The following is a 1153433-nucleotide window of genomic DNA, read 5'->3' as shown; positions in this document are numbered from 1 at the left end:
GTAACACCACCCCGTGAATATGTCATGCCACACTTGCCTTCGCACGGGTTATATTGCCCCATCTAACGTGCCTTCCTCGATGCCTATGTTATAACGCACAGCGCTATGCCATACATATTACAATCTGGGATCCATATCTTTGTCACAGTGCATATGCAACGTTACACTCCCCAGCACATAATTTATATTACAACTTTAGAGACTAGTTAGGTTACACAACACTGCCCTGTGCATATTACACTCCAAGGCGCATATCGCATAGCACACGCTAGTGCCTGTGCTATCTCGCGCTCTCCAATGAATCTGTCATTGCGCACAATGTATTGCATATTATATTTCATGCCCGGTTCATCTTATATCACACTTTTTGGTGCATAGTTTATACCATATACTATATCTAGTTTTCATTTTCAATCGTGCTCTCGGGACTATGTTCTATATAACACTGCGTCCACCTACCCTTTTCACGGGCATTACATTTTGCATTGGGGGTGGAGGGTCGGGGGTGTTTCTGCCAAGTGAGCCCAGAGTCACAGTCACAAACGTCCTCTTCTTCCTGAATAAAAGTGAGATTATGCTGCATACTTGTTCATATTTTAAGTAGTTCGCACAGACACACATTTTAAAAACAATAAAGTTCCTAATACCCACCTTCTCTGAACAGTTAGCTTGCTGCCCCATCCACCTCCTCCCTATCCTCTGTTGTCTGAATCCATGGACTAGCCTCCTCCCTCCTGCCATGCATGGTCTGATGTGCTGCCACTGCCCTCCATTTAGCATGATGTACCAGTCCACTCCTCCTGCCCTCCATTGCCCAATTCTATGGCCCATCATTGAGCTCCTGCGTAGCCTCTGTGCTTAGCTTGCTGCCCCTATTGTCCTTCCCCCCTGCCCTCCGATGTCTTTGTGCATGCCCCTGCTCCATCCTTTTTGCCCACCATGTTCCATGGACCTGCCACTCCTATCTACTCTGAGTGTTCTGTTGAGCTGCCACTCCCCTCCCACCTGCCTAGCATTGTCAGATGACTGTAACCTGTCCTGCCACCTCCACCCTGCCTGTCCACATGCCATGCCCCTATCCCCTTCCTCCTATCCTCCATGGTCCATTTTACTGCCACACCATTCTGCCCTCCCTGGTCTGTAGTGCTGCAACTGCTCCTCCTGCCTGCCCCGCGCGGTCTGTTGTGAGGCCCCTTCCCCTGAACTCTCTTGTCTGTGCCCAGGTCCTGACCCTCCCTTCTATCCTCCATGGTCCTTTGTGCATGCCCCTGCACCCTCCTTCTTGCCCATCATAGCCATTGTGCTGCCACTAACCCTCCCGCTTGCCATGCATGGTCTTCTGTGCTGCCATGGCCCCTCCCACCTTCCCTGTGTGGTCAGCTAGCTGCCCCTGACCCCCTCCCACCTTCCCTCCATGGTCTGTGTGTATGCCATCATAGTCTCATTGTTGCTCTCCATGGTGTGTCTTGTTTCTAGTGCCCATCCTGCCTGACCTCCATGGTCATCTTGCTGGTCCTGCCCTGCCCCCTTGCCCCCAGCCCTCTGTTTTCATGTGCAGACCCCTATTCCCTCCCTCCTGGCTTGTCTGTTCCATTGTAATGCCCCTGATCCGTCCCTCCTGCCCTTTATGGTCTGTTATGCTGCAGCTTTCTCTCCTGTCTGACCATTATGGTCAGCTAGCTACCATTGCCTCTTTCCCCTCTATTCTCTGTTGTCCATGTGCATGGTCCTGTCCCCTCCCTATTGATTTCTATGGATTGTTGTGCTGCACTCCCGTCCCGCATGCGCTGTGTGGTGTATTGTGCTGCTGCAAACCCTGATGCCTGTCCTGTACATCAGTTTGGTGCTCCTCTCCATGTCCCTCCTGTCCTCTGTTATCCGAGTCCATGTCCCTACCCCAATTCCTCCTGCCTACCATGATCCAATGTACCATACTTGCGAACATTTTGAACTTGGTAAGAGGGAGATTTTGAAAAAAAAACTGGGGTATTGATTTTCCCCTTTGAGTTACATTGAAAAAGAGGAGATTGTAGATAGGAGACAGATCAAATAAAGCCCATTTGAGCTTAAAAACATTGGACGTTTCCTGGCTGAAACGGGTCTGTTGGCATGTATGGTTGTTCTACCACTGCCTCTTCCTTCTGCCCACAATGGTCTATTATATTGCCACAGCCTCTCTTGCCAGTCCTGTATTGTTGGTTTGTTGCCCCTGCCCCCTTTCCACTGCCCTCCATAGTCTGTTGTGCTGCCACTGCCCTTCCTGCTTGCCCAGTGTGGTCAAATTGTTGCATCTGCACTCTCCTACCTGCCTTCAATTTTCAGAGTCCGTGCCCCTGGCCTCTGCCTCTCAACAGTATCCCAATGAACAACTAGATTGCTAACATTCTATATTTATTACAAAAGTGTGGAACGCCTGACGTCATCTTGATGTAATCAAAACTAATACCTAGAGTATTTCCTTTAGAAATTACATATATGAGAGGGTCTTATTTGCATCAAAATTATGGTTAGTGCTCTAAAAAACTAAAATGAGGACATATTTTCTGAGTTTTCAAATAGCGACAAAGAACTTTTAAATTATTTGTAATCTTTATGTTTTTTTATCCAGTTGACCACTTGATTAAATGTTGCACCTAGGGGAGAGGATGTGGTGTTGCTTCCAGAGCTGCAGACTTTGCAACTGGGGAACCAGGTTGGAGTTTCTGCTTCAGCTCAACATTCTGTGATTCTGGTCAAATCACTTAATCTCCCCATGTCTACAACCAAAATGAATTTGATCTTGTGTGATGTAACCAATGCTCATGTAAAGGAATCCAATACCTGACAAGTCTGCACTATATAAAACTGCAAATACACAAAAAAATAAGTGTTTTGCACACTTCTGTCATTGGGCTACATGTGGGTTACATCTGGGTGATATTTGGGCTACATTTGGGCTCTTTTGTCTCTGGTGGCCATCTTGGGAGATTTATTTGTTATGAAGTTTCCTAATTTCCTCATTTACTGCAGTCTCCTCAGTAGGAAATACTTTCAGTTTTTTACTTTGGTTCCATCAAGAAGGCATTCAGATGTGTCACACATTTGCCATAAATTCTGAATGTTCGCACTCTAGTTGCTTATTAGATCACTGTAGTAAAGCTACTGCTCACCAGGGAAGTCTGCTGCTGGTATTGAAAGTGCATGTTTCAGTCTGCATGTCAGAATTTTTTAATGAAATAGAAGAGGATTTGAGAAGTCACTCAAAATGTGCCCTAATTTTTCTTTCTGCAGCACTAATCATACTTTCTATGGCAAAATGAACCCCCTCATTTTGTTCCTTTTTAAATTAAATGTTTTAAGAGTTACCACTTTATTCCAACCAAGATGGCTTCAGGTGTGCCATACGTTTGTCATAAGTAGGACTGTTAGCGCTCTAGTTGTTCTATAGAACACTCTGGGAAGCTGCAGTAGAACACAAAGGAATCAACTGACCGTCTCTGCCCTTGTTGGATGTACATGTTTTACTGAGAATGTCAGACTTCATTCTCACATGACTGAGAAAGATAATGTGAATTTACAGAAAATATGCTCTCAGTTTAGCTTATAGATCACCTTCCAAACCTCTGTGGGAAAAGCATGAGAAAATAGTTTTCTCTCAAACATGATTCATGATATCACAGCAGAAGGCTTTTTCACATGGTAAAATCACCTTAGAATACACCACCATTCCTAAAATGAGTATGGTACCATCAACAAATGATTTATAATGTAACTAAAGTCTTAAAACCTGATATTAACTGCAATGCTTTTTAATAAGGTGCTATCATGTATATTGGTCCCAAGATGGCTGCCAACACTTCTTGGATGAAGTGCTGACAGCCAATCAGATCTCACGATGAGATGTGTGGTTAGGCTCCGCCCAGATATATATGTGATTTTACTTTTGATTTTCTCAGGAACTACTGAACGGATTTACACCATTTAAGCAAAAGGCACGAGTCTGAACTGAGGACTACCTCTTTGCCAAATTTGGTGTAATTCCGTTCAGCACTTTGGGCTGTAGCTGCGTTAACAGGTCCTATGGGAAAATGCATAGGGAAAACGCGTTTTGGGACTCCCCTTTTTTCTCGGCCCCCGCTTGACGAATCACCGTGAAATTTTCAGGATAGGAGCGGACCGGAGCTGGCCAAAAGTTTGGAAAATTTCACGAAGATTCATCAATCGACGCCAACGTTATTCCAAATAGAATGTTGCAGATTAACTATTGAAAATAGGTCCTAACTATAACTACCTTCTGGCGACTGCCAGTAGGTAATATGTTTATATATATATATATATATATATATATATATATATTCCACCAATCCCGCTTCACACTAAAAACGGGCTGACACATGCTCAGGTACGATCCAGAGAGGCTTTACTTTCACCATCTTGGCACATCTCGCTGTATTTAAAATTTCGCCACTGCTGTGACACTTGGCAGACGCGTTTCGGCGTGGTTGCCTTCCTCAATGCCGCTGTGTATGACAGAGACGCGCAAACAGGGATTTTGAAAAGTTCGCCCATCAACTCCCATTGGAGGATAATCGTGGTCATAGAGAGAGGACTGCGGGTGCAGGGTAGTACTCACTCCGCCTGTTGTGATTTGTCCCTTGATTGACTCACGACACATCAAAGTCCCTGTATGCAACAAGATGTTATCCAAATTGTGCTGCTAGCGTGGAAAATGCAGTCTGAATCCGGGGACATAGTTATTAACTGCGTACCCTGCACACGATGATGCTCTGACTCTGTCAGCTGTCAGGCTGCATTCTCTGGCTGCTGCAAACAGATGGTGATTTGGCTTCTCCAATCGTCCTTTCAGCAGACAATCTGCTGCTCTTTCCCCAGTGTACCAACACAAGTGTCGCTGCTGGGGGGGCGCCGCGATGCGTACCATCAAACGCTCGAACCAAAGTTTTTGTCGGCAGTTCACGGTGCACCAGACCAAGAGGCGTGCCAGTACTCAAGCGCCGACCGCTTGACTCATACTCCACCAATCCCGCTTCACACAAAAAACGGGCTGACACATGCTCAGGTACGATCCAGAGAGGCTTTATTTTCACCATCTTGGCACATCTCGCTGTATTTAAAATTTCGCCACTGCTGTGACACTTGGCAGACGCGTTTCGGCGTGGTTGCCTTCCTCAATGCCGCTGTGTATGACAGAGACGCGCAAACAGGGATTTTGAAAAGTTCGCCCATCAACTCCCATTGGAGGATAATCGTGGTCATAGAGAGAGGACTGCGGGTGCAGGGTAGTACTCACTCCGCCTGTTGTGATTTGTCCCTTGATTGACTCACGACACATCAAAGTCCCTGTATGCAACAAGATGTTATCCAAATTGTGCTGCTAGCGTGGAAAATGCAGTCTGAATCCGGGGACATAGTTATTAACTGCGTACCCTGCACACGATGATGCTCTGACTCCGTCAGCTGTCAGGCTGCATTCTCTGGCTGCTGCAAACAGATGGTGATTTGGCTTCTCCAATCGTCCTTTCAGCAGACAATCTGCTGCTCTTTCCCCAGTGTACCAACACAAGTGTCGCTGCTGGGGGGGCGCCGCGATGCGTACCATCATACGCTCGAACCAAAGTTTTTGTCGGCAGTTCACGGTGCACCAGACCAAGAGGCGTGCCAGTACTCAAGCGCCGACCGCTTGACTCATACTCCACCAATCCCGCTTCACACAAAAAACGGGCTGACACATGCTCAGGTACGATCCAGAGAGGCTTTATTTTCACCATCTTGGCACATCTCGCTGTATTTAAAATTTCGCCACTGCTGTGACACTTGGCAGACGCGTTTCGGCGTGGTTGCCTTCCTCAATGCCGCTGTGTATGACAGAGACGCGCAAACAGGGATTTTGAAAAGTTCGCCCATCAACTCCCATTGGAGGATAATCGTGGTCATAGAGAGAGGACTGCGGGTGCAGGGTAGTACTCACTCCGCCTGTTGTGATTTGTCCCTTGATTGACTCACGACACATCAAAGTCCCTGTATGCAACAAGATGTTATCCAAATTGTGCTGCTAGCGTGGAAAATGCAGTCTGAATCCGGGGACATAGTTATTAACTGCGTACCCTGCACACGATGATGCTCTGACTCCGTCAGCTGTCAGGCTGCATTCTCTGGCTGCTGCAAACAGATGGTGATTTGGCTTCTCCAATCGTCCTTTCAGCAGACAATCTGCTGCTCTTTCCCCAGTGTACCAACACAAGTGTCGCTGCTGGGGGGGCGCCGCGATGCGTACCATCATACGCTCGAACCAAAGTTTTTGTCGGCAGTTCACGGTGCACCAGACCAAGAGGCGTGCCAGTACTCAAGCGCCGACCGCTTGACTCATACTCCACCAATCCCGCTTCACACAAAAAACGGGCTGACACATGCTCAGGTACGATCCAGAGAGGCTTTATTTTCACCATCTTGGCACATCTCGCTGTATTTATATATATATATATATATATATATATATATATATATATATATATATATATATATATATATACATCAGTATTGTAGAGTGAGTAGTGGGGAGTGAGTAGTAGGAAGTATTAGAGTGTGAGTAGTAGAGAGTGAGTAGTAGAAAGTAGTAGAGTGAGTACTTGAGAGAAGAAAGTAGTAGAGAGTGAGTAGTAGAGTGAGTAATAGTGAGCAGTAGAAGTATTAGAGGGTGAGTAGTAGAGTGTGTAGTAGAGAGTAGTAGAGTGAGTAGTAGAGAGTGAGTAGTAGAGTGAGTAGAGAGTAGTAGTTAGTAGGCAGTGAGTAGTAGAGAGTGAGTAACAGAGAGTAGTAGAGTGTGAGTAGAGAGTGAGTAGTAGAGAGTAGTAGAGAGTGAGTAGTGTAGAGTAGAGTAGTAGAGAGTTAGTAGAGAGTGAGTGAAAAATAAGGCTGCCACACTTTGCCATGCAATGGCGAGCATACCGCAAGGGTTATCTGGTCACCTTCCATTTGATGATTGTTGTATTTAGTTATTACACTGATACTAGTGAGGTGAAAACTACCCATCTTTGTCTTCATAGCACTTAGATGCAGAGGACAAGCACCCATTCGCATCCAGTGTTTCTGATGCCTCCTGTACACCTGCACTATACATGTACAAAATCTACACAATACTCAGTTTTGCCACCCAGCTGCATCACTCATCTATCACCAGCTTCCAGGCCCTGATCACCAAGCGCTTGGAAACTCCGTCTTAAAGTGCTACGCAAATACCTCAAACACGAACGCAGAGCTGCTTGTATACAAGCAGAACTGGATAGTCGGGGGGGGGGGGTAAGTTTTCTTAAGCCAATGCCCTTAAACTTTAATAAAAAAATAAGTACACGCGCTGAGAAATAAACTCAACGTTTAAAAACTAATAAATGAACTCAGCGCTGTTCTCCTAGTAAAACGGCAGATTGGTCAAGATGAGGCACCTGGATTCAGCTCAACCGGTACCCACACGGATCAGGGCACGTTCTTTGTGTGTTTTATGGTTACATTGGAAACTAATAGGGACAAAACGACAATCAAAGGGCGTCTTTCTGTGGAGTCAGATCTGGCTCGGTCACTACGAATCCCAGGGCTCCTTGGGTACTCCGTTCACACTGTTGGCCCGCCGCCACCACCCTCTATGGACGTCTTATAAAAAGAGGATGCGGGACCCACCTGTGTACTCTGGCAGCGCCTAGTCCGCTCCTGGGGCGCAGCAGGAAGGAGGCGCTAGGGTCCTGGCTGCCCGCGTCCTCAGCGCCGAGCCGCAGCCGGCTCCAGACGTGGAATGAAGGCACTGGGATCACACACTCACCTGCGCCACTTGGCTCCTAGCAGCGTTCGGCCACACCCTGAGCAGGCACACAGCAGTCAGTGCGAGCCAGGCGCAGTGAGAAGGTGCAGCCGCCCAGGAGGCGTCACAACGGGGAGTGGAAAGCCAGCCAGTAGAGCAGCTCGATGCGTTAATGCACCGACCGCGGGGATCTGCATCAGACCTGAAGGTCACCTGTCCCAGCCAGCAGGATGGGGTTACCTCTGGGACCGGGCAAATTCGCCAGTATAAGAGCCCACAGCCTTAAGTGGGGGTGAGACAGATAACGGTAAGTCTACATTCTTTGAAACTCAAGAAGCCCGCTCCTGGCTCTGAGCCAAGAAAAAAAGGAAAACAAACAGATTTAAAGAAAACAAGTGATCTGTCCCTCCGATGACCTGCCCTCCCGCCTGCCGAGGCCGTGATGCGCCCAGCGCTCGGCCGGGTTAAGGGGCTCCGGGAACTTTAGCTGCCCTCACTGCCCCGTTATGTCCCGGCCCGATCCGACCCTGCACAGCCCAAGAGAGATGTGCGCATAAATGAAATATCTGTAAAGACACCAGAGTCAAGCGTTCATTCCTGTTCTTCTGCATTGCTTGTTTTGCATTCGTCGTTCAACCCCCACTGCTCCCCAGTCCGCTTTCACTTTCGTCCTTTACGAAAGCTTTCTTGTCTTTATGGGGCCACATGTTTGAAACACATGGCCCCATAAAGATAAGAAAAGCTTTTACCACAAATGTAAAGGAACTGAGCCAGTCCAACTGGGACGGCTCTAAAAGAGAAAAGTGTACGTCACTAGGCGCTCTTTTTCAATGGCTCGCCACCGTTTTGCATAAACGGTGACGCCAGCCAATGGAAAAGAGGGGCAGGGCTTAAAGCCCACTAGAGAAATCTACCCTAACTCATTAAATCTCGCCAGCGAGACTGCGCATGTCTGCGCAGTCTATGCCAGGTGAGACCTAAAAAGCAAAACCTTTCTCCTCCTCGCACCCTAATGCCAGACTGAGGCACAACGAAATTCCATCCTTCCTCTAGTGCAGCGACAACACAACTTTCAAGCCATTATGTATTTTGTGTGACTAATTCAGCCAGCCCTGACATTTTGCCGAGGGTACATTCCAACGTGTCCTATTTTAGAGCCTTTAGTGACTATTGCATTGTACAAAAGAGATTCATTTGGAACATTCATTTAACTGTATGGATATATCTGTCACAGGTGAGGTACTGAAATGTAACACACAGCACTCTGAAAAGGTGGAACTGTCACACATACGCAACCTTAATACTTGATAAGCTTTGCCAGACACGGTAGTATCAAACAGTTTTTTTTTTATATATATAAAGATTTTTTGTACAGTCTGTTTCTGCCCATGAGGGTGTCATATAACAATTTTACCTGAGACTGAGCCTCGGGCATTCATAAAAGTGTGTGACAGCAAACTTAAATCAGAAACAGTTGTATAATGTATAGAAAAGCCATTTTGAGGAAGTGAGAGAATAAAGAGAAAGGAAAAAATTAATGAGGATGGAAGCAAAGGATATATGAGAAATATAGAATAAATAATTTATGGAATAGATAACTTATTCAGAAATGAAGGGAAGAGGACCAGTTTAGATGTTTAAATGTTGGTTGAAGGGAAGCGTTTTGAATGTTTTCCAGAAAGTGCCAGTGTGATCCTGTCGTCTGATTTCATAATGGGAAGGAGTTTCAGAGAAATGGGCCCACTAAATAAAAGATTTGTGTGCAGCTAGGTGGCGTTTGAATGTCTTGATTTCGAGATGTTAAATTGCTTTGCTTATCAAGTTTCTTATACCACCTGAGATGTGAAGGCAGGAGTTCAGGTAAGTGGATGGTTGAAGTTTTTGGGGCTTTAAAGTCAAGCAGGCAAGTTTGAATTTGATTCTTGCCTTTAAAGGAAGCCAGGTAAGGTCTCTCAGTAAAGTTGTTTTGTGATCACTTCTCTTAGTACTTGTGGTTAAATGTGCTGTAGAGTACATGAGGGCTTTCAGAGGCCCCAGGGAGTTTTTTGTGGCTCCAGTGATTAGTAATTACAGTAGTCAAATTTAAAAATCAATGTTTCTTGGCCGATGGGGTAGAAGTTCACTTGTGTGAGGAGTGGTTTGAGGTGTTTCAAGGAGAAAAGTTTTCCTGAGGCGGAAGCCGGGAAAAGCGCGCTAGAAACTGGTATTCGTTTTATTCTTTGCTGATGCCAACATATTTTAACACTTTTAATCATTGCAATTGTTATTTGCACTTGCGTCATTGCCTTTGTTATTTGCACTCGCGTATCACTGTCTGTGGTGCGCTGCTGCTGCTAGTTCGCTCTAAGTTTTAAAAAGTCTGCCATTTGCACTTACGTTTGTCTCGGGCTGTGCTGCCCTCCGGGAGCCACGCTCTTGGTTACCGGAGGCAGAGACCTGATCTCCTGCTTGGGACGGCCGCCATATTGGGGGTTACAAGCGGGAGGCGGTCTAGTAGTTACGACTCCAGAGGAATAAAAGATGATGTCTGTGCGCACGCACAGCGGACGCACGCAGCGGGCGCGCCGAAGGCGCGCACAAGGCAAGCCCGTCCGCGCCCTTACAAGCCCCAAGCCTGGAGATTCTGCCCAAATCTGTCTTCCCTCTCTTCCATCGAAACGGTTAACTTACCCGCCCAAGGCTTTACTAGACTGCAGAATGGGAAACACCTCTCAGTTTACTACCATGGGAAATTGCCCGGACGTGTTTCCTCGGTTTCTGGAAGGACCGGTGACATGCAAGACATGTTCCTTCCGCTGCAATTTAAATACCCCGGACGGACCAATGGGGGACAGCTTGCCGGATATAGGTCAATTCACCCCATTGTTCCTTCTCTGTAATGTCAGATCCCTTGCTAAGCACTCCATTGAAATCTGGGACATGTTTAGCTCTTACTCCCCAGATGTATGTTTCCTTACAGAAAAATGGCTAAAACCCTCTAATCTCACCCAGATCAATCTAGCTATTCCTGATGGCTATAAGTTCATCGACTTAGATAGACAGGGGAAACAGGGGGGCGGGATCGCGTTAGCCTACAAAGACCACCTAAACGTCCAATGGACCACCACTCACTGCACGTCGAGTCTTGAGCTTGGTTTTTTCAAACTCACCAGATCTCCATCGGATAGCTGGAATGGGGCTCTGATCTATCGACCCCCGGGGCCTAGGACCCTCTTTTCGAACGAACTACTCGAACTGATCGCTCTACAAGCCCTAGCTTCCAGCAACTTAATTTTGCTGGGGGACTTCAATTTTCATGGTGAAGTTGTGGATAACCCAGAAATGAGCAACCTCTTAAATAGCCTAAATCAAATCGGGTTCTCCCTACTTTCAACGGCCCCCACAAACCAGGCTGGCCACGCTCTTGACCTAATCTTTACCAATATTAGGCTTTTATTTGGGCTCTTACCCCTCCCCTTAAGTTGGTCGGACCATTCCTTGGTCCCTTTCTCCTTACGACAACTGTCTACCGATCTATTACCGGGACCAAAAACTCACCCTTACCAACTTCACAGACCTTGGAACAACCTATCCTTAGAAGCCTTCGAGGCCACCTACAACGCTCTTCCACAGGCAGCCACACCGGCAGACCTTGACGTCTTGGGACGGTTGAAGACTTTCAACACCAGACTAACTTCTGTTTTTGATGTCCTAATTCCCGCTAAAAAATTCCGTCCCTCCAAACAGCGACAATCAGCCCCCTGGTATACGGGGGAGCTTAGCGTGGAGAAATCCAGATGTAAGGCTCTGGAGAGATGCTGGAGAACCAGTAAAACCTCTCTGGACCGACACACCTATAAACAATCCTTATCTGAATACCATCATAACATAAAAACTGCAAGGAAATCCTTCATCCTAAAACAAATTGACCAAGCCACCAACTCGTCGAAAACATTATTCAATATAGTCAAAGACTTCGTCTCCCCTAAAGCCTGTCGACTGCCTCAAACAGAGTCACAGGAACTCTGCAACTCCCATGCAGCCCACTTCGAGGAAAAAATCAACTTAATTTACGCCAATTTTCCCTCTACACCAGCTCAGTCCACAACCCCCCTCACGAATACTGAAGCAATCAACCAAAAGAGGCCTGGCAATCTCAACCACTTTGAGCCCCTTTCTATAACGGAAGTCAACACTTTGCTTTCATCGGCAAAATCGGGCTCCCCTAGTGATTTGTGCCCCCCGAGAACTATGGCCCATATAGCTTCTTGCTGTGCCCTGGAAATTCAAGGGATCTTCAACAGCTCCATCAGGTCGGGCGTTATTCCTTCCATCTGGAAGGAAGCATTTGTTCGCCCTATCCTGAAAAAACCTACGGCAGATCCCCACGTCCTCGGTAATTATCGTCCCATATCACTACTACCGATGTTGGGTAAATTACTTGAATCCGCCATAAACAGGCAGCTGAGTAATTACTTGGAATCTAACAATTTGCTAGATCCCTCGCAATCAGGCTTTCGTCCAGGATTCAGTACAGAAACTGCAATCCTGGCTGTAAGTGACTCGTTGAGGCTAGAAATGGACGCTGGAGGATCAGCTATTCTGGTCCTCCTGGATCTCTCCGCAGCATTCAACACCATTTCCCACTCTAAGCTGTCGGAGAGACTGCGGTCCTGCGGCATCCAAGACCAAGCTTTGAATTGGTTACAAAATTTCCTATCGGATAGAAACCAAACAATTATGCTGGGACCTTATCGCTCAGACAAATGCCGTTTGGCCAAAGGCGTCCCACAGGGCTCATGTCTCAGCCCCACCTTGTTTAACTTGTACATGTCTCCTTTAGCAAAGATTGCAGAATCATACGGGTTTGAGACAATCTCATATGTGGATGACACCCAGCTTATTTTCAAAATTAATCCTAACGCAACCACAGAACCCTTACGTTTCGCTTCCGGAATGATTACTGTTGGACCTGTCAGCCCTAGGGTGGTCTCCCCTTCTATTTTTGTATCGTGCCTCATTTTTTCCACCCTCATTTTTATGTTGGACTAGGTCACCGGGCGCCTTTTCATTGCCAATCAGTGTTAAGGTGCAGGTGCTCCCTTCTCCCAAGATGGCTGCCACCGACCCCTGCTACTGCAGGGTGGTCGTTTTTCATAGTAGCACCCTAGCTGCCAGGAGCTGGCTGGGACCCACAACAATGTTGCGACACCAGCCCGCCTTTTTGTCCCATAGGTAGAGTGGGGAAGCTCCTGGAAGATGCTGGAACCTTCTAGAAGGGAGGTGGGGTTTTACTTTTGCCGCCTTGGTAGAGGTCACCTGACCTAGGGCTACTTAAGAGTGGGAGGGAAACTTTTGTGGTGAGTTGGCCATTGGGGTGAAGCAGAGCTGGAAGAATCCACCAGGAGTGTAGGCGGTAGGGCCTAGCCAGGGACTTATGCCTCTGAGAGTGACAGGATTTAGGTACTGCCTCTTAAGTGAGTGAGGTGCCCTGTGAATCCCACTGATCTTGCCCAGTAGTAGGAGGACCCAGAGACTCTCTGCCAGCCTGACTAGGAAGGATCTAGTCGCCCTCTCCATTCCTACCCCCTGTAACAGAACCCCTTAAGGGCGCCAGATACATCTGCGCCACTAGACTTCATCTGTCCACTAGGAACTGAAACCTAACTGTAAGAACTGAGACTGCATGACAAGAGCGAGCTGTAAACCTTGAATGCCAGAGCTGAGACTGCGTGTCCAAGCTGACCCATCAAACTAAATGCTAAGCCGATTGCCAAGCCACCGGGGATCGACCAGGAACTAGCGCTGTGACCCCCGCGATCCCTGCCCTGGTCTGGGACCCCCGGCAGCGTGCTCCGCTGAGCACCATATCCCCATCCTTAACTTGAGCCCCCCCCCTGCGACGACGAAGCCAGCGCACTCACCGCCGCGGCCTGGAGGCCTGGAGAAGTGCCCTGCTGTGTCGCGAGGCCCTGGAGAAGTGCCCTGCTGTGTCGCGAGGCCCAGGAGAAGCCCGGGGCCCCGTCGCTGCCGTCGCAGCCGTGTGAGGAGGTGCGCAAGGTCGGGGCCGAGTTCCCCCATCGTCGTGAGGACGGACGCCTGCTGACGCCGAGACGGAGGTAAGCCCGGAGGCCGAGATCCCCCCTGGTGCGCCCCCTGCTGGTCTGGGAACCACACCGCACTTGGCCCGGGTTGTCCCCTCCGTGGGAGTCCCCTACCCTGCCTGCGCGACGGAGAGACCCCGCCGAGGGATCCTGTCCGTGCCCCCCTTCCACGATACTAAGCGCGGTGCTCTGTGAACTGCACCGGAGCATAAGGACCCGCTCCTCAAGTCCGGTAACCCTCCCCGCTGGAAGCCGTCCCAAGTACGGACTGACATTACCCTCGTGTGGCGCTTCACACCACCGACTCCGCTTCCCCAGCCGGAGAGACCGGGACTGCGAGTAGCGTGTTATGTTATATGCTCTGCTGGAAAGTACTTACATGCTAAGGATCACGAGTAGCGTGGTATGTTAGATGCTCTGCTCGAAAGTATTTATATGCTAATGATCGCGAGTAGCGCGTGGTGGTATATGCCCTGCTCAAATGTATTCACGGGTAAATGATTGCGCGTAGCGCTTGGTTATATGCTTTGCTTCACAGGATTAGGGGCCATCGATTACGAGGAGCGCTCAGTTCTACAGGCTCCATGTTAATGTGCCCGATGTCACCCATTACGAGTATCGTGCTGTGTTAGACGGCCTGTTCAGGGAAAGGCCTCACTTAGCGCGCACAGCGCTATAATTACCCGCACTTAGCCAACTGCCGTGGGTATCTGAATGAGGTTAGGCACTGCATAAATATCGCCAAGATTGCCGTATTTAGCTCGCAACACGTTACCGCCCTTAGGGCCTGGTGACCCCAGGTTCCTACATTGGTGGCCAGCGGTGGGATCCTTGGGACCTGTGACCATACAGCACCCTTCCGTGAGGCGAAGGGCGCCACAATTAAACGCCTATCCTACATTTTTTTTTGTTCCAGAGCTCAGAAACCATTGTTTGCTGAATTATTGGTTCCACTGTCCAGGTAGAGAGTGCAAGAAGCCTGGTTAGCCGTTAACTGTTGCCTATACCCTAGGAATTTTCTCCTTAGTGTCTAGGTCCCCACCTGCCAGAATGGAATTCCGGTTAGCTGACCTCGAGGGGTACACTGTGAAGCAACTAAGGGAGTTCGGGCAGGGGATGGGGGTGCCTGGGATGCGGAAGGCCAAAGGACCGGAACTCCGCACCGCCATTAGGGCATGGGTAGAAGCCCACCCAGAAGGGAGAGGGGATGAGGGGCAGGAGGCGCCAGATGCACCTCAAGAGGAGAGCGCCCAGGAGGTGGTTGACCTCTTGAACGTGGATATGTCTGAAAATGTGCCCCCAGGGAGACGTTCTGGGGCCAGTAGTAGGACAGGGTCTAGTAGGAGCGCGTCTCCAAAGGAGTATGAGGACAGAAGGGAAGAGAGGCAATTAAGATGGGAACTAGCCAAGTTGGAGCAGGAAAGAGAAAGGGAAAGGGAGAATAAGAAATGGGCAATGGAGGAGAAGAAGCTGGCGCACGAGCTTCAGTTAAAAGAGCTGGAGCTACGCGCCCTCCAATTGAACGCGTCTAACAAAGACAATGGTGGCAGCATACCCAGGGAACCTCAAGAACCAAAATTCTACCTACCCAAAGAAGTCATAGCCAATTATACATTAGGGGATGACATCATGAAGTGGTTGGAGGCATACGAGGTAGCCTTAACGGCCCATGGGGTACCCGAGAGTAACTGGGGAGGTGGTCTCTACCGGTATATACCTCCCACTGTTAGGGACACCCTGTTATATTTGGCCAAGGCGGATCAGGTTAAGTACGCCCCCATGAAAGAGGCCTTGTTAAAGAAGTTTGGCCTGCACCCCGAGAAGTATAGGCAGAAGTTTCGTGGCAGCCATAAGCTGTCCACCCAGACATGGGTAGATTTTTTTGATTACGCGAGGAAGGCACTAGATGGTTGGGTGCGTGGCAGCGAGGTGCAGGACTACCAAGGGTTGTACGATCTTTTTTTAAGGGAGCACCTCTTGGATAAGAGCTTTCCGGAGCTGCGCCAACATCTGGTGGACCGCAAGCTGAAGGATCCTCGAGAGCTTGCGGCGGAGGCAGATATTTGGGTGAGCACCCGGGTGTCTCACAAGGGCCCCGGGGAAGATGGCTCGAAAGGCGGACAGGGTTTCCCCCAGAAGAAAGAGGGGGAGATAAAAAGGTGGAGTTCTCGAAAGGTCCCCAAAATAAGTTTGGGAAGGGAGTAGGAACCCCACCCCCGTCCAATTCCACAAGACCCACTTACCCTGACCGGAGTCAGCAGCCAAGGATTGTGCGGTGCTACGAGTGTGGGGAGATTGGACACTACAGAGGAGATCCCAAGTGTCGCAAGCGACCACCAGCCCCATTGGGCGGGAAAAGTCCCGGGGTGAGTAGTATAGCGCTTGGGGTGGAGCTGCCCTTAGATAGGGAAGGGGAGTAGACAGGCCTGACGCTGGTTTCACTCGGGGATAGAGAAGTGGTCCCCGTAGTGTCCCTGCCCCCGAACACTGCTAAATATCAGCAGAGGGTGAGAATTAATGGGGAGGAGGTGGAAGCTCTGAGGGACACAGGGGCCAGCATGACCACTGTCGTGCGGCGGCTGGTGTCCCCAGACCAAGTAGTCCCCGAGGAGTTCCATCCGGCCGTATTGGCTGACGGCAGTTTGAGTCACTATCCAGTGGCTCGTGTTCCATTCGAGTGGGGAGGAGTGAAAGGCCTACGACGAGTTGCTGTGAGCCCTGCCTTGCCTGTGGGGTGTTTGCTAGGGAACGACCTGGAGCACACCAAATGGAAGGACGTCGAGTTTCACGCTCACACTGAGATGCTGGGATTACCAGGGTGGACTTGCGTGAGCACGCGGTCCATGGCTGCCCGGCATGGAACTCACCCGGGGTTGGAGCCTGGAATTAGGGCCCAACCCACAGCCAAACGTGGAAAGAAGAAGGTGGTGGAAGACAAGCCCCGTGAGTCGGATGGGGAGGCCGCAGAGGTGCCCCCGGAGTCCGCGGAGGTAGATGTCGTTCCTGTGGAGGACTTGCCGACCCTTGCTGACTGGCAAGAGGAAGGAGGGCCTACCCGGGAGGAGTTTTGTCAAGCACAAAGGACGTGCCCCACTCTTGAGGGTATGCGGCGGCAGGCCGAAGCTCAAGTGGCCAGTCAGGAACTGGGAGGTTATCATGTGTATTGGGAGGATGGTCTCCTATACAGTGAGCCCAGGGTGCCGGTACATGGATCTTCGAGGGCCATAGTGGTCCCCCAATGTTACCGGGCCTTCCTGCTGGAGTTAGCGCACGAGATACCCTTAGCTGGACACCTGGGCCAGGACAAAACCTTTGCACGGTTAGTCCCCCATTTTTATTGGCCCAGAATGAGGATTGCCTCAGACACCTTTTGCAAGACCTGCAAGTCTTGTCAGGCTAGTGGCAATACTGGGACAAAGTTGAAGGTCCCGTTGGAACCGCTCCCCGTGGTCGGGACCCCTTTTGAGAGGGTGGGTATCGATATTGTTGGGCCATTGGACCCTCCGACCGCCGCGGGACACCGGTTCATCTTGGTTTTGGTGGACCACGCCACAAGGTACCCAGAGGCTATTCCTCTGAGGACCATCACTGCACCGGTGGTGGCGCGGGCACTGTTGGGAATTTTTACCCGAGTGGGATTCCCGAAGGTCGTGGTGTCGGACAGGGGCACAAATTTCATGTCGGCCTACATGCAGGCCATGTGGAAGGAGTGTGGAGTGACCTACCGGTTCTCCACTCCTTACCACCCCCAGACTAACGGACTTGTAGAGCGCTTCAATAAGACATTGAAGGGGATGATCCGAAGCCTTCCAGAAGGCTTGAGGCGTAAGTGGGACGTCCTCCTCCCCTGCTTGTTATTCTCCTACCGGGAGGTACCGCAGAAGGGAGTCGGGTTCAGCCCGTTTGAATTGCTCTATGGCCATCCCGTTAGGGGTCCCCTCAGTTTAGTGAAAGAGGGGTGGGAGAAGACTTCACAGAAGCTTCCCCGTGACATTGTCAGCTACATGCTGGCGTTCCGCAGCCAGATGGCCAAGCTGTGGAAGGCAGCCACAGAGAACCTGGAGGCTAGCCAGACCGTGATGAAGGAGTGGTATGACCGCAACGCTCGGACGGTCGAGTTGGACGTTGGACAGAAGGGGTGGGTTATGGAACCTGGGGAGCTTTGTGCCCTCCAGGACCGGTGGACTGGCCCGTTCGATATTGTGGAGAGGCGAGGCCAGACCACATACATTGTGGATGTAAAAACCCCCCGTCAGCCCCTCAGGGTGCTCCACGTCAACCGCCTGAAGCCGCACCATGAGCGATCGGAGCTTGCTCTCCTTATGGTGACGGATGGGAGCGAAGAGGAAGAGAGTGAAGCTCTTCCTGACCTTCTTGCGGCACAAGAGAAGGATGGTTCGGTGGAAGGTGTAGTCCTCTCCCCATCCTTGACCCCAGAGCAGCAGAGGGACTGTCGCCATGTCCTGGGACAGTTCGTCTCGTTGTTCTCCCTCACGCCTGGAATCACTCATTGGTGTACCCATGATGTGGACACAGGGGATAGCCCCCCGGTAAAGAACAAGTCTTACTGGCTCTCTGACCGAGTGAAGGATAGCATCCAGCGTGAGGTGGCAAAGATGCTGGAGCTGGGGGTGATAGAACCTTCCAGCAGCCCGTGGGCTAGTTCAGTGGTGTTGGTGCCGAAAGCGGCCCCACCGGGTACGACGCCAGAACTTCGGTTCTGTGTGGACTACCGGGGGTTGAACTCTGTCACGAAGACAGATGCTCACCCCATCCCACGTGCAGATGAGCTGGTGGACCGGCTGGGAGCAGCCCGGTACCTCAGCACCATTGACCTGACATCCGGATATTGGCAGATTGCCATGGCCGACGGAGCACGGGAGAAGACAGCATTCTCCACCCCAGAGGGCCACTACCAATTTCGAGTGATGCCCTTTGGGCTCAAAAATGCTCCGGCCACATTCCAGCGGTTAGTGAATCAGGTACTATCTGGCCTGGAGTCCTTCTCAGCAGCCTACTTGGATGACATAGCTGTCTTCAGTAGCAGCTGGGAGGACCATCTGCAACACCTCCAGGAGGTATTGCAGGCGCTGCAACGCGCTGGCTTAACCATTAAAGCCAGCAAGTGCCAGATTGGACAGGGATCTGTCGTGTACCTGGGACACCTGGTGGGCGGAGGTAAGGTGCAACCCCTCCAGGCCAAAATTGAAACCATCTTGGCTTGGGAGCCCCCCAAGACCCAAACAGAGGTCCGAGCTTTCCTCGGCCTCACTGGGTATTACCGCCGGTTCGTCAAGGGATATGGTACCATCGTGACCCCCTTGACGGAGTTGACCTCAAAGAAACAACCTCGCAAGGTCATATGGACAGCTGCATGCCAAGAAGCCTTTGATACGCTGAAAAATGCGATGTGTACAGCTCTAGTACTAGCAACACCCGATTTCAGCAAGGAATTTATTGTACAGACCGACGCCTCAGAGCACGGCATAGGTGCGGTGCTCTCGCAACTCAACACCGAGGGCCAGGACCAACCTGTGGCCTTCATATCTCGAAGACTCCTCCCTCGGGAACGGCGATGGAGCACCATTGAGAGAGAAGCCTTCGCGGTGGTATGGGCTCTGAAGAAGTTGAGGCCATACCTCTTTGGCACTCACTTCCTTATCCAGACCGACCACCGCCCCCTTCGCTGGCTCATGCAGATGAGAGGCGAAAACCCCAAGTTGTTGAGGTGGTCCATTTCCCTACAGGGGATGGACTTTCGGGTGGAACATCGGCCCGGAGTTGACCACGCCAATGCTGACGGTCTCTCCAGGTTTTTCCGCCTTAGTGAAGAGAACTCCCTAGAGGTTGGGTAGCTCTTCCCTCTTTCGGCTGGGGGGGACGCATGTTGGACCTGTCAGCCCTAGGGTGGTCTCCCCTTCTATTTTTGTATCGTGCCTCATTTTTTCCACCCTCGTTTTTATGTTGGACTAGGTCTCCGGGCGCCTTTTCATTGCCAATCAGTGTTAAGGTGCAGGTGCTCCCTTCTCCCAAGATGGCTGCCACCGACCCCTGCTACTGCAGGGTGGTCGTTTTTCATAGTAGCACCCTAGCTGCCAGGAGCTGGCTGGGACCCACAACAATGTTGCGACACCAGCCCGCCTTTTTGTCCCATAGGTAGAGTGGGGAAGCTCCTGGAAGATGCTGGAACCTTCTAGAAGGGAGGTGGGGTTTTACTTTTGCCGCCTTGGTAGAGGTCACCTGACCTAGGGCTACTTAAGAGTGGGAGGGAAACTTTTGTGGTGAGTTGGCCATTGGGGTGAAGCAGCGCTGGAAGAATCCACCAGGAGTGTAGGCGGTAGGGCCTAGCCAGGGACTTATGCCTCTGAGAGTGACAGGATTTAGGTACTGCCTCTTAAGTGAGTGAGGTGCCCTGTGAATCCCACTGATCTTGCCCAGTAGTAGGAGGACCCAGAGACTCTCTGCCAGCCTGACTAGGAAGGATCTAGTCGCCCTCTCCATTCCTACCCCCTGTAACAGAACCCCTTAAGGGCGCCAGATACATCTGCGCCACAAGACTTCATCTGTCCACTGGGAACTGAAACCTAACTGTAAGAACTGAGACTGCATGACAAGAGCGAGCTGTAAACCTTGAATGCCAGAGCTGAGACTGCGTGTCCAAGCTGACCCATCAAACTAAATGCTAAGCCGATTGCCAAGCCACCGGGGATCGACCAGGTACTAGCGCTGTGACCCCCGCGCTCCCTGCCCTGGTCTGGGACCCCCAGCAGCGTGCTCCGCTGAGCACCATATCCCCATCCTTAACTTGAGCCCCCCCCCTGCGACGACGAAGCCAGCGCACTCACCGCCGCGGCCTGGAGGCCTGGAGAAGTGCCCTGCTGTGTCGCGAGGCCCTGGAGAAGTGCCCTGCTGTGTCGCGAGGCCCAGGAGAAGCCCGGGGCCCCGTCGCTGCCGTCGCAGCCGTGTGAGGAGGTGAGCAAGGTCGGGGCCGAGTTCCCCCATCGTCGTGAGGACGGACGCCTGCTGACGCCGAGACGGAGGTAAGCCCGGAGGCCGAGATCCCCCCTGGTGCGCCCCCTGCTGGTCTGGGAACCACACCGCACTTGGCCCGGGTTGTCCCCTCCGTGGGAGTCCCCTACCCTGCCTGCGCGACGGAGAGACCCCGCCGAGGGATCCTGTCCGTGTCCCCCTTCCACGATACTGAGCGCGGTGCTCTGTGAACTGCACCGGAGCATAAGGACCCGCTCCTCAAGTCCGGTAACCCTCCCCGCTGGAAGCCGTCCCAAGTACAGACTGACAGTACCCTCGTGTGGCGCTTCACACCACCGACTCCGCTTCCCCAGCCGGAGAGACCGGGACTGCGAGTAGCGTGTTATGTTATATGCTCTGCTGGAAAGTACTTGCATGCTAAGGATCACGAGTAGCGTGGTATGTTAGATGCTCTGCTCGAAAGTATTTATATGCTAATGATCGCGAGTAGCGCGTGGTGGTATATGCCCTGCTCAAATGTATTCACAGGTAAATGATTGCACCTAGCGCTTGGTTATATGCTTTGCTTCACAGGATTAGGGGCCATCGATTACGAGGAGCGCTCAGTTCTACAGGCTCCATGTTAATGTACCCGATGTCACCCATTACGAGTATCGTGCTGTGTTAGACGGCCTGTTCAGGGAAAGGCCTCACTTAGCGCGCACAGCGCTATAATTACCCGCACTTAGCCAACTGCCGTGGGTATCTGAATGAGGTTAGGCACTGCATAAATATCGCCAAGATTGCCGTATTTACTGATGGATGGTATTATGATGCATGTATCGCCTTGTTACTTCCTGAACTGCAACTGACCAGCTATACTTGGATAAACTTGAAGTATTTGCATAATTTAAACGGTGTGGCGTCACTTATTGTGTGTGTCCCTAGTCCATGAGGAGTGTGTGGTGTATGGTTGCTTAACACATAGCCCTCTGGTTGCCCGACCGGCTCGCGCCACGTTACCGCCCTTAGGGCCTGGTGACCCCAGGTTCCTACAATTACCATTTCCAACTGGATGACAGATAACTTTCTCCAATTGAACCCCAGCAAATCGGAAATCCTGTTAATTGGGAAGGCTCTGCTTTTCTGGTCCGAGAAGTGGTGGACGCCTGAGCTGGGCACTGCACCAGTACCCAAACAAGTGGTGAAAAACCTGGGGTTTAAACTCGACCAGACCCTCTCCATGAAGGATCACGTTGCAGCAATCTCTAGCTCCTGTTTCTTTAGCCTTCGACTACTACGGAGGATCCTCCCTTTTCTCCCCATCAAGCACCGTAGAACACTAGTCCAGGCCATGGTGATCTGCCGCCTCGATTATGGTAACGCTCTGCTGGCGGAACTTGGCCCGACACTGCTAAAAAAACTTCAGGTTATTCAAAATACCGCTGCCCGAATGATCCTAAATCACCCCGCAGGTATGCCATCAGCCCCGCTGCTTTTTGACCTGCACTGGCACCCTATTTCGAAACGAGCACACTTCAAGACCTGTTGCCTTACGTATAAGGCCTTAAACGGTAAAGGTCCCAAATACCTGGCAAATAAACTAATAAAAACTACCTCTACTCGTAACTTAAGATCAAATGCTCTGGAGCTCCTGAAGACCCCCCCTCATCCGGCTTACCCGCTCTGGGGGCAGGGCCTTCTCATATCTTGCACCGCGTTACTGGAACGCACTTCCCATCTGCATACGCACCTGCCCTTCCTTTGCTATTTTTTGGAAACAACTGAAAACCTTCCTATTCTGATCTCTTAGAGTTTCTACCTATTCTGACGTGTCTTCCCCCTTTCCCTTCTCAGTAGACCACTAGATATAGCGCCGAGATGCCCCAGGGTGAGTCGCGCGCTCAATAAGTGCCCATAACATAACATAACATAACAAAAGAGGTGCTTAATTTGTCTATGTGAGTTTTCCTGATTAGGGTGAAATCTTAAAGGAAGCCTAAATATTTGATGACTTGGGTAGGTTTGGAACCAAAAGCATCCGTTTTTAGTTCAGCTATCCAGTCTGTGTATATGTTTAGGAGGAGTTGTCCGAGAAGTAGAATGAATCCAGTCTTCTCAGGACTATGTTTCAAAAAGTTCACAGGCATCCATTTTTGAAGTTTGATTAAAGCATTTTTAAAAGTGATAACATTGTTGAAGTCATTTTCATGAAGAGTTATGTGACATCCATATGTTAATGAATAAATACATCAAATCCTTCCATCAAGACTTGCAGACGCTTCATATATAGTTTAAGAATATATAGAATTAGGCACTGCATTGATCTATAGAAGTAGGTACAGCTGAAACTGTAATGCTAACTAGACACCTGGTGTTCTCCTCACTGCCGGATGGTGGCAATTTTACACCCCCCTTCAGGGGCTCATGGGGCAGACAGGGACTACTAGGCCTCAACTGGTGTCGTTGAGGTCATTTGACACTGGTGGCCCATGGGTCATCATACTCTGAGTCTGCAAATTGAACCAAGGGCAACCCTTTCCGCACTTGATTTTCATGGTAGCGGAGGTGAGCAGTCACAGGCTTCTCAGGAATGTAGTGTTGGGTTCCACAGCTCTGTTTTGGCAAGCAAGGAATCCTTAGCTAAAGAATGATACAGATCTGAGGGTACACGCTGAGCCTGTTTCCAAATGCGGTCACATTACATATGTTAAAGTAGGCCCTAAATTACAATTATTATGCCCTCCGTGTGGAAGGACACATTTCGTTCACACATGCAAGGGAATGTAAAATATGTGCATCAGGAAGATTCTGAAGTGAAGTTTGGGAATGTATTGTTGCACATAAGGGGCAGTGCTTAATTTGAGCTGGTGGTTTCTGGTACCGGCACTTAGTTGTCAGCACTGGCACTCATGAAAGTCTATATCTCACTATCAAAGGAGAGAGAGAGGACTAGGTAGCTAGTCCGTATCCCCGGGGTTTATATGTGAGATCAAAAAGGACTAGCCTATTTGTGAATTTACATAGACTCAAGACTGTAAGGCAGGGTACAAACCATTTTGTTTGTTCATGAAGCCCTCACCTACCAACCTAGTTGGTGGCATGCTTCATCATCGGGCCCACCCAGTGACACCGAGTCCGAGGACAGCCCAACGGAGGCCGCAGAGACGACTGGAAGCTCAACGCAGACACTGACCGAAAGTATCGGTCCATTCCTCTGCCGGACTACTCCATGGGGCATGTTTGGCAACAAGCCAACTAATGCTCTAAGAGGGAATCCCCCCTCCCACATGTAAAGCACCTTAGCAAGTGCTACACATTTCTCAAAATTACACAATCACTTAAATCTAAGTAATTTGCACCTACACACTTTGGTCCTGAGGAAAGCCAGTTTTAATCATAAAGGCCTGGCTGAAACATGTAGACCACACCTGGATGTAGGAAACCCCAATTAACATTCCTATAACATCCAATAGCCTTTTTTAATGCTAGCAGTGACCCAGTTATTAAAATATAATTTACCCTCGGGTACTGGGATACCTGCATAGCTTTTAAATCGTCACCTTCACGTCACTACACTGCACACTCAGATACATACCTGCTCCGCTGTATCCAGGCAACGAAGCACACCCGGGACACACTCTGTGTCACTGGGTGGGCCCGATGATGAAGCATGCCATCAACTAGGTTGGTGGGCGAGGGCTTCATGAACAAACAAAATGGTTTGTACCCTGCCTTACAGTCTTGAGTCTATGTAAATTCACAAATGGGCTAGTCCTTTTTGATCTCACGCATGAAAGTCTGCCACATGGTGGGACTGTTTGTATAAGTTAGGGAAGAGCAAAATCACAGTTGTTATTGATTCAATATACATTAAAAATGACCAATGCCTGACGTCCAAGCCATTCTTATAGCTTTGAGGGTCTGTAATCATAATAGTCTTAATTGTCACTCTTGTGGTAGGTTGATGGTTAGGAGTTGTGTTGGTACTGTCATTGGCAGCGCTGGCAGTGGCCTGGCCTCCTGACGAGGGCCTTGGCACTTATTGTTTTTACAAATTGAGCACTGATAAGGGGAAAGGAGAAGGTGTTTATTACACCATCCTACTGCTATGTGAGTGGAAGTGAAAGAGTTGAGAGAGGGCATTAAGCCTCCTGATATAAATCTAGATAGTGGCATTTTTCAGGAAATGTGGAGTGGCGTTTAACATTCGATATGTAGGTAATGAGTGATACATTTGTACTCATCCCATTACTAGGTCATCCCCATTCTTTTATGTCACTGTAAAGGTGTATAAAATGAAGCACATATTATTTGTCTTGCCATCAGCCTTGTCAGTGTTTCAAAGTGTAGTAAATAAGATCTCTAATAGGATGATGAGTGTGAGCTGTTTTCAGGCTGATATCTTGGTATGTGGGGGACAGATGAAGAACATGACATATTACAAAGTGTGCTTGCGTGCTTGAGGTATTGGACCAGTGTGTATAGATATTAAGAAGGACAACTACTAAATTAAGTTCAGGAGCATAACGTATATTAGGGATACCATTTCCCCGGGAAAAATAATTGGTGAAATCTTTAATCACTATGATGCCTCTAACGGACAAATATAATTTAAGTTCCTGACTATATCTTATAGTGTGATATGCATAATGCGTTTCCATTTTGACCATAAATGCAGTGTAATGTGGCATTTACATAAAAAAAGAGTTAAAAAATGTTTGAAGCGAGTCGAGAAGAACTTTTAATTAAAAATGAGATAAACAGTGCTCCTTCTTAGCACTCGTTTGTCATGAAATGCTGCTCATTCTCATACTAATGTTGCTGCCCAGTGATGTGAGGGGCACTATTGAGACAAGCTTATTAGAGTGAGCAAGTAATCATCTTACATGAGTGAGTAGCACACTGGACATTTTGCCCCAGTCATTATGGTAGTTTCCCACATTTCAAAGGTTTTGTCTACAAAGTATATATTCAGCCAGTGCTGAAAACCTTCTTACACATGGTTCATGGTTAGTGCCATTCTTCGAGGTAACTATCATTGGTTGCCACTTATTTCACTGCAGTCACTTAAGCAATGTATTAACCCAGCATTAAAGGAGTAATATCATTAGCGACTACTGCCAATAACACTTTGGTGGAGTGGGGGAATAATAAAAAAATTTAAAAAAACATAAAAGAACTTAACTGCTGCTGCTGGACGCCGCCTCAGTGCTTCTCTGCTCCCGTCCCAACCCAATCGCGATGCTGTTCTCACATGAGGGCAGCGTTGTGACTGGCCTGAGCGGGCTGAAATGCAGCCCAGTTAAGGCCTGTGAGCCTGCGCTGGTTCACCACCCGGTTGTGCAACTCAGCCAGATGGAGAAATGCTAAGTGCACTTGTTTGTTTTGGCTGGGCACAACAGACATGCACACTTAAAGTATGCCAACCACTCCTTCTCCCTAGTGGACTACGCTGGAATAGAGAGGATCTCCCCACCCTCGACTAGCCGGACTGGAATAAAGTTAAAAATAAAATGATAATATAGTTTAATTATCATTTCATTTTTAATCTTCTGCCTTTCGCTTTCGGTAGTAGGGTGATGCTCCTCGGCCATAGCAGAGGAGCCGCCCCTGAGTAGTATCCTCCGAAGTGACTATCTTGTTTGCCTCATTGGCTTTGGAGGAAACAGGAAAACTATTCAGTAATGGACCATAAGGCGTTACCTGTGTTTTAGGATGTTAGGACATTTCTGGACACTGTTAAGGGAGTGGTATAATGTTAGGACAAAGCACATGTAGTGTATTTGTGATCCATCAATTTGTTGGACTTAACCTTCCGAAAGATTGCCTGATCGTGGGTGTAACAACTAGAGGATCTTCCGAGGGGAGATAATTGAAAGGGAGACTGGCTATTGTGGGTGGAGGTTTAGTAAATGAGCATTGAAAGAAGAGTTTACCTGGTTCAGGAGGATGATTGGAGAGAACTGTCTATGTCTACCTGTGAGCCTGTTAATAAAGAAGATGCTTTGTCTAGGGGGAGAATTTTAGAGCGTAACACATTTGCATGCCTTAAATTTAAGGACTGTGTACTGAATATTTCTCCTTGAGCTTCCTTTTCCTTGAATTAACGCACAAGAGTAGGAATGCATGTTTTTTGTATTGTATTGGAGTGCTTCTAAGCACATCTTTGTTTCTAACTGATTATTTATGAGTATGCTGATAAGAACGTTATTCAACATAATGTATCAATTACATTTCTCTTAAAAAACACAAAGGTCAGACCTATGCCAGTCAGGATTTAAAAACGTCGTCTTGGATGCAAAACTTCACTTTAATTATTGCTTCCCGAGTAATTACTGTGTATTTACTTTCTACAAAGATACGAGTGACCATCTTGAGCATTGATGTGCAATAGCACCTGTCAAATGTTATAGCAGAAGTCATCATCAGAATCAGTCACTAATGTATCATTATTGCAAGTTTGAAAGATGCTGCAGGGCATGTCTAAAATGGCATGGACAGTCTTTTTGAAAAAGAAAGATTGTGTTTTTGAAGCCATTTGAAATATTTTGGTCAAAAAACAAAACCATGTAATCCCCCCCCTAAGGATCAGCATGATCAAGATGACAAATTGTATAGACCATGCTTTCAAGCTACTAACCCATGCCTGCAAATCCCTCCACAACACCGGACCCAAATACCTCAACGAAAGAGTCTCCTTCCACGTACCCAAGAGAAACCTCCACTCCGCCAACCTCGCCCTGGCAGAATCCCCACGCATCCGCAGAACCACAGCGGGTGAAAGGGCCTTCTACGTCACGGCTAAGGCCTGGAACGAGCTCCCGGTCAACATCAGACGCTCCCCCACCCTGCACACCTTAAGGAAGAGCCTCAAGACCTGGCTCTTGAGCTGACTCGGAGCTGCATCCCCCCCACCCTCCCACCTAGGCACCTTGAGACCCTCACTGGTGAGTTGCCCGCTTCACAATTCCTTGATTGATTGACTGACCATGCATTCTGGCATTCTGACAAATTCAGATTACCCAACAATATCTTCAGTCTAGTGAATGCCATGTCCCAATAACTGGCATACCTACTCCGGTCCAAACCATATGTCTTAAATCTACATACTCTAAAGTGCATCTTGGACAATTGTCTGGGTGGAATGGGTAAATTCTGCATATCATAGTTGGAGTGAAATAGGTTCTAGTAAATATTTACTGTATTAGCTTGAAATGAGCATTGCTTGAGCTTCCAGTCATATAAGGGCGTTTTTTGTCCCACTATGAATGAGGGAGGGTCCATTAGATCAGCAATCCATCTGTCCTTGAGCCAAAATTGCACCGTATTTTTTTTTTCTACAGTGACATGCTTTGTACAGGGAAGAGATCGTCCAGCCTCCCTCGTGTTGGTTCAGAAGTCCGGATAGCAACCCTGATTTGGGGGCCTGTCCTGGAAAACCAGGCCATAATAACCTAATTTTTCTGGATACTCGAGCGTAAAATAAAAACGATATATATCACATCAAGAGTGTAGGAAGTACACCTACTGCATATCCTCAGGGATACCAGAATGAACACAAAAGTATGCGGTGGTGATGGAGGTAGTGTTTCACTAGGACACTTGCCTAAACCCTAGGACCTGCTGATATGCTAATCTTATTGGATGAGGAAGTCCCGCCCAGTTTTTGTGGCATGCTTCATCATTGGCTTCCTCACCCTACCTTGGTAAGATGGTACTACCAGGGCGGACTCAACTTCTATGAGATGGAGTTCTTAATAAGAAAAGCAACTTGAGAAAGACAGGATCCAGTTAATTATAAAAATGCCTTGAGGAAAACCCTAAGCAATTTCCTTTTTATTAGAAGATACCTTGGGTGTAGTTACAATGAGTGCTGGATGATTAAGGATACAATGTGTGTATCCAGAACAAGCCAACATGTTTCTGCTCATAGATTACATCAAACATTGATCAGGGGATTTTTTCAGGGCTCAAGGATCCCTGCTTCTGAAATATTAGGGCACATGTATGTGCGAAAATGAATTTCTTCCCTCCATACTGTTCCCGATAACAACCCTAACTCTTGTTTGTTAGGACTTCATGTTCTGGTCGGACGGGGCATCCTCTGAAGTCACACTTTCGTCAAGAGGTGCGCCCATGCGTTGTACCTACTCTACCTCCGAAACACCAGCCATAATGTTCACAAAGGATCAACACACCTCTTGACGTGCCATTAATTTTCTAGCTTCCTCGCATGTTAACAAACTTTCTTCATTATATAAATCAATTGTTACTAGAAACCTGCCTCAGAGCTACCCCATTGTTTCTACCTCACTTCTCAGAGCATTAATTCCTGAATAACTTCAAATTTCCGGAATACTATGAAATTTGTGTCTGAATCCAGACTCTATATTTTCGGCATATAGACTATCATACAAAATCAGATTTAATGCCAAAAATAAACAAACATTGGCAAAGCCAGTATGTACAGCATTGACTGTGAGCGTTTTGGCTTTATCACTGGTAGTTTTTTTTTTTTGCACAATTGTATTGTTGGGAAACTGCCGGGCCCTCCCAAATATAAAAAAAGAATTGGACTAAAGCAAAAATAAAAAACTTTTTGGGGGTCTGCAATAGGAGTCCCTGCCACTGAAGGGAACTGCTTTGTATGCGGAGGTGCCTCGTATGAAGTCGCAAAATGCCGTAACTCAAACTGAAGAAAGCTAATGACTGAAGTGGCTGCCCATTTCCGCATGTGGTGTGGTGTGCATTAGTGGGTAGAACTAAAATATGAAATTACACAACTATAGACCAGTAGAGGAAGAGAGCTGGCTGAAAGCCCCAATAAGTATATAATACTTATACATTTGGTAAAATCAAAAGGTCTTGTCTAACGCCAGACCTAAAAAGGATGTTCTGTTCAAAGCAGGAGAATGGAGAGACTTATCAGGATTACAACATTTGGTGTCCTGCAGTACAGAAAAATGTTGTGGAATGCAACTACTAATAGAGAACCTGTGCTTTGTTTTTGAGTTTAAAAATTGCTTCTTGCTTATATGAACGTTTATTTGATTTCATTGTAGTCCAACAGCTCCTCTTTTCTACTGCCTTTCTTCAGAATTTGATGAGCTCTCAGGTGACCATATGAAATGCAAATTTTTATATATTTTATTTTGAAACCCGTTTACATGTTCATGAATATAAAATGCCCCTCATAGCCATGTTTAGTACAGATAGGTCCCATGCTATCTACAGGGATCATATTCCACACTACATTTGGGAGGTTTACCGGTCCCGTCTCTGGTTTTAAATTGCTGTCTGTAGTTAACGTGTCTACTTGACATCAATTCCTGGCCACTACATCTAAGCTCACACATCTGCTTGTCTTGTAAATTCCTAATTGTCCCTCACAACCCAAAATAATAATCTTGTCTCTCTAGAGATGCTAGTTCATCTCATCGCACAGGAGTTTTTCCTTTTTGCTCAATTCTCTCGGTACCTCACAGAAGAACCTTTCTTCGTCAGTAGAAACTGTCTCAAGTGGTCAATCCTTTATCATTCATTCATTTAATTTATTTAATCATTTATTTGAAGCAGCGACAACAGTTAGATCAGAAAGGTCTGTTTAGCTTTTTTGGCATGTAGGTAATATAAGTTGGGTTGAGTGCACATTAGATGTTAGTTGCAGTTGGTCTGTGGTAGATAGCCCCACTACCCAATTGATTCATTTTGGAACAGATGTTTTCTCTGAGAGGTTTTGAACTTCTCACGTGAATTGGTGGTGTCAATATCTGTCTGTAAGGATTTCCAGTAAAAAGGAAGTAGCAGAAAGGAAGCCCAGATCTTGAACGCAGCAAAGCTTATTTATGTTTATTCAGAAGATTACATTGTAATACTCAATCTCACACTCTTCTAGAATTAAAGCATAGTAAACTCCTTGCAATAACGCTTCCCCACATATTATGCAATTTCTCTACCGCAACACCACACACTTGCACTAATGTAGATAGGCTGATGTTTGCAGTACCTGCTGTAGTTATACGTTTGAAAGTTTAGGGATGTGCAATAAGAAGACATCTTCTCAGCATTCTTTCTGGTGTAAGCAAATGTGTACATGTCTTATAACCACTCTTTTTGAGAAATAAATTCCCAGCACAAAGTGGCAGGATTAATACCTCACAAACAAGGCAGTGCTTCTCTCTTTCACAGAATATTGTTCTTCCTTCAGAGATAATGATCTTTGGATGGTGGTAGTTCTGTTTTTCTCAATCCATGTCTTTTGAGAACGCACTTCCTGAACTTTTTACAGCTTGCATTAGTAGTTGGTATACTTTTCGGTTAAGGATCAAAGAGCCTTTTTAGCAATAACAACCTTACAAATTGTATTCTAATCAGACAAACCCTCTCTGGACACAAACGATTTTTCATTATTTCCAGTCTTGTTTAATAGGTCTTTCTGGTCAGGTCGGGAACATTTTTATGAAAAATGATCTACCAAAAGAAAAAATATAGTAATTCTATTTGCTTCCAATATGCTCACCTTTAATCTAATACCCTTTCATCCAGTCTTGTACCTTAATTATGTTACAGGATGAGCAGCAAAAGTTAATCTTGAATATTCGGCAGTCCAACCTTTATCACAAGAGAGTTTGAACACTTACAACAACAATTTAATATGTTCTACTTCATTCAATTCAAGCCCCTTACCAGAATGTCATCCTGGAAATGTAGCACACTTTACCTTCATATGTACAGAACATACGTGTTGGAACACAGCATCATCAGAAGGCAGCAGATGGGGTGTTTTCTTAAACTGGTTATCACTAAGGGTGTGATGAATGTAGTCAATGCAATTTAAACCTGGTGCAGCAGAAATGAGATGATTAGGTGCCAAAATGTAGATGCACGCTGCAGCATCATTAATGGTTGTAAGCACACATTTATTTATGTTGTTACTTTGACCACTGTCAAACATACTCTTATGGTAATACCTTCACTTCAAGAAAACATCACTTTGACTTGCTATCGGTATCATTAAGGTGACGATTTATTCAACCATATATCTTCAACCTGTACTTGAAGTCCAACCCAAAAATCAAAACCACCCAGTTGCTACCTTAAATTTAATGATATCCTAACCCTACAGATCCTCTTTTCCCTAAGCCTAGATCTATTTATATCAAAGTAAGTAGATAAGAGAACATGAACCGGGAAATGCCTACTGCCCCTCTTGCATATTGATAATATGTATATTGAAATATTAGTTTATTGTTAAATTCATATTTAACATTGGTTATTTTAGTTTACTTTTCAGGCCAGTTTTTATTTGTGACTACTTTTAAATTAGCTTTTAATCTACATATCCACATACAATAGAACTTGACATACAGATGCTATTGAGAAAGTATTAGCATGTCTCAGTGAGGTAGTGGAAGAATTCGTGAGCATTTCACTAAATATATCACAATGGTGATAGAATGAAGTAATGGAGTTGAAAGAATTGGGTTTCAGCCCACCAGTTCATACCGTATGCTCATTTAGAACTTCACCTTTCTGCCTAGACTGATAGCTAGAGTGCTGTCTTTTGTTCAGTACGTCTGTTCCATTCAGGGAATGGGCATAGATGACTAACTGATGTCGCATTTGTAGGCATCCTGGTATCACTGCCAAACTGGGCCGTATTTGAGCAATGAAGTCAATTAGTAATTGGAAGCCACTGTTAGCACTAATCGAGCAAGATTCAAACTGAAGAGTCAAACTATTATTTTACTGTCCCTTTTGACTGGAATGCCATGCAGATGTGATAACATCATTTCAGAAGTGTTACGGAGTTCTTGTTTCCAAGATCTGGTAGACTGTCAGCAAATATTTGCCTATTGCTGTGTAAATCAAAAATGTACTTTACTGCAATTCTGCAAATAATCCTTGTGAATTAATTTTTCAATACGCCCATATAATTTCATATAGATCACCAAAAAAGCAAAAAGAAATCCATTGTTTGCTTTTCTAAATCTTTGTTTTCTAGCAAGAAGGACATGAAACACAAAATATTGCCTAGCTGGCATCTTCAATATGAGAAACTCAGCAACTGTGTGATTTGTTAATATTAAAACTTGACGGCACTTGCACTGGGATTTATGAGATTCATTACCTAAAATTAGTTAATTGACATTTGGTCTTATGTCACTGGTCTTCATTATTCTATTTTCACAGAGCCATGCTATTATTTAACATGCATTACTTAATTTCTCTGTCAACTTGAAGCTCTTGTATTGCTTTAGTGACATATAACCCGTGTTGATGTGCGTGAGGATTGAACTTGCTAGCTATTTAAAGCTGCAACCTGTATATCGGAAGGTTGAAATAAACTTAATTGTCATGAGAAAATTCTTATCGGTTTTAGAAACAAGTTTAAAGTGATTTAAATGCTGAAGTAATTTGGAGTGCCTCTCATAATTGCTTTTTATAGGAAGAAGGAAAGTACATTACCTTTTTACTGATGGAAAAGAAATGGCAGAAGAATATGACATGAACACATGTGAGCTGTTGGGTAAGTGATATCCAGAGTGCCAGTGTGACTTTGTTCCTTAGCTGCTTTGCCCCAAATAGCGGATAGTACATAACAATTTTCAAAAAAGCATAATAGTTGCTTTCTGAATGTGTATGAATGGTGAACTACTGTTCATGAACAGATTTTGCATTCTGAATAGTCACCAATTAGTTTAGGAGTATTGGAAGTGGTAACCTAATGGGGATAGCTAGTAATAATCCTGTATCTCCCATGTCTAGAATCACAGATGTTTGCATGATATTCTGGGCAAAATATGCCACTTTGATTCTCACAAAATAACAGGCTAACAATTTTATAAAGATGGCTTCAGATTAACGTATTGTAAAATGTCACCAAGCTGGACAAAATGATGTAGTTTTATTGATTTGAGACTTTTCTATAGCACTGCTGCACCATAACAGTATTAGTGTACTTTACATAGAACATACATTGGTATGGCATAGAATAATTTGTGGAAACAGTATTGTAGATTACAATAAAGCATACACAAGTTGGGTAGTTCCAGTAAAAGTACCTCCATGGATACCGCTGAATAGGTTCACTACAATAGCTCAGACACAGCTTCAAGAGGTGCTCAGTTGAACTTTCCCCGAGGACATGGAGAGCATGTTGAGATCTTAAATCAGATGGGAGAGATTTCCAGATTTATTCAGTGGGCCCTATGAACGTTCAGATTTTGTGCTTGGGAGGATTTGAACTTCAGGACTTCTAAGTAATGTGATTCTCTGCTTTGGAGTCTTCTTTGTCCTCCATGTTCGTTGAGCAGGTTGTTTAAAAGGGAAGGATTCTTTAGGTGAATTGTTTTACAAGTTAGTCACTCAATCTTAAATTTGCTCTTGCACTCTGCAGAGAGCCCAGGGAGGAATAGGTGAGATTTGGTCATATTTTATAGTTGATGTTGGAAGGGTCACCAAGGAGTGGGGGACTGTCATCAGTATTTAGAGTAACCACAAATGATGTGTGTTAAATTGTACCCAAGACAATCTGCAAAATGACAAGGGCACGTGCTGCAGTTTTTTGGTTGGTGGAGGAAAGGAATGGTTTTGTCTTTTTTAATTGAGGAAATGTGATAGATGGTTGCTTTGACTTTCTTGTTGATGTGTTGGCCCTGTGAATAGGTGCAATCACAAGTACAGCCTGGAGATTGTACTGCAAAAGAGATGGATGGGGAAAAACATCTACCATAAGTTCATTAACGATTGAAGGATCACATTTTTGTGAGAAGTAAGAACTATGTTTGCAAAGATTTACTATTAAGAAGTATTTTGACAACCAGATTAGGAGCTTTGTTTAGCAGAAACGAATGACAAGTTTGCTACTAGTTCAAGAAGTTTTCAATTAAAGTTGTGCATCATCCTTAGATTCAGGAATGGAGAATCATTCCCCTTCATGTAATGTGCTCAGTGGCTCAAGGTAAAGGTCGAAAAGGATTCGCCCATGAGAGATGTCACAAGGCATCAGTGCTGGTTCCTAGGTGCACTGCTCAAAATTAACCGGACAATAGTGACTCAATAGACATGATGGAAAATACGTGCAGTTATTTTTGATCAGTTGTGTTGAATGCAGCTGAATGGTCAAGAAGTACAAAATAGCAGGAATCTCCTTCATCCAAGATTCAGTGTATGTTGTCTATCACTTTGGGAGTGGCTGATTCAATTCTGCGCGTTACACAAAAGCCTATTTAATAGTTCGCTAAAAGATGCTGTTTTTCGATTAAAGGAATTGTTTGAGTTAAGGTTCCATGCTAAATATGTATAGTGTACAAGCATCTACATTCTTTCTAAACTTGTTTTTTAATGCTTTTAGCACTGCTATTGCTAAAAGACTTGGTCTGGCATATGATTAGTGTAAGTTTGGGTTCTTACCTGGCAAACCAGTCACGTTTTCAATCCATTGCACTTATTTGACAGGTTAAACAAACCAGCGTTTGGAAATAAGGTTGCAAATAATATGTTGCAAAAATATACCTGGTTGCCATCAAAATGGAGGATGCACAGACTATGCAGATTAAGGAACCAACTCTTTAAATTTCCTTTCTATCTACAAGCAGCTCCATATCCTAAGATTTCTTTTGAAGATCCATGAATAAGCGGCTAAAACGCAAAGCTTGTTTAGTCTGTCGAAATGAATGAAGGCACATTTATCAATCCTGCCTCCAACCAAATAGAAGAACAGATGCACTATTTGGAGATATTCAGGAAACGTATCTAAACAAAATTATCACTTGTGGTGTGTCTCAAAAATCAACAGTGACTGTTCCTGTTTAATATTCATGTTGACACAATTTATAGCTATCTACTCAGTGTAGGGGTGACATTTTACATGCATGATTAGGGTACCCATTTGCTATTTACAGTAACCAGAGACAGTAATACTTGTGGCTTTTAACAGGATTGAAAAAGTGGTGGGGTCTTAAAATGGGGAGTGGCCTATATAATTAAGAGGCGTGGCTTACATATGCTAAGTACATTTTTCTGAAGGCCATAGTATGCCCCCGCCAGGGATTTTCGTGCTACACTAAGTAAAACATGTGAAATATAAATCGAAAGTTAATCACTGACATGGAATACCTTAATGCTTTTTTTACATTATTGTTCAAAAATCAACCCATGTTATTTGACAGTAAAGTTAAATACATGAATATAGGGCCCAATAGTGACCCGTTTTAATGTCTGTTTTTAATTACTAATGGGCCTGAGACCTGGAGGAACTTAGCCCACTTAAAGCCATTACTCGTCAGGGGTAGTACGCGCTATATAAATGCAATTACAATACCAGGGCTTTAAGTGGGCCAAGTTCCTCCAGGTCTCAGGCCCATTAGTAATTAAAAACAGACATTAAAACGGGTCATTATTGGGTCCTCTTTACAACATAACTGGTGCAGTCCGACACAAGTAACTTAATAAGCTTAGGTGGAGTCAGCTTTGAGATACTTGCATACAAGATAAGCACTGGGAAGCCCAAGTGCTGCATTCAATAATAACATTTCAAGGACCCCTTCCCCATTATGGATGTTCACCAAAGCACTTTTTAGGTCTCGCCTAGCGTTGCTGCGCACATGCGTAGTTCGCTCGGCGAGATTTATTGCTAATGAAGACTTTTAGAAAAAGGCTTGAAGCCCCGCCCCTCATTTCCATTGACTGGCGTCACCATTTATGCTAAACGGTGGCCTGCCATTGGAAATGAGCTTTCTGGGTTGCCTCGCTTTGGCTTTTTGGTCCGGCCCATTCAGACTGGATCGCCTGCTTCATGGCTGTCGGCTGTCGTGAAGCAGTTTCTTATCACTATGCCAACAAACCGTGCGATCCAGTCCGGATGGGCAGGACAAAAAAGGAGACATGGCGCCGCATGTTTATTTTTGCATCTCCCTTTCACTTTAAAGTGAAAGCGCGATGCAAAAATAAACAGCGGCTGCCTGGGTAGCGCTTGTTCTCATTTGGGGCGGGGGGTGAACTGTCGAACTCCCCTTGTAGTGGTCAGGCTCACTTGCCATGCACCGTATGGGTTTCACAATTTTCCAGGGCCGCTTTCCGTTCACAGCCCGGCCCTGGGGAGGAGAGTAAAACTGATACCCTCTATAGGGCGTGCGATCCGCCAGGCGTGCGAGCCAGGAAGTGAATTTGGTAAACTTGTGCGCATGCTCAGAAGGGAGATTGTCGCCTTTAGTCAGTCTCCATTTATGTGCGCTAGGTGCGGTCTGCCCCTCACCGTCTGCTCCGCGCAGATGGCTGTCATGGGAGCAAGAACCGTAGGGTGTGAGGCGTAACGCAGAGAAAGCCCCAGAACCCCCTAGACTTGGAGATGGTCACGTTTCGGGACCCGGACAGCCCCGGCGCATGCGTGGAGCAAGACAGCGGTAAGGACTGGACTGTGCACCTGACTCCACTCACCGCCCATGGCCAGCAGCAGAAGGTGGTGGGGGCAGAGTAGAGACCCCCTTCTAATTCACCTCCCGAATGCCCCCCAACGCCTGCTCCGCCCTCCACTCTTATTCCTGGGTGCAACGAGTCACATTGCCCTGGAGCTGGTCCTGGACTCCCCCATTCCCGGGGGTCGTTCTTTTATCATACCCTAAGGGCCGTCACCCCAGATAAGAGGCACGAAAACATAGCTCAATACTTGGGTGTGAATAGATGTTGACCTGTTCTCTACAAATGATGCGGATGGAGAGGCAACGGTGGAGCAGAGAGCAGCGCTGACAAAAGCCTCCTGTCCCATCTGTAACTCCCCCTCTCCATCCACTGTCTCCCTTTCTCTCTCACTTCTTCTCTTCTCCCCCTCTGACTTTTCTCCCAAGTTCGTCTCTCAGTGCGGGCTCAACATCGAGGGATTCTTTGCCACCTCCAGCCCCGCTGAGCCTTAACAAAATCATGTACTTTAACGTGACATCATGTAAGGTAACTGCTGCTCCTGTGACCCGCTCTTGTGCCTTCGGGTGGAGCTCGTGTTCAGAAAACTGCAAATAAGTCACAATATTTAGTTTTAGTATTAAAATAGTTTTCCCTCGTACCTCGCACGCCTTATTTATGGGTGCAGGAAGGTGGTGTGAGGGTGTATGCATCTTCTGTGCGCCATGAAGAAAGCTAGCGCTGTGGGAACGATGCACAGCCGCTTCAATGTGCCTCGTTCAGGGGCCAAATCTACATTTTATTAAATAAAACATGTCTGTTCCGTTTCACTGAAGACTTGGCTGTGGTCTACGCATGCAGGGGCCCCGTGCGCCCCTTCAGACCCTTTCTCAACTTCGAGACATTTTTCTGTACATTTAAATACATTCGGTTGGGCCAAATCGCGACCAGATCTGTACATAAATTACACGTCCAAATCATGCAAAACATTATCTAAAAAAACAAACTTTTCAACATATTGAAATAAGAAAAAAACGGTTGCCTCGAGTGATGCAAGAATTTTCGCTTTGACCTGTGCACTGTACATACGCCAATATTGTTCTTAGATTTGAAGTACCACGAACGAGTGGGGTTTTGTGCACTTACCCAAAGGGAAACCCAGTTTCTCCAAGCGTCGCAGGCATCAGTCGGCCAAGGGAAACAAGCTTTTGCAATGCAATAGTTCTCGCATTTATGCGAGTTTGAGCTATTGACATTGCAAATAACAATGCCTTTTATTTTTGTTTTCGTTTTTAAAACATAAATAAAAGGCATTGTCATTTACAATGCCAATAGCTTAAACTCGCATAAATGCGAGACCTATTGCATTGCAAATGCTTGTTTTTAGCAGGAAGTGGTCCACGAGACTGCTGCCTGCTCATAAAAAAAGTGTGTATTTTTGTTTTCTTTTCCTGAATGCATCTTGCTTTCCTTTATGAAGAACGCACTGAAATAAAAGGAAAGTTGCTTTATTTAAATATAATCACAGTCATGGTGGTCTGCTGACCTCAGCAGGCCATTATGCCTGTCATTGTAGCCAATCGTTCTGGGTCTAAATGTACGACCTACCTCTTGTGTATTAAAGAGGTAGGTTGACTTGCGATCCACTACGAGTTGGTATTTTGAGAATCAACCTATTAATCCATTCTCAAAATACCAATTGATTCATTAGAAGTCAGTGCAGAAATTGCGACCACTTCTGAGAAATTCCTTTATGTACGTTCCATTTAAGGAATCGCAAATTGCAAATTGTTATTTGTCTCAATTTATGGTTCCTTAAATGGAATCTTTGTAAACGAGGGCCATAGTATCTTTGAAATGGTGCTTTATTTCAATCAATGCATTTCGGAGTGTCTTCTTCAGGATGAGTCCCTTTGCTTCATTTATACAACAAATCTGCAGAATAACGGAAACTGTCTTTCATCATTTTTTTCCTCTATATTAAAGTGCGTTACACAAAAATAATAATTGTACCTCTCTAAATTTGTTTTCTCCAATAGAAAAAACACACGTTGAGGAAATAATAAACCTAACCCCAAATTCTCTTATGAATCCTACCAGCTCTTATCAGTCAGCATAAAGAAGAAATATCATTGTAATGCACAGTGACTAATAGTGCCCCATATCTCAATGAAGGATCAAACCATCTAAACCAACCCTATTCTCGGATCATCAGACACCAATGTTATGAAAGTTCCTCAATGGAAAATGTCAGCAATAGTTTTGTCACTTGAGGACAATTGCCAGATAACTTAAGCCATCGAGAACATTTGACTTTCTTGAACATACTAAAACACTTCTATGTTACTTGTTTTTACTTCACAAATCTGCTTCACTAATTACAATACCATGCCTCGCTTGTTCTAGTCGGGATTTTCGCTCTACATATAAAACCCTTATCTGCAGGCTCCTGGTATGCAGCTGTGCACGGTGCAAGGCACTAAACTCTCTGCAGCACACTGTGCCAGGTGCATGACCTGTTACAGATAGATCTCAAGGGGCTAGCGTGAGAGTAGTCACTCTCTTAAAGAAACCTGCATTAACCCCAATGACCTTGCAAGCTATCGGCCCATCACTTACCTACCCTGCAAAAGCAGTCTACGCTCAACTCGAAGATCACATCAGTACTAACAGCCTCCTGCATAACCACTAGTTCGGCGTCTGATCACGTAGCAGCATCGATACACCAATCATCACCAGTTTGTACACATAGGCATCTCCAGGTCCCAAAAGTATCCAATCATCTGTAAAATCTGCCATGCTTCAATACTGTATTCGGTCATCTGCAACCTCTGTGTGGCGTACCTTGGGGTTCTACTCGCACAACTGATTCAAGATTCACAAATATGTCAATGATGCACAACTGTACCTGAAAGTCTCCTCTGCTCAAAACATCCGGTGCCTCAAACACCACCTGCACCTCAGCCAGACATGGTTACCCAGCACCTATCCGAATCTTAACCCAACCAAGACAGAATTCATGTTATGTGCCCAAAACAGCAAGCAGGATATAGCACAAAACTGGCTTATTAACATATACCTTGATGGTTTGGAAACACAACTTTCACCAAATACCTAGACACTTGGGTTCACCTTGGACACAAACCTCCCCACAGGGAACACATTACCAAAAAAACAAAGATGGCCTGGTCCCAATTCGGTCTTCTTAAGAAGGTGAAACTGTTTCATACAGAGAGTGACTTCAAAACTGCTGTTCAGACCGTCATTCTCTTGCACCTGGATGGTGGTAACACCCTGCAGCATGGACTCCCAACCTCCACACTGGTACGTCTCTTGGGCATCCTACGTGCTACAGCACATCTCATACAGGGCCGAACAAAATATGATCACATCACCCAATCCTGATGGAACTCAATTGGCGTCCCTTGCTGGCCCACACCATCTTCCAAAACAGCTGCATCATTTACAAAGCCATCATAACCAGCACCACGATGCACCACACTTATCTTGTGGACTAGCTCACCGTGTCTTGTGGCTCTTGATACACCCGCCACCAGGTCAACATCAGAAGTGTAAAAAATTTAACACCAGACAGCAGACCTGAAACATCTATGCACCAAGGATCTGGATCAACATCCCCCTAAAGACTTTCTCATAGACACTCTAATTTAGGAAAGAGTTGAGACTGACCTATTTAAAGAACACAACATCACAATGTAGTAACAATCCAATAACCAGTTCTCCTATCAACTGTTGACTTTATGCTTGCCTTTGACCCTCTACAGCGCTTTGCTGCCTTTCTGGCTAGGTTTGCCCTGTTCAAATACCACATACATATAGAAGGTGACTATAGCTAGGGCATTAAACTAGTAGTGCTCAGACTTGTGTGAAAGGGTTGCTCTCAAATTGCTTTTATGCACCAAGATTCAGCAAAAGAGCAAGGCTTCAGCATTCCCTCTATTATTATTTTGTCTGTACTATTCACTCTGTTGGATATTTTCAAGAGGCATGGTTTGAGAAATAATGAAGGAAGTGTTACCTTTTTAGGTCTCGCGCCTAGCGTTGCAGTGCCTAGCACTGCTCTCGCAGTGCGAGAACTTTTGTAGGGGGGTTTGAAAACAGGTCTAGGAATCCCACACGCACGAGCGTGTGCTTTTCCTTTTGGGGCATGCTATTGGGCTTTGTGTGTGTGTTTTTTACAATGAGAGCACGCAATAGGCCAAAGGCGGGTGCATTGCTCCGCCCACGGCCTATTGGTGTCTATTACGCGCACCGGCCGTTATGTGGTTTCAATTATCGTGCCCAGACACAGGCACGATAATTGAATCCACGTCTTGCTTTGGCACGCGCACCAGTCACAGGCTTCTTTTTTTTTTTGGGATCCATTTCACAGGGAAGCAAGTAAATGAAAGAAGCCGTGTTTTGTTCGGCGCCACTTTCACACCTCCCAGGATAGCGTGTGGGGCCTGCCTCGCGGAGCTGACCGTCTCAGGGCATAGCGAGCTGGAGCTCACTTGCGCCCGGCTTGTTTCCGACTGCCTTTACACATGCATTAAGTGGCTATGAAATGCATAAATATGATATATTAAATGCAAGCAATGATGACTCAGAATTCTATTGCAGTGAGCTGCCAATCAAATTGATGTTGTAGTTACAATAAATAGTAATCCAGAATTACAAATCTAAATCCAAATGTCCATAAACCTTCAGGTTTACATCGCTGTCAGCACCGTCTGTCGCCGCACCCCCATCTCAAACAAGGCTAAGCTCCAATGGGAATCAGGGATTTTTCATTACTTGTGTGTGACAGTAACTCTCTGGGTACAAGTTGAAGATTAATACAACATACCTAGTGTCAACCCGACTCTTGAAAATTAAGAGGCTCTACCATTTGACTTTGCGTGTTTTGCTGCTGTAATGGCTTTGCAGCTGTTAGGATCCGATAGCCAGCGCGCCGACTGCCGCAAACTGCACACGCGGAAGTCCAGCACACGTCCGCTCCAAGACTACAAGTCAAGGCAGGCGTTGCGAGAGACGTATCACGTGACTCGCGCAACGCCCGTCGAGAACGTGCAAAGGTCGATTCCTTCGGAGCCGATAATTCTTCCGGAGTAGACGCGCCCGAGATAACACTGTGTTTGGAGAGAGGAGCACGGAGGCAAAAGGAATCAGTAAGCGCGAGGGCTGCACACACCCCCGGAGACTTCCAACCACCGAGGTAGGCGTGTTGTCGCTGGTTCTTACTGCGGCTCCTCATAGGACCAAGTTCAGAGACCAAAGGATCTCATCGGACCGGAGTGTTTGGGGTATTTCCCTGGGCAACTTATCTCTTGAACGATATCTCCCCTCTGTTGAAGAGACCGGCTGGTCGCATGCAGAGGAGCGGTTCTAAATTACGGCCACTCACCCATCAGAGAGCGTGAGTGAGTTTCAGCCTTGTCATTACTCTCGTGGCTTGAGAGCTCCATGACAAACAGCTTCCTGTTGCAAAGTTCTCTATCGTTTATTCACTGTCTTGTGAGGCAGTAAAGACAAACCATCACTTGGTGTGCATAGACGTATGTGGGATATCTGATACATGTTTCCTGCATATACTGGCAGAAGCAAGACGTGAAGAAAGGCACGTTCCAGCAGCCAGTCCTCATTATTGTTTCTTTTCTTGTGTTCCATTGTTAGACATAGGAGAGAGCCTTAACAAGAAGGGGTGGTGCCATACCCGCTGGGCTTGAGAATAGTGGTTCAGACGCATGTGGGTATCTGCAAACGTAAAGTACTAAGACATGTCGTGTTCCATGTGTTCTTATCACTGAAGTGCTGATCCCATATGTGTGGTCTTTGTTTCTTTTGTTTCATATTAGTTGCCTGAAACCTCTTGCCACTGCCTCTTGCTCTCCCCTATAAGTTAAGCCGTACCTTCTTTACTTTACAGGTGAGATGGCGCGCCAGAGTAGGTAATGCTGGTTTTCATGTCAACAGCTCATATCATATTATATAGACAAGGGTCTCATATGGTGTTTGTCTTTTCTTGTTTTCAGATCTCCCTCCCTGCAGTCCCCACCCTTTCCTTCCCCCGCTCGATTACCCCAACAGTCCGTGTTCACTTACAAGCCGGACTTGGGGTTGTCCAGAGGTGGGCCCCTTTAGAGCATCAACACAGCCCCGGGACATCGGAACGGAGGAACCTGACAGAATTATCGGCCCAAGAATTCTCTTTTCCTCCTGGTTGTGTTGAAGGCTAAGGATGGCTACCTTAGAGGACGTAATGGCTGCGTTAGCGCTGATGCAGGCAGAGCTAGCTGCTTCCCGACAGGAGACAGCGGCCTTACATTCCCGCGTAGATTACATGCAGAAAAACCCGTTTAGCGTGGGAGGCCCCTCACACCCGACATCGGTGGTGGTAGAAGTACCCTCCTCAGTACCCTTGGCCCCACCCGAGAGGTTCCATGGGGATAGAAAGAAGGTCCAAGTGTTCATGACCCAGGTATTGCTCCATTTCACCTGCAAGCCGAAAATGTTAATTACAAACCAAGCCAGTCGCCTTTCGGATCTCGTATTTGGGGGGGGGAAGCCGCCCAGTGGGCAGTCCCTATAGTTAGGAATGATGACCCCCTGCTATACGATTGGGATACATTCAGAGCAGCTTTCGAGAAGACGTTTGACCGGCGAGCAGAAACGTTCTCGGCGGACAAAGACCTCCTCGAGCTGCGGCAAGGATCCTTGGATTTGGTCAGCTACTTAAACAACTTCAGAAGATTGGTAGCAGAAACCGATTGGCCTGAAACCAAACCGTCAGTCATGTTTTACCACGGCCTCACTGAAGAGCTGAAGGACGTCCTGGCCCAAATCGATCCACAGCCCAGCACCTGTGCTGCCCTCATTGACCTGACGCTCCGGTTGGACCATCGGTTGAAAGAACGGAAAGGAGAGCACGCAAGAAAGGAGAGGTCCAGTCCATGGAGCGAGCGAACGGGGCTCCCAGAGAAAACACCAACCAAGCCTGAGCCTATGGAAATCGGAGCAGTGAGGGCATCGTTAACTCTGAGCGAGAGAGACCATAGACGCAAACAGGGATTGTGTTTGTATTGTGGCAAGAAAGGGCACTTCATCCGGGAGTGTCCGGTTAAACCCGCGTACGGTCGTTCTCGTCCCGGCCAGATGGCGATGGTGGCAACGGACAAGGGGGAGGAAAACTATCACGCCTGAGAACGGTTGAAGGGAGGCTCTCAGGCAGACGTACCATTCCTTCAGTGGATTTCGCTGTCTTTAGGGACACAGAACATTTCTTTATCACGATGCACATCGACATATATCAAGTAAGAAGACCTATCAGAGCCATGGTTGACTCCGGGGCTACCGGTTGTTTTATGGACAGAAAAGAGGCAGCCAGGTTAGGAGTTCAGCTCCTCCTCAAACCCACCCCGGAATTGGTCTACGCGGTGGATGGCAAGGAGTTGGAATCAGGACCGATACATCACCACACTCCTGAGTACAAACTCACGTATGAGGGATATCACCGAGAATGGGTGTCTTTTAACATCATCCAAGCCCCCCAGTACGGAGTGATCCTGGGGCTCCCGTGGCTTCAGAAACATGAACCCAGCATCCACTGGGAAACTAAGACCTTACAGTTGAGGTCAGTGCACTGCCAGAAGCATTGCAACCTGGAGCCGACCCGACCGTCGGAGGTGTTAGCCACCGTGCACAGAATAGCTCCCGCTGCCGAGAAAGAGGTGGTGTTACCTGACTGTTACCGCTCCTTCACAGAGGTATTCAGCGATACCAAGGCGGAAGAGCTCCCTCCTCATCGGGAGTTCGATTGTCGCATCGATTTGGTTCCCGGGGCGGTGGTGCCCTGCGGACGGATATATGCTCTGACCGTACCAGAAAACCAACACCTGCGAACCTACCTGGACAAATACCAAGGATTAGGGTTCATTCATCCTTCGTGGTCTCCTACAGCCTCCCCTCTTTTTTTCATTCCGAAAGCCAATGGAGAACTGAGGTGCTGCATAGACTTTCGGCCATTAAACGCCATCACGGTAAAAAAACGATACCCACTCCCGTTAATTCCGGTTCTCCTGGAGCAGGTGAGAGCTGCGAACATATACACCAAGCTGGATTTGAGAGGGGCGTATCACTTGGTGCGGATGCACGAAGGCGATGAATGGAAGACAGCCTTCAAAACGCGGTACGGGCTCTTTGAGTATTTGGTGATGCCCTTTGGGCTCTGTAACGCCCCTGCCGCATTTCAATTCTTCCTCAACGAGGTGTTACGAGAATTTATGGACGTCTTTGTAGTCGTGTATTTCGACGACATTCTCGTATACTTAACAACTGAAGAGGAGCACATCTCCCATGTGCGGCAAGTGTTACAGGCCTTACAAAGAAACCAGCTATTCTGTAAACTCACAAAATGTGAGTTCCACGTAACCACAGTGGAATTTCTCGGGGTTATGCCCTCTGGACAGGTCATGGCAGAGAGGAAGGTGAAGTCCGTTGTGGAGTGGCCCCGTCCTCACAACGTTAAAGACATCCAAAGTCTACTGGGGTTCGCGAATTTCTATAGGAGATTCATAAAAAAATTCTCCAACACAGTGGCACCCCTGACCAAGTTGACCAGATTGAAGGTACCGTTCATATGGTCCACCGTAACCCAAGAGGCGTTCGATCGCCTAAAGGAGGCTTTTACTTCCGCTCCTGTTCTTGTTCATGCTAAACCGGAGTTGCCCTTTTTTGTTGAAGCGGATGCGTCCGAAGTAGCGGTGGGAGCAGTGCTGTCTCAGAGACACGAAACCACGGGGTACCTCCACCCCATAGCCTTTATGTCCCGGAAATTGAACCCGGCGGAACAAAACTATACTATCGCCGAAAAGGAACTCTTGGCTATAAAAGACGCTTTCCTGGAATAGAGGCTCATGGGGGCAGCACATCAGATCACAGTATATACCGATCATCGCAACCTTCAGTTTTTACGAGCAGCTCGACACCTCACACCTAGGCAACTCCGTTGGACGCTTTTTTTTGCCGAGTTTGATTTTCATAGTGACCTTTCGCCCAGGTGTTAACAACAAGAAGGCCGACGCTCTCACTCAACAGGAAAGCCCTCAGCCCAAGGATACGGTTACAGAGAAAGCCATCATCGAGCCTAGCCGAGTAGTGGGGGTATTGACCACTGACAGCTTCTTAGAAAGTATCAGACAAGGGATACAGTCTGTAGAGTGGAGAACATGGCTCTGGTTCCATCCAGAATGGCGGTTACATCAAGGCCTCCCCATGAAAGGCCGACAAGTACTCATCCCCAACAAAAACCTGAGAAAAATGGCATTTACGTGGTGTCACGACCTCCCTTGTGCAGGACATGCCGGTCGTGAAAAGTCCCTAGAAAGGGTGTTACGACACTTTTGGTGGCCCTCCATCCGTCCGGATATCAAGACCTGGGTGCAGGAGTGTTCCATCTGCGCCCAAATGAAGGCAGATCACCAATCAGCCCAGGGATTGCTGGAGCCGATGCCCACTCCCGAGAGGCCCTGGGAAAGGATATTAGTGGATTTTATAGTGGGGCTCCCCCGAGACTAAGGAATGACGGCCATCATGGTGGTGATAGACTACCTAACTAAAATGGGCCACTTTATAGCCTGTAAACAGGCACCCACTGCAGGACAGTTGGCCCTGTTACTACTTACTCACATAGTCCGTCCTCATGGACTACCACAGGTTATAGTGTCAGACAGGGGGGCCCAGTTCACGGCAGGCTTTTGGAAGGCTTGGTGTTCCAAGCTCCACGTCACCTCCTCCCTTTCTACGAGCTTCCATCCCCAAACGGATGGCCGAACCGAAAGGCTGAACCAAACTTTGAAGCAATACCTTAGGTGTTATGTGAATACCACTACTGATGCGTGGGTGGAGTGGTTGTGGGCCGCTGAAATTGCTTACAACAGCGCCACACATTCGTCAACTAAACACACCCCGTTTTTCTGCACTTACGGGTTCCACCCCAGGTTTACCCCTTTGATCCTACCTAACACTGACACCCGACTCCCAGAATTGCGGAAAAGGCTAGTGCTTATGCGGAGAATCGTGGCGCAGGCTAGGGCCATTTTGCTGAAAGCTAAGGACCAGTATAAAACACAGGCTGACAAGCATCGCAGGCCAGGTCCCGTATTCAAGCGTGGGGATCGGGTGTGGTTGTCTACCAGGCATATCCGATTTAGGAAACACAGCGTGTTCAACCCTAAATATATTGGACCTTATCGGGTCATAAAGCATATAAATCCCGTAGCCGTGAAGCTGCAGTTACCGGCGCACTTCCGCATACATCCGGTTTTTCATGTCTCCCTTCTGAAACCATCGAGACAGCCAATGAAACAGCGTCCAGCACCTATCTGGGTGCAGCAAGAGCAGGAATATGAGGTGAAGTCCATCTTAGATGCCAAGACAGTGCGGGGTAGGTTATGGTACTTGATTTCCTGGAAAGGGTATGGGCCAGAGGATGATTCGTGGGAACCTGCTTCGGCGGTTCATGCGCCCCGGCTGGTTGCTAAGTTTCATCGGTTACACCCGCACAAGCCATCTGGCAGTCGATGAACCCCGGAAGGGGGATGTGCTGTCAGGATCCGATAGCCAGCGCGCCGACTGCCGCGAACTGCACACGCAGAAGTCCAGAACACGTCCGCTCCAAGACTACAAGTCCCGGCGGGCGTTGCGAGAGACGTATCACGTGACTCGCGCAACGCCCGTCGAGGACGTAAAAAGGGCAAAGGTCGACTCCTTCGGAGCCGATAATTCTTCCAGAGTAGACGCGCCCGAGATAACACTGTGTTTGGAGAGAGGAGCACGGAGGCAGGAATCAGGAAGCGCGAGGGCTGCACACACCCCTGGAGACTTCCAACCACTGAGGTAGGCGTGTTGTCGCTGGTTCTTACTGCGGCTCCTCATAGGACCAAGTTCAGAGACCAAAGGGTCTCATCGGACCGGAGTGTTTGGGGTGTTTCCCTGGGCAACTTATCTCTTGAACGATATCGCCCCTCTGTTGGAGAGACCGGCTGGTCGCATGCAGAGGAGCGGTTCTAAATTACGGCCACTCACCCATCAGAGAGCGTGAGTGAGTTTCAGCCTTGTCATTACTCTCGTGGCTTGAGAGCTCCATGACAAACAGCTTCCTGTTGCAAAGTTCTCTATCGTTTATTCACTGTCTTGTGAGGCAGTAAAGACAAACCATCACTTGGTGTGCATAGACGTATGTGGGATATCTGATACATGTTTCCTGCATATACTGGCAGAAGCAAGACGTGAAGAAAGGCACGTTCCCGCAGCCAGTCCTCATTATTGTTTCTTTTCTTGTGTTCCATTGTTAGACATAGGAGAGAGCCTCAACAAGAAGGGGTGGTGCCATACCCGCTGGGCTTGAGAATAGTGGTTCAGACGCAAGTGGGTATCTCCAAACGTAAAGTACTAAGACATGTCGTGTTCCATGTGTTCTTATCACTGAAGTGCTGATCCCATATGTGTGGTCTTTGTTTCTTTTGTTTCATATTAGTTGCCTGAAACCTCTTGCCACTGCCTCTTGCTCTCCCCTATAAGTTAAGCCGTACCTTCTTTACTTTACAGGTGAGATGGCGCGCCAGAGTAGGTAATGCTGGTTTTCATGTCAGCAGCTCATATCACATTATATAGACAATGGTCTCATATGGTGTTTGTCTTTTCTTGTTTTCAGATCTCCTTCCCTGCAGTCCCCACCCTTTCCTTCCCCCGCTCGATTACCCCAACAGTCCGTGTTCACTTACAAGCCGGACTTGGGGTTGTCCAGAGGTGGGCCCCTTTAGAGCATCAACACAGCCCCGGGGACATCGGAACGGAGGAACCTGATAGCAGCATAGACTTCCTGTGTTCTTCTGATATGACTTCCTCTTTCAGGGGTTGAATGTAGTTCACTAATGGGAAGGCCGTTTTTGATTGGGGATCTCGCAGTTGCACAAATATTAATAGTAAGGAAGGAAATGTATTTCGGGCAAAAAGCTTATGCTCTTTTGCAAAGGCCTCATACCTCAAAAGTGTTATTTTCACTGTTGAAAGATGAACTTTGAGTTTTTTTCAGCTCAAATATTCCCCTTGTGCACTCTGGGACATTGCAATCTCTGTGATAAGGGGACGAGTTGGATTAGCTGTTGCGGTTCCTGAAGGTAATCTGGGCTCGTGTCACCGGCTCAGCCCCAGACATGATGTGTGATTCTGGCAGACGCTAATGCGCCCTCCCGCTCCCCTTTGTGCACTTTGGATACAGTGCAATCCTGCTTGACACAAAATAAAAACAATAGATCTTGATATGGCAAGTCCTCGTCAACTGTTTACGGCTAGAACAGAGTATTTATTCTAAGGCGCTTGACAAACAAATAAAAAAATGCGGGAGAGAAATGGAAAACATCAGTTGCGCGCGGAGAGTGGAAGGATGTACTCCAACCCACTTTGTGAACCTGCGCCGACCCCGCGCCGGCTCCAGCTTCTGGGATCTTAATCCTTCCCGCTTTAAAAGATTTGTTCACGGAGCGTTCGGCCTCCATTATTCATGACACCGCGGCTTGCGTGTGCGCACAGCTGCGCACGCGCGCAAAGATACCCTCGTGCCCATGTATGCACGCACCGCTGGGAGAAAGGAATGCAGAGGCATGGGCAGTGTGCCCACACTGCAATATCCCTAGTGCCTTACATAGGCAGGTACAGCTCGTTACTGAGTACCTGTACTTTTTAATTTGAAAGGGAAATTACCTGCACTTCTCAGCACTGCTGCTATATATTTAATGGGAGAGTACCTGCACTTCTCAGCACTACTGCCATACATTTAATGGGAGAGTACCTGCACTTCTCAGCACTGCTGCTATGTAATTAATGGGACAGTACCAGCACTTCTCAGGAGCGAACAGGTACCTTTAATAGTGAGTACCGGCATTTCTGTATTGTCATTTAAACACTGAATATCCCTGATACTTGGAGGCATGTGAACCACAAATACACACAGCCATGCAGTATTCCACTCAGCATCAGGCGAAGCCCCACACTGCAAATATTCATCAAGCATTTGCAATGCAATAGGTCTCGCATTTACGCGAGTTTGAGCTATTGACATTGCAAATAATATTGCCTTTTATTTTTGATTTAAAAACATAAATAAAAGGCATTGTTATTTACAATGCCAATAGCTAAAACTCTCGTAACTGCGAGACCTATTGCATTGCAAATGCTTGTTTCTTTTATTTTAGCTATACAGGAGAGATGCGTCACAGCTGTTTCTGAAAAACAATACTTTCTCCTGTCCCCCTACACAAGACCACAACAAGAAATTCCTCTCACACTTGCCCCATGACACTTCCAGTCATCCTAAGTTGATGTTAGATTGAAGGAGCAGGAAAAACTAAAAGTACCTTGTTTAAAGTTGTGTTTCTATGTATGCTCGAGGTGGGGTGTGTGCTTGCATGTATGACGTTTCCAACACATTAAAACAATCTCTTTTTTGTTACTACCGTTGCCAGTTAGGAAATGGAGACAGAAAAATACCCTTGGAGCCTCGGGGTTGTGGCAGGTGGAGGTGGGAGAACCTGCTCCCTCTGCAGCTGGCATCGTGGACACCGAACACATAAAAGAAAGTAATTCAAATGTATGTATAACACACTGGTTAGTAAGTATAATTATTTATTACTACTTGCGTTGTTTCAAAAACCTATTGCAACACATTTTACCTTCTCTAGAATGTTTAATTCACGAAAGGAGCGGTCCCCCAAAATTGTAACTCGAGTGAAAAACAATACTTGTTGTCACTTTATATCGCACACCCATGAAAAAACATTTTACGTTCTTCAGAACTCTTTTAATAGACGCATTTATTCATTACAAATATTGGAGATTCACAAGACCCCGGAACACCTTTACATCACCCTAAAACATTAGGATTCACCGTGAAACGCCCGAAAAATATTATATCATGGAAACCTTCGTAAATACCTACGTTTTGTGAACGATGAATAGAGCACACGTTTTGTTCCGCAAAATGAACTCACAATTGAAATAAAATCACATTTTGAAAAGTTAAAATTACTTGTACTGCCCGTAGTAAAAAAATGAGTCATCAAGAATTGACCACATTAAATCTGTGTCTCGTCGCTGTTAACTCTATATGAATGATCAAATGCTCTAATGAAAGGGCTCCTGAATATGTTATTACAATTTTTTTTAATGCTGGCGAAGTATTTTATTTCATAACTATGTGAGACATGTTACTCTACACATCGTTGCTAAGCATTCAAAAACATTATATAGATTTCTTCTTTATATGAGCTCTAAATTCCTGACACATCTGAGATCCCCAAATCCCTAGTGACGAGTTTTGTTACAGCTGATTAGTCAAATTACTTTGGCTCATCTTTACAGTCTCATCAGTATGTTACCAGAACATGCATCAGCATCTTTAAATGGGAGCATTGGACCCACTGGACTGTCATGATGAGGTTGCCGTATGGCAGTGGAAAGCATTCTGGGCCAGGGCCGGACTGGCCGTAGCGGGCACCGGGCAATCCCCCGGTGCGCCGCACGGGCGGGGGCCGGTTTTGGGCCCCTGGAGGCCGTTTTTGTTACAGGGCCGTTTCTGCAGCATAGCTGCAAAATCGGCCCTGTAACAAAATCAGACGAAAATCGGCCCTGGCAAAGAACTCGGCGGCACCCCCAAGCCTCAGGGGGGCCGGCCGAGCACTTTGCCAGGGCTGGTTTTGGTTCCCAGTCCGGCCCTGTTCTGGGCTCATCATTTCAAAGGTCCATGTCTTGGCACCTCCCGCTCGATGTACAAATGAGAATATGGCACTCTAGCAGGGGTGTGTATCAGTCACGGCTGGCATGACTCATGGGGGGGGGGGGGGGTAATTAAAAATAAATAAATTTAAACTTACCTTCGCCTCCGGTCCCTTGTTGCGTCTCCACTCTCTGCACCACCGCCTTACAGGAACTAGGCAGCTGCCCTATCCTCCGCATAGCCAATCACAATGCTGCAATGGAAGCGTTGTGATTGGCTAGGACACCAAGAAGATGCAGAGTGCATATGACTGGTTTGGTCGGCCGACCAAACAGTCAGCGCACTCAGAGTGGGCAAGCCACTTATCCCCTGGACACCGGCAGAACCGCCTGCCCTCCCCCCCCCCCCCCCCCCCCCAACCAAGTATACCAATCTGCTTTCTGCACCAGTGTGTATTCTGGTAGATTCTGAATACAGTTAATAACATTGATATTTTGTGTCTTTGATTTCTGTTATTATTTTTAAAATAATTGGCATACATATTTTATACAGCAGATTTGCTGCACTCTAACTCCAAAGTACCTTAAGTGTGGTTTCCAGGAAAAGAAATTTGCTAGCGAAATAAACTCCCATATGTATTTATGTGTGTGTGTATATATATATATATATATGTATGCATGTGTGTGTATAGATAGAGAGATATATATAGATATATTATGCACATTGGTTGCATGGTGTCACTACTGATAAATAGATGTAGTAGTAGTTCTTTAAAAAGCCAAAACGTAGGTTAGGCTTTCTTCCATTGATAGGGAATACTTTCATTATTGCAGGGCCATATCCTATGTGACAAATGGGAAAATAGTGAAATCATTTGTAATTAGTACCTTCTGATGGATACATCTGCCAGTGGATTCCTCACCTACTGAATTACCCCTGCGCCAGCATTCCACGGAAAATCTTTTCTAAGCTCTCTCACGTCGACGAGGACGTCACAATAGCACGGCTCTGTTCGCGACTCCGTATGACGTCACTGGAGCCATAAGAAGACCTCGTTGGCGTGCTGACGTCCGTTCCCTTTTCTCCGCGCCGTCGACGCGTAACAGTTTTTTATGGGACTTTTCATTTTACCTGTGATAAGATTGTTTCCATCTTCTACTTTGTGTTGTAGTGCAAATGGCTACCTCAAAGAAGTCCGGTTATAAGCCCTGCAGAGAGTGTGGTGCCCTATGTCCATCACGGATCCCACTACGACTGTCTCTGGTGTCTTTCTTTGGACCTGAGACGTCGAAGGGTGTTTGTGCTGTCGGAAGAAGGGTCGCAAAAGATCGAAGTCGTCGACCTTGCATACTTCGAAGTCCAAGAAGCATAAGAAAAAGAGAAGACATGGGTCTCGGTGTCGATCTTCGAAGGGCAGGGCTTCGAGGTCAGCCTCCCCGTACAGCGGCGTCGTGACAAGGATGCCATCTCGCTGTCGCCTACTCCTTCTCCGCAGGTGACTCCTGCCCACTCTCCGATGCCAAGGGATTCACCGGCGCCCAGGGAATCTCCGGCTCCCAGGGAGTCTGCTCCTGCGGCTTCACCTGTACCGGCTCCGATGGCGCCGCAGCTTCAGCCCCCCCATTATGGCCTTGGATGGATCTAGACCAGGGGGTTTCGGATCCTTATCCTCCTTTTCCAGGACCACGAGTGGATCCGTCGCATTTCCTAAATGCGATGTTTGGCATATTTGCCAAGGCATCTTACCATACCGGTACTCCGTCTGGCCCCGTGGGTCTGCTTGCCTTGAATTTGGGCATCCCCCAACAGTATGCCCAGGCACCTTTTGTGCCTTTCATGCCCATGGCTCCATCATGGCAGTTTCCGGCACCAAGGGTTTTGACTCTGATACCCCAGTCTCCGGCCCAATCTGATGTTGGGCCGACGTCTTCCCGAATTCGGGCGGCGCCATTGCCCACATCGGAAGGTCCTCCTCTGATGCGGGTGCCGTTGTCACTGGCGCTGCGGCTGGACCGGCGCCGCCGATCCCGAAGCAGTTTTCCAGGAGAGATGTGCAAAGACTGCTGGAGGAAGAGGAGTACCAGCAAGAACATGAGGAAGGGGAGATCCTCGACTCCGTGGACAACTTCGAGGGCCTGCGGGAGGCTGGTGACCTAGATACTTCCTGGGAGTGGGAGCTTTCTTCTCCGAAGGCCTTGCCTTCACAGGACGTTGCCCCTTTTCACTCAGTCATCAGGAAGGCCGCTGACCTATTGGACCTTCCGTTGCCCTCGGCTGAGGAGAAGTCGAATATCTTGACTGAAGTGTTGCATTCTCCTTCCTCTTCTGTTGAACCTCTGCTGCCTTTCAATAGGAGTTAACGGAGCCGATTATGGAGGTGTGGCAGAAGCCCTTGTCTGCCCTTGCAGTATCTAGGTCAGTGGCAAGACGGTATAAGCCTGATCCTGGTGATCCAGCTTTCCTTTCTGCCCATCCTTCGCCAGAAAGCTTTGTGGTTCAGGCTTCTTGTTCCAAGCAGTCGACTGGATCCTTCCCCCACCCCCGGGGGTCAGAGACTCGGAAAAGCTTGAGCAGTCTTCCAAAAAGGTGTTCTCCTCTGCAAGTATGGCTCTGAAGTCAACAAATGCCACCTGTTTGCTAGGAAGGTACATTCATGCACTGATGGACTCTGTCGAGCAAGTAGCTCCTACAGTACCTGAAGATGACCGTGTTCATTTTTTGGAAGCGATATCGGACACACAAGCAGCAGCCCGTCAGGTCATTCAGTCGGGTTTGGACACTGCGGACTCGGTTGGAAGGATGATGGGCTCCTCAGTGGCTACCAGGAGGCATGCCTGGCTTAGGTCTCTAGGTTTCTCACCAGATTTACAGGCTACTTTGCTCGATCTACCCTTCGATGGATCTAGATTGTTGGGAACAAAGGCAGATTCTGCACTGCAGCGCTTCAAGGACAGTAGGGCTACTGCAAGATCCTTGGGCCTGCAGTCCCAGCCCAGGGGCTATGGATATAAAAGGTATCAAGGCTTTGGGAAGGCAGCTTCCTTTCGAGACCGTCATCAGCCACAGCAGCAGCAGAACACTCTGTACAGGTCGTACTGAGGAGAAGGTAGAGGCCGTCTGCAGGGAGCCTCTCAACAACAGTCTTCCTCCTCCTACTCCTCCTCCCCTGTCCCCACCACCGGTACCATGGGAAAGCAGCCCTAGATCCCCCGTTTGGTTTTGAAACTTGTAAAAAATGGGTACGCCGTACCTTTTCAAGAGTTTTCACCGCCTTACCCTCCTTGCCAGGGCTGGTGTTAAGCGGACCATTTGCTGCTCTTGCAGCAGGAGATTCTTGCCTTGCTGCAGAAAGGTGCCATAGAGGTGATTCCAGAGCAGGAAAGGTGTCTGGGATGCTACTCACGTTATTTCCTGATCCCCAAGAAGGATGTCCGGTTGACCCCGATCCTGGACCTCAGGGTTTTGAATTTTTACCTCAGGCAGGAAAAGTTCAAGTTGTTGACCCTAGCTCCGGTTCTTCAGGTGCTGCAGCAAGAAGACTAGATGGTGTTGATCGACTTGCAGGATGCGTATTTCCGCATCCCTATTCTGAAGTCACATCGGAAGTATATCCGGTTTACGGTAGGGTCTCAACACTATCAGTTTGTGGTCCACCCATTCTGTCTCACTTTGGCACCACAGGTCTTCACAATGGTGATGACGGTGGTGGAAGAACATCTCAGAAGGTCAGAGATTCCGGTTTTCCCCTATCTGGACAACTGGCTGCTCAAAGCAAGATCACCAGAGATGGTGCTGCGTCACTTGTAAGTAACAGGGCAACTGTTGTTCAACTTGTATTTCTCGATAAATGTACCCAAATATCACCATATGCCCTCTCAGCGCAGCCTGTTCATAGGGGCAGTACTGGAGACTACTGTGTGTTGAGCTTTCCCGCCTCCGCAGAGGGTTCCGGACATCCAGGAGATGATTCCTTTGTTTCACGATGGAGCGGTTGTTCCAGTCCTGAATGTTCTACGCCTGCTCGCTTTCTGCATACTGTTGGTCAACCATGCACGCTGACACGTGATGGCACTCCAGTGGTGCCTCTGCTGGCACTGGTATCAGCACAATGGAGATCTCGGAGAGAAGGTCAGAATCTCCAGAGACACTGCAGTGGAGCTGTCTTGGTGAATTGTGCCGGGCAACCTGTCTCAAGGAAAGCCTTTTCATCCTCCTTCACCGGTGGCCACAGTAATCACTGATGCCTCCACTCTAGGGTGGAGTGCTCATCTGGGGGATCTGGAGATCAAGGGTCTTTGGTCTCCGGAGGAAAGATTGCTTCACATCAACCTTCTGGAATTGCGCGTAATACGTTTGGCTCTCAAGGCCTTAACTCCTTCCCTTTACGGTAAGTTGATTCAAGTCCTAACGGACAACACTACCGCGATGTGGTACATAAACAAACAGGGAGGGGTAGGGTCGTATCGCCTCTGCAGAAAGGTTCTACGACTGGTGCTGGGCTCAGGGCCATCAGATTTGTGTGTTTGCAAATCATCTAGCCGGGGTGCTAAATGTGCGTGCGGACAATCTCAGTTGGCAATACTCGGCCTATCATGAGTGACGGTTTCATCCGGAGGTGGTCCATCACATCTTTTGGATGTGGGGGTTTCCTTGGTTGGACCTTTTTGCCACTCAGGAGAACACTCACTGCTCGTTGTTCTGCAGTCTTCAGTATCCGATGCAGGGAGAGTTGGGGGACGCGTTTCAATTGAATTGATGCTCGCAACTCCTTTACGCGTATCCTTCCATACCCTTGATTCCTCGAGTTCCGAGGAAGATTCGCCAAGACCGGGCCCAAGTCATTTTGGTCACTCCGGATTGGCCAAGAAGGGTGTGGTACACAGATCTAATTCCCCTCTCTTCGTACACTTGCTCCGTCTCCCTCTCAGGGCAGACCTCCTCTCGCAGGGGCAGGTTCTACACGCCCACCTCCAAAGCTTGCACCTTCATGCCTGAAGATTGAACGGGGCAACCTGAGTTCTTTCTCTCTGCCACCAGATGTGGTGGATGTTATTTTATCATCCAGGAGACACTCCACCAAATCTATTTATTCCTCTAGGTGGTCCAAGTTTGTGAAATGGTGTGGAGAGAGGTCCATTAATCCTTTGACGGCCCATTTATCTGATGTACTTGGCTTTTCATTTTCCTTGGCTCAGCAAGGTTGTGCTGTGGCTATGGTAAAGAGTTACTTGTCGGCCTTGCCGGCTTTTCTATGTTTGCCGGACCAGCCGTTTTTATTTAAGTCCCTCATTAGTATGAGGTTCATTAAGTGCCTCACCAATAGGTATCCTTCCACTACCTTCATTTTGCCTCAGTGGGATTTGAATTTAGAACTTACTTTCCTGATGGGGTCTCAATTTGAGCCGCTTCATAGTTGCCCTTTGAGGCTTCTTACTTTCAAGACGGTTTTTCCAATCGCTATTACCTCAGCCAGGAGGGTAAGTGAGCTTCAGGCTCTTAGTTCTAAACCTCAGTTTTTAACCATTCATGCAGAAAAGTTGGTTCTCAGTACCAGGGCTGGTTTCCTGCCTAAGGTGATCCCTCCTTTCCATCTAGGGTAGTCTATTACCTTACCTACTTTCTATCCTCCCCTCACCCTTCCAAGAAGGAGGAGAGACTTCACCGCCTGGATCCTGGGAGGGCTGTCAGCTTTTACCTGGACAAAACCAGGGACTGAAGACTGGATGAACAGCTGTTTGTGGGCTATATCGGAAGGATGAAGGGCAAAGCTGTCAACAAACGCACACTCTCTACGTGGACCATCTTGTGCATCAAGATCTGCTACGCCTTGGCCAAGAAGGAGCCGTATGAAGGTATTAGAGCTTATTCCACCAGAGCCAAGTCATCTTTTTCTGATTTGGCTAGAGATCTTCCTGTTGTGGATATCTGCAAGGCAGCAACCTGGGCCTCCCTCCATACCTTTACAAAGCATTACTGCTTGGATTCGGAGGTTAGGAGGGACGGCCTTTTTGTACACTCTGTGCTGTAAGATTTTTTGGTATTGGCAGGTGGACACCCTCCTCCGGGAGATGAACTGCTTGGGGATTCAAATCAAAAGGTGAGGAATCCACAGGCAGATGTATCCATTAGAAGAACAAGTTACCAGCTTATAACGAAAAACTTCTGACTGTTTGAAATTATTTTTCATATGTCATTTATATGCTATACAGTTTGTTGTTAGGAAATGCTTTGGTTTTTGTCTTTTTCTTTTTACCTATGCATGTATGTATATGTATATATATATATATATATATATATATTATATATATATATATTTGTGTATATATTTTGTATACTGTGTATATTTGTGTTAGGTTGTCGGTCCGCCCGTTCGCTTCGAGGACACGGAAAGAATGGGTGGAACTGACGTCAGCATGCCGACGAGGTCTTCTTATGGCTCTGGTGAAATCATACGGAGTCACAAATGGAGCCATGCTATTGTGACGTTCTCGTCGACGTGGGAGAGCTTAGAAAATAATTTCTGTGGAATGCTGGTGCAGGGTTAATTCAAAACTTGAGGAATCCAAAAGGTAAAGAATCCACAGGCAGGTACTGTATCCACCAGAAAAAGCATTACCGAAGGGAAGTAACTTGTTCTTTCATGCATGTCATCTTTTGAAATCTGCCCGTTAGCAGGTAAAGTATCAAATACCTTTCTGGTTTCCTGAGGTTTTGAATTTCCCAGAACATGATAGATATCAAACATTTTCTTTGCCAAAAGTTGTGTTTCCCAGTCATTTGATATATTCCTGCCTGTCGGTGGCAGAGTAGAGTCCCACTGCTCTAGTATCAGAAACGTTAAGTCCAAGATGTAAAGAACATCTAACTTTACCAGTAGCTCCGAAGGGGTCGATTACGATGTAGTAAGGAAAGGCTCCGCGCAACATTTGATTCGTCTGAATCCGATTCAGAAACCGCTTTTCCAACCTACTAGGACACGTTTCCCAACGAGCGATTACGATGGCTGAGAAGTGGTCGACTCTGTTCCGAAAGGCATTGGGAGTAACCGAGTCGGGTCGGAGCCGAATCGTAGCAGTCTACGGAGCGTGTTTCCAGCCAAGCGATTAGTATGACAGATTCGGACAGCCTTTCAGAATCGGTTGTTCCGAAACGAATTGGCTGTGGGAATCTGACTTTGGGGTCCCGTAGCAGACCCCCTTCACCCGGGGCTGAATCGGGCCCGTGGGTGTACCTATGAGTCCCCCTACCCATGCATGCACAGTGTGGCAGGCACCATGGGGTGCACGTCACAGGGTGCATGCTTTTCCCCAGCAACCCCTTTTTTAGGTCTCGCCAGCGAGATCTATTGTTGCTGACTTGCCTCGGAAGTGGGACAGGAGATGGGCACGCGCAGGCTTTGGCGGATTTGAGTTGGTGTACGCGCACGTACAGCCACGCGGTGTGCACATCTCCTGTCCTCTTCCGTCCTGAGCAGCCTCATGCAATTTCATTTTTTTTTTAAATGCGCACGCGCGCTCCAAGCACTTACCGGCTCTTGTTGGGACTCTGCGCTGCTCCTCTGCTGTTCCTGCCGGTCACTGCAGCAACACGCGGGGCTCCGTTTTGCTCACAGGAGCCCCGCCTGAAATCCTGCTTTGGCCGCACCATGCACCATTCACGAAGGCGGGGTGGCCCTTCGCCGGACATCCTGTACTGTGGTTTTTTTTTTTTTGCCTTGGGCACTTTGGCGATCACCTCCCTGCGACGCACGAGCCGCGCAGCACTCATTAAAGTCCGGCGGTTTTGAAGTCCGCACATGCCGCCACTGGGCACGAGCCGCAGAACACGCGAAAGTTACAGGTACCGAGCATGCGCGGGCAGCCCTCTCCCTCGCAGGTCTCCTCCCTGGCCCGGATATGGAGCTGCTTTCTCTTTTGCTTGTTCAGTTTTTCCTTGACCTAATTTGGTGCACATTTCTCTCTCGCATTCTACTGTACATGGGCCAAGCACAGAAGCCAGATTAAAGGTCATTTTCCGATTTCAACAATATTGAAGGGAAACAATCAGAATTTTTCTGCTGAATTATTTCTGTTTGACAGGAATAGCTGGATACGTGAATTGTCACTGGAAAACAAACACTCAGTCGACCCAGCACGCACAACCTTCCACTCCGACAACTCGTAGACTGAATCAACCACATTACCCAGTTAAAAAAGCCGTGCAAGGGCTCCTTCCAGTGGAAATAGTTTTGCAGAAGCAGCACTTACCTTAGTAATGAAAGGTGCGTTTGTTCTACGACTGCGGCGCCGAAATATTCAACACAAAAGCTTACTTTTATAAGCTATATTCAACCAAAATCTCTCTTTTAAGAGCTGAATATTAAATTAACTAACTGGAACAGAATTAGTAGAGGGAGAAACCTGGACCCCTTTGCAAGTTCTGCTGCTTTTGTTTTATTGGCAACTTTTATATTGAAGGTTGCTCTTCCATTGCACAGAGTGCGGGTTGTCTGGTGTAGTTTAGCGGTACTCCTGTAGGTGATGTAAAACACCTGGTGAGGTTTTTCCGTACACCTCCATGGCCCCAGGGCGGAGGGAATCAGAAGCTGCTCTTGTGAACGTTTACTTTTCTTCTTTTATTCAGAAGTGGTGTTAGGATTTCACTGTCTCCATCCCGAAGTGTTTTTCTCTGTCTAATGTTACTACTCTTGTGAGATGTTATGTTTGATCAGAGAGGCATCCACAGAGTGAGTTACTTGCGGCTGGTTTTCTGGAGCAGCAGAGCTAGGCCGCTCTTCTGCGTGAACTGCCAGCCTTGCTTTGGGATGGGGTGCGTGTACCTAAAAGCAGTTGTGAGGTTTCTGAAAGTGTAGGGAGAAGCATGAATCTCTGGTATGCTTTCATCCTCTGGAAATACCCTGGGGCGATGAACAGTGCCTTGACGCGAGATTGTGCACAGTTTTCAACTCCGGTGTTGGAGTTGTGAGAGAAATGTGCTATATTACCGAAGTATTATTCTGGGACCATATGACTCAGCAGACGCCCGAAAGGGAAGAATACACCAGACTCAGTGCACGCATTTGGAAAAAACCGACAGAAAAAAACATGCAGGGCAAACTCCGTGAAGAAATGATGCACCTACCAAACAAAAAAGATTCATTATCTGCACTTTTGTGCATCAAAGGGTGAACAAGACCGTATGTATACAAGCCCACCCCAGGGCCTGAAGTAGTCAGAAGCTTCCCCAGGAGTGCGCCCCTCTGACCAGTGTTTGGGCTCGTTGATGAAGACATAAAGTAGCCCTCGTATGAGGTGGATGGATTGGAGGTAGGTTCAGTCCACAGCGATGGAGGGTTCCATGTAAGGCTGCGAGGAGAGGAGCCCGGTGCCCAGCCAAGCAAACATGTTCATTGAGGGTCAGCTGAAGAAGGTAGAGATGTTGCAGATGGTGGGTGAGGCAAGCATTGAAGATTGGGACAAGGGGAGTGATTACATGAAAGTGAAGCGGTCCCTCTAACATGTGGCCGAGATTATACAAAGGCATAAACAGTCTGGGTGCAAGAACAAAGGGTGTGCGGGAGCGGTGACCCTCCAGAAGGGTCACTCCGTGCGGAGAGTCAGTCTTAGGAAAAAATGGTGAGGTCTCTGAGGCGGAGTTTGAATGTCTGGACTAGGGTGGGTGCTTTTAGGAACCCTCTGCCACAGCGCAAGTCATCCCTCCTTTTGTCTTCAGTAGCATCTACGTGTTTTTGCCTCCTCCCAGGCGCGCAACACCCTTTGGACTCAAAGGGCTTCAGCACCCCCCCCCCCCCCCGTCGTGTGTGGCAGCCCGGGAAGAGACAGCTTCCCGGGCACAAACACAGCCGCACCCGAGCACTTCACAGGTCTTTAAAAGACCATTTGTATGTTAGCGAGGCCTCGCTGGTGTTTCACCCCTTCTAAGAGACCCTGCAGCTCCACTCTGCTTAAAGATTCAGCCCCCTCCCCCCCGAAATCAGCTCCACTCTGCCTATTGCTTAAAGATTCAGCCCCCCCCCCCGAAATCTTTTCTTAGCCCCCCCCCCGAAATTTGGCTCTAGTTGCGCCTCTGCCTCCTCCTGTATACAGTTTATAACGCTGCTTAGAATGGAAGCTGTCAACGCCTGGTAAAAGTAGAGTAGGGTAGGAGTTTCCTTTTTCCTTACTTATCTTGCCTGACCATGAGATGCATGGGTTTTCATATTCCTCAGACTCCAGTTCGCACCCTCCAAGTTATACTGTGAGTCTTCTTGCCTTATCCTTTGACCTCCAACATGACAGTCCACCTACGACCTTGATTCTGAAGGGACATCGGGGTATCATCTAGATAGATATCTCAGTTTAATTAAGGTTTTGCTGCAGAGAAGTGTGTGATCTACTTGTCAGAAGCCCAGCCTTTCATCCTTCCATAGTCCTTAAAATGAGTACCAATTTTAAATGCATAACAATAATTGATTATAAAGTGCCTCTTTAAAACACTTTTTAAAAACTCATTTTGTGCTAATGTTATTATTTTCACCGCAAATTATCTAATGACATGCAAATGATAAAGCACCCCTCCTTTATGTGGCTGGTGGTCTTGATGATGGAAGAAAGTTTTTGTTGAAGCAATTGATAGCTGCACTAGCCCTTGTCTCGCATTATTAAAGTTTGAGCTATTGGTGTTGTATTATTTAGCAATGCCAATAGCTCAAACTTTAATAATGCGAGACCTATTGCATTGCAAATGCTTGTTCCAATTGTTGTTCGGAATACAGGCTCCCGTTGAAGTCAATGGGAGTCTGACCTGAATCGTATCCGGATGCATCAAAATCGCTCGGTCGGACTCCCCCGATCCGAGTCGTTTGGAAAGCATTTCGAAACCGAATCGGTCAGAATGCTTTCCTAACGACATGGTATTCGACCCCCAAATATACAAGAATTTGATGATGGCTGAACAAACTTGCTCTCTGCCCGTGATCTACCTTTATCTATTTTATTTCTCAGGTGCAAAACCCCAGGCCTGTGGTGGTCTTATTTATCAAATACCCAATCCCTAGTTCCAATTTACACCATGATATTCTCTTTTGTGCCTCTTTGGCCACTTTCTAAGAGTTCTTCTAAGCCTCCTTAATGACACCTTCTAGAACTGCAGTCTTCACAAGTGACTCCTCTCTTATCTCACATGGAACCAAGACAGTAGTAATCATTGTAGGATTTTAGCTTGCTTATGGCTGAGGATTACATTTGTGAACATTAATTCTATACCAGGCCTTACATTCTGTTTCAAAATGATTTCAGCTGGCAGCTTGTGCAGACAACCCAAAAAACAGAGCATGGACTTCCAGGTGAAATAAAATCCATCAAATGGAGTCCAAGCCCTACTCTATATAAACGCAACTGCAGTTAGAGCTAAATGATACAGTGGCTTTAAATAGGTAAGTGTACCACCCCTGCTTTAGACGTGCAGTAGGAAGAAAGTATTGTGCTAGTGCAAGCCAAGTAGGTAGTTAAACAATAGCTCCTGGTTTGTTTTTGGTTTGTATGTATTAAATTGGTATATGCATTTTTATGTATATGCAGTTTATGCATTCCATAAAACGGTAGATAAAAGGACTTGGTAGCATCATTGCAATAACTAGATTGTGTGGAGGACAGGTGAGGAAGATGCAGTGGTTAATTTGTAAAAAAAGAAAAAAAGAAGTGCTGGGGCTCTTGTCAGGAGGCAGCTTCACCAGCCCATTTCTCCTGTTGGCGCTGCCTAACACAAAACCAACAAACCATACAAGTGGGGAGGGGTTGTGGCCTAATGGCCAGAGATGCCCACCTCAGAGCTGGGGACCCAGGTTCAAGTCTCGGCGTTGGCTCAACATCCTGTGATTCTGGGCGAATCACTTAATCTCCCTGTGCCCACCAAAAATGAATGTGTCCTTAGCTGGTGCTCATGCGCCGATGTTGAGAATTAAGTGCTGGTGCTGAGCACCGGAAACCACTGGTCCAAGTTAAGCACTGGGGAAAGGCCAATCCGTACAATATGTTAAGTGCAAAAGTGAAGGAGTGGCTTTATGAGCACAGCGTACAGTTCCAAAGAAAGGGCAGGTGTTGACAAAAAGTTCCATTTGGAACATGTAGGTTCTAGAACAAGTTTAAAGATACTTATGGAGACAGATTAACTTTTTTTCAAGGACAGGTATTGTAATGAAATGGCAAAAAAGCTAATCTTTGAAACCTGGATGAGGCAAAATGTGGTGCTTGTGTTAGTGAGGTGGTGCAGGGGTTAGGAGTAGAGTCTTGGATAGAGGGAGGTAGTTAAGCAAGTTGATGGGGTGACATAGCCATAAATAGATGAGTAAGCCAGGGTTTAGAATTGTAGAGGTATGACTTTAGCATTGAAAGGTGTATATCCTGTTGCTTGAAAGCGTAAGTATCATCAGAAGTTGCAAACTGTTTAGGTTGAAGACTTCAATGATGGATTTGAATGGAGAATTGAGGAAGACATATGAGCAGGTACAGAAAAAGCTAAACTTGCTGATAACTACTGCATTGTTTGTAAGAACAACGTATGTACAGCAGTCAGACCAGACGTTTTGAGTTTCCATGCGAAGACTATTGACTCTTGCTTCTCAACTTTTAGCAAAGGTGTCAAGACAAGATAATTGGGTCTATTTTACATAGTACAGGTCTATGTTCCTACCTTAGTGTGCCAGTTGATCAGAGCCTTTAATAAAAGACTGGATCTTGTGTTTGGAACAAGTATTGCACACTATAATACATTTAGCATTTGGCCACGTATTAAACAGTTATTCCGTTATTCAAAAAGAGCTGAATAGTCCTATTTTTCATAAATAAAGTGTAACACCTATTGTGTATACTCCTTTAAATAAAAGGTGTTCCCGTGTGACTTTTATTCCTCCTTTTGTTATGTGCACACGAAAACCAGACCGAATTAAGCTCAAAAGTGTACTTTGTATTAAGTTAAATTTATGTTGAAATAATGTTTCTAATCTCAAAAATGCTTGCTTAAAAACATTAACCGTGGTTTGTGTTGCACGAAAGAAATAGGAAATGTTCATGTCAGAAAAGCTAATACAGCCATAAACGTGCAAACGTCTGGTTTTCACTGTTCTGCTTGGACATAGCTCCTCACCCATCATCATCACCACCATCCCCTTCCTCCTCCCACAAAAATTTACAATGGGATGGCTCTTTCAGGTTTTTCCAATTTCCCAGTAGTGTGCGGATATTTTAATTTGTTTTGATGTTGTGCAGAGGTGTGAGCATGTGTAACAGACAGCGCATACAATATCATAGATAAAATGCTAACCTGCTTCCACTGTGATTAAAACACGTATCCGTCCGGTTATGTACAGTTTTCTAGATTCAGCTATCATATACCGTGCATAAATTATGAATTTCGTACGTCATTGATTTGCTTTTATTATTTATCCTACAATAAACTACAATAGGCACTGTACAATTCCACTGTGAGTCGAACATCGACTGCTAAGTGCAGTCTTTGATTGCAAGCATATTCCCGCTGTGTGGCAACATGTTTTCTTTTTTCTACTTGTATTCTTTTAATTTATCTTGCATATGTTGTTGTATTTGTCTTTTTTTTTAATCCTGGTTGTGCTAGAAGGGGAATGCAAGAATGAGTTACTGGATTGATTAATGGATGCAAGAGTGTAAAGATGGATGGTAGAGTCCAGGTATGATAACTTATCGAGTGCCTGAACCTATCAGTGACACGAAAGGCACTTCCATTCATATGCCAGACCTACTGACATTTACAATGCTTGTGTTTTTTTGTATTTTTGAGTGTCATTGTATCAGAAATGACTCTTTCCATACTGGCTTTAAGCAATCGCTGTAGTTTAAGTCGGAAGAAATAGAAATTTGATAAGTTCCTCCCACTTCTTTTTCTTTTCATTGGAGATCCATTTGGCCAGCAAGCATATAAAGCTTCTAGTGCACACAGAGGAGTTTTACATTTTTCGCCATTACAAATCTGAGTGTGGTACCATCCCACAGGACATACATGCTTCTTCTGCTATAGATCACTCTCTATCTCTTTCTGGTGCACATTCCAGTAGGCAGGAATCTGCGGAACGGCACAGAAGTGGCTGTACACACTGACGCCCAATATTGTTCTTTGAATGGACTTCCATTGCCAATGTAGAATTTACCTAAAACATCAATTACAAGGGTACCTTTTGCAATAGAACCCTCTGCAATGTTAAAAGCTACAGTACAAGCCTTTGTTCTCTTCCATATCAATATAGGTGTAATGCCTACCTAACCGGCATCTCATGCCTCTCTTCCAGTGCTTAATTTGTAGAATAATTGGTGCGGGTTCCCTATGCGTTGCTAAGAAGCCCAGCCAGTGCTATTAAATGTCATCACGCCGAATTCAAAGCTGCGTAGTCCTGAATTTCCCTAGACATCTGTAATCTACTGCCAGACACTGCCTGCCCCTTTATTTCACTTTTGCCTGTCCTGTTTTTTTCTGTCTTTCTCTTCCTCCTTCTTTCTCGCTTGTGTGTTTTCCCTCTCTCAGGAAATGTCTGATGCAGAAAAAGAAGTGTTGGTCCCCAAAAATGAGTACCCGTGGCTCTCACCGTCGACCACCACCTCAAATTAAGTACTGCTCTTACCTCTCTCTCAAGACTGCCATCCAAGTACCTGCTCATTTTCTTTACCAGTGAGTGTAATTTTGATCACTCTTCCCCCCCACCCTCTAGAATCCTCACTGGATTCCTGTCGCATCTTGTTTGAAACTTAAATCCCTCGACTTTATTCACAAAGCTGTGCATACCTTCAAACAAGCCTACCTAGCTGAGAACCTGTATGTAGGCGTTTGTATACTTATGGCATGTAGCACTAGCCACATTACTGTAGAAATTTCAAAATCAGAAAAGAGAAAACAAAACCTTCTCTTTCACCCCATTCTCTGGAACAACCCTCCCCCATATCTTAGGATGCCAACTTGCCTCAGTGTATTCAAATCTAATCTGAAATGTCTCCTTTTCTCAGTTCACTCCCCTCCTTTTCCCAGTCCTGCCTCTTGCTGTACCACTCTCGCATCTGATTTATTCTTCTGACCTCCTCTAATTTTCTGTTTCTGCTAGTAAGCATAAACTTGTTGCACTTGCATAATTTAACTGTACATTTTCTGTAATAGCAGTATGTGCGGTATTCTTTGTAATCAAGTGATATTTATGAGAAAAAACATATCTCATTATCCTTCCTCCATTATAGGAGTTCTCTTCGTCCCCTCCCCTATTTCCATATGTACTTCATTGTTATACACAACCAGTGCCTCCTTCTTTGTCTTCACAGTTACGTTAACACTCCTTATGGGCTGGGGCTGCTTTTTTATTTATATATATTTTTAAAGTATTAGTTTTTTTATTTCTACATAAATGTCACAAGTATTGAAAAGGACCACTAATCTGCGCCTCATCCGAGCACCTTCGTGCTACTTTTGACCATGAAGGGCCTTTAATTTAATTTTGTAAAGATTTTTAAATAAATAAATGGCGTTGCTAAAATCCTGATTAATATCTTGTTTTGATATGAGTTGCTGCTCACTTAAGGAAAGTTGGGATTTTGGAGTATAGTCTAAAGAAATGTTGTCTGACATAAATATCTTTTTCAAATATTTCATTGCATTAGGTGTTTATTTTCTATTATTAGCTCCAATTGGGCAGTTTTTTTATAACAAATACTTAGGATATGGTATTTGTGTCAGCGATATTCTGTCAAAGATATTCTGGTACCACACTGTTAAGGGTACATCGAATATCCCCTCATACAGCCTAGCATTTTTCCATGCTAATGCAGACATGACAAGAAACATGGGAACAAATGTCTGTGTTTCCAAATATAATGCCAATAATCAGAACAATGCACATAAATGTGGGCATCTCTGGACTTCAACCAGTAGAAAGCATAGAATATCAATGGAAGAGATTATTTCACCGTACACAGCACGAATTGCAGAATTCTAGTGACCCAATACAAAAGTGATTTCATCAAGGCAGCAGCAGCTCCTCTGCTATGGCAGAGAAGCATTGCCCCACCTGCCAGCAGTCAAAAAAATGAAAAATAAAATGATAATAAACTTTTGTTTATTATCGTTTTATTTTTCTCACGAGCCGAGGCTTGGGGGCAGGGCAAGGATGGTCCAGGCTGGAGGGACTGTATGGCACTGCCTTAACTGCGCATGTGGGTTTGGCTGGCCGTATCAGACCGGCCACACCCAGATGCGCATGGAAGCTCTCTCCAACCCCAGCTGCATAGCTGGGTTATAGAGAGCAGGCACAGGCTCCCAGTCTGTGTGGGAGTGCAAATCATCAGCGCTCAGGCCAATCCTAACGCTGATTTCAACAGCATGAAAGCGCCATCCGGATTGGCCTCAGTGCACTCTGAGAGCTTGTGCCTGGACGAGTGCTATGCGGCGAGCAGGTAAGTGTTTTATTTTTTATTTCTCCCCCCCCCCCACTCCCCTGATCCCCACCTGCCTCCGTTCCCCACCTCCAAATCTCCCTCCCACCCCACAACTCTTTCTGGTCGCCGGCTGCTACTTCATCAAGGAACAGTTATGCAGAATATTCAGTAACATATTGCCACTTTACTTCATGGACATAGAGAGGGTTTGTGATAGGCAATATGCCGAGCAATGTTTGTTAACTGTATTTTCTAACAAAACAATGTCACCCACTTGTCTTAGAACGAAGCTTGAATCATCCAGTATTTACGTCAGGATAAAATGACAAAGCAGGCCTTTAACATAGACCCCAACAAGTCATGGAATCTCTTTTAGATAAAGTAAGTGATAGAACAATCAGCCTCAGACCACATTATATGGAATAAAATAGTTGGGTATGGTTGCTTTGAATGAACAACATAGAGTTTCTCTGCTCACTTTCTCCAAAACTGGCAATCTGTAAACTCTATTTTAAGTCAAATGGTGGAACAGTGCTTGGGGTTCTGTGACATGAACAGTTTCCTATATTGTCCTATAAGAACACAATTCTGTCTACAACTGTTACTCAGTAGCCGCAGAGATGTCTTTGTATTTACTTTTAACTCAATTAGTACACTGCTGAATTGAAAAACAATGATTAAGAGCAGTGCTTCCCAAACTCTTTAGAACCACTGCCCAATTTTTATAACAACAACATTTCGTTACCCACCTAACTTTAATGGACCTGAGGTGGGCTATTTTTTTTAATGTAACTAAAGCAGCATGTGGTCGTGCTCTGTCACATACGTTTGCCAATGAAATGGTCACTAAACATGCAAAGGCATACTGATAAAACTATTATAATTATAATGGGTGGAAATTGGGTTTCAGTGAATATTTACGATTTGGGCATCACCAAACGAAATGCCTTGATTTGTGTTGATCCTATTAAAATCTTTATTTCCATCACAGTTCAGAATTACAAATGTGTTAACTTTTTTGCTTTCCTAGCTGCTGAATGTGTACAGTTCATTTACAGGTATTCTCATTTTGTTGTGTGCTATCAAAGAAATGACTGTACCACAGGAAGAGTGTCACATAATTCACTTTATTTTACTTTCTCTGACTGCAAAGTTAGAGGAATTTGTAAACACCAATCCCCTTGTTAAAAATATTAGTAGCAATTTGTCAGAAGACTTAGCCTGACATTTGACCTCTGTCTCTGAAGCAGGTCTTTGTGACAAGATAATTATAGAATTACCTACCTAGACAGCAATGGTGCACTGTACAAATATAGGGGATGTAGATCAGTAAGATGGGGGAGTAGGGATGAGGAGATGGTGGGTCCGCTATATCAACTACAAGGGAGGAGAGGAGGCAGGTTAGACATTAATGAGATGTTAGAGTTTTTATAAAGTGCAGTATTAGGTCAGCCTTTGAATTTCTACCTTAAAAGACTTTCCGGATTGTTGTTGCAACATAGTAGAAAGACTGGTATAGCATATTTTGCTTTCTTGCATCTCCTGGGGTTAAGTCTACCAAGTTTGATGTCCCAGATTTTTTCTCACCCCTCTTGAGGTCTTCACCTTAGCATCCAGGCTGAGCGAAGTGCCTCATTATATAAGTTGTAAAACCTTTACATTGCTAGTAGTTTTACCCATTGCAACAATGCCGCCACATTTAAACTTTTTTCTGAAAAGGCTCGGGGTCCTCCCAAAGGGAATGCATCTTCCTATTTTCCCCAAGCGAATATGGCTGGCCCAAGACACCTACAAGCACCTTCATCTTTCAGGCTCTTCACTATAAGGAGACTGCTGTCCTATTTGAAATCTTCCTAATCATTCGTACATATATGCTAAACACTCCCAGAAGGTGATCATACAATCCACTCCCTGAGGGGCCAGTCACAATCTGTCCCAGCTTTATCTGATTACTTTATCATTTCTCCTGCACACAGATATAATGTTTTGGCTTCCTTTTGGGATGATAATAGTGGCTACCTACAGGCTTGCAAACACATTGCACCTGCTTCCAGTTCATCAAGAATAATTCTATCATGTGATTATTTGCAGGCAAATGCTGAAATGGGACCTGTTCAACCAATGACGCAATTAAATGGGGTGGGAGAGTGATTAAGAGAGGTTCTGTGTTTTAGACAGGAAGTGTGCTTCTGGATTGTACACACAGCTCAGAAGGGATTAAATATGTTTGTGTTTTGTTTTTTAATATAGATGTCTGAGGTCTTCAGTTCTAGACATCTACACAATTAATGTGCTAAGAAGGCCTCCCAGGTAGACAGATGCCCGAATGAGGGACCTCGAGTAGCCTTCCATAAATGAATGTTTCATTCTCACACTTGATGCTATTAAAGGCAAGAAATTCAACTACAGAGTAATTGTAAAATACATCTGTGTATGTATGTCTTTGTTATGGAAAACATGAAGAACAGCACAGAATATGACCAGCATTTTCTAGTTTATCCTGGAAAGGTGTAAAATGTTGTTTGATTTTTTTCTTCTTTCTGTGTCTTTAGCCCATCTTCATGAGGAAGGACACAAAGGCTAGTTTCCAGTGGAGAGTTCGTAACCTGCCATATGCCAAAGACGTGTATAGCATCACAGTAGACCAGACTGAACGCTGCTGCACTATACGAACTTCTAACAAAAAGTAAGTGCACATTTGTACTTTTACAACACAGCATAGTGGTGGGTAACAAGTTGAATGCATTTTAATGCGCTAAATGATGGGAAAGTTTGTTATTGTGTACTTTTAATGTTCTTATTTTTATTGTATTAATACTTGCATCTGAAAAGCTGGTCTCGAACTGAGTCAGTGTATTGAAAAGAGTTGCGGTGTAATAAATGCTACTGGACCATGCAGGGGAAAGTGTTCGCTTATAGGTATGAACAGATTTTTTATCAGCCCTACCATTAACTGAAATTGTATCCTTGAAAAGATCGAACTGTAACAGCCTGGTTGAATGACCATACCTATCTGTTGTTTGCACACACCATCATGGACACATTTACAATTCCAAATCAACTACAGGCAAAAAAAAAAAAAATGAAACGTTCTTCAGAAAATTGCTAATTTCCTCAATTGTTGGTTGAATGGGGGCAGATTTCCTTGAGCTCTCATATGACTGCACGTCCCAATTGGGATTCCACTTCTTGAGGCCAGACATTGAGGGTGTTGGATGTAGTCCGTTTCTGCTATCGATTTTTAGGTCGAAGCCTACCAGACAGCGCAGCTGTTTTGTTTGCGAAGACATCTTGGGGACATTTTGAAAGCTTCCCTGTGAATGCATTCCGCCCACTGCTTACCATTGGCTTTGTGGTTTGCAACTCACATTTGCTTGCTTTCTATTTTCTGTCTTTATTTGTTTTAAATTGTCCAGCATGTCTTTGTCCCTCCTGTGGAGTATAGCCTGTTCATCATTCCTCCTTGTATTCTTCCATGAGTGCTCACTTTCTGTAAACTGGCCTCTAAATTGTATTGTTATCTTGTGACATTTGCTTTGAATTTAAAGACAGAGGCTGAATGTCAGGCTCCCACTTCCAAGGAAGCTTGGTGTTTACTTTTCTTTGCCTGACTTCAAAGTGAGAGGATTTATCTGACAATCCTGCTGGGTACCCATGTGATAGGAAAGACTGCAGGGTGTTATTTTTTCTAGCACACAACAAAATCTAAATGTATGTAAACTGTGCAAATATTTCAGAATATATCCGAATTAGGAAAGCACAAATGAAGCACATTTTCTTTGCAATTCTGAAGTGTGATGGAAACACATTTTAATATTGTGCTGAATATTTTTATCAGTAAAACAGTTTTTCTATGCAAATGTAAAACTCATTTCAAATGAAAATGTGTTGTCTGTAATAGCAATGCGCTACCACACTGAATACTCCACTCCATTATATTGTACTCCACTCTACGCCTGTACACTGTCCTACACTCTAATTCACAACACTCTACGACTCTCCATGTCACTCTACTGTACGATACGCCACTACACTCTCCGACTTGGAACTCGACTCTACCCACTCCACACTAAACCACTCCACTTTACTTCACTTGGTACTACACCACTCCACTCTTCTCTACGGCTCTACATTCCATGACACTGTAGTCCACTCTGTGCTACATCACTCTACACCGCTCCACTTTGTTTCTCGACTCTGACACTACTCCATTCTACAAAAGTCCACTCTATGCCACTCTACTCCACCCTGTGCCACTTTCCTCCACTCTGCCATTCTGTGCCGCTCCACTCTGTGCCACTCCATGCTACGCCACTTAATGCTACTCCACGGCACTCTACGACACTTTAGTCCACTCTATGCTATGCCACTCTATGCCCCTCTACTCTAAGTCACTCTAGACTATACCACTCTCTGCAATCCACTCTACATACCTCCGCCATGACACTACAGCCCAACACTTTAGGACACTCTACTCTACTCTACAAAATTCTACTGCACCCTGTGCCTCTCTACTCTATGCCACTTTATCCCACTTCACTCTAGACCACTCTACGACACTCCACTGCATGATGCTTCACTCTACAACACATATTTGGACAATCGGGCATATACATGCCCACGGGTACATCAGCAGAACAAGCACAGCTAAACTGTCTAACGAATAGGGGTTAACTCTGCTGTCTGCAGTGAACAAGAAATAAGTCAGTTGAGCGAGGCGAGGACTGATGTGTTTGGCAAATAAATATTTGACTTATTGCTTCTATCTCTGGACTGGTAACCGTTTATTTTCTGTCCTGATTGTTCTGTATTCTCAGAATACTGCCCAAGAAGAAGTGTGGAGGAATATTTACTTGCAGACACAAGCAGGGTGTAATGTTCTGACTCACTAATCGATACATTTAGCTGTAGAGCCCGGTGCTACAGAGAGTGTTTATAGGAGGGAAAGTGAGGGGGTGCCAGTCACTCATTGCCTAGAAGATTAGAAGCTTCGGCTAGGATGATATTAATACAGTTTTAGACATAAACCATTGTTGGATTCTTTAGGGGCAGCAGGGCCTAAATTGACAGAGCTCTTGCCCTGACCCTCGGGTGCTAAATAGGTTACTCCATTTTTGGTGGTCTAGGCTTGGCCAGGGCGACGCCACACCATAGTAGTGTGTGTATGCATTGGGACACAATAAAGGGTGTAGAACTTGGCGAGTTTCAGTACATGGGTTTGTGAGAAGAAATGGATTCCATTTGCAGTATGCTGCCAGTCTCAAATACTAGGGCTGCACTGAGCGATTGAAGCAAAGAGTCATGAAAGCCTTATTGAGTTAATCACATCCTGAACGGGCTCTTCCTACTGCAAAGGGGGCGAAAGGCGCTGTATCCAATGCAATAACACCCCAAATGTAAACATAGCGCCTTGCACTCATGTTTGCGGCCTACCAGTAGTCTGCCCACTATTATTACCGTGCCGCTTATGTCAGTATTTACACTGCTTCAAATGCCTGTTTTTTTTTTCTCAAACCTTAAATCCCTTCGACCACTGCTTTGAAAGAATAGGCTGTTAGTGACTAAAACAGACCGTACAATAGAGCAAAACTGTCGTCACATTTGGTAGTGTCAATACATATATTTCACATATAAATAATAATGATGAATCACCTACATGTGTTCATAGAACATAAATAGACTGAGGTCATCTTCACCGAAAATAAATGTTCTAGTGCAGAGTGCCCTTTTCCAAATGTATGCATGGATTTCATTTTATTTGTAGATTCTACAATAGCTTCGTGGCACTGCCCCGATGTGTGCACAGCTAGTGTTTCTTCTAGTTTTCCAAGAGAGGGCACTGTTCAATGCTTCCATCTCTTGCTTGAAGGTGTATGGCAACCATGCTGCTCCAGGATGGCTTCGTGCAACAGAATGCATTACCTAAAGGTGGCACTGTTGGGAAATGCATACTCACTTCTCAGTTGCTGACATGTACACAGCGAATATCGTTTTGTAGAGATCCTTCTACCACACATTCTACAATATTTAGAAAACGACAGTAGCTTTTCCCTTGTGTTAATTGCGTTGCGAGTTATTTAGTGTAATTCAGTGGGTCTCCTTTTACGAGATAGATATTATTTAAAAGGCAAATTACAGGCGTCAAACAATTACTTCCTGAGCAGTTTTTCTTTAGGCTTTCTGAGGAACACGAATGTATGTGCACCTAAAATAACCAGAGCATGTTAAGTGGAAGTCTTGTCGTGTTGCCTCCCGACATGACGCGGATAAATCGGGTTGTGTTCCTTTAAAACCTCATTTTTGGAGCAGTTGGTTCTGCGCCCGTGAACTGCCAGTTTAACAACACTCCATGTACCTGCTGTGCTTTCCAGGTTTCCTCGGCCCTCGTGTGTTCACTGCGCTTTGGCAAAGTGGGAAAGCGCCCGCTGCAAACCTGGCCTCGTAAAGAAAACAAAGCTCTTTCAGGCTTTTGCGTGTGTTATTCTTTTGCCGTGTTGTTCTTCCTCCCGTTTAAGTTTAATCCGTTCCAATGAAGTGGAGTGGGCGTGCAGCGCAGCCTCAAGTGCACGAGCCTTTCACAATCGCCGATCCCCGTGACGCTTGGGTCAGGTCTCCGGGATTTCTTCAGGGCATCGGGTTCTGCTCCCCCTGCCAACAGCTCATACCACGAGCTCTCTGAAGCACTACGTAGCTGGGTTATGTTCCAAAGTATGCTGCCGCGCCAAAGTCAACAGGTGAAAAATTGGCGGATTCCTTCCCTGGTGGCCCCACTTGACACCAAGACCGGTTCCAAAGATGCGTCTAGCCAACGACCTGCAGAGAAGGTGCGCACCACACATTCAGATAAACGCGTGGGATCCAGTGCTTGAAATGGAAAAACAGAAGTGCAGGTACTCTGTACCAGAGTACCTGCTTGTTTCTGAGAAGTGCTGGTACTCTCCAATTAAAAGTATAGCACTTCTCTTGGGAAGTGCCGGTACTCTCCCTCTCAAAATAGAAAAGTGCTGGTACTCCGTACTGGACAGTTCCGGCCCATTTAAAGCACTGGGGGATCCCATGAAAACCAGTCTATACACGGGTCTGCCTTAGGTGTTAATATGATCACTGTAAAGCGTGAACCCAACTCTAAGTACACTCAGTGTAGGCGTGCAAGGCACTCGTTTTATACCTCTCTCCATACAGGATAGACCACGTAAATCATTCTACTGTAACACATCTCAGAATGATTTTTTGTGTTCCAGATAATACTTGTGAACATGACACTCGTTTATGCTGAAAGTACGTGTGTGGCCCATGGAATTCTACCGCGACAAAGGTGCCAGCTTTCAACATTCGAAAGTCGAATGTAACTCCCTATTGGAAGTGTATAGGCTGCTGTGTAAAGAAGGCATGTTCAGAACTATGTGATATTATAGAATTTGTGGTGAGAACTCTTGAAAGAGAATCTCAATATAGTATGGCTGACAGTGGCTTTATCTGGATGGAAAGACAATTAACTGGAGCAGGACAGAGAAGTACTTAGAGGGCATTGGGATCCTTCCGTTCAGGTTCAACCACACGACTCGTGTTAAGTGATTGATGAAGGATTGTTAGTTGAGGGTACTGTAAAGTAGTCTCACGAAATGACAAATGGCAGAGATCAGTTTGGGGTTAACATGCTGAACAAATTTAAGGTGGCGAGTCAATATTCTGAAGGCCTGTTAGGACAGTATTCCAGCTGGCCACAGTTAGATACTGTGCTGCCTTCTGCAGTCTTTAAAGTGTTATTAATACACATAGGGCCTGATTATGATGTCGGTCAGAGTTGCCTCCGACCGACATTGCCGAGCAATCTAAACCAACCGCATTAATACAATGCGACTGCGCGTGGTGCAGTCGCTCACTCCCATTTGTTTATGGGAGCTTGTGCTGCAGTCGGAAACCGGCTGCAGTTCAAGCTCCCATAGAGAAAAGGAACTTGTGTAAATCCCTGCACCCTAAGGCAGGCACCTTAACAGTGCATGGATTTACAGGGGGCACCACAACCGTAGGCACAGAGGCAAGAGGGCCCTGCTATGGGCCCCCAAAGTCGCTTTCCGACAGCCTTTCTATGTCGGAAAGGCCGGCATGGAAAGGCTGTGTGAAACAGATATCGTAATCCCTATGGCGGAAACGCTGTCCTAAAGATATTACTTTGCGGTTCTGACTTGCCGACGGGCTCCTTGAGCCTGTCAGAAGCCAACCGGAATGACCTTCTGGTTTGATTTCCGACCGCATACATTGTAATTAGACAGTCGGAAGTCAAACCAGGGATAGCGGTCGGAGGCTTTCCGACTGACATCATAATTGGGCCCATAGTTGTTATTGCAGTCCTTTCCCTTTGTTCTTAACATGGGGTTCAGCACGGAGTTTACTGTCCAGCACCACAACCAGTCACTTTCCCGTACACATTATCATCCAGAGAAACTCCTTTTGACACAGGGTTTGATACTTAACTCTGAATCGTTATAGAGGAAAGGGAGATTGGCAAAGTAATTTTGTTTTCTGACAGTTCAGTATTAAATAGCGATAGGAAACCCAGTCCCGTCCAGTTGCATGCATTTGCAGTAATGGTCAAAAACATTGTGAAAAGAGCTTTTGTGTGGAGTATTGTTTCATCTTGATGAATTGAGATGGCCACATTTTTAGCTTCGGCTTGGTGGAAAGATAAGAGTTAATTTGTGTAAGGTTGGTGCCTTGGGAACTAAAGTCAGCAGAACAGATATATAAGGATTTGGAACTGACAATCATGATTTGCTAAGATTGGTTGTGCCAGAAGGGGGATTTTGTTATAAAAGTTAATTCAGTTTAATAGGGTATTAATGAGTTGTTTACAGTGTAAACTGCAGGCTGGTGGATGAATGTTGTGAGGTGACAGGCTGCGTCCATGATGCAGACTGAGTTGTCCACAGTTTGCCGAGTGTTGAATTTTGGTGCTTCTTGAAGTCTGATTGGAATCGGTTTATCCTTGCAACTCATCAATCATCTTTGCCTAGAAGGAAACACCAGTGATGTGGTGGCCGTTGTTTGTCATTCGGAAATAACATGTTTATTTTAGTTTCATTTTGCAAAAGGGCGACCTTGGCAATATTAAAGTGGTTGTGAATTATCCTTTCTGCAGATAGGTGTTGATGGTCGTAAGCAGGTGATACCTATATCCTTTTAGCAATTAAGATCACAGTAACCTGATTATGGTCTGCTTGGAAGCTCAACAGTTGTAGTTGCTAAATTCAGGTTTGGACGTTTTTGGAGGTGAACTAAAGATAGTGTAACTGAGCACGCTTGTAGTGGTCTTTTTTCAGAGCTGGGCAGGTGATGGGAAGTTTCAAAGAGTTGAAGCAACTGCACACTCTTTAATTTCCTGTATTTTGCTTGCAAAGGAATCTGTAAACTCTTTATAAGTTTGTATGGGGAATTGGGTTAGACACTTGTCTGGTGATCTGTTTCTTAGGACAGTTGAGTGCTCCATCACCCTCTGACTTCTGTATATAGTTTGGCTTGTCTGTCTTTATGTAATTTGTTATTCGCAAGAACAGATTTAGTAATAGCTCATGATTGAGTATTTGTTGCCAGTGACTTTCTTGTGCTCGTAGTGCTTTCCTTCTGTAGTTTTCAAACAGGCCACTTGGAGAGAAAAAAAGGCATTATAAACTGGTGGGATTGGATTTCTGTGTTTTTTAACTGACGGTTAAATAATCCAACGTACATCGTAGATGAATGAATAAAAGATACAATGGAGCTACCTTTCACAAAATGTTGTCATATATGTATGCGTGCTGATTATGGTGGTCTGTAACCACCCCAAGCATTACTTACTTTACTGAACATAGATTTCATCCAGAGAGGTGACTATATCTAAGATCGAAATATAGATAAGGTCCTCACCAGGAAGACACTTTTATGTCCGATACAGATTAAAAAATCCGATTTTTAGCTATGTGGACAAAATATAGGACTGTTTGGCAATAAAGATGTCGAGATTCGGCAAGGTATGTTGAATATAAGCATAAACACACCTCCTTTTTAGGTCAAGCCTAGCGCAGCGCACATTCGTTGCTCTATGGGAGGGTTCTTGTGGGCACTCCAAACTTCTCTGTGTGGGTCGGACTCCTCCCACACATTGGATTGGCCTTTGCGTGAGTCTTTTAATAATGAAAACATGCTAATGGCCAAAGGCGGGTGCATGTCCCACCTCTCCTCCAAAGGTTCACTCCCACTGCGTTTTGTTCTCGGGAGCGAGCAGCGGCATGCAGGCTGGCAGCTGCATTCCTATTGTAGAACCAGAGTTTTTTGGCGGTCCGGCGGCGCAGGGCATGCCTGAAATCTTCGAGTTCACCTGCCTTAGTTTACAGAGACACGGGACACTCTGCTGCTTCGTGAAAAACAAGTTTATTCAGCTGCAGCCGTGAACAGTTATCCTAGAAGTACAATCATGTAAGTTCTCAGGAGACTGCCGCTTCACTCCGCTGGCTTCCTGGCCAGCCGTATCATCTGCCCTAATGACTCCCCTCCGGGGCCTGATAGGTGCATGATGATGATGAGTAGATGGAGCTGTGTAGGTGGGATGAAGGAGAAAGGCCATATAACAGAACCCTGAAAAATTGGCCTTGGGGTGTCACCAATGGGGGTGGAGATCGTGGATGGATATGAATATGTATGTGTACAGATACTGGTTTCCAGTTGAGCATCAGCATTGGAACCTGACCCTTTTATACATAAGTGGCCTGTATGGGGTACCACCCAAATCAGTGGTTGGTCCTTTTTGATGTGCCGGTATAATTCCTTCTGAAAAATCTGGAAAAAGTAAGAGCCATTGTATGTCTCAAATGGTTGACACTCTGCTGGTGGAATGTCCGTTTTCTCTTTGTAATGTGCCATCATACTAAGTATAGCTTTGACCAAGGGGTCCTTGCTAACATCAGTCCCACTGCTGGTCTTCACCCTGTTTCTCTCTCGCGCAAAAGCGAACACGCTGCCAAAGGCCCAGGCGGACCCTTTGAAAGTGAAAGGCAGGGTTAGATATGGTATTCCCTTGCTAATTGTATGTGGCAGGAGTCCACACACCCAACAATCAGTTGTGTTTATTACCAATTGGTGTTGGTGTAGAAGTTGGATGAAAGTATTATTGAAGTACTCTTTCCTCCTATGTTGCTCATGGTCGGGTAATGTGTGAAACAAATGTGGAGAAACCGTTGGGGAAACCGTATTACGTGTTGCAGACATAATGATCACCTAAGATATCCCTGTAAGTAGTACACATAATGTCAACAAAACACACAAGCTTATGGTACATCTATTCTATAACATTTTACGATATTTACTCTTTATATGTGCTTTTTTGTAGATATTTTGATGTGCACTCTCCATTGTCCTCTAGGTGTTGCTCGTGGCAGTCTTCCTTCTTCACTTAGCCGTGGTTGTCAGCCGTCTTATGACACTGCCGGTCCCGCAGGCCTATGGCCACTACTCTGGTCACGAACCAAGGCTCTTACCACGACCCTGCAACCTAATTGGATAGGAGATGTCAATAGCAACTGTATCATGAAATATACATATAGTTCATTTGTTAGTAATTGTTCTTGGTCTTAGACTATACCTGGTGGAGCCAGGCACCGTCTGGTCTTGAAACAAAGTCTGTGGATCAGAAGTGTCCAACCTTAGTGGAGGTGGCACGGCTTCCTGTAATACATCATCGTCCTCCTTCTCTGATGCCGTAAATTCTAAATTAGCATCACTAAAAGGCACAAAACGCGGTACTTTCTCACCTTCAAAGTCTCCTATTCCCTCACGCACCCACTGGTCGTAGGGCAGCGGCAAGGGAACTTTCTTACAGTGTACACCGTGAATCCAATTCTTGCCTCCAGCAACTTTAACAGCTGTCCTTGTGGCCAGTAACACTAGGCGTGGCTCCCTCCACCGAGGCTCCAAGTTCTTGGATCTCTGGAAGTTCTTGGTACACACGTAATCCCCTGGTTGGATGGAATGGCCAACGTCACTGGAGGCTTCAGGCAAGGAATCACGGATCTGTTGGTGAAGGGCACGCATTTTACTTGTCAGTTCATGTAAATAGTCAATCAACAGAGGATACTCGATGTCGGAATACTTCTTTGGCCTAGGGACACCCCATACATTTGCTGGTCTTCCAAACACAACCTCGAAGGGACTCAGTCCCATACGGGAGTGTGTGGTGACCCTGGTAGATAATAAAGCAAGGGGTAATGCATCTGGCCAGTTCAAGCCGGTCGAGGCTTGCACCTTGGCAAGTTTCAGCTTTAGTGCGCCATTATAGCGTTCTACCAAGCCTGCTGATTGTGGGTGATTAGCAGCATGGAATTTCTGCCTTATGCCTAAAACAGCGCAGACTTTCTGCATGATCTGTCTAACGAATTCACTTCCATTGTCTGACCAGATCATACGTGGCAAACCAAATCTAGGGAAAAACTCTTTCAGTAAGACTTTGGCTGTAGACAAGGCTGTATTGTCTTTGAGGGGATAGGCCTCGATCCATTTGGAAAAGGCACATACCACCACAAGTACATACTTCAGATTGTTGCATCTATCCATGTGTATGTAGTCAATCTGTAAAACCTCGAAGGGGTACGTTGGGGGTGCAAAGTGACCTGCTGGAGTAGGGGTGCCCTTTCCTGGATTATGCATCAAGCACACTATACAGTGTTTCACTAAATTGTCAGCACATTTGGGTATACCAGAATTCTGCCAAACAGGGGCTAGGAGTTTGCATATCCCTTTTGCACTGATGTGAGCAGGACCGTGGGCCATGGTAACTACTGGGAGTACGTATGCGTCTGGTAACAGCCAACGTTGCTGTTCAGATAACTCTGTCCAGCATCCAGTATCATCCAGTGTTCCGGTCATTTCTCTCCACTTAGCTAGTTCTTCCGGGGTAGCTTCAGCTTGTATCGTTTTCACACTCTCAATTGTGTCCTCACACATCCCTCCTTCTGCAATCCACCTGGCAGGGCCTGCAACACACATACGGCTTGTGATGTCTCGGGCTGTGTTTTTGGCTGTTTGATCTGCAAAGGCATTACCTCTGCCAATATCGTCTGTTATTTTCTTGTGTGCACTGCATTTAACTATCGCTATTTGAGTAGGCAGTGTGAGTGAGTCGAGAAGTTTATTTACTAACTGGCCATGTTGTATCCTAGTGCCATGTGAAGTAAGAAACCCTCTTTCTCTCCATAAGCGGCCAAAACTATGTGCCACCCCGAATGCATACTGGCTATCGGTATAGACATTCACTCTTTTATCCTTTGCCAATATGCAGGCTCTAGTCAAAGCTATAAGTTCGGCTGCTTGGGCTGAGTTGTGTGGTATATGTGCTGTGCCCACTACTGTGTGCAAAGTTGTGACTGCGTAAGCTGCTGTGGTCTCGCCATTTGGCAGCTTGAAACACGACCCGTCCACATACAAGGTGCCATCGGGATCAGAAAGCGGGGTGTCTTGTAAATCTATCCTACCCTTCGTTTCTTCCTCTGTGCGAAAGAGACAATCATGGGCATCTTGTGTATGCGTCTCAGTCGGAAGGGGCAACAATGTGGCAGGGTTCAAGGTGTTGCATCGCTTAATATGGATGGGCTTGCCAGTAGTGTTAGTTCGTAGCCTGTCAAACGCGCACTCGTAAGGTGCTGTGTTCTTGTTCTGTTCAGGAGTGTGTCCACTGCATGAGGAACCATCACCATAAGGGTGTTATCTAGCACCAGTCCAGCTGATTGCCGTATTGATAATGCAGTGGCTGCTGTTGCGCGGAGGCAACTTGGCAAAGCTCTAGCCACTGGGTCTAGTGTGCTGGAAAAATAGGCACAAGGGCATTGCTTGTTGGCGAAATCCTGAGTTAGGATTGATAATGCACAGCCTTCCCTCTCGTGGACGTAGAGAGTGAAAGGCTTCGTGTAGTCTGGAGTGCCTAGGACAGGTGCGGAACATAGGGATGTACGTAGATCGATGAAGCTCTGTTGGCACTCAGGTGTCGAAGGGAGAGGGTGTGGTATGTCTTTCAGTGTAAGGGCCAATAAGGGTTTTGCCAAAAGGGAAAAATTTGGGATCCATTGTCTGCAATAGGAGGTGATGCCTAGGAATGCTCGCACTTCTTTTTGCGTTGTTGGAGCAGCCATCTGAGATATTGCCTGTATGCGTTCAGGGGTCAGTCTGCGTCCCTCCTTCGACAAGAGATGACCTAAGTAGGTAACCTCTTGGCGACAATATTGCAATTTGGAGGGGGAGACCTTATGTTTGTGTGTTGCTAGGTGCTGTAAGAGGGCCAATGTCACTTGTTTGCACAGTTGCTTGGAGTCAGCTGCAACTAGCAAGTCATCCACATATTGTATTAGGGTGGCACCCTGAGGAATAGATAAAGTGTCCAGTTGGGTCTTGAGAGCTTGACTATAGATAGATGGACTTTCACAATAGCCTTGGGGAGCTCTCTTAAAGCGGAAACTGCGGCCCCCTAGGGAAAATCCCAAAAGATCCCTGCTATGCTCAGCAATGGGGATACTAAAGAAAGCATTTTTAAGGTCGATGACAGAAAACCAGCCAGCAGTAGGGGGGCAACACAGTCAATAGTGCTGTTATATCGGGGACCACGGGAAACTGGGGAATAACAATTTTGTTAACCTCTCGAAGATCAATAACAAAGCGATAAACAGGGGTCTGAGTGGGGTCTGTGCGTTTAAGAACTGGTAACACAGGGCTGTTGCAGACATTCTCTCGTGTTTCTTCAATTACACCCTTGTGAATAAGATCAGAAATGATGTGTAGGAGTGCCTTCTCACCTTCACTAGAAATCTTGTACTGCGGAATGCGGGGTAATCTGACATTTTGTTTAAGTGTGATGGTGTATGGGGGAATTTGTAAACCGCCAACATCATTAGGGCCCTGGCCCCATAAAGAGGTAGGTAAAGCTTGAAGTTCAAGGGGTAATTCATTTTTGGACAAATATACAGGGGAGATTATTTTCCTCCCAAGTGTCAAGTGTACACCACTTGGTGAACAATAAATTGTCGCATGTAGTCGTTTAAGTAAATCTAGGCCCAGCAAATTTTCCCTACATCCGGTGGTGAGAATAAGAGGGGCCTCTAGGTAGCAAGGGCCAACGGACAATGGCAAGGGGGTAGAAACAGGGTTGCACACCGGTGTTCCAGAGAACCCTACGGAAACATTTGTTAAGCCAGACAAAGGTGCGTCAGGGAGTTTAGCACGCATCGCAGAACTCTTACTAGCGCCGGTGTCCACCAGAAAAGGTTCAGTAACACCCAATGCCTTGTGCCACATAAGGACCCTTTTGGTCCACAGGTATCGATGTTACTCCCTCCCTTTGTCTAGGGCAATCCTATTGTGTAAGGAAATCCTGTCCCTCAGAGTGAACATCATAATCATCATTGTAATAGTGAGCAGATTGGCTACTTAGTTGATTGAAATAATTAGCGGAAGATTGGGGAAGCAGGGGCCGGGTGTCATGGGATTGTGCTCCGCGGCCTCTACCCCGAGGGGCAGGCTGGTATCCTCCTCGGCCCCGGGGCATCGGCGGAGCACCGGTACGCTGCAATAGCACAGGGCATCTGTTCTTAAAGTGTCCCTCCTCCTTACAATAGGCACATTGGTTTGGACCTAAAGGTGGTCAGGGAATAATGGGGCCAGGCCGTTGTATGAGTTTGTAGAACTGTGGGGTGTGTTGTTGCAGTGACTGAGGACGTGGTTGGGGAGGATATGCCTGCTGCAGGAGTACTTTCGTCTTGAGATCCTTCGTTTTCCTGTCTGTCCTTTCTTTCTCCTCCTGGTCCCTATTTTCATAATATTGGGCAGTGGCAAGTATTTGAGCGGAGGAAGAAACAGCCCAAGCACTTTCAGAGCCCTTTAATCTAGTGGATATTTCTGGAAGGAGATTGGAAACAAATTTATCAACGAATAGCCGTTGACCACCCTCAGTACTAAGGTCCTGGCCACTGTGGTCGGTAAATGTCTCCTTGAATCGGGTAAAGAAATCGGAGACGCTTTCGTCTTTCTTTTGTTTACATGCAGAGAGTTTGTCCCAATTAACCCTCAGAGGGGGCATGAATGTTTTCATCAGCGTTAATATTCTGCCAGGGAGTTCAGTGATCAACTGTTCTGGTTTGGCACCACCCACTTGGCGGGTGTCTGCTGCAGTAATGTTAGCCCAGGTGTCACCAAACTCAGCAGCATGGTCTTCTTTCCTTATCCATGGTCCCACCCCATATCTGGGGTGGGACCACATTTCCCATTAACATGTCTATATCTGCCAAGTCCATAACACAGGCATCGACAGTCTGTGTCAGTTCTTTATAATAACCTGCTGGGTTTTTGCGGGGATCGGGCAGCGTCTGTTTTAGGGCAAGTACTTCAGAACGTTTCCAGGGAACATGAACCCAGACACGTTGGAAATGAGCGGGCACAACGTTGCCATCGGCAGCATTGCCTGTCGCCTCTCGCCATACGGGTGGTACTTCCCGCATAGGGTGCATTTTTACTGTATGTGAGAGAGTTATGGGCATCCCCATTTTACAATTATAGGACCCCCGCAAAGTGAGGACAATATCCACCGCCTCCCTCACCTCGCCGATCTGAACAGTGTGACCTACGTTGAAGTCCCTCTGCATTTTAACTAATTCGGTGGGGCGATCACCCAGTCCGCCGTCCTCCCACATGTCTCCCAAAATGGTACACATTTGATCGAACACATATCTTTGAATGGGGGAATCCCATTGATTAAATAATAACATCATGTCCTCTGTTCCGTAGTCAGAACCACTAGTGATCCACCTTCGGGCCAATCCGTCTAATTCGTCTCGTTCGCGGCCAACTGGCTGCTGACTGCGAGCTTGTCTGCGAAGCGAAGACATGCGTTTCAGCATGGGAGTAAAAATAGTATCCAAGAGAGTGGGCGTGTGAGAAATGCGGGGACTGTCTATGGGGGCATGCGTCAATGAAGGGATACTAACAGGAGGGACAGAATGCGGAGCTGATGGGGTGGAGGCGTTTTGGGGTCCTGATGGTGCAAGGGCAGGATAATGTATTAAGGGATGGATCACCGGCGGTTGTGGAGGAGGCGGGGGAGGATGTACCACAGCGCCATGTTGTGGTGGCCCTACAACGGGGGCAAGAGCATTGTGCTGAGGTGCATATGGTGGAGGTGAATTGAGGACTTGGGTCAACAGTTCATCTTTTTCTGATTGTTGCTCATAAGGTAATGAAGGATAACATTCGTCAGTGGTCATACGATGTTGCCTATCAAGTTACTTCAACATTCCCCTCTATCTCGTTCTAAGTTTTTTCGCTGCTTCCATTATGCTCATTGCACTTTATTTCTTATCCTTTTTCGCTTGCTTAATTTCCTTCTGCTTGGCATCTTTCCGCCATAGGCGGAAAGAGTCAAACATCGCCGGCCGGGCTTTTCTTTTAAATAATTTTTCTTCTAAATTGTCCAAGATCTCGGGTTGAAAACTACCGTTTGCTGGCCATTGAAGGACACCATCGTTGCTGGTGTATTTGATCCAAAGATCGTTGAAAACAACAGAACCATAACCATGTTTAGAATATAATTCATAATTGGGCGTCCCTACCGGAGGGACCGGGCAGGATTCTTGCAGTCTGGAGTCCCTGTCACAACAACAGCAACACCATTTACGAAATTTACTAAGACCAGGCATCTTCACAAGAACCCCACTAGTCTCTTACCAAACATCAAAGGGTAAACTAGACTTCTTTGGTCTGTACAATACGTACTTACCCCTTGGTTTCGGCCTTTGCAAAGGTCGAACAAAGAAACCCAAAAACAAAAGAGAGTGGGAGCTACCCACTCTTACCTGACCAAATGTTTTCTCGCGTCAGCAGAGGCCCGTATTTTGTCTCGCGATACCAATCTTCGCCACAAGGGGAACCAAGGCAGGGCGGCAGTCAGGGCAGCCGTCGGGAAGGGGAAACCGCGCTGAAAAGACCTCCGGTCCACTTGCGACATGCCGGAGTCGATCACGTGGTGCGCATCCTCTGGAGTTTTCTCACCCGACTTCTCGTGACCCTCAGGCTTGACCGCGACCTCTGAAGCCGCCCCACATTGGGGGCGCCAATTGAAGAACCAGAGTTTTTTGGAGGTCCGGCGGCGCAGGGCACGCCTGAAATCTTCGAGTTCACCTGCCTTAGTTTACAGAGACACGGGACACTCTGCTGCTTCGTGAAAAACAAGTTTATTCGGCTGCAGCCGTGAACAGTTATCCTAGAAGTACAATCACGTAAGTTCTCAGGAGACTGCCCCTTCACTCCGCAGCTCACAATCTTTTATAACATGAGACACCCACTCAAGCAAGACACTCCCCAAGGTCTGCAAATGTTGATCTATAATAAAGCAGTTGTGTATGTAATGGGCGTGTATCAGTGATGGATGCAAGGTTTGCACAACACGAGCATGTACGTGCCTAGACAGAGGGAGGCGTGCAGGGACGGACGTTGTTTTCGGCGCGGACAGATAAGCACGGATAAGGTGCATTCCGGACAGGGTTAGGTCATAAGCAGCTGCAGGGAGTGTTTCAGCGCCTAAAGCGTGGCCATGAGACTGGCTTAACCGCAAGGTGCGGGGAGGGCTACTTGGCACAAAATACTACAGAGAGGAGAATTACAGAATCAATGTAGCCTGAGTGAGGGCAAGACAAAATGGTGGTGCAAAACAAAATGGCAGCGGTGTAGTCCGAGAGTATGGTTCCTCACTCCCTGTCATGGATCAGGTTACTAATTAAACACAGCGTGGTCGCTTTCACTTTAGCGGCGGCGCTTGTTTTTTGTGTGGGCTTGTTTCCTAATTTCATGTTGTTTTACTTTGCTCCTGCCCCCTTTCCCGCCGTGTTCACTATGCTCCCGCCCCCCTTCCTGCCGGTCCGATTTCACTTTGAGGACCGCGCTTGCTGACGCCTACATTATCTTTAGGGCACCCTTCGGGGACCGTTTCTTCAAAGGGGGGTCGCTTTTTTAAAGTGAAGTATTTGTTTGTTATTTGTAGCACGGTCCTCTTTCACTTTGGGGACCGCGTTTGCTGACGCCTTCTTTCTTTAATTTTTAAATTTATATGTGTAAACGAAGTGTCTGTTGCAAGCCGGGTGAGAATTTTCCTTTTGTCGACACCAGGACAATACGAGTGCATTGCGGTGTACCTTGAACTCCTGCGCCGCTTCCTTCACAGGCACAGCCGTGTGGGAGCTGTGCTCGCGGGACAGGCTGCACACTATGCAGATTGTCCTCAAGTCGTCCCTGTAGAAGAGCTTCAGCCTCTCGTCATGCTTGTGGCACCAGAAGTGGCTGCCTTCCGGGCCCCGCTGGAGGCTGAGGCGCTTCAGCCGGCTCGCCATGGTGCCAAGCTGCACGTTGGCTCTCAGCCTCGCCTGGTCGGAGGTCCGCTTGCACTGCGGGCACAAGAAGTTTGCAGACAGGTCCACCTCGTATTTTGAGATACAAGGATGGCAGAAGTTGTGGCCCCTGTCCAGGGTCACAGGCTCTGTGAAGAAATACAAGCAGATGAAGCAGGTGGCGCCTTCATGGACGATCTCCTCAAGGTGCGCGGCCGCCATGGTTCAGGCCAGAAGCAGCTGCCCTGTGCGCAGGTGAGTTCACCTCGCATTGTTGGCTGAGCCTGTCGAGGGTGGCGCGAGTGGCGCTGCTATAAAAATTATGTCTTTTCTCAGATTGTACTTTAACCTGCGCATTATTCAGACTGATTAAAATTCAGATAGATAGAGGTGCAGTTTCAAATAGTGGAGAATTGCATTGCATCAATTTTAATTCCCTGTTCGCTCAAAGGATCAGCTAAATTTGCTCAAGAACTTCGCTAAGAAGAATGCACAACCATTCAATTGTTCTAATTTCCCATGCTTATAGTTGTTAGACCTGGCATTCTTGGGGTGGTTTCCTCAGACTTTTTGCCTCCCACCGTCCTGTTTTTGCTGACTTCATTTTTGCTCGCCTTAGGATTCTGTACACTTTACCACCGCTGACCCGTGCTGAAGTACTTGTGCTCTTCCCTTAGTTGTTGTCAAGATTCTGTAAAGGCCTGGAGATTAATGTTACGAAATTGAACTGGAGACAAAATAGTATTTATTCTTTTGTAACAGGCAATTTCTGTATTTGTTTACGTTAAGTATTAGAAAATGGGTCAGCTCTAGCGCATATTTAAATGGGATTTTTATTTATATTTGTATTCAATACCTAGCAACACAATACATAGGATAATGTGCTGCATACCTAAACGCTTATAAGGTCCCAATGGTGAGACCTATTGGCTATGCCAATGCTTGTTTTTTGTTGTTGCATACTATCACTAGAATGTTTTTTTTTTTTTTTTGTTCCATTTTGGAACAAATCGATTGAACAGACACCAAAGAGAGGACTCTTAGGTGATCTGCTTTTTGGTAGTAATGTATTTTATGCAAGTGTACGCTTTTCTATTTTGTGAGAGGAGACATTCATTGCAGATAGGTGAAGTGAAGAAATTCTGCCTTATTGTCCTTTTTCTACTAATTTGGTTTGACGTGTAATGGCCTTTACACCATTTATGTCGCACATTGTTTCTACGCATATTCTAAGGGACTTATGTTTAATCTCCTTCAGCCATTGCCTTCTTTATAGTTGGAAATTTCAGCCAGTGTCATGAGACATTGGCAATTGCATCTTGGATTCTCCCACAATAGTCTCACCTTTTTATTGACCGTATCCTTCTGCCTCCATTGCAATGCACGAGGAATAATTTTACATTTGAAACGTGCACTGTCATCACACGTTTTTTTATGTCTTCCATGCAAGGTATACACAGCACGAACCCTTTTGTCCTTGTTGTGCACTTCAGCAGGATTTTGTTATGTTTCTACTCTCCATAGTCTAGTGAGGAGGTCAAGCATATTGCCATTGTCAACGCGTTTTCTGTTTTGTGCTCGCCTCCTGATCAGAGCACTGTGCTCGCTGCGGGGCTTTAGGACTGTACGTGCAGTGGAGGTGCCAGGGCTGCGTTCCAGCATGCACAGGATGCTCTGCCGCCTTATTTCACTGCTGACACGTACATGTTCTGGGCTCCCATTGTCTTGAAACACATCACGGAGGCTCTATTTTGATAAATCGCTGTCACCACTTTTTAACATTTCACTTTACTTTTTGTGATTGTTTTCTGTTTACAATCTTTATTGGGTTTTTTAACGCAATGCTATCCTCTTTCCTTCTTTGCTATATTTCTCACCATGTTTATAGATGTAGCTCTTGAGAATAACCACAGAACTTTGCTGTTTTTATGATTTCTTCTGTTCACACCCCTTTTCCTTTCCGATCACTATCATTATGTTGGTTGTTTGTATGAGTAACAAAGCAATGAAATAAAACAATTATAGAGCTTTCAAATGTGTGTTTGTTATTGGTCTTCTTTTAATTTGTCATTCGGGTGAGGCATTTTCAATTCCAGGTTAGCCTTATAGGTCTTATACCAAAGTATACAATAAGTGCATTGTTTATGGTCTGCAGAAACAATCTCCTGTGTGAATATATACGCCGTGGGGCTGTTCAAATCTGTAAATGAAGCAAGCAAGTGTATAATTTATTTCTGAGGTGAGAAAGTATTATATGGTATTTGAGATTGTTGGTTGTGCATGCACATCCATTTGTTTGTGCTCTCAAGACACACTTACTTTTTTGCCGAGTGTTTAGTATCTTGATGAGCAGTCGTGTATTCACCCTCGTAAATTTACTCCTAATTTATGCAACAACTGTTTTTTTCTGATTTATGAGTAGAAAGGTTAGAAGCATATCTTTAGTGGGACATTTCTCTGTATCTAATTTCCTTATCCTTGCCCATTTTAACTATCAAAGTCCTTTGAATGAATAGCTTCACAAGGGTGATTATGAGTTCCACATAATGGTAAAATAAGGTCAAGAGTGGGAAAATAAATGTGTCTTGCAAACACAACCAAATGCATTTATATGCTCTTCATTTGTAATGCCATAATACTCTATCACATCAGACTCGTCCACGGGACACCGTGCCAGGAACACATGACCAAACCCCTAGGGGGCCTCCACTGGCTCCCCGTTGAGAAGAGGGTCACCTTCAAACTCCTCACCCACGCCTACAAATCCCTCAACAATATCGGACCCAAATACCTCAACGAGAGGTTATCTTTCCATGTACCCAAGAGGGGCTTCTGCTCCGCAGACCTCGCCTTGGCCGAGGTCCCCCGCATCCGGAGAACCAAAACCGGCAGGAGAGCTTTCACCTACATCGCTGCCAAGACCTGGAACAAGCTTCCTGTGAACATCAGACGCTCCCCGACCCTGCACACGTTCAGGAAGGACCTCAAGACCTGGCTCTTCGACTGATCCGGAGCCGCTCCCCCCCCTCCCACCTTAAGGGCCCTCACGGGTAAGTAGCGCGCTTTACAAATGATTGATTGATTGATAATTTATTCAACCTGTAACTTCATATTCAGTCTTGGAGAAAGCCTACAAGTGTGTATAGCCACGGGGTGAGACAGGTTAGTAGACCATCAGCCATGCACATATTGGATTATGTGGGATAAAGCCCATATGGATACCTTGAAACAAACCGGTTTTGCATTGTGTCACAGAGATGATAATATAAGATGAAACCTAAACAAACCTTTGGAAACCCTTTGATTATTTTATGCCCCATCCTAACAAACATTACGATAATATGTTAAATAGAATTAGCAAAGTGGTCTGCTAACATTTGGGCTATGTCAATGCATGTATGTTTTTTTCGCAGTATATATCGTGGAATAGCTGCAAGGCCTCGACAATCTAAAAAAAGTGCATAAATGTAATATTTTTGGGCCTCAAAAAGCTCACATATCCATGGTAGTCTCTTGCACTAAAAGGAACAACTTTGTGTGTAGATGTGCTTCTTGTGAAAGGGCAACATACAATCATTCACAGTCAAGTCAGCCAATGCCTGAAGTAGGCTGACCCATTGCCGCATGCTGTATGGTGTAGAGGCTGGAATAAAAATGCGAATGATACAATAATAGAAGAGGGCTGACAGCCCTATAAGTAAATATATGATAAATATAATATTAGTAAAACCAGAAGGTAATGGCTTACCTAAAAAAAAAAAGTGTCAAAACCGCTCCATTAAAAAAAAACTGAGCACATTTGTGGGCTAAGGCGCTGAATCCAGTGGAAGAAGTAACCAATAATAAGTTAAATTCAGAAGAGAAAATATGTCATCATTGACCTTTTTCCCCGTACAACACAGTACTGTGCTATAACTGTCAATTACTCCAGTACTGGAACCTTCATCGATTCACATGCTTGAATCATTCCCCGTCGTCGAGATGGGAGTGCCATGGTACATTATATTAGCAATGCAATGTTAAACAAAGACTAGAAGAGGCCCTAGGCTCTTTAATTTTGTAACATACCATAGTCATTTTAACAAAAGAGACTAAATATAGGTTTCAACCAATCAGATTGCTTTGACCTCTAGAACACTTCTGTGAGAAGCTCCAGTCCCTCATATTTTTTACCGCATGTCGTGTTAGGGAGTCTCCACTGAGCTCTGCTCAGTCATCTTATTCTACAGTTTTTCCAAGGATTCTAAACCCTTTTGTTGCTTTAGGATATATACAGATTACTCTTTAACTTCATATTGGGTCTGTATTTTTGACATTTTGACGTCAGGTCAGATAAAGAGAAGAAGAGCCTGTTCATGGCCTGTGGTACCTGTTCTAAGATGAGGCTCCATTCAGATGACTCTCATAAGGACTGCATTTATTGCCTTTATCCCCATCATAAGACCACAGAGTGTAAGGTATGTCAAACCTTTCCTAATAAAATCTCGCAAGACAATGAGGGGCGGCTGCTGATATGGCTATAGAAGCTTAAGGCAAGGAAGCCAGTATCTATTGAAGACAGTGAGAAGGCATCATCATCCTCCAGAAGTTCACATAAGAGTAAAAGGTCAGCCCATTCTCACTCTTCTCTTGAGCGACCTAAGAAAGCCTTAAAAAGTCTACTCATTGGCCTTACAGGCCCAGCCTTTCTAAATCTCCTCAAAAAGAGCGAAAGGAGAACGATCTACTTCCTCAAAAAGACCACAGAAAATTAGGTCTGAGCTGCTTACACCACCTCTTCAAGTGTGGCATTCTTTAAAAAAAACGTCTTCAGTTCCACCAGCTGACAAACTGCAGATGAGAAACTCCCCATCGAGACCATCGTCGTCGATGAAGAAATCCATAGCATTGTTGGTGGCAACTACCACTGGCTATGTAGCCATGCTGTCTCTGCCTTCACCTGGTTCCACAATTACATCCCCGTCGATGACCCATCTACCTAAACCGTCGACGCTCAAATAACTGCTATGTCATCTGATTCAAGCATGTGAATCTATGAAAGTTCCAATACTTGATTATTTGCTTTCTGGAGAGAAACAAGGTTGTGATCTATGCTTTTTTCATATTTGAAGTGCCTTGCAATATTCGGGCAGCTATTTTATGCAGATAATCTATTTCTACCGGATCAAACAGCAGTAGAGCAGCAAATGATACTTAAAATTCTACTTGATTACATCGCTAATGAAGATAAACAATGATAAAAGAGCAGCTGCAAATGACTGTCTCATGGTCTCCTAATATCAATGCCAAATAAATATGGGATAGGGTCCCTCTGTGCTTTAAGACTTACTCATTATACATCAATGGCTGACCGGTATAGTTTGTGACCTCAGGTAAACTGATAGAGTTATGGGAAGGCTGTACTTGGTGACACCCATCTGGGCAAAATCAGGAAAACGCACTTAAGGACATCAGTCTTGAGGTTAAGGAGAAAGCTGCTTGGCAGGGAAAATTGCAATCTGGGTTTACTTCATATTTCAGAATCTTTTTCTCTTAGATGGGCAACCTCGTTGGATAGACATAGCACTTGTTGCTCATTGAACAATAGGTAGACACTTTGGGAGTAAAACAGGCTTCGATAATCAAGCCATTTCCAGACCCATATTTAAGTCTTTACACGCAAGAAAGGCAAGATCATGGTCCTTAGAAACAGATATAAATCACTTTTCTATTACACCTTCATATAAACTATAATGTTCATTGTACAGTGTAGGATACCAGATCGCCATATACTATCGGCCAGATCAGCCATTGCACTGAAACACTTTGCTTTCTTTTGAGCCTGAATCTTTTTGTGCCAGCTTGCAAGCTAGCATCTGAATTTATTGTTTATGGTCTGGCCAAACGCAAACTAATAAAAAAGGCAACAAATAAGCAAAATGCACAGTGTGAGCAGATAAGAAACACTGTTGCTGATTGAACACATCCCCCACTCTGGTTCTTCTAGACAGTCAACCTACCCTTGTTTAACAAGCCGCCAATCTTTACTCCTTACCTTTGCAAGGTAGGCCACGCTTCTGATGTGGCAAAGATGAGGCCTCTTTATCTTACCTTTTCAACAACACCTTCCAACCACATTTGAACAAGAGAGTTAGTGTCCTTTAGATTGAAAGACACGTCACCCACGTTGATCTGTCCCCAACAGGGATTTTGAGGAAGAGCGAAGAAGGGGCATGGGTAGATCATGCCTATATTGCGTCTTGTCCACTACAAATTATTCTGAACTTTATACTACTCCTGTTCGTGGGTGGTGTTCCTTTTTATGGATGCTTGCTGACTATCCTTACCTTACTTTGCTTGTTGTCTGGATTACATATCCCAAGAGTTGCAGCACCCTTGTGACCCACAAATTAAACAGAAAAGTTATACCTATTGTGGAGACTCAGAAATAGTTGTCCTTTCTCTTTGGGGTCCTCACTCTCACCCTGTCACACTAGATCGTCCAATGGCATTATGTCACTTTTACCTTGAGTGAAAAGCTGAACGTTATTAAGGCTTTTGCGTCATCCCAGATTAGATCTTCAGCGCAAAAAGGCGTTAACTGTTGAGAAGACTTTTCTTGCTTTATGATGTTCTCTTCACCAAGCCTGTTACTATTATAATTTTCTTCCCTTTCACATTAACGGCCTGCATTGGATTTGCTGTTTCCAGGATTGGTGTGGTGTGCTGGTGTCTAAACACCCTCGAAATAAAAGAGCAGTATTTTGAGAAAACATTCGGTTTATGACCTATCTTTGTTTTCTGGGCTTTTTTCTCCTCTAAGTGTTTGAGTGTTCAGAAGCTCAGTAATTGCCACTTCTGGAAAAAAGAAAGAGAACTAGATATGAATCCTTTTGTTACATTGCGCATATCTGTTTTCTTAGTCCTTTGTGGGATTTTTAAAAGACATCAGGTCTCCTCTGTAAATGAGGCAAGGCCAGCATATCTTTTATTCTGTATATTAGCTTCCATGGCCTTCTACTCTAGTTGCTAATGGGCTCCTGTTAATTGTTGTAGTGTGAGGTAACCTCTCTGGCAGAGCTAATTAGAAAGAAGGATTTATATCCAGTCTTCAATTGTAAATAGCTATTTTCCACTAGCGTCAGTGGGATGGTGCAAGAGGATGAACTATGTTTATGGAAGTTCCAGTAAAGGAAAGGTTATCGCTCGATCAGCGTGTGGCCCTAGAGTTTTGTCGGCCGAGAAAGAGCACTGATGCCTTAAGAGCTGGGAACAGGCATATTTTTACGCTACAGTCATTGATTCCTAATGTTTGAAAATGCACCTGCCTAGTGCAGCTAGAAGTCAAAAAGTTCTGGATCTGACTTTAAGGAGCAGTCCCCATGATTGATAAGATCATCTCGTGCAATCAGTTTATAGACATTGAGCCTGTACTTGCCTCATCAGGCACTTTGGCAAGTCAACTAAGGCAGCTAAATGAATTTTGACACTTCTATCCTTGAACTCACAGAACAAGGATCATTGTGAACAAACCAATGTCTTTATCCATGAAGAGTCTCCTCTTCTGGTGTAAAAAGCAGGAGATGCACATGCCTGCAGACAGATTGCGCCTCAGCGCTATCTTCAGAGGAGAAAGAAGGGTGTGCAGCTAGGGGGCAACTGTTGTGGAGAAGATGAGGCGAAAAGGGTGAAGCAGAAATGAACATCGAATGGGAGAGTGCGGGGTGCGGTACGATGCAGAAAACCATAGGGTGGCAAAAAAAAGTGGGTTTTTTATGACATGTGGCAGAAATAACTGTGCAGACGTGGAGGGCACGCACTAAGGCATAACGATATGAAAAAGTCATGCTATTGGCAGTTGGGAGAGAGAGGGTTGGCGGATGGAGCAGAATCCCAGTTAGGGGAGCACGCAACCATTATATACGTTTTCACGGTTTATTGCACTTTATGCTTTTGAACTAGACGTTAGAGCCCCTTTATAGTACAAACGGCAGCTCAAGGTAATTGATCTGGTTATTGACTCTGATTTGTGTAACTGAAGCCTGCTGCACTGGAGATATACTCACAGATATACGATTTGCCTCAATCGCATACGAGGGAGTAAGGGCGTGGCCATGATGCAGTCTGAGAGGATGTATACTTCAAGTTGTAAACGAAGCCACGGAAATCGAGATTGATTTTATGAAAAGTGTCCATGCCTAGGCTAGTCCTTCCTTTCTTTGCTTCTAGAAGCATTATACCGATTTTCGATGTATGTATGCCCCCTAAGAATCCTAAAATGTATCTCATCTGATCCCCACTGCATTTTCACCTGCGTCAACAAATAATAGAAGTGCAGATCGGTGCAGTTGCCTCCCGAGGCGCGCAGTCCTGTTGGAAAAAGATTCCTTTGTGCCACATATTTATCGGGGGTTTTGTCCTTTTCCATGGAATCTAAGCTACTGAACATATCTTTTTCTGTAGGACTGCTGCATGAGAAGCCGTATGACTATCTACAAATAAACCTGCAACCATTTATTTTCATTTAAAGTATAATTGTGTCTTTTATAGTGGAGACGAGCCTTTGCGATGCTAATTTGCGTCGTAGGTTATTCTTTCAGTGAATTACTTAAACACATTTCATTTCCTTGTCGACTATGCCTTTTTTGTCACTTTGGCAGGGTTTAACACTTCCTTTGCACGTCTTTGTGCTCCTCTAATCTCTGCTATTTAACCTTTGACATCCACCGTATTATCCTCGTCTGCCACCTTCTCCCAAAAACCTGACAGCAATTACATCACAGTGTACTTGTTGGCTTTGAGTATGCCTCTTTCCCATAATGAATATCTTGTTCTTTTTTGGTGTTTCCCCTCTAAATTGAGAGGTATCACACGTACAAGTCTGCTTTCTAATCGTGCAGAGGAGAAATGCATGCCAGTCTTCTTTGTAAGATACCACCCTTTTGAGAGTGAAATTGTCGCACAAATTGGATGTTTCAGCGAGATTTGTTTACTGGATCTTGCACAAGGCGAGGGGAAGGTGTGTGTTTAGGAGAGAACGCAGACTTCTGCATTTTGAATTTCTCATCTACTGATTAATATTATCTACTCAGGAAATGTTTAATTTGACACAAGGACTTTTTCTAGTGCTTCTCCAATATTATATTTGACCGAACTTCATCTTTAGATACCTTGTCGTAGCACAGAAATATCAAGTGATAAGTTTGTGATTTGTGTGCTGACTGTCTAAGACATATTTTGATTTCAACTGCTACTTTAGGTTCAAACAGATGTACTCCATGAAAATTAAACGTTGATCTTAACTCCGATTAATATCTTCACACCTTGAAATCCCAGGGGTAGCATCATACACGGAACTTTTGGCCCCATGTGTGTATTCTAAGGAACAACACTCTTAAATACAACAGTCTATTTTGTTTGCCATGCCTGCCTACGAGTGTTTGCAAAGCATGGTAGGGTCCATTTAAAATAGGGAATACGCATATTGCTTGTTTTAAAGTAGGAGCGCGTATAGAACAACACTACAATTTTGAAACATGCAGATGATAAATTAGGCTCTATCTAAATCCTTCACATTACTCTCATAAGTAAACAAACACAAAAGTGTAAGGTCTAAGTGTCCGGTGAATCCGTTCTCCCAGAAATTCTTCAGACACTTGTATTGTTTTATCGTAGGGAAATAAGAATCATAATTCACTAAATGTAAGAGCAGACAGTAATTTGGAAACTTATTATAAAAATTTTAAGGTGAAGAGACGTGCTGCATTAGGTACTAAACAAGACTTATGTAAGTGATTAATGAAGCCTGCATCCATTCCATCTTTTTCAGCTTGCAGTCCTTCCGAGAATTGATAGTATCAAACAATAGAGTAATATACTTACACGTTTCTTCACTTTAAAAAAAAAAAACGACAGATGCCACCATCCCGAGAAAAAGCATATTAAAGCGACAGAAATCATGCCAGAAATTCATAAAAGGGAATTGCACCAAACCCAGTGCTGTACTATCACGATAATAAAAACAGATCCACAATACAGTACTTAATTCATTCTGGGACTAAATTACACCAAATCCTATTATATTTTCCTATTTGATGTATCCTTTTTGCATAGATTAATTACAAAAAATGACACAATTCATTTTGAAGACCCAGAGAGAAAAGGGTTATCTTCGGTGTTTTCTATCATTGCAAAGTAAGGGCACAGGCAATCAACGTGGCAATAAAAACAAACTTATGTTCCTCTGCTGTAAAACTGTCTGTCCCAATTATGCCAAACAAACTTGTAAATCTCTCAAGAGGAAAACGCGTTTTTATTTGTGAGCCTAAATAAGAAAACCATTGTTCCCAACATTTTTACAAAGCTGGACAGGTGGCAATAACATGCCTCCAGCCTCCCTCTCACAGCGACATCTGAAACAGTATTTTATAAAAGATGGAAATAGTCTTCTGATTTTTTTAGGAGTATGATAGAGCAACTAGCAGCTAGAAGAATTCCATTCTTCTAAAGGTCGGGTCCTAAAATAGCTTATAGCCATATTGGCTTAATTTTTAATAAAAACTGAGATTCGACAACCTGCTTCTGCTATCATTATGCTTAAAAATTAAGAATAGGGGATACGTCACTTAACCTGGTTAAAATACCCAAAAGGACTGCCTGATAGTAAATGCTTTTTATTGCGTTTTAAAAAGGAAAAATTCAGATGGGCCGGGCATTGTTGTAAATGAGGCTGTGCCTCAAAGAATCAATTTGAGAAAAAAACTTTCTGGGCACTTTCACTGGAACATTTGAAAAGAAAAAAAAATAGCAGTAACATTGAGATTTTGCTCAGAGTAACTCTTCCTATAACTGTAAAGGGTATTGCCTTCCATTTAAGGGAGACCGTTTGCACTTTAGCTAATGTGGTCATATAATTTAACCTGAATAAGTTGCCAGAGTTTGATGTTACATATGTTCTCAAGTATCTATTGGGGCGAGAAGGATTAAACTTGAAACACAAACCCAGCGGAAGGTTAGTAGAAGAATTGAATAATAAAATATTAGAGTTCCCTTGATTCATTTGATAAACCTCAGTTGAAGTGAATTCCTGGATTTTCCGAGTGCTATTGAATATTACATTTCTTAGCCCTCACATAGATAACTAAATACTCTGCATACAGTTTCAGTTTAGGTGTACTGTGAGCAGGAGGGCAAATTATGTCATCCCTATGGATTGCTATTGCCAGTGGCTAAATGAAAGGAGCAAACAAAATTGGGAACAATGGACACCCCTGAGGAGTCCACCACATAATCTGTACCATACCTGCTTTTACAGAATTAACAAAATCTGTAGCCAAAGCACTGATATACAGCATTCTCAATAATGACATCAATTAAATTGGAAATAAAAAGGTCTTTAACATTGGAAAAAGGGCATCCAAATTGACCAAGTCAAATTCCATTTCTGCATCAAATATTAAAGCTGGAGCTTTCAGATATTCTTTTAGAAATAGTTGATGGACTGGAGCAGACAGTGAGTGTTAGCCATTATGGATTTACTAACCAGAAACAGTTTCTGGTTCAGGGTAAATCAGACTAGGTGCAACTAACCTGGGCCTGTCAGCAAGGGCTTTCATAAAAAACTGATAGTCCGAATTTAGCAAGCTAATGGGACTATACAAACTAGGGTTATCTGGCGGCTTCTCTTTCTTTTAAATAAGCAATAGCCTCTGCAAAAGAGGCCAGAGGTGGCTCTACCCTGCAAGACTTAATTGAACCAAATTCTCTAAAAGTTCTGGGGAAAAGGTTTTATACATTTCTATAGGCAGCCTATTGCTACCTGTGGCTTTCCCATTTTTACAGTGATCTGGGATGGACCCAATTTCCTCCGGGCCCAATACTTGATCCCTTGTAAATTTGGAAATGCTAATTAATAAAAACAATCTGTGATCAAATTTGGATTGCTAGTTTAGTTTGATTGACAAATAGCTTTATAATGATTTTAAAAATCCTCCGTATTGAGACCTGATCTAAAACTAGCAAATTTGTTACCAGATCCCTAACTTATTTCACAAAATTCATGTTAGCTGACCAAGCTAGTAGTCTACAGCATGCTCATTTTCTTCACAGCATATTTAATTAATATCTTTTTCTCTTAACCACTCCAAAGCTATGTAATCGCTCTGGTTTTGTTTTGCTAACTTTAACTCATGAAGCTTAGATTCTGTATTCATAATCGAAGATGCCCTCTCAATGTCCTCCTGGAGCTTCAAGACCATATCTTCCTGCTTTTAGCCAATCTTGTAGAGTGAGCAATTCTATGCTCTCTCAGTGCAGTCTTAAAAGCATCCCAAGTGTTAGACCTGGCATCCTTGGCGTGGTTTTCCCTGACTTTTTGCCTCTACCTCCTATGTTTTTGATGCTGTGCTGGATTTCATTTTTGCTGGTTGAGCTGCTTTGGGCACTTTGCCACTACTGATCAGTGTCAAAGTGCAAGTGCTCACTATGTAAATTGATATTGTGATTGGTTCTCCCCAATTGGCATATTTGTTTTACCAGTAGGTCCCTAGTAAAGTGCACTGAGTGTGCCAGCGCTGGTAAATCAAATGCTACTAGTGGGCTTGCAGCACTGATTGTGCCACCCACATGAGTAGCCCTAAAAGAGGTCTCGAGCCTGCCACCGCAGTGCCTGTGCGCAGTTTGTTAACTGCCATGTCGACCTGGCAAGTGCACCCACTTGCCAGGCCCTATCCTTCCCTTTCCTTGCAAATAGGACACCCGTATAGTAGGCCCAAGGTGCCCCCCTGGGCAGGGTGCAGTGTATGTAAAAGGTAGGACATGTACTGGTGTGTGTAAATACTGCCAAGTTCGTTTTTCACTATTGAAAGGCTATCTTGCCCATAGGACTGAATGGGGAATGCTTTGTAACATTTTACAAGCATATCTTCACATAGGGATAAGATGGAAAATGTGAGTCTGGTATCCCTGAACTCAGAATTTAATAACACATCTTTTAGTAAGGATGGTTTTTAAATTATGTGTTTGAAAGTAGCACTTTTAGAAAGTGGCTACTTTCTTGTTCAACCTTTCTGTGTGCCTCTGGCTGTTTGTGGATTGACTGTCTGGTTTCCGTGAGACAGAGGATGTGCATTCTCTGTAGACAGCCTCTGAGGGGGTTGATGTGTGCCTGGCCCTTCCTGGATGACCCAGCCCTAAGCTGAATAGGCCTGATCTGCATTTGGAGTGGTGGGAGGAGTAGCACCTGTACCTGAATAGGGCTGTACCTGCCTTCCACAATGCTGCAGCTCCGACGATGCTGGCAGTGATCGGCCGTGCCCGACGCTAGCGCTCGCATCAACTCCGTCTTCTCAGCGCCTGCATCTTGTTATTGCGGCACCGATAGCCGCCAAGAGTGACTCGAGAAACTTGCCGACGTCGCAGCATCACCGAAGCCGCCTTCAAAATCTCATCTATGACTGCATTGTCTACGACGGCCATGTCTAAGATAACCTCGTCGACGATAGTGGCATCTACGATAACCTCGTCTAACTCATCTACAACGGTTGTCTACGATAACCTTGCATACAATGAAAGCATCATCGACAACGATCTTGTAGATAGTACACACGACAACTAAGGCATTGGAGTCATCAACAAAGACCAAAAACACCACATAGTCTATCATAACTTAATGTCAAGGATGATGGGGACTAATATGACCATATCTACAAATGGCAGCGATATATGGAGGGGCAATATGTGAAGCAATTTCACTACTTTGCTCTGCCTCTAACTTCAGAGGGCATGGTTCAGGTCCCTGTAACTCTAGCACTAGACCTACATGGTATGTTACAGGACAAACACTTTCCTGAGCATGCAAGGTCACATCATCTACGATTAGTCAGCATCCTTCGATACTCCTGCCACGCCAAGAATGACCCTGTGTCAACTATTGCTGTGCCGTATCGGGTGATGATAGAGAGAAGGTAACATTCACAATACTCGATCTGTTCTGATAAATGGGACGATTATTTAGTAATGAAGCCTTCACCTCCGGCACCACAACCAATGGATTTCCCACCAGATGTTTTTTGATGGTTTCCATACACTCATGGAACGGGCGGCCAAACGATTCCAACTTCCAATAACAAACAGGCTGCAACAGCTATTCGATTGTTGACCATACCTGGGAGGAATTACAATCACACAGCCGTCCTACCAAGAATCAATAAGAAATACAAAGCACCTGAAGACTCACCACCATCTCCAGTGAACACCCAAACCCAACTCGGTCATCACACAAGCAGCTCGCTGCCTTCGAAGAACTGTTCCACACCAATCGCAACCCCTCCTAGCAAGCAAATCAGATGCCTTATTAACATTGGTGAGAGGTTCTCCACCATGTCAGTACTACTGTACGGACATCCAATTCACTGGCGATACTGGGCAGGTATGACCGCCAGATGTGGGCAGACATTGCAACATACATGGAATTTCTGCCAGAATACAAAAGGGCAGAAGCAAAAAACAATTCTGCAGGAGGGCGAAAACTCCTCATGGAAATCATAGATTGTGCTATGGATGTAGTTTCAATAGGATCCCGACAGCTGCCAGGTTAGCGGTCCTTGGAAGCCAAGGTTGGTTGAAAGCCACAACCTTGAGACCTGAGATGCAAAAAGTTAGTTATACCGTACACCGGTGACGCTCTGTTTGCGGACACTGATACCACAAGATCTTTTGGTGTATTACTATTTCAAAAACACCCTTTAGAGTGGCCAGCAACAAGGCACTTTTTCATATTGAGGAAGACACCAGAGGTATCAGACTTATCCGCCCTCTCATCAGCCCTTTACGCTAGCTTAGCAGGTGGCAGCCTACCTTATGCAACCATCAAGGAGAAAGCAGGCAGCGCGGGCAGGAAGCACTGGCAGAAAACAGTGACAATGTTGTAGGGCCGGTTACGCCCCCTTCAACACACCATCCGTTTGGAGAAATGTTATTTTGTTTCGCTTCTATGGCATAAGGTGACCTTGGAAAAATGGGTCCGGAAGCCTCATCACATAGGGTCATACGTTGGAGTTCACCCAGATTCCACCCACCACTCCACCAAATCGAGGGCACTCACCTCCTCTCCATCTTCTTCGGAAGTAAGTGCTAGCTATGCTAGGCAAAGGTGCCATTGAAAAAGTCCCACATTCTCAGCAAGGAATGGGGTTCTATTTTCATTCTGTGCTCATAGACGAGAAAACGGGGGAATGGTGACCCATCCTAGACCTCTAGATATTGAATAAGTATTTACGGCCACAGTCTTTTCGCATGGTCACTCTCTCCGACATCCTACATGGTTTACACATGGAGACCACATGACAACTCTGGATTTACCTGATGTATTTTTCCACATCTCCATCCATCCCAAACACTGCCAATAGCTACGCTTCACTGTAGCAAGCACCCATTACCAATTCAAAGTTCTCTCATTATGCCTCAAATCAGCTCCCTGCATTTACCAAATGCCTAGCCCCTTTGGCAGCTTCTCTTAGGAGGGACGGTCATCAGGTATTTCCCTTTCTCCATGACTGGTTAATAGAAGCGCCAACAGCATTTCAACCGTCCAGTGCAACAGAGGTGTGCATAAAGTTCTCTCACTGTAAATTATCAAAAATCATCATCCATTCAAGAAGTTAGTGTTGCTGGGCGCACCACTAAATACTGTTGAAGACAAAGACATTATATCCCAGGACAGGTAACAAAGGATCAAGCAACTGGCTCTCAAACTATCCTGAAAAAATACCTGTTCAGTGCATCTTTTCAAATAGCCTCTGCGCATGATGTTATCAGAGACCAATCTGATCCCTCTCGCATGCCTGAAAATGAGAACCTTAGCGGAACAGCTACAAAACCATAGATTCAAACGATTGTTCGGCAATCGGGTGAACATCACATGAGGTATGATGAAGCACTAACCTGGGGGTCCCCATTTCTCCCACCTATCAGAGGGCATCACGTTCTTACCTCAAATACCAGACTTCCTAATAACTACAGATGCCTTCCTAGAGGGCTAGGGCGGTCGTCTGCAGGACCTGCACATTCAAGGAAAGTGGTCTCCACTCCAGAGGAGCGGGCATATCAATTGCCTGGAGCTCAGAGCCATCTATCTCAGTTTCCAAGCTCTCCTGCCAAGCATAGCAGAGCCTTAGTCGTTAGGTCGCCCGGACAATACCACCAGTATGAACTATGTGAACAAACAAGGGGGCACAAGGTCACCTTCGCTGTCCAGGGACCCTCAGGAAATCTGGAGCTAGGTGACAACACACAGAAAAATTCTTCGGGCGAACGTGTTCCTGGGGCAAGCAATCTCTTAGCAGATATGCTAAGCAGAACTAGTAACAGATGCCAGGATTGGGAGCTTGATCAGTCGGTGCTAAACAGGATCTTCTCGGTCTGGGGCAAACCGGCACCAGATCTCTTTGCAACAAACGAGAATCGCAAATGCCGGTTTTATGCAAGTTGGCATCCACATTTAAGATCGTGGAGGAATCCCTTTTTGATCAGAACGTCGGGGATCTATGCCTGCACTTTTCCCACAATACCTCTAATACGAACAGTTCTCAGCAAGATAAAAGCGTAGCGGTGTTGCTTCATCCTAATAGCTCCCAAGGGGCCCAGCCAGCATTGGCAATGTATCAAGGCCAGGTCCTTCATCCAGTCCAGATTTTTCTCCGCTGCGCATGGCTCCTAAATTCCATGAAGTCCTAGATCTGAATATTCCTCAGGTCGGCAGGGATAATCTCCAAAGCAAGGATGGAAGCCACGATAAAAAAAACATATAAGCCCAAATGGAAACGTTTCAGCTTATAAAACCTGTATCCTCTACAGGCATCACCTGAGCAGATACTAACTGGTCTCCTTTCACTAACTCAGTATGGGTTGGTGCATGACTATCAAATTACATCTCGCTGCAACATCTAGTTGTCGGCATTTCTCGCATTTACTCTCTTTGTGCTCGAACAGAATCATCAGTCAGTTCATGAAAGTTGTTCAGAGTTTTTCCTCCGGTAATGGCTCCTCCCCCGGACTGGCACTTGAATGTAGTTCTTTCTCAACTCATGAAGAGTCCATTCGAACCCATACACAGAGCAAACCTCAAATGTATCACATGGAAGGTCGCATTGTTGCTAGCACTCACTTCGGCCAGAAGAGTGAGTGAGTTGCAGGCTCTCACAACTCAAGAACGCTTCTTGCGCTTCACGGTTGATTCTGTCATTCTCAGAACCAATCCAGAATACATTCCTAAAGACCCTTCTGACTTTCACCTCAATGAGCATTTAATATTAGGAATTTCCTTCCCGAATCCGACCTTGCCAGCAGAAAGAAATAACTCTCCATTCACTAGATATTAAAAGATATCTAAAGTTCTACCTACATAGCACTTAACAGCTGAGAAAAACTGACCAGCTGTTGGTCTCATATGCACACACTTGTAAGAGTGCTGCAATCACAAAAGCAACCATTGCTCTATGGATATCAGCCACAATCCAGTTTTTGCCACTGGAAGGTGGGGAAAACCACTCACAGCAAAAACCAGGGCACATACAACTAGGGCAGTGCCCGCCTCAACTGCTTTCTTTGCAAGAGTGCGTCTGGAGAAAATGTTGTGCTGCAACTTGAAGAGTTCATTTGTTCAGCATTATTGCCTGAAATCGGCACAGCACAGTGATGTAGGGTTGGTTCCAGTTGTATTATGCCACTTCTATAACAGGAACCCCTTTGGGTTAACATGCGTTTGGTTCTGTATTTATGCAAACTTAAATGGAATATACACGTATAGATGGATACATGTGTATATGCATATATGTTTATTTTAAGTTGCATAGCAATATGTTGTGTATATATTTCTACCCACATTTGGTGCTAATACTATAAAGTATACAAATGCATTTGCTGCTTGCTATTCTGATGATTCAAGCATGTATATCTATGAAAGATCCAATACTGTAGAAGAAAATAAGTTACTTACCTGTAACTGTAGCTCTCCGGTATTGGCATCTTTCATAGATTCACATGTATCCCGCCCGACTCCCCTGAGAGACTCCCCTTGGGATTTATTTCCCTCTTGTGCTTTAAAAACCTGAAGGACTCAGCCTCTCTGGGGAGTGTTCTACAGGGTGCTATTGCCTGATTTGTTGTAGTTCAAGTTTGGTCCTTTTGTGTTTTTTAAAGGGCATAAATAAGCTATTAAAGTGATTGTTGATTGCCATTATAGCCTATGATAGTGATGCATACTGCGTTATTATTGTACCATGGGACACTACACATGCTACCAGTAAAGTCGGCAGACATCTGTGCTGGCTGACTACTATGGAGGGCTAGAAACAAATATATTTAAAATGCCCCCAAATCTTCACTGTTGGTCTCGGTTAATGCAAGGACCCATAATGCCAGGGACAGTGTCAGTTCTGTCCAAAATGCCCCCAATATGCTAAGGATGGTCAACTTTTACCCAGGGTCATGTGCTTAAACTCATTCATGCACCTACAGACATATGTGCGTGCAGATACCCAAGCCAACTCTAAACTTAACTCTAACACAGCTTGCAGTCCTCCTCCATGTTCTCAGATCTGTTACTCCTTCACATCTTCATTTCCACTTCGAAATGGCACACCAAAAGGAACCAGTAGATAAGGTTATGATGGCCATCTTTTACTCTGCTCCATTCAGGGCCACAAGCCTCTACCTAATCAGTAGCTGGGATAGGGCTGGAGGCAATCCCTCCTTCCTTCTTTTACTCCACCTCTTCTCCTGTCTTCTGATAAGGCAGGGGAAGAGGACAGAAGCCCCACCAAAGCTCCATTAGCTGGCAGCAGTTAGATAAAACAAACACTTATTTTTGGGTAGAAGCTGTAACATCATGAGCAGGTAGCGTATGGGCCAGCTGCCAATGGAACTACTGTGGGAGCTCTTTGAAATTTGTTTTGAGGAATTCCGATCAATGTTGTATGTTTAATTTAGTAAGAGCTATAAACTTTACAATATTTACTGTATTTTTCTCTGAGTTGTTAACTGTCTTTTGCTTCATTTCTCCACAGATATTATAAGAAATTTAGTATTCCTGACATGGACAGAATGCAGCTTCCACTGGACAGCTCGGCTCTAAAGTTTTCCCATGCCAACAACACCTTGATCATTACGGTAAGCTTTTGACTTAACATCTATTAACCTCTTCTGTGCCCATGACGAGATAGTCTCGTCATGGAGCACGGTCGCGCTGTGCCCATGACGAGACTATCTCGTCATGAACCCCACCCACTAATTAAACGCCCGGCACAGGAGGGGGAAAGGGCGTGGCACAGAAGGGGTTAATAGAACATACAAACTGTGAGCTGTGGGAGTCATCTACGTAGTGCTTGCTTCACCAAGACTAGAAAAGAAGTACCATGCAAAAAATAAATAAGTAATTGGTATTTGGCTATAAGTGCACTTTGGAAAACTTTGGATATTATATTGAGTTTGAGGGGGTGAGATATCCAAAAATGGTCGTGGGTGTTTAGTCTGATGCATTTATCATTCCATTGACATTAGGCCACTATTAATACAGCAGAAGGGACATCAGCCACTTTTGGGTGAATGTCCTGCATCTACTCAATGCTAAATAAGACCCTGACCCTGTTTAAATGTTGCTTTGTTGTTCAGAGGAAAAGGAGTAGTGATTTCCAATACATATAAAAGGGTGCTGTAGACCGTTATGTAGTTCACCTTCCTACCTTTTCAGTATTTTTGAAATAGGAATACCTTGGAAAAAGTAAAATATACACAGGCAGATTAAAGGGTTACCTGCATATTTGTTTACGAGCAGCTCTATATACCAAGCATGTAATCTGTATTGCACAATTATATTCCGCAGTATCAAAAACCCAAAGAGGTCTTGGCAGTAGAAGAGGAACTGCAGAAAGAGTTGAAGAAGATGAAGGCTTCCAGTGATGGAGATGTGGATTGTAAAACCCAGTAATTTTTTACTTTTTTTTTCTCGGAGTCGGTGTACACAACTATTTCGAGATCTTTGTATTACTTTTCATTTTTATGGAAAACTGAATTAAAGAATACCATGTTGTATGTTAATATTTGTTTACGGTCTATCTTTGTGTTGCATTTTTAAGATTTCTGCACGGAATAAGATTCCTCTCTAGTTGTTTTGTGGTCATTCTGTTTTTTGCAATTTCTTTACTTACATGTTCTAATGTACAACTAACTGTTCGGATGTTAAATTAATGTATTGAGAAGTTCTGATTAGCAATAAGGTTGGGAAAAAGTTTACAATAAATGTTAAAAGATTATTCACTCCTTCCTTTTCGCTTTTAGAGAAAAGGGTGTGAATTTTTTTATTTACATAATGCCAATCAAATGAATGAACATGACCGTTCAGCATGCAGCATCTGCAACCTTGCATAGACGTACACAGGAAAGAATGCATTTGGTTACCTAATTGTTTTTTTTAATGGTGTACACTAATGATTAGGGAATGACTGCTCTACTTCATTCAGCACATCGAATGTGTTATATTAACTTGTTTTTAAATAGTGCTTAATACCACACTTCATCTCTTTCTACCAGTACCCAACTTAATGGTACACAGTTTGTGACACTGGAAGGCGGAGTCTACATTGCCCGGATTCAAACTTGTGATGTTCCCATATACATAAAGATGAATAAATATGAATGTAAACATCCTGATACTTGTAAAGAAAAATATCACATGGGTTGCAAAATTAAATGCAGTACAAACACCATCAAACGTATTCTTGTCAATTGCATTGCTCTAATTCGCAACAATTTGAAAAACTAACATATCTTAGCCCTTATATATGTTTACAGCTTTTTCCTTTAATTCATGCCAATGTCAGGTAAGTACCTACAGCTAGCTTGGTCCTTTGCTCTTGCAAGAGTAGCTTCAACTATATTTCTGTGTACTTAGGCCACATAAAGTGGTCAGTACAGAAAGAAAGAGTAATGTTATTCATCATATGCCAAAATCATTGATTTAAGCATATGGACTCTTTTCACAGATTTCATAAAAATTCCAGAGCATCCACATGGAAATCTTCAGTCATTTTAACTTTGCGTGCTTGGGCCTAATTCTAAACCTGCGAAAAGTGTGCTGGTTTAAGGTCAGTATTAAGGTGCTAATGCACCCTGTGTGAGAAGTTCATCTCTGCATTTTCTGGGTATTGAATGGTCCATCATACAAAATTTTAAAATAATAGTCCTTTTATTTTCCCTTTTTAACTTCTGTCCCTTTTTTCAATTTAGCAGCTGAACATTAACACTTTCCCCCTCCTTTTTGTTCTCAGACACAAGTCAAGAGAAAGAAAAGTGTGTCACATAGTTACTTTATGTAGATGCATTGGTAGGAGTGCTCCACATAAGGGAACAAACTAACGTGCCTCTCTTTCTATCAATCAATCAGGGAATTATAAGCGCGCTACTCACCCGTGAGGGTCTCAAGGCGCTGGTGTGGGGGGGGGGGGGGGTGCAGATCCATTCAGTCGAAGAGCCAGGTCTTAAGGGTCTTCCTGAAGGTGTTCAGGGAGGGGGCGCGTCTGATGTCTGCCGTTAGCTCGTTCCAGGTCTTGGCTGCAATGTGAGAGAACGATCTTCCGCCTGCTCTGGCTCTGTGGATGCTAGGGGTTTCAGCTAGAGCGAGGTTGGATGATCGTAGGTTTCTTTTAGGTACGTGGAAGTTTATTCTGTCGTTGAGGCATTTGTATGCGTGAGTGAGGATCTTGAAGGTGACTCACTTCTCCACGGGTAGCCAGTGGAGTCTCCGCAGGTGTTGGCTGACATGATCGTGCCGGGGGATGCCGAGGACAAGTCGGGCTGTGGTGTTCTGTATTGTTTGGAGTTTGCGGGAGTAGGGACTGGTTGATGCCAGCATAGAGTGCATTGCCATAGTCCAATCTGCTGGTGATGAGTGCGTGGGTGACTGTTTTCCTTGATTCGGTGGGGATCTATTTGAAGGTCTTGTGGAGGATACGGAGGGTGTTGAAGCAACTGGAGGTGATGGCGTTGACTTGTCGGTTCAAGGTGAGTGATGAATCGAGTACAATGCCGAGGTTCTTTGCATGGTCTGCAGGGGTGGGTGGGCTTCCGAGGGCAGTGGGCCACCAGGTGTTGTCCCATGCTGGAAGGGTAGTTACGAGAACTTCTGTCTTCTCGGCGTTGAGTTTTAGGCAGCTGTTGGTCATCCAGACTGTGACTTCTTGCATTCCTCTTTGGAAGTTGAGTTTTGCGGTGGTGGGGTCTCTGGTGAGGGAGAGTATGAGCTGGGTGTCATCGGCGTAGGATACGATGTTGATGCCGTGTTGTCGGACGATGGCTGCGAGGGGGGCCATGTAGATGTTGAAGAGGGTTGGGCTCAGAGAGGACCCTTGTGGGACTCCGCAGGTGATTTCCATGGGGGCGGAGAGGAAGGGCGGTAGCCTGATCCTCTGGCTTCTTCCGGTGAGGAATGAGCGGATCCAGTCCTGTGCAGTTCCTTGTATGCTGGCGTTGTGAATTCTGGTAACTAGTGTGCAGTGAGAGACGGTATCGAAGGCTGCAGAGAGGTCGAGAAGGATGAGGGCAGCGGCGTGGCCTTGGTCCAGGATGGTGAGCGTGTTGTCTGTGGCGGCGAGTAGGGCGGTCTCTGTGCTGTGGTTGCTTCGGAATCCGGACTGGGACGGGTCGAGGATGGCGTGTTCTTCGATGAATCGTGTCAGTTCCCTGTTGACTTTTTTCTCTGCCACTTTGGCTGCGAAGGGGAGACGCGAGATGGGCCGGTAGTTTTTGAGGTCTGTGGGGTCAGCCGTGGGTTTCTTGAGCAGGGACCTGACTTCTGTGCACTTCCAGTCATCTGGGAAGGTGCCTGTTCTGAAGATGGTGTTGATGGTGCGTTGCAGTTCAGGCGCGATGGTGTCCGCGGCTCTGTGGTTGATGTGGGGGGTCGGTGGGGCCCCCCGAGTGGATGCTTTTCATGGTCGTGGCGGTGTCCTTGGTCGTGATTGGTGTCCAGTTAGAGATGATGGGCTGGCTGGTGTTTGGGGGGGGGGCGGGGGGCCAGCTGTGGCGTTTTGTGGGTGGTCGACAAAGTTGTCGTAGAGTGTTTTGATCTTGAGGTGGAAGTAGGTTCCAAGTTTGTCACAGAGGTCTTGGGACGGGGTGATGTCTGTCGCTTCGCTGCGTGGGTTGGTGAATTCCTAAATGACACTGAAGAGTTCCCTGGAGTTGGTGAGTATTTGTTGTCGATGAAGTTCCTTTTGGTTGTTTTGATTTGGTTGTGGTAGTCGGTCATGGCGTTCTTTTAGGTGGAGTAGTTGTCGGAAGTCTTGGTGTTCCTCCAGTTCTTTTCCAGGCATCTGCAGGTGCGCCTGGCTTCTTGGAGACCGGTGGGAACCAAGTGGCTTTCTTGGGGCGTTGTTTGCCCAGGTGTGGTCGTATCGGGTAAGGGTGGAGTTCAGTTGTTCGTCGTGATCCTGCTCCAGTTCCTTTGCGGAGGACAGGGCGTTGGTTTTGGTGCCTTGGGTATGTTGACGGTGAAGTGCACGCAGTGGTGGTCTGTCCATGGTGGTTGAGTTGTGTGGCTGTAGAGGATGCTGTTTCCTGCGGCGAAGATGGGGTCGAGGGTGTGTCCTGCTTTGTGTGTGGGTGTGGTGAAGAGTTGGTTGAGTCCGATGTTGGCGAGGTTGTCGGGGAAGATGGTGGAGTTGGGGTCGCTGGGGTTGTCGAGGTGGAAGTTGAGGTCTCCGATGAGTATGTAGTTCATTGATGCGATGGCGTGTGGTGCGATGAAGTCTGTGATGGTGGTGGCGAAAGGTGTCCGGCGGCCGGGAGGGTCTGTAGATGAGAGTTCCTCTAAGTGTGGTCTTAGGGCTGGTCTGGATCTGGAAATGCAGGTGTTCGGCGGAGGGGAAGGTTTCGCTGGAGGTGGTGAGGCAGAGGGCGCTTTTGTGGGTGATGGCGAGGCCTCCTCCCTGGTGGTTGGGGCAGTCCTTCCTCTGGATCTTGTATCCATCCGGGATGGCGGTGTTGATGTCGGAGGTGGAGTTGGTCCAGGTCTCTGTGATGAAGGAGATGTCGGGTGAGAGGGAGTCGAGTAGGTTCCAGATTTCCATGGGGTGTTTGTGTATGGAGCGCACGTTGAGGAGGATGCATCTGAGGGTGTCGTCGGTGCTGGCGTTGGTGGTGTTGAGGGTCTGGGTCGCGGTGAAGGTCCTGCGGCAGTGGAGGCAGGAGAACTGGCTGTGGGTCGAGTGCGGTGAGGCCTGTTGGCAGTTTCTGGGTCTTCCGGGGTTGAGTGCGAGGAGGGCGGGGGAAGTCGTAGTGATCGACGGTCGGAGATCCAGGTTTCTTGGCACTGGTCGTGGTCGGGCTTACCTTAAGCGCGCTTTCGGCGCACCAGCTGCGCGCAGAGAATAAATAGCACATCCAGAAATTACGAATCTCTGAATCAGGAATTTTTATTTCATCCCTGCAGATCTTAGATGTGTAAAAATGTTTATTTGGCCCTGCTTAAAGTCCTGTTTCACATGCATCTAAACTACAAGTACAGAATTTATTATATATCACTGCTAGGTGTGGCCTAACTTGCGCTATTTAAAGAACAGCGTAATTACCCCTACCTCTGCATGCAGGGGACGAAGGTCAAATTATGAACTCGAAGGCAGCAACATTTTACATATGTGTGACGACAGGGAGTTGTCTACTCCCATCTTTCTATAGGCCATAATCTGTCCAAGGTGAGGGCCAAACTAGGTTTTAAGGACTAAAATAACAGCGACTGGATGATCCTTCCCTGGGGTCTGGAGTGGTGACCTCAACAGCGTCTGCTTTGAAGACCTGGAGGGAGACCTAGTGTGGCTTCCCTAACGGACCAGGAGAGCGCACACCCTGGGGAGGATGCTGCCACATAACTAAAAGCAGATCACACAGTGCACTTTGAATCCTACACCACTGCAGCATTGGATATTAATTGAATTTTTTCAGGGCAAGACTAGAAGAGAGTAAGGCATTAACTACGAATATGAATCCTGGAGCAGAACTACCCCAGACGCTGGGCCCAATTAAACGAACTAGGAATAGATATATGTTTACCAGGCAAGTGGTCAAAGAAAGGCAACTAGAGGGACATGTGAGGGCGAAACCTGTATCAGTGGCAATGGATATCACTTAACTGCACTGTGAGAGCCACCTAAGGATAGATGGGAGCCCCACTATCTAGAGACGTACTACTTAACTGGAAGTCCGATTATAAGAACATGCCCACCACTTACAAAATGGGGAAAACATATGCCAGACATGACAATCTCTCCTTTAAACAGAAGATATCAGTGGGATCCGTGTTTTAGATCCCCATCTCTGCCTGGGGATTGGGGCCCTGGGTAAACATGCGAAGACAGACATCAAAACAATCTTCCTTGATATGAAGCCCAGTTTATGCATGATTGACTCTCAAACTGACCATCTAACAGCACGTATGGACCTGATAAAAGACCAACCAGATAAACATATTGACCTCATTGCATAAGCTGAATCTCTGATCTGGAGGACGGCATCTCAGACTTTAAAAACACAATAGGACAAATGGAAAAGGTGATGTCAAGGAAGGAGGACCTTGAATCCTGGTCACCTAGAAACAATTTTCACATAGTTGAGCTATGAGTCGCTAGATCTTGGCAAACCAGAGACTTATCTTGAAGTGCTACAGACCTGCTGGGCAAGACTAACTTCACAGATCTTCTGACAGTCAGGAGAGCACACAGATCGCTAGGCCCCAACCCACCACCTGTGGCATCACCTGGGCAATAGTTCCTTGACTATTGAATTAACATGACCTCTCAGTCTGGCCAGAGAGGAGGGGCTATTGCAGTATCATTGCTAGAAATTTCTTTTTCCTGGAGTTTAGGGCAGTGGTAAAAGAGTCTAGAAGGACATACATGAAGGTGAAGTAAACCCTAAAGAGGCGACAAAGTTTGTCAAATCCACCATCCAGAACGTGGAAAGGAGAAAAGCCGACCAACCGAGACATGGACACTGAACTAGTATGAACATTCTGAACTACTCTTATATTTTAACCTGTTTTCTTGGAGATGGTTTTCTTTTCACTCCTGTGTGATTGTTGAATTGCTTTGGATACATTCTTGAAGCTCGGGGACGTGTGTTTATTTACTTGTTGCATAAGTAATGTTGCTTACGCTTGCTTTGGAGAACTAATGCTACTTTGGCTCCCTGCAATGTTCCGCTTTACTACTTGAACTAGTGGGTGGCAGAGGCAGCCTGCTTTGGAAGGCCAGCTATACAAGGAATCTTGGGGATGGACAGTGGAGGTTCCCCCTGTACAAGGCCGCATGGTTCCGTTTATTGGAAAACTGATTGAAGTTGGGGTGTTCATTGAGAATGGGGGCGGAATAAGGGTCATTCTACAGGCAAAAGTAGCATTGATATTTATCAGAGGCCAGAGGTGTTGCAATTAATCCACAATGTGTGCTGTCTCATGGATGGCACGACATTTTCAGATGCACAGCAGAGGCAGCAACAAAAAAAAAAAAAAAACAACAAATAACAGAGTATTTCTCTGTGTTTTGGTGGTATGTTACACTGTCTCCCACAAAGCATACAAGTTACACAATAGTTAAGTTGGGGTGTTTAGTGAGAGTGGGTGCTGAACACAAGGGTCATTATACAGGCCAAATTAGCTTTGATATTTAAAATGTGTGCTGCCTCATTGATGGCACAACATTTTCAGATATGCGGCAAAAAAAGAAAAAACAACAAATAACAGCGAGTATTCCTCTGTGTTTTGTCGGTATGCTACACTGTCTCCCACACAGCATAGCAGATACACATTAGTTTTAAGGGGGGTTGGTACTTGGGATCCTAGTTCTGAGGAAGGAGAATGACCCGTGAGAGCTTTGTCGTTGGCTGAAACATAACAATGTGTCTTTAGATGCAAGGATAACAGCCCTAAGCATCTAAAACATTGATTTCAGTGGCACACACAATAAACTTAAATTGTTGACTGACTAGATCATGGTATATCTCTATTATTCCTTCAGGATTCCCTGGTCCAAAGAGACTGTATAAGAGCTCCCAAAAGTGGTTGAGCCCATTTGAGCAGGACCTGATCTTGAATGTGAATGGCACCTAATAATAAAAACTGCCTCAAAATGGAGCCAAGGCTTCTGATATAAAAAAACAATCATCATTGTGGCAACAAACGGAAGGGTAATTACCCTGTTCTGTTATAGTGCCAGGTAGGTAAAACCTACTTGTAATGTGTATACCTTCAGGGAGGATGTTCTTGCCCGTTTCCTCTCACTGGCCAGTCTTTATCATATAAACATAAATACTTCTGAAGGGAAGAAGCAATATAGAACCTTGCATTTTTCTTATTCATATTGTATGTCAAACGCAGCTTTGGTTTGACCTACAAGCAAATTGTGTACCTGATATTCACACTGGGGCCCAGATTTACTAACCTTAGAACCTAGCATAAAGTCGAACTACTATATAGCTGGTGGGAACTATTTTACTGTATTAGAGTTTCATACATTTCTCATTTTTTATTTTTCTTTACTTAGAAATTTGATGTGTCAAGGTTACATGGTTGGGCCAGGTCGGCAGCCAACTTTTTCATCTTCTTTTATTGAAATACACATTTCCCAAACTCAGATGGCTGGTGGGAGATGACAATATTTATCAATCAATCAGGTTTTATAATGCACCTGGAGGCTTAATCAAACAGCCAGGTCTTTAGGGCCATTTGCAATTCTAGAAGTGATATGATGATCCAGAGTTGCCTCGGGTGGCTTTTCCAGGTCCTTGCTGTGATGTGGGGGAAGGAGTGTCATCCACTTCTACTTCGTAGATGTGAGGAGTATGGGCAAGTGAGAGGGAGGAATAGCATAGTCTCGACAGTTGGTGGAAGTTCAGGCAGTGGTTAATGTAGGTGGGACCTTGTTTGTGTAGAGCCTTGGGTGCGTGGGTCAGCAGCTTGAACTGGCATCTCTTCTGTATGGGGAGCCAGTGGATTTGCCTAAGGTGGGGTGTGATGTGGGTTTGTCGAGGAAGGCAGAGGATGAGTCTGGCTGTGGTGTTCTGTAGTAGGGGATCTCTGTGTATAGTCATAATCATGTGAATAGTCCAGCCCATGTGTGTGGACCCTTGAGCACTTCAATAGATATAGGGCCATATGTATCAAACTCCCGTTTTGCGAATCTCAATTTGCGATTTTTTCTGAATCGCAAAATGAGATTCGCAAAACGGTATGTAATTAATCGCAAATAAATAGCGATTCCATAAAAATCGCTATTTTCATTGCAATAACCGAAATTGTGATTCCTTATTACAAAAAAAAAATCGCAAAATTCGCAAAATACGGAATCGGAAACTCAGGTGCAACATGATGACATCACAACCAGGAAGTGTGACTACCCATGCTGCACCTGAGTTTCTGAAGCACAGTGAGAGAGCAGGAGTGGAGGTGAGGGATCACTGCAGTGCTAGAAAGAATGGCAGAGAATGGAGACCTGGCCAGCAAGGGCAACCAGCAGCAGGGGGAGAAACAAAGGAGAAAACAAAAGTTTTCTGAGAGTGAGCTGGAGGTCCTGATACAGTAAATGGTTGTCAGCCATAAGCTCCTCTTCGGAGAAAGTCCCTCCGAGTGCCTGAGACACGCAAGCGGAGGATCTGGGCGGATATCCAGCGCAAAGTAAATGCAATAGGCGTCACCCACAGAAGCGTTGAAGACCTCAGGAAGCGCTGGTACGACCTGCGCCAGCGCTCCAAGGAGAGGGTTGCAAAAAGGTTGGAGCAAGCCAAGAAGACTGATGGTGGGACCTCTACTGCCACCGCCTCAACACCACTGGAGGAAATGGTGGAGGGCACTCTTCATCCGGAGAGTGTAATAGGCGTCGCCGACCTGGACAGCTCCAACCCCCCAGAACCAAGACTAGGTAAGAAGCATGCCATCACACCCCTGATACCCCCCTACTACCCTCACACCCCCAGGAGAGACCCAGGGGCATGACAGAACTAAAAGTCCAGTGCAGGTTCACAAGCACACACAGCAATGCATTATGGGTGATGTAGTCACATGCACATAACAGTGGAGCATTGACACCCAGCCAGTCCCAAACAGTATGTGCGCAACATGAAAGGTAAAATACAGATAGACAGGACCCATGCAACTCCAAACAGTGAATTTTAATGCATTCATTTCATTTCATAAGGCTTTATTCGGAGCATAGAAAAAAAATGTCCATATAAGCACATACATAGCATAACAAAATAACATCAACAAATAGTTTAAAAACAAGAGAATATTACAAACAGGGGAGAATAAAATATTTAAAAGCACATACTTTTCCTGATATTAATCGCTTTGAGTAAGAAAGTTGCAGTAAAAAAGCAAATATCGGGATGATGCAGGTTAAAAAGCAATTTAAAAGAATCATGTACTGTTCTAACACCGAATTTTATAAAAATAGGTTTTAAAAAAGCTACACGGAGATTCCCATACAGTGGGCACAACAAGAGAAAGTGCATCGTGCTTTGTGCAGACAAATTGTCGCAAGGACAAAAACCAATGGGCTGCTTGTTTACAGTTGGAAAAGCGACCAATTTATGCACAATCCCCATTCTGAGTCTAGTTAAAACAAATTTGTGGGAGACTCTGTTCACCATGGTAAAATATGGCTGAAATCCTTTCAGTTCATTCAAGGAGTTATATTGCACACAGGTAGAGAGAGATTTACATTTATCATTCCGACCCTCGGATTTACACAGCAGAAAGATATACTTCATTTCAGCCTTAGAAATTGCAGCGGCCCCATATCTATCGGATTTAATGTTAATCCCGTAGAATTCTTGAAAACTGTTGGCAATATACTTAATCCATGGTATCTTAAAATGATTATCAGCGGAGAGACAGTCATCAATGATGGCTCTATTTAATGACGTCTCTTCTTTGAGCCAAATTGACCGCCATAACAATAGTGGCCTTAAGAGAAGCAAATCAATTAGAAAGGGGATACCAAGTTCGCTGTGGACTAAGTCATTAGAGGCAGAATTGGGTAAGTTCAACAGTTTTTTCAAAAAGGCATTCTCCTCCACCTGTAAACCCCCTGCCTGGGTAAAGCCCCAGATCCCAGCTCCATAAAGCGCAGTTGAAAGGCAACGTGACTGAAAAATCTTAAGCATGTCACTTATTCGCTTGTCCCCTAGTTTGGTGGCAAAGGTGAACACCCCATTAGAGCTTCTGACCATCTTGGCTCTAACACTTGTAAGTTCACTAGCCCATGTACAGTTCTTTGAGAAGTTAATTCCGAGATAACAGAAGTTGTCCACCACTTTGACCCTATGTTGATCAATGTAATAAGCGTGAGGCTTATTCTTTCCGGTGCCGCATTCCATGGTATAGGTTTTGGTTTTGTTGATCACAAGCTTTCTCGATGTAATAAATTGTGAAAACCTATCCATCAGACGTTGTAGGCCTATCGGGGTCCTAGATAATAATACGGCATCGTCCGCATAGAGTAGGACCGGGACAGTCATATTATTGACTCTAGGGGCATCGGCCACGACTGACTGTAGCACAGTGTCCACTTCGTTAATAAAAAGGGTGAAAAGCAGGGGGGCTAAAACACACCCCTGCCTTATTCCCCGCCCAATCCTGAATTTAGTGGTGCACTCCCCATTAGAACCATATCTTACACTAGTTCGGAGTTTTTCATACAATCTTGCTAAAAAGAAAATAATGCCCTCAGGAGCCCCCATATCGATCAGCTTGACCCAGAGAATAGCGTGATCCACCAGATCAAAGGCACTACTTAAGTCTGCAAAGCAGAGATAAATAGAACCCTTTCTGGCCTGGGTATATTTCCCTATCAAAAGTCCGAGATTCAGGCATTGCTCAATCGTTCCACGGCCTTTTCTGAACCCATACTGGCAATTAGCCAAAATGCCATTGGTCTCTGCCCATTCTTCCAACCTAACCAGGAGAATCCTACTCATGATTTTAACTGAGGAGTCCAACAGGGAAATGGGGCGATAGTTCTTCACATCCCCCTTGTCTCCTTTCTTATGAATAGGTACAATGATAGATTCCTCCCAGGTTGGGGGTATCCCGTAACTGACTGCTGCATTAAATACTTTAACCAGAACAGGACCCCAAATCTCCGGGGCTACCTTGTAGACATCAATGGGTACTCCATCAGGGCCCTGGGCCTTACCACCTTTACTTCTGGCAATGCTACCCAAGACCTCAGAGAGACTAATATTAAGGGGCACTATAGGCCAGCTGTCACTTAAATTTAGCAAAGAATTAGCTGAATCAAAAATAATAGAAAAATGGGAAATCCAAGTATCCATGCCAACCATAGAGGTGAGCTCCGGAGCCTTCTCATCTTTCAAGAAAGGGCAGTTAACCGTGGCCCAGAAAAGCGAACAATCTTTCAGTTCGGCGGCCTGCGTCAATCTGTCCCAAGCCTCGTGTTGTAATTCTGTCTTCCTGCGCTTAACTATATTCTTATAGTTAGATCTAAGCTGACACACCTGCTTCTTGTCTCTAGGTTTGGTAGCCAGAGCATCTTTAAGCTCTTTTAGTGCGCAGGTACAGGCACGATCAAACCATCCTCTTTGCCGTATTGGCTTGCCATCACTTAATTTGGTAAATTTTTGGTCAATAATGGTATTGATTCTTACAAAATGTTGGACAAGATCGGCATTGACGTCATCCTTTTCAAGGATCTCAGTAATTTCAGGAAGACAACTATTGATGATACTCTCAGACGTCATTACTGATTTGTCACCTTTCCATCTCAACCTAGTACCATTGGGTCTATGTGGTTCTATACTGTTAATGACCCCAGATGATACTACAGATATTTTGTTCCAGAAAACAACCTCTAAAACTATACAATTATGATCGCTAAGCACGATGTCCACAACCTTAGGAGCCAGACTCCATGGGACTAGGCTTGAAGACAAACATATAAAATCAATGACAGTGTTAGCCCCCCTCCCTGTAAATGTCGGGATACTTTCTGCAGAGTCATTATTTTTGGTATCCAAAATTTCCATGTCGAAAGCCGCTAAAAGGTGGTTTAAAGAGTCCCCATATTTATTATGAGGAAAATGGAGATCCACATCCCCAAATCGGTTAGTAATTCCGCACGGACAATGACTAGAGAGGGGGCAAACTGTAATATTAAAATCCCCTGCGAAAATAATTTCAAAAACAATTTTAGAACCATTAATAATATCTTCTAGAGCACTGAACAAAGAATCTACCACCGCATACCTGGTACTATCAAAAATATTATTATAGAAATTAATTAAAAGAATATTTCTACCATCCTTCTCGTGCAGCCACAAGATTTGTGCATGGGTCCCCACTAAGACATGCTTCTTAACAATAATGGGAATTTTGATAGAAATCAGGACCAAAAGCCCTCCCTTGGCTCTACCAGAAATGGATGCAGTTGCAGGTAGCTGGTAAGAGATATATCCATTGTACCCCAAAAAGTTTTTACACCAAGTTTCCTGGAAACAGCAGATATCAAAAAGATTAATAAACTCTGGCCAACCCAAGCTCGCTTCTTTTGAAGTTAAGCCAGCAATATTCCAACTAACAAAATGACTTCTAGTTGATAATTCTGTGCCTTCGTCCGGGGGGGAAACACTTGAACACTTGCTATGGTTATTGGTTATATAAGATACTCCTTTAGCCCCCTCAAAAGCAGTACCAGATTCAGTTAACGGGCAGTGATCATGGGGGGAACTAACGTTTCTTATCAGCCCCGGAATAACACTTACTGGTGCTGTGTCACAGTGAACAACCCGGTCTTCACAGTATACTACATCAGAGATCAGTCAGTCATTACAATCTAAACCGCTCAAGCACTGGAACCGATTGGAGTTAACTAACTCAAACCTATTAGGCACATTTGAGGCACTGCCTCCACCCCTGCTAGGAACATTAAGGGGTCTACTAATAACGTGTTGGTAAAAAAACCCAAGTGGTCTAAGAGAAATGCCCTGTTCATTTGTAGGTCGTGAGGTGGCTCTAAGCAAAGTTGTAGTAGCTAGTTGTGGGTCGCTAAAATTAATGATCACACAATCGCCACTAATGCTTTTAGGAGAGTTCCCAATCCAATTGGCTCTGGTAGTAGTTAAAATTTCGTGAGACAGGGCCACTGGGTAGCCACACTCACGATTTAACCAGGCCACTGTTTTATTCTTAAGGGACTCGTGGCTTTCAGGATTGCCCCGAGACCCCTTGTCCGGAAGTGAGGGAACGTTAGTTAAAACTGCCACGTAAGGGGCACATTCCGGGGGTAAATTGGGGCAGGGATAACGATAATTTTTGGGCTTATTGACGATCTTCCAAGGGTTATCCACTACCATAGATAAAGGTGGAATATTAGAACCAACCGCTAAATTCGGTTCAACTGTGGAGTTAGGACAAAGGCTCTCATTAGGGATGTTAAGAGTTTCCGGTTCTGATACCATAGCTGTTACTAGATCTGATGGATCTAGTAGATCTACTCTATTAACCTTAGTCCCTAAATGGTTGTCTAGATGCCCCCCCAGTCTCTTAATTTCTAATGATAGAGTATCAAGTTTGTCCATTAAAGGCAAGATAATTTTATCAAACTTAGTATCTATCAGACTAACTAGAAACTCTAATTGCTTGGGGTCTAATGTTACTTGAGTATTTTCAACAACAGTAGGTGGGTTACTCACTGCACACTTAGATGGTGGATCCGATCTTTTTTTATTATGGTTCCCTCCTCGTTTTGGAATTGTTGACCTAACAACACCCTTCCCCGATCTTAGTACTCTCTGCACTCTCGGAGCCGGAGAGCATAGAGCTAATGATGAGTCTGACGATTCTGGCATAATCAGGATAGGATCAGGATCAGGTACGGGGATCACTACGGGACGTTGCGAGCATTCAGTATTCACACCACCGTCTACTGTGGCTATTGGTGAAACAATAGCTGAATCTGGAATATTAGGTAGGGAGTCTGAAGGGCACCCCCGGCCCAAAGAAAGTCGTCGCTCTTTGTTGATTTTATCAACGACTTTCACAAGATAACTATCAAGGGTGGCACAATTAGAGCGGACAGTCTCCTTATTCAGTGTAGACATCTTAACTTATTAAATAATGAAACCACAAATATAAAACTAAACTAAACACTCTGAAACGCCTTAATCAGACAGAATTAATTTGTTATAACAGTAAATCACTTAAGATATTACCGTACAAACTAGATATATCAGCAACACAATTAATAACCATTAAAAATCAGGTGCAAAAGTGCATTATGACCCGGGTACATACAGATGCAACTCTTTAAATGATCGATTGCACAGCGTCCGGCCCAGCCCAGCCGCGGCCAGCCCCGGACGGCCACAGACGGTCCCGCCCTTGTCCCGGGCTTCTCCCGGCGCCGACCCGCGCGCGATCCCGCGACGCGGAGGGAGCCTCTGAAAATATAGCGCCTCCGGGCGCGTCGTCCAGCGTGAGTGGGCGGGGCTGAGGGGAATGCTGGGGCTTGCGGTCCTACCCTGCGGCAGCCTCAGGTGGCGCGAGGCAGCAGCGGCAGGGGAACCGAGCGTCCGTTCAGAGCCGAAGGAAGGTTCAGGACAGCCCCCAGAAGCCTGTCAGGTACTGTGTCTTTCCTCGTTAGAAGCGTTTTTCCCCCCGCTCCACCGAGGGAGCCTCTGAAAATATAGCGCCTCCGGGCGCGTCGTCCAGCGTGAGTGGGCGGGGCTGAGGGGAATGCTGGGGCTTGCGGTCCTACCCTGCGGCAGCCTCAGGTGGCGCGAGGCAGCAGCGGCAGGGGAACCGAGCGTCCGTTCAGAGCCGAAGGAAGGTTCAGGACAGCCCCCAGAAGCCTGTCAGGTACTGTGTCTTTCCTCGTTAGAAGCGTTTTTCCCCCCGCTCCACCGAGGGAGCCTCTGAAAATATAGCGCCTCCGGGCGCGTCGTCCAGCGTGAGTGGGCGGGGCTGAGGGGAATGCTGGGGCTTGCGGTCCTACCCTGCGGCAGCCTCAGGTGGCGCGAGGCAGCAGCGGCAGGGGAACCGAGCGTCCGTTCAGAGCCGAAGGAAGGTTCAGGACAGCCCCCAGAAGCCTGTCAGGTACTGTGTCTTTCCTCGTTAGAAGCGTTTTTCCCCCCGCTCCACCGAGGGAGCCTCTGAAAATATAGCGCCTCCGGGCGCGTCGTCCAGCGTGAGTGGGCGGGGCTGAGGGGAATGCTGGGGCTTGCGGTCCTACCCTGCGGCAGCCTCAGGTGGCGCGAGGCAGCAGCGGCAGGGGAACCGAGCGTCCGTTCAGAGCCGAAGGAAGGTTCAGGACAGCCCCCAGAAGCCTGTCAGGTACTGTGTCTTTCCTCGTTAGAAGCGTTTTTCCCCCCGCTCCACCGAGGGAGCCTCTGAAAATATAGCGCCTCCGGGCGCGTCGTCCAGCGTGAGTGGGCGGGGCTGAGGGGAATGCTGGGGCTTGCGGTCCTACCCTGCGGCAGCCTCAGGTGGCGCGAGGCAGCAGCGGCAGGGGAACCGAGCGTCCGTTCAGAGCCGAAGGAAGGTTCAGGACAGCCCCCAGAAGCCTGTCAGGTACTGTGTCTTTCCTCGTTAGAAGCGTTTTTCCCCCCGCTCCACCGAGGGAGCCTCTGAAAATATAGCGCCTCCGGGCGCGTCGTCCAGCGTGAGTGGGCGGGGCTGAGGGGAATGCTGGGGCTTGCGGTCCTACCCTGCGGCAGCCTCAGGTGGCGCGAGGCAGCAGCGGCAGGGGAACCGAGCGTCCGTTCAGAGCCGAAGGAAGGTTCAGGACAGCCCCCAGAAGCCTGTCAGGTACTGTGTCTTTCCTCGTTAGAAGCGTTTTTCCCCCCGCTCCACCGAGGGAGCCTCTGAAAATATAGCGCCTCCGGGCGCGTCGTCCAGCGTGAGTGGGCGGGGCTGAGGGGAATGCTGGGGCTTGCGGTCCTACCCTGCGGCAGCCTCAGGTGGCGCGAGGCAGCAGCGGCAGGGGAACCGAGCGTCCGTTCAGAGCCGAAGGAAGGTTCAGGACAGCCCCCAGAAGCCTGTCAGGTACTGTGTCTTTCCTCGTTAGAAGCGTTTTTCCCCCCGCTCCACCGAGGGAGCCTCTGAAAATATAGCGCCTCCGGGCGCGTCGTCCAGCGTGAGTGGGCGGGGCTGAGGGGAATGCTGGGGCTTGCGGTCCTACCCTGCGGCAGCCTCAGGTGGCGCGAGGCAGCAGCGGCAGGGGAACCGAGCGTCCGTTCAGAGCCGAAGGAAGGTTCAGGACAGCCCCCAGAAGCCTGTCAGGTACTGTGTCTTTCCTCGTTAGAAGCGTTTTTCCCCCCGCTCCACCGAGGGAGCCTCTGAAAATATAGCGCCTCCGGGCGCGTCGTCCAGCGTGAGTGGGCGGGGCTGAGGGGAATGCTGGGGCTTGCGGTCCTACCCTGCGGCAGCCTCAGGTGGCGCGAGGCAGCAGCGGCAGGGGAACCGAGCGTCCGTTCAGAGCCGAAGGAAGGTTCAGGACAGCCCCCAGAAGCCTGTCAGGTACTGTGTCTTTCCTCGTTAGAAGCGTTTTTCCCCCCGCTCCACCGAGGGAGCCTCTGAAAATATAGCGCCTCCGGGCGCGTCGTCCAGCGTGAGTGGGCGGGGCTGAGGGGAATGCTGGGGCTTGCGGTCCTACCCTGCGGCAGCCTCAGGTGGCGCGAGGCAGCAGCGGCAGGGGAACCGAGCGTCCGTTCAGAGCCGAAGGAAGGTTCAGGACAGCCCCCAGAAGCCTGTCAGGTACTGTGTCTTTCCTCGTTAGAAGCGTTTTTCCCCCCGCTCCACCGAGGGAGCCTCTGAAAATATAGCGCCTCCGGGCGCGTCGTCCAGCGTGAGTGGGCGGGGCTGAGGGGAATGCTGGGGCTTGCGGTCCTACCCTGCGGCAGCCTCAGGTGGCGCGAGGCAGCAGCGGCAGGGGAACCGAGCGTCCGTTCAGAGCCGAAGGAAGGTTCAGGACAGCCCCCAGAAGCCTGTCAGGTACTGTGTCTTTCCTCGTTAGAAGCGTTTTCCCCCCGCTCCACCGAGGGAGCCTCTGAAAATATAGCGCCTCCGGGCGCGTCGTCCAGCGTGAGTGGGCGGGGCTGAGGGGAATGCTGGGGCTTGCGGTCCTACCCTGCGGCAGCCTCAGGTGGCGCGAGGCAGCAGCGGCAGGGGAACCGAGCGTCCGTTCAGAGCCGAAGGAAGGTTCAGGACAGCCCCCAGAAGCCTGTCAGGTACTGTGTCTTTCCTCGTTAGAAGCGTTTTTAATGCATGTCAGATGCAAGTCAGAACAGAAAATTAATGTGTGCATTTACGTCTACAGCACCATCTGAAACACAGGGAAGAGTCAGTGGAGGCGAGGAAGAATCCCCTGACGCAGAGGCAACAGGGCTAGAGGAGAAGGAGGGCATGGAGGAGGGCAGCCCAGTGATCCATCAGAAATGCAGCAGGAGGCATGCAGTGCCACCATTGCCCCCGCTGGAGGATGAAGCCCAGGACACTGATGGTGATGTCAAACCTGTCCCTGGACCGTCAGAGCCAAGACACCGTGCTCTAGCACGTGCAGATGCAATCCCGCCAATTCCATCCAGGTGCATGGCACGTGCATCCACCAGTTCAGCAGACCCAGGAGAGGAAACAGTCTTCAGAGGGCTGGAGGGGTAAATGTTGGAGGTCCAGCACCTGCAGGCGAGAAATATCAGGGCAGTTCAGAGACAAATCCGGGCTGGCTTCATGGGCATGACAGGTGCCCTGGAGGCACTCTGCGCTGAACTAAGGGCAGATCATGCTGCTAGGCGCAGGGAGATGCAGCGCCTAGACCTCTACACCAGGGCAGTCAACCGCCTCACCTCCGCAACCAATGTGATGTCAAGGCGCAGCATCAGTATGCAGCGTGAGGTGGCACACAACAGCCAGGACGTGGCAAGGGTCCTCGTACAGGTGACATGTGCTGTGGATGAGCTGTAGGCAGCACGCACGACTGGCCCAGGAGTCCTTACTCCAACAGACGAGAACGCACAATCTACAAGGAGCAGCATTACACCCCCACCACCCCCGGATAGGCGCTGTAGTGTGCGTCACAGAGGTGCTTCTGGGACAGGTGAGGAGGGCACTGTGCACCCACAGCCAGGGTCCACGGGCTGACAGCGCCGCAGTTGAGGTGCACAAACTTGTACAAGGAGATGGGTGAATCAACCCAGTGCACACGGACACTTGAACCAGATTGTTCCTTCGCACTGTTGTACCTCCGCTCAGCAGCGTTGGCAGGATTCAGGTAGGGCGTCAGTATGAATTCCCGGACCGCATACGCACTGTCACTTGTGGGGTGGGAGAAATATGGTTAAACACTGTACTGGCAATGTTGTCCTTTACTAGTCTGTCCTTTGTACACATGCAATTACCTAGTAGGTATCCCTCACCAAACTCCCCATTTGTGAGTCGGCGGTGTATCCCACTGTGGTGGAAGATGAATGCATCATGCGTGCTGCCTGGGTATTTAGCAACGATGTCGGTGATAATGTGTTTGGCATTACACACCACCTGTATGTTCAGGGAATGGTATGATTTCCGATTCCTGAACACATACTCGTCCTGGGAGGGGGGGATATGGTGACATGTGTCCCATCTATGCATCCAAGGACGTGGGGAAACTGGGCAATTTGGTAGAAGTCCTGCTTCATCTGGTCTAGTGCCTGTGGTGTGCTGGGGAAGTGTATGTGGTGAGGCAGCCTCTGTACCATGGCATCAAGGAAGCGTGGAAAAAGCGCGACAATGCACTCTGGGAGACCCCTCCTGCTGAGGCTATCACCCCCTGGAAGCTACCTGATGCCAAGAGGTGCAGTGAGCACAGGACCTGGATGTGTGTGGGGATGGTGTGTGTCCTGCGTGTGGGGTGTTCAAGAAAAGGTTTGAGCTCATCAATTAAATCCAGGATGCTCTCCTCATCCAGCCTGTAGTTTGTATGGATCTCCTCCTCAGTCCGCTGGAACAGGGTTATGCGCGCTCTAAAGATCCTTTCCTGGCGTCTCCTTCTCTGTGCAGCAGCTCTGAGTCTCAGCCTCCTGGCTATCACGTACAGCCCAGCCATTGTGGAAGACATCTGTTGCATTGTGGGCTGCCTTAAATAGTTTGCACCTGGTTACCACCTGCTCATACTTGGTGGTAATTGCGATTCTCTAAATAACAAATGTCATCAAATCGCTAATAGGGATTTTTTTCTTACATTCCGTTTTGCGAAATTGCTAAATGCAAGGTCAACAATTGCGAAGTTCGCTATTGTTGAGTCACATTTTGCGAACTCGCATAAAAATCGCTAATGAGTGGGAATCGCAAAATTGCTAATCGCAGATTTAACGATTAGCAATTTTGCGCACAGAATGTGTCTCTTACATAGGGAAGCAGTGTTATTTTGCGATTCGCAGTGTTTGCGATCGCGAAACAGCTTCATACATATGGCCCCTAGTCTCTTAAGTTGTCTTCTTCTGCAGTCCTGCATAGACACTTAAGAGATAATAAAAGACAACAATGCAGCCTGAAACACTAGGCTACTCTGGCCATTACTTCATCCTGAATAGAAAAGGATAGCCAGGTAACAGTTAAATTTAACAATTTTACTAAGTTTCACACATCGAGAAACTCCCCTTCACAAAAATCCCTTTTTCATGATAGAGATGAAGGGTTGGACAGACAAGCCCCATGGGCTGCCATTATAGGTCTGTAAATGGATACCGTGCCTTTAAGAATCCTTCCAGAGACCCTCAGTATCCCATGATGCACAGCCAAAGGCCAGTTACTTTCAGTTCTATTTTCCGGCTCCTGCTAGCAGGACCCTGGAGCATCTAGCTCTTCCCTTTCTGGTTTTTCATTCACTTTTAGTGATTAATTCTGGATTTTTGTAGTTTCACTCGACGGCTTTGGCCCTTGTCTACATTCTGCTGTGGTTTTTGTGTCAGAATTTCTGCAGTTTTCTTGTCAAAATGCTATCTTTTGGCACCTGCCTTCTCTGTAACATCTTTTCCAGGCGCACCTTGCGGACAGGGAGAAGATTCGGCTCCCTGGGTTGGAGCTGGGAAGACGGTAGGCATCTTCTTCAGCATCTGGGAAAGGAGAGGGTAAGTCCTCTACCAAGTCCCATGCTGCGACCTCTGGGGTGCTCCCCAGCAGGAAAACGACTGAAAAACGTCGCCGGTCCCAGTCGACGTCGAGAGAGTTGACGTCATGGAGAGCCGACATCGACATCATGGAGCTTCGACATCATGGAGCATCGACGTCATGGAGCTTCGATGTCGACGTCATGGAGAGTCGACGTCATGGAGAGTCGACGTCATGGAGAGTCGACGTCCTGGAGGGTCGACGTCATGGAGAGTCGACATCGACATCATGGAGGGTCGACGTCGACATCATGGATGGTCGAGGTGCACATCGATGAGAAGGTAGACGTCGAGGGGTCAAACCCGACGCTCGACGTCTAGGTCCCTTTTCCGGGCCTCGCTCCATGGGGAGCCTATCATCGTCGGCGGGGACTTAGCATTGCAGGCAACGTTGACTCTTGACGTCGAGCAGTGGATCGACGTCAAGGAGAACTTCTGATGGGGAGTCTGGGGCTACTATACGTGGCCAGCTCGTAAGTGAGGGACGTTGGTTTCGGAGTATTCGCGTACCTACTCATCATCTAGGTTGCCTCCTGCTCCGCCTAATCTGGTGGTACCATCAGGGATACCTCAGAATTCTCTCCCGCTCCTCTCCTACCCACTGCCTCAGCCTTTGGGGCCCGTGGCTCCGCAACCTATGACCCCCGTGGAACCTCGATGACCAAGAACAAGGTCTCGTTTGAGACATCGGTCGCATGGGCTCTGCTGTCTTCCTTAAGATCCTGCTGTCACCGTTACGGAAGGCCTCGGTTCCGGCATGCCAGGGATACATCTTCCGCCAGTACGGGGAGGTTCTCTCCTACTCTCACAAATTTCCCCCATAGAGGGTTTTTCATTGGTTGGCAGTATTTCCACCTACCAGGAGGTTCTGGCTTCAAAGCTCCCTGTACAGTCGACATCGGTGATGTTTGAAACTCTACGGAAGAGACAAAAATTTCGTCCACTGCTTCCGTTGGTGCCGGGTTTGGACACCTTCTAGGTTATGGGAGTACTATTGCCCCCCGGAGTCGGATGCCTTCCTCCGGGTGGACCTCACTCCTGACTTTGTCATAGGAGTGGCGGAACGAAAACAGCTTGTTCCGACTACCCCGGTGCCACCGGATAAGGAGAGCCGTAAGAGGGATTCGGCGGGTAGGAACTTGCAAGTGGGAGTTCCTTCAACAATTTTGTGGATCTCCTGCCCCGAGACAGGAGGAAAGACTTACAGGAGATAGTCACTGAGGGCCTGATGGTCTTGAATCCAGTCGTCTGCGCAGCAGTGGATAATTCGCTCCTGGTGGCCCCCGGGTATTGCCATATTACTCTGCGGCGGCATGCTTGGATTCGTCTGACACCTCTGACGCCTGCGGCACAGCAGTGTATTTCCATTCTCCCGTTCTCTGGCGCAACTCTTTGGCTCCCATGCGAATGATGAGGTAGCCCGCATGAAGACCGAAGTGGAGACTTTGAAGGCTGTAGGTTTGGAGAAACCTAGAGCAGCTTAAGACCTTCCGCCCTTTCCAGCGGCGTTATTCCTACCGGATTTTTTCAGCAGTCTCGGGCCTCCATTGCGAACAGTGGAGGATCCAACCAGCAGCCTGGACAAGGGACCAAGGCCCCTGCTGGTTCCAAGCCCTGAAGGGTTTCCTTCCCCTCGTCCGTTATCCACTCCGGTGGGGGGGAGCTGTGTGCAAGAACATTTGGCAGAAAATAATTCAGAACATTGGGTGCTGAATATTGTGCACAGTGGATACTCGATACGTTTTACAGGTTCTCCTCCATCAATCCCTCCAACTCAATTACGTTACATACGCGAGTTGTAGAGGGAGACCAACACCCTCTTACAGGAAAGGGTGTTAGAACCGCTTCCTCGGGGGCAGGATGGAACAGGACTGTATTCACTGTTCCTTCTCGTGTGCAAGACAGACATGAACGAGTTTGGACCCATTCTTGGCTTGCGACAAGCTGACACAGTGATTCGAAAGTAAAAAATTCTGGTTGTTGTCCCTGCATCAGATTTACCCTCGACTTCATCAGGGAGACTGGCTATGATAGATCTGCAGGACGCAGATTTTCACGTACCCATAGTGGGGACAATGTCGCATGTTCCTGCGTTTCACAGTGGGCAACAACCATTATCAGTACTTCGTGCTGCCTTTCGGCAGTCAACACCTCGGACATTTTTCAAACACGAGACCGTAGTGGCTGCGCATCTGAGAAGGATTAGAGTGTTCGTCTACCCGTATCTGGACGACTGGTTGATCAAGGCAGCTACTTTCGGGAAGCGCACCTGCATTTCAATCGGACTTCCAATCCCTTACTTCGTATGGGACTCCACAGCAACCTCACGAAGTCTGTCTCGGCTCCTTAACCCTGTCTACAGCACCTTGGTGCCACTATTCGACGCACGCACGGCAAATGTGTGTCCTTCGGAGGAGAGATGCTCATCGATCCTTCAGAAGGCTCAAGCTCTCAGGATCATGCCCTCCCCCACGGTGGGGACGGTATCGTCTCTCCTGAGCTTTATGGCTTTATGCGTCTTCCTCTCTCCAGATGCACGCCTCCATAGGGGACCCCTGCAGGAATGTCTGGAGGATTAGTGGACCAGACGCTGGGGGTTTGAGAAGACAGGATTCAGCTGTCATGAAAAGCTCTACGGCTCATCCGTGGGTGGTGTTCTCCACAAAATCTCCTGGGGATTCCCTTCCAGCACATAGATGCCCACGCATACCATAGTGATGGTTGCTTCTCTACATGGCTGGGGTGCGCATTCTGGCCATCTTCAAAAGATGTCCCGAAAGAGTCCGGGTACTACATCGTCTTCCTGGATGTTCGAGCAGTCTATGTGGCGCTGAAAGCCTTCCAGCCATCGTTTCACACCTGCTTCATGCTTGTCCAGATGGTCCATACAACGACCGTGTTCTGCCCCAACAAGCTGGGGCATCCAGATCTCAAGTGTTATCTCTGGGATCCCAGACAATCTGGTTTTGGCTGTTAGCCAGGAACCTGACCAGCATGGCAACTCACCTTCTCAGGTTCAGAATGCTCAGGCAGACGCTCTCTGCAGACTCATTCACGTGCACCACACATGGGTCTTGCCCGACTGAATGGGGCAAGACATGTTCGAAAGATGGCGTACCACGGAAGTCGATCGGTTCTCTATCGCAGTAAACAGCAGAGGCCGTGACTTGCCTTCAGGTTCTGCCACCCAGGGACTCTGGAGAAGGCTCTATTGGTCGGTTGGTCAGGCGTTTTTTTTCTCTACGCTTTTCTGCCAATTTTCCTGATTCCGACGGTGCTGTTCAAGCTCTCTCTCTCTGGCGGGCATAGATGAGCATCGTTGCTCCGGAGTGGCCCCGTCAGTGGTGGTTCACAGACCCACTCCACTGGTCTCTTCTGCCACTTTCTCTGTCTTTCGTACTGGCCGGACCTTCTGAAGAAGTTAGGCAGACAGATGGTGCACTCCAGCCTCTTGTCGTTGCATTTAGCGGCATGGCTCCTGAATTAGTATAGTGCGAATGTTTGAATCTTCATCAGGACTTCTGGAGGTATATGTATAAAAAAAAGAAAAAAGGTCAAACTTCCATCTACACGCATGTCTTCTGCGCATAATAGTCGAAGTTTTCCTTCTAGTGTGTTTTTAAGGACTTGGTTCCTACTTCCTGTACGGAAGATGTCCTCCTTCCTTACTTCCTGCTCTTGGCTCACTCTGGTCTTCGATACCATTCCATCGATGTTCATCTGGCAGCTTTGACTGCTTATAGGGAATGTCCTTCACAAATTTGTTTTCTTTTAAAAATCCCAGTCATCTGAGATTTTCTTGAGGGATGGACGTAAGTGTTTCTTTCCATTCGGCGTTCTTCGCCTCCCTGGGAGTTGCGTGTAGTCCCGTCACGACTGATGTAGGAACCATTTGAACCCTTCCATAGGGTTTTTCTTCAGCATCTGCCCTAGAAGATGGCTTTCCTTGTGGCCATAACTTCTGCCCATAGGGTCAGCGTTCTTCAGGTTTATATTGTAAAGATCCTCATATGGCATTTCGTTCCTCTACGGTAGTTATGAGGACGCAACCTAAATTCCTTCCTAAAGTTGTGTCAGAGTTTTATGTACCCGTACTGTTAGCCTACATGCTTTTGTCAGAGTCCCTCTTCTCCTGCTGAGAGAGCTTCCTTTCCTGACGTTAGGGGGGGTCTTGTACTTCTATTTGGACGAGACTATGGATATCCGTAGATCAGACCAGCTATCTGTAAACTATGGCTCAGTCTGAACAGGTATAGCTATCTCCGAACAATCTATTTCTGGGTGGATTGCTTTCCTGCTTTCAGCTGTGTTATCAGAATGCTAACAAGCCTTTGATTAGTAAGCCTAAAGCTCACTTTACCCGAGGTAAAGCAGCTGCTGCGACTTTACTTTGTGACGTACCTATTTCGGAATTCTGCAATGCTGCCACTTGGAAGTCAGTCCATACATTTACTGAGCACTACAGCCTAGACACTGATGCTAGGGCGAATGCTCAGGTTGGGTAGGCTTCGCTGAGCAATTTATTTGCACAACAGTGGGTGTGTTGTTTCTTCCACCGCTGGGGTTGTTTTTTGGGGGTGGGCTTGCCTTTCTACTCACATTATTATGACTATACACAGATGGAGTAGTTGCTTACCTGCAACTCCAATTCTGTAGTAGGGGTATCTCTGTGATAGTCATAAGCAACCCGCCCTCCTCCCCGGTGGATGAAACAGTGATATCCTGAATGCAACAGGCCTTACTTTATACGCCTTCAAAAAGAACTGAAAGTAACTGGCCTTTGGCTGTACATCATGGGATACCGAGGGTCTCTGGAAGGATTCTTAAAGGCACGGTATCCATTTACAGACATATAATGGCAGCCTATGGGGCTTGTCTGTCCAACCCTTCATCTCTATCATGAAAAAGGGATTTTTGTGAAGGGGAGTTTCTCTATGTGTGAAACTTAGTAAAATAGTTAAATTTAACTGTTACCTGCCTATCCTTTTCTATTCAGGATGAAGTAATGGCCAGAGTAGCATAGTGTTTCAGGCTGCATTATTTTCTTTTATTATCTCTTAAGTGTCTATGCAGGACTGCAGAAGAAGACAACTTAAGAGACTATATCTATTGCAGTGCTCCGGGGTCCACGCACATGGGCGGGACTATTCACATGATTATGACTATCACAGAAATACCCTTACTACAGAACTGGAGTTACAGGTAAGAAACGACTTCTTCTGTATGGTCTGAAATCTCCTTAGGAGGGGTGTGGCGATTCCTATGTGGAGGGTGTTGCCGTAGTCTAGTCAGCTGGTGATAACTGACTGTGTCACGGTGCGTCTCGTGTTTAGGGGTAGCCACTTGAAGATCTTACGTAGCATGCGCAGGGTGAGGAAGAAGACGAGGAAATGACGATCTGTGATTTCATGGTGAGCTTGTTCTCAATTATGTTTCCAAGGTTTCTGACACAGTCGGAAGAAGTGAGTGCAGGTCCTAGGTCTGATAGCAACCAGGAGTTGCACCACGTTTTCCTGCTGTAGCCAGAAATCAGTACTTCAGTCTTGTCTGTGTTCAGCTGCAGGCAGCTGTTCTTCATCCAATCTGTGATGCTTGTCATGCATCTGTGGAAGTTGGCTCTGGTTGGGTTGTTAGTGAGTAAGAGGATGAATTGGGTGTTGTCTGTGTAGAAAATTATGCTGAGACCGTGGGCTCCGACGGTGTTGGCCAGTGCGGTCATATATGCACTGAACAGCATGGGGCTGAGATGAGCCCTGGGGGACACCGCAGGTTATCTCCTTGGGTTCGGAGGTTCAATGTGGCTCCTCTGGGTTCTACTGGTGAGGAAGGAGGTGATCCATCTGAGCACGTACCATTGGATGCCGATGTGGTGGAGCCTTTCGAACAGCTTCTGGTGGGATACGGAGTTGAAGGCTGCCGAGAAGACTAGGAGGATCAAATCTGCTGTTTCTCCTCTGTCGAGGAGGGTTTGTATGTCATTGGTGGCTACGATCAGGGCAGTTTCGGTGCTGTGATTGCTGAGGAAGCCGGATTGGGAGACATCTAGTAGCTGGTTTTTCTCTAGGTGTGTCCTGAGTTGCTTATTGGTGATCTTTTCCAGTACTTTTTCCTGGGAATGGGAGTAGGGAGATTAGCTGGTAGTTTATGAGTTCGCTGGGATTGGCGTAGGGTTTTTTGAGTAGTGGTCTGACTTTGGCATGTTTCTAGGCATCGGGAAATGTTATGGTGCGAGTAGAGGTGTTGAGCTGGGTGGCGAGTTCCTGGCTGATCCTTTGGTTTCCGAGGTTGAAGATGTGGTGCGGGCATGAGTCTGTGGGAGCTCCTGAGTGGATGGATTTAACGGTGGAGGTGGTGTTCTGGGTGGAGAGGAGGTTCCAGGTGATCAGTCTGTGGCTCGTGTCAGTTGCAGTGGTGGCGTATCTATCGAGGAACTCTGTAGGTGTGGGTTGAGGTTTGAAGTTTCTGTATATGGTTGTGATCTTGCTGTGGAAGAAGTCGGCGAGGTTGTCACATAACTCCTGTGAGGGTGTGATGTTTTGCTGGCAGCCAGGTTGGAGAATTCCTTAACAATGTTGAAAAGTTCTTTGGTATTGTTGCCGCAGGTTTCAATGCATATGACTAGGGCGGTCTCCTTTGTTGCCCTCAGTAGGCTGTGATAGAGGTTGAGGGAGGTCTTTAAGGCTGCCCTGTAGGACGTGTCCTTGCTGTCTCAATTCGCTATTCTGAGTTCTTGATAAGAATGCCAGTCTTTACCAATTCCTCTGACATAATCCAGTGGCAACCGTTCACGCATCCAAGAGCCCTGTCCACATAAACTACTAGCAGCTCGTAGATCCATAGTTTTGTAAAAGAGCAATGTGTAGAAAAAAAACCTGTTATAACCAGTATACTTATAAGCAATCTGAAGGAACCAAAACAGCTGCGTTTGCTTTGAAAACAAGAACAAACATCAAAGAGATGGAAGGAATGCTTAAATTAATCTCAGCTACTGGTAATCTCTTGGGGATGCCTTTCAGTCTATCATTTTTAGACCACTATGCCACTCTAGATGTGGACCAGCCATATGCAAATCAGTCTTGGTCCTACTCTAATATAACCAATCCAGCCCAAACTTTCAAGCCAACTAAGTTAAATTTATCCAAGGTAGCTGTTCTAATAGCATACGTGCATATCTCAGGCTAAGCAGGCGTACCATTTTGCAAGGAGTAGATGCAGCGAACAGTCAACTGGAAGAGACCGCTGAATAACTCATTGATTGTAGCAATGATATGAAAATACGGGTATGGAACAATGGCTAAACAATGCCATTGGTGAGGTATAGGAGCAAGTCTTTACACTGAGTTACCACAATAGATTAAGCAAAAACAGGTAGCTGGTGCCAATAACAAGCCAAGAATAGTCAGGCTGCAGACCGATTCATGAAAGAAAGCAGGGTGTACACAAACATTGAAAATAGATATGAGGTCATTCAAGGTTTTATGGACTCCTGAAGTGGATAGCGGCCATTTGCAGATATGGAACAAGGATTGCATTTAGGCCTAGATGTACTAAGGGTTGCTTACGCTGCACAATTGTTTGCTGTGTCCGCGTGCCTTTTTGATAGCAGGTATAATCCACTCTGTGCTTCTTGTTGCTGTGCACCATGCGAGTCCTCACACAAAATATCACTAAATAACCCCCTTAGTGATCTGTGAAAATCATAATTGGTAGTAATGGCAAACATTATAGACTTGTACTCTGCATTAGAGCCACATATTTTGCCCTTTTTGTTTTGCGGTCTCCTCTTCCTACAAGTGTTTTTTTAGGTCTCGCGCCTAGCGGTGCAGGGCGTAGCACTGCTCGCGCAGCGAGAGACTTTTTGTAGTGGGTTTGGAAATGGACCAAGGAATCTCACACGCTCGTGCGTGTGCTTTTCCTTTTGGCCCATGCTATTGGCCTTTGCGTGCGTCTTTTTATGAAAGACAGCACGCAATTGGTCAAAGGCGGGCGCATTGCTCCACCCATGGCCTATTACATGCATTACTGACATGTGTTTTCGATTATCGTGCCCAGACACTGGCGCGATAATTGAAAACACATGTCTCGCTGTGGCACGCGCACCACTCGCTGGCTTGTTTGTGTCTGCTTCTGCACCCTTGGTCTTGGCGGAGAACACGTGCTTCCTGACCATCGTTGGGGGGCCCGGCAACTGCGACCCCCAGAGGTGAGTGAGGCCTAAACCGCTCAGTCCCCGCGGCGATGAGAGTACCCCTCCCCAGAGGAGAATACTCCCCTCGCCGATGAGTACTCCCATTGCTCTTTGTTTCGGGGTGATAGCTTGGGTTAATGTGCCTGCTGCCGAGCGCGTGAGGAAGACGCAGATAGAGTTTGTGTGTGTGTGTGTTTGTCGCAAGTCATAGGTGCGACCCTTATATGGTCCCATACAACTTTTTGACAACAAGAAGTATGTTTCGTCATATGTTAGAACGTCCGGCGTGCTGTCTATGTTTTCTCTAACTGCTGCACGACAAACAGTCTACTACTGTCAGGCAGTAGTGGAGAACCCTATGAACATGGACTTTCCACAGCCCCGGTATCTGTGTGATCTTGGGCTCGCAAGTTTCACCCCGTGACCTTGAAGCGGGGCGGGGGTGTAGGGTCAGGCGGGGCACCCAAGCCCCTCTCCCCAGGCGTGTGACCTCTGTCGCACACAGTTATGGTGCACTTCACCCAGACGCCTACCCCCAGCCCCTGGACTGTTGTATCTGTCTGGGCCTAGCTCTGTGACCGATACCAGGGTCCTAGTCCTGTGCATCACACCTGCGGACCACCCTTACTGTGCCCTCTGACCCCAACCGTGTGTGACCGTGGACCACGGCATCTAGATAATGATGGGCCGTCCCCCCTGTAAGAGTTGTCTTACCCGAGTTCTCTTACCTCAGACCCCTAGTATACGATGCCAGCACTTCCTGCGTCCTCTGGCCCCAGCCCCCATGGAATGGGTGAAAGCTGCCACCCCCCCCCCCCCCCAGTCATATGAACAAAGCACTATTCTAATTAGACGCCCTCCGATTTCACCCCCTTGGACTGGAGGGCTAGTCCTCTGTGACATCTGACACTATGTCATTGAGATGTGGGTCCGGAATGCTACCTGCGCCCCCTGGCCTCAGCTCCCTTATAATTGTGGCCAGTCTGTCCTGCACCCTCTGACCCCCACCACCGCATGCTAGTGCCCAGGCCTTCCTGCCACCCCTGCACTCATCCCTCTGGGGTGGTGGGCTAGTCTTTCCTGTACCCTCTGACCTCCTGTTTCTTTGAATGTTGGGCTAGTCTTTTCGGTGCCCTCTGACCCCAGCCCCCTTTGGATGGCCTTCCAATCCTTTCATGCGCCCCATGTCACCATCCCACCTGGGTTATTTATTAATTGATTGTTGATTTCTTAGTCAACGCGTGCCGCTTGCGAGATGCTTCGGTTAGTGAGCCGCCCTATCCTTGCTCTGACACACCATACGTGCCCTTGGGATATTTATTTTGTGATTTCTTTCATGGGCTGTGCTTGAAAGCCCTTTCAGTTAGTGGACTAGGACTTCCTGTGCCCTTTGACCCGTCACCGGACCTCCCTTGTGAGAGTAGGCCTTTCCTGCAGTGTGCCATCCGAACTACCTGCCCCCACCCCCATTGTAAGCTATGACACGGTGTGCTCTACCCCAGCTCTCCAGGAGGGCGACGAACGGCCCTACAGTCTCCCCCTCACACATAGTGCGTCAGCCATTGTCCCTTCTGTTGCGAGTACCCCTGACACCCCCTTACCACCCCCTCGCCCACCGCTCCCCCCTCTCTCTCTTTCCCTGCCTTCTGGAACGGCGCTGTGGGATAGATGGAGAAATTAAGGAGCAGTCTGGAAGTACAAGACGGAAAGGGGGAACATAGACACACCAAAATCTACTTTCTCCCAAGCTATAGTCACAGATATACCTTTGAGGCTCTCTCAGATCTTGCAGACATGCCTGGTGTCTCCTTTTTAAAAGCCCATAGCAAAATTACATTTTGCCGGTTTAGTGCTCCCTCTTCCCTGGCAACTGGGGAATCTGCGTCCTGCATTTGCAACGCAGTAAACCACTGTTGGTTGCCCGATAGTGCTTGCCTAGTTTCAGTATTCAGTATAACACCAGCCGTGCCATATCCGGCTCTGTTATTTACATTCCAATATGTACTCTGTAAGGCATGCCAGTATTACTTTGCAGCTGTGCATTCGAATCAGTCTGGATGTTGTTTTAGTTCATAATATGTATTCAACACTTTCTCATTTGTTAAAGGTAGAGATGTTGAGGGTAAAAATACCAATGGCAATACCGCTTTGCAAATGACTCCACTGCAAACATAAAAAAACAAAAGTAAAAAACATTGTAATTTTAAAAGCCAACATCTCTAACTTTTACAAATGCGAGACCTATAGCATTGCAAATGCTTGTCTAATCTTTTTTGATGTTATGAAAGTAAGAACTTGCTGCCCTCTGCCACTTCAGGGCAGCTGGGGAAGTGAAAGAGACACTAGGGGCGCCCCCACCTTAATAATCAGCCTTTAGGGGCTCCAGTCCACTAGGAAAATGCCCAGTTGAATAAATTTTGCAAGAACCTACTTTGTTTCTCTTCCCCCATATGGTAGCGTAAAATCCACAAGAAAAGAGACTGGTTTTGTCATGGCTAAGAATCGTACATATAAAGTGTCCTCTATTATGGCAGGCATGCCTTTTCTTTGTAGAAATGGCTGATAAACAAATAAATGAGCCACCAGGCTTACTGGGTTAGTATTAGGGTCAATACGATGGACCTTTTCCTTACTCAGAAAATTAAAGGTTTATTCACTCAGTTTGAGAAGATACTGTTTTCATCCTACATCTCTTCTAAATTTAAATAAAAAGAAACACCTACATCGGCATTCCCAACAAGGAAGTGCATCCAAAATAATTAATGCTTGCAAGAAAATCCATTGCTCCAGTACAAGTATTAACCATTCAACCAAACTATACTGCAAATGTATTTGCACAAGGACTCTCAATAGTGGTAGGACATCTGTTTATGAGGGTTGGAGGAGGCATAGAGTTCAGTATCATCCTTACTCTAGACCAGTGATTCTTTTTTTTTTTTTTTTTGAAAAACCTTTATTGACATTTCGATCATTGACAAGTATGGGCCTACAACCCCCCAGGGCCGGCCGCTAAGCAATCAGAGCAATAAGGTCAAATATAAGCACATGCGGCACCTCGGTAGCAAAATCTTCATACTAAGATAGTTCGGCCCGGGAGCCGCGCAGGTAGGACACCAGGAGAAAAGGGGTTTTTCATTTTATAATGAAGCAAAACAGTAGGATCAGGTGCCAAACAATTTCCCAACAGCGATAAAGGGCAGGCCGCATGATAGACGTTAGCAATAAACAGCAATCTATCGAATCCATGGCGCAAACACAGGAAAGGATGGGGAAGAATATCAAAAACAGTTGCGCCTGCAGGCCCCCATACCTAACGCCCAGAGAACCCCAGGAAACTATGGCACACACGGAGAGACAACGGTTCACAGCAAAAGAGGCGTACCACGCTGATCCCAGAAAAGAAGAAACAAGAAGAAACAGAGAAGAAAAAAGAGGCCATGGAAAAAGAGAGGAAGACTGAGAAAGAAAAGAGTCCCCCCCCAACCCCCCACCCTGCACCTCTGCAAATTAGTATGGCCCCTCCCCCCAGCAGTGTGCCTGTCGCCCTGGAACTAGACCCGAAATATAGAAGAAACAGGGAAAAAGGAATAAGAAAGAACCCCACCAGGCGGGGGGGGGTGGAGAAAATATAATAAACTGGAGGAGGGCCTTCAGAACATACCCCCGGCTTCTCCCTCCCGCACAGTAAGGTATCCCAACAGCAAACAATAAGTAGCACCAAATCGACCATAACAAAAGGGGGAATGGGGAGCATTGCGCACCGAATATGCTAGTAAGTATGTCCTGGGAGTACACAACCGTGAGTCCGCCCGTCTACCAGATGACCACCCCGAGGGATCAGCCTCATCCCTGACCACTCCTGGCGATGCTGCCCATGCCTACCCCTCGACCCAGCGCCATGTCCGATGCTCCAAGGTGAAGGGATGTCCCAAAGCAACCGGGAAGCGACGCACACAGGTGGGGTGGAGGTCCCAGAACGCCAACACAGTCCGCCTCTCGGAGGGACATCTTTCCCAGTGCTGCCCCAGGATCTGCACTGCACACAAGGTCCGGGAAGGCTGAATCATCCAAAGTAGACAGACATTGCTGGTAAAGTCCCCGGGTCACCGGAGGTCGCGCACGGGACGAGGCCACCACCTTCCACTCGGAACCACTACCTCCGGAACAGATCAAACCCTCAGTCAGCCGATCATACGGTAGCATACTGTCCGGAGTGTCCGGCTGTGCACTAATCGCAGGGATGGCCGCGACATTATCCTCCTGTGTGCAGTGTAGGAAGTCCCTGTGTAACTGTGGACCAGCATGCCGCCATTGTCCCAACGCTGATGCCACACCGTCGATCTTACTCCCCAAGACCTCGATGCCACGAGCCAAGGAGAAATGAAGGGCACCAAGGGCCTCAAGGAAGTCGCCGTACCCCCGCACTGCTCCCCGCGGTCGCTCTGCCACACTCCCAAAAGTCACACACTCCCAATCCCGCTGCGACCCGGTAAACAGGATAGTAGGCTGCATCGCAACCAGATGGCCGCCGGGGGAGGCCCGACTCGTATGGGGGCCGGGACCCAGGGACAAGCACCTCGGGGTCCACGTCGCTGGAGACAGGGGTCCAGGGGCAGGCACAAATTCAGCCGTTGCTGGACTCGGGCAACAGTCGTCTCCACCAAGGACCAGCAGCCGCGAAAATCCGGGTGCAGTCTGCAAGGATCAGGGCGAGCTAGCGGCAGTGTCCGGGCAGCTCACCGTCAAAGGCAGGGGCAAACACCGAAGAGTCTGAGAACTGCACCCCCGGGCATGCCCTCGATCCACTACGCTTTAGCAACGGGAGCGGCCGCGGCGAGATGCAGGCCGGGGACAGCACCGCTCCGGTGGACCGACTCCACCCAGTCACCACAGGCCGTTGTTGTTAAACTGCCACCCGGCCAAGGCGTCCACTCGAGGTCCCGGCTCCGGGGCTGCACGGGCCGCAAAGTTCTTCCGCAGATTTCTCAGGCGGTACAGTAGCCAGAAACCCCGGAGTCACACGATCGGTTGCCACTCTCCTTCACAAACACGATCCCATGGCGCAAGCTGAGGATCTAGTACAGGATATCCGTGCGGGATGCGGAGGTTCACGGAGCCGGGAATCTACGCTGCCGTCTCGGTCGCCATCTTGGCTCCTCCTAGACCAGTGATTCTTAACCTTTTGACTTCTGAGGGCCCCCACCCAATCATTAGTGGAACTCAGGGACACTCCCTTCACCCCTCACTCAATCATTATTGAAATCTAGGGACCCCCCCATTGAGTCATTACCGGAACCTGGTCTAAGTATTTTAGAGGATTTCAACCACAAACAATTTGCACAAAAATACAGAAATAAGCATTCATCAAACAAATACATATATGATGAAATATTAAATTTAATTTACAAAACAAATAAACAAATTAAACTTTGAATTTTAATGGGAAGGCTGGAGCTTTTCTAAATTCAACTGAGGTCATTCATCGCCCATACTATATTCTGTTGATGCACTTGCACTGCTCCCATGAATCAATCTGAGGATACGCATAATTTTTAACCTCCAATTTCAAATTCCTTCTCATTTACACAGCATTTTAAAATATTCAAGTTTACATTTCTCTTCTTTATTTGTATAGTCTTTATTAATCGGGTAATATTTTTTAATTTTCTAAGCAGTTGCGGATCCCAAGTAGGCTTTGTGGACCCCAGGGGGTCTCCGGACCATAGGTTAAGAAGCACTGATCTAGACAGTTATCAAGCTTTTAAATGCTGTACAGAACACTGCACTTTCTGGGGTGTTTTCAGTTATTTGGCACAGTCACAACACAGAAAAACCATGCCACTCTCCGAATTCATAGGCAGGTCTTTGACATGGCTCTTTCACCTTTCTGAAAGAAATTTGACATTCACAGACTTTCACGATTTTCTACTCATGCAGTAACAGCTGTTTCAGGGTTTGTTTGGCCTACTGCATACACTTGGTTCCTATGACCAGATTCGTAATGCCAACCCTGCACTGGCATCTTGCTGTGCTTGAGATCACCAATCAAAACAAAATGAGTCTCAAGTCAGGTGCTGGAATCTTTCAGACAACAAATGTATTTGCGTAGTCTTTTAGGACATTCTCCTGTCCAAACATCTGTACTCCAGATAAGAATCACAAAAGACCACCACACAACTGGAGAACCCATTGTCTAGACAAGTGGTTCTTAACCTGTAGTCCGGGGAGCTCTAGGGGTCCCCAACACCTATTCAGGGGGTCGACAGACTGCTTGAAAAATTACATAATATTAGCAGATTAATAAAGTGTATATAAATAAAGAAGAAAAATGTAAAATTGAAAATTTTCAAATGCTCTTTAAATGTGTTGGGAGTTTGAAATGGGAGTCTAAAAATTCAGCAGGAAGCAGTGCAAGTGCATCAAACAGAACATAGTATGGACAATTGAATTTAGAAAAGCTCCAACCTCCCCATTAAGAAATAAATTGTTATATTTGTTTTTGAATTAAATAAAATATTTATCATATGCCTATTTGTTTCATGGAGGCTTGTTTCTGTATTTTTGTGTATTGTTTTGCAGATTCAGTGGGGATCTCCGGATTCCGGTAATGATTAAGTGGGGTTCCTCAGCAGTCAAAAGGTTAAGAATCACTGGCCTAGACCATTAGAAGGAGTGCCCCTGAACGGTTTAGGATAAGCTGCTACACGCCCCAATTGCAGGTGTTTACATGAGGCTACTTTGGACATTTCCTCTATCTGCATAGATGTTCTTGAGTGGCTCTTCTCTTATCAGAGTCCAGGTTGTTTTGCCTAGCCCACATCAAAATATGCCTGGATACACTTGCCATTCCCTAAACGAATAAGGCTTTTATTGTGCACTCTAACCTGATAAATACTAAGCCCGGGCAAAGCACTATGCTACGCTCGCGTAGTTTGCGAAGTTTGCGCTACTTCGCACTACACGAATTGCACGTAGCACAGTGCCAACACACATAGCGTAGTATAGTGCAGCGGTCATTTTTTGCTTGCTCGCGATCCTCAACATCAAGTTGGTGACCGCGAGCAAGCAAAATTACATCCCGGCGAGAATTTTTCCTCGTTCGCGATCAGCAACATCAAGTTGCTGATCGCAAGCGTGGAAAATAAACCTCCCGGCGAGATTCTCAACGCGGGGAGGTCAGGTTTCTCATTGCGAGTGGTAGCGTATGCTTGCGACTACTCGCGATGAGAAACTACCAGTCCGCGTTGAGAAAGCTGCCGCTCAAGTAAAAATCTACTCGAGTGGCAGAAAACTACATCTCGCACTGTGCAAGATGCCGTTTTCAATGATTGCACAGTGCCGGATACTTGTACGCACTGTGCAATCATTGAAAACGGCATCTTACACAGTGTGAACAGGGTACTACGCAGTTTGCGAAGTGCTACGTGTAGCTCGCGTAGTGCGAAGTGCACTTTGCGTAGCTACACGTAGCGCTACTTCGCGAACTACGCCCAGGGTTAATAAATACTGTGGTTTGTCATTTGCAATTCAGTACCATTTATGATGGTTTTCAGGTTCATTAGTGCAATTAACATACTGATCAAGGCCCAGACAAACAAGACATTAGAAATTGCATTAAAGCAGGCAGTTCTTCTGCAGTATTTGAAGGTGGGTCTGTATAAACAATGAGAATAGAATATACATGTACAGTAAATATGTGCTACCAATGTGCTGATTGTTAAGATATACAATGCACAATGACATTGAAAGTGGTGGATACACTGTTAATGACACAGCGGGGCTCGTTAGGATCTTGGTCGGAGTTGCCTCCAACCAACATCGGCACGTTCCCAGGACCGCAATTATGATGCGGTGTGGTCGCAAGCTCCCTTTTCTTTGCTAGGGGCCCCCAAACTCACTTTCCGACAGGCTTTTCATGTCAGAAAGTCTGACATTAAAAGCCTGTCGGAAACCAACATCATAATCCCAAAAGCGGAAACACCGTCCATAAGGGGTTATGTGCGTCCTCGGACTGGCCGGTGGGCTCCTTGAGCCTGTCGGAAGCCAGTCCGTCCGACCTGCCGGTTTAAACTCCAACCACCTACATTGTAATATGGCAGTCGGACTTTAAGCCTACGTTGTCGGTCGATGAGCCTCCGATGAGCGGTTGGAGGCTCACCGACCGACATCGTAATAGGGACCAAAATGTAGAAATAACGTTAAAAAAAAAAAAGCAGGTAACATTTTAAAACCCACATTTATGGCATTCCATTTCAATTGCACAGTGAAAAGTGAAATATTTGTATGCTCTAGATTGTTATGAAACATATCACATGACCAGACTACACACCGAGTGAATTGGGATCTGAAACCTACACAAGCTGTGTCATCCTCCCCTTGGTTCTCCTCCTTCGTTCCCACTTGGGCATTCCAGCTGTTCCCTGCTCCACCTCTTCCCTCTTGTCCTCGTTTTTGCCCCTCCCTTTACTTCTATCTTAGTTTCCGTCTACCGTTCTTCACTACCGCGAAGTCCTCTTGGTCTCTGCCCCACTCGTAATACCGTACACCGGTCTGCTGTGATTACACGTGTTCATACTGTTTATTAGTCGATGGAAGACCTTAGTGCCACTGTTCTTGTTAGGTTGTATACCACCCCTATTCTCCATTTTTCTTGAGCGCTTTCTAAAACTGTTAAATAAAGCTACTGAGTGATTTCTGTGCTAGTCATTGACATCTATTTAGTACTTTGTAAGAAGTGCGTTTATGAGAACGTGATGTTAAACAACCACCTATTACCATTGCTTCAATTTAATTCTCTTCTCCGGTTGATCTGTGCTTTTTGTTGCTGTCTTTTTATATACATTTCCTCATGTTAACCTTTTTTTCCTAGTGGTGCCACTGTTACTAATGTTTTCCTTCTGGGATCACCCTGTTTTTATCTCATTGCACGTGCTTATATGTATTTTAATACCGTATGGGGATAGTGTCCGAGATGCCTCTTGTTCTTTGCAAAAGGATTTTTTCAATTGTTTACATGTCAGATTCAGTCCCCTCTGTTTTCCAGCCATTCACCTATGTATCATAAGTTAGGCATTCTATTCCATGCTTCTTCAGATAAATGGTGTCTCACCCTGAAGGGGTGCTGGTTTTCAGGCACGCGAACCACAGTAGAACCCATTAGTCATGTGACATTAACTGTCTACAAAGTGAAGGTCATAGTGGACACCCAAACCCAGGTAGTAAGAGTGGATTCCTCCTCAATCGCATATTCTGAAACCCTCAGGAGCAAAGTCAGAAGGAAATCTGGGCAAGGAGAAAAAACGTATTTAGGTGATGTGTATAAAACCCACAGCGAGAAGCACTGGCAGGAAAAGATCACAGCTATTGAGCCACTGAGGGCTTAGTTTATGGTCAAAGGTAGATGAAAGCAATACTAAATGCAATTGGACAAACTGGTGCAGGCTGTGAAGAAGGGTATTTGTACAAAGCAACTGCCCAAAAGCACCATGATGCTACTGCTGAGAGGAAAGAAACATCTAACCCTAAGTAACTATCCAAACAAATTGAATTTTAGTGCCCTGTGAAGAGAAAGAAAAAAACATGGTAAAGGGGTAGAACAGGACATGTCGAGACAGTGTAACATGGACACATTTGGGACCTTAAATATGGAAGGCCTGCTGGAGAAACACAAGGCTTTAAAGATAACCTGCTTTACCGCTGGAAACCAGTGGCGAGAGCAACAGGGGCTAGAAACATGATCACAATAACAAAGATGGCAAACCAGTCTGACTGCCATTTTATGGACTAGTCCGTGCCTGTAGAATTTGGTAGCAAGAAGATCCTTTTAGCAAGCATTCCGAAAGTACAGGAGCATCAAAAACATTGGTCCTAAGGTGTAGTAAGGTAAAAGGAGGTATCCTCATCTGGTAAAAGCAGCACTTGTCAATACAGAATCTATAGTTATTGACCTTGGATAATGGGAAAGGAGGACAGCCCAAATTGCTGGGCCCAAAGGTGTGGCCTGACGAAGAATCAATGCATTGAGTAGTCCACTCAAGTATGGGCGACAGACAGGAACAGAAAGAAGCTGAACTCAAGAGGGGCAGATAAAAGAAAGAAAAGAGACGGGTGTCATCTGCAAGGAAACACTGTCTCCCTAAGATGACAGCCCTCAGCAGTTGCAAGTAAACATTAAACAAAACGCGGGGAGAGGAGCCCTGTGAAACCCTATGAGAGGGTTCGGACTGAAATTGTGGAAGCACCAGTATATGGCTCCATCCTGAGTGAAAGGAGTACCACCAGGACTAGGCCACTCCATAAAGGCCTGAAGTCCAATACGATAACCTGGATCTCATGTAATTAGAGCACTTAACAAAAGTGTGGTTAGCGGGTGTTGAATGCTTCATTGGTAAATTGGGAACAAGAGGTGGAAGACACTGATTTTTTAAGGAGGCATAAATTCCTTACTAGATGGCAATTTTTAAAATATCTGAATGGGTACACTGTGCAACTTGATTTTATTAATTTTGTAAAAACACTCATTCTCCAACACAGTATCTTGGCATTGGTACACAGAAAGCAGTAAAAACCACATGGCTAGGATTAAAGCAAGAAGAGAAGGGATATAGCAGAATAAAATGGTTGAAGGTCCTGTCTGAATGAGTGTAAGAGTGAATGCTGTTAAGAAGCATCTAGAAATGGCTCCACAGGTGAGGGCCCAGCAGATGAGGGGAGCAGCCGACTGTCGAGAAACGTTTGAAACTGGGAGCTAAGTACTGGAGCAACAAATTGATATACAGAGGTCTCGAAAGGATATGGCACTTCAAAACATTCAGAGAGGAGATTTTTCATCTTTATAGAATACCTTGCGCATGAGGGACGCCACCTTGAAGATGATTTTCTGCTCGACCAGGAGTTGGATTCCAGCTTGAGTGACATGGTCAAAATATCACAGGTTACTTGCTTTGTGCATGCACATTTAGAAAGCCTCTACAACTTTGCAATAAAGGACTCTGCAGGCCCAGACAGATAATATTACAATAGTCGATTCTCAACAAAACACATGCAGAGACTGTCTGAGGGTGGAGGTGACAGAGCAAGTGTGGAATCTACTTTTCACAGAATTGTCAGCAGGAAACATGTCAGTGAGACAGCATTTGCGCGCAACGTGAGGGTTAGATCATTATCCGTTAGTTAACAATTTGACAGGGTGCCAGTGAGGGGCTTCTTCCATGACTACAGGCCAAACAGTACTTTGTCAATGCTCAATATTATTACCGAGTAACAAGATTTCCGTTTTGTTGGCATTAAGTTTAAGACAATTTTGCAGCATCAAGTCTGGACTCCTCAAAGACAACTAGACTAGCTGTGGAGTTAGGCTCATGGTGGGAATAGGTTGAGTCTCATCTGAATATCAGAATGCTAGAAAGTCAAAGGACCTAATCAGCAGAACTTGTGTTAAATAACTTCAGCGAGACTGGCGAGCTCTGAGGCACTCCGCATTGTTGAATGACGTATGGAACAGTATGGCGAAAGGGCCAAAGACTGAGTCTGTGAATGCAAGGATGTCACTAGGGGAGGGAGACAGAAACCTTAGAGGAATAAAGGAAACATTATTTGATGCATTGATCAACCTGAAGTCAGTCTTTAAGACAATATTTGAACAGATTCGTTTTCAGGCCTTTCCTGGAGGATAGAAGATATGTATTCAGTCTTAGATCCTTCCTGAAGCCGGGTCCAAAATCTTAGTGCTTGAAATGAAAAGGCTTGGTTTACACATTTTTTTAACTATTGGGATTTCTAGATTCAATTGTGATTTATTACTAGTGTTTGTTTACCTTTCAGTGATGACAAGACACTCTTTCAAATAACAGGGTAGGCAACCTTACAGACAAGACCCGAAACATGACTCTACAGTAAGCAATTCTTCTATATGGTGGCACTTTTGTTACAATGATCCTTCAGTCACTAGTTCTTGCGTGGAAGCTGCTCACATTGGTGCCATTCCAAGGCGGGCGGTGGGACTCTTGCAATGAAGCAGGCAGCCAACCAACACACAGATGTCCTGTAGTAACTGGAGCTGACCGTGCTAACTTGGGATTACGTCAAAAACGCAATGTTTGATATGTAAGAGTAGCCCACCATTTGGAAGGTTAGTTTGAATATATTCTGCCTGTAACTTGACTTCATGCTGAGGAAAGGGTTCATTCTTACCTGAGTCAAGTTTTTTCACTGGTAGAGTGGGGACGGCTGTTTAGCTGAATTATGGGCTGGGTGCAAAACACTCACCACTTTTCTCTAACATCTAGATGACTAGAATTTTATGTCGGGACCGACATATGCATATAAACACATGCAACAGTAACAGAGCCCTCTGTCTTTGCTGCTCCGCAGCCAGTTAAGTGTTCTTCCATTATCTCTCTGATATTCATGATTGCGAAAGTTACATATGCTAATGTGCTTTCATTGTCTTCAACGCTGCCTTTGTGCAAGTTGGGCGCGCTTGCGTTTGGGGTCACAGCAGTGTTTTCCGTGCGACCGGAGCTGGGCTCTTCAGCCTGGTCGGGCGGACGCAGTTTTTTTCCCCCGCTCCATTTTAGTGTGCTATTTATGTTTAGTCATTTATCCTGTTGTATTCATTTGGCTTGTGCGCAGCGATCGCGCGATCTGGGAGCACTCTGCCTCCTGACAGGGCGCATCACGCCTGTGTCTATTTCATGGTGGGGAGGGAGAGAAGAGCAAGGACATACGTCTAGTCAGACACGCAGTCGTCTGTCTACCGGCCCAAGTGGGCCGCACAGCGCCCATTTTAGAGCCTGTCAGTGCTCTTCAAATTCAAATGAACGCAGGAGCAGCGTTTTGAGCTCCAGTGCACATCGACTCGTGTCTGCTCCCTGTGACGCCCTGTGTGCTTGATTTCGGGGCCGTATAATCATCTGCATAGGCTCTGCCTAGAGTGTTCTGTGGCAAGCCCTCCCTCCACCTCATAACCTGATACCAGCTATTTGGCTTGCCTGGGGTGGTCCCACTTCCCCTGAATAATTGCTCCGAGCTGGGGTTTACCCCCTTATTTTGAGTGTGTGACATTCCTGTTCTAAACTAACAGTCACACGGTGCACCATCAGCATGGCAGAATATTTTTATGATGAGTACTTTGATGAGGAACCCTCAGGGTCCCTGGAGCAGGAGTTGGTCAATGCGCTAGATGCAGGGGTGCAACACTAAATGAATAAGGCCTTGTGCTGGCTATAGAGCCTTTGAAATGCCACCTCTGTGGCTACGCCCAGCAGCAGGCCCCTGGCGTACAACCAAAGGCCAGTGGGCCCGGCCCCCAAAAAAACCCTCACACAGTGGATTTCGCCAAATTGGCCAAGACCATGTCTAAGGAACATGACTACACCACCCCTCTTCCTGAGGCAGGACCGGCTGAATCACTGTATGAGGACGAGGAGGATCTTTCCTCAGGTCATGCTTCGGACCAAGAAGAAGCCCGAGACCGAGCAAGCGGTCAAAAAAAGGAGGGGCATTTGGAGCAGCCATCGCAGTCCAAATTACTTACCTTTGAACCGGCGGAGACAGTGCATCTAAACTCTACTGCCTGGTTGCCTCCTCAAGAGGTAATGGACTACGTTCAGTCGCACCTCAGACAAGTTTTTGATAAAGACGTCAGAGCGCGGCTGCACTCAGAGTGTCCGAGACTGGTTTTACCGGGCAAGGTAGCCGAGACACCAGAGGTGGATTCCACTATGATGAAATACTTAAAGTACTCTAAGGACCCCAAAAAGGGCATAGATAGGGCAAGGAGAAAATGCCACCACAAGCTTCTAGACATGACGGGACCCCTCCCAAAAAACCTAGAGTTAGGCTTTAAAGCTAAAGAGTCAGCCATGGCTATCGACCCGGAGGAACTGATTGGCTCGGCTCAACGGGCTATATGCCAACTCGGCCAATGGGAATTACGCCATGTCGAGCGAAAGGCGACACTCCATTCTCATAAAAATTGTACCCAAAACTGGCAGAGCTTTCCTCGTCTGAGTCCGGCCCCTTGGCTCAGGTCCTTCTTTTTGGACACTTACAAAGTTCGTGGCTACTTTTAGCGAACTTGACAAGGCGCAAGGGTCCCTAAGGCGTGCCTTCCGTCCAATTTTTGGCAGGGCCAGATGATATCGGGGACGAATGTTCGGCCATGGCTACAATCAGGGTGCCCCTCGTGGCCAGTACCACCAACAACGCGTAGGCTACAAAGCCCCCAACAATGGCCCCTCCTTCTACCCGACTAGACATCCAGAAACCGCTTTAAGAAAGCCAAATATGGAGGAAATAGGGGTGGAAACCAAGACACCGGAATCACAGGTGAGACGGATTTTGTGTTTAGAGTTGAGGTTGGGGGCAGGATCCAGTTTTTTCTGCAGCAATGGCAGGCAATCTCTTAGGATGCTTGGATCCTGGAGACGGTGCAGGGATACAAGTTAGAACTCTACAGTTCCCCCTCCCAGACGTCCTACCCACCTCTCATGTATTTTTCCCAAGAAGATCAAGATGTCATTTGCGCAGAAGTTCAATCTCTTGTAGAGAAGAGAGCCATAGTCCACACAGATCCTCATCCCAGGGGGTTCATCAGCAGCATCTTCTAAGTCAAGAAGAAAGGGGGTGGATCAAGACTAGTTCTGAATCTCAATGAGTTCAATGGTTGGGTGGTCCATCGGCACTTCAAGATGGAGGGGATCCATTTTCTTCACGACCTTCTCCAAGAAGACTGGATGGTTTGTTTGGACCTGAAGGACGCATATCTGTCCGATCCTATTTCCGCGCCACATCGGCGTTTTCTGCAGTTCCGCTGGCAAGGAGTTTGTTACGAATACAAGGTTCTTCCCTTCGGTCTCTCGTCGGCACTTTGGTGCTTCACGAAACTCCTTTGTCCGGTGGTAGAATTCTTGAGAGCCCAAGGAGTACGGCTTATCATCTATTTGGACGACGTAATAATCATGACACGCTGTCCACAACTGGTGGTAACCCATCTAGGTTTAGCGATCAAGCTCCTACCAAGCTTAGGTTTCATTGTGAACTCTCAGAAGTCGATCCTGACACTGACTCAGTATATAGAATTCCTGGGGTTCCAGATCGATTACCATCTATGCCAGCTACTCCTCCCAGCACAGACGGTCAGGTTAATCAAGAAATAATTTAGACCGAACAATCAGATTGTATCGTTGAGGTCAGTAGCCCGGGTGGTAGGCCTGCTGGCCTCTTCTTTACAAGAAATCTTCCCGGGCCCCCTCCACTACCAAGCACTCCAGAGACTAAAAATTCAGCATCTCCAGAAAGGCATCGGATCCGTAGACCAGATTCCCCTCTCAGAGGAGGAGAGATTGGAGATGTTGTGGTGGCTGGACCACATGGAGGCTTGGTAAGGCAGAGCCATTTTTGGCTCGGCGCCAGAGGTAGTGATCGAGTCGGATGCTAGTCGTTGGGGTTGGGAAGCCTGTTGCGGACAGATCTCCCTGGGGTGTCGTTGGTCCCGAGACGAACTAGCCGTACACAAACTGCCTGGAGCTCTTAGTGGGATCATTTGCGATCGCAGTCTCTCCCCACGGAAAATGTACTGTTGTATATTGCTCCGCATGGACAATGTGTCAGCAGTACGGTATGTGAACAAACTGGGAGGGACGAGGTCCTTAGTGTTAGCGGAGATCGCCAAGGATTTTTGGCACTTCTGTCTACAACACCAGATTTCAGTGGGGGTGGAATATCTTCCGGGCTGCAGCAACATGGTAGCGGATTGGCAGTCCCGTTATCTACAGGACTTCAGTCACTGGAGACTCCATCCTTGGATTTTCCGGGCACTGAATCTCAATTGGGGACCCTGTTGTCTAAACCTGTTTGCATCTCAACAGACAAGTTCCAGCATTTTACAGTTGGCGTCCAGACCCAGAGGCACAGGCCACAGATGCTTTTCTCCAGATCTGGCCAATCACAGTGTGTTATGTGTTTCCCCTCTTCATGATGATCCCCAGAGTATTGGCACAGACCCACAGTCAAGGGCGGAATTGATTTTGGTCACTCCTCTATGGAGAGCACAAGCATGGTTCCTGGTCCTTCTGGAAATGTTGTGTGCTTCCCCGATCCTTCTTCCACATCGGTGGAATCTGTTGCTGGACCCCCAGGGATCTTCGCATCCAATGATCGAATCGGGTCAACTATCTCTGGTAGAGTGGCGAGTTTTAGGGACAGATGGCAAGTCCCTGGCCTTTCGAGAGCTGCTCACACGTTTATCAATGAGGCATGGTCAGCCAAAACCCAGAAGCGCTACTCCCTTAGCTAGGAATTGATGGTGCGGCTGGTGCAGTAAACGGGAGGTGGATCCCGTTAACGCACATTTTTCCCTAATCGTCAACTTTCTATCCTCCATCGCCTCTTCTGGAAAGGCGTATAGGACGGTGAATAATTTCAGGTCAGCTACTTCTGCAGGTCATGGCCCAGAAGATGGCCAACCAGTTGGTGAACATTCCTTAGTTTGCATGCTTCTTAGAGGTATCTGAAAGGTTAGACCTCCTTCTCCTAAATACTTGGTCTTATGGGATGTATCCATTGTTCTAAGATTTTTGGAATCTTAGACTTCCAATAAGTATCTGTCTAGGAAACAGTTATCATCCAAATTGACCATGTTGCTGTGTCTGGTCACTTGTAAACGAGTATCTGATGTTCGTGTGCTTGACTTAGCAGGACGCAGTTTTTCCATTACAAAACGGACCAAATGCAACACCTCGTCGGTATCATACCCGGCTTTTCCAGATAATCCTAAAATATGTGTTGTGCAATGTTTGAAAGCGTACGAGGTAAGTATGGCTGAGTTTTGTTCTGACATGAGAGGTCAATTGTTGATTGCAGTGCAAAACCCCTTTCGCCCAGTGACCCTAGCCACCCTATTGAGATGGGTGCGCTGGCTCATTAGCGAGGCGTGCATTGATGTGTCTAAATTTGGAGCCCACTCGGCTCGCAGGGCTATGGCCTCAAAATCTTTCAACTTGGGAATCAGCCTGGTAGATATAATGAGGGCGGCTGATTGGTCTACAGAGACCACTTTTAAAGCATTTTATTACAAACCTGTTGTTGATGTGGCTTGTGTAGTGGTGGCTAAGCTTTAAACAAGCATAATCTGAGCCTCTGGTCCGCACATAGATTAAAAAAAAATGCAAACATTTGTGACAAGTATTTTGCATTCTATTAAGGACACTGAGGTGAGGATTATCCCACCCAATTAAATGTCTTTGCATTGTATGATTTTCTGTATAGGATTCTATTCTCCCTCCCAAAATATTATCCTTATAGTCATTACTTTTTGACATGAGTCTTGAGACCAGAATTATGGTCTTTTCTCCTTTTCAATTTCAGGTGTAGATAGAAAATAAAGCAGGCCGAGACACAGCTCCAGGGTAAGCATTCGGCAAAGGTTGTGGTGGTCTTCGTCACATTTACAAAGCTGTTACCTGACTGCGTTTGGTTCAATAGACAGATCATGTGTTGAGCCCCCAGTTAATTGATTCTGGGAAAGGTCCTGTCGGATCAATGGTTCTTCACGATCAAGTTTTGAGGTTTGGACTTAACTGTTGGGTGGATATTCAAAGAAAGAGGACTCTTACTGTTACATGCGTTTATATATGAACATGCTCTACAGTTGATCAGGTGACTCATGGGTAATGTAGTGTTTATGTAAACTTGTATTTCATTGGTTGCTGTTTAGTAGTATAGAAACGAGAAAGCATAATCCTCGCCTCCGTGTCCTTAATAGAATTGAAAATTCTTGTCACAAATGTTTGCAAATTTGTAATTGTTGATAAGCTGGCGTTGAGCTCTGCTTTTATGAGTACCTTTACTTGGACAAGTTAGGGTAAGGGAGACATTGACATCGCATTTTAAAATTCCAATGGAGTTTGTACCTCAGGGATGCCTTGGACTCAGACATTCAGGTTGATCTTCACTTACGTGATAAAAAAGAGGTCACTACGTGTGTGAACTTGGTAGTGGCCTGCCTAACTTTTTTAACAGCTCCAACCAGTGTTATCTTACAAGTCTGCCACTGGAATCATTACCAGAGTTTACACCAGCCATCATTAGTACTTGCCTTCCGACAACTTTTGAGTGACACAAATGGCCTAAGGGCATTTAGTCTACTTTATATTTCATCTGCACGTGCAGAGTTAGCATTTCATTAACCGTTCAGAAGACAAGCAAACTTCACTATCGACCTGTCACTTCCTGATGTCATACTCCACATGTATCTGTGTCAGGATACTGTCACTATTGCCATCTACTCAGTAGAGAAATGTGAGTCATCGTTATACAAATATACAGGAAAAGGACAGCATATAGCAATCTGGACTGCTTATGCCTGTTTCCCAAGGTCACTTCCTCTAAGACTTTTGAGCTGGAACTTGAGCAGAGCATGAGTGAGAAAAGCTAGGCCATTGCACAAAAGCGGTGGGGTGGAAGGAGAAGGACCAAAGCAGATGGGGATTAGAGACGAGGAGAGGCAGAGAAGAAAGGTGTGGATCAGAGGTGAGATGAGGAGCTGGTAGAATCTGAACATCAAGTGCGAGGCAAGGACAGGAGAGGAATGAAATGGATGTGAGTCAATGAGCAAGGAGGAGACTAACATCGGAGATGAGTAATGAAGATGAGGGGCAGAGAGAAGCAAGTCAAGGGTGAGGTGAGGACAGGAGCAAAGTAGGGGGCAAGATGAGGAAAGTGGAGAAGACTAACAGAAGAGACAAGCAAGGATGAGAGGAGCAAAGGTCGAGACAAAAGGGGAGCAGGAGGAAAAGGTTAACGTTAATGGTCACATTCCCAGCCTTCACTTGGATACGGCTCCGAGTTCTCAGCTACCATGGTTCAGTAAGCAGACCGCGGACCAAGGAAAGCATTTGGTAGAGCAGGATTGAATGCTTTGAGGATACACCATACATTCCTAGAAGTGGCCAAAAGTGAAGTGAGGGAACTCTGTCTCCATTAGAAACAGTCAAGCATGTTACATACATAGCAAGCATTAGCAAAGCTAGCAGATCTTGCCTTTGGGAACTCTGGGCTATGTCAATTGTTTTAGCAAAGTGCGAGCTGGTGGCAAAATAAAATGGTATAAACATGCCATTTTATTCATACCATTTCTCTATGGTATGGTATGGTATTAACATGCCATTTTATTTTATTTATGCCATTTTGTTTATGTGTTTTGCCTGCTGCGCTTACAGCAGGCAGGGTAACGATCCTCCACCATTTAGGAGGAGCAACCCCTGGTATTAAGCCATTAGCACTCACAACCCAAGAAGAATCACTCTTGCAACTGTGATCTTAAGGTAGCAAGAACTACTCCAGAAGAACTGAACACTTAGTAAAATGGCACAAAGGAAATACAGAAACGAGATAAGGTAGGCAGGTGTGCGAGTGGTAAAGGCTCCATGTCAAAGAAAGCATCCAAATGGGCAACCAGTGGAGCAACTACCAGCAGCAAGGTGGACGAAGCAGAATAAGGTGCACAGGTGAGAAAGTATAGGACAGATTGGGCCGTCACACCTTATTCGGCTGGAAACAGCATTTCTGACTGAATTGGGAATTACAAGCAATGCGGGAATACCACATTCCCAGTAATTCCCTCCGCTCACAGAAAAGAAGATAAAGTTAACATATCGACATGTGACTGAGAAATTAGAAAAAATTACTTCTAAGACAGAGGGTGATTTTGTCGCACAAACCTATCGGGGAGCTTAGAAAATTTGGAATGAAGGTAACTTAGGAAAACAGTTGCAGTTGGAAAGACATGTGGAGGCAGTGATTCTCTAATTATCGAGAGACATGATAGGGTGGGGAAAGAAGTAGCTTTAGTTAATGAGATGCACGGAAGCTGGAATGGAAAATAAAATATTTGTCACCAGGAGGTGGACTACATCATAGGAAATTTAGATGATACAAACTCCAACTTCTGCCTGTCGAGGTTATGCCGTCATAGTCCACGATACCCAGGGCAACTCAGGAAGACGGCACACACGGAAGTGAGCTAGTCCAACTTTCGCTTTTTTCCATTTTGTTTTCTTTTTTCATAATCTTTTACGCAAAGTGCAGTGTGCTCACAGACAAAAACGACCTACATGTTTCGGCAATAGCCTTCAACTGGGTCAGGAGTATAATATACTATATTCCAGTGAATGATTTCACAATGGGACTCAAACCCAAGGAGGCGTCATCAAAGAAAAGAAATTCTTGGAATATTTATTGTTGACAATGATTAGTGATGCAGAACAACATTAAAAACTGTTGTTTTCTCTACACTCAATGGCCTTTTAAATCTGGCATTGCCCCGGGACTCCATGTGCCCACCAGTGTGGTGGAATATTGTACCTGTCCTGTGTCAACTATAATAGCTAGGATTGTGAACTCTAAAATTATGAAAGGATGTTACCAAACTGTTGAAAATAATTAATTAAACCAAGGCTGAAGCTGTATTACTCATTTAATCAAAGGGGGAAGGGAGAAGCAGAGATCCATTCAGCTTCCGTTAGGTATCGAAGAAATCAAAGGAGAATGAATCACAAATTCTGTTATTACCAGGGTCTAGGGTTCTGGTATATCGAAGACCCACATTCATAGACTACAAAAGGTGCGGTATATCTTGATTCTCCGCCCTGTCAGCTATGTGAATAGCCTCATCATTGGATCTTTTATCACTCGAACACTGGGTTCTCCAAATGATCACCTTTTTTTCACCTGGAGGTGGACCATCTGGTTTTATGACAGTTGTGATAAAAAGTGGAAAAGTTTTCAAGCAACGTGTAAGCTAAAAGTATCTCCTGTCCTCAATTTGGAACTTTAATTACTGAGGATGAGGCAAGGTTAAAAGGTGTGGGGTGGTGCTATGATGGAAGTGCTACTGTTCCACCGTACCTGGTGATAGATCGTGGAAGGTCGACATGTTTCAGCACTTGGTAGCCCTCACAGGTCTGTGGGCCTTCTTCAGGACCAGATCAAGGTTGGCTATTATCAAGAATAGCCTAAGGCAGGTAAGTACGTTACCAATCTTCATCGAGCTCAATTGCTCATCTTCGTTTTAGAGTAATAGTTGCTGATTTAGTCTATAACTCTGGAGAGATAAAAGACAGTACAGGCAGAGATACTCGTAGATACAGTTAATAAATTATGATGTAGGTATTATTATGTTCTATTTTAACACAATTAACTTAATAAACTTGGTTATGCTGGAACCGGTAAAGTATGATTTGTATTTTAAAATATCTAGAGAAAGTTATGAAAAAAGTGGTGTGGAACAGCTGTAGGATGAGGTTCATCCTCTATGGTAGTGAGGATGTCAGAGCACTGTAAATGGTGGTACATGCAATGCATTTCATTCTGCGGATCTAATGAGTGGTATATTGAAAATATAGTTTTATTACTCATGATTCGTATTGAGACATCTTCAAATTTAAGAAGACATATTCATCAATGTAATGTGGCAGCGCCCAAAATGTGAGAGGGTTGCCAGACTAAATAATGTAAAGAAAAACGATAGTAATTCCCTGAGCAAACTGAATATATCAGAAACTTCAATTCCAATTCATAGGAGTAATTTGAAAATCACAGATTAGTGTGTTTATGGATAAGGGCTTTGTCCAATCTGCATCTTCTTATTAAGGTCTCTGTAATCACAGCTTTGGCATTTATCCTCAGGAGACTTGTTTAAGCAATAGGCGCCTTAGTGTTCAGTAAGAAATCCAAGTCCATATTTGACTTTTATAGAACAAAGTATTTATTTCCAATTCATCGGGTCATAAAAGAACAGCCTTCATACGATAAAAAAGAAGCCAACATGTGTTTCGTCTAAGGATGATATTCCATAAGACTTCATCAGGGCTGTAATAAACAGATATACAGCACAACTATTAATTGCACTCCTCTTAACCGAACAAGTCAGAGGTCCCCATCTAGCAGGGGAGAGCAGCCCATGTTAGTGTAAGTATCAAAGAGAGTCAGATATCAAAGTGTGACAGAAAATGTGATCAATACACCCAAACCACCTTAGTCACACTAATTACATTCAAAATAGAAGGGAACAGAAAGAGAGAGAAAAACCACAGCTGGTGTCAGTCGTCGGAAATATAGTCAACTCACCAAAACAACCAAGACAATTAACACCACGTGTCAATTAAAATCAGCCCAAAATATCTAAATGCAAGTAATGAAGAGCACTCACCCTAGTTCCAAAATATCAATAGCGTCAACCGGAAATAACAATAAGGGTGGCCGCAGTTATACCAGCCAACCCAACTAGATAGTATTTATCAAAAACTTCCGTTGCCTATGAAAGAAAAGATGGAAAAACATATGTGTGTACACAACTCCTTTTATATTTAAACCGTCAGACCATAATCATCTAATTTATAGTAACAGCAGCATTCTGTACCGTAAAATTCACTAACAAGGATTCGTTTATAGCAAAAGATATATATCTAAACATGGTAACTAAAGTACTTTTTTTTAAATCTAAATCGAAGCAACGAGTACGGTCGTGTTCTGCCATACTCGACTGTCGAACTTGCGGGCAGATCTACAGAACCGTGACCGACCTTGTCATCCCATATTGTAACAAACCGTAAATATCTAAGCCTAATGATTAAAATGCCCTTTTTCACTCAACAATCAAAGCACGGTCGTATTCCACCATAATCGACTGACGACACATGCGGAAAACTCAAAAATACAGTGTCCGACTATGACATCTCATATTATAACAACCAGTAAGTGTCTAAGCTTGATGGTGAAACGAAAACGCCTTTCTTACCTCTGAATTCAAGGCACCGAGTACGGTCATATACTGCCATATTCCATTGGCGTCTTGCAATGCGCCCTGCTATTCAGTATGTTAAAAAGACGCGAGTGCTCTAAGCAATAAAGAAAGGACTAATAAACTATTGACGGTGATTTCACTGAGAACCTAAACCAGCGCCATCTTGGATAGGATTACAGGAACCACATCAATCGATTGCTAGTAACCAACTTAAACAAATTGCAGTCGTGTAAATAAAAAGATATTAAAAGAAAAATCAAAAGAATAAGTTTAAATATAAAAGGAGTTGTGTACACACATATGTTTTTCTATCTTTTCTTTCATAGGCAACGGAAGTTTTTGATAAATACTATCTAGTTGGGTTGGCTGGTATAACTGCGGCCACCCTTATTGTTATTCCCGGATGACGCTATTGATATTTTGGAACTAGGGTGAGTGCTCTTCATTACTTGCATTTAGATATTTTGGGCTGATTTTAATTGACACGTGGTGTTAATTGTCTTGGTTGTTTTGGTGAGTTGACTATATTTCCGACGACTGACACCAGCTGTGGTTTTTCTCTCTCTTTCTGTTCCCTTCTATTTTCAATGAAATTAGTGTGACTAAGGTGGTTTGGGTGTATTGATCACATTTTCTGTCACACTTTGATATCTGACTCTCTTTGATACTTACACTAACATGGGCTGCTCTCCCCTGCTAGATGGGGACCTCTGACTTGTTCGATTAAGAGGAGTGCAATTAATAATTGTGCTGTATATCTGTTTATTACAGCCCTGATGAAGTCTTATGGAATATCATCCTTAGACGAAACACGTGTTGGCTTCTTTTTTATCGTATGAAGGCTGTTCTTTTATGACCCGATGAATTGGAAATAAATACTTTGTTCTATAAAAGTCAAATATGGACTTGGATTTCTTACTGAACACTAAGGCGCCTATTGCTTAAACAAGTCTCCTGAGGATAAATGCCAAAGCCGTGATTACAGAGACCTTAATAAGAAGATGCAGATTGGACAAAGCCCTTATCCATAAACACACTAATCTGTGATTTTCAAATTACTCCTATGAATTGGAATTGAAGTTTCTGATATATTCAGTTTGCTCAGGGAACTACTATCGTTTTTCTGTATAGTTGCAATTGTTATCAATTGTAGGTAACAGCGTTGGGTGGTGGCTGTTTTGTTCCCTTTGATGCAATCCTTGTGATATTTTTGTTTCTCTTTTACTGTTTTAATCACTATTTGTTTGCGCAGGATATACCTCACTGCCCATCTTTTTCCTAAATAATGTAAAGGTCTGATTTGGATGTGGGACAATTTTTTCGGTATGATCGTGATGGTAAGCGTGTCCTTAGTTACTTAAGGAAGATTCAATGTAATGAGTATCTTCTTCTAGATGCCTGTTTCAGTATGATGAATGTGCAGCTGGCGAGAAGTTATAAAGAGAAGTAAAATCAGTAATTTGCGCCTGGTTAGTCGTGCGAAATTATGCAATGTTTTTCAACCGGTAATGCAATAATGCGTGTACAGCGATCGTAGTAAAGTCACGTTAAGTGTGACTCACTGCCAGTCTCATGTGTGTTGTCCGAGGCAGCAAAAATGATCTAAGCGGCCATATGCGAGGTCTAAAGATTGAGCGGAATGACAGATTCGCAGTGGGTAGACCACACTGTTCAAGGGTTGCTCATGTGCAAATGCACGTAATCATGCCACGTTTGCTGTGACGCTGGACTGTTCCTTGAGGATTCGCCGACAGCCGTGTCATTTCGTTACATGATAGAATGTGTCCGATTGTGAATATACGTAGGTTAAGTGATGGTGCACAGGGAAATAGAAGCATTGCCAATATGTTAGAAGTGTGAAATTGGGTTAATATTGTATTGAAATAAAAATAATGATAAGGAACAAATACCTTTTGAAGGAGGACAATGCGGCTCCTTCGGGGTCACAAAGGATTCTCGCTCTGGGAAAACAGATAGTTGTCTATGAGGACAGGCAAGGTGGGGTGCAGACGGTGGGTGACACAGGGAGATAAAAGTCATGTTACCTTGTTGAGCTCCTGGTCGTGCTTGTGCTGACTCTGTCCTAATAGCCCCGGAATTGGTTACTGTGGGCGGGAAGTCAGTACTATTTTGACCTCATGGATGAAATCGAAATTGAAAATAGACAATGGTTATGTGGTGATACATTATGAAAAAAGACTTGCTTTGTTAAAATGATAAAAAAAATTGTAAGAAGAGTCTATGTGAATCATTCCAGATATTACTTCACAAATTAATTAAGAAATTATTTTACTTAAGTGTGAGAGTTGGAAGTAGTCACCTATAGGAGGTTAACTCAGTGAAGATTGTGATGGCACCATATGTTGTGACGGTGTTTATTTGTTATGAGACCGCTGTCATTGCTCAGAGGTGAGGTGCCTTTTATTAGTACAGAGCAGGGTTTAACCCCTGGGGGCGACGTGGTTTTATGCATAGTTTGTAATTTTGATTTATACTCATTATTATGTTGTGACTGGGCCTTTCAGTGTATTGCAGAGAGCCAGGGTATATTGTCATTTAGGCCATGGTCATAGGTCTTCAGACGGTAGACCCTCCGCTGTTCCTTTTCAAAGAGGATGCGCTCTGCACTATTGTTCTTTATGGGAAGGGTTTCCAAAATGACCCATTGGATGTCTTCGGTAGTGTGTTTCATGTTGAGAAAGTGAGTGCTCATCCGGGTGGAGGAATTTCCCGTATTTGATGTTACTCCGGTGCCCACAAATCCTCTGTTTTACTTTTCAGCAGGTCATGCCAAAGAACTTAATGCTGCAGGGACAGGTAATCATGTAAATGACGCGAGTAGTATTACAATTGGTGTGGTATTTTATCGTCCATTTAAAATTTTCACTTAATTTTAGACTCTTGGTAGTTTTAGTGAGTTTGCAGACCGAACAGGATCCACATGGGTAATAATCAAGGATGGGTGGTAAGTTCCACACTGTAGTCACTGTTTCTCCTAGGGGTATTTTTTGTGATGGTCTTGTGTGGACTAGCAGATCTCTGATATTCCTAGTTCTTTTGTTGTCAAACCTTGGTTTCGGCCAGTTTAATGTTCCTGATGTAAAGATATGCCAGTGCTTGGAGACTGTACTGTAGGTTGTAACACACGTCAGGACATCTGGGTTGTTTTCTTTGTTGTTAGTTTCTAGGACGTTGTCCCTGTGTCGGTGTTGTGCTCTTTTCTGACATTTCCGTATGACTTTGGATATTCTTGTAGTCTTAGCTTTTGGTTCAGATATTTTGCTTGTGCCTTATAATCCTGTATGTTGTTGCAGTTTTGCCTGATGCGCAAAAATTGAAGTATCCTCTCTTAGAGGACGAGGATGAAAACGGTTGTAGGACAGCAGATTGAGTTTTGCTGTGGGTTTGTAGAAGGTTTTTGTGTTGATGTTACAGTCTTCTATGTAGATGGTAATGTCCAGGAAGTCCAGTTGTTGTTCGCTCACTGTGTAGGTGAACCCAAGGAATTAATATCATGTATTTAGCCATTGATGAAATTCTGGTAGAGTATTCGGTGTACCCTTCCAGATCAGTAGCACGTCTATGTAGCACTTCCAGAATAGAATCTTAGTTCTGAAGGGTTGGTGTCGCTTAGGATGTGTTTGTCCTCGAACGTACTAACATAGAGGCCTGCCAAACTTGGGGTGAACGTACTCCCCATGGAAGTACTGTGTGTTGGAGGTACAGGGTGCCTTCCTATTCAAAATAGTTTTCTGTCAGTGCCAGATGACAACGTTCCCTGATGAAATGTCTTGGGGTGTTGTGACTCCATTGTTCTTTAAAAAGGATATCTTCTATGGTTTGTATAGTGGCCTTCTGTGGCAGGCTCGTGTAGAGGCTCTCTATATCGAGCCCTACCAATCATGTCGTCCCTTCCTGAAATGTCTGGTCTTTGAGTTGATTCAGGAGATCCTGTGTGTCTTTTAGGTATGTGGAAGTATATTGTACCAATGGTTTTAGGTAGTGGTCAACAAATTGGTCTTGAGTGTGAATTCTATAGAATCTGTAATCTCCTAAAAGAGCCATGCATTGTTGGTTGCAGTCAGTAGGACTATGCCCCCCTCCTTGGTCCGCTGACTTGATTATAAGATGATCTTGTTGTCTTAGTTCTTGGAGGGTCAGACGTTCATTTTTTGTCATATTCATGTATGGTTTACCTGTTCTTTCTTTCTTTTAGGTTATCTACTGCTTTGAAAAGAGCCTGTTGAAAGGCTAATATTTCTACTAGTGTTGAGGTGTTTGGGGGACAGAAGGTCGATTTTTTTATGTAAGTCTGTGTCTCCATCTTTTGTGAGATTTTCTTTGTCTTTGAAGAAGGCTTTTAGTTTTATTTTGCCTTTCAACAGGCTCGTTTCAAAGAAGTAGATAACCTATTGTTTCAGGTATTGGTTCCATACTAGAACCATTATCCCAATTTGTCGACCACTACCTAAGACCATTAGTACAAAATACTCCCACATACCTAAAAGACACACGGGATCTCCTGAATCAACTCAAAGACCAGACATTTCAGGAAGGGATGACACGCATGGTAGGTCTCGATATAGACAGCCTCTACACGAGCCTACCACAGGAGGCTACAATACAAACCATAGACGATATCCTCTTTAAACAACAATGGAGTCACAACACCCCAAGACATTTCATCATGGAATGTTGTCGTCTGGCACTGACAGAAAACTATTTTGAATATGAAGGCACATGGTACTTCTAAGGGCAGGACATTCGCCCCAAGTTTGGCAGGCCTCTAGTACCTTCGGGGACAAACACATCCTAAACGACACCAACCCCTTCAGAACTAAGATTCTATTCTGGAAGCGCTACATAGACGACGTGATAATGATCTGGAAGGGAACACTGAATACTCTACCAGAATTTCATCAATGGCTAAATACACAAGATTAATTCCTCAGGTTCACCTAAGTAGTGAGAGAACAACTAGACTTCCTGGACATTACCATCTACATAGAAAGCGGTAACGTCAACACAAAAACTTTCTACAAACCCACAGCAAAAAACAGTCTGCTGTCCTACAACAGTTTTGATCCTCATCCTCTAAGAAAGAATCTTCCTTATAGACAATTTTTGCGCATCAGGCGAAACTGCAACAACAAGGAGTCTAAAACTAAGCGAAAATTTTGAATGGACCATCAAATACCACACCAACTGTAATACAACTCACGTCATTTACATGATTACCTGTCCCTGCAGCCTTAGGTACATTGGCATGACCAGCAGAAAAGCAAAACACAGGATTTGTGAGCATGGAGTAACATCAAATGCGGGAAATTCACCACCCGGATGAGCACTCACTTTCTCAACATGAAACACACTGCCGAAGACATCCAATGGGTCATTTTGGAAACCCTTCCCATGAAGAACAATAATGCAGAGCGCATCCTCTTTAAAAAGGAACAGCGGTGAGTCTACCGTCTGAAGACCTATGACCATGGCCTACATGACAGTATACCCTGGCTCTCTGTAATACACTGAAAGACCCAGTCTCAACATAATGAGTATAAATCAACATTACAAACTATGCATAAAACAGCATAAAACCACATCGCACCCAGGGGTTAAACCCAGCTCCGTACTAATAAAAGGCACGTCACCTCTGAGCAATGACAGCGGTCTCATAACAAATAAACACCGTTACAACATATGGTGCCATCATAATCTCCACTGAGTCAAACTTCTCTAGGTGACTACTTCCAACTCTCACACATAAGTAAAATAATTTCTTAATTAATTTGTGAAGTAATATCTGGAATGATTCATACAAGTCTTTTTTCATATTATATCATTACATAACCATTTAGTCTTTTTTCAATTTCTACTACATCCATGAGGTCAAAATAGTACTGACTTGCCGCCCACATTAACCAATTCCGGAGCGATTAGGACAGAGTCAGCACAAGCACGACCAGGAGACTAGGTAACATAACTTCTATCTCCCTGTGTCACCCAGCCTCGGCACCCCACCTTGCCAGTCCTCATAGACAACTATCGCGAGATTCCTTTGCGACCCCGAAGGAGCTGCATTGTCCTCCTTTAAAAGGTATTTGTTCCTTATCATTATTTGTATTTCAATACAATATTAACCCAATTTCACACTTATAACATTTTGGCAACGCTTCTGTTTTCCTGTGCGCCATGACGTAACCTACGTAATTTACAATCAGACAACTTCTATCATGTAACGACATGACCCGGCTGTCAGCTAATCCTCAAGGAACAACCCTGCGTCACAGCACACGTGGCATGATCACGCGCATTTGCACATGAGCAACCCTTGAACAGTGTGGGCGACCCACTGCGAATCTGTCGTTCCACTCAATCTTTAGACCTCGCATGTGGCCCCATAGATCATTTTTGCATGCCTCGGACAACACACACGAGACCGGCAGTGAGTCACCATTAACGTGATATTACCACAAACGCTGTTTGTATTACCGGTTGAAAAAAGTAATGCTGCATAATTTCTCATGACATACAAGGCGCAAATTCCTAATTTTACCCCTCTTTATAACTTTGCGCCAGCTGCACGTTTATCATACTGTAACAGGCATCTACAAGAAGATACTCATCTAAATCGAGTCTTCCTTAAGAAACTAAGAACACGCTTACCATCACGATCATACCGAATAAATTGTCGCACATCCAAATCCGACCTTTACATTATTTAGTCTGGCATCCCACTCGCATTTTGGGTGCTGCCACATTACATTGATAAATATGGCTTCGAATTTTGAGGATGTCTCAATATGAATCATGAGTATTAGAACTCTATCTTCGATATGATACCACTCACTAGATCCTAAGAATGAAATGCATTGCATGTACCACCATTTACAGCGCTCTGACATCCTCACTACTATAGAGGATGAACCTCACCCTACAGCTGTACCACACCATTTTATTCATAAGCTTCTATAGATATTTTAAAATATGAATCATTCTTTCCCGGTTCCAGCATAACCAAGTTTTTTTTTTTTTTTAACTTTGTTTATTGAATTTTGTACCAAAACATTACAGTCATACAATAACCATAAGCGATATTCAGTGGCATTTCAAGGTCTAAATCATCACAGCAGTACATCCATTGCGTTTCCGGGGGGCACGTGAACAGCAAAACATAAAGTAGCATGAGTCTTGGCGCAGGGACAGGGGGCATGAACAGCTGGCAGCAGAGCAATACACAAGTTAAGCGATCGATGTAGACGTGGGGGTCCCGCGGGTGGAGCTCCCCCATGCATTATGCCTCCCCCAAGGCGTGACCGCTGCCCATATAGCACGTGTAACAGGCATGCAAACCAATCAACATGGCATGGAAATCATGGAAGAGGGATCAGAGTGGCTGCTCAGGGAGAAGGGGAAGCCAGGGGACACATGAACACAACCCTCACCCCCACAGGTCTGCAACAGCTCATCCGTCACCTTGCACAGGATGTGCGTCAAGAGCACCAGAAGTAGTGTCGTCATGGGCCAGAGGGGGGAGCATCCTCCGTCAGGGCTCCCGGGTATTGCAGTAGGTAACATTGTAATGGTCCCCAAACATCAGCGGGACGGGATCGAGCAGGGAGCAGATCAGAGTATGTCAGTATCTGCTCTTGGCAGTAGACAAGGTCTTTAAGCCATTCCTTAAATTTCGGGGCCCTCCCCCTACCCCACCGGCATGCTATACGCCGTTTCGCCAACAGCAGCGTCGTTGTGACAAACTTGCGGCTCGCTCGCAGAATATGTTTGGTATAACCCAATAGCGCCTGCACCGGTTCGGGCTCAAGGGGCAGGTCCACCATCTGCGAAACGGAAGAATACACTTGGGTCCAGTAGGTCTGAATTGCGGGGCAATCCCAGGATAAGTGTAGGAAGTCTGCATGTGGGGCATGACACCTCTCGCAGTTATCCGAGTTCTGCAGCTTAAATTTGTACTTGGTAACCGGTGTGCAGTACAGGCGGTTCAGGAACTTAAAGTGAATGACACGGTGTCTACTGCTCGCAGAAATCTGCTCTGTCTGTATGCAACAGTACGACCACCTGTCATCCCCCAGCTCCAGCCCCAACTCCCGCTCCCACTCCCCACGGGCCCGTGAGGTGTCAAGTGCAGTGTCAGAGCGAACTGTGTGGTATAGTATGGAGACCAAGTGGGAGGGCGAGGACGCCTGTAGGACTCTATGCAATGGACCAGTGATTTCGGGCTCCGCCGGAAATGTCTGCAATATGGACCGCATTCCATGCCTCAACCTCATGTAGGTGAAAAGCTCCAGAGGGGTAGGCGCGTACCCGTCGAAGATGTGTTCCCGGTCGCGGAAGCGCCCAGCAGAGAACAGATCTCCCCACCTCTGAATCCCCAATTTGCGAATCAAGTCTTGGAACAATCTTTCTTGTAGAAGGGGCAGCTGCGGGTGGTAGGCAATGGGGAGAAGGGGCGAGTACAAGAACGAGCTCGCCACTCGCTTAGATATCTCCAGCCACGCCCGCACCGTTCCCTGCAAGGCGTTATAATCCGTGATATTATGAGGGAGAGTACTATGCAGCAGGCCGCGCAGGGGCAGAGGAGCCGCCAGCCAGTCCTCCGCAGCGAGTTGGGGCATAAATGCAACGGGGTGGAACCAGTAAAATGCATAGTGCGCTTGAGCGCAATAATAATATAACTCCAGGTCCGGTATATCCAAACCCCCCCGCGAGTAGGGAGAGGTCATCACAGCCCACTTCAGCCTAGGTCTCTTCCCACCCCAAACAAGCCGAATCAATTCCGAGCGTAGGCGAGTGAAAAAATGCCGGCCCGGGGGGAAGGGAATGTTCATAAACAAATATAAAAGTCGAGGGAGCACTACCATCTTAATCAAGGCGGCACGTCCTGCCATCGAGAGGGGGAGCGCAATCCAGCGGTCCACACAGGAGGAGACTTGTGTCAACGCCGTACCGTAATTAGATCGCATCAGTTCCTCCCTGTCACGAGAAATCTTAATGCCGAGATATTTTACGTCAGACTCACACCATTCTATGGGATAGTCAAGTGAGAACTTCCGACATCCGTCCGTCAGATGGAGGATCTGAGACTTTGACCAATTGATTCGTACGCCCGACATCTCACCGTACGTTATGAATTCCCGGAGTAGCGGGTTCAGGTTATTTTGGGGGTCCCGCACATACAAAGTAATGTCATCTGCGTAGAGCGACAGCAGAAGCTGCCTCTGCTCGCAGATCAGCGCCCGGTGTTGATGACGCTGTCGCAACCGCGAGGCGAGGGGCTCCAGCGCCAGCGCAAACAAGAGAGGGGATAAGGGGCACCCCTGCCTGGTCCCACGGGCGATTCCAAAGGGCTCCGATGTCCTACCGTTGATCAAGACCCTGGCACAGGGGCCACCGTAAAGGATAGCTATCCAGCCCAGGAAAACCAGGGGAAAACCCATACTAGTCAGCACCGCTACCAGGTAATCCCACTCCAGGGAGGCAACGCTTTCATCGCGTCTAAAAAGACGGCCACCATCTGGAGGCTGGGGGCCACATTCTGCAAAGTGGCAAACAGCGTGCGCAGGTTGTGCGACGTTGCCCTGCCTGGTATGAAGCCCGACTGATCCGGGAGTACTAGCCCCTCCATAAGGAGCGTCAACCGGTTAGCCAGAGTTTTAGAGAGGATCTTTGCGTCACAGTTAAGGAGGGACAGAGGCCGGTAGGAGTCAGGGGAGGTCGCCGGTTTGCCCGGCTTCAAGAGGGAGGTAATCAAGGCCTCTCTCATGGTAGGGGGGAGCTTTCCCAGCGTGTGGGCTTCCTCAAACACCACTTTCAAAATCGGGGCAAGGATATCTATGTACGATTTATAAAACTCGATCGGGAGCCCGTCGAGTCCCGGGGCCTTCCCCGAGGCCATTTGCATGATGGCCTCACGAATTTCATCAATCCCAAGCGGTGCCATGAGGAACTTCCTCTGTGCATCAGAGAGCCATCCCAATGTGATCTCCCCCAAATAGGGACCCAACTCCGGCGGTTTAGTGTGAGCGGAGGAGTATAGTTCAGTATAATGAGCAACGAATGCTTGCATGATAGACCGGGTGTCCCTATGGAGCTCCCCCGAGCTACCCTGGATCTCGAGGACTTGGTTGTTAAAACGGGGCGGCCGGATTGCCCAAGCCAGGTATTTACCCGGGCGCTCCCCCTCCCCGTACCTACGAGCCTGAAAGTATTTCCCCCTGAACCGAACCTCTCTGTCCGCAGTTTCTTTATAGTCGTCAGTAGTTCCCGGAATCGGGCCTGCGCCCCAGCATCAGTGTGAAACGTGGGGGCAGTCTCCAAGTCTTTCAGATCAGTCTCGAGTTTACGAAGGGTGCTACGCAGAACCTTGAGGACCCCCACCCCTTTCGAGATGCACAGTCCTCTAATTGTGACTTTAAAAGCCTCCCACACCACGGCAACACTATCCACCGTGCCACCGTTGCGCTGGAAGAAGCTCTCAATTTCCTGTGCAATTTCGGACCTGAAGACGTCGTCCAGCAGGGCAGTTGGCTGCAGTCTCCACGACATCGGAGAGCCAGCAAGGTCAGTCAATTCAACGCTCAGCAGGACCGGGGCATGATCGGAGTATGTACGAGCAAGGTGTTTTACACAGCCTATCGTGGGAGCAAGCCCCGGGGAAACTAGGATATAGTCCAGTCTCGCCCACGTGGAGTGCGCGGCAGTCCAGTGCGTGCCCTCCCTTGTCGCCGGGTGCCTAGAACGCCACGTGTCCAGTAAATGACGCTCAGTAAGGAGGTCATGCACATATGCCTGCGAGCGGGAGTAGTGGTGTGGGCCAGGATTCGCCCTATCCCTCTCGGGGTCAACAGCTATGTTAAAGTCACCTCCCCACACTAGGTAAGTGGAACCGATACGTAAAATCTCTCCCCATAGCGTTTGAAGGCAAGACGGATCATCTATGTTGGGACCATAATAGCACACCAAAGTGAGCGTATCCACGCCCATGCGCCCCCAGACAACACAATACCTGCCCTCCCGATCCATCCGCTCGCCCATGTGCACAAAAGGGGTATGTTTCCTAATGAGGATGGCCACCCCACGCGAATAGGTGGAGTAAGAGGAGAAGGTACGGTGCACAGCCCAACGCGACGCAAACAACACCGGCCTGGAGGGGTCCAGGTGCGTCTCCTGAAGAAAGGCTACCCCTATGTGATGCCTATCCAGGTATGCCAGGACGTGTCTACGCTTTCTGTGGTCTCCCAAGCCCCTCACATTCCAGGACAAAAAGTTAAGCTGCCCAGTAGAGTCCCTACGTGTCTGCGGATCACTCATGGAAAACAAGAAGACTCAAACACAGCAATACAATGCAACCACCGCCCCCCGAACCATGTGAAGCAGACAATGCCATCATCGCCACATCCCATTCAAAACTAGCATACATACCAAATCCCCAACTCCCCCCCCCCCACCCACAGCAGCATCCCAAACATGCTATCTGGACAGTCCCCCTCCCCCCCACCCCGAAGCAAACTCCTTCTATAGCAAATGCCATATTGGAGCAACATGTAAACTTAAAGTCAAGTGGGTAATACCCTTGGGAGGACAGTCTAGGTGAATACACAGTAACCCCTCGATCCAGAAGAATGCGCCCAGCCCGAGGGCCGGACCCTCTCCATGGACAAAAGGGCGCCCAGCAAGACGATGAAGTCCTGAGAGTCTAGAGCAAGCCAAAGAAGTGTTGAACTCCGCTAACATCCCCTCACAGTGAACACAGCTAGGTCCATGGGTCCCTATATCAAGTCCCACAATGGCAGACACGCGCAACACCTTACCAGCTGACAAGCAACAGTCTCAGAGTCGACAGGACAACGATCCAGCACCATCATCCTGATGCCGGCGAGGAGGGGCAGTCCTGGTCACGTTTCTTGAGTCGCTTCAAGAACTCCTCCGCCTGTTGGGGTTTAGTACAAAAAATTTGTTTCCCTTGATGAGTGATGCGCAGGCGGGCCGGGTAAAGAAGCGCATAGTCAATTTGTGCAGCACGCAGTTTGTGCTTGACCTGGACGAATTTCTTCCGCTCCTCCTGAACCACCGGGGTGAAGTCCGGGAAAATAGTGAAGGTTGTGCCGCCATAGGATAGGGTCTTCTTCTCCCTCGCCGTCCGAAGCGCGACATCTCGGTCACGGAAGTTCAGCAAGCGTGCGATAATAGGGCGGGGGGGAGCCCCCGGCGGCGGTCTCAGGGCCAGAGATCTGTGTGCCCTTTCGACGATGAACTGGGGAGATAGGGAGTCCATGCCCACCACCTCTTGCAGGAGACCCTCCACATAGTCCTCCATCTTGCCCGTGTGGGTCGATTCCGGAATGCCAATTAAACGGATATTGTTCCTCCGACTGCGCGCTTCCAATTCCTCATTTTTGGCTGCTATTACATGGAGGACTTTGTCCATGCGCGCCACAGTGGCAGACAGTTCCGTTGTTCGATCTTCGGTGTCTGAGATACGCCTCTCCGTCTCCGTGAGGCGTTCGCCATGGCTGTCAACCTTATGCACAATCGAGTCCATGCGGGATTGCATGGAATCCATTTTGTCCACTATGGTCGCTAGACTTTGCCGCATATCCAGCAGTATGGACTTGACATCCTCCCCCGGTGGGGCCTCCACCGACGTCGACCCCACCGCAGCGGCCTCCGGTTGCGACCTGGTCTGCTTCTTGGGCTCGAAAGTAAGGCGAGGCTGACGACTGTCCGGCTTCCCCATGGCGGCGCTGCCAAGCTGCCCACAGCAGGATCGAGGGCGCGCTCGGGTGAGCCTCGAGGGCAAGCAGCAAAGGGGGGGAGCGGCAGCTCAGGGGAGGGGGGAAGCCTCCAGATCGTACAGCGGGTCACAGGATCAACCACAAGCACCCAGTTCAACCCCCTCCACCTGCTACGTGGGACCCCGCTGGGGACCAGCTGCCGCTCCCGGGACCGATCGCGATCCCCCAAGCTTACCCCTCACCTCCACAGCGGGTAGCAACACTCCTTAAGCGACCAGGGTGACCCCTGCGCGGATCGCCAGCAGGGAAGAGCCAGGTAGGTGGGGGCAAAAAGGATCCAAGGCGAGCCCCACACGCAGGACCCGCAACCGTGACTCGCCAGTCAGGGGGAGACAGCATGCACCGCCGTCCAGCGCCCTCAGGCCAATGGCTCCCTTCTCAGTCCCGTCTCTCCCCAGCGCGGGCTCCACAACGCAGGCTCCGGCGCAGGAGGGCGCAGTCCCTCCGGGCCCCGCACCTCCTCCGATCCGCCGATCCGTCGGACAGTCAATCGCCCCCAGTGGGCAGGCAGCCAGGCACCAGCGGGGGGGGCGAGAGATCCGCCAAAGCTGGTGCGAACGAAGCAGCACCACGCCGCAGCAAGGATCCGGCGCGGGCAGGGAAGGCGGCCGCCGCGGCCGCGACCTCAGCCGGACGCGCCACTCACCAGCGCCCGCGCCCGCCGGGCATCACGCTGCCACCCAGGTCGTCCTCTCGCCCCCGGCCAGGGGTATCCAGTGTGGGCTACAGCGACCCCCGCAGGCACGCCGCAGGGCCGCCGCCCGCAGCCTCGGATCCGGAGGCGAGGCCTGTCGCCCACATGGGAAGCACCGGCCTCACGCCACGGCAGCCTCCCGGTCGCGGCTCCAATGGGACGTCCGCCACAGCCGGCGCAGCTCGCAGCGGCTCCCTAGTCCGATATCGCCGGGCCACCAAGGATGAAACAGCGCTCAGGTTGCGGTAGGGATGTCGGGCCGTCTACACAGGTCCGTGCAGGCAGCAAAAGACGACTGTCAGGAAGGATTATGAAGGATTTCGTCGCTGGGCTGCGGGAGCTTCACCCGAAGGCAGCCATTCCGCTGTGCGCCACCTAGCGCCCCTCCAGCATAACCAAGTTTATTAAGTTAATTGTGTTAAAATAGAACATAATAATACCTACATCGTAATTTATGAAATGTATCTACGAGTATCTCTACCTGTACTGTCTTTTATTTCTCCAGAGTTATAGACTAAATCAGCAACTATTACTCTAAAACGAAGACGAGCGAACGAGCTCGATGAAGATTGGTGAGTAACCTACTTACCTGCCATAGGCTATTCTTGATCATAGCCAACCTCGATCTGGTCCTCAAGAAGGCCCACAAACCCGTGAGGGCTACCAAGGGCCGAAGCATGTCGACCTTCAACGATCTATCACCAGCTACAGTGGAACAGTAGCACTTTCATCATAGAACCACCTCCACACCTTTTAATCTTGCCCCATCCTCAGTAATTAAAGTTCCAAATTGAGGACAGGAGTTATTTTACTTGCACTTAGTTTCCCAACTTTTGCACTTTTTATCACAACTGTCATAAAACCAGATGGTCCACCTCCGGGTGAAAAAAAGGTGATCACTTGGAGAACCCAGTGTTCGAGTGATAAAAGACCCAATGATGAGGCTATTCACATAGCTGACAGGGCGGAGAATCAAGATATACCGCACCACTTGTCTCATGTGAATGAGGGCTTTCGATCTACCAGAACCCTAGACCCTGGTAATAACAGAATTTGTGATTCATTCTCCTTTGATTTCTTTGAAGCGGTATTACCTCACAACTTCAAAACCACTTCGAAAAATAACAGTTCTCATTTATTACTGAGTTGCAAGTGCTTTTTCCCCAAAATATGTTGAAAAAAGGACAGCGCGAAAGGGCCTAAGGGTTAATGTTCTAGAGTATAAACGTTGGTTATGGGTTAGAGATTAAGGGGTAAAGATCAAGAGCTAAAGAGATAGGGTTAAGGGTACAGGTGTAAGTGTTAGGTGTTAAGGTTTAGTGTATGAAATTATGTGTAAACTGGTACGGTTTTGGGTATCCATTATGCAGATATGGGTTGAAAGGTTAAACATTAATGATTTTGGTATAGGGTTGTGGGTAAAGGGTTTGGGAAATAGGGTGAAGATGTTAAAGTATGGGGGTAAAGGGTATAGCAGCTAAGGATGTGGCATAATTGGTAACGGTTGAAAGCTGTAGGATTAGGAGTGTAGGTTATGGGGTTATGGTTTTATGGTTTAGGGTATAGGTGTTAGGGGATATATGTATAGAGGTTAAGGTATGAGGCTAAGAGGATCGGGTAATAGGGTTAAGGGTTTCAAGTATCAGTTCAAGGGTTTGACATATAGGGCTAAAGGTATATGTTATGGTTAAAGGGGTTTAGTTATAGGGTTATGATTATAGGGTTAAGGACTTGAGATAAAGGGTTAGGGTAAATGGTTAACCACTATTATTCAATGTATTTAGTTTCACCGTTGGAAATGTGTTATGGTGTGTTCATGATGGTTGCAGTTATTTTTAGCGTATCTGTTGAAAATAGAAAAAAATTGAAGTCTTGCTCTTTTTACCTAATTAATTTAATTGGAGCACACTACAGTTTTTAAGTGATGCAATTAGGAGACTTAATAACAACCTGATGTTATATTACAGTTAAATAAACTGAAGTAGAAGCCCCGAGCTGGAAAAATCCTGCTAGTTTTCAGCCAATTGATAATGCACCATTCTTGACAAAAATAACGAAGTAAAGCAGAGGACCAAGTTGCAACCACTGAGAACAAAAACAAAAAAAGTCATGAGTATAATGCTTGAATTAATCAGTCACTGGTAATTTCTCTGGGTCACATTCCATTCCTTTATTTTTTGATCACTGTGCGACTACAGACTTTGACCAACCATATGCAAATCAGACTTGGTTCTGATTCAATAAGAACAGTGAAACCCAAATTGCTAAGCTAGGTCCCTTACAACCTCTTCCTGATTACTCAGCTGGGAGGTGTGTAGTCAAGGCTCCATTTATTGGCGGCCGCAGCCATCTCCATAAAAGCACTCTCTCCCAGTTCTTGGCTGAATTTTTTAGTATAATTAGTAAGCAATAGCAAGCAACTCGTTTTTATTCTGCCCTTCTCTTTTTCTTGTACCCATCCTGGTGCGCGAAGGTTGCTTGGACGTTGCACTCTTTAATAGTCTCAGCTGTTTTAGTTGGTGGTCTGATTTCCTTGTATCCTGGGGTTGCCTGGCTTTTGTTTAGCGTTTTGGTTTGCAAAGTATCAAAAGAAGTAAGAAACCTTGGAATTACCATGGACTCCAAACCATCAATGAATGCCAAAGTGGACAAACCAGCAAGATCAACCTTCGTTACTATAAAAACTTTGTGACGCATCTTCCCCCATCTGGAATTTTCTCACAAAGTCCAGGCTACTACCTCTCTTGTTCTGTCTAACCTCGATTACGCCAATAGCCTCTACCACGGACCATCTTTAACAACTATGAAAAGACCACAACGGATTTAGAACTCTGCTGCCAGACTACTCTTACATATAAAGGCACTAGCCAACATCTCGCCTGCCTTTAAAGCTCTACATTGGTTACCGGTTGCCAGAAGATCCACATTCAAGCTGCTTTGTATCTCCCACAAAGCGATACATGGAACAGAAACGCTGTTCTTCAGGAATAAAATCAGCAAATACATTCAACAAAGGAACCTTAGCTCTAGATTGGCACCTCACCTCAAAATCCCACCATACAAGAAACAAGCATTGGCATAGCCAATAGGTCTCGCCTTTGGGACCTTATAAGTGTTTAGCCATGCAACACTTGATGTTGCTGCACCAAGGATATTGTGCTGTATAACTTCCACACAATATCCTTGGTGCAACCTTATCAACTGTTGCATGGCTAAATACAAGGTACAAGGTTTAGCCATGCAACAGGTGATATTGTTGCATCAGGGATATTGTGCTGCAAAACTAAATACTTATAAGGTCCCAAAAGCGAGACCTATTGGCTATGCCAATGCTTGTTTATGTTAGGCCCGGGGAGATAAAGTGATTTGCCCAGAATCACAGGATGTTCAGCGTTATTGCCGAGACTCAAACACGGTTTCCCAGATCCGAGGTCGACCGCCCTAGCCCTTAGGACAACTCCTCTCCTCAATGAGTCGCAAAGGGAATCCTGCCTATTAATGAATCAGGATTTTTTGCTACTGCTTGTGAACGGTGTTTTGGCACAGCGGCTTATTTGTACATCAGCTGCAGTGCAGAAATGGGTTGTACGAGAGAAGATCGACAACAACATCGACAGAATATTGTGTCTAAAATATCTTCTTAAAAAAATATTCTGTTCCTCTGTATTTGTGTGCGAACGATATTTTTGACACAATTTTTAATCAACATGATATTTTTGATTCGATATTTGTGTCATTCACCGCAGAACTAAGGGTGGGTTTCACATTTGTACATCAGGCCGATGTTTCTGTTCTTCCTGTTTCATTGTAAAGGAGTGGGGTGCCAACACTGTTACACTGCGAACCACCGATCTAATCAATGGCATAAGACTGCTCCCTTAACAAGCGTGCAACGTGATATGTGTGGTCTGATTTGAAGAGACAGATTCATGACCTAACTAAGAAAATGTTGAAAACCTTCGATCCATGATTGGACCATTCACCTGCACATTAAACCTTAATTTTTTTCCAGCTGGCCTTGGGGTTAATTCATAATCTGAGTTCGGCACGGATAATGAAAGATTTAGATACGGATGATCACCTGTAGGAACATATCTTCATTAGCAGAGTGCTTGGGAGATAGATGGCGGGGTCCTTACACTATAGGAACAGCAGAGGAAAAGGATGAACCAAGCAAAGCTAAACATGAAGCGTTGTTAGAGGATGCTAAGACATTATGTTAGCAGAATCAATGAATCTGTGTCTTATAAAGCGCGACGACTCACCCAGGAGGGTCTCAAAGCGCTGCAAAAAAGGTTGATTGGCAGTTAGAGTTGCTGCAATAGCATTGGTGCTTTTAATGATAATTGCAATTAGACAACTATGGCGCTGATTACTTGTGGAGCGATATCCAGGTGCTCTGTTTGCGCACCCAGCTATAATATTTCCAGATGCTAAAACCAATGGTGGGACCCCGCGAATATGAGGTTTTTCCAGGTTCCATGGTATTTGATTGTGTGAGATACCGAAACCAGTATTTCTGCATTCAAAATGATGGATCATGAATCGGAATAAGAAAATACTGGTCTGTAAATCTGTGCAGATGCAGGAAAATAGCACTGAAGTTGACTACCTTATAGGCGGATGTGCACATGTGCAAAAGCAATATGACATCATTAACAGTGAACACAGCAAATGGCTGAAGTGGGCTGGCCCACTGCTCAAGGCTTAAGCTAGTGGAAGGAAGCAAATGTGAATGAAACTTGACTCTTGAATAGACAAATGGATGCAGCAGATGTACCCCACACCCCTCTAAGAATATATTGTATTATGTTGTTTTAAACATTAGGCTGGCGAGGCACTAAAATTTACTCTAAGCCAGGCCTGATTCAATGCCAGACCTGAAAACAACCTCAAAACATACAAGTAAACAAAAACGGGAAACAGAAGGTAGAGAGAGAATTGTAATTGACCTAGAAAATGTCAGAGGATCACTCCCATAGGTAAAGCAACTCAGGCAATGTTTGATACAGGAGTTAGTTAAGGACCACCCTGAAGCTGCCACAATTTAAGGGAGAGTTGAAGATACACCACTACAAAGAAGATAGACGCATGAATGTCATGGACATACCATTTAAAACAGCATTTTGCATTATGCCAATAGGGCTGCATTGAGGTCCAACAAACGTGTGGGCCATAGCGAATATTGCCTAGACAAACTAAGCCAACTAACCCTGTTTACTTTTGGTATAATCGCGGCACGTAAAGCGCGGGTGCCGTGATTATAGCAAAAGTAAAGAAATAGAAAAAAACATCTATTTCTTTACTTTTGCTATAATCGCGGCACCCAATCGCGGCACCTGCGCTTCACTTAATATTAAAAGTGAAGCGCGGGTGCAGCCATTATAGCTAAAGAAATAGATGTTTTTTTCTATTTCTTTACTTTTGCTATAATCGCGGCACCCTCGCTTCACTTTTAATGTTAAAAGTAAAGCACGGGTGCCGCGATTATAGAAAAAGATCTAGTTCTTTACTTTTGCTATAATCGCGGCACCCGCGCTTTACTTTTAACATTAAAAGTGAAGCGCGGGTACCGCAAATATAATGACCCGTGAAAGACAGATGGCGGCTGCGCACGTGCACGCTCGCGTGAACGAAAGCGCTAGGCCAGCCAAAGCGTGGGGTAGCAGCACTTTTAAAACCCACCTACAAAATGTCTCGCAGAGCAGCGCATGCGCTGACTCAGCGAGACCTAAAAAAAACATAGGTGGCACATCCTTCTTTGTTCAAGCAGCCAAACTATGGCACTCTTTACCCCCAAGCATAAGATCCACGGATAAACACCTTATCTTCAAAAGACTAGTCAAGAGTTTGCTCTTCCCCACATAACCACCATACTCAAACATAAATATACAGCATATCCCTCTGTATATAAGCATTTATCTGGATTACAGATGTGTATCTACATGTGTATTGCTTTGTATAAAAATGTATAATGGTTTTTAAATATATCGATATTTGTTAGTTCTACTTAACAAATGTACATCTTACTTATAGTTATAATATTCTATGTTAAACATGTATATAAGTGACTGCATAAATAAGTAAACCTTTTATCATAACTATTTGATATACAATTGCTTCACTATTGATTAAAAAAGCAAATAATAAAAACAAATAAATTAACTTGAAGTACAGCAACACTTGAAAGTCTGAGTTTATTAAATACAACTTAAATCTAGACATATTACCTTCCTTAAACATGTATACCTTCCATGTACTAATGTATCTTTATATTTATTACTTTGCTTCTAATTCAGCATCTCCAATGCACAACCCTACATCTCACCCTATACCTCTCGCTATATATCCTCTACATCAACTCTCATCCCAAACCCCAATCCTACTGCAATAATACCCCAAATAAGCCTTTCTAGACTGTTCCCTCCTCTACCCCTCCTTACATCATCTCATACCTCTTTAGCTATTCAGGTCTCCCAAACAAGCCTTTCTAAACCGTTCCCTCGGACTCTTCCCCTTCCACTCCCCCGTTACTCATCCCAAACCTCCTCCTACTGCTATGAACTACAAAAAAACCCAACTACTTTCTAGACCTTTCCCTCTTCTATACCTCCACTATCCTTTTTCAATCCAAATAAACTCACCTATCCACCGCTCAAATTATTTTCATATTCTCCTATACTAATTCCCCACTAATCCTGTTTGAGCTCCGGAGTAGCATCCTTATGTGTAAACATGTGTAAAAGAGGTTGGTCATGGACTTTTATTAAGGGTTGGCGAAAAAATTATCTAACTTTTGCAATAACTTCTCCCTAAATACGACCCCATCTCTAACAGTCTCAGGGAGCTTCACTGGCTCCCGGTCCAGAAGTGCATCTAATTCAAAGTGTTTTGCTTTGTGCATAAGGCACTGTATGGAGGAGCGTCTCTGGACCTTCAGCAACTATTTCGCTGGCATATCCCGCGTCGTGAACTCAGATCGGCCAATAAAGGACTAGTTCAGGTCCCAAAAATCAGTAGAGCCAAATGGGGGGGTAGAACCCTCTCCTACGGGGCAGTCAAACTTTGTAACACAATGCCGATCTCATTCAGACTACAACCTAACAGAGTTCTGTTTAGGAGAATGATCAAAACCTGTCTGTTTCCAACTATATCCTCCTAATCCTGCCCACTACATACCAGTTACCACTCTCATTACAGCTCAGCGCCAAGACGCCTCGGCAATAGTAGCGCTTTATAAATATATTCATTCATACCTTCTCTGATATTCCATATAAAGGACCATTTTCAGTTTCATTATTGCTGGATTCACCCCTAAGTTTGCTCTTCAATCACTGCTTAAATGCATAAAATGGAAGATGTAATTTTGGCTTTCAAGAATGGATACTAGGGATGGGCAATAACATTCCGAATTACAATAAAGGTTTTCCATTAGTCGCTGCAGTACTGGAGAGTCTAAGAACCTGGATGGCATGATTCACTAATGGTGCACACAAAGTACTTAAAATGGTTGTTGCAGATTACTGTTCTGTATTTCCTTTGTAAGGTGCACAGCATCAAAGTAGAGCATAAACGTGGCAATACGTATAATCATCACCAGTCTAGTCTGTAAGCTAGATTTGTATTGTGGTTTGAGGGTTTGTAAAGAATGACTGGGCAGTGGGATAGAGGCTGGCAGGTTCGATTATACTGTACACGCCACAAAATGCGCCATTTTATGTGCACGTTGTGTAATAAAAATAAAAACCTTTCATTGAAAAGACATTTTCCATCACATTATTTTGTGCCATAATTTCTTTAATAGAGTCTGATTAGCACAAAGTAGCCAGTTTAGAAATAAAAGAATGGCTTGCGCTGCTCCCGCCATATAAAACTGATGAAGATTGCAACTGTGTGACACAAAATATTGACAAGATAAAAAAGTTACCCTCATCACAGCATTACTAAATTTTAAGAAAATAACTGAGGAATCGTCTACATAATACATTGCACAGAAGACCCTCTTCTTTTCACAAACCTGATTGGGTACGTACACATGCCAATGGAAAAATTATGATAAACCAAGCAAACTCCGGCAATGATTTTGAAGACCCAGAAATGGATGGGAATGTCACATGCAATAATAAAACTCTTGATTGGAACATAAGGGAACATTCCTTTGATGCAACTGAAAACTGGCAACACTTAATTTTGAGACGCATCTCTCCAGGAGAGGCACAAAGCCGATGTGAGGCCAGATCAGGGACTCTTAATCGGGCTTCACCAAATTCTAGAGTAGACACCTTTTCTGCCTGACAAAACCAACACAGTCAAATGATGCATTCAGAGTACTTGTGAATGGCAAAGGATAAAGCATGGTGCATTTCACATACCAAAGAGAAAATGCAGCTACTAAGACAGAACAACCTCATCTCCGTTACCATTCTATGTGTATGTAAAAGTTTGACGGACATACAAAGTTTGAGAGACTGAAACCTTTGAATTGTGCACTACTACATAGACCAACTTTTCTCTAGGCCATTAGATTTATTCTCAATGAAGGCCTCCATGCACCTTTAGCTTTATTGTCTAAATTTTACATACAAGATGTCCATAGAAATTTGTTTAAAGGTGACTTAAAAGTGATTATATACACAATACAATATAGGTGTTCGATTTCAAATAGTAAAAGGCAGATCATAAAATCCTACTTTGATCCTATTTATAAATTTGCTTTCCTTCTCTTGAAGCCAAGCATTTAGGCATTCCCTGAGATGTTCCCCCAGCCCATGATTGTAAGCTAGAACTGTAACACCCACGTGGATCATCCAAGTAAGCCACTTCATGAGCTGAAAGAGACATTTGCTGTGTGATGATCTTTCCAGTTTATCTTTTGTTTCGTAAGTCAGTGGAAGTGAAATCAAGAATGTGGAGAGCAGATGCCAGGGCAGCGTACAGGTGCGTAGTGCTGAAGCGGAGACAGTATACAGGGCTGCTTGTAGGAGATGACAGAGAGAAGGTCTGAAATGTAAAACAAACATGTTTGAGAATAAAACTATTACATATATATGTCTATAAACTGACAACTTCCAAATCTTACAAACCACCCCGAACGCCACCGCCAGATTCATCCTGAGCACCCCGAGAAATAACCACATGTCTCCACACCTCAACGATCTCCACTGGCTCCCAGTCCAAGAACGATGTTAAGTTCAAACTACTTACCCACACTTACAAAGCACTCCACAACCCCGATCCAGCTTTCCTCAACCACCACCTCAACTTCTATCAACCCACCAGACAACTGTGATCTGCATCCCAGGCATGAGCACACCTCCCTCGCATTAAGCTCACCGGAAGTGGAGACCGTTCCTTCTCATACCTCACATGCAAGACCTGGAATGACGTCCTGAAACCCCTCAGAACCTCCCTTTCCTCATGGGCATTTGAAGGAACCTCAAGACATGGCTCTTCCAGATGAAACAGGCATGATCTCCTACTCCCCCCTCAGGCTTGCCCTAATCAGCATCTGGATACCCTCACAGGTGATTAGTTGCGCTCTACAAATTCACATAACATAACACAATCTCTCCAAGTTAATTTATATTTCTGAAAGATTGTATCAATTGGCTGATAAAATGGAAAAACCTGGAATCTAATCACAAACGGACTGTAATCCATTCAGTCCGCTACTTTGAGCGCAGTGGCTCAAATAATGTTCATAAAGGATAGCATGGATCAAACTCCCTCTGGGCAGTGGCGGCTCCTCCGCTAAGGCAGACGAGCATCGCCCCACTGCTTTGGCTGCAAGCTGAATACAAAAAAACAAAATGATAATAACGTTCTGTTATTCTCATTTTGCTTTTTGTATTCAGCTTGCAGTTAAAAGGGTGGGGCTGGGCTAGTGGTGGCAGTATGACGCTTTGGCCGGCTGTCTCAGGCCAGCCAAAACGTCAAGCGCACTGTGCATGTTCTCCACCCAGGCTGCGCTACAGCCTGGGTGGAGAACATGCCCAGCTTGCCAGCCCCCGTCTGTGCACCGAATCAAGGCGCTCTGACCAATCACAATATTGCTAAGGCAGCATTGATATTGGCCAGGGGATTCTGGGAGACTGTATGCTTAGCTTCCTGGTTCCAGGCTGCTCCAGAGAGGACGGAGGAGAGGCAGCAATCGGTGGTATGAAGGTAAGTGGTTTTTAAAAAAAAATATTCACCCCCTCTTTCGGTCTCCCGCCTCACCTCCCTTTTTGGGTAGCAGCCTCTGGGTGCTAGGGAACACAATCCATTGAGCTACAACATCTAGGATAACGGAGAAGGTGAGTACATTGAAAACCTGTTCATTGTTAGACCACTACAAAGAGATTAAATGGTTTTGAAAGGTTCTGTTTTAGTTCTTGCAGAACGTTTTTTGAGCAGCCAAAGCAGAAAGGCAGCCTTCAGATGATCACAAATCGGAAATTAAGGCTGAGAAACTGTTTGGCACTTACAGGGATTGTATGTGTATAGTGATTTATTTTTAAGAGGACAAATAGACATGGGGGTAAGCTTACAGTGCAAGGAATAATGAATTACATGTGGAGGTTTGATATTTACATTTGATCCAAGATGCAAGGTGTCCTGCTTTCACTGCCAGAACAAATCTGGGCTGCTATATTTTTAATCACATCAAGTATTTTGTGGGAAACTAAGCTACTGTAGAATGACACAGCCCATACATGCACAGAGCATACAGTTTAGAATGACCAGGTTGTCTAGGTAGTGGAAAAAGCAGCAGTATCTTTCTTAGCTCAGTTACTAATAAACTACATGAATAAATAACTGGATCAAAACATATTTATATTGGGACTTAAGGCCAGCTAACATAGTACCCAAAAGTGATACACTTAGGCCAGGATTACACATTTGGCAGTCTTCCTGTAGGAAAGCCACCGTGGCAGTCCCAGGAAGACCGCCAAGCCTGTGGTGAACCTGCCCGTTGGATTCAGAGTTGAATCCAGGGCTGGCGTGCGCCGCAGCGCCTCCAGCATGTCAGTGCACTGTGTGGCATGCACCATTTCGTGCATGCCACATGGTGCATGCACAACCATGCACTTTGGGGGGGGGCACATCATGTGCCCCCCTCGCATGCACCCCAGTGAGCAGATCTGTCCTGGGGCCCTGTCGGGGGCCCCTTTCAATGCCTTTCCACCAAGCATTTCATGGCGGGGTCCCCGCCATGAAATGCTTGGTAGAAAGGCAGGTCGGAATCTGCTCGACTGTGCCAGCATCGGCGCTGCCATGCTTCCAGCCTACTTTCCCACCACCACGGGATCCTGGCAGTGGTGGTAGTCCCACTACCACCATCGTAATACAGCTGTCGGACCGCTGGGGTGGTGGCGGTCGGACTGCACCCGCGAGTCGGCTTTCCCCGGACCGCTGTACTCATAATAAGGCTCTTACTTTCTTCTGAACAGTGGTTTAAAACCTGTGGCGGAACGAAACTTGAAGGGGGCCTACTGCAAAGTACATGCAGAGGCCCTTCCATGCTCCGGATTCAGTCTGAAACTCTCACCCCTGTGGTCTATCAGTGCCAGAGGGCCCCAGGAGCTCCGGCCCACCCGCACTATGGGTGCTTTTGTTACACCACTGGTTTAAACTCACAAGTTTGGCAGAAAGGCCACATTTAATTCATTATAACCATGGTATTCATAGTACTTAAGAAAGCTTGCCCCTATTTTATTTCTGTATAGATAACACAGCTGCACCTCATTCATCTTCCAGCATCCTACAGAAAAGTTGAATACTTTTCAGAATGTCCCGTGACATTGAGTTACTTGTACTGCATGAGCCAACAACATTAAAATGACATAAAATGTTTTGAGACATGACGTATTTATTTATGTGTGTGTATATATTCACACAAAAAACAAAGGTTAAGGTGACAATATAGTTAGGTGTTGTCATAATATAAAAACAAATGTTTAAAAACCTAAACAACACTGAAATACACCAGTTACAGTCTACTAAGCTAACTAGAACTTGCGCCCAAGAATGAGTCACATAAGGACTGGGTAGTTTAGAATTAAAATTGCTTGGGTAACTTATAAATCAAATTATTTCAATGCCCAGTGGTATCCCACTTTTATAGGAGGAACAGAAGCAGAGCTATATATGACTTCTCTTTCTCCTCTACAGTTTGTTGGTATTCCTCCTCATACAGTTGGATTTTTTTTTAAGAATACTGTGTGCGCCATTTCTTCGCATAAGATAGCACCTTGCATGTCTCTCTGTACCCCTCAAATTCGATTACATCAATGTAAACATTCCTGCCATTTAATTAATTTGACAATTATCAGACAAGGTCCCTCTTCAAATTTGTTTAGAATGACAGCATGCCTCTCACGATAGGAAGATGCTTTAAAAGGCTGCCAGAGCTAACCCATGACCTGTGGCAGCTGGCATGTAAGGAAGGTGGTAGGGCGGGGGGGGGCAAGTACAAAAAAAAGAAAAACAAAATCATTCCACTTACCTTCTTCCTGGCGCAACATCGTCCTCCTCGCTCGGGTCGTCTCTCCTGTTGGGCTGGCAGGCTCCAGGAAGCTGCCCGAACCAATCCTGGCCCTGCCCTCGTGCTGCATGAGAGCAGCGCCAGGATTTGGAGAGAGTGACCTCTCTCACCACTCCTGAGGGCACTGAACCCTATGCTGTCTCTAACCCAGCCGTCTTAAGACAGCTGGGTTGGAGAGGTTTAAACTGGGAATATCTGGCTGGCCATCGCAAGACGGACGGGCAAAACGACATGCGCACTTTAATCCTAAGTGCTGTGCTTATCACTGCTTTCTGCTGCAGCCTGACTTGCAGCAGCAGAATTCAGAAAGCCTAGCCCCGCCCTGACGCTCGGCTCAGGAAGGGGGTTTGAAAAATAAAATGGTAATAAATTATCTTTATTACCATTTTCTTTTTCTTTGGAGGTAATTTTTTTAGTGGGGCAACGCTCCTCCTCCTTAACGGAGGAGCCACCTCTGCACATGACCCAAATTATAATAGCAGCAACTGCAACCTTAATGCACTGGCTGATACAAGAGTGCTCCTTCTAAACCACTTGAACACTTTTCTACCGGCCTGAAACGTAGGCAGGATAGGTTTTAAAACTGTCAGTTAGCAAAGTAACCCTACTACAAAAATCAGGAAGCTTCAACCTTGGTGCACAGGACCTTCAACCTGAAATTGCAGATGACAGCAGCCATGCATCAGTGTACATAAAGACTGTATGCTGAGAGTCAGAAAGTCTAGGACCGCTACTGGGTGCGCCCTCTTTTTGATAGCTCAATCCATCTACTAAGGTGGGCAGATGATGACTCCAAAAAGGCCTAGAGATTAATTCTCATTTATTTTTATTTATTTAAAAAGTTTTGCATAGCACGAACATGACCCAAGAGGGTATCAGAGGGCTTTACAGAAGAGGTGTGACATAAAAAGGGTGAGACAATTGTGGCAAAGCAATATACAGCAATGGGAACAGGAACGTAAAGACAAAATAATGGGGATATCGGAGCCATGACATTGCATAATAACATAAGTAGGCAGCGGTGCAAAACAAGTACGGCCGAGACTAAGCTTTTAGCGCAGAGAAGTACTCATAAATAAAGTTTTCACTTCCCTTTTGAAGGATTCTATTGATGGAATCAGTCTAATTTCCATAGGTAGGGAGTTCCAGATTCTCGGGGCAATACCTGAGAAGGCTTGATTATAGGTTTTCATTTTTTTTTTTTAATTCCTTTGGTTTAAGCAACAAGGTACTGGAGCTCCTTGAGGAGCAGGTACCTCCCGAAAGAACTAGCTTATTTGCAAGGTACGGAGGAGTGTTGAAATGAAGTGTTTTGTGGGTCATACTGGCAAGTTTTAGTTGTATCCTAGCCTCGAATGGTAGCCAATTTAGAGATTTCAAATCCGGGGAAATGTGGTTGGTTTTCTTGGAGCCAGTATTGATCCCAGCAGCAGCATTCAGTGACACCCTGAGAGAGGCCAGACTGTACCTTGGTAGACCACAGAGGGTTGCACTGCCATATTCCAGTCGAGAGATAACTAATCCTTGCACAGCAAAATTTGAAGTCATCAGGGGGAAGGAAGGGTTTTAGTTTCTCAAGGATGCTCAATTGAAAGTTCACTCCTTTGGTAGATGCGCTGATGTGCTCTTGCACATTCAAGTGCTTATCCAGCACTATTCCCAGAGATCCCGTAGAATTTATGATATGTGGTGTGCAGTTGAGAGCTGAGAGATTTTCCATATATTTCTCCAAAATGAGGGATTGCTTGGGAGGTGAGATAAGGAGGAATTCTGTTTTGAGAGCGTTCAGTTTGAGATGGTTGAAGGTTAACTAGTTTTGGGTTTTGTGCAGAGTTCCATTGAGTGTCTTGATATCGTCCGGTGAAGAGATTTTCATGTACAACTGATTGTCATCCGCATACATGTGATAATGTATTTTAGATACTTTGAGGATTTCAGTTAGAGGTTCAATGAATATGTTGAAAAGAGTGGGAGAGAAAGATGACCCTTGGGGAACCCCCAGAGTGCAAGGACTGGGATTGGAGAGGGTTTGATTGGTTTTAACACTTTGAGTTCTGGTATGGAGAGAAAAAAGGCAAATCATTTTAGTACTGAGCCAGAGAACCCCATCCCATGTTCCAAAGGTTTCAGAAGGTTTTCATGTTTGACAAAGTCAAAAGCTGATGAGAGGTCAAGCAAGATTAAAAGGCAGGATACCTTTCTGTCAAGCATTGTTAGAGCATCGTCAACTATATGCGTGATGGCTGTTTCAGTGCTGTGGCCCGGACGAAAGCCTGATTGGAATTAATCCAGCAGTTGGAATTCCTCAATGTGGTTACACAGTTGTACCTGAACACATTTCTCAAGGAGTTTTACCAGAGTAGGGATGTTTGTGATTGGTCGGAAGTTATTCAGATCCTCCGGGTCAGCTGTAGGTTTTTTTAAAATAGGCAGCTCCAGACCAGACTTTAAGCAGTCGGGGATCTCACCTTGAAGAAGGAATGCATTAATAATTTTGGTCCAGAGAGGGACTAGTGACCTTATCATTTCTTTGAAGAAATTAGAGGGAATGGGATCGTTGAAGTGATTAGAGGGTTTCAGGGTATAACAAATGTTGAGAATGGATGTGTCGTGGAAGGGAGACAATTGACTCCAAAAGGCATTGTTTTTAGGGGAGTGACTAGCAACAAGCTGGGGCTGCGAAGGTAGGGGGTAGTCTGGTAAGAGTGGTAGATCCAACAGGGCAGACCTTAGATCAGACTCGATCTTGTTAGATTTTTCAAGGAAGAAGGTGGCAAAGTCCTCGCAATTTGGTTGTGGACTGGACATGAGTGTCGATTGGATGATAGAGTTGTTGGATTGACGTTTAATCAGATCAAACAGCATTTTGGGGCGATTTTTGGCTTTGTCAAGTTGGCTTCTGAAGAAGGACGCTTATGCCGTTCTGATGTGTTTGTTGTCCATACTCCTTCTCAATCTGAGAAGCTTAAGGAGTTCGGTCAATGGAGAGGATCTCCATGCACGTTCTGCGAATATCAGGTTGCATCTGTCTGAGTTTAAGCTGTCATTGAACCATGGTTTGGAATCTTTTTTGGACTTTCTTTTCAGTCGTAGAGGTGCAATTGCATCCATGACTTTCAACATGGAGTTGTTGTAATGTTCAGTGAGTTTGTGGACGTCGGACATGACTGTAGGAGTAGGCAGGGACAGATTACAACGGGATATGAGCTTGTTCACATTTGTATTTTACAACAATCTTTTCCAGTGTCTCTGTTTCTTGGGTTGGCATCTTTTGATGTTCCAATGTTCTAAGATGAGGAAGGTGATATAGTGGTGGTCCGACTAGTCACAAGGGGTAATCAATTCCAACTGAATTGAGTTGGGATTGGAGATGATTAGTTCAAGAGTCGAGCCTAAGTTGTGCGTTGGGTTGTCACAGAATTGAGTCAAGTTGAGGTTCGCCAGGAGGTTTTTAAGACTATTCACAGCCTGATCATTCGGATCATTCCAATTAAGAATAAAGTCTCCCAGGGGGAAAAAAAAGAGAGAGAGAGAGAGAGAGAGAATATGTTTCCAGTGCTGTCATACATGATGTCATAGACCATGTCATGAGTGATACAACATATGAGGTCATACGCAGAGCATGGTGGGGCAGAAGTTAGAGTTGGCTCCGCTAACTATAACTGGTGAATTTCTGTGGGGGGTTTTAGTGCAAAATGTTAATGTTGGTACTGACAATTTATTTATTTTATTTATTCATTAAGGAGTTTTATATAGCGCTGGCCTGACCCAAGGGTATTGGAGCGCTTCACAACAGTTTTTGAGCAAGAGTCATACAATAAAGCAGTATTCTACATATAGATCCGGAAGTCCAAGTGTGCTGAGCAACAATGGGGAGAGGGAGGGTGGAAGGGGCAACAATGGGTTGAGGGCGGGTGTGAGGGGCAACAATGGGGAGAGGGTGGGCAACAATGGGGAGAGGGAAGGTGGGAGGGCAACATTGGGGAGAGGGAGGGTGGGAGGGCAACAATGGGGAGGGGATGGTGGGAGAGGCTTCAACTGAGAGCGGGAGGGACAGCAACCTGAAGTGGGGGGAACAGCAACGGGAGCAGGTGGCCTACCAATGGGGAGAATGAGGGGCAGCAACAGGGAGCATGAGCGCCAGCAACGGGAAGCAACAGGGAGGAAGAGGACAGAGTGGCAGCAACAGGGAAGAGTGTGGAAGGGTCAGCAAGGGAAGGGGGACAAACAGCATTCAAAGGAAAGGTACACAAGCACGAAAGCAAAGAAGGGGAAGCTCACAAGGGGGAGCTACATGGAGGGGGTGGGAAAGAAGCCTACGAGGGAGATCTATGGAAACACATGCATTATCATTGGAGTGTTTTACTGAAAAAGAAAAATACAGTTCATGAAAAGTATGCAGTGGAAGGACATAAGTAAAAGGCTATTCTCAAGGGGAGGGACGAACACAGAAGAGGAAGGCAAACCCACAAAAGGCAATGAATAAAAAGGAAGCAATGAGAGTGACAATAAAGCCAACCAATGGTACGCAATAAGCAGGCTCTAAGCTCAGTACAAGCTCACAACGGAGCGGGTGGGCGGGAGGGGTAGCAATGGGGAGCAGGTAGCAACGGGGAGCGGGTGGGTGGGCAGGAGGGGTAGCAATGGGGAACGAGGGGTAGCAATGGGGAGCGGGTGGGTGGGCAGGAGGGGTAGAAACGGGGAGCGGGTGGGCCGGAGGGGTAGCAACGGGGAGCGGGTGGGCGGGAGTGGTAGCAACGGGGAGCAGGAGGGGTAGCAACGGGGAGCGGGTGGGCGGGAGGGGTAGCAACGGGGAGCGGGTGGGCGGGAGGGGTAGCAACGGGGAGCGGGTGGGCGGGAGGGGTAGCAACGGGGAGCGGGTGGGCGGGAGAGGTAGCAAAAGGGGGTGGGTGGGCGGGAGAGGTAGCAATGGGGAGCGGGTGGGTGAGCAGGAGGGGTAGCAACGGGGAGCGAGGGGTAGCAATGGGGAGCGGGAGGGGTAGCAATGGGGAGCAGGAGGGGTAGCAACGGGGAGCGGGTGGGTGGGATGGGTAGCAACGGGGAGCGGGTGGGTGGGAGGGGTAGCAACGGGGAGCGGGTGGGTGGGAGGGGTAGCAACTGGGAGCGGGTGGGTGGGAGGGGTAGGAACCGGGAGCTGGTGGGTGTGCGGGAGGGGTAGGAACCGGGAGCGGGTGGGCGGGAGGGGTAGCAACCGGGAGCGGGTGGGCGGGAGGGGTAGCAACGGGGAGCGGGTGGGTGGGCGGGAGGGGTAGCAACCTGGGGTAGCAACGGGGAGCGGGTAGGGTAGCAACGGGGAGCAGGTGGGTGGGTAGCGTAGCAACAGGGAGTGGGTAGGTGGGTGGGGTAGCAACGGGGAGCGGGTGGGCGGGAGGGGTGGCAACGGGGAGCAGGTAGGGTAGCAACGGGGAGCTGGTGGGTAGGGTAGCAACGGGGAGCAGGTGGGTGGGCAGGAGGGATAGCAACGGGGAGCGAGGGGTAGCAACGGGGAGCGGGTGGGTGGGCAGGAGGGGTAGCAACGAGGAGCGAGGGGTAGCAACGGGGAGCGGGTGGGCGGGAGGGGTAACAACGGGTGGGCGGGAGGGGTAACAACGGGGAGTGGGTGGGTGTGTGGGAGGGGTAGCAACGGGGAGCGGGTGGGTGGGAGGGGTAGCAACGGGGAGCGGGTGGGTGGGAGGGGTAGCAACGGGGAGCGGGTGGGTGGGAGGGGTAGCAACGGGGAGCGGGTGGGTGGGTGGGAGGGGTAGCAACGGGGAGCGGGTGGGTGAGCGGGAGGGGTAGCAACGGGGAGCGGGTGGGTGGGCAGGAGGGGTAGCAACAGGGAGCGAGGGGTAGCAACGGGGAGCGGGTGGGTGGGCAGGAGGGGTAGCAACGGGGAGTGGGTGGGTGGGCAGGAGGGGTAGCAATGGTGAGCGGGTGGGCGGGAGGGGTAGCAACGGGGAGCGGGTGGGTGGGAGGGGTAGCAACGGGGAGCGGGTGGGTGGGAGGGGTAGCAACGGGGAGTAGGTGGGCGGGAGGGGTAGCAACGGCGGGTGGGTGGGAGGGGTAGCAACGGGGAGCGGGTGGGTGGGAGGGGTAGCAACGGGGAGCGGGTGGGTGGGAGGGGTAGCAACAGGGAGCGGGTGGGTGGGAGGGGTAGCATCGGGAAGCGGGTGGGTGGGAGGGGTAGCAACGGGAAGCGGGTGGGTGGGAGGGGTAGCAACCGGGAGCGGGTGGGTGTGCAGGAGAGGTAGCAACGGGGAGCGGGTGGGTGGGAGGGGGAGCAATGAGGAGCAGGTAGGTGGGGTGAGGGAACCAACGGGGTGATGGTGGGTGGGAGGGTGAGCAATGGTGGGTGGTTGGGTGGGAGGGGTAGCAATGGGGAGTGGGCGCAATGGGGAGTGGTTGGATAGTAGGGAGGGAGGGGTAGCAACGGGGAGCTGGAGTAGCAACAGGGAGCAGCAACAGGGAGCGGGTAGGCAGAAGAGGCAGCAAAGGGAGTGGGCGGGAGGGGCAAAGGGAAGCGGGTGGTCAGGAAGGACAGCAATGGGGAGTGTGAGGGTCAGCAACGGGAGTGGGTGGATGGAAGGACAGCAACGAGAAGTGGGAGGGTCAGGAACTGGGAGCGAGAGGGGCAGCAACAGGGAGTGGAGGGTCAGCACCAGGGAGCAGAGGGTCAGTAACAGGAAGCGGAGGGTCAGCAACAGGGAGCGGAGGGTCAGCAACAGGGAGCGGAGGGTCAGCAACGGGGAGCGGAGGGTCAGCAACGGGGAGCGGGAGGGTCAGGAATAAGGAGCGAGAGCCAGCAATGGGGAGGGGAGGGGGCAGCAACAGGGACGGTGAGAGGGGCAACAACGGGGAGGGCGAGAGGGGCAGCAACAGGGAGTAGGAGGGCTGAAGGGCCAGCAATAGGGAGCAGGACGGGCAACAATGGGAAGCGGGAAGGGCAAAAATAGGGAGAGGGAAGGTGGGAGGGGCAACAATGGGGAGAGGGAGGGTGGAAGGGGCAACAATGGGTTGAGGGAGGGTGTGAGGGGCAACAATGGGGAGAGGGAGGGCAACAATGGGGAGAGGGAGGGTGGGAGGGCAACATCGGGGAGAGGGAGGGTGGGAGGGCAACAATGGGGAGGGGATGGTGGGAGAGGCTTCAACTGAGAGCGGGAGGGACAGCAACCTGAAGTGGGGGGAACAGCAACGGGAGCAGGTGGCCTACCAATGGGGAGAATGAGGGGCAGCAACAGGGAGCATGAGCGCCAGCAACGGGAAGCAATAGGGAGGAAGAGGACAGAGTGGCAGCAACAGGGAAGAGTGTGGAAGGGTCAGCAAGGGAAGGGGGACAAACAGCATTCAAAGGAAAGGTACACAAGCACGAAAGCAAAGAAGGGGAAGCTCACAAGGGGGCGCTACATGGAGGGGGTGGGAAAGAAGCCTACGAGGGAGATCTATGGAAACACATGCATTATCATTGGAGTGTTTTACCGAAAAAGAAAAATGCAGTTCATGAAAAGTATGCAGTGGAAGGACATAAGTAAAAGGCTATTCTCAAGGGGAGGGACGAACACAGAAGAGGAAGGCAAACCCACAAAAGGCAATGAATAAAAAGGAAGCAATGAGAGTGACAATATAGCCAACCAATGGTACGCAATAAGCAGGCTCTAAGCTCAGTACAAGCTCACAACGGATCTTTTGCAACCAGACAGCTTGCGCTGTCTGGGGGTCTCCATCTAAAAACCTGTCTTCCAAGAGGGAGAGGCAGAAAGTGTCACTTCAGCCTGGTGGCATCCACCCTGCGTCAAATCCTGCTCAGAACTGTTATGCGCACGTCTGGTCAAGAAAAAGCAATGCCACAGAAACAGCTACTTGTACAGGCCTAATGGCACGGAGATACTCCAACTGTACAATAATTATTATGCAGAAACAGTTCAAATATGGTATTACTATTAAAAAATATGCCTAGTACAATTCTTTACTCTCTAAACACAGTTTAAAAATGTTATGCCAATTTCGACACCCCTGTGAAAAACGGTGTCCCTTTCAGGCATTAATTACACATTGATATGTATAGAATATGCAGGTGATTTATAAAAGGTAAAACATGTTCTTTTAACATATCTGTATAGTTAACTTACCTTGCTTTTGTGAAATAGGCCCCTTCAATTTTAACTGAGTGATATTGCAAGGATATGACATTTCTTATTGTGATGTGACTTCCTGTGAAGTAATTGTGAATTATGTATGGTAATTAGCACCCCATTGTATTATTAGGACGTGTGCCCTTATGAACATGCTGCACACATTTAAATGCTCATTAAGTTTGCTGTCACCTGTAAACATCGTGTTGCTCGCTTGTCCCAGAGCCGCACCACTCCGTAGTAGGAGGATCCGCTGGCTATCATTTGGTTTCCATCGCTCTGTAAACAGTACAGGGCACTGTCATGCGGCTCCTCCCACTCAATGACACATTTCCTGTTGGAACAAAGTACACAGGATTTCGCTTTAATCCACAGGTTGACTTCAAACGCATTGCTCGTTCAGCCAATGTTAACCCCACAAAGCCAATGGAGATTAAACTGACAGCAGCCTATTGAACGCGAAAAATGGGCAAATACCTGCCTCGCTGAGGAACGGCCACTTTTTTACCCAAACACAAGCATTCTCTAAAAAACAGAGATCCCTTATTCACGGCGCTCCTCGCAGGCCTTTCTCCTCCGAGCTTGAGCGCCAGAGTCAGGTGAACCTGAGACGCTGGCGGCCTTCCGCTCGCAGAGCCCAGGTAACGCGAGCCGGCTTCAAAGGGCGCAGCAATTTACTTTCAGCAACTTGTTTCCTTCGATTCAGGCGTCCCGTGACCCACAAGCGTGATTCACGGCGCTTCGGTACCTTTCAGGTGGGGTTAATCGAGTTTCACATTTTGTCAGGTGTGCCGCTACTAATTACACTACGAATAAAAACTGGACTTGGGAGTTATAAATATAATATCACAACAGCGCCCTGTTCGCAGATAACAGCGTCAACGTCTACGACAGCAGCTCAACTACCCCCAGTGTATTTGGAATAGAAAAGATATTTGTTACGAACCTTTTACTATCGTTGACGCTTTTTGGTTCATCAGTGAGCTCCGTATCTATTGGAAGTGCACATTTATGGAGAAAATAAATATGAATTTTACCATTTGATTGACTATTGTGTATTGAAATGCAGGTAAAGTACTACTAACACTTTTCCAAAATGGAAATAAAATTGTGTTTGACCCATGGAAACCTTTCACCACAAAGTCCCACCCCCCCACCAATCAAAGTGAAAGAAAAGCAGATGTACTAGCAGCACCCATGGGCATCGTTTATTGTGGGCAGAAGTGACATTGTCTGTGTGATGTCCGCATCTTCATCATTCCTGTATCCACCGCTCTGCGGTACTAATCTGCCAAGCGTCAGGGCACAGGCGTGCATCATTTTGTATTTTTGCGTTTATCGATCCTTTGTGAGGATCGGGGGCATTTTTACTGCTTCAGGGTCGATTTGCCTCAAGTTCCTGCATTAGGTTCCTGCTGCATCCCACTGTTTTCTGCAGACGCACTGCACATGCACATGTTCTTTTTGCATTTGTCACCCCGAGTGGGACGGTATGCCCAGACGTGGGTCTCGTGCTCTCCATGCCACTGGAGTCAAGCTATCCTGGCTGAAGAGGGGTGAAACCCCAACACCGGTCCTAGGATGCTTGTTTCCAGTCCAGGGAGGACCTGGCTTGACAGTTCGGGCTGGACTGTTCCCATGGGGCACAGGGTCAAGACTGATTTGCATATGGCTGGGTCCAAACTGGAACGGCATGGTGAGCAAAAAAACGATGGATTTAGGCCCAGATCTCTGTACTGGGGTGAATGTATGACATTGTTCTGCATTCTGTCCATCAATAGTTCTTTTTGCATTTGTCACCCCGAGTGGGAATCAAGCTATCCTGGCTGAAGAGGGGTGAAACCCCAACACCGGTCCTAGGATGCTTGTTTCCAGTTCAGGGAGGGCCTGGCAGTTCGAGCTGGTCTGTTCCCATGGGGCACAGGGTCAAGACTGATTTGCATATGGCTGGGTTCAAACTGGAAAGGCATGGTGAGCAAAAAAACGATGGATTTAGGCCCAGATCTCTGTACTGGGGTGAATGTATGACATTGTTCTGCATTCTGTTCATCAACAGTTCTTTTTGCACATGCACAGCACAGGAGCACACTTGGCAAATTATCATGGGACATGGATCAGTGAGCATCAAGCACATCTTCAGCTAAACATCAACATGGATATAATTAAACATCTTTGGAGACATGGATATAATGAGACATCTTTAGGAGAAGTGTTGCAGGATGTTCAGGTGTCTGGAAGACCAGCAATAATTTACTGTGTGCTCTGGGTCACACAGAAGTATGGTAGTATTAATAAAATGCCTGATATTATCATCATCGTTATTTCTTTTCATTGAGAACATTCAAGCCAATGCCGTGCAATCGTTGTGTTTTCTGTTGCCCTTCCTTTCACCAGGCCTCTGTGGTCAGGATAACCTTCCACTACGGGCTGAACATGGAAGCTCTCGGTACCTCACGATGCACAAATAAACATTATCGTACGGTCTTATAGCTCGCAAGGGTGCCAAGGCTCTTAAAACATCAAAGTCTAATCCTGACGTCTTCGACAATGGCTCTTAGAACTCTGGAGTTTGTAGATTTCATGTTCCCATTCTAAACAGGGCCTAAAAGCCTCAGCATGCACAGGAATGCAAGCTACAAACCGAGGGGCGGAAGAACGCTTCTGAAGGCACCAGGGCTAAGAAGCCGGACTCTGACGGGTTACGGTCCTTTCCGGGTCTCTCTTACGGTCCGTTTTCTCGTGTGTACATGTTGTGCTCTGTAAACTACTTTGAGCATCAGCAGGCAGTATTGAGGCGGCATGTGAACACAAATAATGTACAAACAAAACCTTAATCTATGGGCAGCAAAGGAATAAGATTTTCAGAGGATTTTACATGCCTGGTGCGCTAGAAAATCCACATCTTTACTTTAAATGGGGTTAAGCGAGCATACATAAAGGAAGCAGATTTGCCAATCAAACTAACATTAAACAAGCACTGGCAAAGCCAATAGGTCTCAGCAATGCCCGAATTATTGGCCTTGTCAATGTGAATGCCTTTTAGCCATGTTGTCTAGCAGCACATCTGCGGTTCAGCATGGCCAGGGCCGGACTGGCTGTAGCGGGCACCGGGCAATCCCCCAGTGCGCCACACGGGTGGGGGCCGTTTTTGTTACAGTGCCGTTTTTAAAGCATAGCTGCAAAATCGGCCCTGTAACAAAATCGGCCAAAAACCATCCCTAGCAAAGAGCTCGGCAGCACCCCCAAGCCCCCGGGGGGGGGCGCGAGCACTTTGCCAGGGCCGGTTTTGGTTCCCAGTCCGGCACTGAGCATGGCTGAACATCGCAGGATGTTGAGCCAAGGCAGAGTCTCTTTGCCCCCGTCCCCCCCATGTTGAGTTTATTGTCCTGCCCCTCCTAGCACAAAAAAGTGCGATGAAGTGGCCTGCGCTGGCCGCATCATAGCACTTTTTTCAGTGGCAGTGATAATGAGAAACGGTTGAGCTCTACAGTGAAGCGAGGATGTGGCGTAATGGTCAGAGTTGCCGACAAGGGAACTGGGGAACCAGGTTGGAATCTCTGGGTTGGCTGAACAATTTGTGATTCTGGGCCAATAACTTACGCTTCTCCCTGCCTACTACAATGAATATAACATTGTGTAATGTAACTGGTGAGAACTGAAAGCACTCCACTACTATCAGCTGGTGTTAGCACTATGGCAAGATGGAGAAAAGAACAAGTGCTCCGATACCATTGGATTGTGCAAAAAAAGCAGCAACGAGAGAGGTAGTGGGGGGACAGGTCAAGCAGGGAAGCAGGAGGGGATGGGCAAGCAACGGGGAAAAGAAAACCTTAATTGGAGCAGGATCAGAGACAAAAGTTAATGTGTCATTGTGTAATGTAACTGGTGAGCACTTAAAGTGCTCCAATACCATCCGCTTGTGTTCGCGATATGGCAAGATTGACGACGGAGTGAGCGTTCAATGCCATCAGAACTTACATAAATAAGTGATGTTTGTGTTTTAATAAATTTTCAAAAAATGCATTTGTTTATGTTCACGCGCATGCATTTTAGTAGTAGGACTGTATGCGTACAAGGGAGTCGGCCTGAAAACACAAGTATTCCTATGGAGGGCTTCAAAACAAAGACACAAATAACTCTGCAAACCAGGAGCAGTATAAGGAGACACGTACTTAGTACATGCGCTGTGGGAGAGTCAAACACAAGAAAAGGGCATGACGCCCAACACCCATGACGTATGGAATCAAACAGAATGAGAGTGACGCTGAAGTTTACCAATGGTAGCAGATGGGTGGCCTGTAAGCCCACAGATAGAACACAGCATGTCTCTTTGTGACAGTGAATGCACTGTCTAGCCGAGTCCTAAAAATGCATTGCACAGGAAAAATTGCACAACACAATGTGCCAAGTGAAGAATTGTGAATCCAACACAGTGAGACTTTCACACAGAGTCATTAGCTGCACCCCCTTTCCGTTCCATTCTAGTATATAGATGTCTTTGAATAAAACGCTCAGGCCAATGGACTTGCTTCGGCACAGAAAACCCCTGAATGCTCCTCCTATGTGGCTCATTGTGACATCAAAGTCTCCAATCGCCAATCACAGTCACTTATGGGTTCGTCATCTGCATTTTGGAAACCTGCCGTGGCTTTCAACCTGCCCCATTCTGAAATTAAAGGTAGTACAAAACCTAACCCAGAACTACTGGTGCTGCCATTGAGAATGTAAGTGGTTGTGTTTTTCACCTATCGTAACACTGAAAAAAATAACGTAGATCTCTTTGCCACTATAAACAGAAATCCTGACTGACTTACAAAAGCACGTTGTCATTTAATGCACGGCATAAAAGGGACCCTGCTCAAAATACATTCTTTTAAAGTTCTTGAACAAACTTATATTCAACCGTCACAGATGAGCTGGAGCTGAGACCAAGTGACAGCTTCTTATTGGTCACACTGAAAACAACTAGCAGAAAACACAACTAGAAAAGTGTGCAGAGCCACCGAGGAGTTCCATGACCATATAGAGGAATTAGACTGAAGGCAGAGTTCCTTTATAAGGTCATGGAACTCTGAGGTGACTTGCAATATATTTTTAATGTAAAGCAGAGGGCATTTTAAATCTTCTAATACATGGTCACACAAACACCCTTCAAACAAACTGCATAAATCCTTGGCGTCTTGCTCTTTTGTATTAATTCCAGGCATGAAGAATAAAAGCTGAACCTGTAGTGCCAAATTTAACATTCCCAGAAACTGAGCATTTTTTGTCAAAAGATATTAGAATAAGTTTGATGTAATTCAAATTGTAATACATTATGCGTTGAAACATGAAGAGACTCATTTTCCTGTAATGACCTATAGCGTGGCAAAAAATGTAACGTTGCCATAAATATCTCCTTCCTGCTGAATGCTTTTCATTTTAGAAAAACAGATCAATAGATGGAAAAGCCATTTCCCATTTAGCTTGTGTAAATTGTGGCTGCAGTTATGTTCTGTGAAATGCCTTTCATTCTTGAGGGCAGTGTGACGTCAGAATTCAATTGTAATAAATTATTACAATTGAGCGACTAAGTAATTGCTTTATTAATACCTGGGATTCCGCAACCCATATAAAAACCAGTCTCTAATTTCTTTATAGTAGGTGACTTGTGAAGTACACAGTCTCATATTATATAGAAATTACGTCAGAACATAACTGTAATAACTTATTACAGTTTAGTTCTGTAGTCACAATGCCTAGTGCCAGAACCAGCAGCTGAGGGGAAAAGGCAGGCCAGGCCACGGAGCACAATTAAAGCAGCTCGTTGCTTTTCTTTGTTCTGCCCTGTTTTTCTAGCTGTACAGTGGCATGCAGAAAGTAGATTTTTACAGCAACCTGTTTATTTTGTGCACTCCTTAGGTAATTTTATAAAAGTTAGAACCTTTCTGCATCTTTCTACAATGCCTTTTTGTTAAGAAACTGACTTGTATGAAATTGATGCCAATATCTTTTTGCAACATTTAACAGATGTTTTGATGTGGTTAATTTTGCAATGTACATTGTTTTTTTTCTTTGTGTTTGCAAACATGCTCTCTTTTTCATATGAAAGAGCTATGAACCAAGGATTTGTGATTTGTGGGTAAAGTGATGGTATAACCATGTATTATAAGGAATAAAGTACTCCCTGCGGTGCATGGTAAGGATATTGCAAGTAACAAAGAGGTTCCATAACCTTTTAAAGGAATTCTGCCTTTGGCCTCATTCATCTATATGCTCATGACCTCCTCAGTTGCGTGCACAAGTCCTGGAAGACTCCTGATGCATTGCCGATGGATTGGAGTGCTGCCCAGAGTATTAACAAAGGCTGAGACTAATTCAAGGACTACCCCTTTACATTTTGTAGCTTTTTTGTTTTTACCTCACTGTGTCATAGCCAGAACAAGATTTCAAGGCAAGGTTCTCTTTTGAGCAGCTGCTTACATGCAGGTGTGTTCCAGAGGTGCATGGAACATTGAATGGAAGTATAGGAATGACTAGATAAAACATCTCTAATAGCGAGAGGTAGCCATGAGGAAAAGGCTATGAATGGTTAAAAAAACAAACAGACGTAAATAGCATTTGCTGCTGACAGTGACATACTTTGAAGAACACTTGACGGTCATTTTGCCACTACAGAAAAATCTGCTTAAATCGTGCATAGAATCCTAGCAAGAGTAACTTATCCTTTCATCTTTCAGTTTGATAAAACGAGAACCAGTGATTTGAATAACATTAACATAAGAACCCCGATATGATTTAACTACTATAGAAAAACACAAGTCATTACTATTGGGGTGATCAAACCTGTGCTTTAAAGCACAAGTTCAGCATCAAAATAAAGCTTTACCTTTGACACCTGTCACGCCCCTTTGATCTCTGAGATGGCTTCTCAGGTATAAAAATATCAGTTTGGCGGGCTAGCAAAACATACAAATAAGCACCATGCCATATTATCTAATCCAAACCGATATACTAAAAACTGTGAAATATAGCCAGGTCTATCGCTATACCCCCATAGAACTGACTGGAAACGGTTGGAATCTTGGAAAAGTCCATAAAAACGAGCTGAGAAAAAAAATGCCAAGACACAGCTTGGTTCGAGTTCAGTTGAAAATTATAAGATGTGGTTAGTTATTCTGGAATATGAGGAAATAAGAGATCACGGACAAACCAGATGGGCAGCATAAAGGACTGGCAGAACTCTCACAATAGCATGCTTATGGTACCAAACTATTTAGTGTGAAGCTTACCTTCAATGGTGGCTCCTATCGCAATGGGGTCTCATGCTAAGAAGATACCCTATTGAGAGTTTCTCACAGTGGCACTGGATTCTTCCCATTTTGGATGACAATAGTGCATTCTGGGATATTTTTCCTTAGGTTAGGAGAGTGCTTCAAAAGTGGACAACAACCTAGAGTTGCAACCAGTCAGAGATCAGTTGAGTGCCCTCCAGCAACCACTACTGAGGAACTGCTATATCTTGTAGCTTCCACCACCTCCAAACACAACTAGAGTAAGAAAAGAACAGAAGAGTAGGAGACTGCTGTCTCTGTTCACCTGGGGAGAAGACGGAGGCCTGGCCTGTTTTCACTTAAAACCATACATTTTAAGAGCTTCTTATCCATCCAACCAGTCGCCCTCTGTGGTTCCAGGCTCATAATAGAAGAGGGACAAAAGAGTAATCGGACAGTGGGCCTGGATTCATCTGGCTCCTGGCATAAGAGAATTGTTGAGCCCGCCCTGTACTGCCTTTGCCTCGTACCTTAGAAGCTGTGTCTTGTAGTTTGAGAGCTTTACACGTGGCTAGGAGGAAAACCTGTGAAACAAAATTGAAGGATGGCATTTTTGCTGTAATCTCTATGGTACTTTTTTGTAGCCACATACTAGTGCATCATGCCACCTCAGTCGGGAACTACCCATATACAAGCCAGTCCTGGTCACACTCCGATAGAAGCAGTCAGTCCAACATGTCCCGGTTCGATAGGCCTGAGGAATTACTAGTGATCGTATTTGATTCCACCCATGAATCTTCTGCGAAGTCCCTGACAAAACAGTCAAATGCTGCTGGGATGGATTGCTAGATGTGATGGACCTTCTGTTCCACATACCGAGCATTCTTTAAAGAGAAACATCCTAAAATGGAAACCATTCAAGGCCACACTCGGCAGTTGCCATGTGATGAGTATGGTGGGAATGCTGATACAATTCTTTGGAGAACAATTCTAAAGAAAATGCATGTCAACACTTTCATATGCATGTATAGAGTACAACATTACATTAAAATGTTGTTTTACAAGTGTAAGGTTATGTAATTGCTGGGCAAAAATAGGACATTTAGACTGCTGTGAATGTGAGTCAATGCAATAGAAAAACAAGCACTTGCAAAGCTAAGAGGAGTTGACCTAACGGCTAGGGCGGTCGACCTCGAATCTGGGGAACCGGGTTCGAGTCTCAGCAACGACGCTGAACATCCTGTGATTCTGGGAAAATCACCTAATCTCCCCAGTGCCTAACAAAAAATGAATGTGTCCTCATGTAATGCAACTGGTGCTATGTAAAGCGCTCTGGCACCCAATAACGTCGGGTCAATTTTGCGCTATATAAAACTTGGTAAAAAAATAAATATTAATATGCCTTGTGCTGGCTGGCAGCCTTTTGAATTGTCTGTGGTCGTTTTCTTAATGATCTTTTCAAAACTTTATTGTTTGGGAAGCTTCCAGGCCCTCAATTAAAAAAAAATATGTATTTTGCCTAGAAACAAAAAGATTTGTTTTGGTCCCAATAAGCACTCGCTGCGATAATAGCTCGTGAAATTAAGTGATATGCTCCTTGTGAAAGGGCAGAATGCTGTCTCTTACACTGAAATTAACCACTCGCTTAAGTGGGCTGACCCACTGCCCCACGCTGTATGCTTCATAGGATGGAAGTAAATGTGAATGATAATAACAGACCAATGTCTGAAAGCCCCTAAAGGGAAGTATTTTAAGCGTATAGTTTTAGTAAAATCAAAAAGTATTTGCTAACACGAGAATTAATAAAGTGTACTACTGGAAGAAATGGAGTGAGAACAGCTGGACATACTGCAATATTATCCTTTAATTTATGTTCTGACAGCAATTTCGTTATTGCGGCCTAAAAGCTTGCTTCAGATCAAAGTCACTAAGACTGCAGCTATTCTTAGGCCACCCCCCAAAGGAGCTCCCCGTTATCTGAACTGTTTGCGGTAAAAAAAAATGAACCCGAAATCGCCAGTTACGAATCTTTGCGATCTGGTCAATGCACGTCTACAGAACAACTCCACTACAAATTAGAACCATTGAAAGTTTCTCCTTTCAGATATTTCTTCTAAAACCCATAGTCCCTTCTTTTTTCAGCTTATGAGTGTGCTAGCAATGATGGTGGATACCAGAGTCTAGTAGAATGTCTTGTATTGTAAGGCCTACTGATTTATTGGATATTCACTAAATTCAGGTGACCGACATTACAGCAGTTCATCTCATTAGGATCCCCATACATAGCAGATGTAGCAATAAATTGGCAGCGGATAAAATGCAATTTCATTCACAACTGCGTGGATGGTGTAAAAATATCTTCCTCAAGCTACCCCCAAGATATTAAGGGGAAAAATCACAAATATACCGCACTCAGAACTCTGAAGTCTTCATTTCATTTCATTATCCCTTTGTATAGTCAAATCCTATCTCTACTTTACATTATATGGTGGGCATTAAGAAGCAGAAGTGGTCACATATGGAGTTCAAATATGGGATACATTGCAACTCCTATCAATATTCCAGGAGAGAAACGACTGGAGAGCCAAAAATAGATTAATGAAGATACAATAACGAGCATAATAAATATTGATGCAGCTGACAGTTGCCCTGAAAAAACCAACAAAATCCAACTAAACCTCAAAACAACCCAGGTAGTACTCCCCAGAGCTCAGAGCCATCAAGCGCGACTGCTTCCAACTCAAGAAACGACAGCACCCCTCAAAGAACCCCGCCGACAGCCACTTTCAAGGCAGCCCTACGCAGTTACCCCCAGCGCATCTGAGAAGCCAAGAGAGAGGCCATCACAGTCCACATCAACACAGCAGCCAATCACACCAAAGAACTCTTCAAAACTCTCTCAGACTACTTCCACAGCAAGATCGCCACCATCTACAACAACTTCAACCCACAATCCTCTGCACTCAACAGTCTCAGCCAACCAACGCATACCAGCTGAATGATCACCACCTGGTCCTCGCTTTCCACCCAGGCTACTTCAGCCATGATTTCATTCATCCACTCTGTGGCACCCACTGACCCCTGTAACCACCGCCTCTTTAATCTCGGATCCAACCAAATCAGCCCAGAACTTCCCGGCATCATCAATACCTTCATCTCTACAGCAGTCTTTCTGCACTGTTGGAAGAAAGTAGAGGTCAGACTCCCTTCTAAAGAAACCTTCCGCCGACCCCAGCAAACTCAAAATATTACTGCCCAATCTCCCTGCTCCCTTACCCGACCAAAGTACTTGAGAAGGTCATCAACCAACAGCTCACCGAATACCTGGAACAGAACCACCTACTGGACACCTTCCAATCAGGATTCCATGCCAACCACAGCACCAAGACCGCCCTGATGGCCACTACAGACATCAGAATCCTCCTCCACTGCGTAGAGATTGCAACCTTGATCCTTCTCTGCCTTTCAGCAGCGCTCAACACCGTCTCCTACCACACCCTCATCAACAGACTCCAAAACATTGACATACGACAACGCCCTCAAGTGTATCGTCTCCTTCCTGACAGGATGCAGTCAGAGCATCCAGTTGCACCCCTTCACCTCTGAACCCAGGAACATCATATGCGGCGTACCCAAAGGATCATCCCTCAGCTCCACCCTCTTCAACACCTACATGACCCCCCTCGCAGAAATCATCAGATCCCACGGCCTCAACATAATTTCATATGAAGACAACACTCAACTTATCCTCTCACTTTCAAAAGACCCCTCCACCGCCAGAACCAACTTCTGCAACACCATGACCAACGTAGCTAACTGGATGAGGTACAACTGCCTTAAATTCAACGCTGACAAGACAGGAGTACTGATCTTCGAGAAGAACATTTCCATCTGGGACCACAGCTGATGGCCGACAGAACTCAGACTGTTGGACCTGGCCCATTTTGCAAGGCTATCTTCAAACGTTTTGCCGCCTTCTTCCTATTTTTTCTCACCTTTTTTTGTGGGCTTTAGGATGCTGGGCACTTTACCACTGCTGATCAGTGCTAAAGTGCCTATGGTCTCTGTCTTAATTGTAATGTTGATTGGTTTATCCATGATTGGCATATTTGATTTACTGGTAAGTCCCTAGTAAAGTGCAATGTGGGTGCCCCAGGCCTGTAAATCAAATTCTACTAGTGGGCCTGCAGCACAGATTGTGCCACCCACATGAGTAGACCTGCAACCATGCCTCAAACCCGCCACTGCAGTGACTGTGTGAGCAGTTGTAAGCTGCTATGTTGACCTGGCAAGTGCACCCACTTGCCAGGTCGAAAACCTTCCATTTTACTACATATAAAGCACTCCTAATGTAGGCCCAAGGTAGTCCCATGGGCAGGCTGCAGTGTATTTAAACGGTAGAGCATGTACTGGTGTGTTTTACATGTGCTGATAGTGAAATACTGCTAATTTCGCTTTTCACTATTGCAAGGACTATTTCTCCTATCGGTTATCATTGGAGCTGCCTTGTAACATCTTACAAGTGTACCTTTCTATTGGGAAGAGAGAGAGATTTGGAGTCTGGGCTCCCTGAACTCAGAATTTAAAAATACATTTTATAATGAAGTTGGTTTTTAAATTTCAAATTTGAAAAGGCCACTTTTAGAAGGTGGGTGTTTTCTTGCTTTACCATTCTGTGCCTCTGCCTGCCTGCCTGCCTGTGGAATCCACGTCTGGTTTAGACTAACAGTTGGGGTGTTTGTGCATTCACTCTAGACAGTCAAATAGAGAGAGCAGAGGTGTGCCCTGCATAGCTTCATTGACCACCACCAGGGTGATGGGCCTTCCTGAGCTAGACTGGTGGGAGGAGTTGTCACTGACACCTGAACAGGGCTGTGTCTGTCCTCTCACAATGCTGACTCCACCCCCCTGTAGTGTGTCTGGAGCCAGGACAGGGCAAGGCAGAACCTGTGTACTACCAAGACTATCCTTTAAAGTATGCCTACTTCAAAGGCAGAGAGAGGTAAAAGTATTGGACCTGTGACCCCACATTTGTAGAACACTTCTGGATCAAGAGGAGACTCTACCAAGAAGAAGAACTGGAGAGCCGTCAGGAGGAGTACTGCCCGTTTGCTGTGTTGCTTTCCTGGGTTGGCCTGCAGTTGCTGCTTCTGTCTTGGAGAGTACAAGGACTGGACTTTGCTTTCTTGTATCCTGCTTGCCAAGGTTCTCCAAAGGCTTGTTTGTGCTTGCCTCTTGTTAAGAATTCTCAGGTACCCAAAAGACTTCTTGCGACTCTGCCATCTGTGAGGTGCCCCCCTCCAGTCATAGGGCCTCAGAAGTGGGTTCTGCAGCTGATCTCTGTAAGAATTGGAGTGAAGCCATGTGAAGCCTCACAAAGCCTTGCCGTGCAACATCCTGGATCCGATGCCGGACAACGCAAAGCATTGCCAAGTCCCACAACACAGCTGACAGTTCCTCGTAACAGACGCCGGATGACGCGAAGCCTCACCAAGTCCCGCCGCACAGCTGACAGCTCTATTTAACCTGCGCCGGACGACACGAAGCATCGCAAAGCCTCATCACGCAGCTTCCCAGAACCGACGCCAGACGACGCAAAGCCTCACTAAGTGACGCATCACCTCCGGTGCGTGAAGCCTTGCACCTGTATGCCATTTTCATCATCAATGCTGGGCTTCAGTAAGAAACTGAGGCTGTGTGAATGGAAAAATTATTCATCACCTCCCCTGCCTAGCAGTAAGGAACCGACGCATCACCTCCCCTGGAAGCAAGGAACCGATGCATCACCTTTCATTCGAGTAATGAACCGATGCATCACCTTCCCTGAGAGTAAGTAACAGAAGCATCGCTCTGCTCTTCTGGAGCCTCACCTCCCCAGCGCCTGTTTTCGTCTAAAAAGTGACACATCCATAGTTTTATATGAAACTGCTTGGTAGGTGGTTCTATAGGGTATTGGCGCTCCTGGGCAATACGCAGGTAGGTATACTCTAGTACTGAGTGAGGATTGCAGTGCATATTGATCAGATTTGGTCACCGTAGCACGATAAACTTGCATTATTTTTCCTCCTTTTTCCTCCTTTTCACGCATTGAGTATAGGTATTTTTATTTTTATTACATACCTTCGGGTACCAGGCAACATTAAGGGGGTGTTGTTATGTTAAATTCACTTTAACAAAGTCATGGTTGACTGTTTAGGTTTATATGTCACATCTGGACTCACAAGGAACAAGCATGCCTCAACTCCGGACAAGTATATTTTATCTAAGAGTATTATCATTTTTATTAAAATAAACGTTTTTGTCACTAAACAACCCAGGTGACATATTTAAGACAGCATGAGTTTCCACAGGCTCAAGTAGGCAACACGAGCTGATCCTTCAAAGTTAGTCTGTCACAATGGGAAACTGACATTGTATGCTATTGTTGCATACCTTTCATTCCCAATTCTGTGCTACTGTTTGTTTCTTAGCCCTGAAGAAGTCACTGCGCACTACTGTAAGCACGACGAAACAAGTGTTGGCTAAGGCTGTTGTGAAGAAACTGACGCGCATGTTCCAGCAAATGCTCAAGCTTTTGTCACACTGTTATTGATATAATTGATACACTGTGAGCGTGTGCAGAGGACTGTTTCATATGGACTGAACTGTTTACATCTTTTAAAGTGATATCTCGATTTATGTATGTTGGATTTTCGTCATTTTGGTCTTGTTTTTTCACTAGATAAATATTGGCTATTTTTCTAAACTGGTGTGGAGTCCTTTTGTGGTGTTTTCACTGTGTTACTGTATGTGTGCACAAACGGTATACAAATTGCCTCTGTGATAATCCTCACTGCTCGTGAAAAGCTACCAAAGGGATGAACAGGGGTTATCTTGGCTGTGTAACTCCCTTACCCCGACTAGAAGGAAGGGTCTCTACTTGGACAGGGTACAAGCCACAGCCAACTAGAGACCCCCCTTTTCTAACACTGTTGGTTAGCGGTGAGGATAGGACTTGGGTTTGTACGTGACATACAGCGATTGGTGTACACTACTACCTGATCGCAGACCATTACGTACCAGCACACAGTTTTTTTCTCTTATGTTTTTGCAACTCGAGTTTCAACCACAATCATGTCTCAGTCTGGTGAGCCATGAGCAGTACCTACCGAGTTAATGTTTGAGCAGGAGAGGTTGGTGCCTCAGCTCAAAACGTTTTTCAGGGATTCAAAGTGTTCTTATAAAGACCTCACTGGAAAGGAAGAGCTGCAAAAGGTGCTGAGGGCCTGGTTGGCAGCCAGGAAGGATGAGGATGATGTTATGGAGAAGGAGAAACAAGCATCACCTGTGGGGCGGGGGCAAGCCAGAATGGTGGAAGAGCTCCCTCCAGAGCCAACATCATTGTTTCCTCTCCAGGCCTGTCTCCAGAGGGACTGCTGCATAGGCAGCGAGCCAGGAAGCTCAAGTTGGAGCTTGTAAAGCTCAAGTTAAAGCCGGTGAGGGAGAAAACGTTTTGGAGGAAATTAGACTGGCCCTGAAGGGGAAGAAAGTTCTTTTTGCTCAGGAGCTCAGTCTGAAGGAGCTGAAGTTGAAAGCCAAGAGGGCTGACTCCAGCTCAGATGGTGGCAGTGAAAACTGCAGAAAAGGTTCAAATACCCAGATACTTGGTGCCTGACTGCAAGGAGGCAGATGACATACACCAGGGTGGTAAGGTTTATGAGGTACCTCCAGAGGTGCGCAGGATCCCTGCGGTGGATTGGGGAACTGGCACAGGCAGTTATATTCCTAGCAGTGGGAGGGACACTCTACTGGCTCTATAAGGGAGTGACAGGGAGGGGTGTTCCCCCATGATAGAAGCCCTCGTAAGGAAGTATGGAGACACCCCAGAAAAGTGTGGGTTAAGTTTCAGGGACAATCCGATACTGTCTCACCAGTATCAGGAGGGTGATGTGGGGTACTTGTTCAAGGCACTGGATGGTGGGATGCAGGGCAGTTTGATTAACACATGTGAGGGGCTGTACAATTTGAGTGCTGGAGAGCATAGGTTCAGTCATGGTTTTCCAGAGCCATGCCTACACCCAGTGGAGTGTGAGCTTGCACTGGAGGCAGACCTTTTTGTGGATACCAGAGGGTCTGAAGAAGCTTTTGAGAGTGATCTTGAAGAGGGTGGCTTAGGTTTTCCCCAACCGAAGGAGGTTCGCAGTAGCCCAGATAGGTCCCAGTGTAATGGGACGGACAGAGGGTTCCATGTCCCTTCTCAGGGAGGGAGGAGAGGTGGGGTGGGCAGAGGCCCAGTTTGCCCAAACACCCAATGCCAGGTCCTAATAGTCCACCGTGGGAGATCCAGGAGGGGGGGCCTAGTCTGTACCTGGATGCCATCCCCTGAGCGGGACTCCATAGTGTCAGGAGAGGTGGGGGGGGGGGGGCTCCACAAGCGTCCCACCAGTTCTGGTGTCTGGCAGCACCACTCCAGAAGGGAGGGTGCAAAAGTCCAGATGGAGGATGAGAGGGGGAGACAGTCTGAAGTGGGAGGACAAGGGAGTCAGGGGTTGCCAGCTCTGAGGTCAGAGCACCCCAGGACTGACCCTGGTGAGGTCAACTCTGGCTTGGGGAAACTCCATGCTCTGTCAGATGGATAGGAGACCTGCACCAGGCAGACTCTCACACAACACATGAGGAATGTGTTTCCTTGGGGGGAGGGGTGGCAAGGCACCTGCTCAGCCTTGAGGGCTCAGACCCTGGGTTGGGGGACCAATTGGAGTTTAGCACCCCTAAACTAGTGTGAGAATTGTGCAGGACACTTGCCACAAGTGTCTTGAGAGTTCTGGAGTCTAGAGTCAGCTCTCCACAGTGAAAGGTACAGGACCCGAGAGGAGAGGACTGGTTGTGGGACAGCCCACCCCCATCTCCTGGTTAACCTCAGGGTACATACCCTGTGCTCAGTGACCAGTCTCAGAATTCCACCCCTGAACTGATGGGCGGGAGAGTGGATAAAGGGTGGCAGTCACCTGGGTCTATCACCCCCCCTCCCCCCCACCTCTGAGTGACCAGAGAGGTTAGCGAGCCCTTAAAGGCTTGGGGCCAGGCTCTTGTCACTGACAGCTGTCAGTGGCCACTGTGGATTGTAGTCTGGGTGGATAGAGCTGCCCTTGGGATGAGGACAGGATTCACACCTCGGGGTGGAATGGGCCACACCACTGTGTTGGCCATGGTGGTACTGTCTGCCTACTGGGAGATATCTGTGAGCAAAGTAAGGTTAGGTGCTGCACAGATGGTATCCCCGGTGAGGAGAAGGATTCCCCATGGGCTAGCTTAGTGGGCCCTGAGAGTATGGACAGAGGTATCCAATTGGGATCAGAGAGGTGTAGAATAGGAACGCGCCCCTGCTGTTGAGGGCCAGGGGTTCTATCGCCCTCAGCAGGGAAGACCATCAAGGTATTGATTACTGATGGCCAACAGAACTTGAACTCACACCGACAGACCAGGCACACAACCTAGGCATCATCCTCGCCAGCTAACTGACCATGAAACGGCAAGCAAACGCAGTCGCCTCCGCCTGCTTCTACACACTACCCGCAGAATTTACAAATGGATCCCAACGACACCAGAAAAACCATCACGGAGGCCCTCGCCACAAGCCACCTCGACGACAGCAACGCTCTCTACGCTGGCATCTCTGTCCAGCTCCTCAGACGACTGCAGACCATACAGAATGCGGCAGCCAGACTCCTTCTGGACCTTCCCAAAAAGGACCCAGATCAGCCCCCGCCTCAGACATCTCTACTGGCTCCCCATCTAGAAGAGATCCCAGTTCAAGATCCTCACGCACACCTACAAAGTCCTACACAATCTAGGGCCAGTGTACATCAACCATCAGCTGAATTTCCATCGACTCGTAAGACACCTATGCTCCACCGAGCTAGCAGGTGCAACCCCCCGCATCCGCCGCAGCTGGGGCTGATCTTTCTCCTACATCACTGCCATGACCTGGAATGACCTGCCTCTCCATCTCCGAACACCACACTCCTTAGAGGGTTTTCAGAAAAAAATCTCAAGACCTGGGTCTTTGACTGAGTCGTAGCACCCTCAGTGCCCAGGTTCCCCAGGGGTGACAGTGCTGTGCTATATAAATGCTATTTGATTAAGTTTAAATTGAACTATTGTTTTATCCTGATAATTGTGAGTCCTGCTAATGACCTTGCAGATTAATTAACTAATTTGCATGATCATGTCTAGTCTTCCTTGCACCGGCTACTTGTTCCTTCTGAGATAATTTTAAAGATGTGTGGCACAGCGAGCTATGTACTAGCCTATTGTTCTTACAGGAAATATTGAAACTTGATCACATACAAGACAGCGCTCTATCTTTTCAAAGCTTAATAAAAATGTCAAGCTACCGACCTAAAATAAAATGAAGGTGAGCTTTCACTGCCTTGATTCCCATGCCAAGGATCAGATTCAAAAGGAAACTAGAAACCCTTCTGTTTACATCTCTGTAATTTGCCGAAATGCACCTTACAAATAATATAATAACTTTACATTATTGATAAAACTGAAGTTGAAGGTTGGCTGGTAAATCACAATGTACACCCTTTAAAATTGGCATTTGATAGACATATCAAAGGACAAAGAAATACAAGTGATTCCTCTGGAGAAAGATTAATCAGGAAATGATTACGTAAACATGCTCAATCCTGATGCACAGTAAATGAATTTCATTTAATGTGACTTTCTAGAAATGTTCTGAAAATTTACATTTGCCAAAATATCATTTTATAGGCATCATTTTATATTTTTTTCTTGATTTGTATCAAATGATGTCTAGAAAATAGCTTTATGCAAAATCAAGAAATGAAAAATTAAAATTACAAGGTGCGAAATTACATTTTGGTTTATAGAAACAATAAAAAGTTCTCAATGATAGACGCTGCTCTTTAAACTAATAAATCCAGACATAGATAGCATGCTGCTGGACAAAAGAATGAAGATTGTGCTAATGTATTGTAAGTGCTCTTACACAGCAGTTACTACTCCTGGTGAGGCAGCGCAGTGCTTTGTGCCAGGCAGCATGTTGCTCTGGAACCCAAAGTTAGTGGTTATTGTTGGTTACTGGGAGTAGTCTTGTGTCCTCAAGGACACCAATCCATGCACTTACTGCATTGTGTTTGTGGTGGTTTATATTAGTAAGGGTTTGATGTGATTATTAGCGGGGGAGGGAGATTATGTGAGTTCAAGCTGATGGTGGATGTGATTTTTAGGTCTTGCCTAGCGAACGCAGCGCATGCGCTGCTTCGCCTTTGCGAGACTATTGTTGTCGGTTTGGTGCTCGAAGGGAGACAAACCATGTGCGCGCCTGGACAGGCGATGTGCACGCGCACCGCACGGCATCTCTTTTGCTCGCAGGCCTGTCCAGGTGTGCTACGCACGGCATCTCTTTTGCTCGCGGGCTTGTACTTTCTGTTTATCAAATGCTGCTGCTGATTTGTGGTGTTTCTTGAAGCGTGGAGTTATGCCCGCCATCATCAGGTCTGTTCACATTTTTTTTCTCCATGAATGCGTGGAGAGCGCGCGAGCTAAAGCGGGGTCAGTTGAATTCCGAAGCCAGTGTCCCTGGTGTGTAACACGTACAACCGTAGTGCCCTGCGTGAACGTGCCCTGCTAGCACGCAGAGTCCTGCGGACGTTACGTGTACACCTTGTCTCCAGACACATTTCCATGTCTTGTTTCTTCCCTTGACCTTCTTATGCCTCTGTTTCTGATTGACCTTGTCAGCGCTGAGCCCCAGGGCCTGTGTTGGCGCTGGCAGAGTCCAGATGGCATCGTTGCCACCCGGGGGAAAGCGGGAGGACGCTGAGCTAGAAGGAGTTACTGCACATTTAGCATATATATTTGATTGGCAGTTTTATATAGCGCCAACTCGGCCCAAGGACATTGGAGCGCTTTACATGAACGCTAAATTACATTTCGCAAGGTCGGGTTATTTTAGTTTTGTTTGATCTAAACCACCAGCTGGGAAGTATTGTACTGTAATCTCCTTTGTGCATAGGTTAGGGAAAGAACTTCACCTATTATGCGATACAAACAAACAAATCTGAATAACAAGCTTTAAAAACGTCTGATTCTAGTAGAAACAAAACTTTAAAAGGTCAACTTCCACTCAGGCTGGACATATTCAGAAAGTCTTACACCCTGAAACAGGCATGCTCTGGAAGGGCCCCAGCGATCATATCCGACAGGCCCCATTAATCTTCGATTTTAGAAGGAACTGTAAACAGCACTTCTGAAAGAAAGACCTCGCATAATCTGTGCTCGCCTGCTCTGCCTGGTCTCCCGAAACACGCACTACACAGATGAAAAAAGTGATCATGAAGCCTTAGTCTCCAATTTTTATGTCCGAATTTTTACTTGTCCTCTGTTATTTCTATGCCAAGCTATGGGAATCTCTCTGCCATCCCGGGCACAGAGTCTTGGCGTGTTGTGTGTAAATAAAAGAGAATACTTGTCACGGTGGGGGCTGGGGGGTCGTGTAACCCACCTATGTGTTGGGAGTTGATTTGAATTTAAGCAGAGAAGCATCTTTACACCTATGACATGACAATATGACATATGATTGCACCCAAAAACAATGGTCCAGAAGGAATAGCTAGGCTCTCTGCATTTTAGTATTTGTTATTTGTACCCCTCCTTCCCCCCCAATGGTTTTGGAGTGATATTCTATTTGACATCTGGATTGGCTAAGTGGCATGATATTTTAACAGAGATCTTTACAATGGATAAAACAAATATCTGAGAACGAGGGCACCATCCATAGGGAATAGTTACCATACCATTACTTATTAATTTCGTTATCCTTCAGCAGAATTTTAGTTTGTATTTGCAAAGATCCTTCTTAATCAAGCTAATGTGACCTTAGTATTCCTTTTAATGTATGTGCTTCCAGCAGCTGCAGCAACGTGTGCATCGGAGGCAGCTGCCTGCTTGCAAAGAGGCGGTACTGTGGAGTGTTTTGTTTTTCCCTCGAAAATCCTCATCAGGCTATGTTACGTGTCTCCTGGACACCCTATGCACCTTTCATTCTAGGCCTGATTCTACTTCTCTGGTCTTCTCTGCAGTCTTTTAAAACAACCTCATTCATTAATCTTTGATCTCGCGCTGCACACTATGCTAATGTCTGGTACTGCGGGCACAGGGTTGCTCCCTCTGTACTCTGTAGTCTCTATCCCACACATTGTCAATGTGAACCAAGTCCTCTTCGAAGCATGGACAATCCCTTTTCACAGAAAGGGTACAGAATAATAAGAAGGATTTCTACCATACAAGTGTGGCAAGGAAGGTTCTTTAACACATGACAAGAGTGATAACTTATTCTATTGCACCTTAAGACAAGCATAAACTTTCAATGTTTTGAGTATTAAAAAATAAATACTGGTTTTAAGCAGTCTTTCACAATAAATTATTCCCTGTGAAAAGGACTCGGTAGGAGATGTATCTATATAATGTGTCTAATATAAATATAATAAACAATGGCCCTATTTGCGTCCTATTTCTTTAAGTATTGTCCACTTCATATTAAACATTGTTAAATAATTCCCTCATTGCAGTCATTAATGTTCCTGTTTGTGCCGTCATACTCGTGATCTGAAGTCTACTACTTTCTAAAAATAGACTAGCTATAACTAGAGGAAGTAAGAGTGTGGTTGCAAACCTACAGTTATTGCAGACTTATTTACATACTCATGGGGAACTCCAACGAGAAAATCTCGGAAAATTGTAGATGTTAGGTTATGTTATTTTAAGGAGAAACGTACCTTTTTGTGCCAGATTATGCTTTCTCTCTTGACAGATTTAGACCTCGTATACCGCATAGTGCACCTCATAAAACAAAGGGTTTCAAAGGAGTGCCCAATTTGTCTGTAAAATGTGACTTGTAAATATTGTTGTAATCACTGTAGAGTCCCAGAGGATTTAAAATGAGTGAAATGCTTACTGGGGGACTGTCGGTGTTTAGAAGCATCTGATCAAACATTTCTTTCAGGTTATTGTTGTTGTGCCTGCCAACTGTGGAAAGAGAGGCAGGACTTGAGTCTATAGTGGTGAATTACGGGCGAGAAAAGATGGGCCTTATGTACACCACAGTCAATGCTACATACTGAACAGTGACTTGGCCCCTTGGCGTTTCATGTGGCGGATGTAGGTTTAGAAACGTGGGTCTTCTCTGAAGAGGGTTTCCCATTTTTGCTCTCTAGCGTGATCAGTCTTCAGCCTCCTAGTTGTTTTTTCCTGCCTCCACCCCACACCCCCTCGCTCTAAGTTCCCCATGACAAGGTACACCGCGTTATACCCAAAGTGGTTCATGAGGGAGATTAGGTTCGGATTGTTAAACCCCAATGGAGGTTTCAAAGTGGCATCTAAGTTTACGCCTCCTGTTCAGGTGAAAAGAGTGTCAGGAAGTGCTTTGTTATTACACAAAAGAGGTTGGTGCAATAAGTGTTCTGTGGTAGTTGTAAAACCAGGCCAGGAGAAACTGTTTAAAAGTGTAAAATATGACTCTTGAAATTTAATGATGTTGATATACCTGTGTTAGGATGATAGCAATCTAGTGCTATCTGGGGCATTGTCGGTAACAAACAATTCGTTACAAATACAAGATGCAGTAAGTGCGGTAACAAGAGTTTCATAAAAGAATGTGTTGACAGACAGGCAAAAAGAATTCTCCACTGTTGTCCCTGATCACACTTGTCAGGGAGAGGTGTCTTTATCTGAACCTCAGGTCTAAGATATGACAAACAAGCATGATGTTAATGAAAAAGCGGTGTCAAATGAGAATGGAAGTGTTTCCAAAAATGTTGTACTGGATTCTCCTTGTGGGAAACCAGCGGTACACCAAACTACGAGTAATTAAATTACCTGGTAGATTAGAGGATTAGGTTATGTAAGCTTTAGGATCTTTAATTAATTGTGTGTTCTATATATTTTGTTTTCTTCAAAATGTGTTTTTTTGCAAATGTGTCAGATAATAGATATAAACAAGCATTGGCATAGCCAATAGGTCTCGCATTTGGGACCTTATAAATTTAGCCATGCATTTTTGACATTGCAAATAACAATGCCTTTTATTTTTGTTTTCGTTTTTAAAACATAAATAAAAGGCATTGTCATTTACAATGCCAATAGCATAAACGTGCGTAAATGCGAGACCTATTGCATTGCAAATGCTTGTTAAATGAGCTAGAGGAGATAAGGTAGGTTGCAGGGTATGACTTTCAAAGGAAGATAGGTTATGATCTTTGAGATGAGATGTGGGCAATATGCAGAAATACAAAAACATATATTAAGGCAAACATACACACAACTTAGAATAGGCTGTGTGCAGATAGAAGAGGCATGCAGAGGATGGAAGGAAAGGAGACGGTCATTCAAAGAAAAAAGGAGCGGCAACAATCTGTAGTTTAAAGTTTTTATTCAAAACTTTGATGAAGGGTTTTAGAAACATATGAGTAGATTTTTGAGATGTCATGCACTCACAGGAAGCAAACTGTAGAAAGAAACATTATTATTTGCAAGTGGGATAGCGCTATATTAGGTATTTTAGCAAGATCCTCGAGTTAGGCAAACAATCTCTCTACTGCAGGCTATTAAAAAACCTCCACTTCTGCATGTGCAGCTGGTTAGCTCAGGTTTGGAAGGGTAAAGTAATGGCAAAACGTATGTATGGGGAAATATCATGGACTCTAGTCTGGGCTTGAATGAAGCAGTAACCTCATGATAAAAGCGTAAGAGAATATTCAGGGTAAATAAAGCAAACATCTAATGCAAGCATCGAAAAGGAAATTCTGTATATGCTGGAGCAGATATCTTCTGATGTTTGCCCTTAAAGTTTGTCTCACGGTATTAATTATCAAAGAAAAGTGCGATCCATTTGAATGCCCCTGGTTTAGCTTGGTACAGGATGGAGGTGACGATATCTTCACAGAGTGTGGAAGAGTATTGCCTGCATTCCTGTATATGGAGGGGTGAGACTTAGACACTGAAGTGAGGAGGAAGGGACCGGGCTACCTTTAGATATTCCATGAGACCTTTGTTTAACAAAAATATTTAGATTAGTCTTCCTGAGCACTGCCATTTCCTAGATGGCAAGCGTTAGAGGTAATATTGCATTTCGTCCTTGTTCGTCTCCAATTGCTGCGTCAGGAAGGATGACATCACCAGGTGCTAAGATTTCATACTTCATGGTACCCATGGTGTGGGTGCTCCAGCTGGGAGCCAGCCCACCTGGGACACCCCCATAATGTTGGATTATACCAAGCACAATTCTTACCATAAGTGGCCTCTTACCACTCAGGAGCTAAAAACCCAGGCAGAACATTGTGTCCTAATATGGAGTCACGCTCTTGTACCACAATAACTGTGTCTCCAAATGGTTGAAATAAGGCTTATAATACAGCTGACGTCATCCGAAGTAGAGAGTCTACAGGTTGACAGGTATGCATGATTACAGCATGGCTCAAATGTATCTATTAACAGTATGTTCTCTCAACCTCCTCAGAGAAATGGGCAGCAATTTAGCTTGTCATGTGACGTGTCCGACTGCATGTCAAACATATTGCATGTGCCATTTTACTCTGCCATTCAAAACATTTCTGTTTTTACAGCTGCAGACCTGTAACAGACAGTGTGTTACAGGTAGGAGTTTATGGTCAGTAGATCAGGCATCACTTGCTCAGTGGTCCAAATGGCAAGCGTTTCGACTAGCCATTTCTTCATTCAGTAAGTCGTTCATCAGAGCTCCACCCAGTTCAATGCATTAGGGAGACCATCCACGCCAGTTTCTTCTCATTGGAAGATGGGATTTGTAGTTCTGGTTAATCCATCAAAACCCACAAGACCCAGAATTCAAAGAAAATCCTGTAATGGATAAGGTACTCGCGCATGGAACCGAGAAACTTGAGCGCTCGTTGTCATTGTGTTGTGCCAAAATATACAAACGGATAACAGAATACACATTTCATTTTCCTTGTGTGATTAAACTAAAATAACAACTGAGCTCTCTGTTGGGTTTAAAATTTTAGTATACTTAACCGATTATGTATTTTAAGCTCCCTATCATAATAGGCCTAGAAGATATCATTGCAGCCTTAGTGTCAAACTTTAAATTTTTACTGGCTCATTCGAAAAATTTAAGTTTTGGGAATCTGGTGGGGAGGACAATATTAATGCAAAAACAACAATTGATGGACAGAATGCAGAACAATGTCATACATTCACCCCAGTACAGAGATCTGGGCCTAAATCCATCGTTTTTTTGCTCATCATGCCATTCCAGGTTGAACCCAGCCATATGCAAATCAGTCTTGACCCTGTGCCTCATGGGAACAGTCCAGCCCGAACTGCCAAGCCAGGTCCTCCCTGGACTGGAAACAAGCATCCTAGGACCGGTTTCGGGGTTTCACCCCTCTTCAGCCAGGATAGCTTTATTCCAGTGGCATGGAGAGCACGGGACTCACGTCTGAGCATACCCGTCCCACTCGGGGTGACAAATGCAAAAACAACAATTGATGGACAGAATGCAGAACAATGTCATACATTCACCCCAGTACCACTGGATTCAAGCAAGCCTGGCTGAAGACGGCTGAAATGCCAGAAACCGGTCCTAGGAAGCTTGTTTCCGGTCCAGGGAAGACATGGCTTGGCAGTTCGGGCTGGACTGTTCCCATGAGGCACAGGGTCAGACTGATTTGCATATGGCCATGTCTGAACTGGGGTGGCAGAGTGGGCTAAAGAACGGTGATGGATTAAGCCCAGATCAGTTGACTGGGGGTGAGTGCTTGCAATGTTCAACACTCCGTCCATCATTTCCTTTGGTTTTTGCTTTGTTCGCCATAAGTTGGCAGGTTATGCTCTGACGTGAGTCCCTTGCTCACTTTGCCACTGGATTCAAGCAAGCCTGGCTGAAGACGGCTGAAATGCCAGAAACCGGTCCTAGGAAGCTTGTTTCCGGTCCAGGGAAGACATGGCTTGGCAGTTCGGGCTGGACTGGTTAACCACATCTTGGTGTGACCAGTCGCAAAAAAGAAAACAGGAAAACTTGAAAGCAAATATGAAACTTAAGAGGAGGTAGAAACTTTTGAGTTCAAGAACAGCAATTCTTCTGTCCCTGCAGTAGGGGTATTTGGTACAGGAAACCACAACAGTAGCTTGCAGCTGATGGCAAACTGTCCAGAGCTGATAGCAGTTCAATTTACTGGCTAGTTAGTGAGGACCAAATCAGGTAAGATATTTAAATAGTGTCAGAAACAAACTACTTGACTGCACAGGAAGCAAATATATGGAATGATGAAGCTCAGCACCCAATTCCCATTTCTTCAGACCAAAATGAGTCCGACTAACCCGCATTTTGAGTTCTCTACAGGAAGGAGCCAGCCACTACTTGGCAAGAGATTTGAAGCAGAGTGGGAAGCACTCAGGGCCAGCTCCTTCACTCCAGCAAGATGGCAAGTCATTAAAGCATGATTGATCACTATGAATGCAATGGAGGGATCTACTAAAATGAGGAGGGCAAGCTCTCCCTTATACACCAGGGCTAACTGGCATCTTTCACAGGAACACGGACCATTGGGGTCCAACAAATCACTTTGATTGACAAACCTCTGTAGCTGACCAACTGAAACCTTGTCCAAAATCTTGGATTTCCAGAATCGGCCAGCAATTAGAAGACAGATGTATCCAACTTAGTCCATGGTTTACATCTCATGTTGTCTCACACTGCAAACATCCCTATGGAAATTCTAAAGAATCTGCTAACTACTCGAACTATACTTGCAATTTATCCACTTATACATTGCTCTCAATGTAAGAGTCGTCTGCTTTGGTGAAGGTGATGTTGGCACAGATAAAAGCAAAACTTAATTTGAAACTTAGTCGCCAGTTAGTCTTCAGTTTTGCTTTTCAAGAACAGAGAGTGGCAAAATCCATACTTTGACCAGGCCCAGTGCTTCAGGTGCGGTTAATGCACACCTGCAGGGATTTACCCAGCAGGCAACTTGAAAGATCCCTTCTACTCTTGAAAAGTAAATAAACACTTTGGCTAGTACTAATCTGTGAATGGGCGGACATTCTCATCTTTCCACAAGCCAGTGTCTTGTAGACCTGATGAGTCAAGCATCTCTGACAGACAAGACCATCAGATTTATATGGTGAGGTTGTATGAATAAATTGTTACACAAATTAAGTTCTCTCCAAGTCTAGCAAACAAAATATTTTTTACTTACTAATTCAAGTGCACAGAAAGTGTCAAAGGAAGGGTAAGATACTTATTATCCAGAGGGTGAAGTAAGTATGAACGTCCATGAGATATTCAAGCTGGCTGCTGTTGTGGACTGTGGACTAGCAGGAGGACAATATGTTTTCTATCGTATGTGTTACCCTTCTAGACGGCGTCTCTCCTCCTTTAGGAGCAACGTTTTCAGCAAAGTAAGAAATGTAGAGTTTTAATTGCTCCAGAAACTAGATGGATTTTTGAGTTCAGAGTTCTTCCTGCGAAGAAGCGGATGCAAATCTGTCCTTGGTGTGTTTTTTGTTGTGCGACCACTTGATTCAGGAATTGTGGGGAAGGCTTTGTTTTGTTTTCATTGTTCCTCATGCAGGAGGGTGAGCCAGTCCTCCTACTCAGCTGATATCACTGTTAGGATGTACAAGCATGCTGATGGACAGCAAGGTGTCTCGGATTAGTGGTCATCGTCACAAAATACACTGCAGTTTTGAGGAGCACTACGGCGATGTAGGACTCCTCTTTTCAGTTTCTTCATATTCAGTTGTGCTAGTGCAGGTATGCGACTCCTGCTGCCAGTCTGTGAATGACAAGCGCTGGTTCAGCACGCAGACTGATGTGGTAACTAGCAAGGCACTGGTATCCTGCATTTGAGATATAGGAGCCACTCTTAATCTGGCCCTTGCCACAAACCTCCTGGTTTCTAGGTGCTGTCTCTTTAATTTACCCATCTTCCCTTGGTGATCACATGCAGGGTAAGGTGGCTCCAGACAATAAAATGGCTGTAACCACGGAACCTGTAATGGCGATTGTCAGTTCTGCAAGCCAGTTCTGAAATTATAAGCTCCGTATTTTCCTTCATTTCACATCTCCTGTAAACAAGGTTTGCGGTTCTGAATTAAGTCCTTCTCCTCCACTGACCCAAACTCCCCATTTTGAGGTGAGAACAGATCTCTCATTCCCAGAAATGTCTGGTAATTTACTGGGGGTACATCAGAAGTCACGATTTGTGATCATGGAGAAGGTGGTAATCCACAGCTTACTCCTCCCAGACCATGGTAGCTCTCACCCTTTGTGACTTAAGACCACTGGCAGCACCGGTTGGTCGCAAGCTACCAGCATGATGCTTTCCTCTCAGTCTTTGTCTCACCAGAAGAAGTGGGAATGCCCCAGCCTATGGTGTACGGTTGCAAACTAGAGAAAAGGTGAAGTTTGCACAGCAACTGGTATTTATTACAACACGCTGGTGCACCAAACAGTGTGCACAAAGCTTGCTTTAGGACTAAAAACACTATTTCTATGCCAATGATTACAGAGCAACAAACTGGATCCCAGAGCGAGAAAATAATTCTTATTTTAATGGCTTTGTACTCAGTTGGGTTGCCTCTACCAGAAGAACTCATAAATAACTGGTTACCCACCTTTAGTTAGTTCTCAAAAAGAAATAAATTGTCTCCAGACTTCGGGGTGTCTGCCCTGGGAATCATAGTCTTTCATTTGCTTCTCTGGCCGAGCCGCGTGGCACAAGACACAATTGTATTGCTATTTACAACTACGCCATGTCCTGGAGGTGCATGCACCCAACCTCAAAGCTTTCCCCGTATGCAGCCTGTTAGAAAGAATCCAGACTCACGATCAAACAAATAGAAAGCAAGGGTATTTGCATTATTTACCGCACACTGGTCAAAACCACCCAAGATCCCCTTTCCAAACTGAAAGACAGATGGACACAGGATACTGGTCCTTTGGACGATGCTGAATGGGTCGAGGCAAAGATTACTCCCCAAACCCTTGCCATTTGATTGAAGCTAAATTCAATTTAGATATTTTGATTGAGTGCTCTACAGTTTAACTAGACAGGGCAGAAAAAAACTAGACACCAATCGCAACTGTCTATGATGTAAAGCGGCCTTAGGCACCTTCTATCACACGATTTGGACCTGCCCAGTCATACAAAGATAGTGTTCCCGGGTGCATAGTGCGTTGACCCAGACAGTACAGACCAGTCACACCTGATCCTAAAATGGCACTCTTGGGTCTCATGGATGAGTCTGTGGTAATCGTGTTACATGATTATTTCTTGTATGTGGTTTATAAATATCCAAGAGGGATATCACAAGTCACTGGTGACAGCTTAATGCCCCCATTTTCAAGGAATGGACAGACAGCTTGTATTACTGTGTATAGGCTGAGGAGCATGTGTATATCTTCAAGTGGTGCCCCTAGAAATCCTATAAGATTTGGAACCAGTGGTGGGAATTCTTGCACTGAAGAGCCTTGTAACCAATATCCATTGATTTTCATTGTGTTTTTAAAGCGGCTTTGGAATCAAATCGTTTTCGGCCAGATTCCCAACTTGTGGTTACTGCTATATGTTTTTTGGTGGTGAAAAATCAATAAAAAGATCTGGAAAAAATAGAAGAGGTTAAGCATTTCCTGCACTTTGGGCTGGCAGGAAAACATTACGCCCCAAAGTACATAGGAAGGCATCAAGTGAGATTACAGGCTAGCACTGCTGATACAATCCGAACATAAACAAATCGGGTCCTATAAAGGTTTTACTGAGTCTCAATAAGCTATAGAATAAAGAGCAAAACTAACCAATTATCAACAAAAGTATGGACTCTAGTTTAAATGAGGGTTCTACTCCTGCTTTCCAATTAACCATGTTGCTCAGTTCACTTGTAACACACATTGGCGCGAGGTCAGATATATTTGTTTTCAGAGTGGAGAACTGAGCAGTCCACAAAGGTTTGCCCTGACTGACAGCTGCCGTTTCAGAACCTGTGACCACCGACACCTACCTAGAATAATTGTAATGCACCAGCTCAACATCTTGCACCCGACAATTTAGGGCGCAGAAGATAAATGTTACTTTATTAACAGCAAGCAAAACAAAAAAAAACAAAAAACAGTTTCACGTTGAAAAATGCATCAGATTTTTCTTTAACAAAGCAATGCAGCCACCAACGCTGGCCAGCGTCCCGCAATGCTCACTTGGGTCAGTGCTATGCATTCTTAAAAACAATTCCGCCTCTTTGAACTATAATTTATGGGTCTCTTTTTTTGGCTCCTTCAGAGCTAGGTAATGGAAGCAGGGCTCCCCTTTTGATCAGTTGTGTCAACTAATTATAAAAACCTAACAGCCTAATCTGTCTGCCTTATTAGTTAGATCCCTCTTCAGCCCCACAAGAGACACGTTTAGGTCGCCTGATTAGGGTTAGTAAATAATTTATTGTAAGAATAGGCGGTCGGGTAACTGTACCAGTCTCGGTGGCGATTTTAATTTGCCACACTTAACATTCCTGAACTTCAGTGGGCACGTGTGGAAATTCTGGCCTACAATCCCCAATGAAGCACAGACGTCCCAAGTGTAGCGTCTTCCCCAGTCCTGAAGCATGCGATTTAAATACACCACACTGGGGCTACAGTCCAATACTTCATTATTCCTCGTGATACATTCACACATTGTGTGTTATCTCATATTCAACATGATCCACAACCCCAACACCTCCCTTCATATGATGTAGTTCCTGTTCAGAGTACGCCCCATAACCATGAGGGTCCTAGTGCGTATAACGTCAATATGCTACATCTCCCCCTTTGTTAAATAAAAAGTGGTGAACATCATGAAAATCAAGTTTCTTCACTCAATCAGCTAGGTGTTTGCATTTGTCGGCCGGACTGGGTGATCTGAGATGATTGAAGTCCACCCTGATCGGGCAGTGGTGACATAGCCTCAGGTGCTTGAGCCAGACCCACTACCAGAGCGGATTCATGCATGGTTTCAAGACTTGACAAGTGTCGTGGTGCGTGACTGAAATGTGACGAGTGACGGATTGTCCAGGACGTTGTGCTGTTATTAAATGTCCATTGCACGCCACTACCTGTAGAGAATCAGAGGCAAAAGGAGTGTCTGTTTTCTGTTTTTGTCTCTGCTTAACCAGTACCCAGTCTCCTTTATCAAAGACCGGTTCTCAGGCATGGCGGAGCCGATCTGCATACGTTTTCCTTTTTCTTCTACGAATCCCGTTGGTGTCTTGAACCTTGTCGTCGTTCACCGGTTGATTCGGGAGCCATTGGGGTAGTTTTGTTCTGATGGCTCTCCCAAATAGCAAGGTGGATGGACTCTCACCAGTTGTGGAGTGAGGGGTTAATCGATAGTCAAGGAGGGCCCAGCACAGGCCTTAGTTTAGATAGATTCCCTCCATGGCCGCTAGTTGGATGACCCTATTGAGCGTGTCCATGAAAAGTTCAACCACTGGGGTCTGGGGTCAGAAGGGTGTACTCTTTTGGTGTTTGATATTGAGTCAGACTAGAAATTCTTTGAACGCTTTTCTTTTAAAGGACGGGCTGTTAGCAAATTTGAGGATTTTGGGGATGCCCCACATTGCAAAGATGTCATCAAGCTGTTCTATGACTTTGTAATGGATTGCCGAAGATAGATCTTACACCAAAGGAAAACATGAATACTCATCTATGACTAGCATGAGATGATGTCCATTCGCTGACATCTTCCGTAACTTTGAGGGAATATCGGGCCTGAGAGTTAACTGGGCCAAGTCGGGGGCGTACCCCTTTAACCCAGACGTACAGGAATGTGACATCCGGCTGGGAGGAGACAGGCTGCAATGGCATCCCACCACTTTCCGATACCTCGGGATCCGAATATATAGAACACCGGCAGACGTCTTAGAAGGGAACCTCTGCCGAGCGATCGCTTCCGTCCAAGCGCAAATTGGCTTTTGGAATACTCTACCCCTTAACGTGCCCAGCCGCGTGGCGCTGACCAAAATGATTGTGCTACCTCGCCTCCTATACTACTTCGCGAATATGCCTCTGTATGTACCCGTCAGGCTCTTTCGTGACCTAGAGGCGCTGCTCCGCTCCCTCATCTGGAACAAGGGGAGGCCACGAGTGGCGCTGACTAAATTATATATGCCCACAGACTCGGGGGGCCTGGCGGTTCCTAACCTGGAACTGTACTATCTCGCGGCACAGATGCAATGGGTGGCGGGATGGCTGAGCGGCAAACAACTCGAAGATACTGCCACACATATGGCTGCATGGACACAAACGCAAATTAATGCGCTATTCCACCCGATAACCCGCGCACCCTGCCCCTCCCAGATCTACTTGGCAGTGGCGCGCAGATGCTTTCTGAGGAGCCTTCGTCTCACGCGTGCTACTAAACCTTATGCCCCGAGCGTGCCACTCTTGGGTATGCCTGGCCCGACAGGGCCGCTCACGGAGGCTCACTTAGCTGGCTGGGACCAGGCGGGGGTGGACACACTGAGCGATCTATATGCTGATGGCGAACTGCTCACGTTCGCCAACTTGGCTGAAGACACGACTCTCCCGGCGGGACAGTTCCTTCTGCACGCCTCCCTCTTGCACACACTCACGGCTTCCTGGGGTGACATGACAGAGGAGCCTCCGATGCATACCTTCATGCAATACCTGCACGTTATGGGCCATGGCGCGCACATCGTACACTGGCTGGCGCAGGCGCTACAGGCGCACTCGCAGCCATCCACAACAACACTGAGGGAGCGCTGGACGACAGACAGGGGAAGAGACTGGACGGACAAAGAATGGGCAATGATACTGTCCGGCCCGACAAACATCCCACGCAATCCCCGCTTTAAAATAATACAGTACTACATCCTACAACGCGCATACCTCACCCCTGATAAAATTAACAGATACTTTGCGAGGACAGATGCAACCTGCCCGCGATGCTTACTGCCGGGAGCGGACCTCTTACATTTGCTATGGCACTGCCCAGAGATACAGGCGTACTGGGAAACGGTGCTGACACTGCTCGCGCGTGGCGCAGATGGGCGGCTCCCGCATACATGGGAATCATGTATTCTAGGACTCTATCGGCGCACAAAAGAAAATAAGGTGCAGGCACGCTTTTGGGACATGGGTCTTATAACGGCCAAACGCATGCTTACCAAGCACTGGAAGGCAACCGTTCCCCCACACGTACGCCACTGGAGAGCCTCTTTTATTAATTGGGCGCAAGCGGAGAGCGCGGTGCTCCTTCGCGAGGAAACGGCAGGGCTCCGAAAGTTCCCCATCGCACACCTTTGGGATAATCTCCTTGGGACATTCCAGAGGGCTTGCCAAGATAGGGGGATAACTTGAATCCCTGGGGCCTGTCGCACCTCTGCTGGCGGGGCGGCGACGGCCCTGGGGCTGCTGGGATGCCGACTCTTATCCCCCCCCCTACTTGCCCCTGATTGCCCCCGGCGCCCTGGGGGTGCTGGGGTGCGGACACGGACACTGGGGAATTCCAGCCTACTTGAAAGCCCTCTTTCCCTTTTGTTCCCCTCCCCTAACTTGCGACTCCCCGCGCACACTGCGCGGTCCTGTTGTGCCCAGTCTGGCAGATGATGACCCTCCTGCTCTGCCGCAGAATGATCTCCCCCCCCCTTCTTTCCCCCCCTCCCCCTCCACCCTACTTGAGTTCACAACCTTAACCTTAGCGCATACTATTGCCATGCATACACGGGATAGATAAGGACTATGATGCTGCATACCAGGCTCGCCAGATCTATGCGCTGCCATATGGGTAGCTGTGAGCTATACTGCGTTATCCTTGCCGCGCGTCGGCCCACACTCTGAGCGCGCTGCTGGCGCTCGGCCACCCGGAGGCCTTTACATTCTGGGACAACAGAGACATCCGATGGGTCTCTGGCTCGGGACCTGGGCGGCAGCCGGCGTAGCCGCGGAGTGGGCTAGATCACAGCGCCATCCTCTACCATTGATAACATGCACCTGGGACACCACTAAAATTCAAAAGCACATACGCAGCATTACGCACCTACTCCCTTCACAACGCACGCACCTCCCTTCTGTGCGCATGTTACCCTGTACGATGCCGCCGGACCCCCGGGTTGTCGGCTAAATGGCTGTGTTCTAATATCTGGAAACGTACACTTTGCTTAACTACTTTACCACCTGGACGGTGACTGTGCGTTGTAAGATGACGTAAATGTGCACAATAAAGGTTTTAAAAAAAAAAAATGAGATGATGTCCATTTCCCAAAGGCCCTAAAATCTCAACTGCAACCTTCTCCCAGACATGGGCAGGAAGGTCAGACATTATCACTGGTTGCTGCGTCACCTTGGGAGACAAACAACTGTTTGTGGCATGCCTTCAGTTCCTTCTCAACTCGTTCATCTAGCCGAGGGAGCCTAAATCCATCTCTTAAGGCTCCTTTGGTGGCCACAATAACAGTCTCCTTCATGGGCCAGCACGATGACCCACTGTCTTAGGCTTCCAGGTATGACTATAGTTGAGCCTCACTGTATTGCATCTTCTTGGGTGATTGCTAACTCATCCTGTACATTTTTTAACTTTTGGAATTCAACATCTTCGGCAAGCGGCCGGTTACTTCCCCTCCATGAGTGCGTGGTAATGAGTTCTTTGATTATGGTCATGTCTTTTTTGGCATTGGTGGCAGCAATGATATGTTCCACAAACAGAGCTCCTGGTGTGCTGTTGCTAACAATTTAGTTGAGATAGGTTTCAGCTGTCGTGTATGTTGTACTGTGACAATGTTGCGGCACTCGTGAAAAGTAATCTGCTGGGTTTTGATCCTTTCCTGGCTTGTACACAATCTCATAGTCGTACTCTTGCAATCTATACCCCCACCTCTTGATGCGAGAGGGCATCTTAGCCTTCGCGTTTCCAAAACAAGAATTTTAAGCAATGCCTGGTGATCTGTGATGACAGTGAATTGTTTTCCTTAGAGGAATACATAAAGATGTTTGGAGGCCCATACCACAGCCGGACTCTCCTTCTCTGGCTGAGAGTTTGCACCTTCTGTTTCAGAAAGGTTCGACTGGCATTGGCCACAATGTGTCTTTGAGCATTCGGATGGCCACTGTGTTGAACAAGGATTGCTTCTAGCCCTACTGGGCTTGCATTAACTGTAATTTCAGTATGTAACTTGAGGTCAAAGTAGGCAATTTCAGTTGCAGTCTCGATCGCATGTTTAATATCTTTGAAACTCTGGTCTCATTCCGGATACCACTGAAACAGTACACTTCGCTTTGACAGGTCTACTAATAAGGCGCTCACTGTAGCAAAGTTGTGACTGTTTCTTGAGCAATTATTGCCCATGATTAAAAAGGATCACAGCATGGTAACATCTTAAGCGGGGGGGGGGGGTAAGTGAATGACAGTGCTTGCACCTTGTCTGGGTCTGGAGTAATTCCCCCCTCAGTGAATATATGCCCAAAAATGTTTGAGTTTGGTTTTGTGAAGCTTATACTTTGCAGCATTCAGAGTGAGACCTGCATCAGCAAGTAACTGGCACACCTGGTTAAGGGCTTTGTCGTGTTCTTCTTGTGCTCTCCCAAAAACCAGGATGCCATCACTGTACTTGTAAGCATGAGTAACAGGTTGGATTACTTGGTGAATAATGTCCAGAAATATCAACACAGCTGAAGATACTCCAAAACTCCGTTTTTTATATGTTATGTTATGTTAGCGAAGCTTATAAAGCGCACTTCTACCCATGGGTGTCCTGGCGCTACACACTGACTCACTGTAAGCGGGGTGCCTATACCGTAAATAACCAAGTCTTCAGCCCCTTTCTGAAGGAAAGGAGCTCTGAGGCCTTTCTAAGATGTAGTGGCAGGCTGTTCCAGGCTTTCGCCACCCCATAGGAGAAACTTTTGCCTCCCCAACTGGCCTTCTTTATTCGGGGAACGGCTACTAGTCCTCCTTCGGTGGAACGCAGCTCTCTGCCCAGAACATTCCATTCAAAGCACTTAGTGAGAAAATCTGGGCCAGTGCCACTCAGTGCCTTAAAAACCGTGCACAGTGCCTTGAATGGTGCTCGTTTTGTGACCGGTAACCAGTGCAATTGCCGAAGACCATCTCGAGCAGAGGCAAACCTCGTTATCCCAATTAGCAGTCTTGCCGCTGCATTTTGTACTGTCTGTAGTCTGACCAGATGTTTTTTTTTCAAGTTAGGGTACAGACTATTGCAGTAATCGAGGCGGGACAAAATGAGGGCTGAGACAGCTGTCCAGAAACCTTCTGCTGGAAGGAGAAATTTAATTTTTCTCAGAGTCCTAAGGAGGTAGAAGCAGGTAGAGACCACTCCGCTGACCTGGTCCCCAAAATCGAGTTTATGATCCAGGATCACCCCCGAGTTTCTGGCTTTGTCTACAGGCGCTGGAAGTTTACCCATACCCTCTGAACTAACCATCATGAGTTGAGTTGAAAATGTAGTAATGTACCTGCAGTTCTCCTCCAACTCGAGCTGATGGTATCCTTTGTTTAAATTAAGATTGAAAACACTTTAGCTCCGTTTAATTGCATGATCATGTATGCGATGTGTGAACAGGGTATCTCTCCCTCTCAATCACTTTATTTGCCCAACACATATCAACATAAATGGTTACTGCTCCTCTACTGTCTTTTTTGGTACTTGTACTATTGGAGAAACGGATGATGTTTGGCCTGTGGAACGTTCAATAATGTCATGCTTTAAAAGCACTTCCAACTCTTTCCCTACAGGTTCTTGTAAATGGAGAGCAACTCTACGGTGTCGCTGAGACACAGAGTGAATGTCTTCATTGATGTGAAGCTGTACTTTCCTTTTGAGTTTTCCCAGGCCATGAAATAGCAATGGGAACCGGCTCATGATCTCAGACTGAGCACACAGGTTGTAGTTGAGGGATAGCAACCCCATGTCAGCAGCTGGCGCAAAACTGTGCAAGGAGGCACTCGACAAGGGGCCAGATGTATGACCATTGATGTTTGCAACTCGCAAATTGCATTAAATTGTGAGTCACAATTTGCGAGTCGCAAACATCAATGTACAACAGTGTCAGAGACACAATTAGCGATTACTAATGGGGTTGCAAATTGCATGCCTCATGCATATTAATGAGGCACTCGCAATTTGTGACCCCATTAGGAATGGTTGGCCCTCTCAGGTATGGTGGCCTGCTGGGCTCAGCAGTCCTCCCTATCTGGGACTGCTTTTAAATCAAGCTGCTTTTTTTTTTTTTAATGGAGCCTGTTTTCCTTAAAGGACAAAGGGAGGCATTTAAAAAAAGAAAAATGAATTTTTTTTGTTTCATTTTTTGAGGGCAGGTATCTGTCCCTGTGACCACTGCCTGCCCCTAAAAAATATTTTCCCTGCATTCACAAAGGGAAAGGAGTCCCCTGGGGATCCCTTCCCATTTGCGAGTGCTTTGCCACCCTTCTGAGAAGGGTGGTAAACTGCGACTGTTTCGCGACTGCAATTGCAGTCGCAAAACAGTCTTACATAGGGCTCAGACTTGCTATTAGGAAGGGACACCCTTAGAACGCCCTTTCCTAATAGCGAGTCGCTAATCCTATTTAGCGAGTCGCAAATCATTTGCGACTCGCTAAATAGGGTTAGTACATGGCCCATTTGTTTTTTGCATGCGCAAACGGGTCACAAACCCGTTTGCACATGCAAAAACGGGTCCTACATCTGGCCCAAAGTCCCTTGTAGAACATGAATGGTGGCTCGTACCAATGTCTTTTTCTGTCTGATAATCACTGTGAACGATCCTTGCTGCTGTAGTGGCTCAAAAACGGACCAAGTATATACCTTCATGCCTGATGGAACGAGGCACAGGGGATAGGTTGTTACATTTTTTCACTGGCATGATATATATCGACACATTACTGTCTATGATGAAAGTTATGGGGTGATCTTTCACTTTCAATGTAATTTTCAGACCGGTTTCCGTGTTTGCTTTGTTCGCCCTGAGTGGGGCGGGTATGCCCAGACGTGGGTCCCGTGCTCTCCATGCCACTGGAGTCAAGCTATCCTGGCTGCTGAGGGCTGAAAGCCCGAAACCAGTCCTAGGATGCTTGTTTCCAGTCCAGGGAGGAACTGGCCTGGCAGTTCGGGTTGGACTGTTCCCATTGGGCGCAAGGTCAATACTTATTTTCATATGGCTGGGTCCAAACTGGAAGGGCAGGGTGAGCAAAATAACAATGGATTTAGGCCCAGATCTCTGTACTGGGGTGAATGTATGACATTGATCTGCATACTGTCCATCAATTGTTCTTTTTGCATTTGTCACCCCTAGTGGGATGGGTATGCACGGACGTAGGTCCCGTCCTCTTCATGCCACTGGAGTCAAGCGATCTGGCTGATGAGGGCTGAAGGCCCGAAACCGGTCCTAGGATGCTTGTTTCCAGTCCAGGGAGGACCTGGCCTGGCAGTTCGGGCTGGACTGTTCCCATTGGGCGCAGGGTCAAGACTGATTTGCATATAGCTGGGTCCAAATTGGAATGGCATGGTGAGCAAAAAATACATGGATTTAGGCCCAGATCTCTGTACTGGGGTGAATGTATGACATGGTTCTGCATTCTGACCATCAATTGTTCTTTTTGCAGTTACACTGTATGTAACATACTAAATATATAGTATGTGGTTGAAGATTGTTGTGGTGTATCTTGTAAGTTATAGTGTTTTGTATCGTGAGGTGTAGTGAGGTAAGTCATTATAGGGCTTTGCATGCTGATGATGTTGTTTAGAAGGGCCATACAAGGGGATGTGGTGTGATATAGTGCGATGTGTTTATGCATTTTACCTAGAGACAACGATCCAAATTTTTTATGTATGTACTGTATTCTAGATTTTGTAGGTTGTAGTATTTTTCATTGTTGTTAAATGGGTTCCAGTGATAAATTGTGATAGCATGTTCATGCTGAGATGTGTTGTTTAATGATGTAATGTAGTGTCATTGTGTATAGCATTATAGAGTGATGTGGTGTTATATCATGTAGCTCAGTGTGCTATTGTATGGAGTGGCGTGATGTGATCTGAGCAGAGTCCTCCTTGACAAAATGCAGGAATTTCTTTTTAACAAGTAATTGCCTAGTTCCCCATTTTAAGGGTCCCCTAATTGGCAAGGTCCCCAATTGCCAAGGGTTTAGTTGACTGTACCCATTTAAACATCTTATTTGTGTGTGCTTGTTGTGTATTTGTCTCTCAAGCTACAAGATGCCTTCTATAGGTCCCATTCAATAAAAAGAACAGATGAGGTGATGCTGGGTTGTTTGAGTGGTAAGGTGTGGATGTTTTGTATTGTGATGCCTGATGTGCCAAGGTGTTGTGTTCACTAAATATATGAATGTTGACGGGAAATGGTATATGGAGAGGCACAACAAGTTGGTGAATGGATGCACAGCTCCTTTTGTTTTTCAGGTGTGGGGTAACTTGCTTCTGCACTCTTACCACCCCCGTCCTGGTTAGAGACTCTTGGGCTGGGAGGAACTATAATTGAGGGGGATGGAAGAATGAATATTGTGGTGAGGTATAATGGGGTCAGGTCATATGTCCTCACATGGGTTATCAGGGACCACCGGGTGCAGTGAATAGCTGTTGATCTTTGTTTGGATAGCAGGATGACGATGTTTAAAGGCCCCAACCTATAAGGAAACATGTGTCACACAACTTTGCTGGCATGAGGGTGCCTCAGTAGTACCTCCGGGGACTGTAGGAGAGGCAGAGCAGGAAAGAAGTGCTTGTGGAGAAGCTATGCAAGGCAATGCTTTAGGCTTATGTACCTAAAATACCTAATCAAATGCAACCTCTTACAAGGGGTTGAATTTGATTTCATAGAAAAACAAATTCATTACTGAGAAATCATTTCATCTAAACTGTTTAAAGGAAATTTTCAGAACAAATAGCATTTACCTTTTCTTAGAAACCAATTCCCAGAATATCTTTTTTGTCAAAATTGACTTTCAAATGCTTATTTTTTAAATGTGTAAATGCAATCACTGCAGGTCTTACTTTCAGAAAGTTGTAGGAGATGTTTCAGTGCTTTACTTCAGGGGACATTATTTCATATTGATATCTTTTACACTGTCAAACAATTATTTCAGATGCTTTTAATTTGCTGACCCTTCACCGCCCATAAACACCAACTATCGCTGACCGCTCACAGCCCCTAAACACCATCAATCACTGCCCCTTAAAACTCCTCAACACGCCTAAACTACATTCATCTCAGAAGCCTAAAAGCCCTGTGTACACCAACAATCCACCATCCTGAACTATAGAATCACTCACTAGCCCTAACTCCATCCATTCCTGAACCCTAAAACCCCTTTCTATGCCTAACCCTTACCCAATTCATACCTCTTAAAACTCCTAAGTACATCCAAACTCCACCCATCCCAGAAACCTAAAAAACCTTTACTGCCCTTAAACACCAGCCATCCATGGCCCATAAGAACTCCTCAGTCTAAACTACTCATCTTGACCCCTAAAAAACCCTTTCTACATCTAAGCTCCACCCATCCCTGAATCATTAAAACCCCTCGCCACCCTAAACTCTACCCCATCCAGAACCCTAAAAACTCTTTGCCATCCCAGCCATCACCCATAATTGAACCTTAACCCTCACCAACCCTAAACTTCGCCCATCCATAAACCTATAAATTCCCTAAACACTCTTACACTACACACATCCCTGAAACCTAAGACCACCTAACACACAAACACCACTTATCCGTGAACACTAAAAACCCCTCAGTACACATACACTGCACCCATGTCTGTGCTCTAAAAACCTCTTTCTATGCCCAAACTCCAATTATTCCTGACTCCTAAAATCCTCATCACCCTATAAACATTACCCATCCCTGAACCCAAAAATCCCACAGTAGTCCTGGACTCCACCCACGTTTAATGTAATTTTGGATTTGTCCTTAACATTATCTTTCCTTTAAAATGTTTCCTTTATTTTTTACTTGTTTGCATTTCCTTAAAATTAGTTTTCCATTTGTTGGTTTCCTCCAATGTGGTTTCTCAGTTTTTGTTTACCGTTAATCACTTTCAAAGATCACAAAAGAGCAATTGGAGGAGTCTGCGTATGAATATATGGCATCTAACCGAGGTCCCTTTTATAATTTTTACTACTTGTTTCAACTGGCAAACATAAGCAGGCTCAATACCTTGAATTTCCAGATAAACGATGCAAACAACCATATACATGTCTATTTCTATAATGATTCAAGCTGACATTCACAATAAGGAAAGACCTCTGCATACTTACCATGTATTTATCACATATTCAACAAAAGAAACAAGGCTTCTGAAAGAACATTAACATAATAACATTACTAAAAGCCCACTTCATAGATCAAGACTTGCATCAGCATAGATTACAGAAAATGGCAGGTCGGAGATTTGCCAATCTGGTGAATTGTCATAGTTTTTCTACACATCGCATGATGATCACTCTGAATAATATATCCGACAGTAATTTCTATGGAAAGGGAGCTTTGTCGATGAAATGCATTTCCAATGGTGGTCTGAAGCTGAGGGTTAAAAGGTGCACTTCAGCAGCCTGTAAGACATGGAAGGAGAGCCTTCTGATTTTATGAAAGTTGAACCTCTGTATTTTACTCGAGCTGTTTCCCCCGCAATAGCTGCAGCAATTAGCTTAAGCGTTGGAACCTGAAATGACAATGCCAACTGGATATGTTGCACATTGCTAGTAGTCAGATAAATTCTTCAGGCATTGGATGACACTTGGAATGCTAAAATTCAGAGACATGGGGGAATCACACACGGGTGTTAAAACTGCCCTCAATGCGATCCTGGACATCTCCGAGGAACTGGACGGCACCAGGGCTTAGAAGCTCTTCCTCAACACTGCCCTGATGGTGGCCAAGAGGGACATAGCGGCCCATTGGCTGAATTCAGATCCACCTACGATGGCGCGCTGGCGTAGGGGAGTGGACTGGTGCGCGGCACAGGAACGGCCCCTATCCGCAGCCAGAGGGTGCCCGCAAAAATGTCATCGAATGTGGGGCAAATGGGTGGGGGTGGTGGAGGACTAAAGAGAGGGGGCTTCTGTCATGCGAATGTGGACTGGAGCTGGACCGTCATTATCTTCTTTATGCTTCTCAACTGTACGTGCGGATGTGATGTGTTTTCGTCTATATTCCATCTTAAATATTGTACCCTTGATTGGTGATGATGTTTTAGCAGCAATTTTACAAAATCAATAAAATTGGTTATAAAAAAAAACCTGCCCTCACACATAGAGATCTGTGTCATGCTTCATCATAGGGCTGCTAACACACCTCCGCGCAGACCAACGCTAGAGATGGAGCAATAGGGAAGGGGAAGACAATACAACACAAAAGTGGCAGATAATATGGGGATCACAAGTGAAAATAAGTGCAGGAACGGTGATTAAAAACTGGCTACAGGGAGTCCCGTCTAACAATTTTTGGAGTGGAGGGGTTGGAAACTCATAAAAGGTTTTCCAAACCACCATCCACCGGTCAAGGTGTGACCACTCTTTATTCTGGACAGGGTACCCAGTATTAAAATTGTTAGATGGGACTCCTTGTAGCCAGTTTTTAATCACTGTTACTGCACTTATTTTCACTTGTGATCCCCATATTATCTGCCACTTTTGTGTTGTATTGTCTTCCCCTTCCCTATTGCTCCACCTCCAGCGTTGGTCTGCACGGAGGTATGTTAGCAGCCCTATGATTAGGCATGACACAGATCTCTGTGTGTGAGGACAGTTTTAACACCCGTGTGTGATTCCCCCATGTCTCTGAATTTTAGCATTCTATATGCACATAGTCCCTCTTCTATGTAGTGGTTTCATAGTTGTTGAAGGAGGTCGAAGCAGGACTTGATCCTCCTACCCCTCTTTGTTGTGAGTTGATTGGATGACACCTATCAGGTGTACATAGAACATCCTGTAGTATGGATGGTGGTCTTAGATCTGCCTATCCTAGCGCTATTGCAGAGTAGGAAGGTAGTCCTGCACTCCTTACTCCTGATGCATTGCCTGCAGATTCCCCTTTACAAGCCGTAGGCCAACCAGACAAAAGCTCTCGACCCCAACCAAATGACTGGAAAAGGTTTATTGGCACTCTTTCTTTCTACTTTTTTTGTAATGCGACAGATATCTCAAGCTGAGATCTGTATGCAGCGGTAGATTGTGGATGAGTGATCAGATGCCATCTAAGTGCATTAAGTTGTTTCCTCCATCAGCAGTGAGTGTGAGGAAACAATAGCTTTTTATTCGAAACCTTTGTTCTACTCACTCACACCTTCCCTTCCCAGAGCTCAGTGCTTCTCTAACATGACTAATTAGTTTAAAGAAGACTACATACACTGCACTACCTATATACAACTCTGCCTGGTCTCGTGGAACATGAATCGCTTGTGTCGGACACTGTCCACTGATGGAGGCAGACCATCTTATTCAGGGCCAAGAAGAATAAGCTACAGCCAAAGACTTCCACTTGTCTTCCATGTGGCTAGAAACATTCAAAGGCTGCAGGCTATGTAATTAGGTTCTATAAAACATGTTTTTTTTAAAGAGTTTTATATAGCGAGAACTAGACCCGAAGATATCGGGTATCAGAGCGCTTTACATAGCACCAGTTTCGTTACACAAGGACATAACAGCCAAAGTGTGTGGACCATCTTCCATTGTGGCTGGGACACGAGCATATACTGCATCCGAACACCCTGCCTCATGTTGCCTGGGAACATGGAACACAGCCAAAGACTGAAGTCCATGGTAAAGATGCTTAAGAATATGAGCATAGACCACAGCCAAAGGATACTCTCTATGTAAGAAAGCATCACCTATAGGAACCTAAGTACCAAGGAATAAGGCCTAAGCCTACAGACCATGTTGCATGGGCTCAGGGAACATTACCTTGGATCACGCTTGTAAGCTCAGCTCATGCCACCCGGTGTCATGGGACAAGTTCATGGCTTGAGTGCAGTAGCATTATGTGTACTTTTCACATGGGAAGGGTTTGTAAAAGAATCAGTAAAAGGCGTGGTCACAAGTTATATTAGTTTGGTTTCTTTTAGAGTCCTTCAAGCTGCCCAAATGTCCTCTCAAAGCACACAATAATGCACCATGAAGAGTGATTCTGTTAACAGGGCAAGATCTACAACCAACTCGAGGGTGCCTTGCGGAGGATTAATGTGCACTTATGTGACACATACAATTTTAAAATGTATATCATCACCAGGCCCCTGAAATCCATTGAAAATAACTTTAGTCCATGTAGAGATATGGTTGGGATGGAAGACGTCAAACTAACATCTCTGCAAAAACCTTGGGAAATAAAATACTTCATTCGAAGTGATACAAAGGTTACTCCCAAAACCCTGCTAACTCTTGAAATGTGATAGTTGAGGTAGACTCCCAGCCTTAATTCCCACCCCTCTGCACTGCTCATAACCTCAAAAGGTATTACAAATGTCTTCACAAATAAAATCCTTGAGGACCTTACATCACCAATCAAAAGCTATTTAAAAAAGTAATATTTCTCTGCTGTATGGCTGACCCGAGAGCAAGAAAACCAACAATGGTGCTTATGGGCAGAAAGAAACCTCCCTGCGCGTAAAAAACAATGCCATGCTGGGCAAAAACACGGTGGCCTGCTAAGAATTTATTTCTGCAGAAAGTGCATCTGCAGGACTAGTAGAGTACTTTGATAAACGGAGTCTCTGCCAGACCAGCATGGATTTATAAATATGAATAGCAATGCACCACCGGGGGTGGGGGGGAATGGGAGGTGATAGCCCCAGCAAACGGAGCTGTGGGTAAATGACACAGCTTGAAATCTCACATACAGACCACTTTTAGCTGTCTGTTGCAAAAACGTCTTGCAGGCTAAGCCAAAACATTACAGTGGGCTTTGGCCTGCGGCAACGCTTACCAATGTTTTTTTATTTATTTTTTTAGTTTTATATAGTGCGAACCTGACCCGAATCGGGTATCAGAGCGCTTTACATGAGCACCAGTTTAGTTACAGATGGACACATTCATTTTTGTTAGGCACAGGGAGATTAAGTGATTTGCCCAGAATCACAGGATGTTGAGTGTCGTTGCCGAGACTCGGTTCCCCAGCTTCGAGGTCGACCGCTCTAGCCGTAAAACTATACTGTCTCCCCAGGTTTTGGTTTTTTTCACTCTTATTAGAGTACTTCTTATTCAATGGCTTTCCTTCTTCTGTCCCTCCCCTGTAACATGTCTTCTTTATCATGCTTTTGATAGGATGGCTTGGCTTGTGTGACTAAAATGCTCACATTTAGGCAACAACTTTTTTCTTTTGCTATTGACCTTCCTAGTGAGTGCATGTGTTTTGACCGTCTCTTCATCATGTTTTCTTCATGTAGCACAGTCCTCTCAAATACCTGGTGCACGCGCTACAAGTTGCTGCTTCTGCTTCCCACCTCAGTCATTACTACCCAACCATGGCTTTATTTTTTGATTTCACTCCCCATCAAGCTCCCCGCAACCACTCCCTTTGCTTACCCCAACTTGCTTCACCCACCCACTCCAGCATTACTCCACCACCCCTCTAGGTCATTAAAGTATTTTTTACAGTATTTTTGGAGGACCTTTCAGCTGCAGTTTGCTGCCGGGCCGCTCCGTTTTCATTAAAAAAAAAAAACATTGTTTTCAATTTACCACCCTTAGCAGCGTCCCCATCTTGGAACAGAACATAAAAAGAATAAACAAAATGGCAATCTCCTAATTCTGTAGGCTCGCGCATCTATGATGATGCATGCATGCATGCGCCTACATAATGACGCAGTACATAGCAGTGTCAAGACGCCTACATGTGCATTTGCGTTATCACATCTTTTTTTGGAGGGGGGGTGGGGGGTGGGGGGCTGATGCTGCACAGCATTGCCAAAAAGCACTGGCAAAGTCAAACAGTTAAAAAGGCAAGACATATTTGGTTTGCCAATGGTTGTTATTATATTTCCTGCTACGAATTAGGCTACAAATAGAATGAGTCACACAAAGAGGATTTTGTTCCTTAATAGTATCCACACCCTTATTAAACAAATCTTTGAAAAATAAGTTTCTCTGTGTATCACGTTTTACTTCTGCCTAGCTCACATCAGATTGTGCCATTGTTTTCGAAATTACATTTGCCAACTACTGATTTATTTCAACGAATACCATACATTTGGTTTCATTTTGACTTTTAAGAAAGAATGAATAAAGCTGGAAAATGTTACTTTTAGTTTATAAAACAAAGCTAAACACTTCCAGATAATGGACATCTTTGGTTCCAGTGTTTACCTCCCTAACTCGAAGAGACAAAGTTTAAGTATTGAAATGGCCTTCGGACCCCTAAGCACACTGTCAGAAAATAACCACAACTATACCAATATTAATATCAACTACAAAAATAACACTACTAAGAATGACAAAAACAACAACGATAATAATTGCGATATTGATCATTATAACAATGAATTTAGGGAAAATCTTGGTTATAAAATAATGTTTACAGTTAAATTTACAAGTATTTATTTGTAACAAGCATGCCACGGACTAAATCATCGCTAACACAGCAAATCCCTTTCAAAATAGTAACACTCATAAAATAATCATCGCAAAGGATTAACTCGGCGAATTAACGTTAATACATTTAATAAAACAAGAAATATTACATTTTTTAAAAGCTAATATAACATTTAAGTTGAAACAACCTTTCTTCCTCGTTTTTTTTTTAAAAATAACATTGGGTGATCATTTAAATTCATATGCAGATACATACCTCGTGCTTGAGCGCAGGTCCCAGTACCGGATAAAAGTGTCGTAACCACACGAGAGTACGGTGAACGGGGTTTCATAAGTGACGTCCAGGACCCCGGCCCCATGGCGGAAGTCTGTGCCGAGACAGCTCACCAGCTGCCCACTAGAAGACAAGATACGGGAGAACGGTCACTGACCATACAGAGGGCAGAGTGCACTCTACAGATGTTGATAGCACAGGCCCCACGCAAATAAAATGGCTTTAGTTGGAGAAAAAAAATCGAATAAACAGATCATACAGCAACGGGGTGACCTCAGTGGTTATCTAGACAGAGTAGGCAGGCAAAACACTGTGGCAATATGACGCCAATAGCAAGTTTTATACCATTCAATGAACACGACAAGTAACAACTTCCCCTCCACCCCACTAGTATACTGGTCAAAAGCAGGAACTTGTGACCTTGTCGTGCACACCTACGATGCGTTTCGTGGAAGGAATTTTTCCTATCCGGGATCTACACAACTGCCACACATTAAAATAGGTGCTGCTGCTAATAAACTTTAGAAGGGGTTGTGGATGTGGAGGGGGTTATCTGCCAGACATCACTATTCTAGTACTAAGACACGTGACGTCACACTTTATCTTGCGGTTTTTATGCATCCGAGCACAAACATTCACCCACTGTTTAAAGGAAAATACATTTGGTTTTCTCAATATTCACACAAGGAATTGTGATAACTTAGGCACAGATGACAATGGTGTGCTGCCACAATTTTCTCAAGAGGGGGCACTTTATGTGTACCTTGCGCTAGAGTCTAGACAGTGCCCAAATTCTGTTGCTACTGGACTCACCCAGCGTGGTATTAAGTAACTATAATTTAGTGTCACGTGCAAACATTTGCCGAACTGTAAACCAATTCTGCGACCAACAATGCACACCCTACAGGTTCAGACTCCACCAATCGATCGCACTGACGCGATATGGCTTACACACTTCATTTGATTCACTGATGAATTGACAGGATTGTGTTGATAAATGTGTCACTCGGGACACGCACACGTGATTGGGACTCTTCATGCCCTTGCTGGATGACGTGTTTTGAGAGGAAAGGTTTCCTAGCCAATCATATTAATCCTAGGGAAACTTCGTTGTTGTCAATGAGAGCCCTATTGACTCGACCAGATCCGAAAGATCACCCTTAAGGACCTTTCCAGTCATATGAGTGGGGCTTGGTACTAAAATGCTCTAGTTAGAATTGTACCACACATTTCTACAAACTAAAAAAACATTAATTTCAGTGGACTCCACCATTTGAATTGTCTTTTGGTTTTGCAAATATTTGATCTGTTTATTGTCGATATAGTCTCCTTCTTCTTCCAATGGATCCAACGCCTTTAAGACGCAGAATGTAATGTTAGGTACAGACGATGCAGGGAGGGTGGGGATCATGGCCGGCTGAAGATCCAGAGGAGCCCATGGCAGATCAATGCATGGGGAGCCCTGAATATTTCCAGACCAAAGTCCAACGCTAGGCATGTGCTAAGCAAATGACAATACAATGACATTAAAATAAATGAATACTGGAAAAGACCAGATAAATAATCCATTTATTGCTGGCATAGTGTGAGCACCTGAGGTGGGGAACAAAGCATAATACAAACATTCACAGCATGCCTTTAGCAGGATCTTCAGGATGCAAACTCTAGTCATGGAAAAGGGGCCCTCAAGGCGCTGGTGCCCCATTCGATTGAAAGGGATGGAATACCCTGGTGCTGCGACTGGTGGGAATTCATCATTGATGTCTGGTACCCTGACTGACACACAGCACACAGTTTGATTTCGGTTACTTCCTTCTCCAAGCAGACCATTGGCCCTCACTTTGGGAGACACCTACATGAACACAACTGCTAAGCATCTAAGTGTTAAATGTTTCGGACAATGCACATTCCTTTCAAAGTATTAGGAGAGTAAATACCTGAACGGAATTGTTTGGCGCACCTATTGAAGAGAGCGATGCTTCATATGTACAACTCAGTGCAGACACAACACACACTTTTTTTTCAACCACAGGCTGCTATGCCGGGTCAACCTTGGAATCTTCTTTGAAGTTAAGAAGAGAGGCTAGAATGCACCTTGCGAACAAGGTCACTCGCAGAGCCTGAAAATGTTGTTTCCATTGGCTACTTGATCCAGTGTCACGGATCTAAGACACCATCGTCAAATGCCTTAATTCCATCTGCAATCTGGGCTAAATCCTTGTTGGGGGATAAAGACCACACAAAAGGAGAAATGGAGTCCTAGAAGATGTTAAAATAAGTAAACACCTTTGTGTCAGAGAAATAGCTGATGAAGCAGATTAGCGCCTAACGCGCTGGTGTTCCCAGATCAGAAGGCGAAAGGCCTGCGCGATCTTTGTAGCCAGCACGCTTCTGTGATCACAGTTCTGGCGGCATGCTGAGACCAGTCCGTTTCCCCCAGTCGCTCTCCAAAGAGCAGATTACGTAGAATAACAAATTTCTTTGTCACTGTGTAATTCCCTCCGTGACCGTGACTGTGGGCGACTACATCGACCCTCGATGCCAAGCCCCTAGCAACCATTTAGAGAGGCTAGTCAGCCCTGGCGACAGCCCCCCATGCAAGCTAGGAGGACAAGCTTTAGCAACAAGTGCATGAATTAATCTCCCCCAACCTGAATCCAAGGGTGATGAGTTATTGGACTTTGTCTTGCTCAAGGCCAAGAATCTGTGGATTCCAGGCTTCTGTCTTGACCCCCCTCCCCCCACCAACCCCCGCTCGCTCTTTCTTCAGTACCTAGTAATACTCCTTAGAATAAAAGATTTACCAATGCAGGTCAAAAGGATAAATAATTTACAGACTAGCTCTTCTATACATGCGAAAGCTTGAATAAACCTCTTCTGTGTTCCAATGAGATGACAAAAATTGATCATGGAGAGGGAACGCAGAGCGCGGAGAACTGAAATAGAATGGATATGACCTGCACAACAACTTTTTAGCTAGCATATAACTTAGACACATTGGGAACACATCTTTATGTGGCTCCCTGCTTTATCTTCCCCCAGGTGTGGTCAGTGTGGCTTAGGCTACTGCAACAAGAAGTGTAAGATAAAGTGTGTAAACTTCTAGATGGTCGTGAAATTTTGTGGCAGTTAAGTGTTTAATGCAGCTGCAGTATGACCCTGCCAGTGGGAATGGTTTGATTACAAGCACTAGAAATCCGGAAAAGGCAGGATTTCCTGAAGAATAGCGGCAGAGAGCAGCCATCTGAAAGGGTCAGTGGTGTTTGCTTTAATTGTAGCTGAAAACTTGCCAGTCTGCGTAAACTGAAAAGGGAGTCAAAGCCAGCGACAATTCCCAAAAGGTACCCAGTGCACTGACGTCAGGCCCTAGTTCATTCTGTTTTCAGATCGCCGTTCACAAAGGTCTTCTACTTGTACAGGTAGAGCCAACGGAGGTGAGCAAATAACTGTCAATCGTGAATGCAAAATCACGTTAGTGACCCACAAAACATGATTTTTCACTTGTAAATGGATTTACTAGCACTTAAAAAGACACCAATATATTGCAATGTTAAGTGCAAGGAAAGCTCCCACAGTTTGGCGATAGCCTGTATCAAAACTCCTGAAAAACACCAAACCATTATTTTCAACCAGGCTGTTCCAAGTGAAAAGATGTATAGCATTGTTGCTACGTCAATTTGTTTTTTTTTTTGTAAACTGAAACTGAAGGAAGTAGAACTTTGCAAAACGCAAATCCCCTCCGTGAAATTAACAACGGTCTGGATAAAAGAGCACTACCAACGCCAATAGGTCTAGAATTGACTGCAAGCCTTTGACTTTGTCAATGCTTCTTTTGTTTAGTTATGGTATCTGCAAAACTGGATTGTCGGGTCAACTGCCAGAATCCCATCAATCCGAAAAACATAAAACCAAAACTTTTTCCTGGGTTCTCAAGAAGCACACATTGCCATAGTAGTCCCAGACGCTGACGGGAACTTTCTTGTATGCAAATGTGCTCCTTGAAAAAGAGAAAGTAGAATGCCGTCACTCACAGTGAAGTTAGCCAATAGCTGAAGTGGGCTGGCCCACTGCCCCAAGTGACTGCTGTAGTGGGTGGAAGCAAAATGTGAATGACATAATAAAAGACTCGTGGATGAAGAGGGCTGGCTGAAAGCCCTTGTACGCAAATATATTATATAGTTTTAATACAGTCGAAAGATCTTGGCTAACAGCAGACCTAAATAATGAGTCGTTACTTTCTGTGACAGTAGTAACAGGTTTGCACCCTATATGGTTATTTGAAGAAAGCAGTTCTCAGATTATTACAGAACTAGGTATGTTATTAGAAGAACTTTGTGCAATGAATAAGGCCAAGGGTAAGAGCCTTGCATAAGTCACACATCTCTGCCTGCTTCCAGCTTATAATGAAAACCACTGCGGCATCACTCCATCATACTTTCCATGAGTTTGGGGTGTTGGAGCATCACCGTGCTCATCCCGGTCCCTTACACGTCCCCCCTGCAATGTATATCGCTGTTTTTGTTTCCAATCAGTAGCTAGATATTGAAATACTGCACAATATTGAAACTGTTTTCTCCATTCTTGTAGAGTTTCCATTCCTTTAATTGTTTTACCTTTCTATAATATGGTTCTTAAGATGCCATGCTTACCCCTAAAACCAGACTGAAGCACTTGTGTGACCTGCCGTGCCTGTAGGGCCGACGAGGCCCTTTATCCAATCGGGCATTTGTGCTAGAGGGCAGGAGCTGTTAGAGGATGGCCACTAGCTCAGTCTTCAGCTGCCTGGGCTTCATGGCAGCAGGCAAAAAGAGAGAGACTGCAAATAAAGACAGGAAAGAAAGAGACAAGAAGGGTGTGTGGTCTCATTTGAAAACATTGAATGGGCGCTGTTGCTAACTGTTTTGCCAGGACTGTTTTGGTTTCCAGTCAGGCCCTGCTTGACTGGGGTATATCATGGTCATCACAGGTATTTATGGGCCGCTGATAAAAAGAGGTAAACTAAATTAAACGTTTCCAAAGAAATGTCATAGGGGTACCAACATAATACAAACTACCTTTCACACCCAACATCGCAGGTGCACAACGCCCATAAGGCAAAAAGGGCTTTAACCCCCCCCATGTGTCTCAGCCTGGGCTGCTGCAGCTTGAACTGTTGTGGGCTCGGCTCAGCAGTGCATGGCGTCTTATCTTCGCCACACCCGAGTTTTTCACAGGTATTTAAAAGACCATTTACCTGCCTTTTATAAACGGGTTAATAAAGCTTTGTTTTTTTTTTCACTCGGTCCAGTACCACGTGGGTCCCCACTCTGCCTATTTTTACAATTGTATTTTATTTTTACTGCCACAGTTAGAGAATGCATTTCATGAAAAGTTATCTCCCAAGTAGGGATGCCACCTTTCCAAAAGAACAATACCAGCCATTTGTTGTGTAAAGAACCTGCAAAGACTTGGCCTTGACACTAAATAGGGCTGTAAATAAAATGGTGTGTATTCATTTGTCTTTGTTTCCTTTAATTATTAGTCATGGATCATTAATGCAGCCCTAGAACACATTTATAAGTGTTTTCTGTTTATATTTGCTGTTTGAAGTATGAACAAAAAGTGCTAAAAACATGGCTTTAAGTGATTTTGCTTATTTTTTGTGCTGGCTGGGACTTCAAAATACCAGTGGTGCTGGTAGAAATCTAATCAGCTGACAACCCTAATCAGGAGACGGAAAGTGTGTTGCAGGATCAGCACATTATTTATTTCCTCCACCTTCCATCCCCGACTGATGCCATAATAGCAATAGTATAGCTTATATTTGAAACCCTACGACAACTCACACCTCATTCTCACTGCTCACCCTTCACTTTCACGCTCACCCTGCACTCACGTTGCTCACCATGCCATTCACCCTTCTCCTACCTTACACTCACACGAGCACCCTGCACGCACCTGACACTCCACTCACTTGTCACTTTCACCACTCACAGAGATCACACTGCATTCACGCTGTTACCCTGCACTCACACCGTTCCTCCTCCTCAATCCCTGCGCTCACACAAGTACACCGCTCACCCTGCACTCACAGCGACCACACTGCAATCATGCCCCTCGCCATGAACTCACGCCGTTCTCCCTCCACTCACCCTGTGGTCTCATGAGTACACCTCTCACCCTGTACTCACAGTGATCACACTGCACTTGCATTACTCACCAAGCACACACGCTTTTCACCCTGCACTTACACAAGCACACTACTCACTCTGCACTCATGACACTTCACTTACCTGACACTTCACAGCTCACTCTGTAATCTCACTCAAACAAGCACATCACTTTTCATTCATTCATTCGTCCCACTCTGGAATTTTACCTGAACCCAAACTCATGTCACATCATTCATCCAACTGTGACTCCTCTCACCCGAATCTCACAGTGTCAGATCGCTCATTGTGCATTCACATAAGCACTTCTGTCACTCACACAGCTCACCCTTCACTCACATAGGCACAGTACTCGACCTGAATTCACACCACACAAACAAGCACATCACTCACCTTGGAGTCACACCACTCACCTTGCATTTCCTTCTCCCACCCTGCACTCATATGGACAAAGCTCTCAGCCTGCATTCATATAGACACTGTTCATCCTGCCTGCACACACCAGTCACTCTCACAGATCACCCTTCACTCTTGCCGCTTACCCTGATCCGCACACAGGCACACCACCTAGCCTGCATTTACACCACTCACACACCCCTACACTCACTCTGCACGCACTAATCTTACTTGACACTCACATGGACCTTCCTATCACATTGCATTCATGCAGCTCACCCAACACTCAGATCAGCACATTTTTCACCCTACACTCGCACCACTCACGCTGCACTCACTCACACTATTCACCATCACCCAGCACTTACATGAGCACACGTTACTCTGCATATATAGAAATGACATCTCTCATGAATATACACACATTTCTACAAAGGCACCTACAGACTACCTGCTCTTTCCTTAGTACTAGATAGCTACTTAATTCCATCTGTAAAAATGGGGTGGTGCAAGAGGGGAGAGTGGACTGAGAATGTGGGATGGCACAAGGAGGGAGGCTAGGGCTCAGAATTTAGGGTATGGTCCTGGATTGACGATAGTGTGTCACCTTCAGCCATTCCTGGCTTTCCAGTCACCACAATGCTTTATTCCGAGACATTGTTTCTCCTTTTTTTTTTACCTTGAACGTTGGGTCTCAAAACCCCCCAAAATGCATAGTGTTACTGGATAAAATCCATGGTTGTCAAAAAAGTCAAGCATTTCATAAGATCAGTTATATGCTTTGATATTACATGTTAGAACGTGGATTAGTTAATTTCCAATACTGTAACTGCTTGATCCACACTTGAAACCAAATATAAGCCCTGTACAGCTATTTTAAGGAAGTGCACTTTTCCTTCACATCATACTTGCAACAAACATTGACAAGGCAATATATTATTATTTTTGAATAGCGTACAGAGAATATGTTTTTATTAAGCTTCACTAAAAGGCAAGGCAGATATAGCAGGAGCAGCAGTACAAGATTTTCTAACACAATAAAAGCTGATTGACTAATGGAAGTGTGAGTGGCAGCGTGTCTGTGTGCGAGTGTGACAGGGTACAAATGTACGAAAGAGTGCAAGAGATATAGTGAGAATTTGTGTTTGAGAGAATGTGTGAGTGCATGTGTGTTATGCGTACAAGTGTGCTGCTTGTCTGGCATACTGGAGGTTATTCGTGCCTCAGGGACAAGGGCACGAATAGCATATGGATGCAACAAATTACCTATGACAAACTGCAGGCCCTGACATGCTTCTATTAAGACACCGTGATTGGCTGGAGGGACTCGAACGACCTAACTGAGAAAGCCGCTAGCCCAGTTGTACCCAGTGGCAGGGATACGGAACACGAGCCACCACACCTGGCAATTCTGCAGCACACATAGAAAAAGGAAAACACCTCTCGTGATTGTTTTGTGCAGGAAAAGACACAAAAACAATCACCTCTACAATGAAGACACCCTTGCACCATGGCGCAAGGGTACCTTCATTGGCGCATAGCAGCTAATTGCGCACCAGCGCAGGGGAAAAGGACAGGAAAGGGCCATATCTTGTAGATATGGCACATTCCTGCCCTTTTCTTGTGACGCACGGCAATGCAGCTGGAAGGCTTGCTGCACTGCCCAGCGTTAAAATATTGTAAATGAGGTCCTTAATTTATAGCATATGGAGGGGATCTATAGCAAAATGTTCGAACTGATATTTGAGGTAACTATTATCATAAGATTTCCTGTACTAATTTTATAGGGGGTGTCTAAAGCAAAATGCTGACCCTTGTATACCAGTGGGAATTTGTTTTTTTTAAAAACATATTTTATTAATCGATTGCACAGGTGTTACAGGACCCTGAATATCAGGGTCGACGACAGAGTCACATTGTAGCATATCTCAATTACCGGTGGGAATTTTTAGAGGTACCCATGACTGTGGCTGAAGTATTCTTGGAAAATGTCTGGCACTGTCAAATTGACTGTACTCCTTGGCATAAGGGGCTCACCCATGAAAAAATGAAAATGATGACCTTGGTATAGTGGAAGTGATTTCTGACTTAAAACTTTTGAAAAAAATAACATCTGCTCCTAGGAAAGGCTGGTGCACCATGAAAGTGCTGGGATATTTCACGAATATCCTAAAAGGGTCTGCTGCATTTTAGCAAAGTTGATCCCAAAAGTTTCAAAATGTTTTCACGGAAAAAGTCTGCTCTCCCTTATATCATCTACAAGAAATCTGTTAACTTGTTTTGCTTGCTCGAATATGGGGGTAGTAGCACACCCCACCACTTACATAGATTTTTTCCCTCCTATAATGGCAATGAGATTAGCTCTGACCCTTTCTGGGAATGTGTGTTCTGCCCCATTGCTGGAAGCAGAACTGGCTTTAGGGCAGTGCAACCAGTGCAGCCAGACCTGGTGTTGACTTTGGTGGGGGGCGCTGTGTTTAAAAGTAATTTTTGGTTTAAAAACACATGAACTTCCTTGTGTATCAGGCAGTTTTCAGGCAACAATAACAAAATTATGCAGGATAACTCTGGTGATTAATGTTCCTATTGGTGAGAGTTCGGAATTTTGTCTAATGGCAGTTTTGACTCATCAAAAAGTAGATTGGAGGGTTAATGTGCCTGCTGTGAAGACTGTGTACCATGCAGATTACAGAACTGAGTGTGAATGAATTATCAGTAGCACTATAAAAAATGAAATGTACGTCAGAGAGAGGCTATGGAGAGATGAGGCGCACTGTTGGAGAGTGGCAGTGAGGAAATCCATGAAAGAGGGCATTAAAAATATATTGTCGCACGGGGTGCAATCAGCGCTTGAGCAGGCCCTGGTTGGGAGTCTTAACCTCCCCCCGAAGTTCAGTCAGGTCTAGTTGCGCCCCTGCAACATCGTGTAACTGCTTGCTAAAGGTAAGGGTTGTAGCCTTAATAAGCCAAGAAAGGCAGGTCCCTGCATTGGCTTTTCTTTCATTCATGCAACAAAATATACATCCTCCACTGTGGTTCAGCCCAGCAGTTGCGTTATAACATCTTTAATTGAGTCTTGAAATTAGATCTCTTTGGTTAATCCAGATGTTACGTGTCAATAACGCAAGCAGTCTTACAATCATTCCTATTTTCTATGTTCCTTGTAATTAAAAGCATAATTCTACTTAGGAAGGTGAGGGAATAGGTTTTAAAAAATCCGCCACCTTCTCCTTGTATCAAAGTAGAATTTGAATCCGCCAAATGCAACTGCCATACACAATAACCTAGAGATCTCTACCCACATATGCCTATAGCCCGTCCTGCCATAAAAATAGCACTCAAAGCTACAGTATTGCTGTATTTGTTCGGGGCACTGACCAGTTTATCTTGCTGTGAATACCATGATAGGCAAATAAAGTGTTTTTGTTGCGAACAATGGCACTATGCATGTACTCACAAATCTTTCCCCGGTTCTCTGCGGTAGGGACGTCCCAGGGACACAAGCATTGAGTCGGCCCCAGAGATGGTGTCGCCCAAAGCCTTTCGAGACTTGGGAAGGGGGGCCGCATGCCCCCTCCGCTTTTAAAATAGCACCCACTGGGGATGGGATCACCGTGGCCTTTCGAGGCTCTGGGAGGGGGATACGCATACCCTGCCAGCACTTTCTGGGCAGGGAACTCAACTTTGCTCTGGGTCAGCAGTTACAAAATGCTGCTCCCACCGGGGCAGGAGCAAAGAGAAAGTGCTGGCTCCCACCAGCACCTAGTAGAGTGCTGGCTGGGAGACAGTTGGGGTCTCAAGGGCTTTGGGGCTCCCCCCATGGCCCCTTATGACACCTGGAGAGTGGGTGGCATTTTTTTAAAAACAAAGATTTTCTTGTTGATGTTACCCCTACAAGTGGCAGGGGCATCACTAACCATTTTTGTAAAGTTGGGGGGGGGGGGGCCTGCAGGAAGCGTAGCAGCTCCCAGGAACATATAAAAAACACATTAAGTCTATTGGGTCATTAAATAAATACTTGACCCTCGGTGAGCTTACTATTTTTTTTTTAAAGCACTTCTTTTGCCCTTGCCATGCACTTCTAATCACCCCACATATTACCTCACTTGTGGCATGTTCTATAACACCATTGATAGCATCACTGCACCATTTGTAATGACATCATTGATCACAAGACTGCGCATCGCGGTGGTGCAAGTTAGAGTTACTTTACAGCACGAGTTATCGTTACTAGAGATAACTTTAACTGGTGAATTTCAGCGTTTTACTTTCTTCTTCAAATCTTTACGTTGTCACTGAAATTTTCACCTAACTGGAATGTTACTTTAATCTTTGTTTTTTTTCCAGTGAATTTCTACGTTTAAAAAAAAAGTAAAGTAATGTATACTGCCAATTCCTAACTATAACGCCACTCTAACCTTTGCCTATCCATCTATCTATCCATCTATCCATCTATCTATCCATCTATCTGTATATATTCACTCGTCACCACCAACCGGAAGTTTAGGGAGCTTCAATGCTCGGCGGTCCTGGATAGGCCCCGGCAGCCCTTGTAAATCCATCCGCAAATTCTCCGTAGTCAACGAATAATCCAGGACACCCAAGGCTGGTTCAACAATTTTATTTGGAAGATCTGCTCAAACACCGACGCGTTTCGCCTTTCAGCTTTATCACAGTATCATAGTTTGTGAATCTGGGAAACCAATCGAGCCATTGAGATTACCCTTAAGAGCTCTTTGTATTTCGCTTTACATGACCTGATATGAAACTCTACATGCTGTTTGTTACAAACACAGATAACCCTGTCAGAACAAAATGTCGTATCATTTATCAGAGAAACATGTAGCTTTGTCACTACTGTATGTACAACAATTACAAGGCCCATATTTATGGGAACGTGGTGGCAAGGGAGGCTCTCGAGTCTTGGTTTATTTACAATTCAAGCTTCCTGGACTTATTCATGATTTCAAAGTTTCAGATCACTTGTAAATGATCCACAATTTGTTTGTGATCATCTCGTTCAAATGATTTTCAGACTGAAGTGAATGCTAATTACTTCAAGGTTCTTATAACTATGTGCCATGCTCAGGACTGTGTCTGGGTGTAGGTCTCATCATCTTATCTTGGGAATCCTGAATTGTGTCTTTTATACCTAGCCCGTTTGCTTAAATTGGATATTTTGTTTGTCACTTCTATTCAGAAAATATTTGCTCAGGATATATTCATCATTCTACAATATGATCTTGCAATTGACTGCATATTCCTTTCAAATGGAGGACATAAATTAAGATGATCCTAGAAACCTTCCCAAGCTCTCCCAGTGCCCCTCTCATATCCGTCGCTGGATGCAGAATAGCTGGTTATGCCTGGATGGTGGAAAAAATGAAACATTGCTCATTGGACCTGTAAGCCCATCCCATTTCCCCTCTCTTGGTTCACTGATATGAATTCGCTCCCTACCCTGGTGAATCGCACACGAAGGTGTGACCACCAATAGTGATCCCTCATGTTCCCTCAGATAAATGTGGTATGCAAATAGCATTATACCACATATGACAACTGGAAAGGATCCTCCAGCTGTTAACATTACTCCCCAGAATACTGTCTTAAAATACTCCCTGAGGTCACGTTCTACATGGATTATTGTAATGGCCTCCACACCGGCATCACCCACACCTCTGGCTGGAACGGCTGTTGCCATTGTTATTAAGGCTCTTCTCTATGGAACTAGTTGCCCAATACACTCTGGTATTCAGATGATATTGCTACTCCCGTTGCAACATCTCAGCCAGGATGATACAGGCCCTACCCCCTCTACCTCAAGGTTTTGAGATCATTGTGACCTTTTTAGTGAAACTTCTAAACTACATCATAGTGTAAGGTCTGTTTTGGGTGCACTACTACCTCTGGCACATTCTTGCTCATCCATCCTACTCCCACCCACCCGCTGAGTGCTCCGAGACCACCAACTGGGTAGCCTCAGAGTGCTTTACAAAAACCCTAGAATAAAATAATTTACAGAAGCCTCTGCATAGCATAGCAAATGTAAGCAAAACTTGAGAAATTATAACAGGGATTAAAATCCAATCGCACTTAATTATTTTCTGTGAAAATCAAATGATTTATCTATATTAGAAGTAAGATGTGACAGTGGTGTCATGATAAATGTTGACATAAAACTTAGAAGTATAGTTGTGAAGGATTATAACAATCATTTAGGTTAGCAGCCCTGAAAATACAACGCGTTTAGTTCGCTAAACATTCGTTGGCTAATTAGCATGGGAACCAGCTATTTAGGTTTTTTAACTGGACATTAAGAATGGAATGGAACATAAGCACATATAATGATAGCAAAGGATTGAAAGGACAGATAAACGTCCAATAAACTAAAGAATTACAATTTGGATCATTTAATTAATTGGATACATTACTTACGAAGCAATACTTCCACTCATAAAATAATACTTCAATGTATTAATTGAATGTGGACAATGGTCTCTCACTGCCTCCTTCGAGTATGTGGCAGGATAAACTGTTTGTATGTCTGATACCCACAAAATGAAAACAATGGATCATTACCAGTGCCATGCCTCTCACAACAAAGGGCCAGACGTTAGTTTCCTTTGCGCCAATCACAATTTCTGTGTAGTACCGGTCAGGTGGTGAGAATCTACACTGAAACATGAATCAATGCAGTGCTTTAGACTGTTAGAGGTCCTAAAAGAAGCAGTGTAGTTGAGAAGGGCAACAATTGTACGTGCCTCTGGTCCAAACTTTCATACAGATGGTTTACATATCAATTAAAAAATGTGGCAACACCTCAGTTCTTCCTGATGAGTGTCCTCAAGGGCCTCTGCAAATTTACCCAAGGTCTGTACTGAATGAGGATTGAGTACTAGAATATAACTATACAATGATACTATCCAAGGGCTTCAATATCTATTTCTTGCATTATATACCATATTATCCGTACTTAACAACATCCAATGTGGTAGAGTTAAAGGCATTCTTCTACCATGCATAATGCTTCCTTAAATCCCACCTGACCGTCTGCCAGCACTTGGTTAACCCTGTCTTGTCCAAGACATGTATTAATGAAAATTTGCCACACATTTGATGGCAGAGTCAACTATGGAGTCAAGGAAAGATGCCAATTCAGGGTCTAATCCTAGCACTCCACAGCAAAAACCGTAAATGCCCTTTTCACTCTACATGCCTTCATAACCACTTAATTCTCCAAGGGAACTTGTTCGATTGCACCGAACACACTTAACAGGATCCTAAAATTGGCAGTCAAGGACTTTTGCTGTGTTCTTTTTACATTATGGATCAGCAAGTGTGACATTTCCCATGCTTCTCGTAACCACTATCTGCTAGAAAAAAACCATAACCTTGGTCTCAAATAATTCTAAAAGTGAATTCCGGGTAATCACTGCCAAAACTGGTTTCTGATCTGAATAAATTTTCATATTTATTTATATTTATATATTAAGGAGTTGTATATAGCGCTAGCCTGACCCGAGGGTATTGGAGCGCTTCACAACAGTTTTTGAGCAAAGTTCATACAATAAAGCAGTATTCTACATATAGGTTCGGAAGTCCAAGAGGAAGTATATGAGTTTTGAGATAATCTCATAGAGAGCCCGTTGTCTTGGGGTTGATACAAAAAAAGCGGTATTCTACAGATAGATTCGGAAGTGTGCTGAGCAGCATTGAGGTAGTCCGTGAGTCCTGAGATAACCTCATAGAGTGCACGTTGTCTTTGGGTTGAACCACTTAGGGGGGGGCGGAGGAGCAGTTAGAGGTCGAATAGCAGGGAGGAGGTAAGTCTTAGAGCTACAATGTCTGGGAGAGACGACCAGCAGGGATTTGTGTTTAGATGGCGGCTATCCATTTGTGAGGGAGCGGTTGAGGAAAAGGACTTTTAGGTGTTTTTTTAATTTTGTGAAGGACGAGATAGTCCAGATACCGAATGGGATGGCGTTCCAGATTTTGGGTGCGTTTCCGGCGAAGGACCGGATATGGATCTACAACAGATATTGAGCACAGTTCTAGCATCTAAATGCAGCTTAGAACTTTGCAGACTAGGAGGATGGAGTTGATATGAAAATGACAGGCTGATTGGAAGTGTGTGGTACAACTCAAAAGTTAAAGCTAATGGTTCAACATTACTTTCAAGGGCTTATGTACACAGCCTTGCTATTTTTAGGTCTCGCTTATGGAACAGTGCAAGCTGACTGATTGCAGAAGACATATTGTAAACTTACAGTGGACGTAGAGCAAACCCATTGCTTACCGTTGATTGGCTTTATCGCCACTCTTATTTGCTTACTTCTTACACAATGACTTGCTTTTCTCTTCTTATGTTTGTCCCTCCCCTGGATCATATCCTCTTTATGATTCTTTTGATTGCCTGCATTGTATCGCTCAACTGCTCACATTTAGAGGCCTACTTTTCAGTTTAATTCAGCACTCCAAGAGACTGCATATGTTTTCTAGCCATCTCATTCTTGTACTGTTTCCCCCTCTCACACATTATTGCTTCCCATCCCACCCAGCCTGTCTGTAAAACCACAGCTACAGGGATGGTTTTGCTGGAGTATGGCTGAAGAGTAGAATTTAAGGGTTGCTTTGCTTTATTGCCTGTAATCCACATACTGCATTAAAGCACAAGCTCTACCACATAAACACTTTTATGGTACTGGGGTGAGGGCCATCTGCAGTTCTCATTCAGCTGGCCTCTGAGCCACAGGGGGGTTTAGCATGATACTTCTCCTGAAGGCCCATAAATCTTCTCGCTGGGCTACTGCAGAAGACCAAATGGCTGAATCATGCGTAAAGTAAATTGGCCGTAGTCATTTTTCCCCATTACAAACTAACAGTACTGTACTCTTTTAAAATTCTGTTCAGTTTTCTGAGTGAAAGTTATTTGAAAAATAACCCATGCCATTTATGAAGTTTGAAAACACTGAATTCTATGTACAGCTCTGGGACACCATAAGATTTTGAAATTGTTTTTCTCCTACCTTTAAAGGTCTTGCCTGATCCAGCGCATGCGCTGTTCTGGCCGAGACATTTAGTGTACGGGTTTTCAAAGTGCTGCCACACGGCCTAGCGCTTGCGTTCACGCGAGCGTGCACGCGCGCAGCAGGCAGCTTTCAGCGCCCGAGGCACATTCTGGAGGTTTCACTTTTTCCGCCCGCGTCGCACAGCCAATGCTTGTTTTCCAAGCTTTGGCCACGCGCGCACACAACTCCCACTTCTCCCCCTCCCCCACCACATATGGCGTCTCGCGCGTGCGGCCAATGCTTGTTTTTTTTGGCACTGCTCGCATCTCCCTTCTCTGTTCTCCCCCTCTGTTGTCAGTTTTGCCTTTTAGCGCTTGCTTGTTCTCTTTGGTTGTATTTCACTTTCTCCATTTTACTCTTTCTTCGCTCTCTGTCTCACACTCTTTCCTTTTTCTTTGAGCTCTATATTTGTCTTACTTTCCTTGTTCTTTTTCTCCCATTCTTTTTGCATGGCTCACTCGATTTTTCTCCCTTTTCACCTACCCTTTCTACCTCTCTTTTTTTCTCTCTCTATTTAACCCATCTAGGCCCCTGTTGCCCTCCATCTAAGCCTCTCTCTTCCAACATTTGAAATTGTGCGTCATTGCAGTATCTGACTTCTCACACGGATACATCGGCAGGCAGGAGGCAGCACGCGCCTCCCGGAACCCGAGGACGTCTTGTGACCATCTCTTTGTCTCATGATATAGTTGAAATCGATATGCCTACAACAGGCTTCCTGGAAATAGCATATATTTCCAAATCTTCCTGAAATAAGATGGCATCCGCCTAGGCGCTGTATTGAACTGCATTAAAATTACATTTATGTAGCGCTTGGCACCCCTGACGAGAGGCGGCAGCGCTATATTTTGTGTTAAGTAAATGAAGCACGTGCCGTGCTGATCAGTGTTGATCAAGGTGGCATATGGCATTTTAATGGCAGCTGGTATGTGACAAGTGTATGACAGGTTACAAACACCGATCTCGTGGTCCAGGGATATCCACACAGTGGGCACAGCCCGGGGGAGGGGTGAGGAGGGGGTGTGCTCAGCACGGCTCTGCAGCCGAGTTCTCCGTCTCACATTATCAGGTACAAAATTAAACTACAGGAAACGGTACATTATGGCACCGCTACCAGCTGTCCTTAATCACGTCTGCCCCCTGCATGCAACAATTCACTGTTCGCCACACTGCCCTCTCGAAAAATATTTCGGAGTTAAAAACATAGCACAGTGGTCAGATTTCTATCCTTGTAATATAGATTTGCCCACGTTTAATGCACACACGAGTGAACGTTTCTTACTGACTTCTGTGGGTACGTGTAGTTTCTTCCTCAATATGTAATCACCTCACGTGCAATATTGTATATCTTTTGTTTCACATATGTTATTGGGGTGTCTGCCTATCAGGAAACAACGGATTCATAAAATGATAAAATGTTTTAGTGAAAAATAAATTAAGTGTATTAATGAGAAGAACTAATTAACAGATATAAAAACACTTTATGTAAGATCTAGGCAAACGCAGGCTTCAGACAAGTCCATACCTTTTTTTTAGAGAAAACCACTCCATCCCTAAAGGTTGCACTTTCTTCCTCTGTCCCATATCAGTTCTTTTCCCTTGTCTCTGTTCCTCTGTTTCATTTCCTGTCCCCCTTGAAGGCTTTGAGTTAATCTTACAGAGTGCATAAAGTGCTGGGCAAACACTCAGCATAATTTAACTAAACACACACTCACTCAATCACTCTCTCTTCCCCGCTCGCTCCCTCTCTCCCTCCATCTTCTCTCTCTCTCTCTCTCGCCCCAACTCTCTCTTCTTCTTCTTCTTCCCTCTTCCTCTCTGTTTCACCCTCCCTCTTCCCCCTCTCTCTCCCTCTTCCCCCTCTCTCTCTCCCACTCCCCCTCTCTCTCCTTACCTTCCTCTCTCTGCTCTCTTCCCCTCTTCCCACTCTTCACTCTCTCTCCTCCTCTTCACCCTCCCTCTTTCTCTCCCTCTTCCCGCACTCTCTCTTCATCTCTCTCTCTCTCTCTCCCACTTGCCTCTCTCTCTCCCTCTTCCCCTCTCTCTGGCACTCCCTTCTCTCCCTCTTCCCCCTCTCTCTTGCACTCCCCTCTCTCTCCCTCTCTCTTTCTTCCCTCTCTCTCTCACGCTCCCTCTTTCCTCCCTCCTTCCCTCCCTCTTCCCCCTCTGTCTCCCAATATACAAAGAAGCATATGGACTGCACCCAGGTAAGCAGAAACAATTGTAGTAGAGGCGACCTGAAGCCTACAATGAGTGATAAAAGTGCCGTGAGAGGCTCAGATAGCTGCCCAAAAGCGAGCCCTATTGGCTATGCCAATGCTTTTTTATTTTATAAGAAGGTAGAACAGCGAATTTATGAATCATAATCAGTTCAAGTCTAAATAAAAGTAACCGTGCTAAGACCTCAGTGTATTCCCAAAGAGGATAGGCGAAGATTTGGCAGCAGTGAGCTCTGCAGTTGTTTTTTCATTAATCCTTTTTGTCAAATCTGACCATCCGCCCTCAACATAGTCAACAAGCGCCCTCCAAGCATTGGCATAGCCAATAGGTATCGCCTTTGTGCCATTGTAAGTGTTTAGCCATGCAACAGTTGATGTTGTTGCACCAAGGATATTGTGCTGCATAACTAAATACTTATATGGTCCCAAAAGCGAGACCTATTGGCTATGCCAATGCTTGCTTAAACAATACTTTACAAACACTGGCAAAACCAACAACTTTGCACGTGTGTTAGATAGGATACACCTTTTGGTTTTGTAAATGCCTTTTCAGAGTTACATTCTAGGCATTGGAGTTTCCAGTATAGTTTCCTATATGTTTGGTTCCGTATAGCTGCTGTTGTCTGAAGAGGACAATTTTCAGTTCACATGTGAAATCCTGGAATGCAAGTCAAACTTAGAGTAGGCTCAGAATCAAAATTGTGAGCCTGATTACATAGATTCAGAAGGCTTCTTAATGTTTTTGGTAGTGTCTGCTGCTTTGAAACCGGGTGGTGGGGTGAGGGGGGAAAAAAATAAAAATAAAAAACTTGACCTTTGCTGCGTCTCCGCTGTCCTCACTCAACACTGGCAGCACCGGAAGCACCCAAGCTCCCAGTCTCTCCCAGCCAATCACGACGCTACATAAGCAGCATTGTGATTGGTCTTAGCGGCCTGTTCAGGCAGTGCCTGGGAGCCTGGGCATGTTCTCCACCTGGCTGTGCAACACAGCCAGATGGAGAACATGCTAAGTGCGCAAAACCGTCATGCCAAACCGTCATGCGACCTATGAGAGTGCAATCCACTCCTCCCCTGCTCTGACCAGCCCAGCCCGAGTACTGCACAGAACAATAAAATGATAACGTCTTGTTATTATCATTTACTTTTTCTGTTTTTGCACTGCTCATAGAGTAGTGGGGCGACGCTCCTCCGCCTTAGCGGATAACCGCCACTGGTTTTTGTTTTAGTTTAGAGTGGTGCCTTTACATGGAAACTCGTATAAGTGGAAAAGGGGTCTCTGTCACACACACACTTAAATGCCTAAGACCAAGTCTGATCCATGTGGACTCTAAATCTGACCATTTGAACAAACATTCTCTCGAAATTGACCTTAAGTTGTCTCTACATAGCATCATGAGACCCTTCGTAGGGCGTATGTTGCACCCTATCTGTTTAGAAATAGAAATCTGATTTCTTAGTCACTGTCTCTGGAGTCTCACCCAGAGGACATGGAAGCAACAGTGAAACATCTGACACCCATTTCTGTGAGTTGCTCTGTAGGTAGTTGTGGCGGTAATGGAGAGAAGTGCAGACTGGAAAACAAGGGTTTTTATTGCTTCAGGGAAGGAAACAGGTAAAGAAGGAGATTGTGGAGCGCCGAAAAAGGGGTATTCCTAGGCCTAGATTTAAGAGAGGGATGTGGAGGGGCACAGGCAAAGACTTTCGAGTTCAGGCAGAGCACAGTATAGAATGGGTGGGATTGGAAGGCTGCTAGTAAAGTGAGGGTTTTGAGGTGCACAGAGAGGAGGGTGGGGAAGCAACAGCACTGGCAGAGGAGTAGATGTGGTGGGACTCGGACTGGGATGCATATGATGTGCATAGGAAACGGCCCCGATGTCTTGATACAGAACGGCGAAGCCCAGAAAAGGAACGTGACTTTGATGGTTTTGTGGGACACATGGATCAGGACTCTGAAGTCGGGGTATGTGGGAGATTCACAATGGTACCCGATTTTGCTGTTCTATGAGGATATGATATAAGCAGAGGTACTGAGAGGGCACAGAAACAGTGTCTAAGGCTGGGTACAGAGAAATGAGTTTTATAAAGCACATTGAAGGGCTCTGAAGCATAGGCAGCTTTGAGAGGACACAGAAAGGACAGGACCCAAACCCCTTACAAATGCAGGAAAGGGAGGTTTCTAACACGGTAGACTGGTATGGGGCAGTAGGAAAAGGGAAGCAAATGAAGGCAGGTCTATCAGAAGGCAGGCCAAGCTGCAAGCTAGGAAAAATAATGTCCGCAGAGGTGTGAGGCAGATCAGGATAACTGAGGGGGTCAATCCAAAATACACTCACAATAATCCACTGAGCTTCTTTCGGTGACACTGGAATCCCTTCCATGCAGGTTAAACGAATATCCTTGCGCAGAACATAGTAAGCCATTTAACTTTTCAACTGGGAATGAAATACGTAATGCTCCGGTTACAACAGATCTCTGGATTAGGGTCATTGGTCCACTGAGGTATGCACTAGCATCAGAGGTAAGTGCCTGCACTTCTGCTGCTTTTAAGGTCTGTAAATAACAAGCTTTACAAGTAGAGGCCAGGAGAGACCCACCAACACAAACGAGAGGGGAAGGTGCAGATCAGTCTCCCGCTACACCTCATATTCTCTATTAAACATATCTTTCAGATCATCTCTCTCCCTGCTGACCAGACCCAAACACATGGGACACAACAGGAAGGAGGGAAGAGCATGGAGATGAAGGTCCGGTCCAGTGGCCCATATGAAGATTGCATGGAAGGTCAACATTCTCCTCCGAGATCAAAATAGTTGTGGCCAAGCATAAGGTGCTTGTGGTGCATAAGCAACAGACTGCAAAACCTAGTTATTAATAAAAAGTGGAAAAACAACAGCAGCTGTTAATTTTACAGAAACCAGAAGCCTAAGTAAAGTGCGGGGACGTTTTTCATATATTTATATATTTTATGTGCTTTTCATGATTTTGTTCATAAATATTTCCCCTCAACAGTCGGCATTTTTTTAACTTTAAATCACCGATTTGATTTTGGAAATCTTTATGTACATCAAGTCTATGTATTTTTGGCATGTGAAATGTATCTAGGCAACTCCTTCGGCAGGGAGTGACCTATCCATATCAAAAATAAAGATGAAAACGAGCTCTGGGTCTGCAGACAAATTCCTAGACTGCACATTCACCAAGGTGTTTTAAAGAACGATTGCCATAGATGTGCTGTGGGCTTGCCTTCCTATACATTAGGAAAGTGACTGAGGGATTTATATAGGTTGGAATTACTCCTACCTCAGGTAGACATAGCTAAAGACTTGACCAGATATGGGTGACTGCATCCAAAACTTTCTTCAAAGAAATTTTGAGCAGGTTTATCTAATCCATCCACCTGGTGCCTACACATGCACCATGGCTCATAGGTGTTAAGTGGTGTGTCAAGAGCCTGTGGGCAAGCAGTGGGATGATCTTGTGAACAATGTGACGGAGATGCAATCGGTAGAGTAGGTAAGGGCAGCAGTTGATTACAGCCATGCATTTCATTCATCCTCTGGCCAGCTGGGCCAACAATTCTTTCCTAAGGCTAAGCAGAACAAAGAGTAGGAGAGGTTTCATTTTAAGTCCGTCAATGATTCAGCGCATGATACCGTTACCGCACTTGTGAAATTAATCCAGCTCTTTTCAGAACCACCCACTTTGTAGCATCAATTTATATATCATTAGCAATGGTCCTTTATTCTCATTATCACAGAATCAAAAATGGAACTGAAGAGAGTTCTGGACGCGATTGACGCCAGGGTAGACGCGGCGAGGAGGACGGGGGACATAAGCGGAAAAAGAGTACAAGGAAATGTAGACCGTATGAAGAGCAACAAAAACAAATACCGTGCCATGAAAAATAAACGTGCACTTGCATATATTGTACAGATCTACACTGAATTCCCACGATGTTCAACATTCTATAAGATATTTCCTTTCCTGCTTCTTCACCTCTTCCTCCCACTCCTCGGCCCACTTTTCAGTCCGCGTTTCCAAATTTAAAAATAAAATATGTAGCTGGCATAAAGAAGGATCATAATCCAAAACAAAAAGTAAAATACATAAATAAATTAAGAAGGTGATGATTTCAGGCAAAGCAGATTCGAGCTAGAGGTCAGAGGAAACCACAGACTTCTTGACAGCTTCAAATTTCCGTCTTCCTAGGGCCTGGGGATGTGAGCTGAAAGGCTCAGCCGCGGTGGTGTACTGCTCCAGGAGCAAAGCAGATGCCACAGAAGGCCTAAACATCATACTTCTAGATTTCGTCTTCCAAGAGACCACTGGGCCATTGGGGGATCCTTATGCATACAATATTATTCTCTTTGCATTGTGTGAATGCAGGTTTTCCATGCAATGTCTTTTTCCTATTGAAAGCAAGGAAAATGTGTATAAATGCACTTTCCAACAGACACTTAATACCTATTTCTTTTTAATAGAAAGCAACTTACCATTCCCCACCCCCCAAAAAAGCTGAAGCTGCATCCCCAGAAGCAAGATATATTCTAAGCAGTGCACTAGCAAATTATTGTTGTACCAGTGTCCTGTACATATAGAATCCTTTTTGCCAATTTTTCGAATCAGTTATCGAAAGAAGAACAGAAACAACTTGCCCGATATTAACCCGTGACCTAAAGTTTGCACACAGACCTCTGAACATATAGGTAATCAAACTGAGCTCGGAGTACATAGAAATTAATTGGATGCAATGTGGATAAATTGTTTTCAAGTTCTAGATCTACTTATGTACCAGCACATCTACAGAGACGAACAAAGACTGATCATGGTGAAGGCAGAATTCTACAAAGTGGAGAGACCAGAACCGAGCAATGGTGCACACCCAGATCGTTATGTGCCCATATTAATGTTGAGCCTTAAGCTATGGTCCCAAACACATTTCCCCTATTAGACTGTGCAGAGAAAGGATACCCAACATTTAACTTCTCTTGGGTTTTACCAACAATGGACCATGCCTGAAAACCAGCCTCTGCCCACGAAAAAATAGTGTCTTCTTCTATTTATAGATCTGTATTATCTTAGTACCTGGGCAATCACATCAAGAACGGAAGTAGGGGTTGCCTTTGTAGGTTTGCCATTATTGCACTTTATGTGCATGCCAACACTTTTATAGTTATACATTCTAATTTCCTGCTGACAATTTAATCTCTAATGCACTTTCATTTATTTATTTATTTTTTTATTTTCTCTTTTTATTAAACAAAAGTGATGGTACAGTGGTGGGCCACAAGCCATGCAATATTCGTACACATTGATAATGGCTCATAAACATTTTCACAAATTAAATCCTGTCCCCATACAACATTAGACAGTAAGAAAAGCAACGTCCAAAACATTTTTCCGCAGTTCAACTGAAGGAGATTGACAGATATCACCCCGCGATGTGTTCCATTTCGCCCATTTGCGGTCTCATTTCGAAGGACAACCTCTGTGCTTGATGACATCTTTTTCTGCAACCATTGCATTGTCCACATCTTTGGCCCATTTAGAGAACGTAGGCAAATCTCCGACCCCCCCACCCCTGAGCAATATTCCGTTCCCCAAGGACACCCATGTGCGTTCTGTTTGAGTCAAGTCCGAAGCTTTCCACACATTCAAAAGACAGACGCGGAGAATGACCAATGGTTTTCCCACTGACCCTCGCTAGTGTAGAGAATTTTCACCCAGTAGGACTGGAGCTGCGGACACTCCCAGATAGTGTGGCAGAAGGCACCCTCGGCCGTGCACTCTCTGAGGCACCTAGGATCCGGGCGACTGCCCATCTTGACCAGTGTGCGTGCTGATAAATATGTTCTATGCTGGATTTTAAGCTGAATGAGACTCAGGCGCATTGGGATAGCAACTTCCCTGGGGGAGGAGAGGGCTTGCTGCCAGTCATCGTCCTCTAGGTATCCTAGGTCAGTTTCCAAGAGCTGCCAGAGTCGCACCAGAGGGTCAGGCTTATTGTTTATCACTTTGCGATAGGTGAGGGAGATCACTTTGTGTGTCAGGGGGTCAGTCAAGAGCCGATCCTCCAGCGGAGAGGCCTCGGGCAAAGTCTCGTTACTGGCGACGACCGAGGTGAGTGCATGTCGGATTTGGAGATATCGGAAAGTCTCAGACAGCGCCAACTGGTACTCTTTTTGGAGATCTGCAAATAAGACCATTGCGTTACGTTTCCAAAGCTCCCCCACTGAGGAGATACCAATTAGGTCCCATTTGTCAAAGCCCGGACACCGGCTCAGTGAGCCGCGTTGCTCAGATTCCCACAGGGGGGTGAGCAATGTTAGCTTCTTATGCCACCCCAATTTCTTTGTGGTGTGGTGCCACAATGTCACTGTGTGGGCTGTGGGGCCGGGTAGGTGTTGCCGTTTTGGGTTGGAATATAGTGTTCGTTGGTAGCCCCCTTTGGCCATTACCCATCTGTCCATTCGGTACGCCGGTTCTGACGGTGGGGCGAAGACACATTGGTTAACCACCACAAACTGGGAAGCCCAGTAGTATTGTTTCAGGTCTTGTAGCGCGATTCCTCCATCGTACCACCCTCTGACCAGCTTGTGTGTAGTGATGCATGGGCCTTTCCCGTTCCACAGGAGAACTCTGACCTCGCTCTCCACATCAATAAAATAGGCATCGGGGACCCTATGGGGGGTATTCTGCAATATATATAGAAATCGTGAAAGAGCTAGCATTTTAAACAAAGCTGCTCTTCCAAGCAGAGTGAGGGGCAGTGTCCGCCAGTGTAGCACGTCGTTACAAAACCTGGTCAATGGGGCTTTAAGGTTAGCATCGTAGAAACGGGCCAGTGTGGGGTGATGTATATGGCGAGATAGCGGAAGCCATCAGCGGCAACTGTGATACTGGTGTCTTTAGGCATCCACGGCGTAGGGCCCTGCAGCATAAACAAGACTGATTTCGTCCAGTTAATGGTATACCCTGAATGGGCAGTAAAGATTGCAAAAAATGTGTAGAATTCTGTGGATCGAAGCCGAAGGGGCCGCCCCATAGAGCAGAACGTCATCGGCGTAGAGGGAGATTCGGTCTTCATGTTGGTCGGTCCACTTCAGTCCCCTGATCATAGGGTCACCCCTGACCAATGTACTTTCATTTTAGAAGGAAGAGTCCACTTCCTGCTAAATATTTTTTTTTTAAATGAGTGACTCCTGAAATTACCAATTTTGAGATGGAGAGTGGACACCAAGCAGGAATCACGATTGATGGTTAACACAGAGAGGATGGCCACTGGTGGTTAGACGGGCACCCCAATGGACAGGGAATGAGAATCATGCTCAATACTCCCAATGCTGGACAGCACTATGACCAGAGGTGGGTACAAGACAATATAGTCAGTGGGTAACATTGCCTCAGGAATCCTTGTCTGAAGTGAATATGAGTCTTTATTACAGGTACGCCAGCAGTCAATGGAGGTCCAAAGCACCCCACTGAGCACAGAGTAATGGAGAATAAAAGCCCATAAAGCGGCTTGATGGAAGCAGCCATGTTGATTGGTTGATGAACATGAGATGCACCAAGAGAGCGTCTCTGCTCTCGTCAAGACACGCTCCCTTAGTCTGGAGTTTGGTGCCTGCCAGAGAAGGGGCAGCTTCTTTCCCTGCTCCAGACATTGCAGTCCATCTGAGGAGAATGCTTGGATCTTCTCTCTTCTAAAGAAAGTGTTGCAGGAGAAAAGCAAGTTACATCTGTACCTAAACTGATTGATTAGGTCTACTCCTTGACTGGAGAGCTTGAAGGAAAGTATATATTAACAAGAAGTGAAAAACAACTGGAGAGCCTTGACTGAGAGACTAAACGGAAAAATATAGCCATCTTTACCATAACAATTGAAAGTGAGGAAAGACCTTCCAGAAAGCAATTATTCACCTCAAAAAGAGCCATGAAAGGCTAACTACAGGGAAATATGTATTTTTATTGGGCTTTTCTTTGTTGCATTGTTTTGTAATTGCATTTATATAGCGCCTACTACCCCTGAAGAGGCTTCGAAGAGCTTTTTCTGTGAGTAGCACACTACTCCGGAACCCATCAAGGATTAGTGGTGAAATATGAAATATTATTTGGATTGAGAAGCATAGTGGAGGGATAGAGGAGGGAAAAGGTTTGCATTTATATAGTGCTTGCCAGCCCGAATGAGGCAAAGCGTTTCTAGGTGAGCAGCACGCTACTCCAGAACCAAAAAGTATTTGTGGTGCATTAGTCTAGGAGAATATGACATTTTGGTGGTGGACATGCTAGTCTGTTATATGGATTGAATGTTACCGTGAATTTTAAGCACAAATGCTCTTTATAGACCAACAGCACTTTGCAATGGTAGCCTCAAACAAGGCCTAATCTTGCATTCACATGGTACTGTCCTATGCATTGACATATCCTTCGATTGAAATGAAGTGTCTAGAACTGTGAAAAATCCCCTGTTTCCAGAAACTTTCTATCCCTCTTTCACAGCTGGTCAAAGCTAATGTATCGCTCTCCATCTAATAGAAATATACTTATCCAATTGTCTGACGATGACCTGGAACAATTCGTCCTTCAATTTTAATTCCTTCTCCATCGTCAGCAACCTCTTCCTTATTGAAGAAGCCTACAGACAGGCACATCTCACCACCAATCAGCTTTATCACCTGCAAAACTCTCTTCCCCTGTAAGACATTCTGCTACTGAATTTCGCCCCTATCCATTTCCAATCCCTTCCTCTCTCTCGCAATTCACCTCCATCCATTCACTTCATCTGGGAACACTTCCTACCCCACAAACTACTTATGCAAGTCATTCTACTTATGTGCAACCGGTCTTCATTATGGCACCAGGAAAGACATCAGTGCCCCTTTCCATTAGCCCAATCGCCCTCACTTACTTTCTCACATTCCATATCCGAGAACCCCCCCAGCCTCCATCCAACACCAAGGTCTGCAACTCCCCTCTATATTGGTCACTTGCATTCTCTGAAAAATCCAAATCTTGACACACACTAACAAAATTCCAACCTAATCATCCTACTTGCATAACGTACCACAAAACATTTATTATGCAAAGACAACTGGCCCTACAACCATTACAGGAAGGGTACACTGCTTGTCCCGACTTCAGAGTGATTCGTCTCAATCCACTAGTGAAGAACAGTTACATTGCAATATTAATGACAACGAAAGAAGCAGGAACCATCTCACAAGGGCTCTTGGCAACATCATGACGAAAATGGAAGACCTCCATCCAGAATGAGTTCCCTGCCAATGTGTCTTATGTGGCTCCATGGTGTCCTGCCTGAAATCCACATAGAAGCTCCCTCTACTCCCATCCATGCATTTAATGGTGCAGACAGCAAAACATTAGCAACTCAAGGCCTTGTCAACATCCAACCCCTCACTTTCTAAAGGGGTTTTGGAGACTTACTGAAAGATTATGAGGAAAAACCAGCAAGCAATAAACCTAAACATCTAGAACTCTCTGCTATTCAGGTAGTGAAATGCAAGAAAAAAAACAGTGGCAAAGACAGTAGGTCTCACCTCTTTGGCCAATCGGATTTGACAATGCTATTTCCTGATTCTGGCCTGATTTAGTTCTTGGCGAACAGGTTACTCTGTCACAACGGTGACGGATATCCCATCTGCTGAAATATAAATCCTCGTATATCCTATGTGATTTATATTTCGGGGAACGGGATATCTATCAGTGTTGTGACAGAGTGACCTGTCCGCCATGGTTTAAATTATGCCCTCTGTGTACTATTGTTAAAAAACAGAAAAGCGGAAAAAAGATGCGGTGATGCGGCTGCTGCTGGCAGATGCATGTGCGAGCCTAGGCAACAACGTGGGTGAGATTTTTCTGGATGTTTATCTTCCAATCCAAGATTGTAGATGCTATTAGACAGGTAAATTAAAACATTTGAGTTGCACGAAAGAGCCAATTTGCATCGCAGAGCAGCCAGGAGCAAATGTCACTTGCCAGGCATTCCAAAAACAAAATAAAATTGTTAAAAATGTGAAGGACTGCAAGGGGTTTGAGCACAATGGAGGTGAGGGCGACGAGATAGGGAGGGAGGGTGAACCAACGACTAGTCGGCAGGGAGCAAGGGAGCAACACAAGCAATTGACGATAGTATATGCCAACCAAATAATGAAAAATAAAAGCCAGTGTGGGGAAAACAATGGGCGAGCTTGGGAGGGGGGAATGAGAGAGCAACTCAGAGCACGAGTCAGCTATACAACACATGCACTCTAATGGAGTGCTGGATGAAAAAGAAAACAAGCATTGGCATAGCCAATAGGTCTCGCCTTTGGGACCTTATAAGTGTTTAGCCATGCAACAGTTGCATAACTAAACACTTATAAGGTCGCAAAAGCGAGAGCTATTGGCTATGCCAAGCGGCCGTGCGGCCGCGAAAGTGAAAGGGATCGCGATGCGATCAAACATCAAAGCGGCCGTGAAAGTGAAAGTAATCGGGGTAAAAACAGCGCGCGCGCCCGCGCACATGCACTGTAGCTCTAGGCTGGCCTGGTAGCACTTTTTGGAGCCCTCTCAAAAAGTCTCGCCAGACCAGCGCATGCGCTGGGTCAGGCGAGACCTAAAAAGGAGTTCACTGAATGTGGGCAGTGAAAGAATGCAAGTCATACAATGAAGAGGATGGTAAAGAAGTTATGCTGCGAGAGAGAAATAAACACAAGAAACAAGCATGCCATCAAATAAGAAGCAAGCAAATGAGATTGGCAATAAATCCAACCAATGGTAAAAGAAGCTGGCGGGCTATAAGATCACTAAGTTTTTGGTATGTTCACAAGAGGCTTTTGCCTAGATAGGTGTCTGGTAGGCAAGATCTGAAAAGGATCTCATCCAGGGCTAAAAAGGGTGCTAACCTTAAAAGCATAGTGTTAATTAATACTATATCCACCATGTCAAGCAAACAATCACATTTACCTGCCTTCTGCAGAGCTGTAGATCAGCCACAAATCGCCAAATGAATTACCACAAACAACCTTGACCTACTTATCCTCATGACAACCTGCATGAATGATTCTCCTCAACTGATGATAGACCTCCATGTAACAACTCATTATTCCGTCATCCTCCTTGATCACAAAGAAAAAGTCAAGAGCATGCGTAGCAAGTAGGCCCAAAACTCAATTGAGTGCAAAATTTAAAACCAGGCACAAACCTCTACTTTCCAGTGACTGTCAGTTTTAGTAAAAAAACGATTGATCCAGCTCCCACTAAAAACTCATGTTATTGATCATCCTTCAGGGACAACAAGCTATTTGTGAAGCTAACAGAACGAATGACTGGCCCGTTGATCTTAAAGGAGAACAGTGATTTTTTAGTCAACTTCAACTTGAATTGGGGAAATCGTAAGGCTGCAGCAGTTTGCAAATTCACTCTATTGTCCATAATAACATCACAATCTTGCTCCATTCTAACCAACATTAAAGGTTCCATCCTTGACTTGATAATTGCCTTGGAAGGGAAAACTAATAACCTCTATTCACTTTTTTCTACTTTCCACTAAAATCTTGACTTTTGTTGAACAGAAAAGGTACAGTGAGGTTTAATCCTTAATAATATCAGGCCTCTCGCCTTAGCTATTAAAATAACAACCATGGACTCTTCGCTGACAGACCTTAATATTAATAATTTTACTTTTTAATATATTATGACAATGACTACAATCAGATTCAACTAAAAAACCCAAAGTCAAAATAAAAAAAAATCTAACAAATCACCTTGCGATTCGCGACAAACTTCAATGAAATAACAACATTAAAGTGTTGAAACGTTAAAGTTGTAAAAGTCACTACTCAAAGACTAACTAAATTCAGACTTGCCAGAAAAATATTAACAGCAAATTTTTGTGTTAAAATCCTTCTCTATTGAAAAGGAAATTGACCAAATTATAAAAAAACACCAAAAACATGTACGGTTATAAAATATTCACTCAAACCTCATTCTAAGGAGATCAGAACACACGTGAAGAATTCACTGCTTTTTTGATGACCAGGTAACCAGCCCGAAGAGTTTTTATACTCCCAGTTTTTTTTTTAAAAGATCGATATTTAAATCAAGAGGGTCCAGCCATGATGTTTTTACAATTGTTCAATGATGATTGTATCTGTTATTCGATAGCCTGATTTTTATCTGCTGCTCTTAAATTTAGAAGGTTGCTAGATTAGTAATTTTATAGTACTGATGTTGTATATTTTATGATCTTTTATGGATTTGCATATATTCCGAAATAAAGATTACTGATTGACTGACTGAGAAGGTAACCAAGTTGGAACAGACCTTAAGCCAGCTAATACTCACTCAGATAGCTATGTCTTAACCCACAAGCCCTCATCCAAATTGTCCTGTTTTAGAGCTGTGACTCAAGCATAAATGCTATCAACCATTGTCAGGATGAAACAATCCTTCCCCTTTTTGAGCATATCCCTTTATCTCTTCTGAAAGCGATAAGGACTTAAGTGACATCCTAATTGTCAAATCTGATTAGCACTTATGTGTCCCAAGGCATAATCCTGGATCGTTTAAAAACCTGTCATCTCTCTCTCTCATACTGAAAAAAAATGGGTGCAGACACTGGTGATTTCAACAAGTCTCAAACATACTGTTGTGTGGTTGCATAGGCATTGGGCACAGACACTTCCATTTTACATATTCACATTTAAAGTGGAAATCTTTTTATACAGTGACCTTTGTAACACATTTTGCTGGCACATCAATGTACTCAGAAAATAATTGCTTGCATGTACATTTCATTGTTGGCACATTGTCATCTTGTGGAACACTCTGCACAAGGTCGCCGGTACTTTGCATAAACTATGTTATGGATTGTTATCTGTCAGGCGACTGCCCTAGGAGAGTAGAATAAACATGATGCGGCATGTCTGGAGCTCAGGCGCTGAATGCATGGGTTTAGTTTAATATATAAACTGCATGAGCCCTTGCTTAGAGAAAGGTGCATTTTGACAGTATTGTCGTGGTCACCCTGTGCCTGAATTCTGACCCAGCTAGATTCCATCCGTAGCCCGAGGGCAGCCGCCTGCTCTACAACAGACCTGGCTGTTGGATGATACACACACATAGGTAAATGGGGAGTTGGACCACTCTATGGGATACGGCAGATTAGCACAACAATGCACATTAGGATAGGATGAGCTAAATAGGAGTACCAATAGATGTGTTCTTCCTGTTTACCATTCTTGTCATGCTGGTGACATTGGTCTGCTTCATTCTATGAATCAGTGCAGCGCATATATTTTATCCAAGATTCCAGTTGCCTCAATAAATATTAGAAACATCACTTGTATATTTCTTGTGCACTTCTTTGGGCATGCCTGATTTACAAATGAAAGGGTAAGATTTGTTTCCACGATTTCCTTGGGGGAATTAGGATTGCTATGCTTGGGGGCTGCAGACACCATCCGGTGCCCTGACAGTATGGGGGCCCAGATGGTGCACTGGTAGCTAGCTAGGAACCAGGTCAACATATTCTGATGATATGTGTGGACTCAGTCCCACATATTTTGATGCTTATGTTGCCCAAATGCACAGTCTTACTGAGAAAGTAGGAACCGCACGATAATACCATTTCTTCTGAAGGTCCTGGAACAGTCTGTAGATTACTTTCAGGTTTCAGATCAGGATGGAGCAATGAGCAGCAATTGTAAAAATAACAGCTGATGTCCTTCAGATTTTAGATCTAAGTGATTCTTGCCTCTTCATACTCTTAGACAATTTGGCTAAACCCGACACATTCAATCACTCAACACTACAAAAAATTCTTAAATACTAAATGGGTTTGCATGGTACAGTTCCGAGCTCGTTTTCCTCTTGGAAAATGTATGGAAATGTGTTAAAATGGCAACTTTTTCTCCAGTCCTTCATTGCTAAAACAAGATGTTCTGCAAGGCATGTTCTTTCCTCTCTGTTCAACCTATACATCAAACTCCTTGCGCTTCCTTTCAAAATTATTATTTTTTGTCCCAATTGTGTTTGAAAGTAATCTTGCCTGAAGAAACTGCAATGGCTGTGAAAGTGTGGCTGGGCATACACACCTGAATAACATAAAACGTTCTCTTGCTCAACACCACTCAACCATGTACAGCAAAGTCCCATCCAAAATTGTCTTGACTCCTGCTCAGTGTTGAACAGCTAACCTTACATTATGGAGTGTGTCCAGTTTCTAGTCTTTTTCCTTGACAAGAACTCAAAGTTACCCTGATCTTATTAAAGCAATGGTGAAATGGGTGCATTTCCAACTTAAACTCTTAAAGGGTTTATAGCCTTCATCAATGAAAGTGATTTTGAACAAGTGATCCAAGCTTCTTTTTTTTCTAAGCTAGTCTGCGGACACATCTATTGTTGGCACTCCCAAAATTCATAATGCCCCCTCAAAGGGATACTTCATGCAGCTGCAGGACTGGACACAAGCTCTCATACATTTGATCATATTTTTCAAGTTTTGATCTCATAGAACTGGTGTCCCATAGATGCTGGAATTATATTTATTTATTCATGCAGTATTACATAGCGAGGACATTACCCAAAGGTGTTAGAGCACTTAACATAAGAAATGGCCTTGTATTACTCACACGACTCCGCACGTGATCAGAGCACACCTTCTTCAGAAACGTATTATCATAAGTAGAAAACACTATCTGCAGAGTTTTGTCTCCCTTCTCCTTGAAGTTCCATCTTTTAACAAAAAACACTGAAACAGTCCATCTCAGGTAGTTCCCCAAGGATCTGAAATGCTATTCCTCAAAACTACCAAAGAAACGCCTCTTATGATAGTTCTAAGACAGAACTAGAGCACTTGCTTTGAAAAGTAAGTACTTAGGGGCTCATTAGGATGGAGGAAGGACTGCCACCGCCAGCCTTGAGGTGGTGGCCCTGCCGTACGCGAGTTTCCCCTGCCAAATTAGAATGGCGGGGGGAATCTCACCGCGACCGTGGTGGTCGCAAAGAACGTCCACAACACGCAGTCCGCCAGATTGCCTGGCTGAGCGGTCTTTACCGGTAAAATGGCGGCGGTGCCTAGCAGGCACCGTACGCCAAATTACGATGAAGGCTGGAGGGGATTGGGTTTGGGGGCCCGTTGCGGGCACCCCTTGTGTTGGGGGAGGAGAGGGTGCACTTGGGGGGTACCCATTGTACCCCCTACATTTTCCAGCACTACGTTCGCAGGCACTGTGTGGTGCCTGCCACGTAGTGCTGTGAAATGTACAACATGGCATTTTCACATCGCGGCGGGTGCTGCTGTCAGCAGCAACCGCCACAATGTTAAGATGCAGGATCCGACCTCCACGGTGGCAGTCGCATCCTGATCCAGTGTGTGGGACCGCCGCATGCATGGCGGACTGTCCCAGTTTACACCAGTATGGTGGACGGACTGGAGTCCGTCCACCATCCTAATGAGCCCCTTAATTAGGAAAGAGACTGAATTGTTCAATAAAAGGATACAACTATGATTAAAATGCTTAAACACATTCATTCTTTTTCTCTTTATATATAATATGTTAAAACACTGATCAGGGTACTCCTCCAGAATAAATGTTGGCTGTTTAGACTATAAAGTTGGTAAATGTTCTTACCAAATCTAGATGTAACACCCATACATTCTTTATTTTTTCTTTTTCATTCTTTTTACATTGAATGAGATATCATATAGAATTTAACTTTTATGACAGGGCTACCTTTAACTCACTCTTTTGTGAAGTGCTCAGTAACTCTTGGGGTCTAGTCCATGCTATATAAAACTGATAATAAAAAATAAATACATTTCTCAGCGAGGCCCTATATGTTTTCTGTCACATACTCCTCTAATTTTAATCAGTATATTTCATTCAAAGCAATAGATTCTTACTATATTACTTCAACATTTTCTTTTTCAAAGGCTCTCCAAAAGAGCAGATTTTTTTGCAGTTTAGACAACAATTCACAAGACAAACATTTGGACAGCTATTTATTACAGACTTTTTCAAAATCACGGAGAACAAGGAACACCCAACTTCTAATGGAACCTATGTATGAAGCGTAGCTACTAATTGCATCCCAAAAATATGCCCCAAATCCAGTTGATATTGCAAGCTCTTTAAAATATATGCGATTGAAGCAGAATGTGTATCTCATGAGCTTATTTGGGTGCCAAGCCGCAATATTGTGCCTCTGGAATGAGCGAGAACCAACAGAAACGCCTCAGAAATCCATGAATGGTTTCTGTTTCGGCAAACTTGGACTCATTTCAAAATTGATGACTCAACTACTCCATTTTGCAGAATTTCAGTAGTAGGTTCAGGGTGGCTTTTAACAAGGTTAATTCACTGCCTGCCAAATCTAGTTCTAAAGTTATAAACCAAATCTACAATCCAATGGATGGCCGGTGACTCTTCAAGTCGTTGCCCTAATGCCGAAGCTCTACAACCTACTGCCTCAATAGCTCTAGGAGTAAGACAGGAATTCAAGAATGGCTGAGGGCAATTTCAGCGCAGTTCCTTGTTTGCAGACATCTTGAATTCCAAAGGACCCATAACTTATTCCAAATAATAACGCATGGGTGCTTATCTATGCTGAATGAGAGTTTGGCTGAGGAAAAGGACTTTAAATCAACAATGGAGCCAACATCAGCTTCAGTAGGGACGTCCATGGTCGTTCCACTGGAGGTGGCTCCGTTACTTTCTACATGTGCACCAACGGTGTCCTTTAGGCTGCCCTACCCTGCCCTGTCCAATTCTGCCTCATTTGTGCTCTGTTTGAATGCTAGCAATTCATTCTGGATTGAGACTCCAAAGTAGAAACATAATTTGTGACTGGAATCGAGCAACCTGTAGGCACATTTGAACAAGTGTATATTTTCTGGTATATTTATCTTAATAGAACGTCTGTTTTTTCATTAGTACCAGGTGTGTAATGGAGATAACAGCCACAGAAATCACCCAATCACCTGCTTCAACTTGATTACGAGAAGTGCCATCTAGCTTCTTTGGCGTGGTGCAATTCTACTCTTCACTCGTTTTCCTGGGAGAAGGGGTTACTGCTGCTCTCTGCCTGGAAATCACACTGAGAGTAACTTCCAGCACTAGACATGCAGTTGGCAGGCGAACCCTTGAGCCCAACTGAGTTTTTGTAGCAGTTAATGGATGAGGGTCCAGTAAAGTGCGAGTTAGACTTCCATAGTTCTTCTTCCTTGTTTAATTTGACATTTTTTTCAATTTTTTTTTTATTAAGAGCACAGGTTAAAATGTCGAATTATTCTCAATGTAACTTTATTATGGGTCTCATCTTAAGCAGGAGCAAAGGTTTGGATAGGGTTAACAGTGCGCGTAGGTCCTGACTTTGATCTGGGCCTTCAAGGACGCCATCTATAAATATTTCATAAACTTGGTGGTGGTAGCGTATAAACTGGACCGCATTCTCAGCCCCCGGCCCTTCAGCACGCTGGCCTGATGGCACAGCAGCAAAGCACCGGACAGCTGGGCTTGCCGCTGTTGCGTCACTCCGGACATGGACCAATGATGATGGACCATAGCACTTATAAGAGATCGATGAACATCAAGGCTTCTCCTCCCTTAAGTAGTCTTCACTCTCCCATGATGTACACCCACTTGGAGCGGACTTATTTGGAAGGAGCCTCAATAAGTGTGCAGCAGCTGTGCAAAAAGAATATATGACAGCACAACACATGCCATCACAACGCATGTCATTACAACGCGGTTGTAACAACGTAAGTGCTGTTACAAAGCAAACGTTTACCACGCATATGCCTTTACAACTAATGTTGTTGTAATAGCATGATTGGTAAACGCATATGCGTGATTAAAGTTATGTTTAAAAATATTACTATTTTATAGGTGACTGTAAACGCTATATATATATTTAACCCATACCCACCCTAGAATTACCCTTCCCACCCCAAAACCCATACCCACCCTGAACCCTAAAACTATCCTTGCCACCCCAAAACCCATACACACCTTGAACCCTAAAATTACCGTTGCCGCCCCAAAACCCAAACCCACCCTAAACCCTATGTAAGAAAAGGTCGGGGTGCGCTAGAGTTCCTGGCTCCAAGATGGCTGCACTATTCTGAGGCTCCTTGTGCAGGAGTATATAATCTGTCATCACCTGCCCTTACCAGACCTTCAGATACACACAACGCGGCAGTGATGCTGGGCACAGCTGGGAGGCAGTACCACTCGCAGCAGCTGGTGAAAAGCGGAGAGAGTTGCCAGCCTGGGGCCCTGCCTCGTGTGGACTGTGCCCTTTGGCCACCCACAGGGACTCTACTGGATTGCCAGCCGCTGCATTACCCTGGTGAGCCAGTCCCCACTTGAGACATTGGGGGGGGTTTGTGTACGTCCAAAGGCCTGTATGACCTAGATGGGCTCAGTGGGTGCCCGTGGAGGATTCTCCCCAGCCTTGGTGTGCAGCACATCCACTTCGAATGCTGGAGGGGGCGAGGTGGTCCTGCTTTGCTTACCTCGTTGGTCAGGTGTGCAGGCCTAGCTGGCTCTGGCTGCCATGATCTCCATTAAGCTGACCGAGGAGACGATGGCGAGGCCAGCTGTGTGACTGGACTCTAGGCCTTGCTTTGGCAGTTACGGCGCTAAAGGATTCTGCCAGTCGCCAGTGAGGAGGCTTCACAACCAATGAGTCAGGTTGGTTCCAGGGGAGCATTTGAGGCGCTTGTAAGTAGGGGCTGGTGGGCCTGCTCGTGCCCAGAGGTGTGAGTGCACTGAGGCAGGGCAGGGCATGGCAGGCTGCCGGTGCTGACCCATTTCCACATCTGCGACCAACCTGGAGGCCCGCCACTGCGGTGCAGGTGATGGAGACCCTTAGTGCATGGATCGCTATTGACTGGCTGGCCAGATGGTCAGTGGTCTTGTCTTTAGAATGAGGAATGTTTGATCTCCCACCCGCTGGCCCTGCACGCCCCTGCCACCCGTGGCGCTCGGGGTCCACCCCATGCACTGCAGGGGCTGCAGGTGCTATGGCTACGGCACTGGTGGTCAGTGTGGGTGCAGGGGGTGGTATTACAATGCCACACACCTCTCATTGATCCCACAGTGAATGGTATTTTGTGCATTCGCCCTGTGTGTACATATTATACACAGCCTCCACATCAACTGGGCAGTCAATCACAGATTAAGATAACCAAGATAAGTGATTATTGGTACTCATTTAGCTTAGAACTTTAACTGCCTTGCAATGCCTCATATGGAACGATAGGGGTTTAAATAACCACCATAATGCTCACCAGTTACTGTCTTATCTATATTGCCACCATATAGATGTAGCTTTTCTTCAGGAAACCCACCTTACTAACCCTCAGGCCTCTAACTTTGCGATGAAACAGAGTGGGTACTGTGCACTTGTCACTTACGCCTCCTACGCTATGGGAACAGGTATCCTAATCAAACCCGGGCACCCCCTTTCAGCTATTCCAGACCATGAACGACCCTAAGGGATGATTTTCCATTGTCCAGGGCAAAATATATGGTAAGCATATGACCTTTGTAAACGTTTACAACCCAAACACGGATGATCCTGAGTTTGTACGCCAAGTGTGGCATCATTGTCTGCAACTAACACCTCACTCCATCATATGGGGCTGTGACTTCAATCTGGTTCTTGGCTCCGCCCTTGACAGATCGCATCACTTGGCCCGCCCATTCCCCTCTGGCACTGCAGTTCTGCGTTCTCTGATGAGCGATCATAACTTAGTAGACATTTGCAGGAAACTGCATCGTACCCTTAGGGAGGGAACGCACATATCTCCAGTCACTGTCTCCTTATCTAGGTTGGATTTCTGGCTCAGCACCCTTAATGTATATGCCTGGAACAAAACTGTGGAAAAAAATGTGCGCACCATCTCTGACCCCCTCCCCAGTACATCTTGGACGTCAACGATCTGCTCTCCAACACCTGGCGTTTGTCTCTACTGACTTTGCAGGATGGGGTCTTCAGGGATGGGCTGAGAACCAAGATTGCTAATTATTTGCAATAGATGGGCGCAATATGGGAAGTCTTCAGCGCTGTAATGTGTGGTGTCTGTATTTCCAAACATCTCAGTGTTAGGAAAATTCTTCACCCTCTCATGACTATGATAGAGAGGGGATATGCACACTGGAGGCAACGATCAAAGTGTTTTGAGCGACATCAAATTGAAACTTACTGAGTTCATAGAGGTGGGGGAAAGGAAAACCAAGCACACGGGCGGCCACGGGTAAGACGGAACTTCTCGGTGACTTGAAATATCCTTATAATGTACAGCTGGGGGCACTTTATCCCATATATTGAACATAGAACATAGAACATAAGAGCATCATTTTGCACCCTATATGTTAGGCCATAAGAAAAGCACTTTATGAATAAATAATGTAAAGCCCAATTCCTTATTTGAATCCGTTACATAAATTTGACTTTAAAGTAAAGTAGCTGCTAAACTTGGGCCAGCTTCAGGCACTGATGAAAGGCCGAAGGAGGCGGCTTTGCCCTTCATCTCTTAAATCTGCAATCCTCGAAGGAATGTTTTATAATGAGAAGCTTTAGAATGCCCCACGCCAGAAGATGCCTCTTGAGGAGAAGTGGAGTGCGGTAGGGAGAAGCAGTTCGCCCCAATCTGGTAACATAGAAGAGCACCCCCCCCCCTCCTAATCTGATCAGCTAATAGCCCATTTACACTTCCCAAGCGCTCCCTGTCATCAATGCAACACATGCTCATTTTAGCAAGGTTTGCTGTTTGAGGCCCTCGGCTTTTGAGAACCCTCGAGACGCTTTCAAGGGGCATATTCATTACCCAAAGAGCGAGCGGGGTTACGCAGCAGTTTGTTATTGTACAACCGCAGACATTGTGCGAACATCTGCTCGGGTCGCCAATATTGCCCAATGTGTTGTCTGCCCCCTTTTTCTAACTCCTGGGCACTCGATAATGAGTCTTTAATGCGTGACGCCACAATATCCCAGAGATATCGGATTTAACCTGAAGTCTTAGCATTAGTTGGGCTTGTTTCTGTACTATATACTGGGCTTTAAGTGGGCCGGGTCTCACCGGTGCTGAGCACCGGCAGTTTTTTAAAGGGGGCCTCGAAACGGGTCTCTGTCGGGCTCTGTTTTGTGCCCTGGCACGAGCAGTCCGTGTTTTTCAGGACCGCAGTGACAGCAGGCACATGGATGTGCGCGTGCTCACACTGCTCACTTCTCACTAGTGGCGAAGTTACGGCATGACGTCATGCCAGGTGAGCGTTGTAGGGGGAAGGGAAATCCTCTAAAGAGAGTCATTTTCTCTCTGGATTTCCCTTTTCTTTTTGAAACTCAGGAGCAGCAACATTGTCGTGGCCAATACTTCTGACTTGTAGGTTTTATGTGACTAGTTGTATCATATCTGGATGCAAATGACAGAAACAGCAACATACAAGTCGGGAGGCACACTATGCTTAAGCACAGATTTTTAGTTTACGTGTTTTTAAGCCAACCCCTAATTCCATTGGTTACGCCCCTTTGAGAGACCCCACCCCCCCCAGTTTTTTTATCCCACTTAAAGCACTGACTATATATATTGGAAGGGGTGGGGGGGGGGGGGCAACTGCCTTGTGCTGCAGAAGCGAATAGCTGGCGCCCAGGTATCCGACAGTGGCTCAGAATATGTATTTTACGGCCACCTCCATGTATTTAAAGAGATACACACAACCAAATTATATGTAATTATTTGCTTAAGGTGGTACCGTACGACATGCACCGTGCGGTGGGTTTTAAAACGTGTGCGGTTTCATTCCGAAGGTTGTTCATCCGACCGGTAAACTGAGACATTCAATAACCCCAGTGTGAGAGTTTTGGGGAGCAGAGCAATTTGCTGAGTTGATAAGGACTGAATTGCAAAAGACTGCCATTTTTTGTGGACTCCTAGCAGTCTACTCCACTGGTAAACAGTAAATATATCTACCGAACGTTACAAATAAATAGAGTTGTATGCTAAGGAATATGTAACTGCAGCTCTTAAATAAAATCATGAAATATTTCACAGAAGGCAGCAAAATCATTCGTGAGTCTTCTTTGTGTGCAGGTAATCTTGCCTGTGTTGATTTGAAAGGTGTGCGCTGACAGAAACATCGGATCTTCAACAGACAAATGTTTCTGCTTCAAAGAAACGAATTACTGCACAACCCAAAATAAAACGGCACTCATAAATTGCAAAACAGGAGATATGACCCCAGTTTTAAATACTGCGGCTGAAGATATTATAGGTATTATTTTTCCTGTGGCAGTTAACCAAATTTGCGAGGCATTCATTAATATACCATCATAATTACTGCTATTACACCCCAGGGTGGTGCTGTCATTCTAGCTGGAGTATATTGGATGTCTGCATGATGCTGTCTGCACAATGTTTTCTGCCTCCGTATCACCACCTGAAAGAGCAGACAGGTGAGATGACCAGGAGTAAAGCAGGAGAGAAGAAAAGAGGGACTAGGGTAAGGGAATGAGTAAGGATATCTGGAAATGTTCCTCTAAGTGCTTATATCCGATTGGACAGATACATAACTGGTTGTGGTATAATAAGTGTAGATGGTTGGAAGGAAGCAGCCAAAAGAAAGCAGTGAGTAGCAGGTAGGAGGAGATCTGCATTGGTGTATTGCATAAAATACCTGGAAAAAAGGGATCGGCCATTCTGTGATGGTACTCATTCCTATCAAGCTATAGCCTCCAAATTCTAATCTGTGTCATCTCTTTGAAAATGAAGTGCGTCTCTTGTAGAGTTCTACAGCGCTACTCAATTGTCACTTCTCCTCTTCAACACTTACTTGAGACAGCTGACTCGGGTAATCTCTCAACACAGCCTACAAATCAAGATGCATGCAAAAACCCTCCGACTCCACATCAGGTTGGAGAGCTACAAAGACCATCATAAAAACGTCACCAGCTGCCGGAAACACACATAGTGTTAGATTAGGGAGAGTGACCTCAATTTAAAAATGACAAACACAAAACACCTCACAGTGGGAGAACCCTGGAAAAACAACCTGCGAATCAATTGGCTGAAAGAATTACGAGCAACCACAAACCCATCAGAAGAACTTAAAAGTGTTGTAGTGTGGCTTGACACAAATCAGTTATTTAGTTATCAAATCTGAACTGTGATTAAAAATAAAAAAATTCTTCTCCAACTCATGGGAAGAATTCTCTCACTGCTCTAGTCACTACATAGCATTGAATTAATCAGGAACTTGAAAATGTCGTGGCTGATTTACTGCAAAATTACCTATGCAGAAGATGCTAAGAAAGATATTGTGAAACTAAGAAACCAGGTCACTAAAACCTTGCTTCAACCTTAAGAAATCAGAGCACCTTACCTTGGTTCTCCAAACTTTTCACTGTCTCCAGATAGCTCTGAGATTAAAGTTGAAACTTCTCTGCACCATTTGTAAAGCATGTAAGGGCCATTGCCTAGAATAACTATAAGCCTTGTTTCCCAGAAGTGCATGCAAGGCGATAACCGAGATCCAGAAAAGCAAACCTGATCACTTAGTTAAAATGCAACAAGTCACATGTAGGAAGGTCGAAGGTGCAGCTCTGGAATGGACTGCACTTTTATCTGTGGTCCCACCCAAACCTGCACGTTTAAGTGATTCAGCATGTAAATGTGAGGAGTTATCTCGGGAGAATTTGATGCAGTTTTTTATTTTGTCTATTTTATGCGACTTTGCCATGTCATGGTAGATCTGTCTTCAGCTACTATTTGTGAGTACTGAGGTGCAGATCACAGTTTCCCTCACATCTCCCCTCACACACCCCTGAACAGCTTTTCAGTATCCTTACGTCAGAGTTTTTTTCATTACCTCACACACCTATCCTCAGCTACTCCTCACTGAATTTTGTTTCAATTTTTGCACGTAACAACACACGCTTGCTTACAGCAGTCGGAGGGGATGGGGTCACGGTGTAACTGAGTGGGGTTGGGGGATTCTCTACAAGGACACACTTAGCAAGTTCCCACTGCGGCAGGTGAATCAGCTGAGCTGCTTCAGCATGTGGCTTCAGAGTTGGTAGCCTTTATTATTAGCTGCCTCCGAGGCCCTGCCTCCTTGGTATTACTCATTAATCCTTCGATTGTGTTTCTATTCTCTTTCTATTTACCTGGAAGTTCACCCAGACAAAATCTGCAGGCAATTCAACATTTCAAAAATTTGTAAAATCTCGAAATTCTACAGAGAACTAAGGAACCTGCATTTTCTAAAAAATATATATGTTCTGCAGATTTAGACGGTCCTTAATGATAAGAATGCCATCAGTGGAGGTCCATCCCCTCCTTCCGTGTACAGCATGCCAAGGCAGCTAGGGAGCAGATGCGACCTAGCTATCTGCTCCCTAGCAACGACTAACCAGGAGCAGTCTTTCCTGGCCCCGCTTACACTCTGCCCAACAAAGGTGCAGGGACCAGGCCTATGGAAAGCTCTGCTTGCCCCACTGCAGCACCCACAGGATCATGTCTGCGTGTGACATGTTACCAAGTCCTGCAAGTTCAGTAAGGAGAGAATTACAATTTGCAAGCAAGAGACCCATTAACGAATATGAACGAGTTGAGGAATGGTTTAAGAATAAACGAAATATTTCGAAGTAGGAAGAACACAACATCTCCCGAAAGATAAACTGAAAAGGTTGAGGATGAGGGAGAGCGGGGCTGTGAGAAAATGTTTTAATTTTAAAAGAAAAACATGAAGCGTAAGTATAATAAAAAAGATTTCCTCCCAGTTGAGCTGCCCTTCTTGCTTTAAGAGGGCGTCATTTTATGAGTTAAAAAAAACTCGTTCTGCAACACATTCATAAAATGGTAGCTTTGAGAGGTGTATTTAGAACTTCGGATAATGAACAGACCAAACACAAGAACTGAGGGCTTTCGGAATGAGGGCAGGGCAGCACTGCCAAACCTCCCCAATTAACAAAGTTATGTCTGCACACCGCTGGAAAATTCAAAGTCCCAAATAAAGATAGAAAAACAAACATTTGTATTGGGGAGTCTGCAGCAATGGTGGGAGCTTGCCCCCTTTCTTTGGGTTCCACGGAATTGGCCCACACGCACTTTAAATGCGCCAATAAAAAGATACAATTTCTTTACCATCACTGGCATGGAACCCCCGCCAGGTTTTGTTGTATGGGTTCCCGTAAGGTTAAGTTCAGTGTATAAACTGACGTGCTGGGCTATGGGAAACAGCCAGTTTCTTCAAATAAAGCCAGGATGGTGCAAAAGAGACCCCGCTGGGGCTTTTACTTCGGAAAACAAACAGAAATGGCACTGAGCTCCATCTGCCCGTGGACCAATTTAGTGATAAACCAATTCTCCCCACTCTAAAGGCGACGCGACAATAGCTGCAAACGTTGGGGAAGAAGCGCAAAATAACAAGCTGTCCAGCTCTTTTGCTTTGCCCCCAGCCCCTTTTCTTAAAACACGTGTGTTCTTGTAAAAACGATTAGATTGCAATTTGTATAACACAATGACTCCCAAATTCAGACGTTTAACCCCTTTCTGTGCGAAGAATGTAAAGAATTTCTCTCCATTTCTAAAGAGGGAATGCTCTCAAACTGATTTCAGCGGGGAGGGGGGTTCCACGGGGTTTCTGAGGGAAGGAGCAAGGGCGCCGCACTACTTGTGTGGTAACTACCGACCGAGTACCGCCTGGGCATTAAAAACTCTCAAGGTGGATGAGGCAAATATTTCAAAGCGACGCATCGAGTGTTTATATACGCTTAAATATATTCGTTCTGGCTGTTTATGTGCTACATGCGGCCCAAATAACGACCCCAGTCTCGCGCATCCAATAGGGACCGACGGTAAGCGTACTAGCTCGCTTCCAAGGAACAGACTAGAAGATAGATATACGTTGATAAAGCCCCTCGTCGACAAGGCACCAAAATACGCTTTATGTGCATTTGAAATAAATAAGCGGTGGATTTGGAAACTTATTTTCTTGCTCCATTGTGGAGAAGCAATATTACCTGAAATGGTAAAAAAAAAAAAAAAGCCCACGCACCGTTTCTTAATCTCCCCTTCTTTCTGCTCTTGTAAAAGGTTTGAGTTACTAAATGTTTGCATTGTTGTAGAATACAAAGTAGGCACTTCTCCCGGGGGTCTGAGGCGGCCTCGGAACTTCATTAAGTATTTTACAAGCAGCAACATAATAAAAGATCAAAAAAATGCATTTACTTTTTTTGTGGATCGAAAAAATACCGTTTCCTCTCCTAAGGCTCTTGTATGGAGATATGTGCAAGCTTCAGGCCTATGCAGAAATAGTTGTTCTAAAGGCAGATAATGATAACATTTCCAAGAGATGGAAGATTGTGTTGAACAATTCTGTCATCATCATCTTACTCTTGATAAGTTTAGTTAAGATGTCGTGAAAATAGATTTCCCTCATTTTGAGCATGGAAGGGGATTCACCGAAGAGCTGGGGGTGGCGCAAGTGAAATCACACCCTTTGACGCTAATGTCACTGACAGTGACATCTTATAGGCCTTTAGATCTGAATCTTCCAGGGAGTGATGTCACAAGCTCTTCACACTGATGACATCACAATAATCATTGCTGGTCAAGAATAACGACATGATTATTATAACAGTACAATGCATACAAATGTCTATTTTAGATGCCATCTATATTAGGAAGCCAACATGATACGCCGGGGTACATTACTTACTTTGTATTACATGAAAAAGATATGTTTGTTCAAAGAAGATATAGTACCACATAACAGCACAGGGAAAGAAAATATTTATACCATAAACCGTCAGAATTTCCCGTAGTGAATAACTGAACAAGAAATGTATTGATAAATCATAGGGAAGAGGGAAACAAGATTTTAAAAACAATCACAGTTATGTTCACATTTAATAATTGGTATAGACCATCTACTGAATATGAAATATGTACCTGGCTTAAATTATTCCTTATTATTAACACAATATGAAATATGACCATGGGCTAAGCAAGGGTGGGGGGGGGAGGTTGTATTAAAACACACATTTTCAGGTATTCACAATAAACAAACTTGGCAACAACTTTTTAACAATCATTGCCAAAGCCAATGGGTCTGCTGTCAACAGCCAGCCTTTTGGCTTTGCAATGATAGTTTTGTTACGGTTTCTGCGAAACTGTATTGTTAGGAGAACTGCTGGCCCTTGCCAACATTCAATAAACAAATAAAAAAAATATTGCGCTAAAAAACACATTTTTGTCTCCTAAAAAGTACACAATGCCATAGTAGTCCCTGGCATTGAAAAAAAGTTATTTTTGTGTAGATGCACTCCCAGTGAAAGAGCAGAATGCTGTCACTCTCAATGAAGTGGGCTGACCCAGTTCCCCATCCTGTACGCTGATTTTTCAGACAAAATATGAGAATAACACAGCATAATGGGTTTGGGTCTTTGGAAAGTGCTCAGTTACTGAAGTGTACTGATTGTTAGGATATCTAATATCTCAGGGTGCTATCTTAATTAATAATCCGCAGCCCATGATTATAGCTTAAAAAGATATGTATAAAAAAGACGTCCTAAAATCTCATAACGATGATTGATTTTGTACAGGGAGAAGAAGGGAACTCCAAAGTTTTACAGAAAAGGCTTTAGAAGTAAGCACGGGTCCATATAAAAAAGAACATACACAAATATACATATATACACACATACATATATATACATATATATCTATCCTTCCCCTGTTTTCGACATGTTGCCCTCGAGCTGCCAGATCACCGGTGGTGCACGTATGCGGCGCTATGCCGCGTTCTGCTATTGAAATCCAAGAAAAGGCTTCTTTTCTCTCAAGAACGCCGCGGCACTCCAGTGCAGCTTTAGTTTGCAAGTTTTTAATTCATCACACAAAAGAATAGCATTTCTGTGTGTTGGTGCCCTAAGGAACATCTGTCACAACACTGATAGTTTCCACCAATTACCATTCTAAACTTTCCAGAAAACATGGCATTAACATTGACGACGGACATGCCCATTGTGATTATCAGCAGTGCTATTTTGTAACGGCTAACATTTCATAATTTATATAAAACAAATCATTGTATACCAAGATAAAACAGCCTAATCAGTACATTTCAAGAATTTTCAAACCATTATTTTTAAACTAATGTTATGTCTACATTTATTTCATTTTTTGCCACCAGTGTCTTAGACCTATTGGAATTTATTCGGCATATGGTTGCCATCTTTAAATGTATAATGTTTACTACATGTTGCCCATGTGGGCAATTCATCAATTCAACTCGACCATATGCAGATCTCTGTAAAGATCATTGAACTTGATACAAATATTAAGTATGCAGATATTGAAAGAAATGCGGAACTGGAACAAATAAAAGGGAGTAACGAGCAAATCAACAAAGAGGAATATATAGAGAATATTTCACAATTTCAACAGGTAATGAAAAATAAAATGAAAACGCATGAACAGGGGGTTAAACAATGAAAAGTACAGAAATTTCTTGGAGACAAACTGGATTACCAGCAAGGACAGGTTTTTACCTTTGCCCGGTGCTTTGAAAACATGAGCAGATGAAGACAAGGAGAAGTCAACCAGTTAAGAACGGAAGTATCCATCAGTGATTTCAGTTAAGATACTGGGTCGGAATGGTAAGGAGAAAGATCAGGCTATAGCGGAGGAGACGAGGCCTGTACATCATTGCAAGAAGAGTTTCATTTTTTATGGAACGACTGGCGCACAGACCATGGAAACAACAGCAGCAAAAAGGCGCAGGAAACGAAGGCGAGGGGGACAAGGAAAAAGACACAAAATGCTAGGGGTGAATACCATGGAGCTACAAGAAGCAACCTACCAGACAAACACAGTAAGTAACCTAACTAATATACCTTCATCCCATAAAGATGAGGACATTTGATCCCTTGGCCTCTCTTTTGGTCTTGTCTCATGTTTTGACTATGCCCAAACGATGGTGAATTTATACAAATTTGTGTAAAAGCTAAGATTAAACACATTCTTCAGCATGATGCCAAAACTGAGACAGTTGTTGACAAATGAAAGAGAGGAACATGATACTCTACAAGTCTCTGATGTAGACTACATGAGAGACTTACTCTCCCTAGAAGGAGTAGAGACAGATCAGGCTGTAGGGAACACTCACCTTTTGGACATGGCAGGGATGTATGCAGAAGAAAGGGGTGACACCAACTTCAGAGGAAAATCAAGATTCATTCCCCCCCACTATGCATGCTGGTATAGAAGTTTTCTCTGATCTAATGTCTACTGAACTGAGAAGAATGCAAACATAATCTGACCCGAAAATGAGAAACATATATGTACAAAATGAGCAATTCAGGCAGGTAGTAAGACAATGGAGCACAAATAAAGAATGTGTGGTATGAGAATCAGATAAAGGAGCGAAGATGTCTCTCTCTGGGATAAGAAAATGCATATGAAAGAGGCATATCTGCAGCTGAATGATACTCAGTGTTACATAAAGATTTCAAAAACAGAGTATGAGAAGGTGAAGTGTCTTCACTTGCAGTTGACAAAGTGGAAAGATGCTGAATTGGGATGAATGGAGTTTCCTGAAAAACACAGAACTGAAGGTGCCTGTCTTTTACCTAATTCCAAAACATTCATAAGAATAAAACCAAACAACCGGGGAGGCCCACTGCGGCCCAGATTGACAGCCTATTTGAGAACACCTCTATCTACATAGATCATTTTTTTACAACCCCTAGTACAGAACTTTCCCTCCTACATAAAGGATACAAGTGATTTCCTTAAAAGGATCTTTGATGTGAGACAGGAGGAGGGTATGCTCATGATGACTTTAGACAGGACATCGCTACACACACACGCATCAGACACAGAGATGGTCTAATGCCAACACAGCATTTCCTTAGAGCAAGGGGGATCAAGTATTACAAACACAACATGATGATCTTACAGAAGATGGAGTGGTGACTGAGCAGGGATATTTTACTATTCAATGGCAAACTCTTCCAACAATAGAGGGGGACTTCGATGGGTAACTGTTTTGCCCCATCTATGTGAATTTGCATATGGGCTGGAGGGAGGAGCAGGTACTCACTGGGCCAGAAATAAGTCAGTGAGCAGAGAGGACCATTGTAGAAGTTCGGCACATAAATGATGTGTTCACATTATGAAAAGGAGATGAAGGGACGGCCAGGTAGTTTGTAGAAGACAAACAAAAACAGTCTCAATCTGAACTTTGGAGTGAGATGAGCAGTACACAAATTGATTTCCTTGATGTATGAGTTATCGTCCTAGACTCGAGACTGATGACCACGGTGTTCAGGAAGCCCAAAGCGAGAAATGCGAATAGCTTCCAACCCCATACTCTGAAAAACAACATCCCTTTTGGGGAATTATTGAGGGCACCGCACATGTATAGCATGCTGTCATGATTAAAGCAGAGAGGGTACACAGAAGCCACACTGAGGGAAGCTCAGAAGAGGGTCTCTAAATGTAAAAGGGAAGACTTATTGTTTACTAAGTGAAAACATAAAAAAAAAAACACAAACCGAGATGTCAGATTCATCATCGCATTACATAATAAACATCACATGATGAGGAGAGCGTAGGTCAAACATTGGCATTTCATCAAAAATGATCTAAGTATTGGGAGCAGTGTCACAAATTACATTTAGGAAGGCAAGGTCAATAAGGGACATTCTGGTAAATTACGAGGTAACTACTACTACTCCTTGTACCTGGCTGAAACCCAGCACTGGCTTCTGAGGCCAGTACCAATGGTAAGAACATGATGGAACTCAATACGCCCTTTCACAAGAACATAAGAGTGAGAAAGTGTTTGAGCTGTAAAACTGATTACGCGGTGTATGTATTGTCCTGTCCGTGCCCTAAACGGTATGTAAGAAGTACAATCCTACAGGTCCACAAACGTATTCTCCAACACTTATGAGTAACAAAGAATGCAGACAACACTTATCCTGTGGCACGGCACTTCCAGAAAGCGCATGGAGGTGATCACAAGTTACTATCATACAGTGTGAGTGACTGCATGCCAAACAGGCTGAAGAGGGGGGGTGGGGGATAGAGAAAAAGAGTTAAGAAGGCTCGAATCAAGATACATTCTGGAAATGGTTTGCAAAGAAAAATTAGCGTTGAATGTTGATGAAGAGCTCCATTTGCCTCTGTAACCCAAGCTTTTATTCCTAGTGTTTATTCAAAGCTACTAGCGCTTGAGACCATTAGAACAACTTTTAAGATTTAATTTTTATATGTTTGTACAGGAATACAAGCTCAAATGCATTGCAGCATAGGAAGTTATGTAGCAGCAGACAAATAGTCTTCTCTGCTTCTCCGGATTCAGTCCAGATACTGGAGAATCGGAGCAACAGTGCTGGTTTGATATCTGGTTTAATTTAATTATGAATCCGGGCAGGGGAAGATTTAATGAACTCTTTTGTCTGATAATTGAGATGGTTTATTGGTAAATGTTATGCCATCCTTTGAGTAATGGAGACTGTATTACAAAGTACAGAAGCCCACGGAGGCGAAATATGAAGTATACAGAGATATGCATATGGTCAAGTTGAATTGATGAATTGCCCACTTGGGCTACATGTAGTAATCATTATACATTACAAGATGGTGACCATAAGCCGACTAAAGTCCAGTAGGTCTGAACACTGGTAGCACAAAATGAAATGAATGTGGACAAAACATTTATTAAAAATAATGGTTTGAAAATTCTTGAAATGCACTGATTATGCATGTTTGTATGGAAATACTAACTGGTGGCTCCTATCAACGCCAGTCCTCAGTTCAAAAGGGGTGTATAAAAAACAATGTGTTATGCTATACTCACTCATCGACTAAGTGATAGCTCTTGGGTAGTTTGTTAAGTCAAAACTCTCAGACAAATTGGAGAGCAGACAGAGCTCTTTGCCACGTAGTAGAATGGAGCTCTGTGATGTTGAAATTTCCCCCGCAGACCTAACTGACTTGGCTCAAACATGGCATGGGAATCTTGGACAAGCGGATGGAACAAAAGAATTCTAATCAGGATAGAGGCACGAGCAAGCATTTACATAGCGCATCCATGTTTGACTCTCCCACCTAGAACAATAGACCAATTCTTGACAGGGAAGGAGGGATTTGTGGGGGGGGGGGGTGATAGTGAGATGCAAATGCAATGACCCAGCAGAATGCTCACCTACATCCAGAGACCTCAGGCTCCTCCGATATCCCTCCTAATGGAAAAAGCTAGGGCAACAGGCACAGGGAAACGTAGGGGTGGGGCGGACAGGCTATGCCCTGCCCAGAAACACACACAACACCAACAGTTGAAAGGTATTTGCAAATAACCTACAAAGACAGGTTAAATTATAAACAAGGTTGACTGCTACCATACAACTGGCATTTATGAACCGTTGGGATAAAGAAAGGTGCCTGAGCTTAGAAATGCTGCAATGATTCTAGAAAGACACATGCAAAGGACTTTTCAGAAAGAAGAAAGACAGATGGAAATCTCCCCATAATTATTAATTTTTTCAGGAAAAGAGTCTTACACACCACACTCAACAAAAACAATACCTATCTGTTTCAAAGTGCAAAGATAATGCTAGAAAAAAAGGTGTATGCCAAAAGATTCACGGACACTCAGCAATTTACTTCTGCTTTCAGATGAAATAACTGTAGCTTTTTTGTGTGCTTATTAACATCGATAAATGTTACACTATGTTCTGCTATTTGCATGTCAAGACCACAGGGTCTTATTATTATTATTGTTTCAAGACCATAGGATCTTATTATTGTTTCCAGCAGATTTATGTATAGCATCCAGTGTAACAAGACAAAAATACTCCAGTAAAATAATAATGCTAATGATGTAGGACGATTTTAAAAATTACAAAACAAGACACATTTACTAACTGAAGACATGAAGAGCTGAAAGTACACTAGACATGGTGACAGATGAAAATGAGACAAGTGTAGTAGAAGCACCGTAAAAGCGTGCTTTAAAATAAGATGAAGGAAACATGACTACAAGGCAATACTAATACATATAAACGAGTTGCACTAATAAGAATTCTTGTGCAAATGTTGTTTATTAACTTTTACTGATGCAATTAAAATGGCTTAGGGATTTTAATGCTTTGTGGTGGGAATGCACCATTTAGAAACGTTGGTGCAAAAATGAGTAGAAACATGATATGATCTCAAAAGTACACATAGTAATAGAGCTTTTATAGTTTATAAAAAATGCAAAACAAATTTTGTGAATTTAGAAAAGTATGCACTTATATGAATGTTGAAAAAATTTGTGGTAGTAGGGTATTTCTAACGTTAGCTATTTTCATGTAATAATGATTTGGGAAAGTTCTATATATTCTCTATTTTGAATTGATTGAATTACATTATATTTGATGTTGGGTTAGAGCTCATTTCATTTAAACGTGGGATGCTAACTTAAAGGTCCGTTCGAAAAGGTTTTCTTTTGTGCTGACATTTCCCCTGACTTAATACAATGGTTCATTTTCCAGTAGTGAAATGTTGCTTTATTTGTCCTGTACATGTGTTCACCCCAACATTCCTGAATGTTTCTTTGACATTCACAGTTAAAGATTCCTGTGGGAACAGAATTTCAGCTATTGCTATAGAGGATTACCTTGTATCTTTTTTTTTTTTTTACTGATATTAGGCCTAGGTGGACTTTAAAACTTTAGTTTCTCATGACTAGCCTGGGAAACCATCTCACTGTTGCAACTGTTCTAGGTGACAATATGTGAACTTGAGCATACAACAGTCTACCGATGGTGGTGTGATGCCACATCACTGGAAACTGCTAGAGACTTTAAGAAGAAACCTCAAATGTGGGGCAACTCTATTCTGATATTCCCTACTCTGAGACCCGAATGCAATGTTGACCGATTTTTGAGACTTTCTCTTACTTTTGGACTGCATTGATGATGCTACAAATGATAGCTGATGGACTAAACCTTCTTTGTCAAACCATTTCCACTTTTCATTTATTTGTTGAGGTTATTGGACTCGTCCAAAATGGACTTCATATTTGAACTCTTTCATCATCATTCATAGGACTTAAACTCTTAGACAATTAACTATCCTTCTGCCTTAATGGTGGAGGGACTGTAACTTTGTAACAGATTAGGATAATAATCATCTAAAAAAGCTGTGATATTCTTAACTCAACTTCTTAAGAAATTGCTTGTAGCAATGAACTTTGAATCCTTAGTAACCAAAATATCAGAGTGTCTATTATTGAGTCCTATTGGTTCTTCCATTCAAAGTGTGCTGTTTACTAATGACTTAATGTGTTGTAGGGAGAATCAGCGAGTTCTGACAGAACATCAAGTACTTCTTTTCCTGCGCTGCTGTAGTAGAGTTTTGGGTCAGCGTAATTCTAACACTTAACTTCTTCAGGGTGTTGGGTCTTCCTGTTGATATTCTTTATTTGTACAGCATGGTTTTAAGAGTGGTGTATCTAAATCTGATCTCAAATTTATGAGTTGGCTATCAATTAATACTCCTCCTTGGACAGCTAACATGGAGTTTGGCTACCCTAATCTCCATCGCTCCATCGCTCCTATCGTCAGTGAAACATTCGTCAGAGGATCATTGCCTCTGTAGGAAATGGAAGGGCTGAAGATTGTCAAATCGTAAAGGGCCCAGTACAGTTAGAGCAGTAAAGGAGAGTAATTGCATAAAATATTTTTTACCACGTTTACACTGTAACACTACAATAACCAGAAATCCACTGCATGAAACTACCAATGCAAACTGCAAGTGTACAATCACTACATTATAAATAGACCCCCCCCCTTTCCATAGTCCAGTCTTTCCTCTTTTGTGATAGTCCCTTAAGTGACTATTTATTCTTTCTCCTAATCAATTTACAATATTTTCATTGGGTTTCATTTATAAGCATATTTAAATATTTGGTAGCACACACTGTCTCTTGCTGACTGGTTTCTTTCTTCGGGGCATTTATAGGATGTGTTATAGATGTACAATTTAATACACAAGGTACCTTGTTCAATTATGTTATTATATGAGCTGTTCACTAACATGAGCATGCTAAATAGACGTTTCAGCAACTAGCATTCAACAAGTACTAAAACATGGGTACATGTCATAAGCATCTATCACCTGCACTAATCAAAACACACTAACCACTAATTAGGGAATGAGCAGACTGCATGATATCCAGCCTGCTAACTGCATAGCCCTATTGTCATAACAAACTTGCCAGCACCACTCTCAAATACCAACTGCTCCGGAGTAAAAACAGACCAGACACTATTGATTTCACCCCTCTGGCACTAGTACACCATGTCATTTGACACCAACGGCTAAAACACTTTCGATAAAGACACTTAGGAAGCATGATGTGGGAGTTCACTTTTAATGCGATGACGGTTCCATCTGTATCTAGTCGAACTCTGGGATTCATGATATTCATCATATTTTTGCAGCCTTGAGAAAGCCCGAGGTAAATGGGCCAATAGGGGGCAAAACACGTGTGAGCTGTTCCAACAATCACCAACTTGTGAAATATATTATGAATGTTTGACATGATGGATACTTCTGATGGAGAATAAAATAAGAGATACCACAAACAAAGCGGAACTCACATTTATTATCATATATTTCACTTATTCGATGGAATGAGAAATTACCTCAAATCAAACAGGAGGACACACTCAACTTCTTTCACATTTATTCATAATAGAGGCATGGAAGGTCTAAACCTCAAGTAGTGCTCCACCTCCAAAAAGGAAAGGGCATTGTTCTACAGGGAAAGAGAATTGGACCTTATAACTCAAACACTGTAATATAGCAGTGTCCCAGGCTCAAAGTGTATTAGCACCAGGTGGTGATAGCCTTAACATACACACTTGAAAGAAGTGACTGCCATGCTATGCACTCGTGATTGGTAAATGACTGAGGTTTAAATAGTGTAGCCCACTCATGAAAGATCAGAAACAAACAATTTATATTTATTAAACACTCAGGCATATCCAAGGGCATAATAAGATGCACAGAAAGAACAGTGGCATCACAACCTTAGAAAGGAGGAGAGAATATGAGAGGCCCACACATGCTGGAGAAGAACAAGTGATGTATCTCCAGCAGCACTCTTTGTGTTGAATACTCTTATCTACCTGCAGATTCCTCACCTCCGATTCTCTCAAGGCACCAGATTGGATCTGGAAAAGTAGAAAGAGCTTTCCTGTGCATGTAGGTGGCACATAACTCTGCCTTGACGAGAAGAAATAACCCATATATGAAAGCACCAGAGCCACATAAGCCACCTCAGCACAGCAATATCAGTTCACCATCTGTTTTTCCATGCCCAAAGATGAAAAGATGATGCTAACCAGTCTGACAATCCAGGCAGTGCACCAAAGCTGAAGTGGTTCTTCTTCAACATAATACAATTTAACAGAGATAAACAGAAATAAATATTGGAAGAGTAAAGAATTGAGTTCTAGGCCAAAAATGGAGCCAAAAGTGCATTTTTGATGCAGTAAAAGTTAAATGCGGAATGGGGAAGTGGGCGGGTTCAGTGAGGAGTCTGCAGGGAGATAGATTAACCACCGGTAAGTGCATTGCAGAAGGTAAGTTACTGGTTCTTCAGATGGATACTTCAACTTCCCAGGTCCTCATCTCTTCAATCTATAAAAGAGCAGTACTTCCAAGGCAGCTCATCTGAGCAAATGGTCAAAACAAGCAGTATATCATTGGTAGTGGTTCTGAGGATATGGACAAATCAAGAAGTCAGGCAAAACATATGTGTCCCTGTGGATTTCAGAATTGGACCGAAGTCTACTAAACAGCCCAAGAGATGTCCTGAATAGGAACACCCTTGCATAATACAGAGAAGCAGCCTTCAACTTGGTGGAATAGGGCATGATGTCCTCAACAGGCACTTTCCTCACAAGAGCATAGCAAATTCATAAGATTCCTTTAACATCAGTCTTTCTAACTCTATGAATAATTCCCCCATGACCTTTCATCTTGAATTATTTTGGTCACAAAGTCCATCGGGGGTCTTTCAATAAGTGCTTCAGTCAATTCTGCCCTTTTCTTTAAATGCTTAGACATATTGTCAGCTAGAAGGAAAACAAATGCTCAGGATTATGAATTGCAATTACTCAAACAGGGAAATATCAAATATTTAGACCTACAACACACCATGCTTTTTTAAAGAAGTTTGTCCAACTTAGTATACTCAAATAAAAATCATCAAATTCGAAGGGCTAGAGATGGAAGTTCATTAAAAAGTTCTTTATTAAAAATCCAACATATTTTAAGTCTTTACATTTCCCATTAATTTGATTAATTCAAAATGTTTAGATTTTTCACAACAACAGGAAAACATGTGTGTTGCAAGATTTACATTGCTTTCTCAGGGTACCCAACACATAAGAAGTCGCTGCCTTCACCCTGATGGAATGGGTCATGATGCCTTCAGAAGGCACCTTCTTCACAAGATCATAGCAGATCTTAATGCACAAGGCAATGCACCTGGAAAAGATTCTCTTCTGAATGACCATGCCCTTTGTTGCACCCACAGAGCCAATGAACAGCTGACCGCCAATCTGTTTTTCCCAAGTCTAATGGCTCATGGAGCAGTGGGGATCCAAATGGTGGAGCCTCTTATACACCTTGATGCGATGAGAAGGCCGATAAAAAGCAGTCAAGGTGATAGACTGGCTCACATGAAACGAGACACCACGTTTAGAAGAACAAAACCTTTGTTCTATGATCGAATGTCTACAGAAAGAAAAACATGAAATGTGGGGTGGATACATAAAGCCTTTAGCTAGCTAAATTGCCAAGATAATGGCATTCAGAAATACTCTTCTGATCAAATTAGCCACAGTTTCCAGCTCTGTATGGGTTCAAAAGGTGAACCCAACAAAAAGGAAAGGTGAGGACCATCACATTAAGGTCCCACTGAAGCACAATGAAATCAGTGAAGACACATGCAAGTCAACCCTTTAAGAAACGTCATGACAAAATAGGGTGACCATATTTGCAGAACCAAAAACTGGGTAGGCCAAAGACATAGCTTTAGGGCTAGCTGTTAACACCAACTATGGGCACTAAGGGGCCTACAATACACTTACCGACACAGACAAAGGTCTACACTGCCACATCTGACAAATCAATAAAAGAAGGCTACCTTTAAAAAGTTAAACAAAATCGTAAAATTGTGTGGCGCACTTGTTTATACGATGGTACACAATAATGTTAATAAAGTTTCTTCAAAAATATATTCAGTTTGGGTGCATGTGGGTATCTCCCTCTGACCTGAGGGCGTAAAAGCAATAATTGTAGAAAGCGCTGTGTAAACCATACACAGCATCCCCACTCTGCACTCCTGGGGGTTGGCGCACCCTTAATTTAAAGTTCTAGATTTCATTCAATCCTTCCAATTACATTTTTGGAGAGTTTGTATTGAAAAAAAGTCTTCTTTTTATTTACCACAATGTTGCACCACACATGTGGACTGGTATAATCATGAACTTAGCTTCATACACAGCAATTTTCATTGTGAAACATTCTCAATTCATTTTATTTGAAATATTCCCATAATCCCGATGCATTTCGGGTCAAAGCCCTTCTATAGGGGAATCATTCTGTGAGAATTAACAAAAGAATCAATGATTCAAGAGGTAGAAAATCCTCCTTAGTATTGATGAATACATAGTGACCATTAGTAACAAGCACTGGCATAGCCAACAGGTCTTGCCTTTGGGACCTTATAAGTGTTTAGCTAAGCAGCATAATATTATGGGTGATGTGCCATCAGGGATTGAAGAGCTGTACGATTACTACACACTGGGTCATGCATTGTGATGCAGGAATACATGCTTGCCTCAGGAAAGATCTATAGACACATGTCAAGGCTTTTTAATACGCAGACAGAAAGACAAATGCCCCCATGCATGTGAACAGCACTATAAAATTCTGTGTGTGACTGCAAAGTATCATGAAGTAACATAATATAAAATCATGTACCTTCCCTCTTCTGTGTCACTTTGGATTGTTGAAGCAACAGAAAGGCAGTAAAAGTGCTGTCTAAGCTCCAACATGATGCACACAGAAGAGTTATTATATTGTTAGCTTATCATGGGCCAAGAAGCAGCTTTACGGGATCTGCCGTTCATGGTTAAATTGAAAAGACAAACAAAATCCAGCTTTGAAGATGGCGCTCTGTGTCTGACATGAGAATTGTAACAATGTATGTAATATATTGTTGAGTGAACGAAGCTAAAAACAATGCTCCCCTTGCAGAAAATATGCGAATAATGAAACCACAGTGGGCAGAAGGCAAAGTAAATTCGAAAAGCAGAATATATTTAACTCCTACCCAAAACAAAAATGTGAAAACAAGCAAAATTTTACCTATGCGAAGCTTCAACATATCAAAAAACAGTATGTATTTATTCACCCAAAAAAAGACATCGGAAAACATGACTATTTCCGCCTTGCCAAGCCAACGTTCTATGGCGTGTGTGGGAAGACTTGACACAGAGACGTATTTCAGCTGTGAAGAAGGTGCTTTATATTTAAGACGGAGCATAAATGAGTGTAAAAGGCAGTTAGGGGAACTAAGCGAAACAAGTTTGTGATCCTAAGCAAATCCTTTTTTCTGTCAAAAATGTAAGAACATAGAAAGCATTATGTAGTAAAGAAAACGTAGGCATACCGAATACATGCAAGGGGTACTCATAAATTACTGTAAGCGCAAGAGATTCTAAAACGATGCAAGATGCATGCCAAAAACGATAAAACCATGGACATGTTATGTACATGCGACAGTATTTCACCCATTTTGTAGCCATAGGGTGACTCCGTGGCTCCATCTTGAAGGCTGGCCAAAATCTCCCCTTTGCCCACATCACTGTCTCCGACCAGCAGAAACTTGAGCCAGAAATCGTAAGGTTTCACGGGGTTTCCGCAGTGGGTCATACTCTCCAAGCAAAAGGTAATTAAAAATGCAAATAGTCTGCCTTGTTAGCCCACTGTGGAAGGTGACGTAAGGGGCACCGCCATCCTGAATCCAGGGGATGTGTGAACATGCATGGGCATGTTTAACATATGATCCGATCAGGCTTTGAAAGTAAAATGTCGTGTACGATGCAAACCAGTCAGGATGTTTTGAATTATAAAATTGTTCATGTTCCTTTCGCCAACAACGAGGCATGCGTTTTTCAAGCATTGGCCGCGCGTGCTTGAGCGGCCACGAGACGCGATATGTGGTGGGGGAGGGGGAGTAGCGGGAGTTGTGTGCGCGCGCGGCCAATGCTTGGAAAACAAGCAAAACAAGACGTGCGGACGGGAACAGGAGTTGTGTGTGCACGCGCACAAAAGTGATCCGCAGCAGAAGTGATACTGATCGCGGTCCAGATGGCGCCTCAGACGGTGAAAGCTGGCGGCTGCGCACGTGCTCACGCGCGTAACCGCATGCTTGAGGCCAGCAAAAGCCTTTGGCAGCACTTTTAAAACTCCACTCCTAAATGTCTCGCCAGACCAGCGCATGCGTTGGCTCAGGTGAGACATAAAAAATGTGAAAAAGTGGCATGCTCAGAATGCAAGTAAAAGATGGTGTCGCGCGTCAAGAATGCGTCAATAATCTGTTAAAAAATGTGTATCAAACGTAAACCAAAGTGGTGAAACCGAATCGTAGTGAAAACGTCACGATAGTTACTCAAGAGTGAAACGATAACTCTATATAGACCCGATTTTCCAGCCCGACATAAGGTCACCCAACGTGTGTCATCGGGAAGATGATGATGTAAAGCATACTTAAAAATACCACGATGTTAATGAACACTCAGTCTGTCACCACAGACCGCGTCTCTGCCTGTTAAACAATCTGTGTGAAGAAACCCATAAGCTATCAGAAGCCCGGACCGGTAAAGCAATAAACCAGCAAAATCTGCTGCAAAACTGGTGCAGTCTTACCTTTTGTGTTAAGTGAAGTCAGTTAAACAGTCTTCACAGTGCCTCAATCCGAACGCTTGTGTAACTTCGGCGTGTATCCCAGTGTCCCCAGATGTAAACCCACATGCAAAAACTGGAAGTAGAAAAATTATTCAGGTAACGGTCGCCATCTTAAAAAAGTAAAAGTTCTGAGTTTCGATGGTGGCCATCTTATAGTGGGTGAATGCCGTGCTATGAAAGTGAGCTAATTACCATGGAAGCAAATACCCATAATAGTTTAAAAAAAATAAAAAAATTGCAAAAGCTACTCGGCCAGTTTGAATTACGACTAAAGGATGATAAGCAAAAATATAATACATTGGTCATTGATCATCAAGAGAAAATGCTATGAAAACAGTAAGAAAAATGAAAATTCAATTACGTATGAACACAACAAAATATAGGTAAAGTCACATATCTATGTAAACATTGTTAACGAACATGAATATCAAACAATTATTATGACTGGTATTGCGCATTAGATCTGAAGTCTATATAGTAACCTCCTGCTGATTAAAAGTCTTTCAGAGGAAACAACTATATTCAACTCGTTCATTGAGACCCTTGGGCTGACATGCATCCAGGTTTTTATCCAGAAAAGTTCTCTCTGTAATAACCCTTTTCTGTTGTCAACTCCTTCAAGCAAAGAACCACTTTAAGCACTAAGAATCTTAGTTGACCGACGTGTTTATTGTTAGTAAAATGCATCGCTACTGGTGACTTCTCAAGATGATTTCTAATATTATTTTTGTGTTCCGTCAGTCGAACTTTAATTTTTCGTTCAGTTTTGCCCACGTATATGAGAACACATGGACACTTCAAAAGGTATACCAAGTTCTTAGAATTGCAAGTTGCTGTAGTACGCAGTTGTATAGGTGTGCCTTTAGTGGGATGTGTCATATTGGTTCCCTTGATAATATTGTTACAATGCCCGCAGTTTAGGTACGGGATAGTTCCTTTATGAATACCAGGCGCGCAACGCCCATTGGGCTAAATGGGCTTCAGCCCCTCGCCCGTCGTCTTCTTCAGCCCGGGCTGCTGATTTACATGCACTACAATACCGAAAGTAAGCAAACTGTTCTTCCCCAGTTACATTTTTTTACGGCTGCATGTTGTAGCTTTTTTATTATCGGATGCTTTAGCATCGCACCTGAGAATTAGATTTTAATTACCACTTCCGTGAGGCCCAGGTTCAGCCTGAGCCTGCCATCCTCTACAAAGTTTTAGCAAACCGCCCTGCCCCCCACTTTGTTTGTTTGCAGATGGGCTGCCACGGAGGTGCTACCCTTCCCTGAAGGCAGGGATTTCACCAAAGCAATTTTGATGTGCGCGCAGCATGGGGTGGGAGTGGGAAGATGTGCACAGCAGGGGGATATGACGCCTGCAGGATTTCCTTTACAAAAGAAAAGTGGCACCTGCACTGGCCATCCCTTTCCCCTTGCTGTGCAGATCTTCCCACTCCCAGAACTAAGAGTCCTGTAGTGTGAGCTTGGGTTTCGTGACTGACCTTTCAAGTGAGGCCCTGCCTGCCATAGGCATTTTGGACACGGCTTCTAGAGGAACACCTCAACCAAATTTTTCCCAGGAGCTGTCCTTACTTGTACCCAGTCTTTACTTTGGAGCATCATTAGATTTGGTGCTCCTAATTTTGTTGTTGGTAGGACAAAAGGATGAGTGGCTGCGCATGGAATGAAGCTTATGATGCGGTGTGTGACCTGCCGCTATGCGCACAGTACATCTCCGGTTTACACCCATGATCAGTTCCTAACTGAACACAGTCAATGGGGGCGCCGCGAATGAGTGCTGCTCATTGCGTCCTATGGCCCCTTCATTGATTGGAAGTGGTTATTTGGGTGGAGAGGGGCTATGAATGTGCGTAAGCACGAATAAACAACCTAGTGGGTTTTGGCACTGGTGACAGTGCTCATGCTGGCTATGAAAGTGGCACATTGAGGTAGGGAGCATGGAAGCACCTACAGTTGGTGCCTGGAGTGGAGCTGTCATCAGAAGCATGCTAAAGTGGCCCAACTTCTAATAGGAAGGCACTAGCAGCCATGCGTAAAGCAATTCTTTAATTTAATGCCCGACTAGTCCATTCTATGATCAATCAGTTTTTATCATTTTTAACAAACTTGCCACTGAACGCCCTTACTTGGTTGGAAATAACCCGTTCGGCACTGGTACCCCACGATCCTTCAGCATCAATGGATGTACGTGTTTCGATTCAGTTTCTGCACTCCTGTGATTTAGTGTCATATGGTGAAGTGAGAGCAGAGATCCTGTGTTGAGGATGATGGCTGTGAAGTTGTGCGACACCTAGTGTGTCCTGACCTTACACCATGAGTGTGATGGAGTTGATGGTCAGGGATGCGTGCTAGGCCCCAGTCAGCTGAGTGGGCTTGGGGCAGTGATGCTACGGGTATCTTCCCCCAATGTCTGCTGAGTGGGCCGGACAGTGGTGCCATGGACAGGTGGTACTTGAAAGTGATCCTGTTACAAAGAAGAGCGTAGCCTCATTTCCAGCAAGTGGCCTTGAGGTAGTGGTGCCCCCGGCATGTCTTTGCAAGAGATGTGAAAGAGAACAAGCACCCCTTATCTGCTGAGTGTCCCCGCCCAGTGGTGCCACGGATGGGGATGGGGGGGTCCTTGCCTGTGATGTCGATTGAAGAATATGGGGCCCATTTCTAATACATCCAGTCAACGGGTAGGTTGATCTTTCTAAATCTGTCTGCAGGACTGTGACAACAGATGATGGCCGAATATGTCTACCACGTCCTATGTTTGGATCGGTGGTATGTGTATTACAGACAGGTTCCTAAGTTTATTTGTGGATTTTGTGTTTATTTACAAGTTTTTCTTCGATTCATTATCTATCTCAAAAAGACCGATAAAACCTGCTAATCTTAAACATTCACTGTGCTGTAATTCATTTGTTACACCATCATAATACACATTTTAAGATACCTCTTGCAAGTAACCGGCAGTTCTTTGTAAGAATTTACTCCATCTGAAGCCAGGCCCCAATGTGTTAAGTGATGTATAACATCAGGTCTGTTCCCAGGCCATGGGGCTAGCTTAAGATAACTATTTTTTCTTAGTTTCATTTCATTATTTGTTTACTATGCAAATTGGCTTGTGTGGTCTCATTTTGTTATTTTCTTCATTCTATAGTATTATTTGACTATTTGTTAAACATTGATGTTCACTCGCAAGGAGCCTCTTGGGGCTATAGATATGAAAGTGATAGCAGATTCAGCTTGGTGGAAGGAATTACGGAGTGAAAATACAGGTTTTTAGCTTTTCCCGTTATTTCAGGTGGGATAGTGGTCTGAGTTTATTAAATGCAACTTTATTCTACATATATTACCTTCCTTATGCATAAATATATATACCTTCCATATACTTAAGTATCTTTATATTTATTACTTTGCTTCTAATTCAGCATATCCAATGCACTACCCTAGAGCTCACTCTATATCTCTCGCAAGATATCCTTTACCTCCACTCTGACTCATCTCAAACCTCACTCTGCTACTCTCTCAAATGCATTACCCTATTTCTAACCCTATACCTCTATCAATATATCCTCTACCTCCACGCTTTCATTCATCCCAAGCCCCATACTCTTTGCTCCTCTAACCCTCGTTGCATAATCTCATACCTCTTTTACTATTTAGATCTCCCAAACAAGCCTTTCTAAACCCTTTCCTCTGGCTCTTCCCACTCCACTTCCTCTTTACTCATCCCAAATCCCTCCTACTGCTACGAACCCCTCCCCAAAAAAATAATTCTAGACCCTTCCTTCTTCTATCCCGCCACTATTCCTTTTCAATACAAATAACAGACTAAAATCTCCACCTCTCAAATTACTTTCATATTTTCCTATATTAATTCCCCACTAATCCTGTTTGGGTTCCAGAGTAGCGTGCTACCGCCAACAAGCGCTTCAACACCTCATCAGGGGTAACAAGCGCTATATAAATGCAAACCTTTTCCTTCTTCTATCCCTCCACTATCCTTCTCAATCCAAATAACAAACTAACATATCCACCCCTCAAATTAATTTCATATTTCACTATACTAATTCACCACTAATTCTCAATGGGTTCCAGAGTAGTGTGCTACTCACCAAAAAAGCGCTCCGACGCCTCGTATGGGGTAGTAAGCACTTTATAAATGCAATTACATTTGGAGCTGCACCTGCTGAAGAGGTGAGGATTGGAACTTTGTGACAGGGATATAATTACCAAGTTCTGTGTTTTTCGAAGTAGGCATTGCCTGGTATTTGACCTGTCTTTCAAAGAACAGCAAATGTAACACGATATTATCAAAATGTAAATGCTTTATTATTTCTCACGCACCCTCTAAATTCCAGCATGGTTATTTTGGGGGTGCTGCTGCTCAGCACCCCCACTCCTATTTCCACTGTCTATACATTAAAGAACCATGCTTTAATTACTTCACTGCCAATAAATTAATGTTAGTTAGTGCTATAGTTTGTAACAACTCTGCAAATAGGCATATTGCAAAATCTGAAATTCCTTCTGTGTCTTTGGGGGGTGGATAAGTACATGACATGTGTCCAGAGTCACCTTTTTGTGTGAATTATATCTTTGACCAGTCTTGGTTTTTCAGAGAATAGCATGGTGTTCTGAGCTCTTTTGAACCAGTTTCATGAGCATTTCATTGAAAAAAGGGTGTAATTTTAATCATTTACATAATATCGTTGTGTGACAATATAATGCATCTGAGTGACACCTTATTGCAAGATGAACAAATCCCTTATGTCTTTTTATATAAATGGTTGACATTACCCTTTGTTCTCCAATTTAATTCTTATAAAACTAATTGTTGTCTAGTTTCGAATGCAGAATTTGTCACTTCTTTTTCTCAGCTTGGCCTGAGCATTATCCGATCCCGATTGTCTGCGATTTTAGCCCCGCCCCCATTGATTAACATATTAGCCATGCCCCTTTGTTCGCCATGTTAGCCCCCCCCCCAAGTTAAGCCCTAGTTGCGCCCCTGATGAATACCAACCGTGGGTTGAGCTGGTTTATCGAAAAGTTGATACACAAACAATGTATGATGATCAAATATACCATTGAAATCATAGGCCAATATTTCAACATAACTTTTCTAATTTGGTAACTCCTAGATGAAAACTTCGATACAAAGACTGGTCTGTTGCTTGTGTCCGCTCTTTTTTGACTTCTCAGCAATTGATTCCTGTCAACTCACTCTGATCTTTCAATAGCATTTTCTATAACTTTAGAAGGATATTTTCTTTCTTTAAATTTTATAATCATCCTGCTCTTATTTGCTTCAAAAAGTTCCCTTTGTGATGAAATTCTTTTAACTCTCAGTATCTGGGAATACGGTAGGTGTTTTTAAGCGAAATCTGGTGTCAACTGTTGAAATGAAGAGTGTTGTTCCTATCAGTGCTTTTTGTATATACATCAGTTTCTAATTTATTCCCCTGTCTTGTGATCAGTACATCAAGGAATGTGATTTTGTAAGTACTCATAGTGTTTGTGAATTTAATATGGTCATCAATGTTGTTAAGATGATTTGAAAAGAGTAGTACCTCAGATGTTTGTCCTTTCCATATCAAAAAAATGTTATCTATGTACCGCCAGTATGCCAGAAAATTGTCGCACCAGTTAGAATTGGTTAACATTTTGTCTATTTCAAATCTGTGCATGTAGAGATTTGCATAGCATGGTACTGCACAATTGCCCATAGATGTTCCAGACAGATGATGATAATATTCATCATTCCATCGAAAGTAACTGTGAAACAGCATAAATTGAAGTAATTCCAGAAGAAATACTTTCAAATCTTCATCGATTGTGTGGTTTAAGAGAAAAGATTCCACCGCGTCAATGCCCTGATTATAGGGAATAGAAGTGTACAACGAGCATACATCAATCGTGCACAAAGTTAAAACACTTTCCTCATCGAACTGCATGGTATTGATTTTATTCAAGAAGTCGGTGGTGTCCCATAAATATGTTGACATGTTCTGCACTAAGGGTTGTAAATGTCTGTCAAGATATTTTCCTGTGGGTTCGTATGTTGATTTTTTTGTGGACAGAATAGTACGATATGGAGGTTTTTGTAGATTTTTATGCACCTTAGGTAACATGTATGAGTGTGGACTTTTAGGGTGATCCAATAACATATATTTTTTATCGTTCTCTGTGATTGTACCCATATTACAGGCTTTTTCAACAACGATCTGTAAAGTTTTTTTCAACAATGATCTGTAAAGTTTTTTTTAATTCTTCTTCAGGATTCCTTGGTAGCTTCATGTAGGTGGTTTCGTCATGCACATGTTCATCAACACTTTGGCAATAGAAAATGGTGTCCAAAATAACTAGTGCTCTTGCAGCAAGTTATATTAGGATTGATTGCTACTTGCGTGATGGCCTGTCTTTCTTAAATTGGAAGCTTTTGAATTAAGTTTTTTGTGTACTTCCTTCAATTCTTTAAGTATGATGGTTTCATAGGAATCGAGAATTTTATGACTAATAGGTGCCATGAACGTGCTTTTTTTCTTTAGACCCATCGAAGTATCATTTTTAGAAGACGGTTGTGTTGTAACTACGTAGTTGAAAAAGTGTTTTAAGCGCAAGTTCCTCATAAATTTACATACTGCAATTTCAGTTTCAAGTTCATTGGAGTGGTGTGTGGGTACAAAAGATGTGCCTTTTTGTAGTGTCTTCATTTGGAATTTAGTCAATGTAGTGCTGGAAATGCTAATGATCAAATTCTTTGACTCCGTGTTGACTTGGTATAGGCTTATCCATACATTTTGCCGCCTTGTCCCCTCCAGGTTCGACGTCTATATCTTTGCCCCTCTCTAAAAAATGTTGTCCTGTTGAAGAGCTGGTAGATGCTTCAGTAATAACAACACTCTGTGTACGTGTGTCCTCCTTTTGGCACTCACTTCTGGGTCCTGATTTGTCTATAGACTCATTGGATGTTGAGATTTCTCCATCTGTAGATCTAGTGGAGAATGGTCTCTGTTGTCTACGTTGAGCATAGATTTCAGCCAAATTCGCCGTAATCTATCGTATCTCTCTTGTATTTTCTTATTTTTCTTTCATTGATTTCTTTTGTGTAAGTGTCAAGCTGTTTATTGATTTCATTCAACACGGTGTCAAGCTCTTCATTAGATAGTTTGGTGTTTAAATCCCTTTTGATTTGATTTCTTTCTTTCTCCAATTCTTCAATCACTTTGGCTAATTCCTCGACAATCAACTAAATCAGGTCGAGCGAACATTTGTTGAGGATGGCATACCAGCGCTCAGTGAACTCTGGATTATTTTGACATAAGGTAGACTTCAATTAAATTCTTAGACCTCTTGGTATTCTTTGCGCTCTGTGGCATCTAATTAAGGTACTTGCATGTAAGCGTTGGTTAACTTCCCTTTTTGTGATATATAGCAATTGTTTGAGCATGCTCTGCGTAGAAGCGGAGCTGGTTGTGGAGGGATCAGTCTCTTGAATCAAAGAGTAGATGCTATATGTTTCCTCAAGAGAAAAAACAAACGTTTCTGCACGATTATCCGTGATATTTGCAAATTTCGCATACGACAATTATGTGTTAGGTGCTCACACAGGAGGTCAGTAAATCAAAATCAAAAAATTGTGCGGCACACTTTGTTTACACGAGCGTTCAGATTGAGACACCGTGAAGACTGTTTAACTGACTTCACTTAACACAAAAGGTAATACTGCACGAGTTTTGCAGCAGATTTTGCTGGTTTATTGCTTTACCGGTCAAGGTTTCTGATAGTTACGGGTTTCTTCACACAGATTGTTTAACAGACGGAGACGCGGTCTGCGGTGACAAACTGAGTGTTCATTGACATCGTGGTATTTTTAGGTATGCTTTACATCATCATCTTGCTGATGAAACACGTTGGGTGACCTTATGTCAGGCTGGAATATCGGGTCTATATAGAGTTATCGTTTCACTCTCAAGTAACTATCATGACATGTTTTCACTACGATTCGGTTTCACTTCCTTGGTTTACGTTTGGCACACGTTTGATACACATTTTTTAACAGATTAGTGACGCACTCTTGACGCGTGACACCATCTTTTACTTGCATTCGGAGCATGGCACTTTTTCACATTTTTTACTAATGGTCACTATGTATCATCAATACTAAGGAGAATATGAAGGAGGATTTTCTACCCCTTGAATCATTATTCTTTTGTTAATTCTTACAGAATGATTCCCCTGAAGAAGGGCTTTGACCCAAAATGCATCGGGATTATGGGAATATTTCAAATAAAATGAATTGAGAATGTTTCACAGCAAAAATTGCCATGTATGAAGCTAATTTCATGATTATACCAGTCCACATGTGTGGTGCAACATTGTGGTAAATAAAAAGAAGACTTTTTTCAATAAAAACTCTCCAATAAATGGCATTGGAAGGACTGAATGAAATCTAGAACTTTAAATTAAGGGTCGGCAACCCCCAGGGGTGCAAAATGGGGACGCTGTTTATGGTTTACACAGCGCTTTCTACAATTACCTATAGAAAGGACCAACATTTCAGATGCTGAGGGCTTCCATTTAATAAAGACTGGATAGTCCAAGAAAGAGCGAAGATTTCAAGCTGTCTAATATCACACGAGAAACACATAGTTCACTTTGCTTTGCATTGTGGAACTTGTGGTCTTGCATTTATAATGGTACAACAAGACTACAAGTACCAGAAGGCAAAAAATTGAAAAAGTAACGAATAAGCTTCGACAAGTGTTTTCGCTGGAAATAAAATATTTTAAACAACGTTCAAGGCCAACTTTCCGAGTTTTGTGCGAACCTCAGAAACCTGGATTAATATGCTTCCTCTCCTCTCCCTTTCTGTGATGAGACCCGGGGTATGCTTGACCTTGGCTGATGGTCTCATGTGAAAATCTATTTAGCCCTATTTAAAATGTGAAGTGCTACATGAATGAGCGAGGCAGCACAGTAGGCGATTCTTTCATAAATTCAACTTCTGTCTCTGGTGTGAGAAGAGGGTCCATGAAAAGGAGAGCATGCACAACACAGTAAATGATGTGCGCACTCATCCGACCTCTCTCAGAAACCGGGACATGTATTTATTTAAAACTAAACGTATTGGGACACCAGGCAGTCCTTGAAAAAAACAGGACTGTCCAGGCAAATGAGTGACGTCTGTTTACCCTATTACAAAACAAAGGTTAGGCAAGCAAATAAGGGAGGGCCAAAAGAGCTGTAAGACAGCTTCTACCCATGCCCACTGTAGAGTATTGCAAGGTTAAGGACAGCACAAAGTGCAAAAAAACAACAAAAAAACAAGCTTTTAGAGGGTCAACCTCCTCAGCACACCAAACAACAAAACAGAATGAATGTCCAGAGTAAACAGATTTGTTGGTGGGATTTTTATAATATGATGCCCACAAACTCCGCAGGAAAATAGAGAGGCTCAACTTGCTCTACTCAATCTTCAGACATGAAGGTGAGACTCTGAAGGTTGGAGTGCAAAATCTGTCCCTTCGCCAAACTACACCAGCAGATCTGCCGTGAAATAGAGTTAGGAGAGGAGTAAATGAGGACAATCGAATCAGATTCGAGTACCACACCCTTCACGGCCAATCCGGTGCGACTAAGATAACCTGCACGTAGTCCTACTGTCACTTCTTCCGCACTGAAGCACTCAGATGGCTTGCAGAGAATACATGATGTAGGGGAAATTCCCACCTCAGATACCAGAATCCTTTCAACAGAAACTGAAGGGCACAGAACTGCCAACAATTCTTGTTCTCACAATTAGCAAAAGGGTGCAGTATAAGAGTTCCCTAGAGGGCAAAGATGTCCTGAATCACCACCAAAAGATGTTGCCGTTTGTGATCGATCAGGTGGCACAGAGTGCGGTAGTCAGCCCTCACATTCAAGGAACCAGTCAGATGGTTGGCTGCCAGTGAGACCTCGTGAGCCCAGGCCCAGAGCTTAATTATCTCCTCACACAGATGAAAGGATCCCACGCTGTCCTGCATTTTGTCATACCACACTGCAGTTCTGTTGTGAGTGAGGATCTAAATCCAGGAATTGTGAATGCAAAGAAAGGAAGCCCTTGACACCAGGTGGATTTCCCAAAGTTCAAAAAGAAAGACAGGACACCTCTGCTCCACTGGAGAATTAAGGCGTCTGATCTCAACACCTCTAAATGTTCACCCCACCTTAGACTGGAAGTATTTGTCACCACTCTGACCACTGCAGGTTGAGGGCAGAAGGGATTTTTCATCACCAACAACTAGGAAGATCTGCTGCTGTCTCAGGAAGATCCAGATCGTGCCAGTAAGCCCAACCCAGTGTTGAGCCTAGTGGTAACAGGGCACAGCTGAAGGGCCCACCTGTGCCGGGGTCATGAATGAAGAGTAGACATAGGATGCCAGGAAAACTAGATGATGTAAAACACTAAAGGCCAGAATAACAGTGTCCTTCCAAAACACAGGAATAATTTCACGAATGTCCCAAATCCTCTGGGGATTCGGAAAGTCCATGAGTGATGCTGCACCTAGTTCTGCCATGACGAAGAGGATGCGCTGAGAGGAATCCAAATGAGACTTGGGCAGGTTAATGAAAAACCCCATGTTGAACAGCAGGACAGCGTGGAATTCAGACTGTCCACCAGGAGTCTGTCTTCAACAGCCAGTCATTGAGGTACAGGAATATGTGGACGCACGCCTTGCAAAGAAGTACTTTACCCACCCCATGCCCTTAGTATAGACCCAATGTGTCAATGCCAATCAAAATGGAAGGGCTGCAAATTGGCAAATCCCAACACCAAACACAGGTACCTCCTGTATAACTGCAGGAGCAGAATGTGAAAGTAAGTGTCCTGCAAGTAAAGGGACACCATCCAGTCTCTTATCTACAGAGTCAATAGAACCCATGCAAGGGATAGTAGGCTTTATTTTTTCTTGCGGAGGAAGGCATTCAAACCTGTTGAGGAACAACGGGAAGACCACAGCATCCTTCATAGAAACAGAAATTAACAGGAATAACATCCCTGCCCAGTCTTTTGCTCCGTGATCAGCTTCACAATACCTTCGCTAAATAGATAAAGACGGCTTGTTGTAGGATAGGAGTGTGCGCATCTGAGGTGACTGAGGGGGCATGGGCAAATGGACGGGAAATGCCTGAAATGGTGTAACCATGTTCTATGATCTGCAGAATCCATCCAGTGTTGGGACACCCTTCCCTCACTTCGGATGTTAGCTAAAGTGGTTTGGCGGGTGCAGCTAGGAAGGAGTAGAAGGAAGAGGAAGGCTGTTCCTTCTCAGACACCAGACAACTCTCTGCCTCCTGAATCGGCATAGGAATTGGGTCAGGTGTCATATAGGCTGCAATGGCTGGCACTGTTAAAATGGCAGTCCCCTGGAAAGCCACAAAACGTGTGGTACTCACAAGTAATTGGTGTGCAGGGGACATCAGTCCCAGGAAATGAGCTGTAATCCACCTCCAGCGTTGAATCAGCCTTCTCTCTGAAAAAGCAGCAGTTATTAAATGGCATGGCTATCAAATTAGCTGGACGTCTCAGGAATGTAGCCAGGCATGCCAGCAAATGGAGACATGTACATCGAGACAGTCACCAAGTTGAAGGCTTTCAGACCTGAACCGAATTTGTTTCGCTGCTTCTTGCCCATCTCTAATGACCTCTACAAAATGGTCAAGCAAATGATCTGGCAAATTCTGCACAAACATCTGCTCCATTTCATATGGTGCACGGGAGTAGCGCACTAGAAGTCCAGTAGCGCAGGGGAAGGCTCTCTGATTAATACAATTTTCCCCATGGACTCTGTCTCCCTTGGTTCACAGTCCAGGGGAGATGGAGAGAATGAGCCATGGTTCTGCCTAAAACAAGACGACAGATGCACCGCCAAACTCAAAGGTGAGTGGTGAGTCGCAAGGGACTTTGGGCACCCAGGACCTGGGTGATGTCAGTGAGCAAACAGACAGTTCACTACTAGGCCAGAAGATGGCTGGCCCCATGCAACTGGAATGGACCCCATCAAGGCTTCAGTGAATGAGAGCAAAGGCTTTGAGGTGGAGTATGGTGCCTCCAAAATTTCAGTGAGGATGTTCACTTAGTTTTCCTCCCTAGGTAAGGACAGCTCCAGAACCGCAGCTGTTTTCTGAAGGCGGCTGAAAATTATGCCCTCTCCTCTGAGGAAGGCCTTGAATGGCACTTCATGTCCCTTTCTGGGGTGGTATCTAGGCCACCTGTATTTTGTAGGGCGACAAAGTGAGCAGTATCAGTGGTTACAAAAGGGAGAAGATAAACTGCTTCACTGATGGGAAGAGGTGTGGCGCAGTGGCCAGGGCGACTGACTCCGGAATCTAAAGATCACGGTTCGATCCCCGGCGCCAGATTAACCCAGCACCATGTGACTCTGGCCAATAGCTTGCTTAATCTTCCCGACGGCCCCCAGCGCCTAGAGACCCTTACGGGTGATTGTTCGCGCTTTACAAATCTGGATTAATTATTATGTCATCATTGTGAAGTTCCACAATATCAGGCATCTGGATGTGGTCAGAGTCTGAGCTAAATACAGTGTGTAGCCTGCGATAGTAGTTATCCCTTGGTAGGAGCGAATACTCAGAATCTTGTCCCATCCATTACCATATCCAGTCTGGCACATTGGGAGATTGAAGAGGTGACGAATATGCAGGTAACATTATTAACCAGAAACGTAATGCCTACACGAGTAGCCAGGCTTTCATGTCACATCTGAACGCTAAATGTGTGTGCCAGGCCTGACAAGTTGTCTGTTGTCCACTTTTACCTTTGTCCTTTCTTGATGTTTCCACAATTTAGCGGTCTACTTCTTATAGCATTCTTCTACTTAGATACGCCATGCAAGCCCAAGTTTGTATCGTACACCGCTTGGAATCAAAGTCCTTTTCACTATCATCACCCCCGTTATCCCTCTCTCTAACAAACTTCGCAAAACAAGAAACAAAATACAGGTCCATTCATGCTTTTTCTCATAATTTCAAATGTTCTGGAGAGCTCACGTTACAGCCTTCTTTAAAATGCTTTATTTCCTTAAGTGTGACTAATATCACAGTTTTGAATGAAACATAATCTGGGGCGATGATTTACTTTGAAAGGCATCTAGGGTTTTTTTCCCAAAGATTTTGATGGAAAGGGTTTGTGAAGTATCACAGCACCGCATTGTTCCTCCCTTCCATGCTGGATGACAGATTTTTGTTATTTCTTGTCCGCTGCGGTTATATGTGCTGACACGATGTAACATTTGAGGTAGCATGTACTTAAAAGTCCAGAGCTCCAAGCCTGGGCACGCTTCAGAGGCGAGAGGAGCACCTGCAGTGATTAGTCTAGAAGCAGCTGCTTGTGAAAAAATATGATAAACCATACAAACATAATACAGCTCCCTGACACAAGCAGAATTTCATAGGGAAACCCTTTTTTCGTGAACCTCTTTTGACTTAATTCCTAAAGCGCAGGCGCTAGATTCAACAGGACACGTGGAAATGGTGTGAGCGTTGTGAAAATCAGGGGTGTGTACACATTGCCATAAAATTAACCCTCTCCCGCCCTTTCTAGTCAGCAACATGAACACAGTGGCGGCCGGCATGACTCGCGGGTGGCGAGGCGGATGAGGAGGGGGGGGGGGGGGGGGGGACGGGGAGCTGCGGGGGTTGCGCAATGGAAAAAAAGAATATCTATCTATCTACCTTACCTTGCCACCGGGTCCCGTGTCTCTGCTCCTGCTCTTCTCGTGGGACAGGAAGCCAGGAAGAACAGTCCGACTCCCCAGAGCAATCACAGCGCTGCAATGAAGCATTGTGATTGGTTTTGAGCATCCTGGTTCGACGTTCAACCAGGGAATGGGGGCCTGGGCATGTTCTCCATGAAGGCATCCACGGGGAGTGGTATTCACTGTTATCAATGCACATGACGCTTTAGCCAGCCGTCTCAGGCCGGCCAAACGGTCATGCACATTGAAGTTGCATTGCTGGGTTGCAGACAGCAAAGCAAAGGCTTCCAGTCTGCCTGGGGGCGCAAATCATCGGCGTTCAGACCAATCCTGAGGCTGCTTCGGGATTGGCCGCAGGGTTGTTTGGGAGTCTCTGCCTGCAGTGGAGCCACGAGAGGAGCAGAAGACAGCGAGGTGGCAATCTGCAGGTGAGCTCTTTTTTTATCCTTTTTTTAAATCCGTCATCTCCCCCCTCTTCCCGCCCCTCCCCTCTCCTCAGACACCCTGCTCCTCATGTGAACCGTCGGCCCGAACTTCCAGACCAGGTCCTCCCTGGACCTGAAATAAGCGGCCTGGGATTCAGGGTCAAGCATAATATGATATCATTTCCTGTGATGTCATTAAGGCCATATGGTGTATTATGTAATTTCCACTACACTGGAATTTTGGTGAATCGATGGCAATGCCCAACCTGCTCTAGGTTAAAGAACAGAATGATAAAAGCCATTCTGCACACTCTCCTTGCACTTCCAGATACATTCAGTGGTCCAAAATGTAATTCCATTATTTTCAAAACCTCTACTGCGCTGAAGCACATACCGAGTAGCACTGGTCTTTAACCAACACTTTCTCCACTCAAGATAAAGGGAAACTCATCTCAAATTATAATGCATAACGGAGAAGCCTCGGCCTTCTCATGGGGCCATCCACCTGTAACAATTGCCCAACTTGACTCTCAGAAAAAAATGTCCATTTGACAAAGGGATAATTATCAAACTGTAAAAATATGACGTGTTTCGCCCCATCTTCGGCAATGACACTGGTCGCTTGTAAATCAAAAACAATCTCTTTAAATCAACTTGCCAGATTTTTTTGATATTGTGGCACTAGACCAAGATTTCTTGTTCACAAAATTCAGTAAATATGCCCCTTTTGGCTTTTTGAGAACCACATCAAAGCTCTCATTTGAGGGCCCTCGAACTAAGATTAAGAGGTAGGGAGGTAGGCATTTTGAATTTAAACTATAACATTTTATTTGGAGACTTGAGACAAGCTAATTTTATTTCTGAATAAATTTAAAACAAATATTGAAGTTGTAAGCTTCCTGCCAAAATTCTGTCATTTTGTGCCACAAGTGTTTTGTCTAGGTTTCACCAGAGCCAAGAGACTCCCTGCAAGTGTACACGTGCGCTTGGTAAATAAAATATTAATTATAAAAATGCCCAGGTAAGGTTTGCATCGATACATCAATAATCGGGGACCAGTGTGAATCTATAAAGAGGACTGGTCTTCACAATATCACTCATTCCCATACCTGACTTTTATGCTCAACAAAGGATCCAGGTAGACTTGGGTCAGACAAAAATCATTAAGCCTGAGATGGATTACGATCCACTTTAAATATTGGAGCCAGAGCAATGAAAGATGTTATCACCGGTCATCAAATCTCGCCGGATCCATTGGAATACTGCTGTTAGCATGTTGGCCAATAATGTTGGCAAGATACCAATTCCTTATTTCCGAGAGTGCCAATGTGTTGCCTTACTTTCACTTATACGTGCCTTTGATTTAGAAAGCAACAGCAGAAGACAATGCACAGTGATAAGTAGAAAACAGTTATAGAATAAACTGTGCAGGTAAATGTGGCTGGGGTAACTTTATACATATTTATGTCAAAGAGGGAATATTCACACCTCTAGTTAACGAGGCTACCACACTGTATAGGAAACAGGGTTGCAGGTATCCTTAGTGCAGGAGGGGCAATGCAGAGGGGCAGAGGAAGGTAAGGGACTCTTTATATTCGATTGTAGAGGTCTTTTACAGCTCAACCAGAGTGATAGGGGGCATTTTCCAATGTTGCATCATTGCCTCTGACTCCCTTGCATCACCACTGATCAGAAAGGCTGTTCTTGCGTAGCTAATATCTTTGTCACCCTCCTCCCAATTGAATGATCTGACTCAAACTTTGCAACAAAACACTAAGAATTGAAAAGTCACTTAGGTCGATAATGCCACAGCTGGTGCAGAAGCATTTTACGAAGGCGAGGGTGGGCAAGGTTATAAAGTGGTGGAGCTCGACCACATTGGGAAGTCATGTATGACTATATCATTTGGTGCCTTTTCCACAAATTATTAATATTTCATATGTAATTTTATCTTGGTAAAGCTCTTTATTAAATGTTAGTGGGAAATGGCCCGTAAATGCAGAATTGTCAAGGAAATGCAAATCATGTGCCATGAAGATGAACTTCCTGAGCATGTGCTTTTTAAGTCTCACCTAATGGGCTGTGCATGTGCGGTCTGTTGCAAGACATATGGTTAGCTTACAGTGGGCTTAGAGACCGCCCATTGCTTACCACTGGTTGGTCTCATTGTAACTCTCATGTGCTTGTTAATTGCTCGTTAACATGTATGGGCTTACCTTCCTTTTCTTGTTTTTGTTCTTCCCCTGGAGCATGAACACATACTGTGTTCGGACACTCCGGGGTGTGGAATTCCTATAGACCGACGCCCAGGACATATTGTTTGAGGTCAATGACCACAAATGTTCATGTTTATTTTGTCCTTGTGACAAGAAGGCCCAAGCCGCTGCAGCACAAATGTTAGGCTGCAAGTTTTCAGTACTGCATTATGGATCAGGGAAGGGCCTTGTCTACAGTGAAGGAAATTTTGTGTTCATCACACTCATTTTTATGGTTCATTAATGCAAAGACTCTATTATTAAGATGAGTGCTCAAAGAAAATGTAAGCTAGGACTGCACTACTGACAGTGGTTCTAGTATAAAAATGTGTACACAAGTCTGCAAAGTTTAACAATATGAGGCTACATATAATGCTCTCTGATTAAATGCAAATATTCACAGAGGCTTTAAAGCAAGATTGAGGATTCTTTGCTATCCAAATAAAATGTTCACAAAAAAGCACTAGGAAAAAAAGTTTTGTTAAACTACTGTGAAGTTTTACATACCATTTCTTTGAAATATAACTTAGTAAAATGTGTTGATGCATGCTAGTATTTCCAAAAACGTTCATAATGGAAAATTAGTGTAACCAGTTTCAACAAGATGATGAGAAATATGGAAAGAAACATGCACTGACAAAGCCAAAAGGTCTAGCATTGATGTTCAGCCTTTTGGTTTTGTCAATTCGTTTCTTGTTTTGACATAATTTTTGTAAAACATTGTTGTTGTGGAAGCTGCTGTAGCCTCACCATAATAACACACTTTGGCAAACAGCAAAAATATATTTTGGTTTAAAAAAACATACATTGTTACCGTAGTCCCTGGCACTGAACAAAACTGATTTGTGTGCCGATATGCTACTTGTGAAAGAACAGAATGCTGTCACTCACAGTGAAGCCAGCCAATAGATAGAGTTAGAGAGAGAGGATTTTAATAAAAACAAAAGGTCTTATTTAACGCCAGACCTAACTAGGGGCCCAATTCTTAAAGAAAGTCCAAAAAGTGCACTCATGGTATATGTCCTTGCATCAGTTCAGATTTACGGCTATGATGAATTCACAAGATTTTACAGAAGTAGGTAAGGAAATCGTACTGTAGATTTGCTTATGCAAAAACCTGTTCACTTTCCGCCCAACCACTTATTTCCGCAACCCTGGAAAAAGTCTTACATCTGCCCTTGTCAGGAGTAAATTTCCAACCTTTCTCAGTATGGGGAAAGATTAGAGAAGAGCTGGCGAACTCCCCTAAAACATGCAATTTTAAGCATGTTAGTTAGTAGGTTTGCACAGACTCAAAAGGGCATGCCAACCTTGGAACTATTGCCTACCGCTACCTCCAGCCCCAGGATGTAGATCTGCTTAAAGGTGGAAAAATAAGGGAATTGGTAGCTTTCAAACACTACTATAATTTAAGCCCTTGAATAATCAGAGAGGCTATTATCTGAGCTCGTATATCATAATATGTCGCCACACACCATGGCAACAAAGAGAGAGGAAGAGGTGTTGCGCAGTGACTAGAATGGCGGACTCCGGAGCTGGGGATCACGGTTCGATTTCCAGCGGCAGCTCAGCTCTGCATCATGTGAGTCTGGGCAATAGCTCACTTAGTCTCCCTGACGGCCCCCAGCACCTGAATACCCTTAGGGGGTGATCAGTTACGCTTTACAAATCTGGAATTATTAAAACGACGAGTGGATTTTGCTACAGGACATTTAGATTTATGAAGCAACCTGTCCCGTGGACAAGTAGATATTTTGTTAAATTCCACACCCCTGGACATTTCTTGCTTTATCATGCGCTACTTTTTCCTTTAAGCATTCCACGAGAGAGAGTGCGTTTTCCAGCTGTCTCCCTAGTGTGCTTCTCTTCCCCTCTCTGCGCTGCTCTTTCTCGGCTATGTGGGTCTCCCCATCGCCCCTCTGTGATGTGCTCACCCCTCTGTGGTCCCCCACTGCGTTGCTGCTTCCCTCATGCCAATCTGCTCTTCTCCCTCCGTGCTCTAATGTGCTCCGCCTCTCACCAATTTACTTCCCCCCTGCCCTTCGTGTTACTTCCATGCCCCTGAGTTGCTTCAGGCCCCACTAACACCCTGTGTCCCCAGCCTATGCTGCTTCTCCCTTCCACTTTGTCCCCGTAATACTTCAGTGCCCGCACCCATTTTTCAAGAAAAAAACCAAAACCACTTTTGTGCATTTTTTGTGCTATTTGTCAATTTTAGTTGAATCAACAAACAAAAAGAAAAAAGCGGCTGTGTCATTAGATGAAATATCCTGGATTTATCAGAACAGCCCTGGTTTTTCAAGGACTGTCCCAGCGTCCCAACACATTTGGCTAAAAGAAAAAACGTCTTATTTTACCAGAGAGCTGTGTGCTTCACTCCTGTTAAATACTGCTGCGCTGCAGATGAGTGCATCAGCAGATTAGCTTATGACTATGGTAATTCAGCATGAAAGGGTCAGAGGAAATGTGATCATGCACAACATTTTAACTAATGTGAATCCTCAGATTTCCACCGACCCTATCTTCCACAATCACAGTGAAGACAGAAGTTAACCCTATTGATGCAAGGACCCTTCTCATTATGCAGCACAACAGTATTTAAGGGAAGTGAAGGAGAGATCCTTTTTATGTGACTCATCACTATAGGGGGCAAGAGGGAGAGATGTTATTTAGTCATAAAACAATGTATTTTTGAGTTTTTGCCTTAAAAATGCTTTCTACACTCCTAATAGCTATAATGATACTGTTCTTTCTGGCACGATCTACCAATGGACCCCTTTGATGAAATATCTGTCCGACTTCCACCCATGTTTCGCAACACTTTGACTGAACCTTACAGATATTAGGAATACGTTCCTGCAACATATCAGATTCAGCCCCCCCAGAAATATGTCTTTCTGATTCTCCCCCCTCATGATACCTTCTGTTGATGCGAAAGAGTCCTCAAACCACAGGCCAGTCTCTAATCTTCGCTTCCCAAACAAGACACAGGAAGGGAATGTCAACCAGTAACTACCAGAGTTCACAGATAGACAACCTTCAATCTGGATTCAAGTCAGCCAGAAACATGATTCTTATCAGATAGCACAATAGACCTACTCACCCAGTCAGGTGAGAATCAATTGATGATATTTATTCTGCTGGCTTTAACAGCAGCATATGATACAGTGAACCAAAATACAAATATTCCATCTTTATGAATGATTGGGAATAAGTCAAACAGTCAAGGAGTTGCTAAAAGACTTCTATAAAGACTAAGCAATGATTTAGAATTGGCAGAAGCAGTATCGATCATAAAAAAAGATGACTTGTGGGACCTCGCATGGATCATCGTACTCTCGGTGGTCCGGTTCTCTGCATAATTATGTCCATTGGTGCAGATCTTACACCTATATCAACTTAAATTCCAAATGTATGCAGACAATACACACCTACTCATGAGACTGGAGAAGGAAGCAGGAACGGAGGCTTATGGCACATCTTTCCTGGACCATATCAATAAGGGAGACGTTTCTATGCTTAAATGGCTACTGGAATTAAGCAATTGTGATTGGAACCTACCAGTGGTCGCCCTATCATTAACTGGGCTTTACACACCCGTTAAGCCCCATTTCATATATTAAAAACCTCAGCATTCTATTCTTTGCTTGCAAAGTCAACACACTGGGTAACATTAAAAATGATCAGCTAAGTTTGGTCAGAAAGATCCTTCTGCGCCTTCAGGTTACTCACTGCACAAACATCTTCATGGACCAACATGCTTGACTGGACTCCTATAACTCCATCCTTGCTTGCCTACCAAAGAAGCCGTCCTGACTCAACAAAAGGTAAACAAATATCAGCAATGCCATGCCTCCATATCAGGAAACAGGGCGATTCAAAGTTTCAAGATGGTGTTTTGATGCTTAACTACTTCTCAAACAGCTGTTTAAGAACCATACCCTGGTTGAAACCCTGATTGCCAGGTATCTAAAAGATCCTGGTTATCCAGATGTGTTGAAGCTGCCTGGTCGTTATTGTCTCCAAAACTTTACTAATTACAGATAGGCCTATTTGTTATTGAGTTTACCCGTTTTAACATGAAACAGCATAAGCAGTATTGAGTGGTATAAAAGGAGTATATTGGAGTTGGTTGTTACATTTAGTGAAAAAGGTGGGTCTGAGCGTATGGCAAGTATAGACAAGGACAGAGAGGATACAAAGTATGACATGACATATACTATACATTTTATGCCTATACTTAAGTTGAGAACGCGTAGGGGTAAGCCAACTGGGCTTCCTGGTATTCTGCTATTTCCCCTCTTCAAGGCAATATTCAAGAATGGAAATCCATAAATGGCATGCAAGTCATTAGGGAGCAAATTCCTATGCCGTATCCCAGGTGACTGAAGGTCTAGAATCTTGATGAAACAAAGGTGTTTTTTTGGTTAGCAAATAAGTTGCAGTTGACAGAGTTGAGGTTTCTTGTAGGGGTGTGGGGAAATGGACTCAATAATCTATGGTAAGTAGGAGAAATCCTTGAAGAATAATGTCAGTAATTTGTAATGTGCCCGTTTCCTACAGATAACAAGCTTGGTGTTTGTCCTTTTTAGCACAAGATGGAGACTCTCTGAGGATGCTGAAGATGGGTGCGTGTGGCAAAGTTAATAACCTTGTCCAGTGTCGCTAATATTTACTGGGTAAGCATAACAGGAGGCTTTTGCAAGAATAAAGTTTCTTCTCGACTACAGCTTTGAAGAAAGCCTTCGCTGGGTGAGATGGGTCAAGGAATACGATCCCATATTATTTCAGTACTTGGTACCTAGCAGCAGCTGTGTAGTAGACATGAAGACATTAATACCCATCACATCTAACCCAATAAAGGCAATAATGAAATCAGCAGCTATGCTACTAACGTCTTTGAGAACATTTTGCCACACCTCCTCAACAATACATGAATTACACTGGTTATCATTGAAATGAGGAACATTTTCAGCTCAGCAACGCAACAAATACGAACAATCACCCAGCGGTGATTTGTCAGGAGGTCATGTTCTTGTTTACTTTTCATTGTGTCCACTTCTAATATACCTAAGCCATAATACTATCCCTTGATATGTTTTGGAGTCAAATAGGACAGGACTGCTCAGTTCAGGGTTCACATTACTCCTGTGGAGGAAAGCTTCCAGGGAGTAACAAAAGCAATGAAACCTTCATTTACAATAGGTTAAAATAATATCAGCTATCTTCAAAATTATGAGAGCTGGAACAAGAATCGGTCTCTCATAGTGTGCCGTGAAGCTAGAACATAAACAAGCTGCTGATGTAAATGTTCTCATAGGATGACAGGAGAGACAGATTCCAAGAGGGGTAGCCAGGAGGCACCAGGATAATGTGAGGAACTATCATTGGAGGCTTAGACAATCACAAATAGGCTGAATACGTACTTAAATCTTATATTGCGTCTGCTGAAGGGTGATATGGTAAATTCGTATCAAAGCAGCAAAGACACAAAACACAAGTTAACACAACAATTGGAAACTACATCACTTGTGATTAAAAGCAACCTGATGTCTAAAACACATATAAAACACTTAAAATCTCTCAGATTTCGGAACCAGCTTCACCTCCACTAAGTTTATCAGCAAGTCTTAAAGACTCTCTGCATTGGCTACGTCATCTTTGGAAGAAGTGAGGCCTCTTTTACCCTTACTTAAATCTGGGTCTCCAATGACCACTGAGTGTGGTGAAAGTACTAGCACCTGAGACAGCCTTTGTACGGCATCTTCATGAGTTCATGAACACCTCTCTTACCATAGGAATCATTCCACAGATTTCTAAAATTAAAAAATAAAATAAAAAAAAGGACTAGTTAAGCCTCTTCTCAAGAAATCAAACCTGGGCCTTAACCAGTGGAAGAATTAAAGGCCTATAACCCTCTTACCTGCCTGTTCATAAATGGAGCACCACCCTTAGAAATAGCTGGGAATCTCTAGGACACATTCGGTGCCCTTTATTGGTCCCAGACTAAGTGGACCTGGGTCAGACAGTGAATGTTTTTCCTTGGCATCTAGGAAGACCTCAGAAGAAACGAGGAAAATGGCAAGCAGATCAGCTTTATTTTAAAAAAGACCTTTTAACGGCATTTGAGATGTTGAATCATGACATCAATGCGTAATTGCGTTAGGTCGTTCCAGACTGGTGTACTCAGTCAGTCATTCAAGCCCTCTTTCAATCTCTCAAGGAGGTTCTCAGGGCTTGGTACTTCACCAATACTCTTCAGTTCCTATGTTCGACTGCTAGGGGGATTTAACCAGATCCTAAGGATGTAAGATTCTTTGGTATGCTGATGACTCCCATCTGCTGCTGAAGGTTGACTGTCAGTCTCTGTGCAGTTTTGGGCATTTGCTGGAAGACTGAATAGCCATCAACTTCCTCAAAATGAATGGGGGAAATTTGAGGTACTGATTACTGGTAATGCTAATGTAGAACCGTGAAAGCCAAGGTAGTTTATCAGTCTACAGAGGGCAGAAGTAGAAAACGGGAACGCCTGAATAGCATTTGAGAAATACGTTAAGTGTGCAAGTAAGACTCGAGGGGACAGGTAATAACTTGCAAAACATATTCTAGCACTGCAGTTGGAACATCGTGGTGGTGTTGAGACAACCAGGATACTGTTTGGACTCGAGCAAACATTTACATCACTATACATTTATGAGAGAAGGAGATCATGCTGCCTACAATTTTGTTTTGTTTTTTTCTAAGTCCTTGTTGTGCCTTTTTAAATAAACGGTTGACATGTGAAAGGCCATGCATATGGTGAAATGAATAGGTTAATACATTTACAACAGCCAGAAAAGCAAGCTCATAAAGAAAAGAAAACAAACCAATGAATTAAGCAAGAATACAACGTCTATAGAGGTAGTGTTATTGCTAATTAAAAACAATGTTTAAACCTCACAACTTAAGAAATACAGATTTTGTCAAACAAAGAATTCCCGTGAAATACAGTAAGAAAATGTTATCAAGTTATTTATGCTTCTGGGGTTTCTACATATCAAAATCCTGAGAAGGACCAGTGAGGCTGACATGAAGCTAGTCAGAAACAGATGCTTGAATAGTAAAAGAAAAGACTCTTACGCTTCTGGTTCTACAGAAAAACATACACTTTAGGTTTGTTCTTAGAACATCTGACCCTAAGCTTCACCTATGCATGCCCTGTAGTATTTTCCTATGGTTACGGGATTAAGGGGGGGGGGTGGTAATGCACCATCAATTACAGGGTCCCTAAACTCTGAGCCAGCAAGGCTTCTTGCTCACTTGGAATGGTGGAGGCAGGATCCAAGTCCGGGCTACTCGGTCTTCAAAAGCAGTTGCCTTCAGCAAATAATAACAGTAAGCCTATAGGCACTCCATTCTTCAAGTTTGAGAGGATTGCTGCAAACTGGCTGACTGGAACCCAACAGCAATTTGAGGGAAACATATTCCACTCACCCAGCTCTGGAAATGGTTTTTGTGCTGGCTTGCATTCTTTTTTTATCTCACAGCAGGACTCCGGGCAAGGTCTCACTGAAAGGAGGCTCTATGATGTCTGAATGAATCCAAGACCTGGTGCATAGAAAGGCACAGTAAAATCCTAACGTTGAATTGCACCTTGGATCACAGAAATCAACATGCTTTACTTGATTTAAATCCTCTGGCACCAGAGCACACAAAAACAAAAGGAAAGAGCCTGTGGGGTGGGACCTGGAGCGATAAACAAGGATATGAAGTGCCTGCGTGGCAGACAGGCAACGATTTGAATAAATGCTGTTTTCTCCCCTACACTGTAACTTGAATCAGGATCTTTGTGAAACAGGCCTGCCTCTTGCACTTCTCAAAGTTCTGTCTTCAAACTTGCTAACCATGGAACAGGATCTTCAAACTTATTTCAGTAATGTTTGTTGGGCCGGGTCTCCTGCTTGCATAATATACTTTGCCCTCTGCAAACTGGTGTCTTAGTGTCGTTCTAGGAATGGAATTCCGTTTAGAAGCCTTCGATAGACTGCGCAAGCAAGAAGTCAATGTTTTAATGCAACCTGCAATTTCGAGCGTGCCAAAGAAATATATTTAATTCCAACTTTTGTGATGAAAGCGGAGAGTGCTTAAAGAAAAACATTACAAAATAATCTGAAAATTATGCTAGAACTCTAAACCTTTTATCTCCTCCGCGCTGATTAGTCAAATATAGGATGATACTTGGTTGCCTTACACTCCCGTAATTCCCATTCATGAATACACCATTTCATCAATATTGATTCCAACCGCAGCAGCCAGTTTGGACTATTCTAGTATATGGCATGTTTCGAGGGCGATAGACTTCGGTTCTGGAGCACCCCAGCTGACCTCATACACATCACCAAACAGCCAATTCAATGCCAAGGAGTACTGCACTTCTGCCTTAACTATGCAGACAGCACAATCTAGATCATCCGTTTCTGATTTCGAATCCTAAAGATAAGCTCATGTCCAAGCAGATTCATAAAGGTCCCTTTCAACAGCTCTGCAAAAGAGTTATACACCTGAGACTAGTGGAAGCAAATTTACTTTATTGATTTGGTCTGCTTTAACCTCACCAGAATATTTTATGAGACAGCTACTCTTCCTGAATTCTAACAAGTGAATCCCACTGAAAGATTTGGAAACATTGAAAAATGACTTACTATTACTGGAAAATATACTGCTGTTCCCAAGACGAGAAAAGCACATAATCATGTTCCCCTTTCTTCAGATCCCCTGCTCGACCGAGATTATGTTCTAACCCTACTGTTGTCACAAATCGGATAGCCAATTCTGTTCTGTAATGGTTTTACAAACTTTGTCCGGAATAAACACTTTAACTGACCTACAACAGTGTCGAAAGTAACAGAAAGAACGAAATAAAAATCGGATCTGTTTAGAATGAGAAATAAAAACTGCAACAGCAATAACAAAATTGCAGAAAATATTTCCACAGTGAATGTTACTTTGATTGAAAATGTCCAAAAAACCTAAATCGAGAATTTGTATAGCTCATTTTAAGAGAAAAGTCAGAGAAAAACATTTTGATGAGCATTGAACATAAACAAGGAGACATTACCATCTTAAATGGGTATGGCAAAGTAGCCAGCATTGTGAATGCACTGTTCAGTGATTCACTGTGGCATTTTTAGAAATGAGAAAATAGTAGGGGGTTCCATAGTGTGACCTGGGGGAACACAAAGTTGGCATGGCACGCCAGAACATTAGATACGAGTCTCAATGCTAACATCACAGGCAAACATCAAAAGGGCCCGGCTCTCCACACCTATCAAAGAAAATTCAAATCTGCCAGCCCATGGAAGGCCGACAAAGTCAAAAATCAAACGCATGGTCTCCTCCCCTTTCTTGGTTCTCTCTTTGTGCAGAAACGAGAGAGAAAGGGAGAACGTACAGCCCAGTCCACCCCTATGACTAAAAGGAAAGAGAGGAACAATACATGTAAAGAAAATACACACACATTCAGACACAATAGCTCGGAGGGAGGTTATACAGCCTGACTGTTGTGTCCAAAGAAACAACAAAACTCCAATTAGAAAGAGAGAGTAAAGACCCAGCAAAACGTTGAACAGTTGTTGCAAGCAAATAAATAATGCAAGGTTAGCCCCCATCGCACAATTTCACAAAGTTTGGATGGTGAACATATTAAAAACAACTCCTTAAATAATTCACCAAAAACATTCAAAATACGGACGCATATAAAGCAATTCTGCCTACCGCCCTTGACAAAGAAAATAGTTAGGTTTCTTTTTAAAGCAATACCATGTTTTTCAGATTACGAATTGTTCATGGTCGCATACATGTATTTTTAAAGAAGAATGAAGTTTTTCACTTCAAATAAAGAAATCAAAATAATTAATCAACAAATATGGAAATGATGCCACTTTCCTAACAGATTAAACCACGCACACTTGGCAGCATAAATATATTGTAGCAACTGGAACATATGTTGCTGTGTAGTAGAGAGATTACATACATTCATAATGTCCAACTAAATAATATTATGGAAATGGAATGAGGGTCCATTTTTCGAGGAGAAGCTTGTTAAAGTACTGGAGTTGAATCATCATGGCAGACCAAAGACAGGATTAATCAAGGGCTGTGGTGCTTTGTCATTGCACCCTCACTTTCGAATTATAAGTAAACGTTGTGTGTCCGCGTCTCTATTCTATTCAGAGGCATTTAGTTTATTTTCGGTTCAGCCATCTCGAGAAGCATACAATTCATACAAAAAATTCTATATCTTACAAAAATATTAATCTAGAAACAGCAGAAAGAGAACAACTATTCTAATTAAATGCAAACTGTCCTCAATAGAGACAAATTCGTCAGATTGCACATAGCACTATATAAAGAATATAACAAGTTGGTATAATTTAGTGTCTCTATTGCACGTTTAATAAAACTTTCAGTAAATTGATATGGTAGTGACTGTTCTCTAACCTTAGCATTAAGCTCAATAAAGCTCAGGCACAATATTGACACTGCGTGAAGACATTCCGGACATTCAAAGAAACACTGGACTCAAACTAAGATGCTATGCACCAGCAAAGACATGAGTATTTAGGAAGCATGACACTAGTAGAACTCTTTATAAATGTAGGCATGATTTCGGTAAATATACGAGTTAAAAAGATTGTGATCAATACTTCAAATGGAGCAAAGGGAACAAAGCTATACTAGCTTTGAAAACAATCAAAAGCGATAATCTGAAGGCTCAAAGTCTTACTCTTCCATTGGGCTGAAACAGCCCTGTTAAGCTCGCTCTGGGTAAGCCTGTCAATCACCACTCACTCATGTATGCCTTATTAATGATCCTCGGCTAACATCATATCACAAATACATTTGGTGACTGTTGCAGCCTTCTTCTAAAAGACCCAATATTTTGGGAAAAATAAACTCGTCAGCCCACACTTGCTCTTGAACTCTTTCTTAGGGTTTAGATATTTGTAATAATTTATAGCCTGCATGGATAACTAAATGTGAAACTCTTCTAAAGTCGTAGTAATCACCAGCAATTTTTTCTACTCATTACTTTACTCCATTTGTGGACACAAAACTTCAGGCAAGGTCTATGTGGACCTTCCCACTGGACAACCTCCACCTTGCTTGACAAACAACAACAGAGATAGCTCCAGACACTACTTGGAAAGTACTCCGCTACTGCCCATGATCAACCCAAATTGGCTTTCAACAACTCACTGGTAAAACATTGCTGTTTTAAAAGATGTGTACTGTATTCAATATTGCAACCATTTCAGTTCAACTATTTGCCAATATTTTGGGGGAAAAATATCAGTCACTTTCAGCCTGGCACAGTGTTCTTAAACCAAGGCGTGGAAGCAGTCCAAACTAAAATGCCTTAATAAACTAATATAGAACATCTGGAATCTCTCCCTGGAAAGCAGGTAAGCTACAAATTATTCTTAATCAATTGCTCTTCTTCTGAGTCAAAAGTTAACAGAAAGCTCCGTATTATATTTCATGGTTTCATTAATGATAACACGGAGTTGTACCTAATAAGTTTTGTTTCAAGTGATCGGAAAATCCTGATCTTCAAAACATGACCTAAAGTGAGTAACAAATTGATGCAATTGTATTAGCATATAGGGTGTGCCACTTCGAAATAACTTTCAAGGCATATTCTTAATAGAATATCAGTGTATGCCACAATAAGGTCCACATAATGGAGTGATACAAATTAAATTGACTAGAAAAGTGTCCCCACATCTTTTTCAAAAGTCCACATAGGTTTCAGACAATTACAAGCAATGAGAACTGCTTGAATGGTTACCGTCTACCAACACAGGTTAAGTGGCACCATTTCGTTTACAGGTCACCACAGGGCTAAACCAGAGTCTTTTGTATATCTTCCAATAACCAAGTTTCTTCCCCCAACTTAATGAGACTCCTTAGTTTGGATTATTTATTCATTTTTGTGTTCGAAGACTAATCACTCTATCAAGTATCAAAACAGAAAGTGGTAAGCTGACCACAACAAATGCAAATGCATCATCTATTGAAGCCATAGTCAGGGCAGAGACCTGCCATTCCTAGCTACAGAATGTGCTGTCAATCAATCAAAAGGTACTTGATCTAGGTACAATGCAGTACAAAAGTACCTGCCTACTGCAACATGATTAATCCAAACAGATTAAAAAACAAGGCAGTAGAGGCAAAAAGAGCACTAGTCCTGTGTCAGCAGCACTAGGAAAAAAATGTACTGTTTGTAAATGTGTAGATGCTGCGCTATACAGTAAAAGAGATCAATCAGCTAGCTGCGCACTCCTGAGCATTTTACTCATCCAGCTTTGGCCCAGCACCCCATTTTGTCTCCTCTTTCCCCGATTATCTAGCTTGTTTGTAGCTTTCTCGTTTTGCCTTGTGATTTTAATATTTGGATTGAGCAACCATCTGCACCTGATACCTCTAACTTTCTTGACACTTGAACTGCACTCAATCTTTTTCAACATTTGGTTAGCCCCACTTATGTGGCCAAACACACAGTGAAAGAACATTTGGTCCCGGCAGATTTGCTTTATTCACTCTTCTTCCTTGGTGTGGTCTGGCCATCATGTTATAGATTTCAACTGTATATCTCATTTCAAAGAGCTATCCAATTCTGTTCTTCCCTTCCGCAGGCCAGTTTTAAGAAAAAGCCTTGTCTAAACGTAGCCAATTAGACCTCGAGGCTTCACTTCTAAACAATCAATCTTACCTCTGACTTACTATATCAGGGCCACTAACTCTTTGGATTCGCTCATTCCCTGGAAATGTCTAAGTAGCCACCAACTCTTGTCCCCTATGCCCTTTTCCAAGCTAGGGCTTTAAGACTATAAACCATGAGGTAATCAGGCAGGAAAAGCCTGGAGAAAGGATTATTTTTGGTCCAAGTGGATCTTTTATCATCTCATTTTGCAAAATCACAGGAAACAAATTTGATCTGCCTGAGTGTCCTTTTATGTCTTGTGCATTACTTCACTTTCTAGCCATTCCAAGGAATGTTTTTTAACTGTTGATTCTCACTATTCCCTCTTGTTGCAGTAGCCCCATTATACCTTCTCAAACACTCTTTCCCAGTATTTTCATGCAAAGTAGTAAATATCTGTAATTCTTTTTTCAATTCAGATGTCGGTTTCTCCTAAGACTCCACCTGGTCGGTGTGTTCCAGCTACCTTTGAATGCACACATTTATATGCTTTTTCCCTCTTTCTCTCGAAACTACTTTGCACCACACATATACTATCAAATCAGACTCTCCTTTTGAACCCTGTTGAGCGACCACTTTAACTTATGCCCACTGCAGTTGGTCCAACTTTACAAGAGTTTTGCAACTTCTCTCTCTCCCACTTGACAGTGCCCAACACATCAAAACAAACAAACAGTGTCCCTCTATCTAAAAATTCTCAGCCGATCAGGTCATTCTCAGCAACCTCTGCCCGACATCTTTTATCCCATACCCATCAAGAATCTGGAAAATAAATGAGTAGTCAACACTCGGAGCTCTTGGAAGCCCAAACTATCCTAGACCCCCCCATCAATCTGCTATTCACCCAAAACACAGCACTGAATCCGCTCTATTTGTAATTTTGAACTTATTTAGACTCCTGGTGGACATGCAAGGTATTGTCATCCTGATCCTCCTCGACCCGCTTGCTGGTTTCAACATGGTGGTGTATGAGTTCCTGTCTTTCCAACACCAGTATTGCAAGCCATGCTCTTGTGGAGAGGTGTGGCTCACTAGTTAGAGGCGGCAGACCCGTAAGCAGAGAATTGGCCAGGGACCAGGGTTCAATTCCCGACGCGGCAGGGTCGTGGACCAGGGTCAAAACGGACTCGATAATTCTCGCCTCGGTACCTACTCTAACCAGGAACACACTCGGCAACTCTGGGCATTAAGCTTGCCTCATCTCTACAACGGCCCCCCACAGACGCCGGGGATGCCTGGTTTCACCTTGGAGATTCCCAGAAAGGGACCATCTCACAGGGATAGCCAGGACGGGTTCCCCAGCGGTCTACAGCGCCGGGACGCCCCGTTGCTGGGGCAGCTGTGCGCTTTACAAGTCTACAACATTTGCCTGAATTGCCGTGCAATTAGCTGACCCCTCACAAGCTATTCATCAATCCCATTTTATATCCTCATTCAAATGAGTCGCTCATAGTGTTCTGCAGGAATCCTCCCTCATTCCACATTGTGCAAGGCTCTCCAGTGACCAACTTTATTCGCTCCTTTGGTCTTTTCTTTACTACCTAATGTAGATGACAATCTGATCCTGATTTGCCTCAATATATAGGGGGGGTGGGGGCATTTTTCATGTGAATTTCATCTCTTGACTTTTGGCCGTGGTCTTGTTAATGCAACATAATTCAGTTAAAATTAACACTGGCAAAAATGAAATTCTTATTGTAGGCAATGATCCCACAATTAGGCCCACTGAAGTGGCCTGCAATGTAGGCCCTTTCCTTACTCCTGAGCCATGTCTTAGGAATTTGGGTTTCTACTTAGATCATTCTCTTCCGCAAGATTTACACAGTAGCAGATTATCTTCTTGTTTTCAACTTATTTGATTGCTCTGCCAAATTTCCTCATCCTTGCATCAGCCAGCTTTAGAAACATTTGTTCAAGTCGTTTTCCTTTTGGTTCTCGAGTACTGCACATCTCTTTCCTGTGTCCTTCCTGCATCATCTTTCACTAGACCGTCTAGAATTCATAACATGCCACCTGGATCATCTTTCATCTCCCTCATCGTTCTCATCTTTCTCCTTATTTAGATTCTCTGTAATGCTATCCATTCTCCTTACTACTATCAATTCTCTATGCCTTGTTCAACATGCTATCTACCGCTTCAGGGCCAGAAAGTGTTCTGCCCATCAAGCTACTACTCTGCCTCTCAGATCTGTCTCAAACCTTCATCAAGTGGTTCACAGGATACACCAGAGCAGTCCTAGTGCCACTCATTTTCCTTTCTGGCTGCCATCACCTGGAATATTCTCCATCTCTCTCTGCACCTGATCAACAACTCCCTTGCTCTTCGTAAGGCACTATAGACTCATCTGTTCACCTCTGCTTACTAGATCACATCCTTCTTTACTTGCAGTTACTTTTTCCAGCATAAGAATGCCTGGTTGGGGGACAGCACGGTTTAGACGTCCACTAGCCCAGGTTACCAAGTAGGGGGGGGGGAAGTCAAGTAATAGCAGAACATTGCATCTCCTAGCACAGGGAGGAAGAGATAGTTGGGGGTAAGGGTGGGGTTTAATGGAGGAGTGAGTGATGGTGGCTAGCAAATCATGGCAGGGTCCAAAACAGCAGGGCACGAGGGGCGTGTACGAGGGGCGTGTACAGCTATATATGAGGTGAGAGGAGCATGAAGGTCTTTTACATCAAAGGCAAGAGGCACAAGACAACTAGGTCAAGAGGTGGACCAAAGAGGACTGGGATCAGACTTGGTATTCTGTACTTCCAGCAGGAAATGTGCTGTGCATTTTGTGTGGAGAACGGAAGAGTTATAGGCCTATATAGACAGATGCATTTTTATGCCGAAGTTGTACACACCAACCACGACCATTAGTGGCTATGATTCCAGACAAAACTCATCAGGGTAGGGCAGTATACAGAAATAGGCAAAACGAGACATATTTCAAAGAATTCTAACCCTAAAGAAGCTGAATGTACTAATTAAAACAGCCCCATCAGAGATTTGTAGTATTTCAGAGTCCTCTTGTCAGAAACGGCTGTAGATCCGCTTAAAGACTTGAAGCTGATCATTCAATTTATAAATCACCCATCAATTTCTTCATCCATTTTCTAAGGAAGATACAGAGGCTGTTTTCCTCCGTCCCATAACATATAACATAATGTTATGTTGCAAAGTTTGGACAAGACCAGAGAATGTCGCAGTATGGATGTTTACATCTTCAGCAAAGGATGCTGAGTTGAGGTCATACTGGTAAAGCCTGGTTGGGAACCAATGCCTGGCATGAGAAATTTTGAAATACCTAAACTTCAAGTGAGCCTCCTTCAGTCATTTTTCATGTAGAAGCTTTAAGGAGCACCATTACTCTTCACCGTACACAACGCGTGTCTTTCCTGCCACTTTTGTAGCAAACCTTCTCAGTGGATCTACTGAACAATATGGATGTGTTTCAATATATCATGCTGGTGTCAATGCATTACTTCTGTTGCAATGCCATAAGGTTTAAACTGGATATTATTTGAGATTCAATACTCCTAAAATTGAAATGGATTAAAGTGATGGCATGACCTGCACCCTGAAAATTATATAAATATTGCAAATTATGGTACAGTTTTTCACACATTTTCTTACATATTTTTAAGATTCAGCTAAGGACAAGGTTGAGCATCACTGATGCATTCCCGACCGGGCCCTGCAAAAGAGGTGCCTTTTGCCACAGACTCCATCTTTCATAATTTAGACCAAGTGTCAATTGTATGGGTGTACTCACCAGCTGCGAACACGAATGGCTATTATTCCTTACAGAACTCATCTGGAAAGGACAGTAGACACAGAAATCGGCAAAACGAGAAGCATTTCAAAGTATTCTAACCCTAAATAAGAAGCAGGATGTATCAATCAAAATTGACTTATCCGAGATGTGTAGGATGACAGAGTCCTCTTGTCAGAAACAGCTCCAGATCCACTCAAAGACTTGAAGCTGATAATTCGATTTGTAAATCAGTCTTTCATGAGAATTCAACCTCATCAATTCCTTCATCCATTTACCAATGAAGTTACAGGAGTGGTTTCTCACTGTCCCATAATATATAACTTAACGTTACGATGCAAAGTATAAGACGGTTACTAAAGTTTGTATTTATTGCAAAATGTCTATACTTTATAAGTCCAATTCTAAAATAAACTGATTAATTTCTAACAATATTGGTCAATGCCTGGTATTTGCATAGATTTTCCTGTGAAGGGAATAACAGAAAAGAACGTATTTGCCCTCAAGGGAATTGCACATGCAGAAATGCCTCTGCATGGAAGCAAATTGGAATTCACAGAAAATCTCCCCTGGAATAAGCTTGGGAATCTATGACTGTCTTAGGTTTCTCAAAGTACCCTAGGAAACCTTTGTGAATTCCAATAAGTCGGAAATCTGCGCACATGCAACATATGTGGATATCCTGAAAGTCGTTACTGGAACTGCTCCTTCTGGACATAAGTTGGACAGCTTGCTTTACAATATTTTTGTTAGCTTCAGCCATCATGCAAGACATTAGCAGCACTGAGGAGGGCTGACAAAATTTAAAGCATGCTGCTAAGTCAAGAAGTGTGGGTGAGAGAGGCTGCAAGATACAGCTAGAGGGTCGACTTTGAAGCTGGGGAACCAGGTTCGAGTCCCGGCATGGACGCTCAACATCCTGTGATTCTGGGCAAATCACTTAATCTCCCCCTGCCTACCAAAAATGAATGTGTCCGTCTATAACGTAACTTGTGCTCGTGTAAAGTACTCAGATACCTTTGGGTCGAGTTGGCCGCTACATAAAACTCAGATTTTTTTTTTTTAAACCTTTAAAAAAAAAAAAAGAAAAAGAAACCTTTCTCCTGACGACCCCATAAAAATAGCAGTCACACCCTTCCTGTCAGCAGAGGACCCTCAATTTTCCTGTGACGGAAAGGTAAAATGGATGGAAACCCTTTTGCTCAACACTTGTGTACAGGTTTCCAGATTGGCTTTTCTTCCTAGACAGAGCCCTGAGGAGGTGATACATATATGAAGGGGAAACAGAAATAGACCAGTGTCAAAAACGCCTTCATCCAAAACTGGAGTTGGCTCCCAAGGCAAACATTTCACTTGCATACCTATGTATAAAACATGAAAGTATAACACAGACTAACACAAAAGCACTTTGCTTTTCAACTTGTGACAGGTTAAAAAAGAATAATCTCTTGACATTTTGGCCAAAACAGTCAATTCCGGTTGGCGGTTTTGCTCAAGCACTTTGATTCGACTGTCAATCAGGCTTTGGCATTATTGAAAGATCAGATTAAATCCAGCATGTTCATTACCTTAATCCTATTTTCTACAGCTTTATTATCTGCTTTGCCTTCTCTGGGAAAGGCAGGTTGTGGTAACTTGTTCCTCCACTCACACCGCTGCCCCTCTTCAAGATCAAGGACATATGCAGTAAAGAACCGTTTGTCCTCTTTCTAACAGAAACGGTACTCTTACAAAGAGTTTGTACCCATTCGATTATTGAAGGATGCCACAATTAATGAGTTGGGTCTCGTTCTACACCTTTGCTAGCAGAATAGTTTACCAGGGTGTAGAAATGGGAAAAAAATAAAAACTTGGAATTTAACTTAACCAGGGCTTTAAGTGGGCCGGGTCCTGTCGGTGCTCAGCACCGGCAGTTCTTAAAAGCAGGTGCCGAGACGGGTCCCTATCGGGCTCTCCATTTCTGCCAGCACCCTCAGGTTGGAAAAGAAAATCTTAACTCTGCAGCAGTACCACTGCTTAAAGACTTAGATGTAACTTCAAAACAAGCATTGGCATAGCCAATAGGTCTCGCCTTAGGGACCTTATAAGTGTTTAGCCATGCAACAGTTGCATAACTAAATACTTATAAGGTCCCAAAAGCGAGACCTATTGGCTATGCGAAGCGGTTGTGCGGCCCGGAAAGTGAAAGTGATCGCGATCAAACGTCAAAGCGGCGGTGGGGCCGCAAAAGTGAAAGTAATGGCGGTAAAGCGCGGCGCCCGCGCACATGCACATGCACTGTAGCTCTAGGATGGCCTGGTAGCACTTTTTGGAGCCCTCTCAATAAGTCTCGCCAGACCAGTGCATGCGCTGGGTCAGGCGAGACCTAAAGACTCGTTTTAGTTATTTCACAGTCTCATCGTATCAGAACTGAAGCATTTTCAATATTATACACAACAAAGCCATAGCCGTTATTTATTATATGCAACTAACAACCACTGACAACGCCAATAGCCCTGGCTTGTTGTAGGTCTAATGTTACTTGTATTATATATATGGATGCAATGACAGAGGCAGAAAATGACCAGTCGGGCGGCACACTACGCTAAACACAGATTTTTAGCTCATGTGTTTTTAAGCCACGGCCTAAATTACATCGGCCACGCCCTTTTAAGAGAACTGGTTCCTTGGTACCCTCGTTTGACAAACACCCGATATCCTGCCCGAACGCCACATTTCTTTTCACTTCAGCCATGACCACAGAAGGGAAGGGGCTGGAGCCGGTGGCAGTCTCCCTTTATGGAGGCAGGTAGAGAAGGGTTGCGGGGCAACCAAGGACTGCAAAACAGTCCCCCAAACCTAATGGCCCCCTACATGCGTGACTGCAGGTGCTCGATGAGGTGTGGGTGTGTGTTTCTATGGCAGCATTTTGTTTGCAGCGTCCAGTCATTAGTGTACAATGTGCCAACCGTCAAATACCAAAAATATTACTGAGAATAGCTAAAAAAAACAAAATGAAATAAATGTAGACAAACCTCCCTAAAAACCTCTCTCTTCGGCAACCAGTCTGAATCTGTGTGTGAATTCTGAAGCAAGCCAGAGTCATGCCTGCCAACGTGAAGAGCAATCTCACCGTGTGAGGCGGAGACGGGGACTTGAATGGGCAATGGCCTTGCGCTGAGAAGTACCTACGAGGCACTTTTGAACCCCACCCCAAGCCCCCCTTCCAAAACAAAAAAATGCTTGCTGAGACTAGTGGTCTGAGAGAAGAGAGCATGGCTGGCTTTAGGGCAGTGCGACCGGTGCAGCTGCACCTAGCACTGAGCTCCAGGGGCCCTGTGTTTAGAAATAACTCATGGGTTTAAAAGCACCTGCTCAAGAATTCTTTCGGTGTCCAGCAGTTTTCAGGCAACAATAGAAATGTCAAGATAACTCTGGTCATTAATGTGACTGCTGGACAAAGATTGAAGTGTAGTCAAGTCACAGTTTTGACCCATTATAAAGTAGCACAGAGAGTTAATATGCCTGCAGGAAAGAATGTGTACCGTGCTAATCACAGCAATGTGTTTTGTGTGGACAGCTCAGCGGGTAACTGTTTTTGTTAGAGATCCTTCTGTTACGTGCTGTTCATAAATTGCAATCCTAATATAGCATAGTGACATATGAACTGCCATCAACGAGCTGCATGCAAACTGGATGGTATAGCTTAGAACGAGTTTATCGTTATCCTAATGTTTCTTTAAAGGGTCAATTTGGGTAGAAATATATTCCTATTAGTAAAGCCAACCCCAATCATCGTGGTAGGTTTTTAATTTGGAGTTTGTGCTTCTCCAGACATAACAAGTCTTAAAATATACTGCCTACTAGTATTGCTGCAATCCTTACACCTTGTAATTCTCATTGATTTATGTAAAATTTCCTATAGACTGATTTACACACGTATGATTCAGTGTCTCTGTATAATGTGTGGTGGATGTAAAGTGCTTGGACACCCTACACTGGTATGAGTGGCGCTATAAACAAATGAAATGTATGTGAGAGAGGGGCTACTGAGAGATGAGAGGCACTGTTGGAGGATGGTAGTGGAGGAATCCGTAGAGGAGGTGGTCATGGGGGGGGGCACTCATGTAGATGGAATGCTTTGTGCAGGATCACACATCATCAAGCCAGAATGCCGTAACTAGAACCTGAGATTTGGAAATAAATGTTTTATAAGCGCGCCATAAACAACATTGAGTCCCACAAATCTCAAATGTTGCAGTCTTAATATGTAAATGTCCAACAACATGGTGTGTGCTAGAGCTCAAATGCTTTCTTTTCACCAGAAATCTAAATTCCCATGACACCACCCCTTCCACAGACACCAGTGTCAGCAGCTTCGGCTCCTCCACTATGGCGGAGGGGCCTCAACCCCCCCCCCCCCTTCCAGCAATCCAATGAAAATAAAAATGAAACGATAACAAACCGTGATTTATTTTCGTTTTATTTTGTGCCCCGGAGTCTTGGGGGCAGGGCTAGGGGGATTACCAAGTACCCACGGGAGTGATATGCATTGTTATCAGTGCACTCAACAGTTTGGCCGGCCGTCTCAGGCCGGCCAAACCGTCACGCGCACTTTGCATGTTCTCAACGCAGGCTGCATTACATGCTCAGGCCCCCAGTCCCTGGCTGAGTGCCGAACCAGGTCGCTCAGACCATTGGCAATGCTGCCCTACTGCGCTGTGATTGGCTCAGGGTAGCCTGGGTGCTTCCTGCTTCCGGCTGGAGAAGAGCGAGGATAGGAGGGATGACAAGAAGAGACGCGGTGGTAATTAGGTAAGATAAATTATTTTTTTACTACCCACTGAACCCTGATCCGTGCCAGCAGCCACCGAGGTGCCAATTCCGATCCGGTAAAAAAATTCCCCGTCCGACTCGTATCCGGATTTTTTTCCGTCCGAATCGTCAAAGTAGCGTACAAACTGCCAAGTACGATTCGAACGGAAAAAAGTCCATACGAATCGCATTGGGAAGATTTCCCCACACGTCCTCGGGTCGGGAAAAGTCACCGACACGTCCCCGGGCGAGAAACCCACCGTGCGGAAAAATAAAGTCCGACTGCGCAAGTACGATCCCTCCCGTCCTCCCCATTTCACAACCGTACGCAAAAAACACCGTCCGAACCGAACTCCCATAGCAACCATGGAGACATGTGCCCGCATACGCGCCGAACACCCCACCACCCCCCGCCCGCGTATGTACGCCCCGAACCCCCACCCGTGTATGTACGCACCAAACACCCACCCGTGTATGTACGCCCCCGAACCCCCCCCAGCCGTGTATGTACGCACCGAACCACCAGCCGTGTATGTACGCCCCCGAACCCCCCCCAGCCGTGTATGTACGCACCGAACCACCAGCCGTGTATGTACGCACCAAACCCCCCCCCCAGCCCTGTATGTACGCACCGAACCACCAGCCGTGTATGTACGCCCCCGAACCCCCCCCAGCCGTGTATGTACGGACCGAACCACCAGCCGTGTATGTACGCACCAAACACCCACCCGTGTATGTACGCCCCCGAACCCCCCCCAGCCGTGTATGTACGCACCGAACCACCAGCCGTGTATGTACGCACCAAACACCCACCCGTGTATGTACGCCCCCGAACCCCCCCCAGCCGTGTATGTACGCACCGAACCACCAGCCGTGTATGTACGCCCCCGAACCCCCCCCAGCCGTGTATGTACGCACCGAACCACCAGCCGTGTATGTACGCACCAAACCCCCACCCCAGCCGTGTATGTACGCACCGAACCACCAGCCGTGTATGTACGCACCAAACACCCACCCATGTATGTACGCCCCCGAACCCCCCCCCCAGCCGTGTATGTACGCACCGAACCACCAGCCGTGTATGTACGCCCCCGAACCCCCCCCCAGCCGTGTATGTACGCACCGAACCACCAGCCGTGTATGTACGCACCAAACACCCACCCGTGTATGTACGCCCCCGAACCCCCCCCCAGCCGTGTATGTACGCACCGAACCACCAGCCGTGTATGTACGCCCCCGAACCCCCCCCAGCCGTGTATGTACGCACCGAACCACCAGCCGTGTATGTACGCACCAAACCCCCACCCCAGCCGTGTATGTACGCACCGAACCACCAGCCGTGTATGTACGCACCAAACACCCACCCGTGTATGTACGCCCCCGAACCCCCCCCCAGCCGTGTATGTACGCACCGAACCACCAGCCGTGTATGTACGCCCCCGAACCCCCCCCAGCCGTGTATGTACGCACCGAACCACCAGCCGTGTATGTACGCACCAAACCCCCACCCCAGCCGTGTATGTACGCACCGAACCACCAGCCGTGTATGTACGCACCAAACACCCACCCGTGTATGTACGCCCCCGAACCCCCCCCCAGCCGTGTATGTACGCACCGAACCACCAGCCGTGTATGTACGCACCAAACACCCACCCGTGTATGTACGCCCCCGAACCCCCCCCAGCCGTGTATGTACGCACCGAACCACCAGCCGTGTATGTACGCCCCCGAACCCCCCCCAGCCGTGTATGTACGCACCGAACCACCAGCCGTGTATGTACGCACCAAACCCCCACCCCAGCCGTGTATGTACGCACCGAACCACCAGCCGTGTATGTACGCACCAAACACCCACCCATGTATGTACGCCCCCGAACCCCCCCCCCAGCCGTGTATGTACGCACCGAACCACCACCCCACCAGGGAATGTACGGACCGCACCCACACCAGTGCATGTACGGACCGTACTGACGCCAAAAAAACACGTACTGAACCCGGACAAACCATATTTACACAAGGAGAGTCAAGTAGAGTTTCCCCACACCACCAAACAGGCCCAACAACCCCACAAACATCACATACACTCACCTGCAACTGCCAAACTGCCAAACAGAGGCCCAAAACTCAATCACTCCTCATAACACACCCACACAAATTTCAAACACAGCCACACCCACAAATGGACCAATAAAAATGGACCACACACACAAACCATGAGCCTTTGCAACAGACCCACTGCTGCCAGAGCCCACAGACGACCCACACCACCATACTTGAACCTCACACTTGCATACCTTCACACAACCACCTACACAAACACCCCCTCATCACATTCACACACACACCTCCACTACCACACCCACACACCCACAGCCATCCACACCCACACCCCCACAACCACACCCCACGCCATGTCCACCACCAAGAATCCAAAGTTCACAAAGGAGGAGCTGGAGATCCTTGTCGACGAAATCCTCAGAGTCGAGCCACAGCTCTTTGGGACATTGGTCAGACAGACCAGCATATCCGAAAAAACCGCCATGTGGCAGAGGATCGTCGATTCTGTGAATGCTGTTGGGACAACCAGAAGGACCAGGCACGAGTGCCAATCCAGGTGGTACGATCTGCGGAGGACGGTCAAGAGGAAGATGACTGACAATCACAACCAGGGGAACATCACTGGAGGAGGGCCGCCCCCCAGACCGGTACAATACCATCCCTGGGAGGAGAAGGTGATGTCCACGCTGGCGGTGGAGGGACTACACGGACTGCCAGGACTCCCAGACCCTGGTGAGTACACAAACAACTCACCTCACATGGGGGGGATGCCATACACAATCAATCATGCATGCCACCCCCCCCAAGCCACCACCGGACACAACAACACTCCACAAACACACACATGCCACTGGCACCTCCATGCCCCATGCATCAATCAGGGCCATGCCAAGTCACAGGCCACACAAAACACCAACACAACACAGGATGTGGTCGATGCTGGGAGTGGGGGCAGCAAAACTAACATTGAGCAACTCACAAGCACACAACAATGCCCTCAGCCCATATGGCCCAGGGCACAGCCATACAAACTGTGTGTACCCACACAGTACTGTCTTGCCTGCAAATGATGGCTGCCATGCAGGATGCCATGGGTCTGAAGGCACAATTTGCACATAACAGCAGACAATGAAGATGCATCGCTCTGATAGAGTCTCAGCACACACCGCCACAGCAGCAGCCTACACTCAGACACACTGCCCAATGGGTGCCCGGAGAACAGGGACTAACTCACATGAACAAGCCAATGGCCATTCAAAGACCGGCTAACTGTGTGTGCCCAGGAAGCTGGCCTGAGGTGACAGAGAGTGACAAAGAGAGGGAGGGAGAGGGGGAATGAGAGGGAAGGAGACAGAGGGGGGACACAGGGAGACAGACAGAGGGAGGGAGTAGGGTGACAGAGGGAGACCGACAGAGGGAGGGAGGAGGGTGACAGAGGGAGGGAGGAAGGGAGACACAGGGAGACTAAATCACCCTTGGGTGGTGTGGCCATGTCCACTCGTCAGCCGGTGGACTGTGTGCATGCAGACCAGGTCTGGCAGTGCCTCAACCCCCCCTTCCGTAGATGAAGACCGGTCCATGTGTCAATCTGTGCACGAGTCCATCCGTGCTGCAGGCACAGACCTAACCACACACCCAGTATACCCACCCACCGTGTCGGTAAGAACCCTGTCACAAATGCTTCAGTCCCCTACCTGCAACATCAAATTGACTTGCCAAAACACCATTTGGCCACGTACAGTGCAACACGTAAGGCGCCTCTGCATGGCTCGCTACGCCCGCACACCACACTGCTGACTGTGTACCCAAATAGATGCATCAACTAAGATTGTGTCTCACACATGCGTAAAGCCCTGACAGCTGTGGCCAAGGGACATAGCCATGCACAAGTGCACTGTGAGAGGAATGCAGGACAGATCCAACTACCCAGAGGAAGAGTGCCAAATCAGAAATGCATGCAACATGGATGCCACATGTGACACTGTTAACATTGTCTCTCTCACACACAGGTCAACGTCGACGAACACCCCCCAACACTGGGGGGGAAGTCACACAGGACCAGGCTCCGCGGGATGATGACCCCACCGCCAGCGATGACTCTCACCACTCCGTGGATGACCCAGACCAACCTGGCCCCTCTGGTGTCCAACCACCTGCAGCACCTGCGTCAGGTACAACTGTGCCAACCACCACCCCCATTCCTGCCACATCCCAGGAGACGTCCAGGAGCCCTGCCCGCACACGACCACCCAGCCAGTCTGCCCAGGAGGGACACGGTCCTCCGGGCACCCAGGAGGAGGCAGGCGGCAACGCAGATGCCATCCCTCAGGGGTCCCGGAGACCCGATGCACCCACAACGGCAGGCCAGGTGCACGTGGGCAGGGGTGGCGGGAGTGGAGGACGGCGGAGGCGCGAACCTGACCAGGCAGCTCAGGACCCGGTAGTGTCCCAGGTCAGCAACATCCTGGATACATACCGGCGTGACACCAGGGGCATGGACCAGATTGCGTCCACCCTCAATGACATCAAGGGGACCCTCCAGGAGATGAAGACCCTGCAGTCCCAGCAACATGCCTGTCAACTGCAACACCAAGGAAGGATGGAGGATAGACAGGCTGAGCTCGTGGCGGTGCAAACCCAAATGACCGGTGTACTCCGTCGGATTGCCGACAACATGGGCAACCCTCCCTGTGGCACCAGGCGAAGGCCATTACCAGACACAGGGAGGGATCAGGAGGAGGAGGATTCATCCGACGGAGCGTCACAGACATCGTCACGGACTGCTTCCGAGGGTCCCCGCAGGAAGGTGGGTCGTCCACGAAAAAGACTGTGAGAGTCAGCAGAACATCACCATCTCCCAGGTCACCTGGCCTGGCACCTGGCCCTCTGGCCCAATAGCAGCACATGACATTCTCTGCCACATGGACTTGCTGGTCACTGTCTGACCTATGTTGACGAAGACTGTGGCATGGACTCTGACATTTTGCTACGACAAGGATACCAACTCCCCCAGTGAACTTTGGATTCTACACTCCCGCTGTGCACCTCTTGTCATCCCCACAAACCCGTACCCCACCACAAATAAATTAATCACACTTACAAGATGATGCCGTGATTCTACATTATTACAATACATGTGTGTGTCGTACAGTCAAAGCATGCCTGATCTCAGAATTAACTCCAACCATCCAAACCGTGGGGTCGCAGTCTTGCCCAGGACACACATGGGTCCCAATGTCTCATCTGATACAGACATGGAGTAACAAACTCACCTGTGCTGGGCCCAACCAGCTGAGTGGTTCCCGCACAACTGTGGCTACAGACACATTCAGGGGAGCAACAGTCATGCGCAGAGGTCAGGGATCATGTGGAGTGACCTGGCTTGCCGCTCCCAGGTATGTCTAGACATGTGTCCCTACAATGTGCAGCATGCTTGCGTCAGGCGGATGTTGAGAATGGTGGCTAGGCCAAGGTTGGATGCATGGAGATGCCAGAATGCAGTTTAGGATCACTGTGCCACATGGTTGTGTTGGGGTTGTGGGCTGCATCATGAGTGTGGGCGTGGATCTAGAAGGTCATCCTGCAGCTGGCTGTGAAACATTCCCCCCATCCCGTTAGGACGTTGATGTGGCCTGGTTGCCCGACGCAGTAGCAGAGCTGTGCAGATGCACTCCGGATATGGACAAGTACCATGGGAGTCGTGAGGCACATGTCCGTAGACTGCAGGGTAGGATTCTACACAGATGTTGTAGTTTCCCTGGGGGATGGTCTCTCTTGCCTTGAGGTGGATGGAACTGTGCATCTTGTGCATAATACAGTTCCCACTCCCTGACAAACCCCTAGCATCTTGTCACTCTACACATAGACACATATGCACCACCTATGAAAACTATGCCAGACCTGCGGCACGCACAGTGGCAACAGGGCACCATTGACAGGGAAGAGGCACCTTGGAGACAGAGGGACAAATTTATTAGTCATGTGTGTTGGAATGACAATGATACTCTGTCAACACATACACAGGTCATGTGGATGTACATGTGGGAGCAACACTGGCACCCCCCATTGCAACACAGATGCTGGCATCCCATTGACCTGGCACACAAGTGACGGATAACAGCTAAACACCCCCTGCTGCCACGGAGAGGCCGCTATACACCATTGAGGCACTGATGGGGCAATCACACACCATGTCAACCCGGTGCAACCTGTATGTTTCCGAGGCCAGTGTTACACACAATGATGGCCTCATCACAATCCCCAATCCCCTGCCACATGACAGTCACCAAGTCTGAGCATGGCTCCAGGTGAAGCCTGCCCCATGTCATGTTCCCCATGTAGGATCACCATGTATGCAAATGGAACACACATGAACCGGAGAAGTGCACACAGACTACAAACAATTCACACACCCAAAACGACGTGAGGCATCCCTTACCCTGAGGAGATTTCAACACTTGCCCGTGCATGTGACGCTGAATCAGCACATGTCGCTGTGTTCATGAGGAGTAGCAGGAGCACAACAATGCCACCAGCAGACAGCATGCACATGGACCTGTGGAAGAGAGACACACAAGGATTCAGCACAAAGGAGCACATCCGCAAGCATGTACTTAACACGTATCATGTTGTTAACATGACAGGTGACAATGATGACCCTCAGACAACATCCTTCCATTGCGCCATCACTTGAGTGACACTTCAATACACACCACTGACTCACTTGGCAGACATGCAGATGGACACACACATTGCAACACATGCCACACACGGCCCAATGCGTGCACACTCAGACACTGGAACTCACCACTAAGCAAAGAAGTTGCGTATGAGCCGACTCCGCATGTCCTCCACAGCCTCCTCCTCCTCCACATCACTTGCCCCGTCACCAAGCCCTTCATCCTCCACGGGTGGATGGTCCTGGTCATCTTGATCCAGTATGAGTGGAACAGCTTCCTCCACTGCCATGTTGTGCAGCATGCAGCAGACGATGATGATCTTGCACACCTTCACCGGGGCATATGGGAGTGCTCCGCCGGTCTTGTGGAGGCACCGGAATCGGCTCTTCAGAAGTCCAAACGTCCTCTCAATGACTCTCCTGGTCCGCCCATGTGCGTTGTTGTAGAGGTGCTCGGCAGCCGTGCTGGGGTTGCGGACAGGCGTCATCAGCCATGGCATGTTGGGATAGCCAGCGTCCCCTACAAGGAAACATCATGGACAGAAGTGTGTCAGCACAGGCAGTGAGATTGGAAGATGACGCCAAACACTGAACTGCCAGAGTCTACCCACCAACAATACATGCTCGCTCGTTCCGCAGCTGCAGCATCATTTCTGGCACCCTGCTACGCCTCATGATGAAGGCATCGTGTGCTGATCCTGGAAAGCGAACACAGACATGTGAAATCACCATGTTGGACAGACACACCACAAGGGCATTAATGGAGTGATAATGTTTGCGATTCCTATACACCACCTCCTGTGCCTGTGGTGGTACCAACGCAACATGTGTCCCATCTATGGACCCAATGACATGGGGCATCCCTCCCAGGGCATAGAACTCACGCTTGACATCTGTCAACTGCTCACGATTTGGGAATTTAATGTACTCATCCAGGTGAACCAACATGGCCTCTAAGAAATCATGCAGAACACGGCTGAACATCGTCTGGGACATGCCCCCGACATCAGCAATGGTATGTTGGAACGTACCCGTGGCAAGGAAATGTAGGGCTGCCATCACCTTCAACTTGGGTGTCAGTGCACTTGGATACCTGTGGCGCGGGAGGAGTTGTGCTTCCAGCCGGCCAGTCAACTCATCAATCAACCGTTGGCTGAATCTGTAGCGGCGTATACAGTCCCGTTCATGCAGGGCAGCAATGTCTGGCATACGTCGAGGGAGAGGCGGAGCCCTGCAGTGAAATGGAAGGAACACCTAAGAGTGAGCACTGTACAACAACATCGTCAATGCACTGAGCACATGTTACACAGCCAATACACATATGCCACGTTGTGAGTCAGGTCTGTGCCACAGTTCCTGGACACGAACGCCAGTCAGGTTACACTCCTACCAAGGGACAGCCACTAACGGAGGGGGGCAAGATCACGATGACATGGCATGAGACTAGCTGTGGGCCAGTGTAAGTGAACATGCACACGCATCACAGGATTCACAGACATCCACACATGTGCAGAGGTAGTATGCGTATGGTACAGACAGGTAGTTGGATGCGATATGCACTGGTCACATGTCATAGGAATAGGACAGGCCACACACATTGCCTTTGAGGAGTACATGTCGAGACAGAACATACATAGGGAGCATGTGGATATGTACTTGTGTTGATACTCCGTGTAGTTGGATACATACACACCTCATGGCAAATCACATATGTGGGCTGGTGTGCGGAACAGTGTGCCATGCCCATCGACACACAGACACATGTTGGCAGCAGCAACTGCTGACACATTGAATCACACACCTACAGCAAAATCATGGAAAGACATGCCACACACATGACATGGTTGCAGCATGCAACGCAGCCATACACGTGTCATATGTAATATTCCGTGTACCTGGCATCAGGGGACAGGTGCGGGTGTCCGTGACTGGGACATGCAAGTGACTCATGGCTCCACTAGTGTGTACGACATGCACACATGTCAAAGGAGTGCAGGGGATGTGTGGTACAATGCGCACCATCACACACGACATGTGTACACAGCTCATCGTACATGTGCTTTGCCCACACCTCAGGGGTAAAGTGCCACATCACATCCTGACACACCTGTGTCACACACAGGTGGTATTGCACAGACAATGCATTGGTGTCCACCCTTGGCAATACCTGTCCGCTCCATTCCTGTCTGTGTGCCGCCTGTCACCACTGACAGTTGTTATACGCACCGTACATACGCTCGGAGCGCGTGTATAGGGTCCCTGGGCCAATATTGCCGCTGGCGTATGCGTACGCCACAGTAGTACGGACTGTACACGCGCTTGTACGGTCCGGATCACAATATGGGCGCTGGCGTATGCGTACGCCACAGTAGTACGGACTGTACACGCGCTTGTACGGTCCGGATCACAATATGGGCGCTGGCGTATGCGTACGCCACAGTAGTACGGACTGTACACGCGCTTGTACGGTCCGGATCACAATATGGGCGCTGGCGTATGCGTACGCCACAGTAGTACGGACTGTACACGCGCTTGTACGGTCCGGATCACAATATGGGCGCTGGCGTATGCGTACGCCACAGTAGTACGGACTGTACACGCGCTTGTACGGTCCGGATCACAATATGGGCGCTGGCGTATGCGTACGCCACAGTAGTACGGACTGTACACGCGCTTGTACGGTCCGGATCACAATATGGGCGCTGGCGTATGCGTACGCCACAGTAGTACGGACTGTACACGCGCTTGTACGGTCCGGATCACAATATGGGCGCTGGCGTATGCGTACGCCACAGTAGTACGGACTGTACACGCGCTTGTACGGTCCGTACTACTGTGGCGTACGCATACGCCAGCGCCCATATTGTGATCCGGACCGTACAAGCGCGTGTACAGTCCGTACTACTGTGGCGTACGCATACGCCAGCGCCCATATTGTGATCCGGACCGTACAAGCGCGTGTACAGTCCGTACTACTGTGGCGTACGCATACGCCAGCGCCCATATTGTGATCCGGACCGTACAAGCGCGTGTACAGTCCGTACTACTGTGGCGTACGCATACGCCAGCGCCCATATTGTGATCCGGACCGTACAAGCGCGTGTACAGTCCGTACTACTGTGGCGTACGCATACGCCAGCGCCCATATTGTGATCCGGACCGTACAAGCGCATGTACGGTCGGTATCACTGCTTGTGGGGTGCCCTAGGGCGTGGAACGCACCGTACCTGTGTGTAAATGTATGAAAACACATAGGGGACACATGAGGGACAAGTATAAGGGCCTAAATGCCTGATGGTTGCCATGGAGACTGAGTTAAATTTTTGAATTTGAGCACCAGGTGCACAGCAGAAGTCAGTTTGAAAGAATCTACATTGTTGCAATGTGGATGTTGACTTGACATCATTATCAAAACTGAAACCATGCAAAGCCACACACTGGGGTAGGTTTGAAGGGATTGGATGAAACGTAGGATGCTAATGTGACTGACCAATCAATCTGTACTCCTATACATGAACAGGCCAGCCAGGCATATATAAGGCAGCCAGGTCCCATGAGAGAGCACTTGCCTGCACATCCATTCATCCATGACCACTGCTGCTGATAGTGATTCCTCTGGCACCATGTCCAGGACTGTGGAGAGGTCACAGCCATTCACCCAGGAGGAGAACCTTGCCCTGATAGATGTGATCCTCCCACAGTTCCAGAGCCTGTATGGTCGACCAGGGGTTCAGGTGAGTGCAGACTCCACTAGCTTAGACTGTGCCCCTTTTGTGTGACAGTGACTTCTGGCATTGTGTCCATGTGTGACAGACATGCACTGTTGTTTGGAGTGGGTCCCAGGGTGTGGAAGGCCTCATGTCACCCATGCAGAGCATGCTGTGTTTCCTGTGTGCACTCCTCACTTGCATAGTGCCTACTGTGACAATGAATGCAAGGTGCATGCCACATTCTGCCTGCATACTCCTCCTGGGGATGTTGTTTCCACAGTCCTGATGTGATCCTGTGTTCCCCCCAGTGTGACAGGTGTCAGTACCCATGGATGTGTGTTTGTTCAGTGTACCTGTGCTGTGAGTGTCCAAAGGCCGTGTTCGTCCCCTGCACATTGGTGTGTGTGTTAGTCCCCTGTCATGTGGGTGAGTGCATATGGGGAGTGTTGCACACAAGCAGCATGAGGGATGGATATGGCCTGGCCATCGGATGTGAGCAGGGAGCAGTGCTGTGTGCATGCCGTGCTGAGCCAGCCCCACACCTGTGACACCCCCGTCTACTGGCACATGGGCAGAGTGAGGTGTGTACCCGCAGTTGGCAATGCCATGTGATTGTCCTGTACCTGTGTGTGTCTGTGTACTCTGCTGAGGTAGCATCAGTGTGCTGGGGCAGGTGACTGCTGTGAGGTGCTGTACATAATCCTGGTGTAGCCTGTGAGGCACAGTGTGATCCCTGGTCAGTGAGTGTGTGGTACCCCTCATGCCACCCGTGTGCTTCCACTGGCACGTAGTGCATTTGGCCTTCCACAGTGGATAATGTCCCTATGACAAAGGTGCAATTAGTTGCATGCATACCATGGCCTGTTCATAATGAGGATTGTTCTATATGTGTGTCTCTGTGTCTTTGCTCATGTGGATTAATGTATTCTCTCTTTTGCATCCTCACAGGTAGGCGCCATTGCCAAGGGGGAGATCTGGAGGGAAGCCGTCAGTGCCGTGAGGGGTACAGAGGGTCGGAGGCGGAGCCTGTCTCAGGTGAGGAAACGCTGGCAGGACATCCGGTGCTGGACGAGGAGGATTGCACGGCTCCTGCTGGGGGACTCACCTGAGAGCCGTAAGAACCGTGGCCGCCGTCGTCTGACCCACATCCAGAAGCGTGTGCTGGCGGTGGTCTTCCCCGATATGGACAGGCGCCTACAGGAGAGGCAGCAGCAGGAAGGGGGTAGGTACATGTGTGTCAGTTGTGTGTCCCCAGCCAATGTAAGTGTGCAGTTGCATGGATACACTGCCAGGGTTTGATTGTGCAGTGCGTCAACTTCTCCACAAAGTAGCACAGTGCTGTTCTCACTCCCTCCCTTCCCCTCCTTGCAATGTGTTCCCTGGTCTGTCGCCACTCTTGCACAAGGTTATTTATGCAGGCAGTTCATGCAGGTGCCCTATGCTATCAGCATCATGTGTGGGGGTGATGTGCCACAGGTATGGGGACCTTGCGTGTGCCATGGCCAATTTCAGTCATTGTGGTGTCCATGTCACTTGGCACTGATTGTGAATCACGACATAGGGGTGTGTCTCCAAAATGTACAGCCTTCCAGCATGCATGTCCAATTGTGTGCCCTCTGACATGATGTGCCTGAGTGGGAGGCCTGCTAAGTGCAGGGACGGTTGCTTAATTTGCAGTCATGTCCATCCTGGACCATGGAGGAGTGTGGGCACTACTGTGCCCTGGGGCACCTCTTCCTAGGTATCATGTGCGTCATCCAACAATATGGCCATTCACTGTGTCTTTGCCATGGGTTGCGTAGGGTGGCATTGTACCCTGGGCTCAACTGTTAGGACCTACAGGTTGCTACATGTGTCCACTGTACAGGGGGACCCATTTTGCTTGTGCATACTCACAGTGGGCATTACCTGTGTGTGTTGTTGAGACAATCTGATGATGTTTGCCTGTCAATGATGTGTGGACATGGCCACCAGGGGCTGTGTGTTTACAGTCATGAATTAGTGGAGGCCATGTGTTTCCATCCCAGAGTAAGAGGTGTACATACTTTCTCCGTCTCAATGAGATTGTCTCAGGTGTGGGTGGTTTGTGCGTACAAGGCCTACATGTCAGAAGCTTCATCCTCCTTGCTGGGTTTAGCCTGTGTGTGATGTTTGACTGGACATACGCTCAAGGTGCAGTGACCCTGTCATGTGTGGCCTGGTTTCATGTATTGCCTTTGCAGCATGCGGCAAGAGTAAATGGATATGATTCATGCTCATCCCTTTTTGACGACGCAGTGTGGTGCAGGTGCTGTGCACATTTGTCCCCAGAGGCTGACTCCTCTCTAAAATTTCAGGTGCAGTGATTTGCTGTTGTGTCATGATCTCCATTGTGTCTCAGTGGCATGGTGGGTAGAAAAACTGTGTGTTCCATGGCCTACATGTGTACATTGTTTTGTAGGTGTTACTCCTGTTGCTTTTCAGGCTATGCAATGTGACCTATGTATATTTGACTCATGTGACATAAGTGTACAGGTGTCTGATTTTCTCCTGTCTCTTCACCTTGCCCACAGCATCGCCGGGGGACACGGAAGGAGACACTAGCACGGACCGGGAGGAGAGATTGAGCACCAGTACCAGCAGTGCTGTCCTGTCTGGCACATGGAGTGGCACGGAGGCCGAAGGGAGTGAGGCGGAGGACCTGTTGACTGCCAACACAGACTATGACGCAGACGGGTCCGAGGCTGAGCTCACAGAGGTGGCGGAGTCTGCCCCCCCAGCTGATGGCAGCCCTCCACATCCCCCCGCCACCTCAGGTTCCATCACCGGCCTCCCACATGCTCGTGGCCCTTCCCTCCGTGCTCGGTCCCCACATGTCTCCTTCCTGCCAGGCACCGCACCCCCTGCCCCTGTCACCACTGCTGCGGTGAGTGCGGAGTCTGTGGACATCCTGAGGCAGTTGCAGGTTGGTCAGACTGCGATGCTAAATGTCCTCCATGCCCACACCCAGGTGCTGACCCAGATGGAGGCATACATGGAGGGCATGTCGGCTGCGCAGTCTGACCAACGGCAGTTGCTGAGGTCCATAGACTCCACACTGACTGCAGCACTGGATCTCCTGCAGCGCTGCGTAACACCCCCTACCCCTGCCCCATCCACAATTCCCACTCCCGTGCCTGTCCCACGCACATCCAGACGTCAGCGTGCACGCACCCCAACAGACACAGGCACCACACCACCAGGGAAGTCGAAGCGCACACCTCCTGTCACGCACACACAGGGTGAGGAAGGCACACCCACTGGGTCGGGGGGGAAACGTAGAACACGCAGCCACAGTGGGAGTCCGCATTCCACACAACCCACTCCCTCCAAATCCACTCCCCTTAGCTCTCCTGGCCAACAGTCAGTGACAGCATCATCCACTGCGAGTGTGCCCCCCAGCCCCAGGATGACACCACCCCGCAAGCGGTGGAGGCGGGACCCGGCCAGGGGAGTTGAGTCCCCCACCCTGTCCACACCCTCCCCCAGTGGCGCTGCGACCCATCCCTTTGCCCCCCCCCCCTCCTTGGGGCCTGTGGTTGGATTGGGTACGGGGGAGTCGCTGGGGGAACTTGCCGACGTGTGCAGCGCCATTCTGTCCTCCACCTTTGGCGCTGGCACCCCCCCTGTGGCAGATTCATCCCTCCCTGCACCCACAACACCTACCCTTTCCCCTCCTGTCCCTGCGGTGCCTGTTTCCACCCTCCCCCCTGATGCCCCCTCTTCTGTGGATGAAATGGACTTGTGAACTGTGCAGGCAAGCTAGGGGACACACGTCCCGATGTGTACCCCCCCCCCGGACATTGCTGCTGGGCTGGCCCATGGCCCTTGTACATAGTGGACATTTTCTCTGATATATTTTCCTGCTGAATAAAGCCTTTTCTTTTTGTTTTGCACACTGATGCTTTCCTGGACTTGCTGTTGGTGCTGGTGCTCCCTGCGTTGGGGTGGTGATAATGTGTTAGGGGTCTGTGAAATGTTGGAGTGTGCTGCTCATGGGGTGTACCCTGCCATCTGCGTGCCATCACAAAGGTCTCTGCAAATGGTATTTGGTCATGTTTGCTCTCACTGTATGGTGACATTGTCCCAAGGTGTGTTCCGTCCTCTGTGGCCCAGGCCATTTTTCCTGCAGGGTGTCTCCCAAATGCTGTGCTGTGCTGTGTCTACATTTCCTGGATGTGTGAGGGTTGCCTTTCAATATAGCCATGCTGGCTCAGCGATGGCTCCGCCTGCATCTGGGGTATCACCCTTGTAGGTCACTGAACTTGTTGATGGGGTATATTGTCCGATGTCTGGGCACTGCTGGGAGTGATAGGTACACACCCCTCCTGTGTCTGGGCACTGCTGGGAGTGATAGGCACACACCCCTCCTGTGTCTGGGCACTGCTGGGAGGACCCTGCACCCACCCCTCCTGTGTCTGGGCACTGCTGGGGGTGTTTTGCACACCCCATTCTTATAGCAGGTTCGGTGCGTACATGCACGGGTGGGGGTTTGGTGCGTACATACACGGGTGGGGGTTCGGTCCGTACATACACGGGTGGGGGTTCGGGGCGTACATACTCTGCTGGGGTGGGGGTTCGGTGCGTACATACACGGGTGGTGGTTCGGTGCGTACATACACGGCTGGTGTGGTGGTTTGGTGCGTACATACACGGGTGGGCGTTTGGTGCGTACATACACGGGTGGTGGTTTGGTGCGTACATACACGGCTGGGGTGGTGGTTTGGTGCGTACATACACGGGTGGGGGTTTGGTGCGTACATACACGGCTGGGGTGGGGGTTCGGTCCGTACATACACGGGTGGGGGTTCGGGGCGTACATACTCTGCTGGGGTGGGGGTTCGGTCCGTACATACACGGGTGGTGGTTCGGTGCGTACATACACGGCTGGGGTGGGTGTTAGGTGCGTACATACACGGGTGGGGGTTTGGTGCGTACATACACGGCTGGTGGTTCGGTGCGTACATACACGGCTGGGGGGGGGTTCGGTGCGTACATACACGGGTGGTGGTTCGGTGCGTACATACACGGCTGGGGTGGGGGTTTGGTGCGTACATACACGGCTGGTGTGGTGGTTTGGTGCGTACATACACGGGTGGGCGTTTGGTGCGTACATACACGGGTGGTGGTTTGGTGCGTACATACACGGCTGGGGTGGTGGTTTGGTGCGTACATACACGGGTGGTGGTTTGGTGCGTACATACACGGCTGGGGTGGGGGTTCGGTCCGTACATACACGGGTGGGGGTTCGGGGCGTACATACTCTGCTGGGGTGGGGGTTCGGTCCGTACATACACGGGTGGTGGTTCGGTGCGTACATACACGGCTGGGGTGGGTGTTAGGTGCGTACATACACGGGTGGGGGTTTGGTGCGTACATACACGGCTGGGGGGGGTTCGGGGGCGTACATACACGGGTGGTGGTTCGGTGCGTACATACACGGGTGGTGGTTCGGTGCGTACATACACGGCTGGGGTGGGGGTTTGGTGCGTACATACACGGCTGGTGGTTCGGTGCGTACATACACGGCTGGGGTGGGGGTTTGGTGCGTACATACACGGCTGGTGGTTCGGTGCGTACATACACGGCTGGGGGGGGGTTCGGGGGCGTACATACACGGGTGGTGGTTTGGTGCGTACATACACGGCTGGGGTGGGGGTTCGGTCCGTACATACACGGGTGGGGGTTCGGGGCGTACATACTCTGCTGGGGTGGGGGTTCGGTCCGTACATACACGGGTGGGGGTTCGGGGCGTACATACTCTGCTGGGGTGGGTGTTAGGTGCGTACATACACGGGTGGGGGTTTGGTGCGTACATACACGGCTGGTGGTTCGGTGCGTACATACACGGCTGGGGGGGGTTAGGGGGCGTACATACACGGGTGGTGGTTTGGTGCGTACATACACGGCTGGGGTGGGGGTTCGGTCCGTACATACACGGGTGGGGGTTCGGTCCGTACATACACGGGTGGGGGTTCGGGGCGTACATACTCTGCTGGGGTGGGGGTTCGGTGCGTACATACACGGGTGGTGGTTCGGTGCGTACATACACGGCTGGGGTGGGGGTTTGGTGCGTACATACACGGCTGGTGTGGTGGTTTGGTGCGTACATACACGGGTGGGGGTTTGGTGCGTACATACACGGCTGGGGGTTCGGGGCGTACATACCAGGGTGGGGTGGGGGTTCGGGGCGTACATGCACGGGTGGCGCTTGGGTGCGTACATACACGGGTGGGGGTTCGGGGCGTACATACCAGGGTGGGGTGGGGGTTCGGGGCGTACATACACGGGTGGCGCTTGGGTGCGTACATACACGGGTGGCGGTTCGGGGCGTACATACACGGGTGGGGGTTCGGGGCGTACATACACGAGTGGGGGTTCGGGGCGTACATGCACGGGTGGGGGTACGGGCCGTACTTCCACGGGTGGGGGTACGGTCCGTACATACCCCTGCCCACGCTCTGCGTGCCTGGGTACGGGCCGTACCCATGCCTTTGGTGTGTGGGTACGGTGCGTCCCACCATTGTTGCGGGCCGTGGGGTCCGCACCGTACACAGGCCTTGGGGGCGTGGCTACGGGTCGTACCACGCGTACCCCTACATGACCCCAGCAATGCTGGTACGAGCTGTACCAAGGCCTTTCTGACGTGGGTACGGGCCGTACCGCTATTGTTGGAGTGACGTAGGGGGACGCGTGGTACGTTCCGTACCCACGCTCTTGCGGCCTGGGTAGGGTACGTACCGGTTCGCGTGACCATCCACTTCCGTTGTGGCGGACGCTTGCGTTGCTGGCCTTGCCCCCACCCCCTGGAAGTGACCAGGCCCTGATGGTCAGGTATGTCCAGGCCATGTGTGATTTGGTACCATGTGTTGGTGTTGTGTGTCCTGCCCCTGCCCCCCCCTTTGCCCCTGGTTGTTGTGCTGACCTTCTGCGGCGTCTGCGTCGGTTCCTGTACGCCAGGTGGACTGCTAGGAGGGCAGGGATGGCACGTAGGTTCGGGTCCATGTCTGTTCGTCGCGTCCAGCTGCTCCTTGCGTGTGTCGTCCTGATTTCCCGGCAGTTTTTGGCAGCCGGTAAATATTTTCCGTGCGGGATGACGTCGGTTCGAATCGTACTTCCTGGTTCGTGAAACGTAGGCTGGATGCGTACCGACGTCACGTCGGCTCCTTTCAGGATCGGAATTGTGTTTAGTTTCTGTTCGGTCGGTGTTTTGTTCGAATCGTACGGAAATGGTGTTTCCGTATGAATCGTACTTGCATTTTCGGATGGATTTCGCACCGGGTACGAGTCGGACGGAGAAAAGGCTCCGTCCGACGGTTCGTACCCGGTTTTTACCGGATCGGAATTGGCACCCGAGTGTCAGTAATATCTAGTGAAGTCCCTCTTCGTCTGACCACACACATCACTAGTTTGGAATGCATGAAATGAAATTCTATTATGTATTTCTCGTTACAAAACCAGTGCTTAATTAGTAAAAAAAAATAAAAATAAGTGCCAGGGCCCTAGTCAGGAGGCCACTGAAGCTTGCACCACACATTACCCCTGCTATGCTGCCAATGATAGTGACAACACAACTACTAACCATCACACTCCTACAAGTGTGACAATTCTATTTCAGGCCCCCAAAGCTATAAGAATGGCTTTGGCAGCAGGTAACAGTAATTTTTAATGTATATTAAACTAATATTTAACTGTTGTCAAGGTCATCTCCAAAATAGCCAGACAGCGCTACTTTGTGTCAGAATGTCGCATGCGCCGGTGTTGACAATTAAATGCTGGTGCCGGGCACCGGAAGATACCTGCATACATTAAGCACTGTACAAAACATCATAGAACTAAGAAAACATTAAACATAGGAGAGTGCTTCCTGTGTCACCCATCCACTAATAAAGGTTGATATAGCATCTTTGATCCAAACATTGCTTATAGTCATTTCTGTGCATTTGTTCATGCAGCGCTTTAAAAAACATAAAACAGCAAAGTTGCCTTTCTTTGAATTACACAAATAACCATAGGCATGTCGCTATTTTCTCAACACGTTGAAATCTTTGACATTTCTATATTTTATGCTACAAATGGAACGACTCAAGGAAAACACGCAAGATGTCCTTGCATTTTTTCGCGTTTGTGCCGTTTACTACGTATTTACCAATCACTGTAAAAAACAAGCAGTGCCAAAGCCAATAGGTCTCGCCTTTGAGATCTAATTGGGCCTATTGGTATTGTCAATAGATTTAGCAATACTATGTAACATGGCCAAAGAGGAGGGGAAAGGGTGGTATGATGTGGCTATGTCATTTTGTAGGTGTGGGTATTTTTTTTTCCTTTTTATTTATTTCACCGTTTTGGATCTAAAAAACAGTAGTGTGAAATCACTATTTTTTTAAGCAGATAGATGGATGCAACAAGGAGGGTGTGGTGGGAAAAGCAACATGGAGAGCGGGGGTATCAACTTGGAGAGTGGGGGAAACTACATGGAGGGCGGAAGAAGCACAGAACATCTGCAACAGAGAGCAACATGGGATATGGGTTGGAGGGGAAGAGAAGCATAAGGTCCAGTTGATGGGAAGAAGCACAAGGGCAAAACAGCATCATGGGGGAGAGAATGACTGGAGTGAGAGACAGAAGCGTAGGTGGGGGTAGAAGCATACGGGGAAAACAGCTGGAAAACACATGCACTCTCAGCCCGGGTAGAACTGTTCATAACAGGCCCAACAGAATGCCACAATCAGAATGGGGGCAGGTGAGCACGGGTTGAGTTCTGGCAGCCACCCTGCTCTGAAAGCATTCCCCTAGCATGCAATCCACCAGTGTGACGTCACATAAAATATCCCCCAATTATTTGTAGTCTGTAATACTTACAAACACAGACAACAACAAAAAATAGATTTTGAAAAAGCGCACATCCTCGCAACGCAGAGATAATGATGGGATAAATAACTCATTCAACATGAAATGCGCTTTCCGTGAAGCATGTGGTGCTCTTACAATTTTCAAATTTGGAGGATCAGATTAACTAAGGCTGTGTTTTTTAAATTTAGCAGTTTAATGCGAAGCATTGAAAAACTGTTGTATTCCCCTAACAATTTCCAAAAGGTAGTTTATGAGGGAAAAAAGGTAAATCCTTATGGCGGCTGCAACAGCACCTCTCTATTGAATTTCTTCTGGCTAAACGGTCTAAAAGCTAAAGATTTGTAACCTATGTGTGCTACATAAATCAGGACAAAACTACTATGTACTTTGTAAAATAGAAAACGTGTGTGTTCATCTGAGAAATGACGTGTGTGTGTGTGTGAGTGTATGTGTTTTTTTGAAGCATTCTACGCTCTCATCTAGTGGCCGTTGTGGACTTTAGAATTGTGGAACTTAGTATTTGGGACCGAAATCCTGGTTGTTTTTGAGCTGACATGAAACGTACCGCACTGAGTGTAAAATTTTCCTTCTGCTTTTGATGCCAAAAAAAGCATGGTTTTCAATAAATTGCACAGCTTTTGTTTAAAATAAAGTTGTAACTTTGGTCTTCCGACCTCAACGCCACCTCTCTACGGTTTTTCTTTTGCTGAAGCTCCCTAGCGCGTTAAATACAAAAACTATGCATGCCACTTGAAGAATATCACATGGTCATTTATTGTTGCCAACATGTTGAATTAAATTGAAAAAGGCGTACAGTGTCCCATGGTGAACTCAATAATGAAAGTTGAAGTGTGGCAGCTGTGAAGCGAGATGATCCACGCTGATCAAATAAAGCAAAACTTGTACAGTTGTGGGAAGTACTTAAAATGCAGTCAACCAAAAAAAAAAAAAAACATGATGAAAAGAAAGACATATCCTCCGAACGCGATGATGAAATAAAATTAACCAGGCTTCCGTGAAGCGTGTGCAGCGCTTGTTCCCAATTTGAATCCCAACAAGCAGTCTGATTTCCCAAGGAGGCATTTCGAAAGAAAACCAGCAATTCTTAAAGAAAGGATGTGGCGTAACTTGGAACTGGGGAACCTGGTTCGAGTCTAGCGTTAGTTCTCCTGTGTCTACCATAGAAATGGACCAAATCAAAATGGAACAAACTCTAAGAACCTTGAAGCGATCCCGGAGCTAGGGGAGGAGTTGAGAGCCTTTGTCACAATATGCTAACAGCTCTTTTCAAGCACTCGTGCTTGTGCTGGCATCCACTTTGCAGGAGCGAGCAGCGGCGCGCGGGCCATCTGTTTTCAATTAGCGCGTGCGCTGCTGCTCGCTCCCGCAAGGTGGATGCCAGCACAAGCGCTTGAAAAAGAGCTGACCAATTTCTAAAGGTTATCTCCTAGAGCATCGCATACGTGCTGCCTAGGCAAGACCTAATGAAGGTGTTGTAACCAAAGGGACGGGGAAGGACAGCTCCTAGAACGGCAATTCCATCTCACCTCATAGCAACGGAAGCACTTTTTGATTTACCTGCCTCTTGAATAAGCTTCATACTAACACAAATCTGTTTTTGAAAAACAAAATGCCAAAAAATGGTTCAGGACCCAATATCAGAGTGAAATTTGGTGTTTCTTAAAATGGTGCCATCTTCTGCATCAGAGTTTTCCTTCAACACATCTCTGTTATTGTTGAGAGCGAGGACACTTAATAAACTGCATTCCCTAACTGCAATTAACAAGAAAAACAACACTATGAGGGAGCAGCAGGCAGCGGGAGCGGGAAGAAATAGTACCTCAATAACGTCGGGAGCGGCGGATAGGTACTGATTAAGTTTAACTGATCTGTGCTTGGTCCGTGCTCCACTGCAAGCACCAGAAGTGACGTTTCGGCTGAATTAGACAATTAGGGTTTGCTGGAAATAAGAGTGGCACTCAAACACACAAATGGTAAGCAATGGGAGTGCTCCAATCCCTTTTTGTAAGCAGTGTTTCGCAAGCGAGATGCAAGCTCAATCCTAAAAAGGTTTGTGCTTTGGTGTAAGCCCAGGTAATGGATCCAAGATCCCATTGTACTGTAAAGCAATTGTGTGCCCAGCCATGATACAGGAAGCATGAAGAGAACAGGTTGGACATATTAAGACATGGCATCATACGTCCCATAATGGTTGTAGGATCTTGCAACTACACAAAATATCTACCAGTGCAGAACCTCATAGGAGGAGCTAGTATGGTTGGTTCAGATGGTTTGTTCAGATGCAGAAAATAGAAATCGAAGGCCTTAAGGTCTGACATGCATCTTGCTAAAGAAATCGCAAAATTTTACATTAAACCCAGGCAGTCCTTATCCAGTCCTAAGAACCAAAAATAAAATAATAGGGAAGCCCTACCATGCACTGTGGGGTCCGATTCCATGTCAAAGAAGTCTTTAACCAAAGCCTGAATCTGCGTCGACATCATGCTCAACTGTTAACATGCATGATACTCCTTCATGCTAATTGATGACTTTAATAAGCAGAAATTTCTCACTGAGGCTGCCTGCCCCAGAATTTCACCCAAGTCATCTTGGAGAGAATGGTAAGACTCTGCAGTGTAATTCAATAATGCCTTTCGTATGACAAGATTAGAAGGTTATCAAAAATATCATAACCCGTGAGATAAAATCACCAAAGCTCAAAAGGCAAAAAGGCATAAGCCCTGGGAGGCTTTCGAACAAAATCTTATCAGTTCTTAGTGCATGTTGGCCCTATAATTTTCTATTTCCATGAACTCCAACATTTTAGGAAGGTACATACAGCAGAATGGAATGAGACAACAGACTGCCATCATAGAATGGGGGAAGAAAATCTGCCAGAAAAACTGTGCCTTCCACTTTCAGTCCCTTGCAACCAAATGACAACAAAAAAATACTATGTCTTTGTGACTATTTTATCTTTTATGGCTCAGCACTGCCTGATCAAATGCCCCAATCTCTCCCTTTCTGAGGTTATCTTTGCTATGCATTTTGGTTAAATTGCATATTTTCCTTTCTTCCTCCATCATTCTGTATTAACCTTTATTGCTCTTAAGTTGTACTTTGCAGCAACCCACTCTTGCAACGCTCCCGCACCTATCCTTACCCTGATGGCTCCCCACACTTTACTAAAACTTTGAGATTTTAACGTTTGGAATTTTATCCGTTTTGACACAGTAGAACACAGTCAAATGTTTTATATTGTATTGTATATCATTATATTTCCATGTTCTGAGGCACCAAAGTACGGTTAGTCTAAGTATGTTAAAAGAACATCGAACCCTGAAATGTGTTAAAGTCTTTAGGGTTGAAATCGGTAGCATGAACATCTTCTATCAAAAAATCTGCATTTACTCACTCCAACATTCTGGGACAATGTAAAAATGATTTTTCACTTTCTGGGGAAAGCCCAGAAAATCTCCACTTTGTGGGAATTATGTGGCAATTGACGTTTAATGTGGAGACCATGGCCTGTGCAGTCTAGGACTAAATGGCACTTGACTCTATCACCTTTAGTCTTTTTCACCAATATTGCTGATTTTTATTCAATGAGATCGGGTCACCTCTAGCAAACTAAACCAAAAAGTATTTTCGATCCTCCAGGTACCAGTGGTCCAGCCCGGATCTACTCCACATGCATGTGATAAGCAAGACCACCTCTCAACTATTTCAGAATATAGAGCATTATCAAGTAACAATGCCAAAACTATAACAGTCAGGAGTCAAGCAAACAAATTCGCGAAACTGGCGCAATTGTTCGGTTAGAGCATACCAAATATATCATAAACATTCTTGATCAATCAAGCATGTCTGTTACAGTTTTGAACATTTCATTCATGAATACAAGAAATAAATGCATGACTAGAGATGGAGCATAATCTGTATAATGAAGAAAAAGATAGTGCCTTTTCAAAGAAAACTTTCATTAAGTGTTGAAGATAAACAAATCTAAGCTCTCCTCAGCACATATGACCATTTAACCAGTCACCAAATTGAACTCATTTAGGGAGGTTCCGTTTTATCTATTCCGTCAAGCGTGGAGAAAGTAAGATGTAGGATGAACAATAAAAATATACGTTACTAGTTTAACACCGGACTGGAAAACAAGTCAATCTCAGTTACCACTTATTGATTTGTTAATAGCTGTAGCTTTTCAGCAAATATCAAAAAACTGGAAAGATTCCTCTAAATTGTCCTATTTAGCTTGGTGGTATGCTGTATGTCACAATCATCGCCTTGATACAGCACTCGTTCATCCTATCTCTCTTGCTACTAAACGTTCTCACCTTTGGGGCCCACTCACACAATTTCTAGACGATACCGTGAAGAAAACTCCTTTACCTGCTCCCTCACAACAAGAAGTGACCAAGCCTCCGTGACCTCCTATTGTTTATTTATAATTATGTTTAATTTATCATTTTCTATTATATATATCTATATATATATATATATATATATATTTTAATTTTAATTGTGTATTTTTGACATGTACTGTTATTTACGATTTCTGTGAACCTTTGCTTGTATTCATATCATCTTCTATATTATCCTTTTACTATTTTAATGGATATTATATATCGTTATTCTTTATTACACCTTCATGTATTTATATATTAACAAATAACTGCATATATGAAGTATTGTTTTTATGATCATAATAATCTCTCCAATAAACCTTTTCTTGAACTTAAAAAAAAAAAATATACGTTACAATTAAGTGTAGAGATACCAAACTCAAACAATTGAAAACCACTAAATTAGTTAATGTTAACTTAATATTGTCAGCTAGACATTTTAAGCAATGGTAAGCATATCAAGAACATGCTTGTTATCCCTCAAAGGGATGCGCAACAACCACAAATTACTCTTACCTTTCAAGGCTCCAGATTCGTAAAGGTGATATATGATCACAACAAGCTGTCCCCGTCACAAACGAACTGCAAATAAGCACCAAGTAAAAGTTAGACATGCATGAATAAACTCAAAAAAACACTAAATTGATTAATGGACCCCCACTCAATCATTATTGGAATCCGGGGACCCCACCTGAGCGAATATTTGAAGGCAGTGGCCAACAATTTTGATGATTTGAACCTCAAAACAATACACAAAAATACAGAAACAAGCATTCATTGAACAAATTACACAAATTATGAAATATTTTATTAAATCCACAAACAAATCTACAAAACAAAATTGGGGCTTTTCTAAATTCAACTGAGGCCACCCATCATTCATACTATATTCTGTTTGTTACATTTGCACTGCTCCCACGAATCAGGACAACAACTTAATTTTTAGACTCCAATTGCAAACTCTTTTACACTTACGAAACTTTAAAAAAAATTACATTTTACATCAACTTCTTTTATTATATAAACTTTATTAATCTGTTACTATTTTTTAAGCAGTCGTAGACCTCCTGAGTAGGAGTCAAGGACCCCCAGGTGTTCCCGCAACACAAAGAATAGATGCCTTTATTCAATAGAGGACACCTTTATGCAGCCTAGTATAAAAGCAAAATATGTGCAACATTTATAGTACTGGGTACTCTTCTTATGGCTAAATACCAAATAAACAAATAGTAACAACGCCTGCCCATCTCAATACTGACACCAAGAATGACAGAATGCCCCGTGAGGCTAGTATAGCGATCCGCCTGCGTCTCGTCCAATTTCGGTATCTGCACAGGACTTATTACACGCGACAGCGGCTATGGCGGGCGGGTCTTGTAGCCTCCCCGGACTGCCTTAGGTGTGGGCGGGAGGTGGGGTCTTTGGTGCACACGGTCTGGCACTGCCCTACGGTGCACCGGTTTTGGGGGAGAGTGTTAGGGTGCTTATCAGAAGTGTTGGGCTGGGATCTCCCTGTAGACCCCAGATTGGTGTTGCTCCATGTTATGGCAGATATTGGGGGTAATATTTATAAGCGTCACCTGCTGCTTCTGGGCCTAATGACAGCCAAGCGGGATCTGGCTCGGGCGTGGAAGGCCCCGGCGGCTCCCTCTTTCAATGTTTGGAAACGAGGTTTAGATTTCAGTATGGGCCTGGAGTTGCCGATCTTTAGGGCGCGTGGGTGTCCTCGGAAACACTTCAAGATCTGAAAGTGGTGGGCTGATTATAGGGGCATTTTCCTTGCACCGGTTCCTGCGGATGGAGACTTGGGGCCTATTTGAATGTCAAGCGTGGTGCTGAGCTCTAATTGTATAAAGATGGTTCTGGTGGTGTCTGGCGGTGGTGTGGTCCGGGGGAGGGGGTTGGGTGTTGGGGGGGGGGGGGGTTTCTTGATAGATGATGTATGAATAGCTCTCCATTTTTCCTCTATATGGCAAAAATGTCAAGAGTTGTTGCTTTTTACTATGTGGCAGATCCCCTGGGTTTACAGGGGCCTGCAGCCCTTGCCTTCTTAATCAATAAAAAGTGTTGTTAAAATAAAAATAAAAAGAATGACAGAATGCCACTCGTACATATGGTGGGTCAATAATGGCTGAAGAATAAATCAGCAGAGTCTGGCCAATATAGGATAGATCTGGCACCTTTAGACCGGGCTCTGCGTTTCAAAAATCTACGCTGCTACAATTCATTCATAATTCTGATGCGCAAAATTAGAGGACGCCATTATCCAAATGATGTGAAATCCTAGAGAAAAAAAAATATCAAAAATCTGCATGTCCCAAGGAGGCTAAACTCCTATGGGATCTAGAAAGCTTGCAGGTTCTCCCCAGTAAAATGGCTGGAGGCTTGTGGAGCACGGATATGGGGCTCAGAGGTTGGGTGTGTGGAGAGGCATCTTAAGTACTGACTTAATACAGATTCAACTAACCGCGATCCATAAATGGTAACTTGGGCTTGTCCTGTTTGTGAAAGGTTTGTATGATTTGGGCTTACAACATGTGAAACACAAACTGAACTGCAGCCTGAACACCAGAGACCAGTGTGCGGCTGTTCTACTGTCCAGTTAATAACAAAGCACAAGTGCAAACTTATAGCTCCAGAATTGTGACATTTGTACTTATGTGGAAAAGGACGCAAAATAATTTGGTCAGAATTATTAACTTACAGTTATTCATTAAATGTGGTATTAATAACATCACTTCTCAAATGAGATGAGCATTTACGAGTATATAATTGAATAACCAATAGACTCCAGGCAGACAAACTTCCCAGCTAAGATGAAACCCAGAAACACAACATATTTTTTACATCTCTAAATGAGACTCACAGGAGGCAGCAGCATGAGTTCTTGGCCTCGTGTTTCCATAAGATAAGGCAACATGTTTTTATCCTTCATGCTTGGCACAGAGCGAGGGTTTTCTCCTACTTCACCTATCCGCATTGGCGCCTTCACGATCATGACGGTTTGGGGATCTCCCCGCTGTCAGCAAGCACTGTGGAACGCCAGGCTGGGGAACTGACTAAAGGAGCTCTGGAGCACTGAAGAAAGGACGGATGTTAGGCTGATCTTCTTCTTATCCCTGCATCCTTGAGAAATTTCCTGAAGAAGACCTGGCTAGTCTTAATTCTATTCCTATCCAAAATGGATGCTTTCCCAGTGAGGTTGTCCGAGTTTCCCCCATTTCGAGACAGCAGTAGCGGTCCGTGGAGGGAGTTCCATGGGGCGGTGAGGCGGGGCGGGGAGGGGCAGGTATGGGGAAATGTAAACACCGGAATATGGATGAACTGAGGTAAGTACACATTTAAATAAATAAAACTAATTTCGTTGCGTGCGCTGCATCGCATTTTGCGATGCAGCGCGCGCAAAGGAATTCGTTTTTATTTATTTAAATGTGTACTTACCTCCGTTCATCCATATTCCGGTGTTTACATTTCCGTCCCCCGCCCCACGGAACTCCCTCCACGGACCGCTACTGCGAGACAGTGTCAACCTTTTTTCTTGTGACTTAATTTCCTACCGAGACCATATACAAGGAGGCCTTGGTCAGAGAAGGTTGCATAGCAACGCTCATGTATTCCTATTTTTTGCTTTGCTCATTGCACACTGGGATGATTTATTTTTTATCTGATTTTTGCTCCTTTTTTCTGTCGCAGGTATCCTAAGCTGGATTTTCTCACCTAGAAGATATTTATGCTGGGCTCTTTCTCTACCCTGTCCCAGAGTAGTTTTGGTGTCTTCATCAACATCTTCTTTAACATTTATAATCTTCCATCAAGAACTACCAATATTCCACAACAAGGCATAGACAGTGAATAATCTCTCAGGTGGGACTAGGCCAGTGGCCAAGGGGATCGCTTCTTCCTCGCTCTCGGTGTGCATCCCGGTGGTGCTCCTCGCCCTTCAGAGGCAGCCCTCTGGTTGCCCTCCTGCCATCCTATAGTTCCAGATTAAAAGTCTTCATTCTGAGGAATCCTGACGGTTTGCAATGGCATCATGTTCTATGCTCATTATTCATGTTTGTGCACAAAATGCTAATAAAACCAGTTGACAAAAAAAAAAAAGAACGACCATTACTGCCAAGAGGTTTTTTGCCTTCATTTGTTGCTTTTGCTTCCTGATTGTGACCATCTTCAGGAGACACCCAACACCTTTCAAATTAATATTAAGTGCAGTGAGACATCTTCGCTCGTGTGTGAGTTTCCCTTGCCTTGGGCAATCAAGGAGTGAACTAGAAAGACCTTCAATGCATCACATTTGCAGTGATTTTGTCTAAAAATTAAAGAACTGTTACGAACCTGAAAGTGTGTTAAAAAGGTTCAATGCCATACTCAGATTAGGCATTCAGGTGACAGTAACAGTGACAGTGTCAAATGTGCTTACAGGATAAGCATGATTTGATCAAAGGGAAACATTTAGACTAGGGGTAAAAACAGAGGTCAATTGGAAACATAATAAGTACCAGTGCCCAAAGTTTCTCTCTGGTGCCTGAAGCCGGCACTGACTAATGTCGGGCTTGCCATATACCACGGCTGCATATTCTAGATTTCATCTCCTGCCTCTTTCTTCCAACATCATGCACTCCCTGCTCATTTATTTCACTCTTGCAGGTTCTTTTTCATCCCTGTTCTCTCCCTTACCTAATGTTTTTCTGTCTTTCTCTTCCTTCTCCTTTTCTCCGTTTGTGCTTTTCTTGCTCTGGATCAAAGTCTGATGAGGAAAAATAAATGCTGGTTCCCAAAAATGAATGCCAGTGGGCCCCACCTGCAACTCCGACTAATACTAAGCACTGAGTATAAGACAGATCATCAAGGAGCATCCCATCGATCTTTGATAAGGACCCGTCCATTTACTTCAGCCAAGCAACAGAAAGCCCTTCCCTTCCTTAATATTGTACACCATTGCAAACAGTTGACTCCTCTCTACGGAAATAGGTGCCTATTCAGACCTGGATGGAGACACCACCTCCACTCTGGTCTATTCGCCAAGAAATTGGTGTACGAGCGCTTTATAAGAAATTTTAACATAACAACATAACATATTCGCCGCCACTAACTGCTGTGACTACCAGTGACGCTATGCATTGATATCATGCGTGGTCAGGCCTTGGCAAGAGTATACAAAGGCCAGTAAAGACTTTTATGCATATGCCTACAGGCTCTGAATGCTGGTCATTGTTTACCCAATATTTAGGATTTTCACAGGTGCGACAGTGTGGTGAGGGGTACTTTTGACATGTCAAGAATTTTTTGACATGACAACAGATGATTCATGGATGGAGGAGGCTGGGTGGTTGTGGATGCTTCTTCATCGGACAGCTCCGTACCACCTTCGGATGCAGGAATGGCAAGTCTGGCCTCGGGTGGCATACCCCAGTGGCCCTCAGATCTCCCTTTTTCAATACTCTATTTCTTCACACTATTTTGGACAGGGCTTTTTGGGTTTTGCGCATGATGGGAGGAAGAAGTGTTGCGTCTCTATTCCTATGTTGTGAATACAGCACCCATGTGGGCCTATGGCCATTTTGTAAGGGGATGCCCTTTCTTTGCTGAGCATGCTTACTCCGTTATTTCCGCTTAAACTACCTTCATTATGAGAACTGATAACTGTTGACTAGTCTCTGTGTTAAGCCTGCTAGCATCGTTTGGTTTCTTTATGTATCGTTTTGTTGCGACGTGCTGTAAACTGATTTATTGAAGGAAGCTGCCAGACATGCTACCACTTTGCATGCAGTGCTCAATTTGAGCCGGTGGTTTCCGGTGCTTGGCACGGGCACAAGACTGTCAATACCAGCACCTGTTATAGTCCACCACATGGTGGCACTGTTTGTCTACTTTCGAAATAAGCACAACAACAGCAGTTTAATAATTTAAGATAAATTAAAAATGAGTAATACCGGCCACCCAAGCAATTCTTAAAGATTTGGGTGGCCTGGAATAGTCTGAATTGTCATCTTTGTAGGAGTGTGATGGTCAGTAATTGTGTAGGCCATGTCATGGCCAGCGCTGGCAGGAGCAATGGCTGGTGCAGCTACAGTGGCCTCCTGACCAGGGCCCTGGCAATTATTATATATTTTTTTTTTTTTACAAATAAGTACTGGTTGCATGCATAACTCGCCTGCCGTATCACTGGGTCTACTGAAGCCTTCTCCAACGAAGAGGCTTCCTCTTCAAAACGATCAGATTTTGGCAAGAACATTTTGGATTTCTGAATTTTGATTTGGCTTCTAACACTTGTTAGAGGCTGATTGGTGATTACCAGCCCATTCCAAACTATGGGGCAGTAAGGATATAGTGCAGAGACGGCTACTAATTTAAGTTGCATGGCTAAAAAAAAACAATAGGTTGGTTTGTTAAACCATATAAGTAATGTTGATATGGACTTGATGCGATTAGAGTTTTGGTAGAGTGCCCTCCAAAAATCTACGTTCTTGTTACTTTTGACTTCAAATCTGTTTTTCAAGAAAATCATAGGGTTTCATATTTAAGAATATGATCAGGTGCACTTTCACATTTCACACCTAGCATAAAGAGAACACCTGTCAATGCTTGAGGACCTGCGTACCATGCAATCTCAGTCATCAAGTAGGCCATGACCCCAGGGGGAAAAGCTCTCGGAGCTTTGCTTCTGATGGGTAGAAAAGGGAAGACCTGGACAAAAATCAAAATGGCAGACGTTTCCTCTACACTGAGGAATAACACCTGCACTAAAACAAATTAAAGTTGCAACCACCCTGGTTCTAAAAGGGGTGTGTCAAAACGTATCAACAAAGCAGCCTCAAGAGTAAAAAATAAAAAACTAAACTTGTTGCCATCATCCTCGGATCAAATTGAAACAAGACAGTAAAGAAAGTAAGCAGTACAGAATTGCCTAGCAGGTGACCCCTCAGATGAAGCTCCAAACTACAAAGCAACTCTTTTTTTCAGGTTTTTTATGTAATCCATTAATAAATGGCAAAGCCAATTACTGTGGTGAGTAACATACCAGCCTCTCAAAAATAATTATAGCAGGCAATTTGCTACTTACGGTCTAAAAAAAAGAAGAAAAGGAGGGGACACGTCGGGTGAGCGGGAATCTTTATTTGGAAGGTATGCGAGAGCCCTCTTTGATTCTTGCCACAGGTTTAAATTAGCGTCAAGGTAAGTCAATAGGGAAGAGAAATGGGCGGGACCGGGGCTTTAATCCCCGGCACTTGGCATGTCTGACCTCCCAGTAAGCCTGCGGGAGGGATTAATACTCCTCTGCACTGGTCTTCCATCCCACTTGCTTATGTGACCCAGTCTGTCCGCCTGGCCCTCCGGGACGGAACAAGCCCCACTCCCCGCATTGTGTGAAATCCTTGGTACAGCTGCACGCAGAGCCCGCGCTCTTCTGGAGTCCCGAAGCAGTGGGATGCCCGGGCCTTTCCCACCACCTTCATCTTTTCTCTTCAATGCGCTGGTGCGCGCTCTTCCCTTTCCATTGATGGGAGGCGGGTGGCACTAATGCACAGTTTCCACCAGCAGGAAAAGAATGCACAACCACGTTACGCATTTCAAGCACGCTGTTAAGACACATGCAGACTACATATGGGGCTCCTAATTTCTGCTGTTAAAAATCTAGGCGCTGGAGAACCACCCAGGCCTTTCCTGGCTCAATACTCTGTAACGTGGTTTCTGAAAACTTTATAGAAGCGTGTTAAACGCAGACACTTTTCTCACCTCGCGCGGCCACATTATAAGGGCATTATATATGCTCTTTATAGAGAAAGCACATACAAGAGTTGTGTACGAACTGCAAATTGTAAAATTTAAGTTGTGTAAAAATGAAATTGTGCAACGAGGCACTTAGAAGAACCACCACGGGCCGCGCCGACCTCCAAAAATACACAAGTATCGTCAAATTGTTGCCGGCTTTCTCAAAGAGACCTTTATTAATCTGTCAAAATGTAAAACAGTCTGACTACGTGAACAGCCGCATGTAAAGTAATGAGTGCGCGGCAGCACGCGCTCCCAAAACAAAACGTTACCGTCGGCCTGGCATCAAGACAAATGAAAAGAAATTAACTTGCGTAGGAAGACCAGTCAGGAAGACGCACTAGAAGCTCTTTGGGTACAAAAAAAGCGTGTTACCGCGGTCTTTTCTTGCAAAATGTACATGTTTTCAACGAGATTCTCTCGAAAGCCCTGCATTGTGAACGAATGCGCGAGCCTATGCTGCTGGTGTCGGGGAGCCAATGGTTCTTCCGAACAATTTCAGACCATAAGACCCCCAGAGCACTCAGGCCGGCATGGGCGCTGCGCTCGCACTACGAACACTTTACTTCAGGTTATGTGGAAGGCATAGAAGAGGAAAAAAATGGTCTGCCCAGCTCCAACTGCTGCCCTGGGCTCATCCTGTTCGCGAAAAAGGTTGCCATCTGGAAAGGTTCTCACTTAGGAAAAAATATGTGCAGAAAATAATGAAATATTTGTATCCACCAGAAGACCAGACTACCTACGTAGAAAACAAACAACCCTCCCCCCATCAATGTACGAAATCCAGAAAACTGGATCGTGCCCATGCTTTGGCCCGATTCCCAAAAGGTATTGTGTGCCAAACATCATCAGTCTTTCCGATGTGGGGGTTTGGTAGGTAACAACTGACAAGTACACACATTAAACTGAAAACCGTGTGACTGGATAAGGGTCTTGAGCTTTGAATAGCCTGCACGAAGGAGACGCTAGCGGCTAACGCTGTAGCATGCTCGATGGACAGCATTACACGGAGGACCACTAACGGAAGGACCAGTTGCAACCACTCACTCGAGGTCAGTTTCCAAATCTTATTTACTTTGGCATTTTGTATCATACCTACATGACTCCTTACACTCTCACTACATTGGGCACAGTCGCTGTGAGGAGTTAACTTAGTACACCAGGAGTACTCTTGTCGAGTTAGCCTCATTACTTACAAGTGACATCAGTTCTGAATTCGGTGGGGTTCTGCATGCAACAACATAGCAAAAGGTCTTTTGTTCACGAGGAGTTAGGGGATAGGTTGATTTTTCAGCCAGGACTTCCTTGAAGAAGGTCGTCTTGAAGATTTGCTTAAGATTGGAAGGCTAGACAGAAGCCAGCCCGAGTGTTATGCCAATCAAACTAGAAAGATCCTCTAGACTAAACGCAAGGCTAGCACAAACTCCTGTCAAGAGACAGTAAGTGTCCCCGTCCGTAAAACAAGGTTACATTGGCAAGTATCATTTAGTTATAAACAATGGAAAAAGACACTTTTAGGAGAGTAAAATGTATAGAAATGAAAAAGTTTCCCATAAGCATTTTTATTTAAATAATACACCAACGCAATGCTTGAAAATGTTCTGTGTAAACATGGACACTTTCTCTAGTCCGCCACCCAAACTGCCCAGTGACAACAGATCCCTTGAATGGTAAATCCCATGCTTGTCTGCTTTTACTACAAAGATTCACCTTGTGCATCAAGTGCACTTGTACCAGGGCCCAGAGTTCCACTCAACCGCGATTATGGTATTTCACCACCAAAAAAGCAGTGAAGGGGGCATTATCCTCTATTGCACTAGGTATCCTTGCTATGCCACTGCTTCTAGGATAATGGCTGAAAGTACTGTGTTGCTGTGTTTCTGGTCCAATTCATTACTCAGCCCATGCTGTCAAAGGATGAATGCACCAGTTTACTTACTTAGGTGTGCAGGATCCTGGGGAAATGTGTTCGAAGACTTTGGGGTTGTATACATTTTGGAAGTCCTTTTTATTGGGGGTATGCTTTCTATATGCTACAGTTCAGGGGGCCTAACTGAAAGGAAGATGAGAACCAAGAACTAGTGCTAGAGAGGGAGAGGTGTATCATCGCGGCAGACACAGAATACTAGGTCTTCGTTTGGAAGAAGAGAGAAGGTAAGAGAAAAGAGATTCCGGAGGTAAAAGATGAATTAAAAGACAGGACTACGATGGGTAGATACAGGGGGGATTCCTTTCCGTTGGCTCAAATAAAATAGGAGTGAGCATCTGTACAAGTGAGGAACTTGGGCACTACTTTCTGGAACGAAAGATCCAATGATACAGTGAGACACCATTATTGATGGAATGCCTCTGAGATGACCCGACTAGCTTCAGGTGTGGGACAATAGCCAAGGCTATTTTAATTCCAAAAGTCCAACCTGAGCAAAGGGAGGGAACACAGATGAACCTCAAATGAACGGGAGACACAGAACCTGAGTGCACGTTGGGTTAGTATTCAGTCCTGATCAAAAACTTCCTGACCTCAGTGTTCGCCCCTACTCTCGGTCAGTGTTCGCCCCTACTCTCGGACTGCGCAAGAATGATCGCATCCAACAGTTTGCTGCACTGCTTAACACAGCTCACAAAAGTAAATGGAGAACCTGGGCCAAAATTGAAAGCTCAACATAAAAGCATCCCACATGGACAGCATGGGTCAGAAGCACCCACAAGTCTGCCGGCACGCTGTTAAAGAGCTGCAGTTGATTTTTAAACACTATGAATTGTTATGCCAGAAGTGACAACAACTTGCAAAAGTAGTAATTTTGTGTCTGATTAATGAAAAAAGATTTTTCCAGGCACAAGTACAACATGAATAGGTCAAACTTGAAAGGGTCAAAGTCCACACTATTCACAAAACTGTGTATGTACATTTCAAGCTCATACATGTATTCTCCAAGTCCATAGCGCTAAGGAATTCAAAAGTGATCATGCCTAAGTAAACGTCAGAGTAGAGGGGAAGCACATGCAAAAAAAAAAAAAAAAAACTGGTGCACACCCACAAATTGAAGTAAACAAAAAAAATGGTGGTTGGGATGCTTGAATTAATCTCAGCCAGCGGTAATTACTCGGGTTACATTCAGTCCATCGTTTTTTTGTGCCTACAATGCCACCTCAGATTAGACCAACAATATGCCAATCAGCCTTCCTCCTGCTACAGAAGGAACAGTTGAGCCCAGGCTGGCAAGCCAAGTTTTCTCTGAACCAAAACACAAGCGACCCAAAACCTAGTTGCAGCTCTTCAGTCGGATGCAGCTTGGCTGCAATGGCACAGTGAACACGAGGCCCATGTGCGCGCATACCTCTAGCATTTTGCCCGTCAACTAAAGTAAACAAAAAGTGATAGTTGAGATGCTGGAATTAACCTCAGCCACTGGTTTTTGCACCTACTAGTTAACAGCTTCTTCGTTATTCACAAAGCATGACTTACTGCGCACCCAAATGACATCCCCCTGAAAATGCACAAATTGTACAGAAAGTGTAGCAAAGTGCGGCATACCATGCAATCTTGTACAACACGTTTGGGAAGGGCTGGCAAGTAGGGCAAACATAGTCATATAACTGAGGATAGAAATGTGAAGTGATGTGTAGGAGCATTAAGACCCTGGCCATGGAGGCACAGACCCTCACCCTCCTGCCAGACAGTTACCAGAGTATTTAGAGAGCCCTGCCTGCACAGCTGATGGGCTACTTGGCTTTGACTTGGCTTATTAGGAATAAGTTCCAATTCTGTTTCGGAAAAGCAAAATTATGGCCTTCACACTGCAGTTTTCTCCAAGAGCCTTGGCGCCATTGTCTGTTTTCCCTGCGTGACTCTGCCATGCTCTGCTTAGCAGCTGCGACTGTGACCTGATGGTGGACGGTCGAACAGAGTCAAGGGATTCTGGTGAAGGAGGCAGCGGAGACCCCGAATCCCAATGGTTCGCTCTGATGAATGGGACAGGAGCGCTAACAACGTCTTGGTGTTGCTCCCACTTTGTTGTCATCAGAACTATCAATACAAAGAAAACCCCAATACACCATACATTTTTCAAGCGTTACAGAGGATGCGTGCCTACTCCGAGCCCCCTCAAGTGCGTGTGAGGGTGCGCCCCCACAAAGGCCAACAGAAGCCAGAGAACCAGAATCTCTGACGATGATTGAACCCTCAAACAAACAATCAAGGGTGGAATATTTCGTCCCAACCATATAGGGTCACTTGTTGTATTCATGACAAACACAAGGAGAACTTTTTTCTATTTCCTATGCTGATGGAATTTATGTTGGACACTTATTTTTGTTATATGGATACATGTAGACAATGTAAATTTCAATTCTGTGATTGGTTGCAAATTGTTTTGTTTTAATGTTTTGAACATTCATGCGAATGCACCATAATCAAAAGAAGTCTTTTGTGCATGTGCTATATGTCCACAAAAAATAATGCTCTTTGCTTCTTCATAAGGTTTGTGTCTCTAGTGTGTCTAATTCGTTATGGTTTGAAATACATGTGTCTAGTGCACTTTTAGGTTTATGTAAAGGCGTGATGATCTTGAAATAACATTCTATAAAACACAAAATGTTTTGAATGAGGAGGCTGGGAGTAATCACGCAGCCTCTGTAACTGGTGAACATTTTATGGTGTAGGGGGCTTCTCTTAGTATTGACAGTTTTGTACGGATCCCACCCCCACCCCCTTAACAGGATCACTCCCCGTTGTGTTCTATTTGGTTGTAATCTGGACACTTAAAATCCTAGCACCGCATAATTCACTCAAAGGGTGTACTATTCTATGTTAGGTGTAATACAATGAGCGCAGGACTGAATTTGATGTGAACACCACAGGTTTACACACGTAATGTAGGCACTCCCTCCCTATTAAATCCACATTTATAACTGTATACACCAAATACTTTCGTAAATTCACACAATATGCAATGTAATATCTGTAACCTTGCACTACAAGAAAAGTGGGCACGTACAATTTGCAAATAACTGCATTTATGAACAATAAATGCCTTAGTGAGTGAACATACTAAACAATCTGTAAATAAAGAGATGATTGCTCTGTAGGAAATCTACATGGACCAGACTTCAATAGTGACAAACAGATCACTCAGATTAATATTTTTCTTGGTACATTCCATGGAGATTCTGTTTGGCTTTTTTTTTCTATGATGTGTTTCAAGTAATATTTTCCAATAGTGTCTGTGTTTCTGATGCCACTGTTTGCTTGGAATGGGGACTGGTAAAGAGGATTGACCTTGGAATGACTGGCTATAAGAACACATTTCTCAGTAGCAATTTCCCAAATATCCAGAGACTCGTCTTTGACAGGGCCAAATGGGAGAAACATGCTTTGCTTTAAGTCATAAATATATACTCCTATGTTAAGAAAGCTGATCTATTATCCTTGAAAAAGGTTACATTCCATACTGTTGTAAGACCAAATCTGAACTTGATGAACCAGTATCCCTGCGTGGCTTCGAGATCTGGATTCCTTGCGATGACAGGCCTAGGAGAAGCCATAGTGAAGCTGAGAAATCTTTCTTAAACCAATTAGAGCGCATGTCTTTCCTTAATCTGCTCAGCCTCCCTGTGCAGCACGTGTTCGAGTAAATGAATTAAGGACTAAAAAAAAAAATAAACTAGAGGAAGAGAAAACTAAAAGAGATCGGGAAATGAACTGAGGGCTTTAGAAAAGGAAGTGCTATCTGGAGGCAAGGACCCCAAAGAACCTAGAGAACAGGGTGGATATCAGACCAGGGGATGAGATTCTAAAAACATGGCCAGGAGGTAAGCCAAAGGAGTCTCCGGGCAGGAGTGACAGGACCTCAATTCGGCTTGCCATCCAGGTCTGCGGTTTGTGTATTCTTTCATTCAGCGCTGACACGCTTTGGCAACGGAGGCCACCAGAGCTGTCAAGTCCTTCACCAACGTGCCCATCAAGTGCATTCAGCTCTCCGCGACCCTCACTGGCATTTTAATTACTGTTGGGTAAACGTATTTGTCCAAATGAAGGCAACTAATAGAATATGCAGGCTCTCTGACCTCTGACAGGCAGTGGTGACACAAGATACAAAAGAGGCAGGGGAAGGCTTTTTATCTGAGCCTTATTACTCTCTATTACTCCAATTAGTGATACTCCAATGCTCCTAATTGGGGGAAAAATTGCAATTAAATCAATTTTTGATGGGCTGAAAGTGGGTTACACAACCTCCCTGCCTGTGAAGCAGTGATATTATAGCAGCAAAGGTCAGAGCCTTTGTCAGCACCTGGGTGCCCTCGCTCCCCAATCCCTCACAGCTCTCATGGACAGCTACCAAGAATCATTAGAACATGTCATGTCCCATCGCTAGCGCTGCCCTTCTGGTAACCTAATCAGTGGACATCATTAATGAAAGGTGCCCTGCAGCAGGAACACAGTGCCAGGCCCACACCAAGTCCAAGCAATGCCAGCTGAAAAAGCGGCTTCAACGGCGAGACGTTGCGGGGGAGGGAGACTAAAACGTGCAAACAAAGTGCAAACTGTGGAGGATTTTTTGGCTGGATCATCGACCAAACCCATAATTTTGTGTCTGCGATGAACACAACAGTTACGTAAGTGAGGGTTGCGGAATTGTTAAATGTGTACGCTATTAATTGGCACACGACTCTCATTCCGCATGCCATGAAGCGTCCAACGAATTAGCTCTGGTCTCCCATTCAGCCAAGCTGTAGATTTTAATACTTCTTTAATTCAATAGCACACGTGATGTTTAAGAGTAGTTCTTGCCTTTAATAACCTCTCTCAGGGCTGCATTACTGGTTAATTTCAATACAATATTGTTGGCAACATCTAGGCGAAAAACAGCTTTCAGAGAATGCCATTCCCAGTTAATATCCACGAGACAAAACTTGAGCCTTCGCCAGGGTTTGCAATGTGACATTTAGCCACCCCCTCCACAACATGAGGACATGAGGGAAACACAGCACCATTTGCTTCTGTAAGACCTTCTCTAGAACTAAGCAGGAGTACGACGGTCAGTCCAAAACCTTGAGGCTCAAAGTGAGCACAGATGCGGACCCTGGAACCGGTAAAACTGCACCCAATACAATCAACATGGAAACCTGGCCCTAGTGTTGGCTGACAGAATTATTTGAATTTCACAAAAGTGCAACATATGGGTTTTCACTGCTTTTAATGCTTAGTTTGTAACAAAACAAAAAAAATATATATATATATATAATTGCAGGGGCCAAAGATTTTTAGGAGCCCGTAACTGGTACTGCCGAATGCCAGGGCTGCAAGTGTGGATTCCACCCCATGCCACTTACTTCCACTTCCCATGCAACATGTGAAACGCATTGAACGGGATTTCTACTGTAAAAGTTTACACATAATTCTCCCCTTGGAAAACAAGGCCCTCTTCAAAGTTTTGTAAAATGAGGGGGAAATGGCGTTAAAGCCTTTTTTACCTGGCGAGGTTTTATCAGTGCATAACAACAACTTTCACCCTCTAAATGGTAATTTTACAGATGTCGTTTTATTAAAATCAAGTACTTCCTTGTTTCTAACCAGAAGATTGCACGAGAGCAGATGGCGAAGGAGATTCAAGATGGAAGCCAACGGGGACCACGGGAAATACTAACTGACTGGAATATTGCTTTCCATTGATGGTCTCGGTATCACCGCACTTAACATAGCTGCTCGGTATCCGCCACCCGCCACCCGCATGAAAACGCCTCTCTGGGGAGAGGATGTGGTCCATAGGCTAGACTGCCGACTATGGTGCTGGAAACCAGGGTTCGAGCCTCGGGGTCGCGTCCACATCCTGTGATTCTGGGCAAATCACTTAATCTCCCCGTGCCTGGATGTGTAATGTAAATACGGTGCTCATGTAAAGCGCTTCAATACCTTCGCGCTATATAAATATGCAACAACAACTGTAGAAAACGTACAGGCTCAAAGGCGGCAGCCGGACAGGGCGCCTGCTCGGGTTGGTGTACTGTACACCATGTACTTTCAGTCCACATAACAACAAGTAAACACCACCCATGGGCGTGTACGCACCTTTAACTGTTTACATTGCTCAGTATTTTTGCATGCGATCTTGGGAATTAAAACGCGAGACGCAGGCACTGCAAGGTGACATTTTCTTATCACCTCTCCTTCGAGAAATCATTGATTCTAGGGGTTTAAAGCACGGGCAAAGGGTTAAGGATGGTTTCCTTCACAGTGCGCATTACAGCGGGTGTTTTTGTTCATTTTCACCACGTGCCTTTGCATCGATGGACTTGGTATTGATCCAGACACATGAATTGTTCTGCTATTGGAAACTGTACCCTGACTTCTTTGATGGGAAATGCTGCCAGGACTAAAGGTTAATTATCGCCCCTTTGTATGCCTACCTTTGCGTGCCTTATTTAGCAACCGGATGGGGATGCTTTGTACAGGAGGAATCAGTTCAGTTTACAGCTTATGGCGTTGAAAGAAACATTTAAATCGTAATTATAAAAAGGTAACATTTACAGTGCGTTTTTAAACGACTGATTCTATTCCATAATCAAGATTTTCTGTTGACAAACATGTCAATCTTTACAGGACTGAGCAATCTGTGGCCTTAGCGACTGAAACCCTTTTGGTGATTAAACACAGGCAATGACAATGACTTACACATACAAAAGCAAATGCATCCTGGGTAATTTACGAGTACTGGACTGGCCAATCAGACACTCTGGGAGTGTCAGACGGGCTGGCTTTAAGCTTTCACGTCATGCGTAAGTGGGGATTTCCTTACACATGTATAGGGATTTATATATTGCAACTTTAGCTACAAAGCACTATACAAGGTGGAAATAGTGGGCAGGGAAACAGAGAAGGTGAACGGGGTGGTGATCTATGCAGGATAAGAGGGACTGAGTGAGGGACTTTGGTGGATCTGGGTGGGGAGGGAGTCAGTTCACAGGAGCATAGTGAGAGAGGGCTTGGCATCTTGTGCTATCTTTCCTGTGTTTGTGTGTGTGAATCCGGATGAAACTGCTACAGAGAAGGCAGAAAAAAATGACCTGGCACCAGATGGCTCCTTTCCAAAAGATCCAATCGGTGATACTGAAACCCACAAAGGCTTCCAGAGGAGAAAAAGATGAAAACACACTCCCTCCAACATGAAATATGCATTGTTTGTGAGTTTACAAACAAATCAGTCTGAAATTATCCCCTGAGCTAGCCATCTTCCCAGTAAAAAAATATTGATTATAGAACTACATCGAGATGGGAGGAATATTAAACAATTCTGTAACATTACATAAAAAAATGCACATTTGCTGTACGGTCCAGCAATCACTTGAAGGTTTCTTCTAAGAATTGTGTGAAAAGGTGAGCCTTGAACTACTTACTAAGGCTGAGCGTGGGGCAAATACCCAAGATCAGGAGGTCGAGAGTTCTAGGCTGCAGTGGCTGCACCAGAGAAGTGTGTTTTTGTACTTTAGAAGTTCTGGATTTGGAAAGGGGTTGCGTGTCAAGATGAAGGGCTTTCTGCAGTGGCGGCTGGTGACATGTGAAAGTGGTAGGGCGTAAAATGTGTGGTGTAGCGCACTGTGGAGAGCGAGCAAGACCGAACAACCTAAGGTGGGTTCTCCCTACAAGAATATTTTGGAAAAAGAGTGGGCAAATGGTCCATTCTCAAGCAAATTAAAAAAAGCAAGAAGGTTAATAAAGCAATTGTGAAAGTGCAGTTATCTCCAACAGCTCACCTTTTGCACTTGTTTACATAGGCATGCAATGATTAGAACTCGGGAATCTGTGGTCCACAATCAACAATTTACTTTACCTACAATATATATTATTAGTAATTATTATTAATATTAGCCTTTATTTACCAACCAGCAATCAAACTAGGCAGTTCCACTGCAGTTCCAAAGACAAGCCTAAGCACTGAGATTGTGCAACATGAAAAGCACGCACTTAAACTCTTTCAAGTGCAGATACATCTGAAGCAAATGTTTCTGAAGCTAGGCCCTGCTGGCACACATCTCCGAGAAGCATTGGCAGCAGTGTGTATGCTTCTCAGAGGTGCGTGCCAGCATGCCCTAGCTTCAGAAACATCTATCCACAAGATAGAAATGTTTCTGAAGCTATTCTGAATCTAGTCCCTGTTTGGCACCCATCTCCAGGGACATCTTAAGGATTTTGGGACCCTGGGCCAAACGTATTTAGGGGGACCCTGTTAGGAACAGCTTTAAATATATGATCCAGTTTCAGCTGTTTCATGCCCTCTTTTACCAGGTCATTGACAGTGCACTGGCCCACTGGTCCAAATTCTAAATGTGTTTAAATCTAAAATTCATGGATAGTGGTGTGATTTCAATATTGCAACACAACAGCAGCTCACTAATATTAATGCAAAAATCTCTGTGACACCCTCCCATTTCTCATATGTTAGGTCCTGTTTTGATCTAAAAGAAACTTTTTTTATGGATGTTGCATGAAACAAACACAGTTCTTTGCAAAATGTCTATATTAGGCTCACACATCACCCACATTAAAATAAATGAAAAGGAAAACGGTATTTTAAGAAATCGGTTTAAGAATTATTAAAGGTCATCAGGGCAAGACTCTGCAGAAGGAAGCAGGCTGTATCAGGGGGCCCCTGAAAGGCTGGGACCCTCTTGTTCCCAGCTGTCTGAGGACTGCTCTTAATCTGTATGCATATGTATGTCCCCCACCTATGTAGATTTATGTAATATTTGGCAACATTTGCAGTTACCAGCTGTAGGATAACGGGCACCTATTTGACACATAAAGTACCACAGCCATGAGAATTAAATAAAATAAGCAAACACCACACACCGATAGCTGCTCGTGTAAAAACCTGAGCAGTAACAATTATACTGTAATAAATAAAGATGGGGAAAGTGTACAAACATCCTTTGACTTTGTCTGCTGCTGTAGTGTTTTCTGCTCCCTTTCATGCCAAGTTCCATTCTCGCTAACCTTTTGCTTCCAATTCCCATCCATGTGCACAACACCAACACACGAACCCAAAAGGTACTCTAAAAGTGAGTTGTTCCTTCTCATTTTACTCGGCAATTTTGCGGTCCTGGTTTTCTGTTCCTAGTACTTACATGTTGAAAAATTAGGCTTTTTATTTAAAAATGTCATTGCTTTGTTCCCGGAGCGACAGCCTTTTTACCTATGGCCCAGGCCTACATGGGTAAGAGTTGCCCCTTGGCCCATCAAGGTTTTGTCGGGCAGAGTGCTACTACGTTTTGCCAGAAAAAACCTTGCTGGGAGAAAAAGACATTTATTTGCCTAAATTTTGTTTTAGGAACCAGCAGCGAGGACGCCAATAAATAAAGTATGCGCGTACAGTGTACAAGTTGAAACTATGCAGGCTCAAGACATAGCATTTCAGGTCTGCCCGGTCCTTTCAACCAGGCCCTTTGCTTCATGCAGTTGGTATGTGCATGACAAGGAAAGGACACAATAATCTTGTGTTGTGTTGGCTTCTGGAAAAAAATGCGAGTGTCTTACCCTGCCTTTGAATATTAATTCCAGAGTCTGCAGTTATTATTCAAAGGCAGGGTAAGACTCACTGCCAAAACCCAAAGCAATGCGGTGCACGGCATATCACAAATTGAAATAAACACGCAGTCATATTACTCACAAGTCTCAGTCTGAATCCTTATCCTGGGACCTGTGTGCGTCTGCGGCAGGCTCTCATCAGAAAGAGTAGGAGGACACACATTGCCAATGCCAACTTAATGAAGTTGTGCGCCAGGCCTCGAATCGGCTCAGGGGGCTACCACGACGATGAGGTCAGGCCGGCAGCTGAGAGCTCTCCTCTCGACTCTCTCTCTCCATGGTCCCCTGTGTGTAATGGCGTAAGCCTATGCCCAAAGAGCGGGAAGGGGGAGAGAGAGGCTGAGAACTAGGGCATATTGACCAATCCAATGAAGCTGTGCAGTGATTTGTGAATATGCTCCCCACGCTCCGGGCATGGACATGCCCAGTCGCGGCTCACGCTCCAATACTCGCGGGGGGAGGGAGGGAGGGAGGGGGGGGTGTTGGGGGTCGCGCACGGCGCGGGGAAATTAATAAAATAAAGCACCCTTAGAAAAGTGCTCTCACCCCAGCCGGGCAACAATCCGCTGTGACTGCACTGCAGTATATACTTTGCGCCAGACGCCAGTGCTGGTTTCCCTCCTGAACAGCCAACGTGAAACCTGCTGCGCGCTGATTCTCCCGGAAATTAAAACGGAGCTGCGTAGACGACAAACTCTTCCACAGCCCACTCCCCGAGCTTTTAACATCCAATCAGCATGAAGGGAGTGCTTCTGTTGTTGCCACCCACTTCACTTTGTCCATGTAGGCCAGCCCTGCCCCTTACCATTTATTTCAATGGGGCTCTGCTGAAAACGCCTGGGCTTCAGCATAAGCGCCCCATTGAAAACTAAACCATTGCTGCTTCCTCCGGCCACTCCCATCATCCTGACATCACTCTCCTCGTGTGTATCTCGAGGGCGAGCAACAGCCCTCGCCCTGGCCACCAGCACTGCACATGCGCTGGAGCCGGACTCCTCTCTGACCTCACTCCTTCCTTCAAAAAAAATAAATAGAATTTTTATTGGAATTGGAATTAAATTAGCAGGAAGCACGAAGCAGTGAGCGCTTAAAGCTACTCAATGCATTGTTCATCATTCTCTCTGTTCTCGGATGGTAGTAGGGCACGCCTCGCTTTCGCCCGTCGCTGAGTTTAGTGGGGCAACGCCCCTATGCACCAGCCGCCACTGGCTTTCTGATGTCTGAGAACCACCACAGACAGTGGACAGACCTGCTAGGGGTCTTTTCGAGTACGGCTCAATGTACAAGGCAGCACATTTTGAATCTAATTCTGGTTGTGATTGGAGCCAATGGAGGTTGCAAAGAATGTGAATGATGTGGTCATATGTGTTTGTAGAATGAACCATCTTGCACCTGAATTTGATACAGATACGAGTGGGGCACTGGATATGCGATGGGCCCCTGCTCATATAAACATACAAAGTTTAGACTTGAGGCAACAAAAGAATGGACCATTTTTTGAAGATGACCGGGGGTATGAGGTGACAGATTTGTTTCAGGGTGCGAAGATGGAAGTTTGCCAATTTAGCTCCTCAGTTCATGAGGGATTAATACGAGAGCCGTGCCAAAACGAAGAATTTGGAAGACAAGCTGGTGTTGGTTATAAATCCACCAGTTTAAAATAAATCCAAGAGAACTGAATTTATTCCTGAGGAATGCTGAGAGGAGGAATTCTGTTTACTGGTGATGTAGGAGAAGGAAGTTCTCTTGCACCCATGTTTGCATTCAGGATAGATAGCATCTCAGAGTGGCGCTATCCTAGCTTGCTGATGTTTCTTAGTACAGCGGAGTGCCGTCTTCAGATTGTTGCAGGGTTACACCTGAGTTCTTGAGGGTCAGGTTTATTGGCTTCATGTGCAGAATGAGTATTGTTTGTGTTACAATAGAACCCTATGGAACACAAACTATTTTGGCAGTGGTGGAGGCATGCTTTCTAATTTTCATGAATTGAGATCTGTTGGTTAGGAAGCATTTGAACCAGCTTAGGACGGTGTCACGAAAGCCCATGTGCAGCTCCAGTGTCTGAAGTAATCTTCTATGATCAACAGTGACATAGGCTGCCATTAAGCGGAGCAGCATCAGTTGACATGCCTCACCTTTGTCCAAAACATGAGATGCATCATCCAGCATCTTTAGGGTTGTCGTTTCGAAACAGAAACTTGCCCTGAATCCTGACTGATAGTTGGTCAAAGGGTATTATTTAGGGATTACACAGTTGTATTGGTTGACTTCTGTTTCTTCTGTTGATTTTCCTATCCACGGTAGGATGCTTGCTGGACCATAATTTGATGCTATAACGGGATAGAGTTTAGGCTTTTGTCATTAGAGGCATGATCTAGATGGACTTCAGTGCAGTCAGGGATATACCTTGCTCTAGGCAGATGCTGATCAGATCGCACAATGCATATTGGAACATGTGAACATCTATCTTATTTATTCTGTCAAAAGTAGTCCGTAGGTCTTAAGTCTTTTATAGAATTAGTCAATTCCTCAGTAGTAATCGCTGAAAAGGGTTTGGGAAGGGTAGTGGATGGGGGAGTTACGTTAAAGTTGATTCTTATTAATCAAAGTATTTCCATTAAATGTCTGAAGATTCCTTCACACTTTTCCTTGATGACGGTCATTAAATAATCTTTACGAGGGCTAACTGGGTGGCGTTTGGTGAAGATGTTTTTGCTCCTAGGTGCATGTAGACTTAACAGAGGAGATGACAAGATTGTCTTCTTTGCTTATTTTCCTGAGCTTAGAGAATAGTTGAACCACTCATGTTCCTGACACAACTCTTTGCTTGGGTTATAGATACACTGAACCAACCCGGACTAGGTGTTTTGTGAGAAATTCTGAGTTGCTGGGAGTCAGTTTATCAAAAACAGTTGTAATGATATTTCTCATTGTTACAGACCTCACCCTTGACCTTTGCATAGGGATCAATATGCTTGATTTTGGAAGCAATGGGCACTTGGAGGTTAGAAGGGGTGACCTTTTTCAGTGGATGAACACATTGAATAGGGTTATGGGCGAACCACTCTGTGCTGATGAGACGACTCATCCAGTACAAGGCTGAGTGTTTTGCCTTTTGTGAGAGCGAGGAAGGTGACCAATAGCTGGAGGTTATGTAGTGAGGGCCGAGTGGTAACTATTTATTTTACCCCAGCCGAATATGAAATCACCAAGAATGAGTTTATTTTGGGAGAGCTTCTGGCTTTCAATTATGAGATCAGTCTGCTGCTCAATAAACCTAGCACTGCACTTTGGGGGGTGGTAAATTGTGTATATGCATCAGGGGATGGCTGGCGAGAGTATGGAAGTTAATTTTAGACATTCAAAGGATTTGAATGTTTATGCTGATGTGAGAAGTGTGGGGTGTGTGTTGGTGGCATTCTTCAGGGGCATCTTGTGCTTGTCCTGAACGAGCACTGACTGCTTCCCATGCTGAAGCAGTGGTCAGGTAGAGACTGGGCAGGGTTACTGTCAGCAGCATCTGCCCGAGCAGTGTCTAATTAGGTTGGTGTCTCCGTTCCTGGAATTTTCCCAGATTGGGGTCTATAGACCTGATCATTTTGAACATAGAGACACTTTTAAATGTGGGTGTCTCCTGGAGTTATCGATCCAGGTGAAATCCTGCCACTCGTAATGAGGGTGTTAGTTGCAATGAGGCTCGTAAGATCATATATGTTGAAGAGAAAGTATTCTATGAAATTACCACAGTCTATTTTGGGTGACTATTTGGATGCATTAAGATGTCAGTCCCAGGGCTACTGAAAAATACAAGTCTGAAGCCACCATACAAGCAGTGCTTTATTTGAGCTGGTGGCTTCTGGTGCTCAGCTCCGGCACTTAAATATCAACACTGGCACTTATGACAGACTGCCACATGGTGGTGCGGTTTGTCTAATTTATAGATGAGCAACAAAACAGTTGTATCATAATTTAAAATACATTAAAACTAACTAATACTCGCTGGCGATATGGGTAAGGGGTGACCCCTTGATACGGGGACTTAAATGGACGGAGGATCACGAGGACAAGATCTCCCTCTATGCAGACGACATTCTGCTATATATGGCATCGCCTTCGTCGTCTATCCATCGCATACTACATATTTTTAGGATTTTTGGCAGCCACTCAGGCTACACAATCAACTGGTCTAAATCCCTTCTATTTTTATTACATGGGGGAAAACCTAGATTGACACAAAAATACGACATCCCCGTGGGGACAGACGGCTTCCGATACCTGGGAATTTATATCACCACTGATTCAGCACGGTTCTACAACACTAATTTGCAAGGTCCTCTAGCCCGGTTGCGAGCAGACGTTAAGCACTGGCGCGCCCTGCCGCTGACTCTTTTGGGGCGAGTGGTGCATTACAAGATGCTGGCCTTACCCCGTTTTTTATATGCACTACAAAACAACCCTTTCAGGGTGTCGGATTCCTATTTTGCTAATATCGAAGGCGAAGTGCGCACATTACTCTGGGATGGGAGGGCACCTAGTATCGCCGTGCAGAAACTAACAGCGGGATGGTATGATGGTGGGATCGCATTACTTGACCTTAAACTCTACTATTGGGTGTCCCAAGAGACGATAATCAATCGATGGGTATATAGACCGCAAATGGACCCGTGCCTTCGTACCGATAGGTGGCTAATGAGACAGGGAGGATATAGAAGAGCACTCTATACCAACCCTAAAAGTCTACGACTTACTGGTCCAACGGCTCGTACAGTAGAAGTTTGGCACCTTGTCACAAAAAAAACTTGGGTGGCACAAGAAAATTACACAAGTAACCCTGCTTTGGGAGTCTGAGTGGCTTGGTCGTCTGGGCATGTGCCCAGGATTCAACAAGTGGGATCTGATAGGTATTTCGGAAGTAAGAGACATGTGGGTTAAAAACGGAGTGGTGACCTTCACAACACCGCAGAAAGAATACCAGCAGGCGCAGGCCGAAACCTTTAGATACTTACAAATTAGACATGCCCTAAAAACAGCGCTCCCAGAGGGTGTTTCGATACCCGAAGCATCCCCCCTCGAAGACAGACTATTGTTGGATCCTATACCTAAGAAAGCTATTTTCCTAACATATAAAAAGCTGCTCAACAATCGACCTTACCCATTGACACGCTTAAGGCAGCAATGGGAGATAGACCTGGGTGACCTAGAGGACGATGACTGGCAAGATGCACTTGCCTCACCCCGGGAAATCGCTATTCCCATGAAACTTAGACTAATTCAACTAAAACCCTGCACCATATTTACTTATCAGCTATAGTCCTGGTAAAGATGGAGAGTGGATACACACTGCCTACGAAATTGCTCCCATGAGGGAACCTTATTTCACATGATATGGGAATATCCAATTATTCAAATATAGTGGGTAGCGGTCACATCGAAAATGGAAAGCGCGGGGGGGGGGGGGGGATCCACGCCAACCCTAAACTCTGTTTATTAAACATATGGGAAGCCACTGACCTAACACAAACTGAAAAATCTGGGGCATCTCTGGGATGGGTGCTCGCAAAACAGAACATTGCACCTAGTGAAGGGCTGGGTGGCAGACATGGACAGGGCCATGATAGAGGAAGACGTCTTCAAAAACAGGGGGTGCCCCAAAAAATGGGACCGGAAATGGGCTGCATGGAACGCTTACAGAGGTGATATCTGTCTGTTCCCAACTGTAGAGCTAGATCAGAGGGAGGCTGGGTTTGTGGATTCAATTGTTGAATGAACAAGGGGTTGGCACGTACATTCAGAATTGTTTCAGACAGTAAAAGCTACATATGGAATATTAATGCTGTAACCCACCAGTATCATGCTAATAACAAACTGGCTGTGTTCTTTGCGGTTATGTTCAATAAAAAAGTTTAAAAAAAACAACTAATACATGCCACCCAAGCCATTGTTATAGCTCTGGGGGCCTGGAAAAGTTTGAATTGTCGCACGTGTAGGTGTGTTATGGTTAGTAGTTGTGTTGGGACAGTCATTGGGAGTAATGGCAGGGGCAATGGGGGGTGCAAGCTGCAGTGACCACCTAAAAAGGGCTCTAGTGGTTATCTTGCTGCAAATAAGGCACTGCATGCAAGCATGGAATGGACTTGGTATCTGTTAGTATAACTGTGTCCCATAACAACAAAGCATATAGTCTAGAGTCCAATTAAGCTCCAGGAGACTAGAGTTTTTGGGACTGCAAGTTTGATGTGGTCAATAAGTGGTGAACCCAAGAAACATCTGCAGTTATAACAGGCCCAAATCGTCTTTGACCAGATCAGGGACTCAATATTCAAAACTAAAATCTTTTTTCGACGTTATAAAGTTGAAACAAAAAGTTTGTGAGACCTGAGCGATTTGTTTTTGGAAATTATACCAGAATCAAAAGTAATACCAAGAGTGCTGGCAGGGGGCTTCACGCTGCTTGTTCACTACGCATAAGGAATTCTGATCATATTACACCCTGTTTATCTCGTTTGCTTTGGGTGCCTATTTTTTACTGGTTTCAATTTCACCCTTTATGTATTTTTTAAATGTGTATGGCCTTACTCAACATTACCCTGTTGACTGACTCCCAACTTTACTTTCTCTTGCAGACGGTTGGTACATTTTGATGTTTCTGCTACCTTGTCCATTGTTCATTGAGTTTTTACATTTTCACGTAATTGCTTACTGATTCTTATTTGTAACAGCACCTTATGTAGAAGTGCTAAAGTAAATAAAAAAATACTGCTTTTTGAGCTGTTTGATAAAATGACAAGCGACCAGGAAAAGGTTGTTAAATAATGCAATTCTTGCAACTGGTGATAAAAGGTCCTGGGCCATGGTATGGCAGGGCATGGGAGCCTCTCCTCAGTGATGCCAAATTCCACATTAACTTTGTAAAGATGGAGGTCAGACTTGGGATGAACCAAAGCACATCCTTTGGTAGCTGGAGACCATACAATCATACGGGGCATTCAGAGCCCGAGGGAAAGAAAGCACACACCAGCAATTTCACCTCAGGGAATCCCTTGATGTCTACGGAGAAATGTTCAATCATATAGTTCCATAGCTATATCAGTACCACAGGAGAAGTAGCCAGGAACCTATCAGATTCCTAATGAACATGATCTGGAGCACTTCAAGATTCAGTCCTGCCAGATCCACTTCACTAATCTCAGAAAGGTATTCTGTGTAATACCAAAGATATATTCTAACATCTCCGCAGCTGTGGGCACACTGGATGCAGAAAACATTTTATCAATGTATGCTCTGTTTTGTAAAGCGTAATTTGCCTTATTCTTTATGGCATGCATAGGATGCCTACATTTAGGATCAGAAGCCACGGACCGAAACTTTGCTGGTATATCCAAACGAAGCTAGTCTGGGACAATCAGAAAGAAGTCTCTTCTCTCTCCTAATGTTTGTGATAAGGATGGAGCTTTTGCTGCAACTGAATAGATGAAAAGACAGGATTCTACAATGGGGCTCACATAGTGCGTTTATTGAATTAAAGACCGGCAGTAATGATGCTATATTTTAAAACCTGAAGCAACATTTAGAGTCAATCTTTATAGAAATTCGAGATGCCGGAGAAGTTATGGGCTGAACATTTGCTGGGGGGAAGAAATCAGACCTCTCTGTAAAAATGAAAAGGATGCAAGCTGATTATTCTGTTAGTTTATTGGTGGTAGCACAGTCAAGAATGATCCAACAGTTGGAGGTTAACGTATGAATTCATTCAAACTTGCATAATGATTTCAATTTCTTAACTAGTTTTATGCTTGGTCTGATTCACAAAGATGATAATCTTCCAAAATACATAAAATATATGAACATATTTCAGGGCATCGTCATCAACCCAGAGAGTATCTTATTTCTGCAACCTCTTGATTTGCTAGGGAGACTCATTTAGATGTTGACTGTAGTCAGGAAACTGCATAAGTAAAATATATTGACTGGGGGTGAGTGTCTGAAAAGTTTCAGTGCTCTGTCCATCATCTCCTTGTGTTTGCTTTGTTCCCCCTAAGTTGGCAGGTTATGCCCAGACGTGGGTCCCTTGCTCACTTTGCCACTGGATTCAAGCTAGCCTGGCTGATGTGGGGGTTACCCTGAAACCGATCCCAGGATGCTTGTTTCCGGTCCAGGGAAGACCTGACTTGGCAGTTCGGGTTGGACTGCTCCTAACAGGGTAAAGACTGATTTGCATATGGCTGGGTCTGAACTGGGGTGGCGAAGTGAGCTAAAGAACGATGATGGATTCAACCCAGATCTAATATTGACTGGGGTGAGGGTCTGAAAAGTTTCAGCAGTTCGTCTATCATCTCCTTTTGTTTGCTAAGTAAAATATTTCACAGCTGGGATATCAAGGAGTTTGAGGTATTCAGAGGCAATATTATGCTATTTAGTAGTACTGACCCAGCTTACTACATAAATGAACTCCAGGACCATCCCTTTTCACATGTCAACAGAAGTGGTGTTTACCAACTGGCCTTTGGCACCATATTAGCAGAAGAAAAACTGAAAAAAACTATGGTTTTATCCTGTGAACTTCGTTTCTGTAAGGATGGAAAGCGTATTCAATGTGCTAAATGTGACCCGGCCTTAAACTCCATACTTCACCTAACAAGACAGAAGGGATCTGGAACACACTAGAAAGATAGGCAATTAGCTTCCCTGGCAGACAACAGAAAGGAGTAGACCAGACGACCGTTCCCATGAGTGAAACTCTGTCACTAAAGAAAAGTTTGTTGAATAAACGGGGGAAATCCAGTTATGATTCGGCAATATTACCAAATGGGAGATTAAAAAACATACAAGGAAATCCTGTAAACCTAAAATACCACGTAAATTATAAAGTAGTAAAAATGGCTCTTAGGAAAATATTTCAAGACATTTGTGATGTCAGTGGAATATTATATTTAGCTGTTTTACTTGCATCAGATTATATAAGAAGTTGTTACAAATGTGTATAAAAGATTGAACTAAAGTATCAGATATCACAAATTAATAAAAAAGCGTATACTTATGTTGCCAAAAAGGTTTATGGTGATGATTGGTATTGCACCAAAAGAGACTAACCTTAAAAAAGTAATTATAGCAGAGATCCATATTATATAGAGACAAACAGACAACACAAAAATCAGTGATTGTTTCAGACCTGTTTTATTAGAGCCATTTAAGTCATAAACGTTAGCAATTTCCTTTTGGAAAAAAATCTAATGTGAAGAATAAGATTCTTAAGTTAGATCGAATATCTTAATTTTTATGCCTAAGCAACCTAGTTTAAAAATTGAAATGAGGAATTTGCAACAAATGTAGTTGTAGTGCGAACGAATGTTCGAAAAACTGCAAACCTCTGAGTAAGCTTCAAAGCTGGTAAACAAGGAGGTCTAGAAAATCCCTTAACACAAGGGTATGTTTTAAAGAGGGCTATGCTTCTTTCCAAAACTTGTGTTCTGAAGCTAAGGTACCGCCTAAGGAGGTTAAAGTAAACAGCTCGATGTAATTAGAGATAAGAAATGGATCTGACATTAATATTTGCATAATAGCGGGCTATTGCTGGCTGAGTAAAGAGCAGGGCACCAGAGATTGTGGAATGCCAGCTGTGAAAGTGGCAACGAAGAGGTTGGTCCTCACTTTGTACCAGCGCTGTGAACCAAATGCCAACGAGGCCCTGAGTGGGCTGTAAGACTCTCCTTGCCGATTTTAGGAGGAGCTGCAAGATTCCCCTTGACGATTTCAGGAGCGCAATGGCTCTAAGGGCAGTGCTGTAGCCCTTTAGGGCACCAGCACACTATGACAGAAGCCTGATGCTCACTCCCAGTACAGGCACCAGAACTGGGGCGGGACTAGTCTAAATGCTAGGCCAGGATGTGTGGTGAAGCTTACTGCTGTCCCCTGAGGCGCTTGACGTCTGCATTGAGCTGATAAGCTTCCTTCTCAGGCGTTTTCACTTTCATAAGGCTGCCCCATAAAACATTGCATGACTCTGTGGTGCAGCTGCTGCTAAGTTCTGGGAAAATGGGAGACACATAGTAACACAATATTACAATACTCCACCAACCCAAATAACAAACTCTTCTGCCTTGGGTACTAAGCATCAGGGTCAGATATTGCGTGGGGTATCTTCCCCAGTCGATCTCTTGAGGGCCATCATGAATTGCCCTTGAAACTAAGATAGACGTGTTCTAGGTGGAAATGATCCTGCTGACAGACGATTTCTCTGAAAATCAGTAGATCGAACCAAAGCGACAGAGGAAGCAGGTGAGGGCATCACCAGGAAAGTATCTGAGATGAGAGTCAACCACTATTGTCAAACTACAGGAAACTGCAAGGAGACTGTGGGCAAATGTAGAAGATGTAGAAGGGAGGTCGAAGTGTAATAATCTTGATTTCCTGGGTCTCCCAGAAAAGGTTGAGGGTGGAGACGCTAAAACCCAAAGACGTATTCAAAAAGTTCCCCATAGAATGTTCGCACACGGCTTGGGGCACTGCAGAGGGCCATTACTGCCCAATTCCTGAATAATCAGGACAGAGAATATTATGCAGAAAGCAAAAAATGCATTGCCTTTACAATATATTCAGTAAATTCTCATATTCTTCGTACAGTCATAGACTTCATAGAAAGGGGTACAATAATGGGGCAATGTTGATGGTTGTTGCAATGGGAAATACCTAGAGATGTGGCAAATATACTGCTTGTATGTACCTAGACAGTACTGTCTGCTCAGGATTAATATAATATTTATCCTCCAGTAGGCATGCAATGGTGCTTTCTTCTTCCGGTCTAGAAACCAGTAAAATGCAAAAGTCTATCACACACTGAACCTGGAGTGGGTTGTGAGGTGCATAACCAAACTGCACATGCCTAAAAAGAGAATATTCCAACTTAGTACTTTCATCAATTCTTCATTCGAATAAACGTTCACTCAATGTATTTGGAAAACAATGTACCTATATATGCCTTAGAAAACGAGTTCCATATCCTGTTGTAGTCTTATTCCAAAACTCCCCCTAGATGTTTTTGGAATAAAATTACAATTGGATGATATGACCTCTTTTGAAGTCTGCTGTTGTCTTTGATGGTGTGAGTGGCTCTTGTAAGCGACCCTATGAGGGGTGAAGTTGCGTTGCGTTGCCTTGTTATGAACTTTACAATATAGCATCTCTATTGCATTATTTTCCTGACTGGATGAGTGAGGAGTCCAGTGGGGAGAGCTTGATATCTGGCTTTTGTGGAGGAGAACCCTGGGCATCGTACTCCTTGTTGCAGAGAAAGGGCCCTTGGATCCCCTTTTTGATGTTACTTATGTTGTAGGTGGGGTAGACTGATCAGTGTTACAAAACATACCACAATCTTGCCAGCAGTGAAGATACGGGGTCTCTGATACTTCATTCCTATAAAATCTGTGAGAAGAGTCTTGCAGTAGATAGAGGATAATGCTGCAATTTATACAATGAAGACCACTTCTTGACCTTCGAGAAAGCCAAAACCTGGTTTTGAGTTTCATCAGGGAAATTTCTGATATATGCTCAAGTAGCTGTGGCTACAAGATTAATATGGGGAAATTCAATAGCAGCCATTATAATGTCAGTGTATTAACAGAGCTGCAGTCACTGAGAAACAGTGATCATGCCATTGCCACACTTTATCGGGTAGTCTGCAAAGATAGGCCAAAGAGAAATGGGAGGGCAACCTCAGAGATCTGCTATCGGACACAGAATGGCAAAGGGTATTGGGCTATGCTAAGATAGTCACCAGTAACAATAGGCTTCGATAAATGTGCTTGAAATTTCTTCATAGAATACATTTTACCCTGGTTCTCCTTACTAAAAATCTACCCAGACCATTCCAGTAGATGCCACAGGTTCTTGAATGGGGATGCAGATTGTAGGGGATGCAGATTTTTATGTCTGCCTTGACTGCACAGCTGTCTGGTAGACCTATTGTTACCAATGTTCTTAACATAAAAATGGATTTGGCTCCACTTAGAGGAGTATTACACTATCACCTCATGCTATTAACTGTTTGGTGCATCATTCCAGCTTCCAGGAATCCATGAAGTCCTACTTTACATCTGAAACGTTTACGCAGCCATCACACTGTCACATTCAGTTCTTTATCGCCTACACTCATTCTACACATAAAGCAAACCTTTTAGCATTTTTCCCCATTAATGTCAAAGCACATTAAAGCCAGACATATTGGCTTTGCCAATGCTTGTGTACATATATATCTGTGCCAGGCTTGTGGTGAGGATTTACTGGGACACAGTTGGGGTTGGGGGGATAGTTGAGGCCATTGAAAGAATATATGTTGGGACCTTACCCCAAGTCTAAGAGGGGAAAATGGGTTATAGGATAATGACACTATTGCTCTCATTAGCAAAAATGCAGATTGCCATATATTAGCACCATGATGGTGGCCCTTCCTTCGAGGGTCAAGGAATTATGAATGATGAGTGAGAACGGATGACAAGGTAACTGAAGACCTGAACAACTGGAGAGCTATTTACAGAAGATTTCTAGAAGTGTGAGTTGATGGATCACCACTCACTTCATTGTGATTGAGACGAAGGGCACACTAACATGCTTCTATACAAGCATTATGACACAACAGCCTCATGTAATGGGAACACTAGTACACATTTTTAGCTGATACAAATTATACACATATCTTTTGCAGCTGAAAGTCTATACTGTTGTTAAGAAAGCAAAAATTATTTTAAAAACCTAATCAAAGATCTGGTACTATCTTGGGAAGCACTGACAACTTAGGACACAAGCATAAGGAGCCAAGCAATACCTTGCAAGAATAGATCTAAGAAGGTTATATTACAGAGGTTCACATAAATACCTGAAGCCTGTTTTGAAGTATAAGTGGTTTGAATATTTTCATTTAAATTCGGTAAATGTTAAGGTCTTGCTATGAACATTCAACATTTTAAAAAAAGATTTAAAAAGAAAAGAAAACATTGAAGGGTTTTTTGATTAGGCAAACTTTCTTGCTCCAGTTACAATTAGTGCCCTATCTGACTTCTAAGTTAAAGTGATTCTTACCGATGGAATGGTGGAATCTGCAAACAAAGAAACCCAGATTGACGCAATGAACAGAGTCACTTCTGTTGACGATGCTGCGAATGGTTAATGCTAACAGTCAAAAGGCACAACTTGTCTCCTTCAACCCTTACATTTCCAGTCCCAACAACATAACCCACTAGAACCGCTGCACCACCTGACCGCAAAAAAGGCCAGCACCATCACCTGTGAGCGTATCCACAACAGAATGTTCTCCAGGACTGCATAACTATGAATGACGCAGGGAATTCCATCCCATCATACACTAACCCAATAGGCAATGTGCTGGGCAACTCCCTCAATTACAATCTGTCATGGATGGAGAATGTACTTGTTGCTCAGATATGAGTTTATCTTAAATCAATGAAAATACAAGAGGCATTTGACAAAACAGGAACATGTTGATTTAATTAAACGCTGTGGCTGGGAGAGCGTCGACAGAGTGCATCTGCTCAAAGTCTCTAGGCGTACAAAGTTTTGGCCAATTTTTTATACAGTTCATGAGGTACAATAAAGCAATTTTCTACATTCCAAAAAAGCATATCAGTCATACATCAACAAATGCAGGCATCTGATAAGTACACAGATGACTCTCAAACTTGGCAAAAGCTAGTGTGGGCCAGTATGTAAGTGTTCAGGCATCAGAAGCGTTTGATCACTATGTGTGGTGTGCCTGTTGTGTACTGATTGGTTGAGTGTTTCTATCTACATGTGGTATCTAGCTTTGTGGTATTTTGGAGAACGTAAGCCCTTGGTCAAATGTGTTTTATTGGGGCTAATTTCATCAGACCCTTTTGTGGTGCAACTAACTGTGGGATCGATTAGGGTTTTCCCTGGGTGCACGTTTTTTAGGTTAAGAGAGACCCCGCCTGTGATCTGGTATTCGATAGGCGTGGGTCGTAGGACTTGTCTAACCACGTATCTCTGACTCAGGGTTGATTGGGGAGGTCACCTTGGGTGAATCCAACAGCAATGATGTGAGTTCATTAGAACTCCTGAAAATAATATGGCAGTCACTGGTTTAATTTTTATCGACATCCTCAACAGTGTGCATACAGTTGCCATAGAATACATTGACATTCATCGCTACAGGTATTGACATGGTTAAAATTGCTTAGGTCATACCATACATCAGCACTGTTATTACTGGTAACAGTATTATCATTTGAGCGTGGACTACGACACTCATTGATACTGTTATTGCTGGTGTCGGCCCTACCGTGCGCGTACAGGTTATAACATACATTAATATTGCATTGACAGGTACTGGCATGGTCATGCGGGCACAGGTTATGGCATACGTTGAATTTGAATTTATTGGTATCGCTGTTGTCAGGTCTGCACACATCACAGGAATTATTGACATTGTATTCACATATTCCAACATACCCATGGCCCTTGGGCCTTGGGCAATTCTGGGAAAGTGCGGGTGCAGGGTAGATTGGCCCAAGTAGTGGTTTCAATCAGGTGTGGCCAAGAACATTGCAATCTTACAATTATTTGCCATAATTGTGTCCCTCTCCATCAGGAAGGTGTGTTTTAAAGACAGATCTGTAGTCTACTGTTCTGGCAACATGGTTATTGTTGAAGCAATAAACAGACAGACTGCAAAATAGTGCTAAGACTTCTGAAACATTAGATCTCAATGTGCTTCAAAGAGAACATCATGTTCCAGGTGTACTAAACAATTGTTTTTCATTGTAGGATGCAGGAATTCTAGAGGTACCATCCACGGCAACAAAAGTCATGACAAACTCCCTGGAAGACCTATAGAAGCTTAGTGTCCAGTTCTGTCAGAAATGATCAGAGCATCTGTAGCATGACACACAGTGCATGTGGGAGGGCATTTGAGGCCTATAGTTATCTTCTAAAAGTTAAAGGTATGACCAAAGTCTTTGTGTGAAAACCAATTGATGCCTATAAATGGGTAAACAATGGCCAACAAACCGGGAAGCAAAGATGACTCCAGATTGCTATCCTTCACGTCTGTGGCAACAACCTGGCATGCCTGGGGTGGAAGGAACTCAGAGAACAATCTGAAAACTATTTTTTGGTAAGGCAAGGTTTTTCCCAGAGGCATGAATTCGATGGTCTCACATGTCCGAGGTGCAATTTGGGTCCCATAATGCGTTCTAGGGCAATGAGCATATCAGTCAGGGGTCTGAAAGCTGAACCAGCAAATTAGTGCTTTTGGTAGAGTAAGGTTAAGGAATGCTCCACATAGGTTAATCTGATGACATGTTCCATCGGGATGGTGTCCACCTTTCACCTTTCAGATAAGGGCACCGACTTATCCACTATACCCTTGAGGGCATGTGCAGCCTCCCTCTTGCTTGGAGGGAGGGTGGCACAACTGTGTGATCCGGTCACCTCTGTGATGGGTTATAAACTCTCTGATTGAACAATTGGCAAAAAGATCTACTGATATTCATCGTTGCCACACACAGAAGGGTTTTCTTGGGGCATTTGAATGTCATGCTTTTCCTCCAGGAATGGGGTTGGCGAGAGCATGTTGCGGGTTGTCTTTAGGGCTTCAGCATCTGATTACTATGCAAGCGATCCTGCCAAACCAGAAGATGGAGTTGGCGAGGCTGGGGGTTGTATACAGTCGTGCCTTACACATGTCTGGTCTCCAAAAATGGCAGGGCACAGGTGATTTCACCTGTGATGAAGGTAATGGGGTCTAACTGTACAGGTTAATGCTTGGTGTCCTGGAATGATTCTAACTGGTATTTTACAACGGTGGTAAAAGTATGCTGTTGAAAATGTTTTGCAATAACAGTAGATGTTATCTTAATGTCGACAGCACTGGGGTCTTGTTGTTTTTTACAACTGGCTTGGAGGGAAGCAGTAGCCAATACTGGGCGCATCCTTCGCCTCTATAAATATTTATCAATATAAAAGCTACGTCTGTGTCAAATTCCATTATATCTACTTTTAATGGGCTTGTTAAAAATTCGCCCAAATAAAATCTTTCTGGTTAAAAACAGTCCTACTTTCCAAAATTAAATCACTTAATTTACTAGGTGAAAAATCTGTGGGAGTAAATCAAGCAGAGATGTATATTAGCATATAAACTTTGCTTTATCTGCATAGGAGAAATACTGTCCTCGGTGGAGGAACTCTTTCCTCTGCACCTCCACTTAATATGGACATGTTCTCTCGCCATTATCGTGCCAGAAAGGCACTTCCTGCTTTTAACTACGGATTTAATTGCTGTGCTTTGTGCGGAAACTACCGGCAAGATATGAATACATATCCACAACCCTTCCAGACTGCGGGTATTCATTCATTTCGCTTAGCACGGCCACAGTAATGGGAAGAGTCCCTGTGTGTAGACGCAAAGGCGGGAAGGTGAAGGGGAGAGGGAAGCCAAAAGGTGAGTCAAGCAGGAAGTGATGAGCAGAGACGACGGAAGCACCACGAGTCCCGGCCCCACAGCCATGCGTGAGTGCAGTCAAGCACACGGCGAGGCGGCCGGTTCGGCCGTCACAGGTGTAAACGCTGCAGTTTATTCCGCCTCATTTCTCTGCCCTTTCCTTCACAGGTTCTCCCTCCGAGCCTGGCAAGGGTTTGGAGGCCACACAATGAGAAGGATAGATAATCATTTCCATTCACCGAGGGGTGTGTAACCCCCTCAATAAAAAAACACAGTTTCTAATAAGCAGGCGCTCTTCAAAGCTAAAATGATTTTTTTAATTGCCCGGTGAGCGCAGCATCAATCTGGTTACAGTTTTCTTTTTACTCGGTCTTCCCTCTCCGCCCCCAACTCTAATTGGTGTATTGAAGTTTAACAGTGCTTTCACCTGAAGAAGCTGGTAATTAGCCGGCCCCTTGTGACTCTGGGCTCCTACCTGCAGTTTTACACTTGGGGTGGGGCGGTCCCAATAGGAGGGCTTTGTTCCATCTAAACGCAGTACCTACACAAATGTCCCCCAGCAGGAGGAATGGGATTGTCTGAAAGTAGTAATTTTCAGACACTGCAATTAGCCGGTTCTTTCATGGACTGTAAAAGCCGAGATCTTCGGGGGAAGAGTCGAACATGTGCGAACAGGGGCCCGGGCATTTGTTTCACAGCTTAACTCTTTCAAGGGCTTCTTATGGCACTCATGGGAGACGTCGCGCATGCGCGAACGTCCTCGAGTCTCAGCGCTGTACAGATACGAGTTATAAAATAGGGACACAAGTCCTGCCACACACATATACACACACTCACTCAGCAGCCTTCTTACATTTCAACGTGCCCTATGCACAGGGCTTTAAGTGGAATGAAAAAACTAAGGGGTCTCTCAAAGGGGCGTGGCCGATGTAATTAAGGTCGTGGCTTAAATCTACACAAGCTACAAATCTGTGCTTAGCATGGTGTGCCGCCCAACTGGTATTTTGCTGCTTCTGTCATTGCCATACAGATATATAATACTGATGCAACGAGTAACATTAATTATACAACAAGCCAGGGCTATTGGCTTTGTCAATGGCTGTTGTTTGTGTAAGATAAATCAGCAATATATGGCTTCGTTGTTTAGAATATTGAAAATGCTTCAGTTCTGTAATTATGAGACTGTGAAAGAACTATAGCGAGACTCTTTGAAGTTACCTCAAAAGCAGTACAGGGTGGTACTGCGGCAGAGGTAAGATGTTTTTCTTCACCCTGAGGGCAAAAATAGAGAGCCTGATAGAGACCTGGTTTGGCACCTGATTTATAGAACTGCCGGTGCTGAGTTATGGCAAGACACGGCCCACTTAAAGCCCTGCCTATGCAGATGTCTCGAGAACAGGTACAAAGGAGATGGTCACATATGTGTGCTGGAGCTCATTCATAGCTCCAATATGCAACCGTTCATCATGGTAAACACGTGTTATCTTCGCTGCAGGACATATTTATTGGCATGTTGTGAAAGGACATGCATTTCATCGTGAACAACCCTGGCATGGGAGGAGGAGAAAAGATAGGTGCAAAGGATAGGAGGATGGCAACAGTGTTGCAGAGGTGAAAGAGAGACTCAATATAGTTATAATTAATAATCATCATTGTAATCCAATTCTACACAGCACAGGCATCTGTAGGTTGCTCATTGTACGCGGATCAAAGATCCTATATTTTGCCGTTGATGAACAGAAATTGAGAGGGCCTTTGAGCGCAACATGGAAGGGGGCCGGCAAGTGGAAGCACAAGGGTGACAGGCCGCAACAATGAGTACAGGGGAAGAGAAGTACACGAAGAAGACAGCTGGACAACACTTGTACTCTCATTGGGTGCTAAACCCAAAAGAAAAAAGTTGAGCTTGAAAAGCAAGCAGTGGAAGCATAGAAGACAGTCAATCAAAAGAGATGGTAAAGAAGATGTGTTCCAGGGGAGGACAAACGCAAGATAGACACGTTGGGACATGAATAAGAAGCAGGTAAACGAGAGGGACAGGAAAGCCAACCAGTGGTAAGTAATGGGCAGACTCCAATCCTCAGTAGGCCCACAATGTCTCGCAATAGACAGACAAAAGTGGCGTGAAGCAGAGTCAATGGGAAATTCCAGAGCTAAAAGTAGGAGAGGGAAGGAAAAGATAAGTATGGGGCAAAGAATCAGAGTGGGGATAGAAGAGATAGAATTGAGGGAGGATACAAGCAATAGGATGGGACAGGTGCAAGCAAAAAAGAGAAAGAAGAGAGATAGAGGCAGGAAATACACTTATAGAGCTTGATATTACTTGCGAGAACGCAGAAAAGCAGAATGAACAAAGGAGGAAGTGAACAATGTGATGGATGAAAAATATAGAAAAAACTGTATGACAGGAACAAAAGGGAAGAAACAATAAGGGTTCGGTAAAAAGTCAACTATGAGAAATAGCAGAGAATTAAAGGGAGAGGTCACATGGGAAAACATGTAGCCAGCTAGGGAGAGATCTGACAGTGAAGAAAGGAAAAATTATGATTTCTTAATAAACCTCCAAAGAAGTAAAAACCCACAAAACAATTTTGTAAACTGTGAACAACAAACTACCTGGTAACATCATTCACGCAGTAGGACACGAAGAAATGCACACTTCCAAAATAAATTGGAAGAGCCCAGAAACAGTTCAACTGAACTTGCTATCAAAGAAAAAGTAAAGCATGCACTCCCCGGGAAATAGAGAAAAAGAACAAACTGAAATGCTGCACGCCTGTAATCAACAACAACAGTACTGAAGACTAATGTACTCAGCATGAAGAATCTCAAAGACACCCGTTGAGGAAGAATAGAGTTCGAAGTCAAAACAGGAACTGAATGCAAAAGGATGACACAGGCCGACCTGGAAAGCACAACAAGATTGGAAACTTTACTGCAATGCCTATGAACATACAGAGCTGTTGGGTACATTTGTAAACCCACACATCATGCCAACTAGCCATTGCAGAATTGGATTTAACCTTGAGAGAACAGAGCATGGTAGAAGGTCTCAACAAAGAAGGACATCTGTAAATTATTACTACGGCATGACATAGTCCAGGAAAGAAGTGGCAAGGAGAGATCTATGTATTCAAGGCTATATGGTGGTTGTAACTAGAAGAAATCTCTGAAAACTCTACAGTCAAGAGGCTTGAGAGGAGAAACTGTGAGCACCCCTAATCAACTTGCAGAATGCAAGATCAGGAAGCTAAACCAGAAGAAGAGTACAGGGTCTCAAAATGACAGGAGAGGTGTTAGACAAGGACAAATCAATATAAAAGACGCCATACAAAGGAGAAAAATACAACCTGAAACAAGTCACTTCTATGTTGTAGAAAATGGAGACTTTATAAACTCTAATGATGGTTTTCAATGACACCCTCTTTAAATGCAACTAAATTCCACTTCAGTCCCTACTTTGAAAGCTAGGAAATAAAATTTCAAAGTTAAATATTTTTACTACAAATTCATACCCGACTGTCTAGCACTTAAAAGCCTATACAGAAAAGTGAGACTGAATAGCGGCAACACTTAACATAGATGTATTGCAGCGATTTATCATAATAGTCTGACTATTAGATATGCATATCAAAACTACTTTAATCTCCATATGCCTCCCTGTGAGTGGTATGAAAAATAATTGGATACCAAAGAAATTAGAAGGAACAGCATTCAATAGGTGTAATTCCTAAGGTACTCCATTTAAAATCGAGAACAGCTCACACAGTGGACACAAATGTATGTACAACATAGTAAACTGCTGAGAACGGAGAGCAGTCAAATAATTATTTGTGGGCCTGAAGCTAATCCAATCCATTGTGCTCTACAGCTGCTTTGGGATGTTCTTCTGAAGTGTTCCCGTTGCCATTGTGCAAGGGAGAAAGTATCAGTCTTCGTAGGGCCCTGTCATCCATTAGCAGGGAGTGGTGGTCCATATGACATTTGGGAAGGGGCAGAACGGTTCTAAGAAAAGGCCTGTTTTCAGGTTTATTTTCAATTATGAGAAATGTGGTTGGTTTTCCAGGTCCGGACTTAGCTGGTTCCAAATACAGCCACCTAGGGTTAGTTCATCCTGTGTGTTTTTTTTTAGGCTTGCAGGATAGTGTTGAGTTTTTTTAGGTACTTTGTCCTCAAGCACCTCACCTCCTGTGATTTGAAAATCCTGGAGAGACTGCTGAAAGTTATTCTCTGGGCCACTGGGAGCCAGTGAAGTCCTTTGAGAGCTTGACTGATGTGATCGCACCTCTTCTGATTGAGGCACAGCCTAGCTGCTTGGTTTTTTATGCTTTGTAGTTTGAGAATGTCCTGGTTTGCTTGCCAGGAAATGGATACATTGAAACTGTGGACAGAGATGTCAATAAGTCACATTTAGGATTTGATTCACCGACACCCACACTGAATCTTCCACAGCACCTTCAGGAGCAGACAAATGATAAAAAGAATACTATGCCTCGTCTGCTACCCCCTGCGTCCTAAAAAAATGGAATAAAGGGGCATGTCCTGTGGGGAAGTAAACCGGTCCAGCCAGTGTATCCAAAAGTACTTGTTTCGGAGCTGGAATGAGAGAGGATGCAAGTGACGAGACGCAGAGAGGGAACAATCGACTGAAGTGACCAGTAATCCTGCTTTCACTTTGCAGCAGGCATGCTACTTTTAGGGACAACACGTGTTCTATTTTTGCTAGACTCTGCCGTCTTGTTTTGTTCATTCTAGTTATATACAGCCTTAAACATTTGCATACATGTGCAAGGACTGCTGGGCCTTTCAAGGGTGGAGTGAAGGCCTGAAGAGCCACAAAGTTAGCTTCTTCCAGTTGGGGATGGGAGAGCTTTGTTTGGGTCGTATCTCACCAGCACGGATTGGTCATCAGAGGTTCCCACCACCCCTAGTGACAGGTATCTACTGTTCATATTAACAGAATCAGAGGGGAAATGTCATTGTTGAATGATAGTGAGTATTTTCCAGTCACTAAGTCACCAACAACAGGATTTCCTTAGGCACGGTTACTGATTCATAATTGACTGGTCGCCAATAAATCAACAAATGATAGAGCAGTGACTTCAAATTTAAGGCACAATCAGGACAGCACTGTGGAGGGATTTCCTTCAACTGAATATGGCTGTGATGAACATCAGACACTAAACCAGATACATATTTCTTGTGGACAATAACTCTGTAGCCCTGGAAACACACAAGACTCTTTGAATATTTGCCTAAGCCTTTTAAAAGAAAAGGCACTATTCAAGCAATGATCTACTCCTGGAAATATGTGCCCATCTCATGTGCAATAAAGCAATTAAAGGCTCACTACCTGTGCAAATGCCACTGGGGAAGATTAGGAGATCTTGTCCCATTGGGAAATGTAGGAACCATTGGATACCTGGTGTAGTAGAATATACATCTTTGGATCTCAAGACTCGATTATACCAGGAAGTCTCGTAGCTGAGTTGAATCAATTTCATGTAGATCATTTTGCATAAACGTATTGACCTCTTTCAGATTTATAACCGGTTTGATCTCTCCAGAAAGCTGTCTGGCGAAATACAGAATGTAGTACATGAAGTACCTTTGGTGGGCCTTTGGGAATGGACTAATGACTCCTTTCTGCAGTAATGTTCCTATACATTCCATCAAGCCTGATGTTTCTTTGGGCACCTTGGAACTGGGGTTGAAACAAAGTGTAGTTTCCGGAGGATGAGCAATGAGCTCAGACATACACCTTTCCGTCACTAATTAGACCAAAAAAGTGTGAAGGTTGGTGTGTCACTGTCATTGAAAGAAGTGAATCAGGCCATCTACTGGAGGTTCCTGACTGGTTGGTGTGACCTTGAGATATATTTGGGGCTGTTGTGAAGTGCCAAATGTGGCCAGAAATTGACTGCAAACCTATCAACCAAACTTCAGGCCAACCGGATAACAGCTTTCGCTGTATAAGAGGAGTACCACCATGGCACTTGGAAGAGAAGACAGTGGCCTGGAGAGAGAGGACAGAACAACAGGAGCAGCTTCTTCTCCACTTATATCTGTTTGATAATGACATTGAGTTAGTCGAAAACAATTAGGGGCTAAAAGTGTCAGTGACCAGAGTCCTCTGGCACATTTCCAGTTTCCATTGATGCAACCACATATGTTGCATGGCTGCAATTGCTGCTCCTTAAGCTTTGGCTGTAGACCAAAATCTATCGCAATTGACTTCTGAAAGCAACCACACCATCAATTCTATTGTAGTAAATCATGACCACGCCACGTTCACCTTCCTACATGGCATCAAGCAGCGCATGGACATCTTAAGTAGGGTCTGGACAGTATCAACCATAGAGGAACTAGCTCGTAGTGAAAAATAAATTCCTGCAGAAAATATTTTTAATGATCTGCCCACTTTGTGGTCAACTCGATCTGACGGAGAAGTGTCTTCCAAAGCCAGGGATGAAGGACTTGCCATGCTTGTTAAAGAGCACTCAACTTGAATATTGTGGGAAGCCTGGCAAAAAACGTTCAATCAGACAGCACCTTGAGGAGAATCTAAGAAGCAGGTTCTCTCTAACTGCATTCTCTTATGAAGAATGTTGCAGGGGCCAAAGGGACATTTTGGCTAAAGAGAACATCTTCCTCCACTATTAGCCTCTAATGCCTAAACCCCAATCATTCATGGATGTCCTCATTCCCTCTGGCAACTGAGGGCTCAGCACATATTTCAATGTTGGTATTAGATAAGAATAGTTTTAAGAGCTTCATATTCATTTGAGTGCAGACCTTTGAAGGGGGAGGTCCCAGTCACATCACTGCTTTATTAATTAGAACTTACAGTTTGGCAAGAGAGATGGTGGAGCTCATGATGAATTCTTCTAAAAGGGAAGGGCCATGTCTTCATGGATATCATGATGAGGGTACTTGCCTGCCAACTTTGTTTCCCCCCCATTTTCCCAGCTGCAGGTTAGTACGACACTGTGAATAAGGAACGAATGTGCAACACCACTACAGTTGATATTTTGTTTTCAACTGATTGACCAGATATGGTCACAAACATGCTCCTTTGACAGTCACCATTATGGGGCCAGGTACCTGAGAGAGTTTACCACATACCTTGCTGGTGAATTAACCACCTCATCTATTATGAAATCTTAGAGGGAGAAGTGCTTGAAATTCAGAGCTTACACATTGTAGTGATGGGTTGCTCTCGACGTATGATTCCACCACTTTGTCTGCCCCAACACCAGATATAGAACAAAGTGGAGGTGGAAAGGGTAGTCATTCTGCATATATACGATGTTTTTTGACAGGTTAGCAAAACAAGAAAAAGTTTGTTTTAGGGCAGGAAAAGGGCTTCTACTGTGTATACCAGTAAATCGGGGTTTTAGACTAGAAATATCATCTGATGTATAAATCATGTTCTAAATAGCTTTTTTCAAAAATACTTTCTCATTGGAGGTAGATTATTAACTCCAATGGTGTGATGTTGTTGTAGCCGATATTTAGAAAACCTTATTTATGCCAGACAATATTCTGGCAACGATACTATGATCAAGGACCACTGTGTCTCAGTAGTCCAAGACAGACAAACAGCAAACTAAAGGGGCATAGCAAAGCGTTATCATCGCATAAGAAATGAAAGAGACAAAAGTAAGCCCCATAGTACAGAATCGCTATGTAGTCTTTCTTTTGAAAGAAGCATATTGCCTATCTGTGTACTGAGGCTGAACCACTTAAATTAAGGACTATGACAAGGAAGACAAAGAGGAAATGATCTGAGTAGGAATTTTTTTTAAATGCAGGTATGTTTCAGTGTATCAAGAATTCTAAAAAATTATCCTATCTTATGTTAACGAAACTTTAGAAGTAGTAATAGTATTACATTGGGTAAGAATAACAATGGATATAAGACCTTAACAATTAACTATCCAAGTACTACATTGGAGTCAATTTGGTGAACTTCAATCATGAACAACACAGCCATTAAAAATATACAAATCCATGGCATAAATTTACTGACAAATATCTTATTTAATATCCCTGTAACTTTTTGCTGGTAACCTGCTAATCTTTATGTATGTGTCTCCATTTGAAATTTGTCCCTCCTCCAAAGTTGTTTATCTTTTTGATACAAGTTCTTACAGCCTTAAAAATGAGCATGTCTTGCAAGTCTTTCTGATGCTGTGCTGGCTGGAAATGGACGGATGAACAGCAGAGGACCAGGCCTCTGCGGGACGTCAACCTAGGGTTCGGGTTCGTGTTCCTGTGCCCGTGTTTCGCTGAAGAGGAGTCTGATGGCTGCTGCAGGCTAGATGACTTGTTTCGATCGGAGGCAGCATGGCACTGGAGTGAGCCACAGCTTGAGAGAGAGCTGCAGTTTTAAGTTGACAGAAGACAACTAGTCTTAGTGGGCCTCAATCACCTTACCCTTTAGAATACGCATATACTGTGTGTACCTGACCACACCAAACAAGAGGTGGCGATGGACTGCCATTAGCACACTTTGTACTCATTTAACAATTATAATTTACCAAGGAATTATGAGAGGTAGCATCAAGGGAAAATCATTTTTGTGCTATGGGTTCTTGCATTCAGGAAAATGGAGACTGGCATCTTGCTGAGTTACAATTTTACTTAAAAGATTGTCGGTTTTACAAACTTTAGATTTGAACAAAAGGGGCATTTACCTGCGCTAAGAGTACTTTGAAACCAAGCAGGCTAAAAATACAACAGAATAAATAAAGATCTGTCCAAAACTTTTATGTAAAAAAAGACCTCCTCAACACTAACTGCAGCAATCTTTAAATAGAACAAGTTGGGAGAAGGAGGTAAACTAAGATATTTCAGTGCCAGACCCGGAAACTAATTTTCATAAAGTCATTTAGAAGCTGTAACAGCTCTAAACATTAGCCCACAAAATACAACAGAAAGTAGATATATCTGCTTATATTAAATGTGTCCGACTATGCTTTTTTCCGATATGAAACGATAAAGTTCACCTTGGACAAGGTACATAATCTGGATCATAAGGGCCTTGGTGAGTGTTTCAACTTTCATCCGGAACAGAAGACAGCAAACCGACGCAGTCGCCGGGCTACATTTGATCTTACACAACGCCCTCTCCTCGTAAATTGCAATGTATAACTCGGGGAGTGGGAGTTCTCGAGGCTTCAGCAAGTACAAGAGCTGCCGCTCTGCTAGGTTTCATTTGCGGCTAATTGCTTCCTCTGATCACCACGTTTCTTTCGTTCTTTCACCTTTAAGTGTTTTTTTCCTCTGATGGAAACAAGCTGCTCGGGTTTTTGACCGTGCACATAAATCTTCTGGCCCATCTGTCACCTTGGCATGGACCCCTCTCTTCAGAGGAAATGGGCTTTCTAGCATCATTAGCAGCCCAGTGTAGGCCTACCAAGCATGGCAGAGGCCAAGCCTCATTTTTAACCCAAAGGACAGAGGTGGTCAAACCAGAATAAAAAAAAGAGTGGAAATGATCGAGAATGAACTTCCATGTCCAGTCAAGAAGTGATGACAGGCCAGTTCCAAGTAAAAAAGCAGTATTCACAGGTAGAATTATACAACATTGCCTAAAGCACAGTTGAGAGTGCTTTGAGAGTGTGTTGATTATTAAGTTACAGCTTATTAAACATATGATGAATCACTTGTTACTAAAATTAATACATTTAAATACTCCATAAGAGTAGCTGACCATGTGATAACATAAACAAATTATAAGCAGGTTAAAGAAACAAAGTCAGGGGTAGGCTCTTGCCCCAACCCCATTTAGCCCAAGACTTTAAAAAATCGTAGAAATACAATAAAAGTAAAAGTACACCACTAGCTGAGGAATGTGCTATGTGAAAACAAAAATGTTAGCAACCATGGGCACTTCCTGTTATCTATTTGCTGTAACCCTACTCTTCCTTCGTGGAAGATGCACCCTGCAGAGAAATTCAACATACCAGCATAGTCCCAATCCTCACTTGTGGAACAGATTTTCAGCTATTTTAAGTGCTTTATGGAAGGCATTAACGCTGCACAAATGAACCGCAACATAACATGTCACATTTGCTAAAATAACTCCTGGCCTTTTCTTGATCAGAAGAGTAACTAAATCAAGTTCTAGTGCGCCACACGCAGTTACAGGAAATTGGGCTACTTTCGTCAAAAGGAAGCAAGAAGCACTAACTAGACCTGATGCATTGAAAAGCACTAAATCCACAGGAGATCAAGGATATCCCACCCATTAAGAGGCCTGTTGCGACCACTGTGGCTCACCGCAATATTGTCCAACTGATCAGAATAGATTTACTAAGTGGAAGTCATGTCAAAGCAATGCAAATGTTTTCTTTGACGGCGTGCTTCTTAAAACAAGCATTGAGGCTAACAAAACCGCTTGGGGTAGGCTCGTAGTGGGTTTGAAAAGTCTCGTCACTAAGCATACACTCTGATCAAACACCCAGAATACTTATTTACAAGGCAGAAAAAACACCAAGAATATAAGACATCCTTGTATGATAAAGGGAGCTTCTTTTTTATTGCGCTATATGGGAGTGACTGTTAAATGAAGCAACCACTATAAGTTACGCAATTTTTTTTGCTACATAAATACAATGTATAGATTCAAAGAAAAACCATAATCGTACCTTACATTGCACACATTCTCTTGTGTTTTTTACTCGTGTTACCAAATTTGTAAGTGGTACTAAACTCATGACCCAAGCTATACAAACATCAGGCATTTAGAACATTGTTAACCAAAATAATTTACGAATAAGGTAATTGGGTGTCCAAATCCCTAGAATAACAAAGACACACAAGGGGAGTTATGTTAAATAAACTAATTCTCCCAACATATTATTATTAAAAGGCAAATCGTGATTACTTTATCTACTCTGCCACTAGACTAGAAACTTTCATAACTAGTTGCAGGAAGAATATAATGTCTGACTCATACCAACCTGGCCTTGCTAATTAACGATAACATTGTCTTTTAAAAAGTATTGGAGAGACGGCTTGAGCCCTCATGGTGGAAGACATGCTCTGGCAGGCTAGCCGGCTCGCGCTGAGCAGATGTCCCTCAGCACTCATCTGCTGACTTTTTTCTTGTTGCAGTTTTATATAGCGCGAACTCGATCCGGAGGTACAAGAGCGCTTTACAGGAGCACCAGTTGCATACAGATGACGCATCTTGCAGTGGAGATTACGGCCCTCCAGGAAGGTCCATCCATTGGAATCGGAGCCCCACCTCTATGGGAGTGATATTGGTGGTGCTGGAGAGTGGGGCCACAGGTAACTGAAGACAAGATGGCTGCAGCATGACATCATGAATCACAGCAAGGGACCAAGAAGAGCGCTAGAGAGCGGAGAAGAGAGCGGGGAGAAAGGCGAGTGGTGGAAATCACCTTTGTGTCTCAGTGTCATTGGCATTGGTTATGATGAGTAGGAGTAGCCGTTCCTCACAATTACAGGAGCAGAGGAGGCCTAGAAAGGCAGGAGGTGTCTCGAGATCGGGCCGCATAACCCGTGACAGGCCATTCGGAGATCGCTGTCAACCCCAGAGAAGCGGGCAACACAATCTGGCGCAGGTGAGATACTGAACAAAGGAAGTGAAGAGCAAGGCCTGTAGGCCTGGAATAAGCAGGGACATGACTCCACCTATGGATTGGGATAAAATATAAAGCCGCAGAAGGAGACAAGCCTGTACCACTTCAAATAGCTGCACAGGGGGCGTGGAGGACATGAGAGGCTGAGCAACAGAGATGAGCAAGTCACTGGTGGTGTGCTGATTACACCACTGACAACCAGATAGCGCACAGGCCTAAGGGGACTCTAAGAGGGTAATTCCAGAGCTAGGAAACCCAGCTGTCTAGAAGCCTATGACAACAGACTGTGCTGCAGATAGTATAACACAAGTGGGCGCATAGAGGACAAGCTGCACAAACTATTTAGAAAATGCATGAACCTAGTACCTGAACAGCAGAAACCTACTGGGGCAGCGCTTGGCCTGAGCCTTCCATCAGAGGGAGAACTAAACAAGGGACCATTTGGTCACCTTCCAGTCTTCAACAGCTCACCCAAATCCAACACCTGACAATGAAGCCCAAGATAATTTATCCTGCACTATGGGAGTGGCCAACAAAAAGAATGATGACCACTATGGCAGTGGCAATCCTAAGAAGGCCGCACTAATCATGCAGTCACCCCAGTGTGTGGGTGTACAACAGAAAGACAAAACAGAGACCCACCTCTAAGTCAGTTTCTGGTACAGGGCTGAATATGATAACATGTCGAACTCCTTGAATGTCACTATGGAGTTAAAAGAGCAGCTGTTTTGTGGTCTGAAGGAAGATACTGAAGCACTCTGGGCTGAAATTGGTTGGGAGCTCCACCAGTTTAAGGAAGATGTTCAGAACCTTGGAAAACTCCCCGGAGCATGAATTACTACAGCAAAAAATGCTGGTGCTGCTGGAGCAGAACATTATCTTGTAGGAAAATTGTGAATATGTGAAGCATCTGTTCATGTCACTGCTAGAGGAAAGTTGAAGACTTTGAAGGAGAAGGTGGCAGAATGCAGTGCTTGGTAGACGCGTGAGTATACGTTGCCAAAGGGCCTAAAATTCTGATGATGGTCCATAAATTTCAAATAAAGGAGCGCATCATGGAGGAAGCCTGGAACAGAGATGCCTTCACCTTTCAAGGTGCTCACGTGTTCATCCATCAAGACCTGTGAACTCAGACTCTCCAAAAGATAAGGGCCTTTAGACTAGTTCCGGGTGCTTTGAGAATAGACAAGATGTTGTACTAAAGAGGTGACTCTTTAACTTCATCTTTGAATAGAACAATCAGATACCAAACCAGGTCCCTAGTGACGGCAACGGTGGTACTGGGTCTGTCAGGAGAAGAGACGAAAACCTCCAGGGCTGCCGGACTGCGAAAGACTGAGGCAAGGTACGGAAAACGATCCAACCTGACCACTGCAAGTTGGCCTAGAAGATGAAAAGCAGCGTTGGATCATCCACAGACATCAAGTGGGTAGAGAGAAAAGAAGTCTTACATCCAGCGAGAATGGTGGGCCATTCACAGACCCATATAGCCACTCACACACCCACAAACACTCACACACCCATTTACAGAACCACACAACCACTAACACACCCATTCACAGATCAACATAGTCAGTGACATACCCACTCACACCCATTTACCTAGTCACAGACCCACGAAACCACTCATACATCCACACACAGACCCACAGAGCCATGCATGTGCCAAATGTATTAAATGTGTTGTTGTTTTGAATGAGTGCTTTTGGTTGGGAACGGATTAGTGGATCCATCGCTGAGCTAAAATGTGTTGCTGTTCTGTATTGATTGTGTGCTTTTGGTTTGGGATCTGCAGATACGAGTGACAAATTAAAAAAAAAATGTGTTTGGGAAAAGGGTTGCCTCTGAAAAGAGCCTTTGTGTTTATGATGTGTAGAGGATAACTTCACATAGAAAAGGATGCACTCTTTCAAGTTTTTGAGGAACACCCTGTTGCATCCTTTGCGAAATGGACTACGTCTTTGCGATATATTTTGTTCATATCGAAGCATAAGCTGTTGTGGTATATAAAGCCCATGTTGTGGTCTCAGAGGAATTCAGAAACAGTTTTATTGACATGTTTCGTAGCTTTGTCTATCTGTGGACAAAATTCGGTTGACCACTTCCATTTCTGTCTTCAGCAAATGTTGTAGAAGACCAAGGTAGTATGTGGGAAAAGTGTCATTAATATACCAAAGATATTCCTAATTATGATTTCCAGTCCTACCCCAGTATTTGTGCCTAGGTTATTGCCACCACAGTGCACAATCAAAGTCTGAATGCTGGCAATCCACAATGCTTTCAACGAAAGGCAGCATTTGATGCTACTTTAACCCTATCTGGTCACCCCAAACAATGTATGCATTATTAAACCTAGGTCACTGTAAATGCCACTCTTTCTAGCATGCTATCTGGCCCAAAAAACAAAACTATGGCCAACAATCCACACTCTAATCATTTTGAAGACAAGCAGGAACAGCAAACAGGAAAAGGCTGCATCAGAATGAGGCAGTTTTTTTAAAAAACTTTGTTTATTGGTTTCAATCATAGCCATACATACATGATTGAACGACATGTTCAAGAGTATCAACAAAACAGTTGAGCAGACATTTAATTCCATTGTTCATATTAAACATTTCCTACAGAACCCGCCTGTCTATGCATCTCCATTTCGACAACAGGCGACACACATAGATCCCCCCCGATGCTTATCCAATGTGGCCACTTCCTATCCCATTTCTTGGGACATCCCCTAGCCTTGAACACCTCAGTTTCTGCCAACATGCATCTGTCCATTTCTTTGGCCCACATAGTAACGAGTGGTGGGCATGCTCCCCCCCCCCCAACCTCTAGCCAGCTCTCGTTTCACCAGTGTGTAGCCCAGTGTGGTAAATTGCTGTTCAACTTCCGTGAGATCAGTCTCCTCCCATATGTTCAACAATCCCAGTTGTGGTGTTAATACTATGTCCTTTCCCCAAAGCTTTGCGCATGTGGTCTGAAGCTCCCTCCCAAAGGGTACGTATCTGAGGGCAAGTCCACAGAGTGTGGCAAAATGTGGCCTGCCTACCACATCCCTTAATACAACGGTCGTCAGGTCTAGCTCCAATTCTCGCCAAAACTTTCCCTGTAATGTATGATCGGTGGAGTATCCTAAGTTGGATCAGCCTGAATCTCTGTGTGATAGCCGCTTCTCGGGGGGACATGAGTGCTGCCTGCCAGTCCTCGTCATCTAAGGGGCCAATGTCATCTTGCCACCTCTCCCTGAGCTTCGAAAAGGTGTCCGGTAGATTATTACTCAACTTCTTATAAGTTAGAGATATTGCCTTCGAACTGAGGGGCCCGTCTAGTAAACGATCCTCCAATGGTGACGATTCCGGTATATCTTTGAGAGATGGAAACGCTGTCTGCATCGCATGTCTGATCTGTAGATACCTGTACATTTCTCCTTGTGCCAAATGGTATTGGTTCTGGAGATCACCAAAGGTAAGTATTGCGCCCTTCTTAACCAGGTCCTTCACTGCTGATATCCCGATGAGGTCCCATTTATCAAACCTGGGCTGGTAGCACAGCATGCCTAGCCTTTGGGTAACCCACAATGGTGTAGCTTTCGAGAGAACACCCGTCCACCCCAGCCGGGAGGTAACTATATGCCAAATTTCAAATGTATGTTGGGTAGTGCCAAAGAACTTCCTCCTATTTTTCCTATCAGTAGTGTATAGGGCCCCCAGATATCCTGAGCGGTCAGTTTGGCACCGATCATGGGCATATGCTGGATCATCCGGGGGATGATATATTCAGTGATTGATGGTCACCAATTGCGCCGCCCAGTAGTAACGTTGTATGTCAGGGAGTGCTATGCCCCCGTCGTACCAGCCTTTTGTCAATTTCCGCAGTGCGATTCTGGGGGCCCTTCCATCCCACAGCAGCGTCCGAATCTCCCCTTCAACAGCTTTAAAATACGACGAGTCTGGGACCTTGTGAGGGCAGTTTTTCAGTATATAGAGAAAACGAGGAAGGGCTAGCATTTTAAAAAGTGCCGCCCTCCCCACCAACGTCAAAGGCAGAGTCCTCCAGTGTTTCACATCCGCTCGTAACCGAGCCAAAGGGGGGCCAGGTTGGAGCTGTAAAAACAAGCCGGATCCGGAGTGACAAATATCCCCAAATAGCGAAACCCCTCTGTCGCGACTGCTACAGCGCATTCTGCCGGAAGGCGGGGAGCAGAATGAGGCAGTTTTGAAGATGAAAAGCAGCTAAATTAGAGGACAGTAAAGTCAAATATAAAAGAACAGATTTGATTGGATGGTGGCGATGTGCAGGGAAGTAAAAATAGGTAGTGACTTAAAAAAAAAAAAGTATCTGCCTCTGTGATTGGCTTTGGAAAAATAAAAACAAGTTATGTTGTTTGGTATATGCTTGGAATTGTTAAGAGTCAACCATACCTGCTGCAGCAAATTTAAAGCTAGTATGATGTTGAGAGAATGTCTTGTGAACTTTTGACCTACTGGTAGGCAGACAATTGGAAACATGATGGTTACCATGGAAACGCAGCTCAAAGAGCGTGGGAGAAGGAAACAAAAGAGACTGCAGTGTGAAACTGAAAAGCAGACTGGTGTACAAAAATTGCTCAGTAGGGAGGGTATGTCTTGTAATTGACAATAATTTACAAGACAAAATATAAATGAAAAGCATTAACAGCAGACTGTTGAAGCTTTTCAGGGTTTCCGTGTGGATCACTGGATCCAATGCGGACCACACAGAGGGTGCGTAGAGCCCCTGGGTAGATCCGCAAAATACCTACCATATTGTATTTTTTTTTACTGGAAACGTGGAAAGGGTTAAAAAATAGTGACCATTTAGAAGTGGTCTAACAAAAATGAAAGATGAAAGGAAATCAGTCATCTACTAAGTACAGGAGTATGAGTGAGAGCACATTGGGAAGGGTAGCCATTATTGGTACTTTTGTACTAAGAGTGGAAGAGGATTGCCATATTTCTGAGATGTGCAGTGGAAAACAGATATTAACAGATTTTAAAATTGAAGTTGGACAACAGCAAAGAGAATTTACAGGTATGTTAATTAGGTTGCACTATCAAAAGTATATTTTAAAAAAACTATGAGGTTAGATAAGCTGAAAGAAAATATGTAGCTTTTTGACACAACAGTAAAAGGCAAAATAAAAGATTAGATGAGAACATTTACAAAAAATATAGTGAGCAGGAAAGGAGGAAGAGGGTTTACTATATTGAACATATAGTTATTTTATTAAACCAGTATAAATGAATGCGTGTGAAATTAGATGTAGGTGCTTGCTTATAGTATGTAATTTATTAGCATGTAATTTGCACCTATTCACATAGTTGACAGGCACATATACACCCAGTTACACTCCCACAAAAGCACTTATGTACCCACCACTTATATAGCCAGACAGTGACTGACACACTCAGTCACACACCCGTACAAGCATTCACACACCCATACATCCACTAACCTAGTCATTCACACACCCATACACGCACTGTTACACCCACTCACACACCTATACAGCCATTCATGTACCCAGCACTCAGACAATCAGTTACAAACTCACTTACACATGTAAAATTAAATGTATTCTATATTTGCTTTTCAGATATGTACTTGTGTTTAAAGAGGAATGAAAGGTGGAACGATGAGGTAAAAAAGAAATGAAGAACTATGCTTGTTGACAGCATCCATAAACTGGGTAACAGATGACATTTTTAGTGCAACTTGCATATTGCATTATCAACAATGAGTCACCGTATCTTGCAGTTTTGGTTAAAAAGCAGTAATGGTAACCATCTGGTCAGCTGGTAAGGGTCCCATAGATGGTCCAGCTGCTGATGATGATGATGCACCGCCTTTCCTCCCTCTCCTCATCCTATGATATGGCCCCCTGATATAGGTCCGTAAAAAAGTTGCAGTCCAGAGCTTTTCATTTTTGATTTGTGTTTTTGGATCATTAGAGAAGTAATTTAGCTTGGGTAGACATTGCTGATCCGGGCTGAATTTTTCTGGACAACATTTTTAAAAATGGCAGCGGTGTTGCAACGATTATGTAATATTTCAGGAACCATGAGACATATATACTTAATTTTGGTGTCAAAACATAGGTTTTGGGCTTCACGTAGTATTATAGAGACAGAAAAACACTCCTCAGAGCAACCCTTCTGCCATTTTCTAAAATGGTGGCTATAATAGAGGAAGAAGAGACATATATAGAAATTGAAAAAAATATATGTTTTTTTAATACTTTTATGTATACACCAATGTTTATGATCTGACTATGGACAAAACAATGAAAAATGATTATCTCCCGTTTTAGACATTTCATAGTTCACTTTATTTGTTTCGGAAATCGCTCATGGTACATTTGCAGAATGTTGAACATTTGAGAAGAGCATATCAACAGGGAAATCTTTTTCTAGCACAGTTTTTGCAAGTACATGTAGGTGAAAGTTCTGCACTGAGCGGAGTAGTGTCTCAGAGTAGAGTATATTAACTTGGGTGGAGCGGTGTAGATTGAGTGGCGCAGAGTGGAGTACAGAGTCGTAAAGTGCAATTGAATAAAGTAGAGTGCTGTACAATGGTATTGACAAGAGTGCACTGTTGGACAGTGTAGAGCTACACAGTGGAGTACAGTATGGTACAGTGGAGTACAGTGTGGTACAGTGGAGGGGCTTAGACTGTTGAGTGAAGAATGGTGTTGTTGAGCATAGCAGAGTGGCGTGTAGTTGGGTAGAGTTGAGTGGCGTAGAATGGAGTAGCGCACAGTGGAATGGCATAGAGTGGAGTTACGTATAATAAAGTGCCACAGAGTAGAATAGTATATAGTGGAGTCGGGTATAGTTGTATAGCATGCAGCCCAGTGTCATACAGTGGAGTGGCACTGACTGCCGTAAAGTATAGTGAAGTGCCGTAGAGTGGAATAGCATAGGTAGGTGCCCTACTTGACACAGCTGGGTAATTATTTGTGAACAGCATTCTAGACCACTTGGAGTATTATCCCTTTGGATCAATCAGAGTTTAGATTACATTTTTCATCTCTGGTTAATACTAGTGCGATAAATACTATGTTTGATAAATGTGTCAGGACCAGATGTTAACCCATCTAAGTGCACACTTCCAAGCCAGGTTGGGTTTCAATGGGCAATGATAAGGGACTTACACCCCTCACAGTTCCCAAATATTGACTTAAATACTTGGTTTACTAATCCCCCTCCCACCCTGTTAATTTCGTTCTATTTGTAGGATTTCCCATCAATTCTTGATATTTCACATTTATTTCCACATACTTTTTTATATGCTGATGATTTTTTTTTCGATCCTACTCTTAGAAGAGTGCAGTGTGCTCTGGGCACAATGTTACATTATGCCACTTTGCAATTCTTAAAAATTAAAACCTCAAAAAACAAATTCATTACTTTTTAAATGGGTGACGCAAATCCTCTCTATTTATATGACATTTGGGAGACATCATGCATAATTAAGTATAAATATATACACATTTTCAGTTAGTTCTTTCATATCATCATAGTGATGTTCCACACATTTGATTTTAATCTTCCAAAGCAGCAGCTCATGGAGAAGGAATGTATGCTTTGAAAAGCTTGGGCCTGCAGGCAAGGTTCCTCACTTATTCAGTGCTTATAAGGATACTGCTCCACCTACCATAATTCATTCAGTAGATTATCTTAACCATAGATCTTTTGCATTTTTGGGTAAGATTGAGGGTAAAATCCTAAGAGCTTTCTGCACACTAAGTCAGCCTACACCAGTTCAGGCACTTAGGCTGAATTTTATATTTCAAGTAGGTCTTCCATGCAGTTCCCTGTACTCTCCGGATGCTTGCAAACTCCAAAATGAGTTAGTTATCATGTCAGACCGGAAGCTTTTTTATTAACTTGTGGGCTGCACTTAGACTTTTTGCTATCTCTTTGGAAGATATGAAGAAGTGCAACTGTGAATCAGAAGAACACTGAACTAAAGTATATAGTATTAAATATTAATGAGAATTTTACTATGGCTCATTGGGCCATATTATAACATAATACTATTGTCATATATTATCCATATTGAAAGAACACAGCTATATGAGAGTGTGATTCATGATCATAAAGTTAGAAGGGTCATCTTTTAATAATTGAAGGTACACCAATAAGGACTCGTTCTGGGGTTTGAGAAAGTGTGTCCCTCTTTCGCAACTTGTTTGCCCGTTATGCACATGAGTAAGCCAAGATCTCAATCATATCCTCTTTGATTGTCCCATACTATCTGCCCCTAGAATGAACTTATTGAAAACTATTCATGTCTAAAAATCTTGGAGGAAGTGCTCTCTTTTATAATGTGCTTAGAATCCATGGAAGCCTGCTGTTGTTTTAAATTGATTAATAACATTTTACCAACATTAGGTTTGTGGATAATCTATTTACTTTTGCTTATTCTTTATATTTAATTATTGATTGATTGCTATGCCTGGTTGTAGGAAAGCGGAATATTATGTGGTATGGGTGAGTACCCTTACCATGTAATATCACAATCCCTCAAAGATGATCCTTGGATTCACAACAATAATCCATAGCTCAGTCCTGGTAGTGTGGCAAAGAGCATTCAGACATTACTGGTGGAACATTTGTTAAGTATTTTACAGTACCTGAAGGGTTCACAAGTAATTGACAAGACTCGAGAAAAATCCAACCCCAATTTATAAACAGAGTATATTTGTATGTAAATTTAGTCACTAAAAGGAACAGAATAGCAACCACATTACCAGAGTTATCGATTTTCAAAGCACAAGATAATAAATGCATTAAATAGAGCAGACATTTAACATTGCGGTTAGTGGGAAAATCTGCTAGTAACAATTGGGCATTTAGGGGTCACGTTACATTGTACCCTAGCAGGGTAGAGGGACTTTGAGTCTCAGGACCAGGGCCCAATAGTCAATTAAATTTTACCTGGCCCGAGGAGCCCGATGCATTGTTTGTCCTGGCTGTCAGTAACCTTTAAACAGGAGTCACTCCCAAGCTGCTTGTACCATAGGGACGCCACCAAAAAGGGGGTGCAAATAAACAAGAGCGGGGTTGCTGCTGATGTCGGTCGCAAGTGGTGTGAAGTGCCCTCTTGATGTAGCATCGAGATAAGGGCTCAGTTACCCAACTGGTAACAAACAAGCCTTGGTAGTTGTAAAACTAACGAAAAGGAAATTCGACATCTTGCAGTCTAGGGGAGTGCGGTAGCGGCTTGTAACTTCTGTGAAAGCCAGACTACAACTTCCAGAATGCACTTCACCATTTACTTTTGAGCTATCCCTCGTAGGGCCCAATGACCAGCGATTCCTTAGATGCAGAGTGTTGGTTTACCTTCACTTTGCAGGGGACTGGTCCCACCAATCCAGGGGAGTCTAAAGGTACTTCTGGCTTCCACAGGGGCTCTCATTTCTGGAGTGTCAGCGTTTAGCCATGGACGAGGGTCGTTCACTCAGTTCCAAGTCCGTTGCCTCAAGGACACAATATCCCTCTTTTGCTTTGTGATGGTGGGCAAAGTCCTTTTGTCGGTGACACAGGTCTCCTCTAGGTTCTCCTTTGAAGTAGATGGTTCCGAGACACGTTTCTGGTGTCAGGGGGTCCCTTGATCCTAGATTTAGTGGTGTTGGAGCTAGTAGCCAATGGGCAGCTAGTCCCTGCAGCTAATCCATCTCTGAGGTGACTACCCAGAGCCCACTATTTCTGCACTCCTAAAGATGTCAGGAATTAACTTTAGGTGTACAGCTCAGGATGCTCACCCTGGAGGTGTAACCAGCATTCCTGGAGGTGAACACCTCCTACATACCTAATTTCCTGCCTTGCAAAGGTCCAAGCACGCCTAGGGTAAGGAGGGGGGCTGTGTCCTCCTCAAGGGGACAGCCCAGATGCTTTTCAGAGGCGGCCAAGCCTTTGAAGTTCACTACTCTGATGTGTCACTTCATTAGCCCCCTTGGGGGCAGGGGAGGGTGGCAGATGTGACCTTCTTCCTGCCCAAGCCTTTGTTCTGACTCCTGGGAGTGCTCAAACTACCTGGCAGGAGGTCAGAAACTTGTCTTGGGAGTAGCTGGAGCGGGAAACCCCGGGCTTGTCAGCCTAAACATGTCAGCTGGGACCAGGTGGGCAACAACTAGGCATCCACCTGGGTGCATGCCAGCCTTCCCTTGGCACCAGATTGGTGTCAGGGGAGGTAAAGAATGCCGATTGATACCAAACTGTATATATTTAGGAGGTACCATAATGGAGATGACAAACTAGGTATGCCTGGGTGCAAGTCCCATGTTATCCTATAAACTGTCACTTATAATGTACTTTAACGGTAAAGTCACTATAGAGGCATATAAGCTTGCACTTCTATGTCTACACTCTTAATACACTGCACCCTGCCTCCCGGGCACAAGAAACCTTCTCTAGGGGTGACTGACATATACCCAAGAGTATTGCTGTGACCCTGTCACACATGGTGAGGACAAAGTCAAAAGGGAGCAGTGAACACTGTTCCAGCAGTCTGCAATGGCAGGCCTGCAATCATCTGTTTACCTGGGTCTGAGTATCCTTTTACCACTCATGCCCTGGGTGCCACTTACCAGGGACTTATAAGGGGGTATGATATCTGTCAATTGGTGTTGGCAATATTATATATGTCACTTTTAGGGAGAGAGCACTGGCGTCTGGTTAGCAGGCTTCAGTGCACTTTCAGAGTCGAAAACCAGCAACTAGTAGGCCAAATGGGGGCAACAAGGGAGGGGGGGGGGGGGGGGGGGAGACATCTCCAAAATGCCCTGTTTTCTTGAACACATTATTAAATTATATGATTTTCTGTAATTGTTGCTACATTGTTCTGTAGAGGACAACACATAATAAAATATTACAATTTAAATGTAATTGGATCTGAATATACTGATAATGCAGATGTTCAATAGGAGTGCATTCTTCATTATGCCAATCTGTGGATGATGTAATGGTGGGGTACAAAATAATGCTAGGCAAAAGAGGAAGCAAAGTTACGGCCAACATTGGGCTAATGCTCAGTGTTAAGCTATGCTAACATGGAGCCGTGGTGGCATTGGTCACTGCTTGATACAAATGTATATTGAAGTTTTCTTGCGGGAGCCCAGCCACATTTATCCCCATCCTATCACTTGACAGCAATTGGTAGAAAAGAGACTAGTCTAATGCTAGCAGGCTTGGTGAGGTCTGGAGCATTAAGCAACAGGGCAACAATAGCCTTATTCAGGGTTAGAGGCCCAAATTCTGTATTACAAGTTGAAAATGTGAGCAATGAAAGGGAAATCTGCTGCTACAAGGAATTAAGAATCAAAATAGGACAGGGGTCTAATAGATAGCCTAGTTTATGAGCAGACACGTCTGTTCTGAATAGTATTTACAAGTAATCGGTCGGTTCCTAAACTTTATTCGGCTAGTTAAAAACAGTTATAAAAGTACATTTACATAAAATAGTTCCAATAAAAATTACATCACAATAAAATAGATCCAATTTTATATCCATTCAATTAAAACCAAACAAAAGACAATTTAAGAACAAGAGCTAGCTAATACAAAAGGCTTTTCCTTAAATTAATAGCTTTCAAAATAAAAAGGACCACACTGTAACACACAAAGTGTTTGCAAAGTGCAATCAAATATTTCATAGTAGCTTTATATGATCTAATATCACACCTAACAAATATAGGTTTGAGATAAAAACTCCTAAAATACTTGTAAAATGTATAAAAACAATAGAAAGTGCATTGTGCTTTGCTTACTTCGCCCATCACATGGATATGGGGTCAGATCAGAAGGATAAGACTTCATAGTTGGGAAAGCCACTAGGTGGTGCACAATGCCACATCTCAGTCTTACCAAGACAAAAGCATGTTGCAAGCTCGTTACACCAGATAGATGGTTGTATCCACCCTCATCTATCTCATATGACATGTATAAAATGACTGAGGATTTTGTATTATTAACAGCCAACCGTTATCCAGATCTATAATGAAAAAAGTATCCTTGATCACCGTCTTGGGTAATGATAACACCTGTACAGGGTCTGAACATATGGGTAAATTAAACAGCATACTAAAGTGGAAGTTAATATACGATAGCCATGGAATACTCCAATCCTTATCCATGGCAAAACAATCTAAAATAATAGGTCTGGTAAAACTAATATCTTCTTTTGCTCAGAGTGATAGCTTTAGTAGCAAAGGTCTTATCAAAATGATACCTACTAGATACTGTAGACTAACGTCCTGATGGACAATCATAGTTGAAACAGAAGTAGGAAAGTAAAGTAACCATTCCCTCAACTTGTTAGGCAGTATAATTGGCATAGCCCCAGAGACCGTACAAGGAGTCATAAAATGAGTCAATGTAGTTGGAAGTCCAAGGGAGAGATGGCTCACCCAGGAAAAGAAAGGGATGTAATCTGGTCCCTGACTTGATACTGAAGACTTAGGGCCTGATTATGGGTTTGGCGGTCTTAGAGCAGGCCGCCACGCCAGCGCCCCACTCCAAGACCACCAAACATGTAGGCTAACAGCCCACCGTATTCCGATTGGAATTCAAGTCAGGTGGTCCTGCGGCGGCGGTCCCAAAGCAGTGCCTTTCAAAGCTGATGTCTAAGCCTTAGAAAGGCACCACAATGGTAGTGACACAGCACGTTCCTGCACGGCATGGACTCAACAGTCCATGCCGTGCAGGAACGGGGGGTGCATGATAATGTTAATAAAATTATCGAGCGCATGAATACCCGGAGGTGTCCTGGCGCTAAAACTGCAGTACGCCCAAGGCAAAAGCAACTAATTCTGAAAAAGCCATGTTTTGAGACCCTTTCTGAAGGAGGTAAGTGAGCAAGCATTTCTGATATCACACAGGAAGCGTATTCCATAGTTTGCTGTACCATACGAGATGTTTCGGCCTCCCCAGCCTGAGGTTTGGATCCTTGGAACCCTCATAAGTCTGGCGCCTGAGGAGCGTAGCTGTCTGCCTGGGTGGTACCAGGAAAAGAGATTTTTTTAAAACATTGGTCCGGTGTGGTTTAGGGTCTTGTAAGCTAGGCATAGCACCTTGAACTTAACTTAGAAGTAGTCTTACGGCTGCGTTTTGAATCATCGGAAGCTTTTTAAGGTATTGTTTCTGCATATTCAGATAGAGTCCGTTGCAGTAGTCTAACTTTGACTCCACAAGTGCGGTCACTACCATCCTTTTGGAGTCAACAGGAATATAAGATCAAATCTTCTTCAATTTCTTGATCAGAAAATGGGAGGTGGACACAATGGCATTGGTCTGCTGAGATAAGGTACGTTTGCTATTAATCAGCACCCCCAGGTTTTTCGCCTTCTGAACTGGTTTTGGCAGTTCCCCCATTTCCGCCGGCCACCAGAAGTAATCTCATCCGGGTTGCAGATTGCCAAAGATCACCACTTCGGTTATCTCGGAGTTAAGCTTGAGACAGTGCTTTCCCATCCACCTGTTTATTTCCATCATACAGTTTTGAAACTGCGATGATGGGGAGGTTTGATCTTTATATGCTGCCACCACAATCTGGGTGTCGTCAATGTACGAGGTAAGACTATAGCCGAAGTCTTGGATCAAAGGTACAAGTTCTGATACATAAACGTTAAAAAGTGTTGGGCTGAGTGACGAGCCCTGTGGGACTCCACATGGAAGGACATAAGGTGTTGACTTAAACTGGCCCAGTGTCACATTTTGTCTCCTTTCCTTCAGAAAGGAGGACAGCATAGCCAGTGCCATACCCTTAACCCCTAACGTTTCCAGGTGCAGTAGTTTATGATTCACAGTGTCAATAGCCGCCAAAAGATCAAGGAGGATGAGGGCCGCAGCGCACCCTCTATCCATGACATTCCTGATCTCTTTGGTGGCCTTGATTAGTGCTGTTTCTGTGTCCAGGTCGACAACTGAATTGGGAGGGATCGAGTAAGTAATTTTCTTATATGAACTGTGTTAACTGTTTTTTCATAATTTACTCCACTATCTTGGCTAGGAGAGGTAGCCTGGATATCGGGAAATAGTTGTTAGGGTTATATCAGTGGCAGTATTGACGCATCCTTCCACAGAGCCGGAAAGGTGCCAGATGTGAACATATTATTTAAGATTTCTGTGAGCGAGGGGCTCACCTCCTTCGCTATATTTTTCAGGAATGCGGGAGGACAAGTGTCTAATGGGGATCTAGATTTAATTTCTTTGATGTGTTTTTCCACTAGTTCCGTATTGACCTGTGAGAAGTGGAAAGATCTTTCCACTGAGATCTGAGCATGGGAGTATTTTAGTAGGAACATGAGTGGGGATGGCATCAAAGGAGTCATAGATGTCTGCATGCATCAACATAGACAATAGCAATTCTTTAATTGCAATTATTAAGGAATCGCAATTAAAGAATCGCTATTGCCTATGCATGTAGGTATCACATAAAATGTTGTGATTCCTATAAATTCCTTAATTGCGACTCGCGAATTGCGTGTGGCAATTAAGGAATTGATTCCCATTCATTCCTATGGGCCCATAGGAATTAAAGGGATTTGCATGCGCAATTTGCGAGTACCCAATAGTTACTCGCAAATTGCGCATGCAATTTCAAGGGTGCAAGGGTGCCAAAAGGATACCCTGTTGCACATCTGAAATTGTTAAGTGAACACATGTTGAGCACACAAATGCCCCAAGGGCATGTGTGTCTGTAACCTGGAACTTTGAAAAATGCACTTGATGGTATTTTGCAAAGAACTTTGAAAAATGCACTCAAGTTTCATTTGACGGTAATTTGAGTCCGCTAAGAGCAAAATCGCAATTTTTAATGACATCATGCATTGCATTTGAGACATCGCAATTTGCGATGCCTTAAATGCAATCGCAGTTTAAGTAATCGCAAATTTTGCGATTCCTTAAGTTGCGATTTTTGCATCCCAAATGCAAAAATACTGGTCGCAATGGAGCAGATTCTGAGAATCTGCCCATTTGCGACTGGTTTTTCCTTGGATGTATGTGGCCCTTTAACTTTATTTCTAAAGGCCTCTGCAATTACCTCACAAAAGCTGTATGGGGGGCACAACATATGCCCCCCTGCATGCATCCCATGACCCTGTCTAAAAATGTCATGCAAACACGTTATGGTACTTTATAGCGTCAACTATGCAATGCTTGGCAAGTTCATAAGTACGTTCCTTATGGCTTCACTCCGCCATAGCACAGAAATCTGATTATGGAGTCAAACAGTTTGCATGAAAAACAGTCCCAAATTGTGACAACCTATCGGGAATAGGGAAGGGAAGGGGAACAAGGGCCGCATGGGAGTAGTGAAGGAAACACAGATCCCAGTTGTCACAAGACAGGAGCCTATCGATAATGATATGGATGCACAGCCAAACTGCCAGAAAACAACGACCATTCAGTGTGGGATATAAGGGACTCTATCTACAAATTAGTATGAAGCTCGGGCCATAGGTCCACCCCTATATAACCCACTATTCATCCGGAGTAGAAACGTCTAACGGGTCAACTGGCACAATTAACCCTTGCAGAGCGCACAACATAGCGTTACATGTGGCGGAGATGGGGAATTTACGCAAACCCAACGTATCTTCTCTTACCAGGAAAGCCGCTTCGGCCTTCACCCAGTTCAGCATGGAGAGTAACCAAGCTTTCGTTGGCGGGGGCTCTTTCGCCTTCCACCTGCGGGTTATCAACCGCATGGCCACAATGACGTCCAAATCCAGAAACCGGGTGGATGCTTTGTGCTCTTTATTTCTCTGAAATACACCAGTAATGCACGTCTCCCAAGTCCGTGGCACCTCTCTGTCTGTGCAAGTGGCTAGCGCCCCCTGCACCCCCTCCCAATAGGTGTGCAAAGCGGGCAGGAACAGAGCATGTGCAACAGATCGGCTTTCGCCAGCTTGCAGCGTGGGCAACGAAGCCAGTGCATAATGGTCAAATATTAAACTGACAATTTAAAAGGTGTCTTCGGGTTTTTTAAAACCATCCCGTTGGAGCAGAATGTTTTTTGGCCTAGTCAAGAGCTGATGTGTGCATATCTAGATTGATTCTGTAACTGTTGAGATGATGCATTATAATTAATTCAATATTTCTTTTCTACTGCAAGAATTAAGTGAGGAACACGTTTAGAATGGTTAAATTTTCTTTTAGATTTCCAGAGTATTAGTTTATGAAAGGTACTATACATGCTGCTCTTGGGATAAAAAAAAAGTCCAGTACAAAGATAAATTATTATCCACAACAGTACTAGCTGAAGATCTAAAGTGAGAAACCCAGTAGTTATGACCAGCGTAGCCTCTTCATAAAACACACATTTCGTCAAGGATCTTGACTTGAGACAAGCAGTATAAGGAAGTGACATGAGGCTGAAACATGGTCTGTTGATGTCGGAAGAAAAGATTAACCCCTTCAGTGCCACGCCCTTTCCCCCTCCTGTGCCGGGCGTTGCACTAGTGGGTGGGGTTCATGACGAGATAGTCTCGTCATGGGCACAGCGCAACCGTGCTCCATGACGAGACTATCTCGTAATCGGCACTAAAGAGGTTAAAGAACACCTGCTGAAGTAAAGGTTTTAATGTGCCGCCCACCAAGGGGCCACAAATCTACTGATTGAAACCATGGACATCAAGGTGATTAAGAAGATCTTTCACTAACGAGGGCAACAAACCATCATTACTGTAATTTAAGGTACTAAGAATAATAAAGTGAGAAGCCAATTAATCCAAATAGGATTAGAGATCAGCATGCTCAAAAACAAAACAAATCCTATGGTGGTGCAGGATTACAAAGGTGACCATGAAGTAAGTGGGAATGAGCACATAACCATCAAATGATCATCATTGACAGAGAATAAGAGATTAACCCCTTCGCTGCGGCGCGAATTCCGCCGCGGCGCTGGGGGTGTTTGGGGGGGTTGACGGCGCCGCTGTGCTCATGACGGAACCACGCCGTCATGAGTCACGGGTGAGCTGTGCTCATGACGGCGTGGTTCCGTCATGACTCCACCTACTGCGCTAATCGCCCGCACAGGCGGGGAATTAGCGCCGCGTGGGAGGAGCGGCCGCCAACGGCCGCAGCATGACGGAACCACTCCGTCATGAGCACAGCACACCCGTGGCTCATGACGGAGTGGTTCGGTCATGAGCGGGGAAGGGGTTAAAGACGGAAGCAGCCATATGGTCTAAAATCACAAGCACAACACCTTTCAAATGAAGTGCTAGTCAGTTAACCCCAAACCATTGGCCACCACCAGGAAATGTAGCGGAGGTTTTTTTAACCAGCTACTCGATTTGGCCAAAAACATCTATCCAATTTTCCACCAAAATATCAGGGATACAATGGGTGCTGAGTGAGGTATTGTACGAAATGGAACATCTGGGCCAGTCGAGACAGTAGATATGTATACTATTAAAGGACGATTGTTTCAAAGCAACTAGTAATGATTGAAAGAACTGTTATATGGCGTGGTATAATGCCTGCATGACTGTATATGGAATTTCACATTGATAGATGTCAATAACAAGGTTGAATTCTATATAGGGGTCCAAATAACAAGGACAACATACACAGCGAGAGCAAAACTCAGGGTATCTATGATCTCATTATAATCAACAAGGTAGAAGAAACCTGCTATATCGTTCAATTTTTATGGTTTTGCAACCTTTCCATTTAGTACTACCCTGTAGACCGATCGTAGGGAGGAGTCCATGCCCCCCCTATCAATAGGATCCGTATTCCTCCTTAACCATAATCAAGCATTGGCAAAATCAATGTCAGGATTTAAAGTGATAACGTGTGCTGCATTTTCACGATAATGGGGCATTTAGCCCTCTCCAAGATGGTGGTCCTCCTGCGATTGTTATACCACTTTGCAAATCTGCGGGTGCTGGTTCCCATGAAGATATTTCGAGATCTCAACACCATACTACTTAATTTAATTTGGAACAGGGGTCATTGCTGTATCACCCTTATCAAATGTCCTCCTAACTCCTGAACTGGGTGGGTTAGGGTTCCAGACTTTTGGGCTTACAATTATGCTGCACAACTGCAATGGACCGGCTACTGTCTGGTGGGACATCACCTGACTGAGATCGGCCTCACAGCAGACCACATTTTAAAAAAAAGATCCATTACATTCTGCCTTATTTCCTTACATCACTTGTGCCACGCTCCTGGATGTGGAGGGACCTCTCTGTGTAACGCCTTAAAATATACTAAAATTGCACCTGCTTATGCTCCAGCGCTACTGGGACTTTCGACTCGCTCCTCAGCACTTTCTTACCGCGACCTTGTACGCTGGGAGACGGTCAGACTGTCCACTGTAGGGGACTGATTAGAAGATGGGTTTCTCTCGGACTTCTCAGCCTTGAGTACCTGATAAGTGATTCCTGCAGGCCGGTTTGTCACCTTTGGCAGGATACGCATGACAGTGCTCCAGACCTGGCGATCCAAACATCAAGAGCCCACTACTCACACCATGCTGCTGACCCTCCACACTATCGGCCACAGGAGACGGCTCATGGCCTGGCTATATAGAGGCATCCGAACACACACCGGGGGTTTTTGTTGACCCTTCAGCAAAAATGGGAACAGGATCTACACCTAGTGTTTAATGACAAAGAATGGCAGGCATCACTACAGTATGCCTCACAAATCCCCCGCAATGCGTGCTTCTCAATTATCCAAACTTGCATACTCCATGGAGCATATCTCATTCCGATGAAGCTGCAGGCATCGTTTTCAATCGCCTCCCCGAATTGTCCCCGGTGTCGGGTGACGCAGGTGCACCTGACTCGCATGCTTTGGAGCTGAAAATAATTGAGGCCCTTCTGGTCTGTGGTACTCTCTGCTTCACATAGCGTATGGTCTAGCAGCTTGCACGATCCCCGAGAGCCATCCTGCTAGGGGGCTACCCTAGGCCAGACGCAGTCAAACTTACTACCAAGTTCTTAGCTATTGCCCTCCTTTCAATGCTGAAAATCCTCGACACCCCCCTCATTGTTGTCTTGGCACAATGAACTTCAGCACAGGGCTCAAGAGAAGGGAACTTCCATATGAATAGGAGAACAACGAGGATTCCGTCGAGTCCCCTCCTGTTGTTTGTTAAATCCTAAAACTCATTAACCTGAGGGGTTGTGGCAGGAGAGAACCATTTTTATGTAATCTCATACTGTCCGCACCCAAGACTGGATGATGGACCTTTAGAAAGGGTTCCTATCTTCGATTATTTGGGCCTCACACTAAATGACAAAATGGGGTGGGGACCCCAAATCAATAAAGCTAATTTAAAGCTAATTCAGGCAGTCGGGGGGATTCTAAAGGTTTATAAGAGTTGCGCCCTAAAGGTTATAAGCCCGCCTGTAGAAATCTACAAGGTTCAAGCTAGGGGGGAAACTATGTATGGGGCCGAACTTTGGGGACATAGCTTAGTTAATGCCCTCACTTTAACAGAAAATAATTTTTTGAGACAAATCTTGTGTTTGCCCAAAAGTACTCCTTTAACACCACTAAGGAAGGATTTGGGCATCCTTCCCATTGCAGACCTAATTGCTTTACGCCCACTGCTTTAATGGCGACGGCTGTGGAGTACGCCAGAGCTAGGACATTATAGAGAGGAATTAAAGGCTGTAATGTCCACTCTGGGGGCGGGTAGTATCCCGTGGTTCTCATTTATCAGAGACTCATTCCGTGCGATAGGAAGGGAGGAACTATGGTCCGCACCAGAGGAGTCATGCTCAGCCATTTCCAAAAAATCATTGGTTTGTGTACTGAAGGAGTATAAATTGTCGCGCATTTTACAGACTGCTAACTCTTCTAGTTTAACCTATGGGTTCCTGGACATAAAACAGCAATAGAAATTGGAGCAGGCGTTGGATTTTATTCAACCGCCAACAGCAAAAAAACTGTTTTTGCAATTTAGATATGGGACGCTGCCGCTCCATGCACTTACCAACAAATGGACAGGCGCTACCACCCACCTTTGCCCGGGGTGCCTAGTAGAGGAGGAAACTGTAATTCATGTGTTGTTCTTCTGCTTGGCATATAAGTGGGCAAGGTTAAAGTGGGTTACTCAACTGTGTAGGAACCTAGGTATTAGAAATTATAAGGAATCCTACAGGGTTTTAAAATCCGATACTAACCCGGTTTTTGTTGTTGCAATTTCTAAGTTTCTTTTTGCAATGTGGTGTGAGCGAAGTTATCTATTGAAAAATCGATGTGAGAATTAGTAATAGCCGCTCCCACTTGACAACTATTGTGACCCTAGTTTTGGCAAAAACCTAGCCTGTAAGCGTAGATACTTTATCAAACAACTGATATGAGCTGTATTAAGACCTGCTTTTAATTGGCTGCTATTGTGACTTAGGTTTTATATAAAAACATAGGCTGTGAATTTCCTTTTAACTTTTTTAGTTTAATTTATATTTTTAATGATTGGGTTGCACTGATTATATTTCCCATAGTGATGATTATCATTTTATTCCCCTGTTTCCCAATGAGTGATTATTACTGCTATCTATGCTTGTACTATTTTATAATAAGTGGTTCTTACGACGTTGTATTCTTTCTCGATATTAATTTTAAGTGGTTGTGTATATGTATGTACTTTTATGGCCGTTAAAGCCGAAATAAAGTTTCATGAATGAATGAATGTAATCTCATACTTAGCAACAGTAAGAGATGGATTTCTGAACTGGTCCGCCAGGATTGTGCTACTGGGTAAGCAGAGCAAATCCGCCCCCCTCAAAGTATGAGAGAATGTACCATGATCTAGGATTGACTGTAGCAAGAAGAGAAGCGGCTAGTATATGGGGAAGATTGGTTGTTCCAGATTCTGTGAAGAGGTAGAGAAATGCATAATGTTTCATGACGATTGAACTAGTTGTCTACAAGAGTAAAGAATGTCCCCCAAAATATGAGAAAATATGTTGCAAGTGACAAGATTTGGAGTAACCAACCGTTCTGCGCGGACAAACGGAGTGTCATCTCAGTTATTATTGAACTAGTGCATATTAGGGGCCGAAATAGAGAGCAATAACGTAATTCCAGGACACCTATTTCATTGAGTGGAACAGTGGCAATGACGCACTGATTTTATGGTGTTAAATGTATTCACGTGGTCATGTTTATTCAACGTTTTATTTTTTGCCTCAGAAAAGGAAACAAATGTTTTCAAAAATATATTAAATACCTCGGTCACAGGGTGAATGTATTAAGTACTGATATTTAAGCTTTTTGCCATGGTTCCTCTAAAGCAATAAGAGTGTGTAGCCATTTTTATTGCAAAAAGCTAGTCCTGAGGCACTGGCAGCTTCACAAAATGGATCCTGCAATGCCATAAAAGGTCTCATTCTAGAACCCTTGCAAACATCTTCAAATATCACCCAAGTTCCAAAAACGAAAACAGCGTAATTTTTGTTTTCTTTTAAACTCTTCTGGTATATCATGTTTGAACTAGGGCGTGGCGGTTGGCGAGTTGAGGAATGGAGGCAGATATAGGATGCACACATTTTTATTTCAAAGCCATGAACTCTACGCAATGGGATTTCAGAATGGAGGCACCACTTAGCACTCAAGAAAGGGGAAGTTTAAAAAAGGATATTGTTAAATTACCTTCTTGGGTGGCAACTGGACTAGTTTTGACACTTCGGAAGTACTGTTTTGTCTTCGTAGTAGAAAACCACAAATCAGTGCGACGCTATTGGCCCCCCGAACCTCGTAATGCGATATCGGAACTAAAATCTGAACCGTGTGCTGAGCTTTCGGCTTAGTTTGCGCAGGTATTAACCAGTGTGATCGCAAACACGGTCAGACCTTGGCGGAGTGGACTATAAGGGCGGTCCTCAGACGAGGCTCAATGATATTCCAGATTCTGGGCGCTGCCCTAGAGAATGCATGAGTGAGAGTTTGCTGATTGCTGATCTTCTGCATTTGAAGAACTACTAACTCCTTGCCTTTAGAACTTCTGTTCTCGCTAAAGAAAACCAATTTCTGCACGAGGTAGGTCAGCGAGATATTTAGTATGACTTGACAGGCTATACATGCTGTCCTGAGGACGCTGCACTTCTGCACTTGTCGCAGAGTATCCTGGATTTTAGGTTGGGCAGAACAAGGCCCCTTTTCCTAGTCCCATTTAGGCAACAGTTCAGAGAGCTGGGCGTCAACTGCAGGTACATGTTTGGACGGGCTGCAGCGAGTTTCAGGGCACTAAGATTGTATACAAGGCATATTTTCAAAATATGGTTATGGGACTTGCTTGCGGAGGATGGAGGGATGCTAGTTAATACTACATTTTAGGCGGGCAGTCTTACCAGGCTTTCACTTCTTTAGCTTGTTTATTTTGGAAGGCATGGAGGAGAGAGGTGAGGATGGCAGAGTGACAGGTTATGTATTTTTATTTTAGCGTGTGGATTTACCTCAGTAGCTGCCTTTTGTCCAGGAAGCACCACTATTGCTAAGCCATGAAATGTAGCAGACACAAACGTGGAACTGGGCATGCATACGATCTAGGTTTGTATCTGCAACATGGGAATGCCCAGACTGGGTCTGTACTACGACCAGGGCCCTGGGGGCACAAAGGCATGTGCACCTGCTTTGAGGCCACATGGGGCACTATGGTAAGCTACATGTGCTTGTGCGGCCCGTTCTGTAATACTAATAGCACCTGCACACATATATTACCAGGGCTATCTTGAGAGATCGTTCCCTCATTTGCATGGGGACGTGGCACAATGTAATTGAGGGAATCACTTTGCCTCTGCACCCGCCCCCTACTATGGGCCCGTGGGCAAACAGGCCCTTAGGAGGCACACAGTCAGTGCGTCATAAAAACACGGCACATTGCTAGTGTGCTGCCTAGAGGCAACCCTTCTGAAGGGGGGAAAGGAGTTCCATGCACCCCCTAGACATCCCCCTGTAGGTTGGTGCAGTCACTCACTGCACCTGCCTGGAGAGGTATCCCTGTCCCCTCTTTAAATTGTGGATGCTGCTGCCAGAACGGTGAAAGACGGAGGGGCTTGTAATCAGCCAACACATCTTTCACTGAATGCATTGCCCCTAGGGCAGGCACTGGTTTGTGGCTGCCCTGGGGTGAGCACATTCATGACAATTGGGTGCACTCTCCCAATCTACACGAGGCGCTCCTTTTGAAAGGTGAATTTGGCATGGACGGGTCATTACACCCATTCTGTAATCGGTGATCATGTGCTCAATATTCTGGTTAAAGACCTTGCACAATCCTGGACTATGTGCACACAATCTCTCAACACATGCACACCAGGCACACATGTAATTTGCCCAGTGTGCTAATTTACGCCCAGACTTTTTTGGCACTCTTTACTGATAGAGCGATACATTAAAATATAAATAGATCATAACTGAAAGCATAGTGAAACATGCTATACCAATCTCTTAGAGGTGAGTACATATGTTCAGGGGACACACAAAATTTCCCAGCTTCACAACCACACTCTGCAGCAAAACATAGGGAGTTTTCTGTATTACAGTCACTTGGGAGTCCAAGAGGCATATTATACCTTGTGCCGAAGGGGTGAAACGGAACGTGCAGCCACTTTATACAACCCCATGACACTATGGTATTGCAGAAGGGACCACAGACTATTGTGCAGCCTCTTCCATAATACTCATAACGCTGGCACACACGTAGCGCTATCTGAAGAAGGCATTCCATCATATGCGGAGTAGCGTGCTACGTGCCGTAAAGTGCTTTAATGCCTCATCAGGGGTAGCAAGATCTATATACATACAATGACAATATACATGGGGGCACAGCCTCATGCAATTGAGGGAATAACTTAGCCTCTGCGTCCGTGCCCCAATATGGGTGCAGGTGCAGAAGCAAACAGACCTTCTGAAAGCACACATAGTGCCCACAAAGAAGTGGCGCATTGTTAGTGCACCACCTGAGGGCAGTCATCTGGAATGGGAAAAGGGTGATTTTGGCAGCTTCAAAATGGAGAGCATTGACCAGGGCGACTGAAGCATCCTCGTTTGAAACACACACTAAGTTTTTGACAGTGCTCCCCTCGGGATAGTCAATCCAGAAACTACAAGAATGCTACGAGGCAGCCGTAGACAATCGCAACCGACACAAGATCGATTAGGCCGACTAGCCCTGTCCATCTTGTAACCTGTTGAGGTCTGTCTTGTCTCGGTCGAGTGGCAATAATGTTTTATCCCTTCTCCATGTTGGTTACCTTAAAGTAAGGCTGGTCTTGAACATGTGGCATTCCTGAGGAAGGCGTATGTCGCCGAAACGTGCGTAGAAGATGAAGTTGTAGTCAAAGTAGCGTCACAAAAGAACAAATAACTCAAGAGCAAAAGAAATAGAAGAGGAAGTTGTAGCCTCGTTGGTGTCACAAAAGAACAAACAATTCAAGAGGAAAAGAAATAATTAATTATGCAAAAAAACTGTTTCATCAAAAAGAATAACACTTTAATAATAATAATTACGGTGTATAGACTCAAGACCTGAAATTTTATGGATGTGAAAAACCAAAAAGCTCTGAGTTTTGGAATGTATGGAGATATGAATGAATAAGGATGAGGATGCACGCTTGAGTGAGTATATGTTCATAGTCTTTGGAAACCTGTACTTATTCAACCCTAGGATGGGCCACCTGAGGTCACCACATTGTTGTAAATGTTTTGCACAATTGAACAGGTCCTTGAAAAACAAGATAAAGACATATTTAATATTGGGACAAAGAGATCAATGTAATTATTGCAATAAAATGATGAATATATTTTTGACAATATATACTCTCCGAGCAGCAGACTGATGTCTATATGGCACATGTACGAGTGAGAATATTATTAAGGTTGCCAGGAAAAGTTGTGACTAATTGTAGTGGGTAAAGGGGGTACCACAGATCCTCCAGACATCTCACAGCTCCCATCAGCAAGGGGGATAGATGTGCCCTCTTTAAAGTGTAGTTGGCTGCTGACTGCATTATGAAACACAAAGCGACTTGGAAGCAGCTGCTCTTTCACTGAATGCACTGCCCCCAGGGTGCACTGTCCCAGTTTGTGCCAGGCACACCTTCCGAAAGGTGAGCCTGGAGCAGACCTGTTCTGTGATCAGGGGACAGGTATCCTGCGTAACATCGTCTACTCAACAATCTTTATTTTCTGAGGAACTTAAGTTAAACATCATGGGCAGTCCTCGCTGTCTTTATTCATTTCACTCAATATTCTTAGGACTTGCGCAAAGTGCAAAACTGATTCTATAGAGGAGAACACAGTACTTAATTAGTAATATCATGGGCTGATAGAAAACAAATACAGGAGTAATCCTTCGTGCCTGAAAATGCACTGGACCATAGTATTTGATAGATAAAAGTGGGGAGCACAGCCTCAGCCTTAACTGGGCGAGACAAGAGATGTGATATCACTTGAGCCAATGTGAGACTTTACGCACTCTGGGGACACTGTGGAGTTGAGCATTACATGTTCATTGGTGACACTCTAGGCCCCTGTCATACATGATTACTATGTCAAGCAACATATGAGCTAAGAACAGTGTCTATTCAGGAAAGTGCTTGGCGCCTTGGGCATTTCTGTAGAGTGCTCATGCTCCTGGGAAGCTGCTCTCAACCAATGAGGTCGAGCAGTTGATACCGGGCAGTAAGAATAAGGGTGAGAAGGAAGCGCTCGAAGAGTAGTTCAATGGTAAAATATCCTCAGGCAGAGAATCACAGGAGTGCATTCAGACACCTTCTGAACTTCAGATGGCCGGGTTCAAGTGAAAAGTGAGGTACGTCTCAGAATGTAATTTTTGTACTGCACTGCAACGAATATGTCGTTGCCAGAGGAAAAAAATAAAAAAAGGGCATGGAATGTGTGTGATCCTTAAAACAGCAAGCAGTATCAATATCCCCATATGCAGAATACTCAACACTTTCTCTGTGCATCCTGCCTGGTTAGGTGTGCCATGCACATGCATGCAGGAGTGTCTCAGCTACCAAGCAAACACCCCATACAGGGCAGGAACAGTGGCGGCTCCTCCGCTAAGGCGGAGGAGCGTCGCCCCACTGCTTTCAAGCAGTGTAACTAAGGAACAATAAAATGATAATAACGTGATGTTATCATTTTATTGTTTCCATCTGCTTTGCAGGCGGCGGGCGGGCGGGGCTGCTCGGCTCTCAGAGCAGGGCATGGGAGGAATGGTTTGCCCACTCCTAAGTGCGCAATGACGCTTTGACCGGCCCTCTCGGGCCAGCCAAATTCGTCAATCCCCACTTTGCATGTTCTCCATGCAGGCTGAATTACAGCCTGCATGGAGAACATGCCCAGGTCCCCAGTTCCCGTCTGAGCGCCGAACCATGGCGCTCAGACCAATCACAACGCTGCATTGCAACGTTGTGATTGGTCAGGGGAGCCTGGCAGTGCTTCCGGCTTCAGCAGAGTCCAACGGAAGAGAGACGCGGGACACGCGATAAGGTAAGTGGTTTTTTCCCCCATTTTTTTCAACACCTCCCCTGCCACCCCCCACCCCCCCCCCCCCCCCCCCGCCCCCCCAATCTGTGCCAGACGCCACTGGGCAGGAATGCACCTGTATCTCCTCACAACTCCAGGGACATGTTAAGAAAGAAAACAGTGGACATTTGAAAGGTCAACTCCTGGATATGGTCCTCATCCTTGTAGCACACAAATGGACAGATCCCGGGCCTAAAACTTTGGAGAAGCGGGACCGTGGGAGTTCCTAACAAGATTCACCTACCTCCCAAACTCAAGACATCTCCTGCAGAGATGTGCAACTCTCCAGTATCAAGGGCATCAGATTGAAATAAACATCATTCGCCACAGACAAAAGTAAAGGACACATCATTCAAATATTCCACACCGTCAATTAAACCAAAATACCCAGTGTGGGCAGAAGCAGATTCTCCTTGCTGTAGCCATTGAGGAATGCATCGCATAAAAGTGACAGAGGACTAACCACCTCTCAAATGAAAGAGGAAAGAGCCTTAACGGATCAAGAGAAGGAAAGAAAGAAAGATGTGGGGCTTCATGTGTCCCATACACATTAGGGGCCTGATTAAGAGTTCGGTGGAAATGCTCAATCAACTGCGGTATCCACCGGCTGAGTTTCGTCCACAATACTTTCTGCTAGTCGATTTTGCACAGAATTAGCACTTCTTTCAGGAATCGGATACAATTTATTTATTTTTTTACATCAGGACCCCTAGGAGCTTAGTTTTTGTTCCATTTCTAAAGTTTCAATATGCTGTTTATCTGCAACTAAAATAATTTACACACAAAATGTATAACTGTCTCTCGTTTGCCATTAAATCCGTTCAGGGGAACTTACTTTCTTCATTCTTGAAAAGCTGGTAACTAGTTTGCAAACAGAAACTAACGTTCCCATATTCTCCTATGTGACAGTGGTAACATCAACAAGCCAGTTTACACTGGAGCAAAAAAGTAGAATTAAAAAATAGATAAATGTCACAGACTGGTTTCACAAAGCTGACACAAAATGGTCAGGTTTAAAAAAAAATTTAAAAAAAAAATGTAAAGCTTGGATTTAATAGCCCTAGATTCCATCTTGAACAATCAGCATCGTCAAAACTGTTACCATCAGTAGGCCTAAGCTTGTAAAGATAGAAACTTGTTCTTTAATTAAATACTATCTTCCCCCAACCACCCCTCCCCACAAAATAGGAAATCATGCATGCAATATTTCCAAGCGCCCCTACTTCTTCCCATCGGAAAAACAAAACATTGCATGAATGCTTCCTTTTGAGAATCTGGAGATGCGCGCCTGCCCTTTGGACCTTTTCACATTGAGAGGCCGATCTCCTACCCTACACACATTCAGCCTCAAAAGCCATCACTAGACAAAAATATGTTTGTCTGAAAAGAGAACAACAAAAGTTAAACAAACAAAATTAGGAGGGCCGTGCACTCCGTGCCTGAAACGCAGCTGCATAATGACACGCCTGTGCCCCAATTAGTCAGAAATGCTAATTTGCCTCAGTCGGGCACCCCCTATAGATGTATCTAATTTGTCTCAATGCTTTCATCTCTCCTTCATTGCTTTTCATTTAGAGGTTATGATCTGTTTGTGCCCTTCATGCCGAGCCCCGACAAGACACCCCCATGAGAGAGCATTATGGCCTCCCAACCTCTCTAACCCTGGTCCTTTGAAAGGAAAGTCTCAGTTCTTAGATTCTCTTTGAGAGGAGGCAGGAAAAAAACACACAGGCCTGACTGGCACCAAAGGAGAAACATGGGACTGTAGAAAACACAGCATCAATGCGAAGCTTCATTTGCTCCAGATACAACACATGCAAGGTGTCACTAAATTGCGAGACTGCCTTCTTTATTCAATTTCAATGATTTTCGTACTGCACGAAATACATTTTACAAAATCTGTCAGAATTAGAAAATGCAAATATTGTATTTGTTTTAAGAGCAAGGAAACCTTGCAAAAAAAAGCAACATCTGCTCTCCGGCCATTTGACCGTTTTCCTTTTTTTTTTTTTTTTTTAGGTTAAGAGTAGACAATATCTTCCACATGCACAGAGTGCCAACCAAAGAGAAGAATACCTATATGGTGTACACTTGCTGACATCAAAGGTGAACTAAGCAGGTTAACAGAAGGTCACCCAAAAAAGCTGAAGCAGTATATTAATTTCATTTAACACACGTGGAGGTCACTCCAGTCAGCGGCTACTGCTCTGGCCTGGTCTACATTTTAGAATAAGTAATATGCCAAATAATTAGCAAAAAGCAGCAGACTATATATCAGGAGACAGTGAAGTGATCAAGAAAACGCTTTCCCGCCAACATCTAGTCCTGCTGTGCGCAGCGCTGTGGGGGCCAATCACTGATGAAAAACGTCTGAGACTCCAGAAGAAACTTAAGCGGTTCCCAGAGATCACATCTAAAAATCATCTAGGTTTAATGGTGGGCCTGTCCAATAAAATAATGTGTTACCGTACAGCCACTAAACCCACCTAGACAGAAGTATGTGTCATTAGCAAATAAAGTACAACCACATTTGAACACCCCTCTAATTATGATCAACCCGTCTCGGGAGTAAATTTGTTCAAGTCTTTCCGCCTCGGGTTCTCTGTCGTTTTCTCAATTCTTAGAACACGCTAATAAAAGCTATGCTTTCTAGCACTTTATTTTAACCAGGGGTTAATGTACAGCATAGGACTAAACATGCTCACTGAGAGCAAAACATTTTTTTATGTTGGCTGCATAGCTAATGGTAAACAAACTAATGAAAAATCCCTCTGACCTTGTACAGAGCTCTCCACTCCCAGATTCTATCAATCTCTTCAACCTTTCCCCCACTGAAGAATGAAAACTATCTTCATGCAGTTTTCAGTGGGATTTTTTACACTGAAGCTGCTCAACCACTGTTGGGATACATAGTTGCATCTCATAATTTTGCCCCAAGAAGAATTGCAAGAAACAAAATCTTAAACTAACATAACAGACCCATAATGCCGCAAATTCAAAATATTGAAAAGACACCAAGTTGATCACTAATTGTTAAAGGCAGCTAGCAGGCCTCAATATTATATGGGTGTGCAAAGCAGGTAGGCAGTGGCCCACGGAGCTTTTGTGGTGCACACAGGTTATAGAATGATGCATGGGTGGAACCACAGGTGGATGTATGTGGCCTCACAGCAGCACTCACTCTGGAATAGGCAAACAGTTGGTAAAACAAAGGTAACAGTGGTTGTGCAGTAAGTCATTGCCTACCCTAACCGTGGTGCGCTCAAAGGACAGGAAGTAGAGCGTAATCCAGACCTAGGTGACTGGCGAGTGGGCGGAAACCAACAGGGGGACTGGAAGCACACAGGTTTGTCCCCCATAAAACAGTCAAAGGTGGTAGAAGCATCAGAAGAAGCGGCTAAATAGGGACGAAGGCTGGAAGGGGGGCATAGTACAACAGAGGCCGCCATCACTCACAATGGAGAAGAGAAAGGAAGGGGAAATAAACAGCAAACAGCAGTTTAGAGGACGAGCAGAGGGAGGCAGGGATTTGTCATAGTTTACGACTTCCTAAGTGAACCTTCAATTAATTGCAATTGTTACTACACTTGCCCTGTCGATGAATAGATTACAAATACATTTATGTGTGATTAAATATGTAGTGTGCTCAGAATCTAACCAAATGCAAGTGGTTATTTTCATAAACCCTGAAAAGGACTTCCACCACACCTGAAAATGTGATTTCATGTACAGGGATTTGGAAAAGAACATGAAAAGGTAACCAGCTTTCTGAAATGAGAGAAGAATACCTTTCCGGTCCCTAAGTCGACAATAGTTATGCTAGTGTTGCAGCTCACAAGTTAGCGCCCAGAGGCCAGGGTGTAGCGATTGTGACCTTTATGAAACTCAACTCTGTAATGTAGCAGACCGAGTCTTATCCCAGCAGACATTTCCCTACGTAAAAAATATGAACACAACAAACCCTTTAACCATTCCTAACGTGCCCTTTCGAAGAAACCAAAGCAGGCTTCTAGGACACACCTGTAGATGGTGGCAGGATCCCGGGTATAGATAGTTTATCATTCACCCCAAGAAGGAGCAATATAACACTTCAGACAGCGAGAAGTTAGCAAAACGTCAATGAATCTACTGTGCCTCAAATCTGAGCGCCAGGCCTGCTGGCACAAGTACTGCCGCCTACCGTCCACAAAGGAAAATGTAAACGCGCCCACTGGGACACAACCTGGCAAGGAACAGCACCACCAAACCGCAGCTCTCCATCCAAACCAAACAGTTCTCAAGCCCAAAACTGGGCACAAAAAAGAAAGCAAAGATGTGCCCTGGATGCAGAAAGCCCTCTTGATGAATCACGGCTAATAATACTTTTCACACACAACCTAGATGCTATTAATAGAAGGGCTAATTCAGCCTTTCACCAATCCACAATTATCCATTTTGAAAATGAAGCAGTGTGTAAAAGTATGTTAATATGTGCACATTCCTGTGGTTAACATGTGCCATCAATAAGGGGGGAGGGGGTTGCTAAACTGGAGGGGGGACTATTTTCATGCATTCTCATAGTTAGCAAATGCACCTGTTTTCGAACATGCGCATAGTATGTAAATTGTGGGAACGTGAACGCTAACCGTTGCGGTTTTTATTGTGCTGCAGGAGGAATTTTCAATTTTATTTCCTAATTGCTTTCCAGCTCGAAAGCAGGGCTGGCTCCACAAAGCAGGGCTCTGAAACAAGGGGACAGGGAGGGCGGGCTGGTGGCAAAGGGAGGCGGGCGAGAGCCGAGGGAAAGCAAGGCGTGCATTTCAAAAGTTTCTCCAGCAATTTGAGGAGCAAAGAAAAGCAGGCCTGATGTGAAATCATAGAAAGGTCAAAGGTGAGTGTGCCGTCTCCAGAGAAAGTGGTGAATCAGGACGGTTTATCAAACGATGATTTTCCTTTGAAACCGGGAGGCGGCGGCTGGGACAATTCTGCAGATGTGCTTGACGGGTTTTGGACAAAAATGGGCCTCCTTTTTAAGGCTCCCGTCGGGGGGTTACTTCTCCCTCCGCCGCCTCCCGGGCCCTGCCCTCCCCTCTTCAGTGGTCAGCCGAGACCCCCACCACTGGCCGCTTTTGTATTCGTGGCCTTTGGACATACTGACAAGGCCTGCTATGAGACCCCAATCAAGACCCCCGTGTCACAGGTACCTAGTAAAGATACCAGACCTTTTCAAATGAGAAACAACAAGCAAAATCTGCTTCTCATTGTTCCCGCGCAGCCCTAAGTGAGATGAAAGGAGAGGCCGTGCTCTCGTCACCAACAGCCTGCCAATCACCCCCAGTTATTAAGGTCACAGTGGGTGCGTTCTGTTGACCTAATCAAAGATGCGCACTGACTTTTAGAACCCAGTACAGCGCTTTCCTTCGCAAACTCTTGAAACAAACATTTAATACTATTCAGAATTATATCTGGACTTCCTCTTTTCAGAAGTATGTTGCTGTATTAATTTGGCAACAAATTCCTTTTTTTATTTTTATTCAAGCAGTATGTTAGAGATTTATACGTTCTGGAAACCTGCGCTGTAAGCATAAACACCAAAGCTAAAATTGGAGAAATGTATGTCAATTTCATAGGAAAAAATACAGCTTTGAGCGTTTTAGTCTGATGAACGGTACCCCATCCTCTCTAGAATTTTTTAGTGATAAAACAGACGATGAAGCTATCAATGAACGCTTCACAAACACATTTTCAAATTGTTTTACATCTTGGGTTCAAAGCCCTTGCTGCCTACTATAATTGCCCTTGGGGCGCAAACATGGACATCCACAAACAAAAATGGCCAATCCGGATTTTAAAATCAGTATAAGTGGACATCTAAGCCAACAGAGGGAATTACGACTAGTGAAACTACGCAAGCACTAAATTTTAGTTTAGGGTTGAGAGCATGGGTGATCGCAGAAGAGGGTCAGGGAGGAATGCTTCCATTCAGAATACGGTGAACACATTTAAAATGGGAACTTATCATTCCTAACATTTTTTTTTTATCTCTATCTGCAAACATGAATGGACTCCTAACATTTTTTGTGAAAAAAGAAAAAAATGGTGGAAAATTCACCAACATATCATTTCATGGTGGCATCTGGGAACATATTTGGACAAATATTTATAGTGTAGAGAAAAAAATTGAAAAAGTGACACGCCCAAAATGCATCTTTCAACCCCACTTGACCACGCTGTAGGAGTACACATAGAAATTTACCATTTGCGTAGCTTTCCGTTTTAATGAAATCTAAGTAAATCAAAGTAAGAACGTCTTCAAGCCTCTGATGAGATATGCTGCAACTTGGAAGATGCCTTTCAGGGGTCAGCTGAGCAGAGGTTAGCACTCATCCAAGTGACCGAGGACTAAAGCTTGAAATTGTGTTCTGTTTTAAGTATGAAGGATTTGACTTTTCTCACAAGGGAGAGCTCATACCTTGGATATATACAATAATACTGAGAACGTATTTCTTCCTGAAAAACATACAGACTCCTGAACTACCAATATATTGTAAAGGGAAGTGTATATATAGGAAAGCACTTAACTCCACATCTACGCACTATGAATCTTCATGGTACATGGTTCTGTGGATATTATAAAGTCAATTTTTTGGAGGATGATATTAAAAATTCAGCAATATTGTAGGACTTTGTTCCATGAGGTCTCGGTTTCCGTGGTGATGTGTTGCTTGAAAGAGAGATCTAGGTAGAGACTGAAAATGATGGGTGTATGGATGGATCGGTTGCATACTCTGCAGGAGAAGACAGTGTCTGGGATCATAAGACTCCCATCTGGACAACCAGATGGAGGTGTAAGGGAGGAGGTGAACCATTGCAGCACTGTCTCCGAGAAGTCCATGCCTGGTGTGTATCAACGTTTGGAAGTCAAACGTATTTTAGGTCTGCAGAGAGGTCGACACGGAGGAGGATGCATGGATCATTTTTGTCATTATTATTGGAGGGTTTGATCGATTACCTGAAGGGCACCCGTGTCAGACAATGTGATCTGAAGCCAGATTGGTCGTCCTTCAGAAGTCTTTTCTTGCTAATAGGATATCATACTTTAACGGAGACTGATTTACCAATTAGTTGAATGGCAAGTGAGTATTGGGATGTTAGTTCGTTTGATCACTACAAATGCTGCCTTCTGATGTTGTTTTACATAAATTACAATGCACAATGATCAGTTTTCAGGCTCCGTCCCTGGTAAGGAAGGAGAGGGTTCATGGTTTACACCATCTTCAGAGGAAAATTCCTCTACTGTCTATCTGCGAAATGGTGCTAATCATGGGATGCTTTTCGTGACTCCACAGGGCATCTACCCTCTCCCCTTTTAGCGTTACAATATTCTGAGTCCCAAGGGAACCCACAGATAGTGCTCCTGAGCTGGCTGGTGATGAAGGGGCTGGCTGCACTACTCCAAGGAGAGCCACTGATAATACCAGCATGGAAGGACATGTAAGAATTCACAAAGGATTTCAAAATAAAATATCTTCTATGGAAGGGGCAATAGGGGAACATTAATGCTGCATCACAAAAGAGGAGATGTAAAGGGTCTGTGAAAGGTTTGTCTTTCGAGAAAATTAGACAGGACGGTACCTTAGAAAGCAAGAGGTATGAGCAATGTGTCAATCACCCATCAAGAATTCAAACTGATTTTCTACAAAAGGAGGCAAAGGTATCCAAGACTTAAATATTGGGATGGCTGTGCGTTCCACAAAAGAAGAGGTAGACACCGAGATACATAGCTGTATATTAATTAACGTGCTGTGAGAAGGCTCTGGATAGACTGGTGCATGTTTTGAGGATTTCCCACATCCCCCAAAAGCTTTAGTGATACAGTAGTTGAGCATGTTAATAGCCAATATGAGCAACTCCAGATAATGTGAACTGGCAACAAGGAAAACAGCAAAAAAGGAATATGGAGACGAAAGGCACAAGGAGGCCTCCAAATGGGAAAAATTAGTCTGCAGGCAAAGCTCCAAATGACCCAATTTGTCTATTCAGACCAATTTATCACAGTATTTTAATTTCGTTTAATTCATTGCCAGAGGATACTTATTTTTACATCAATATCATAATCATAAAATCTTTATTTGATCGGGCAAAGCAACCATATAAGTGCAGCATGCATTACAAAAACAAGCAAGTATAAATAGACACAAATCACAATAGCATAAAAACAAAATCAAAAGCTCAATATCAGCTATAAACGTAAGATCATCAGTCAGGCCTCGAGCAGTGGCGTAACAGGCCCCCACATCCCCCGCGGTGCGGGGGGGGGCCCCAAAGCTCCAGGGGGCCCCCTCAGCAAAGAACTCTGGTCGGAGAGCTCCCGATTTAGTTCGGAGGGGGCCCCTCCACATACCTTGCTGGGGGGCCCCCTCAAGTTTCGTTACGCCATTGGCCTCGAGAGTCTAGATTCCACGGCTGCCTGTAAAATGCTTGATAAAGTGAATAAAGCATGTTAATTGGGGGCAATTGTAGGTGCATAAGAGCAGGATATGCTTGATTAAAGTTCAGGGGCCTCCGCAGTGGTAACAGGAACCTCTTTCTGGGCCAACTATAATAATTACAAAACAGAACAAAGTGTAAGGTGTCTTGTGGAGATCTATTGCAGCAGCCGCAGAGCAACCTGTCACCAGAGTGCACCCAGCCCACAGGAATGGCCCCTAAAAGATGAATTTGATTGAAACGGAACCTGGCCAAAAGACATCTGACATGCCTGCTGGTAACCTGCACCAAATACTGCTCCATTCCCTGAGCAGACTTTAAAAGCATGTAGCCCCTTACTAGGTGTTTCAGCATTTCTACTCCTTCTCTGTTAAGCAACCCCCACTCTAACAACAGCGCCTTTATACCCTGCAAATCACTCGAACTCAGAGAGTAAGGGGTGAGATAGGCATCTACTCTCTGTAAGGCCGTAAGTACCAAATTAATGTAGGCAATCCATGGGATTCTAGACGCACCATCCAAAGCCAAACAATCAGAGAGAACCAATCTGTTTAGCTTGAGTTCCTGTCTGGCCAAGACTGTTCCACAACAAAAGTAGAGGGCTAAGGGCGACTAGGTTAGCAAGAAATCTTACTCCAAGCTCAGCGTGTACAGACCAAGCTGATGTACATTGCGGGACCTGTACCAATCGCGTGAGATTTATTTTTCCTACTATTTGGATTGAGTCGGTCTTCACATAGGCCCAGACCTCACTACCATAGCGGACTTGTGAGGCACACTTTGCCATGTAAATTTTTACTAAAAATTGGAAAGACCATGAACCCAGCCTGTGAGTGAAGCAAGCTAGGGCCCCAATAGATTTAATCAGCTCTGGTCTTTTCCTCTCCAGCAGGTGTTCCAGTTGTTCTTAGCATCAAAAAGTACCCCTAGGTAAGGAAAGGTTGAAACTTTACCCATGGTATGCTGGCTCACCTTGAAAGTACTGGAGACTAGTGGACCATGGTCCTACAAACATAACATAGGATTTCAAGGCATTTACTCCCAGGTATCGGCTAGCTATCCATGAAGGCAGCAAGTTTATCAAGGAGGATCTGCAACCCCCTAGACGCGCAGGCCATCAGGACCGAATCGTCAGCATACAACACCACAAGGATCGGCCTTCGGCCCACCTTGGGGCAGTCGGCCTGAGTCACAAGGAGGGCCTCCTCCAGCTTGTTAACAAATAGGGAGAACAAAAATAGTGTAAGACCTGGTGGTTATAGTATCGGGCGAGAAACGTGCTGAGGTGTTCATATGCAAGTCATCCAGGAGTCACTATATTATTCTCCACTTTTAGCTCGAGCAACAGGGCCCATTATTTGGCTCGATTGACCCTCTCGATCATGGACGTGAGGTCCATGAATGCCAGATGTAAACTCTCCGACCAGGCAACAGTGTACTTAATAAGTAAATACAGATTCAGTCATTGATTCAACGTAGACCAGCCAGGCCTGAAACAGTACTGGACACCCTTCAAAATAGCCTTAGCATTAGACCATTCCATCAATCTGTTAAGTACAACCCTCCCAAGGACCTTAACTACCACATCTATCAGGGAGATTGGGCGATAGCATTAGGGGTTATCCTTGTCCCCCTTCGTAAACACGGGTACCATCACCATAGAAGACCAGGATCACGTCACCCCATGACGTGCAGCGGCGTTCAGTACCTGAGTCAGTAGTGGGCCCCATTAACTCCACATCCAGACACAACAGGTCTGGGGTGATTCCATTGGGCTCCTGGGCTTTATTACTCATTAAATTGTTGATACCTAGTGTTACCTCTACCAGGGTAAATACCATGGGGGCACAACGCATCTCTCTATCACCCTCTCCACCTCAGCCGTCTTGCCAAAATTGTTGACCCCTGCAAAGTGGTCTATCCACTGTTGCTCGGATATGTGGGTACAAATAACTGGTTCTGTCTCATCTGCATAAAGGGGTTTGTTCACTACCTTCCAGAAAGGGATCCCTAGATTCACTGGCTTGGACTAACTCGTCCCAGGCTAAAGCCTGGAGAGTAGCTTTGCGTTTGAGTACTCCCTGCTTGTAGGCCTACCTGGTGGCAACCACCTGTCTCCTGTCTCTGGGAACTTGTTTTAAGGCTGACTTCAAATATCTCTTATAACCGCCAAGGAAAAACCTGTTATTCCCTTCCCATGATTCCTGTAAGTAGATAATCTGAAAGGATGTTATAGACTCCACCCAGATTGGTTCAGAGAATTTAGCTGAGAGCCCAGCAATGTTTTGTGATACAATTTTTAAGTCCTTTTGATTCTGCGCAGGAGTAACCACTGCCGGGATATCTACCAGGGGGGCTACAGACGGGGATACAGTTACTGCCTGACCAAAGTTAGACTTAGAAGACGGGGGAGGGGAGAATAGAAGCCAGTAAGTCGCACATTTCGAGGCTGCTCTGAGGGGCAAAACGATTTGTCAAATTTACCCGGCCAGACTGCCCTATCCTCGGTCAGGCACGCCCATAACAACCCTGAGTCTGCCAGACTGGGTATCCATAGGGGTGACAGACCCTCTCTAGTTTGTGTAAAAAAAATAAAAAAAAGAAGAAGGGGAGCGCAACGATGCCTTACTGATCTGGTGGCTCATGGGAGGATAATGAGGCAAAAATATGTGCCGCCATTCCAGGGCTATTAAAATTGACCATCATGCAATCCCCAGTTCAGAGCTCCGGTCTCTGCCCACCCAGCTGACTCTACGGATCATGATGATAGCATCAGAAGTGCCCCCACTGTCCTAGATACGCTTCTGGAACCAATGGGTCACTTTGTTTTTTAATGCCTGGTAAGACTCACAAGAGGAGCTAGATAGATGCGGAACGTTCCCCAGAACCACTACACAGGGGTTGCCTGAGGTGGCAAGTCAAGGATATCCACGTAGTACTGGGGCCGGGATGACATTGTGGAAATATAAGAGCTCTCAGCCATCAGGGGAATAACGGGGCTCCCTAGATGGCATTCCCGCCACCTCTCCTGGCCCTTGAAGGGGGAACAGAAGCACCTTGGGGATTGCTCCTAGGGCATGGACAACTGCATTAGTTTGCGCTGGGGAGGAAGACTGCTTGGCCTGGGGCACCCTCACCTCTTGAGTTAGGGACAACATTTCAGACATTCTGGTTTCAATAATGTTTAACCATGCCTGGATTAGATCTAACTTGTCAGACAACACCTCCGTAAGTTTGCTAATTAAGTCTAGCTACATGTTCACCCCCCCCCCCCCCTCAAACAGAGTCAGCCAGGACACCTCCCGAGGGGATGAGGCGCCCAGGGGCCAGGCTTTCCTCCCTTCTCCTCAAATTGTGAGTCAAACAGGTGGAATCAGGGGGGCTGCATCCAAGGGAGAGGCCACGAATTCCTCACCCACTAACAGACTGACGGCTATAACGGAATCCTCCTGCCCCCTCCTCGTTCTTCCTGTTGCCCATGTCTTCCCCAAGCCCCCTCTCTTGACATTCCCTCCTTCCTATGGGTCACCTCAGGTAAGAGATTGCTCGGGGGAGAATGTACAGGGCTGCCCCAAGTTAGCGACATGCTTCTTTCGACAAACTCGATTTCTTTTGAGACGACTGAAACTGCCCGGGTCAGAAAACCTTCCATAGTGGTAACTTGTGGGGTCTTGGGGCAGGGATGCTTTTGCAGCAGGGGCTTTTCATTTTTCCATAGTTGGATACTCCAGGGATGACTCGATTCAGGTAACAACCATAAGGGAAATGACTGGAAACAGGAACAGCACTGGACTAGAAGTATGCAGATCAAGGAACAAAGAAATACAGGAGAAGGAATCTGCAAAACATTCAAGGACTGGGCTGGAGCTAAGCACACAGATCTAGGAACACTCTAATCAAACCATCGGAGTGTGCATACCAACAGGAGAGGAAGGGAAGCATGCAGACAGAACTAGGAACACTGGAACACAAGGCAAGGTGTTTGCATACTAACAAGGACAGAACAGGAAATAAACAAACTGAACTAGAAACAATGGCAAGCATGGGCAGAGAGGCTCTAACAGGAAGCAGAGAAGCTAATGTAGCAGACAGGAAATCTGAAAACAAGTAATAAGGATAACCAAGGCATACAGAAAATAGGAACAAGCTTGCAAGCAGAGCAGCAAGACTACACTGGTCCACGTGGAGCCTCAGCAGAAAAGATTGTTATGAAAGTGCTGCTCACTGGACAGAAACTGCTGATAGCTAAGGGGAGGAGCACAAGAGCAGGAAGAGAGCAAGGTGTGAATAATCAACCATGTGCTGGCAATCAGGGAACCACCAATGGAAAGAAAGCAGCAGCGAGGCAGGGGGTGGGACATACTAGGAAAGCCAATAGGCACAAGAATGGAACCAGAGAAAAAGGAATGGAGTGCAGATTTGAGCGAAGAGTGAGAAAAGCTTAGAAAGGAAGTATGAATGGGTCAGTATATCCATAGAAGTCAGAAACAATTATGCTGTACAGAGGTTCACCTTCTCCCATGATCTAGACAAGGGTTGGCGACAGAAGGAACTACGTGGACCATAAAACATTAGTATGGTGGTGTGGAAACCAGGACTGGAGTGTGAAGTGGACAGGGTAGGCAACGTGCTAAAGAGTATTCGGAAATTAACTTTTCTAAAGGCAGGACCCCACAAGTTCTTTTAGAGTACCACTTGATAGCCAGATGGAAGAATCCTGACACCCAGTTGAAATTTTAGCAGAATAGCTAAAAAAGGTTTCCACTGGTTGCAGCTGCAGCCTATGAGTTTGTGGGCATTGGGCTGTATACATCCAAGAGGAGAAGAACGTGAGTATACTGGTTTAATCACAATATCAACCGAAACAAAGACAGCCATTAGGTGCAAACGGCCAGCTCCAAGAAGCAACTAGAGTCCATTGTGATTTTCTAATAACAGTTCAATAAATGTTGTATCCAGGCACTAGGATGAATCAAGCAGGAACAGTCGGCAAATGGTCAACTGGAATTTCCACCTGAGCCACAAGTCCCCTGCCAGAATTTTGTTGAAAGCACTCCGAGACTTTCAGCATTCAGTTTGTTGATTGTATCTTTACAAAAAGGAAAATTATACTATCAAGAACATATGTAGTAGGTAAATCGGAGATCAATAAAGAAAAAATGTAAAGATACAGTTCCAAGTATGGACTAGGCACTGGATAAAAAGTGGTGTATTGAAATACTAGAAGATCGAGCTGATTCACAAAGATTTTTCAGGGTGTCACAAACTGAATTTACTCCTGACCTTTGCCTGAATTTCCAGGAATAAGGAAACACTTACTAATGGAACAAAGCTTACTGAATCATGCCCAACATGCTACCCTTGAGTGAATCCTCAACACTGTTTTATAGGTCAGGTCACGCAGCTGTAACTGGAAGAAAGCAAAGTAAACAACACTCAGTGAACCAGCATTCCTTAATAGACTGAGCTTTGGAGGAGGCTGGGTTCTACCAGAAGTCCGGCAAATTGAGAGGATTCCACCAAGTACCTGGTAATTGGACTGCTAACCCCGGCCCCTGAATTAAGGTAACAAGTAAAATCTCTTCCTTACGAGCTGGACCCCGAGAGTTTACTAAGAAATTGGAAATATTTGGGATATTCAGACATACCAAACCAGATATGTTTTTTTCTTAATTTCGGGCCACATTTTTGCCCGGAGATGTTGACTACTTTGAGCAGGAGGATTCCACTGTGGGAAACTGTCCAGGCCCTCAGTGTATCTCGTAATCCTGAGCCTGGTGACTCCTGTTACCAGGTCATCGGAGTCTACAAGCAACTTGTAATGAGTCATAGTGGGGTGCCCAGGTGCTGTAACTCATGAAGTTTCCAAAATGTTTAAACAAGATAGGTCAGGAACTTGCAGTGCATTTATTAGGGTACATCCGATCTTGCATGTCAGAAGACAGGTTTGCAAGATGATGAGTATTCATGGGGCGGGAGCCTTGTGGCAATAATAATGAGGGGGAGTTGCCCAATGTAGAATTTTCCATATGTCTATATTCTTATTTCTAGAAGTAGAATTATACGTCTACGTGTTTTTGTAATTTTACGGCGCGTGAGTGTGACATCACTGCACCATCAGGTGTGTGTTAAATTGGTAATGCTAGTTATAAGGATGGCAAGAAGTATTTATAAAGCTCTGCCCCTTCCTACTGTCAATAAGGATGGACAAAGAGTAAACGGCCCAGACAGTTCGGCGGGAGGGAACAGATCCGCTACACACCACCCCAAAATTCATAACTCTCAATTCAGACACTGGGTCTGAAGAGAAAAAGAGATGGGACATTAAAGGGCTCCTAGACATGTGGACCACAGAAGTATACTGTGCTCAAGTGACAGGCAGATCGAGTCAGTCTGCTGAGGAGACAATCTACACCCAAACCCAGCTTACTTCATGTGAGGATTTGGGCCACGGGGTCTGATACAAAAGCTGCACACACTTGGGTCTTCTCACATAATACCTTAAGAAGGCACAGATATACCCTTATGGGGAGAAATTAAACGGTATGAAGATCGGGAGATTGAAGATAAATAAGCTTGTCAAAGTCAAGGCTGCAAACCTTCAGATGGTAAGCAGTAACATCTGGATAGAGCTATATGTTACGTAGTTGCACTGGTGTTCCGCTCTGGCTATAGTTCACACCCGGCCTCTGTACCATGCTCCTTTGTTTAGTTCTTCTTGTCAGTTCCTTTCTCAGTTCCTAGAGCCTTACCTTCCATACATGTATTGCTGCTTTGAGCCTTTGTTCATTTCTGCTGTGTATTCTTTTCTGCAGTTGCTGCCAGTCTCCCACAGTTTTGCAAATGCTGGAAAGACTCCTGATATTTTCGTGTTCGTCCGTGATCTACTCCTTTCGGAGACTGGTAAGCGGCATTTCAATTGCCTTATTAATGTTTCTTTGAATCACTGGTACTTTATTAATCTGTTGTATATTATTTAGTGAGAAGAGCATTTCACGGAAGTGAAGTCTTGCACTCCATAAGAGAGATGTCTATGATCCAACCCATACTAGAGTTCTCCTCCGAACACAAGAGCATCATCTGCGGCATCCCTCAAGACTCCTCCCTCAGCCCCACCCTGTTCAACACCTACATGACCCTCCCCCCCCCGGGCAAACATCATCAAAACCCATTGACTGAACATCATTTTCTACAACGACAACACCCAGCTCAGCCTCTCGCTATCAGAAGAGCCCTCCACTACGAGGGCCAACTTCCACAGGAGCATGACGAGCATCGCCGATTGGATGAAAGACAACTGTCTGAAACTCAACACAGTCAAAACGAAAGTACTGATCTTCGGGAACACATCACCTTGGAACGACTCCTGGTGGCCCTACTAACTACGACCCTCACCCACGCCTACAGACCATGCCCGCAATCTCAGCATCATCCTGGACAGCAAGCTCACCATGAAAAGCCTGATAAACGTAGTCTCCTCTGCCTGCTCTTCGCATGCTCCGCAAGATCTTCAAATGGCTCCCGGTCAACACCAGACAAACCGCCATGTATACCCTAGTCACCAGCAGGCTGTACTACAGCAACACCCTCCATGCAGGAATCACCTTGCACCTCCTGAAAAGAACTAAAGAGGATACAGAATTCTGCAGCCAGACTCATCCTTCACCTCCCCAAGTAGACCCACATCCCCCCCTACCTCAGGAAACTCCACTGGCTCCCCATTCAGATTAGAGATGTCACTTCAAGATGCTGAGGCACACATACAAGCAGTGCTTAATTTGAGCCAGTGGTTTCTGGTGCTCAGCGCTGGCACTTAACTGTCAACACCAGCACTTATGACAACTGCCACATGGTGGCGCTGTTTGTATAATTCAAAGATGAGCAGAACAGCAATTGATTATCAATTCATTACATATTAAAAACAACTAATACCTGCCACCCAAGCTATTTTTATAGCTTTGGGGGCCTGGAATAGTCTGAATTGTCACACATGTAGCAGTGTGCTGGTCAGCAGCTTTGTATGTACTGTCACTGGCAATGCCAGCAATGGCAATGGCAGGCGCAAGCTGCAGAGGCCTCCTAACGAGAGCCCCGTTACTTATTATTATTATTTTATTTTTTTACAAAATTAAGCACTGCATACAAGGCACTGTACAACCAAGGGCAATCATACATCAACCACCGCCTGAACTTACACAATTTGTGATCTGCCCACCTCTAACTGGGTAAACAGACTTAAGCATCTGACAAGCAGTGCACCATTCTGCCAAGCATTGGGAGTCTCACACCTCCAACAATGGACTTTCATTTCTAACTTGAACAACAAGGTTGAATGTGTTGCCTAGATCCAACCAAGAGGACACTGCAGGTTTCCCTGCAGAAACGTTGCTGAGAAGAGTGAGGCAGGCCGAATTATTTTCTAGAAGCTAGAAGCAAAGCAGAGGAAAACCACTTTATAGAGCTGCATGTGCTTATGGAGCAAGAGAAGTCCTAATCTTTTCTGTAGGGGATGAGACAGACGGCCTAAGGACCCCCTGCTGACAAACAGGCTATGCTTCTATGGAGGAACAAGCGGAACAAAGTACATTTAACACGAGTCAGAAATCTTCACATCAACGCCATCGTCCAAAGGACGGACGAGAAGATGTGAGAGTTTACTTACTATGCAAATAAGGAGTTTCAGTAGGAGGGATAGCTCCACTATTCCTCACGGTACCTGTACTCAGGCCCCACGTGTCACTCAGTCCGTTTTCTAGTCGGACACAACACTCACCATAAAAACTAAAAAAGCGACAATTTACAGTAGGAACACTACTACGCCTTATTAATAAACAGGAGGACAGTAATGCGCCAATTTCCCTCACACCTAGCAGAGTACACGTCTAAAGTTACAGGCAACTGTGGAGATCTCCTGGGCCTCGAGGGCAAAGGTCTTTGCAAACGCGTACCAGAGCAGCACGGAATAATTTCCACACTCCCTTATCTCACTTCAAACACGTTTTAATTGGGATGTGCAACTCAGCTTTCAGCCACCTGCAAAAATACAGACAGTGCGCGGGGCTATTTTTTGTTGAATGTAAGATCATATTATAAAAGCCTCTCGAGTGACAAACTGGATTCTTTCCCCCACTCTCGAGACAGATCAGGGCGTTTTCAAAGAGGATGTCGGCTATACGTTTGCCTGAGCTGCAACTTCACACTGTTTCACTACAAAAATATATATCATTTTCTAAAAGTGTCCTTCTAGCGAAGAATTGAAAATCGATTTGGATTAAAAAATTTGCTCAGGGCCCAGGTGAAAATAGAAATAATTGTAATTATGTATTTTAGTTTCCAGTGCACAGAGGTATAAAGAGAGCATGAGCTGAATAAAAGTTTGGGCTATTGGTGGAGGTGGTCTTAGAAGGACCACATTTTCTGAGGCGTCAGCTCCACGTATGCAATTTCCGTGCCTTTTCCTTTGAGAAAGAGCGCTTTACTCCTGTCTTGGATGTTGGTTACTCCAGAAGTTCAAGGTCTGATTCATGAAGTATTTTCTTTCAGCAGGTGTGCCTCGCTCATTGATTTCAATGAGCACTTTTGTCTACTTATAAGGAAAAATGTGCTGTGAAGCGTATTCAGGAAAGGATTGACGGGTTCTACCCCGCTCCATCGTTCACAGACCTTTCTGCTGATTGAGAGAGGAAGATTTAGTCTCTGGGGGGAGGGGGGGGGGGGGAATGGGGGGCGTTAAAGGCTTACTGAACCTACAGATGTTTGTAATTTTAGTCCCTTTTGCGATTGTCACGGCATAGGACCAACCCTCCTCGGTCCTAAGGGACATCATTTCAGCGGTAAAGTCAGGCTGAAAGTCTAACGCCCAAACACGGTATCTATAATCCCAACCCAAATAAACCAATGCCGCACATGGACATCACAGTCCAAAGATCTGAATCCAGGGAAGGGGAGGCCAAGGTTGGATCTGGACCACTGAACAACCTACATGAGCCACAAGACAAACCCATGCATTGCCCCAGGTAACTCTTCCAGCAAAGAATCCAAAGGCTGGTGACGGGTCTGTGCACATGCCACGATGTATGTGTTGGAAAGGCGTCCGCCGGAAGGGGGTTCGAACACGTCTTGCCCACCCCTTTGACCCACCTCTCCCAAGTAAGCCGAACCAGGCGCGCACACCCTGAGCTGCACTGTGAACAGAGGGACACCACACGTATTCTTTGTAGGACGATAAGTTCTTTTATCGATGATTTCAGGGATCTTTATGACCCAAAAGGCAAATAGTACAGCAGTGGCACAACGTACCACAAATCAGTCGTGGGAATTGGGGGTAGCGGGACAGTCTTTCAAGATAGTGTCTCTGCGAAATACCCTGCGGAAGCTCACAATCCTCGAGCTGGAGGGTGTCGTGTCTCTGGGCGATCTCTTATCGAGTCGTCCTCAAGGGGAGCGCCGCGAGTCTCTCAGCAGGCACAGGTGGTCGGAGTTCAGGAGCCGCGATTCCGTCAGCAGGCTCAGATGGTTCAATGCTGGGGGCCGCGAGTCGCTCAGCAGGCCTAGGTGGTTCAGTGTTCGGGAGCCGCGACCTCGTCCGCAGGGCTCAGATGGTTTAATAGCAAGAGGCCGGGAGTCACTCAGCAGGCCCAGGTGACTTCAGCGTTCAGGAGCCGCGACAGCGTCAGCAGGCTCAGATGGTTCCAGGTCTTCTCTGTCCTTGTTCCTCCGGCACCCCTTGTTATACTCCGCTGGTTCTTTGAAGTCCGGAGTGCTCGCAGAGGGGGGACTGGGATGACGGAGGGGGTTCGGCGGGATTTCCTGCCGCTCACTTCTTTGGTCTTTTCAGGTGGGTCTGGGAGGGACCCCAGACGCTCGGTAGGGGAGGCGCCTGCTCCCCAGGGGCCTGGTGGCCGATTGAGTCCTCCCGGGGAAGGCGACCCGAGGTGTGACTGGGCTGGCGCCTCTGGGTCTGGCTCGAGGGTTCCCGCTCCCTCGGTTGGGCATGCGTGGTAGGGTGTTGAGTCTGTCAGGTCTCTGGCCGGCCCGTGGATCGGGGGTGGCTGGGGCGGCCGGAGTCGGGGATGTCGTGTCTTGAGGGTGGTTGCAGGTTGGCGGGATGATGGAGAGGGCAACGCCGTGAGGCCGGTCTCACACGCGTCCCCCCCAGCTGAAAGGCGTGGAGAACTACCCATCCACTGGGGGGTTCTCCTCGCCGAAGCGGAAGAACCGGGACAGGCCGTCGGCGTTGGCATGATCCGTCCCGGGGCGATGTTCGACAGTGAAATCCATCCCTCGGAGAGAGATGGACCATCGTAGTAGCTTGGGGTTCTCCCCCCTCATCCGCATTAGCCACTGCAAGGGCCGGTGGTCCGTCTGTACTCGAAAATGGGTTCCGAACAAGTAGGGCCGCAGTTTCTTGAGGGCCCAGACTACGGCAAAGGCCTCTCGCTCTATAGTGCTCCAACGCTGCTCTCTCGGCAGCAGCCTTCGGCTGATGAAGGCTATGGGCTGATCAATGCCCTTGTCGTCGAACTGCGAGAGCACGGCCCCGATGCCATGTTCGGATGCATCGGTCTGGACCACGAACTCTCGGGAGTAGTCGGGGGCCTTGAGTACGGGAGCGGTGCACATGGCGGTTTTCAAGGCGTCGAACGCCTGCTGGCACTGGGGGGTCCACTGCACCTTCTGCGGAAGCTTTTTGGAGGTCAACTCTGTGAGGGGCCCTGCGATACTACCATAATTTTTAATGAACCTCCGGTAGTACCCCGTAAGGCCCAGGAAGGCCCGAACCTCTGTCTGCGTGGTGGGGGCTCCCAGGACTTGATGGCATCGATCTTCGGCTGGAGAGGGGGGACCTGGCCGCTGCCCACCTGATGCCCCAGGTAGACCACGGAGCCTTGTCCGAGCTGGCATTTGCTGGCTTTCACTGTCAGGCCCGCTTGGCGCAGGGCCATTAGTACTTGTCGGAGGTGCTGGAGATGCTCGTGCCATTGAGAGCTGAATACGGCGATGTCGTCAAGGTACGCTGCGCTGAACTCCTCGAGTCCGGCCAGGACCTTGTTCACCAACCGCTGGAACGTGGCTGGGGCGTTTTTCATCCCGAACGGCATGACCCTGAAGCGGTAGTGGCCATCTGGCGTGGAGAAGGCAGAGCGCTCTCTCGCCCCTTCCGTGAGAGCGATCTGCCAGTACCCGCAGGTCAGGTCGAAAGTGCTGAGGAACTGGGCGGCCCCCAGGCGGTCGATGAGCTCGTCGGCTCGGGGAATAGGGTGCGCGTCTGCGCGGGTGACCGCATTGAGCCCCCGATAGTCTACACAGAATCTTAGTTCGGGGGCGACCCCTGGGGAGGCAGCCTTCGGGACCAGAACCACCGGGCTGGCCCAGGGGCTGTGGGAGGGTTCGATGACCCCTAGGTTGAGCATTTTCTGTACCTCGGTCTTGATGCAGGTGCGGACCCGGTCAGGCACCCGGTAGGCTCGGTGTCTCACAGGCGGACAGTCGCCGGTGTCTACGTCGTGGACACACCAGTCGGTCACCCTTGGAATGAGGGAGAAAAGGTCTGCGAATTGTCCGAGCAGCTGGCGGCAGTCGTCGGCCTGCTGGGGAGTGAGGGTGTCCGACAGTTTCACACCCTCCACGGAACCGTCCAGTTCTTTTGTGCACAGGAGATCGGGCAGGGGTTCAGTGTCCTCTTCTGCCCCCTCATCGGTGGCCAGTAGCAAACTCAGTTCTGTCCTTACGAAGTGGGGCTTGAGACGGTTTACGTGGAGGACCCGGAGGGGGTTCCGTGGGGATTGTACGTCGACCAGATACGTGACCTGGCTCTTCCGTTCGACCACCTTGAATGGACCAGTCCATTTGTCTTGTAGGGCGCAGGGTCTCACCGGAGCCATGACCCAAACCTGCTGGCCCGGCTGGAACTCGACCAAGGTTGCGTTCTGGTCATACCAGCGCTTCATTTCTTCTTGGCTGGCCTCGAGGTTAGCCTCTGCAAGTTCCCTAAACTTCCTCGTCTGGTTGCGGAGCACCAGGATGTAGCGGAACACATCTGGGGGTGTCCCCCGGGGGCTTGTCTCCCAGCCCTCTTTGACCAGGCTTAGGGGCCCTCGAACGGGATGTCCGTACAGCAGTTCGAAGGGGCTGAACCCCAGAGACTTTTGGGGAACCTCCCGGTACGCGAACAGGAGGCAAGGGAGGAGGACGTCCCATTTCCGGCGCAGGGGTTCTTCGAGGCCCAGGATCATTCCCTTCAGAGTTCGGTTGAAGCGTTCCACCAGTACTCGTGCTGCGCCTAGCTCGGCGGACTTTTGCTCGCTGTAGAGGAGGCCATTGTCCCAATAAACCCAATGGGTTCCGGTTTGATCACCGGCGACCTGGGCTTCGGCTTGTTGTCTAAGTCCCTCGAGGGAGGGGCAAGTGGTCTGTTCCTGGCAGAACTCTTCGCGGGAGGGCCCCCCTTCGCAGTGCCACTGGGCCAACTCGGGCAGTTCTTCGGGTTCCATCGGGGCCTCTGGGGCGGAAGGTTCCGGTCCTTCCCCTGGGTTAGTGTCTCCTACTTCCACGGAAGGAGGGTTGTCTGCTTCTGGTAGGGGGTCCCTGTTCTCGGGGAAAGTGTTCGGTAAGAGGGCTTCACCGCCCTTGGAGGGGGCCACTCGTGCGGTCATGGAGCGCGTGGTGGCGCAGACCCATTCCGGTAGGCCCATCATCTCTAGGTGGGCTCTTCGTTCTACCTGCCCCCACGGGGAATTTTCCAGGTCGTTGCCCAGGAGGCAGTCTACGGGCTGCGAGGTCCGGACCGCTACCTTCAGTTCTCCGGAGACCCCTCCCCACTCGAAGGGCACCAGGGCCATCTGGCAGAGGCTCTCAGAATTGTCGGAGGATACGACCGGACAGAGGGCCCCGGCTAGGATCTGGTCTTCGGAAATTAGGCTGCGGTGGACCGCGGTGACACTCGCCCCGGTGTCGCGAAGGCCCTCGACTCGGTGGCCGTTGATAGTCACCTGCTGTCGGTATTTCTCTGTGTTGGCGGGCAAGGGTGTCCCGGGGACCATTTCTCGATCCCCAAGGGAGACCAGGGCCATGGCCGCCGGTTCCCATTCCTCGGAGTCTTCCATTTCTTCCCCCAGAGCCACGGAGGCCATCTGCCGGGTCGTGGGGTTGGTCGTTGTGGTTCGCTGATACTGGGGACACTGGGGGTCATTGGCGTAGTGTCCGGGCTGCTGGCAGCGGAAGCAGGTGATCCTAGCTCGTGGACCTGGTCGTCCTGGGGCTCCGGTGCTGGCTGGAGACTGGGCCGAACCCGCCGCTGGTGGGCTGCTGGGGGGGCTGGTGGAGGACCCCCCGGCAAAGTCTCTTGGTCGGCCGTGGTTCCCTCCGCTCCTCTGGCGGGGGGGACCCTGACTGTTGCGGCCGTAGTCCTCCACGGGGCCCCGGGTGTTCACCCAACGATCAGCCTCAGCGGCCAGCTTCCGAGGGTCGGTGAGTTTACTGTCTAGGAGATGCTGGCGCAGTTCTATAAAGCAATTGGCCGCTAAATGTTCCCAAGCGATCAGATCGAACAGTTCTTCGAAGGTGGAGACCTTGCTGCCCTTGATCCACCCGTCCAGAGCTCGGCTGTAAAAGTTCACGTATTCGACCCACGTGGTGCCCGGTATCTTTTTGCAATCTCGGAACCGTTGTCGGTACATTTCGGGGGTGAGTCCGTACCGGCCCACGAGGGCTTCCTTCATGTGGCTGTAGGAGTTCATGACCGCGGAGGGCAGATCGAGCAGAGTGTCCCTTCCTTCGCTTAAGAACCGGCCCCATAGGCCAGCCCCCCAATCCTTCTGCGGGACTCGGTGAGAGGTCATGGCGACTTCGTAGGCTTTAAACCACTGCTGGATATCATCGTTCTTATAATACTCCTTGACCACATCCTTGGGGATGTGAACTTTGGTTTCCCCGGCGGGAGCGGGCTGGGGATTCCCGGGCGGCTGTGACTTTTCGTGTCTAGCCCGCCACTCAATTTCCTTCAGGCCACGTTCATGTTCTAGCTGGAGTTTCTTTTCGTCGTGCTCCCTTTGGAGTCTCTTCTCTTCGAGTTCCCCTTGTAGCCGTAACTGCTCGACGGCTAACTTCTTTTCTGCCAGTTTTATCTCTCCCTCGATTTTTAGTTTTGCCAGTTCCAGTTCGTGGTTGCGGCTTCGCTCTCGGTCCGCTAGTTCCTCGGAGGACAGGTTCCCCTCTGGCCCGTTGTTTCTCGCCGGGGTGCTTGCTTGTTCATGGGTAGAGTCTCTTTCCATTTGGGTCGGGGGCGCTCCCGTCTCGACCCAGGCTTTCAGTACTTTCTGGTAGTCTTCCTTTGTGCTCAGTCCGGTGGTAGCGATGCCAAGGTCTTTGCAAAACTGTTTTAGTTCTCTATGCGTGTAATAGTCCAATTGATCTTCTCGGAACGGTGAGCTTATTTCGGTACCTGTGGCACCCAGGGAGGTTTCTCCTTCCATTTCTGTTTGGTAGTGCGTCAGTCGTTTACTGCACGCTCTCCTTCGGTGTCGGCTCGGATCCCGTCGTCTGCCACCAAATGTTGGAAAGGCGTCCGCCGGAAGGGGGTTCGAACACGTCTTGCCCACCCCTTTGACCCACCTCTCCCAAGTAAGCCGAACCAGGCGCGCACACCCTGAGCTGCACTGTGAACAGAGGGACACCACACGTATTCTTTGTAGGACGATAAGTTCTTTTATCGATGATTTCAGGGATCTTTATGACCCAAAAGGCAAATAGTACAGCAGTGGCACAACGTACCACAAATCAGTCGTGGGGAATGGGGGTAGCGGGACAGTCTTTCAAGATAGTGTCTCTGCGAAATACCCTGCGGAAGCTCACAATCCTCGAGCTGGAGGGTGTCGTGTCTCTGGGCGATCTCTTATCGAGTCGTCCTCAAGGGGAGCGCCGCGAGTCTCTCAGCAGGCACAGGTGGTCGGAGTTCAGGAGCCGCGATTCCGTCAGCAGGCTCAGATGGTTCAATGCTGGGGGCCGCGAGTCGCTCAGCAGGCCTAGGTGGTTCAGTGTTCGGGAGCCGCGACCTCGTCCGCAGGGCTCAGATGGTTCAATAGCAAGAGGCCGCGAGTCACTCAGCAGGCCCAGGTGACTTCAGCGTTCAGGAGCCGCGACAGCGTCAGCAGGCTCAGATGGTTCCAGGTCTTCTCTGTCCTTGTTCCTCCGGCACCCCTTGTTATACTCCGCTGGTTCTTTGAAGTCCGGAGTGCTCGCAGAGGGGGGACTGGGATGACGGAGGGGGTTCGGCGGGATTTCCTGCCGCTCACTTCTTTGGTCTTTTCAGGTGGGTCTGGGAGGGACCCCAGACGCTCGGTAGGGGAGGCGCCTGCTCCCCAGGGGCCTGGTGGCCAATTGAGTCCTCCCGGGGAAGGCGACCCGAGGTGTGACTAGGCAGGCGCCTCTGGGGCTGGCTCGAGGGTTCCCGCTCCCTCGGTTGGGCATGCGTGGTAGGGTGTTGAGTCTGTCAGGTCTCTGGCCGGCCCGTGGATCGGGGGTGGCTGGGGCGGCCGGAGTCGGGGATGTCGTGTCTTGAGGGTGGTTGCAGGTTGGCGGGATGATGGAGAGGGCAACGCCGTGAGGCCGGTCTCACAGTATGGAAGCTACCGATTACTGAAGATGCTGCAGGTGGTCTCCAAAGGCATGCAAAAGGAATCATCAATGCAGGAGTCTGTGCTCATCAGGGTGGGACGCCTCTTTTGATGTAGGGCAATGCATTTGGGAAGTTGCCAGTGTCACTCTCCACCAATTCTTAGTGAGGGTTTGATGGAGCAATTTTAAGAGCTTTGGGTTGGCATCATTTGATCTCATGGGTTGTCGACACCCAAACAGAATTTCCAAGCAGCGGCAGGGCATAGCGGCAGGGCCTCAAGCAGCGCTCAGGTTTGATACCAGCCTCAGAGGAACAAGGGCCACTTGCCTCCAAATGCACAGGAAGCACCAACAATTCACACAGGGAGAGTTCACTGCAGCTCTAGTTGTGTAATGAAGCTCCAACGTATTCCTTCAGTGTATCTCAGTTGTGCTAGCGATATACTGCTACACAGATTGAGTGCAATGCTCAAAGGCTCACAGTAGAGGGTCAGAGTTCCTCCTTTGTCTCTTCTAGATTCCAGACAGGCATGAGAAATACAACTCCAGATAAGGAGTTTACTTGTGCCACTGCTTGTCAGCGTTCATAATATCTTCCTATATTTACTTGGAGGGAGATACCTGGGTTGAAAGGTTGGTGGAATGCCCCCAGCAGGGGTGCAAAATGAAGGAGTGCTGTGGAGAGGATGGTACAGGGCCAAAGTACAAGGACAGCAACTGCTTCAGCTCCGGAGTAATCATGGCCACCTGGAACATGAAAGAAACCAAAACAAGCATTGGCATAACCAATAGATCTCGCCTTTGGGACCTTGTAAGTGTATAGCCATGCAACAGTTGTTGTTGCACCAAAGAAATTGTGCTGCATAAATAAATACTTATAAGGTCCCAAAAGCGAGACCTATTGGCTATGCCAATGCTTGTTCTTTGTAAAGAAATAGATGCTTGTTTCTATTTCTTTACTTTTGCTATAATCGCGGCACTGGCGCTTTATTCTTAACATTAAAAGTAAAGCGCCGGTGCCGCGATTATACCAAAGGTAAAGAAATAGAAACAAGCATCTATTTCTTTACTTTTGCTATAATCGCGGCGCCGGCGCTTTATTTTTAACATTAAAAGTAAAGCGCCGGTGCCGCGATTATACCAAAGGTAAAGAAATAGAAACAAGCATCTATTTCTTTACTTTTGCTATAATCGCGGCACCGGCGCTTTATTTTTAACATTAAAAGTAAAGCGCCGGTGTCGCGATTATACCAAAGGTAAAGAAATAGAAACAAGCATCTATTTCTTTACTTTTGCTATTATCGCGGTACCGGTGCTTTATTTTTAACATTAAAAGTAAAGCGCCGGTGCCCGATTATAGCAAAAGTAAAGAAATAGAAACAAGCATCTATTTCCTTACAAAGAAAAAAGCTGGGGGGAAAAATGCTACAGCCGGCCACAGCCTGCAGTGCAAGCGCGGCCCGCGCACATGCACTGCATGCTGTAGCCGGCGGTAGCATTTTTTGAAGCCCTGCTTACATAAGGTCTCCGCATGACCAGCACAAGCGCTGGGTCAAACTCGACCTAAAAAAGGAGGTGTGATCCCGAGGACAGGGGAACCTACCTTCTCTCAGATCCACTCACTGTCAAACACGCTGAGAAGTTTTATAAAGCACATTCAAATATCACTACTCTCGTACAGTTAAGTAAGGGGAGCCTCCACTACTGAGGTGATGCCTGTAGAGATCACCCTTAACCCCTTCAGTGCCACGCCCTTTCCCCCTCCTGTGCCGGGCGTTGCATTAGTGGGTGGGGTTCATGACGAAATAGTCTCGTCATGGGCACAGCGCAACCGTGCTCCATGACGAAACTATCTCGTCATGGGCACAGAAGAGGTTAAGGTATAACAATGTTGTAACTCTAGAAACAAGAATTCATTTTTCAAACCGTGAAAAAAGAGTGAGGGATTCAAGGGGTGCCCATTGAGAACAATGACAGGACACTACTTTTAGGAGTCCCCTATCACTATGCACACTAAGTTGCTGCCTCAGAGCACTAGAGATGCCGCACAAATGACACTTTAGATGAATGGTCACTCGGACAGACAAAAATATATATATATATGAATTTTAGGAGGAAACTGACAAAATATTGCAGAATGTGGCAGCTGGTTAAAACATTCTTCTTTGGTGCCAGAATGTAACAGGAGTAACAATCAGTGTCAACCTCTGACGCCGATGTCCTCTGTATGGCTTCCTTGTCCAAGAGAGCCTGAACCTCACCTCGCAGAATGGACAAATGGTCCTCTGGGAGTCATTGTGGTGTAGGAGGCATGTTCTGAGGAGTAAAGAGAAAGGATAGGGTGTATCCATTTGAACAATTAGGAGTGCCCATTTGTCCGATGTGATCCTCTGCCACCCATGGAGGTAATAAGAGGTGTGACTATCTACTGGGCGACTGTGCAAAGTTGAGGGCAACTTAAAGTGGTTTTGCAGTGGCTGCAAAGGAGGGGTAGGGCATTGGCTCCTGGGGTCCTGGATGCTGGCGGCTGGATCACCCACCTCTGCCTCCAAAGGCCAGTTGATGCTGGGGAATAGTTTGTTGCGGCCTCTGCTGGAACTCTCTCCCGAAGCCTTGAAAGTGGCAAAACAGTTGAGGGAACTGCTGTGTAGACCGTGCCAGTCCGAGGGAGCATGCTGTTGCCTTGCTGTCCTTAAAGCACTCCAGGCTGAGTCAGCCTTGTCTCTGAAGAGACGAGTGGTATGAATGGCATGTCCATTAAGGATCGCTAGACGTCCCTGAAAAAGCCAGTAGAATAAATCCAAGTGTGCTGCCAAAGTTCCACACTGGTACATACTGCCCTATGCAAGCAGTCACTTGTGTTCAGGCCCAAATTCGCTGTGTCCTGATCATCATGTATAGTCTGTTGTAGATTGGTCCGAAGGTTATCTGGGACTGCTGGCAAGATGCCAGCCACCATGTACCACAATACATGTGAATAACACCCCGGGAAGCAACTAGAGTTAATAGGTCTGTGGACACGGCTGGCTGAGGAGAACATGTGCTTGGCAAACGCCGCCATGTGCTTCAACTCTCTGTCTGGCAGGCTGGTTGGAAACATGTTTGTGTTGAGCCTACTGGTGAAGGTTTGGACTTAGTGGCATAAGGAATCCCCCGTTTTAGCAGCTTACGTGGGGCTAGATACTGCACTTGATGGCCTTGTAATCAAGGTCCACTAAAAATTGATTGTGCTTAACCTATTTTTTTTTAAAGAATTATATTGAGTTTTTCCCAACCAGTGTACCAATAAACCAATACTACATACAATAGCATATTGTAAGAGACCCAACCATCATTGTACATGTCAGGAGAAACCAGTTCTTCAACATTTTCTCCCTAACTCCCCAACCCACCACCCTCTCTACCCTCCCCCCCCTGTCAGTGTGCCCGCGTTAACCCTCCCTTCAGCTTAGGCATTTAGAACCCCGTGTTCCGAGAAAGCCTAACTCAAATCAATAGAAAAGACACTATCATTGTTCTCAAAGGACAGGAGGCTCCATGTTGCCACCCATATGTGCTCTATGCTCCCACCTTGACTATTCGACAATTCTCAATATGTTGCGTAGACGCTGATTCCTCACTGAGTGTACTTAAGTGGCCTCATCCTGAACAGTCTCCCCAGTAGTCCCAGAGGGCCCCACCCTAGGCTCCACACTCTGGTCCATGTCTACAGGAGCCCCCTCGTCCAGCTCCTCCGGAGAACGAAGCCCCTCTACTAAAGCTCCCCACGCCCTTGAAGCGTCCAGCGCCTTGTCATTAGAGGCACGCCTGGCCAGTTGTAGACGAAGCGTCCCTTCACTCCCTGCCCAGGACAAGAAACTCGCCTTCCACCTCCGAAAGCTAAGTCCAGCCCTTGCCTTCCAATGCATGGTGAGCTCCCTCTTCGCCATTATCAGACCCAAATCATAAAATTTGCTCGTAATTTTAGTACTGGGGGTGTGCGGAAACCAAAGCAAAAGGCAAGTCCCCATCTCCACTTCCAGCTCGCGCTCAGTCACTTGATTCAAACACGCCACCACATCTGTCCAATAAGAGCCTAATCCCAGGCAGGACCAAAACATATGACCAAAATCAGCACCTTCTGCATTGCACCGGGGACACGGCGATTGGGACCCTCCAAAATACTGTAAAATTTTGACCGGAGTTAAGTAAGCCCTGTGGAGAGTGTAAAATTGGACCAATTGAAACCTAGCGTTGCGCGTGCCCTTCCAGGCCCGCCGCAACAACTGCGACCACGTCGTCTCAGGAATGGGCCTACCAAGATCTCCCTCCCATTTACCCCGCAAGGTATCCAGGGGTGGAAGCCTCTCCGTGGACAGCCGCCTATATAGACAGGTGATGGCCTTGAATGTACCCGCCGCCCTAGTGACGTATTGACACCCCAATGAAGTTGGGGGTTCCGACAGTCCCATCTTCCATTGTTTCTGAATCCCCGACACCAAGGCGGCGTGTAAAAGATAATCCCCCCTCGGCAGATCGAAAGCCCTCTGCAAATCCTGGAATGGCAACAAGACACCATCCCTGTATAAGTCCACAATCATGTGGACCCCACACTCTTCCCAGCCAGCCAACGCCAACCAATCCCCGCCATGAGGGAGGGCCGTGCACATGCCCAAAGGAATTTCCGGGGCATATGGGACCACGAAGCCTGCCCGTTTCTGACTGCGAGTCCAGCATAGCCGGAGTGTGCGCTCCTCGAGGGTGAGCTGGTCCAGCCTGATTTTTTGCTGAAGCACAATGAATGACAACCCGTGTTGAGGGATGACCCTACCCTGTGGACCATCAGGGCCTCTAAACTCACGCGCCACGGCCTGTGTAAGCCATTGCAGCTGTGCCGCCAAGTAGGACCACTCAAAATCTGGGGCCGCCAGCCCCCCCTCCTCCCTCGGCCTCATCAGAGTGGCCAGTGCCACCCGCCGTCTGCCAGATCCCCAAATAAACCCTGTCATCAGTGCCCGAAGCGTCTTAAAAAAGGAGACCGGGATCCATATCGGCAAGGTACGGAAGAAGTAGAGCAACCGTGGCAGCGCTACCATCTTCAGCAGCGCTACACGCCCAGCTACCGAAAGAGGGAGAGTGCGCCAGAACGCCATACTACCCTTGAGCCCCCTCAGCGCGCCACCCACATTCCCCTCAAAAAGGTCGGTGGGAGCGTGAAATATGCGGACGCCCAGATACGGTAAGCAGGCAGGTTCCCACCTCAGGTCTTCAAGCGCCAAGGGCATCTGAACTTCAGGGGACAAAGGAAACAGGCAGGTCTTAGTCCAATTCACCTGCAACCCCGACAAGCGGCCAAACTCCCGGAGCAGGGCTCTGGCGCCCCGTAGGGAATCCCCCGCATCAGCCAGATACAACAGGAGGTCACCCGTGTACAGGGATATGTGATGGAGCTCCCCACGCAGCAGAACATCCTCATAGAAACGCCCCTGTCGGACATGCGCCGCAAGAGGTTCAATTGCCAGCGCAAACAAAAGTGGGGATAGAGAACAACCCTGGCGAGTGCCTCTCTCCACCTGGCAAGCCGCTGAGATAGTGCGTCCCGTACGAGCCCTAGCTGTGGCGGAGCTATATAACAAGCTGGTCCAACGCACAAAATGATCACCCAGGCCAAACCCCTTCAACACCCGGAACAGATACGGCCACTCCACACTGTCGAATGCCTTTTCGATGTCCACCGACAGCACCACGGCCTCCGACAAACTTTCCCCTCTTTCCCCCAGGATCCGCACCAACCGCCGAATGCACGTCGCAGTATTCCTAGTGGGAATGAAACCCGATTGATCCGGGTGTACTAGGGTGCTCATGTGACCCAAGAGTCGCGTGGCCAAGATCTTACTGAGGATCTTATAGTCAAACGAGAGCATGGAAAGCGGCCGGTATGCCGTCCTGGAGGTGGGGAACCCACCCTTCTTCAGCAGCGGCACTATGATCGCTTCTCTCGTAGTGAGCGGCAGCCTACCCAGGTCCCATGCCTCTCTGTACACCGACTGCAAACGCGGTGCCAGAATGTCCAAATACGCTGCATAGAACTCCACCGGGAGTCCATAAGCCCCTGGAGTCTTTCTCCGGGCCATGTGTTTAACCACTGCCCTGATTTCTCCCAGGGAGATAGCTGCCCCCAATGTAGTGCCCTGTTCCGGGTCCAAGTGTGGCAACCCTGCAGCCTCTAAATAATCGTCCAGACTGTCGGGCAGGTTCCTCATCCTACTCTGGTACAGCAGCGTGTAATAATCCAGGAATTGGTCATTGAACTCCTTTTGCAAGTAGACCAGGCCCCCTGCTGGTGTAGACAGCGACACTATTGGGGATCCCCGGACAGCCGGATTAGCCAGCCAGGCAAGTAACGACCCTACTTTGTCCCGTTCAGCGTGTGCCCGTACCATGTATTCTTTATAGTCATAGCAGCGAAGCCGCTCAACCTGAGTGGCCACCTCCTCTTGCGCCGCCAACACCTCCTCCCGGGCGCCCCCATTCGTGTGGCCATCGAGTTCCGCCTGGCACAGCCGAGCCTCAGCCCGGTCAATGTCCTGCAGCAGCACCTTACGCGTCCCAGCGACGGACGAGATGCAAATCCCTCTCACCACCGCTTTAAGCGCGTCCCATTCATGAGCTCTGCTCCTCGCCGTCCCAGAGTTGTCTAAAAAGTAGCGCTCTACGCCCTCCCCTAGCTCTGCATTAAACACAGGATCTTCCAGCGTCACCGGATTCAAACGCCACGTCGGGATCACTTGCCGCTGCTGCGACCAGAGTATCGTTATCAAACAGGGGTTGTGGTCCGAGAGTGTCTTTGCCAGATACTCGCTATGGCGCATGAGTTCCAGGGCTCCCGGGGTAAATAAAAAGCCATCAAGCCGAACATGTAAGTCATGCGGCGCTGAGTAGAATGAATAGTCCCTGTCTAACGGATGTTGTACCTGCCAGGCATCCACAAGGCCCCACGCTTCCTGCCAGTCCCTTCTCACACTGGCCACTCTGCGTACCGCCGACTGAGCCAGCGGGGGTGAGAACGATCCAACTCCACATCAGTGACAGAATTAAAGTTCCCCCCGAGGAACACCGTACCAACTAGAAACGACGCCAGCCTCCCAGAAAGCAGCGCAAAGAATGCGTTGTGTTCAGAATTCGGGGCATAGACACTGCAGAATGTCACATCTCTGCCATCTAGACGGCCGAACACCAACACAAACCTCCCCTCCGGATCTACCAGCGTGTTCATGGGTTGGAAGGGAACCGGGGACCGCACCCAAATTAAAGTCCCTCTAGCAAATGCAGAAAAAGTAGTGTAAAATAACTGTCCCCTCCATCTCCTCTGCAACGCCCGCCCCTCAGCCTGGTCAATGTGCGTTTCCTGCAAAAAGGCCACTTGGATCCCCCTGCGGACCAAATATGCATGCACTTTATAACGTTTTCTCATGGAATTCAGCCCTCGCACATTCCAAGTGACACATTTTAATTCAAGTCGGGTCGCCATATAGAAGGATACAACAGAACACAACCCAATGCAGCCTAGCGGGCACACTGACAAACCCCCCCCTTGCAAAACATCCCCAACAAACCCCCCTCCCTCTCTTCCCCAGAACAGGCTCTAAACCATAGTTACCCATCCAAACACAGACCCAACGAAGGAAAATACCCTGGTAGCTACCAGAGTCTCACAGTAAGTGTGAGGTAGAGGGGGTGACCCAGCACCAACACAAGCCGGACAGCGATCTCACCAGCCCAGCCTGTAGGTCGGGCCTCAAATGTCGGATTCCCCTCCTCCCGGCAGTGTCCCGCCCCCAGCGACCCTCCCCGGTTAGGAACCCCCCCCCCCAACCGCCCCCCCATCCGAGCCAGGAACCAGGCCCCCCACTATCTTCAGCAGAACCATACCCACTCCCCACTTTGCCACAAAGCAGCTACTGGCGCGCCTCCCCTTACTGTATACAGATTGAAGACAGGCATCGTCACTCGTCCAACAGGCCATCGGCAGTTCTTGGTGTAACCTCTGGTAGACGTCCGACGTCTTCCCCAGAACCCTCCAACCCCTCCGACCCCACCCCTTCGGACCCCTGCCGGAATCCTGAATCCGCCAGCGAGGCCGCAGTCGCCGCTCCAGAAATGATCGAAACCTCCTGTAGAGCCGCTTGCCTCTCCAGCACCGTCTGAGAGGTCGACGGTGACTGTCCACTCGCCACACGTTTCCTGTTAAGCGGCTCCGCTGGACCTCCTGGGAGTAATCAGGGTAAAGGGAGACTGAGGCATTGTCCACTCTGTATGGGCCAGATGTCCGGGCATTCCGCAGTATAAGGTCACGGTCCCTGAAATGCAGCAGGCGGGTGACCACCGGCCTAGGGGGGACGACCCAAAGCCGGCGGGCGGGCCGGCACTCGGTGGGCCCTCTCAAGGGTATAGAACTGCGATAATCCTTCTGGCACCACCACCTCTCGCAGCCACTTTTCCAGGTAGTCGACTATGTTGTCCCCTTCAATTTTTTCGGGCAGGCCGACCACCCGCACGTTGTTGCGCCTGTTGCGCCCTTCTGCCTCTTCTCCAGCAGCTGCACTCTGCGCAACAAGTCACCCAACGATGCTTCCGTCGCCTTCTGGGCAGGTTCCAGTGTCTCAAGCTTGAGTTCCGTGCTTTTGACGCGGTCAACCAGTTTGCCATGATCAGCACGCAATAGTCCAAGGCTCGTGGACACCTGCGCTATATCGTGGCGTAGTGCCTCCCTCGTGTCCGATATGGCCTTGAGGATTTGTTCCAGTTGCTGCTGCTGTAGCGCCGCCGCCAGGGTTCCAGCTGGGTCTTGATCCTGAGAGTCGAGTGGGTCCTCCACGTGATCAGTCTGTGCCGCACCCGGAACGCGCAGTGGCTTCCCCATGGCCTGACTGCAAGAGCAGCGATCCAACTCAAAGGGCGATGAGCCTCCCGCAGCGGTCTCCAGAAAGTAAGAAATGCACTCCAGTCGCCCCACTCAGCAGCCACAGTTTCAGTTGTCCTGCATCACCACAGAAGCATCCCCCAGTCCATCAGGCACAGCTCAAGGGCAAAAGCATCGACCACTGCCAGTCAAGGGGGCACCACTCCACCAGATCCTCCCGCCAGGCCCACCAGAAAGGGGCCACACCCTGCTTCGCCAGCAAGCTGTCCACCGCAACCGCCCTCGTCGCAACCAGGGCGAGGTATTCCCGGGTGCTTCCGCGATATCCACAGCTACTATATCAGGCGCGCCGTGGTCTACTCATCAGGGTCGCCAGCCGCCTCCAAACGGAGCCAACCACTCCAAGGCGTCCGAGTCAGCGTGTTCTGCAGGGTAGCGGCTCAGCAGGGATGGGGGGGGATAACCAGCACCATGTCGCCATCGGAACTGTGGCTCCACCAGCACAGTCACACCGAGTTGCCCTCCACGAACCAGCCCCTCCAGAAAGCTCGGGCCACAGAACTTCAGGGCAGTGTACTTATGGGAGCGTGCTCGTCCACTCCAGTCCTCCTGTGGGCAGGCTCTCTCCCACTCAGAAGCACGGGGAGCGAAAGCACGAAGGGGGGGTGTCCCGCACTACAAAGTCCCCGCAGTGCCCGCACAGTAACTCCGCAGCCGCACTTGCGGCGGGCCTCAGTCCGCCATCCTGGCCGATCCTCTGGGCACCGATGTTAGGCCCAGCCCAGTGCCAGTCACCATCGGCGCAGCAGGTACACGCAGCGCGGCCGCTGCTCCGCCTCATTCAGGTCACCGCTCACTTCCGGTGGGCCTCAATTCACGCGAGGCCGGGGATGTCAGGCCCTCCGCAGGCCACAAGCAAGATGGCCGGGCCTCTCCAAGAGGATCAACAGCAGTCTCCGAACATGGCGGCCCCTGGGTCCCGGCGCGAGGTTCAGTCAGCAGGCAGGCACCTCTCAGTCATGGGGGCCCCCTCGGAGCCTTCAACACCGCCAGGGAAGTTTTTGAACAGGATAACTCACGAGGCTGACACGGAGCTCACAGCTCACGCGTCCATACTCGGTGGAGTCCAAGCCACGCCCTTGATTGTGCTTAACCTAATCCTCATGCACGAAAAAATTGTTTCAGAAAAAAGTTTGTGAAAAGAAGAAAACTAAGCAACAAACTGGAAAGGAGGAAGGCGTGAAAGGAAAGGTGCCAGGTTGAAAATATGGAAGGAAAAAAGTAAAGGTGAAAGGAGAAGTGAAAGGAAGGAAATGTGAAAACAGCTAAAAAAGGATGCAAGGATGAATGGTTGGATGGATAAAATGCTGGATGGAGGGTTAAAAGGATCAACTAATGAAAGGCTGAAAAAAAGATCGTATGGATGGGTGGATAGAAGGTTGGAGGAAAGGCTGTTAGTCTAAATGGAAGAAAGAGTGAAAGGATGAATGATTGAGTTGAGAAGGGAATGGTCATTGACTGGATTGATGATGAAAGGGTGGATGGATAGATGGTTGAAAGGGTTGATGGATGGGTGAAAGGATGGATGAATGAATGAGTGGACCGATGGATGGAGGAAATGTCAATGGATTGTCAGAATAACAAAAGGATGGTAAAGGATCAAAGAATGGATGGATGGATGGATAGACGGGAGGAGGAATGGATAGATAGGAGGATGTACAGGTGAAGAGAACTAATCTAGGAAGTGTCTGGCTTACTGTTTCTCTCCGTCAGTGTAGTTAGAGCTTTAGTTCAAAGTACGTTTTCTGGCTACTCCCCTTGCTTGGACTATCAGGCTCTCTGGTGTTGGATGCTTCAGGAGAAAAGCTGGGTCTTCTGGGGCAGGTCTATGCTTCCTAGCTATTTGCCTGATGACTGGTAGGCATGATCCTGGCTTTGCCCAGGTGGCCAGCAGTGCATTTATTAGAGCTTCATTGAAAGGCTGGAAGGGTTCCTGTGAGGTCTGCCCTAGCTTCAGGGCCTCTGTTAGGGCATTCGTATTGACCTCCGTTGTAGATATCTGTAGGTCTAAAACGTCTGCTGCTCTCCTTAAGACTATAGCAAAGGAGCAGTCTCTTCAGGAAAGGGGCCAGGAGTAGGAGAGTAAAGACCAGTATCCTGTGGAGCGTCAAGACCACTGGCCTCCTGTAGGTCCAAAAAGAGGTTTTGTCACTATAGTTGGGAGGAGTTATCGGCGTCATCATCTTTGTGAGGGTACCTATAATTTAGAGGAAGTGTCTTTGAATTAGAAAAAGTTAAGCATGGGAAAGGTTGTGTTTTCGATCAAGGTTGCTGCAGATTTACTTTAGAGTCCTAAAGGACTATTGGCTCCTCCTCTGTTGTCGCTACCAGCATCAAAGCTCAGGGCCCTAGCGTCAGTCGTCATGCCATATGTGTGGTTGGCATTGGTCCCGGAGCAGGGGCTGACCCCAGGATGGGGTAGAGAGGCACAGTAAACATTGGGGTCGGATCAGCCGGTGGTGACTCAACTAGAGGCGTCCTGACATGAATAGGGCCCGAAGGGGCTTCAATAGGACCTTGTATGATACCAAAAATTTGCAGCATAGCCTCTTTGAAGTACTGGACCTGCTGCAAGGTTGCTGATGGACCTGGGAACCTGGGCTGGAACAGGAACAGAGCCGAGATAGGTTTCGAGGTCGGAGACCATAACTCGGAGGCAGGATGAGGCCTCCGCAACTTCTCATGAGGGAGTGGGATAAGGAGGAGCTGTGTTTGGATCTCTTATGCTTCTTCTTATTTGACTTACCTGATGACTGATTCGGAAGTACAGCATACATGGGACCGACTTTGAGAACAAAAACGCTCCCTTGATTTCGAGTAGGACTGGACCTTTTCGAGCTGTTCAGCGATAATCTGTGACTGAGTTTGGCCTCAAGTTTACGAATGGCCTTCGGATTCGTCCGAGCACATTCAAGTAGACTAAACACCAGAGAACGACCTAGTGGCAGTCTAAGACATGTCCCTTGCACACTGGGAAAACTTAGAAAAATATTGAAAAAATGAGTCAGCCTGACCGAAATAAGGGTAACGAGCTCAGAGTCCACGTTGGAAGGCGTGGAAAGAAATGGTGGCAGCTATGTAAGGGCTCCAATGTCACTTCCTGTGAGCGACGGATATGACTAAAAGGCGCATTACACCATCTACAGATGAGCCCATTTTCCGGATCAAGTCTGGTGCTGCCTTGGAGTATTCACAAGGTAAGGAATCTGCGATTAAAAGTATCCATCAGAAAGTAAGAGACCGATACTGAGAGAGAGAGAGAGAGAGAGAGAGAGAGAGAGAGAGAGAGAGAGAGAGACACACACAGAAAGAAAGAGAAAGAGAGAAGTATCCACTGTGCCAGTACTTGTTCTGTAAGCTTGAGAAATAAGTTTCCCTGTACAACTGCTATTACTGTTGGAATTTGTCTGCACTTGTTTCCCAATGGCTGGATCCAAGAGTGTTAAGATTAATGGCTCCGTCCCCTCCACCACCCTTTGCTCTGCCTCATCACCCAGTATAGTTTAAAAATAAAAAAAGACCGAAACCCAAGCAGTCATGTTAACATTAACTCCACACTTCCACCACGGGATGGAGTTGCTAAATTATCTGTTGGCAGGACACTGATCAAAGCTAGAAAAACAAAGGCATAGTGCACAGCAGAGAAAGGTAAACGGAGAGCAAGAAGCAGGACAGTAACTCCCCAAACCACAGAAGCAGACAGGTGGTGTGAATCATTTCTTCAGGCCCCTTAAAATCGATGCATCGATGCTCCCGTCACAGAAGCTGGGAGGCGCCCGCCCGAGTGAGTATTTTCTAAACGTTCACTAACAACGTATTTTTGCACTTTTTTTGTACATTGCAATACAGGGAAGGCTCCTTTGAGACTGTGTTGACCTGAAACACATTTGCACTTAAAAATCAGTTAAAGAAGGCACTTATAATAATTATCTAAAACGATAGGAAAATAACCGTGCTACATCTTCAGAACAAACATGTTTTAATATAGATTTTTTTTTTTGCTTCAGCCAAAAATAGTGTTTATTAATTTGTATAAATAAAAAATAAAAATAAATCCGGGCCCCAAAAAGTGAGTTGGCACGGTTACACAAGTTCGGATAAAAAAAAATCCACAATAAATCAACAGGATAGAAAAGAATCAAGCAAATATCCTGAATACATGTAACGAGATAGAAAATGGACCACGGAAAATTAGAGAATAAAAATAACGTAAAAGAATAATACAAATGAAAACCAAAGAAGACGAACTAAGGTACACAACTGTATATGTCCCGAACCATATTGCATCGGAGAAGATATTTTGCTATATTGGTGTAAAAAAAAAAAAACTGCAATCATGAATCTGAAATTCACTTTCATCCCATAACTCCTGGGAAGGTGGACCGCCAGCCTGTCTGGCCGGTTAAAGGCGGCCAGCTTCAGTTACACTGATGTCATGCGCCTGCGTCGCGCGGAGCTTAGCTGCTCTCTGGGCAGAGACGTCAGCGGCGGCGGCACACGTGGAGACGCTGCATGAATGCGATGAGCGTGCACATTTCTATTTTGGGCTTGTAAGCCATACAGCTGAAGCCTCTTTCGACGGCATTGAAGGAACCGCAGTACCTCCGCAAAAACAACTGATGCCGGTAGCAGATTTCAGACACGAGCTGTTTGTAAAGCCAGGCCTTCCAAAATAGCAAAGTAGTCGGCCGCGGGGTGTGCAAAGGATGCTAATAAATTATCAGAACGGTCGGGGGCGTTATGTAGGGTGGTGGAGGAGGTGTGGGGGGCGGGAGATATTCGACGCCTATGTGCGAACTTGTTCCCCTTGTTCCAGGTGTGGGAAGCAGCAGTGGGCTCAGCCTTGGGTGAGGACAGCCTGGCCCTTTTTTGGGGCCTCCTCCACTCTGAACCCCAGAAGGGCCAGAGTGAGGGATGCACAGTGGACACCAAAACTCGCGCCTCAAAGAGCAGCCTGCTGCACTGGACTACCATTTGGATCTACAAATTCTTAATGGGGCGTTTCTGAACACTTCGCGTGGCATCTCTTCTAAGGGCACTGCAACTTGTACTAAGACGAGATACTTTCACCCCACAGTAAAATAGAACATCCATAACTACGAGCTCCGTGCTTCTCTTTAAGGTGAACAGCTGTCCAGCAATATAACAAGCAATTCCTAGTTTTTTGTACTATTTGGTCAGTCCTGTCATGCAGAGGAATGATACTGTAAGAGACATTTCAATGGGAATCTGGGAAAGGTATTGGATAACGTTCCCCAGTATGTCCCTGGAATGTTCGGAGACAGCTTATCCCTCTATTTTCTACTTAAAATCACTTGGTATTACTTTCTTTCTACCCCCACAAATACACCCACGCTCCATATATGGCAAAAAACGTACCAGACCTCATTTTCTCTTCTATTGAGAGTAGTGTAGCAAGGGCATCGTGGGGCCTAATGCAAGCAAGGACATTGGGGCCCTCATCTACTGTCTCCCTCTTCAACTCACCCCAAACCTCATTTTACTACTATGATTCCCCAAAATAGCACTTGCTGGACTCTTTCCTCCTGCAATCCCAAACCTCATTTTACGACTATGATCTCCCTAGTAACTCTTTCTAGATTTCCCTCCTCTGACTCATCTCAAACCTCATCTAATAAGCTCTCCCAAATAACCCAATCTAGACTCTTCCCTTCTTTAGCCTATTCAATCAAACTAACAGACTCATGTCCACCGCTCAGGTTAACTTCTATTTCCCTATATTAAACCACCACGAATCCTTTGGGTTCCGGAGTAGTGTGTCTAGTCGCTGAAAAGTATTTTAAAGCCTTGTTGGGGATAGTAAGCACTTTAAAAAATACAATTACTGGTTTGGTAGTAAAAAAAAAAATAGCCAGTAATTTAAGTGGGCCCTCACACCTCTCGGCCATGGTGCCACTGCACCTGCTGTACTATTTATAACTTTGCCCCTGTTGTTCAGAACAAAGTTAAGGCTAAGCAACACTGCCGAATTCTCAATGGATGTACTGTTAAGCAAACTAGACATGGAATTAGTTGACAACCTGGGCTCCCTGGAGTTTATTCATTTAATTTCCATGCCACGCAATCAGTGTAGGTCATATCTTATACCTAGTATCTAGGCCATAAACTGAACACAGTTTCCACTGGAACTATTAATGACTGTGTATGTCAAAAGGAACATCAGCTGATAGACCTTATCCGATGCAGATACCAAGCAAGATAACTCCTGCCTATTTCAGGAAAGATGGGTGCTGTTTGGGCAGAGGCAAATCAGACCCAGATCCTTCATACACTACAAAATAACATTACCAGGTCTCCTGCTGAGGTAGCCCCCAATTTCACAAAAATAATAGCAAACTAAAGAAGTTGGAAAAGGCGGTGCACAAGTGGTTCAGCTCAGAGTTTGCAGAGATTAAAATGCAAAATTGCAACATGCAGAGGTGGGAGAAATAGGCACTTAACCTTCAGGGGTGAGAGGGGAGCATGGGGAATGAGGTACAGAGCACAGGCAGTGGGAAAGAGACCGAAGGTACCACATAATATGTGTAGGGTATTAGGCAGGTGAATGGAACCTTGAGGCGGTTTGGCCAAAAGGTGATGCACACTAGGCACATCAGTTGGATAGTCCAGCTGTCTAGGAAGGTGAGGGGTGCCAGAAGAATGAGGTGTGGTGCCCAACGTGTTGAATATAGGCAGGTGGAGCAATGCATCTAGAAGCTTGGGGCAGGGCAGGCAACTAGAACCAGGTACTGTGTTCAGGGAAGGGGTGGGGGGAGTAGGTAAGATAAACCAAATACTATTTCAAAGGAGGTAGGATTTCTATATGGCCACAAATGTAAGTTGAGCAGCAGAACACAGGGCCATGTATCTAGGAAGGGGGAACAAAGATTCTTTGTCTAAGGGTGTGGGAGAGACAGGTGGTGTAGAGAGTTGGGGAGTAGGTAGAATCTTGTCTGCAGGATAATGGTATTATCTCCAAAGAGGTTGGAGAGACAGAAATATCTAAACACTGTACATAGAGAGGAACAAGAGATGGGGCAATGCAAGTACGTTATGTGTGAAGAGCTGAGGTGAGCATAATTTTAGCTATAAGAAGATGGGAAGAGCAGGAAAAAACATATTAGTTAAAGAGACAAGAGCTTACGCTGTTCAGCTATGGGACATAAAGGGGTTTCCTATTACTGGCCACAGAAACACATTTTGAGGATTACTAGCACACGTTAGGTATTTGGGGATACACAGAATGCTGACGCAACACAAAATAAAAGTTGTTCTCACAAAATTTAGGAGATTTTTAAACTTGTCAGTAGTGATAATAAAGTCCACTATATCACTGAAAGAAAAAATGCCTTCTGCACAAAACAATGTGATGAAAAAGTACTATCAACCACTGCAGGTAGGTACAACTTTAGATAAACAGGAATTTAAAGAAAACTGTAAGGATATTTTATCCCAAAAAGAATTACGAGAGAATTTCCTAATCCAAGGACAAGCCAATTACTGTTGGACAAGTATATCCTTGGTATGTCACACGCTGGGTTGCCCATTGATATCAAACATTTTGAGCAATAGGTTATCGATTGTCATACTTTTCATGCCCTTTTAAGAAAACAATGAAGAAAAAATGTCCAACCACGGTCAAAGAAATATTTTGCAACTCACACGGTATGTTAACTAATCTCTAAATACCTCATGAATGGATTTAATTAAGATACATACACACAAAGTAATGTAATTTGCAAAATTTTTGTAAATAAAAACCCTCCTGTCTTCTGGTGTGTGCCAGTTCCATGCCTATGGCGTGGAAGACCTGAATAGCAGGTTACCTAAATGAGAATAACCCCTGGGCCAGAAGAATAAAGAATGGGGCTAGCTCCACAGGGCCAAGCAGTTGAGGACATTTATTCTGAAGTTCCTATCGGTCTCGAACGTGTCTAAATCTCAGGAGACTGAGCACATCCCAGTTTACAGACAATCACAAATAGGGAATTAGCTTGTCCATCATTATTTGAACTTGAATTTCGATAAATAGTTATATTAAAAGAAAACACCAAAATCCAAATACCTAACATCATAATTACAATGTTTATGTGTATAATCCCTAAAATGTGAGCCCGACCTGCATAAAATGAACCCCCTCCCCAACATACGTAATGAACCATAACTAAACCTAAACCATCCTCAAGCTCACTATAAAATCTAAACTAAGCCTGATGCTTTTAATACTAAATCAGAATGCTAGCCCCAAACGCAGGCTAAAGCTACCCTTAAACATAATTGTAGACATGAGCCCAAGTCTAACACTATTGTATTCCAACATTTATATAGCACTTCCTACACCTGCGTGGGACGCTGAAGCGCTTGCCTAAATGGGCAGCACGGTACACTGTGCAGGGTGTATGGTTGGAAGTATGTTGTCTTTGTTTTGATCATATGTGGGAAGAGTTCCCATGTTCTGCATAATGACTTCTGAGGGGCCGTTATCGTGTTATGTGACGCAGCGCTTAGCAGCATCATGGATGAAGAAGTGTGTGAGAGATGCTCAGTTTTTTATTTTCTGTACGCTGGTAGCATTGAGCAGGTCTCTTTATGGCATTTTTTATGATCCTACTCCACTTAGCTGGTTACTTCGCTGGGTTGTCCATTCTGAGGTAAATTGTTTAATGTTTATTGTTCTGAGAAAGTAAAGTAGGAGGGAGAAATGGTGGAGAGATTTGCTGGGATGGACTCCCATATCCTATATCTGGTTGTCAATGGAGCGGTCAAAAAGCTGTCATATCATGTACCCTGACCCAAAGCTTAATGCTAATGCTAATTTACATTCAATACGATTCCAAGCCAGCTGAGTAAGCCCCAGTATTCGACGTAATGGCTGTATCTGTAACGGAGGCAATCCCACAAGGTAAGGAGGGCAATGAGGATGATAGCACAGCAACAAAGCCCACGAAGAGACGAACCAAACAGTGAACGAAGAAGACAGCATACCCTCCTGAGAATGGTAGGTCATCCTCGGGTAGGGAAGTGGTTCCCTGTAAATGTGGAAGGGTGCCTAGATGGCCAACTGAATTCGCAACCCAAGGTCAAACATTAGAAACGGATCATATCAAAACCTGTCCCGGCCACCCTAAGCAATGGGGCTGGTCCAGCGGTATGTCAGGATCGAACGCTCTGAGCCAAGTATTAACAGAGCATAGAGACCAGAGGCATCGGCTCCTATGGATCCCAGAATTGAAATTCAGACATATGCAGGATATTCTAAATTGTGCAAATGTCTTAAAATTGATAACGACGTTACCAGGCCTGAATCATGTAGAGTCAGAGGACATTCGTTCTTGCCAGCCAGAGGAAGGCAGATTTCAGAACCCACGTTCAAGTTTCTCACACCGGACCTCCCAGTACAGGTTTTAGAGAGTAAGAAGTTGCTGAAGTCCTGTGGAATAGAAGCAACAGTGTTCCAGGGGGACTGGTATCCCTTCTCCCCCGCCGAAAGAGCAGCAGTACCCTGTCAAGGAGGCAGACTCTTTAACATCTATATTCAGAGGCGCAATTTGGGGTCATCCTCCTGTGGTTCAATCTTCGTGCCACGCGAACGTCCCTGGACTCACCTTCCAAATGAACAGAGAGGGGGAATCTGAGGAACAGCAAAAGACTATAAGGATGCAAGGAACCCAGAACGGTTGAAGCTGGTTTCCATAGACCTTGTCCAAGACAACCAGTAAAGATAAAATAGCAGCCCAACCTAGTGCCAAGAAATGGGGCGGCCTAACCACCTGCTTTTGGAACATGGGAGGTCTGCAGTCATAAATTGAAGATGACTCTGTACTGGAATGTATGAGCCCATCTGAAAAAACATAATGATAGAGTAATCATGGGCAGTGTTCTTCTGATAGGGTTCATAGAGCAAAACAAACTGGCACAGAAAAGTAGCTCCTGCGGAAGGGCACAGGGTGGCCTGTCAGTTTATGCTAATTCTAGTCTGCCTGCAAAAATCGTTGAGCTAACCTTGGATTTTGGCCTTGCGTCTGGATAGCTAGGCTCAGCAGCAAGGCAAGTGGTTGGTGCTTGTAAATGCTTACATCAACCCAAAGAGGAAAGCTGTAATAGTGGATAAGTTCACTGCAAACATCCTACAGCTAAAAAACACATCATTCATCATACCTGCTAGCCACTAAAGACTAACTTAAATTTGTTTCACCAACCAAGCAAGGAGATTGTTGAGGCAATAGGGTCCCTCCCAGACCAAAGTTTGCCACGTTATATGCGATGAGACAAGATTGGGGAAAAACTAGTAAGAGCATGCGAGTTGACTGGCCTCATCGTTCTGAATGGCCATTTACTAGAGGATAGGCTGCCAGCATGGACTAGGTCATCTGACAAGCTTGTCTCTTATTTAGATTACATAATGGTAACCTATCCACTATACAATCAGATGGTGGATTTTAGAATTGCCCACTGACATGAGAGTGACAACCATCCACCAATAATATCCATTGGGATTAGCAATCGCAAACACGAGTCAGCTAGGGCCTTGTTGGAAGATGCCCGGTCTGAAGATCTAAAGCGTCTGTAGTGGAGTTCAAGCTCAGTGAAAGATCTGGCAGAAGATGCTGTGGAAATCCTTAGGTTACCTGTTCAGGGTGAACCTAATCCGTTAACTGCCTGGGAAACCCTGACTATCTAACATAACCCAGCAAAAGGTGAGAATAAGAGGGTGTGTGTATAGGGCCCCGTAAAAAAGCCCAGCTATGCCAAGGTCTATCCACCGGATGAAAGCCAAAATTAACAGAATGCTTAGGCAGTTACAGCACTACCCAGAGGATCTAGAGCTGCTACAATCACTGTGAAAGGAGAAAAATACCCTGAAAAGAGAAGTACGGGCCTTTAAAAGAAATAAACAAGAAACCTTATAGGCCAAACCTTTGCATGCCATAAAGCTAAAAGCCTCAAAAGAATTTTGGGGAAGGTGATCAATGACATTGACTTGGGCAGCTTATAATGCAAATATAAGCGAGGACAGCTGGGTAAAGCACCTAAAATCACATTTCTCAGGAAGTATGCACAATGTGGCTGGCCCAGTACGGCCTTAGGAGACTTCTAAGGCAAATGTTCCTGCTGAGCCACTGGAGTATACGGCTTCTGCAATAACTAAAATTATCGATAAATCCTGTTCCGACTTTGCTCACAGCCCAAATGGAATCTCTCAACCGTTCTTCCTAGAGAACACCTCCCAGTGAGCTAACTTTTTGGCTCGCATGTTTAATACCATCTCGGAAGATGGGTCTTTCCCAGGAATCTGGAAAGGTTCAATTATACATCCAATTTTTAAAGGAGCCATCTCATCCCCAAGCAATTACCGCTTAATAGCATTACTGGATGCAGACATCATGTATTTGTCAACACTACTGCTTCAGGATCTAGAGGCGTGGGTGTTGAATAAAGGTAGACGTCCGCTGAACCAGACAGGGTTTATGAGGAGGCCAGGTACGCTAAGTAACCACATGACGGCAGGACTAATCCTCAGTAGAGCAAAGGCCACTAGCATGCCGTTGTAGATGTGTTTTGTGGATTTTAAGATAGCGTTCCACTGCATTCCACGTGAAAATCTATGGGCAAAGCTCCAGCAGTGGGGAATCTCATATATCCTCCTAAAGGCGATCAGGTTTCTTTATACAGTTACTTGGGTTAAGATCGAGGTCGACAATGGCACCCCTTTGTCGGGAGAAGTGAGGACATCGATTACCCTAAAGCTGGGGCATCCTTGCGCTACTACTATTCAATCTATTAATTTTTTACCTTCCTCTGGCATTGGATGAGTGGGTATCACATGCCCGAGTCTTGGTGGCATCCCGCTGTCAAACATCTTGTATGTAGACTATCTGTTTCTGCTTCACAACACCAGAGTAGGTCAGCAGGGATCACTCGATCGCTTGGCAACATATGCAATTGACAATGGGTTGGAGAATAACCATAAGAAATGGAAGTCAATTAATTAAATCACCGTATCTTAAATCAACACAAATTATATCTTAATGGAGCTACGACAGATGAGACATCGGAATATGTCTATCTAAGTGTCAAGATAGACTCCAAGGCCTTGTTTGCTCCACAAGGGGAATCAATCAGAGAAAACGCCTTAGCCTTAAATTTAGCATTCTTAACTTTGGCAAAAACTCTTCAGGTGCACAACCTCCAACCACTTGCTACAGTAATGAAGGCAAGACTGATACCTTCTCTTTCATACGGAGTCGAAATGATGGTGGGCCCAGACACCAGTCTGCTGGATAAAATCATAATAAAAACCTACAAAAATGTTTTCCGGCTGCCAAGATCAGCATTGCCTGCCCAAGTCAGGCTGGAGATCTCGCTTACTTAGCAGACCATGGCCAGGCCTGGAGCATTTGTCAAATGCTGCGACAAGTTGAGATCTACCGTCAAGGACTCGCTAGCCAGCTTGGTATGGTCTGAAATTACCTTCCAAAGAGGAAAAGGTGATTATAAAAAAAGACCTTGACGATAGTATATAAAAAAATTGGGCTGGGTGAACTTTTTTTAAATGTATTTATTAAGGAGTTTTATATAGCGCTAGCCAGACCCGAAGGTATACGAGCGCTTTACAACATTTTGTAAAGAGGAAAACACATATAGCAGTAGTGCACCGGAAGCCACAGGGAGCAGTAGAGGACTTTGCGCGTTGTATAACGATAGAGGGAAAGTTACATAGTCTCGTAATAGTGAGCACAGTAGTTCAAACCGCGCATACTTCCGATCCAGGGAGATAGTGGGGAGGAGTCAGGCTAGGTATGAGGTGGAGGTCTTGGTTATAAAGTGTCATAGTGCAGTAATGTGCACGCTGTGAGATTTGGTTGCAATCTATCCATTTGGGAAGGTACGATTGAGGTAGAGGTCTTTGAGCTGCCTTTTGAATTTTAGGAAGGAGGGGACAGTCCTGATATGAACTGGGATGGAGTTCCATATTTTGGGCGCATTTCCAGAGAACGATCTGGCTGCGTTTTTTTGTTTGCGGGTTTTCTGCAGGATGAGGAGTAGAGTATTGGAGCTCCTGAGGCTCCTTGTCTGACCGGCCTTCGTGAGTTTGGAGGCCAGGTAGGCGGTTTTCCCTGTGTGGAGGGCTTTGTGCGTGAGGCAGGCAGATCTTTAGACACAACCGCCTAAGTATTCAGAAGGATGGTAAATGAAAGTATCAAGTTGGAAAGCTGGCTAGAGGACAAAGGAGCAGTAGCCAAATGCTCACATGGGTGGCTTGTGCTGAACTCTTACGACGACCAAAAGGACATCCGTCTTTTGGAGGCAACCTACTCCCTGAAGATCAAACATAAATGTATGTAGTCGAGTTTGGGGGAGATTCCCCACACTGGACTTTATACCAAAATGGCAGGAAAAACACCAACGGGGGGATACGGAATATCGCTTGTGACTCCAGTCAAATGAGTCACTGCTGCACAGCCTATGCATTTGCGGACCACCTGCAGAGGGCCCTGCTAAAGAAGTTTAAATCATTGGGGATTAGGTCATGCAGGTCGGCGGTAAGAGAATCACTGGATCCACGGAACACAATGCTTAACATCGGCCTGGTGCAATTCCTGGACATTTTTAAGAACATTGTTAAAGAGAACATTTTGCTTACCCTGGGGACATAGCGCTATGTTAAGATAGGTTCTCCAAAGGGCTTCTAGAAAGGGCAGGCTGCTAGGGAAACATAGGCTTTATATAGACCCTATCCCACCCTTCTGTTTCAGGGGTACGTGGCAAAGCTTAAACCTATAGGCATTTGGTCTTCAGTGGTTTTATATACTGGGGGTTGTGACCAGTTAGGATTTGTAGGAAAAGGAATGCCTACACTAATGAACAGGGATCAGTTGAATTGGTGGAGGCGCGTTACGTGACCACCAATTGCATTTTAGTCACTATATAAGCCTTTCAGCACTTTGTGTTTACTTGATCAGTTAGCGTACTTAAGACAACGTTTACAGCTTGCACCCGGCACTTTATGCGCTCCCAGGATGCCATAAACCCCAGTGCATTGTGCGGGCTTCAGTTATATTAAAAGCTTTGTCAAGCATCTCAGCATTTTTATGGGTTTACTTGACTGGTTAACTTAGTCAAGATACTGCTCACATTTAATCCATCTGGCCTCTTTATGCGCTTTTTTGGCACTCTGGGGGTAACTATCAGGTAGGCCTGCGAAGGGAGGCCGTTTAGCACTTTATATATGATAGGCACTTTAGGCTCACAGCAACAGAGGCAATTTGGGCAAGGGGAGATGGACATGTATTTTATGTTATTATTGTGTGTTTGTCCATTGGTTTTTATTGGCTGTAATGCCCATTGCATATTTTAACAATGTTTATGTTTTTAATTGACTAATAAACGTTTTTTTTTTTTACATTCAATAGTTTTCAATAGGAAATATTTCTAAATTAAACTATTTCAACTTAAAATTTGTGGTATTTGTTTTTTATGCGTTTTCCTTTTATTATATAACGTTATACTGCTTGGTGCTTACTCTTCTTCTCTGAGTTGAGATTGCAGGCAGGGAGTACAGAGGTTTGCTTTAATATGGGTCACATGTTTGAAAGAGGTTTGTTCCTCGTGTTACATGAGACGCAGGCACAGTTGGGAGTAGATCGGGGGCAATTGTTAATTTCTATACAACTAGCTTGTGCAGCTAGATTAACCTGGCCAGAGTTCCTCCTGCGGCCGTCAGATTCTAGGGTCTTGGGAGAGAGGTACTGGGCTCCTCATTGAGTCACCATGCCATATCCATACTGTGAGGAGAATTGAGCAAATACTAACCAGTGGGCCGGAGTGGGGCTAACGGGAGGAAGAATGTAATTGATTTTTGACAGATGCTGAACGGCTGCATTCAATCTTGCAGGTGAAAAAAGCATCGGAAACAACAGATTTGAGCTAGTACAGTTTATGCTCCTGCATAGACCCTATCTAGCCCCAAGAAGGACTCAGATGTACCCAAATCAGCAAGGCATGTTTCCAAGGGCTTGTAATTTAGATGCAGTTTATATACATATTTTATGGTTATGATAGATAATTGAGGAATATTGTGAAGACGTACAGGAGATGCAAGGAGTAGTTGGCAATGTTGTATAGTATCACATTAAACATTGTTTCCTGGCAATGTACAAGAAGCAAAGGAAAAGACAAATGAAATGAAATTCCTACACGTGGTGTTTATTGCTGACTAGGTGTAGAGTGGTTATATACTGGCTGCAGACCTGTGATCTGAGAGAGAAGTGTAAGAATATATTGTCAAACTGTGAGATTTAATTTTCTCTATGGTGCCATTCCTGGATGATTTGCCCGGTACAAAGTGTAACAATAAACCAGTATTGAAATGTAACCCGTAGGACCCAATTTATGCCCGATTAGACGTATCCTGATGTATTGTGATGGGCTGCCCCGGCGGACGTTTATTTGCCATCTTTGATATCCATGCTAAAACGTTCATGTGGGACTGCCCACTGTGTGACGTCATTGGACTAACTGCAAGCAGTTGATGTTTTATAGTGTAAAAAACCCAATTACAAAAAATAAATATACTGCTTGGTGTAAGGATGTTCCAGTTTTGAAGCCTAAAACAAAATACAATGAGCTCTCTCTCTATATATATCTATCTATATATTTTAATGTACACTAAAGACCTGGTGCTACGATCGCACTAAATAAAATCACAAACATACATTGTTAAAAAAACACATGCAGCTAAAAATCTTTGCTTCCAGGTATCAATCTGCTTTTACTGCCATACTCAAATATCCCATGGAGGATGTAGTTTCGAGGTAGTTTGGAAATAACTCACCTAAAACATTTGCTAAATAGATGCATCTTCAATCCATGTCTTACAAATACCAATCGTTTTAGAAATGGGTTTCTTGGAAATAGCCGGCAGATAAATTGCTGGGAAACAGCTCTTACTAATGCTCACCATGTAAGATCTATGCAAACTTGAAGGTCACAACTTCAAATCCCATGAAGGTCGACTCTGCCTTTCATCTTTCCATGGTAGATCAAATGAGCATGAGCACCAATTGTGATTAGGTAATAAAACATGTGTTGGTGAACCACTTTGGAATCACTAATAAGGGTGAAATGTCCTATACAAGTCCTATATAATTTACTTATCATTAAATACACTGAGCTAAAATGAGAAGCAGACACAAGATGCAAAGGGGCATTAATCTTCAAGTCACATCTCTTCCAGAATAAGAAGCTGTGCAAATTAGACCGTGTTTGCATCGGGCAGGACCTCATTACTGATAAAACAAACCACACACAGAATCGACTAACAGGAGAAAAAGATTATTGCCGCAGACAATTTTACACAATTATACAGTTCGAGTGCCGCTATAATTTAAAACATAAAAGAGGAGGTAGGAGACACATCATGAGTGTCTCATAAAAGTTCAAAGTCTACAAAATAAGCTGTCCATCCTTGGAAACTGCTGTTAACAGCAGAGGGTTTCAGGGAGATGACAAGTTTGAGGCAGTGTTAAAACAGCACTTCGACTCCAGTAAATCCATTTGTGCCCCAGTAGCCCTTGCCCAGGAGTGACCAGCAAAACATGGGGCGAGGAATGGGCCGATGTAACAAAGTAAGTAATCAAAATAAATTATTTTTTAAACACTTTTTTTTTTTTATAAACTACCCGTCAGGTGACAGAGACAAAACATCTACAAGTAGTAGGGCACGAATGCGATATTAGTATGAACATTTCTGAAAAAGGTCTCAAAGGGGGTAGTAAGCGCTATATAACCACATTTTACAATTACAAAAAATTAACCAAGGCAAAAAGAAAGCCTACTAAAATAAAAGTAAAATGATTAGATATTATTTCCAGACTGGACTGGCACAATAGCAGACTACAGGCAGGAGAAAGGCTCTGATGTGTCAGGTAGCAGTGCCTCCCAACAGAAAAAAAGTCAGATGACAACATCAGACCCCATTTTTATTTGACATTTTTTAGTGTTGTATTCAATTAACATGTTTTCCCGACAATGTTTTGGCAAAAGAACCCTCCCATACTCGCAAATTTTTACACAATACAAAATTCAATCCTGCACCACATTAAAGATCAACATGCCATTTCCATTCGGTCTAATTCACTCAGACAGACTCAGTCACCTACGTGAATACACACGGGGGTGGAGGAATCCTGGACACCCACCTGGGCATAAAACTCGGGCCTGCCCACCGATCCATCACGTAATCCAGAATTCTCTGATAAAATGTCTGAAATTGGAACCTCGTGCCCTTTTGAAATTATGATCCCAGAGACCTCACCCCTCAAGGATAATCACAGAAAGAAATTATCACATCCCTTCACTCATTGTTCTTAAGCATGGATTATTATTATTACATTTTCAGGCAATTCAGCACAGATGCTTGCTTGCCACTAGGGCCACTACAGCAATCATGGCCTTGTGCTATCTTCTCACCCCCCAAATCAGGAGGATTGAAACAAAGGCCTACAAAGGCCTACAATGAGTCCAAAATCATGTCTGTTCCCTACAGTGAAACACATAATCTGTGGTTGTGAAACGTGCCAGTTGCCCTGATTATGAGGAATATGTCTTAAAAGTTCTTTTCCCAGCACAGAGTTTGCCCAACTCGGAGTTAAGGCATCTGACAGATACATTGAAGACAAGGAGAGGGGCTCCGCTACTCAAAAGGGACAGGGCGCCAATAGACTCAAAAGTCAAATATCAATTTTCTCTTTTAAGATATTCCCAATCATACACACACAAATATCCACACCTGTTTTGTGCAGTCATCAACTATTTCGCCAGGTAACACACCAACTCAGGATGTTAAGGCACTTATAAAAATATATTTAGTAAAAATTCTCACATTAATATGCTAAAAACATATACTTAAAAACAGTATAATTCAATATACATTAGGACACAAAATGAACATAGTACTTTTGCAAAAATCCCAACCCCCCCTTGGAAAGGAATATTATCAGACCCTTAAATTTGTCATTTAAATGTTAATTTGCAGACAAAGACAGCACAACACAAAGGAATTAATTTTCCATCTTTTGAGTCTTTTACTGTCTTGAACAAATTTAACAGATTTCTCAGCGTCGACACGTTTCGGTGGATAAAATCAATCTGACTACCTTCCTCAGGACAAACATGTGATTCCCTTTTCTCCTTTCCGTTAAAAAAAAACAAAAAAACAAAAAAAAAGCCAAATATTTCTTTTAAACCGGTGCCAACGCACTCAGTAACAGGCACATTTTGGTCAACTCACTGGTTTATGGATACCTATCCATATCTATTTGGCACCACTGTGTTATTGCGGTGCTCAATTAAGGTAGTGCTCCGATCCAGACTCCAATCAGTCTCTGACTGCCCCCTTGATTATTCTGTATAGATGGCAGTCTCTGTTTTTATATTAAAATAGTTTTCTTTTTTTTCTCTCCGATTGTCATCTGTTGTAATTTTAACTGAGTTCCTATATAGTTTGCTTGGTCTATATAAACTGTGGGACTGGCATATATTCCCGTAGCTTTGGATTCTAACGGTATCAGCACGGCCTGGTCCTCACTTCAATTACAGATACATCCAATGCCTTCCCCAGGATATCTGCTCCCCAATTCATTCTGGGGATGATATGGAATGAGCTTAAGTTACAGTTCGGAAGGACTTAGTCAAACAATGGGAATTAATCGATGTAGGAAATCAGCCCTATCTGCAGAGTCACCCAGGATCTTTTGCCTTTTGCGGGACCTTATATTTTTGCTGGCTGTATAACTCTATGTACTTTACAACTGCTAACCAGTGACAAAGTGTCTCTGCACCTTTCAACATGATGATATTGGCATGTCCCTAATTGGCATATTTAACTTAGCTATGAGTTCTGAAGATATGGTACAAAGTGTACCCAGGGCCTGTAAGTTAAATGTAACTAGTGGACTGCAATAATCATTGTGCCACTCACTACAGTGACAGTGCAAACATAACTCCAGACATACCATTTTTAGTCTGGCTGTTACAGTTTTAAACTGCAAATTTGGCCTGTCAAAATGCCCTTTTTAACAGAGCAAAACCTCTCTTTTAAATATTTATAAGTCACCGCTATGTAGGCCTTATTCCCAAGAAGGCAGGGTGCATGGTATTTAGAAGTAGAACATGTACAAATTTAATGTTAAACATGTCCTTACAGTGAAAAGGCCACAAAAGCTACGCTCACTGTAGCCAGGCTAGCTGTTCCATAGGAAAACACTGAGATATATTTGTACATTAATTAATGCACATTTCAGTAAGGAAACAGTTAGAAAAATAATGAATTAACTTTCTAATAGGTATTAAACATCCAATTCAATGTTAAAGTTGGATTGATTTTTTTAAATAAAATAAACAAAAAGTACTTTAAGAAAGTTACATTTCCCCTGCCTAAAACCTCGAGGCACAGTTGCTCTCCCACTTCTGACAACCAGTAATTAGCATTTGAATAGGCATGAATGGGTGTGAAATACCTCCCAGGACGAAACAATTGTCTAACCTGAATGGGCAGAGATGACTCTTCAGAACCGGCTAGAATATGCAGGGTGGGACTGTGAACATCCTCTTTGACATTACAGTGTCAAATCCTGCTAGAGTGTCATTTTCTGGTTGACGGGTCTCCTGGAGTTTTATATATAACACTTGGGGCACACTTCAAATCATGAGAAGAGGATGCCAACACAATTCTTGTGTATCCATTCTGTGGTTCCTTGAAAACCCTGCTTTGTACTACTAGACTTCTGTCTCAGAGTGTATTGTGGTTAGAGTTGTCCCAAACTGGATTTTAGTGTTAGATATGGGGGAACACTAAGATTACTATAGTACACTCCTCACACACACAGGCTTCAGAGTCAAAACTTAGTGTTGCCAAATAGGTCTGCCATTTTGAAAATGCCCTAAGTGGATAGGGTTGGCTCTGAGGAACTTTTACCCCATTGTTTAGGGAAGGCTAAGGAGTCATTACCACCCACTAGATTGTGCCAGGCATAAATGTGGCATCTCCAAACAGCCACTTCAAAACACCCCTGAACCTGTGGAAGATCAGAAAAGGCCTAAAGTAGCTGTCTGAGACATGAGAAGATCCTAGAAGATTAGACCTGCTCTCCCACTTCTACCCAGGACAAAGAAGTGAACTTGAAGTATCATAAGCCTGACCTACTATTAAAGCTACAAGGACAGAACGTACAAAAGGACTTTCCTGCAACTGTCCAGTGCCAACTGGCCATGAACTGAACCTGCTATTTGGCTATAGCCTAATGCTTTGTTAGTCTCTACGGTGCCTCCACTGTGGTCTAGGGGCTTTAGATGTATACTCCCGTGGTGGATTGTGACTTAAAGGATTAAAAACAAATAAGGTAAAATCTTTGATCAGGACAAACATGGTTAGTGTATCCGGAAGTGTTTGCAAGCAAATTTCATATTGCCTAATTTGATTGGGCACAAAAGGCAACCTCTAATGCTCCTGAAAAGTGTGCAGTATAACAAAATCCTGCATGCGTGAAGCCTACTCCTTCATGGTCTGCTTTAATCAAATTTGGTTGGTTGAATTGACTGGGTAAATCTGGATCACTGATTTTTGGAAGAGACTCTAGGGAGTCCATCTTGTCCCAGAAACAGTCGTACTTCTCTGGAAATCTAGGTGGTGGGGCTTCTTTTTTTTGTGATGACTGGACTGCTGAGAATATTCTAGGTTCGATTTTTATATGCATCCTGGTAATAGCTATTGTTTTGCATTGGCACCACTACTGTTGATTTTGCAGATTTATTGCCATCAGAATTGCCTTTAGAGTGAAATCCTTTACCCTGGTGGGCCAGCATGTGCTGAACTTCCACCAGCTGCAGAGGTCTTTTGAAGCCAACAATCCGTGCCAAGAATGGTTTGATGCTCATGACTTTCCAGTCAGTCTTTGTAACCAATAAGTTCATAATGTTTTAAATCTACGTTCTTCAACGCAGAATGAGGGGTCAGATACTATATAGTATGGAAATGAATTGTTAGCTTTCTTCAAAGCTAGGAGGACAGCATTTCAGTCTGTTATTTATGCATTTGAATCACCTAAGGCCTTCACATGTAAATGCTTTATTTTAAATTTTGAATCTTCGAAGACTCCATGCACAGCTGAATAGGCTGCAGAGGTCAGCTGGTAAGAGCCTACCATGGACTGTGCTGATCTAGCCATGTAGAAAATATTACAATATGCATGTAATGGGTTTAGAAATAACATCTGTTGATCTTGTAAGAATTCCTGCATTTTTAATGTTGTATCATATTCAAATTGTACATCTGTGTCACCTTGTCTTGAAGCCCACTGCATCCAGTGCACATGTAAAGCAAGAACAGTTGGTATACGCCCTTTAGTAGCAGCATCCAGAGATGGTAGAAGTGTTCCACAATTGTAGTACAACTATTCTCTGCTGCATAAGATAAATATGATTTATACACAATCGGTGTAGTCTGTCCATCACTGCAGGAATATATATATTAACATAACTGAGTTAGTTGATGCATGGTTGCAAATGTGAAGTTGGAATCATACCCTTTTCCAAGTTTGTAAGGTTTTGAATGTGCTCTTCTGTCCAGAACTGCCCTGTGAACAGTGGGGCAATCAACTGTGAAAAGGGTTTAAGCCTCTCTGGAGAACCCTGAAGATATCTCTGCCCAAAATTTAGAAAAGCCCCTTTCTTTCTGTGGTTAAGTCATGAACTAGGAGGCTTATAATCAAGAAGCATGTTTTGGATTTTTTTTAATTCAATTTCTAACCTGCCCCAAAAGCTTTGTGATTAACTGGTCTACATGTTTAAGGTGTCCATCCAGTTCATCAATGTTGAAGTGTTTGTCACCAACATAAGCGACAAAAGACACAACACTCAAATGATTTTGCAATAACTCATTTATTCAAGTTGAGAAAACCTTTGGGCTATTTTTATAAAGTAAACTTGTAAAGCCATACTGTTCTCCTCCCACCTCCTGAATGTAATTGAGGTTAAGTAATATAATTGAGAGGCTATAAATTCAGTAAACAACCAATTTGCTATGTCTATTGTGGCTCTGTATTTTTTACATGAGAGTTGTGTGATTAATCCAGTACTGTGACATTATTGGACAAGTTACTTACCTTTGGTAACGCCTTATCTGTTAAAGACTATATCTAGCCACTGAGTCCTTACCTTTGAATTTCCCCGGCGTCAAACTGGATCCGAAATATCTTTTTGTGAGCAGTACCCCTACATGCTGGTAGGTGACGTCAATCAGCTCTGCATGTGTCGTTGTCTCCACCAGAAGTGACATCCATGGCACCTGTATAGGTGCCATTGAGGCGAGCTGACGTCAGTTACTTTTCTCTACTTTCCACGCCAGAAGCGCGGAACCATGAAGAACAAGGACACTGGTCTGGATAAACTAGGAGCCTGAAAGGGACCAGCCCTGACCCTACAAATCTGTCAGCAGAGAGGGGAGGATGGGTGGGGCAGTAAGGAATCTGTGGCTAGATATAGTCACTGCCAGATAAGGCGTTAGCAAAGGTATGTAACTTGTTCATCTGATAGAGACTTCTAGCAGCAGATTCCTTACCTTTGAATAGATGCCCAAGCAATACCATCCCCGGTGGTGGGTCTGAGAACCAAATTCACGTAAGGAAGCCCTGCAAGACCAAAAGGGCAAAGTGCCCATCCCTACGGACCTGACTGAGCAGCGAAGCCCACTTTGCTGCCTAGCAGATGTCCAGGACTGGAACGCCCTGTGCTAATGCAGTGGTCGTAGCTTTAGGTCTGGTGGAACGAGCTGGAAAGCCTTCAGGGGGTGGCTTCTTGGCTAGTGTACAGCAGATTTTGATGCAGAGCATGGCCCAGCAAGTGATGGTTCACTTCTGCACTGCCCAAATATTGAAGCAGGGTCTAGTTTAACCATATAGTGCCCCAAGCCCATTCTGCCCACATATGAAGCATGATATTCTCAAATGTCCCTGCCAGCCCATAGACAGGGTAGTGCTAAAATTGTCCACACTGTCTTGAGCGTCTACAGAGGCAGTAGGCCTCACACCCTTCTGTAACCTCAGATGTATCTATCCTATGAAGGCCAATAACCTCAGGTCACTGTCTTGCTGATGAACAAATCTTCTAACCCCTTTCCTCTACGTGTACATCTTTCTAAACATCAAGAAGATGCAGGATGCATCTGACAGAACAAAATGGGCTAGGAGTGGGGGCCAACTGGAACTTTCCACAGCTTTGGAAACTAAAATAGCTACAGAGCTTAAAATAAACAATAGCCTTATAAGGAGCTTCCACCTTAAAGCTTCCGAAAGGTAACACAAAGTGTTTTTGATTAACTTGTAACTTACTAGATTGCATAGTGTTATTTTTGATTAATGATGTGTCTTTGACATTTCTTGTCTAAATTGTTTGAATAAATAGTGCCACTCTTGACTCCTGCATTTCATATGTGTGTTTTGTTATTTTAGATAGCACATTTCTGTACTAAATTATGTGGTAAAAACCACCCTCTAACCCCATTCTTTGCACCAACATATCCCACGAAGAGTTGGTCGTCCATACAGAACTCTTGCGTGCTGTTAAGGTAGAACGACAACACTCTTTTTGGGTCCAGATTGTGAGGTCACTCATCTTCTTTAGAGGTGTTTGGAGGAGCATAGAAGGTAGGCAGGTTGATGGATTACCCTACATGAAATGGGATGACCCCTTTTGGCAGAAAGGAGGTCCTTTTGTGAAGCACCAATTTGTCAGGATAAACTGAAAGCTGAAAGCTAAGGTTGCTTAGATGATAAGGCATGCAGCTCACTCACTCTACGGGCAGATGTAATTGCCAACTGGTAGGCTGTTTTTAGTGTTGGAAGCCTGAGTGGAGAGGCTCAAAAGAAGCACACATAAAAAAGTGAGAACCAAATTAATGTCCCACAAAGGCATAAGAATGGCAAATGGGGAAAAGGTGTATGAGACCTTTCAAAAACCTATGTACAATGTACAATAAGGGATTTAAACAAGGAGGGTTCATCAGGTAGCCGAAAGCAGGCAGACAAGGCAGAAACCTATCCCTTAAGGGTGCCCAGAGCAAAGCCCTGCTGGGCAAGGGAAAGAATATAGAGCAAGACTTCAGAAAGGGGAGCAGAAATGGGATCAATGGATTTTTTTGCACACCACGCCACAAATGTCTTTCAACGGCAGGCGTATACTGTCTTGGTGGAGGGACGCTTGGCTGCGGGAATGACATTACAGACTTCGGGTGGAAGGTCGAAAGCTGTCAACTGTAGCTGCTCAATCTCCATGCAAGAAGGCAGATAGTAGGTAGATTTGGGAGGAGGACCCTTCCCCACTGCTGTGAGAAAGGGTCCTCCTGAAGGGCCACCTTGATTGGAGGATCGATGCCATGTTCAGAAGCTCAAGATACGAGACTCTCCATGCCCAGGCCAGAGCCACAATAATGACTTGGACTCGGTTGTTCCTAATCTTCCTAAGAACTCTGGGCAGGAATGGTATCGATGGAAAGGAATGCAGGTGGCCTGAGCGCCACAAGACGAAAAGCGTCTCAGCAAGCTCCGCCTAGGAAACTCCAGCGCACAAATCTGGTAATATTGCACATTCTCGGAGGCGAACAGATATAACGAAGGATCTCCACACTGCTAAAAGAGACCTTGCGCCACCTTCAGATGGAGATATCATTCGTGATCCGCTAGGAATTGATGGCTGAGTTTGTCTGCCCTGGCGTTCAGTGAACCTGCCAGGTGTTGAACCTTCAGGGATATGCCCTGCTGTTCCAGCCATGTCAGAACTTGACGGGAAGGGAGAGGGCTTTGCCACTAACCCAATTGTGGTTCGTAATCCACCACTATAGGTCCTTTGCAGTTTACTCCCAGATCTGGACTATGTTGGAGAGGTTCCCCTGATGCTATGCCCATTGAAACTTCAAGTCCCAACATAAAGCTTGCATATGACATCGGGCATGTGTCACAAGCAGGATGCAGGAGGCCATGAGTCTCAACAGTCTCAGAGTCTGCCTCGCTGAAATCCAGGATAGAGGCTGAAACATTAGTATCATAGCCTGAATATACATGACTCGCCACTTGGGAGGATAAGCCCGAAACTGCACTGTATGCAGAACAGCCCTGATGACAGGGAGCGTCTGAGAGGGAGCCAAGTATGACTTTGGCACGTAGACGGTGAACCCTAGCGAGATTTCAGGAGGTTCGCTGTAGACTGGAGGTAGGAGATGACAACCTGTGGCGAGCCTGCCTTCAATAGCCAGTCGTCGAGATAGGGGGAAGACTGACACCCTGCTCTCCTCAGATGAGCTGCAACCACTGCCATCACATTGCTATACACCAAAGGCGTGCTGGTAAGGCCAAAGGAGAGCACAGTGAATTGAAAGTGCTCATGGCCTACCGTAAACTGCAGCTAGCGCTGGTGGGCAGGCAGGAGGGGAATGTGAAAATAGGCGCTCTGCAAGAGGCTCTTGAATGTAATCTTTTTCAGGAAGATGTTGAGGGCTCATAGATATACTATGGGGCAAAGCCTTTTGTACATTTTGTGGACCAGAAAGTAGCAGGAATAGCAGCCACAGCCTACTTCTGGCACCGGGACTCTCTCTATGGCTCCCCTGGCCAAGAGAACCATGACTTACTCGCAGGGCAGGGACAAATGATCTTATGTCAGTCGATCGTAAGATCGTGGCATGGTGGTAGGGGTAGTCATGAAGGGGAGGGAGTAGCCCCTTTGGACAATCTGCAAGATCCACCTGTTTGATTTTATGGACTGCCAGTGGGGCAGGTGATGACAAATCTTATGCCAACTGGATGCCATAGTCATAAAGGGGTAGATTAGGAGGGCTAGGAGGCTGCAGCTGCCAGGAGGGTGGTGGCTGTACAAGACCCATAAGGTCTGTGGGTACCGCCCCTTTGCCCACGCAAAGGCTGAGGAGCAGGTGCGGCTCAGAGAAAATAGGCACAGTTGGAAGCCCCTTCTGTAGCCACGATAGGAGCGAAAGGCAGATTCAGGGTGACATGGAGATGCCAAGAGGCCCAAGGAGTGCCAAATCTGCCTCGTTTCTGAAGAGACGGGTGCCATCAAAGGACATGCCCATAAGAGAAGCTTGAACATCCCCTGAAAAGCCAGTCTGCAGAGTGAGTCAGTCATGTTCAATTCACAGCGAATTGTGAACTTTTCTGCGTCCTCTCTCAGGCTGTTGCCAACGGGATCTGTGGTAGCAAGTATGTACCCAAGCACACGTAAAATTTCAGTTTAAAGTTTGCGAATTAGATCACACATGAAACACAATAAATCAATATTTGGTTTATTTTCTTTATCGAAAGACGCAGCCTCCTCCTCACGCCAGACTCCAGAGTCCGGCGTGAGGAGGAGGCTGTGTCTTTCGATAACACATCTTTACAGTCCACAGATTGGAGACCACGATTGCTAAATTGAAGTTTTCGTGATACCGACTTTACAGTCCTTACTATGAATCCCCTCACGCCACAGGATTAGTGTGGCTTGGAATTATCGCCGTGCTATAAACCGTAATACAGCGAAAGTGTTCAGCCGTGAACAAGTCGCATGTACAATCATACTGAGGCGACGAAACACGTGTTGGCTTGGGAACTACTTTCCAAACGGAAAACTTGGAGACTAATTAAAAAGAAGAGAGAAACAAGAAAAGAAACCAAAGATTGATTTATTGTGTTTCATGTGTGATCTAATTCGCAAACTTTAAACTGAAATTTTACGTGTGCTTGGGTACATACTTGATGACTCTTTGTTGCTTTTGCCACAATAACTGAGGGAGGCAGGTGGTTCTCTCTAACCCTTGAGCACCGTCACTAATATAATATTTTTTTGAATACCTGGTGGAATTACCTACAGGCGCCTTTCACCTATTACCCATACCACCGTATCTAGTGAAAGTAGGGATCTGTGGTAGCACTTGCACAACTGTATCCTACAGAGTGTGGGAGTAGCGGCCCAAAAGGCATGTAGTGTTCACAGACCGCATGCTAGGCTGGCAGAAGAAAACATTTTCTTCCCCCAAAGAGTCCAGCCTTTTGGATTCCCAGTCTGGGGGAGCGGTAGGGAATGCGCCCTGGAAAGTTGCGGCTTGGACCATCAAGCTCTATGGGATAGGGCGTTGGGTGAGGAAGTTTTGGTCCCTGTCGCAGGGAGATGGCAGCAGCCGATCGTACTAGTCACCAGAGCCCCTTTGATGGGTTTGGACCAGGTCTCAGACAGGACGTCAGTGAGGGCATCATTGAGTAGGGTTTCAGATGAAGAGACTCCCAGTTGCAGCACCTTTGTCAAGATGTTGGTCTTGACTGCCACTGGAGGCAACTGAAAGTCACAGACCTTAGCCACCCTCCACACCTCCATTCTGTAGGAAGCACCCTCCTCCATAGCCACAGTAGGGGCAGAAAGCCACCAGTATCTGGAGAAGTATCCAGTCCACTGGCTTCACCTAATTCCTCAAACCAGTGCATATTAGGGTTCTCTTCCTATGGTTGGTATTCTTCACAGTCCAGCGACCCCTCCTATCCCTACTTGAGTTCTAACCCAAGGAAACAGGGCTCAGTCTCCAATCTAGGAAGTGCAGTTCCAGCCGGCTTCAGATGCAGCATCAGGCGACACCCCTCCAGCTCCGTGTTGGAGTCGGTTATCAGGATGGGGAGGCAGCATCGGGCCAGAGTCAGGGAAGGTCGAGATGGGACGACTGGCACCAGTCTGGATCCAGGGATGGATCCAAGGGAGCTCACTGGAGCCAGGGGTGGAGCCACCGGTGCGGAACCAGATGGGGCCTTCTCGAACTTGCAGGACCTGAAGGCGGGCCAGATGGGTTGGGCTACCCAAATAGGAGGCACATGGCCTCATAAAACTAAGTTGGCCAGGGATTGCTCCAGGTCCAGGAAAGTCGGGGAGACGCGGAGTCAGCCCAGGCGCAGGCTCTACCACAGAGCCAGGCCTCAAATGCCGACACTTCCTCATCTCATCAGCCTACAGACGATGAGAAGTCTAAGACCTCTTCAACTTCTTACTCTTCTTCCTGTGCCTTTTGCATGAATGTCACAAGGGCTTGGAGTGGGACAAAGAGGACTTTGGGCTCCGCGAATGCTCCCAGGACCTTCCACGTGACTGAGACCTCCACTGTCACAGAGTCGCATGCTGGGTCACCATGAGCTTTAGGTACCACTCCCTCAAAGCATTTGGATTCATGACGTGGCAATCAGAACACAACTGTGTAGTGGTCTCGCTCCAAACACCACAGGCAGACAAGGTGCTGGTAAGTCACCGATATCGGCGGCTGACAGGCGCTGCAGGGCTTGAATCCGGTCTTCCTAGATGAAATCACTAACACATCAGGAAGAAAATACCTCAAAAGAAGTCAACAAAACATCAAAAAAATCCAGTCAAACAGTGACTGATAAGCGCTGGCTGGCGCAGAAAGAAAAGAATGGACGTCAGAGCACCTAGGTGGAACCTATATAGGTGTCGCAGACGTCCCTTCCAATACGGATGATGCAGACGGCGCACATGGAGCCAATGGATGCCACCTACCAGCACACATGGGTACTGCTCACGAAACAATCTTCCCGGATCTATTCTGACACTTGGGAAATTCAAACGTAAGAAATCTGCGGCTAGAAGTCTCTATCAGATCACAGCATTTGTAGGACATTGTTGATTGAAATTCTGATATTCCATAACTAACTCCAAGGCTGATCTGGTTTCAATAATGGTAAAATTCATGGTGTTAATTGTCGATGGGAAACAGATGATGGTTTCCTGATCTTGCAATTCATCCACAATCTACTTGAGATTTTGTTTGGTTTCTGGTTTATTCGGCAATTACTTTTAGACCTGTGGTTCATTATGCAAAGTAATCCCAAGTGCAACTGCATTTTTACAACAGCCTTCTTTACTTCTGTGTCATGCTCATGCCATTTGTATCACCAATTTTAATTCAAATTTGTATACCAAATCCAGTTCATTCAAATGCTCATCCAGTGTTTCTACCTGAACAAAGTTGTTAGTCCCTTCTACGTTCAGGAGGAACTTGAACTTCAGGTGGGCTATTGCTATTATCGTTACGCTGTTTAGGACACCTATTGCCCATTACCTAATCATCAACAGGAACCTCTTTCTGCGAGCCAACCAGTCTCCTGGGAGCAGCTACCATCTTATTTTGAAAGTGTGGTTTACGTAATCCTGATCCACCAGTGCTCTCTCTCCCATGCGGATATATTGGCTACTTGTCAGTTCTGTGAGAAGAATGGCCCCCTCTATTGACTCTAGTCTCTTATCTCTACTATCATATGAAGCATGAGAATAATGCTCATCAGAGGATTGAGCCCTCCCCAGCCCTAATTTCTTTCCCATCTCTCAAATTATGCCCTCCGTGTTCTTTATCTCTTTGATGGAATTGGGCTTTCTTTTTCTGAAATCCAGTTTGGGGGTTTGCACTCAGCTTCTGGGATCTATGAGTCTCCCATTAATTTTCCTTTGGATCACTAGGTTTTAACTGGGGGTTCTGTGGTTTTGTGCTGAGAAGTCTCTTCCCATGGAAACAAACTAGATTGATAATTTTTGTTAGATCACCTTCTTCCTGATCCTTCATATTTCCAAGAACAACTTAAGCTACTGTATCAATGTTACCCATTAATTTCATCACACACAAGCAGAGACCAGGGAGACAAACTAGGAGCACACATAGGATTTGGACATCTTGCTAGATCACAGATCATGTGGCAATGGGGCCTGTATCAGACCCAACAGTAATAACAAACCGACATTGAAACAGGCTCCTTACTAGCTCTCTATTTACGCCCTTAACTTTGCAAGCAAAAACCGTGATCAATTTCTGAACAATAACTGTAAAAAAGTTAAGCCATGTAGTTTGTTTACATGTTATATGGTTACCTAATCTTGCGTTCCCTCAAAATATTTGTTTTTTCCACAATGTTGTTTTTCTGTAGTTTCTTTCCTGTATCATATTATTCTTGTATAGTGCGTACTGTGTACCGAGTCACCTCTAGGTGTCTGTGTGAGTTCAGATTGTGGGTTGGTGTTTATAACAAGTCATCGTTGATGGCTCTGGAGTTCAGGCCAAAGGCAGTGTGAGTTTCTCACAGTATCGGCCATTGGGTCATAATAGGGTTCAGAATACATGATAACACCTTCCTTTGGCTCTCTGCAGAGCATACAGGGCAATGGTCAGATGTGTTAACTGTGATTCTTTGCAAAAGTGTGTGATGGAGGTATTCATTTGCTGAAATATTGACAGAACGGAAGTAAAAGAAAATGCTGTGCTTACATGTGAGTGGGTGGATTGTGTGCGTAGATGAGTTCATGCAGGAGAGTGTGAAAAAGAGAGCTGAAACAGGAAAGAGATGAAGTGTGAGATGTGCAGATGGAAGATTTAAGAAAGGTGAAGGAATCTTCCAGAAACAGATTGTCCGTACAGGGCAGGAGATGGCAGCAAGATGGGAATATGCTTTCCAATAGACCTTATACAAGAGACCTCCTAGTTCTTTTGTGTTTGATTTACCCATTGATTTCATGCGTAGAGCCACTGCAGGTGACACTCCATGCCCCTCCTATATTTGCTTGAGGACCTCAGGCAGTACAGGAATTGAGGGTATGCAATATGTGATGGTATTCAAGGTGGTAAATATTTTTCCCTATGCCTTCCACCTCTGGATGTGGTACCATCCTCTTCAGGAGGAACATGTTCTTTATTCTGTGTTAATATTATGGGGTGCAATGAGGATACACCACATCTAGCCGATATGTTTTCTTGGCTAATCCAAAATTGGATTTTGTTTCGTTGGGAAACACGCCATTATTGCATTAATAGTCTGTGGATTAATGGCAGCTCCTTGAGCATATGTGGGTGTCTGAATGGTACCGTGACCTCATAACCTCGCTGCTATAATACATACTCTCTTGGTTGTTTTCTTTTACTGGGTACTACCCCTGCACTCTATCGTTAAGGTGGCAATGTCAGCCAAATATTTTCTAGGTTAGATCACATACAACCCTAAGTAACTATACAAATGGTCATTGCTGTCCCCTGAACTACCAACCATTAATGTACTTTGACACTTTTGTAATCCATAAAACAGTAATGTCCCAACATATTTTTCTCATTAATATTCATGTAATTTAATAAGTCATAACTTGTTTCAAAAAAAGAAAATTATAAACAATTATCAGCTCTTAATGACGATGACAGAAAATTCTCATTTGCTATGCACAATGTACAAAGTGATTAATCAATTATACACAATTAAGAAAGCCATTCTCAGTATTCCATTGTTTAATTTGAAAAACACAATGTACACAGTAATGACCCAATATACACATCTAGTCCTTCGGAGACACACAAAAACCCCGTGGGGGGAGGAGAGTCAGACGTCGCCACCCCATCGAGGAAACAATCCAGAACAGCCGACACATGTTTCGTTACGTAATGTAACTTTCTCAAGGCTGTAAATGTAATTATCACAGAAGATGCTTATATTAACATGTGAAATCGAACATAATGGTCTTTGTACAAAAATCTGTGCACTAGGGCACGAAGGTGAGTCGTTAGATACATTTCAAAAAGAAGAAGAAGAAAATTCTAAAAAGGAGTTGGTTATAAAGGATAAGTGATCAAAACCTCGGTGTTTTCAATAGTTCCTTTGAGAACCCAAGAAAAAAGGCCAAGAGCAGGAAGTCGCCCAAGAGAACCAATGCCACAGTGCAGAGAAGATTTCTAAGAATCGTGTAAGAAAATAGAGTATGTGACTAAAACTTGCGAACATGACCAATGACACGTGAGTGGGGTATCATGCAACATCCAAACGTAACCTTCACACTTGAGATAGGTGAGTCATCCCCCAATATCCTAAATAGATGACAGGTACCTTAAGTATTATAATACAGCAAGATGAATTTATATGAGTCCCGATCCAAGTAAGTTGTCGCCCGAAGATCGGCACAATAACCGTATAACACCTGTATTACTGAGTCACCATCCGGTTGTCTACGGCCGACAAACAAAGGGAAAACAGAAAAAAAAATTGTAAAAAAAGCAAAATGGAGACTGCAGTTAGTCTAATGCATGCCCAAACGTTCAATACACGAACAATGTTCAAGCCAGTGCCTAGTTGTTGTAAGATACCCCTAGTCAAAATGTTAGGTCCCAACAGTAACGATTCCTAGAGGACCATAACGAACATGCCAGGTATCGCAAAACTGGTGCAACTGTGCGCAACGCTGCAGCATTCAGAAACACGTATATGTCGCTCTAATCTCATTTATCAAGGAGAGTGTGCAGAAAGATTTTTATCTGGTGGTACTGCAAGCCACAGTCTGGACCTTTGTGATGAAAGAAAGTATAGTACTCACATTAACCAACAGTGTGTGGTTTTACGTCAGAAACACTGTGATAGGTCCCTGGAAAGGGGGCAAGTAACCATATATCAGGAAAACATTTTTTAAAATCTGAGATAACGCAAGATATCAGTATCCACATTCTATTCAACCCGTTTCCTCTGAGAACTTACTTCCAAACAGAGTGTACGAGCAGAAATTAGGTCGTCGATCCGTCGGAACTGCCACAGTTATAAGTTGCACATTATATCAGGCCCGTAAGTTATAATACCTAAAAAACAGTAAGAGAACATGCCATGGGTCGCAAAAATAGTGGGGGTGTGCGTGACGCTGCAGCGTTCAGAAGTGATTATATGTTGCTCCAATTTAATTTACCAGAAAGGAAAAACATAGCAATCTCTATTTTGGGGCCCTACAAGCCCCGATCTAGACCTATGTGAGGAAAGAGAATATCATACTCACATTAATCAACAGTGTATTGTTACCGTCGAAAGCACTATGATAGGTGCCTAGAAAGAGAACAAGTAGTACTATATTCAGGAGACCATATTTGCGTCTAGAAAGCTCGAAATTTCACTATATGCTATCGTTACCAGCCAGTATCCTCTGAAAACTTACTTCCAAAAAGTGTGCGGGCAGCAATTCGGGCGTTGGTCCGTCGGAGCGGCCCCAGTCGTTAGCTGCACGTTTTAGACAGTACAATCATAGAAATAAAGGAAGGACAGTGCACCTAGGTGTTCTTCCTACCAGAAAAAGTAAAGGAGGGACTATATAGAATCATAATGTACAAATAATTATATGTTGCTCCAATCTTAGTTTGCCAAAAAGGAAAAACACAGCAATCTCTATTTTGAGGTCCTATAAGCCCCAATCTCGACCTATGTACAGAAAGGGAATGCAATACTCACATTACCCAACGGTGTTTGGTTACCGTCGGAAGCACTATGGTAGGTGCCTAGAAGAAGAACAAGTAACCAGATATTCAAGAAATCATATTTTAAGTCTAGGTGGCTCGAAATTTCACTATATACTGTCGTAGCCAGCCAGTAGCTCCTAAACACTTACTTCCAAACACAGTATGCGAGCAGCAGTTCGAGCGTCGATCCGTCGGAGCGGCCCCAGTCGTTAGCTGCACGTTTTATACAGTGCGATCATGGAAATAATGGAAGGACAACGCACCTAGGTGTTCTTCCTGCCAGAAACAGTAAAAACTGGACTATATAGAGTCAACGAGTACGGGTGTCCGCTATGTTGTAGTGGGAGGGTGGAGAAAGTTCGTATAGCTCATACGATTCAGAAAAGTAGCATGGTCAGCAAATGAAGGAAAAAAATATACCCGAGTGGCTCCACATGTTTTTTATGAGTCGAGATGAAGTTCGAGGTGCATGTTGATGTAATAGCTGAGCCCTGATGTACTAAGATCGTAATGCTCTATACACACCTACTGAAAATCACAATAGCAGTTGATCGTATATAAAAGTCCAAGTGAGTAGAAACGTAATTAATATTATAGACCCTGTCATAAACACACCCAAGTGTGACAGTGTTGCTCAGGTTGTGGGTTATGCAAGAAAAGAGGGGGCATAATAAGCAAAGAAAAAGAAAAGATTGCCAAGACAGGTAACCATCAAACAAATATATTGTCATCACACATATCGTTTGGATACAATCATTTTCTAATGCACCCTTATTGAATTATTCAGTAGTGATGAATCCTACACAACCAAATGCTTCCTACGAAAAGAATAATAATATTAGTCATTGAGAAACATGTAATTCTTTGTCAAAATTGATCCCCTGCTTCACCGCTCGAAGACGGATAATCCATTGAGCTTCCAACTTTCTAAGGGCGGATGTACGATCCCCACCTCTAGGGTTGTTGAATGCTTGAGCTATTCCATGAAACTTAATATTTAAAAGGGAACTTTTTGGATGAACTGTGTTGAAATGCACTGCCAATGGGTAACTATTGTCATTTTTGCGGATAGCCCTTACATGTTCCTGAATTCTCTCTTTTAGAGCTCAAATGGTGCTACCAATGTAGATTAAATCACACGGGCATTTGATGCAGTACACTATAAATTTGGAATCACAGTTCATGAAGTCCCTAATGGTGTGTACAGTTGAAGTATTGTAACAAAATTATTTGATGCCATTGCTGGCCAAGGGACACATATTGCAATGTGTGCATTTATAAAAACCTTTGGGTTTCGGTGGTAACCAGGATATGGTCATTGGTTTAGGTGGTAAATAACTTGTACAGAGAATGTCCCTAAGGGTTTTATTCCTTCTGTGTATAATCTTAGGTTTGGTTGTCAGATGTTTCTCTAATGATTTGTCCAATAATAAGAGATGCCAATGTTTAGACATGATCTTAGAAATAGCATTGCTTTCTACGTGAAAATCCGTAATGAGACCTACTTTTTTGGAGCTCTCTTGTTTTCTGCTCTCATTGTGTTTTTTCTTTTTAAGTAGTGTGTGTCTAGGTGTACGTAAAATTCGTTTTTTAGCAGGTTCTAGAAGGTCAGAGGAATAACCCCTATGTTTGAAACGTTCCTGTAGATTGTTTAGTTCTTGTATAAAAACCTCCTCCTCACTACAGTTTCTGCGTAGGCGAGTCATTTCACCTAAGGGAATGGCTTTAATTTGGGCCTTAGGGTGGGCACTGGTGGCATGTAAGACAGCATTGCATGCTGTTTCCTTTCTGAAGAGTTTAGACATGATTTTAGTTCCTTTCGTATACATTATGATGTCCAAGAACGCAATTTGTGTGGTGTTAAAGTTTGAAGTGAATTTCAAATTGAAACTGTTGTTGTTGAGATAATCCGTAAGTGAGATGAATTGCGACTTACTGCCTGCCCAAATGATGAAAATATCATCAATGTAACGACCCCAATATACTATGTGTGTAGTTAGATCAGGGGGACCATCCGTCCATAGATGTTTCTTTTCGAATTTGCCCATGTATAAATTGGCTATTGAGGGTGAAAATTTACAACCCATGGCCACTCCCATCGCTTGTTGGTACCATTCCCCTTGGTGATGGAAAACATTGTTTTCCAAAACTAGTTTTGTCATTTCCAAAATCATTGATGTATGTCCATAAAGTGTAGCATCCCTTTGGTAGAGGGTGTCCTTTAGGGCTTGTAGGCCTTCGTCCCAGGGGATGCTGGTGTACAAAGCACACACATCCAATGTGGCGAATGACATGTCTGTCATCCATTCAATGTCTTCCAGTTTGTTGAGCAGGTCCCCAGTATCCCCAAGATAAGAGGGAAAATTTAGGACAAACGGTTGTAGGAAAGAGTCGATATATTCTGATATGTGCTCAGTGGGGGAGCCAAGACCCGACACTATCGGTCTACACGGAGGGAAAATTGCTGGTTTATGTATTTTTGGAAGAATGTAAAAACACGGGGCTTTAGGTGTAGGATTGAAAAGGTATCTAACCTCTCCATCTGTAATGAGGCCCTGATCACTTATCCTTTATAACCAACTCCTTTTTAGAATTTTCTTCTTCTTCTTTTTGAAATGTATCTAACGACTCACCTTCGTGCCCTAGTGCACAGATTTTTGTACAAAGACCATTATGTTCGATTTCACATGTTAATATAAGCATCTTCTGTGATAATTACATTTACAGCTTTGAGAAAGTTATATTACGTACCGAAACACGTGTCGGCTGTTCTGGATTGTTTCCTCGATGGGGTGGCGACGTCTGACTCTCCTCCCCCAACGGGGTTTTTGTGTGTCTCCGAAGGACTAGATGTGTATATTGGGTCATTACTGTGTACATTGTGTTTTTCAAATGAAACAATGGAATACTGAGAATGGCTTTCTTAATTGTGTATAATTGATTATTCACTTTGTACATTGTGCATAGCAAATGAGAATTTTCTGTCATCGTCATTAAGAGCTGACAATTGTTTATAATTTTCTTTTTTTGAAACAAGTTAGGACTTATTAAATTACATGAATATTAATGAGAAAAATATGTTGGGACATTACTGTTTTTTCTTGTGGATTACAAAAGTGTCAAAGTACATTAATGGTTGGTAGTTCAGGGGACAGCAATGACCATTTGTATAGTTACTTAGGGTTGTATGTGATCTAACCTAGAAAATATTTGGCTGACATTGCCACCTTAACGATAGAGTGCCGGGGTAGTACCCAGTAAAAGAAAACGTTTGTGTAACAAGTTTTCCCCTTGAGGGCCTTGTTCTTGGTCACATCCATGGTAGTGGGATGTTTCTACCTCGATGGGCACCGCAAATTGATAAGACAACTTTGAATTTGATGTGCGACTGGTATATCCATCTCTTGGTTGTTTGCTTATAGCCATTATATCTGTCAGCCTTCCCTTAGTCTCTACTATGAGAAGTTGGTACCAATCAGGATGGGGTGTATATGTGGCTGATGCAGGCCATGTTTGCCCTGGCAATGTTAAAGGACCTAAGCATATATTTTGCATCACATGTAGCATATTCCCTTGAAATAGGGATATGAGCTCTATGTAGATTAAAGGCATTTCAATACAAGGATACGGATTGTAGTGGTCTGGAGAAGCATTATTGCATGTTTTGTGAATAGCCCTGCTGTATATGCAGCTTCTATTTCAATCCGAGTAGATTACTTTGTAGTATACAGCGTTTGCTCCAACTACCAGTGTAATCTCATCCCTGATTAATATGAATCCCCCTTGCTGTCAAATGGGAATCAAGAGCAGGTCGCACATTCTCTGGTATTGTTATTGTAAATAGCTCTATTACTTGCAATTCTCAAGCCATTGCCCACAAAGACTCGGCAAATGGTACTAGGGATATGAGCAGATCCTTTGCATCTGTAAGTACTCAAACCTCAGCTGGACAATAAAGATGACCTTGCTAACATTGAGATGAATCGTAAAATGTCCTCAGACATCTCAAATTAATCTTCGACTGGAAGCGATGGGAGTCAACAATACCAGTCAGAGAAACTCTTATCTGCAGGTGATAATGGAATGGAGCTCTGCCCGAGATCAATAGTCACACACAAGGACTGGTACTTCACAATTATGTGGTTATTTTTATGCAGTACTCGCCTACATAGCAAGTGCATCAGAATGATTATAATTATTAACTCAGCAGAGAATATGCAGATTAGGGTGAAGGTTAAGAAGCCCCAATCATATTTCATCCCACATCCTTAAATTATTAGTCTAATTCCTACCCAATGTATCTCTAATGGTTTTAAACATCCATCCTAGATTGTGTAATATTAGTTCCCCATGCCTACTTTATGCGGTCATCGGGTCAGCAGTTGGAATTCAGCCTTTCAGAATCCAGTACATGAGGCCTCTTCACAAACTGCATTTTGTAGTAAGCTAAGTAGTACTACTCATGTACAACAAAATGCTATTCCCTAACCTATGGGTGATTTTTTGCCTCCGCCTCTCTCTTTTATGTTTAGAGATGCTTGTACTCGTTGGTCCATGTGGAAGGGGCAAGTTGGAGTGGCTGAAAAATGGGAAATACAGAGTACCGAATAGGAAGGGTTAAGGGAAGGGTAGGGAGAGGGTTAGGGAGTGACATGATACTGCAAATAGCCACCAACAAAACAGAAAGCACACTGCTATTTATAAAGTATTAAAGCTACAACAACCGTAAAAATGACAAAACAGTAGTAAATGCATTCCAGCCCAGCCATGGAGTACATCAGGCACCAAACAATCACTCGCAGGTACTGCAATACACTCTCATTGAAAATAATGTAGGCAATGACTAAAAATAACACCCAATATAAAATAACGTCAAATAAATACAATTATTTTGACACACACACATATATAGGCACACAAGCATATACACATAAATAGAGCTTACTATTAAAATATTTCGAATTATAAAATAATAGTAATGTCTTAATACTGAAAAATTTAATAAACTTAATTTAAAAATTAATTAAAATGTGTAATTTTTTGCAATTTGTTTAAAATAATTTAAATTAATTACAAACAACTTAAAATGCTATATATATTGAATAAAAATGTTACTGGGGTGAGAATGTAATATTTAAAGTCTTTAAGACATAAATTAAATACAAATATTCTATTAGATCATTTAACAAATATTTAATTAATGAATTAATGTGTTGGGAAATATTAATAGTTCTATGTATATAATAAATATGTTAAATTAGTTTACATTATCATATTTTTTTAGGATAAAAAGGTTTATACTGATCTCTATAATTTTCCATAGGGAGATCTCCACCTTGGTGGTGGTGATCTCCACCTGTGTGTGAAAAATTACTCGTAGTAGTAACTATACACTCAAATCCTGTTGAAAGTGGCTCCATTAAGGGAAGGAAACACACACATCTACAGACAGGCATAACTCTGCAATTGGAAATGGTGAATAGCAAACAAAAATGTAGATTTACATCTCAGTGCAGTAGTAGAGTTACACGAGTAAATCCACATGTGTAAATTTACCTTTGTGAATCAGGCCCCATGTATCTAACCCTGCACGGGTACCTGTATACCTTCGAATTCTTTATTGCTAATTGTATCTTATGGAGCGACAAAGGGTCACTTTGCTCGGCTTTTGCTTTCCTACAGAAATGTGCAAGCAATGCCCCTTTGCAGAAGTGTACAAAAGCTATTTTTACTTTCCCATCTTCCTTTAAAGATATGTCTCCGTAAGGTGACCTTCCTCTGCAGCCACAATTGCAATGTGTACCTGATAAATGGAAGGTTTTCTTTCTCTGTCTTGAACTGTGGTAGAAAAACATGGAGTATCTTAACTGAAAACATAGCGATGAAGCACACATTTGTCAATATTACCATTCAAATATCTAGTCTATTTTCTATGCCTACACACATTCCCTTCGAGGTTATCAGAACCAAGTTATTACCCACCATAGCCTACAGCAGCGAAGCACTCTGTGGCCGTGAATCTTAATACCTAGAGACAGCTTTTTCACCTACCCCGGAATGCTTCTTCAGCACAAATTAGGGTGGAGTTTGGACTTGTAAATGTGCAAGACAAGGAACAGGACAAGGAGCTTTTGTTAAATTCTGCCACAAACTGAGATCAACACAAGAAGACTCACTAGACCAAAGGCTCTGGTCAGAACTGTCCATAAATAAGGGCCCACGTAGTGCTTGTCTACGGTCAAGTGTGAAGTATTTACAGATAAACGATTTGTGGCAACTTCCAACCTCATTTCAAGTTTACAGGAAACAGGTCAACAAAATCACGCATGAGCTTTCACTATTGGAGGATGAAAACATCTTCTCAAAGCGTGCTCGCTCATGGCCATGTATAACCATTCAGTCCTACAAGACTTTAGCACATCAGGAAAACTTATGCTCCACTTATTCTCTCCACTAAAAAATGGAATTAAAGCATCTGTGCCTAGGCAACTTCCCAATTTTGGATCTTTGTCCAAAATTGCTTGCAAAAGGATCAAATGAATCTTATACCCAAAACAATATCATATTATTTGTATCTGCACAGCTTTTCTGACAGAGCAACGACAATTATAATGGCAATTCTTCAACACACTGGGAATGCAGACCTGCCGAAAAGCAGTTATAACTTGTTGGTTGGGTAGACTGGATACTTGTCATTTTTAGGTCGAGGACTGTCCGGTCTGCCGAAGGCAGAACCGGAAGTCGGAGATTTAATGTTTCTTAGAGTGGCTATTTAGCCCGCCTCTCTTTTTGCTTCTCCTCCATTGGCTGGCTTCCTAAACGGAGGCCAGCCATTGGAGGAGAGAGCCGTCCCTCCAAATAGGCTCCGTCTTTTTCAGATTCGGGGGCGTGTTCCGTGCTGTTCTTTCCACTTTTTAGCCACGCCCTTTTTCGAACAGCAGGAACACGCCCCCGAATCCGAAAAAGTTTGGAAGCTTCCATCCGCCATTTTTTAGGTATCGTCTGGCCGTGAGGATATTCCTGCTTTTGTGCACGAGTAAGGTAAGCCATCTTGTTCTTTTTTCAGCTCTCTGTGAGAGTGTGTGTTTTTTCCTATTTCGAAACTTGCCTGCCACCACAATCTGCAATAAAAACAGCCAAAAGAAGCTCATTTATAATATTGGTAAACCTTAATTAAGTGGGAGTTATTTGTTTACGTTGGCGCCTTTCACTGCGTCACTCTTGACCCGATCACAAGAGTGATAATACCTTTTTAGAAAATGCTATTTATTTGAAGACAAATAACATGAACGTGGACATACATGGCAGGGGGTGGGCAGCGGTATCGGGGGTTCGCAGAGCTCTCGTTGCCATTTAACTGTCAGTGTATTTGAACAAACGGCTCGTGCTGCCTGACGTGAGCAGTGAATGGCTTTGCTGTTTTCCATTATCTTTATGAAATGTTCCCAAGTCTGGGGGTGCTGCAGCCCCAGCCGCGCCCCTACTTCCAGTGACTCTGTCCGTGGGGGAGGGGGGCTTCGCGCCGATTTACTGCTCTCTTTCTCTCTGTTGGAGGGGTTTTGGGTCCGTTTCCTGCCTAGTGGCCGTATACCAGTCTGTATCTATCTGGTCATGGAAGTATCATGCCTGGTGCCTATCATATCTCTTGGTGCTCATGGGGCACTTTGCGGGTGTGATATGGGGGTTCTTTTCTTCTGTTTGTCCTCCTCGGCTCTTCTGGTCAGAGAGCGGGGCGCCTCTCTTGTCCGAGCTGGTCCGTTTCACCCGCTTTCCGTTGCCTCCTAGTGTCGTGTTAAAGGAGTCTTGCGCCTCTCTCGGGCCCACACTTTTTCGGGGAAGGTGTGTGGGGGTGTGTGTGATGAACGTGTTCTGCCTCGTGCCTTTCTCATGGCCTCTCTTCATCGTAAGGGCCCCTATATGGGTAGGTTATTTATGGCTGTTAAGATCTCGAAATGGCCTGATTTCCCGATACGCTTCTCCCTCTGTCCTCATCTCATTTTGCCCCGCATACACCTCTCACTCGCTCTTTTTTTCTTTACTTCTCCGTCTCCCTCCCCTCTACTTTTTCCTAACACATTTCTTCTTAACGCATTTCCCTCACTACCTTCCGTCCTTCCCCTCACACTACCCATACTCAACCCTTTTCCTGCACCTCGCAATACAACATTTCTTTCCTCTCTCTCCTCCCCCACACACCTCGATGCTCGTTCCCTTTGCTGTCACTGACGTCCCCTCACACACTTTTCACGCTACCTTCTCTGCTTTACCAATACATCGGTAATCGGAAATCATTGGTGCAGACTGTAAACTGGCCCCGGGGCCCAGGAGTGACGGGGGCCCCTTGCTCCATAGTAATGGCTCCTTTTTAATCCCCAACCATAGTACTGGGGATCCATTTTCTTTGCTTGCAGTAAGGCACTGGCACCCTTCTACGCCATTGCACTTCATTCTCTTTGCTTTTGTCTTTACAAACTCCATTTTCTTCCTCCTTTCCACCCTTTTACTTGCTTTTCTTTCTTATTATTCCCACACCCTATCCCGACTTTCCTTTCCCCACACATTAGTACACAATCTTATAGGTAATGCAGGTAACTATCTACCTCACTCTCTCTCACTACCTCACTCTCTATTTCAATACCTCACTCTATCTCAATACCTCACTCTCTCTCTGCTAATGCAATAGGTATCACATATGCAAAAAAAAAGCTAATGCCAATAGAAATGACAATGCCATTTATTTAGGGATACAAAAATGATAAAATAATAATGAGCAATACCAATAGCTCTACCTATAATATTGCTGAGACCATTGCATTGTAAATGCTTGTTTGATGATTTTCCTTAGTGCTTAATTCTAGAGGATGCCTTTTTTGTTTTAAGTAGCTCTTTATTAATGTTTTGACATAGTCTCAGCAGCAGTTATTCACAGTCAGACATCATTTGTGATAGGACAGTCTCATATCTTGTATAGTGTATTTCTAAAAATCTTGCAAGCTGTGCGACAACCAATTAACAATTAACACTTGTTCTAGATGATGCCCGTGATCTTTAAAACACCTGGAACTCTTCTGAGCTATTTAACATTGTGTGGCCTATACAACCGATTTTAGTTTAGCAATCTGTGTCTTTTCTGTCCACACGGTCTCTACTGACCTCATACATTATACAGCATTCTTCTCTCCTTCCCAGTTAATCCAGGCATCTTGATGTTCCATCAATTATCTCTACACGAACACTAACTTTGTCAAAGCTCCAACAAATTTACCGTCTATCCATGTTGACCAGTTGTTTGGGGGAGTTGATCAGACTCTGTTTAGTTGAGTATAGTAAAGGTGTTGGATTCGGTGTGTACCATTTTGACGTCTCTTCCAAGACTAAAACATTTGGAGAATTTTTTTAAAACCTCCCAGTAACTAGTGAATAAAAAATATTTAGCCACGTCTACAATTTTTTTCAGAAAACTAAGAATGTTTTTCGTTCCTTAGAAATTCATTGCAACTGTAGATTAAAATGTAGGCTTTCGTAGCACATGGTTACTGGGAGCTGGCTCACTTTGAAAACCAGAGAGCAGACTTTTGATCACGGGCACCTTAAGCTTTCACAAACCACACTTCTTGGAATGAGTGTGCATTTGAAGTGCATTTGAAGTGCCCTGCACCGCGCATGCACCGCGCAGGGGTGTCTTCACACGCCCAAACACCGGGGTGGGTCTGTAAACTGGCGGCACGTGAGACAGCTGCCCGACAGCCTTTCTAGAGCAGCGTGATCAGTTTCAGGCATGATCTAAGGAAAACGTGAGACATAATTCTCCTGAACCTCTAGCGAGACAACTGTTGGCATCAAAAAGACAACCTTTGGGTGGCTATTAACACGCCATAAAGTAGGAAAATAGAATGCATATAGTTAACGACTTCCTGCGCGCACAGTAGCGCGAGGCGGCTAATTAGCATTTCAGCAAACATCGCCGCTCGGAGAGGGGATTAAAAACCGCGCCCGCCAGGGGGATTTTTAGGAAAGCTCGCCAAGGCCCCGTTAAGAGGGGGCCACGGTGACTGCAGCTTTCTGGAGATGGTTAACTCTCAGGGCACCCCCTCATTATGCTTCCGACGTTACTCTCCTAGTAATGTTCACAGAGAGGTCTGTCAACTAATGTGAAAACATTTTATTACCTTTGATTCCAAGTGTCCTAAACGTTATTAAACAGACCAACATAGAAGGGCACGTTGCTGTGGGGCCAGGGACATATTAAGGATTTTGGGGGGCCCTGGGCCAAAATAAGTTGGGTGGGCCCCTCTTCATTACAGCCTTCAATTTATGTGATCCAATTGCAGCTCTTTCATGCCCTCTTTAGCCACCCCACTGGCAGTGCCCAGGTACACTGTTCAAGATTCTAAATGTGTTTACATCTAATATCCAGAACTTGTGTTTTCATTATTGCAACACAGGAGCAGCTCACTAATATTACTGCAAATAATCTCTGACACTGTCCCATTTCTAATATGTGAGGTCCTGTTTCGATCTAAAAGAAGCTTTTTTATGGATGTTGCATGAAAGATTAACAACATTTCTCTGTAAAATGTCTAATAGACTCTCACACATCACCCTCATTACAAATAAATGAAAGGAAAGAGGTATATAAAACAATCTGTTTAAGAATGATTCAAGGTCATCAGGGCGAGGCTCTCTGCAGAACAGAGCTGGCTCTATCAGGGGTCCCCCTGAAAGGCTGGGGCCCTGGGCCAGAGCCCACTTTGACCATGCCTTAAAACGCCTCTGTGTGGGGGTGTGGGGCGACGGACAATATAGTACCTTGCACTATGCCTACCTGCATGCTGAAGAGCTGACATTTTATTGGTGTGGCGATGCAGGAGCGCTAAAAATCAACCTGCATTTGAAAGAGGCCTGTATGGCAAGGAATTCTGAAAAACCATCTTTCGTCATTTTATTGAAAAGATTCGATTTACGGTACAGAGCTTATGGACATTTTTTACTTTTCCTAGGGAGGCCTCGGTACGTTTATTTACAGCAATAAAATACTAAGACGCGTCAACTGTGAAAAATGCAGATACAGCGCAAAGCATAGTCCACATAGAGAAGTATAAAGGCTTTGTTTACATTAATGCACCCAAAAAGGGTGGTTTGGAGAAGGAGCTTACGGGGCGTAATGGAGCCCAAACGGACAGTAGTGCAGGGCCACTGTTAGTGCACCCTTACCCAAGCTAGGTCCAAGCCATCTGTACCTGTGAGGCTGCTGGATGAGGGACACTCTAGGGACCAGTCATTAGATTCTACAGGGGACACTTTCATTTTAAGACCTAGAAAAGCACTAAGAACCCTGGGGAAGCTGTGAAGGGGTGCCCAGGACAGGGTGGTAAGGGAACAGTTAATAAATCATGTGAATGAAAGGCTTTCTGCAATAGGTGTCTTTAAGAACCTTGTTATGGATGCTTCGTGAGAGGATTGGGTGGCGGATTAGGAATAATAACATGAATGAAACAATTGGGCCAAGCTAAACACGTAGGGCATTTTATGATATATTTTTGACTCTAATGGAAGGGATTGAGTAGCAGAAAGTCAGGCACCAGCCACAGAGCAAGCTGAAGTTAATGTCTTTACATAGCACATGCATATACTGAATTGTCTCTAGAAGCAAGAACTATAGCCATTCTCATCACGCCCCTAAATGGAGCTCCTCTAGTCTTCGGAAGAACGATATGCTGTGTCAGAGGTACCAGGACTCCACACTTGCAGGTACCCGGGTAGGCACCAAGCCGGCTGAGGCAACAGTGTCTTACTAGGGAACATGTGGACTCGTGCAAGAGAGAGACCACAGGATGTGTGAGAGGAGGTAAATGAATGACTTGCAAGGCATGTACGGTGAGGACGAGCAGAGCCGGGTTAGGGCCAAAGCTGTGAACAAGGGTTTGGCAGCAGTTGTGCAAAGTACCAAGAAGGGCGTAGGTGAGGATTTTAGCTGTGAGGCATACAAAAGAGCACATTCTGCTAATGCTGTACAGTTTTTTTGTCCAAATATTCAGCAAATAAAAAGGAATTTAGAAAATCACTATGAACGCATGAATTGGTGTGACGAATGGGGCGAATGTCTTCTTGTTCTATGTCAAGCTCATCATCGTGTTTAAAGTTTGTTCACATGCAACTCGACAGATTTTAAGAAGACTAAATAAAGCTTTCAGCCAGACGAAAGCAACGTGGTCGTTTGTGTAGAGTTCCCACAGGTGTATTCTGATACTCGACTAGTTTTAAAGACGGTCACTAGGAGATGGTACATTAACAAAAATAATACATCATATCCATTACTGATGTTTTTCAGCAAACAGAATGTGAAAAAAAAACTATTATATGCATTTACATACAACCGTAAGCTTTAATATTTCCACATAATGGTGTTGGAATGTCCATAGCACTCATTACAAAATGAGTGAAAAAATTAGACTGGTTAAAGCGTAACAAAGAAAATTTAAGTCGAGCAAAAAATGGATGTGTACTCACCATATACTTTATTACATCCTTTATATAGCGCTAGCTTGTCGGCTATGGCCATTTCATAGCATTCCAGCGTTCAAACTTGTAGAGCCGCTGTGATTTCTACCAGTGAGCTTTTGTGAAAACATAGGTAGAGAACTGCCTGCTCTGTTGCCTTGACCCACTTTGTGGTGGGGTTCTTGAGGTCGCTTTACAGTCCGTCGTACTGCTGCAGTCTTTTCATGTAGTGAAAGCCTCCTTGAAACTTGAAAAGGTAGGTTTTTAGAGCTCTTTTATACAACCGATAGTTTTAGTCCAGTTGTGGACTCAAGGTATTCTAGAGTAGAGAACCCATACCCAACTTGCTTACAAATTGGGCTATCCTGGAACATACATTGAAGCCAAAGACACATAGGGGACCATTATATTCTCGTTCTAAGCCTTGTAAAGTGTATTTATATAGGAGGAGAGAGAGCTTAGCGAACTCCGCACTCAGTAGCGATTTTCAAGTCACAGGTTTGAATCCTTATAGTGCTGGCATGGCATTTCACCTTCTGAGACTGACCAGAGTCGTCACACCAATTGCCATGTACCTACGGTGGATTCAGTTTGTGGTGTGTGCCATGTTGCTATTAGAGACTGGCATGACTGGAAATTGGATATGCGTGTATGAGGATGCTGCAGACATGGCCAAAACTCCAGGAGGCCAAGAAAAGGTCAAGTGAGATATGATCAGATTTTCAGAGATTGTCACAAACCATTCTTCTGTTGGATAGAGTAGACTGTTTGTAATCCCGACTTCGCAGCCGATCCATAAGCTTACATTTTACAAAATTAAACTAATACGATTGGATGATGGAGCATTATCTCTCGTCACCCAATAGGGATTTGTGAACTCACACAGGGGCCGCAAACAAAAACGCTCTGATTAACTGGCCGTGACATGAACATTTGTTGTTGGCGTAACTACACAACCTGGTGCATGTTGCCCTCGTTCTGTTTAAAATGAAAAGAAAAAAACAATATAAGGGTTAGAATAAGCATCCCCTGGCATAAGACTGTGTGGCACAGGCCCAAAGACATCCCCTCTTGGAGACTGTACACTCTTTATTGGGCCCTCAAATCCATAGACCTATAGAGTTGACCACAAACGCAACAACATTATAAAAACCGTAAAGATAACGATATTAATAAAAAATAAAACAATAGGGCAGGCCCTGCACCAACAGGCAGGAGAGGTTGGCTGACCCCCATTTAAATGCATGGATGCAGGGTCTAGCTGCAGGTCAGGCCATGATCTAACCAGTGTCTATGGCCATATACAGAATTATGACCAAAATAAGGGGTGGGCCTGGAGGAAGGCCCTCCAGCCAACCTCTGCTGTGCATGGCCAAAGGCCATGTGCAGTGTGGGTTTGTTACACAACATGGCAGGGCCTGGATTTAAGGCAGGCCCTGAAAGCAAACCCCACTGCACATCACGGAGTATTAGGGACAGGGCAAGGCTTTCATAGGAGGGGTTGGTCATTTATGGAGTGAGCTATCCCTAGGGGTGGTTGAATGCCCACCCAGTGGGGCACAGGGTTTGGCCAACCACTGTTGCACTTGACCACAGGTTGTGTCTCTAGTTGGAGTTTACCAACGTCAGAGTGGGGTGTAGGTAAGGTCTGTCACCAGGCCCTGCAGCCAATCCCTGCTGTGCACTGCTAAAGGCCTTGGACAGACAAGTCTAGTCACCAAATCCGGCCAAGCCCTGGAGCTTGGTTGGGCACTCATGGATGTTTGGGTACAGAGACTAACCATCACCACACCCATCCAAATGCTGTGGGCTGGATAGGTTGGTTGCACAGGACAAGCAGGATATCATAAAAAATAAATCACTGGATACAACCTCTGTTAAGGGAGAGTAAGTGTTTCTTCTGCTCATAACCCAGGACTGCATGTAAAAAAAAAAAAATACTGGAGGTAATGGAAGAAACCCCTGAAATTGGCCAGTTATGCAGACCCCCCACTCCTGCCCTCACCATGTACTACTCACAAAATTACCAATTACATCACGGATGCAGTGCTTAATTTCAGCTGGTTGTTGCCAGTGGAAGCCACCGTCTCTTATTTTTGGGACAGCCACTTATTTCCCACATCAAATATTTACTGAGTGCAAGAGAGGAAAAAACGCACAGATCTGAACATAGTAATGTCATAGGTTACTGGTGATGTCACAAAATCTTCCACTGTTGTCATCAGTGATGTAATTTGAAATGTCATCAGTGACGAAATGTGAGAGATCATGAGTAGTGCATGGTGAACGTGTAAGATGGTTTGCTCAGTGACCCTAAACTGGTCTATTCCAGGCGTTTTTTTCTTTCTAAGTGAGGAACCCTAAGTGTGACAGTAATGTCCAGATGTAGGTTCTGTTGAAACTCACTGGTAGGGCCCAAGAAGGCCAAAATTGAACATCTTTTCACTGCAAACCACCTTTGAAAACCCCACTGGTCTGCTCTTTCTCTCTACATGATGGGAAGACTGTACCCAGTCAACATGGTTGCCTGCCCCAGGTAATATAGGTCTTGCACAATTATTCCATCTGAATTCCTTCCTCCTTAAGAAGCCTCATCTCTTTTATAGTATCATCTTCTTGCCTGGATGAATTTAACTAAGAGGATGATAATGGGAAGGTGTTACAAATCCACATATGATGGCGGGCTGGGCAGGGTTAGCTTTGTTTCATGCTATCGGGCTGCACACTTACTCTTACTCAATGGATGGTTTTATCTCTCGTCATCCAATCCAGCATATATAACAAAACTATGGGTGATGTCTCCCCACTCCATTACTTGTGTGGCGTTAAACACTACTCTGGATTCCTTGACAGTAACTTAAGTAGTACTCGGCAGTCGCAATTATGGCACCAATGGAGGTGGTAATCTCCATTATATATTGCTTAATACTATTTAAATATACACTCCACAGCATTTATGGCATATGTACAGGGGGTCCTCTCATTCTTGCCTCACGTGCCAAAATGGGGAAGGCAATTACCACCACATGGTATTGTCATGAAAAATGATTCACTCCTTCAGGAACGACATTGCAAAGATTTTACAGGTGGTCCCTGAGGCGACGTTTTAACACATGGGTAAAGTGGGCAATTGCCCAGGGCCCCCACCTTCCAGGGGGGCCCTGGAAAAGTGGTCTTTATCCTTACCTCCGATCTGTCTATTTCTCCATCTCAACCTTTAACGTATTAGTCAATATTGTATGGAATCATGAGGTTTGAGTTAACTGAAAATTGGCAATAAAATACCAAGATGTTCCAAACTGAGCCCCTAAAGTATGTGTTGTCCAGGGTCCCCAAAATTCTTAAGATGACACTGGGTCCCTGGGTCACCCTGTTGACATTACTCTGAAGATGGCACAAGTAACATTTTCGAAGATGACTACTTTACTCCGACAGAGAAATCCCAGCTGGGTTTTGGGTTGGTACTGACAAAACAGGATGTTGCACAGAATTGGAGAAAGCAGCTGTCTCAGTATTGCTAGAAGAGACTTCACACTTGTTAACTTTTTGAGCTCCCAATAGGCGAAGCCTGGGGTGTACCCCTAAACATCAAAAATGATGGCAAAATGTATACACTACTGGGCCTCCAAGAGATATGATATGGAATGACTAGCAATTATTCTGGATCAACACAGACAGACTGCATGACATTTATCGGTCTGTGATTTATAATAAGATGGATGTGTGAATAAGAATATTTTAATCCTCTCTTATCTGGGGTCCCATTAGCAGTGCCATAACTTATACTTCTTGTGCATTGTTTTTTTTTATGCTAAATGATTTTTTCCTTCTTCAAAATGCCAATAGCAGATAATATAAAACAAGCATTGGCATAGCCAATAGGTCTCGCCTTTGGGACCTTATAAGTATTTAGTTATGCAGCACAATATCCTTGGTGCAACAACATCAACTGTTGCATGGCTAAACACTTATAAGGTCCCAAAGGCGAGACCTATTGGCTATGCCAATGCTTGTTTTCAAATGCCAACCACCTTGTCCTCTGAACCTTTCAGTTTCCCCGACCCCTTAATTCGGCACCAACGGTCAAGTTTCTGGCCTGCATTAAAGGTCAGACATCAGAGTGAAAGTGCACCAGAGTCGTACAATTAGTAGTAGGTTTTCAAACATGTACGTGGCTTTTCAGGCTCCATTTACAGGCCTCCTCTTAAAGTAATCAGCTAAGTCCGGTCCAAAAAGCAAATTCACGCAAGGTTTGCTCTGCTACAAGCGGCTCTGCTTCGCCCATGGACCGACCAAGAAAAGACCAATTATAGGCGGATAAAATATTTCAAAGAAACCCACTGCACTGAAAAATTTATTGCTTGGAGGTTCCTTTATCAGTCTAAAGAAAGCAATAGAGAAGGGAGGCTAATTTAGAGCCAGGACAGTATACCATGGTTTCCTCTTTTGTGCTTAATCAGCTGCAAGCTAGAGTTCTTATTGGAGCAGGGCTGCTCACACCTTCTCGTTCTATCACTCAGTTTAAACAAAATAGTAAAACAAAAAATATCAGTGTGAGGGTCTGGCTTAGTGGCCCACACCAAGTTCTCTTCCGTCAGCCATGCTTTTGAAAAGGGTGAGCAAGGACGAATTAAAACCTAGAACACTGGGGGCAGCTTCTCCCTGCTGGACGGCTACGGGATGGAATTTGATTACGTTTTTTAAAATGTAATGTTTCCCCCAAAATATTTTCTTATACGTTTGATTAACTGAATATTGGGATGGTTTTTTGGTGGGGGGGAAGGGGGGGGGGTTGTTGTTGCTTCAATATCACCTTTGGAAAATTTCTTATTTTACGATAATGTTTCAAACTTAATTTGAGAAAAAGATTTTGGTTTCATGACTAAAACTGTTAGTGAGATCAATTATTCTACTGAGACTTTTTTCTTTAAACTTCAACTCCTAAACACACACCAAGTATTGATGGTGTGATAATAATTGAAAATGTTTCAACTCAACTGATTTTAAGAAAGGAAGGGAAGAACAAAGGAAAAAGAGGAGTTAAAGAGAAAGGAAGGTAGGTAGATCAAAGAAGGAAGAGAAAAAGAAAGGTGAAAGGGGAAAAAGAAAGAACGGACAAGGAGAAAGGAATTTGGGGAAGGAAGAAAAAAAGCAATGTTAAAACATAAGAGGGAATGAAGACATACGAGGGAAGGAGGGTATGGACAAGGCGAAAGTGAAGGAAGACAGTAGGGAATGGAGAAGTTCGACAGGATGAGTGGCTAAAAGGGAAAGGAAACGAATCACAGAGGGAAAGACAAAAACAGGAGGGAAAAGTGTGAAGTATTGTGAGTAAAGGAAAAAGGCATGGAGAGGGAGAGAGAGATACATTCAGGGTTTGCAGACTTGTGAGTTTGTCCTTAAAACTAATGTTTCTGTGATCTGATATCTTCCTATTTGAGTGTTCAGTCATCTTTAGATCTTGCTGGCAAAAGGCCAGTATGCTGCAAGTTTACATCAACATGAAAGAAACCATATTCAAGTTGACAGATTACAATATCCATCTGGCTCAAAGGGGTGGTGGGGGGTCAATTTTAAATTCACCAAAGGTTAACAAGGTAAATCGGAATAAAGCAAGCTGATAGGTAGACGATGGACAAATAGATAAGGAAACTGCTCCACGCCAAATGGCAGCCCGAACATTTATGATGGCCATACCTAACTTAAGATAAACAATTTTTACTCTTTACAATGTAGCATGTTTACATAAGTGTAGTTGGAAAGGATACTGAACTTAAAGCTATAAAAAGCTAGTTTGTTATATGATGCTTTTCAGATTGCCCTGATGCGTGGTCTGCAAGCCCAGTCACACGCATAATGCAACAGGACTTACATTTATATAAAAAGCAGCAGAATCAGATGATGGCAAAGCCAATCCTCCTATAAAATCAACACAAGCCTTTCGTCAAGACGGAGATCAACAAAGAAAACACAAATTAGGCATTTTTTGTTTAATTAGCTTGTCAAGAAGCGTGAGCAACAAGCCCGGGAGAAAAGAAAACACGCGAGTGGTGCGCGCGAAAGGAGAGGCCAGGGCGCTGAAAGCTGGCGGCTGCACGCGCGCGTGAACACAAGCGCTAGGCCGTGTGGCAGCACTTTTAAAAGCCCTAACTAAATGTCTCGCAGAGCAGCGCATAAGCTAGCTCAGACGAGACCTAAAAAAGGAAGGCCAAAATTGGTCTAGGGTTGCTTGTGTTCACATATACAAGGGACGTGGCCTGAAAGTTTGGGCTGGACTGCTTTCATTGGGTTAAACCAAGCCATATTGGACTATAGATGGTCCCTGTCCGAAGTAGCATAAAGAGGAAAAAATTATAAACTGAAATGCAGCATGTTGGCTGCAAGTTACGTGCAAATCTGATATCTCAACTTTCCAATCCTTCAAGTGGTGCCAATGTTATTAACAAAACAAAATTGTTGTTTTTTAACTTCACAATATCTTTGCCCCCTCTCTTTTCAGATCTGTATGAAACCAGAGTTCACAATAGGATTACCTTACTAAATGTCTGCCAAATTCCATTCAGATTCATTAAACAGTGCCAAAGTTAATTTTGAATGATCATTTTTTGCCCTATCAAGTTTTTTCAAAGGGTACTAAGGTTGTTATCAAATTAAAGAACCCTCCCCCCCCCTCAATTCATGAGATCTGCACAAAATTAGGGACCCCTGTATTAGACTTAACTTGACTTACCAAAAGAAACTAAGCTTGTAAATATCTACCGAATTTTGTTCAGCTTTGTCAAATGATGCCAAAATTATTAGCAAATGAACACGTCCAACCTTTAACAAAGCGTTTTTTTCATTTAGAACTAAACTCCTTCCCTAAACTCAGATCTCATTAAAATAGGTCATCCCTTCAATAGGCAAAATTTGCTAACAGCCTGCCAAATTTCAAGTAGATTCATTAAACACCAAAGGTATTAGTAAATGCTCATTTTTATGACCGCCCCCATTACCGTTGTGCTCAATACAGATCCGTGCAAGCTTGACATACAATTAAAAATTAAACATGATCAGGTTTGCCAAATTTTATGAGGCTTCATCAAACAGTACTCCACTTGCTAGCAATTTAAACACTTTTTTGATTTCCGCATTTAACTTTGGCCCCTCATCAAGCATCTGAATGAATTTGAAAATGCTATAGATAAGCTAAACATGCTAAGGGTCTGCCAAATTCATTAAACAGCACTAAAATTATAGGCAAATAAAAAACACATTTACAACAGCCAATATATCTCTACATATTAACCCTTTGAATCTGCCCTACTCTTTTTTTAAACACAAATATGTCAAAAGCTACTAAACAAATTTACACCAAACCACAAAAAGCACGATTTTGAGTAAAGTTCTATGTTCATGACAAGTTTGGTGTAAATCCTTCCAGTGACTTTTGCTGTTCTAGAATGTAAAATTGAATTCCCATTTGGAGCGAAAAATATAAACATTTCCCTCTCAGAGCCCGCCTCAAACGTGTTTCTCCTGGATAGATATGCACAAAATACAGAATCTTAAATAGATACATTAATCACTGAACACTTTTTATGTAGATTCATCATAAGGCACAAAAGTTATCAACATGTCAAACAAATATAGATTATTACCACAACGAAGTTCATCTGACTCAAGAGAATAAAGCTCAATGCCTCAAGATTTCATTCATGAATCGGATTACAGAAGAAAGCACCTGGAGCCATGCTCATAGTTATTAATTCTCATTGCATGGATTTAAGACGTTGTGGTCAAATACCCTTACTTACAACTACTGCGCTACTAGTTAAAGAGGTTTTATTGTTAAAATGCAAAAACTAATGCCATGTGCTGCTCCTGACCTCACACATGACTTCATCGATGACATCTGACACATCATCAATGTCACCACTGTTGACATTCGAGTGACATCATTGATGACATCACTGATGAGCTCTCAAACGACATCAGCAATTAAAGGGTTTTGGATTAATGTGTTGGGTGCTGTGTGTAGCCAGAAGCTACACTTTGTGCTCTGTCAACACTGCCCAGTCAAAGAGTTTGCACCGCGTTGTTTGGGCTCAACGATTATGGGAGAGTGTGTGTGGGGGGGGGGGGGCGGTGACACCATGAGACAGCTGTGCACAGCCAAAAGCCAGCTGCAGCTGTGCCAGTTAGCAAGTTAGTTTGTAATTGCAAAGGCACCTTTGGACTCTTTGGGAGGAACAGTGATTGGACTCAAGGAATGGCTTTTGATGCTAATATATATCCATATGTATGTACTATTTGGCCTCAGCTTGACCTAATTCCTCACATCCACACTCAATGCGCTCTCAATTGTGTTGCCTCACGATTTAGGGGGTTATTGAAAACAACTGGGACAGCTGAGCATGAATGCAGGCATTGTGCAGAAGCCCCAAAATGTTGACACCCCCCAAACCAGCTAGGCACCGCTAAAGACAGGGTCAGGAAATCTAAAACTTGAAACAAATTATGTGGTCTCATACTTTTTTTTGTATAATATCAGCAGTTTCACCCCTTTTTTTTCTCTCTCCGCCAACAAACATTAACTACAAATAGCGTTAGATAATTTTACAGAGACAGCATTCTGTAGTTAAGGCTGAAGCATGAAGTTGTAATTACCAATAACAATGTTAACAATAAGGCACTTTTTGGGATGTCTCCTGTTTGGACACATCTAATCTCACTAAAGTTTCCTATATTGGTATCGAGAAATATGAAACATCTTTGTTAAATTTGGTGCAGAATGGTCATACATGGCCCAGATACATAGCTATCTCCGGATCTCAAAGTGGCACTACAAAAACACATATATAATTGAATAGTTCTGTTATGAATGATGCATCAGCTTCAGAAAAATGTCTCATAGATAAGGTCTAGCACCAAATTCTCTTCTGCAGACTTAAAAGTGAGAAAACGTAGCTTCAAATCAAAGTTGCAGTGACAAACTACTGTTTTATTTACTAGACAATTCAACATAAACATGCATTTAATTTACAATAACAGCACATATTTTTGCACCAGTCTTTTTTGGAAGGGAATCGGAAGCTATTGGTCCACACATTCCTAGAATGTTTCCACTCTAAAGACCCTGTGAAGAACTGAATACGAGTGCCAATATCAGGCTAGTAGCATGGCAAATCAGAAATATGCTGTTTCTGTATAGTAGATTAGAACCATTTACCATACGACCAATTACAACTGGATTTCACTGAATCCTATTGAAAACATGTTTTATTCCTGGCAAATTATCTGTTGAGAAAAACATTCCAGTTGCCTCTGGGGACTTGTTGCTTGTGTGCAATGGCATTCATTGGTTTCAATGTTTTTTTTTTACCAGAACTTCTGATTTTTGCACATAGGCAAATGTAGTCCAGAAACCTATAATCTACAACTTCATAGGGTAGTAACCATTTCTATCGGCCAAGTGGATTTTCCAATGGGGTAAAACCCAGCAGACTGGGGAAGAGCCTGTCAAAACGGTGGCTCTGCTCTGCCCACTTATATTAGGTACCGACTGTACACAGCTCTCCACACCACCCCATCCCCCAAAGACTGGTCTGCCTTTTTCAAAGGGTAAACTGTATGTTTTCTATGTTGCCTCTTTTCCTTTCCCAATCCCTCCATCATGGAGATATCCCAGACTCACACCACTTTTGCCTTATTCAGGATGGCCGTGATTTGTTGTAAAGTGACAGGTTTATGGGTTAGCCGACACCTTTATTCTCAGGAATTTTAATTAACTTCTTCCAGCGTCAATATGTAAAGCAGCAGTTTCCATTATCTGAGGTCAGCAGCGTGTTTCAGGCCTTGCTATACCAGCCATCAAATTGAAGAATTAATGACGTGGATAATTGTCTACAATTTAAAAAAAAAGTGGGGAATGGGATGGACGGAGACTGGACAGAGGGGCGGGAGGAGGCCAGAACATACGCATTCTCTAATAAAACAGTTGACTGATTCAAAGCCCGCCATTTGGAGGGGCAGAACTGAGTAACGTCAGATCTATCACCAAGCGCGAGGAGTGAAAAAACAAGCTAGATAAATATTGTGACAGCGAGAGTGTGCAAGTGTGTGCGTCTGAGGCTTTAAAGTGGGCCAAAATGAAAGTCGATCTTATCCTGACGAGAGACCAGCTCAAAAGGTCATCGTATAAACTTTAAGCAGCGAACTCCCCCTCGAAAAAAAACACGAGTGTGACGGCCAGGCAATGTAGATGCACAGAACGTCGTAGTGTCGAGGGCCTTGTACATTGCAGTTTGAAACCGTGACAGTTGTGGCTGCAAAAGGAATACACAAAGCTGATGTGTGAAATGCTTTAAAAAGTCTCTGGCAAGCGTCGTTTTTCGTCCACCACACGACTTCTGACTGAGGCAAACGAATCTTGGTCCAGCGCCAATTGGTACAGCTCATAGCAAATCTCAATATTAAACAAGCATTTTCAATGCAATAATAGGTCTCGCATTTGCCACTTTATAGGCATTGTAAATGACAAAGCCTTTTATTTATCTGTTCTGATAATTAGCACATAAATAAAAGCACTGTCATTTACATTGCCAATAGCTCAAATTTTTGTAAATGCGTGACCTATTTCACTTCAAAGAAGCAGCCGCCACTGTCCCGGGCTGCTTGGAAATTGAAAGAGCGCATGGCGCGCTGAATGTTGCAGGAAAGCATGTCGTGCCTGCAGAAGGAGAAACTCATTAAAGAAAATAGCGCTTACAAACTAAATAAGACATACCGTGTAACAAGAGAAGTAACAAGCATTGGCATAGCCAATAGGTCTCGCCTTTAGGACCTTATAAGTGTTTAGCCATGCAACAGTTGATGTTGTTGCACCAAGGATATTGTGCTGCATAACTAAATACTTATAAGGTCCCAAAAGCGAGACCTATTGGCTTTGACCTAAAAATGAATCTATCCTTGTGTAACGTAACTGATGCTCATGCAAAGCGCTCCAATACCTTCGCGTCGAGTTTGCGCTGTATAAAATCTGCACCAAAAAAATAAATAATCGAACAGGTCACAATATACTTGCTGTTCCTCAAGGCTTTCACTGGAGGTAAAACCTGCCACAGCAAAATTAACGAATCCACAGGACCGCCTGAATGCTGGATGCCGAAGAAGCGTGGTACTACCAAATTGTATCAAATAGAAGTTGAACAAAATAACGGAGGATTGACGAAGTTTATTTATTTAATAAGAAAGAGGTCTACAGGAATGCCAGGCAAAAGCAGTGTAGTTTGTCTCCCCACGACTGTCTCTCATCTGCCCACAACATTACGCACTTTAGAATAAAACCTTACCAATGCTATTAAGGAACATCACAAAGGATCCGTTCCCTTACAACACGTACATCACTAATACAACAACAGTCTTTCTGTGCCTCTTCAGCATTCCATAATAGATTTCAATGAGGCGCAGGCACAAACATACGGGCAGCTGTGGCGCTTTCAGGGAGGTGCAGGGACAAACAGAGTTAGCAGCGGTACTTCTAAGCTTCCCTCTGATGTTGGGGAGGCACAAACATATGGGGGTGCACAAACGGAACACTTGGGAAGCAGTTGAGCGGGGAAACTGAGGCCGATTTCTGCCTGGTCCTAATATGGAGACTATCAGCTCAGCTCGAATAATAGGGTGAAACGCGTGCGCCTGAGAGGAAGCTCCTAAGTTTTCATCGCTCAGTCTCCTCCTCCCCAGCACGACTGAGCGCGGAGTGGTCTGAAGGCTGCTGGCGTAGACAAAGGGAGACGCATACGCGCAGAACGCTGAAAAGGAGCAGCTCGAGGACAGTAAGTCAAAGATATCAACTTAAAGAATATTTACCTCCTGCTGAAAGTACACAGCAAACAGATCCATTCACTACTGCCCCTAAGCTTCAGAAGTGAATTCAGAGTCCAGGGATTCTATTCTCAACAGTTCGGAGTCGGTTCACGAACACAAATGTACACAGCAACCCGGCAAATCTATTCGCAGCATTCTTAGACGTGGAAATTCACAACCCCTTTCCCCCCCCCCCGATGGCCTTAGACATGAAGAATTATTTCTGCCTTAATGCCACCGCCCCGTAGACTTGCAATCCAACCTTGAGTGCCTCTGATGTCTCCCCCAAGGGGACAATCTAGAATTGTCAGCGGACTCGACAACACAGAGATTCTTTTCGCTTTACTCTCCTGCGGGACAGGCATGGATAACTACGAGGAAAGATGTGAGATACAGATACAGGAAAGAGGAAGCTGTAAAGTCATTAGTAAAAGGATACTGGATGCCTGTAGACGCTGAGGGCACCACTCGAAGGGAATTCAGTGGAGCGCAGCCGGAAGTCCATGTACAGCGTTTACCTTGCTAGAGCGAGCAGCAAGGCGCGATAATTGCAAACAGATGGCGCTGCTGCTCACTCCCGCAGGGTAAACGCCATACATGCACAAGTACTAATAGGAAACAGTGCAAAACATGCACGAGTTTCAACAAAAGCCCGGAGTGATTCCAAGAGGTCACTCCAATGCAGCACTTCGCTCGCTGCATAGGCGAGACCTAAAAAGGCCAGTCCTCATGGGAGGTTACAAATAAAGACAAGGCAGTACTAAGGAAGGGCTAACAATCCTATTAACGAATCAGAAGCCAGCATTTATAAAGGGCAATGACACAAGCCAATGAAAAATATAGTCGGAGAGTGGGCGGAGCTTCAAGTCCATACTCAAATACAGCATGCTACACATAGCTTTGGGGAATCTGGAAAGGAAGGATAGGTAACCATGCAGGAATTACATTTTGTACACCATGAGATATGGAAAATAACTTCATCCGGGGGAAAAAACTGTACTGGTTAGATCCAGAGATCTTACATCTGAGACTCGCTGAAAGACACCAAACAGAGAAGAGTGGCTTATTTAGGTGAGAGCTCCTTCCTTGAAAGGTACTGGTTGGATTTCCAAGATAAAAACCTCTTAAGAACTCGTTCACATCCCATAGGACTGAGTATCAGGGTTCCAGAAGAAGGGATAGGCGGATGGCCTGCAACAGTTTTCATACGGAGGGGTGTCCCCCAACTGGATGGTCACCCATTGGTGCATGGCCTGCCGAAATTGCTGACCTGAAGGTGTTAATGATCTATAGGTTAGGCCATCTGATGCCAAGGAAGTGAGGAAATTCAGAATATGGACAATGTCTGTCCCCACAGACTTCAAATGTCTCTGGTGACATCAGCCCAACCATCTAGACCATGCCGATCTGTAGCGTTTGATGGTGCTGTCGGCCCATGCGCTCGAAAGGAGAGATACAGCCTGTTGCGAAAGGCCTGGGACTTTCCAACATTCCCTGTAATCCTCCAGGCCATCAGCGACAGAGATCCTTGAATAACCAGATGATGGGGATTCCCCTACGGATCTTTGAGTAGATTTGGAAATAGGGGTAGAGGGATTGTAAAATCGCCCAAAAGTTCCAGTAGAACCGGATACCAGGCTTGCAATTTCCAAGTCAGTCACCAGAACGACGTCTGCATTCTGTCTCCTGACCTACACTGAAAGGCACATGATCATCACGAATGGGGGAAGACATAACCCTGTTCAAGTTGCCAGTCCTGCAAGAAGGCATCCGTAGCTGCTGCCCCCGGATCCGGCCTCCAACTGTAACATCTTGGGAGCTGGTGATCCAAACAGGAGGCAAAGAGGTCCACAGAAAACGGGCCCCATCTGCTGTGAAGGGCTTGAAATACTGGAGAGTGTAAACACCAAAGGCTCACGTCCTGAAGGTGGCGGGAGGCGAATCCGCTACCTGGTTGGACAATTCCTGTAGGTGTTCCGCTGTCACAGAGACCTGGTTTTCCAAGCAGTAGTCCCAGAACTTGGGGGCGAGGTCCAACAGATTCAAGAGATTCTTGGAGCAGTCCCCCTCCACCCATCCCAAGATGATTTATGTAGTGCACTGCTGCCACATTGTCCATGTTGAGGAGGACACAAAACTGCACGCGGTCCTTGGCCCGAGACAGTTGAAATGCATGGACCTTTCGTGCGCGGACCATCTTAAGCCTGTGGAGAAATCCCTCGCATCTTGCCCCCAACCGGAGCCGCTTGCGTCGGACTCTATCACTAGGTCCGGCATCTATCTGAAGATTGCCTGGCTGTTCCATGCCTCAATATGGGCAACCCACCGCTGAATCTCCTCCCAAGCCTCCTCCGATAGGGGAACCACATAGGAGTAAGTAAGGCCTTTGCAAAGGGGAGAGGGTTTCAGACATTGAAGGGCCCGATAATGAAGAGGGCCTGGGAAAATGGTCTGTATGAAGGAAGACAGGAGCCTCACCACCCATACGATGTGCCTCAGGTATATGGAGGGTCATGCCATGAGGCGGCGCAGCTCGTGCTTGATCTAGGTCAGTTTCCATGAAGGGAGGTTGAGGGTGGCTCGGATCGAGTCCACCACAAAGCCCAGGAGTACCAGAGATTGCAAGGGAACAAGGACCGACTTGTCTTGGTTGCTAACAAAGCCTAGCGACTCGAGAAGAGAGACCACTGTCTGAAGGTGTAGAGACAGAGCACAAGGGCATTGGTCCATAAAGATGAAGTTATCGAGATAGATTATCAGGCGTATGCCCCGGGGTATCAAATAGTCCACTACCAGGCGGATCACTTTGGTGAAGCACCACAGGGCAGAGGACAGAACAAAGGGGAACGTGGTAAAATCAAAATTGTCCCTCGTCATTGAAACTAAAGGAAGCAGCGTTGGGAGTGGTGGCAGGGGGTGGGGTGATGGGAGATCGGGACGGTCAGATAGATGTCCTTCAGATCCAGATGTACCATCCAGTTGTTGGTTTGAAGGAGGTCCCCGAGTAGATGGATACCTTCCATTTTGAAATGGCGGTAAATTGACCACTCAAACTCCTTGAGTTTGATATCAGGCCGTTGAGCCCCATCCCATTTGTCCAACACAAAGAGATTGCTTAAAAAAACACTTGGAAGCAGTTTTGCGAGCACTATGGCCCCCTTGCGGAGAAGTTCTGTGGGTTCTTTGTCCACCAGCTCGGCGTGCGCGGAAGAGAAGATCAGAGGGATAGGAGGTCTTTCCTGGCGTGGCAGCCGTAAAACTTTGTGGAACCCCCGTACAGTTTGAGGACTCATGCATCTGAGGCAAGGGATTCTCAGTTGTTGATGAACCCCTGAAGCCTGCCCTGTAGAAAATGCAAAGGAATTGAATGAACTCTCACCTTGATTGAAACTTTGGTTGCTGCCACAGCGATTTCCTCCTCTTGTGCCCTGGTGATGGGGGTGCTCTTGGAGGGGTAGAAATTTCCATATCTGGTGGCGTCCTGGTACTGCCCTCTCATGTTGGGGTATCCTCAGCCAGAGGCGGAGTGCGGCCAGATGAGCGTCACCTGCCTCGACCAGCCACAGAGAAAATCCGGGGGTTAAAGATGCTTTTAATGGACGCCTGGGCTTTGTCTAGTGAGATGAAGGTCTGTAGGAATTTGCCCAGCTCCCGAATAAAGAGGTACCCAAATAGTCCCCCTTGGGCCACAAGGTCTGCCTCGGAAGTGGCCTGTTCCCCTAACTTGAGGTTAATCTTAATGAGGAGCGACCTACACCTCTCCGTGGAGTGGACGCAGTACGCGTTCTCCAGATAATGGCCCGCTGAGCCCAACCCGATAGAACCTCGGGCGAGATCAATGACCCAGATGTCTTGGCGTCTTCCGCCATATCGAGCATGTGGGTCAAGGGGCCAGCAACTTCCAAGAGCTTGCCCTGGCAAGCCGACCAGGACCTGTCGATCCCCTTCTTGGGATCCCCTATGTACTGCCTGAGAAAGGTAGCGATGCGTTCATCTATTTCAGGGTAAGAGGTACCTTGTGCTTTAGGGAGGGACGTGGGCATTCCACTCTCATGCAGTTGCAGACCTCCTTGTCCAGAGGCTTGCAAAGCCAACCCCGTGATGTGAGTCGCAACCTTATATGCGGGTAAGCACTTTGAGGAGCGGGGGTGTACCTGGGTATCTGGATCTAGTATGCCGGACAGGGTCTGGGCAGAATCCCCCAGAGATGTACCCAACTGTGTCAAATGGGGTGAAGGACGCCATGGGCGATAGCCTGATTCTGGTTCTGCTTCAGAACCCGAAATGGAATCCACATCCTGCTGGGGGTGGTGGTGGGGGTTGGTACTGGGCAAAGGTAGAGGTGACAGAAACAAGTGCCCTGAGGGGCCCGGGAGTTGGAGGCCTAAAAGAACAGGCTGGGGGGAGGGCGCTAGTGAGGTGGTCCGAGAATATTCCAGGAACACCTGTTTCAGTTTAACAGAAGTGCTCAGGTCGACGCCTGGTTCTGTGTCCCTTTTGCTCTTAGGGGGGCGGTGCAGGAGGGATAAGCCTGCCTGGAGGTACAAGGGGTACGAGCCTCGAAGGTAGGTCTTCTGCAAGGGGGCCCGCCTGCAAAACCGCCTTAGAAATAGAGGCGTCCATAACTTGCAGAGATGGTCATCTATGGGGAAGTATGTAACACTGTCCTCCTACACATGACTCCTCTACGCCACTTATCCTACTCAGGGCCCAGAACAAACATAGGTATAAATTATCACCAGTGCTGTGGGGGTCCCAGTAGATGTAAGAGGGTTCATAAGGGTGGAGGTTTCCCACTCCTATATAACAGCACAGCAGGCCAAATACAGGGTACCAGGCCCGAGTACACCACATACACCTTGCACTATGGGATTAACAGATTTTGCCTGGGCAGGTGTCCGGTTTATTGAGCAAGCGCGATCAGCGCTTGTAAAGTACTGACTCAGAACGGGTGTCCTGCTACAGGCAAACGGGGTCAGAGTAGGCAGAGCCAAGAATACTGCTGGCCGCGCAGTGATCTCCTTGAAATTGATTCAGCATGAAAAGGGGAATGATTCAATTCAGGAATGGAGAAGCAGGAATCAAGTATATGTTAACAATACAAAAAGCCTCCCCATCCACAGATCAAACAGAAAATGTTTTATCCTCAGAAGTCCTTTTTTATTAACTCTGAGATTCATAAATTGGTATTCTTTCTTTTTTTATATATCTCAAGTTTTTCCCATCTTTTTAAATTTGAGACATACACCTCAGTGTCATTTTGGATATTTTCACAACAGTGTAAACAAACATTCCATTATTTACATGACGCACAAAAAGACAATGCATTATTTACATAACGTGCAGAACCTTAATCACATATTTAAAGACAAAATTACTACATAAAAACAATCAAAGCACTGCTACACATTTGATACAGTATTAATCAAAATACATAAACAACAAAAGAAATACTCTTCTTTCCAACATTGTTTTGAACAGTGTCGGGACCTACTCTGTTTAGATCCTCGCTGCGATCTGTTTTCTAGGTCCTAAAGGGGTCAGAGTACTAGTCGAAAACTCTATGTCTGCGCTTTAACTAATCAAGCCCAAACTATACAGTCATCTAAGTTTTGTTTCCTTTTGGGGTTACTCTTGGCCTCAAGGTAAAACAGCCAACGCGTTTCAACCTTCAAAACTGGGACCAAAAGGATGTTTTTGGGTGAAGGTCTTCATCAGGGCGCAGAAGAATTCATGTAGGACACTGTAGGGTTCCTAAAGCAGAAGTAGTAAAGTTTTATGTAAAATGTCTATTTTCATTGCGTACAACACTGTATCTTGCTCATCTTATTAAAAGAGCTCGTTACATACCGGATTTGGCTGTCTTGATAGCCCAATGGTGGCATTGATTCAATGGAGATATCAATCACCTTCAGCACTGGAATGGTGTGCTTTAAGGTTCCTCAAGGGTCATAATGTCTAACATTAATGTGGGGAGGAAGAGGGACAATCGAAACACATTCTTAGTATAATTCAAAACGTTGTATTGACTTGCATTACTTGCGGGACTTAACATGCAATATTTGTAAAAATCGGCGATTCTGGCATAGTTATGGTTTAATAAAATCAAACCGATAGTCAATAGCCATGGGTTATACTGGCAGCATGCGGTTTTTTACCTTATTAGTCTAATGCCATGAGTGCCTGTAACGTGCGGCTGATATATCTGTGCTGTACAGTGACCTCCAAAACGTGAGGACCTATGTGTGATTAGCCCTAATCGTTACGGGACCCCTCCAATGGCAATTAAGTGCATGAATTTTAAGAAAAGGGAGAGCTTTTAGTACAATTGCACCAACTAGGTTTCAGAGCAAATGCTCTACTCCCCAGTGATTTCCAGGTGCGCGGGACAGAGGTGCAGGGTAATGGGTCATGTGGCTTCTTTACCTTCGTGCTGGAGGAAATCTCTTTGACCTGGAAGGCTACTTTTTTCTCCACGTCTTCAGCCTGCTCTGTGTTTGAGTCGTTCGGCCAGGATCTGATGACAATGAAGATTTAAACGGAGTCCGTTCCTCTGCGTGCCCATGTGTGCTGTGTAGCATCGGACGTATATCCGGTATTCTGTACAATGCCTGACTTCCTGTCATGTGGGGACGCCACAGGTCGTCATGGAGCCATGTGTCTTGCATCTGGTAATGCAGCAATTAACCTTCTTCTTAGCGTTTTACTCATATTTGCGAGTACAGAGTCTTGATGTTCCTGTTGCATGCTCCTCATGCGTGCTGTCGTATTTGCATTTTAGTAATGTCACTTTCCGGTGGTCCACGGCATGTTGTTATATACAGTACATAATCTTGTTTATTTCGTTGAGGCCGTTTTCTATTGTCCCTAAGTACATGATGGTTTTTGCCTCAAATCTTGCCAGCAGGCTATCAATATTGCTGCCCGTGACATGTTTTAGCACTGTCCATTTGATGTCATTTGGACCGTGGCTTTTGTCGATGCAATGTTGGACCATGGGTGCACTAATTACTTTACATCTTATACATAAACGATGTTGGGATATCCTTGACTTTACTGGCTGGGTGGTTTTTCCAATGTAAGCTTTTGGACACGGACACAGTACACAATAAATAACATTATGTGTATTACAGTTCGTGAATTCTTCATGCTTCACATTTTTGTTGCCATAGGTAAATTGTGTTCCTTCAATAGAACTAGCACAAGAGACACAGTTGCCACAGAGGCGATGCCCTTTAATGGGGGGCAAGGCGAGCATTGTTCGATATGATGGTGGATGTCTTTTTATTGTAATTTTTGCTCGAACCAACTTATCTTTAATGCTTTTATTTTTCTTCAGCGCAAAGACTGGTGTGTTTTTGAATACGTCTAAGCCTTTCACTGTGTTCCAATTTCTTTTTACAATTTTCTTCACTTAATTTGTGAGCCCGGAAAAGGTGGTGACACAAACCAGTGGCTTTTCCTGCGATTTTTCATTCGGAGTCAGCAGGGTGTCTCTGGGGTGTACCATGCTCTTTTCATGGAGCACTTGAGCAATTTCTTAGGGTGATTCCTTTCCACCATTTTTTTCAGGAGAACTTCAGCATTGTTAAAATAGTCATTCTTTTTGGTGCAATTGCACCCGATTCTTAAGAACTGGCTGTAGGGGAGATTTTCGCACAGGTTTCATTGGTGGAAACTTGAAAAATGCAGGAACGTATTCCTATCAGTTTCCTTGGTGTAAAGTGATGTATACAGGACTCCCTCTTCACCAGAAGATCCAGAAAGTTGATCTCAGTTTTGCTGAAATTAAACGAGAACTGAAGTCTGAGTTCCTCTGGTTGAACCAAATTTGGAATGACGTTAGTTTTTCTGGTGTTCCCTTCCACAGCATGAACACGTCGTCGATATAGCAACACCAGGTTTTTATGTGTCCATCATGGGGGTTGTTGTTATAAACCCATTTTCTTCAAATAGGGCCATAAACATCACAGCCATCTCTGGGGCGATGAGACACCCCATCGCGGTTCCCTTTATTTGTAGGAATTGATCAACATTGAAGTTAAAGAAATTATTTTTAAGACATATCTCCGCTAACTTGTCGAGGTAGGCGGTAGAAACATTGTGTGGCCGAGTCTGTTTTTCCAAAAAGAACTGGAGAGCTTCTAAGCCCGCTTCTTGGGGAATGTTAGTATATAAGTTAACAATATCCAAGGTAACTAGAAATTCAGCTTCAGAATCAAAGGACTGGCCTTCCAGGAATGTGATCGATTGCATTGTGTCACTTATATAGCTCACTGTTGCGCTGACCAGTGGTTTCAGAAAGGTGTCCACATATTTGGCTGGTCTCTCTAAGATGGAGTTGAGCCGTGATATTATGGGTCTCCCTGGAGGATTTTCAGTGTCCTTATGGATTTTCAGGAGGACATAGATCAAAGAAGTCCTGGGGTTATCATTAAGAAGATATTTTGCTTCTTTTTTATATAGCCATCCATGTTCTTCGCCCTTTGCTATTACGTTGGTTAATTTAGAATGAACCAATTTTGTCCAATCTTCATCTGTTCTTCTGTAGTGGTCTTGATTCGACCATTGGCGAATAATCTCGGCTTCATATTTTTAACGCTACATAATAACGATAGACCTGCCTTTATCCGCAGGCTTGATTGTGATTTCCAGATTTTTCATCAGGTTATCCAGTGCATTTTTTTTGTTCTGCGTCAAGTTCCACTTCGTATAGTTCTTCTTCCTGTCTAATACGTCCAAGTCTCTTATCACATTCTTCTAAAACGTGAGAAGTTCCATCGGCATATTGGCAGTGGATGGAAAAAAGGTAGATGTATTTTTTAGGCCTGAATAGTTTTGTTCTACCTGGTCAGTTTTATCGGCAAAGAATGCTTTCAGCCGCATTTTCTGGAACAGTTGAATGATTTCTAATTTAGTTTGTCCCAGGTCAGGCTTAATCGCTGGTATGAAGGGTAGACCCTTTTTCAATACTTTAATTTTGTTGGTTGATAGACTGTAATCTGCCTGGTTGTATAGTGAACTGGTCTCATTTCCTACCATCTGTATACGTTCCTCCTCGTTTTTATCTCCCCCTGGTATTGAGTGGGGATGGAATTGTACCATTGCTTGGCTCTTGTTCTGCCTCGCGTCGATCGCTGCCTCTGTCTAAAAAAAGGTACCGGTTGAAAAAAGTGTCTCTGTTAATTCCCCCGGGAGCTGGTGGAGGGTTCAGTATCACTTGAACTGTCAGAGTGAGAGGAGGCATCCGAGAAAGTGGTGAACTGTCTCCTGCTTCTGCCCCCATAAGTTCTCAAGGTCCCTATGTTGGTGGACTGTTGGTAGTACTCCTTATCTAGGTATAGCTAGATCTTTTTCTCATTAAAATTAGTAATGCCTTTTTTGTAGTTTGGACTTTTTAAAGTCTTCTGTGGTTTTCTTAAAGGTCGAGTTTTCCTTCTCCAGCTTATTGAGCAGGGCTTGTGTGTTTTCAATTGCCATATTTTTCAAGAACGCTTCTTCTAGCTCTCGTAGAAGGTTCAGTTCTTTCAGACTTAGGCGTTCAGCTGTTTTAATGGAGTGGAACATCCAATCTCATGAGCATTTCGTTCCGATATGACTGAAACCCTCCAAATACTCAGGCAGATCTATGAATATAACGGGAAAATTTTCAACCTGCAGCCCAATAGGAATTGTGCCTGTTCTCAGGTGTTCGAAAAGGACTTCACCGTGGAGAGCTGTACGGATCTGTTTTTTCTTAAGGCGTGTCAGTTTTTTTAATTCTGATTGTTGCACAGGAGTAGTGGTTGTGGTGCCAGGGTTTAATGTGGAGGGTCTTTTCAATAGCTCCTCTATCTCTTCCTCTCTAAAACTTAATGTTTTGGGTTCAGACATTTACGTAATTTTGTTTCCGGTATGTTAGGAGCACTTATAGTGAAGAGTTGTGGCTATAGTGTTCACTTAACGCACGGGAAAAAGCACAGGGTAACGGGTCATGTGGCTTCTTTACCTTCATGTTGGCGGAAATCTCTTCGATCTGGAAGGCTACTTTTTTCTCCACGTCTTCAGCCTGCTCTGTGTTCGAGTCATTCGGCCAGGATCTGATGACAATGAAGATTTAAACGGAGTCTGTTCCTCTGCTTGCCCACGTGTGCTGTGTAGCATCTGACGTATATCCGGTATTCTGTACAATGCCTGACTTCCTGTCATGTGGGGACGCCACAGGTCGTCATGGAGCCATGTGTCTTGCATCTGGTAATGCAGCAATTAACCTTCTTCTTAGCGTCTTACTCATATTTGCGAGTACAGAGTCTTGATGTTCCTGTTGCATGCTCCTCATGCGTGCTGTCGTATTTGCATTTTAGTATTGTCACTTTCCGGTGGTCCACGGCATGTTGTTATATACAGTACATAATCTTGTTTATTTCGTTGAGGCCGTTTTTCTATTGTCCCTAAGTACATGATGGTTTTTGCCTCAAATCTTGCCAGCAGGCTATCAATATTGCTGCCCGTGACATGTTTTAGCACTGTCCATTTGATGTCATTTGGACCGTGGCTTTTGTCGATGCAATGTTGGACCATGGGTGCATTAATTACTTTACATCTTATACATAAACGATGTTGGGATATCCTTGACTTTACTGGCTGGGTGGTTTTTCCAATGTAAGCTTTTGGACACGGACACAGTACACAATAAATAACATTATGTGTATTACAGTTCGTGAATTCTTCATGCTTCACATTTTTGTTGCCATAGGTAAATTGTGTTCCTTCAATAGAACTAGCACAAGAGACACAGTTGCCACAGCGGCGATGCCCTTTAATGGGGGGCAAGGCGAGCATTGTTCGTAATGATGGTGGATGTCTTTTTATTGTAATTTTTGCTCGAACCAACTTATCTTTAATGCTTTTATTTTTCTACAGCGCAAAGACTGGTGTGTTTTTGAATACGTCTAAGCCTTTCACTGTGTTCCAATTTCTTTTTACAATTTTCTTCATTTCATTTGTGAGCACGGAAAAGGTGGTGACACAAACCAGTGGCTTTTCCTGCGATTTTTCCTTCGGAGTCAGCAGGGTCTCTCTGGGGTGTACCATGCTCTTTTCATGGAGCACTTGAGCAATTTCTTAGGGTAATTCCTTTCCACCAATTTTTTCAGGAGAACTTCAGCATTGTTAAAATAGTCATTCTTTTTGGTGCAATTGCACCTGATTCTTAAGAACTGGCTGTAGGGGAGATTTTCGCACAGGCTTCATTGGTGGAATCTTGAAAAATGCAGGAACGTATTCCTATCAGTTTCCTTGGTGTAAAGTGATGTATACAGGACTCCCTCTTCACCAGAAGATCCAGAAAGTTGATCTCAGTTTTGCTGAAATTAAACGAGAACTGAAGTCTGAGTTCCTCTGGTTGAGCCAAATTTGGAATGACGTTCGTTTTTCTGGTGTTCCCTTCCACAGCATGAACACGTCGTCGATATAGCAACACCAGGTTTTTATGTGTCCATCATGGGGGTTGTTGTTATAAACCCATTTTCTTCAAATAGGGCCATAAACATCACAGCCATCTCTGGGGCGAAGAGACACCCCATCGCGGTCCCCTTTATTTGTAGGAATTGATCAACATTGAAGTTAATGAAATTATTTTTAAGACATATCTCCGCTAACTTGTCGAGGTAGGCGGTAGAAACATTGTGTGGCCGAGTCTGTTTTTCCAAAAGAACTGAAGAGCTTCTAAGCCCGCTTCTTGGGGAATGTTAGTATATAAGCTAACAATATCCAAGGTAACCAGCAATTCAGCTTCAGAATCAAAGGATTGGCCTTCCAGGAATGTGATCGATTGCATTGTGTCACTTATATAGCTCACTGTTGCGCTGACCAGTGGTTTCAGAAAGGTGTCCACATATTTGGCTGGTCTCTCTCAGATGAAGTTGAGCCCAGATATTATGGGTCTCCCTGGAGGATTTTCAGTGTCCTTATGGATTTTCGGGAGGACATAAATCAAAGAAGTCCTGGGGTTATCATTAAGAAGATATTTTGCTTCTTTTTTATATAGCCATCCATGTTCTTCGCCCTTTGCTATTACGTTGGTTAATTTAGAATGAACCAATTTTGTCCAATCTTCATCTGTTCTTCTGTAGTGGTCTTGATTCGACAATTGGCGAATAATCTCGGCTTCATATTTTTAACGCTGCATGATAATGATAGACCTGCCTTTATCCGCAGGCTTGATTGTGATTTCCAGATTTTTCATCAGGTTATCCAGTGCATTTTTTTTGTTCTGCGTCAAGTTCCACTTCGTATAGTTCTTCTACCTGTCTAATACGTCCAAGTCTCTCATCACATTGTTCTAAATCGTGAGAAGTTCCATCGGCATATTGGCAGTGGATGGAAAAAAGGTAGATGTATTTTTTAGGCCTGAATAGTTTTGTTCTACCTGGTCAGTTTTATCGGCAAAGAATGCTTTCAGCCGCATTTTCTGGACCAGTTGAATGATTTCTAATTTAGTTTGTCCCAGGTCAGGCTTAATCGCTGGTATGAAGGGTAGACCCTTTTTCAATACTTTAATTTTGTTGGTTGATAAACTGTAATCTGCCAGGTTGTATAGTGAACTGGTCTCATTTCCTACCATCTGTATACGTTCCTCCTCGTTTTCATCTCCCCCTGGTATTGAGTGGGGATGGAATTGTACCATTGCTTGGCTCTTGTTCTGCCTCTCGTCAATCGCTGCCTCTGTCTAAAAAAAGGTACAGGTTGAAAAAAGTGTGTCCGTTAATTCCCCCGGGAGCTGGTGGAGGGTTCAGTATCACTTGAACTGTCAGAGTGAGAGGAGGCATCCGAGAAAGTGGTGAACTGTCTCCTGCTTCTGCCCCCATAAGTTCTCAAGGTCCCTATGTTGGTGGACTGTTGATAGTACTCCTTATCTAGGTATAGCTAGATCTTTTTCTCATTAAAATTAGTAATGCCTTTTTGTAGTTTGGACCTTTTAAAGTCTTCTGTGGTTTTCTTAAAGGTCGAGTTTTCCTTCTCCAGCTTAATGAGCAGGGCTTGTGTGTTTTCAATTGCCATATTGTTCAAGAACGCTTCTTCTAGCTCTCGTATAAGGTTCAGTTCTTTCAGACTTAGGCGTTCAGCTGTTTTAATGGAGTGGAACATCCAATCTCTTGAGCATTTCGTTCCGATATGACTGAAATCTTCCAAATACTCAGGCAGATCTATGAATATAACGGGAAACTTTTCAACCTGCAGCCCAATAGGAATTGTGCCTGCTCTCAGGTGTTCGAAAAGGACTTCCCCGTGGAGAGCTGTACGGATCTGTTTTTTCTTAAGGCGTGTCAGTTTTTTTAATTCTGATTGTTGCACAGGAGTAGCGGTTGTGGTGCCAGGGTTTAATGTGGAGGGTCTTGTCAATAGCTCCTCTATCTCCTCTATCTCTTCCTCTCTAAAACTTAATGTTTTGGGTTCAGACATTTACGTAATTTTGTTTCCGGTATGTTAGGAGCACTTATAGTGGAGAGTTGTGGCTATAGTGTTTACTTAACGTACGAGAAAAAGCACAGGGTAACGGGTCATGTGGCTTCTTTACCTTCATGCTGGCGGAAATCTCTTCGATCTGGAAGGCTACTTTTTTCTCCACGTCTTCAGCCTGCTCTGTGTTCGAGTCATTCGGCCAGGATCTGATGACAATGAAGATTTAAACGGAGTCTGTTCCTATGCTTGCCCACGTGTGCTGTGTAGCATCTGACGTATATCCGGTATTCTGTACAATGCCTGATGGGAGAAACTCGATATATAAAAAAAGAAACAATACTAATTTATGAATCTCAGTGTTAATAAAAAGGACTTCTGAGGATAAAAGTTTTTCTGTTTGATCTGTGGTTGGGGAGGCTTTTTGTATTGTTAATATCTCCTTGAAATTGATAGCACAGCCCAGCACAGGGTAGCGAGACGCGTTGAGCGCAGATCCCTCTAGTGGTCGGAGGACAACGCCCAACTGGTCCAGGCACCGCAGCACGCAGTACATATTCAAAGCAGCCGCAGAAGAGCGACTAGCGTTCCTGCAGCACAAGCATTATAAATTACAACAATTGACAAAAATTAAGCATAAAACTTTGAAACTAGCACAGTAATCTCCAATTATGCCCAGAAACCATGTCAAACACACTGAAAACGAGAAAGGAAACAGGCCAAAGGCCAGGGCACTTAACTCGGCTGCTGGAGCTGTGAAGAAAGAGGAAGAGGAGAGTGACAAAGGAATATAGAGATATTGCGGCGACAAATGATTGAACATTGTTGAAGTGTGAACTATGACTTTTTCCTTCAAGGATTGTGGGAAATTAAGTCTGTTTTAGTGTTTTTCTAATGTCTGCTGTATTAAAAGTGGAAAAAACAGCGTAATCCTCGCCTCCGGTTCCGACATAGAATCTAATATTTAAATACAATCAAAACAAATCCATATACTAGGTGATGACATTTCCACACATTATTGTTTGTGTACTGTATACTCTAATCAGTAAAACTGTATTTGCAAATGTAATGGTTATTTCAATTGAAGATGTGTTTTCTGCAATGGCAGTGTGCTACCACACCATGCATATTCCACTCTATGCCACTACACGTCAATGCACTCTAACCCACACTACTCTACTATGCACCTCTGTACTCTTTGCCACTGCACTCTAGGTCACTCCACTCTGCGCCACTCCACGCCACTCTACTTTGCAACACAGCACTCCATGCAACTGCACTCTACTCTGTCACACTCCACTCTACACCTGTGCACTCTATGCCAATCCACTCTTTACCCCTCTAATCTACTCTGCACTCTACACCCCTTTACTCTACCATGCACCACTCGACTCTACACCTCTGCACTTTGCACAATTAAACTCAGCACTAGGCCTGGGCGAAGCACTACGCTACGCTCGCGAAGTTTGCGAAGTTCGCGCTACTTCGCACTACGCGAACTGCACGTAGCACAGTGCGAACACGCGTAGCGTAGTGTTGCGTAGTGCTGCGGTCATTTTTTGCTTGCTCGCGGTCCTCAACTTCAAGTTGGCGACCGCGAGCAAGCAAAATGACATCCCGGCGAGACTTTTTCCTTGTTCGCGATCGCGAGCATGGAAAATAAACCTCCCGGCGAGATTCCCAACGCGAGGAGGTCAGGTTTCTCATTGCGAGGGGTCGCGTATGCTCGCGACCGCTTGCGATGAGAAACTACCAGTTCGCGTTGAGAAAGCTGCCGCTCGAGTAAAAATCTACTCGAGCAGCAGAAAACTGCAGCTCGCACTGTGCAAGATGCCATTTTCAATGATTGCACAGTGCCGGTTGCTTGTCCGCACTGTGCAATCATTGAAAACAACATCTTGCACAGTGCGAACATGGTACTACGCAGTTCGCGAAGTTCACTTTGCGTAGCTTCGCGAAGTGCTACTTCGCGAACTACGCCCACCCTTACTCAGCACCACTCCACATCACTCTACGTCAATGCACGCTACACCACTTTACTCAAAACCAATGCCTTCTACGCCAATCTATTCTGCACCACTGCACTCTACGCCACAACTCTACAACACTGTACGCCACTGCACTCTACAGCACTGTAATAAATGCCAGTCTATTCTACTCTGTAGCACTGTACTTCATGCCACTGTTCTCTACGCCACTCTACATCACTTAACACCACTGCACTCTGCGCCATTAAACTCAGTGCTGCTCCACTCTACTCTGCGCCATTCCAATCTACTCTGCACTACTCCACTCTACACCACTTTACTCAAAACCAATGCACTCTACACCAATCTACACTGAACCACAGCACTCTAAGCCACTATACTCTGCAACACTCTACGCCACTGCACTCCATGCCATTGTACTCTATTTTAAGGCATTCTACGTCACTCTATTCTATTCTGCACCACTGAACTCTATGCTACTGCACTATGCCACTCTACGCCTCTGCACTCCACACCAATATAATATACACCACTGCACTCTACGACATTCTACACTGCAACACTGTACTCTGGGTCATTGAACTCTACTCCACTGCACTCTACGTTGTGCCACTCTACTCTACTCCACTCTAACCCACTGGACTCTATACTAGTGCATTAAACACCACTTTACTGAAAATCAATACACTACACGCTACTACTCTACAACACTCTACGCCCCTGCATGCTAAGCTACTGTATTCTACTCTGCACCACTAAACTCTATGACACTGCACTCTACGACCCTCTATGCTGCAAGACTGCACTATCTGCCACCGAACTCATTCCACTCTACTCTGCACACTATTCTACACCATAGCGCTCTAGGTCACTGCATTCGGCGCCACTGTTCTCTACGCCACTGCACTCTGCATCACTCCACGCCACTCTAATCTAATCTGCACCACTTCCCTCCATGCCACTGCACTCTAAACCTTTTTACTCTACGCCACTGCACTCTACGCCACTCTACTCCTCACCTCTGCACTCTACCCTGCGCCACTCCATTCTAAGCCACTTCACTTTACTCTGAAAAACTATTCTACGCAACTGCAATCTACTCCACTCCACACCATCACACTCTATGCCACTGCACTCCTTGCCACTCTTCTCTGCATGACTTAACTCTCGACCACTGAACTCTACCCTGAACCACTTCACGCTACAGCACTTCACTCTACTCTGAAACAAACTACTCTATGCTTTTGAAATCTACTCTGCATCCCTTTACTCTATGACACTGCTCTCTGCGCCAAAGCACTCTACACCACTTTACTCAAAACCAATGCACTCTACACCAATCTACTATGCACCACTGTACTTGACTCCACTTCATTCTAGGCCACTCTACGATACTCCACTCTATGATGCTCTACTCCATTAAAGCCTGATCTACTCTATGGCACTCTGCAACACTAGTCCACTCTGCTACGCTCTTCGCAAATCCCTCTATGCCACCCCATTCCACTTTACTCCATTCTATTATATGACACTATTCCACTTCATTGTATGCCACTCCACTCTATGACACTGTAATGTGCTCCACTCTATGCCACTCGACTGTACAACACTCTACTCCACTCTATACCATTCCACTCTCCTACACTACTCCACTCTATGCCACTCCGCTTTACAACAATCTACGACAATCTACTCTGCTCTACGCCACTGTACTGTAAAACACTCTACTCCACTCTGCCCAACACCCTCTATGCCACTCCACTCTGATCTACACCACTCCATAACACTCTGCTCACTCCACGACACTCCATGACACTCAAATCTACTCTAAACTACTTTGCCCCTTTCCACGTCACTCTATAACACTCCACTCTACAACACCCTGTGTCACTCTCCTTTACCCCACTAACCTGTAGGCATGCTGAACAGCAGCGACGCTGCTGTACAGCATCGCTAAAACATACCAGCAAAGTCAATAGCTCCTGCACAGACGCGACCTACTGGCTGTGCCAATGCTGGTTTCTTCTGAAGTTTTTGATTCCCGTCCATTTAGTCCAATGTCTAACAATCCAAATTGGATCTGCAGTAAACCACTTGCAACTGTATTTTCTACCATAAGGCAGGGAAGAATCACACAGTGTCATCTCGTTAGCTATAGGTTTCCCCGAACTAATTCGCTGGGCACGTGCTCAGTTTCTGGGACCAGTCGAATTCTTCCAGCGAAACAGGCCCCTTTTAAAGTCCAATATGTAAGAGGAGACGAGAATCGCAGACAGATGAGGCCCCTCTATACACGTGGTCTTAGCAGTGATGCTAGCTCAGGAAGGACTTGTTTGTCAATAGCCTATCAGATTAGACTGCACATTTTACCTCGAATAGTACTGGGCAGTCTATGACATAGATTTTTATTTTTCACCCAGAGACCGCCAAGAGAGATACTAATGGCAGTCATGTTTTTGAAAAAAACAACAACAATACAAGCCCAAAGTGAAATCCTTATTTAACCAGTACCAGTTAATTGTAAAACTGCAACAGTTTTAAGTGTTCAAAAGCCAGCAGGCTCACAGTCTTGCCTTTAACAAGCATTTAAAATGCACCAATTTGAAAGTAAAATATGGCCGCCAGCCATGCAAGAGCAACATCAAATATCGGTTTACGCTGGTCGTCTCCTTGCAGAACACGCTGTGCACACAAACATGGCGGGCCTGCTCTGACAGGCATATGTTTGCAAATTGGCACCTCAGTGATCAAAGGGAATTCGTGTATAAATTCAAACAGCATTATTCCTTTTCAGCCACCGGAGAAACCGAGAGCTTCGCCGGGTTCTTTTGGTCAGTGGAGCTGTTAAAATAAAGAAGGGGGTTGCATGGGGGCATTGATCTTAGGGGAACTGACTCAGAAAAAACACAAGGAGACAAAATACTGTCAGCAGATGTATTTTATCGCTACGAACTGTCAGGGTAGGGTGTAAATGCTTCCCATTTCTGATGAAGTACCACTGCCACACAAGACCAAGTGCCACACAAGACCAAGAAGACACTAAGAAAATAAAAATACATTGGAGGGATGGCGAAAATAAAGAGACCGATTTCAGTGGAAAGAAATGAAATTATAAACTACCACTTAACACCTTTTAGATTTTTTTTTTAAAAAAAAGCTTCTGTTATTTCCCAAATCTGCACGGTACTTCCCAAAATTGTGCTCATGCGATTAGGCTCTGCATGGCAAGTTTTGTGGAAATCCGTCAGGCGCAGCTTAAAAATTGGGGGCCCAGAAGAGGGGTGAGGGGCTGGGTTGATCCAAAAAAGTGACTTTTCCAATTTGAATTCCCATAGGACGCCGATGATGCAGCTACAGAAAAAGGCTGAACCGAATGTCTCCAAATTTAGTGTGAAAGCTCAATCATAATTAAGGACGTGCCTTAGCTTGATTTGGTATTCAGCAGTTTAAAAAAATATAGCATTAGAAAAGGGTTTTTTCCAGGCCTCAATTTGAACCGACCTATTAATCAAGACTGAGATCTCGGGGACCAATAGTGCCAGGACTACTCCTCTAACCTTGGTTCGAGGGCCGTCCACAGATCTAAAACTTTACAAAAATAAACAGATCCTATTGGACAAAGGTGCTTTTTCTCTTGCTGTCCATCTCGTCTCTGCAGACGAGAAACGGGGTGCGTATTTCTGTGCTCTGACTGTCTAGCTGAAAGGGAAAATGTTCTCTAGCAGAGGCCCGATAAGGAAGCAGGGTGAACACACCCCAATTAAATTGTAAGGGTCAAAAATGATCTCCCCAGATTAAAAAACATAAAAATTAAAAATATTTCCGTGTTGTGGTGTCTGTGACCCGCAGTCCCCAATAATGGGTCACCGTCTGACAAGAGTTTCAATTTGTTTGAAAAAAATAAACAAACGTACATTTTGAGTGCAGGAATCATACACGCAGAATCCCTGTTCCCATGGTGCAGGTTTTCAGAGCACAGTTAGAACATCAGCACTGGACATTGGCACGTTAATTACCCATGAATGTTCTTTTTAATTATGTCCCACTGCTGAGAAATGTTACACATTTGTGCAGTTATATTTTCGTTTTTCGACCGTAAAATGTTGACATACAATCCACCACACAATGGACGAGTCCAACAATTGATGCGGTAAGGCACAGTAAGCATATCTAGTATGGAATAAAATCTGTTAAAAAAAAAAAAATCAACTTCGGATCAAAAACAGTACTACAGGCAAACATTTGATCCTGGAAACACGGAAATGTACGAGAATGAGTAGATTTGTTAAACAAAATACTCAGTGACACTGTTACTGCCTTTCTTGTATCAAGTAGCGCGCTTTTTTGTGCATTACTCTAAGAGCGCGTTAATGTGGTTTTCAAATTGAATGTTAATGTTATTACGGACAAGCATTCACATATTGCGCTTAAAAAATAATAATGCTAGATTGGTGTGAGCTAACGTCACCAACATATTTTAATGGTTGCAAACCAACAAGAAAATGAGACACAGGAAAAAGATATTAATTAAAGGTTCAATAAAAATAATATTTTGAAAACTACGGGGTTAATATACTCCCGGATGGACTTTCCTAAGAACAGGTGTACTGAAAGAAAATGTAACAAGTCAATGTGGCAAAATGTACACACCATTGATATAACACCGCTGTTCATTCAACATAATGCAGGTGGTCTGATAGTGAAAAGTATAAACAAAATATCAAAGTTTGCGGTGCGACAATGGGCATCAAGCCTGCACATAAAGAAAAAAGCTCAAAAGAATAGAAACATCAAGGTTAAAACAAGCATTGGCAAAGCGAATAGGTCTCGCCTTTGGGACCTACTGGTTTTGCCAATTTCTTTTGTTGGTGCTGTACAGTCAGGACACTGTGCAGCACTCTCAAAATATAAATAAATAAATAAAAAGATGCAATGGCGGTTGCATCATTCCACTGATGCGCACGTGTTAGAATGTATGCTCACTCCAGCGGAATGACATGGGCACCATTTGCTTTCAATTTAATCATCTATCCAAGATGGGAGATGCCACTTGGATCGGTAAATACATTTTTGTGCACAAAAGCACCACTTAAACAAGCATTTGCAATGCAATAGCTCTTGCATTATTAAAGTTTGAGCTATTGGCGTTCCATTATTTAGCAATGCCAATAGCTCTAACTTTAATAATGCGAGACCTATTGCATTGCAAATGCTTGTTTGTTTCATGTTGCTGTGACATTTAGGTGATTTAAAACTAAATGTGGGAAAACGTTTGCCAAAAGAAAGTAGAAGATGAAGCTCTATAACTCCAGTGATATGTAACACATGTTTTGATTCTACTGGCTAATCCAGAATTTAACATAGAAATCACAGGACATAAATAACCTATTTTCTTTAAAAAATAAAATAAAGAAAGAAACAGAACAAACTAGTTTTGCATTGTTTTTGGGATGTTTTTTTAAATTTATTTGTACTTAGAGAGCAATAATGACCCCCTGTGCCCCCACAGGCGGTCGCTCCCTCCTCGTTGCTCTGCCGCTCGCCTGCCTACTGCCTTACCTGCTGCCTGACCGCTGCAGATTACCGCTCACCTCTTTCTCGCCGCTGCCCTCCGCTTCTTCCTAAAGTCCGCCTTCCGCCCGCAGCCTGCCGCCTCTGCCCCCGCTCCTCACTTGCTCACCGGCCCCGCTGCCCCGGTCACTTCCCTGCTTTGCCGCCGCTGCCCCGTAGCCCCGCCTCCCCTCCTCGCCCATTGGTCCTCCCGCCTCCCGCCTGACCCTCCCTCCCGGCTCCTACTTATGACGCCCCCTGAGCGACCGCGCAGCAGACGCGCGCAGCGGGCGCACCCTATGTGCGCCGAAGGTGCGCCAAAGGTAAGCCCATCTGCGCCCGTCCGCGCCTGGACCGCGCCCAGCGCCAGACCCCCTGGCCCCCGCGTCCGCCAGCCCCCCCGCAGGACCTACGATGCTGCCACACTCATCGCACTCAACACCGCCCGAGCCCCCGGGTGCTACCGAGCATCCCCGCGACGCACCCATGGACCCTTCGCCTGCCGATCCTGCAACTTCTCCTGCGTCCGACCCGGCACCGCACCCATCAGGACGGACAACAGCAACCACCTCAAGTGCATCCTGCTCAACACCCGCTCCGTCCACAGACACGCCGTGGAACTCTGGAACCTCCTCGACACCGCATCTCCAGACATCGCCTTCCTCACGGAAACCTCGATGAACGCCTCCTCAGCCCCCGACATCGCCATAGCCATCCCGGACGGCTACAAGATCATCAGGAAGGATCGCGTCAACCAGACCGGAGGGGGCATCGCCATCGTTCACAAAAGCACCATCCGCATCTCGACTGACTCCATCGACACATTCAACGCCGCCGAATACCTGCACTTCCAGATTCACACCGACCCCAAGACTACCCTCAGAGGCACCCTCATCTACAGACCCCCTGGACCGCGCACACAGTTCTGCGAAGACATCACGGACTTCATCAGCCCTCACGCTCTCCCCTCCGCCGACTACATCCTCCTCGGGGACCTCAACTTCCACCTGGAGAACAACAACGACCGCAACACCACCGCCCTGCTGGACAACCTCGGACTCCAGCAACTGGTCAACACCCCCACCCACTACGCCGGCCACACGCTCGACCCCCTCTTCTCATCCAGCAAGCACGTCACCTTCAGCCACTCCACCGGACTTCACTGGACTGACCACAGCTGCGTCCACTTCAGCTTCAAAAAGAACCCGATCCACCACCACCCGAAGCAGGTTCTCCACAGAAACTGGAGCAAGATCACCGTCAACCAGCTCACCACCTCCCTCAGCCAGAACCCACCAGTCAGGACAACGGACCCTAACACAGCTGCCCTCGACCTCACGCAGTGGTTGACCTCCTGTGCCGATGACCTCGCCCCAATGAAGAACCCACTCACCAGACGCAGAAGCAAGAAGGCCCCCTGGTTCACCGACGAACTCAAGGACTCCAAGAAGGCCTGCCGCACCCTCTAGAAGGCCTGGCTCCTCGACAAAACCACCGTCAACATGACCGCCCTCAAACTCGCCACCCGCAGACACCACCAGCTCATCCGCACCACCAAGAAGAAATCTCTGAAGGAACGACTGGACAAGAACGCCCATGACAGCAAGGAGCTCTTCAACATCGTCAAGGAGTTCTCCAACCCCAGCACCGGCAACAACGACATCACTCCCTCGCAGGACCTCTGTGACACCCTCGCCTCTTACTTCCACCGCAAGATCGCCGACATCCACAACAGCTTCGGCGTTCCACCCCCACACCCATCGGTCGAACCTACACACCCCGCCGCCACCCTCCAGACATGGACCGAGGTGACCCCCGAAGACACGACACGCATGATGAACACCATCCATTCCGGATCTCCGACCGACCCGTGCCCCCACCATGTCTTCAACAAGGCCGCCTCTACCATCGCACCCCACCTCCGAGACATCATCAACACCTCCTTCGACGCAGCCACCTTCCCGGAGAGCTGGAAGCACGCCGAGCTCAGCGCACTGCTGAAGAAACCAACAGCGGACCCGACCGACCTCAAGAACTTCCGCCCCATCTCGCTCCTTCCCTTCCCTGCCAAGGTCATCGAGAAGATCGTCAACAAGCAACTGGCCGCCTTCCTCGAGACGAACGGATCCCTCGACCCATCGCAGTCCGGATTCAGAGCCAACCACAGCACTGAGACCGCCCTCATCGCAGCCACCGACGACATCCGAGCCCTGTTCGACAACGGCGAAACAGCGGCACTCATCCTCCTAGACCTCTCCGCAGCATTTGACACTGTCTGCCACCGCACCCTAGTCCAACGCCTCAACGACACCGGCATCCAAGGGAAGGCCCTGGAATGGATCATCTCCTACCTCTCCGGCAGAACACAGAGTACGCCTCCCTCCGTTCCGCTCTGAGGCCACCGAAGTCATCTGCGGCGTCCCGCAAGGATCATCACTCAGCCCCACTCTCTTCAACATCTACATGAAACCCCTCGCTGCCATCGCACGCCTACACAACCTCAACATCATCTCCTACGTCGATGACACCCAGCTGATTCTCTCCCTCACCAGAGACCCCGACACCGCCAAAGCCAGCCTACACGAAGGGATGAAAGACGTCGCCGAATGGATGAACATCAGCCGCCTGAAGTTGAACACGGACAAGACAGAAGTCCTCATCCTGGGACCGTCGCCCTCCGCATGGGACGACTCCTGGTGGCCCCCGGCACTAGGCACCGCACCCAAACCAACGGACCACGCACGCAACTTGGGCGTCATCCTGGACTCCTCCCTATCGATGACCAGACAAGTCAACGCCGTCTCCTCAGCTTGCTTCCGCAACCTTCGCATGCTCCGCAAGATCTTCCGATGGATCCCGACCGAGACCAGGAAGACGGTCACCCAGGCCCTCGTCACCAGCAGACTAGACTACGGAAACACCCTCTACGCCGGTACAACAGCCAAGCTCCAGAAAAGACTTCAACGTATCCAGAACGCCTCCGCCCGACTCATCCTGGACGTCCCCCGACGCAGCCACATCTCGAGCCACCTAAGAGACCTGCACTGGCTCCCTGTCAACAAGAGGATCACATTCAGACTCCTCACCCACGCACACAAATCCCTCCACGACCTGGGCCCAAGATACCTCAACGACCGACTGACCTTCTACACGCCCACCCGCCAGCTACGATCCGCGAACCTCGCCCTCGCCGTCGTCACTCGCATCCAGAGAACCACCGCCGGAGGAAGATCCTTCTCCTACCTGGCGGCGAAGACATGGAACTCCCTGCCCGTCCACCTGCGACTGACCCGGGACCACCTCGCCTTCAGGAGACAGCTCAAGACCTGGCTGTTCGAGCAGTAGCAGCCCCCCTACCGCAAGCGCCTTGAGACCCTTCCGGGTGAGTAGTGAGCGATATAAATTTCATGATTGATTGATTGATTGATGCTGGCCGAAGACTGCTTCAAAGTGCTTACCAAGGGAAGAAAAAGAAATACAGAGGGCTAGGCAGGCATCTTCAGACCTAACCTTTTGTATCATAACAATGTGTATTTGTAAAGTGCACATTCACCCCTTGGAGCATCCCGGGGCTGAATAAAAGAAGTTTATTGTCACTCAACACAAAGGTACTCATTTATCAACCTCAAAAAGATGAAAGGCTAAGTAAGCCCGTCCCTGAGCCTCCCTTTCCCCTGATTAGGCTGGGGATCTGGTGATCAACACTCCAGTACCTCAGAGAGCAGCCAGCTTTGGAGAATTTCAAAAGACTGGTGGAAATACATATTTAGGCATTCAAGAGTCTCATTCCACTGGGAGGAACCTTGCACGTGGATGGAGTACTCCAAAAATGTTTGCATCTCAGCTGGTGGGTGGAGAGTATATTTTAGGAGGTCCACCTCAAGGGAATGGTCGGTCAGTAGGTAGTGATGAAGTTGGAAATTTATATAGGATGCATGTCCATCAGTACCTTGTGCACTGGGCACACATCTTGAATTCAATTCATGGTCTTGTGTGCCAGACCAAAGATGAGTTGAACTGCATGGTTGTCCACCTGTGTTGATTGGTTAGAAGACCTCCATATACCCATTCCAGTAGTCTGCCTTGGTGGTGACCACTGCTAGAGCAGTGCCTGTCCTTTGAGGCCAAAGTGCAGAGGCAGGAATCCTTCCAGGATACAAAGATGGTGGACAGCATTTTCATAGCAATGTTCACCTGATCGTATTAATCGCTGACAGGTTTGAATCGAAGATAGCTCCCAGGTGTCACACTAGTTGTGAAGGGTTGCAGATAGACAGGATGACCAGTCGTGAAATAAAAATGGGATAAAGCGATTTTCTCGCAATTATAATTCAATCTTTTACATTTAAAAAATTGCAAAATTGCTGGTTCCCACTTTATGTAAACGTAATAGCATGAAATGAGTTGGTGCCAGGCTTGCAAGATGCAAATAATGACTGTCCCATTCTGTTACAGAGGAAGCAAAATTGGTGCAAATTGTTTTTTTTTTGTTCTGCACGAATACAGTTTCTGTAGTAAGAGCCCGATAGACATGCTGTAAAGTGTGTCTGTCTCACATAGCATCAGAATGCTGAAATCAGCCGCTAATATCCACATAGCTGCTGTGACTGTGAAATAGAGGGTGAGAAAGATGGTTTAAAAATAATGTGTGTCATCTTTAATTTTTTTTTTTGGGTGGAAGCAAATGTACTTTGCCCTTCTGCAGTCTGGCATTTTGAGAAACGTCAAGTATAGGGCTGCAGAAGTACCGAGCCTCTTCCTTACAACAAATGCCAGCAGCTGTTATTAGTTTTTCATGCCAGAATCTGCATTCAGCTCATGCCAGGGACCAAGTCAAGTGAAAGTTCAGATTATCCAATCTGCTGCACTTCTAGTTGGGGGAAGAATGCGGCTGAAATACTGAGCAAAATGGAAAAAAACATGTCCATGCCTGATGCTTTGTTAAAATATAGCAAAGTTAACTTGTACCTGCCGCATGGAAAACTAGCCCTGTGGTGGGGGAGAGACAGTTGTGAGAGGCGCCATGAGGAAACAAGCGGGGGCGGGGGAGCGCATTCTAGGCGGGTGAGTGGACCCTTTGAAGTATGATGCCGAGGCTGTGGCTACACGTGCACGTGCCAGTGGGCTGAAGCGCTTCCCCAAACGGATTGCATGGCGGCACGATGCACGTGATTGTGCGCGTGCTCGCCATGCAATCCACTTTTGGGAGCACTTTGAAATGCCCCTCTTACTAGAGTCTCGCATAGCGATTGCGTAAACGCAATAGCTAGGCGAGACCTAAAGATGGAACCAACGGTGTTAGAGGGGTGGGCAATGGAGGAGCTGGTGAGGGGGAATAAGGGGAAAAGCAGCAAATGGGGGGACAACCATAAGCGGAATGGAACACTATAGAAGCACACCAGCAACAACGGAGCGCGAGGTGGGGAAGAGAAGCACACAAGGGAGACTGCTGGAAAACTCTTGCCCTCATGGAGGGCTTAAGTACAAAGAGAAAAAAAATAATCTATGGTGAGCGAGAAAAGAAGATAGATGACAGAGTAGCATAGAGCAGGATTGGGGAAAAACGCACTGGATGGAGACCGCAGAAAAACACATGCACTCTTGTGGAGTGCTTAAGCAAAATGAAACAAGCAAGCATTGGCATAGCCAATAGGTCTGGCCTTTGGGACCTTATACGTGTTTAGCCATGCAACAGTTGATGATGTTGCACCAAGGATATTGTGCTGCATAACTAAATACTCATAAGGTCCCAAAAGCGAGACCTATTGGCTATGCCAATGCTTGCTAAAGGATAGGCGGAGCGCAGTCCATCAACCTGGGAAGGATGAAATGCTCAGTTAGCCCCCCTCGACATTACAAACCCCAAGCTTCACACTGCATGCGGAGTCATGTAGTATGTGTATTAACCCAGTGGTCTGTGTTATTGGATAACGGGGCAGGAGTTGGGCCCAATTAGCAGACATTTTAAGTTCAGGCTGACAGTTTTATGTGGTATTAGTGAAAGTGAAGGAATTGTGCCTGACCTTCGTTCAGTTGCCTCACAGGCAATCTTGCCTATGCAGTGTTAGGTGTCATGGTTGTCCCTACTGCAGTGCGTGTTTGGCCCCAAACTTTGCCAACAGCAGGTAAAACAGGGATCAGGGGTCTCTATAGTTCAGCTCCTGAAAACAGCTCCCATGTCCCCTGAGCAGGCTTAAATCAAAACAGCCAAGCCCCTCCCCAAGCCATTGAGGGTGCGCAGCTCGTGTGGTACCCCCTCAATAGGCGGGACCGTACTTCACTCACTGGGCTCGCAGAAGCACCGGACGGTAGTGGAAGCCCAGGGCAGCGGTTGCAAGGGAGGGACCGTCCAAAACCGTGGTTGGTTTGAAGCACACAGAAGGACTCTGAGCGCCAGGGGGCATGGCTCTGAGCGAGGGAGAGAGTCTAGGACCGCGCGGAACGCAAGGGTGAGTGACATGTCATGCGAACACGCTGATTGGGAGGCTCTTGGCTGCAGAGTGCACCAAAAATAATGCTGCTGTATGGATAGTGCACTTACAAGCACAAATCCTATCCAGGTGACCACAAGAGGTGCAGCAGCAAAGCTCCCAAGCGAGGCACGTTTAGCGCCCATGGCTCACGCAGCCAATGAACTTGTCCCAACCATTCACATAGCCAGTTTCTGTCACCGTCTGAGTTTTTTCTTTACCCACAGCCAATAACCAACCGATGAGAGCTAACCCAGCCACTTGTAGGCCACGACCAAGAACGTCCTCGACAAACCAAGTGTGAATAAAATTCTTTAACCTATCCCATCTCTTCACAACATTCCCGTTAGTGACTATGTTTGAGCCGGATTGGCTGTGTGTGTTTCATAGCGCGGTTCGGGGCCATGGTTTGAATTACTGAACACACACAATGAATTTGAGTAAAATAGCGGCGCAAAAGTGAACGCCATCTGTTTCCAATTAATGCGACTGCGAGACAGCCAAATGTAAACAAGCGCGGGCACGATAATTGAAAACAGATGGCGCCGCTGCTCGCTCCCTAGACACATAGGCTATGGGAGGGGACATTTAAAGATAAGGCGTAACATACCCGAGCCTTTGGCCATTTGCATGCTTTCTTTTATGGAAGCCTTACGCTATGGCCAATCAAATGCGTGGCAGAAAAAAAAAAAAACAAGAGGAAAAGCTCTGGGAGTTGGAAGTCTTACAATAAGCCTCGCAGAGCAGCGCATGCGCGCTGGCTCAGGCGAGACCTAAAAAAAGTAGTTCTTTAAAAGTGAGCAGTCAAAGTACACAAGTAAAGAGGCTATGCTCCAGGGGAGAAAAAAAAAAAAAAATGGACAAGGCAACCATTTCAATTAGAAGCAAGTAAATGAGAGTGACATCACAGCCAATCAATGGCAAGCAATGGGTGAGATTTAAGCTCATTGTAAGATCCTGTAAAGCTGACAATATGTCTTTGAAACCAGACAGCTTGAGCTGTCTAGCAGGTTCGACCTAAAAATGAGAGAAGTTTTGACCAATGTTAGGATAATATGCGCCATCATAGTTATTTATGAGAATTAGCACTTTCATGAAGTAATATAGACAGACTTGGATAAGCTTGCCAAGCTTCATAAAGCTAAGAGGCATGGCAGCGTTAACTTCACAAACGTCCAACTCACCTAATGTATTAAAGAATCAAAGTATCTTAAAAGAAAACTGGTAGTCCTTTACAAAAACAAATTCATTACTGTTAAGAGACCCGACTTCATTTTAAGTCCCCCTAGGGGTGGGGAAAGAGGTGTAAACCAATTTGACATTACAAGGTTTGAATGATGGGTTTTTTCAATGCTTATGTGAAATGATTAGATAATATATTATATCATATTATGGCAGGAAACAATTAACCTTTTTGCAACACCAAAAACGAATTTCAGTGAGAAGATAACAATCTTGCCAAGCGTATTACCCTTAAGAAAATTCTTTACAATAGTAAAACCATTATAAAATGGACTTGGTGGCAGGTGGCAGTGACCAAGTGGGATGAAATGGTCATCTGTATTAAAACCAAGAAAGACAAACGCCCTGAAAAGAATGGAGTTATCCATAAAAGTAATTAAAGTAATTAGGGAGGCAGGGCAGGACATTGTTTTCTTGAATCCTGATGGTATGCGGAATCCCTCTGTGTGGGTATCTGTGATATTGTCATAGTGTTGCTGGGATCTGAAAAGGGGTTTGTTGAGGGAACTCCAAAGCACCCTCAATAGCCCCCCAGCTGAAAGACTTATCTCAACTGTATTCAATTCTACTGCCCTTAGGACACTTGGGGTAGAACAACCATGCCAGACCATTTTCGTTGTTGAGGTTTACTGTTTGATTAGTACCTATAGCAACACCGTTTGATTAGAGAATATTATCATGCAGTGTGCATGCCAATAATGTTGCAAAATGAAAGATGTAAATTCCCAAAATAATTTTTAAAAAGCAGAATGTTTCTTGGGATGCCATTCCATCCAGCAAACCAATCTGAAGGAAAGTTAAAACGTCACCCGGCTTGTAAAAATCAACATTAGGTAGTCTAAGGTGGTTCCTCACTGGGTGCAGAGAACCTTTGGGAGAAAGAACTGAGCGAAAAATACAACCTTAATGTTTTAGGCAGTGGAGATCACATTTATTTCATACACCCAAAATTGAAAATTAATTATTTTCTTGTTTTTTCCACCATTGTTTTCTACTTCTGTTTGGATACTTAATGCTAAACTGTGCGCTTTAGACAGCAGTTAGCACTACCAAAATGACTCTGGGTGCTTTCAATGCACAAACCTTATTTGTGCCTGCTCTGCTTGTTTTCTGAGTCAAGTGTGGGCAGCAATGAATCAGGTCCTAAAACAAGACTTACTTTAGCTTGGTTGATGATAGTGGGTATGTAGTCTCCGGATATTAAATGCACAATGACCACCTCTTAACCTTTTGAAATTATTATTGCTGCAGCAATTACACTCCATAACAGTCACGGGTAAGATAGAAAAGGCAAACATTATGAAACTCTTCAGCCAGCATTCCTATAAAAAGGAAACTAACTATACCACTTTCGTTCAGAAGTTCTTCTAAGATTTGAGGAAGTCTGAAAGCTGCAGCCTGAGCATCTTATTTTTTGTAAACAATTTGTATTTGATTCTGTCACAATACTAGACATCATGCGGTACATTTCAAAATACATTCCAGAGCTTTCATTTGTGACTAACATAAGATATTGTGTTTCAAAAACAAGGGGACCCCACATGTTTGTGACCTGGGGTAATTATGTAGTTCAACAAAACAGTGGTCTGGGTGAGGTCAAGGATCCTCAGGTAGCGAGGCTACAATTATTTAGTTTGAAGTTAATTCAATTGAAATCGTTGATATGCTGAAGCCAAGGCGGATCCAGTTCAGAAATGTATGCAAGGACACAGATTTTTAGAGGAAGGCATCACATTTGATTTAACATCATAAAATGGAGTAGCTTCTGTTTCTGTCATTTTTGCAGATAGAGAATATAAAATATATAAAGTGCTCACACATAAATAAGTGATAGTGCGTGAAGTGAGGTGTTTAGTGACAGTAAGAACTTTACATCGCATTGAAAAACAGATCAAAAGAACCCAGGTAATTTAAACAGTTTAAGGGAACTTTGAAATTGTGGTCGACGGCGTTTCGATCTTAGTAATTCAAGCTCATCATTAGGACAGTATGAAGTGCGAGCACGTAGGATTGCGTGAGTAATAATCCACAGATTATGGTCCGAAGAAGCAGACTTGTAATGGCCGAGGGGTCCTGATCGGGAACCGAAGGCCCGAGCGGAGGAGGAGACTTGTTTGGTTGAATCGAGGGAGGGAAGACACATGACTTTGCCCAATTAACTCCTAGTCCCGATGTCTTCCTATATTCCTCAAAAATTCCTGGATGCCACATATATACAGGAGGAAATCATCTGCATATAGCGAGACTATGTGTACCTTGTCATTAAGTGAGATACCGCACTCCTCACCACTCTGGTGAAGCTGCTGAGCTAAAGGCTCCGTTGCTAGTGCAAATAGTAGCGGTGAGAGAGGAAAACCCTGCCCGGCAACACGTGTCGACCCATTTTCTCCCAGGCGGTAGGTGCTGTGTAGAAGAGCCTAATCAGCCCCTGCAATCTCCCCGTTAATCCTACTTTATTCAGTGTGGAAAAAAGGTAGCCCCAGTTAACAGTGTCAAATGCCTTTTCTAGATCTAACAGCAGGCAGGCTGCATATGGCCACCGTGCTGGGGCCAGCTCCATCACTCGAAGGAGACTCCGGACATTCTGTGTGGTGAATATTTCAGGGATAAAGCCATTTTGGTTGGCATGAACCACACAGGGCATGTGTTCCACCAATCGGAAAGCTAATACTTTGCTATGGATCTTTTAATCTGTTCCCAACATTTATAATGGATGGTAAGTTGCGAGTTCTAACAGGTCTTTGTCTGGATTGGCCAGGGACACTAATAGGGATTCTCGCATGGACCGCGAAAGGTGACCCTCATCCAGGGCAACCTGGTATACCTCCAGTAATTTTGGGACTTACAACGACTCGTAGGCCTTGTAAAACTCAATGGGCAAATCATCCAGGCCCGGGGTCTTTTGCGTTGCTGCACCGTAGCTCCTGCAGCATGAGGTGCAGCGGATTGAGGTCTGAGAACGTCTTCCCTAAGTATTGTGCGTCTGCTACCTGTACCTGCACTGTGTAATGGCAACAAAATTAATCTATTCCGACATACAGGTCTTGTGGGGTAGAATAATAGGAGAACTCTCTAGCTCATCGGTGTAACTCCTGCCAGCTGTCGAGTAGAGAGAAGTGACTTATCCACTGTGTGAGACAAGCTGCCGCCGACATCACTGGGGAGGCAGGCAACAGGGATGTGAACCATCTAACTGTGGGCCAAGAACACAGTTGAAGTCACCTGCCTCAAAGGGAGATGGGCCCATCAGGTAGGGGTAAGGGAGAGGTGCGCCAAAAAAGCAGGTTGGGCCGTATTTGGTGCATCTATACTTCCTAACAATATGGGTCTGCCATCTAATAGGCCTTCTACTAGGACGTAGCGTCCCTCTGGTTCCGCGTCTACCATAGTTTACCTGAAAGGAACTCCAGGATGGATCCATATAAGCGCTCCCCTTGCAAACCCTGAGTAAGTGGTACTGTAGCATTGCCCATGCCAGCGCTTTTGCAATCGGACATCCTCTCCTTTTGCTATGTGAGTTTTATGAAATAACACTATCTGCGCTCTGTGTCTCCTTACATACTGTTGCATAGCATGCCATTTGTGCATTGTCCACATCCCCCTAACATTCCAGGTAAAGACCCCGTATGCTATCCATTCTGGGCTATATGCTGTAGTATGGGGTGGGGAAGGAGGGGACTGAAACCACAACCGAACGTGGGGGCAGAGGGGACGACTCCAAACATGTGAACACATATCATGACGCAAGGGGGTCTGTCATATATGGCTGGTCCGTCTTTTCCCATGTGATCCGCACAAAATAAACTGATACAAACCCTCTCAACTCCCACTCCAGGGCCGTTCCCAACGGGGCAACTGCCCAAACAGTTAATTGAACATCCCATGTTGGGGAGCTCAAAGATATAACAGTAATAGCCTTGCATAGAAATTGACGGGGGTAAGGCCTGTTTTATGGCACTGTAGTGTTGCTTCCTAATTGTATAGAGCTTCAGGTGCTAAGTGTGGAACAGAGCAGGCCGACATATGTGATAGACCCATGTCTACATTCCTATTACTTTATAAAGTACACTTGGCTGACCACTGGAATTCGGTCTACGATCCCTACCCACCCCCCTTCATGCACCGGCACCTAAATTGTGACCATCTATTCCTCACCATTAAGCAGTCTCAGTAAGGCAGGCTACGCAGTGATCTCTGTCTTTGGACACAGGAGAAGCAGCCATTCCACTTCAAAGATTTCTTAAGGTATAGAAACTTCCACCTTTCTTAAATCAAGATGTCGGCCGTCTGCGGGGTGACATCCGGTAAAATGAGTGAAAACACTGCTCAGAGAGTCTCTCGAGGCCGTGTCTGTATGGGCACCATCAATGCTCCACACTGGCAGAGAACACCATCCTGTCCACCAGGAAAAGGCTGTAGATAAAGCCTGTGACTATTGTGGTTGACGACCTATTCCTTGCAGTTTGCCCCTCCACCCCACACCGCCCCTAAGGGGCATTGCCGTTGGTGACGCTGATGCTCCTTCCTCGTAGCGACACTGCTCCACTCAGTCCCAGGCATCCGAGGGCTCAGTGAAGAAGTAAATGGTGTTGTTCACCATCACCTTTAGCTTGGCCGGAAACAACAGGAATTCCTTAGGCTTACTTGTCGGGAGTATTCGCTTCACGCCTAAGAATGAGGCTGTCTGGCGAGGAACAGCCACTGTGTAATCTGTAAATAAGTATATTCTTGCATTGCTGTGGAAATTGGATCTGCTGTGCAAGCTGATTGCAATTTTGCTTCTTTGTACCAGTAGTATATTCCCGCACCACCACAGATCTAGGGAAGGGCTCCTGCTAGTGCTCTCCTAGACAGAACTTGAGGGCTCACTCAAGAATGAAATGTGGTAATAGCTTGTCATGTGCTACTGTCTGGCTCTGCCAGTTTTCAAAGAATTGTACCATGTCCAACCCTTCGGCTACTTCAGGAAATCCTACTATCCAGAGATTGTTTCGGCGTGATCACACATCTAAGCCTTCCGCCCTGTTTTCAAGTTCCTGGACTTTATCAGTAAGCGATTGTACTTTGGCGACCAGTTCTGACGTTTTGGGCTAGAGTTCCGCAATGGCAGATTCCGTAGTTCCGACTCAGGTGCACAATTTCTTCTGATCCTCCTGGGGCAACTCCATTTCAATAACTACAGCGTCAACCCTACCTCTTATATCCTATCTGGTGTCAGCAATAGCCTCCAGGATTTTGTCCAATTTTGCATCCGTGGCCACTGAGGGGGCGGCATGCGCAACCTGGGCCAACACCCCCACCAGTCAAGACGGGACTCAGTAGCCTGTCCACTATGATATACTTGCACCCATTTCCCAGCCTGGTGAAGTAGGACGGCCCAGCCAGGTGCAGCCCCAGTGCCTGTGAGACAGCCTCAGTGTCTGCGTGATCACCTTAGTGCCTGCACATAAGCCTATTCGAGCCCCAGGACTGGGGAGGACCCTCCTCACCCCGTGCGTCTTGCAACCTCAGATGCACGGTGGGCATGAGAAGTCTGGATTTTGTTTTGCAGGCGGAGTGATATTGCAGTTTGAGTGATGTGCAGTCTGGGTTATGACTGGATTAGCTCCTGGGGAGGCCAGGAGGGGGCTCAGCACAGGGGAGACAGGGCCCACCGATCCCTAGTGGTCTCTTATCTCTTCAATTTTTGGCACCCTCCACAATGCCGCCAACTCCAGGGGCGAGGAAAGAATATCTGCCCAAAAAACAGCCCCCATGGGGGAGAAGGAGAGGCAGCATTCAGCAACCGTCTGCCCTCATCTACCACCAGCACTAGGCTGCAAGGCGTTTCGAGGTTTGCAAGGGCTTCTCACTTTTTGACTACAATGCTGATCAGGCGAAAGGTGGGGACTTCTATTTTTCATACCCTTGTTGGTTTCACCCAGCATCACATAGCCAGTCATCCTGGGCAGAGGGCTGCGGGTTTGCTCTAGGCCTCCTCCGTGCACAAACCAGGCATAATTGATTGCAGTCTCAGGGCAACGCTTCGGTGGTTTGTTTCCTCTTAGGAGGGGATGCCATTCCTCACAGCAGCTGCAACGAAATCAGGCAACCGTGAATGCCAGGCACAGGGGGGACGCGCTGCTCCTGCCAAGTACTTACTTCGGGTGCTGTGTGGGTGCCAACTCGATGCATGTGGCGATTTCCAGGTCTCGTACAGTCAGTAGCCCGTCATCTTCTATGGAGGGTGAATGTACTCGCTGCTACCACAGGGACAGATCAAGGGCCTGCACCTAATTTTACACAGGATGCACTCGGCAGGCAGCATGGGCTCCAGCATTCAGCTGCCTGCTCTAGAACAGCCCCTCATCTTTGCAGTGCCCGGGCCCTCTCCCGGCTCCAGCCCTCTGGTAGACAAGCGGCCTGGGCACCACCACCTGGTCAGCTCAGTTGTGCATCCCTAGGCCTGCCCCAAGCAGCCCCCGGTCTGCCACTCACTGCATGCAGGGCAAGGCCGCAGAGGCTCCCAGCCGTTCCTCAGCAGGTACCGCTGTTCCAAATCAACATCAACAGATGCCGCCGCTCAACCACGTCCGATCCTGCTATGTATCCAGGCTACGCCAGCTCGAGTTGCGGCGAAGTGTAACAGATTGTGGGTCTTGGGCACAGAGCTGCTCTAGCTCGCGTCTGCCATCTTCTGTGGCTTGGCCATGTCCCTCCCCTGCCACATGAGTATCTAACACCAAAAATTAGGAATTGATAACTTCTGAAAGCAAAGTAAATCCGATTGTGGTCCTCTACAATGTTTACTCAGTTCTAATATCTCCTGACCATGTGAGTATGCCTGCTTATTAAACCTAACTACTACTCCATCCTTTTTCCTTCCTTCTTTTGTCCCCTGCTTGTTTTGCTCATCTAGTCTTAAGTCTTACTCCCAAACGCATTGATGGATGGATGATAATATACTGTATCTTACATGTTGGTACATTTAGGTTAGTTGATCAGAACAGCAGAATTTGTGTACAACAGTACAACACCAGACACAAAATATGTTTGACGTCTGAGTTATATGCCCTATGTTGTGTGCTTAAATGTTTGTTTTACCTTCATCTATATGTATTTTCTTTCAACTCTGTAACCTTCCGATCAGCTCTGTTCCTAACTTATTCATATCACAAGAGAAAATTCTATGCCGGAATACTATAATACATATTAACTTAATTTTTACTCTATCCACAGGTCTTTTCTCCTAACTTGGAAGCATTATTGGTATGGTTTCTTATCAGCCCATACTTATTAACCCATTAACAGATTAAGGTGGTTTGGTAGACCAGTAGAGCTGCTATACTTTGGCGGTTCTCATGCCCAGTCACCCAGCCCCATTGGGCATCTGGGGAAGTTGGGTGCCAGATTTGCATTGGCGGGCCCCTCTGCTGGCTCTGCTGGTACAAACGTTTGACCTGGTGGCCTGCCTGCCACTGGAATGCGGGTCACAGTGACAATCACCCTCACCTATTAAGGCCAGGGTAACTAAACACCACCAGATTTCCCTGCCATGTACAGCAAGGGAAATCAATCAACCATTTGTATCCCAGTCTCATCTGGTGACTATTTCAAGTAATATGCGAAAGGAGTTTGGTGATCTCAGCCCTGTTTTTGTAAGCTAGACCTTTTGTCATTCGTATATACATACGCAAAAAATTACAAACACCAATTAAGCAAATTTGGAAAAAATAATTTAGAATGCTGCAGTTGACAGAATACTAGGGAAGGAGAGCTACATAAATACATCCCTCAATCTCTGAATCCTGAAAGCGAATTAAGAAGGGCAACTGTGGTGGTCTCAAGCATGTATCTGCTAGGTATCTCTGTAGCTAGGGAATGGTGTAGGCATCTAGAATGTAAGCACTGTCAGGGAGAATGTTTGGAATTGAAGAGTGGCAGTTGATTGGAGCCACTCGGTGGGTGAGGTCTCTGTTATGGACTGTACAAGAAAACTTCTTCAATCTACTTGAAGTGTTGCACTTTGATTTAAGTGAAGGACAACACCTCAGCAACAAATGGAATGACATTTGCCAGTGCAGGCCGGTCCAAATTCCTTTCCTCTCTAAAGTAAAAAAAAAAAAAAAAAGTAACCCACAAAATCGACTGTATGAAAGTCTATTTTTTTTAAAGAAAATATATTTGTAGCACACATAACCAAACAAATTCATTATAAGAGAGACAATATAAGCTGTAACCTAATGAAGGTTTTCAAACTGTTTGTGTGTGATACAAAATGCATTTAAATAGAGTACACATGAATGTGCAATCCTTACCTTAACAGTGGACTGATGGCAATGGACCACACTCTATCATCTGTCTGAATCGTATGCAAACACTGTCCTAATCTTCCCGAGGACAGAGACCACACCTAAGGATAAGGGATGAAAAAGAGAAGAGACTCAAAATGAGGTTTGAGACAATAGACAAGTAAAGTAACATTTACATGTTCTCTACTATATTGTTAAAAGGAAATAAAGCAGAAAACACCTATTTTGTAATACAAAGACAACACTGTGTGGCACGCCTGTGGAGGAAGGTCCACCACATTCAGGCATTGCTCCTATGAGGTGGATGTGTCCACCCCCTGACATCAAGTGAAGATCCACATGGGGCCAAAAAATAGTTGAGGCAATTTCACCATGCCCGAGTGGCATGATGGAATTGTGGTCACCGTAGGTGGATCCTAGAAATGTATTGCCATAGTTGGATCTTTTCAGTAGCCACTTAACAAGTGGCCCTAAGATATGGGAAGTTTGCTTTCAAAACACTAGGACTCATGCAGTTCTGTGCGAGACTGTCATGTAAACCACAGAGATTTTGCATGAAACTGCATGGAAGAGGAGCTGTCAAGAAAGGTGCTGTACCAACAAGTAAAAATTGGGTTATCCGCCATCACTAGTTTTGGTGGCATCCACACCGTATACAATGCGTTTCAGGTGGCACAGAAGTTCCGCTTTGAAGGCGGAAGCCTTTCCCTGCCCTTTAATAGGGCAGTGAAAAGCAGAGGTGGGTGAGGCAAGACTTCCATGATCTTTTTGCTCAAGTCTTGCTACCTTGCTCCTCATAATTACATGGTATGTGTCTCCAAGGGACCATAAAATAGACCTTTTTTCGAAAGGCAAGCATGTTTAAAAGAGGTTGAGACAGCAAACCTGGTGCACTAATATCAGAGCATGGATTTATTCTCACAAAAAATACAAAGAAGTCTTTGGAAAGACATTGGTGCGTTCCCTTGGCTGTGGCTATCCAGAATTCCGCAATTGCTTGGGATTCTGTACAGCATCAAACAAACCTTGCTTCATCAGCTCATCAGTCCGCTTATCTGCACTTGGCTTCTGCAATTAATACTGAGTGCTTCGATATAACATCTTGTCCAGATAGACAGTCGCCATTCCTGTAGCAGGACTTCAGAGATGGCTGTAATGGTTATTTAATGTCATATGCTGGGAGGGATGGCAGATTACAATTGCCTGCTGGTACTGAGCAGTATATTGTGCCAATTCACTTAAAAAGAAATTTTCTGAGTCAGTCTTCACACTTGTGTATGGCATCCAGGACAGCAGTATCATGCCATGATTCAAAGAAGCATTGGTACAGATAATAGGTATCGCCTATCAGAGCTATTGGCTTGGCAATGTCGCAGCCATGTTGGACAGCAGTACAATTGCTGTGAAGCATAGCTTAAGTAATAAAATAGCACTTTGACATGGCCAGCACTATGTGTCATTTTTTACTGAACCCCCAAGTCAACACGTAGAAGGGGAAGGAGGCCAAAATGGAGGATGCGAAACAAGAACATGGGTGGGGGAGGAATAATTAAACAATAAAAAGGCAATGACGCAGCCAGTGCTGGGCACCTCATAGCATTTTGTTTTATTGCTCCTCTGAGGGAAAACACAGAGGCAGGGAGAGAACACGGAGGGAGGGTAGCAGGGACGCCGGGGGGGAACACATGGGCGGCGGAGGGTGTACGAGGTGGGCTGGGGGAAAGCAGACGGAGAACAGAGGGACTGAGAAAGAACACGAAGGAGACAGCTGAAAAACACACACTCGCAGTGTGCTTAGACAAAATCAATAAAGTTGCGCCTGAAAGAATGTGCAGGGGAAGGACGCAAATAATGCATCCATGCTCGAGTGGAGGGATGAAATGATTAAATTAATTAATCTCAGCCACTGCTAATCACTAGGGGCTGCTTCCCAGTCCATCGTTATTTTGCACAGGACACAAAAACCGCATGAGTTTTCAAATAATTCAGGTTCAAGGGAATGTTACAAATGGACCACACACCTGTGGAATCAAGTAATGATTCTCTGGCAGTGCAACGCCTCGTGCCTACTTTGGTTCATATATAAAGCATTCTATATGAAGTCTTAATACAATTGTCAGAGTTTTCATAGGTCTCTCTTTTAATGAAACTGAAATGAGGTAACCTTCACAATAAATTCAGCTCCTTTTCCATGTCCCTGGTTTTGGATTGAAATAGCTCGCAATTAATGTAACTCCTCCCCATTAGACTTTATAACATGGGAGGATGCATCCCAGAGACTGCTGAAGCAGACTGAATTATTTCTTCTAAAGACATGAACTGTTATTCTCCAATTGCCTCGTTTTGGACCTTGTACACACTTATTTGCTCTCAAATATTTTTCAATGAAGCATTCGTGTCTCTTGTGTTTGAAGTATGTAGAATGTGCTGGGGACTGAAAACACGATTGTGGTACGATTTGTATTTTACCATTGCGTGTGTAAATGCGCAGATGGGTGTAACTTTCTATTTACTCGACTGCAGTGGTTGCCTATTGGGGTAGGCATGGTCATGCATACTTGGCAGTAGTCATCTGACTTGGCCTCACATTTTGATTGTCGTTTATGGTGAAACGGGATCCTTCTTGATTACTTGATCTCAGGGGTGGCTCCTCCATGTGGGCGGAGGAGCGATCCCCACTGCTTTCTCGCAGTACGAGAAGCAGAAGGGTTTGGTTGGGGGTGGGCGGTTTTGCTCTAGGGCAGGGGAGGAGTGGCTTGCCCACTGTTGAGGGCGCTGACTGGTCGGCCCTCTGGGGCCAACCATACCAGTCATGTGCATTCTGCCATTTCTCCATGTAGGCTGCAAGCAGCCTACATAGAGAAAATGGCATCCCTATAGACGCCTGGCTGGTCGGCGTCCCGACCAATAACAACGCTGCCTTTGCAGCGTTGTGATTGGCTTAGGGGAGGGGAGGGAGGCATCCTGCTTCCAGGAGAGGAGCAGACAAAAGCGGGACCGGGTCGGCGAAGGTAAGTTAACTTTTTTATTTTCTTTATAAATTAAATCCCCCCCCTCCCTGCGCGCCCCCCTGCCTCTCCACCCGCGAGTCATGCCGGCTGCGACTGCTTGCTCTGTGTACACTGCCATCCCAAATGAGCTTGCTTGAGTTGTCCTTAAAAGTTCCACTTGGCAATTTATTGCATTCTTTTTCGTGTGTCCAAATTCTACAACAGGTGCACCTATTGTAACGCAGGTTGTGCTTAATCAGAAGCACAATGCGGAAATATGGCGGTATTACCTCTATGCATGTTTAATGTTATTCAGACTAGTGACCAATCCCATGCGCCGGGCCTTTTTTTTTCCATTTATAAAGGAAACAAAATAGAAACATCTATCTGTAAGAAATCCTTGCCACATGGTGGTGTAAGCAGGGATTTGGAAAAGTAGTGAAGCCAAATCAAGAACTGGAGTTTATCTGCATTCAGCCAATATATCTCCAAAATGCTTAAAAATATGACCGGGGAATATCTGTCTCCTATAAGCCATGAATGTGAACTTGTACATTCTCCGGTCTAAAATCTCATCAATACTTAGGCAGTCCTTAGAACCATCTGCAGTTTCTGGATTTAAAAGTCTCATGAATAGTTTACTTATATGTTTTGTAAGAAGGATCACATTATAAAATGAATAAATACAGTCATCACTGTAACTGCTAAGAGTAAAAGACTAAGAAATCACTGGAATTTGTAAACTGAGAGTAGGTTTCCTTGGTTATTTCAAATAAACTAAATTGTTCTCTAAGTGATCAGAGTTCACTGCATGGTTTAGCAAATTAATCTATTGTTGTTAATATCAGCCGATGCCTTAATGGTTAAGGCTGATCAAATCCGGTTCTTCTGAAAGGCAAATCAAAAATATCAGTAATTATGTATTTCTGAGGCCTATGGTCAACGAAGGTCACCCCCACCTTCCCACCCTTCAAACAGTCGTGTCTGGCATGACTCGCAAGGCTATTTATTAAAAAAAAAAATTACAACTTTTACCTTTGGCTCCGGTCCAGCGTCGCGTCTCCTTTTCGCTCTGCTCCGAGTCCCAGAAAGCAGGCAGTCTCCCTCTCCTCCCCTAAGCCAATCCCAACGCTGCAATGGTGGCGTTGTAATTGGCTGGGACGCCGACTGCACAGGCGTCTATGGGGAGGCCGTTTTCTCCATGCAGGCTGCATGCAGCCTACATGGAGAAAACAGGAGAGTGCGTATGACTGTTTTGGTAGGCCCTGGGGCTGACCAAACAGTCAGCACCCACAACAGTGGGCAAGACACTCCTCCCCTGCCCTGCAGCAGGACCGCCCACCCCCAACCAAACCCTTCTTTCTGCTTTCTCGCAGTGCGAGAAGCAGAAACATAAAATGGTATGCCTGCCTCTGCTCTACATACTTCCTAACCATCTCATACACATGAGGTACACATTACATTTAAGAATAGTATCCATTAACAGCTCGATGGATGACCCTAACAACAAGGATAGAAACCTCTCAGTCACCAAAAGAAAACAACTCCACCTAAACTGTGTGCTGGTGAATGCCTGTTCAGTGAGCAAAAACAAATATACCATTTTTGATCTACTCTCAGCGACCGTTTGAACCAGACATACAATTCATCACAGAAACCTGGTTTGGAAAAGAAATTGCTTCAATGCTTCTTGAAGCTATCCGACCTGGATATTAGGCCTTTAAACACAACCAACAAGAAAAGAAAGGAGGTGGGCTCAGTGTCGTTTTTAAAGGATACCATAATAGACACCAAGATGGAAGAATTGATGATACACAGATGGGAAGCCCTTCTTACTAGATGCAAATCCAGCTCCACTTTCACCTACAGCTTTATTTGCTCTACGGAATTCAATCCAACAATGGAGGCTTTACAGATGCTTTTTTTTGATGCTCTATCATATTGGTCTACCAAGCTCTTCAACATATGAATACTCTGTGACCTAAACATTTGGTTCATTAAACCAAATATGCATCACCCAAGTGTACTTTTTTTAGGGTTAAACACACAACACGCACAACAGATCAACTTCAGACATACCCACATAGCAGGTCTTACACTGGATGTCATCTTCTCCAACCTGGAGTTAATCGTTACTCAACAAATTTCACCAGTCACATGGATAGACCACCACATCATCACTTTCTCACATAAAAGGCCAAACAAAGTATAAATTGAATCCTGCCATAACAGAGCAACTTACAGATCAATAGAGCTAATTATGCATGCAGAAAGTAGAATCTTTGCAAACCACAAACATGCAATTCGAGATAATAAAGCCAGAAGAGACCCCAGTGGGTTTTTGGTGCAAGTCACATTAGTTAAAGTGATACTAGCATTTTTTCTTTTTGATTAGTGAATGGAAAAGCAACGGTTTATACAAAATGCACAAAAATGGAGTTCAAAATAAATGCCTATGTAGTAGGCAATAACAGGCCGATGTTTACCAACCTCAACCACACTTGGTTTCCTCAGAAATATGATTTTTAAAATTTGCTTTTTAAATATTAATAAAAACAAAATTCTCAATAAAGTATCAGAATTTTAACTTGAAACATCTAATAGATGCTTTTATAGTTTCGAATGGAAATACTAAATAGCATTAGGCATAATCATCTTCATTGAACACAACATGTTCAATAAACTTTCACAATTCAAAAAAACAGATATAAAATTACATTAATTTATTTTGTATTAGGAGCTATTGTAACATGATAGTGTCCTAAGCCTGGTCATCCAGCTCTCCCACATGCTAAAATATTATTTATTAACATATGCCATTTCCTGTTGGCAAAATAAAAGATGAATAACAGTTCCCACGTGGTGTCCCTTGGGATGTCATGCATATCATTCACTACTGATAAGGATGGCAAAACTTCTCAGTTGGAATATCAAATACTTCCTACTGCCATTAGGATTTGGCAGAGCTTAAAATAATAATTAGAAATTGCAGCAAATTCACAATAGAAATTACAATTAAAAAAGTTAATCAATATAGGTTTTCAATAAAGTAAACGTAAATAAATCAGCTAATGTTAAGATATTACTGCTACAGTTCTCTCTTGTAGGGATTTCCACTAATTCTAATTCTCTAATAAAGGGTAGTGAGAGTAGCAAAAATCAAGATTTCCACCCGAGTTTAAGGACTCCCTACAAAATGTCAATCCAGTTCATTCAAGTTATATTCCTACTTTTGTAACTAAACTAAGATTTGTAATTTACAGGATGCTCTTTACAAGTCTCACTCAAATTTCAGCATAACAGTCAAATAAGCTGCCTACACAGATTTACAATTAACTTTCACCCAGTCCCAATATTGATTTCAATACACCTGCCTATAGACATAAAATGAAGCTTAGTAGATGGTACATGATGGGTGGTCTACAGGATATAAATTGGTGCAACTTAGCCAAGGAGACTTCTTACGCCTCGGATCAAAAGACTAACATACCTATAAAGAAATGCTTAATGCCATCAGGATTAGCTCACTTGACTTAGACTCTTTTAGGAGTCTCAGGAAAGGATGTACTGGTGACTTGGGACAGTCTTTAATCTGTGCACCCCTAAATGCCATTAATATACAGCTATAGCTTTAACAAATGTAAGCACATTTATTTTCTCAAAGATAACCTTCAGATAAATTATGCACGGCACAGTGATTTATTTTTTAAGGCTGGGCTGAAGGCTCCATCTCATTGAGTTACCAATCAAGACATTATCTGTGTAGCCTAATGAACAAGTTAACATCTGTGCCATCTTAGGCTGGTTTGAGACAACAGCCCTAACAGCACCATCAAGATAAATAAATGTAGATTATAAAAAGAAGAGGCATTGCAACACGCACATGTAGCACCCACTCTAGCACAAACCTTTTATTTTGAAGCTTGTTCCCATTCAACCCTCGTGTTGTCCAGTTGTTTGTATACAAATGACTCCGCCAACTAGTCTGGAGTAAACGATTCAAATTTTTACCATAAATGTAACATTGGAGATGTGTACAGTCATATTAGAAATACAGGCCAATAAACACATATATGCTCTTCTGTACAGATAGTAAGAAAGTCACACACATTATTTCACGGTTAGTGAAGACACACACACAAGTGCCGTCATCATTGGATGGTGGACAAACGCATACAAGAATATATGCTGTGACCCAGTCAATTGAGGCACTCTTATTAAAGACATATATTAGCAATCAGTGCGTCATTGCCATACATATTACATTGGTTAGAAGTACATCCCAATTACTTGCACTTTAATCATCACGAAAATATTATACAACCATACATTAAGTAATGAACACATACACAGACTTGTATTCAGTAACCACACATTCTGTGTTCTGCTCAATATATCATATGCACACATTTTCCTGCCCAAAGATTAGTGGCCTCAGAAAGGGAGACCATGTCTCGACCCACAGTCAAGTGTTACACTGACTTTTAGTCACTAGCTAAATAACATTTCAGATCTTATGCCTGGCCCATAAATGTATCCAGAGGAATGCTACTTCTGCCTTCTGCTGACAAAATAGCAATCTACCCACCAGTGCAAACTCTGAGATCATTGAACTTTGATTCCAAGAAACATAACATGATGCTCAACAGAAGGAAACGACACCCATCAAATTCAAAAACTTAGCACAGGAATTACATTTTTGGGAAATTATATAATTCTGATTCAATTCCTAAAACCATATCTATAACCCGAGGTAGAATAGTTTCAGTGGGTGTTGATAAGAGATAACGTCAAGAGGCCGTTCAACTAGTTTGTAATACTCCATCTCACTCTCTCTCCAACACACCTTCCTATCCAGCTCTCAAACCAAAATAACCTCAAACTTAAAACTGTCAAGGCTTGTTTTTAGTGTATGATGCTGCTTCCCTTTGTTTTCAAGGAAGATTGTAAAATGTGGGTGACTCTAAGCAAAGAGCTTATTGGTTTTGCATCTTTGCTCTTTCACATCAACCTGTATTTACCACACACACCGATAATGTGGAATTATTTCTATTCATTTCAGAATTATGTAGTATTTAAGCGCAATATTAAAAAAACAGGGCAGTGCATTTTCCTTATGGTTATCCTTTGCTTTAGGCATTCACTATTAATCATCAGATCCAGCTACACAGAGTGTTATCAAAGTAGTGAGTTGGAAGTAAAGCAACTTTGCTAAATTGAGACTGTGGTTGTAAGGAACATAACGCTAATAGAGTAAATATACATTAACTTTTAAACACAAGAGTCTCCTCCAAGACTCAATGAAACAACAGTACAAATTCACCTTAGCTGTACGGTCCCTGGAGCCGCTCACAATGACGCCTCCCCGGCAGTCGATGCAATTCACATCCTGCTCATGCGCTGTGAACTGTAAACTGATGGTGCTGTGGATCTTATGAAGGGCAATCCTTCCATCTCTGTTGAAGACACCAGAGTCAAGCATCAGCAACCAATGCACCAACAAATACTGCATAAAATAATAACTAGATCATGGCTGTGGGAACTTGCATTTGTGAACGTCAGAGTAGCAGGTCAATATATGCACAAACAAAACTGCAGCAACATCAGTTGATGACCTCTACACTATTTCAGGATATGTCCAGTGCCACCCCTTTTTCATTGAACTTCATGTGCAGCAGGAGGAGGGTGGGAAAAGAAGGGACTGTCCTCATACATTGGCTCGAGGTACTTTTCTCATACATGGACACATAGTACGCTGCTGATATGCAGTTGCGTGTCCCTTTCAGCCAGGTGGGTGAAAACTAAGTCCGACACCCCTATATTCCCTCCATCCTCACAAATGTACTCATATTAACAAACTATTTGCACAGCATACTCACTCGTTGCTTTCCAATCTATAACTAAGAACATGATATTAGCCACTATCCAGCTTTCCAGGATAGAGTTGGGAGAATGGATCCAAGAACATGGGGCTGTTTAACTGATAGAAGAGAAAACAGATAAAACATTGTTGAGCTCCTAAAAGTCAAACTTCCTGACAAGATGATGTCAGTTCAGATGATGAGGCTCAAACTACAGACTGGGGACAAATAAGAAGGAATGGTGCTAAAAACCTAGGCTTTAAGGGACTTAAATCTGGAATGATAGTCCTCATGTCTGACATCTCCCGTTTCCTGATGGCAGACCTGAAGATGAGACACTAATCCCCTTCACAAGCAAAGTTAAACTGTTACCGCACGGGTGAACGAAAAGAAGTCTTGAACTCGGAGAAAACATTCCCACAGGTGAAATTAAGAACTGTTGCTAAGCTAACCCAGGGAGATGTCCTGGGGTCTAGATGATTAGATAAAGAGTAGTACATAACCCATTTATTTTATCACTTAAGATACCGAGAAGAGGGAACAGCCATGGTGTTCATGGTGCTTTCACCTTCTTCGCATAGAATCCAGTTTATAATAGATTATTAATATGAAACTATTTTTGCATGGAGGGTCACATCGGTGGGCAGACGTAAAACCACAATGGTGGGTTCCATACATAAGGGCTGTGTCTTAGTTTCATGGGCTTGTGCTCTTCCCTTCATAAGGTGGAAAGCATCACAGTAACCTTCTTTGCCAATTATGGAGCAAATCCATCTGTGGGGTCTAATGTTACAGGCAAATCAAAAATTCTTCCTTTTCAATGTAAAGTGCACAAGTGTGTCGGTTATATGCTCAAGCAGTTGTCAAAGTTACAAAGCTATGCTTACCCTCCTCCACTGACGATATGAGAGTTGGCAATAACAAATCGGCACACGTCTTCTCTGTGACCCGAAAACACCGATAAGGGCTGGCGGTGAAAGCCATTACTATCAGCACGTAGCTGGTAAGACCGGATATCTTCGGCCTGAGAAAGGTATAATACGTCATCATCTAGCTGGATCCAGGGCATCAAACTAAGGAAAGATGAAAAAAATATACAAACTGTTTCAAAAAATTACAAATTGACACCACCAACAATAATACCACAGAGCTTCTCCCTTACTAAAATGTCCTATTTAAATAAATCCCATCACAAAAAAATCTATGTTGTTTTACTAAGTTTAACGTTTGGCGTGCTTTGCCATTTATGTGCATATCACACGTTCACCAATGTTGAATGAAAAGTGACACATCCATCTTCTGCCCTGTATCCCACAACTCTGTTTTGTCTACAAGGAGGGAGGGGGCTGAGCAAATGTCAATCAAAGCAAGAGGCCAGCAGCAGACAAGACAGATTAGCACAGCAGGGTAAGGCCACTAGAGAACAAGATGCACACGTATAAAAGGGCTGTAAATGTAATGGAAAATTTATCAACAAACTTGAAATGTTCAAAACACAAAAAAGTAAACATTTCATAAATATACCGATTGCCTCGTTTCTTGGTGCCCTGTTGCTTTCAAAAAGAAGGCATTGTCTGTGTGGATGGTTCACCTAAATAACTTGGCTTGATCGCTATTTTCAAAGCTTTTTATTGCACCACGGCGTGAATTACAGGGACTTTAGACGTATGTTCTACCCTCCCTACAAGCACAGGACCGTTTCGACCGGTCTGAAGGTTTGTCGTCGCTTAAAAGGGCCTTCCCTGCTGTACCTTCGGCAGCTCTGACTCACTCGAATTCTGAAATTGTAGTTCTGTTTAATTGGAAGACTCGAGATTACACATTAAAACATCTGGATCGGTATTTACATATTCAGTCGTTTCCGGACGAATGCAGCATTGGCTGCAAAACATATAAAAAGGATAAATGCAATGCAGCATCTAACAAAATCTGCGCAGGCAACAATACCTACCGCTTGATTTACACATCGTGTAGGCTAGATCGTTTTACAGTGTAGTTGCACGTGCGCAGAAATCAAGTATGGAACCATGGAGGTACCTGCGCTGTAATGTGAAACCTTTTATATTTAAGAGAAACTCCCGAACGCGCCCTTTTAACAAAGCATTCATTTGGGGACCTCTGTTAAATCAAACATTTCTAATTGAAATAAAACACGTGTAACCCATGAAGTGGTACAGGACAAAGTTATCAATATCTTTCCGACCATTAAATAAAACACAGTATTACCACATCCGGTTGTTGCTACAATGCAGCGGATTCATTTAGCTGACTTGTGTCTGCGTGGGTGACAGAGTCAAGTGTAATGTCTCAGTACAAAAGCTCCTAAACTGCTAAAATGAGCTGGGAGTTCACGGCACAGGTCTCTACTCCGCAGCCAACGCCAAATGAAAACAAAACCCATTACACTGCAGGCCCAAGACCGCAGTGTAGACATGAAAGTGACGAAAATTAAGGGTCAATGCACTGTGAAATAGGACAATAAGGGATAAACACAAGCCGAAGTATTGTATCCTAACAGAAATGTCACCCTTAGCATTGCACATAATGAAATCAGGGCATTCAGCAGACAGTATTTCCCTTTATGGTTCAAATCGATTTATTGAAAAGACGTTTTAGCACATAAACTCAGGGACAACCAAAGGCTGGTGGGGGTGGAATATGACTCCAGGTGTAACCCATCTCCTTGCAGTACCCACAAGGTCTCGCGGCCAAGTGTTTTGCTCTTTCACCTTGAGGGTTCCAGGTGAGGGCTTGCATGGCGGCGTTTGATGCAGACATGTGAAGGGAGTGACCTATTCAGCCCAAGCTTCTTTTCATGATTTTTTCATGTGCAGGGAGTTACAAAGTCTGATGCCACAAGTCGTGGTTGCCGATGGTGTTTGGCCAGCGGGTTTGTAGGATTTTCCACAGACAGGTGTTGATCATGGTCTGGACTTTGTTGGTGGTGCTCACTGTTATTCTCCAAGTTTCTGCTCCATACAGATGGACAGAGTTTTTTTGTTGGTGTTAAAAAACCTGATCTTGGTTTGCAGCATTAGGTCCTCGGAGCTCCAGATCTTCTTTAGCTGAATGAAGGCAGCCCTTGCTTTGCTGATTCTTGCCTTGACGTCAGTGTCTGTGCTTCCCTATTTGCTATGACACTGCCTAGGTAGGTGATGGTCTCAACATCTACCAGTGCATCACCTGCAAGAGAGACTGCAGGTGTGCTGGCCGTGTTAGCCTTCAGGATCTCGTTTTTTCCCCCGTGAATGTTACGGCCAAGGTTGCTGATGTGGCTGCTACTTTGACGGTCTTTCACATCTGCAAATGCGTATGGGAGTGTAGGGCCAGGTCGACTGCAATGTCCAGGTCATTGAGCTATGTCTAAGGTGTCCACTTTATACCATTTCTTCTCCTTGCTGTGGATATCTTCATGATCCAGTCTATGGCCAGCAGAAAGAGAAGAGGCGAGAGCAAACAACCCTGGCGGACTCCGGTCCTAACTTGAAAGCTTCTGTGAGTTGTCCTCCATGGACTATCTTGCAGGTCATTCCTTTGTAAAAGTTCCTGATGATTCTTACGAGTTTATCTGGCGTACCGTAGTGGTGGAGGAGTTTCGAAATGCCTTCTCATAGTACATGAAGTTGGCATAGAATTGGGACTTCCATTATATCGACTCCTTGATGATGATATGCAGTGTTGCGATCTTTCTATGCAGGATCTATCTTTTCAGAAGCCAGCTTGCTGGTCTCGCAACTGAGTGTCGACGTGTTCCTTCATTCTGTTCAGGATGAGCCTGTACTTCTTTGCCTGGGGTTCATAGACAAGTTATCACTCTGTAGTTTGCACAGTTACTCAGGTCCTCTTTCTTGGGGATTTTGATCAAATATACCTCCTTCCAGTCTGATGGCACTTTTTCCTCTTCGCAGATCTTTTCAAAAATGGGATAGAGCATGTCTACTGATGTTTCAATGTCTGCCTTCAGTGCCTCAGCAGGAATGTTGGCAGGTCCTGCTGCCATCCCATTTCTTAGATGTTTGCTGGCTTGCGGTATTTCTAATTCTTCTGCCATGGCCAGTCCCAAACCCAGCTGCAAAAGGAGGAGGGTTATGTGTGGGGCTGGCTACCCCACCATCTACAAAATCCCAGCTACAGAAACGTCATCATCTCATTAGGCTATTTTGTCCAAGTGTCAACTAGGCTACATTGGCTGTCACTGGGATGACTGTAATAAAAAAAAGTACTCAACTTGGCAACACAATTCATGCTTGGTTGAGCCTCTAAACCAGCAGTTATGTGGGACAGGAGAGTTCCTTGGATTCTTGAGACAGGAATGTTATGCAGGGTCCCCACATCTTATAAAACAAATTTTGTTTTCCAAGATTGCTGTGATTTTTTCCATGCCACATTGAGTGCTCTGGAGTTTTTTTCCCATCCACCACCTGGCAGTGATGACTTGCATGGCTGCACAGAGGTCAAGGGTAATCTCATGACCTTTGCTTGTACACAGTGGATAATTTTGTCATTTCCGAGCCCAAGGAAAAACTAGCTGTGGAACCGTGGCATGTCTGTGTTAAAAAAACATTCACATCTTCGCGAACTCTTGTCAGTATCTCTTCAGTTTGGAGCCATCTCCATAAAAAGTGTGTCAGCGTACAGCAACCTCCTCAGTTGCACCTGCAACCTCCTGGAGTGGAGGTCTTTATTTTGCCATTAGAGCTTCAGTTTAATACCAGTAATACATGGTTTTCAGCATCGCCTATAAGCCACACTGAACGCGGAAGTGCGGGTTCCATACTAGATGTCTGCCCGTTCCTGGTCTGTGAGGGTGTGTTCTAATTTGGTTTCCTATAGTCTCTGGGCTGGATATTATCACTACTGCTCCTCTCCGGGATGAATCCGGTCAGATCCCGGTTTAACAGACCCTGCATCTATGGGTTAAGAAGTCTATTCAAAATGCCAGTGAAGAGCTTGGCATCAACGTTCAGGAGGCATATGGGTGTGTAGGAGGGGCACCATGAGGGGTCCTTCCCAGGTTTAGGGTTTACAGTTATGATTGCTTTGAACATGGTGCTGAAAGTTACCCTGCATCTCCGAAGTAGATGTACAGGTACATGAGCAGGAGGCAAAAGGTTTTGTAGTAGCCTGGTGTGAGGCTATCCAGGCCTGGTGTGCTGCTCCACTGAAGATTGGTTATCCCCATGATCACTTCGCCCATTCTGATATCTGCTTAGAGCAAAGCAGGATGTTGGTGAAGGAGCCCCGCAACTTGAGCCATGGAGAGGTAGAAGTCTGCCTCCTCTACAAAGTTCATTGAAAAAGCGTTTGAATGCCTGAGCTATTTCCTCGTCAAAGGCAATTACTGCTATCCTATCTTTGTTTAAATTAGCCTACAACTTGCACTCTTATTTTAATAGTCTTTGTTGAGTCTAGCTGCGATGGTTATAAATGAGCCCCGGAATACCACTTTAAGGGTCTCCCACAAGACAGATCTGTGATCTTGATGGAGTGTCAATACTGAGGAGATGGTCGTTTAGCCTCCAGGTGTGACCAGAGGCTAATAAATGGGGAACTGTGAGTGAAATCAGGACAAGAGAATGATCCGAAAAACTTGAGACCCAATCTCTGCTTGTGCAGTGGCAGGCATGACTCGAGAGGAGCTCAGAAATGTATCTAGCATCATGCAAGTGTGTTGAGACGCAGAAAAGAAAGAAAAGTCCCAGGTAGAGAGGTTCAAGAAGCACCAAATATCCACCAGACCCATGTCAGATAGCCAATTATACCATTCTTGGGATACAGACCTCGAATGACTCAATTGCTACAGACTTTTGTTCAATTGTAATATATACACACAGAACCAGAGTATGTGGCTTTAATTTCAAAAAGGGAGATTAAAGAAACCTTTTTAGATTATAAAAAGGTGGTACGAGAGAGACTAACTGGGAAACAACCCACTTTGATATACTACCAACAACTAAACCTTAAAGCTGGTTGTCAGGCATATTTGACTGAAGTAACGAAATCCACCCATCGTTTTGTTCTGACACACTTAAGGCTAGGGATTGTTCATCATCTTGTGGCTTTCCCGATTATGAAAAAAAGTACTAGCTCTGTGTGCCCTTGCGATAACATGTCTAAGCAAAGTTGCTGCCACTTTTTAATGTTTTGTAAATTTTATCTCTCACTAAGGAAATTTTATTTGAAACCCCTTTTTTTAAAATATAATATTCGGTTCACTAAAAATGCTATGAGGCTAGTTTCCAGGAAAGCCCGGATGTTTGTTTTTATGTGGCATTGTACATTTTAAAAAGTATTACTGCTAGGAAATCCATCATTCCTTAAGTTTGTACATAATATGAAGTGGTGCATTGAATATAGCGGTTAATTTTTACAGAATAGTAGCTAAAATAGGAATATAGTTGGCATATGATACTTTATAGCGTAATTTGCACATAATGTAAAATGTTGGCACATGTCACTTTCTGTAAAATCTGTAGGTATTTTACTATGTATATTACTTTGAGAATGTTGTAGAGGCTGTTATAATGTATAATGTTTTTCTTTTTTGTTGCTTATATGGTTGTTATTACAAACCGAATAAAGCTTTTGAACTGAACTGAACTGAACTGACTCAATTGCTGGGCTGAACGATCTGGCACGGGATCTCCTCCTAACAATATGTCTCCGTCTGGGGCAGTCAGAACAAGGGAAGGGGCTTCCCATAAGAACTTCTCCTGGTCTTCGTTAGGGGCATATATTGTAGTTATGATAAGTATTCCCCTTTAATAATTAAAGGGAAAGTTCTCAGGATAAATAGCGAATAAAGTTTCTTAGCAAAAGTGCCTTTGGTGAGGCAGGGCACTACTGCAAGATGTAAGGAACGGGACAAAGAATGTCTCTCTACAAAAGGAGCATGGATAAAGAGGAGAGGGCAGTCCAAATGAACTGAGCTTTGGTCCTCTCCAGATTTTAAACTGCCTCTCTGACATATAAAAGACAAGCAAGACGTGGCATGTTGGGACGGAAAAGGCCCTCGCATGACGATGGATGTGCACCCCTGCCCTGAGTTCCCCAGCTATAATGATGTCTGGATCCTTAGTTCTGATTTTTGCTGTTGTGAATCATGCGTGTGCAACACGACATAGGCCGGTCTCATAGATTGTAGTCTTTTTGGATCGGGAGGGGTGCCTAAAGAGCTACCCTCATAGTGGTGAACGGCTACTGCTTTTACCGGGAGCTAAGCAGCACAAGCACGGTGGTGGCAGCATAAGGTGTAACAATCAGTAGGAGTGACTAGGTTGTTTTTTACCTGTGTCACTGGAGTGAGGCCTAAAGGCTCATTCATTCAAAGTACCGCTGCAGTGTGCTTAACTCACTTTTGGCCTACATCAGGTTGGTGTGTAGTGCTGCTCAGTGCATGTGGTACACATGTGCTGTGTGTGTGCCTGTGAGTGGTGCAATACAGGGATAATGCAGTGCATTCATATTATATGCATGGGCTGAGTGTACGTATGTTGGTGAAAGGTACAATACATGAAGGATGTAGTTCTGTCAGTGTGTTTATGCTTGCGCTGGGTGTATGTATGTCTGCGAATGGTACAATACATGTAAGGCTCTGGTTCCATTTTGGGAGACCCAGGGCTGACTGGAGGAACATAAGAGAGGAGGCAGAGGAATCCTCCGAGACAGATTTGTGGATTGTTACATTCTTGCAAGCTGAGTGAGACACAGTGGAGGAAGGAAGAGCCAGGCTCTTTAGTTCACTTCAAAGGGTGCTCTTTGATTCAGAGAGAGATGACTAGGAAGGGGCCTGGGTGCATAACAGGAAGGAGATGGGGCTGATAAGAGAATCATGAAGAGTAGGGCAAAGGCCCTTGGATAACCTTTTAATACATATATCACTGTGGCAGACATCCAACGGTGAAACCCTAGTCACTCCCATGGCCTGTGTTGTGGGGTTACCAGATTTGGAGTTGCTCCTCTTGTGAAAAACTGCTTTCTGGAGGAAGAGCAGGGCAGAGTATAGGAAAGGGGACTTCACAAGGAAGCAACACCATAAATATTCAGTGTCTGGAAATGGACTATAAGAAAGTGAGCTCAAGCCTACAAAATTTGCAATTGTCAAGCAGCTAGTCAGGTTGTGCGAAGGAGAATAAGCTCTCTACAAGACCTCTGCCTGTGGACAGGACTGGAGACAAGGCGTGACAGTCTCCTAGCTGGGTGAGTGGACATCACACAGGGACTTCAAGACCACCTGCCCCTGGAGCCTTGAGCATCACCGCCTGCCTGCTTGCCAAGACCAGTGTGCCCTGTGAAGGAGAGGAGAGCGTTTGAGAGAGCAAGGTCCAGTGGGCATCACGACAACTGGATCCCTGTAGCGAGGTGTGATGCCCATATGCAGGGAAATGTTGGCGACCCTGTATGCCACTGCAAGGAGTGCTGCAGTGCTGATCGGTCTGTAGCCCATGTGCGGAGCCAAGTCAGTGACCTGTAAACTAGACGGGATCGCTATGAAGTTTGCTGCTATGCTGATCGGGCCATAGACCACATACAGAGGAAAAACTGTGACCGCGTATGCCAGATGGGGCCACCAGGACAAGGCAAAGAGTATGGTCTGGTTGAGACAGTCGGAGGAGGAAGGAAGCCATCGTAGTGACCCGAGTGGGCAGAAGCCGCAACTGAGGACATGCACCAGGAGTGCTGCACCTTCTGCACCTGCAGGAAGGATCCCAAAGAACTTACCAGCATTGGAGGAGCCTTGAAATCCCCCAGGCCACTGTCATTGCAGGGCCAAGTTTGGAACTTGAGGACACCTGACCGCAGCCTTCCTGGGACTAATTGGAGGTAGCCGCTGCAACTTCAGCACCTGTGATGGGGGTGCACTCAGTGACTGGTAGCTCAGATTCTCCTGGTCCAGATAAGACTGATTTTGGGCCAGATAGCCCCAGGGGAACTTGCCTTCCAGACAGCACATTGGTGCGTGGAACACTTTTGACTTTAATGAATAAGTTACTTACCTTCGGTAACTCCTTATCTGGTAGAGACATAATCTAGCCGCAGATTCCTTACAGTAGATTTTTCCAGGCGTCAGGCTAGATCAGGAAGACTTTAGTTTGAGCAATACCCTTGCACACTTGTAGGTGGCTTTGGTCGGCTCTGCGTCACTGCAGCGGCATCTGTGCCAGAAGTGACATCCGCGTCACCTATATGGGTGCCACCTCGGTGGGCTGACATCAGTTACTTTTCATGACTTTCCACACCAGGAGCGCGGCGTCATGAAGTGCACTGACAGTGGTGTGTTTAGAACAACTAGAGCCCAGAAAGGGATCAGCCCTGACCCTAAAAACCGGTCTGCAGCAAGGGGAGGATGAGTAGGTCAGTAAGGAATCTGCAGTTAGATTATGTCTCTACCAGATAAGAAGTTACCGAAGGTAAGTAACGTGTCCATCTGATAGAGACCTCTACCTTACCTTAGAATAGATATTCCAGCAATACCATCCCCGGACGAGGGACTGCGGCAAGTTTAGGCTAGGAAGTCCTGCAGGACAGAGCGGCCAAAAAGGCCGTCCTTGAGGACTTGACTGTCCAGGAAGTAGTGCTTACTGAACATGTGCAGTGATGCCAACGTTGCTGCCTGATAAACGTCAAGGACTGGAACACCACATTGCAATGCTGTGGTCGCAGCCTTAGCTCTGGTGGAATTAGCTCTTAAGCCTTTAGGAGGTTGTGTTTTGGGCAGAGTGTAGCAAATTTTGATGCAGAGGATGACCCATCACGAGATAGTGCTCTTCTGGACTGCATGACCTTTCTTTGATCCAGCATCCCCATGAAGAATTGGTCGTTGACCCGGAACTCTTTAGTGCGGTCAACGTAGAACGGCAACTCTCTTTTTGGGTCCAGATGGTGATATCGCTCCTCCTCTTTAGAGGGGTGCGGAGGAGCATAGAAAGTGGGCAAGGTGACTGTTTGCCCCACGTGGAATGGGGTTACCACTTTCGGTAAGAAAGAAGCCCTAGTACGAAGCACCAACTTATTAAGGAAGATGGTCAGGTAATGAGGCTTAAATGACAGAGTTCACCCTCCTGGAAGAAGTAATGGCTACCAAAAATGCTGTTTAGATGGCAAGCAGCTGGAGGGGCAGTTGTGCAGAGGTTTCAACAAAGTGCACATCAGGAAGGTGAGAACCAAATTAAGGTCCCGCTGAGGCATGACAAATGGGCAGGGGGAACAGAAGTATAAACCCCTTAAGAAATCTGTTTACTATAGGGGATTTAAATAAAGACGGTTGATCTGGCAGCCCCGAGAAGTCAGACAGGACCAAAAGGTATCCTTCTAAAGTGCCCAGAGCAGAGCCCTGTTGGGCAAAGGTCAAAATAAAGAGAAGGGCTTGAGAGAGGGTAGCAGAAAGAGGATCAATAGACCATACTGTACAATATTTTACAAATTTCTGCCACAGGCAGGCGTACACAGTCTTGGCAGAGGGACGCCTGGCTGTCAAAATTACATCACAGTCTTTGGGAAGAACAACAAATGCTATCAACTGCCGATGCTCAATCTCAACGCAAGAAAGCATAGAGCTGATAGGTTCGGGTGGGGGACCCTCCCCTGCTGCTGTAACAAAAGATCCTCTGGAAGGGGCAGCCCAATTGGAGGATTGATGCTCAGTTGGAGAAGTTCGGGATACCAGACTCTTTGTGCCCAGTCCAGAGCCACAAGAATGGGCACGGTCGCTCCTGATCTTCTTGAGCACTCTAGACAGGAGTGGTATTGGTGGAAGGGCATACAGGAGGCCTCAACTCTACTCAAGATGAAAAATGTTGCCGAGCAAGTGACGCCTTGGAAACTCCAACTAGAACTCAATGTTAGAAAGACTATTCATATAGAAATGCAATGGTGTCTACATTTTGCTGTCCAACTGGACAAAATCCTTTAATATGGAAAATTAAAAAAAACAACATTCAAGGGGGGACATGTATAACAAACAAAGGAGAAACTCAGGCATTACATGGAACATGGCCAAGAAATACATCAATTGGGCCAGCAAACAATATACATTGATGCGCTCTGGCATGTACAGATACAGTTATAAGGTTGTGCTAAGAGCGCTAATAAGTCGACGAAGTTTCAATCCCTTCACCAGATTAATGAGATCATCTTCAGGACTAGACAATAGGTGCCTGAGCACAAAGCCTGTTGCAGTTTAGGCTAATGGCCAATTCAGGGTGTCGAGCCCAGAATTAAGGTGCACAGAGCGCACAGCACTCGAACGCTGTCACTCCCCCAGAAGGTTCTTCACCATCGCAGAGCACGCGGTTACTCCATCAAATTGACTTCCCCCGGATGCAATGCCTAACCGGTCCTTTCCTCGATCGTCCACGATTAGCAGGAAGGACTGTGACCCATACAGCCTGGATCCTCTGAGAACCACCCTCCTTCATTCTGAACAACTGTTCTTGTAAAACATTCAATACCCAAGGTCCCTGACCACCAATTGGGTTACCTTGTTCTTATGTTAAGCCTTGGAAACTCCAGCACACAAAATTGCTGACATTGTGCGTTCTCGGCGGAGGCGAACAGATCTAACCAAGGCTATCTCCACTTCTGAAAGAGACCTTGTGCCTCCTCCGGATGGAGATACCATTTGTGATCCACTAGACATCGACGGCTGAGTTAGCCTGCCCTGGCATTCAGGGGACCTTCTAGGTGTTGAACTATCAGGGCTATGCCGTGCTGTACCAGCCATGTCCAGAGACACAGGGCTTCTTGACAAAGGGCCCAGGACTCTACCCGCCCTGTTTTTTGAAGTACCACATAGCAGTGATATTGTCCGTTAACACCTGAAACAGATTTCCTTTGATGGAAGGAAGAAAAGCTTTCAATGCCAAGCAAATTGCTCAGAGCTCCGACAAGTTGATGTGGTGTACGGATTCCGCCAGAGATCAGTCCTCTGATCTCCACCTCTCCCAGATGGCAGCCCCATCCCAGGAGTGACGCATCTGTCACTACTGTGTCATCTGGTTGAGGAAGGGAGAAGGGTCTGCCTGCGACCCAATTGCAGTTGACCAGCCACCACTGCATATTCAGTGCAGTTCCCTCTGTGATCTGGACCATGACGGAGAGATTACCCTGATGCTGCGCCCACTGGAACTTCAGGTCCCACTGCAGGGCCCGCATACGCCATCTGGCAGGATGCAGGAGGCCATGAGGCCCAGCAGCCTCAGAGTCAGTCTCACGGAAATCCAGGATTGAGGCTGAAACACTGGTGGCCTAACCTGAATATACTGGACTCGCCACTTGTGAGTATAGGCCCGAAACTGTACTGTGTCCAGAGCTGCTCCGATGAAAGGGAGCTTCTGAGAGGGAGTCAGGTGTGACTTAATTAATTCCACATTTGTTTGGATTGCTCTACCCTGACAGCGCTGCTAGGATATCGGAGATGTGTGCCTGCAGATAAAAGGAGATTTGCATCCATTATCCTGCTGCTCATTAAACGCAGAATTGCGATGTACTGGGGCCACCGCCAGATACCCCGAGAGGTAGACTGGCTTAGAGACGCTGCTTTCTGCCATGGGCATCTGTCTGCCTACTGGGAACTGATGACTGCACAGGCGCACCCCAAGGGCATTTGGGAGCCACTACAATGGGACCTACGGACAAGAGCACAGGATGAGAGAGATTCCCCTCCCTTGGACTGAGTCCCGCATGCAGGAACCCAAATAGAACAATAGTGGATAAATGACGATTGTAATGAGAGAAAGACAGTACGCGTTATGAAGAGGCTGACACCCCCTTCCCCCTTTCCCCTCCTCGTTTGGTTTTAATTTTTTTGATGTATGCTGTGAGTACGCGGGATAACCAAGGATCTTAATGCAGGATAAACAAATTGAAGCAAAGACTATTTTGAATTGGACAGCTGATGGACAAGAGATGTGTCAAATCTCTCTAATGTTCGTCACTTTACAACATGTAATGGATACAGTTGTCTGCATGTATACAAAGCCGTTTTCAATAACATTTAATTGGAAAAAATAATAAGTAATAAATAAATTAATTCCACATTTGTAAAGCGCAAACTTATCACCCCTAATGGTATCCAGGTGCTGGGGAACCATCAGGGTGATTAAATGAGCTATTACCCAGAGTCGCATGCTGCTGAGCTGAGGCCAGAGATCGAACCGTGAGCCCCATGCTCCAGAGTCAGATGTTCTGGCCGCTGAGCCACACCTCTTCGGCACGTTGATAGTGAACCCAGGGAAAGAAGAAGATTTGCTGTAGTCTGGAAGTGGGAGAGGACAGTTTGGGTGAGCTCGCCCTCAACAACCACTCGTCAAGGTAGGGGAAGACCGACACCACTGATCTGCGCAGATGAACTGTGACAACCACCATCACCTTAGTGAATACCCGAGGGGTGCTGGTAAGGCCAAAGGGGAGCACTGTGAAATGTGGCTTACCCTGAACCACAGGTAGCGCCATCCAGTCTCCGGGGTCTAGGGAAGACAAAACCCGAGGTAGAGTGAGCATTTTGAACGTTCCCTTTTGAGGTCGTTCAGGGCTCGCCGATCTAGAATAGGACGAAAGCCCTTGTCCTTTTTTGGGACCAGAAAGTAGTGGGAATAGCAACCACAGCCTACTTCTGGCACAAGAACCCTTTCTATGGCTCCCTTAGCCAAGAGAGTCCTGACTACCTCCTGAAGCAAGTTCAGGTGGTCCTCCCTCAGCCGGTCGTAAATCGGAGGCATGGAGGGAAAGTTGGTCTCCAAGGGGAGGGAGTAGCCCTTTAGTTCTATCTGAAGAACCCACTTGCCGGATTGTGATATTTTGCCAGTGATGGAGGTGATGGCTGATCCTGCCACCAACCGGCCACCCATGATCTTGAAGTGCCGGACTAGGAAGGTTTAGAGGCTGCGGGGGAGGGAAGAGGACTGACTCTACTTCCGGCCGCCTGACCCACAGGGTCGAAAGGAGCTGCACAGAGGTTGCTGAACTTGAGCGGTCATGTATCTGGGATATGGCTGGTGCAGCTGAAAGCCCCTTCTGTGGCCACGAAAGGGGTGTGAAGTGTAATTTTGAACCCATCTGATATATTGTAGGAGTGGGTCATATTTATGAGCAGTCAGCCCTCAAATATATACTGTGTAATTAACACTACTAAAGGGAGTGGAATATTGCATATTTAAAGTATTCCACATGTCATGCTCGAGTATAGAACATGAATAATAAGGGTTTAAGTGACACTTGCACATTAATGTGACAGGATAAATTAACATAGATGTGTTCCAATGTGAGGTTATTACATTTGAATGGGAGTAAACTAATGTTTAAGCATTTATACGCATAACGAGAATTTATTTCAGGCGGATGCATTTAGAATGACATCTTCGTAATTCTTTACAATTTATACATGTATTATTGTGTGTATAGAAAGCTGCACATATTCTGTAATCATGTGCACTCCTAAAGTTGTCTGAAGTGGGCCTCGAGAAATAGTTTGGCTCATGCTCCAGTTTAGAGTTTTACATCTAATTTGTATTTAACCTTCAATGTAGAAAGTGAGTACTTGTTATTTGTTTCCACTGCAGGTATGGAGAGAGAAAGCCTCATTAGTTACCATAGGAGTGTTTAGTTCTCTTTAGACAGCAAGATATGAGAAGACTATGTTGGCAAGGAGAAGCACGATAACGAGCACGGAGGCGAGTTCTCACGGGATAAGAAAGGAATGACCAAGGACGAGCGAAGTTGCAATTTATCGATGTGGGAAAGGTGGTGAAAGTTCCAGTTGTACTCGAGCTATGGAAACTCACTGGCAAAGATCACATGGGATTGTCTACTCTGACTGCAATTGATATATTCTGCTGAACGAAGTGAGGGACAGGAGAGTCATGTTAGGGTTTTTACCAACTGCAGACCTATGCCTCTGTGGCTTTATGATATTTAACCCATGATTGGAGTGCCTTCTGCTGAAGACTCCGACAGCTGATGCCTTTCGGATTTCACCCTTATCAAATACTTATTGCCCCTTTTAAGGTAGTGTAGGGAGAGATAGCTTGTTCTTGCTTACTTTGGAGAATCATCAGATGAAATGTCAGTCAGTCAGATAATCTTTATTTCGGTCAAAGACCTTCAAGGATACAAGATTACAAGCATATAAGTATCAAAAGCAGAAAGGTAAAAACACGATTAAAATTATCCATAAAAATTATCTACAATTAAAAAATAAAATAACATACAGATCCCCAGGATGAGAACAGGAAAAGAAGAACACATAATTATAAGAATGGTTTTCTCCTTCGCCACATAGCATTAATAAAACGTGAGACAGAAAAAACTATGGGCGTGGAAGTGTTAGTGTGTAAAATACTGAGTACCTGTTTATAGTTTCTAACTCCAAAATTTCTACAGGGTGGGACAAGCCAACGATGTCGTATCTGTTTGTACCCTTTGCAGAAAAAAAATACATGAGCTATAGATTCTTCTTTAGCGCCACAAGCTGGACATACCCTGAGTTTGTCAATTGTCCATTTGTGGGAAAAGGCCCTTAGTGGGAGTGTGCCGTATCTAAACTGTAAATACAGTTTTCTTGCAAAGAACGGCACAATCTCATCGAGGAATGGCTCTACTTTATAATAGATTTTATGGTTAAGGTAGGCCTATGTTAATTAACCCAACCTAGCATTGGAAAGAATGGTCGAAATATTGTAGGTACGATATAAGTTGACCAAATCAGCACGGGACATCTCAGCGCAAAAAGAGGCAGGATTAGACCAGAGACCTGGGATGCCTAATTTCGCGCTTACATTCTTTATGTGGGCAAACCAGGGCAAATTATGGGTACCCGCAAGTAATAACAACTCTTGGATCTCCAGTCTAAAATGGAGCAATTTGGGAGTTACCCAGAGTCTTCGCCAGAACAATAAAGGACGTAAAGAGACAAGTTCTTCGATGGGTCTAATGCCCAAGTCCATTCTAATAGGAATTAGAGGGGTACTCGGAGGTAGAGCCAGCAGCGATCTAAGAAATGCGTTTTCGGTCATGGAGATATCCGAAATCGTGGAGTATCCCCATAACTCGGCGCCATACAATATAGCACCGCGTGCTTGGCAACTGCATATTTCCAAAATGGGAGCTACTGGCTTGGTAGAAGACTCTCTATGGAGTCTAAGTATACCGCCTACGGTTTGTGACAATCTTAATTTGACTTTAGCCAGTTGAGGTCCCCACTCCATTCTGTCGTTCAGGGTGATGCCCAGGTATTCAAACACAGTAACCCTGTCTAGTAATGTGCCGTTCAAAGAGGGATTGGAGCACCTGGACTTAGGGGGATTGCAGACCATAAATTTGGTTTTTTGAGAGTTAATCTCCAATACCCTTATATGACAGAAGTTGGTAAAACTATCCAGAGCACGGTGAATACCCATAGGTGATTTAGAGAGCAGTAGAGTGTCGTCTGCAAACATCAAAGCAACCACCTGATCGTTGAGTAATTTTGGGGCATCAATATCCTTTCACAAAGAGACAGAACAGAGTGGGGGCCAAAACACAACCCTGTCTCACTCCCCTTGAAACTGGAAATCTAGATGTTGAAGTACCCCTTTTACCACTCCTGACCTGGGCAAAATTGTCCGTATGAAGACGCCTAATAATATTGAGAAGATATGCGGGCACTCCCATATCCTCCAATACTGCCCATAGGATATGACGAGGGACAAGATCAAAGGCAGATTTAAGATCTACAAAGGCTGCCACCCTCTACACTAACTGTTTTCCAATATGGGAGAAGGAGCCTGAGTAGTTGATCTAACGTTGATATCTTGTCCCTGAAGCCAACCTGATAACAACTAAGGATCGAGTGGTCGACCATCCAGGACTGTAGCCGATCGAGTATTATACGGGAATAAAATATTCTGACTGACATCGATCAGGCTGATCGGGCGGTAATTAAGTGGGAGAAGAGGGGAACCCTTTTTAAAAATTGGGATAATCTCAGCTCTCACCCAAGTGTCCAGAATTTTGTCTCCCGAAATTATGGCGTTAAATAAATAACAAAGATAAGGGACCCAAATAGCCACTTGGTCCTTATAAAGGTCACCAGGGATATTATCGAGCCCAGGCGCCTTACCAGCAGGGAGCCTCTTAATGGCCGATTCAACCTCTAGCAAGGTAATTCTAAGATGGTGTGCTTCAGTTGGTGTATAAGTAGAAGTAGCTGGTGAGCATATGGACGTAGTCTCGACAAACTGCAATGGAGGGCAAAAAGGAGGTTTGGGGATAAGGTGAGGGACGGTAGGCGGGGAATACAGGGATTGATAATGTTCAATCCAACTCTCAGGGGCAACAGCCCGGGAAGGGACTTGTGAGTAGGGCCCACCCAGGCAACCCGCCTAACCAGCAAAATATCGTCAGCCTTACTGTATGGAAATTGCTTATTTCTGGCTAACCAAAATAAACACTTGTTGCGGAGTTCCAGCTGAGATTCTCTACTACCATGCTTTAATTCGGGCAACACTGAGAGTATTAATACATAGGGGGCAGCTTCGGGGGGTAAGTTGATTGTGGGGAGACAAGTTTGTATGGGTGGAGAACTAGCCCCCCCAGTATTCTCTAAAATAGAGGAAAAATGGCTGTTGGAAGTGACAGCATGTGGTCCGGTAGTAGTTTCACTTTGCCTAACTCTTTGAGATGCATTGTAGTGGGTAGTGTTATGTGAGTTACGAGGAGGGAGACCAACAGTAACCTGATCAACAACTGGGATGGCAGCTTGTTTATTACTAGAATCTAGTAGGTCGATCGTGCAGCAAGTTAGCGACTGCGGGAGGGTATAGAGTCGATGGGGAGTTTGGATGCTGTATATGTGAGGGCCCTGCGGTTGTATTGGACTCTGGGTAAGTTAGCCTGGATTCCTGATTCAGGTGTACCTGTGGAGTGTTATTCATGGATGTTCTGTTGTGGAGTATAGATGGAACGGGAGCAATCTCTTCCCTCACCATCTGTCGGCACTGGGCAAGTAAGTCCGCAAGGAGGGCTTGAGCCCAGGGAGGATAAGACTGTGATTGAGGAGATTTAGGGGGAATAGAGGACAATCCTGATACAGGTCTCGCTCTATGTTTCTTTCCCTTTGCCCCCCCCCCCCGTAAAACAGGTTTGTCCTTCCTAGTTTTGGTTACTGATCCCTCGGTTATAGGCACATTATTTGGAAGTGGGGGGAAATCAGAGACAACAAAAGATCATTTTGATCACAGTTAGTTACGGTAGAAATTGGACAGTCATTCGAGGAATACTGGTTGGATTGGAGACAGTCCGGGGTGATAGAAAGACGCCTCTCAGTCTGTTCAATTTCGGAAGTGACAACACCAATAGCCTTCTGGAGCATTAGATCAATAGAGGTAGGGAGAGCTGGGGAGGGAGTGTGCAGATGTAGACCAGAACGTTTTGCTGCACAAGCACGTTTTCCCTGTATACGAGAAGGGGGGAGTTTGGGCGCCATCAGAACCAGGATAAAACAGTACCTGAATGTAGAGGGGATCGGATTATTGCATGAAGACGATGAGCGAAGATCCAAGGGTACACAAATCAGAGGGGTAGCCCAGTCCAGGCTTCTCCGGGCAGTGACTGGCAAGGACGGGCCCGCCCTTGGCCTGCACGCGTCCCGCGCTGCGGGAGGCGCTCGCGGTATTTATGGGCCTCAGCGCCCTCTAATGACACTCAACGTCTACCTCGCACAGCCCCCTGGGAGTTGTAGTCGAAGATCTAGCCGTTTCTCTCACGACGACGTCACAAGTGGCAAGGTGGCGGCAGCAACACTGCAGCGGAGATGAAAGCTGTAGGGAGAGGGAAGATTTCCAGCCGTTCCCCTCACGGTGTAGGCAAGTTCAAATCAGGCGAAATGTAATACTCAATTATTTTTCCCGATCGTCTGCATCATCATAGAGTTAGCGGTCTGCTTTGTATTATATAGGGTATATCTGTTCAGGAGATTTTGTCTTATTTTGGTCTTTCTGTTCTTTCATACGATGTTGAGATTAGTCTACATTAATTTATTTCTAAATGTATAATTAAACCCTACTAAACTTAAGTTGTCAAGGGGATTATTGTGTGGCCACATGGGTTGCACTAAAATGAGATGTTAACTAGAGATAGGTTTCTTCCTTTACCTCTCGTGCTTCTAGAAAGGTCGCCCCTCTGGATATAAATGTTTGACTGGGCCCAAGCTCCAACAGCTGGGAGCATCATTGGATGGTTAGCGCTTGAAGGAAAGGGAGGTAGAATCTGACCTGTAACAATCTGGATCCCCAATCTCAGTGGCCCTTAACCAGAATCCAGGATCGAGACATGGAGAATAGATGGAGAAACAGTGGCGTGTGTTGAAATAGTGATGGGGAGGAGCGAATATCAGTAGGGATGTGTGCGTGAAGATTATGTTGAGCTTGCCGTACAATATTGATTGTGTGATGCCTGGCGGGGATGTTGTGAGTCTCGTTTGAATGTGGTGCTAAGTTGTTATCGGGTCCGACGCGACCCAAGATCCCGGGATATATAATAAATGTGCATGTGACAACATGTTGTAATTGTCTGCTAAAGTTTTGTGGAGTTTGTCGTGAGACGTCTCCGACGGCCCAATTGAGACAAGGAACTTTTGTATGTAAGATAGAGTTGTAATTAGTGTGGTGAACCTTTTACGCAGAAGGGAAATTATACGGATTTAAGTGATTCTCCGCTGGTTGAGATTTCCTTTGTGAATGAGTTTTCTTTGGGTAAGTGATTCTAGCGATTCTTCTAGTGGAGAACACAATTGTTAGTTAATGTTTTAGTACAAAAAAAAGTGAAGGAAAGAGAGAGAGTGTGGGAAAGATTGTGAAGGATGGCGAAGTGCTGTGAGGAGTGAAGGTGAAGTCAGAGAATGCCACGTTGGGATAGGTCAGTTGGAGTAACGTCGCGCTGGCATTGGTTGAAATATTCTCTTGGATACTAAGCTGTTATTGGAAATTGTAATGCTGTGGAACTTGAAAACTGTTTCAGTTGGATTGAATTTAAATTGTTGAATTAAAAAGGTTGAAAAATGAGATGTTTAGTGCAGTAAGAGATATGTTATATGTTATAAGGAGATGTAGGTGTGCCTCCTAGAATTGGCAAGGAAGTGTCACCAGACGGCACGCCAGTTCATTATATGGCGACAAAAGTAAGGCTCCATACCATCATATGGCTTAAGGATTGGCACAAGATGACAGAGAAAGGTACTTTGATGTTGCCATGCTACGGTACTTCAATCTGAGAATAATTGATCATTTGAGAGATATATTCTTTGTAATGAAACGGTTACCTAGACCTACACAGTTTGAAGCACTAATGCATTGGAACGTCCAGCGTATGCAAAACAAAGAGACCAATATCAAGGGAGGATGAAGAAATCATTGCGTGCATATGCAGACGCAAGATGGGATGAACAACAGAAGAGGTGAAGAGTAGACATGATTGAGGGAGCGAGACGATACCCTGCCATAACAGGCGAGGGAAATGATGCTGGGAGAAGGAGAAAGGAAATGAAAAAGGAGGGAGAAGGAAATGCAGACAGTGACAGTGATGTAAGGGACAGCCTTTTGGATGGACTATTAGCTGAACGTCCACCCCCATATAATCAGACATTTATGAAAAGTGGGGGAAATGCAAGTCTTACTGGTAGTTCTGGAAGTGCTTCAGCACTGGTTACTTCTAGTCCTGGTGTTGTAGGGGTAATATCAACTGGCACGACAAAAACTACAGAAGGAGGGAACATGGGAGAGTGTATCCCAGGTTCTTCAGGAACTTCTAGCACTAATTTGGCTTTGAAACTTCCAGATGCTCTTACCGGTTACTATTGGACCTATAGTCCCAATGTACGATCCTAGGCCTGCAGAGAATGAGAGTCAGAGAGTGCCTGCTTCAATAGAAGCGAAGGTACCAGAAGGAGGAGCAGATAACCAGAGAATACAATTTGTCCCTTTGGTTCCAATGAATGTGAGCTCACTGTGTGCAGATCCTTCTGTACTACAGAACGGATTTAGACCTATAAGGTCTTTTCCACGACTGGCAGGTATGGATTCCCCTGTATGGGAAATTCTCCCAAAGTACGAAAGAGTATACCCCAAGACAGCACCACACAAAAATGCCGCCGCTACGGAACTTCGTGCAGCCCCAACAGAGCCTCCAGGGCCTGAAGGAGCGCTGGGAGGATCAGGTCACCCAAACACGAGGCACATGGTGTCATAGAATTCTTTAAGCTAGGTGAGGGTCGCTCCAGCTCCTGGAAAGGCAGGGAAGCACAGAACCTACCCAGGTGCAGGTTCTGCAGAACAAAGCCTAGAGCGTCGAGGAGCATCAATCACATCGGCCGAGAGACAAGGAGAAGTTTTAACAGGCTTCGACTTCTTGTGTATCTTGTGTCTCTTATCTGACCAACCCGATGTCTTCGAGCGGGAGGACGAGGACTTAGGACTCCCAGAACAGTGCCCGGACCTTCATCTCTACCAAAAGCAAGACCTCCGGGGCTACCGGTATGGAGCCGAACACGGGGCTCCAAGCAGCTTTAGGGTCTGCTCCCTCAAAGCCTTCCGAGCCACGGTCCGGCAGTCGGAGCACCACTTTGAGCCGTGGTCGCACTTCAGGCACAAATTAAATGTGCATCCGTCACTGACATAGCGCGATGCCAGGCGCCACACAGTTTGAATCCAGAAGTCTTCTTTGACATGGAGGAAAAACCTACACACCAAAAATCGTCAAAATGTTGAAAAAAGCCTGTCAAAAGTGATAGAGGGTAGCTCTCCACGGATCTGCGCTAGCTGGCGCGGGAAGAAAAGAACTGACATTAGCATGTTGAGGTGGCGCCTATGTAGGTGACATGGACGTCAATTCTAATATTGACGACGTTTGACGGAGCTGACCAACGCCACCTACCGGCGCACCAGGGTACTGCTCGAGCAAAAGTCTTCCATATGCAGCCTGTCGTCAGGGAAAATGTAAGGTGAGGAATCTGAGACTAGATGTCTCTATCAGATAAAGGCTCTGAGTAGGACTGCTGAGATTTGGACTACTAGTGAGGATGAATCTGAATGCTGCCTATAGTGAATGAGGAATAACCACTACAGCCAGAGATGGGGGGAGGGGCTCAGGAACCCATCTGTGAAACACTAGAGCCCTGACCTCAGAGGACTGTGTGTTTTGTTAGTGAAAGGTATATTTTACTTTGTGTTTGTATACAAATACTTCTTTTTTTTCCATAAAAGCAAATATTTGACAGGACAATCATTTTGAGTTGGGAGCCTGTGTTTACTCCCCTGCATCGACCTCCCTTCTAAGAAGCCTTGGACTGCTCGACCTATCAAGTGCTGAAGGGGTACTATGCCCAGTTGTCAGGATCCTTAGTAGGTCGGGCCCAGGGACTGTAGAAGTGAAATGCCACAACCCTCACGGTTGGGCCCAGTGCTAAAGCTTGTCCAGTGGCCCTCTGAATGGTGTGTGTTCTGGAAAGTCATATAAAAATACTGCCCCATCCAGAGAACTCAAGACCTTTTTGCGTTTGATGAAAGAACAAGAATAGCTCTATTAGAAAACCTAATGGACCCAATGGAGGAAAAAATATCAGAGGGTGAGGTTGATTTTATGTAGGTGAAGCCATTTCGAAAAAGGATAAGCAACATACCAGTTACATGTAGGAAACCTATTGTGCCAGGACTTGATTCAGAGAACAGAATAAAAGGATGGATCTTCTCACAGCATGCCACCAACTAATAGAGAAGTGTATTATTTTTTATGTTAGTCACCCAGTAACACTAAATGTGTCAAATGGTAGATGTTAGTAGTATCTGAACTACAGTGCAGGGTCAGTCCACTAACTAATTACGACAAATTAGTTCTGTTCTAGTGTGATTTTCATTATTTGGATAGGTGTCAGAAAAAACTCAGAGTAGCTGACTGTAAAAATGTTTACACAGGCCTTCATTTTTGAAGCCCGTGCCCCATTTGCACTACTTCTAATGACTGGAGGCACACACTTAAAAAAGCCAGGTCCAAGGTTTTTTTAATTGATTTTTTAAGTTTTATAAGTTTTTTGTGGAAGGGTTGTAAGGAGTTTTTAGATTTCAGTGATGGGTAGTGTACAGGGTATTTAGGTTTCGTGGATGGTACTGTACAGGAATAGCAAGGAATTTTTACAACTAAGGGAGGGGTACTGTATGGGGTAGCTAGGCTTTTTAAGGGTTTAATGATGTGTAGTGTATAGCGGTAGTAAGACTTTTTAGGATTCAGGGCTGGGTGGTACTTAGGGAAGAAAAGTAGTAGGGTTCAAGGATGGGTAGTGTATGGAGTAGTAAGGGGTTGTAAGAATTCAAGAATGGGTAACAATTAGGGGTTGTATGGAGTTTTTAGGGTATAGGGATGGGTAGAATTTAGGGGTTGGAAGGAATTTTAGGAATGTGTAGTGCACAGGAGTACCAACGGGTCTTAGGAATCAGGGACGAATAGTTTGAGATTACATTAAGAAAAATAAAATTAAGTATAAATAAATAAGTAATAAAAAGTGTTTACATTTTTTAGTTTAGAAAGTATTGTAAGTTAAATTTAAAATTAGGTTAATTATAACAAATTAAGTTACAAATGGTAAATTAATTATAATAAAATTATGTGCATGTACTTTCACATATACATATATCGTATTGTATTCGCATTTATATAGCGCTTACTACTACTGACGAGGCGTTGAAGCACTTTTTCGGCGAGTAGCACTCTACTTGGGAACCCTTAAAGGATTAGTGGTGAATTAGTATAGTGAAATCTGAAAGTCATTTCAGTGGTGGATGTTTTTCAGTTATTTGGATTCAGATGGATAGGGGAGGGATAGAAAAGGGAAAAGGTTAGCATTTATATGACGCATGCTACCCCTGTTGGGGTGTTGAAGCGCTTTTTCGGCAAGTAGCACACTACTCTGGAACCCATAAAGGATTAGTGGTGAATTAGTATACTGAAATAGGAAAGCAATTTGAGTGGTGGATATGTTAGTCAGTCATTTGGATTGAGAAGGATAGGGGAAGAGATAGAAGAGGGAAAAAGGATTGCATTTATATAGCGCTTGCTACCCCTGATGAGGTGTTGAAGCTCTTTTTAAGCGAGTAGCACGTTACTCTAGAACCCATAAAGGATTAGTATAGACACACGTTTAATATATATATATATATATATATATATATATATTCACTGAAAAAACCATGGGTTTCACACACGTTATAGTTAGGAATTAGCATTTAAAAAACCTTGCAAATTCAGTGAAAAAACCATAGGTTTCACAGACGTTATAGTTAGGTGGACATTTCACTCGTAAAAAACCAATGAAATTCCCCCGTTATAGTTAGTTAAGCTAACTATAACTCGCGCACCCGCAATCCACTGCTGATGACGTCACATATAACATCACTCATGACATGGTCACTGACATCACTCATGACATCACTGATGACATCTCAAATGACATCACTGATGACATCACTGATGACATCATCCAGTGAATGTGTGTTTTTCTGAAAATTAAATATGTTTTATATATGTATATCTCAAGGTCGATGGAAGAATAAATGGGTATATAAGTGTCTAAAAGGATGATTTTTTTTCAAAATATATTTTGTAACTGACTGATTAAGTGCATCATAGTGAATACATGGCTTAGTGAGTAATGTTTAAATATGTAAATATCTGTATCAGTCTCTCACTTTGTGTATAAGTGGCTGCATGGGTTGGTGAGTAGCTACATGGGTGTCTATATAGGTTATTAGTTGGTTTTTCAAGTATCAGTCTGAGTGTCTGCATGGTTTGGTGGAAGAAATTACGTAGTGCATAGGTGCATGAATGAGTGACTCACTGTATGTGTTGAAGACAGCATGTGTGCAGGACTGTATGGGTGGATGAGTGTGTGTATGGGTGTGTTAGTGAGTGAATGACTGTCTCAATAGTGTCTTTATGAGTAACTACATATGTTTTAAACTAGTATATGTGACTATTGGTGTATATAAGTGAGTATATGTGATAGTGAGAGATTGGAAGAGTTCCTGTATCAATAAGTATGTGTTTCTATAAGTGATTGTTTAAAAGACCAAGTATGTGTAAGTTTCCGTAGAAGTAAGTGTGGTGGTGTGTGTATAACTGTATATGAAGGTAAATATATGTTTGATTCTTTATTAGCATGAGTGACTATGTGTGTGAGTAACTCTATGGATGAGTGGCATTGTGTAACAGGATGTACAGGTGTATGAGTACATATGAGTGAGTACATGTATGAGTGACTGTATAGGACTGTTGGTAAATGAGTAGATGTGTATGTGGTTCTTAGAATTAAAGAAGAGTTTGTTGAAACTGGTATTGGAATTTCCATAAATTTTTTATTTTTTAGTCTCTATTTTTTAATGTGTGTATCAAAGGTTATATTAGGGTAAGAGGAGGTCTGCCACTTTTTCACAAGGATGATGTCATCAGTGATGTCATCAGTGATGTCATTTGAGATGTCATCAGTGATGTCATGAGTGATGTCAGTGACCATGTCATGAGTGATGTTATATGTGACGTCATCAGCAGTGGATTGCGGGTGCGCGAGTTATAGTTAGCTTAACTAACTATAACGGGGGAATTTCATTGGTTTTTTACGAGTGAAATGTCCACCTAACTATAACGTCTGTGAAACCTATGGTTTTTTCACTGAATTTGCAAGGTTTTTTAAATGCTAATTCCTAACTATAACGTGTGTGAAACCCATGGTTTTTTCAGTGAATTTGTATGGTTTTTTAAATGCTAATTCCTAACTATAACGTGTGTGAAACCCATGGTTTTTTCAGTGAATTTGTATGGTTTTTTAAATGCTAATTCTTATATTTAACGTGTGTTTTTTTTTTTTTGCAAGGTTTTTTACATCTTTTTATTTTTATTTTATATTCTCTTTAAACACTATGGTAAAATTTTAAAAATTCTGCAATATATATTTTCTTCACCTTTTTTTTTAACCAAACAGGTAAGATATATTAGTATAACATAGTGATTCTTTTTTTCCAATTTTTTTTTTTTTTTTTTTTTACGTGCGCTTGCGTACTTTTACCGTAAGCGCTCCGTAAGCGTAACGTACGCGCACGGTGGGTCATGTGATCAAGAAACAACACTTTTGATTGGTTTAAACTACTTTAAGTTCTAGAACTCTCCTACACCACACCCATTCCCCTCATTTCTGCTTGTGATCCCTTAGGAGAAGGAGCTGAGTTGTCTTTGGGATACAATGGCAGACCAGCAGTCCTCTTCTTCGAGTGAGGCTAGCAGCACCACCATCAGGCAGAGAAGGAGGAAACAAAAGAGCTCTTTTATATGGGAGTATTTTACGTTTCCTGATGGCCAGAAAAAGGTAAATGCTCCTTTAGTGACTTGCAAGCTTTGCCAGCGTGTACTTTCTAGAGGTAATCCTAACAAGAAGTATTCCTTCGGGAATCACACTATGTTAAGACACCTTGAGGATGTACACCCTAGGACAAATGCTCGACATACTGGAGCAAACCCTTCAGTAAGTCGACCGAGCACATTTACAGCAGCTCAGCCGAATACATGTTCGGCAGCTCAGCTGAGCCCTTCATCTGTGGGGGGAGAATCACCTTTTTCTGGTCCTCTGGAAACTAACCATCGATTTGCGAGGGTTACAATGCGGTGCTCAAATTGTCATGGTCTAATTGTTCGTGGGGAGACCAGTGTTCCCCTAATTAACAACAGAATAGACCAGCACATTTGTCCTACCAGCTAATATTCCCATTCTTTCTTTCCTCTGTCCCTGTATGAACACAACGGCTCTTTTAAGAGCCAACCTTACCTTTCAACTTTTTGAAATTTTTTTTAAAAAACTTTTTTTTCTTTTTTTTTACCGTACGCGTATGGTAAGCGTATTTTTTTTTTTTTTTTTTTTTAAAAAACACTAAAAAACAATTACCACATTACAAGGCCCTTGAGGGATTAATAACGAAAAACTGAAAATCTGATTGAGGAGAAGTGGAAAAAAGGGACCATGAAATTTCTGACTTACCTGACCCACCCAAAAAATTAAATATCAATTTAAATTTTATTTAAATTGCTAGAAAAATGGTTTTATTTTTCGAAAATTTTCTTTCTCAATCTGAAAAAGTAAAAAGTATTAATATTTAATAAAACATTTTATAATACAGTACACGTATTTACATATTTTCCCAAAACAATTTTTTGCCATTTTTTTGCTGTTTTCAGAATATATTGCATTTCACTATAAATCGTGAATGCAATTGCATTCATCACTTAACAGCGGGCAAAAAAAAAATAACAATCTCAAAGATTGTTTTAAAAAAGCCCACAATCTCTTCTCACTTAAACATAACATTATAGAAATGCAAAATATTAAAAAAAAATTTCATCTAATAACAATAACTATTTCTAAAAAATACCGTCTGACAATTTTGTTACAGAAGCATAATCACAAAAAGAATATATCTCAAATAACTCCACAATACATCTGGTTACCTTTCCTTTAGGCCAAATGGTAATTTTTAAATTCTTTTTTGATTAAATTTCCAATGGTAATCCAATAAAATTCCAAAATTTGATTTGTACAGATGTTACCAATTCTCTCTAAAATTTTGGTTTCCGAAAGATTAATTAGGAATTAAATAAGTCCACAATACAATTGGTTACCTTTCCTTTAGGCCAAATGGTAATTTTAAAAATCTTTTTATTAGAAAATTCCAATGGTAATCCAATAAAATGGTAAAATTGATTTGTACAGATGTTGCCAATTCTCTCTAAAATTTAGGTTTCAGGAAGATTAGATAGGAATTTGCTAAATCAAAAGGCAAACGTTGCTTAAAAACCAATTGACAATCATTACACATTGTCCAGCCTTTTTTACATTTTAGATAAACTGTGTAATGACCAGAAGTTACAGTAGGTCCATCATGGAAAATTATTGCAACGGTTACAAAAGTTTTTCCTGAAATTGATAATTGCTGTCCTGTAAACTTCTTTATTAAAGTATCCAATTTTGAACCATCAGCTCTACATCGTTGCATCATTAAAATTACATACTGTCCGTATTCCTTTAAAATTAACGTTGAAAACATGTCAGATTTACACTCACCGCATTCCATGCTATGATTAGCATCTTTAACTAATTTAGCAAAAGTGACTGATTTACTCTCTGGCAATGTTAAATAAATAAACCTTTCAGAATCAACATTAGAGCCACATGTATTGAAACAGTTTTCACAACTATGTTCCCATTTATAAGAGAGACCAAACATATTTTCTATTTGTACCCCTTCTTCTTCCAGTACCTGAAGAAAATACATCAAGAATTCCTGTGCATCTTGCTGTACATTTTGAGAAAACTGTGTACATCCTGAACATACATCTAAAAGTTTTCTCATTTCAGTAGCACTTTCTATTTTAGTTTTATCAATACTCAGCTTTTCAAAAAGGAGACTCAGCACAGAACAGAATCTTTTTCCCTGATTTACTATTATCTGCTCTTGCAAACTTTCAAGATAAAATACAACATTCAGCACTACATTAGCGTAGCAGTTGACACCAGAGCTATTTTCAAAATGACAACCAACAACCTCTTCAACATTGTCCTTTTTCTTTTTGCTTGCAATTACATCACTCTTCTTTTGTTTTCTCTTCTCCACATCCTCATTACAGATATTCTCAATTCTCCTTTTCCGAGAAACAACACGTTTTTCCAACACAGGATACTGACCTAAATGAGGAGCATAGGTTCTTCTTAATCTATTATACTCCTTTACACAATTTGCATCAGCACTAACTTTTGAGTCATCAAAGTCTATCATGAATAAACCAGATAATGTTTTCACTCGTGACAAAGCAACATAAGCCATACCTTCTTTGAACACAGTTGAACCAATGTTCACAAAAGCACAATCTACAGTTAATCCTTGAGACTTGTGAATAGTTACAGCATATGCTAGAGAAAACGGAAACTGCTTCCTACGTACATATAAGTCTTTCACAAGCAAAAAACGGACTGAACAACGACAAATGTCTTTAACCTCTTCAATCTGATCAAACTTTATTTTTAAAAATTCGATCCCATCTTTTTTCTGGTAGTTCACAAAACCCACAACTTTACCCATAGCTCCATTCACTAAGCCTTTTTCAACATCCAAATTTCTCCTTAAAAATACTCTACAGTTCATGCAAACATATAGATTTTTTTCTAATCCAGCTGTTTTCGAAATTTTCTTCTCTAGAGAATCCAATTTTTTTCTCAGTTCGCCTGTTAATGTAATTGTAATTCTTTCATGCTGAATTTTGTCCACTGCTTCCAATTTCTTAATCTCTTCCTTTTCCAATTTCAAAAGTTCCTCATTGAATATTGAGCACTCACGTAGTGTTGGCATTAAGCAGATTACAGTATTTTTTTCTGCAATGTTCTGGTATATTTTCTCTGCAACTATTTCTTCACTTGGGAATAAATTATGTAGCAACCGACTCTGTAATGCTTTCCTGCCAACTTCAGTGAGTAGTCCAATTCTGATATCTTTCAGAATACTTGCATAATCTTCATCGTTTGCTTGCCTCATATTAGTAGTAAGTTCCTTGTACTCAAAGAAGGACCAAATATTTGCATTACCAATGCTTCCCAATGACTTCTTTGTGTCTTCATGTGTCACAGTATTAAACACTGGTTGTCCTTTAACTGGAGTAAGCTGTAGAAGATCCCCAAAAACTATGACATGTTTTCCACCAAATAACACGTCATAGTCTCTCCTTAGAATTTGTTGCATTCTTAAATGCACAAAGGCAAGCATTAAGTTTGATACCATGCTCACCTCATCAATAATGAGAACTTGCATCGTCTTCAACACTCTTGACACTTCAAAGCATGCTTCTCCTGTTAGCTTGTGGTATTCTATTTTGTTCTCATGCTCCACTGGTAACATTAGCAAACGATGTAAGGTAATTCCTTTTATGTTATATGCTGCTAACCCAGTTGGAGCGGTTACCACACAAGACAAAGTTGAATCCGTTTTTTGCTGTAGGTAGCTTCTGATGACTTTTATTAAGAAACTTTTTCCAGTTCCAGCTTGTCCGCTCACATACATCCTGATTGGTTCAAATGATGTGCATGAGCACTCTTTTTTTTCATATAGTAATCCGTGATCAATTTTGTTTCTGATCTCTTCATAAATTTGTTGCTGTTCTTCATTCAGTTGTTCTTCCAAATTTGGTAAGTCTATTAATTCTTCTTGAGCTTGATTCATAGCCGTTTCCACTTCAGTCATGGCTATTGCAGCTTCATTTTCTACGATTGGTTGTCCAAGGGGATCTTGACTGAGCGTTCCTGAACTTTGGCTGTCTTGAGAACTGTCTCTAGCTACTTCAGCTGCAATTGTAGCTTCCTGTTCAATTTCTTCATTTAACATTTGGACATAATTTGTGAAAGTACTGCATTCAATCGTATCTTTACATGCATTAAATGAGTCCTCATAGCTCTGGAATTCTCCAAGTAGTTCATCCTCTGAACGCCATGGTTTGAACAGCTGTAAAAGTGCCAAGTAGTAAAATTCCTTTTTGTCAGTAGTGTCGCAACTCAGCTTCCGGTGATTTATCAAACTTCCTTTTGTTTGCTTCACCAAACATCCTTCCTCACCACTGACTTTATATTTTCCATTGTTGATGTCTTCTGTGGCATTCCGTTTAAAAATGAAGTTCTGCAGCACTTCATAGAGACACATGTTTTCAAGGTGATGACTTCTTTTTGGGTAATATGTGTCCAACATGTTTGTTTTTAAAATGTCTGTACTTTCAGGTTCGAACTGTGCTAAATATTCAATTTCTCCAACAGATTTCAGTACCCGATTTCTCATTGCTGCAAGGCCTAAACTTGCCCAAATTATTCTTCTTGATTTCGAGTAGAGACTTGCAGAAGATAACCTATCTGAACATTCGTAGGATCCAATTTCTCGATGCGATAACATCTTTAAACTGAAACTGTATAGCTTCTTACTGACAGTCTTCTCGTGAGAAATCTCTTCCCACATTTCTTTCAATACAGTCTTTTCTGATTTAGTAATGTAAGACGTTACATATCGAGCAACAGCAATGGAATTGTCAGCTACATACTGTATATCCATGTTAGCATTCCACATGGATAAAATGACTGGGTTGTAGTCATTTATATATTTTGATTCTTCTTTTCTTTTTAGGTTGTAGGTATTCTTAGGTGATTTTCTTGTAATAGTATGTCTCACAGCTGACATAAAACTGTTTACTCTTCCTTTTGAAAGAACATGTCTAGGAAATCCAAATCGACATTTAGTGTAGAATTTATCTTTGCTCTTGTATTTCCGTCGACAGTATTTTCCACACCGATGACTTTGGAAACGTAAAACTTGCTCCTTTAACTTTTTCTCTTCTGTGCTTTTTGGTATAGCACATGTTGCATATTCTTCAATGAAAGATAAAACTGCTTCATCAGCATCTGTTCCAAATTTTGGGGCATCCTTGATCCACAACAGCATATGAATATGAGGAGCACCTCTTGCTTGGTACTCTTTTCTCCAAAAGAAATCCACTACTTCTCCTAGAGGTGGATTTTTTTTATTGCAGATGAAGCACATCATAGCCTCAAATCTATGATTGAAATATCTGCAAACATTAACCGGATCCAATGAGCACAGTTCTCCTGCTGTCTTGTATTGGATGTTTTTAATGTTTGAATTTGCCTCTCGTGGAAAATCCAGTAAATCATCCCAAGCGTACTCAGCACAGCTTAGGGTAAGGAACCATGTTGGAGTTCCTAAATTCCGTAACATGCATCTTAATTCACCATGGCGTCGGTACCAATATTCATTTGTCCCACGCTGACAAGCCATCAGATTGATCAGTTGTGTTTCCAAATGATCATCTCGGTGCTGCACTTTCTCCATAAAATCCTTAGCAGACACATTTTGTAAATGTACTCCACTTTTTAAAATGTGATTTACTGCATAAGATAATGCAGACAAGTCGCTTTCAAATAAAAGATGGAACAAATAAGGAATACTTTGACGAAATCTTGGATCTTCTGCATATAGTCTTGTAGTCCGATACTCAGAAGCTGGAATCTGTTCTGGACGTTCATCGTATCGTCCTCCTTTTCCTGTAGGAAACAGCTGGGGAAAACATCGAGCTTCCAAGCTCTCCTCCCATACACTCACGGGAGTTCCTTTTGCTTTCTTCATCTGAAACAGATCAATAGTGTCTCCCATAACTTCTTTTGAATGAAGAGGATGTATGCTAAAATGTTCATAAATTTCTTCTTCCTTTGACTTGTCCACTTTTTCAATTTGACCAGTTGGTGTTTCTGTGTCTTCTTGTAAATCTTCTTCTTCTTCGTCTTCTATATAAATTGATTCATACCATTTATTATTTTTTTTCAAATACAAATTTGCTCTTTGTACTTTTCGTACATCCACCAGCTCTTGCCAAATCTTCTTATTCTTTGTAGGTACACCATTAACCAGAATTACTAATGGTTCAGTTTCCAAAGTATCTGCATCAATAGTTTCCATATTTTTTTTCAAATCCAAGGGCAAATACACCACTCTTCCTTTTAAACCTCTCAGTAAATCAGAAGGAGGTAATTTACCAGTTTTGGGCTCCATACGTACTATGGTCTGGAACGGATGAACACATTGAATGAGTATAGACTCATATGTATTTAAATCAGAAAGTTCGGCAGGAATAGCATCCAATTCTAAATTATTATGTACAGCTCTGGTCGGCATTCTATTTTCTTCTAACTTGTTATAATCTTGCTGATCTACCGACCCCCTGGACCACGCACACAATTCAGCGAGGACATCGCCGACTTCGTCAGCCCGCATGCCCTCCCCTCCGCTGACTACATCCTCCTGGGGGACCTCAATTTCCACCTGGAGAACAACAACGACCGCAACACCAGCACCCTGCTCGACAACCTCGCCAATCTTGGACTCAAGCAACTGGTGTCCACCCCCACCCACCTCGCCGGTCACACTCTCGACGCAGTCTTCTCTTCCAGCACAGACATCGCCTTCAGCCACGCCACAGAGCTTCACTGGACGGACCACAGCTGCGTCCACTTCACCTTCAAGAGAACGACGACCCACCACCACCAGCAACAGGCCGCCCGCAGAAGCTGGAACAAGATCACAGCAGACCAGCTCGCCACCTCCCTGAGCCAGCACCCTCCTGCCAGCTCAGCGAACCCCAGCCAGGCCGCCGACAACCTCACGAAGTGGATCAGCAACTGCGCGGACGAACTCGCCCCTCTGAGGACCCCGCCCAGCAGACCCGGCAGCAAGAAAGCCCCGTGGTTCACCGACGAACTCAAGAGCTCCAAGAAGAACTGCCGAGCCCTCGAGAAAGTCTGGAGAAGGGAACCTACACCGGACAACAGGACCTCCTTCAAGCTTGCCACCCGGAAGCACCACCAGCTGATCCGCGCCGCCAAGAAAACAGCATTCAAGGACCGGTTGGACAACAACGCACACAACTGCAAGGAACTCTTCAACATCGTGAAAGAGCTTTCCAACCCCAGCACAGGAAACAACGACATCACCCCATCGCAAGACCTCTGTAACTCCCTCGCTTCATACTTCCACAACAAGATCGCGGACATACACAACAGCTTCAACAACCAACCAACGCACACCATGACCGAACAACCACCCCCCACCACCACCCTCCACGCCTGGACCCCGATCAGCACCGAAGACACCATCCGCACGATGAACTCCATCCACTCCGGATCACCGACCGACCCCTGCCCTCACCACGTCTTCAACAAGGCCGACGCTGTCATCGCACCCCACCTGCGAGATATCATCAACACATCCTTCGACACCGCCACCTTCCCTGAGAGCTGGAAACACGCCGAACTCACCGCTCTGCTCAAGAAACCAACAGCGGACCCCACCGAACTCAAGAACTACCGCCCCATCTCGCTCCTCCCGTTCCCTGCGAAAGTCATCGAGAAGACCGTCAACAAGCAGATGGCCGCCTTCCTCGAGACGAACGGATCCCTCGACCCCTCACAGTCCGGCTTCGGAGCCAATCACAGCATCGAGACCGCCCTCATCGCCGCCACCGATGACATCCGAGCCCTGATGGACAATGGAGAAACAGCGGCCCTCATCCTCCTAGACCTCTCCGCGGCATTCGACACGGTCTGCCACCGCACCCTAGTACAGCGCCTCAGCAACATCGGAATCCAGGAAAGGCGCTGGAATGGATCATCTCCTTCCTCGACGGAAGAACACAGAGAGTCCGCCTACCACCGTACAAGTCAGAGGCCTCCGAAGTCATCTGCGGCGTCCCTCAAGGATCATCTCTGAGCCCCACCCTCTTCAACGTCTACATGAGCCCCCTCGCGGCCATCGTACGCAAACACAACCTCAGCATAATCTCCTACGCCGACGACACCCAGCTGATCCTCTCCCTGACCAACGACCCCGCCTCCGCCAGAGCCAACCTGCACGAAGGGATGAAAGAGGTAGCTGAGTGGATGGCGACCAGCCGCCTGAAACTGAACTCTGACAAGACGGAGGTCCTCATCCTGGGCTCTTCACCCTCCGCCTGGGACGACTCCTGGTGGCCTCCCGCCCTGGGCGCCGCACCCAAACCGACAGACCATGCACGCAACCTGGGCTTCATCCTGGACTCCTCCCTCTCCATGACCAGGCAAGTCAACAACGTCTCCTCCGCGTGCTTCAACATCCTACGCATGCTACGGAAGATCTTCTGGTGGATCCCCACCGAGACCAGGAAGACCGTCACCCAGGCCCTCGTCACCAGCCGACTGGACTACGGCAACGCCCTCTACGCCGGTACCACCGCCAAGATCCAGAAGAGACTCCAGTGGATCCAGAATGCCTCAGCCAGACTCATCCTCGACATCCCACGAACCAGCCACATCACCGGACACCTGAGAGACCTTCACTGGCTCCCCGTCAACAAAAGAATCACCTTCCGCCTCCTCACCCACGCACACAAAGCCCTACACGACCAAGGCCCGAGCTACCTCAACAGCCGGATCAACTTCTACGCTCCCAAACGCCACCTCCGATCAGCCAACCATGCCCTCGCCGCCGTCCCCCGCATCTGAAGAGCGACTACAGGAGGAAGGTCCTTCTCCTACCTGGCCGCCAAGACCTGGAACTCCCTCCCGACCGACCTGCGCCTGACCCAAGACCACCTCTCCTTCAGGAAGAAGCTGAAGACCTGGCTGTTCGAGCAGTAGCGCCCCCCCCCCCCAGCGCCTTGAGACCCTACGGGTATGTAGCGCGCTCTATAAGTGTCATTGATTGATTGATTGATAACAGTATTTACAAATACGCTGATCTTCACCCAATTCAAAACAATTTTCCAGAAATATATATGTTGCAAAATCCTTCCACTTATAATTATCTTCATTTTCACTTTTTTTATACAGATCAACATTCCTGGTTTGATTTTTATAATGAGTTCTGCAGCAACAAATACAAGTAATATTTGGTCTTTCATTAGAGATTATTGCAAATTTTGTCATTTGATCATCAAATTTCTTACTTACAGAGGGTTCTACATTCTCTTCCACATCTTCCTCGATAACTGTGTCATTACCTGCACTCTCTTGTTCTGGACCAAAGTAACTAAACTGAATTTCATCAGTAACCTTCTCTACATCTGATACCGATCCACGGAACAGAGCCCTATTCAATTCATCTAACTTTATTGCTGGACTTTTAGCAAAATACAATCGTCTCACAAACTTTCTCATTTCAGTATGATGAACTGCCAGCATCCTAAAATGGTGAAAAACACTTTGACACACTTTCCTAGATAGACAAGCCAGAGAGTGTCCTTGCAAACCAGTATTCTCTCTCACTCTGCATGGATCTAGACTTTGAAGCACCTTAATCTTCTGTTTAACACTTTTTTTTACTATATTCTCTTAGAAACTCACGAAATTTATCAATAGATTCCTGACGCACAGTGCAAATACTACTACAATTCCAAGTATACACTGGGGCTTTAGGACGTCTCCCCATAACCTCATCCGCCATCACTTGTTCCTCATCTCTTGGAACCATTTTCTCCTTCTCCATTATACAACCATTTTTCACTTCATAAGCACGACCTCTGATGTCAACTGCATGCAACAAACTATTACTTTGAAGATAACTCTCTTCATTAAAAAAAGGTTCACTACTTGAACTATGCATCCATTCTCCTAAAAACACTTTACAAAAGTTTGTTCTTTTCACTAGTCTTTTCCTTTTGCTTTGTGATTTCAGTACATTGACCATTTTATCTAATGTACGCATCCTGTTCAAAATTAAAATGAATAGTTTCCTTTTTAATTCTAAAGCCTTTGCTACAATGGCTTCAATTTCTTTTCTTCTCTTATAAAATTTAGCTTTTTTCTTATATTTCTTCACATCCTTTATCAAATTGGACATAACTCTTCTCTGAAACATTTTTCTACGAATCTCTTAAACGCTGTTTTTCTTTTTAAGTTAATCTTTATTGTTTCTGAAGGTATATTTGCATTAACTAAATGCTCAATTTTCTCCTGTTGTTTTCTATTTAAAACATTATTTCCAGTACAGACATTTTGTACATTTTTCCTTTTTTTGAAGATATTTTTAAAAAAATCTTTTGTCTGCTTACCAGAAGACTTTCTCTTTTTCCCAACATGAGCATCTCCAACTAACTTAGGTCCTCCAGTTGTCTTCAAATATAGATTTTTTTTCTGGTTTATCCTTAGTATGGATTTTGTAGGCATCTTAAATTTTGTTCACTGCTCTTCAGCAATACCTGAAAGAAACTAAAAAAAAATTCCTTTATTTTATTTAAATATATTACTATATTTTTTATGATCTTTTCAAATCTTAAAATAACATGTACCCCTTTCCTACAAGTGAAAATCACAATAAAACCATCAAAAATTAAATATCTAAAAACAATTCCTGTGTGCACACAGACTCATGGTTTGATATTAGGCAGAAAGCGAAATTTCTTTGCCAATGTGAAAGCACACTTACTACTCTTTTTTTGGCAAGTGATAAGTACTTTTACAGTCTGACACATTTTCAATCCACTTTTCAGAATTTGAAAACAGCACATGTCCAAACAGCTTTTTGAGACCAGGAACATGTGTAACCTGGGTGAATGACTACACTCCAGCAAAGGCAACCAGCCTTAGTGTTGTTGAATGTATTTGCATTACTCACTGCAACCTCAAACACCACTCGGTTGTGAATACTATGCATGATTCTACAGGATAAGCAGCTGGGTGTGTGCTAAGAGTCTGCTTCTGCAGAAAAATAGCTGCCCCTTTCCTACTAATGCCAATCTAAAATTACCAGAGTAATACGCAATAAATCTCTGTCAACAATTCCTCTTTGCACACAGAGTCATCTTCTGATTCTATGCAGAAAACAGTATTCCTCATTCATACCAGTACACCTTAATTTATGGTGAAAACATAGTCCATAATATTTTACATGTTCCTTACATTTAAATTTCTCCCAAAACACAAATTGAAAAACACAACTTCAACAAAAGGAATTCCAATTCTATTATTCATTTCTAAATGTACACATACATCCCCTCTCAAACTCTTAACTCACCTTTAAAATTAGTTAGTTGTGAAAGAAATGTGGCACTCAAACAGCAGATTATCAGAGCCAGGATCTCTGTTCTGTACACCTCTCTCCTCTCAGCAGAACCAGATAATGGCAATGTTTCCCTCTCTTTTTCCACACATATACATGTTAATTACAAATCTCAGTGCTTCCCCCTTTTTTTCAAATGAAATCACACATTTCTATTGGTTGAAAACCAACCCTTTTCCAAAAGTACCCTTCCCCCAACTACCATAGCAACAGCTCATGGAACACTGCTGTGTGGAGTCAGGTCAGAAGTTCACCACACAATGTTTCATTTCCAAAGAGCAAGAGTGCTTGACTTTTCAAACCTAACAGCAAATCCATAGTAATGTTCTTTGGTAACACATTTTTCTGTACCAATACAAAACATGCTTCTATAAATTTACACATACAGCCTAGTTTTTAGTGTAGAATGGTGTGAAACAGCCAATGAGTTCTTTTTATTTTAAAAAAATATGTATGCCTCCATTTCCAAACTGTCTTTCATTTTTTTTCCCCATTCTACTGAAATACACCTCCTGAGTGCATCCAGATCTCCTTGGAAGATGTTCACAGTGTGGATTGTAGGGCACAGCTATGTCTTCTGGAGTGAAAAGTATGCAGAGAAAACAGGTATGGTGAGAGACCTTGCTTTGCCAAATGTAGACATTAAATGGATTGGTCAGAGAGGGTTAAAGTGGCACCAATTGATGCCATTGGTGAAATCCTTCATGCAAATCCAACACCCTGACCTCATAATAGTGCACTGTGGTGGCAATGACCTAGGCACTTTGACTGGGGTAGGTCTGGTAATGCTTATGAAGGAGACCTTTGCACAACTGTTTTCACTTTTCCCTAAAACTCCCTTTGCGTATTCTAACATATGCCAAAGGCAAAAATGGAACTGGTCCAATCAATTTTGTCCACAGATTGACAAAGCAAGAAAGCACGTCAACAAATCTGTTTCTGCTTTCCTCCGAGACTATGGTATGGGTTCCATTTACCACAACAACTTGCGTTACAACATGCAAGACATTTATAGAGGAGATGGTGTACACTTCACTGATGAAGGGAACAGAGTCTTCCTCTTGAACCTTAGACTCTGCATCGGTACTTACTTGTAGGTACCACTAAAAAAATCACTTCATAAACACAACGGCTCTTTTTAGAGCCCCCTAATATCTAAACACTTAAATCTGAATTTTATTTCTTTTTTTATTTTTTTTTTCTGCCGTACGCGTACGGTAAGCTTACCGTACGCGCACTCCGCGATTTCTTTTTAAAATTAATAAATGTATTTTTCGTACTTTTGTGTCCTTCTTTGACCCCCTTTCAAATGTTAGGGGGTCTGTAACTCTCTTCCTTGCCCCCTTTTCACGTTATCTCCCTTTTTTTTTCTGTGTGAAACACACGAAATGGCGGCCGACACTTCCTGATTTCGTCCGATTCGAATGTTTACAGTCATGTGACAACCAATCAGATTTGAGCTCGCGCACGGCACCGTACGCGTACGGTAAGCTTACCGTAAGCGCACGGAGCGCGCTTACAGATATATATATTGCTTTAAATGCTATTTTCTCAGGAACTACTGAACAGATTTACACCAGACCTACAAAAGGCACATCCTTGACCTACGGACTACCTCTCTGCCAAATTACAAGTAATTCTGTTCAGCCGTTCGGGCTGTAGCTCGGACTAAAGGTCCTATGGAAAAATGCATAGGGAAAACGCGTTTTGGGACCCCCCCTTTTTCTCAGCCCCCACTTGACGTATCACCCCGAGACTTTCAGGGTAGGAGCTGGACGGAGCACCCCATTTGTTTTGAAAATTTCGCGAGGAATCGTCAACCGGCGCCAAAGTTATTCAAAATAGAATTTTGAGATTTCCTATGGAAACTCGGTCCTAACTATAACTACCTACTTGCGACCGCCAGTAGGTAATATATATATATATATATATTATATATATTATATATATATATATATATATATATATATATTTTAAATAACACTTACTATCTTACCTGCAAAGTCGCAATGTAAATGATTGAAATGCAAAGGTACTCCCAAAGACCTGACCAAGATGTAATGACTTAATGTAACAGTACATTTTGTTTCCCTTTCCCCCAAATGATCACAGGATAACCAAAGTATAAACAGAGAAGAAAATAAAAATAATCCAAAGGAGGGAAGGAGTACTGAGGGTTCCAAAACATGTAAGCGAGCAACAAAGAAACCTAAAAGAAAATATTCCAGGAAATGGGAAGAAGGAAATAAAACCTAGATAAAAAGGGACACACTGCATGTGAGCCTCATGAAAGTGTTAGATACAAACAGTCATACCTCTAAGTACAAACAACAAATTACCTAATTAAATTATTAATATTTTATAGAGTGTTTGCAAAGACCCTAATTTAAGCCCTCCACTGCAGAAAGGATCAAATTCTACGGCATATAGTGGCTACCCTACAACTGTCCAGGCAGGACTCGCAGACTACAGAACAGAACATGGGCCCATTTTCAATACAGTTTCTACTCCCAGGGCCTACTGGATCATCAGCTGGCCTCCACCCAGTTGGAAGCAGTTAGTTCATCTAATCAATTTGGGCTCATAAAAATGTCGATATTCTCCATCGGGTTAAGTTAATAGTCCACCTGTATTAACTATATTGCCTGAGGAAGGGCCCATTTTACATTACCCTTTAGGAAGTCACAAATACAATGGTGACCCTCAAGAATTTAAGGTTTTAACATCCATTGCCTATTGCACTTCAGCATCAGACCTCAAAAATTTGGTACATAAAAATCAACGTAACTTTAATATTGATACATTTTGGAAGGTAAATGTTTTAAACTGGACAGCCCACATCATAAACCGCAACGATCTCATGCTCCAGGATTTTGATGCCTTTCTTGCTGCCTTTCAGGATAGGCCCGAGCAGCAAGTTTATATCTTTTATGTGTGACATGAATTACTAGAAATAAAAAAAGGTCTCAGGACCTTGTGGCCAGCAACGCCAAATTTAACATTCTTGTATGCAAGATTAAATAGGAAGAGAACACCCAAGTGACTGTCTTTATAGGGACATTGATGAAGACCTCAAATATAGTTTCAGGATGTTGATAAATCTGACAAAGTATATCAGGTCTAAGATCCTTATTCCTACGAACAGAAAAGACAGTAAGACGAAAGAATGGGGAGGATTTTCTGATTGCTCCAGGGATGCATTGGACACTAACCATTTCTGATCTCTAGACATGCCGGGTTCTTTTAACATCCGAGATGTAGTACCTATTTAATCAAATAAACTAAGGAAAATGTTATTCATGTAATTCTCCTATATTCATAATGTTCTAATAATCTATGTATAGTGAGTCCGTGATTCCAACGGCATGCTCAGCACAAAATAAAAAATATGCCCAGTTTGAGTTACTTGTTATGGGGTCAACAAGTAGCTTGTATGGTGTGGTTCCTAATCCATATATTTTTCTTCATAATATGCATGGCTAAACTCAGTCAACAGAAGGTGAATCTAGGCCTTAAGGCACATCACAAAAAATGTACACTAATCCCGGAAACCAAAAAGAAAACTGACATAAACAAGGTTCTAACAGCAACTGTTTACGATCCTTAAGAACTGGAAGTCCCATCTTCCTCAAAGAACATGTATATCCTATCACTTATATCCTATTTGGTGCACCAAAATTCACACCCACTTTAGCATCAAATTTCAAAATATCGGGTGAGATATTAAACCAGAGATTAATAATACAAGATCCACGTCGCTACAGACTTTTTAACACATTACACAATAACTTAGATGCTGGAAACTTAACGTTGGCAAAACAAAAATCCTACTTGCAGTTTTCAAAGCTCACAACAATAGCGCCACAGTTCACTCAAGATAAACCCTTTCTTAACCTTCCAACCAAAACAAAAAAAACACAAGTGTCTCACTGGACTCCAAGGGGATACAAATACAGCAGGTCACTCAACGCTGCCTCTACTACACCAAGATCCTCAAGAAAAGACAAGGCATCTGGGGAGACGCAGCACCCAGGACCAGGACCAGTCAATCAGTGCAGGGCGGCGGGTGGAAGCAGCGCGAGAGGCACGAGCGCTACCCGGCCCCGCCCCCTCATTCCGGATATTGCCAGTTGCTTCCTCCGGCCCGCGGGACGCGCCGGGCGAAGCCCGGGCAAAGGGCGGGCCGTCTACGGCCGTCAGAGGCCGAAAGAGGCCGGGCTGGGCCACCCTCCTAAAGCTCTGCAATGGGTAAGCGCAAACAAGTTACTATGGAGGCGGAAGGGAAGAAAGCGAAGGTTGCCAGAAAATCGGACAGCATAATTTCCTATCTGTCCACTGCAGTTGGGGTCTTATCTAAAGAAATTGCTAACGCAGAGCAGGAACTTGTTTTGGTACCTCCCTCTTTGCCCTGCGTACCTACTGACTGTGTGGCAGCGCCTAGCATACCCCTGGAGCCTGTGGTGGTTGTGTCTAATCCACCTATCGTGAGCGATTTTGCCAACGCTACCCAGGTTGTTGCTGTTCAGCTGGGGCAACATGTCCAGGGTAATGTAGGGCCTGAAAGGCTCTGTAAGAAGAAGAACGCTAAACGGTCCAAACCCCCTAAAGCTCCGCAGACTATTGAGGGCCCAACAGGGAACCTTTCGGTGGAATTACTGGAAGACATAATTACCTCACAATTGGAACCGCTACTTGTGGGCATTGCAAAAGATATTTTTGAGACGTTGAACGTTTGTGTTGCTGACCTGCTTAACAAATGTACCAAAATTGTTGCCTCCATTAAAGAGTTTAGCTCACAACAAATGGGTGTTAGTCAGGCTATGCATAGCCCACAAAGGCCAGAGGGGGGCATGGGAGGGCCTTTGGGACCAACGAACCAGCCATGTCCTCGTGTGAATTGTAGTACCCCAGGCAAGGTGAAGAGCATGGGTCCAGCCCCTTCCGTTGTTCAGCCGCTATTAGGCAGGCACACCTCTGGTAACACGCCACGTATGGCTAGCCATGATGTGGTCCAGCCCTTGGGTCGAAGTGTGAGGCAGGCAAGGGGCTGTCCGGTTACCCTTGACCTTCCCCCGGAAGCGGCCCCATTGGTGGCTGTATTTGTAGGGGTCCCACCGCTCCGTGTGGGAGAGATGGAATCTACTCATGATCTGTTGAGGGTGACTAGATCTTGGTGCACAGCCTTTATCTGAGGGGGACCGGACATCTCCTCCAATATCATCATGGCGAGAAGGGTGGGGTGGGTTGGGCGGCGGCCACAGCGGCTTGTGGGTGATTGTGTAATAGTCAACTTTAACAGCCCTGACATAGCAGATAGAGTGTTTTGGGATGGGTCAGAGGTAGTGTTAAAGGGAATTAGGCCAGTCCCCCTAGGGTTTTTCTACCCACCCCCAACAAAAATGTCATGCGGCACACACAGTCATTCCGATGAAGCTCGTGCTGTTAAAAACACTCTCGCCCCACCCCCTAGGCCACAACCCTCTCACAGACAGCCAACCATAGTGGGGTGTCAAAGTTCTGGGGAGATGTCAAGGCTTGCAGACTGGCAGTTACCTACTAATGTTTCTTTGCCCCATCCCACTAATCTGATTTTGAACAATTATTATTCCCCATTGTCTAATCTGGAGGCAAATGATTGACTGACAGTGTCGGATCAGCCACCCGTACCCTGTCACGTAACCCCTGCTGTAGGGGCTAGTTGTAAATTAATTAGTTGGAATGTTGCTGGGATTAGATCCAAGAGAGCGGATCCAATTTGGCTTGATTTTTTAGGTAAATACGATATTATTGCCATGCAGGAATCATGGGACCCCTTAAGCAACTTTTGTCTGGATGGCTATTCTAGCTTTGCGGTACCGGCAGTCATGGGTGGGACGGGACGAGCGAAAGGGGGTTTAATATTTCTTTTTGCACTACAATTGAAGGGCACATTTATTCGTCTTGGTTTCTGATTCGAATAACTTTCTTTGTGTTGAATGGTCCGTCTCCCATTCTCTAAAAATTCTAATGATTAATATTTATAACTCTAGGGACTGTGTTGACTTTAATCAACATGTGGCCGCTTTGCAATGTTTCATTTTAGAGTACAGACAAAAACAAAACACTGGTTTCGAGATCGTCCTTATGGGCGATTTTAATGTTCATCCGTGCGATGTTGAGTGTCATGCGAGGGTCTACGAAGCTCATGAGGGGCCAATAGGTTCTGCTGCCTCTCATTTTGAGCACACCAGGCAGGGGGAGGCTCTAGAGGAATTTCTTGCCACTATTAACATCTTTGAGTCCAATTTTGTAGAGGTAGGGGGCAGGGTTACCACATATAAAGGCACTACCTCGGGGACAGTGATCGATTATATTTTTATGTCCTCTGGCGCCTTAGCGAGGGCAAGAGCTTACAAAGCCGTCCCGTCTGCCTTCAGCGACCACAATCCGGTGTACTTGGAGTTGGATATGGTGGAGAGCTCGGGCGACTCGCGCCATGCTTGCCAAATTGACCTTCCCCTGATCACGAAAGATCAAGGTCGTAGGATCAAATGGGCCAAGGTGGTCCCTGCAACTTTTCTGGAGGTGCTTTGTGCAAAAATTGAAGGGCCTTGGGCCACTTGCCTTAATGACAATTCGCCCGCTGCGGAGGTAGTCAGTGCTTTTGAGGCAATCTGTTTACAGATCTCTAGGGACCTGACTTCCACCAATACCCGCAGATGTAGTAATCCCCTAAGATGGTTTGATGGAAGTTGCTCTACGGCCCATAGGGTTTTGCACCAGGCGCTAAAAAGCAGTCCTAGGGACAAGGCGGCAATTGCCGTAGCGAGAGGGGCTTATAAAGAGGCTATCGCCAAACAGAAAAAGGTGATAAAATCGGAGGCTTGGGATAATCTATCTATTGACGTCCTACGGGACAGTGCAAAGTTCTGGGCAACAATTAATCACCCATTCTTTTCGGGCATCGAGGGCTCAGACCTGGATTGCGTAATCCCGGTTGAGCAATGGTTTGATTATTTTAGCAACATGTATGGTGCGGGTGGTTCAAGTCCCTCAAGCAGCAGTACTTCTAAAGAACCCCATTCTTTGCCTTGCTTACCTTTTGATTTTTTGGATGTGGAGAGAGCCATAAAGGAATCCTCTAGAAACAAGGCGCCGGGCCCCGATGGCGTGCCGGCGGACTTATATGGCTCCTCTCCTAAACTATGGGCAAGGATATTAACAAATGTTTTAATGCCGTCTCTGGCTACAGGTTCCCGGCATCGTGGGCTACCGCGGTCATCATACCAATTTTTAAAAAGGGTCAGCATGGAGACCCCTCTTGCTATAGACCAATCTCCCGGTTAGATTCGGCAGTGAAGATCTTGGGTAGGGTCTTACTCCTTAAACTTAGGGATGCTTTAGACAGTCGGGGTATCTTGTCCAATTTGCAATATGGGTTTTGAGCAAATAGGGGAACCTTGGATCAATGTTTAAATCTCCAGCTTTTAATCAGTAAATATACGGTGGCGAAGGACGGGTCCCTTTTTATGGCTTTTATGGACCTGTCGTCTGCTTTTGATTTAGTTAATAGGTCGAAGTTATGGCTTATTTTGCTGGAATTAGGTATTGACCCCCCCCTAGTGAGTTTTTTAGCAGAACTCCACCAGGATCTTTCTGCCTCAGTAAGGGCCACTAAGGACGGGAAATGCACTAAGCACTTTAGGTCAGAGAGAGGGGTGAGGCAAGGGTGTATCCTGGCCCCACTCCTCTTTACTATTTATATCAACGGCCTGGAAAAGTCCCTGGGGATCCCGAGGGCGGACGCGCCGCGTGTAGGGGATTTAGTTATACCGGTTCTCCTATACGCGGACGACGCTGTCCTGCTGGCTCGCACTGGTGTGGGGCTTCAGAGACTGCTGGATGCCTTTGGCGCCTTTATGGCTGCCTTAGACCTTAAGGTGAATATAAAGAAATCTCATTTTATGGTAGTGGGGAAACAGGGCAAAAAGCTTAAATCTAGGTCTTTTTTCTGTAATGGGGAAGAGATTTTGAGAGTAAAGGTTTTCTGTTATTTGGGGTTCCTTTTTGACGAGAGAGGCACTTGGGGCCCGCAAATCAAGCTTAAAAGTAACTCGGTAGCCAGGTCCACCTCAGCGCTGTTGAGCTTTGCCAAAAGACTGGGGGCAAGGCCGATGGAGGCCCTGCTGAAAGTCTACATCTCGAAATGCATGGCTATCGCCACTTATGGCGCCGCACTGTGGGGTTATTTTGTTCAGGACCTGATTCAAGTGGTAGAAAATAGATTTTTGAGACACTTGCTCTCAGTTCCCCCAATCTACCCCCATTTTTTCTATTCACTCGGAGGTTGGCCTGGGTTATGTTACGGATAAACTGAAGATGGCCCCATTATTGTGTTGGGCGAAAACCTGGTTAAATCAGGAAATCACTCTCAACCATATGCCACATAATGATATTCTAGCTATGGACAATGTTAAAAGAATACCCTGGCTGGAGTACGTTAGAGCGGCGTTCTCCCGTCTTGTGCGTCCTGAGCTTTTTTCATCCCCATTACATATTGTTAAGGCAGATGTAGTATGGATTAAGCAGTCTTTTTTAGACCGGGCCAAATTGGATTGCGAAGAAAGGGAACTTACAAAACCACGTTAGAGCGCATTTTATGCTTCTCTTATCTCCCTCGCTGGAACCCTACTTAAGCATTGTTTCTAATCCACACCATAGATTTTTACTGCTGAGATTTAGATTTAACCGGATTCATTATTCACTTGGTTTTTATCCGTCCTGGGGCAAACCTGAATGTAACAGGCTGTGCCAATGTGATAATTTCTCATTCCAAGACACACTGTATTTTATCATGTTTTGTGAGTTTTATTCTGCTAGCCGGAAAAAATATTTGCTCCCAATTCTGAAGGAAGCCGGCTTTTTACAAGTTAGACCTGCTCTGCTATTTCTTCAGCAGTTGAGCAGTACACGCACTGTTTTTAGTGTGGCAAATTTCTTGGTGGCAGCCGTTCGTTGCAAACTAAAAATCCCTCCCAGCTTGTGTAATCCTGACTGACCTTTTAGTGATGGTTTCTAGGTATGGTATTTTTAACTTTGTGGATATGTTGTAAATATTGTCGGTATACATCATGTTCTTTGATTGTTTTTATCTATTGTATGAAATCTGTACTTTTATGATTTAAATTTAATCGAATAAAGTGTTTTGACTGAAAGACTGACAAGGCATCCTTGAGGAGAGAGGCTTAGCCGATAATTACCCAATGTCTTGTTCAATGAATAGGCTATTTGTAAACAACTTACCCATATGAGCTATGGAATCCCTTACACAGAAAACAAGCATTGAACATGCAATAGGCCTCGCCTTTGATTAAGTTAAAGCCATTTGCTTTGCTAATGGTATTGTATAGCAAACCAAATGGCTTTAACTTAATGAAAGGCGAGACCTATTGCATTTTTAATGCTGGTTTCTTAACTGCTGAAGGACTAGTGTTTAAGTAACATGGACACGTCTCATTTTAGCATCTAAAATCAAAGCGTCCCGGTGTTGAGACTTATTCTGATTTGGAGGAGCGTTTCAGGGTTTCTTGTAAGTACAAAACCCGGGAATCACAAGAGAGAACACTTCGCTTTTTCTGCCCACTGACTGGCGCGTGACTTAACAGTAAGTGTTTTTGTATAGTGCTCACTGCCACCCATTTTGTCTTTTCAAACCATAATATGAAAGCATTACTGTAGTCTCATTTAGAGGAACTCCGGGGAAGGATGAGAGGCTAAACTGACACTGCCGGGACTCGAACTGTGGGTCGCAGCAGATGCCAGGCGCCCGTGCAACTCGCTGAGCCATCTTCCTGGTGTGACTCTTTTACGACGGAAGGGATATCCCGCAGGGCATTTTGTGATCAGGATATTCCAGTATGATGTAAGACGGTCTGTATGGGCAAAAAGTTTAAATCAACACCCCTATCAGATGCCAGTCAAAGTGCAAAATGAGGAAGGTACCCTTGTGTAGGGGTCGCGTCCGTCCTTAGGGCAGTTTGGTGCACGACCGATGTGTTCTCGGTTTAATACAGTGTTCTGATGTCCTGTACCGCCCACTCTTCCCGCAACCCTTTTTACAGGCCCATTAAGGCAGACGCCCTACCTGGCTGCCCTCTCTTTAAGCCGGATTCGCCTCCCCAGGCAGTCGGTATCCCACCTGGCTGCTTCCCTTCTCCTGGCTCCGCTCCATCGCTCCTGCCTCCTGGCAGTTCAGACTTAGCGGTTTCCCAGCACTTCCTGCAGAGCACGACGCCGCACTCCGGTGAACTTTTCCTCCAGTTGCTGACTGAGGACCGACCCTTCTCCCCACTCCTGCCACGAACGGGGGAGGTGGCTGCAACCCCCGAGCTCCAGTGGATGCGTCTGCTGTCCACTGCCTGGCCCGCTGGGCAATCGTGAATTGGTGAATGTTTGTTGACAGTAAAGGCTGTCTGTGCTCAACCAGTCTGAAGGTGTGTCTTCTGGCGAGCATCGAAGGGAGCCAGTACACCACCCAGAAACAACAGCACAGCAAGTTCTGTTCTGACAAAATAAAAACACTCCTGCCATGTCCAGTAGGTATCGTAAATAAAGTAGGGTAAGACTAGGACTTAAGGCAGCACCAAATATAACAAATACAATATTTTTAAGGATCTCACAAAGTTGGGCTTTTAAACGTTCTAGTTGTGTTGTGTAGTCCCAAAAGTACCCTGTCATGCAGGACCTACGACGTTTACGGATAACATATACTGTGGGGCCGGTGGCAGACTAATTCCGTACACCCCCGCCGCATATGTTAGCCTATGGTTTGCATTAGCTAGCTCGCAGTGCCACTAGACTCTCCTGCTATCAGAGAGATTAGTTTTTGGCAACCTCAGAACTCGTGGAAACAATATATTACTTTTCACCCAGTCACTCGTGCTTGCTTGTTTTGCTCTCGGAGAGATACACAGAAGAAACAGTTGGGCGTTTTCACAATAAGAGTTTATTGTACCTTTGTTCTTCTCATGTAAAATATATGCGCTGCTATAACTGTAATACAGTAGCAGAGAAATAGAACCAGCAGTACAGTGAACAGAAAGAAATAGTATTGTTCTATCATTGTGTAATAGTCAACAACAGATACGTGAATATAGAATGCATTTATAAAATAAAGTGTGTACTCCTAAGATGCCTGACTAGATGTACCTAAGTGTACCTAGTTTGTGAGTAGGTGCTATAGAGCCTAAGTCTAAGAGCCTAAGAGTCCCAAGAGACAAGAATCCCACTAGGATTTTAGTGGAACCCCATTACCTGAATAGTGAAAGTGTGGGACTTCGTCCTGGAATTGAGCTGGACACCCCGCAAGGGATCGTCAGACCACTGTTAGCTGGAGCGATGGCATGCTGGAGCTGCAGCGTCTCTGGTCAGTGTGTCAGCGTCGAAGTCTCGGGTTCCTCCTGCCTTCTGATAGCAAGAGGTGCTGTATTTATACAGTCTATGTATGTGTGTTACCCATTGTTCAGTATGAGGATGACGTTGCGGATTAAACCTTGTGCATCGATGGTAGAATTGAAGTGTACCTCCTGGAGAGTGTACTCATCAATTATTCATATGCGCTAAGGATGACATCTTAGCAATATCGATTGGAAAAAACCCACCCTCTGCATGGAACTAGGTGAAAGGTTTAGTGCATAAAAGGCTACAGTCCTTATAAGGCGTTATGTCCATACAAGCCATTCTGTCCTTATTTGAAGTTATGTCCTTATAAGGCTCGTTCATATGTAATAACGGGAGCTGGTGTAGGGAAAGTGTACGATGTTCCCTGGACCTATATTAGGGTACCGATATGAAATATAACACCCACTCCACCTTATACTTTACAATAATAATACACGTTTCTTGAAACACACAGGTATAACAGTATCAGTGCATATAATTATCAAGCAGTCATTTAAAATGTTTCTAAACGTTAAAAGTCACTTAAAAACAGTTTTAAAAAATGATGAAAAATGTTCTCTGGCAATGTTTGCAAAATGATGTAAAAAGTCCACAAATCACAGTTCTAAACGAGTTCGATCACACAAGTTGAAGGCCATGCTTCGGAAAGTGTCAATTTTCAAGTTATTTTGAAAATAGAACGGGAAGGAAAAAGTTCCATAGTTGTTCCCAGCACACGGTGAGCCAGATTCAGATTAGAAGTCCTGGCTGGGAGACATAACACTATCACTGCCTGCTACAGCAGGGGACAAACATTGAAGTACCTCGCATAGCACGTCAAGTGTGCATAGATGTAACTCCTCCTGTCCAGTAGCTGGTGTGTACGCTTCTGGAACCGGATTCGAAACCTTGATGTCAATGTTGGAGCTGAAATTTAATTCAGTCATGAAAGGCACCTACGGCTCCTCAAGGAAGGCATGCGTCAAAATGGGAATACGCTGGGGACAAAGTTGAGCATTAGACCACAAGGGCTCCAGCCTGGAGTCTAAGTCTGCTGGCGTCTCCGTCAGAGGGGTCAGTCGCATTCGCTTCCGCAAAACAGGAATCGGAAGACAGGTACGATGCAGTCCTCAAAGACTGGTCTGAAGGATAAGAACCATGAAGCACTTAGTTCCTTTAGGCAAGGTGCACCGAGATGCTGTATCATGCACTCATGGTAATGTCTTTCCAGGAGAGCTTTCGCAATCTCGCTGGCGGATGGTCCGTCCACTGCGCAGCAGGTAGACGATAATCAGCATTCCAGCTACAGCGAGCAGGATCAGAGGTAGACCCCCGAAAATGCTTCCAAACATGGAGTGTATGGAGTTAGGGATAACTCCGAGGATAGTCTGGAATGTGCTAAGGAATCCGGACCTTATGGTCTTAAATAGGTGAATAATGCCACTCGTATCAGACATGTTAAAGATACGACCCACCATTTCTAAAAAATGTAGGGGGCAATTAGTTCAAATTAGCGCCTGTATCTCGTTCAAGGTCCTTGCAACCTGAAGTTCAAAGGTTTTTCGAGCGAAGGTCAGCGGCACGGTTTGTTGTAAAAGCATGGCTTTCATTCTGCTCAAAGTATCAAAATGTATCAACAAAATATTCAGTGAAGGCCATACTAGCGCCTCCCTGGCTGTATTTGTCGGAGGGAACAATACTTGCATACAGCAAGTAACCCTAGTGTTCACTGCGACCAGATATGCAATGCCTGGAAGCATGCCACAACAACCTTGATCGTTCAGCATCAAGTAACTCCCATTTGAAAGTAACTCGAACACTGGCGTTATCACGGCAGCTGGTGTTCCTTTCATGTGGCAAGACAGATTCGAAACTGAACCATTACAGGCTCCGTGCAAAACAATATTTTGGCATATGAGAGAACCGCTTAAAGCGTTCTTGCAGTTGGTACCACTAAGAAATACTGTTGTGTTTCGATTTAGATGCCTGTACATAGGTTTCCCTGAATCTTGTCCTTATATAGGCACAATTCGCGTTGCTCTCATTTAGGCATAGAATCCCAGTCCTTATTTAGGCATTAGAAATGCAATCCAAATACAGGCATGGTCACCTACATCCATCCATCCCACGTCACAACGAGTTCTTAGAAACCAGACCCTTAAGACGTCGGAACTTTCCCAAGCTAGGATTATTGATTTCTCCAAGAACTCATTTATTATGCATGAACTACTATTCCTTAGGGGTTCATCCATGAAGTCTTCCTCTGCCCGACTTTACGTCAATGCTAGCATTCCTAAGCACCTTCCAGGTATAAATATACCTCCCCTTACCATGGCAAACCACAGCACAGCTCGGCATGACTTGACTGCATGGTTCGCCACGGCAATTTCGGAAGAGACCATATCCCGGCCTGACGCACTGACTAGACGCTGTCATCTCTGCTCGCAGAGAATCCAGCCTCCAGTGTTCCGACTCCCTTCGCGGGGTGTTAGAGTTTGAGACCCAGAAAGAGATTCCCACCTTTCTCATTCTAAAGGTATGGAGCCGACTAGAACCTAGAGGGACTCTTGGCATACAAAACTTAGTATTTACCATACTATAAAAGACAGCAACATAATATATGTCATAGCTAAAAGACAATGCTATTGCAGTATTATTTCTTCTTACTGCTCACGCTGTGCGTATTATATCTTGCTTACATGATTGTAACAGCTCATATCTCTTACACGAGAAACAAGACTGTTCAATAAATCCTTTTATTGAAACGCTCGTCTATCTATTTTCTGTGTAACTCTGGAGAAACTAAGCATGCACGATTGACTGAGTGAAACTGGTATCTATTGTTTCCATGGTTCTCAGACGTGTTTCGATTCTAAGGGAAACAAAGTTGTCATGTTTATGCGATTGTCAGAAACGAATCCCTTCTTGTTTATGCGAGAAGTTTCTAGTGACCTTTGAGTTAGCTGGCACAAAGTAATTAAGTTTAATGTACTCGATAGGAGCACACTGACCTTGGTCCTATGCAAAAACTATAGTGTATATTATACCAATGCGCAGAGCCTATAAGGGAAATAGGAACTATACTACAATACTTCTCGATCCCCATTCCGGCATCGGAACTATATGGTAAATCCCAGGATTTCTTAATGTATTCTTTACCCAACTTTTCATATGTGCCTGCCTGCCTCTGTTCAAGGCAATAGTGAAACTGGAATGTAGTGACCGGGAAAGTGATTGGGCCATGGATAAGCCACTCAGTTGATGGTAATTCAGCTACTGTAAATGGAAGCCTGTCCAGTTTTTCAATTTGTAGCATTGTATATTGAGCTTCCCTTTGTGCCATTTCTATCTGTGTATCAGTTAGATTGTATTTTGAAAACCAGAGACGCACTGTTTATAAAACGCCAAGGCACAAGGCCTGCACGCAAGGATTGTAGCATCCAGCTCAATAACGTAATAGAACGTAACTGAGATTAGCCGTGTTGCAATATGGCTGAATCCTGTTTCAGTATGTCAATAGCAGAAAATACAATGTTGCCCAATGAATATACTCTGGAGGTCAAAGTTGTTAACCCATTATCCACCACAGCAAAAGCTTTTTCTAAGTTAACACGGTCTATTTCCCGTATTCTGTCTGTGGCTTCTTGTTGGGTAATCTTCCAGATTTCATTATAGGCAGCATAAATGCCTGCATACATGAACATTTTTGACGTTGTTTCCTAGGTCCTAGTATAAAGTCCCTAAGATCCATGTCTTGTGTAAGTAAAGTTTAGTGTTGTTTCACTTCTGCAAGTGTCGAGGGCTCTAGCTATTGTAGGCACAACTTCCCAACACCATACGATGTTACTACCCCTGGATGTTCTCTCTGTACATAACGTGGGTCTGGCCTATGTATATTGAGTCCCTCGGTGATGTGCAGGAACCCATTATGACATGTGTTTGTGTCTAAGGGCCAAACCACCCACTCCTTCCAGTTGGGATCTGTTCTATTGTACTTCAGTATGTCATCAAGTATTGCCCCTTTCCTTTAAGAAGAATTTTGCCCACCATTCTTTGGTGCTGGAAACTTTGGAGTGTTCAGTTCCTTCATCTTGGCTATTCCTAGACAGGATGTTTGTTGCACAGTGTCATTTAAAAAAATTATCTGCTGTGAAATGAAGCAAGCTTTAAATAGTGCCTCTGTACCCTGGACTTGCCAGTCCTTTGAACCCCAAATTGTGTCAATTTCGTCTTGCCATAGGTCGAAACCCTGTTCAGACAATTGGGCCGAAAAGGAAGCAGAGTAAATCTGTTTAGTGTTTGTTAGCATAATTTTCAGTGCTGATTCTGGTGCAACCTTATAATAAAATGAGGCTGGATCTGTGATGTTAAACCCTGAAAAGTATGCAAATCTTTGTGAAAATCTTTGTGAGCTACTCTTTGGTGGTGTTGGGAAATGTTCCCACTGTTGGTACTCAAATACATTCCTAGGTGAAATGGACTTGTGTAGGAAGTGATGGCCATAATGTTGACAGCAGTACAATTTATCATAATCTGATGAACCTCCCAACATTTCATTGTTAGAAAAGGCAGCAGTTTCCTCTAAGTCAGATAACATGTTACTAACTGTTTCAGTGTCCCCAATCATCAGAATATGTACTGGCGTTAATGAAATCTCTTAATGAGATTTTAAATACATGATTAATTTTTAAAAGTTTGGTCAGTCCAAATATGTTGAAATCAATCTTGTCCCAAACTATACCATCCGGTATAGGAACAGCTATGATGCTCACTGATGACAAGTCTCTATGTTCACGATGCGACGATGTGTGTGGCTTCAGGATGACGTTGACCTTTTGGTCTGTGGAATCTTATTGAAGATAATAACCATTAATAAGCATACTAAAAGTCAATACTAAGCCTAGCCATAAAAGAAAAAACCATTATCCCAAAATTACCCAGAGTTCAATCCAAGGTGATATCCAGTATGTCTTTTGAAGAAAAAGAAGAAAGATCTTTACTAGTAGCTTGGACGGTGTTTTGGCTGGCGTCGTTTCCGGCTCACTTGGATCCAGTGAAAACGTATCAAAGTTCATGAAATAGCCAGAAGCTGTTTGATCAATTGTAGGAATTGTATCCGGATTAGTGGAAATGTTATATTCCTCTCGATGAGGCAAGTTGATGTAGATGCCTGTATTTGGTCGAATTGCAACTTGTGAATTATTTTGAGTTTGAATAACTGCTTCAAGTGGAATAAGTTCATAGCGTTGATGCTTAGTCCTTCATTTCTTACAGGTGGTTCTTCAACCGTGATGAGTCTCTCTGTTTGAACTTCTTGGATTGTAGCTAGAGGAGGACGACTGCTACATCGGAGTCCACTAGGCCTACTGTTCCGTATTGGCCACATAGTGTGGTTTGATGAAGTCAATTGAGACAAATCTTTTTTCCTTTTTTCCGGCAAGAGGCAGGAGTAGCACAGTTCTTGTCCCATGCACTGCAAGGACTGGTACAGGTTTTCTGTAAGAAGGTTCAAATTCCTTTTTATCCGCAATTTTCTCTCTGACCAGATCCCTGACTTTTGGGATCCAGACAGGTCTTGCCGCGACTACCTTGACTTCCTCAGTGGCGGTCTGCTTTAGATGGACATTGCTTTGTTTTGTCCTGGATTCTTTCAGATCTTGTGAAACAGCCAAACGATCATGGATGGCAAATGGTTTTTCATCCGCCACTGCGCCTTCACAATCAAAATCAGGTACCCACATTTGTGTCCCAAAGAGGACCTCATATGGAGTGACTCCCCCTAGTGAGCTTCTTGTCTGGTTATTTAATGCCCGCTGACCCCCTTACAGGTGTTTGACCCAACTACCGCCCTTGCCTAATACCTTTGCTGTTAAAGATTGCTTTAAGTCCCGGTTTTTTCTCTACACAACAGAATTTCCCTCAGGATGATATGGAGATGAGAACCGCAATGCAACGTCCATTCCGTCCATGGCCTCTTTGTAAGCAGGAGAGCTAAACGCAGGGCCGCGGTCAGAGTGTAACGTGCTAACTGCGTATGTCCCGATAAAGACTCGCAAATCTTTTATAACAGTTCGAGCGTCAGCAGAACGCCGAGGCCAAACCCATAGGAATCTCGAGCAGGAATCTACTGCAACCATGATGTACTTGTAGGCCCCGTCGGTTTGTAAGGGGCCGCAGTGGTCCAAGTACACACATACGAGAGATTTGTCTGACTTCAGTAATGGCGTCTGTGCTGGGCGTGAAATGATGGAACCTTTTATCTGCTGGCAGATGTCGCATTTCAAGACTTAGAGGGTCATTAGTATGACGGGCGGACTTTGTCCGCCCGCCATACGCCCGGGAATCGGGACCGCCCGCAATGCTAGCGGCGGTCCCGCACCCTCCATTAGCTGAAAGCACCGCCCGCCGCAATGCCACAAAGGCAGGTTGTGCCTTTCAATGCACAACGTGACAGGCACCATGCGGTACCTGCCACATTGTACATTGAAATGCAGAGGGTACCATAGGTACCCCCCGTGTGTACCCCCCACCCCCCAGAGTCCCTGGGGGCCCGCAATAGGCCCCCGCAAGTAAACTCCGCATGCCTTTCCGTGGCCGCGGAAAGGCATGTTTCCGCCCCCATTGTAATATGGCTGGCGGTGTCTAACAGACACCGCCACCATATTGAACCCTTTTCCACCCGGTCGACTTGTCGACCGGGCGGAAAAGTGGCGGACGGTCTTTCCGTCCGCCGCGGACCCCCCAGCCATCGTAATATGGCGGGGGGTGTTTGCAGCATGGATGGCGGGCGGATCGCCCCCACCGGGTCGGCGGTGACTACCGCCGGCCCAGCGGGGGCGGTCCGCCCGCCATCCTAATGGGGCCCATAGTCTTTAGTTTGCTTAGATAACCCTGGCCACCAATAGCGCTGTTTCAGTAAAGAAATGGTCGCTGTAACGCCTGTGTGCGCAGAGCCCAAACCCTCGTGTGCAGCTAGTATTAACCCCTGCCTACAATCCATATTTGGTATTACTCTGTCCCCCACTCCAAGAATTTGAGCATATGGAATGTTTTGTGCATCTAACTTATAGGAGTATTTGAGTGGAAATGTTTTAGGTACTGTTGTGCTGCCTTTGCGTGATGCAATGACAGCTACCATTATTTCTCCATCTATTTTCGTTTGTGAACGAGTCAGCGCAGACACGGAAGCTGAGCGAACAGCCTCCTTTGCGGTTTCATCAGCCAATGAATTCCCTTCAACGTGAACGCAATCACGTTGATGACTCAGTGTATGGCTCACACGAGTCCTCGGTAGCTCGGCTTTCAACTCTGCTACCTGTTCCCATAGCTTTTTATGCTTAATTGTGCCACCTTTTGCATCTTTAAACCCGTTCTGTTCCCTATGTTGTAAGTACTCATTGTACAACTGTACACAGTAAAAAGAATCACACACGATAAGTGTGGGGAATTCATGATCCGTATTTTTCAGTGCAAGTATTACTGCTTTAAATTCTGCCACCTGAGCCGTGCAGTCTCCTAGAGATTGCGTCTTTGTGCAGCTAGGATGGAACTTGCCATAATGCATGCAACCTTTGCACACGCTGAAAAATATTGCTGCTTACTCCCTATGGCAGGTTGCGCAGATCCGTCAGTATAGATAATATATTCATATTGATCAAGAGGCAAGATTTCATTTGCCAGAGGATATTCTTGTTCATATTGCAGGAATGCTTGAGTTTTTAAACTCTGATCAAATCTGTACTCAACATCTGTTGCAGTAAGAGAATTAGCCCATTGTATCCATCTCTGATGTAACGCTTTCGCATTTGGGATGCTGGCCTTTGTGACAGCTTCTAAAGCTGGTACTGGGGTTACGACAATGATGCGTTTCCCCTGAGCCAGTGCTCTTTCGCTGGCCACGGCAGTCTGAACTGCTGTCAGGATTTTTTCTGTTGAAGTGAAACGCATTTCTGCATTTGTGTACAGGTGTGATTTGTATGCAATTGGTACAGTTTTCTCCTCATTAAAGGTTAAATAGGTGTACCCGCATTGACCCGCTATTATTCTGATTACTAAGTGGCGTACGTTTACGCGCGTTTGTAAGTGTTTGGAAGCCATCGGTGAACAACCTTTACAACGCAACTATTACAACGCACTACACTTACAATGAAATTTTTACAACGCAACATCCACTACAACGCATTCCATTACATCGCATGACACTACAACGCATGTTTAAAAACTACCTTTACAACGCATTCCATTACATCGCATACTACCTTTACAACGCATACCATTACAACGCAATCCAACACTTACCCTACTGTTGCACCCCCTGGAGTTAGAATAGTAATTTTTACCCCTATACTATCCAATACTTACCTTAAATGCAATTTAATATTATGCGTTGTAATGGTATGCGTTGTAAAGGTAGTATGCGATGTAATGGAATGCGTTGTAAAGGTAGTTTTTAAAAATGCGTTGTAGTGTCATGCTATGTAATGGAATGCGTTGTAGTGGATGTTGCATTGTAAAAAATGCGTTGTAAGTGCATGCGTTGTAAAAGTGTGCGTTGTAACGACATACATCCGAAGCCATCATGTCTTACTGGAGTAAGCAAAGAATATTGGTATGTTCTTGTGTCCAGTCCCTGGCTGAAAACTCAGGTTTTATTAATTCATAGAAAGGTTTTACCCTTTGTGCGCAATTTAAAATGTATGTCCTGCCGAAATTTAGGAATCCCAGTATTGATTGTAGATTTTTAATGATTTTAGAGGTTGGAGCAGCGCACACTGCTCTAAAAAGTTAGCTGCCAGACTTTTGCCTTCACTTGACAGCTCATATCCCAAAAATAGGACATTGAGGTGGGCTATTTTTGACTTTTTAAAGTTGAACTTATAGCCCTCTGCGGCAAATCCCATAATAATGGTGCTTACCCTGGTCAAGTGCCTCAGTAAGTCGTTGTCAGTCAAATAAATATCATCCACATAGGACAACGCTTCTTCATAAAAATTTTGAAGTAACTCTGTTATTCTTACTGAAAATACACCTGGGCTATTTTTATACCCTTGTGCTAAACGACAGAATTGTCGCTGGGACCCCAACGCACTGAAGGCGGTCAGATACCTGCTTTCAGAAACTATATATTTTTTTTTTGTAAAACCTTTTATTAATCCGCACCAGCATATCAGTTACATTACAGAGGAGTAAGAAAGGGATCACAAGTTGACAATAGGTTACATCAGGTAGTACAAAAATGTCATTTGGAAGGTCTAGGGCGAGGGGGGGTCATCTCCAATGGGGGAGAAAGGTGGCTGACATATATCTCCACGATATGAATTCCACATGCCCCACACACAAACCCACTTCTTAGGCCAACCACGGGCCACATATACAGCTTTTTCTCTGAACATAGACCAGTCTAAGTCTTTCTCCATGTCGCCCACCTCCGGAGGCTGAGATGCTCCCCACCTCTGAGCGATGTTACTCTTGGCAAGCATAAGTCCCAGAGTGGCCCACTGTAGCAAGCAATCATTCAAATAAATCGGCTCCCAAATATTCAATAGACATCTACGAGCGTTCAGGCTGAGTTGTGTAGACAGGACAGTGTTAATAACATCATGTACTCTACGCCAGTAAGATTGAATACTATCACAGTCCCAAATTATGTGCATAAAGGTACCTGTTTGGCCACATCCACGTCTACAGTTCCCCATATCCATTCTCCCCATCCGCACCAGTTGGGGACCAGTTACATACACCCTATGGAGTATTTTGAGCTGAACAAGTCGGGGGCGTGCAGGTATCGCCACGACTCTGGGCGAGGACACGGCCTCCTGCCATTCTTCATCGTCCATCTCAATTCCATCACTGGACCACTTCTCCTGAAGCGATTGGAGGGGGTCTGGCATGTTGTTTATTAAATTCTTATATATTAAGGATATGGTGTTATCAGGGACGAGACCATCTAAAACTCTGTCCTCCAGTGGAGAGGACTCGGGAAGGATGCTACCGCGCTGCAGGTGGGTACGCAAAGCGTGCCTGACCTGTGTGTAACGGAAAAATTCTGAATTTGTTAATTCGAATTGCTGCTGTAAGGCAGCGAATGGTTTAACATCAGTTTTATCCCAAAGATCACTTATTTGCGAGATTCCTATAAGGTCCCACTTGTTGAACCCTTTGCTTTTTCCACAGGCTACCCAGTTGTTCGGAGTCCCACAGTGGTGTCGCAAGGGTCAGCCTGCGACTCCATCCGAGACATTTAGTGGCTGTGTGCCAAACTTGAACTGAGTGTTTGGTGGGACCCGTGAGAGGAAAGCGGCGCGGCCTGGAATAAAGGGCTCTATTATAGTTCCCACCCGGTAGGAGCCACCTATTAACCTGAGTTCCCGGGGCAAGTGTAAGTGCCATGGTTTATGGCCGCCAGATGGGCCGCCCAATAATACTTTAATATCAGGGAGGCTGATGCCCCCATCATACCAATTTAAAGTGAGCTTTTTAAGGGCAACACGTGGCTTTTCACTCCACAGCAAGTCCCGTTGGGAGATCCTCCACCTCCCTAAAGTAGGACGCCGGGACCAGGTCTAGGGAATTCTGCAGGGCATATAAGAACCGAGGCAAAGACATCATCTTAAATAGGGCCGCTTTTCTCAGTAGGGAAAGCGGAAGCGATTTCCAGTTGCTTATGTCCTTATGCAGCCTAGGGGGACCGTCTCGGAGAAGTCAAGTGAAGCAGGATATCATCCGCGTAGAGCGAGATGCGGTCCTTCCAATCTGGGGACCAGCGCATGCACCGGATCATCACGTCTCTGCGTATTCACGCCGCCAATGGTTCCAAGGATAGGGCAAACAGGAGGGGGGACAATGGACATCCCTGCCGGGTCCCCCGGCCCAGCTCAAAGATGGCAGATTTCTTGTTATTGACCACTACTTGGGCTAGCGGTTTAGCATATAAGAGCTGTCAGGCGCTATATTTTGGCAGAAAAATCCATTTGAGATATCCAGTGTGGTTTTGTATTTTTTGCGCACAATGTTATTTATTAATGCGGCACTGTGTGCATTTTGGACAGCAAATGTCTTTGTACATGAGTTTAAATATCTGTAATCTAACACCAGACGATATGTGTTGTCAGGTTTAGAAACAGGAAACAAAGGATTGTTCATTGGTGAGGTACATGTTTCAATGACCCCCTGGTATTCAAGTTGATCTAAGATCTCCCTGACCTGTTTTTTAGCTTCTTGCTTTCTTGGGTATTGCCTCTGAGCAGTAGGTGAAACTTTTAACGGGATCACAAGGCTGAGTTCTCATCCCACCCTGCGTGATTTTTGTACAATGCAGGAGCTTGGGCTACTGCCCACTTCTGTGCATAAGCATTTTTTAAGTGAACGGGAACGTAGTTGGAAACTGCAGGAAAAATTACACTTTCTCCCCTGAGGCACTCCATAACGAATGCAGGGGGCCAATCTTGTTCTGCTAACAGGATGTCATAACCAGATGATAAGTTCTTCCAAAAAAGAGCTTTTACTTTCCTCGGCTTGTCCCCGTCCAGCCGGAGTGTTACTTCATATAACTTATGTGGGACGCTCACCCTGGTGTCTGGTGTCTCCACCGTGATGTAATCATTCAACTCTGCTGTCACCAGAAATTCCTTCAGGTTCAGGCGAGCTATTGTTACTTCTGCCGCACTGTCTAGCATAGTCAGAGCCCATTCCCCGTTCAGAAGTTGTGTCCTCAGAATTCTGGGCATGTCTGATTTTCAGACCAGCAACTTTCTTTTTCTTAAACTGAGGTTTGGGATTTTGTTTCTCTTCTTTTTTAGAAGTAAAGTCTTGAGCGCTGTTGGACAGGCCACACGAAGGGCTTGCTCCCTCCCCGCACGACAGGGCCCAAGCTCCGGCCCGCCAGGCGTGACCCACGAAAAGCACCTGCACCCCGTCTCCCGACGGAACTTCTGCCCTCGGACCTCCATGCATCACGGGCCCCAGCCCCACCGGCTTCCCCGGCCGGGTCAAGCCGCCATCTTGGGCCCTACACCACGAGGCCGCGTGGCCTCCCCCCGACCCTAACCCTGGGCCTGGCCGGCCCCGACATCCCGGCACCACCATCCACCCAGGAGGTGAGCGGACCACTTGGCAGGTCAATGGGAGAACGAAGCGTCAAGAGCTCTTCCCCCGCCAGGTGCCGATCGCCTCCAGCTCCGCCAGGCGCTGGCTCCACCCCCTGCTGGGTGTCTGGACACCTTCATCCCGGACCCTCCGACCTCCAAGTGCGGGGGCCCGGACATCAAAGGGCGCCTGCCCTATAACTGGAGCAGCTCCGGAGCAGGAGGGCAGTTGTATCCTGGAGTCGAGAGACACCGAGAGAACTCAGCCTTGACGGACTACTGGCGCTGCCGTAGCCCTATCTTGCGAACTATCGTCCTGCCTGCTGGCGCTGCCGCGGCCTTCTGCAACATCCATCCTCGTCGGGACCTGCTGGCGCTGCCGCGGCCCGTTGTAACGACCATCCTCACCGGGACCTGCTGGCGCTGCCGCGGACCGTACATCGACCATCTCCACTGGGACCTGCTGGCGCTGCCGCGGACCGTGTATCGACCATCTCTACCGGGACCTGCTGGCGCTGCCGCGGCCCGTACCAGCCACACCACCAAGCTCGAGGATTGTGAGCTAACCATCATCTCATCCGAACTACCTGACTGGTAAACAGACTGTCCCGCTACCCCTTCCCTATCCTAAGAGACCTAAATCGAGGGGACCCCTGAGTCCAGACCTCCTTGTACTATTTCATCGTACCTTAAGAAGTGCATATAAAGAACGCTAAATCTTATCCTTGTGTGGTGTCTGTCTGTGGGGGGGGAAGTTACTTGTCTGTACGATCGCTGGAGACGGCTCTCCCCGGAGACCTCTCCCCCCTGACCTCGGCCGACCCTCCCGGTCCGTCTAACATTGGTGGCCAGCGGCGCGATCCGAATCAACGCGTAATCGTACAGAGAGTAGCTCACCCCACGACAAAACCACGATGTCAGCCAAAGATAGCGGTTCCACTGAGAAATTCCAAATGGATAAGTTAGAAGAATACAGCCACCGCGAACTGAAACAATTCTGCATGGAACTAGGCATTGCTACCACCGGCCTGAGTACCAAAGATGATTTGAAGCACGCCCTTGAGTCGTGGACAGAAACTGGGATCGCCGGGCCCTCCGACCGAAACAGTGTCGCACCAGAGGGGAACGCCACGGCTCCCGAGGAGCGGGGAACGGGCCTCTCGCAGGAGGAGATCCAGGAAAGAGAAAGAACCAGATTACACGAGTTGGAAATGGCACGGCTCAAGATGGACGGTGAACTCAAGTTAGCCGAGCAGAAACTAAATCTAGAGCATATGCGGCTCCGAGAAGAACGAGAAGAAAAGCAGAGACAGAGAGAGCTTGAGGAAAAGAAAATAACACTCGAACACGAGCGCAAACTGGCGGAAATAGAACTTCGGAAACAGAATAAAGAACTAGGGGTGCCTGAGCGTCCGCACACCCCGGGGCCAACCGAGAAAAAAGTACACATCCCCAAGGATGTTGTCCGCGAGTATGTCCGAGAAGACGACATACAACAGTGGTTCAAAGCCTACGAGATCGCCATGACCTCCCACCGGATCGACCGGAGTGATTGGGGAGCCGGACTATGGGGGAGGTTCGTCAACGAAGGTCGCGATGCCCTGCTACAGCTCCCAGATCACCAAATGTCGTCCTACGACCACATGAAGGCTGCCCTCCTCACCCGCTACGGCCTCACACCCGAGATGTACCGCCAGAGGTTCAGAGATTGCACCCGGATCCCGGGCACAACTTGGGTGGAGTACGTTAACTATTTCAGCCGTGCCTTCGAGGGTTGGATCAAGGGGAGCCATGTCACGACCTACGAGCAACTCTTTAACCTTATGGTATGGGAGCACCTGTCGAACAACTGTTTCGTCGAGCTCAGGCAGCACCTCCTCGACAGCAAGCTGACTGACCCCCGGCAGCTCGCCGCCGAAGCTGACCGATGGGAAAGCACCCGAGTGGGCCGGAGAGGGCCACACGAGCAGAACCGAAGCAACCAAGGCCAGCACCGTCCTCGGGGAGGAGGAGGAGGCCAGGGGCGAGGGAGAGACGCCTTGCCGGCAACACCCGTGGCCAGCACCCCGCCTCCGGCCGGCCGGGGCAACCCCCCGATGCGTCCTGGGTTCCGAGCCAACGTCACATGCCACCGATGCCAGCGAGTCGGCCACTACGCCAATGACCCGAGCTGCCCGCAGAACCAAACACCCAAGCCCCGCCAGGTAGCTGCCGCCGCCCTGGGGGAAGAGCGATTATCGGAGGAACAGGAAGAGTATGAGCCGGCCCAGCAAGAGTGGGAACCGGCCGCCATGGTCCTGGCGTGCCTAGGGGGAAGAGACATGGTCCCGCGGGCTCCCCTACCCGCTAACACCAGGAAATACGGTCAGTGGGTGACCATTAATGGACATCGGGCCGAGGCCTTGCGTGACACAGGCGCCAGTGTGACGGCCGTCCGCTGTCACCTGGTGAAGCCCGAGCAGATCCTGCCGAACATTCTCTGCCCCGTCCGCTCAGCCGACAATTCTGAAAGTATGTGTCAAATGGCCTGCGTCCCATTCGAATGGGGAGGGGTCTCCGGCCTGTTGAAGGTGACGGTCCGGGACGATGCCCCCGTGGACTGCCTCCTGGGGAACGACCTCGAAAGTTCCCCGTGGGCCACCGTCGAGAGAAGAGAGCACCTGGGGATGCTGGGCCTCCCGGACTGGGCCTGCATAACCACCCGGTCCATGGCCGCCCATGCCGTCCCCCGATCAGAAGAACCAGAATGGCCAGCACCTCCGCCCCCGGTCGCCCCAGTAGAAGACAACGACGAGGCCAGCCCCCCGGAACCAACGACCGAAGGGGACGCGCAACCCCAGGACTTTCCCGGCCTGGCTCAGTGGCGTCAAGAAGGGGGGCCCACCCAAGAACAGTTCCGCCAGGAACAAAAGACCTGCCCCTCCCTCGAGGGACTCCGCCAACAAGCCAGCGCCCAGAACGCAGGGGACTCCACCGGATCTCACTGGGTCTACTGGGATAACGACCTGCTATACAGCGAACAAAGAATCGCAGAGCTAGGGGCCGGTCGAGTGCTGGTGGTACCTCTCCGCTTCAGAGACTTCCTACTCAATCTGGCCCACGATGTCCCCCTGGCTGGACACCTGGGCCAGGACAAAACTTACAGTCGCCTAGTGACCCACTTTTTCTGGCCGAAAATGAGGAACGACGTCCTGAACCACTGCTGGTCCTGCCCCACATGCCAAGCCAGCGGGAAGAGTGGTCGGAAGCTGAAAGCCCCTCTGCAACCCTTCCCTGTGGTCACCACCCCGTTCGAAAGGGTAGGAATAGACATTGTGGGGCCTCTGGACCCCCGCACGGCACAAGGACACAGGTTCATCCTGGTACTGGTGGACCATGCCACCCGCTACCCCGAGGCGGTGCCCCTACGGACCGTGACAGCTCCGGTGGTTGGCCGGGCCCTAATGGGGATCTTCTCCCGGGTGGGCTTCCCCCGAGAAGTCGGCAGCGACCGAGGCACGAACTTTATCTCCAAATACATGAAGACCCTCTGGCAACAATGCGGGGTCACCTACAGATTCACGACCCCCTATCACCCCCAAGGGAACGGACTAGTGGAGCGTTTTAACCGCACTCTCAAGGGGATGATTGGGGGATTGGAAGAGCCCCTCCGTCGCCAGTGGGATGTACTACTCCCGTGCCTCCTCTTCGCCTACCGAGAAGTCCCCCAGAAGTCCCTCGGCTTTAGCCCTTTCGAACTCCTGTACGGGCACCCTGTGCGAGGGCCCCTCAGCCTTGTCAAGGAAGGTTGGGAGATGGCCCCCCTAAAGACCCCTCCAGACGTCTTCAAATACCTCCTGGCCCTCCGCAATCAGACCCGGCGCTTCAGAGAGATGGCCAAGGCGAACCTCGAGGCCAGCCAGGAGGACATGAAGAGATGGTATGATCACAATGCCTCCTCCGTTGAGTTCGAGCCTGGTCAACAAGTGTGGGTGATGTCCCCTACCGAACCATGTGCCTTGCAAGATAAGTGGACGGGGCCCTTCAAAGTGGTCGAGCGCAAAAGCCCCGTCACTTACCTCATCGACATGGGGACCTCCCGAAACCCCCTTCGGGTCCTCCACACCAACCGACTCAAACCACACTTTGTGCGCTCAGAACTCAGCCTCCCGATGGCTACGGACAGTGGGGCAGAGGAAGACTCCGAACCCCTCCCGGATCTCCTGAAGACTCAGGAGAATGACGGCTCCGTGGACGGGGTCCGGCTCTCGGACGCCCTCACCTCGGAGCAACGCCAGGGCTGCCGAAACCTCCTGCTGCGGTTCGCTGCACTGTTCTCCCTCACCCCCGGGGTCACCCCTTGGTGTTTGCACGACGTGGACACCGGGGACAGTCCCCCTATTCGACACCGGGCCTACCGCGTACCAGATCGGGTACGGGCCTGCATACAGGAGGAAGTGGCCAAAATGCTCACGATCGGGGTCATCGAGCCCTCGGACAGTCCCTGGGCCAGTCCGGTTGTATTGGTTCCCAAAGCCGCTGCCCCCGGCACCACACCTGAACTGAGATTCTGCGTCGACTACCGGGGCTTGAACGCTGTCACCCGGACCGACGCTCATCCGATCCCCCGAGCGGACGAACTGATCGACCGGCTGGGGGCCGCCCGCTACCTCAGTATCCTCGACCTGACAGCGGGCTACTGGCAGATCGGTCTCACACCCCGGGCTCAGGAACGGTCAGCCTTCTCTACCCCCGATGGCCACTACCAATTCAAGGTCATGCCCTTCGGCATGAAGAATGCCCCCGCCACGTTTCAACGCCTTGTGAACCAGGTCTTGGCGGGGCTCGAAGAGTTCAGCGCTGCCTACCTGGACGATATCGCTGTATACAGCCGCCACTGGTCCGACCACCTCCTCCACCTCCAAGAGGTCCTACAGGCCCTCCAGCGGGCCGGCCTCACAATTAAGGCCAGCAAATGCCAAATTGGCCAAGGGTCCGTGACCTACCTTGGGCACCAAGTGGGAAGCGGGCTGGTGGCCCCGCTGCAACTTAAGATTGCTGCCATCCAGTCCTGGCAGCCCCCCGTCACCCAGACCGAGGTCCGAGCCTTCTTGGGGCTCACCGGCTACTACCGGCGGTTCGTGAAGGACTACGGCAGCATCGTGGGGCCCCTCACGGGTCTCACGTCCAAGAACCAACCAAAGCGGATTAACTGGACCCCCGATTGTCAGGCGGCCTTCGAGAAGCTGAAGGCCGCCCTGTGCACCGCCCCTGTGCTCCAGGCCCCCGATTACAGTCGGGAATTCGTGGTACAGACAGACGCCTCCGACCACGGCATCGGGGCCGTTCTTTCTCAATTGAACCCCGAGGGTCATGACCAGCCGGTGGCCTTCATCAGTCGACGTCTCCTGGCCCGAGAACAGCGCTGGAGCACCATCGAGAGGGAGGCCTTCGCAGTGGTATGGGCCCTCAAAAAGCTCCGGCCCTATCTCTTCGGTACCCACTTCCGGGTACAAACCGACCATCGACCCCTGCAGTGGCTGATGCAGATGCGGGGGGAGAACCCAAAACTATTGCGCTGGTCCATTTCCCTGCAGGGAATGGACTTCACCGTGGAGCACCGACCGGGCCAAGACCACGCCAACGCGGATGGCCTGTCACGATTTTTCCGCCTCGACGAGGAGAGTCCCCAAGAAGATGGGTGACTCTCCCCGCCTTCAGCTGGGGGGGACGCATGTTGGACAGGCCACACGAAGGGCTTGCTCCCTCCCCGCACGACAGGGCCCAAGCTCCGGCCCGCCAGGCGTGACCCACGAAAAGCACCTGCACCCCGTCTCCCGACGGAACTTCTGCCCTCGGACCTCCATGCATCACGGGCCCCAGCCCCACCGGCTTCCCCGGCCGGGTCAAGCCGCCATCTTGGGCCCTACACCACGAGGCCGCGTGGCCTCCCCCCGACCCTAACCCTGGGCCTGGCCGGCCCCGACATCCCGGCACCACCATCCACCCAGGAGGTGAGCGGACCACTTGGCAGGTCAATGGGAGAACGAAGCGTCAAGAGCTCTTCCCCCGCCAGGTGCCCATCGCCTCCAGCTCCCCCAGGCGCTGGCTCCACCCCCTGCTGGGTGTCTGGACACCTTCATCCCGGACCCTCCGACCTCCAAGTGCGGGGGCCCGGACATCAAAGGGCGCCTGCCCTATAACTGGAGCAGCTCCGGAGCAGGAGGGCAGTTGTATCCTGGAGTCGAGAGACACCGAGAGAACTCAGCCTTGACGGACTACTGGCGCTGCCGTAGCCCTATCTTGCGAACTATCGTCCTGCCTGCTGGCGCTGCCGCGGCCTTCTGCAACATCCATCCTCGTCGGGACCTGCTGGCGCTGCCGCGGCCCGTTGTAACGACCATCCTCACCGGGACCTGCTGGCGCTGCCGCGGACCGTACATCGACCATCTCCACTGGGACCTGCTGGCGCTGCCGCGGACCGTGTATCGACCATCTCTACCGGGACCTGCTGGCGCTGCCGCGGCCCGTACCAGCCACACCACCAAGCTCGAGGATTGTGAGCTAACCATCATCTCATCCGAACTACCTGACTGGTAAACAGACTGTCCCGCTACCCCTTCCCTATCCTAAGAGACCTAAATCGAGGGGACCCCTGAGTCCAGACCTCCTTGTACTATTTCATCGTACCTTAAGAAGTGCATATAAAGAACGCTAAATCTTATCCTTGTGTGGTGTCTGTCTGTGGGGGGGAAGTTACTTGTCTGTACGATCGCTGGAGACGGCTCTCCCCGGAGACCTCTCCCCCCTGACCTCGGCCGACCCTCCCGGTCCGTCTAACAAGCGCGCTGCTTGTCTCTGGACTGTGTGCGCTCTTCTCTGTGTTCTGACCGTTCTTCTCTTTGTGAGCCTTTCTTCGAACCCTGAAAGGAACAAGAGGAACGTGTATCAGTATCCTGATACCCGTCAGGTTTCTTAATATTATCCCTATTCCTAAGGTTGTACCTCTTTTCAGAGGGCTCCCTTTGGGGAGACCTACATCAAGATTGAGATCTCTTGTCTTTAACATTTTCTTTTTTATTATCCCACTTCTTTTTTGAAGAAGTAGCGGTCTGTTTAAAAGTGTCCTTTTCAGGACTTCCCTGTAATTGAGGATTTAAAGCTTTTCCCCCCAAACTATCTCTGCCTAATTTTGCATATGCAGTTTCTATTATTTTGGGTAGTTCATTCTCCTGTTCTAATGGAGTGAACTTCCTTAGGCGTTGGCGGATTGCCACTGATGCTGCTTCCCCTTTAATGTTAGCTAGTATAATGGCCGATACCTGTTCGTAGTTATTTAATAACTTCATCCCTAAGTTTAGGGAAGGTTCTGCTCCATAGTTGTTTTATACTTGTCTTAATACATCTGGCACTACTGCTAGTGAAGGAATACCATGAGTTCTGGTATATATGGCAGCAAAGACTGTACCCCAAGAGGTGCAGTCCTCCAACTGTGGTGTTATCCCCATGGGCAAACAGATTGTTAACATTCTGTGTTTTTCAAATGGTGCTGTATTTGAAAATACTGCTTCTAATTGGGTTATTTGCTGAGCTACCCAGAAAGGAATTTGTTCACGCTTTGCGGGCACTTTGCCCATTACCGGGTGTAATGTTTGTGGAGTAATTCTAGTTCCTGAGCTCTGTGGAAGAGCTAATGTAGTTGTAATTACTGTGGATTGGACCGCAAGTGTCCTCAAGACAAAGTTTGTCATGTTTCTGTAGAGTTTTATCAACTCTTCGGGTTGAACAAGTAGTTCATCCTGTGGCATTGTGTCAATGTCTGGATGTGGTGCATAGGTCGCTAATATCAGCCATGTTGCTCCTGGAATCCCTAAAGGACCAAGCCTTGCTCTGGTTCTTATGTGGGGTAGGGCGCCATTAAACCAGAAAATATGTTTCTGGAAAGTACGCGGAATCTCCGTCTCCTCAAACGGAGTGTAGACCACTGGAATGTCATCATGTAAGAAATAATGAAAAGTTTTTGTTACAGCATCTGCTGCTGGGAATATAACCCATGAGTAGAATACCTCTGTTTTGAAATCTTCGTGTGCCTCTATCACGAATATTAATACACCTCCTCTGGGTGATAACCCATGTTTGACAAGTTTAACTGTCAGAGTTTGTCTCACTTTGGCTGCAATTTGGATTGCATTTGTATCTTCCTCACTAGACTAATTAAGTCCCTGATTTAGATTCTCTATTGGGGTTAAGTTTAACTCCTCGTCCGCCATCGTGTTGAAAACATGGAATTATTGTCCAAGGAAATTATGAGAAAGTTTTATACAAAGGGTTTATGCACAATTTTGGGAAATTTTCCTTTCAAGCTTGATTAACCATAGGGTATCGCGACTACTCAGCTGTGGGTCTCTGAGAATAAGACCAAGCACAACTGAGCTACTCAGATTCTACTGTTGAGTAAGTGCGCCTTTATTATATCATGTTGGGCGCCATGTTATGTAGTGCCAAAAGTACCCTGTCATGCAGGACCTAGGACGTTTACGGATAACATATACTGTGGGTCTGGTGGCAGACTAGCTCCGTACACCCCCGCCGCATATGTTAGCCTATGGTTTGCATTAGCTAGCTTGCCGTGCCACTAGACTCTCCTGCTATCAGAGAGATTAGTTTTTGGCAACCTCAGAACACAATAACCTCAGACTCGTGGAAACAATATATTACGTTTCACCCAGTCACTCGTGCTTGCTTGCTTTGCTCTCGGAGAAAGAAACAGAAGAAACAGTTGGACGTTTTCACAAGAATAGTTTATTGTTCCTTAAGTTCTTCTCATGTAAAATATATGCGCTGCTATAACTGTAATACAGTAGCAGAGAAATAGAACCAGCAGTACAGTGAATAGAAAGAAATAGTATTGTTCTACCATTGTGTAATAGTCATGAACAGATACGTGAATATAGAATGCATTTATAAAATAAAGTGCGTACTCCTAAGATGCCTGGCTAGATGTACCTAAGTGTACCTAGTATGTGAGTAGGTGCTATAGAGACTAAGCCTAAGAGTCTAAGGGCCCCATGCATCAAACTAAACACCGGTTGCATAACAGGCAGATTCTCAGAATCTGCCCCTTTGCGACCGGTAATTTTGCATTTGGGATGCATCATCCCAAATGCAAAAATCGCAAATTGCGATTGCATTTAAGGAATCGCAAATTGTGATTCCTTAAATGCAATGCTAGAAGAAATTTAAAATAGAGACTTTTCTATAATGAGTTGCAAATTACCGAAAAATAAAACAGGTCGGTAATTTGCAGAAACTTTAAAAAATTCACTAAAGTGCATTTTTCAAAGTTACATGTTACACACACACATGCCCTCAGGGCATGTGTGTGCGCAACATGGGTGCACATTACAATTTCAGGGGTGCAAAAGGGTGTCCTTTTGATACCCTTGCACCCCTGAAATTGCATGCGCAATTTGCGAGTACCTAATGGGTACACACAAATTGCGCATGCAATTCCCATTCATTCCTATGGGCCTGTAGGCCCATAGGAATGAATGGAAAGGCATTCCTTATTTGCGACTCGCAATTTGTGACTCGCAATTAAGGAATATTTAGGAATCGCTATTTTTTTAGCGATTCCTACATGCATAGGTTTTTGTGATTCCTTAATTGCGATTCCTTAATAATCGCAATTAAGAAATCGCAAAAGCCTTCCTTGATGCATGTGCCAGTAAGAGTCTAAGAGTTCCAAGAGCCAAGAATCCCACTAGGCTTTTAGCCGAACCCCATTACCTAAATAGTGAAAGTGTGGGACTTCGTCCTGGACTTGAGCTGGACACCCCACAAGGGATCGTCAGACCACTGTCAGCTGGAGCGATGGCATTCCGGAGCTGCAGCGTCTCTGGTCAGTGAGTCGGCCTCGAAGTCTCGGGCTCCTCCTGCCTTCTGATAGCAAGAGGTGCTGTATTTATACAGTCGATGATGTCTTAGCAATATCGATTGGGAAAAACCCACCCTCTGCATGGAACTAGGTGAAAGGTTTAGTCCATAAAAGGCTACAGTCCTTATAAGGCGTTATGTCCAGACAAGGCATTCTGTCCTTTTTTGGAGTTATGTCCTTATAAGGCTCGTTCATATGAAATAACGGGCGCTGATGTAGGGAAAGTGTACGATGTTCCCTGGACCTATAGTAGGGTACCGGTATGAAATATAACAGTTGTTTTTGATTTTCCTTTGTGTTTTCCCCCCAATAACCGTAGGGTTTGCAAAGCCATCTCGACTTTGTTCCCCGTAAACAAAAGTGTTTTTGACAAATCGCCATGTCAGGGCGACCGTGCTCGCCCTTCAGATCATACACTGGCCCCCAACCGCTGTGCTAAAAACCATAAAACAGCTTGGGCGGCGGCCCACTTCAAAAGTAATGCTCGAAGAACCTGCTTCCGTGGCACTTCAAGTGTGCCTCATTCTGTTAGTCGTCTGCAGCACACAATAAACGGGCAAAACTCGGCTTTACAAATTTAAAGCGCTTGGGAAGTCCATGTTAACTTTTCATAACAAGCTGTCTATATTGTGAAAAATACAGTGCGTCCCGGTTAATGAAGGGGACCGTCTCACGCCGCAAGTAAAGCATCCAGTCCCGGTGGGCGGGGCTAAAAGCGGACAGAGCGGCAACAAGGAGGGATTAAAAAGCGTCCTTCACAATAGAAAGGCTGCGTTTAGCATATGTTATGACGCAAGCCAATGGAAAGAAGGGGCGAGGCTTCAAGTCCCCTTCGGGATCCGTATTGATTGCAAGAGGCCTTCGAATGGCGAGAGCAGCGCACACGCGCGAACGGCAGACGAGACCTAAAAATGGCCCCTCCATATGTCCGATTGTGGAAAATACAGAAATCAGACAAAGATTAACTACTGTAAGTACTCTGTTACATAGAAATGACACATACATATAGCTTTCACTTAAAATTGAGCTAAATGAATGCATGTTTAAATGCTTAAAGGTGGTCCACAGACTACAGAAAATAAAAACACATTCAAGCAAATTATGTTGATGTTTTTCACAAGAGATACTTACTTGCGTCTCCATTTGATAGGTGTTTTCTTCAGACAACGCCCTCTCTTCCAGTTCTGAGACACTTTTAACCTTTCCTTCACTGGTATTCCAGGAGCCCTACCAACAGAACATAAAATATATATGGTGAAGAATCTATATTTACAGTTTAAAAGGAGCTAACTTGTGAGATTCTGTAGAACTACGTCATGCAACCAGTTATACAACAACAACAACAACAAAAACACAATTCTGGTTAGGTTTTCAATTTTTAGAGACGCGTAACTCTCCACTGAGCTTTGAAGAGCACATACTCGTGTTAAATGGAAAAGATGTGGAGGTATTCACAGAATGCTTAATCTAAGTGTACACTGTATAAAAGCTGTGATCAAGCAATCCGGTCAGCAGGAGACCGAATGAAGTAAATAGGTATAGCTGCAGGCCGAAAACTAAAAGCAGATAGGCTTGCCAGTGCTATTTTATGCTTTGAGAATACTGTACTTAAAAGAAGAGAAAGTCTGATGTTCTACCTTGTTCAATGACTAGCCACCAAGAAGAAAGTATTTCAAGTCATGTGATTCATGTCCCATGTGTCGTGGAAAGATTAGCTAACAACCACAGATAAAATGATGAGAAGGCTTCAATGAGGTGGAGTTTTAATGGCAATAAAACAGTTACCAGTCAAAATGGCACTTAAATCGCCATTTTGACAAGCGACCAGTACTAAGACTGGTCTTCTGTGCAATGGAAGTTATATTGAAGGAACCAAAGTTAATTTATAACTCAGAAAAAGAGAATAATATAACGTGGCCACCCAACAGGGAAGATGATTAAGTTTATTCTCTACCAGCAATAATGGAACTGGAGCCAACTGTAAGCGTATGTAGCTCTGGTATACTTCTCTGTTACCTGGGTCACTCACATTGGGAGCATAATGTAAACCTTGTGCCTAAAAAACTATCTCCCTCACTTTTATGTTACAGTCATGAGCAGTGAGTGGACATACTTGGTTGAAGGCAAAATAAGTTTAGGAAAAGCAAAAGACAACCACAAGGTTTAGACTCTTTGGTTTCCACTCGATTTACTACAAAAGTGCAAAAGTAACACAATAAGGGCCAGATGTATCAATATTGGATGTTGCGATTCCATAATAGCGAATTTTACTGTTTCGCTATTATGAAATTGCAAAATGCAATGTATGTAGGTTTCGCAATAATAATTGCGATTCCTATATATTCCTTATTTGCGACTCGCAAATTGCGAGTCGCAAATAAGAAATGGCTTCCCATTCATTCCTATGGTCAAGGAGGCCCAAAGGAATGAATGGGAATTGCACGCGTAATTTGCGAGTACCCAATAGGTACTCACAAATTGGGCATGCAATTTCAAGGTTGCAAGGGTGCCAAATGGACACGCTGTTGCACCCCTGAAATATGCATGTGTGCACATGTGAAGCATGTATGTACGCCACATGGCACCTAGAGACGGAGTTGGTGGTAATTTGCGATTCCTTAAAGCCAGGTCGCAATTTTTTTTTGCTTTCAGTATTGCATTTAAGGAATCGCAAATTGCAATTCCTTATATGCATTTGCAAAATAGGTAATTGCCAAAATTGCGATTCCCTATTTTGTGAATGCCTTTTGTGATGATACATCCCAAAAGGTTTTTTCCCGTTCACAAACGGGAAAACGCTTGATACATCTGGCCCCAAGTGCTTTCTTGGAGCCATCCGGAAGAGAGCTTTCAGGCAATATTGCATAGTGGAGAAATAAGAGAAATCATGTCAAGGATGCCCCATCCTAAAAGGAATAGTAGAATGCAAGTCAACTTAAACCTTCAAAAGAAACAACTAGTCATTAAATATTTTTGTCGCTCATATGCATAAAACATAGCCTTCCACAAATGCCATGCTAACTCTAAGGAGTTGAGCTCTCATTATAAGGGACAAGAAATTAACCGATTAGTCAAGTGTCCAAGCACAGAAGAGCCATTGGACATCATACAACATAAAAACACTCGAAAATTCTGTGTGTAAGATAAGAACATTCGATGTTTAAAACACAGACACACATTACAAATATCAGATGCCCAGCATGTTTGGTCAATAAAAACAATTAGTCACAACCACAGCATAGCCTTTTGTCGCTTCAGTCGATAAGTATTTTGCTACATTGTCTATTCACCCTATGTAGCAGAAAGACCATAAAGCTCAAGGGAGACATGAGAGTGAACTGTTGGTGCATGTTCTCTGCACATTCGTAACCTTGACTCTTGTAATAGGAGGCACAGTGCGTTGTATTTAAAGTTCTTTACAGGCACAAAACAAATATACTACTTCCCTAAATATATAGTATTTAGAATAATCCAGGCATTAGAAAGTATTGCTTGCAAACACCATTTATCTACCCACGATACTCCAATATGTACCATCGGGAATTTCATCTAACCTGGCATTCAGCCAATTGACAGATCCTGCGGGATCAGAAGTGCAGGAATGGTACATAAGCTTTCCTTTCATTAAAAGAACACACTAATGCCTTAAAGAGGTCTAACGAATCGATGATGTGAAAACACAAACACTTGAAGATACTTGTAAGGGATTAATTTGGGTAAGACCCTAGGAGCTGACAGTCGATCTATGTCCACATTTATAACTCCCACCAGATGCACAGTCACAAGGCAGAGATTGTGGTCAGAGCCATTTTCAGTGTTCACCGAACAAACAGCAAAATAAATAGGAGCACATGTTAATGCATATTTTTGGGATAAAATATTAAAGTTGTACTGTATGTGTAAGGCCGAACCACTGTTGGTTGGAAGTCGGAGAACGGATATTAATTTTTGAAAGGCGTGTCACAGACTTTTCTTACAGCTTACAGATAGACAAACTATTCAACAAAGCTGGACTTTTGTTTTCAGAATTCGGATGGGGGAGTGGTAGGAATATATCATCAAAGTCAAGTATGTGAACCAAATAAAGAAGATGCTTGGAATTAAAAAACATTTCTACTATATGGGGTTAGTAAAAAGGGGAAGCCAAAAACATCCAATGCCAGATGTACTCGTTTCAAAAGACTGGCAGGGATGGGATCATTGGCAAATTAAGTCTGTTTAATGGACTGCAGCATACACACACAGATATCTAGTTTTATTACAAGTTCACACCACCATGTTGGAACGACATTTTACTTCAATGGACAGCACTGTTGCTGCTTGCCTCCCTCACCTCTTGGCCCTGCGTCCCCACTTATTGCCACAGCAAGTACTGCTACCATTGCAGGAAGAAACCAGCATTGGCAAAGCCAATAGATCTCACCTATTTGAGAGCTAATGGCTTTGCCAATTTCTTTTAGCCATATAGTACAGCAGCTCAGCTATTATGCAGCATGGCTGAAAAGTAAAAAAAGAAGAAAACAAAGTGCTATGGCGCTGCCGGCTGAATTTCGCCGTTTCAGGCCCCTCATGAAGACAGCGCCAAAAAGACTTGCGAGTCCAGCGGTGGGTAAAGGTAAAGGGAGGTGAGGGTGACTTGAGGGTCCTGGGGATGGTAGATGTAGACCGAGTGAGGAAGGCTTGAGGGTTCAGTGGGTAGAGGTACAGGGAGATGAGGTTGACTTGACAGCTCAGGGTGGATAGAGAGAAAGGGAGGGGAGGGTGACATGAGGGAACAGGACCGAATCTAAAAGAACATTTCATATGTATACAAATGGTAATGAAGTAGTGCATAAGGAATTACAATTGAAGTGGACATATATATATATTGGTTATTGTAAGGGAAATCACAGGATTTCTATGATGCTTTCGATTTACATCAATCAAAAAGAAACTATATTCATCTCCTACAAAAAAAAACGTAGAGTGACACAGCTAGATTCTAACAATCTAACAGAGAGGTGTATACATACACTAGATCTATTTTGTTTTACTGAAAAAACACAAAGGTTAAGGTGACGTTATAGTTGGGTGAAAAGGACAATTTAAACATACAGTTTTAAACTAACAAAACCACTGAAATTCACCAGTTATAGTTATCTCAAATAAAATGTTATTCATAAAAATAATATAAACATGTCTGTGTGTTTCTTATGACATTTTTAAGGCCACAAAGTGCAGCCACAGAACCCAACACAGGGGGGCTTTACGCTGCAGCTGAAAAACAGAGGTCCGGCCAGGAGCGTTTAAAAAAAAATATGGTAAGCTCCCCTGAGGACAAGGATTCAATGTTGTTGAGGCTTCTGCACTCCCTGAAACCCCCACCCACTACATCACACAACATTTTGGCAGTGCCCTTGCCCCTTCTAAGGGCACTACCAGCAAGAAAATATAAAATGTATATTTTCCCTAGAGCATTATGGAGAGCTCCTTCCAAGAGCAGTAAATAATAAATGAGCGGCTTCTGCCGCTCATTTATTATTCAGTTTTGTGAAGTTGGGGCTGCATCTGGGCCCCTACACTATTTTGTAATGCAGGGAAGCCGCAGTGGAAGCCCCAAGGCCTAGCAGGCCCTGCCACCTCCCCAGCGAGCAACCATGCTGTTAAGTGGGTGCCCCAGTGCCCACCCGGCACACCCACTGGTACATTTTTGTAGGATGCTGCCGGGGGAGTCCCTGGCCCCTGCTGGCTCCTCTAGTAGGAGCAGGCATTTTGGTGGGTGCTCCGGTGCCCACAACACCCCCTTCGTTGGACGCCATGGCGGGACTCCCAAAGTCCCCGCAGCCCCTTGCCGATTCCAACCAGCACCACAATGGGTGCTGGCGGGAGCCAGCTCCATTTCTTTGCTACTGCCTGGGCAGGAGGAAAATTGTTTTCACTGAACCTGTCCAGGAGGGAGCAAACTTGTGTTCCCTGCTCATGAGATTGGGTCCCCGGCACACTGCGATCCAGCCCTGAGGGATGTGGTCCCTGCACCTGATCTTGGGGAAGAGTAGCCTCACACACGCCACCCTCACTAAAAAACAGGCATGGAGAATGTGGCCCCTGGGGCCTCAAGGACACATATACATATATATATATCTATCTATATATCCCTGGTGGATGGTTAACTCGGAGCCTCCTGTCCCTTTCCCCCATAAAAAAACAAAGCGCTGACCCCTGGGCCGCCACAGGTAGTAAGGAGGAGGGGGCATTTAAAACAAAATGACTGCAATGTTTAGCCACAGGGTGGCCCCTCTGGAACCCCCTCAGAAGAGCTATATCATTATTTTATAAATGTTAAGGTTAGGGGACCAAGTGCCCAGAGTCCTGTAATGGCTGTTGCAACATTTCTTTTCATGTTGCATTCAGCCAATTAGGGCGCCAGCTCCCACGGGAGTGAGGTGGCTTACTGGAAAAAGGGCCCTTGGCCAATATCAGATTGCCCTTTTTTTTTTTTAGTTGCATGCTCGTGGGATTCCTGCGAGAGTCCAGCAAAACCAACCATTAGGATATACAACGTTTTTTAACCTTAATTTCTAAAAAAATTACTGAACGGATGTACATCACATTACATAAAGCATGCTTTCTGGCCCAAGATCGATCTTTCTGCCAAATGTGCCGTAATTCTTTTCACAGTATTGATCTTCAATTTCCCATGGAAAATTGCATGAGGAAATTGCGTTGTGGGACCCCCCCCCCATTTATCTCGGCCACAGGTTAGTTGTGAGAACCACACAGGAAGCTTTTCAACTGTTTTTTTATCCACCAGCCATTTTGTAAATATTTATAAATTAGTGTGCAGTATTTAGGTGTGACTATTAAAATACTTTTCCTTTTTCAAAGAAAATGCACAAACTTGCAATGATTTATTGAATGTTGGTTGATGTTTCTTGGCACAGAACTTTAGTAAATGAGCCATGGACTTCTCTTCAGGATACATGATAATGGAGTGAACGGTACTTAGGCCTTAGGAGGCAAAAAACCTCAAACGATGCATTTGGGGTCCAGTGCCTTCAGATTGCACTGGGAGCTCCTGAACCGGATTTCTTAACGGCCTAAATGATTTTCAGCCAGTTCACAGCAATTGCAATTTGAACCATATAATAATGTGCCCATGTAATCAATGGGGGCATATTCATGATCAACAGAACAAATCAAATTAGACAGCCCATAAAGTGAACCCTTGCTTTTCATGGAGGGATACAACTTAGAGGATGTCTAATAGCCAGTTACTGAAGAAGCTTAAATTGCCTTTAGATGTGGCAATTGTAAACGAATGCTGCTTATCAAATGTGCTTTTATGAAATAATTAAGAGCCCCTAGGCATACTGCAAGTCAGGTTTTCGTTCCAGTGTGGAGAATTGACCAAGTGGGACATGGAGCAGACTTTGTGGAAGAGCAGCGTTGGCAAAAGTCTTGGGTAAGTAAAGGGTGACTTGGAGGGTGGTGGATAAAGGTGCTACAAGGAACAACTTTGGGGAACCTATAGCTGGATAATACAATAGAAATAGGCTAATGGAAAAAAGCAGAAAAACAGAGCGATATGCAATACATGTAGATTATTCTTCAGGAAGATTTACATACAAACGGAAAGCTAGGATTAGCATTGGCATTCAATGAATAGTATTTATTATTCAAACATATAAACAAAAATAAGTTTTATTTCTTGACAAAGTAATTTGAAACAGTCATTTCAAATCTGGAAAAAAAGAGAATAATAAGATTCACAATTACATTCACAAACAAAGTATACTATGAAAAAAGTTGTTCCTATGTGACAAAACTAGGAAGAGGAGGAGCTCCACAGCAGAAAGACCGACCTCTCTGTAAGAACTAGTGGAGCATCAAAACTAAAAAATGAGAATTCGGCAATGCTATAACAATATAAATAAAAGTTCTCTCAAAAGAATATAATGAAAACAGAAACATCTGAGTGGGTGTATCCCGGCAAGGAGGGCCTCTTTATCATGTATGTAGTGCAAATACGAACAATGAAAAATCTTTAAAAGATAAAAGATAATGGTAACTACAAAAACATTATTTTGCTCCAACATAATAGGCCATGAAGGCATGTTAGACTTAAGATGATACAGGGTGGTTTGAGTACCAAGGAAACCGATTTTGTCCTCTCTACTCAAAGTCGCACGCAAATGCATACAGGACCGTGCACAAAGAAGATGCAATATATAATAATTTAAGCAGTTCAATTAAGGGATTTCTTGCCCTCGTGAATAGAAATAGGGCCACGATAAATGGTACATGTGCATGTTGACTGTAACATAACATCACTGAGAGGAAAATGGCTACCTAACTGATGGGCTTCAGTCTACCAGCCTACCTTTAGCAAACGACAGTGCGGTGGGAGGGTAAAAAGTTCCTGGTTTGTTTTCCTGGTCTGTATTCTAAACATATACATGGAACGATCGTGTTGATGTCTCTATACAATGTTGGCAGGGATGAAAATCCGTATGTAAAGATAGATGTCCTATGTATAAATACTCGAACCAGTGTGCGCAATTTCTTTTTTTTGTAATAAAAAACGGTATATATGTGTACTGATACCGACAACAATAAACACTAGTGAAACTTAATATCTTGTGAGCTACTTTCTCATTTATGAATAATAGGTGATAATGCAAGTATCACTGAAGCCAGAGTTATTAGTCTTCCTTGCTCTAAGAAAATCTTTAAGTGTGCAAAGGCATTGTGAAGTAACACTTGCAGTAAGTAGCAAAACAGGTAAAATTATTAACTAAAGACACGCTCCATTAGATAATTTGAAATGGGAGAAAATACCATCATTAGCATGGATTCAAAAAGGGTTCTATAAATTACGAATGTGTTATGATTAAGGAATTCCGTGATCCAGGATAAATCTGTGATCGAAACAAATGTTTTAAAAAAATCCAATAGGATTCCTCTTAAATTTGAATTAGATTTTTGACTTCAAAGATTCATGAAGACGGTACCAGCCGTATTTTTCCAGAAACAATTTTAAAGCAATTTTTTGTTCAATACATTTTTATTGTTTTTTTTCCCGGCAAATATAGAAAAGAGAGAACAACATCAGAAGAAAGAAAGAAAACCCCAAATGGGTACTATACACGAACCACATGGACTTATATGTTGTAGCGGTCTAAAGAAGATGGTATATGAAGCATTCCCAATCACTTATCAAAGAATAGACAAAGCATTTGATTGTAAATTATTTTTAAGATTTGATGGTAGTTTACAAAAAAAAACGTGGTAAACTAAGTAGCATAGAAACCCAAGAAAACAGACTGCAAAGCAGAAAGCAAGGAGGAGGCGAAAGGTACGATTGTCAGGCATACAGTACATCAGGCGATCGCAACATATTGAAGCATAAGTGAAGTTGCAGTGAACCTATATTAGCAGGAAGGCTACATATATATTGTCATCTCTATAAATTTATCAAGTGGTTGCCAGATATTGGTAGATAACCTGTTGGAAGTCTGCAGGGGGCTATGCAATATGTGAACGCTCTGGATGATTTCAGTGCAGATTGGGTTGAGTTAAATGGAAGTTAGTATCTGGATGAGTCTAGTGGCGTAAGGTCAGGTGATACCCAGTGCGGAAAATTTCTTGACACCCCCGCCCACATTGAAATTATTAAAATAAGGGGGGAAAAAGATAGTTACACATATTTCTGCCATTTTGTCACCTCCCTCAGTGCCATTTTGTCACCCCCCTCAGTGATGACACTGCAGCCCTCACCCACCTTCCTACGCCACTGGATGAGTCTGTTGAAAAGACCGCATACCTCAGTGGATGCCACATTTTGACTGTGTAGCCAGCTAACTGTGGAGAAAGACCCAGTTCTGTAAGTCGGTAGTGCAATTCTCAGAAAGCCTGCCATGTAAGAGTTCAAAATCGTGGAGGTGACTGAATAGCCTGCCCAGCCCTCGCACATACTGCTTTGCCATCCGGCTGTCAGCTCGGGCATCGTACTTTTACCTTTTAGCCCGTCTCCTAGACCAGCATGGATCCAGTTTAAAGCAGGTGGATGTCTGCAACTGTGCTGGTGCACTAAGTTTGAAATTCAGGTGAGACCGAGGCCAAAGAAACGCTGGTAAACGGGAGGTTTGCACCTGCGCTGCACCATTTTCCTACCTCGCTGGGTCCGCACTGAATCTGGAACCATCCACACAGGATTGAAATGATCTTTGGCAAGGGTGATGACTATACAGTCACTCTAACTCCTCTCCGTTCTGGTTTTATGCACGGCCCGAGGTATATATCTTGCAGGAGATAGAAGGGCTCACAGGACCTAAAGCCATCATGCCAGAGCTCCAAGTCATGCCCAGGGCGAATGAAAGTTTTAAACCATTTACAATCTCTTAAACATTTGATTAGACACTGGTGTTATTCATACTATAAGATTCAAACTGAGCTGGGTGCCACAAGTTCCGGCCATTGAAAACCCAGATGCAATCTGCTCGAAATGACATAGTCAAAATAACCATTGGTAAAAGAATCTGATGAGGCCACCTGCACTGTTTTGTAGGCACAAGCACCACTCAGTGCACAGATACAAAATGACGTAGGCTCTTTATCTTTTTAGTTAAAGCAGGTGGGGGAGCAAAAGCAACACAAGGAGGTTGGGGGGAAACAACAAAGTAACAGAGTTGCGGGTGGGGGCGGACAGGTGCCTAAGCAATAGGTAGACGCACACTGGTGAGAGCAACAGGGTGGGGTGGGGGGGGGGGGGTGGGAGAAGCAGTCAAGTAACAGAAAACAACACAGAGTGCTGGGTGAGAAATATACACAAGGAAGACAGCCTGAAAAGACATGCACTCTATTGGAGTGCTTCACACAAAAGAATAAAGTAGTGCTTGAAAAGCTAGCAGTGAAAGCAGGAATGTCGGCCATGCAAAGAGATTGTAAAGAGGCAATTCTCTATGGGAGGGATAAAGAGAAAATTGACAATCCGGGACACAAATAAGAAGCAGGCAAATAAGAGTGACAAGGAAAGCTAACCAATGGTAGGCAATAGGCGGCTCCAAGCCCTTCTATGTTCTTGGTAAACCACAATATGCCTCACAACAGACAGCACATGCTCTTGTAGACTCGACCTAATGAGCATTTTGAGGCATGAGCACGCTACCTCATAAAAGAATAAGAAAAGCAGAAGATAGCACACTTCCCAATACTGGGCTCATTATGGTTATCTTTAACATTTAAGAAATACTGTACACTTATAATAATATAGTATGGTGTTAATTTGAATGATTGTGTCCATGCTTTGCCCTGAAACAGCTTTAATCTCTTCATGCAAGGCTGAATATTTGCGAGAATCTGTTTCTTTTTCTCAAATATTTCTAGGCACGGATTATTAATCACAGATCTCTTGTATTTATTCTGTTTTATTATTATTCTTTTTCATATCTAAATAAAAACATTTGATTTAAAGATTCACTTTCACAATTCTTCATAAATATTGCGCACACTGTTGGTTTCGGTTTATTTCAATTGAATCCCGAAGCATTTTGGAAACGGGTGTCCTTAGTCAACACAACATACATATATTACATAAACTGTGATGTAAAAAATGAAATTGAAGCCTTACCATCTTCAAACTAGTTACAAAAAGGGAAGCCAATTACCAATTGGTGGTATAATGAGATTAGTTGGCGGCCCTGGAGCTGTTGCATTTCATGTTGTGAAATGTGTGAGTCCATCATGACTTCAAGTATAGGCAACTCTCATGCACTACCAAATTTCGAAACGTGCAAGGAAAGTTTTATGCATTTAGTACCTCAAAGATACTTTTGGGATCGATCTTCTTTATTTATTGGTTCTAGCCTGCATAACAGTTTTGGAATCCTGTAAATTCTGGCAATCACTTGTGTCTCAGAATCAAGGGTTTCTAGGAAGTCAGCGAGAGCAGGCATAAGAAGAATAGGCAGAGGGAAAGCCAGAAAGGAACAAGGATGGAAAACTTGGACACAGTGAAATGGAGAAACCTTGGTAGCACAGTGAATAGAGTTATTATAAGAGATGTCTGCCAAAGACAAGTATTCCACCAAGGTGTATGGAGTAGCATTACTAAAGCAACTAAGATACTGCTTGACCCGCTAGTGCCGCTCGCATTAGCTTCTACTAAGTGTGCTCTGGGGAGGAATTCCGTGTTGTTTTGACATTTCCCTAATTGAAGGAACTCTGGTGGAGTCTTCGAGCCCGTGTGCTCCATTCCTGGCTTTGCTGTGCTGTTCTGATTAGCGGGAGCGGGACTGCGAGGCCCAGAGGTGCTTGCGCCAGGACATCGCGCGCACCTGGTGCATCTTCCCGCCCCCTCCTCCCTGAAGGCCTTTTAACGCCTCGCGGCCCCCGCTTCGCGGGAGCCGCTCGCATTAGCTTCTACTAAGTGTGCTCTGGGGAGGAATTCCGTGTTGTTTTGACATTTCCCTAATTGAAGGAACTCTGGTGGAGTCTTCGAGCCCGTGTGCTCCATTCCTGGCTTTGCTGTGCTGTTCTGATTAGCGGGAGCGGGACTGCGAGGCCCAGAGGTGCTTGCGCCAGGACATCGTGCGCACCTGGTGCATCTTCCCGCCCCCTTCCTCCTCCTATTTAGCCCAGCTCCCTTGCGCGTACGCGGGACGCGCACGGACTGCAGCGCGGGCGAAGCCCGGGACAAGGGCGGGACAGTCTTAGACAGTCCTAGACTGGCCGGGACTGGACTGGGCCCGCCACTCTGCCCGCACAATTATCAAAGCTAGTCGGCTGAAGTAAGACAATACCACCTATTTTATCAAAGTAGTTTTCATGTGATTGTAGTTAGCGCGCACTTATCCTGTTGTTATTTGTTTGTGTTGTATAGCAGTGTTTACTACCAACAGAAAATATGCCTAAGAAAATCGTCTCTGGAGCTTTAGATACGTTTAACACCATAGATAACTATCTGGTCCAGGTGGTAAATAAAATAAACTGTGACAGAAGGCAATCGCTAGGTTTGAGTCAATTCCCTGACCTTCACTTAGCAGGCCCCTCCACTAGTGCGCATATGACTGATACATTATCGCAAGACCCCAGCACGAACATCCCTGACACCTACCCCCTTGACGTCGGAAACCATGATCAAAGCATAGAACTGTTGGTTGACCTAGAGACAAATGCAGAGTCTGACCCCGAGTCTCAGGCGGAACTCATAGCAGAGGAATCCTCACCCTCTGTGCCTGTGACTAGGGCGGTGAGAACCTGCAGAAAAAGTCAGCCTAAATGCGGGGGACCACGGTCAGGGAGGAAAAGGGCCTCTTCCCCACCAAAGTCTAAGGAAAAAAAACAAGAGCATGAGGGAGATAACGTTAGACAAATTATAGATGATGATCTATTTAACAGGATAGCGGATATGATAGACCTAAAGCTAAAGACTATCATTAAGCCACTGATTGGAAAAATTGATAAGCTTACCGCAGAGGTGAAAAGGTCGGGAGGGCTGCAACGTAAGCTAGCAGAAGAAACAGAGAATGTAGTAACCATTGGCACTAAACCAGTAGACAGTGTGTTGGGAAATAATGGGGGTGATATAGTAGCAGATGACGGCTTATCAGAGACCATTCCGCCTGGTCAGGTACCACCAGCTGTACCTAGTCAGGAAGCAGCAAGAGAGGCCCCTATACCCCCATCTACCGCACCAACACCGCCATCCCTAGGGGATAACCCCACACAATTTATAGTGGAAGCCTCACCATTGGTACTGGTACTAGCGAATGTACCCATCTTACCCCCTGGCCAGACAGAATCTATTTCATCTCTGACAAGCAAGGCGTTACACTGGCTGTCAAGCAACATGCAGTTGGCACATTATGGGAAAGAGCAGTTGGCAGGGGAAATTGTAATGGCGAGGAGGATGACATGGATTGGGAACAGGGAAAAAAAGTTCAAGGGGGACTGTGTAGTGTTAAATTTCTCAAACGCAGACGTGCTCCCAAATGTCCTGTCAAATATATTTCCCCCCCAACGAAGAAGTGGAACCATAATCCCTCTCACCCTAAAATTTTTCTATAGTGAGCAGCAAAACGCGATCCATCCAAATATTTCAAGACCAGGGTGGGTCACAAGAAGTAACAGATGGGGTGGGCGTTTTGGACCCATACATAATGACCATGGTATTGGCCCAGCAAATAGATTCGCTGTAGGGCCAGGTGATCATCAGAATGTGTTATTTTCTAAGACCCCTAGATCAAACTGGAATATAATGAATAGGTGGGGGGCAGGTGTCCCGGTAAACAACCGAAATGACCCCGGGATCTGTGGAAATGGGTTTGGAGCTTGGCCGGTTGATGAGCAGTTTTGGATGCGTCCCAATACCCCATTACCAAGGTGGAATGTAGCAACAAATGGATGGGGATTGGAGGCCCCACCCTATGATTGGGGGTTTGGTACAGTGAATAGGTATGGGGTTTTGGCAAACTTAAATGATTGCGATTGACGTATGGGGGGCCCAAATACGTTAAAACATGGATCAAGGGTCCCATGCATAATAAGCCACACCAAAGATAGGGGCAGAGGTCTTATAGATGGTATAAACATGTTTGAGACAATTAATCTGGAAGGCCGCAAAGCGCAAGTTGCTCCAGAAAGAGAAACTGCTCCTGACCAAATTGTGGGTGTGATCGTTGGTGGCTCCCTTAAGGAGAACGAGAATGTTATTGTTAATGATAATGATATTTCGCATGATCAGTTAAATGCAGTAGAGAGAGTGGGCAACTTATCGGCTAATGGAAGCCCCCACCTATGAGCAGAAGATGGGGTCCCCTTGACCGATTTTGTGGCGAAGAGAACTGTAGAAACATGCAAGATACTATTTTGGAATGTAGCGGGACTTAATTCCAAACGTAATGATAAGGAGTGGTCAAGCTTTGTCGTAAGACATAACATTATTGCCCTCCAGGAAACCTGGGATACAACTGCTAACTTTTGGTGGGATGGGTTCACTTGCTTCGCCAAGGCAGCTATTCCTAGCGGCAGAGCTAAGGGAGGCCTGTTATTGTTATTCTCTCTAGAATTGAAGGGCTCCCTAAAACAGATTAGTACTGACTCGCACAACATACTTATCGTAGAGAGAGAGAGAGATTAACCCCACTAGGAGGTCCTTATACATAAATTTTTATAACTCAGGGAATAGGGACATCAGCGGTAGCAATATCGCCACTTTAGACGCTATATTAAGGTCAGGCAGCCAGATTACTCAGCTTGACACAGAGTATATCCTACTAGGCGATTTTAACATTCATCCCTGCACGTTAGCATGCAGTTTAAGTAACAAGGAAAGGGGTGATGGTCCCGAGGGACCTCACTTTGAACATACCACAGAGGGAGAGGAGCTAGAGGACTTCCTGGCAAATTTCAACTTGTACGAACCAGAGGGGGGCCCAAGAATAGCTACCTTCACTGGCACCAATCCCGGAACCATAATTGATTATATTTTCACCACACAAGGTATTCTAAACCAGGTGCTTTCCTATTGCACTGTGTTATCTCACCACAGTGATCATAACCCTGTCTTACTTGAAGTGGCTTGGGGAGATTGCATGGGGCCAAATCCGGGGAAAGTGAGGTCGGACGATACTTTGCGTACCTCTGATCAGGGTAGGAGAGTTAAGTGGGCTAAGGTGGTCCCAGAAAACTTCTATGCTGAGGTTTTCCCGAAAATTAAGGAACAGGTTGAGGTTTGCCAGAACCCTCGTGCCCCGGGTTGTGAAACTATAGGGGCCTTTGAGTCGATCTGTGGGCAGGTGTCGCATGACCTCCTGGCTAAATCAAAGAAAGGAGAACCGAATAAGAAGCGCTGGTTTGACACCGCATGTTCAAAAGCACACAGGTCTCTGATGGTAGCTTTGAAAAAAATACCTAGGGTAAGGGGCGAGATTGTTAGATTGAGGAAAACCTATAAGTCAGCTATAAAAATCAGACAAGAAAGCATCAAACGGGAAGCCTGGGAAAATCTCCTATCCGTGGCTGTCCTGAAGGACAGTCGGAAATTCTGGGAAATAATTAAACAACCATTCTTTTCCGACCAAAATAACGAGGCCATGGACTGTGTCATCCCAGATGACAAGTGGTTGAATCATTTTAAAAATGTGTATGGGGATAATGATCAGGCAACCCAGGATGTGTCGCTGGCCACTTTAGACGCCACTCCTATTCATTTCTATAGTACAGAAGTGGAGAAAGCTATCTTGGTCACAATCAAGCATAAGGACCCGGGCCCCGACGGGGTGCCAGCCGATTTTTTCATACATGCCCCAAAGTTGTGGGCAGAGGTGTTGGCCAACGTCTTTACCGCCGTTAATAGCAACCCTACACCATCTTCCTGGGACATTTCCACCATCGTCCCCATCTTTAAAAAGGGCCAGCGGGACGACCCTGGGTGTTATAGGCCCATATCCCTCTTGGACTCGTCGGTGAAGATCTTAGGCAGAGTCCTTTTGTCCAGGCTGAGGGATAGTGTCGAGAGTTGTGGAGGGTTGTCAGAGATCCAGTATGGGTTTAGAGAGAGGAAAGGCACAATCGAACAATGCTCCAACCTACACCTGCTCATATCAAAGTATACGGTGGCCAAGGAGGGGTCCTTGTTTCTAGCATTCATGGACCTCTCCTTGGCCTTTGATTTGGTGAACAGGGCTAAGTTATGGATGACCTTGCTGAAAATGGGGATCGACGAGGCATTGGTAAGATTTATGGCTTCCCTACACCAAGAGCTTTTTTCGGCCGTACGAATCACAAATGAGGGTAGGTGCACGTCCCTTTTCAAATCCCTCAGGGGATAAGGCAGGGCTGCATATTGGCCCCTCTGCTCTTCACAATTTATATCAACGGTCTGGGTGCACATTTGGAGGAGAAGGAAGTCGACGTTCCGCGTGCGGGAGCAGTTAAGATCCCAGCGCTCCTGTACGCGGACGACGCCGTGCTAATTGCGCGCACGGGTGTCGGCCTTCAACGCCTCTTAAATGCCTTTGGCACATTCATGGAACAGCTTGATTTAAAAATAAATGCTAGTAAATCGCATACCATGGTGGTGGGCCGAGAAAGTAGTAAGAGGAGAACAATAACCTTTACATGTAGAGGGGATATGGTTTCTAGAGTTTACACTTTTCCCTACTTGGGGGTACTTTTTGACCAGAGAGGAACTTGGGGTCCTCAAGTGAGGGCAAAGAGGTTGGCGGTTATTAGATCATCGTCTGCCCTCATGGGCTTTGCGGGCAGGTTAGGTGCCAGGCCCATGGAAGCGTTGTTAAAAATTTACAAGAGTAAACCTGTCGCCGTTGCGTTATATGGTTCACCAATTTGGGGTTATGTAAACGTGGAACCAATCCAGAGAGCGGAGAACAGATTCATACGGACACTCCTCTCTGTGCCGCAGTCAACACCAACTTACTCAATACACTTGAAGGTGGGCCTAGATTTCCTTACTGATGGGTTGAATATGGCTCCCCTGATCTTTTGGTTAAAGACGTGGCTTAATGAAGACCTCCCACTGAACCATAAGATCATGTCCGACGTCTTGTCCCTAGACCATTGTAAAAAGATCCCCTGGCTGGCCTATCTGTTGAAGGTATTCTCAGATTTGGGACGACCAGAGCTCTTTACTTCCCCCCCAAGATATCAAGGTCCAAGACATCGATCTTGTCAAAAAGCATTTTATGGGGAGGGCAAGAGCACTTCGTGAAGAAAGGGAATTAGTGAAACCATCAGTAAAGGGCCATTACTTACTTGTTAATTCATTTTCTTTAGCACCGTATCTTGGTTTCGTTACAAATCCATTCCATAGGTTTCTTTTAACCAAGTTCAGGTTTAATTTGTTACATTTTTATTTAGGCACTTTTAAAACATGGGAAAAACCGGAAATAGCCTTACCCTGCAGTTGCGATCATTTTTCACCCCAAGACACCATGCATTTTGTTATGTTTTGTGGGTTTTATTTAGAGCCAAGGAAAAAATATCTGGTATCAGCTTTGAAGGAGGCGGGCTTCACACAAGTGAGACCGGCTCTGCTCTTCTTGCAATCATTGCCCAACATACATATTACCTTTTGTATAGCCAATTTCTTGGTAGCTGCAGTTAGGATGAAAAAACATACCCATTAGATCCATCGTTATTCCTTTTTAACTTTAGTATGCCTAGATTTGTTTTAATGTAAATTATTTTATTGTCATATTTTAACACGCATGAAATGTTCCTAACTCTTTGTATGAAATGTTTTTAATCTCTTTGTATGACTTTAATTGAGTCGAATAAAGATATTTTGACTGACTGACTGACTGACTGACTGACTGCTTGACCCTCTCAGTCTGTTCACTGGATTGTGGCTGAAAACCGGAAGACAGAGCTTGACGGATTTCCATGGTAGAACAAAATAAGCTGCAAAATCATGAAATTCATTGAGACCCGGTCTAAATTTATGGTGACAGGGACCAAAAGACTAAACCTTTAACTCCATGATGACCTACAGTGTCATGACATATTCCCAGAACCTCAGTTTATAGGTCCTTAGTAAGTATCAACAAGTGATGTTAGACAAAATGTGGGATCTGGCAGAAGGCCAAAGGTAATTGACTGCATGATATCAAGGTCTTCTACAGATATTTCAGCATGGGCATCTCTCAAACGCTGCAAAAAAAGAACTTGCGAGACAGACAACCTTATCAGGGAGCAAAAGAACAGGAGTCACAGAATCCTCAAACAATGTTTTGGCTAAACAAGGCTACGGCAACAATGTTCTGTGAGTGAGATAAAAATCAGGCAGTGAAAAGAAGAAGGTCAAGCGAGGTAGTCTGCAGTTTCTACATTGCTTGCTGTAAAGAAATCATAAATTTCATTGGTCCGTTCAGACCTAAAAAGAATGGATTACTCACATTAAAAGATGACGCTACTCCATACAGGCATGGTTAAAGGCATAGACCTCAAGTTAAAGAACTGAATACTTTTAAATCGCATGAGTTCAGAACATGGGAAAGTTTTTTTATTTTTATGGGATAGTCCGAGTTATCCTCCTCCTGGAATGAAGCTGAATCGCTTCTACAGCAAAATTTGCAGTGTCGGTAACTACAATTAATTTTTTGGAAGGATGTGGATGATCTGGGTGCCTGAGAACAGCAGTCTGGGCAACAGCTTTCCTGAGATTGAGAAATGCCTTTGGGCTATAGGGGTTCAAAAAAAACTTTAATCAGAATCAGACTACACTTTTAAAAGTGGTTGCCATATGTCTACTCATATCGGCAAAGCGCTTAATGAACTGTCTATAACAAATTAGCCAGTCCCAAGGAATTCTGTGTCTCCTTGATGGACTTAGAAGCAGACGAGTACAGGATGGCATAACTCTTAAGAGGGTACATGGACATTCCATTCTCAGAGTGGCGATACCCCAGATAGTCAACTTCTGTTCTCTCAAGCTCCAACTTCTCTACTTTACAAGACACATAGTTTTCCGTGAGACATTGAAAAACAGAACAAGTATGGAGTTGATCCTCAGGAATGGAAGTAGAGTGGATCAGGAAGTCGTCAATGTACACATAAGAAACTGGTTCACGACATCAGAGACTATACTGTTGATAAACCTTTGAAACACAGTTGGAGCATTGCTAAAGCCAAAGGGCACGACCCAATACCCATTGTCCAAAGGGTGTCCGAAAAGCCATCTTCCTATGATCGCCCCTCTTTATCCAGAGGACATGGTAAGCTCCACAGTGTTCTAACTTAGTAAAGTATTTAGCACTATGAACTGACTCAATAATAACTCTGAAGAGCAGAAGCTGGTAATGGTCCTTCATGGCGACCTTATTCTTTTTTTGGAATGAAGAGAGGCGCCCCAACGGGGGAAGTAGACCATTATGAAGATTTTCGTCCAAATATTCCATCAGAACTTGCTTCTCATGCTGGGAAAGAGAATATATCCATCCATTATGAAATTATGGCTCTGGGGATGGCCGTAATGGCAAAGTCTAACTCTCTAAAAGTAGGGAGTAACACAGATGTAAGCTTCTGAAAACCGTCAAGATATTTTGGAAAAGCCAGGGGGAAGGGCAAGGTCTGAGCAATATAAGAATGAGACTGGTCTTCAGTAAGTTCTTTAACAACTGGAGCCCAACACCTTGCTAGAATACCAATTGTCTCTACAGAACTGGAAGGAAAGAGAAACAACCCTGCTGGGCCAATTGATGTAGGTGTTGTGTAGTTCCAGCCAAGGTATCATAAGCACATTGGCATACGGGATCAAATGAAATGAGATCAGATGAAAGGCAATGGTCTTGTCATGATTACCTAAGGAACCTAGGAGAGGAAAGGTGATGGAGTTCACAAGACCCAGAGTCAAAGAAGAACCATCAATAGTTTGTACATCATTGTTAGACCCGGGATCCCTGGTTGGCTGAGGTAGGTACCTTAGGCCGAATAGGGACTCGTGTTTCCACGTCAGGCAAAGGAAGGACACCTTCTGAGATAGCACCCGCTAACCCCCTTGGTACCTTGGCACGAGCAGCCAGGCCTTATCTTCAAGGCAAATGTGTAAAGTATTTGCAACCACGCTCACAGCAACCCAATGATGACACCACAAATGGACTCCACACGAGTTTTATAAAAAAAGAGTATACATTTTATATAAAAAGATATACGATCAGACCACACAATATAAATCCAACATATGAGTATGTGTAATATTCCTCCTGGCTGGTTGTTAGGCCAGCCAGCCCTTGTAAGTTCTGGCGATATTAATGAGCACTTCTAAACATTCCACTATATACATATACAATGTTATGCAGTTCGTAATGCTAGAATCAGGCAGTTTGCAATGGAAAAGTAATGGAATGCGTAACGCAACAGTCAGGCACTGTGCAATGTAGAAATAATGCAATGCGTAATGCAACAACCAGGTATTTCATTATGTAGAAATAATGCAATGTGTAATACGCTAATCAGGTAGTTCGTTATGCAGTAATAATGCAATGCGTAATACGCTAATCGGGTAGTTCGTTATGCAGAAACAATGCAATGCGTCATACGACAATCAGGTAGTTAGTTATGCAGAAATAATGCCATGCATAGAACACTAATCAGGTAGTTCGTTATGCAGGAATAATGCAATGCGTAATACACTAATCAGGTAGTTTGTTATGCAGAAATGAAGCAATGTGTAATATGACAATCAGGTACTCCATTATGCAGAAATAAGGTAATGTGTAATACACTGCAGCACCGATCACGGTGCCTTAGGCGGTCTCTCCACCACTCATGCTGACTCGCAGTCAGCCTCTGTCAACAGCTGCCCTCAACACAGGTATGTTATAACAAAAAGTGCAGCTCCGCACTCCGGCCCTGGTACTGCCACTCCCTTGGTCAGTATGGGCCGCGATACGAGCCAAAGCAGAGGCTCGTGCTGCCGGAATGAGAGAGAGGCCGAGAGCGTCTCCTTCCAAGCCCGCACCCCGCCCCAGGCATCGACACACGTTACCTGGGGGATGCGACCTCACTCTCCTCTCCTCTTCCAGCGACTTGGGCCTCCGATGCAATCTTTGTGAATTGGCAAACGCGGGCTCGGGCCGGTGGCTCAGCTCCTCTGGGGCTCCCAGTCCGAGCCGCTACTGCTACGAAGATCTTGGGCTGCCACAGGGCGCACACACACAGCGTCGCTGAGAATCACTTGAGCTTCGGGTCCAAGATCACCGGGCACTCCTCACAAAGGTCTCAGGCTGCACAAAGCCCACGCACACAGCAACGCTGAGACTCACTTGGATTCCGGGTGCACGATAATAAGGCAAACCTCACGAAGGTCTCAGGCTGCACAAAGCCCACGCACACAGCGTCGCTGAGACTCACTTGGATTCTGGGTGCACGATAACAAGGCAATCCTCACGAAGGTCTCAGGCTGCACAAAGCCCACACACACAGCGTCGCTGAGACTCACTTGGATTCCGGGTGCACGATAACAAGGCAATCCTCACGAAGGTCTCAGGCTGCACAAAGCACACGCACACAGAGTCGCTGAGACTCACTTGGATTCCGGGTGTGCATGTCAACAAGGCAATCCTCACGAAGGTCTCAGGCTGCACAAAGCACACGCATACAACGTTGCTGAGACTCGTTTGGACTCCAGGTGCCCACGATCACGGGGCACTCCTTACGAGGGTCTCAGGCTGCAAAAAGCACACGCACACAGCGTCGCTGAGACTCTCCTGGAAACCTTTGTGTTCCTGAGTTTCTGCAACAGGGAGCCAGCTCACCTCAGGCCCTTGGGGATAAGTTACTTCAGGACACAGCACAGCAAAGTCCTTTCAAGCAGTGGTACACAGCAAAGTCCCTTAAGCCTTTCCTTGGTTAAAACAGCAATCTGCAGGCCAGCCCCAGAACACACAGCAAGGGTCAGTCCTTTCCTTCAGTCTCTTCAGTTGTTTCTTTCTTGGCAAAGGTTCCTCTTGACCACGAAGTAGCTCCAGTTTTGTTCAATCTTGATCAAGCCATTCTCCAAATTTCAGGGGCTTCAGCTCTCATAGTTATACCCCTCAATGGCATTGAAGTCTTTATGTTCAGGGGAGCACTGACCCCTGTTCAAACCAGTTCTGGGTGCCTCCCTGCCACTGACACCTTCTTCCTTCGATTAGTGGGGATCTGGATTCTCAATCACTCAGCAGGAGATGGGACAATTGTTTTATGGCAGCAACCCAGGCCTCTTCACCTCTAGGGGCTACTCCCCCTACACTCCAGATGCAGGTCAGCCTGTTGCTGTCTCACCTCCTCCCCTGGGTCAAGTCATTCCCCAGATCCTATCGCTTTCAAATCCAGACAGTCAATCCACAGCCAGGCAGAGACACACAGAAATGTTAGAGCACAAAACCCCAGCCACTTCTAAAAGAGTGGCTTCTAAACATATAATGCAAAATCCACCTTCATAAAAAGATGTGTTATTACATTGTGAGTTCAGGCTCACTAAACTTCACCTCTCCATCTTAAGCCTTTGGGAAGATAGGTTGGAAAACATATTACACAGCCTCCCCATTCTGTCCTATGGGCAAGATGGCCTTTCCACAGTGAAAAACGAAATGGAGATTATTTCACTGTCAGGACGTGGTACACACCTTAGTACATGTCCTACCTTTCACATACACTGCACCCTGCCCAGGGGGTACCTTGGACCTACCATAGGGGTAACTGATGTGCACAGAAAGGTACGGTCTGGCAAGTGGGTGCACTTGTCAGAACAACATGGCAGTTTAACAAACTGCGCACAGGGACTGCAATGGCAGGCCTGAGTTCCCTCTTTAAGGCTACTGGTGTGGGTGGCACAATTAGTGCTGCATGCCCACTGGTAGCATTTGCATTACCAGCCCTGGCACACATAGTGCACTTTACTAGGGACTTTACTAGTAAGGCAAACATACCAATCATGGACAACCAATTGCCATTGTACTTTATACAGGGAGCACTTGCACTTTGACACTGATCAGCAGTGGCAAAGTGCCCAAAGAATCTAAGTCAGTCAAAAATAGAGGAGGTAGAGACAAAAAAAGTCTGGGGTAATCACGCCAAGAAATGCCAGGTCTAACAATGTTCAAGAGAAGACTTCTTCCTGACTAGAATTTGAAGTCTCTGGGGACAATTCAAGTCTATATACATTCTGGAAGCACCAGAATCTAACAGTGCTGGAACAAAGATGGAGTGACCAGGATGGATTTGAAGAGTTACATGCAACACTAACAAGCTTTTAAGTCTCCAATAATGGGCATCTAGTGGGTCTGACCTAAATTGATTCTTTAGATGAAGGGTCAGTAGACTCAGTAGGAAACTCACCCTAGAGTAGAATCTCTTATTTTTCCATTCTCCTCTCTTTAGGTATGTGTTCGACCATACGAACTTGATACAGGAGTTCAGCAAATGAAGCAACTGGGCAACTCTTGCCAGCTCATGCTTTAACTCCTCCTTAAACCCTCTTCAGATTAAGGTCATCCGAGTGTGTTCCACCCCAGTGGTTTCAGCAGCATGTTTATGAAACGGAGTACAATAGGAAAGTACATCAATGCTTCCCTGACTCACTTCACACAAGGCATCCTCGCGGAAGCTTCATGATCTGTTCTCTCAAACATCTTGAGGTTGGCCACAAAACTGGAGTAATTGTTCAGGTTAAAATCTTCAGCTACAACCATAGGTGCTGCACACCTCAAAGCGCTGCACCGGTCAGTGTAACAATCAGATATCTCACTTTGGAGTCGTCAGAGGAAAACTGAGCAGGTCAAAAGGCAAAATAAAATATAAAGTCGACCAAAACCACTTGGAAGTTGAGAAACTGATAGCAGGCGGGTCACAAGACCCGGATTGAACTGCTCCATGAAAGGCAGTATTCTTGGTCTTTGGCTGGTCCAGTTTCAGTTTTCATTGCCTGTCTCCCTGTCGACACCAGGATTCATATCAGATACAGACAGGAATTTTGGACATTGCAACGTATTCAGGTCGAAACACTTACCCACAATCCAGATCTGGGTCTACCAACGCCTGAAATAAGGACAACTGTTTCCTGAAGCCATGATGCCACCACACACTAGAATATGTAGTAGGCAAGTGCTGTCGAGAAGCTGCCACCTTCAATAGGAAAAAGTTAAATGCATAAAAAACCTCCTTGCTGCATGAAGATCTGAAGAAAACCAAGAATCAAGAACCAAAAAGTGGAATTCTTCTGGAGAGAATAGTCAGGATAAACAGTTGGAGGTAGCAAAGATACAACTGAAGGAACACAGCTTTGTTGGGACACACCCTCCAACCAGACTGAAGCTTTTACATATAAAAAATGAACAGGAAAGGGAAATAAAATCAAACTTCACATGCCAAGGACCATAATGGACTAGGAAAATCAGGACGAAACAGAGGAATAGACAGCCATGATGGAAAGGGAAAAGAAAAGAATATCACAACCTGAAATGGACTAGCTGCAGAGGAGCCTTAAAATAAAGCAGCAAAGTTTCAAATAAGTGATTGCATTTCAGGCGCTGGAGGCACAAGAAACAGCAATCATAAGACCAGGAGCACAAGAGAAGGCAGCTTCATGTGGGGGAGACTCACAGCCTCTGGTTACAGGCCTCTTGCAATGTTGAGGATGCCTGGGTACCATGGAACCACAGAAGGTACTGGAGGCTCGGAAGTCTAGAAGGCAGAGACGCAGTGGTCACAACAGTATGAAAGCATGCATGTGTAGAGAGTGTGTAGCAAACGTATGGTACTAGGACTCTGAGAAGAGAGCATGAGCACTGGGAACAGTGGAATCCATTTTGGATACAGAAGTGAAGGGAATTGATACATGCTACCTTTAGAAATTCAATGAGGAGCCTCATAGCAAGGGGCTGCTGATTAATTCGTCCTCAGATGACAATGGTGAAGGGTGGGACTGCAGGTTCTATTGCTCAAGGTGAGGAATTTTCTAGTGAGTGAAGACCTTCCTTTTAATTGTCCCTTATTACTGTTTCAGGAAGGTTGATGACAGCCAGGTGCATAAATCTCACACTTAGCTGTGCCCTTTGTTTGAATACTCCTTCTTCGAGCAAGCCCACAGCTACATTCTGTGAGAACTATCACATTTGCACAAATGCAGCATCGGAAGAACAGCCAGAAAATCTAATTTGAAAGAGCACCACTACCCCCAATCCTGTTTTTATAACTTAGATAGTGGTTTACATTCCCTGCCAACAGAAAGTGTACATAAGTGGGATCTAAACCACCCTACTTTTTCCAGTTCCAAGTTCTCCATGACCAAGGAAGGGAGTGCTCCACAGAATACTCGAAGAGCTACTGTGTGACCAAGGATAATGTCTGCATGACAGCCAGATTACCTAAAGTCAGAATTTTCTGCTGGGGTAGCTATGAGTCTGCCTAATGCCTAGAAGCCTGCCTGCTCTGGCAGTGAAGGAGAGCACTTGGCTCTGCCGGAGGAGAGACCATCGAGGAGGAAAAGCCCCTTGTGTTCCGGCCTCAGGAAAACACCCAGAGAAAGCGGGCTGCCCTAGACAGCAAAGAAGGAGCAACCTGTGCTGTGATGGGTCCCCTGGTATCGCTCAGCTGTTCCAATTTGAACTGCACCAATACCGTGCATGTACAAGCACAACTGTATCTTCTGGGACCTCGCTGTGGGTCTGAGAACTAGTGATGCCTCTACTGATGCCAGACATTAGGAGCTGCATCATTGGTGAAGCAGGAGCCTGATCCGCCAGGCAGACCACAGCTGCTGAAGGCCTCACCACTTATGAATCAGCCAGAGGCTTCAGCTACCATGCATGGGTGCCTGTTTTCACTAGGCCTGGAGGGCTAGTACCACCAAAGATTTCATGTCACTGTGTAGGATCTGAAGCAATCACTCCATCTAGCAAATCCTGTTCCAAATTGAGGTCACCTCTGAAGCCCCATCTGCAAGAAGCTGCCACTGCAAATAGTGGGGATAGAAGCTGATCCTTTCACGTGACTAAATCTGCAACAACTATCAAGCAGATAAAGCAGGGCTTAGCCTGTGAATGGAACAAGTGACTAAATGCAAGCAGAGCGATCTGGGGTGAAGAATTAAGACTTTTTGCCCTGGTGACCATCTTGGAAGAGAACTATGAACTGAGTTGCGCATCTAACCAGAGTGGTGAATAGAAGCGATCTGCACCTATGCCTAATTAATGTCTATGCCTGCATTATCCTGGGTGACGGTAGGTATTGGAGGTTTCCCAAAACAGAGAGAGGGGGTAGCACCTTACATTGTAATATTGCAACCCTATAATCGTGATTTCTATTGTATTGTGCACTATTTTGCTTTGCTGGGAGGTTAAAGTGCTTTATTTTATAAATCGATAACCACTGAGCTGTACATTAAGTTATTGTGTCTGTTGGTTTACTGTTGAGCCCTGAGCTCTAGTCCCTTAAATTATGTCAGAGAAGCCCTTGGCTGCTCGCCCGCGGTTTCCTGACAGTCAAGTGCAGAAAGGTTTGTACTTACCTCAGTTTACAAAGACACAGGAGGCCTGACCCCAGGACAACAGTGACAACTGACCCCAACCACCACTCTTGTGGCCCAGTAGCCCTGTATGCTCTATGCCCCCCCACCCCAAAAAAAACAGGGTATGATACATTTTGTTTCACTATGCCCTTTTCTTTGCTCTATGGATGAACAAGTATCAGAGACACGAACATTTAACTTGGTATACTGTCTAACCTCTGTGCAGAACGCAGGTAGCACTTGTAATAACTGTGTGGACTAACTACTTCCATATAGACGATGAGTGCATTTCCAAGTGTCAGTTACAAAAACTTCAAAGCCAGTAGGCTAGACTGTCTGAATTTGAGGAACACACAAAAGGAGATGGGAGGAAAGCTTGCAATTTGTCTAATGACTGGCAATCGCTCGGGGGAGCAACCCAAACCATCGTTCTTTTGCCCACCATGCCACCACAGTTTACACCGACCCATATGCAAATCAGCCTTGACCCTGCTCCTTATGGAAACAGTCCAGCCCAAACTGCTGTTTATGTTTGTTTTGTTCACCCTAAGTTGGCCCTAAGGTGACCTGGCTTGGCAGTTCAGGCTGGACTGTTCCGATGAGGAACAGGGTCAAGACTGATTTGCATATGGCTGGGTCTGACCTGGGGTGGCGAAGTGAGCTAAAGAATGATGATGTATTTAACCCAGAGCTGTGATTGGGGGCGAGTGTCTGAAAAGTTTCAGCGCTCCATCCATCATCTCCTTGTGTTTGGCTTTGAACTTGAGGAATACATATCTGTCTCCATGAGGCCTCTACTGGCTTATATTTTTCCAACAAAAGATTCCAGTTAAATTGCCACCAAATGGCCTATAGAAATACGAACATCATCATGAGCTGACACTTTACTAGTGGAAAGTGACAAATTTGACAACTAGGATTAAGTTGGAAAAAACACAGCAGCAAAGCCATAAGGGTGCCTCTGAGAAACTTCCAACAGAATGCCCAAAAATCCGTCTAAATCTTCCCTTTTCTTACCTTCACGAAGAACAAGAAAAATATCTTCTTCCAAGAAACCTTGGAATACCTCATCACCGTGGGCCACACCAATCCCACAGACTTGTAAAGTGACTCTGCAAAACCCAAACATAAATTAAATAAACATTCTGGAGATGACGGTTTCCCTTTTCGTAGTTTTGCATTGCCTGCTCGTAGTTATTGCCAATTCGCAGTTCTACATAGCATGGGCGTGGGACCTCCCTTTCAGTTGTACTTTAAGAATTTCATGTTCCCGTCCCAAAGAAAGGGACAGAATGGGGACACATACGCCTTCTACTTGCTGGATGTCTCCTCCCACTGTTTGTGAATTGCATTTATGCCCAGATTTACCTTTAGGAATTGCTTCCAGTGTCTTTGATCTAGAGATGCAAACCTACTAAGTGTTTGGATCTGTAGAGTAGGTTACTATTTCTAAATAGCGTTCCATTCAATAGGATTCTTGCACTTTCAAAGTAATATCAATTTTATTGTCTTTCTGCCTCGGCTGTGCCTGTGCCCCTGCATCCTGCTATTGGCCATTCAAGTAATTATACAGTGAATTTGGTAGGGAAAGGTCATGTGATAAATGAAATTCTTTATGTTGCAATTCTGATGCCTCTTCTGGTACCAAATTCTTTTGTTAGGTGGAGCGGCAGATGGGTTGGATCTAATTTGGTTGCACAGGTTGTAGTTCTGATGAAAGTCTAACAACCAGTATTGGAAGTGTATATACCAGTTGACCATGGAAGTTATTTGTGCTTCTGAAAGCACATCTGTGTGCTGCTAAATTATTGTATCCTGTATTACGTTTTCTGCACGATTCAGCAGAAAGTGTGGAATTATGGGTCACACTGTAAAAATGATGATTTCCTCTTGAATGTAGGATATTTAGTGTCAGCTCCTAGGATTTTCTTTCAACTTTTCTTGTAATTGTAATAGAACTTTATTTCGACATAAAGACATATCATAAAAGTAATACATAACATCAATAAAAAAAGAAGAAAAAAGAACAGTTTGGTGAACACAGTATAAAAACCTACAGAATCAGCAAAATAAAATAATAACCAAGTTTTAAAAGCCAGTAGAGGCAGAAACACATTACTGTATCAACTGTTTCCTTGCAGTTCTTATCCTCCAAGCCCAGCCCAGAAATTTAGCCATACAGCAGGCAAAGAAAGGACGGGCATCTGAGCGCAATATGCGTAAAGCTTCCAAATATGATCTTGTGCCCAGACTCCTACATAAAGGCTTCAACCATCTCAACCTAGGCACAACATAAGCATGGCACTCAAACAACAAATGAGCTATGGACTCAACCCTTGAGTCACAAAAGGGGCAATAGGGTATAGTTTGGAGTGGAGGTTTCCAAGTTGAAGTTAGGAATCCTAAGGGAAGAACACCCACCCTAAATTTGAAGTATAATGCTCTGTCACCCGGGTTATGGATTGAGTCCAGGTAAGGTTCTCTGAAAGGGATCTCCTTAACTAGCAGAAACTGGGCAACAGATTTACAATGATTAGGGTTACACAACCTCTCGTTATCCACCCAAAGCCAATAAGCCTTCTTTAGCATTTGTTTTGAAGGTGCTGTTCTATTGACCCAGGCATCTCCTAAACCCAACTCATGAAGAAGTCGCTTAACCTCCCTGAGCCAGTTTACCTTATACCAGCCAGATAAGGATAAGATTTCGCTTAGGGCATCTGCATAGCTACTCAATTCAGGGACATTCCATATCCTGGCCCATAATAAAAGGGGACGTAGCCTAGCTTGCTCGCAGATTGGGCGTGTGCCTGCATCTAGCAAGAGGGGAATTGTAGGGGTACTATGGGGTAATTTCATAAGATCTTTATAGAAATTGTTTTCGAGGTGGGTCAAGATGTCAACTCTCTGTGTGCCCCACAATTCCGCACCATACAATGCTGCACTCACCACCCTTGCCCTATAAATGTCTAGTAGTGCCCCAATAGGTTTTAGAAATGAGGCACGTTGTTCTTTGAGCAGGGCCCCTGTGACCCTCTTATGAGTCAGAAACACCTTTTGGTGGTGCGCCTTCCAACTCATATTGACACACAGTCGAATGCCTAAGTAGTCAAATTCATTGACTCTGTCAAGAGGAACAGAGTCCAAGGTGGGAGGGACAACAGTTTTCCTGGGAGGGTTAAGAACAAGGAATTTGGTCTTGCTTATGTTTATAGACAGGCCCTTGATGTCACAAAAGGCCTTAAAGCTGGAAAGCAACTTTTGGATACCTACTGGTGACTTTGAGATTAGGAGGGTATCATCCGCAAATAGGAGCGTAGGAACTTTCCTACCAGCCAAGGATGGTGCATCTGACGGATGTTGAAGCAGATGTTCCACCACTCCGTTAACATAAAGAGAAAACAGAGTGGGGGCAAGCACGCACCCCTGGCGGACGCCCCTATCTACGGGAATACGAGATGTTTTTTCCCCCTGGGTACCCCATCTAATCTGAGCAAAGTTGCTTTCATGAAACTTTATGAGCAAGGCCAACAAATAAGGAGGTATGCCCAACCTATCGAGGACATTCCACAATTGGACTCGTGGGACCAGGTCGAAGGCAGTTCGCAAGTCTATAAAGACTAAATACAAGCTGCCCCCACCCAGCACAACCACTTTCCAATATATCATTAAAAGGCGAAACGTCTGCTCGATGGTACCCATCCCTGATCTAAAACCTGCCTGAAAATCTGACAAAACCTGGTTTTCTTCGACCCACTGCAAGATCCTGCCTAGAACCACTTTGCCCGCGACCTTTTGTGTTGAGTCGAGCAGGCTAATAGGGCGATAGTTAGCTGGGTCGTCCCGACAGCCTTTTTTAAAAATAGGGACGACCTCAGCGCCCCTCCATGAGTCAGGGAGAGAACCTCCCAACACAGCCTCATTCAGAAGTGAGGCAATTAATCTACTCCACAGTGATGGATATTTCTTCAGCAGGTCGCCCGGAATTCCATCAGGACCAGCAGCCTTATTAGATACAATACAGCTGATTGCCCTTTCAACTTCCTCGGTGCTGAAGGGGCAGTCATTAATGGAAATCTCAGCTGGTAAGCTGGCGAGAAGACCCGTATTAAGATGGGATACCCCACGTTGGACAGAGTACAGTTTGGAAAAGTGGGCAAACCAGACATCACCAGGAATATTACAAGTAAACTGAAAATCAGGAGGTTTGTCCCTAGCTCTCAGCAGATCCCAGAACCCCTTGGAGTCTTTCCTGGTGCTTGCCTCCACTAGATCCCACCAAAAACTGTATTCATGGGCCTCCTTCGCCTCTGCCACAACTTTTTTATAGAGTTTCCTCGCCAATCTAATATTGCCTGGATCCTTGCTTTTCACTGCGGAAATAAGTTCCCCCTTAGCAACCAGACATTTAGAGGAATACCACTTATTTCTTGCCCTAGGAGCACCTTTCGCAGAAACCCTCACGCTAGTTTGGGGTATAATAAACAAATCGCTTAGTACCGCGATGGTTTCTGTGAATATTGGTAAAACATTTTGGCTGGTAGAACCCAGGGCATCAAGGCGCAGCCCCACCGCTAACATAGTGGTCTCTGCCTGAGCCAACCTTTCCTCGTCCGCTGCTACTTTAGCCCACTTTAGGCGCCTGCCACAGCACGAAGGTACAAGCTCATGAGAGGTTTTCCACTTGTGGGGAATCTTAATTAAGTTCCCAACCTGCCAGGGCGGAATCAATGTTAAGGAGAGAGGATTGTGGTCACTATCACAAGACGCTATAACCTCCATATCATAATGGAATGACCACAAATTATAATTCAACATAACAATCTATTCTGGAGGTATGTCCCAACCTGTTGTAGGTATGCGCACCCATAGGTTCCGATTTAGATCGTCCGTTAGTTGGTCTTAGGTCATGTTCCATACAGAGTGCATTGATGTCTACCGCACTCTGGGACCATTTAGGGATCGGGTCTAGGGTCAGGGTGGGAATACCTCTCCTTGTGTCCTCATCCCAAGTGTCCAAGATATCCTCCCTAGCTAATGGTTCAAAACAGCAATTGAAGTCGCCTGCGAGAAGAACGTAAGAATCAATACTGCAGGCGGCTAGATCGCTGTTTAGTCCTGTAGAGGATAGAGTTGATGACCCGCCCCTGGCCCCCCTTAAATAGAGGTTAAAAACTTCTAGCTTCCTTCCCCCTGGGCATAGTATGGTTATCCTCTGGAGATCAGGAGAATGCGTGGACTTTTGGCTTACACTTAAACCTAGTGCGATATTGACCCATATAAGAAGGCCACCCGACGGGCGACCTTTACATCCATGTTGTTGGGAAGCTGGGACGAAGTAGGTCGTAAAGCCCACTCTATGCCTAGGTTCGAGGCACCTGGTTTCCTGCAAAAGACAGATGTTATAAGAGGCCAAAAAGGCATTCCATTCAGGAATTTCAAAATTGCGGGCGAGCCCTGCCACATTCCAGCTTATAATCTTTAGCAAGGGGTCGTCTGAAGTAATCTGCCTTAGAGGGTTATCTAGTGTAGCCAAATTGGACACAGGTCCTGCCACCCCCACAGCAGTTCTATTTAACCTAAGCAGTGGCTCAGTCTGATGGTAGTAGGGAGCCATTGCTGCATCAGTCAACTTCCTAATTGGTGAAACATTCTGAGTTGGAGGCAAGGGAATCATACGAGGTGGGTCCAGTCGTTCCGTTACGACTTGGGAGTCGAAAATACATGACGTATTCAAACCCACCTCTGTAGGTAAAACACAATGCATTCCCTCTAGGCTTAGAGAACTAACAACAGGAGGTTCAATCAACACAGGAAAAGATTCTGTGAGCCCTAAAACCTGTGGTAAAGGAACTTGGAGAGCAGGTTGGCATGCGAGTCAATCTACCTCCTCAAGACCAGCAAACCTATTCGAGGTTGGGAAGCCATTCCAGTTTAAGGGGGAATCATGGAATTTTTTGGGATGACTCCTCCAATTGTGGTGGTGTACTAGAGACCAGTCCTCTTCCCGTGTATATCTAGGACGCGGTGGATAAAAAAAGGACAATGGCCTAGGTATAACAAGAGAACCTTCGCCAATGGGCCAGGAACAGATGTGGTGTGCCGTATGAGGGTCCTCAAAGGTCACCACTATACAATCCCCGGGACTAGATTTCCTTGTAGGACCCACCCAGGGGATTCTGCGTACCATCAAGACTCTACTTCTCCGGCCATTGGGAATTGGTCTATTCACATTGAGCCAATGCATTATCTTATTCTTCAGAGACCAGTGGTTCTCATGTTGGCCGTTTCCCATCTGGGGGACACCCGTCATCACACAACCACATAATCATTGGCCTCTGGAGGGAGATCAATGTAGCCCCCTCTAAAGTTATTCTTAACAGGAGGGCTCTGGGTTGGATGTTACGCCACTTCACTGGGAGGGGGTCTATGCGGTGCACCAGCATTGGGTTTGACTAATGGTTGAGGGGTGGGGCACTTGGGAGCCTTAAGTTTAGGGGCGGTGGTACTATGATCCACACCCACAGTCCCCGATGTAGGAACCGATCGTGCAAAAGCTGATGCTGGAGGGGAGGATTGCGGGACTTGAGGAATTAAAACATGAGGTGATGTCTCAACTACAGGAAAGCCCTGACTTTCTAGACTTCTCAGGCCGAGAGTGGCCAGAGCAATAATGCTCTTTTCCATCTCAAGCAAATTATTCTCAATGCGTGAGAGTCTAAGATCAAGGGGGGAAAGAAGTTTCTTAAGAGTTTCCCAAACTAGGCCTATAAATTCCCCTTCATTCCTTTCTACACTCTCTGCATGTAGGCCCTCATCCTCTGCCATAGTGGCGGAAAAGGCAGTGGAGAAAGCAGAAACTGTCCCCTCTTTAACTCCCTCACAATGTGGTTGTTCCCTGGAAACACACCCTCCTATGAGGTTAGAAACCAGAACGCTAGTCAATTTCAGCTGTTGTGCAACCGCAATTTTAGCCTTCTTACGACAGTAAGCAGACCGAGAGGTGCATTTTCTTTTAGATTGATTATCTTTGCTAATGGTGCACCTAGGTGAAGACAATGCAGGGATGGGAAAATTAGAACTAGCATCCTGCTTGAGGGAGATGGTAGGTAGATTCACTGTACTATCCTGAGTCGATGGCTCTAAAGTAGAGGGGAGTGAAGGAAAAGTCGGGGTATGGTGGACATCAACCTGTGTGACTACACAATGGGGGATAGCTGGACGCGCCGGGGTAACCGCGGTGGCTTTATGGCCCAGGGAGGATTTTTTGGACAGGTCGATTACCTGGGATAGTCTCCTAGCGGATGCCAATTCCAGGGAGACACGAGTCTGAAGTTTGGAAATTTCATGGTCTATAGCTGTGTTGGTACGGGTGATAAAATCGTCCATAGGACCATTGATTGGGAGACCGCCATTTGCGGCCTTACTCCGTGTTAACCTGGTGCACATAGCTTAACAACAACAACAAAGGCAACCCCCTGACTTAACAGCGGGGATAAAGTGATAAAATGGTTTAACAGTTAGGCTCAAACACAGAAATGATGGAAAAAGAACAAAAGAGGGTGGCCCCGACCAGACCTCGCAGACCTCGAACGGCCTCAAACGGCCCGCTCTTAGCCCGGTCTTCGCTCCGGGCGCGTTCCGCTGGCGCGGATAGGCGGGACTCTTAAATTACAAAGACGTTGGAAATAGGGGGAGGGGCCGGGAAGAGGACACAGGTGTGCTGGATCGAACAACAGCGAGCACCCTGGTCCTCGCAGTCCCGGATCAGCGATGTGGTGCAGGAACCTCCCAAATGCAGAGTCGGTAAGTTCAGCGGACCCAGGCAGGGAAAAACAGCAACCACGAAGTATCCAACAAGTTAGCCCGGCGAGCGGCTCCCGCGAAGCGGGGGCCGCGAGAGGTAATGTACTGGCTGGAGGAGGGGCCGGGAAGAGGACACAGGTGTGCTGGATCGAACAACAGCGAGCACCCTGGTCCTCGCAGTCCCGGATCAGCGATGTTGTGCAGGAACCTCCCAAATGCAGAGTCGGTAAGTTCAGCGGACCCAGGCAGGGAAAAACAGCAACCACGAAGTATCCAACAAGTTAGTCCGGCGAGTGGCTCCCGCGAAGCGGGGGCCGCGAGAGGTAATGTACTGGCTGGAGGAGGGGCCGGGAAGAGGACACAGGTGTGCTGGATCAAACAACAGCGAGCACCCTGGTCCTCGCAGTCCCGGATCAGCGATGTTGTGCAGGAACCTCCCAAATGCAGAGTCGGTAAGTTCAGCGGACCCAGGCAGGGAAAAACAGCAACCACGAAGTATCCAACAAGTTAGCCCGGCGAGCGGCTCCTGGGAAGCGGGGGCCGCGAGAGGTAATGTACTGGCTGGAGGAGGGGCCGGGAAGAGGACACAGGTGTGCTGGATCGAACAACAGCGAGCACCCTGGTCCTCGCAGTCCCGGATCAGCGATGTTGTGCAGGAACCTCCCAAATGCAGAGTCGGTAAGTTCAGCGGACCCAGGCAGGGAAAAACAGCAACCACGAAGTATCCAACAAGTTAGCCCGGCGAGCGGCTCCCGCGAAGCGGGGGCCGCGAGAGGTAATTTACTGGCTGGAGGAGGGGCCGGGAAGAGGACACAGGTGTGCTGGATCGAACAACAGCGAGCACCCTGGTCCTCGCAGTCCCGGATCAGCGATGTTGTGCAGGAACCTCCCAAATGCAGAGTCGGTAAGTTCAGCGGACCCAGGCAGGGAAAAACAGCAACCACGAAGTATCCAACAAGTTAGTCCGGCGAGCGGCACCCCAACTTTTCTTGTATACTTTGTGTCAAATTTACCCTGAAGTTGGTGGGTGGTTTAACAAATTATATAATGTATCACTGAATTTTCTCCTGTGACAAAAATAGTGGAGTACAGTGCTTTAGGGTGGAAAGATGCACAATCTAGAAGATAATTTCTATCTGTGGGTTTTGACTGACACGTTGAAGTCAATCATCCATTGTGGGGCTTAGTACAGGTCACAAAATATTACTACACCTTGGTTGAAAGTACTTTCTAACGAGAAATACGTTTAATTCAGCAATGAGCCAGTCCACACGCTGGCGGATCATATCCATTTATGAAGAACATTCCTCACAGGGTAAATAATTATTCCTGGGCAATCCGCATATGAACCGGAGAGGAGGTCTGCGATTATTTTTGGGTTTAGTTTCTCCTACACAAATGCCCAGTATTTTGAATTTCACTTGGATTGTCAGCTAAAGTTTTATTAGGTTGGAGTTTAGAGTGGTAAACCATTTTATACACGGGAGGAAGGAGCAGGAGAAATATAGAAGATGTGTTTTGGGAGTACTGCGATCGAATCAACTTGCCATCCAGTTTTCCATGTGAGCAATTTTAAAGCATGTGTATTGGTTGAAAGTTATAAGCAAAGATTCTTCATTTACAGGTCAGTGAAGAGTGACACCTTGGGTACATCAGGGACTGTGCTTTAAATACTCCCCAATCAGAAATGTCTGTCCACTTCAAGCTCTGGGAGCCTTGGGGACCCCACACTTCACTCGTGTTGATGAGAAGCAGAAGAACCCCGCTTTGGCCGTGTGGCTTCTGTCTGGGAAGTGTCTGAACGCATTTAAGGTTTCCTTTGACAGGCAGGCTGCAGTTGTAAGGTATTGTGGGAATATTGGCCAACATGTCAGGGTAGCTTCCATTCTGTGTGCAACTCTAAATTTGGCAGCACACATTCAGCGGCAGGATTCGTTTTTAGAAGAAAATGATATTGTAACAAGGAAGCGAGTGAGACCATTTACTATAGCCCTTGACATGCACAGTACATTTGGGTCATTTCTATTTTTTCTCAGGGGCGTTCCTGAACAGCAGGCATGAGGTTTACCTTGCACCTCAATCAACTATTGGAGCAGAAGCACAACTGGTGTGGTTAACTCGCTCAGCTGGGTTACAGGTAGTAAAGAGGTAGGTGTAATGTGATAGTCAATCTAATTACATCAATGAGGAAGCAGGAAACTCAAATTCGTTTTAAAAGGGTTAATACTCCAATAACAGTCGAGTTTTGGGTCATTTATGGTGGTGTGTCCATCACCAATATACACAGACTCCACTGATCACAAAATAAGGGAGTCAGACCTATCTTCAGTATTAAAATGAGGGGCTTTATTTCATTAACCCTGAAGACTCTTTTCTGACTTCTGGTCTATTTCTGAATCAAAATGTGAGACTATTTGTTTTATAACTTACACATACTAAGTAAAGTAACTGTCTACCAGCAATACTCTAAGAAAAATACAACCTAGCTCATCGCAATGTTAGGCCGCCAACATCTAGTTTAAGGTACCTAACATTTCAGAAAAAGTAAACTGGTGGGAGACTTATGGCAGCGGAAGAAGCTTAATATTGGAATACACTAAATACACTACATCAATCCTGGCAAGATACAGGAGAAGGGAGAAAATTCAAGCGAGTTTTTAATTTGGCTGTTAAAAGGCTTTTCATTTTTTGTAATGCCAAGTTTGCTTCACTGTGCTTTGTGAATGCCTCGTGAGCACCCTTCACATTCTAAAACACGCTATATAGTACCCTTCGGACCAGCATAGGGATTAATCACAACTGGTGACAACCTTGAGGAAAAAAATACTTACCTTCGGTAGCACCTTTTCTGGTAAAGACTCTAACTGAAGATTACTCACCTTGAGAATTTCCCCAGGAGCCAGACTGAATCCAGAAACTTTCATAGCAATTCCCTCAGGCATCGACAGGTGGCATCGTGCAGCTCTGCGTTGGGTACGTACCACCCAGGACAGCACTACATATGTGATTCCTCTGCACACAGACAGGGCCAGATTTAGCACTGGTGGCGCCCTGTGCCACAATGTTTGTTGGCGCCCCCCAATGACTACCGCTGACACAGATTCCCTCACTCCCCCATTTAACAGTGGCCCCCAAGTCTCCATAACCAGTCTCTTGGATTAATTTAGTTTTTTTAGCGCCACTCATACCAGTGTGAGGCATCAAAGCACTTAACATCATACACACATTTAACAGAGACAATCACACGTGTAAAACAGTGTACAGGAAATGTTACATAAGACAGAGAATTACAAGATGTAGGAGTCACATGTCATCCATACTGGTAGGCAGTATAGTTCAAGAGTCCTTGGTCTGGAAAAGCACAAATTCAGAATTTAAAACATAACACTAATTGTTAGGGGTTCTCTTTAATAATATTATTAATAATTTCTACCCAAATGAACCCTTTTTGCAGAATTAGGTTCAGGAAAGACCAGGCAAAAAAACATGTAGGTCTAATATACACCTTGCAGTTTGCATGCGGCTCTTTGATGACAGTTAATACCTCATTTATCCATATTAGGATTTTAACTTATAAACTGCAAGTAATAAAAAAGATCTCTCTGACAAAAACAGTAACCCATTGACCTATTAACATTATATGCACTTTGTGATCTGCATGGCACACTTTCTTAGCAGCAGCCACATTAACCCTCTGAGCTACCTTAGGAGGAGTCAAACTTTCACTAGACAAAACTCCGTCTCTCTCCAGGACGAACATTATTCACTGGAGTTATCCTGACATTTTTATCGATGTCTGAAAATTGCTGGAAGCAAGGAACGCGTGGGGCAGAAGGTGGTTTTCAAGCCACAGGGCGCCCTCACTTCAAGTCAACGCCCGGTGCGGTGGCACTGATCGCGCCTACCTAGAGCCGGCCCTGCACACAGACGTCAGTTTCTTTCTGAACTCCGTCCGATGACGGACGCAGAGCCATCGAAATTAGTTCATGGCAGTGTGCAGACTTTAGTTTGGAACCTCATTAATGGACTGTAGGAGTCCATACCACAGAATGGGGAGGAGGGTGGATCGGTGAGGAATCTGGAGTCTGAAAGAGTCCTCTACCAGAAGAGGCATTACCAAAGGTAAGTAGCATCTTTTTCCTAATAGAGACTTCTAACCGCAGATTCCTCATATTATGAAACAATATCAAAGTAATATCTCCCCAGGTGGTGGGTCACTGGAATGGCTCAGATCAGGAAATCCTGCAGGACAGATTAGGTAAAGAGCCCACCCCACCGGAGCTGGCTATTCAGGCACCACTGCTTCTTGAATGTGAGAAGGGATGCCCACGTAGCTGCCTGGCAAGTCCACTACTGGCAAACCGTGCACCAGCACAGTGGTAGCAGCCTTCGCTGTGACGGAGTGAGTGAGCAAGCCTCCTGGGGGGTGATTCTTAGATAGCCTGTAGCAGATCTTGATGTATAATCCATCTTGCTTAGCCCCAGTAAAACAGCACAAAAGTTGGTAGCCCCAACAGAAATTTCTGGTGCGGTTTACATAGAAGCTAAGTGCCAGTTTAGGGTCCAGGCAACAAAGAGGGGTGAACTGCTGCACAGAAAGCAGGCAAAGTGATAGAGTTCCATATTTTTCAAGGAAGAAAGAGGTCTATGGGGGGAACCATGGACAATGCCCGGTGTTCGCTCATTGGCCTTGCCAATGTTATGGCAATGAGGAATGCTGTCTTGTTGGTAAGAAGATGAAGAGAGCAACTGTGCATGGGTTTAAAAGGTAGTGCACACCAAGTATGTTTGTACCAAATTAAGATCCCACTGCTGCATGACAAATGGAGTTGGAGGGAACATATGAACCAACCTATTCAAAAAACACATCACAATAGGAGATCTGAAGAGGGATGACGGGTTAGGAGAACACAAGGAGGCCGAAAGGTAACTTAACTGTTGCCACGGCAGACCTTGCTGGGCAACTGACAAATAGAAAAGAGAAACATATGATAACTGTGCTTTCAGGCAAAGTTAATAAGAATAATAGTAATCTTTAATCGGCAATAAATTCAGCCATAGAAGAAACAGTTTAAGGCATAGTTTATCTGGGGCAGAGCACCAAACATATTTCTCCCCACGTTCCAGCATAAATCGATTTGGACGATTGACAACTGGCTGTCAAGATTACATCAACCCCTTTAGGAGAACGATCAAAAGCCATCAATTGTCACTGCTCAATCTCCATGTAGGGAGGTGTAGGTTATACAGGCTCAGCTGCAGGACAAGTCGCTGTGCAGCAGTTCACCCATCTTTGTTGCCAGGTTCTAACGGAGGGGCACCTGGATTGGAAGACAGATACTTATGGCCAGAGTTCCAGGTACCACACTCTCCTTGCCCAGCTCGGCCACTAGAATGACTTGGTCCCAGTCTCTCCTGATCTTTTGCAGTACCCTGGGTAGGAGAGAGAGAAGAGGAAAGACATACAGGAGTCCCACTCCACAGTGTCTGTGGAGTGGGACTCCTGGAGAAGACTGCCTTGGAAACTCTAATCCACACATGCTTTGACACCTTGCGTTCTCAGCAGTGGTGAATAGATCGAGACAGGGTTCTCCCCGTTGGTGGAAAATGCCCTGTGCCACTTCCCAGTGCAACGGTGATTCATGATCCACTAGGCTGAGTTCGTCTGCCCTGGGGTTCAAATATCCTGCCAGGTTTTGTGTAATAAGGAATGTGCCTGGCACGCTCAGCCACTTCCAGGGACATATAAATCCTTATGGTACAGGCCCCACGACCATACACTGCCCTGTTTGTTGCAGTGCCACATGGTGGTCATGTTGTCTGTGAGCAGCTGTACCCATTAGTGCAAAGCAAATTGCTTGCAACTCCAACAAACTGAGGAGGAGGTGAGTTTTTGCCGGAAACTGGAGTCCTCTGATATCTACCTCTCCCAGGTGATCTCCTCAACCCAGTAATAATGAATCCATCATGACTGTTAGTTCAGGGTGGGGTAGGAAAAGGGGTCTGCCACGCTTCCACTTGCGGTCAAGCAGGCACCACTGCAGATTTGTTGCAGTCTCCTTTGACACCTGGATGTAATCTGATAAATTCCCTGGGTGCTGAGCCCACTGAGACTTCAGATTCACCTGCAGAGCCTGCATGTGCCACCTGGTGTGGTCCACATGCAGGGTACAGGACGCCAAGAAGTCTCAGAGCCTACACCACTGGGACCAAGGCTGAAGGCCCGAATGTCCTGTACTCAGTGAGGCGGAGCGATCATTCGGAAAAGCACCATATAAAGAATGGGTCCAATGAAGGGAAGCCGTTGTGAAAAAGTCAATTGCAACTTTAGCACGTTTATGGAAAACCTCGATGTCAACAGGCCGACCACCGTCTAAAGGTGGATTACAAATGTTTGTGGCAAACCCATCGTAAGCACCTAGTCATCAAGATATAGGAAGACTGGTATTCACAACCCCTGCATACTATCATCACCTTTGTGAACACCCTAGGTGCACTAGTAAGGCGAGAGGGGAGCACAGTGAAAAGAAAGTGCTATTGGCCTCCCTAAAACTGCAGGTAAAGTCTATGGGACTGCAGGACAGGAAAGTGAAAATATGCATCTTGCAATTTCAGCATCACCATGCAGTCTCCTGGATCCATGGAACACAGGACTTGGGCCAGCGTGAGCATCTTAGATTTGTACTTTCTGAGTAAGAAGTTCAGAGGGTGACGGCCAACGATAGAGCAGATGCCCCCATCAATTTCTGGCACCAGAAAGTAACAGGAGTAACAACCAGTCCAGATTTCTAATGCCAGCATCCTCTGCATTGCTCCGGTGGTGAGGAGGGCTTGTTCTTTTTCACAGAGTATGGACAAGTGGTTATCCGGGAGGTGTTGTGATTCAGGGGAGTAGGACAGAAAGAGTAGGGAGTATCCATTTTGTATGATCTAGAGCACCCATTGATCGGACGTGATGCTCCTCCAGCAGAGAAGGTGGAGGGTGATGCGACCCCCTACAAGCTGATCGTGTACCGCTAAGGACAAGTTAAAGCAGTTTTGTGGAGGCTGCATGAGGGCTTGGGGGTTTGAATAGCTTGTTGTCCCTGGAGCTTGGACGCCATCAGCTTGATACCCGGCCTCAACCTTGAAAGGAGTGGGAGCCTGTTGCTAAAGAGGAGGGTATTCTCTCTGCAGGTAGCCCCTAACAAAGCCTCGAAATGGGTGCTACTAATTGAGAAATTGCCACGGTTGCAGAACTAAGCCCAGCAAGCAGGCAATGGCCTTTTCTCTTTAAACCTCTGAAGGGCCAAATCCTCCTTTTCTCCAAACAGCCTCGAGCCGTAAAAGGGCATGTCCATAAGAAATTGTTGGACATCAGCAAAAAAGCCTGCAGAGAGAATCCACGCGTGGTTCCCAAGTACCATGCTGGTGCCAAGATGCTTTAATGAAACAGTCGGTAGTGTCCAGACCAGACTTGATAGAGTATTTAATGCAGCATCCTGTTTGTCCAAGATCAGCTTCTATAAGTTTTGACAGATGTACCCTGAGACCATTGGCAAGATATCAGCCACTTTGTCCCATAAAGCGTACAAACATCTCCATAGGAGGCATATGGGGTTTGCCAACCTGAAGGACAGACTAGCCAATAAGAATATCTGTTTGGCGAATGTCTTTCTTTTTGATTCCCTCTCAGGCAGGGTGGTAGGGAATGCACTGGGATTCAAGTGGCTCTTTAAAGTTTGGACAACAAAGCTCTGAGGGGTGGGATTCTGCAAGAAGTCTGGATCTCTGGGAGCAGGCTTTTGCCGCCTGGCCACCTACCTATTGACTCGAAGGAAAGATGCTGGTTTTGACTAGGTGCCCAAAGCAAGTCAAGGCCTTGTTAAAGGGCAGCAGAGGCTCCCAAGTAGATTGTGCAGGTTTAAGGACCTCTGTTAGAATGATAAGTGTTGACCTACTGGGTTGGCAGGATGAGGTCAAGCGACTCAGCCGCACTTCAAATCACCATTGCAGGATTAGGTGAGGAGAGGCCAATGTCTTACGAGGTGTGTAGACAACTGGTATCTTGGAGGTCATAAAAGATAGTGACTTGGTCATGTTGTTAAATTGTCGTCCTCATCAAGATTGCCCAACTGGTAATGTCGGGCATAATCTGGCTCAGAATTGGCATGTGGTCTATGGTAGAGTGGGGGTCTCCACCTCAGAAAATACAATTGGTTCCCCTTCCAGCTTCGATGACGTCATTATCAGCACTGATTTGCCTGCTGGTGGTACCGGATGTTGTGCCAACTGCAGTGTCATGCATGCTGCCAAGTGTGGAGCTGTGAGTGGCATCAGGACTGGGTTCAGCAGAGCCTAAACTGGGGACAAAGTCGGCCTCAAGATGAGGTCGAGGGGCACAGTCGATGTTGAGGATTAATCCGCCGACAGTAGATTGACAGCAGTTGGGGCTGCTGTAGCCTCGCAGTCCATTCAGGGTGGGACAGACGCAGGGCTAATGTCGGGTCCGGTTCGGTTCCTCAGGAGGGAAAACAACTCCACGGCCTAGAGGTGGAATCGTGTGACTGTGGTGTGATGGAGCCAGATGCTTGGATTTCTTATGCTTCTTGTGGGACTTCCTCAACTTATCTGATCTCAATCTCCTTGAATATGAGCAGCCTTAGGAACGGGAGCACATCCAGGCTTGATTTCGACTTGGACATTGAGTCTTCGACTTCAACCATGAGCACTTTTCCGACCTTTGGAATTTGGCGACTGCTAGTTTGGCTTCCCAATCACAGATTCCTTTTTTCTTCATTATTTCACAGCACGGAATACCAGACAGCGTTTGGAGCGAAGACACCATAGACAGACATTGTAGGTGTCCATTAACAACATCTGCAGACGACAGCCAAAACACAGCCAAAACCCTGTTATTTTAGCGGGTGATATTGTCTGCACACATTAATGAGAGGATTCAAGGGGTGTGAATCTGCATCGGCAGTAGCGGAAAGAAAGAAACTGGCATCATCCCCCAGAGGTAGCGCATATATAGTGGCCCCGACGAGATGTCCGAGGCGGGACGGACTCTATGCTGATGCGCACAATGCCTCTTGTTGGATCCAGTCTGGTGAAACTCACAAGGTGAGGAAACTGTAGTTAGAAGTCTCTATCAGAAACCAATGTGTGGCACAGGGGAAGAGTCACCTTCTGTATAATGTGTAAAAGGACTGATTTAGGAGAGTAGGGATTTTTACCAACTTTTGAGCTTAGAGGGCGTGACAAGGTCAGACGGCTCAGTACTACACCACTGGTGGAAATTTTTAATAAGTATGGCAATGGAACCACCCACCTTTCCAAGTTCTCTGGGCTGAGGTAACATATATATATATATATAAATATATATATTCACTTAAAAAACCATAGGTTTCACACATGTTATAGTTAGGTGGATATTTCACTCGTAAAAAACCAATGAAATTCCCCCGTTATAGTTACTTCAGATAACTATAACTCGCGCGCCCGCAATCCTCTGCTCATGACGTCACATATTACATCATTCATGACATGGTCAGTGGCATCACTCTTGACATCACTGATGACATCATCCTTGTGATAGAGTGGCGGTCGCGCGAGTTATAGTTATCTGAAGTAACTATAACGGGGGAATTTCATTGGTTGGTATCCACCTAACTATAACATGTGTGAAACCTATGGTTTTTTAAGTGAATTTGCAAGGTTTTTTAAATGCTAATTCCTAACTATAACGTGTGTGAAACCTATGGTTTTTTTCTGTGAATTTGTATGGTTTTTTAAATGCTAAGTTATGTATGTATTATTTTTTTTATATATTTATTTTTCAATAAACTACGTATTAAATTATTATTATTTTTTTATGGTTTTTCACCGTGCGCGCACCCCCGCGAATTTGAAAATTCTGCCTTCGGGGTCCTTCAGGGACCCCCTGACAAAGGCTAGGGGGTCAGGAACTCTCTACCCTGCCCCCTTTACACGTTCGCCACCTTCCTTTTCCACTCTCGCACTGAAACCAAACAAAAATGGCGGCCGACACTTCCTGATTTCGACAGATTCGAACGTTGACTGACATGTAACAACCAATCAGAATTGGGTGCGCGCACGGTGCGCGGCTATAGATATGTATGTGCTTTTTACTGCAATTTTCTCTGGAACTACTGAACAGATGGACTCCATATATGCAAAAGGCACATCCCTGACCGGAGGACTACCTCTCTGCCAAATTTCAAGTAATTCTGTTCAGCCGTTCGGGCTGTACCTTCGACTAAAGGTCCTATGGGAAAATGCATGGGGAAAACGCGTTTTGGGACCCCCCTTTTTTCTCGGCCCCCGCTTGACGAATCCCCCCCGAGACTTTCAGGGTAGGAGCTGAGCAGAGCGCCCCATTAGTTTTGAAAATTTTGCGAAGATTCGTCAACCGGCGCCAAAGTTATTCAAAATAGAATTTTGAGATTTCCTATGGAAACACGGTCCTAACTATAACTATCTACTGGCGACCGCCAGTAGATAATTATATATATATATATATATATATATATATATATATATATATATATATATATATATATATTCCGCCATAGGTAGTCTCTTTGAACCGACTTCTAGATACCTCGATTCATTTCTACAAATGTATGTGAGAGCTTTACCAGCATATATTCAGGACTCTAGAGATTTTTTGAATAAAATAGAAGATGTAGGATGGGAAGATTCTTATCTCCTCATAACACTAGATGTCGTGAGCCTGTATACAAGCATTGCCCACGAGGATGGGTTGAGGGCAATGAGGCACTTCCTAAATTTGAGACCAATAAACCTATATCAACATACAACTATGCTGTTGGAGATGTGTAGGTTGTGTCTCAACAACAATCATTTTTTATTTGGAGGTGATACCTACAAACAATTGAAGGGCACGGCGATTGGCACCTGCTTCGCCCCCAGCTATGCTAATTTGCATATGGGCTGGTGGGAGGAGCAGGTGCTCAGAGTCAACTACACTAGTGAATGGAGGGATCATGTCATCAAATGGATCCGATTCATTGATGATCTTTTCATCATATGGAAAGGATCTAGAGAATCAGCTCAGAAGTTCATTGACAGCATTAATGTAAATAATCTCAATTTAAAATTCACTGAGCACATAAGTACAGATAGTGTGACATACCTGGATCTGGAGGTATATATTGCACAGAAATCAATACAAACGCGTACATACAGGAAACCTACCGCTGGCAACTCAATTTTGCACACGGCTAGTTTCCATCCAGCCAAATTAAAAATGAGTATCCCATATGCGGAAAATCTAAGAATGAAACGAAATTGCAGTGAAGCAGACGCTCTGGGTCAGGCCCAGGGTGCCTTAACTCACAGATTTCTGCAAAGAGGGTACAATTTGGAAACATTAAATCAAGCAAAATTAAAAGTAGATCGTTTGGATAGAAGTGCACTATTAAAACCAGATACAAAAAAAGCTGAGGAAAAGAAAAAACACACTCAGGGTGAGATTTGTATGATAACAGGTTTCAGTGCATACCAGACTAAGGTGAGAGATAGCCTAAGTAGACACTGGCACCTTGTTAAACAGGATCCAATATTGCAAGGGACGGTCTCAAGAAGGCCGATGGTGACATTTAATCGGGCCAAATCAATGAAGGATGATTTGTTCAAAACTAATCTAGAAACTAGGAAGGGAGGTGGTTGGCTAAAAGTCAGCCCGGGTATTTACAAATGTTTTAAATGTAAGGCCTGCAGATATGGCAAGAACGAACAACAAGTCACTTCCCCTCTCCTCAGTAGCCCATGGAAATTAAGAAAACCATTGAATTGCAAAAGTGATTTTGTTGTTTACATTCTGAGATGCTCTTGCCCAAAGATGTACATAGGTAGTACCATCCATATGGTTCATGTACGCATTCTACAACATCTTAGGGCAATTGGTAGCAATGATAAGAACTATGTAGTAGCACGTCACATGAATGAAATACACAAAGGTAATGCCAATGAACTGGTATATTTTGCTATTGATCAAATCCCCAAGGATCAAAGAGGGGGTGACAGAGAGAAAAAACTACGTAAACTGGAGTCAAAATATATACTGATGTTTAATACAAAAAGTCCACATGGTTTGAACGTTGAGGAAGATTTACATGTACATTTGGTATAGTTTGGTATCCATTATGAACTTTTTAGCTTTTTTAAGCTTTTATCTTTAAATATTTTAATTTACAGAAGTTACAAGTGAACAGATAGTCTCCTCTATATCTATATTTGAAAAGTCTCTGTCAGAATAAGATCCCTTGTCTGTTTTATTAGTGGAGACGTGATAGGTCACAAAAAACAATTTCAATAAGCCATTTTACTTTTTCTAAAATAAAGTACTGTGATGCACTTGCACCTTGTTAGAAATTGCGTTTTTTGCACATAAGAAGGCACTAGCACTTTATTGAGCAATGTTTGCATGTTATGTGTTGAGATTATTGCACTGAATAAAGCACTAGCACTTTATGTTAGCGAGATTTGCACGTTGTTAAGCAGGATAAAGATTGACTGTTTTAATAAGCATATGACCTATTAAGATGTTAACACACGTCTCTCCTTTCTGATTTTTTTGACAAGGGTCTATTGGCAGGTTGACTGGACACAATCTCTGTAATGTGCCCGATTGAGACAAAAATAAATAAGTAATTGGACTCGTGATAGGGGCACTTGCCCAGCAGACCAGCAATGTAGTACAATTTGTGTGACAAATATAAACACAGAATGTATAAAAGAACAATAAGAGCGACATTGTATTGCTGTACAAACATTTTAATGCACTTGTGTTTGAAATAGTGTCTCTGCTCTCTCTCTCTTTTATTAATCCCTTGGACAATTCAAATTTATAAAAAATGTGTGATTTTTAAAACTTTTAATTTTTATAATTATGAATGAAATTTACAGGAATTAGGCAAACTAAGAGTAATGAGAGTAAGACAATATGCTATAAAACAAATGATTGTATTTGGAGATAGTAATACATGAAGCGCTCACTAGTCTGTTTTCCGTGTTTATTTGGAAAGTGATCATGTGACCTTGTGACTTCTGTTTATAAGTAACAGATTTGTTTGCGACTATTTGTGTGAGCAAGGCAGTTATGCCGAAACGCGTCAGCGAAAGAATAATAAAACCTAAGCTGGATGGCTAAAGCATCTCCTGTGTCGGTGTCCGATTTTATTTAAGTCGGGTTTGGTTGGAATATATATCACTGCTCCAACTGCACCTTGAGACAGCGCACTCTCTGGACGGGTGCTTTTAACGCGAAGGTGCATCCGCGTTTACATATACGCGCTCACTCCCAATCTTTTCAAGACTCGGAAAGCACTCTACGGGAAACTCCTGCAATCTTTTAAATTCTTTATTGCGTTGCAAGCATGAAAAACATGACGCGTTTCGGCTATGCCTTAGTCGAGAACATTCGACTAAGGCATAGCTGAAACGCGTCATGTTTTTCATGCTTGCAACGCAATAAAGGATTTAAAAGATTGCAGGAGTTTCCCGTAGAGTGCTTTCCGAGTCTTGAAAAGATTGGGAGTGAGCACGTATATATATATATACACATATACACACATATATATATAGGTCATGTGATCAAGGTCCAGGAGGGACCGAAACGCGTCATGGCCGACTAGCAGAATAAACTAATTTGCACAAGAAACGTGGTCCGTGCCTGCTTTGTATCTCGGAGATTGGGGAGCGAAGTAAGCAGCAAAACAGGATATATATATATATATTTACATATACACTTTGCATTCTTTGTGAAAAATGTGACGCACCTTCCCATGAGAAGACAAACTAGCTCAACATTAAATTACCACGGCTCTTGCAGCATCATGTGGAAAGAAGAGTGGCAGGATTCCGAGGTTTGCCTTCAGAGGTAGAAATGTAGACTGTTTAGTGGGGCAATACCCTACAGAGGTACATAGGTTATTCATCTTGGAAAAATTTGACAAGTGTGAAAACTGTCCTGGTCTCACATACATTTTATTAGGATTTCATCTCTTGCCACCAAAGTCCCACTGCATCTAGGCTGCAAATCCCAAAGGGGTATACCCACTTCACAAATTACTGACATCACAGGGAATACCATGAATGTGTGAGTATCAGCCCATTACAAGTTTACTATTAAATGGGTAATAAGACCAAGAATCTGTTTTTCCTTCACAAAGAAAATTCTCACACCAACAGTTTGTTTCCCTTTAGCAGGTGAATTTGTACGGTTTTTCCATGAATTTTGACATTCCGGATTTGGCAAGAAACTCCCTTAATTCAAATGAAATTAAACACACTTTGGAATGAGTGACACTGGGATACTTATTCAGAAGAAGGGATGCAGGGAGTGGACACCATCGGAATTAATGCCCTTTCTTACTTATATTTTGATGTTCATTTTATGTCACATTGATAATACACAATATTCTTTAACCTTCATTTGTTGACCACTGCACACACAAGAAAAGCTTTACACAAACATATGGTTTATACAAATGCACTATGATAATGCAAGCAATGAGCATGCAATTATTTTAGCCAATGGAGATGGTTCAGATGACCACAACATGTTTACTACCAACACGAACAGCAGCCAAAGACAGTCAAATTGTAAAAGGGTAAGATGGTCCGGAGGTTAGTTCGATTAATATTGTATACGGCACTATCAGTACCATTTTCTTCCAGTCTTGTAGTCAGAATTGATTGTTCATCCATTGCCATTATTGCACCATTCACATTATCACCAGCCATGAAAAATGTTATGCCATCGTCATGTCATCATCTGGGATATCTGAAACGAAGCTTGATAATAATAATCGTGTAGGCCAACTGACCACAAAAGTGTGGTTTTCCCCACAGTAAAATGCCTTACATGGGCTGCACTTTGTATGGAAAAAATCTTCATCTTTTGCCTTGAAGTGTTTAGAAATTACTGCATAAAGGGTTTATAGATTTCACTTTCTGTAAATCTTTGATTGCTGCTACTATTAAGTTGTTAGAGCGCTTACAAGTATCTCCTAGTTGTATCTTGTAGCATTCCCGATTGGTTTGCTGTGTGTCATATTGTGTTTTTACATCTCTGTGTATCCAGGTTTTGTATTGTAACAGCTGTCTATTTTGAAGGGTTTTTAATGTTTAATCTTTTTCGTTGTTGTGCTGTAGAGTTTTAGGATGACAAGCCACAAAGAAAGATACGATGAGTCGCTCTCTGTTCATCGGAATAGCATGATCAAAAGCAAAGAACCCATAAGGCAATATAGCAAATGCCCCAAGCAATTTAATAACAGGGCAAAAAGGCTCTAAGTAATTTCCCAAGAATTGTGGCACCTAAAAAAGGATTAGTTTGCTGTAAACAAAACACCTCACATGGCTGTTAATGCTTGAAGGAATCGCTAACTTAGCCTCGGGCCTGCCTCGATTTCCATTTTCCCAGACCTGTTGCACAGCCTGGGGCTAGGGTTAGTCTGCGCTTGCAGCAATTGGTGACCATTGTAATGTGACTGCATTCCTTAGCATGTGACCGACTTTAACATCAAAACAAAATATAGTCCTTAGCTCCTCTACGCGCAGCCAGGGCACGCACAGGACACCCACACTAAAGAATATTTAGCTAAACCACCAATAGTAATATATCACGGTTCCATTATTTGACATTTCAAATATCTTTTAAAATGGGCCAACTGTGCAAATGTAAAAAAGAAAACCACCAAAAAAACAAGCACTGGCATAGCCAATAGGTCTCCCTTTTGGGACCTTATAAGTATTTAGTTATGCTACACAATATCCTTGGTGCAACAATATCAACTGTTGCATGGCTAAACACTTATAAGGTCCAAAAGGCGAGACCTATTGGCTTGGCTGGGATTTCGTTTTGGGGGTGCTGAGCTGAACTGCATAAGGCAGGGTGGAGGATGTGCCTAAACTACAACTGATGTTAAGTTATGGATCTAGGTGTGTGGTCGGTGATCCCTTCACCTTGAAGCAGTGGTAGGTATGTATGTGCGAACCCAGGTGTGCTATTACACGGATGCACAGGTCGGAGTCCGTTAGTGCAGCTGTGAGTCCACCTTGCACAGCAGGGGGTGCAGTGAGACCACACTCAGCAGGGGTGCAGTGAGTGCACCATGTTGTATCGCAAGATTATTGCTGGGCTAGTTTATTTGCGGGGTGTACACGTCCCGGGTGAGTTCTGCGAACCCCAGTGACGTGGTTAGGATGGACTTGCCCACGCTGCGCGAGCGCGCCAAATTAAAGAGAGTACGCGTGCGTGACCGATTGTCGGAGCCGCCCGCACGCAGACACCAGTTACCAACACCTTCTGTGTCCTGCCTGTTATTAAGCGGCCTACACGCGCACATGAAAGCGGCCTGGCCTTACGGGCTAATTAACATTATCGCGCACTCAGCTGACACCGAGTGCAGTGGTAAGAACATCACACACTGTGCACAGCAGGGGGTGCAGTGAGTCCACATTGCACAGCGGGGGTGCAGTTAGTCCACCTTGCACAGCAGGGGTGCAGTGAGTCCACCTTGCACAGCAGGGGTGCAGTGAGTCCACTCTGCACAGCAGAGGGTGCAGTGAGTCCACGCACAGCAGGGGGTGGAGAGTGATGGTAAAGTCTGGCCTTTGTCTTCACAGCCTGGAGTTATACGCATTGATTACTCGGTTCTCACAGTGTGTCCTACTGCTTTGAGCACAGCCTTCGCAGTCCTTTCTCCTCTTCCTCCTCTGTTGGCGCAGTTTCCTGATTTTCCACGCTCTGTAACTCTACCCAAACTCCAGCTGCTTTTGGTAGAGGTTGGGAGTGGGGCCCGCGAAGGGTGGGTGTACAGGGTAAGGTTATGATCGACACCAGTTCTTGGATGGAGGTCCGTTTTATTAATAGTCGCTTCTCTGGATGGCCCAGCACCCTGCACGCTGGCGCACGGAGGGGTCTGTACAGTAGTGCTCATGCACAAATCTGTGGCGAATGGGGGGGGGGGGGTGGAATTAAAATGGGGCAGAGGGATTTAAGGTTTGCAGACATAAAAAGGAGCAGTGACGGGTTCTAAGTGATTGTCTTGAAGGGTCCGGCGTGGTTCCGTTAGGTGCCTTTAACAGGACAGATGTGACTGACTCAGCCCCAGCCCCTGAGGTGAGAAAGCCAGCAAATTCACGTGAGAGCCTAGTTGGGGGTTTGGCTCACCTCGACTCTTAACAGCCAACCCTGTGGCACGAGCTGAGCCACCAACATCTTCAGCATTGTAAGTGATGCAGCGAACGGGTTATGAAAAAATTAGAACAACTCTTACAAATTCGAAACAGGTTGACATGAGTGAACCATAAATGTCAGTCATGGCCTCAAATGTATGTTCAGTATTACTGTATGTGGAGGAATGGTATTGTTTATTGCAACATACATACCGTCAGATTTGTGTATAATGCACTTCCTGAACCAAATTCTTCTAAGGAGATCTCACATTTGTTCCACCGTTTGTTTAGAGGGGAAGGGGTGGAGGGGTGGAGGAGGCGAGAACGAGGAGATGAGGAGGCAGCAGGGGGAGGGGAGAGAGGAGGGGGCCTGCGCCTGTTTGCCTTGTGGGAGCGAGCAGGGGCACCATATGTTTGCAAGTTAATTACAAACATATGTCGCCAAAGCTCGCTCCCGCAAGGGAATCGCCAAACGTACACGCGTTGCCATTGAAAGTAATGCAAAGCGTGCACGTTTTTGGCCTAAAAAGCGAATCAATTCCAAGAGGTCTCCTCCTATGCAGGGCATGCGCACTGCGTAAGCGAGACCTAAAAACATACTTTAACCCAAGGAATCTTTGATATCTTAAAAGGATCGTTTTGATAGATGCTAGCAGTGGCAGCATCTCGGATGGGCCCTTGTGATGGTGTTCTGACCACTGCTGGGTTGCACGAAGATGCCAGTCTAATGAATGAGCAGGCATCTGCTCACAGAATATAACTAACTCTGTTATGTCTGGGGGTGGGTTGCACCACACCCCGATCAGAGGTATGACGAATTCTGGAGCAGGGGAAACAATAGTGCTGGTGGCACAGTGTGGGGAGTGCTGGCCGCGTGGCTCAGGCCGCAATGAGACACAGTCACACGGAGCGTTATGTTAACTGGTGCTCGTGTGTCTCGGCTCCAACGCCAGATGCACAAACACACTCTTTTATTAACATAGAACCCCGCTACGCAGGCCAAACCATTTAGATCACGTAAGCGTAGAGAACACAAGGCTCGCCCCCGCGTAAGCATAATCACATTAGTACGCCCCCACAACAAGTATCACGAGAGACGATACAACATTCCTCCCAAAAATTCAAGTTCAAAAGAATATCATCAACAGTTACAACGTTCACAAACAGTACTGTATGGTACCCACATTGCTTAGCGCCAACCAGCAACTCTTCAGCAATGATAATCCTTCAGTCTACTTGACGGTTTAGGATTGCATCTCAAGGTGTATTGAGAGGACGTTGCCCTCCCTTGACTCGGACACTCTGGTACCACAGGAACATCGGAGGTCTCGGGAATAATGTCTTGAGGACGAGGAGATGCCTCTCCACCTTCAGCTCCCCGTAGTTCCAAAGCACCCTCGGACCAATCTTCCCACTCGTGTACTTGGGAAGAGCCAATTGCAGAATCAAACTCCTGGCGATGCCGTTCAAATTATTTCTTGAAGGCTGACACATTCCTCGTGAGCACTTCCAGACCTCTTCTCACAGTGACTTGTGTGCCACAAATTTTGACCACTTGCCAAGGATCTCTCTCAAATGGTAGCCGAACTTTGCTGCCAGGACGTCTGTCTTGCACCAGTTCTAAATCCCCTTCCTCAAGTTGAGAATGCTCCGCTCTGCGCCGGGTACTGGCGTGATCATTGGACTTCTTTCTCCTCTTGTGTACCTCTGTCTCATTTACTTCAGTGGGGACCCATTGAGAATGATGTGGAATAGAGTAACTCACAACCCGCCCCATGGACAGGTGTCCAGGAGCACAACCAGTGGAAGAATGGGGCGTTTGCTGATAATCTCGCAGAAAAGAATATACAGACTGTTCTACAGAGTCCCAATTCACCACTGCTACGCGAATCACTTTGTTCAATGGTCTCATAAATCGTTCGGCCTCCCCATTGGCTTGAGGCCACTTTGGGGTTATTTTCCTGTGCGCAATTCCCAGAGACGTGAGGTATGAGGCGAATTCCTGTCCTTGAAACGGCAGACCATTGTCCGTTTTGATCTCTTTAATTAGACCATGAGTGGCCTTTACCTTTTCCAACTTAGGACTCATCTCTCCAGCGTTCAAGGAAGACCGGACCTCGACCTCTGGGTACTTGGAGTAGTCGTCTATCACCACCATGGAATGTCTTCCGTCCGTTAGACTCCCAAAATCCATGCTCACACTCAGCCATGGACCTTCCGGCCGGTTTTCAGTCATCACCGGTGCAGGTGGTTTCAGATTGCCTGTCACTTGGCACCACGGACATGACCTAACCACCTCCTCCACTTTCTCATCCATCAGCGGGAACCAAACCTTTGTTCTGAGCTGCTCTTTAGTTTTCACCTTTCCCTGGTGTCCGGCGTGAGCAAGACTGACTACCCTATCTACCAAGGTTGACAGAATCACCAGCCGGTGACCTCGAAGCAAACACCCACTGGGGTCAGCACTTAGCTCATTCCTAACGTGGTAGAGACTCTCAATTATCTTCTTTGCCACTGAGTTGAGAATGGTACCTTGGTTTCGGAATGACTGCCATCGGTTGGTTTGTACCGCTTCTAATGCCCGTTGCAGACAGGCATCCTGTCTAGTCGCTTCGCATAGCTCGGCTAGAGAAATGGGCAATAGACGGGACCGGTCCACGACATATCGAACTTACGCTTCGGTCTCTTCTGCGTCTTCTATTTCCTGACGGATAGCTTCTCTGGGATGACAAAACAAGTAATCGGCCGGATTGTGAGTTCTGCAATTATACTCCTACAGCTGTAGCATCCATTTCTTGGTGAGGGGAGGTGGCTTGGAGGCTGTGCCAGTAAGCAGAGGAACTAAAGGCTTATGGTCAGTGGTGACCAGGAACGGTTTTCCATATACATATGAATGGAAATGCTGGCACCCCCAATGTACCGCTATTGCTTCTTTTTCTATGTGGGAGTACCTTTGCTCAGTCTCTGTCAGGGATCTACTCGCGAATGCCACCGGGGCCCATTCATCTTCATCTTTAGACCTTTGCAAAATAACAGTTCCCAATCCCTTGGGTCCCGCATCAACCGCAACTTGGGTCTGCTGCCGTGGATCAAAGTACCCGAGTGTGGTGTTGCTCGACAGAGCATCTTTGGTCAGCTGGAACGCTTGCTCAGCACCCCACGACCATGGAATAGAAGCTTTTGTCAGCTCTCTCAGCGGTGTGGTCAATGAGGATAGGTCTTTTATGAATCTCGCACAGTAATTGACCATCCCCAGGAAGCAGCGCATCTCTGCCACGTTGATGGGGGCAGGAGCCTCTTTGATGTGTCTTACTTTCGCAGGGTCAGAGGCCACTCCATCCGCCGAGAAGATATATCCAAAAAACTTCAGCCTTGGTTTCAAAAACTCACATTTCTCTTTATGCAGCGTGAGACCAGCATCCTGTATCCTCTGTAGTACGTGTCGCAGTCGGCTGTTGTGTTCCTGTACCGACGTGGCATGAATTAGAATATCGTCACTAACATTTACTGTGCCTGGAAGGTCGATCAGTAGTACTCTAATGGTATTTTGGAATACCTCTGCTGCACTTGATATTCCGAAGCTCAACCTTTTATAGCGCCTCAGTCCTACATGCGTTGAGAAGGTCGTAATATATCTGGACGGTTCTCAATAATCCCGCCTCTTCAAGTTTGAGCAGTTCTTCTTCCACCAATGGCCGCAAATGAAACGCGACTCGCCTGTGTCGCAAAGCCACTGGCTGGACTGAGGGGTCAATGTGTAGGTGTACCTGCTTGCCTTTTAAACACTCGATGCCGTCGAATACCTTTGAGAACTCTTCCACGATGTGCTTCACTCCCTCTCGGTGAATCCCAAAAGCGAACGTGACTATGCCCAGTGCCACCGCAGATTTGCATCCTAACAACATTCCATGTTCCTCCTCGGTGACATACACCAGTGCCTCTACCTTCTGATGATAATAGGATATAGTGGTACTGAACAACCCTTTGATGGCCAGTGGTTTGGATTGTCCATATGCAAAAACTTTAATCTTGGCCGGTGTCGGCGGCGGAGCAGATGCCATGTTTTGATATGCTGCGGCAGACATAATGTTTATGGTCGCGCCAGTGTTGACTTTCGCCGTCTAGGGCCATTCTCCAACGAGGACTTGACATTGCGGCAACCTTCCTTGAGTGTTTGACGCAGATCCCACGGTGAACACCGAGTGCACTGTGTGTTCTTCTTGGTCATCCATATCACTGCCTTGACCCTGCGACTCCGGGATCATGTTCACTTGTGACTTCGCCGGCCGCCCCCTGTTAGAGCGACATACCTTCACAAAATGATTCATCTTTCCGCAGGCCATGCACTTCTTACCCCTTGCTGGACACTCGGATGGGCGATGTGAGAGGTCCCCACAGAATCCACAGTATCGTGTTCTCATGCCCCGTTGTACCCTTGTCTGCCCTGTCGCGCTGCTGGGAGCAACTGCATTCACTGCATTTACTGGTTCTGTCTTGACGGGAGCCTGTAGCACGGCCTCCGTGTGAGCCTCCCTGGCTTTTGATAATTCCTTGGTTCGCCCTTGGGTAAGTATCTTCGCCAGCGACTTTCCTGACTCCTCCAGAATGCGTGCTGTCAGCTTCACAGACGCGCATCCCTGAATCACCTGGCCTCAGATCTCCTCTGTCTCATCATGAAACCCACAAGTGCTGGCCAACTCTTTTAGCCTCGCATTAAAAGGGTCTAGCGACTCGTCCAGCAGCTGCCTGGCTTGCCGAAACACAAACCGCCCGTAGTCGCGATTTGCCATGGGCTCAAAATGTGCATTGAGAGCAGCCATAAGTGTGAGATGAGCCTTGGGTGCTGCCTCCACCACCGTCTTGGCTATCTTGTAGACATCCTTCCCTCCAAGGTGAAACACCATGGCACTTTTCTGCTCATCCTTCACTTCAGTGGCTTTGAAGAATAGGAGCACACGCTCCACCCATTCTCTCCACCCGGGGCTTGGGCAGATGGCGCCCCCTTCACTACAAAAGGCTCAATGGCCGGTATGTGTGCCATGACCACTGTCTCCCAAATGTCAGTGGGCCTCCCTCGGTGGAGCGGATTCCCCCACAGTCAACAGAAATGTATGTTGCACAGCTGGATGGCTACTCACAGTTGGTAGCATGTGGGTATGGCAGCTACTCCACTGGCCAGTCACTGCCGCAGCCGGGGACTCCACCAGTCCTCTTTCGAGCTGTTCCCCTCTGGCGCCGGGCAGACGCGTTCTTCTCTCCCCCGGGAAGCACGTGGGCTGGGCTCCTCAGCAGCACGAGCACAGCGCACCCACTGAAACCAGTGCGCGGCAGACACTATATGCCCCTCTGACGAGAGCCACCCTCGTCACCAATGTTATGTCTGGGGTGGGTTGCATCACACCCCGATCCGAAGTATGACAAATTCTGGAGCAGGGAAAACAATGCTGGTGGCGCAGTGTGGGGAGCGCTGGCCACGTGGCCTAGACTGCAATGAGACACCGTCACACGGAGCGTTATGTTAACTGGTGCTCGTGTGTCTCGGTTCTGACGCCAGACGCACGCGCACACTCTTTTATTAACGTGGATCCACGCTACGCAGGCCAAACCATTTAGATCGCTTAAGCGTAATCACATTAGTACGCCCCCACAACAAGTATCACGAGAGGCGAGGGGGAAATTCACACTATATTGGCGTCCATAACTAATTGCATAGGGATGGAGAGTCTTGACGGATCCCTATTGGGTGTTTATAGGTTGGTTCTTAGACTTTGTCCTGTTACTGGCCAAACGCTCATTACTACGAAATAGAAAGCCAGAGGTCGTAGAAAATGCCTCAAAGCAGGTACCTTGAACGAGTTGCTTCACTTCTCCAAAGGCACCCTAAAAGACGACACCAGGCCTACATGATAACTCATTATCCCCAGCCTCGGGACACTATTCAAAATAATTACTCCATTTGCTAGAGGGCGACTTTCAATCTGCACTGTCCTGTTGTCTCTGCTGGTTAGCACTCCTGTCTCGCCTCTTCCCCTTTCTCCTGCCTGGCGTCTTTCCCACCCAGCACACTGTGCTCACTTGAACTCACCTGCGCATAGTCATGTAATTATGATACTACATAGCATAACGTGTATTTGTAAAGCGTGAGCTCACCCAAGGGTAAATTGGCGCTGAATAACAGATGTTTATTGTTACCTAACTTAATAATAATACTTTTATTGACCTCAGAATGACGAAATGCTGAGAGGACTGGCCGGGATTTTAACCTGTGACCATGTGGTCGAACACAGGCCCCTACAGTGAATGCATTAGTCTACTAAGCCACCAGATCGACTATTCTGGGTTTGCAGACTTTACTACTATCTTGGTTAAATGCAGCCCATGGATAGACCTGTCTAGGTTAAATGTTGTGTTTTTTTTTTTTTATTCTTATCTCCAGTCCCTCTTCTCGTGAGATTTTCTTTTTTAATATTTCTTTAATTTATAACGCAGTCACATACTATGGATAAGGTACTTCACAGAGGTCTTTCAATTGAAATACTTTATTATCAAGATTCATTAAGTTGACCTGCGATGCATTTATCTTGAAGGACTTTATTCACCCGATCGTATAATCGAGCAATGTTCATACTTTTATTGTAAAAACCTAATACAAACTGGTTAGCAAAAAAGAGCGCGCACCTGCTCTGGTTCTTAGCTGAGTGGCAGAGACAACAAGCATTGGCAAGGCCATTAGGTCTCGCCTTCGGGACCTACTGGCTTTCTCGGTTTGCCGATGCAGTGCAGCATGGCCAAAAGAAAAAAAAAAAAAAAATCAGCCACAGCAGTGGGCATGTCACTTTGTAGGCATGTAAATGTGTGATGGCATGTAAATGTGTGAGGACATGTACGCGTGTGCTTCATGCACGATTACGCATGCGCAACTGCAAAATGATATATATTTTTTTCTAGCAATCTAGCAATCCAAGATGGATCATAAATAAAATTTTAAAAAATAATTCAAAGTAGCCCAAAAGCTCTTTTCTAAAGCGGAGCTGTAGCAGCAACTTGCTGCCGCATCCCCCTACAAAAAGAAAAAGACAAAAGAAAATGTATTTAAAAAAAAAAAAAGACAATGGGCATGGGAGCAAAGAGGGAGCCAATGCAATAGGGAGAGGGCGGGGAGGGGAAATGTTACACAAGGGAGAGCTACATGGTGGTAGGAGAGAAGCACATGAGCGAGAAAACATGCAGGAACTTGGGGCGGGAGTTTGGTGGGTGGAGAAGCACAAGATATTACAACACGATGGACACCTCAACTTGGGACAGACATTTTGCAGTGGGGGGTTCACAAGAGAGACAGCTGGAACACAAATGCACTCTCATGAAATCCTTAGGAAAAAAGTAAAAGTAGTTTCCAAAAAGTGAGCAGTGGAAGGATAGAAACCAGCCAAGCAGACACAAGAGGGACAAACTGGGACAAGAAAAGCCATCAAAAAAGCAGCAAGCAGGGGGGCGTGGCTTAGCAGGCCATCATGGCGGACGTGCGCTAAGCGAGCTCCGTCCAGCCCGCTTTTAATCCTACATTAATCCTGGTTCATCTGACCCTCAAACGATTCTGGAGGAGTCTCCACAGCGCGGACTTACCATAGCTGATGCCCGATTTGCTTCTGCGGCGCCCAAGCAGGTTCCTGCCGGAGTGATCGCGGCCTGATTGCTGTGGAGGAGCCGGTGTGTTGCGCGATTCCCTCCGGAGGTGTCGGGTGTCTCGCTGGGTTCCATCTGCAGGCGGAGTCGACTGCTTGTGGGGCCTGAGGACTGCGGGGGACGGCAGCGCCGGCGGGAAGATTGTCGGCAGCCCAGATACCCTGCAGAGACACCGGTGGCGAGACGGCAGGAGATCAGAAGGCGGCCGGATTGGGCCGCGCGGGTGAGGAGGGGTGCAGCGCGGCCGGCGTAGCGGTGGTGGCCTAGAACCCCGACGGGCGGAGCGCATCTCAGCGGTGGGCGCCTCCGTGAGACGAAACCAGCATCACCGATATTGGGGCAGCATATCAGGGATCCGTACCACCTCCTGCTTGAGACCGCAGTGTGGGATCAGCGGCACTGCCGATCCGCGGGTGCAGACTGCCTGTGTGATTTGGTTTTGGGCCCTCCCCCTTTTATTGAGCGCCTGCAGTGGCGGCCTGCACGACCTTGGCCCCCGGCCTGTGTGTGTGGTGAATTATCCAAGAGGCCCTAGAGACGCTGTGGGTCGGGGGTGGCGGCGGCCTCTGGGGTTGGCTACCCTATCTCGGCGCTGCACGACGGCCTGAGCGGGGTCGGAGAGAGTGACATGGCGGTCAGGTCGGGCCGCACAAGTGAAGAGAGCGGAGGCGTATTGAGCGCAGTGGCCCGCAGTGGAGAATATTGGTGGAGGTGAAGAGACGACTCACCGTGACTGCTCCCCCCATAAGCAGGGCAGTAACAGGGGATCGAAGATGTAACTTGGCAGTTTGAGATAGGCGGCGCAGTCAGGCCGCGGTGGGAGTGACTGGGTGCTCTGTTGTCCTGCCTTGGGGTCGACCAGCACTAGTGGCCAACCGGACCCTAAAGCCCTGGAGGTTGGTGATTGTGGCAAATCTTTTGAGGCGTTCAGACTGGGACTTGCGTGGGCTCCCCCCCCCCCCATCATCTAGCAAGCATATTACCATCGATGGTTAATCAGACCGCGTGCATGCTGAGAGGAGAACCTGGTGGCTTCGGGCCCGGGGGGCGATTCACCGGCCCTGGTGCAGCTGCAGCTATCGTAGACGCCTATTGGGGATTTTGATTGACCTGTGTGGGCCTGCCTGAACGGAGATCCTTGCGTGTGCGCTTGGCCTGGCTCTCCCCGGGTCTGCCTGGGACCCTAGAGGCAGCTATGATGAGGGATAAGAGTGGCAGCGGCTCAGCCAAGCTTGGGCCCATTGAAAAATTCACCGGTCCGGGCGCAGCGGCAGGCGCGACCGGGGGCCAACCGGAGCCTGTTCCAGACAACGCAGCCCTAATGGCGGTCATCACCCAATCTAGGGACATGCTGGATGCTAAAATTGGAGCTGTGGGGTCGGACGTCACGCTGCTGCGGCAGGACTTGCGCAATGCGGTGTCCCGGATCACTGAAACTGAGACCCGCATCTCGGGAGTGGAAGATGAGGTCGCAATCCTAAAGCAGAAAATGGCGAATATGGAGACGACTCAGAAGGGTCTGGTGCTCCGTGTCGAGGATGCAGAAGGGCGCACCCGACGCAATAACCTAATATTTGTGGGATTTCCGGAGGGCTGCGAAGAGGGTAACATGGAACATTTCCTCACGCGGTGGCTGGAAAGTTGGCTTCCCTCAGAGGCTATGTCACGGTGCATTGTCGTGGAGCGGGCCCACAGAGTCCTTATGCAGAAACCACTGCGGTGCCTCGCCCACGACCAGTGATAGCAAAACTCTTGAACTATCATGACTGAGATGCCATACTGAAACAGGCCCGGGCTAAGGAACCACTGCTCTACGACAATGTGCGCATCTTAATCTTTCCTGATTACACACGGCAGGTGCAACAACCGCGCCAATCGTTCATGGCTGCGAAGGCCCGCCTAAGAGAACTCAAGCTCCCATATGCCCTCCTGTTTCCCGCTCGTCTGCGGGTGATATACCAATCCCGCACCCATTTCTTTGACACCCCGGAGTAAGTCTTCCGATGGACAGACAAAACAGTACGAGTACGAGCGCACACACCGCCCGGGAGGGAATTGGACTCTTCCTCCAGTGAGGTGGCCCGGAGGGGTTCCCTGAGACAGCAGCGGAGGGACACTAGACGGTCGCGATCCCGGAGGCGTTCCTGGTCTTGCAGGGCCTCCTCTAGGGGGTGCCCCACTCCTGGGCGCCAGGTGTTGAAGCCCTGATATCCGAGGTGGGTATAGTGCTGTGGAGTTCCGTCTGGCTCAACATGTACTCTGGCACATACTGGTCAGGGAATCTGAATGTGGGCTGGAACTCTGCCAGTCTCGGGCTGGTCAGGGTCAAGCCCGAGGACTATGGGCTGTAAGTTGGGGATCCATTGGTTGGGGCGGTTCTTGTTCCCCCATTGGGGATCGGGAACTAGCCTTGCCGCGACAGATACTTCAGTGTTTTTGAGGTATGGGGTAGAGGGTTTGTTGGGGGGGTGTTGTTTGAGGTTCCGAGTCGCACTTCCGCTTAGTGTCCGCTATTCTGTACACATGCGTCGCCACAGTCTTCCCGCGGTACTGCACAACACTTCCCTTCCCTATGGCTAGCGCTCTACATAGAGATCAGGAGACCCCAGGTGTCCTTCGCATAATAAGCTGGAATGTACATGGGGCCTTAGACAAAATTAAATGTGGGGCTATACTACATCAGGCGAAGAGGGCTAGGGCCGACATCCTTATGTTGCAGGATCTTATGGGGATCTTATGGGGACGAAGGCGCTCTGCTTGCAGAGGTATGGATTTCAGCAAGTTTTTTATTTGGGGTTCACGAGGGGCTCCAGGGGAGTGGCGATTCTGGTTCACTGCAGGGTCCCATATGTGCACGTGCAACAATGGACCGACACACAGGGACGGTATCTGTTCATCCGGGGTAAGATTGGGGAGGACCCCTTGGTTCTAGGCTGTGTATATGCTCCCCCCCCCTACAGTGGACTCTCGTGGAGCGGTTACATGCCATATGGGTGGATATGTCTGATGTGCTCTCAGTGGTGGGCGGGGACTGGAACGATGTTATGGAGTTAGCCTGGGACAGGAGTGGGGCTGGGGGTGGCTCAGGGAGTGGTCATCCCACGAAATTATACTCCCTGGTGACAGGCCTGGACTGGGTGGATGTGTGGAGGCGTGTCCATGGTGACAGACGGGAGTACACGTACCTCTCGGCGGTCCATAAGTCCGTCTCCAGGTTTGATTACATCTTTATTTCTCGAGTGATGGTTAGTAGGGTGGCGTTGGCTGAGATCCTACCCCAAGGCCTCTCGGATCACTCCCCAGTGTCTCTTGAGCTTTATATGGGTAGGGGGCGACAACCCTTCCGATGGCGCCTCTCGTCTGGCATCTACAGAATGAAGAATATGATACACATATGAGAGAGGCCATTGACCAATACCTAACCTTAAACGAGGGGTCGGTGCCAAGCACTGCGACTCTATGGGAGGCTCTGAAGCCTACCCTGCGAGGCGTGGACATATCCTGGTGTGCGGCGGCTCGTAGGAAGCGTCTGGAGCAATTGATTCGGGCAGAGGCCGAAATAGAGGCACTTGAGCACCGGGTTCGGGAGGAGGGAGATGGACGGCATGTGAGACAACTACTTCTGGCCCAACAGTCCTGTGACGCCCTCATGATGGATGAGGCCCGTGAAGTTTTGGTTGGTGACACGTAGCAGGGTATATCAATGGGGGGACAAGTCCGGCAAGATGCTTCATCAGCTCTGTCAGGGCACCTTCCATTCCCAGGCCCTTCCGGGTATTCGGGATGAGGCGGGAGTACCGATTACTGACCCCGCTGCTATAGCAGAGAGCTTCGCCGCATACTACGCAGATCTATATGCCCCCCGGGAGTGTTTGCCAGAGTACACCGTCGATAAATTCCTAGCTGATCAACCACCCCAAGTGGTGTCGGATGAGGTGCGTGACCAATTGGAGCTGCCCCTGACTGACGAGGAGCTGGGAACGGCCTTGGGTGAGCTCAATTCCGGGAAGGCTCCTGGACCCAATGGGTTCCCGATTGAGTTCTTCAGGTGCTACAATACGCAGTTGGCCCCCCATTATCGGGCGGTGGTCGAGGAGGTTCGGGAACAGGGCCGGCTTCCCCCGGATTGGCGGTATGCTGAGGTAGTGGTGTTTTTTAAGCCCAGCCGGCCACCGGAACAGCAGGCCTCATATCGCCCCACCTCTCTTCTGAACGTGGAGGCTAAAATCCTCCAATCGCCTCTTGCCTCACATCTCGACACTTATACATCCCGATCAGGCGGGGTTCATGCCCCAGAGGGCGACCAGGCATAATATATGGCGGGCAAATATCGCAGTGGCGGCTGCACGGCAGACAGGGGAATCAGCGGCACTCCTATTAGCTGACATGGACAGGGCATTTGATTCCCTCAGTTGGGTAGATCTATTTGCATTACTGCGCAGACTTAACCTTGGCCCACGTTTCCTTTCCTACCTCATGCTACTCTATACAGACCTGACCGCAACGGTACGGGTGGCTGGTGCGGTCTCCTCCACATTCTCGATCCAGAGGGGTACTCGGCAAGGATGTCCCCTATCTCCATACTTATTCGCCCTGGCCATGGAGCCGTTGGCGGCATGGGTGCGCATTGATGCGCAGGTTCGGGGATTCGAGTGCGCTCCGGGTCTTTCCGACAGGATTGCGCTCTATGCGGACGATGTCCTGTTCTTTCTCACAGAGTTGGACAGGACGGGGCCGCGCCTCCTGCGGATCATGCAGATCTTTGGAGAGACTTCAGGATTATATATGAATCCTCGCAAATCTACACTGTGGGTTCTAGGAGATCGACCGAGGGTGGGCGACTGGGCGAATACGATCCAGCTAGCAGTTGGGGTCTGAAATACTTAGGGGTGTTCCTCAGAGACGTGCCAGCCATCTCCTGGGAGCGGAACTTGGCCCCGGTATGGGAGCGAGTCCGTGCAGACCTTAAGTCCTGGGCGCGTATGCCCATGACACTGTACGGCAGATCAGCAATTTTCAAGATGGTGGCGCTTCCTCGGCTACTCTACCAGTTACAGAATCACCCATACCCGATCCCATCTAGATGGTTCCGACTGGTGAACTCTGTGCTTGGACAGTTTCTGTGTGGGGGGGGGGGGGGGGGGGGTAACGTGCTTGTGGCTTTGCAATCATGCTTTCTATCCACTTATTGTGGAGGACTTGCATTTAAAAACCTGCACAGGGTCTATTTTACCCGGGCTCGACTGTACCGAGCGGGATTGGTTGCCTCCTCGGGGTGTCTTAGATGTGGTCGGGAGGAAGGTACATTCATGCATACTATCTGGCAGTGCCTCTCCCTGGATCGCTTTTGGAGGGGGGTGTTCTCCTGCCTATCAGAGGTCCTGGGGTGGGAGCTCCCGCGGACGCCGCGGCTAGCTCTGCTCCATGTTATGGAAGGCATAGGGAGTATCATCTACAAAAGACTTCTCATGCAACTAGGCTTCACATTGGCAAAGCGAGATATTGCCAGGGCGTGGAAAGCGCCGCGGGCCCCATCGGTGGCCGCTTGGAAGAACGGCTTAGACTTTTGCATGGGACTGGAACAGCCTGTCTTTGTGGCCAGGTGATGTCCGCGTAAACATTATAGAATATGGAAAAGGTGGGCGGATTACCGGGGGCTGTGGCTGGAGCCGCCAGTGGCTGTAGAATCTCATTAATGGGGATGATTTCTAATGTACACAGAGATGTGGTGGTGCAGGGTGGGGGGGGAAATCGGGGGGGCGTGTGTTATCGTGCTACAACTCTTTTGCTGTATATAAAGGCTGTGGTTAGGACTGTGCGGACTTGGTGTGACTTAAGGGGAGAGGGCGAGAGAGGGGGGGAGTTGAGGGGGTTTGGTCATAATATTTTGTTTATTCTCATTATTTATCTTGTTGCCACTTACAAAAGTCAGTTGCTACTGTGCCACTGTATGGTTTGATTCGGCAGTTGTCTCTGGTGTACAGAGCCCTGCGATGTTTATGCAATTGACAAATAAAATAGGTTTAAAAAAAAATAAAAAAAAGCAGCAAGCAAATAAATGCTAGTGACAATAAAGCCAATCAACTGTAAGCAATCAGCAGGATCTAAGGCTGTGGAAGTTTTTGGTAAGCCCACAGCGGGTCTTTTGCAACCAGACAGCTTGCACTGTCTGATGGGCACGACCTACAAGTGGCATGTGGCAAAAGCCTAAAAATGAATGAAGGACTCAATATGGAAGCAGATTCTGAAGTAAGGAGTTGTGCAAGGAACGGATGTAAAAATACAGTGCAGACTACCTGCTTCCACATATTTCAAAGGTTGTCACTTTCCATAATATCTATGTAAGTTCTGGCAACAGGGCAAAGGATCCGAGCCCTAAGTTGAGTTAAATGGAGCTACAAAAAGGTGAGACATATTCTGGCTCATACTGGGGTTCAGGAAACAGAATGCTATGCACAACATGCAATATTCGGCCTGCAAATTGCTCAGAATACTTCTGAAAATTTTTACGGTTCTATGTCTCTCACACACTCCCAGAAACTACCAATTGTGGCTGGCTCGCCTTTTCATTTTGCTTTGTTTCATGCTTGGTCTAAGTCCTTTCAAGCTCTAGCCATAGTACAAGTGCTCTTCACTCACCGGCCCATGCTTTCAAATCAGCCTCATAAGCCCTACATCTCCCTCAACCCTTACCCAGCCTCTGTTTCATTCTTGCTCCCTTATCCTCATTGCTCCTTCATTATGAAATGTTCTGTGCTCCACTATGCTAACCTGAAACCTTGTTTTTAATCAGATCCATGAATCCCTTCTTTTAAGTCCCTAAACTTTTGTATCATATATTTACCCTAAATGTCAAAGAGCTGCTGACTGAACATGGCTGCTTCACCCAACGTGCTCCACGATAGACAAATGGGAATGAGCCCCAGGCCACTGGTACAGATGCTGTGATCGTTCTAAATTGCTTCACATTATATAAAAGTGAGCAGCTGTTGCACATAGTTCTGTGTGGATGTTGTAAAGCTAGCATCAAGACTCTTGTTCCATTACCTCCGAGCCAGTTATTTGATTCGATCAAGTGCTTCCATTTGTGCCCTATGATCAGAACGCTCTTCCCCCATTGATCCATCTTGGGCCGTCTCAAATTAAGATTATTTTCTCTTATTGGAGGGCCCACCAAATATTTAATGAGCGAAAATGGTTCACATTCACAGCTGATAGCATGTTTTTGCAATGAGTTTATTTATCAATCATCTCACTTTAAAAATCTTCATTTGTGATTTTCTTATGCTATTTTACATTCAAAGCTCTTTGTGCGGTAGTATGGATGGCACAAAATCACTTAACTACATCTACTGCACATGTTTCTGACTTACAATAGAGAAACATTATCTTTGTAAGAAATACGTCCTTCATTCAAAAAGCAATATCACGCAATGTGGAATAAACGTTGGCATAAAGGAATCAAGAGCGAAAGAAATCCATAGTGGTGTTCAGAGGAGTTTTGCCTCACGTGAAAACGTTCCAAGCACAGGTCTTCATCTGAAGTTTCATGATATGGTGTAATTTTTAAATTACAAAAAGTCATAACAAAAGCAATACATGATGTTTCATGCTGGGTTTGAGACAATTGCTTCCTTTCTCAGGTATTTTGGCCACCACTCTGAGGCACCACAAGCACTGGAAAATTGCCATGTGGTAAATGTATTCTCTTTACAGGTCAAGTGAGAAACCTGCTATCCCGTGACAAAAGATTCTCTTTATAACAAGCCTTTCATGCAACATAAAGAAAAAAAGATTTCCAGGCGATAGTCTCAAATCAACTTTGAAATAATTCCATTAAAAAAAAGTTAATACACTCTCGAAATTGTGCATTTCCTTTCTTTCTTGGCACCTACATAAGAAATACAATAGCCCTCTGGGGCTGAGGTGTACAGTTGCTGTCGTATAGGATATTGGAACAGCAGCTACAGTAGTTTCAAAATCTACCAGGAGAACAGAAATCTGGATTTAAAAAACACTCACTCGTGCCTTTTTGCATGAGTGGGATTCTCTGCATATTAAACTTTCAGACATTATTTAGGAACATCGATTCGGTCTTCTAAAGCTATTACCAAATAAAATGTTATTTTACCTATTAAAAATACTAGGTTTTGCTGCATGAAACTTTGGAATAACAATTTTTCTCATTTAAGAGAATAAGGTGATATTGGACAAAAATAAGCCAATTATCAGCTAAACTAGTTCTATTGCAGCAGTTTAAAACAAGCATTTGGAATGAAATAGGTCTCGCATTCATGAGAGTTTGAGCTATTTCATTGTAAATGACAATGCCTTTTATTTAAGTGTTTTTAAAACAGATAAATAAAAGGTATTGTCATTTACAATGCCAATAGCTAAAACTAATGCAAATGCGAGACCTATTTCATTGCAAATGCGTGCTATAAAAATAAAAACATAGCTTTAGGAGAGAGTGTGCCCTGCCTGCAGTGTGCTGCCTGCAACAGCAGGCAGGACAAAGGAATTAGAAAAAATAGTGCTTGGAGGCTGTATTTAAAGCCTACCGAGCAACAACCCATGTAACTGGGGGTGTCGCCATGGGAGGTTACAAAACGAGACAAGGCGGTACTAAGGAGGGGCTACTAAGCTTTTTGACCTATGAACAGCCACAGTTTACAGTGGACAATGACACACACCAATGAAAAATGTGGGTGGAGCTTCAAGTCCCTACCTCAATACAGCATGCCTCGCAGAGCAGTGCATGCGCTGACCAGGCTTGACCAAAAAAACCATATTGAAGTGACAGGAGGAAAACATCCACTAACACAACTAAAACCAAATACGGAAATGAACAGCAAAATAAGATACAATGCTAGGCCACAGTGCTGGTTGTAAGGTAATGATAGTAATGTCAAGTCATAGGAAGTCCAAGGTGATATCAGGTGAAGGGAGAGAAGAGCAAGACAGTAAGTGCTAATAGGAAATGAGACTTCTTGCAGCTTTGGATGGACAACAGGTGCGACCAGGGACCAAACGCCACACCAGGCAGGTATTTCATGGACCGATCCAGTGAATGATGTCAAAGTATGTCTCAAAACCTAAGCAAACATTATTAAACAAAGGAACATTCTGGAATATTAGTTGCTGGTGATTGCGAGTGAAGAAAGACTAGTTAAAAGAGTAGGGTTATTGTTTGGTCTCTTCAATGGATGGCTACTTTAGGAAACAGCAGGTAGTGTTTTTGGACAGAATGTTCGCTCTCTGAACTTGCTCCTTGCACACTCATTCATACCTCAAGACACACACAATATCGGGTCTCACTCCTCTGAGGTCACAGAACCTGGAAGTTAGAGGTTTTGAGTAGACTTGTGAATATGAAGTTCGAACGAAATGGGACCAGAGACATTAAGAGCACCTGTGAGACTGATGCTTTGTAATAAAAAAAAAAAAAGAACATGCTCAGCTGAACTAATAAGTGGGTTCAGATCTGATTTGGCTCATGAAGGGAAGTCATGGGTGAGGTGTAAGATTTGATAGGGTGATAAGGAAAGCTCCTCGCAGGAGTTGAACCAGAGACAAATGAGCACTAGAAGAGATGGCGAAGAGGGAATAGGATTTCTAACTGAGGGATAAGAGATCAGTACGTCTCCTCCCAAAAATGTGAAATAAAAGAGCAAACCAATGTGCACCGATTTCAGAATATCAACACAGATCTCCATCTGTGGTACAGACCATTTTATATTTACATCAACCGGGCACGTTCTGCTTGATAACAGGTACATTAGTTGGTCTTCCATGTTTAGACAGCAGTTAAAATGGTCAACTAGTGAAGTAGAGGAGGCTTTTTATGTCCTTCCCAAGGAGGAACCAAAAGTCGGCCATCAAATGCTACTCAGCCACTCATCTTGTTCCTGAACCTAGACCCAAAATAGATTATTTTTGTTAAGAGAAGATAAATTGTAATATGGGACTGTTCAGGACATCCTTCTCATTGGGCCAGTAATCCCAATTCGGACAGAAACACGAAGTTTCACCCTACTTGAGATTATAAGTAATTAAAACATATCTAACTTTTCCTAATGCACTGTTTTCACGAAGTATATCCTACAGAAGTTCCATGCAGAAAAAAAAGTTGCCAATTACTGCAGCTTGGAACGTGGAAAATGTGCAATATTACCATCTAATCCTGGTCTTCAAGGTACAGAACTCAGAATGGGCCATTGATATCCCACCAGAAAAAACAAAAATGCACTCCTGTGCATTTTACAACAGTGATTAATAATTCTCAAGTAGGTCGAGTAAGGGGCTCAAGTTTTCCAAAGTTGGACTGCTAAGATTTTTGTTAATCTAATACTGCCGATGCCCCATTGCTGCTTGGATCGGTGAGGAGAAGTACCAGTACATATCTGCATTGGAACTGGGGTTGACAGAATACCGGAGTAATTTGTATGGAGAAAAAAAAACAATATTCAAAGTTTTGCAACTTGTCAAGTGATGTATTCCTTCGCCATTTCCATTCTACGGTGCAGAACTCAGAATAAAGAGGTATTGCCGCACCCAGTAAATACTGCATCCTGGTATTGGTATTCACTTGGGAGCAGCATTTCTTCCCAACATACCGGAATAATCAAAATGAGGCCTTCAGTGTGTTACTGTTCTACATCAATTAAAAGCATCTATCTTTGTTATGGCATGCCTAAAACTAAGACACCGATTAGGAGCTAATCAGAACACCTTACCTGCAAAAGTTCTCTCTTCTACGAAAACCAAAACATGAACAAATCTTTTAGGACTAATAATGATTTCTTGTTTTCCAAATATTTATAAATTATTATCACAAGAAATATCACAAGAAATGCATTTATTACTGACCTACAAAACGCATTCTCTAGTGAGGCAATCGCTATCTTCCAATGATAATGACAGTGCAAAGTAAAACACTTTAAACAAATTGGACTGCCTGCTCAAACGCTCACAATCCTCCTATTGGCTTTCGATAACAAGTAGAATAAATGAAAGAAAAAAAAGATCTACAGGTAGGTGCTGAACATGAAAAATGACTGGAAAACGTGTTTGCCTAATTTAATGGCCCTGACTGGCATAGAGAAGTAGTCTGACAATACTGGACCCATTACATACAAACAGACACCCGCTTTCATGAGTTCATTAGTTTTATAAAATGTCTTTCATCAAGAAGACGAATAAATGTTACTTACCTGTAAAGTGTGGTTCTCCAGTATTGGTGTCTTTCATAGATTCACATACTTGAATATTCCCCGTCGTCGAAGTGGGAGTCCCACGGTATATAAAAAGCAATAAGTGTCATGTATATACATACATAACCACATAATAGAATATACATATCCAAATAAACTTTATATATATAATTCAAAATAACATATCAAGTGGAAATACCATAGGATAGTATTGACACATAGGAAAGCATTGAGAAAAAAGAATCACTTTACTGACATATCCTTGTCGTTTTATAGTCCAAACTCTAGCCAATCAGGCGCAAGCACCCTCTAGAACCTTCTCCTCAGAGGCTCAGGCCCTCAGATTTTCGTAGCACAAGAGTGACAAAAGAGTCTAATGAGGAGAAGAGAGCCTCTGAGGGGAGGAGGGTGGGTCGCATGTGAATCTATGAAAGACACCAATACTGGAGAACCACAGTTTACAGGTAAGTAACATTTGTTCGTCTCCAGTATTGGAGTGTCTTTCATAGATTCACATGCTTGAATAGAATAGTGAGCAGTAAGCAGCAACCGGCTGACAAGGCCGTATTAATATTGCATGAAATACCATGACAATGTATTTAATACGCAATTGAGAATACCCAAGGAGGAGGGAAGTAGCAGAGGCTCACCTTATTTAAACAGATTCCGTAGAACTGCTTGTCCCACAGCCGTGTCCGCTTCATTAATCGACTCCAGGCAGTAGTGCTTCGTGAACGTGTGCCTGCTGGACCACGTAGCTGCCCGGCAAATCTGATGGATGGGTACACCAGCGAACAGGGCAGTGGAAGATGATATTGCTCTCGTTGAATGAGCCCTTACTCCAGAAGAAAGAGGCTTGCCAGCCCTTTGATGGCAAAAGGAGATTGCTGAAGAAACCCAACGGGCAATCGTGGGCTTGGTAACCGACTGCCCTTTACAAGTGCGTCCGTAGGCCACAAACAGCTGATCCGACTTGCGAAAGGATTGTGTTCTGCTGATGTAAAATTTAAGACATCTCTTTAAGTCCAAAGAGTGTAGACTCTGCTCCGCTGGAAACTGCGGATGCGGGAAAAAGGTTTTCAAGATTACTGGTTCATTGAGATGGAAATCGGATGGTACTTTAGGCATGAAAGCCGGATTAGTGCGGAGAATTACACAGTCCGATCTGAATTGAAGAAACGGAGGTTGTATTGTAAAAGCGTGAATGTCACTGACTCTGCGGGAGGAAGTCAGTGCAAGGAGGAGGGCCACTTTCCAAGTTAAGAATTTGAAATCCGCCGAATGGATTGGCTCAAAGGGCGCCTTCATGAGCTGAGCCAATACGATGTTAAGACGCCACGTGGGTGGAGGACGCCGAATGGGCGGGAACATTCGGAAGAGACCCGTGAAAAATTGCTGTATTACTCTAGATGAATAGAGAGATGACGAGCCGTCCTGCCGAAAGCGAGATATTGCCGCTAGAAAGACCTTTAAGGTAGAGTGTGACAGTCCAGACTGTGCTAACTGCAGGAAGAACGGCAGAATGTGTTCCGGGGAGGGGTGCACTGGATGTATGTGGACCGACGCACACCAAAGACAAAATCGCTTCCACTTTAGCTTATAAGTTTTCACTGTGGAGGGCGCCCTCGCCCTAGCTAACACCTCCCTGCAGGCTGGTGGAATGTTCAAATGAGCAAATTCAAGGTGCTCAGGTTCCAAGCCGACAAGCTGAGTGAACTGGGATTCGGATGGCATATCCGCCCGTCGTTCATTGTTAGAAGGTCCGGCCTCGGGTGAAGAAGGATGGGTTCGCATTGGGAGAGGAGGAGCAACTCCGAGAACCATGCCTGCCGAGGCCACCGTGGAGCTATGAGGAGCATCTGGCACGGTTGTTGCCGCATCTTCCGCAACACTCGAGGAATCAGAGGGATCGGCGGAAAAGCGTACGCAAATTTCCTGTACCAATTTATCGAAAGGGCATTTCCGCACGACCCTTTGTGGGGAAACCAGCTTGCGTAGGACTGGCATTTGGTGTTCTGTGGGGTTGCAAAAAGGTCGATAGTCAGGTGACCCCAAAGGCCGAAGACAAAGTCTAGAGTCGGCTGGTGCAATTCCCACTCGTGGGTCGATGACGTTGACCGACTGAGTGCATCCGCCAGAGTATTGGAAATGCCGGGCAGGTGAACTGCCAGGAGCGTAATCCGATGGACTATGGCGCAAATCCAAATCCTCTGAGCCAGTCGGGAAAGCAGCGGAGATCTTGTCCCGCCCTGCTTGTTCAGGTAGTGCATGCAGGTGGTGTTGTCCGTCTGAATGAGGACTGACTCCCCCTGGAGCTGGAGGCAGAAGGATTTCAACGCCAAGAAAATGGCCATCAGCTCCAATCTGTTGATGTGCCAGGAATGCTGAACCATTGTCCACTTGCCCTTGACGGATAAATCTTGAAGATGTCCGCCCCATCCTTCCATGGATGCGTCCGTGGTAAGAACGAGCTCTGGGGCTGTCGTTAGAAAAGATGTTCCCGCTGCGATGTTGGAAGGACGAGTCCACCAATGCAGCGCCTGAGCCATGCGGGCTGTCACCACGAGCTGGTCGTTGAAGGAACCGGAGACCTGACGCCACTGTTTGTCCAATTCCTCCTGAATGGTATGACTCCTCAGTCTGCAATGTGGGATCAAAGCGATGCATGAGGACGCCATCCCCAGAATGGACTTTAATGTGCGGACTGAAACTGACTGCTTTGCTGCGATGGAGCTTGTAAGCTGTCGAATACCTGTTTGCCGCTCTGCAGAGGCAAAGGCCATAGCCCTGCTCGTATCGATGGTAGCGCCGAGAAAGGTCTTGAACAGAGCTGGCGTGAGCTGAGACTTTTGCAAGTTGATCGACAAGCCCAGAGACTGAAACAGATTGAGACAGCGCTGAGTATCGAGGGCCGCTTGGTGGGAGGATTGAGATTTGATGAGACAATCGTCCAAATACGGGAATATTTGTATGCCCGTTAGTCTCAAATGGGCCACCACCGGGGCCAGGATTTTTGTGAAGACCTGCGGAGCTGAGCAGAGGCCGAAGCGCAGGAGCCTGAATTGGAAATCCCTGTGACCTACACGAAAACGTAAGTACTTCCTGTGGTGTGGAATTATGGGCACATGGAAGTAAGCATCCTGAAGGTCGATTATCGTCATGAAATCGCCCTGAGAGAAGAATTGAAGGATGTCCTTTAGCGTGAGCATGCGGAATGATTGGTCCTCGAGAAATTTGTTGAGCGACCTTAGATCGAGGATGGGGTGCCACTCCCCAGATTTCTTTAGTATGAGGAAAAAACGGGAATAGAACCCCAACCCCTTTTGTGATTTCGGAACCACTTCGATGGCCCCTTTTTTGAGCATTATCTGGATTTGGTTGAAAAGTTCTTTGAGGTGAGCGGGAGGAGGTCCGGATGGAGAGGTGTGTGGGGGAACCGTTACAAACTCTAGGGCATGGCTCCTTGAAATAATGTCCAAAACCCAGCGGTCCGAAGTGATTGAGGACCGAGTCGAAAAGAACTGATTCGTCCTCCAACTGGAGAAAGGGAAAAACTGGAAAGAGGGGACCCTTGATGTACACAGTCACTGTTTTTTGGAAGAGTTTCCCCTGTAATTGGATTTTCCTCTATAAGATTTGCCAGACTGCTGCCTGTAAGACTGTTGTGGCTGTGAGGAATAACGTTGTTGTCCTTGGTTGTAGGAGCGGTACTGGGAAGAAGACCCACGAAAGGAAGAGGAGGTGCCGCGGCCGCGCGCACCCCGAAAGGGCTGCTTCCGGAACTGAAGAGTGCCGAGGGAGCGAGCTGTCTCCGTGTCCTTCTTGATGGCTTGCAAAGCGTCCTCCACATGCTGGCCGAACAAAGATTCTCCGTCATATGGCATGTCCAGAATCTTGGCCTGAACCTCCTGACAGAACGAGGTGGAACAAAGCCAACCCTGTTGTCTTAAAACAGCCGCTCCAGCCAATTGACGAAAACCCGTGGAGGCAATGTCGACGGAGCAGTCGATGATTTCGGAGGATGCCCTCTCACCCTCTTGCAGGATCTTTAGAGCTTCCGCTCTAGAATCTTCCGGGATAAGCTTAACCAAAGCCGCCATGTCCGACCACATTTGTCAATCATAACGACCGAGGATGGCCAAAGAGTTTGCTGCTCGGACTGTTGTTGAAGCCATGGTCGAAAACTTTTTGCCAATGGCATCCAGGCAGCGGCCGTCACGATTCGGAGGCGACGAAAGCGGAGACGATGGATTTTTGGAACGACGTTGCGCCGCCTGGGTGATCACCGAGTCTGGCTTAGGCTGAGACACTAAGCAAGCTGGGGAAGAGTCCGGGACCTTGTACTTCTTCTCCAGTCGCGGGAGGATAGCCGGAATGGAGTTAGGCGTTTATTAGCTTAATGCCCTCGTTCCAGATAAAGTCTATAATGGGCACGGCTCGTACCTGTTTCTGTGGCTGGGACTTGAAGTTGTACAGAAAGCAGTCCTCCTCCCTAACCACCATGGGAAGGTGAAAACGTTGAGCCGCCCTTTCCATCAGTTGATGGAATCCTGTTATGTCGACAGGTGGTGAATTCACTGGCGATGTTGGAGGTGATGCGGGCGAATTGATTTGATAGTCATCCCAGTCCGCCATAGAGTCGTCATCATGAAGCTCTCCCTCCTCCGTATCCAGATTATCCACAACCTCATCTGTTGCAGGGGGAACCAATGCAGGTGCGGATGGTGTCGGCATCGTTGGCAACACAGGAGTAGACAGAACGGCAGATGGCGTCTCACGTGGAGAGCTATGAGAGGAAGCCGGAAAGCGCAGATTGTAATCTTCCAACATGAATTGAAGGTTGGATATGAGCGACAAAGGGAGCTGCGCCATGGGAACTTGTGCAGGGGGATGTTGCTCCTGCTCCTGACAGTAATAGTCCTGCGAATAGTCATCCTCTTCAAAATCTTGGCATTTAATATGAAGCTCAGAAGGACTACGAGCATCTCGAAAAGAGGACTGAACATCGTCATCAGAATCCGAAACTTCCTCATCAACCGAGGGGAATAGCTGATGAGATGGCCGAGTGACCGGTGGCATCATGACAGAGTCCAGCACAGCATGGCGACGCTGCAACAAGGAGTTGTCCACTGACACTGGCGCTGGTGTAGACATTGGCACCAAAGGCATAGTTGCAAAATTTGACACCTCCGTCGTCGAGAAGTCGTCGTCGACAAAGCCGCCGCAGACGAGGCCGCCGTCGACGAGGCCGCCGTCGACGAGGGTGCCGTCGACGAGGGTGCCGTCGACGCAGCACGCGCCGACGAGACTGCCGTCGACGACGAGCCCGCCGACGACGACGCCGTCGTCGAAGCTGCTGTGAGCGTCGACGGCGATGACTTCTTTTTCTTCTTTATTATCGTCGACGAAGCTTCAGACGTCGACGGAAGCGCCAGCTTCCTAGTCGTCGACGAAGAAGATAGTGGAATCATCGACGAAATAGTCTTTAGGGAAACGCACACCACTGTCGACGGTGAAAACGTCGACAAAGTCGTCGTCGACGATGAAGGAAATCTGCTCGACACCGTCGTCGACGAGGTTGATGAAGTGGCAGATCTCCGTCGACGGGCCCGTAGACGGTTTTGCGCGTTTTTGACTAGAAACATGCGCTGATGGAGTCAGAGACGCCTGAGAGCTAGGTCTCGGGGGCGCTGGCTTAGTAACAGAGACTTGGCCTGCAGACACTTCCTAAAGATGAAGTCTCTTCTTTTTCAAAAAGGGAGACGGCAAGTCCTGAACACTACTACGCTTGGAGGAGACTCCTGTTCGAACAGAGGCTACACTCTCCACCTCAGAAAGGGGGTCATCCGTATCCTTCAGTTTTTGAAACCACATTAATAGGCGACCCTCCCTGTCCTTCAAAGTCTTTTGAGAGAAAGTTCTACAGATTTTACAGTTGGCCACGTTATGGTCAGGGTAAAGACAATAGATACATTTTTCATGAGGGTCCTCAGAAAAAAGTCTTAACTTCCCACAAGATGAACAGGGACGGAAAAGAGACTTCTTACTTGAAGACATGATGAGAAAACTCAAACCAGACCAAAGAACTGAGCAGAGCTCAGGGAGACTCCCTTCACACGACGTGCGGTAGAAAATCTGAGGGCCTGAGCCTCTGAGGAGAAGGTTCTAGAGGGTGCTTGCACCTGATTAGCTAGAGTTTGGACTATAAAACGACAAGGATATGTCAGTAAAGTGATTCCTTTTTCTCAATGCTTTCCTATGTGTCAATACTATCCTATGGTATTTCCACTTGATATGTTATTTTGAATTATATATATATATAAAGTTTATTTGGATATGTATATGCTATTATGTGGTTATGTATGTATATGTATATACATGACACTTATTGCTTTTTTTATACCGTGGGACTCCCACTGCGACGACGGGGAATATTCAAGCATGTGAATCTATGAAAGACACCCCAATACTGGAGAATCTAGCTTCTTTCAAGTAGGCACCTTGGCATTATTTTAGGAAGCGGTATTTACACTAGTCGTTGCTGAAAATTAAATAAACTCTTCAGCACAATTGTAATTTAACAGACTGTTATGTCTGTTTGAAGACTTTGCCTTCACATAACGAATTACTGCAGCCATCTTTCTGCTCATGCTAAACATGCCTACAGGATATGTTTGTCTGTGTAACGACTTCATTCCGTGCCTGGGACTGAGGCAAGAAATTTCTGATTAGCGTGCTCAGCAGCAAAAGTTTACACTTCTGCATCTATTTGCAGGATGTTTACCTAATTTCTCATGACTTCTGATCACGGTGCCAGTGTAACACCATTGTTTCAGTTTCATAACATGATTTCCATTGAGGCCTTGTATATGAAAACCTATATATTTATGTCCTGTATAGACTTATGCCCATCCAAAGTGCTGTAGGGAATTATTTGTCTCCAGTCTTTATGATTAATGTATATAATATTTTACTTTAGTTAATGATTGTCCTGTCCTGGATTGGTTTCTCTTCACAGCACTGGCAAGCAGAACACTCTGCATAAAAGACAGCACCTGACTTAAGGCTATTAACTCATCTTTATTAATTTCTCAGCTTTTATACATGGCCTACTGATGTGGAGCTACACTCCACACGTCCTCTTCTCTCTGCTTCCCTCAATATAGTGAGAGGGAAAACTAGTACTTCCTGTTTCCACCGAGGAAGTTCCTGGCATATCACTTCTGTCTGGACCAGCTAGACCGCTGACCTACTTATATAACCATGTCCTTTCCTGGAGCACGCGACAATGATAATTTTTAGATTTTGAATTGGCATGTGGCGTGTTTGGCCTGGAAGTGCCTACGCTTGGCCAGACGCAGGAAGAAGAGCTGGGCTGGACTCCACACAATGACCCTATGAGCCGAAGGCAAGACAGCAAATTCTCGGTGGGAATTTTGGTGGAGAATAGACCAGCCTCACTGATCAAGTCAAATAGCAGAAGCGAGCTTCAAAGATATATGGGACGTGAAATTATGACTGAGCTTATTGATTGAGAATTTGAAGAGAATTTTTAAAATTGTCATCTGTGTAGATGATGGCGGGATGAACTGGCATTGATAGGTAAGGGGAGGGGATATAGAGACCCAGGACACTAGGAATTATAAGTGTGTGAGGAATTCACGGAATAGAGTAGGAAGCTCTAGAAAAGGTGCAGGAGGAGAGCAGAGGAAAAGGACTGTGTATAACCCCTAGCTCAGTTCCCAGGAGATGAATATGTGAATGAAATGATAATGCCAATCTAGCTGCAGCAGAACCTGCTCTGAGTGGGGGATTTCAAAAGCAAGTGGGTCAGCAGACCCGCATGGAAGAGCTCTCCTACCTCCCTTCACAAGAACAGATGGGAAAGAGCTGCTACTACCACCCTTTTACCTAGTAGCAGCTCCCTTTCTTAACAAGTGGTGCAGCGGGCAAAGGGGGAGTGGCAAGGGGAATATAATAAATAAAAAAAATAAAAACACTTATCTGCAGGTGCACTGCCAGCCGCCGTCTCGGGATTTTTGGGCTTGGAGTCCCTGCCCACTGCGCAGGCTCCTAGATGCCAATCAAGACAATGCTCTCATGACAGCAGCGCTGTGATTGGCCTGAGCGGGTTTGTTTAACACTCGCTCAGGTCCTAGGAGCCTGTGTCTATACTCGACCCAGCTGTACAACACAGTTCGGGTGGATAGAGATCAAAGTGTGCATGACGGTTTGGACAGCCTTAGACAGCTAGCCAAACTGCCATGCGCACTTTACAGTGTGCACTACTCCTCCTCATGGCCTGCCCCACCCAAACTAGGCTGCCTGCAGCAGAAAGAAAAATAAAATGATAATTAAGTTATTTTATCATTTTATTTTTCCCGTTTGTCTGCTGCCTGGCACTCAGCGGGGGGGTATGGGGGGTGATGCTCCTCCACCATGGCGGAGGAGCTACCACTGCTTTTACCTCAGCCCCTCCACTATAATCCTAAATTTTCAGTGGGAATGGAAATGAGTACCCACTGTTCCTGTATTTTATTAGAAGTCGACTGACTGCACTGTGTCTTACCCTACAGCAAGCCTGTGCTAGGTCATGATGCTACATGAGAGCAAGGGATGTGTCTGGTGGAGATACCAAAGCACCCCTCTATGAATGTGGGATGCAATTAAACAGCCTACCACAACTGAAATTTGCACGTGTGTGTATTTTCCTGATCAGTGCTAACCACCACTAACTGACAAACTTCAAAAAGATTAGTGCCAAACATTTTCTGCGTGCAGTTTTTAGTAGAACGATGGGCATCTATTCCAACAAGTTGTCAGGTGTTATTTAATTGATTAAGACTTACATCTACACCCCAATACCTAAAAGAACATCAACTGCCCACCTAATAGACTGTATGCATTGTTCCAGCGGGGAAAAACACAAATCAGTGACCGAAGATTGAATAATTTTCTATATGTTAGTGATCGATTCTAACACCCTTTTAAAGTTTCAATACTTGAATTGCAACATGCCTGCCTCACAAAACATAGCTGAATAATTCACCATTCGCCTCAAAAGCTGGGACCCTTTTCAATCTCGCCTTCACTCAACTTGCAAATTCGTCAGACAGACAGCTCAGTTGTATCTATAGCACAGACTCTTTTCTTAACACACACAGCATAATCTTTAGGCACAGCAATAGCCTCACACAACTGCAATACAATATTGAGTCAGGCAGACTAACCCTTTGCATCCCATTCTGAGACTGACTGTTCACCCCTTCGGGATAAGGTTAGATGGGTGATATTGCAAGCTGCAGGATTTCTGAGAACCAAAACATTTTGCATCACCAGAGAACTCCCTCAACCTTTTGACATTCAGGATTTCTCCAAAGCGTGTTCCTCATTTTTCTGGATAAAGCACATTAGTAAGAAGCATTGAGTGAGTGGAAACACTACTCGTGAACGGCTAGGCTGTGTAGACAGTTCACGTTCAAGTTTGTGTATTTGCTTAGGAAGCAAGGATGTTTTTTTTAAAGATTTATAATATGTTTTTATCGGGCCACTGGAAATGGGTTTTGCTACGGGGATTTGCAAATCTATTCAATCTGGCCAGTGGTGGTTATTGATACATAAGCCAATACTAACCTTTTTTGAACGATTTATTGCATTTTAATAAACACATTCTGATTGCGCCCTTCTCAACACATGCTCACTATGCAAGCATGCCACTGAATTATGGAACCTTATCACCACCATCGCCCCCGACATCGCCTCTCTCACGGAGACCTTGTAACCCCACATCCGGCCCAGACATTGCCACAGGTATCCCCGACGGACATAAAATCGCCCAGAGAACTCAAAAACTACCAGCCAATCTCCCTGCTCCTATTCCCAGCAAAGGTACTGGAAAAGATAATCAACAATCAACTCATGACACTCCTGGAGCAGAACTTGCTATTCAACGCCTCCCAATCTGGCTTCTGCAGCAATCAGCACGGAAACCACCCTGATTGCAGCCGATGTAAACCGAACCCTCTTCGACCGAGGAAAAACAATGGCTTTGATACTCCTCAACCTCTTTGCAGCCTTTGACACCATATCCCAACACACGCTGATTGAAAGACTTCACCAGATCGGCAGCCAAGGGGACACGCTCAGATAGATCAACTCCTTTCCTCACCGGAAGAACCCAGAGGATCCACGTCCCACCGTTCCCCTCTGAACCCAAGGAGATCACCTGCGGTGTCGCCCAGGGCTCATCCCGCAGCCCCACGCTCTTCTAAACATATCAGACTCCACTGGCCAACAGAATTCCCTGCACAGACAACACCCAAGTCATCCTCTCACTCAGAGAGGACCCCATCACCACCAGAACCAACTTCCACAGATGCGTTACAAACGTTGCCAACTGGATGAAGAACAACTGCCTGCAGCTGAAGAAAGACAAGATGGAAGTACTGATCTTTGGCAACTGCAGCAACACCATGGAACGACTCCTGGTGGCCATCAGACCTAGGACCCACACCCACTCCCTACGACCATGCCAGAAACCTCAGAATCATCACTGACAACAAGCTCACCATGAAATCACATATCAATGGCATCTCCTCCGCCTGTTTCCTCACTCTGCGCAAGCTGCGTAAGATCTTCAAGTGGCTACCCCTACACACGGTGCACACAGGCACTCATCACCAGGCGACACCCTTATGTAAGAATCACCACACACTTCTCCACACATCTCGTACTAAGACTCCGGACCAAACAGAACACCGCAGCCAGACTCATCCGAGGCCTTCCCAGACGAACCCACATCACACCCCATCTCAGGCAACTCCACTGGCTGCCAGTAAAGAGATGCCATTTTAAGCTGCTGACCCATGCACAATGCTCTACACAACCAAGTACCCGCCTACATTAACCACCGCCTGAACTTCCACTAACGGTCGGGAAGACTATGCTCCGCCTCCCTTTCACTTGCCCATTCTCTCCACATCTATCGAAGCAGAAGTGTAGAAAACTCCTTCTACCACATTTCAGCAAAGACCTGGAACAGCCTCCGCACGTACCTCAGGACCATCACCTCACTTCTGGAATTCTGAATGGCCCTCAAGACCTGGCTGTATGAATAAGCCTCCGGGACCTGCAAGCGCCTGGATACACTATTGTGTGATTAGCCACACTTTATAAATCCTGATTGATTGATAGGTGAAGAAGCAAAACACGTTTCTTCAAGTCAGGTCAACTTAGTTATCTCATACTAATTTATACACTTGCATGCTAAATACAAAGAGCAAGACAGAGCTTAAACACATTTTGCAACTAAGAGAACATAAATCATGCAGGATTAAACACAAAAAGAAAGAACAATAATTGCCAATTAGTCTGGCTCATAAACGAAAAGTGCTTCTTCAGGCATTGATGGGTTTAGGCACTCAGTGAGTCATCATACATACATTCTCTCAATCCTCCTTGCACTCATGTATACATTCATCCATCCATCCACAGCCTCATTCTTGAATTGACCCATATACTCAACCAGAATAGAAGACAAACACAAACTCAACATCAGTAGCACTAGAGATTAAATTACCCAAGGTTGGAACAGCTAATAATAGTTTTAATAACTTTCCTCTATTTAATATGTCTTCCTTGCCTAGTGATACATATTCCGACTACAATACAAAAGTGCTTGTGCTATTCCTAGCATGATTTAATAATCTGACCCACTAATTTAATTGCAGAGTATCTTCAGTGATATGAGCATGAGTTTTCACCTGTTCAGTCTGAGGACAGCTGCTTTTAGCGGAGCTGGACAAAGAGATAGGACATACAGGAGGCCTTGCATCTTGCGGGACCGTTTTAGCCTTATTTTGGGCAGGTGTAACTCATTGATCAACAAAGAGTCCCAAGTCACCCGCCCATGTGATGTATTTTTGATGGCAAAGTATTTGCCCACTGCTCTATTTGTGAGGTCTCAGAAGACTGACTTTTACTACTAGGAGGGATCTGTTAATTTCCTAAGTTTGAAGGTATAACAGACTCACAACCTCGTCTGTGCCTATGGAGGTTTTAGACTCTGACTCCAAGTCTTTTTAAAAGCTTGAACGCTAACGATTGTGACAATGGTGGAGCTCCTATGGGGATTGGCCATGAAGTTATTTTTGGCAATGGAAGTAATGGTGGTTTCCCCATAGGATGAACCTGATTTGGCAAACATGGGGAGAATATTTTTTGGGATAAAGAAGTTGGGCCCCGTTTGACTGCAGAAATAGAACCTTGTTGAGTTTCAGGGCCACTATCTTCAATGACTGGATCTTTTGAAGGGACATGGTGGTATGATTGCCACGGCTGGACTGGGAAGAGAAACCAGCCCTGGCAATTCCACTCGACCGGCCCTAGGAGGAAGAGGAGGGGGGGTTTCGTTTGTGGTACTGAGAAGCTCTAGTTGCGAGCACCGCTTCTACTTTTATTTTATTACAGGGGGCCGATAATGCAACACTACTGCAAAACCGGCTACCACCCCTCCGGCCCACCGGGGAAACTTCCAGTGCCTGCTACGGCCAGTCCGGCCCGGATGATGGCCCATTTTGATATTACAGACATCCTTCTTCAAATCGGTCTTTAAAGATGACATGATCAGGATGCCAGAGTAAATGGAAAAAAGTATGGGGAGGGTCGAATAAAATTAGGGGATATATTTGTGAGCCTCCTAGGGCACGGTCTGGGGAAACATCTGAGGAAGAAATTGTTGTAGACATGTGAGAATAATGTAAGAATGGTAATTGAATTTGGAGATCGGTTATATGTACAATCGAAATGATGAAGTCCTAAGATTATTGGAATGTAATTGTACCTTAATATGAGGATGAGAACCGTATAAATTGTTTCCTTTGTCAACAATCAATAAAAAGTGTTTAAAAAATAAATAAATAAAGATGACGATCGTAGGAAGAACAGCTAGTTTTCCAAGAGGTGCATATAGAAACAAGTGGCTTAGTTGTCCAACGTGCAGCGCTGGGCTCGAATAATTAAGAGTTCAAGTGGTCTAGTTTTTTATCACTATCCTTTGGTGTAGTCCTAGAAATTTTGCAGAATTGCGATTTGAAAATATAGTTTATATGCATGCATGCATCATCGCCACACGCCCTATTGAGGAAATAGTTTTTTAAGAAGTTCTCTGCAAAGTGACAACTTCACTCGGGTGTTCGATGAATGGCGAACTTTGGAAAGCGTGAGCAGCTTGTTATGGGGAAACATATCTGCGAAGAGAGCAGAGGAGCCGATAGTCTCAGGGCCACCTGCTGCGCAAAGATGTGAAGAGTCGAGAATTTCTGTGGAAACATTAGAAGAATTTAAATCAGCAGTAGAACTTTCTCCAAGAAGAAGTGCATGTATATCCTGGGAGGCAAATTAAATCTGTGCTTTCAAAATCTTGATTACAGGAAATAACAGAACCCTCTTGTAATCCTTATCATTGTTGCTGCTGAGACTGTCCACAATGAACGGCTCAATTGTTGTCACTTCCTTAACAGAATGGACATCATTGTATATGAACTGGTCCATAGAGGTCAGATATCCCTCAGCGTGTGGAGCCCTTGGACAAGAGGCATCCATTAGAGGAGGAGTCACTTTAGTCACTAATCTGTCCGACAATGGTTTTTCATTATCCAATGGGTCAAGACCAGGGTAAAATTAAACAGCGCGGATTTAACTAATTTAGATGGAATTGGTGTCAGCAGACCTAAATATTTCAGTAAGCCATCATTGAAATCAAAATCTAGGAGGGCAGCAGGGGCAGGTGAACCCCCCCCATCACATTTTATTAAGCGAGCTTGCGTCTGATATACTTTTTAATGCCAGTGTCTTGTTCTAGCATAGCAACCACTGGGAGGAACAAGAAACCATTTCCAAGCATTCTCTTCCATGCCGAAAGAGTAGGAAGCCGAGCAAACCGGGTGAGGAAGAGAGCACCCTGAAAGTTCTCATTTGCAAACACCAGCAAATAAATAATAATTAAAAATGTAAAACTGACAAGGGGCGTTGGGGCCGAAAGAGGAAAGCAAGAGAGGGCAAAGCTGGGCAGGGAGCAGGGAGGGTGGAAGCCTAACCAGTTTCTAAGCCTGCCACTTCTGTGACTGAACCACACTAAACTCTACTTGATGGGTGCCGTTTGCATCGCATTTGCACCAGCCTTGAGGTTATCTCGATGCCTGGAGAGCACTACGGAGGATACTGCGGCACTCAGCCCTCTTGCCATGCAGTGTCTCCCTCCTCCGCTAATCCGAAGGAGCGTCGCCCTGCCGCTCAAAAGGAAAAATAAAATGATAATAACATAACGTTATTATAATGTTATTTTTCCTATTGCAGTCAGTGGCGGGCGGGGCTCAACAGAGCACGGGGAGGAGTGGTTTGCACTCCCTAAGTGCTCATCTTGGGCCAGCCAAACTTTCATGCACACTTGGCATGTTCCCCACCAGGCTGCATTACACAGCCTGGTGAGGAAAATGCACAGGCTCCCTGTTCCCTTCTGAGCACTGAACCAAGGCCCACAGACCAATCACAACGCTTCATTGCAGCATTGTGAGTGGCTCAGGGGAGCCTGTGTGCTTACTGCTGCTGGCCGGGACTGGAGACAGAGGACAGGAAAGGAGGAGAGGCGGCGGTGGCTGGCCGTTCCAGGTAAGGTTTTTATTTGTCATCCCCCCCTCACCGCCCCACTACCCCCGTCCGGTAGCAGCCGCTTCTGCTGCCACATTTCCTCTAGGCCGCGCTGTGGGTTGTAACCTCTGGGGCGGAGTCCTCCACTCTCCTCCTGCTTGCCCGTTTGCACGCTGTACATCACTCAGCCTCCACAAACTCAACAACAAATGCATGATGAATTAAAAGAATACAAATTGGGAAAAAAGAAAACATGCTGTTGCCTAAACATGGTGAGCATATGCTTGCAATAACAAAATTAAACAAAGTAGCAGGTGAGTATCTTGTAATGGTATGGTGCATAGCAGATCGTTGTTTTAAAGTTCCAGCATGGCTACACATTTAGAACCAACATGCTTGCCATCTCGGGCTGGGAAAATAATGATACTCCATGAAAAATACCATTCCTTTATTGCTCTATAACATGAAAATAAAATGGAGTAGAAAGAAATTAAAGGGGGCTTATAAAAGGAGAAAATAGAAAACTAAAAGAATGGTCCGCCAGCCCTGGCACCGAACAGCAGTACTTTTAAAGCAAACGTGCATATGTGGTCATCCATATCATGTCGCTCACAAGGAGGACAGACAATGGCTAGAGTGGTCTGACCCACTATGCCATGGTGTCAAGGATGAACGTAGAGTGTAAATGACAGCCATACATACATTAATGCAGGCATGCATGCATACATACATACACTCTACTGGATGTGAAAAAAGGCTCTAGGGCACTGCCGAGATGAAGAGGACGCCCAAACGAAGGAACGGGATCAGGGATAGAGATTTATGTCTACTTGCATTCATACACCCCCTACACACCAATCTCTACCGCATTGCCATGCAGATTTAAAATTAAAGTGCCAGAAAAAGGTACTTCTATTACATCGCCAATAATAATTAGTGTACCCTTAAAACATTTATAATTGAAGCTGCAAATACCAAAGTATTGAAATAATTCACAATTGAAGGAACGGATTTTTCGCAAGGCGGTGATGGGAAAGGAAATGAAACATCACAGATGGTCCTGCTAAGATAACAGACAAATGCACCTGCTAACCTTTGCCAAATTCAACACACAATTACAAGCAAGGCACGGGGTTGAGAGGAAGCCCTTCTCTTATCAAGCACTCAATTTCAGGTTTTTCTAGAAACGAACTGTAATCCATGGTGTAGAACAGGCAACCGTGTGAAGGGCTGCAAAGGAAATGTGTGTTTTTCATGAGTTTAGAGAGGACGTGATGGCCCAGGAATGTTAAAAGATACAATCATGCAAGGTCATCCTTCTAAAATGTTTTCTTGCTCATTTCGCTTCTCAGCTCAGTGCCAGGCGTCCAGCTTTACATAAAATGAAATAGACATATCTTATTTAGCAAGTTGGAATCCACTGCACTACCTGGTCTAGAACTCGGTGCCCTCTTCAAACCTTTGCATACCTGCAGTGGCATTTATTGAGTTTTCTGCCAGGCTTGTTCCTTTTCCAACAAATGTGGTATGGCAAAGGTGGATAGCAACTGGGGTACAAAGTCCCACAACCAGCTACTGTCCCCACTGATTCTTGACCCACCCGGTCGTTCTTTATGAGGGAAAACCGAGTTTCCGCTAGACATGAAAAATTTGGAAAGTGCTACGGCTAAGGGTCCGGAGGCGAGTGGGGGCTGGGGGGTGTTGTTAAACAATGAATCCGACATAGACGAGTACCCAATGGAGGCTCATCAACACAGACATTTAAGCCTTTACAGATTGCACTGCATATGTGGATAGAAATACCGGGGCAAAACACATACGTCATTGAGCCACTGAGATAACAGACTTTGTAAATGTGGGTACTCACAAACATTTTCCAAGGGGCCGCAAAGTTTGGTCTTTGGTGTGACCGAGGGCCGCACTGATGCCAGTGGGGGAGGCAGGGTGTAAAGTCGGTGTAGGGGAAGCGAAGCATGTATATCTACTGGCTGAACTCAATTGCACAATGTGAAACCAGAAAACCTGAGATGAATCCAGGCTTCTGCCCATGAACAAATTGTGTGACCCTGGGCAATTGTTTTATTTCAATTTCCCTTCATTTTCTTAATTATCACATATAGGAGGACCTCCAAATACATGACTCAGGATGTGTGCTGTACAATGCCATCTCCTGTGCTTGGATGTAATCAGTAATGGCATTATTGTCAGTGGGGTGGGGGGCAGCATGAACGTTTCTAAATCCAGAACTCAATAGTTAAATAGTTAAATCCATAATACAACATTTCATAGGTTCCACTTTGCTCAATTAGTCTCCTTCCCAATGGTCACCTTTAATGTATAACTTACTGCTGCAGAGATAAGCTGGTTGGAACATGTTTGCCTGTGCCTTTGGATTTTCTATCAAGCTGGGTGGCTGGAAAAGCATTTGGATCAATTATATTTGCGGACACCTGCACTAATGGGCTTTCTGGACTGAGATGTTGCAAGAGGATCCTAGTCTTTAGGGCATGCCTATGAAGCCATGCTACCATCCGGTTGACTGGGGCGGCAAGATCTTGGTTTTGCCCAGGGCCCCATCAGTACATCAGAAAGAGTCTCATTAAAGGGCAGAAGAGGTTCTTGACTTGTCTGTCTTGGGTTAAGGAACTCCGTCAGGACATTTGTTTTGACTTCTGTAGTGGGTAGGGTGAGTTCTAAGACTTCTCCTGCTCTCCTTATTATAATTGCAAAGGCAGATGACTCCTCTGCTACCATTGTAGGATTAGGGGAGGGCAGACAATGTTTGGAGAGATATCTAGGGAATTGGCATCATGTAAATCATGGAAAAGATTGGCATCATGGTAAAAGTCATCATCGGGGTTGTTGTCGTTAAATGGTTGAGATGTTTCTGGGTCCGATTGCAAGTAAAGGGGTGTTTTTGAGAACTCCGACGGAGCTGTAGACGAATCTTGGTGTTCCACAGAGCTATTGTATCACTTCTGGGATCAGTAATGTCGGAGCTGCCATCGAGGCTTGGACTGGCAGTGTCTGGTGTTGCACTGGGGCCAGAATCAGCAGAGCTGTGCTTGAAGAAGGGCCCAACTTCAACTAGAGGTACAGTGGTGCAGTCAGCGTTGGGAACTGATCTGCTGACGGTAATGTGACTGAAAGCCACCTTGAATCCTAAGGGTCCAAAGGCACTCCAGAGGGATTCAGATGGGGTCCAAAGACATGGTCCATGGCCAGAATCAGCTCATGGAGCTGTTGTGATATCATCTATGGCCCAGGCAAATTGGGGCGCTTCTGGAGCAGGGTCGGAATCGGTTCCGAAATCAATTTGCTGCCTGGACCCGGGGCATTGTGAGACTCCAAACGTAGGGAGTGGCAGGACGAAGGAGAGCCATAGTTGAACTTATGTTTTTGGGATTTACCTGAGCTTTGTGACTTCAATAACAATCGACCGTGAGATCGGCCTAGGGAATGACAATGCATCCGTGCCCTCGACTAGGACCAGGACTTCTTCGCCTTCCTTTGGAGTTCCGCAATGGTAAGTTTGGCTTCGGGACATGGATGACTTTACGGTTCATTTTTGCACAGTAGTCACATGATGTAAAGTCGTGCTGGGGCAGAGATACTAGAGACAGACATTGTGGGTGTCAGACACCAACATCTTCTGATGACAATTACTGCATGGTTGATATTCCAGAGGGAAAAGAATGCCATCCAACTGACAGGATGAAAGGAACCGCGGACACCCATCAGAAGGCACAGAAAGAAAGGAACCGACGTCGGCGCGTGAAGGTGGTACAAATACAGTGGCACTGACAGCAAACTTATTTCCAGATTACATTACTTTTACTAAAGAAACAGTAAATTAAAGAGATACTGGATTCATAATCCACCTCCTTGGACTTACCAAATTGAGTGATTTTTCTTTACTAGCTTGGAAAATCTCAAGGGGTTTTTCTCCATCTCTTAGGAGGTCTAAGGCATACCCATACATTATTGCTCACTCAGATCACTTTTAAGCTTGCCATTTCATATCAGCCTTTTGCTCTCACCTCAATAATGCCCACAAAAAAAGATCACTATTTTCTATTCCATTCACAACCATTCATGGTCTCCAAGTTCTCCTGCACACCTGGTTAATATCGTCCAGATATCTCTTCTTGTTTACCTCTAATACCACCATTAGAATACATCCTTCATAAATACCATTCTACATTCTTGATCATTATTAGCATTCATGACCCTATTCTTCAACAAGACATTGATGTTTTAAGCTTTATCAAGACCTAATCCACTCATTTTTTAGTGTCTTGACCTTCTCACCAAACCCAAAGTAAAATATCATGCAACATTGAGGGTGTCTAGCCGCCATATTTTAACAGTACCTTTCCAAATCCTCTGACTGAAACACTTTGCCCCTTCGTCAAGTGGCTGTTTCGTTTTCAAGCTTACTAAGCTATTTTACAGTCTTTTCCCAAATCTCCAACCTTTCAACTCCTCCTAAGTGACCAAATCACAAACTGTAAGAGAACATCCTCTCTCCTATCAAGCATACATATATCTTGGTGATTTCAATACTTATCCTGCTATATATCTTTAACTCAGCTAATTAGTAGATGCCTCCATACCCACACTGAGTACATTATTCCATTACAGGTCTTGCTTGGCAAGATATTTTAATTAGCCATACTATTCAATTTACAAACACTGGTGAAGCATAGAAAATGCAACTTTTCTGGTGGTAGATGATGACGACCTTGCTATGCATTATAAGAGCAACACTTATCTGTTCTAAGTACTCAGGGACCATGGGACTATGAATCTGTATTGTCTTTTTCATGGTTATTGGCGGTAAGGATTGAATGTTATTCATTTTTCACTTCTGAATGCTCCAACTTTGAACTTTGTCCAGGTAGAATCATTGAGACCCAGGCCTGTGCCCCAACATCATGAATTGCCACAAAACCTAATATGTCCCCATTTGTTTTGAACATGAAGATCATAGGATACTGCACAAATGTCTGGTCACCAGCATGCTGAAAACACTCGTATGTACTTTAAGGAATCTGCAGTAAATAGACACTGCACTTAAGAACTACCATGCTACCTTCTAGAACTGAATGTCTTCATATTGCTAAATGTCTACCCCTCTAATTCTGAGCCACTAATTTTCTCTTCTCTGTTTCCCACTCCTTCATCCAGGACTGGATGCCACTTCCCTTATATGACAAGACACCCCTCCACAACTTCTCTGGGTATTGCTCTGTGCATCTTTCTCTTAAATTCAAAGCTCAGACTGGCAAAGCCTAAAATTCCTAGCTACAACAGAACTTAGAGAGATTCTGTCCATTGCCTTGACTCTGAGCCTGAAGTCGGCGGAGGGAATACTGTGTAACAAACATGACAGATATCCCATCCGCCCTATTATGATCCTCATAGGATAGAATGAGATCGTAATACAGCGGTCGGGATATCCGTCACGTGTCTGGGGGAGTGTTCCCCTCTGCTGACTTCTAAATCTGCCAATATCGTTGGCGCCGTTTGACGAATCTTTGTGAACATTTTAAAACTAATGGGGTGATCCGGTCAGCTCCTGTCCTAAAACGTTTTGTGGTGATTCGTCATGCGGGGGCTGAGAAAAAAGGGGGGGTCCCAAAACGTGTTTTCTCCATGTTAATTTCCATAGGAAACTTTAGACAAAGCTACAGCCCGAACTGCTGAATGGAATTACACCAAATTTGGCAAAAAGGTAGCTCTTGGTTCAAAAAGCGTTCTTTTTGTTAAATGGTGTAAATACGTTAAGAAGTTTCTGAAAAATAAAAAAAAAATATCGATATCTGGCTGCTGCGATGGATCCGCGAACCCTCCCGAGCACAAGCATGATTCTGATTGGCTGCCAACACTTCAAACCGTTAGAACTGAGTCACAAGAAAAAAACTCTGCCCCAGGGACCACCAGCTCCCCGGGGCACTGAATAATAAAGATACGGGGGTCCGTTGCAGACCCCCGGCCCGGGGACCACCACCAACTCCCCAGGGCTTTAAACACTAAGGGAGGGGGGCCATGCAGCTCCCCTTCAGGAGCCTTCTATGGCCCTGGGGATTGCCACCCCACAGGGCCGGCTCCAGCAATGTCCCGGGGTGCCCACCCTCGGGACATTGCAGTTTGCAATGGCAGGGCGGGAGCACTGCTCCTGCCCCGTCATTGCAAACTTCTGCTTCAAGGAAGCAAGACCTGCTCTTGCTTCCATGAATCGAAGCAGAAGTGCTTTTGAACAAGGGAAGCTGCATGTTTGTAGCTCCCCTTGTCCAAAAGCAATGTCGGCTCCCGCAGGAAGCGGGGAGCCGGCGGGGACCGCAGGGGCATTGGGGCTCCCCTCACGGTCCCCAACATGAGGCCAGGCCCCGGGGGATGGGGTCAAATCAAAACAAAAACCCACTGCTTGAATTATTTATTAGATCCCTAATATGTCGCAGATAAAGAGACAAGGGAAACTGTCAATCCAGTCCCCTGGGAGTGAAGAGACTGGGGAAACGGTGTGGAGACTAACAATCTAATACACATAACAGGAAAGAGACCTGGATTATATGACAATGGCATTAGTTTTATTCAACATTTTTAGATATTGAAAATTTAATTAGGGCAACTTTAAATAAATATTACGATAAAAAAACACATCCTATGCATAGGAGATGCTAAAAGTGGAAACAGTACCCAGGTGCAAGACAGAGACACACTAGATCCTCACATACATTCCACAGATTCATGCTAACTCATTCACACAACAAATAGTACAATGGCCTTCCATTGTCTCCATAGAAGATCTCCTAAGAGGGTAATGGATGTTATTTAATATACATCTCAATATGCAGAGCTTAATAATAATTGCCTGATATGCTGCAATCACAAAATGCACATGAATAGTCAATGGCCGAAGGTTAAATAATGCTCTTGAAGCTACATGTTAGCCTCGGGTGTGCATATCTCAGATGGTAAGGGATGGAGACTTATAAGTCACTGGACTGGCCGCACCTACACGCGTTTCGGTGACGAACCCGGGGGATGGGGTCCCCGGGGCAAAAAGTGGCCCGGGAGCGGGACCACTCAGCCCCCTCCCTTTTTACTTTTTTTTTTTCTTTTAAACGGAAGGCTGGCCCCGGGGTATGGGGTCCCCGGGGGCCATAATTGGCCTCAGTAGGGGGGCAACACGGCCCCCTCCAAAATTAAAAAAAAAAAAAAGGCTGGCCCCCTTCCAAAAATACATTTTTGTCGGGCCCCTGGGGATGGGGTCCCCGGGGCTGAAATCAGCCTGGGGCAGGGAGCCCCACAGCCCTCCTACCCTTTAAAAAATAAAACAAGCATTTGCAATGCATTAGGTCTCGCATTTACGCGAGTTTGAGTTATTGACATTGCAAATAACAATGCCTATTGGCATTGTCATTTACAATGCCAATAGCTTTAACTCGTGTAACTGCAAGACCTATTGCATTGCAAATGCTTGTTATCTTAAGTGTTTTAAGCCACGCACTTAATTACATTGGCTACTCCCCTTTGAGAGACCCCCAGTTTTTTCATCCCACTTAAAGCCCTGCTTAACACTCATAAGGTCCCAAAGGCAAGACCTATTAGCTATGCCAATGCTTGTTTTTCAAAAATGCAGCCAGGAAGCTTCGCAGAAAGGTTTCATTTTTTCCAGTCAATGTTTTCGTTTTACAATGGAAAATAATTCTCACAACCTCCTTCTCTCAATGTAGATGTGTCAGTAAGTTTGCTACGTGGCGGATATTTCAATTACCTCTCCTGCAAAGTACCAAGGCATACATTTTGAAGCGATCTCGAAAGAACGTATTTCAGAAAACAAATATCGCCGAAGCCAACATACAGGCCTCCTACTTACTGCTCTTTTATACAATGTAGCGAACTGTAAAGCGAAGGTAGTACCTAAGGTCTTGATAAAGTAAATGTTTACTCTTCCTCGTAGTCCCTCCCACCTCTTCGCCTCAGAGCTGTGTGGCCGTAGTTTGAAAGTCTGGGGCAGAGGAGATGTAATCTAGCCTTGATTAAGAAACTCAAGTGTACCCCCAGCGGGTGAAGCGTAGATTTGCCTGCTAATGTCCTGTGAACCGATGCTAATGAGACCTTCAATATGTAAATCTGGGAGTTCAAAGGGGACTACGGGGTAGAGAAGCTGCGGGTGGCAGCTCGTCGCCGAGTGAGTGTATTACTGCCAATTATCAGGGTCTTCTGATAAACCATGCCTGCTGTAGGATATGAGCTCCGCAGACTGCCCTCCCAGGGCGGTGTCCAGCCCGGCGAGATAAAGCCCCGGAGTCAGGAGAGGGGCATTTGTGGAGCTTTTCTGGCGTAATGTCCAGAGCTGCCGTCTTCAGAGGGAGGGAGCCAAGTTCGAGTCTGGGCATGGGCTCTAACAAAACAATTAGTCATTGTGTAACGTAACTGCTGCTCATGTAAAGCCCTCCAATACTTTGGGGTCGAGTTCGTGCGATATAAAACTGCAATTTTTTTTTTTTCTAAAAACAGAAGAACCATCCATCAAGGTGTCAGATGTGGCAACTTGGTCCCCTGATGTAGCGAAATGCACATACTGATGTTAATCTTCGTATGTGGGACACTGGGAGTAGACATCGAATTATCCTCCTATGGAGGAAGTGATGGGAGGTGCATACTGTATTAGGAGAGTCGTAAAAACGCTTTGTTATGATATAATAAAGCCAAGTCCCTAACAGCCTGTTGGACTGCGGTTGCTGCTCCAGAGTCATGTTTGCTGTACTGTGCAGAGAACAGTGGCGTAATGCAAAACAAGCGCGCACTGAAGCTGACAAAGAGGGAGTGGGAGGGGGGAGTGGGGGCGGGCACGCAGGCTGCCAAATGGTGCGCTACTGATGTTAATCTTCGTATGTGGGACACCGGGAGTAGATATCGAATTATCCTCCTATGGAGGAAGTGATGGGAGGTGCATACTGTATTAGGAGAGTCGTAAAAACGCTTTGTTATGATATAATAAAGCCAAGTCCCTAACAGCCTGTTGGACTGCGGTTGCTGCTCCAGAGTCATGTTTGCTGTACTGTGCAGAGAACAGTGGCGTAATGCAAAACAAGCGCGCACTGAAGCTGACGAAGAGGGAGTGGGAGGGGGGGAGTGGGGGCGGGCACGCAGGCTGCCAAATGGTGCGCTGAAAGTGATCGCGATCACATCACGGCGAAAGTGAAAGCAAACGAGTGGTTTCAGGCCTCCAAATGGTGCGCGCGCCCGGACGGCGCACATGCACTGTATTTGGAGGCCTGAAAAGCCACTGTTTGCACTTCCAAAACTCGCTTACTATAAGTCTCGCCAGAGCAGCGCTAAAGCGCTGGCTCAGGCGAGACCTAAAAAGGAAAGGCCTAGCCCCGGGGGGATGGGGTCCCCGGGGCCGTAATCGGCCTCATCAGGGAGGCCTCACACCCTCCTCCTTTTCAATTAAAAAAATTAATGGAACAGCGCCCGGGGGATGGGGTCCCCGGGGTCAAAAAGGCTCAAGAGAAGGGGGGGGGGGGCACACAGCCCCCCCTTCTTAAAATATATATATATTTTTTTAAATGGCAACTCGCCAGAGGCCCCGTCCCCTCCCTGCACGGCTCTGCAAACGTGCCTCCTGGCGAGCTACAGAGGGTCCCTGGGGGCCAACTAGGCCACCAGGGACTTCCAGTAAGCCCCACACAGTGGAATTGCTGAGAGGTGGTACGAGGCCACGCATCTTTTTACACCACTCTGCAAACGTGCCTCTTGGGGCACTGCTGGTGGGGTGATGAGGTTCGCTTGTGTTCTGAGGACCTCAGGACTAAAGTGCACTTCATCCCCCAAGCAGCAGTGTGCCAGGAGGCGCATTTGCAGAGTGGTGTAAAAAGGGTGTGTGGCCTCTGACCACTCTCAGCAATCCAGCTGTGTGGGACTTACTAGGAGGTAACAAGAGGGCTAGTTGGCCCCCAGGGACCATCAGGAGGCAAGGGGTCCTCATCCCACAACCAAGAGCGCATCAGGAGGTGCGTTTGCAGAGTGGCGGAGAAAGGGGCGTGTCCTGTGTCCACCTCTCAGCAATCCCACTGTGTGTGGCTTACGGGAGGTAACAGGTAGGCTAGTTGGCCCCTAAGGACCCCCACAAGCAAAGGGGACTTTAATCCCCATCCAAGAGCGTTCCAGGGAGTGCGTTTGCAGACTGGTGGGCAAAGGGGGCGTGGCCCGCTATGAGAACTTACCAATGCTGCTGTGTGGGACTTACTTGCAACTGTGAAGTGCACCACAAGTTCCAATAATAACTTATTCCATCCAATCAGTACAAATCCAAAATTGTTCTTTAATCTTCAAATGAGCATGGTAAAAACAGCCACCGCGTTTTGTCCAACTTCTGTGGACTTCATCAGGGCGTATTGATTAATCATTCTTTTCTTCAAAAAGTGCCAAGGATATCAGCTGTGTGCTGTGGACAATCGTCTGTTCCTTCTTCCTTGTGCCCAGTCCCTTAGTAAGCTCCTGTTGCAGCAGCGGCGGTCGGCGTTTCTCCATATGAGGAGGGGTAGTTGGCGCCCAAGGTTGTCCTTGGGGGCCAATTGCCCCTCCTGTTACCTCCAGTAAGTCCCACACAGAGGTCTTCGGAGGCCACACCTCCCTTTCTCCACCACTCTGCAACCGCGCCTTCTGGCACACTACGGGTTGGGGGATGAAGTTCACTTTACTCCTGAGGGACTTTGGGGGTCAAGAAGCACTCCTGGTACTTCTGTGAGTCCTACACAGCGGAATTTGTGAGCACTGGTCGGAGGCCCAGCCCCCTTTCTGCACCACTCTGTAAACGCAACTACTACGTTATATTTAGAAATTAGCATTTAAAAAACCTTAGAAATTCACTGAAAAAACCACAGGTTTCATGTATGTCATAGTTAGTAATTAGCATTTAAAAAAACCTTATAAATTCACTGAAAAAAACATAGGTTTCAGGGACGTTGTAGTTAGGCTGACATTTCACTTGTTCAAAACCAGAGAAATTCGCCCATTATAGTTGGCTGAGCTAACTAGAACTTGCGCCCCAGCAATGCACTGACATCACATATTGCATCACTCATGACATGGGACACAGTCATGACCTAGTTTCCACAGGATTTTTTTTTTTTGACTTGGCTACAACTTTGGTGTCGTTTAACTAATCTGCATAACATTTTCTCAAAAAATGTGTCACAGTGGGTACTATAGTTATGGAAAGTTGGGGTGTGATCAGTGCAGTGGGGACCAAGAATCTGGGGGTGCGAAATAAGGTTGCGTTTGTAATGCCAATTCCCATAGTAACCTTTAGTCACACCTGCAGCCTGAACTGCTGAACGGACTTACACCAAATTTGACAGGGAGTTAGATGTCAGTTCAAGGAAGTGCCTTTTGCTTATTTGGTGTAAATCTGTTCAGTAGTTGTTAAGAAATGTAAGTTTAGAATTATAGTGATATTTCGCGAAGGTTTCTCAATGAATCGCAAATGCACGCACCAACGGGAATGCTCTGATTGGCTGGACGCAATCTGAATAGAAAGCTGCAGCCGCCATTTTATCTATGGGGAACGGTTCAGGGTAGAAATACTCTGACCCCATGGTTGAAAAACGGGGTGTTAGTGACACAAGTTATGTGTCCTAACTAGATTTTTTTAATTGCTTGTGATATTCGTGGTAACACCGCGAACGATAGCGCGCCCCCGTGTACCATTGCGGGGACATAGCAACTATTATAATCGTCACGAATATTGTTGAAAATATTAAGAAAATATCAATAAATCATTAATATGCACTGTTCTAGAGATATTGATAAATGTTTATATAGAGTTATTTATATAGTGAGTTATCTGCTGTCATGGTTATAATTAATTATATAGTTATAATTTTTTTTTAATGTGGTGGTGGCTATTGAATTCCTTCTTTTGCTTTCTGCTTTCACAAAGTAACCGCGGGGCTCACAATTATAGACATCGCGATCTCCGGCCTCACCGCGAAAACAGAAAACAGGTTTTGGAGTTGGTTGTTCTAGAAATACACTAGAAAAACATGAGTTGACAGTAATAAACCCATAGTATGTAAAATACTGTAATATGTGTGCATATATGTGTTTTCACTTATGGAAAAGGCTTGATCGTCGTGGTTAAAAATGTCATCGCAAAATCCCGAATCACAGCGAAAACTGAAAATTGGTCTGAAAGATGGTTTATAATGAAACTTAGAACACCAATAGGAGTTTAAACATGCTTTGAAAGAAGTATGTATAGTAATATGGGTAGGGCAGTGTTCAGAATGGAATTTTACATATTTTTGGATGTGTTGGTGGCCATTGAGTGTCTGCTTTTGTTTTCTGTTTTCGCTACGTGTCCGCGGGGGATCGCAACGTCATCAGGAAAATCCCCAAAAACAAAAGAAAAAAAAAACCTTTAGAAAAAAATATTTCTGTGACTAGGGTGGCTATGACAGGAGCCGTTGAATTGGTTGCGTGTATATGGCTGCTATACTTAAGACCAGATGCAGAGTTTCAGGTTACTTAGAAACACCCCGTTGCCTTCATCTGTAAAGCGCACTCCATCATTTCTATAAATTCCATGCATTTCAAAACGTAGATTGTTGTAATAGATACAGCCCATGTAATAGCCTCTGAGGAATGCAGAAACAGTTTTATTAACATGTTTCTTGGCTTTGTCAATCTGTGGACAGAATTGATTTGACCACTTTCATTTCTGTCTTTGGCATAGATTAGTGTTCACCAAGACAGTGTGAGGGAAAAGTGACAATCAGTTCTACAAAGGTTTCTTTCATCCAGCCCTACCAAACAACCAAAGGTTACAGGGAAGTTATAGTTAGGATTTAGCATAAAAAGCCTTAGAAATTCACTGAAAATAACAAAGGTTACATGGACATTATAGTTAGGCTGAGATTTCACTCGTACAAAACCAGAGAAATTCAGCAGTTATAGTTAGCTGAGCTAACTATAACTCTCGCACCCACAATGCACTGCTTATGACCTCACATATTACATCACTCATGACATGGTCAGTGATTTCACTGATGACTGCTTGGATAACCACCATCAACATCTCCCAAAGAGTGGCTATGGAAGTGTAGCCTGTTTTAACTGCTAGGAAGTCTGTAATCACTTACACAATGCGGTGGGATGTGTCCGCCCAATGTAGCAAACTTTCCCTCAGCCGCCCGGGATGGGATGCACGAAGTTGAGGGATCACACGAAGAGTGAGGATCATGGAAACGCGATGGGAAAAAGTTCTGGGTTCAATCTCGACCTCCACAATCTGAGTTTGGATGCTTCTGAAGACCAGAAAATAGTCCAGATGAGTTTAATTTCTATGTGCGTGGGAGTAGAAGGTGTAGTCTCTAGTATGGGGCTATGTAATCTGCCACAGACTGCTCACACCCATCACTTTCAGCCAGCTCGCTCCTTCACTTGAAAGTGTTTCTGCTTGGCCGTAGCACTGCTCAGACAGGTCAATGTTATTACTCATCATTAGGTCAAGGTCTCCTCCAAGCACCACCTTCTGATCTGGGGATGCCATTACCTCGGCTATGGCCGGTTTTATAAATTGGTCTTGGTTGTCATTCGGGCATATACAGAAGCCAGGGTGCGGGTCAGATCTATGTGTACCTGTTACGCTAACAGTCGAAGTCATAGCTCCACCAGTTTGCACCCCAATGTGCCCCTGAAGGAGAAGGAGAAAAGAATGGCAATTCCAGTAGTCGCGGTAGCATTAGAAGAAAAGTACTGTCATGAGAAGTGTCGCGATTTCAATCTGTGGCAGTCACCAGGAGTTAAATGGGTCTCCAGTAAGAGGCAGATAACGCCTCCAACTTATTCGGGGTAGGAGAGAATCACCTTGAGTTTTGACTTCACATTTAAGGTGATGATCTTCAGGTCATCGTAAGGGATGGTGCGGTAGGGCGAAAACGTTTCTGCACAGCCAGGAGTGATTGTGGGTGTTACGTTGCTCTTGGGAGCTGCATGGGGTTATCAGCCCAGTTGTAAAAGGAGTCACCCTGCGCATAACTGTGTAATAAAAATTAAGTGAACACCCACCCAACAAAAACCCAACCATAAACTGAATGAAACCATAAACAAAAAGTTCTCAAAGTCTCTGGTGGTTGTCGGACAAGTTCAGAGGGTGCTCCCGGGTGGGGTCCGCAAAGGCCGCCTTCGATGATGCAAGGCAAGGTCTCCCACCACCCCCAGTCCCAAGAGCTAGATAGTGCCTCACTACTGTGGTACAGAGGCCATGTTAGCCTCAGGTCCGGAAGGGTGTCAGGTCGATTCTTGTCTCTGTGGGTCACCAGCCAGACTGTCAATTACCACCTGTCTTTCCAAGGATATGGTTGCAGGGTCTGAGTGAAGGCCTTTGGGAGAGGCCAGCATTCTTTTCAATCGATTGCCCTGCCTCTCCATAGGCTTGCGGGGTTCACGCGGCGAGCTCTCCTTATTCTCCTCAGGGATGTTCAGGAGTCACAGGCCTACGGCAGGGATTTAAGTTGATTAAGCTTTTTGGAAGCTGAAGAAGAGGCAGAATGGTTGGCCCCAATTATAAGAAATCACTTTATTCCTGAGGAAGGTCATAACGGGTCAGAACTTCCGACGTTTATGAAATGTCAAAACAGACAGATGCTGGTAGAACGCCAGCTTGTGGCCTCAGAACTGTACAGTTTGGGCGCTTCTTGCCTTATGCAGTATGGTCTTTTTTAGTTAAGTCATGGACACAGGCAAGAATCTCAGGCGGTTAGCCAGGAGGCCAACTCTGTGAACTCTGTCTAGCAGCACCTCATTTCTGTTTGAGAGTCCAGAATCTGGAGGAAGAGAGCCTTCGCCTAGGTCGCAATGTCTGCGCCCTCAGCCCTATCGGGTGCCCAACGGATGCGGATGCTGTTCCTGTGGGATCGATTTTCGAGATCTTTGGCATTGACTTGTAGGACAATCTGCTGATCTCGCAATCTTAGAACTTCTTGCTGTAGATGTTCAATCCTATAATCTAGACTCATTGTCCTAAAGAGTGGACACTCAGTCCCCCATTTCTGGTAGGTATCGCCTAACCTCCTTACAGTTCTGTGCCAGCTCCTGTTTCTTACTTGGATATATTTGCATATGAATGCAAACAGCACCACCATAAAGAACCTAGGTAACAGGCCTTCCTCTTCTCCTCAGTCTGTTGTTGGGGCTGGTCTCTGCGGTTGTATGCCCTCTTTGGTCAGGACTACAGCTGACCGTGTAAGCATGTCCTTGAGTGAGTGCTCTTTCTTCCCTCTAGCTGATGCCATGATGTCTGTTGTAGGTAGACTGCAGGTGTTGGCCCTCACCCACCACAACCTCTAGTGTCCAGTACGGCGCTTCGAATGTCGCTCCTACAGGCTAGAAGTGCGTCACAGGGCTTCTTAATACCCTCACTAAGGGGCCCAGCTCCTGCGCTGATGGCCACAGGTGTCCGACTGGCATGGGATAGAGAATGCCCGCTGGGGACCAGGGGGAGAACAAGAACCATGTCTGCCGCCTTTATGGTCACAGTATGGGCTGAATGTAGTACCAGTTGATTAGGCCCATCATCAACACTCACTAGGGCTGCAGGGTTATCGGACAGTTATGTTCAGACAGTGCGGTTTCCCACAGCAGGTCACTTGCAGTTGAACAATCGTCTCGAGGCCAATGCCTCCTCTAAACATACTTGGCTGGGCCACAGTACCGCGGGGGACGACTCCGCCACCATTCACCACCCTTTACACCATTGCCTTTAAGCTGCAGGTGTGTCCTGCTATTTGTGAATGGCGCCACACTCTACTGCTTGCGGCTCTGGTGACTGGGCCACCATGCAGCTCCGAGAAATCAGTAAGTGGCCTAGGCTCGGCCCATTCCGTAAGTTTGCTTCACTGGGACTCTGCTACATAACAGGCATGTGGTGTGAGTTCGTGCCACTTACCTCCAGTCTCCAACCATGGTCCCACAGGGGAGTCCGTTGTCGGCTGGGGCTCAGCTGCTCCTCTGGACAGTTTTGCTTGTTTCCGCGGGCGGCCTGACCCCTCACCACGCGGCTGCTACTATCTTGTTGAGTATGACGAAGGTCTGGCAGTCAAGGGGGTCCGTTCGCAGGTGGTCGGGTCAAAACATTTCTCCAAAGTACACCAGTGGCTTCCCTGGCGGGACCCGGTCTTCAAAGCCCCAACTCATCTTATGGCACAGCGGTAAAGACTTTTTGCAGGTAAGGATGAATTTAGGGGTTGGTAGTGGTAAAGGGAGAACAACACTAAATTAAAGGGGTATTTGGGTTTTTAATTAAATGAAATATTACATTAAAATGTTATATATATTTTATTTACATTGTATATACTTACCGTGCATAGTAAAGGCTGGGTGGAAAAGTCATGAGTTGTAATGCCATACATTATTTGTTTGGAAGTAGTCCGTAGAAAGGAGTGGGTGTGTGGGTAGGAGGAATAAACATTCGGATTTATATTTTGGATGGTTTTGTATTTGTCTGCCCTCTGTAGGCAAATTCTTAACTTTCAGTCTTGTCCGTTTGAGTTGTTTCACCATTAACATTTAATAAATATTTGTAATGGCATCTCAGCCAGGGGGATAGAAGTGCAAGACAGATTTCTGCTAAAAGTAAAAGACTTGAAAGATATCTTTGTGGTGTTTGGCTGGTGTGCATTTTGTCTGAAAGCTGCCTGAGAAGTGTGCAGTGTGAGTGATTTAAATGGTGACAGTCTATTGGTGCAGTATGGAGAGAGCAAGAAGGCCAGTGTGGCTTGTTGGTAGTCCTCCAGTTTGTGGCCAGTTTTTCATGTTCAGGTCTCAGGTAGAGTTGGCTAAATCAGGGTGTTTTGAGATGTATTGAGATTACTTATTGCATGGCTTATGTTCTTAAAGAGGGCACATTTCATTGTATACAGACAAGGAAAATGGTGGGTGGTGAGTAAGGGAGCTGTTTGGTAAATGAAGGTGGGTTAGACCTGTAAGCATTTGACTGGGAACAGTGGAATTTAAGGCAGAGTGATCTTAGGATAGGTTGTGGCAGGCTGGCTTTGGGTAACATGCTTTGGTGTTAAACTGTTGATAGCCAAAGGAAATATTGTTTGCAGTTGGTGAAGATTGCATGGTATTGTGTAGTTGGTCTGGGCTTCAGATTCTAATATTGCTGTTTGATGGTCTAGTTCAGAGAGGCAAGATCATTTAGCCTACCAGACCTTTGAGGTTAGTGTGTGTGGGGTATTGTCTGGTTGTTTTCCAGGTCAGGATGGTAGGGGTTTTTGACAAATGCATGGCAGACCGGGGCTACTGGGCTGTAACCATGGTGGCTGAGGCCATATACCATTGGTGTTCTAGAGTCCGAACTACCATGGTTCTGCAAACAGGGCCAATTACATCCTTTCTGCATTTCACTCTCATGGTGGCGAGGGCAATCAGTTAAAGGCTTCTTGGAGGTAATGTCAACAGTCAGACAGCAAGCGCAGTAACATATTGTCCAGCCCAGTACTTGCCTTTATAGTAACTGCAATTACTCCGGGGAATGAAACGCAGGAGATCTTGAGGTACACCCTTTAGTACTCCTCCCCCCCCCCCCCCCCCACCCCGCATCTGTAATCCCTGGAATATACTCTGGGATACAGCGATGAATAGGTACACACACTACCCCTGGTTCACTATATCTCACCTATCACTGCACATAGAAACCTATCAGTCACCCCTATGGCAGACTTTATCAATCCTGAAGGCAGGGTGCTTGGTTATATGTGAGAAGGTGCCCAGGCATGAGCTGAGCCTCTCTGCAACCATCGGAATCTATCCTCCGGAGTGGTCAGTAGTGCAGCCTGACCATATACTCTTAAGTACATTATAACTAAACGGTAAATGCTAACTTTGGACTGGCTGCTCCTTGGAATCATACCCCCACACCAGTAACTGGTGTGGGAGCATGATCCCACCCTTCTAGAGGGAGAGACATGACAGCACCGGTATACCCGGTACCAGTTTAACAGAGCCCTGGCATCACAAAATGGATGCTGCAGCCACAGACACAAGTCTGGCTTCCTGCTGCTGACCGAAACTCCGGCAGGGGAGGCCTGGACAATAGGTTTCCTGTCACAGGGTGGTGTAACCACCTCCCAGACAGGCTTTAGTGTATTGGGGCTGGGTGGGAGTACTCCAAGAGGGCTTTGAAGTCTGCACTGGGGGCACATTTGGTGTCCCTGTGCATAGTACAGTTCAAACCGGTTGCAGGGGCTAACAGCCCCTGCTCTGGCACGAAACTGGACAAAGGAAATGGGTGTAGCCACCCCTCTTTCCAAACCCTCCCATAGGTGGGTCTCCTGAGTTAGTCCAACCCCTTTTTCTTAGGTATAAGTAAGGAACCCCTGGCAACGGGACTTTAGATATCCCTGGATGAAACTCTGCAACTGAATCCTGGATCTTCGACGCTCTACTCAAGATCAGAGGACTGAAGAAATCTCCCTTTGGGTCAAGGAGTGACTCCCCTGCTTGGCAGGCACCAACGAAGCATTTGGCGGTCTACATCTCCGAAGCTCCTGACGGACTCCTTAGTACCTGCAGCCCAGGAAGAGGATTTCCAGACTTCTGAGAGGCCTACCCGAGTCCCCAGCAAAGCTGAGACCCGCAGCCCTCGTGAGTGACGTGGAACCGGAACGCCTGGACACCGTGCACAATTGCAAGTGCATCAGCTTCTCGACGTCCCCCGAGGCTGTGCATTGGGTTACTTGTAGCCCACACCCCGAGCAGAGAATCCACCGAAGATTGTTGGCCTAGTCACCCCGAGTGACCCGTGGGCCGCCATTTTGTGATTCCTCTCGAGGTCCCTTCGCGATCCCGGGTCCATCGACTGGTGGGTCCCTGTGAAGGCAACTCTGATTTTCCTTGGGCTTCCCTGGTTGCTCCAGATGTGCCCTGACTCCCCACCGCGTGGTGAGTCCCTCAGACCTTGCTGGTCTGCACCAAATCATCTTTCTCCTTTCTGCGTGGGTCACGGTTGCCAAGGCTTATTGGGTCCAATCTGGGCACCGACGCCGCAGCACTCGACATCCTTCGTGGGACAGCTCGAATCCAGCTCCTGGTCGTCCTCGACGCCTCCTGGTCCTCGTGGCTGAAGAGTTAAGCTTCACCTTCTTCACCTGAAACACCTGACATCGGTGGGCATTCGTCTATCGTGCCCTTGGTCACTGGCAAGTGACCCAGACTCTGTATACTCTGCTTTCAGGTTCTTCACATCTTCGATCCAGGCTTGGATCTCTTCGGACACTTCGCATCTTCCCGGCAGCAGCACTTCTTCGCCAGCTTCCATTGAAAACGACGACACGACCTGACACCATTTGACACCTATGCACCCGGCTTCCCTGGGTGAGATAACTAGAGTACTCTGGTGCTCCCGTGGGTGTTTACCTAGAACTGCCTAAGTCCAAGAGGTTTTGGTCCTAGTCCATTTCTAAGTGTCCCTAATTTTAAAAAATCTAACCGCGACTTTCCCCATAGAAGCTAACAGGAGCTCGCGGCTGTGTTCTCACACTGCACACAGCCCCCGTGGGTTACCTGTGTCACTACCTTGGGGGGTTCCTTGGGGTCCCAGCGATTCTACAGGCTCTAGGCCTTGTGTCTAGTTAAGTCGTGGTTCTTATACCACTATTTTAGTATATGGTTTGGCTCGCCCCTAGGGCAGGACGTGTATTTGTGCTATTTTACTGTAATATTTGAAGTGTAACTTATGTGTTTTTGCTTCTAGCCTCATAAAGAGACTAGATGGGTATGTTTAGTAATAAATATATATATATATATTTTCTGAAGAAAGAGCACAGATGCTCTGAAACAAGTCAGGCAAACAGACATTACTGAATTGGAGTTGAAATGCCTGTTCCTTGAAATAAAGGTTTTGTAAATCACCGGCTGGTGGAGTGGCGCCTCTGAATGCATGGGCATTTTTGTGGATATTTATATATATATATATATATATATATATACCTGGTGTGGTTCCCTTTCATTTGGTCAGTCAGATTATAGACTGGTAAAACAAGCTGCTTTACATTCCTTCAAGACTTAGCCTGAAGGCTGCTCTCCATAGCTACCACTAGGATAGCTTTCAATAAAGGTTGTCTTTAACCTACCATCAATAAGGGGTTGTTTGGACTGGTGCAATGTGCCCACTATAACTAGTGGACAGCATATACCAGGCCAACTTCTCACACCTGACATGGAATGTGGCTCGATTGTTTAAGAATTCTTAACCTGTTTTGTTTGATTCCCTTTCAGATGCAATTTTCTGGCTGTTCATCAGACACAGCCTTTGTGTGAGGTGATGTCTCTCACAGCAGGTAGTTCTGCACCTGGGCGTTCTGAAGCCAAAATCGAGGACAGACAAAATGATAGGCCCGCCTGGAAACTTCCTTACCTCTACATCTGGGGTTCACATAAAAGCGTAACGTCAGATGAGTGGTGTCTGCTGTCTCCCTGACACAGAGAAAAAGGCCTAGCCACACTAATTATTCACAAAAAACTTGGTACGTTGACACTGCCAATTTTTGTGGCTTACTAAGGGCGTGGACAGTAGCCTTAGTCCAATGCCCTCTGAGGCTGCACTTGGTGTACACCGCCAGACCACAAGATGGGTTCTGGGCTTCGCATTCCCTGGGACAGGCCTAGCCCTATGTGCACACACTAGATTAGCTTGATGCCTGGGCCAAACAGGGAAGTTGCACACGCCCGTTCACCATGCAAGGGACATTACCATCCCAACAGCGTGCTGTGAGTCTTTTATAGAATTTTTAGACTAACCTAAGTAAACAGAATGAACCCAAAATAATCAACAAATAGTTTATTTGAATGAGATTTTTGCTACACTATACTATTCAGAATCTTATCCTAATTACTTTTTTTTTTAATTAACCATTTTCTTTTACTCTCACCAATTAGAGCATATTACAGCAGCATACATATATACAAAGCAGTGTACAGGTAGAACAGGATAACATTCAAAACAAGTTCTTATGCATGGGGACGAAGTGTTCATGTTGCTGTGCCTTTTTAGTTAATAAGAACTAGCAATTAGAAAAAAGGAAGGAAGGAACCCATACAATACCCAAACCATAGTGTTGATTGAGCCCCTGAAAGGACAGAAGCGTTCCCTTCCCAAACAGGTCACCCAGCGTCGTGACACCCGCCTCCTCCCAAATCTCCACGCATCGACCGGGCAGAATATTTCCCCCCGCTTCCCCGCTACAAGCAACAGCTCCAGGAGCAGGACCAGCGGGATACAAGATAGAATGGTGTTGGCTCCTGGAAAACCCCTCACGGTAATGTATTTTACTGGGTTTCTTTTTTATTATTCGTTTAATAAAAAGCAGATTAGAACAGAAAGTCTGTGTGAAGTAGCACTATTGGATTTGGCAATTAAATTATTTACTTGTGATATGCAATTTATTGTTTAAAGTTTCTTAATCCTTTAATATAAGTGGGGGGAGGCCAAGATGGCGGATGGGTGCTCTCGTCTGCTAACCCGCCGCTGCAAAATAACCCCGACTTTCCTCTTAGTACACTAATAGCATTGTCATCGGTGGCAGCAGGAATGTTTCTCAGTTCATATTTAAAACTCTTAATTTTAATAAATATATTACTGGAGCATGATGTAGCATCACAAGGTCATTTACCAACAGCACATTTCCATTGAAATGACCACAAACTTGGATAGAAGTAAGTTTCCAGTATAATTGGATGTCGTCTGGCTCCAAATATAGGTTGAATAATGTTCGGGATAATATGGAACCTTGTGGGATTCCTTGGGGCATTTCTTTTATTTCTGATGTACGTTGGCCAATTTTTATTAGTTTATTTATTTCTGCAAGAATGGATGTGAACTGGTTGAGAACTTGCTTCTGAAGGTCCATTCTGTGATGTAAAAATAATCAGTAGTATTCGATGACCTATTGTATCAAGCTCTGCTGATAGATCTAATAGAACTAACGGGCTATGAAGTGAGAAGATAAATGCCAGTTCTCATTACTTTTAGAACTCTGATAATAGCCCCTCAGATTATGCAGTGCTTATATTATACGAGAGTTTGCGTTCTAGTAAGGACACAATTTCGCCACCTTTCTACACATCTATAGAGGTACTGGAAGTAAGAAGGAAGCTGCAGTACACCCACCAACTCCTTTCCAATAGTTTCACACACTGGAAAGGGTTGGCATTTTACTTCTAACAATGGTAGCAGTAAAACATTTTCTTGGATGGGATAAGAGGGAGTGTAAGGAAAGTGGATTTGCAATCGCGCAGCAGATTTTCATATGGACAAATATCTACGTGTATATTTGGTCATGCAAAAATGGAACTCTCATAAGTTTGTTAGGTGTATGACTTCAAGGCCTACTTCTATAGCTCTTTTGAATTCCTGAAAGTTGTAAATCGCACCAATATAACATTCCAGAAAATGCAGTTTTAGGACTTCCTTTAAGAAGTAGGATCCTAATTTATTTTCATGTTGCCCATTTACAGTTATGCTGGACATAATGGTTTTACAATGATTCTCTATTTTTCTTTTTTAATATATATAAATTGGCATGCATCAAACATGTTATACTAAATCATGTCTCTAAGAAAGGTCATCTAAGATTGAACAATAATAGGAAAATATTTCTTCCAAGCTGTAAAATGTTTTGTGTACTTTGAAAGCAATCACCAATTTTCCTTTCAGACTTTTGTGCCTCTGTACATACTAAGAGGGAACATTCTAGAAGCATTATTAGCAGTTTCAAACTGTTACATTTTCCAAATGTGTACGTTTTTATACTGGAAGCACTATGAGTAATGCAAGCTCACTGCATTTCCTTAGAGTGCTCATTGTAACAGTAAAGGCTTTGCATTAATGAACCACATGCACACAACTTATACAGGTGCCTCGCCTTATTTGCAGATTCATACTGAATTACTGTATACTGGCAGCCAAAGGGTTTATGCTTCAGTGGGTTGAGCCCATTTGTCCAGTGCACAAAACAAACATGAAAATCTGTTACCATAGCCCCTAGACTTGACTTCGGAGTCTAGCATGGGAATTTCACACCCCAACAAATATCTCAATTCCTACGAAAAGACCTGATAAAGCCCAGGTCATTTTCTCCCTGCATCATTCATACCTAGACCCTCAAACTATGTATCCATCTCAAACATATGATATCCAGCCAAACACCATCAACAGCAAAACTACACAAACCCTAGATAGTCAATGATGCTTTAGCTCACAAAGCATACAACCAGCAACCTACTACCGGAGACACATCTGAGATCAACTTCGGGCCCCACAAACATGTACTCTATTTTAACCCCTCCCCTGGTTTCCATTGTTTTTTTTGTTGTTGTATATTTTTATTGAGAAGTAGGTCAGTTTATAAACAATACATTAAAAAAAAAGGAGTATAAACAAATCAAATTATGGCCACACAATAAATTAAAATGAAATGTTAACTTCTCAGATTTCTAAATACAAAAAAGATAATACAGCTATGAAAAGATACAATATCTGAGATACTCATAAAGCCTGGAAAGGAAGAAATAGGAAAGGTGGACTAGGGAGGAGATGATAAAGATAGTATACAATATTTATTAAGCCATATATTATAGATAGTTGGAAGTTAGTAGTGATATTATCATACAAATATAATATTTCAAATGGAGATATTTCCACTAACTCAACAATTTCCAATCGGTGAACAGTAAGTCCTAATTCAAATTACAGTGTTACTGGCTAAAGCATCAACAATCCTAATGATAACATCAACAGCATGAATATGAATAATGATGGTAAAGAATTAATAAGGAAATGAAAAAAGGAAGTGATTCCCTTATTGGAGTTCCTAATTAGGAGAAAAATCTGAAATATTACCAGAAATATAATATTTATTAGCTAGACAGGGATTCCAAATTTGGATGAAAATTCCAACATTGTCCTGCAATCTATAAATGAGTTTTTCATATGATGCTATTTTATACATTTCAATTACCCACTCATCATGTGTAGGGCATTGTGGTGTTCTCCAATGTCTTAATGTACACATTTTTCCTACAGTGAGTGCAATAGCTATCAATCGTCTTGTATGGTTTGTGAGATATGGGAGATCAGTAACATCATGTAATAGAAGTAATTTTTCTGTTAAAGGAATGGACACTTGTATAGCGAAGCAGTTATGGAAGACCAATATTCCTTCAAAATTGGGCATCAGAATAAAATGTGTAGTATATCGCAGTCCTCCTGTGGGCACCTCCTACAAGTAGATTGGTTTAGTAAACCTGCTGACTTGAGTTTTTGTGGTGACTAGTACCAGTTATGAAGAATTTTGAAGAGAGTAAATTTCATTCTGGCCTCTCCGATTCCCTTAGCCATGTTCATAATAACATCCTCCCATTCCTCATCGGAATAAGCTACAGTAATTAACCCTTGCCATTTGACATGAAGTTGTGCTAGTAATGGGTATGAGTGTAATTTATGCACTATGAGATTATAAAATCCAGAGACGGCAGCTTTGAATTTCCCCCCAATTTTTAAGTATTGCAACACTGGGGGATCCTCAACTATCCAAGGAAATGGTCCTACTCTACGAAATAGGGCTTATTTTAGTTGTAAGTATTTCCCCTCTTGGGAGGTAGGGAGTTGAAATTCTATCTGAAGCATCTCAAAGGTTTTAAGCTCGCCTTCTAAAGGGAGTAAGTGATCCAACGTTAGAATACCTGCTATCTCCCATATATCCCAGGATATAGTCTGTTTACCTATTCTAATATCAGCGTTATGCCATATGGGGGCCTTTCAATGCAGTCTTGGGTTACTCTTAAGGAATTTGTGGGCATGTATCCAAATCTTAAGCATAGATTGAATAATACGGTTGGAAGTTTGTAAAGCAGGTGATTTGTGAGAGTAAAACATGTGCAAACCTGAAGTTACCTATACAGATGGTCTTTCAATGTGAACCCATAGTGGGGGATCATCCTGTCTGGGCCAAAGATAAACCAATTGAGATAAATGGAGGGCTGTATAGTAATGCTAAATACACTGTAAACTATGACCCCCATATCACCTGTGGGGAATCAATTTTAAGATTTTAAGTCTAGGTCTCAGGTATCCCCAAATAAAGATTTTAATACCTTTGTCAATATCTCACAATATTGATATTTTAACTGTCAAAGGCAACACACCTAAAACATAAGTGAAACTAGGAACTATAATAATTTTTACTACCTGTACTCTACCCCAAAAAGACAAGTTAAGATGGGTCAATTTTTCATACTTTTACTTCGTTTTGGCAATAAGTGGATCTAAGTTATCTTGAATCATACGTTCTAAACCTGTGTTGATATAAATACCTAAATACTTCAGGCGGTCTACTTTCCATTGAAAATTATAGACCAAAATAGCTGCTTTCGTTGTACCCCTGGACAATGGGAGAGCTTCACTCTTATTCCAATTGACTTTGTAGCCAGAAATGATCGAGAAGCGAGAAATGGTAGACCCGAGTCTCAGGAGTGAAGTAGGCAGATCAGTAAGTGTGAGCAATAGGTCATCTGCATAAAGAACTATTTTTGAGATCCCTGCTGGTATAGGAATGCCTGCTATTTGGGAACACTGTCTTATTGCCGCAGCCAGCAGTTCAAGTGCAAGAAGGAACAAAAGGGGCGATAAAGGGCAACCCTGGTGGGTTCCTCTTTGAACTAAAAAAGATTTTGAAAGGAAACCCCCCACAATTTACTTGTGCGGATGGTGTCTCATATAACCATTTGACCATAGAGACATATTCATTGCCTAATCCCAGCCTATGTAGTGTACGGAACATATAGCTCCATTCAATATGGTCAAAGGCCTTCTCGGCATCTAAGGATAAGGCTACTCGGTCTTCTGCAACATCCTTGGAAAGCCAGAGTATGGGAGCCAAAGTGCGTAGATGGTTACAAGAGTTTCTGCCTGGCATGAATCCCACTTGAGAATTATGTATGAGTTTAGCGATAACTTGTTTGAGTCTTTTGGCGAGAATGGTGGCTAATATCTTTGAATCTGTATTCAGAAGGAAAATTGGGCAATAGTTACTGCAGTATAATGGATCTTTCTCAGGTTTGGGAAGGACCGTTACGATAGCTTTATTTGTGATAGAGGAGAGGCTACTAGTTTTCTCTGCTTCTTTATAGGTCTCATAAACGGCCTCTATTGCTTCTGGTTTTACCCAACGGTAAAATTCCCCAGGAAAACCATCTTCTCCCAGTGCTTTAGATTTGACATTGCTTGGGCAATTTCATCCTTTGTTATTTCGCCTGCCAGTATGAGCCGATCCTGTTCATTGAGGCGGGGGAAGTGTTATTTTATCAAACAATTCCTGATCTTTGTGGTGATCATCATCAACCTCTGAGCTATACAACTTCTCATAATAATCTGCAAATGTATTACCTATTTCCTGAGTCTCAGTTATTAGCTTACCTTCAGAATTATAAATAGCTGACGTGCTTTTTCTCCTTGTTTGTAATTTCGAGCCTTAAGTCTATATATCATATATTCTGCTTTCGAAGTATATAATGTATTAAGCTCCATTTTAGCCTTTTCCAATCTACATCTGGAAGCTTCGGTTGGATTGGTAAAATGAGCATGTGTAAGGGTTTTGATATAATTTTCTAAAATAGTCTGTTCTGTTCTACGTTTATTTGGTTTCCATTGTTAACGTCACCCCCAAGAGCACTGATCACTCATTCAGCTTGATCTGCTAAAGTTATGTTGATTGCATACAATTCTGAAAACAAACAGGCTCTCACCTTCACTGACTGAAGGTGAGAGCATGTTTGTTTTCAAGATTGTATGCAATAAACTAATCTACCTGAATGTCTACTCAAGGTAAGTCTTTGGATGAATACCAATTCCTCAAACTAAATGCACAAACAACTGAAAAGTTTACATGTGACGGCTTAGCTACAATAGCTAACTTAGTCCAAAGAGGGCTAAGCAGCATAAGAGCATGCCCAAAACAAAGGCCCAATGAGAGAAAACGTATACAACGAATTCCCTTTGACTTGAACTCCATTTCAACTCCCAGTAAATATTGGCTTCTTTCACCTCCAAGCTATATGCTCCATGCTGCTATACAAGGCATACTGCCAAAGAATGTCTTTGTCCTGTCTGGACTTTGCAAATGCACTATTCTTGCAGTTATAATAAATGAAAAAATGCATCTGCAAAAAAAAGCTCCTTCATACCTGTGCAAGACAACAAGTCACTGGTCCTATTTACCCTACACAAGTTAATGATAGTCTGACAAGTTAAATTCAAAGCACTCAGCTAAACTCAGCTAAACTCAGAGAGCATATATATAGAAAAGTCCACAATGCCTCCAGGGCGAGGGGTCCAAATATGTCCTCCTTCATGGAAGGTAAGCCTACCAATCAATGTCACTAGACCCACTTTTAGGGGAAAAAAGCTAACTGAAGGGAAACAATTTGTGGTGTTGAACTGAGCTTCTACTTCACATTCAACCTATACACAACCACTTGCCTTTCAGGGAAGTCCTAAAAATACACACAGGATCTTTCACCTAAACATACAAAAAAGTCCTGCCTCAAGAAGACAACCAAACCCAAACTGGGTCCTACTGTCGTTCAAACTGAAACCATCAACAACCGCCAATGTAAAGATCTCTGACATACTTAATTGCAATGCAAATTGTTTTCCCATGTGCAGGGTTCAATCTGCACAGCCCAACTCCTCCCAAAGTAAATATTCAATCAGAGTAGGAAAAACTCACATTTGGTGGTCTCCACTACACTTTATCCTTAAAGGAAGCTCACACACAATCCCTACAATCTGCCCTAGCCTTATTATAACGGGCAACTCCCACACCTATCCGCAGCCAGTGCCCATTCACTGCTGCAATCAGCCACTTCACCAAGCACAACGTGGACACAAAACCCACAATGATAACTACATCATGCAACAATTTTCCAGCTCCCAAACAACAGGTAGATACTTGGAGGGAGGGACACAGACTGGGCATTCGAGTAAAGCAAGAAGGAAAATTATAAGCAGGGCGAGGAGACAGACCCTGGGACAAATAGGCAAAAAGACAAAGATAGACACAGCACTCACGGTCATGGAGACGTAAACTCTAGGACAGTGAGGCATAGACAAACATTCGGACAAGCAGCAAATTGAGGAGGAGGTGGTAGATGGAGAGGAAGGTACAGGGAAGGCTGGACACAGGAACAAACAGGTGCAGCTAAATTGTGGTGTGCAAAAAGAAAAAGGTTAGAAGTGAAAAATCAGCTAAACCAACCAAGATTGCATTTGCAGTCATACAAGTGTAGTACAGGAGCTTGGTAGTAGTTCTGAAGTCAGAAAGAGGTTTCTGAAGATATGACAATTGGCAAAAACAGGATTTTAATGTTAGACAAACAGTTTTGAATCAGCTGTAAAGCCTTTTGATTTTGACATTACTCGAAGTGTTTGGAAATATTCCCGACATGAAAAGTCCAAACAGTATCAGACAAGAAAGAAGAACAAAAGCTGTTTGAAGTCTCAGGAAATGAAGGAACATTAAATTCTTGGTAAAACTGAGATAGTCCAGAAGACAATGAACATTTGCCATGGGCGAGCCTCCCAGATTAAGGAGAGTGTCATCAATGTAATAGTGAATGCAGACCCACGTGTCAGCCTCCATCTTCCTAATGTGCTCAATGATAATGTTAAAAGGGAGCAAGAACCAAATCCTGGAGTGCTCCACATCACTTATGGGTGTGTGCTTGTGCTACACATAGATATGTCAATGTGACCAAGTTGGGTTATGATTGGTACTGTCGGACTTAAACCACATCGAAAACATGACCATTAAACCCTCATGTCAATGGAAAGAAGTACCCCCAGGATCGACTACATTAAAAGCAAGAGAGAAAACGTCTTTTCTTGGATTCTTCATCTTTTTCAATCCTTACTCACACCTATCCCCCCCCAGACGAAATCCTCTACCTACAGTGAGACATACGCTCCTTCAACTGGCATGAATGACCACGACTTTCCAAATCCTTGTTAATGCTGCCCAGAAAAAGGGGAGGCCTAGCCTGCCCTAACCTCCTAGAATAGTACTGGGTGGCTCATTTATGCTAGATTTCTACGTGGGTTGTCTGTGAGAGTGACAAACATTGGCTCCATATGGACCGAGCGGTGGCCCGTATGATGCTTGGCTACCCAAACACGCCAGGCCGAGAAGTGGCTTCATAGGCACTCTATATAGGACAGTCCGTGAGATATGGGACAAACTGCCATTTAAGAGAGGTCTCACCACTTTTCCCTCCCCCAACACGCCAACTGCCTGAAACCCAGACTTCACCCTGGTCTTTGACCCCCGTACATTCCCTAGCTGGGAGGCCAGAGAGAATAGGACCCTACACAAACTTTTAATGGGAGGAAACATTAAGCACTTTGAGCTAGTCAAACTGGACTTCAAACTCCCTGAATCGAAGCAGCTGCAATGCTGTTAGTTGCACCACTGGGCACTCTACCCCCTCAATGCTCGAGGGCCACAAGGGCTTACACCCCCTTTGAGAAGTTAGTCGGGGCGTACAACAGCTCCAGGGGACTGAAATATAAAAACATGCCATGTGCTTCAGCACTCTGCACCTCCTAGCACCCATCCGTATCAAATACAATAGCAACCTAGCACTACTGCGGGCACCTCACAAGAACAGTGGGGAAACTCTGGTGCGATATCCCCAAGACATATAGGAGTATACCCCAACGAGAGACTGCCTACAAGCTCATGGCTTAATGGTACTACACCCCATCTCCCCTCTGCTGGCGTTGTGGAAAGGAGCCAGGAGACGTCTGTCAAGTTTGGTGGTCTTGCTCTCTGATCACTACTTACTAGAAGGAGATTCTAGGGCACATCAAGGGTACTGTGGGGTTCCCCCTCGCTGCCTCTTACAACACAGTTATACTGGGCATCTGACCCCGCACTTTGGAGACAATGACAAACATTGATTGGAGACTCATTAACCATATGTTGGGTGCTATGAAGCAGCTGATATTGCTTGCCTGGAAAAAGCTGGTGCCATCCCCCCCCCCATTGCTTCATGGTTCACTCATCGCTGGCATGTTATTGTAGTGGAGCAGCTGTCTCACATGTTTTTGGCAACCACTACTTGACTATTTCACTCGTCTTGAATAGACTTGCTTTGCCCCGCCCAAACTTAAAGCGCTGCAGCTCTTTGACTAGGCAGTTCACTGGCTACCAGAACATTGAAAGCAAAGCTCAACATGAGCCTAATGGTCCTCCTTCCTTACCCCCCTATCCCCCACCACCATCCTCACCACTGAAGGGCCTCCCTCCAGCACTACTCTGAGGAAGCGTGAAGGTTCTGGGGTCCTCTGGGACACATTCCGACCTAGGATTGATTGAAATGTTTGTTTACCATTTCCCTGGTTTATGTCATGTCTCCTTTCTGGGGGCACCCCCGCACTGGGTATCCTGCACCTGTATCAACTTCCAGGGCACTGTGGCTTCAGTATATTGTTGCCTGCGGAAGTGTTGATAGGTCATGCTATCTATGAATGGTGGGGTATTCATTTTTGAGAACGTGTCTTGTATTGTTTTGTGGATAACCTTTAATTAAACAGATCTGAAGCAAAGATAAAAGCCAGAGAAAGATCGGGGGAGGCGTGACCTGCACCTGACGATGATGGCCATCTGAGGTTGCGGCTCCATGAGACGGAGTACTCCCGCAACCCTCTACAGGATCGGATGTCGTTCCAGAGGCTGGTTTAGGGGGAGACAGAGTTCCAGCACTTATCTAGTGCGACCGGTCACCAGCGCTCCTCCAGGATCTGCCTCTTCTGTTTAGGCGACACAAGTGGATTTGAAGGTCAGGCATTTTAAATGGCCGCCGTGACCTAGGAAGCTACATTTTATCTGTGCCCGAGCACTTGGTAGCTCAGAACATTTAAAATGTAAGCCCCAAGCTTACTGATACTCTTTCTGGTTCATGCTATTGGATTTTACAGATTAAATTCACACATTTATTCTCGGTAGCACTGATACAGGTCAGGCAGCTCCTGTTGAGACAAAACTGCCACAGTAACAATGCCTGCATAATTGCCTGGCTGTCGTAAAACTTCTCTGCAGCCTACTCAATAAAATAAAATGTCTCTAAATCATCTCAACCAGGATCCCTCTTTGCCACTGCCCTTCCCTAACAGAGCCCACGTTCATTGGAGGTCATTGAGAGAGGCATTATTTCTCAAATCGGGCTTTCTTGGGACGCTACATCGCTCCCCAGGATTAGTAGTCTGCTCCTATTACCACACAGTGATCACACATTACTTTAAGAAGGCGACGTTGCGGCGACAACTAACAGTTTAGAAAGTACTATTTTAATCACCCTTACTGTTTGAAGGGACAATGGCCCTGCCTCTTTTTACTCACTATGGCTGAACAAAGGACAAGGAAATGAGGGCGGTCAAGGATTCCAAAGTTGGGCAGAAGAGACCCAAATCCACACCTCCATTGCCGGACTTGCCTCTAATACCCAAAATAGATCACTCTACAAACATGGATCTTATTCTGCAGTGTATTTCCTCTCTGCATGACTTAGCACAAAGTACGAAGATGAACACTGATCTCATGCAATTAGATATCCAGGGCCTGCAGAAAGACTTCATGGACCTAGATGGAAGGATGACTTTAACAGTTTTGCATTAGCTGCCTGGAACATGCTAGATCGCAAACACAGAAAAGTGATGAATGCTAAAGTTGCCTCCTATCCAATGCCATAACGGATTTAGAAAACCGAAGTCGCAGGGGCAATTTTAGGATATTTGGCCTTCCAGAAGGAGTGGAAGTCTCAGCAAACTCATGTGTAGAATTCCCTGAAGCCTTGATTCCATTTGCACTAAATATATCCTCCACAAAAGACTTTGAAATGGAAAGGGCACACAGACTCCCGTCCACAAAGTCCTCGGCTGACTCTGCTAAAGACATGAAATACCCAAAGGCTATGATCTTGAAACCTTTAAGGTACAAGCATGCAGAAGAAATGATACAGCATATGACTAAACATCAACATATATCCTGGGAAGGCTCTAAAATTGTCATCACGCCTGATTTTGCCTTAGAGACACCGTTTGAACCTCTCTCAATTCCCCATTTTTTGTGGGTTTGTCTAGATTCAAGATCATTTTCAACGACACGAGGAACCCTCAGATCTTCAGAAATTTTTAGCAAGAATATAACACTCTGAAATGAATCACTAAAACATGGTCATTACTCTACATGGATTGTTTGTGTATCTAATGACACAGTTTGCTGCTTTCACCTCAACGCTTGTCACCATGTAGGGAATCTCAAGTTGCCTTTATATATTTACTTTGGGATACTATGGGCTTATACCCCATATCATTTGCGATAGTCCATCTCATCTATTGTATCTAGAATGAAATCTGGCAGTAAGTGATATAACGTTTGATGTTTAAAAATGATTCCATGGGTCTGGACATTACTGTACGTACATGTTTGACATATCCCTGCTCTCACCAAACAATGCAATTTCTGGTGTATTTCTGGCTTTGTAGAAGTGGATCTCGTTCAATTGGTGATGTACGATTCTGTTTCAAATACTTCACATACACCTCTATGTTTTCATTGCTTGTGTGCATATGGGATGACCTCCCACATATGTTATAGCCTTGTGTGGCTGTTCCACTAGCTTTCACAAATTGAAATGCAGCTCATCTGTAAGTTACTATTGTTCAACTGTTATACTGCCTAAGGAGTCCCCTCATGGCGATCGGCCCTCTCCAGTTCGTTAGAGATGGGTGGATTTCAGGGGCAGCAAGGCCTTTATTGGGGGGTTGGGTTTGTTGTATTTACTGTTTTTTCTGGTTCTACTCTTTCCTCTTATTTTAACTTTCAGACTCCTCTCTGCTCAATGGAACATTGGCTTGTGTCGCTTCTCCAACTCCCACATTGTAATAACACAGCGACTGCGAACAACTCCACACCTCCTTGATAACAGTGCAATTGCTGCACTCATCATACCGATCATAACGTTGAGATTTCATGTCAGCTAATTCTCATCAGACCTTGAAAGTGCTCTCACTCAACACAAAAGTCTTGAACTATCCTAATAAATGGAAAAACTACTGGACTGTTGCTACAGACTTTGGGTGACATTATTCTCCTCCAAAACTCTAGAATTGGGCCCAGGGATGCAGTAAATTACATTTCTACCTGGGTTAATGACTGTTTTAGCTCCCGGGCACATAAAATGAAGAATGGAGCGATTATCCTCACTTCTAAAAACAAATCTAACATTTCAGCGTCTCTATATTCATGCGATAATTTAGGTAGATGTGTATTTAGCTCAGAGAAGAACGATGATTAGGCTTTCTTTGTGGTCAATATCTATGCCCCAAAAAATGATTATCCCTTCTTCTGGTCTAATACGAACCGTGTTTTATCGGACCTTCCAAAGAATAATGGTATTTTACTAAGGGACGACTTCAATCTCCCTATGGATGGCACCTCATGTAGGCTTTTTAGTGTGAAGTTTAGACCCACTAGATCTCATACACAACTTCTGAACTTTTTCAAATCAAATAAACTGATTAATGTTTGGAGAATCCATAACCCCACTGGAATGGAGTACACATTCTATTCACAACCACATGACTCCTATTCAAGGATTGACTATCTACTGGTAGAGGAGGGGCTCCTTCAAAACACGTTTTCGACAAACATTGAACCGATCTTAATCACAGATCCTGCATGCATTTCACTTCAACTAAAAGTATGCACTCCATCACCTCCTTGGAAACATTTGAGAATAAATGATATCACAGATGACAGTGACCTGAAACAATCAATCCAATTAGCTATCAATCACTACATTCATGATAACAACATACAGGATATTCATCCAGTGTGTTCTGGGAGGCTCTAAAATTATTTGGAAAACAAAATTAAAGAAACTAGAACCTATTCTTAACCATACTAGAGGATCGGAAGCCCTACCTGAACTAATGAGCTTTAAATATGAATTCAATACGATTTTGAGTAGCAGAGCACACAAATGGATAGCAGTTAGGAAAGTTGAAAAACTGATGAGTAAAACCAGGGTTGGACAACATCTTACTAATTAATGGAAATTTGGGAAGAATACACAAATTTTCGCCTCCATTAAAAACCATATATCTTTTAACATTACGTCTCTGGAAGAGAGATTAGAAGCCTTTAGAATCTTTATGAAAAGCTGTATCACCCTGGCAACTCCATCAAGATAGAATCCTTTCTAGATAAACTTACTCTTCCGAAATTAGACAAATAATGTAAAGATGTTCTTAATAAACCCACAACACACTAAAGGCCATTCAGGGCCGGATGGCTTTGCACGTAAGTTCTATAAGACGTATTCGTTCTCTCTTATCGTTACAAAACCTTTTGTCATACTTTGCCGGAAAAGGTAGCATCCAAAGTTCTGCCTCCATGGTGACAATAGTTGTGATTCCAAAAGAGGAAAAAAAGCCTTAGACATAAAAAAAAAAGCTTATAGCCTGATTTCTTTACTAACTATCAACTGCAAAAAGCTATGCTAAGATATTGGCCAACAGATTGAAAAAGGTTTTCCGCCTCTTAATTCACACGGACAGGATTCTTTGAAGGAAGACTAAGCAGTGACAATATCGGGACCTACTGCCACGTCCTTGACAAAGCCAAATAGCTAAATTTCCCATCTGCAGCCACAGACTTGGATGCAGAAAAGGCTTTTGACAAAGTAACTTGGACCTTCCTCAGCAACGCTCTCTGTAAATTTCAGTTGGTAGGAGATGTAATTCGTATGACACCAGCTCTCCACTGTAACCCTCAAGCTTCAGTCAGAATCAATGGTTACATATTAGAACCTTTCAAGGTATACCAAAGTACGAGACAAGGTTGTCCTCTATCACCCCTCCTATTTTTTGTTGTCTATTGAATCAATTCTTGAAGCGTTAAGAGCCAATATGAACATTAAAGGAATTTCTTTGAACTCAGGCCCACAAAAAGTAGCAGCATATGTGGATGATGTGCTTATTTTCTCATGGGAGATTGATAACGCCTTACCTCACGTGCTGGGTACTATAATCGAATTTGCTACAGTATCGGGAAACTCACTGATTAAAGAAAATACAGAAGTTTTCCCACTGAACAATATATTCAATAAATCTAAAATATTGGTGGCCAAAATGTATCAAGTAGTGGGGTGGTGGGGGGGGGGGGGGTAGAAACTATTAAGATGATGATATCACCCCTCATCAATTTCCCGTTATGTATGCGCCCCTTAAAATTTTACAATACTTTCTTCAAGACAATCGATAACCCTACCTCTGGCAGAATTAAAGAGCTAGAATCTTTCTGAAAAACGTAGACTTAATAAAAAGGAAGGTGGAGTCAGATTTCCTGATTTTCAAAAATATCAACTGGATTTTTTAACCAGACAAGGCCCACGTTGATTCTCCCCGACGTGTATTGATGATCCTATCTTGATTCATATCAAGAATAACTTGCCTCTATCCCTTCTTTTGGGCGCACTAATCACAACCATTAGAATCAAGCATGTTAATTTAGAGCACACAAGCCAGATCATCCAACATGCATTAGAGACACTCCCTATTAGAGATAAGAAAATGTCTTCCAACTTACCCAAATCTGAATGTGCTTATCTCTAGTTGAATAAACATATTAAGATTAATGGCTCACCAATATTCTGGGAACACTGGGTAAGTAGAGGGAATTTATTTTTAGTAAAGACCTTGGCACAAGAGATAACCATTGACCTTTCTCTGAACTACAATCTAAATAAAATCTTTCCAATTTAGATCTCTAGACTTTTCTTAAGACTCAAAACAGCAATCTGAAAGCTGGGATATATCTCCACTCCCGACCTCATTACAAAAGAATTATGAAATTAGGCCACATAGCATCACAAATATATAAACTGTTGCTGACTCTCAAACCGTACCTTACTAAAAAAAAAACCGATGAAGACATGGAGTTCACAAAGACAGTGAATTTCAGGGGAAGTTATAGCATCATTGGCTTGGCCAAACATTTGGTCTTCAATCTTTGAAGGGAAAATCACCCCGGCACTCACAAACATGTTTATGGATTATACAAAATGCATATTGGACCCCTATCAAGTTACACACGTTCGGACCTACTGAGTCAAATATCTGCTGGAGTTGCAAAGAGGTGCCTGGAGATCTGTTACACATGTTCTACTACAGCAGATACGTACTCCCATTGTGGCAACATATACAAACAACGTTACAATTGGTTTTTAAAACCAAAATCAATATAGATGCTGTCACAGCTCTTAGGAATCTATGCTGCCCCAGGGGTGCCTCGTCTGTCCAATACAGATCTTCAATTAGTAAATCTTATGCTCGCCATTGGCTCAAAATTGATTGTCTCAAAAATACCCAAAATGTCTCAATTCACATATGGCGAGCCTGGCTATGTCACATCAGAACTGCTGATAATATTTGCTTTTGGAAGACACACTCTTTGCATAAGTCACGAGCACTCTGGAATTCACTTGATGAATTCTTAAAACATAATAAACTCCATTGGAGTACATATAGATAAGACTGCATATTGTCTTGTTAATGAGCACTGCAACATCTTCATCCCGTCAATGACTACTGTCTCTGGTAACACTTGCCAAATATCACTACTTGTCCTTTCATCTGGGCTCCGACACAAGGTTCTCCTCTTCTATCCTTCCTTCTCTTTCTTTCCTTCTCGGTTTCCATATTACAAAATATTTACAGTGATTTTTTTAAGCGATACATTGAAAGTTACACATACTTAATAGACGTACTGTCTGCTTCTCTTGATCACGTTTTTAGATTGTTGAACCTCTGTTCTTTTGTCACTAGTGGATTAGTGCCTTTCTAACTGTCTGTGCTTAATGAAGATATTCACACTAGCTAAAAAGACCTTATAATCTCATTATAACTCATTGTGTATACTTCATTGGACACGCACATGCTCTTTGGACCTCACTTCCTTGGGCATTAAATTTAATAAAAACTTTTCAACAGGAAATGCCAGAGATAGAAGAAGACTATGAAATATGCCTCCCCATTATCTAGCACTCCCATGCAATTACCCACAACCTGCAAAGTAGCTTTCTCAGTGCTACAGAAAGAATGAAAACCCACGCTGACAGAAAAGGGTTTGCTTGGTGTCCATACATATGAGCATCACACTAAGCATTAGTGACTAGACAGCAGGGCTAGATTGCATCACACACTTTGACATTTGGCGTATAGTCTTCCTTTCCAAGCTATATGGTTTTGAGCAGCTTGATCTTCTAGGTCACTAATGAGCCATGATGTTGACAACCTGAGCAAAGACAATTTCCAGTTAATGATGATAGAGCAGGGATTTTGTGAAACAAAACCTGCTCAGATCAAACTTCTCATTGTGTAGATTATTAACAAAAGTTGTGTGAAAATTAATAGCGAAAAATGAAAATGGGCGGAAACACGAAATTGCGCAAATGTGTGTTGCAAAGAGATTAGTATATCCAGTACTTTTCTAGTAGGCCACAAACGTGAATGATTAATATGGAAAAGCAGCAAAAAGAAAATAATGATATAAGATGTGAGTTTTAAAAGAGACATTTTTTCCTTGGCACTAACTATTCAAAACTGTGCATATAACGAGTAGAAAAATGCAAACCATTAATATTGGAGTTTTGTTTTACTATGATATTTACTTGTGTATTTGTTTTTCCTGGAGAAAAAGCACACTTTACTGTTCTGCAGAGAGGGCCTCAAAAGTCTTTTTAGGGGTAATTTGCTTTCTAAAACGTAGGCTGCAAAGAAATTTATTTTGTCCATCGAGAATTCCTGAAGATGACCATGGCTGTGTGAAGAAAGTAATGAATGTTATTAATAGAATTTCCCTGCTGACCTGAGAAAATATTCCTGTGGACAATCGTGTTTGATAAAATATTATAGTGCACTATGTGTAAGCTGCAGAAGAGATTTTTGGAGTTTCCTCTGCTGGAAGACGATTACAATGTTTTCCTAAAGACAAAGGAACAGTTGAGAGTAAGGTGCACTGGAGGTGAAGTGATCAGACACCCCCTGCCCTTGCCCAATCAGAATTCTGGATTTTTGTGTTTTGCTACATGGGGGGGGGGGCTTGATCTTTAGTGAATAGGGGTATAATTACTAGTGATAGAATTTTAAGGGCGATCTAGAGGCTGACTTTACGAGAGGAGAGGGTCGTGTTGCTGATTTCCTTACTTAACTGGCTGGCTGTTGTTCTGCTGATCTGGAGTCTTCAACTTTGCTCCTCATACCTTCGTGAGGGTGCCCAGCTTACTCTTCTAGCCGGAAAATGCTTTGCAGACTATTAGCATTTTGTGATATAGTTATTTCTAGGTTCGTATGATATTTTAAATTTGCATTTATCTTATTTGCAAATGCTTTTTGCCTCTTCGCCTATCAACGTACTCATGGCTTGTTGTGAGATGCATATGAATTACTGTATTGATGTTTCTGTTGTGTGATGATCTATGATTCAAGCTGTATGTACTTGCTCAGCATTCATAATCACTTTAAAATGAGATAAAAGCATATTGATAAGTAACCAGAGTCTGTCATTATTAATGTATATTTGATTTTAGTGTTTCAATTACTTTCTGGTTTAGGTCCCCATAAGTTAGAATTCTGTCTATCTTTGCCAATCCCTATCAACTCTCTTAAAAGTCCATCAAAAAGAGAGGACCTTAGAATAGGATGAATATAGGTAACCTGTTTTGGTAACAATAGTTTAAAATAACGCAGCGGAAAGGACTGGTAAGGTGTTGAAATTGGTTCCTGATGGTAAAATTTGGAAAAGCCTCTTTCCGCTGCATCAGTTTTTGGTAGCAGAGGATGGTTAGATTGATTAAATTGGCAATTAATTAGGATGGAATTGATTATTTTTTTGTTATTAATAATCATATTTTTATTATATGTTGTGGTCCGCCGTTGACCTTAATGCAGTTGAGTACGGGTCATAAGTGGCCTAAGATCCCGGGATGATATTTAGCTTAAGGGGCGTGTGTCTTAGTGTGGCATACACTAAGCGGTATAGCGTTGTCTGCTGTGGATGCGGTACTAAACAATAGTTGCGTTGTTAGTATTGCACAGGGAACTTTGGAGTTAGTACACTGAGGATTTATTTGGGTACCTTTAGAAAGTGCAGCTGAAGAATGCCCGAGAATTTTCACTTGACTGAAGGTAGAATAATGCTGGTCGATATTCTACTGGTAGCGAAAGAATCCTTGAAGTGATTTAATCTACTTTCCTTTTAGTGGAGCAGACAAGCAAGTTTGTTTTATATGTTCTTGTTTGTCCTATAAGAAGATTGTTTGATTTACTGCCGATTATTTTTGTAAAGGGATGGTCAGTCTCTGGGGTTATACTGACGTCACAGAGAGCTGCGCCGACATTGGTCATTTAATGTGAACCATCACAAAAGTGTGCTGTGCTGCCATTGGTTGGTTGGTGTGAGCTGCGCTGGTATTAGTCAGTGTGAATGAATAGCATTTGTGGAAATACGGAAGAGTTTGTGTGTGCGTGGGTTTTAGTGTAGCGAACAAAATAAAATAAAGTTATTGAAATTATTGAAGACCTGGTTTAGAAAAGAGGAGCCTATCTATTAGAGAGGGAATTCCTGTACCACCTGAGGATACGCCTTATTCCTTTATGTCTTTAGAAAGAGGAGATCACACAGAAAATTGGGTGAAATATACAGAAGGAGATGGGAATATGGCGTTTCCAGAGTATGGTACTTTTAATGTAAGGGTTTTAGAAAACCTGAAATATCAAATGAACCAATTGAGACCAAATCCTAGACCTATGCAGTATGAAGCACTTGAAGAATGGGAACATGAGGCTTACAAAAGAGATAGAGACAGGTCTGAGAATAAATACAGTAAGTAAATACTCAAGAGGCAAAATGGGATGCTCAAATGAAGTGGAGGAGAGACGTGATAGCAGTAGGCAAAGGACTGTATCTGATAGTTTTAGTAGAGAATCAGTAGGAGGAAAGTGTAAAGAGAAAAATAAAATGCTGTAGAAACTTGTTTAGATCCAAATGAGGTAGGTGATGAATTGTTGGATGAATTATTGTTAAATAGACCTCAACCATATCAGGAAGAAGAAAGAAAGAAAGAATTACCCCAAGTGCTCTGTTGATTCAGGTAGAAGTTCCTCAGTATTCCCAAAGGAAAAATAAGAATGTAGTGAATCAGGTGAAAGATGGTTTGACAAAAATTACATACAGAGGCTTTGTCAGTTCCTGTGACTATTGGTCCTATCCATTGTATAGTGCGGGCCAGAATATTTCACAAGTGCATGCATTAACAGTGCCTGTTAACAATAGGGCTAGTGGTGGTGCTAGTGCAGGCGAGACAGGATCATTGATTGACATTTCAGAAAGGACAGTAGAAACCACAAAGCGTAATGTGCAAATAGAACCAAGGAGACTAGTGCAGAATGAGAGAGGAATGATACCTACATCAGGAGGTTCCATAGGGCCATCTCCAGAAGAACTGGATGAATGGATTAGAGGGATGGTGTCTAACAAAGTTGTTCCGAGCATGGATGTGAGTAGTAAAGCGGAATTAGAGGAAATGATTATGGGTACGATTAGTCCTGAAAGGTTGAGAAAATATCAGGAGGAAGAGTTATTTTTGTGTCAGAATATTACAATGAGAGCGAAGAGTCTGCATGAGAGATTTGCAGTAGCACAAACCTATGGTGTTGATACAGAAAATTTGAAAGCTTTACAGAAAACATATAGATTGGATTTTAGTGACAAGGACTTGGAGAGTTTGAATGCTTCAGGAAAACGATTACAAATTAAGGAGAGGATTAATACATTGAGACGATGGGGCGAATTGGAACGATGGAAAGGCAGATGGGCTAAAAAGAAAGAAGAAATGGTTGCAAATCAAAGGGCCTCATCAATGTTTCCGGTGAGAGAGACAGGTACAGAGACGACTGAAATTACATATCCAATGGTAGAGGTGCCACGAGGTGGATATGTTCATATCCCTTGGTCAAGGCATGATAGACTGTCCTTTACGAATGAGTTTCCGAGATTGAGGGAAAAACCAGTTGAGTGGTATTAACAAGTAGAGAGATTTGTAGAGGTTTCAAAGGTCTTGTGGAAAGATTTAGATGGTTTGTTTGATATGGTAGGTCCAGCTGATTTGTGGGTTGAGTGTAAGATTGCTGTAGATTGGCCAAAAGAAGAATATCCTAGAGATGAAAATACTGGAGCACCATCAGAAGAAGTGATGAAAAAATACAATCAGGTTATTACCTATTTAAAGGGAATGATTTCACCAAAGGAAAGAGATTGGGTAAAAACAGATAGAACAACTCAGAAAACGTAAAAAAACAGTGCATGCTTATTATGAAAGACTTCTACAAGTATTTAAACAGTATAGTGGTTTTGAAAACATTACTGATAAGGACATGGGACGTTTTGTATACAGGTTTGTGTTTGGATTAAAGCCGGAGATTAGTAATATGATTCAGCAGCATTTAATTTGTTGGCAAAACAAGGGTATAGACGAGATAATGCGGTATGCAAAATATTTTAGTCAGGATATTGAAACAAGACATAAGAAATTGAAAGAGAAATTAATGTGGGCTCAGATGAAAGTAGCACAGAAAGGTAGTAATTTTGTAGATTTTTCTCAAACAGGTTTCCAAGGAAAAGGTCAGAATCAGAATGTTCAAGATGGTCAGAATGCTGCCATGGGAGGTGTCATGGTGAATGGTGGTGTTCTTACACAAGGAAAGGGAAGAGGTAGAGGTAATAAGGAGGATATGAAAAAGAAATATCCGTGTTATGTGTGTGGCAAGTTGGGACACTGGAAGCGCGAGTGTAAGGCTGTATTAGGGAATAATGAAATGAATCAGAACTCTAATGAGAAGATGCAGGTCAAAATGAACAAGAATCAACAACAACAACAGGTGATAACACAGGTTCAAATACTACAAGCCCCAATGCCAAATAAAAATGTGAATGCTCAAGTACAAAGATACAGTGTGAATGTGGGATTTCATACGGGTGAATCAGTTAATAAAATTGTACAAATGGCTTCACAATATTGGTTGCAGTGCCAGGAGAGTGATTCAGATGCATCTCAATGTTGGTGCCCGAGGTGGGAGAAAGAGTGCGTGCTTGGTGTCTCTCTAGAGGTAAATCAGTGTGGTCCCTTTGTGGATGGAGAAGTAGAAGGTAATGTGATTACATTCCTTGTAGACACTGGTGCCACCCGTTCCACTGTGAGAACTGTGAAAATACCGAACCTGCCCCTCTTGGGATATACTTTCCAAGTCGTAGGTGTTACAAATCAATTGATTAAAACTCTAGTGACAAAACCAATGAAGGTACAAATTGGAGATTTTCGAGACATGCATCGTTTTGTGGTGTGTGATAAAAGTCCAGTTAACTTGTTAGGTAGAGTTTTCTATGCAAAATGAATTGCACCATCTATTGTACACCGGATGGAATAGCATTTCATACGCAGGATGAGGATGTAGTGTTATAAATGATGTTGGCAAGGCAAGGCACAGAAATGAATGATTTGTATCCTTTATTTACAGCAATGGATTTGCCTGTTGAAATGAGAGATACAGTGTTTACTGATGTGCGGGCTTTTTTAGGGAAAGACATTGGACTAATGAAAGGAGTTGATCCTATTCAGATTTCAATTAAACAAGGTGCAGAATTTCCAAAAACCCTTCAATACAAAATGAGTCCTGAGACCATTGTCGGAGTAACACCTGTAATCGAATTGATGATTGAACAGGGTATTTTGAGAGAGATACTAGGGAGTCCTTGCAATTCACCTATTATGGGGATCAAGAAACCAAGTGGTAAGAATAAAAAAGGTCAAGATTTGCGGAAGATTAAGAAGATAGTGATACCCTGCTTTCCAATAGTGCCAAACCCCGCAATGATTCTATACCAAACACCATGTGATGCGGAGTGGTTTACAGTTATCTATTTATTACCTATTTAAAGGGAATGATTTCACCAAAGGAAAGAGATTGGGTAAAAACAGATAGAACAACTCAGGAAACGTAAAAAAACAGTGCATTCTTATTATGAAAGACTTCTACAAGTATTTAAACAGTATAGTGGTTTTGAAAACAAGACAAAATGATAGCCTAACTGTTGCTAAACTGCTGTTGAGAGAGATATTACCATAGTTTGGATTTCCAGTCTCTTTAGAAACAGATAGAGGTACACATTTTAACAATGAAATAATTCGGATGATTTGTGCAGCATTGAAAATTGAGCAAAAATTACATTGTGCCCATCGACCAGAAGCCTCAGGTGTGGTCGAACAGATAGATGGTACAATTAAATCAAGACTTTCAAAGGTGTGTGCATCCACAGCATTAAAATGGCCAGATGCTTTACCCTTAGTTCTGATGAGTCTGAGAAGTATCCCTGATATGAAAAGACTGGATTATCGCCCCATGAAGTCATAAAGGGCAGAGCAATAAGACAGCCTATAGTTCCAGCAAATCAACCGATGAATATAACTGATGATCTAGTGCTCGATTATTGCAAAGGATTGGCTGATCTAGTGTGTTCTCTGTTTCATCAGGCTGGAGAAGTTACAACCACAACACAGCAAGAACGAGCACATGACCTTAGCCCTGGAGAGTGGGTCTTAGTGAAGAAACACGTGAGGAAGTCGTGTTTGGAACCACGTTGGCACAGGCCATACCAAGTGATACGGGTGACGACAGCAGTGAAGTGTGGTGGCTTACCGAACTGGATACACGCAAGTCACACAAGAAGAGTCCCAAGGCCACTTGAAAGAACAGAAACAAATTAAATTGAAGAACAGACTGAAAGTTAAAGAGAGTCTGAACAGAATAGAATAAAGTGGCACCAGTTACTGGGTCGTGTGAAACTGTCGTCAATAAAGAAAAGGGCTTGATCCAAGAGCAAACAAGAAGAGAAGAATCAAACAAAATAAGCTTTGAGTCAAGTCTTGAATCTGGTGACTTTTTGCAAGTGAAAAAGTCAAGAAAGGAAGATATATGGCCAAAAGGAGTGAAAAGACTGAAATACATTCTGAATAAAAAAAGTTCCAAATACAATAACAGAAGCATCAAGCCAATCTGAACAAAATGACTCAGAAGAAGATACAGTTTAAAGAATAACAAGAGCAACAGTTTAAATCAAGAAGTACACAGCACCTGACTGGACATATGTGGTGACTGAAAAAGTTGAACCTACAGCTCATTGTGAGGAAAAGACTGATACAGAATCGAGCTACAGAAACAATTACGAGCCACCCTAAATGACTATGTTAAAATATGTTTTTAAAAAAGCTCCTGTTTTTGCCCGCTTCAGCTTCAACTGAATTAAGCCACCGAGAACTAGCCATCAATTACCTAACTGATCTGTTATCGCTTAGGCCACTGATGATTTGGCGGTCTTTTTGGCTTAGCGATGAGAAGTTATTTAATAGATCTATTGTTGAGGATTGTTTACGTTTGGATAAATATCGAGATATTCCCTGGGTTAAATATGTTGTTGTCTGTTTTTCAGACATTTTTAACTTGAATATTTTAAATGATCCCAGCGCAGCATCATTGATCTCCAAATCGGAAATGAAAAGTATATTTCTGACATACGTAGAAAGGAAGCGAGCAATCGCAACCGGATCATTGTCTACTGTCATTTTTTATAATAGATATAATTTAGCGGAGGGTTTTCCATCTTACCCATCTATGGTGACTAGGCATTCACACAAATTCGTGCTAACCAGACTAAGATTTGGGATGGCACATTGTTTAGTAGCCCATCCAAACATTAAGAAATATCCGATTGGGCCATGTAGGTGTGATGATGTATCCACACAGGGCACTGTGCACTTTCTGCTGTTTTGCAAACTGTACACGAGTTTTCGTATAGCATTTTTTAAACCTCTGTTTGTTAAATACGGAGTATATACAGTTAAACATGCTATGGCTTTAATTTTTAACTTGCAATCGGCAGATACTTGTTTTTATACTGCTACATTTTTAAATCAGTGCATCAACTCCAGGAAAAGTATGAGTTTTAATGAATTTTGACTATCAATTTCATATGTTTATGTAAATGATATGAATTGACTCATGAATTATTGACTGTAATTATTAGTTGTAAATTTTAGTTGAAATGTCCTTTAAAATGTATTGTTGTTTTTTATGTCTGTGCTTTTATGGTCATTTATATGTGCCGAATAAAGCTTAAAGAAAGAAAGACTGTTAAAACATTAGGGTGAAGAAATTGAAAAAGCTGTTCTGAAAAGTGCAGAAAATTAAACTGGAACTGAGTTAAAGGCTGAAAGTAGAAAGTAAAAATAAATCTTAAAAAAAGAGAGATAGGGGAAAAGCAAGAGGGGAAGAGCAAGAAGGCTTGAGAGGTGCTTGGATACACATACTTTTTACAAATATTTTTGTTTAGTTTTTTAAAAATTTCCTGAGCAAAATATCAAGAGACTGGAAATCAAAATCAAGGTTTCAAAAGTAGATGTATTAATGCTTGCTTTATAGGTGTTTTACTAATGATGTTTGTTTGGCTAACACTAATTGTCGTTGTGCCTTATTTTATGTACCCTATTAAGAATAATATTACTAATGATTTGGTGAGTGAAGAAATAGATGCGAAAGATCTTAAAGAAGATCCACAGACTAACATTAAGAGATTAACCGTGATGATTTACAACAAGATAACTCTATTAATGATTTCTTGTTGAATGTTTTCACCGAGTTATTGTAGGAGTATGTGGATACTATGGATGCAAGAGATTTCTACGTGTGCTTGCAATTATCGCCGTCTCTGTGTGAAGGACTGACATATCATCACCTATCTTTAACGTATGGAGTTTTGTGTAGTGTACTAACAAGTTTGTTCTATGAAAAAGGTAGTTTACAGTACTTTTATTCAAAATGTGATTTTGTTTTTTCTGAAATACCTATTAGAAAGAATATGAATATGGTGAGTAGGGTGAAAAAAGAAGAAAAAAAAAAAAAAAGAATATTTAGGTGAGTTTTTCCATACTACTAAAACAATAGATACTGTATATGCACATCGTAATAACTTAACATGTAGTTTGCATCAGGAGGAAATAGAATTCATAAATGTAGTGGAAGATAGGAGACAGTCTTAAGAAAAAGGCTGCTGAGTAAAAGTCCTATATACCTGGATTGGCATCACAGGGGAAAGCTTCGCTTACTTAGACAGAAAACAGAGTATTACAACTACTTTATTGGTTCTAGTGAATGTGACCATACCTTCCTGGTTACAGGGGGTTGGGGAATAAAAGGTAGTACGGATCCTGTTTTTCCTGGTATATATTATGTGTGCGGTAAGAATGCCTATTATAGGTTGCCCGCACGTTGGTATGGGTGTTGTTATATGGGAATTGTTTTCCCTAAAATATATCACATGGATAAAAGTCATTGAACCAATGAAACGATGAGTGGACTAATACAGAATAAAAGGGGAATTAGTGCTGCGGAAATTGTGGGTGATATTTTTGAAGCATTTATACCTTCAGTTGGAGGAATATTGAAGTTGCATAAAATTAGAAAATTGTCCACAGTGGTTGATCGTTTATCAACAGACACTGCTGGTGGGTTCCTTTGTGATTGATACTGAAATGGTGGCTATGAGATTGATGGTTTTACAAAATCGTCTCGCTCTTGATGTATTATTGCCAAAAGAGAGCGGAGTCTGTAGCCTGTTGAAAATCCAACAGTGTTGCACATATATCCCTGACATAAGTAAGAACCTAGAGGGACACATTACTAATATTAGACATTTACAGGAAGATTTAACTGAACTGAAGGTTGATGGTGCTTGGGAGAAACGTGGTTAGGGTTTCTCTTCAGTGGGTAACTGGTTTTCTGCTTTTGGTAATAGCTTACTAGGAAGAATACTAACGCCAATAATCGCTATTGCTACGGGGATATTAACGCTGGTTTTAATATACAAGTGTTGTAAGTGCAAAGAACAAACATCAGAGATCAAAAGAAGAGCGAGAAAGCGAGAAGAAATAGAGTTGGAAGACAAAAGAGGAAATTACTATGAAACATAGATGGGGTTAGGTTGAAACAGAAGAAAACTACTCATCTGATGATAATCAGATTTTTGGGTTCATGATGGCTTAAGTCGCCATCAAAGGGAGGAATGATGGAGCAGGGTTTTTGTTAAATAAAACCTGCCCGGATCAAACTTCTCATTGCGTGGATTATTAACAAAAGTCGTGTGAAAATTAACAGTGAAAAACTAAAATGAGAGGAAACATGAAATTGCGTAAATGTGTGTTGGAAAGAGAGTAGTATTTCCAGTACTTTTCTAGTAATCCGCAAATGTAAATGATTCCTTCTCGACTGAGCCTTTGCTGGGAAAGACCAGCATTTACAATGCAATAGGTTTTGCAATTGCGAGATTGTGATCTATTGGCATAGTAAATGGCAATGCCTTTTATAATATTAAAAGACATTGGGCCTCATGTAGGTAAATAAATTTTACCGGTTCTTAAATACCGAGCCGTACCGAATCGGTAAATTAGAATCGGTAAGTTATATGTAGGTAAAAATTCGGTAACAGTTACCGATTCGGTAACATTCGGTAAATACGAATCGGAATTCACCGAATCGGAAAATACCGAGGTGATAATTACCGAATCGGAAAATACCGAGGTGGTATCTACCGATTCGGAAAAGACCGAGGTGGTATTCACCGATTCGGAAAACACCGAATCGGTATGTACGGATTCGGTAAATAACATCACATGACTTGACGAAACAGCTAATCCTGTGCAACGACAGCCCACCCAACCAGGAACTGCCCACACCCAGGCAGGTGTACACAATTAGCCGACGTGGCCACACCCAGGCAGGTGTACATAATTAGCCGACCCTGGAGAGGCTTGGAGTGCAGAGGAGAGGCAGGGAGCAGTTGCATGTGCGAGCGGGAAACGAACAGCATGTCCAGCCAGAGAACACAGAAAGACGGAGGGGAAAGGAGGAGGAAGCTCAAATTCAGCCCCAAGGAACTCCAGGTGCTGGTGGAGGAGGTGGTGAAGCAGCACCAGAAGCTGTTTGGGAGGCAATCCCTGCAAGTGCCTGAGGCCGAAAAGCGCAACATATGGCTGGCCATCCAGGCGCAGGTCAATGCTGTGGGAGTGACCCACAGGGACATTGAGGTCCTCAAAAAGCGCTGGTATGACCTGAGGATTGTGACCAAGAGGAAGATGGGCGACATCCAGAAGGAGGCCAGCCAGACCGGAGGTGGAACCAACAGGGCACCTGCCCTCACCAAACTGGAGGAGCTGGTGGCGGCCACAATCGAGCAAGAGAGCGTCGTGGGTCTTGGGGACGCCGACAGCTCTGCCAGAGCCGCAACACACCAAGGTAAGATGAAAGCACAGCAATGTAGCCCCCCCTACCCCTATCCCACATCCCCCATTGTGAAACGAGAATCACACTGCAGTCCACACGTGTCAGTGCAGACAGGCAATGCATTCCGGGAGATGCAGTCAGGGCAACACTAACCATGACGTAAATGTCACAGGGCAACAGGGCATGTCACGCACTCGAGGCACAAGGAGACAGAGGACAGATTGGAATGTGAAATGATTTATTGTGACGCTTGCAATGCAGCCCTTCGGGGACACTGAGCCAATGTTGTTTTTCTGTCCACAGATGTGACATCATGCAGTACAGGGCATGCTGCAGGGGAGACGGCACACCTGCCACAAAAATCACCTCTAGCCAGCACGAGTTCAGACCAGGGAGCAGGCCCACTGGCAGCCGCACCACCAACACAGCCAGCCTCGCCGCACACAGAGCCAGCATCACCTCACCGAGAGCCAGCATCACCACAACCACAGGCAGCATCGCCACTCATGTTCGAATCACCGGCCACATCTCCGCTTGCAGGTGTGAGAATGAGGAGGCGTCCAGCAGCCAGGCTACGAGCCTTCGACACCTCGTCAGACGACAGCATGGGCCCAGAAGACCGCACCGGGCACCAGGAAGGGAGCCATCCCACTGTGCCCCACACCTCACAGGCAGCACAGACGGGAGCAAGAGGGCGCCGCAGGTCGCGTGTCCAGAGTCCACCAGCACCCACTGACGGCCATGGTGTCTTCTTGGGGCTCGAGGGCCAAATGTTGAAGCAACAGCGCCTGCAATCAAAGGCAGTTATGTCAGTCCAGAGGCACATGCGGGTGATGAAGACAAGCTTAGTCAACATGGACACAAACATTGGCGGCATGGCTGCGGGCATTCGGGACATGTCCCAGTCAATCCAGCAGTTGTGCAGCAAATTAGATGCTGACATCGAAGCACGGCGCCGGGAACGCCAGAGAAGGGACACTACCAGCAGGGCACTCAACCGTCTGGCAACTGCGACTTCCCTACTTTGCCGGCGCTCTGTGACGATGCAGGAGGGCCTAACACAGTGCTGCAGCGACCTGTCTCGGGGGATGGTGCAGGTGACAAGTGCACTAGGGGTGCTATTGACTAGTCAGGCGTCGACAACTGCTGCAGGGGATGCTGCGGAGCGCATCGACACCAGCAGCAGCATCACACCCCCCGTCCCAGAAGCACGCAGGAGCAGCAGGCGGCTTGGGGTTGGCTCTAGTGAGGATGCACAGGCCGTGCAATCCACCACTGCAGCGCGTATGCGCAAACATTGATGTGGCCCTGCTTAGCCACTTCCCATTGGGTGACGTAACCCTGGACATACTCCTTGTATAGATGGTATATTGCCAGATTGGCCTGTTCATGTGTTCATGGCGTGGTGCCACATTAAACTACGTCATGACTTCTCACAACTCGCTGTGTCCCCTCACTTACTCAGAAATAGTTGCATGTGATCTCTGCCCGTCTCTCTCTCCCATCGATTGCAGTTGGCACTCTAGCTGCGCTGCCCTCTGGCTGGCCTGACTCATCCTCGTTGTCCTCAAAATATGTTAGTTCCACATCTGTACCTTTTTTCGTGGCAAGGTTGTGCAGCATTGCACAAGTGGCAATAATCTTGCAGCAGGTGATGGGTTTGTACTGGCGTGCGCCTCCGCTCTTGTGGAGGCAGCGGAACCTGCTCTTCAGTAGTCCAAACGTGCGCTCCACCACATTGCGTGTTGTTTTGTGGGCCACGTTGTATCGTCTCTCACTCTGGGTTGCTGGGTGTAGGTAGGGAGTGAGGATGAATGAACGGCATGCATATGCACTGTCGCCTGGATGAGTAAGAGGGAACCATCAGTTACATGCCTCTATACACTCTGATTTGCAGGTTTCAAGGGGCGTCACTGTTACTTACCCAGCAGGTATCCCTCTCCGAATTCTCCGGCACTCAGTCGTGTGTAGATCCCACTATTCTGGAAGATGTAAGAGTCGTGGGTGCTCCCAGGAAACTTTGCAACAATATCTGTGATGATGTTCCCTGCATCACAGATCACCTGCACATTGATGGAGTGGGTGGACTTCCTGTTCCTGTAGATGTGCTCTGTATCAGCTGGTGGACAGATTGGGATGTGTGTACCATCAATACAGCCGATGACATGGGGGAACTGTGCCATGTGATAAAAGTCTGTTTTTGTTTTCTGCAGTGCAGCCTGTGTGTTTGGGAAGCTTATGTAGTGGTGCATTCTCTGCATCATGGCATCCAGGAACTTCCTGAAGAAACGGGACAGGCAACTCTGGGATACACCACCCACCGCAGCTATCACCACCTGATAACTGCCGGATGCCAGTAGATGTAGGCTGCAGAGCACCTGCACATGTGGTGGTATGGCGTGCGCCCTTCTTGTTGGCTGGTCCAGGAGTGGGTGCAGGTCCCTTATCAGGTCCATGATGGTTTCGGGGTGTAGCCTGTACCTCTCATGTATCTCTGCATCAGTCAGCTGTAATAGTGTGATGCGCTGTCTGTAGATTTGTTCCTCCCGTCGCCACACCCTCAGTCCTGCTGCCTGTAGACGTAGGCGCCTTGCAATGACGTACATGGCGGCCATGTTGTCCACGCTGTTGCATTTTGGGATTGCTTATGTGCATTGTTGATGGTTACCACCTGCTTTCAATCCGTGTTAATTACCGACTCTTATTTACCGATTTTCCTGGATTTCTTAATTACCGCCTGCTCCTACATGTCATTTTAAATTTTTACCACTTCATATTTACCACTTCATATTTACCGAATCGTTAATTATGTATTCGGTAACCATGAATCGGTATTTTGGAATTCGGTAACTATGAATCGGTATTTACCGCCTCATATTTACCGAAAAGTGGTTTTTGGACTCCTACATCTCACTTGTCTGAATACCGGTCGGTAACGGCATATTTACCGAAAATCGGCCGTTACCGACCGGTATTTCGCTACCTACATGAGGCCCATTGTCATTTACAATACCAATAGGTAAAACTTCGGCCAAAGCAATACCTAATGTTTTGTAGAGAACGGTGTCCGTAAAGCGGGAGTCGCGATCACCAATAAAGTAAAAATAATATAATAATAAAGTAATGAAGAGAGCGCGGTGTCCCTAAAGTGGGCGCCACACTCCACATTATCGTTTTAAAAAAAATTAAACCGAGTGTGGTGTCCCTAAAACGGTTGCCGCGCTTAGCATGCAAATTTAAAAAAAATAAAACAAAAAGGTGAAAGAACGCCACCATTGTGCCGCGAGTGCTGTGGGGGTAGGGAGCAGCCACTTTTAAAGTTACAGCGGCATAGTTCTCTATACGAAAAGTGCCCACCATTGTTCTCTGTAGGCGTGCTGCAAATACCAAAAAAAAGCAGCCGCCATTGTTCCTATTCACTACTGCTTCAATAAAAGTGCAAAAAGTACTTTAGACTGTAGTAAAGTGCATTACTGTCAAGATTAAAATAAATAAAAGGGGAACATCTTCTTAGATCCTCTGTACTAACATTGCACTTGTTCCAGGTGACTAGAATAGTTTAATCCTGTTGTGCTGGCATTTTCTTTTCACATAGCCTCAAGAACTTTACTGGACAGCAGTTCAGTTGTGGGTAATTAGGTGCAAAACAAGCCAGCACTGCTTGTCTCCTTGTACATACCCCATATGAGTAAGCATAAGCATGATGGTAATGTTTTTAGATGTGCCTGAAGATCTGAGACATCCGTATTTGTGTCTGGAGAATAAACCCAGAGGGAGATTTTTTGTGCGACAGATCAGAAGGCCCAGTGCTACAAAGGACACAAGTTGTCCTATTCCAAGGCACTGAGGTCCTAAAAACATCTGCCTAGAGAAGTTTGTGATTTTGTAGTAAACTGGTGCAGTTTATCCTGTAGTGGCCTATTAATTAGTAGTTTTCTTTTTTTTCTTTGCTTCCAAGTTCAACTGTTCTGAATCTCAATTGTCGTGTTATTCAAAGGGTGTGCATTGGTATACATCTTACGCAGAGCTGGTGGTGGAATGCAAAATGAGAATGTGGTTTGGGTGCAAACTGGCTTCCTACTGTTTTGAAACCCTTTATCCAGAATAAGCACACCTGTTCACCTCCATTGATGTCCCCTTGATTCATCTTAACAAATATCACACTTCAGTATCCAGAATGATTCATAAAATAAACACCACAGACTCATCCAAAATGGCATAAGAGTATGCTTGACTGGATTAAATGAGATAAAGCAGATTACAATAAGTAGCATACCGACATTATTCTACATAAATGTTGGGTTCAACATTGGTCTCTATACTAGCTTTCAGCTGGAAAATGCAACCCTCTTTTTAACGTACTCTCTAAGTCAGTGGTTCACAACCCGTGATTCGGGGACCACTGGGGGTCCACAAAGACTCCTCAGGTGGTCCACGACTAATTCGAAAATTAAATATTATTAACAGATTATTAAAGTATATATAAAGAAGCTAAATGAGCACTTGAAAATGTTAAAATGCACTGTAAACAAGAAGGAATTTGAAACTAAAAATTAAATTAGTATGCTCAGATTGATTTGTGGGAGCAGTGCAAGTGCATCAAACCGAATATTGTCTGGATGATGAATGGCTTCAACTGAATTTTAAAAAGCTCCATCCTTCATTATTATTATTTTTATTATTTATACGCGTTTGCGAATTTTTAAAAATGTATGATCATTTGTGAATTTGTTTGAAGGCTTTTTCTGCCTTTTTGCATGTTGTTTTGTGGTTCAAATCATTGACAGCGCTCTGGCTGGGGCCCTCGGCTTGCAGTCATGGCTCAGTGGAGGGGGTCCCGAATGCCAATAATGATTTGTGTGGGGTTTCAGTAATGATCGATTGGGGGTCCCCAGAAGTCAAAAGGTTGGGAGCCACAGCTCTAAAATGATGCACTTCATTCAAAACAAAACAGTTCGGGTTACCAATTTAATTTACAAAACAATTCTAACAGAAAATGAAGTCGATCCAAATATTGACACAGATGATAAACATAAAAAGCACTCTCGTTCGCCGAAAGCATGCCGGCAAGGAAATGCCTGGAAACTTCAACAAAAGTGCTCCATGAGATTCAACAGCCTACCTTTTGCCTCCACTTTGCTCATAACAGCCTGGTGGTGCCCATAATAATGTGAGCGAGCAGAGGAGTCAGAGGTTTAGTTGCTAAAGCGCAAAACGTGATACAGCTTCCCCAGGATGCACTCAACACCCCGGAGTGAGGTTTTCTTAAAAAATTGTATACCCTCTCCATTTTGCATGTTTACATTAATAAGAATAATTAATTAATAGTAATTGTACTAATTGTTTGCTGTGTGAATTGATCAACATTACTAATATAAGAAATACACGTGGGAATTGCATTTGCATGGCCTAATTAATACGTAAATTAATTTTCGTATGCATATTAATAATAGACAATTAGAAACTGCATGATTATATGTTGCTTTTGTGATGTATTTGTGCTTTATTAATGTGAATATAATCCGCATTAAGTGTTGCTTCTGCTAGATAAATACACACACATATGGGTATTAGTAAGGGGATAACATTTTATTAATCATTTCCATGTATTAATTACGTTTTTGTGTTTCTTTGCTTAAGTTGACCATTTGGTGGCCACAAAATGGCCGACATCCCTATTTGACGAACACAACTCCATTGTGAAGGTCTCTGGGTGAAGTGCGCATGCGTCACCATCAGCAGCAGTGGCCTTTGGACGACCCTAACTCAACTGTGCCACCCAAGGACACACCGGGCTACCAGCCAGCTGTTCTGAAAGAAACAATAAAAGATACATCTCCGAAGAAAATATGAACTATATCAAAAGACACATTTTCCGTATGGGAAAGCTGTGGAACCATTTTAAACGGACCAATTAGAAGCATTTAAAATATCATTCGTTACTCTATGGAATGTAATTTTACTATAAAAATGGTAGAATAGAGAGGTTGAAAGAGGGAGACCCTTCAGAAGATTTTCGATTTCCTGACGTTATGCTGAGGGAGAGGACGGTGACACTGCAGAACAGCTGTTTCCTAAGACTCTGACAGTATGAACTGATGACCAAGATTTTGACTTAGAGGACGACTTTTAGCCAGAATAGGTAAATATGATGGTAAACTGCATGATTAAATCTAAGACTTTATTTTCAATTATTTAGATAAAATTTATTACAAGAACTGTGTTGGGTCGTTATTATGAAAAATGTATTTGTGTAAATAAGTTATAGATTTCATTAATCACTCCAACCTGCAGCTAGCTGATCCATGGCCTATTCATGGGAGAAGTGATAAGAGGTGAAGTTTAGGCCTTTATAAATAGGGATATAGGAGTACTTCTTCCATTACAGCGAGTGGAACAATCGCCTCCTTGGAAACAGGTTATTTGAAGGATGAATGTTGGTGTTATGGGCCCCACCAGCGATTGTAGTGATTGAGTGTGATCTATGATCTGTGAAGAAGGGAGGGATTTTGCATTCCACGCTGCAACACCTGGTGGTGCCCATAATAATGTGAGCGAGCAGAGGAGTCAGAGGTTTAGTTGCTAAAGCGCCAAACGTGATATAGCTTCCCCAGGATGCACTCAACACCCCGGCACCACGCTATTCAGAGCCACTTATTCGAAACGACAGTACTCGCTGTAGAGGGTCAGCGGTATAGTTGTTGGGCTGGGTGGAGCTAGGTGGGCCAGAGGAAGAGGAGGAGCTAGGACCGGACGAGGGCAGATAGAGTAGGGACAGGGAAGGTGATGGATGCAGCTTAATAAAGTTAGACATATACATAGTCCTGGTGTCTGTTGTTATTGCTGCTGGACATCACAGCTGGCGACGAGGGTGGGACGCTGTAGCCCAGTGTCCCCAGAAACTGAAAACAACGTACCCCTGTCCCGTGGTGCCGCCGGGGAAGAAAACGCGCCCGTTGTCGAGCACCGAAGTGAGGCGGAGCAAATGGCGCCAGAAGTGTAAAACAGAAGCGGGAGCCCACCCCGACAAATGCTGCCGGCTTCTGAAGCTGTTATCGGCTGCACCGATGCGGTAGACCACGTGATTGCCGGAGCGCTGTTACGAGTTAATTGAGACCCTCACGCCCGATGCGTGATATACGGCACGTGAGCGGAGAAGAGCGTCGGGAGCCCACCCCGAGCTTGGTGTACCAGCAAATGACTCTTGGGATGCTTGTAAGGCATTAAAAGTGGTGGTAAATGCAAGGCACTGATGAATAGTGTGGCACAGGGGCTGAGAGCAGCAGGCCAGGCCTCGTGAGACTGAGAGACCAGGTGCGGCGGCCATCTTGAAGTCAGGCAGTCATCCGTGGGACTTCTCCATAAGAATCAGTGGGGCGGCCATCTTTGAGTCAGGCCAGAAGCGAAACAAGCACTCGACAAGCCAAGAGACGGAGTATCCTGTCCGGAGAGTGGTCAGGCATCTGCTGAGGCAGACGAGGAGGAACGAAAAGTGACCAGGCACTGACTCCACGCAAGCTAAGAACAGACGGACGAGTTGGGGGCGTGTTGCCACCATGTCAAACCACAACTCGCCGCAAAGACCCGAAGCCACACCGATTGTGACAAGCGTGTCACACCTGCGCCCACTGGAGCCGCTACCATTGACGGTTGGGGAGAGTATGGGCCCCAGATGGCAAGAATGGTTCGAAGATTTTGAGGATTACATTAAAGGGTCAAAGGTGACTGAAGATGAGGACAAAGTGATTGCACTGCGCAATCTGGTCGGCAAAGAGATTAGCAAGATCATCAAAGAACTACCTCGTGCGGACACCGGAACTTATGATAAAGTGCGTGAGGCGCTCAACAGGAAGTTTCTGCCGAAACGAAGTGTGGATTATGAGAGGTATACCTTTCATCAAGCTCGTCAGGGGAAAGAAGAGGTGATGAGTTCGTTCATAACACGACTGCGTCGACTGTCCCGATATTGCCACTTTGATGCGTTTTCAACGGATGATGCCATCCGGTCGCAGATCATTGATGGGTGTCAGTCGGAGACACTGAGGAGAAGGCTGCTGAGGAAAAGTCACAACCTAGAAGAAATAGAAGAGATGACTCGAGTGTATGACCAGGCGGAGGAGCAAGCCAAGAGCATGGAAGCCGGGCGCCCTTAAAGACGGGAGCAAGCATGCCGGGTGCAAGACAGTCACCGGCGCAGACACTCGAAGGAGCGCCGGTACCACTCTAGGCCCTCCTCGCGCCAGAGGTACACTGAGCACAGAAGACACGGATCAAGGAGGAAAGACAAGAGACAGGAAGGGGGAAAGAAGTGCTACAGATGTGGATATGACTTCCCGCACCGAGAAGCGTGTCCAGCCATGGGGCAGCAATGCCGGAAGTGTGGGCAAACTAATCATTTTGAGGCGACTTGTGGTGAATATCGCCGGGAGAGGAAGGATGACGCGGTGAGGCCGACTCGTTCGGACATCAGGCGACACCACGTGAAGGCGGTACAAGATCGGTCAAAGTCGTCCTCCAGCTCATCTCATTCCAGCCGGGAATCGAGGAGATCTCGCTGGGCAAGAAGGTCACCATCTGTGGACTCTCGATCAGGGTCGTGCGAATCCGAGTACACGGTCGAGTATGCCAGCATGGTTGCTGATCCCGACCAATTGAAGACCTACCCAAGACTGGACATCAGTGTGGGCAATCATGACACGCAGTTTGTCCTGGACAGTGGGGCATCACTGAATTACATCCCAGTGACGGAGTACAAAAAGATGAAGCCACCACCACCGTTGTGCCCGGCATACGTCCGAGTCTTCACTTGGATGTCCAAGAAACCACTCCCCTGTCTAGGGAAATTCCAAACCACTCTTCGACACCAGAACAAATCAATAGCTGCTGTAGTACACGTAATTGATGGCCCGGAAGCTGATTGCCTCCTCAGCTTACCGATGGCCGAGAGACTTCGTCTGGTTGAGATCTTATACCATGTCAGCGGGGATCAGGACATACTACACAAATTCCCCAAGCTGTTCAAGGGGTTGGGAAGGCTGAATAAATGTCAAGTCCGGCTCCACATCAATGAGCAGATCCGACCTGTCGCTCAACATCCCCGACGGGTACCATACCACCTTCAGCAGGCTGTGGAGGATGAGCTGCAAGAACTGCTCGCGTCAGACATCATTGAAAGGACTGATGGCCCCACCCCATGGGTGTCACCCGTAGTCATCGTCCCCAAAAAGGGCGCTTCTGGAAAAGTGAGACTGTGTGTGGACATGCGGCTTCCCAACACCGCAATTGAGCGTGAACGACATCCTGGGCCTCATTTGAGTGATATGATCGCTGCGCTGAATGGGGCCAGAGTGTTCTCAAAACTGGACTTAAACAAAGGCTACCACCAGCTGGAACTACATGAACGGTCCAGGTACATAACAACGTTTGCGACACACCTGGGTCTGTATCGTTATAAACGATTAAGCTTTGGCATCTCTTCTGCTGCGGAGATCTTTCAGGAAGCAATACGCCAAACCATATGTCACATACCTAACACGCTAAACTACAGCGATGATATTCTTGTGTATGGGTCCAACATCCAAGAGCATGACAAGGCCCTTGATAGAGTATGCCACGCTCTCTTGGACGCCAACCTGACATTGAACAAAGAGAAGTGTGAGTTCCATCGGTCCACGCTCAAGTTCTTCGGGCATGTGTTTTCTGGAGCAGGGATGAAGCCTGACCCTGAGAAAGTGCTGGCTTTAAATGACACCAAGAGCCCTCAAGATGTTAGTGATGTCCGTTCCTTTCTGGGCATGGCCAGTTATTGTGCGAGGTACATTAAGGACTATGCTACCATCAGTCATCCACTTCGCGCTCTCACCAAGCAGGGACAATTGTTCGACTGGACCCGTCAGTGTGAGCAGGCCTTTCAGGACATCAAACGGGCAGTTGAGACAGCTGACAATTTGGCATACTTTGACCCCAAACGGAAGACGGAAATAACCGTGGATGCCAGTCCGGTGGGCCTAGGGGCGATCCTGGCTCAGTATGACCGCGAGGAGGATCAGAGACATATCGTAGCGTATGCAAGTTGCAGTTTGTCTGACACCGAAAAGGCTTACTCTCAGCCAGAGAAAGAGAGTCTGGCGGTCGTCTGGGCCTGCGAACACTTCCATGTGTTCATCTACGGCAAGCACTTCACGATGGTGACAGATCACCAGGCGCTCGTCACCATATTTGGGAATCCACGGTCGAAGATGCCGCCTCGGATAGAGCGGTGGGGCCTGCGTTTGCAAGAGTATACTTACACCATACTGCACAAGCCGGGCAAATCAGCCAACCCGGCCGATTACATGTCTCGCCACCCGAGACCTGCGCCGGCACCAAAGGCATCAATTGCTGAGGAATATGTCCACTTTGTCGTGGGCCAGGCTCAACCACCGGCGGTTCCCCTAGAGGCCATTCTGGAAGCGACGGCGCAAGACGTCATTCTTCAGAAAGTACTCAGGCGCTTGCAGACCAACAAGTGGCGAGATGATGATGAGGACCCGGAAGATCTAGCTAGCAACCAAGAGCTGCAGGCATTCAGACATGTGAGTGAGGAGCTGTCTGCCAACTCGGAAGGGCTTCTGCTAAGGAATCACAGGATTGTTATCCCGACGCGACTACGACAAGGGATTGTCAATCTAGCTCACGAAGGTCATCGTGGGGTAGTTGCAACGAAGCGGTCCCTGAGAGAGCGAGTGTGGTTCCCGCTATTAGATCAGATGGTGGAACGTACTCTCAAGGACTGTCTGCAGTGTCAGCTTGTTAGCCAAGGAAGTCCCCCGGCTCCCTTGCGAATGACTGAATTACCCAGTGGCGTGTGGCAGGAACTTGCTATGGACTTCTACGGACCCCTTCAGTCAGGGAAATATGTCCTGGCAATTATGGACGAGTATTCGCGGTTCCCGATAGCCCAGTTTGTATCATCCACTAATGCGGCCAGCACTATCGCGGTACTGGATGAAGTGTTTGCGGCGTGGGGTATTCCAAAGGTGCTCAAAACGGACAACGGCCCCCCGTTCAACGGACATGAGTTTAGTGACTTTGCACGGCACATGAACTTCACGCATCGGAAAATAACGCCCTTATGGCCACAGGCAAATGGCACCATTGAAAGGTTCATGGCCACTCTGAAGAAAATGTTTCAACAAGCGACCTGTGAGAGAAGGGACCTCCAGGTGGCTCTCAATGAGGTTCTCCGGGCCTATAGGACAACTCCCCATGCCAACACGGGTAAATGTCCTGCCACCCTAATGCTAGGAAGACCGATCCGGAATAGGATTTCCACATGGGAAGGCGCCCTACGATCAGTCTCATCTGTTCACATGCATCACGAGGTTGTGTCCGCAGATCGTCGTGGGAAAGAGAGAATGAAAGCGTATGCAGACGCTAGAAGGAGAGCACGCTCACCTTCTTTCCATGAAGGAGACTGTGTTCTCGTCAAGCAGGAGCAACACCGGAAAACAGACTGCAGGTTCCGAGCTGAACCATTGACAATCACTCAGAAGAAGGGTAGAGAAGTGTGGCTCAATGGTTAGAGCGGCAGACCCTGATGCAGAGGTCTAGCCTGGGACCAGGGTTCAATTCCCCGCCTCGGCGGGTCTTGGGCTCAAAAATTCCACAGACCTGATAATTCTCGCCTCGGTGCCATTCCAATCATGGAGACCCACTTTGCAACTCTGGGCAATAGCTTGCTTAATCTCCACAACGGCCCCCACAACGCTAAGGATGCCTGGCCTCCACCTTGGGGGTGCCCAGGAGTGGACGCCTCACAGGGAAAGCCAGGATGGGTTCCACAGCGGTATTCATAAAAGCGCCTTGAGACCCTTGCGGGTGAGTAGTGCGCTATACAAGTATCAATTTACATTTACAAGGGTACCATGGTGACGGCAGAATCGGACAGTCGAAGAGTCACCCGAAATGCGTCTTGTTTTCAGAAATGCACGCCTGGTATGCAGGAGTCGCTTCAAAGACTGAGCGGGCAACCCGAGAGTGAGGTTCGAGGGCAACATGCTGGAGCTGTCAAGAGTCCGTGCCCTGGGCCTGAAGGAGACTCAGAGGTTGTGACAGGAACGATGTCACTGAGACCGAGACAGGACATTCGCAGGCCGCGACGACTGATAGAAGAACTATAAACAAGTCAGTCATTTCTTTTCGTTTGTTAAAAAGGGGGAAGATGTAGAGGGTCAGCGGTATAGTTGTTGGGCTAGGTGGAGCTAGGTGGGCCAGAGGAAGAGGAGGAGCTAGGACCGGACGAGGGCAGATAGAGTAGGGACAGGGAAGGTGATGGATGCAGCTTAATAAAGTTAGACATATACATAGTCCTGGTGTCTGTTGTTATTGCTGCTTGACATCACACTCGCTTTCAGCAGCCATACCTCCAGCTCCTTCAGAAACACTACAGCTATGCATTTCACCAAACTGGGTAACGTTGGCGTTTCCTACTGAAACGTTGGCGATAAACACTATTCATCATGGTAAAGCGAAGAGTCGGGCCAGCTAGGCCGTGTAAAGCTGTTTTTCTACTTTCGGAAAACAAGGGATTTATATATTAATATAAACACAACTGCCTCCGTGCACAACTATAACCTTAAACATCTCACCTAAAAGTTTTGAAGCAGGAATTAAACGAACAGAACATGGGCCAACAGCAAAAATAAAACACATGCAACTATTGCGTACAAGGCAAAAGAATGACATCATTCAAAACTATACATCATCAACAATACGTACATTTCAAAACACTGTACATGTAAACACCTTAACATTTAACTAACTGTAGAGTATACTACAAAACTAATACAGGTAGCAAGTGCGTTTATATTATCGAGGCAAGGGTGGTGAATTTATAACTGTTCGTTGACTTTCAGCAAAACAACATTTTTCAAACAGCTGAAATGATTGGTAGGAAAATAACATGGTAAAAATATTATTGAGAAAGGCGTCCCTTTCTAGAAGCCAATAAGGAAGCAGCATCGGGAACTGACAAATCATGTGGTCAGCACGAAAGCGCAGGCGCAAGAGCAGCTTTTGGTTTATCTTTTACCTTTTTTTGTTACGTAAATAACGCAGGTTACGGCAGCTACGTAACAAAACTCCCTGGCGAACAAGATGGGATCCGCATTGACTACAACGCATTAGGCGTAAATCCTGACCACAACGCAATAAGCGTAAACACTGCACGGAAACGGGGTGGAGCTATAGAGACCTGTCATGGACGGGATCCGAGACGTCACAAAACAAAACACAAGGAAAACTCAAAATGTTTTAAGATTTTCTGTATATTCACTTCAGTTAAGAAAACAGAGCTCTTACGTGTCGGTCCCCAGAATGGTAAAGCCGGTGTTGATGCACTCCTTGGCCAGCTTCCTCCACACGGCGTCCCTGCTGGTGACATGATACAGCCTCCTGCAGGTTCGGCCCAGCCGGCCCAGAGCCGGGGTGTCGAGGTAAGAGAAGATGAGCAGCAGCAGCTCCTCTGGCAGGCACAGGAGGGACGGCATGCCCCCGGGGCCCTGTGCCTCCCTCCCTCCTCGGCTTCCCGGCTCCGGGCGGCCGCGGGCACCTCGGGCCTGCCTCTGGTGGCGCGGAGGTGTGGCCGGTGATGTTGCTTGCGCCTGCTCTCCCTTCCCATGGTGTTTCCCCAGCCGTTTTAGAAGTAAGCCATCATAATCAGAGAGAGCATCAAAGTCACATGGGCAGGCCGCGGCTCCCGGCCTGCCAATCAACACGGGATATATTTCCTGAAGAAAACTCAAAAATAGGCGGCAGAAAGCAAAGTAAATATACTGTGCGATAAGGAAAGAAGAGCCAGAGGTACTCTAGGTAAATGCGAGGATATGTTGTGTAAGGGCTAAATGTGAAAGTGCACAACAAAGGAACACCCAGAATATGTTATAAATATGGTATGCCTGCGGTGGAAGTACTTCAGAGTTAATCTATGGAGCTATTTTTAAAATGAATGAAAAACATTTCATGCATTTTTCTCACAAATTAAAACCAACATATCATTTCACAGAGTGAAACTTCTGTCATGCTATTGTGAATCTTTAGATGTTTTACTTCCAATAACCTCTCGTATATGCCCACGTTTGGAAATCGGAAAGGGGTAGTGTTAGAAATGGGGGTCTCTAGTTGGCAATGGCTGGCCACTGTCCAAGTAGGGACCCTTCTTCCTAAGTCAGAGTAAGCAGCCTACACCCTTTGACAACCCCTGCTCAACCCTGTGGTAACGTAGCACGAGCAGCTAGGCTTATCTCCGAGGCAGTGTGTGAAGCATTTATGACCATACACAGTAATATAATGAGGAACACTACAAATGGACACCACTCAAGTAGTTATGAAAAATAGGTATTTTTATATGACTTAATCACAAGACCAATAACAGTAAAAATCCACAATACTATAAAAATATAATTACTTTAGAAATGCTGCAAGGAAAAATAGTTCAGGATGCACAAAATGATGTTTAGTTCAAGGCAGTGGTCTCTGCGACCCTTTTACTCACAAAGTATCTGGTTCCTGGAGCAAAGCAACAAAAATGTCGCTAAGGAGTTGTAGCGAGAAATTTCCTCACGCTAACCAGCGATGCGTTGAATCCTTACCGCGAGGGGGGATAATGCGCTGGGTTGCGGGCAGGACAAAGCGACAAACTTCCTCACGCTAAGCCGGTGATGCGATGAAATCCTTGCCGCGAAGGGAGGATGATGCACCGAGCCTGTTGCGTGTGCGATCTTGCTGCGTTGACAAAGATGGCGCTCCGCGAGGGAGCGACGATCCGGATTCGATGCGGGGAAAATGGCGAACGCTCGGCGTCCGCGCTGCGATGATCCTGTTGCGATGATTTCAGATAGCGGGCGGTTTCAGGCCCGCAGGCAGGTGCTGCGACGATCTTCGGATAGCGGGCGTTTTCAGGCCCGCAGACAGGTGCTGCGACGATCTTCGGGGTTAGCGAGCGCTCGGCGACAGCGGAGCGGCGATTTTTCTCACGCTCACCAGCTGCAGCGGCTCGCTAACGGAGGTTAGCGACGATTTTCAGCGCTCTCTTCTCAACAGTAGAAATAGAGGTCCTGGAACACCCAGGAGCCTCACCTGCAGATAGTAATCCTCGCTGGGAGGAAACAGGAGGCTGATGGTGGAGTCTGATGTGCCTGAGACTCCAGCAGGAGGCTAGCTCTCTCCTAGCCCTTGGGTAGTTGCTGTAGCAAAAGAAATAAAAGTCCAATCAAAGTTCCTTTCCTCTTCTTGAAGTCCAGTAGTAACAGCTGCAGGCCAGTCCCAGAAACAGCACACAAGGCACAAGGACAGTCCTTCTCTTGCAGATTCCTGTAGCCACACGGACAGAGGTTCTTCTTGTTATCCAGGAGCAATACAAATTGTAGGGGTTTGTGCACAAATATTTATACCCCCAAAGTCTTTGTTCTTAGGGGTCCCAAGCCTCTGAACCCAGCCAGAACCAGTTTTGCCCAGCCCTGGAGCACTTTGTTGATCAGGCTGCATCCTTCCTTTCAGAAAGAGGGGGTCTGCCTCAGACGCACAGTGGGAGGTGGAGCCAGCTTTCACCTTGCCAGGCACAGCCCTATTCAAGTGCAGGAGCTACCCCTCCCCTCACACCTAAGCAGGTCGCTCTATTCAACCCAGGTCTGACTCAGCCTGCCCTGTCCCTCCAAAACCAGACAGCCAATACACATAATAGCAGAGCAACTGGAAGGCTTAGGCAAGAAAGTACCTATACTCTAACAGTGGTAGTTTCAAACACAGAATATAAAAATAACCTTCACTAAAAGATGTATTTTAATATTCTGAGCTCAGGCATACTAGATTCGTTTTCCTACCATGTTCTGTGGGTCAGTTAGGACTATAGGATGTAATAGCCCAGACCTCCCATTCTGGCCTATGGAGAACAGGTAGCCTTACAGTAGTGAAAAACGAAATTGGGTGTAATTCACTACTAGGACATGCTACATACAACAGGGCATGTACTACCTTACACATACAATGCGCCCTATCATAAGGGGGGCTTACATGATGCCAAGGGAAGGTTTTAGGGGCTGGGAAGCGGGTGCACTTCACAGCCAAGATGGCAGTTCTGGACTGCACGCAGACACTGCAGTGGCAGGTCTGAGACACACTTTACAAGCTGCTTCTGTGGGTGGCACAAACCAGTGCTGCAGGCCCACCAGCAGCATTCGGTTTACCAGCCCTGGGCACACACCGGCCACGCTACTAGGTAAACTGAATAAGCCAATCATGGATGTACCAATTCATATGTCATCTTTACAAAGGGAGCATTCGCGCTGTGGCACTGAATGGCAGCGGCACAGCGCCCAGAGCATCTATAACCAGCAAAAACAGAGGAGACACAGCGAAAAAAGGAAGGGAGACTCACGCCAATGGTGCCAGGTCTAACACGCGTCCCCTCCAGCTGAAATGTGGGGAGAACTACCCATCCCCTTGGAAGTTCTCTTCACTAAGGCGGAAAAATCTGGACAGACCATCAGCATTGGCGTGTTCTGTACCAGGGCGATGTTCCACCGTAAAGTCCATACCCTGTAGGGAAATGGACCACCTTAACAACTTGGGATTCTCACCCCTCATCTGCATCAACCATCTGAGGGGCCTGTGGTCTGTCTGAACCCGGAAGTGAGTCCCAAAAAGGTATGGTCTCAGCTTCTTCAGTGCCCAGACCACAGCAAATGCCTCACGCTCAATTGCACTCCACTTCTGTTCCCGTGGAAGTAACCTCCTACTGATGAAGGCTATGGGTTGGTCTAGTCCCTCCTCATTCATCTGTGACAGAACAGCCCCCACCCCATGCTCTGAAGCGTCTGTCTGGACAATAAATTCCTTAGCAAAGTTGGGCGCCAGGAGCACGGGCGCTGTACACATGGCAGTTTTGAGGGCATCGAAAGCTTTCTGACAGGTGTCAGTCCAGTTCACAATCTTGGGCTGCTTCTTGGAAGTCAGCTCAGTCAAGGGGGCAACGATGCTGCCATACCCCTTGACAAACCTCCTGTAATAACCCGTGAGTCCTAAGAAGGCCCTCACCTGGGTCTGGGTCCTTGGGGGCTCCCACGCCAGGATCGTTTCAATCTTGGGCTGTAGAGGTGCCACCTGGCCACTCCCTACCTGGTGTCCTAAGTACACCACCGAACCCTGCCCAATCTGGCACTTACTGGCCTTGATTGTGAGGCCTGCTCTGCGCAGCGCCATCAACACTTCCCAGAGGTGGTGTAAGTGGTCCTCCCACGAGGAACTGAATACTGCAATGTCATCCAGGTAGGCGGCACTGAAATCCTCCAGCCCAGCCAAAACCTGATTGACCAACCTCTGGAAGGTGGCAGGGGCATTCTTCATTCCAAAGGGCATCACACGGAACTGGTAGTGCCCGTCTGGGGTGGAGAATGCTGACCTCTCCTTTGCCCCATCAGTTAAGGCGATCTGCCAGTACCCAGACGTTAGATCAAACGTGCTGAGGTACCGGGCAGCCCCTAACCGATCTATGAGCTCATCAGCTCTGGGGATGGGGTGCGCGTCGGTCCTCGTGACCGAATTGAGACCTCGATAGTCCACACAGAACCTAAGTTCTGGAGTGTCACCAGGCGCTGCAGCTTTTGGTATCAAGACCACGGGGCTGGACCAGGGGCTGCTAGAGGACTCAATCACCCCTAGAGCAAACATTTTGGAGACCTCCTCCTTGATGTAGGCCCTTACCCGGTCAGTCACTCGGTAAGCCTTGTGCTTGACAGGAGGACTGTCCCCGGTGTCCACCTCATGGACGCCCCAGTCAGTGACACCAGGCACCAGGGAAAATAAATCAGGGAATTGCCCCAACAGCTGGCGGCAATCTAACTGTTGCTCAGGGGTCAGTGTGGTGGAGAGGACCACACCCTCCACTGACCCATCCTTTTCTCCTGCACACAGGAGGTCAGGAAGAGGCTCACTTTCCTCCTCCATCCCTGCATCTGTGGCAAGGAGCATGCCCACTTCAGACCTCTCAAAGTGGGGCTTCAGGCGATTCACATGCAGGACCCGCAGGGGGTTCCTGGGAGATTTAAAGTCCACCAAATAGGTAACTTGACTTTTGCGCTCCACCACCTCAAAGGGACCGGTCCACTTATCTTGGAGCGCACAAGGCTCCACTGGGGCCAGTACCCAAACCTTCTGACCAGGTTGAAATTCGACCAGAGTGGCATTCTGGTCGTGCCAACGTTTCATCTCCTCCTGGCTGGCTTCCAGATTTGCCTCAGCAATTTTTCTGAAACGCCGAGTTTGGTTCCTGAAGGCCAGGATGTAGCTAAATACATCCTGGGGAGGTTTCCTGGGAGATTGCTCCCAGCCTTCCTTGCCCAAACTCAGAGGTCCTCTTACCGGATGGCCATAGAGCAGTTCGAAGGGACTGAACCCTAAGGACTTCTGTGGCACTTCACGGTATGCAAACAACAGGCATGGCAAGAGGACGTCCCACTTACGCCTCAGGGGCTCTTCTAGGCCCATGATCATGCCCTTCAAGGTCCGGTTGAATCTCTCAACCAGACCGTTACCCTGGGGGTGGTAAGGAGTGGTGAACTTGTAAGTCACCCCACACTCCTTCCACAGGGACTTCATATACTGGAAGATGAAGTTGGTCCCCCTGTCGCTCACCACCTCTCTGGGGAACCCCACACGGGAGAAGATCCCCATCAGTGCACGTCCCACCACGGGGGCCGTCACTGTCCTGAGCGGGATGGCTTCAGGGTACCGGGTGGCATGGTCCACCAAGACCAGGATGTACCTGTTGCCCATGGCTGTCTTGGGGTCCAGAGGCCCCACAATGTCGATGCCCACTCGCTCGAATGGGGTGCTAACAACTGGGAAGGGTTGGAGTGGGTCTTTGATCTTCCCCCCACTCTTCCCACTTGCCTGGCAAGTCTCACAGGTCCTACAATACGTATCTGAACTCTTGCGCGTCTGGGGCCAATAAAAGTGGGTGACCAGCCTTTCAAAGGTCTTAGTCTGCCCCAGATGTCCTGCCAATGGGATGTCATGAGCCAACCCCAGTAGGAAGGTTCTGAATCACTCGGGTATCACCAGCACACGGGCTGACCCCGGTTCAGCAACCTTAGGCTCGCTATACAGGAGACTGTTCTCCCAATAAATCAGATGTGAACCGGACACATCACCTGCTGCCTGGGCTGCAGCCTGTTGCCGCATACCCTCAAGAGAGGGGCAAGTTCTCTGCTGTTCACAAAACTCCTCCCTGGTGGGCCCCCCTTCCTGCTGCCACTGGGTCAGCTCAGGCAGGTCCCCCATGTCGGTATTCTGCTCCCCGGTAGGCTCCAGGGCATCCCCCTCCGGGTCTGCTCCCTCCTGGGCCGTGGGAACCAAGGGGGCCGGTTTCCCGCGCCCCCTGCCCCCTCCCTCTAAGGTAGGGACCTGGGCCATATTCTCAGGCTCCAGGTCTTTCTCAATACTCTCTTTGGCTGCCATGGACCGAGTGGTAGCACATGCCCACTCAGGCAGTCCCAACATTTGCAAGTGAGCTCTCTTCTCCACCGTAGCCCACGGGGAGTTCTCCAAATCATTGCCCAACAGACAGTCCACAGGCATGGCGGGCCTCACAGCCACCTGAAGAGTTCCTGAGACCCCCCCCCCCCACTCAAAGGGAACCTGAGCCACCTCACAGTGGCTCTCTGTGTTGTCTGCAGACACTACTGGGTAGAATGCATGGGGTACAACCTGCTCTTTGGACACCAACCGGGAGCTGACAGCAGTTACACTGGCTCCTGTGTCCCTCAGAGCCTCCACTCTATGGCCATTGATGGTTACCCACTGCCGGTATCTTTTAGTGTTATCAGGCAGTGCAGGCTTAGGAACCATTTCAAAGTCTCCTAGTGAGACAAGGGTCAATTCTACGGGGTCCCACCCACCTTGGGCACCCATCTCCTCCTCCCCCAGGGCTACACTAGCAAGCTGGCGGGGCGGTGCACGGGGTGGTGCAGGAGTATCCCTTTGGGGACACTGGGGGTCAAAGTATCTGTGGCCCACCTGGCCACACTTAAAACAAGTAGGGGGCCTCCTTGGAACAGGATTACCTGTTGGAGGCACTGGCTTCTTATCTGGGGGAGGCTGGGATACCACTGCCTGGTTCCCTTGGGAATTATCTTGGGGCCCTCGGTGGAACTCCCTTGGTTTACCCCTGTCCCCCCCACCTCTCTGCTGGGGACCCTGCCCACCTTTGGCGAAGTCTCCCACTGGACCCTTGCGAACCCGGGTGCTCACCCAGCGGTCCGCCTCCTCAGCAAGCTTCCTAGGGTTAGTCAGCTTGCAATCTATCAGATGCTGGCGTAGCTCAGGAAAACAGTTACTAGAAAAATGCTCCCATGCAATCAAGTCATACAGTTGCTCAAAAGTTTCTACTTTGCTGCCTTTTACCCAGCGCTCCATTGCTCTGCCAAAAAAAGACACATATTCTACCCACGTGGTACCCTCTATCTTCTTGCAAGTTCTAAATCTCTGCCTGTACATTTCGGGGGTCAAACCATAGCGGGTAATCAAAGCTTCCTTCATGTGGGCATAAATCATTCTACTTTCTGGGGGTAGGTCCAACAAGGTATCCCTCCCCTCACTCACAAAGCGTCCCCACAACCCCGCTCCCCAATCCTTCTCAGGGACCCGGTGGGACACCATAGCTAATTCATAAGCGGCAAACCATTGCCCAATATCCTCACTTTTATGAAAATCCTTAATAACCTCTTTAGGTATATACACTCTACTGTCATTATGCACTACCGGTATGCTGCCACCAGAGGGGGAGATCTCAATACTCTTGGCCTTAATCTCCAACTCCCTCAAAATTCTCTCATGTTCAAATTTCATCTTCATTATCTCAACTTCCAACTTCTTATTCTCTAGGTCTCTCTGACCATCCAATTTAAGCTTAGCCATCTCCATATTATGCCGCCTATCTCTCTCCCTGTCCTCCATCTCTTCTGGAGTCAGGCCCCTTGAGGACACACTAGTGCCCGGGCTGGAAACTGCTTTGTCCCCTACCAAATCTACAATTTCGTCCTGCCGCTCTCCTGCATCCTCTCCTCCCTCCACAGGCTCTTCTACATTCTTTGGGGCATCCCTGGCTTCTAACCAGGCCTTCAGCGCCTTGTAATACTCTTCCCTTTTAGTGAGACCTGTGATAGGGACTGTGAAGCGTTTGCAAAAATATTTGAGCTGCTTGGCATTGTAAGTGTCTAATTTCTCTTCTTCCCAGGAGAGATCCTCAGAGGCATTGGATCTGGGCTTGGCCATTGTAATAATAACTGGCAATATCGATCAAAAATAGAATCAAAAATCTCAAAAACGTACGTGGTTGTGTTATGGTCTGCACTCACTAGTAGTGTACACTATAATTACTGTATGCAATCATAAATGCAAGTCCAGATCCTCACCGCTGACCACCAATGTTAGAAATGGGGGTCTCTAGTTGGCAATGGCTGGCCACTGTCCAAGTAGGGACCCTTCTTCCTAAGTCAGAGTAAGCAGCCTACACCCTTTGACAACCCCTGCTCAACCCTGTGGTAACGTAGCACGAGCAGCTAGGCTTATCTCAGAGGCAGTGTGTGAAGCATTTATGACCATACACAGTAATATAATGAGGAACACTACAAATGGACACCACTCAAGTAGTTATGAAAAATAGGTATTTTTATATAGACTTAATCACAAGACCAATAACAGTAAAAATACACAATACTATAAAAATATAATTACTTTAGAAATGCTGCAAGGAAAAATAGTTCAGGATGCACAAAATGATGTTTAGTTCAAGGCAGTGGTCTCTGCGACCCTTTTACTCACAAAGTATCTGGTTCCTGGAGCAAAGCAACAAAAATGTCGCTAAGGAGTTGTAGCGAGAAATTTCCTCACGCTAACCAGCGATGCGTTGAATCCTTACCGCGAGGGGGGATGATGCGCTGGGTTGCGGGCAGGACAAAGCGACAAACTTCCTCACGCTAAGCCGGTGATGCGATGAAATCCTTGCCGCGAAGGGAGGATGATGCACCGAGCCTGTTGCGTGTGCGATCTTGCTGCGTTGACAAAGATGGCGCTCCGCGAGGGAGCGACGATCCGGATTCGATGCGGGGAAAATGGCAAACGCTCGGCGTCCGCGCTGCGATGATCCTGTTGCGATGATTTCAGATAGCGGGCGTTTTCAGGCCCGCAGACAGGTGCTGCGACGATCTTCGGATAGCGGGCGTTTTCAGGCCCGCAGACAGGTGCTGCGACGATCTTCGGGGTTAGCGAGCGCTCGGCGACAGCGGAGCGGCGATTTTTCTCACGCTCACCAGCTGCAGCGGCTCGCTAACGGAGGTTAGCGACGATTTTCAGCGCTCTCTTCTCAACAGTAGAAATAGAGGTCCTGGAACACCCAGGAGCCTCACCTGCAGATAGTAATCCTCGCTGGGAGGAAACAGGAGGCTGATGGTGGAGTCTGATGTGCCTGAGACTCCAGCAGGAGGCTAGCTCTCTTCTAGCCCTTGGGTAGTTGCTGTAGCAAAAGAAATAAAAGTCCAATCAAAGTTCCTTTCCTCTTCTTGAAGTCCAGTAGTAACAGCTGCAGGCCAGTCCCAGAAACAGCACACAAGGCACAAGGACAGTCCTTCTCTTGCAGATTCCTGTAGCCACACGGACAGAGGTTCTTCTTGTTATCCAGGAGCAATACAAATTGTAGGGGTTTGTGCACAAATATTTATACCCCCAAAGTCTTTGTTCTTAGGGGTCCCAAGCCTCTGAACCCAGCCAGAACCAGTTTTGCCCAGCCCTGGAGCACTTTGTTGATCAGGCTGCATCCTTCCTTTCAGAAAGAGGGGGTCTGCCTCAGACGCACAGTGGGAGGTGGAGCCAGCTTTCACCTTGCCAGGCACAGCCCTATTCAAGTGCAGGAGCTACCCCTCCCCTCACACCTACGCAGGTCGCTCTATTCAACCCAGGTCTGACTCAGCCTGCCCTGTCCCTCCAAAACCAGACAGCCAATACACATAATAGCAGAGCAACTGGAAGGCTTAGGCAAGAAAGTACCTATACTCTAAAAGTGGTAGTTTCAAACACAGAATATCAAAATAACCTTCACTAAAAGATGTATTTTAATATTCTGAGCTCAGGCATACTAGATTCGTTTTCCTACCATGTTCTGTGGGTCAGTTAGGACTATAGGATGTAATAGCCCAGACCTCCCATTCTGGCCTATGGAGAACAGGTAGCCTTACAGTAGTGAAAAACGAAATTGGGTGTAATTCACTACTAGGACATGCTACATACAACAGGGCATGTACTACCTTACACATACAATGCGCCCTATCATAAGGGGGGCTTACATGATGCCAAGGGAAGGTTTTAGGGGCTGGGAAGCGGGTGCACTTCACAGCCAAGATGGCAGTTCTGGACTGCACGCAGACACTGCAGTGGCAGGTCTGAGACACACTTTACAAGCTGCTTCTGTGGGTGGCACAAACCAGTGCTGCAGGCCCACCAGCAGCATTCGGTTTACCAGCCCTGGGCACACACCGGCCACGCTACTAGGGACTAACAGGTAAACTGAATAAGCCAATCATGGATGTACCAATTCATATGTCATCTTTACAAAGGGAGCATTCGCGCTGTGGCACTGAATGGCAGCGGCACAGCGCCCAGAGCATCTATAACCAGCAAAAACAGAGGAGACACAGCGAAAAAAGGAAGGGAGACTCACGCCAATGGTGCCAGGTCTAACCGGTAGATTTTGAAAAAGTGATTGGGAGGAGCTTTATTTTCACAATTGACTTAAAACGAAGTATGGGTGATTTTAGTCTTCAGAAAGTTAAATTTAATCCATTTTTGGCTTTAGAGTTCATGGGACTCTCACTCGAATTGTCTCTTTTGCGAAGTATGTATCCTGATGTTTCCTTTGATGGATACTTTTGTCTTCAAATTTCTACTAGTGGCATTGGTCCAATTTTCAGAGTGGGGTGCTGCTATCAAAGTAAAGACCAAAGGAAATGATGGACGGAGAATTGAACATTGCAAGCACTCACCCCCAGTCAACTGATCTGGGTTTAATCCATCACCGTTCTTTAGCCCCCTCATGGGAACAGTCCAGCCCGAACTGCCAAGCCATGTCTTCCCTGGATCGGAAACAAGCTTCCTAGGACCGGTTTCTGGCATTACAGCCGTCTTCAGCCAGGCTTGCTTGAATCCAGTGGCAAAGTGAGCAAGGGACTCGCGTCTGAGCATACCCTGCCAAATTATGGCGAACAAAGCAAAAACCAAAGGAAATGATGGACGGAGTGTTGAACATTGCAAGCACTCACCCCCAGTCAACTGATCTGGGTTTAATCCATCACCGTTCTTTAGCCCACTCTGCCACCCCAGTTCCGACATGGCCATATGCAAATCAGTCTGACCCTGTGCCTCATGGGAACAGTCCAGCCCGAACTGCCAAGCCATGTCTTCCCTGGATCGGAAACAAGCTTCCTAGGACTGGTTTCTGGCATTACAGCCGTCTTCAGCCAGGCTTGCTTGAATCCAGTGGCAAAGTGAGCAAGGGACTCACGTCTGAGCATACTCTGCCAACTTATGGCGAACAAAGCAAAAACCAAAGGAAATGATGGACGGAGTGTTGAACATTGCAAGCACTCACCCCCAGTCAACTGATCTGGGTTTAATCCATCACCGTTCTTTAGCCCACTCTGCCACCCCAGTTCCGACATGGCCATATGCAAATCAGTCTGACCCTGTGCCTCATGGGAACAGTCCAGCCCGAACTGCCAAGCCATGTCTTCCCTGGACCGGAAACAAGCTTCCTAGGACCGGTTTCTGGCATTACAGCCGTCTTCAGCCAGGCTTGGAAAGTTACATCACTGAAGTCATAAGGATTCTGAAAAAAGTGTCACACAAAAGAATAAGTACAGCAAATGGACCGCACTAATTCAACAGAAGAGTGATAACAGGGTGGAATGTACCCGGAGCCAGTTTTAGTGTTGGTGGCACCATATGTGACCAATCTTAATTGACACCCGTTCACCCCCAGACACACTTCCATGGATTCCCTCGTTACCACATTTCAGTGGTGGGCCTCATGTCTAATTAACACCTCGCTCACATTTATTTATTTCATAGCTCTGCTCATCCCAAGGAAGGCTGTCACAGCGCTTTACATCACAAACATAAAGAGACAATGAGTCATACTAGAGTATACATCAATGTGTAGGAAATGTTACTCAAGATAATGAGGACTACAAGTTAGGATTTCATTACAAGACCGGAGGCTACATTATGCATTAATCTTTTAATGCAGATCACAAGCAGCCAAACCGCATCACAAAGGAAACAATTCTAGAATGCAGTGAAAAAATCCTATAAAAGTCATGAGGAGCAAACAGACTGCCTCTTTTAAATGCGGCTCGCAAGCAGTTAAGTTACCTTTTCTGTTACTTTCTTTAACATGTATTATGCCTTTTAAACAAATAGCTTATAGATACAAACTGTTGTTTAGCATCTATTATGCCTTTTAGACAAAATAGCTTGTAGATGCAAACTGTACTCTTTGTACTCGATCTGCTTTCTTCATGGCTTTCAGTCTTCAACTGTGCGGGTGAACCTGGGCTTTTTTTCCCGACATCCTACCTCGCCCACCCTCCCCCCTCCCTCGACTTCCAATCTATGGTCGTCGACTCTCGCTCGCCCTTCCCTTTCCCTTCCTCACCGAGGTGCCTCTCCGGCGGGCCCGCACTCGCTTCGCCGAAATGCGGGGATCTCAACTGTCGCTGTTGAAACCCCCCTTGGGTATTTCCTTTGCCATATTTCCCTATTTACACTGCCTTTTGGGTGGATTTTGATGCGCGCCCACTCCGTCCTCGCGAGCGCGTCTCTGATGAGGAATGCACCTTAGCAACGGTGCCGTCACGGTGCCGTCGCGTCGCCCACTTGCCAAGTGCTTTCATTTAATTACACTCTCTGGCAGCGGCTGAGCTCGAGAGATCGATTCAGTTACATCGCTCTCGTCAGCTGCTGCCGGAGATCGTTATCTAGACTTCGCATTACATAGTTTTTATCCCATAAAAAAAAAGAGGGAAATTAATAAGGAATTTTAATACTGAAAACATACCCTTCCTGCTGCCATATAAGTGAAAAGGCACCTTATTTTAAACCTTCCTAACAACATAATAAGGGAGATAATAAGCATACATTTTCTGCAAATATGTCTGATCTTGATTCAGATGATGCCACTGCTAGCTCCCCTAATCATACCAACAAATCTTTTAAAAACTTCCTCCAAAGAGAGATGAGGTCTTGTTTGCTAAATACCCTTAAAGAGGTGATGTCCTCTAAGGGATCCCTTACCTTTGATCACGATGATCTCCCAGACGACCTCGCTTCTTGGGATCCTCAATATGCCACTCATGGCAAGAGGACCAAAAAATCCAACACTCTGAGCCTCTTTCTGATTGCGCTATGGAAGGTCCTAGCACCTCAACTGGTTTGGGAGGTCCTAGCACCTCAAACTTGATGGGAGGCCCTCACGCCTCAAATGTTACTGGTGTCCCTCGCGGCACAAATTTGATGGGTGTCCCTCGTGGCACAAACTATAATAGTGCTCAGAATGATCCAGACACCGACTCAGAGGAGGAACAAACTTTCAAGAACCCCTACGATGAATTTGTCCTGGATTTGGACGACGAAGACCTTGATTTTAATAACCTAGTCGATGTTGACTCCTCCTCCTCCTCTAAAAATGCTAATAGCTCTAAATGGTTCCCTCAGGAACATGTCTCTCAATTTATTACAAGATGGCTCAGAAATTCTCTCGAAAGAGAGACTAGGAACACCCTGAAATCCGAGTGCCCAAGACCCTCCATACCGGAAAAGGTTTCTCAAACCCCTAAACTTGACCCTCACTTGATTAAATTCTTATTTAAATTGGGTAAAGACCCAAGGAAAGGTCTCGAGAGAGCCCTTAAGGGCTGCCAAGATCGCCTACTTGACATCCTTGGCCCCCTCACCAGGTTCTTAGACTTGGCAGAAGAACCTCACATCTCTAACACCCCTCTTGACATCAACCTCATTCGGGGTTGGAGCCAAAGGGCCATCGACCTTCTCGGCAACGCAAATTCAAGCCTCAACATTGAGAGGAGGAGAACCATCCTTTACGAAAATCAACCCAAAGTTGGGTGATCTAGCCGAAAAAGAGCCCTCTGATAACCCTAAGGGCCTCCTCTTTGGTGAAGACATGATCAAATCAATAGGAAAGTACGTCTCTACCTTTACTGCCCTTGACAAGGCTCAAGCAAATATGAAACGTGTCTTCAATACCAACCTTTTTGCACAGGCTGGAAGAAGGGGCCGTTCTTCCGGCCGTGGCAACCAACGGCCCTTCTCAAACTTCAGAGCAACAGGTAGAGGTTTCTACCCATCCAACCATCAATTCTATCCTCAACGAGGAAGAGACTCTCGAAACAGAGGTTACAGATCCCGTGGAAATCCCAACAACACCAATCTTCCAAGTAAGTCTTCCTCTTCCTTCTTCTTCTTCCCCCCCAAAGGAAGGGGGAAGAAGAAGTAATGAAATTGCGATTCTCCTATTACCATGACCAGAGTATCTGTATTTCATTAAAGAAACAGAGGCTATCATTATCCCACCCGTCCCTCCCTTGGACGGAGTATTCTTTTGCATTGTTTATTACCATATGCTTCTGATTATTCTGCCTTTACCGCTAGTTTTTTGACCTTTTTAACCTTTTCCTCCTTCTTTTCAGATAACTCCACCTGATGGCTCACTCTCTTCATCCTTGGCTCCTCCTGACTTTTTGTTTCCTCATTTCGGAATCCTGTTTTTCTTCACTCTCAAGATCAAGTTGGATCTCACCTTTCGTTGCTTCGTTTCATTTAAAAGAGGCAGTCTGTTTGCTCCTCATGCCTTTTATAGGATTTGTTCACTGCATTCTAGAATTGTTTCCTTTGTGATGCAGTGCGGCTGCTTGTGATCTGCATTAAAAGATTAATGCATAATGATAGCCTCCGTGTCTTTAATGAAATCCAGATTCTCTGGTAATGGTAATAGGAGAATCGCAATTCATGTCATCTACATTGGTAGGCATTATATGTTAAGAGTGCTTCGTCTTTAGAAGCAATGGGTCAGATTACATTTTTACAATGCACTGTAACCAAAGTTACTGTGCTGCGAGGCATGAAAAGGAGATCGAACAAGAACACCACTTCTACAAAGACATAGTGCTGTTGCTCTCTTCTCTAGTGCTGTCGTTAATTAGGCTGCCTGGTTCCAATGCACATGCCCTTGTACCATAGTGCAATGGTATGTGTGCATGATGTCAATATAGGGTTTATACTGGAACAGTACTCTTCCAGTACAAACTTATATGCTTTGACACAGTTGGAACAGTTTTGGGAGAAGAAATCTTTTCTCCAACTTTATGCCTGTTTCAAGGAAATGAAAGTTTTTTTAATGCAAATCCCTTTCTGCCAAAGTTAGTAAATAGGAATGTGTGTCAAAAGCCGCGGGTAGGTGCATGAGAACGCCCATGTATAACACATGGTATGTATCCTTGGCATAAAATAGCACATAGTGGTCTGCAACCCAGGAACACGGACCTAGCACAACCCTATATCTGGAATTAGCACGCGGCTGCGGCTCCCTCCCCCATTAGGATACTCAAGCCATCGCGCCTTCCCCTTCCCATCAATGGATGGTTCTCACTAATACCACATCATTACCTTTGACGCTCTAAGCGGTCTGGTTCCCCTACACTTCTGATTGTATTTTTCTTGGTCTGGCTGTTCTCCATTCGTGCCCTCAGTTCCATATTTGTTGCTATCCATGCGGGAGTTGCCAACATTTATTACAGGCAATTGCACACAGGCATGCTTATTCTAAATGTCCTGATGATGATCCATTTATTGTATATATGGATCGAAACGCCGTTGACACCCGATACACCTTATACACTGCTCTAAATTGTCATTTAATGTGTAAAGGTGTTCTCTTGCAATTTGTTTGTTACATTGAAAATTGTGTGTTTAACAAACCTACAGGTTTGCCTGAGCCTTTTGTGTTCTTCATTGTTTGTTCCTCTTGGTTTAGTTGGATGCAGGTTTTTTTCCCACTTACAAATAGTCTTATCTGCATTGTTCCTATTCGAATTACAAATATTAAATATCTGACCTCTGTCCGGCTGGACAAGTTATACATATATAGTACTAACTGGGTCTATATTAATTTCCCCCCCTGTTTACTGTTGTTTCTCTAGGGACCACTGTTCTTAAAAATAGCGATATTCCAGAAATCGTCACACAGTTCTATGAGGGACTATACACTTCCCAAACCCCACAAGATATAAATGCACTTAAGGCCTACTGGGACACAATAGAACTAATTTGGTTGGATGAGGCGTGTAGAGAGTACCTAGACGTTCTATTTACAGTAGAAGACATCGTACAAATAATCCAGAGCATGCCTGGAGACAAGGCCCTGGGCTCTGATGGTCGCACAACCTCCTTTCACAAAACATATGCACCACTAGAAGCACCACACCTGTTCAAAGTATACGAGGAGGCATTAGAAAAAGGCACCATCCCCCCATCCATGCGAGAGGCCTTAATTATCACAATCCCCAAACAGGGTAAACTAGTGAACGTATGTGACTTATACCGCCCACTGTCACTAATTCATGTTGATAATAAAATATACGCTAAAATGTTGGCCTCACGTTTGCAGCCACTCCTGCCTGCAACTGTGCGCCTGGATCAGTGGGGCTTCATACCAGGCAGATCCACATCTCACAACCTCCGCACTATTTGCGCGCTCCTGCATGACCTACATCCACAGGAGCCTGCTATAGCGGCTCTATTGGATGCCATTAAAGCGTTTGACACCTTAGAATGGCCCTATCTATTTGCACTCCTGGTTCGAATCGGGTTTCAGCACAAAATTCATAAGACAAATACAGCTACTTTACACTAAGCCCACAGCGCGAATTAGAGTTAATGGGGTGGTGTCCAGGCCAATGGTGATATCTTGGGGCACGTGACAGGGGTGCCCGTTGTCACCCCTGTTGTTTGCTATAGCAAATGAGCCAGCGGCTGCTAGATTGCGGGAGGACCACGCGGAAACGGGGCTTGGATTTACGTCCAGAGGCCTGGTGGTATCCTTATATGCAGATGATATTATACCGTATATACGAGACCCACTGGAAAATCTCAGTTCCATGATGTGCAAGCTGCTGATATTCGGGCACCATTCTGGGATCCATGTGAACTGGTACAAATCCATAGTACTGCCTCTCACTGAGGGCACACAAACATTTACACCCGACTTCCCACTATAGTGGGTGGACGGCCCAGTTAAATATCTCGGGGTGTGGATAAGTAGGGACCTGCAAGAGCTGTGGGACACAAATAATGGTCGGACCATGGCGTGGATTGAGCAGAAAATGCCAATTTGGACCAGACTACCTATCTCAATAGGAGCGAGCATTGCAATAGCAAAAATGGTTGTATTGCCCAAGCTGCTCTATTTGTTTGCTAGCTTGCCTATACCCCTAACCGAAGCCTTCTTTAAGAGATTCAGGTCCGCTGTGATCACTCTGGTCTGGGCAGGCAAACAACCCAGAATAACTTGGGAAATCCTGACTTTACTGCTAAACCAAGGGGGGTTGGGTGCACCTGATTTTAAAGTTTACGCATACTGCACGCAGGCCCAGTTTCTGCATTACTGGCTCATCCCAGTCCCGTTTCAACCACATGTGGCCATTGAAGCAGACATTGTTGCCCCGCTCCCACTCTGTACAGCCCTATAACAGAACTATAGACCCTCCAACAAAGAAATAGATACAGCTGAGATGGTACGGTAGGCTTGGAATGGACTGAGGAAAAGAGAAACACATCCAGGATTGTTTGCCCCTGCTATACCATTGTCCTAGAACCCTAATTTTCTAATGCTGCAAGACAAGGGCGCCTCAAGCAGAGCAGGGAAATTGGGGCTCGCCACAATGGCAGATATATACCCAGAAGAGAAGTTTATGCCTCCCCCCTCACAGGCAACTGATGGTGTGCCTCCTAACCTGTTGGACATCATGCTATACCACCATTTGAGAGCTATCTGCAGAAAACAGCATAGCAGTTTCCCGGCCCCACCGCCTACATTCGCACCTCTGGAACACATACTAAACAATGCGTCACCACGCAAGCTAATTACCTGGTTTTATACTTCCATGCAGCGTGAACACCCAGTGATTAAACCACGCGTGATAGAATTATGGAACTCCTAGATGGGGACCCAACTAACAGGAGCAGTGGCAATACTGCTGCGGCCAATTGGAATCTTTGACTCCCAATTACAGGCTACGTTTGCTGCACTTTAAGTTCTTACAACAGCTTTATAAGACCCCCATTCCACTCCACAAACTGGGACTAAGATCAGAAAGCCAATGCTGGAAATGTAGAGCACCAGACGCTACATTTATTCACCTCGCCTGGAGCTGTCCATGACTATTAGATTACTGAGATAAGGTGTTCACCACCATACACTCCATTACTGAGCGGACATTTGTCGCATACCACTGATAGGTCTACTGGGTTATGTAAAGAAGAGCCCCTCGGGTGTGCGTTGCCTAACTGCAATGCAGCTACTACTAGCCAAACGTGAAATAGCCATACACTGGGGAGGACACACCAGTCCGACCATGGTCTCTTAGATCAACAATATTATATACTGCCAGGTGCAACTATCCACTTACTGGAAACTTATGCCCCAGGCCTCCAGACCCAAAGATATCTCCATTCGCGGAGTGGTTGCAGCGAGAGGGGGCACCCACTCTAGATCCCCTGAAACCCACCACAGACTAAAACGCCCAGCTGCCCATAGCAAACATATAGTCACATAATATGTATCTGAGGGCTGATTCACCATCAGATGCTCCAAAAGGGGTTTCTACTGTTGGGCAGGTTGCATGATATATGACTATTTGTGGTTTTATCACTGTCACCAAGTACACGAAAGCTGGTATCGATAATAAGGATACTTTGAATATGACCCCCACCTGTTGTTTATGTATGTTGCATTCATTTACTATGCAATATGATGTATTGTTGGAATATATTGTTATTATTGTGATACCTATTTGCATAACAATAAACTTATAAAAAAATATAAAAAACTTTACATTTGGAGAAATAAACCGTTAATCTCCATGTAAAATGTATAAGCATCAATTTATCAGAAGTATAGCCTGACAACTTACCTGTTTTGGGCATGAATGTGTCAAGATAAAAAACAACATTTAAAGGCATCGTCATTGCTCATTCACCTTCTGAACTCCAGCATCCTTATTTTGGGTCCTGCAGCACCCTCTGCATCCCTACTTCCAGCGCCTATGATTCCTACCCTCTAACATCATCTCCAGGTGCCAGACTGGATTCGGAAAGCTGAACTAGCTCTCCTGCTTCTATAAGGGGCACCTCAGCTTCGGGATCAATGCCTGATATCGCAAGGTGCCGTATAAGGTACTACCCAATGTACTGACGTCAGTTCCTTATTTTTCCATAACCTCTACTGTGAATATGGAGTTGCTCACTTTGGAGCTTAGGTTGCTAGAGATGCAACCAATGCAAGCTGTTCTGGCCCCTATGTTTAGTTCGGGAGTTTTCAGCCCCTGGCTCTGACCCTGCATAAAATACATCTTTCTCCTAGGCTATGCTAGCACTTCACTCTCACTGGTATCTCCGTCCCTGCAGTAGCGAACCTCGTTCACCCTCGTCCAGGTGCCATTCTGGTTGCAACTGAACCTCTTCTTCTGTTGAAGGCTTTCCATATTGCTCTGATGCCAACAACCCTTTTTGACAGCACCAGGACCATCTTCAACATCACTAGCACCTCCTTCAGATTAGTTAAAAAAGTGACAAATTTTACAACAAAAGCTGTTTTGGTCAGATCCTAACATATGACAGTTGTTGAAGAGTTCCCTTACAGGCCGTTGCCATCTGATGAGTATTTTCCAGGTTTCAGGGGCTTTTTGGCTTTCATTCAGACCCCATTCAGATGCCGAATATCGTTTACCATAAAAATGATCATAGCAGTGAGCTGTGCAATTTTCTTACCCCTACTCAGCCGCGGTCGGTAGTAGGAGTTCCTGCAGGGCGGTGATGTGGGTAGGGGGAGGGGCAGGGTGGGGGGTAGTAAACTATGGATTACGGAGGTTTACAGGTAAGTAAACATATAAATTAATAAAACGAATTTCGCATTTGGGGATGCAGTGCACGCAACGAAATTCGTTTTATTAATTTATATGTTTACTTACCTGTAAACCTCCGTAATCCATAGTTTACTACCCCCCACCCTGCCCCTCCCCACGTCACCGCCCTGCAGGAACTCCTACTACCGACCGCGGCTGCCCCTACTTGCATTATAGCAGAGAGTATATAGCCCTGTCGAATTCCAGTGGACTGTGTACTTCTCCTGAGGTGTATCCTTAGTATTATTCAGGCGCCTTCCACTGAGAAAGTTGTCTCATTTACAGCTGCTCAGTGCTAAGCTGTGGCCTTGAATTGCTATTGCCTCTGGAGGTGGCAAGCCTAACATCCTCACTGAAATTCTGCAACTGAAGCCAGCATTTACGAAGGGCAAAGACATAAGCCAATGACAAATATGGGAGGAGAGTGGGCAGGGCTTCAATAGCATACTCCAGTACAGCATGCCTCGCAGAGCGAGCAGCGCATGCGCGCTGCCCTTAGACTCGACCTAAGAATGAAACGGGAATGTTTCATTTTTCTGTTTTAAATGCATCCCATTTTCATTTAAGGAAAACGGGCAGCATTTAAAAAAAACTGCTTTATTGAAAAAAGCAGTCACAGACATGGTGGTCAGCTGACCCCAGCATGCCACCATCCCTTTGAGTGCTGGTCATACCCAATGGGTCTCATATTGCGACTTCCCTCATGAATATTAATGAGGGAGGTCTCTTGCGACCCATTTTGAAATTGCAAACAGTGTCTTAGATACTGTTGTACATTCCATTTTGCGAGTCACAATAAATCGCAAAATGGAATGGGTGTACATCTGGCCCACTGTTCATTGAAATCTGTGGATGTTATGCAGGGCTCAGGATGAAACGTGGTGCATGTTTCTGTAGGTACCAGTGTGAAATGTGCAGGAAGACAGGTGCAGCCTCAGTCTTACACAATATTAGTGTTATGCTGTGAATGGGGACGCCAAAATGTTTTCAGAACACAGATCGTTGCCCACTGTAAAAAAAATGAAAAGAAAACGTTTCATTTTTACTTTTGAAATGCATCCCGATTTCCTTTAACCCCTTGCATGCCCGCCCCTTTCCCCGCTCAGTGCCGCGCTTTTTATTAGCGGGCGGAGTTCATGACGAGCTGGACTCGTCATGGGCACAGCGCCACCGCAGCCCATGACGAGTCCAGCTCGTCATGGGCACTGAAGGGGTTAAGGAAAACGGGCTGCATTTTGAAAAAAAAATGCTTTATTTAAAAAGCACTCACAGACATGGTGATCTGCTGACCCCAGCAGGCCACCATCCCTGTGAGTGCCGGCCATTTACAATGGGTTGCAAAATGCGACTTGCCTCATGAATATTAATGAGGCAGGTCCCTTGCGGCTCATTTGGAAATCGCAAACAGTGTCTGAGTCTCTAAAAATCACAATTTGCATGTCGCAAAACATGACGGTCGTACATGTGGCCCTTAGTCTCCATTTTACAATTGAAATTTTTTTTTTGTTGTTAAAATTGTTAGAAGAAACATAAAGAAAATATTCTTTAAAATCATTGCTATTGCAAGAAAACCGATTGTACTAAATAACCAAACATGCAACGGCTAAAAATCCAATTATGTTAAAAACAATCTAAGTATCCACATATTAATTTAAAAAGTTTATGTTTTAATTTACAACAAAGCTTGTTGACTTGCGATCACAGTTGTGAGCACAGAAATGAGCGTCATTCCACGAGCAGCAAACTCTTTGAACAGAAACAATAGTATGTTAGGATCAGAGGAGTGACATCGTTTTACTCAGTTCTGGGGGAATGAGAAAAATATGCTTCAGAAGCCCTAAAGAATGCTGCATAAGTAAGGAGCCGCACTGCGAATCTAATAGCAATGAAGTAATGGAGCCTCAGCGGGACCAAATATGTATTACCTGACATAAGAATATTCTTGCTAATCTGTTTGCGACGTTATTACTATAAGTGTTGCTTAACAAAGTGTTTAGTCAAATTTCCATCTCTGTAGTAGTCTGAAACCTAAAACAAAGGCAACACATCTTTGCAATAGAGTGTATTCCTGTAAAAAACATCAGGGTCACAGCGCATGTTTTTAATGCAGAAACACCACTAATGTAGACAGCACCTCTTTTTAGGTCTGGTTTAAAGACACAGCCATGACGTGTTTTTTTAATATGTATTGAGTGGGCTTTGGGTCAGTATCCTTCAGCTTTTGGCTTGTTTTGGGTAGCTCCCTTCAGCAACTGTTTTGAGAAAGCATCAATCCCATTTTGAATGGTCCTAGAGGACATCTGTGACCTCATGCTATTGGCTGTTTGGCGTATCATTCCACCTTCTTGGAAGTGGTTTCATTGCATCTAAGAGTACATTCAATCATCGCCTACAATTATTTACCTCATAGATGTATTGTACACAAGACAATCTTTTTGTGTTATACGGGTGCCACTGCAAGACACAAGGGTTCACTTTACAGAAGAATAGATGAATTGGTAGGGATGTCAAAGAGTATTTCCTCTCTTGGTGTTCATTAGAGAAACACCTGTTTTCATGTCCCTCGCAATCCCATTCAGTGTGAATGGCAGCTTCTGCACTGGGTCACTTTTAAGATTCTCTGTATCCAGCGGCTCACTGCTTCTGCAGCTGGTAGGCAGCAGAAGTACAAATTCAAAGACAGGGTTCTTAAAAAAGAAAATCGTTCCAGAAAATTCAAAGACTGATAAAAAGGGCCTTGAGATAGAATAGTAATAAGTCCAGCATTTTGAAAAGAGAAACCACTGCACTGGTAAAAATACTATAAATTCATTGAAATAAAAGAGACACCAAAAGATGTCCATCACATTATGCAATAGCACTGCAACACTTGCTTGTAAAGTTTCCCCGCAGTAGAGTGTATTCCTGTAAAAAACATCAGGGTCACAGCGCATGTTTTTAATGCAGAAACACCACTAATGTAGACAGCACCTCTTTTTAGGTCTGGTTTAAAGACACAGCCATGACGTGTTTTTTTTAATATATATTGAGTGGGCTTTGGGTCAGTATCCATCAGCTTTTGGCTTGTTTTGGGTAGCTCCCTTCAGCAACTGTTTTGAGAAAGCATCAATCCCATTTTGAATGGTCCTAGAGGACATCTGTGACCTCATGCTATTGGCTGTTTGGCGTATCATTCCACCTTCTTGGAAGTGGTTTCATTGCATCTAAGAGTACATTCAATCATCGCCTACAATTATTCACCTCATATATGTATTGTACACAAGACAATCTTTTTGTGTTATACGGGTGCCACTGCAAGACACAAGGGTTCACTTTACAGAAGAATAGATGAATTGGTAGGGATGTCAAAGAGTATTTCCTCTCTTGGTGTTCATTAGAGAAACACCTGTTTTCATGTCCCTCGCAATCCCATTCAGTGTGAATGGCAGCTTCTGCACTGGGTCACTTTTAAGATTCTCTGTATCCAGCGGCTCACTGCTTCTGCAGCTGGTAGGCAGCAGAAGTACAAATTCAAAGACAGGGTTCGTAAAAAAGAAAATCGTTCCAGAAAATTCAAAGTCTGATAAAAAGGGCCTTGAGATAGAATAGTAATAAGTCCAGCATTTTGAAAAGAGAAATCACTGCACTGGTAAAAATACTATAAATTCATTGAAATAAAAGAGACACCAAAAGATGTCCATCACATTATGCAATAGCACTGCAACACTTGCTTGTAAAGTTTCCCCGCAGGCATGGATTAGGATGGTGGACGGAATAGGCAAAGTGACAAGGTATAGGTACAATCTTTAGAACCGATAGTTTAATAGGATCTGTACAGATTGGACAAAAGCAACATATTTATTTCATGTGATCTGTATTGCTAACACTTTAGATTTTTAGTAGGGTCCACCTGATCAATACAATGGATCACAGGTTATTAGTTATATTCCTCGTGAACGTGTCAGCAGATAGAGTGCACAGCTGTCTGATAGTGCTGTATTACAAATAACAATACCTGGATCACCACAGACTACTCTTATGTTATTTAAGTATTATTTATGTGTTATTTAAGTAAAGTACATTATTGGAAGTCAATTAGGTATATACATATATGTGTCTCTGTTGCTTCTACTTCATATTTATGTTTCGGTTGTTTTCGAGAAAACTAATGTTACCTTTACATTCCATATGAGCAGGTTTGACCTTCTATAGATGAAGACATAACTGGCAAGCCTGCGTTATTTGCCAGTAAAGAACCACTGAAGAGCTGAAGTGTCCCTTGAATGCAGTCGGACCTAGAAATAAATCTAAGCCATAACAGAACTTTCTAAACACAGTCAGGGAATTTAGCAAATTGAACAGACTCCCTGTCACTCTGTACTTCAGAAAAGCCACAACTGTTAAAGATTTAATCAAGCATCAAGCTAGTTGGCTGTTGCATGGGTAAGTGATCGGGACAGACACCAAGTCGGGGCAAAGAAGGTTTTATTGATCTTAACAGGACTCTTCTCCTCGTGGTTAGACTCTCAGGGGAATGCCTCAAACTGTCTGCTTGGTGAATAGGACTTCGTTCTCTCCTGGTCTCTCTTCTCAGCTGCTCCCTTCTGGACTGGCGACGGCTTCCCAGAGACCCCGGGTCCATAAGGCAGGAAACATAAAGAAAAGAAGGCTGGTGTAAGGCTTCTTGGTCAAAAAAACTTAACGTGCAAGGGAGGGTTGTGATGGGACACCCGACCACGCGTGATTCACTCCTACTCGGTTCCGCTGGGTGAAGTGCTCAGTGAACGTGCCCTGTTAAACAAAAAGGTAAGGAAAAACTAAAAGTAAAGAGGACGCGGCTTCAAGAGCTACGGGGGTGGACTGTCCCGCCTCCCCATCCAGCCCGTAAAGCGTTTGCGTACCTGTAGAAGCCAGGAGCGTGGCTGGGCGGCTCGCGGGGTCGTTGGGCTCCTGGCTCCACCAGAGTTCCTGATGTCACGGCCTCCGCGTCTTCTTCCTTCCTGGCGGGTCCGAGTCCTCCGTACAGCACATGCTTCTCTTTCTCCGTCGCGCCTTCCTCCGCAGTGTTATGCCACACCCACTTCCGGGATTCCCTCTTGCTTAAGGCCCCATAGGAGGTGGCGTCAAGGGGCGGAGTCACATCCTTCGGGATTCCCCATTCGCAGATGCCTTCCTCCAGCGCGTCGTCTACGTAAGAAGGACTTCTGGTATCTGTAGTCCAGGTGTCCTGTCGGCCCATCATTCAATATTGACACCGCTTTTCTCTTTGGGCGGTGCCACAATGTCACATTGGCATAAATCCTGTCATCGAAAATTCAGCAAGTGCAAGTTGGTAAGAGCTCAGAAAAAGAGACTTGGAAGAAGCAGGACCATCCATCGAAGGTGCAGAAGGAAAACCATGAAGGGATCGGCTGCCAAAGACAAAGAAGATCTGCATCTCCTGCACAGCAAGTAAGGGTGACCTTCATGAGTTCATGACACTTAATGCTGATAGGAATATCAGACACATTGGCACTGACCTTGAAGATACTGCTGTTGTAGTGAGAATAACTGTTGGAGATGTTGTAGCAACAGATGGCATGTACCACCTGAATTGCCTCACTGTATTCTGGAATCGTAATTGATCATGCATGGGAAAAAGAAAAAACGCTGATGAGATCAGATGGAAGAAAAGAAGATAGAGGTGCAGGCTTTCATTGAACTTATCAACTTCATAGAAAACTCAGTAGAAGAAGATGTTTTCTGCTTCATGCTGTCTGAGTTGCATCACAAGTATGCAGATCGTCTTGCGTCACCTGGAGTTGAGAAGGAGGTCAACAAAGATCGCTTTAATGAAAAGGTTCTTGAGTACTTGCCACATGACCTAGTGCATAATAATGGAACACAGGTTGTGCTTATTTTGGACCACAGCATGAAGCAAATTCTGAAACATCCTTTTACAGATTATGAAAGCGATACAGCCATATTGGCAAAGCTCCCAAAATCATTCAAGGAGACATCTTAGGATCGGATGGATTTCACTTCGATGCCACCTTCCCACCAAACTGTCAAAATAACTCAGTACCAACGACATTGAAAATGCTTGTTTCAAATGCTTGTTTCAAAGTTGTTGAATGGGTCTGACATCAACAGCCAAGAATCACACGAATCCCTGGAAAATCTTACTATCTGCAAGAAGACAACACAATCTGTGGTACAATCTGGAGCCGTCTGCTCTGTGCATCAGATAAATACCTTGTATCTGTAACATCTGGAGCATCCTGCTCTATGCATCATATACATACCTTGTATTTCTGACATCTGGAGCTGTTTGCCCTGTGCATCAGATACATACCTTGGATTTCTGATGTCTGGAACAGGCTGCCCTGTGCTTCCAGCGGTAGCCCATTTGACTTCCCTTGATGTGTGTATCATCCAGGGGCCAGTGTAAGACTTGGAGGCATTTCTCTGGTGGCTGCGCCGCATCCACACCCTCTGCTCTTCACTCCTTCTCCCTCCTCCAAGCCTTCTCCTTGCCTCTGCACGCCCGCTCTGGGACACCAGAGCCTCGGCTATTTCTCACTCCTCGGTGTGAAACATTCCTTGGCACCTCTGGAGAAGTGTGCCACTGCTTTCCATTCTGGGACGAGTGAGCTCTCCTGTGCACATCCGGGGGTGGGCACAGCTGGGGTTTCTAAGCCCAGAGAGAGCGAGCAGTGTGCAGGATTTGAGAGTTTCTGTGGAGAGCACGGTTTGCAGGCCAATCTGGTGGTGGAGGTCCTTTAAAGAGGGGCAGCCCGGCCTGGTGAGGACACGGCGAGGACTCCTGGGTCATGCAGAGTGCTCAAGGGAGGGAGGGGGGTGTCTGACTCCAGCAACATGCCTAATTATGCTGCGGCTGGTGCTAAGAAAGCATACTTTAAAAAAAAACCACAAATTAGCTTAAAGTACAGCAACACTTGAACATCTGAGTTTATTAAATATCAGGGGCGGCTACTCCACTAAGGCTGAGGAGCATCAGCCCACTGCTCTCAGAGCAGGACAATAAAATATTAACGTCATTATTATCATTTTATTTGTTGTAGATTTGGGGCTGGGTTAGGGCGGAGCGGGTGGGGCTGGTGGCACAGGGGGAGGAGCAGTGTGCACACTCCAAGTGTGCATGATGGTTTGGCCGGCCGTCTTGGGCCAGCCAAACAGTCATGCGCACTTTGCATGTTCCCCACCAGGCTGTGCATTACAGCCTGGTGAGGAACATGCACAGGCTCCCTATTCCTTTTTGTGCACCAAACCATGGTACTTAGACCATTCACAACACTGCATTGCAGCGTTGTGATTAGCTTAGGGGAGCCAGTGTGCTTCCTGCATTCAGGACTCGCCGGAGAAGCGGAGAGACAACAGTGGAGAGATAGCAGCTCAGCTGTGAGGAGGTAAGTGGTTATTTTTCCCCCCCAAAACCCCCCACGCCAACCCACCCCCAACATTCAACCCCCTTTCCCTGACAGCGGCTCGTGAAAGCCAACCACATTATGGCTTCTGATACAGCGTCTCTACAGTGCGGCTTGAAGATTCCGAAAGGGCTCCATGCATCTACAGTCAATCTTTGCACAGCTGCTCACCCGGGTCCTCCTGTGATGCCATGCTGCATTGCTGTCAACCTGGCTCTGGGACTTCCCCCTCTCAGCACTCTGACAGCCACATGCTTTTCCACTGACACCGTGCTGCATGTCATTTAGTTTGGTGGAATGTGCTTAATGTCGACCCAGCGCAGCCCAGCAAATCCCAACGAAAATACAGAGTATTAGACTGTCATTAAAGGGTATGAGAGTAGCGTTGGGATTGACTTGGGCGGGGCAAACCAGCGCTCCATCAAAGACCTGCCATCTCTGCCCCCCAGGCTCTTTAATACAGTGTAGGTTCAGAGGCCTTTAAAGTGTGCATGTCACATTGGGCTCACCCGAGCGGTTGTCCAGCCTGACATGTGCAGTGTAATTTACGGCAGCCCTTTGATCTATTGACACTATGATGCATCAGGCATTGTGTGGCAGCCCCTAAGTGGAGGGGCAATGCTTATTTGCTCCTCTGGATGAGACATCGCTGCACATTACGTGAGGAAGAACAAAGGGGAACGAAGAACGTAGTCACTGTCACACCCGTAACACCACATGCATTTAAGGTCTATTAGCACTTGTGATTGAAGGTGTGCAAACTAAGCTCCAAAAAGGTACTACCTATAGTCTCATAGGTACTCGAGAGTAATTAAAAAAAGCAATCTATGACCTGGGATCCAGAGTTGACGCTGCAGGTTGGTTATTTTATCTGCAAGCCCCATTTTATACAAATAGCTTGAACTTGTCATACTCCAACCATATACTTATATAGTCATATACCAAAGTACAAGAGCTCAGAGAACACAGGGCCCCAAAGAAGAACACATCCTGTGATGTAATTAAATTTTACATCATTAAAATTATATTCATCATACCATTGTGACCCAGAAGAGAAAAATAGCATCACAACCAATTACAATTAAGGGCTCAATCATACTACGTCCCTCTTATGTGTTACTCTTTAACCCCAATGTTGTCAACAATAAATGCCAGCCAGTGTGGGTCAAAATATCAAGTAAAACTGCAACAAAATTATTCAATGATAACTCCATTCATGGGCTACACTAAAACATTATACCAAAATGTATTTCCATCACACTTATCTGATGCTCCACGTTATTAGTGTCGCATGTCGGAAGATCACGTGTCAGCTTCTATCTTGAGCCTCATATTTTAGTACTATTGTCACCGGGTCAAGCAAACAAATCATATCTAAACCAGCCGATACGTGACTGCCATCTTTGAGTAGGGAGTTCCTCTTGAAATGAACAGGTCTCATGAGCCATTCCTCCTTTAATCAAGAGAGAGTGTACCACTAGGTCTTTTAGATTATCCATGTAATTAAATTTTCAATGTCAGAGTAACCCTACTTTAAAATTTAAAGTTATTTCACCCAATATAAAGTGAGGGAGGTGCAGTAGTAACAAAATACATCAGTAAGTGCAACACAATTCACTCCAGAGACTTGGAGTCACTATCTTTAAATGGAGCTTCTTTCTTAGGGCCCATAAGAATATTTCACCCTAAGTAAGTGTGAGAAACTTACACTAAAGGCAGCGTGAGCTAGTGAACAAAAACAATTCACCCTCAAGGCGTAAAGTGAAGCCTCTTACGGATACACCAAACACTTGCTAGTATAGGTTCATGACACATAGGGACATGTTCTATCACTTAAATTCCACTATATCTCAATCATATCAATCATGTGATCCAATAACGGAGAGGAATATATGTGATACAAGTATTGTGGTTAGAAAGTCCCAATTAGTCAGTGTGCTATTGTGCATTTATAAGAGTTACCGTGATACACCTGAGTGACCCTTCTCCAAAGCCTACATATTCATCATTCAGTTAGTCTTGTATTGTATTGTAATTGCATTTGTATAGCGCTTACTACCCCTGACGAGGCGTCGAAGCGTTGTTTTCGGCGAGTAGCACACTACTCCGGGACCCATATGGGATTAGTGTTGAATTAGTATAGGTAAACATGCAAGTAAATTTTAAGTGATGGATAGGTTAATTGGTTATCTGGATTCAGAAGGATAGCAGAAGGATAGAAGAGGAAAAAAGTTTGTATTTATATAGCGCTTGTTACCCCTGATGGGGTGTTGAAGCACGCTACTCCGGAAACCCATAAAGGATTAGTGGTGAATTAGTATGGTGAAATATGAAAGTAATTTGAGTGGTGGATATAGGTCAGTTATTTGGAGTGAGAAGGATAGCGGAGGGATAAAAATGGAAGAAAGGTTTGCATTTATATAGCACCTGTTACCCCTGATGGGTGTTGAAATGCTTTTCTGTCAAGTAGCACGCTACTCCAGAACCCATAAAGGATTAGTGTTGAAAATTAGCATAGTGAAATATGAAGTAATTTTAGTAGTGGATATGTAATTCAGTTATTTGGATAGAGAAGGGTAGGTGGCGGGATACAAGAGGGAAAGAGGTTTGTATTTATATAGCGCTTGCTACCACTGATGCGGTTTTGAAGCGCTTTTTTGGCGAGTAGCACGCTACTCTGGAACCCATAAGGATTGCTTTTTTGGCGAGTAGCACGCTACTCTGGAACCCATAAGGATGAGTGTTGAATTAGTATGGTGAAACATGAAATTAATTTGAGTGGTGGATATGTTAGTCAGTTATTTGGATTGAGAAGGGTTGGGGAGGGGTAGAAAAGGGAAAAAAGGTTTGCATTTATATAGAGCTTGTAACCCTGATGGGGTGTTGAAACGCTTTATTGTCGAGAAGCACGCTACTCTGGAACCCATAAAGGATTAGTGGTGAGTTAGTATTCTGGAATATGGAATTTGAGAAGTGAACATGTTAGTCTGTTATTTTGATTGAAAAGGATAGTGGAGGGATAGGAAAGTGAAGTTTTTTTTTTCAGGTCATAGCAGTAGGAGGAGGCTTTTGAATAAGTAAAAAGGGTTTTTGGAGGGGAAGAGTCAGAGGGAAGAGTTTAGAGCGGTTTGTTTTGGGGGATCGGTATAGTAAAATTGGTGACCGATGATGCAAGGAGGGGTGGAGTAGGGGAGAGTCTAGAAAGGGTTATTTTGGGGATCATAGTTGTGGTATGGGGTTTGGGATAAATGAGAGAGTGGATGTAGAGGATATGTTGATAGATGTATAGGGTGAGAGATAGGGTAGTGCATTGGAAAGAGTACTAGAAAGTAGTTTGAGATGAGTCAGAAAGTTGGGCTAGAAGATATATTGAGAGAAGTATAGGCTGAGAAATAGGGTAGTGCATTGGAAATGCCAAATTAGAAGAAAGTGATAAATATATAGATCCATAGGTACATTGAAAGTATATAGATGCATAAATGAGGTAAGTATATGTAGATTGAAGATATTGATAGAGGTACAGGATGAGAAATAGGGTAGTGCATTGGATACGCTTTTTCAGGAGAAAAGCAACAGACACACAGATCCAAGTACATGGAGGTACATAGATGCACGATGGAAGAAAGTACATGTATAATAATTATTCTACATGTTTATACAAAGCAATACACAAAGATAGGTACATATCTATTGTGAAAATAAATTGTGGGTGGGTATTACTGAATGGGAACATCGGCAGCATTTCTGGCCCTGGTCCTGACCAGTCTCGAACAGGCTCAAACAGGCAACTGCCCTTGTCCTCTCCACCCTTAACAGGCTCAAACAGGCAACTGCCCTTGTCCTCTCTGCCCTTAACAGGCTCAAACAGGCAACTGCCCTTGTTTTCTCCGCCCTTAGCCGAGACACCCTAACCCTGGCCTTTTATAGCCCTATTAATCAGGTGACCCCTTCAGCCAATGGGAACCGTAGCCCTAACACTATCCATTCACAACACTATCCCTAAAATCTGGAACCAGTAGGAGACCAGGACCTTACAGCCAATCTTAGCCCTAGTCCAAGCAACCAATCAATTAAAAAAACCCTGATCTCTACGTCCAATAGAGGCCATAGCCCTACCAGTAGTCCAAACCCAAGTCCAAGCAACCAATGGCACAGGTCCCTACTTCCAATAGAATGCCTAACCCTACTCTTAGTCCCACACCTAGTCCAGCAACCAATCATACCAGAAGCCCTAAACGCTACTTCCAATTAAAGGCCTAACCCTAGCCCTAGCCCCACCCTAGTCCCAACAACCAATAACACAGGAAGCCCTAGTCCCTACTTCCAATAGAAATCCTCACCCTAGCGCTAGTCCCAACCCTACATTCATGAATCACAGACCCAGAAACCAATCAGAACCCTCAAATACCCAACCAATGAGGACACCCTAATCCAATAGAAACACCAGATACAATCACCAATTAGTGTACACATGTACCAAACAATAGCAGGCTACATAAGGTCCCAGCTACCTCAGACAAGGTTTGCTGGCCAGGGAGTTGGAAGCTGCTGTTCTATTTCGAAATCTCCTAGGAGACAGACAGGCTCAATCCACACTTGGGACTTCTTCAGGTAAGGGCCTAACAAACTTATCCTTTAACAATACTGTTTGAATAAAACGTTACTCCCTCTCCTGGCCAAAAAACGAAGTGCACAGTCCCTATTGAATACAGTTTAAACAGCACACAGCAGATTACTGCTGTCTCAGAGCACCCTCTGATGTAGAATATCCTTGTTGCTGGGGGGGAAGGGAGGGGGGCTGGTTTCACTGACTTGTTAACACCAAATGGTGGCTGGGGGTGCACTGCTTAATATACAGGTCTTAGTACAGAGAAAAGGAGACATTTGGAGGGAAAAACTGGTAGTCACGGGGAATGAGAGGGAAAAACTACAGAGTTTGGACTGCAAAAACCAAAATTCAACAGGTTAAATGGAAGCAGTCACGGGCAGGAAAAAACACAAGTTTAAACACAAAACAGGTGATAAATTATGTAATCACGGGCAGGTTAAAACTACAATTTTAAACTAACAACCACAGGCAAAGACAGTTAAAGAATTTAAAAAAAAGAAAAGATGATGCAATCACAGGTAGGGAAAATCGTTTTTTAGGGAAGAAACAGCACTAGTCTGCCTCCTTACCACTTCCTGGACTCTGCTCACTGCAATCTGGGGCACAGGTAGGCAGCAACTCACAAGATGGAGGAAAATGATTTGGGGTGCACCCAGCAAAGCCTTAAGGGGCCTGGGCAGGTGTGAGAGGAGGGCTCAGATTTGCTTGGAGCTGGGGAAACCAATCAGCAGTCCTCGGTCTGCTGGCCTGGGGTGGGGCTGGGACTGGGGAGCTGCTCTACTCAGAAATCTCCTAGGAGACAGACAGGCTCAATCCACACTTCGAACTTCTGCAGGTAAGGGCCTAACAAACTTGTCCTTTAACAATACTGTTTGAATTAAACTTTACTCCCACTCCTGGCCAAAAAACAAAGTGCACAGTCCCTATTAAATACAGTTTAAACAGCACACAGCAGATTACTGCTGTCTCAGAGCACCCTCTGATGTAGAATATCCCAGTGTCTGGGGGGGAAGGGGGCGTCTGGTTTCACTAACTTGTTAACACAAAATGGTGGCTGGGGGTGCATTGCGTAACATACAGGTCTTAGCACAGAGCAAAGGAGAAATTTGGAGGGAAAAACGGGTAGTCACGAGGAATGAGAGGGAAAAACTACAGTGTTTGGACTGCAAAGCCCACAATTCAACAGGTTAAATGGAAGCAGTCACGGGCAGGAAAAAACACAAGTTTAAACACAAAACAGGTGATAAATTATGTAATCACGGGCAGGTTAAAACTACAATTTTAAACTAACAACCACAGGCAAAGACAGTTAAAGAATTTAAAAAAAAGAAAAGATGATGCAATCACAGGTAGGGAAAATCGTTTTTTAGGGAAGAAACAGCACTAGTCTGCCTCCTTACCACTTCCTGGACTCTGCTCACTGCAATCTGGGGCACAGGTAGGCAGCAACTCACAAGATGGAGGAAAATGATTTGGGGTGCACCCAGCAAAGCCTTAAGGGGCCTGGGCAGGTGTGAGAGGAGGGCTCAGATTTGCTTAGAGCTGGGGAAACCAATCAGCAGTCCTCGGTCTGCTGGCCTGGGGTGGGGCTGGGACTGGGGAGCTGCTCTACTCAGAAATCTCCTAGGAGACGGACAGGCTCAATCCACACTTCGGACTTCTGCAGGTAAGGGCCTAACAAACTTGTCCTTTAACAATACTGTTTGAATTAAACTTTACTCCCACTCCTGGCCAAAAAACAAAGTGCACAGTCCCTATTAAATACAGTTTAAACAGCACACAGCAGATTACTGCTGTCTCAGAGCACCCTCTGATGTAGAATATCCCTGTGTCGGGGGGGGGGGGGCGCCTGGTTTCACTAACTTGTTAACACAAAATGGTGGCTGGGGGTGCATTGCGTAACATACAGGTCTTAGCACAGAGCAAAGGAGAAATTTGGAGGGAAAAACGGGTAGTCACGAGGAATGAGAGGGAAAAACTACAGTGTTTGGACTGCAAAGCCCACAATTCAACAGGTTAAATGGAAGCAGTCACGGGCAGGAAAAAACACAAATTTAAACACAAAACAGGTGATAAATTATGCAATCACGGGCAGGTTAAAACTACAATTTTAAACTGTAACAACCACAGGCAAAGACAGTTAAAGAAAATTAAAAAAAAGAAAAGATGATGCAATCACAGGTAGGGAAAATCATTTTTTAGGGAAGAGACAGCACTAGTCTGCCGCCTTACCACTTCCTGGACTCTGCTCACTGCAATCATGGGGCTTAGGTAGGCAGCAGCTCACAAGATGGAGGAGAATGATTTGGGGTGCACCCAGTAGTATAGATACAAAAGTATCTTAGAGAGTCATACACCTGGATGACCTTTCTACAAAACCGCATATTTAACATACAGTTAATAGAATAAGTACAGAATTATCTTAACCAGGTGTGGTACACTCCCACTGTCGCCAGGGGCGTATCTGTCCAGGATAACAATATTCACAATATGCCATGATACAGTCCATAGTAAAAAAATTGACATGTATGAATATTTACATTGCCCTGTCTAATACAAAGATGTACAGTTCTCAATATACATCCATATCTAGTATTCATTCCCCAAACAATATTGTAGTTCTTGATTGATATTGAGACCTTTTTCCACAGCTCTAAGTTTCAAGATCCAGATAGCCTCTGCTCAATGGAGGATAAGTTCTTAGATCCTATGTCTCGGATCAATGGGAACATGTTAGGTACCATGATACTTAATCTTCTGCATGGTATTACCTGGACAGGAGCGACAGAGAAGGGCTACAGGATATCTCTCATCCCTTGTTCTACTCGCCCTGTGTTCCTCAATCCTCTCTGGAAGTGGTCTAATTATGAAACCAACATATATTAATCCACTGTTACATACAATGATGCATACAACATATCTAGTAGAGCATGTTATTTTTGTGTAAATCCTATAGGTGATCGTTGAGTTGTATCGAAAAGTTAACTTCATGTTGTCTGCATACCTACATGCACTACACTCTCCATATTTGAAGAAACCTTTACCAGCCTGTGTGAGGCAGTGGATCGATTCTCTGATTTGTGAGAAACTAGGGCTATTCTGTAGCGCCCATCTAAAGGTAATACTTTTATTTAATCCATTTTAGCATCCTTGAGTCACTGGTAGGTATCCTCCAGTGTCTATGAATGATTTGGCTAAGTCTGATCACATTATCATTCTCAACCAGTTTCCTTTTGTTATGACTCATTTCTCCTCTCTTTTAGAACCTTAACTCTCTGTATGGCATGTTCAATCACGTGTTACTCATGCTCTTTTTTTCTAAGCCCGACTTTAATATCCTTAATTGTTTCTAAGAATTCTTGACTCTCACCACATTTCTCCTGGCTCTTACCATTTCAAAATGAGGTATGGATATAAGTTGTGTCCTGGAATGAGCACTGCCCACAAGAAGTAGTGTGTCACATGCTGTCCCTTTTCTATGAAGTCCTCTCTCAATTCTATTGTCTCTGATATAGATTTTCACGTCCAAAAAGTGAATGCTTCCAGTGTTATAATTCAAGGTCAATCTAAGATTGAAAGGGTTATCATTCAGGTACCTAGAGAATTGTATCAGTTGTTCAAAGGAACCTGCCCAAATCAATATCATCAATTAAACGACCCCAGTAAAAAATGTCATCCATATATTCTGATCCACCAGGGCCCCAAATATGGTTAGCTTCGTACCAGCCAATAAAGATACAGGCATATTACAGTGTAAATTGTGAACCCATAGCAGTACTGCACTGCTTTATGTACCAATCGTTCTTGAAAAAAAGAGATTGTTAGACAAAATTATTTCAGTCATTTCCAAAAGCATCATTATATGTTCAAAATAGTTAGCTGATCTCTTTCTTAAATAAAACTCCAAAGCCTTGTGTGCTCCTTGATGGTGCTTACAGAGACTTTACACTAACTTTCATTAGGGACAACCAAATATAGTACCTAAAGGTCTCTAATGTATTGTTACATTAAACCTGACTTTTTGCTGAAGTAGGATTTAAAGTAACTTCTAATGCAAATGTGGCAATTGAATTTCACCACTTTCTTTCCACAAAGTTCTAGTAGCCATTTCTGCAGAGGACCATGCTGACCTCACAATTGATAAGAAGAAGAACCAGAAACGTTTCTAAATGTGAAAGCAAAACTTGACCAGGATAAATCCGGCACCCACACCTGACTCCGACTTCCATAGCGATCGACCTGAAACTTTGACTTTGCCCTGGCCACACACGTTCGAGGCTCATAGTCCTCCGCTAAAAGTGAAAAGCAGTGTTTTACTTTGTTTTTTTTAACTTTTCAACAGATTTTCCTGATAGAAGCTGTGATTTATAAAAAATCTAGCAAAAATCGTAACTTCGATTACCTTCGTTAGATTTTTGTCAATTTGGTTTCTATTTGAAGGTAAACATATAGTCTATTTTCATACATTGCAATTGGGGTTCTTTATTGTTTTGTGTTTGTGTTTCTTACTTATTGACTGTTTTGGTACTGATAAATGCTTTACACTTGTTTTTCTTTGGGTTGCGCCACCGGACTGTTCTGTGCCACAGCTACCTAGGACTAAGCTAAGGTTTGATTTAAAGAGCCCTAACTGGACCTGACATAGAATAGTGGCAGTATTACTTGGGGAGGTATCACAATCACCTCAATTAATTATCCTCTAAGTAAACTAAGAAATTTAAAATCCCTAAATTGTCACGTAGCAAACGGCTTTTAATTCAGTTTAAAACTTTAATTGGGTTATTTTTTATATTTCCAAATTATTTAGGATCCGAATTCTATCCCCTTTTAAACATTTAAGGGAACCATAGAGCTAGACCTAGCTAACCTGCATCACCTGCCACTGTGGGAGCTGAAAGCCCTGTGCAAAGAGAGGAATCTCTAGATAGGCAACAGAGACACCAAAGCTGATTTCCAGAGAGCCCTAAGCCGCATTTGAAGAAGCCAGATTAGCCAAAGCCACCTATGAAACAAAAGAAGCCACCTAAGGGGAGGATGACAACATCCCGCCATTGGAGGACGAGGAGGACAATCTGTGCCAAGGCAATCCTGCAAGGGCACCATCCGGAGCTGGCAGTGAAGGAAGCTCAGCCAGCACCAGCCAGTTTGACAAAGCTTGCAGAGAGCTAGAGGAGCATATGGCCTTACTGGCCCTGAAGAAGAAGAGATTAGCTCTTGAGCAAAAGAGACTAGACCTAGAAGAGAAGAGGGCAGACTCAGCAGAAACCCAAAAGAGATGGTGGCAGTGAACACGAGTGATCTACAGGGGGGCGTCTCAAGACCCTAGGTTGCCCAAAGTGATTGTACCAAGTTTTGTGGTTGGGGACGACATAGTCAAGTGGTTTGTCTACTTTGAGAGAGCTCTCAGGATGAGGAAGGTGTGCACCACACACTGGGGATCCTTGCTGTGGGAGTTGGTTCCAGTTAGTGGAAGGCATCTGCCCCTGAAACTCGAAGAGGAAGCAGCAGAATCTTACCCCCACAAGATGGATGCTCAGTTGAGAAATGTTGTCTAACCCCAGAGGAGTATCAAAATAAGTTCAGACACATCCACAGAGATGCACTGTAATCCTGGGTAGACTTTGTAGATCGATCAGTAACAGCTCAAGAAGGTTGCTTAAAGGGCAATGAAGTTAAAACATATGATGGACTGTTGAATTCAATTGTGAAGGAGCACATTTTACACAATCGTTCTTTGTAGAAACTACACCAGCATCTAGTGGGTTGTGAACTGTCCAGTCCCAGAGAGATGGGCAAGATAGCTAATGAGTAGGTATGCCTTAGTGTGCCCAAGAAGTCCCAGAGAGGGTGACCCTAAGAAAGGGGGGGGGTCAGGCCTCCCCAACAGGGGAAACAGGAGAGCACTAAAGACGAACAAAAGGAGTTCTCTAAAGAGGCCCAAACATTTGTCAATGAAGGGGGGTCTGCTGATCCATCCAAATCCAAGGGGAGGGGGCATCAGGGAAAGAATTTTGACCCGTCAAAGGCTGGGGTGTGCTGTGACTGTCAGCAGTCTGGGCACATGAGAGAAGATCCTAATTGTCTCAAGAAGCCGCCCACCTAGAGGTAGGCAGTCCTCAGGTATTGCTAGTGTAGGGATTGGGATGAAAGTCTGTCCAGGGCAACCAAGGGGTACACTGAAGTCACCGTGGTATCAATGGGTAGGGTGGAGGTTAAGACAGTGGCTACCTCACTTTCCAGCATGGTGAAGTACAGCCAATGGACAAGCATCAGCCTCAAAATTAATAAAGTAGAGCCTCTTTGGGATACATGAACCAACATGACCACTATTATAGGCAAGTTGGTATTCACAGAGCAGATAATCCCAGATGTCTTACAAAAGGTAGTCAATGCTGACATTGAGGTAAGGGTTTACCCCATGGCTATGGTGAACTTTGAGTAAGGAGGGGTTATTGGTCTGATGAAGGTAGCTGTGTCTCCTTCTATCCCAGTGGCCTGTCTGTTGGGAAATGATTTACAAACTTCTCCTTTGTCAGATGTAGAGAGGAAGACTCATGCAGAAATACTGAACTCCCTGACTGGTTGTGTGTAGCCACCAGGACACAAACAGCAAGTCTGGGAGTGAAGGGAGTCTGGAATAATTGACCAGGGCCTGCAAATAGGAGAAAGAGCAGAAAGTATAGGAAGCCTGCTTCTGAGATTGCCATGGCCCAGAAGGAGTCTGACCCCAGGGGAAGAACCTGGACCCTGAAGGGGAAGTTTTCCTGAGAAATCTACCAGAGCTTGGAGAGCTTCAAATAGCAGGTGGAACCTCCAAGGAGGAGTTCTGTCAAGAACAGAGGACCTGTCCTACTCTTGAGGGCCTTCAGCAGCAAGCTAAGAACCATGAAAAAGGGGATGTCAGTGGACCCCACAGGGTCAATTGGGAGGAAGGTGTTTTGTATAGTGAGGCAAGGGACCCCAAACCTAGAGCAACTAGGAGACTGGTGGTCCTCCCGCAGTACAGGTTATTCCTCCTCAATTTGGCCCATTACATTCCCTTGGCTGGGCATCTAGGGCAGACCAAGGCCTGGAATAGGTTGGTGAGCCTTTTCTACTGGCCCTAGATGTCAGAGAAAGTGAAGGAGTTCACTTGTCAAGCCAGTGCCAAGACAGAGGAAAGTCAAAGGCTCCCTTAATTCCATTACTTGTGGTTGGGACCCTTTTGAGTGGGTGGGAATGAATTTTGTTGATCCCCTAGACCGTCCAACCGCTTCTGACAATATGTTCATCCTCGTGGTGGTGGACCATGCCACAAGATACCCAGAGGCAATACCCCTCAGGACTGTGACTGCGCCACAGTGGCCAGGGCCTTACTTGGTGTCCTCAGCATAGTGAAGCTTCCTAAATAGGTAGTATCTGATAGGGGACAAACTTAATATCTGCATAACTGATTGCTATGTGGGATGAGAATGGGACTTGGGCACCTGCAGACACTCTCATAAGTTTATCAATATCAACATGTTAAAACACCACCATGACAGTGCTGACATGACTTTGTTCATAGTGACAGATGGAAGAGAGTAAAAGAAAAGTGAGTCTGTAACAGACCTCATTTCACAAAATGCCAAGGATGGCTCAGTGGGATGAGTAGTTCTCTTCTCTGCACTGACAAAACAACAGCAAGTGGACTGTCACAACTTGTTAAGACAATTGGCTGATGTGTTCTCTTCAAAACAGGGTCGGACACAGTGGTGTGTCCATGAAATAGACACAAGTGGCAGTTTACTTGTTAAAATTAAAATCTACAGGTTGTCTGACAAGGTGAAAGCTAGCATCAAATCTGAGGTTGCAAACATACTGGAGTTGGGGGCGACTGAGCCCTCCAGTACTCCTTGGTCCAGCTCAGTGGTAATGGAAACCCAACCTAAAAGTTGGGAAGTCAGGGTTACAATTTTGTGTGGACGACAGGGGACTCAATGCAGGTACCAAGACTCCCCAGCGCTCATAAATAAACTTGACGCTGCAAGGTACCCGAGCACCTTTGACCTCACTTCAGCACACTGGCAGATTACACTAACAGAGAGAGACAAGAAGTCTGCGTTCTCCACACCAGAGGGCCACTTTCAGTTTAAGGTGATGCCATTTGGTTTAAAGAAGGCCCCTGCCATCTTCCAAAGGTTGGTGAACAGAGTTCTAACTGGGCTGGACAGCATTTAGTGCAGCATATCTGGATGATAGTACTGTATTTAGCTCCAACTGACAGGACCTCATTCACCCGACAGAAGTGCTTCAAGCCTTGCAGCAGGCAGGCCTGATTATAAAGGCAAGCAAGCCTATCCAGTCCAAGATCTATTCCAGACAATTGTGGCTTGGGGCCCTCCCAAGACTTAAATCCAGGTCAGAGCCTTTCTGTGTTCGACTGGTTATTACAGGAGGTTTTTAAAAATGGTATGGCTCTATAGCAGCACCCTTGGCACAATTCACTTCCAAAAGGCAGCCAAAGAAAGTTATTTGGACTCCAGAGTGTTAAAAGGCCTTTGACACCCTGAAAGAAGCAATATGCTGAACCCCTGTCTCCAAAGGATCTGACTATGGCAGAGTTCATTGTCCAGACAGCTGCTTCTGTCAGGGGATTGGGGAAGTGCTGGTACAGGTGAATGATGAGAGCCAGGATCAGCCTATTGTCACTATTAGTAGCCAACTCCTCCCAAAATAGCAGTGATGGAGTGACCCTGAGAAGAAAGCCTTTTCTCTGGTCTGGTCCCTGAAGAAGTTGAGACCCTACCTGTTTGGGGCTCACTTCAAAGTTCAAACTGACTACAGGCCTCTCAGGTGGCTTATGGAACTGAGGGATGATTTTTGAAACCCTTGCAAAATCATAACTCCAGATCCCTTCACCAGATATTGTTTCATTTTAGTGTCTATTTGAAGATACAAACATATTCTATTTTCATAAATTAGAGTGTTTTTTTATTGTATCGTGTTTCTTACTTATTGACTGTTTTGGTACTGATAAATGCTTTACACTTGTTTTCCTTTATGTTGAGCCTGACTGCTCTATGCCACAGCCAGCCAGGACTTAGCTAAGGTTTGATTTACAGAACCATAACTGGACAAGACACAGATAGTGACAATAATACTTGGTGAGGTCTAACAGCCACCCCAACTAATAATCCACTCTTCTCACAAATATCATCAAGTTTGTACCTGTCTTTGATACGCAAAGCCTCACTCTCATGCCTGGCATTGTAAGTGAGAATTTTTTAATAGCTTCCTCAGCACTGAAAGTTTACATTTACTGTATCAGTTTGAAATACTTTGTACACTCTCCCATTCACTTCAGATCTTGCAACGGTGTAACATCTTTTTCCAGTTTCATCATATGATCTCCAGTGGAGCACTATGTATGAAACCATATAAATGTGTGCATTGCTCAAGCTTGGACAACTTTATGATCATTGGGGTGCTAGACGATCCCCTTTCAGTTCGACTGTGTGAATCACAGACAGATTTTACTTATGTGAATAAACACTAGCAAGCTTTGAATTGCCGCACAGATTACCTTTAACTGTATGCAATTAAATTGGTTTGAAAAATTTCTTTAAAAAATTGAGTTAATAATATTGATTCAAATATGTTGCTATTTGCTATGTTGTAATGTGAAACAACAACATCACATTTAGATTTCCCCCCAATTCAGTACTTCTCTCTCTTGGCTTTGAGGTGTTTTTACTTCTTTAATCATAACGTGGGTGGCTGCAAACACTCCGTTGCATGCCTCTGCCTATCTGTGCCTTAACCCCTTTCGTTGGAGGGTAAAACTCTTGCCACCCCAACAGCGTGCTCCTCGTCTTTGATGTGGAATTCCCTTTCTCCCACCACTCTGGTGTTTCTGCTTCATCGCCCACTCTATAGTGAGGTCCTTTAGTAAGACCAAGGGGACTGGTTGGACAAAAGCACCAAACTGTATGTGGAATTTTGTTTGGTCATATGCTAATAATTGCTGGAAGGATCCACGTGTTCAGTGCTCATGGATCCTGCCTCGTGACATTTTTCAGAAATCAGGGTGTGCAACAGGCACTGAGGAACAGGGTGAGCATACTTCTGTTATTGACTATAAAGAGAAGATGAAGGGAAAGTAAAACAAGACCTCTTATACATAGAACTCGTTTGGTTGAAGATTTCTACTCTGTTACATGATTTTAAAAAAAAAGAATCATAAGTAAAAACAGCACTTTGAAGTCTGCAGATATGTTCTGTGTTTAATAAACTTTCACTTTTCTGTGAGCTCAGTTTCTGATGCAGTTGCACTTGCAACGTTTAGTGCAGGTCCACAGCTCCTTCTTGCAAGCACACTTGCCCGTGCAACCAGCTACAGCTTTGCAGCCACACTTGACAAGTACACCACATGTTTTAGATGCCGCCAAGAGTGCTGTCCATAATGGGGTCTAGCACTGACTGTCTCGGTAAATTTTCTACCCCATCCCTCTGGAGTAAGTAGCTTCTGCTTAGATATGTCACATGTGGACCAGATCCCTGCTTGGAAAACAGCACGCTTTGTAAGTTCAATAAGAGCAGACTGTGTTTGTAGGATGGCTTCCATTGTCTTGTTTTGCTGACAAAACTTTTCTCTGTGGGCTTCGTTCACTGACTCCAGTTAGTTTGTTCTCTGGAACAAGATTACGGTAAAACGTTGAAGAATGCGGAATCTGTCACTCTGAATGTCCACTGCTATGAATGGATTCTTGGCAATGTTGGTGAAGGCTGCTGTAAATTCTGGATAAGATTTCCAGGCCATCCATCTTGATTTCTTCCCTTTCCAAGGAATGCACAAACAATGTCACAGCCAGTAAAGCTGTGAAACACTGGCATGGCTGTGGAATTCTCCTTTCCCAAGGTCTGAGCAATGACATTAATGTGAATGTAGGAAAAGTTCCTCCCTGTGCCAAATGCTACCCAGATATGGACCTTGGGACACAAGTCTTGTAGCTGGTGAAACTTTCCTGTCAGAATCACTATGACATCGGTGTCCACAATGCGGACCAAACAGGACACAACGCCTTGTTGCCGGGCATGTTGTACATGTAAGACCAGTCTTGTATCTGCCTCTTCGTGGTTACAGGTTGGCATGGATAGGTTACTGCCACTGGCCAGAATGCTATCTCCATATGTTGTCACTACTTCCTTGCCAGGGCGGAAGTCACCTCTCTCGATCTTCACGGCCAGGAACATGAAGCCTGTTTGTAGTCTGCATCACTCAAGACGTTTTGCCACTGTCCTGGATTCTTATTTTGACTTACAACTTTTCTTCACTTTACTTTTCCTCTTTGCTTGGTGACAGAGTATTTGATGCTGCCTTTGACATACCTGTCCCAGACAATCTACACCATTCTTAGGCTATCAAGCTGCTGCACTATGTAAGGTATGAAACATCAATGGCATAGTCTTCAAAAGTCCTGACACCGGAAGTTGGTGACAGGAGGTACACCACAGCAGCACCATTGAACACCTTCACATCAAAGGAAGTTGGCACATCGGTCTCAGCTGTTTCTTCCAAAGACACCAGCTCAGGAGGAAGATCCTGAACGTTCACCTCTGTTGATGGCTCTTCTTCATCCAGTTCTTCCAAGTTGGCCAACAACGCAGTTCTATCATCAATATCATCTAATTCAAGTAGGTTTGGTGCTTCTTTCTCTGATGTCTTTACCAAACATGTCATTAGGTCAGGCTTATTCCCAAAACAGACAAGAACGTTGGAAATGAGTGGCTTTCATGGATGAAGAAAGTATTCATATCACATGCCCGGTGTTGTGCGACGATGTACAATCTCGAGAAACGGTTGACATCTGTCTTCAGACTTGCAATCTTGTATGCTTATTGGCTGCTGATTTTCGAGCAGGAGACTTCAACAGTCAGGAGAGTTCTTAATCGGGTCATGAATAGACCTTTCCCTGTCAATAAGTACTGACTTGCAGTAGTCCTTGCACTGTTGTTCGCCAACCTCTTCCATCGTATGCACTGTTTTCACTACAGACAGATTGAGGACATCATGAGAATCAAAAGTCAGCAGTTCTTCAGTTGCAATTAGAAAAGGATTGCCCATTTCCCTGATAGTCTCTGTAAGGCTCAGCACCAGTTGCTTGAAGCTCCCCTGTGTTGTGAGGCCTTATTTATGGTGACACTGCTTTTCATTTCTCATGCTTCAGCAGTTTTCAGACTCTGTGAGCAATCGTACTTGTTCAGGACCTGATAGCATCCACTTTCTGAATGCAGATGGATTTTCAGTGAGTCCAACTTCCCCACCAGAACCCTTGACCAGCTCATTGTTTTGTTCTTGAACTTGATCAATAGGCATGACTGAGCATCCATTGCAACTACTGGGATCTACATGGGATTGAGGAACTCTGTTGATGGATGAACAACATCCATGCCATGCTTGATCATGGCTGCTGAAGCTGCCTTCTCATAGCAGAGAGGAAGAAGGTGTGAAAGAGCAGACTCCATTCAAAGATGGCTCTGTCTGATGGGAAGCATGGTAGGCTGACCATGCCATACCATCTCCCTTTTATAACTTCTCTTTCTCAATCAATTGGATAGATTATTTAACCCACAGTTTCACATGCTTCATTGCTTCCACCATACCTTTGCCATGTTGATTTTTGGCACCTCAACTGTAGATTCTTTCAGAGCTACTGCTGGTACTGTGGTGAAGCTGTCATGCAAAGATAATTACCTTCTCTCAGCCTCTGTAGGAATAGAAATAGCTTCTGGTCTGTCCTGGGTTTAAGACTGATGGTGTCTGAAAGATGCAGATCCCTGTACCATGGATAGAACCCTTGGCAGTGGTGCTTGAAGGGTTGTGATCAAGATTGTCTTTTGCACCAGCTGTGGAAGGCCCAGGTCAAAGCTTAGATGGCACACAACCCCCTTCTCTCTGTGCTTTCTGGGAAACAGAAGTTGCTAGCTGATTCTCAACCTGAAAAATGCGGTGGGAACTGACACTATTTCCCACCGTTGAGTTATCAATTTTCTTGACCGTGTCAGGGTGTGCACATTCAGCCCTATGTAAAACGGAAGTGGTGGTTCAAATTGTAATTGTAACTGTATTTATATAGCGTTTACTGCCTCTGACAAGGCGTCAAATCGATTTTTGGCGAGTAGCTCGCTACTCTGAACCCCAAAAGGATTAGTGGTGAATCACTATAGGGAAACAGCATTTAATTTGAGTGGTGGACATGCAAGTCTGTTAGTTGGATTGAAATGGATACTGGAGGGATAGAAGAGGGAAGAGTCTTGAAAGTGTTTATTGGGAGATCATAATAGTAAGAGGAAATTTGGGATGGGTGAAGGAGAGATGGAGGGAGAATATGTAGAAATCGATTAGAGAAATCATAGTAGTAAAATTTGTTTTTGGGGTGAGTCCAATTAGAGATACATGAGGTAAGAATTTAGAAACAATTGTTTGGGAGTTCATAATAGTAAAATGATGTTTGGGGTGATCTAAGGAGGTATACAGCAGGGAATAGTCTAGAAAGGGTTATTTTGGAGATCATAGTGGTAAAATGAGGATTGGGATGAGTCAGAGTGGAAAAAATATATAGATACATAAGTAGCAAGAGGGTATACATGTATAAAGAAGGTAATATATCAAGATTTAAGGTGTATTCAAAAGTGGCAGCTGGTGCTATTTAAAAGTGGTGAGCATAAATCCCTATCCTGAATGCCATGTGGAGAGCGAGCCCAATTTTTCCAATTCTGGAGTTCAAGAATTATGTTTGCAGCAGGGGCAGTAACCCACTAAACTACCTTAACTAAAAGCAATTAGGGTTAAATACAAACATTTCTGAAAGGAACAAATAGGTATTTGTACCCAGCCGACAAATAGCAAGGTTTGCTTTAATCCATCAACCAATAAGAGTGGTGGATAGCAGAAACGTAAAATTTTAAAAATCCAAATCTAGATTTTTTTTTTTAACGCAACAGAGATCCTCAGATTCAATCCTTTATTCTAATTAGTGAAAGTCCAGACATCTGATTGAGAAGTATCTCATTGAGCAGCAGAAACCTTCACTTGGTCTTTATTTTAATGAGTTATTGTAGTTATTGTGAAGATAGAAAAACCCCAAAAAGTGTGCAGCATGTTTTGCCTCTTACCGTTTACAAGGGGGTTGTACACAAACCTGGATAGATCTAATGCTAAATGAGGCCTCCTGAATCATGGTTACAGGCACGCAGCAGTAATTAATAAATACAAGGGCAGATGCTTCAAGACTGAAAGAAACAAACTGTAAAGTATATCAAAGTGCGGAGAATACACCCTGAATATCCTGTTCCTCATGGTTGTGGGATCTATACTGAGTATCACGTGATAAAGGATCTTAGTGAATCTCACAGCCCGGGTTCTCAAAAAGGATACCAGTAGAGGATTCTGAATAATAACAGATTTTGCTCTTCCGGGCGTTTCATCTCTCAAGCTTTCTATGTTTTGTGTTTTTTTCTTTCTCATCGTGTTTTCCCTTACACTCCTTTTCTGTCCACCTGTTCTAACTTGTTTTGTTAAAACTGACCATTTTAATCTCTTTTAAGTTTTTTGGGGTATTTTTCTGTCATGGCTAGCTCTTTCATTTCTTTTTGTCTCTTTCATGATGTGTCCCCTTTGACCATCTTGTTCTCTCATCTGCTCTTTTCTTTCTCCCTGCGAAAATGAACGGTTACTGGCAATGTGGCAAGTGCAGTCGCAGTATCTCCAGTGAGCTGTTGGTTTTCAGCTCCTAAAGTGCATCAAAGGTCACGGAGGAGCAAAGAGGAAAGGACAGGGTCCCCAGGGGTAGGACATGTTACAGTGCCCACTTGGCTGTTGACAACTTGTCAAATGGTGAATTCCCTTGTCCAGCTGAGCTGTGAGAGCCCACAAGAAAACTAAAGGCAAAGATTCCATATGACACTGGCTTCCAGCTTCAGCAGCCTTTCGCTCCCATGCCATCTTGTATTGCTATATGACATATCTCTAGGAGCTCTTAGTAAAAATAGTGATGGCATTGCTTGCAAACAGTGAAGAAGTGTCTAGTTCTCCCACCAAAATGAAATTTAAGCGATCTAAACACAATGGCAGTGGTTCTGATTTCTCGCAGAAAGAACCTAGTTTGCCTGTGTAAATTAGTGTTTCTCAATTGCAGTTCTGGATTACCAAATAAGCAAAGTAGGCACCAGCCTATGCGCCTCACTCCTTTGAGGGGCCCTACGACAATAGATCAAAATAATATTGATTTGATTTTGAAAGAAAATTACAATCAAGCTTTCTTAAATATTGTTACAAAAAGATAGAAAAAATTAATCAACTCAAAGAAACAAAAATGTTACATTAAAGATTCTGTAGGGAAAATACTTTATTAGTGTAATGTACCCATTAACAATTTAAAGTACATAAACCAGAGACAGAACTCACAAAAAGAGAAGGAACTATGCCTAGAGCTGTGCAACACAGCCTTCTAGAAACCTGGAAAATACCACCTTTATTATTGTTAATTTCTACATGAGGGGGAGCAAGGACAGAAAAAGGTGAAACTCAGTTACAAACCAGAGTCTGAAAGCAAGCCCTCAGGCTTGTTAAAGACTGCCCTCACCCACTAAATAGTGGCATGCTTCATCATTGGGCCACTACATACACCCTGGTGCAGACCAACACTCAGGGTGGAGCGCTAATTTTTTGAGAAAGGAGAGGAAGAAAAGGAGATAGTCCTACAAATGAGGGATCCCAAAAATGCAGAGAAAAGAAGATCGTAAAACTGCCTAAGTGGTAACCTTTATACTTATTTTATCCGTGGTCCCACTTGACAGGGTTAAAAATAATGGTTGGGTGTGTAGGAGAAGTAACCTCTCAAACACCCCTTTTGCTCCTACCGACATGTTTCAGCCAATCATCCCAGCCCTAATGGGTCTCTGGCCTTCCTCGGGGTCCTGATCCCTCTAGGTATGCTTTGAAATGTTCAATTCTTTGGCTATAGTCAGCATTTTAAACAATACATTTTTGCCTTACTTGGTTCATGTAGAGTAACCACACTCGTCTTTCTTACCTAGTTGAAACAAAAGTAACACCATCAAACCACATCTTTTTCAATGCATGTAACTGCAGCTTATCCCTCTGTTATGTTAAATCACCAGGTGCAATTTACCCATGAGAGGCTATAGGCTCTCAGCCTTTCAAATTCACAAGTGAGAATACATTAAACAACCATGTGACAAACTCTCTGTAAAAATCAATCACACATTACTGTCAGGTTTAAAAAGTTATATTCATATATAGTCACTCTTACCCGAGTTGCAATAGTATTTCTCTCAACTCGGGCCGGAGTGGGAACACTGCCCTGTAGTCGGACACTGTAGATAAATTTGACAATGTAGAACTCAGGTTATGTTTCACTGTATTTTGCCCATTCTACCTACTCCATGTGTATTCTTTCTTATCTGCGTGTAAATTCTGCATCAAAAACATATCTACTCATTGAGCGATGCATCATATGTATTTCTCCTTTTTAAACTGTACTTGGGCGGCTGCTCTGGTCCCCGTGTTACCAGTTTCTCCATGGAGGTTCGAATACCGCTGTACGCATATTGGTACTTCCTTGGCTGAACTCCAAATAAGGATTTAATGTTCCCCTCTTAGCCCTGAAAGCCAGCCCATTGTTTGTTTGTGGTCCCCGGGGCTTTCTTCCTCCATATATTTATTTACTCAGGTCCCCGTGGTTCTAGTATCGAGTACCGCTATGTACGTAATTGACCTCCCTCGGCTGTACTCAGTATCAAACTCAAATGTTCCCTTCTTTAATCTGAAGTCCAGCCCCCTTCTTAACAGTAAGCCCCAGGACTTACTTCGTCAAGGGTTCAGAGTCACCCGCGAAGCCACTCTCAGCCTTCCGACGATCATGGTGGGAGTGCACGTTCTCATTAAATGCACGTATAGCACGCATCGTGCACGGCTGCTTAGAATCACGTGACAGGTCCCGGGCTAGGGTTCGGCTCGGATCCAATTAGTCCCGGGAGTGGCGGCCATCTTTACATGAATGCTGTGTTACTGACAACCCCTGGAATCTCCTCATATTTCTACAATTATCTCTAACCGACATAAACGGTACATGCCCAGCCAACATTAAAATAACAAAATTCCGTTATCCATATTAGTATGGATCCTACTCAGGTAGTGTGAGGCTCGGATCTCTTAACACCTTCGCCGCGGCACGAATTTTTCCGTGGCGCTGGGGGGGTTTGGGGGCAGCGTGGCGCCGCCATGCTCGTGACGGAACCACTCCGTCATGAGCCACGGGCGCGCTGTGCTCATGACGGAGTGGTTCCGTCACGACTCCGCCCACTCACGCTAATCGCCCGCACAGGCGGGGAATCAGCGCCGCGTGGGCGGAGCGGCCGCCAACGGCCGCAGCATGACGGAACCACTCCGTCATGAGCACACGGCGCCCGTGGCTCATGACGGAGTGGTTCCGTCATGAGCAGCGATGCGGTTAAAGCCACGGGAGTGGCGGACATCTTTGAATGGTTGCTATATAGTCAACAACAACTAGGTCGTCCTAATATAACAAAGATTTTCACAGCACCAGGATCATAACAAGCAGGTCTAAACCAGCTGCCCTGTGTACCCCAAGTTTCAGTTATGAGAGAAATAGAATGTCTATGTACATGATACCCCCTTTGATAATACATGGGCACCTTAACTCTCACGGTTAATTATTGATCTCTTTGTATATACATAGTGTGTCGTGATGAGAGGACACCTTCTGGTTGGAAAACCAGAGACATCAGATTTACATAACAGTTTGTCTCTTAAACGCTCATCTTCTGGCAGCTGTCAGTTTGTAAAAAAATCTGTTGCATTGGGTATTAGGATATAATTTGCAAGGGGAGGGGCGAAATTTCAACTGCCTAGGGGCCTCCACAGGATTTAATCCTGCACTGACCAAATAACAAGCTGTTGTGAATAACAAGCTCTTTATATGCCTCCACCTTGCCCATTTCATACAGCACGAGTCAGACATGAATGACCTTGGTTTTGTCGGAATAACAAGAAACAGATACACGAGTCAATTTAGATACCTATTACCCTTTTATATCTTAGAACAATTTAGCTTATACCAATCTAATTTGACAGAAACATTTGGCAACTCTAGTGTTCCCCTTTTAAAAGAATTTATGTTATACAACATAAATTCTTGTCTGACTCACTTACACTTTAGTACTAATTGATGATTAGAGATGAAATGTCACCAGTCATCACATTTAATGACTCGTACATAGACACTACTAGCGTCCCAAGTCAGGAAGCCGTCCTGGCTGTGAATATTAGATTAAACACTGTAAAAGAGATTGCACACAATCGTTGTGAAATGACTAGAGTTGCCGACTTTGGAACTGGGGAAGCAGGTTCAAGTCTCGGCAGCATTCAACATCCTGTGATTCTGGGCAAATCACTTAACCTCCCTGTGCCTAAAAATACAAGAAAAATGAATGTGTTCTTGTGTAGTGTTTGTGTGGCAAATCTAACCTTATTGCTACAAGTCTAACTGGTGCTCATGTAAAGCACGCCTAAAAAATATTAATTTTCCTTCTGGCACAGCCGATCTGAATCTCAATCGTCTGAAAGAGAACTACCTTCTAATTCCCACTGATTTACCTCCAAGCCAAGAATCTACATACCACAAACTGTGTACTTCCTTGTGACCTGAAGTCCAAATTAGGACTCCGTATAAGGGTTAGTTGCACAGCTCAAAGACTCAATACACATTCCTCTTCTATCTGTCTGTTGTCTAGGCAGCATCAGTTGCACTAGACATGAGGGCCGCCAACCTTTTCTGCAGTGAGAGCTACTTCTGATCAGTGAAAATAATCATGAGCTCTTGAAGGCTAAGCAACTCGTGCATTGTTACCAGATGTCCCCATGCCCAGCTTAATTGACTTTAAGCCTAATGTCCATAGACATAGATGCTTTGATTTGAACAAAATAATTTGACTAGGGGCACTATCACAAGGCTGCCTTGTGTGTCAGTGAGAGCATGGCCTTTGGGGGGGGTATGAACATGTGTGCGTATGAGTGGGATATATGTGTACGGGTGACTGAGAGACTGTGTCGTATGTACTTGCGGCAGGACGTACCTTTCACCATATGTGTCACAGTTACATGTATAACACAATTGGGAGAAATTTTATTGTGCAGAAAAATGATCTGCAAAAATGTTCAGAATATGGAACATTTTTCTGCACTTTAAATTTCTCCAACTTAAAATAATGGCTGTATTTCTCACTTATAAATATGTCACTGTATCGAGGAAATTAAACTAAAGAGTTCACTTTCTTTACATGGATTCCGTTAAACTCATCATTAAAAGTTTTCCCATTTCCAAGTGTCAAATTTACAAACACCAATCATCTTGCTCCCAGAGGCCTGTAGACATGGTGCCATATTTATAACAGAAAATTTAATTTGTTTAAATGGGATGAATTTTAAGTGAATAAATATTCTTCATAAAACAGTAAGACGTATTTGGTTTAGTTGAAAGTGGAGAAAGACATTAATACTTAATATTTCATTGAAAACGTTTTCTTCACTTTAAATTTCTCCCATTTGAAAAAAATGACTATTTTTCAGTTATAAATATGGCACAATGTCTACTGGCCACTGGGAGCAAAAGGCCTACTTCTTGTAAATGCAAAATTTTGAACTAGGAGAAAATTAAAATAAAAAGTTAATCATTAAGTAAACTTTTCATTTGAATTTTCTCCCATTTAAAAGCATTCAGAAACATAATTTTGTCCTCATGGTCCAAAATTGAGATAACAAGGATTTTTATTTAAGAGTTAAATACCTCAGTGCTGCAGTTCTTCACCTCTGTGACCCACCCTGTGTCATAAATCTGACTGCAGCACTACTCATTATCAGGCTCTGCTATCTGCAGCCTGATGATAATAGTGTAAAGTAAACACAGCATTCCCTTAACTTTAATAGAAAAATGGGACCCTGTGCTTGTTGAAAATTGAACTCAAGGCTTTGAAGGTGTCTGGGAGCTACTGGTAGCTTGTGATCGACTAGTTGAAGACACCTGCACTGGACTTGTATTGGTAAAAACCTGCACTGGACTTATATTGGTAAAATTGAGACTCAAGACAGTCAGTCCGGGATTCTGTAATCCTGGAGTCTCACTATTATCCGGCTTCAAGTGAAAACTCCAGGACCTTCTCACCTGGCTATGAAAACAAGAGGCTTGGGCCCTGCCTATGGCCAGCATGAGGTGGACTCATGATGGTGTCTGCACCCACTCTTCGCTTGAATATTTCTCTACTGGAAATCCTGCAGCTTACTCTGATTAGTGCAGTATGTTCTCACAGGCATTTGCCTACCAGGCCGAAACCACAGAGAAGTTTCTGTGCTGACACTCCTATACCTAAATGAGTATACCCAGGATGAATAGTGCACACTGGTCATGCGAACAATGACACTGGATGAAGACTATATCTAGAACAAGCAAAGCGTAGGAAATACCTTTATCAGCAGATAGTCATGACTAAGTAAGAACATTTCAAGACCGCTATGCAAGCATGATCATCCTGTGAACGAAGAAAGAAATGTGGCCTCATGGTCATTTCTTTTAATAACATTTTATTGAATTTTTGTGTAATAGTTCGAAAGTGCAGCAACAATGCAATAATTCAATAAATACTTGCAAGTTACAATAAATGTAAAGCGTGGATATAGAAGTTCAAATAATTGTTACAGGGATATCTTTGTCAAGCCTCTTAGGTCAGTTTATTCTCTCTGCGGATTGGCCATTGATGGCTGTCTATCTGTGATACCCCTGTCCTTTGCATGTAAGTTCTAAACCAGGAGTTTTTAACCATTAGTCTTCTGTGAACCCCCAACTGAATCACTACTGGAATTCAGGGACCATCCCTAAGCAATTTCTACAATTTGACCCTCAACACAATAGACACAACTGAAAAATATATTCCTTAAACAACTGCAGAAAAAAATATTTTTTTTTAAATTCACAACCAATATAAAGTACAAATCAGAATTTAAATTTTAATGGAAAGGTGGAGCTTTTCAGAATGTAGTGTTTTTTCTCTAACAGACGCAGCAATATGCATGTCACTGTCTTTTTTTGCTCCTAATGCATGTTTGCTTTTTGTCAGTGCACAACAGTGCTGTTTCAATTGAGGCCACCAATCATCCATATTAGATTCCGTTTATTGTACTTGCGCTGCTCCCACACATCATGATAAGGATACAACTTAATTTTTAGCATCCATTTTCTAATTCTTTCACATTCACAGAGCGTTTTAAGATTTTAAGTTTTGCTTTTTTATATATATGTACTTTGTGAATCTGATAATATTACATTTTCTAAACAGTAGTGGACCCCCTGAAAAGTCTTTGCATAGTGGCGTCGCTAGATCGGGGCCAGGTCAGGCCGGTGCCCCCACTGTTACTGGCCTGGCCCCCATGTCCCCTACCTCCGGCAATAGCTGCCGGCAGCAAAAGCAGACAGCTCTCTCTTAGCCTGTTGTTCCTATTTACACTCCATGTTTCACTTACTCTTACATTCTCTAAGGGTATTTGATTTTTCCAGGATGGGGTGTTTCTGCGTCGTTTTTCATGCAGCACATTACTCAAGTACTGTGCGTTCTGTTAAAAGAGTCATCTCTATGTATCTGTGTGAGTTCTGGTTGTGGGTGGGTGTTTATAATAGGCACGATTGCAAGCTCGGCAGTTGAGCCTGAAGGTAGTGTGAATTGTTGGACGTCTGGATGGTATTAAAGTCTGAAATGCCCCTTGTTATTAGGACACATGTCATCCACAAACAGTTCTCATTTGAGTGGAGGTTTTCCCCTTTCTGTCCATGGAAAGTTCGCTCAAATGAACCTGGCAGTGGATCCAACTCTAGAAGCAGAAATATTTTTTCTGTAATCTGTTGGCCAAGATGAGCTCAAACAAGGACCTGGAACGTCTCAATGTCTAAGGAACTCTAAGTTGATTGATAGGTTTGAACTATTGCTGATTGTCCCCAATTTAGAAGGGTGGTGAAGGGTCGAGAATCAGATACAGGTAATACTGGCATTGGGCCAATCCTTGCTTCCCCACATTTAAACATGATTGATTTGTGGCACAATGGTCCAGATCAAGTCTACATCATGTAAGGTAACTCCTGGTAGGGAGCAGCACAATTACTTTTTTCAGAACTTCAAACTAAACTGACTGATAGAGCAGTCGACCATGAAGCTGCGAACCAGGGGTCGAGTTTCGGCAAGGACGCTCAATGTCCTGTGTTTCTGGGCAAATCAAAATCCCTTAATCTCCCCGTGCCTTTCAAAATAAATGTGTCCCTCTGTCACACAACTGGTGCTCGTGTAAAGCCTCTGATACCTTCAGGTCGAGTTTGCGTTACATAAAACTCCCCCCCCCAAAACAAAGTACACAGTATACGCTAATGGTTTAAAAAAATATATATTCAGATGCGGAACTTCATTGTAAAATAATCTGAGGAGAATTTTAAATTATCCAGAAACTCTTTTATCTAATAATTATTTAGCTCTTGTTGGAAGGTCTTATCAATGATGCCTATCCACAATTCAATTATTTTCAGCTAAAACATGGGCAAACAAGATTGGCCCGCATGTTCCATTAGACAACATTAAATAATGAATTAGATATGACAATTCCTTCTTAAATGTTTTAAGACTTAAAACACATACCTATAACGTCATTCAGGATTTATTTTGTGCACCATTACATTTATTCACCCGGGGCTGCCGAAAAGATTCCTCATGCTGTCCTTGTAGACTGTTTTTAGCTAATACAAAACATATATTTACCACATGTAGAAAAATGTGGGGAATTTGTGCAGCGGTGTTTGGCGATATCTGTGAAGTAATGGTTTACATTGATTATGACCCCTATCATAATAGTTGTGGGTACTTCTCAGCAATTCCTTTATTATACACTGGTATTTGTATTCTATATTATCTCAATCGCTAGAATATTCATTGCCAGTTTATGATTTGTCTCTGACCTTCCAAGTGTTTCAAGTTGAAGGGCTTTGTTCTTGAGATACTGTCCACTCCCATGACTGGGATCATCCATAAGGTTACCAGTGTCTCTGATACCATGGTGATGGGAGACATCCCCAAGACCACCACCAGAGGAGGTGGATTTCTCTAAGTCAGCTATCCATTCAGTCAGCGATTATTGAGAGACTTTGGCTCTCCTCTGCCAGAGATGACCAGAAAGATAGGCATGGGCAGTCACGCCATCTCTTTTGTTCAGGTATAGGAGCAGACATGCTCTTGGCAGCAGCCTATGTCAAGGCATTGCTTTTTCAGGCTATGGACTGACATGTCCACACTGGTGTGATCCTGAGAGGTATGCAAAAAGACATCCTTCCTTCCCTGTTCGGTTGAAGACATCAAACACAAAAGGTGAAGAGAGGAGGCTTGCAATATGTTTAACCACTGGCAATCGCTCGGGTAGCATTCCAACTCATCATCCTTTGGCCCACCATGCCACCTCAAATTAGACCCAGCTATATGCAAATCAGTTTGGGCTCTGCTCCAATAGGAACTGTCCAGGCTGAACTGACAAGCCAGGCCCTCTCTGAACCGGAACTCAGGCAGCTTAAAATTAGTTTCTTCCTGACTGTGGCTGTTCAGTCAGTTGTAGCTTGGTTTCAGTGGCACCGTGAGTAAGGGACCCATGCCTGGGCATACACTTGGCCACTTAGGCGATACGTCAAACGCACAAAAGGTGATGGGAGGATGCTTAAAATAAGTCTAACCACTGGCAATTACTTGGGGTAGCATTCCAACCCATCGTTCTTTTACCCCCAATGCCACCTCAGATTAGACCCAGCTGTATGCATATCCATCTTGACCCTGCTGCAAGAGTAATATTCCAGCATAAAATGTCAAGCCAGGCCCTCAGCGAACCTGAACACAAGCAACCCAAATCCGGTTTTGCCCTGATTGTGGCTCTTCAGTCTGGTGTAGCTTGGTTCCAGTGGCATAGTGAGTAAGGGCAATTGAGGGCGGTACATCAAACACACAAAAGGTGATGTGAGGAGGCTTGCAATAAGTGTAATAACTGGCAATTATTAGAGTATCTGTAACTAGTCCAGAATACATCAGCTTGCCTGATTAATGGGCTTCAGAAAAGAGAACACAGATCCTCTACCCTTGGAGCTCTTGGTTGGCTTTCCATTTGAAAGAGAATATTATAATGAGATTACAGAGAGAACAGTCAACTCTAAGGCCACCCACCAGCACTATTCAAGTTTGCCAAATTTATCCGTAAGTCGTGGCCGGCATGACTCGCGGGTCGGGGGTCGCGCGGGGGTTTGCGCAGGAGGGAAATAAAAAAAATACTTACCTTACCAGGTCCCGCGCCGCCTCTGCTTCTGGCCGGGTCCCGCGTTTTCCTGCTGCCTTCCTGCTCTCCTGCCTCCGGAAGGAACAGGAAGCAGGCAGCCTCCCTTCCCTCCTCTAAGCCAATCACAACGCTGCAATGGCAGCGTTGTGATTGGTGGGTACAGAGCCCAGCCGGGTGCCTATAGGGAGGCAATTTTCTCTATTCAGGCTGCATGCAGCCTACATAGAGTAAATGCAGAGTGCAAGCCACTATTCCCCGATCCGCCCGCCCCCAACCAGGCATACCCTCCTGCTTTTTCACAGCGCGAGAAGCAGAAACATAAAATGGTATTTAAAATATCATTTTAATTTTCTACTTCTCGCACTGCGAGAAAGCAGTAGACCGAATATCCGCCCTGTTATCGGTTACCATCCTCAGCGGCCTATGAGGTCCACGAATCTCGTGCTGCCAAGGCACTGCCTGTTCCTATAGCTCTGATTTGGTCTGCCATCATGTTTGCAAACTTCTTTTTTTTTTTAGAGATCTTTTTATTTAAACCAATTCGGCAGTCAAACAGCATTGGCAGGCGTAGTCAGTTACAATCGGCACACAAATTATACATCTCAATACATGTGTCCAACGGAGTATCCTGTTGATTAGGGGGTTACATGAGCCTCATCTGCAGCTAGTCTGCTTGGTGGGGGACACACATCTCCTCTGTAGTGGTTCCAAGCTCCCCACACTTTACTCCACTTTCCGGGACAACCCCTAGCCACATACACCGCCTTCTCCCTCCACATGCACTAGTCTAAATCCTCCTTCCATTTCCCCAGACCTGGTGGCTGTACCGCCCCCCACAATTGCGCAATGTTCCGCTTCGCAATCATGAACGCCAGCGTAGCCCACTGTGTAGTGCACACGTTGAGGTCCGTAGGCTCCCGGACATTGAGCAGGCACCTACGTGCCTCTGGGTGGATGTCAATCCCTAGCACGGCCCGCATAATGCGGTGCACACCTCTCCAATACTCCGTTATCCGCCGGCACTCCCAAAGGGTATGGAAAAAGGTCCCTAGGTCCCCGCACCCCCATCTACACTCCCCGCTTTCCGCCCTTCCCATACGAACCAGTCCTGGACCCGTTATGTATGTCATGTGCAAAATATTGAGCTGGACCAGCCTAAGTCGGGCCTGTGTTGCTACCACCCTGGGGGAGGAGACCGCCTCCTGCCAATCTTCATCGTCTAGTTCCAGGCCTTCGGCATTCCATCTTTCCCTAAGGCGCACCAGCGGATCTTCCATGTTACTGATTAGCTTCTTATAAATAAGGGAGATGGTTTTCTCTCGGATATGTCCGTCTAGGACCCTAGCCTCCAATGGAGACGCCTCTGGCAGCGACCCACCCTCTGGGATCCTTGCCAACAACGCATGCCTGATCTGCAGATACCGGAAGTGCTCGGTGTCCGCCATGCCATACTGCTCCTTGAGGGCTGGGAACAATAGAACCGTACCCTGACCCCACATGTCCTTGATGTGCGCGATCCCTATAAGGTCCCACTTGTCAAAGCCCTTGGATTTCCAAGACTACCCAGTTTTTCGGAACTCCACAGAGGTGTGGCCTGTGTTAGCTTACCGTCCCATCCCAAATGCTTGTTGACCGTATGCCACACCTGGACTGCATGGGCAGTAGGGCCTGTCAACAGGAATCTACCCGGCCTAGCGTACAGCGCCCTAGTATAGTCTCCCCCCGGCATCTGCCACCTATCCATGGCATACCCGGGATCACCAGGGTCGCCATGCATCCCATGATTAATCGCAGCCAGCTGGGCCACCCAATAGTACTTCCGAATGTCTGGGAGACTAATCCCCCCGTCATACCAGTTCAGGGTCAGTTTGGTGAATGCAATCTGCGGTCTACCATCCCAAAGAAGCTGCCTTTGGAGGCCCTCAACCTCCTTAAAGTAGGACCCTGGGACCGGATCCATCGTGTTGTGGAGCACGTACAAGAAACGCGGGAGTGCCATCATCTTGAAGAGGACTGCCCTCCCCAACATAGAGAGAGGAAGGGACCTCCAACTTGCGACATCCGTCCTGAGTCGCTGCAAGGGCGGGTCCAGATTGGAAGCAAAACGCCACCCTGGCTGGGACACATAAATCCCGAGGTAACAGAAACCATCCGCAGCGATCGTAATTGGGCAACCCGGCGGTATCACTGGCGGATCACCTGCCAGCACATAAATGACCGACTTAGACCAATTAACCGTGTATCCGGAATATCTGCCAAAAATGGCCAAGACGTCCAACTAGCAAATCAGCGACGCCCCTGGGGAGGCAAGGTAGAGCAGGACGTCGTCCGCGTATAGGGAGATCTTGTCTTCCCAGTCCGCGGTCCACCGCAGTCCCCGAATAGATTGGTCTTGCCGAACTCAGGCCGCCAACGGTTCGAGTGCCAGTGCAAAAAGCAGCGGCGACAGGGGACAACCCTGACGCGTGCCTCTGCCTAGCTTGAAGTCTGCGGACTTCCGATTGTTCACCACTACCCGGGCCATCGGTTCAGAGTACAAGAGACGGATCCAGCCCAGGAACAACGGCCCAAAACCGAATCTGCGCAGCACCGCAAATAGATAGGGCCACTCTACCATGTCGAAAGCCATGGTGGCATCCAACGAGACCAGGGCCGCCGCTTCCCATATCATCGGCACCCTACTCAACACCCCATGCAGGCGGCGCAGGTTAAGGGCCGTATTACGATGTGGCATAAACCCCGATTGATCCGGGTGCACGAGCGTAGTGCTTACCTTCCTTAGCCTCGTGGCCAACAATTTCGCCAGTATTTTAGGCTCCGCATTAAGGAGCGATATAGGCCTTAAAGATCCGCGGTGTGTCGCCGGTTTACCCTCTTTGTGTATGACGACTATATTGGCGACCCGCTGATCATATGGAAGCCGTCCCGCCTCTCTGCTGCACTCAAACATTGCACGGACGTGTGGGGCGAGTTTAGTCACCGCCAGCTTGTACAGTTCGACCGGGATGCCGTTAGGACCCGTGGCCTTCCCGGAGCACACCTCACGAATCGCCTGCGCCACCTCCTCATCCGTCAATGGGGACTCCATATAGGCCCCATTTTCGTCCGAGACTATGGGGAGCTTTACATCCCTCAACATCTCACTATTTTCTTCTTCTGTGTACGCCCCGGAGGCACTATAGATCGTGTGGTAGTAGTCAGAGAATGCGTCGGCTATGGCCTGTGGCTCGGTGATAGGCTGCTCATCATCACCCTGCAGTTCAGGCACCAGACGTGAGGCCCACTCCCTCTTGTCTAGCCACGCTATCAGCTTCCCAGCTTTGTCCCCTAGTTCATACACCCTGCTCTGGATCCTTCCGCTCCGAGCCTGCGCCCTATTTTTGGCAACAGCACTCAACTCTTCCTGCCGCAGTCTCAACCGGTGGAGGCCTTCAGGGGTCACTCCCCGGGCCATCTCCTCCTCTGCCCTCAGCACCTCTTCCTCCGCTCTCATCAGCTCGACCTGCCCGTCTCTCTTCTTCCCGGCTACGGCAGAAACCATCTCCCCCCTTATGACCGTTTTATATGCCTCCCACAGAGTCTGCGCAGAGTCCACCGTGCCTCCGTTCCCTCGGAAGTTGGCGTCCGTGGCTTTAATGGCAATCTTGCGGACAATGGGATCAGTCAGGTGCCAAGGGTTTATCGGGGCTATCTTACCCGCTGCGAAGGTTCCCATTCGCATTTGGAGCCACACGGGGGAGTGATCAGAGATACCATGCCCCAAGTGACGGATCGCCTGGACGGTATGAGCCTGTGACGCCGGAACCAGGATATAGTCAATACGAGACATACTACGGTGTACGCTCGAAACATGTGTGTACTGCGTCCCATTGGGGTTGAAGGTACGCCACCCATCTACCATTCCCGTTGTTTCCAGAAATCCGGACAGCCACTTCTGGACGGGCTGCAAACCTCTCGCCGGGTGCCTGTCCATCTCCCCAGCCACCACTGCATTAAAATCCCCACCTAGGACTAGGATCCCCAATGGGAATGTCAGAAAAACGGAGCCCAGATCCTTAAAGGCGTCTGCTTGCAAACCGGGCGGGACATATACGGAAAGAAACGTCGTTGTTCTCCCTTCCCACTGACCCGAGATCCCAACATATCTACAACGGACATCCGTCCATGTTGCCGCTATCGCAAATGGGAAGGAGTTCTTCACAAGGATTCCCACCCCTCGAGACCCAGACGTGAACCCCGAGTGCGCCACCATTTTGTACCCACCCCTATGCAGGGCGCGGCAGTTATTCCCAATTAAATGCGTCTCCTTCCGTGTCTCTTAACAAACTGGCTTACCATCCCTCTTTTCAGTTTATCCCCCAACCCGTTCACATTCCAACTGAGAACTTTGATCCCCAGGTCTCGCTCAGTCCCCATTTCTCCGGTGTGTCCGATGTCCCTCACGTTCCGCCCACCATTGTGACATTGCCGAAAAACACAAAACAACAACAAACTTAAATGCAAAACCAATCCCCGACCCCCCCCAACTCCCCCCCACCCTGCACCCCTGCTGACTGGGACCACCCATAGAAACTGGCAGAGTGCCTGTCGCCCTAAACCCTATCCCGAACACAACTAAACGTAGAAAGGAGGAGGTAGCCCACTCACCACCCCCAGGTCCCCATCGTCTAAAGGAGGTCTGCCCTCCGTGTCCATCAGGAGTCGTTTGCAAACTTCTTAAGAGAATTTCAAGCTGTGTATTGAAGATTGGATGTAGGCATGGTTTTATGATTGCTTGATAATGAGTATAAAAAGAGTAATAGTTAAGTGTCTGATGTTATGTATGTTGATTTTGATTTGAGTTTTATCTGCTTGTAACAGTATAGTGGGACTCCTGAATATGCATTTTTTTCCTCAAACTTAGTTGGGTATTATGAGGCAATAGGCTGCAAATTATGACAGATGAAAAAACTGAAAAGTTGTAGTACCTTGATTTAAAGTACATGTTTGTGTATTGAACTGTACCCACGTACCATAAAGTTGGGTGCTTTGCAATAGGTGGAAGTTTCTGATTTGCTATGAGGCACTTTAATCAGCAGTGTTTTGCTCTAGCACTTTAGATATAACTGATCTAAAAATATTGTTTAATTTGAAGAGTGAAAAATGTATGTTTTCTGCAGTCTAGATAATCTGTGTGCCCGTTTCACATTGCTCGATTGTTTTAATTGCACTACAGTCCCTGTCAAACAGTGAAAAGGGACTAATCTTACCAATGAGAGTACTTTATCCCTTTATAACTGAGTTGGATTCCACCTCATGAAGTTGTGTGAATGTCGAGAAATGCATTTGAAAACCATAGCTTCATCCATATGGTGTGTTTAGTGGATTTAGGGCCTGGTATAGAGTTTGGCAGATGGGACAGTGCATCACTTGAATGGCGGCTGTCACATCCACCGTATTACTAGTGCATTCTAGCCTAATATGGCAGACAGAATATCCAACATGTTTGTGATGGTGTATCCCATCCACCAAACTCAAAATCAGGCCCTTAGAATGCTATGACATTTTGTAGTCTGTGCTGCATTTATTCAATTTTTTAAATACAAGTGAAGACCATGTGCGGAATACTTAATAAAAAGGCAGAAATAAAATAAATATTTATGGATTCATTTTCTATATTTTCATTTCAAAAGTTACCAAGTACAGTGCTTTGAGCCTACAACCAGGAGACCGGCTTATATAGTCAACCTTAATAAACTGTCTATCCCATCTCCACCCATGCATCCCCCTTACCTCTATTTGAAGCACTTCTGGAGATTGCTGATGAAGGCCCAAACCAACAGTTGTCATGTTCCACATTGGTTCACCACTGTCTTTCGTGTGAAGAGACAGACACTACCTGCTAAAGGATTAATGGGCTATTTCTATCGGTGGTGTTGCTTGGCAATGGCTGCAAAATATGCATCACTTTCAGGAACAGAGGGCATGAGAGTTCTTGGAGTTCTTAGTAGAGGAATGTAAGGAAAGGAGCCCAAATCACTGAGAATTCTTTGCCTGGGGATTCTAATGACATAGGCAGCTTCTCCATACCCAAAATTTCCCACAGACGGTAGAGCCAGTGTCTTCGTTCTGGGGTTTTATCTGACCCCCAATGAGCTAGAATCATTTGGTGTGCTGTGCATAATGCCAACACAGTTTGCTTATCGGTAAGCGAGTGGACTGGATAGGTCTGCTTATTATGGAGGCCTAATATATTATACACTGGGAAATGCAGTATCCCCAGACCAATGATTTAGTCTAGATCATCTAGTATCTCACACTAGTTTTGCGTCAGTTTGGGACAATGCTAATGAAAGTGAATGAGTGTCCCTCTGTTCGCACAGCTCCCCCAGCAGAGATCTGGTCTTTGGAGAGACCATTTGTGCATATCAGGTGGGGGCATAATACCATTGTGATGTTATTGTTGTCATTTTTTTCTATACTGTTTGAGGAGCGTGCTGTTGTACATGTTCTATGAAATATGTCCTCCCATTCTTTATCTGTGAGGATGCAGCCCAGTTCTCCCTCTTGTTTCTTTTGGTTTGGTTAGTAGCCATCTCTTCAGTGTCATTGGAGTTCTTCTGGTCACTTCTTTTATTACCTTATGGGCTATCCAGTGCCTGATTTATGTGTAGATCAAGTGCTCTGTTTCTCAAAAGAGTGGGGAAGAATATGTTACGAAGCCATCTTTCAATACCACTGAATCCCACACCACCATGATGGACCAGATGCGATTTGTACGTGATTTGTACGCAGCCATGGGTTTTCCTGATGTGGATCCCAGTTACTTGCTGGTCCATGAAACACCAGTGCTTTTCTGTCCGTTCTCTGCAACTTTCCACTATTGCCCTAATGGAGGCTGCCCAGTAATACTTTGCGATGTTGGGGATACCAAACCTTCCTTCTTGTGGGATATGATAGTGCATGTTGCATGCAAGGCTTTTTACCACTCCAAATAAAGATGTTTATTTCCTGTTGCAGTATTTGCGGTGTGCTTGGAGGCACTTGCAGGATCTCTATTCAATAAAGAAATTTAAAAACAAAAAGGCACTTGCAGTGAGGGGGTTTGGAATTAAAACAGCGTCTTTGGGAGGGCAATCATCTTTGGGGAGGCAATAGTGCCTAGTCAGGAAAATATCTGCTTTAATCCCCATGGATCTATCAGAGACGTTCTTGCTTGCTAACTTTCAAGGTGTTCTGTTGAGAACAAGTCAGTTGCATCTCTAGATATCAAATTTGCTTTGGGCCCAGGGAACGGAATAGAGGGTGCGCAGTGTCTCCTGCTGATGGGCAGATATAGAGACGCTGAGTATCTAGGATTTTAGTAGGTTCAATTTGAACCTGGAAAGTTCTCCATATATACACATCTCTTCCACTACAGCTTGGAGGGAGTGTGTGGGAGTGTATCAAGGAGGGAATCACATCAGAGTATATGCTGCCCTTTTGTGTATCACCTGTCTAAATGCGATGCCTTTTGTAGAGGTATCTGCTCTCACTCTTTGTCCTAATGGCTGCTTGTATAGGGGGCAAATAGGAGAGGAGAAAGGGGACATCCATAATTCATCCCCCGGTGGATGGAGAAGGGAGCACGCAGGACACCATTCACCCTTATTTGACTCCTGGGGAGGTTTACCCGCATTGCACCAAAGCAGAAAACAAAACTCTTTGAGTGTTTCTATGAGGTATGGCCTCTGGACTCTATCGAACGATTTTTCGGCGTCAATATGTTTGTAGATCTCTGTTCTTTGTCAAGGAGGTGTAGGATCCTTGTAATATTGCCTGAGCATCATTTCTCGGGCATAGTCCTGATTGATCTGGGTTGATTAGACCCTGAATGAATGGGTTTAGTCTGGCAACTATTATACTTGTGAATAATATAGCATCTACATTGATGAGACCTATAGGCCTGTATGAGCCACCATGAGAAGCTTCCCTACCCGGTTTGGTCCTACAATTATTGTTGCTTTAAGCATAGTGCGAGGTGAGCCTCTATCTGTAAAGCAGTTAAATAGATCTATAAGGAGAGGTGAGGCTCTGGAACAACGTTTTTATAAAACTATGGTGAGTAACGATCTGGGCCTGTAGCGTTATTAGAGGTTTTAAACCTAGCAATGACTGATATAACCTCTTCCTTCGTGATGGGTGTGTCTAGGCTTTCGGCCCAGGGGGCCTATTAACTTAAGTAGTTTTGTTTGATTGAAGTAGTGGTGAATCTTTTCACATGGCAGATCTTGTGCTGTGTAAAGATTTATAGAATTCCCTGAGTACTGCTTCTATGGGGTCTCCTCTCAAAATGATGTGACCGTTTGTATCTTTCAGAGGGCCTTCCCATGCCGTATTTATTTTCTCCTGGAGCTTTTGTGCTAAGAGCCTGTCTGTTTTGTTGTCCCTGCCCCCCAATAGCATTTGTGTTTTGCCACATTATTTCGAATTCTGTCCTGCCCTGGTCCAGAAAGCTTTACTGTGACCACATGGAAATTAGTGACTGTCAGACTCTAGGGCCCTGCATGTATCTTTTGTAACTCTCAACTGTGTGTTTGCATTCTGCCCTTTTATCTCTTCTCACCTTGTTCTCATTGGCATCCATAGCAAGCAAGTGCCCCTAAAGTACCGCCTTTAGGGAGTCCCATAGTGTGGTGCGACTAACCTCCCCTCGATCATTTTCAACTAGGAACTGGGTAATGGGTGAGTGAATGGATGCTGAGTTTTGTTTGTTTTGGATCATAGCATCTTAGTGTCTTCAGTGTTTGGGAAACCTTTTGGCTGCAGGGAAATGCAACTCAGTGGAGCTTGGAGCATGGTCTGAGAGGGATGTGGGGTGTATTTCCATTTCAAGCCTTCCCTCCAAAAGTGCTGGTGGTCCAAGGAAATAATCAAGGCATGTGCATGTCTTGCGAGATGCCTAGTAGGTACATTCTATTTAAGTGGCATAGAACTTCTTCCAGATGTCTACTACCCCCTCTTCTCCCAACCACATCAATTCCCCCTCCCTCTAAGGGGCCCCTGAGGTCCCGAATTGCAGCCCTGATCTATCCTGCACACTAATCATTACTATATTGAGTCCCTTCCCGAACAATACCTTCCTGTCTGGTGTCTGCAGACTGTCTGTGATTGCCTCTTGAGCTATGGGCATATATGTTGTCCACCTCTAAGTTCGTCTCACCTAATCGGAAACTAAGGTCCAGTACCCTACCAAGATGTTCGAACACCTTAGTTCATACCTCCCCAGTAAATGTTTTGAGATCAGAATACCCACTGCCTCCTTTTTTGCGTGGCCTGGTGAGAGGTAATGTCTGGGAAACCATTTGGATCTGAGCCAATGCCAATCCTTAGACATAAGGAAGGTCTCTTGTGCCAATCAATATGCCACAGTTGTTCTTGTCTAACATTGAAGGTAGGCTAAACGTTTTGCAGGGTTATTTAGACCCCTTGTGTTAAAGCTGACTATTTCAACCTGAGACATTATGTAATAAATATTTATAAATGAAAAATAATCTCTTTATCATGACATTCCTTTAGGATGCTAAATCTTATAAAGTGGAAAGCGATATAGTAAGATATTATTTGTAGAAATTGAGGAGTTTTTAATGTTTAACAGCTACTAAATACTTTTATCAGGGTTTACAGTGTATATTTTGAAATAATTTCCCTTATGGGAAATATAATTAGAGGATTCTATACAAATGTTGAAACTCAAGTGTACTTAATGTACCTATTTATTTTTGCTTCCTACCCCCAAATATTTAATTTCTGAGATTGTTTTTATTTTTTTGAGATGTGCATTCATTTTTCATGAAGTTGGTTTTATTCAACATGCACATGCCCCATTTATTTTGATTGACATCCTTTTAATGGAAAATGTATTGCAACATATATAACTAAGGAGGTAATAAACGAAGTGTGCTAAATCCTCTTAAATAATAATAATTGCTAATCCTGCCTTATTAGGAGATCAGTTCCTGGAAGCTTGTATATTGCTATTTTCATATTTGCCCTTACTTCCTTCTCAACCAAACATTCACATTATGGTTCCGGCTGTAAAGTATACTTTTTTAGTTTGCCTGCAGTTTTGCACCTTAACCGTGTTCACACAGCGTCTATGCAGATTTGACGGATTATTGCGGATCACTTGTCACTCTTTGGATCTAAACGATGTTTGAGTAACTTTGTAATATATATATTTTTAATCTGCACTTGTTTGGTCTTTATCCGAAAGAGCCCTTATTTGAAGCAAGCGATTTTCTTAAACAAGACAGAAGGAATCGGTGTTGTTTTATCTCTTGAAAAAGGTCAGGCTACCTGAGAGTGTCTTTACTCATCTTTATTGGAAAATATTAGGCACCTACAGGAAAGCGCTCTCTTTCAAAGCAGAATGGCATGCATTCAGCGGCTTAAAGGTGAATTATTTCCAGATTACACTTCGGGATGCGTTTTGTCACATCAAAGACTTAATTTGTTCAGGGTATATTGCTTGAAACAGAAAAATGGTTCAAAGTGATTAACCTTCTAGCTTGAGTAACTCCAAAATATTAAAGGCTTAGAGAACTGGTGTAACAGTCAATAGGCGTGTACAATTTCGACACATTTTGTAACAATGAGGGTGTTTTTGCTTCACCTTTTAGTTATGGGGTTTATGTATGCCTCCAATGATTGAACAGTCAGCAAATCTATTCACTTTGTACCCTTTCTAAATTACTGAGAACATTACATTTCAGATTTAAGTAGTCTGTGCCTAGCACTCTGTGAATTGCATCTCTCTAGAATTTAGCATCCTAAGCACTACATCCCTCATTTGCTGAACCCTTCAACTTGTGAATTACACCCATTATGCGATCAGTCACTGCAGCCTATGTGTGTACCATGCTCGAGGCCCTGTGTGTTGAAAACATAATTACATTTAGCATTTGCTCCTTCTACAACCCATATTGTAGAAAGCAAAAGGCTAGTACAATTGTGCATGCCGCAAATGTTAATGCTAGCTGGCTTCCAATTTAGGGGCCAATTACGATCTAGGCTGTAAAGCCTCCGACCTTTGCCACAAATTCCCAAGTTTTTGGGAGTTCCACAAAGGGGTTGCCAGTGTAAGTCTATTATTTCACCCCAAATATTTGTTTACTGTATGCCAAACATGAACTGCGTGAGCGGTTGGTCCGGTTAAAGGATATCTGCCAGGTTTGGAGTAGAGCGCTCTGCCATAATCACCCCCAGGGAGGAGCCATCTGTCCATGGCGTACCCCGGATCGCCAATGCCTCCATAAGTCCCATGATTAATGGCGGCCAAGTGAGCTGACCAGTAATATTTTTTGATGTCCGGGAGGCTAATGCCTCCATCGTACCAATTCAGAGTGAGCTTGGTTTATGCAATCCGGGGTTTGCCATCCCACAATAGGTCCCTCTGAAGACCTTCTATTTCCTTAAAATATGATGCAGGTACTGGGTCCATCGAATTCTGTAGGGCATAGAGAAATTGGGGCAGGGACATCATTTTAAAAAGAGTTGCCCTACCCAACATGGTGAGTGGCAAAGATTTCCAGGTCTTTATATCGTTTTTCAGCCTTTGCATGGGGGGTAGGAGGTTGCGAGTGAAGCGGCTTATGGGACTTAGGGCCATATGTAGGTAGGGACACATTTACCACTTCATAAATACAGAATTTTACCGATTCTGTATTTATGAAGTGGTAAATGATATGTAGGTAATTGGTCGGTAAATATTACCGATTCTGAATAATTCGGTAATTACCGAATCGGTATTTACCGATTCGGTAATGAGGCATACCTTCCCATTGATGGGAAGGTATGCCTCATTACCGAATTGGTAAATACCGATTCGGTAATGGGGGGAACACATGCAAGGGTGGCAGGGTGTCACATTGACACCCTGTTGCACCCCTGAAACGGCCATGTGTGCACATGTGGCACACATACATGCCCGAAGGGCATGTATGTCTGCCACATTGCACACTTGTAGGCGCTATGAAATGCGTTTCACCATCCATACTTTATTTACCACCAACTATTAGTTGGTGGTAAATACTGACTCCAAACATCACCCACACACTCCCCCTACATCTCATTTCTGTATTCGGAATTTACCGAATCGGTAAAATTACCGAATCGGTAATTTTACCGATTCGGTAAATTCCGAATACAGAAATTGTCCCCCTACATACCAAAAGCCAAAATACCGGTCTGTAACGGTATAATTACCGAAAATCGGCCGTTACCGACCGGTATTTGGCTTCCTACATGAGGCCCTCAGTGAGATGTAGATGCCTAAATATTGAAAGCCATCAGATACTATCTGAAGTGGGCAGTTCCTCGGAAGGACAGGGGGCTCTCCCTGTAGGGCATAGAGAACAGATTTTGTCCAACCCGGAATACCTACCAAACACTGCTAAGACATCGAATAAACATATCAAAGAGGCCCTTGGGGACGTCAAGTATAATAGGATATCATCCGCATATAGGAATATCTTAGCTTCCCAATCCATTGACCAACGCATTCCATGGATCACTGGATCTCTACGGATCCACGCCACTAGGGGTTCCAGGGCTAAAGCGAACAAGAGCGGGGACAAAGGACACCCCTGTCGCCTGCCCCTATACAGTTGAAATGTCCTTGAAGTGCGATTATTCACCACTACCTGAGCCATTGGCTCTGAAAATAATAGCCTGACCCAACTCACAAAGCTCGGTACAAAGCTCATTTTGGCGAGCAACGCAAAGAGATACGCCATTCCAGCATGCAAATGCCATGGTAGCGTCCAAAGAGTCCAACACTGCCGGTTCTTGAATAGTAGCTGCTCTGCCCAAAATGCAATGCACCTTGCGTAGATTCAACGCCGTGTTGCGATGCGGCATGAAACCGGATTGGTCTGGATGTACCAGACTATTTATCACTTTTACTAGCTGGATCGCCAACAACTTTGCGAGAATCTTAGGCTCTAAGTTAAGTAAGGATATTGGTTTATATGAGGTACAACTAGTTTTGGGTTTCCCTCCCTTGTGAATGACAATTATGTTTGCCATTCTTTGGTCTATGGGGAGTGCACCTTTTTCCCGACTGTCCTCAATCATCGAGCGGAGATATGGGGCTATTTTATCTGGTCGGAGCGTGTAGAGTTCAATTGGCAGGCCATTGGGGCCTGAGGTTTTCCCGGACTTAATCGCCCGTATCGCCTGGGCTACCTCTTCATTCGTGAACTCGGACACAATATATTCCCTGTTTTCATCGGACAGTTCAGGGAGTGAGATGTCACGGATCAGTGAGCAATTCTCTTCGAATGAGTATTTCCCGACTGCACTGTATATCGTTTGATAATGAGCAGCAAATTGGTCAGCGATGTTCTGCGGGTCTGTGATAGTCCCAACCCCTTCTACATGGAGCTTAGACACCCGGCGACTAGCCCGCTCCCTCTTATCCAACCATGCGATTAGTTTCCCTGCCTTGTCCCCATGCCCATAGATTCTGTTTTGAGTTTCCCTTCCCTGGGCCCTGACCCATCTGTCGCTATGGCCTTGAACTCATCTTGTTTTAATTGCAAGAGATGCAACTTCTAAGGAGTGACCGCCATCTCTAACTCGTTCTCCAGTCTCAGTATTTCGTCTTCTATCATTGTCAACTCTTTTCATTGATATTTTTTCTTTCCTGCTATCAAAGAGATAGCCTGTCACCGAATCACAGTTTTGTAGGCTTCCCACAGTGTCTGAGCGGACTCTACTGTACCCTCATTGTCAAGGAAATAGTGATCTGTTTCATGGATTATTTTCTTTCGGCTGCTTGGGTCTCGGAGGTACCAAATGTTTTGTATTTTTAACCCATTTTCATCCTATGAAGGTAGCTGTTGTGGGCCTATATCAGGACGATTGCGGTTATTGCAAGATAAGTTAAAAAAAGTATTTCTACTAAACAATAGAAAACTTTTTAAAATGTATTTGTAATTATAGCAATATTTTTGTAACTTATTTTTTGTGACTTTTTTTTGGTACTGTCCGGAGTTTTTTCTTGATACAAGTCAAATGTTTAAAAGAAGGAAAAGGATTAGTGGAATCTGATGCAGGCCTTTCAAATGTGAGAAGAAGGTTGTTTTTAAAGATTTTTTCATGAATTACTGCGTTTTGGAACTGGGAGAACAAGGAGAATTCGTACAATAGTTTTTCAGTTTGGAATGTGGATCGGAATTATGGATTCTTTTGTTGTTTTTAAAAAAAATGCATGCTTTATCGTTTTTTAAAATTTTGTTTTGAGTTTTCGTTTTTTCACAACAGATTTTTTAACCAATTAATACGTTGTTGGTACTGGTGTTTAAGCCACTTTGGGCCTCATGTAGGTAGCCAAATACCGGTCGGTAACGGCCGATTTTCGGTAAATATGCCGTTACCGACCGGTATTCAGACAAGTGAGATGTAGGAGTCCAAAAACGACTATTCGGTAAATATGAGGCGGTAAATACCGAATCATATTTACCGAATTCTAAAATACCGAATCAGATTTACCGAATACATACTTAACGAATCGGTAAATATGAAGTGGTAAATATGAAGTGGTAAAAATTAAAATGACATGTAGGAGCACTCGGTAATTAAGAAATCCAAGAAAATCGGTAAATAAGAGTCGGTAATTAACACGGATTGAAAGCAGGTGGTAACCATCAACAGTGCACATAAGCAATCCCAAAATGCAACAGCGTGGACAACATGGCCGCTATGTATGTCATTGCAAGGCGCCTACGTCTACAGGCAGCAGGACTGAGGGTTTGGCGACGGGAGGAACGCATCTACAGACAGAAAGTTGTCTGCTGCAATAATGTTCTTTTTCCACCCCCGCATGGGCGGCTGGATGTTTCCATCTGGCCTTCGATTCCAACCTTGAAAGCAGAGTTCAACAAGTTGTGCAGAATAAGAGCGCTATTGTCCCAAAAAGAGGTGCCTTTGACTTCCTCTCGTGAAACATTTGTCCTTCACGTTGCTAATACGCGCACTGAGGTACAGGCGCTTCTGAATACTGACCTCCCCCTGCATTTCGGCTCTTTGATCCATACTATTTTCAATGCCTCGTCCACGACCGGCCTGGCTCATTTTTTTAAACTTGTGGGCTCGGGTCTCGCGACCTCTTTCCAAACTATTTTTGGTGTGATTCCGGCATTTCTTCATTCACTTTTCTCGAGCATCTTTGGAGGTGTCCCGCTGCTTCTGGCGCTAGTGGCAGGTGTGCTGCTTTTCCTTTTTATACTCCGGAATGGCTGCTCCTTCTGTGCCACACGAGCACCTGTCCCGTCTGCATCTTCTTCGTGATAGGATGCTTGACTTTTATGGTACTTTGCCATTGGCGACTTTGAGCCTGGCTTATGGATTATCCTTCAGGTATTCCTACTTCACCTGCGTACAACCTGTATTTCACTGCCTGGATTGTCCCTTTGAATGGCCTCTGGATTTGTGCTTGACCAACATGGTGTCTCCGGTGCCGGATTACGATCGACTGATGAGGCCCTTAGTGTCTCACGAGTTGGCCTGTTCTGGTGTCCGGATTATGGCCTGTGGTGCGGCGCATGGTATCCTGGGTAATTGGGACATCTCAGCGGCCGCCTACGACTTCTTGGCTATGAGCTATTTGGAGGAACATTCCGGGTGCCCTCTGATTGTGCTAGAGGCTCCGATGGTTGGAGAACACGTATGTTCCTTTTCTTTACTTAATTGGATGGCTGAGACTTTTAGTGGCCCTGCAAACGATTTTTTGTTGGAAGCAGTGGCCACATATGCTGCCTATACATTCATGGATTAACTGGACTGTCGTCCATTGCGCCTGTGCTACTGGACAGCACCCTGGCGCAACATTTATTTCTTTTATTTCTCTTTTTTCTCTTCCTGATGGTCGTTTTGAGTTTTTTTATATACTTGCATTTTTTTTTGGAATTCTATGCTGCTATTTTTTGTAGTTTCGGACTTTGGCGCAGCATTGGTTACGCCTTGTTCTGCTCTGACGAAACTGAACTATGCGTTCTCTCTTTTCTTGCCTATTGAATAGTGCTTCGATCAAGGGGGCGTGTAGTGAGTTCTCCCTGAATACGTACATACATTGTTAAGTTAGCATAACCACGTTAAATGTTAGAAAGCCATCTTTTTGTCTTTGCACACGACACTGCGTTTACATGTTATTTCTTAAATAAACTGCTGACTCGAGACTTGCTTCACACGAGAGCAATCTGTTGTTACCATCCCAAGCTCTGCGCAGCGACCTTGGTCTGTACATGGTGTGACAAACAGTCTGGAATATTACACAATGCATGTTTTCCACTCTAGGTTGATCGACCCACTGTTTAGCCATAACACACGCGCAGCTGCAAATACCTGAAAGTTGGTGCTTTTAATATCACAGACATCATGTTTATGATTCAGACCGAAGACGAGCCTTCCTGCGAGAAGACTCCTGATGCTCCTGTGATGTGATTTCACTAAGCTGATCTTTGAGGTATGGGGTCCCCTATTCAAGCCTAAGAGACCTTCTATTAGCATAATAATAATATTAGCTTCTTAGTAAAGGGAAGGTGGTAGTATCCTCGGTATTTTCCAATTCGGTAAATACCACCTCGGTATTTTCCGATTCGGTAAATACCACCTCGGTATTTTCCGATTCGGTAAATACCACCTCGGTATTTACCGAATCGGTGAATTCCGATTCGTGATTACCGAATGTTACCGAATCGGTAACTGTTACCGAATTTTTACCTACATATAACTTAACGATTCTAATTTACCGATTCGGTACGGCTCGGTATTTAAGAAACGGTAAAATTTATTTACCTACATGAGGCCCTTTGTGTTTTAATTTTTTGATCGGGTAAACCCTGTGGATTATTGGAGTCCATAAGACTTTTGGTGACAGGATGAATTGAAACATCACCAAAAGTTGAATAAAGAAGACATCTTCAAATAGGATTTCAGACATTCCTAACATTTAAAAGAAAACAATATCAGAAATGCCAATTTAATTGTTAAAAAAAAGGCAAGTAAGTTAGTTTGTATTAGAAATGTAGTATGCTCGCAATAATTTCCAGGTAGTCTGAAGCCACTGACAACGTAAACTGTTGCATTTGTGCCAATAGTTGTTCTGACATTTCTTTACTTTTTGGGAGACACGTGGATTCAGACTACCTATTAAATATTGCACTATTCTCATCTTTTGGTAAGTTTGCTACTTCTTCAAAGTTTCCAAAAAAAGATAAAAGTTTGGGTATGTTTTTCCAATAGATTTGTTGAAGGAGTTGTGCCAACCCTCAATTGCATTATTGGTCATCGCACCACGCTCTAAGCAGGTGGCGTAACAGTTCCACCAGTCAACTGGGAACCTTGGTTCCCTCCTGCAACTAGACCTGCTTAGATGGGCAATCCATGTGTCTTCAAAATAATTTAGTAAAGGGCAACATTTTTCAATGTTTTATGTAAAGTAGTCAGATTCAGTAAATTATGTGTAGTATTATTCTCCACTGTTAGGTTGCACGAAGCATAAGGTTTTTAGTTTCTTCAATTGATATTGTAGTTCACTGTCTGATATGTAGTCTTCTACTAAGGGTGTTTTTTGTATTTTTCCCTAATATGCCTGTAAAAAGTGGAAAAACATCCTTGAATTTGGGTTTCTGGGTATTAATCATAGATAATTCGAAATCAATTATCACTTTTCTAGGACTTTATATAGAGTTTTAATTTTTATCAATGACAAAAATTCAGTAGAGGTTGAAACTTGCTTATCAGGCAGTAAACTGTGCAATAAAGGAACAGTGGTGTTATTATTGTTGGCATTGAAGGTGTATTTGGCTGAAGGGATGGGGGGTAGACTTAAAGGTACCATCCATCATCCAAATATCACTATTCTGCAGCTTAGCAAGGTTAAGGGGGGGTGCTAAAGATTTATATTAGTTGTAGAGGGTTTTTGTTGTCATGCAAAATGAAAGATTTGTTACTAAAGGTTACTGTTAATTCTTCAGGGATGTTGATATCGGAGTAGGTTTGAGGTGTTACATGTTGGGGTTACTTGCCTGTTTTTGTCTCTGTATAATACGACGTAGATTAGGAATAGTAGGCATAGAACAAGCTACATGCATAGGTATGTTTTGGGAACGCCACAAGGTTCATTGGAGGCAGATGCATGGGTTTTCATTTGTTCAATATTTTGTCGAACTTCAATTTCCATTGCAGAGGCAGAGTGGTTATGCTCTGTTGTTTTTTTCAACAGTGTCACCAAGAGTAACCGCTCTGCCTGTGCAATGGAATGCATAATACTGCACACACCTCCAATGACTCCTGGGCTCAGTTAATCTATCCTTTCAATAAAGTTAGCCTCTATGATTCAGTAGTCTGTTTCCCCTGCTTGATTTAATATAGTTTGCCTGATTTCTTGCTGCCATTCTTTATCTGCAGGTAGAAAGAAAAAAAAATGGTTTAGTGAATTGCTATATGAATGTGTTTTCTTAAATTTTGCTTGTAAGGTAATTTTTTTTTTAATTACTTATTTGACAGTCTATATTTCTTTTTGATCACAATGGTTATTTTTGATATATTATGCTATATTTGCTTTGAATTCTTCCTTGGGTTGATACCTCTGAAAAGAAAGTTATTTTGGGTGATATTTGAGTTTTGGTCATATGTTACCTTAAATGGGGTTCTCTGTGTCCTGTGAAAAGTAACTTTCAAAGGTGATCGTGTGTATTTTCTGATTTGTGAAGATCTGTATAGAAAGGGAAAGACAACAAAATGCGTTTACGATTTGGTTTATAAATGTGCTTTTGATATTATCCTGCAAGGGATAATGCTTGAATATTATTTATTTGACATTCTACTTTTATTTATTTTAATTTGAAACCTGTGTAAAGAAAGTTATTATTGGTGATAGTTGTGTTTTTGTAAAATTTTACCTTCAATGGGTGGGCCAGTTGCATGATCAGCAACTTCTGATGGTGATGATTTTTTTTTTTTAACAAGTTCCTTCAGACTGGTGGTGTGATATGTGCTGGTTGTAGAGAGAAGCAAAGAAGACACGGCTGCATATTCTTTTTTTTTTGACAGATGGATGGTTTGCATCACACCTGTTAAAGAGAAAATGGCTTTTTCTGGGGTTAGTTTTTACAAACTTCATTTACACAGATATATGTTTTCCATTTGTTTAGTGAGCTTGTGTTAGTAGTGACTTTATATTTCTGTTCTTAAATTGCTGTAAATTTTAACACTTTATGGAATTAAACAGTTTTTTGTTTTAAAGTTTAACCTGTTGAGCTATTTCAATATTCATAAACTCTTGGGATTGTTTGTTATCTGTTGTTCTGTGGTATTAGAATCTTTTATTTCAAAGGTAAATTTACATTTCTGGTAAAGAATGGATAATGTGTGTATTATTTTCTGTTCATGCTTTTTTTTATATTTAAGTACAGTTGGACACTTTTTTTCAGGACAGCATCCGTAGGGCTACTTGTACTTTACTGTGATAAACACTTTTCAGAGTAGGGATAGTAATTTTGCCCCCAACTACTATCCAGCACCTTCCCTGAGACAAACATCTGTCTGAGCAGGAATAGTAATTGTGCCCCCACCACCATCCAGCACCTTCATTGAGGTAAATACATTATGGAGTAGGAATAGCAATTTTAGCCCCAATCACTATCCCGCTCTATCCCAGTGGTAAACTCTTGTTGGAGTTGGAATAGTAATTTTGCTCACCTTCACTTTCCAGCACCTGTCCTGTGGTAAATTCTAAGCATTAATGTTCTAAATGAAAGCCCCTGGCATACTACTATTAGTAATTTTAAATACCACCTCAGTAATATAGTTTACAAATTTTGTTTAGAATTTGAAAATGTTTTTTTAATATCAATGGAGTAATATAACATACACTTACTTTTGTTAGTCTCCTGTCAAGAGTCAGGTAAAAGTCTGTGAATTTAAAATAAATATATTATAACCAAATGTTTTGGGATTTTAGTGTATTATCTGTATGTGGGTTTGCTGTAACTCTTTTACTTACTTGATCTGTAGGTGGTAGTGTATAAAAGCAATCTGTCTTTTTTTTCTCCGTGCTCCGATGCGCGTGGACACCAGGGAAGTCAGTGATCTACTGAGCACAAAATGGTGGAAGACTCAATTTATACGGTTTGGTGTTGTGAATGGTATTTTAAAACAAAATAGGAATTCTACTGCATTTTTTATTTTGAAACTATATTTAATAAGTAATTTTTAGAAATACGTTTTTTTTTCTTTCATGTTTAGATCTGCAGCCATTTTGATAAATCACTGAATACAGACATATAGTAAAAATAGAGAAAGGACACCTGGAAAATTCTATTTGTAATGCATCTGCTTCTTTTCCTAGCAACGTTATATTGATTCGTTTTTTTAACCTTGTTAAGCACAGTAAATGCTTGTTTTCGAATTTGTTTTCTTATTGCTATCTCAAAATGAAGTGTTATCGTCCGAGAAGCTGAGAAACAGTATTTTTATGTTTACTATAATTGCGTTGTACTGGTATGCGTGGTAATGGCATACATTGTAAAGGTATGTGTTGTAATAGTATTTATAATGTTACTCTATGGGACTGCGTTGTAATGGTATTCATTGTAAAATCATGCACTGTAGTGGTGTTTACGTTGTAGTGCCTGTGTTGTAAAAGCATGCGTTTTAGTGGTGTGCCTGTAATGTGATACAACCAAAAGTCATTGATTCCAGCTTTGTATTCTTTGCTTGCTCCCTGTAGCATACCTGGAGCAGCATCTCTCATCTGCAATTTTTATGATTGGCCTAAACCCAGTATGGCTTTTATATGTCAGGTAACTCTGCTTCCCATCGATTACCTTCTTCTCATCTTTCCACAGTGCCAGTATATATTTACCCATATAGTTCCTTTTCGGTTCACACCAGTTAGTATCTTCCCGGGCCCAGGGTGCAAAACTCAGCAGAGCCCATTGCGGAGCACCTGTGGAGCACTTCTACTCTTTCCCTACTATACCATACCACTGGTTTGCAGGATTAGGCATGGGGTTGAGTTCAGTGGGAGCTGGATGAGTGTAGATTGTGTGTTTAGTAGGCTTTGCGGGAAGAGCAGATGAAAAGTAAGAGAACAGAGGGAGGCTAGAGAGGAGTGTTTTAAAATTATTTCTATTGTTTAAGATTTTAAATAAGAAATTACGAGGGAAAGATTTCAGCTAAAAGGGGGGAGTGAATAAGGTTTGCAAGAAGGATAAAGTAGAGCATTTATGATCCGAAAAAGTCTATGAGAGAATAGAAAGGCGCTTGCTAGGAACAGAATTCGGCAGTAGTCAGGGAACATGTGAGGCTTCTCAAGGCATGTTTCTAGGATTCAAGGTACTTAATGGCAGATTTCTTTTACTCCAGTTTCGGAGAAGTGCACACATTCTTGTTTTTAAAGCTTGGATTGTAAAAGTTTTGAATGGCTATATCTATATCCTTTTTTTCTAAGTAGTTGTTTTTCACCTCTTATGTACAAAGAGATTTGTTTGCTGTAGAGGTGAGCAGTGGAGTCTCCTTCGCTGAGGCATGGAAATTAAGGAAAAATAAAATCATAATAACTGGATGTCATTATCATTTTCTTTGTTCCTGCGTCTTTGTAGGGCGGGACTGCTCTGCTCTCAGAGCAGGGGAAGGAGTAGTGGCATGCTGTAAAGTGTACATGAATGTTTGGCCGGCCCTTTTGGGCCAGCAAAACAGTCATGCGCACTTTGCAAGTTCTGCATGCAGGCTGCATTACAGCCTACACGGAGAACATGCTCTGGCCCTCATTTCCCATCTGAGCACCAAACCACAACACTCAGACCAATCACAACGCTGCATTGCAGCATTAGGATTGGTTAGGGGAGCCTAGTTGTTTCCTCTTCTGGCTGGAGCGGAGGGACGAAGACGAGGGACGATGCAGAAAAATGTGAGGAGGTAGGTTTTCTTTTTTTCAATCTCTCCCCGCCTTTCACGATCTGTGCCAGCTACTACTGGATGGGAGATTTTGGCAGAAATGGAGATGGTCTGAATTACATGGAAATAAGACCCTTCTTGAGTAGATCCCACCAAAACAAGAAAACCCTTCCCGCCCACCTAACCCTCCAGCCCCCCACACCTAGCAATGGTATATCCAGTTTGATGATTGCATTGTACTATCTACAAGCGCAGCTTCTGCCCTATGCATTATAGCTCAGGCCTGGCCTACTCCCAAATCACTCACCGTAACCCTCTCTGGTGGGGAGATCAAATGCAACAGTTGTAGGTATTTAGGGCAGGAACTCATTAAATTCTAGTGATATAATTGTATAAAATTGTATAAAGGGGGCCCACAGGTCCTTATAGGCCTCCATCGGTGTTCTACCGACAGTGTCAGTCATTCCATGCCCAGCAGGTGCCATATCAAGTGAAGCCGATTCATGAAAAAGATTGCATATCCACTTCTACCCTGAGGATTGCCAGCCTCTGAAATGGTCAGCGTGGAGACCTGGAGGAAAGTCCAGATTATCAAAAGGGGGGTCATTGGTGAGTGAAACGCAGTTAGTCCCTTTTGGAATGTTACCTTGTCCCACACTGCTAGTGTGGCTTGTGGGATGGTGAGGAATACAACCTTCAGGCCCCGTTCTGTCTAGGGAGCCAAGATATCTTCCATACATGAGAGCCTGCTATGACCTGGTCCATAAAACACCATTGTTTCTCAGATGCAGGTTTCCCCACTCAACAAGAAAAAAAAAGCTGTGAAGCATGGTAATATTGTGTGTCATTGGACACCCCCAAGCCTCCTTCTGACGTGAAGTAAGATTTATTTTCCTAGAAGGTGCGTCTCTTGTAAGAAACATATATTTCCCTTGGACTGCTCAAGAACAGACAAAACCAACAATTGTTTAGATGAATGGTTTAAACCTTGGATATTGAGGCAAATTATTTTAATATCCAGGTTATTAGTAGATATGTGAGGTCTTCACCTTTGGCATTGATGAAAAGCATGTATTAGACGTTGTGTCAGTCACATAGAACAGCAAATTGGATTCATCCTGTCATTGTCCCTAGGGATATAGAGGCAGGCCCAAAGAGCAGGTGCTAAACAACTTGCTCCCCCTATAGAACAGATTCTAACAACAAGAACAAAACAACAGTTATCAGGCCCATCCATTATGGTGTGGGTGGGTGGATATGTGTCCTGTGGGCCCAGCCCGGAGGGGGATGTGACTGCAGTTTCTCATATTGGTACACATCTAGTCCACTCACCCGTACCCCATCTGTCTTACTTGATCAGTGTGGGTAACCCAGGCAGCTTCACCCTGACCGGTAACCTTTCACAGGATGTGTACGTCACTCTTAGTTAGCGACCAGTGTCCTCCAATACTTTGTCCAGAACCGCTCTTCGTTCTTGGGCGCTTTGCCAGGGTGTGGTCATGACCTCTTATGGAAGCGTTGTAACCTCTGCCACTCGTATTTACTACACACTGCTGGTGTCCCAGCACTCCAAGGAGAGACCCATCCCTCAATCTCCATAATACCCCGGATTCGACGCACCTCAGTAAGGTACTTGATCTGGTATAGAGGACCATCTCATTGGAAGATTATGTAAAATGGGTGGCCCGACTGTGGCAGACTCTCATGCTCCGGAGAAAGTCTGTGATGGGGTGGTAGTCCTGTTGCCATTGGAGGGTGATCACATAGAGGACCCGGACCAGAATTATTTTGTGGCCTTGGATCTGGAGCAGATGTGCATCTCTCGCCATCTTGAGGGTCGCCTCCTTCACTTGAAAGACATGAATGCAAACCAAGATGTCCGGAACCTTGGCATTATTTACTCCTGATAGGCCCACTATATGAGCTCTGTCCATTTGAATGGTTTTGTCATCTTCCGGTCCGAGGATGTGGTGGAAGACGGCCCTCACATAGCAGATAATGTCAGTGTCCTCTGCGCCCATCCGGACCATGTGTATCCTGACATTATTAAAGCAGGAGCCATTCTCCAGGTCCTCCGTGTGAACCTGGAGTTACGCCTGCGCTCCTGGAGGCACAGCACTTCTTATTGCAAATGTTTGAGCTCCTCACCTCTCGCCGCTTCAGTATTTTCCAGGGAGTATATCCTGTTCCTCAAAGTGCTCAGATCCTGCCGCACCTCTCGCAATTTCGACATAAGGTCTCATTTCACTGTTTGAAGGTCTGTTCTCAAGGAGTCAAACAGGGTTTCCATGAAAGCCCTCATCAGTGGGACCTGGTCATCGTTCTGCTCCTCAGGAGATGGGCGCTTTCGTGACAAAGTGCCCTCTTTCGCCATTGCATTCATGGATCACATCATGTTTGTGGTCCATCCTCAAGAGAGCGAATGGAATTTGGCAGTGTAGCAGGACCTCTTCTACCACGTGTTCCCTCTCTTTGGCTGGTTGCTCAGACATGGGAAGGTGGCAGTCTCCTGTGCACATGCGTTTAGCTTTTGGTGTCAGCCACTCTCCACTTCATTGATTGACTGGTGTTGACTTGTGTATTCCTTTGGTGTTCAGCCATGTCCAAGCTCCCTTGGGGGTCCAAAAGAAGTGTGCGGTTTTGCCTTCTACTACCTGTAGTTTGACCAGAAAGAGGAGAGCATGTTTCAGGTCTAGGGGGCACAACTGTTATTTAACTGCGGTATGCAAGTTATGGCGCTGCTGTACTTCTGCAGTGTAGCCTGAATATGCAGTGATCACAGTGCCTTCAAACTGCCATGTGTCCTTCATCTGGAATAGTTGTAGTAGGGATCTCTGTCCCTGTAATTGAGCAGCCGAGCAATCACTGGTCTTGACTGGGCCCCTGGTGGAGGCGGGTGCTCCAGTATCCGATGTGCCTGCTTAATCTAAAAGAATTTCAACACTTTACCCACCAGCACCATGAACATCAGCCATTGCTCAAGGAAGAGCTCCATGTTGGGACCTTCAGAGCACTCAGATAATCCCAAAAATCGAAAGTTGTTGTGCCTATGTTGCCCCTCCGCATCTTCCGCTTTACGTTGTAAGGTTGCTATGGCAACTCTCATTCCTCCATTTGGGTATAAATGTCCTGGAGTGTGGGGTGCATCACGGTGTTAGTGATTTTTTGTCATCCACCCACTCCGTTAATTTCCTTTTGTCTGTGCAGAGCAAAATAACTTCTGGGGTCACCACATCCACCTTGGCTTCCAGCAAGGTCTTGGTTTCCAGTATCGCTTGCAATATCCACTCGAATTGATGTGTTGCAAGCGCAACTTTGAGGCGGGCGACCCCTCTCACGCTGTGATGCGGTCGACCCTTTCAAGCTGGCCTTAGTGGGGGGAGGGCCTTGGGTAGCTTGGGTTTAACCATTATGTCCAGTGCTAGGGTGGCAGGCTCTGTTGTCCTGCCAATAGACAAGGTGCAGGAGAGAAGAAAGAAAAGCGCTGTGGCGTTCTGATCTTTATCCTTCTGCTCCCATTGTAGCCTCTGCATTGGGCCCAGGGGAGTCACCCCCTCTATGGCCTCCTGCCATTGTGAGCTGGGGTGGGATATTTCAGCCTTGGGTCCTCTGTTACCTCAGAGACCTGGGGCACTCACTAGTGTTCAGACATACTCTTCTTCCAGCGGGTTGAAGATGAGCAGCCTTCTTAGGATCCACAGGGTACCTTCCGCTCACTCCAACGAGCCGCAGCTGCGGCTGAGTCTGGAGGCCCAACACAGTACATCACACCGCTCCTCTTGACCCCTCTGGTCATGCTGTAGCGCACTCACTGTTCCGCCTCTCCATCAAGGGAGGGCCACCAGCAAAGCCTCCGCATAGGGAGCTGTGGGGGAACCTGGTCCTCACTCAGGTGCACTGGAGCCTGCAGCAGTGCTCCCACAGTGCAGGCTGCACAACTGTTCCTCAGGTTTACCCACACAGCATGCCTCCTTTGCATGCCAACAATGGCTCCACTGCCACTCACGAGTCACACAAGGGGGCTGCCTATGAGTTAGACAGAGGCAGTGTGTTAAGAGGGTAACTTCAATCAGCGGAGGGACACAGGTAATGAAGTACTTCAGTTCTTTATTCAAGTAGGTAACCTGCATGGAAAGCGATGCTCATCCTAGGCCAGCCAGTCATCAACTGCCTAGTTCAGAATCCCGTACTCCTAGGTGGAACGTGGAATGCACTAGACACAGTGCTCCACACTCCACGCTGGGAGAGACCTTAACAGAACATAACCTAGAGAAGATTACAACACAGTGCTCCACCACACAGGATTACATCAGATTACTGTTGGCCCTGGGCAGCAATTCAGCTCAGGATGTCTGTTGTGGTCACCATCTTGGCCACGCCCCCATACTTATTTCTTTCTTATTTAATTTTTGTCTGCTGTAGGCACGTTGCAGGCCCTACTTGCTCAACATCATCGGCAACATTCATTTTCTTTTTTCAACACTGTAGCTTCAATAGTGTGAGATGCCCACCCTCTGATGCCCTATCCTTATTGGATTTCACCCTTTGGATAGAGCCTTAGGTGTGCTTGCACATTAGTTACAGCAGGGCATGATTTTGGATTGTCAATGTTTTTGGTGCAGATGCCTGTGGATGGCAGCCCTTGGTCTGTTGATTTCTGAGAGAGATGATGCTGTTGGTTTGCCTGGAGCCAATGCACACTCTTCTGTCAGAAGCAGGAAAAGTTCTCCAACTCTTTCAATCTTGACTGTCAAATGATGACTTTTCTAGGAAGGCATTGGACTTTCTGGGCACCTCCGGCGGCAGCAATATTTACTATTGCAGGTATTACAGTGTACAATACTAGATCAGGCTCTTATCTAGGCTTCTCAGACAAATCAAGGTTGTATGTGGCAAGGTGTTTGAGAACTTACGAGAAGGATATGAGAGAAACAAGGCAGTTATTGATTTTTGTTCAGAAAATCCTTTACACCCATGTCTTCTCATACCTAAGCTGGATCGGTGAAATGGGAGAAGAACAAAGCTAATATTGATCAATTACATATTGAGGCCCACTCAGTAAAAGGGTCTATGGTGTCCAAATCCTATATGATTGATGGCAGGCTGGCAGACATTATTAGAGTGGCAGGTTGGTCTCCTGAGTCCACCTCTCAATACTTTAACATTAAACAAATGGTGAATGTTACTTTTATGTTATAACCAATATTTGAACTTGCATATGCCTTGCCTCTGGTCAAGCGATAGAAATGTAAAATTTCCCAGCTGTTACAATTCTGTAAATGAGTCGATGGTGAGGTTATCCCATCCTGTGGCAGGAATGATAATGGTCAAACCCAGGGCAAGTGTGATAGGTGATATATAGTTTGTGTAAAATGGATGATCTTCTATAAGATGTTATGTTATGTTATGTTATTTATTTGTTAAAGCGCAAACAGCTGCCCCAGCAACGGAGCGTCCCGGCGCTGACCTAACCAGTACCTGAGGGGAGGGGGGACCAACAGAGGAATTAGATGACAGAGAAGAGATGGGTTTTGAGTTCCTTTCGGAAAGCGATCAGATTGGTTTGGGTACGGTTGTGCAGAGGTAGGGAGTTCCATAGCTTAGCCCCTAAGACTTTGAAGGAACGTCCACCCTGTCTGCAGAGCTTAGTTCGGGGGACCATCACGAGGTGTTGTCCCAGTGAGCGCAAGTTGCGCTGGGGCGTGTATGGTACCAGAAGCGGGCGCAGGAGTTCAGGACAATCAGAGTTGAGAATTTTAAATGCCATGGTCAGGGTTTTAAAGTGGATCCGAGATTCAATTGGCAGCCAGTGCAAATTACGGATGGTGGCTCTGGCAGAGCACCTACGTGGGAGACCAACCACTGCTCTGGCGGCCGAGTTCTGGATACGTTGCAGTCTTGCTAGTTCAGCTTTGTTTGCCCCCAAGAGTAAGACATTGGCATAATCCAGCCGGGCAAGAATCATAGATTGTATAATGAGTTGGCGGGTTTTGGAGTCAAAGAATCCAAGTATGGGGTTGAGGCTCCTCATGAGACCCACACACGTAGCTGCCACTTTCTTCGTGTGGGACTGAAAGCTAAGTGAGGGGTCGAGCCAGACACCTAGGTTTTTGACGACATCTTTTGGCACGGGGGTGGGGCCAAGCACAGAGGGCCACCAATGATGGTTCCAAAGGGTGGGGTTTTTTCCCAGGAGGAGGACCTCCGTTTTCCCGGCATTTAGCTGCAAGCAGTTGAGTGTCATCCACCTAGCAACTGCTGCGAGGCCATCTCTGAATTTGGTTGCCGAAGGTGATGGACCTTCTGAGAGTGTGATGACCAGCTGTGTGTCGTCAGCGTACGACACCAGCGTAAGGTCCCACTCTTTTGCCACCACTGCGAGAGGCTGAACGTATAGGTTAAATAGGGATGGGCTAAGCGCCGACCCCTGGGGGACCCCTTGCCCGATGGAGTGGGGTTGAGAGATGTAGGGTGGGGCTGAAACTTGAAAGGACCTGTCTTTTAAGAAGGACTGGAACCATTCAAGGGCTAATTCGCCAATCCCAATGGCCTCAAGTCGTTTCAGCAAGATGTTGTGTGAGACCGTGTCAAAGGCCGCGCTGAGATCCAACAGGATCAGCGTGGCACTTTGACCGGCGTCTAGGATACCTCGAAGGTGCTCCGTAGTGGTCAGCAGAGCCGACTCAGTGCTGTGACCTGGCCTGAAGCCGTTTTGGGAAGGGTCCAGGACATGGTTTTGCTGCATGTGATGGGATAGTATTTTGTTGACATGAGCTTCAGCCAGTTTTGACGTCCAGGGGAGCAGTGAAATAGGCCGGAAATTTTCTGGTTTATTGGGGTCCAATGTGGGTTTTTTGATGATGGGTGAAACCCAAGCAGATTTCCAACAGGTGGGGACCACCGCTGAGGAAAAGGAGAGATTGAGTAGTTTGGCAAGCGGGGGGAGGAAGAAGTCAAGTGATTCCAAGAATTTGGACGGTCGCATGGGGTCTGCTGGGGAACCAGACTTGACCTGTCTACATAGTTTAGAAAGGTCGTCGAGGGATATGTCGGGTATTCTTAGCAGTTTTGATGTCCCTGCCGTCGGATGGGGGGTGTTAGTGGGCGTAGCATCGTCTTGTGGAAAGGACGCGTAGATCTTCCTCACCTTTTCAGTAAAAAAGGTGGCAAGGTCCTCGCATTGTTTCAGGGAGGTGATGCAAGAGCCTGGATTGGGGATTTTCTGGAGATTTTGGACTAAGTTGAAAATGGTTTTGGTGGGATTGGAGCTGCGTTCGATTTCCTTTGCGTAGAAGGAGGCTCGAGTAGTGCGAATCGCCTTGTGGTAGGTGCGAAGTTTAGATAGGTAAAGGGTTTTGTTAGAGTCTAAGTAGTCTTTCCTCCACTCGCGTTCGGCTTTTTTGCACTCTTTCCGTAATGTTTTGAGTGAGTCATTGTACCATGGGTTAGAGGGGGAACTGCGGGTTTTAGTCCATTTGGGCGGAATTAAGGCGTCAAGCCCTGTGACTATCCATTCGTGGAAGGCGGCGTATACTGTATTAATATCCCTATTCTCATCGGGGAGGTGGAATTCTCCTAGGTGGTTGATGAGGTCTCCGGAGACGAGTTTGTGCCATGGTCGTTTGTGGCTGGAGTTGGCCGCAACTTTGGGGGGCGGTTTTTTTGCCATAATGGTTAAATTAACAAGAAAGTGATCAGTCCAGCCCATGGGTTCAGGGGGATCAGCCGTGACTTCCGATAAATTAGAGAAAACGGGATCCAGTATGTGCCCAGCAATGTGGGTGGGGGAATGAACCAAGGAGTTTAACTGCAAGGCCGTGATGTCGGCTAGCAGGTTTTTGATAATGGGGTCAGTGGTGGAGTCGAAGTGGAGATTGAGATCACCCAAGATGGTGAAGTTGGGGGAAGAGACTGCCAAGGTGTGAGCAAGTTCCAAGAGTTCCTCAATGAATCTGGCGGAGGGGCCAGGAGGCCGATAGATGTAAAGGCCAGAGAGAGTGAATTGCGGGCAAGTGGCAATCTTGAAGCGTGCGCATTCGCAGCCCCAGATTTCTTCTTTGATGAAGGAGCAGTTGTATGTGGTTCGGTATACAACGGCTATTCCACCGCCCCTAGAGTCTCTGTTAACCAGTTTCATGGAGAAACCGTTAGGCAGCGTGAGATTTAAAATGCTGGTTTGGTCGTTATGGAGCCAGGTTTCACATATGAACAGAATATCTGGGTTTTCGTCCGTAATGAGAGTGTTGACTTCTGCATGGTGCTTTACGAGAGATCTGACATTCAATTGCAGAACCCGGAGGGAAGGCAGCTTAGGTATTGCTGCTGTACCACTTACCAGGCTGGGCAGGGGCGTAGCAAAATTGCAGGACTCACAATGAAGTGCAGTTTGTCCGAGGCGACCTTCGAGCTTGTTGCATCTAGTTTTGTCCTTTAATGAAAGGAGATGGTCTCTGTCATAGCTGAAACGAAGTGGGGGATTTTGTGCAGGGGGACTGGCGAGAGGCGATGTCTTGGCGATGACGGGCGCAGACGGGCTTGCCTTAGGCGCGCCTTCGGCGCGCAAACGGCGCTCCCGCTGCGCTCGTCCGCTGCGCTTCCTGTACGTGCACATTTATCCCTGAAAAGAGTGGGTGTGGCCTTACCGGGGGCGTGGTCAGCGCGCACGCCTGCCCAGATGGCGGCCGCTTTGTTTGTAGAATTGCGTGGAAGTAACAGCGCGACTACAGCTATATCGCCAGCTGTGCGCTCAAGGTCAGGTGACTGGTAGGATGCCAGCCGTGTTTAAAAACACAGTACGTGACACCACACCACACAAATAATCGGTCGTTTTTAAAAGCTTCTAGAGTAGTACCGCCAGCCCCGGCTTCCGCCTCAGGACTGGGAAAGGAATTGTGTTGACACCGTAAGGTCGGTGTTTTATGTCGTCAGGAAGTGGGCGTGGCCTCACCGGGGGCGTGGTCAGCGCGCACGCCTGCCCAGATGGCGGCCGCTTTGTTTGTAGAATTGCGTCGAAGTAACAGCGCGACTACAGCTATATCGCCAGCTGTGCGCTCAAGGTCAGGTGACTGGTAGGATGCCAGCCGTGTTTAAAAACACAGTACGTGACACCACACCACACAAATAATCGGTCGTTTTTAAAAGCTTCTAGAGTAGTACCGCCAGCCCCGGCTTCCGCCTCAGGACTGGGAAAGGAATCGTGTTGACACCGTAAGGTCGGTGTTTTATGTCGTCAGGAAGTGGGCGTGGCCTCACCGGGGGCGTGGTCAGCGCGCACGCCTGCCCAGATGGCGGCCGCTTTGTTTGTAGAATTGCGTGGAAGTAACAGCGCGACTACAGCTATATCGCCAGCTGTGCGCTCAAGGTCAGGTGACTGGTAGGATGCCAGCCGTGTTTAAAAACACAGTACGTGACACCACACCACACAAATAATCGGTCGTTTTTAAAAGCTTCTAGAGTAGTACCGCCAGCCCCGGCTTCCGCCTCAGGACTGGGAAAGGAATTGTGTTGACACCGTAAGGTCGGTGTTTTATGTCGTCAGGAAGTGGGCGTGGCCTCACCGGGGGCGTGGTCAGCGTGCACGCCTGCCCAGATGGCGGCCGCTTTGTTTGTAGAATTGCGTGGAAGTAACAGCGCGACTACAGCTATATCGCCAGCTGTGCGCTCAAGGTCAGGTGACTGGTAGGATGCCAGCCGTGTTTAAAAACACAGTACGTGACACCACACCACACAAATAATCGGTCGTTTTTAAAAGCTTCTAGAGTAGTACCGCCAGCCCCGGCTTCCGCCTCAGGACTGGGAAAGGAATTGTGTTGACACCGTAAGGTCGGTGTTTTATGTCGTCAGGAAATGGGCGTGGCCTCACCGGGGGCGTGGTCAGCGCGCACGCCTGCCCAGATGGCGGCCGCTTTGTTTGTAGAATTGCGTGGAAGTAACAGCGCGACTACAGCTATATCGCCAGCTGTGCGCTCAAGGTCAGGTGACTGGTAGGATGCCAGCCGTGTTTAAAAACACAGTACGTGACACCACACCACACAAATAATCGGTCGTTTTTAAAAGCTTCTAGAGTAGTACCGCCAGCCCCGGCTTCCGCCTCAGGACTGGGAAAGGAATTCCCAGGAATGTAAGGTACTTATCTTGACATATGAACGTTTTACGGTGTTGATCTTTCTTTGCTTGACATATGAACATTTTACTGTGTTAATCTTTCTTTTTTAAATTTTATTTTTATTCATTTGAGTTTCATATAGCGCTGGCTAGACCCGGAGGTATCAGAGCGCTTTACATAAGGATCCACAAAATTACAAAATTACATCAGTTACAAGTTACGTCAGTTACAAGAAAACATTTCAAGAGCGTCGGAAGACGAAATAAATGGAGCTTAGAAGGGTAAGGGGGTGGGGTAAAGGTATAGGAGGGAGAAAGGATGGAGATGGGATGGATGGAGAGACGAAGGAGAGTCTGCTCAAAGTCCGGCTGGGTAGGTGACGCCCGAGGGGGAAGTTCACATCCCATCTCCTCTATAGCTACCAGGTAACTCCACAGGGCGTCAGTCAAGCAGCTAGATCTCAGGAGAAAACAGTTAGAGAGTAAAGAGGAGGGATAAATGGAGCGTAAAGGAGAGAGTGGGTGGTGTAAAGCGGGAGGAGGGAGAGTACGACGGAGAGACGAAGTAAGGTCTGTCCAATGTCAGGCTGAGTAGGTGACGGCAGAAGGGGTAGTCCACAGCCCATCTCCTCTATAGCTATCAAGTAGCTCCACCGGGCATCGGCCAAAAAGCTAGGTCTCCACGGACAGAGGTAGGTTCACAGATTCGGTATCCTGAAGGGTAGGCCTGATGGGGGATGTGTTCGAGGTCTGGTCGAAACCCGTTTTTTTCTCAGAGGAGTAGCATGACGTGGTAGGGAACACAGTGCCAGCCATCTTGGGGTTAGGCAAGGGATTTAACAGGTAGTAACAGGGAAGGCTTAAAAACTTGCTTGCCAAAAGATCATGCTTACTGGTAGTAAACATGGAGTGAAAGTCATTGATGACTATATGTATGTAGGTATAAGTTATTTCTATGGCGCAAACCTAGCCAAAAGGCAAGGTCTACAAGTAATAGGAGAGCAAGCTGGATTATGGGCAGTTAATTCTTTGTGGTACAGTGTTATTTAAAGAGGTAAGTCTTCAGCTTTTTCCTACATTGGAGCAACTTTGGGTCAGTTCTGCTGATACGGTGCATAGATGGGAAAGGCCTGCTATATTGTTTTTTTTTCTTTTTTTTGTGCACTTTTTAGTCTTCAGTCTGATGGTGTCCTGACTGAGAGTGTGTCGAGAACCACCATAGATAGCGAGCTGGTCTGCAAGATGGTTTTGAAGATGGTATGGGCTAGCAAGGGGTGCCAAATTGATGATATTTCTTTAGGTGTGTAGAATTCCACTAAAAGGTGCTAGTTTGGAGTCTAGGAGACAATGGAGCAAGAGATTACCACTATCCAGATGAGAGAGTGCGAGGGCGTGAACAGCAGCTCTGAAGTCACTTTTTGGGAGAGACGGTTTGAATTTCTTTAGAAGAGGGAGCAAGTACCAGGCTGTTTTTGTTTCATCGAGAGATCATTCCTTAAGGGTGAGGTTGGTGTCATTCAAAGAAAATTAGGGTTTGAAGCCGTCAAGGTTTTTTTTGCACACTCTTTTTAGATTTTTGCGACATTTGAGTAATATTCACAGGCATAGTAAGGAAACAGTGAACATGAGATAGGTGCTGTTTATTGGTTCTTAGGTCACATTCTACATGTTACATATTGCACTTGGGTCAACATTCTAGGGTACATGACTAGACTTCGTGGCAGGATCTGTTTTGAGGAACAACGTATGACATTGCTACTTACGCCCAACCAGATCAAGTCCGATGTGTCTCGAGCTCCCCATGTGCTTGGCAATAAAATGTGTGAACCTCTAAAAGATAAGGGGGGAGAAGAAATATATTAGGAATCTGCTAGGAAGGGGAACAACTAACCAGCAGCACAGGCAAGAGCTTACAGGGTGTCCTCAGGGGGACCGTGCATGGGCGGTGGGAGACCACTTGAAGTGGTGGCGCTCGGGGGACCAGTTCAATTCACCGGTTCTGTTGCTTGTGGGGCAGCAGGGAGAACGAAACAGCAACACAGGGTAGGTGTGCAAACTGGACTGGAGGTCAAGTGTTTAGCAGAATTTAGGTTGTGCCAGATTGCTCATGTAGGGGGAGGGCTCCTCACGTACCAATTCCCTGAGCTGGGTGAGCGTAGTGTCCCAGGACGCCGGTATGGGCCGTTTATGTAGGTGTTGGGTTTCTTCATAATGCAGGTGGTACTCTCTGCTTCCCCCAGTAAATGAGCGCCATTGTGAGATTAATGGGGGTTGTGTGGCCCTCCAATGTAGTGTGAGAGTTTGTTTGACTAGCAGTAGAGCCAAGTTTGCTAATTGTATTCACCCTTTTTTGTTGCGTCCTCTGTTTGTAATTTCTCAATGACAGTTGCTTACTATGTATTTATATTGTAAGCTCGGTAACGGCCAGGCCATCATGTACTTTGTGCCAATAGGGAGCTAGGGTGGGGCACAACCATAGCATGTGCTGGAACTCGGCTGCAGGTGACAGACATCTAGGGCATGCCAGGTGCGCTGTGGGAAGTATCGAAGCCATCAAGATTCATATCATTGAGCTCGGTTTGTTCTGTTTCTTGCCTGCCATAGTTTTCCATTCACATACCATTTCAACTGCTGCTAATACACGTTCTTTGTGCTTGCAGCAAACACCTTCTGAAAACAGATGTATAGAGAAGGTAACCTGTGACTAGAATGTTTGGACATATTTGTTATCTTAGTTTTTGTTGTGATCGTATTTTGTGTTGCATTATTTCTTTATCTGGTGCTGTTCTATGGCTCTGTTGTTTTTGTACTGTTGTGTTTTGCTATGCGCAGTTTCATTATGTTGTTGTGTTCGTTTATGATTGTTGAGTTACATTTTTACAGTCTTGTGCCAGGTTATGTTTTTGCTTTGTTGCTGATTTGCTTTGTTTTCTTGTTAACTTTAGAGATATCAACAATTGGCGCTCCATTTCCAGTCAAAAGGATCAAATCCCTTTAAAGGTCCACTGACAAACAACCATATAACATATTCCGTAGTCTAAGGTGGTAATAATGCCGCTGCTTCAGATCGTCAACTGTTTAAGGCAACAGTCAACCCAAAACTATAGCAGAGGCCTGCTTTAAATTAGCGCTTCAAGCACTTATCTTATGTGATAGGGCACGTGGGCTTTACAGTGAAACAGTCATTGACCTGCAGCCAGCATATAGATATTATTGGTGGGATGTGGATTACCAGGGATTTCTTACCAACTGCTACTCTTGCTGCAACGCTGAGGACTGCTAGGGCTCTGGAGATTTGAAGTTTTGGCACGTCTTAGTAGTATCCATGTCAGGAGTCCATGGCAGTGCCCATTACTTCTGGACAGTCTTCAAGGGAAGGAGGGGAGGTGATAGTGTGCTAACCATAGGTCCAATCTGGTTATGTAAAGTCATATAATAGTCAAAGGTGACTTCTAATATTTTAATACATTTTTATTGATTTTGCAAGTTCATGGACCTAATATATGAAGGTATTAATTCCCACCAAGTTACAGTTCATTACATATGCATGCAGGGTATTTCAGCATAGTTCCATTTCATAGGTGCACTCTGACTGCTAGGCCTTTGACTTTTCACTTGAGGATATTGACTGGCCTTCGATGAATGACATTGTTTGGAGGAATGGGAGTTCCTTGGTTAATTTGTAGTCGAGTGGTTCATTTTTGGATCTGTTTGGGTTTAGACAGTTGCTTTATATCCAAGATTTAATGAGAGACAGGTTTCTAGTCCATGTTATTGGTATGAATGTTAGTGATGTCAGGAGAAGGTTGAGTGTCAGCAGTGTAGGAGGGGTCGACGAAATAGTAGTCATATCTTATTATCAGGACGATGCACAGATATATATTGAAGAGCACTGATGACTTGGATCTGCACTTGTAATGATAGTTGATGGAGCTCTGCTAAACAGTCCTGTACCATCAAAAAGTTTGTGATTCTTGCAATGAAAATGGTTGTAATATGGGGGCGTGGCTTGGCGCCCGCGAGTGATGGCGGCGCTCGAGTGAGGCTCCGGGGCGGCACTGGGAGACTTGCCGGTTCCTGTCTGATAACCCTGGGGGCGAACGGCTGAAGATGTGTCCGACCATGCCCTGACTTCGCTCGACATCGGTGGAAGTCCCTTCATGCTTCAGCGACACTACAATTAATATCTGTGAATTCTGTCAGGATTCTCTCGGTGACGGCCGCCATCTTAGGTCCTCGGACTGCCTCGCGCTGTGTTGCTGATATGCTCTTTTAACTCAGCGATATGAGTTTGCGTCATTATCCACTCATGTACTTCTAGTGGACTCATAATTTGCCCTCCTGACTGTTTCTCCTTTTTTACATTGAACTTTGTATTGCTACGTTCCTTTTGAAGTGCCAGTCATCTCTACAGCGCTCTACCAATGCCTTCTTATGTGGTGCCCTCACCTCCTATGACTGCTATTGAACGGTTTCTTTCGTCATGATTTCATTGACTGTCTACTTGGATTCTCACTGACCTTCACACGATTGGTGAATTTTTTCAATGAAGCGCGCATGGTACTCCTCCGTTGTTTAAGATCAATACCTATTGCAGGTTTATGTGAGAACACCTCGACGACTGCACACTTAAGTGATATGAAGATGGATGCTTCCACTTTATAGCGTATTTCAACTATCTTTCCACTCCTGTCGTGCTATTCTTTAGCTTGTCCACGTTTTAGTTCCCTGTACTTCCGCTAAGTCAATCATTCCACGGATTTGCTTTATGGGCAGACTTAAGTCAATGTCGCACCTGCCTCGCTCAACCAAACCCCAAATTGTGAAGAACTCCAAGGTTTTTTCGGCTTTTTCACAATTGGAAGACTCCCTTAACACGGCTGGTTCAGATACACCTATGGATCCTTCCAGGCAAGCGCAGGATAATTCTAAAACTACCTCGAAGAGGCTTAAGTCAAACTCCCTCTCACCCCCAAAGCATTCGGGGCCAGTATCCATGGAATTGTTGTTAGAGGAAATTAGGTCTCTACGTCCTTTTATGGAAGAGACTAACATCAAGCTCCAAGTCCTCACGGATAATTGGTCGCAAATGGAAACAAGGGTATCATCGATTGAAAAATCTGTTCAGTCATTCCAAGAGACATCCTCTGTTGTCTCAAACCTGAAGTCTCAAGTTTCGGACCTTCAACAACAAGTGGAGCAGTTGGAAAACAGAAATAGACGCAATAACCTCCGTATTTATGGCCTGGTTGAAGGACTTGAGGGATCTGACCCAATTGCTTTCTTCAAGTCGTTCCTCCCTAAGCTCCTGCATTTACCACAGGACAAGGCCCTTAACATTCAGCGTGCCCACAGACTGGGTCTACCTCCTTCTTCGGCTTCTTCCTCACAGAAACCTAGAGGAATTATCATCTACTTTTTGGAATATATGGATCTCCTGTTGGTATTAGCGGCGGCCAAATCTTCTCCGAATCTAACTTGGTCTGGTTCGTCCTTGTTTTTTGCACAGGACTATGCTAAGGCCACTGCCAATCGTCGTAAGGTTTTCTTGAGCTTAAGGAATGATCTACGTGCAATGGGAGCGCGATACGCCTTTATCACCCGTGTCTTTTCAAAGTTACGTATAACAATAAGACTACCACTTATGAAGACCCGGTGCGCTTACAAAGCTTCATCAATGCGCACAAATCATCTGCCATGGATGCCTCTGGACCATCCTCTTCTGCTCCTGGTTGACTGTTCCTTTATGATTCTCTTGTTTGCAGTTAACCTGAGTTCTTCTGGCTCTCCGGATATCTAATTTGTCAATTCTTCTATGTTTAAATACGCTGGTTGTCCCTTGCTCCATTGTTCGTCATGATTTAATCATAATCTCCTGTTATGTCTTCATCCCTTGTTCTCCTTTTTGCCCTACAGGAACTCTTGTTATCGTGTTTGCTGATGTCTCCCGGTCCCTGCCTCGTTGCTCCTGGATGTGCCGCTTCACCCATGTGGTTCCCTCCCTCCTCCACCCTTTCTCGCATCCTTCCTTTGTAGGTATGATCCCTTTCTATTCCCTTAACTGTTCTCCCTATGCACCCGATGATTTTTCCTTCGATTCCTTCCTCCTTCCTTTTTTCTGGTTCTTATTTTTGTTCACATGTTTGTATCTTGTCTTCCTACCTCTGATTGGAATCTCTTGCTTTTGTAAGAGTTGCATTCTTTGTTCTTCTAGATACACTTTTCTCTCAGTTTCTTCCTTATTTCTAACTTTTTATGTCATTCTTACTGCTGTTATCTTTTTTGCTCACTTTCTTGCTATTGCTCAAGTTTTCGAGTATCTGTTCCTTCTCTCTCATTTCAACATGTCTCCATTGATTTTTTTTCCTTCTTCCTATCTTCTTTCCTTTTCATGGGCTGTTCTTTCATTAGTCACGTTTTCCACATTTTTTGTAAATAAATTACTGTTATGTCTTTGAATATATTGTCATGGAACGTGAAGGGTATTAATTCTCCGATTAAGCGTCAACGGATTTTATCTCACCTAGCCAAATTGAATGTCGATATCGCATTCCTCCAAGAAACGCATCTAACTGATGTAGAATCTGTTAAGCTTAAGCGTGGATGGGTGGGTGAACTGTTTTACTCGCAGGGTGATGGTAAACGAAATGGTGTGGCAATCCTTTGTCGCAAATCACTCCCCTTTCAGGTTTTTACCCACGAATCGGATGCTTCTGGTCGATGGGTTTATGCCAAGCTATCACTCAGAGGTGTTCCAATCTCTCTCCTCAATGTCTATGGCCCAACCACGGGTGTACCTTCTTTTTGGGCTGATTTCTCTCCACTTTTAACCAAATTCATGGACCATAATTTTATTATGGCGGGGGATTGTAATCAACCTCTCGATCCCTTTATCGATAGGAAGTCCATGGCCCCCCATATTTCTAACAAACCTCATAAGCTGTTTAGCCATGCTATTTTGCAGCATAAATTAGTAGATTCCTGGCGCCTTTGTAACCCCAAATTACGGGAGTACACTTTTTATTCTCCCTGTCACCACTCCCAGTCACGACTCAACTACATCTGTGTCTCCCATAACCTCGCTCAATCACTTTTATACTCTGAGATAGGCCCAATATTGCTTTCAGATCATGCTCCTGTTCTTACAAGTGTTGATGTCCTCCCTAAAATTGCTGGTCCTAAAAGATGGCGATTTAACAACTCCCTCCTTGCTGACCCCAAATTTACAACCACTTTTACTTCCTTTTTTCATGAATTTTTTTTGTTCAATGATAATGCTACTCTCCCTAGCCATACTGTTTGGGATGCTTTTAAGGCAGCTGCACGTGACTTTATTATCCGTTACGTTGCGGACAAACGCAAGACTACACGACGGTTCACCAAAAACCTCCTTTCTGACATTAAGAAATTGGAACATACATATTTCACCTCTCGTTCTGCTGATAGCTTGACAGCCCTTGTTGATACAAAAATGAAATTTAACGAGAAATCTACGGAGGACGCCTCCTTATACTTGTTGAAGTCTACTGCTAAATTCTATGGGGGTAGAAATAAAGCAGGAAAGCTTTTGGCTACTTATTTGAAGATTAAGCATAATAAGTTAAATATTGAATCTGTATATGACTCTGATGATACTTTGAAATACACGGATGTTGATATTCTTGCTGAATTTTCACGTTTTTACGAAAAGTTGTATACATCTGAAACTCAATCCTCTCCCGGCTTCCTTGCTCGCTTTTTCTCCACCATCCACACACCATCCAACTTCCCCCCTGACCTTTCCTCTTTAGAATCTGACGTCACACAAAAGGAGTTACTCACTGCACTGCAACACCTCAAACCTAACAAGGCCCCTGGCCCTGACGGTTTTACTGTTGAAGTTTACCTACACTTTTCTAAGTTGTTGATTCCACGACTGCACTCTCTTCTTCATACCTTCATTGCACGTGAGGCCTCTTCAGGGACATTCTCGGATGCCCATATCTGCCTAATACCTAAGCCTGGGAAGGACGCAAAATATTGCAAAAATTACAGGTTAATATCCTTAGTCAATATTGACTATAAACTTTTCGCTAAAGCATTGGCGATTCGATTGGACCACCTTCTCCCTGATCTTCTAGGTGAAGAGCAATCTGGGTTTGTCAAGGGTCGACATATTATGGACAATACTAGACTCTTATTTAACATCCTGTCAAAATCCTCTCGTTGCCAACACTCACTTGCAGCGATTGCCCTAGACGCCGAAAAGGCATTTGATCGTGTTGAGTGGAGCTATCTTTTCCACACCCTTACTTGGTTCGGTTTTGGCCCTAGATTTATCTCTTTAGTTTCCCTGTTATACTCACATCCCAGATCCGCAGTATTTGCGAATGGTCAACTTTCCTCTTATTTTGCTCTAGGTAGAGGCATACGCCAGGGCTGCCCTGTCCGAAATTATTCCTCCATCTCTGGGTATAAACTTAATCATGATAAATGTGAGATCCTTCCCCTGACCAAATTTACTTTCAAACAAGAATTTAGTGAATCTCAGTTTACTTGGTGTCCTTCCCATATTAAATATTTGGGTTTATTTATTACCCCTTCCATTTCAGACACCGTCTCTCTTTGCATGTCCAAATGCGTACAAAAAATCGCTGATCTTACTGCAAGGTGGCATCCTTTATACCTATCCTGGTGGGGTCGCCTCGACACCATTAAGATGATGATCTCTCCTATTGTCCTCTATACGCTTTCTAATATTCCAGTACCCATCCCAATGAAATTCTTTACAAAGCTCAACTCAAAGCTATCCTCATTTTTATGGAACTCCAAAAAATCCAGAATGTCCCTTGCCAGACTTATTCGCCCTGCTTCTGAAGGTGGTGTCAACTTTCCTGATTTTCCTGCATATCAGAAGGCCTTCTTATTGCGTCAAGCCTCCCTCTGGTTACAAGATCCTACTTCCCCTTGCCCTCTATGGCTTAAGGTTGAACGTACTCTTCTCTCTCCGTTTTCTTTTGCAGAATATCTTGCTTTTTCCCGTAAACCCTCTTTGATCCCTACTTCTATTCACAAGTATACCCTTAAGCTTTTATTGTCTGCTGCCCCTGGTCCCCCTACGACCGTCGCTGATTTCCTTTCCTCTACCATTTGGCATAATAAATATCTCTTAATTGGTCATAAGCCCTTTTATTGGAAATCTTGGAGAATCCGAGGTTTGATCTGGGTCTCGCAGCTCTTCTCTATCTTCTCTAATTCCGCCTTTCTCTCTTTTCCTGAGCTCCGTTCTTCCTTTGGCTTACCCCTCTCCTTTCTCCCCAATATCTTCTACTTAAAGCTGCTATCCTGGAGGTTCATGAGCGACTCTCGGTTACTCCTCCTACACCTGCTCCGCATATCCCTATTCTTCACCTTCATTCTCTCCTGCGTACTGCTCCCAAAGCGTCTTCTATCTATAAATACCTTCACGCACATGCGTTACTTAGACCTAAATCCAAAGTAGAACTTCAATGGGAAACAGATCTCGATATAGAATGGCCGGTGTCTCTCTGGGACAAAATTTGGACCAAAGTACGTAAAACTTCTCGAGCGGCTTCCTTGACACAATCTTTATTTTTTATTTATAACAGATTACTTCACACTCCTTCTACACTAAACAAGCGATTTCCTAATACCCCAACCAAATGCTGGTCGTGTGCCTCTCCAAATGCTACCTTACTTTACATGATATTTCTTTGCAGGCATGTACATGATTTCTGGTTACAGGTGTGGGCTCAAGTCAATGTTATTTTTCATACTTGTATTCCCCTATCTTTCACTCATCTTTTCTTGGGTAGTTTATCTCCTAGCTGGGATAATGTAGGTACATCTGTTCGCATTGTTGACTTGTTATTGGCCGTTGCCTTTCAGCAGATTACTGTTAACTGGAAAAATACGTCCAATATTTCTTTCAAAGCGTGGTGGTACAATGTTTGTCATAATCATAGACTTGATAATGCCTTTGTTTTTCCTGTTCAACTAGCAACTAAACGTGCGGACCTATGGCTCCCCATTACGCTATATTTAGGTAATTGTGCTGCCCGTTCCTCTCGTCCATCACCTGCTGAATAAGAAGTTCCTAAACCCCCATGATATCCTTTCCATGTTTTAAAATTCTCTAACGTACTATTTTGTTTTTACTCTTTTTGCATTTAGCTGTTTAGTTATAATTGATGTAATTTCTTTGCTCCTTTTCAAATGCCCATGATCATTGTTCTATTGCATACTCTCTCTCATATATTGTATTTTGCAAACCCCCCCCTCCCTTCTCCACCCCTCTTCCCTTTTCCCTCCCCTTCCTAGATGATGCTATGTACTGCATTTTCATTTTTCACTACCTAATAAAATTCTTTTAAACTTAAAAAAAAATGGTTGTAATATATTATATTGTTGCTTTTATGAAGTATTTCAGACCCCCTACACGGTGTGCCGTAGTGTGTTTTCAGACAGACAGCATGCTATACTATGGGGTATTTGCATGGTTAGCACAGTGTGTATTTGTTGTGGTTCTATGCATGGGCAGCATTTTGGTGACCCGAGAGATGCTCTTATCTTGTCTTGTGGTGCAAAGCCTAACAGTGTACTGGGGAAGGAGGTTTGGGAGAGAGACGTGCAAATTATATTTATAGTTACGACTAAAACGTATATGCAGGTAGCAGGGCAGCAGGGTGTGTGCACACGTGCAAACTCAAAGCACGCACTACACTTTCTCTACATTCCAGAGAGTTTCTAGTTTTACCTCGGGAGGCATACTCCTGCCCTTCTAGTGTCTCCTCCAAGAAACTCCCAGAATGTTTGGTGTTCAGTTCCTGTGGAACCCATACATGCGGGAATTAAAACCTATGTTGGAGGCACAAATATTGCCTCTACTTGTAGCACTCTCCTAGAGTATTTTCAGTGCAAGTAAAAGGGCAAGAGACTTGCTGGTGCTGTTTTTACAGGTTGGTAATGGTAAGTGTTTTAAGCTCCTGCATCTTTGAAGTGAGCATGGCAGTATGCCTTAACAGTCCCTGTCTATTTCAGAGGGAGACCACTGCCCTATATTAAGTCAAGGTGGTAGCAATAACATGAGCGCAAATATGGCAGTGTGTGCTTACGCATGAATCACAATGGCACTTTAAACAGAGGCACATACATACATGAAACTTGGGAAAAATGGATACGCACATCAGTGGTTCTTTACAGAAAAGATGTTTTCTACAGAGGACAATGATGCTTTATGCTCAATGACATTCTGAAAGAAATTGCATGACAGTTGTGCTTAATTACAGGCTGATATGTAGAAGCACATGACCTTGGTACTTTTTATACAGGACTTAGTTGAAAAGCGCATAACATAATACTTTACTTTCAAATTAATTTGGAAACATGCAAGTCAGTAGTGCTATACATTTAGGGTAGCATAGCAATGTGCATTGCAGTACTACTGTTTATTCCAGTCACTGGTTTATTCCAGTCACTGGTATTTAATTTGTGTTTTAACCATTGAGCTAGAAAATTTACTTTTTCCTCCAGGGGATACTCATCGATAGTCATGTGCATTGAATACTTCCCACCCATGCACTCGATTCAGGAGCATTTAAAAAACTATATGCATATGTATGTATTTATATATAAATTAATAAACATTTACAGCTTAGAAAAAGGCAAAAATTACAGAGTTTCATTTATTTTTCTTTTTTTAAATAAGAGACTACTGCATAAAATTAGTCACCAAATGGAAAAGTAAATAAAGAACATCTTTCATTAACCTTTTTCAATTAGTCCTGACGGGTGGAGTCCTGGGGCCGTACACCGGCTTAGGGAGGGAGGGTGCACATCCACTCCCCTATACAAATAATCAGGTCCCAGTGGATGGGGTCCCCAGGTCCTAACAGAGGCTCAGGGAGGGAGGTCAAACGCCCCTTCATAAATAATGAAGGAGCTCCCGGGGATGGTACCCCTGGTCACTCTAGAAAGCTTGAGGAGGGGGTCTGCATGCTAGTCTCCCCTAAAAAAAAAATATTGTCGACCCTCCAGGCCCTGGGCCACCCCAGGATCTTATTTTTGAAAAGGCGAGAGTCTAAGTGGGCAAAGTATTCCTTCTCTCACCCTCTGCATGTTTTTGTATTTTTTTTTAGGACAGGGGACTGAGTCCTAAAATGATTGCTGCCACATCTTTGTTGATGTGGTGGTGGCCAATTAGATCTAATCTTTTTGATCTGTCAGCTTCTCGGATCCTCTGAGGCGTGATATATATATATATTCACTGAAAAAACCATAGGTTTCACACACGTTATAGTTACGAATTAGCATTTAAAAAACCTTGCAAATTCACTTAAAAAACCATAGGTTTCACACATGTTATAGTTAGCTGGACACTTCACTCGTAAAAAACCAATGAAATTCCCCCGTTATAGTTAGTGCAGGCAACTATAACTCACGCGACCACAATCCTCTGCTGATGACGTCAGATATGACATCACTGTATTTAGACACTTATTTACCCATGTCTTCTTCCATTAATCTTTAGCTATACAAATATTACAAATATTTATTTTTCATAAAGACACATATGTCATCAGTGATGTAATATCTGACGTCATCAGCAGAGGATTGCGGTCGCGTGAGTTATAGTTGCCTGCACTAACTATAACGGGGGAATTTCATTGTTTTTTATGAGTGAAATGTCCAGCTAACTATAACATGTGTGAAACCTATGGTTTTTTAAGTTAATTTGCAAGGTTTTTTAAATGCTAATTCGTAACTATAACATGTGTGAAACCTATGGTTTTTTCAGTGAATTTGTACGTTTTTTTAAATGCTAAGTTATAAAAAAAATTTCAGGTTTTTCACCGTGCGTGCACCGTGCGCGCGCTGTGGGCGCTCGGTGCGCGTCGCGCACCGAGCGCCCACGGTTCGCAGTGCGTGGCGTGCGCGCCAGGTGCGCGCACCTCGCGATTTTTTGAAATTTTTTTGTGTGTTTTTCTCCCTTGGGGGTCCTTCTGTGACCCCCTGACCAAGGCTAGGGGGTCAGGAACTGTCCACTCTGCCCCCTGTTCACGTTCTCCGCCTTTTGTTTTTCACCCCCTCAGACTGCGAGAGACAAAATGGCGGCCGACACTTCCTGGTTTCGACCGATTCGAATGTTTACCGACATCTAACAACCAATCAGAATTGTGCTCGCGCACGGAAGGGTGCGCGCACCGTGCGCGCACGGTGCACGCGTATAGATATTGATATGCTTTTAAATGCTATTTTCTCAGGAAATACTGAACAGATTTACACCAGACCTGCAAAAGGCACTTCCTTGACCTTATGGCTACCTCTCTGCCAAATTTCACGTAATTCTGTTCAGCCGTTCGGGCTGTAGCTGCGACTAAAGGTCCTATGGAAAAATGCATGGGGAAAACGCGTTTTGGGACCCCCCTTTTTCTCAGCCCCCGCTTGATGAATCACCCCGAGACTTTCAGGGTAGGAGCTGAACGGAGCGCCCCATTTGTTTTGAAAATTTCGCGAGGAGTCGTCAACCGGCGCCAAAGTTATTCAAAATAGAATTCTGAGATTTCCTATGGAAACTAGGTTGTAACTATAACTATCTACTGGCGACCACCAGTAGATAATATATATATATATACACACACACACATTAGATTTGAACCTAAAAAACGCTGAGCGGATATTCACCAAATCACAAAAACCACACTTCCTGGACTAGGATCTATCTTTCTGCCAAATTTGGTGTAATTCCATTCAGCTGTTTTGGCTGTAGCTGTGTCTAATTTCCCAATGGAACATTGTATGGGAAAAACTCTTTTTGGGACCCCCCCCCCACACCTCCCCTACCTTTTTCTCGGCTCCCGCTTGACGGAAGACCCTGAAACTTATCAGGAAGGATCTGAGGTGGATGAGACATACATATATATCACACGCAAAAGGTTGCCCTTTGAGAGATGCCACACGCGGAGGGGTAATGCACAAATCACCGCAGGCAGCAGGATTAGACAGCTTGCTTCAAACCTCCCAAATCATGCCATACGCGTTTCGAGCAACATCCATGCTCTTGATCACTGGCTGCAATGACGAGGAAAAACGGACTAGATGAGAACCCTCATTTTATTGAATAACATATATATGTATATCGAAGAGGACTATTCAGTGCTTATGACTATGAAGAGAACTATGATTACACGTAAATCCTTTTAGTGTACTTTTTTTTGCGGACATTTTCTCGAAAAATAACCCCTTTTATGGTCAGAACTCTCACTCTCTTGGTTCATTGGAAGTCTGCTATGATCTTTTTAATTTAGCCACAAATGTTTCTAGTTTACTCTCTTGCCCTGATCTCAAATCACTGTTGAGCAGATGCAGAAATGAGTGTTGTTATGCAATGTTTGTCTATTAGTCAAGACCTGAAAACTGGTACAAAGCGTTTTGCGTAAAAAGGTGTCCACAACCAGCTTTGGTCACCTGAAGTCAATGTGGTTTAAGTGACCCTGCAGGACTTTCACCAGCAAATAGATAAGACTTTGGCAAGGTGGTGTGATGGTTGTCTTTTTTTTTTTTTCATTATTTTTTATTGCAAGCATAGTCTACAAAAATAAAAAGAAGGAAAAAAATAAAACTTGTTGCCAGGTGAATGTGGTGCCTTTTGCTTAAAATAAAAAATGTAAATTAAAATAAAGATATATCTATAGCTTAAAACCTTAATATAACAGAATGTGTGCTTCCCAGCAAGTAGATGTGCTTATAGCGAGTATAAAAATACTTTTTAATTTTGATGCACAATGGCGGAAATTATTGTTGCTAAAATTGTACTATTGTAGATTGCTGTTACCTGAAAACATAGTTTAAACCCACAAGGGTAGAAACGCAAGATGAACAAAGGATGAAGAATGGAAACAAAAAAGCATTGGCAAAGTAAAATATTCGCCCATCTGGCCTGGCTCTAAAGTGAATGTGCACATGTAATAATGCTGTCACTCAAAATGCAAGAGAACCAAAAGTTAAAGTGGGCTACCCAGTGTCCCATGCTGTATGCTGTGGTGGAAGAAAGCAAAGCGTGAACGATACTAAACAGGCCAATGCAAGCAGAAGGATGACCCAAAGCCCCTTTGTGTACATACATATGTCTGTTTGTTTATTTATGTATTTTTTAATTATAGACTGCTAACCCATCAGTACTCAATACCTAAAAATTAACAGTGTTGACTTTGAACAAAGCCTCTCATAGTGGAGGGCTGGAAGCTGTGAAGTGGCAGCAAAAGGTTAAAAGAACTGATGTCATGCTCTGTTGCTTGCAGTGCAGAACATTATCCTAGAATGTCCTGACGCTGGAATGAAGACCATTCCTGTCATCGCATGCAGGCAAAAGATGAATCCAGCTTGGAGGCACTGGCCTCATGACTAAGGTTTCCTTTTCGGAACCCAGGAACTGACTGAATGTCCTCATGATACACAACTCTAAGTACTGACATCAGGGGGTTATCAGTGAGTCATACACACATCTCGCCAGACCGTGAAAGAGAGTCCCTGCTGGTTATTTGCAAAAACATGTTTCCATGAGAAAACTGTACCGATTCCATAACTGGGGAGATCCAGTACAAAATATCCTTGAATATGTGACTGTGGGCACTTAATAAACAGTCGAATAAGTGCTAGTCATGTTTGCACTTGCGCTATTCTTATATGTGCAAATGCATAATCCATATATATATGTTTACCAAACGTATTTGTCCCATCCTCTTTAGCTCTACATTTCACGTACAAGGGGAAGGCATGGAAGCGTCCACAGTGTGAATGACAGCACAACGGGACTTATTCCGTGATATGTTGCCATTGAGGTCTATTCAAGGCCCATCTGGCATGCTGGGGTAGCCTGAGCTAACTGGGATTTACTGAGCAAATTGGTCAAATCTGATCTACTGGTGTATGTTGTTGCCTTGCAAGAGCTACACTAGTGCATTTCTAAGTCCATAATGTGTTTGGCTGTAGTTTTTACAAATTCAGATTTGTAATTTCCGATTTCCAGTGTTTTCTGCACAGGGAAACATCAAGCAGACGCGCTTTTCTTTAAAATAGTCAAGCCTCATTTAGTTTCTGCAAAAACAACAGTTGATGGGCAGAATGCAGAACGATGTTATACATTCACCCCAGTACAGAGATCTGGGCCTAAATCCATCGTTTTTTTGCTCACCATGCCATTCCAGTTTGAACCCAGCCATATGCAAATCAGTCTTGACGCTGTGCCTCATGGGAACAGTCCAGTCCGAACTGCCAAGCCAGGTACTCTTTGGACTGGAAACAAGCATCCTAGGACCGGTTTTGGGGTTTCACCCCTCTTCATCCAGGATAGCTTGATTCCAGTGGTATGGAGAGCACGGGACCCACGTCTGGGCATACCCGTCCCACTCAGGGTGACAAATGCAAAAACAACAGTTGATGGGCAGAATGCAGAACGATGTCATACATTCACCCCAGTACAGAGATCTGGGCCTAAATCCATCGTTCTTTTGCTCACCATGCCATTCCAGTTTGAACCCAGCCATATGCAAATCAGTCGATCCTGTGCCTCATGGGAACAGTCCAGCCCGAACTGCCAAGGCAGGTCCTCCCTGGACTGGAAACAAGCATCCTAGGACCGGTTTCAGGGTTTCACCCCTCTTCAGCCAGGATAGCTTGATTCCAGTGGCCTGGCATTTTGGTCTAGACTGTTCCCATGGGGCACAGGGTCAAGACTGATTTCCATATGGCTGGGTCCAAACTGGGGCGGCGTAGTGGGCAAAAGAACGATGGATTTCACCCAGATATTTTGACTGGGGGAGAATGTTTGCATTGTCACCATTCCGTCCATCATGTGTTTGCTGTAACACTCATTTAGTTTCTAGCAGGAAGATGACAGCCCGGCTCTTTTTTCAACAACACCCATTTAGTTCAAGCCTACTAGACAGTGCATGCCCTGTCTGTTGTGAGGTATATTGTTGCTTACCAAGAACATAGAAGAGCTAGGAGCCCACCCATTGGCTATCATTGGTTGGCTTTTCTTATCACTCTCATTTGCCTGCTTCTTAGTGGTGCCCCAGCTTGTTCATCTTGTCTTTGTCTCTCCAATTGAGCATTGTCTCTTTTCAATCTCTTTCTTTGGCTGGCATAGCTGCTTCCACTGCTTGCTTTTCAAAGACTACTTTTTTCTCAAGTCAAGCACTCCATTAAAGATTGTGTTATTCAAGCTCTTTCCTCATGTACGTCACTCCCTCTGCACACTCTGTTCCGCAACTGCTCCTTCTTGCCCTCTGCCTCTTGTGCTTCTCCCCATTGGTTTTCCCCACCAGCCCTCCCTCCATTGCTTTTTTGCCACCTCCCATGTTACTGTGTTGCTTTGCATTCACCCCCAAACTCCCCTGGTTTGCTTTGTTACAACCCTACCCTCCCGTGTAGCTTCCGCCTCCCCTGCCGTCTGTTTTAAAAAAGAATAACGCATTTTACACTCTTTTTACTTACCAATCCAAATTGGATCAGTAGCTAAAAATAAAATAAAAAGTAAATGCGTCATTTTGTAGGCATGTGCATGCAAGGTGTGCAGACCTACAAAATCACACTAGCGGCCATGTCTAAGGCTTTGGTTTTTATTTTATTTTTTTAACTTTAGCCATGCTGGACAGCATCATGGATGCTGTGCAGCATGTCAAGAGCAGGTCTACTTGGCGACAGCTGTAATGTCTTATCAGTGAGTAGGTAGAGCCTACTATTGCCATACAGAAACCCAGATTCCAGAATCCCACTGGGTGTCTAGTCTTGGACATCATCAGGAAGGAACAAACTAGAGACCATAAAAACCTTCCAACTGTCCAGGCCAAACAGCAACATAAAGACAAAAGAGAAGGTAAAGCAAAACTGGAGATGGTGGAGAGTCCAGGAATCCAGGGGCGTGTAATCAGGCAAGAGTAATTGCAAGGCAACTGGACTCAATTTGACTCCTTAAAGAGTGCCAAAATAGGATGTGACGTAATCCAGAAGTGGTTCGGCTATCTTGGATTGGGAAATTAATTAACGGTAACCACAATAGATATATATTAAAATAATCTTTGTGCAGGCTCTATAATACTATAACGTACATCAATAAATATACAAACAATACAAACTACGGCGTCTTCATGAAGCACGAAAAATGTCCCTACATGCAGCATTGGAGGAATGCCTGCATGCAGGAAAATAATTCACCCCACAATTCCCTGCTCATATGCTGTTTATTTATTTGAAAAGTATTATACAGCGCAAACCTGACCCTTGCGGGTATCAGAGCGCTGTACACAGAGGCAAAAGCATGAATAAACTCAGTAAATTGGAGTTCAACACTGTGAAACAACAAGGAGTAAACAATCAAGATCAGGTACTGGGTAGTGGGCCCCGCTAGTTCGCTTTCTCATATAGTGCAATATATTTCCTGTAACATTCAGCAAAACAATCATAGAGTGGCTCGTCACAACATAGTAAAATAAATGACAAATCTGTAAACGGGCCAAGAAGTATTCTTCTAGTATAGTTCTGGCAGGGCCCTAGTGTAAAATAACAACTTACCAACCAATCAAAAATAAATAGAGAAAGATATGTTGGGATAAATGTCAAATCTGTCAGCAAGGGGACTTGAAAAAGAGTACAGGATGATGCAGTTAATGTTCACTCAGGAAAAGCCATTTGGCCGGTTTCTTGAAAGAGCTAGTGGAAGGATTGGCTCTAATCTCCACAGGAAGAGCGTTCCAAATTCTAGGCGCAAGGCCGGAGAAAGCACATTTGTACGTATTTTTCTTTTTTAATTTAGGTGGTTTCAAAAGTAGTGTGGATGTACTTCTTGAGTTCCGATCGGAGTTGTTTAAACTGATGCATGCAGGAAAAGGGAAAATAGCCCCTCAGGCACTTCCTAAAACCAAGGATGCTGAAATGCAAATTGGAGCTGGCAGTAGGGAAGAACCCCAGCATATTCCACACCCTACTACTGCGTGAACAAGATAAGGTCAAAACCCTTACACAGCGTGGCTACAAATCATGAGGAAAGGCTATAGGTCGCATAGGGGAGACCTATTGACTTTGCCAATGCTTATTTTTCACTGAAAGCGCTTCCAAGACAGTGGAATTACTTTCATGAAAATGCTCAATTCAGACTAGTGCACATATTTTGGCAAAGAAGAAAAATTCAGTGCCCTTGATGTTCCTGGTCTGCTAGCGTGCATTGTTCTGGGATTTTCCTGCACAGAACTGTTCTGACTTGCATGGCCGGCTAGGTCTGGAAAAAACACGGTCAGATGAGCCCCTAAATAGGATGGGCCTTTTGACACCTTATAGCTATCAGTTCTGTCCCATTGAGAAATTGTTCCAACTGCATAATTGTCTGAGGCTATACTTTCTGAAACTTAAAAAAAAAAAACTATTAATTTTATTGCTGCAAACAGTCAGTCATAACAAACACACAACACCATCTTCCAAAAACTTCTAATGTTAATTTTGTCTTGAAGTAGAGAAATAATATATCTACTTGGTGAGCTGTTCTGCACTTGGTATTCATCAGGCACATCAAGCCCTTTTTTCCTTGCCCAGTTTCCCTTGATGTTGGATTTATCATTATATCCCATCTTTCTAAAACTATCTTTTATACATAAATGTTTTACTTTTTCTTTTCAGTGGAGCTTATCATATGAGTCTATCATCTGAGGAATAATTCAGTGCCAACAGCAACATGTGCCACCTCCATATTTATATGATCTACAGGATCCACAAGAATGTCAAATGTCCACATGGCAACAAAACGTTTGAATTTATGGTTACATATCACATTGTTCATTGATGCTAGTGCTAGACGATCTTTCCCCCCGAATCCAGTGCAACAAGAAGTTTCTAAACCTCCTTGACTTTCCTCATGTTGTTATTACATTAACTGATTACTTTGCATTCTGTATTACGATGTTTTACAAGAACTGTAGTCTTCTTTTATCTGCACCGATCAACATGCATACCCTTGTCGTTTTTCATTTTTTTTTATATATCTTAACTTTTGTCAAACTGAATCATAAATCCAAATATCTTAGTTTAACTTATATGATTATTTGTTATTTCATTATCCCTCGTATTGTCATTTGAATTCTCAGACTCGCAATAAACTTCTTTTGAACTGAAAGAATTTCAAATGGGGCTTTTGGCCATTTTAGTGGATTTGCAGATGTCCTGATAAGGCCCTTCTCTATATGTCCCCATAGGGCTGTACTGTTCAATCTTCCTCCCCTCTAGCCACAGTTCCTCTGCCAGGCCATTCACCGTGCATAAGCTGTGCTATCATGTGACCTAAACTAGAGCTGAGACAGAGTAACTCGGGAAGTGCAATCGATCCCTAGCACAAGTGTAAGTATCACTATTAAATTAGGGGATTGGAAATTTGCCTCAAACATTGATTTATAGATGTCTCACTAACAGCCGTTCCTATGCCAAAATGCTTTTAATTACGCTTACATCCACTTTCCTGCTATGGGTGTGGTACAAAAATCTCTTGAGAAAACCAAAAATAGGCTAGGGTACGACGAGAAGAAATAACATAGAGCAGTGGTTCTTTTTTTTTTTTAAAGCTTTATTTAAATTTGCAAAATCAAACGGTACAGAAATGATAGCTGTGTGTTCACCAGTGACAAAGTATGGAGGTACACCATAACACCTCCAGCTCCCTGACAAAATGTGCAACGTATGGCAGGCATCCGACAATAGAACCCCATCTATCAATCCACCATCAACACTTGTCCAACTTGAAACAGGAGAAACTGACATCAACAATCCTCACCCAGGGCCCATAGCCACCCCACCCCTCCATGCACACCCTGTAACCCACTTGATGTCCGTGCCATCAACCCCCCCACAGCAAGCGCCCCGTGGATCATACCATCCCATCCCTTCCATGACGACACCATTCACCCAACGCCCATGTCGTACCGCCTACCCCACTCCCGTTGGGACTATACCGGAATGTGAGGGTGACGGGGGGGAACCGGGAAGACCCGTGATGTATGTTTTGTAGGGGCCCCATATGTCCCTAGGACGCGCCACCGAGGGGAGGAGACTAGAGTAGAGTTCGCTATTCGTGCTGCAAAAAGCCATGGCAGTGAGCCACGATTTGACCGTAGGAGCCCGTCTATCCCCCCAGCGCCTGGCGATTTCACGTTTGGCCAGAAGTAGACCCATAGCGGCCAACCTACGAACATTCTTAGGGAAATTTGCTGTGTAGCCCAACAACGCAACCTCAGGAGCGGGGACAAGTGTAAGCCCTAACATGTCTTCCAAGACCTTGTAAACCTGTGTCCAGAATGATTGCAGTCTCGGACAAGTCCAGGACAAGTGCGCGAAGTCAGCATGCGGTGCCGAGCACTTCCAACAGAGATGTGGCCGTGCTGGGTCAATTGAATGGAGTCTGTCTGGGGTCATGTACCATCGGCGCAGGAATTTATAGTGAAGGAGTTTGTGACGACTGTTCAGTGACACCGTAGCAGTAACCTTACAGCAAGCCGTCCACTGTTCATCCGTAATAGGCCTACCCAAGTCCGTCTCCCACTCCGCCCGCGCCCGGTCATCCGCACAAGGGAGCAAAGCCGCACACGCCTTGTACAGCCTCGAGACTATATGGGCCCCCGTATCTTTGTCAATAATGATGGTAAGGGGTTCAAAGGAAGGAGGCTCAAGGGGGAATCCCTCAATTACCGCCCTGGCCGCGCAATAGATTCGGCGAAGAATGAACCTATCCATGAATGTAGCCTCGCTGAAACGCACCTCTTCCGATGCCGAGAATATGTGCCCTCCAGGGTATAAATCCCCCATCTTGGTGAGGTTAAATTTACTTAACGTTCGCTGCACAATAGCCTCATCTGTGCCCGGCAGTAACCCCGGGTTGCGAATAGGGAGAGAAGAGGAATACAGGCGAGGGTGAGCTAAGTAGCTCAAAAGTTTCTTCCAGGCCCAGCTAGTAGTGGACACCGTTTGAATATCCACTGGGCTTCTGGGGACACCCTTGGGCAAAACGGCCGCCAACTGGCCCGGGAGAACAAAGTCTGCCTCAGGGCGAAGAAACGGGATCCGAGCGTCCGGATGGTACCAGGCATAGGCATGTGCACATTGCGCGACCAGATAGTATAGATACAGATCAGGTACGCCGAGGCCTCCCCTATCTTGTGGGAGTGTAAGAGTCTTCCAGCGAATCCGGGGGTGCTTCCCGCCCCAGACCAGGCGGATCAGGAGGGACCTCAAGGTGGAAAAGAAAGACCGAGTGAGAGGAACAGGGATGTTATTAAAAAGATACAAAAATTTGGGGAGCACTACCATTTTTATGATGGCTATTCTGGCCGACATGGAGAGCGGGAGGCGCAACCATCCCTCCACCTGCGTCTCCAGCCGCGCAATCGTGCGGTCATAATTGAGGCGTATGATTTCGTCTGTGCTCAAATGTATCTGAATGCCCAAGTAGCGTACCGAGTCCGAGCACCACTCCAATGGGAACTCACATTGCCATGGGGAGGTGCCGCTAGTCAAAGGGAATATGATGGATTTGTGCCAGTTTATGCCCAGTCCCGAGTGGCCACCGAAGCGCAGGATCTCACGAATCAGGGGGGCAAGATTAATAAGCGGCTCCCTCACATACAGGATAGTGTCATCTGCGTAAAGGGAGGCAAGCAATGGGCCCGTCCTAAACTGGAGACCCCTGTGGAGGTGCCGTTCCTGGAAATGCCGAATCAGGGGGTCCATGGCAAAAAATGAACAAGAGCGGGGAAAGCGGACAGCCCTGCCGCGTGCCACGCGTTAGAGAGAATGGACGGGATAACGTACCGTTGATACGCAGGCGTGCCGTGGGGCGGCTATAGAGGAGTCGAGTCGTGGCCAGAAAGTTCGCCGGCATGCCCATGCGCTCCATAACGGCAAGAAAGAATGGCCATTCTAAGGAATCAAACGCCTTCTCGGTGTCAAGTAGGATCGCAGCAGCAGGTGTGGCCGGGTTAATTCTGTGCAAAACAGTGAACAACGTCCGCAAATTCAGCGACGTCGAGCGACGGGGGACAAAGCCCGATTGCATGGGCGATATAATGAATTCCATCAGCTGGGAAAGTCTGTTGGCCACTATTTTGGCTAAAATCTTATAGTCGGTGTTTAAGAGGGAGAGGGGTCTATACGACCCACACAGCGACGGGTCCTTGTTTGGTTTCGGGAGCAGAACCACGACTGCCTCTCCAAGAGTAGCCGGGAGGGAACCACGCTCCAACGCCTCCGCATAGACCTCTATGAGCTTAGGCGCCAACAGATCAGAGAAGGCCTTGTAGAAATCCCCGGAGAAGCCATCAAGACCCGGTGCAGAAGAGCTCCGGAGCACTTTAATCGCTCCCCGTACCTCCGTCACCGTTATGGGCTCCGCCATAAACTCCTGCATGCCCCTATCTAGAAACACAAGAGCAATTTCCGACAAGTAGGCGTCACGAGCGGCCGTGGAGTCACCCAATTTGGAGGTATATAACTCAGTAAAGTAGGCCAGGAATTCATCCCGAATCTCAGCGGGCATTGTGCGGAGCGCACCGTCCACTCCCCGCACTTCGGTTATCAGGGACTTACTATACGGCGGTCTCAGAACCTGCGCAAGCGTGCGCCCCGGCCGATCCCCCTCCCCATATCGCCGAGCCACACAATATTTCCCCAGATATAGGATCTCTTTGTCCGCAGCCTCCCGAAAGTCCAACAGTAGGCGCAAGTGCCTGGCAAACACCTCGTCGGAGGGCGACCGTCGCGCCTCCATATCAATCGCATCAATCTGCGTCTCTAAGTGAGTGATTGTTGTGCGCAGCGCCCTCAGGACCCCAGCCTGTTTTGCAATGCAAACCCCTCTGATATAGGCCTTGAACCCCTCCCATAGTACAGCCCATGAGTCCACCGAGCCAGTATTTAGCGCAAAATAGTCTTCTATCGCTTCAGATACCTCATGGACAAAGAGGTCATCCAGAAGGGCCCTTCCGGGGAAACGCCACTGCCGCTCAAATCCCTCCGGGCGGGGAACGTCTAAACCCAGTACGACAGGAGAATGGTCAGAGTAGGTTCTAGGGAGGGTTCCCAATGCGCGGAACCAGAGGGACAGGCCTGGGGATAGGAGCTAGTAGTCAATCCTGGTCCAGGTGTTGTGTTGCCCAGAGAAGTGCGTGTAGGCCGTAGTGTCTGGGTTGCGCCTGCGCCATATGTCAGTAAGAGAGAAACGACTGCAGAGGTCCAGGAGCGCGCGCCTCGCCCTAGGTTTGGAATCAGTGGCCCCGGAGGTGCTATCGAGCCCCACATTCAGTAGCAAGTTGAGGTCGCCGCCAAGCAGGATGTCAGCGGGCGCCAGGGATGCCAACTGGGCAGCCAGCGCGTGGAAAAAATCCGGGGAATCAGTGTTAGGAGCATATACACATACAAGAGCGACCATATGCCCCATCAGCACTCCTTTCACAATGCAATAACGCCCTTCCCTGTCCCCCAGGAACGTCTGGCAGTGGAACGGGATTCTCTTATGAATCAGGACCGCTGTGCCTCTAGCATAGTTGCTGAAATTGGAAAAATAGCGGTGGGCGCCCCAGGAAGCTGCAAAACGGGTATTCCCCGAGGGATGTAAGTGCGTCTCTTGAAGAAAAGCAATGTCAACCCTATGCCGATTCAAGTAATGTAGTATTTGTTTGCATTTACGCTGATTGTTTAGGCCACGGACATTCCAAGACATTAAGGATAGATTGACAGGAGCTACATTCAAACCTATCTGGGCCATCGATGCCAAACTGTTCGTAGCAGGAGCAAGAAAGATGTAGCGCCTCCGTGTACCAATGAAAACAGCGCACACACAGCCAAGTCATGAAAAGCAAACTTACATATCCCCACCCCCCTCCCCCCACCCAGCCAAACCACGCAAACGTGAGGCAGTCCCCAACCTAGAAGAAAATAACAGAGCTCTAAACAGTAATACCAAATGTATACCAAAAAAAGAAGGCAGAGCATCATAACCCAAAAGTACTCCCAACGGTTTCAACCAAAGGGGGTTGAGACGATCCGCAATCAACCCAGCGCTGCGTAGCAAATATATACCAATTATTCAAAAAGTCCTCCAATAACAAGAGTCAATGAAAACTAAGTTAGAGCCTGGGCGCAGTCTCAGCCGACACCTGAGGTCGCAAACAGGTCCTGGCTGGTCGCCGACCCGCTGCGAGGGGGGGAATGTCCATCCTCGTCTCCCCCCGGCGGGCCCCGACGCGGCTTGTAGTTGCGACAGAATTCCTGCACCTCAGTGGGGTTATCAAAGAGCCGAGTACGGCCCTCGATCTCGACCCTGAGACGAGCCGGGTAGAGCATACCATATTTGAGGCCTAGATTCCGCAGCGCAGCCTTCGCACCCGTATACTTCCGCCTGGCCTCCTGGACCGTGGCCGTGAAATTGGGGTAGAAGGAAAGTCTCGAGCCCTGCCAAGTGATCTCACCCTTCTCTCTGGCTAGGCGCAAGGCAGTGTCACGGTCCCGAAAGTTCATGATACGGGCAATAAGCGGGCGAGGCGGGAGCCCCGGGTTAGGCCGCGGCCCCAGGGAGCGGTGGGCCCTTTCCACCACAAAGCCCGGAGTGAAGGCTTCTCTCCCAAAAATGTCAGTAAGCAGCTGTTCCACAAAAACATCAAGCCGGCCCGTGGCCGTGGATTCCGGCACCCCGGTGATCCGCACATTGTTGCGCCGACTGCGCGATTCCAAATCTTCGTTCTTGATGGCCACTTCTTTCAAGATGCGCTCCAGCTTGTCTACCCGCTTGGACTCCTGTACTGCTCTGTCCTCGACGGCAGAGATCCGGACCTCGGCCTCTCCCAAACGCTTGTCATGAGCCTGGATCTTGGCCCCCATGGTTTCCAGCGTCCTATCCAGGGCATCGAAGCGGCCATCCAAGGCCCTGAAGCCAGCACGCATCTCCTGAAGCCAGTCCGGGGACGGGGCACCGGCCACCGGGCCACCGGATGCCCCCTCGGCCGGGCCCGGCATGTCAGGGCGATTCCCCGCAGGCTGTTCAGGGAGTTTCTCAAAAGGCAATGTTTTCTGCTTGGGGTCCTTGCGACCCATGCCCCAAACCGTCCGATGGCCACCAGTCCGCTGCCTGTAGCGTAAAGTCGGCTCAGCTATGCTGCAGTGGTATACCGGCAGGATAGTTCAGTCTGCCGCCAAGCCGCCCAGGTCCCCCAGGTGCCGCAGTGCCCACCGGATGCCGGAGCGGACCCGACTACACCACGCCGTCGGTCCGGGACATCACCAGATGCAGCAGGCAGGGTCCAGAATGGGATGGGGGGGACCATGGCGAAGCAAACCGCAGCCGAGCCCCAGTGTAGCCAGGCAGGGCGAGGGAGGACCCCCCGACCAGGCCGTAGAATACAGGTCGCACCCAGAGCGGGCCCAAGGATAGAGGCGGAGACAGCCCGAGCGCTAGACCAGCGCAGCGTCCAACCCGCCCCCCCACACCGCAAGCGTGCCACCCCACCGCCCCCCTCCGGCCCCCCGACTGCGCGGCCAGGGGTCCCAGGGAGGAGAACACGAGCAAGGACGCGCCCGGCAAGATCCAGGCACCCGGTCGCCCCCTGGCCCGCAGCGGCGCAGGGAGAACCGTAGACACCCGTCAGCCCGCACCCCGGCGCTCAACGCCCCCCCCACGCCCCTCCCCCGGGTACCTGACTCACGGTCGGCCTCCGTCCTCGCACTCCCGTCTGTGAAGCCTGTGTTAGCCCGCCATCTTGGGCCCTATGGCGACGTGTACTCAGCCGGTCGCCCCAATGCCACGAGCGATCCAATCCACATCTCAGCTCGCTCCAGGGCCCCAGGATCATCAGCGGCGGCGCCAGGAGTTCCGCACCCGCATCAGGAGGGGAGGAAAGGAGCTTTAGCGCCGGGCTGACGGCGGAGCTTCAGCGCCGCGCGGCCATCTTAGCTCGCGGCTCGGCCACGCCCCCCATAGAGCAGTGGTTCTTAACCTGTGGTCCAGGGACCCCTGGATGCTAGCAAAATCTATTTAAATTAAGAAGCAAACATTTTAAATTTACATTTTAAACGTTCAGTAAATGTGAAGGATTTGAAACTGGAGGCTAAAAATTAAGTTTGTTTCCTCAGATTGATTAGTGGGAGCAGTGCAAGTGCATCAAACAAAATGCAAAATGGAAAATGAGTGGCCTTAGTTAAAGTTAGAAAGGCTTCAACCTTCCCATTAACATTTTTTTTAATGTGTTTGTGAATTAAATCAAATATTTGATCATCTGTGTATTTTTTGATGAATCCTTGTTTCTGTATTTTTTGTGTATTGTTTTGCGGTTCAAATCATAAAAAATACTTAGGCCGGGGTCCCAAGCTTCCTCTAATGACACAGTGGTGGTCCCCAGATACCAATAATGGTTTAGTTCCAGTAATGATTAAGTGGGGGTCCAGTGTCTAAAGGTTAAGAACCACTGGTGTAGACCATAGAGATAGGCCGAAAATGCATATTTACCATTGGACAGAGTTGTTAAAGGCTTGTCCCAGGTTCTTTCATTAATCAAGTGCAGGCCAATGTTTGGTATGGAGCCATCTTTAGGAACTGGAAATCAATTTCTGCATTGTAGGATCCTCACTGATAATCATAAACGTTTATTATTGATTGTAAGAATGCTTTAAATCCTGTTTTAAGCCCTGTGAAAATATGCCTGTGGATAGAGAATTATTGATTATGTTCCTTGTTGGAATACCAAAGAGTGATGTAGCTCGAGTAATCATGTTTTATATCTTGGGACAACGTCTTCAAGAATACTGCATTTGAAAGTAAATAGAAGCCTCCTTTGAAGACAAAGATTGACCTCAGTGGAAGAATTGAACTAATTGATCATTTGGAAAGAGTCATGGTTCTGCTTCACTTAAAACTGGTTTGATTGAAAATGGTATCTCTCTTATGATTCAAATTCGGTGCAAACAAGAAAGCTTAACATTTCTTGGGAAAAGGGAGTTCCTAAAAAATTATTGAGACTTATGGAACAGAACAAAAGCTCGCCAAGAATGCTCAAAATGAGTAGACATAGGTGCATGCATTACTATGAAAAGTAATGTTGTTTTTGTACTATGATTGAGATCGCCTAAGAAAAGAAATGATAGAAAAAAGTCTACCACTGAAAGGAATAGGCATTAGAACATTGTAATGTTGAGCGCTCTATTTAAGACAATGGAGTGCTCCCGTCTTCTATTGGTTAGTAGAAGCCGGGAGCATCAACGTTCTAATGTTTGTTCACAGCTGCTGAACAAAAAAGGCCTCAAGGAGCTTGAGGGGATTTCAACCACCTCGGGCTCCATGAAGCCTTTGTTTTACAAATTAGAACATTCTGCCCTCTAGGGGCAGAATGTTCTAATAGCCTTAATGCCCTCCGTAGTGGGCTGTACCCGCCATTAAAGGCCCTCTCCTTTTTTAAGTGCCTTCAGCTTGGGCCTTTAACAGTGGAGCGGGCCTTTACTGTCCGCTACAGCCAACTACTTCGGGCTCTATGGCTATATTGGACATCAGCAAAAGCAGATTCTAGAGAGAACACTGAATAGGGAATTCCTCCCTATAGCTCTCTCCATTCCTGAACTCTTTCCCCAACAAGTTGTGCTCACACGTCAGTATTACTATTATTTGTGTGGGTAATTTGGAGAGATATTGGTGGGCTTCACATGTTTTTGAGGAAACAGGGTGAGTGGATCTTGGCAACATGGCTCTACTGTATGTTCTAGGTCTTGTGTCCCCGGGTAGATGGAGTGGTCTAGGGCATTGACTAGCCAAACCTGATGGGTCAGGCTGGTCATGAATATCTTACTTATTAGCAGAGGTGCTGCTCTCACTGAAGGCCTGAGACTTGAGTGGGCAATGCTGTAGAGAGAGATGACTGATCTTTCTGCATCACCTGGAAAAGGGAAACACAGACATAATGTAATTCTTTTGTATTGAGAGTTGTTACTATATATGTTGCAATGATATGCTAATGAACCTTGATGAGCAGTGATGTTTGTAAGGTCAGACACCTCTTTAATTATTTTATTTATCCTACAGATGGAATGGGGAGCACAATTTTGTTTCAAACAATATACCTGAGGTATCTTAAGTGTCTTATTTATACAGATTGAACTCTTGTGACGGAATGTCCTCCTTTATAATATCCATTTAGTTTCTGTATAACGACATACAGACAGTGAATGAGGGTGTTCGGAGATATTATGTAAACCAAATTTGCTCTGAGTAACTTGTCCATTCAATTGGTTCCCTTGAAATCTAGCTTAATTTCTATAACTTTAGATTTGACATTTGAGAGTAACAGTTAATAGCTCCAATGGGTTTTACCTGATAGCGGGTTTTAAATTTATCATATTTGTTATTTCAAGATGTTGGTTTTTAGCATATTGCTATGGCACATGTTATTGTTTTTACTATAAAAGACTTATGGTTGCACAGTGGCTTTGGTCTGTTGTGGTCCTTCCTTTAGCTGAGCTGGGTATGTACTATGTGCTTCTGTGTGTGTGGCCGATATTTCTTAAGGTCCTTCCATGAACGATTTTATGGGGCCAATTTCTTAGGCACATACATTTCTTAAAATGGCAAGTTTTTATGCTTTGTTTTTATTATTGAGTGTATTGCGTTGTAGATATAATTTTATGAGTTGCATGACCTTGTCAAAGAAACATCTAATTTGATATATAGAAAATTTTGGCAGTTGATTGGTAACATCTTGTGTACACCGTAGGTTCTTATATTACCCATTGTGAGAACCCATTTGGGGGTCCACATGGTAGGCCTGAGCTACGACGCATCTGCCCTGGAGTCTAGGCTGAATACAACAGCAAAGAGTGCATTAAGAAATGTCCAACCTTGTGCTGTTGTTTAAGTGAAAGCAAGTACTTTACGTCAATAGAAAACTTAATTGCACAAAACTAGAAGCAATATCAGATGCAGGTGTGAGGTGAAAACAATTAGGGTTGTTGATTCGTGGTGACTCAAACCACCCCCTTTTTAGGTCGAGCCTGGGGAGCGCATGCGCTGCTCTGCAGCATGCTGTAATGGAGTATGGAATTGAAGCCCCACCCACTCTCCGCCCATAGTTGTCATTGGCTTGTGTCATTTCCCTTCGTAAATGCTGGCTTCTGATTCGTTAATAGGCTTGTTAGTCCCTCCTTAGTACCGCCTTGTCTTCATTTGTAACCTCCCACGAGGACTGGCTCTTTACTTCGATTGTTACATGGTCTTTTTTAGTCTATATGCACTATTTTCTTTAATGAGTTTCTCCTACTGCAGGCAGGACATGCTTTCCTGCAACATTCAGCGCACCATGCTTGCTTTCACTTTCCCAGCAGCCCAGGAAAATGGCAGCCGCTACTTTGAATAGGTCTTGCATTTACAAGAGTTTGATCTATTGGCATTGTAAATGACAATGCCTTTTATTTATGTGTTAATTAGCAGAACAGATAAATAAAAGGCATTGTGTTGTACAATGCTAATAGCTTAAACTCTCGCAAATGCGATACCTATTGCATTGCAAATGCTTCTTATAGTAGGGTCTGTTAAGCAAGGTACAGCCGAGGTACAGCACGCCCCTCAGTTCGTTCATGGTATCTTAGTTTGTAGCAAAAATGCAGCCAATTCGTTCATGGTATCTTAGTTTGTAGCAAAAATACAGCCAATCACCATATCTCTGGCCATCAGCAGGCATGAAGACTCGTCCACTGGCAGTCTGTTGTTACCCGAATTATACAGTGCCACAGTTGAATGACACAGCTTTACCACTCTGGTCAGCAGACACAGGCCACTTTGAAGTGTCCTGGAGGGACTTATATATGCATCATTCTGTTCCCACTTCAATGTAAATGAGGCGAAGTATGTGCGTTTAAAATAAATAAAAACAGAGGAATGCGTGAGCTTTTCAAACCTGAACCTACTCATTGTTCTGGTTGAGGATCATGTCTGCCACAGTACTGCGTTGCTTAGTTGCGGTCACGACTGCTGCCTGGAAGCAGCAGTGGGGTGGATGGGGGTTAAGCGGAGGTGAGGTCGGGTTTTTTAAAAAAAACACTTACTTCCCAGCAGGTCGGCTGACCGGCCTGCTAGCTGCCTCTCCTGCATCCTCTTCCTTGGAGAAACAGGAAGCGCCAGGGCTCTCACGCTCCCTGCAGCCCATCACAATGCTGCACTGCAGCATTGTGATTGGTCTGAGCACCGGGCCACGACGCTCAGTCAGGGGCTGCAAGGGTGAGCTACATTACAGCCTGCATGGAGAATATGACTGTTTTGTTCAGCCTGAGAGGGACGACCAAACAGTTATTGCGCACTAACGAGTGTTCTACCACTCCTACCCTGCTCTGCAGCCCTGCCCCGTCCCCTCACGCAAGGTGCCGCAGCAGGAGGACAACGTAAAATGATAACCCCATAAAGTTATTATCATTTTATTTTTTCCTTTCCTTTGCTTCTTTATGGCAGTGTGGCGACTGTCCTCTGCCTTAGCGGAGAAGCCACCACTGCTTTGTTGACCTAGATGGATCCGTATCACTGTGACACATTCATTGACTTTGCTTTTACTCATCATTGGAATCGAAGAATCAATAAAAATCTTTATTTGGGTATTTTTTAAACCATAAAAGAATCTTATCACAATATTTTACATAATAAATATATTCATACAATACATCCATAAAAACTATTACAGTTAAAAATATCACAAGTCAATTACCATCATAAAAAGATAACCTTATTCTGTGAAAGGCGGGGACTTCTTTTTATCCTTAGATAGGAGAAAAAACTGTAGCAAATAATTATCAGTTGTTTGCATTATCTGTAAGAGTAACATTGCCGGTCTAAATTGTCTAAAGGAATAATTCCTAAGCAATGACCTTGGCCCCTTATCAAATTTAGGTACCATCACCATCACAAGGACAGAGGCCAGGAAATCTTGACCACTGGCCCATCTTGAGGAAGGCCACCAAATGATGTACAGTGCTTAAACAGAAATGTGTTAACAAACATATTTATTTGGGATTTGTTACTATTTCTAGCTACGATTGCAGGTCCTCAGGGGTTAACTGCATGCTATGGGCAATATTAGTGAATTTAGTCATCTCCCTCTGTACTCTGGGCTCCTCAAATAATTAAAAAGCAATGATTTAATAAAGTCCTTGAAAAGAGTATGTAGGAGCTCAGCCTTGTCATAAATATCAGCGTTACCTAAATTCATTGACAATTTACAGATATAATCAAATGAGGGTGCACAGGACATGTGAACTTGTGAGAGACTATCGCACAACACCATTCTTAAACTGTATCTCTGGTTTAGACCAGGCGGCATGCCACAATAGTAACGGTCACAATTTTATCCAGTCCGACAAATTCTGCAAACCCAATTCTGCATGACAGATATAATTCAAACTTATCTGGTGAACTTTAGAAAGACATTTTCTGAGGTCTGACAGTACGCACAATCAGTATAGCCCAATAAGGCTGCACCATAAGTGGCCATAGGCGCACATTTGGATTTATACTCAGTGCACATCACTTTTAGGGGTTTCTGTCCAAACTTGGTTGATAACTGGAAAACAGCCTCCATTGCCCTTTTGAATTGCTGTTTTCTAATCTCTCTCGGATGATCCCAGTTCCCTACTGTATCCAGTTGAATTCCCAAGTAGGAAAAGGTATGGACCGTCCCTATTTTAGTACCATTGACAATATGGGGACGTGTACTTGCAAACCCACGGCTGCAGACTGTCGTGAAACTTTTGCTGAAATTGGTGTTCAGAGCAAGATGGTCCATACATGATGTAAAGCCAGCCAACAATTTTTGTAGCCCGTTTATGGTCCTACATAACATCACCGCTTCATTTCCACAGAGCAGGACCACAATGGGGCAACCACCTAATAAGGGCACAATCTGTCCCCTCTCTGTCAAGAATCTTTCCAGATCATCGATGTATAAATTAAACAGAAAGGGTGCTAGATCACACCTATATCTCACTTCTCTTCCTACCTCAAAGAATTTTGTGTACTTCAAATCCAAGCAGAAACTCACCCTTGAAGATACATCGGAGTACAATTGTCTCCGAAAATGTACTAGAGATAAGTCCACCCCTACATTTGTCATGATGGACCATAGATTTACATGGTTCACACAGTCAAAACACTGGTGAGGTTCATGAACACTAAGTGCAATGACACTTTTTTTGCCACAGTGTATTTGCCAATTACCAAATGCACATGTAAACACTGTTCCTATTTGCCCAATCCCTTCCTGAATCCACAATGGACATCAGACAGGCTCAAGAATTCATCCACCCAATTGTTCAATCAAGCCACACTTTCACTAGTGAGTCTAACAGCGAGATGGTGTGATAACATTTTGGGTGGCCTCTGTCCACTTTTTAAAAAATTGGCCCAATAATTAATTTGGACTATGGGCTATGAAGACCACATTTAACTACTGCATTTAAAACTTTCATCAATATGGGCACTCAGAAGTTGATGTTGGATTTAAACAAGCTCAGAGTGATTCCATCCAGACCCGGAGCTTTGCTGCATCAACTCCCCCTGTTTGCTACAAGAACCTCAGCAAGGTCAAACATTAACGGCACAGCAACAGTGGTGTTGTTCTCTAAGATAATCCTATCAGCTGATGACTAAGCAAAGTTGGTCACAATATGGGCAACCCAATAACTTGGGGGAATAACTGCATCCAATGGGGGTACAGATTCCTTCCTAAAGAACACAGAATTTAAAACTTTCCAGAAGGCAATGGAATCCCTTGTCACATTGGCATCTAATCGGATGCCCATGCATTCTCTCTAATCTTACTTCTCCTAGTTCTAAAAGCATTTTTACAAAACCTGTTTACACTTTCAAACCATTTCTTTATCTCCTGAGCACTTCACAGGAGCCAAACTAAGATTTCTAGGCTCACCTAAACATATCCTTTCAACCCATCCTGGGTTATTAACCCTCGAGCATCATTACTGTCTTGTCAAGGTCCTCTTCACAGAACTAGAGAGGACTTCAAAGGCTGACTCGTCAGACCCTTCCTGTAAGTATAGCATCAACATTGTTTTAGCAGCCTAAATCCTCAGATAACTGATTAGCATTCACATTAGACCATGTAATCATACTCCAGTTTGCCTGACCATCTCAATGTCCTTGGAAGAAACATATGGTTTATCTGCAGAGGAGATCAAATTCAGCTTACCCACCAGGGGGTTATGATCACTGATACATTTTATGATGAGGCATAATGTTCCAGGTGATTAAAAAATAAAACAAAATCAATAATACTAGTCATGCTCCTACTATGAAAATATCGGCATAGATAGAACTGAACTAGACTTTGGACAAACATCATGAGCAAACAAGAGGTTATAATAACTGACCATGATCAAAATTAGGGAAATCCTCTTCTACAGAATCCACCATCCCACAAACTTTTTCACGGGTAAACAGCATAAATGAGCATTAAAATCCCCAATCCATGATATGTTACAAACTCTGAGCCTTGAGAAAAATGTGTTGTCGAGTTCCTTAATAGCTTCCAAAACATGTTTAGAGAATAGGTTGTAATAAAAATGCATCACCAATGGATTCGTACCACCTACAAGTTTTAGCACCAGTACATGAAAGCACAAGGAATTCATTCGGAACCTATGGACACTCCTTGGAAGCAAGACTTAAACTAGAATAGGAAAGGCACCCTTAGCCAGCCTTTCCAGGATGCAAAGGAGTGTTGTAGGTTAAATAGTCATCTACCTCGAAACAGTCTGTCATCCAACTTTTTTGAAGGTTAAACTTTCGGACAAAGGAAAGCTAATCAGAATTTCCCAATTTAGTAGCAGTCCCGGCACTTTCCATGACAACAACCCAAGCTGGTTGTAGCCTGGTGAAACTTCTACTATGTAATTAATTGTCTCTGTAGAGGGAGTGATCAAGACCACTTTTATTACAAGTAAGGTAGAACACTGAATGTCTGAGAAGGAGTCAAAATAGAGTCACCGGTTACCTGTGTAAGTCAGTCAATTTAATTAACTGGATCCAGAGAAGCAAGAGGAGCAGAACTGTTGGAATCTGTAATTTTTGTGTCCAAAATAGTTTATTACATTTTTTAGTAAGCAAAGACAATACAAAAAATAGTACAATAAAAGTACCAATAAGAAATATATGAGGATTTTCCATATCAATAAAGTTTGACAGGTACAATATAATATAATATAATCTTACAGAAAATTAAAAAGGAAGTGAGAAGAAACAATTACACATATGTTCTCAATAATCATAAATAGAACTACTAATAAATAAAAAAAATGTGTGAATATCAATAAAAGACTTACCATATGAAAATACATTCTAAGAAGATAAATATTTATCAATAGGTTTCCAGAATAAATTAAAAGAATTACAATTATGAATAACACCATTTAAGGATAAATGAGCTCCTCTTCTAGTGAAAATAACCCATGACCACCAAATATCAACAGATAATAACGAAACGTCTTCCCAACATGAGGTAATAGATTTTAAAGCTGCTGATAATAAAAAATTAAAAAGCTTACATTCTAAGTCAGTTAATTTATAAGACAGAACAACATATTTACAAATGATCAAGTTATATGATAAATGATCATGAATATTAAGTATTTTCTTTATAACTTCCCAAACTTCAGTCCAAAATTTCAAAATAGAAGGACAATCAAAAAGCGTATGTCTTAATGAACCAGTATGTAAATGACAATGCCAACAGTTTGAAGTCGGGAGAAATTTAGCTTTAAACAATTGCAATGGAGACCATAAACAATTATATAAAGTATACAAGTTTGTTTGAAAAAGTGAAACAGGTAACCATCCTGAAATACATTAAGCCAAACAGTTTTCATAAGATAAAGAAAGCTCATTATTACAAAATGTCATAAGTGTATTAATATTGTCACATTTAAATGTAATCATTTTTTTAGTAGAAACTAGCAATCCCTTGATAATTAAATATAGATAAAGTCTTTAATGAGAGATCAAGGGAATAGGATGCTGTGTTTGATATCTCCTAGCAGTCCCTTGATAACACAAGAATTGACCAAATCAATTAACAAACTTCAATCATTATATACACAAATCAGTTAAAAATTGATTTACATTTATTTAATAAAAACATATAGTACATTCTGTTAAAAACCATAATTCACCATAGTCCCTATTATGCTCTTATCACCACATTAGATCTCAATTCACAATACAAAAAAGAAAACTTTAACAAGTATACCACACAATTTACATGAACAACATTTCTCACTAAAAAGAGAGGTCAAACAATCAAATATATTGCATAATCCTATTATGAACCTGCATAACAGAGAGAATACAAAAGAAAAGACACTACACTTTGTCATCAAATACACATCCAATGCCAACTGCTCGAGGGATTCTACACTTGTGGGATCTGACTCTGTTTATCACTACAAGTGATTGCCCGGTTCTTTGGATTATGTAGCTCCTAAGCGTCGACGCGTTTCGATGGGCTGTATTTATGCCGCTATCTTTATCAAGACCAGTAATAATTGTTTCTCTCTCAGTTCACCTTTTAATAAAGGTTCCAGCTATGGGAGAAAAGATATTGTGGTTATACATTAGATAGTTGTAATCTGTTTAATGTCAACTCACTTCTTTTTAATTAGTTAAAGCTATCACAACTCCCTCCAATTTATGTCCACTTTGCACTATTTTTGACCTAGTTATTTTGTAGAACTTTATCTGCACTCCACATGTCTCTGCTCTGGGTGCCCACCCTTCGAATTGACTCTCGCCACTTTGCATACATGTTTATTAAATGTGTCAAATATTCTCACCTTGATATTTTCTTTGTACTCTACTTCTTATTGGGGTCCGCTCTAAATGGATAGACAGTTCTTGTGATGTATTACGGATAGATAGTGATCCTACAAGAGATCTCTGTGCTCTAATCTGTGAAAACATATATATCCGCTTATACCCGTTCAAAGTATTATCATCTAGGGTGATTTTTTCTTATTCTAGGCCTCTAAACAATGTGATCTATGTATTCTCACCTTGTCGTTGGTTCTGATCGTGTTCTATCTCTACGTTATTTCTTCAAAGTGTAGACATTTTATACTTTGTCTGGAGGATTGGCCCGGCTATCGTTGTCCCTGTTTGTACCTGTAATATGTGCAAATATCAGTTTTGTGGTATGACCCCCTCCACGCCTCACTATGTGCCCGAATTGTGACATTTTCGTCCGTACCTGGTAGTGATTACCATCGGGTGTCCTGCATGTAGAGTAATTCCCTTTCGATCTGTTAGTTCTCAGACTCGTCTTGAAATTTGATATGGACCTGCAGTTGATAAAGCGTCCTTATTGTGTTTCAATTCCCCTGTTCTATAGTGGGAAAGAGAGTTTGATAAGTTGTAACTCATGTGGGCTTTTTCGGAATTTCACTCAATACCCCGGTAACCCTCTCGGTCATGGAAACACTCTAAACCGGTTTCCCCTACGTTTATATTTGGGTTCTTACCTCGCAATCTGCAGGCTGTTGCGTCCATGCAGGAAAACGTCCGTGGTGCGGTTTCTGATTACCGCTCTGTGTGTATCTTGTCCTGCATTTGTTCTAAAGGCCACGCCTTCCTATTGGTCGTCTCTGTCAGGTGACTTCTACACGGCCAATCGTGCCGTTTCTCCTATATGGCTCCTTCTCGTTTGCAATTCAACCAATACTAACGCGCAGGCTGGGCCATGTTGTGTTTGCATCATATAGATCGAGTCCCTTGATTCGTTCTAATGTGTCTGTGGCCAGCTGGTCCTATCTGTACTCGTCTCAATGCATATTATTGTTTTTTTTGGCTAATTGCGGAATGCATAACTTCGACTCTTTTGCCCGATTTTGTTTTCAACATTAAATCCACTTATTGTAGAATTGTGATTATTGTTTCTTCATCGCCCTAAGATGGCATAATAGTATATGACGTTCCTGGGCAAGAGACGATGTCCTATTCTTGGAGCATTGTCAAAAACTTTATTGACATCTGCAATGTCGGCAACGACAGTTCTTCTTTCACTCTCATCTAGTCTCTCTTCTTATCATTGGCGGGTATCATAGATGTCAAAACTGTTTCAGAAATCACTAGGGGACCGAAGTCTTGTCATCTGGTGATAATATTCATCCAGTCCTCCTTCGAATTCAGACCCCTGTGTACTGTATTAAGGTGGCACATGAACCACTGTTCATGTTGTTTCCTTCTAGTATCAATGTCTCCTCCTCTCCTGTTTATGGTGATTTTTTCCAATATGAACCACTTGAATTCATTACAATTATGTCCAAGTTTTCCATAGTGATCTGTGAGTGGGGCCTTTTCTTTCATGTTCCTAATTGCGGATTTGTGTTCTAGTAGGCGGATACGGAGTTCCCTCCCTGTCTCCCCCACATAGCCCAGTCCGCACGGACATATGAGGAGGTAAACCACATTTTTACTGCGGCAATTGTTCAACGTTGTCGCCCACATGGTCTTGTTGTTGAACGTCATGCTTCTAGTTTCTATACACTGCGTACAGATCGAGCAGGTACTACATTTATAATTTCCTTTAGCTTTCTCACCTGTTAGTGTAGTTTGAGTGTCATTTTTTTATACAATATTAAAACTGTATGAGGCAAGGTAGAAAGGGTTTGGATATAGGTTGATACATCTGATTTAGCATTAGAAGGAATACAATTGGGAAAATAATCTAAAATAGAATTGCATAGAAGCTAAATTAAATCTCTCTTTTAGAACATCAAAAGAGATAAAAGCATTGTTAGGAATTTGTAATATTAAGAGCTGGTCCTTGTGCCCCATAATATCTTAATTGAGTAGAGGTTTTTAATAACTTCATGGAATTAGGCGGTCTATAATAATATCCTAAGGATAATATTTCAATCGTACTACGGCCATGAAAGTGGGAATTAGCTGTTTCCAATAGGACCTTCACTGTGTTAGATGATCTAAAGTTCACCACTTCACAATGACTAAGAAAACCCCTTCAAAACTCTCCTCACCATGATAATCTCCCAACTTAGATGACAAGTATTGCCCACCCACTTGGCCAACCATTAAAAAACCTTATTCTTCAACTCAAATCAATCCTCAGGTTGACCACTGCATGACGCAGGGACAACATTAAGGATGATAACATAAGGTGTCGCCTTAGGGGGTAGCTGCAGGATAAGGGGGGAGAGGACTGTGCGGGTTTATCTACCCTCCATCTAATGGGCTTGGAGGTGGTCAAACTCCACTCTGTAGGGACTATAAGGTTCGGCACCGAGATCATGTTGACACTCCTTTTTCTCTGATTTCTCTCCCCACAGATCAGATCTACCCTTATTAGACTGGGCATTAGAGCTTGAATCACTGTACGAGCCCACATGAATTGACTGTCTTAAGTCATTGACAGAATCCAGCAGAGACAACAAAGTAGAATTCAAGACCCATAGCTTGTTAAACAAGCATTGGTAAATGCAATAGGTTGTGCCTATATGATAAATAATATATTTTTTTGTAAGTGATCATGCACTGTGACCTGGGGCTGATTGGCTCTTCTCCGACTTCTCACCCTGGATATTAAGTTCATATTGGACACAGAGCCTAAGGGCCGATGTAATAATTTTTTACCAATTTTAAACCGCACCATTGCGCTGCCAGACATTATTGTCTGTTTCCACATTCACCCGGGTCTCAACTGGGTCCATGGGATTTCTCCTGTTGTATTTTTTGTTGATATAATTCACCAATCACTCTCACAATCGGCGAGCAGATGGAGTGAACCTCAAGCACAAAGTAAATCGATATCCTCGAACAATATACACAAAATCCAGTTAGATCCATATCGCAACAGGAGTCCGATTTGGAAGAAGGCTCTGTGGAATAAAATCACTCATATACTGTCAGACACTCATATCCCTGCCCCACGTTTGAAGCTCCGCACACAAACGTCCCCATGCATGGAAAGTTGGCCACCCTAAAAGGAACTACATCATGGAATGCTGACAAAATTCCATGCTCAAAACGTCTATACCAGCAGCTGGGGAAGAACACAGACTTAAGATTTACTTCATTCGCAGGCATACTAAAGACATGCCCTACCTATGATAGAGTATTCCGCAGTTGAACATGGGAGCAAGTGAATTATGCTGCTTTAGTTGACTAATTCCACAACATTCTACAGTAAAGCTCCATTTACAATCCAGTAAATCAAATTCAATATTAGAGGTTTTTACCCAATACATTTCTTGGATATCTTGAATAGTGAAATGTTCCTTAGGCAACCAGAACCATGCCAAAATGGCCATCAGAAGAGAGAAATTGTATCATAGGCTCAGCGGTCTTTGACCCCTCCACGACACTCATACAGGGTGGCCATCTTGGAACAGCATTACGTTGCCCATCAGCAGTTGCAGAGCGCAAATGAAATCAAAGCGCTCCAATACCTTAGTGTCGAGTTCACACTAAAATTGCAAAAACAATTACAAAACCAGCTCTGTCTCCCAAGGGCGAGGACCTGCTGCCGCATAAAGGTCCCCACCACCAATGGTCATGTGACCCTTAACACAGCTGACAAGCATGCTTGAAATGCATGGGGAGATTAGGTAAAGTAAGGAGGAGAAACAAAAAATCAAAACAAGCAAAAAAGTCCCACAAAGTGGATGAAAGCAGTACTTGGGCCATGGGAGACTGATAAGAGAACCTCACAGAGGAACAACAGGAAGTAGTATGCTACATCAAATTGAAACTGAGGAACCGTAAGTGGCAAACACAGGAGCCAATTAAAAGCATGGGGGGATGTAAGCACCTTTTAAGATTTATATTGAATACAACAGATTTCACAAGCACAACACAAGTGCTGTGCTGGCAAAACCTAAAAAGGAATCCAGCATACCCTTAATAGCTCAATCCAGCTGTTGCTTATAGCTATGTACGGCAACAAGCATTACCTGCTGCAAGGCAAACATATTTTAACCCTAATCAACCATCACTGAGACCCACACCTACAGTTACATTTGCATAAGCCATTCGATGTCAAAATAAACAGAGCAGATTTATTTTTCTTCTGGGGGAGTAAATCAGATGAAAGGGATGAAGAGACAATTTCAGTACAATGAATATCAAGAGAAACACAGGTATAATGCTTAGAACCTGCAGCAGTTGCCATATCAAGGGGGTCTTTACCACTTGTAGTCCTGGTGTCTCTCTGATACAAGTCTTTGAGTCAATTCCAACATCTTCTCTATGTTGGCAATTTCGTTGTTAATGATCTCCATTGCATTTGTCATAAAAAGTTAGCAAAAGAATAAGTAACTGTGCGATGTTTACGAACAGGAAACTATGCAGACTTCCTTTTGCCCATGGAAAACATGATAGATACGAGTAAACCTGAAAGCCCATTTCCAAAGGCAGAGGGGTGTTGGCCAAGGCAAGTCCAGTCTCCTCAGGGCTCAGACAAGCCTGTCTCCCCCTGGTACTGCCTGGGTGTGCCCCATGCTGCAGGGTACAACCTCACCAAACACCAGGCTCCTCCTCCAGTAAGCTCAGGGCAGTATGGGGTTCGAAGTCCAGCTGCAACTACAGATTCACGTGTCTTTTCTGCTGCACTTGAGGGCAAAATCTCGCGCTGTAAAGCCCAAACACTAGGTTCCCCCTCTGGTAAGCACAGGGCAGCATGGGGTTCGAAGTCCAGCTGCAGTCTTAGACTCAGATATGTCTCCTCCGCGACGGCGGCACTTCACAACCTTGCGCTATAACGTGCCAAACACTAGGCCCCTCCTACAATAAATGCAGTGCACTATGGGGCTCAATATTTAGCTGCAGCTCCAGAATCAGGCGTCTCTCCTGCTGCGCTGCAGGCAAAACCTGGCGCTGTAAAGCACAAACCCCAGGCCCCTCCTCTAGTGAGCACAGGGCAGTATAGGGCTCGAAGTCCAGCTGCGGCCCCAGAGTCAGATTTTTCTTATCCCAAAATGTGTAGCAATGCATCGCGCTCTAAGGCTCCAAACATCGGGCTCCAGTAACCGCAGGGGTGTATGGGTCTCGATGTCCAGCTGCAGCCCCAGAACCAGGTTTCTCTCTTGTAGAATTCATGTGTGTTAGTACAATAAGCTAACAAAAATAGTAACAACCCCCAGCATACAGTAAAATGGTGAAACAAAACTCAGAGCTGGAAGTTTTGTCCCGTGACATGCATTCACATGCCATTGTATTGGCTTCTGAAAGATAATATAATACATGCTATCTGATGATGATAAGAGTGGATGTACCTCACAGTGGAATGAGTAACTTGATACATGTTGCCGATATATAGGGGAGGGTGTGAGCTGTTTTAATGTCTTTCTAACATGACCTGTGCTAAGGAGAATAATGTGACAGATTGTGGAAAAGAATGTTGTGACAGACATCAGGTAGCACACATGTGAATATGTTGCCATTAGTGCGGAGATGTGTGCTAGAGAATAAGGGTTACAGAGCGTGGAGAGGGAAAATGTGTTAGTGAGAGAGAGACAGTGGTGGTGCTTACCTGTGTATACTCTGCCTCAAGATGCCTTCAGTATGGAGTATAGATAGCGCCTTCTCCTCCCAGGACATGAGGTTGAGAGGCCTGGGACACCCACCCCCGCACATCCACCAACACAGCTCATTTAACTGAGAATGTGGGCTGTCTTCTCCCAGCTCTGCAGAAATATTGTAGCCAGTGCTGGCACTAGCGCTGGTGGCACCCGGTGCGACAATGTTTTTGGCTCTTTCCAATGACATCATTTGCTACTGATTCCCTCACTACCATCCTTAACAGTGCTACTCAAGTCTCCATAACCACTCTCTTACTTGCATTTCTTTTGTTTTATAGCACCACTCATGGCAGTGTAGGGTGTCAGAGCCCTTTACATCACATACACAGAGTTAATGATTCATATGTGTGTGAATCAGTGTATAGGAAATGTTACATAAGACAGAGGACTTCAAGGTGTTGGAGTCACATGCCATTCAATGGTGATAGGCAGTATAGTTTAGGAGTGCGGGGTCTGAAGAAGCTCAAACTCAGACTTTAAAATGTAACACCGTGATCGGGGGCTGTCTTTACTAATAAGAATTGATTTCTGTCCAAAGGATCCCTTTTTGCAACATTTTGATAATGTAAGACTGGGTAAGAAAACAGAACGTTCTAACCTACTCCTTGCAGTTGGCATGCAGCTCTTTGAAAACATTTATTGGGCCACTGTTCTATGTAAGGATTTTAACTTTCAGACCGCAAGTAACAAAATAATCTATGTGACAAAAGCAGTAACCCACTAAACAATTTACATGATATGCACTTCTGAGATCTACATGGTGCACGTTCTTTACAGCAGGTATATTAACCCTCTGTGCTACCTTATGATGAGTTAAAACTCCAGTAGACAAAACAGCTCTCTCCAACAAACCCAATAATCACCAAAGTTAACTTGACATTTTTATGGATGCCTGGAAATTGCTAGAGGCAAAGAAGCTGCAGCAGGTGCTTTTGCTTCCACAACATATTTGAAAATATGGCTCCCCCTGAAGTCAGAACCTGGTGCCATAGTCCCAGTCACATTGCCCTAAAGCCAGCCCTAATTGTAGCACAGAAGTGGTAGTAATGTGAGAGCTGCAGGTGTTGTTGATGAGTTGATTTTGAGCAGATGTGTGTTGACGGACACATCAGTCAACATTGACAGATGCATCTGTCGACACATACCCTGTCAGCCATAGCTATCCTCTGTCACAAGTGTCCCTCTGTCCCACACTGACAGTGGACAGCTGTAAATATGATCGGTGAATGTCTGTCATACCAATGTTGAAGGAGGGCTCCTTGTCAATGGAGGAAAGGTGAACCGATTATGGAGGACTGAAGGACAGCCAACAGCTCTGCCTTCATCATGACGGCTGGCTCCATCAGCCAAAACCCAAAATGCAGCAGATGGTTAACCACCAGTCTGACTGATGGATCTGTTCAGCCCTGATGGGGAAATTATGGTACGTCTGACAAATTCTAAATCTAGTCCCAAGTCTGCCTCCTACAATATAAAGATACTCTGTTGCATTTTTCACCATCTTGAATTTCCATAAGGGGTTCAAACAACAACACCACTCATTCTCTAGAGAGTTGATTATGCAAATGGTTCTTATAACGGCTTCCTCTCTCAACTGTAAGACGACTCAAGAGAAATTAGAACTCAGCTGCAAGATTAGTTCTACATCTGAAGACGTACCCACATCTCCTCTGCTTTGTAGGCTGCCCACTGGTTTAGAAATATTTAGAATTTAAAAGAATGGTTAAGAACTGGCTATTCCCAACCTGACCATCATGGATACCCTGATGCATCATCTTCTACGAAACTAGACACACAACAAGCATGAAGCCTGCTCTGTTCACAGACAGAAGCTATGGCTAACTTGCAAAGATCTAATGCAAAAACTCAGTCTAATAGAGACTTCTTTGAATTGCCTCAGGTGTCAGACTGGATCTGGAAGATATTTTGTGAGCAGTACCTCTGCGTGCCAGAAGGTGGCATCGATCAGCTCCGCATGGCATCGTCCGCGTCATCCGCGCCAGAAGCGATGTCTGCGGCACCTACATAGGTGCCACCCAGGAACACTGGCGTCAGTTCTTTTCTTTCCACACCAGCGCTAATCCGGAGAAGAGCTACCACTCTGTCGTTTTTCAATAGAATTCTTTTGACATTTTGTCTACTGGTTTTGAGGTGTCACCTCCTGGTGTGTCAAGATGTTATCTCGTAAGACAGGTTTTAAGCCTTGCAGTACCTGTCACTGGCCAATGTCAGTGACAGACCGGCACCTCATCTGTCTGTGGTACATGGAGCACGACCATGACACCAACTTGTACCCCAATTGCTAGGCCATGGCCTGAAGGCTTTGAGGGAGTGATCGCTGAAGCCGCTGGTGGCCTGACACGTGACTCCATGGAAATCGAGGTCCCATTTGAGGTGAAGGTTCCAAGATTGTCCGTGGAGCTCGAAGTCCTCTTTGTCCTATTCAAAGTCCTCGGGACACTCAGGTAAGAGTCTCAAGAGGAAGAGCAAGAAGTGGAAGCGCCTCCTCGACTTCCCTGGAACCGGAGTGACCCTCCCCAACTCAATGAGTTTTATGAGGCCATGCATCATATTTTGTGTCGCCTGACCCTATCAATGTGCCTTCGGGCCCCCGTGGGGTAAGAGGGGGCTCTGACCCCGGCAGGTCTGCAGGGATCTATTCCTCGATCTGGACCAACGCCGGTCGTACCATCTCAACCTTTTCTGGTTGTAGTCACAATGCTGATGCTCCCGGCGCCACTGGCGCCCACTAGCAGCACCATCACCATTGTGATCACTGACTCTGACACAGAGTCGATGTGCGTCCCTCGATGCGGAAAGGAACAACGCTTCCTAGATTGGAGCCTGAGCCCTATTCCTATAGACTAGGACTTGGGGAGGAATAGGAGGGGTCACTGGACCCTGTAGAATACCAGCAATGCATAGAAGACCCTAATGTGGACTTGAGTGAGGAACTAGGGAAAACCAGTAGACTGGATACTTCTCCAGATACTGGTATTCTTTCTCCCGCTAACTGAGATCATGCTGTTCGGCAAAGCTGCTGACCATTGGTCGCATGACTGGTGGCCGTCCAAGCTTGGGCCTTGCCCCGCATATAAGAACGTGGTCCGAAACCTGGGCTTTCACATTGACAATAATTTGTCTATGAGTGGCCACGTAAAGCATGTGATCAGCACTTGCTATGGTGTTATGCGGAGCCTGAGTAAAGTGCTTAAGTGGCTTCCTTTAGAGGCCCGTAGACCCCTAATACAAGGCCTTATCATGAACAGAGTAGACTATGGCAATTCACTTCTGCATGCCACTAATTCAGATCTGTTAGCTAAACTCCAAGTTCTTCAAAATACGGCCGCCAGGCTCGTCATGGATTGCCCATATAGGACCTCAGCCCGCCTCTGCTTAAACTCCCTTCACTGGCTCCCTATAAGGAAACGAACCCTGTTTAAAATACTATGCTTGACTCATAAGCAAATGTATGGTAACGGCCCCAAGTATTGGCTGCCAAAACTCCGCTGGTACCATCCCTATCGAGCCTTGCGATCCAGTGATGCTGCCCTGCTCATCCCCCGCAGGATTCGCACTGCTAGGCAGGGAGGTCGTGCCTTCTCCTATCTGGCCCCCTCTTCATGGAATAAAATGCCTTATCATCTCCGTAACTTGCCTGATCACGGTGACTTCCGTAAAAAGTTAAAGACCTGGCTTTTCGTCAATTAATCTGTGGTCCTCTTTTCTTTTCGGAGTTTTCTGCAAGTGCCATGAGACTCTCTGAGTGATATGTGCGCGATATAAATATCTCTGACTTGACTTGACTTGACATGGCTACGAAGGAGGGAGCCTCATTTGCAATGGTGGTGCAGAGCGCGGCTGAGGTCCTATACCTTCAGTTGGCCTCAGTGGCAGTCATGCCCAACATATTGACAGAGGTGCTGTAACTGGGTGTCTCCTCATCCCGGAACCCCTACTCCTGTTCAATGATGCTGTCACTGATGTCCTGTTGGGGACTGGTCCAAACCCAACACCCCGAAGAGCTTGGTGATCCAAGTCTAGACTTCCCAGGGCGCATTTCCTACTGCTCCCCCGGACAGGAAATCCAAAAGGCTGGACTCTTTGGGGAAGAAAATGTTTTCTTCTGCCAGCCTAGCATTGCAGTCTGTTAACAAGTGTCTTTTGGGCCGTTACTCCCACACTCACTGTTACATGGTTGTACAAGTGCTAGCACAGGTCCTAGAGGAGACCTGTGCTGCACTCTCTCAGGCTGTTGCCGACGGGAAAGACGCAGCAAAGTTCACAATTCATTGTGCATTGGACCTGACTCACTGGGCAGAGCGGTTTGGTCAATGATGGCCCTGTTGTGCCTCGCCTGGCTGAGGATGACTGGCTTTTTGGAGGATGTCCAAGCTTTCCTTATGGACATGCCCTTCAATGGCGCCCTTCTCTTCAGAGACAAGGCAGAGTCAGTGCAGGAGTGCTTCAAGGACTCGCAGGCTACAGCCAAATCCTTGGGCCTCTGAGCTGCCCCACATCACTTCTAGTCCTCCATTTGCTTATTTCATGGCTACTGAAGGGGCTTCCATCTGTGCCTACCCTGCCAGCCCTGAGCTACGCATGATGCTCAGCCTCTGTGTGGACTAGGGTGCAGTACCTACAGACCTCGTGGTCAGGTAGCCTGCGTTCTGGTCTATCAATTATACCCCGGCAGCCTCCAAGCCTTCTAATCTGCCCCTTTACAACAATGGGCATCCAATTGGTAGCAGAATTCACCATCACCTGCCCCACTGGTCATTAATGACATTGGACAGGTGGGTTTTGCAGATTGTTTGAAGGGGCTACTCCCTCCCTTTACGAGACTACCCCTCCCTCCATGCCACCATCTCATGAACCGCTGACTGAGGATAATTTGTCCTTGCTCTGTGACCCATAATTCCCACTCTGTGGACAGATTTCTAGGGTTAGGGCTGATCCCTTTCAGGGCCATAGTTCGTACACACCAGTGTGGTTCATGGCTCCGAGCTTCCTGCGTGGAAAGTCGTGAAAAGTAACTGACATCAGCGCACCTGGGTGGTGCCTATATAGGTGCCATGGACGTTACGTCCAGTGTGGATGATGCTGATGACACCACACAGAGCCGATCGATGCCACCTACCAGCATGCAGGGGCACTGCTCACAAAAAATCTTCTGGATCCAGTCTGACAACTAGGGAAATTCAGATGGAAGAAATCTGTGACTAGATATAGTCTCTACCAGATAAGGCGTTTAAAGGTAAGTAATTTGTTCATCAATCCTACCTGCCATGAGATTTACCTCTCACCAAGTGCTTGAACGAAGCAGAGGTGATATTTTGTAATAATACGTAATGATTCATATCAACACAACACTAGGAAATAACAATGCATTTCCAAACAAAGGAAAATTTGCATATCCATAGTGATCTAATAGAATATGTCAATGGTGAGATTAAATTAGATGTTACCAATGATGACATAGATGATGCCACTTTTGATGTCATCTGTGGCATGATGTGAGTTCATGATCAGTTCACAGGGGACTAGTTATGGTTAGATGTAACTGGGGAATCTGTCTTTTTTTTACAGAAACTCTGAACTATAATGTCACTTTAAATGTGTTCTTTTTAATTAATTTCTGTGGATAAGTTTATTACGCCATTAGGTGGATTTTGTTTTCCAATGAGATGTGTTTTCTCTTATTTACTAGGGTGCCTACACTGCAGAATAGCTGTCCACAGTAAGCATTGTACACCTAACTCCTTTGTACCTTCCTCGCCTTACAGTTTCTGCATTGCTGCTCAGAACCTTTGGATCGAACTGCACATCCAGTCCAAATTCTTTGCTATCTTCCACCATGACTATGAGGAGCAGTTCTATGAGTGACTTTGAGGAGCAGTGCTCACTACAGTTCATGCAGGGGACGCAGGTATACAAAGATAACATACACCTGTGGAAGGAGGTGAGTGCTTTCAAATCTTACATGTGGCCTTTGTAGGCATTTCTTTGTTTTCCTGAGATATGACTATGATTTTTAGGTGATAAATAAATAAATATATATATACACATATATATATAAGTTACAGGGATGTTATAGTTAGGTATTGGAATTAAAAAAATTCTTAGAAATTCACTGAAAAAAGCAAAAGTTACCGGTACGTTAGAGCTAGGCTCAGATTTCCCTCATACAAAACCAGTGAAATTCAGCAGTTATAGTTACCGGAGCTAACTATAATTTACATCACCGCAAGGCACTGCTTATAAACTCACATATTACATCACTCATGACATGGCCAGTGACATCACTGATGATATCTCAAATGACATCACTGATGACATCTTCAAGTGAATGTGTTTTTATGAGTTACTGGGTGTTAAACGTGTATAGTAACCTACTGCAAAAGTTAAATCAGTATACTAGGTGCACTACTACTGAGTGATACTACTTCTAACATATTTTATGTGAGTGGCTATGTTACTGTATCCTTGTGTGTACAGGTGTGTAAGTGGCTGTATGGGTGTATAAGTGGATGGTGTGAGTAAATGTGTGGGTGAATGAGATACTGTGTGAGTGGCTGTATTGGTGAGTGAGTGGGTGTATGAGTGAGTGAGTGGGAGTCTGAATGTTTGTATGAGTGAGTCTCTTGTCATGTAAGGGGCTGTATAAGTCAGTTAGTGGCTGTTTGAGTGGGTGTTTGGTTAAGTGAGTTGGTGTGTGAGTGGCTGCATTGGAAAGTAAGTGACTGTGTGAATGGCTGTCTGGGTGAGTGAGTGAATGTGTGAGTGCTTGTATGGATGAGTGAATGGGAATGTATGTGGTTGCAAGGGTGTATGAGTGAGTTTGTGAGTGCTTGTATGGGTGAGTGAGTGGCTGTGTTGAAAGGCTATATGGGCGGGTGAGTGAGTTACTGTGTAGGTAAATAAGTGGGCGAGTTAGTAGCTGTGTGGGTGAGTGTGTGCCTATGTGAGTGGCTGTACAGGCGAGTGACTGGTTGTATAAGTGGATGTAGGGGATACTGAATGGTTGTGTAAGTGGCTGTAAAAGTGACTAAGTGGGTGTGTGAGTGCCTCTGTGGAGGAGTGAGTGGGTATGTGAGTACTGGTATGGGTCTTTGAATGGGTATGTGAGTGGTTGTATGAGTATATGAGTGGGTGTGTTGAGAGGTTAAATGGGGTGTCAGTGGGTGTGTGAGTGGTTCTGTGGATGATATCATCAGTGATGTAATTTGAGATGTCATGAGTGATGTCACTGACCATGTCATGAGTGATGTAGTGATGTGATATGTGAGGTCATAAGTAGTGCATTGTGGCGGCGTAAGTTATAATTAGCTCAGGGAACTCTAACTGCTGAATTTCACTAGTTTTGCATGAGGGAAATCTGAGCCTAACTATAATGTCCCTGTAACCATTGGTTTTTTCAGTAAATTTCTAAGGTCTTTTAATTTCTATTTCCTAACTTTAATGTCCCTGTAACCTTTGTTTTTTTGTGTGAATTTCTAAGGTTTTTAAAAGCTATTTCCTATCTATAAAGTCCATGTAACCTTTAGTCTTTTAAGTGAATTTCTATAGTTTTTTAACTTGTAGGCGCGTTACAGAATGGTGGAGAAAGGGGGCGGGCCTCTGACCAGCTCTCAGGAATACTGTTGTAAGGGACTTACTGGCGGTAAAGTTGGGCTTCTTGGCCCCCAAGGTCCCTCAGCATCCAAGAGGTCTTCATGCCACAACCAACTTTGTGCCAGGAGGTTTGTTTGCGGATTGATGGAGAAAGGGGGCGTAGCCTCCAAAGTCCTCATACCAATTGCGCTCTTTGGAACTTACTGGTGGTAACAGGAGGGGTAGTTGGCACCAAAGGACCCTCTGGAGCCAAGGGGACTTCAGTCCTCAACCAGCTGTGCACCAGGAGGCACGTTTGCAGAGTGATGGAGAAAGGGGGCATGGCCTCTGACAACCTCTCAGCAATCTCTCTGTGTGGGTCTTACTGGAGGTAACAGGAGGGGTAGTTAACCCCCAAGGACCCTCAGCAGCCAAAGGGACTTCATTCCCCCACCAATAGTCCACCAGGAGGCCCGTTTGCAGAGTGGTAGATAAAGGAGGCATGGCCTCCGAAGACCTCTCAGCAATCCCACAGTGTAGGACTTACTGGAGGTATCAAGAGGGCTTGCTGACCCCCAATGACCCTCTGGACCTGAGGGGACTTCATCCCCCAACTAGCAGTGCACCAGGAGGAGAGTTTGCTGAGTAGTGGGGAAAGGGGGCGTGCCCTCTGAATTCCTATCAGCAATCAGGCTGTTTGGGACTTACTGAAGGTAATAAGAGGACTTGTTGGCCCTCACGGTCCCTCAGCATCCAAGGAGACTTCATCCCGCAACCAGCAGTGTGCCAGGAGGCTTGTTTGAAGAGTGGTGGAGAAAGGGGGCTTGGCCTCTGAAGACCGCTCAGAATCCCACTATGTGGGACTTACTGGAGGTATCAGGAGGGCTTGCTGGCCCCCAAAGGCCCTCTGGACCTTTGGGGGCCGGAGGCGCATTTGCAGAGTGGTGAAAAAGAGGGCTTCTGCGACTTGCCAGTTTCTTTTATTTATTCCTGGAATGGGGGCCACACACCCCCCCTCCCTTGGTCCAATTTTGGCCACAGGGACCCCAATTTCCCAGGGCCCGGCCTATTTTGAATAGGGGAGGGGGGCACCCCCCATGGGCTGATTATGGCTCTGGGACTCCCCTGGAGCCCATCATTTAAAAAACAAAATTATCAAAGGGAGGGGGGGCCAAGTGGATCCAACCGCGAATTTGCAGCAAAAGTTTTACAAATATATATGCTTTTAACCCCCGGCGGTGTCACCCAGGGTATTCCTACCCTAGCCCATTTTATTTATTTTTCATTTTTTTGTGGGACTGTGCTTCAAGATTAGTCCCAAGATGGCTGCCAACACGTCCTGGTTGAAGTGTTGCCAGCCAAAACTATTTTAGCAGGATCCGTGAGTCCACTGCAAGGACTTGAGTCCCCAGATATCTATACTTTTTTAACTTAAATCTCTTTGAAGCTACTGAATGGGTTTACACCCAATCACAAAAAGAATGCTTTTTGGACCAACATCTAGCTTTCTCCCAAATTTGGTGTAATTCTGTTTAGCGGTTCGGACTGTAGTCGTTTTCAAAAAAGTAAAAATCCCCATAGACATAAAATGAGGAAAACGTGTTTTGGGACCCCCCTTTTTTATTGGCCCCCGCTTGACTGATCATCCCAAAATTTTTAACACAGCAGCTGAACCAAAAATGGACGTTTAGTCCCAATTTCGTGTAGATCCGCCAAGCGGCGCCAAAGTTATTGGCAAAACAAAAAACACTCTTCCTAGGGATAATTTGGATAATGGGGCTGAGAGTAGAGCTGTCCGCTTGTGAAGAGTGGACCGAGCCTGATGATATATATATATATATATATATATATATATATATATATATATATATATATATATATATATATATATATATATATATATATATATATATATTCAGGCTCGGTCCACTCTTCACAAGCGGACAGCTCTACTCTCAGCCTCATTACCAGACTTAGCGCACATCAAGGTGGCCCGTGCAGCCCGGACTACCATCCGACACTATCGTTTTCCCCAACCAGGAGTTGATACGCATGCCCTGAAGAAGTTCATTCTCATGAACGAAACGAGTTGGCTGACATTTTTGAAAAATAAAGAATTATTCCAGTCTTTTAAATCAAATATTGTATTTCAACCAATAAACAGACTGGGACTATACAACATTTCTTGTAACTGATGAAGGCATCACACCGAAACGTGTCTTATTAAAGAAATGTCTGCCAACGAACCTGTTGCCCCGTGAGTGCTTCACACTTCCTGTGACCGAGCCTGAATTTTAATTGCAAACTCCTTCCTCGTAAATTACAGCACCCGCCATAAGAGTTCAGCAGCATGGTGGGACCTTGGAGCCTGTGATATATATATATACACCACATCTCAAAGATCACAACCTCTCCTTCACAAGTCAAGCTCTTACAAACTAATACTTAATCTCTTGTAGCTCATTATTAATACCATCCACAATTGGATGAATTCACATACCCCTCCCACTAAAGAACTCCTTTTAATTTAACCTTCCACATAGACACCAGAGTAAATTAATAGAATGCTTTCTTTAAGAGCACAAGGCTTGTCCTTAACACCTGAAAAAGCACTAACCTTGGGATCTGGAGAAGCATGCTGCCCTGAGTAAAGCACTTCAATGCCTCATCATGAGCAGTAAGCACTATATAAAGGCAATTACAATACAATGTATCACCCTCTTACCCCACACTAATACTATCACTATAACACTCAGCAGTTGGGTAGTCAATTGTATATATTCTTAATGTGGCTTGACACTCTCACACTCACTTATGACAAACCAGTTACAGGCCATGATTTCCACCTAGTACTGTACCAGTCCACAATAATAAACCACCCACCACCAAATGAACAGGCATGGAGTGACTGAAGATATCTGTAACATGACGCCTACCAATGGAGGACTTTAATGAGTCCACCACTACAGGTTCCAACAAGCTATAATCTATGGCTGGTTCTTGATATCTCACAATGACCATCAGATATGGGATCCTATTACCAAAGTCCATCACAGTAGATCTCTCCACTATGTCTTCCTCAAACCTATGCCTACTCTGCATCATAAACTTTAAACAAAATATCTCAGATTGGGCCAGTGAAGTAACCAGCTAAGAGGACTGTGATCATAAGAAATACCATAAAGGAACCTGCAGAGCTGTTCACAGCTGCCAGTTTACTGAAAACCATAAACTCTCGCTCACACTTCTTCATTTATCAGATTACTAAGTGCTGTGTCCCATAAACATGGTAACTTCACCTCACTGGTTATCACGCATTACATGAAAATACTTCCAACATATGATAAAAACACAGCCAACACACTTCCAACTACACACGCTACTCAGTGGAGCATCCTACCAATGTAGTCAAGCAGTTCAGAATCCTACATAGAGGTAGCAAGCACTGTAAAAGTATAGAAATATAATTGTCTCATCTCCCCAATAAAGACTGTTCTGCTTGAGCAAGTAGAAGCTCAGTTTATAAAAAGGAATCAGATATATAATTTATGATATACAAATTCAAATTATTACACACAATGTAAATCGTATTCAAACAGATATTTAAAATTCGTGGCAGTCACTGTATTTCATGAACAGTATCAACTGAAGGTCACTCATGTCTGTATTCAACAGAAAAGCACATATTCCAATAGATACATAACATAAGTCATCCATGGAGATATCCAACTGATGTATAGGTAAAACCATATAAGGCAGAGGTCTTCAAACTATGAGGTACGCCCACCTGGGGAACCATGGATGTTGGCCCAGTGAAGTGCAAATGGGTCTGCAATTACATGTAAATGAAGTCAATCTGGAAGCATGAAAGGCACTTTTGTAGGCTGTCTTCATTAACATACAGCAGTTAAAGCCCATAAAAAAAGTGTGAGGATGGTACTACTGAGTGACATGGGGCAGGGGCAGTGAGTGTGAATTCGGGGTCAAAGACATGGCTAAAAATAAGCTTAACGGGAGTATGAGCGTAGAACCGCCCTCAAAAAAAAGGAAAGGTCGTCGACCGGTAAAATCAAATCCACTACCCCCAAGAACAGTTAAACATAAGGTAGCCACCATTGGTAAAACAGGTGTCCATCAGCCCGTAGTAAATCCAATCGATAGCACTGTAGATCACGCTACTAGTACAGCCCACTTCGTTCATTCATTTTCCCAGCTTCACATAGAAGAGTTATGCTTGTTGATAGGAGTGAATATTGCAGCAATGATTGACCCTTTACTTAAAAAACTGATTTCGGTTGAAGATAGATTAAAGTAGATAGAACAGGGTATCTTCGGTACCATTCCAATTAACCCTAATCACTCTACTGTACAGAAGGATGGTGGGATAGTCAATCTACAGGCGAGGGTATTTGATATAGTGCAAAAGGGAATCCCGGTAAATGTTTGCAATATGTGACCTTCCATTGCAACAGCCACAAGTTCTGAGCCCAAATGTCCTACTAATTTATCTAATGATGGTATATCTATGACAATGAAGCTGCAGCAAGGGGAGAGTGGTTTTAGGAGCAGGCCCTTTGAGACATCCGAGGCAAATGATACGAACCCACATAATTTTCTGCATCTCCCCCCGGAAGTCACTCCGTATACTGTGGTTCTTGCTAACGTTCCAAAGCTTCCAACAGATGCCCGGGAGCATTAGTCAATGTTAAAGAATAAGGTTCTATACTTGTTGGGCAACAGGACAGGGTTAAGAGACCATCTGTTCTCTGAGTTCAAAATGGCACGTAGAATCCCTTGGGTTGGGAAGTCACGCAAGTCCCTACCAGGTGACTGCGTGGTTCTTAGTTTTAGAACGTCAACATTGGTTCAACACATATTGGAAACGGCAGGGCATTGCTTTACTAAGGTAGACGATATAAAAATCCTTCCGTTAGTTTTTTTTTACAAACAGCAGAGTACATCTAGGTTTAATGAGTGGCGGGGACCCCATAGATTACACAATCAATATGATTATCCATTGCACACAAGCAACCGGTTTGAAATCCTCACCTCTCTAGAGGAAGTCGATTGACTGGGAACAACTAACTATTCCCCTTCAACAGTTTTAAAGGAATATATAGGTGAGGACGAGGTTGTCATGTTCCCGAGTATCTCCACCTCCGTCGTGCTGTCCAAATCTGAGGAAGTTTGTAAGGGCATAGAGGCTCGTAGTTCCACCAGTGTAGGAGCGGTGTGTTCACCCTCGTTGAAAACAAGCTTTAGTGACATGGTGAATGTAACACCCAAAAGAGCAGTCGTATGTCCCCTTAATACAACTAGCATCCCTAGCCATGGCTTACTGGAACAAGATCAGGTATTAGATTTCGAGGTAACCAGTAGTTGCAATAATACGATTAATGGTCATTTCAAAACTTATATGACCATAGCTTCCTGGAACATTGCAGGGCTATCATCTAAAACTGTGTCTACAGACTGGTCATCATTTATTGATGACTTTGACGTCTGGATATTCCAGGACACCTGGTTCTTGGATAGAGTCTATCACCCGGGCTTTTTAAACTTCTCAAAGGCTGCCACAGGAGGACAGAGAGGAAGACCGATTGGTGGCCTAAAGTGTTGGGTTAGACAGCAAGCGGGAATAAGGGTGGATGAAGTATCCATTGACAGCCCGGATATTACGGCCATACGAGTTCGTTCTACCTATGGTCCTGATACCTTGATTATTAATGTTTACGCTAGAGGGCAGCCAGGTGGTAGGGGATCTAGTGTGGTTACTGACCTTGATGGCTACTTGGATAATCTATGGGGCACTTGGAATTTGATTATAGCAGGTGATTTTAACTGTCGCTTTGAGCCCCTGGACCACGAGGACGGAAATCTTAGTGAAGAGGAGGACGCACAATGGAACATCCCGAAGTTAAAATTAGGCCCCATTAAAAAATGGACAGAGGCCGCATAACAGCTGGAGGGCTTCTGTCTGGAAAGGGGAATGAGGGCAGCAAATGGGAGGACGAAGTCAGATAGGCTGGGTGCAAATACTTTTGCTAATGGATTAAGAAGTAGCCGAATAGACTAAATTTTTATCAAGGTAGAATTTTGGTCATCTGTCCTGGATATGGAGGTACAGAAGCGGACCGAAAGTGACCATAATCCATTGGTCTTAAAACTACAGGATGTGGGGTTTTGTAATTCGTACACCAGGAAAGTTGTGTATAGTACAGAAGAGGTTACATTAACTAATGATATGAGGAGAGTCCAATGGGCAAGGATTGTAAATAACGAGGGTGAATTGGCACAGATGAAGAATATGGTAACTGCCTCAACGACTAAACTTCTTGACTGTGATTCTCAGGAGGACACTAATCTTATTGTTTCCCAGGTTCACGAAGACCTGTTTAAGAATTTAAAATCGTTTTTTATTAAAAGTAGTATTCCTAGGAAGAAGAATACTGCGAAGACGGGGTCTTGGTATAATAGCTCTTGTACACGGGCTTATAAAACTTTATCGAGGGCCACCAGATCTAAAGATCTGGGTAATATTAGAAAGGTCAGAGCAAGTTACAAGAAAGCGCAGTTGCAAGCGAAGAAGGAATGGAATGAGGATCGATGGCAAGATTTGCTGTTGGCCTGTAAAAGGAGGAACATGATACAATTTTGGCAGTTAGTCAAATGGGGTAGTGGTGAACAGAAGCAGATACCGACCAACCATGTTGCTCCAGAACAGTGGGTTGCACATTATGAGGTGCAGTTTCAGTCCTCTAATTGTAATGAAGAGATCCACCTATGGCCATTATTTAGAGAACCCCTGTGTTTTACCAGTTCAGAAATTGAGTCCGTGTTAAAACTAATTCCAAGAGGTAGGGCCCCCGGTCCTGACTGCATACCCGCAGACCTGTTTGTAAAGGAAAAAGAGTTTTGGGTTCCCTATATTAAGTTATTGGCGAATGCCATAGCTAGTGGTGCCCCGATTCCTGATACTTGGTCAGGTGCCGAAATCCTACCTATAAATAAGAAGGGCGATCGTACACAACCAGGAAATTACAGGCCAATTAGCCTGATAGATTCTGTTCAGAAGATTGTAGCCAGATTAGTACTTGGCAGAATCCAGGTCGGGATAGCCGAAACAGATATTCTGACACCCTTACAAGCGGGGTTTCGGCCCCACACAAGTACCCTTGACCAGGTTTTTAGGTTTGTCTTAATTTACTGGCGGGTAGTTATTATAGGAGGGCGCACAATCTATGCGGCTTTTGTGGATTTAAAATCCGCATTTGATCTAGTTCCCCGTGTGAAAATGTGGAGTGCTTTAGTACAAATGGGGATGCCACCGGAATTGGTGGCTATTCTAGTGAAACTACACGATTCAACATATGCGCAGGTCCGCTGGGGTAAGCCGGGGGAAGTCACAGAGAGGTTTTCTGTCTCCAAGGGGGTATGTCAGGGGTGTGTTTTCCCTATTTATAAACAGGGTTGTTCAATATTTTATTAACCACCCCACTGACGCTCCAACATTAGCAGGTATGAAGATACCCTTGCTCATGTTCGCGGACAACACCTTGATAATATCTAAGACCAGACAGGGCTTGCAGGCCACTCTGTCATGGTTTGAGGTGTTTTGCCACGACCATGAGTTAAGGGACAATGTGGAAAAAACAAAGTTCATGGTGCTCCACAAATCAAAAGCCATTACTGGGAGAGTATACTTGAACAAAGTCCTCTTGGATCAGACTGATGTATTCACCTATTTGGGTATCACATTAAGCAGGAAGTTAAGCTGGAAACCTCAAGTTGACATGCTCGCCCTAAAACATGTGCAATTAGCAGGTGTCTTGATCAAATAGCACAGGCTCTCTGTTATGTTATGTTATGTTATTTTATTTTATATAGCGCACAGATGCCGCAGCCAAGAGGCGTCCCGGCGCTTTTGGAGATGATAAAACACAACACAACAGAGATAACCAGAAGGGAAAGAGACTAAGCTGTGGAAAATAGGAAGGTTTTTAATGACTTCCTAAAAGGGAGCAGGTCTGGGATGGAACGAAGTGAGGCAGGCAAAGAGTTCCAAAGAGTTGCCGCCAGCACCGAAAAAGAACGTCCACCTATTCTTGCTTTTTTGAAGCGTGGAACAATGGCTAGATTAGACCCTGCGGATCGGAGGGCTCTGGAAGGGGCATAGTGAAGGATTGTCTGGGTGAGAATAGGAGGGGAGGCGAACTTAAGAATTTTAAAAGTTAAGCAAAGAGCTTTAAACTTAATTCTTTGACCTACTGGTAGCCAGTGGAGATCTTGGATGGTACGACGAGCATAGACAAACTTAGGAAGGTCGACCAGCATCCTGGCCGCCGCATTTTGAACCCGCTGAAGGCGAGCTAGTTCTGCCTGATTCACGCCCAAGAACAGAGAGCTGGCATAGTCCAATCTGGTGAGAACCAGGGCTTGAACTATGATCTGTCTGGTATCCGCATCAAAAAATTTGAAAATGGGCTGAAATCACTGCAGGGCGCCGAAACAGATACCAGCTACACGTTTGGTGTGGGGAGTGAAAGAAAGTTTGTCGTCAAGCCACACCCCGAGATTTCTGACTTCAGCTACAGGAATGGGAACAGGACCCAACTCAGATGGCCACCAATGGTCTCCCCATAGCCCACTTTCCCTGCCAAAGATGATAACCTCGGTCTTGGTGGCATTGAGTTGGAGTCGATTTTTCGCCATCCAACCTGCCACTGCCTTAAGAGCTGACTGAAAGGTAGAGGCATCCATATTGGAATCACCATTGAGTGCCACCGCCAGCTGCGTGTCATCGGCGTATGACACCATGGTGAGACCAAAACTGTGGGCTACCTCCGCCAGCGGCTGAACATACAAATTAAATAGGGTAGGGCTGAGAGCCGAACCCTGCGGGACACCCTGGAGAATGGGGCGAGGGGCAGAGACATAGGGCGGTGAAGATACTTTGAAGGTTCGATCCGTGAGAAAGGAGCGAAACCATTCAAGTGCCATCTCTCCAACTCCTGCCTCCACAAGACGCTGTAAAAGGATCTGATGGGAGACCGTGTCAAAGGCGGCACTAAGATCCAATAGGATCAGTGCCGCCGTCTGACCCTGGTCCAGCATTTTCCTGATATGTTCCACCACAACCAAGAGAGCAGTCTCAGTGCTGTGGCCCGCTCTGAATCCATTCTGGGAATTGTCCAGTATGTTAGCTTCCTGCAGGTGAGAAGATAGAATACGGTTCGTGTGAGCTTCGGCTAATTTGGCCATCCAAGGGAGAAGGGAGATGGGTCGGTAGTGCTCTGATTTTGTAGGGTCAAGGGAAGGTTTTTTAAGAATTGGTATAATGGTAGCCTGCTTCCAAGCAGTGGGAACACTGCCGGTGCTAAAGGAGAGATCAATGAGACTATGCATAGCCGGGTAGCAACACTCGGCGAGTTCCCGAAATTGAGTGGGTCTCATAGGGTCATCCAGTGACCCGGATTTGACTTTAATCGTCAAAGCTTTGAACTCCTCTTGAGTGGGACTTGGAATGGCCAGTAACAGTTTAGAAGCCAATGGAGCGCTGGTATTCTCACTGAAGGAGGGCTGAGAGAATGACCTGTAGATGGCCTCCACCTTTTCAACAAAGAACGAGGCCAAATCCTCACAATGTGCCATGGAAGCTGTAAAAGTAGTAGCGGTCTTTTTACTAGTGAGGTCCTTGCACACCCTAGAGATAACCTTGGTAGGATTCGTACTATTCTTTATCTCCTGAGAGTAAAAGGCTGCCCTGGCTGTGCATATGGCCCGATGGTACGTTCTGGTGCAGGTCCTATAGGCTGATTTAAGGTCAGCATCATAGTTTCTGCGCCATGCACGTTCCGCTTTTTTACAAGAAGATTTAAGCATCTTAAGGGATTCGTCGTACCAAGGGCTGGAGGGACTTGATCTAGTCTTACTCCACCTGGCAGGTATAAGAGTATCTAGTGAGTGGTCTAACCACTTACAGAAGCTATCATAGCCAAGGGAGACTTCCTTGGGGGGTTGAGGGTGGTGCTTCATCAAAAGATGGTGAAAGTGCGCTAAATTCAGGTTTCTCCAGGGACGTTTGAGACTATCAGGAGTGTTGTTTCTAGGGGGAGGGATGATAGTGGTGATATGCGTCTCGATCAGATAATGATCGGTCCAGGCCATAGGCTTGGGCTGGAGCACTGAGATATTGGTGGAGATATTCGTCAAGAAGGGGTCAAGCAAGTGTCCGCCAGTATGAGTCGGTAGTTCTACCAGTTGGATTAATTGGAAAGCTTCAAGATCAGCTAGGAGGCTATAGACCGAGTTGGAGAGTGGGGCATCCATGTGCAGGTTAAGGTCTCCAATGATCGTGAAATTAGCTGTTTTCATGACTAGGGAGGAGACCACCTCCAGGAGGCTGAGACGGAAAGCGCCCTCGGGACCGGGAGGCCTATAGATTAGTAGTCCCGAAAAAGTGAAGTGGGGATTTACTGTGATGTTGAAATGCGCGCTCTCGCATCCTGCTATGATGGTAGGATTCCAGGCGCACGGATAGCAAGTTTTTACCGCAACCGCGATGCCTCCGCCTCTAGCATTACGGTGGTGCGAGTGCATGATGTATCCCACTGGGAGGGCTAAGTTTATGACAGCCGTAGATTGGTCATGCAACCAAGTTTCGGTGAAGAAGAAGATATCTGGGTTCTCATCAGTGATCAGAGAGAATACTTCTTGAGAATGAGAAGCCAGTGATCTCACATTCAGGTGGAAAATTTTGAGAGTAGGACGGATAACTAAGCCCAGAGCAGGGTCTGGCATATGGACCATAGGAGCTATTGATTGGAGACTCAAGATAGGCAGCGGTTTCGGAAGTTTGAAGGAACAGGTGGGACACTGGTAAGGCCCACTAAGAGGATCCAGGGTGCCATGATGGCAGCCACTTACCACACGGCGAAGTAGACGCAGGTCTCCAGCAGATATCATCCTGGGAGAGCCAGAGTACCCTGCCCTAGCCCTGCCTTAGCGCTGACGGGCGCAGACGGGCAGGACTCTGGCGAGACTCAGGCGTAGGGAAGGCATGAGCGCTTCGCTCCAGGCGAGCTTTAAGTAGGCGAGTGGCGGTGAGAAGCGCTAGCGCGCTAACCCCCAAGCAAAGGAAGGGAACAGCCTTCCCAAGATGGCGTCGTCACGTGACCCAGGAGCCCCGGAGCCCGGACCCGCAAAATAGCGGTGGTTTCACTCAATATTATGTGCGGTGAGGGCCAGGGGGGGTCGCAGCAGCAGATTAAAATCAGGGGGAATGAAAGCAAGAATAAACACAAATACAAAATTGGATGATTTTAAAAATAAGCGCGAGCCACAATACAGCGCTTATCCAAAAGATCTCTACAAACGCGGTGGTCACCTTCTCCAGGCTGACCCCGTGTCAAAGCTCACCTTAAGTAGGCGAGTGGCGGTGATAAGCGCTAGCGCGCTAACCCCCAAGCAAAGGAAGGGAACAGCCTTCCCAAGATGGCGTCGTCACGTGACCCAGGAGCCCCGGAGCCCGGACCCGCAAAATAGCGGTGGTTTCACTCAATATTATGTGCGGTGAGGGCCAGGGGGGGTCGCAGCAGCAGATTAAAATCAGGGGGAATGAAAGCAAGAATAAACACAAATACAAAATTGGATGATTTTAAAAATAAGCGCGAGCCACAATACAGCGCTTATCCAAAAGATCTCTGCAAACGCGGTGGTCACCTTCTCCAGGCTGACCCCGTGCCAAAGCTCACCTTAAGTAGGCGAGTGGAGGTGAGAAGCACTAGCGCGCTAACCCCCAAGCAAAGGAAGGGAACAGCCTTCCCAAGATGGCGTCGTCACGTGACCCAGGAGCCCCGGAGCCCGGACCCGCAAAATAGCGGTGGTTTCACTCAATATTATGTGCGGTGAGGGCCAGGGGGGGTCGCAGCAGCAGATTAAAATCAGGGGGAATGAAAGCAAGAATAAACACAAATACAAAATTGGATGATTTTAAAAATAAGCGCGAGCCACAATACAGCGCTTATCCAAAAGATCTCTGCAAACGCGGTGGTCTCCTTCTCTCAAACTAAGCCTATTGCCCCGGTTCGGCAAGTGTACAACTAAAAAATTAGCCCCGCAATATTATATGGTGCCGAACTCTGGAGCTTTGAAAACCTAACCCCATTGGTATTAGCGCAAACTAAGTTTGTTAGATCATTAGTTGGTCTTCCGCAATCCTCTCCACTTATGCCACTCTATTTAGATTTGGGCTGCCTTAGCATTGAGGATGCGGCACGCTTAAGACCACTGGCATTCTGGAGAAGACTCTAGACTACTCCTGAGCTTTCCCTGTATGCTAAGGCCCTACTTGAAGTAAGGAGGCTGGGTCGACTGTACGAGATATCATGGTTGAACAATGTTAAAATCATGTTGTTCGACATGGGGATGAGTACTTTGTGGGAGGACCCAGAGGCTACAGTATTTCCCCCTAAACAGATCTTCAAGGCAGCATACTGGGACATGGTTAAAACTAAGAAGTTTTCATCTATTACAAGGCCGACACTGACTAGGGAATTCCTAGAAGTAAAATATGAGGTTCAATTGGAAGCCTACTGGGACCTCATTTCTGGGCCGACTGATCGGAAATTGTAGCATCAGTTCAGGGTAGGTTCACTCCCAATAAGAGCATTCACCAGCAGATGGCTTTTATCAGCGGGTGATAAATGTATCTTTTGCCATGGCCACATTGAGACCCTAGCCCACATTCTATTTGCTTGTCCAGCTTACAATCTCCCCAAGACTAAACGGCTTAAACCCATTTGCAGGAATTTGGATATAAGAACAACAATGGAGGTCCTAAGGATCCTAAGGTCAGATACGACGGATCTTATTGTAGTTGCTATGGCAACATTTTTTAGATGGATGTGGGCTATTCGAGCCAAGAAAATGGGGGTAGATTAACCTTTATTGTAAGAGGGACCAGACATTAGGTCAAGAATGTATAGGGAACGATCACCTGTTAAATCTCTGTTGAACTTAGGTTCTTGTAAATCAGGTGTTTTTTTTGGTTTTAACCCTTGTGATAATAGTTGAATGTCATTTTGCATTTTAAAAACTAATCTTATTGTTGATTATGTATAAACATGTGTTTTAATAATGGATATATATTTATTAACTGGTTACATAGATCTTTGATCGTTTGTTGGTCTTATCAATTATCGGAAATATGCCATGAGATGATTTTTTAAAATATATTTTAAATATTGAATTATCCTGTCTTTTATGATTGAGTAATCGAAATAAAGACCATATTGAACTGAATTGAACTGATATACAAATTCAAAATATTACACACAATGTAAATCGTATTCAAACAGATATTTAAAATTTGTGGCAGTCACTGTATTTCATGAACAGTATCAACTGAAGGTCACTCATGTCTGTGCTCAACAGAAAAGCACATATTCCAATAGATACATAACATAAGTTATCCATGGAGATATCCAACTGATGTATAGGTAAAACCATCTAAGGCAGAGGTCTTCAAACTATGGGGTACGCCCACCTGGGGAGCTGTGGATGTGTGCCCAGTGGGGTGCAAATGGGTCTGCAATTACATGTAAATAAAGTCAATCTGGAAGCACGAAAGGCCCTTTTGTAGGCTGTCTTCATTAACATACAGCAGTTAAAGCCCATAAAAAAGTGTGAGGATAGTACTACTGAGTGGCATGGGGCAGGGGCAGTGAGTGTGAATTTGGGGTCAAAGACATGGCTAAAAATAAGGCACAATTTGACATTTTATCGTTTTTCTTTACCTATGTGTAACTGCATATAAAAACATGCACATACCTCAAATGAAAAATAAATGCAAGTTAAACTAATCAAAAGGAAATATACTCTTTTACCTTTTGAAGCCTCAGTTGGCTAATGTGATCACTGCAGATGTCTTTGTGTGCGACCAGAGAGTCACAGAATTATGGGGCAGATGTACGACCATTTTTTAAAAAGGTCCCAAACTGGAAATCAGCCAGCTTGAGACCGCAAAATAGGTCTGCCCTGTGTACAAACCCAATTTTGCTAGTCCGTACCCTATTACCAGCTCGCAAAATAGGGTTTGTGACTCGCTATTAGGAAGGGCCCTACCAAGGACGTCCCTTCCTAGTAGTGACTCGCACTTCAATGTAAGATTGTTTTGCGGCCGCAATTGCGGCTTCCGCAGAACACTCACAGTTTATGACCCAATTTAAATAGGTGGCAAGCCACTCGCAAATGGGATGGAGTCCCCTTCCTCTTTGTGACTGGCATTGAAAAGAGCAGGCAGTGCTCCCACGGACCACTGCCTAAGAAACAGTAATGTTTCATTTTTCTTTTTTAAATGCATCCTATTTTCCTTTAAGGAAAACGGGCAGCATTTTAAAAAAAAACTTATTTATTTAAAAAGCACTCACAGGCATGGCGGTCTGCTGATCCCAGCAGGCCACCATCCCTGGGAGTGCTAGCCATTCCCAATGGGGTCGCAAATTGCATCTGCGTTATGAATATTAATGAGGCAGGCAATTTGTGACCCCATTAGGAATCGCAAACAGTGTCTGAGAGACTGTTGTGAATTCCAATTTGCGAGTTGCAAAATTGCGATTCACAAAACAATGCAATTTGCGACTCGAAAATTGGAAGGGTCGTACATCCGGCCCTAAATCCTGATTGGTGCAGTGAGGAATAGTGACTTTTTTTTATAGTGCTTCGAGGTCCCATTATTTTAAAATTGTATTACACTGTATAACACATGCTGCTGCAAAATACTCTTAAATATAAAAAAGTGCTTTAAAATATGCATTCTAGTGATGTGTTCAGACTATATCTAGTGTAAATATTTTTATATGTGTTGCTTAAAAGGGTGCACTTCTTTTAACGGACACATATATTACCTCTCAAACAGAATAAATATTTGTCACCATGAAGCAGAGTGACTCCATTAATTAAAAGCTACACTGACTCCAAATCAGCCTTTATATTTGGTGATTAACCATTGCACACATTTACATTTCTCTCAGGTAGCAGGCAGCTTGATGAGGAGGCATATTTCTTCTTCAGTTCTCTACTATCTGTTTCACGGCACAGGAGTCCTCACCCCACCCTCTGTGAGTGGGCATTGGACCCCAGTTATGTCAGTCTTACTATGAAAAAGAACATGGGGTGCATTTTTCTTGCTAGCATTAGGTCCCAGGTCACCATTGTTGTGCACTGAACAGGGCCCAAGCAACAGGGGAATGTGCGGGAATGAAGGGGGGGATAAATTTACCTTTTTTGTTGTTGTTTTTATACAAAGCAGCAGAAAGCCTGCATATCGCATCTGGTCTAGGAGTAATGACCCTGTTGAGTGGCCAGAGTAGGCAGCCTGCTTCACAAAGCTGTAGTTATCATTGGTGCTGCAGTTGCATCAGACTCCAATGGATACTTGCTGTGCCAGTGTTTCTTTGACCTTGGAGCAGAGGCCCAAGGGAGGGGAAAAATGACACACAGGAGACACCTTGATTTGGGCATCAGAGAGATGAGAGGGAGAGGGATGCTGAGAGATGGCAGGGAGAGGGATAATGAGAGATGGGAGAGAGAGGAATGGTGTGAGAGGAGAGCCCATGTTGTTAACAAATGTCAGGGGAGACAGCAAGGCAGTGCCTATCACTAGTGAAACAGGTGCAGTGGCACTTTTGTCCAGGGGCCCACTGCATCACAATTCTGAATGTTTTAGAATAAACAGTGGGCATGGGGCCTCATTTTCCTTGCTAGCATTAGGGCAGATGGCGCCCTTGGCGCACAAAAGGGGTGGGCAGTATGCAGTAGCTCATTTTCTCTCAGAAAGAGACCGGACATGTTTCGAGATTGAAGTGATTGTCAGACATGGTGGGGAAGGAGTGAAAGAAGAAGTGATAGCCTGCTTCTCAGGGCTACAACCATCATTAGTAAAGCAGGTGGAGTGCATTGGGGCCCACAGCCCCCCGATTATGGGCAGTAGTGTTTATGGTGAATTATTTTTGTTTTTTATAAATATGTTTATTGATAGTTTTTTTTCCCCAATTTTAATACACATCAAATAAACATTTGCCACAAAGCAGGAAACAATACAATTCACGTCTCTCCATTCTTTACAAAGTTCTTCCGATTCCAGCAATATCAATATACATCTGTTTGATATCATAGGTTGTTGGTCAATTCTGTTCTTGTTTGATGCTGTTGCTTTTTTATAAATCCTACATTTAGTGTGGATTATAAGCTACAGAAAATCACCTCTGAAATCGTCTCATAGTCCCCGCCCCCTGTGAGGTTTGAAGACCTCTGGTCTAAGGATAGAAAGTCAATGCCAGTACTAGAAACGGTGTATGCTGAATAAATTATACCCATAATGAAGAGGAGTCGACCTTTTCAAAGACGGTAAACTAGTCATCTGAAGTTTCAGTTTCGGAACATGAGGATAGTCAGGCATTAATAAAGAAGGAGTTCAGAGAATAGGATGCAAGTGAAATAGTATCAATCCGTGTGCCAAAGTATCAGTTCCATAAAGCAAGCAGCGCTTAACAGACCGGGGCAAAAATAGCAAATCACTAAGAAGATTTGGCTAAAAATGTACATTAAAAAAGTTGTTTTAGTTTCGTTTTTTCTTGCAGGCAGTTAAAGAGCTGTGGGTACGAATGGTCAGACGGAGTTCCAGAACCTTTGGTGCATAGCCAGAAGAGGACTGGTTTGAAGTGTGTTTTTAGGTTGTGCAAGTTGTCTGGTTGCAAAAGACATAGTGTATGCTTACCAATGACATACAGGGATTTGCAGCCCGCCCATTGCTTACCATTGGTGGGCTTACTATGGCTCTTGGTTTCTATTGGATGGTTGTCCTTGTTTTAGCCTCTCAATCATGTGTTTGCCCCTTCCATGGAGCATAGCCTCTTTACCTTCTCTTTGATTTCTGGATTCTATGTTTCCTCTGTTCACTTTTAGGAAACTACTTTTTACTTTTTGTTTAATTACTCCCTGAGATGCATGTGTTTTACAGCTATCTCTCTCCTGTGCTTTTCCCCCCTGTGTTGCTCTCTTTCGCCTATGTGGTTTTCCCACTGCTGTCCATGTTGCTTTTTTTTGCCCGTGTGCTTCTCCTTTTGCCCTGTGTTCCCTCCCTCATGTCGATTTTCACCCCACCTGCCAGGTTGTTTACACCCCCACCCACTTTGTTGCTTCACTCTCCACTCTTCTTCCCAACCTGCAACTGCAAACTGTTCAGCCATTTTATTTATGTTTTTTTTTAAAGCAATTTTGCTGTACTTTTCTTTTACTTACCAAATCATTGGTAGATAAATAACAAAAACAAACAGTGTCCTTTTGTAGGTCCACGCATGCATGTTGAGCATGTGAATGCATTTTTAAAATAATGCAGCTTCATCATCACATCTCTTATTTTTTTAGCAATGCTGCAAAGCAACTGCATTGCTGTACAGCATGGTTATAGCTTTGTCAAAGCCAGTAGGTCTCATAGTCAAAACATATTGGCTTTGCCAATGCTTGTTATTTAAAGAATGTGTTTTAAAGTTGTAAGAAGACAGATTTTAGGAGTTGACAAGACCCACCAGATATCCTCGGTGTCCTGTCCAATTAGTGTAAGTAGTCAAAGTGTTGGAGGTTTTTGTACAGTGCACACTATCATGTATGTTTTTCTACCTTTAACCAGAAGCCAGTTTAGATATGCTCCTTCATCAGGGAGGCTTTGAGATGAGCCATATGGATATTTTGGACTGTTAGCACAGCAGTTCCACACTCAAGTCTGTGGCGATCCAGGGCCTTGATTATCTCCTTGATGTTTTGTACAGGGAGTAAGAGTTTGATCCCTCTGATAAGTTTCAGATTATGGTTAGCATTTCTAGCCGTGGTGTTGATTGTTTATGCAGATTGAGGTTCTTGTCAAGAGTGTAACCCAATGACTTGGTGCTAGTGATAATCATCGAAAAGCCATCAAAGATTTTGAATCCAGCCATTGTTAACCTGGGGTGGCAGATGAGTTTGAGGAGATGAGTAGAAAATCAGTTTTATTGGGATTGAGTTTGAGGTGGTGTGCCCTCAACCAGGATGGTATATTTTTGAGAAGAGCATCATCGATGACTTGCAGGATAGCTGCAGCCAGATCTAAAGCCCAAGAGCTTAAGGTGATTGTTGACACCGCCTCTTAGGATTCTTATCAAGAGACAGTAGGCCTGTCACTGAGTGGGAATTATTGGGATCATTTGAGTCAGCTGAAGGGTGTTTTTTAAGCCTGGAGGGGTACTTCTCCCTCTTTCAGGCAGTCAAATATTTGGTTAGTTAAAACAATTATGGAATAAGGTTCAAACACAGAACTCTGGCTATTTTGGCTAATATGGGATCAGAAATGTAGTTGGAGGGACAGTGTTTGGACAACAATATGCGAGCATTGTGAGAAGAGGTGTTAAGGGGCTCAAACCTTTTAACCTTGTTATCAAACCAACAGGAAAATTCCTCACTTTTCAAGTCCAGGTCTGCTAGAAATGAGTGTCTTTGTAGGTTTGCCAGCTACCTTAACTACCGCAAAGACTTTCTTTGGTAAATGTTTAGTAAAGCCAATTTAAGCTTTCATAGCCCGAACTTAAGCCACATACGTCTCCTTTATATCTGATCATCTAGCTATACAGAGTTGTTATTTATTAGGCCTGTAGGATTTTGGTTGCCAGGAGCGTCTGATCAATCTGAGTTGCTTTTTCTCATCATTAAGTTCACTGATGTAATAGGGAGTGGACCTTTTGCAATTTATTGTTTTCTCTTTGAATGGGTAGTTATTCAGGATTCCCGCAGTTATTATTAAAATTATTAGAGGCTTCATAAGGGTCATAGCTTTTTTCAAAATATGTAAAATGTGCAAATATATTGGAAAAATGTTTTTGAAATGATTTAGTTTTAATGGTACAAAGAGTCATAATTGAAAAATTGATCAGATTGCGCCTGAAACGAGATGTTAAGGTCATATAATAGTTTTGATTATGCTATAAATGGTTAGACCACATTTTCGTGTTATACACCATTAATTTTAGAATGGATGCTGCCTTTTTGTGTTCCTTTCAACTTGCTCCTGCTCATTTCACCTCCAAATCAGTGTCCTGCTGAAAAGCCGTCTCTCCTCTTGTTCCACGGTGAATCAAGAAGATGACACCAATTAATTAGTGTTGTACAATATCATGTTTGAAAGTGTGCATTGTGAATGAGGCTTTCATGATGTACCAAAAGTATAATTTTCAAGGACTTCTACTGGAAGTTCCGCAGAAGACTAGTGAGTTTCTTGAGCTATTATTCAAGTAATGTTTCATTTGTGTTATACATCTCTGGAGTGCAGTTGCTTAGGAAGCTTTGGAAGAAATAGGTTCAAGCTCTCTCTCTCGCTCACTCAGGGTTTGTAAAGCGCAGCTACTCACCCGTGAGGGTCTCAAGACGCTGGGGGATTAGGGGAGAGGGATGAAGGGGGGGGGGGGAGTTGAGGCTGCTGATCCGTCTGAGCGCTGGGGTTCAATCGAAGAGCCAGGTCTTGAGATCCTTCATGAATTGCGTCAGTGACGGGGATTGTCGCTGTGAACTGTTTTCTTCCCCTGGGGAGTTTGTAAAGGTGAATTTTCAGCTGGAGTATTCTTGGGATGAATCAGACACTATTTCATTCTGCTGCTTGTAACTTTACATCAGTCTTTTTCCTCTGAGTCTCAAATTGAAACAGGCTACTATCACCTTAACCAGGATCGTCAGCTACACTTTCACCAGCATCAACTTCACCAGTTTCAAAGTTCACTTCTTACTTCTTGAACTTCCTCTCAAACTTCTCCTCCCGTCCCTGCATCCACGCTGCGAACTAGAGCTTCGCTTTCTGAATCAGTAGTTGTTGTCACCACCTCTTCATCCGCTTGTTTTCTCTGGTTGGCTAAGAACTTGGTTGGGCTGTGGGAGCTCAAGGGTACTGCTTTTGTGCAGGTTCGTCCTCGCTCCAGCCTCTCGCCTACAGAACTCTGCTGCGCCTGTGTATTCTGCAGCTGCATTGTTTTTCAGTCAGTTTTCTCACCCTCCATCGCATGCATGATCTCACGGCCTCTATGTGTAGTTTTAATAATTACGTTGTTTTTTCTGATTTGCCAAATGTGCCCCTAACCATGGTCATACTACGCTGGATTTGCAGAATCTATTCATAGAATGTGTGGTTTTGCTATAAAACCTTTGGAGTCCTTGTATTTAAGGGGAGATTATCATTATTTTGGCCCATACGCTTTCCGTGAGCTTCATTCTCTTTTTGTCAGAGACTGGGATACCTTGCTATTTTCAGGTGGTCTATTAAACTGTCAGTACTCTTCATGTGTTAGACACTTATATTTTTTGTTTAGAATAATGCCTAAGTTCTATGATTTTGCAGTATTTCCCTGTACCTCTGCTCTGGCCATGTCATGGCTATTTCTTTGAATTATCTTTCGCATCGCCTTTTAATTTTTCTGTAATAAAAATCACTTGTTTCCTATTTTTGATCTAGAACTCAGTACTTTATGTGTCTAATTTTTTATTCCATTAAACACTGCTAAAATATTATTTCACTGATGAGGAGTGCAGTCGTCAACAGCTAGTTCAAGTGAAGATTTCTGAGCTAAAATATTTTGGTAAATATCGGGGTAATACATTTTTAGGGTTCAGAATGTTATTGATGTTTGGCTTCCACATTAGCATCTTGGTCATTCGTGGCTACCAGACTAGTATGCAAAACTCAGGGAAAGATCATTGTGAATAATGTTATTGGTATCCCTGACCAGAGTTTTGGTTTTTATTTGTGTTCCATAGATTGATTATTGAAGGAGAAGTGGAAAGGGATTTGAAAGCGATTTTAAACTGAAAGAGGGGTGTCTGCTGTCAGAGTCTCTTTTCACAATAATCAAATCCAGGTTGGCTCCTTTAATGTCATTGCTTTTAAGGAAGTGTAGTATCAGATAGTTTTTCTGGCAGGAAAGAACAGAGTAGTTGGTAGGATGAATCCTTAGGATTTCCCCAAAGTTGGTTGAAATTACCAATAAATATTTGGTCATTTTTGGACAGTATGAGCCAGGAGGTGATGTGGCCAGCTCGTGTTGTTACAAAAGAGTGTTTCTCTCTTGGTAGAAGATATTCATTGTAGTTGATTTTGTGGAAATCGACTTTAAGTCCACTATGAGACATTGGAATGTTGAGAAGAACTCTGCCCTCACTTATCCCCACTACAAAGAATTGTTGTTGATTAAATCAACTCTCCCTCCCATTCTGCCTTAGTTATTGACACAAATGATACACAGGGAGCGGCTGTTAACTGGATATAAATAAGATTGTTCTGATCAGCCCTCCTGTTGATACCGTTTTTGTGAGGGAATGTCTCCGAGATGGGAATATATAGGTATTAGTGGTCAGTGTTGGGTTGGCCTCTTTGAGACTCAGTAGCGTTAAGTAAGTGTCCGGAGGCTCTGAGTACAGTAACTTATCAGTGGTTCAACTGGCTTTGATTGGTAGCCCGCCAGGAATTTGTTAATTTCTCTAGACAGAAGAGGAGCTATTGGGCTGTGCATTCATGGTAAGTCGTTAGGTCTGGGTATGGAATGCCTGTAACTCAGTAGGTTGAGTTATGAGGATGGTTCCCAGTCCAGGAAAATCATGAGGAACTTCGGATCAGAGGAAGTAAAGCCTAATATTTTAGTTGTAAGTAGATCAACCCTGGAAGATATCATCTCCATTTCATTTGAATGAGTGCCTAGAATGTTCAGTAGGGTATTCAGTCTGTGATCCTTATTACTGGTGATAAAGAAAAACAGTGGTCCCTCAAAAAATGTCTACTTCCTTGGAAGAAATTAGTTTAACTATCAACAGATTGATTCCATTTCTAAACACTACAGTTTTATTCACTTTGTTCAATACCAGAAAAAATAATCGCCATTTCATAATCAAGCTAATCTGAAAGTAAAAATGTGATCCCAAACAGCGCAGCTGCGCAGTGCAAGTGATTAAGTGAGTGTGAAGTTTGCTAGTGCAATACAGTCTATGTATATAAATAGGGACTGATTTGAGATGCAAAGGATGTGGAGAAAGTAGGATGTACTTTAGGGGGTTGTTCTCGCACCGGATGACTCAGAGGAGGCAGAGAATTAATCCAAATCCGTGGTGTGTGGTACTCAGTCAAAGCAAGTATGTATCAGCATGTGATTCTGAGCTGGAGGTCTACCGAGTAGTATAGATGGCCCTCCAGGATTTGATTCTCCACCAATAGTTACTGATGGGTAACCGGGCCTCAAAGTTGACACACCTTTTAACTTTCAGATTTACTCGATTATGAAATGGCGGTTTCTTTCTGGTATTGAACAAATTCTATAAAATTCTTGCGTGTCGAAATGGAACCAATCTGTTGATGGGTAAACTAATTTCTTCCAAAGAAGTAGAGGTTCACACTTCCCTGTTGAGAGGCCACTGTTTTTCTTTATTACTTGCCTACCCAGGTCCCAGGGTTACTGGGTTGCCCCTTGTCCTTATATATACCTTTATTGCTTGAGGCCTCATATTTTGGAGTGAGTGGGGCTGTATCAGTGGGCGATATGGTGGGAACATAGTGATCAAGGTGTTTAAGGTTTTCACACTCTAATGATGAGCATTATGATCAAGGACTAAGAAATTAATCCTGTGCCTTGATTTGGTAGAACAGTTATTGCAATTGGCTTCTGGACTAGTGTGTTCTGGGATGAAGCTTGAGATGGGGGGTAGATGGGCTTTAAGTATTGATTGGTATCTTTTATGATATGAGATGGCAGAGCAGGACAGAAGAATTAGCAGACTTGTGAGATGGATCTGGGCTGTTCCTGAAATTTAACACATTGCTGAACAGATGGGGAAGGTCTGTAGCTGAATCAAAGCTATGAAATAGGTAGTCAGCAGAAATGGCGTAACACAAAATGATGGGCTCCCCTGCAGAATGTGATGATGAGCCCTGAGTCTCCCATAACTTACAGATATTCCTTAGTTTTGGGCTGAATGGGGGCTCCCTTGCAGAGTTGAAGTGGGGAGCTTCCTGAAGGGCTGGGGGCCCCCCGGCGCTGCAGGGGCTGCAGGGGCCCGCGTTACGCCCCAGGACAGCAGAGAGATTTAAGGAGGCAGACTCATACTATATGATAACGAAGGAAATTGCGGGAAAGCTGTTGAGGTGCAGGCAGTGCTGTTCAGAAAATCTCACGTGAAATGACAAATACATTTTGGGGACAGCGGGAAGTGACTAGTTGGGGAGAGGTGTGTTATGAAGACGAAGTATATATCAGGGGTTTGAGAAAATTAATTGTGAGTCAGGATGCTGAAGTTCAAACACAGATTCAAATTATGGGAAAAGAGGATAGAAGAAGATGAAACAGCAGGTCTTGCTGAAGTAGGTGTTTCGGATGTCCTGATAGACTGTACCAATGTGATGAAGTGACTATAAAACATTTACAAGGTCTCAGAGATGTGCATTGATTCAAGATGAAGAAGGGAAATATTCTTGTCCATGACAAAGAGATCCATCCAGAAGGATGTGTTGTGTGACAGGAGCACGAGGTCTGTTATTTGTTTACCATTCCTTGTGCCTTGATTTTAGTCCATAATTACTGTTTCAAAGCATTCTCTCATGAGTCTATGATTAAGGTTTTGGCAGATTTTTGTAGAACTTGATCGGATAGATAATTTTGTATGAGTTTTTTCCAGATTTGTGGAGCATGTTTGATGAATTAAATGGCTGCTTCATGATTATTGGAGAGTGAACCTAGGTGGTGCTAAGATCCATGCCAACTATCACAATATCACTATTGTAGCACCTGTGTGGAGAGTATCAGCAGTGCTGCCTCTAGAATGCGGGCCAATCAGACTTCAAGTCAGCAGTGAGAGGTAGATAGACTATGTACATAGCTGATTCACATTTATAACAAAACCATGAGCAGTATACAAACATAGAAGGGCTTTTGGACAGTGGACTTCATCCATTGGTCTGTTAAATTGTCATTCATATTTTGCATCTGTCCACCACAGCATACTGAATGGAGCATTGGGCCAGCCCACTTTACTCATTGTCTCCCTTCATTCTGAGTGACTGCACAAAGCCTGTGCATCATGTTCACATCTGCCTAAAGATAGTTAATTTCTACTCAGTTACAAATCTGCTTCAACGTGTGTTTTATATTATTTATCTATTTGCATTATCTTTAAGTACTGGCTATATGTTTTGCCTGCACACTGGGTGTCCAGTTAGATGGTAATGTATTTTCCATCTCCTTTTTAAAGCTGCTTATGTAAAGTATTCAAATGTCATTGTAACATTGTAGCTACCAGCACTTTATAAGGTTGGGTAGATGGTCATTTTTCTTTCACAAATAATAAAATGCAGAGCATGACTTAGAGGCTTGTTATTTAATAAACATCACTAGTGTATAAGCCACATCAGTGAACGTTTATTATTTTTTTACACATATGGTGGCCATGTTTCAGTGGCTGAATAGCTTTTCTCTTTTCATTTTGTACTAGATGCTTGCAAAAAAATACAAGAAATTAACTGTTGCGTCTTGCGTAGGCCAGACGTATTGACTTTCCCAATGCTTGTTTTTTTCTCAGGTGACATAGTATTCTGAGTGCACATCTCTTGACATTAAACCTAGTATTTTGGGTCAGTCATCCTGACACAATATTTTCATTGAATATTTATTATGGAACATTACTCTTGTTTCATTCATTCTCACACAGTATCTTGATCGTGTATTTCTTCAGGGGCATATAGAGAGAGCTATATTTCTTTCAGAGCAATTTTTCTTCTTTTCTTTGCAAAAAATATGTTTTTGGGAGCCTTTTGTCTATTAAACAATATCTTTGCGCAAAAAAAGTCTTTGCATCACATATTTATGGCTTGTACAAATTATTATAGTAGATACATAATGCCTCTTTTCGGCCATATGGATATTCAGTCAGAGTTACCTTTAGGCTCCATTACTTAAAGGAGAAATTCATACCTCCCTCCTTTATATCTGTCTCTAAAAGCTATGAAACCTATCTGTTTTCATTAATATGTTTGAATCGAGGGGTTTTTGAAACATGGTTCTATATAAAAAATAAATATTGAGGGGGGCCACAACCTGTCTTGGAAAACATCGTCTCCTTTTCTGTGTGAGATTCACTCACAAGTGTGCTGGCTGGCTGCTTCAGTACTAGTATGGACCTTTCATTTCCATAATATTCACTGTTTTACAGATAGACATACATCTGTCCTTGAAATTGGCACAGATTAAAACACAATAACCTAGAGAACATGGATAATCAATCCGAGCCGTCTTTCTTTAACCCTAGAACATTATTTCGACTTCTCCCCAGTCATGTGTAGGCTATGCACCCTGCATTACTACAATGTATTGTATCAGGACCACACCAATGTGAACTTAAGGTCCTAAAATTTGTGTCCTAGCGTCTGTGTTTGCTTTACGTTTTTTCCGAATGCATTTGAAGACAATAAATCGTCAATTACAGTTCTATACTAAGAACCAGCATCTTTTAAAGCTTTTTCCTATTCTGAGTTGATGGACGCTGCCATCTGCTGCTGAAAGTAAATGAAAAATGTTTAGACGTCTGATGTTGCTGTTTTCCTGATTCTGGCGGGAGAGCTGGCCTCTCTCTTTGAACAAATGACCGCCCTTAACTTTGAAGAGGCTCCTTCTATCTAATGTGAATCTCGAAAAGTGTTAGATGTCAAAATGGTACGACCCACACTGTGCTGTAAGAAAGGAACATCAAAGTTCTCGCCCCTCGACAAAAACCTTTCTGCAGCGCCCTAGTTTAGAGGTCTTTTATTCTTATTCTTCCTTCTGCGTTTCCTTTTTTCTCTTTTTTGCTTCTATCCCTCCCTCCCACTCCAAACCCTGGGAAAATTGTTGGTCGAGAAGCACTCTGGCCAAGCAACCGTTTCACCACATTGTGTTTTTCAGCCAGACCTGAACGAGCTAACATCTATTGAACTCATTCCTCACTCCATCTCTCACTCCTGGTATCCCTTTCACTCCGCTCTCTTGTGTGCATCGCTCCTTCTTTCACAATGCCGTCTCTGTTGCCCCCCTTTTCTTTAGTTCTTTAAAACTCTCGCACATTAGTCTCTCTCTTTTAAATTGCATCACAGATATTGAATTTTATTTGCGGGTCCCAACTGCATGGTGATTGTAACACATTTCTATGTGTCTCCTTTCTGCAAGCCCCAGGTGATTCGTTTTACTCTTAAACGTAGTGTGTTGTGCTGCCAATTCTTACATTCTTTTTTAAAGACTCCAAGCATTATTCTCTCAGGTGCCAGATCTGATTAAATATAAGCGCTTTACAGTAAAACGATATTAAATAAAGCTTTTATGGAAAATTGGAACAGGAAACATTTGTGAAAGTGAAAAAAAAACTGTTGGAAAATTCTAATGTGTTCTGGAAATGTATCTTTACTAGTGTGGACCCGAGAGAAAAAATTCCCAATATATCCAACTGTTTATTTTCGATAGTGTTTAACTCAGAAAGGATTCTCTGAGTTTTTAAAATCTTATTAATTAAAATCCCTATGCCTTCATAGTGTAAGGTCATGTACAGAATGTGCTATTTGGTTAATATACATCTCTTATCCCAACTTATCATTAAAACAGAGGTACTATGTTTGAGAAAGTCCAATCACACTGCCATACTATAACATTGTTCTTATATCATACTTACCCAGTTGTGTCTGAGAATTGCTTTTAAATGTCTATTTCACATATTTCTTTACTATGATTAAGTCTACAGTAATAATGCTTCTTCTTAGGCTCGGTTACATTATTCCTCAGGGTATTGGTGGTAGAAATCATAGCCAATGTTTCATTCATTACATAAGTGGAGGTATTTGCATTGCCTTTATGACACACCTACTGTGAAAGAATTAAAAAGACTGCACAGCTTTAATGTAAGTATTACCTGCTACAGGAATGTTTCCTTGCTCATGCAAACTTGGCACGTCGAATGTGCCCGCCTTCGAGGTGTGGTTGGGCTGCATCCTAGCACCAGAGACACAAAAGCTTAAAAACTGTAGTCCTGGGCTGAATTTCAATTATGCCAAAGTAATCGGAGTAATTTTGGTAATTCTGCATTACTCTGTGATGTGAAATTACCAATAACAGCACGGTTACTCCTGCTTGTACAATTAAGAGTAATTTGGGGGAAAATCCTACCCAAGAGCACATTTAGGTGCCGATCACGATCCTGTAAAAACCGGGTACGAACCGTCGGACGGAGCATATTCTCCGTCCGACGCGTACCCGGTCGTCAAAATATACAACCATGGAATTACGATTCGCACGGAAACACCATTTCCGTACGAATCGTACAAAACCCCGACCGACGAAAATAAACGTACAAATGCGATCCGGGAAAGCGCCGACGTGACGTCGGGACGCACGCAGCCTGCCATTCACGAACCAGGAATCACGATTCGCACCGACGTCATCCCGCACGGTGAATATTTTCCGGCTGCCAAAAACTGCCGGGAAATCAGGACGACGCGAACAAGGAGTACCTGTACGCGACGGACAGACATGGACCCGAACCTACGTGTCATCCCGGCCCTCATAGCAGTCGACCTCCTCTACAGGTTCCGACGCAGACGCCGCAGAAGGTCAGAACAACACCCAGGGGCAAAGGGGGGGGGGCAGGGGCAGGCCACAAACCCCCCACCAAAGTCACACAGCACACATGCCCTGGACATACCTGACCCTCAGGCCCTGGTCACTACGAGGGGGTGGGGGCGTGTCCAGCAAAGCCAGCGACGGCCACAACGGAAGTGCTTGACGACGCGAACCGGCAACACAACAATACAGGTACGTCCCGTACCCACGCCTTAAGAGCGTGGGTACGAGTCGTACCACGCCCACACCTACGTCACCCCAACAATGGCGGGACGGCTCGTACCCACGTGGCAAAGGCCTGAGTACGGCCCGCACAAGCATTCCACAGCGTGGGTACGGATATGTACGGACCGTACCCCCACCCGCGTACGTATGGAGCGTACCCCCCACCCCAACAGTGTAAGTACGACCCGTACCCTCACCCGCGTACGTATGGAGCGTACCCCCCATGCCAATAGTGTACGTACAGACCGTACCCCCACCCCGTATGCATGGAGCGTACCCCCCACCCCAACAGTGTAAGTACGAACCGTACCCCACCCGCGTACGTATGGAGCGTACCCCCCACCCCAACAGTGTAAGTACGACCCGTACCCCCACCCCGTATGCATGGAGCGTACCCCCATGCCAACAGTGTACGTACGGACCGTAACCCCACCCGCGTATGCATGGAGCGTACCCCACACCCCAACAGTGTAAGTACGAACCGTACCCCACTCACGTACGTATGGAGCGTACCCCCCACCCCAACAGTGTAAGTACGACCCGTACCCCCACCCCGTATGCATGGAGCGTACCCCCCACCCCAACAGTGTAAGTACGACCCGTACCCTCACCCGCGTATGCATGGAGCGTACCCCCCATGCCAACAGTGTACGTACGGACCGTAACCCCACCCGCGTATGCATGGAGCGTACCCCCCACCCCAACAGTGTAAGTACGACCCGTACCCTCACCCGCGTTGCATGGAGCGTACCCCCCATGCCAACAGTGTACGTACGGACCGTAACCCCACCCGCGTATGCATGGAGCGTACCCCCCACCCCAACAGTGTAAGTACGACCCGTACCCTCACCCGCGTATGCATGGAGCGTACCCCCCATGCCAACAGTGTACGTACAGACCGTAACCCCACCCGCGTACGTATGGAGCGTACCCCCCACCCCAACAGTGTAAGTACGACCCGTACCCTTACCCGCGTACGTATGGAGCGTACCCCCCATGCCAATAGTGTACGTACGGACCGTAACCCCACCCCGTATGCATGGAGCGTACCCCCACCCCAACCGTGTATGTACGACACGTACCCCCACCTCGTATGCATGGAGCGAACCCACACACGTGTATGTTCTAAGCGTACATATTGTGAAATAGATGGGGTGTGTGCAGAGTCCTCCCAGCAGTGCCCAGGGACAGGAGGGGTGGGTGCCTAACACTCCCAGCAGTGCCCAGACACAGGAGGGGTGGGTGCCTAACACTCCCAGCAGTGCCCAGACACAGGAGGGGTGTGTGCAGAGTCCTCCCAGCAGTGCCCAGATGCCGGAGGGGTGGGTGTAGAGTCCTCCCAGCAGTGCCCAGACACAGGAGGGGTGGGTGCAGAGTCCTCCCAGCAGTGCCCAGACACAGGAGGGGTGTGTGCCTAACACTCCCAGCAGTGCCCAGACACAGGAGGGGTGGGTGCAGAGTCCTCCCAGCAGTGCCCAGAGACAGGAGGGGTGGGTGCCTAACACTCCCAGCAGTGCCCAGAGACAGGAGGGGTGGGTGCCTAACACTCCCAGCAGTGCCCAGAGACAGGAGGGGTGGGTGCCTAACACTCACAGCAGTGCCCATGGAACGCAAAGGGTGGAGTAGCCACAGATACCATGCCCACAAATGTCAGTCAGGTGCATAAAGACCCTGCAGTACATGTACCACATGTGTGCGAGGCTGGGAGTATACGCATGCATAGCGCCGAAAAGAAAACATGTCCACATGAAGTCATGTCAATAGTCCACATACACAAGTACAATGACTACCAAGGATGCCACGAATGATGCAGGTGGAGACATCGCTCAGCATGCATGTGCAAAGTTGAAGGAGTCCGTCACACACCCAGCTAATGTACACACAGCTCAGCGCTAAATATTGGGAACACCCTGCAGGGAAGATGTCAGGGTACACAGAGGAAGGAATACACCTTGGGACAATTTCACCATGCAGTAACTGCTTACATGAACAGAGACACCTAGCTAACACCGTGTGATGGCACACAGATACCAGGGTCCCCCCTATGACCAGCACACTACTACATTTCCCACACACCCAACACATGATTACCACCCAAAATCATGTAGCAGCCCCACCAACAGCAACATCAGAAAAGCAGTAGTGTTCAAAGGAAACAAAAATGGCTTTAATCAGCATGATCTTAAATAGTGTGTTCGTAGAAAGTTCAATATTTACAAAGCCCATAGGGCAGTCCATGAGTCACAGCTGGATGGGGGACACAGTGGGACACGTGTCCCCTAGCTTGCCTGCACAGTCAGACTCCTTCGTCTTCCACAGCGGGGAGGGCATCATGTGGGGGGGGAAGGACCAGGCACCGCAGGGACAGGAGGGCGAAGGGTAGGCGTCGTGGGTGCAGGGATGGAGGACTCCACCACAGGGGGTGGGGCAGGGCCAAAGGCGGAGGCCAGGATCTCGCTGCACACCTTAGCAAGGTCCTCCAGCGTCTCCCCTGCACCCGAAGGAACCACAGGCCCCAAGGAGGGGGGGGGGGGCGGAGGGATGGGTCGCAGCGCCACTGGGGGAGGGTGTGGACAGGGGGGGGACTCAACCACCCTGACCGGGGACTCCCTTGACCGCTTGCGGGGTGGTGTCACAGTGGGGCTCAGGGACAGAGCGGCCATGAAGGAGTCCTTGCTGGATATGTGGCCAGGAGAGCTGAGGGGAGGGGATTTGGAGGGAGTGGATTGGGTGGAATGCGGACTCCCACTCTGGCTGCGTGTCTTACGTTTGCCCCCCGACCCAGTGGGTGTGCCTACTTCACCCTGTGTGTGCGTGTCAGGAGGTGTGCGTATGACCTTCCCTGCTGGTGTGGTGCCTGTGTCTGTTGTGGTGGGTGCATGCTGACGTCTGGGTGTACATGGGACAGGCATGGGAGTGGGAAGTGTGGATGGGGCAGGGGTAGGGGGTGGGATGTAGCGCTGCAGGAGACCCACTGCTGCAGTCAGTGTCGAGTCTATGGACCTCAGCAACTGGCGTTGGTCAGCCTGCGACGAAAAAATGCCCTCCAAGTATGCCTCCATGTTGTGCAGCACTTGGCTGTGGCCATGGAGGACATTAAGGATCGCAGCCTGACCAACCTGCAACTGACGCTGGATGTCCACAGACTCGGCATTGGCGGCAGCAGTGGAGACAGGGGCAGGGGGTGCGGTGCCTGGCAGGAAGGAGACATGTGGTGACCGTGGACGTTGGGAAGGGACACGAGCAAGTGGGAGGCGGCTGATGGCAATGGAGGGGGCGGGGTGCGATGTTGTTCCGCTGTCAGCTGGTGGTGCAGCCTCCGCCCACTCGGAGAGATCATCCTCGGACCCGTCCGCTTCATATTCGGTGGTGCCAGTGGACAGGTCCTCGGCCTCACTCTCCTCCGCCTCTGTACCACTCAATGTGCCAGCCACGATGTCAACGCTGGCACTGGTGCTCGTTCCCTCCGCTCCGTCTGTGCTCATGTCTCCCTCCGTGTCCCCCGACGATGCTGTGGGCAAGGTGAAGAGACAGCAATTAATCACACACCTGTATACATATGTCACATGAGTCCAATCTACATAGGTTACAGTGCATAGCCTGCAAAGAAAGATCAGTAACATCTACAAAACAAGGTACAGATGTAGGGCATGCAACACACAGTTGGTTGACCCACCATGCCAATGAAAATCCATGGAGAGCATGACACAATAGCAAATGACATGACATGGAGTTTGACATAGGAGCCAGGCCCTGGGGACAATCCAGCACTGCATCTGCACCACACAGTGTTGCCGACAATAGGGATGAGGAGGGACCAAATCCATGAACTTGAGGCACATGCTGCATAGGTAATACTGAAAACATGCCCAACATGACTGGCTCACTGCACCTTGAGTGTATGTCCAGACAAACATCACACACTGGCCAGACCTAGCAAGGAGAATTCTGGTTTTGACATGTAGGCTTGGCCCGCACCAACCACCCCCTACATGAGACAATTTGTTGAGACACAGGTGGCACTTACATCTCTTAGTCTGGGTGAAATACACAGGGGATGCATAAATGCAAGATTGTACGCCAAATACCCAAGGTGCGCCTGTCCAAATAATCATGTACAAATGACCATCATCAGATGATTGTAACAAGACACACAGGCACTGGCCACTGTGACTATGAACAAGGAAAATCAGGCCAGGCTGTACAGTGGACACTTGTACTACATTTCACGTCAATATACATGGTGCTAGGGGACAATGGCACAGAGCACAACCTATGCTGTAGACACTGAGAGTGTCCACGTTTTGTGATGACACACATGACACCTATGAAAATATGCCCCAGGGGACAGTAGTGGCAACACAACTCCATGATCCTGAATGGGAATGACTGCAACACACGCCACCATCCCTGCACTATGCGTATCGCACACTCATGCACATCATGTCACAGGCCACAACATAGGACATGCGCGCTGTAAGGCATGACACTTGTGAGACTAACTCCCATGTCTGGACTCTGCATCAGTGCCAACTGACATGGAATGGAACCCACATGTACTGAACTGGACAGGGCACAGGCAAGGTCCCCAAACCTGTTACACACCACCCCCACAAATGATGCTACAGGCATAGTTCACGTGGAGAAAGCGCCAGCCTACATTACCTTGGGAAGGAGTGACAACACACAGACCAGGGAACACATTGCAAGGAGGGGAAGGGAGGCAGGAGAGCACAGCTATACTGTGGGTAACTGGATCTGCACAGCACCTTTAAACCCTGGCAGTGTATCCATGCAACGGTGCACTTACAAATGCTGGTGAAACACAACAAGCACACATGTACCTACCCCCTTCCTGCTGCTGCTTCTCCTGTAAGCGCCTCTCCAAGTCTGGAAATACCACCGCCAGCACACGCTTGTGGATGTGGGTCAGTCGGCGGCGCCCGCGGTTCTTATGGGTCTCAGGTGAGTCCCCCAGCAGGACCCGTGCGATCCTCCGCGTCCAGCACCGGATATCCTGCCAGCGTTTCCTCACCTGGGACAGGCGCCGCTTCCGACCATCCGCACTCCTCACAGCGCTGACGGCGGTCAGCCATATCTGCTCCTTGGCAGAGGCGCCTACCTGTGAGGATGAACAAGTGACACTACATCAATACACCTGGCACATGTCACAGGGACACATATTAGAACACATTTGCTGTTTACAACAAGGCATAGTATGCATCCAACGCATTGCACCTTTGTCATAGGGACATGATCCTCTGGGGAAGGGCAAAAGCAGTACGTGCCATTGAAAGTACACAGGTGGAATGAGGGCAACGGCACAATCAATGATCCAGGGTCAAACTGTGCATCACAAGCTACACAAGGATAATGTGCAGCACCTCTAAGCAGTCACATGCCACAGGCCACTGACGCTACCGCAGCAGAGTACACAGACACACACAGGCACAGGACATTCACCTGCCATTGCCAAATGCAGCGACATACCTCACTCTGCACATGTGCCACTAGACTGGGGGGGCTCACAGGTGTGGGGCTGGCTCTGCACGTCAGACACACAGCACTGCTCCCTGCTCACATCACATGGCCAGGGTATATCCATCCCTCATGCAGCTGGGGTGCTACACTCCACATATGCACCAACCCACATGACAGGGGACTTACACACACACCGATGTCCAGGGTACGAACACATCATGTGGACACTCTCAGCACAGGTACACAGAACTAACACACATCTGTGGGTACAGTCACCTGTCACACTGGGCTGACCACATAATCACATGAGGACTGTAGAGGCTACATTCCCAGGAGGACAAGACAGGCAGAATGTGGCATGCACCATGCAGTGATTGTCACAGTAAACACCATGCTAGTGAGGACGGCAGACATGCACCACAACATGCTCTGGCTGGGAGACATCAGGCATTCCCCCCCCTGGGACCCCCCCTACAGTACATAGCATGTGTGTCACACCTGGACACAATGCCAGAAGTCACAGTCACAAAAAAGGGACACAGTCTGTGCCAGTGGAGTCTGCACTCACCTGATACCCTGGTCGCCCATACAGCAGGGGGTACTGTGGGAGGATCACATCCAGCAAAGCCAGGTTCTCCTCCAGGGTGAAAGGCTGTGACCTCTCCACAGCCCTTGACATGGTTCCAGGGAATCAGTAGCAGCAGCTGGGTCGTGGAATACAAAGATGTGCAGGCAAGTGCTCCCTCATGGGACCTGGCTGCCTTATATCTGCCTTGCTGGCCTGTTTCATGCACAGGAGTACAGAGTGATTGGTCACTCACATTTGCATCCTATGTTTCCTCCAATCCCTTCAAACCTAGCACAGTCAGTGGGTTCTTATTGTGTTTTTTTCTTCAGCATGATGTCAACTCCACAAACACATTGCAACAAAGTAGATTCATTCCAACTGACTTCTGCTGTGCACCTTCCGGAACAAATTCAAACTTTAAACTTGGTCTCCATGACAACCAGCATGCATGTAGGCCTTTATACTTGTCCCTCATGTGTCCCCTATGTAATTTGGAGCTTCACACACAGGTACGGTGCGTTCCGGGGCCCTAGGGCACCCCAAATGCATATCAACGGCCCATACAGGCGTGTGTACGCTCCGTACCACTATGGGTGTTCTCGCGTATGCGTACTCATGGTGGTACGGACCGTACACACGCCTGTACGCTCACTATCACTATGAGTACGCATACGCGAGAACACCCATAGTGGTACGGACCGTACACACGCCTGTACGCTCACTATCACTATGGGTGATCTCGCGTATGCGTACTCATAGTGATAGTGAGCGTACAGGCGTGTGTATGGTCCGTACCACCATGAGTACGCATACGCGAGCACACCCATAGTGGTACGGACCGTACACACGTGCGTACGCTCACCATCACTACGGGTACACATACGGCAGCACTCCCATAGTGATACGGGAACGTACACAGGCCCTCTTTGCGAAAGTACGGTGGTTTTCACACATCACAGTGGTGACAGGCAGCACACAGGAAGGAATAGGGCTGACATACTTGTCCATGGATGGACATCAAGGCATTGTCTGGCCAGTACTACATGTGTGGGGCACAGGTGTGAAAGGCTGTGATGTGGCACATTACTCCTGAGTCGAGAAGGCACCAGATGTATGATGAGATGTGTACACATGTAATGTGTGACGGTGCAATGTGTTCCAGGCATGCCCTTGACTCCTTTGACATGTGTGCATGTCGTACAGCACACTTGGGATGAGCGTCACTGGCATGGCACGGACAACAACACACGGGAGTGTCCCCTGAGGCCCGGTACAGGGGTTACCACACCTGACATGTCACTACCCACGGTGCACGATGTGACTATGTCATGTATGTGTGGGGGGTTCCCATTAGCTTGATGTTGGAGCTCCCTCAAAAGCAGCAGCTGTTGCAGCAACCAACATGTGTGTGTGTGTAGATTGACATGGCACACTGTTCCGCACACCAGGCCACAAGTGGTATCGGATGTGAGGTGCGTATGTATGCATGGGACACGGAGTAGCGTAACAAGGACATGTCTGCATCCTCTCTATGAATGTGTGGTGAGTCTTCACATGTACACCTTCATGGCAAGGTGTGTGGGCTGTCCTAGTGTAATGTCATGTGACCTGTGGCCCTAGTGTTCCGCTACCAGTCTCTGCAATCGACATCCTACTTCTGCTGATGTGTGGATGTATGTCACTCCTGTCTTGCGTCTGGCTGTTCACTTACACTGGGACACAGCCAATCCCATGCCATGGCATGTGGAGGTTCACAATCTCCGTGTGTAGCTGGGTCTTGGTAGGAGTGTCACCTGGCAGCCATACGTGTCCAGGGCATGTGGCACATACCTGACTCCGTATGTAGCATATGTGTATTGACAGATTAACATGTGCTCAGTACAAATAAATTGTTGTTGTGGTGCACTCACTCTTCCTTGTCACTTCCAAATTACTGCAGAGCGCCGCCTCTTTCCCGACCAATTCCGGACTTGGCTGCCATGCGGGAGAATGACTGTATCCGGTGCTACCGCTTCCCCCAACCGTTGATTCTGGAGTTGACGGCGAGACTGGCACCACACCTGTAACCGCTGCACAGGTATCCTACGGCACTGACACCCAAGCTGAAGGTAATGGCAGCCCTACATTTTCTTGCCACGGGTACCTTTCAAAATACCATAGCTCATGTTGGTGGCATGTCCCAGAGCATGTTCTGCCGTGTGCTGCATGATTTTTTAGAGGCCATGTTGATTCACCTGGATGACTTCATCCATTTCCCAACCCCTGAAATGTTGACTGGGGTCAAGCGTGGATTGTATGCCCTGGGAGGGATGCCCCATGTCATTGGGTCCATAGATGGGACACATGTGGCTTTGGTACCACCACAGGCACAGGAGGTAGCGTACAGGAATCGCAAGCACTACCACTCCATCAATGCCCTTGTGGTGTGTCTGTCCAACATGGTGATTTCACATGTCTGTGCTCGTATTCCAGGATCAGCACACAATGCCTACATCATGAGGCGTAGCAGGATGCCTGAAATGATGACGCAGCTGCGCAACGAACGAGCATGTGTTGTTGGTGGGTACAGTCTGTCTGTCCTGTATTTTGCGTAGACTTCCAGCACGACCGCTTCTCCTGTCCTACTTATGTCCATGTGCTTTCCATGTAGGGGACGCTGGCTATCCCAACATGCCATGGCTGATCACACCTCTCCGCAACCCCATCACGCCGGCCCAGCTCCGCTACAACACCGCCCATGGCCGGACAAGGCGAGTGATAGAGAGGACGTTTGGCCTCCTGAAGAGCCGATGCCTCCACAAGACCGGCGGCGCCCTCCCATATGCCCCGGCGAAGGTCTGCAAAATCTTCATGGTGTGCCGCATGCTGCACAACATGGCAGTTGAGAAGGCTGTGCCACTCATCCTGGATCAAGATGATCAGGACCATCCACCCGTGGAGGACGAAGGTCTTGGCAATGGGGCTAGTGATGTGGAGGACGTGGTTCCGCAAGAGGACATCCGGACTCGGCTCCTACGCGACTTCTTTGCTTAGTGGTGAGTACCAGTGTCTGTGTGTGCACGCATTGGTCCCCGTGTGGGATGTGTTGCGATGTGTGTGTCCATCTGCATGTATGCCACGTGAGTCAGAGGAGTGTGTGGATGTGTCACTGGAGTGATGGTGGCAGTGATGTGTATTTCCCCATGTCATAATTGTGACCTGGCATGTTGTCATCCTTACATGTGTCGAGTACATGCACATGCAAGTGGCTGTGCTTTTTGTGGCTGACTTCTGGTGTGTCTCTCATCCCCAGGTACTTGCGCATGCCGTCTGCTGGTTGCATTGTTGTGGCACTGCTATTCCTCATGGGCACGTCATCGTGTGCTGACTCAGCGTTACAGGCACGGACACGTTTGGAAGTCTCCTTAGGGTAAGGGATGCATCAGGGGTGTATTGGGTGTGGCAGTTGTTCACGATGTATGCACACTGCCCCTGTCGATGTTTGGTTCCTCTGCAGACATGTTGCATCACCATGGTATCATCATTGGGGGTAGGATGCACACCAGTTTCTTTGATGCTTTATCCAAGTTTGTACATTTGTATTTCAGAGTGCGTGCTGATCGGTTGTGTGCCATGCCCAATCGACACAAAAATGAACAATCCAACATGAATATTTACGCCCCCACCGATCGCACAGCTAGAACGCCAATTTGGCAAAATTTGATTTCGGGTTAATCTCAGTGTTCCAAGTAGAAATTGCGTCATTCGTATTCTTGAAAAAGAGGCCCGGAGGGCACAGCTTGAATATTAGAAACTTGAAAATTGGCATACCATTTCGTGTGTGGATGATATAACAGCAAAGAATGTCAACTTATAAGAGATGTTTAAAAATTGGATAAACTTGGAACACTGAGATTAACCCGAAATCAAATTTTGCCAAATTGGCGTTCTAGCTGTGCGATCGGTGGGGGCGTAAATGATGCCCCTATTCATGTTGCATCACCATGGTACACATTACATGCAGCTGGGTACACCTGAATAGATGGTCAGACTTGTTGACAGTCATCAGTGATGGGATTGTGGAATGTGATGATGGCATCAATGTGTGTTACACTGCCCTCGGACACATACGGTTTGCCTTGGCTTGAGATGCTGTGGGACTTCCACATCAGCGGATCAATGGTGTATGGCAGTCTCTCCGTGAGCAGCAGGGGGTGTTTAGCTGTTAGCCGACACTTGTGTGCCAGTTCCATGGCTATCACGCATTTGGGCTGCAGAAGGGGGGTTCCAGTGTTGGACCCACATGTTACTCCACATGACCCGTTCATGTGTACTCCGAGTTGCCTCTGCAATCCCGAATACATGACTAATAAAGGTGTCCCTATGCCTCCACGGTGCCTCTTCTCAGTCAATGCTGGTGTGTTGCCACGGTGCATCCGGCATGTCTGGCATGGTTTTCTGTGATAGTGGCTATGTGTCTATGTGTAGAGTAGCAAGATGCAAGCTGTTTGTGTGGGATTAGACTCTGTATTGTGCATGTAGTCCATGACTGTGTGGGTATTGTGACATGTACCATCCCCATGCATCCAACGTTGGCCAGGCCACCATTCACTGCATCCATCTGACTCAAGCTTGCAGGACATGGTTCTGCCACCTGTCCACACATACCTGGGTGCCCCCCAGGACACTCCACATGATCCCTGACCTCTGCGCATGGCTGTCGCTGTACTCAATATGTCTGTCGGCACGGTTGTGCGGCCACCCCCTCAGCTGGTTGGGCCCATCACGGGTGTGTATGGTGCTCCATGTCTGTTTTGCCTAATACAATGTGACCCATGTGTGTCCTGTGCCAGACTCAGGCCCCAGGGTGTGGATGGTTGAAGTCAAATGAGAACTCAGGCATAGTTAGACTTTACAAGACACATGTAAGGTAATAATGCAATCAGTAGGCATCTTCTCTTTATGGTGTGACTTTTTATTTTGATTGGGGTAGGGGGGGGGGGGTTTGACATGAGGGGCATTCCGGGTGTGTGGAATCCAAAGTTCACTTGGGGAGTTGGTGTCCTTGCCATTTGAAATCCTCAGACTCCATGCCACAGTCTTTGTCAACATTGGTCAGACAGTGACCAGCAAGTCCATGTGGCAGAGAATGTCTTTTGATGCTGTGCTGCTGTTGCTCCAGTGGTCCAGGTGCCAGGCCAGGTGTCCTGGGAGATGGTGCTGTTGCGCCGACCCTCACGGTCTTTTCCGTGGACGACCTGCCCTCCTGCGGGGACCCTCAGAAACAGGCCGTGACGATGTTTGGGATGCTCCGTCGGATGTCTCCTCCTCCTCCTCATCCCTCCCTGTGGGTGGTGATGTTCTACGCCTGATGGCACAGGGAGGGTTGCCCATGTTGTCGGCCATCCGACGGAGTGTACTGTGAATTCCCGTGAACACCGTCACGAGCTCAGCCTGTCTGTCCTCCATCCTCCGTTGGTGTTGCAGTAGACAGGCATGTTGCTCCGCATGTTGCTGGGCCTGCTGGGTCTTGATCCCCTCGAGGATGGACACAACCTGGGCCATGCCCGTGGTGTCCTGCCGGTATGTGTCCAGGATGTTTCGGACATGGGAATATACCGGTTCCCCAGCCAACTGGTCAGGCTCGCGCCTCCGCCATCCTCCACTCCCACCACCCCTGCCCACTTGCACCTGGCCTGCCCTTGTGGGCACATCGGGTCTCCGGGACCCCTGAGGGGTGGCATTGGCGTTGTCGCCTGCCTCCTCCTGGGTGCCCAGGACACCGTGTCCCTCCTGGCCAGCCTGGCTGCATTGTGGTGGTGGGGCAGGGATCCTGCGTGTCTCCTGGGATGTGGCAGGAGTGGGGGTGGTGGTTGGCCCAGTTGTACCTGACGCAGGTGCTGCAGGTCGTTGGACACCAGAGGGGCCAGGTTGGTCGGGGTCGGGTTCGTCCACAGAGTGGTGAGAGTCGTTGCTGCCGGTGGCTCCGTCATCCCGCCGAGCCGGATCCTGTGTGTCTTCCCCCCCAGTGTTGGGGGGTGATCGACGACGTTGACCTGTGTGTGAGAGAGACAATGTTAATTTTGTTACATGCAACATCCATGTTTCATTGTTTTGAAAGTTGGCACATTTCCTCTGGGAATTTGTATATGTCTTGCATTCCACTGACAGTGCACTTGTGCATGGGTATGTCCCTTGGCCACAGCTTTTGAGACTTTACCTATGTGTGGCACAGTCTTACTTGCTGCATCAATTGTGACAGCAGTCAGCAGTGGAGTGGGCAGGTGTGGCGAGCCATGCATTGGCGCCTTCCGTGTAGCACTGTACGTGTGCACATGGAGTGGTTCCACACACTTATATGATGCAGGTAGCTGTCGTTGTGCTCGTGCACAGGTTGTGACATGGCCCTGTGTTTTGCCATGGAGAAGAGGGGGGGTTCTGGCACTGGCCACCCTTGTCTACATGCACGCAGTCCACCTGCTGACGAGCAGACATCCCCACACCCCACAAGGCTGATTTGCTCTCCCTGTGTGTCCCTTTCTCGCTCCCTCTCTGTACCCCTCTCCCTCCCTCTGTGTGTCAGCCTCCTCACTCTGTCCGTCTCCCTGTGTCTCCCTCCCTCTCTGTCCCCCTCTCCCTCCCTCCGTGTGTCAGCCTCCTCCCTCTGTCCGTCTCCCTGTGTCTCCCTCCCTCTCTGTCCCCCTCTCCCTCCCTCCGTGTGTCAGCCTCCTCCCTCTGTCCGTCTCCCTGTGTCTCCCTCCCTCTCTGTCCCCCTCTCCCTCCCTCCGTGTGTCAGCCTCCTCCCTCTGTCCGTCTCCCTGTGTCTCCCTCCCTCTCTGTCCCCCTCTCCCTCCCTCCGTGTGCCAGCCTCCTCCCTCTGTCCGTCTCCCTGTGTCTCCCTCCCTCTCTGTCCCCCTCTCCCTCCCTCTGTGTGTCACCCTCTGTCACCTCAGCCCAGCTTCCTGGGCACAGACTGTTCGCAGATCTTTGAATGGCCCTTGGATTGTTGATGTGAGTTTGTTTCTGATCTCCAGGCACCCATTGGGTGTAGTGTGTGTGTCTGCACTGCTGCTGTGGTGGTGTGTGCTGCCACTCTTTCACAGTGTTGGCTGTTCATTAGCTGCTGTCATGTGCAAGAACGTGCCGTCACCCCCATGTGTTGATGCAAGGCGTCCGCCATTTGCTGGCGAGTCTTTCCTGTGTGGGGACACAGTGTTTGTCTGGCTGTGACCTAGGCCATATGGGCAGAGGGCATTGTTGTCTGCTTCTGAGTTGCACTATGTGATTTTTGGGGCCCACACTCCCGCCATCCGGGTTACCGTGTCTTGTGTTGGTGTTTTCTGTGGCCTGTGACTTGACATTGTCCAGCTGGGTGCATGGGGCATGGTGGCGCTAGTGGCATGTGCGTGTTCATGGAGTGTGGTTGAGTCATGCGATAGCTTGGGGTGGTTGCGTGCCTGTTTGTGAGTTTGGTTGTGGATGACGTTCCCCCCATGTGAGGTGAGTTGTTTGTGTACTCACCCGGGTCTCGGAGTCCTTCTAATCCGTCCACTGCCACCACCGGCAGTATGGCCATCACCCTCTCCTCCCAGGGATGGTATTCTACGCGTCTGCGGGGCAGCCCTCCTCCAGTGACGTTAGCCTGGTTGTGTTCGTCCGTCATTTTGGCTCGGACCCTCCTCCGCAGATCGTACCACCTGGCTTGGCATTCATGCCTGGTCCTTCTGGTGTCCGCAACAGCATTCACAGCATCGACGATGGTCTGCCACATGGATGTTTTTTCTGTAATGGTGGTCTGTCTGACCAATGTTCCAAAGAGGTGTGGCTCAACTCTGAGGATTTCATCGACAAGGACCTCCAACTCTCGGCTAGTGAACTTTGGATTCTTGTTAGTGGGCATGGTGAGGGGTGTGGGTGTGGATGGTGGGGGGGGTGTGTGGATGGTTGTGGGTGTGTGTGTGTGGTTGTGCAGGTGTGTGTGTGAATATGATGTGGGGGTGTTTGTGAAGGTGTGTGTGTGAAGGTGTGCAAGTGTAAGGTGTGGTAAGGCTTCTAGTATGGTGCTGTAGGTTGTCTGTGGGGTCTGGCAGCAGTGAGTCTGTTGCAAAGGCTCATGGTTTGTGTGTGTGGGCCCTTTTTATTGGTCCATTGGTGGGTGTGGCTGTGTTTGAACTTTGGGTGGGTGTGTTATAAGGAGTGGTTGTGTTTTGGGCCTCTGTTTTGGATTTTGGCAGTTGCAGGTCAGTGATTGTGTTGTTTTTGAGCTTGTTGGACATGTTTAGTGGCTTTGTGCCATTCGAATGGTGTATTCTTGTGTTGTTTTGCTTTGTCCTGGTTGTGTACGTGCGTTTTTTGCGTTTGTATGGTGTGTACTTCGGGCATTTTGTTGTACAGTGCTGTCCTTGTGTCTGGCTTGGTACGACTCGTACATGCGCGATGTTGTGTGGAGGTGCTGGTGTTGGGGCCTGGGGTACGCTCCATACGTCCGCGGGTGAGGGTACGGGTCGTACATACACGGTTGGGGGTACGACACGTACACGGGTGTACATACACGGGGGGTACGACACGTACACGGGTGTACATACACGGCAGGGTACGACTCGTACACGGGTGTACATACACGGGGGTAGGACACGTACACGGGTGTACATACACGGGGGTACGACTCGAACGTACACGGGTGTACATAAACGGGGGGTAGGACACATACACAGGTGTACATACACGGGGGTACGACTCGAACGTACACGGGTGTACATACACAGGGGGTAGGACATGTACACGGGTGTACATACACGGGTGGGGTTACGACTCGAACGTACACGGGTGTACATACACGGGGGTAGGACACGTACACGGTGTACATACACGGGGGGGTACGACTCGAACGTACACGGGTGTACATACACGGAGGGTACGACTCGTACATGGGTGTACATACACGGGGGTACGACACGTACACGGGTGTACATACACGGGGGTAGGACACGTACACGGGTGTACATACACGGGTGGGGTTACGACTCGAATGTACACGGGTGTACATACACGGGGGGTAGGACACGTACACGGGTGTACATACACGGGGGTACGACACGTACACGGGTGTACATACACGGGGGTACGACTCGTACACGGGTGTACATACACGGGGGTACGACACGTACACGGGTGTACATACACGGGGGGTACGACACGTACACAGGTGTACATACACGGGGGTACGACTCGAACGTACATGGGTGTACATACACGGGGGTACGACTCGTACACGGGTGTACATACACGGGGGTAGGACACGTACACGCGTGTACATACACGGGGGGTACGACTCGAACGTAAACGGGTGTACATACACGGGGGTACGACTCGTACACGGGTGTACATACACGGGGGTACGACACGTACACGGGTGTACATACACGGGGGGGTACGACTCGAATGTACACGGGTGTACATACACGGGGGGTAGGACACGTACACGGGTGTACATACACGGGTGGGGGTACGACTCGAACGTACACGGGTGTACATACACGTGGGTACGGCTCGTACACGGGTGTACATACACGGGGGGTAGGAAACGTACACGGGTGTACATACACGGGTGGGGGTACGACTCGAATGTACACGGGTGTACATGCACGGGTGGGGGTACGACTCGAACGTACGGGGGCTGGGGAGGTGTTCGGCGCGTATGCGGGCACATGTCTCCATTGTTGCTATGGGTGTTCGGTGCGGACGGTGTTTTTTGCATACGGTTGTAACATCGGACGCATGGGATGGATTGTGATTCCGCGGTCGGACTAGACTTTTCACATTTGTACAGTAAATCGTCCGGGGACGTGTCGGACACAATTTCCGACCCGAGGACGTGTGGGGAATTGTTCCCAATGCGATTCGTATGGTCTTTTTCCCATGCGAATCGTAATTGGCAGTTTGTACGGCACTTGTACGATTCGCACGGTAAAAAGACCGGATACGAGTTGTACGGGCTATTTTTTTACCGGATCGTGATCGGCACCCTTAGCGTGCACAAGTGGCTACCCGCACTATTTGTGTTCTGTTGCATTTTCTGGTATTTCTTAGTGCAAAATTCATCCTTGCATCCATTTTGGATGCGAGAGAGCATTTGTGCTCTATGAGATAGCGTTAAACACAGAATTACTCTTCTTGCCTAATGGCGCTTAATCTCGTGAAATTCTGAGGAAATTCTGCGTGATTACACTACACAAAATTACCCCTTAAAAACTGCTTGCTCAGCTGGAACTGTTCAAGTTTTTATCACTTGTGAAGGCCAACTACTAATTCTCATGAGAGCAAGTTCTCTTGGTGAAAATGTCATCATGTAATTGATACTAAAACCATATGTATATTATTGGGGTATATAATTAGGCTATGATGTGTGTTGGGGAGCCTAGCTCCATTGCTGATGTATGCGAGATCCGCCTCATTGATAATCTCTGTAATAAACAGGCTATTCATTTATCCAAATTATAACATAAGACAAAGTTTTATTTGACAATAGAATTGGAAGGAAAGCAGACAGGGACAAATATGCACCTACAGCTGAGTGCTCATGTCTATGGGACACCTCCTTTCATCTTACAGCTACCCAGAAGCAGATATGATTTACCGAGATGTTCGGCCCCACATGTTGCATCCAAGTTTCTTGCCATAGTAGTCCTATCTGGCTCTCAACTTTCCAAAATAAATGTCAACAATTCTCACATGGACTCCTGTGGATTACTGTCAGATGTGAATGTCGAAACTCTTTGAGTCACAGAGCTGTTTACATACCTGGTTATGTACACTTAAGTTAATTCTGTTCTCCACACTGTGTTCCAGTCTCCCCTGGGTAGAGCCAAATGTATAGAAACCCACTTATGTTTTTCTGCTTTGCGTTTTGCTGATGCTGCTTAGTATAAACTGCATAAAACACAACAGTCCCATTAAGAGCATTACAATGCTTCTAAGATGTCGTTGTCCCGTACCTTGGAAGCTTTGGAGTGTCTGCTGGTAACAATCACTATTGACCCATAAAATGTATATGAATGTATGACGTTACAACGCATACATTTACAATACATGCCTTTACAACGCAGTTTTTACATCGCATCATCCTTTACAACGTATTCTTTTACATCGCATGCCAACACATCACATTTTCGGAAACTACCTTTCCATTGCATCCCATTATACCTTTACAACGCATACCATTACATCGCATTTAAGGTAAGTGTTGGATAGTATAGGGGTAATAATCACTATTCTAACTCCAGTGAGTGCAACCGTAGGGTAAGTGTTGGATAGTGTAGGGGTAAAAATTACTATTCTAACTCCAGTGAGTGCAACAGTAGGGTAAGTGTTGGATAGTGTAGGGGTAAAAATTACTATTCTAACTCCAGTGAGTGCAACAGTAGGGTAAGTGTTGCATAGTGTAAGGGTACTATGCGTTGCCATGGCATGCATTGTAATGACTTGCGATGTAATGCATGCGTTGTAGTGACATGCATTGTAATGACATGCGTTGTAGTGACATGCATTGTAATGACATGCGTTGTAGTGACATGCGATGTAATGGCTGCGTTGTAATGACATGCGATTTAAAGGATGTTGCGATGTAATGACTGCTATGTAAAGGTAGTGCGATGTAATGACTGCGTTGTAAAGGTTGTTTCCCGTCTACATAAAGGTATAATATTCTGGCAACAAAATACATGTCCCTTCCTAGCATCCCTGTTGAGAGGAAAAGGCAATGTCCCAGTGAAAATAAGGCTCGGCTTACTCAGCAGCAGTGCGAGATTGTTACCAGAAACCATTCGGCCTCAGCAGCAGTCACTCCCTAACATTAAAACAGCACTTTTGAGGAGTAGACCTGCTGACAAATGCTTGCATTGTCCCAATAAAGAGTGTCAGTTGTTAAGCAGCGGAACTATCCCCACCAAAACAGAATACTTACTGTGAAGTGCCATTATGCTATCTTTAAAATTAGAGCTTCTGATTTCAGAGTAATTTTTGTTGAACATGTATGTCACGTTTTCCTTAGGCATCAGACTTAGACAATTACAAAACAGCTCAGAAATGCAAATGTAAATCTGACATAGGTTACGAAATATAATTAATTTAGGAAATAAAATATGAAACAACGTAGAATACAGTGATGATAAAAGTCAGATTACAAGGAAATAAGTAAAGATTTAAGGCGGGTAAGAAATAAGCGTCTACCAAGACAGTCGAAGGAAAGGAGGCATAGGATGGGATCTCAAGTAAAGATATTGCTCATGTGGGTCCATTGTTCATTGATTCATGAAATCTCGTACCTTAATGGATTCCGTTGGCCTACATCAATTATAGATTTGCTCTTAAATTCTGAACCCTCATACTGGTTGGCTCAGAAACTCAACTGCACTGGGGGGTGCCTCTTCCTTTACTGCTTGGACCGCCTCCTTCTGGAAATTCCTGCCTTCCACAAGAATCGTACACTGAACCATTCTTTCTCTGGAAGTCCCATTGAAGTTAGAATGCCACCGCACCCGCTATTTGGGCCATTATTTCATTTCCATCTTTCAACCGGAAATTAAAACACCTTCTCCTTGACCATCTTGTGTCTTGACTCCATCCTGTCTTGACATCCAGCCTTTGGTCGTTCTTACTTCTGCTCAGGAGCCTTTTTATGTAGTAGAGATGTGATCATTGATGTGTCTCTTGATTCCCCCATAGAGACAATTACTTTATTTCATCTTATCAATTTTTGTACTGGACTTGTACATGCATATTTGTCTTGATAATGATTTGTTTTTTTATTTTTATTTTGTTTTCATCATTTTACTGTGTGAACCACTCTAAAGCTGCTGGACTTTGAATGGGCTATATAAAAATGCTCATTAATGAATTTGACCTGGATAGCGGTCATCCATTTGCTGATCATAAATGGGGTTTTTAATCTCAGTTGATCACTGTACCATAATGTCTCTGGCAGATTTCCTTATCATCTTGGACCTAAATAGCAAAGGGATTTACACCCCTAAATTGAACTTAGGTGCACAAATACTTTTATTTAAACTCACCCTTTATACTCACAAAACACAAATGATCTTGTTTGGCACATTTAAGCTTTCAGAAGTGTGCATTAGCTACATTCTGGCATGAAAAATACTTTCTTGTGTAAATATCTTGTAACTCACAAAGAAGTGTGAAACTACTCCTGGGAATTAGCAACAGTCGCAGCTTCAGTGGAATTCTCCTGAAATTCCATGTGAATCACAAAACAATCAGAAATGTGCTCCAAACATTCGGTGGAGGCATACATCAGTAAATCTCTGTTTTTTTCAAAATTGTGCACCCCTAGGGGTATGCAGTCCTTATTTTCTTTACGCTTCAGCTTTTTTCCAGTTACAAATTCTTGCCACTTTGTCTTACAGTTTATTTTACTCCCCCCCTCCCCATCATTCATGGCAGGCAGGCTTGGGTGCTTAGTAACGATAAAAGATTTTAGCATTTTATCATTGGAACACTTCCTGTTGTGTAATTAAAAAGACTATCATACTATTTTTTGTAAATTGGTGCCACATCATGATGGAGCCCTAAAACTGCTGCCTCAGCGCCTCTTAATATCTGTGTTTGAAAGACGGTACTAGGTAGAATACACTCATCCGAGGAAGATATAGTAATCGGAATTGATGGGGCGCTGGGCAATGAAATCGGAAAGATGTGATGTTACAATGCGTGGTGTTACCACGCGGTAGGTAACAATGTGGTCGTTACATCGTCTGTGTTGTTATCACACAAGGCATTACATCGCCAGTCGTTTCAACGACTTGCGCTAGATGGCTCGCTGGACTTATGAATAGTATAAATTACTATTCCTACTCCAGTTAGCGCAACAGCAGGGAAGGTGTTGGATTTAAAATCCAGCACATTCTCTGGTGTTGCACTCCACCTAACGCAAGTCGTTGAATCGACTTGCAATTTAATGCCGTACGTGGTAACAATGCGGACAATGTAACGTCCGCGTTGTTATCAACCCGCGTGGTATTACCAGCGTTGTTAACGCTGTCTTCCTGAAATCGGGGATGACATTGCCGAAACCGGGGCGGGGGCACAGGGGTCTTTATGCGAGGGTGCCTCTAATGGTCGTTCTGTCATTGGTTTGGAGTTGGAAGTTGAGGTGCTCCATGATTGGTGTGGTGTTGTCTTCGGTGGTGGTGCACTGGATGGTTTCCCCGTGGATGATGGTGATGCCTGTTCCATGTTTGTTGGTGCGGTCCCGGTGTATCATCTTATGTCTGATGGTTGTTGCGGTGGCGATTTCGGGGGTGGCAGCAGGGTTGAGCCAGGCCTCCGCGATGAAGACAATGTCAGGGGTGGGGGTTTTGATGGTGTCCCAGATTTCTGTGGCATATTTGCAGAGGGATTTGGTGTTGAGCAGCAGGCAGTGGAGTGGTTCCGTCATGGGTGAGGTGGTGGATGTGGTGAGGGCTTCTCTGGAGTCTGGCGATGATGAGTTGAAGGTGAGGAGACAGTTGTGTCAACTGAAAGGTTCTACAATTGATCACGGAGATGCAAGGCAGCAGTTGTTGCGGCATCCGGGCTTGAAGGCTCAGAACTCTTTGGTGATGGACCTGCCGGAGGCCGGAGGACCAGGGTTCCTGGCATTGGGCATGGTCCAGGCTTGGACGGGCACAGACTGGCTTGCCTTTGGTGTGCCGGTTGCACTCCTGCTGTGCTCATCCGTCTCACAGTTGCTGCTTAATTTGGTCATGCTGCGGCCTCCATTAAGTAGTTCCTGGGAGGGAAGCAGGGTGCTGGGTGGCGGTAGCGGTGAATGGGCAGGAAGGAGGGCAGCACCTCGGACCGTCTCCAGAAATCACGCGATACAGAAAGAAAAGTTTAACAAATTGCAAAAAAAAAAAAAAAAAACGGCTAAAATTACAAAAAAGGTAAATGAAAAGTCAAACAAAGTGCAAAACAGCTAAAATTGCACTGGCTTACTACCTGGAGTCAGTATACATTTATAGGAAGTAAACGGGTGATGCAGTAAAGGAAAAGTTAGGTGGATGCACGAAAATGGTGGCTAACTCACTGAAGAGGCTAAACTATAAGGCTAGCTCACTCAGGACAGGAAATGGTCGTGCAGACAGCACAGAGCACAGGCAAAATGCTGGTAGTAGACACCACGTGGCAGACTCCCAGGAGACCTGCAGCGTTGGGGGAGCGGATCTGGATGAATGTATAACAGTCATTCTGTGAGTGTTGGTAGAGTGTTAAGGGCCCTCTTGTTAAAGTTTCATTACAAAGGTACTCCATGATCTTAAGTCAACAAATCATATTAGTGTACAATTTTGACAGCCAATCGGACTCCTTTGTCATGGAATTCTCTCTTATATCCATAAACAGTAGCATATGTCTGCCTACCCACAGGATGTGGGATTTCAGGAACGCTTTTTTAAAACTACACTTTTTCTCTTGAAAAGCGAGTTTTAAACAAAAGAAATATGCAAAATGTAGAGACTTTTATTATTTTTCTTAATACATTTTAAATACATCCAAAGGTGAAACAAAAAACATTTGACTAAAACACAAAAGTTTCAAACTCTTTTTCTAAACCTTTAAGAATTCGAAAAGCTTCCAGCCTTCCCATCGAGCATTAGAGGGTTAGCGAGACAGGGTGTTTTTCTGGCATACGGGAGATGGATCCCCAAACACATAGGCCTTTTTAAGGTTAACTTTGGCTGAAAACCTGGATATTCATTGGGTTTTAGTAGCTTCTTTCAATATTTATTTAAATTTCCCTTTGTGGTGTGTGATTCTAGTCCTGAAAATCTACTGCGACAAGATCTGTTTTGGGAGCTGAACTGTTCCAATTACTATACCCCAAATCATATTGAATTCCATACTCATTATGAAGACATTGGTGCCAATTACGATCCGGTAAAAAAATTCCCCGTACGACTCGTATCTGGTCTTTTTACCGTACGAATCGTTCAAGTGCCGTACAAACTGCCAATTACGATTCGCATGGGAAAAAGTCCATACGAATCGCATTGGGAATTATTCCCCACACGTCCTCTGGTCGGAAAATGTGTCCGACACGTCCCCGGACGATTTACCGTACAAATGTGAAAAGTGAAGTCCGACTGCGGAATTACGATCCATCCCGTGCGTCCGATGTCACAACCGTATGGAAAAAACACCGTCCGCACCGAACTCCCATAGCAACCATGGAGACATGTGCCCGCATACGCGCCCAACACCCCCCCAGCCCTCCTATGTACGAGTCGAATCCCCCCCTCCCGGCCCCCGTATGTACGCGCCGACCCCCCCCAGCCCCGTATGTACGCGCCGACCCCCCCCAGCCCCGTACGTTCGAGTCGTACCCCCCGTGTATGTACACCCATGTACGTGTCGAACCCCCCGTGTATGTACACCCGTGTACGTTCGAGTCGTACCCCCACCCGTGTATGTACACCCGTGTACGTGTCGAACCCCCCGTGTATGTACACCCGTGTACGTTCGAGTCGTACCCCCACCCGTGTATGTACGGTGCGTAACCCAGCGCGTAGCGCTGGGGGTACGCACCGTACATACACGGGTGGGGGTACGACTCGAACGTACACGGGTGTACATACACGGGGGTACGACTCGAACGTACACGGGTGTACATACACGGGGGTTCGACACGTACACGGGTGTACATACACAGGGGGGTTCGACACGTACACGGGTGTACATACACGGGGGGTTCGACACGTACACGGGTGTACATACACGGGGGGGTTCGACACGTACACAGGTGTACATACACGGGGGGGGGTTCGACACGTACACGGGTGTACATACACGGGGGTTCGACACGTACACGGGTGTACATACACGGGGGGTTCGACACGTACACGTGTGTACATACACGGGAGGTTCGACACGTACACGGGTGTACATACACGGGGGGGTACGACTCGAACGTACGGGGGCTGGGGGGGTAGGCGCGTACATACGGGGGCTGGGGGGGTACGGCGCGTACCGGGCCACCTACTCTGGTCGTTTCGCGCCGTACTTCGCTTTTCCGGCACTTTTTGGGTGCCGTGAAAATATTGCCGTCCGGACTGCTGTCGGTTCGAATCGTAATTCCTGGGTCGTGAAACGCTGCCTGAAAGCGTCCCGACGTCACGTCGCAGCATTCCCGGATCACATTCGTATGTATATTTTCGTCGGTCGGTGTTTTTTACGATTCGTACGGAAATGGTGTTTCCATGCGAATCGTAATTCCATGTTTGTAAAGTTTTACAACCGGGTACGAGTCGGACGGAGAAAACGCTCCGACCGACGGTTCGTACCCGGTTTTTCCGGATCGTAATCGGCACCATTGTCTTCAAATACAGCCGAAAGAGATCAGATATCAGTATGTACCCCTTACTGACTAAAGATTATTTGCCCCTAGAATTATGAGACTCAATGTTGCCTGAAGTCTGGGACCTCTCAAGTAAAGACATCAAATTTATCAAAGGTGTTGAACCAGTCCCAATCACTGTAAAGCCACATCTGAATTTCCAAGAATCCTGCAATACTATCTGACCCCTGAAAGCATTGTTGGGATCACTCCTGTGTTGACTTGATGATTGAGCAAGGCATTTTGATCTTGGAGAGTCCATGTAACTCACCCACCATGGGTTTGCAGAAACCCAGCGGAAAGTACCGCATTGTTTAGGACCTGCGACTGGTACATACAATAGTGGTTCCTTGTCCTGTCGTACCGAATCCAGCTGCAATCCTGTTAAAAATTCCATGTTAGGCTGAGTGGTTCTCTGTCATTTACTTTTGCCAAGCCTTTATCTCTATTCCATCTAGGACATCACATTGAGAAAGGAGCAAGAAAGGTGTCCCAAAAGAGAATGTATGCAATTCTGAAAATGAATCTGCCTACTTCTCAGAAAGAAGTCTGAATGTTCTTTGGAATAGTGGGCTAATGTTGACAGTGGATTCCAAACTTGTCCCTGATGGCCAAGCCTCTCCAGAGGCTGACACAGAAAGACATGTCAGATCTGGTACTATGGAATGACAGCTGCATGCATGTCTTCTCAGAGCTGCGAGAATGTCTCTAGCACGCCCCAGCCCTGGGAATGCATGATTATAATAAATGTTTTGCTTTGTTTTGCAGTGAAAGAGAGGGCTGCGCTCTTTCACTACTTACCCAGATTCATGGGAATGCCACAAGGCCTGTAACATATTTTTCTATCACACTTGTCACTGTAGCCGCTGCTCTGACAGGATGTCTTGAAGCTATTATTTCAGCTAGCATTTGCATAGAGCAGTGCGAGAGCATAGTTATGGGTCACCCTCTTACATTTTTTGTCCCCATTCAGTTGAGGTGTTGTTAACTTGTAGACGCACGCAGCACCTTACAAATAGTTGCCTCACCAAGAATGAACAAGTCGTATTTGGTGCCGAAATTCTGACCCTTAAGCATTGCTTAATCCTGCCTCTATGCTGCCCCTTCCTGGAAATGAAGTGGTAGAAGATGAAGTTGAGCATGACTGCCTTGATGTTACTGAACTATGAACCAATACGAAACCTGGCATACAAGATGTGCTACTACCTGAATTAGATCCTGTGCTGTTTTTGATGGCTCCTGTTTACGTGACCATGATGGAAATTTAAAAGCTGCTATCGCAGCCTGCACTGTTGCACGCACTGTTGAAGCTTCCCAAGCTTCAAGGAGTATTTTCAGCACAAGTGACTGAATTGATTGCTCTTACTAGAGCATGCTGTGTTTCAGACTAGCTGAGAGTGACAATTTTCACTGATAGTCAGTACGGCTTTGGCTTCGTCCATGATTTTGGGCAGTTATGGTACCAATGTGGATTCCTGACCTCTTCGGGGTCACCAATCCACACCGGAGAAAGTGTCAGGAACCTGCTACAGTTCCTACAATTACTAGCTCAAATAGCAGTGGTGAAGTGTGCTGCTCATAGACAAGGCATGAACTACGTGACTTTTGTCCCCAGATATGCAAATGAGACAGCTCATTATTGTGCGCTTAATTCTTGCACCTTTAATGGGGAGTACATCAATGAAAGCTCAGGTGTTACAAATTGCAATCTGTTGTAGTCCACTGGTTATACATGTGAGGAAATCAAGAGGTTACAGGAGGAAGTGCCAGAAGCAGAACAGCAAGGTGGGGTCTGTGCAGGTTGTGTTAAACGAGAGGAGGATAACATTTGGGTTTCAACAATAGAAGACCTGTGCTGCCAGATAGCTTGTTACCACCTATGGCAAGACACTACCATGGTCTTGCACATGTAGGAAGAGACGCAATGGTGTTCCTCTTTAGGCAAACATGGTTCAATCCACAATTCAGATTGATGGCGAAAAATGTGTGTCACAGATGTGTTGTACGTCTACAGCAAAATGCAGGCAGGAGAACACCAGTCACAATGAGTCACATAGGGAAATCAGGATGCAGATGGACTTTATTGAGATGCCATTTGTAATGGGTTGGGGTATGTCCTGGTGATTGTGTGCATTGGTGGGTTGAAGCTTTTACGAGTAGGCAATTTACAGTCTCACAGTAGCTTAGCTGTTGTTGAGGGAGCTAATACCATGTTTCATATTTCCAACTTCTCTGGAATCAGACTGAGGAACTAATTTTATTAAGGAGGTGCTGAAGATGTTGTGTGCAGCATTACAAGTTGAACAAAGACTTCAATGCAGTTACTGTCCAGAGGATTCAGGCATTTTGGAGCAAGTGAATGGCATGTTAAAATCCATATTGGAGAAAGTGTGTGCTTAAACATCTCTGAAGTGGCCAGATGCATTGTCTCTTGTGTTGATGAGCCTGCGCAATACCCCAGACTGTACGGCAGGCTTGTCACCTCATGAAGTCATCTGGAGGGGGTAATGAGGTAGCCAGCTGTGGGCTGCAATGTGCTTTTGAGCATTTCAGATGACATGATTCTTGATTACTGCAAAGGACCGTTAGACGTGGTGTGTTGTGTTTCTCACCAGGTTAAAGAGGCTACTTCCCCACTTCAACAGGAGCCGTGCATGACCTCAGTTCTCGCAACTGGGTTATGGTGAAGAAGCATGTATGCAAGTCATGTTTGGAGCCTCGATGGCTTGGGCCATGCCAAGTGATAATGGTTACCACAACTGCAGTGAAGTGTGGCAGTTTCCATAACTGGGTACATGCTGCACATACTCACAGAGTCCTGTGTACCCTGGATGATATAACTGTACCTGTTCCTGATTTTCTGCTGTGAACAGTGAGATAGAGGTTGCAGGTTAGTCGCACTTTTGGGGATCAGCAAGCAGCTGGGACAGCACTTGTTCGGCCTGAGGGCCATCTGAGAGAGTCAACTGTTGTCGGTACACAAGGATCCCATTCAGTAGCATTGACTGTGCCAGATTCAGACCCTGACGAAAGACCTAGTGCTATAGTAATGTGAGTTGTACCCAGAGAAAGATTGCCCAAAAGGCAAGCGAGAGGAAGACACTGCTTGACTGAAGTGCATGTGCTGCGTACTATCCCAAAGGGTACTGACGAGCCTGGCCTGAGAACAGTGAGGAAGAAGGGCCAGCAGTAGGGAGATGACAGAGAGCAAGAGTACTCTGTCAAAGGCATTCATATCCCTCACCTGAATAGACTTATTTGGAAACCAATGATTGGAAGCGACCGTTCTACTCTTTTTGCTATCGTAATTTACATCCATCTAAACCTCCTTGAATGGAACTTTGTGGCTGAACTAAGATTTGAAATTGCATTGCCACTAAACAGACTAACTCAGCATGTTCTGGAGGTGATCATAAGTGAGTTTGAACTGCACACTTACTAGAATCGCACTTTAAGAGCTTTGAAAGAGACATTTAAACTGTGCTTTGCAACCCATTCAAGTGGAAACTAACTGCAAATGCTGTGCTGCAATCCTCTAGCTAAATGGTCTTTCACTAGAAAACTCATGGAGTCTAACACAAAATCCCTTCGATGCAAACACGTATGTGCAGGAGTAGTTGCTACTGTCACAATAGTATTAGTTGTTTTGCTTATGATTTTGAGTTTGCTGCATCATTTTTATGAAAAAGAGCTCAAGTCTACATGTGCCCCACAAACGCTTTCCCCTAATGACAATAGCTTATCCACAATAGATGAGAAAGATTTACATGTTGATGCTTCTAGAGGAGATTACTCACTGAATGTTTATTCGAAGCTGTTATGCGAATATGTGGACACTATGGATACTAAGGATTGCTACATATGTATGCAATTACCTGCATCAGTTGCCAAGGGGATTACCTAGCATCATCTCCCCTTGACATATGGAGGTTCGTGCAGCTTATTGCTGAGATTATTCTGTGTGAAAGATAACTTTCAGTATTATTACCCCAACCATGATTTGGTTCTTTCAGAAGTTCCTGTGCTGAAGCACTTGAATAGACAGCATGATGGTAAGAAAGCTGCGATAATGGGACATTTGGTAAACAGAAATGAAATTGATTTGGTACGTGCACAACCTGGAGATTCAGTGATGGTTTGTAGTTTGCGTCGTGCCCCGGGGTGCGTCCTCCGAACTAGGGCGTGAATAAATGTAAGAAAGCACCCCCCAACAACATGGGGTGTGTCCCCCAGGCGCGTAACTGTCCTCAAATGGGTTTCAAAAAATTGTACAGGATTCTTCAATGTTCGATGTTGAAAAACTTTATTTGTTATTCAAAATTCATCGTGAGCGTTTTTTTATCAATTCAAACGCATTGCAAAGATTATAGCGTTGATTGTAAATTCCCAATGCATTTCGGCATAAGCCTTCCTCAGGGGAATTCTAGAAAAACAATAAAGATGACGATAAGCGCTGTATCTGAGGTATATTAGTTACTCTTGTGTTGAGAAAAGAAGGTGCAAAAAGTGATTAAAAACCGATCAAATGCAGACATGCATGGTTGTGGTGAGGAAAAATAAGAATAAAAATGAGTTTTTAGGCGCAGATATTACCGTGCTCGTGAGGATTATAAAGACCCGTTTCAATAACCCAAAGTGAATATTGGCGGTTAAATCGGCGTGTTGTTACGACTATAGATTGTTTCAAACAAAATGTCTAATGGAGAAACGGTGACAAACGATGTGCTTATTATTAAAGTTTGCTTCCAGTAATAAAGTTAGTGAGAAAGCATAAAGGCATTCTGAAGCGGTGACGAAAGTTGTTCTTACCCAGTGTTGAAAAGCGGAGGTATGTGCTCACGCGTTCGAGTCACGAACGTGAAGGTGGTTGTGAATCGAAGTCTGAAGCGGAAGTAAAAGGTTGACAGCGTGTGACGTGAAAAAAATGGTGTACATAGAAATAGGACTGCTGTTAGATTACGGGCGACCTAAGAAAACTAAGTTAGCTAAGTAAAGATAGATAATAAAGGTGATGAATGGTTAAGCGCGAGTTGGGTGAACTTAAACGCGAGTAGGGTAAACTTAAAAAAAGGAGTGTGGAAAAGCGTGCCATGTTACGGTGTATCAACACAGTTTCACATGATGACATGATAACATGAAAGAACAGAAGCGTCAATGTGAATGTAATTAACAATGTTAAATCTATGGAAAAAAATATAAAGAAGATGTTACAAAAAACTACGTTTTAGAAGAAAGTTATGATTGTCTCTTCCTTGAGTTTTAGTAACAGTCTCTAGAATGCAAAATTTCAGTTGGCTGATGTTATGCCCAGCTTCCAAAAAATGTTGTGCGACCGATGATTTCTGTTGTTTTGTTCTGATGTTGATCTTATGTTATTTCAGTCTGATTTTGATCTTCCTTTCGGTTTGCCCGACGTATACTTTGCCACAAGGGCATTTGAGCATATATACAACATTAGAGGTGTCACAGGTGGCCGTGGTTTTTATTCTGATTTTGTGCCCTTTCATTGGGTGAGTAATATATTCACCTTTCATAACGTTGTTGCAGCTGTTACAGTTTAAACAAGGAATGGTTCCTTTAAATGATAAATTTGAAAGAGGTTGGTTAGGTTGACTGAGAATTTCACCTATGTTTTTATTCCTTGTATAAGCGAAAATAGGTTCTTGGTCAAAAATGTGGTTAAACTCCTGCTCCAGTTTAAGCAATTGCCAATGCTTTTTTATGATACGTTTAAACTTGACACTGAAACCCGATGGTTTAAAGGACCGCACATAATTTTTATGCTATCTATAATTGCCCTAAATACAATGTATCCTTAATGTGGTTTACATGTCTTGTATAGTTACCAATTGCCTTATTCCTAAAACGTAGTTTTTTGTAACATCTTCTTTATATTTTTTTCCATAGATTTAACATTGTTAATTACATTCACATTGACGCTTCTGTTCTTTCATGTTATCATGTCATCATGTGAAACTGTGTTGATACACCGTAACATGGCACGCTTTTCCACACTCCTTTTTTTAAGTTTACCCTACTCGCGTTTAAGTTCACCCAACTCGCGCTTAACCATTCATCACCTTTATTATCTATCTTTACTTAGCTAACTTAGTTTTCTTAGGTCGCCCGTAATCTAACAGCAGTCCTATTTCTATGTACACCATTTTTTTCACGTCACACGCTGTCAACCTTTTACTTCCGCTTCAGACTTCGATTCACAACCACCTTCACGTTCGTGACTCGAACGCGTGAGCACATACCTCCGCTTTTCAACACTGGGTAAGAACAACTTTCGTCACCGCTTCAGAATGCCTTTATGCTTTCTCACTAACTTTATTACTGGAAGCAAACTTTAATAATAAGCACATCGTTTGTCACCGTTTCTCCATTAGACATTTTGTTTGAAACAATCTATAGTCGTAACAACACGCCGATTTAACCGCCAATATTCACTTTGGGTTATTGAAACGGGTCTTTATAATCCTCACGAGCACGGTAATATCTGCGCCTAAAAACTCATTTTTATTCTTATTTTTCCTCACCACAACCATGCATGTCTGCATTTGATCGGTTTTTAATCACTTTTTGCACCTTCTTTTCTCAACACAAGAGTAACTAATATACCTCAGATACAGCGCTTATCGTCATCTTTATTGTTTTTCTAGAATTCCCCTGAGGAAGGCTTATGCCGAAATGCATTGGGAATTTACAATCAACGCTATAATCTTTGCAATGCGTTTGAATTGATAAAAAAACGCTCACGATGAATTTTGAATAACAAATAAAGTTTTTCAACATCGAACATTGAAGAATCCTGTACAATTTTTTGAAACCCATTTGAGGACAGTTACGCGCCTGGGGGACACACCCCATGTTGTTGGGGGGTGCTTTCTTACATTTGGTAAACAGACATAATATCGAATTCAAAATATCGATAGGACAGAATATCGAGTTTTTAATATAGAATGGACAGAATATCGAATTGCCAAAATATAGTGGTGAAGAATATCGAAAATCAGGTAAGAAATAAAATATCGATTTAAATAATATAGAAGTAAGTAATATCGACAGTCATAATATAGTTGTTAAAAATATCCAATTTTTTGTGTTTTAAGTGTTAGTATATGTGTTAAAAGTATGTATACATTTTGAAATGTATGTTTGAATATTTTTAAAGTAATGAATTTTGTGTTATTTAATTTTTGTGTAATTTAATTCCGTAGCGGGTTGTGGGTTTATAGGGGATTAGGGTGGGAAGTAATTTAATTATAGTACATTAAATAATAATTTTTAGGAATTATTAATTATTTTTAATTTAATTTTGCGTTTTACTTCTGTAGCGGGTTGTGGGTTTATAGGGGAATAGGGTGGGAAGTAATTTAATTGTTATTAGGTAATTATTAATTGGTATTGAAAATTAATTGGTTGTTGATTAATTATTAATTGGTAAATAATTAGTATTAATAAGTATTAATTGTTTAATTGATAATTATGTTAATTGTATTAATTTATTATTTGTAGCGGGTTGTGGGTTTATAGGGGAATATGGTGGGAATTAATTTAATTGTAAATAATTAATTATTGAAATAATTTTTGTATATTGCTAATTAATTTATTCTTAATTAATTATTAATTGGTATTAATTTTATTTAATAATTTTTGGTATTGAAAATTAATTGGTTGTAAATTAATTATTAATAGGTTATTAATAAAAAAAACATTGGTATTTATAATAAAGTAATTATTAAATATTGTGTGATTGGTAATTAATATTTTTATTTGGTATTAATAATGTATTTATTTTTTATTAAATATTAAATTAATATTTTCCCTACTATTGCACTCACTGGAGTGGGAATAGTAATTTTTACCCCTACTCTATCCAACGCTTTCCCTACTATTGCACTCACTGGAGTGGGAATAATAATTTTTACCCCTACGGTACCCAACGCTTACCCTAGAGTTGTACTCACTGGAGTGGGAATAGTAAATTTTACCCTCCCGCTATCCAACGCTTTCCCTTCTGTTGCACTCTCTGGAGTGGGAATAGTAATTTTTACCCCTACGCTATCCAACGCTTTCCCTACTGTTGCACTCTTTGGAGTGGGAATAGTAATTTTTACCCCTACACTATCCAACGCTTTCCCTACTGTTGCACTCTTTGGAGTGGGAATAGTAATTTTTACCCTCCCGCTATCCAATGCTTTCCCTACTGTTGCACTCTCTGGAGTGGGAATAGTAATTTTTACCCCTATGCTATCCAACGCTTACCCTACAGTTGCACTCACTGGAGTGGGAATAGTAATTTTTACCCCTACGCTATCCAACGCTTTCCCTACTGTTGCACTCTTTGGAGTTGGAATAGTAATTTTTACCCATACGCTATCCAACGCTTTCCCTACTGTTGCACTCTTTGGAGTGGGAATAGTAATTTTTACCCCTACGCCATCTGACGTTTTCCCTACTGTTGCACTCATTGGAGTGGGAATAGTAAATTTTGCTCTCCCGCTATCCAACGCTTTCCCTACTGTTGCACTCTCTGAAGTGGGAATACTAATTTTTACCCCTACGCTATCCAACGCTTTCCCTACTGTTGCACTCTCTGGAGTGGGAATCGTAATTTTTAACCTTACTCTAGCCAACGCTTTCCCTACTGTTGCACTCTTTGGAGTGGGAATAGTAAATTTTAGCCTCCCGCTATCCAACGCTTTCCCTACTGTTGCACTCTCTGGAGTGTGAATATTATTTTTTACCCCTACGCTATCCAATGCTTTCCCTATTATTACACTGTCTGGAGTGGGAATACTAATTTTTACCCTCCCGCTATCCAACGCTTTCCCTACTGTTGCACTCTCTGGAGTGGGAATAGTAATTTTTACCCTCCCGCTATTCAACGTTTTCTCTACTATTGCACTTACTGGAGTGGTAATAGTAAATTTTACCTGCCCGCTATCCTACGCAAAAAATATTGCTTTTTTAAAATAAATATTACGTTAATATATATGTATTATTATTTGTTTTTTACTTAAATTAATTATTTATTAATTTTAAAGTAATTTAAGTATTTTTAAGTATGTTTCAGTGAATTATATGTTTTATTTCATTAATTTTACATTAATTTTAAGACATTTAAAAAAATTCGATATTGTGACTAACTATATTTTTAAAAACAACGATATTTAGGATTCTATATTTTTGTACTTACCTGTTTGGAGATAGGGCTTCGATATTTTGGCATTCTATATTTTTCCTTTGATATTTTGGCAATTCGATATTCCTCTTCTCGATATTTCGTCAGTGATCCGGGACATTTATTTAGACCCAAGCTAACACTGAATACGGCTTATGCATATAGACTTGATCTGTTTCTTAACAGCTGTAGAAAAGAAATTCATAGATATGGTAGAAAATAGAAGGAAAGATCTTTTAGCAAACGCTGTGACTCATTAAAAAGTACTACCCTGGGCCAAAGAAGAAAGTAAAAACAGAATAGTGTGAAACATGGAAGCACTAGTTTTAGATTGACAACATAAAGGGAAATTATGCATTTCATTAGAAAATCCACAACTGACACTAATTTTGTAGGCTCTAGTGAATGTGACTACACTTTTGAAGGTCAAGGAAACTTGGGTTTATATTTAGATGGAGGAGATCCTGTATTTCCTGGAGTTTTTTTACATTTGTGGGAAAAGTGCATTTTATATATTGCCCAAGAGATGGTATGGAATGTGTTATTTGGGAGTAGTTTTTCTATAAATGTATCATGTGGGACAGATGGAGGATTCGACAAGGGAACAACACATAAGAAATAAAAGAGGTGCTAGTGCAAGCGAAATTGTAGGAGACATTTTTGGTGCTATGATTCCATCTGTAGGTGTGATACTCATCTCACACAAGATTAGAAAGCTTTCTACTGTAGTTGATAAATTGCCTACTAGTACAGCTGGAGGATTCTTAGTTATTGACACTGAAATATTTGCCATTCGATCCATGGTTTTTCTGAATAGACGTGTTTTAGACATCCTTCTTGCAAAAGAGGGTGGAGTCTACTGGATGTTAAAAGTTCAACAATGTTGTACATATATCCCAGACGAGAGCAAAGAACTGAAGAAGTACATTAGCAACATAACTGACTTAAAAAAAGATTTGAAATGGTTAACAGCAACAGGTGCTTGGGAAGCAATACAAAATAGATTTTCTGCTATAGGCAGATGGGTTGGCAACTTAGGAAGTTGAACTGTTGGAAGCATCTTGAGACCCTTTGTGATAATTGCTCTTTGTGGGATACTCTTGTTTGTGAGTATTTAAATATACAAACATGCACAAGTAACAAAGGGAGTGAAGATAAAGAGAGCAAATATAGATCTGGAAGATAAACAGAGCAGACACCATGATGAAATGAAAGAACTGGAGGATTCCAGATGGAAAACAATGAAGACAACCACATTTTAATTTGAACATCTGATAAGATATTGATGTGATGGCTATATTCTTCGTCAGAGGGGAGACTTGTGCAACGCAAAAGCTGTCTACTCTTTATACCTCACAAAATATAATTTATGACAGACCATGTTCACAGAGGAGTGACATGAATGTGCACCTTGAACATGTTTCTTAGTAATTCAATGATTCATGAGAAAAACTGCACTCAACTTTTTAAAGTCTTTATTTGTAGAGAATAGAGATCCTACTTACAAGAATATGTTTAACCATAGATGGTTTAATAATATTTGACTAGCGTAGGAAGAATCCATGTTTGAAACAAATGCACTTGTACTGATTAAAAAACCTGACTTTCCTAAACGCGTGCTTTAATGTCTGAGTAGCCTCTAGTGATCTGATTTTATTATATTTATTTTATTTTAAACAAAATGTTATTGTTTTCGTATGGCATAAAGTACAAAGGACATTAGCTGCCAGGACTCAGTACTTCAGAGACAAGCAATATTTTATGCACTGTGATAGCACAGAGCAACAAACGTCCAGAGCATAGCACATCAGAAACAGACAGTGATTTACTCATAGTGGTACAGCGCAAACCAGGTTAAAGATGTGCACATCTTTCAAATCTACTGAATGTTCCCATGTTCTAGCCCTATAAATCTTTCCCCGCCCTCTTCAATTTACAAAACAATACAGCACTCCCACGTCCTACCCATTTAACCAGCTCATCTCGTCATTTAAGAAGTCGCTGGCCCCCAGCAGATTTCCAATGCACTGTCAATTCTTTATTTGCAAGTATCAGTTCCAAATCAACAAATCTAGTAGTGTTTTTTGTGTGTGCTTTTTATAGCTTGATCGACTCTCAAGGAGACAGGCCAGGGGTGTACAAGGGATCTCCCATTGTGTGATATCATTATCATAGTCCAATCAATCAGGAAATTGTAAGTGCGCTGCTCACCTGTGAGGGTCTCAAGGTGCTGGGAGGGGAGTCCACAGTTATGTTCATTCGAAGAGCCAGGTCTTGAGAGCCTTCCTGAAGGTGTTCAGGGAGGGGGTGCATCTGATGTCAATCGGGAGCTCGTTCCACATCTTGGCCGCAATGTAGGAGAAGGCTCTTCCCTCTGTTCTGGCTCTGACGATGCGTGAGGTTTCAGCGAGGGCAAGGTTGGCGGATCAGAGGTTTCTTTTGGGTACATGGAAGGTGATTCTCTCGTTGAGGTATTGAGGTCCGGTGTTGTGGAGGCATTTGTAGACGTGGTTGAGTATCTTGAAGGTGATTCTCTTCCCGACGGAGAGCCAGTGGAGATTAAGTAGGTGCTGGCTGATGTGCTCGTGTCAGAGGATGCAGACAACGAGTCTGGCAGCGGTGTTCTGTATTGTCTGGAGCTTGCGGAGTAAAGACTTGTTGATGCTGGCGTAGAGGGCATTTCCGTAGTCCAGTCTGCTGGATATGAGTGCGTGGGTGACTGTTTTCCTTGACTCGGGGGGGATTCCAGTACCCAGCTAAAGAGGGGCAGGACCATACCTTATGGAACATTTCTACCCCAAATTCTGCACATCTCGGACATGCTGCAGCAACAGCAGCATAGAACCTATTTATCCTACAAGGCATAAGGTAAGCTCTATGCAGAAAATTACAAATTAAGTCAAATGAATCTGGCATTACGAGAGATAGTGGGTATGTGCTCTGTCCTAATCCATATCAGTAATTTGTAACTCTAAAAATGTCTTCCATTTAACTTTCAAATCTGTGAGGGCAATTAAAATGTTCATAAGTGTGGCTTGATAGAGTGAGGTGACCGCTTTTGCACGATCCGTCATTGTACGGAGAAGTTGACAGACATTGTGCGTTGTAGGTTCCAAGTCTCCATTTCCCCAGTGATTCTTAATCGTGACAACCATTGCCCGATGCAACAAGAATTGGCCGCCAGGAATATCGAAATCCTCCACCAAGTCTTCAAATGAGTGCAATTCACAGTCCAGATACAAATCTCCAGAATGATTTATCCGATTGGAAAACCATCCCATAATCCCCCCAAAGCCCCTCCATGGGCCACCATCTTCAGCGATGCCCAAATAGTGGCAGAGTAGAGCAAAAAGAAAGCAATCGCTGAAGCACAACCATCTTAGCTACCGCTATTATACCAGCCACAGATAATGGCAACGTCATCCACAATTTTATACTACTTTGAAGTGCTCCACTTGCTGCTGCAACAATACCATCCAATAAATCTGGGTGGTTGTGATATATGTTAACTCCCAAATATTTAGGACATGTAGCGTTCCAGCTAAGTCCATGTTAGTTCTGAGAGGAAACAGATCGGATTTCTGCTAATTAATGTGTAGGCCTGAGACTGCATCAAATTTATTGCACCCGGAAAGTCCATTTCGACAATAGCATATTATCAGCCTATAATACTGCATAATAAGATTGCCCACAAACCTCAAACCCACGGTAAAATCCCCCTGCACGAGCGCTGATGGCCAACGGCTCCATTGCAATGGCAAATAATAAGGGGGAGAGTGGACACCCTTGCCTAGTTCCTCGTCCCACCTGATATGCATCAGTTATAGTTCTGCCAGAGTGAACCCATGCTATGGACGCCTTGTAGAGAAGGCTGACCCAGCGTATAAACCCAGGACCTAACCCCATACGAGCCATTACTCGATATAGGAAGTCCCAACTCAGGCTGTCAAAGGCCATCTCTATTTCTGTTTCCATTACATCTACTGTCAGTTTATCTACAAATTGTTCATTCATAAGTTAGAGGAGTCTACAGATATTAAGAGCAGTATTGCACACAGGAAGAAATTCTATTTGATCTATGTGAATTAAGGTAGGCATGTGGGGCAGAAAACTGGTTGCTAGAATTCTACTAAGAATTTTGTAGTCCACATTAAGCATGGACAAAGTGCGATAAGCTCTGACATCTGTGGAAGGGCGACCTGGTTTCAATAATGGGGTAACCAAAGGTTTACATGTGGAGACAGTAAGATGGCCCGTTTTTCTAACTGCAGTTTCAGAGCCAAAGTGTCCCCCATTGTGTCAAAGAAGTCCACAGGTATGTCTTCAGCACCTGGAAATTGAGCTCGTGCCACACTTTTGATGTCAGCTCTTACTTGCTCTAATCTAATATCTCCCCCTAAATTATCCACATCTTCTTGCTGAAACACCCATATGTGACCCAGTGCCAGAAAGTCTTCAACAGCCTGAAGTAGTATCTATTGTGATGGGGCATAAAGGGATGATAATAGTCCCGGAATCTAGTATTGATGGCAGATTGGCTACATAGAGGTTCACCAGTGTCTGATTTGAGCTCTAAAATCATGGAACCCCAATTTTTCAGGTTGATAAGCCACGCTAATAAGGTACCTGCTTTGTCATACACTGCATGTGCATGAGTCAGGTAATTCTTGTAATCAAAGCCTCTCAACTTGAGCTGACAGTAATTCCTTTGCTTCAAGCAATGGGTGCTTAAGGGAGGGATTTCCCAGTCTCTGTTGTTCGAGGTCCCGCAATGCCTATTCCCACTTTTCAACCTCACCTACTAGTGTATGTCGCCCCTCAACCACTTCTGCAATACAGCAACCACTGGTCACAGTTTTAAATGCATCCAACTCAGTCAGAGAGGATGATGCAGACTCAGCATTGTCTGCAAAATAAATTCTTATGGCCTTTCCAATGTTTTTTTGAAAGACAGGGCTATCCAATTCCTCCACCCGTAATCGCCAGTCTGGGATACGTGGGCGCTCACCCTCCCAATTCAAAGAGAGTAACACTGGGTTATGATCTGATATCAATCGGCACAAGTATTCTACACCGTGTACCGGTCCATGAATAGTCTGTGCGCAAAAAAGTTAGCAAATCGAACATGAAGCTCGTCCATACCAGACTAGAATGAGTAGTCGAGGGGCCACAGGTTGAAGTCGCCTCCAAAAGTTTACCAGCAACCTCTGTTATTGGCAACCAGAGAAGGTACGCGCCAACCGGGCAACCAGTGAATCCCCCCAAGGGTGGATGGGACTAATCAAGAGTGGGGTCTGCAACACAATTAAAATCTCCACCCAATATTATGGACTGAGTCAGAAGAGGAGCCAAAACCCTAGAAAGCTCTGTAAAACCCCCGCCCCGGTCAGTATTGGGAGCATAGATTCCAACTATTTTTAAGTCGGGTCAAGCCAACTTCCCTGTAATAAGCACATATCTACCCTACATCTGACAGGAGCTCAAAACCAGTCTGCTGTTGTATACAAGACGAACCTGTTATTCTGTTATCCGGACAATCCAATGCTTCCAGAATCAAACTTAAAGGTAGCTACAAATCACAAAAGTGGACAGTTGACAGTTAGACTGAGACACTGATCCTGCAAGGAACCGTGTCTGTGTTCTTCAAAGTAAACTCGATTTGATTGATAGCATAATCAATAACAAATAATCCACAATGATTTCAGGCTAGCACTGGAATAAGATGTCAGTATGTATATATTAAACAGTCGGAATAGTGTTCCTTTGGTACCTAACCTCAAAGAAGATGCAGTTTGTTTCTGGGAAAGCAATTGACCAATAAAATAATAAATACCATGTTTTACATTTCACTCTGACAACATATACAGTATCTTAACTTACGTTTATATCTGATCCATCACTGTTCGCCAGAGAGTGACCCAACAATGTTGCTGATGACGTAGGCTTAGGGCATAATTCCTGCTTTTTGTACATTTAAAATCGCATAACTGTTTTTAAGTGCCCCTGCTTATAGTTTTTATGTTAATGTCATCATCTCAGTGTGTCACCAAGACTGAGCTGCTCCATTCAGTTCAACCTCACAGTGCCTCATCACATATCACTATCACCTTTTGTGGCATTTCACAAATGCCTTCCATGTTTTTCATTTATTTGCTTTCTGGGGGGGATTTACTACAGGACAGACTCTGTCCAAGTGTAGTTAGGGATACTGGTGTATCACAGCATTTGGCGGTGCATGGTATGATCAAGATGGACAAAGGCTGTTTCATGCTACAAACTCTAATATTGTGTAGGCTAGAGTGGGTGGAGCACTGCACAAAGCATTAAACGATTTTTGTGGGTGTTACATGCCTGAACATTTTTTCCAATAACTTTATTTCCTCAATAGCTTCTTACAAACTGGTAGCACTGATTGTTAGGTGGGATGCTGAGGAGGAGGAGCGGGGAGTGGTGAATGTCTGTCACCCAGTAGGTGGTCTGGCCGATCACATCTGATAACCGATTTTTGACGAGTCTATAAACGAAAATCTTTACTAACTTATCCCGACCTTGTGCAAAAAATGCACTCTAGGCTGTGTTTATATACATCTTTTTGACCATACTTTTTGTAGCATGAAGCATCGCTTGTAAGGTCGTATGAATCAGCACAGAATAAACTTCTCTTCCTGCTGGTTATAATGATATGTATAATGTGAATCAATGAGACCTCCCCTTAGTCAAAGTTTTTGTGCCCCGGAAGCAGAAAGTCACACCTCAACTGGTATGCAGGTCTGCAGACTTGCATATTGACTTCTCAGATCTCTCAGGCATTTTTTACATATCAGTTCACCCTAAAAGCACACTGCAAGCACATTTGCCCCATCAGGTAGCTTTTATATAGTTGTTCTAAATAGGCTAGTGCAAAATTGCAATTGTGACATTTATGAATTTCACTTTATGTGAAATTAGCCCCATTTTATATTGAGCAATTTCATGTAATTTTTGATTGCAGGATTCTGGTTTGATCAGAATATATCTCTCTGTGATATATTATCTGCTCAAATCATCATCATCAGTAAACTTTGTTCGGTCATCAGACCATAAAAGTACAGAATTCATAAGTGCAGCCCAATAAATTATTATTATTTTTTTTAAACTTATAAAACCATTATTATGCATAATAAAATTAGAAGGAATACTTTTGACAACACAAACCTTATAAAGGGTCTCAAAATGTACTGCATTTGGCTTAAAAAGAAAAAAAGTTCTCGGCTGGTCAATTCATGGGACCCAGTACAAAGATGCGCTAAAAGTGATCACGTAATAACACTAAAATAATGTACATGAGAGTATTGCAATGGTGCTTCTTCTGGTGCTAGGACACATGCATGAATACTCAATTGGCAGCACTCCCTACTGGTAAGACTATAGGGTCCATTAGGATAACGGGCGGATCGCCAAAAACCTCCGCCCGCTGCAAATTTCCCCTGCCATTTTACCATGGCAGGGGGACCCCGGCAGACGGGAAGACCGTCCGCTTGTTTTCCGCCGGTAGGCAATCCGCCCGATTGCCTACCGGGCGGAAAAGCATTTTATATGGTGGTGGTGTCTGGCAGACACTGCCATCCATATTAGTATGCAGGCGGGGACCTGCCTTTCCGTGGCGGCAACGCCGCCAAGGAAAGGCAGGCGTTTTTTGCCATTGGGGGCCCGTAGCGAGCCCCCTGGGGGGTGGGGGTGCACATGGGGGTACCTATTGTACCCCCTTGCAGTTCCATGCACAACATGGCAGGCACTGAGCGGTGCCTGCCATGTTGTGCATGGAAGTGCACGACATGCCTTCTTGGCATTGTGGCACCCGCCGCAATGTCAAGTATGCAGGATGCGCCTGCCAGTGTGGCGGGCGCATCCTAATGTCTGCAACGGGACCCCCGCACCGATGGCGGGTGGTCCCATTCTCTGAGAGGATGGCGGGCGGACTGAGTCCGCCTGCCATCCAAATGACCCTCCAGGTTCCCACACCAGCAGAATGTGACAGGGATGTGCCATGATGTAGGCCTATCAAAGGAGATGGCAGGGTCGATTTTTTGGCCTTTCTTCTTATTGCCCAAATGTGCCCCAGGAACTTTGCAGTTGCGCACAGAAATATCCATCTCGTATCTGATTTTAGTATGCGCAGCGCTGCCCCATAGTTGCGGATTCCAAGCAAATTTACAAACGGGTGTTAGCCATTTTTCCCTAGGACCAGAGTATGCAGGACAACCAAAGAAGACATGACCAATTGATTCAGGAGGGGCAGGGCAGCAAGGTCAGCCTTTAGTCGCAGCAGCGTTGCCTGCTCAAGAGCTGGTAAATATATTCAGGGGTAGAGCGCCGTGCCTAAATTGTGTGTAGAGCTTTCTATCAACTGGCACCTGGATAAGATAAAAATATCCTTCCAGGGTGCATGTCGGTTTGAAGTCCATACATTCTTCAGCTAATCTACCCTACCTGCTGTCCCTGATTTCGTTCTACGCTACCCAATCCCAGTACAATGATTTGATTTGTTTCACGGTGGGAAATTCTGGGCTACCAGTACTACTTCCCTGTACCCCGATGTTGTTAAAGAGATTTCTGATGTTTCTAATCCAGCCTATTTTTTTAGATGTATCTAATATCCAAACTTCTTCGAAAGCAAGCACTTACTGGGACAATTCTGGAGTGGTTGCTATCCTCGGCCGATAGAAGCGGGTGAAGTTTTACTACATCTTTGACAGATTTAATTCCCATGTCCAGTTTGAGTGGGCAAAGTGGTGTACTTGTTGGGAGGGGCACCAGGTTCCTGAGCAACTTGTTTTTGGTCACGATCAAATCGCTCACTTTCTCAAAGCCCCACAACTCAGCCCCATAAAGGGTGCTGCTTACATCCTTGCTTTTGTATATTTCAAGGGCAGGTGCAACCAGGGCCGGACTGGGAACCAAAACCGGCCCTGGCAAACTGCTCGGCCGGCCCCCAGGAGGGAGGGGGACAGCGGGTTGGGGTTTGGCCGAGCTGTTTGCTAGTGCTGGTTTCGGCCGATTTTGTTACAGGGGGCCGATATTGCCGCCCCCAGTAACAAAAACAGACCCCCAGGGGCCCAAACCCGGCTCTCACCCTGGCGGGAAATGCCCGGTGCCCTCTACGGCCAGTCTGGCCCTGGCTTTATTTGGATGCTGTTCCCAGACCATGCTTTTGGACAATCTAATGCCCAGGTAATCAAAACAACTCACTCTCTCCAAAGGTGTACTATCTAGAAACAAATGCCCCATAAAAGTTTTGTGTGGGTTCAATATCATCAATTTCGTTTTGGGGGTGTTTATTTCAAGGCCTCTCTTGTCACAAAAGGTCTTAAATTGATTAAGTAGAGTTTGGAGCCCCATTGGTGTTTTGGAGACGAGTAGGGTGTCATCTGCAAAAAGTAGGGTTGACATTTTCTCTTTCCCCAAGGTGGGCACGTCCGCTGGTGTTGCGGATAAGAAGTCAACCACCTGGTTGATGTAGAGGGAGAATAGTGTTGGGGCCAAAACACAGCCCTGCTGATTTTTATAGGTTCAGTGACTTGGCCCTGTCCACCCTATCTTCCACTGGCATAACTATCTTCATGAAGGCGCTCAAGTAACAAGACTTCTAGGGGCATCCCCATCTCCTTCAGCACCTGCCAGAACTTGTTTCTAGGCACGATGTTGAACACGGACTTCAGATCTATGAACTCTACGTATAAACTCCACTTGCCTAATACAACCACTTTCCAGTAAAGTGGAACGAACCGGAAGACCTTATCAATTGGTCCCATTTTTTGGTGGAACCCTGCTTGAAACAGGGACAAGATATGGTTGTCGGCCATCCAGGCCGGTATCCTCACTAGAAGGGAGCGTCAAAATGCTTTTTGGATGCAGTCAATCAAACTAATGGGCCAGCAATTAGATGGATTGCTCCTGTCACCCTTTTTAAAGATGGGGATCACCTCGGCTCCTTTCCAAGATTCTGGAATTGGGGTTCCCCTAGAGATCTCGTTAGAAAGCTTCAGAGACTGTCAAGCTCGTCAGCACGCACACTCAGAAGGAGCGTGCAGAAGGCGGAGCTGAATCGGAGCCCGCAGGAGCAGCACTTGCGCAGCTCTGTGCCGATCAATCACGTTCAATCTGCCAACCCGAGACCAGGACCGAAAGTCCTGACATCAGGAGGCCTCGCGAGGCATCAGGGTGACGACTCGGGTGACGACTCGGCCTCCCCTGCGAGTACGGCTGCCGTCAGACGTCAGACGCTGAGAGTGTGCCCTAGGCTGAGGCGGCCCGGTAAGTTCCGGGTGCTGTCTGCGTCTGCCCTGAGGCCCCACTCGCCACAGAAAAATAAACATTGCCAATCCCTCTGCCACCACCGCTGTACTCCCGCTGTGCCTTCAGTTAGCTTTCTGCTAGTTCGCCACCTCTGGTGCCTTTTTCAGGTCCCGGTCTCAATCGATTCAGTAACTGAGCCATCTTCCAGGGCAGTAGCCACTTCCTATGGGGCAACCAAAGGAAAGGCTAGGAGCGACAAGCCAGGATCAGAAAGGCCGCGGGTAGCATATTGCATCAGGACACTTCTGGACAGCGCTGGACAGCAAGACCTGAATCCAAGGACTCCTTCAAAACATTGCAGCTTGAGGGGAGGTTGGAGAGCGCTGCGCCATAGATTTGGACCTAACACTGAACGAGTGCCTGTAACAGTTGGAGGGGCTTGACTAAGTTCTCATCTTGCGTGCTCCCCCACAATCGCCTATTCCAGCTAACCTCTCCTCTGACCCACCCCGACAGAACAGCCCATTGTTACCTGGGCCCAAGTCAGGCGGCCAAGGTAACGGCTCTAAGGGGCTGAGAAAGATTCCACCTGCTTCTGATGATCACTAGTAGCACAGAATAATAGTATCACCCTCCAGGTTCAATAGGAGGGTTAAAACCATGGTTAAAAAGAGTTGACCGGCAAGAAGCACCGCTAGGAAGGGACAAACAGATTGCCTGCAAGCGAGTCCGGGGCCCCGAGTAGGAGAGCAGGTTAGCCTCCAGTCAGAGCCATTGGGGTTCATTCAATCACAGGCATTATTTACGCACTCTGCAAAGGAAAATGGAAGTCTGCACAGCACATGCCCACTTGAAGAAAGATCACAGACCACGCCAACGCCTCACCATCCAGAACTACTTTCGTAAAGTTTCGCAACCATCGCACCCCTGCCTCGACCTTGGAATAGACGCTAAGGTAACAACAATAAGACACTCTCTATCCCTAACGAAGCCTGCAACTACAAGCTCAGAGCTTCTTAAGCCTATGGGAGGCAAGCCTAGGAGAACAAACTCCTTCCTTTCACTCAACCAAGTCTGCGATATCCCAGGTCTGGCTACAAAAACGAATCAAATCAGAACAGTAGCTCAAATTCATGCAGGGCATCTCCCACAGGAATCTGTCACCCATCTAAGCCCCTCAGCCTCCTTGGAGCCACAACCCCCTCAAAGGGAGAAAATTCGATGTTGTACATCAGTCCCTGAGTCGGGACCACTATCAAAGGAATTTTTAACCACTTTAGAAGCTCAAATAGATGCTCAAATGGAAGCATCACTGGCTCAAACGCCACTGTTCATGAGAGGATCTACTTCCAACTACCTCTCTTTTACAGACTGACTTAATTCAGTCGATAGAAACAATGCTCACCGACTTAGGAAACAGGCTAATGCAGATTGAATTCAAATTTGGCCAGATAGACGTGGGCCAGTTTTGCTCATGTACTCATCTGATGGATAAATTGTCCACATTACCAGAAATCTTGTGGGTTCTACTTGACAACGTAAAAAAGAACTGCCCCCTGAATAATTCTCAACCAGATAACATAGCAGTGGCAGCTAGCTCCCTTCCATTAACAGTGGATCCAGTATCCCACTTGACAGCATGTTCAATTTCAACAACAGTGGAACCAGTTCCCCACTTGGGTGCCGATCACGATCCGGTAAAAAATGTCCCCGTGCGACTCGTATCGGGTCTTTTTACCGTACGAATCGTACAAGTGCCGTACGAACTGGCAATCACGATTCGCATGGTAAAAAGTCCATACGAACCGCACTGGGAATCATTCCCCACACGTCCCCGGGTCGGAAAATGTGTCCGACACGTCCTCGGACGATTTACCATACAAACGTGAAAAACCAAGTCCGACCTAGGAATCACGATCCCTCCCGTGCGTCCGAGGTAACAACCGTATGGAAAAAACACCGTCCGCACCGAACTCCTACAGCAACCATGGAGACATGTGCCCGCATACGCGCCCAACACTCCCCCCAGCCCCCGTACGTCCGACACGTACCCCCCGTATATGTATACCCCCACCCGTCTAGGTACACCCCAGTACGTTCAAGTCGAACCCCCACCCCAGGACGTGTCATAGCCCCGTCTACCCACACCCCAGTACGTTCCAGTCGTACCCCCACCCCAGTACGTGTCGTACCCCCCGTGTACCTACACCCCAGTACGTGCGAGCCACACCCCCACCCCAGGACGTGTCATAGCCCCGTCTACCCACACCCCAGTACGTTCCAGTCGTACTCCCACCCCAGTACGTGTCGTACCCCCCGTGTACCTACACCCCAGTACGTGCGAGCCACACCCCCACCCCAGGACGTGTCATAGCCCCGTCTACCCACACCCCAGTACGTTCCAGTCGTACTCCCACCCCAGTACGTGTCGTACCACCGTCAATGTACACCCCCCCACCCCAGTACGTGTCGTACCACCGTCAATGTACACCCCCCCACCCCAGTACGTGTCGTACCACCGTCCATGTACACCCCCCCACCCCTGTACGTGTCGTACCCCCCGTGTACCTACACCCCAGTACGTGCGAGCCACACCCCCACCCCAGGACGTGTCATAGCCCCGTCTACCCACACCCCAGTACGTTCCAGTCGTACCCCCACCCCAGTACGTGTCGTACCCCCCGTGTACCTACACCCCAGTACGTGCGAGCCACACCCCCACCCCAGGACGTGTCATAGCCCCGTCTACCCACACCCCAGTACGTTCCAGTCGTACCCCCACCCCAGTACGTGTCGTACCCCCCGTGTACCTACACCCCAGTACGTGCGAGCCACACCCCCACCCCAGGACGTGTCATAGCCCCGTCTACCCACACCCCAGTACGTTCCAGTCGTACTCCCACCCCAGTACGTGTCGTACCACCGTCAATGTACACCCCCCCACCCCAGTACGTGTCGTACCACCGTCAATGTACACCCCCCCACCCCAGTACGTGTCGTACCACCGTCCATGTACACCCCCCCACCCCTGTACGTGTCGTACCCCCCGTGTACCTACACCCCAGTACGTGCGAGCCACACCCCCACCCCAGGACGTGTCATAGCCCCGTCTACCCACACCCCAGTACGTTCCAGTCGTACCCCCACCCCAGTACGTGTCGTACCCCCCGTGTACCTACACCCCAGTACGTGCGAGCCACACCCCCACCCCAGGACGTGTCATAGCCCCGTCTACCCACACCCCAGTACGTTCCAGTCGTACTCCCACCCCAGTACGTGTCGTACCACCGTCAATGTACACCCCCCCACCCCAGTACGTGTCGTACCACCGTCAATGTACACCCCCCCACCCCAGTACGTGTCGTACCACCGTCCATGTACACCCCCCCACCCCTGTACGTGTCGTACCCCCCGTGTACCTACACCCCAGTACGTGCGAGCCACACCCCCACCCCAGGACGTGTCATAGCCCCGTCTACCCACACCCCAGTACGTTCCAGTCGTACCCCCACCCCAGTACGTGTCGTACCCCCGTGTACCTACACCCCAGTACGTGCGAGCCACACCCCCACCCCAGGACGTGTCATAGCCCCGTCTACCCACACCCCAGTACGTTCCAGTCGTACTCCCACCCCAGTACAAGTCGTACCACCGTCAATGTACACCCCCCCACCCCAGTACGTGTCGTACCACCGTCAATGTACACCCCCCCACCCCAGTACGTGTCGTACCACCGTCCATGTACACCCCCCCACCCCTGTACGTGTCGTACCCCCCGTGTACCTACACCCCAGTACGTGCGAGCCACACCCCCACCCCAGGACGTGTCATAGCCCCGTCTACCCACACCCCAGTACGTTCCAGTCGTACCCCCACCCCAGTACGTGTCGTACCCCCCGTGTACCTACACCCCAGTACGTGCGAGCCACACCCCCACCCCAGGACGTGTCATAGCCCCGTCTACCCACACCCCAGTACGTTCCAGTCGTACCCCCACCCCAGTACGTGTCGTACCCCCCGTGTACCTACACCCCAGTACGTGCGAGCCACACCCCCACCCCAGGACGTGTCATAGCCCCGTCTACCCACACCCCAGTACGTTCCAGTCGTACTCCCACCCCAGTACGTGTCGTACCACCGTCAATGTACACCCCCCCACCCCAGTACGTGTCGTACCACCGTCAATGTACACCCCCCCACCCCAGTACGTGTCGTACCACCGTCCATGTACACCCCCCCACCCCTGTACGTGTCGTACCCCCCGTGTACCTACACCCCAGTACGTGCGAGCCACACCCCCACCCCAGGACGTGTCATAGCCCCGTCTACCCACACCCCAGTACGTTCCAGTCGTACCCCCACCCCAGTACGTGTCGTACCCCCCGTGTACCTACACCCCAGTACGTGCGAGCCACACCCCCACCCCAGGACGTGTCATAGCCCCGTCTACCCACACCCCAGTACGTTCCAGTCGTACCCACACCCCAGTACGTTCCAGTCGTACCCCCACCCCAGTACGTTCCTGGCGCACCCCCAACACAACCTCCTAAGTACGGAGCGCACCCCATGCCCCAACATCACAACCGCATGTACGAGTCTTACAAAGCCACACACAAGGACAAAATCGTACAACCAAATGGCCCATGTACACACCGTACACACGCTCAAAACGCACGTACACAACAAGGACAAAACAAAACAACTCAACAATACACCATTCGAAAGGCACACAGCCACTAAACATGGCCAACAACCACTAAAATAACACAATCACTGACCTGCAACTGTCAAAAACAAACAGAGGACCAATACACCACCACTCCTTATAACACACCCACCCAAAATTCAAACACTGCCACACCCACCCATGGACCAATGAAAAGGGCTCACACACACAAACCATGAGCCTTTGCAACAGCCCCACTGCTGCCAGACACCACAGAACCAGACTACAAGCGACACCACATCTTACACTTGCACACCTTCACACGACCACCCTCACAAACACCCTCTCATCACATTCACACACACACACAACCATCCACACCCCCCCCAACATCCACACCCCCCCCACACCCACACCATCCCCACCCACACCCCTCACCATGCCCACTACCAAGAATCCAAAGTTCAGTCACCGAGAGTTGGAGGTCCTTGTTGATCAAATCCTCAGAGTCGAGCCACAGATCTTTGGAACATTGGTCAGAAGCACCAGCCAGGCAGCCAAAACAGCCATGTGGCAGACCATCGTCGATGCTGTGAATGCTGTTGCGGACACCAGGAGGACCAAGCAGGATTGCCAGAACAGGTGGTACGATCTGCGGAGGAGGGTCAGAGCCAAGAGACAGGAGGAACACGACCAGGCCAACGCCACCGGAGGAGGGCCCTCCCGCAGAGCCGTACAGTACCATCCCTGGGAGGAGAGGGTGATGGCCATACTGCCGGTGGAGGCAGTTGAAGGAGTAGAAGGACTCCGAGACCCGGGTGAGTACACAAACAACGCACCTCACATGGGGGGAACTGCAACCACAACCAAAATTAATAACAGGCACGCAACCACCACAAGCCATCGCATTACTCAACCACACTCCATGAGCAGGCACATGCCACTGCTGCCACCATGCCCCATGCACCCAGCTGGACAATGTCAAGTCACAGGCCACAGAAGACAACAACACATGACACGGTAACCCGGATGGCGGGAGGCTGGGCACCAAGAATCACATAGTGCGACTCCAAAGCAGACAACAATGCCCTCTGCCCATATGGCCTAGGTCACAGCCAGACAAACACTGTGTCCCAACACAGGAATGACTTGCCAGCAAATGGCGGACGCCTTGCATCAACACATGGGGGTGAAGGCACTGTTTTGCACATGACAGCAGCTAATGAACAGCCAACAGTGTGAAAGAGTGGCAGCACACACCACCACAGCAGCAGCGCACAGACACACAGCAGACAAAATGGGTGCCTGGAGATCAGAAACAAACTCACATCAACAGGCCAAGGGCCACTCAAAGATCTGCTAACAGTGTGTGCCCAGGAAGCTGGGCCAAGGTGACAGAGGGTGACACACGGAGGGAGGGAGAGGGGGACAGAGAGGGAGGGAGAGGGGGACAGAGAGGGAGGGAGAGGGGGACAGAGAGGGAGGGAGAGGGGGACTGAGAGGGAGGGAGACGGACAGAGGGAGGAGGCTGACACACAGAGGGAGGGAGAGGGGGACTGAGAGGGAGGGAGACGGACAGAGGGAGGAGGCTGACACACAGAGGGAGGGAGAGGGGGACTGAGAGGGAGGGAGACGGACAGAGGGAGGAGGCTGACACACAGAGGGAGGGAGAGGGGGACAGAGAGGGAGGGAGAGGGGGACAGAGAGGGAGGGAGACACAGGAAGATGGACACAGGGAGGAGGCTGACACACAGAGGGAGGGAGAGGGGGACTGAGAGGGAGGGAGACGGACAGAGGGAGGAGGCTGACACACAGAGGGAGGGAGAGGGGGACAGAGAAGGAGGGAGACACAGGGAGAGCAAATCAGTCCTGTGGTGTGTGGGAATGTCTGCTCGTCAGCAGGTGGACTGCGTGCATGTAGACAAGGGTGGCCAGTGCCAGCACCCCCCCTCTTCATCATGGCAAAACGCAGGGCCATGTCACAACCTGTACACGAGCACAAGGACAGCCACCTGCATCATATAAGTGTGTGGATCCACTCCATGTGCACATGTACAGTGCTACAAGGAAGGCGCAAATGCATAGCTCGGCACACATGCACACTCCACTGCTGACTGCAGTCACACTTGACGCAGCAAGTAAGACTGTGCCACACATAGTTAAAGGGGCCAAATTGGTGCCCAAGGGACACACACATGCACAAGTGCACTGTGAGTGGAATGCAAGACAGATCCTAATTTCAAGAGGAAATGTGCCAACTTTGTAACGGATGAAACATGGATGTTGCATGGATCAAAATTAACATTTTCTCTCTCACACACAGGTCAACGTCGTGCTGCACCCCCCAACACTGGGGGGGAACACTCACAGGACCCGGATCTGCAGGAGACCGATCCCACCGGCAGCGACCACTCTCACCACTCTGCGGACGACCCCGACCGACCTGGCCCCTCTGGTGTCCAACCACCTGCAGCACCTGCGTCAGGTACAACCGTGCCAACCACCACCCCCACTCCTGCCACATCCCAGGAGACACCCAGGATCCCTGCCCCAACACCACAATGCAGCCAGGCTCGCCAGGAGGGACACAGTGTCCCGGGCACCCAGGAGGAGGCAGGCGACAACGCCAATGCCACCCCTCAGGGGTCCCGGAGACCCCATGTGCCCACAAGTGCAGGCCAGACGCAAGTGGGCAGGGGTGGTGGGAGTGGAGGACAGCGGAGGCACGAGCCTGACCAGTTGGCTGGGGATCCGGTATTCTCCCATGTCCGTAACATCCTGGACTCATACCGGCAGGACACCACGGGCATGGCCCAGGTTGTGTCCGTCCTCGAGGGGATCAAGGTCCAGCAGGCCCAGCAACATGCGGAGCTAATAGCCTGTCTACAGCTACACCAACGGAGGATGGAGGACAGACAGGCTCAGCAAGTGACGGCGTCCCAGGGGATTCACGCTGAACTCCGTCGGATGGCCGACACCATGGCCGACCCTCCCTGTGCCAGAAGGCGGAGAACATCACCACCCACAGGGAGGGATCATGAGGAGGAGGAGGAAACATCCGACGGAGCATCCCAGACGTCGTCACGGCCTGCTGCTGAGGTTCCCCGCAGGAAGCCGGGTCGTCCACGGAAAGGACCGTGAGGGTGGCTGCTACATCACCATCTCCCAGGACACCTGGCCTGGCACCTGGCCCACAGGAGCAACAGCATCACAGCATCAAGAGACATTCTCTGCCACATGGCCCTGCTGGTCACTGGCTGACCAATGTTGACAAAGACTGTGGCATGGACTCTGAGGATTTCCTATGGCAAGGACACCAACTCCCCTACTGAACTTTGGATTCCCTAATCCCGGAAAGCCCCTCACTTTGTCCCCCCCCCCCCAATAATAAATCACACTATTAAGAGTAGATGCCTGCTGGTATCATTATCACCTAACATGTGTCTTGTACAGTCTAAACATGCCTGAGTCATCTGTTCACTTCAACCATCCACACCCTGGGGCCTGAGTCTGGCACAGGACACATGGGTCACAGTTTATTAGGCAAGACAGACATGGAGCACCATACACACCCGTGATGGTCAGAACCAGCTGAGGGGGTGGCCGAACAACCGTGCTGACAGACACATTGAGTACAGCAACAGTCATGCGCAGAGGTCAGGGATCCTGGCCCGTGTCCTGGGGGGCACCCAGGTACGTGTAGACAGGTGGCAGAACCATGTCCTGCAAGCTTGAGTCCGGTGGATGCAGAGAATGGGGGCCTGGACAACGTTGGATGCATGGGGATGGCACATGTCACACTACCCACACAGTCATGGACTTCATGCCCAATACACAGTCTCAGCACACACACACAGCTTGCATCTTGCCACTCGACACATTGACACATAGCCACAATCAGGGAATACCATGCCAGACATGCAGGATGCACCGTGCCAACACACCAGCATTGACTGAGAAGAGGCACCTTGGAGGCATAGGGACACCTTTAATAGTCATGTTTTTGGGATTGCAGAGGCAACTTGAAGTACACATGAACACATCATGTGGAGTAACATGTGGCTCAAACACTGGCACCCCCCTTCTGCAGCACAAATGCGTGATAGCCATGGAACTGTCACACAAGTGTCGGCTAACAGCTAAATACCCACAGCTGCTCACGGAGAGACTGCCATACACCATACATCCGCTGATGTGGAAGTCCCACGCCATGTCAAGACAATGTTAACCGTATGTGTCCGAGGGCAGTGTCACACACATTGATGCCTTCATCACAATCCACTATCCCATCACTGATGACTGACAACCAGGCAGACCATCTATTCAGGTGTACCCAGCTGCATGTTGTGTCCCATGGGGATGCCACATGTCTGCAGAGGAACCACACCCCGACCGGGGCAGTGTGCACACATCGTGAACAACTGCCACACCCAATACACCCCAGATGCATCCCTTACCCCATGGAGACTTCCAAACGTGTCCGTGCCTGTAACGCTGAGTCAGCCCACGATGCCATGTCCATGAGGAATAGCAGTGCCACAACAATGCAACCAGAAGACGGCATGCGCAGGTACCTGGGGAAGAGAGACACACAAGAAGTCAGCCACAAAAAGCACAGCCACTTGCATGTGCATTGACTCGACACATGTATGGATGAAAAAATGCTAGGTCACAATTATGAGTGGGGAAATACTACCATCACTGCCACCATCACTCCAGTGACACACCCACGCACACCTCTGACTCACGTGCCATACATGCAGGTGGAGACACGCATCACAACACATGCCACACGGGGACCAAGGCGTGCACACTCAGACACTGGTACTCACCACTAAGCAAAGAAGTCGCGTATGAGCCGAGTCCGGATGTCCTCTTGCGGCTCCACATCCTCCACATCACTAGCCCCATTGCCAAGACCTTCGTCCTCCACGGGTGGATGGTCCTCGTCATGTTGATTCAGGATGAGTGGCACAGCTCTTTCAACTGCCATGTTGTGCAGCATGCAGCAGACCATGAAGATCTTGCAAACCTTTGCCGGGGCATATGGGAGTGCGCCGCCGGTCTTGTGGAGGCACCGGAATCGGCTCTTCAGCATGCCAAACGTCCTCTCTATCACTCGCCTTGTCCGGCCATGGGCGGTGTTGTAGCGGAGCTGGGCCGGCGTGATGGGGTTGCGGAGAGGTGTCAGCAGCCAAGGCATGTTGGGATAGCCAGCGTCCCCTAAATGGAAAGCACATGGATATCGTTAGAACTGGCGAAGCGGTAGTGCTGCTCGGCCAAACAGAATACAGGACAGAGAGACTGTACCCACCAACAACACATGCTCGTTCGTTGCGCAGCTGCATCATCATATCAGGCATCCCGCTACGCCTCATGATGTAGGCATCGTGTGCTGATCCTGGGAAACGAGCACAGACATGTGAAATCACCATGTTGGACAGACACACCACAAGGGCATTGATGGAGTGGTAGTGCTTCCGATTGCGGTACGCCACCTCCCGTGCGTGTGGTGGTACCAAACCTACATGTGTCCCATCTATGGACCCAATGACATGGGGCATCCCTCCCAGGGCATAGAAACCACGCTTGACCTCAGTCATCTGTTCAGGGGTTGGGAACTTGATGAAGTCATCCAGGTGAATCAACATGGCCTCCAAGAAATCATGCAGCACACCGCTGAACATGCTCTGGGACATGCCACCAACATGAGCTATGGTATTTTGGAAGCTACCCGTGGCAAGGAAATGTAGGGCAGCCATTACCTTCAGCTGGGGTGTCAGTGCCGTAGGATACCTGTGCTGCGGTTGCAGGTGTGGTGCCAGTCTCGCCGTCAACTCCAGAATCAACGGTTGGGTGAAGCGGTAGAGCCGGATCCTGTCATTCTCCTGCATGGTGGCCAAGTCTGGAATTCTTCGGGCAACAGGAGGCGCTCTGCAGTAATTTGGAAGTGACAAGGAAGAGTGAGTGCACTACGAGAACAACTCATGTCTACTGAGCACATGTAAATCTGGCAATACACACATGCCACATAGGGAGTCAGGCATGTGCTACATGCCCAGGACACGTATGGATGCAAGGTGACACTCCTTCCAAGACCCAGCTACACACGGTGATTGAGAACCTCCCCATGCCACGCCATGGAAATAGCTGTGTCCCAGTGCAAGTGCACTGCCCGACGCAAGACAGGAGTGACATACACCCACACATCAGCAGAAGTGTGATGCCGATTGCAGAGACTGGCAGCGGAACACTTGAGCCACAGGTCACATGACATTACACTAGTCCAGCCCACACACCTTGCCATGAAGGTGCACATGTCATGACTCACCACACATTCCTTGTGAGTTTGCTGACATGGCCTTGTCACGCTACTCTGTGTCCCTTGCATACATGTGCACCTCACATCCGAGAACACATGTGGCATGGTGTTGGGAACAGTGTGCAATGACAATCTACACACAGCCACATGTTGGTTGCTGCAACGGCTGCAGCTTTTGAGGGTGCTACAACATCAACCTGATGTAAATCCCGGACACATATATGGCATAGTCACATTGTGCACTGTGGGTAGTGATAAGTCATGTGTGATGACCCCTGTACCGGGCATCATGGGACACTTCCGTGTGTTGGTGCCCGTGCCATGCCAGTGACGCTCACCCCAAGTGCGCAGTCCCACATGCACACATGTCAAAGGAGTCAAGGGCATGCCTGGCACACATTGCACCCTCACACAGTACACATGTACACATCTCATCATACATCTGGTGCCTTCTCCACTCAGGAGGCATGTTCCACATCACAGCCTGTGACACCTGTGCCCCACACATGTGGTAATGCACAGACGATGCCTTGATGTCCATTCCTGGACAAGTATGTCCATCCATGGACAAGTATGTCCGCCCTATTCCCACATGTGTGTCGCCTATCACCACAGTGATGTGTAAAATCCGCCGTACTGCTGCTGAGAGGGCCTGTGCATGTTCCCAAATCACTGTGGGAGTGCTGCCGTATGTGTACCCATCGTGATGGCCAGCGTAGATGCGAGTGTACGGTCCGTACCACTACTAGTACGCATACGCGTGCAGACCCATAGTGATAGAGAGCGTAGATGCGAGTGTACGGCCCTATCACTATGGGTCTGCACGCGTATGCGTACCCGTAGTGGTACGGACCGTACACTCGCATCTACGCTCACTATCACTATGGGTCTGCACGCGTATGCGTACCCGTAGTGGTACGGACCGTACACTCGCATCTACGCTCACTATCACTATGGGTCTGCACGCGTATGCGTACCCGTAGTGGTACGGACCGTACACTCGCATCTACGCTCTCTATCACTATGGGTCTGCACGCGTATGCGTACCCGTAGTGGTACGGACCGTACACTCGCATCTACGCTCTCTATCACTATGGGTCTGCACGCGTATGCGTACCCGTAGTGGTACGGACCGTACACTCGCATCTACGCTCTCTATCACTATGGGTCTGCACGCGTATGCGTACCCGTAGTGGTACGGACCGTACACTCGCATCTACGCTCACTATCACTATGGGTCTGCACGCGTATGCGTACCCGTAGTGGTACGGACCGTACACTCGCATCTACGCTCTCTATCACTATGGGTCTGCACGCGTATGCGTACCCGTAGTGGTACGGACCGTACACTCGCATCTACGCTCACTATCACTATGGGTCTGCACGCGTATGCGTACCCGTAGTGGTACGGACCGTACACTCGCATCTACGCTCTCTATCACTATGGGTCTGCACGCGTATGCGTACCCGTAGTGGTACGGACCGTACACTCGCATCTACGCTCACTATCACTATGGGTCTGCACGCGTATGCGTACCCGTAGTGGTACGGACCGTACACTCGCATCTACGCTCTCTATCACTACGAGTACGCATACGCGTGCAGACCCATAGTGATGGAGAGCGTAGATGCGAGTGTACGGTCCGTACCACTACGGGTACGCATACGCGTGCAGACCAAAAGTGATGGAGAGCGTATGCATGCATGTACGGGCCGTTGCCATGCATTTGGGGTGCCCTAGGGCCCCCACACGCACCGTACCTGTGTGTGATGCTCCAGATTACATAGGGGACAAGTATTAAGGCCTACATGCATGCTGGTTGTCATGGAGACCAAGTTCAAAATTCGAAATTGTTCTGGAAGGTGCACAGCAGAAGTCAGTTGGGATTTGTCTACTTTGTTGCAATGTGTTTGTGGGGCTGACATCATGCAGGAGAATGAAACCGATAGAGAACCCACAGACTGCTAGGTTTGAAGGGATTGGTGGAAACATAGGATGCAAATGTGAGTGACCAATCTCTCTGTACTCCTGTGCATGAGACTGGGCAGAAGGGCACATATAAGGCAGCCAGGTCCCATGAGGGAGCACTTGCCTGCACATCTTTGCATTCGTCGACCCAGCTGCTGCTACTGATTCCCTGGAACCATGTCAAGGGCTGTGGAGAGGACACAGCCATTGACCCTGGAGGAGAACATGGCTCTGCTGGATGTGATCCTCCCACAGTACTCCATGCTGTATGGGCGACCAGGTTATCAGGTGAGTGCATAGGCCACTGCCACAGACTGTCCCTATGTGGTGACTGTGACTTCTGCCATTGCGTCCAGGTGTAACACACATGCCATGTACTGTCGGGGGGGTCCCAGGGGGGGGGTGCCTGATGTCTCCCAGCAGTGCCCTGAGACAGGAGGGGTGGGGGCCTATCACTCACAGCAGTGCCCTGAGACAGGAGGGGTGGGGGCCTATCACTCACAGCAGTGCCCTGAGACCGGAGGGGTGTGTGTGGAGTCCTCCCAGCAGTGCCCTGAGACAGGAGGGGTGGGGGCCTATCACTCACAGCAGTGCCCTGAGACAGGAGGGGTGGGGGCCTATCACTCACAGCAGTGCCCTGAGACAGGAGGGGTGGGGGCCTATCACTCACAGCAGTGCCCTGAGACAGGAGGGGTGGGGGCCTATCACTCACAGCAGTGCCCTGAGACAGGAGGGGTGGGTGTGATGCACAGTGTGAGCCTTGATCATTGATTGTGACATTGCCATCATCCCACCTGTGTACCCACTGTGGCACGTAGTGCTTTTTCCCTCACCAGGGGATGATGTCCCTATGACAAAGGTGCAATGCGTTGGCTGCATGACATGCCTTGTTGTAACCAGCTAATTTGTACCCATATGTCTCTCTGTGACATGTGGCTGGTGTATTGATGTGGTGTCATCTTGTTCCTCCTCACAGGTAGGCGCCACTGCCAAGGAGCAGATCTGGCTGACCGCCGTCAGTGCCGTGAGGGGTGTGGATGGTCGGAGGCGGAGCCTGCCCCAGGTGAGGAAACGCTGGCAGGATATCCGGTGCTGGACGCGGAGGATTGCACGGCTCCTGCTGGGGGACTCACCTGAGAGCCACAAGAACCGCGGCCGCCGCCGTCTGAGCCACCTCCACAGGCGTGTGCTGCCGGTGGTCTTTCCAGACCTGGAGAGGCGCTTACAGGCGATGCAGCAGCCGGAAGGGGGTAGGTACATGTGTGTTTGTTGTGTGTCACCGGCATTTGTAAGGGCACAGTAGCATGAATCCACTGGCAGGGTTTAAAGGTGCTGTGCAGATCCTGTTTGCCCCAGTATAGCGCTGTGCCCCTGCCACCCTTCCCCTCCTTGCAATGTGTTCCCTGGTCTGTGTGTAGTCACTCCTTCACAGGGTAATGTAGGCTGGCGCTTTGTCCACGGGAACAATGTCTGTAGCATCATGTGTGGGGGTGGTGTGTAACAGGTTGTGGGACCTTGCCTGTGCACTGTCAAGTTCACTGCATGTGGGTTCCATGTCAGTTGGCACTGATGCTGACTCCAGACATGGGAGTTGGTCTCTCATGTGTCATGCCTTACAGCGCGCATGTCCTATGTAGTGGCCTGTGACATGATGTGCATGAGTGTGCGATACACATAGTGCAGGGATGGTGACGTGTGTTGCAGTCATTACCATTCAGTAGCATGTAGTTGCGTGCCCACTACTGTCCCCTGGGGCACCTTTTCCTCAGTGGTGTATGTGTCATCATAAACGTGGCCACTGTCAGTGTCTACAGCGTAAGTTGTGCTCTGTGCCATTGTCCCCTGTCACCATGTATATAGACGTGCTATTTTGTACAGGTGTCCACTGTGCAGCCTGACCTGATTGTCCTTCTTCATACTCACAGTTGCCAGTGCCTGTGTGTCTTGTTATACTCATCTGAGGATGGGCACTGGTACCTCATTATTTGTACAGGCGCACCTTGGCTGTTTGGCGTCCAATCTTGCTTTTTGCCTGCCCCTGTGTGTATCACCCAGACTATGAGATGTTGGTGCCACCTGTGTCTCAACAATTTGCCTCGTGTAGGGTCTTGTTGGGGCGGGCAATGCCTATGTGTTAAATCCTGATTACCACTTGCTGGGTCTGGGCAGTGTGTGATGTGCCTGGACACACACGCAATGTGCAGTGACCGAGTCATGTTGTGCATGTTTTCAGCATTACCTATGCAGCATGTGTCTCAAGTTCATGGATATGGTCCCTGGTCATCGGTATTTTCGCCAACGCTGTGTGGTGCAGATGCAGTGCTGGATTGTCCCCAGGGCCTGGGTGCTATGTCAGACTCCTTTTCCTGTGTTTAGCTATTGTCTCATGCTCTCCATGGTATTTCAGTGGCATGGTGGCTCAACCAACTGTGTGTTTCATGCCCTACATCGGTACCCTGTTCAGTAGATGTTAGGGATCTTCCTTTTCAGGCCATGCAATGTTACCTATGTAGATTGGACTCATGTGACAGATGTGTACAGGTGTCTGAATAATTTCTGTCTCTCCACCCTGCCCACAGCATCGTCGGGGGACACAGAGGGAGACATGGACACAGACCAGGCGGAGGGACCGAGCACCAGTGCCAGCCGTGACATCGGGTCTGGCACATCGAGTGGTACAGAGGCGGAGGAGAGTGTGGCCGAGGACCTGTCGACTGGCACATCAGACTACGAAGCTGACAGGTCCGGGGACGATGTCTCCGAGTGGGCGGAGGCTGCACCAGCAGCTGACAGCGGAACAACACCTCGCACCGCCCCCTCAGTTTCCACCAGCCGCCTCCCACTTGCTCGTGTCCCTTCCCAGCGTGCCCGGTCACAGCATGTCTCCTTCCTGCCAGGCACCGCACCCCCTGCCCCTGTCTCTACTGCTGCCGCCAATGCAGAGTCTGTGGACATCCAGCGGCAACTGCAGGTTGGTCAGGCTGCGATCCTTAATGTCCTCCATGCCCACGGCAAAACCCTCACCAACATCGAGGCTTTCTTGGAGGGCATTCATTCATCGCAGGCTGACCAACGCAACTTGCTGAGGTCCATCGACTCCACACTGACTGCAGCAGTGGGTCTCCTGCAGCGCGACCTCCCCCCACCTACCCCTGCCCCATCCACACTTCCCACTCCCATGCCTGTCACACGTACACCCAGACGTCGGCATGCACCCACATCAACGGACACGGGCACCACACCAGCAGGGAAGGTCCACCGCACTCCTCCTGACACGCACACACAGGGTGAGGTAGGCACACCCACTGGGTCGGGGGGCAAACGTGTGACACGCAGCCATAGTGGGAGTCCGCATTCCACCCAGTCCACTCCCTCCAAATCCCCTCCCCTCAGCTCTCCTGGCCACATCTCCCCCAAGGACTCCTTCATGGCCGCTCTGTCCCTGAGCCCCACAGTTACACCACCACGCAAGCGGTCAAGGAGGTCCCCGGTCAGGGTGGTTGAGTCTCCCCCCCTGTCTCCACCCTCCCCTGGTGGCGCTGCGACCCATCCCTCTGACCCCCCCCCTCCTTGGGGCCTGAGGTCCCTTCGGGTGCAGGGGACTCCCTGGAGGACCTTGCAAAGGTGTGTAGTGCCATCCTGGCCTCCGCCTTTGGCACTGACCCACCCCCTGTGGTGGAGTCCTCCATCCCTGCACCCACAACGCCGCCCCTTTGCCCTGATGTCCTGCGGTGCCTGTTGCTTCCCCCCCCCTGATGCCCTCACCAGTGTGGAAGACGATGCCATTTGACTGTGCAGGCATGGTAGGGGACACGCATCCCACTGTGTCCCCCATCCAGCTGAGAATCATTGACTGCCCTATGGGCTTTGTGAAGATTGAACTGCCTGCGATCCACGGACATTGTGCTCATGCTGAATAAAGCTTAATTTTGTTTTCATTATCACACTACTGCTATGCTGGTATTGGTGTTGGTGGGGCTGCTACATGGTTTTGGGTGGTGTGTAAGGGTTTGGGTGTGTGGGATATGTAGTAGTGTACTGCTCATTGGTGGGACCCTGTGATCTGTGTGCCATCACAAGGTGTTGGCTAACTTTCTTTGTTCATGTAAGCAGTTACTGCATGGTGCACTTGTCCCAGGGTGTATTCCTTCCTCTGTGTACCCAGCTTTCTTCCCTGCAGGGTGTTCCCAATGTTTAGCGCAGAGCTGTGTCTACATGAGCTGTATGTGTGACGGAGCCCTTCTACTTTGGCCATGCATGCAGGGCCATGTCTCCACCTGCGACAATCGTGGCATCCTTGGTGATCACTGTACTTGTGTGTGGAGTCTGTTGACATGAGTTCATGGGGACATGTTCCCTTGTAGACAGTATGCATGTGGATAATTCTGGCCTCACACACATGTGTTACACCCCTCCTGTGTCAGGGCACTGCTGGGAGGACTCCACACCCACCCCTCCTGTCTCAGGGCACTGCTGGGAGGACTCCACACCCACCCCTCCTGTCTCAGGGCACTGCTGGGAGGACTCTGCACCCACCCCTCCTGTCTCAGGGCACTGCTGGGAGGACTCCACACCCACCCCTCCTGTCTCAGGGCACTGCTGGGAGTGATGGGCACCCACCCCTCCTGTCTCAGGGCACTGCTGGGAGGACTCTGCACTCACCCCTCCTGTGTCAGGGCACTGCTGGGAGGACTCCACACCCACCCCTCCTGTCTCAGGGCACTGCTGGGAGGACTCTGCACTCACCCCTCCTGTCTCAGGGCACTGCTGGGAGGACTCTGCACCCACCCCTCCTGTGTCAGGGCACTGCTGGGAGGACTCTGCACCCACCCCTCCTGTGTCAGGGCACTGCTGGGAGGACTCCACACCCACCCCTCCTGTCTCAGGGCACTGCTGGGAGGACTCTGCACACACCCCTCCTGTGTCAGGGCACTGCTGGGAGGACTCCACACCCACCCCTCCTGTCTCAGGGCACTGCTGGGAGGACTCTGCACTCACCCCTCCTGTCTCAGGGCACTGCTGGGAGGACTCTGCACACACCCCTCCTGTGTCAGGGCACTGCTGGGAGGACTCCACACCCACCCCTCCTGTCTCAGGGCACTGCTGGGAGTGATGGGCACCCACCCCTCCTGTGTCAGGGCACTGCTGGGAGGACTCCACACCCACCCCTCCTGTGTCAGGGCACTGCTGGGAGGACTCCACACCCACCCCTCCTGTCTCAGGGCACTGCTGGGAGTGATGGGCACCCACCCCTCCTGTCTCAGGGCACTGCTGGGAGGACTCCACACCCACCCCTCCTGTCTCAGGGCACTGCTGGGAGGACTCTGCGCTCACCCCTCCTGTGTCAGGGCACTGCTGGGAGGACTCCACACCCACCCCTCCTGTCTCAGGGCACTGCTGGGAGGACTCTGCACTCACCCCTCCTGTCTCAGGGCACTGCTGGGAGGACTCTGCACCCACCCCTCCTGTGTCAGGGCACTGCTGGGAGTGATAGGCACCCACCCCTCCTGTGTCAGGGCACTGCTGGGAGGACTCTGCACCCACCCCTCCTGTGTCAGGGCACTGCTGGGAGGACTCCACACCCACCCCTCCTGTCTCAGGGCACTGCTGGGAGGACTCTGCACACACCCCTCCTGTGTCAGGGCACTGCTGGGAGGACTCCACACCCACCCCTCCTGTCTCAGGGCACTGCTGGGAGTGATGGGCACCCACCCCTCCTGTCTCAGGGCACTGCTGGGAGGACTCCACACCCACCCCTCCTGTCTCAGGGCACTGCTGGGAGTGATAGGCACCCACCCCTCCTGTGTCAGGGCACTGCTGGGAGGACTCTGCACCCACCCCTCCTGTGTCAGGGCACTGCTGGGAGGACTCCACACCCACCCCTCCTGTCTCAGGGCACTGCTGGGAGGACTCCACACCCACCCCTCCTGTCTCAGGGCACTGCTGGGAGGACTCTGCACTCACCCCTCCTGTCTCAGGGCACTGCTGGGAGGACTCTGCACACACCCCTCCTGTGTCAGGGCACTGCTGGGAGGACTCCACACCCACCCCTCCTGTCTCAGGGCACTGCTGGGAGGACTCTGCACACACCCCTCCTGTGTCAGGGCACTGCTGGGAGGACTCCACACCCACCCCTCCTGTCTCAGGGCACTGCTGGGAGGACTCTGCACACACCTCTCCTGTGTCAGGGCACTGCTGGGAGGACTCCACACCCACCCCTCCTGTCTCAGGGCACTGCTGGGAGTGATAGGCACCCACCCCTCCTGTGTCAGGGCACTGCTGGGAGGACTCTGCACCCACCCCTCCTGTGTCAGGGCACTGCTGGGAGGACTCCACACCCACCCCTCCTGTCTCAGGGCACTGCTGGGAGGACTCTGCACACACCCCTCCTGTGTCAGGGCACTGCTGGGAGGACTCCACACCCACCCCTCCTGTCTCAGGGCACTGCTGGGAGTGATAGGCACCCACCCCTCCTGTGTCAGGGCACTGCTGGGAGGACTCCACACCCACCCCTCCTGTGTCAGGGCACTGCTGGGAGGACTCTGCACACACCCCTCCTGTGTCAGGGCACTGCTGGGAGGACTCCACACCCACCCCTCCTGTCTCAGGGCACTGCTGGGAGGACTCTGCACACACCCCTCCTGTGTCAGGGCACTGCTGGGAGGACTCCACACCCACCCCTCCTGTCTCAGGGCACTGCTGGGAGTGATAGGCACCCACCCCTCCTGTGTCAGGGCACTGCTGGGTGGACTCTGCACACACACCTCCGATTTCAGGATATGTGCGCTTGGCACATACACGGTGGGGGTACGCACAATGCATTCGAGGTGAGGGTACGAGTCTACTGACACTGGTGTGGTGGGGGTACGCTCCGTACGTCCGCGGGTGGGGGTACGGGTCGTACTTACACTGTTGGGCTGGGGGGTACGCTCCTTGCATTCGCGGGTGGGGGTATGGGTCGTACTTCCACTGTTGGCATGGGGGGTACGCTCCATGCATACGCGGGTGAGGGTACGGGTCGGACTTACACTGTTGGGGTGGGGGGTACGCTCCGTACGTCCGCGGGTGGGGGTACGGGTCGTACTTACACTGTTGGGCTGGGGGGTACGCTCCTTGCATTCGTGGGTGGGGGTTCGAGTCGTGCTTCCACTGTTGGCATGGGGGGTACGCTCCATGCATACGCGGGTGAGGGTACGGGTCGGACTTACACTGTTGGGGTGGGGGGTACGCTCCATGCATACGCGGGTGAGGGTACGGGTCGGACTTACACTGTTGGGGTGGGGGTACGCTCCGTACGTCCGCGGGTGGGGGTACGGGTCGTACTGACACTGTTGGCATGGGGGGTACGCTCCTTGCATACGCGGGTGGGGGTACGGGTCGTACTTACACTGTTGGGCTGGGGGGTACGCTCCTTGCATTCGTGGGTGGGGGTTCGAGTCGTACTTACACTGTTGGCATGGGGGGTACGCTGCATGCATACGCGGGTGAGGGTACGGGTCGGACTTACACTGTTGGGGTGGGGGTACGCTCCATGCATACGCGGGTGGGGGTACGGGTCGTACTTTCACTGTTGGGCTGGGGGGTACGCTCCTTGCATTCGCGGGTGGGGGTACGGGTCGTACTTACACTGTTGGGCTGGGGGGTACGCTCCTTGCATTTGCGGGTGGGGGTACGGGTCGTACTTACACTGTTGGGCTGGGGGGTACGCTCCTTGCATTCGTGGGTGGGGGTTCGAGTCGTACTTCCACTGTTGGCATGGGGGGTACGCTCCATGCATACGCGGGTGAGGGTACGGGTCGGACTTACACTGTTGGGGTGGGGGTACGCTCCGTACGTCCGCGGGTGGGGGTACGGGTCGTACTGACACTGTTGGGCTGGGGGGTACGCTCCTTGCATTCGTGGGTGGGGGTTCGAGTCGTACTTACACTGTTGGCATGGGTGTACGCTGCATGCATACGCGGGTGAGGGTACGGGTCGAACTTACACTGTTGGGGTGGGGGTACGCTCCATGCATACGCGGGTGGGGGTACGGGTCGTACTTTCACTGTTGGGCTGGGGGGTACGCTCCTTGCATACGGGGTGGGGGTAGGGTCCGTACATATCCGTCCCCACGCTATGTGATGATTGTGCGGCCCGTACCCAGGCCTTTGCCACGTGGGTGCGATCCGTCCCGCCATTGTTGGGGTGACGTGTGTGGGCGTGGTCCGACTCGTACCCACGCTCTTCAGGCGTGGGTACGGGACGTACCTGTCTGGTTGTGTTGCCGGTTCGCGTGGTGACGGACTTCCGTTGTGGCGGTCGCTGGCTTATCAGGGCACGCCCCCACCCCCTCGTGGTGACCAGGGCATGGGAGTCAGGTATGTCCAGGCCATGTGTGGTGTGTGACTTATGTGGTTGTTTTGTGGCCTGCCCTGGTCGTGCCACCCCCACCCCACTTTCCCCCCTCCCTTAGTTATTCTGACCTTCTGCGGCGTCTGCGGCGTAACCTGTAGAGGAGGTGTACTGCTATGAGGGCAGGGATGACTCGTAGGTTCGGGTCCATGTCTGTCCGTCGCGTACTGGTCCTCCTTGTTCGCGTCGTCGTCTGTCCGTCGCGTACTGGTGGTCCTTGTTCGCGTCGTCCTGATTTCCCGGCAGTTTTTGGCTGGCGCAAAATATTCACCGTGCGGGGTGACGTCGGTGCGAATCGTGATTCCTGGGTCGTGAATGGCTGGCTGCGAGCGTCCCGACGTCAGGTCGGCGCTTTCCCGGATCGCATTGGTAGGTGTTTTTTGTTCGGTCGGGCTTTTTTACGAATCGTACGGTAATGGTGTACCCGTGCGAATCGTAATTCCTTGTTTGTAAAAATTGACGACCGGGTACGCGTCGGGCGGAGATTATGCTCCGTCCGACGGTTCGTACCCGGTTTTTGCCAGATCGTGATCGGCACCTTGGTGTTCTCCAACTGAAGTGGAAATACGGCCTCTAATGACAATACCGATATAAGTACTGATGTCAATGCAACTGCAAACTCTGTAAAAAATGCTTCAGACACAAGTGAGCCTCTCTCAGGACATCCCAAACTCTCATACATTAGGAGTGCCTTCTCTCGCTAGAAGAGCAAAGAAGAAACAGAAAAAACTCTCCAAAAAAAAGCACCTTCAAAAAAGACATCTGGGGTTACTGGGTCTTCCTGTTCCTGTATCGGCCAAACCAAACAACAAGAAAAGCCAGCTAAATTATTTCCAATTTTTCATCACAGTTCTAAAGTAAGTAAAAAACCCAGTATAACCGAACCACCAGCTAACTATCTAGGGGCCCGTGACCAGGAAAAGCAACTACCTTCCAAATTAGAAACACCATAGGGAATCCAAAGAATGGCAATTACTAATAGCACAAACAGTGGCAACTCATGTGACTCGACCCTGATTTCCCTTCATATCACGGAAACGCTAAAGCCCTTGGGAGAAATGACACAAGAACAAAAGTCTAGGCCAGGAAAACTGAATTCTATTGTAGGAAGCCTGACCCCACTACACGGAGCCCACCCTAGAGCTGTTTTCCCTTTAACTGGCTCACCTATGACGGACAACCAAATTGAACATCCACGGGGCGCTCCCAAGGGAACCAAGAAAGACCAATCGAGACATGAAGAACAGGTCCAGGATAACTGGGAGCTAGACCTCTAGTGATTCCACAAGAACCTTTTTTACACAACATAGTCTCTGAAAATGAAGGCATACCGAATTCGTCTCAAGTCAGTAAATCTTCAAAGGTGAAAAAGGACACATGGGAGATCAATTTTCAATCATTAGCTGAAACGTGGCAGGGCTGGCCTCAATGTTACAATCAAAACAGGGGTGGGACTTTTTAAACACTGGCAACATCCTATGTCTTCAGGAGACATGGTCACTGAATCCTACGACAGTAGACGGATTCTATGAAATCTTCCACCCGGCCACGCAAACAAGCCTTTTGGGGCGGCCCTCGGGGGGCCTCTTGATTTTCCTAAAGCAAGGAGATATAGTGTCAACTTCCATTCCCATGCAAGACTACAGGGACTTGCAAGCTCTATCAATAGAAGGCCTAAAATGTGGCCAGAAGACCTTCTCCTTGCTCCTTATCAATTGTTATTTGAATCCTCACAAATCCTCTAAAGCACGCGCCATGGAGTCACTGTGCACGAGTATAAAAGAAATTATCGAAAACTATCCAACCCATGAAATCGTGTTGGTGGGGGACTTTAACACCAAATACCTGGGTCATTATAATCACGCAGCGCAAAAGTCCAACGAACAAATCCAATTTAACAATCTACTATCCACATTCAGGCTTACATCAGCAGACCAGACACAGCTAAACATGGGGAATGAGACCCGCCATACGTTCAAAAAACATTCTACAATTGATTACATTTCCATATCAAACTGCTTGATAATCAATCTCCAGAGTTTTGACATAGTAACCCGTGAAGAAAGTGACTATAATCCTCTGGACACATAAATCTGAACCTAAACCTCCAGGAAGCAGATACTGGCCAGGTGCGAGGTCTTTCAACAGGAGACAAACTACACAACTTAGTTAGGAGAATCAAGTGGCACCCTCATCAATTGCCCCAGGTGGCAAAATGGCTCGAGGACAGGATACTTAGGTTGAAGGACCAATCAGGGGCCCAAATTCTATTAACTTGGGATCTAAAGATTAGTACACTGGTTGCATCTCTCCAGGGTCATAAAGGACCTCAAAAGCGAAAAATGCAACATCTCAGCCAGTATAACAACTCTCAACAGCAACAGAGCATTAATCAAAGGTGGAAGAACCTGAGGAAAAGAATCCATCTGCTTAAATCCAACTCAACATCTGGAAACTTAGCAGTCGCAAAGGAGGCACGGAAATCACACAGAAAAAACATCTGGGCCTTAAAACGTGCAAACCTAGATGAGGAGTGGAAAATATATTTGTGATGCTCAAGGAAGGATCCCTAGCCCGGTTCTGGCAGTATGTGAATAGGCTAAAATCGCCCGGGCCACCAAGGCCAAATGCAGTTTCAGCAACAGTGAGGGAGAATTATGTGAGGTGTCAGTTCCTCGCTTACAACCCTTCAGCCATTCTGGAACACACTAGGGCAAAAGTTGAAGAACACCAAGCCCCAATTTCATCTACGGAAATCGTAAAATGAATCAAATCCATGAAGGCTAGCCCTGCTGGGATTTTCCAATCTGCCCAGGTAGCTGGGCCGAGCTTCGAACCCCGTTATTTAATACTGCATATACCATGGGCAAAATACTTGAATCCTGGAGAGGCTCAATACTGTGCCCGATCCACAAAAAAGGCAAACGCCTGAATCCAAATAACTACTGTCTAATTGCCTTGTTCGACCTGGAGGCAAAAGCATATGCTCGAATTCTTTTGGAAAAACTGGAAACCTGGGCAGAAGAAAATGAGCTGCTACCTTTTTCCCAAAAAGGCTTTCGAGGAGGAGCAGCTACCACTGGCAACATAATGACCCTATCAGCCCTCACTCACCAAGCCACACAGATGAACCAACCTTCCCTCCGTTGCTGCTTTGTCGACCTAACAGCAGCCTTTGATAAAGTGGATAGACATGTCCTTTGAAGAAAATTGGCAAACTGGGGCATTCCATCCATGCTCCTAACGGCTATAATATCTCTGTACTCGGACACCTGGGTACGCGTGATAACAAGCCCCCTATCTCTGTCTGCTAAAATCTGCACGTCTAGAGGTCTGAAGCAAGGATGTGTTCTTGCCCCTTTACTTTTAAATCTATACACAGTGGATCTGGGCAAGGCTCTCTCCAACAGCCATCTGGTCCCTCCTCGATTAGGCCACCGCTCCTTACATGTTCTTCAATATGCGGATGACATTGTCATCATAGATCACACCAAAGTAGGACTGCAACGCGCACTGACCAGCCTGCACATGTATGTACCTCCAACCACTTAATCATTAATTCGGAAAAAACTAAGATTCTGGCACTTGGAAGACAAAAAATATAAAAAGCAAATCACTTGCCATATGGGCATTATGACCATCACCACAGCCCCAAAATACAAATACTTGGGGGTCTGGTTTACAGAAACCGCTCAACCCTCTGTTTGCCAAAAAGATCTGATCAAGAAAGCGACGGCTATTACTTATGGACTAATCAAATGAAACAACAAGCTAAAAAGTCAGTCAGCAGAGGGCATAAGAAAAGTCAAGCAAGCGTCCCTCCTACCAGCACTATCATATGGACACCACGAGTTTCCAGGATGCTGCTCGGAAATCCTGGAGCAAGCACAGTGCTTGTGCTACAAAAAGATTTTCCAACCCCCAAAATATCTCTTTAAGGCGAGACTCAGACTGAAGCTCGGATTGACCAAACAATCCTTAACTCTTGACGCGGACCTTTTAAAATATTACATTCAAACCTTGAAAGCTCCAGAGCATTCTCTAAAGAATTGCCTTAAAGATATATTCAAAAAAGCTGGGTCCCCGTGGCACATTCAGCTTGCTAAAGCCCTAGCCACCACAGAAATAAACAAAACAGCACTTGTCTTGCCTTTTATCACAAATGCCACCTGGAAAAAGTGCATTAACAAGCAAGTACAAATAATCTCATTCCGGCAAGACCAGGAAACAATAAAAACATCTCTTTTACTGGCCCGCTCAATGCATCATACCTGTTATCTAAACCACAGTCTTACCTCTTTGCGGCTCTTAATCCTAAAACTCGACGAGAGATCCCATACATGAGACTGTTGGCCTCGCCGATAGCGGAATTTAGCCCAGCGTGGGTGCACAAAAAAACAGGGGAGGCATGCCATCTATGTGCTTACAAACGAGAATCATGGCTGCACCTTCTGCGCTGCTGCCCAGCTATAGCGAATGAGAGAAGAACCCTTCTTAGGGAACTATACTTGAGCAAAAAAGTAAGTACCTGCCTAGAGGCTTTGGCCATATGTTTTACTCAAAAAGAACCCTACATCCTTGCTCGCTGCGGGCGTTTCATACAAACCATCAGGGACGCTCTCCAGCCTTGCCCTGGGCCCCGACCTGGCCTTCGGATAGTTCAAAAGGTGATCCCGGATTACTTTAAAGGGAAGTCAGAATTAACCTTAGACAAGACAAGATCAAAGGAACATTCCTACCAACTCTCTCAAGTTGGAGTACTCAGTATAATGACAGGCCTCTGTCCCAGCCTTGGAGGAACGATCAGAGACTGGAACTCCCTAACAAATATTACTCACCAAATTTGACTAAATAGCAATGCACAGGCACTTTACCTGGGACGTCGTCCCAAAGATGCAGCCTGAGGAAGTTGAGGAGAACGGGAGGACAGTAAAACAAGGACATTAGAGAGGCAGCTGGGCGAATGAGGCCGGTCGCAGAGCACAAGACAAATATAAACATGAAAATAAGCTCAGAGTGAAACTAACAAACTTAGTAATTTGCACTCTATTAGAACACTCTATCCTTATGCCTGGGCTGGTTCTGCACTATGCCTTTCCATTTTATGATGATTTAATTTTTATTAACTTATGCAAGTTAATAGATAAATTAAATATTGAACTTTTGTCCTTGTCAAAGCAGAAGAGGTTCCCTGGCATCCCATTTGGTCCGGCTGCCTTGGCAGGTACGAAAGCCTCTATGGAAGCCATAGTTTCCTACTTGGTGAAAAAGAGCCTTGTCGTAGTCTGGAAGGTGTCAGGGGAGTTTGTCCCTATAACAGGGCAACAGATGTTGGTGTACAGAGCACCGAAGTGCTCTAGCCAAGTGTTATCCATGATGTTGTTGCCTAAGGGGGGCTGATTTTCAAAATTTCCTCTCCCCACGAGAGCCCAGAATTTCCTAGGGTCAGATTGAGAGCAAGCCTCCCCAAGTTCTCTCCACTTCCTTTCGTCCGAGTCACCCTTAGCCCTTGCTAGGGATAATTTGTATAGCTTCCTTTCTTCGCGCACCAGTGGCATGTTTCTAAATCTAATGGCTATGGCCAGACGTCTCCTTAATGGCCTGCATTCACGTGTGAACCATGGGTTCGCCTTCTTTGTTTCTCTCCGCTTAGACCTAGGATGGTGGGGATGGGGGGCAAAGTTTTGGGTTCACTGGTCAAAGAATTTTGCGTGCAAGGCACTGACATTCACCATTGGGCTCAGCTCATCTGATGGAGTTTGAATCACAGGCCAAGTGTTCTTCGAGTTCCTGTTTTTTGTTGTTGAGTTTGGATTTGTCCCCATAAACATTGGCCACTTAAGGTGACGCTTGTCGTTCGTAGGTGTTACTTCTTTTGTGATTTCTATAGGTGGGTAGTGAGGTCTCTGCTGCGCAAAGTCTGATGGTTTAGATCCCAACAAACAAATCCATAAATTTTGCATCAAAGGGAAATATAAACAGCCACCACCCACGCGTTACCCGGCAGAATACACTGAAGAGTGACGCCTCGACACTGGAGGAGATATCAAATAAGAAGAAGTCTGGGACACGCTGTCCGTGGAAATATTGTTAATTATGAATATTACCCTTTGAAATTGGAAGCACATTTCTTGGCATATGATTTTATGAATTACTGTAGACACTGATGATTTAAGGATTCACTTTTTAGTAATAGTTGCTTAAGCCCTGAGGAAGTCTTTATGGAAATTGTAACCATAGACGAAACACGTGTTGGCTGTATGATCCAAGAATGGAATCTGTGTTTTAACAAGTCCCCCATAAGAGACTACGGAAATTGAAAATAAAATAAAGACTTTGAATGAATATTGGACACTTCTACTTCCTATGAATTTTTGTTTGAAATATTTATGTTATAGAGACTTATACTGATTGTCATTGCCTTTGATTTGTTACTTCTTTTGTGACCAATTTGATTACTGCACTCTCGTGTTTGCCCCATGGGTGCGCCAACCTCAAGCTTAACGGGTTATGATCACTATCACAGTTGTTAGCTATGGTCATGTCGATTACAGTTGGCCATAGCCTAAGGTTCACAAGAATGTGGTCAATAAGACTGGCACCAGTTGGGCTAATGTTAATTCCCCTCCTGTGTCTGACCGTGTTCTCCCATTTGTGGCCCGCAGCCTATATTCTAGGGTCAATGCATTAATTTGGAGTGCGGAATGTGACCACTTCTTTATTGGTGGAAGGTCATGGGATGGAACTGACCATGACTTATCCTCCTCATTGACATCGTAAATGTCCTCCTTATCAAGGGGCTCAAAAGTCACGTTGAAATTCCCACCTATTATTAATGGATGCTCTGGCCATGTGTAATCCAACAGCTCGTGAAGAACTTGTAGGGTGGGGGATTTTCCCCCTCTGGTGCCCCTTGCGTAGACATTGATAATATCTATAATCTTGCGGGATCTACCCTTTAGCCTGACTGCTAGGATATCTGGGCTGTTAGTGGGAAGCCCGCTGATGGCGCAGTTTAGTGCAGTGCTGAACAGGATCAGCAAGCCTCCTGGTAGTTGGTCCTGTTTGGATGCTATGGCCGGCTTATGGAATGTCATGAAACCTGGCACAAATATGGGTGTCCATCACCACCCCCTTTTGTACCGCTTTGTTCACCATAAGTTGGCAGGGAATGCTCAGACGTGAGTCCCTTGCTCACTTTGCCACTGGATTCAAGCAAGCCTGGCTGAAGACAGCTGAAATGCCAGAAACCGGTCCTAGGAAGCTTGTTTCCGGTCCAGGGAAGGCATGGCTTGGCAGTTCGGGCTGGACGGTTCCCATGAGGCACAGGGTCAGACTGATTTGCATATGGTCATGTCTGAACTGGGGTGGCAGAGTGGGCTAAAGAACGGTGATGGATCAAACCCAGATCTGTTGACTGGGTGTGAGTGTTTGATTGGTTCTGATGCTCCGTCCATCACCACCCCCTTTTGTACCGCTTTGTTCACCATATGTTGGCAGGGTATGCTCAGACGTGAGTCCCTTGCTCACTTTGCCACTGGATTCAAGCAAGCCTGGCTGAAGACAGCTGAAATGCCAGAAACCGGTCCTAGGAAGCTTGTTTCCGGTCCAGGGAAGGCATGGCTTGGCAGTTCGGGCTGGACTGTTCCCATGAGGCACAGGGTCAGACTGATTTGCATATGGTCATGTCTGAACTGGGGTGGCAGAGTGGGCTAAAGAACGGTGATGGATCAAACCCAGATCTGTTGACTGGGTGTGAGTGTTTGATTGGTTCTGATGCTCCGTCCATCACCACCCCCTTTTGTACCACAAATATGGGTGTAAGGCTCCATGTTTCCTGCACTGTACAGATGTCATGTGAGTTGGTGAGCTCGATCCACTGGATCAGGAATAGCTTACTCCTTATGCCAGCCACATTCCATGAGACCATTTTGAGCTGATGATAATCCACAGGCTGTGGCGTGTCAGGATGAGCATAGATGTCCTGGGTCTGTTCTCCATGGGCCAGTGTGTGGTTATGGATATCGATGTCTGTGGTATGGTTTACAGCGCCCTCTCCTGGGTGAGTCTGTGTGGTATAGCTTGAGGGTTCTTTTTATTTCAAAAGAATTTTATTATTTTAAAGAAGCAAATACGGACATGAGATACAAGCAAAAGTGATACAATTGATATCAGACAAAGGCAATAAATATGTTAGAATAAAATTAAATAATAGGAAATCAAATCATTGTCATTCATTAATCCGCAGATATCAGATAAATAAATTAATTAAGGAGAGACGAAACAAATTGATATCCGGCAAAGATAATTATCAAAAGTATCACCATCAGATAGCAAAATAGGGATAAGAAGAAAGAAAAGAGAGGAAGAAAGAAAAGACGGAAAAGGTAGGAAAGAGATGAAGAAAGAAAAAGAGAGACAGGGAGGAAAAAAGGAAGAGGAGAGGATTTCCAAAGGATTCACCCGACACACAAGACAACACTAACCAGACAAATCAAAGGGATATTGCTCCACCAACCCCTCGGAGGCCAACACCATGTACGAATCTAAGATCTAAGGCTTTCCAAACACCAGTAGATATAGAAGGAGAGAGATGAGCATGGTCAACTGACGTATGAGCACTTCGTAGAAAGGAAACCCAAGCCCACCAAGTATGGTAAGAGACGGATGAAAAGGATTTCCACTCCATGAGAATTACTTTGACTGCAATAGTCAATAAGAGATCCAGCAACTGTAACTCCATGGGATCTAAAGGCAGAGGGACTGGGGCCGCCAACGGACCTAAAAGGATTAATGGAAAAGAAAGTTGGAATTCAATATTAAAGATGAGCATGAGGTGTTTGTGAATTAAATCCCAAAAGGGTTGGAGAAGGGAGCAATCAAGGAACATATGTTGAAAATCGCCTGGTAAAAGCCCACAACTCCAGCACAGATTGTCTTCTTTGAGATTTAGCGAATACAAACGAATGGGAGTCCAGTGAAGAAGATTAATAGAGAAAAACTTAGACTGCATTAAAGAGGGGGCGATTTTGTTACGAAGAGAAAATGTACCAATATCTTGCCAGGTATCAGAAGAGATATGATCGGTAACACTATGATCAAAATGATGTAGCCATTTTTGCTGTGCGACAGTTTGAGAAGGAAGTGAAGAGGACGATAAGAATTTGTAAACCCGAGACGCAACATGACCAGTCCTGATCCATAACTGAAAAAGCGTAATCATAGGGGAAGAAGGATGAAGGTGCTTTTTAGCAAGTGCTACCTTTATCTTAAGAAAGGTATAAAAGTCTAAATTAGATAAAGAGAATTGTTGAGCTAGGGATGAGAAAGGGGAAGGGTCATTGTTGGAATCATAGAGATGTTTAACAAGTGAGACACCTTTCCCAGCCCAGTAAGACATCAACTCTGGATCAATATTAATTTTAATTTTAGAATTCCGCCAAATAGACGACCATCTAGTTTTATGCAGTGGAATTGCTACTCTTTTATCAACCTTGCGAACCGCAGCAATAGTGTCCAAAATAATAGAACGAGAGAATGGAATAAAAAGGGTATTCGTGGTTAAAAAAGAGGCAGTCGGCAGTTGGGATGCCAGTTCCTGTTCTATTGTCAACCATGCTGGAACATGAAGAGATGGAGAAGAAAACCAAAGGGCACCCTGGGACGCCAGAAAAGCAGTTTGATACTTCCCCCAATCAGGAAAATTACAGCCTCCCATATCATACGATTTCCGTAAAAATTTATAAGCAATCCTAGCCCTTCTGTCATTCCATAGAAATTTGGAGGTAAGTAAGTCAAGTTCATGAAAGAAGGAATCAGAAAGCCTTACTGGAAGCATAGAGGAAACAAAATTAATAATAGGTGTGATCATCATTTTAAGAGTCTGCAGTCGGCCCCACCAAGAAATATGCTTCGGAGACCAAGTTTCTAAAAGACGTCTCACCTTAAGAATAGTTTGGGATTCATTATAAGTAGCCGTAGCATATAGGGTGGAACAAAAATAGATACCCAGGTATTTTAGCTGTTTAGATTGCCACTTAAATCCCGCCGAACCCATATGAGAAGAGAAACAGTAAGCATTTAAGGGGAACATCTCTGTCTTATCTTTGTTCAGAGTGTATCCTGAAACTTTTGAAAAAAGAGAAATCGTGTCCGAAATAGCAGGGATGGCCAGTGCAATATCATCAGAAAAAATGAGAACATCATCTGCATACGCAGCTGTTTTAATCTGATGAGACCCAAAAGAGAACCCCTTAATACCTGGATGTGAGTCAATCATTCTAAGAAGAGGATCAATAGATAACAAAAATAAAAGAGGAGACAAGGGACATCCCTGCCTAGTACCTTGGCGAAGGTTAAAAAAGGACGACGTAGCTCCATTCACTCTTATGTTCGCTCTAGGTTGGGAGTAAAGAGACATAACCATACGGATAAAGGAGTCACCAAGATTGTGTGCACATAGAACAGCTCGTAGAAAAGGCCAAGAGACCTTATCAAAGGCCTTTTCCGCATCAAGGGCCAAGGCCGCTGCCGGAAGCTTGGAGCGCTTGGCAGAACCGAGAATGTGACAAAAAGTGCGGATATTGTCACGTGCAAGACGACCCTTCACAAAACCTGTTTGGGAAGGATGAACCAATAGAGGAATAAAGGATTCTAGACGTTTAGCTAATATTTTAGCAAAAATCTTAGCTTCCATGTTAAGAAGAGAAATAGGACGAACATTTTTGGGATCCGAATGATCTTTTCCTTCTTTGGGGATTACTACAATAGTAGCATCAGCAGCAGAGCCAGACACAGAGCCATCTTTAATAAAAGCATCAAAGACGGATTGAAGCTGCGGCACAATCTCAGGTATAAAGGTTTTATAAAACAAAATAGGATATCCATCAGGACCAGGAGCTTTACCAGAGCGAGTTGCTTTAATTGCAGAAATAATTTCGTCAGAGGTAATCGGGCCATTTAAAGAGATATTATCTGCCTCCGATATAGTTTTCACCGGAACTGTCTTTAAAAACTCTTGGCATTGTTCAAAAGAAGATTGAGTAGAAGGGGTATATAATTTATTATAAAAATCTCGAAAGACCTCAAGAATTTCAGTAGTCTGAAACTTTGTCTTACCAAGATGATCATTAATAGCAGAGATTTGGGAAGATTTATAAGAAGAATCTTGGAACTTTAATGTAGCCGCAAGCATCTTGCCAGCCCGGTTTTTTAGCAGCAACTTCTTAGATTTCTGAGCCTGAAGACCTATATGAGCTCTCTTAGTGACTATAGTATTATATGTATATTTTAAATTCTTAATAGATTGAAGGCAAGATTTATCTTTAGATTGACGAAAAAGAGATTCCTGAGTTTTAATTTCCGCTGCTAAGTCCGTAAGTTCCTTTCTGATGGCAGCGTTCCTCTTTGACATACATTTAATGACCTGACCACGGAAAGTGCATTTAAAAGAGTCCCAAAGAACAACAGGGGAATCAACTGAACCCACATTCTCACGGAAAAACAACTCAATATCATGGGAAAACTCTCGAACCTCGGAAACATCATGTAATATTTCTGTGTTTAGTCTCCAAGATCGAGGACTCGCCCTAGGGGTGAAGGACAAAAGTGTGAACGTCACCGCGGCATGGTCCGAAACCAAAATAGGGTGAATAAGCGGAGATGAGGAAGATTGAACAAGAGAGGAGTGAACCAAAAGAAAGTCAATACGTGAAAAGGACGAATGAGGGGACGAAAAAAAGGAGAAATCACTGCCAGTGGGATTATGAAGACGCCAGACATCCTGAAGATGGATAAGAGAGCACATATTGAGCATTTGTTTATGTGATTTAGGGGGACGAAAATTAAATGCAGAATTCCTATCTAGGATAGGATCCATTGGTAAATTAAAGTCACCACCTACAATAAGATTAACAGAATGAGGTGTGTCATTTAGCTTTTTGGTGATTACTTTCCAAAAAGAGGGATCATCCTTGTTAGGGGCATAAATGTTCATGACAAAGAGATCAGCATTACCATCAGACAACTTAGATAATAACCAACGTCCCTCTGTATCCTGTTCAGAGGAAACAATAGACAAACCAGAATGTTTAGAAACTAAAGTAATTACCCCATTTCTTTTGCCACAAGCATCTGAACAAGCAACATCAGAAACCCATTCTTTCTTCAAAAATGACGCCTCCCTAGCAGAGACCTTCGTCTCTTGAAAAAGGACTAGATCCGAAGAAAGAGATTTGCAGTAATCTAATATCTTTGACCTTTTTACTGGATTATTTAAACCTTTCACATTAAGAGAAAGTATATTCAATCCAGACATAAAACCAATAATAGGGAAAAATGATACTCTATATTTGATAGAGGATGTACAACAACCAAAAAAACTTGAAAACAAACACTAGCCACCAACACAAAACAGGAAGAATCCAAGGAGGAAATCCGAAGAGAGAAGAGGAAAGAAGAGGAAAGAGAAAGCAGGAAAGTAGGCAGAAGAAGAAAGAGAAGAATCAACAAGGAAGGTCTGAAAAAGACCAAATTCATACCAGGGGGGACATGGGAAGATGAGCAAGGGGACCATCGCGAGGGATAAAACAATCAGCATAACCAGCCCCAAAATAGTACATAACTGATTATACTTAACTTAGAAGGAAAAATATCTGATACATGAACTAGAACTAGAATTCATTAGAGTATTCTAAAAACTATTCATCATGTAAGTCTAGATCGGAACATGTATATACCAAATTATTAAATATGTAACCAATACATTGTAACATAAAAGAATGGAGAAAGCAGAAGAGGGAAAAATGTCCAATGTTACAAATGCGGAAATGGTGAAAAACAAGCTAATAACTATCTCAAATATGAGAAAGCATCAAAACCGATACATAACTTATGAAGAGCAGGAAAGAATAAAGAAAAAGAAACGATTTCCACAGAAGATTATAAGGTGTAGTATGAAGAGAGAAGATGAAGCATAAGAAAGTAAAGGATGAAATAACTGACCAATATAACAGTCAATGAAGCTCTATGAAAGATAAATAAGAAAGCAAGTACATAGTAAAAAATGTAACATCTAAAGAAAGTTATCTAGTAAACTGTCCGCAAATACATAAACACTTGTTATACTTAATTTAATTTAAAGAGGCAAGAGTATCCTAAATATATAACTATATAAGTAAAATAGCAGTGGAATAAAATAGAAAAACTAACTATACAGACAATAAAGTTATCTCTATATATAGCAATTAATAAGTGTCTACGAAGCAATTTATGCAGCTAAACCATAAAACAATACAGATAATAATCAATAACGTACTCCATAGAGACGAAAACACCAAAACAAAAGAAAAAATACAACACCGCAAGAGTCAGAAATTGAAACCAGGAAGAAAGGAAGAACAAGAATGAACCGGAACCTGACACATATAAAAAAACAAGCAAAAAGGAAAAAGAATAGTATGCACGAAAAAAGCGAACAGGAGTGAGACCAACCTATCAAGAAACAATATCACGAAACAATAGAAAGTACATAAAGAAGAAATATCGAAGATATCGGTCCATTTCACCATAAAGATATGAGGTAGACCTGACAAAGAAACGGAGAAAAAACACAGGCCACACTGAGCTTACACCGTCACGCACGAGAAGAACAGCAACAGCACACCAACAACAGCGGACAATAAGACCACCATGCAGATCTAAAAAAGACAAACTTAATAGATCTGGATAAGAGAAAACTCATTGCAGTTATATGTAACCACGTCAGGTGCCAGAGGAACCAGGGTCCCGCGAGGCCTCCACTTGAAGTTCCATCTGCAGCTCCATCTGATTATCCAAAAATGAGGCTAAATCAGCAGGTTCATCAAAAATTCTGGAACGACCTTTGAAGGTAATGCGGAATTTTGAAGGGCCAGAAAAAGAAAAGGGAATATTCATCTCAGAGAGACGCTTCCGGAGATTAAGAAAGCCCTTCCTCCTTATTACTGTGTCCCTAGCGAAGTCCTGAGAAATTGAAATGCGATGGCCATTCCATGAGACAGTTTTAACCTTCCGCATATGAGCCAGAATTTGTTCCGTATGTTGATGGCGCAGGGGCTTAAAAATTATCGCTCTTGGTTGCGTGGCAGATTTAGAGCGAAAGGTGGGAACACGGTGTGCCCGTTCCAGCTCAAAGTCTTTTTGAAAACAAATTTGTAGCGTAGAAGGAAGCCACTGACATAAGAACTCAATCATAGCAGGGGCATCCTTCTCAACACCCTCCGGAAGACCAAAAATGCGCAGATTGGATCTGCGGTTACGATCTTCTTGTTCAGTGAGATCTCTCCGCAATGCCGCCATTGAGCGTTCTAACTGGCAAAGAGTCCTAGATTGCTTCTGCATAGTATCCTCTGCACCACTAATGCGAGATTCTGTGGCTGATACACGAAGGGAGAGAGCCTTGAAATCATTCCTAATGGCAGCCACCTCCACTTGCAGCAAATCTGTGTTAGTCTTGGTAGACTGCGCAATGTCGTGAACCTCATTAAGGCGCGTCAGAATAGTCTCAAGCGTGGAAGTGGTGTCTTTGTGAGGATTGTCCGGAGTAGGAGATATTTGCTTGGACCTCTTAAGAGAAGCTTTAGAGTCCTTTGCGTCATTAGCAGTTGGTGACAAGCCCATATTTGCAGCCATAGAGCACACAGCCACCGTAGGTGCAAAATACAGCACCTCAGAGAAATTAAGGGAAGGAAAAAGCCAAAGGATACTAGTATATAATATATAAAAAAGAAATGAGCAAAAAGTGGAAAGCGCACTTTCAGCAGCCAACACAGGAAAGAACTAATGGCGGGCTTACATGGCAAATGAGAGGAGTCTCATGACAAAAATATAATGTTCTCCAGGTATCAAAAGAAACGCCTTCCGAACACAAAAAGACCAAGAAGCAGGGTGTCATAGAGCAGAAAAACACCAAATAAAGGCATCTGAGGCACTCTGAGGAGAAGTATAGTTAAAGAAAGTCCAAATATTCTCACCACAGGTAGTAATGCAGCGTGGGTAATGAACGAAGTCCAATATAAACATCCAGAACTATAAAGACAATCACCAGCACCTGCTTTCCATCATTCCTGGCAAGTTCGGAGAAAAAGCGCCACCGTGTTGTGGAGAAAAAGCATCTCCGTCAGATAAGAAAAAACTAAATGGCGGCCGCTCGTAAAAGCACCGAGCACCACCACAAAACGGCAGAAAAACAGTTATGGCAGCTCCAGAGATCGAAAATCCCGCTCAGGCAACATACGGCAACATCAGGGATAAAAGGCCACCTTTCAGCATGTATGGGGCAATGTGAGGTAATAAATAAGCCTCCGACGGCCCTCGCTCGGCACGGAGCTCAAGCGCGACCCGCCATCTCGTAGCGGCGCGCAAGCCACGCCCCGGTATAGCTTGAGGGTTCTAACCCAATCTGTAGATTTGTTGTCAGTGTTATCTCGGCTGGTAATGGAGCGCTAGGGTTTATGGTGGTGCCATGGGCTCTAGCTATGTTGTGTATAGGTATGGGGCCAAGATGTAGTCAATCATTTTTGGCCAAGGGAGATGTTAGGGACTGCTTTGTGGAAACAAGTTTGATGTGGACCGAGAGATGTTGCATACCATCTGCCACTTAAACTGAATATTAGATGTTGGTTGAGGGCATGTCCTGGCTTCTAGGGCAATTAGATTAGTACCACGCTTTCACCAGCTAATGAGAGTTCTATAGCATCTACTGGACTGTTAGTCAGAACGCATCTCCTGGCACTAAGGATATCGTCCCTTATCACGGACCTGCACCCCCTTACATGATTAATCCAGGGGATAGATTTATTCTTACGGAGGTCCTTGTTCTCATATTTTGCGAAAATGTCACTTTTGGGTACATTTGTCATATAAAATAAATGGGGATGGGATATAGGCAGTTTGGGTTGGGGTCTTAGCTGATTGGGTGTCTCCCCCCCTCCCACACCTCCCAGGGCAGGTGATTGGCAGCTGCCCTCAATGATTCTACAGTTGATAAAATATCTAGGCTTCTACTCTATCAAGCAACTTGTGGATAAGCTCGATGAGAGTCTCTATTGTGGCCTTAAGAGAGAGAATTTCCCTGTAGAGATCGTTTTTGGTGATATGGGTTTCTTGGGTCAGGGACTCTCCACCCCCGGCACACAGGGTGTTGTCTGCCCTGTCCGCCTTGGTGATTGCCCTGTCCTCCTGTTCCCCTGGGTTATTGCTGGTGTCCAGTGGGTCCAATGAGTCTGAGAGGGGTAGGAATCTGTTGCTCCATGGGAAATCAGCTATGGTCATTGACTCAATGCTACCTGCACTAGGCATGTTTTTGGGTGACTTACAGTGGCCTCTGGTAGCTATTTCCTGATAATTTCCCATTTGAACATGCTTGAAATGCGCCACGATTTTTAGGGGCTAGCAGGTGCAGGTGAAATGGTGGAGTTGGGGTTGGGTACTCTGTCGGTGGCAGTGGGCTCAAGGAGCTACTCACATTCGATCAGAAGATCATCAATGCGGTCGAGCACGCCAGGCCCCGCAAACGGGCTCAAACTTTGAGCTTTCTTTTTAATTTTCTTCTTTCTGTGCGCTTCTCCCTCCCCTCCCTCGGCTACCTTCCTATTCCCCATTCTACCAATAATCAGAAAGTGAGGAGGGAAAGCCCACCAGCAAGGACAGAATAAGCATTCTCAATAACGATCTAAATAGTACACAGCACCTTTAGGGGTATAGTCTCAGCTGTCCTCTGGTGCAATATTTTAGGGGGGGTGGCCCAGCCCAGCTTCCTCCGGGCTCTGATGGGCGCAGTCCTGAGCGTGCCCGCGTGCGGCCCACACTGCGGGGAACAGGCACACCTTTGTGGCTGCAGGATGGCTTCTCCCTCTCCTTCGGTAGAGCGATATCAGCTGGGGAATCGAGTCCCACCCCAGCACAGCACAGCCAAACAGGTGAGAGGCAGCAGGCAGGAAAAGAAGTGAAGTGTCCCGTGCTGTGGGGAACAGGCAGCACCTTTGTGGCTGCAGGAAGGCTACTCTCTTTCCTTCAGGAGAGCGATGTCAGCTGGGGGACTGAGTCCCACCCCAGCACAGCACAGCCCAACTGGTGAGCGGTGGCAGGCAGGCAAAGGCGTGAAGCATCCCCAAATCAGTTTCCTGTCAGTATCTTCAAAGACTTTCTTGTTCAAACTATGCCCTCGCATGAAAATGTCACGTGATACCAGGAAGCAGCATTTCAAACCACGTGCATAATTTCCCATCATTTTTGCAAAATTTCATGAAAATATGAAGTGATTAAGTTATTTTGCACACTCCTAGTTTTAAGACACAACAAATGCCCGCAGTGGGACCCTAATTTGATCTTTACTTTCCTTATGTATAATTCCTTTTGAGCTGTTGCACAGCTGTCCTCTATGTCTTATGACCTTAAAGACGGTCTTTCTCATCACGATCACCTCAATTTGTCGCATGAGTGAACTTCAAGCCTTCTCAGTCCAGCTGCACTCCACCACTTTCTTTCAGGACAAATTGGTGCTGTGGACTAAAGCGACCTTTCTCCTGAAAGTTATGAATGCCTTTCATGTCAGACAGTTTATCACTCTTACAACATTATGTGCCCAACCTCACCCCTTGAAAGAGGATGAAAGAGTCCCTGGTTTGGACCTCAAAAGTTCTCTGACCTTTCATACCAAAGACCATTGGGTGGGGTTCTCAGTGGCGAAGAATGTCAAGGCAGTGCAGAAAAGGACTTTGTCTAGGCGGATAGGTCCCTGCATTAGGATTTGCTATGTGTTGGCCAAAAAGCAGCCTCAAGAAGGATTGCCGACCTATTCAACCAAGGCCATGATTGCTACCACTGTCTTAGTGTGCGGATTGCCAATCCCGGATATTTGACAGGCCGCAATGTGGGCATCAGAGTGCATAATTACAAAGCATTACTGCCTTGACAGCCAGGTCTGAAATGGAGAGCAGTTTACTTTTTGGTATGAGTCAAGTACTGCTCTGGTATCTGTTATAAAGGTGAGGAATCTACAGTTACAAGTGTTCATCAGCAGAACCAGTTACTTACCCTCTGTAACACTCTTTCTGTAGCATCCTCCGTATAACCACAGATTCCTCTTTGACCTCTCTGCCTGCCTCACACTTATTTGGAATAGGCTCTTTTCCATCGTAAATGCCACACATTACAGATCTGGGGTGGCATTTGTATGTGGCTCCAGTCGTCATTTCTGGGGCAGGGCGGAGTCGATGCGGAGCCACACAACGCCACCTACCAGCAAACAGGTGTAATGCTGAAAAATCTTCCAGATCTAGTCTGGCACCTGGGGATATTCAAAAGGTGAGGAATCTGCAGTTAGATAGAACGTCCACCAGAAAGAGTGTTTTCAAAGGTAAATAACTTGCTCATTTGCAAGTTGACCTTTGAATTTGGATGACCAACCATTTTAGTTCATGTTGCTATGGGTAGATCCCAAACCATCTTCTTTCTTAATAGTCTGCCTTCTTTTGAAATAGATTAGATTTTAGATACTTGAGCTATGGTGCTTAGCAAAGCCCTCTCCCCTGTGAAAAAGTTGAGCACATTGAAAAGATTATATGTGATGTTAGTGATACACTTTTCTCATTCTGACTGGCTCCTTGAGAGTGGGGCTGCTGGGGCATTAAAGTGGTGTTGCAGCACGGGGAAAATCATTTAAGAAATGCTTACCTGCTATCTGCAGTGTCTGTGCTCTTCTGGCCTCTGCTCCTCGACTCCTGGAATGCCACAGGCTGCCCTATGCCAATCCGGATGCTGGTCTCATGCTGGTATTACCCAGCATGAGAGCAGCGCCGTTATAAATTTGAGTGCCCTAGTTAGTTGCAGCACAGCTTGGGTGGAGAGATCGAAGTGCGCATGACGGTTTGGCCGGCCTTAGACGGCTGACCAAACTGTCATGTACACTTGAAACAGTGCCACCACTCCTCCTCCTTCCTGCAGCTATGTAGTGTCAGAATGGATTGCCCACCCCGTCCTCGACTCGGCTGCAGAAAGTGAGCAAGGAAAAATAAAATGATAATAACCTTTGTTATTTCCATTTAATTTTAAAACTTTCGCTGCTTAAAAGCAGTGGGGCGATGCTCCTCCACCTCAGCAGAGGAGCCACCGCTGCTCCTTGGTCCTCTATCCACTCTGTGTGACATTACTGTGTCTTCTCCTTTCTCCACTTTTTGGCTAGACCCATGTCTCCATACACTTGAGGAGGTTAGCATAAACACTTTGTTTCCTCTTCTCATCGCATGAATTCCTGCATTTTCTTTTAATCTTTCTGGCTTTCTTGCCTGGGTAATAGTTTATCAGTTTGACACTGGTACACATGCTGCTAAGTGGATATTGTGTTTGAGAAGTGCCCTTCAGTCCCCTTAGCTTAAATAAGGGACGCTCATAAATGGTATTTATAGGCATTACTGTTTTTTGTATTAGGACTTCTTGTGTGGCCACAGAGAATACAATACTGATTCCTTTAAAGTAATATCTCTCTCGAGAAGAAGAACATAATCCTCTGCTATGATTCCAAAACAAATATTGGCAGGCAGTTGTGTAATGACAACAGGTCTCCCGATGATCATGATTTTCCTAATGCAAATGAGTGAGTCAGCTCTTTCTATAGGGGTTTCTGTCTAATCTTTCCCTGAACTTAATTTCCCCTATAAGTGAAATAAAATCACTAAGTAAAAACCTTAGCAAAACCTGCTAGAGGTTTGCACACATATAAGGACACTTGCATGTCCTGCATAGTGCTTGAACTCTAAGAGGCTGATTACAACTTGTGCAGAGTGGAGACTTCCCAGGACATACCACCTTGCACAATTACGTTTTTACTGGATGCAGATTTTTACCTGGTAAGCCCTTCACTGCTTCCACTCACAAATTCTGCGGAAAACAGACCTGGAATTCGATAAATACTTTCTTCGAAGAGCCTTGCTATCTGCGAACGGGTGCTTTATTCCAGATTCTGGACCTGAAAGGACTTAATTGGCGGGTACAGTAAGGGGAATACCGGTCACAAATGGTAAATTCCGGCCTGGCATTTCCATGGTCCGTACATCGGGCAACTTGGAATCTGCCTCAAAGGGATCAGGCGTCTTTTTCTCTACAATGTGAGGCATCATTCTTTCTCAGAAGGCAGATCTTGCATCTAATAGGTTTCAGCCTCAAAGGACGGTTCACTGGGTTAATGCGCCTGCTCCAAACATCTATGTGTAAAGATGAAGATTAATATAGTTGCACTGTCCCAAGTTGGGCAGTGTCCCTCTTTTAGCACAGCAGGTAAATGGGTGACGAAGTCACCAGGATCCAAATGTGGTTACACCAAAAAGTTCAAATCATATTTATTTAGGCACGAATATTCATTCTTCGTGAATGTTTCAACAAGTCACATGTTGTTTTTAGGAGAAACCAAAGGAAAATCCCCAATGCATTTCGGGTGTGACCCTTCGTCAGGAGGAATCCTAGGCAAAAAGAAGTAGGAGTAAATATCGCATACCCCATGATAAACTAACTTATATAAGTGGTGTTAAAATGTGTGAAAAAGAGCTTACGTGTAAAAACACGGTGATAAGTGAAATAAATAAACGAGTGACAAAAAACAGGGCAGAATTCCGATTTGCAGTGCAGCCCATGGTGAGAACTTGTACGTTAACTGCATACGTGTAACCAGAATGGATTTTCAAAAAGGATTATCGAAATACCAAAAGTGAATGAGACCCTGAAGTGTGCGCAATAGTGATGTGATCAAACGGTCAAAGATTAAAAGATAGACCCAAATCCCAAAGGTGCATCGGTGAAGATTCCTTGAACAGATATGATGGAAAAGTTCCATTAGTTAAACAATGGCGACCATCGATCGAGTGCTCGAAGAGATGCGGAAAAGTGCTGCTGTTTACATTCGATTCGATGAAGATTAAAATCACAGATTTCCAGATGCTCCGTTACATTTTCTGTGAACGTATACCCATCTACAACCCTTCTGAGGTCAGTGCTTCTGTGAGCCAAAATTCTCATAGACAAATTGCACATTTTCCTCATAACTGGGCCAGTATGTTAAGTTTGTCAGGCCCACTTTTGGGTAACTAGTCTGTGGTCATAAGCTGCTAGAGTATGGCGTTATCACTGTGATTAAATATTTCTGCTGCAGAGTCGTTCATGTATGGCATTCGGTAGCACTTCATTTTGCTTTGTGCCTGTCTCGGTGTTTTCCAATAATCTTTATATCTTTGGTTATCTTCTCTTGCTGACAGACACCGGTAGTGTAATGCTGAGTCTCTGTTTTTTTATGAAAAGTGTTTTTTTACTCTCTGATGTGTGAAGTTCCTCACTGCATACCAGGGATTTGTTGTGTTATTCTGCTGAGTATGTATGACATCAGCCACGTCTAGATGGATATTTGCATGCACAACCAACCAAACAAGTATATATCATCACTAAAAGAAGTTGATAACATATATTTAATTCTGTTAAATGTATTTCTTAATCGTAGGCGCTCAATACAAAGGCCTGATTTTGATGCATGCACGAAAACCTATTATATTCTTAAGTTACTGGGTATCAACTATACCTCCTAGGTAGGGTATGCTTATACTTTTTCATATGTGTATGATTATTCAAAAAAAATATAAAACATTCAACCACAGCCATGCCCCAGTATTCCTAAAAACATTACAGATGATACTGGCACATTAGTCATAGACAGTGTGAAACGATATAGAAAAAATGTGACGTGGGTCGGAAAGTGCCTCACGTAAGCAACCACCATAGAGCTGCTGGTAGGTACTCACCAGTGTGCTCACTTTATTATCATCGACACTTTCACAACCAAATAATAAGTGACCTAACTCAACTAATTGTGAATATTGAGAAAAGTGTGAAAAATATTTATATAATGGTGCTAACTACCATTACGCCCCTGTAATATGTAACAAAGAGTCACCTGAACTCCCCATTAAAATAGGTGGCGAACACCTATCATATGTATTTAATTTTTGACTAGTGTTCACACCCAGTTAAAACAACAGCATGTTTAGACCATTTTAAGTTTAACGGCTGACATGTTTCATTGCTTTACAATTTTGCGGCAATTTCATCAGGGCACGGGTATATTTCTCCACCTCAATGATACTGGACCTGCAGTGGTTGAAAGAACAAGGAGAAGGAAAAATAATGCCAAAGGACTCAGGTGTTTTTACAAAAAAACAGGATATTAGGGTTCCCGTGGGTTCCCTACGTGTTGACCATCATCGCTCTTCATGTCATACTAAAAAGAACATGATTACCAGGTGGCTGCCAGGTGGACACCAACCAGCAGTTCACCAGGAATGGCTTATTCCACATGTGGCCATAAGGCAGCAGGAAAACGCCTGCACCTGTGAGTAAACATGGGCACATCAATTTCTGACCACATTACTCTCAGTGAACTTTAAAAATTCGAAAACATCATGGCTGCCAATCATCCTTCCATTTTAATCGTTATGGAGTCCTCAGGTACCGTTACATTCGTGGCACCCAACCTATATGAAGCATGCAGGCGTTTTTTCATTTGCGTCGCTGCGTACAATACCGCAGAGCCCTCACACAATTTTACTTCTTTACCGGTTCTGAACGTATAATTATTAATTATACGATCAGAACCAGTAAAGAAGTGGAATTGATCTGCCCATGTTTGACTGAAATAGTATAAGCATACCCTAACGAGGAGGTATAGTTGATACCCAGTGACTTAAGAATATAATAGATTTTTGTGTATGCATCAATATCAGGCCTTTGTGTTGAGTAACTGTATGAATGGAGGGCGGCCTGTTTTTGTATCCCTGTTATGCTCCTTATTTAATGATTTGTATTAAGAACGGCGGGTCAGCCGTGCGTGCATTATTTCAAAATTGTGTTCCAAAGAGAAATGTGGATTGATTTTGCCAATCGACTATTCATGTTGACCAAGTCGCTTTCCTCTCACTCGCATGCATTGCATCGTGTCGTTTTATTCCTTTTTTAGTTTTTCAACCTGTGTGGCCATCTGTGAGTAAAAGTTGCGCACTAAGAATCCTACATCCCTCTTCCCTTGAGATGGATAAAAATTTTTGGCCTTCTCTGATGAACAAATTGCATTGATCTTGTCAGGCCCGTCCCTGTTCTCGGATGCACCTCTGATCATGGGTAGGACAGCAAGGGATGAATGGGAGAAACTGTCATATATTAAAAAACAACAGATTCGGGTTGCCCTACATGGGGCCTTAATAACTGAATACCTTCCTGCCAGTGCTGCTCCAGCTAGTCTCCTAGTACGTATTGAGCCAAAGAACTTTCTAGAAGACAAACAATTTCACCTGGATTGGAGTTACAGAGCCAATAAGTGTACCCGCGACTGGCTCCTTCTCATTATTAATACAGCTAAGAGACTGAGCGATGAGTTGTTGAAGGAAATTGTAGATTTAGAAGAGTCCCTAAAGAGAGATACTAAGATTAGCAATGCTAAGGAACAGTTGGCCAGGACACAGAGTGACCTGTCTGAATATAAAACCTACATGGTCAATCAAAAAAATCAAGGCCTGCGACACAATTTGGAACGTTTCTCGCACAAGTGGGCGTTCCCTTATGTAGAAGATAGCCACTACCAAACTAGTGGGGAGCAGGTTCAGCAATATTAACAATCTAGAGGGGTGCGATGTCAGGGGCGTAGGACATCACACAACTGGACATTTGACAATACCAGTAGTGAGGAAGAGGAAACAGGTGAACAACATTCTGTGTCCAACAATCAGAGGGTCAGATTTGGGCACCAGATTAGACAGAACGAAGACCTGGGCATTCTATTAAGGTCTCTTTTAGGCCAGGGCATAAGGAGAACAGGGGAGGAAGCCAGAGAGCCAGGAGCAGAGGTCGACAGGACCAGACATGGCAGGTGTACTCTTCAAGAATAATATGCAGGAGTGGGATAGCACCCCAGTGAATGACATTGTGGTACATTTATCGGACTACCATCTGACTGTAGCTGAAATACAAGTGCTGAATAAGGGTCTGGGGTATGTCCCTACTCCAAAACATGATACTTTCAAATTCATGACAGAATTTTTTAACATGATGCTAAAGATTCGCCTGCATACATTTTTTGAGGAGAAAACAGTGGATCCACCTTCCATTTTCTCTACCAATCTACACCGCCTGTTATGTCCTCTGTGGGACCTGAGGTCTTGGTGTTCGAACAAAAGGTCCTCAGTGATGTTTCGGCATTGGAACATGTACATGGCCAAGGCTCCTTTCAAAATATGAGCCTGACTGAGTGTGAGGTTGTGAAGTCCCAACAAACAAATGATCAAATAATAATAAAGTCAGCAGACAAAGGTGGTGCGGTAGTGGTTATGAATGTGCAGGATTATGAAGCTGAGGTTTTGAAATTGTTGGGGGTACGTACCAACTATAGACCCCTTATGAGAGACCCTACATCTGTATAGCAGGACATCATTCAGGCTATAGTGGCCGAAGCTAAAGAGAAAAAATGGATTACCCATAAAGAAGCAGAATTTTTTATGAATCCTACACCCAGAGTGCCAGCTTTCTATATTCTGCCAAAGATTCATAAGCCTCAGCACCCTCCCCCTGGACACCCGATAGTGTCTGGTATTCAATCACTACTTGAATCTCTGTCACAGTTTTCTGATTTCTTTTTGAGGGAGACCGTTATCAGTCAATGGTCCTTTGTACAAGACACTACTGATATTCTTACTGTCTTGGATGATCTGGAGTATGATCCTTTGAATCAACTGATGGTCACTATTGACATTGAATCTCTTTACACTAGCATTCCCAAGGGTGCCACTCTGGTGGCAGCATCAAGGGCGCTTGGGGAATGTGTGTGGTTCTATGACATGCCTCCATCATTCGTCCTCATGTGTATTGAGTTAGCATTGAGGAGAAATTTCTTTTGTTACCGTGATCAACTGTATCTGCAGGTCTCGGGTACATCGATGGGGGCAACTTTTGCCCCAAGCCTGGCCTGTATTTACGTTGGGCAGTTTGAGGAGAACTTTGTTTACTATACTTCCAATCCTTTTCTTCAATATATCTCTTTATGGAAGAGATATATCGATGATGTGTTGTGCAGTTGGTCAGGTCCGGAGGATCTACTACTTGCATTTTTTAATTGACTCAATATGGCCGATAGCTGCCTGCGGTTCACGTGGATCATTGACCGGCATAAAGCAGTTTATCTTGACCTTGATATAACAACTAATGAAAACAAACTGGTGACTACAGTCCATCAAAAGCCTACTGATATTTGTCATTGCATTATCCGTCGTCCCACCCTAGGGCATTACGGGACAACTTACCCGTAGGACAATTTTTTAGATACCTCAGCAATTATACTAACACCAGAGCTTTTGTTGAACAATTGGAAAATGTTGCCCATCATCTTGCTGAGAGAGCCTATCTTGCTAAAGTGAATAAACAGGCCCATGAGAGAGCCATGAACACTCCCCGGGAAGCACCACTAGAAAGGAGGGTACGCACTAACAACAAATGCCTCCCAGTAGTGACTACCTTTGATCCTCTGTCTACCAGAATAAGACAGATTATCAGAAAACACTGGTATCTACTGGAGCCATGTCCTAATAAAATACCTCAACCAAGATATGCATTTAAAAGGGCCTCTAACTTGAGAGATCGGTTGGTCAACACCCGACAAAAAGAGCCACAGAAAACAGGGATACCGTTAGGACACTTCCCCTGTGGAATGTTTCACACAGGCTTCTAAAAGCATTACCCTTGTGGATGGAAGAGTATGGTTCCAGATGAAGTACAGTAATTGCAACACTCCCAATTTCATCTATCGGCTGACCTGTGGTTGTGGACTCCATTATATTGGCCTTACATCTAGAAAAATTAAAGTGAGAATCAAGGAACATATCAGTACTTTAAAGGCAAGATATTAGCTTGTGTGCCACTTCCAAGAAGTGGGGCACAGTTGTAGGGATTTAAAATGGACGGTGTTGGAAAAAGTGGTTGGAGAAACCAATGCCATTGAAAGCTTATTAGGTCAGAAAGAGGCCTGTTGGATCTTTTCGGAGAAAGCAGATCAGGATGGCTTAAACAACTCTATTGAGTGGCACAGAGTGGGCAGATGAAGCCATTATTCACTATACGCAGGGTTTTGTATCAATCATCTGGTGAGATGTCCGTATAGGGGTCCTTTTTAGATATAAAAAGGCTGCCTTTGAGACTTCCTCCTATAGCCTTGGTTTTTTGGTGGACCATTGTAGGAGTGTGTGAAAAGTTAGTCACGGACATATGGGGTAACTTTGTCTGATATGGACTTTATGGGACCCTGCTCTGTATATATGAGAGTCTACTTGGATTATGTTGTCCAGTATATAGAGCCCCTTTGAGTGATGTTTCGGTTTTAAGTGTGCACCATTTCAAGCTATCGCCCTTGAAAACTGCATTGTGTTGGCCTCACCAAATATTGAAAATACCGGCGATACGAGGACATTAGGAGCATTTACCCTTCCTGCACATCCCTTTGACATTTTTCACATTGTTTACTTTGTATGTATCTGAATCCCTCAATGAGACCTTTTTTGGGTTTGGGGTCGATCATGGCTGATTGTGTACCGTCCGTTTTGTGCCATTTAAAGATGGCGGCCATGAATTCCATGAGGTGGGCCGGTTAGCCGCTGGTGGCTTGACCCGGATATGATTCTTGAAATATTTTCGGGTGTGTGAAACTGGAGAGTACTTGAGCCGCAATAGTACAGAGGCATAATGATGAGAGGAACGTAAAGCTGACACCCTGTCCCGGCGGTGAGTTTCAGAAAGAACGAGCGAGTGGATGTATCCGCCCAGGCTCCGTCCTGGTGTGGTTTGGTTCACGTCTGTTGTTTAATTATACGATCAGAACCGGTGAAGAAGTGAAATTGTGTGAGGGCTATGTGGTATTGTATGCCGCGATGCAAATGAAAAAACGCCCACATGCTTAGTATCAGTTGGGTGCCACGAATGTAACGGTACCTGAGGACTTCATAACGATTGAAATGGAATGATGATTGTGCAGTCATGATGTTTTAGAATGTTTAAAGTTTAGTGAGAGTAATGTGGTCAGAAATTGATATGCCCATGTTTACTCACAGATGCAGGTGTTTTCCTGCTGCCTTATGGCTACATGTGGGATAAGCCATTCCTGGCGAACTGCTGGTTGGTGTCCACCTGGCAGCCACCTGGTAATCATGTTCTTTTTAGTATGACATGAAGAGCGATGATGGTCAACACGTAGGGAACCCACGGGAACCCTAATATGCAGTTTTTTTAAAAACACTTGACTCCTTTGGCATTACTTTTTCTTCTCTTTCTTCTTTCAACCACTGCAGGTCCAGCATCATTGAGGTGGCGAAATATCCCTGTGTCTTGATGAAATTGCCGCAAAATTGTAAGGCAATGAAACATGTCGGCCATTCAACTTAAAATGGTCTAAAAATGTCGTTGGTTTAATTGGATGTGAACACTAGACAAAAATTAAATACATATGATAGGTGTTCACAACCTATTTTAATGGGGAGTTCAGGTGACTCTTTGTTACATATTACTGGGGTGTAATGGTAGTTAGCACCATTATATATACATTTTTCTCACTTTTCTCTATATTCACAGTTAGTTGAGTTAGGTCACTTATTCTTTGGTCGTGAAAGTGTCGATGATGATAAAGTGAGCACACTGGTGAGTACCTAGCAGCAGCTCTATGGTGGTTGCTTACGTGAGGCACTTTCTGACCCACCTCACATTTTTTCTATATCGTTTCACACTGTCTATGACTAATGTACCAGTATCATCTGTAATGTTTTTAGGAATACTGTTGGAATAGAAATGCTTTTAGCCAAATTCTCTGTGCATTGTACAATTTAAGTTAGCATTCGCTGCACCATTTTGTATTCAGCTGCCATTTTGAGCCATGATCGAAACTAACTTCTGTCTTATTCTGTCCGCCGCAGCTGAAAGCAGCTGCTATATTTTTTGTATTTTTCCAAGGTTAAGCTCTGCTGTACTAATGAATAGACTGTTTTGTCATCACATACTTTTCTGACTAGATAGGCCTGCTCCCACTCTTAGAGCGGCAGGCACAGGCAGAGTAACCTTGACACTGAGATAGCATGTACCCAGTCCCAGGATTGCAGCTCATCCTTCTGTATCTCCTTTGTTCATTAGCTATCAACTGGAAAATTCCAGTCTGGGCGTGTCTTTAGTGATTCTGAAGATGTACATTATGTGTTACCATGTTGGCAGAAGTCTGTCCCTCTGCAGCAATCCAAGGAGGTTGGTCAGACCACTCAAGGGTATTTCTAATAAATACCTTTGGTTTGTATTCTCTACTGTCTGACCGGCTCTTCTTTTGTATGGAAGGCAGAGAGGTGGTCGCGAGTGACCCAAGTGACCCTAAACGGGTCACTTCCTTCAGTTGGCACCCGAACAGGGACTCCATCGGGTGACCCATCCTTGCCTGCAGAAGGGCGAGGAGGTCTGGGCCACGTTGGGTAGGACAGGCAGATTGGGGATCCCTGCAGGAGAGAGTCGGGTACTCGCAGCTGCCCCGTCTGTCTGACCAGGCGGTGCCTCACCGAGCAATCATCCCAACTGGCGTCCTGAATGGCGAAACCCTTAGATCTGACCGTTTGGTCCGAAGAGTCGGCAGTGGAGAATAAAGTAGTTTGACCTGTGTGCACCAGGTGAGCTGTGATTGAATGTTTTATATATTTTTTGAATAATCATACACATATGGGTGGTATGACTGAAATAGTATATGCATACCCTACCTAAGAGGTATATTTGATACCCAGGGTCTTAAGAATATAACAGGTTTTCGTGTATGCATTAAAAGCAGGCCTTTGTGTTGAGTAAATGTATGAGTGGAGGGCAGCCTGTTTTTGTATCCCTCTTATGCTCCTCATTTAAAGAATTTAATCACAGGCACACCAAATTCCATACTACTCTGTGACGCATAAAAGGAGCAGCATCTGAAAAAAACAGAACGATAAGATAAAAACAGGGACTGGAAAAAAGGATCAAAAAAGCACCAAACACTATATATAAAAAGACATTTTTTTCTGAATTGGACTAAGATCGAACAGTGTCAACTCAAGGATTTGGGGGCCAAGCAAGAAATATTTTGACGGTCCCTGTTTGGAACAACCATGAATTTGATTGCTCATTTTCTGTTGCTATAAGCCCAAATGGTGCCAAACAATGCTGTATTATAGCTAAACTTTCAGAAACATGGCCACACGAAAACAGCTGAAAAGTCTCATTGGCGGCTCCTCTGCTAAGGCGGAGTAGCATCACACCACTGCTTTTTACCAGTGAAATATATGAAAAATAAAATAATACTAACTCGAGGTTATTATCATTTTGTTTGTTTCTGCTGCGACGTCTCTGTGGGGCAGGGCGGGCTGCTCTGCTCTCAGAGCAGGGGGACGATTGGTAGGCACACTCTGTGTGGGCAACTTCCTTTTCCATCATCAATCTAAACAGCAAGTGACATCACTGGTTTCCTTCTAAAACCGTCTTTAACCTCTTGACTGCTAGGGCTCCATATGATAAGGCCTTTTTTCGGGAGTTAGGGGTAGCTTACCTTTTAATCTTAATAACGTTTTTCCACAAAAGGTAGCCACAGACATCCTGGGGATTTTAAAAGTATCCAGGGTTAGCAGATTCCTTTTGAGGAAGAAATTGCCAAAATATAGTGACATTTTGTTAGGAAAAATGGGAAAAAGAGTTGTGCAAAAAAGTGCATATTTTTTTTTTTAAATGACATCAACTAAATCAGAGTTGTATCAAAAAAGCAATTTTTGACCACAGTTTTTGCGTCTTTCTAAGGGGTAGTCTATTTTTCCTATTTGTTTTTATTTCAACCTATTTACAGTTCGTAGCAGAAACAGCGATAAAACCCATTGGTGATCCTAGAAAGCTATACATTTCTGAAAAGTATAGAAACTTCTGCATTCAGCAAGTAGTAATTTGTGTAAATGCCACAATGTTTTCCAAAGAAACTAACTGTTGAAATAAAAAATAATCAAAATGAATCGAAAAAAACAGCCATTAGTGACAACGTTTTCAGCTGTACCTTCTTGTCACAATGGACAATTTACAAAAGTAATATACCATTATGTCTGACTGTCCCTTCTGGCCCCTGTGGTATAAAGGGTTTGTAGATTCTCTAAAACACTCAATATCAAGAGCTAACAACTGAGCTTCACCTTACAATGATTTTTCATTGTGTGCCGACAGCACAGCTATTTGTATGGTAAAATATAAAGATTTAAAAATGTGTATGAAGGAACCCTATGTGTTGCATTGTGAGAAGTAGACTGTAATTTAAGGGTGGAATGTTGTCATGGAATGTGGAGTGGAATGCTGTTATGGAATGTGGGGAAGGAAATTCTATTGTCCATGCTCCTTGGGAGTCAGTTGGTGACTGATGCTGAGGGCTGCTGGAGGGGATTGTTGTTGTGCTGTCTGGAACTAAAGGAATACATTCTTCTGAATTTACATTGACCCTGAGTCTGTCTGTGCTGCGCCTCTCATATCGTCACCGTGTAAGTTGGTGACAAATGGGCCTCCAGACAAAACCTGGTAGCGGCAAGGAAGGGCCCTCAATTATTGTGGATGTCAGCATCTTGTGAAAGTACAAGAGCGCAAAAGGCTGCTTGGCCGATGTGCCTGACTTTTACTTTATGTGAAATTGCTCAAGTACATGTGAAGTGTAGAGTATAAACTGCTATACAGCTGCAGTGGCCGGTGTTAAGATGTATGCTCTTGCTGGCGCTAAGCCTGGAGGGTGCTTCAGCCTTTTATGCAGAGAAATGACATGTTACATACTAGTGCACATTCACGTTCAAGTCCTAAAAGCTGTTTCATCTCTTCTTTAGGCTTTAGTGCCCGAAAGTTACAATGTTAAATATGATTGGGTACTTACTTGGACCGAAGCCCACAAAGCCTTTGTATTGCTTTTGTGATGTGCATGACTGTCTAGCGCTTACCTTCTGACACATGCGCAGCCCAAGCAGAATCCCCACATGCAGTTTCTACAAGAATCAGAATCTCAACACGCTGTACATTATGGGAAATTCTCCAGCATATTCTGTCCTTGTTCTGCACACATGATTCTAATTAACTGCAAAGGTTGTAGTCAAGTGTTTATTTGCACAACATTTTATTGTGTTTTCTTTGTTCCTATTGGCCAAAACTCAGCCACATTTTTCACCTGCTTTACTATTGGCTAAAACATTATTCACCCTGTTGTGCCATTAAAGCATTTAACGCTAACCTTTTGTCTGTGCTGGCACAAGTTTGTTTTCATTTCTAGTGTGTCAATTCTTGGTTCACAAACCGGGCATCATGCAAAATACATACTGCCTCACACAGTTTCTAGGAGAACCTGGAGTTCCAAAAGCTAAATGGAAGCAATGGTTCAAAGCTTTTGAGAGATACTGAATTGCAATTGATGGTTCTAAGTTTGAACCTCCTAGAAAGTTGTCACTCCTGTACATGTCTCTTATTCGAAGGATCAATTAGTAGCGAATTCTTGTGACAAGAAAACACAAGAGAGACTTTTATGTTGCAGAAATCCTAGTTTAAATGAAACACTAGATATTGCACGGATCATTGAAAGATCAGTGTTGGCCTCAAAGGAACTAAACAACTCCATGAACGGATCTGATTCATAGGTTGACAACTCAGTAGTAACTAAACCCAAAACCTTCACACCTAATGTCCCAGAGGGCAAAAAACAAGGTAACCGCTTCAGGGGTGGATCCAGCACACATTTAGCTAATGCAAAAAATTACCCAGCTGTGGGGAAGACAAGTTTGAAGTGCAGAAAAACTGGACATTTTGCATGGGTGTGCAAGAACACCCAGAAAGTAGGCAACTACACACAAATTTGGATTGGATCATAAAGTATGTGCTATTCAGGTCAGCAACAAAGCAGTCCTTTCTATAAAAACTGTAGAGACTTTGTTGGATGCAAAAGATAGCTGAGATCCACTGTGCACAATTGCAATAGGAGATGTGCAACCTCAAGTCACGGTTGATTCAGGATCACCATGTATGTTTGTCACTGATGACTTGTATTATAAAGAATATAGATCCATTTCAATTGTCACCGCCAGATGTTTGGACCATTGCATTTGGTGGAAAAGATATGGAAATGATGGGATACTTGTCTGAAAATGTTCATTTTAAGGCCAGATCAATATTAATTAAAGTATATGTAGCGAAGAGAGGGTACAATATTTTAGAGTGGAAAGATCAAGGTGCTGAGACCAGGCACATAAAGTGTTTGTAGCCAATTGAAATTACATCTGGAAAAGGTGTCCATGGACAAGGTAATCGAGTTTATCCATTCTTCGCAATGGTTATCACCCATTATAGTGGATAAAAAGAAAACAGGAGACATCAGACTGTGTATTGATCTCAGGTCACTCAATAAGATCATCTTAATTGATTGTTTCCCATTCCCTAACATTTATGAAATGCTGGATTATTTGGGTGGAACTACAGTTTTTTTAAATAGATTTCAGAGAAGCATATTATCAGGTAGAATTGGTGTAGGAATCATGCTTGTTGAAAGCTTTCAACACACCCTTTGGAGCTTTCAGATTCTTACGGATGCCATTTGGCCTGGCCCCTACAGCTTTGGTCTTTCAAAAGTTGATGTTCAGACTGTTGGGACAGTGCAAGAATGTCCTGGCTTATCAGGACGACATCTCAATCTTTTCAAATGTTATAGAGCAGCATTTGAGTGTGTTGAGTGAAGATGTTTTGCACTTTAGAGAAACATGGCTTTACTGTTAAGAGGGAGTAATGTAAATTCTTAGTTGAGAGCTTAGACCATTTGGGACATCACATTTCGGGAGAGATGATCAAGCTTTAGGCTGATTTGGTGAATGCCATTTATACCAGTCCCAGACCTGAAAATAGGGATTGACTAAGATCCTTCTGGGGCTGTGTGAGTACTATTTGTGTTTCATCGATAATTTTGCACTACAGACAGAGCCTTTTAGGAAGTTGCTGAGGAAAGAAGAACAACTTGTGTGGAATGTTTCTGAAAGGTCTGCATTTGAGAACCTGAAAAAAATTGTGGAGGCACCTACATTGCATTCTTTGAAAGACTACTTGCAGTCCGTTGTGACATAATTGCAAGTGGGATTTGCCTGGGACCTGTGCTCACTCAGATAATAGAAGGCAAGAGACATATCATTGCATTTGCATCGAAGTGCCTCTCAACAACTGATCATAAGTACAGCATGATTGAGAGGGAGGCACTAGAGTGTGTTTGGGCTACCAAGCAATTTGAGACCTTTTTATGGGGAAGACAATATGTTCTGGTAACTGACCACAAACCTTTGGTGTGTCTGTGAATGCTCACAATGATGTCAGCCCGAGATTGTTGAGGCTATTGTCAAGGATGTACAAATTTGATTTAATCATCATCGTCACATTTCAGGTGGGAAATATTCCTGTGTGTATTTCCTATCCAGGAGTCCCCTTGACAGGACACAGAGTAGTCAAGATGAAGACGAGGTTTAGTATGTTGTGGGAATGGTTGAAGGGTTGGTGTTGTTGGAAGGAGCTGTTGGAAAGCATGAGTGGAAGAAGTGTTCTGAATGTGATGAATGTCAAACGAAAGTCAAAGAGCTTATTATTAAAGGGTGGCCTGAGGAGAAGAATGTGAGTAATGATCTATAGTACTTTCACAAAGTCAAGGATGAGTTAACTATTGAGGAGGATGCCATCATGAAAGGGAATGTACTTGATCCCCAATGGAGCTGAGACGCAGACTTATTAATTTTGCTCATCAAGGTCATCTGGGGATGACTGGTACAAAACAAAAATGGATGTGCCTGTACTATTGGTGGCCAGGAATAGATGCTGTGGTGGAGAAGCATGTTGACAGGTATGTGAATTGACAAGAAGCTGATAAAACTATGAGAGTGAAATAAACCATCCCACCCAGTCAGGTTTCCTGCTGGTGCCTGGGAAAGGTTGGAGATGTATTTTGTTGGTCACATGTATAATCTCAAGGCTGAGAGAAGGTTTGCACTGGTATTAGTAGATTATTATTCAAAGTGGGTTGAGTGTACATTTTTGAGAGAGCCAATGAGTAGGCAGTGGTAGTGGTGTTGAGAAATTTGTTTTGAAGAGAGGGTGTCCCCAAGATTCTTGTGATTGACAATGGGGTTCAGTTCAAATCATAGGCGATGGAATAATTTTTGAAGTCATTTGACATCAAGCACCTGTTGGTGGTTTGTACAGCGGGATAGTTGAGAGAGTGAACACAATGGTAAAGGAAACGATTCAGTTGGCTATTACAGCAGGTGAGGATGTAAGTTAAGTTGTGTAAGGAAGGTTATGGGGTTATCATAATACTCTTCACTCCCTCGCGGGAGTTTATCCTTTTATATTGCTGAAGGCAAGGTCTGGATCTTACACATTGAGCCCTAGTTTGGTGTTAGAACAAACACGAAGCAAGGACAGACTACCTGATTTGGGACAGGTGCATGGTAAGTTGGAGAGTGCTCAGTTTAAAAGTAAACTGAGCTATGACAAGGATAAAAAGGTAAGAGAGGTTCAATTTTAGGTGGGAGACAAAAATGGGTACAAAGAAGAGTAATTAGATTTTTTTCCCAAAAACAAAAATTATCAAGGTCTTGAAGTATGTTGTCCTGGGGGAAAATGGAAAATGGTGGAGCAAGAGATGTGTGGTTTTAGTTGACAATGCTAATGATGGTTGCCATGTGGATATGGGTTGACTGTATGGAGGGTTCCCAAACTGAGGGATGGTGGTTAATTAAACAGAAGGTTACCGGACTTGACAGGTATAATCGATCAGCTGAGGGCCGTTTAGCAGCATGGGGAGCAGGTGATGTGACTGAGGAGACTCTGTGTAGTGTTGGGGGTTTCTGTATTCTTTGGCTCGTGGCAGCTGTCAAGTGTGCATTCTGCATTGCTGTTTGGAATGCGAGTCTGCTCCTTGGCAGTTGCTTGCTCGACCCACGACTGGATGGTTGCTCTGTTCGTGGGTGGTGTATTTCCTGGAAATAAAGTATTTACTTCAACTTACCGTGTCCTGAATACTTTACAAATTTGGCGATGAGCTGCTACACCACCCCGACGGATCCCGCATTCCTGGTGGCTCCTTGTCTTCTGGGTCCTCTTTGCGCTGCCTTCTCTTCTGCCTCCTGATCCAGTTACTTCAACGCTCTTCACAATGGTGATTTCTGCATCCTCCTGGCACTTTGCAACACTGAGTTGTGCATTTCTTTGCCTTTTCCGCAGTGTTGGATGTTCTCCATTGTGCTTTGACGTCACCAGCGCGCTCCTGCTTCTTCATTCGTGGCTGCGATAAACGTCAGACTTCAAAGGTAACCTGGATACCAGTTCCTGTTGTGCTCATTGTCACACGTCAAACATCATAACCTGGATACGACCAATCCTTCTTGTTATCCTCACATCGTAACCGTGTTTATGACCAATGTCGCGCCATCTTTTGCAACATGATAAGCTCTCCAGCACTCCAGTGACGTGTCACGTTACTGGATGCCATTTTGTTTTTTATTCTTCTCGCTTTACTTTATTGCTTTCACACGAAGATCAACATTCATTTGTTCATCAAGCACCCTACTTCCCTTTCACTCAGCGGAGGTTTACAGGTGCAATTTCATTCATTTTCACCGTTTGACTTCCCGTTTTTTTTCTTATGGGGTAAGTTCTGTTTTGTTCAACTCCTTATTTCTTCAATTTCCTGCCACTGAAGTATAGGCACTGCTTCTGCCTATCATCCTTAGACCTCACTTGTCTCCAATTTATATATGGGTGAACAATGTACCCTACTTGTCTCTACTCCTTCTAAAGGTGAGAAAAGGACGCTACAAGTACTGTGATATTTTTTTTACCTTGCTTCTCCTCTTCACCAAACTAGTTCCTCTCATATTCGAGTCTTCCATCTTTACAACATGTGTGCACAGAATTACGCACTTAATCCTCCTCAATCGTTCTGGCTTGCTGGTGGAGTTCCCTGTATGAAGTGGGTCGAAGGGGAACCTTTCTTTTTAAACTATATTGAGACTTTGGACGACCAAGGGAAGATATCTCCTGAACAAAAAAAGCATTTGTTTTCATTGTATTGGTCCTGAAGGTCTAAAACGTTTACCGAAATATCCAAAGCTATTGGTGGTGATGGGGACTCTAATGTTTTTGATTGTGCCATTGCCGATTTTGATAGACATTTTTCTTCTAAAGTTTGTATCGGCATTGTCAGGTACAAGTTCTTTCATAGAAAACAAGAGGCTAATGAGAGTGTTGATGATTATGTGGCTGCCCTTAGAACATTATCTCTTGACTGCCACTTTGGGTCTCTCCAAGAGGATCTTATTAGAGACCAGATTATCATGCACGTCAGTGATTCCCCAATACAAGAGAGGTTATGGGTTAATGGCGGTTCTAATTTACAACATACTTTAGCTTTAGTAAGGAAAGCTGAAATGTCTAGTAGAAGTGCCAAGGTTATTCAAGCTGAATCTGTTTCCAAACAGGTTGAAATTGTCAGTAAAGATAATCCTATGTCTCGCTCTTTTAAGAGTTATGGTAAAATGGATCACAACCAGTTTGACAAAAACAGAGATAAGTCTAAGTCTTGTTCTAAGGAAACCTTAAACAGTTTCAGGTGTTATAGCCCTTCTCATCTTGCCAATAATATGTTTTGCCCTGCACTGAAACAAAAGTGTTCTCTCTGTGGTTTAATTGGGCATTTTGCAAAGGTCTGCAAAAAAAAAACTCAACAAAAGCTTAAGTGTGTTGAAGAGGGTGATTATAGTGATGATGATGCTAACTCTTCTCCCTGTGCTGGTGAGAAATGTGTTCTTAGTATTAAGAATAAAAAGTGTAGAGAAGATTTGCAATGTTTCCAACAAGAAAAAAACGATGTGTGATATGACGATTGGTGGGGTGGACATTCAAATTTATGCTGATTCTGATTCTCCCTATTCCATTTTTTAAGGAAAATGTGTGGAACTCTTTATTTTCCTCCAAAATAGGTGCTGATCTTGAAGAACCTGATATTTCTCCGGAGGGGTATTCTGGGGAAATAATTGATTTATTGGGTTTCCGTAATATAGTTTTTAGGTTCAAGAACCGTGAAAGTCTTGGTAAGTTGTATGTCTCAAAAAAAGGACCTTTGTTTTAGGATGGTTTGACCAGGGTGAACTTGGCATTTTATTAGATCTCAACAGCCCTGAGCCAGTAATGGTTTTAGCAGATAGTGAGCTTACCGGTAAATAACAAATATACCATAAATATAGCGTACGTCTGATATAACAAAACTCAATTTCATCCTGTTAGTCTGTGATTTCCATTTTACATTGTAAGTGAAAATATACAAATCTCTCTGTAAAAGTAAAATTACTAAAACGCAAGTAATTAAATCTGACATCAGGCCCAACTGAATTAAATACAAGTGCTTCGATTTTGTTAAGGCACAGCATTCATGGATTTTGCGGTAAGGTTGTATAGTTCCTTAGCATAACTGTTTAAACCTTCTGTGCATGCACACAAAAGATGTGATACTAATAAAGTGTCAAGTCTGTAATGACAACTTACTTAGACACATTTTACACCAACAATGCCAGACACTCAAGTCAAGAAAAATCCATCACTTTCAAAAGTTCCTCGACAAATTGTTGAAGATGTTGGTTTACCTCTGTACTCCTCTTTACCCTGAAGTCAGTGATAATACAGATTTACTTGTCATGGAAGCATTAACCTTTTCTAAAGGAAGCACAATACTAGAATGTCAAAAGAGGTGTGTGTCACAAAAAAGAAGATTGCACTAATATATTATGAAATAGTACACTGCACGTTTCTAACCATCACAGATGTATGCCATCTATTTTAAGCCGTCTCTCACGTGGTACATGCTTGTGCCATTAGACTTGCTATGAAAGGTCACTGCTTTATGTACTCAACTGTGTAAATAGTGGACAAAGTAAGGTAACCAGAAATACAAGTTTGAGTTTTACAATTGTGGTAGGTTGTATGTCTCAAAAAAAGGACCTTCTGTTTTAGGATGGTTTGACCAGGGTGAACTTGGCATTTTATTAGATCCCAACAGACCTGACCCGGTAATGGTTCTAGCGGAAAGCAGATAGTGAGCTTACCGGTAAAGACATGCCCAAGAGGTTTCCTAATGTTTTTAGTGAAAAAATTAGCAAGTTAACTGACTTTGAGCAAACAATTATCCTCGAAAAGGACGCGTGTACAAACACTTTATAAGGCCAGAAACATTCCCATTACTGTTAGGAGGGAGTTGGAAAACGAACTGAGCCATCTAGTTGCTGAGGACATCATTGAAAAAATTGAATCTTCTGAGTGGGTCTCTCCTGTTGTTATTGCCAGGCGTTCCAATGGCAATATTCGTGTATGCATTAACTTAAGGTAGCTTAATGCGTCCGCTGCTGCTATTTCCAGCGTCTTATGCATTCTTTATTTGGCCAACTGGATAATGTCCAATGCTTCCAAGATGACATCGTTTTGTACGGAAAAGATGAAGCTGAACATAACTCCATTCTTAAGAAAGTTTTAGAGATATTAGATTCCAGAGGCCTTACTGTGAAATTTTCAAAGTGTAAATTTGCTGAAACCTCTGTTACTTACTTGGGTCATGTTTTGTGCTCTGATGGTGTTAAACCTAAACTTGAATTAGTGGAAGCCATACTCTCTGCACCTGCTTCTAAAAGCAAAGATGATGTTTGATCTTTTCTTGGTCTCACTGAATTCTACGCTAAGTATATAAAAAACTTTTCTTGCAGGGTGTACCAAATCAGGCAACTCCTTAAAAATAAGTCTACATTTTCTTGGTTTTCTGATTGTAAGAGAGAGTTCAAGGATGTCAAATATGCCATTGTTGAGGCCACTACTTTATCTGGTTTTGATCCTAATCTTCTTAGTGTGCTCACTACTGACGCCAGTTCAAAAGGCTTAGATGCTGTGTTATCCCAGAAACAAGTTGATGGTAGTGAGGCTATCATTGCCTATGCTTCAAGATCCCTTACTTCTGCCTAGGAGAAATTTTCGGTTATTGAAAGGAAGACTTTAGCTTTTGTTTGGGCTTAGGAACATTGTTGGGCTTTTATTTGGGGTAAACAATGTCATATTAGAAGTGACCACGAACCCTTAGTCAATCTTCTCACTACGGATGGCATGATCAAGGCTTCTGCACGCATTGCCAGGATGTCTATGAGACTTCAGGATTTCGTTTACAAGATTTTCTATGTTACGGGCAAAGACAATGTTTCTGCTGATTTTTTGTCTCTGATGCCTTTAAAAATTAAAGAATGTGTTTCCAATTCTTCGGACGATTTCCATATTGCTCTGGTTCATGATGAAGGCCTTTTTTTTATCCATAAGCAGGTTTGGTTGGAATCTTATTCTGAAGATTCTGTGGTGCAAAGCAATTTGTCTTTTATCAACAATGGTTGGCCTTGCAAAAGCCTTTTGAGACCTGACTTAAGGTGTTTTTGGGAGGTGCGCAATGAAGAGGGCGGTCTTTGGAGAGGGGATAAAGCTGTTCCTCCTTTCAAGCTTAGGGATTCTATTGTTAAGTTATGTCATGAAGGTCATTGTGGAATTGTGAAAATGAAACAGGCTGTCAAGAATGGTTTCTGGTTGTCAGGTTTGGACATTTTTGTGGAGCACATTGTCAGGAATTGTGTGATATGTGCCAATGCGAATAAATCTCTCAAAACTTTGCAACCGAATATGAGTATCCCTTGCATTCCTAATGGTCCCTGGGAAACCATTGCTGTTGATATTATGGGTCCCATTGGCAATGAGTCTAAGTATATTGTTTCTGCTATTGATATATTTTCCAGGTGGCCCATCGTCAAGATTGTTAACATGGTCAATACTGATGCTGTCCTATCCTTCAGCACATAGCAGATGCTGCTCCAATGCTTGGCCCATGGGCATGACGACCATGACCTGACTGGGAGGGCTATGGACGTGGAGGTATCATCCACTGCATCCAAAATGTTAAAAATGGAAAGCCAAACAAGAGGACTTAATTTCCCATCACCCATCAACACATGAAGTAACATCGCTGGTGTCCCTCCAAAACCATGTTTAAAATAAAATAAGCAAGAAGTCTTCATTTCCAATCATTCTTCTGCACATAAAGTTACATCATTGGTTTCCCACCAAACCCAACTTTAACAGAAGAAGCCAGGCAAGAGGACTTTATTTTGCATCACCCATTTACAAAGGAAGTTGCATCGCCGCATTGGCCATCATCCATCTCCACATGAAATTGCATCACTGTTTTATCCATCACCCATCTGCGCAGGAAGTGACATCACTGAATTTCCCATTATCCATCTGCATAGGAAGTGACATTGCTGGATTTTCCATCATCCATCTGCACAGGATGTGGCATCACTGGGTCCCCACCGAAACCATCTTCAAAAGAAGAAGACTTAATTTCCCATCATTCAATTGAATAGTAAGCAACATCATTTACCAACATCGCCAACTGCATGAAAACCAACTTTCTCAAACTCAACACAGAGAAGGCAGAAGTCGTTATTCTTTGGGAATAACCCATCGCAATGGAACTCCACCAAGTGGCCTGCTGAATTGGACCTCACTGCAGCCCATGCCATCCACTCCAAGAACCTTGGCATTGTCATCCACAACCACATCAACATGGGTGCCCACATCAGTGCTGTTACTGCCACTTGCTTCCATACCCTGGCGAGCTTTTGGAAAATCTTCAATTGGATCCCTACCAGCACCTGAAAAACTGTTGCTCACTCTCTAGTCACAACTTAGCAAACTGTACAATGGGAATGCAGTCTATGCTGGGATCAGCAACAATTCACCAGACTAATCCAAACCATCCAGAACTTGGCAGCCAGACTCCCACGTAACCTCCCATGCTCCACACATATCAAACCACATCTCAGAGATCTCCAAGGCCTTTCTATATTCAAAGGAATTAGGTTCATATTCCTCATGCACACTTCTAAAGCAAGACACAACATGGGACCTGTGTACCCCAACAGCCGCATCTCATTTCACAAACTGATCAGGCACCTACCCTCTGCCCGACTCCTGCTTGCACTCATCTCACACATATGCAGAACCAGAATTTGCAGTCGGGCCTTCTCACACATTACTCCCAAGACGTGGAAAGACCTGCATTTATGCATTCGAGCTTCCTTCTCACTTCTTGAGTTCCGCAAAAAGCTAAAGACCTTGTGTGAGCTAACAGAAGGACCAGGCGGTACCAGTAGGGTACTTTTCAGTAATATTGCTTTATTTTCAGTTTCTTGTCTTTAATTGTCCTTGTGGTGCTTATAGGGGACTTTGTTCTCCTGGTTGATCCGTCTTCCTTCAGCTTGGGACTCTTGACAGGTCAATACCCCTCAAGGAAACAGAAGAGACCAAGGTAAGTGTTTCCGTCACACTACCTGTCTTTTAATTGGGGAAGGGAAGTGAGGGATCACCGAGCTAACGTAATTCACCACCATATGATGTCTAATAGGATGGGAGGGTTGTGTGTGCAACGGTGCTAGGGGTTACTGGTGCATTCCCCGTCCATGCCTCCAACCTCCCTTCTCCTGAACAGCCCAGGGAGACGCACGCGTACCTGTGTAAGCCACCCTCCTCCGGGGGCATGGTGGGGCGATTTGCTGGTTCTTTGGCCTTCTGGCTTTCCAGCAGGGGCTTCTCCTCGGAGGTCTCCTTGCGGGCCCTGGGGCTTATCCTTCTCTGATTCTTTCTCCGGTTTTGCGTCTTCAGTCTCAGCTGTGACGTTTCCTCCCGACGCTTCCTTCTCTGATCCACCTATTAAACCCCGGCTTCCGCCCACGTGGGAGATGACTGCGTTTTGAGGGGCGGGGTTTGAAGGTAGGAACCAGAGTGAAGCATGTCTGGAACAATGTCTTCCTGGGTGCCCACTTCTCCTGTCCAGGCTCCTGTATTCACAGGCTGTGAAAAAAGAAGAGGATCTACATGAGATGGAACACACCATCACTCAACCTCATCCTTCTTGGACTCCATCTCAGAGACACCCTCTTCGTGACACCTGGTTCATCAAATAAGCCCACTCAACAGTTCTTAGTAAGGCAGGCAGCACCTACTTCAATGCTAAGATACCCTCCCAGGTGCTAGTGCGCTTTACAAAAACTCATAACATTTCCACACAAATCATCTTTAAAAGAGGAGCTATACAAGAGGGCTTCATTTCCCAACACCCATCCGAACAGGAAGTGATATCATTGCATTTCCCATCATCAATCCGCAAATGAAGTGATGTGGGACTTCCTGCCTTCTCCTTACTTCAGTAAACTCCTAAAGATATCTCACCACCCAGGCTTCCCCGGCAAAGGGAAGTGACATAACTGGATTACCCAACATTCATTTGCAAATGAAGTGATGTGGGACTTCCTGCCTTCTCCTTACTTCAGTCAACTCCTCAAAGTGTCTCACTACCTGAGCATCCCCTGCAAAGGGTGGGTACAGACAGGGGCACTGCCTGTGTGGGCCTGTTAGGGTCAGGAAGAGCCTAGGACCAGAGCCCCTGTTTCACTGAAACCTACAAGGAAAGCTATAACCATGTGCCACACCTAGCACTCCATAGTGCCATTCCCCACAATCACTCCCAGACTAAGACAACACACTCACTTACCATCCTCACACACAGAGACCCAACCTCATACATGTCCCTCTAGCTACCACACATCTTCAAACTACAGAATACACATTCCACCTCATGGTCATTATTGCTCATTAATGCCCTCTCGGCAGTACTCTCAGGTATTGTAGACCTCATCAACTGACACCCTCTTCATTACAGAAACATGGTTCGCCCCATAACCTTGATGTCCCTCTTCCCGCAGGCTACAGAATCCATTGTATTGGCTGTGCACATATGCAGGGAGGAGGCCTTGTTGTCATCCATAAGTCCCTTTGGTCCTGCAACTTAGGCAAGCATGTGTCACTGAGCTCCCTTGACCTACTGACATGCCACTTCCCACAATCTGCAACTGGGACCACCACCTTCCATATCCTTTGTGGGTCTCCCAGGCAAGACAATAACTCTCCAGCAACACATGTTAAATTAAACAAGACACCCTCCTCAACCTCATAGACACCCAACGTGGTACAGCACGACATCCAACCAGTACACTCCAATCCTTGACATCATCTTTGCAGCATTCCCAAAAATCCAACAAAAACCATTCATATCCCTGGATTTCACTGACTACCTCACTATCCTGATCTTCCCCCTCAGCATCCAACCAACAAACTGAGGTTAACCCAACAGAAAAGGCAAAACTTTAGATGCTCTTCAAAACTTCTCCTTTGGCAACCCAACGCATGAACTCTTTGTGAACATCCACTAGCAAGTGCGTTAAATACGTTGGTGATAACACTCCATCTAAAGACAGGAAAGAAAATGGAAAAACAGGAATCCTGATGATCTCATGATACTAAAGTCTCTAGACAGCTCATCACATCAGCTATAGCAAAGTAATGTACCAATACCATTAATGAAGACACCAACAGAAGCAGAACAATTTCAAGACAATCAAGCACTGCATCCGTTATCTGTCTGACCCACCTGTCCTGCAGTCCACAGACAAGTATAATGTCCTCAGCCTTTTCAGTGAGAAAATAAGGATGATTCAATAGCACACAGACATAACCAATCCTGAAGTTCTCCCACCTCTACTCACCATTGTCATTGCTTCCCTCACACAAGGCATCTTCCCAGAAACTCTCAAGACAGGCCAGATTCTCCCACTTCTAAAGTACACTAAATGAGATGCTGGTGACCTCACCAGTACCAGCCCATCACTCACCTACCCTTTATGGGTAAGATGATTGAAAAAGCAGTCTGCGCTCAACTCTAATATTAATATTACATCAATGCTAGCCATCTTCTGCAGCAATCTGGCTTCATGTAATGCTGTGGCATGGAGACTGCTACCTTACATATCTTAGATGATATCTCAGTTTGCACTATAAAAAATAACATATATATATATATATATATATATATATATATATATATATATATATATATATATATATATATATATATATATATATATCAAACGAATCTCATCCTTGCGAAAGAGCAGTGACCCAGCAGGGAAGTTCAAGGAAGCCTTTATTGAATCATAGATGACATGGCGAATGCATTTCGGCATAAACTGCCTTCCTCAGCGCCCAAGTTAACAGGTGGCTTCCGTCGTTATCAGATAAATGTTCCTGCCGCCTTCATTGGTCATCATGAAGGCTCCGCCCTCTAGAACGAAACTCCCCCTGTTAGTAGTTCCCAAGGTGGTCGAGAACTCCAACATCCAGAATGCAGTGCTCTGCTTCAGGTAAGTGGTGGATGGAGAGATTGTTACACCAAGTGGTCGGGCGGAATGCAGGGTTCCGATATAGATGTCAGCCAGAATATCCTGCTTGTAGTGTCAATGAAGCGCTCCCCTGGGTCCCCGCACCGCTTCAGCCCCAAGTCTCGGGAATTTCATCAGCAGGGGCAGCGATGCAGATACACGCCGCCCAAAGTGCAATAGAATCACCGCACCACTGCTCTGTAGCTCCCAGTCCTCGAGGCGGGCACAAACCAATTCACTACCGTGAAAGAGCAGAACAGCCGAAGCAGCGCCAGTGAGGTCCGGTCCTTTGTGAAGCGGGGGTCTCAGTAATGTGTCTCTGGCTGACACAGTCTAAATCAAACGAATCTCATCCTTGCAAAAGAGCAGTGACCCAGCAGGGAAGTTCAAGGAAGCCTTTATTGAATCACAGATGACATGGCGAAAGCATTTCGGCATAAACTGCCTTCCTCAGCGCCCAAGTTAACAGGTGGCTTCCGTCGTTATCAGATAAATGTTCCTGCCGCCTTTATTGGTCATCATGAAGGCTCCGCCCTCTAGAACGAAACTCCCCCTGTTAGTAGTTCCCAAGGTGGTCGAGAACTCCAACATCCAGAATGCAGTGCTCTGCTTCAGGTAAGTGGTGGATGGAGAGATTGTTACACCAAGTGGTCGGGCGGAATGCAGGGTTCCGATATAGATGTCAGCCAGAATATCCTGCTTGTAGTGTCAATGAAGCGCTCCCCTGGGTCCCCGCACCGCTTCAGCCCCAAGTCTCGGGAATTTCATCAGCAGGGGCAGCTATGCAGATACACGCCGCCCAAAGTGCAGTAGAATCACCGCACCACTGCTCTGTAGCTCCCAGTCCTCGAGGCGGGCACAAACCAATTCACTACCGTGAAAGAGCAGAACAGCCGAAGCAGCGCCAGTGAGGTCCGGACCATGTCATGAGTGATGTAATATGTAACGTCATCAGCAGTGCATTGCGGGGGCGCGAGTTATAGTTAGCTGAACTAACTATAATGGGGGAATTTCTAGGGTTTTGTACGAGGGAAATGTCCAGCTAACTATAACGCCCCTGAAACCTAAGTTTTTTTCAGTGCATTTCTAAGGTTTTTTAAATGCCAATTCCTAACTATAACGTGCATGAAAAAAATAGCCCCTATCACTAATTTTTATTATCCCCGGGGACCCCATCCTTCGGGGTTTATTAAAAAACGTTGGGAACCATGGGGGGAGCCCCAACGCCCCCACGGTCCCAGCCGGCTCCCCACGTCCTTCGGGAGTCGGCATTGCTTTTCTACATGGGGAGCTGCTGACATACAGCTCCCCGTGTGGAAAAGCAATATTGTTTGGATTTTGAAAGAGAGAGCAGGTTTCCCTGCTCTCTCTTTCAAAATACAAACGAAGTTTGCTATGGGAGGGCGGGAGACTCCCGCCCTCTCATAGCAAACAACAGTGTCCTGGGGTGGGCACCCCAGGACACTGTAGGAGCCGGCCCTGGGGGGTGGCGGTCCCCAGGCCCCCTCCCCCATTCATTTTTAAAGATTTTGCCCCCGGGATTTGGCCCCCCCAGGGGCTAATCATTAATGAAGCGCGGAAGCCCGCGCTTCGGGTTTTTTACATCTTTCACACACTTATTTCCCTTACTTAATCAGCCTCGCTTCTACCGAGGCACAAAATGGCTGCCAACAGTTCCTGGTTTTGAATGTAGACAGACACTTGACAGCCAATTAGCATTCAGCGCGTGATCGGGAGGGTGCGCGCTCGGTTCGCAGAGGGTGCGCGGATCCTCTGAGGCCGTAGATATGTCTATCTTTTTTACTCTAATTATCTCAGGAACTACTGAACGGATTTACACCATTTATGCAAAAGGCATGAGTCTGAACTAAGGACTACCTCTTTGCCAAATTTGGTGTAATTCCGTTCAGCAGTTTGAGCTGTAGCTGCGTCAACAGGTCCTGTGTGAAATTGCATTGGGGAAACGCATTTTGGAACCCCCCTTTTTTCTCAGCCCTCGCTTGACAACTCACCACGAAACTTTCAGGATAGGAGCGGACCGGAGCTGGCCAAAAGTTTGGAAAATTTCGCAAAGATTCGTGAACCAGCGCCAGACTTATTGGAAATAGAATGTTGCGGATTTCCTATGGAAAATAGGTCCCAACTATAACTACCTACTGGCGACCGCCAGTAGGTAATATATATATATATATATATATATATATATATATATATATATACTCCACACAGTCCCGCTGTTACGAGAAATGCTCGGACACCCAAGTTGAATGCAGCTCGTTTATTTACAAGTACAAAAACGACGCGTTTCGCCTTTACGGCTTGGTCACCCTCGAGTATACAAACTTGCACCATGTTTAAATCTCATGAATTCAAAGACGGACTTATCACAACAGTGTAACAAACCCAGTGCGACCATCGCGGCCATCTTACAGTGATGTACAAACAGGAGGTTTTCCATATAACGGGTAACAGTAGATCACATAATGGTTTGGTGCATTTGTAGCATTGTTGTTAATCCATAAATTAATAAATGCATTATACAAAAAATTGTTATAACACACAATGCTTTGGGGCAATACTATATGTTTTCGACAGCTAATTAGCGCATATCAATACAATTCATGTATTAAGTATTCCATCATGCCCAAGTGGGCGGCATACCTGATTATGTCTCAGATCTCACTGTGCTCCATTTGGGATGTCTATTGTATGTCACTAGAGCACAAACTTAATTCGGAGCATATTAAATAACTGCTCTCGTTCTACAAGCCAATAAAGTTATGAACTTCAAAAACGCCCAAGTGGGCATGAACAAACATTAGAAGATATCCCAAAAGAAAAAAGGGGAGAGGAGAATAATGGCAGAGCATAAACCCTATGCCATAGCACCAATAAACATGTCCAATATTTAACATACCTTAGAAATTCACTGCAAAAACCATAGGTTTCAGGGACATTATAGTTATTTGGACATTTCACTCATACAAAACCATAGAAATTCCCCTGTTATAGTTAGTTGAGCTAACTATAACTCGCGCCCCCGCAATGCACTTCTGATGATGTTACATATTACATCATTCATGACATGGTCAGTGACATCACTGATGACATCTCAAATGACATCACTGATGACATCATCCAGTGACTATGTGTTTCTATAAATGTCATTATGTTTTATATATATGCCAAGGTGTATTGAAGAATGAATGGGTGTATAAGAGTCAGGATGGATGATTTAGTAGGTGTGTGACTGACTGTATAAGTCAGTGATTAATTGTGTCTTACTGAATGCATGTGTTAGTGACTAATACAGACATTTACACAGTTTAGTTTGTCAGTTGGTGTGTAAACGGTTCCATGAGTTGGTGAGTATCTAAATGAGGATATATATGGGTTATTGATTAGTTGTTTGGGTATCTCTATGGGTGCCTGAGTGTCTGTGTGGGTAGGTGGGGTTGGGTGTAACTGTCCATAAATGTATGAGTGGATGAGTCACTGGGTGTATAGGTTCAAGAGTGCATCTGTGAAGAGCTGTATGGATGGGTGAGTGTGTGTATGGGTGTATTGGTGAGTGAATGGATGCCTCAGTGGTACATGTGTGAGTAACTGCATATGTGAAAGGCAGTATATGTGAGTGTTGGAGTGTATAAATGACTATATGTGAGACTGAGTCATTGTGAGAGTGGCTGTATGGATCAGTGTGTGCTTGTATTAGTTATTGTATTAGAGTGTAAGTCTGTGTTAGTATATGTTTAAATAAGTGAGGTGGTGTGTGTATAACTGTACAGGTGAGTAAATGAAAGTGTGATTGATTATTTCCATGACTGACTAGGTGTGTGAGTAACTCTATGAATGAGAGGCGGTGTGTGAGTGTCTGTATAGATATGTGAGTGCATATGATAATGCTGTATTGATGTCTGACTGTATGTATGAGTGACTGTATGGGCGAATGAGTAGATGTGTGTGTAGAGCTAGGAATTAGTGAGTGGATATGTACTAACTGGTATTGGTGTGTTGATGGTTTCGAAAATGATACTCTGTATTTTAGAGTGGGTGTATCAAGGGTTTATATTAGGGTGTGATGAGGTGCATCAAATTTTCACATGGATGATGTCATCAGTGATGTCACTGACCATGTCATGAATAATGTAATTTGTGATGTCATCAGCAGTGCATTGCGGGGGCGCGAGTTATAGTTAGCTCAACTAACTATAACGGGGGAATTTCTATGGTTTTGTATGAGTGAAATGTCCAACTAACTATAACGTCCCTGAAACCTATGTTTTTTTCAGTGAATTTCAATGGTTTTTTAAATGCTAATTTCTAACTATAACATGCCTGAAACCTATGTTTTTTTCAGTGAATTTCAAAGGTTTTCTAAATGCTAATTTCTAATTATAATATTCATTAAACCTATCTCTTTTTTCTGTGTTTTTAAATTAACATCCCATTCTCAACCTGGTCAAAACTGCAAATCTCACCACTTTTCCATCGATACCTTCCGCCCAAAAACTCACCACAAATGAGAGCCACAACTAACGCTAATGATATGCAAAGTAGGCGTTCCCGTGGGAAAAAAACCGAAAACACCACTGCCCCATATTTTCCATGACAAGCCAAATCTGCAATGCGATCCAAAAAGCAGGCGATAAACCGAGTTAGCAGTAAGAAATTAACATCAGCCTTTAACTGATGTAAGGAGGTCGACTATCTACAGCGTGAATTGGACCCAACTCACAGCCACAACTAAAGACCAACACGTGATACAGCTACTGATCATGCAGCTCCGACACCCAATAAGGCCACAACACCCACAGCCACCACCACCAGGACCTCCCCCTGGACCACCACCCCCTACTACCACCGAGACAGCGCAAAACAGGACATCGGACCTTCCCAAAACGCCATTGTCCCTCAGCCGCACAATAGCTGAATGTTGGGAGATGTGGGAACAAAGTATGTGTGAAGGAGGCAAGTTACCCATCAATAATAATGCACACAATACCAAGTGTAGCGGTGATATGCTGGACAGACCTCACTATGCAAAGCACAAACCTCTCCATGTGGACATATACTACTGATACTTGTAGTGTTGTGCACAGTGGACGCAACCATGTTACCTCAGGCAATGGGGAAGATCTTGGTCATGTAGCTGTGTTGTTCCCCCCTTTAAGCGTAAGCGGAGTGGGCTGGTCTAACGTACGACACTCCAGCGTAGGAGTATGAATAAATAGGCTGGGGCTCTGGGCGTGGTTCACTTGTGGGAAGTCCAAAGCGTCTGCCAGAGCGGCGGCCCTCACCCTGCCACGTGGCTGCCGCCATGACCGCGGGCCTCCTCGGCGCAGGCCCCCTGCGAACCCAGCAGCACAGCACCGCAGACTTATGTCTGTACAGACTACTGCCTTCGATCTACATTGCAGACAGCAGGACTCACAATTCAGATGGAGTGGCGATTGCAGATGACACAGTCTAGTAGGCAAGACACATTGCTCCCTGTGCGGCCCGCCCAGACCACGCATCATCGCAGGCTGCGCACATACTGAGCGCCAAAGGTACTACTAAGTCAGTGCACCATAAGTCATCGCAAAGAAGAGTGAACAGTTTTATGTCAGCAGTGAGGCAAACTGTTAGACCTGTCAGCCTTGCCTCATTTTTTTCCACCCTCTTTTTCGTTGGCCTTAGGTCTCCGAGCGCCTTCCCATTGCTAATCAATACTAAGGGGCAGGTGCTCTCTTCTTCCAACATGGCTGCCACAGGCCCCTGCTACTGCAGAGTGGTCTTTTTAGTAGCACCCTAGTTGCCAGGAGCTGGCTGGGACCCTAAACATTGTTGCAACACCAGCCCACCTTTTTCTCCCATAGTAGGAATAGGGAAGCTCCTGGAACCTTCCAGAACAGGGGAGGGGTCTGCATTTTGCCGCCTGAGAGTGTGGTCACCTGACCTGGGCATATATAAGGGAAGGAGGGAAACTTTTTAGTCAGTTGGGGCATCACTGACCTGGGGGAACCTACGCAGGAGACTTAGGCGGTAGGGCCTAGTCAGGAACCTATACCACTGGGAGTGACAGGGCTTAGGTGCTGCCTTCCAAGCTGAGTGAGGAACACTGGACTAGCCCACTGATCTGGCCCGGCGGGAGGGGAACTCAGAGACCATCTGCAGTGACCTACTGAGACTATCCTGCCTTCAGCCACCAACTCAACCCCCCCCTCAAGAAATCCCCTACCAAGGGCGCAGGAACCACCACGCGCTGAGAAGACCATCTAACTGCCCACAGGACTACTGGGGGATCAACCAGGTATTGGCGCTGTGTCACCCCTGAGCTCCCTGACTCCACCTGGGTCCCCTTTGCTGAACTGCCACTGTCGTGTGGCCTGTCCTGCCTTGCCTGAACTGCTAACCTGCCTAAAGCTGAACCGAACTGCGCTGCTTCTCAGCGCTCCCCTGCTGTGCCTGGAAAAGTGCTGGACTCCTGCCCAGAACTGCTGTGCCAAGAAAGCGCTGTATTTTCCCCCGAGCGCTGTGTTACCAGCGATATTGCCAGAACTGTTGAACTGTCCCCGAAGTCCCCCCTGCTGAGGCCTTGCAGGCGAACACACCGTCGCAGCCCGGCGCCGCGTGGGCGGAGTGCCGCTGTCATCCCCGGGGCCTCTGAGGGGTTCGGGGCTCCGCCATCGCTGTCACGACCTGGGCGCTTCCCCCGACGTGGGCCCGGCCGCTGTTCGTCCCTCGCGGCGGCCCTCGGTCAGGAGAGGGCCGCCGGAATCCAGAGTGGGCCGCGCTAGGCCCTGAGGCCGTCATCCCGCCTCATGGGACGGGGGTGTCCTCCCAGACTCCGCCCCCGCCGCACACCCATTGGCCCTCGCGAGCGCGCCCCCGCAGGCCACGCTGCCATTGGCGGCTGCGGGCGCGCCTTCACCGAGGCCTGCTGAAATTGGTCCCAGGGACCCAGGAGCTATCGGAGGGCCCGGGACCGGCTCCCTGACAGTGCGGGGCTCCTCAGCCTAATCCAGACCCGCCGGAAGCCCCACGTAACCCCTGCTGATCCCGGGCACTGCCAGGAAGCCGCACTGCTGGCGAGAGGGGCTCCAGGGAGAGCAAGCCCCCGATCTGCCCACAGTACGCTGCAAGGGTCCCGAGGGGGCCGAAGAAAAAGGTAACCCCAGGGGAGGAGGGCGGATGGCCGGAGGCAGGCCCCGTGATCGCCCCTCCCCTGGGGAAGACTGTAGTTGGGCCCTGTTGGCCCCCAATTGCTGTGGAAGGCATCCTGAACGGGGCCTGAACTTAGTAGAGTTAGCCCCTGGCTGGGGAATAGTTCCTTACAGGCTATTGCCAGGCCCTGATTAGGGAAAAGTTGTTCTTGCCCCAGGAACTGTGGACATTCCGGCCCTATGCCATGTTGATTCTTGCTTCATGAAATGCTTATCCTTGCCTGCTGAGCTGGTTATTCTTGCCTAAGGAAATACTGTTTGAGAGAGCTAATGCTACCCAGGTTAAATGAAATGTTTATTCCTGCCTGGCCAAAGGTTTTATTCTTGCCTAATGAGATGTTGTCTGATTTATACTGAAATGTTTAGTACTGCAAAAGGAGTTGTTTACTCTTGCAGAGGGAGATGTTGATTAGTTGCCTCCAATGACCCAATGACATGTTTATCCTTGATGAAATGCTTTGATGAAATAGAGAAACCGTGATTATTGATTACCCTGATTCTGATCTAGATAAAAGCTATTTGATTTTTTCTCAAACTCACTGGTGTGGTGTCAGTCATTGCGTGCGTTTCCTGTCTCAGTGGTTGTGTGTGCTCTATGGTCACTTTACACCTAAGCTGTTGGGTGCCTGCCTGCTCGCGCCAAGCTACCCCCCCGGGGAACTGGTGACCCCAGTTCCTACACATACTATCACTCGTAAATTGAATTGAGGCAGAATTCAATAGACAAAAGACATTCGTCCCAGTGTGGCCCTCTCGGACCACGCATCATCGCAGGGTGCAGATACACTGAGTGCTTCAGGTGCCACTAACTCAGTGCACCACAAGTCATCGCCACATGGCCTTATTGAGGCAGAATTCAACGTAAGCCGCAACACATGGTGCCACTAACCCTGTTCAACACAAGCCGGCGACACGTGGTGCCACTAACCCTGTCCAACACAAGCCGATCCTAAGTGTGGAACTGTGTCCTGAGTCCTGAATGGCAGTGACCCCAAGTCCGTGGCAACGACCACAGCACCAGACTCCCTCTTATCAGTTAGGCATATTTCCATATGCAAGGCCGGCGACACGTGGTGCCACTAACCCTGTACAACACAAGGCGCGACACGTGGTGCCACTAACCCTGTTCAACATAAGCCGATCCCACATGTGAAACTGTGTCCTGAGTCCTGAATGGCAGTGACCCCAAGTCTGTGGCAGTGACCACAGTACCAGACTCCCTTTGATCAGTCAGGCATATTTCCATATGCAAGGCCGGCGACACATGGTGCCACTAACCTGTTCAACAGAAGCCGGCAACACGTGGTGCCACTAACCCTGTTCAACACAAGCCGATCCCACGTGTGGAACTGTGTCCTGAGTCCTGAATGGCAGTGACCCCAAGTCTGTGGCAGCGACCACAGCACCAGACTCCCTTTTATCAGTTAGGCATATTTCCATATGCAAGGCAGGCGACACGTGGTGCCACTAACCCTGTTCAACACAAGCCGATCCCACATGTGGAACTGTGTCCTGAGTCCTGAATGGCAGTGACCCCAAGTCTGTGGCAGCGACCACAGCACCAGACTCCCTTCGATCAGTGAGGCATATTTCCATATGCAAGGCCAGCGACACATGGTGCCACTAACCCTGTTCAACACAAGCCGGAGACATGTGGTGCCACTAACTCTTTTCAACACAAGCCAATCCCACATGTGGAACTGTGTCCTGAGTCCTGAATGGCAGTGATCCCAACTTCGTGGCAGCGACCACAGCACCAGACTCCCTTCAGTTTTATTTGTTGTTGTTTTCTTTAAATAAAATGTTTTTTATGTAAACCTATACATGAGTAAGATTCTTGTTTGTCCAACCGCACAGGGACACTTACGGGCCCAAGAAGGTTGTTGGGGGTATGTTGGTAATGTGGGAAGAGGGTGCGTTACCTGCTGATGTGGGGAGAGGCAGCGTGAAAGGGGTATCTCTCACAGAAAGAACTCCGATATGTTTTCAGAAATGCCTCGGACAGATGCCAGCTGACGGACTGAATCACAAAATGTTTTTTCAATGCTTATGTAGTGTGAGTTATGAACAGTTCAAACCCAGGCTCGCAGAGGGACAACTGCGGCCCGTCCACTCGACTGACAGATGCAGTACTACGAGCCGTCCGCTCCCAAAGCAACAGCAGCGTAGTAGCTCGCAGAGGTACAGGTACAGTAGCGTACTAGCTCACAAAGGTAGAGAGCTGCGAGCCGACGGACTGGCTTCTAACGGCATGGATGCGGAGTGGTGATGTTGGGCAGGGGGAGCGTGAACGAATTATCTTGTAGAAACAGAGCTCCGGTATATTAATTTGCCCCCAAGACCTTTCTTTTATATTTTCACTTGATGCGAGAAAGCGTGCTTTCTGGACCAAGACCTTTCTCTCTACCAAATTTGCACACACACCACACCCATCCGGCACATGCATCACAGGCCATGTGACCACGCAAATATAATGGATCGACAACGTCACATCCTTTATTTCCGGTGGTGACTGGATGGCGTATGCTCCATGGGTCTCAATCATAAAGTGTCCATGAAAAGTTGCGCAGAGTGTTAGTCGCACCCTGAGCTGTATGGCCGTCAGGGGCCTACTACCACGTGGCGCTGACTCGAGTTCCACAGGGTTAGTGCCACCCGAAGCTGATGTGGCAGTCAGGGGCCTATCACCGCGTGGCGCGGACTTGAGTTGCACAGGGTTAGTGCCACCTGAAGCTGATGTGGCCATCAGGGACCTACCACCATGTGGCGCCGACTTGAGTTGCACAGGGTTAGTCGCACCCTAAGTTGTATGGCCGTCAGCGGCCTACCACCACGTGGTGCTGACTTGTGTTGCACAGGGTTAGCGGCACCAAAAGCTGATGTGGTCTCCGCCATTGATGACTCAGGACTCAGCGACATGTGTGAGATCTGCCGGGCCGCGGAGAAGCTAATGTGGTCTCCGCCATTCATGACTCAGGACTCAGCGACATCTGTGAGATCTGCTGGGCTGTAGAGCTTTGACAGGCACGTGGAGTGCCCACTGGTAAACACTCCGGTGGCAGCAGGTAATTATTTGGTCATGGATGCGCAGGGGCGGCAGTATCTCTCTCTCTCTCTCTCTCTCTCTCTCTCTCTCTCTCACTTCCCTCTCTTCACTCTCTCTCACACTCTCTTCCTTCCTTTCCTTCTCTTTCTCTATCTCCCTTCTCCCTTTCTCACTCCCTTTCTTTCCTTCCCTCTCTTTTTCTCTCTGGCTTTTTTTCCTTCTCTGTGTCTCACTCCTTTGATATGCGCATTATACGCACACGTCCTTATTTTGTGCTTTATTTTCCAGGCTGTGTCGTCGACATTCATTGTCCCGACAGGAGTCTTCCGCCTTGTTGTTTTGTGTTCATTTTTTTTAAATTTAGTTTATCCTTTATATACACGTTTCTGAAAAAAGAAAGTTTGAAAAAAAAAATTTCAATAACCTTTTTGGTTGTTACTTAAGTGCTGCGTGACCCTTTTTCGTTCTTATTACTGTTATTTCGTGGTGTCCACCATGGTGTTAAATTTTGGGGCAGTTATCACGGGAATACTGGTGATGTCTGCAGTTTGCACCAGCTTCTGAATAGTGTGTTAGATTTATCTCAACTATAGTTGCATTAAAGTGCTGATAATGAAATGCAGAGTAGGCGTTCCCGTGCAAAAGACACGAGGTGCACCTTTGTGATTTATTCTAAATACTAAAATCCTGTATTGAATTGCACTGTAGTAGTGGGTGCACTTACAGTGTACACACAAAACCAATGAAGAAATGTCATTGGATTTATATTGATTGGGAATAGTGGGTCAGGTGCTGGATCTTGACGGGATACACTGCCCAGTTCGTTGATTTTTCTGTACACGAAAAAACCACATCACAACTTTCACAACAACTGCGATGCAAAACAAATTCCGGCGATAAGCCGCGTTAGCACCAGGGATTTTACACCTGCTTTTTGCTGGTGTTAAGCAGGACAACTACCTGCAGCATGAAAGGTTACACAGCCAAGAGCCACACCGAAACACCCACAGGTGCCATAGAGTCAATGAGCATGATACACGGATACCCATGAGGTCCACAACACTCATCGCAACAACCCCAGGACCGCCAACGCCCCCCGAACCCGCATCTGACCAAGTGTGTCCATGTGGTCATTGTGTTAGCATGATAGGCACAGGTCCTGCAACATCACAGTGTCAGCGGATGTTACCATGTCACCTCAGCGTTGGCAGTGAGTCTGGACATGTAGCTACGCACGCATCCTCCAGCATGCACAAGCAGCGCGTGCTGGTCCGGTGTACACAGGTCAGTGCAGGGGTCTGCCTATCTGGCAAGGGGAACGGAGTGTCTCGAACATGTCCGTGTTCAGGAAGTGTGGTAAGTGTGTCTCTGTGTTCTGGTGTGGCCGCTACAAGTGCCGCAGCAGTCAATGTTGTAAAGTGGCATGCACCACTTCCAAACTGCAGTGTCACGGTGTGGTTGGAATGCTGCAGGACATGCGCAAATAGGCATTACAATGGTGTGCCGTAGGAGTGCACGGGATACAACAGTACACCGTACAAAGGTGTGGGGGGTCATGGGAGGGAGGAGCAGCTGTTTGGCAACGTAACACACAGTGAATCCACCCATGTGCCATGTGCTGGGCATCTCATCCATGATGACCAGGGTCGCAGACATCCCACAACACCCACGACCGCCTTTGTACACATCCTGTATAAATGCAGCTGGTGAAGTTACTGTAGGGATGAAAGGTTCTTTGTCTGAGCTATCTTGCGCTAGCACATCTGCTGCTCCGAGAAGGAACTTGCAAGTGGCCAGCCCCCCCTGACAGATACCATAATATTTGCATCCGTCTCCCACACTACGCCCTGCCCGATTTGAGAACAACGAGTACACATCCCACACTCAAGTCCTTCGTCGTAGTTAGCGTGTGTGAAATGGCCTTCACACGTACTCCCACCACAACCCTGCCCTGCACCCATTGCACACAGACCCGGCTCATTGCACCAAGCTGTGCCGTTTCATCCACAAGACTGGCGCACGGGAAGCCAATGCAGCTACAAGCAGAGCCACTGACGCAATGGCAGAGCATCCCGAACACATGGTTGACTCCATTCACGTCCACCTATACCTTGCATGTCTGCTGCATGTCCTGGGTGCACTGCCTTTGGCAGTACTGCAGATCACTTACCGACTGAGCTTCCGCATTGCGGACGTCACCTGAGTTCAACCTGTATTGCAATGTTGCATGTGCCTATCAGAGTGGTGCATGGACATGTGCCTCTCCAACAAGTGGTTAGCTGACATGGATTACGACGGGTGTGTGCGTCCCCTGTTGGCCCATGACCAGGAGTGTCATGGTGATGCCCGTTTATGGCATGCATGGATGTTTGGCATGCATGTTGGGAACTGGGCCTGGGAGATTGCATGTGTCATAGTATGCAGTGAGCAAATTGACCCACTTCCCGATTCTGCTTTGGTGCACATTGGGTACAGTGGTTGGAGTCAGCACATCTGTCCCGGTCAGCTGATGGATTACGTCAACGACATGTCAAATATTGTGGCCAACCATCAATCATTAGAGATAGTGGCTTACGCAGCTACACTCGCGTTCATGGATGAGTGACAAGGTACCAGCAACCACGACTCGATGTGCCACATTGCACGTGTCCCCCCACATCATTGCACGTTGTACATCTGGTCACATGTACCAAAACAACAGTGGACATGGCTGCATTGGCGTTGAATCATGTCCGAGGCGTGGACAACCAACAATGCTTGACACTGACGTGTGTTGGTGATGGACTACCCCGAGGTGAACATGGACGTTTTCCTACGTTCCTTATTCAGGCATGCTGCTGCATTTCTCTGCATATCGTGGCACTACTCTTGGCCGTACTGACACACACTTTTTTTTATAAAGTTTCCACATTTTCACTTGTCTCCAAATGTGTTGTGTCTTCATTTGTATGCCAATGTGTGTGTCACAGACTCTCTGGCTGCCTGCCACACGTGAATTGCTACCCCATCCGGACTGTGGGTTTGTACTTATGCGTTCTCATATGCCTGTTTCGTACTGACGCTTTTGGACGCTTATCCGCCACAGGCGAGTGCATTGTGTCCTGTGTTCGATTGTGCGAATGTTGGTGTTGGGACAACATTGTGTTGGATGTTGGTGTACTCTGCTTCCTATGTGTGTGTGCTGCATTGTGTGTGAGATGTCCCTTCATGTGAGCTTTTGTTCACCCTTCTCCCTTTCAGGCAGTGTGGTTTTCACTTTTATGCTTGTTCAGTGGTGTGATGTTGGCGGGTTGTGTGACTTGTGCTCCTTCTTGGTGTGTTTCATTTTGGCCATGGTTTGTCTATAGTTGTGCTGTACTTAATTGTGCATGTGTGCCATTGTGCCCATCTCCCCCCGTCCCCCCACTCCCTGCTTCTTCCTCTTCCTGGTGCTTTTGTGTCTGTAATTTTGTTGCTCCACACATAAATACATGTAATGAACAAATTAGAATAGTTCCTTGATTCTTTTAGGTTTCAAAATTTCTCTCTATTGTTTTTATTTTTATTTTCCATATAAACAGTTTTTTAAATAATAAAGGACACATAGAAGTCAGAAGTGAAACGTATTCTATCAACACGCTTTCTAGAACATTCTACAACACGTGCAGGTTCAAAGTTCATCAATGTTTTTTAAAACTAACGACATTTTTTTGCAACATTTTCTTGTACATTTAACGGCACGTGCAGGATCAAAGTTCACGATTGTTTTAAGCTTGAACAGTGCCTTCCAAATGAAAGTAGCAGGTGTGGTTGAGTTGAGCAAATTTTATCCTATGATATGTACTCCACGTTTAAACTGCTTTTTCTTAACCAATCACAAAGATGCTTTTCCACAAAACGAATGTGCACCCTACTTCTAAAAAACAATGCTTTTCATCTCCCAATCAGGTATCATTTTGTATGGCAAAACAAAGTAGTTCTCCATCTTTAAACATATCTCTTATTCTACGAACGGACTGCATGAGCTACAGACATCTATCCATTCCTCCCAGCCATACCTTCAAAATGCTAGTGTGGATCATAGGACATAGCTATGTTTTCTGGTGCAAGAGGTATGCACAACTGAGACGTATTGACTTAGACCTAGGTTTAAAAAATGTGGACATTAAATGGTTTGGACAGAGAGGATTGAGTGGCAATAATTGTTGCCTTTGGTTAAAACCTGTTTGCATCTCCAACACCCTGACCTCATGATTGTGCACTGTGGTGGAAACGACCTAGGCACATTGACTGGAGTAGGTTTGGAAATGCTGATGAAGGACACCTTTCGACAATTGATGTTGCTTTTGCCTCAAACTGTCTTTGTATATTCCAATATATGCCAAAGACAGAAGTGGAAATGCTTAAACCAATATTGTCCTCAGATTGAAAAATCTAGGAAGAATGTCAACAAAGCTGTGTCTGCATACCTCAGAGACCATAGAATGGGGTCGATCTTCAACAACAACATACGTTTTCATATGGCTGATATCTACAGAAGTGATGGTGTACACTTCACAGATCAGGGAAATCAAGTTTTTCTGAATAACCTGAAGCTGTGCATCCGCACTTATACTAATAAACACAAGGGCTTTTAAAGCCGCCTTATATTCCCAATATCGGTTCGCAGAGTGACACCTGCGATCCGGCTAGCACAGGGAGACCTGCAGGCCGTCGAGCAGCCTCGCAGAGGGACACCTGCGGCCCGTGGGCTCAGCTCGCAGTGTGAGCTACGGGCCGTCGGCTCGCAAACGCACACCAGCGTGCTGGCTCGCAGAGGGAAAGCTCCGGTCTAACTCGCAAAGGGACACCAACGGGCCAACGGCCCTGCTAGCAGAGACACACCTATCACCTAACGGACTGACTCGCACATGTACAGCTAGGGACACGACAGCTTGCAGACGCACAACTGTAAGCTGATGGACTGCTACTGTTTTATGCTTTAGGGTAGTACAGTGGTTGGTTAGTGGGGGTTGTGCTGGGGGTAGTATTTTAGGGTTTAGAGTAGTGCAGTGGTGTTTGGGTAGGGGGTCGTGCTGGGGGTAGATTTAGGGTTTAGGGTAGTGCACTGTTGTTTGGGTAGTGTAGGGGATCATGCTGGGGTAGTGTTTTAGCGTTTACGACAGTGCAGTGTTGTTTGGGTAGTCTTTGGGTAGTGTAGAGGGTCGTGCCGACAGACTGACTCACAGAGCTCCGAGCCAACGGACGGGCTTCTAAAGGCATACCTGCGACCTGGTGATATGAGGAGAGGCTGCGTGCAAGGCATATCTCACACAGATGCCAGTGTTGCCTCGCACAGGTAAAACTGCGGACCCGATGACTTCTACACGGAGAGATGCGAGCTGATGGAGTAAATCACAAAATAGCTGCCACCACTTCCTGGTTTCAACCATTCACAGCCAATAAGCCGCAAGCTGGTGCTTGTAACCACTCAGCCAATCACATGTCAGAATTCTCAAATTTCAATATTTGTAAAATGTGATATTTCTCAAAAACTACTGAACGGATTTACACCATTTAAACAAAAGCGTGCTTTCTGGACCATCACATTTCTCCCTGCCAAATTTGGCGTAATTCTGTTCAGCAGTTTCACCTGTAGTCTTCTGTAAAGTTTCGTATGGAAATTCCATGGAGAAAACATGTTTTAGGACCCTCTTTTTTCTCAGCCCCTCCTACATCATTCACCCCCAAACTTTCAATATAGGAGCTAATCAAAAAAAGAGAAACTTTTTGGATAATTTCATAAAGATTCGTCAAACGACGCCAAAGTTACAAGCACATAGAAGACTCCAGGTGGGGGGCTGCGCGACTCCAGGAGGGGGGCTGCGCAACCCCCCTCCCAACATAAGTGAAGCCTCGGGGCTACGCGGACCTCAGCTGACCCCCTGTTATCCCTGCGAGCCCCTGCTATTATTTTTTAAGAAATACCCCGTCAACCTAGCCCACCCAAGGGCCTCATTAAAATAAAAGGCGAGAACCCGCGACCCCAGCGTGAATTTTTGCTGATTTTTTATTTATTTTTTAATAGATTTTTTGGGCCCTGAGGGTCCTCCTGGGACCCCCTGACCAGACCTAGTGGGTCAGGATTTTTCTACCCTGCCCCCTTCTCTTGTTTTATACCTTTGTTTCTCCGTTTTTGGGTGACTCGCTTCTACCGAGCCACAAGATGGCTGCCAACACTTCCTGGTTTGGAGTGCTAGCAGCCAATCACAGTGAAGCTTGCGCATGCGACTTAGGCCCCGCCCAGATATCGAAACTTTTATTTTTCTAATTTCTCATCAACTACTCGGTGCCATTCCAATCATGGAGTCCCACTCTGCAACTCTGGGCAATAGCTTGCTTAATCTCCACAACGGCCCCCACAACGCTAAGGATGCCTGGCCTCCACCTTGGGGGTTCCCAGGAGTGGACGCCTCACAGGGAAAGCCAGGATGGGTTCCACAGCGGTATTCGTACAAGCGCCTTGGGACCCTCGTGGGTGAGTAGTGCGCTATACAAGTATCAATTTACATTTACATTTACTACTGAACGGATGTACACCATTTTAAAAAAGTTTGCTTTCTGACCCAAGCACTACCTTTCTGCCAAATTTGGAGTAACTCCGCTCAGTAGTATCGGCTGTAGCCCTGCACAAAGTTTCCTATGGGAAATTGATTTTTTTTTTTTTTTTTTTTTTTTTTTTAAACCGTTTATTACAAGACTCAAAAATATACAAATATGGGCCTACAACCTTCCGGCCGGCCGCTAGCAATGAAAGGAGCATACGATATACATTTATAAAACACATGGTGCTGCGGCTGAGCATGCACAGGAGTTAACATCGTTGCGAGCCACACTATCCAGACCCCACTATACGGTTCCATTTTAAACTTAAAGAACGACAAATACAAACAAACCCACAAGGCAATCCTCAATCGGAAATAGCAACACGTGCTCCCCCAGAGGGGGGATCCTAGCCATCCATAGGAATCTCAAGAGGGGGGAGAGATCAGAACTAGGGCTGGGTACACCTAATGCCCAGGTACCGGGGGAATGAGTTGGCTAAGGGGACGGGGCCGGCGATGGATCAGGCAATAACGGTGGAGCACAGATTCCCCCGCGGTAGGCGTTCCAGGGGCCCCATACTTTCACCCATGTCCCAGGCTTACCTCTCGCTACATACACCACCTTTTCCCGAAACATGCACCAATCCATATGTTCCTTCCAGGCCGAGACAGTCGGGGGCCTCTGGGATCCCCACAGTTGGGCAATGTCACGCTTGGCAACCATATACCCCAGAGTCACCCACCACGTTTGCGGCACCGAGTAATCGGTAGGCTCCCACACATTCAACAGGCATCTCCTCGCTTCGGGCAACAGCGCCACATGCGTAACCACTCGCAGCACCTCATGCACACCACGCCAGAACCCCTCCACCTCTGGGCACTCCCACAAGATATGCAAAAAAGTCCCCAACGCACCACACCCACGCTTACACAAACCGTCCTCAGCATAGCCCATACGCAGGAGCTTTGGCCCCGTCATGTAGACCCTATGGAGTATCTTGAGCTGGACGAAACGAAGGCGAGCCGGTATGGCCACCTCTTTCGGGGAGGCCACCGCGGAGATCCAGTCCTCGTCGTCCAGCTCCAGCCCATCGGCTACCCAAGCCTCACGAAGGGCAGTCAACAAGTCTGAGCGGTCGTTGATCAGTTTTTTGTAGATCAGTGAGATCGTGCTGTCAGGGACGTGTCCATCCAGCACTCTATCCTCCAGGGGGGAACACTCCAGGATGGAGGCAACGTCCGGAAAGACGGAGCCCAGCGCATGCCGGACCTGCAAATACCGAAAGTACTCGCTGCCCTGCAAATGAAATTCCGTCTGCAGCATCTCGAACGTTTTGAATCCACCCCTCGTCCAGAGATCCCCCACTTTGCTGATGCCTATTAAGTCCCACTTCTCAAAGCCCTTCGAGGTCCACAAGGAGCCCAACCGCTCAGACGCGTATAGTGGTGACGCCCGGGTCAAACGGTCCTTCCACCCCATAGCTGCATTGGCCGCGTGCCACACTCGCACCATGACACGCGTGGGGCCCGTTAGGCGAGCGTCGGGCGCGCTAGAGTAGAGCGCTCGATTATGGTCACCACCTGGAAGTAGCATCCTATCCATTTCAAACGCCGGGTTTAAGGCGGGCCCATATAGGCCCTGATTAATCGCAGCTAGCTGGGAGGCCTAATAGTACCATTTAATATCCGGGAGGGCAATCCCCCCGTCATACCATGGGAGCGTCAGCTTAGCCAGGGCAATACGTGGCCTCCCGTCCCAGAACAGGCGGCGCTGCAAACTCTCCACTTCGCGGAAGTAGCGCGCTGGGACGAGGTCCATAGTGTTCTGCAACGCGTACAGGAAACGCGGCAGCGACATCATTAATTTAAACAATGCCGCCCGGCCGAGCGGCGAAAGCGGCAAACGCCGCCAGCGTGCGACATCCTCTTTCAGACGCTGGAGGGGGGGAAGCAAGTTCCGATCATAACGAGCCTCCGGGTCCAGAGTAATGAAGACACCCAGGTACCTAAATCCCTGCGGGGCGACCTGGATCGGACAGCCCCGCGGGAGGATAGGAGCCTCCCCGGAGAGAACATACACACACGATTTAGCCCAGTTGATGACCAGACCGGAGTTACGACCGAATGAATGCAGAACATCAACCAGTACTATGAGTGATTTACGTGGGGAAGCTAGGTACAAGAGGATGTCATCAGCGTATAGGGATACGCGGTCCTCATACTCAGGGGTCCAGCGGAGACCACGGATGGAAGGCTCCCACCGCAGCCACTCCGCCAGGGGCTCCAAGGCAAGTGCAAAGAGGAGCGGCGATAAGGGGCAGCCCTGTCGTGTGCCCCGGCCCAACTCGAACGGAGCCGATACTCTTCCGTTCACCACCACCTGCTCCAATGGGCCCGAATACAGCAACTTGACCCAACTGATGAACCCTGGGCCAAATCCAAACTTCGCAAGCATCGCCCAGATATATGGCCATTCAAGCGTGTCAAACGCCATGGTGGCGTCTAAGGACGCCAAAATGGCCGGCTCCCGTATGAACGGGGCACGTGCGAGCACACCGTGCAAACGCCGCAGATTAAGGGCTGTGTTGCGATGGGGATAAAGCCAGACTGGTCCTGATGAACCAAGTCGCCCACCACGCCGACCAGCCGATTGGCCAGTACCTTGGCGAGAATCTTGGGCTCCGCATTCAGTAGCGAAATGGGCCGATAGGATGTAACCCGGTCCCGAGGTCTCCCCTCCTTGTGGATGACCACGATTGTAGCCAGACGCTGGTCCAGCGGGAGGGAGCCCACCGAGTGTGCCGCCAGGAACATAGCCCGGAGGTGGGGTGCCAGCGTATCCGGTCGCAGCTTGTACAACTCGATAGGGAGACCATTCGGACCCATGGCCTTGCCGGAAGCGACCGAGCGTATGGCGAGGGCGATCTCGTCGGAGGTGGGAGCGGCGTCCAGCGACACCCTGTCATCCCCGGAAAGGGACGGCAGCGCGATATCACTGAGCAGGGCACGGGAATCCTCTTCCGAGCAGGGAGACACCGGGGAATACACCCCACGGAAATAATCCGCGAAACAGGAGACGATTTCTTCTGGCTCAGTTACACACACACCATCCGTTTTCTCAATCAGCGGGACCACACGATTCGCTCTCTCTTTTTTCTCCAACCACGCTATAAGTTTACCAGCCTTATCACCCACATCATACAGTCGCCCCTGTTGCTCTCTACTGAGGCCCCTGGCCGCCTCCGTGACGAGGGCCCTATAGGCCGCTTGCTTGAGTTGGAGGACATGTTATGCGGCATCCGTCACTCCACCTTCTAAATTACCCTCCAACTCGGCTATTTCAGCCTCCATCCGGGTCACCTCCTCCCGCTCGCGCCTCCGGGCGTAGGAAATAAGGGATAGGGCCTCCCCTCGGAGTACTGTCTTGAAGGCCTCCCATAGCGGTACAGCCGAAGGCACGGACCCCACATTCTCATCAAAATATCGCTGAAGGGATTTAATCAATTCAGCGCGAATGGTGGGGTCGCGCAGGTACCAAGGATTGATTGGGACCACCCTACCCTCACCCCTCGGAAAGACATCAAAGTGCAGTAGGAGCGGGGAGTGGTCCGAAATACCCCGTGGCAAATGGCGCACCTCTCCCACCCTCCCAACATAGGCCGCCGGGACAAGGACATAGTCTAGTCGTGAGAGGCTACCATGGGCTCCGAGTGGAAAGTGTACTGCAGCTGCGTGGGGTGTTTTAAACGCCAGCAGTCCACTAATCCAAATGTATCCAAGAGGCCGGTTAGCCACGCCTGTGCCCGGGGGAGGTCCCTAGGGGGGTGACGATCCAGAGTCCCAGATACCACCGCATTAAAATCCCCCCCCACAACTAAAAGCCCCCCCGGAAGGCCAAGGAGAAGGCGCCCCAGGTCCGCAAAGGTGGTCGACTGCAGCCCCGGTGGGATGTATACTGACACAAAGACAACCACTTTGCCGTCCAGTCTTCCCACCAAGACCGTGTACCGTCCCCTGTCATCGTGGAGCACCTCATCAACCTCCAACGGGAGCGAGTTCTTCACCATGATGCCCACACCCCTTGAGCCAGACGTGAAGCCCGAGTGAGCCACTAGGCGATAGCCACGCCGATTCATGGCGCAGAAGGAGTTGCCAATGAGGTGTGTCTCCTGCAGAAAGACTACAGCCGGCGAGATTCGCTTCAAAAACTGCAGGACCACACCTCGTTTGATCCTGTCCCCCAGTCTATTCACATTCCAAGACAACAAAGTTAATTCCCTACCCCCCATCATATACAGAAGCCATCATTCGTCCCCCGGAGAGCACTTTAGAACTAACACAAAAATACGTTTGCCTTGTGATAAAAACGAACAACACCCCATCCCTACCCACCCACCCCAACAGAACTCCCCCCTCCCTGCACCCCTGCATGAGCCCGAACAGCCCCCCCAACGTGCAGTGTGCCTGTCGCCCCATATATAGTTAAACTAACTAGACCCCCTAGAGGAGGAGGGAGAACCCCCAATAGACCCAACACAACCTCCATAGGAGGGGAACTTACAAAAACTGACGCAGAATCGAAAGTGGCATCATTTTCGTCCAGAGTGAGGCCCAATATTAAACCCTCAGTCCTGATCCAGCGTGCCGTCTCCCCCCGCCGCCCCCCCCCCGCCCCCCCGATCACGATCCCCGGGCAGAGTATCCAGCCAGTGCCCGGCCGCTTCGGGACGATCAAAGAAGTGCGTGCGACCATCCACCTCCACTCGCAGCTTGGCTGGGAAGAGCATGGCGTATTTGAGGTTTAGGTCCCGAAGACGGCGCTTGACGCCTAGGAAGCTCAGTCTCTGCTTCTGGACCGCTGGGGTGAAATCAGGATAAAAATTTACCTCCATATTGTCAAGCTTGACCGGTCCATGCAGTCTGGAGGTTTGCAGGATAGCGTCTCTGTCCCGAAAATTGAAAATCCGGGCGATGAGAGGTCTCGGAGGGGCTCCGACCTTCGGCTTTCCCCCGGGAACCCTGTGGGCCCTCTCCACAGCGAAGAGTTTGCTCAGCCCCCGTGGCTGGAGATGGGTAGCGATCAGGTCCTCCACAAAGAGATCCGCCGCCGCCTCCTCGCGTCCCTCGGGCACCCCGATAATGCGGATGTTGTTCCTCCGTGCCCGACTCTCGGAGTCCTCCAGGCGTCGATCCATAAGCGCACTTGCCTGACTAAGCCGGCGCACCTCTGTTTGCAAGGCCGCCACATCTGTCGTTAGGCCCGATGCGGTGTGGGCCAAAGAATCTACTCGGTCGTTGGTTTTGGAAAGATCGGCCCTCACCAGGCCAACATCCACGAGGACCGAGTCGATCTTCTGCGCCAGTGTATCAAACCGCTGGCCCACCGAGGCCTTCATCTCGGCAATGGCGCCCATGACATCTCGCAGAGTCAGATCTGCGGGCAGGTCTGGGGCATCAGGAGGGCTCTCAGGGGACTTGCGCGGTCCATCGGGAGATCCCTTCTGGAGGGTATAGCGGTCCATACTGTTGGCCTGAGGGACGGCGCCACGCCGGGTCGATTTGGTCTTTGCCCGGTCTCCATCTTGTTTCGTGGCCATGGCCACCAGTCTCCCAGCACCAGCCACGTCGTGTAGGGCAGGAAAGCCGGACCACGAGCTCCGGGGGGAGCCCCCTCAGAGCAGCGGGGTGGATCACAGCCTGCAGGCAGGCAGGGTCTCCCAGCAAGGCCACACCAACACCAAGGGCTCCGCGACCCAACCCCGCAGAGACGACAAGGGGGTGTGAAAGCGAAAGCGAAAGTGCGGGGTACGCGAGTCGCCAGGCCCTGCCTGCCGCTGTTGTTCACTTTGTCACTGGATCACCCCACAGCGCAAATCCGGGGTCCGGCGAGGGGAAGGCCGCAAACCTCAATCGGTGCTCACTCCGGTGTCCGAGGTCCGATTTGAAAGCGGGAAACGGGTGCCACCTCAGCTCAGGTTCACCAACATAGTCCCCTCATCCAGGGCAGGATAATTTCAGGATAATCGTAGGAGGTTGCGGAGGTCCTCGGGAGCCTCGCACCTACGCGGCCATCTTGGTTGCGCGCTAGGCTCCTCCTCATGGGAAATTGATTTTTTGACTCTTTTTTTTTTATGAATTTCTCAAAAACTACTGAATGGATTTACACCATTTAAAAAAAGGTTGCTTTTTGAACCAAGCTCTACCTTTCTGCTAAATTTGAGGTAATTCCGCTCAGCAGTTCAAGCTGTAGCTCGTCTCAAACTTTCCTATGGAAATTAACATGGAGAAAATGAGTTTTGGGACCCCCTTTTTTCTCAGCCCCCGCTTGACAAATCACCACCAAACGTTCAGGATAGGAGCTGACCTGGATAGACTTTTTTGGGAGAATTTCAGGAAGATTCGTCAAATGACGCCAAAGTTATTAGCAAATCAAAAAATGCTTTTTCTTTGGAAACTAGGTTCTAACTATAACTACCTACTGGCGACCCTTCACTCTACGGGTCTCCGCCGTGAACTCCAACGACCGGCATGCAATTGGCCCCGGTGGAGCACGAGGGAAATGCAGACTACAGGTCAAGGCGGGGCACCAGCATTCTATTGGGTGTGGCCATGAGAGCGTCACAAGACTCATTAAAGACCGCCAGGTGAGAGATTCGTCTTGGAAATTGGCACTGAAGAAAGCACTCCCGCTGAAACGCGTCTGCCTAAATGTTTCCAGACTAAATGCATGACCCGTGCAGTTATGTGTGGAATAAATCCTGATTGATAACCTCAGCATATGTCAGGCTCATTTGTGATGTCGAGTGAGCATTGGAGTATATATATATATATATATATATATATATATATATATATATATATTCACAGGGAATCAAAATCCGGTGAAACAGATTTGCTCGAGCCCACACAATCAATTTCTGCAGGTGAGTTTATTAAATTCGCAGACAAGGACGACGCGTTTCGACCATGCCTCCATTTACAGAGCTTTTAAAGGTGCAGTTGCAATTATTCACAGTCATAGACATAAAGAAAATAAATGTTTACGTCACATTTTGAAAATAAGATTAAAAATAAGTGCCAGACTGTATGGCTGCATACATAAAAATCGCTAGCAGACTGAGCTGTAGATTGTGCATAAGGTCCATGATTTTACAGAAGTTGCTGTTCGTAGCTCTGTTAAGTGTGGATAAATATATTGGCGCCTAGTGTGCCCTGCGCTGATGTTGGTCATCCAATTCAAGTGAGAGTTGTGCTCTTATGGGTCTAGTGCCCATTGTGTGCTGGGTGTTAGTGTGGAGAGAGAGATATATGTCATAAGAAATATATTGATCATATAGGATCAGGAAGCACATACGTTTTGGACCGTGGAAGCTTAGAGTTTATAAAGTGAAGGTATAGTACCCTATCTGTATTAATCTATATAGGTGACTTGGAGTAGATTGGGGTTGTCGGCCCGTAACTCCGGTGCTCATATGGTTGACACGAACGTGGCGGTCAGGTGCTTTACAGCTACTCTCTCCTAAAAATAAATACACACAATTAGAATGAAGTAGGCGACAGTCATTAGAGCTATAAGGTTAACATGTTTCAAGTTCAAACATAACATTTTCCACGATGATTTGCACATCTATAAAGTCTGCTATTATAACATTAAAAACAAACTAGGGTGTGAAGTGTGAGGGAAGAGGGAAGAAGTGAGTGCTCAGTCAAGGCAAGATTGACAGTGTAAAAAATGTAGTTTACAGGTGGCTGTACAGTTCCTCATCCTGATTAAGGCCGAATGGGAACTTGGTGCCTGCTAGAAGGATGAAACGTTTGCGAAGGGCATCAGTTCGATTACCTCTCCTGGGATTTGGGTTGACTGTGTCCAGTCCCACAAATCTGGCTTTGGTCCAGTCACCCCCATGTTCCTTAGCAAAGTGCCTGGCAGTACTGTAGCTTTGATCATTGTTGGTGATCGCACGCCAGTGCTCCAAGATTCGCTTTTTTACTGCAAACGTTGTGAACCCTATGTACCAGGCCACAGGTACAAACAATGGCATATACTACATACTCTGTGTTGCAGTTTATTAGATTGGGTATCCTCCATTTAGTTTTAGTCCTTTCCAGGATGGTTTCAGTGACATTACTGCTGTGTTTACAGGCTTTGCATTTTCCACATTTGCGGAAGCCTTTGGTTTGTCTAAGCCAGTTATTTTCTTTGGGCTGGAGGTGACTATGTACAAGTATGTCTTTTAGTGATGCACTTCTTTTGTATGTGATCACTGGGGATGTACTTATTTCATTACGCAGAATGGGATCCTGTCTCAGGATGTCCCATCTGTTCTTTAGAATTCTGCGTATTTGTTTGGATTGGCTGCAGTACTTTGTAATGAACCTGGTCGGTTCCTTAGTCTTATTTTCGTGTTTTCTCCTGGTTCTACTTTTCTCTAGAATCTCTTCTCTGCACTGCGTTTCTACTCTTTTTTCTGCTTGGTGTAGTGCTTTTCTCGAGTACCCTCTATCTTTGAATCTTGCTTTCATCTCCTGTTTAGTTTGTGTGTATGATGCCTCAGTACTGTAATTGTGTTTGGTCCTTAAGAATTCCCTATAAGGAATTCCCCATCTGAAACTGGGTGGGTGTGAACTGGAAGAATGTAGGATAGAATTTCCTGCTGTCATTTTTCTAAATAGATTGGTACTTACTCTTCCATTTTCAACAGTCAATTTCAGGTCAAGAAATTCAATAGAACTTTGGCTGTAATGTCTGGTAAATCTTAAGTTGACATCATGCAAATTTATACAGTCGATGAATAGGTTAAGGTCACTCTCTGATCCATTCCAAAACAAAAAAAATGTTGTCGATTTATCTCAACCACTTTAAAATGTTATAACACCAGTGTTCTGTTTGGTCGTTCCAGAGCACATGCTTCTCCCACCAGCCCACCATGAGATTGGCGTAGCTTGGGGCAAAGAAGGTGCCCATGGAAGTTCCCTGTAGTTATTTGTAATATACATTTTCAAACATAAAAACATTTTCTTTCAAGCATATTGAGATCATATCAAGTAACATGTGTGTATGTTCCAGGAATTCCACCTTACGTTTTTTGAGAAAAAACTGACATGCTTTTAACCCATCTTCATGCCGTATGCTCGTATAAAGAGCCTCCACGTCTAAACAAACCAACCAATCATTGTCCCCTATTCTGATGTCTTGTATTTTGTGAAGAAAATCAGTCGTGTCCCGTAGGTAGGATGTGAGATCTTTAACAAAGGGGAATAAGAAGTGGTCAAAATATGTGCTAGTGTTCTGCATCAAGCTGTTTTTGGAGGACACTATGGGCCTGCCTGGTGGGTTGCTGTTATTTTTAAGTATCTTTGGAAGAAGATACAGTGTAGGAGTGGTGGGGGTGTCATTTTTCAAGAATTGCTTTTTGTCCCATATCAGTATACCTTGTTCGTGCCGTACTGCAAGTTTGTCGTGATATTGGTTTTTTAAATCAATTAGGTATTTTTGATCTACTCTCCCGTAGCATGTGTTGTCATGGAGCTGGCGGTGAGCCTCTTTTGTGTACATCATCTGCGTCATAAGGACCACGTTACCTCCTTTGTCGGAGGGTTTAATAACCAGCTGTTGGTCTCTCTGTAAACTGTTCACATCCTCCCAATGAGTTTTGGTTGTGTTATTACTCCCTTTGTTTTTTTTAAGGAGTTTGAGTAAGTCTTGGGCCACTAGGTCGCTAAATATATCAATATTGTCTTTGACGAGTATAGGTATGTATTTGGATTTGGCTCTAAAACCAGTGAGGGATGCCTCACTGGTATTTATGCCCAGGAGATTGGCAATGTCAGTCGCATGCGTGGGATTAAATGGGTCAAGGGGGACAGAGTTAAGTTCTTGGGATATCTGTTGTTCAAGGTTCGTCATGGTCTGTAGTGTTGGGATATCAGCAATGGTTAAAACTGAGTCACTGTCATCGTTTGGGTTGGTACGTGTCTTATTACAGTCATTTTTCAATGCATGCATTTTACATAGTTTCAATTTACGCTCAGATTTATACAGGTCAACCCTGGCTTGTGCATAATCGAACCCTGTCTCGGGGCAGAAAGACAAGCCTTATTCTAATACTCTCATTTTGTCATCAGACAGAATCTTATTGGTTCGATTTATTACTGTTAGCTTTGGTGAAATGTCCTCCATTATTGGTTCTTTGCCTTCTGGCCTCTTGTCTCCATGCCTATTGTTCTTAAATTTTTCGCGCCTGATATTTCTTTTCTGGTTTTGCCTGCGTTTTCTTGTCTTTTTCCTTTCGGCCTCCCTCTGTTTGAATGTTCTTTCGCTTTCTGTACGAGGAGAAGTTCCCGGGAAAAAGACTGTTGTTCCATACTCCCCGATGTTGCGCTGTCCAGCGACTCTTGATCTGAACTGCTTGTTTCCAGGAGTTCCAAGGCTCTGTCTTTTTTCAATTCAGATCTCATTTTGTCATATTTCCTCGCAAATGTTAATATGCGGCCTGATGCATAGTCTATTTCATCGCGCACAAATTTGCGCTGTTTTCTGGCCACAACATCTTTCTCAAAAGCTTTAATTTTATCATCCACCATTTTGATTGTTTTTTCCACCTCTTTCTTTTTTCAGATCATCCATTATGTCCTGTATTTGTGCTAACAGGCTCTTTTGTTCCTCCCAGGCATTTGCTATCAGTATTTCCAGCATTTGCCTTGAGCATGCGGTTGTGTTTTCAACCCAGTCTTGTAGCACTTTCGGTTTGGGTATTGACAGGGTGGGGGTGATAAAAATCCGAAGTCCTCTCGGTATCCGGTTGACCTCTAGGTAGTTTTGCAGTGAGGTTGCCTCCCACCATCTGCTTATCTCTTTGCGCCGCAAGCGTTCTAGCATGTTGCCTTTTTGTCGTAGGTTTGTGGGTGACCCTTCGGTCCCTGTACTTCCAGAATGTTGAATATCCCGCTGTGTCCTGGTAAAAATTGCCTTGGCTGATGCCTCACGTCCTTTTAACAACTCGCCTGCCATAATCTTGTGTTGTTATCTATAGTGCTTAGTGCGCACCCCTGTTTGCGAAATTGATCTCACGTTTTAAGCAGGGTGGCTCCCGTGAACTCTAGTTGGCCACGTAATTGGCCGAGGTTTCATTATTGGGACAGGTCAGGCGGATGTGCCGATGCACGCCGTGCCTCTCCTCGCTGTTTTCGCAAACCTGCTTGGTATATATATGAGAGTTAAAGATATATACTAATCTATATATATATATATATATATATATATATATATATATATATATATCTGTATATATCTGTATATATGTATCTGAGAGTTAAAGATATATACTAATCTACTGTATCAGTTAAATTACTATTCTTTTTGTACTACTGAGTGATACTCTTTCTAATATATGTCGTCTGAGTGGCACTGTGACTGTCTGTTTCAGTTTGGGAGCAGTTGTCTGAGTGGGTGTATGGGTGTATGAGTGACTGTGTGAGTGACTGTATGGGTGGGTGATTGTGTGTGTGTGAGTGGCTATATGGGGGATCAGTGTGTTTGTGAGAGGCTGTATGGGTGACTGAGTGGCTGTGTGAATGGCACTATGAGTGAGTGACTGGGAGTGGATGTATGGGTGAGTAGCTGTTTGACTCAGTGTATGAGTAAGTGAGTAGGTGTGTGAGTAGCTGTTTTGCTCAGTAAGTATTTGTGTCAGTGGCTGTATAGATGAGTGAGTAGACATGTGAATGATTTTATTGATGTGTGAATGGGTATGTAAGTGGTCTTGTGGATGAGTAAATGGATGTGTGAGTGGCTCTATAGGTAAGTGAATAGCCTTGTTAGTGGTTGATTGGGTGAGTGAGTAGCTGTATGGGTGAGTGGTTGTGTCAATGGCTGTGTGAGTGTGTGAATGCGTCTGTGCTTGGTTGTTTGGCTAGGTGAGGGAGTGTGTGAGTGGCTGTATGGGTCTGTGAGTAGCTGTGTGAGTGGTTTGTGGGTGTGTGAGTGGCTGTATGGGTTTGTGAGTGGCTGTATGGGTTTGTGAGTGGCTGTATGGGTTTGTGAGTGGCTGTATGGGTGAGTGAGTGTGTGTGCCTGTAGTTGTATGGGTCTGTGAATGGGTATGTGAGTGGCTGTGTGGGTGTGTGAGTGGGTGTAATAAGAGGTTGTATGGGTTTGTGAGTGAATGTGTGAGTGGATGATGTCATTGGTGATGTCTTTAGTGATGCCATTTGAGATGTCATCTATTATGTCATCAGTGATGTTATTGACCATGTCATGAGTGATGATTTATGTGAGGTCGTAAGCAGTGCATTGCGGGGTCATAAGTTATTGTAAGCTCAGTTAACTATAACTGCTGAATTTCAATGCTTATGTACGAGTGAAATGTAAGTCTTACTATAACGTCCTTGTAAACTTCTTTTTTTTCTGTGAATCTCTAAGGTTTTTTAAATTCTATTTCCTAATTATAAGGTCTCTGTAACCTTTGGGTTTTTCAGTGAATTTCTATATTTTTTAAATGGTATTTCCTAACTGTAACCTGTAACCTTTCAGGGTGGGTGTGTGAGTGGCTGTATAGGTGGGTGAGTGGGTGTGTGAGTGGTCGTATGAGTCTGAGAGGGTGTGTAATTGGGTTTGTAGGTGTGTAAGTGGCTGTATGAATCTGTGAGTGGGTATGTGAGTGACTGTATGGGTGTGTACATAGCTGTATAAGTGGGTGTAGGAGTGCCTGTGTAGATCTGTGAGTTGATGCATGAGTGTCTGAGTGGGTCTGTGAGTGGGTGCATGAGGGTATCAATGGGTCTGTGAATAGATGTGTGAGTGTCTGAGTGGGTCAGTGAGTGGGTGTATGAGTGTCTGAGTGGGTCTGTGAGTCAGTGCATATGTTTGGCTAGGTCTGTGAGTGGGTGCATGAGTGTCTGAAAGTCTGTGAGTGGATGGATGAGTCTCTGAGTGGATGAGTGAGTGGGTGTGTGAGTGTCTGAGCAGGTCTGTTAGTGGTTGCATGGGAAAAAAAGTAAGGGGCATACGGGTGCCAGCTCCCCCTGTGATGGTCCTCCTGTCCAGCTTGCCCGCAGTCCACTACCTTCGGCTGCCTTGGGTTTTGTGCCTCCTCTGCTTCTTTTCAACTAGTTTTTCTGCCTCAGCTCTGCTTGCTCCTGCCCTCTATTTTACCTGTTTGTGCTGATTCTGTCTGTTATTTTGCCTCTTTCTGCTCGCTCTTGACTTTTATTCTACCTCTTGCTGCTCATTGCTGACCTCTATTATACTTCCTGCTGCTCATTTCTGACACCTATTTTGCTTCTTTCTGCTCATTCTGCCCATTCTTTTGTCTCTTTCTGTTCTTTTCTCACCTTTGTTTGCCTTCTACAGCTGTTTTCTGACTTCTATTTTGCCTTTCTGCTTGTTTCTCACCTTTATTTTGCCGATTGCTGTTCGCTTCTCAACTTTATTTTGACTCTCTCTGCTGGCTTCACACCTTTATTTTGTCTCTTGCTGCTGGTGTTTGACCCCTATTTTGCCTCTTCTTACTTGTTTCTCACCTTTATTTTGCTTTTTTCTGTTTGTTTATCTCCTTTAATTTAGGGGTGGGTGGTAAACTCTGCTCCGCAAGCCTTAAGGAGACTTAATCTTCCAACCAGTAATGACAAGAGGCACGTTTTCAGAGTGGTTGAGTAAGCTGCTGGGGCGGGCCTCCGAGGTCTCAGCAATCCCACTGTGGGACTTACTGGTGGTAATAATAGGGGTTCTTGGCCCCCAGCGATTCTCAGCAGCCAAGGGGACATCATTCCCCAACCAGTAGTGCACCAGGAGGCATGTTTGCAAGTGATTGAGAAAGGGAGTGGGGCCTCCGATGAGGTCTCAGCAATCCCGCTGTGTGGGACTTACTCGTGCTACCAATAGGGGTTCTTGGCCACAAGCAAACCTCAGCAGCCAAGGAGACTTTATCCCCCAACGAGTACTGTGCCAGGAAACCTGTTTGCAGAGTGGTTGAGAAAGGGGGTGGAACCTCTAAAGCTGTCTCAGCAGCACCACTTGGTGGGACTGTCTGGTGGTAACAATAGGGGTTCTTGGCCCCCAACGACCCTCAGCAGCCAAGGGAACTTTATCCGCTGAGTAGTGCGACAGGAGATGTGTTTGCAAAGTGGTTGAGGGAGGGGGCAGGGCCTCGACAAAGTCCTAGCAATCCCCTGTGTGGGACTTACTGGTGGTAACAATAGGGGTTCTTGGTTCCCAACGAACACCAGCAGCAAAGGGGACTTCATACCCCAATCAGTAGTGCACCAGGAAGCGTGTTTGCTGCGTGGTTGAGAAATGGGGTGTGGCCTCCGGCGAGGTCTCAGCAATCCTGCTTTGTGTGACTTACTTTTGGCAACAATAGGGGTTCTTCGCCCCCGCGGACCCTCAGCACCCAATGGGACTTCATCCCCAGAGTAGCGCTTGTTCTTTTGTTCGACAAATTTGCAAATTTCGCAGTCAATTTTTTAAAATGCTTTTTTGTCCTACCGGGGTCCCTCTGGCATCCCAGGAGCAAGGTTAGGGGGTTAGGGTTTCCATACCCTGCACCCTTTTCTTTTTTTGTGCTTTTTATTTGGGCTCAAGTCCCAAGATGGCTTCCAACACTGTTTGGTTGAAGTGTTGGCAACCAATCAGAGCTCTGCATTTCCCTGCCTGAGCTTGTTATTATTTGCGAAGTCGTCACGATCACAGACATCCTTCTTTTATCCCTTTAATTTCTCAACAACTACTGAACAGATTTATACAGAATAACTGAAAGCGTGATCTGCGAACCAAAATCGACCTTCCTGCCAAATTTGGGGCAATTTCATCCAGCGGTTCGGACTCTAGTCATGTTCAAAGCTCCCATGCAAATGAACATGGAAAATACACTTTTTTGTTGACCCCCCCCCTTTTTCTCGGCTCCTGCTTCACATATCACCATTAAACTTTTCTTGCACAACATTAATCACTGGCACACTCTTTTGGGAAAATTTCTTGACGATTCATCGAACGGCACCACAGATATAGGCGAGTAAAAAAACGCTTCTACCCTTTCAGACATAGAGTGACGCATAAATTATGCAAAAAAGAAGCAGAGAACTCTGGGTAGTTCTAACGTTTAGGTGGAAAGCAGCTCCTGAATAGAGCACTCTCAACACCAGTGACACCCTAGATCTGCTCACCTCAAATGTCTGCTTTTCTATCAAACTTTTTAAGCATAGGATTAGCACACTGTCATCCATGCCGAGATAGAAAGGGACAAAGTCTTTTGCATTTCTACAGCAAAGTCTTTAAGCATAGGCCTAGCACACTGCTATCCATGCTGAGCTGTAAAATGACAAAAGCCTTCTACTACTCCTCCAGGCACAGTATTACAGCTTTGAATGGGTAAAATACCAAGTAAGCCAACATGAAATAAATAAAAGCAACCCTTGACACGTTTCACACTCATTAGAGCTCTTCAGAGAGGTATAGCTTTGTCCAGACACAAGGGAACACCCAGTATAAGTCAAAACAATACCCTTTTAGGCATGGAGTGATTCATACATTATGCAAAAAAGAAGTAGAGAACTCTGGGTAGTTCTCAAGTTTAGGTGGAAAGCAGCTCCTGTATAGAGCACTCCCAACACCAGCGACACTCTAGATCTGCTCACCTCAAATGTCAACGTTTTTGAGCATAGGATTAGCAAAGTGCCACCTACGTCGAGATAGACAGGGACAAAGTCTTTTGCCATTTCTACAGCAAGGTCTTTAAGCATAGGACTAGCACAGTACTATCCATGCTGAGCTATAAAACGACAAAAGCTTTTTACCACTCCATGCATGGTATTCAAGCTTTGAATTGGTAACATGCCAACCTGAAAAGCAACCACTGAGAAGTATTTTGCTCTCATTAGTGTCCTTTGCGACTTTCCCTTGTATCTTGTGACATTTTACACACTCAGTATTATATCTGCCACTGGGGAGGGTCTATTTTTCTCACTCAATCTACACTCCCCAGTTATAGTTTGTTCGTGCAATTTACTAGAGAAACTCACATGACACTAGCCCCCTATAGTGTCTGCTAAGCCACTCAATCTAAATAAAAGAAGATGAACCAAAAAGAAAAGGCTGCTTACCATCGCTGGGACCCATGCCAGCTCTTATTATCATGACTCATACTTGTCCTCCTCTAAACTCCTCTGAGCCTACTTATTACAGAAGGGGACTGACTATCAGCTGCAAACACGCTCACTATAACAAACAGATACATATATTACATCTTATCTTTTCTTTGCGATATAAATACCGACTGCCAGCCCAATATAGTTCGAATAAACACAGGCAATCACTGCTGCTGGAGAATAAATCTCACCCTGCCCGCCCTTTGCTGCTTCATTTTCGTTCTATTCCTGGCAGTAGCAGGGTCAGCATTCCTGAGGAATCGGGAATTGCTGTACCAGTGCGTAATGATGGAAGGTGCGTCAGGCTGGCCTCGCTGCCCGAGGATGCAGTACTTTTCCAGATGGAGAAAAGTGGGCAGCGTTGTGAACGCTCGGTATTTGTCGGAGTCCGGCGCTGCACCCTTGCAGTGCCTGCCCCACGAGGCCCACGTCAGAAGAAGTGCCTATGCTGAAATCGACTTGGCATGTAGATCCTCAAAACTACTGCTGCCGCTGGCAGCACCAGAACACGTGGCTGATATAAACTGCTTCTCCAGTGAAGAGGGTTTCGATCTATTCACATGTGGCATTGGATGCAAAAGTACTTCCCTGACATCATTTTAAGTGATTGCCTCAAAACCTGCATCTAAAGGGTATTGTTTGAAATCGGAAAAGTACGACTGTCTGATCAGGGACACAATTCATTGCTCCATTTAATCGGCATCCGAATATTAACGATATTACAACTTTACCATGTAATTGCAAGTTTATGCAAAGCTACTTGAATATGCATTTCAGACACCAGTGCCCAGATTTACTAATGTTATGGACATGCGTTTGCACTATGTTAACTGGCGGTCAATGATGTAAGTTGGCGCAAATGTCAGCACCCATCAACTTTTTGTGCAAATAAAGGGACTTATTTACAAGCCCCTATCGCCACGGGAACTTCACTTTTTACCACATTCCTGTGGCGATAGGGGCTTGGCCTATTTACGAGGCAGCATTAAGCCACATAACGTGGATTAACGCTGCCTTGTAAATAAGGACCCCTTTCATTCTATGCTTAGCGTGAAAGGGGAGGGCAATGGGTGTTGCTGTGCAATGGGTGTTGCTGTGGGCGTTCCACCGCAACACACATTGATTCTGACGCTGCCTCCTATTTACAAGGGAGGCGTAAATAGGAGGCAGCGCCAGATTTAAGACCAGGGAAAACTTGGTCTTACCCTGGCGCAAGGAGTAGAAACGTTTAATTTCTCCTCGTTTGTGCTGTTTTCATGTGTCCTGCGTTGTGCAGCACACATGAAAACAGCACAAGGCAACTCTAGCTGTAATTGTGCCATAACCAGGGCTTTAAGTGGGACCCAGCACTGATAGTTTTAAAAAGCAGGTGCCCAGACTGGTTCCTATTGGGCTATTCATTTTTGCCTCACCCTCAGGATGGAACAAAATCTTAACTCTGCAGCAGTACCACCCCTCACTGCCTTTGATATAACTTCAAAGAGACTCGTCATAGTACTTTCACAGTCTCATCATGTCTGAACTGAAGCATTTTCGATGTTATATACAATAAAGCCGTAGTTGGTACTTATTGACCATATGCAACTAACAACCATTGACAAAGCCAATAGTTCTGTCATGTTGTAGGTGTAATGTGTAATGTTACTTGTATTATATATCTGGATTCAAAGTCAAAAGAGCAAAATACCAGTCGGCGGCACACTATGCTAGGCACAGATTTTTTGCTTATGTGTTTTTAAACTGCACCCTTAATTACATCAACCACGCACCTTTGAGAGAACCCCCCCCCCCCCCAGTTATGTCATCCCACTTAAAGCCCTGGCTATAACACAATGCTTAGTTTCACTCTAAAGCAACGTTTTTAATGCAGGAGCATCCGGCGACGTCAGTGTTCAAATCAGTAAATATGTTGGTGCACTGCTTTTCTCCATTTCCTCCATGTTGCGTTAATGCTGCTAAATCTTGACCGGATATACTTAACAATAAAACTCAGTATTTTATTTACAGATACTCTGTGACATGGGGACGTTTAGACGGAAAGAGGGAGACACAGTGGTGTATTGAAACTTGAGGGGCCCCCCTGCGAAGTACATGGAGGGGCCCCCCTCCGAATTCATTCAGGAGCCCTCAGGCCAGGGTACTGTGTAGAGGAGACCCCCTGGATCTCGGTGACTGCGGGGGGCCTTTGTTACGCCACTTGGGAGACGTAGGAACCAAGGGTCACATGTACGAAGCATTTTTGAGGTTGTAATGGCTGTTCAGCTTGTTTCGCAAAATTTATTTTTCATATGTACAAAACACAAATTGCGATTCGTTATACCAGTTTTGGTTTGCGATCCGTATGTGGAAGGGGCGTGTTTAGGGCATCCAATCCCAATACCGAATTTGAATGGAATGTATGAATGTTTTGTGACTGAATTACAGTCCCAAAACATTCAAATTTTACCTACTCCTTGAAGGTGGTAACCCATTTGCAAACATCCCCAGGGAACCACTTCCCCTTTGCAAATGACAAACAAATATTGTTTAAGAGTAGGCAGTGGTCCCACAGACCACCGCCTACTCTTAAAAATTAAACTGCAATTTAATTTTTTCTTTTTAAACGCATACCATTTTTCTTTAAAGAACGCATTTTAAAAAAAAAGCTTTATTAAAAAGCAATCACAGACATGGTGCTCCGCTGACCTCAGCGGGCCACCATCTCTGTGATGGCTGTGGTTCGTAATGGGTCGCAGATTTCGACCTACTTCATTAAAATGCATGAGGTAGGTCCATTGGCGACCACTAGGACTTGCTAATGAAGCTCAAAAGTGTTTCATACATTAGGAATACCGATTTCCTAATTGCGATTCGGAGAGAATCGCAATTAGGAAATCGATAATCTTAATATCAGTACACCAGGCCCCAAGTGATTAGTGAATGGGCAAATAACTTAAGGGTGGACGATGTGCTAACAAGGGCTCCTTCATAACAACCTTTGGCACAGCAAATACGACTTGCCTATATGAGACCTGTTGGTCTTGTCAATGTTTATTAGCTATGTTGCAAAGCAGCACAGCCACTGTGCAACATAGCTGAAAGTAGATAAAAATGTACCATGACCCGGCCAATGTTGTCAGTGCCATAGCACTTTTATTTTCTTCACAGCCGCTGTGTAAAAGTACTATGATGTGGCCATATCGCTTTATTTCTGGCAGGGAAGGGGCATGCAATAAGTGGGATCAGGAGGGGACAGGCAAGCAAGTGCAGGGGGATCTACGGTTCAAGCTGCAAAGGGGACAGGGGGAGGCAAGCGATGATGGGGCAGGCAGTGACGGAGTTTGTGGAAGGGGTCGGTGGATGATGCAAGCAATGGGGGAGGTAACAAGCAGCGATGGGAGAGAGTTTCTGGGCATGACGGGGGCAAGCATCAATGGAATGCGGGGTAGAGGTGGCCTTTTAAACAACACACTATTAGGGAGTGTTACACTATACAATAACAAAAGGGGGGGAGGACAGTTGGGTGGGAGAATGGCCAGGCAAGCAACAATGTACTCTTATGCAGTGCTATGTGATACATTTTTAAAAAAGTACCTTTGCAAGCTTGCAGCCAGTGGAAGGACACTGGCTGAAGGCAGAAAGCTGTTCTTGGTCCATGCTCTATGGAACCCTGCATGGACAGGGAGAGAAGGGCAAAGAAGAAGGTGCTGACCAATGAGAAGCAAGGAAATAAGAACGCTAGTGAAGCAAACCAATGGCAAGTACTAGTAAGTAATGGGCGAGTTCTAAGTCCTTCTAAAGTTTCTTTTTATTTACAAGAGACTCGCAAGTGACAGACCATACACTGTCTCATACAAGACCTAAAAACAAAAGTCATGAAATTCACAAGTTAAGGTGTTTCTTTCAATTCGTGTCCCAACAGCTCTGTAATAAATCAAGCTTAACTCTCACCGTTGTTTTGTTTTTTTCTTAAAAAAGCTTTCAATTATATGCATTAAGGAGACTAACTTATTATGTTTATACGTGTTTAATGTTAAAGAGCAGGGCCGGAGTGGCTGTAGGGGGCACCAGGTTTTTTCCCAGTGGGCTGGAAGGGTGGGGGCCGTGTTTGTTACCGGGGGCCGGTTTTGCAGCAGTGTTGCAATATCCGCCCCCTGTAACAAAAGAACCAGCAGTGCTGGTCTGATGTAATTGCCAGGGCTGGTTTGAGTTCTCAGTCCGGCCCTGTTAAACATTGGAGTGACACTGTAAGATGAAGGTAAATAGGGGTTTATGTAGGTAAAGATATTGGTCGGTGGGCTGCCTTATCATTGAGGGTTTAGAATTGTAAAAACAACAGTTGATGGACAGAATGCAGAACAATGTCATACATTCACCCCGGTACAGAGATCTGGGCCTAAATCCATCGTTTTTTTGCTCACCATGCCATTCCAGTTTGAACCCAGCCATGTGCAAATCAGTATTGACCCTGTGCCTCATGGGAACAGTTCAGCCCGAACTGCCAGGCCAGGTCCTCCCTGGACTGGAAACAAGCATCCTAGGACCCATTTCGGGGTTTCACCCCTCTTCAGCCAGGATAGCTTGATTCCAGTGACATGGAGAGCACGGGACCCACGTCTGGGCATACCCGTCCCACTCGGGGTGACAAATGCAAAAACAACAGTTGATGGACAGAATGCAGAACAATGTCATACATTCACCCCAGTACAGAGATCTGGGCCTAAATCAATCGTTTTTTTGCTCGCCATTCCAGTTTGAACCCAGCCATATGTAAATCAGTCTTGACCCTGTGCCTCATGGGAACAGTCCAGCCTGAACTGCCGAGCCAGGTACTCCCTGGACTGGAAACAAGCATCCTAGGACTGGTTTCGGGGTTTCAACCCTCTTCAGCCAGGATATCTTGATTCCAGTAGCATGGAGAGCCCGGGACCCACTCTGTAAAGATGACTTTCCACGGTTGTATTCATGTCTGGATTTGAAGAGATTTCTGGGTGTGTTGCGTAGAGTGGGTAGCTCTGTGCTTCAGTGTCCAACATCACAATTGATCGTGCCTGTTGAAACGTAAATCATGCAAGTGTGGAGGTATTCAGCATGATAGTATAAGAGCTGATCAACTATATCTACTCCACAGAAATGGTGTCCATCATTACTGACATTGATAATGAGGGTTACACTAGGGATGGTGTATCTGAAATAGAAACAAATGAGTTCACCTTGCTGGCCCGGGCCAGCGCATTGCCTTTGAGGTAATTCAGCTGCTCCCCTGTCCTGGAGTTAATTGTAGACTAACTTCACAAGGAATTCTGTCATGGTGGGATGTTCAGGCATGCCTTATCATTGTAGTAGTCGTAAGATTCTATCTCCAATCTAGTCAGAGACATAGCTTAGTCAGTAAGATTCAGAGAGTGTGAATCTCAAATTTCCTAACTAACAAAGTGGTGGGCAGTATGGTGAAGGGGTGAGATAACCAAGGAGTACAGGATCCACGAGAGATCAGAAAACTGTGGGTGCAGCTTTCTTGACTCACCGTCCAGCGCTGTAATATTAAGCACAAAAATAGTAGGTGAATGTTTGTGCACTTTTGTCCTACTGCCCCATGTTAAACTCCACCTCCTAAAAAAAGCAGAAAAGAGGACCTTTGATATCTATATTGCGCTCCTCCACCCCATAATATATTGACACTGTGAACCCAATTCTCATGGTTAAATGTATAGCAGAAAGTGTATGCCTGTCAAGTATGCCTCTTTTTTCCTTCTCTCCTTTTGATTAACTCCTCTTGTTTAATTGCCTTGTGAATGATTACCGGTTTAGAAATTGTTTTGTGTATGCATACTCTACCCGGGTCTCGACTGGGTTAACGGGTGTACTCCTATTCTTCTGTTTATACCATTATTGCCTACTGCACTTTGCAACTTTGTACAGGTATGGAGTAGTAAACCCCATGCAAGGAATGTGCAGTTCAAAAGGTTTTTTTCCTGATAGGTACTACTGGGCAAAATGCTTTTTAATCTGAATGAACATTAACCAAAAATATCATCTACAATGTTTCTGGTGCAGCAGCAAAAGTTTCCCCTGCTCAAGAACAGTGGTGGCTCCTCCATTAAGGCAGAGGAGCGCCACCCCACTACTTTGCAAGGAACTCATTTCATACCACATTGTCAATTCCGCAAGCTAAAGATACTTGCATCCGGTTTAGTCAAAACACATTTAAACAATTTAAAGTAAGACCTTAAATCTATTTGGTCACGGCAAAATTATCGCAATGTATAATATCTGTAATTGATACACAAAAAGCCCAAGAAAAAATAATACGTCAAAAGGATTATTTACTTCAGCATAAGTGAATATGGTTTATTCCTTATTCATCATTTATACCACAATTATAGATCTTAATACAATTGCATCTCATTATTGCACTACATGCACGACATGGTGAAAAGTGAGCCCCAGTGAAATGATCTTAACCTAACATAGTGAAAACTAAGTGAAAAATAAACATGGGAAGATTGTTAAAAAACAACAAAGAGGAGCTTTCATCAATATGATGAATCTTTCTCGCCCTCTCTTTGTAATTGTCGACGGCGTTTCGACCCACTCTTGATACGTGGTCTCTTCAGGACAGCTTATCTGGGGACTAATGTAAGAAGGTATCAGTGCGAGCAGTGGAATTGAAATAATAGTGGGCTAAAAGGTGCGCATTGGCTTACCTATAGAATTTTTTATCTGATCTTAGTCGTGTGATCCCACAAGTCTGGGGATGGCACCCGCTGGACAATGCAAGGCTTCAAATGGAACTAGGTCCATGGTTATCAAGGGCCTATGTATGGGGAACAGAGTAAGTATCTTTTAACGCACGCAATCATACGTGCAGAATACACAGAAACTGATTAATGAAACACCCATACGGCTGGGTTGGTGGCTGATATATCGTCCGCATAGGCTAATGATTGATTGTCCTAAAAAGATTATCAGTGTCTTAATGCCAGGGACTAAATAGTATTGCTGCTACCGCGCATTGTAGGAACTATGTTGTAAGGAATGGATGCAAGACAACACAAAGGGACTATGTGAGTCGTTATTTAAAGCATTAACAACATTAGCGCATTGCCCATTCTTTAAGTATCATATCGCGGTGAATTAATTTAAAAAGGGGAAAGAAAAACGCCACTTACACGTTAGGATTTGGCGCATCTCAGTTGAATTAAGAGTCAATCAATGAGGAACGGAATGCGATAGGGTGACGAACTGGAACGAAACCGTAGAAAACTGATTACTGGGATGTCGAGGGTGAAGAGGGGGGGAGACATTTGGGGGATTTTTTAAGAGACTTCAGGTACTTGCGTCATCAAGTAGGACTTCTCAATAGAGGGTTCCGATGAAGTATAGGCATATGCTGTGAAACTGATTCCCAACAGAATAACTGGGATAATACAATGAAATGATGGGGGTAATTGATCACAATAATGTATACAATTCACCTTAAAGTGAGTGAACACATGAATTAATTTTTAGTTGTACATGAGAGTAATACATATATGGTTTTCAACATTATTACTAATGTGTCAGTTTCTACTGGAGACACATATTATACCTAAACCTACTTTGCAATTAATCACATTTGCACAAATATTAACTTCATATTTGAACATTACAATTGACTCATATACAACAATAAAAACGTGATTATCATAGAACAAAACTTAAAATCATTAGTCTGCTACTATATACAGTGGTTAACTTCAGAGCAAGGATGAAGCTAGTCAGAGCACTGACTTGCTATTTATAGTTTACTACATTTTAGAAGCTTGTATATGAGTCAATTATGATGTTCAAATATGAAGGTAATATTTGTGCAAATGTGATTAATTGCAAAGTAGGTTTAGGTATAATATGTGTCATAGTAATAATGTTGAAAACCATATATGTATTACTGTCATGTACAACTAAAAATGTATTCATGTGTTCAATCACTTTAAGGTGAATTGTATACATTATTGTGATCAATTACCCCCATCATTTCATTGTATTATTCCAGTTATTCTGTTGGGAATGTTTCACAGGATATGCCTAACAATTGAGATGGTTCCTTTTGCCACTCTAAGATGGCCGCCTGATAATCCTTCCCGCGGAGTCTCTATGCGCATGCATGTAATGCACAAATCCCTAGAGATAAATACTTCCGGTAGCCGGCGTCCTATACTTCATCGGAACCTTCTATTGAGAAGTCGGGCTTGATGACGCTCAAGTAAGTACCTGAAGTCTCTTAAAAAATCCCCCAAATTTCTCCCACCCTCTTCACCCTCGACATCCCAGTAATCAGTTTTCTATGGTTTCCTTCCAGTTCGTCACCCTATCGCATTCCGTTTCCTCATTGATTGACTCTTAATTCAACTGAGATTCGCCAAATCCTAACGTGTAAGTGGCGTTTTTCTTTCCCCTTTTTAAAATAATTCATTGCGATGTGATACTTGCGAATGGGCAGTGCGCTAATATTGTTAATGCTTTAAATCACGACTCACATAGTCCCTTTGTATTGTCTTACATCCGTTCCTTATAACATAGTTCCTACAATGCGCAGTAGCAGCCATGCTATTTAGTCCCTGGCATTAAGACACTGATAATCTTTTTAGGAGAATCGATCATTAGCCTATGCGGACGATATATAAGCCACCAACCCAGCAGTACGGGTTTTTCATTAATCAGTTTCTGTGTATTCTGCACGTATGATTGCGTGCGTTAAAAGATACTTACTCTGTTCCCCATACATAGGCCCTTGATAACCACGGACCTAGTTCCATTTGAAGCCCTGCATTGTCCAGCGGTTTCCGTCCCCAGACTTGTGGGATCACACGACTAAGATTCAGATAAAAAATTCTATAGGTAAGCCAATGCACGCCTTTTAGCCCACTATTATTTCAATTCCACTGCTCGCACTGATACCTTCTTACATTAGTCCCCAGATAAGCTGACCTGAAGAGACCCCATATCAAGAGTGGGTCGAAACGCTGTCAACAATTACAAAGAGAGGGCGAGAAAGATTCATCATATTGTTGAAAGCTCCTCTTTGTTGTTTTTTAACAATCTTCCCCTGTTTATTTTTCACTTAGTTTTCACTATGTTAGGTTAAGATCATTTCACTGGGGCTCACTTTTCACCATGTCGTGCGTGTAGTGCAATAATGAGATGCAATTGTATTAAGATCTATAATTGTGGTATAAATGATGAATAAGGAATAAACCATATTCACTTCTGCTGAAGTAAATAATCCTTTTGACGTATTATTTTTTCTTGGGCTTTTTTGTGTATCAATTACAGATATTATACATTGTGATAATTTTGCCGTGACCAAATAGATTTAAGGTCTTACTTTAAATTGTTTAAATGTGTTTTGACTAAACCGGATGCAAGTATCTTTAGCTTGCGGAATTGACAATGTGGTATGAAATGAGTTCCTTGTGAATATTGTTCTCAGTTTCTATGCAATACCCAGTTCACAAGGACATATGGGTTGCTCTTGTTTTTTGAAATACCCCACTACTTTGCAGCAGAGAAATAAAACAATAAAAAAATGATAATAACTCGAGGTTATTATCATTTTGTTTTTTTCCTGCTGTGGCAGCTTTGCAGGCGGAGCTGCTCTGATGACAGAGGAGCAGGGGGAGGAGTGGTGGCACACTGTAAGTGCACATGACAGTTTGGCCAGCCATCTGGGGCCAGCCAAACAGTTATGAGCACTTTGCTTATTCTCAACCCAGGCTGAATCACAGCCTGGATGGAGAACATGCCCAGACTCCCACTGCCTGTCTGAGCGCCGAACTATGGCGCTCAGACCAATCACAGTGCTGCATTGCAGCGTTGTGATTGGCTAAGGGGAGACTGGGTGCTTCCTGTTCTGTTCCGGCCTGGAGAGACGTCGGAGGGACGACGTGGTGAGCAGGTACGTTTTTTCCTTTTTTTACACACCTTTACCCCCCTCCAACCCATGCCCACCATCCCCAATCTGTGCCGGCCAGCACTGCTCAAGAACAATATACTGAGTAACTTTGAAAGATGCCGCATATCCAACTAATGTACAGACATGCTGTGCCCTCATCTCAGCGATAACCCCACCCAAAAACAGTCCAACTGTAAAAGACAGAAATGTTTCTTCTAAAAGTCTCAATTTAATGCAATCAATAGAAACATAGACTTTTGACCTTCGATTTTAAATCCAGGTATAAAAAACAATTGGTACATTCTATTGAAGAAACTTTACTATTGTATTTCCTTATTCCGTTCCAAGGCATTTCCGGCATCCGTGTGTTCTTTTCTCCAGGGAAAAGGAACTGAATTCAAATGTATAAAGTAGCTTTAATCAAGGAGACTCTTGGTTCCTAGCGACTGTCATACTTTGTGCACCACACAATCAATGTGTGTGAGAACCCATGCCTTAAAACTGAGAATTCGCTGAAAAAATACTGTCCTTAGAAGCCAAAAGGAAGATAACAATGGTGGAAAGGTTGTTGTGTAACGAACTGCTCATCCACCATACCACCAAGTGCATCTAACACCAACCAAACACTAACCTGATGAGTGATAGAACTGTTCGAAACAATGCTCCGCCACAAAATTGATATCACATTATTTCATGCACTGTGCCTGGAACATGGAACAAAGGTCGTTAACATTCTGGCTATGTATTGGTGAGAAAACAAAAACTGCCAACACGCACAAATGCGAATAGGGGAGCACAACTGCATGCCTGACTGCTTACCACCAGTGAACAAACAGCATGTCGTATGCTTCTAAAAATATTCTAAATCAATGTGAGAAGTGCACACACTCCATCAAATGACCTACGTATAACGATAAAAAGCTCTGCACCCATAAGAACACAATGAACGCTCGTTTGAATAACTTCAACAAGCAGCTTGTGATAATAGACAAACAGCATCTCGCTAAACACCAGTGCAACCGTTATACCCAAAATTTGACCCATGTGATGCAGCTCCTGCTCACGCCACTTTCACGAGACGTAATCCAACCCCTTGTGACTTCAGGCAGCGCCATATTTAAACGGGCGAAATAAAGATTAATGCTCAGAAATGCTAAACGAAACTGTGTGAGAAACCGAAAATAACTAAATAAACTGAAAATAACAATTAATATAGTTAAAAGTAGCAAGTAAACTACTAAATCAACAATGATTAAATGGAAACCATATATATAGTTACAAGCTTTGGTGTCTCCCACATGTATCCTAGAAACACAAAACATTTGTCAAACTGTACATTATACTAAACAGTTCTCCTGGCAACAATAAATGTTTAAAATTGTAAAAAGCATTTAATTTCAAGTCAGTCATTAAGAACAAATGGTTGCAGTGTTTTCAACATTTTTATCCAAAAGATTTCTCTCTCCAGCAACATTTTGTCATTATCAGTTTCCTTTCTAACTTCCAACACTTCCATAATCTGGAACAACAATTGGCTGAGGTGTTTAGAATTTTGCCAATGCATGGCTACACTTTAAGATTTCAATTTAAGGTGGATGTTGCTTTTATGTTCAGTTATTCTCACTTAGATCTTCAGAGTCTTTTTGCCTATGTAAAATAGGCAAAAGAGGCACTTCAGAGAATAAATGGAATTGCTTGTGTCACAATTGGAAGTGTGGTTCAGGATAATTCTATATCTACAATGGTGGTGAGTTAAAATATTTCCAACAATTACATTGTTACAATGGGTGCAATTTATACATCTTAATGTACTTTTCCACCTTTGTTGCGTAGCCTGGGACTGTGGGGGTTCAACATTTCTTTCAGGTTTCTCGACCATTGATAGACAATGTCATTACCAAATAGAGATCTTCAAAGTCTTTTTTACTTTGAAGTTTATCCCACCTCTTGGAAATTATATTCTTGATTTGTATAGAACTCGTGGACATTTTTTTAAAATGTCAATCTTGTTTGTGGTTGTTTCTGGTGGTGTGATAACAAAGACTCTCTGCTTTTAGTTTGTAATCAAATTATTAAATCGTGTATGACAGTTTCACGGTATCCTTGTTTGGTGAATTTGGTAAAGCTCTCAGCATATTTTTGTGAACATTGTACAAAAGATCTTTGTTTAGATATAATTTGTTTGACCCTCATGAATAGTGAATACGGAAGAGGTTTTTTCAGTGTTGTGGGATGAAAACTTGAATACAGCAAGCTGCTGTTTCTGTCAGTACTTTTCGAAACACCCTAGTTTGCAATGATCTGCTATGTTTATATATTTCAACACCTAGAAAAGTGATCTTGTCTCTTTCAGTGGGTGAATCAACCATGATATCTCTTGCGAGTTTATGAATGCCCACCAAAATGTGAGTTTGTGGGCATTCTCAAACTCCTCTTTAACCCTTTCCCATCTTACAAACTGACAGACATTTGTTCCAGCAAAGTGCTGGAGTAAACTCCCTACTAGAATGGGAAAGGAAACAGAACACTCCCAAAATATTGTGGGGCACAGTGAAAGTGGTTTCTTTGTTTGAGAAAACATTTTCCCAGTGGAGGAAATGGAACAACCCAAATCTTTGTGAGGGTACAAACAAAGGGGTTTCTCTGTTTGGAAAGATATTTGAATTTTCACAGTGGAGCAAAAAAGTACACCTCAAAAGCAACATTTACCAATGAGAAAGTGTAGTTTTTGTATAATCTGCATTATGCAAATAGTAAGATCAAAAATGTCTTGTGACCAAAATGTCACATGAAATTACCAGTTGTAGGCCTGGAAACCTGAGCCTGGAACAGCTTTCCATGTCTACTACTGCCAATGTGTGTGAATTCCAAAGAGTAGTACATTTTTACTTCTGTGAGTGCAAATGTACTAATTTTATTTGTAAACCAGTCACTACATATCTTTAAGTTCCTGTTCCAAAATTGTTAAGACCTCTTTTTTTAGTGAAATGAGAGCGATAAGAAATAAACATACAGACATTACAAACCCAACTCAGAGACCCCAAACCCAACTATCAAACATAAAAGTGTATTTATTTGGGGTGTCACACCCCAAACCCCCTTTTGACATCCCTGAACCTACATCCCTAAATATAGGTTACCACATTTGAGGACATTATCCCATTTGAGGCAGATATCCGCTTCAGCTTATTTTCAATCTATACCATCCAAGGGTTTGAAGAACCCCATATCCAAGAATTCTAAGTTACAGAGTGATCTGTCAAGAACGACCTGGGGCCGTAATACAATAAGTGCCCCGGGGGGCACAACGGGCGTTTGCGCACGCTTTGCCCGCCCCCGGGGCACTTTGGTATTATGGAAGGGGGCGCAGATGCTTGTGCGTCCCCTTCCATAATACCGATATCGCTGGCGCACTTAAAGCACCAGCGCTAACTTCAGAGGGTGTTCCCTCATATGCATAGGGATGTGCCCAATGCAAATGAGGGAATTCCTTTGGCTCTGCGCAGATGCCATATTACAGAAGCGGGCGCAGAGTCACAGCAGCCCTCAGGAGATGCACTGACAGTGCACCATTTAAAAGGTGTCCATTTTCAGTGCAACTCCCAAAAGCAGCCCTCTGCAGGGGGTAAAGTGGGTCTCATGGACCCCCCAGACATCCCCTTACAGGTGGGTGCAGTCAGTGACTGCATCTGCCTGTAAGGGGATCTCTATTACCCTGTAAAAGTGCAGGCAGGTGCCGCCTGCACTGTGAAAACACAGAACAGCTGCTCCGTGTTTTCACATGTATGCGCTGCCCTGGGGCAGCGCAAGTTTTTGGCTGCCCTGGGGGCAGCGCATACATCATAATAGGGCGCATTGTGATTGTTTGCGTCGGGCGCAAACAATCACAATGCATAATACGGCCCCTGAACTTTAGTGGGATTGGTTTTTACTGTGGATCAGGTAATAAAGGTGATAGTACTTCAATGTGATAGTTCTTCAATGTTTTCCATTTCTGATTGCCTAAATGGTGCATGTTCACCCACTTTAGCCACCTTGCAATGTCAGGCTCAAGTCCAAATGAAAGTAATTCTACTAACTCTCACATGAATGTGTGATTGATAGCAGCTCTTTAGCTATGAGAGCCCTACCAAAAGAGGTTAACAATATCAAGGGGTTATTTGTAAATCTGTAATTAAAGCCTGGCCAGTCCCAGGCCCAGCTGCGAGAGGAGGAGGGTTATGTGTGGGGCTAGCTAACCCACCATGTAAAAAAATCATAGCTACAGAAGCGTCAGCAAAAATACCAAAAGACAACTCGGCCTTGGGGAGAGAGGAATCTCCTTCACGGAGAACTACGATGCCTTGTGGTGAGAGCCAGCGATCCCCGGAAGTCACAAAGCCAATCTACCTACTTTCGACCATTACCATCACCATCGGGACATGGAACGTGAAGACCATGTACGATACAGGCAAAACAGCCCAAGCAGCAGTGAAGATGAAAAAATACAGCCTTTCCCTGCTTGGCATCAGCAAGACCAGGTGGACATAATTCGGACAGAAAAGACTGGTTCCAGTTGTCAGGATTCTGCATCCTGCCTCTAGATGGTGCTCCCGAAGTCCCTCTGGACTCCTGCCTTTATCTCTAAATCAGATGTTATACACGTCTACACATTGTATCCCAGTCCAGGCTTCCACTCTATTGTCCTGATGCGCCATGGCGCTTGTAGTTCCCTTTGTCTTCAGACCCTGCCTAGATCATGTCCTGGTGGTGGTTTCTTGTTTGCTAGATTGGTTCCTGGATCCTACTGTTATTTTGAACCCTTTGTCTCTGTGTTCTGGGCCCGTTTCAATGTTTATTCTGATCCACACTCCATTTCAGGTTTTTCTATTCCCTGCCTTGTGTCTCCTGGTTTCCTTGGTCTTCCTTCCTGCAAGCTTCAGTTCAGCCTTCCCTTCATTGGTGGTTCCCTGAGTTCCTTCACCTGGTTAATTCCTTGCACCTGGCGCTCTCCCTGCACCTGTGCTTCTCCCCTAAACCTCCAGCCATTTCAGCCCTGTGAGCGCAAAGTGCACCGACTTTGCAACTGACTTCTGCCGAGTCTCCTTGTGTACTGTGTTCCTGTTGCTGTTACTACAGGCTTGTCCGTTGATTCTGTTTCCTTTTTCCCTGTACCTATTTTCCTGTCTTTTGTATATATGTAGTGGCTGTTTCTGTCCCTACTTTTCCGGCATCTCTGTTCCTGTGTTAGCCATAGTTCATAGTTTCCTGTGTGCACTCTTTTTGATCTGTCATGTTATACGCAAACTCCTTGCCTTGTGTTCTGTGCTCGTGTTTGTCTGTATATTTCTGTCTCACCTTGTTTGAGTGCAGAACCTTCCTAGTCTTGTTCTCAGAATTCCAGTCCAGTTCCTGACCCTGATTTCCAGTCCTGCTTTACCTGAGCCCAGTTTCTGTTTTGATGTTCCTTGTTCTGTTCCCTGATGTTCTGTCTTGTCTTGTTATCTGAATTTTCATTGCTTCCAAGGGTGCCAGTTTGATTCCAAAGCTTGTGACTTTGGCACAGAGAACCACCCGGTGCACCTTCTCCATAGGAGCTGCTGGGTGTCTCCCAGAACTCTGTGAGATTAATCTGCTCCTTGCTTTTGTTGATCTTTTCACCTCACAGAGAGATCATTTCAGAGGAGCAGACAAACTATCATTTATGATAGTTGTCTATAGTTTCCCTGCTTATATTCCTGTTGTTTGCTCTTGTGTTTGCCCTGAAGACTTCAAGTGCCCTAGTCATAGCCTGCTTCCACCTGCTTCAGTCCTTTGCTTCTTTTCTGCTCCCCTTCCAGCCTTCTAGAACTCATGTTTGTATTCTCTTCAGAGACCACACACAAACCTAGTATCCAGTCTTATCCCAGTCTCACCCAGCTAGTCCTCTGACTGATCACCCTGCTAATTCCCTGCTAGACCCCCGACAGATTGAAAAGCCCCTCCCAACACCAGGAAGAATTATGCAGCATTCTGAACATGAGAAAGAGAATGCCCCACATACTCAGGGAGTAGCACTGATGCTAACGCCAGCAGCCAACAGACCTCTGATTGGATGAGAAACTCCCTGTCCCAGAATCATCACAGCGATCTTCTGCATAAAGAAAAAGAGGATCAACATGAATGTTATCCAGTGCTATGCACCTACAAATGACAGCAAAAAAAGGAAAAAAAACTGTTTTACAACAGACTCCAGTCTGTCCTGGAGAAATGCCTTGAGAGAGACATCACCATATTGATAGGGGACTGCAATGCCAAGCTTGGAAGTTGAAGTTTTTTGATAAATATTTGGAGAATAACTCAGTGAAGCTTGACAAGTTTCCTTTTTACTGGTTAGTCATTGCATTAGAAAGGTTTGTGGAGGAATTGTGAGTAAAATTGTGTATCCCTTGCATAGTAAGCAAGACACGAGGATACTGAATACCAGTGTGGTGAAAAAGATAGAACCAGTGCTCCTGTGGCTGAGGTCGAGTCCCTCGGAATTGTTGGATACGGGCATATTTCGTACCATATGCAAATGTAGAATGCTGAATGATAACACGTTGAATGCATCACTTGCAATTCTTGTGATGTCCTAAAGCCTGGTGAGGAGCCTACCTATTGTTTAGGCACAACAGCTATGTTGTGACAAATGTAATGGCATTATGGTGAGCGAATTCCATGCAGCGTCCATCAACATTTGCACAACAGTACGAGAGCAGTCCAGACCCATGGAATTATTCAGATTGATTATGTCTAACCCCTCTATACTGTGGTGGGGGAGACTGGTGTTAAACCTACCACTTCTGCTGCAGCCCCTTCAGGTGCAGATGCACAGATGGTGGAGGAGCCTGAGGAGTCTTTTTTTTTGGCTTGGAATCAACTTCCGTACCACATCCACACTTTCCAGACTTCGCAAAGTTAAAAAAAAACTCTTGAAGACCTGGTTGTTTTAGTTTGATTATAGTCCCCGTCTTAGTGAAGCGCCCAGATACACTTACAGGTGTGAGTCGTTGCACTATACTAAGTGATATCCTCATTGCCGCAGACCTTTGCATTGGCCATTTCTTTTAATGATTTTCTACTTCTGAAAAAGCTTTTTTGTCTAAAAGAGTGTCCCTTTGCCTCTCCGTCACATTGGGCAATTTGAGTGAGCTACAGCATTGATCAAGCCTTGAAGAGGGGACATAATCTGCTCTCTCATAAGGGTCCTTGTAATGCTGCAAATAGACCTCTGCAATCTCCTCACTCTTTGCTGTTTGAGCCTTAGTAGCTGGATTCAAAATCTCACTAATGATATTGCTATTCTGTCTAACCGTAGTCGACCAGGCACGGAATTTATCAATCTTCTGGCTTCTTCATAAATTGACTTTTAATAAATTCTATGATTGCAGATCCTCTCAGCCAAACAGTAGTCTCTCAGATTCTGTGTTGCTCTCATGGGCTGATCCTTTTTTTGCTTTCTTTGATGTTCACCTGAACTACGAACTAAAGTACCAACACCAATTGTGGCTACATCAATTGCTGGTTATAGCTCCTGTATTCTCCTAGTCCATGCATTGCTAAAATTAGATTTATCACCCATTCCCAAAAGGGGGCTTGGAAGGTCTCTCAAACAACAAAGACTGGGACCAAGTTTAGATTAATCTGGAAGAATTCCTTAATAAAAATTCTAGTCTTATTCTAGTCTAGTGGATGTCTAATTTGGTTTTGACTGATGGTAGAGAGCAGTCTGAAAAAACATTTGCCCAGATAACAGCTGCTCCTCTATCAATCGTATGTATTAACAAAAATAAATCAAATTGTGATGCAGCATTGAATTGACGTGAGAAACAGGTAAAATGCAAGCCATCTGGATGATCTAGGCGCCAGGGATCAATTAATGCAAAATCCTGTTTGTGATTTGCATGTGTCCCTCCCTCTTAGGTTTTAGTTGCTTCTTCGCCCTATTCTAAGTATCCAATGTTAGATCCTGAATAAAATACCCTGAGAATTAGAAATCCTCTGTATCCATAGCAAACTTGTACAGTTGTTTCAGGGATTCTATCTCATCTTGTCCACCTCACCTCATGCCATCACCCTCTATATCTCATGCCATGTTACTGCACCTGGGATTCCTCTCTCTCTCTCCCTTAAGGGACTCCCATACCAGTAACTTGTCAAAAATAACACAAGCATCTTAAACAAATTACAAACAAATAAAAATTGTGAAACAGTACTGATCTCTGGATCGCTTAATTGTTTGCCCCCTGCTGCCTCAGTAGACTAGACAGTAGTTCTTGAGTCTCTCCCACATTTGCAAAGAGATGAAACCTCCTCTTGGTTAGAATTTTTTGTTTAGACTCCTGTACCACAGAGACCTGAATGCCGACTGATTTGAACTGTTTCAACAAAGTTTGAAATTCTCTGTGATGTTGTGCAGCTGCAGCCGACATACCTTAATAAATAAGAAATTGAAAGTTCTTTGGATTGAAATGATTTTCCTCTTAATTACTGCAGATAATTTTAGATTTTTTATCCAATAATCGGCAAAATTAACAAGGATTGTACATGTGTATTTAGAGTTTGTAGCATGTTTCACTGGTCTTCTATGTACTCTCGTAAGTGACAGCTCTCCCGAGAAGTCTGGTAGAATATGCAGTATGACCAGAGATTCTATCCATTGAGCTGGACTTTTACACTCTCCTTCATTCTCTATCTCTTCTGGAACACCTAGGAATCTCAGGTTTACCTCCTAGTTTGATTTTCCAAATCTTCGATTTTGCTCAGAAGAAAGCTGACATTTTTCTGTACCCCCAGAAATCTCTTAATTGAGGTGTAACATTTATTATCCAAGTCTGATATTCTCTGCTCTGACTCCAGGAGCCTAATCAGCACATGTGCCACACTCTCCTCGATTTTGACCAGCCTCTAGTGTAACGTGGAATTTCCTGAACTTGTACATGTTCGGGATTTCTAATCTTGGTAAGAATTGTCTCAAGCAAATATATTAATGGCTTAGACTGTCCCACAAAATGCTCCTGCACCTTGCTTGAGTTCTGATCAATGTTGTTGACTGGAGAGCCTCACTATGTCCTGTATGTAACCCAAAGATTCACACTCTCTCTAGAGTGGCACAGAGTGCTTCTAGAAAAGGAACTAAGCCCTCTGTAGCTACATTTCTGGTGGAAAAGGGGCCATGCTCTTTAATGAAGCATTACGGGTGAAGCTGGTGAGTTCGCTAACACCTCTTATCTCCTGAGGGTATGGTTGTGCAGTTGTTTGGATGACCGTTGTGTCAGGCCAAATTTTTGATTGTTTCGCAAAAATGGATTCTCTTTTTGACCAATCTCACACTGGTCCTTCAACAACCGTTCTGAGTGAGCCACTTGCTCTGCCCCGAAATCCATACTTCATTGTACCTGGCTGACCAGTTGAAGCTCAGGATCCAACGAAACTGATAAATCAATCATTGAATCAGTCTCTATATTAGCAGGATTATTGTCTTCCACCTGAATATCAGCCTCAGCGATTAAGATCGTGAGCACTATCATTTGGAGATCTGGTCTGAATAGGACATTTTCTCTGATCGACCCACTGTCAATCGGCCCTGGATACCTGTTTTCCAACTTCTGAGTGGACAGTCCTGTGCCTACTGCGGACCCCCAGGAATGCAACTGTCACATTTTTCGATTTCCAAGTAATTCCAACTAAGTTGTCCTGTGAGGCTGATAAAGGGCCACACTGACTGAAGAGGCAGGACTTGTTCTGGTAGATATAAGCCCGGTGGAATGACCACCTGCCCCAACTCCTTCTGTCCGATAATCACTTACATTAGGGCTTTAGATTGTCCACACTAGTCATGTGCATCAAGAAGCCTGTGGAATTTCCTCTGGGCCTCTGATATCTGACCACACCACAGAAAAAGCCCTTTGACAGTCCCGAGGGTAGATAAGGACCATCAACGCTAGTCATTCGGGTCGCCACAATCACCCGACCCCAACCGCTGATGCAAAAATCCACAGCTGCCAACAGCAACAAGCTTTTTCTGTGTCTCACAGAGAATACTGCTGGACTATAGTGAGGGTGCAACACAACACAATCCCAATACAGTATCAATGCCACCCTTTGGGCTGCGGCTCCCAGCTTGCCATGATCCACACCTGGAAACGTAAGCAGGAGGTAGGTATGAAGGCACATCACCAACAACCATTCTTGCCCATTTGGCATAATTTTAATCATTTGATAATCTCTAGCCTTTGTGCATGTTGCAATATGGATTATTGGGCCTTTTCTGAAGACCCATTTTTTGGCACTACACTACCCTGCAAGGCTAATTTAGTGCTATGTAGCTGCCATGATGTTTTCACAATTTCCAATTGAGGCATGTGTCTTTGCAAACTGGAAAATAGGCTATGTGGCAGTTCAAAAAAATCCAGGTAAGACAATGAGATACCTATTTAATTGTGCCAATTAAACCCCCACAGTATCTTCTACAACCATGCAAAATTTTACATTATACTTCTTCAATGTTTCTAGCTACTCAGGTTTTCGGTTGATATAGTGATGCCCGATCATGGCCCAGTGATTTATTTTTCTGAGAATTTGGGTTTGGTACTCAGTACTAATAAACATCTCATTTTTTGTGAACATCTACAGATTAACCTCCTTATATTTTGTAAACCGCTACTGAGCTTGTCACTGTTTGCTTGAATGAGGGCCGTCAATCCATTTACATTTGCATGTAGGTTTCTGGCCTGATGTTCACCCAATTTTGAGAGTTTTACAAGCATATGCCTATGCTTGTCTCACGTTGCAAAGGGATTTCTTGTAAATTCGATTTGAGGTAACCGTACACACTGCATAAGAATGGAATTATGCTATACATACATTCTAATTCTAATTTATTGTTTGAGAATCTAGGACTTCCATTTACTTTTCTATAGAAGTATGCAAATGTCCATAGTATTCTTGCTTAAAAACCCAAATATAACTTTTCATAACAGAAAAGCTTTACGTAATATTTCATTAACAGTCAATTGCAAAAGTTGTACAATAAACATACGAGGTATTTTCCCTGGTTTTGATCCAAACCTTCCATAAGGTCTTTCATTCTTCATGGTTTCCCCAAAAGATAGCATTAATAGTTTGAGTAATGTTTTTTCAGACAAGGCAGAAATTACACCCAAGGGGTGAAGAGAGCTAGTCTATTTTTCTTGAGTATAAATCTGTTTACTTGCATCCCATGTTGGTGAGTCTGACTACTTACCTTCCATTATATCCATGTAACCTGCTGGGAAAGGGACCCTCGCTTCCACCTGAGTATGAGGCGTGTGTGTTTAGCATGTTGTGAAGTAAATGAGGAGTTTGAGTATCCCAGGATGAGGTTGTCAAGAGTTTGCCTAGTCCCGGGAAAGTGGCTGATAATAATAGGCAGCATAGGCCTTGATGATATTTAAAATGGTAATTTAATAAAGTAGGACATGTGTATTTAAGTTCTACATGTCGTGGCAGTGAAAAAGTCCTAAAATCCATTTTTACTGTTGTAAGGCTGTCTCCCATAGACTAACGTAGGGTTACCGTATTGTACTTAATATGTGATAACTTCAGTTTGGGAATAGACAGAGAAATGCTTCTACCACTCACTTGAATGATAATTTAAAACCCTCTTTATTGTTAAAGTTGGATTTTAAGTTGCAATCCTGAAAATGTCACTTTTAGAAAGTTAAATTCAAAAATAATAAGGTGATGGATGGAATGCTTGAATTAATTTCAGCCTCTGGCCTTCAGTTCGGGCTGGACTGTTCTATGAGGAGCACAGGGCCGGATTTGGCTGTAGCGGGCACCAGACATTTTCCCGGTGGGCCAGAAGGGTGTGAGCCGGTTTTGGATCCATGGAGGCCAGTTTTGTTACTGGGGGCTGGTTTTGCAGCAGTGCCACAATACTGGGCACATGTAAATAACGGGAGCGGTGCAGCAAGAGTGGTGCTTCTCACTAGCACCCCCTGAAGCCAGCCGTGGGTAAGCAGGATCTAGTCTGATTAGCATATTAATGCGTCCAAACTGTGGTGGCATGGTGGGTAAAAATCAATAGATTGGGATGTTGCCCAAGAGATTGCCAGTGGCTGAGATTAATTCAAGCATGCCATCCATCACCTTGTTGCTTTTCCATTTGACTTTTAGAAAGTTGGCATTTTTCTGCCTAAACCAAATGTGCCTTTATGCCAATGTGCAGGGTCACACGACTGAATGGCTCTCTTGTGGTGTTTTATATATTCCTTCCAGACATGGGGTCATAAGGGCCATTGGTGTAGGGTAGGGTGTTTTACCCCTGAGCAAGATGTCCTGAGGGGTTCTACTCGGCCTTCCCTGAGCTTCAAAGGGTACCCTCAGGGATTGCCTACCACCTTCCTGACTTCTAAGGGCTGCCTGCCCTGCCACTGACAAATACAGCTCACACTGAGGCCTGCCTGCCCTTTGTTACCCTATACAGTTTGCCAAACCCAGGAAAGCAGGAATGTTAAACATAGGTGTATCCCCCACCCATAGGCTGGCACTTGGGATGAAAGTAGCACCTTCAGAACCTTCATCAGAGCACTCCTGGACCTGTGGAAGATTCACAATAAGGACTGCCCTGCTGTCTGCATAAGGAAGATGAACATCATCTGTGGGGTCCCTCAAAGCTTGTCCCTTAGCCCGGCACTGTTCAACTCCTACATGACCCCCTTGGCCAACATCGTCAGAACCTATGGTATAAACATCATATCCTACGCTGATTACACCCAGCTCATCCTCTCGCTGTCAGAGGAGCCCTCCACCATGCAGATCAACTTCCACAGTTGCATGATGACCTTCACCGACTGCATGAAAGACAACTGCCTAAAACTCAATACTGACAAAACAGAAGTCCTAATCTTTGGGACCAACACCTTCCAAACTAGGACCCTCACCCACAACGACAGACCACGCTCACAACCTTGGCATCATTCTGGACAGCAAGCTCACCATGAAAAGCCAGATCAATGCAGTCTCCTCTGTCTGCTTTCTCACCTTTTGCATGCTCCATAGGATCTTCAAATGGCTAACCACCAACACCACTCGCTCCGTAACTCAAGCCCTAGTCACCCTCCGGCTTAGCTATGGCAACTCACTCTACGTAGGAATTACCTCACACCTTCTGAAGAGACTGAAAACCATACAGAATTCAGCGGCCAGACTCATCCTTGACCTCCCTAAGTGGACCCACATCGCCACCCACCTCAAGAACATCCACTGGCTCCCCATTCAGAAGAGATTTCAATTCAAGATGCTGATCCACACCCGCAAAGCCCTAAACAACCAAGGACCAGCATACATCAACCAGTGCCTGAATTCCACCTATCCTCCAAACACCTATGCACTGCTTCCCTCTCCCTCACTCACACCTCGTGCATCCGCCAAAGCAACAGTAAAGGCTGCTCCTTCTCCTACCTTGCTGTGAAGCACTGGAACGGCCTTCCACTTCACCTCCGGACCTCATCCTCTCTACTGGAATTCAGGAAAGGACTCAAAACCTGGCTGTTCAACTGAACCCTCCCAGCAGCAGGGTTCTCAGCACCTGGATACCTTCACGGGTGATTAGCCATACTTTATAAGGCCATTTGAGTGATTGATTGATTGATTGACCTACTTGCTTTGAAGCCAGACTCCCTAGATGTGATTTCAAGGGTCAGTTTGCTGACCTCCTGTTTGTGCATGTTTCCAGAGGCCTCTCTACAACTGCCCAGCAGACCAGCACCAACTTGACCTGTCTGGACATCTCTAAGACTTGCTTCTGGCCTCTGCTGGTGTGAGTCCAGATCTGAAAGAGGTGCCCCTTCAGGACCTGGACCCTGGGCTGGCATCAGTGGGTACTACTCATACCTCAAAACCAGACGGCTTGCATCTTATGTAAAGATCTAGATATTTTTGGCTTCTTCGCGACTGTGAACAGCCTCCTTACGTCACCCGACGACCATCCGCAACACCCACCGATGCACATCTCCAGGGACTGCCTGCTGTTTGTATTTGGTCCAAGAAGCAGTGCCAAAGGCAGCCGTCAGTGTCAACCACCATGTGAAGCTTAAGAGACGATGTCGCTTACAACAAACAGTAACCATGCCTGATGCTCAACCTTCTTCTCGAGCTGATAATGGTTTCCTTGTGCCAGCCACCAAGGCAAAACGCTCCTGCATTTCCTTGCATGGACTTGTACTCAGAGACTGTAAAATCGTCAGTGCTCACTGTATCACAACTGCACTCCTTTGCGGTCAGCATGAACTTGTGACTTTAACCTGGTCCAGTGTAACAAGATAACCACAATTGGGGATTTGTGCTTTTTGGCATTAGTTTCACTAGGAACCTAATCAATTCATAACTATGGTTCTACAGACTGGAGTTATGTTCTTTTGGTGTAATTTTATTTATTAAAATTAGCTCTATTTTTCTAAATTAGTTTGGGATTTTTCTTGTGCTGTGTTTTCACTTTAGTGCTGTTTTAGTGATGCATAAATATGTTACACATTGCCTCTAACCTAAGCCTAACTGCATTTGTGCCAAGTTACCAGAGGGTCAAACACAGGTTTATTTAGTGACTTTTGTTCAACCCTCACAAGGATTGTGTTTATTATTTGAGTGTGGCTTCCACACCCTCAACTAATAACTCAATTTCTTACAAATCGTCTTTCCCAACTATGGGGATCTCTGTTTCATCACTGTTCTTTTTCAAGGAATTCAGACTCATTCAAACTACAACCTCTGAGAGGCAGGAAACTAACTAAAGATGGGATTGAGGCTGAGAAGATTCAAGATGTATCAGGATTTGAGTATCGTTGGCTTTTATCCTCACTGAAAGGTTATGCGAGAGAATGAGTGCAGCAAGTGATGTGAGATATTTATTAAACAGTGTATGTGTAAGTGAAGAGCCCTGAGGAACTCCATGAAAATGGGGCAAAATGAAAGACCTGAAAGAAGGGAGAAGAATGGCTTGGGACTGGTTGTCTACATAAGTAGTAATCCAGGAAAGAGCCTTGTCAGTGACATCTATGTTAAGAAGCTGGGAAAGTATGATCTGATGTGAGACTGTGTTGAATGCAGCAGAGAGATCTAAAAGGATCAGCCTGATTCACAATCAGTTGGACTTCACCAAGAATAGAGACAATGGATGATTTGGTACTGTGGAGGGGGCAAACGCCAGACTGATGGGGATCGATATGGAGATTGTTTTCTAGGAAGAGGGAAAGTTGATAATTAAGTTCTTTCTTAAGGATTTTAATAGGTAAGTGAAGAAGGGAGATAACTCAAATGTTACTGAGGGAAGTGAGTCAGCTGATGCTTTTTTAAGAGGTTAACACGCCCTAGTTTCCAAACTGTATGTAGTCTAGAACTAGAAAGGGACAAGTTATAAAGTTCTTGTAATGTTATATTCCATATAGGTACCCTATATAGACACAGGTAACATTGCAACCTTTCACCTATATTTTTCCCTACATTACATACATAACGGTTCTTAGGGACTGACCTTTTACCTTGATACGACACTGCAGTCAGAACGCGGGTTTTCCCTAGTTCGGATCTCATACATTATGCATGAGGCTTCTTGGAAGCACAGCAGGACTAACAGCAGGATGAACATCTCCTGTATAATATCTCTGTATAAAGTTCAGGCCCGACGTCATCCTTTAGGCCGACACAGTAACACAGCAAGGTAGGACCCCTGGGAAGACCTATGGATATATATACGTCACATCTTGCTTAGAAGGACAGATGAGACCAAGACTTCCCGGCTGACACACTGACCAGAGACCCTGAGGCTATCCTGGCTGAAGAGCGGTGAAACCCCGAAACCGGTCGGGACGCGCACAGCTGGCCAGGCAAGCTGAGTGACATTGCTCCTTAGCGCAGAGCACATTCGTAGTAATACTGTGATTTCAGGAATACTTTTTAATCTTTTAATAACTTGTGTTTACCTACTATTTGCACTTCTTTTGACCCGCACTGCTCCCCGGTCCACCACGGGTTATCCCGATTGTTGTGGAGGGAGTACCGGCAACCTTCGTTCCCCTCTTCCGGATTGAACACCGGAGGGGGGGGGAGTCCGCCGGCGGCGCGCCGAAGGTGCGCCAAAGGCAAGCCCGTCGGCACCCGTCCGCACCCGGCCGGGACCAGGTGCCACAACCCCTGTTCGTTTTCAGGGAAAGGTTGCATCCTATAGCGCCCCGCATCTTTTCTCACTCAGAGGTGAACCCAACAATCCATGCCGACACTCTCTAAATGTCATTAATGGCGACTCCCATTGCCACTACTGTGGCTTTTCCCTCCAGCCGTCCCTTAAAATGGCAAACCCAATGGGCAATTCACCCCTACTAAGGATGTTCCTTTTAAGCTGCAGATCGTTTTCAAAACATTCCACAGAACTTGCGATTTTATTGCAAGATTTAAAACCGGACGTTCTTTTTTTGACAGAGACGTGGCTCCACAATGAATCAGACCCTATCTTTGTTCAAACCCTCCCTCCCGGCTACCTGATACACAGGGTGGACTGTAAGAGTGGCAGAGGTGGAGGAATAGCTATTGTTGTTAACAATAAATTTGACTGCCGCATTATAGCAGACCCTTTGTCGGACTGCGAAAGTCTTATCTTCTTGATTGACGTCTCCCCGACTAGTACCTTTTCAGGCCTCCTAATCTATCACCCTCTAGGCTCTCCTAAACAATTCCTCAATGCTTTCCCCACTACTGTCACTAATCTAGCCTTTACCCCCTCCAACTTCACGGTGCTCGGTGACCTTAATCTCTATCTAGATGACCCATCTGATAAAATGGCCAACGAGCTGATCGGGAATCTCCTGGCACTTCAATTTAGTGAGAGAGTACTGAAACCCACCCACTCCAAAGGTCATCTATTGGACCCTGTTTTTAGCAATTGTAATGGACTTAGTGTAGGAACCCCCGTCCTGCTCCCGTGGTCCGATCACTTTTTGATCCCTTTAACTTGAGAAATGCCCGGACCTTCCCCACCTAATATAATCTCTGTTCAGGAACGGAACTCGTCTAAACTATACACTGATCAGTGGAAACACGTCCTGGAAGTCACTAGACCAGCTAACGACCCTAATCTCCACCTGGCCATCGAGAATTTTAATCACTGGACTCAAGGTTCATTGGATGTGTACTTCCAAACCTAAACACAAAATCAGCAGGCAGAACGCTGCTCCATGGTTCTCCCCTAAGTTGAGAGAACTGAAACAATCCTGCAGAAGGTTTGAAAGGAAATGGAGAAGGGAGTATTCAGACCTTACCAAATCAGAATATAGGGAGGCAATCAGATTCTATAAACTTGATATCAAAGCTGCCCAAGCTGTCTTCTATGAAGATAAGATTAATCTATCCGCAAACTCCCCAAAGGAAATCTTTTACATCGCTAAGACCCTCACCAAACTGCCCCTGAAACAGCCCTCGCCGGATGGCACTCTCACACGCTGCAATAGCCTGGCAGAATTCTTTTCACAGAAAATTCAAAACATCTATCTGTCCTTTCCAATTTCACAGAACCCTCACTCTATGTCACCCATGCTAGAATCACAACTTGGAACCCAAACCTCACTAGAACAATTCCCCCCCCCCCCCCTTGATCTTGTTCTGTTGGGACCAATTATGACGAAACTTAAATCCGGTTCTCCACCAGACCCTGCCCCTCCTCAGATCCTCACATTAGCCACCGACATCATTTGTCCTGCAATCCTTGACCTCGTGAACTCCTCTATTTCATCTGGCATGGTTGCCATTGCCTGGAAATGTGCTATGATCAAAGCCCCCTAAAGAAACCTAATCGAAATCAGGATGATTTCTCCAACTACCGCCCCATTTCTCTTCTTCCCTGGGTGAGTAAGATTCTTGAGAAACACATAAACACTATTATGGTGAATTTCCTGGAATCCAACAATTTACTCCATTCCTCCTAGACTGGTTTTCGCCCCCAATTTTGGACCGAAACCGCCCTCCTCGCAGCAACTGAGGAGGCCAGGATGATCCTGGATCAAGTGGGTAATGCTGCTATTATCCTCCTTGACCTCAGTGCCGCTTTCGACACTGTAAACCATAACAGTCTGATCCTCAGACTCAAAAATCTAGGAGTATCCGGTATTGTTCTAACCTGGTTACAATCTTTTTGGAGTGAACAATCATTTAAAGTCTTCGAAGGAGATGTTGTTTCCAATCAGTTGCCTCTTAGGTGTGGGGTTCCTCAGGGCTCCTCCCTGAGCCCCACACTGTTTAATGTTTACATGAGACCCCTGGCAGAGATCGTCCATCCATTTCGCATAAAAATCATCCCCTATGCAGATGACACTCAGCTCGTGGTGGTGCTAAGCCACCCCGAGCGGTCATCTAGCACCCTAGGTTGTTGCCTAGAGGAGGTTGCCAGATGGATGGAGCTCTCATGCCTTAAACTCAATGGGGATAAGACGGAGCTCATGCTCCTGGGCAACTCCCCCTCATTCAACTCTGCCTTGCTTTGGCCCAATTGTCTTTTCCCAAAAGACCAGATTAAGAGTAAGAGTCTGGGCATATGGCTCGACCGTTCCCTCATGTGTAACCATCAAGCAGCAAAACTCTCAGCCACTTGTTTTGGCTTACTTAGGATGCTGCGTAAGATCCTTCCCCTCCTCCCTTTTCAAGCCAGAAGGATCATGGTCCAGGCCCTTATCCTTTCCCGCCTGGATTATGGGAATGTCCTCTATCTGGGTGCCCCACAATACACCATCAGTAAGCTCCAGATCATTCAAAATTGTGCTGCCCGCCTGCTCCTACAGATCCCTCACCGACAGCCTGCAAAACCAGCCCTGGAGACATTGCATTGGTTGCCGATCAAGAAAAGGATTCAGTTTAAAGCCATGTATTTGGCCCACAAAGCCTTCTGGAAGAACGGCCCAGCTGTTATCCAATCCTTGATCACCCCATACCAACCTAGGAGGAACCTCCGCTCAATGACCGCCTTCCTTTCCTTACCCCCCAAAATAATGAGAGCTAGATGTGGCGGACGGTCTTTAACCTACAACGTTGCCACTCTCTGGAACACTCTTCCACTTTCTCTTCAACAGGAGCCCAATCTGCTGGCTTTCCGAAGGCTTTTAAAAACATGGCTCTTTAGGAACTGTATCTAACTCTTACCTGCTCGACCATCGGCTGTGCCATCTGTAGCGCTGGGAGGCCTCAGGATACCCATCGCACTTTATAAATTTCATTTCATTCATTCATTCATACCCTGTGGGGGTGCACGGAATCAGTCTGCCACCAATCCCACAGTTTATGTTATCCAAACGTGCAGATCCTGTATAGGTTATATACGAACTGCACGACAGTAAAACAAAGAAATACTCCCTGAGGAATTAGGTGGAAAATATGAGTGGAACAAAGATAATTGGGAAAGCTTGATTTTATAACTGCGAGAACTGTGCTGCAAAATGAAGGGAAAGAAACATGAAAGCAGAACGAACTGGATCAGGCTTAGTGGTAGAGCTGAAAGATGGACTAACTATCTTAAGAGAGTTCCTGGCAGATATAATTGACTTTGCCAAAATAAAATTGAGACAGAACATTACAGAGAGATTGAGAATGAACAACCATACTTTTGCATTAGAGCAGCTGTATAAGTGAATAAATATTTTATAAATTTCCTCCAAACTTTCAGATGAAAGAGTGATGTGATTAGCAAAATAGGCTGACTATGTCGATCTAATTAGCCTGTCGTAGGACCATAATGTAGCATGATAGACAGCATGACTAAAAGGCGAATAATTATTACATGCGGAGCCGTATTACAGAAAGTGCCCCTGGGGTCCGCCACCTCTGGGGCACTTTGCTATTACAGAAGGGTCTGCAAACACTTGTGTGGTCCCTTCTCTAATACTGATAGTGCTGGTGCACATGTTGCGACAGTGCTATCGGGAAAGGATGTTCCCTCATTTGCATGCGGGCGTGGCCCTGTGCAAGTGAGGGATTCACTTTGCCTCTGTGCCCGCACCGTATTATCAATGTGGGTGCAGAGACAAACATGCCCTTAGGAGGCACTTTGAAAGTGTACCACAAAAAGTGTTGCACTGTCAGTGTACCCACTGAGGGGAGCCCTCTGGGGAGGTTGAATGGGGTCCCATGGACCCCCCCATAGACATCCCCCTCCTGGCGGGTGCCATCGCTCACTGCACCAGCCTGCACAGGGATCTTTAATCCTTCTTCAAAGTGCACAAAAGGGCACATTTACCCTGTTTGCAGCTGGCACACCTGTTTAAAGTTGTGCAGTGGCGTAAACAGGGAAATTGTAGCCATTAAGTAATACGGTCCCAGGTCCTGAAGCTTGAACTTTCTAAGTTCCTCTGTATACCAAGGTGCTGATTAAAGATTGTGGTGAAAGCAGACAGCTTTGAAAGGGATAGAGGAACTAAGAGTACTAGTAAGCCAGAAATGAAACTGATTAACAGCATCAATGATGGAGGCATCCAGAGAAGGGCAAGCGTTTTGCAGTTCATTTCAAAATCAGAATGATTGGGTTTGAGCCGAGGGTGCTGAATTAGATTAGGTGCAGGGTTGGTAACAGGACTATGAGAATGCGGTAGAAACCAACAGAAACCAATTAAATAATGTAGCAAAATAATCTGAGTAGGCCAATGAATAGAAATGGAGGGGGCGGCTTGACTTGAAGGGCTAGAAGCATGTCAAGTGTGGGAAATGCCACATGAGTATGGCCAATGATACTTGCGAGAGCCGAACATGAACCATAAAAGCTGGCTGAGTCTAGTCACAAATTAATATCTCCAATAGTGAGGAGGTTGGAATGTTCTTAGAGTTAGTGGAGTAAGAAGAAAAAAATTAATTGGAGACCAAATGAGTTGATTGCCCTGCAGGCGAGATCCTAATAGGGTAAAAAGTGACCAAGAGGGAGTCTAAGTAAACATGAGTCCAAAAAATCTCAGCATATGGCAATGGGTCAAGAGGTATTAAAGATACTTTTAGGGAATGTTTATAAATAACCACCAACACACCCGCGTTCTCTCAGAATGGGGAAGATGAAGACAGAGGTACAAATGGGCAGAGGGGACAAGAGTAAGGTGGAGGCATAGACACATGTGTCCATTATGTCTATGATTCAGTAATTAATAAAACAGCAAGTTTTTGATCCAGAATATATGTCAAGTATAGGAAAGTGCCCTTTTTGTATGGTCATCCCCAAACTTGTTTTTCCAATGCTAATGGTTATGACTCTGAAAGTGAACTGGAGTCTTCTAACCAGGCCCCAGTGCCAGTGCTCTCTCACTAAAAATGATGTATGTGAATTGGTAACCCCAATTTGCAAGCACTTTAATCCCCCTTATAAGTCACTGGTAAATGGTACCAGTGATCACAGACATGGGAGTTATAGGGGTCACCATAGCATGAAGTACTTATTGTGCCACCCTGAGTGACTCAAGTAAACAGATCAATACCAAAGGGGATGATGGACGGAGCGTTTGAGCAAATCAAACACTCACCCCCAGTCAACTGATCTGGGTTTAATCCGTCATCATTCTTTAGTAAACACATGACAGCAGGCCTGCCATTGCAGACTGCAGGAGAAGTGCAAACTGCTCCAACGTAACCTTGCCCTCACCATGAGTAGGGAGGTCACAGCACTATTTGTAATAATTGTCAGTCACCCCTAAGGTAGGCCTCCTGATCCCAAGAGGCAGGGTGCATTATATTTTAGGTGTGGACATATAAGTGCCCGCTTATATATCCATATATTAGCCTCTTTCCATTAATGGCTACTATAAGTGTTCAGGGGGCCAAAGGATAACATGGGTTGGTACCCAGGCACCCTTGAGTTTGCCAGCTTCATTATGGCCCCACTGAAATAGGTCATGTTTGGTATCAAACGACGTATCTCATTAAACCCAACCTTTTTCTAAAGTTGGATTTAATGTGGCATGCCCACCTGGTTCCCCAGCCTTTCCTGTGCCCTGGCTGACAGCCTACAGCTGCTCCTACAAAGACAGGAATCTGACCCCTGCCAGGAGGTGTGAACACTCCCAGGAGTCAGAAACAAAGTCCTATCTGGGAAGGAGGTGACACCTCCCTCCCTGACAGGATGGTTAGTGAAGTGGCACTCCAAGGCGGTGAGCTTCAAAGCTTACACTGCCTCTGATATACAACTAGGCTGCCTCCCAAAGAAGGAAACAGTCAACCCCCATGCCCCAGGCACACTTGCTCCCAAACAGGTGGGAAAATTAGGTAGTCTGAAGGTGTACATCTCCCAGAAGGATAGACACCCCCTAGGATGGGCTACCTGGTCTGTACAGCCAAGGAATAGTTCTGGCATTTTTAAAAGTGACAGAATAGAGGGTTCTGGGCAAAAAAGGAGACCCCCCCCCCAGGTGTGGTCACCTCAGAGTTGGATTAGCCACTGGGAATAGTAGCCTATTGGCTACTTGCACCCACACCCCTAACTCCTCAAAATCTAGAATTTAAGGGGCAATCCTGGCACCTGAACCTCAGATCTGATTCAACTTGCAACAAAGAACAACGAAGAGACCAGAGTCTGCAACGTCAGGGCCTGCACAAAGCAAAGGCACTATAGTCTGCACCTGTGGCAACCACCCTGCAACTGTGACTTGTCCCGGACCAGAGACCAATTCCCTAGGAAAGAAGAACCCCTCTGAGAGCCAGAGGCAACTCTAGAACTACCTTGGACTAGAGGTTCTAGTCCCCAGCAGTAGGCAGGCACCATACACTCCTGGAACCAAAGAATCACTGGCCATAGGGCCCACCATGGGATCACCCAAACATAAATGGTATTGTGCATTGTGGGAAACTTAGTCCTGACCTCTAGCAAGTTTCAGGTAGCTACTGTTTTTCCCCCAGACTCCAGGACGTCAAAGTAACCCAACAGGGTGTTTGCCGCTGCCAAGGCTTGTTGGTGGCCAGACCAGCTACCACTACCTGTACTCGACGCTGCACTTCGAGGGAACTCCGCAGCACCTTCCACCTGACACCTCAGTGGCCCCTTTCTCGAGTTCTTGCATCTGTTTCCTCCCCAGCACCGTCTGCTACCAGCACCAGCTCACCTTCTGATCCCGCTTCAGCACCATTCAGCACCTGGGTCCTATGAGCGAGTTAAAATTCAACTGACTGTTGTAGCCTGGTCCTGGGATCCGCATCACCTTACCCCCCTAGTGGTTTCCATAGGACTCGACCTGCAAGGGACCGATTGTCACTAGTGTTTTTCTCCATTGACCACAATGTTAAAGTTATGCAGTAGTGAATTCATTGCACCGATTTATTTTTCCTTCAAAAATACATAACTCTAGTTACACTGACCCAAATTTGTTCGTTTTGGTGTCTAAATTTATATGGAAATCTGCTTAATTTTTATAAATTGGTTTTGAATTTCTTTAGAGTTGTGTCAATTACTTATCATCCATGTTGGTACTCTGAGATGCTTAACACATGTTCCTCTAATAAAGCCTGAGTGCTCTGTGCCACACTACCAGGAATCAGCTAGGAATTTATTAGTGTGAATCCAAAGGATTTACTTTGGGGTTTTGTGGGGGTAATGCATAGTGAAGCTGAATCAGCCGCACTACACAATCCTCCAATTTTCTACATTAAGTGCCTGTCTACTAAAAGAATGAGCAATAATGAGACAGCAGTAAAGTTAATGAGCAGAATTAATGGGAACAGCAGCATTAGGTGAGATTTGAGGTTTATATAGATTTTTAAAAAAGGAACCTGAAAATTAAGTAAAGTATTTGAAGAGGCGACCTGAGTACTTAGGAGGAAGAGGTAGTCCGATGAAGCAGCATCTGAGCTAGAGAAAGAGGAGAACAGTACATTAGGAACAAATGGAGGAGTAACACTTCGGCCCATAAAGAATATGCAGAGGAAAGTCTGAGAGGAAGTAGTTAGTATTTTAGGAGAACAATATTACTGGGGGTGCAAGGAATAAACAAAATTGCAAGCGTAGGATAAAAGACAAGTACTAATCTTATGTTGGACTGGGAAAGCAGCAGTAGGGTGGACAAGCACAGCCAGGCTTCCTTTTCCCATGTCATTTGCGCACATGCTGAGTGACTGCACAAAATCTGGCTCTAAATAGTGTGGGGGGGGGGGTAAATTACATAACCTCACTGCTGGGTATTTGGACAAATTATCAAGTTTTGAATATTGAATAGAAAAAATATTGAAAAAAAAATTGTGATACAAAAATATTGTGATACATAAATATTGTTGTCAAGAATATTGATTTTTCAGGTAAGTAATATTGTTGTCAAGAATATTGTTGTTAATATCGTTTTCATTAACATAGTTGTAAAAAATATTGTTTTTTAATTATATTGATGTGTTTTGGTTGATATATACATTTTATGTGTTATGATTGTTTTTATACTTGTTAAGAATATTTTTAAATATAGTTTGTAATTTTAAGGGTTTTGTAATTTTCTATGTAATTGCTAATAGTAATTTATAGTATTGTAGCGGGTTGCTAGGTTGGTATGGATATAGGGTGGGAAGTTAGTTAAACATAATTGATTAATATATAAATATTATTTATTAATTAATATTTATTGATTATTAATTATGTTAATTGTGTTATAATTATTTATTCTACTTATATTTTAAGTGTGTGCTGCTAGGTTTGTGGGGATATAGTCTGGTAAGGGTAAGTTAATTAAGTAAAAAACTTCAAGTTTTAACATTGATGATTAATTATTAAATTGCTTAATAATCATGCTAACTGGTTGTTTTTTATTTTTATATTTTTTTTTTTGGTGTAATCAATAAAGTTTATATTAAAGTTTTAAATTTGTTAATTACTGAATAGGGTTGTTTTACAAATATTTTATGTTTCAAGTGAAGTACTTTCCCTACTGTTGCACAGACTGGAGTGGGAATGGAGAAGTAGAGAGAAACGCCAAAGCTCGCTAGACGGTCCTCAGTGTATGCCGATTTTGCTGCTCTGGAAATATTGCTTTTAAATCGCTTTTAATTGTTTTTAAGCCTAATTCCTGCTGCTAAATAGTTGTGTTGTGTTGAATTTGAATTTGCATATGTTTTTAAAAAACCGAATCTGACCCGTTTTTTTAAAGTGAAATTGACCGGTACCTGCAGCGCATTTCCCTCGTCGACACACATTTCCAAGTCACTAGCACTTCTGCTTGCGTAAACGCGGTCTAGTGCTCAGGGGGAGAACAACTGCTGCAACGCAGAGCTGATTGGCTGGGGGGCGGAAGTGGAGTACCTAAATAGCCACTCTGGAGCGGACGTGCAGCGAGAAGTAGAGAGAAACGCCAGAGCTCGCTAGGCGGTCCTAGGTGTATGCCAATTTTGGTGCTCTGGAAATATTGCTTTTAAATCACTTTTTATTGTTTTTAAGCCTAATTCCTGCTGCCAAATAATTGTGTTATGTTGAATTTGTCTTTGCACATGTTTTTTAAAAAACGAATCAGACCCGTTTTTTAAAGTGAAATTGACCGCAACCTGCAGCGCATTTCCCTCACTGACGCACCCTCCCAAGTCACCACTAGCACTTCCGCTTGCCTAAATGTGGTCTAGTGCTCAGGGGGAGAACAGCTGCTGCAACGCAGAGCTGATTGGCTGGGGGGGCGGAAGGGGAGTACCTAAATAGCCATGCTGGAGCAGACGCGCAGTGAGAAGTAGAGAGAAACGCCAAAGCTCGCTAGGCGGTCCTCAGTGTATGCCGATTTTGGTGCACTGGAAATATTGCTTTTAAATCACTTTTAATTATGTTTAAGCCTAATTCCTGCTGCTAAATAATTGTGTTGTGTTGAATTTGCACATGTTTTTAAAAAAACGAATCTGACCCGTTTTTTAAAGTGAAATTGACCGGTACCAGCAGCGCATTTCCCTCGCCGACGCACCCTCCCAAGTCACTAGCACTTCCGCTTGCCTAAATGCGGTCTAGTGCTCAGGGGGAGAACAGCTGCTGCAACGCAGAGCTGATTGGCTGGGGGGCGGAAGGGGAGTACCTAAATAGCCACGCTGGAGCAGACGCGCGCAGCAGGTGCGCCGCTGGCGCGCCAAAGGCGAGCAAAAGGCAAACCCGTCTGTGCCCGTCCACCCCCGACTGGGTCCAGGGGCCTAGACCCCTGGCCAATCGCTGGTTCACTCAGCAGAAGAACTACAGACTTTATCCACGGGAAGCTATGCTTTAAGCAGTAATGTAGTAGATAAGCTGAGAGGGGAAAAAATCCTGCGGGATCATTCCTATGATCCCGCCTCCAGCATCCCACAAAAATACCGTACCTGAAAACCAGCCAAGATTAAAGGTGGCAATCCTTAACACACGCTCCTTACAGAAGCACCACCTTGAAGTCTTTTCTCTCCTCCATAATGGACACGTAGACCTCTTGGCGCTTACAGAAACCTGGCTAGATGACACCTCAGTCCCTGACATCATTGCAGCCCTCCTGGGAGACTTTGGTGCCCTCTGGCATAACCGTGGAGATATAACGAGAGGAGGGGGTGTGGCCATCTTCTTTAGGAAGCCGAATAATGGTTGCCACAATAGTGGCAGAGAGCATTGACAATGCAGACATAATTGGGGTCAAAATCTAATTTCCTTACTCCTGCCTTCCACTCCCGGTAGTGTACCGCCCTCCGCAGTCAACCCCCAGCTTCAACGATCTCTTCTCGGAGATTATTACTGCCCTCTGCTCACGGTACCAATGACTTCTTGTGGTTGGGGACTTCAATTATCATTGGGATAAAGTGCAGAGAGAGCCACTGGCCAGCCAATTTGAGACAGCAATGGGCTCGATGGGGCTCTGTCAATTGGTCGACGGCCCAACCCACATTAAAGGTCACATCCTGGACCTCATCTGGACCTCGCAACCGCGGGCTAGTCTAATAGACATAAGCCCCTGTGCCTGGTCCGACCACTCATTAATTAGCTGCTGGGTCCCGATGGACAGTCAACTGTCACAACCACCCCCAGTGTGGAAAAGGGTGCGAAGTTGGAATAAAATTGAGGCAGTGAACCTAGTGGACACCCTACTCAGGCTCCCCCTCACCAAAATTTGAGATAGGAAACTTGGACCAGGAAAGTGAAGCCCTCACTGGTACTCTGTGTGCAGCCATAGATCAAGTGGCACCAGAGCGGAGAGACAGAGTTAGGGACAAGGGCAAGAGGGCAAGAGGGCCCCCTGGTTTAATGAGATCTTGAGGGAAAGGAAGCAAAAACTCCGCCAAGCCGAGAGATGGTGGCATAAAGCATATGACCCAGCCAAGCTGATAATTTACAAAACTCTACTTACCTCGTACAAAAAATCTATTATGACCAGGTAAGCTGAGTATTACGAGACCAGAATTACAGCTGCGCCAAACAAACAGAAAGAGACTTTCAGAATATTGAAAGAACTCAGCCAAAAGTCTGAGCGGAAATCGGCAGCCGCGCCCATTGACTGCAAGGCATTCCAATCTGTCCTTCTCCAGAAGGTCAGGGATATCCTCTCTGAGAATGATAATACCCCTACTAATCAGAACTCCCTGGTTCAGTTCCAAACCCCCTTCCCTGTAAGCTACTTACCACCATTCCCAACCTAGACTCAGCTTCTCTGACATTGCTGATGAATCAGACCAAATCGGGTTCTCCCTCAGATCCCTGCCCCCCTAGGATCTTTCGAATGGCCCTTGCCGGGCTGGAAAGGCAGATCCTCGCTCTATTAAATAACTCCTTGGAGTCTGGCTACTTGCCATCCAACCTGAAGGAGGCGAGAGTCACCCCCCTGTTAAAGAAACCGGGGGCAGACGCAGCTAACCCTAAAAACTATAGGCCCATCTCCCAGCTTCCCTTCCTGGCGAACGAAGTGGAACAACATATCCTTAAGACACTCTCGTCTTTCCTGGAGGAACACCAGCTACTCCAGGGGTGACAGGCTGGTTTTAGAGCCCATCACAGCACTGAGCTGGTGATGCTGTCAGTAGTCGACGAGCTTAGAATCATGGCAGACAATAAAAATCCGAGCGCCCTGATTTTACTAGATCTGTCAGCGGCGTTCGATATGGTCAGCCATGCACAACTGCTGGCCAGACTCACTGCTTTGGGCATCTGTGGGCTGGCTCATCACTGGCTAGAATCCTTTTTGTCAGGCCGGTCCCAGAGGATTCAGTTAGGTGAGCAGGTATCGGACAGTGACATCCTCACTTGCGGTGTTCCCCAAAGCTCTGCCCTGTCCCCACTCCTCTTTAACATGTACCTACAGCCGCTGGTAGAGGCCCTAGCCAGCTTGGACTGCAGAGTCTTCAACTGAGCGGATGACACCCAGCTCATCCTCCGTATTGATAACTCTTCCCATGCGCATGATCTAGCACAAAATATTCTCAGATTTACAGTGAACTGGATGACAGCCCATTCACTGAAAATCAACACGGATAAAACAGTAGTCCTTTATTCCCTGGTGCATGGTGGTGTTCCTGTCCATACCCTATTTAATGGTGTTTCCAGCATCATGACCAAAATGCCCCTGCTAATTAACCTTATTTGTTAATATAGTGTGAACCTGTCCCAAGGGTGGTAGAGCAAATATATATATATATTAAACCCCAATATGGCAAAACTGTGAAAATTATCAGGTGGTAGGAGGCAGATGGGGATAGGTGGAGGTATCAATTGGGTAGAGGTAGGATTGGTACAAACTGATGAAGAGGCAATAAGGAGGGAAGTAAAATTCAGAAAAGGTGATACGTTTATTGGTGGATGAGGGGTGAAGGACAGACAAGTTCTAGGAAGAAGGAGGCAAGAACAAAGGTTCAAGAGTGCAGTATCCAGTCATCTAGATAGTAGAGAAACAGACACTGTGTAAATTAAACCACGGTTTGGAAGTACCATAAAAAACATAAGAGCGTTCAGTTACTTTTTAAACATAGCTAGAAATGAGGTGGTTCTCAGAGCTGGGGGTAATGAGTGCCAGAGGCTTGCTGTGCTACTAAAGAAAGATTGAGACATAGTTGGTTCTTTCTCATAAGCTGGTGACTCAAGGGGAAGTGAAGTTGAAATGTGCAGGAGGCATTGGCCATCAGAGTTGCAACTTTTCTGCATGGTAGATGAGGGCCACCCTGAGCAAGGCTCTGATGGTGATGAATGCTGTCTTAAACTTAGCCCAAACTTCACTGGGAAGTCACTATAGTGTTAGAAAAGGAGGAGTTGTGTGATACATTTTTTTGCATCCAGAGATGAATTGAGCTGCAGTATGCACCACCGATCTGAAAGGAAGGGGGAAATGATCTTAAGCTAATCCTGTGAGGAGTTAGTTAACCTAATTGAGTCTAGAGAGAACTGGGGCTTGGACTAGTAACTTCAGGTCTTGCTAAGGGATAAACTGTAGAAGTGTGAGTTGAAATCGAGCACCTCTGGCCATGGCATTGATTTGGAACAATAGGTTAAGTCTGTTGTTGAGGGTAACTGTCAAGAATTTGGCGTTATCATCGATAGCAGGTGATAGTCCAGGATGCTTAGTGTGTGGATCCAAGATTGAACATGTAGGTTAGATTTCTTAGTTAACATTAACAGGAACGTGGTTTTGGGGGGGGTTGAGTATCAGGCAGCATTTGGTCATACATCTTTGAATGCTCTCCAGTGTTTTGGAGAAAAAGCATCCCAGAACCCTTAAGGATAGCGTTGAGTTGTTCCATTAAGAAATTGAGTGGAATGGGGTACAACATTGCACTTTGTTGTAAACTAACAAACCTGAAGATGCAGCTCCTAATATTTCTTATTGGTACATGTAGGACAAGTAAGGGGGTGGACCATGTAAGTACCATACCTTTATTATTCATTCTATCTTTAAGGATGTTTATTATAAAGGAATATTAGACAGTATCAAATATGACTGAAAGGTCAAAAAGCACTAGGATGAGGCAAGAGTTTTCTGTGCCAAGACTTTTTATGGCATCATTGACAATATGTAGGAAGGCAGTCTCCATGGTTTGATACTTCTGAAAATAAATAGGAAAGTTATCCAGGAGACCACTGAGCACAATATATTGTGATAGCTGAGAAGGCACACAACTTTGATGATCACCTTCCCACGGGAGTTTATTCTTACCCAGGGCAGAAGTTATTGAGAAAGTTAACATTTGCCAATGGTTTCTTCAGAAGAAGGAGAGTTGGACGATTTTGAAAGAGTCAGGGAAAGTGTCCTGTAAGAGATATGGATTGATTAATGAGTTACAGTAGTGTAGGGCCTGACAAGACAAATCCTTTTCAGTGTTATCAGGCTCTGTATCAGTAAATTATTGACGGTTTTCACATTGACAATAGTGTTGAGAATATCACTCTTGGAGACTTCAATAAAATGTGCTTTGAAGTTCAGATTGAAGAAATTGATAACATCGATGGAGTTAAAGAGTGCTAAACAGTTTTCACTTTATCATCAAAGAAGTACATGACCTCTTCACATTTAGGTATGGGTTACTGGAAAGTGAGTCCTAATGAAGGATTGTTGGATAATTTAACAACTTCAATGAGAGGGTTTGGACCACTTTTGAAGCTGTCTGATTAAGATTTAATGTGTGAGGACTTTGCTGTATAGAAATGTTTCTGGTAGTTGCTGCTGGATAGACTGAGCTGCAATAGGTTATGGACTGAAGGATATTGTTGCCAAATATTTCGTATCCCTCTGAGAGACAAGTGGGTCTTTGGAAAACCTTAGAGCAAACAATTGGGAATAAGAGTGGCGGTTTTAGTCTGGCCATCGTTTACCTCAGATTGGAGACCTGAGTTAGTTGTACTATTCTCATAAGTGATTACGATTAAGAAGGCATGCAATAAATTAAAACTATTGTATTTTATTCATATTTCTCGCACACCTCTCCCCTCCAAAGGTTTTGATTTCACATATCTCTGTGCGTCAGGTAGTATATCCCTTGAATAAATGTAAACAAATCAATACAAATCATAGCACTCTGCCAACATACTTCCAATTTTCCAAGATTTAGCTTTTTCATTTCTCTAAAAAATTATACTAAATCACACATGTCATTGCTTCGTCCTATGAGCTTCGTTTTAAGTTGCAATTTCTTTTTCGATTATATATACTGAGTGCATTTGTTGCCCTATGCTGTCTCTGTGATGTCTCTGTGATGTTGTTGACAGATTCTTATATTTTCTCAAAGTGCTTGAAATTGCTTTGAATGCTTCAACCCAAGGTTTTATTAATGGTAGGCATGGTACAACTATTTTAATAAAACATTTTCAGCGGTATCAAACCTGTGTCTCCTCTCCACCTGCCTTTCACAAAACATCCCTTAAGTACCCATGACTTTCTGATTACCTCTCCACGGCTCACATAATATCTGCCTGCCAGCTGTAGCAACACCTGTTTAGTTCACAGGTGAGGGGGACGCAACAGTCTTTGCCTGACCTCTAATTGACCTCTAGCCGTGGCCATGAAAAAAAAGGTGGATTAATTGTCTGCATTTCCAGATTTCCTTCAGTGTCTCTGTTATGTTTATTTGTTACTATTGAAAACAACAGGATTTTGGTTTACAAATTCTTAGTCTAGTGTAAAGTAGAAGTGTTTATTGATAAGCTTGTCGCATTTTTTCTCCTCGACTCCACATTTGCACCATAAAAAATCATTTTGCTTTCAAGACTTTTGTTGAACATAATGTGTACAGCTCACAGAATCAGAGTAAAGAACCCCAAAAAGCGGATTGTCAATGACACCACCAACAATGGAATCCTAGGTTACATTTGAGTTGTTTTTTTTTCTTCACTACTAACCTGCTAACGTGAACTATTAGTGCAGACTGGCAAGGGAGTCCTACTTTAATACTGTTCAAACTGGCTCATGTTTCTTTGGCATTTCCACAACACATTATTGTACTGTGAATAAATAGGCACACACAAGACTACTTTGGCAATTGTTCCCTCCTCTGTCACTGAGAACTCGTGTATCTTATTTTACGGACTCCCAATCAGTGCAGTAAGAACATGTAACTGTGTCCTTCTTTGTACTCACCTCTTTAAGCAGAACTAGTATGGGGCACCATTCTGTCATCTTCCATTTCTAAAGCATAGCGTTCACCCCAACGGCCTTCATGGCACTAGAGAGATAGCCATGAAGATTAGGGGTGGGCGGAATTTGCGAAATTGCTCAAAATCTCCGCGAGCACACGGAACTTTCGCGAAGATGCGGAGATTGCTTTTCCCGCCCGTTCACGATGTGTTTTTGCGTGCTCGCGGGGAAATATATCTCCAACTTGCCCATGCGGTCGCTAATGGGTGTGGTCATCTTGCTCGCGATGCTTATACCCTGTTCCGGGTCGAATGACGTTTTTGCGATCGCAAACTTTCACGGGATAGCGTGACCGGCTAGCAACAATCCAACATCTCGTAGCGAACGTGAACGGATAGGAAAACTCCTCGGCGAACGCAGGGACCCGGTAAATCGCGACCGCACGCACAAGAACGCATTTTTAAAGCGCGAACAAGAAAAATACTTCCGTTTCGTGGCAGATTGCGAAAGTTTTGACATTTTCGCAATCTCCGCAGAACGCGAAAATGTCCAAATATCGCAAATTCCGTGAGCGGAACGAAATTTACAGCCCAGGCCAAATGAAGATAACACGACAACTACTGATAGTTGTTTGTATAAACAAATCTTAAAGGCTGTAGGAGAGGGAGAGTGATTAGACAGGATACAGGTGGTCAAGGGTACATGCTTCCAAAACGTAGTTGCCAAAACTCTAAATTCACAATTGCTCTAATGTGCACATTGATAGAGAAGAACGTCAGTATCCATTGGAAGAAATGTCATTAAGTTCTAATTGGGGAGTTTATGCCCAATTTATTTTTAATGACAAAGGGAATATTGCCGTTAAGCTTTTCCAAGTAAAAGTAACATGGTCACCTTTATCACAAACATGATGCTTTCTGCACTTCAAGATACTAGCACTAAAATGGTTATCTGCCTGCCATACACAATTAAACCACTTACAATATGCATTTAGAGGCCAAATACACTTTTGCAAGCCTTCAGGCACCGAATCAGTTAAGAAAATGCCAAAACACGTAAGAATGATATTAATTTCGAAAACAGTTAACCATGTCCTCGTTCCATTTTTTATAACATGTTTAAATATTTCATTTAATTCCCTATTTATTTTAAAGTAAACTAGAGTAAAGCACATACGTTTCTCTAAGCCATCTAATAACATAATTGCTTATTTAAATGTTATTTTCTGCACTTCACCTTGGCTCTGCATGTACACACAAACCCACGGGCCTTTAAAGGCATGCCGCATGGGCCATGTGCTAAGTCAATTATTATTTTTCTGCTACAGCCATGTTAAATCATTTCGTAGGAAAGGTTAGGGTGGGAAGGACGGGCAGATCCGTCTCATGACACTGTCAGTGTCAGAATGCGCTCGTGCTTACACGAGGCAAGATGTGCCTCCCTAGAGCGTTCCACAGATTCTGCAAATTGTTTCACAAACTGATCGAGCGTGATCGTAAGTGATTTGAGCTTTTAAAGTAGAAAAACAAATTTTGACTGGAGTCAGAGTTTTCAGGGCGCGACGTACATTGAGTACAACACTTGTTGTTTGAGAACAGGCTTTCCGGGGCCTAGTCATGTTTCGGTCTGTCTTAGTTTCAAATAGCAACGGATGCGCAACATTCTATCCAGGCTCAGCTAAGGCGGCGCTTTGATCTGAGTGGATGTCACGAGATATGGACTGTTTAGTCTTCCTGAGACGCCACACCGGCAGGAATGCTTGCTGACCAATCACATTGCTTGATTTCACAGAAATTCGCAGGCGTGTTTTATAAATAAATGTATTTAATAGCAAACTCAGCAGAATGCCATGCTGTACACCAGTTTCCCTTTTAAGAAAGTGAAATGGCTTCAGAGTGTCGCTCTCAAAGCCACCTTATCAAAGAAGCATGTTTATTTCATATAATAAAGGGCTCGAAGTACAAAAATATTGGTTGCAAATTGCAACCAGAATTTTTGCGACCAGTAAAGGATTTTATGAACTAACATATGTAATAGGCCGGTTCTTAAATTCTGAATCATAATGGGTCGTAATCCGACCTACCTCATGAATATTAATTAAACAGTTCCCAGATTGTGCCTCACTATGAGAGGAGACTATCATAGGGGTTGTGGCCTGCTATGGTCAGCAAACCACCGCGTTTTTAAATGCAGCCTGTTTTCCTTAAAGAACGTGGATCTGCATTCATTTAAAAAAAAGTTGATTTTTTTCAATGTTTGTTGGGAATTGGTAGTGGACCTTCTGGACTGCTGCCTAGTCCTCAGCAAACTTATTTTTAAATTCACAGAAGGAAAGGAGTCTCATACATTTTGCGAATGTATTACCACCCCAACTCTGGAGTCTGAGATTTTTCAATATTTTGCAACCGGATTGGGTCGTAATCCTATTTTAGCAGTTGGTAAAAGATTACTGATTTCTAAAATGGGTTTAGCACATTCATAAACCATGGAACCTATCACAAACAACACATTTGAGTGTTTGCATCCATTAAAATGCTGTGTACATCTGATCCCAAGTATTTTAAGTGAAATAACAGCTGGGCTAGACATACACAGTAATTGACTCTGATTTATCAGAAATAAATTCATAATAAGCAATATTTCATAAGTACTTTAAATCTGTACTTTATTGCCATGCAGACAATGCATATATTAACACCACACAACATGCTCAATTTTCCTTAGCATTGACTTTCTTACTAAAAATACCCTCCCTTTTCCCCCATTTCCCCCTGGCATTTGATAACAAATTGCTTCAGACCCTCAAAGGACCATGTTATGTTGCCAGGTGCACAGATTGTACTCCGAGGTGATCCAAGCCCCCTTGGACAGGCATAAAGGCAACAGAGTGTTAAGATAAAATTAATAAATGCAATATACTGTGGCAGTGCAATTACAATGGACGCACAGGGCACTTACAATGAACCATTGCTAGTGGTTTCTGACTTAACCACATCTATTCATCCCATTTGCCCTTTGTTCCCCATTTTGTGACTCTTGTGTTATTTGTGCTTAACAAACACCCTCTGATCTCTTTGGGACGCAAACTCATGTCATTCTTCCAAATCATCACTGTATGACATGTTTTTATATCAGTTGGACAAAAGGCCTATTTAATCATGGGGTATGGTGTGTGATTGTAAGAAATTCAACCAGAGGTTGGCTGCCATTGTCCAGCAAAGCGGCACTCTGACCCCCTTCCATTCACAGGGCCAGCCCCTCGGAGGGGCCTCTATTCATTGAGTAGCACCAGTCCAGAATCTCACTCCGGGAGCATGCTCGATTCATTGGCATGTCACAGATATTGCCGATCAACCACCCCTTAACCCTTTCATCGGCATTATGTTTCCAACGCGACAGCTGTTATTGCCGTGAGGAGCTCCGAGGGGGTTAGAGAAGCATTCCTGCCCTCTCGCGCTCCGTGTGGTTTTTGTGTCTCTCTCTGTCAGTCTTTCTCCGTCAATCGTTCTCTGTCTCTCCGACTTTCCCTTTTCGCAAACTTACTTTATCAAAGAAAACTTCAGAACTTCGCATGTGGTTTGCTTGATTTGCCGGACACTGCTTTACTGAATGGCTGCACAATTTCTGCGCACTTCTTTTCTCAAAGGAGAAGGCTTCCAGTCACACCCTGAAACGATCTGAGGCCTTTGTTGAATACTTTCAATTAACAGGCTTCGGTTTTCATTGTCTTATGATACAGATAGTGGAAACGGTGCATGTTACTTCCTCCCTTCATTCCCCAAATTAAGCTCCATGAGCTTAATAGGCGCCTCGCTCACTTTCCTAACTCCGATCATCCTTGTGTTGTCATCAGGAAACCCTGACATGGGTTATTCTTTCACCGCAGCTACTTTTAATTACCCTTACTAGGACACTGGTATCACTAAAAGAGGTTAGCATGAGGCTTGGTGACAGCTGCAGGAATCTGCTATGCCTGCTGTCTAGTCCTCTATGTACCCTTCAATCCACTTCAATGAATCAAGCAGATTTGAGCTGTAAAATGAGGTTACTTTAATCTGATTTATTTTGTTGTGTGTTGACATATCTGAGAGCTGTCATAAGTCTCTTATGATGAAGATTGTTCACATATATAACTAGATAAATCCTACAGCTGCCTGTTATCACTCCTTAGAGATTGTCATCCACCAGCATGGCCTAGCACAACTGTGAAGCACTCACTGGCCTGACCGGATCAGGACAATTGTTGTGTTCAGACTGCCTATTGGATATAAAGATATTGTTTTAAATTACAGACTTGAGTCATCAGTAATTTCGCTGCTGAATGTAAAGAGTTCAAAGTGGCCAGACTGAACTTCTAGTGCTTCCTTCATGATCATATGGTATTGGACGATAGTGTATTGTATTAAATACAACTGTTAGCGCCTAGTAGCCATTGGTTTTATTGTACTTTAGATGTGATGCTAATATAACATTAGTGCTTGTGAAAACATTTCAAAATGTGCATGTACTCCAATATTTACTACCATTGCCACAATTGGCTGGCTTGTCGGGAGTCTTATAGTCCAAGGATCTGCTGTAGTGGTCTGGCTACTGGGGAAAGCTTACTGCCCTTGATCTATGAAATCCTAGAATCGAGTCCCCGGAGGCTGCAGTCTATACAGAGATCAGGGATGGTGTACTGCCTAGCGTTTTGGCTTTTTAATACTGTGCTTTCGCGGAATCTTAGGTGGCCACATGAACATGTTGTCTGGCAACGACATAGAAGCACGAAGCCTGTTGCTGAGAACAAGGAGTGGTATTTTGGATAGTGGTATCAGGTATGTTGGTTACTTTGCATTTCACAGTGGTCTTAGAGGGAAAGATACGTTTGAAAATTCTGCCTTATAGAGCCTTCTTCTTCTGAGGTTTGGGAGGAACAAGAGACACCACCTCAGCCGGAAGATAACATTTACATTGGCTGCCATTCAAAAGGTGGTGGAGGCATCTTTTGGATCAGAGAGCGGCCACCTACTGCTAAGGTAGACAGAGTCAATATGGTGCCAGGAGATGAGGTGGTGAATGGCTCTAAGGAGGAGGTCAGAGGCCGCATTGTTCAGAGACAGTAATTAACAGAATTGTTACAGCATTTAAGATAGAAACTAGCCATGTCTTAGTCCTCTGATAATGTGGATGAGGAGATGCCTTCAGCCAGTACTAGAGGCTGGAGCTGGAGAACTTACCCTGCATGCATCAGTAAGGAACATTTTGACTAATGAATGGAAACGTGGACCACCAACCGTTTCCCAGATATTTTACACAAATGTATCCTCTGTCTACTTTTTTAAAGAAACTTCCTCCAATGATAAAAGTTGACTCATTAGTGGCAGGGCTATCATCCAACAGGGTGATAATCTCAAAAGAGGCTTTTCTTCCAGACTCAAACTATGCCAACTAGTCGCTACTTAAGGATATCCGATGTAAACTGATGAGCTACAGCAAGGTTTGGACTTGTTTTCTACTCTGCCAGTGATGGAGCAACAGGTCAGCTTTTTACTAAATGTTTCTTTTGAATTATAAGAAGCAGCAGCCTCTGGAGTGGCTGTGGCTGTTAGATGTCACTTGTGGATGCAGGCGTGAAAAGCTGAAACATCCCAACCAACAATGCTGATAAATCTTCATTTCTGTGACTCCTGATTATTCAGTCCTGGCTGAGAACAGGCAGCTGTTAGCCCTAGTTCTGTCAAATTTCAGCGGGAGAGGGCTTTTGCATCAGTTCCGATTGTATGTTTCCCACTTACCTAAACATGCTACAGTGAGGCGCAGGGTCTGCAGACTCGACGGTGGTCGTCCTTTGCAAGCCTCAGCAGAACATGAGCCCAACAAACTATGCTGTTGCTACCCTGGCCTCTTGGTCTCCCACTGCACCTCGGCCATTGTATGCAGCGGTGTCCATCAAAGGCTATTTTTGGTTCATTCACAGGTTCTCACTCAGTCGAACTTGCACAAAAAAATTATGGGGCGGCTTCCTTCCTGCATGCTGGCTTGTCCATAGCTCCATATGGATGAGGGGTTTTCTAGTACCATGGCATACTTTAAATCTGTACTTGCTGCACAATGTATGTTTTGTTTTTGACTTCGTAAAAATACTTTATTATAATACCCTTCTAATGTTGTTTTTTAATATTTTTGTACAATTGTTCCTCCAATCGAAGATGGCCGAATCGCACCCTTTGTTTTGCACTATTTAATGGAAGCAATCGTGTTTGCTTGATTGATGGCTCACTGAATTTGTGATATCTCTGCTTCCTGCAGTTCTTGCTTGTTTCTCCATGCTTTTTGCCTTACTGGTTGGCATGTACAGTTGGAATGTTTTTCTGACCTCCAATTTTTCCCTTCCTGCTGGAAATTATTTTCTGGAGCAATTCTAGACTATCAGTTCCATTCTGCATCTGGGTTTGCTTCTGGAGACAATTGGCCATTCCTATGCATCAAAGAGACCATACACCTGTCGTCAAGATGACCTGTTCTTGATAGGTTGCAATGCCAATGAAGTCTAATGATGGGTCAGGTCCATGGGTTATAAACAGCAATAAACAACTTGACTCTCGTAATCGAAAGCTTGATCACAGAAAATGCTTCCTCACATCAATATCTTGCAATTTTGCAACAAGGTTATCTTGGTAGAATTAAAATTTGATGTAAGCCCTAGGAAACTGAAGGCATATCTGGACACTTGTCAGGTCCATTTTACCTTTAAGCTTCATATTTTTGCCAGGTCCAAGGTGGGGTTTATTGTAAGTAATACAACTGGAAATTCCCTAGCTTAGGTCACACCACTAGTCTCTGATCCTAGTCCTTTTTTGATTTTCCGACCTTCCGTACAGAATTTAAATATATGTTTGACTGTAAATATTTAAAGTTTTACTCCCAAGAAGAAATTTTAGAAATTAACCAAGGAACTTTACATTTTCCAATATACATCTCTAAGTTCATGTGGCTGGAGAGGTTGACTGGCCTGACTCAGCTGTGTCCAATGATGTTTCATGAAGCCTAAAAGACTAAGTGAAGGATGGACTCTCTAGAGTTGCTGTACCATTGTCCTTACAAGATCAAATCCAACTTACTATCCGAATTGACAGCCGCCTTCAAGATAAGCATATGGAACATCAAAAACAGTCTTTGTCCAACACTTCTCATAGGCCTACATTTCAGATACCTTCTAAGGTTTCTGATCCTGAAGACAAGCCCATGCAAGTGGGTTTTACAATAGGACCTTTGACTGAAGAAATAAAACTGAAGACAATGTAAGCAAGGGTTCTGTTTGTACTGTGGATAGAAACGTTATCTTATGTGTTCTTGTCAAGTATGCTCTGTTAGTCTACCTCAGGTGTCAGAAAACTAGAAGGCTCACCCCTAGTGCAGGGAATCGAGACAAGCTTTAATCAGACAACCCCTGTTTACTGCTCTGAAACCCTCTGGTTTCATCTACTAAAAGTTCTGTAGTTTCTCCTAGAAGTTCCAACAACTTGTTGCACAGTTATCTGAAATTCCATGGTCTGTCCATTCACTGAGATGCCTAAATGCAATTCCTGTATATGTTATCTATTTGATCTGCACAGCAAAATTAGATTGAAATTTCAGGAATGAACGTTTTATTCATTTTCCAATTATTGTCCGTGTTACTCTATAGTATTCAGCATAAAAAAATCGACGTTACTACCATCTAGATTCGTTTTGCATGAACATTTTTAAGCATAATAGAGTGATGATTGTCTGTGAGCTCCTAAAACATTATGGGAGATCCTCTGAAATACAAAATTCCCTGCAAAAAATCTCTGGCAGGATCTCAGGCTATTTAATTTCTAATTTACCTATGTGAACTGAGCCCACAGGAGGTTAGTATGATTCCCGGTCTGTTTTCCTCTCTCTATAGATTCTAGGCTAGATATACAAGTCTGTGGACCAGTGGAAATCTAAGTTGGACTTTCTGGATTTATTCCAGATCGCTTGCTTACTGTTAGCCTTCCTATAAAATCTTTACTCTCAAAAGAAGCCCGTACATTAACAAACTCTCTAAGTGGCAATTATGAGACCCCACACACCAATCCTATATTGGACTTCTCCGCCTCGTAATTGCAATCTTCTAGTAACGAAACAGAGTATGAGTTCTTTCTATTGAAATGCTCTAGGGTAACTTGATTCGTATAAAACTGGCAATGTGGCGAGTGCAAGGTAAGTGTTTCTTTCAATTTTATTTAATCTTACTTATCCTGTCGTCTGTCGACTTCCCCGCCTGACCCCCACCCTGCCCAACTCACACCACTCTTACCTGTGCCGGCCGCCACTGTATAAAAGATTAGTCAACTGTTTATCATTTGGCCTGACTTTAGGGCTGATCTACATATTTGGTTTATTCTAATTTGTCTACCTTTGTCCCTGGGGTGGATTGCTTCTTTGGTTTTAAATGCAGGTTTTGAGAGTGTCTTCTTCCCTTTCTTGCTTCTGCCGTGATCCACCCCAGGAAGGCGCTTCTTTCCCCAGAGTCAGACCATTAGGCCCTTGTCCAACCCTGTCCACCTCCTTTACCACTGAATAACACTTTGCACTCGTACAACACCTCTTCTCCCTGGGTGTCAAGCTCAGGTGAATGGCATACAAGCCAAGACTGTCTTACCATACATCTTCCCCGCTTGGGCCTGTTAGGTACAGATAGGGTCTCAAAGCAGACCTCTTTCTCCTTCATTTTCCTACATCTTTCGCTCTCACCATCCATCCTGCCATAAACTTCCTATTTTCTGTACTTCATCTCAATAACTAAGTATATGCCTTCTGCACGATTACCCCTCAACCAACACCATTAGTACAGGATGTTACAGATAATAAATATGTTGCTTCAATCCTGTAGCTTTTGGGTAAAACACATACTTTCAATAACTTTATTTCGGTCACAATGGACCATAAAAGTACAGGGTAAAATACGCACAAACACTATGTTACAGAAAATAAATAACATGCACCTAATCAGAAACAATCACAATCATATATATACACCTATTAAAACCGACATATATTAAAATCAAATTAAACCATTGAAAGTAGTTATCGGAGGTATACATTAAATTTCCCATAAGTATGTAAGTCAACAATTTATTTCATTAAAAAATTCCTGCGCTTATTCCACATCCCATTTAAAAAGCGCGAGACGGCGAAAGCGATAGGAGGGTGCGTATCATATTTTAATACTCTCAAGGCCTTATAACATTCTCTGAAGCCAAGGTTCCTACAAATAGGTTTCACCCAACGATTGCGTACAGTCTGATATTTGGGACAAAAAAACAGGACGTGGATCTCATTTTCAAGATGGTATTTGCACGCCGTGCACTCAGTATTTTTATTTAAGTCCCATTTACTAGTCAATATCATGAGCGGCAGACTACCCATCCTAAATTGCATGTACAGTTTCCTTGCCGAAGCTGGATTAATCAGGTCAAGGAAATCCTCCTTTTTGTAATCCTCTTTTACTTGGAGGAACTGAGATGTCAGTCTACCAACTGTAGAGCACGCGTGAAGAGACAATAAATTGTGGTGCCTGTAGTGATATACCAAATCGGCCCTAGATATTGCCGGGCACACTACTTCTGGTGTGCCCCATAACTCAGGTAAGCCAATCCTATTACAGAGTTCCTTAATATGAATTAACCATGGGATTTTCTTAGTTCTAATTTCAGCCCACACATCCCTAAACTCATTTCTAAAGGGAGCTAATTCAGGAACTGACCATATTCTTCTCCAATACATAAGTGGCCTTAGGGCCACTTCCTCCTCAATAGGGAGAAGCCCTAGGTCCAGCCGAAGAGGTACTAACGGGGTGCTAACTGGCAATCCCAACAAATTCCTCATAAATGAGTGCTCCACCCTTGTAAGGCTTGAGGGCCTAAAATGCCCCCAAAGCTCCGCCCCGTACATAGAAGCCACTCTAGCCTGTACTTTATAAATTTCTATAACTGGAGATGCAGGCTTGTACACAGATACTCTGTGCATTTTCGAAATCCCACCCACCATTTGTGTCAATTTTAAAGCAGCCTTTGCTACTTGGGCATCCCATTCCAGATGTTCCGCAAGGATGATGCCCAAATACTCGAAGGTTTTTACTCGTTCCAATGGTATGCCGTCCAATACTGGATTTGGGTGGGTCTGCCTGGGTGGGTTAAAAGTCATAAATTTAGTTAACACATACATCACTTACTCTGGCTGACTGTGCCAGTGTATTCCTCAGGGATACCCCTCTGCTTCTCTTGTGTGAACTCTATTAAAGCATATGACCTGGCTGCGTGTAACACGTGCATTCCTCTGGGTTGCCCCTCTGTCACTTGTGGTTGGACTCTATTAAACTGTATGCCCTGACTGCCTATACCCAGTATGCTCCGGTAGGCTGCTTCTCTGTCAGTCCTGTTTGGACTCTATTCAAGTGCGTGCCTTTGCTGCATGTAACCATTGTGTTCCTGTAGATTTCTCCCTGGCATATCCTGGAAGATCTCTCTATAGCAGCATGTACCTAACAACTGTATTCCTCTTGCAGGATTGCCATCCACCTGTAACTATACCCCGTGTTGCTGCAGATACCCTCTGTGATGGTTCCATTCTGTCACTTCTGAGTAGAACACAGAGTACGTACTCAGTCTGCCTGTAACTGGTGAATTGTTGTAGGTTGCTCCTCGGTGGACTATATAGAGTATATACCCTGGGAACATGTATTCTAATGCATTTCTTTGGATTGCTCCTCTTTCGTTCTTGGGTGGACTCAGTAGGACATTTAACCTGGATTCCTTACCCTGTTCACTGCTCCCACTTGCTGCTCTGTCACTCATACCTCTTCCAAACACCCATACTCTTCCGAGGACAGCAGACAAGACTATATGCACACCTATTATTTATTTGTTTATTTATTTAGAGAGTTCTATATAGCGCAAACAAGACCCAACAGTACACAGAAAAACCATATCTTGTTCCAAGACCCATAACATATCCATCAACAGACAACATAGCGCTTTGGGCAGTGGGTATGACCAGTGGTAGTCGGGTCCAGATCCTTAAAGTAGGAATCTGTTTCACAAAATCCCTCTCCACTTTTTTCCGCTCCACATATCAGCACAATTAAACAAGAAGTGCATTCCAGCACTCACCAAACACGACGAAAAGGCTTCACTCACAGGACACTTGCTCCCAACACTTCCAACCAAGCAATCCCTGCGGTGTAATGTGTAGCTTACTACCCGTCTGCAGATGTGCTGCATCACATCCTCTGGTACGAAGCACCACACAGTAGTACTATATGATCTGACGTGTGACTGTTGTCTGTCTGAGAACCACACCAGCTTGACACTTCCTTTAGAGCATGACTCTTTTCGGAGCTTTTGAAATGTATCTGTGCAACTAAAAAAGCGAAGGTTTCTCGCTGAGGAGGCGCATAGGCATATTTACTGCTCATGTCTTGACCCTTCGATAAAACCCCTTAAATAAAGCTGGCAGGGGGTGTCTGGTGTACCTATCATCCGGGCGATTGCATCCTTCCTACTGCACATCCGTAGTTTTTTTTATTATTATTTATATTTCTATACTCTTGCTCTTGTGTGGCATCTCCGAGAAGCAGCAAAAGAGTTCCTACAAATGTAAAATAAGTGTTCCATGCCAAGCACCAGGGAATAGCCTTGTTAAATCAATGCACGTATCTACTTAGTTCTCGATTTAATATAATTACAAGCTTAGAAGGAATTTCAGGTCCCAGATTCTATGCTTTCAAAGGGTCTGGTGACATTGTGTAAATCCAAGTAAAACTGAAGCACACTGAAAGAAACGGAAGCCGCCATTCGCTGCTTTTGTCAGGATCGTCGAACCACAAGGGAAGAAGTGCTGAAGGGCCACTTCAGGCTCTTGCAGTTTGTGGTTTTAGTCTTCCTGAGACTTTTGGTATTCGGGGCTCAAGGTCACGCGTTGGTTTGCAGTCATTCACCCTCTTCTGTTGTGGTAAAGAGGTATCAGTTAACTAAATATTGACTGACCTTGTACTAAGACCTGGGAACCTTGAGAAGCACTCTCAGCTACTTAATCGCGCAGCACCAGTTTTGCGACAAATTTCAAACACTTGAAATCTATGTATATAAAGCAGGCAAGGACTAACCGAGTATACTTGTAACTGCTTGGATAAATATATGTAGATGGTACTGATTCTAAACTGCATATCACTCCATAAACTCTGCAGCCCCTGGGTGCCCTCACTTTTGCATACACGTCTAGCACGGAAAAGAGTGGTTCTCTGCTCTTCAGACAGTCACTGCATTTGCCACATTTGCTTCTTTGTACTGGATTGCAGCATTTACAAAGTGCTTTATAGACCGAAGGGCCCGAGTGCATTTACAGAGGGGTCGAAATCTACACAGTAGGGAATGAGTGGTTGGAAATGTGCTTTGTGCAAACCAGCTCTTGTGTTGGGAGCTTAATTTACAGTGCGCTGTGCATCGGAGCGTTGCCAGATGTCAGCATCAGCGGATGGCAAGCGTAGGCCGTAATGAATCGGAGCACGCAATGTAAGGTGATGCTCTGTGCACGCGCGGGCAGTCTCTGTCTTTTTTAAACATAACCGCGTATCGCTGACCAAACCAACACAACCTGCGTACGCTGGGGAAGTCCCAGCTTTCCCCCTGACGTCGCGTCACAATGCACACAACCTCCAACCAGTTATCCCCAAAACAGATCTTAACAACTACAACAAACAATATCTTGTCAGTGATGAAAAATGCTGACAGGTCACAGGGTGCCCCACCATACAAACCACTATTACACATTAGCTCAGTCAGCAAATGTCTCAACAGCGATGATCCTGCAGTCTACTGGAGGTTTCAGGGTTCTTCCTCAGATTATACTGAGTGCGGGTCTCTCGACACTCACTGCTTCCTGGAGTAGTCACCGTAACTCGTGACGACTCGGGGCTCCATGCTTGGGAGGAGGAAGGTAACTCTGAACATCCACCAGCAGGGGCCTCTGCCTCAGCCTCCAACCAGCCCTCCACATCATGGTCACCACGCCCTCCATGGGGAAACTCACCACCAGCTGCAGGCTGTTCATGATACTTTTTGAAAAAAGACACATTGCGAGTAACTAGCTCCATGCCTCTTTTCACTGTCACCTGACTGCCATTAATCTGAACGATGTTCCAGGGATCTTTTTCAAAAGGAAGCCTGAATTTGCTACCAGGATGTCGGTCTTGAATCAGGACTAAGTCACCTACTTTCAACCGTGACACCTTAGCTCTGCGCCTCTGGCTGACCTAAGCATTTGACTTCTTCCTCTAGCGGTCCATCTCATGACCATTTATTTCATCCGGAAACTATCAGGGATGGTGCGGGATGGAGTCATTCACTACTCTTCCCATGGACAGGTGTCCCGGGCACGTCCAGTAGAGGTATGCGGAGTCTGTCTGTAGTCCCTCAAAAAGGAGTATATTGACTGCTCCCCAGAATCGCCATTGGCCACAGCTATCCTGATGACCTTGTTCAGAGTTCTCATAAAACGTTCTGCTTCACCGTTTGCCTGTGGCCACTTTGGCGTTATCTTTTTATGTACAATTCCTAATGATCTTAAATAGGAC

General features: G+C 45.3%; 2 protein-coding genes across 2 annotated transcripts in view; one reads left to right on the top strand and one right to left on the bottom strand.

Moving 5' to 3' along the window:
* Positions 1–107897, top strand: part of DPCD (deleted in primary ciliary dyskinesia homolog (mouse)) — a 125164-nt gene extending 17267 nt beyond the window's left edge. The window contains exons 2-6 of the mRNA XM_085606463.1: positions 33293–33373; positions 50766–50890; positions 70992–71125; positions 106868–106970; positions 107683–107897. Of these exons, the coding sequence (XP_085462589.1) occupies positions 33293–33373; positions 50766–50890; positions 70992–71125; positions 106868–106970; positions 107683–107787 (548 nt within the window). The 3' untranslated portion in view covers positions 107788–107897. The remainder of the gene's footprint in view (positions 1–33292; positions 33374–50765; positions 50891–70991; positions 71126–106867; positions 106971–107682) is intronic.
* Positions 107898–180286: 72389 nt separating this feature from the next.
* On the bottom strand, positions 180287–790051 carry FBXW4 (F-box and WD repeat domain containing 4). The gene is made up of 9 exons (XM_085606457.1): positions 789680–790051; positions 643393–643488; positions 572041–572226; positions 570616–570748; positions 562309–562403; positions 360146–360211; positions 239265–239405; positions 193355–193496; positions 180287–181507 (listed from the first exon to the last, which is right to left on the bottom strand). The coding sequence occupies exons 1-9, from the start codon at positions 789865–789867 to the stop codon at positions 181373–181375; spliced, it is 1182 nt and encodes a 393-aa protein (XP_085462583.1). The 5' UTR covers positions 789868–790051; the 3' UTR covers positions 180287–181372.
* Between the last annotated feature and the right edge of the window lie 363382 nt (positions 790052–1153433).

Source organism: Triturus cristatus, chromosome 1_2 (assembly GCF_964204655.1).
Source record: "Triturus cristatus chromosome 1_2, aTriCri1.1, whole genome shotgun sequence".
NCBI classification, from domain to species: Eukaryota; Metazoa; Chordata; class Amphibia; order Caudata; family Salamandridae; genus Triturus; species Triturus cristatus.
Note: the sequence above shows the minus strand (reverse complement) of the source record. Positions and strands in the feature narration are given on the sequence as shown.

Excerpts from the sequence above, each read along its gene's own strand:
- FBXW4 (XM_085606457.1), bottom strand. The coding sequence starts at position 789,867 with ATGCCGTCCCTCCTGTGCCTGCCAGAGGAGCTGCTGCTGCTCATCTTC. Across the intron at positions 643,489-789,679 it reads ACCATTCTGGGGACCGACAC|GGCTCCTGGAATACCAGTGA; the intron begins GTAAGAGCTCTG and ends TTCTGTTGGTAG. Across the intron at positions 360,212-562,308 it reads GCCATCAGTCCACTGTTAAG|TTCGTTTGTGACGGGGACAG; the intron begins GTAAGGATTGCA and ends GCTTATTTGCAG.